General features: G+C 45.8%; 3 protein-coding genes, 3 long non-coding RNA genes, 1 other non-coding gene and 1 pseudogene across 8 annotated transcripts; 6 read left to right on the top strand and 2 right to left on the bottom strand.

Moving 5' to 3' along the window:
* Positions 1-154,137: 154,137 nt before the first annotated feature.
* Positions 154,138-155,742, top strand: LOC119086504. The gene is made up of 4 exons (XR_005089803.1): positions 154,138-154,212; positions 154,415-154,534; positions 155,105-155,214; positions 155,536-155,742. It is a non-coding gene; the product is annotated as an uncharacterized LOC119086504 (long non-coding RNA).
* A 59,967-nt stretch (positions 155,743-215,709) lies between these two features.
* Positions 215,710-396,466, bottom strand: Srbd1 (S1 RNA binding domain 1). The gene is given in 24 exon segments (XM_028893161.2): positions 215,710-216,517; positions 219,470-219,654; positions 235,847-235,998; positions 237,359-237,371; positions 239,273-239,404; positions 239,519-239,695; positions 240,775-240,881; positions 288,150-288,232; positions 292,765-292,856; positions 341,042-341,149; positions 341,745-341,835; positions 346,282-346,439; positions 350,158-350,265; positions 360,106-360,209; positions 363,799-363,934; positions 365,696-365,792; positions 369,898-370,036; positions 371,448-371,565; positions 373,602-373,671; positions 373,674-373,767; positions 381,867-382,241; positions 385,130-385,316; positions 388,809-388,888; positions 396,394-396,466. Coding segments are annotated over 23 exon segments (3,096 nt in total). The 5' UTR covers positions 396,394-396,466; the 3' UTR covers positions 215,710-216,227.
* A 24,691-nt stretch (positions 396,467-421,157) lies between these two features.
* LOC119086431 lies at positions 421,158-425,159 on the bottom strand. Its single transcript, XR_005089721.1, has 2 exons — positions 422,798-425,159; positions 421,158-421,341 (listed from the first exon to the last, which is right to left on the bottom strand). It is a non-coding gene; the product is annotated as an uncharacterized LOC119086431 (long non-coding RNA).
* A 2,147-nt stretch (positions 425,160-427,306) lies between these two features.
* Prkce (protein kinase C epsilon) lies at positions 427,307-927,866 on the top strand. Of its 2 annotated transcripts, XM_028892748.2 has the most exons (16): positions 427,307-427,863; positions 613,042-613,105; positions 734,291-734,450; positions 736,229-736,263; positions 737,487-737,572; positions 742,167-742,296; positions 752,195-752,337; positions 754,790-754,886; positions 757,462-757,661; positions 760,614-760,787; positions 828,743-828,897; positions 887,083-887,221; positions 893,258-893,446; positions 899,582-899,728; positions 904,737-904,766; positions 924,486-924,545. In XM_028892748.2, the coding sequence occupies exons 1-15, from the start codon at positions 427,516-427,518 to the stop codon at positions 904,749-904,751; spliced, it is 2,082 nt and encodes a 693-aa protein (XP_028748581.1). In that variant the 5' UTR covers positions 427,307-427,515; the 3' UTR covers positions 904,752-904,766; positions 924,486-924,545. The 2 variants fall into 2 exon arrangements, with proteins under 2 accessions (XP_028748581.1, XP_028748572.1); XM_028892739.2 differs by lacking the exon at positions 904,737-904,766 and having other exon boundaries at positions 924,486-927,866.
* On the top strand, positions 579,267-579,339 carry Trnan-guu. The gene has a single exon. It is a non-coding gene; the product is annotated as a tRNA-Asn (tRNA).
* On the top strand, positions 804,072-804,560 carry LOC119086430. Its single transcript, XR_005089720.1, has 3 exons — positions 804,072-804,127; positions 804,306-804,421; positions 804,475-804,560. It is a non-coding gene; the product is annotated as an uncharacterized LOC119086430 (long non-coding RNA).
* Positions 927,867-1,024,259: 96,393 nt separating the features above from the next.
* On the top strand, positions 1,024,260-1,109,137 carry Epas1 (endothelial PAS domain protein 1). Its single transcript, XM_028892758.2, has 16 exons — positions 1,024,260-1,024,881; positions 1,069,389-1,069,579; positions 1,078,519-1,078,670; positions 1,079,082-1,079,166; positions 1,083,866-1,083,984; positions 1,084,103-1,084,308; positions 1,093,437-1,093,543; positions 1,099,562-1,099,709; positions 1,100,305-1,100,519; positions 1,101,542-1,101,729; positions 1,102,401-1,102,511; positions 1,103,430-1,103,935; positions 1,104,729-1,104,855; positions 1,105,042-1,105,159; positions 1,105,364-1,105,537; positions 1,106,948-1,109,137. Exons 1-16 carry the CDS (start codon positions 1,024,856-1,024,858, stop codon positions 1,107,097-1,107,099), a joined length of 2,625 nt encoding a protein of 874 aa, XP_028748591.1. The 5' UTR covers positions 1,024,260-1,024,855; the 3' UTR covers positions 1,107,100-1,109,137.
* An 18,803-nt stretch (positions 1,109,138-1,127,940) lies between these two features.
* On the top strand, positions 1,127,941-1,142,917 carry LOC114709359 (annotated as a pseudogene).
* Positions 1,142,918-1,153,433: the final 10,516 nt, after the last annotated feature.

Below are 1,153,433 nucleotides of genomic sequence, written 5' to 3'. Positions count from 1 at the left end.
ATCTATGAGTATAACAGAATGTCAACAGGAGTCATTTTATCATTACATTTTTTTTTTTTTAGATCAGTAGCATTTGGACCCTAGATCCCTGGTCTATCTGTCTGTGGCTCTTGGTCACCCAGGCAGTGTCGGGTATGGGCTCCATCTCGTGGAGTGGACCTTAAGTGATAACAGATACTAGTTGGTGACTCCCACAAACTTGGTACCACCACTACCGCCATTGTCAATCTGAGGGTTTGTGGTTGGGTTGTTTGTGTTTCTCTTTTGAGCGTGTGCGAGGACTTCCTGTACCAAAGACTCTAGAATACAAGGTTGAACCTTCTATGTAGGCACCAGCTCGTCTTCTTCCTGTTCAACGAGTTGTGTAGGTGTTGTCTTCAGCAAGGAGGCCTTGCTGTCAGTTTATGAAGAGCAAACTACTGTCTTGGCAACAGCCTGGGTTGTTTGGGGATTCCATGGGACCCCTTTGGCCAACAACTCAATTAGATGTAACCCAATCCTGCTACTGGAAGTTTCATTCGGTGATAAGAGATGTCCAACTGGGGCTCTGTCTTCCCTAAGGTTGGGCTATTTCAGTTAGATTGCCTTCACACATGTGTACATTTTAGGAGACTTCTGCTGTGTTAGGTTTCCATACTACCCCTCAAATGGCCCTTAATTTTAGCTGTCTCTCCCCATATTCCCTCTCTCATTCCTCTCTCCCATTCCCCTCCTCACCTCATGCTCCCATTCCAGCCCTCCATCCATCCATAAACTACCTATTCGATTTAGCTTTCCTACTGAGATCTATCTGTACCTTCTGGTCCCTAACTGTATACCTACCCTCTGTGGTTCTATAAATTTTAGCTTCATTATCATTGACTTAGCACCTAATATTTACATATAAGTGAATACATACCATATTTGTCTTTCTGGGTTTGGGATAGCTCACTCATGATGATTTTTTTTTTCTGAACTAAAATCCATTTACCTGGAAATTTCATGGCATTTTTTTTTTTAAATGAATGAGTCACATTCCATTGTGTAAATGTACCACATTTTTTCTTTATCCATTCTTCTGTTGAGGGACGTCTAGATTGTTTCCAATTTCTGGCCATTATGAGTAGAGTAGCAGTAAACATGGTTGAGCAAGTGTCTTGGTGGTAAGATGAGTTGTCCTTTGGGTATATGCCCAAGATCCAGTATAGCTGAATTTCTACCTTCCTGAGGAACCACCAAACTGATTTCCATAGTGACTATACAAGTTTTCACTACCACCAGCAATGGATGAGTGTTCCCCTTACTCCACATCCTCACCAGCATGAGATGTCACTTGTTTTGTTGAAATTACCCACTCTGATGGGTGTAAGATGAAATCTCAAAGTAGTTTTGATTTGTATTTCTCAGATGGCTACAGATGTTGAACATTTCTTTAAGTGTTTCTCAGTCATTTGAGTTTCCTCTATTGAGAATTCTGTTTAGATCTGCACCCCATTCTTAAATTGGATTATTTGTTTTCTTGAAATCTAATTTTTGAGTTCTTCATATATTTTGGATATTAGCCCTCCATTGGATGTGTAGTTGGCAAAATCTTTTCCCATTCTGTAGCCTACAGCTTTGTCCTAATGATGGTGTCCTTTGCCTTACAGAAGCTTTTCAGTTTCATGAGGAACCATTTGTTAATTGTGTATCTTAGTGTCTGAGCTACCAATACTCTTTTCAGAAAGTCTTTTCCTGTGCCCAGTAGTTCAATGAGTTCCACACTTTCTCTTCTGTCAGGTTCAGTGTGGTTTTATGTTGAGACCTTAGATTCATATGGACTTGAATTTTTTGCAGGGTGATAAGTATGGATCTATTTGCATTCTTCTGCATGCTGACACCCAGCTTGACCAGCACCCTTTAAGGTGTTTTCTGTTTTCCAGTGTATATTTCTGGCTTCTTTATCAAAAAGTAGGTGTCCATAGGTCTGCGGATTTATATCTGGGTCTTCAATTCAATTCCATTGATTGACGTGTCTGTTTTTGTACCAATACCATGTTATTTTTATTACTATAGCTCTGTAGTACAGCTTGAAATTGGGGATAGTGATGCCTCCTGAATTTCTTTTACTATTCAGTATTGTTTTAGCTATCCTGTTAATTTTTTTAATGTTTCTATATGAAGTTAAAAACTGTCCTTTCAAGATCTATGAAGAATTGTTTTGGAATTTTGGTGGAGATTGCATTGACTCTGTAGATTCCTTTTGGTAGGATGATCATTTTTACTATATTAAGCCCCTGAGCATGGGAGATCTTTCCATCTTCTCATATCTTCTTCAATTTCTTTCTTCAAAGACCTGGAGATTTTATCAGACAAGTCTTTCACTCACTTGGTTAGTGTTAACTCAAGATATTTTATATTATTTGAGGCTATTGTGAAAGTTGCTGTTTCTCTGATTTCTTCCTTAGTCCATTTATCATTTGTTATATACAAATGAGGACTACTAATTTTTGTGAGTTGATTTTGCATCCAACTACTTTGCTCAAAGTGTTTATCAGCTGTAGGAATTTCTTGGAGGAATTTTTAGGGTCCTTTATGTATTCTATCATGTTAGCTGCAAATAAAGATACTTGTAATTTTTCCTTTCCAATTCGTATGCCATTGACCTCCTTTAGTTGTCTTATTGCTCTAGCTAAGACTTCAAGTACTGTATTGAATAGATATGGAGAGAGTGGACAGTCTTGTCCCTGATTCTAGTGGAATTATTGAGTTTTTCTCCATTTAATTTGATGTTGGTTATGCTCTTACTGTAAACTGCCATTATTATGTTGAAGTATGTCTCTTACATACCTGATCTTTCCAGGACTTTTATCATGAAGAGGTGTTGGGTTTTCTCCAAGGCCTTTTCTGCATCTCATGAGATGATCATGTGATTTTTGTCTTTCAGTTGATTTGTATGGTGGATTGATTACATTTATTGGTTTCTGTAGGTTGTACTATCCCTGCATCTCTGGGATGAAGTCTACTTGATCATGTGGATGAACTTTTCTTGATGTGTTTTTGGATTTGACTTATAAGTATTTTATTTAGAATTTTGCATCTATGTTTGTCACAATGTATACAAATATCAAATGTGTGTGTTTGCATGTGTCATTTTTTGCCAATTAGGACATTTTAATTTCATTTAAAATTTATTTTACTTTTTATGTGTATGAGTGTTTTGTCTGTATACATGGTTGTGCACCAGGAGCATGCCTGCTGTCTTAGCAGGTCGGAAGAGGGCATGAGAACCCCTGGAATTGGAGTGACAGACAGTTATGAGCCACGATGTGGATGCTGGAAACTGAACCAGGGTCAGCAACAGGTGCTCTTCCCTGCTGAGCCATCATGCTAGCCCCTAGAACATTTTTAAAGTGAAGAAGGGAGGGAGGGAGGGAGAAAGAAGGAGTTTGCCATGCCACTTGGAAAATCGAGACAAAAGAAATCCACTGCAGGTGATAGCCGAGTTGACCAGGGCCCCCTACCCCAATATCCTGGAAACTATGAAGCCAGTGGGTGTCAGGACGGTGAAAAGTTCTCCTGGGCCCGGGGGCGGGGGGAGAAGACCACCTTCTTATACAGCTGTCCAAAGAAGAATCTTTTGAAGACTCTGGCACAGGTGTATCCTTGAACGACATCTTTGGGGCAGCTGTCCATTTCTCCGTGCAAGTAATGGGTCAGTCCTGCAGGAGCTGACTTGTGAGCCCAGCAAAGGGTGAAGAATCCAGTTCTGGAGGGCAGGATGAAGGTGGTGGAGGACTAGTGGGGGGAGGGGATAACCAAAGTGGAGCCGGTGGGAGTTCAAGGCCCCACTTCAGCTCTTGTCTTCCGAGCCCACTATTTAGCAAGGACTGCCAGCCACACCCCGGTGCTCCCCAGGAAAACTGGTGTCAGGATGGGCCGGGCTCCAGCGAGACTCTTGACAAACAGCACACAGCCGAAAGCAGGGCTGGGGTTCGACATCTTTTCCACAGTCTGTACATCAAAAACCTCTCTCCTTTAAACGTTGGTGGATTTTTTTTTTTCTTGCTCTAGAATTTTCTCAGAAGATGCAAGTAATGCATCGGCTGCCCTACAGTTTCCCAGGCTAGGGGTCAGAGTGTCAGGTTTTCATTACCTCATGGCAGTTCAGTCCTGACACAACATAGGACGGTACAGGATTCTAGCCTTCTTGCAAACAAATGAAAGTTAATTTTAAGAAGATACTCTTGAGCTGGAATTCTATCCCTGTTCTTGCTTCTGTTCCCTTGGCTTTGAGACTTGAGGAGACTGCCTTCCCAAGCTCATGCTCATTGCTATCATCATCCACTGTTGTCAATTAGACAACTCCTGTGAGTAGAACTGTGTTTATTGTAGAAGGGCTGTGCAGGAACTCATAAGCGCTATCAGCAGAAATGGCCCAAGTCTTGACACAAAACCCCAAGACACCATGAATTTATTCAAAGGACATGTACTGAGTCTCCACCAGGTGCCTGTCACCATAGAGCTGTGGAGGACACAACAGAGAACAGAGGCCGTGGCTGCTGCCCCAAAGATGCTTGGAACCTTGTTTTTCTTTTACTTTAACTTTTGATTTATTCTTTGTGGCTTTCACATCATGCATCTCCACCCATTCATCTGCCTGTCCCTTCGTATCTTCCCTCTGCCCTTGTAAGCATTCTTCCTGGCTCATCATCCTTCTGAAGCCCCCAACTACCTCAGGGACACTGTGGTTGAGCTTTGAGGAACAGGGACACACAAAAGGATATCAATTCCCTGTACTGTAAGAGTTTTTGTTTGGTGGGGGGAAATGGACAAGAAGTCTGCAGTCTGCTCTGGCCAGAGAAGCTGCCCATGAGCTAAGAGACCTAGTCACTGGAGGGAGACCTACAGGGGTATTCTTGGTTGTGAGGGTGAAGCGTAAACCTAATTAATCTTATCAATAAAAACCAGGAGTCAGATATAGGGTAAAACCTGAAAGATCAGAGAAGCAAGGGAGCAGCCACAGTCACTTCCTACCTCTTCTGTTGTTCCTCTGACCAAAAAGGCCGAGATCCTGACTCCGCCCCACCTTATCACTTCTTGTTCCTCTCTGTACAGACCTCCAGACCTCTATGGTTAACTAGTGGCTAGCTCTGCCCTCTGACTCCAAGCAAGCTTTGTTTGTCGGAACACAAATAAAATATCACACCACATGAGAGTCTGTGTAGGTCCAGATGGGGCTGAGGATCCCCAAAGCTGACATCAAAGAAAAGGTGGGATTTGGGGTGAGGTGGGAAGTGTGGAATCTGGGTGACTGAAGGTAAGGAGAATTTCTTCACAGGTTATCTCTCACCTTGACCCACAAAGAAAAACAAAGGACAAGAGTTTGACTAATGTCACTCCTAGTGTGTGACAGATAGATGTAGTCACGTTCCTGGCCAGCTTCGGAACATCTTCCTGCATGGGATCTGATCCTTTCTCTTAACAGCCTTGAAAGTAGACAAGGTTAGCCATTTTACAGACACAAAACTGAGGCCTCAGTGGCACAGGTACACAATGTAGTGATACAGTCTGGAAAAGATATGGTCTAGGGGCCTTGACTGGGTTCATGTTCTCTGCCAGGTAAAGAATTAAAAAGCAGGCAAAACAAACAAACAAACAAAAACAAACAAACAAAAAACCCAAAAAAACCTCAAGTACAACATGTTGCAGCAGAGAAATCTCACACACCAAGGTCAGAACTAGCAGTTAAGAAAGGCATTTATTGGGAGTGTGGAAACACACACATGCAGCAGACACACAGAGAAAAAAAAAAGACCCTCTGTGAAAAGGAGGCAGAGCTCGGGAAGCCGAGAATCCAGTCTCTTGTTCTCAAAGCCCATCCATCAGCAGGTCCTGCTGGCCACATTTTGCTGCTTCCTCTGAACACTGGTGTCAGGATGGACAGGCTGGGGGTTGACAGCCCCGAAGAGTCTTCCTTCCATACTTTAGGGTTGGTCGGTTTGAAGACAGAGAAGAGGGTTGATTGGTCATGTCAACATGCCAACTGTTGAGAGTTCAGGCCCTTACCTTGGTGAGCCAGTCCATCAGCAGGGTGCCTGCTGGTGGGAGACAAAAGTTGCCAGGCTTTTGTCCAAGTCAGGAGGTTGAAGAAGCTGGCAATCTTGGGAATTGCCACCTTTATTTCCTAGCCATGGCCCCTCTCCCTATCTGTCCACCAGGGAGGCTGTCTAACTCCTGGTCTCTGGATACTACGTGGCAGAGGGACAATTGAAACCTTGTTCTTCCCACAGGTACAGATTCATATTTGCAAAGCCATGTCACCATCACTGAATCCAGAAGAGAAAGTTCGCGTCAAACATAGTAAGCATTACTGAAGATGCCCTGGGTGTGAGGCTTGTGTTCGAGGCCTGTCCAAGGCACTAAAGAGAAGATGGGGTCAGGGACAGGCTCTGAGCCTTCCTCCATCCCTACATTCATGGCACTGTGTGATTCTCTCCCACAGGCAGAATCAGACAAAGGGTTTCCTGCTTCTCAGACTGCGCCAGTTTTAGGCACCCAGGAAATAACATAGCTACCCATGATATGATTTTCACTGTTGGGGTCAGCGAAAGTGGTTCAGTCAGCAACTGTTTTAGGATTTTGGGCCACATGCAAGTTTCTATGACTACTACTTAACTGTTGTTGAGGCGTGAAAGCAGCCACAGATGTGTGGGAGTGAGTGGGCGTGGCTGGGTGCCAGCACTAAAACGCCTATCTCCATGTTCAGATCGTAGAACGTTCTTCTGTTGATTTTTATCAACCTCTACAAGTGTGAAACCTCATTCTTAGTTTGTGGATCATACAAAACAGGTGTTGGAACCATGAGCAGTGGCTACCTGTCTCCCAGTTGTAGAAGAACAAAGAGATCTCTAAGTCAGTCCCACGCCCCATACTGGGTACCCGGAGTTCCTCTACACATACTTTCCCCCCTCTGTGTTGAACTGTACTTCCTAGTGTTTTCTTTTAAGAAAGAGGCATTCTGGGAAGAGAAGCCTATTAAATTCCAGCACATCCATCTTGACTGTTGGTGAGTTCAAACTTAAATTCCACAGGGCCCACGGCCTTTCATCAGCCCTGCTCACTGTGAAGTTCACTGTTACCAGCCTGGCCAATAAATGAGATTTTAGCAATAGCCTGGAAATACTGATGGTGGATAAGCGACCTTTCATTCTAACTTGAAACTCCGAGGAGACCAGCAGCAGAGGCTGGGACCAGGCCTGATAATGAGACCAGAGCAGCAGCAGAAAGACGCTTGTTGGCCTCTAGACCAGGGTGGTGCTCAAGTCCACTCATGCCTTGTGAAGCTGGTGGGCTTGAAGCAGGAAGAGCCTGGGGCGTGCCAGTGTCCCGTGGAAACTGGAAGAGGCTCAAAGCCATGTACAGCACCTGGAGAAGTAGCATCAAGGCCCAGTGGACTCAGTGATCCATTTCAGCGAAGCTGATCCGTGTAGTTCTTGCCAAGGAAAACATTAGGACTTGACAAGATCTGGCAAGTCCCCGAGACATGAGTTTGTGTGGTGTAAAGTGAGAAGGGCCTTTTGGAAGACGGGGTGAATCTGAACAGACCGTGGAAAAGTGTGCACAGGGTATTAAAAGCTCCTCCTTGTACAGAAGTGCCAAGGAAAGGCTGAAAGAGGGGACTACACAGTCCTCCTACACTGGTCCGGGTTTCCTAATCAGGCACATCATAAAACAGTGTAACACTGGATGATGTGGAATGTATTACTAAAAACAATTCAGGTTTGCCTTTGTAATTACAATGAATATATCAACTAGAATGCTTACTGCATGGACAAGTTCCTGGAGATAAACTAGCCAATCAATGGGGCTCCAGCCTTGCTCTCTGGCTCCGCGTTTTTCTGTACAGAGAAAGATGAACAACTAGCCACTGATTTGGTCCTCATTTCTTGCTTATGGACATTTACATTAGACTCGGTGGATCCCAAAATTGCACATGGAGGTACCAAATCAGTAATTTAATCTCTAGTTAGACACATCAAACTGGGGTTTTGTGAGATCTCCTTAATGATAGTATGGCATGTGGGTCCCCGCCATACTTGCCCCAGGAGCCCTAACATTAGAAGGAAGTCCTGAGACAAACTGAGTTTCCATTCAAGTTGGGGTGCCGTACCCGCAGCAGACGGAGGATCACATCTGGGGCCAATAAGAATCATCTTTAGGAAGGGCTTGAGAAGGATGGAGAAATATACTCTGTCCCTCTCCTGTATGATACGGCATCACAGCAGCCCAGGACTGAATCCCAGACCTTGATCCTAACCCCCTTTCTACGTTCAGAAAGTTATTTTATCACCCATAATACTATTTCACCAGTCATAAATCAGGGAGCCATATGCATTTCATTGATTTGTTGAGGGTTAATTGAAATAAAATGTGTAGTTCAACTATTACATTGTAGTGGTTAGTTGCATTACAGGACACCACACGCCAGTGTTCTACACTGGAAATGAGTAGTAAGTAGTGTTTGCTGTTATTATATTTTAACTACAGCTTCATAAAACTATTTCTATCTGCTATTTATTAGCAAGACTTCTACTTTCCATTTCCAGCTTCCTGTTTCCTGACATCCAATTCATTCACTCCTCAAACTAATATACGAAAGTTCTCAGTGGATGCAAACAGGTATCCAGGTGGGTATGGCCCAGAGTGTCATCAAATTGCTTTGAAGTTTTAGCTTTAACCATTCTTAGCAACTTTGCATTTTATTCCATAAAATGTTTTTGTGAATGAAATCTTAGAAAATTTTTCCCCCACGAATTTCTGAGTAACTTCAAGGCTCTGAGAAGCATTCAGCTCAAACACACATCTCTGCTGGATCCTGAGGGCTTCCATTAAGGAAAGTCAGTGGGTGAGGGGAGGGAGGCTAGGCATTCACCTCTCAGGGAGGGCTTCGGGAAGACAGTGAGGTCCTTGCTGGCCCGGTGGGCCTTGGGCACATGGGGAAAAAAGAAAGAGAAATGTCTTGAGTAGAGGTTGGAGGTGGGATACATAAATGAGGCTCTCGGAGAACCTTGAAGAAACTTGGTTCTAGAAACGATAATCAAGGTTCTTTCTCCCCTGAAAGTCACTGATCTCTGCATCTTATTCCAGTCAAACCCCAATTCCACAGGAGCCAGATTCGCCATCCCAGGGCCATCAGTCACTTTCAGCAGCCCCAAGTCTCTTCTCACCCTCCTCCCTCATTCCCTACACATTTTCCATCTGGACAGGAGCGCCTGTGCGAGCTTGGCTGGCGCCAGGCACTGCTCACATGCCTCCCTCAGGAGTTATGGTCATTAAGAGATTCTCATAACTTGCACATTGGCTCTAAAGCACCCAGCCTTGCCTGCCTGTCTCAGCGGCCAGCCTTCAGCCTCCGCCCTCCCTCATCTCAGGCCAGGCACCTTCCTACTGTGGGAACTGGCCTGGCTTCCTTCCTCCTCTTCTCCCTTCCTCTGTGGGCCTTCCTTTCTGGAAGTCTAACAAGGGCTCCGGGCCAAGGGGAAGATGAATTATAATGCTCAATCAGTTCTGCTACATAAAGTGTGAACTGCCTCAGCGTGCTGACCTAACGTGCTTCTTACCACTAGGCATGTCCGTTTTCCTTTCCTAATTTTTGCTCTCTTCTTTCAGGCTCACACAGTGACATTCAGAGTGGGGGAATTCACTGGGAGGGAGACTCTAACAACACCTCCCCCCCAGCATTGCCCGTTTGCTTACCATCACTGAAGAACCCTAGCTTGGGGCTCAATGGTGTATGACGGTTCTTTAGGAAGGGGCCATGAATTTGCTGGGTACCTAATGGTTCTCATTTGAGGTTTGTTATGCATTTTAAAGGGATAACCAGAGCCTCTGGGGCTGGGTGCTGAGAAGACATGGCCTGTGGATGTCTTACTATGTATCCTAAAGCGGTAGGTGAGGAAGGGTCTCTTCCCATGGTCTCCCTTCAGTGAAAGTCTCAGTGATGCTTGATAAGAATGCTAACAGTTTTCAGCCAGTGTGTTGAGATTTGTCCTCCTCCCCACAGACTGGCATGGCCCATCAGAAGAGGAGCACTACCTCTGCAGTTTGGAGACAAGGTTGCTATAGGGCAGTGCATGGTGGTGTTCAGGTGAGCAGTAGATGAACACAAACAGTCTTAGGCGCCAACCCCATCCAACAAGTACACCCTGAAACAATTTAGCCACAGGTTTAGAGCATCACAGAGTCCTAATAGTTTACCTTTTCCGCTTTTCTATTGACCATCGTGTTCAAATGGTTGAAAGTAAATGCCTCACCTAGAAGCTAAGGAAAGATAGATAGATGTCTCCATTAAGACAGTGGAAAGTCACATTAGGACATACACTGTTCAAAACCACATGGAGAAACCCTGTCTCAAAAAAAAAAATGCTACTTGTTGAGAGTTTCATTCAATATATTTTGATCATATTCATTCCCCTCTCCCAAGACATTTTCATTTCTTAGATGTGATCCCCTCTCCCAAGACATTTTCTTTTCTTAGATGTGGTCCTGATAGAGGATACAAAGAGCACATGGAATATTTGGGTATATCAGGATATCTCATTATCTTGACATACTCATGTAGCTGTTTCCTTGGTTACTTAGTCCATTCTTTGCTTTCTGAGGCTGTGATGGACATCCCTCATGGTTTTCTTCCCAATCCCAAGTGTCTCAGAAGTCAGAGCTTCTAGGACAGGCTGCTGAAACCGTGGAGACCTTTCTTGGGTTTTGGCCTTCTTGTCCCTTCTCTGACAAACTCACACCACAGCATACACTTAATATTAACAGGACATAAAGAATGGCTTCAAAGGTTCCTTAGGGCTTTGGGGAGGGAGATTGAGATATTTGAAGAGGACAAAAACCAAACAGAGCCTATGGAATCCCCACCTCTTGATAGTAAGGTGAATCAGGATGGATGGCTCCTATGCTGTGAGCCTTTTTCTTTCCAAAAACACTAACATGCTGCCCACCCCAAGCAGGGGAAGGCCATTTTACCTGAGGCTAGGATTCTCTATACCTGTGATATATAGTCCAACAGTGTCTACTGTCCAAAACCAAATGACAGCAGTGGTTCTCTTTTAGTTTTAATAAACTTGACTGAACATCAACAACTAATCAAAATACCAACAAGGCAAAATATATAGTTTTGCAGAATCAAACCTATCAGTGAGGTTGTCTTTTATTTTTTAGTTATTATTTTATATTTATTTTTATATTTATGATTAATTATTATTTTTAATTACTTCACGTGGCAGGGGGCATGTTTTGAGACAGGGTTTCACTGTGTAGCCCTGTCTGTTCTGGAACTCACTCTGTAAACCAGGCTAGCCTCAAACTCACAGAGATCCGCCTGCCTCTGCCTGCTGAGTGCTGAGATTAAAGGCCTGGCTTTTAAATTACTTTTATTCACTTATATATGCGTGCAAGTAGAGGTCAGAGGACAACTGTCGGAGCTGGTTTCCTCCTTTTATCATGGGGGTCTCAAGGATCAAATTCACGTCATCAGCCTGGCAGCAGACACCTTAACCTGCTTATAGCTTGTCTTTACTTAAACAGCATGTTTGAGTGTGTAATCACCTTCCACACAGACACCAGCATGGAACAACACAATAGGAACATGGATTCAGTGTAATCTGGAGACCAGCGTTGCTAAAAGGCAGCGTATTATGGTGTTACAGATAGGCAGTAGATGAAGAACGGAGAAGCCTGGGCTGTTCATCAGAATATAGCTCAAGGAAGGCAGAGAGGAGCAGTGATGTGAAAAGTCTGACCTGATGACCCAGATCACACAGGAAACCTAAAAGGGAGAAGAAAAGCACGGGGGGTTCCTTTCCACCTCCTACTTTACAATCCTCTCCGGTGGAGGCATACATCATTATGTAAAAAGATGAAGCTTACACATACTATCAAGGAACCCCCCTGCTGCAAACATCTCCCTAGTTGGCCCTCAAGTTCCTTTGCCTCTGGCTTCCAATGACAGCTATGGTGCTATCGATAGCCAGAGCAACACTGCGGCCATGTCCTGGGCTTCTGTGCCCGCTTTCCCTTTCCTGAGAAAGGCTGGGGCAAGTATCATGACCACGCGGATGGGACTGCCTGCCAGGGTTCCATCTCTGGTGGGGTTCTCGGGCTGCCAGATGCCACTCTTTGTTTCTGTTGGCTACCCCCCTCTCCTACCCACCTCACATCTCTAAGTCACCCTCTCTTCCATCACCTCCATCCCCACCCCTCACCTCCAAGGTGACCTCACTATTCTTTCCTGAGAAGCTGACACTGCTCTTGTCTCCTCCTGCCTTTACCTCTGTGTTTCTCTGGCCAACACCCCATCTTTCCTCTGCATTGGGCACTCTCTCCACCTGTTTTTACATCCCACCCCCCGCCATGATCCTACCACTCAGAGGCCTTTTTTTTTGGTGCCATTTCAATCACTGCTTCTCGGCTGATTCTTCTTTCATTATGATCTGTGAACTGACCCCTGAGAAAGCTTTCCTTGCACATATCACTGTGAAAGTACCCTGAAAGCCTGTACTTCTGGAGGCCAGGAGTACTCACTCCTGAGGCCAGGAGTCACAGGGAAGGTGTAATTTCCAACAACAAACAGTACAACTGATTTTCTTTAGCTTTGATAAGCTCTACTGAAGAAGCCAATAGATTGTTTTTGTTCAGTTGAGTTTTTTTATTTTGCTGTAATAATGAGAAAGCAAGATGTTCAGACTTCTGTGGGACCATACTTCTTCCTCAGGCTTACAGAGGATGCCTCCACTGTTCATGGCCTCTCAGGTTCCCTTTCATTTAGCCAACTCTTCAGGGATAAACACCAGTCTCTCCATTGTTAAACCCAAGGGCTTTACTTTCTTGGGTCTCACTGAAATACAGCAATGTTCTATAACTGGAGGTGGAATCTTTCTGTCCCAATTACTGGGTCCCAAATAAACATACAGAAGCTTATATTAATTATAAATGCTTGGTCAGTAGCTCAGGCTTATTAATAACTAACTCTTACATTTAAATGAACCCATTTCTATTAATCTAGGCATTGCCATGTTACCATGGCTTACCGGTGCTCTGGCATCTTGCTCCTTGGGCATCTGCTGGCATTTACCCTGACTTCTTCTCTCTGTATCTCTGTTTGGCCTTCCCAGCCATATTCTGCTTGGCTATAGGCCAAAACAACTTTATTATTAACCAATGAGAGAAACACATATTCACAGCATACAGGAGTACATCCCACAGTAATGTTCAACCTTTCTCAGACCTCAGCTCCCCCATGTTGGCTCATCTGAGCCTACTGCACCTCCTTGGCTTTTGCTGTGGCTGCTTTTGATGTAGACATTCCTAGGAGTTCCACATTCCATCCATTTTGGTCCATTTCTCTCTCTACTGCCCTGTAGCTGGGGTTATCTCCAGTCCCGCCTGGGCCCACAGCCGCTCAGACCCACATAAACACACAGAGGCTTATATTAATTAAAACTGTATGGCCTAATGGCTCAGGCTTCTTGCTAGCTAGATTTTACATCTTAAATTAACCCATAATTATTATTTATGTTTATCCATGTGGCTTGGTATCTTATCTCAGTTCTGCCTTCACATCTTGCTTCCTCTGTGTCTGGCTGGCGACTCCTGACTCAGCCTTCCTGTTCCCAGAATTCTCCTCTTTCTTTGTCCCACCTATACTTCCTGCCTGACTACTGGCCAATCAGCACTTTATTTATTAGCCAATCAGAGCAACACATTCACAGCATACAGAGCAATATTCACAACACTGCCCCATGATAATTCTTCATGAAATTCATAAATCCAGTTAGAACTGGTGTTTTCTTTTTTCTCTCTCTCCAAATCCACTTTACTTGAGAGTTCCCTGGCCATTGTTGACACAGGATTCTTCTGAGGAGCCCTGAAGAGAAACTGCTGGCTGAAGGCTCTCTTCCTCCCACCATACCAACTGGTTACACTCTGTGTATGCATACTGTCTCCGTCTTGCAGCCCACTTCCTCACTGACCTGAGTTATCAAAGTAGACCTTGGTCTGCTTGTACCCAGTGGCATTTCTTCTCAGCTCACCCTTGTTTATCAAGGTGCTGGGGGATGTCTTTCTGTATGTTGTGAATATATGTTGTTCCCACTGGTTAATAAATAAGCTACTTTGGCCTATGGCAAGGCAGCTTAGAGGCAGGCAGGAGATCCAAAGAGAGAGACAGGAAGAAGAAAGGCAGAGGCAGGAGAAAAGCCAGCCTGCCGCCCAAGAAGCCATATGCCAGCGGACTGGTAGCACCACGGAACACATGGTGAAACATAGTTGAATGGAAATGGGCTAATTTGAGATATAAGAGCTAGCTAGCGAGAGGTCTGCCATAGGCCATACAGCTTGTAAGTAATATCAAACCTTTGAATGATTATTTTATAAGCAGCTGCAGGACCACGGGGTTAAGCAGGACCAGGAAAAACTTCTGGCCACATCAAGGTTTATTAATAAATGCACAAATAGATTTCAACACCACCCCTCAATGATCCACCCCAGTCCTCACAGTTATGGAATCTTTAAATAGTGCCAGTGGTTTATGAAGACCTTTGTAGCCAGCTAAACAAGGGCTCCTATGTACCCCACCTTACCTCCTCAATTCTATTTCACTCCCCCATATCCATCGCAAATACCTTACCTCCATTCATTTAAGACTGCCAATCATTTTCCTTTCTTGAAATTCTATTCGCCTTTCACAGCTCACCACTTCCACGAAACTTTCTCCTGTCTCTCCAAACATAGACCACATAGTATTTCGTTTGTAGCTACATCACAGCACAAACTTCCTCAAGAAGCCAGTACCTTTGGGGAGGCCTATACCCCCCAAGAGCCTAACATGCCTTCATACAGTAAGAAATCATAACAACTCTTATGTCTGGCAGGCTGACTGCAGGTGATCGTGCCCATGTCTTTGTATATTAGTTTCTTAGGATTCTAGCCTAGACTCAGCCAGGCCCACTCAAGTGGCCCTCCAACGTCACTCCTCACTATTTTCCTTCCTGCTGGGTATAGGCCTCTCTGCTTTTTCACAGACGAGGTTAAATCTTTGCTTCTCTCATTAATCTACCAGCTGCTGTTTAATCAAGAAACTTCCTCTCCTCTTTTTCAGATACAAACTAATCCTTACTGTGTCGCCCCCCCCCCAAGGACGGACTTCACCTCGCCTATGACTCGACCTGAGTGGCCATCTCATCCTGTGCCTCCTTCCCCAAGCACTGTCGCATCCAAAGCCACAGAAGGCGATTCTGGAGTTGGGGAAATGGAGAGGACAGTCCCAGGAGCCGAGAACCTCCCTTGTGCCTTTGGAGGCATAATCCCAACCTTCTCTCTTCCAAGGCAGTAAATTCGGGGAGGCGCGAACCACACCACAGCCCTTCCATCAAACCTGGGGCTGGGAGCAGAAACATAAGAAAGGCAGGACACTTGTGTCTTGGCCTGCCCTGATCGAGAGTCAGCTGAGGGGATTAAACTCTCCCACCCTCCGCAACCCAATTCAGGTTCCAGTTCTCTGAGAAGGGCAGAACAGGTGTCTCTCCCAACAAAGGGTCATTTATCCACAGTGCCCTTCCATTCAGGGAGGTGGCCTGAGCCAGCCTCACAATGTTTCAAGGACAAACCCAGCAGCCCCCTCTGAGTCACATCCAAACTTGACCAAACTTGTGCAGACGTGTCCAAAAATGATAAGACTAATCCTCAGCCAATTAAAAGTATACTAATGTAACTGCTGCTTGCTTAACCAATTACGTTTGAGATGACCTAACTGCTCCTGAAATCCCCCTAGCTGCGATTAAAAAGATCCTGCATGCTCCTCTCAGGGTCACCGCCCGTTTCGTACAGGTGAAAGACCCCACATGCATGCTGGAATATTAATAAACACTCTTTGCTCTCGTATACTATTTGAGTCTGGTGTCATCCTTCAGCATTTCCTCGGACCCTACACAGCATCGGAAGAAACTGCTGAGCTGCACACCTTGTGAGCAGCCATGGAAACAGATGATCCCAACTTGCTTCTTCTCCACAGTCCCCAGACGGCTTGTTGGCCTCGAACCTGCACCTAGCTTTTAACGAGGGGCCCATCACAGACCCAAGCACCCAGCAACCACCCACGAACGTTCCTCAAGAGCTCCCAGCAAACAACCTTCCCATAGGAGAGGGCCTCGGGAATCTTGGAGCCTGAGTCTCATACTTCTGCAGCGCACAGAAGTGGAGTTAGCATCACCACCTTCATCCACGCGGGTTTCTGTTCATGAGGTTAGTGGAGGCATGAGCGTGGGGCGCTGCGCGTTCTAGCTGAGGCTTGAAGTGGGTCTGCACAGAGAGAACAGAGTTATGTCATAGCTATTCTCTCTAATCCATATGAGGAGTTTTATTCAAAAATTTAGCTGACAGAGGAAGTAAACAAACAAACAATAACAAACAACAACAACCAAATTTAGGGGCAGCTTTTTTGTTGCCTTCCTGCCAGGGACTGAGGAGTTGAGGCAGCCAGTTCTTTCAGAAGAGCAAGACAGCTGCAACGTTTCAGGTGAAAAGCCAGCTAATTTCCACAGGCCCGGCTGCCAGAGACCACAAAGGGATTCAAACAACAGCTCACTTCATGATCCGTGCGGGTGAGCGTGTGCGCGCATGCGTGCGTGTGCGTGTGCGCGTGCCTGTGCGTGTGCATTCCTCTTAGAAGAAGGTAAAGGCGGGAGGATGGACATAACGGGAGCTGAAAAGTGTCCTCACGCGGCCGGCCGAGCAGGCAGGGGTGTACTTACAGCGCAGATTAATGAAAACGTTTCACGGGCAGGAGGGGTTTGATTGCCCCCGCTGCAAAATTGCTTGCAGATTCGAAAACAGCATGTTTCATTTCAAGCCCGTTCTCTCGCCGTACATTAGCACTTGTCAATGTAACCATTAAGCGCAGGCCGTGCAGAAATTTAATTACAAAACCATTTATTTTATTGAAAGAAAAATAAACCCAAGCTACCTCAAATGCATTAGGTGGGTTCAAAACATGTTCAGCTGATAACACCCAAGGGTAGGGAGGCTGCTGCAGGAATAAATGCGTCTTTCATGTGTGCTGAGGACTCGATATTAGAAACAGCTGCCTATAGGTCGCTCTTTATTTACGTTCAATTATGAATTAAGAAACAGCTGATTTAATGAAGGGACTTTTATATCTGAAGTCACTGGGCTGTGGTATCCATTCTCATTCCATTTTTTTTTGCCTCCCTTTTTAATCACTGGAATTAAAAATGTTAATGAGGCGAACAGAACTTTTTTATTGAATGGGTTTCCCCTCCCTAGCCCACCCTCCACCCCCACCTCAGCTTGTCTTTTGTTCCCTAATGGTGGAAGAATGCAAGGTCTGTGGTATTAAAGGAAGTCACAAAAAATGTGCTAAACACATCAAAAAGTCTCCAATCTGTATCTTATTTATGCCTCCTTCCCCTCGTCCCCATGCACGGCTTCTCCGTAGTGTGAAAGCCTGCAGAGGCTAGCTCTCTGGTGAAATACTAGATTTGGGTCAAGCGGTGGGCTGATGTCACTCTGCAGAGCGCCTCTCCTCAGCGCTAATGGGCTGCCAATAAAGAGTCTGTTATACTCTTCTGCTGGAAGTGGGGGAAAGAGTTATAGGTTCAGTGGTTTGGACTGATTTACCTCCCACCCACCCCCCAACCTCCCACCCCTGTCTGAGATATCTACCCATGATTTTGTAGACATCTCTTCATGCAAATCCACTCAGAGGAGGGATCTGGAAAGAGAAGTTCCTTTTATTTTCATTTCTCTGGTGACAATACAAACTTCTAAGATTTCAAGGAGGCATCATTTGCTCATATGCGGGGGAGGGGGATGGGGGGTCTTCTACTGAACATTTTTAGCTCTTTTAACTAAACCCATGTTCGGCAGCAGAGCTTTGTGACATTGTCCCAGTGATGGTCCAGCATGTGCCCTTACCTCCTAGGAGGGCTTTCTGGCCTGTTTCAGAGAGGGGGCTTGGTCCTCTGGAGCATCCTGGAGAACCACTGCCAGTGTTCAGCGGCACCAACATCATAACATTGCACTAAGATGCCTCCCCATGAGGAACAAAGAGACAGTCATTGTCCAGGTGGCTCAGAGTGATACCAACTCTCACCTGGACAATTGGCTGCCTCTGGCCCAGCTGGCCTGTTCTGTTCTAAGATCCTAGGAATCTGGGCAGGACAAAAGCATTTGGAAATAGAGTAACTCACCACTCCAGATAGACCGCCCTTAACCAACAGATAACCATTTGTTTGGGGGAGGAGTAGGACAGCAAACCAAAGAAGCCCCCAAGTCAAGAGATCTCCATCAAGAAGGCATCACCCTAAAAATAAAGGGGAAAGAACACTGGGGGGAGAGCAGTGGTTAACACACTAATAGATACCCTAAGCATGGTTAATGCACTGCTGTAGACATCCTAAGCATGGTTAATGCACTGCTGTAGACATCCTAAGCATGGTTAATGCACTACTGTAGACATCCTAAGCATGGTTAATGCACTGCTGTAGACATCCTAAGCATGGTTAATGCACTACTATAGACATCCTAAGCATGGTTAATGCACTACTGTAGACATCCTAAGCATGGTTAATGCACTACTGTAGACACCCTAAGCATGGTTAATGCACTACTGTAGACACCCTAAGCATGGTTAATGTACTGCTGTAGACATCCTAAGCATGGTTAATGCACTACTGTAGACATCCTAAGCATGGTTAATGCACTGCTGTAGACATCCTAAGCATGGTTAATGCACTACTGTAGACATCCTAAGCATGGTTAATGCACTGCTGTAGACATCCTAAGCATGGTTAATGCACTACTGTAGACACCCTAAGCATGGTTAATGCACTGCTGTAGACATCCTAAGCATGCATGGTTAATGCACTGCTGTAGACATCCTAAGCATCTATTCCACTCAGCAAAAGTGCACACAAATCCCACATGGTCTTGCTGAAGTCTTTTCCCACTTCAGCTTGAGGTGCTAGAGAAGTGCTTCTGGGCTTACAACTCCTGTCACATGTACATTTTCTATATGTAATGTTTCCAGGCCCGGGTTTCAGGCAGGGACATTAAAAAAATACATCCAAACTTTAGAAATAGCATAGTAATAATTTTTTTTTTTTTTTTTTTTTTTTTTTTTTTCGAGACAGGGTTTCTCTGTGTAGCTTTGCGCCTTTCCTGAACTCACTTGGTAGCAGCTGCTGAATCACAGAGATCCGGCTGGCTCTGCCTTCCGAGTGCTGGGATTAAAGGCGTGCACCACCACCGCCCGGCTTGTAATAAATTTTTTAAATTAAGTAATGCAATGGGTTAATTAAAAATGACTTTGTTGTTGTTTTATTTGTTTGTTTTTTGAGACAGGATTTCTCTTTGTAGCCTTGGCTATTCTGGAACTCACTCTGTAGACCAGGCTGGGACTTGAACTCAGAGATCCACCTGCCTTTGCCTCCCAAGTGCTGGGACTAAAGGCATGCAACACCAACACCCAGCGAAAATGACTCCTTTTTTTATGGTCTTCGTGGGTAAGAAGTCAATTTCTGGGGAACAGAATAGGTTTCTTCTCCTAAGAGTGTTGTGACAAAGTGGAAGAAGCAGGCAAGTTCTTCCAGAACATTTTGTGGCCCACAAGAGGAAGGGAAGATGAGGTGAGCCTCCATGCACAGGGCCTCCTGGGGAGTGTGAGAGGAGAGCATGCCCAGGGGACTTAAAACATCTACCTCACAGTCAAAGACACTCCTTTTCCCTAAGGGGCTTTCAAACCCATAGCCAGGTCATGAGAAGCTCCTCTTTTCAGGAAGGCTAGTGGCAACAGGGCCAGTCCTTCAAATGGAGTGTTCTCTCTCTCTGATCCTCCATCTCCACTCATCTCTCTTCTTCTGGGATCCACAGAACTGAGCTGATAATATAATTTTAACATTTGGTTATAGCCGTTTATTGACATCGGTATCTTGAATATTTTCTACATGCTGGGCACTATGTTTGCATTGAAAGGACAGTCAAGAAGAGGATAGCTTTTTAACTATGTTATATTCAAAATCATGATATTTTTAATATCTATACATCTAATCATTATAGATGTCTGCTACACTTAAAACCCAGGTTGTAGCCTTAAGTTTGGATGGAAAATATAACATAAATACATTCTTCTAATGAACGGCTGAGTGAGTGAACTGGAAGATTAATCAACAGAAATTATCCTGTCCAAAGACAAGAGACAAAAACGATTAGGCAAAGAAAAAGAGCAACCTTCAAGTACATGTGGGACAATGTCCAAAGTATATAGTTAATTACAGTTCCAGATGGAAAGGACAGAAATAATGAGGCAGAAATATATTTGAAAAAATACTGGCTGAAAAGCTTCTATACTGAAAGATGTAAATTACACACCCCAAATCACAATGAACCCCAAACAGGGAAATTATGAATAAAACTTCAACATCATAATTAAACTATTGAATACTAGACACAAAGAGAAATCTTTCAAGGAGCAAAAAATAAATAAAATGACACATACAAGGCAATGATGCTTCATAGGTCTGTGGACTTACAGTGAGTGTGAAGGAGTGACCGATAGACTATACTGTTCCAGGTTTTTACACCACTCTATGTGATGAGATACAGTATTAACTAGTGCACTGGGAAAATCCAAAGATGTTAACTGGAATTACCAGGTCATTTAAAAAGGAATTCAAGATGTTATAGCTAAAAAAAAAATTAGGACATAAGTTAAAACAATATAAAATATGTTGAAGCCATCCAAAAGAAGTAAAAAAGGGCTGTGGATAGAGGAACTAAAAGCAAATGAACTAAAAACTGTGCTGCTAAAATTTAATCATAAAATCATATTAATAATTACATTAAATGCTAGCTTGGTGTTCTTGTGAGACTCCTAACTGTGGGAGCCGATGTATCTCTGACTCTTTTGCCTGCTCTTGAGACTCTTTTCCTTTTATTGGGTTGCCTTGTCTTGTTGTATCTTGTTTTGTCCTGTTTGGCTGTCGACTCTTGGAGACCTGCTCTTTTCTGAAGAGGAAACAGAGGGGAAGTGGGTAGGGGAAAGAGGAACTGGGGGGAGATCCTAGGAGGAGTGGAGGGAGGGGAGACTGCGGTTGAGATGTATTGTATGAGGGAAGACTCTATTTCAATAATAAAAACAAGAACAAAAAAAAAAACCAAAATGTTCAAATAAAAGGACAGATTTGTTTGTTTGGTTATTTATTTATTCTTCTCTCATGCAATACATCCTGACCACAACCTGCCCTTCCTCCACTCCTCCCAGTCAGATTTTGTTTTTAAAGCACAACTCATTAATATACTGACCAAGGGGATTGACTTGAAGAGTCACTTAGCAAGGAAGCATGATCATTCTAAGAGCCCATGTGTCTAAGAGCCTGGTGGTCCGGCCTCACATCTTAGCTACTTGACAAGGCTGAGATGAAAGGACCCCAAGCACAAGGCTAAGCCTGGGTAACTTAGTAAGATCTTGTCTCAAAATGAAAGTTCAAAGATGGTTTGGGATATAGCTCAGTGATAGAGGTCTTGCTAACATATGTGAGGTCCTGGGTTCAATCCCCACTACCAGAGCTGGGGGATAATGAGCCTCAAAATACATAACATAAGCAAAAGTTGACAGAATAAAAAGAGAAGCTGAAAATATTTCAAGTCTAGTAGGGTAAAAATGTTGCAAATGATACAACACAGGATAAAAATCCATTGAAGTCATAGAGGATTTCATCAGCTTCTTCCACACCTTATCCCAACTGGTGTCTAGAGAAAATAACCTAAGAACTGGCTAATATGCATTCTTTCCAATTGCACAAATCCATCAAGAGAGATTCTGGACCAGTAGACTCAAAGGACTGAAATAACAGTATTATGTATCTGTTATCATAATGTGCCTGACAGTTTTCTAGGTGCTGACAACTCAGTGAAAAACAAGAAGACAAGGTCCTCGCTGTTGTGATTTATATCCCCACCAGAGACAGCAGACAAGAATCAGGCACACAAACAAAAGGCCACAGATTGTTAGTGCTTTGCATGGAATAAACTGAATATTGTGATGGGGAGATTCTCGGGTAAGGAGGGTCTGTCAGAATGAAAGAGGGAACAGAAAATATTCCAAATATAGTAAGATATTTGAACACCCCCTTCTCTCTAATAAGCTATCTAAGAAAAAATACACACTTGTAAGCAATGTATATGCAAAAGAAGAAATTAGAAGTTGTAAAGTATTTAAAAGTCAATGGCAGTGAATATATAACAAAAATTGTTAGATGCAACTAGAATTACTTCAAAGGAATTTTACGACTTTGAATTTTTATGTTAAAAAAAGAAAGGTGGGGTTGGGGATTTAGCTCAGTGGTAGAGCGCTTGCCTAGCAAGTGCAAGGCCCTGGGTTTGAGCCTCAGCTCCAAAAAAAAAAAAAAAGAGAGAGAGAAAAAAAAGAAAGGTAAAATTAATGACATTTCACCGGGCGGTGGTGGCGGCGGCGCACGCCTTTAATCCCAGCATTTGGGAGGCAGAGCCAGATCTCTGTGAGTTCGAGGCCAGCCTGGTCTACAGAGTGAGTTCCAGGAAAGGCACAAAGCTACACAGAGAAACCCTGTCTCGAAAAACAAAAAAAAAAAAAAAAAAAAAAAAAAAAAAATTAATGACATTTCACCCCAAACCCGGAGTAAACCCAAGTGGACAAATAAAATAATAAAGGTAAGAACAGTAACAAAATCAATGTAATATGGAACAGACACACAACAGAAAATTAACACAAGCTATTGTTCTTTCCAAAGAACTGTACCCTCTTCCTAAAAAGACACATTTGTAATACTGCTCAAAACCAGAGTACACAAGTTAGTAATACCAGAAACAAAGAGGAGTGCATCATCACTATAGACTTTTACAGATCTTAAAACAATAGAGAACTTAAGAATACCGCAAAGAACTTTATACCAGTAATTTCCACAAAACTTACAAAATGGAGACATTTAAATATATATGTATAATACTAATACTTGTACAAAATGAAACAGAAAACTTGAATTCTGGACTCTAAACTTTATCAACTATTCAAACAAAAAATAATACCAAATGTGTACAAACTCTCTTTTTAAAAAATGGAGCCAAACAGGATATGCTTTGCAATCTAGTGTATGGTACAATCAATATTCTAGTACCTAAATATAACAGAGATGTTATTTTTAAAACAGGGAGATGTCAAGCTAACCCCTGTCATGAACATAAATAGCAAAACATTAACAGTATAAGTAGATTAAATCCAGTAATATATTAAAAATAATAATATATCACAATTCAAGAGGATTTGCCCAATGAATGCAAGGTTGGTTTAATATTCAAAAAGCCAGCCAATGTAATTCACTATAGTAACAGAAGGAGGGAAGACTGCCATGCAATCATTTCAACACGTACAGAAAAGCTGTTTGACGAACATGTATTTAAGATAAAAGCAAAGAACTTTAACCTAATAAAGGTAATCTTAAATGATATAACACTGAACACACTTTTCCTTGCAGGCTTGGAAATAAAGCAAGAGGGGTCCCTCGTCACATCTCTTCCCTCTTGTACTGGCATGCTTAGCCAATGCTCTAAAACAGCAGTTCTCAATCTTCCTAATGCTGCAACCCTTTAATCGTTTCTCATGTTGTGACCCCCAACCATACAACTACTTTCATCTACTTCATAGCTGTAATTTTGCTTTGCTACTGTTATGAATCCTAATGTAAATATCTACTATGTAGTATATCTGATATTCAACCCTGTAGGGGTCATGACCCTTAGGTTGAGAATCATTTAAAGACCAGAAAGTACAGGTGTTTTTATTTGTACATGATATGATTTCTTTTGGAGCAACAGCTTAAAGATTCTATAAAATGACCACAAGACCTAGGAAATGGTTTTATTAGGGTCTTATGTTACAAGATGAATATAAAAATTAACTGTGTATTTTATAGATTAGTCAGTAAACATTTAGAAAGTGAAATGTAAAGACTAGCTTATAAGTGACAAGAATGCTTACAAATTTGACGGAAGGAAGGGAGAGCAAGAGACTCTGCTGTCACTCTCTTTGCCTGGAGCATCGTCAAAATTGAAGATGGAGGATAGATGTAAATATAAATGAAGTGTACAGTATGTAGAAGGAGACATAGGGGAAACCTTTTATGAACTTGGCAAAGATTTTGTTCAACTGTGGCACTAAAAACATAATCCATGAAAGAAAAGATAAACTGGCCTTGACCTAAATGAAGCAGGAAGCTTCGTGACAAGCTGAGCAACATGTCATTAAGAGCTTTAAAATTTATGGCTACACAAGTCGCACAGCCTGGGAGGGGCCGAGTCTAGAAGTGAACTGAGAGAAGTCTGTCTCCAGAATCTACAGTTGCATGCACAGTGCTCTAGAATGAATTATGCTTCAGTTGCAAGCCTCCACGCATGGGGCAGACTTCAGTAACACCGCTGCCTTGGGACTAATCAGTCCAGGACGCCTTCAGCTGTAGCCTCCTCCAGGATCTGGGGCAGCCCGAGTGCGGGAGCTTCAGTGACGCCCAGCTTTCAACAAACCCAGCAATGCTTCATCACCAAAGAAAAATGTTATGACGGAGGTTACGACAGGCTGTCTCCCTCGAAGCGTGCTAGCCTAATCTTGATGACTTGTTTCTGCTGCAAACAAGGGCCGTCCGTGTGACGATCCTCCAGTGAATACAGTTAGGCAAGAGCCTGCCCCCTGGTCAGGGTAGTTCTTGGAGGCACGGATGGGGCTTGGCTTTTGAACTCAGGCAGTGTGGGCCCTGACCAGCTGGATCTGCTCTCCCTCCTTCTTCCCCACTATGTCAAACTCAGGACAAAACTCATAGTAGCTTTCAATTAGACGCCATTCTGAGTATTTTCTATTTGTATTTCTAAACTCCAGACCTCAGATGGCAACAGTATCTTCTGTGTTCTCTAAGGCAGCTCATACAAATCTCCTTAAAATTAAGGCTTTTCCCACTGTCCTCGGTGAGCATCTGTACTCACATATTCATACTTATACAATACACATAATTTAAAAAAGGAAGGATGGAAAGAATGAGAAGAAGGAAAAAGAAGAAGAGGAGAAGGAGAAAGAGGAGAAGAAGACATTTTATTTGGCTCATGGTCCGAAGGTACAATCCACCATGCTGGGGAGAACGCAGTGACGGAGAGCATGAATCAGCTGGTCACATTTCCTCTAGAGCCCAGAATCAGAGATGAATACGGATGCTCAGCTTGCTTTCACCTTATTTTAAATTATCATTCAGTACAGGACACCAGCCCGTGGATCTTCCTCAGTTAAACCTTTCTGGAAATGTGCTCACGAACATACTGAGAGCTGTGTCTCTTAAGTGATTCTAGGATTCTAAATCACATCAAGCTGGTAATTAAGATTAAGCATCATATTGTCTATAATGACTGATCTGTAAGTGGAATCATTATGCCAAAACATCGGTTAAAGATGTGCTTGGAGCTAGCCAGCATACAGGGTTCAGAGAAGCTTTCCTGGAAAAGAGGATGTCTCCACTGGAGGAGTTGGCCAGGCTCAGAGGGAACAGAAGAACTGGACTAAAGCTCTGAATTGGTATGTAGCCAAGGTCGAATTCTCTGCCCTTCCTCGCCAAGATACAATCTTACTATGCAGCCCTTAGCTGGCCTGGAAGTTGTCATGGAGACCAGGCTGGCCTTGTACTCACAGAGATCCTGCCTGCCTCTGCCTCAGGAGTGTTGGAATTAAAGGCGTATGCTATTTATTTATTTATTTAAAAAAATTAAGGCTTTGCCTCAATAGATCTGGGCCTAAGAGCTGTGACTCCAAACTTCGAAGTAATGCCGATGCTGCCCACACATGGACCACACTGTGACTGGCAAGGCCGGAAGATGTAAGTTCCCAGGCATAGTGTCTCTCTTCCTTCTGAGTCAGATGCTCAAGAAGAAGGCGTTTCAATTTTTTCTCTCCTGGGAAGAAAAGCTTGCCTAATTTCTTTCTACTCCTTTGCACATTCATTTGCTTTTGAAAAAGTAAGCAAGAGCATACTGTGTCTGTAGGAATGCCGTCAGGCCAGCTAGAGAACTTGGATGGCCAAGGTCAGGTTCATCACTTACTGCCTGGCATGCTCTGAATAATTGTGCTCCTGATCATATACTGAAATCTCATTTCTTCTCTTCCTTCCACCTCCTCCCTCCTCTCCTCTTCACGGGGGTAGGTGAGACATGAAGGCAAAGCCTTCATTCAAGGGATTAGTGTTTCTCTAGAAAGGGCCTGAGAAAGATCCCTTACCTTTTCTACCATGTGAGGTCACATGGAGAGGCACAGTCTATGAACCAGGTGGACACCAGACACCAGACACCAAACACACCAGTACCTTCATCAGGGACTTTGCAGCCTCCGGGATTATGAGAAATGTTTCTGCTGTTTTTCATCAACCTAGTTTGTGGTATTCTGCTACAATAGCTTGCGCAGACTAAGAAGAGCTCTTGAACAAATTGAGGCTATGGCAACTTTTGCCTGGGGAAGGTGAAAATATAGCCCAGGCTACCTCCTGCTGGTCAAACTTGCAACCCCCTGAAAATATTGAAAGTGTCTGTTGAATGTCCTCCAAGCTCCCACACATGAGATTTGTGGAAGTTGCTGCTGTCCTTCCCAGGCTCTGCAAAGGGCCCAATAAATTCACGGCTTCCATCTTGGTATTTGGCCCTAGAGCACCTGGGAAAGGATTGCCTGTCTACCTATTACCCGGTTATATTTCACTTGCTAACACTCGACTGAACCGTGCACTGGGAAGAGATACATTTTGCTTCTAGCAGACTTGCTACCTGCTCAGAGGCAGAAGGCCTGTATCGAGGCATTGGGGGACTGTGTAGTTAAACCTTGGATTGTGCTTCATACACCACGACCACTGTGTGAGTAGGGTAAGGGCACTGCAGGCTGGAGGAGCTTCCTGGAAGGGGCTGGGCCAGGTTTTATGGACAGGAACATAAGGTGAAACCAGACAGTGGGATCCAAACTCAAGGAAGAATTCACGTGGAAGCCTACGGGTGGTCAGGAGGCAGTTGCCTGGGTTTCAGAGCCTTTCTAGCTGCATGTTTCTCTTACTAGTGCCTGGCCAAAAGTTCCACAAAACTTTTCCATCTTGCTGTCAGTCAGATTGGGGTAGCTCCTCCCACCAAAGGGAGGAGCCAGAGGATTTGACCCCAGTGAATGAGACAGAGATGGAAACAAACAAAACAAAACAAAAAACCAAACTGTGCTTGAAAATTTCCTTCAGAAAAAGAACACAGCCATCAGCAACCCGGAAATTAATAGGACAGCTGCCGGAACTGGACTAGGTGACCTGCGAAGCATTTCCCATCATCGCTGGGAGAAAGAGCTGGGGCACAGCCTTAAGAACTGGGGTCTACGTGCTGTTGCTGATTCTAGGGCAAAGCTCCCGACCTTCTGGCCCGTGAAACCACGGTGACGCTGATTCCTGTGAGTTCCTGCACTCTTCTGCCTCAACAAGCTGTGAAATCATATTTATTAATGTGTTTGTGGAATAAAATGCCTTAACTCTTTGGCAGAAGATGAGGGGAAACACGGAAGCAGAGTGGCTGGAGCCCTCCTACATGATGGGATGCTCTTGACAAGAATAGGGAGGCCGAGCCCCCTTAGGGTCAGCCTCCAACTCGGGGCAGATGCTCAGAATCTCTACCTGGTAGGTAAATTTCCTTAGCATTGCAGCTGAGCCATGCATGACGAGGACCATGGATGCATTTGCAGCAACTGTAGAATCAGAGCCACACTACAGACAAGCTTCCACAAGGGACAGCCCGGAGTTCACTCACTGCTTGGAGCTTCTGCTCAGCATGGCTTTGAGGACCGTTAGCTGGGTGGCATTCAGATTTAGGGAAAGCATTCCAAAGGCGGGAACAGCATTGCAGTCACCTGCCATAGATTCTGAAGGCTCATGGGACATATTACTAACCAATAATGACCAAGAATTTGAGGCCTTTAAAATCTTTCTGCTCACACTAGCTACTCTCTTGCACAACATTCTATAGGTCTCTGCAAGGCCACTGTTACTAGTTTCCCACTGCTAACCATCTGGGCGCCTGTCTTCAGCCCAGCCTGTCTTCAAGACCCATGATGCTTTCCAACTCTACAGGTTCATGATAAACCGGTCTTTCTCCATGGCTAGATTATCCATACTGTGAACCTTGGTAGATTTCATATAAGCAGGGCATGTGTCAGAATACTAAACTAATCAAAATGGGAAAATATGACCTTTCTTGTATTTTTTTTATTTTATTGTTTTTTTTAACTTATAAAAGGGGCTTATTTTTTTCAAGGCTTGAGTCTCCCAGTTCTGAGCCCAGCCTGTCATTCACTGATCATCCGTCCAGCAACACTCTGTCTCATACAAAAGGGTTTCCAATAGTGTCTTAAGTGTGGTTGTGTAACCGTTCCGTTTTGATTCTCAATAGATCAGAGTCTCCTTCAGGGCGATTGTAAGTTTTGTGCATGGCTAAAGGATATGATGCATGGGAAGCCATCAGGATAGAGCCTAGCACGTAGTAAGAGCTCAATACATGTTAGATATTGCTATCATCATCATCATCATCATCATCATCATCATCATCATCCTTTGCATCATGCCAGAGAAGGGATTTTTATTTTCTTCAATTATTGAACACAGGCAATGGATAGGAGCTCCATAAGAACTCGTTAAATTTTATTGCATTAATACAGTGTCAAGCCATTTGAATGGAGGACTGGAAAGAGACATAGCATAAAGGCTAAAGGCAGAGTGTCACTGTGGCCTGGTGGCACAGGCCTGCAATCCCAGCTACACGGAGGCGGAAACAGGAGGATCTCCAATGCAAGGCTGCTTGGGATAACTTAGAGAGACCTTGTGTCAAAACTAAAGAGTTTTCTTTTCTTTCTATTTTGTAGGCTGGGTATACAGTTGAAGTGTTGGAGCACTGGCCTAGCAGGTGTGAGTTCCTCAGTCCTCACGACTGAACACAAGCAAGCGAGCAAACAGATAAAAATCAGGGACGCACAGACACCGTATTTGGGGTCCAAATCCTGGCACCACTGTTTGAACCAGTTGTCCGTCCGTGGGGGAATCCTTGCTGCCTTGACTGCTGTGTCTCACAGGTTTGTGATGAGAATTAAGTGGATGGTTACCTGATGGTGCATCCAGCTGGGCTGCAGCAAGTCTCACAAAGATACCTTAAATGCAAACGCTACTAAGTAGAACTTGGTAGAAATTTACCTTAAGGAAAAATAAATCCCAACAATATCAAGAAGTCTGGTGTTATGTTTTAATAGACTAAGTTGCCCTTTTTTTTTTTTTGTGTGTGTGTGTGTGTGTGTGTGTGTCTTTGCAAACAAGCTTCCTGTGTTAATTTTATAGACTTACAGCTCTTTTTCCAAACAGATGCAGAAAGACTCACCTTAAGACCCAGATGTTTATAGGTATTCAGTCTCTCCTCTCCCTTAGTGTAGGGAGTTTGTGGGGTGCCTCCCTTATCCTTTTCAGACCAGTGTGAGCGCTGTAGAGGTCAGCAGCGCTCATCACAAGTCAGCTGCCAGCTGGACAGCTCTCAGGGACAGCTACATCCAAAGTCAGTGGCTGTCGAGAACAGAAGCCGATGAGCTTACCCCAACTTGGGACAACTCTGCAGATCACTTGGCCCCAGAGTGCCCTATGAGGTCAGCGGAGACCACTGACGGGAGAGCATGCTGACCAGCAGCTCCGTGTGGACCCCTCCCTCCCAGTTGGGACTGTTAGGGATGTTCCCTCATAAATGTCCTGCACACTAGTCTCCACCCCAGGAAACTCAGCATGGGATACCAACTGGGGAAAATTCATTTCCTTCTACTCATTCTGATTTTTATCGCTAGTGTATACTTACCTGGATTCTGTCCATACCTAACTGTAGTCTGGTTTTCCTGGGACAGTCAGTGACTTTAATTACTAAAATATTTCATTGCCTATAAGCAGTGCCTTTTACTTCCAAATCTCCCAAGTTTGAACAATAAATTACACAGGACACCCTCATGTCCCTAGGCGTCATTGACGGTGAGGAGAAATGAGATCATATTGACATAATCTGAATTTCCCGAGTTTGGAACTCTTTAGAAACATAACTTTGAGGCCTCAGCATCCTTGAAGGCTTTATGGGCTGGCCCAATCTGCCTTCCTCCCCAGGATATCTGTATGACCTTAGGGAGCCAACCAACTCACTTGATCAAACTATAGCTCAGCCCTGCTCTTAACCTCCTTTGAGATGTTGCTCATAACCTCATAACCCGGTGTTGATGGCCTCCTCCTCATCCCACACCTCTTTAACTGCACAGTCCTATAGTTCATGGGCATCAGATGACCTCTAAGTACATCACCACTGCCATGGGCCCAGACAGCCAAGGAAGGCAGCCTGGATGCTCAGCCCAGCCTAGGATTTGCCTCTATATTTCGACTCTTTCTTCAGATATTGATAGCTCGTGAAATAAAGAAGGACATTCACCTTGTCCAGTACCTTCCCTAAGCAGAAGAGTAGACCCTGTTTAGGTGTAGTCTGCCTCAGTTTACCTACAAAGCTCATTCTAAGAGCCTCCAATTGTATCAGGAACTCTTATGTCTACCCATCATAATGGCTCATTTTTTTCCCCCAGAAGTTTCCTCATGCACTGAGTTGTCACAGACAGATGTAGGGAAATTGTAATGTAACTCTACCTGGCCAGGTCTGTACACAGGCAGATCTTGCTTGGCACAGAAGTGCAGGGACCATAAAAGTGACTGGGTAATTGAAACCATACAAAGCAACCTTAATAATCGGGAGGGGAAATCACAATTGCCCTGTGACCTTTAAAAGTTTTTGTCAAAACATTAAAAAACCCCTCGCTGTTGGTTATAAATGCAGAGGGAAATGAAAAATTAGTAAAAATAATGATGATTTTATTAGCCTATAACTTAAAACATTAGAAACACTGATAATTAAAGGGTTTTATTTCTGTGTAAAAAGCGTATCAAAGCTAGTTTGAACAGCCCTCGCCTTCTTCCTCACAGTGTATACCACAGTACCGAAAGCAAGCTTCTCTCTGGCCCCACGGAATGGCCATGCTTTGCTGCAAGTCTGGATCAGCCTCTGAATTCTAGTTTTGGCTCTTGGGTGCCATAAATTCCCCCAAAGGAGTCACTGAGCTACAGTCTTCTGCAGGCTTCGCTTTTTGGGGGACCACTTCATTTTTCTGGGATCTGTGGTCGCCTGTACTCAACACCCACCAATCCACCAATTCTGAAACTATGGAACCAGCTTTGTTTAACAAGGTTCTTCCTTCATCTGCTTATCAGCACTGTTTTCTTTCAGGGTAGTCGCTGATTTCACTGGTCAAACTAATTCATGTTTTTAAATACCAGTTGCTGACCCAAAGTAGAAGAAATCACTCCATTTTGACCTCCGATTTCTACTCCCACAGTGATGTAAACTGAGGGATGTTGAAGTAATGGCATCTTGTTTGTTATAGTTATTGGACTCTTCCAATGTGGCTGGGACTACACCTTCACCCACGTCTGTTTCATCTGAATTTTGCTCTGTTATCCCCATTTCCAAGTCTTCTTTTTGTTTGTTTGTTTGTGGTTTTTTTTTTCTTTCTTTTTTTTTAGTTTTTCGAGACAGGGTTTCTCTGTGTAGTTTTGGTGCCTGTCCTGGATCTTGCTCTGTAGATCAGGCTAGCCTCAAACTCATAGAGATCTGCCTGGCTCTGCCTCCAGAGTGCTGGGACTAAAGGCATGCGTCACTGCCGCCCAGCTTCCAAGTCTTCTAATCACATCCAATTTCTTTATCAGCAGGCATCAATTGGTTTCTTTGTTATATACATCATATACATTTTTTTTTTTTTTTTTTTTTTGGTTTTTCAAGACAGGGTTTCTCTGTGTAGCTTTTGCGCCTTTCCTGGAACTCACTTTGTAGACCAGGCTGGCCTCGAACTCACAGAGATCCGCCTGGCTCTGCCTCCCAAGTGCTGGGATTAAAGGTGTGCGCCACCACCGCCCGGCTACATTTTTTAATTTAAAAAACAAACAAACAAACAAAAAAAAAAACCCCTTCATACGGCTTATCACTGGGAGACAAGGTGGTCTAACCAGCCCACATTTTGCTGTCTGTACTAGAACTAACAGATGTGCCACAACCAATGACAGACAGACTCCGAAAGAAGTGATGGAATTGGCCATGCTCTGGTGCGCAGACACCGTTCGCCTCAGGGTCTGCGTGCTGATGGCGAAGCAAACGGTTAACATTTATAACACAGACTTTCTTCGCACGGAGGGATAGGTGTGGGTTTCAGATCAGTGCAGTGTCAGTTTCTGACAACTTGGTTAAACCACAGCAGTGCAGGTACGTCGTGCAATTGCAGTTAATATACTGCAGTGGCTGCAACCTGGGCAGCTTGTTGGGAGTGATAGTAGTTGGCAAAGCTGAAACGCATGTCTGTCAGTGCTGGCGAAGCAAGGCATGCTTTATTAATATTATTTACCAAACATCTGGGAGCGTATTCACAGGGCTGCAGCCTTCTTGTGGCTGGACGGATCAGCCCTGCTGATGGAGTGGTGAGCAGAAGTTACACATAACAGGGGAGACCATCCGAGGAGGACATGTAGTTCTCTGAGCGACTCCGATGAGGAAATCCTCACCAAGTTACCGTACAATAGGTAGCACTAGCCAGGAGCAACCCTTTGCTTCAGGGTGCTAGGGTATTGGGGTTGTTTGTTTCTATAACATGATACCCCATTCACTCAATTGATAGGAAATGCTTAGGAGAGGGTCCGAGGAGAACAGGAGAGAGCCTGGTGGATTTCAGAACCAGACAACCAGAAGTTGTCAGCTGAGAATCCCAAAAGCTCCGAATTAGTGAGAGGAGGCTAGAGAAAAAGAATTGGAGTCGTATTGTTAAAGAAAAAAAACAAACAAACAAACAAACTTTGTATGCTAAATACAAGAAAAGGTCTAATTACAGAAAATAGTTCATAGTGCAATAAATTATAAAAAAGGAAAGTCTTGTAGCTTCCATCCAAATCGAGAAATAAGGCTCAGCCACCCCAGATGCCCCAGGTGTGCCCTGCCCTCCACAGCCCTCTTCTCTGTCCACAAGTCACCCCTTAGTGACAATACTTCCCTTCCTTCCTTTACTATTTATTTACTTTTGGTTTCCAAGACAGGGTTTCTCTGTCTAGCCCTGGCTGTTCTGGAACTTGCTTTGTAGACCAGGCTGGCCTCGAACTCAGAGAAATCCACCCACCTCTTCCTCCCAAGTGCTGGGATTAAAGGAGTGTGCCACCACACTCGTCCCCTCCCTTCCTTTATAGTATTTACTGGTTCCCATGCACAGGCTTTAGTGTTGTGGTTTCGGTTTCCTTTGCAGGGCCTGTGCATCCCAGGCAAGCACCATATCACTGAACTATACCACCAGACTGTCTTACTTAATTATTCTTTCAGGTTTATTTGTTTCATTTTTATGTGTATTTGTGTTTTGTCTGCAAGTATGTATGTGCACCACGTTGTGGAATACTACTTTAACTATATAAAGATGTGTTGCATTTGCTTATGCTGCATTTTTTTAACAATGTAAAGATGCTGAATGGTCAATAGCTAGGCAGAGGAGGGATAGGCAGGGCTGGTCGGTAGAGAGACTAAGTAATAGTAGTAGGAATCTAGACTTGAAAGGAGGGAGAAGAGAATGAGAGAGAAAGAGAAGGAGACACCAGCCAGTCAGACTTGGAAAAAGCAGGAAAAAGTGGGACCCACGGAATGAAGGAAAGGTTAAAAAAAAAAAAACCCTGAGGTAAAACGGAGATGAAGAGAAACAAGTTAAATTACATTCTGAGGGCTAGTGGAATGAACATAAGAAAAGGTCGATCATTCATAATTAATAATAAGCCTCCATATCATGAGTTGGTGGTCTGAGAAAGCCTGCTACAGCATCACCTGTGTTCCTGTCCTTCAGAGGTCAGAGAAGGTGTTGGGTCCCCTGGAACTGAATTTATGGATGGTTGTGAATCACCATGTGGGTAGTAGGAACTGATCTTGGGTTCTCTGTCTCTGTCTCTCTCTGTCTCTCTCTGTCTCTCTGTCTCTGTCTCTGTGTCTGTGTCTCTCTCTCTTCCCCCTCCTCTCGGAGTGTGTGTGCGAGTGTAGATGTGCATATGGAAGCCTGAAGACAGCCTTAGGCATTGGTACTTATATGCCGTCCATCCACTCTCTTGAGGCAGAGTCTCATTGGCTGGCAACTCACCAAGTAGGTCAGGTTGGCTGGTGGTAGAGCCCCAGGGACCCACCCGTCTCCACCTCCCCAGTGCTGGGAATAAAAGTGCAGCCAACACAGCCTGGTTTCTTCTTCCCTCCTGGGGAATTAAACTCACATCCTCATATTTGCAAGGCTACCACTTTACCACTTACACTATCACCCCAGCCCACCAAGGCTTGGCTCTAAAGAAAAGAACAGGACCCCCTGATGGTTTAGCTATCTCCTTCACCCTACTTCTTTCCTTTGCATTTATTTATTTGTGGGTTCATCTGTAAAGATTCCCACCATTGGCCTGGAGAGATGGCTCAGTGGTTAAGAGCACTGGCTGTTCTTCCAGAGGTCCTGAGTTCAATTCCCAGCAACCACATAGTGGCTCACAACCATCCATAATGAGATCTGGTACCCTCTTCTGGCCTGTAAACATGCATGTAGGCAGAACACTGTAGACATAATAAATAAATAAATAAATAAATAAATTTTTTTTTAAAAAAAGATTCTCACTATTAAGACTTTAAAGCTTACATCCCCAGTTTCTATCAGTGTGTTTCCTTTTCTTTCCTATACACGGCTCACTGGATCTATAGGCTAAGTCTACTTTGGATCTGATTCTTTTGGGCAAGATGATCTCATAAATGGTGAGGTACATAATCATCTACAACACACACACACACACACACACACATGTATTATGGCACTCACTAATATTTAATTCTAAGATTCTGCCTAGATCCACTCATTTCTTGGGTTTTCCAGATGGTGAAATTCTGATTCAAAGCACGTTCTGTTCACTGTTACAGTTAATCCAGGAAAACTGAGGTGAATGCTTGATTTTTCTGCCTTGAGCTCCAAGCTCTACCATACTCAGGTAAGTTTCTGAGGCCAGAATTTGGCAAAAATTCTTAATCAAGGCCAAGACATTGTCATTAGCCCAACCTTCTTTCTCTGCATCCTCTTACCCTGTAGAGGTCATGCCAGGCCCTGGGCATCTTCAGGATTTTTTCCCCATCCCAGTCCTTATCAGTGTCTGAATAGTAAGGACCCTTTCTCCTACATTCCCTCACACTATTCTTTCGGGTTGCAAACAAGTCCCCTCAAGCTCAAACCCACCCTGCAGGAATGTCTGGCTTGGACCAACACAGGGTGCTTTTGCTTGCTGCTTTCTTTTGTCTTTAAACTCAACGGGACTGCAGTGAGGTAGGGGCCATATTCTCCAGAGGTAGCTCAGAGTCTCCAGTCTCTCGTGCAGTAGGTCTGCCCTGCCCTGACCTCTCCAGTCAGCCTTGTACACACTGAAGCCCACATTCCCTTTTCTATTATTTTATGAGGACAACTCAAGGAAGCATGATAAAATGAGGCCTAAGATAGTATTTGGTGGGGAGGAGTTTATAATTTTTGATGCTCTGTTTGCATTACAGGTCAGGCAACAAGGTGAAGAAAGACCCCCATGGCAGGCTGGAGAAGCGCAAGGCCAAGGCCAACAGCTGGAACTAGAGGTGGCTTCCTTACACTTCTTTTTAGAAGAGACTTCTTCTTTCTTTTTCCTGAGGCTCTCCAAGAGAAGGAGATACACAGGTGAAGAGATGTGAGGAGAAGGAGGAAGTTGAGCAAGATTAAGTTGGGTGGGATTAGTCCTAGGAGCATGCTCCCCACTCCTGGAATGAAAACTCAGCCAGCCCTGGAGCCGTTGGCCAGTCATCTGCTTCTCCCAATGACTGTGCTAACCATGGGCAAGCAAACCGTAGCCTAAGTGGGAAACCTGAGAGAAAAAACAAATGAGAGCAAGCTTGGGAGACAGTCTCAGAAAGAAGACTAGAGCTTTTATTCTCACACTTGACTTCAAATCATACTTCAAAGCTACAGAGACCCAAACGTTATGGTGGTGTCGCAGGGAGGAACACGTTTAGATCAACGGAACAGAACAGAGAACCCAGGACGGAGTTCACACAGAGACAAATGATCTTCAACGAAGATTCCAAAGGCTACACTATGACAAAAGTGACCGCTTACCAGAGGGTGTAGGAAAGCCTGGATTGTCACACACACACGAAAATTAGTTACAGGACCTTTATGCTGTACTGTACACAAAAGCCAACCTAAATGGTTTAAACCCTTAAACATAGGACCTGAAGCCAAGAATCTGCTGGAAGGAAATATAAGCAAACAAACAAAAATAACTTCACGACGTTGGATAATGAGGCAATCTGGACAACAGCAGAAAATCTTTTCAAACTGTATGTCTAATACAGGGTTAATTAACCCAAAATGTGTAAGGAGGTCCTGCGACTCAACAACATTAATACACTGATTTTGCAAGGAACTTCACTCAATATTTCTCCAAAGAAAACATACAAATAACTACCAGTTATAAGAAAAAAAAAATCCTGTAATCACTAGTCATGGGGAAAATTAGGACCACATGAGCTATCACGTGATATCACCTGCTAAGATAGACATTGTTGCCAGGCGGTGGTGGCTCACGCCTTAATCCAGCATCGGAGCAGAGCCAGTGATCATTGTGAGTCGAGCCAGCCTGGACTACAAGTGATTCAGAAAGCATAAAGCTACACTGAGAAACCCTGTCTCGAAAAAAAAAAAAAAAAAAAAAAAAAAAAAAGATAGACATTGTTTAAAACATACAACCATAGAAATGGAAAATAACAAATGCCAGTGAAAATGTGGAGCAATCAGCACCTGGAGCCCCACGGGTGGGAATGAAAGCGCAGCTGCTCTAACAAGAGGAATGGCAGCTCCTCAGAAAGTTAAATGAAGGACTACCACAGGGTCCAGCTATCCCCTTCTGGGAGGTTATCCAAAAGAAAGCATGACCTCACAGAAACATCTGCACCCCCATGTTCACGATAGAGCTGTTCCCAGAAACGGACGAGAGGTAGAAATGACTCTGGGTCCACAGAGGAACGGACAAAGGAGCTGGTATATATGTGTTCAGAATCTGTTCAGTCTCCAGAAAGAAAGGAGTCATGTCCCATGCTACAGTGTGGATGAAGCTTGAAGACTTGAAGACATTGTGCTAAGTGAAATAAGCCAGGCACAGAGAGGAATCTGAGTTTGACATCCAGAAGCAAAAAGCAATGGCCAGAGACTAGGAGGTGGATGACCCAGGGAGCTACTGTTCAGTGAGAGTACAGTTTCAGTTATGCAAGAAGAGAGTTCTCAATAGCTACTGCACAGCAATGTATATGGAACACTGAATTTGTTCAGAAGTTAGATTTCATGTTACTCATTTTACTGCAATATAAAAATATTAATAGAAAAAGATGGTGCTGAAGAAGGCATACCACCTTGTGTCTCTTGGTGCCATGTTGGGTTCTTAGACAGAGGTACTCGGGCCTATTCTGGATCAGAAATGATCCCAGACTTCTGTAATCACACACAGACCAAAGCGTGGGCCTCCTGTTCCAGCAGCCAACATGCTCTTTCCAGTCTGCCAGTAGAGCTGGTAGGCTGTGGCCAGAAGGTAGATCACAGACACACTGCACGGGGCAAGTGCAGTCTCTAAACTACGTAACCAAACAGTCCTCGTTCTCCAGGGATCAGACACTGGGCCAGAGCACGTCCTCAACGGGTAAATAAAAGAAACCCTAGAAAGAAACCACAGAGGATGTTGTCCATCCTGGGCCCTTCCTGCAGTCACTTTCTGACAGAGCACTCTCACTTCTGGAGGGAACCTGGCCAGGCCCAACTCTCCACTACAGATCCCTGCTGGGCACATGGGCCCATCCAACCCAAGCTGGCTCTGGAAAAAGCCAAAAATGAGCCATGCCTCAAAGGGTCCCCTGGTGGAAAGGGTCCTCAGCCCTCAGCTCAGGGAGGGCACAAGGTCTCCCCAGCTCTCCTCAACCCTCTTTATCAGGTGGACAAGTGTCTAGGAGACAAATCCAGGGCAGGGACAGGGCAGGGACTTGGGACCCAGTCGCCACAGTTCCCTCCCCCTCAGGAAAGTGTCAGTAGACAACATGTCACCCACCACTCCAGCCTCAGCTGCAGTAGGAGCCGGGAGAAGTGTGGGCACGGCTTTATTTTCTTAGAGGAAGGAAACACACACACACACACACACACACACACACACACACACACACACACACACACACACAACACACGAAAAGATTCTGTCAGGAGAATGTGAATCATATTCTTGTCATTTTCTTTTCTAGCTGTGTGGCCCCGGGTAATCTCTCCAGGCCTCGCTGTCCATTCTGATGACTTGCTATCAGTTGCTCTATGGAACCCTTACAAACCCCATCTCCGAGGCTTATGATTCCCTTCGTGGACAACGCAGGCCGAATCTCCACTCTGCCTAGTGCTATGGAGCATAGGAAAGTGGTGTCAGCAGTCAAGGGCACTACCCTGGAGCTAGGAGTCTGTGTTTGCTTTATAGCTCTGCTTCTCTCATGCCTCAGTCTTCCTGTGTGTGAGAGGCACAACATTCCTGTCTTGTCTGGCCGAGCTGTGTGCAGATTTAATGAAATGAGTTAGATGCAGGCTCTCGGAGCAAGGCCTGGCATTTGCTAAGTACAGCCACGGTTGGGTATGTTGATGTTTGGGGTCCCACAGAGCTCTCAAAAGCAATGTCTGAGCTAGCACAAAGCCCAGGCTGCAGATCCCAAGGATGTTACCTTGGGAAAAGATGCATTTCTGGCCAAGCTGGGGCCAGGAAGAGGTGGACTTGGATGTTCTTGCCCTCACCCTGGAAGTTGAGAGCTAGTCCCACCTTGAAGAGTGGACTCTTCGTGTTCCAACTGCAGGGGCTTTGGGAACTGTGTTAGTCCTGAACTGCCACACTCCTCATTTCCCCGGCAGGTCCTGACAGGCCGGATGTGGCCTCATTCTCCAGCGAGCTCATGCCAGGCGCGGCTCGATTACCGTGGGGTCTGTTACAGAGCTTCTCACCCTTATCGGCTTCTCACTTTCAGCTGCCAGATGAAGCAGAAGCCTTCCCTTCCTCCTTCATCCCCCTCAACCTGGTGTTTGCTTTCAGGGCAGCCTGGCCTGTGGAGGTGAGTTCTCCATCCCTGTCCTCAGGAAGGCCCTGTCAGACACACCCAGACATCACCGCTTACCGTCATCCCCAAAGGCGGACGCCCACCTCCTCCTCCAATATCCACAAGAATCCAGTTTAAACAGACACACAGGGAACTGAGGGGGTCTGCCTAGGTCTTAAGTGTCCAGCCCAGGCGACAGCAGTGTAAGTCTCTGAAGGAAGTATCTTTTCCTGACTAGAGCGATGGGAAATATTAAAAAAAAAAAAAAAAAAAAAAAAAAAGAACCAAAGGAAGTAATAGGAATGAAAAGTCAAAAGCAAAGGTTGCCCTCAAGTTAGAGACATTAGCATTACCAAACTGGCCACCTTCCCTTCCGATCCCCTCCACCATGGTGTGGTCCCCCCTTACCTTGCCCTTCACACTCTCCTTAGTGGCTCCCTCCGTGCTCCTCCCCAGATGGGGCAAGGGACCTCAGTTCTTTCCCATCCCTCCAAACTCAGAAAAACTCCCTTCTGCCAGACCAGTGCCCTAGAGTGGACACGGGAGAAACTTCATCTTTGAATAAACAAATCTTTCTTTCACTCACCAAAGAGCTCCAGAGCGAGGCCTTCCAGGGGGAGGTGACCTCTTGGTAGCTGATCCCTCCCTGTCCCCTCGGCTCGCTGTCCTCATGACACCACTCAGCTTTCTCCCTGCCACCAAGTCCCCTTGTCTGCCTTGGTCTCCTGCCCAGGTGTGGGCTGCACCCCTGCTGTCCCCTTTAGTGGAGTCCAGACAGGCTGGAATTCTCCAAAAATAAACTCGGAGAAAAACCAATGAATTGAACAAAGAGAACACAAACAACAGAGCAGCGGAAGGCTTACCCAGCTCAGGTGCCTAATCCAAAGACAACCAGAGTCGCTCCACCAATGGGCTAGTTCCGGGTCCCTTCTGCCCACCCGTTGCCTCTGCAGGAAAAGACTTCTATGCAATAGTTTGTAGAAATGCCCCAATCCTCTAAGCCGTCTTGAGTGGATATAAGCAAGGTAGGTGGTATCCAGAGCACAGGAAAGAGCTGGCATGTATGTGAGGCAAAGTCAAAGGGTAGAGGACACTGCCCTACTTTGCTTTTTATTGCTGGGTCCAAAAGCAGCTTGGAGGACAGAAGGGTTTTATTGTAGCGTACAACTTCCGGGTCCCAGTCCATCGCATAGGAAAGTCACAGCACGAACTCAAGGCCAAAACCGATGCAGAGGCCACAGAGGAGTGCTGCTTACTAGCTATGGCTTGCTTCTCCATGGCTTGCTAAGTTTGCTTTCTTATGTACCCCAGGACCACCTGCCCAGAAGGGGTGCAGCCCACAGGGGGCTGGGCCCTTCAACATCAGAAAATGCCCCACAGACTTGCCTACAGGCCAGTCTTACAGAGGTATTTTCTCAGCTGATATTCCCTATTCCAAGATGAGTCTAGCTTATGTCGAGTTGACACAGACCTAACCAGCACAGGCCCTCAAGCTTCCTGAAGGGAAAAGAAGGCAGTTGAGTGTAGTCTTTGGAGAGGGACCTGGTTAGCGGAGGAAGCCAGGCTAGAAAGCAGTACACACAGGGGGAAGGGAGGACAGGATGGGACCGTTGGTGATTAGTGGGGACACTGGTTCTGTCTGGGATGATGAAAATGTTCTAGAAGTGGATCATGGTGATGGTTACGTGGATTAGACTGAAAGACTCGATGCAATTATTAAGTGCCTAATAAGACCCTATTATACTGAGTGCTTTGTAGGTCGACTTATTTGACCTTTACCACAGTCCCATGGGGCGTCTGCTCTGTCAATGTGCCTACATTTTAGTCAGGGGGACAGAGGCTCAGAAAAGCAAATTTCTCAGGGCTTGCAAACAGTGAGTGGCAGAGCCGATACCTAAGCCCAGGCAACAAGGACAGTGAACCCCCGAGGAGAGGGTGGAGGGAAATCTGAGAAGGCCCATAACAAGCTGAGACAAACCAGGCCAGCGCCCACCTCCACCCAGCCTTCCCTGTGCCTGCCAGGTACCCCGAATTCCACGTTTGCCCCGTCTCACATTTCACCCTGCGTTTACGCCTTCGTTTTACATCTAATCCTAATCAACACCTCCTTGCTCCATTCCTTGTATGAACATCATCACCTCTGCCTTCCATCACCACACCCCATGCCACCCAGCCTCTCAGGGCACTCTGGTGGGAGCCGAAGTTTGGCGGGGGGTTCAGGATCTGTGAAGGCTCGCTAGTGCTGAGGGAGAGAGGCTTGTCGAGACCTGGAACGAGCAGATTCCACCAATGTCCTACCGGGACCTGGCTCATTATTAATAGTTCCCTCCAAAGACCCCATGCTTGGCAAGTGATTCTGTGGGGTACCTTCCAGGCCTCAGTGGGTTCCTAGTCTGTTCCAGTATCAGCTCACCACGCGTGAAAGCTAGTCAAGGCAGCGAGTTTTCTTGGCCTCTTTTAAGAGCCGAGGGGCTTAGTGGTATTTGCTTTGCCCATGACCTTGGGCTATATGGACCAAAGGAGGTGGTGCTTCCTGCCATTGTATGTGACTTCTGATAAGGAGTCGGAGAAGGGGTCACCACATACATGCCTCTGCTCCCTGCTCCTACCTGCCAGGTGGATTAGCTGCCGGTCAGATCAGAGCATGACTTCTGCTGTCTACTCTGTTCTGTAATCGTGAGTGTATTTCCTCAATTTATATCTTAATAGATTCTGTTATTCGCTTAATAGACTCACGTGGATTGATCGTAATAGAGGGGCACTGACTGGCGTTGAGAGAGGACAAGTACATCCATATCTACCCTCAAATAGAGTGAGTGTCTGCACCTGTCCAGGTGCAGTTTCTGAGACTCTGGACTAGAGCTGAAGTCTTTGGAAACTCTGCCTGGAGAACGTCACAGGAGAAATCACAAGATGCCACAGTGCTTTCGACCTGTGCCCAACCCACTTCATGCCCTGGCATTTTGATCCCCAGCACCTGAGCCCAGGTGCTGGCTGTAAGTCCCCAGAAGATGCCCCTGATGAGCAACTCCTCTTGCAAGACCCTGAGCAACTGACGCCAACCCCCCAAATGAAGCCCACGGGGGTTGCAACCACAGGCATAGTGGAGGGGAGAGATTTTTAAGCGAACACCCCTTTAATCATATCCAGGAAACATGATCGCTACCAGATGGTGGATTCAAAGCACAGGCCCCATGCTCCAGGGAGTCACTACTGACTACCAGGGAGGACGCTGGTGTCTGATGCCTGCTACTAGCTGACTGCCAGCTGGGTGATCTTAAGCAATCTGTGGCCGATCTTCCTCATTGAAACTAGAGATGACAAGGATACCCACCTCCGTGTCAACCGAGGCTATATTTTCCTTAGCTTGGCATTTGGTGGCCCTCCTACCTGAAGCTGGGGCCCTGGACTTCTCTGGTTCTGTACCTTATTCATCATGGTGCCAATACATTGGAGATCCAGAACTGACCCCCGAATTTCCCCATGCATGGTTTTAAACAGCTTGACTGGGACATGACTCATGTCCTGCATAATTTACACCCATTAAAATGTATAGTTCAACGACATTCAGTGTATTCAGAATCCATCACCATCATCAGTTTTAGAATAGCATTTTCATAACCCTCCAAATCAAGACACTATTTAGCCTCCTCCTCTTCCATCAGTTTCCCCTGCCCATCACCCCTCTAGGCAACCATGCATCTGTGCCTACATACTTAATTTAAACAGTCATATAATGCATGATCATTTGTAATTGGTTTATTTCACATATAATGTGGGGCATATATTGTTTTCAAGTTTCACCATGCCATACCATGTGCCAGGACATTTATTTTTATTGCTCAACAATTTTCCATAATATAAATATAACACACTATACATATGAGTTCATCAATTGATGGACTTTTGGGTTAGGACAAATAATGTTATCAATTTTGTTTTTGCTTTTGAGACAGAACTCCACCTGGCCTCAGACTTGCTATGTAACGCAGCTTGACCGTAAACTCTCTATCCTCTTTCCACAACCTCCCAAGTGCTGGGATTACGGGTGTTCAGAATCACACCCAACACCATGTGCATTTATATTCTTATTTCTCTTGGGTAGCTACCTACGGATTGCTGTCAAATAGGGTAACTCATGTTTACATCTTTGAGAAATGTCAGAATGACCTCCCAACCAACAGCACTGTTTAAAATACTCCAGCAGCAATGACGGTTTGATTTCTCAACATTTTGCAAATGTCAGTTATTTTCTGTGTTTTTGATTATGCAGGTATGAAATGATACTTCATTGTAGTTTTGACCTGCATTTTCCTGATGGCTAATGACACTGAATCTCTCATCATTGTTTATTGGCCAGTTGTGGGTCCTCTGAGGAAACTATCGATTTGGATCTTTTGCTTAATTTTTTACTGTTTTTATTGAGTTAATAGCATTTTTATACATTCTAGATTCATATATTTAGACTAAATATATGATTTGAAAATTTTTCTCCCTTTCACCTTCCAGTAGCATCTTTAATTTTTAAAAATTATGTGTATGTGTCTTTGTGTATATGTGTATACATGACTATGGGTGCCTGCAAAGGCTGGGGGTCAGGGCGGGCAACAAATCTCCTGGAGTTGGAGTTACGGGCAGTTGTGAGCCACCCCGCTTGGGTGCTGGGAACCTAACTCCAGTCCTCTTCAAGAGCAGAAGTGCTCTTAACCAATGAGCCATCACCCCAGCCTTCAAAATGTTTTAAATTTGATGTCTTTATAAGTAACTATCATATGTTTGTTTGTTTGGGGGGGGGTTGTTGTTGTTGTTTGGTTTTTTGAGACAGGGTTTCTCTGTGCAGCTTTGGAGCCTTTCCTGGAACTCACCCTGTAGCCCAGGCTGGCGCCTCGAACTCACAGAGATCGCCTGCCTCTGCCTCCTGAGTGCTGGGATGAAAGGCGTGTGCCACCACCACCTGGCTTAGTAACTATCATATGTAATAAAGAAGTCAGATACAAGACTATCATAACTTAAAGTAGCATTATTTCATATCTTGAAACCCCAAGAGAACCTGCTAAAAATCTGTTGTAAACAAGAAAATCCAGTAACAAAATTAGCCATAAAATGTAAACAATAGCCTTTCTACACACATACAGTGTTGCAAACAATAGCCTTTATGCACACATACAATGTTATAAACAATAGTTTTTATACACATATACAATGTAGTAAACAGTAACCTTTATGCACATGTACAATGTTGTAAACAACAGCTTTTATACACATATACAATCTTGTAAACAATAACCTTTATGCACACATATAATGTTGTAAACAATAGCCTCTATGCACACATACAATGTTGTAAACAATAGCCTTTATACACATATACAAATAAAAACCAGTTAGAAGGCACAGTAAAGGTCTTAGAATCAATGTTTACTAAAATATAAAATGGCTAGCGATAACCCTGATAATGTGTAAGAAATGTATGAAGAAAACTTCAAAACACTCCCAGGGACAAAGGGAGACTAGAAAAAAGGGAAAAGTATATCATATTTCAGACAGGAAGAGTCTTCATCATGAAAATGTCAATTCAAATCTCTCTGCAGATACCTGTAGGACCCTTTCTGTGGAACTAGAAGAGCTGCTTCTAAAGTTCTATAGAAGCCAGATGTGGTGGTACACAGCTGTGACCCCAGTACTCAGGAGGCAGAGACAGAGGACCACTGCAAGTTCCAGTTAGCTGAGTCTACACAGCGAGTTCCAAGCCAGCCAGAGCTGCATGGTGAGACTCTGTCTCAAATAACCAAAACACGAATTAAATAGTTTAAAGAAAGTTCATTAAGAAAAATGAACAGTGGGGCTGGAGAGTTGTTTAAGTGGCTAAGGGCACTGGTTGTCCTTCCAGAGAGCCACAGAAAAGTGAGGAACCCAGAGCAGAAAGAAGAAAAACAGCAACAGACAGCATAGACTACAGGCATCTTAGCATTCAAGTCCACTCTGAGAGGGCCAACCTCTTTTAGCTTATTTTTTTTTTTTTAAAAGCATACATTTAAGCAAAGAACACAGAGGAAGGTTCAAGACAAGCAACCAGACTGATGCGGAATTAAGCCAACCAGCAGCTTCATCTGTGGAAGAAGAAGAGAATTGGTACCCTGGGGACTGGCTGTGGTTTTTGTCACTTTGATGGGAGCAGGACAATTTGCACAAGAGGAAAGGGAGAGGGTGGAGAGATGGAGGGTGTCAAGAGTGCTTCCTGCTCTTCAGAAGGACCTGAGTTCGGTTCCCAGCACCTCAAGGCAGCTTACAAACAGCTGGAATTCTGGTCCCAGAGGAACAGACACCCTCTTCTGGTTTCTGCAGGCAGAGAGAGAGAGAGAGAGAGAGAGAGAGAGAGAGAGAGAGAGAGAGAGAGAGAGAGAGAGAGAGATTAATTATCAAAATGAAGGAGAGAAAATGGAAAAACATTTCTGCTCTACCCAGCCAGGACTTTTTTGGGAAGACCAGATAAAGGGTCCCTTGAAGGAAGAAAAGGATGCTTGGTAGAAGCTCTTACAATGTTCTGTTCCCCAAACCCGTGGAAGACTTGGGAGAGAGGCAGGAGGAGTAAGAAAGAAATTAGCCTGCATATAAAGACAAGGGACGAGAAATGCTGGCCCAGGATGGACAGGCCCAGCAGAAGGTTCTGCACCTGCCTGGACGACACAGAGTACACTGAACAACTGCTCTCAGAGTGGGTGGATCAGTAGATCTCTAGTACAAGCCCCTGTCTGTGAGTTCGGGAGGTAACATCTGGGGACCCGGGTCATTCCCTATGATAGGATATATTGGGCATCTGGAGGACTCATGGTCTAACCACTTCCCATCAAACTTCACCTAACCTCAGAAATGCAAGTTTGGGCTTGGAAAGAGGGCTCCGTGGTTAAGATTGCAGTCCGTTTTCCCGGAAGACCTGAGTTTGATTCCCAGCATCCACGGCAGGTGGCTTAGAATCCCATGTAACTCAAGTTCCAGTTGATCCAATGCCTCTGACCACCAACGGCACCCGCATGCGAGTGGACAAACCCACACACGTGTACACATAACTTTTAAAAGAGAGAAACATAATTATGGTGTTATGTTGGTAGTGGTCGGGCCAAGGCGTGTGTGCAGGTCAACTGAAGTCATCACTGACTCCTGCTCTGAGTTCAGCCTTGTGCCGGCAGCAAATGGTGAGCAGGAACTTAAGCGTGAGGCTCACCCTTGCTGCTGGGAAGTTTATATCTGCCAAAGAATTCCATATTGAAAGTTGTATGATGAATATAACTCACCCGAGTCTAGAAATAAATATAAACACGTGAGAAAGAGAGAAGGAAGCAGGAGTTTGGAGGGACAAGGGGGCACCACGGGCAATGTGGAGCTTGGCCCCACTATATACTTCTGAGTGAGGGCTCCCTCCCTCCTCCCTGGACCAGGCACGGGAAGGCTAACCCAGAGGCAGGACTGGAAAAAGCAGTTGTCTTCTAGAAGCTCAGAGGCGAGCCTTTCAGTGAAATCTTTCTCCAGTCCCTATCTTTTCCAATGCTGTTTGTTTGAAAAAAGGAACAGATTTTTTTCCCTGTGATAACAGCCAAAAACCAGAAAATAAATAAATAAATAAATAAAAGGAGTGGTAAGGATGGGCCTGGAAATGAAGTTAGAGCAGCTAGGCTGGTTGATAATGGACGGCATAACACCCTGCTCTCCTCCCAGAGGCTCCTCGGTCCGGGAGAGCGGGACAGCAGACGCAGACGCAGACGCAGCAGCAGCCCAAATGGATCTGGGGACAGAGCTTCGCTCTGACACCCCACCCTTCCCTCTTCCCTCTTCCCACTGGTGCTCCAAAAGCCCTTTTGCAGATGGAGCCTTTCAGTTCCCAGAACCAGTCTGGAGCAACGATTAAAAGACCAAAATTCCAAGAACCCCTTCCCTCCTTCTCGGCACTTTGGCAAACACACTAAGACCCAGGGAATCATTTAAGAGCGACCGTCATGATGCCAGAGACGAACTAAGGACTCTGCTGGGAATGGGGCCAGTCCTCAGAAACGCAGTAGTTTGAGGGAGAAAGATAGGGTTCTGGAACATTCTCCTTGGGGACTTTTCATCCCTGTAGGTGCTCAGGCCTCCCTCCTGCCTTACTGTTCTCTCTTTCATTCCCCATTACCTTAGATGAGAACCATTTCCCATTTCCCACATATCATAGAGTTATAATGTCGTATGGAAAAAGAAGTGGAAGCCTTAGAACTTTCTAGAGCCAGATGACCCAATGCGTCTTTCCTACAACACACACAGCCCCACCAACAGGATGCTCTGGATCTTTTGTCATTTCCATCTTTTATGGTTTTTTTTTTTTTAATTTTATGTGTATGTGTGTATGCATGTGTGTGTATGTGTATATATACATGAGCACCACGTGCATGTAAGTGTCCTCAGAGGCCAGAAGTGGTTGTCAGGTCTCCTATAACTCGAGTTACAGGCAGTTGGTAGCTGCCTGAAGTGAATCCTGACAGCCAAACCCAGGTCCTTGGCGAGAGCAGTCAGTGCTCTTAACTGTTGAGCCATCTTTCCAGCCCCTTGTGGTTCTGTTGTCTACTGAAAAGCTCTCTAAGAATGTAGAGGGGAAGAAAAAGATTTTTTTAAATGATTAGAAAGACTATAAGTTCATGGAAGAAAATGAGCCATCACACTTACGAACTGTATGTGATTTGAACAAGAAACTCAAACGTTTAACGAAAGAACTGACTTAAGAGGTGGAGGCTAAGGGCAAACGCTTCTGCATCCCACTGTATTAGTTTCCTAGTGATGCTATAACAAAGACTCACACACAAACAAGGAATGACAGAAATGCGTTCTCTCACAGTTCCAGAGTCTAGAGGAACAAAGTCAACACATCAGCAAGGCTGTTCCCTCCACAAGCTCTGTGGAAGAAGACTTTCTCTTCTGGTAGCCCCAGGCGCTTGATTGGGCCACAGGCGTCAGGATAACCCCACTCTGTCCCCCATCTTCACCTGGCCTTCTCTGTGTATGTCTCTTTTTCTCTCTTCTTTTTCTTTCTGAGGACACTAGTCATTGGGTTTAGAGCTACTGTAAGCAAGGATGGAAGGATGATTTCAATGCAAGATCTTTTAGCTAATTGCAGCTTCTAACAACATACTTCCAAATAAGGTTACATTATGAAGCAGCAAGGGGCCATAGATTTGGAAGGGGCGATATTCAACCTACTAGGGAAATGGAAATGGTTCTTGTCTGTTGTGGAACATTTGTTTAATGATACAAAGATGTGTTTCACTCTTTTATGTTGCATTTGTTTAACTCTGTGAAGCTGTGTTGCTTTGCTTGCCTAAAACACCTGATTGGTCAAATGAAGAGCCAAATGGCCAATTGGCAGGAGAAAGGATAGGCGGGGCTGGCAGGCAGAGAGAATAAATCAAGGAGCAAGAAAAACATAAAAGAATGCAAGCCATCTTTGCATCATTAAACAAATGTGCCACAGCATAAACAAATGCAACACATCTTCAACTAATATTCCACAACACTTGTCCTTGGGAATAAAATGAGAAAAGGAAGAAAGAAAGGGAGGAAGGAATAAAATGTGAGAAGGAGGAAGGAAGGGAGGGAGAGAAGGAGAGTGGAATGAATCAATGAGGTATGAGGGAAGTCTGAGGATAAAGTGTTCCCAAAGAGAGTGTTCCCAGAATCCTACCCTCTCCCCAAACAAGCACTCTTTTGAGGACTGACCCCATGCCTAATGGAATTCTTAGATTTCCAATCATGCTGATCAAATAAGTTAGAGGATCAATAAGTCTAAGTCAACATAACCCAACATTTGCTAGTTTGGCTCCAAACAATCAATAATTGTGCATATTTCCTGAGCTCTGACTTCAACTGGTCAGCAAGAGAAAAAATGCTTTCCCTCGGGGGCTCTAGCCCCACGTCTGACTCAAAACAAATACTTGGCGAGCAGCATCCATCAGACGTGAGATGTGGGAGCCAACACAGTCTTCCTGCAGGTTTGGCCTTCCTGACTATTCGTGTTAAGTCAAGTGGTCCTGAACCAACATAGAATGCATGACCAGATGTGACCCAAGATCTCCCCAAAGCTATATGAGCACAGGTAATTTCTAGGGAATCTAATTCCAGATGTTTTAAAGTCCATAACTTTCTTTTTTTTAAACATCTGCCTACGAGTACTTCTTAGTGAAGGCTCCTGGATTTTCCTTTCCTCTTCCCTTTTACAATCCCACTTTACAGAAGAAAGGGATTCCTCTAATCTCTTCTGAGCCTGAATTACCAAAGTATATCCATTTCAGGAGATTAAATCCTTCAGAGTACACAACACAGGGGCACTTTAAAATGTATTTCATTTAGTATCAACTCTTCTGCCCCCTGACTATCATGGTCTTGGCTATGGAAGGGTCCCTGAAAGCAGGGTAGAGAGAGGACCAGAAGAATGTCTAAAGGTGACGCGTTACATTGCTGTATGTAACAACCCTATGGCAAGCCTTGGTGCCTCATCATCTACCAGGGGTGGGACTCATAAACAAGACTGTCTCAGGGAAGCATGATGGAGTGCATGGAAGGATGATTCGGTGGATGAGAACACATCTGCTTTTGCAGAGGACCTCAATTCAGTTCCCAGAACCTAGTTCAGGCAGCTCATGACTGCCGGCCACTCCAGCTCCAGACACTCTGGCATCCTCTTCTGGCCTCCATGAAAACCCCCACACACTTGGTATACACTCACAGACACATACATGTCAATAAAAATAAAAATTAGAATTTTTTTTTTTTTTTTTTTTACAGCAGAGTCTGATCTTTTCTACCCGAAAGACCCTCTGATTTGGCCATTTATCTTGACAGTGGGTTTTGGATTGTCTGAGTCAGATAACGAGGGTGGCGGGCGTATACTCAGGGATGGGAAATGAATGGGATGGAGATGCATGATGTGAAAGACACAAAGGTTGAATAAAAACAAAGTTTAAAAAAAGGTAAGCAAAATTCCCAAAACAAAGGAGCTTAATTTGTAATTCCAATAATGTATATTTGAGTTCTCTCTCTCTCTCTCTCTCTCTCTCTCTCTCTCTCTCTCTCTCTCACACACACACACACACACACACACACACACACACACACACTTTAGTTAAAAGAACTCTAGAGCCAGTAAAATGACTCATCCGTTAAAGGAGGGGCTTACCACTATGCCTTCTGGTCTGAGCTTGAGCCCCAGGACATATATGAGTGAAAGGAGAGAGAACCAACTCCTGGAAGGTGCCCTGTGGCTCCACATGCATGTCATGGTGCATACAGATACACAAAATAAATAAACAAATGACAAAAATGTAAAAAAAACAACAACAAAAACCACTTTGCATTTGCAAGAAATAGTAACAACATTTTGATTTTTCTAACCTTTTCAGAGCATATTAGGTAAAGTAGGGCACTTCTATACAAGAACAAAATGAGCAGATAGAGCGAAGTTGCAGGCAAATCTTTCCCTTGGGACTTTTGGATCTAAATGGTGCAATGGCTACAAATAACTTCCCAGCCATCCAACCAATTTTGCCTCAACCAGTCTATCTAAATGGATCGGCTATAGGTCATTAAAAATGACATTTGGTGTGATTTTGTTACACACCTGGGGAGGAGTTTAAAGAACTGATCGTCACTACTATAACAAAACTTCTTTTAGGCCCGTCATAGCTCACGAACACAGTTTCTCCGTCTGTACAGTACTTAGGAGGCGCTAGGACCGAGGCACAGCACCGTCTCAGGCTGAACTGTGGTCAGGACAGCAGACTGACAAAAGAAAGCCTTCCTGTGTAAAAAGCAAATAGATTTCGAGTGGCATTCTATTTTTGTTATTTGTTTGACCTCCATTATTTTTATAGTATTTTGATCAAATTACAAAAAATAGTCTTATTTGATATTTGGTTAAAAAAAAAAAAATTAACCCAGAGGTCTATGGAGCACAACATATTTGTCTAGTTAATTTCACTAAATACACATACTTGTGTTACAAAGAGTATAAAAACCATAAACATGTTGCAATGACATTGTATGGGGGAGTAGCTATGCAGATTTAGGAACAAAAGGAGCTACTGTAAGCTGGAAATGAAAGGACTTGTCCCTGTGTTTAAAGAAGTCGTCGTGGGTTAATATTAAATCTCTGTGGTATTCATTGCCCATTCAAACAGAAGCACTACAGTTTTATTTCACAACTGAATTTTCAATAAACCAGAAATTCCACCTCTTGCAATTACTATTTAAGTTTGTGATGAAAAACCAAAACAAAATAAAAACTATGCAGCAGTCAGTCTGTGTCTGCTGCTCTTGGCTTTGGCCATGAGCTTTACCACAACGCTCTTCCTCTCCTGCCGCACAATGAGAGGCCAGGGGCCCAACACTGAGGTGACCTAGTGAGACCAGGACTCATGAGCAACGTCAGAGGATGAGAGCCATGGCACCCCAGCTTTGACAGTACAGCTCACATCCCAGGTCATCAACTACAGCAGGCATCTCAACCCCACTTAGTACAGCTACAAGCAGTGTCCAAACATATGAAAGGTCCCCATGTTTTTCAGGCCCTAGGCCCCTCTGGTGTCCTCTACCTTTGTCAGTGATACTGGGATTTCAAAGAGAAGTAGGCTGAGGGGGTGCTGGGCTGGATATAGACACTACATACCACACCCACCATCTCCCCGCCCACCCATCCGTGTTTCCATCCACTGCCCATCCATCCATTCCCTGCCTGGCTTACCTGGTCCCCCAACAAGCACTGGATATGTATTCTGAAGAGAAAGAGGCAGGACTGAAACTCTCACGTTGCTTGAGGAGACTGTCCCCAAACAGGATCTAGGAGTGGACCCCAGAGACCACTGCCATCCCTGGGTAAAGGGCGGAAGAGCTGACGCTTGGAAGAGCCCAGCTTCCCAGCTATCCCCAATGCTTTGCAGGGCCAGTTACAACAGAAGGAACTACCCATGTGGGTTGCAAGTCTGGGTTAATAAAGCAATAGCATTTTAGAGAAAGGCAACCCTGGAAGGCTGCCTGGAAGAGTGATCTTCAACCTAGTTTTAAAAAGAGATTTGAGTCTCACCAGGCAGTACTCAGTAACATTTCCAACGTTTACCAACTCTGTGTTAAAAGACTTTGAACCTCTAAATGCCAAAGGTCAGCTGGGAGAGAGGCTGAAGTTTGGGGAAAGAAGATGAGAAGAAGGGAACTAGGAAGGGAAGAATACAAGTCCTATCTCAACTCCGCCCCGCCGGCCTGTTACATTTCACTGCTGCAAACAGGTCTAATGAATGACGACACTCTAGGCTGAAAGGCGATCCCCTGGGAACAGCCTATCAGCTGCCTTCATAATTACAGACCTGCTCCCTGCCTGCCTCCAATGCTTGTCTTTGTCGGCTCTGTGACCAGGCAGAACCTTCCACAGAGACCGATGACATCTGGCTGTGAAAGGTGTCAGGCTGCATTTGGGCCTCATTTGGCAGCCCTGGCATGGGACCTCACCAACGACCCACAGTCGCCGGTCCCTCCAGAGCTCAGGGGCAGGAGGGCAGAGGGAGATATTGAGGCCTAAGGCTCACTCTCGCCTCCTTGGGGAGAGAGTCGTTGATGTCCATCCGCTGTCCATCCCATCTCTCCCAGGCACCGTAGGCTGAAGCCTAACTAAGCTGCTCGCTCTAGCTCCCTACCTCCCTGCTCTGTGTCCTGCCTGGGCCACTCCAGAGGGTGGAAAGGGACATCTCTTTAGCAGAGCGCAGGCCAGCAGTGAGTGACCACATGATCCAGCAAATGGCACTCGACACCCAGTCCCCGGACACAGGTTTCCAGGGAAAGGTGAGTAGACTGTATTTTATCTATCCTGAGACCTGGGAGGTCCCCTAGAAGCCAAGATTTCTGCTGGCCCCAGGGGAATTCAGGAAGAACATTCTATTCACAGGCAGCAGGTGGCTCTGAACTTTCTGAGAAGCCAGTGAAACTTCTAGATGCTCTCCCAGGAAGTGCACAAAGAAACATGCAATATGTGGACGCTTTTCGGTTTCGGGAGGCCCTCTGGTCTCAGAAGCCCATCATGGAGCCTGGAGAGCAGCTGTGATCTAAACAAAGGGCCCTTCAGTGAGGCTGCTGGGGAGGAGCAGAGGAAAGAGGCTCAGTGAGTGTGGAGAGATTGAACTACGGCCTTGAGACTAACCAGGCCACGGAGTCTAACCAGGCCATGGTCCGACTGATGCTTGCTAACCACTGTTTCTTCCAGTCTCTGAGATAGTCAGAGGGGGCCAGAGCCCACCCAGTATTCAGGCGGAAGAGGGAGCCCCCTGCACAGTGGCCCCCTTTGGTGGGTGTCACTGTGCCTGAAACTCTACAGCCATCACCACAGTGCTCCCCAGGGGTTCAGGACAAGCGTGGAGGGAAGACAGGAGAGAATGAAGGTACAGAGAACCGCACAGAAGGTACAGAGACCTCCCCACTGGGCCTTGCCTCCCCGGAAGCAATGTTCACACCATGAAGACATGCCATGTCCTCAAGAACTATGTCAAGTCAAGACACTGCCCTGGGATCACAGAGAAAGACAAGAATATTCTGGAAAGTCTTCTGAGACTTAATGAGAACTGGCAAGCACCCTTAGCTCCCGGGAAGTCTCGATTTATCCAAATGGAAAAAGGTTTCTCAAAAGAGGTGCAGAGAGACAAGGAGGGACATTCATTGTGTCCCGTCTACAGGTGGTCCATTCAGAAACCTGGGAAAGAAAGTACCCTTTTCTGTATTAACAAGTGAGGAAACTGAGGCAAATATGTTCAAAGTGACAGTGCTAGCTGGTCACAGGTTCAACTTCAAGATTGTCAGGTGTCGAGGCTGTGAGCCTCCCTGATGCAATGGAGGGCGTTTGTCTCTGCTTTATTCCAGGGTAGGACACAGTGCAGGCCTCTGGTCACTTCTGCTGGGCTCAAACTTTGGAGGATTCCAGATGATGCAGGACAGACACCTGCAGGGAGGCTGTATCTGAGATCCCAAGAAGTCCAACCGCTGAGACTTCCAAGGAGTCCACTATCTATAAACTTTATAGTTGAAAAGTATATATTCTGGATAAGTTTTGTTGCCAGCACGCTCATTATCTCAGTAATTTATTTTCTCCTTAGAAAGTATCTATTTGCTTCTCTGTTTTTTACAAAACAGGGGTACTCCAAAAAATATAACTGTCACTGGAGTTGCTGAGGCTCAGGAATTCCGCAGACTAAAGACCTGTGTCCCACAGTAGACAACTCTTTATGGGCCTGCAAGGCAGCCAGCTCTGAAGCAAAGATCATTGTTTCTTACATAATAAACAATTTTAATGTTTGTTACATTTTATTCTTGGATTTTGCTCAGCCTCTCTCATAAATAAATTTGGGCTTAGCGAGATGTTTTTGAACAAGTTATTCTCCTATTGACCCAATTAGACAAGGAAAGACAAGCCAACCAGGCTATCTACATGCACATAAATATTTTTACACACCAAGATGATGAATTTGAGGTCTACTTGGACAGATTTCCAAGATAAAAGCCATTTGGGTAAACTTGAAAGAAAGAACTCTTTTCTCACTTAACAGAAGGTTTTGCAGAAGACATTTTTGGCACCTCAAGTTGTCCCCTTGCTAATCAGCTATTATTATAGGGGTTTACCCCAGCCCGTGTGCCAGAAGTTCTTTGTCTCAGTTACATAAGCAGATTGGTATTTCAAAACCTCATTTTTAAAAGGCATTAGTCACCGCTGTAACAAAACACATGCTCTGGACCAATAAAATTTAATGTCAAATAAAAAATACTTGTTTACATGCATTTTTATTCGCCTTTATATAAAAGAAACCATGTTCTCCTAAAGATGGTCTCCTTAGATCAGCGGGTGCTCCCTCCCGCTTCTCTGCTGAATGTGAAACCCACCCATTCCCCTTGCCCCTGGAGAGAAGGCTGGCTTCCCAGAGGGCAGGGTAAACTCAGGAGAGGAGAGTTATGACCCGAAGCTTAGCGTTGACGCTCCCTCCCCTCTCTGCTGATGAAGTCAGTGGAAGAAACAGAGTGACTGCTGGGATGAAACTTACATCTCTGCCCAAGTCTCACTCCCCTGTGGGCTCCTTGCAAGAGGGTCCATCCCTCAGTACTAGGAGTGAAATGGTTGCACATAAATGGTTGAGACCCCTACCCTCCATCCACACACTTCACCCATACCCAACCTACATCCACTCTGAGCCCCTCCCCTTCCGGCTAGAATCGAACTCAGGGCCTTGTGTTTGCTGAGTACACATATACTTTACCCCTGGGCTTCACACTTAGACACCATTCCTGTTCGAATGTCCAGTCCAGAAGAACTCTCCGGCAAGACAATTGATGCAACGTCATGCCACTTAAAATGTCCAGCATGGTGTAGGGGAGCGCCTCTGGAGACCCCACCCCTAGGTGGTCTCCAGAGGTTGATTGTTGCTGGCGCAGAAAGGGCCCCTTTACTTTGTGGTGAGGGCAGGGGAGAGATCCCCCCACCCTGTGCCCCTCATGGGTGGGAGAGATGGTCCTGAGGTCAATGAGTAGGAAAGCTGTCCCTGCCCCTCACCAGCTGCAACACTCGGGACAGTGGTCCCTGCACCTCGCCTGGGCAACGCAGTAGAGCTGGCCCTGATGGTCCAGTGTGAGAGACCCTACCCGAGGGTTATGGAAAGCAGGAGAGCTGGCCCCGCCCCTGAACTGGCCCCGCCCCTGAACTGGCCCCGCCCCCGAACTGGCCCCGCCCCTTGCTCATGACTGCAAGGGGTGAACCAGTCAGGGCGATGCTGAAGAGCTCCCCCTGGTGGTGAGGACTGGGGAGAGCTGGTGGGCTGACTAACCCTGCAACTACCGGGCCCAGAACCAGGGTTGTGAGTTGGCCCACCCCAATAGCCACCCCATCTATGATCTGTGGGAGCCCATGAGGGGGCAGGTCCCGCAGACCCAAAGCTGCAGGATCTCCATGACGCAGGGCAACAACAGGCTTTCCAAGAGGAGTCCCAGTGAGGGCCCAACATCGAAGGTGTAGCGGAAACCAGAGACCTCAAACCAGACCAATGACTCTTTGCAATGAATACTTGCAAGTAAAGATACCGACAAAGTGTGTGTGTGTGTGTGTGTGTGTCCCATTTCTTCAGAAGTGTGGTCAAGGGTAGGTCCCTCACGCCCCAGTGGGAGACCCCATGCACATATGGGCAGCACTAATTGTCCTCAGTGGGTTAAATAAATAAATATGAAAGAGGACATGAGTGGGAAAGGCGATGTTGTGTGTGTGTGTGTGTGTGTGTGTGTGTGTGTGTGTGTGTGTGTGTGTGTGTGTGGTGTCCTGGGGGGAGTTGGAGGTGAGGGAGTGAGTGGTGGATATAATCAAGATGTCCTTTTCTGTTGTTTGTTTGTTAGTTGTTGTTGTTTTCTTGTTTTAATTTCCCTGTTTTAGAGAAAGAGAGAGATGGTGTGGAGTTGGGTGGGTGGAAAGGTAGAGAGGATCTGGGAGGGGATGGGAAGGGGAAATTCTGTGATCAGAATATACTGTGAGAATTTTCAATAAAAAGATACATTGTATATATGTATGAAGTTTTCAAAGAATAACTGAAAGTTTAAAAAAGGGAAAGGAAACATTGCACTTTTAACTTTTTACTTCATCCAAAAACTAATGAGACCGTCAGGGTAGAGCACTACTCACATTCAGACGCTTCAGCTCCACCCAGCATCTTCTGGCTTGACTCCCCCTTCCATCTAACTTACACTTCCCGCTGCGAGTCCTGGGCTAGCAGTCTCTGATTCTCACTCGATACTGGGTTTGATGTCTTTCTCACACTCACCCAACGTAACACTGTAAACATAAAATTGGATCACTCATAGACTGATAATGCCTAACAACAGTTTCTTGGGGATACTTTTCTGTTTGTCCTATAAAAAAATAATTAGGAGCTTAACTTTTTATTCAATAATAGTTTAAACAATTCATTAGGCTCATTGAGTAGACACCAAAACCTTTAAAAAAATTAATTAATTAAGCTCCCCAGTAATGGACTGCAGGCAGAGAAACGCACCCTGGAAGGTATTTTCATGTGTGCAAACAAGGGTAGCCGCTACTAATTCTTTTCCTTGACTGGAAGCCGAGCAAATTCTAGACAACCAACTTCTCTGTCAGGGTTCAAAAAGTGAATGAAGAAATAAAACTAAACTGACACCATTTTTTGCCCATGATGTCATTTTCTGTCTCCCAAAGCCCGGGGGACTGATTTTGATGTCAGGGTGCGTAACTCTGCAGTGACGGTCCCTAACGCATTTGAAGAGGAAAATAACCTTCCAGCTCCACGGCGCTCATTTTCCCCCCGTGCAGACAAATATAGCTTGGGCTGAAATCACTTAGTGTCAATCAAGGTAACCAGATCAGCTCAGCGTTAATAATGAATTTGATCACGTGCCCCCGTGGAGCGAAAAGTGTGAGCTAGCTGAGCGCTGCTTCCAAGTGACACCCACCGGCTTCTATGTCAGAGCACGATTCTTCCAGCCCAGCTGGGAAGCAACAGAGTAATTTAATCTGCCACCCACTCTAATTGCTGAACTGAGAGAATTATCAGGGTTGCCAGAAAAGGGCCTTCGGAGCACTGGGTCCAGGCTTGGTAGGTAGCATGCACACTGGGCCATTTTGAGGGGTACACTCAGGGTTTTCAGGGTCTAAAGCTTGTACAAATTGAGATTTCTCTTTCAGGGAGGGAAAAAACCAACCAAACAAACTGCAAAACCATAAACGAGCAGTCAGACTTTAAAGGGGCTTCAGGCAGTGAGAAAGCTGCAAGCTTAAACTCCCTTAGCATCCCTGGGAAGCCACCTCTGGTTGTCGTGGAAACCAGGAGTTATTAGTATCCTGCCTAGATCTTAGATTCTGGATTGCCTGCTTCCATGGAAGTGTAGCCTCTCTGCTCTTGTGGAACCGCTTGTACTTTTCTACATTTTCTCAGGTAAAGATGAATTATACCGTCTTGGATCATAAGTTGAGCTACAGCCTATCCCTCAACATAATGGCCTGCGTTTCTGACAGGCTCCAATCTCCAGTGGGTATGATCCAGTTATCCCTGTGTGACATTGACTTTTAAAGGTTAAGGATGCATTCCAAATACCCTTATATTCTCCTTGTAACCCCCAACATTCTGAAGAGAATGACGGTGGATCCTGTCACCTAAAGCCAAATGACAGAACAGCGGAGTCCCTGGAGGCCAATAAAACACGCAGCTTTCAGGCAAATCAAATACTATCTGTCCAGTTTAGGATTCATAAACAAACTAAAATCACTCTCAACACCAATGAGAAAAATCAAACAGCATGTGTTTCCTAGGATGTCATATTGGGTCAACATTTCAAAACAGCGTTCAGCTAACAAACTAGAAAGAGAAAAATGCATGATCATCTCAACAGAAGCAGAAAAATCATTTCACGAAACGTAACACCCACAACAGAGCAACTCCTACAAGCTGCAAAGACTTTTCTCCCCGAGACAGAATGGCGGCTAGAGACTTGAGCAAATGTCCCACCCAGAGATGAAATACTGTAATTACTGTGTCTGGTGTTCGCAATGAGAAAGAACATCCATTATAGTGAAGTCATACTGACCTGGATGGGGGTCCTGGACAGCTCAAAGATGAGAAAAAGAAGCAAAAGATAAAGATTTGGAACTAAACTGCTACTATGGGCATGCACTAAAATTATATTCCTAGAAAGCTTGGGAGAAGCATCTGGAATGCACTATGGAGGGTAGAGTTTGTTCAGTTAGAAGGTCGAACATGATGTTAACATGTGAAAACTCCAGCTTGCTTCTCCTCTACAAGTGCTACAAAACATTGTGAAAAAGACCCACTCGGGAAAACACTGCCACCGCCAAACACCTCCAAATACTCAAGCTCCAACTGAAGAAGAAAAATGATAAAATTTGATCAAAAGATATACAGGAAAGCCCAAGTAAGTAAAGAAAGTATTTGTGTACCCACTTAAAAAGATGCTCGCTGTCCTCAAGTCACTCTATAAATTCCATGGGCTCAAGATCAGTTCACAGCTGGACTTTCCAAAGGCCCTATAAACACAGTCTAACATTCCTCTAAGAGAGGAAAGGCAGACTACCTAAGGACATTTGGGATGAGCTCTGAAAGAGAACACGCTGTTCCCAGTTTCTGAAGCAGACCTGGAGAAGCTGGCCTGAGGGTGAGTGAGGAGGACACACAGAACACACACTTTATGACCTGAAATGGCACGCGATGGCATTAAGCATGGCAGCATTTTTGGTGTTCCCTAACTATCGTGAGAACTAAGCTTGAGTGCCCGCCATGGTGAACCGCCGCTTCCAGGCCATGGGAAGTCCTCCACAGAGTTTTCTGCAGCATGGAAGTCCCCAGCCACAAAACTGCCAAACTCCAGGATGATTTTACAAGCCACATTATCCAGACCACGATCAAGTTCAATTTCTGCCACATTGCTATCATGCCCCCCTGCTGCACTAAACACAAGCAAATGACAATGAGCAGGCACCACATGCCTGGAGGCACTAAAACCACACAAACAGGCCATCTGGGATGCCTGGCTCTCATCACCATCCCTCCTCATGTCCATCTTTTGCTGGACTACCCGAGAAGAGTAAAAGAGCATGTTCTCTCCTTTTGAGCCCGTATTTTCAAAATGTCAGACACAACCATTCATCCACCAAGAGGAGCTGATGCGGGACAAACCTGGCCGTTGTCTGTCACAATATCAAAACAAAAACACAATACGGAACACAACATTGCTATATTGGTATAAGGAGTTAAAAGCAACTCGATAGAATAGAGAGAAGAACCTAGCAGTAGAGCCGTGAAGATACGGGAATGCATCGTACCACATCTGGAATGTCACATCATTGGGGAAAGGACAGACGGTTGTCCATTTGGAGAGATTAAGCCACATCACTACTTTTAATTATTCAAAAATGTAAGTCCCAAAGGACTGAAGCTAAACACACAATGCAGAGCTACAAAACATCCTGGGAACATAGAGAACGTGACTCAGGGAAAACCTTTGTGAAACCTACAGGAAAAAGTGTTTCAATTTTGCCTTGTCACATTTTAAAATTCTGTCAAACAAAATTGCCATAAAAGTATTTGAAGAAATTGAACTAATTAGGAAAAGATATTTGCACCATTTCAAACAAAGAGTTGGTATTCAGAATAGCTAAGAAACTCCTTGGAGAAAAAGATAAGTGGTCCAATAGAGAAATGGGTGAAAGATATGAATTGGTCATTTGTATAAGAAATCTTATCCAGAAAAGAAAATAAAGCATGCATATAAAATGAAAATATGAGCTGGGATAGGCTAAATATCAAATATAACTGTCGCTAAAACTCTGGGGAGTTGATCTAGTAACTGAGTGAATTCCCAAAGGAGGTGACTGTGAGAGAGACCTCGCAGCAGTCATACCAGAGGGAAGAGGTCACTTCTACCAGGACAAAAATCAGACATGGGAAGAGTAGAGAAAAGGCCAGCAAGGCTTGCGTGAAGGCTGTAAGTTAAGCTGGAGCATACCATAACTCTGGAGCAGGCTGCAAAGTTTCTCACACCCGCTTAAAGAGCTGGGTTTTTTTAAATTCAGGACGCAAAAAGTAATTCCTCAGTGATTTCAAGAGGTGTGGAAATAAAAAGAAGAGCTTCTAACTATTTTAACCCCAGGTCAGACAAGACAGGAGCAAGTGAGAGAGAGCCATGGCTACCAAGGAAGCCACCCTGGCAATCCTCCAGCATGTGTGAGTAGATGGGGCCATGTGCTTGAGCCACAGGGGTCCCTCTGCCAGCCTGAGCCCGTGACTGTGGGGACAAACACTGTGATGTATAAAAGAGTGGAGGAGAAGGAGGAAATCATTTTAAACAATTTCTTTCCCATCTCACCTTAACAGTTGGGAGCCTAAGAAACCAACAGGAAGAGAAGAGAAGGAGATCTTTGGTCAACTCTTCTACTACTCAAATAAGCTTTTTGGGACATCCCTGCTGCGGAGGTTGGAGAGAAACTCCGTTTTCGCAAAGACCAGGGTCCTCCGTGGGTTGTAGCGGTTTCAACCGTAAGGCAATTTTCTTGCTAAAACCTTTTCTTTCCATCTACAAGGTCAAAACCATACCAAAGTTAAATGAGTGAGGTTTTCAACCACAACAACAACAACCAAAAACGTCTTTGAAATCGAGGCAGGTGGGGGAGGTCTGCAAGCGGAGTTATTTCTCCCACTCTGCAGTGCTTTAATTACGGTAACAGTGTGACAATTTCTAACACCTTTCATGTGAGGTGATCAAAAGCCGTTTTATCACACCCGTGCTTTTATTTATATGAAGAAAATCTCTTCAGATTTCAGTGAAGAGGTGAGATTTATTACATATTTGCATCAAAGCTACCAACGGGTGCACCCGACAGCAAGTCATATTTTACCAAAAATGAAGCCTTAAAATTTTAACTGTCATGAGGGTCCCAGTCTTCGGCTGTATTTTAGCATGCCTGCCAAGCTTGCCACGAGGGAACGCGTCTTGAACTTTGCTGACCTGACTGTGTCAAACACATCTTCCATGTGCTCCATACCTTGCCCTGCTTCTTTTTGACAGTCATGTCTGAAGTTTAAGAAATTCTCCACAGGAAAAAAAAAAAAATCCTCCGAATTCGGCACATGCCTTCTCTCACATCTGGATCCAGGCACAGACCTCCCCACCCCGCACCCCCGGCTTGGCTGCCTTTTCCTGAAAGAAATGAGGGAATGTATGCCTCCCGACCAGGGGCTCACCCTCTTTCCTTCCTTCTTACCCTAATTATTATCTGCCCCTTAGAGCTCTCTTCTCCCTTGTGAGGCTCAGAGTCCTTGAATATACTAGAGTTCTCAGATAGACCAAGAACCCCACAAACATTTCATCAATCAAACTAGTTTGCCCAGCAGGGTTCAGGGGGTGGTGACTTCTCTCTTCAGGTCCCTCCTTATGAAGTCAAATGGCACCAAGGAGAAAGAACAGGGCTGTGTTCAATGTTGAGGCCCAGAGGTGAGCGCCATTTTGTAAGCAGCTTAAGTATTTCTGATGTGCAGGTCAGGCTTCCGAATCGCTGATTCCATGGCCTCTGACGTGGTCCATCCGGACAGCCCACGGCTGACTGCTAGTGAGTTACAGGAGTCAACCTCCCTCTCTCCTTTCAGTTGGCTACACGAGGCGTGATGGCTGGTTTTGGAATGGCAAATGTCCAGAGCTCTGGGCAGCTGTCTCTGGGCAGAACGGGAAAGAGCTGTGGTCAACCAGCAATGTCCTCCATGAGCAATGAGGAGAATGAGGACTCCCCTCAGCCCGTGCTGAGGCAAGGAGGAGACCCCACAGGGAGAGACTTGGCATTGATATGGAACAGTCCTGTTGGTCAGCACGGACAGAATTGTTCAAAAGACATCTGTAGATGAATTTCTAAATGGTCATATTAAATAAAAAACATGGAGCCAGATATAGGGGTGAAGGCCTTAGAGAGATCAGGGAAATAGGGAAAGCCACCAGCCAACCTTACCTCACCAACTCTGCAGCTTCCAAATGCTAGTTACTTCCTGTCTACCCACATCTATATGCCTTGCTGTTCTGCCATCTGATTTGCTCTCTCCATCCAGCTACATCACTTCCTCTTTCTGCCTAGCTCTGTCACTTCCTGTCTGTCTGTACAGACCTCCAGACCTCCATGGTAAACTAGTGTTGAAATTAAAGCGTGTGCCACCACACCTGGATCTGTTTCCAGTGTGGCCTTGAACTTACAGAGATCCACACGGATCCCTGCCTGACAAGTGATAGGATTAAAGGCATGTGCTACCATTGTCTGACTTCTGTGTTTACTTATAATGGTTGTTCCTATTCCTCTGATCTCCAGGCAAGCTTTATTTATTAAAGCACAAATAAAATATCACCACAGACAATTACTCTTCTCTTTTCCAAATGGTGTTAAGGTGGGAAGTGTGGCTAGCTCTGGAAGACCCAAGACGGTCTCTCATTGTCATGTCTGGCACACTGGTTGTTGGAGTCCAGAGTTAAGGCCCAAGTGGTAGAAGAGTGGAGCTGGGATTGGTTCTCTGGTTTGTCCCTTCAGCAAGTTAGACTTCATCAGTTGATGGTTGAGGTGCTTAGAACAGAAAAAAATAAGAGCTTCAGACCTTACAAGAGTCTCTTGCAAAAGAATTCTTTAAGGCCATAGCAAATAAAAATGGCAACCAGATTCAATGGGAGAAGTAGGCTTTACTTCCCCCCCCCACCTCCCCGAGACAGGGTTTCTCTGTGTAGCTTTGCACCTTTCCTGGAACTCACTTGGTAGTCCAGGCTGGCCTTGAACTCACAGAGATCCTCCTGCCTCTGCCTCCCAAGTGCTGGGATTATAAGCATGCACCACCACTGCCCAGTCGGCTTTACTTCTTAAAATGTGTGTGTGTGTGTGTGTGTGTGTGTGTGTGTGTGTGTAAGTGTGTGTACATACATGTGTATATGTTTTAATCAATGTATTTATTTTGTGTGTATGTTGTGTGTGAGAGAGCATGCTCACATGCTGTGCCTGAGAGTGTGAACATGAAGATCAGAGGGTAACTTGTGGGAGCTGGCTCTTTCCCATGACTATGGGAGTCCCTGACATTGAACTCAGGATGACAAGCTTTTATGGCAAGCCCCCCTTACCTGCTGAGCCAGCTTGCAGGCCCCAGGCTCTTCTTGATGGAAGGTCCAACCTACACACCGAGGCCCACAAGGAATGGCTGGCCACCATCTTTGCAGAGAATTTGTGCTACTCTTTGTTCAGTCCATCTGACGATCTGTAAAATTGGTCTGAAAACTCCTATTATGAAATAAGTAAAGTGATTGTGTTGATATTCCTGACAATTCATCCCTAACTTAAATTGTTTATATACCAACATAACTGCGTACACATACACTCAGTTGTATTCATAAATACATATTTATATTCCTGCATTAGTTAATATCTAAGTGTTGTTGAATGTGATCATTTGTTAGATTGCTGTCTGTACTTGAGACTATCAGAAAATGACAATGTTAGAGGGATTTTTATTGTTGTTGCCTTTGCGAATGCAACTGGAAATAGATTGGAAATACAATGAAAATGGCAGTTTCTTTCCGCAGCTCTCTCTCCCCTTAAACCAAAGCTGGCAGATAGATGGGCTCCTGGGTCTCATTTTTCATGATGTGGTGCAGAGCAGTGAGGGGCAGAGAGGGAAATTACAGGCCTGGCCCCATGAGGGCCTCCTGGGTGATGCATACCCCAACTCGCCGGCTTCTCTCTCTCTCTCTCTCTCTCTCTCTCTCTCTCTCTCTCTCTCTCTCTCTCTCTCTCTCTCTGTCTCTCTCTTCCTTTCTTTCTTTCTGCCTTCCTTTCTTTTTCTTTCTTTCTTTCTTTCTTTCTTTCTTTCTTTCTTTCTTTCTTCTTTCCTTCTTTCCTTCTTCCTTCTTCCTTCTTCCTTCTTCCTTCCTTCCTTCCTTCCTTCCTTCCTTCCTTCCTTCCTTCCTTTCTTCCTTCCTTTCTTTCTTTCTTTCTTTCTTTCTACTACTTTTCAGACAGAAGCCACCAGCCTGGACTCTGTTCTTGAAACAATATCAACAACCATGTGACAGAGTCCACAGCTCAAATGGAGAGACGGATAACCAGTTGAGTTCACTTGTGGATCTCTGCCATGTCCAAAAGATACTCTTGCTCTGGTCCTCTCTGACCACCGGCTCTTACAGTCTTCCCACCTTCTCTTGCTCTATGGCCCCTGAGCCTGTTGTGTGGGAGACACAGATGTCTCTCCTATGACGGAGCATTCCACTGACACTCTGCACTTTGTTCAGTTATGAGCTCACAGGCTCCAGAAGTAAACCCTTTTTCCTTATTATTATATTATATTATTATTGTTCCTTTAAATGGACATAGTATCAAGCTACCCTCTAAATTCGTGTCTCTATACCCATATGTCAGTTCGGCTCTCAGATCTCATCAGAGAAGTTTCTGTGTACAGTGGAAGGTGGTTAGTGAAAAAAAGCCTCTGTGTTTTTTAAAACCACAAGATAATTCATGTGTTGGTCACCAAGGTACAGTTAGCAGATTGCTTGCCGTGTGACATTTACTGAGGGAAAATGTTGGGGAATATTATTTTAAGCTGTGTTACTGTTGTTTATGTCGCATTTGTTTAACTCTGTGAAGCTGTGTTACTGTGCCTGTCTAAAACACCTGATGGTCTGATAAAGAACTGAACGGCCAATAGTGAGGCAGGAGAAAGGACAGGCAGGGCTGGAGGGCAGAGAGAATATATAGAGGGAGAAATCTGCGAGAAGGAGAAGGAAGAGAGAGAGAGAGACAGACAGACAGACAGACAGACAGACAGACCAGGGGCCAGCCACCCAGCCATGGAGTAAGAACAACATTTACAGAAGTGAGAGAATAGTAAACACCCAGAGGCATAAAGGTACCAAGATAATTCAGGTTAAGAAAAACTGGCAAAAAACAAGCCAAGCTAAGGCTGGGCATTTATAATGAAGAATAAGCCTGTGTGTGATTTATTTGGGAGCTGGGAGATGCACCCCTCAAAAGACTAAAAACAACATGGAAACACCATGAATGAAGTCGCAGACATCACGTCACAGACTTGACTCTGTAGATGATGCCAGTTGTTACTCCAGCGCATGTACCGAGAACGTACTATGTCCCTGACATGGTGCTACGTGCTGGGGAAACAGGGCAGCAGGATACTTCTCCAGCTCTGTAAGTCTAGGCAGGGGAGGAGGATGTACAATCTACTATATTACGCTACGTTCTCCACAGTACGTTCTAACACACAGTAATAAGACATTAGAAATAACAAACAATATTTATGTCACACTTACAAATAAGACAGTGTTCCAAAGCTTCAGCTTGGCCTAACTGCTCAGATTAACTCCAGGACACACATTCCTTTATTATTTCTGCTTTTTCAATGGGGAAACTGAGGCAGAGAGAATCCAGATGGCCCAATGCCTGTAGGCTGGAATTGCCACTTTCATGGCCTGGTTCTAGAGGGTCATCTTAATAAATACAATATGGCAGAGATGGCAACTTACCAGTGTGGGGGAGCTGAGGACAGGCCTCAGGGAGAGTCCTCGATGTTGTCATTGACAAGGATGAGAAGACACGTCGATGAACTTGAGGACAGGGCACTCCTGGGGGCAGTAAGGTCAGCTGGACTGATAGGACTCTAGCGTAGGAGGGTACTGAGATGTGAAAAGCCCGGTGTCTTCTGATGACACCCGTTAGGGACAGTCAGCTTCTGCTATTCAGAGACCTTCCCCCTAATTCAGAATCATGTCCCCAGAGCTGACCCAAATGGACTCTGGAAATGTGAGACTGGAAATCGTGGTCATAAAGTCCCCTTGAGACCGCTTCTATGTTCTGGTTGTCTGAGTCCTCCTGCACCCTCCTACCAACTCCCCCCATGTTTGACAGTTGTGAGGACAGAAGGGTCACTGGGCTGGGGAGATGGCTCAGTCCAAAGAAGAAAAGAATGCTTGCTGACAAAGCAGAAGGACCTGAGTTCAGATCTCCAGCACCCACACAGAAAGAAAGCGAGGTGCTCTGGTAAGGCAGAGACAGAATCTCTCGAGTTTGCTGGGCAGTCCTGATGAATTGATGGGATACAGGTTCAGTGAGAAACCCTGTCTCATAAAATAAAGTGATGTGCAATAGAGGAAGATGGACAACATCAATCTGTAGCCTCCACAGTCCTGGGCACACACATATATAAACGCACTTGTATGCACATTGTGTACTTATAAACATGCACACACACCACAGGGTGGGGAGAGAGGGAAGAAGAGCAGAAGGGAGGCAGGGGGAGAGAGAGATTACCTGGTAAATAAACCTGTGGCCCAGATCCAATGTCTGAAGGAATAACATAGTCTATCCTCATCAGTGAACTCTCAAAGATGTCCCAGTGTCCACCCTGCTAGTCCTGGGTCCACAGTCAGTCAGATTGTCACACAAAAGGACAGTGAAGCACATTTAGAACCCTGGGGACTCCAAAAGAGGCAAACATTCATTTGCCACTCAAATGGCATTGGAGCGAGAGCCACTATACTTGACATTAAATCTCATCATCATCTCAAAGTCATGGGTAGGCATTGGTACCATCACCTACGGAAAAAAAGGAAGAGTTAAGATGAGCTCCAAAGGGCCCTTGCAGCTGGGACCTCCCACTCGCAAGACTGTCTGCACATAGTGGGTGCCTGTTCTGTTCAAAGCAGGGCTGCACCGGCAGGCTGTGCTCTCAGAGCTGGAAGCTGGGCATCCGGTACCCAGCGCAGGCATGCCTGTATTCCCATGGAGCGTCTGGCTTCTGTTTAAGCATTTCCGTGCCTCTCTGTAGGATCTGCTTTGTAGCCTGAAATGAGATACCTGTCTCCCTATTAATATCCTCACACTGTCTGAACGCATTTTCAAAGCTGGCGGAGCTTGGCAACCTGTGGGCCTGGCTTTGTTATTGTTGGTTGGAGTCTTGCATATTGGACTTAAAAATTAGCACCGAATGTGGGCTCATCTGACCAGGAAAGCATGACATAGAAGGAATGGGTCAATTTCCTCTGCAAAACAGACAACCTCGAGTGTGTTTTTCAGGCTGGGGATTTGCATCAACTTGAATGAACAGCAGCGGTGGTTCTCAGCAGGAAAAATGAGTGGTAATGAGGTCGCAGGGAGGGCAACAAAGGAAAGGGGCACGGGGCAGTGGCCACGTCACTTGGGTTCCCTGGTCCCTTCTCATCTCCGCATGGTTCTTCAGTTTTTAGATCCTTATGTCCTATCTCATTCTATCGTCGCAGGGCTGGGTAGATGAATGGAGCATGGACAGTTTGGTGTAAGGACAGGAAGCTGAAGAGTTGGGAGGGCGGAGCTTCACCACCCCCACCACCCCACCCCCACCCCCCCCACCACCACCCAAGTGCCCTCATCTTCCTCCTGCTGAAGCCCCTCCCCCTGCTGAAGCCCCTCCCTCCTGCTGAAGCCCTCCCCCTGCTGAAGCCCCTCCCTCATGATGAAGCCCCTCCCTCATGATGAAGCCCCTCCCCCTGCTAAAGCCCCTCCCCCATGATGAAGCCCCTCCCTCATGATGAAGCCTATGCTGGGATTTAAACCTGAACTTACCAGGGCAGGCTGCTTTGCTCATCCATGTGGCCTTGGGGCTTGGCATGCAAATTCTAAAATATATGTTGAATTTCCTAAACTCTAGCTTGACTAAAACAAGAGACTGGCCTTTGTCAGTTTACTCAAGTAGGGACAGAAAAAAAATGTCAAAGTCGTCCCAGTACCCAAGGGTCCGGTATAGTCTATCTTCTGTTAGGTTACAATTGCTTCCTTCACTCGGGCCACTCTGACCTGCTTCTGTTCCTTAACTATGCCAGACACACTCTTCCTCAGGACCTGGGCACTGATGATTTTCTCTTCCTAAGACACTCTTCCCCCAAGCACTCTGGTCTAACTTTTTCCTTTCCTCAAGTCTTATATGCTTGTCATATTATGAGTATGTCAGGCACCCTCTACTCCAACATTTATAATTTTTGCCATCTCTGTTCTAGGCAGTGACATTTTGGCCTTTTGTACACTGTCATTATATTGTATGGTTATTATTTATCATCTGTCTATACCTACTAAAAGGTAAGAGTTTTTAATCCACTAATATATCTCAAGGACTTATCACCATGCCTGACACTTACCAGACAGTAATAAATGTTACTGAGTGAATGGATGGCAGACAGTAATAAATGTTACTGAGTGAATGGATGAGTTAGTGAATGGATGTTAGTGATTGGATGAATGGATGGATGAGAAGGTTTGCAAAGTCACAGCAAACTCTTATTTCATGGAAACATTTTGTTTTGTTTGTTTGTTCATTTGTTTTCTGGCATATCCAATGTATCCAAAGTAAAGTGAAACCAGATTGCTTATTGCTGCTGGGTCACTGAGATCAGGGACTATGCTGTCTTTGTCCAGGGGAAGAGAAGCTATGGCTTGGGTGAGTGATCCTGCACAGGACCTTTAACTCCAGATGTGGCTCCTAGAAACAGGAATGGAGGGAGGAATGTAAAACAGAAAGGCTTGTTTCTCATGATATTCAGAGGAGCTCCTCCACCCAATCAGTGTGAGGGTGCTACATACAGCAACCCTAGATGTCGAGGAAGAGTTGGGCCGTGTGCCCCCAGAGCTGGTAAAGGACCAGCACAAGAGCTGAGTGGGGGTGCAGGACCAATCTGATGAGCAGGTGTCTTAGTTAGGGTTTTTATTGCTATGAAGAGACACCATGACCACAGCAACTCTTATGAAGAAAACATTTAATTGGGGTGGCTAGCTTACACTTCAGAGGTTCAGTCCAATATTATGATGGGGAACAGGGTAGCATACAGACAGACATGGTGCTGCAGAAGTAGCTCATAGTCCTACATCTTGTAGGCAACAGGAAGTTGACTGAGACACTGGGCAGTATCCTGAGCCTAGGAAACCTCAAAGCCCACCCCTACAGTGACACACTTCCTCCAACAAGGCCATACCCACCCCAACAGAGTTACACCTCCTAATAGTGCCATTCCCTAGGAGATCATGGGGGCCAATCACATTCAAACCACCACAGCAGGTGTGGCATCTTCTGAACCCAAGGAAGCACTGAACAGGGGATGGTGGGTGGGACAGAAGGAGGGATTCCTAGAAGCTGTGGAGTCTCAACCAGGATGCTGAGGCCAAATGCAGGCAAGCTGGGAACATCTGTGTGTAGCAAAGCCTTGGCTGATGGGAGCCAAAGCTCTTAGGTTGGTCAGCTGGCAGCATCCAAGAGAAAAGTAGAGTCAGAGCCCAGAACCAGGTTAGCACATCCCCAGCAACCAGATGACCAGCAGAGGAAGACTCAACTGAATGCCTTCCTTCAACATCTCCTACCTAGGCCTGGACTGGATGGGAACTGAGGAAAAGGAACTGAGGAAGGCAGCCGGGGCAGGCACAGATGTGGAGAGAGGAGGACCACAGGGTAGAGCAACTGGACAGGGCTGACTCAGGTACCCAAACACTTCTTCTTGGAGAAGACAGCCAAGTCCTAGTCTTCTTTATTTGGCAAGGCATTGCAGAGAGCCTGGACGCAGACTCTCTCAGAGCTGCTGATTTAAAGTTGGGTAAGTCATTCCTGCATCAGTTTCCATCTCCTTTCCATCCTGGAGAAACTGAAGGCGAATGCGGGGGTGGGAGCGGGGACAGGAGCGCGCTGAAGCTGATGCATGCCCTGTGGAGACTGCAGCAGACATGCGCACTGCAGCTTCCTCATGCTCCATTCCCCATCACACTGGTTCGCTGGAACTCAACTTCAAAAATAAAAATGCGGCATCCCCTCCCCTCTCCTTCCATTGAGCTGGGGCGGAGGGGGAGAGGCGGCGGCATGTGTCCACCCCGCCAGCTGTGGCAAGAGCACCCTGTGTACAGAGATCCTATCAGCCCCGAAGAAAGCAGAAATATTAGACGCAGCTAAATAAGAAAACACAGATTATTGCTGGAGACCCCTAAGGCCTACTTTGTCTCGGCAATAGTTTGTTTTACTTTTCACAGAATTTATTTTGGCTGCAGCCAGATTGATGGTGATTATATCTGAAATCCCTCCCACATATCTGTCACATAAACACTTGGTTTAATTCAGGTTTGTAAAAATCTACAGGCCAACTGGGAGACGGCTTTTGGATTAATTAGCAGACATTAATACTGGGCATCTTGTCACTGGGGTCCAACCTGGTAACTTTCTCAGGAGTTTGAGCCTGGGAGCTGGATCAGGAAAACCAAGGAGAGAATAGAAAGGGAAAAACAAGCCCCTCTGTGTCTGGCCTGACTAGGGAAACCAAATCCTGCGTTCAGAGTGGACCAAAACCGTCCATCCTGATCTAGCCAGAGGAGGGGTATTCATAGGCGTTTTGAAGTGGATACAAAATAAACCCCTGCTTCCTGGAAGTTTCTCTTGATACCATCGCTAGATCCAACACCTCCTGGGAGGGGGAAGGGCCTTAGGGGCCCCAGGCTGGGAGGGAGGCCCCTGATGGAGCAGTTTGAAGGGAGTGGGGAAACTGGGACCCCTCACAGCAGTGGCTCTGAATACAGCAACCTCCAGACCCTTCTCCCCCGTGGTTACCCTGGACCTGCCAGCTCTGGGCAGGATTTCCTTCTGTCTGAAGAGATCGTGCCCCTCACAGGCTGCACATGCCCAGCAGCTGCTACCTTCCTCCTGCCAGTACACGCCAAGACAAGAAAGGCTTTCTTTCCTACCGGCTTTCTAATCTCCAGGCCCCCTGACTCTGCAGGCCTGCTCTGGGCATGGTTACTTAGGGCCTCTGGGGCCAAATTCCCGCTTGCTTAGAAAGGGCTCCTTTCTTCTCCCCCGGCCATTTGCTTTCTATTTAGGGCAGGGCTCCTCCACCAAGGGTTGTGCTGGAAGCCTGTGGGACATCAGCAGAGCTGAAGTGTGGTTCTCAGGGCTTTATGGACATTCTCTCTGCCGTGAGTGCGTGCGTGCGTGCGTGCGTGCGTGCATACACATCTGCTTGTGTATGGGGGCCAACATCGGGTTTTCCCCCCACTGCCTTCCATCCTAGTTTTCTGAGACAGGTTTTCTCACTGAACCTGGAGCTCACCAATTGGCTAGACTTGCTGGCCAATGAACTCCAGGGATCGGCCTCTCTTGCCTCTTGCCAACGCTGGGGTTACTGCGATGCCTGCTTCTAAGTTGTTTTTTGAGCATCTGAACTCAAGTCCTCATGTATGTGTGTGCATAGGCACTACACCAGCTCCCCAACTCAATTCATTTCTCCAGCTGAGAATAAAAATTATGGAATGCTGAAGCCATCGGGCTATATGTGCATTGTCCCCATTAACCCCAAATCCTAGCTACTGAGAGCTCGATGTGGATCCATTTCACAGAGGAGAACTGTTAATGGTGAGGCTGAGTGATTTGCAGGTCCATCTCAGTCTAGAAGGATCCAAAACAGGAGGTGAGTCCCATCTTTGCTGGGACCAGCTTCATTACCCCACCCTGCCGCTGCCCCTGCTTTCCCAAAACCTGTCACTCACCCTGTGCCAGTAAGACATCAGACCAGAACCAGGTCCCCAGGCCTCTGTTTCCCTCTGTGTAAAGGAGAAGTGTGCAGCACTGCCCTGGGCCCTGGCTCCGAGGGCTGCGTCCCTCTATTCCACCTTCAAACAGCCACAAGCACTAGGCCATCCCCAAGTGCTCAACCTGCAGAGGGACCGGAGGCCAGCAACCCGCTTTCAGCTGTATCCAGTTACTAACCAAACACTTGTCTTTCTCCCCAGCTGAAACTGAACGTGCCTGTCTGTTGCTTGGAGTTCTCCACGAAGAAAGCTAATTTTTAACCCTTTACCAACGCAGTTTTTTTTTTTTTTTCTTTTTTTTCCCCTACAGCATACAAAACACAAGGCACCAATTTGTCTGGCTGACTGTGCACAGACCTCAGCTGGAGCTGCCCCTTGCAAGGAGAGAGGCTTCTGGGAGCCCAAGCAGAACACGCCATTTTTAGCTTAGCCTGCCCTAATTTTTCACTCTGTCCTTCTTCTGTACGGAGTCACTTTGGAAGTGTGATTCTTTCACCTCCTCTTCAAACAACGGGTGCCATTGTTAAGAAGTCGGGCAAGGGGCAGCTAGTTTGGGGGTTAGAGGAGGGCAGGGCAGGGTGCGGAATCAGTGTCAGGGGTCACCTTGGTGCAAGCATGGGTATTCCCCAAGGTGGACACCCAAGTGTGTAGGGTGCTCCCATCTAGATCTCTCACAGGGCTGCGTGACCTTTAACTCCTCGCCCCCAGACTCTCTTCTAGGGAGGAGACTGGCTTAGCATTTTGTGCTTCTGACCCAAGATTTTTAGAAGCTATCCCCACCATCCAAACCAAACCAAATTGGGTGGGGGGGGGAAGCAACCTCGGGGGATAATATTGTGGCAACAGTGAGAACCCCAGTTCTCCCCACCCCAGGGTTGAGGACATACACTAGTGAAAGCGCAATGGTGAGTCAGAGGCCCACTTATCAGACCAGATTGCCAGATGCAAGCGCTCTGCCTTCAGCACAGACTTTTTCTATAACAAACCCCACTTTGGGGTCACCCATCAATACGTAAGGACACACCTGGGAGACGGGGGACAAGTCCCCATTTTTCTGGCTTTGTAAATACGGAACTCGTGTTTCTCCAATTGACGTTTGCAGAGGAATGATCAATCGGAGCACCATCCCTTCCACGGCAGACCCCTGACCCCACGCCCCGCAGAGGAAGTAAGCTTCCCCTGTCCGCGTTGTCTTCCTCTGAATCCTGAGAGGTGCTCCAGCTACAAGCTTTTCACCCAGTGAAGGAAGGGGAGGGGAGGAAAGCATAGACTCTAGTTTATTTACTACTCTGCAAATAGGGGGACCAGCAATCCAAGACACAGCACCAGGGTCTCCCGCGACTATCAGGAAAAAAAAAAAAAAACATGAGTGGGTGAGACCACTGCTGGGAGGCCTCCTCCTGTCCCTAGCAGTGGGGACCACAAGCATCTCTGTGTGCAGAGCAAGGAGAAGACTGTCAACATGAAAAGATTTGAGAAGTCCGCTAGCGCTGTTGCCTGGCCTGGAATACCAGCTGCCCTGTCACGTGTTGACGTCACAGAGACGTGTTCCCTTGGGTCAACGTCTTTTTTTATTATTATTATTATTAATGATTTATTCTTATTTTATGTACATTGGTGTTTTGCCTGCATGTATGTCTGTGTGAGGGTATCCGGTCCCCAGGAGCTGGAGTTATAGACAGTTGTGAGCTGCCATGTGGGTGCTGGGAATTGAACTGGGGTCCTCTGGAAGAGCAGCCAGTGCTCTGTAACCATTGAGCTATCTCTACAGACCTAACTTATTCTTACCAAGGCTGCTCTTTCTGGAACAGATGCCCCAGGTAGGAAAATACTCTTTTGACTGAATAGCCCATCTAACCCTTCCCATATAAGACCAGAAGAGTCTGGCATTGAACTAACATGGCTTTTACTGCATGCCCAGCATGATGCTAGATAAAGTTGTCTAGACTGTGGAGCCAAAGCAGCCATGGCCTTGGTCCATGAGCCTGTAGTCTGTCTGTAGACTACGACTGTGACAGGACAGAGGGCCTCTGAGAACCAGCAGCAAGGTCATGAAGACTGCCCATCCTGCCGTAGGGAGGTGTGCCGGCTGGTTTTATGTCAACTGGACATAAAGCTAGAGCTATCGGGAGAGGAGGGAACCTCATTTTGAGAAATGTCTCAAATTTGAGCCTCAAATTGAGACAATGCCTCCATAAGATCAGGGTGCAGGCAAGCCTAGGCCATTTTCTTAATTAGTGATAGATGGGGAAGGGCCCAGCCCATGATGGGTGGGACCATCCCTGGGCTGGTGGTCCTGGGTTCTATAAGAAAGCAGGCTGAGCAAGCCATGAGGAGCAAGCCAGTAAGCAGCACCCCTCCATGGCCTCTGCATCAGCTCCTGCCTCCAGGTTCCTGCCCTGTTTGAGTTCCTGCCCTCACTGCTTTTGATAATGAAGTAAGTGTTCTATGGAACTGTGAGTGAAATAAACCCTTTCCTCACCAGGTTGCTTTTGGTCACAGTGTCTCGTCACAGCAATAGCAACCCTAACTAAGACAGGAGGGGAGGCTCAAGCTGACTCCGGAAGGATGGGCTGGGGAGGGAGGGCGCTCCCTGGAAGGAAGAGTGTCGTGAGGAAAGGTCATGTGAGGTGAGTCCCCAAAGAGTGTTGAAGGGAACCGGAGTAACTGGAGCAATGTTGACAGAGTGTGATAAATAAGCACCCAAAAGAGGAAAAAAAAATGAGAGCTGCTCTGTCAGCCCCCCCCCCCTCTGGACATACACACCCCTCTGATGGCACAGTCTCCACATCCAAGAGGTAAGGGTGACAGTGACCTGTGGGTAATTCTGCAGAGTAGCTGAAACTACCTGGGTTGGGGACCACCACGTTGAGCTTGGAGCAGGAAGGGGTCCTATGGGACCAGGGTGTCCCATGCTCCCCTGGGGTGGCTCTCTCTTTGCGGCTGCCACCTCTAGCTGCTGAAGTTTCTGGCTAGAAGCCGCTGCTGCCTTTCATTTGTGGCTGACAGAGAAGCACATACCTGGAATAGCTGTGTGACGCCCCCACCCCCCGGCTCCCCCACCCACCACCTCAGGCAGGCAGCCCACTTGCCGTTTGACAGGCTGCAGCAGCCTTCCGCTTAATTATACTGTCACACCGGCTTTCAGAGGCTCCTTGGAGAGAGTTTTCTGAACGAAACTTAATGCTCCTCCCAGACCATTCACTTGCCCTCCCCTTAACACGCACTCTCTAAAAGCTCAGGAGAAAGTTCTTTTGAGTCTGCCTGTTGAAAGAGGGTGACAGGAGGGGGCTCCCCCAGTCACCACCACCCCCTTGTTTTTCAGTCACTCAAGGCTCACGTTTCTATTTTCTGGGGCTGTACAAGAGGACAGAGGCGGGGGAGCCACCATTAGCGAAGCTCTGGAGAGAAGCATTTTGGGGTGGTGGGGTAGGGTTGGAGGCCTGCGGATGCGTGGGTCCCTTCTATCTTCAGGCTTCCACACCCTTACCCATGAATCATCAGGACCCCCAGACCCCTTAATCTATAGGACCCCTGATGTTTTGAGGGTCCCCTCGAATGTGATCTGTTATATGACCTGCTCCAAGTCCACAGACCTCCCCCAGTGCTTCTCTTGATTGACTAGGCAGAGGTTTAGCTCTGTCACCATTTCTTCAACCCAAACTTATTTGGGGGGAGGGGGAGACTCCATTTACACTCATCCCTTCACTCCACACTTGGGTGTGGGACAGCTTTGTGGAAGGTGCCTGCTGCTCCCCAGTTTTAATCCCGGGACACTTCCTGAGTCCTCTGGTCTCGCTGCTTTTGTTCCTGCCCTCTAGCTCACCCTTATCTCCCCCCTGCCCCCCAGCACATCTTCTCACCCTCCCGCTCCACCTCCCCACATCCCACCTCCATCTCCACCACCCCCACCTCCTCCCAGACCTTCCCCAAGTTCACTGCCCACTGCGCTAACCCTCCCTGGACCACTACCCTACAACTGTTCAGGGCTCTGACCTTGACCTAGCCTTCGTTTGTAAAGCATTACTCAGTAGCGCGGTACCCCTGAAATAAATGCCATTACCGCTGACAAAAGACACCAGCTCCACGTGTGTAGAGATAAATAAACATATGTGTGTTCTGGCTCCAAGTCATTGTAAGTAAAAATTACCACAACACAGCTTAGCTATGTGAACTTTTTTTTTTCAATCAATATTGCCTCCAGCTAGCAAATGAGGAAGGAAATCACTGGGAAATGCATTATTCATGAGCTCGCCAGAGCGCTGATGACTGGCAGCGATAAGAGCCCAGCGTGAGCTGAGCGCAGGCTGATAGTTCCCTATCAAGTCAATCTATCCAGCTTGCTTCCTGTTTTCCCGAGCAGGAGATCGGCTCTCATCACTCCTCTCCTCTCCTTCATTTAGGAGAGTGGGCCGTGCACCTGTGGGAACTGAACTTGTCTACTGCCGGGGTCACGACACGAGGTGGGGGAAGGGCGGGGAGCAGGATGGAGCTCGGGAAGGAGCCACTGATTTCCTTCAGGGGACGTGCTGATGAGAGCTAATTAGAGCTCCGCCTTGCAGCTCGTTAACTCAGTCTTTAACACACGCCTTCTCGCTAGCAGGGAAGACTCCCTCTCAGTGTCCGAGAAGTCCCACGAGGAGCTGAACTCTCTGGGTATTCATCAAGACGGAAGGAGCACTTCCCTCCGTGGAAATTTCGGAAAGGGCCCCAGAAGCCTGAATACAGAGCAAAGTTTGGGATGCCTTGTGCACCCGATTCAGCAGCTGCTAGAGGAAAGAGGAAGAAAAGGGGGGAAGAGGGAGAGCTGCAAGGCAAGGATTCTTGGGGTTACCCAAGATTTTCTGCTAGCTAAATTACCTGAGGCGGGGGCGCGGGGGGGGGGGAGGCTACTCCACCTGGGCTCAGAAGTACCCATTTCCCCATTAAGACAGAAAGTGAGGAGGTCACAGGAAAAGAGACCTGTATTATTTCTGAAGCGCTGGATAATGTACAGTGTAAAGCGGGAAACCGAAGAATAAGAGAATTTGTTGAGTTGAAATTGAATTCCAGATCAGTCTCATGCATAATTTATATACACCTGAGAAATATGTTATGTAAATGAGCCCAATGTTCCAAAGTCAGTCAACACAACACCGCGTGCCCAGCGCTTGTGGACCCCAGGACGGAGCATGTAGATCACAGGCAGAGATGCTTGGTAGGGTCTTTCCGACTCTGCTAAAACAAACAAACAAAAACAGCCACGTCCATGTCTGAGGATCTCACTTGCTCCGGAACTTCTAACAAGCTGGGTGGTTTGCACTGAGAAGGCCGAATTCATATCAAAGATCCATAGGTAGAGTCCCAAACCTAGGGGACTAGACAGGACCGCCATCAAAGATCCCACCCTCCATCCTCCTGTGGAATTAGAAGAGAGCCCAAGCGGTCCCCTCACTTTTCAGCCCTGGGGGGGGGGGGGAGAAAGAGTCTCGGGTGTCAGTCAGAGAGCTGCCGAGACAACACTGGGTCAGCAGCAGTGAGCACAACATGAAAAAAGAAAGAACTCAGTCCAGCCAGGACTGGGGAAAGACCAACTTCTCCACTCTGTCTTTTCCATGCCGGTACTAATGTTTTCATACACAGGCAAGGCTTAGGACCAGGACTGAAATGTAGCATGAATCTTAAAAGTTCTTATTAATAAAAATCAAACCCAAGGCCAGTTATTAGGGTCAATGCTGGTAGATCAGAGAGACAGAACAAGCCACAGCTACCTCACCTCATCGGATCCTCAGCTGATCTTGTTTCCTCAGACTGGAGGCCTCTGAGTCCTCATCCAGAATGGGTCTCAGCTGAATTGCTGCTCAAAAGCTAAAAGCTTAACCTGCTAAAAGCTTAACCAGGCCAAATGCTTCTAGCTTCTGGTCCTCACGCCTTATATACCTTTCTGCTTTCTACCACCACTCCCTGGGATTAAAGGCTTGCTTTCTGGGATTAAAGGCGTGATGAGTCACCATGCCTGTCTGTATCCTTGAACACATGGATCTCTGTCTCTGGAATGCTAGGATTAAAGGTGTGTGCTACCACTGCCTATCCTTTATGTTTAATATTGTGGCTGCTCTGTCTCTGACCCCAGATAAGTTTATTAGCATGCACAATATTTGGGGGAATACAATACCACACTGAACAATAGAAATGAGATCCTGCCTACCAAACAGAGGAATGTTTGCATCAAGTCCATGCTCCTCAAGCTGGACAAGGATCCTCTTGTTTGATGAGCTACATATCAGTCTGTCATTAATTCACACCACAGCAGTCACCTGAAGAAAGGTCAGTCTTACAGGAGAGGCAGTCCCAAAGAACCAGGATACCTCCCCGTGGACAGTGACAGCAGTATCTGAAAGACAAGTAACTTCCCGCCAGCCCATGCCCTGTGTTCTTCCAAAGATGCTGTCCTCCAGCCTCTTGCCCAGACTCAGAGCCTGGCGGCATGCCAGACCAAGGCATCTGGGACCCATGACAGTCCACAGCCCAGGAAATCCCTCGAGATGGTTCTGTTGTCTAGTTCCTTTGTGGGTCACAAAGTGGTCTATTTTGTGTTGGAATGAAAAACAAGGCCCAAAGCCTCCCTTTCCCTGAGTAGTCCCAGGATACATGTTCTGCTACAAAATAGCATGGGATAACAGAACTGTTAAAGTTAGCCTAAAATCATCACCACCACCCTAAACTCACATTTTTTTCCCTAAGAACTGTTCATCAGCAGGATGCATTAAAAATAATCTCATTTTCAAATAAGGCTGAGAAATTTGTAATATTCCTCTTATGTATTCAGTGCACACTGAAGTATTGAAAGCACCGAGAAGTACTGTAATAAATGAACCTTAACTTTGCTATATTCAGCATCTAATGTTTACTGAAGGGTGAACATTTTTTCTCCTCGCAAAGCAATATCTGCAGACTGAGATTTTACTTGAACATGTATCAGCCTTCCTCTTACCCACTTGCCCCACTAAACTTCCTTTCCCTCACCTCACCGAGATAAAATTAAGACCCTAAAAATGTTAGTTGAGTGGCCCAGATAAACCCCTCAGAACAACTGTTAGAATTCCTAGCCACTCCCCTAGCTACATGACCACGAGTGTGCTGTCCAGTAGCCAGGCAAGATGCTTAGTCATCCTAGGGCCTTACGTCCGACATAATCCTTGTGCCACATGATCAGGTAATCTGCATGCAGCGTGATCACGTAAACTATGCACATGCGTGGCATAGCTATGTAAGCCCATATGCACATGTGTGTGTGTAGGGGGGGACCTATAAAATTGAGTTCCACCCTCTCTCTCTTCCTGCATGGTTATTCCACAGGCCTATGCACACCCTTTCTATTCCCTTCCCTTAATAAACTCTTACAGTGGGTTTTGTTGTGCCTCATGGCTTCTCTTACATGATGAACAATGCCACTTAGTAAATAACATTGCGCCGCTCAATAAATAACAATACCTGCTTAACTTAAGCAAATTTTAGCTTGTGGATCATAGTCCTAATGGCCTCAGTTTGTCCCTTAGCCATGTACCCTAACCATTCCATCATAACTTCGCAGGTTTTCTTACTTTTGGCTTACAGAGGCCTATCTCTACCCAACTCTACCTCATGTGCCTGGGTATGTCCAGCAGAAATGACAGTGTGCCAGTTCCCAGGCTGAGCTTCAAGGGCTGGGTGACTCCTCTTTCTCTCTTCCTCCTGTGCCGTTGTCCCAAGACCATTCTCGGGCTGGCCCGTTGACAGATGAAGTGATGGGCAGAGCAGAACTGAGTCACACTTGTTAACTGGAATGAGGCCAGCCTGGATCAGCCAGTGACTGTCAGCCCACCACCGGACATATGAATGAGCCTAGGAGAGCGGCTGCTGGCTGACTCTAAGTGAACCCCAAGGGGCGAGCAGTATGCACTGACTGTTGAACGGCCCTTGCCATCACCATGCAGCGTTATGGAGGAGATAGGTAACTGGTATTTCCTAATAGAAACAGCAAGGGCTGGGGAGTGAGCATCAGCTGTGTTTACACCCACCTGCCTCGCCTGTCAACTGCGTGTCCCTGAGCACATCACGCGACTCCCTTTAGCCTCCAAGTTTTTATCTATTGAGTAAGGTGAGCTCTGAGTATGAGCATCAGAACCAACTGAGATAATGCATGAGGGCATCAGAGGAGGGCCTGTCACATAGGAGGTGACTGACTTCCTATTGTCTGGATTGCTGTTTAGCTGAGTACAGAGAGTTTTCAGCTATGGCGGCGTTTATGTTGGATTCTTCATCCGTAGATGTGAAGAACCTGCAGTTGGATGCACAGGCCTTGTTGGCCAGAGTTCCTTGGAGTCCATGTAAAGGTAGAGGGAGAGGACCAGTCCAACAGAGTTGTCCTCTGGCTTCGGCACACACACACACACACACACACTGTGTCAGCACACGTACCCCATCCTACCCCCACATCATATATACAAGTAAATAATTACTATAACTAAAAATAAAAAAGTATAATACACGATTGAGATCAGAGCCCACCCAGATTTCCCATGGGAGGAGGCCATCCTGATGCCCCAGTGTCAATACCAATGGTCTCCTGTGTCCTGTCTAACGGCCACAGGGAGGTACACCAAGTGCGTATCTTTATATCACTTTTCCTTACCCGAAAGAGTAAGTATACATTAAATACTGGGATAGAGAGCATGACAGTATTACCTAACTTTTCTTGTCATTGTAACAAAATATCCAGTGGACAACTTCATAGAGGAAGATTCATCTTGACACACAGTTCGGAGGGACAGAGTCCATCCTGGCGAGGGAAAGTGTGGTGGCTGCGGGTCCATCCATGGCGGCAAAGTTATGAAATGGCTTATCCAGAAGTGGAATGGGCTGAGAATCCCCAGGGCCGCCTCCATATGCCTAGTCCACCGTAACCAACCACAAGAGCCCCACTAGCTGGGGACCAAGAGTTCGAAGCCTGGGGGGACTTTCCACATTTAACTGTAGCAATGATGTCGTTGTGAAATAGCATGTAATGAAGACATGTACAGCCAAGACAGCTTTCAAAACTGACATGCAATACAATAACTCTGCACCATCGATGAATATTTCATTTCCTACGTCTCTGCGGCGACGGTTGAAGAGAAAACAGAAGTAATATCTTTTTAAAAGCTGCAGGTCTCCAATGACTAAGAGAGAAGCTTCGTTGCCTAAAGGAAAAACAAAAACGAAAGCGTGCCAGTTGTCTGAGAAGTGTCATTTCTGAGGGGTGCCAAAGCCAGGGGGATCCACTTTACCTGTAGACTCCAGAGAGTCACCGTGTCTCCTAAGGCTGCAGAAGTCCAGGGTTTCAGACTGGTGACACTGGCCTCCTTGACATCCCCCACTCCAGCCTATTTCTTATTCCTGGTGCTCACAGGGTGTCAAACAGCCAGACCCTGTCTGGCTTGGGAGAAAGACTTCTGCCTTCCCTCCGCGGCACTGGAAGCTTGCAGCCCCTCCACAGGCCACTTCCGGTGCCTGAACCTCTCAGTGAAAACAAAAAGGGAGTCTGAAGCAGCCTCTGCCAACCCGTCCATCCGAAGGCGGCCACACGCCATCAGCAGGGAGCCCTCGCTCATAGAGGAAGTCATAGGGTCCAAGAGCGGAAGTCCATTTCCAGTTATTACCGCTAGACAAATGGATTTTAAATTACACCCTAAAAGGCTAACAGGCCATTTGTCTTTGCAAGTAATGGCACAGAAATACAGTGCCACTGCTTGTCCCCGCCCTGCAAAGGGGAGGGAGGGTGTGGGGTGCCAAACACTCCAGAGACTGTAGTCAAAAGGAACTTGGTTGCTCTTCTGGAGCAAGACTGGGGCGTGAGGTAGGGGCTAAACCTGGAAAAAGAACTAAGGCGCCAAAGCTGTGGAGAACTAGAGCCAAACCCTGGGATGGGGCAGAGAGCTGGGCAAAGGAACACTAGAGTGCATATGGCTTTTTCTGGCCTGCTCTTCAGCACTCTAGTGTTCCTTTGCCCAGCTCTCTGCCCCATCCAGGTTTAGCCCCTACCTCACGCTCCCAAGCAGGTAGGCAACCTGGACTTTAAAAGCCTTAAAGGTTCAACCTTGAGGGCCAAGGACTTCCCGGGTAGCTCCCTGGCCAGCAGAGGGAGCTACCCAGACTCCCAGCTCAGCCTCTCTCCTCATCACACCCAGGAATTCCTACCCTAGCTCCGTGGCTTGTTGTGAACAGAGAAACACTCAAGAGAGAATTCTAGCATTCCTCCTCCAAGCTCTAAAGCCTTTGTTTGCCTTATTAGTTGAGGTCTGTCAGCTCCTCAAGAGCTGAGAGGTCTAGAAGGTGAAGGAAGCCGTCACTGCAGGGTTTCCACGCTGACAGTCTGTCTCGATGCCATTTCAGCACATAGCCAGCAGAGAGGCACCAAGTCACGGCCCATCTTTCAGATTGTGGGCTCCCTGGGGTACAGCAGGTCCGGAGGCCCCAGTCTGCAGCCCAGAGAGTCATACTGAGGGGGTCTCTGAGAACAAAAGCTGCCAGCCAGCTTTCAGGGATGAAGTTATCATTGCCTGTATTGCTGGCTTCACCTACTACCCCCCAGGGGGGTGATGCATAAGTATAATCTTTCCTCTCCTTCTTGCCTCCTTTCCTGGAAGGATCCCACAGGAGCAGTCGACTTCCAGCTGTTCAAGACACTCCATGTGCTAACTTCAAGTCCCTCAAACTGGACTTCCATGGACTCACAGATATGCCCAGTATACAATGGATAACCACTATGTGTGTCAAGAAGAGCTGATGTTAGAGAAGACATAGATACATTAAAAAGGGCGGGGGGTGCAAAGTTTTCATGCATTTGCCAACAGAATGCAAGTCCAAGGTAGCCAAATATTGTGGAAGAAACCAGGTCCCTAGGTTCTTAGGGATCTGGTTCTGCTCTCGGCAGTTAGGGCCACCTCAGTGAAAGCATAAGACACCCTTTACTAACAAGACAAGTGCTAACAGATCTGGGAAGTCTACAGAATAAGTTTTTTCTCAAGTTCTTGATAACGATAAGAAAAATGGCGTTGATGTGTTTGGCTCCATGGCTAAGCCCTTCACTTGGGTTATCCCCTTAAGCACGGCAACTAGCAACTACCCATTGAGCAAAGACTAATACTATAGGCTCTATCAGAGCTGGTGGGACACACCCAAGGTTACACAGCTTCAGAGTGCTGACATCAAGATCCGAAGTCAATAAATATGACATTTGAGCCTGCTTTTTCAGCTGGTCGTCTACACAGACGACCATGGAGGAGCTAGGCGAATTATGTCAGAGGTCTTCGGCTACATGCTCTCAGAGCTAATGCACGAGGCACACAATCAGACAAAGAGAAATTATCTCAAATAAAAGTAAATCCAAGATGATTCACTCATAGATATTCAGATACGGTATTTTTGTTGTTGTTGTTTGTTTGTTTGTTGTTTTCTGAGACAGGGTTTCTCCGTGTAGTTTTGGTGCCTGTCCTGGATCTTGCTCTGTAGACCAGGCTAGCCTCGAACTCACAGAGATCCGCCTGGCTCTGCTTCCCAAGTGCTGGGATCAAAGGCGTGTGCCACCATCGCCCAGATCAAATTTGGTATTTTTATAGGTGGAAATTTTGAGCTGAATTTCCCATTAGAATCAAGTTAGGCACAATGGAATCTGAGGAGTATTCCAGAAGGAAGCCTTGGTATCGGTTCAGAGGGCATGGATCTCAAGGGCTTTGCCATGCTGCCGCAGTGCTGTGGCAGGACCCATGTCTATAAAGGCAAGGGGCTTCTCAGTGGGCAGCCAACGAAGAGATGACCGTCATGTGACAAAGGTGGTTCACAATGAGACACACAACTGAAGAATGGACCCAAGAGAAATCCCGTTTTCCCATCACTCCCAAGGGGCCCTGGACAAAGTGGCTGTAAAAGGCAGGAGTCCACTCTCACTTCCCAAAGCTACTTCCTGGTGCAGTATGCTAGTAAGGCCCTGCCCGCTGAAGCTGTCTCTATATTAAGAAAATAGAGGTTGGTTTGACCCACAGGGTCAAGGGAGAAGGTAACATCCATGCAGGAGGTCTAAGAAAAGAGAAGACAAGAGGAGGATCACAATACAAGGTCGTGCAGCTTTGGTGGGAAAATGTATATATGTGGTGGGGAGAGACCCCATCGTTCCCATGGTCCATGGACCACTGTGGACAACAGGTCAGAAGTCCCTGGTTCGATCCCTGAGAACATGGAGCTTCTTATCAGCATTGACCTGAGCTTTCTTGGCTCACCTGTGGCTGAATGCTCACTGCCTCACCAGTAGTCATGTCTGCCTTCTTCTGCTCAAAACTCCCTTAAATCCACAGCTCAAAACGAGCTCCCCGTAGTCCAGGGTACCACTTAGCCAAAAACAACATGAAGAAAGGAAGACTTTTAAAATACTGTAAGCATTGCAATGACTTGGATGCACCAACCAATCAGAACAGGGCTCCATCACACCCGGTCACTTCTGCCTTTCCATTTCAACCTGAAGTTTGTCCTTCCATGTTGGATCAAGAGCCCCTCTCGAGCATACCTGCTAAGAATTGCCTGCATTGGCAACACCAACCTTTTGGCCCTCAATCCCTCGTCAGACCTCATGTGCTTCTTCCAACTCTTAGGTCCTCCAGCACAGGCCACCAAAGGACATGATCTGGAATCGCTCGTTCTAGTCTCCAAGGTAGACTTGGAGACTTTTTGCTCTTGAATGCATCCCCTCTTCTCTCCTTCACTGGCCTCCGACTCATATGACACTTCTCTCTCTCCGTCAGTGTTCACATCCCTCCCAGGATGTTATGTCACGAGGTTCAGCTCCTGCCTGCACTTAAGTGTGCTTTGGACTACTTCAGCCATTAGCTCTCCTGCCCACGCCTCTGAGGCTGGGTCAGTGTGAAGGGCAAGCTCTTCTTACAGTCCCAACCAGCAGGAAAGGGCTGAGCACTCTGCAGGTGTTCGAACAAATCAACAGGTGTTTGACTATGAGTTGGGTCTAGACACTGGCAGTCTCATCTAAAGATGGGGCCTCGGCTTCCTCATCTATATAAGGAGCAGCTGAAGTCTAGTCATCTGCCCAGCATTCCACTAGACTCACCAGGGAACTTAGTCTCAATGGGGATTCTGGTTGGACGTAACATGGATTTTCATCTATTGTTTTCTGTTTCATTTTCTTATCTTAAGCATTCCAAGTGATTTCAATGTGTAGACAAGGCTTGGAACTGCTGGGTAAAATCATCAAAACAGTCCTGCGGGATTTCATGACTCTGTGGGCAGAAATGATTAGGATGGCCCTCTCCATGAAGTCTTCGAAAGAAAGTCTAGTTCGGAGCCCTGTGACACACGGGCCTGTGAGGGCTCCAGAGGAGGTTGTGTTGAAGCTTGTGTCAACACTCAGTCCTGGCTGTCACCAGTGCTTGTGGCGGGTGCTCCAGGGCTCTGTCCTGAAGTAAGGCTTGTCTCCAAAGGACTCTCAGACCTAAAGGAAAGGGTTAAGGCTTCCCACCCAATCAGTCATTTCTCCACAGCCCACAACACATTACGTGCTCTTTAAAGTGTCAAGGAAAGTTCAGGATGGCTGCTGGCAGGTTGTGCCAAAATTCTTGCCTGAACATATTGGATTATAAAATATGTGGGTATGACAAGCATATCTGACAGATCGGATGCCTAGTACTAAGATGATGTTTAGAAGAAAGACATGTTTTTTCACTGTTGTGGTTTAGGGTTTGGGTTGTTTTGTGTGTTTCCTGAGTGTTTTCATTCTTCGCTCCTTCTTAAAATACTGTCCTGACATTGAGTTGTGACATCAATTAAAACCTAAGCTAATAAAAACCCTAACCCCACGCACAGGAACACATTAAAGGCCACTTAAGAAAGCTGGCTCCGGCTCCTTTTCAAAGGCAGCTCTCAGACACCAGACCACGCCGAGTTACAGACCTGCATTATTCCCGGGTCTAGAGTCTTATTGTAACCCTCACTCATTGTGGGGTTCATAAATGGGGCAAATTCATATTCTCTCTCTCGTTTTTTTTTTGTTTTTTTTTTCTCTCTCCCCTCCTGCCCTCTCCCCAACATGTTGAAGCAAGCACAGTAATTGCATTACCAGATTTTCAGGGTTAGCTTCGGGTGTGAGGGAAAGAGCTAAGTTTGGGCTCAGATCTGTAATTAGCGTAGGAGGGTAATTAGTGGCGCGCGGCAAGCACCGCCTTTCTTTACAAGGGGCCCCCGAAGACAGGTCTATTTGTTCGGGCTCATCAAACAGTTTAATCAAACACTGAGTGATTTGCTCAGAGGCTTCACAAAACAAATATTTGCTGATTGATGGAGTCATCCAACAACTGGTCAATTCAGTTAAACCAGCTCTTGGCTGTCTGGTAAGGCAAGGAAAGAAAAATAATTGACCTAAGTTTTGCTTTTCAGATGGCTGGATGCTATGCTGCCGAGGGGCTCGGGACACACTCGTTGCTCTCCTCTGAACGTTTTTCCAAAGTAAATAGCGTCTGAAAGACAATGCCAATGGAGTTCGAGAGACAGAGCTGCAAGAGATGTGCATCACTCGGCGGCAGGCAGGAAGGCTCACACCCGGAACAGTGTGTTTCCTGGGCGACTCCCTCATGAAAGGTATGAAGACTGTGTACCCCTGCAGCAGAGCAGCCCCAGACCCCAAGGCCTGCTCTCTAGGTGCTAGGCAAAGATGCAGTTGCCTCCCAAGTGCGGACAGGATGCCAACATCTGGGTGCAAAGGGGACAGCAAGACTGTGTGCTGTCTGGCCATCTCCGCTGCCTCTGCCACAGTTAGCAGAGTGCCAGGGCCTGCCTGGCTGGAGGCTCCTCTCTACCCTCGGCGGAAATGCCCAGTGGGGAGCAGAGTGTTTCGACACACTTTATTTTCCATTCCGGAGCCACGGACCAAGAATATTTGTCTCTGTTGGGGCCAGAAGAAAGCAGCTTGCCCCAAAGCAAAGCAGGACTCCAGCTGCATCCAGAACACCTGCCTAGAGGCTCTCTGCCCAGACTGAAGAAAGACAGGGCCACGGCTCTTCATAAAAAGCAACTTAAAGTGGCATGATGTTCAAATCCAGGAGTCCAAAAAAAAAAAAGGGCAAACAACCCATCACCTGTGAGTGATCCCCTGAGCCGGGCACATTTTTGAGAAATCCATTTCACAAATCTCCTAGTGTTTAACTTGAAGACCATTTGTTAATTGGGTAAACACGGACATGATATTGACGATACTTCCTTAATCCAGGCAGGAAGGAAGTATCTTGTGTCAGGCAACTCCAGGTCCCCTCCAAGTCCTCCTCACCTGAGGGCTGGCTGGGGTGCACCTGGGGGTGACTGGGAGAGGAGGTGACGGCTTAGACAGAAGGTAGAAAAGCCTGGGTCTGTCCAGGGGCTGCTGAGCACACCCTCCCCCCAACCCCCACCCCCACCTCCATACCAGCACTCTTGCCTGGGGGTACAAGGACAGCCCACAGAGTCCCTCATATTGGGAGAGAAGCTTGCAGAACCTAGAGAATTTCTCTGATTTCCTGACTAATTAAATCTCCAAGCCTGTCCCCTGGGACCAGCTGCGATGATTAATTTTATATGTCAACTTGGCTGGGTACAGTGCTTAGATATTTGGTCTAACTTTCTGGATGTCAGGTGAGATTAACGTTTACATCAGGAGACTCTGAGTAAGGGAGTATACACTTGAGGACCAGGGCAGCCTTGTCCAATCAGCTGAAGGCCTTATAGGAGCAAAGACTCATCCTCGCCAAGAGCAAGGAACTCAGCAGGCAGACTTCCTTCAGAGCTGCCAGAACTCTCCCTGAGTCTCCCGCCTCCCGGTCTACTCTGCACACGTAGACTGTTGTCTCTATCTTTTTGGAAAACTATGAAAATAGTGGGTGTTTCCAATCTCATTTTACTGATGAGGAAATAGATTCCTGAAATTGGGTGCCAAGACCGGGGCCAATGTGCCACACATTGGTCATTTGGAGACAGCATGATGAAGGCATCCATACCCAAGATGACATCATCGAAAACCAGAAGAGGCCAGAGCTCAGAGGTCAGGCAACTGTCTGGAGGATGACACTCTGTTCTTGGAGGCTATGGGGCCCTTATCTGCTGCCAATCCCTTTCCCTGTGGTGTCTCCCCTGACTGCTGATTGGATTTCTCCTCTCTCCTCCTTTTCCTCAGTGCTACTTCCCATTCAAGGGATTGAAATGTTTGGCTGCGTGGAGGTCAGTCTAGAAAACCACAGCTGCTGAAAAAGCAGAGCTGTGGAGCCCAAGCTCAAATGATACATCTACAACACAAGCCCAGCACCTAAGGCTGGGGGCTCATTGTAGAAGAGGGTGGGGGAAGACTGTGAGAGCCAGATGAACAGGAAGTGTGCTCCGAGATTGTACTTCCTAGAAATTTCAGACGCTATACACATGAACATGGCTCATCAACAGAGCTGCCTAAGCATGATCTGAACAAGAATATCACCAACAGACATGCCAACATGAAACAGGGAAAGCTCATGAGGCTTCAACCCTAGACAAAGAACTATAGGCAACTGAGGGATGCTCAGAGTTGGAGAAATAGTCTTCCCAGTGAAGGACACACCAGTTGATTATCCAATACCAAATGATCCCAGTCCTGAAAACTTCATACAACACAACATTATATATAAATTATATATATATACATATGTATATATATATATATATATAAAACCTGCAGGTTGAATATATATATATATATTGAATATATATTCAACCTGCTTAGTATATATAATACTTAGTATATATAATACCTATATATATATAATACCTATATATATATATACATACATACACACACATACATATTTAGGAATACACACACATATGCACACAGGTGTATAAAAATAAAGAAAAAGAGGGATACATGGGAGGTGTTCAAGGGAAAAAAGGGAAGGGTGGAAATGATGTAATTATATTAAAATTTTAAAAAATAAAAAATTATAAATAAATATACAAAGGTAATAAAAATAAATTACCTAGCCTCCCCCCCCCCACACACACACCAAGAAAAAGGAAAATATCTGTCTGTGAAGCTTCTGGTAGTAGCTTTTTAAATGGCACATGGCACAATGCTCTCAAACAACAAATGAAGAGAATAATAAAGCAATTTTCTCAGTGGCTCCCTCCACATACGACCTGGGATCTGTGAACTCTCAGATGCCCCGGCAACAGCAAAGGGCTGTCAACCTTGTTATTCAGGTTGTGGAGCTGAGTGACACTGAGAGACACAGTGTGACGGGCGTAAGAAGCCGATCCCAGAAGGTCCAAGTCTAAAGCCGAGGGGACTCCAAGCTAACAGTAAGTTTAAATGAGATGATACAAGACTGAAGACCCCAGCATAAGTAAATAAACATCAATCATCGTACCCACTCTCATGCTCCGGATATGAGTGTCCCCAAAGGCTCCCGAACAGAAAGCTTAGTTCCCCGGTGTAGCTAGCAGTGGACCAAACCACTGGTGTTTTCAATGTTTGATGGCATTACTGGAAGGTAGTGGAAACTTCAGGATGTGGGCCTTGTTGGAGGAAGTAAGTCCTTCAGGGGAAACCCTTAAAGCATGCCCTTAAGAGCTGTGTAGTGAGCTGGGGGGGCGGGGAGATGAAGATGGACAGAGTGGTGGGGGTGGGCTGAAGGGTGGTGGGGGTGGCGCATGCCTTTAATTCCAGCACTCGGGAGACAGAGGCAGGCGGATCCCTGTGAGTTCGAGGACAGCCTGGTCTAGAGAGAGAGTTCCAGGGCAGTCAGGGCCACACAGAGAAACCCTGTCTCAGAAAACGGAAAAGGTGGGGGAAGAGCTGTGTATTGTCCCAGCCTCTCTCTTCATGCTTTGTACACTAGGGAGCTGTGCTCCAGACATGCTCTCCACATGCACAGTGACAAGGTCAAACGACCCTACCAAACTTCAGAAACCATGAACCAAAGGAACGCCTCCTCCCTGGGTTGTTGAGGATTTCATGTTGGCTGTGAAACACTTTCTAAACTAAACCCTTGAGTTTTCTGTAAAACATTGTTAATTAAAAAACTTAAATGTATTATTGGGGTGCGTGTGAATGAGTATAGGTGTACACACACACACACACACACACACCACACACCACACCATGGCGCACATGTGGAGGCCACAGGACAGCTTTCAGTCCTCTCTTTCCACTGTGGTTCTTGGGGTGGATTCATGTCGACCTTGTGACACAAGAGCTTTTTACCTGCTGAGCCATCTTGTCGGCCCCAGAATTTTCATAGAAAATAAATGATTTCCTCTTCTCTGTTAAGAAGGACTATTTTGGTTGTGAGAAATGAACTCAAGATAAAAGTCTGTAAGTTCGAGTCTCCCGGAAACTCAAGGTGGGAACAGTTGAACTCATGAGGAGACAAGGAAGTGGAGGCCATGACAAAGGCAAGGAATGGATTTTCTTCCTCTCCAGTGGCTTTATTCATGTCTCTCCACGAACCCAGTGCACACAGTGGACTAAGGTCTCCTCTTTTAGCTTCTCCTTTGTTCAAGAGTCTAGCTGAGAATGAGGTTACTAGGTTCTTATTATAGACTTGAAGGCGAACAGTCCTGAGGGTGGATGTTTAAACCAGATGCCATGATCTTAATCAATCACAGTATGGGGGTGACAGCAGTATTACCAATATGGTAGCAGGCAGAGGCCTACCCTTGTGGCCAACGCCTGGAGGATGGAACAGGAATTTTCAGAAACACGGCTATTTCTCACATGTAGCTCTGCTACGGAAATCACACAGAAGCCCCAGGAAATACATGACTTCCCTCCAAGACCCTAGACCAGGAGGGCCATCTTTCTCTGTTCCCTGGAATGGGCTAAGAAGAAAATTAGACAATCAGTGCACTTCACAATAGCCTCCCCAACCCTGCCATACCCACCCCTCCACTCCATGGTGCTGTGCGGCTGCTGAAAGACACTTGGACATGCAGTGCCCCTTAAAAGATCCATAAGTTGAAAAGTTGGCTCTCAGATAGTGGATCCAGTCATTGGGGGGATCATGAAGGCCTTGATCTACACAATGGATTCCTCCCTTGATGGACTGAAATCTAGTGGCATAATTGGAAGGTGGTGGGAAATAGAAAGGGGATCTTGGAAGATATAGGTCATGGGGGCATGCCTGCGGGGCTGTCTTGTCCTGTGGCTCTCTGTCTTGTTCTCTGCTTTCTGGCTGCTGTGAGGTGAGCAGTCTTGCTCCACTATGCCCTCTCTGTAGTAATGTTCTGCCCACAACAGACCCACAGCCAGGCGAGCAACCAACCACGGACCAAAGACTCTGAAGCTATGAACCAATGTAATGTCTTCTTGTGTTTTTGTAAGGTTTTTTCTTTTGGGGGGAGGTTAGTGGTACTAAGGATTGAACCTAGGCCCTCACACTTGCCAGGTCACTGCTCTTCCACCAAGCTACTTACCCAGCGATTTTCTTTTATTTTGATAGGGTCTTACCAGGTTTCCCAGCTAGCCTTGAACTCATTCTGTAGCTCAGCTAGGTTTGATTTATCTGATGAATCTCTTACCACAGTTTTCCCCTTAGAATGACTAGCCTACATGTACTACGCCCGGCTCCTCCTTTATGAATATCAGATATTTCATCACAGCGTTGAGGTAGCACACTACTGTTAATATCAACAAGCAATGTGAGTAAGAAATGAGGACTGGCCGTCTGATGAGCCTGTACAACCCTTTGCTACATAGCATACACTTTCCCTCTTACATGCTTCCTACTCTCTGGTCGCCATGCTGACCGAATAGCAAGCATCCCCTCATGCCACCCTATACAAGCTGAGGACAATGACATTCAGAGATGCTAAATGGCTTGCTTTGACTTGCTGGACATCACAGTACTTACATGTTTCCTGAGGTCTGAGATGATATACACCTGCTTGTGCTCATCCCAGCACTAAATAAAGGAGCTTGCACAGTGAATATTACACAACCTGATGCTCTCTCGGTTAGACTGGTCCATGGATGTCTGGATTTCCACCAGCCAGCCCTGAGTAACTCACGGGGCCTGAGGGGTCATGGGTGAACTCTATGATATATATAGCCTCTCAGCCTCTGGGGTAGCCAGAGTCCTTGGACCAGTAGCTTCCTCCAAGTCCTTCAGAGAAGAAGTGGTCTTTTTTCCCTAGGATTCTATTGTGGGGGTATCTTTGTGGATTTCTGTGGGCCTCTCTAGCACTTTGTTTCTTCCTTTTCTCATGTGGTCTTCATTTACCATGGTCTCGTATTCCTTGTTCTCCCTCTCTGTTCTTGATCCAGTTGGGATCTCCCGCTCCCCACAGGCTCTCTTTCCCTCGGCCCTCGCCCTTCATTACTCCCACTCATGTCCAGGCTGTTCATGTAGATCTCAGCCATTTCTCCGTCATTGGGCGATCCCCGTGTCTTTCTTGGGGTCCTGTTTTCCAGGTAGCCTCCCTGGTGATGTGAGTAGCAGTCCAGTCATCCAATGGTCGAGAGACAGCCGGAACTGACCTACTCTGGTTATGAGATGGCCAAACACCCTAATAGTCGTGCTAGAAACCCCATCCAATGACTGAGGGATCTGGATACAGAGATCCACGGCTAGGCCCTGGGTGGAGCTCCGGGAGTCTAATTAGTGAGAAAGAGGAGGGTTTGTATGAGGGAGAATTGTTGAAACCAAGGTTGGATAAAGCACAGGGACAAATAGTTAAACGAATGGAAACACATGAACTATGAACCAAAGGCTGAGGGGCCCACAACTGGATCAGGCCCTCTGAATAGGTGAGACAGTTGATTGGCTTGATCTGTTTGGGAGGCATCCAGGCAGTGGGACCGGGTCCTGGGCTCATTGCATGAGCTGACTGTTTGAAACGTGGGGCTTATGCAGGGACGCTTGGCTCAGTCTAGGAGGAGGGGACTGGACCTGCCTGGACTGAGTCTACCAGGTTGATCTCAGTCCTGGGAGGGAGGCTTTGCCCTGGAGGAGGTGGGGATGAGGGGTGGGCTGGGGGGAAGGGGAGGGGGGCAGGAGGGGGGAGAACAAGGAAATCCGTGGCTGATATGTAGAACTGAATTGTATTGTAAAATAAAATAAAAGGATTAAAAAAAAAAGTAAAGATTCCTCCTGCTCATCAAAAACCCAGAAGGTGGGCTGTACCCTGACCTTAAGCCATGTTGTTCCTCCCAACACAATTCTGTGACATTTGTGAAACTGTTCTTCGCCCTCTGTCTCCAGAGCACAGCTACCCAAGAGTCCTCGTGAGAGGTTTCCTATCTTCAGCTAGAGAACCCCAAGGCTTCCTTCCTCCTTGTCCAGATTGCAACTCAGGTTGGAGGATGGGGAGATGGATGTTTCCTCTGCTGCAAAGATGCTAAGTAAGGAGAAGGCCGAGGCCAACAGCATCTGGCATTCCTCACATGAAACCCAGAGGCTCTAAGCCTGATGCCAGGACTCGGCAATGCCTTTCCTGCCAGGGGATTATGTTCATTTGCACAGGATCTGAGACAGAAATTCCAAAGAGATGATACTGGAAACCGAAGGTCTATATCATATTAATAATACAGACAGGAAGGCTCCCTCGGCAGCTGGTAGCAAACGTATATTAAATAAAGAAAGGAACCTGGCTGTAGCCCAAGACCCAGCAATCCAGCCAGGTCATTTTAGATTACAAATAGGAACAATTAAAGCTTATTGGGTTTATTATAGACTTTGTCTCTGGTTAGCTATTAGGTTTCTACACTTACATGCTAATTTTTGAGCCAAGGAATCAGAAATCTCCCCAGATTGGGTATCTACCCACAACTCAGCAGGCTGCGCGAATCAAGGAGTATTTACACTTTCCCGAATGCTCCCTGCCCATGTCGGGTGCAGCCCCAAGCGGAAGCCAGTCAAGTGCGGGCCAGGTTACAAGCACAGAGGAGAAACCTCCATGCGGGAGTCTCGGGGGACTGCAGCTGGGAGACCTGGGAAAGGCAGAACCTGCATTTGGGCCGGTCTTACAGCAGTCTACCTGGCATCTCAGTCCTTGCCTTCCCCAACTCCAGTTCCCACGTTCCTACACTCACCTTTCCTCAAGCAGCAGACAAGCCACGGGCTAATGCATGGACAATCACATGGTGAGGTAATGTGGGCTCTGACGAGGACAAGCAGAACTTAGGATCTTACATCTTTTAGCTAAGATCGGTGATGACCCTGTCTGGGCTCTGGACCCATCTGGGTTCCTCTTCCTGCTGAGGTCATGAGTTGTGTGATTTTTAGTTACTTGGCCTCAGTTGCCTCATCTGTGAAATGGGACTTCCTTCCAGACAGAAGTAACAAGATGGTGTAGCTACCTCTTCTGCACACTGCTCATTCTTGTCTTATGTCCACTTTCATTTGGGGACATTTATTTTCCATTCAGGATCTAGGAAGAGAGTGCCTGTGTCTTACAGAGCAGCAGCACACCATTCTCTACCCTCTCTTCCTGGGTCCTCAGAGTGCTCCTCAAATGGGTCCAGGACAGGCATTTGTAGGCCGTTCACAGAAAGAGAAACTGAGGCTCTGAAGTTGTATGTTTGCCTTAAAAATACTAGACAAACTGGGCATGGTGGCATCCAGCTTCAATCCCAGCCCTAGGGAGGTGGAGGAAGGCAGATCTTTGTGAGTATGAGCCTGGTCTACATAGTGAGTTCTAGGCCAGCCAGGGACACCGAGTGAGACCCTATCCAAAACAACAACATGATTACAACACCAGGCAAATCTGGGCTCCTGATTCCTATCAAAGTTACATACACACACACACACACACACACACACACACACACACACACACACACACACACATACACTACGTACCGAGACCCACCTCATGCCAGGCCTGGCTATGAATCTGTCCTATGCCCCACTTCCCAGGTGTGCTTGGGGTTCCTCGGCCCTTCATTTGCCCAGTGAACCCTGGAATTTCTGGAACCAGAGTCCCAAGCTGAAAGGACCTGGCCTCAGGGGCACATCTTGGGGTTTTAGCAAATGTCTCTATATCATATGTCTAAGAAAACAGAACATTATTCCGTGGGTAACTCAGCCAAACAGCTGGCTATCACAGCTCCCCCGCAGTCTTAGCTTATGGCCCACACAGAATCCCCAGTCCATTTGATCGTGGAAGAGGTTTGTGGGTCTATGAAATACCTTTGGTTTCACTGCCCCGTTTGAAAGCCCTTCTACATTTTAGTTCCTGCTAACTCAGCAAGACAAACAGAGTTCAGGTTAGGGCTGGCCGGGAGGAAGATGCTCATGTCCTTAAGTCCAGTTCACTGGCAGCCTAAGTGAACCCTAGTGGGACCATTCATCTCTATTCTCCCCGTAAGCTCCTTGCTACACACACACACACACACACACACACACACACACACACACACACACACTCACACCCATGTATACAAATGCCTATCCCATTACAGGGACTATTGAGCAATCCTCACAGTTGTGAGGCCACAGAGGTGCAAGACCTAATAAAGGCCAGCAGCCACATGGTGCTCGGCGCTCTGGAACCCTCCATCTCCCTAGCATCCCTGCCCCAGGACCTCCTCCCTTTGCAGAAGCTCTAATCACTGGCTCTGTGGTAACTGAGCTCAGACACCGGATCGGATGTCTGGAGGTCCCCACAGTAAACTGTAGGTCACGTAATTCATCCTGATCCCTCACTCCAGTCTACACTTTATGTGCTTCAGGGGACACATTAGCTGATGGTGAGAGAGATAAGTCCCTGCCAGGGGCCTGGGAGGTGAAGGGTTGCTCTAAAATGGAAAAAGCTACTCGGGTCCAAAGAGGAGCAGCTGGTTCAAGAAGCTGCTCATGGAGGAGAGGGAGCCATTCCAGGGGCCTATACTCTTAAGTCTTCGTTTCTCTCCTCTGAGCCCCAAGAGGAAGATGCACAGGGCCCTTCTCCGTCTGTGTTTCAGTCAAGCTCCTCAGAAACTGTGCCTGGGAGTCTTGACCCTGAGTCCTCATCTGTGACACGAGAAACACTCTCAGCTGAGAAAGAAGACACCATGTCAGTGTGCACCACGTTTCCATGGAAACGATGACCCCTGAAGGAGCGAGAGGGTGTGGTTTATTTGTTTGTTTGTTTGTTTGTTTGTATCCAGAGGACAGTGCACCTACCAAAAAAATGCTTCATTTTATTCCTAGGTGGTGAGATCTACTTGAGAGAGGCAATGGCACAGAAGGATTTTTTTTAAACCAAAGATGTGCGGTAGTTATTTAAGAAGGCAGAGCCCTGCACAAAGCTGTTGAGAGAGGAGCTGAAACCCTAGCCCCTAGTTTGAGTGAGGAGAAGCCATAATACCTCACCTCAAAAATGAGGGGACAAGTCCCTTCCACCCAGATGACTCTCCCTGCTTACAACCTCAGAACTCGGGGCCCAAGCGGGAGGATCCTCTTCCTTGCGGTGTCCTCCAGCCTTAGGGTGATCTGTTCCTGGGGGCACCATTCACAGTCACCACTGGACCCGGGTTCTTCACATGCCCAAACCCTTCCTTGCGCACAGGCGCAGCCAGACAAGGCGATGGTAAGGCCGTTGCACAGCAACATCTAGACACATCACTAAATGTTTCCAGCTGCCCCAAGGACCCTGTACTATATGAGGTGAGACCCTGCAAGGTCTCACTGTGGAGGCGAGGACAGCCAAAGGGCATTCCCTAAGCTTTTTTCTATTGTCCTCCACTTGATGAAAGACTTGTGGTTAAGCCTTTATCTTCCATAAACATTGAAAATGTGGTTACCTTGATTTCCATGTCTCATTTTCATTTTATTAAAAAAATGGCTTCCTCGCAGTAAAACATCCGATACTCTGGATGTTCTGCCGAAAACAGATGTTTCTCCATGTAATAGACGTCGGCGGGCCTCTGTGTGCCCACCCGCCCTCACACTCACACTCAGACACACTTGCACACACGTGTGTCTCATGAAGAGCCAGGGCAGGGCTGGCCCCCAAAGGGCTATAGAATCCGAATCCCCTCAAAGTCACAGGGCTGGGCCGCCTGCAGCCAGGACACCTTTGAGTCAAGAGGCCAGAGGAAACACAAAAGCACTAACTGAAGAGGTCAGGAGGCCCAGAGCAGCCGCCACTGGGGCTCCTGCTCTGAATGTGTCTCCTACAGCTTGGTGCCCTCCTGGGTCTTGTCAGGAGGAGGGAGGCACATCTGAGCACTCCTCTGCTCTTTCTGCTTCCGGGGGAGACAGGGCCGGGTTTAAAACCAGGCAGGCAGAGTAAAATACCATACAAAGCCCACAACTATTTTCCCCAAGGCTTCAAACAGGTCCCTTTGTCCACCTCTCCTCCCTTCTTTCCATGTCTGAATAGAGAGAGGCTCACAGGGGCCCCGGACCTTTAGCAAAGCCTCTCCCCCAACACACACACACATACACACACACACACACACACACACACACGCACGCACGCACGCACACACACACACACACACACACACACACACACACACACACTTCCACCAGCTTCATACTTCCGGCATTTGGATAGCCTTGTCCACTCATTTCCCCCATGAGTTTGGCTCCCCATTCCTTCTGCAGGCTTCCCTAGAACTCGCCAAACCACCCGAAGCCTGTTCGTTTTCTTTAGATAGATGGACTTTGATTGACACTCTGAAAAATGAAGAGTTATCAAGACCCGAAGGTATTGCTCACCAACTGCCTTGAGTGTCGGGAGCGCTGTTTCTGGCAAGAAGGACTCTCCCTGATGGGGGTGGCTCTTCCACCCACACTATGCCCGGTCAGAATGCCTGGTGCCTCCTCAGCCTGCTTCCCTCCATCACTTACCCGCTCTGTCTCTCGGGGCTCACTTAAGCTGCTCATGTGCTCCCTCGGATCGTGAGTGTTTCCTAAAGGCCGACATTCCTTGCAAGGGGTTCCGTGAGACCATTTCCCTGGCATAAGCTTTGTTTATGTTCATATAACCTCATTCTCAATAGGATTTGTGGAAGTTTACAGAAGTCCACGTAAGACGGGCAGGGGGCAGTGGAGGGGGGTGGGGGCTGCTACAGCAAACAAGAGAAAACCAGGCAGAAATATAAGATGAAGCATAAATCCTCACTAAGGAGAACTATAAATTTGACTCTGAGCTTCCAGATGCTCCAGATGGGAAGCAATTCAAGTAGTTACGGGACTCACTGCATTGCTAAGGTAAAATACAAACCACGGCTCATAAGAATCGTGGCTATTCCCTGAAAGTGCGACTGCAAAGCAGTTTCTCGCATGGATTTGCAAAGGGAACCCAAAGGGTTGTGTTAGGCTGGCGGTTTTCATCTTGAAAGACAAAACCCAAAGACTCAACTAGATAAGACTTCAGACTAAGTTCATTTTAGCATGTAAAGAAATGTAACAGACAAGCAAGTTTTCCCGGCTGAAGAGCTCCATTCTGTGCTCAGGATACCAGAGAGTATGTCATCCGTACCCCAAGTCCCTCAAACGGCCCAGGCACCCACTAGGCATTGCCTGGTCACTCTTGTGAAATCTTTCCAGAGGCATGAGTCCCCAGAGGGTTGGTTAAGTCAGAGATCCCACAGCCTGAAGCCAAAAAGGCTCCTGCAGAATCTTCATGACAGAGAGGGAGTCCGGTGTGTGACCCCAGGTGATCTCCTGTCCATGCAAGCTTTGGAAACCAGGCCACACACTAGCACCTCACTCATCTGGCCAGGCTGGGTGGTAAAACTCTGTTCTGGGTATACGGTCTTCATTGAAAGTGGGGCCCCCAGTGAATGGCTCTGACAAGAGGAACAGTTGGGAACAAGAAACTCTCAGCTGTGAGCTACAGGAATTTGGGAGTGGGACAGAGAATGCCCCTGCCTCCTCCCCAGCAACATGTCTTCCACCTCCACACAGGCTACCCTGGCTCATCCTGTCCTCTGACTGCAGGTAAAGCAGCTCTTGCTGTCTTCCCCTCAAAGGAGCCAGGTATCAATGGCAACCCCACCAGGGAGCAGAGGGAAGGGCGAAGCCAATTGGCCAACAAGAGTGCAAGGCTCCTAGTCCAGCCCATGCCACGCTTAAGCCAGCACGGCTCCCACAGACTCTGCTCTAGGCAGATTACCTGCCCTCTGCAAAGAGCTGAGTGACCTGCCGTGCACCAAGCCGTCTGCCAGCTCATCTCCTGGATAAGAGCTAGATCCTGGATTCAGACCCTGCCGCTCCTACTTACAACCTGTGTGTCCTCGGAAAGTTCTCGACTCAAGTCAGCAGCAGTTTTCTTCATTTGTAAAATGACCCGGGCTCCTGTTCAAGGGCTCTGTCAAACAACATACGCTGCATTGTAGTGTAGTAATAAAGAAGCCCACGTGTCCTAAGATTAAAACAAAGGTTTGTTGTTTTCATTCAGGCAAAGCCAGATCCTGATCCAGAGGCCTCCCCAAGGCAAGTGTCCTCCGCACGAAACCTCCACAACGTAAGCTGTTGCAAGCACGTGTCTGTCACCCTGTCAACTGCATGCTTCCTGGAGACCGCTCAATGCGTTAGTCCAGACACATCACTTCCATACATCAGCCATTGGCCAAAACTAACCACAAGGTTCTGCCTGCAACAAGCGTGTATTCAAGGACAGTCATAGAAAAGATTTAGCTATCAGGAGGCATTAAACATGGTGATGTTGAATGAGGTGATGAGAATAAAGAAAAATAATAATAATCCATGGAAAGCCATAGCCTGGCCCTTGCCGGAAGCTGGATGAATGTCCATCTCTTGCCTTTTCTTCTGCCCTGGTTCTGGTTAAGAATCCATCCCACTTCTTAGCCTGTCGCTTCTTCCACTCTCAGGTTTTGCTGTCTGTCATTTCTCATTTCTGTCCTCCTTTCTGTTTTTGGTTTTTTGAGACAGGGTTTCTCTGTGTAGCCCTGGCTGTCCTGGAACTCTCTCTGTAGCCCAGGCTGGCCTCGAACCTGGAGATCCTCCTGCCTCTGCCTCCCGAGTGCTGAGGTTAAAGGTGTGCACCACCACCACCCGGCTATCATTTCTCGTTTCTGAGATGCTTAGATGCTTAGTACTGCACTACGAGACTCACATCAGCCCCTTCTAGAACGCTGGATGCTTCAATGGCAAGAGGCCAAGGAAGAGCCGTCACCCAGCACACCACCACACACAGAACACTTAGGCTTGTCAGAGAGCGTATTCCAGAGGTTGGCCATTAATGCTTTGTCAGCACCACCATCACTGAGGAGGGAGTACTAAACGCAGAGAAAAGAACATTCCACAGAGAATGAAGGGCTGGATCTCGATTCCAAACCCCACTATCTTATACGTGTGAAATGGTGCCAACTCTCCTGCCGGACTCTGGATGGGACCCTGAAGAAGGGCAGAACCCTGGCCCTCTGCACCACGCCATCCTAATACCTATATGGGTTAGGCAGTGTTTTAGGCTTGGGCTAAACGCTGACAGGTGCCAGATCCTTTGGTATGTGTCTCTAGGAAAAACTCAGCAGCAGAGTCCTTTGAAGATCTCAAATGATTCTCTCTGCCCCTCAGGGTTTCTCCCTTCAGAGGTCTCTCTGTCCCCCACCCCCTCATTCTCATTACATGGATAATGGACATACCAGCCGAGTACACAAACCTATATCTTCCTACCTCCAGCTCACTGGAAAGAAGCTCACAGATGCATCTGGGGTCTGCACGGCTTCCCTGGGCTTTCTCACTGAAGCCAGAGCTCTGGAGAACAGCTCCGGCTGCACTAATCATAACGAGACCCCTTCCATCATTAACCCCCTTTAATGCCAGCTTTTATGCAGGCATCTGGGGATGTGTGTGCTTACGAGCAATTTGTAATGAAAAAAAAAAAAAAAAAAAAAGACCAACCTGTAGTGGAGCTGGGAAGAGAGGGACCCAGAACACCAGGAAAGACAGGCCCCTTCACAGAGGCAGCCCCGGGGCTCTGGGGACAGGGCAGCTGCCCTGGGATGTTTAAGATGCCATTTGATCTCTTGTTACGTCCCACATGGCTTCAATTTCCATGTGCTCTGAAAGAGAATGGAATTAAGAGCCAACAGATCCATTGTGTCTTTCATTAAGGATGGGCCCTTAATCTAAAAGGAGAAGGAGAAAGGGGAATTCCACTCATGTAAAACCTACTATGTGCTGGGAACATGCTGAGAGCTTTACCATCTCAAAGAAGCCTCGGGGTAACCCATAGAATGAACTTTATTATCTATTCTATTCTGATAGATTGCAAAAATTAAAATGAAAAACGAAACAGCTGCAGTGTTTTGTATCATGTCCCATTAAAAACTGGAGTCAGTTTCTCCATCCTTTGGATCAGGGTTGACCGTCTTTCTCCGGCCAGTGGGACATTCACCAACACCATGCAAGTGGAGGTTTGAACACTTTGCCACTGTGTAGTAAGCACAGGGTGCCTTCTTACAGAATAAATGGCCAAAGAAAAGACAGTCCAGCAAGCGCAGACGAATTGCTAAATGGTCATATTAATAAAAAACTCGGAGCCAGAAACTGGGGTAAAGCCTGACAGAGATCAGAGGAATAGGAAAAGCCACAGCTAACCTCACCTCACCAACTCCACAGCTTCCAAAAGTGAGCTACTTCCTGTCTACCTACACCTATATGTCTTTCTGTTCTGTTCTCTCATTTGCTCTCTCAGCCCAGCTATGCCACTTCCTCTTCCTGCCCAGCTCTGTCACTTCCTGTTGTCTGTACAGACCTCCAGACCTTTATGGTCAGTGCTGGGATTAAAAGCATGTATCACCATGCTTGGCTTTGTTCCCTGTAGACGAATTTCTAAATGGTCTTAGTAAATAAAAAACAGAGCAAAATAGGGTGAACGCCTAGAGAGATAGGGAAATAGGGAAAGTCACCAGCCAACCTTACCTTACCAACTCTGCAGCTTCCAAATGCAAGTTACTTCCATCTACACACGCCTTTATTGTCTTACTGTTCTGCCATCTGATTTGCTCTCTGTCTAACTATACCACTTCCTCTTCCTGGCCAGCTCTGTCACTTCATGTCTGTACAGGCCTCCAGAACTCTATGGTTGGTACTGAGATTAAAGATGAGTGTCACTATGCTTGACTCTGTTCTCTAGTGTGGCCTTGAACACACAGAGACCCTGCCTGCTAAGTGATAGGATTAAGGGCATGTGCTACCACTGCCCGACTTCTTTGTTTACTTAAAATGGCTTGCTGTTTCCTCTGATCTCCAGGCAAACTTTATTCATTTCAGCACAAATAAAATATCACCACAGTTCCCAGTGTGGCCTTGAACTCACAGAGACCCAGACAGATCTCTGCCTCCCAAGTGATAGGATTAAAGGCGTGTACTACCATTGTATGACTTCTATACAGTGGCTGGTTTTTTCCTCTGATCTCCAGGCAAGTTATGTTGGGAGACACAGTATATTGGGGGACACAATACAACACCACAAGCTAGTCCAACAATCCCAGCTAGGGCCACGGGCATAGGAGTAGGCTAGATTGGACCACCAAGCACCATTGAAGATACCAAGGCATAACACATTGCCTACTCAACCTACAGAATCAAAATACTCCATGCTTATTGTCTTAAGTCTGTGTTGGGGAGTTCATTCTTCATCACAGGCTGCTTGATGCAACCCTTGTGGCTCAACTAGCCTGAGTCACTTCCCCTAGCTCCCTCAATTAGAAAGGCATCAGAATGGGGACTTGAACTTGGATTACACTCCATGCACTGGACTCCATGTTTCAGTCTACAACATGCTGGTGATGGAGGGAATTCCTGGGAGAAAAGTCCCCTGAAAAAAAATGCTAACTCTTCAACAACATGGTTACCATTCCATACTGAAGAACACTGGAACTCTTCAGTCCCCCGAAGCCATTGCTGCTTGGGTGGACTTCGCTTCTTACAAAGGGCACAGCACAGATCTACAACCTTTTCCCCAGGTAGACTTTTCATAAACAGAAATGTCTCCATCATTTCTCTTTTAAGAATTCTCTGTCCTTACCTCGGAATTTTTTTTTTTTTTTTTTTTTTTTTTTTCTCTGGTATTTTTTTTTTTTTTCCAAAGGGCTGTAAGCCTTGTTGGGTCCTCTGGTCCTCAGACTAAGAGACCCACCTCTGGTCAGGTCCCAAGTAGTTCAGTGAACCTTCAAGTGAGTCTGAGACAGTCCTTGCTTAACAGTTAGATTGAGGAGAATCATTCTGAACATCTGCATTTACCTCCTGAGGAAACTCTGTCCTTTTCTGACATCATGCCCTAGGAAGAGCCTGTAGGAGCTTAGGTTTACCAGACTCAAGGACACCTCAGGCAGCCTCAGCACGCTCATATGAGCTCTGGACTTAAGGCAGGCATGGCCTTTATCCTGATGCAAGGGTAATTTTAAGCAGAATCTGGGAGGTAAAAAAAAAAATATGTGCCAGGACTTCTGCTCTCCCTTTCAGGCTCCTGATTTCCCTGCTTTTGAATGGGCACCGGCTCTTCTCCCATATCCCTGGCACCCAAGTGCTTTGTGCTCTGAAATAATTTTTCCTTTGGCATATAGACTCTTCTGTTCTCCCCATTGTCTAAATGGGCAAGACCTCCATGGGGGCTTCCTTCAGCTACCTCCATTTGGGGAGTTGGTGAAACAGGGTCTCAACATAGCCCAGGCTTGTCTGGACTTAGTAGCCCAGGCTGACCCCAAGCTCACAAAGAGAGTGCTGGCTGGGATTACAGGTGTAAGCCAGCACACCTTGCTTTGTTTCATTTTAATTATTTCTCATCCTCCTTTACACTAATCTATACACAATGTAAAATTGGACTCTAATTATGTCTGGAATGTTAGATATAAACTCTCTCATCCACAGTGAGAAGGAAGATTGTGCGCTAGAATATTTCATTACTTAAAAGCTGAGGTCTGAACCTGTTTTAAAATGCATAAGGAGAAAGAAATCTTTTGATATGATTAATGGGATACATATGGAGCCTGGGATTTATGCTTGAAAGCAATTGTGTGCAAAGAAATTAGCAGCTACTAATTGCTTTCGGGAGAAAATTGCATCTTATTACAAACTATTGGATTTTTTAAAATGAGCTTCTCCCCAGCAGTGTGAACATCTGGATTCCCAGGAGCCAGAAGCCCTGCCAGAGCCCTCCTTCCAGTCCAGAGACAGCTTCTGGTTGTCAATAGCTTTGTGTAAGGGGCAGTGCAGACGGAAACATATTCGATTATGTATCACAGAGTGTGAGTCCACAGAGGGCCAGTGGGAGCAAGAAGTCCTTTAAAATCGCTACCACCAGCCTGAACTCAGTGTGGCATTCCAACTCTGTAGAGCCCGGACCTGGCGGCCTCTCTTCTCACCACCTTCTAGTGGACCCCCACCCAGTTCGTGGTGAACTCCTCTACCCTGGAACCTCTCTCTCCCCATTCTTCTCTGATCTAATCCCGCAGCCTTCAGAGCCCACCACGACGCAACTTCTTTCCCACCCGCTCCCTGCAGCTCTCACACAGTAGGGCACCAGGGGGAGGAACTCTGGCTGGATCTGCTTGGGCCTGCCTCCTGCTCACTCTAAGGAAGGAAAAGGTGAGGCTAAAAAAGTCCTCCAGAGTGAAGACAGCTTCACAGGCACCACCACATTTGGGATGGCCAGCAGGCACCCCACGCCTCTGACTGATGCGTCAGGTTGAGGACAGTGGGGTTTCCAGAACCCCTCCTGGACTCTGAAGCACAACAGGAAGCCGCAGGGCAGGAGCCTTGCCTGTCACCTTCGGCAACACTGAATGTGATACCAGTGGTCTCTGAACCAGGCGGAAGGGCCCAGCTAGCTCCACAGCCTTGGGTTTACTGAGAGGAGATTGTGAATTGCAGCCAGGCTGAGCGAGCGGTTCAAGCGGAGAAGAAGCGGCAGCCATGATGGAGGGGTCTTCTGTGCCACAGCACTCCGCCTCTCCTCCAAACACAAAGGGACGGACACCACCAGTGTTCTCGGCCACTCAGGTACCCACCGCTTCTAACTGGGACTCTGCTGACACCCAAGAGGGGACTTGAAGGACTAGTAGGCACCCCCAGTCTCTCTCTTCTGCTCATGGGAAAAGCATGAGTTGTCCACACTGGACCGAAGAGTTCTGCCCCAAAGCATGCAGCACACCAGAAGGGCTGTCTCTTGGGCCTTTCGCAGTCCAATTCAGTGGACAGAGCTTCCAAGTGCCTGTGGTCACATTCCCTCTTCTTCCTGGAAGTTTATGAGGCCCAGACCACACCCTGGAGGCCCAAGCTGCAGGGCCATCCTGGACAATATAACTCTAGGTCAGCTGGGAGCTCCTCCCACCTGCAGAGGAAGACAGGCTGGACCTCCACAGAGACCCCACCTGAGCCCAGCCTGAGGCGCATCTGCTCTCAGACAGTCCATGAGGAAACACAGAGACTGAGGGAAGAGCCCTTTTCCTCCCTGATGAGCTCTGTAGGATAGTGAGTTCCCCTACGGGGTGTGGACAGTGAGCAGTAACTGTAAGGCCTACCCACTATTTTCCACACTATGGTGTACCTTCTGTGCCCAGTGCCCTACCTGTAAGCCTGAACCCCACAGAGAATGGACCCATTTCCCAAGAGCTCAACACACTCAGCCAGAAGCATCTTCTCTACCACGTGCTCCAACACTGGTGCCCCCCTAAATGCTGCTGGTACCCCAGCACCTCAGAGACCTCTGTCGTGGGCTTCATGTTCACATCTTACTCTTGTCAACAAGGCCACACTCCTGACAACATTCCCCACCAATCAATGGTTGTAATTTTAAAAAGCCAATTTCTTAATAGTATCACAAATCAAAAGTTCTGTGCATCACATATATATATGGTAAACATACATATATGTAGGCAAACATTCACAAACAAAATATAAATAAATAAATCTTTAGAAAAGTTCTATATACCAAAGGACAAAAAAAAATGTAGTAACTTCAGAATAGGAGATATACTTGTACATTACAAATTTGCTAAGTGCATCCTATCCAGGATATATAAGTAATCCAACAACAATAAAAAACAATTTAAAAATGGACAAAAGACTTGAAAAGACTTTTCTCCCCAAGGGACCACAAAAATGGTCAACAAGCACATACGAAGATGTCCAATGTCACTTCGAGATGCCACTTCACAACCATTCAGACGGAAGCTACAAAAAATAAGTCAACAAGTCACCAGTGTGGGTGAGGGTGTGGAGAAACTGGACCCTGTCCATTGCCGATGGGGTCACAAAATGATGGAGCTGGGATGGTCCAACACACAACCTGAAAGAGTTCCAAATGACTTGACAGTTGTACTTCTGGGCATACATGCAAAGACCCGAATGTGGGTCTCAATGAGAGATCTCCATGCCCATGATTATTAGGACTGTCATGCACAAAGCTTCAAGGGTGGCAGCAACCAAGTGCCCTCTCCAAATACCAAATGCACTGTCACTCTGAGGGCAGACTCCCCAGACTCTGAAACTTGGAGAGATACATTTTTGTTGTTGTTTATGAATCACCCAGCATATTGCAGTTGGTTACAGTGGCCCAAATGGATTAAGATAGGTCTGCATACACAATGGAATATTATACAGCTTTAAAAAGGAGGGGAATTCTGATATTTGCTACAACCCAGAGGGACATTATGAAAAAAGACAAACATTGTATGATTCCACTTATCTGAGAAAAACTAACAGAAAAAGAGTAGCTGTGCTTTCAGGGAGTGGAGGGTGGAGCTGAGGAGAAAAGGAAATCTGGGATTTCTGTTTAATGATCATGAAATTTCAGTCCTACAAGAATTCCACAGATTGGATGAACAATACTATAAGCATATCTAGCACATCTGAAGTCTATGCTCCAAATGAAGATAAACAATCAATGAGCCAATGAGAACTCTTGAGAGTTGCGTCTCCACACCACTACTTCCTGATGGCCATGCCGACAGCTTGTGTTAAAGCCATCCCCAGACATGCCTCAGGCACCATGGTGTGTTCACAGTACACCCAACTGCTGCCCAGGATACTGTCTACTAAACACCACAGCGGGAGCAAGACCTCAAAATGCTTTCCATCAACTGGGGTAGAGAATGTCTGACCACATCCGGCGTGAGGACGTCGAGCACCTGAGACCCCTCTCCGCTCTACCTTGGAAATGCCCGTTTCATGCATGACTTGACACAGGCTTTTGATTGGCAATGGTTGTTCCACCAAAAGGCCTCCCTTTGGAGGTTTGTTTAACTTCAGATAAAGCACGAGTCATTTTTAGTTTAGTCATGTCCCCAGGATTGCACTGGACAGTATTGCACCCTCGAGACATTCTCATGAACTCGAGGATACCGTAGAATACAGGCTGAGCTCGTTAATGGACAATGTCGGGTTCAGGAGATAGAGCCTTCTAAGATGCCTTCATTTTGAGGAGCCTCTGATTTCTTACCCACAAATGCAGCAACAGAGGGCGCAGAATACAGGTCAGCTGCGGACCCCGAGGCAAAGGGTTCCTACTTCTCTACCTTCAGCTCCTGATTCCTCTCCTACCTGCTAACACTGACCGCCGTGACCCTGACTGTGGTATCATCCACTTCAGCTCAGGAGTCTGAAGTCTTGCTCCCTCCTCAAAACTGCCTCCTAGCCAAGTGTGTCCAAAGTGACCACCAGCTCTGGACACTAGCCTGCCCTCTACATCTCTCTCACCTGCCCTCAAGGGTGGGTCCTCTCCCCTTCCCCTAGCGCCATCCTCTGATGCCTCTGGTAACCACTGTGCATCCAAGGCTCTGCCAGAGCACCAGGCTCCCCCCAGTTCAGACTCACCTTGAGTAGCCTCAGGTCCCCCAAACCAGACTTTCTGTCGGAAAAGTAAAAGAGGGAGCCCTGTAAACAAGCAGCTGGGATCTTCTCACCAAGTCAGGCCCAGCAGACAGACACCTTGTGAGTATCTCCAGCTCTGTGAGATACAGACCAAGGAGGAAAGTCGAGCTGGGCCAGGGACCCACGGAGTCAGGGAATGGTGTGGAAGAAAGAAAATAGAGTCTGAAATGCAGGAATGTGCTCCAGCTCTGGGAGACAGAACTTGCTGAAGGAGGCATGCCAATGATAGAAAGAGAAACACAAGCTCGTCTTACCCTCAAAGCTGAAAACAAAAGAAATAGAAACACATCACACAATCCTCTCTGGTTCTGCTGCTTAAGACAGAGGCGGATAATGTCTCATTAGCACCCAGTACACAGCATCCACTCAGATAATAACATACAAGCTGCATGTAGATGGACGGACATGTCGGAGTGACTGCTTTACTAGAACCCCCTCTTTGCTTGGCGCCAAAACAACAGCTCAAACCTCAGCACTGTTCCTAATCATGCTCTGACCTTGAGCAGGTGTTGACTCTCCCCAAAACCTCAGTCGCTTAAGCTACACAATGGCGTCCGTCCATAACTACCAGCCTCACCAAACAAGAAATGCTGAAAGACAGGACAGAGGAAGGAGTTTGTAAATTAAAGTTGAAGCCTTCCCCCTCAAACAGTTAACCATAGTCCCGTGCTGCCCACTGCGGTAGCCACAGCCGCTATGACTTTTGAATTCCTGAAATATGGCTGATAGAAAATGTCACCTGTGATGAGTATAAAATACACTCTGGGGCGCTGGGAAAATGGCTTAGTCAGTAAGGTTCTTGCTGTGTAATCATGAGAGGCTGAGTTGGGATCCCTAGCACCCAATCTGAAAGGCAGGTGTGGTGGCATACTTCTGTAACCCCGGAGCTGAGGAGGTGGAGACAGTCTGACCACAGGAACTTGCTGGCCAGCAAGTCTAGGCAATGAGCAAACTCCAGGTTCGATGAGAGACTCCATCTCAAAAAATAAGGTGGCTGAGTAGTGGTGGCATATGCCTTTAATCCCAGCACTTGGGAGGCAAAGGCAGGCAGATCTCTGGGTTCAAGGCCAGCCTGGTCAACAGAGTGAGTTCCAGTACAGTCAAGGCTACACAGAGAAACCCTGTTCCAAAAAATCAGAAAGAGAGAGAGAGAGAAGAGAGAGAGAGAGAGAGAGAGAGAGAGAGAGAGAGAGAGAGAGAGAGAGAGATATGAAGAGCCATAGAGGAAGACATCTGACAATGTGGGCCTCTGGACTCCACATGCACAAGCACACACACACACACACACACACACACACACACACACACACACACAGTTATACTGGGAGTGTGTGCATTTTAATATAACCACAAAAAGACATAAAGACATCTTGTTTTAAAAGAGTATATAATATTATACTGAATAAAATATCATTAAAATGTCTCAGGGTGTTTTTCTTTTTCCTCTCTTGGTGTGGCTACTATGACATTTTAAATTGCATATTATGGTATTGTCCCCAGACAGTGTTGGTCTAGATAGACCACAAGACACAGGAAGTCAATAACCAAACAACAACAAAGCGTTACAAAGCACAAAGTCAAGAGCGGGTCGCAGCCCTTCATGACCACTTGCTGGTTGAGATTTGTTGGCACACAAACACTGGCAAGTCTTGAAATGCGAACTCTATGCTCTTGTCTCCCTGAGCCTCTTCTCGTGAGAAGAGCCAGCACACATTTGGAACTCTGAGCAACTCCCAGGAAAACCCAAGCCAATGCTTCATCATTTTTACCCCCAAAAGAAGAATGTAAGGTTCAGAGAGGGTTGAGACTCAGCCAAGATCACACAGCATGAGCATTACCCAATGTTCTCCATTGCACCAGCATAGTTTTTAGAGCTTGTCAAAAAGCCCAAATTAAACTGGGCGGTGGTGGCACACGCCTTTAATCCCAGCACTTGGGAGGAAGAGCCAGGTAGAACTCTGTGAGTTCGAGGCCAGCCTGGGCTACAGAGTGAGATCCAGGACAGGTTCCAAAACTACACAGAGAAACCCTGTCTGAAAAACAAACAAACAAAAAAAGCCCCCAATTAACTTCCATGCTATGTCTGGGAAGTAACCACATCTACATGAGACAGATGAGAAACTAAGGCCCTACATGACAAAAAGACATAATTCGTGTCATCTCTGGGGTAGCCGTAACTCTGACCTTTCACCTCCTGCTCTCCTCCCAGGCTGGGTTTCCTCCTCCAGGTTGGAAGGACTCGCTCGACCCACCCCTGGTATGACCTCCCACCCTTGTTCAGGAAGAACTGCCCATGAGCATTCTTCACCTAATTAAATAATGGAACCACACTGATCCTTTCTTCAAGGTCCAGGGGCACTGTTTCCTCTCTGCCCCAGATTTGCTTGGGAATGTTGATTTTGGAAAATGGAATGAAAAAACACCTCAGCTGCAATTTTCAAAATCAGCTGCAATTTTCAAATCAGAAACAGCCTCCAAATCCTCACTTAGCAGAGAATAAGAGGCCTTGGAAGGATCATAGAGCCTAAGACCATTTCTCCCGAGAGAGAGAGAGAGAGAGAGAGAGAGAGAGAGAGAGAGAGAGAGAGAGAGAGAGAGAGGACATCCACCCACTTAGTCTGCAGATGGGTACCAGCCAGGTGTCCCAGGATGCAGACGACTGAGGTGAAGTGTAACTTCTTGGTCATTCCTCGTCTAACATGGGGAGAAGATGCTGGCCAGGCTGCTACTGCCAGGCCAGAGAGCATGGGTACCACACCAGGAACTCAGGGTAGAAAACAATAATCCAAGCCGGCTTCCTTGAGGAACGGTCTGCCTGGGGGTCTCAGAAAAATGGCAAAAGCATTGTAGTCTGTCTCTGGCAGAAAAGTGAGATCATGCCAACCTCTGAGGATGTGTCACCTGGGCTGGCGGCTCCTTCCCGGGGCTCTCTCAGGCTCTCTGAGCCTCGCTGTTTCAGCAGCCCTGGTCACTCCCTGCCTCTCTTGATTTCTTCTTCAATCCACAGTACAAGCACCCCAGGAGACAGACCAGGCAAACATCACCACATTCATTCTCCAGTTCAGGAAAGCCACCCTTAAGGAAGTTAAGTGTCCGACGGAGGTCATCCGGCAAGAGCAGGGAACAATGTCCCAACCCACCTGCGTTCTGCAGTTCAGCTCTGCTCCGTGCTCACAGCTCAAGAGCCGTGCATGTGAGGCCACGGTTTTCTGTACCCTCCCCTTCAGCTGGTGCTGGGTACCACTCATGGGGCATCCTACATGTATGTCTGTGCCCTGTGTCTCTGACCTCAAGGCCTTTATCTTGTCTCCCTCTCACAATGCCATCCGCAGTGTTGGGCACACAGTAGGTGTTCGGTGACTAACAGGCAGACCAATACAGAGGTTGTGTTACAAAAGAAGGCTGTGTTCGAGAAGGACTTCAAAGACCACCGTCACCATGTCAGCCCGCAGACACCCTCTCTAGAGGTCTTCCACCGGCAGGGCTAGCCCCACACATTGTCCTAGCTTTAGACCCCCACCATCTACACACACCTTCCTACCTGGCTACACGGACTGCCTTAATCCCCAACTTCCCTGCCTCCTAGGATTTGATTCTCAGAGTGGACAGAAGGTATAGGGGTCTGTCTGTCTGTCTGTACATGTAGGGTTGAGGGGGTGTATGTTACTAAGAAGAAAAATGGACTTCTACTGACCACTAAGTTATTCTTTTTTTTTCTTGTTTCGAGACAGGGTTTCTCTGTATAGCCCTGGTTGTTCTGGAACTTGTTCTGTAGACCAGGCTGGCCTCGAACTCGGGCATCCACCTGCCTCTGCCTCCCCAGTGCTGAGATTAAAGGCATGTACCACCATGCCCAGCTTCACTAAGCCGTTCTTAACTGAGATGTGTAAGTCTCACATACACACCAGATTTCAAAGACTTAGTCCAGAACAAAAGAATTCATTAATATTGAATATATGTAGAAATAATAATGTTAGACATATTGGGTTAAATAAGTATTATTACTAAAATTCATTTTGCCTACATTTTACTTTTATTAATAGAGCTATTAGAAATAGTTTGAGGGGCAAGAGTGACATTTCTTTTCTATCATTCTGACCCCTACAGAGGTCTAATCTGGAAGGGAAAGGATGTGAACAGGTACCTGAGTAAGTCCAATGCATGGGGAGCTGGGCATCATCCTAAACTTCTGTCTTGTGTATCTTTGCTTTTTCCCATAGTGTTCACATTTTATCCCTTAGTCTGTCCAACCCAATTATGATGTTTTAAAAATATCTCCTACCTATAATGAATCCAAGCCTAAGATTTTTATAACACAACACAGGAGCAGCCTTTACCCACATCTGCTTGTCCTCAAACATCCTTTAGCAAGATCTACTTAGCTGCCTGCTGCTTATTTTACCCAACTGCTGCCTTACTAGCCCTGGTAGAGCACACTGGTTGTAGGGTGGTCCCCAACAGTGGGAATGCGTGGGTGACTAGCCCTGGTAGAACACGCTGGTTATAGGGTGTCCCCAACAGTGGGAATGCGTGGGTGACTAGCCATGGTAGAGCACGCTGGTTGTACGGTGGTCCCCAACCGTGGGAATGCGTGGGTGACTAGCCCTGGTACAGCACGCCGGTTGTAGGGTGGTCCCCAACCATGGGAATACCTGGTTGACTAGCCATGGTAGAGCACGCCGGTTGTAGGGTGGAACCCTTTAGTCTTGGGCCAGTGTATTAGTTTCTTTCCTGTTGCTATGATAAAACACCATGGACGAGGCAACTTGGGGAAGAGAGAGTGTACTTACTTCGGTTTCTGGTTCCAGAAGGCTAAGAGTCCATGATGGCAGAGCAGAGGTACAGCGGCTGGAGCAAGAAGCTGAGAGCTCGCATCTTCAAACCGCAATCATGAAGCAGAGAGAGCAAGCTGAAGGTAGGAGGTGGATTTTAGCTCTGAAAGCCCAGGCTGAGTGAGGTGCTTCTTTCAGCAAGGATGAATGCACCTTCTAAACCTCCCCAAACAGCATCACCAACTGGAGACCAAGTATTCAAATACAGGAGCCTATGGGGGCATTCTCATTCACCTCTACAGCTGTAGTTTGTACATTGAATGTCCCTGCAAAGGCTGGTGAGTTAGAGGCTTGGTCCTGAGTCTGGTGCTACTGGGAGGTGGTAGAAGTTTTAAGGAAAGTCTGCTGCTGGGGCGGGGCAGGGGTGGGTATCTACAGGTCATTGGGAGCTTGACCTTGAAGTAGGGGGGCGTTGGGACCTTAGCCATTTTCTCTTTTCTCTTTTTTGTTTCTCAACCACGAGGGAAATAGTTTTGTTTCTGTCACATGCTCAGCATGATGGGCTGCCTCACCCCAGGCCTAAAAGCAACCGGGCACACCCACCCTGGATCTGAACCTCCAAAACTGGTCCAAATAGTCCCTAAACACGCTGATGACCTTGGGTGTTGATTATATTTGAGCTTCCAAACCCAGGCAAACGTGGTGCCTACTCCCTCTACCCACATCTCCAATGAGCTCTGAGGCCTGAGACTGTCTTTTAAACTCTAGCAAATTAACTGTCCGAGAAGATAGGTTAATTGGCCATTTAGAGGATGTGGGTCTATGCTTAGACATCTTTAAAAGAGACTTTAGTTTTTCAAGACGGGTTTTCTCTGTGTGGCTTTGGCTGTCCTGGATCTCCCTCTGTAGACCAGGCTGGCCTTGAACTCACAGAGATCCACCTGCCTCTGATTCCCAAGTGTTAGAATTAAAGGTGTACACTACCACCTCCTGGCCTGAGGTGTGTGTGTGTGTGTGTGTGTGTGTGTGTGTGTATGTGTGTGTGTGTGTTGAGATTGGCACTAGGATTTCTAACTCCCTTCTCCACTCCTGGTATTCAACTACATCCATTTAAAATAAAAATCATTCAAGTGAGATAACTTCAAAAAGTGACTGACACACTGGGAATTTCTCCACTGCTGGTCAAGGGATTTCTCCTTGTTATACACTCGGCCTAATTGAATGACTCTTCTCCATGGTAACGAGCACTTTAGCCTGAGACTTCTGCCAGGAACTTCTACAAAAGTAGGTACTGACCGAGGCTTGCTCACACCACATCAACTCCTACACCAATGAACAGGGCTGTGAGAAGACCCAGCCAGGGCCAGGAAGTCACACAGGGCTCTGAAGGCCATTGTGTACAATAGCCGTGATGCTACTGTCATTGCCCACTAGGTCCCCCACTAGAAAGAGCCCACAGAAGACAAAGACTTGGTTCCCCAGGTCCAGCAAGTCAGCTGGCCAGGATATAATAACCTTAGCACTCCATGTTCTGTGCATTCTGGGAGGCTCTGGCTCTACTGGTCACTGGCACTTGTCACGGACTGCCTGAAAGGGAATGAGGAGCTTTACTTTTGCAGTGGGGTTGAGTTTCTCTGCCTCTATTACCACAGGCTGCACCCTTATCCTGACTCTTGGAGTTTCCTTGAAGCTCTATGTACCATTGTCCAGCATGGCAGCCCCAGCCATCAACAGAGTGATTAGTACTTGAAACAGAAAAGACCTAGAGTTAACAGAGTGATTAGTAATTGAAACAGAGACCTAGAGTTGGGTTCACAGGTCCTCCCTGGACCTCAAGGGGTCCATTGAGAGCCACTCAGGAAAGCCAGATGCAGCTCTGAAATCAGGCCTGGGAATCTCGGACTCTCCTAATGGAACTCTAGTCTACCAGTCCAATGTCACAGCTGCTCCAGGCTCCATGGGCCCTAGGGACTGGTTTTTATTCCATATTAGACACCACTTAGCATTCGGACATTTCTCTCTTGGCCTTAATAATCTCTTTCATCGAGAATGCAAATGGCCAGTTTGTCACAGGGCTGAGCCCTCACTACTGTCCCTTAAGATCCCCCTATCTTGAAGCTGCTGAAGGGGTTCTGAGTCTTCATCCTTGAGTCCCTTGAGTTTTATTTAAGGACATCAGCGGAGTCAAGTCCCTGTACCTGGGACAGTCTGCCCAGCAGCTGGCTCACTGCTCATATGCTCTTCACCACACTGTCACTGAATTCTTGAGGTTCCTCCAGAAAGCTCAGAGGCTGGGACCATATAGGTCTGTTGCTGGTCCGTCCTAGGATTGTTCTCCACCATTCCCAGGGTCTCATAAAGCCCAGTGTGAAAGAGGTCATACACTCTAGGGAGAAAGAAAACAGTGAGCTACTGCTTACCCTCTTGGTGGCATCCAGGAGGCAGGGTGCTGTCTCCTCTGCAGATGTCCACCTTGTTTTGTGGGGCCATCCCTGGTTGTGTACAATGTGTAGCCTATTTAAAAAGACTGCCATGTTCCAAGTATACATGTGGACATTCTGGATAGCTTCTGGGCAGCCACAGCTGAGTAATTATTAATACATCCAAGAAACATGAATGATATGGACACTCTGATTTCATTTGAACAACACTTTGCTCAGTGTGCAGGTGGTACATAGTTATGGACTTTTTTGTTTTAAACCTATGATCTCTCTATGTAATCTTGGCTGTCCTAGAACTCATTTTGTAGACTAGGCTGGCTTCAAAGAATTCACAGGGATCTGCTTGCCTCTGCCTCCAAGTGCAGGGATTAAAGGTATGAGCCACCACACCCCATAGCTTTGGAATTTCTCACCAAGGATTCTGTGTTTTAGCCCCTCTTGGGGCTAAACTAAGACGAAAACATTGGGTACCTGGACTTTAGACATCATCTGCAATGTTAAAAGCTGAAAACCATTGAACTTAACTGCATTCAATCTTTTGAGAACAGGAATATGCCTATATATCTTGTATCCACTATCCTTCCCTCGGCCAGGTAACTGTAAAAGTTCACTGAAGACTTGCTGGTTAATAGCACATCAGCTCTTACATGAATTTATTAGTGATTGACTTGCCTGATCTGACAGAGGGGTGCCGACAAATAGACACCTGTTGGCCATGAGATGGGCCACATTTGTGCCCCAGGGGCCCAGAACACAGGTCAAGCCTATAGCAAGGTGGGCAACAACACCTTGTGAGTGGTGCGTGTGTGATGCTTGCGTGCGTGTGTGCGTGCGTGTGTGCATGTGTGTGCATGGGTGTGTGTTGGAGGTACAGAAGGGGGGATGTCAGGGGTCCAAACCCAGATATCCTCCATGGCCTGAAGGCTTCTGATTCTGTACTGGAGAATAGATCCAACCAGCTATGGATCCAGTAACAGAGAGGCCCCTTACCCAAGACAGACCCAGAGATACTACTGTGGCCCCACGAGGGGCCAAGAAGGCTGCTCAGGGCGGGGCTGCAACACCGTGTAAATTGGATCCCTGGCAAGGGGAATGAGCAGACTAAAGCTCATAAAACACAGGAGACAGTCCAGGTCCAAGTCCTGAGCAGAACCACGCCCTCGGTGGCCTGATGCTGTGATTGTCCAGAGCCCTCAGTTGAAGCAGATGAGTCTAAACATCCAGCTGAGACTGAGTTTAAGACTCAGGACCTCCCTCCATCCACAGTGTTAGCAGGGAGGTGATGTGGACATGGAGCCAGTATACCCTTTCCACAACCAAATAGAAGTCACTTGGTTAACAATGCCTGGCCCTGAGACATCGATGTGCCTTCATCCCAAATTCTAAGGATGCCTGGCCCACGCCATCATCCTGCTAATGGGACACATAGACTTTCTACATTCCTGCAGCCTGGTCTCTCTGATGTCCTTGATTTTAGGAAGGTTGGAACCACTTTAGGAGTGTGAGTCTGCTGATGTGTGTGGGCACACACCTATCTGAAGCATCAGAAGGGTGTGCGTGTTTATGTTTTTTTTACTGTCTCATAGGCCTTTCTACTGAAGTTACATTTTCCTAACGTCTTATTGGAAGTAAAAGAAACACATGAATGTGCAGTGTGGAATCACCAGCATGTTCAGAATATATGGGGGACATTAAAGGCTCTGTTAGGATCTGATGACAACCGCCAAGAATCTTTTTAAGAGTCATAAATGAGATAAAGTCATGAAGACACCATAAAAAAATCTGGCACAGAGCAGGGACAGGTGTTTCCCCTGTTGGAGCTAATGACCTGAGGGAGTCTGCTGCTGGAATCATGTAGGCCTGGGGCTCAGGGGCTGGGGGGCCACAGAACGCCTCCCTACTGATGTCCATCCCTACCTATACATAATTTCCCAGGATCGTATCCTGGCCTGGAAAGCCTCCCCTCCCGTATTTCCAGCTGTTAGAATTCCTGCCAATCTTCAGCTAGAGCTGTTTTCATCCCAGAAGACTGCCTTACTTCCCCTCGCCTCCCCCTCCCAATGTGCTCCCGGCTCACCCTGTTTCCTACTCCACGCCTTCTCCCAGTGGGTCCCTGACTGCTTGGCCAGCGGTGGAACATTCCCTGGCTCCACGGCCAGGAACTCTGCTCCTTCGGGGACATGTCAGTTGCACTCTTATAAATGCACACTGGGGCTCAGCACTATGGTTTGAATGTCTCTGCCAAGGCTCAAGTTAAAACTTCATCCCCATTGTGAAGAGCTAGGGGGTAAGATGCGTAAGAGTAGATCAAGTCGTGGGGGCTCCACTCTCCTGAATGGAGTTCTCCATTTATGGGTGCATAGACTGACGGATTGGTTGTCTTGAGACCGCGGAGAACCAAAAGCTAAGTTTGCTTCTGTCGCCCGGGTGTGCCTCAGCTACCACGTGACATCCTGTGCTGTTCTGGGATTCTACAGAATCTTGCTATTCCACCAGCAAGAAGTCCTCGCTGGATGTAACCTCTCAGCACTGGACCTCTTAAGCCCAACCACTGTGAATGGAGTAAGCCTTTATTCTCTCTAAAGTGCCCAGTCTTTGAGGTTTGGGTACAGCAACAGAAAATACACCCAGACTCCTCCTGGACAAACAGGCCAGGTCTTACAGGTACTGCGGCCTCTATCGTTATTTATTTACCAACTACCCTCTCTTCCAAAAGCACTCCATTCTGAAACTTGGAGTCAAATTCTTCTTATTCACCACACATCCAGACTGTTATCTCAACGGAGTCACCCAAGGGAGCTGAATCACAAAGGCTGTGTGGTACATAGAAAATAACTTACCCATCTGTGTCTTCTCTGCCCACTCAACTTATCCCTGCCATGCCTCATGTTATACTACCAGGGAATAGAGGGGGTGAGGGCAGGGTGGGGGAATAGAGGGTGAGGGCGGGGGGGGGAATAGAGGGGGTGAGGGCGGGGTGGGGAAGCAAGGGAGAAGGGTTGTTTAGTGCCTAGCCTGAAGTCAGCTTCCATGGGGCAACACTCGGATGTCCTAGGAAACCACAGGGACATAACTCCTCCTCAGCATCCTCCCCTTGCCCTGGGGGCTGAGATGGGATTGGAAGCCTGTCTACATTCCCTTCTCCTGCACCAAAAGCTGGTGAGACAGAGAGGGAGAGGCTCTGAGGCCTGGCGAGCATAGAGCCCCTGCTGGACGGAGCCAGAAACAGATACAGAGCTAGCCAGTCTGTGGTGAAGACCTCACTATCTAGACGGCTCCTGCTCCCCTGAGAGAATGTTAGCCCCCGGCTCTCAAGAGCATGAAGACCAAGCCAAAAGTGGTTTTGAAGGCCTCTGGAAGAAGCATGGATTCATGAATGGAAATTTACCTCCAAGTTTTCAACCACAGCTGAAGAACCCACAGGTACCAACGTTTGAGAGGAAGACATTCAATGGTGGGAGCTTAAGACACGGACCACTTCTGCACAGAAGGCAGGACAGCTTCCCTCAGCCTTTCTGTCACTAAGGGCACCTGTCTGTGTCCGCCTCGGGGCTGGCCTCTGCCCGATGGTGCCCAGTTCAACTCTTCTCACTGCCTGACAACCCCTGTTCTCCTACTTACACCTCCACCACTTGCTGTGAAGCGCCCCGCAGACCCAAACGCCTCTCCAAGCTTCTCTCCTCCTCACCGAAGTGAGACAGGAATGGCAGGGATGACTTCTCATTGTCCCGAGGATTTAGCTAGCAGAGTGGCTCTTGGGAAATACCCACACACTGACAGCCTTGCAAAAGCTGTGTCCTTACCCTTGAGAGGTCTGGGTTTTCTATCCACAATTCCATTTTAGGTACAATTGAGGGCCGTCAGGGGCCTGGAACCTGTGTGGTAGAAGGGGGGGCGGGGCACAGCCTACCTTGCTGATGCTGGCACCCCAACCCCATCTCCTGGGCACTAAGGACACACTCAGGAGTGGTGTCTGCATGTTAGGCATCTAAGAATGTCCTGAGAGCTGAGCGTGGAACAAAGGCCCGCCCTCAGTCTCGGTGCATATCTGAGCTTCTCTTTGGTACCCAGTACCACGATACTGCTGTCCCAGGACCACACTGCGAACCACTGCTGTAGGACACGGCACACAGGGACTCTTCTGTGCTGTTGCGGCATGTCCCTATCACCCAGCGCGGTGCTTGGATGGCACAAAGGACGTGGTTAAGAACCATTGGCCTGTTTGGGGTGTGCCTTGATGCTTCTGTGACCATCTGGCAGATAGCCTCATAGTTCCCCTGAGTGTGAGAAGCCAGGGGAAACCACTCACCCTTGAAGTCTCTGGCAGACATTGTACAAGCGGAGGATGGCCGCACAGCCTACCATAGTTAAGTCCAGCCATATCGGCATCATGACCTGGCCTGAGATAGGAAGGAGGCAGGCATGAAGGTAGGTGGGGCGGGTGGAGAAGGCAGGGCAGCCTAGTCCGGAGACAGCCACCCCAGCCTTTCCACAGTCCACCAACACTTCCATCATTCTGTTCTTCTCCCCTCCTCCCCATCCTCTCTGATTCCTCATCAGCCATCTTCTTGGGTTTTCCTTCCGGTATCTTCCATTCTGTCTTCATCTTTTAAAATGTCTGAACAACGACAAGGCACCCTCCCAAGATCAGCACTGAGCTGTAATGGCTCCTCTCTTTGAGATCTCTGCAGACCCCTGGAGGGTGACTCCTCCCAACAGGTGCCCTCCATTGCATCTGCCCAGACTGAGACAAAAGTCTTCCAAGTCTGCCTTTCATTTGGCTCCTCGTGCACGGAAAACACTAGACCCCTGCAGATGTCTGTCCCATGCACCCCAGGGCTTGTTTTTAATGGGCATAGAGAATACTCTGTCTCCAGGAGCAACTCCATTATTCTCCCCGCTGAAGCAAGTCCTCGAGAGAAAACGCCTAGAGCAGAATAGAATAATATCAATCTTTTACTTTCTTAGATGAAAAAAGAACATAGGACTAGAAAAGGAAGTCTAGATTTATGCAAACTAATTAGGGAGCCAGAACTGAGAGAATACTACCATATAGTTGGGAAATAATTTTTTCTTACTCAGTTTTATTTTAGAATAATTCTAGATTTGTAGAAGTTGTGAGAATAGTGAAGAGAGTTCCCATCTACCCTTCCCTCAGTTCCCACTGATGTTAATATCTTATGTAAATAGAGTATAAATGTCAGAACTCAGAAATTCACATAGTTATATTTAATTCTAATTAATTAAAAATTTTATTTTATTTGTATTGCACTAATGTTCCCACTGAATTTTCCCCCCTCTTTTCTCTAGGATCCAATTAGCCAAATAAATGGCTTTAGTAATTCAGTCTAAGTTGTATGGAGTACTTTAGATGCTGAAGGCCATCCTTGAAGAACTATGGTATTGAGATGCAATTTTGTTTTGTTTTTGAGACGTGGTTTCTCTGTGCAATAGCTCTGGCTGTCCTAGAACTCACTTTGTAGACCAAGCTGGCCTGGAACTCACAGAGATCCACCTGCGTCTGCCTCGCAAGTGCCAGGACTAAGGGTGTGTGCCACTACCACACATCAAGATGCAGTTTTGCTTTTTTAACCTGAAGAACTTTGTGCCATCACACCTCTGTGGGCGCTTAACCCCAGAGCCTGCTCTCAGACAAGGTGACCACACTGACAGCCATTTACACTTGTCATGCAGAACAAGCACACATGCTTCCAGGGAGGAGGATGGAAGAGCATTCCTTCCAGACTTGTGTTCCTGGGAAAACAGTGTTACTATAGCTAGCTAACTTACCAACCAGACTACTCTACAGCACCATGTCCTTGTTGGGATGATCCACTTCTCCAGACAAAGAACAGGATATGGTTGATACTTAAAGTGTACCCCACAAAAGACTCATGAGCTGAAGTCTTGGTCCCCAGAGGGTGGGGTGATAGAGGATTAAACTGTTAAGCCAATGATTGTTATAAAATAAACTTCTTTATATTTGTGGTGGTTTAAATAATAGCCTCCATAGGCTCCTATGTTTGAAAACTTAGTTCCAAGTTGGTGGAACTGTTTGGGAAGGTTTAGGAGGTGTGGCCTTGTTGGAGGAGGTGTATCTCTGGGGGTGGGCTTTGAGGTTTCAAAAGCCTCATGCAATACCCATTCCCTCTCTCTCTCTCTCTCTCTCTCTCTCTCTCTCTCTCTCTCTCTTTCTCTCTCTCTCTCTGCCTTGTGGTTGTGGATCAAGATGTGAGCTCTCAGCTGTCCATCACTCTACCGTCATAGAATCTAATCCTCTGAATCATATGGCAAATTAAACACTTTCTTTTATAAGTTGCCTTGTGTGTTTTATCGCCGCAATAGAAAAGTGACTAGGACAGCAGCTGCTTAGGTGCAGGCCACACCAGTCAGAACAGGTGAGTGACCTGTCTCCCAGCTGAATAGCTCCACTCCCTGGATTCAGTTCCCAAAGACCCACTCTACCTCCCACCCCTCCCACCTCATCCCCAGCCTTGAGGCCAGGCCCTGCCCCCAACCCTGGGAGACTTCTGCTGCTGAGGTGCAGGCCATGCCAGTCAGAAGAACAGAGACCCTGCTACACAAAAGGCCAACTAACCACCAGAGGACCAGCCACCAACTTGGACAGCGACTCCCTACTAGATCAGAGGTCACGTAGGCCACCAGAAATCCAGGCCATAAAGACTAGAAGACCAAAGAAAAAACAGAAACCATTGAACAAAAGATTCCTCCAACCAAGACAAACTCAGAAATCAGGACCTAGGCCTATAATTATCCCAAACCCAGATGCCTAAAAGCCAGTGTAAGAATACAGTCAGCAACAGCCAGGGCAATATGACAACATCAGAGCCCAACAATCCTACCCCAGCAAGACCAGTGCAGCTGAGGCATAAGAGAACAACCTTAAAGTATTTTATGAAGATGATAGAGGTCCTTAAAGAGGAAACGAAAAAGCTCTTAAAGAAATCGAGGGAAAGACAATAGAAAAAAATTGGAGGAAATGAATAAATCCCTAAAGGAATGCCAAGTAAAAACAAACAAATGGGTGAAGGAAACTATTCCAGACCTGAAAATAGAAATAGAAGCAATAACAACAACAACAACAACACACACTGAGGGAAATCTGGAAATGGAAAATCTGGGTAAGCAAACAGGAACTACGAAAGCAAGCATCACCAGCAGAATACAAGAGATAGAAGAGAGAATCTCAAGCATTGAAGATATGATAGAAGAAACAGATTAATCAGTCAATGAAAATATTAAATCTCAAAAACTCCTAACATAAAACATCCAGGAAATCTGGGACACTGTGAAAAGATCAAACCTAAGAATAATAGGAATAGGAAAAGGAGAAGAATCACAGCTCAAAAGCTCAGAAAATATGTTTAACAAAATCATAGAAGAAAAATTTCCTGACCTAAAGAAGGACATGTCTATAAAGGTACAAGAAGCTTACAGAACACCAAATAGATTGAATCAGAAAAAAAAGTCCCCTAATCACATAATAATTAAAACACTAAACATACAGAACAACAACAACAACAACAAAAAAGGATATTAAAAGCTGCAAGAGAAAAAGGCCAAGTAACATATAACAAGGTGTGTACAAGAAACACACCTCAACATCAAAGACAGATATTACCTCAGAGTAAAGGGTTGGAAAAAGATTTTCCAAACAAATGGACCTAAGAGGCAAGCTGATGTAGCTATTCTAACATCTAACAAAATAGACTACTGGGTCAAGGCAGAAATAAAAAGGAAACTGAAGACTTCCTGGAATTCAATGAAAATGAATGCACAGCATACCCAAACTTATGGGACACAATGAAAGCTGTGCTAAGAAGAAAGTATATAGTACTCAGTGCCTTCATCAAGAAATTGCAGAGATCCCATGCTAGCAGCTTAACAGCACTCCTGAAAGCTCTAGAACAAAAAGAAGTAAGCACACCCAAGAGGGGTAGACAGGGAGGAATAATCAAACTGAGGGATGAAATCAATAAAATAGAAACAAAGAGAACAATACAAAGAATCAATGAAACGAAGAGTTGGTTCTGTGAGAAAATCAACAAGATAGACAAAACCTTATCGAAACTAACTAAAAGACACACAGAGAGAATATCCAAATTAACAAAACCAGAAACCAAAAGGGGGACATAACAACAGACACTGAGGAAATCTAGAGAATCATTAGGTCATACTTCGAAAAACTGTATTCCACAAAATTGGAAAATCTAAAAGAAACAGACAATTTTCTCAATAGATACCATGTACCAAAGTTAAATCAGGATCATACAAACAATTAAAATAGGCCTATAACCCCTAAGGAAATAGAAGCAGTCATTAAAAGTCTCCCAGTCAAAAAAGCCCAGGGCCAGAAGGTTTTAGTGCAGTATTCTACCAGACTTTCAAAGAAGAGCTAATATCAATCCTCAAATGATTCTACAAAATAGAAACAGAAAGAACATTGTCAAATTCACTTTATGAAGCCATAGTCACCCTGATCCCTAAGCCACACAAAGATTCAACAAAGAAAGAGAATTACAGACCAATTTCCCTCATGAACATGGATGCAAAAATACTCAACAAAATATTCTTAGATTCCAAGAACACATCAAAAACATCATCCACCATGATGAAGTAGGCTTCATCCCAGAGATGCAAAGATGGTACAATATACGAAAAACTGTCAATACAGTCGACCATATAAAGAAACTGAAAGGAAAAAAAAAACTCGCCATCATTTCATTATATACTGACAAAGCCTTTGACAAAATCCAACACCACTTTATGATAAAAGTCTTGGAGACAATAGGGAGACAAGGAACATACCTAAACACAATAAAGACAGTTTACAGCAAGCTGACAGCCAACATCAAATTAAATGGAGAGAAACTCAAAGCAATTCCACTAAAATCAGGAACAAGACAAGGCTGTCCACTGTCCCCATACTTATTCACTATAGTACTGAAAGTTCTAGCTAGAACAATAAGACAACAAAAGGAGATCAAGGGGATATAAATTGGAAATGAAAAAGTCAAAGTATTGCTATTTGTAGATAATATGACAGCATGCATAAGCGACTCCAAAAGTTCTAGCAAAGAACTCCTGTATCTGACCCGGACTCAAGGGGTCCCACAGAGGTCAGGGAGCCTGTAGGGGGTCTATGGCAGTTTGAAAGAAAATGGCCCTCAAAGAGAGTGGCACTATTGGGAGGCGTGGCCTTTTGGAGTAGGTGTGCTCTTGTTGGTGGAAGTACATCACTGTGGAGACAGGCTTTGAGATCTCCATTAGCTCAAGTCATGCCCAGTGAGACAAACCACTTCCTTTTGCCTTTGGATCAAGATGTAAGGACTCTCAGCTCCCACACCATGTCTACATGCCTTGGTTCCCACCATGTTGATAAATGGACTAAAGCTCTGAAATGTAAGCTAGCCACTCCAATTAAATGTTTTCCTTTGTAAGAGTTGCCATGGTCATGATGTTCCAGCACAGCAATAGAAACCTTAAGACAGGGTCTGACCACCTAGGTCCTCTGCATATATGTTATGGCGGAGAAGCTTGGTGTTCTTGTAGAACTCCTAACAGCGGGCACAGTGGTGGCGGCTCTCTGATTCTTTGGCCTGCTTATGGGACCTTTTCCTTTCTACCGGGTTGCCTTGTCCAGCCTTGATGTGATTGTTTGTGCTTGGTCTTAGGGTAGCATGCTTGGTTGATGTCCCTTGGAGGCCTGCTCTTTTCTGAGGGAAGATGGAGGGAGAGTAGATCTGGGGGAGAGGGGAGGTGGGGAAAGAAACTGGGGGGAGGGGAGAGAAGGGAAACTGTGGTCAGGATGTAATATATGAGAGAAGAAAAAAAACACAGTAACAAACAAACACACAAACAAAAAAATAAAAGCAACTAAGATAGTGATTTATTATCAGTAACTGATTGATTTGCACACTCATTTTATTTCTTATATACCCAGGGCCTCATTTCTTAAGCAAAAGGGGTCATGAGTAGAGGAAATTCAGGAAGCCCTGCCAAGGGGGCAGGGTGGACAGGAAGAAGCAGAGTGCAGAGGCGCTGAAATCTGCTCTGTGACTGGCATGTCCTGAGGACTCCCCTTCCAGTCCACACGTGCGGGAAACAGCGCTGTGTGGGAAAGAGCAAGGCCAGGGTGAGCTACTCCTTAGTCCAAGGTCCTCTCCACACAATCTGCCTGGTCCAGGGCCCTAGGTCATGCCTGCTAAGTGCCCCATGGTGGAGGGGGAGGTAGGGAGATACCCAGCATGCTCCTCTGTGAAGCCTCTCAGTCCTTCCCAGAGAAGTAACCGCACACCAGATGTGCTGTGATGTGTCAACACCTTCCACCCCCTCAAACCTTCGCGGGACGACAAAACAAAGAGAAGCCCCAGGGCCCGCTGGGTCTGGTCCGCTCCTCACAGGAGGCCTGGTTTGTTTGTTTTGCTGAGCTGGCCAGCTGCAAGCTGTTTGGTTTGGGGCTGGGGGATTAGTATTGTTTTTCTTGCAGCATTAGATGAATTCAGGTGAGAGGAAAGTGTCATCGTGTTCCCGCTTCCCCCTCCCCCTCTCCAGATATACCCCCCCCCACCCACCCGTTGAGGATGCCCAGGACCTAGAGCCTCTTTGGACTCTGCTTAGAATTCCTCTCCTCCAACAAAGATGGAAGATACTATTTTTCAATAGAGGATAATTCTTGGATACAGACAACTAGAAGTTTGGTCTGCTCCACTGGTTAAAAAACCAAACAAACAAACAAACAAACAAACAAACAAAAAATCACCTTAGCCCTGGGGTTCTACCCCCACCCCAAAATACCCCCACCAGGTCTCCCAGTGGGAATCTTTGCCTCACACTGGGGTGGAGTGGGGGAGGTGTGGGGGGGACCAGGTAGAAGAGCAGCTCCTCTCTCTGGCTGCTGGGCCCCCAGGACTTCCAAAGGCAGATTCTCTGCACAGCCAGGACATTCAGTGAGGTCTTCAAAGACGCTTTGCTCTCAAATCCATGAACTACCACTACCCCTATACCAGTGTGACAAGGCCTGCACTTTTAATTCTAACTTAAATGAGCAGCAGTTAAGTTCTGTTTAATGATTCATCTGCGTGGGCTTTTCCTCTTGATTTGATCAAGAGTTCTTTTAGAGTGGAAACATTTTTCCACAACCCAGAGAACTGGTTGAAAAAAATGATCAAAATGTACCTGCTGAACAATGAAGCTAAATGATGGACAGACAGGTGGATAATGGACAGCTGACTGGCACGTATCTTTCACTGAAGGCTCTTCACAGCAGGACTACCTCGTCAGCAAATATGTCTTTACCATGTGCTAGCCATATAGCTTTCGGCCCTGGAATCATTCACGAACCAAACAAAAGTCAAAAGTCATTGCCCTCACGGAACTAATATGCAAGTGTTGGAGGTCCCGCATAATAAACATTTGAAAACAAATAACGACACACACAGGAGGTCAGAGTGGGGTGCATACTGTGGACACAACACAGAGCAAGGTGAATGGCTTGGGTGGGGAGGCAGGTGTAACAAATAGGGGTGGCAGACATGGCATGACATGGCAGACATGCTCATGGCAACAGGGAACAAAGACTTGAGGGAGGGAGGGAGAGAGAGGATCATGGGAGTGTCTGAGGACCATTCAAGGACTGAGGATGATAGTATAACTTGTCAGTTGGAGCATGCCTAGGGTGCTGATGAGTTTCACGGGTGTCTGTGGCTGGGGTGGAGTTGACAGAGGCAGGGTAGGAGATGAGTTTGGAGAGGTAGAGTTGGATGGCCTAGCTAGATGATCCATAAAGCCTCAGGGAAATGGATAGCGACTAGAGGATGTTGAGAAGAATGGCATGATCTGTTTCTATCTCAAAGGACTCCCTCTAGCTGTTTTTTTTTTTTTCTTTTAAATAGACTGCAGAGAGACAAGGGGGGAAGGCTGCTGAGCAATCCAGGTGAGGGTACCATTCCAGCCAGGATGGTAAGCACAGGAGTGATGAGCCTGGGTAACTAGGAGACCGCAACTGTACCAAGTGTGATAGAGATGGCTGTGGATGAAGAATCAACCTTAAAGGATGGAGGGAACGAAGAGGGCCAGCAAAGACAGCCAAGAAACAGCAGCTCCAGAGACTGAGAACAAAGGGACCGTTGTCTTGAGGCCGAGGAAGGAAACGGCAGAGAAGAGAAAATGAAGTGTGTGAGACAGAGCTGAGGGGCTCAGGCACTAGCAGGGGACCCAGCAAGATACACCGTGACCGATGCCTGATGGGAACCGAGACGAAAGCCTGGGAGATTCTGTTTAAGAGAGACTGGGAGGAGACAAGGGGATAGAAGCAAAACACAGAACATTCTAGAGTGGTTTTGTGGCATCGGGAAGCACACAAAAAGTTTTAGGTAAATTGGGCCCCAGAGAAGGGATTTTTTTTAAAAACTAGAAGTCACAATTCCATGTGCGGACACTGTCAGGAAAGAGTAAGGAGGAAGAGAACAGTTGAAGACAGAGGAGATAACGGGGAATATGGCTGGAGTGATGTCCTTGACCAGCGAAGAGGGAAGACAGGAAATACAGGTGGAGAGGTTGGCTTTGCAATAGCACATACCAAGTTCATCCTTGACACAGTCAAGGAAACGGAGGACCCTAGGACAGTGTAGGGGGGAGGGGGAAGGGGGAAGAGGAATGGCAGCTTGACTATGAAGAAGGAAAACGAAGCAAGGTTATCAGCCAGGAATGATGGAGGAAGGCATTAGGGTTCTGAAGAGAGAAATGAAGTTAGAGTTGTTATCTTGGTGAGGGAGAGTGATGCGTTCAGGCCATAAGTGTGTGATAACCTGTGAGCATGAAGCAAAGACGGGAACATTCTGTATCCACACGCCCACCCTCCCACCCCAACAAGCATGGATTAAATGAAACATTGGACTTAACCCATGGAGGTGGTTTTCCAAGGAGATGAGGGGACAGGGGCGCCAAAGGACACAAAAGGGAGCGGTTATAATGACTGACCGCTGAAGGTAAGTTGAGTTCGAGAACGAAGGGTTTCCGTTTCAGTAAGTGGGAACATGTGAGGCCTTTGCTTTGCCAAGAGTGAGCCGTGGATGGAAAAAGTCTGAGCGCCTCCTTGCCCGGAGGCATCATTAACTCAGTGGCTCCCTGATGACTTCATGCGAGTGACCTGCCTCCTGAACCTGCTCCCCTAATCAGCTCGCCAAGAGACGGGATGCAGCACATGGGTTGGCAGAGGAACAGAGCTAAGGGCTGTCATATTTTATTAAACTTGCCATTAGGCCACCTTGGAGCACCCCATTCGAAAAGAAAAAAAAAAAAAAGCTTTGTGCCTCATCAGCCAGTCTGGCCTCACCAGGAGTAACCCCAGCAGCAGCCTGGACGTTGGCCAGGCCTCTCACTCCTCCATTGAGCTGAAGGAGCACCACTGTGAGGTTGTCCATCCTGCCTGCCTGTAATGGTCGACCGCCCACCTGGTCTGTCAACCCTACCTTGAAGTCATGTCCCCTAAGAGATGTCAGAAGCTGACCTCCACTCTTCCTTACCTACCTGGTCCTCATCAGAGATACAGACGGACCTCAGCAGCAAGCCTCATCCTGCCAGGATTTCTTGGCTCAGCCTCATCTACCCACTGGCAGACAAGCTCTAGAATCATGATGATAACAAGAACGGTAAATATCACAGCGAAACTCTGTGAAGGGAAGAACCTGGGATCTTCAGCTACGCTCAGAGCTGTACGCATAGCAGTCAGTCAGCCTTCCTTTTTCTTTCTTTCTCCCCTCTGTATATGTGTGTGTATGGGGGGTATATGCATGTGTAAAATATACATATGTGTATGCCCACATGCATGTGGAGGTCAGAAGGTGATTTCAGGTGTCTTCCCCCATCGCTGCCCACCTTAGATATAGAGGCGACGTCGCTCGCTGAACACAGAGGGCGCTGTTGTGGTTAGACTGGCTGGCCGGGGTGCTCAGGGTATCCTCATCCCCGCCTCTCCCCAACCTCACCCAACCGCACTGTGTGCTGGGATTACAAGTGGGCCTCCACCCCTATGCAGCATTTGTGCTAAGGCTGGAGACCCAAACTCTGGTGCTCACGATTGCACAAGCAAATACTTTACCTGCCGAGAGATTTCCCCAGTCCCTTGGGTGCTCAAATCTTAAGAAGAACGGAAGTCTCTCTTACATAGTTATCTCATTGAATTCTCCCAACAACCCTCAGTAAAAGCTGATGCTGTCCTCACATCACAGACGTGGAAACCAGGATAATAAAGAACCACAAAGCGAACACGTGATCAAAAATAGATGCCAACTCTGTCTGCCTCTGGAACCTGCTACCCCATGAGAGGAGCAAAGCCACTTTGGACCCACTAAAGACAGAACCAGAAGCTACAAATCAAAGCCGCTCACCAGTCAAGCTATGTTTGCGTTTGGTATGACAGATCAGGGAAGCTCTTGGCCACAGGGAATGTCTTTGGATCACCTAGCACTGGAAAGCAGGCCCCGTGGTTGATGGGCCGGACTTCTCAGATAAATTTGTCTAAGGGATGCCAACTGACCAGCTAGAGCTTTGGAGAAGGGTTCAGAAATTCCTTCCAGCAGTGGCCATCCTTGGGTTTCCCTCATGGCACACTCTCTGTGGGTTTAGGTGCTTATTTCCGATACCAAGTAGAGACTCATAAGTTGTCAACCCAAGTGTCTGCAGTGGGTACAGACACCACCGGCTGACACCATGTGTTCAGTCACTTTAGAGGACAGTGACTCTCTGGCTAAGGCTAACGACACCTGAAGCAGCTTTTTCCACATCAACTTCGCTATTGGTGAAGTTGCTTCCCAGAGCACATTTGACAATGTCTACAGACATTCCTCATTGTCACATCTGGAAGATGTGACTCCCGGTATCTGGAAGGTAGATTCCAGAGGGGTGAAGCATACAACACCATACAAAACAGCCTCTTACACAAAGGAGTTACCTGGCATAAAATGTCATCAGTGTTAAAGCCACAAAATTCCGTTCTAGATCATGCCCTCCAAATACCCATTACCTCCTCTGGCCCTTCCTTCTTCTCCTCCATGCTACAAGGTGAGATTCTTAGAGCATTCACCTTAGGTTTATTTATTAACAGAAAGCACAAACCTGAGGCCATGGCTTGGAATACAGAGTCTCTTATGAAAAGGTATGTGTATTGGAAGTCAGTCATAAGCTCATGGATTCAACTTGGAGAACTCTGACGTGACTGGCGGATGAGTCCATGGGTTCCTAATTCAATAGGATTTCTGGGAAGTGGGGGAATCTAGGAGGAAGCAGGTCACTGGGGATCGGCCTCTGTCTGTGGTCCCTTATCTTTCCACTTCCTCACTCTTCTGTCCTATATCCCTGACACTATGCTATTCTTCCGCACCTCAGGCAAAAAGCAACGGAGCCAGCTGGTCTTGGACTAAAATGTCTGAAATTGTGAGCCAAAATAAATCATTCCTCTCTTACTTTATATCATATAATTTATCACAGCAATGGCAGGCTAATTAACACACCCAGGCATGTCAGCGTCACTACGGCAGCCCCCCGGTTGCTTTCCTTGGCAACTGCCACACAAGAGAAATGACCTCTCTCGCCCGAGGCACTGTATGTAGCACTTTTGTTAGAGTCGCTTGGGCTTCTCCACTTTGCCAAGGCCGGTCTGCAATGTCAAGTTCCTAGAACTGCAGCTGCCCCTTTGCTTTTCATTGGCCTGGCCTCACCGAGGCAATGGAATCTAGCAGGGCAGCAATGTGGAAGTCTCCAAATGGCTTCTGGAGTCATCGAGCGGTCCCTGCCCTTTGGCTCACTTTCCCAGAATGTCTGGTAACTGTCTGAGATGGTCTTTCATCCTAGGCACAAAGGATGCCAGATGAGAGTAACTCGGTGGAATTTCTCTTCTCCTAATCTTTTTCTTCCTCTTCCTCTCTGCAACAGCCCATGGCATGCAGAGTCGTGCCCCACCCCCACCCCCACCACCAATATCTACATCCCAGTCTCTAAAACTCAGCAATTCCTAGCCCTGGGAAGCAGGCCCAGTGGTTGACAAGCTGGATTCCTCAGATAGCTCTGACTCAGGGATGCCAACTGACCACGTACAGCTTTGGAGAAGGGTTCAGAAATCCCTGCCGTTGGTGGCCACCCGCAGGCTTCCCTGTGCTCAGGTACATGACTCAGATACTAAGTCGAGACTTCTAGGTTGTCAGTCAAACACCGGCAACAGGAGCAGACACCGCCTAAAACACGTGACTATGTTGTGCTACCCAGGAGAAGTATCCCTAGATTGTCCGGATAAGTCCAACGTCATCGCTGAGGTGCCTGTAAGTGGGAGATGGAAGCAGGAGAAAGGAAGACTTGACGGCCGTGGCTGGTTTTGAAGTTGAAAGGGGCCGCACACTGAGGTTTGCAGAGAGCTTCTAGGAACTGGGAAAGACAGAGGGATTCTTTCCAGAGCTTCTAGAAGGAATCAGTCCCTACTGGCACCTTGACTGTCACGGTGAGACCCACTCACCTCTGACCTCCACAACTGTAAAATAATGTCTGTTGTTAGGCACCCGATGTAACTCGTTACGGCAGCCATGGGAGAGAAGATTTGCCAGATCCCCCATGTACTTTGTTCTATTCCTCTTCCCAATGTAGCTTCTGGGGTTCTGTTTCTCTGTGAAGGTCTGAGTCAGTGTGGAGGAGACACCTGGGCCAAGCTGCCGTATGTCTGCAGCCCCCACAGAAGCCCAACCGGCAGAAAGGAACTAAGTAAGACTAGAGAGAAGAAACTATGCTCCCACTAATCAGAAATAGGAATGGGGTTCGTTGAGTCACAGATCGAGGACCAATTCTCCCTAAGACATGCTTTCCGAAACACATTTCATGGTCCCTGAGGTTCTGTACCGAGCTGGCCAGTTCGATCATGTGGAAGGCTGCTCATCCCAGGGACCATCTACTTCTTCAGGGATGGCCTGCTTCTCAAAGGTGCTCAGTCCAAAGCCGAGGGACCAGTCGGTGTGAGCTAAATGGAGGTGGAATTAGCCAACCCTCTAATTCCAAAGTGTTTAGCTTTGGAGCACAAAAAGTTAAACACCTTCTAGCAACACATTGTAAACATGTCAGTGTGTTTAACATGTTAACCGTGCTCTGTTCTCCTGCCCATGTGTTTAGAAAAGAAACAGGTTATGATGTTTAACTAGTAAATGGATGTATGTGCTCATAGCAGCTAACACTTTTTAAACACTTGTGGATGCTTAAAGTTATGATGTGTTTAAGATTCGAACACGTTTGCTTTTCTACACTCTTAATCCAATGAGTGCAGGTTGCGTCCTCTGCTACTCACAGGACGTGTCCACCTTGCCAGGGCCAGTGTGCAGCAACTTCCTCCAGCTGCCGACCGCCCCCTCTTTTCTTTCTCTCAGCCTTTTCGTCCACACGTGGACCCCTTCTCAGGTGACAACATCGGGGAGGAGAGGGTAAATAGTAGTCATTCTTCAGAGGATGTCTAGAACCCTGTTTAAAAGGGCTTTCCTGGCGCCCTCTGTGGGGCCTTTACCAACTCCATTATATGATTCAGGAAATGAAAACCGAAAAGACTTCAAGTCCTGTGCAGGCCACACAAAGTGTGTGCAGGAGTTGGGGGGGGGTGGGTGGGGGTGAGGCCAGGCCTCCAGATGCTATCCAGGCTCTGTACACTCGTCTCCTTGACCTGGTCCTTCCAAATCAGCATCCAGAAAAGGCCATGACGCTAACCTTTGTTCTTCCTGGTATAAGCTCACACGGCAGTCATGGAAGCAGGCAGGAGGTGATGGGTGCCTATTTCTTCCCTCTGTCCCTCTATCCCTGTACCCCCTTACCTCAGGGCTCGGCCTTCTCCTCTCTGAGGATTCCAGGTATCTCCCCACTTGTCTCCCTTGTCCTGTCTTGTTCATCTCTTCTCCATGCCATGCCCCTGCCTCTAGGCCTGTCATTACATACTGACCCTAGCCACCTTTGTTTCTTGCTAATGTCTCCAGCCACCCTGGCTTCCTGGCCGTCCCTGATATTTCCTGCTCTGCAGCACTTAAATTTTGCTGTTCCCGGGGCCTGAAACCCATTTCTTCATCCTCTCCCACAGGCTGTTTTGAATAGTGGAACCTCGGGAAAGCGTTTGGCCCAGGTCAGATCCCCGCTTTCTGTGGTGTCCTAGCCCAACACTCCCAGAGTCACCCCCTTGTAGCACCTAATTACCATTTATTTAGATTTGTTTTCCACCACCGAGCTCAATTTCCAGGGAGAGCTGGTCTGTGGCTGTCTTGTTCAGCATTGTACCCCAGCACCCAATGCCTGACACATAGTTAGCACCTAATGAACGTGCGTCCAGTGGCCAGTGGGACCTCCAGCTATCCTGCTAGTCTTGGAGGAGTGGAAAGAAAGGGTGCATTATGTGTTGGGGGCTGTGAGCGTAGATTCCCACCTGGAGCAAGCTGTTTAATTTCTCCAACTCTCAGCCTGGCAGAGGGCCAGGTGGGAGCTAGCTCAACTCCGCCAATGTTTATGAAGCTGGCCAAGGGATGGAGGGCTCCGCTGGACACTCTGAGGGGGGGGTGGCCAAGACCGCCCACCAGTCTTGCCCTTCAGGAGCTTGTAGCTTAGTGTGCAAGATAAGGCTCCAGCATGACTAACCTTAGTCCAAGGCAAACCCAGCAATGCTCCCAACTAATTGAAAAGGGTGAAAGACTGTGCAGAAGAAAGAAGCCGCTTCAAAGTCACGGAGGGGAGCTTCACAGAGGAGGGACACCCGGGCAAGGCTCCCAACAGGCGGGACTTCAGCCTGACAAAATGTAGGGACACGAGAGAAGCCTCTCAGTGATGCAGGAGCTAAGGGCAGAGGCAGAGAGGCCAGGAACAGACCTTAGGCACTTGGAGCAGCTTAGAGCCCTCTGGGATAGAAATGGACCATGATACAGAATGCGTGGCCTGGGGCACCATGGGAGATTCATTCCAAACCCAGTGCAGTGGCTGTGAGCTGGGAGGGAATGGGTGAGAGTCACATGTCAGCGTGTATCCATCACTTTCCTCAGCACTGAAAAATCTGTGACCAAAGAAAACTGAGGTGGGATCCAGGCTGTCAGGCAAGGTAGCCTGTTACAGTGTCCACAGTCAAGAAACAGACGAACGCTGATGCTCAGGACCCCAGCCAGATACGTAAATCTAATTAATCTTATCAATAAAAACCAGAAGTCAGACATCAGGCAAAAACCTGAGAGATCAGAGAAGCAGGGGAGCAGCCACCAGTGACTTCCTACCTCTTCTGTTGTTCCTCTGACCCAAAGGGCGGAGATCCTCTCTCAGCCCCGCCTTACCACTTCCTGTCTCCTCTCTCTCTACAGTCCTCCAAACCTCTATGGTTAACGAGTGGCTAGCTCCGCCCTCTGAATCCAAGCAAACTTTATTTGTCAGAACACAAACAAAATATCACACAACACCAGCCTGTTGGCTACTGCTGCCCACATTCAGGGTGGATCTTCCTTACACAGGTAAGCCTATCGGAAAACACCACAGATGCACTTCAAGGTGTGTCTCCTAAGTGATTCCAAATCTAGTCAGGTTGACAATGAAGATCATTGATTCAGTCGGGAGGAGTAATCAGCTAATAAATTACTTGGGTGAGAGGGTAGATGGCAGACAGAAAGGCAAGATGAAAGCTGGACATGGTAGCATATAGGACATCGGGAGAGACAGAAGAATTCTCGTGAGACAGCTATCCTGCGTATGCAGTAAGAAACAAAATGCAAGATGCTCAAGATTGTCCTCCAACCTCACAAGTGCTATGGCATGTCTGCAGCTACACTCACACACAAACACATGGGCACACACACACACACACACACACACACACACACACACACGCACGCACACGCACGCGCACGCGCACACATGCGCACACACAGAAGCATCTAGGAACACATACACAGGCATGCACACAGAGACTTAAAGACAGGAAGGCCAGGAGAGGGGTGGAGGGTGAGATCAGGAACTGGTTGAAGACCTAGCAGCTGATTAGACACAAAGGGAAGCCCGCCCAACAAGAATGCCAAGGCTGCCAGCCTGGACCACTGGGAACACGATGCTATGACACAAAAAGCAAGGACCATCGGGCCAGGTACAGCCCAGACAGGCTCACTGCTGAGCCCTGAGGAACCCATGACAAACACCTTCACAGGCAACAGGAGATGCGGGCCATGAAACTAGAACTCGAGTTGATGCCTCCACACCTAGGACAAACAGAAGGAGCTTACAAAGCCGCAGGCATTCTGGGACAGAGCAGCCACTGGGTGCAGGGAAGGCGTGGCAATTGTGTATGTGTATTACTGTAACAGATTCAAATTTTAATGTCTAAGTTAAAGATGAGGAAAGCGTCTCTAATCGCTTTGTCTCTCTGCCTAGAGATTAGAGTTCCAACATGCAGAGGCAGCCTGCTTTCCTGGGTGTTGAAACCAACCCATGAGCAAGTCCACGGAAGTTCTAGAATAAGAGAGATGGCATTAGGGCCTGGAGGTAGTGACGAAGGAGCTGAATAATCTCATGGACACGGGACAGGGAGACGGGAGGCGTGGCTGCTCTCACCCATCCATCTACTTTCTAGGAACTGATAGAAAAGTTCCCATCTCTGATGATGACCCTTCTATAACACAGGTTCTCACACCTAAGCCAAGTGTGCACACACACACACACACACACACACACACACACACACACACACGCACACTCCCACACTGATGCTATCTGCAGCCTACCTGCAGAGACACAGCCTGGACTTCCGGTCTCACAGCCACCTGTGAGGCTGGCTACAATATACTCACAGCCGGCAAGACTGAGCCCCGGATCCCCTACTAGCAAATCTGCCCAGTGAATTAGTGGACAGAGACCTGGGTCAAAGAGAAGCAACTGGGTTCAGAAAGGGGATATTACAGGGGTAAATGATAGCAGGCTTTCAAAATCAACCTTTAAAAAACTGACACTAAGAAAAATAAAGAAGGCACTTACTTTCCGACAGTAACAGTCAATGTATTTTTATGACTAGTGATTCTTATTAAAACAGAGAGCCTTGGACAGAGTGTGCCACCAACACTTTAGCATATTTGGAAGGGGCTTTCATTTTCCTCATCCCCGGGAAGTATACAACATCTGTCCTTCACACTCACGGACATCTGGACTAACCTTGGTGGACAGCAGCAAAGCCGTACCTTAAATATGATTTAAATGCCATTTTTTTTCTAGCTTTCCATTTCTCTGTCATTCCTTCAGCATCGGGCGGGTGGGAGGCTGGCTCCCCGCAGGTGGCCCCGGAGGCAATTGGCTTTTGAGCGCTCTGTGGATTCTCTGCAGTATTTTGAACCAGGTAACGTCTTGGGAGGTACATTCAAGTGTTTAAACTTTAGATTGAAAATAAATAAATCATTCATTTCCTGAGAACAGCATTACTCCATGTATGGTGTGGGTTCAGATTTCAGCCAATGATGCCCGCCAGCGTGGGGCAACTCTCAGCTGGCGAGTCTCAGGGCTGGTGGGAATGCGTGCAAGGCACACGGGGTAACTTGTGAATATAAGTTACCACAGCACTCACGGGACAGTCAAGGGCAGTGCAGGGGAAACTCCACCACCGCTCTCAAGGGTACCGTGTGTGTGTGAGGACACTGCAGGTGTTTAAAACATGTTTACTGCATTTTAATTTATTTGTGCTGTGGAAGGGGGCACACACACGTCCCAGTGGGCATAGAGGTTAGAGGATAACATGTGGGGTGTGGAACTCAAACTTTTGAAGCTTTTGGAGGCTGCCTGCATTCCTTGCCCTGTGCCCCCTCCCACTTTTCTTCTTCAAAGTCAATAGTTACCATCTTCAAGTATTTTTTTTTCTTCATTTTTGCCTCTGCAGTCACATTGTCCTCTGAAACGCTGACCCTTATGCCTCCCTCTTATGAGGACATTGGTGACTGTACGCGGCTCAGGTGGAGAACCCTGGGTACTTTCCTGGCTCCAAATCCAGAACTAAATCTAGCTCAGATCCTAGGCTTCCCTTTCAGCTGTGTACCTTCCCTGACAGACAAGTCAGGACCTTTGAGGAAGGTAGAGAGGTCTACTGAGCTATCTTGGACAATGGGGCTCGAGCTTCAAGATGGGGTCACTGATAGTTACCCAGAGGCTCCTGTTCAAGTCAGCAAGAGATGATGGAGGCAAAGTCTGCACATGAAAAGGTACCCCATCTTCCAGTGTGGCAAGGGGACAGGTGAGAAACCAAATTCCAAGTAGGAGCCCCCAGCCATGAAGCAGGGCAGCTCCGAGCCCATCCCATTCCTGGGACGAAAATGATTGACAGCTAGTGTGATACACACACAAATGGGCCATTTCGAAGATGGCCAGCAAGTCAGAACCACGTGAACAGCAGGACGAAACCTATCATGGAGACGTCATCCATCTAGCCCAATAGTTCCGCTTGAAGGACTCCATCTTAATATAAGAAGAAGAAGAAAAGTCACAGAGTAAGAAAAGAGCTGTTGGGAGGTCAGGGGTTGGGAGGGGGTGTAGTCAAGGGTGTGGGGAGGTGACCTTGAGGAAAGGACAGAGGAGCACTGTGACTTGAGAGTGGAGTCGGTAGATACTAGGGCTGGAACGGTTTAAACAGGGAATGGGGGGGGGAGGGGCGGTCAACCAAAACTTAGGATATAGGGAAAAGCCAAATAGAAACATACTAAATTATACTGTAGCTATGAGATTTAATTAACTGAAAAAAACCTCTCAACAGAGGTACCCAGAATGAATGGACAGTGCTGCTCTGAGTAGCCGGGTGTCTTAAACTAGAATCCCTGTGCCAAGTGTGGGCTAGCTCCCTTTGAGTGATTAGCCAGAGAGCTCTGCTCAGATGTTTCCAAAACAACGAAGGTTATTGTCCATGCTCCTGCCTGCCCACCAGAACAGGATGGTAAGACCCCGTTGCTGACGACCGGACACCACACACTCAAGGGATGAACGTACAGATGAGTCAAGCCGGAACTAAGAACGGGAACCACCCCGCGGCTGACTGGCACTCATGGTACCGGAAGGTGCTGTGCAGGCTGCAGGGAGGGAAAAGGCCTCGACCATCTCACCCAGCGGTGGGTGGTGGGTACTGAGCTGCCAGGCAAGGTGCAAGCAACCCCTTTCTCACTGGAGTTGAGGCCTTCTCCGCAGGAAGAACCATGCACCTGGTACTGTACACTGAGTACAGATCGACGGCTGAGGATGTTGTAAGACCCAGGACGGAACTACTGATGTAAAGCTGGATAAATACGAGCCCAAGGGCCTTCTAAATATTTATGTCCTTAGACTAGCGCGGCTATCTACTCTGGACAGAGAAGCCTCTTTCTGCAGATGACGGGAGCGAATACGGAGGAGACTCCTAACTGGTCAAAGGGCAGAGAATCAATGGCTGCTGAACTCTCGTTCCTGAATTGGACCCAGGGAACGTCAGAGAAAAGGGGCCAGAAGGGTGGCAAGCGCTGGAGATTTGTGTGTGTGTGTGTGTGTGTGTGTGTGTGTGTGTGTGTGTGTGTCCTCTGAAACATTTTTTGGCTGTGACATGGCTGGATGAACATGAATGACTATGTCTACCCACATAAGACCTTGCACACCCCCAAAAAAGACACGAAAGTAAAAGGGGACAGTTGGGAAGAAGGGAGTCTGTAGGATTGGGAAGTGGATAAGAAAGGGTGACCTGGGTGGATATGCTTATGATACATTATACACACACACATATATGCATATATAATGTATGTGCATATATGAAATTGTCCAAAAAAAACCCCCTGAATTTTACAAAAAGGGAAAAAGCAATAGTCCTAATGTCCAGATTTATGAGCTCCACTGAGTGGAATACCATCCATCCTCTAACACTGTTTTTGAGAAAATGTTTAAGAGAGAATCCTTACACTGTTAGGTTTTAAAAGCAGGATAGAGGAAACAATACACAAAGTTACTCACATAGTATAATCTAAACCCACAGCAAATAAGCAAATGCATAACTAGATGTTCCTAAGGGAAAATATCCTGCTATTATTCTGTTTCCAAAAATCACCCCACAAAGCTGCTTGCGTTGATGGGACCCCACCGTGTATACGGACCTCCTGGTTATGTCTGTGTGGCCAGTGCAGAGTGCGAACAGGTCTGCCTGGCTTTGCAGAGGCCTCATTCCTAGTACATCACCAGGTGCCCGGGCATGAATTTAAGTACTGAACATGATTATTTTCAGGCCAGGCTTATGGTTCATTTGGTTAATTATTTTTAAAAATACATTTGGAATCCTTTACCTTCTGGTCACCCCAACTATAAAACAAAACAAAAAAACTACCACCGAAGTTCATGCAGAGCTGGAAGCGTGGTTCAGTAGAAAAGCACTTGCCCAGCATACACCAGGCCCTGGGTTTGATTGCCAGTTCCACAAGGAAAAGACAGCCACATGGAAAGTTCTCACATATTCGTAATCCTCACACCTGCAGACTGTTCCCGAAGGTGCTGGCTGGCGGCCTCTGCCAATGCCCTCGGCTTAGCAGCAATCACCTTGTGGCTATGTGAAACCAGTCGCAGGTGAGGAGGAAGCCCCCAAAGCCCACCTCCTCTGTGGGTTCGCCACCATTGAGGCAGAACACAGGCCTGAGCCTTCGCTAAGCCAACAGCTGCTTAAACCGCACCCACCCCATGCTTCAGTTTCAGGAACAGAAGTGGTTGGGTTTTTGCGACCCAGCAAGGCTCCAAGTTGACTGAACTTCTACTTCCATTTACCTCAGGCTTTTTGGGGGTGGGGGAGCAATACAAAACCACACACCCATCCCTCTGCCCTCGCAGGCCAGCTAACCGAACGCAAGGCTGCTCACCTCCCTTCACACGATGTAGTGAGTGAAAAAGGAACAACTTCCCACACACTGACCATCTCTCTCCCAGTCACAACCCCAGGCAGCATGTGACCTTTCTTCTCAAATCAGAGTCCCATCGAGTGATTCCCTAGCACATCCGAGAGCAGCAATCGGGGCTTTACTGCCCAGCACACCTGGTTCATTTCGGGACAAGGCAGAACTTCTAGCAAAGCTTGCATGTCCCAGAGAATGCTGACGTCGCATGGTAACTACCTGAAAGGCGACAAGCCTCTCCTGGCCATGTATGTTTTATAAGCTTAATTTTAAAGATGTCTCCCTCACTATCCAGCTAGTTATTCTTACTAATTTACTGCTCCGTGTCCACTGAGAGCCTTTCTCATGTTAATTGTTACTTGGGTCTCTCAGTCAAACCCAGAACTTGGCAATATGGCAGGTTTTGCTGGCCAGCTTGCTCTGGGAGGTCCTTTGTCTCTGCTTTCCAGGGCTGGAATTTTGGGTGAGACACCATGCACTCCTGGTGTTTCAGTGGATTTCTGTCCACTAAACTCCAGTCCTCACACTTACATGGCAAGTGCTTTAACCACTGAGCCACCTCCCCAGGCCCCTTTTATCCCTTTGAGACAAGGTCTTGCTATGTAGCCCAGGCTGCCCCAAACTCTTCTGCCTCTGTCTCCTGAGTAACTGGCGTTACGGGCATGCCTCACCACACACATTTGCCATATGTCAATCCCAGCCATGCCCACTCTGTCCCCTTCCCCTGCCCGCAGCCTGCACTGTGGCTGTGTCCTGCATGTGCCTCTGTCTTGGGTCTAGACCTCCATCGCAAGCTGTTGCTCTCACCCCTCCCTATGGTAACTAATGGACTTTGACTGTAGCCTTGATCGATTGGGTGACAGAGCAGCCAGGGTCGGAGGCACCCTAGTGACTCTTTGCACAAGAAAAAGGAGTCCGGGGCACATTCCAACCCTGTCAGCACTGGCTTGGCCTCTTGTGGTGTAAAATCTCACGCCTGGAGCCCCGGGAGCTCCTGGTACCAGCTGCAATTTTATTGGTGGTCTGTGACTTCAAAGGCCTCTCCTTTTGCATGGCTGGCCCAGGCAGTCTGCCTAGCAGAAGGCCTGTCTGTGCCAGGGCACTGGGGAATCCCCTGGGAGCTGGACCCAGCTTGCCTTACTGCTTTCTTTCATATCCAAAAAAAAAAAAAAAAAAAAATTCTTTCCTGGTTCCCAGTGGCCAGGGCACACAGAAGGCAGTTGCCTGCTTAGGAGACCTTTCATAGACCAGTGTGTCCCAGGTAAGATTCTTCCCATCAGAGATCTGTTCACTGTTCTGACTAGCTAAGACACTTCCCTTTCCACATTAGAGAAAGCCCTTGCAGGGGGGTGGTCTGGGCAGCTCTGGAGTCCCCCTTGCGATCTCGTCCATCCGTCCTCACGACTGTTGAGAAGATAAATATGGGGAGCCAGGCGGCAGAACTCTCCGCAGAAGGCACAGGTCAATCTACATTGTCCTCTCCCTCTCTGGCTGTTCTGAAACTCAACCAAGGACTGTACTCAAGACGCACCCGATGTCTGAATCTCCAATATGACATGCCCGGCCGTGTTCCTTTGGGGGAGTCACCCTAGCCCTCTGTACCTCAGTGTCCTCGTGGGGAATCAGTTAATATTGGGGAAGCCCTTCAGTCACCAGGGGGGTAGCCCAAGTGCCATGCAAGTGTTTGCTGTTATTGTCATGTGTCCACACACACGTCTCCTCTTGCTTATTTATTCCACATGAATATGTATGATCCGCTAACAAATGAGACAGCCATCTTGCAGTGTCTCTTCCTTCTTCCCACTTCTCCACAGTGCAAACAAGCACATACACATGCCAGGTGGGCACAGGCAGTGAGGGCATCCCCGTTCAGTCTTTACTTACTCGTTCAGTGAACTTGAGCAAGTTTAGTAAGGCCCTGCAATCCTGTTTCCTTCCCTGTAAAGGAGCTGAAACAATGGGGATCCTCAAGCCCTGTAAAATTTACATGGGGTTTCAGTAAAGCTACCATGAAATATGAGCTGAACGGAGCACCTGGCTTATAGTGGGCATCCAGTAAGTATTCATTCTCCCCATGGCAAGGAACATGATAGCCCAGTAAACACTTGGGAGGTTGGGGTCCTTTCTGAAGGGTACGTGTTCACCAGGGAAGTGGCATCAGTGACTAGCTCCACTCTCCATCACTGCCACACCTTCCCGAGTGGCCGCACTCAGAATGCGCTCGATAGGTTGATGGCAAGCACTAGATCTCTTCCTTCACACCTGGCAGCATCTGGTACGGCTCCGTGCAACCGCAAGACACAACCCCACAGAAGCAGCCCTTGGCCATCTGAAACCCTGTCCAAGGGAAGAGTGAGAGAAGCCAACGAAGGCAGAGCTACCCTCCACTCTGCCCAGAATCTTGCTGGAGATGGAGACTAAGAGGAATGGAAACAAGACAGAGAGGAAAATCCACAGGATTTTTGAAGTCTGCCCACCTGGGAGTCAAGCCACATTGAAAATCAATAAGGCATTCAAGAATGGAAGCTCAGAGAGCTGATTGGATACCTGTTCGGGCCTCCTTTAAAGTAGGGAAGCCTTTGAAGTTGCAGATGACCAATAAAAATACAGCTGGCATTTACAGCTTCAACCCCTTTCTGCCTTTGCTTTTCCCCACGTTACTAACACTCCTGCACGAAGCCACCCCAGGCAAGAATCTTGGCCTGGGACCACAGGGCCCCTGTACATTCTGGAAGCAAGGGCGGGGCATCTCTTTGGCTCCACTGGCCAAGAATTGATGATAGACTAGGCACCTTCCCAGGGCAAACCTGTCAGGTCTGGGCCATTAGAAGCAAGGTTGAGTGTCCCCAAAGCATTCTGAGTTGTGGCCAAGATGGTCAGGGAGGCAAGCTTTTGTCCTCATGGGAGACTCCAACGTGCCTTCTCACCCACTGTCTCATTCTGCACCTGCTTAGGCATGGAGCTATGGGGACACAACAGGTGGAGAGAGGAGTCAACAAGAGCAGAGAAATGTTACCATGGACGGAGCTAGACCCTGATCCGCAGACGGACCACCAGGGTTAAGGTGCTACTGGAGACTCTCTTCTCTTATTTCCCGACTCCCATTCACAAGACGTTCTGGGAGCTTACTTTTCATTCAGTAAGCACACAACCATCTTTTTTATTTGTGTATAACTTTATTTCAAAGAGACATTTTCACATGAAATTCTAAATGCTATGTAAAATTTTAATTTTTTTAAAAATAAATTCTCTGTGGGTTTCACATCATGCATCCTGATCCCATTCATCTCCCCGTCCCTTATATCCACCCTCTGCCCTTGCCATCCCCCAAAACAAAAGAAAACTCAAAAGGAAACCAAAACCAAAACCAACCAAATGAATACACACATACAAAAATCTCGGCATGGATGTTGTACTGTGATAGAGTGATTCACACCGTATACCCTTGAGTCCTTACATTTTTACTTGTAAGTGTTCGTTGTGATGCATCATTGGTCTGGTTTGAGACCTCTGGTTTCTGCTAGACCCTTGATACTGAGGCTCCTCTTGGATATCCTGTTGTTGCTTGTGTCATGAGATCCTGCAGCTTTGGTTCTGCAGGTCCGACCCCTTCATGTGCCCCAGCAGTTTATAGATGAGGTGGATATTGGGGTGGGCCAACTTATAGCCCTGGTTCTGGGCCTGGGTTGGTCAGCCTGCCAGCTTTCCTTCATCAACACCAATAGGGTGAGCTCTCCAGCATCGCCCTGACTAGCTCACCCACTGCAGCAGGCAGTAAGGAATGGGGTCAGCTCTCCTGTTCTCATGACCTCAGGGACAGCTCACCTGCACCCACACCACCAGGGCCAGCTCTACTGTTTGGTCCCGGCAGGGCGCAGGGTCCACTCTCCTGAGCACATAACAATTTCTTGGAACCAAGAACATGAGACCCAGAGACATAAACCACACGGGTGGATTGTGCAAAAGCAGTCCCAGAATGAATAGATGTTATACTACACAGTATATATAGGCGACGTCAGGGCTAATGACCAAGCTCAGCTAATGTCAACAAACAGAGAACTATTAGGAAGTTCATTTATCAAGGTCTTGTTTATACTCCTATTTGTCAACCAAATTATTTGTTTGACTTGTGGCCTCCTAGGTTTCTTACGGTCACTTCTGTCATCAGCAGGGCGGAGCTGCCGGAGTTCCACGTCGGCTTATGGAGCTGCAGCGGTCAGCACACAGGTTAGCAGAGCTGCGGTGGTCAGCCTTCTCGGAGGTCTGTCTTCAGTTAACAGTCACTCTGTATAATCCGATGACTGGCTGGACCCTAATTGATCTGCTAATCACTGCTTCCTGCTTCCAGAGATGCTGACCTCCAAACACCCTCTTGATCTTGGGGGCTGCTCACCAGAAGCAACTGCAGGCTGAAAATGCAACAGCAGGGTTATGAGGGGACTAGCAACTTTCTCAGAACGCCGGATTGTGATCTCCATAATGTCACCTCTCACTGGGCCTCATGTGCATACATCTGTACCTCGCCTTTCTCTTTGGACTTACCTCCCATCCCCCATGCTGAAGGTCAACCTCCTTCAAAAAGCCAGAGCGCCAGGAAGGGTTTGTCATTCCCCGACCGTCTTGGGTCCTAATGACCATCTTCTCCACCGGCACCTGCTAGCTACGGCTTTGTACACTATTCCAGTCAATGGGACAACAGTGGTTAAGTTCCCAGGGGGCTACCGATCCTCAATGCCTCACGGTTGGTTCTGTGTTCTAATTCTCAGCCCCGTTCATCCACTAATACACATTTATCTGTACGTCCAGGTGTGATGCTGGACCAACAGAGTATGCTACTCAGTGCAAACGTAACTGTCAATAGGAAGTTGGCTCCCAAGGCATCCCTGCCCGGAAAAAAAAAAAAAGTAGGGAATGATAATAGCCTTGGTAATAAGTAGGTCTTTCCCTCTCTTTCATCTCCTCAGCTAAACTAACTTCTGGGGTATCCACCTCTCTGAGCCGGTGCTTCCTGTTCAGGAAATACATGTGAAATGATTTCTCCATTCCAAGTGACAGATCACAGTAGGTTTCTGAGTAGCAGGCAGGGGAGCCCACCTCATAAAAAGTCAACATCCTTTATGACTTTGAAGGGAAAGGGGTGAAGGTCTCACTTGGGGAGTGAGACCAAGGATCTGATTTCTCTAGAATCACTCGCGGTAACATCTATCCTTGGCAGCCACCCTATGGATTCTGACAGATCTCAAAAGAGGAGTCTGGAAAAAGCAAGCGGAATTTCTTACCTTCTGCAAAGGGCTACTGTACAGTCTGTCCCTTTGTAGTTGGGGGCAAAAAAAGAAACCGTCAAGCCATCTTGGAAAAATCAGAAAGCAGATGCGTCCGTAATTGAACTTGGCAAGGGCAATAGAAACCTCGTTATGGGTGTTACAGGCACTCGCACCTCAATTAACCTGGGGGGCCGAGGGGCTGTTGGCCGCCTTGCACAGATGTCTGGGGCAAGAGATGTAGGTGCCAGAGACTCTCCACGATCTAAAGGCCCAGGACCCGTGGCCAGCCTGGGTGCAGAATCCCTTCTCCAGGCTTCAGAGTCTCCAGCCCAGGAGAGTCCCCTCTCCCATGAACCCCCCGACTGCCTGGGCCACGAGGCCCACCCCAGAGCCTCCCAGTGCAGCCCGAGGCTGGCTCTGCTCCCGCAGCCACGACCTGTGCTGAGTTTTACTATCCGTCATTTACCATTCTGACGGGGAAAACAAATTTAAAACACCTGGAAATTTATGTCTCTGATGGGTCGAGTTGCACTATTCCATTATATTAAATAATCCAGGCTGTGCGCTTCAAAGGAGGCCGGCCTCCTGGAGGCTGCAGGGGCGCAGCGCCTTTGTTAGCGGAGGGGGAGCGGGTGGCAGGCCTCACCTGCGCCTGCGCGGGGGGCCCGGAGCAACTGGGTCCAAGTCCCCCCCCCCTACACACACACCCCACCTCCGGCCCCGGGTACCCCCGCCCCTGTCTGCGCCTGGGCCCTGGCTTGGGCCTGAAAGGCCAGGCTGAGGGCCAGGCTGACCCTGGGCCCAGCCACTTTGTACCTTTCATTCTGTCTGCTACCTGGCTGCTCTTTCCTCGCCCCTGAGCACACTGGGGACATGGGCAGGCAAGACCTGCCATTTGCACCGGCCTGAGTTCAAAGACTGAGGCCTCAGTTCTCAGGGAGGCGTTTACTAGGCCTGACTTGGAGAAACGGTTTCCTCTCCTGGGTTAACGGGTCGTCCGTTCAGGGCGGGCAGATGTGTGCATGGCCTGCTCCCTTCCCCAGCCACACACCACGGTCTGCACACCAGCCTTCAGACTCACCTAGGGATCAGAGCTGGAGACTCAAGTGAGCTCCTGTGCAGGGGTGGGGTGGGAGGGAGGGGGATGGGAGGTAGGTAGGGGGGATTCAGGGGGTAAGGGGGTGTTATTTGTTTTTGTTTTGTTTTCTAGACAGGATCTCACTTTGTAGCCCTGGCTGTCCTGGAACTCACTGTGTAGACCAGGCTGGCCTCAGACTCACAGAGATCCACCCGCTGGGATTAAAGGCGTGTGCTGCGACACTCAGCTAACTCCTGTGCGTTTGATTTGCTTTCCCGAGGTGAAAATTCTAAGAACTCAGAAAGCCCTCAAAGTGATTTGTCATTTCAGATAATGGCACTGCGGTTCCGTCACCGTCACCGGCAGGTGTAGACAAGTCACAAGAGGGCCAGTCCTGGCTTGGGTGTTGATTGGGCTCACTCGCCACAGCAATATGCAGATAAACTGTCTTCAAGGGAGACTCTGGAGGAGTCAGCACCTGAAAGCCACCCCACCCCTTTGCTCAGGTCTGCAGATCGAAGGAGCCTTTTGAACTTCATGCTACCCGGGACAGCGGTGTCCCTGACAGGAAGCATCCACCTCTATATTCCTCTCTCCACAGTCTCAAGGAAGCCTTGTTGTTTTGAAGCGGTTTGTTCTGGCCACAGGCATATGAGAAAATATCCCCCAAGTCACTGTATGAACAAAGCAGGAAGGACCATAAGAAGCACCTGGCTGTTCTTCACCAGCAAAGGCGGTGGTTGGAGCCGGAAGAGTTCAGAGAGCTACTGGCCCAAGCCTACTTGCAGGCAGGAAAGGTCTTCAAACCCCAGGAGAGTGCTGAGCATGGGTAGCCCTCAGGTCTGCTCTAATGAATGAAGAGTATCTCTAATTAACCAGACGGTACAGATGTGTGCAGCTGGCAGGCTTAGGACCTTTTCCTATCTTAAGTCATAATGATAATACTTGATTACATGATTGTTTCCAATGACCTCACACGGTATGATTCTGCATCACTTTGTGAAACAGGTGGGCGGACATTTGTCCCACTGTTTTTTAGATCTGGTACCTCGTATACTCTGAATGCCACTGAATCAGTTTTACGTGCCAGGTCTCCATTCTCTTCCACAGTCTTATCCTCGCCCAGGCTGTTGTTAAGCAGTTCTTGCCCTGAGTACAAGCAAACCTTTTTATTGTTTGCTTTGTCAACAACTTTATTTTTATTCAAGGGCAGAGATTGCATTCCCAATTATAAAGATAAAACTCGAGATAGAAGATTATGTTTGAAGTATGATTCCCAACTTTGAAAACATTTAGGTCACACTCACATAGAATAAAATCACCAAAGAAAAACATACCCAAATACTAGACTGCTGTTGCCCCCTAATTATGAGAACGCGGTTGACTTTCACCGTCATCCTTCACCTTTTCGTGTGTTTTAAGACCATGCGTTAATTTGAATTTTAAAATAAGATACAATTTTACAAATTGAGTTTTGGCTCAGCACAGCATGCAGGAGTTAAGATTCAGCCTGGCCGCATCTGCATCATTGTGAGTTTCAAAATGGCACCAATCCAGTTGGGGATGGCAATTACTGAGGGAGAGCTTGTACTTTAGCACCCCAAGGAAAGCCTCAAATTAATGGCTGTTAGCCATCACAATGGCCGATTTCTCAGGGATCACTCCAATTAGGGATCTTCTCCGTGGCTTACAGCACCAGCCCTCTGACTTCAGACAAGGAGCATCTGTGGTACAGCTGGAGCAGCTGGGTTGGAAAGTCAATCACTGCCCAACAACTGTGCAGCTGATGGCCCATCAATCAGAAACATAAGGCGTCCGCTCCGTTTATAAAGCACACACATTCGCTTGCAAATCTGCAAATGTGCTCAGCAGCCCCGGCACCTCCAGCCCTGGAGAAACGGCAGCACCCGTCACTGGCTCCTGCCTGTAAAGAATCAGCCTGGCACCCCTATATGGAATGCTCCCACCTCGAGAGCCTGCCTGGCAAGGCTCCTTGGTCTGTTCACTGCTGGCCCTCAAATCTCTGGCCATCCCCTTAGGCCTCCTGATACACTCAGACCAGCTTTGAGGGTTTTAAAGATCCTGGACACTGCCCTGCTATCATTCTGTGAGAAGCTGTCCACGCATGCAGAATTGAAGGCCTTGTAAAACGGCTCCCCTGCCTGCCTGTTTCCATTGTCTCTTCTTTTCTTCTAAAAATCCCAACTTTAAAGGGACATCACACACCTCTAATCCCAGCACTTGGAAGCCTGAGGCAGGAGGATGATGGTTTTGAGAGTAGCCAGGGCTACTCAGTGAACTGTCAAGGGAGTGAGAGAGACAGAGATGGAGGGGGTCGAATATCTTTTCTCTAGATCATGGTTGAGTGAAGAACAGACTTATCTGTCATAAACACCCATACATGCACCGATTTCTGGGATGTATTTATTTTCTCAGACCCATAGAACATTGCTTCACACATTTTGGAAGTCCCTAGTAGGTAGACTTGAATAAAGGCATGAACGAAAGACCTCACATCCAACTCTGTCCACTTGGAGAAAAATCGCAGCCACCTCTGTTCTCTCTGTTCCCTTACTGGCCTCTGAAGAAGGTGGGCAGGCATTAGGCTCTGGCTCCCCTGGGCTGGAAAGGTAGCCCAGACCATGTCGTATATGTCTCTTAATGATGAGGATGAAAATTTTTGTATACTGTTTTGTGATTTCCAAATGATCTTGTTTGATTCTGAAGAAGCCGTGATTGAAGCATCATCATTCCTGAAAAATAAAATGAAGAAACTGGAGCGTAACTAAAGGAAAAGAATATTAGATAAATGTTGACGGTATATTAGCACTTTTCTAATGTGAAATCATCTGTCTTTGGGGTAGACTTGAAAAAGTGAAGCAAGTGCACACACACACATATGTGCACATGCACATATGCACACAATTAAATCCATTTTACACAAGACAAATTAAGACTCAGAAAGGAAAAAGGATCAGAGAAATTGTAGGCATTGTAAGTTAATGGTATATGGTAGATGAACTGGGATTTAAACATCCTAATAACAAAATCTGAGAACTTTCCAACTGTTGGTTTTGTTTTTAATTGATGCATAAAAACTACAGATATTTATGGGGTCCACATGACATTTCAGCACATGTGCCTGGTGCATACTGATCAAACCAATGCAAATCTGATCACAGCTCTGTGAGTTAAAGAGACCTACAGGAGACCTGGCAAGATGGCCCAGTGGATAAAAGTATTTGCCATGCAATGCTGACTACCCCGGTTCAATCCCTGGAACCCATGGGAGGAAGAGAGCCAACTCCCCAGAGTTGCCTTCTGACCTCCACACAAGCACTGTGGCATGCACGTGCCCCCACTCACAACACACACATACAATGTTTTAGAAGTACATTAGTAGACTAGCTGCTACTGTCGTGGAAGCTTTTCTGCTTGGTTGATGAGCTGGAGCTCAGTATCTTTTAGGTAGCAGAAGACTGGACCAAGAATAGCCCTGTATAACTGAGGCCCAAGTTCAGACTGACTCTTTGGAATGTTTCCCATACACCCAAACTAGTGCACCTCATTCCCAAGGCTCGGTTAGAACCTAAGGATTCAGGAGGTGCCAATCCACACATACCAAATGCAACGCCAGGCCATCTCTCAGTCCTCGCCCACTCAGCCTGGAACTGCAGGCTGGATCTGCTCTAAAGCGGATGCTTCCTGAATCCCCAGTCACACTGGCTTCTGAGAGGAAAGGCTGAGTTGGCTCTGTTCTTGCTCTTAGCAGCTCTCCCCTCGGCCACCGCCGGCGGGCAGAAGTGGGGGCTGCCATGGGTCCCGTTCCCGTTCCGAGAGGCTGCCAGAAAACTCCAGGCAGCAGAAGCAGACAGCCAGATGATAGGACTTCTGGGGAAAAGCATGGGATGAGCTATGCGCAGGGAATTGGGGTGGGTTCATGGTGTTCGGGAATAATTGTGGAGAGCAAGTGTTGAACATTTGCATGTGCCAGGTGGAAGAATGCTTGAGCTTTCCCATATGGCACCCTGAGAGGACCACGGGGAGACAGCCTTCAGGTGGGTAAGGGAAGGAGAGGACTCAGAGACGTAGAAGTCTGCAGGTGGAGGCCCTTCCCCTGGAGAGCCTTTCCAAGTGTGGACAAGCCCTTGTCATGCTGTGAGTAGAATCATGGGACAGGGAGCAAAAGGTAAGATCTGAAGGCTTTTGATGTTCCTTCCAACAATGAAGTTTCCAGAATTCTGCTTCTGTTTCAGCCACGTGCCTTTTCTCCTGTCCTTCAAACCAAGTACTTGCTGACATTTTCCAGCAACCCTGGGCAGTCACCGTGCCTCAGAACTCACTGAAGAGGCGGGGACATGAGAATTCCTTTTCCTGTATCTTTGTGCAAAGATCGGAAGCTGTTCTCCAGAACGTACCACCAATATGCTGCTATTTGATCGTACCTGGAGGCCTCTGTGCTGCAAAAGACAATAACTTTAGCTAAAATATGAGCAAGAACACAAAGACAGAGCCCAATAGCTCAAACCCAGACAAATACCACCAAGAATATGCACTACATAGAACGACATGCTAGCAAACAGACAACAGATTAATTAGCTCCTGCAGGTCAGTAGGCCCAGAATGTGGTCCACAGAGGCAAAAGCTGCATCAAGAACCATGGTTTAGAACATCAGGGGCTGCTTGAGGGCTTCCCTACTCAAGAGGGAGGCAGAAAAAAATCGCACTCAAGAGTATTACTGCAGGTTCTACTTTGCCTGGAGAGGTCGGGGAATAATGTTTCCTGAAGTCAGGACCCAGGCCCAGCTCCCATAGCAATCAGGGTAGGAGACCCAAGCCATAAATACTAGGCTTAAGGAGACACTTAGGACAGGGCACAGGACCCCTGCAAAACCGCTCAGTGGAGATAAATGCAAGGTCGGAGAGGGAGGGAGAGAGGGAGGGAGGAAGGAGGAAGGAGGGAAGGAGGGAGGGAGAGAGACAGAGAGGGAAACAGGGAGGGAGAGAGACAGGGAAGGAGGGAGGGAGGAAGAAGGGAGGGAGGGAGGGAGGGAGGAAGTGGGTGGAGGAGAGAAATCGAATTCAAAATAAGCTTGCCAGCAAAAATTCCAAATCAAGGGGAAAAACTAACCCTCAGAAACTTCCTAAAAAGCCATGAGGAAAGGAATTTACTTCAAATGAAATAAAAAACAATTGAGAATTCAAAGCAATTTGCAATAAATACATTTAGGTCAAGAGGTAAAAGAAAATTAATATTTAAAAATTATGTAACAGGAAGATAAACTAGGATGAGACAAAGAGAAAAAAAAAATGAAGAAAACCCAAAGCCTCTAGCTCACGAAATTGTTAAATTGAATAAAATCAATTCTACATGGGATGGGTAAAGTTAAAGAGAAAAATGGTCAATTACAGCATGGACACAAAACATGTTCTCAAAATTCAGCATGTAACCAGGTATGGTGGCACATGCCTTTAATCCCAGAACTTGGGAGGCAGAGGCAGGCAGAAATCTGTTAGTTTGAGGCCAGCCTGGTCTGTATAGTGAGTCCCAAGCCACCTAGGGCTACATAATGTATGACCCTGTCTTAAATGATAAGTCAGCATGTAAAGAAAAATAAATTATATATGCAGTTTAAGATACCTGGAGAATAGATTGGCTAATGCAAACACATTCAATAGATTCTCCACGTTACTAAGAAGAAAAGAAGAAAGGAAGGAAGGAAGGAAGGAAGGAAGGCAGATTCAGAGGGAGGAGGTACTAGAAATTTTCGAATACTAAGGAGATACATCTCATCATATTGAAAGTAGTCACTGCGTGCTGACAGGATAAGCCTGGACATCCCTGTGGAAATGCAGGCCATTGGGCCAAGAGGATTCTAAAGATGTCTTAGACCTTGCTCTGACAGAACTCAGGAAATGACCATTCAAGGAAGCCTGTGCCTATAGGCAAGAATCTCTGGTTACTTTTCTTTTAAAAAAAGTTTACATTTTGTTTTGTGTGTGTGCATGGGAGGGGGACATATGTGATGCATGCATGTGAGCAGAGGACAGCTTGCAGGAGTCCCCTTCTACCACGTGGGTCCTGGGGATTGAACTCAGGTCGTCAGGCTTGGCAGCAGGTGCATTCACCCACTGCGCCATCTCACAGGCCCTAGAATTTCTTTCATGTCTTCTTAGGGTGAGGGGTATGATTAGACCCAACACCAGGAAGGAATAGGGCCAGCGAGCTGCTGCCACCATGCTGGGGGTCAGGTGGTGGTCCAGGTGCACAGGGAAATACACCATCATGACCTAGGTCACCCATCAGGCCACTAGACCCTACCTGTACACCCAACCCCACAAGATCTTTACAGAAACTCCCAGATGCCTGATAACGCTTATTTCCATTTGCAGTGAACACAGATTCCAGAACTTTCTGTTGTTGAGTAAATCCCGATTCCTAAAGAAACAGGTCTTGTGGAAGGCATCCGATTCCTTTTCTCGCCAGGTGCTGTTTTTCTTAACTTTGTAACTTTTCGTTTTTCCCACAGTTTGTCACTCTGGAAAGAATGTAGAAATAGGGCTTTTACATGTTTGAGAAAGAGAAACAACTCCTGTTGGAAAAAATGAACTCTCCAACCTGGAGCCCCAAGCGTGAGTCAAGCTTTCCATGGTATTGAAACCCCTGCTTGCAACTTGAGAAGCAAAATTAAGTTGTAATATTCCAGAAAATAGCCAGGGCCATTCAGAATTCTACTCCTGGCTTCTTGGCTGGATCGCAAACCAATGTAGAGGCAAAATTTAATTACCTGTCAGGAACTAAATAAAAAGTCTGCTTCATCCAATACTCCCAGTGTGCAGGACGGCTATGAAAACAAGACCAACGCTCAGTCAATTTGCTGTTTACGGAGGCCTAAAGAGGCACCAAGACACGTGAGCGAGATACCTGGAGCTGGAAGTTTTCACTGTTGTTCAAATGCACTTGCCAACTGCTCTGTCTTCCCCAAAGCCACTGCCTACCCACAAAAGAACTTGCATTTATGCCTTTCAAATATCCCATAATCTCCCTTTTCAGAGGTAAACAATGGCCTCTAAGGTGAGGCCCGGGGCACTAGGTTATATATACAAGAGAACACCCACCCCTCCAGACAGAATTCTGCTATGTGAGGTCTGGTGTTCAGCATCACATTCCCTGGGCCACTCTAACCCTCAGCAGTAACAACCACTAGAGGGTCACGGGAGAAAGAATAACTTGGTACCAGTTTGGGAAACAAAGCTAAGTTCACATCCATTGCTTTAGAGTTCCATTTCTGTCTGGAATTCTAACTGCCATGGTTTAGAATTCTAACTGCCACCTGGAAAACCTACCCTGCCCACTCATGGGGCAGTAGTGAGCCTGGGTGTGAATTGATAAATGTAAATATAAAATCTCCCCAATAGGCTCCTGTGTCAAATGCTTGGTCTCCTGCTAGTGGCCCTGTTTTGGGAGGTCATGAAACCTTAGGAAGGAGGAAGGAGGTCCCAGGCAGTGTGTCTTTGAAGGTTGTACCTTGTCTTTTGTCTCAAACTCCTGATCTTGTGAGGTAAAGACTCTAACCATCATGATGTTCTGCCCAAGCACAAGGTTGAGCTAGCGTAACCTGAATGAACACTCTGAAACTGTGAACGAAAGTAAATTCTTCCACCCTTACGCCAATTGTCTTAGGAGTTTGTTCATAACAACTAAATCATCACACAGGTACGAAAGACCTGGGTCATGTAGGGAGGACTTCCTATGCTGATCAGTGTTACTTTCATTGTCTGATGTCGAGGGTCAGAGGTCAGGAAAGCAATTACCGTTTCCGGAAGGTGGCGCCACACTTGAGAGCAGGAACGACCATTTGGGAAGAGCTGCTCCGCACTGGGCAGGAGGCGGCAGCTCCCAGTAAAGCCTGAGCTGTGCACTGCCTCCGAGAGGCCCTGCAGAAAGCAGCATGGCCCAGAGGGAGCTTGACAGGGCCCTCTTCAGCTTCAGGAGAACCCAGAAGAGGTTTCAAAAGCAGCAGTTGGTTGGAAAGAACAGTCCAACTCAAGACCAGGGGAAAGAGAGTTGTTTTTTTTTTTAATTTTTTTTTCCTCAGCCTAAAGTCAGCAGTACTTGTTTTCAGAGCTGAGGGGTGGGGGATGGAGGAGTGGGGGGATTTAGAGGGGCAGGGGGTATTGCTGTCACACCTGGACACACTGCTTGCCTTCTCTGGGCCTGAGTTTACTTATAAAACAGATTCTGAAAACCATCATGAAAATAACTCTTGAATCATCATAATTTCAGCTTCCTACCCAAGAACCGGAAGGACTTCAGACCCTCCTTAGTACTGGCTTCTTGGCTCAAGTGAGGACACCCATCAACTTAAAGACCCTGGGAACTCCGCATGAATGTTGGTAACTCAAAGCCAGTTTTCTCCAGCTTCCCCCAGCCCTGGTGTCCGAGGGCAGTGTCACCATCCAGAGCAGGGCTCTCAGGATCGGAAGACCCTATGTCCCCTATCCACACTTCCTAACAGGCCCTGCAGGGGCACGACACAGCCTAGCTGAAACTAGACCTGTGACTAGGACTGCACGACCTCTACTGTCCACACATCATTGCGGTGATTCTACCTTACATCTCCATGCCCCTGCCTTCACAGACCAGCTTCACGCTTGCTTCTTCTAACCCCAGAAGAAGTACCCTACTCTCTAGTCTTCCTTTCTGCCCACATGCAGAAGACCCCGGTGACCTGAGCATAGCTGGCCCTGAGCTAAGAATGGAATGAGAGACTCTACAGAGCCTTGCCTGCTTGTTCCGAGAGAGAGCGTAGGAAGACGCCTTTCACTCGTCTTTAAGGATCCAATGATCACGATGATACCGAATTTCTAAATTGCTCTCCTTGGTGGTTTTTCCTAAACAGTGCTAATAAAATCTTAAACCCACGTGGCAGTCCCGTTGCTCATCAACCATCCATTGCCCTCAGGGTGCACCAGTCTGTTTATATTATAAATAAAGACTAAAATATGCAGCTCACTCCACACAGGCTCCTTGGGGTCCGCTGGAGGGGAGCCAGCCTAGTCCCTGCTGCCTGCTGCCCCCCAGTTGGGGGAAAGCCATCCCTACAGAGTCCTTGCCTGCAGGCAGCTCCCTTGGACGTTAACAAACCGCTACAAGGACCTGCGATCCATCCCTGGAATCCTGGTTTAATTATTTAGGAGGGAGAGAGCGTTTGCTCCCCCCAAGCTCTGCAGGCCCCCAGAGCCCGTGGAATCATTGTTCAAGGCTTATTACGGCTGCAGGCCCCCCAGGCAAACAGTGTTGCAGAGACCTCATTTCAATATTTACCACTTAGATCACTTAAGGGCTGTCAGCTTTAATAACATTTTATCAATTGGATACTTATATTATTCACGGCTTCATAAAAATAACAAGACCTGCCTTAGCATTTCAATCATACCCCCGCTAATTTCGGTGACTGCTCAGGGATTTCATTTTTATTAACATTTAGATCGGAAGTGGCTGGTTTCCTTCTGAGATGCGGTGTCTGGGGCAGGCAGGCTGTGGGGAGCTACCTCGGAGCTCTTGTGGGGAGCTGGGGTCAACCAGGACTCTGGACTAGTTCTCAGTGCTTCGGATGACTTGGGAGCCGGTGAAAACACCCTCTTCCAGACTTTGGTCCCAGATTCTCTCTTTCCCACTCTCTCTGCAGCACATGTTGCAGGATGCAGTCTTGTTGGCCAGCTTCAACACTATCTGTCTACAGGTGCCCTCTGCATAAGCCCACCCCTGCTCCCTGAGCACCTGAAGGCAGGTAGATGCTCAGTGTGTATCTGTGTAGTAGTGATGAGCCCCTGGCACTCTGCATCACCCCTAGAGCAGATTCCATCGTCCTCATCTTCCTTGGGCAACGGAGCTCTGGCCTCTCCTGAGGCTGACTCGACCTCTCCTGAGGCTGACTCGGAAGCATGGACGTGCACCAGACGTCTGCATTTTGCTTTCCGAGAAAGCTGGCGGCCCAATATTGGATTCAAAGGCAGTTGCTGGTGCTGGTGACTGCAGGACGGTAGCATCACTTTTGAGCCTTGAACAGCTTGGCCACAGCTCCGGCGATGTCATCCCCTCAGAGGACACCCCACTTTGTGCAGTGGCTACTTCACCTCCCTTGTCTCTCGGCCCGCATCACTCATTCCTTTTCTGCTCTCAGACTTAACGCCTCTCTCTTTTCCTCTCCCCCAGTGCTCTCCGGCTCTGCCGAGGCAGCCTCTTCTCCAGGCTTGTGATCCCTTCTGCTCCCTCCACCCCTCAAATCCATTTGCCCCACTGAGTCTACAGTGAGGTTCTACGCCCTGGCTTAAACTGCTGGGTACTTTACTCGCTCTCAGCACCGTTCCGAGTTCTCTATAGAACAAGCCCGTTCCCTGCGATTGGAGTCAGTTCCTCCAAACCGCCCCCAGTGACGGGTTGACACATCCCAACAGCACCCCAACAGCTCACAGCACAGCCAGTGACGGGCAGAGAAGGGACTGACTTTTCCATCTCTCCTCTGGGAAGTGGCTTGTGGCCCTCTCTTACCAGAGTCCCCTGACCCCAGACAGACACTCCATGGCTGCCAGACTCAGTTTACCTCTGTAAGTGGCAATGTCAGCAAATGTGTCTGCTGTTGCTCTGACTTCTGTCCAGTACAGAGAGGTCAGGTGCCTCCCGGTGTGCCTGCAGGGAGGCTGCTCTGGGGTAGATTTATCCCCATACCACCCAGGATGCCTAGTTCTGTCCTCCCAAAGGTTACAAATTGCAGGAGTAGTGGCTGGACAGCCCTTCCCACCCACAGACATGTCTTTTGTTACCAATGAGGAGGTGTCGATCCTTCCCCAGTCAACGGCTTAATTAAGCCCTTGGAGATGAAAGCGTCATTTTGACGTTGGGAGTTGATATTTATAGACGAGCCTCCCTGCTCCCCCATACAGGAGGTGTTAACAACTTGAGGGCTAAATCAAATAAAAATTATAAAACTCATTTCTTCACTCTACAAAAATCACCAGCAAACACAGAACTCTCCGGCCTCTGAGCGGCCTCAGGAAGCAGTTTCACCGAAGGCACAGGTTTAGGCATGCAGGGGCTACTAGGGAAGTATTTGCTGAATTCTAAAAAAGTTAGTACATTTTATTTAATTATATGGGAAAGGGATTGGTTCTCGTCTTCCACCATGTGAGTTCTGGGGATTAAATTCAGGTCCTGAGACTTGGGGACAAGGACCTTTCCCTGCTGAGCCACCTTGCCGGCCCCATGTGCTGAATTTTGCACGGCTTGTTTCTCTGACAGAGGGTCACTATGGCATCGTGCGTAAGAGCCTGGACTGGGACGTGACTCGAAGTCAGTCACTCGCTGTCACACCCTTGGGCGGGCTGTTTGGCGTCTCTAAGCTTCCGCTTCCACAGCTGTCAGATGGGACAGTGGCACTACCCACCCACCCACCCCTCCCCAAGTCTGTAGCACTCACTGTCTTTGGAACACAGAAGCATATTTGGCATTGGTTACTTTGAGCAGAGTGAGGACTAACCAAAAAAACCTCAAGCCTTCTGTTTCTATAGAGGCCTTTGGTCACTTTGAAGATAGTCCCTAAATGGCTTAGTTCTGTTAAGATTAAATGTTAAAAAAAAAAAAAAAAGATTAAATGTTCAAGGCCCTGGGTTTGATCCCCAGAATGTTACATAAAAAGAACACGTTGGGTTTGAATTGTCTGTAGTAGCACACACCTATAATCCTAGCACTCAGGAGGTTGACTGGAGGATCAGGATTATTCAAGGCCAGCCTGGGCTACATGGTGAGAGCTTATTTAAGAACGAAAGGAAGGAAGGGAGGGAGGGAGGAAATATTTGATTACCTCATTTGGGAAATGAAAATCCAAATCAGAATAGGCCAACGATAATAAAGGAAACTGGACAATAACAGTCTTGGCCCAGCCATTGAGACACTGGAAGCCTCAGGCATTGCTGGTGGGTATGCTTGTGGTACAGCTCCTGTGGAAAGGTCTCCCAATTTCCTCACAAAGAAACGTGGAACAGGGCATGGTGCTGCACACCTTGATCCTGCCTCTGCGAGAACAAGGCGGGGGACTGTGAGGTCAAGATCAGCCTGGATGTATAGCAAGTTCCTGTCTCAAAAAGCAAACAGTTAACCCTCACAGCGCTCTACATCCGGAGATTCCTCCGGGTGTGGTTTTAGCCTGTTCTGACTGGCCTAGCAAAAAACGCCGTAGACTGGGAAAACACGTACCATAGTTTGTGGCTCCGTTTATATGAAATGTCTAGCAGAGACAAATCCATAGAGAAGGAAAATGGAGTCATGGTTGCCTTTCCCTACAATTCTGGATCACACCAATGGGTATGAGGTTTCTTTTTGATCTTTCTTCTTCTGAGACAGGGTCTAAGATCAGTCTAGACTATGTAGCTGAGGATGGCCTTGAACTCCAGATCCTCTTCCCTCCATCTCTCATGCTGATATCGCAGGCATGCACTACCATGCCCAGCTTATGTGGTGCTAGGGATTGAACCCAGACTTTGGGCATGCTAAGGAAAACCACTCTATCAGCCAAGCTGCAGGCCTAGCCCCAGACATGGAGTTTCTACTTGGGTTGATGAAACTGTTCTGGAATTAGTGGTGAGTTTGTCCATAGAAGGAATTAGACTCAAAGCTGCTGAAATATAGGCCCTAAAGCAGTGAGTTTTATACTACGTGGAGTGTATCTCAATTTCAAAAAGAATGTGTTGTCCTCCCCGTGACCCACACCCAGCCTTCACCCCTGCTGCAGCCATGTGAGCGTTGACACAAGACCCCCTCACCAGCTTGTTGTCTGAGACCAGAACTAAAAAAAAAAAAACTTTTTAAAGGCAAAGCCTGTGCATTATAAAACTTTCGCTAATACTTTACAATTTGCAAATCACCTTCTCATTGGTCCCTGAGACAGCCATGAAGCCATCCTTTGCTGCCACGAGCCTGCAGATGTGGAAGCAAATTTTGAGACGTGAAAGCCCGCAGCCAGGATCCCTCGGCTAAGAGGACGAGGTTGCACTGATGCTCTGGCCTTCAAACTCTGGTACCTTTTGCTTCCCCTCCAACCAGACACCAGCTGACCAGTGGAGTTTCACATCAGCATAACCAGGAGCCATTTCCAGAGTCCCGAGCCCTTAGCGCCCTCCACATGCACGGCGTTCCTGACTCTGTGGGCCTCCAGAGACGCGTCCCCCAGGCCAGAGACACAGTTTCACACACAGAGATTCTGAGAAATGGGTCTTCCGGTTTTCGCTTCCCCCAGAGTTCACCTGCCGCTGCTGACCTTGACATTAACCACGGCAAACACAGGGGACAGGAAGTCCCTGTTTGTTTATGTCTGTGTCTTCCCTCTGACCTGTACGTCTGCTCTACTTAGACGGCTTCTCCTGAAGGTCTGCACCTTTCACACATAAAGGTGAAGGAATGAGATTCTAGGGGCACCCAACCTGTTGGGTCAAAAAAATTAAATTAAATTAAATTAAAGCCAGATGTAAAGAAGCTGGAAGAGCGACGAGAGTTCTCTGATCTGGGTGTTGGGACGCGGGTGAGAGAAAGGAGGAAGCCAAGGGAGAGCGTGTGTGAAGGAGCCATGAGATCATGGGCTGCCTGGGGTCCCAAGGACGGAGAAGCAGCAGTGGCTGAAGAGTCACCAGGCCACAGGCAGCAGGGGGAGGAGGAAGGGCCATCGTGTGGGCAGTGACAAGTCGCCCAGACTTCCTGAGGAGGAGCGCAAAGGTACAAGGTGTCCACATGAAAAGCTGAAACAAACAAACAAAACACTTGCTCGTGGGCCTGAGACGCAGTGACTGTGAGCAGCCAGGAGGCGTGAGGTCGCTGTGTGAGGAATGGGCCAGTGACATGCATGGAGGAGTTCATACTAAAACTTCTAACTGGGAGGTGATGGAGAAGGATTAAAATCCAGACACCGCCCCCCACCCCATCCCAGCCCCGTTATCTGGATAGAAGGTGATCTCATTTACAGAAATAGTGACTTTGTATTTTTTTGCTTTTTCGGTAGCACCAAATTGTTTCTTGCTAAGGCTGAGAGTGGCCTTAAAGTCACCAATGCTGTCCTGTGCACCCCAGACTCCGAAGTGACATCCTCTGCCTAAACCCCAGAGGGACAATGTTGTCACCACCGGCTGACAAAAGCCTGTCTTTAGAAATCCCTGGCTTTTAGGAACCATATCCTTCGATAAATCAGACCTTCGGCTCACTGGTCTCATTCCACTTGGAGGGCTGTTCAGAAACACTCTTGCTCACTCTCCTTGAGGTGGCTTCTGTTTCGTCTTAACTTGCAACCTCAGCCCCTTCTCAGTGAGTTCTCTTAGTAGTTCTCACGGGATACGGGTCTTGAAGTGCTGAACTGTCCTAGTCATCTGGTATGTGGACTGCGTATGTGCTGTACCCCTAAATGACACCCTCGGCTCCAGCCTAGTCATTTTGTAACTCTTGTAAGGTACTTTAAACATACATGTATCTGTCTGTCTGTCTATCTATCTATCTATCTATCCATCTATCTATCTGTATGTGTGAGAGAGAGAGGGAGGGAGGGAGAAAGAGGGAGGGAGAGAGAGAGAGAGAGCGAGAGAGCATGTGGAGGTCGGAGGACAGCTTGTAGGAGTCTGTTCTCTCCTTCTATCACGTGGATTCCAGGAACTGAACTCACATTGCTTGGCACCAAGTGCCTTCTCCTGCTGAGCCGTATATGTGGCCCTCATGAGGTACTTTCTAGGGGAGAAAAGGTTGCGGTTTCCTCTGAGGAACTTGGTCATGTCCGCTCCTCAGATTAGCACCAACCCAAAGGCATGGCTTCCCGTCCTCCTCACCTTCCAGGTGATCCATCTCTTTGCTTGGTCATGAGGACAGGAGAATAGGGGTAGAGCCCGGAAGTGGGTGCATCAGCCGTGATGCAGAAGCTCCTGGGAGGAAGCCAAATGTAACAGTGGAACGTGGCATCGACACCCAGCAGGTCTGGGAGCTCGCAGTAGTGATCAGGGAAATAGGTCTCCAACGACATTTGCAGGACGGTGTTGTGGTTTGGACTAAACACTCTTAGCCATACAGCCTTGGGCACCAGTGGAGCCATCTTCAGAGGCAGGCTTCTGAGAGGTGACGGGATCATGAAGACTCTCATCTCACGAATGGATTCACCCATTGATCTGGATGGTTTCATGGGCTACGTGGTGGTGGTGGTGGTGGTGGTGGTGGTGGTGGTGGTGGTGGTGGTGGTGATGCATGGTTGGAAAAACTGGGTAATTGAGAGTGTGTTCTTAAAGAGTACAGTTTGTTCCTGGCCTCTTCCCTGTCTCTCTTTTACTGTCGGAGGGAAGCAGCTTACCCTTCCATGCACTTCCAGGCCTAGTGAATCAGGTACTGAAACTTCTAAAACTATTCAGTCACGCTAAACCTCCTCTTAAGCTGATCCCTCTATGACAGCAACAGAGCGCTAACACAGGACTCCAGAGATAGACCAGGCATCTAAATATGACCACCATGAGACCCACAGACAATGGCATCAGGAAAGCTCTGCAGCAAGTGACCAGCAAGCCTCAGGGCCGGGGTCTTTGAGACTGGACCAAAGGCACAGACAGTTGAGCCTAGCATCTGCATTTGGATAAGGGACTTGGTCCTGGCCAGGGTATATGCTACTCTGAGTGTTGGTAGAGAGATCTGGGGCATAAGAGTCTCCTCCCAATATTGCCCTCATAACCCCCTTTGAGTGCTGGTTCCCCATGCAGTCAGGATATTCTTCACTCTATCCTTTCATTCTCTTATTCTTCCCTTCCTCCCACTCTCCATCCCAACATCTGTAATGGAAAGTCCTCTTCACTATCCTCAACATCTTTACATCTCCTCCTTTTCCTTGACCCAGCTGATTGGTGCTCCAGATACTGCAGTCATCTAGACCCGGGGTTCCAAGTTGCTGAGACTGTTTCTAGAAGGAGTTTCATGGTTGATTACCAATGTCACTCCAGGCATGGGAGGGAGGTGTCACAGAATATAAGATGTGTCTCTGCCTAAGGCACCTTCTGATTGGCTTAATAAAAAGCTAAATGGCCAATAGCTAGGCAAGAGAGATAGGCGGGGCTTCTGGGCAGGGAGGGAAACTTGAGGTGAATCTAGGTGCAAGACAGGCACCATTGAGACATGGAAAGCGCTGGACACACAGAATGGGAGAAAGGGAAAAGCCACACGGTAGAATGTAGATGAATAAAAATATGGGTTAATTTAAGTACTAAGAGCTAATAGGACAAGCCTGCATAAGAGTGAAAAAAAAAAAAAAAAGCTGTAAGTCTTCATGTCGTTATTTGTGAACTGGAGGCCCACAAGGCAAGTCTGGCTAGAGGGAGGATTTCTGCCATGAGTGCTCAGTATTTTCAAACCAGTAGCCAGGGCTGGCCTCAGAGGGGGAAGAGAATCCAATGGTACTTGAAGCTGTTCAATTCAAAGTCAGACCAGAGCTGCATCAGGCCCTCCTGCCAAGGCACAGGACGGGGGCGGGCTGCAATATACCGGGGCGGCGCTGCCAAGCTCGAAGGAAAAGCAGAGCTCAGCTCCAATCTCTATGCTAGTGCAAGGCCCTGGCTGTTTCCAGGCTGCACCCGTCCTTGGCTTTCCTCAGTTTAGATGGGAGAGTGACAGATTCTGGAAGGGTTCTGTGGAAGGGACCTTTTTCAGTATCAAAAGGAGGATGCCACCTGTCTTGTGCCCTCCCCCAAACCTAACAAATACAAAAAAGGGGTAGGAAAAGGTGGTACAGGAGTGGATGTAGTTAGTAGAGAGACTGACTTCTATAAGAAGCAACTGGAAAAAAAACTCTGTGAAATTTCACTGTGTATTTAAAGAGCTCCTGTCACAACTTGGACCTGACCCTGCGTAGGAAACCTTGTAATAGAAACTGGCTGGGGCTTGCTATGTGTGTTCTGATTGTAAAAATACCACACCCTTAATGAAGCACTGGAAAGTCCAAGGAGGCCACCCGGATGGACCACGGCCAGGAGGAGGGCAGAGTATCTGGAAAGGATTGGAGCCTATCAAGGCATTTGAGCAGGATTTTATGCAAATATAATCAGCTCCAAAATCAAATCACAATTATTTAACCCATTATCTCTGGCCCTCAGTAATGCCAGCATGTTACCCTCACCAGCCCCTTGCCCTGTCAAGGAGAGGAGAAAACAGGAGTGTTTACTTTTATTATTACACATCCTGTTACAAACCCCACTGTTGCTAAGTAGGTACAGAACCTTTAACTAAAGGAACTAATTGCAAGCCACTTTCAATATCTCGTGTTTTTTAATTTAATGCCCTCGGAGAGACATAATTGGGCTGGAGGGAAGAATTTTCACTGAAGTCATGAATTTGCTATATAAATACAAACAAGAAAGAAAGCTAATACAGTAAGGGAATATGGGATTAATTTTGAAATTGTCTGATTAGTGGATTGCTGCCCATCAATAATTGCCTTAGATTTTCCCAAGGCCCTCTCTTTATTGGAGTTTGGCACCGCATCTGCCCACAGTCTGTCAATCAGCCTGTGCAGCTGGGAGGGTCTGGAGACACCACAATTGGAAGCCTGCTGGGACTCCTTGTTAGACAAAGCAATATATCCCAGACGTGAAAACACTCCATCTCAACTCAGCTGCTAACGTCTTTACGTGCAATCCTCCTAGGCTGGAGTCTGGCCTCCGTGGGACAAGGTCTGACTTTTTTTTTAAAGGAAAGGGAAAAAAATGTCACAGTGGCCCATTTACATGTATTTTATGAGCCTGGGCTCTGGTGGAGTCTGAGGTCAGAGACACCCCCCCACCCACACACACAGCCAGGTTGTTCAACACTGTCATTAAGATGAGCTGGGCAACAGCTGGAATTCCTAAAGTCGCAACAGCTTTGTGGGAGACGGCTAAATGTGCCTCCTGCATTTAAAAATTAAGAAAGATGATCAGAGGGGTGGGGGCAAGTATGCAGACAGCAAATTTCTAAGTTAATTAATGCTGAAAATCTGGAATGTTCTTCCAGCCCCCCTCCCAACCCTTTCCTGACTCTCATCCCTAGGCCTGAAGCTCTAATCTTGAAAGACTGATCAGAGAACGGAGAGATGCATTTGTTGACTGAAGGCACCATAAACATCTCTTCAAACCACACTTGCTCTCTCACACACACATACAGAGCTGCAGCCTGCCTAATGATATGTTTACACCATGTCCATTTCCAGAAATATTTATGTCTCTCTATCTTGCCAGCAATCAGTCAAAATATACAAAATGATTCGCATGCGGGGATGCTTCCTTTGGAAGACAAAACATAAGAATACCAATATGGCTCAGATCATGCTTGTTTCAGTTTTGTTTTCTTGTTATCTACTGTTTGCCTTCCCTGTTTGGTAAACTGAACATTTGTTTTCGGCAGGGAGTTTGTTCTTGCTAAGTAGGAAACACATGATGTGCAGCAGGGTCCCCGTGGCAACAGGATGGGTTGATTAAAGCTACTCAAAGGCATCATCCTCTCAAAGTCTGGGTCCCTGCTTTGTCTGGTGGCCAGGACTAGTTTGGGGTAGCATCCTTCCTTCATCCTGTACTGTGGACACCTGCGGTGGTGGCACCCTACACAGGGTGCCCAGGATCTAGATCTCCTCCAGCCCTGCCCCTGGCTGCTTGCTTTGGATGGACTGAGAGACACCGGGTTAGGCTGTAGGCATGTGGGACTTGTAGAAATCACCTTCCTAGGATTCACAGCTCTGGCACAGCAGAGCAGCTTTCCAACCTCCAATTCATGGTTCCAATCTACTAGGATGCTCCAGGATGCTCCCAGCACTGGACGAGTTTCTATTCCAACTTGAAGGAAGCGTGTTTCTTCTATTTATGGTCTAGGTTCTCCTTGGGAAGCGGAAATGACTGGCTAAGTCCCTCCCTCCAGGTCCTGAGTAGTTTCCAGGACTCTCCAGTGCCTTCTTGCCCACATGTGCTCCCCCTTTCTCTACGCTGTCTCAGCACCCCCAGCACAGCCAAGGTTCCCCCTTTGACCTTGCCCTTCCCCCACCTCCATTGCCTCTTTTCTTTCTTCACCAGTGACTACCTGCCTGTCTGCAAAGCCCAGCTTTGATCTGATGGCTGCCAACTGCATTCCCTCCACGGTTCCCAACATCAGCCCTTGTCATCTCCTCCTCCTCCTCCAGTCCTGTATCACTGGTGGTTGTAGATATCAATGCCCACATGGATCTTTCCTTTCACGTGTATTGAGAATCTTCTAGTGCTGGGTACCATGCTTGCACAGATCCACATGAGAATATACACACTTACGTCATCAGCTCATATGTCCCCAGTGCCTGACTCTGTCTGAGATACTGAAAGAATGCAACACATCTTTGCATCATTAAACAATGTTCTGCCTGGTACCTGAGAGATACTCGAGGAACAGTTCCTTTGGGTTGTTTTGTTTTGAGTCATGGTCTTGCCCTAGAGCCTTGAATGGCCTGAACTCGCTAAGTAGACCAAGCAAGCTGGCCTTGAATTTGTGGTGCTCCTTCTGCCTCTACCTCCCAAATTCTGGGATTATAGGCTTCTGTCACCAGGCCTGGCCAAGGAGCACATGTTAAATGAGTAAATTAGTGGGTGAATAGATAAGTGAATAAGCTCTCAGGAAATGCAACATCGTTCTCACTAGCACATACACAATAATTTTCATGGGTAATTTAAAAAAACTCTGTGTGTGTGTGTGTGTGTGTGTGTGTGTGTGTGTGTGTGTAACAGTGGTTTGCCAAAAGCACAGATTAATATCCTAGATCATAAAAAGAATTCCTACCTCCCATAAATATAGTCTTGTTTTGTTTTGTTTTTTTATTCATTAGGGGCCTGCCACCCAGCTCCCAAATAAATACATGGGGACTTATCTTACTTATGAATCCCCAGCCATATATATATATATATATATAATATATATTATATATATATGATTTCTACAAGTCCCACGTGCCTACAGCCTAACCTGGTGTCTCTCAGTTCATCCAAAGCAAGCAGCCAGGGGCAGGGCTGGAGGAGATCTAGATCCTGGGCACCCTGTGTAGGGTGCCTCCACTGCAGATGTCCACAGTACAGGATGAAGGAAGGATGCTACCCCAAACTAGTCCTGGCCACCAGACAAAGCAGGGACCCAGACTTTGAGAGGATGATGCCTTTGAGTAACTTTAATCAACCCATGCTGTTGCCATGGGGACCCTGCTGCACATCATGTGTTTCCTTAGCTGGGTGGCTGGGTGGCTGGTCCCTGGTATTCTCCTCTCCTTCTCCTTTTCTCACTCTTGCCTCCGTTCCCTAGATTTCTCCTCCTATTTATTCTCTGCCCTCCAGCCCCACCTATTTCTTTCTCCTGCCTAGCTATTGGCCGTTCAGCTCTTTATTAGACCAATAGCTATTTTAGGCAGGCAAAGTGACACAGCTTTAGAGAGTTAAACAAATGCAACATGAAAGAATGCAACACATCTTTGCATCGTTAAACAAATATTCCACATCATAAACAAATGTAACACATCTCAAATGAATATTCCACAGCACGTAACAGAATGAAACTCTGGTCTAGTAGGACTAGAAGAGTGTGCTATAGAGGGAGGGTCATGAACCTGCCTTTCTGATTCTCTTCCTGCAAGTTTGTGATGATTTCAATGAGACTGGCCCCCATGGCTCATATATTTGAATGCTTAGTCACCAGGGAGTGAACTATTTGGGAAAGATTAAGATTAGTAGGTGTCGCCTTCCTGGAGGAGGTGTGTCAGTGGGGTGGGCTTTGAGGTTTCAAAATCCCATGCCAGGCCTAGTCTCTCCCTCTCCCTCGCCCTCTCCCTTTCCCTCTCTCTTCCTCCCTGTCCCTCTCTCCCTCCCTCCCTCTCCCTCTCTCCCTCTCCCTCTACCCTTCCCCTCTCCCTTTCCCTCCCCCTCTCTCTCTCCCTCCTTCTCTCTCCCCCTTCCCCCTTCCCCTCCCCCTCCCCCTCTGACTGCTGCCTGTGGATCAGGTTGTAAAACTCTCAGAACCATGCCTGCTTCCTGTCATGATGATCATGGACTCACCCTCTGAAGCTGTAAGCAAGCCCCCAATTAAATGCTTTCTTTTTTAAGAATTGCCATGGTCATGGTGTCTCTTCACAGCACAGAACAGTGATGAAGACAAGTCCCATCCCTCCTAAAAGCTCTGATCCACCACTGCTTTGGCCTCAGCTCCAATTTCCTACCGCAAGTCTGAGGCAGGCTGAAACATCCAAACGGACTTCATTGACAGTCACAGGACCCTGAAGGAAAGGCTTAGTCTATATGGACTGCAGTCCCAGACATTGTATACAAGACACAAAAAACAAAAAAGAGTTTTGAGTGTGGCCTTTCTTGGAGACCAATCTTGTGTACCTTACAAGACAGGTCACTTTGGGGAAGGTAAGGTTGAGAAAGCGGAAGGAGAATTTTAAAATGGCGTTTGGATGTGCTTGCTCATGTCAGTCTTATTCTTGACTCAGGCTGGACACAAATACCACAAGCAAACATTATGCATGGAGGGAAGAACTGCAATCAGGGCTGCCGGACAGGAAGTCTGAGGGGCCTGGAAATACGGTGCATCTCCGTTCCTACAGATCCCATTGCTCGGAAGTCCTGTTCTCCAGCAGCAGCCAAAAGAAGACGGTGTGAGTCCACTTACTTACATTGCATACACGTGCTGTGGCTTGTCATAAGACAAATGGTATCACCTTCGAGTCCCCCACGATCATCACTCCAAAGTGAGAGTGAGGAGGAAGTTCTGAAGCGAAGCAGCTCGCTAACCATACGGCCCAAACCGTGCATGTGACTGATGGTGGGGAAAGGAGGGTGTGGACCAGAAGAAAGCGAAAGAGCAAGTTCAAGGTCACCAGTTGCATATAAAGAGCCAGGAGCAGACTGCATATTAGAAACAGTTTCCACTTATCCACGTGGAACCGAACAATCTGTGGCATAAAAGCAGAGTAACTTTTGGCAGGCTCACTGCGAGCCGGCGAAGAGGCATGAGAGGAGAGAATTCCTGAAAGAGACCCTAACTTAATCAATCACTCAAAGCAGGAGGCTGAAATAGATCAAAAGGGCTGTATTGGCCCAGGCATGCACACACCGTATCAATCTCTGGCCCAAGCGTGGAGCCTCCAGGCGTTGCCTCACAAGCATGCCCAGAGCAGCCTGATTTTATTTGTAAATGCATGGGGCAAGGCTTGAAACACAATCCCAGGCGAAGCCTATGGGCAGGGGCCATGTGGAGCCGGAGTCAGGCCCAAGTGGAAATTCCCTTGGATTTATCGTCCCACTGATTCCATTCCTGTGGTGCACATACTAAATCCATCCCCAAATGGACAAATTAGTGAGGTTCCATCTAAGAGGTGGAAAAAGGCCCAAGGCAAGAAAGCAAGGCCTGTGCCAGTGACAGACAGTGACAGAGGACTTACCTCATTGGCCTAGATCTGCACCAACTCAACTCTCAGTGACAGAGACCTGTCTGGTCTTCTAGCTCAGCATTTAAGGGCCTGGCCCAACAGCTAGCCTTGGCTTGCCTAGCTCCCTGCACATGTAAGCAATGCCATCCACAGCTTTTTAACCTACATAAAGGGGATTCATTTTCCATCTTGCTTATCTTTTCTCACTTTAGGCTCTGTGCTTTAAAACTTTGGACTCTCCCTTGAAAATACTTTCATATAAACTTTGCATGCTTTGAGGCAACAATCAACTTGAGTTCACTTCTCTCTGCTGCATTCGGAATGATGTAGTAGTCATATCTGGGAAGAACTAAGAACGATTCAAGTCACCCTGACATTGGGGTGAGAATGAACTTGAGAATGTATTCAACATCCTCTAATTCCTAAGTAGATCTTGAATCTGCCTTTTCAGAATATTTTTTTTCTCTCTTCCCTTTGCTGCCTGGAGTAGGGTGGTCTTGACCTCAGGCTTCCGGCTCATGCTGGCAGTGTGATTTCCAGGACTCTGACGTGTGATGTCAGGTATTCAGCAGACCTCGTCCCACCACTCCTCTCCGACTCAGTCTCCTCTGTTGGGTGGCAGAGGGCATTTCTAGAACCTGGCTATAACAAAATGGGGTTGGGAACATGATTACTTAGGGTTTGGTGAGATCATTTGCACGATTCACAGTCTCCTCTATGGAGAACTAGCTGCAGTCCTAAAAGAACAAAAGAAAGCCAAAGCCTTCATTTTATGAAAATAACATCAAACAAACCAAATAGTTCATGGGTCCTGGGAAAAAGCTGGATAATCCTAGGAGACATATAACCAAAGGCAGTCCACCCCGACTGTCTGAGATAATTTCTTTCAATTATTTTGACATCTACTCTAACATTCTCTTGACCTTTATCTTCATGCTTTCAAACAAAATTCTAATGTTTCCTTTTTTTTTAAGTCAGAAAGAAAACCAAACTTGTGGATACATAAGATTCCCCTTACATAAGTAATCTAGTTACAATAAAGGAAAATACCTCAATTTGGTTTTGAATATTATAAAATTTAAAAATTAAGATAAGTTGTCATGTAAATATTTTATTATGTGTTTCTTGAATTGTAACGTTAGATACTATCTACTCGATTTCCAGCCCATTTACTTCTCTTCTGTTTTCTTTTTGTGGCTATGCTGTTTTTGTTTTTATTGTTGCTGTTGTTAATTGATGAGCTTGTATTTTATATGACGGGGTTAATGTTTTTGTAAAGATTAAACTTTAACATTAAACATCTTAACTTTCTCCTGTATAATTATTTCCAACTGGAAAGCTGATATATTTTCACCAAGAAGTGGGTGTAAAAATATTCATAGCAAAGTCACTCATAGCATCCTTTTACTAAAACTCACCTGTGACTGTCAGCATTGGAGTGGGTAAACTGGGATAAACAATTCGGCACTCTGTGTGTATGATAATGCATGAACTATCGTTGCACACAACAACATGAATGGATCTGACAAGCATAATATTTAGCAACAGAGACAAGACACAACATAGCATGTGAATCTTACATAAATATATGAAGATACAGCTACTGTATTTACTTAGAAACTAGTAGAGTGGATTTTAGGAGGGAGGGGCAATTACTATAAAGAAGCCCGAGGAAGGCTTCTGGGTGCTAGAAATATCCTATTTCTGGGTGGGTCCTTTTTATATAAGTATATTCATATGCTTTCCCTGTGAAATTTAACAGGATGGATATGTATAATTTCTGTATTTTCTATGTATATTTTACTTCCATAAAATTTTAAATATAATTATAGAAAGATGTTTACATCTCTGACATTAAATGATATCATTTGACCTCCCAGCATTTAAGCTTTTATTCTATTTAAAACATGTCTTTATACCTTTTCCCAACCTCTGCTATTTCGTTTCATTTTCAAAGTATCTTGGTTTATATTTACGGTCTCTGCTCTAATCATAAACTCAAGTTTGTTTTGATTTATTCCTGCAGTTAAATAGATCATCTTGCTGTGGTAGCTCCCCAGTTTTCTTTAGGTGATGAAAATGCATCTCTTACGCATCAATAAAGTTCAATGGCACAGGCATCCTCAAGTGTGTCCCAGATTGTTCAGAATAGTGTGTTGGTTGGTTTTCACTTTAGGATCATAGTTTGACCTGTAATAGAAGTCTCAGGTCACACTTTCTCAAGAAGGTGCATTCTATCATCTTTTAGTCACTGTGGGGCGTGTTTCATGAGCCCCATAATTTAGCTTCCCATAAGTAACCTATCTTTACTTGCCCACTTCTCCAAAGAATTCTCTGAAGTTCAGGAGTTTTTGAGTTCGTATCTACAAGGGGACTGCTGTGGCTCAGTATTTTTTAGTGCTTTTTTCTCATAAACTTTTAGACTTTTAGGAATTTTTTTTAACTGAATTCAATCTTTGAATATTGGTTCTGTCCATTATTCCTGATGCTTTCTTTGAATAGCCTACTTAGTTCATCTCTTTTGACTGCCATCTCTCCCTCAAAGCTTTGCTACTTGGCAATTTGCTCTCATTTCATTTTTACTCTCACTTTTAGCTCTGTTAGTATCTTAAGCGAGTATGTACAGCCCCGAGCAGAAGCTCCTCTCAGGGATGTGCAAGCATAACTCTTTTTCTTTTTTTTTTTTTTTTTTTTTTTTTTGGTTTTTCGAGACAGGGTTTCTCTGTGTAGCTTTGCGCCTTTCCTGGAACTCACTTGGTAGTCCAGGCTGGACTCGAACACACAGAGATCCGCCTGCCTCTGCCTCCCGAGTGCTGGGATTAAAGGCGTGCGCCACCAACGCCCGGCTATGCATGACTCTTTTTAAGAGCATCGATTTCTAGCCTCTCAATGTTCATACGTGTTCTTTCCAAAACATTGATCTGACAGGAAACACATCTGAAGTATGTGATGCTCTGTGGGTTATTTATCCCATCTCCGCTTTCACAGTCACTCACTGTCACCGGTCTTGGCAAAGCCTCCTCTAACGGAGGACTGACCATAACCCACATCGAGTCGGTCAGATTGCCTTTCTTCACCTGCGGCCACTGTGCGGGCTTCTCCCTAGGAAGCTAAGGCCTCTTCCGGAAGAGGCCCTTACTTCATGCAGTGACCAGCGTGGCACATGGCAGTGCAAACGCTGCCCCTGAGGCCTCGGGCTCTGGGCTCACTGTATCTACCCTGCCCTCACCCTGCACAACTCAGATGAAGATTGAGATCCCCACTGTCCTTGGAGCAGCTGGGATAAGTGGTGAACCTCTCTGGCCCAGCTCATTTCCAAAGGCTCTGGCCCCTCTCAAATTGAGGGCTTTGTCTGCTACACCAGGGCCGGTGGACCTGCTCCAGAAACTGATGCTGTCTGGGCCAGCAGGAAGTCTGCTCTTCAGTCACTACAGCACTGGCTGAGGAGAAAACAAAGGCAAAGAAGGAAGCATCCAAGGACGAGGACCCAGGCTTTGTTTTCCGTTTTGGTTTTGGCTTTGTCTGATGTTGTTCTCTTTTTACCAAACCTCTCTTGTAATATGGTCATGAGAAGGCTGAACTCTGAAAAACAGAAGGAAGATGATTGAAACTTCTACCTGAGTTGGTACATTCTAAATTCACTGGAGAGAGGGGCGGCGGGGAAGACCATGCATTTTGTCTGTGACTCTCTCCTCTTGTAATCCATGCTTGTTGCCAAAGACTACATCACCCCAGGAACAATCTTGTGAAAGCATTCAGGGAATCAATTTATACATGATCCTGCCAGGCCGTGATGGCGCACACTTTTAATCCCAGTACTTGGGAGGCAGAGGCCGGCGGATCTCTGTGAGTCTGAGGCCAGCCTGGGCTACAGGGTGAGTTCCAGGAAAGGCACAAAGCTACACAGAGAAAGCCTGTCTCAAAAACCAAACCAAAACAAAACAAAAAAATCACAACATGATCTATCCTGTCTCCATTAATCCGAGAATTTTGAGCATCAAAGTGATTGTCAGTCTACAAGGTGCCATTTCTGAATCTGAACTTGGAGAAGCTTCCATCTACCCATCCCTTGGTCCTTGAAGGTATGTCTCCCACGGTCTTGAGAAGTGAACAAATCTCACACTAACTTCCCAATGCTTGGGGCAGGTCCTTGTTGCCTCTGGAGATAGTAAATGCATCTAAATTGGCATTTAATGGCTTCTTGAACTTTTATTCAAACTAATAGGGGAGGAGTTGATCTTTTGCCAATAGATTATGGAACACAATAAGCTCACTGTTCTTTGGGCGTATATACAAATATATAAATCACACGCCACTTAATTATTCTTTTCCACTGTGCACTTAGTAGATATGGATGTTAGTAGTCGTGGTATGTTCTAGATTCCACTGTAGATAATGCATAGAGCAACAGTTACTAACTCTTTATAAGTCCTCTGCTTCTTGATGGCCCAGTGCTCTCCACAAAGGAGTTTAAAATGCATTCTAGAAGACAGAACAGCTTCCTCTGTACAGGCCTAGGATAAAATGTTCCCTAAACACACACTAGAACATGATACCCCGAACTTTCTATGGCTGATTTTGCTTAATGAGGGATAACGTCTCCATCTCCATGTTGATACACTTTTCTAATCATGTCAAAATCATAATTATAAACACGTTCCTTTCAAACCATTAAGTGAATTAACAACTGATCTTGTCAAGGTTCAAACTCTCCACTTGTCTTCTTTTTAAGACATTTCAAGCTGTCTCAGGAGGCTGAGATCCAGCCAGATGCTACTTTATTCACAACATTAGGCCATTCTTTCTAGAACTCTGTGAGTGGTATGAGATTCTTTGGAAAATAGCAAGAATAATTCATAGAGATTTGGTAAGTCTTGAAAGGGTTTGGAAGAGGGGCGAAGTAACCAGAAACTGAAACAACTGGTTGGTTCTAAAGCTTGGGAAACACAATATTTCACGAGGTGGGTGGGTTCTAATGCTGGGTTTTTTACAAAATGAAGCTATCAAGTTATCAGTCACAGATACCTAAAGTAATTTGTATTATCACTGTATAATTCTGGAACAGGGATGTTCAAATCTTTGGTGGCATTAAAACATTTATGTCTGCCTACTTACTTAAGTTAAAAAGAAAAAAAAGGCCCCCAGCTCTTATATCTATAAAAACCAAAAGAAAGAATAGAATTGATGCTAAGGCTGCCTCCACGGGGAAATCAGTCATATTTAGCATTGCTATGTGAAGTAATTGGAAAATGCTTCATCCATTATCACTGAGTGATAATTTTCTAGCCGACTTTTACTTTTAAATATAATTATTATTTAGAACATTTACTTGGCTTAATTGTACATTGCCAATAATTTCAAGAATTGGTTTAAAGGAAAAAGAATACTTAGAGGGCTTATAGATAGAAGGAATTATAAACGACTACATTTTAATTTACATGTGGATTTTGTTGCAGAGAAATATGATAGGGTGAGAAACAGTTTCTTTTAAATGTGAAGATGTTGTGCTGGGGTAAAATGTCACAGAAGAAGAAAGGATGGGCTCCAGGGAAACAGAAATGGTGTGAATGAGGAATCTCCTACAAGAAAGAGCTCGTTTGTCTGTTTTGACATATATCAAAGCATTGTGATAGCTAATTTTATTTTTGAGTCAGGCTCTTCCTACATCACCCTGGATAACCTGGAACTCACTCCGTAGACGAGGCTGGCCTGGGACTCACAGAGATCTGTTGTTGTTTTTTGGCTCTTTCCTTGGGGGGCCCATCACCCAGCTCCCAAATAAATCACACATGGAGGCTTATTCCTACTTATGAATGCCTAGCCTTAGCTTGGCTTAGTTTCTAGCCAGCTTTTCTTAACTTTAGATTATCCCATCTACTTTTTGCCTCTGGGCTTTTCCAGTTCTCTTACTTCTGCATCTCACTCTTACTCCATGGCTTGCGGCTGGCCCCTAGAGTCCTCCTCCTTCTCTGGCTGCTAGTTAGATCCTTTTCTCCCAGATTTCTCCTTCTATATATTCTCTCTGCCTGCTGGCCCCACCTGTCCTTTCTCCTGCCTTGCTATTGGCCAATTCTTTATTAGACCATCAGGTGTTTTACACAGGCACAGTAACACAGCTTCACAGCGTTAAACAAATGCAACATAAACAAAAGTAACACACCTTAAAATAATAGCTCTACCTGCCTCCACCTTCAGAGAGTTGAGGTTAAAGGTGCGTGCACCATGCTTGGTGCATTGTGATATTTAGACTTGAACAGAGTCAGAACTTATGCAATTCCAGGTAGCTTTTGGATATACAGGCCAGCCTTGTAGATATGGTCCTGCAAGGAAGCATCGTAGGTATATGCACACGTGGGAAACAGGATGGCTGTGCAAAAGACCGGAGCACCATTTCATGTGAGCTCTTCCCAGACTGGCCTCAGGCCATCTATCTCAGCTCTAACTCCTTGGCAAATAGGAGTGAATAGTGCTTGGACAATGACAACATTGGCCTGAATCTCACAGTATATCTATGGTTTTCATGTACTCGTGTCTAAATCGAGAAGTGACCAGACACACGAAGAAAAAGAACCAAATGACCCAAACGGAGGACTACAGAAAGCTGCAGAGCAGACAGTGGACGACACAGATCTTGGAGTTCTCAGGCATGAATTTAAAATAACAGAGGAAAGAGCATAAGAATTAGCAATGACAAAAGGAATCGGAGGTAAGATCTCAGGCTGAAACACAGCGGCTGACATTACAAATTCACTAGAATTAAAAAGTGAAAGGGCATAGGAGAAACAGGGGTCCACCAACAGGTCTCCAAAGGCATCCAAAGCGAGGCAACTTTGGAAAAAGGATGGAGTCATCAGTGGGTGCATACTACATTGAAGTTATCAAATTGCATTAAAATGACCAAATCACTCATTCTGAAGGTGTTGTTTGTCATATGTTGATAATTGCACAATTGGGGCACATCAGACACAGTGGGACAACAGTCACTCTAGCATTATGTCATGTCCAGGGAATAGTGTTCTACAACATGATAGAGCAACACCTTCAATGTTCTCAGAAACACTTACTGGTTCCTAGGATTCTATGTTCAGTTTAGCAGTAAAGAGAGAGGGTAGACTAGTGATATTTTCAGACATCTAAATCTCAAAGTATGGACAGCCACTGTGTATGGTTCAAGACATCTTTAGGATGTGTTGTGGTTAAGCAACAACAACAAAAAGAAACACAAAAAAAAATTTGCAATGTAAGAAAGAAAACGTCTGTTTCAAGGACCAGTTCCACCTACTGTGAGTCTGACTTTAAAAATGTTCACTGTAGGCGCTGAGAAGAGTCCACTTCAAATGGTCCCCAAACAGTCTGCCTTCCAAAGAAAAGAGTGGATTTTGTCAAGGGTTAGTACGATAAGGGAAAAGATGCTTTAAGAGTATGGTGAATGCTATACACTATAAAGAATGTAAATAATATTAAGAACCAAGAGAAAAAAAGGCAATTAAAACCCTGAAACACAGGATGATGTATAAGAAAGATGGCCAGCTAATACATATTAATTCTCTCGGAGTGTAAGATGGATACAGTGGTGTTTGGAATGTTCTTCTCTTCAACAGTAAGTAACACGGGATTTAGTTTCATCCACCAAGTTTCCAGTGACTGTATATGAAGCCACAGTTCATCATATTCTCACAGGCTTCCATAATTTAACCAAATGCTATTTTTTCAGTTTTTAAAACTGGAGGAAAAAAAAAAAACACAGAAGACATCTCAGCATTGTGGGGATGACAGAAAAATACCAGATGGTGCCGGGCAGAATTAGAACAGGCGGGCAGAAGAACCGTAGGTAGGTTCACTTTCTTATTTTGCTGTGCATAAATGTGTGAGTAATTTGAACTCAAAAGGCCAGAACTAGAGGTTTAAATGAATAGGACGCAAGAAGTAGCCAAGAAGAGAACTAAGTTGTCGGGTCTTCATTCTAAGATGGAGAGCTAAGGATCCCCCTGACCTCTTGTGTCTTCTACAATCCATCCGAAACAAGACAGAGACAAATGCCATCAGAGGGAAGGCATGGACCATCTCTAGTGTTGTGCCACAGTGAAAATTAGACCGGCACTCGTGTCTGTGGATCCCAGACAAACAGCAGCGCCCAATTTTCCAAGTTAGTGACTTAGCCCGAGAAGCAACCGTTCTTTTTCTGAAGAAGGGCTAGGGCTATAATTTCCATTCTGGCTAGAGAATTCTCCCTCCTTTGTAAAAAATCACAAAGATAGAAGGCTCTTGCAAAGAGATAACCTTTAAGCAAGTAGAGAGAGTGAGGTTATTGAGTAGTCCAGAAGACCTACCAATTCTTGTAAGTAAAGTGTTGTAAAGTCTGAATGTGTACTTAAGATACATTCCAGCCAACTTACACACAGGGCTTCCCTGTGAGTTTGAGTTTCCTGTTGGCCCAGAGGGTATTTAGAGTCCGTGACATACTTCCTATCCACAAGAAAAGCCCTTCAAATTTTTTCTTAATACAGACAGACAGAGAGAGAGAGAGAGAGAGAGAGAGAGAGAGAGAGAGAGAGAGAGAGAGAGAGAGAAAGAAATTAGGAATGGTCTTACAGCACTGTGAATATTATTTAAAAATCTCCGATGGTGAGGCTGGGGGATGCCTGAGTTGGTAAAATGCTTGCAACTCAAGCACAAGGACCTAAGTTCCGATCTCCAGCACCCACACAAAAGCCACATGCAGATGCTGGAAGATGTGCCTGCAAACCCAGAAGCAGGGGCAGAGACAAGTGATTCCTAGAGCCCCATAGTCAACCAGGCTCAGTCAGAGTCCCTGCCTCAGAAACTAAGACAGAAAGGGACCGAGAAAGGAACCTGCTGTTAGCCTCTAGATTCACTCGATACACTCACATGTCCATTTAGGCAAATGTGCACACATTAATACATGTGGACTCATACATAATGCACATACATTTTTAAATTGTGTGCTTTAAGTGGGTTGATTATATTGCATGCGAATTGTTTCCATAAAACCTAAAAAAAAAATCAGGAGACAAAATAATTAAAGGGAAAAATGCAGAACAGATAAGAAAACGAATCCAGCAAATGTCAGGGAAAGACACTGGAATAGCAGTTGAAAAGGGTGATCAAACAGCTTTACAGAGATTTGAAGGACACAGAGACGAAGTGGCTTCTGTGGGTCACAAGTACAAAGCACAGATAAAAAGACCAAGGAAAGAAACAAAGAGGCCACGAGAAGACAAAACTGAATTGAGTGAATCCGAGAAGCTATGGAAAAGTTGTGACATCACAAAAACGTACATTATACAAACAACTGTTAGTGTTAAAAGAAGCTAAAGGAACAGAGGGCACCGAGGTAAGTAAAGGAAAAAGGAACGTTTGGAAGAATTCCAGAAAAACATTCATCTGTATGAGAGACTGATACAGAAGAGTCACAGATGAATTACATTTTTTTTTGAAGACAGCAGAAAAAAAATCAAGCACACACAAAATTCAAAGTATAATTCAAGAAAACCTCCTGAAACAAGATACTTGAATCTATAAATTTCAAAAGCTCATCATCTTCCAGGAAGATCTAGCAAAGGTTAATCAGCACTAGAACATTCTCTAATAAAGTTACTGCACTTCAAAGATATGGTCATTCAGACAGAAAATGAAACCGCTTTGGGGAAAGGCCAAGGGATGAGGTTGGCTTTCAGCTTCATTAAAGCAATATTCCGCATTGTAGAAACTCGCTGTCTTCAAAAACCCCAGGAAAACTATGACTAAAGAATATTTATTTCCAGCCAAAGTCTAGTTCAAGCATAAAGACAGCACGTGGGTGGTTTCAAACACACAAATCTTCAAAGAGTAAGTACAGGAATCCTTCCTTTAAAACTTCTTAGAAGGGGCTAGAGAGATGGCTCAGCAGTTAAGAGCACTCGCTGCTCTTGAAGAGGACTTGGTTCAGAACTCAGTACCCACACGGTGGCTCACAACTGTCTGTTAGTCCAGATCCACCCATCTCTGGCCTCAGGTATACACTGGTACACCTATAGGCATGTTGCCAAAATACTCACATACATAAGATAAAAATCAATCTTTAAAAACAAAAGAAAACCAAACAACTGCTTTAGGCTGCTCTATTCATTGAAAGAAGAGTATAGCATGAAATAATTAAGAGTTCAATGAGTTAGAAAAAATTAGTACCCTACCTCACCTTAAGAACAAAGGATGACTTGGGAAGATAAAAATGACAAAAAGTTAGGAAAGAGGGAAGCTGTAGGACACAGGGTGTTCCTAAGAACACTAAAAGGCACACATCTAGCTGAGCTAATCAAATGATAAAAAAAGATATGGCAAAATATTAAATATGAATATGGAGGAAAAAAGCATAACTTTGAGAACATTGAATTGTAAGGTAATGTCTTGCTCAACTTTGTGTTTGTTCCTGTATGTCTGTGAGAGACTTGTTCCAGGACCTCTGGGGAACCAACATGTGTAGGTGTTCAAGTACTTTGTATAAACGGCATAGCATCTGTGTCTCACTTACACACATATCCTTTCTTATATAGGAAAATAGTCTTTGGATGTATCCCACAAAGGCCATGCCAATAACTGTTACACTGTATCCATTGAAGAATAATGACAAGCCGGACTATGGTGGTGCACACCTTTAATCCCAGCACTCGGGAGGCAGAGCCAGGCGGATCTCTGTGAGTTCGAGGCCAGCCTGGGCTACAGAGCGAGATCCAAGGCAGGCACCAAAACTACTCGGAGAAACCCTGTCTAGGAAAAAAAAAAAAAAGAAAAGAAAAAAGAATAATGACAGCAAAAAAGTCTGAACATATTTAACACAGATGAAGTATTTTTAAAACATTTTGAATCTGTGGTTGATTGAATTCATATCTTAGGGAGAGAGGGTTGAGTGTATATGTAATAGATAGATAGATGTGGAAATACAAATGATCAAAACTTACTCCATAAGAAGAACCAAATACAAATAGACTAATTTGTAGAAAAATTTGCAACTGGATCCTATTGAATCTTTTAAAGGAACATATAATATTACTTAAATGGTTCCAGAAAATAGAAAGAAAAGTGCCAAAAATCTTATCAGCTCAACCTCAAGCCCAGTAGAGAAAACATTAGTAGGAGATTCCAGCAGAGCCCTGCTAAAACACATATCCTGATGAAGCAACACTCATACAGAGAACCCAAAGACGACTCAGCATTAAGAAGCCCATCATCACGGTATGACTCGCACATACATATAAGGAGAGCAAGCCCATGGACACTCCTGCAGCTGCTGAAACTGCATCTAATATTACCTAATACACCTTTTCACTTTAAGAAGGTCCGTAAAATACTAATAGATGCATATTTCTTAACATGGAAAAACATACATACTTCATATCAAAATTCATAAAACATACAGTGAAATGCTGAATTCCCACTAAGGTCACAAACCAAACAAGGGTACACATTACCACTATTACTTAATTTTGTGTGGACAGTACAAGTCAAGATCATTAGAGAAGAGAAAAGAAAAATACATAATAGCAGAAAAGAAAAAGATGAATATGGTTAAAGGTGAGATGAAACTGTGCCAGATAGTTTAGTAAGTCAATTAAAAATACCCATTAACAGCCAGGCGGTGGTGGCGCATGACTTTAATCCCAGCACTCGGGAGGCAGAGGCAGGTGGATCTCTGTGAGTTCGAGGCCAGCCTGGGCTACAAAGTGAGTCCCAGGAAAGGCACAAAGCTACACAGAGAAACCCTGTTTTCAAAACAAACAAAAAAAAATACCCATTAAGAAAAGTAAGATAATTTAACAAAATGAGAACAAAACAAAAAAAGTAATAGTAACCTAGAAATATGATAGGAGAAAAATATACAATTTACAGTAACAGGAAACATGATAGAATTCTCAGGGATTAATCTGAAAGGCATGTGTTAGTGCGTTATTAAATAAAGAACTAATGGTAATATGATGGCAACCCTTTCTAAATAAGTCTACAAACTTTTACAATTTGAGACTAGCATTCATGTCATCTAGTATTCATGATACTGGAAGATATGCTGCACACTAGCAGAAAAGTAATCACCAGTATCACACAGCTACAATCCTGTGACCTACAACAGCAGCCTGCCTGTGAGGTGTACTGGTGCAATCGTGGTACAAATGTTATGGGAGTAGCCAACCACTCTTTGATTGGATCTAAGGCCTACTCCATTAGATGGAACCCATACCTGACACTGCTAAAGTGACCAAGGACCTGAGACTAGACAGACAGGTCATGGGCCCTAGGGAAAACATACTCTTATTGTGCTAAAGGAACAAAGAAATAAAATGGTTCCTAAAGTGTGGGTGCCCACAGAGGCTCCCCAGCAGGGCCTTACTCAAAGTCAGAAAGTCTGAACTTGCTTTGCCCAGCAGGGCTGCATAATGGGATGATTTAGCCAAAGGCGTGGGTACCAGGTGTTTTAAAAGGTCTACACTTGTTGGTACTTTATACCTCAACCTTGGAAGCGGGAGGTCTTTTGCCCCACGCCTTGCTGATGTTTAAAAGGCTCATCTTGAATAAAGTCTAAGCAGCTGGGCATTGACTCAGGACTCTCCCGAAGCTATCCTGTGTCTCTGTCTTTCTTGTCTTCTCTGCTTGTATTTCTAATACTTCCTCATTCTTCTCTCCTCCCACCAAGAACCCTTCGACAGGTCAGAACTGGACTCTGACACTAATGCATATTGCTGTAGCCATAGATCAGCGCATCACTCAACCCTTATTAGAGAAGCTTCTTCTTGCAGTCGATGGTAATTAACATAGAGAAATCGAACCAGAACCAACCTGAAAACTTCCTTCCTGCTGGATAGCTGCCATATTGCCAGAAGGTTCTATGCAGGCCACTGCGTAGAAAAGCTACTGATGGTATTACCTAGCAGTGGACATGCCAGTAGTGGACTGCTGCAGTACTGACCTGCTAGGCAAAATGTGCTCACAGGTTCAACAGTGGCACAAATATGAGGGTTACCACTTTGGAGTAGATTAAGACCCACTCCATAGGATGGAATTCATTCCTGGCATGTAAAACTGGCCAACAACCCATGGTTCAGGAGGTCCCAGGCCCTAGGGAGGAGCTTACCACTGTTGTCCTGTTATGTGGACATGCTGTCAAACTGCCTTCTAAATATGTGTGCTTATACATATAGATTAGTGCTGCCTTCAACCGCAGGGAAGCTTCTTCCTGCAGTGGTCAGCAGTTAATGCAAAACTCCTAACTGGTCACAGTGCGGAGAATAAATGACCACTGAATGTTCAGCCCTAAATAGGACATCTGTATCAATCCCCACCACCTCCAAGGCTCAAGGGAACATTGTGAAGAAGGAACAGAAGGAATATAAGAAGAGCTGGAGGATGGGGAGGAGTTCATGAATTCACTGCAGCCATGGTGACCTGCTGCAAGACCAAGTCAACAAGATCAGAGGACATTCTTTTTTTTTTTTTTTTTTGGTTTTTCGAGACAGGGTTTCTCTGTGTAGCTTTCGCTTTCCTGGAGCTCACTGTAGCCAGGCTGCTCGAACTCACAGAGATCCGCCTGGCTCTGCCTCCCGAGTGCTGGGATTAAAGGCGTGTGCCACCAACGCCCGGCAATCAGTGGACATTCTAACTGGAGACAGTAACAGGACTCAGCAGGTGTCAATGGGAAATGAAAGGAGAGGAGGGATCGTGGTGTAAAGAAGGGGACTGCTGGTTGTGCCTGAGAGAAGTGGAATGGAGGAAATGTGGGCGTGGAGCTGATCAAGACACATTGTTTATGTGCGTGAAACTGTCAAAAATAAAAGGTCTTCTATTAAAAATTCTTCATTTTTCTTTCTTTCTTTTGTTTTAGCATATCAAATCATCCGTGTCTAGTAATTCTAGTATGCCCAGGCTTCGTTGTACGGGTCTTATTCCCGCCTTTATTTTTTCTGTTAGATCTTCTTCAGGGTGGCTCTTGGATTGTTTGGGTTTGTTGTTTGTTTTTAAATTCATGACTCTGACGTCATCCCTGGGACTTGGTTGAGTGAATTCTTTCAGATTGTGTTCCTTTCAGCAGGTGTTAAGAGCACAGTTATTTTAAACAATATTCTTGGCTTGAGGATCCTGGGGTCACTCAAGTCATATGAAACCGGCAGCACAAAATGCCATTTTTGATAGGATGCATTTTCCTTCTTATTTTTCTTCTTAAAACTGTATTTTCTAATTTTAACTTTGTTTTTAATTGACAGGATTTAAAATTTTCGATACTACTTGTTGATTTTTGTCATCCTGGATCACCTTTCTGAGCATTCTGCAAGTGAATGTTAACTACCAACCTTTATTCGGTCCTTGGTTCTCTCCGTCTAGACTAACCCCTGCATGCCATCTCTGGCGTCACAGCTGTCACTGTGCTTAGGGGTGAACACTCTTTGTCCTTTGGTTTGTTTTTGTTTTTATTGCACATAGTGGCAGGCCTAATCCAGATCTTACAAAATTACTCCGGAGAAAAAAAAATTCACTGACAAAACCTCCTGGGGAGGACATCAATGATGAATGGACTGACCTGGAACAATAGAGTCTATTGAAGCAAGGCAGTCAAACCTGCTTCCTCTGAGGACAGAGTTGATTTGTTTAATTTCTGAAAGGTCACCTGCCCTGGGAAGAGGAAGGGAACTCTACATTCTCTCCGTCGGTCTGTAACTTCATCCTGGACAGCTGCAGGGACACGTGCACAGGGAGCCCTGCTTCTTTGCTGGTCACACAGAAGCGCTCGGCAATGTGTGCTCTCGTCACCGTGGCCTGGGGTGGATTTTACCTGCGAGGCATCACGCTCTCCACAGAGAAAAGCCGCTTTTGAGCCTCTTAAATCACCAGCCCAGGCACCATTCCCTTCCTGGGTCCAGGATAGAGCTGCAGGCTAGAGCTCTCTCCATCGCAAGTCCTGCTACGTGTAACTAGCCATTCCTGACTCCGAGTCAGTATCTACGCATCCTGATTTTAAAGTTGCCATGGTCTGTTCACCAAAGCAATTGACCTAGGGTATCAGATATATCAAAATGCCTTCTCGTTTCTTTTGTTCCACCAAAAACTTCGGTAGACTGTCTTTCCGAGATAAAAAGGAAGAGAGGCAGAGATGATAGACACGAAAGCTAATAGAACAAATCCTACAGAAAAGTGCTTACATTCCTTTCCTAGTTTCCCTGATGGATATGGAATAATAACTACACCAATGTACGACTGGGTTTGTAACACATATAGTTGTAGCCATCATACGATGTAACGGTACAACACAGTAAGACAAAATTGTACGGAAGAGTAGAGAGGGTAGAGTTGTGTGAGAGTGATAATGCTTCCGCATCTCAATGAGATTAAGTCTGTAATCGGAAGTCAGTTGTGCTAAATTAAGATGGAGATGGCAAGTGTGGAGAGACACCAAGAATATATAAATCCAAACAAAGATATCCCATGTATCCCAAGGAAAACTACAAGTCAACATCTGTTACAAATACAGATGCAAAATCCCCAACAAGCTACTAGCTAGCCAGAAGCAATAATATATAAAAAGGATCATATATCATATAAGTTTCCCAGGATTTCTATAACAACATATCAGAAATGAGTGTTTTAAGGATCAGTTCTGGAAGCTAAATGCCTGCACTGAATAGTTACAGATCTGTTCTAGAACTCTCTCCTACCACGGTTCTGTGGCACATGCCAGCCTAACTTCATTATTCACACAACATTCTCCCTAGGTCTGTCTGTGAAAAATCTTCTCCTTTTAAAACAACTCCAGTGATGGTGGATTAGGAACCAGTATAATCTAATAGGACCTTATTTTAACTAATTACATCTGCACTGATCTTATTTGTAACTAAGGTCATATTCTGAGGCACTGGGGAGCAGGGCTGCAGTATATGAACTTTTAGGGGCACAATTCAAAACCAGTGACATATGCCATGATCAGTAGAATTAGAGTTGAGCTAGCATTTGAAAATTAATGTAACACTCTATATTAGATGCCAAGAGATCAGAACCTGCGTTAATCAATCTCAAGATGCAGGAAAAATGCTGAATTCAACATCCCTTACAAAAAAAAAAAATTAGAAAAAGAAAGACCTTAAACCTCACAAAGGGTGCGCGCGCTGCGCAACAACACACACACACACACACACACACACACACACACACACATATACACACATGTATGTTTACACACATACACTCCCCCCCAAACCTCTACAGCTAAAATTTTACATAATGATGAAAAAAAATACCCTGAACATTTTCTGATGATTATGAACAAGGCAGAAATGACTACTCTTAATTTTTTCTCAACTGCACTAGGCTCTAATGAGATCAACTGGTTCCCCCAAAATAAACTGAAAAGAACGACAATTTCTACTCAATTAAGGTATGATCTTATACATAGAGAAATACCAAGAAATCCACCAAAAATAAATGAGTTTATCAAGATTGTAATATACAAGATCAAGACTATAATAAGTCAATTATATTTCTACATACTTGCAGTGAGTGTACAGAAATAAATATAAGAAATACCCTCATTTATAATTTCATCACAATGAATAAAGTAGGAAAAAAGTAACAACGATGCAAAACTTACCCTCTATAAACAACAAAACCATTTTGAAAGGAATTTAACAATAAGTAAATGGAAAGACATCCCATGTTCATGATTGGAGAGCTTAAAATTGTTAAGAGGACAGTAGTCCCCAGTTGGTCAACACAAACAACAGAATCCCTACCAAATCTTCAGCAGGCATTTCTGCAGAAACTGACAAGTTCATCCTCAAATTTATAAGAAAATGCAAGGATCCTAAAATAGCCAAGATATTCTTGAGAATGAGGAACAAAGAGTACTCATCCTTCCCAATTTTGAAATTGGCTCTAAAATACTACAATACTCAGGGGTATAAGCTACTGAGCATCACTTTTCTTCAGTAGAGTCACTGGGTGCAGCAGCCACACTCCAGCACAGGCCCTATGCCCAAGAACAGTTGGCCAACAGAAAATGGGCTACTGGATGGTATTTTTATGGACGTTTTGTTCCTTTTTGTCTTATTGGTCTTTTTGTTTAGATTTTCATTTCTTTGTGTTTTTGTGGAGTTTTTTTGTTTCTTATTCTTGTTGAGAGAGAGAGAGAGAGAGAGAGAGAGAGAGAGAGAGAGAGAGAGAGAAAGAAGAAAGAACATGAAGTTGGGTGGATAGGGAGGTGGGGAGCATCTGGGGGAGTTGGGGGAGAGAAAAACGTGGTCAGACTATATTGTGTGACAAATTTAATAAAAAAAATGTATCAAACAAAGTAAGAGGGGGTAGTATATGGTACTGACATGGTCTGTGGATTAGAACTGGTCTATAGGATACAGACCTCACACTGCGGTCAACTGATTGTTGACAATGTTGACAAAGAAGACAAACAAGGAAGAAATATTTTTTTCAACAAGTAGTGCAGGGGTGACTGGACAGCTGGATACTGACATCCTAAAGAATCAGTTTAGGCCTCTGTCTTCTTCCATACATAGAGACACTGTGTTTGTGGACTAGAAACCTGAGTGTCTGAGCTAAAATCATGAAAGATTGTTTTTTTGAGACAGGGTTTGACCTGTAGCTTGGCCATGTCTTTAATTTCACAATCCTACTGCCTCAGCCTCCTGAAGATGGGAATAACAGGAATAGACAGCATCGCCACACCTGCCTTCAAATAATTAAAATCCTAAAATAAAAGGAAAACATGGTCATAAGTCTTTGGGATCTTGGACTAGGCAATAGTTCATTAAACACAGCACCAAAAGCTCAAAGTAACCAAAATTTTTAAAAAACGACATAAATATGAAAACTAAAAACACACTTCAGAAAACATCATCAAGAAAGCGAAAGGACAGACAGTTGGTAAAAGCTGTATGTCTGAAGAGAAGCCGTTCTCCAGAATACACGAAGAATGCTTCCAATGTAGAAAGGTAGTAAATTTCCTAATTTAAAAGAGTGGCCAGCATCTAAGCAGACATTTCTTCAAAGCAGATAGACGTCCAGTCAGAAAGCACACCAAAACATGGACAATGACATTGTCTGTGAGACAAATGTAAGTTAAAATCACAATGCCGAAACACGAGTTATCACAAATGTTGATGAGGATATGGGAGATGTAACCTGTATAAACTGCTGGTAAAAATGGAGGGTGTGCTGGGCATGGTGGCATAAACCTTTAATCCCAGCACCTGGGAAGCAGAGGCAGGTAGATCTCTGTGCACCCAGGGTCAACATGTTCTCTATAGAATGAGTTCCAGGCCAGCCAGGACTGCATAGTGAAACCCCGTCTCATAAAATAAAATATAAAATAAAATGTGGCATGTCCAGAATGGCAACGCCACAGAGGCAATAAGTGGATTAGTCATTGCTTGGAGCTGGGACTGATGTTTAGAAGCTGAGCAGCTGTTAATGACAGCAAGACCGTGGAGGTGATGAACGTGCTGGAGAACTACTGTGGTAATAGTTGCAGAACTCGAAGAATACACTAAAGACCACCACTCACGCCTTCTATTATTGTTTTGTTGTGTTGTCTTTTGAAGTAGGTCTTGCTCTATAGTCCAGGCTGGCTTTGAACTCAAGAATCCTCTTGCCTCAGCTTCCCAAGTGATGAGAGTAAAGGCATGTGCCACCATGCCCAACTTCATTGGTAGGTACCTTTTAAGTGGGTGAACAGTATGTTGTGTATATTTGATCTCCAACTGTTAACTGAAAATAAAGGCCCAGGGTCCAGTTTCTGGAGGTGAAGCATGGCTGCAGACTGTTTTCTTTGGTCCTGGCCCTATTTGCTGGGGCCAGCAGACTGCAGTAATGAAGGGTTGGCCAAGGACCAAAGGAACTCTCCTGCTCTGTGCTTTGCTTTGAGCAATTTATTTTGCAATAACCCTTTGTCAAATTAGACATACACGGTCTAGTTTTGCATATCCTCTCCTAGGGGTTTTGATGTTTTTATCTTGGGGATGGAATAGGACATGGAGAGTGTTTTCCTCTTTGAAAGATGTGGGTTAAGGGCCATTTGTCAGCTTTAGTTTTCTTGGCCCTTGACTCACATCCATTTTCAGCTACAACAGCTTCCAGTATCAATCACACAGGAGCCAAACTCTCCCCGAGCCAAAGCCCTCTCCCTACTGCTCTGAGTTCCTCATTTTCCTTCATGGGTGTGCAGCAGCTGCTCAGAGCTCTCAGAGGGCTGGGGGTGGGGTGGGGGTGGGGCAGAAGGATCCAAAGGAACAGTGGCGACGGGCTGGCTCTGTGGGCTGGACTACCTGGGACCAGTAGCATGGGTTGCAGTTGAGGTCCACAAGTACAGAATGGGGACAAGGGATGAAGGAGGGGAGAGGGGGGAACTGGTGTGGTGAGGTACCATAATCTACAAAAGTTAAGTGTGCCGGGGAAGACCAAGTCTAATTAATGTAGCAGAGTTTGTGATGGTTCTGTGTATGGGACTTCCCAATGCATGTGGCCTTCCTTCATCACCTCCAGCCATATCGTGTCAAATGGTTGCTTCATGGGCAGCCTGGATGCTACTGTGGTCACACGGACAGCTGTCTTACCTTAGCAGGGCATGAAGACAGGAAACAAGAACCAGACTCCAGCATGGCCTCCATCACAACCATTGCCAGGAGGATTCTGAGGCTTCCAGTACCCCTCCCCGCTGGTCGAACCCATTTCCTCACTTGCTGTCCACAGAAACCATAAAGTAAAGCCTAGAAATAGATGGGTGACCAGTGTGTGGTCAGGCGAGCACTGACCAATCAGAAAGATAGTGAATAAACACCGTGATTTTTACATTTGCTCCTTCCTTCCTGTTCCGAGTCACTTCCATTTCACATACCTTTTTCCAACCCAATGATTAAGACCCTAAGACAGGTCCTGAGGCAGGTTCTCCTACAAGACTGTGAGCAGTCCTTTGTGTTTGCCTTCTGTTTCCTGGATTCTTCAGTCTTCTCTTCCTTTTCCTGTCCTGGGATGGTAATCCTCAAAAATACCCTGGGTGTGTGAGATTTCTCTGCGCTCTATTTTCTACAGAAAGTAAGTTAAGAGAGAGCCTGAGGTGAACACACTGGGGGGAACCCGTGGAAGACGATGGAGAATGTACAGGTTGGTCAAAGCCAGAGGAGGAATGGATGAGAGGGTCAAGATGTCTGGATTAACATCAATGGTGGTGGACATCCAAGGTCACAACCCCCAAGGAGAATGCAGAGGAAGACATTAACTAATCACTGTTGAGTCACGTAAGTGGCTAGGAAGTGAAGGATGGTTTTGTGGCATAAAGGAGAGCCCCTGATGGTGAGCTTGATTTATGTAGCCTAGGAGGTCAGTAAGACTCTTCTGACAAGATTTCATCTGGGGTGAGATTGTCGTCCCTGGGATCTGATGGAGGAATGGTGATGAACGGGAAGGGAGGCTGTCCCCAGCTAAAGGAGTGACTCCAAGAAGGCACCATAACTGGAAGTGCCATAGTTATCTTCCTTGTCTGCTGGACTGGATTTAGAAATCACCTGGGAGACACACTTCTGCCAGTTTCTGTGAGGGCATTTTCAGAGGGGTACAACTGAGAAGGGAAGGCCCAGCCTGGATGTAGGCAGTCCTGTCTCATGGGTTGAGGTTCCAGAAGCAACAGAAAGGGGCAAAGAAGCAAGTTGAACACCAACAAGTGTTGCTCTCTGACATGTGACTAGCCACCTCACTGTCCAGCCTTTATGCCTTCCCACCCTGAAGGTCTGTGCCCACTTTCAAAGTATGACCCCCCCAAACGAATCCTTCCTCACTTAAGCTTTTTGTTAGGCATTCGGTCTCATAAGAAACATAGACGGTGGTATCATTTTTATTCCTGAAAGATTTCTTTCAGGCTTGACCTCCACTTTTTAAATGTCACAACCCCAAATAAATAACACATCTGTGATGGTTTGAAAATGCCCCCCAAAGGGAGTGGTACTATTAGGAGGTATGGCTTTTTTGGAGAGGGTACGGCCTAATTAGAGGAAGTGTATCACTGTCAGGGCGGGCTTTGAGGTCTCTTTTTTCTCAAGCTTCACTCGGTGTGACAACCAGTCGACTTCCTGTTGCCTCCAATATGTAGCATTCTCAGCTCCCGCACCACACCTGCCTGCACACTACCATGCTCCCCATCATGATGATAATGGCTTGCATCTGTAAGCAAGCCACCCCACTTAAATATTTCGTTTATAGGAGTTGCTATGGTCATGGTGTCTCTTCACAGCAACAACAACCCAAACTAAGAGAGCATCATATTCCACATCTTAACCCTTCATCAGCACACACACTGGGCACACAGAACTGAGACAGACATTTCACAAAACAATAGTTATCCTCAACCCTGGACATCCAAATACTCTTACACTCGGCAGTATCATGCCGTCGAGGACGGTGGACCAGCGTTCCCGGAATTGTTTCCATAGACAATTCTTTTCTCACTGATGTCACAGGGCCTCTCACAGGACAATTAAGGGAGGGGAGGCTTGGGCTTTTTCGGCTCAGCTTTCACATTTCAACCCATTATGGTGAGCACTGCATTATGGCAGGAAGTAGCCAGCACAGGGCCAGAACCAGGGACAAGTGGAACCGTCAAGAGTCCATTTTTGAAGAACCTATTCTGCTACGTAGGCCCCACCTCCTAAAGGCGCTACAGCCTCCTGAAAGGGCGTCACCATCTGGGGAACAAGTACTCAGAGGGACATTTGAGACTCCACCTGGACCCATGATGAGGCAGATATGTGGGTGTTGATATGAAACCATCATCCATTTTAGAGAGAAAAAGCAGAAGAGTGGAAATAACCCCAGTTTAGCAAAACAGCAAAGACACCGGTCTATTACAGGAATACACAAGATCTGGGAAGTCAAAACAGCAAAGACACCAATCTATTACAGGAATACCCAAGATCTGGGAAGCACCTGATCTATAAAAGTTTCCACATTGCAGGTGTTTTAATCTCATTATTTGTACATTTTATACCACAGTGTGTTCCTTTTCTTAATCAGGATAAAAGGTCATAAAATTAAGACAAAATGGCCGTGAAGTCTTCAGGTGTGTCTTAGGGAAAATGACAGCATAACTAAGAATTCAGTCATGTGGGTTATTAAAGGACCAACGCCACAAATGTGACCAAATGAACATGCTGTGTTCTAGCTCCATGAATCTCTTGGCAGTGTGAAGCAAAGAATTTGAGGAAACTTGTTTCTCTAGCGCTACCTTCTTCATTACTGAGGGAACTGACCCTGGGACGCACATGTCAGGTTATTCAAGGGGACAGACACTGGGTCACATCCAAAGGCAGGCTGCCTGGCAGGGGATTCCCCTCCTTGCTATAAGGGGTGGAACGTTTTGTTTGCTGTGACAGTGTTTACTCAGCATCAAGCGCACACACGTTACTTGAATGCTTTGTAAAATACTGTAATAAATCCAGAACTGGACTTTGCCTGATTGCTTGGCTGAAATGGGATTCTCGAATTTTGGTTCTCCAATGACGTAAAGCTACCACATATTCACCCTGCCCCCATCTCTTCCTCACCACTGTCTTTCTAGCTGTAAATTTGCCTGCTATGATCGGGCTGCAGAACATCCTGGGCCTGCTGGATGGCAATTGTGTTACAAAAAGTTCAGTGGCATTTCTCTGTGGCATTTAGATGAATGCTTTCCTTTCTTCAGTATGTGGCTTTTTCTCCTCCAAGATGCTTGAGATGTGGGCATCACAGTTTTTATCCAGAGGCCTACTCCAGGGCAAGGGAGCAGCACATCTTTTCTGGGGGTGATCTTAATGTCTAAAAGGTAATATAATTAGTGCTGTTAGGACCCGAGTCTGCCAACCCTCTCGCCTAAATAAGAAACCCAGCCTGTGTGAGCCATCCTCGCCCTGTAAGATGAGTGAGTGAGAAGAAACCCCAACTTTCTTCCCATGAAACAGACAGCATTGGCAAGGAGCCCAGTCATTCAGGAGTTCTCCATGATCTGTTAATAAAACCCAACTCATAATTATGGCTGGCTTTAGGCAGGAAGCCAAAACGAGGAGACTGAATTTATTTCTGGTTTTTCCATCCTGTCCCTTCTTGCCGTTTCCAATTTGAACGCAAGTGTTAACTCCAAGGTCGGAGTTAGAAATATAGACCTTCCTGCCCCCACCCGAGTACTCCATTAATCCAGAGCTAAGCTTTCTAAAGTCTCCTGGCTTCCAGCACGATGAGAGGACACCAATATCCTACAGGGGCCAGCAGCCTGGCCAACTCCAGAGTGCCCACAATATTGAACTTAGTGAATCTGACTGATGTTTAAATTCCAGGTCCACTAGGCTGCAGACACACTCCAATGATGCTTTCTTCATTCACAGTTCCTAGCACCTGGTACTGGACCCCATCACAACAGCCTAGGAAATGTCCTTCTGAGTATAATTTTTAGGTTCACAGATCCATGCTTTACCACACTTTTTTCTTGTATTTCACATAGCTATTCAAAGGTTTCTCAAAGCTCCCATTTGCTGGTAACCTTCAGAAGAAATTTTATTCATGTATAACCCACCTGGAATGTTTTTATGTGTGATATGACAATATAATTTTGCTTCAATTCAAAATACCACTTGTTTACATATACTGCTTTTATTCATATTGTTTTATTGTGTCCTGTTTGTCCAGCCCCACTGTTCACATGGCAGTAGCCTTAGCATATACTTTAATATTAGACATGTTCCTCAAAACTTCCAGCTGAATTATCCTTTTAAAGTATTGTTTGGCTTTTCACATAATCTTCAAAATACATTTAAACAACTAACTAACACACAGAAAAAAAGCTATTTGGAATTTTGGAAAGGCGTGTCTATATCATCTGCTGTTCACAGGTGCTATTTCCTGAGCACCGGTGTTTTTTAATGTTGAAGAATGATCACTTTGTGTCTGGGTGCTTCGTCTGCAGGTTATGTCTGTATACTGTGTGTGCTCATTACCCAAAGAGGCCAGAAGGGGGCATCACATCCTGGAGCTGGAGGTCCAGAAGGCTGTGTGTCACTACGGGGGTCCAGGGAACAGAACCCGGGTCCTCTAGAAGAGCAGTTGGTATCTTCCCAGCCCAGAACCGGCCTTTGCACCACACAGCACTTACCACTCAGGGACCGGGAAACCTTAAAGTGGCTGCTCTTCGTTTTTATATCCCGTAGTAAAGTTTTATAATTTTTGTCATCTTTTATGTTGTTAAATATTTGACATTTTACAGTGTATTATTATAAACAGGAATCTTTAGGCCACTGCCTAATTAATTTTATGGTCTTATTAGATGTTCACTCATCCATTGACTTATGGTGAGTGCCTATTACATGTGGGGCAGTTTTCTTGGTGGAAGGAATACAGCTGGGAAGAGTGACATGTATTAGGGAATGCACCTAATTCCCAGTCTAAACGAACGAGTTTTGCTTTCTCTCACATGGTGTGCAGTCCAAATGAGGCAGTCTGGGGCTATTTTGGGCTCTCTAAAACACCAGGATGAATTCCACCATCCCGGAGCTCTCACCATTGCCTGGCAGCTAGCACACACAGCACTCCAGGCAGGAGAGAGCTCAGTGGTGGCGCCTGACCTCTTCACCCCTCTACCTTTCCTAGAACCTGCTCAATGGACCGAGTCTGCCTCTACCAACTGGCCAGACCATCTCGATTGGCTACTTCTTTGTTCCCTCCCATCAGCACCCTCCTAGTACAAAAGAAATAAATTCTAGTCTTAGGGGAGATTTGAGAGTTTATGACTGAATGTCATGGATTTCTTGAAGCTCTCTTTTGCTTTATATTCATTCATTTCACTACTGGTCTCATCCAGTCTCATAACATTAAGTAGTTATAGGCTTTCCCAGAGTTCTCCTATGGACTTTAAGACAGTAAAATGTCTGTGATATTAGTTTTAACTGTCCACTTGCGTCATTCTAGAATTACCTGGGAAGAGAGGCTCTGTGAAACTGTCTAGATTAGGCTGGTCTGTAGACTCATCCATGAGGGACTTTCTTAACTATGTTAAGAGATGTGGGGGACTTGCCCACTGTGGGCAGCACCATCCCCTAGGCTCTGGAGTCCTGGACAATATGAATTATGAAGGTGAGTTGAGCTAGCATGTATGCATTTATTAATTTTCTGACTACAGACATAATGTGACCCGTTCTGTCCAGCTTCCACCACTGTGACTTCTCTGCCATGCCATGATGGACTATAACCTGGAATTGTGCGCCAAATAAGCCCTTTCTCCCTAACGTTGCTTTTGTGGAGCATTTTTATCACAACAACAGGCAAAGAAACCAAGACACTACCTAACCTAGCACGTCCACTTGGATATACTCTACTGAGCATCTCAAATTTCATGCCTGCCAAATGAACTCCTTTCTCAAACTGTTCCTCTCACAGATTTCTCCATGTCAGTAGATACCAATTCTACTTATGACAGAAGCCTTGGAACCATCCTTGACTTTTGTTTGTCTCATCAGGAAATCCTATTTGCTTATTGCTACCTTCCCAAAATAGCCAGAATCTTGTGATTTTTGTGCCATTTCTATAATTTTACCCAAGATTTTAAATTTCCATTTAGGTATATCTATATTTGTGTGTGTGTGTGTGTGTGTGTGAATAACCCATGTGTCCACATAGGCCAGAAGAGGGTGTTAGAGCCTTGGTACTGGATTTACAGGGTGTTGGAAACTGAACTTGGGTCCTCTGGAGGATCACTAGGCAACCTCTCTAGCCTCTAACAGTCTAAGTCTCCATATTTTATCCCTGCATTCCTTTGCAGCCACTGAGATCTTTATCCAGATATCCCTTTCTACACACACAGAAAAGAAAGACTTTAACTTTAACATAATAAGACTGTACACAGTAAGAACAATTTTCAAGTAAAGATTACATTCACAATATAATGATTCCAGTTCATTTGTGTTTGGCAACTTAAAAGAAAAAACTCCAGTATCCATCCTATCTCAATGAATCTAAAGTTTTATACCTAATTTACTCTCTATCATAACTAAGGAAACTTACTATAACTATCTAGTCTTCAACTCTATCAAAGATCCCAGAAGGATAATATTATTTGAGTAAACAAGAAAACACATTGCAAACAATTTCCAAAACTCTAGCAATGACAGAGATATCTGACTGCCTGGATACTCACTCAAAGTTCCTTCTGCAACATTGGGGCATCCATCTTCAGCCTACAGGCCCATAGTATCTGACAGACTTCTCAGTGAAGCAGGAAATTTGAAGGACTATCTTGCCTTGTATTGGCAAAGTTCATCAGTTGTATTTCTCTGTGTCCTGCAGAATATCTGACAGACTCTTCTGTAAAGCAGGAATTTTGAAGGAATGTCCTGCCTTATTTTGGCAAAGTTCAATAGTCACTTTCCTCTGTGTCCTGCATGTCCAGTCTGCACAGCACATTGTCAGCAGTCAAAGGCAAGAACAGTTTCTTTACCCAGTGGCTAACCTTGACACAATGAAAGCAAACTCCATAAGGAGTTTCTTCAATGCTCATCATCTTCTCTGAAGTAAATTGGTGCAGATGTGTCTCACTGTCATGAAAAACCCTAAGTTAACAAAACATTTTAAATGCCATATTCTGTTTCTTTGAAGTATTTGCAGACCATCTATCTAAAATATATCTATTTAACCTAGAAAACATACCTAACATATCTGTAAATTTGACTGTTATGAATGACTAACAGTCCTATATAGTTTACAATAATAGCTTTCAAAAACTAGAACTTTACCTTACATTTTTAAATGAACTGCATAGGTACAATACGTTAAACAAGAGTAGAAACACATATACAATATGTAATAGCAAAAACAACCTTAAATTTGCATTGATATATAAAAACTCTTTAGACAAAAGTAGAAACATATACAGTGTAATAAAAATAACTTTAAATTTATATCAACATACAAAAATCCTTTAAATAAAAGTAGAAATATATAGTGTATTGTAACAAATTTTACCTTAAATTTGTATCAATATCCAAAAGTCCTTACAAATACAAAATACTTAAGATCAATAGTTGTCCCTTAGTTTATAGTAGATTCAGCAATTACCCTATTATTTAAAGTAGATTCAACAATCTACCCTTCTATCCTATCATTCCTATATCCTCCCTCTTTTTTTCAAAGAAATGCCTGAATGTAATACCATTTGCATAATTTCCTTCCTTGCCAATACCAGTAACAATAAACAACCCCAATAAATGATGACAAGCATCTATAGCCCACCAAATGACCAAAAAACATACACATCCCCCAACTCTTGGGAATGTGAACATAGTTTTCTCCATACTGCTTCCTGCTGTCTGTGGACAAAGTATCTTTAGGATCTCAGAGATAAAATGTCAGATAATGGCAAGTCCTGGGAATACCAGTAGTAATCTTTGCTGATAGATATCACCTTTCAAGAGTCAGGATGTCTCACCTGATCAAACCTGATCCACAGTAACACTGAAGGAATCTACAGCCTCTCATCAACTGTAGGAACAAAACTCCAAGGCATATTTGATTTCCATTAGACAAATATATTTTTTGACATTTTAAAAGTTAAGGCATTCCTAAAAGATTTATTTCAACAGTGCCTCTTTCAATTCCAGGTCTCTTTGCAGCTGGTTCTTTGCTTTTCAACAATCAAAAAATTCAAAATCAACACAAAAACATACAGGATTCAGACTACCTGTGTATTTCCCATCTTATATGGCTTTTTTTTCTTTTACTTTCTCTTTAAAGACTATGTTATAAACTATTCATGTGTTTTCTATGACTATACTCTTTTTGTTTGTTTCTTAAACCTACACACATTGTTAAACACACGGTAACCTGTTCAGAGGTTTTTCCATCTAAGTCTCTTTTATTGCATATCTTCAGACTTTTTTGACCATATGAGCAAATCTTAGACTGCTAACCTATAGTTGGGTTCTCTGCTCATGGCTCTCAACTGGTTCTGCCTGCTTCTCTGGGTGTGAAAACCAAGCGTGAAGCTTGCGGCCATACTGGAGATTTGTCTGACCAGGAACTGCATTTTTACTTAGGGTTTTTTGTTTTTTTGTTTGTTGTTGTTTTGTTTTGTTTTGGTTTTTTTTTTGTTTGTTTGTTTTTTGTAACTAGCTGTTCAAGGGTGAAACTGTCCAGCTGAAACTCTTAAAGAAGCCATATCTCCACTTTTTTTCCCCTTAGCATTCTTAAGCCCTATGTGGATATACAGCCCATGTTGGAATGCCAAATTGTTGTTGGAGATTAAACTTTTGGGGGGGGCTGCCACTAAGCTCCCAAATTAATCACACACAGAGGCTTATTTTTAATTATGACTGCCTGACCTTAACTTGGGTTAGTTTCTTGCCAGTTTTCCTTAACTTAACCCATCTACCTTTGTCTCTGGGTTTTTCCCATTTCTTACTTCTGTAAATCTTACTCTTATTCCATGGCTTGCTGTGTAGCTGGGTGGCTGGCCCCTAGAGTTCTCCTCCTTTAGCTGCTAGATCTTCTCACCCCTCCATCTCTTTTTTCTCCTCTTCCCAGATTTCTCCCTCTATATATTCTCTCTGCCTGTCAGCCCCACCTATCCTTTCTCCTTCCTTGCTACTGGCCAGTTCTTTATTAGACCATCAGGTGTTTTACACAGGCACAGTAACACAGCTTCATAGAGTTAAACAAACATAATATAAGCAAAAGTAACACACCTTAAAAATAATATTCTACAACAAAGTTCCCTTGCCATATAATAATCAAAACACTAAACATATAGAATAAAGAAAGAATATTAAGAGTTGCAAAGAAAAAAATACCAAGGAACATATAAAGGCAGACCTATCAGAATTATACCCAACTTCTCAATGGAGACTCAAAAAGCCAGGAGGTTCTGGATAGACATTTGCAGAGACTAAGAAACCATGAATGCCAGCCCAGACTACTATATCCAGAAAAACTTTCAATCACTGTAGATGGAGAAAACAGATATTCCATGACAAAAACAGATTTAAACCTATCCTCAAAGCCAGCCCTACAAAAAGTACTTGAACAAAAACTCCAACCCAAAGAAGTTAGCTGCACCCAGGAAAACACAGGAGATAGATAATCTCATACCAGTAAAACCCAAAGAAAAAAAACACTGTCCCAACCACCATCAAAACAAACAAACAAAAATAACAGGAATTAACTATCACTGGTCATTAATATCTTTTAATATCAACTCATCTATAAAAAGACACAGACTAACAGAATGGATATGAAAACAGGATCCATCCTTCTGCTGCATACAAGAAACACACCTCAATTTCAAAGGCAGGCATTACCTCAGAGTAAAGAGTTGGGAAAAGATTTCCCAAGCAAATAGACCTAAGAAGCAAGCTGGTGTAGCTATCCTAATATTTAACAAAATAGACTTCAAACCAAAATTAATCAAAAAGGATGAAGAAAGAAATTTCATATTCATCACAGAAAACATCCATCAAGATGAAGTCTCAATTCTGAACATTTATGCTCCAAATTCAAGGGCACCTACATTTGTAAAAGAAACATTACTAAAGCTTAAATCACACATCAAACCCTACACATTAATAGGGGGAGACTGCAACATCCCACTCTTACCAATGGACAGGTTCTCTAGACAGAAACTTAACAGAGAAATAAGGGAACTAACAGATGTCATGACTCAAATGGACTTAACAGACATCTACAGACATTTCACCCAAACACAAAGGAATATACCTTCTTCTCAGCATCCCATGGAACCTTGTCTAAAACTGACCATATACTTGGTCACAAAGCAAATCTCAACAGATTAAAAAAAAATGGAATAACCCCATGTATCTTATCGGATCATCATGGGATAAAGTTAGAATTCAACAACAACACAAACTACAGAAAGCCTGCAAATTCATGTAAACTGAACAACTTTCAACTGAATTACCACCAGGTCAAGGAAAAATAAAGAAAAAAATTAAAGACTTCCTAGAATTCAATGAAAATGAATCTACTATAAACTCAACCTTATGGGACGCAGTGAAGGCAGTGCTAAGAGGAAAGTTCATAGCACTAAGTGACTATGTAAAGAATTTAGAGAAATCTCACACTTGTGACTTAGCAGCACACCTGAAAGTTCTAGAACAAACAGAAGCAAACTCATCTAGGAGTAGACCGCAGGAAATAGTCAAACTCAGAGCTGAAATCAATAAAATAGAAACAAAGAGAACAATACAAAGAATTAATGAAACAAAGAGAAAATCAACAAGATACACAAACCTTTGTCCAAACTACCCAAAAGGCACAAAGAGAATATACAAATTAACAAAATCAGAAATGAAAAGGGAGACATAACAATAAACACTGAGGAAATCCTGAGAATCATCAGGTCATACTTCAAAAACGTGTACTTCACAAACTTTGGAAAATCTAAAAGAAATGGACAATTTTCTGGATAGGTACCACATACCAAAATTAAGTCAAGACCAGAAAAACAATTTAAATAGACCTATAACCCCTAAGGATATAGAAATAGAAGCAGTCATTAAAAGTCTCCCAACCAAAAAAGCTCAGCACCAAGTGGTTTCAGCACAGAATTCTACCAGAATGTCAAAGAACAGCTAATACCAATACTCCTCAAATTATTCCACACAATAGGAACAGAGAGAACATTGCCAAATTATTTTTATGAGGCTACAGTTACTCTGATACCCAAACTACACAAGGATGCAACAAAAAGAATTACAGACCAATCTCCTTCATGAACACTGATGCAAAAATATATAATAACATAATGGCAAATTTGAATCCAAGAACACATAAAAAATATCATCCACCATGACCAAGTATGCTTCATCCTAGAGATGCAGAGATGGTTCAACATATGAAAATCTGTCAATGTAATCCACCATATAAACAAACTGAAAGAAAAAAAAACCCATATGATCATCTCATTAGATGCTGTAAAAGTCTTTGACAAAATCCAATATCTTTTCATGGTAAAGGCCTTGGAGAAATCAGTGATACAAGGGACATACCTAAACATAATAAAAGCAATATTCAGCAAACCAACAGCCAATATCAAATTAAATGGAAACAAACTCAAAGTGATTCCACTAAAATCAGGAATAAGACAAGGCTGTTCACTTTCTCCATATCTATTAAATATAGTACTCAAAGTTCTAGCTAGAGCAATAAAACAAGAAAAGAAGATCAAGGGGATACAAATTTGAAAGGAAGAAGTCAAACTTACACTATTTACAGATGATATGATAGTCTACATAAGTGACCCCCAAAATTCTATCAGGGAACTCCTACAGCTGATAAACACCTTCAGTAATGTGGCAGGATACAAGGTTAAATAAATTGAAAAAAAATCAGTAGCTCTCTTATATACAAATGATAAATGGGCTGAGAAAGAAATCAGAAAAACTACACCCTTTACAATAGCCACAAATAATATAAAATACCTTAGTGTAACTCTAATCAAACAAGTGAAAGACCTGCATGACAAGAACTTTACGTCTTTAAAGAAATAAATTGAAGAAGATATCAGAAAATGGGAAGATCTCCCATGCTCATGGACCGGCAGGATTAACATAGTAATGTTGTAGAATATTATTTTAAGGTGTGTTACTTTTTTATGTTGTGATTGTTTAACTCTGTGAAGCTGTGTTACTGTGCCTGTGTAAAACACCTGACGGTCTAATAAAGAACTGAATGGTCAATAACAAGGCAGGAGAAAGGATAGGCAGGGCTGGCAGGCAGAGAGGATAGATAAACAGAAGGAGAAATCTGGGAGGAAAAAAGAAGGAGCAAAAGACAGAGGAGGACTCCAGGGGCCATCCAGCTACACAGCAAGTCACAGAGTAATGAAAGGTATACAGAAATAGAGAAAGGTAAAAAGCCCAAAAGCTAGACGGAATAATTTACAGTTAAGTAAAGCTGGCTAGCAACAAGCCAAGCTAAGGCTGGACATTTGTAAGAATAAGCCTCTGTGTGTGGTTTATTTGGGAGGTGGTTGGCACCACCCCCCAAAAGAGAAAAAACAAACAACAGCATCGTAAAAATGGCAATCTTACCAAAAGCAACCTACAGATTCAATGCAGTTCCCATCAACCCAACACAATTCTTCACAGACTTTGAAACAATAATCAACTTCATATGGAAAAAACAAAAAAACTCGGAATAGCTAAAATAATCTTGTAAAATAAAGGAACTTCCAGAGGTATCACCATCCCTGACTTCAAGCTCTACTATAGAGTTATAGTAATAAAAACAGTTTGGTGTTGGCATAAAAACAGATTGGTGGATCAATGGAATTGAATCAAAGACCCTGACATAAATCCACACACCTATGAAAACCTGATTTTTGACAAAGTAGCTAAAATTATACAATGGAAAAAAAGAAAGCATCTTCAACAAATGGTGCTGGCATAACTTTGCATATGGAAGAATGCAAATAGATCCATATTCATCACCCTGCACAAAACTCAAGTCCAAGTGGATCAAAGACCTCAACATAAATCCAATCACACTGAACCTGATAGAAGAGAAAAGTGGGAAGTAGCCTTGAACACATTGGCACAGGAGAATACTTCCTGGACAGACACTGAGATCAACAATTAATAAATGGGACCTCCTGAAACTGAAAAGCTTCTGTAAGGCAAAGGACACCACCAATAAGACAAAACAACAGTCTACAGAATGGGTAAAGATCTTCTCCAACCCCACATCTGACAGAGGGCTGATCTCCAAAATATATAAAGAACTCAAGAAACTAGACATCAAAATACCAAATAATCCAACTGAAAATGGGATACAGATCTAAACAGAGAATTCTCAACAGAAGAATCTCAAATGGCTGAAAGACATTTAAGCAATTGCTCAACAAACATCCTTAGCAAACAGGAAAATGCAAATCAAAAAGACTCTGTGATACCATCTTACACCTGTCAGATTGGCTAAGATCAAAAATATTGATGACAGCTTATGCTGGAGAGAATATGGAGTAAGGGAAACACTCCTCTACTGCTGGTGGGAGTGCAAACTTGTTCAGCCACTTTGGAAGTCAATATGGTAGTTTTTCAGAAAATAGGGGCTCAATTTACATCAAGACCCAGCTATACCAATCTTGGGCATATACCCAAAGGATGCTCAATCATACCACTAGGACACTTGGTCAAGTCTGTTCACAGCAGCATTATTCATAATAGCCAGAAAATGGAAACAACCTAGATGCCCCTCAACTAAAGAATGGATAAGAAAAATGTGGTACATTTACACAATGGCATGTTACTCTGTTGTAAAAAAAAAAAAAAAAAAAAATGACCTCATGAAACTTGCAGGCAAATGGATGGAATGAGAAAAAAAAATCATTCTGAGTGAGGTAACCCAGACCCAGTAAGACAAACATGGTATATATTCACTCATAAGTGAATATAAAGTATAGGATAACCAACCTACAGTCCACAGGCCCCAGAGAGGCTAGATAACAAGGAATGCTCAAAGAGGAAAACATGGATTTCTCTGGGAAGGGGAAATTGAAGAGATCTCCTGGGAAAACTGCGGGTGGGGAGGGGGAGAGGGTTGGGAACTTGAGGGAGTGGGTTGGGTGGGCTGGGTATGGGAGGTGGGTTGGAGGTGGGATGGAGAGGGTGAGTAACTAAAGAGACATGTTGATAAGGGGCCATTTTGAGGTTAGGGAGAAACCTGGTGTCAGGGAAACCTCCAGGAAGCCACAAGGATGACCCCAGCTAAGACTCCTAGCAATAGTGGAAAGGATACCTGAACTGGCCATCTACTGTGATCAGATTGGTGACTACCCTAACTGTCATCAGAGATACTCTATCCAGTAACTGATGGAAGCAGATGCAGAGATCCATAGCCAAGCACTGGGCTGAGCTCTGAAGAATCTTGTTGAAGAAAGGGAGGAAGGATTGTACAAGCTAGGGGTCATGATGGGGGAACCCACAGAGACAGCTGACTTGAGCTCCTGCGAGCTCATAGACTCTGGACCAACAGTTAGGGAGCCTCCCTGGGACCGACTGAGGCCCTCTGCATGTGTGTGATGAGAGGGCCAAGGAAATGCCATGACAGGCTCCTAATAACCCGGTTAAAAACTAGGCCTCAGTTCCAGCTTCCTGAAACTAGACAAGCCATTTCTGAGGAAGCCACGAACAAAGAACAATCAACAACAACGTCCCTGACAACAGGGACAAGGGGGACTGCATGTACTAAGCCTGAGCCATCCCCTGCAGTATCTTAAGACAATGACCAAATAGGACAGATCCTGGGACTTGTCCAAACATGCCCAAAGATGGAAGAGTTGCAGCCCTAGCCAATCAGAGATGAACTAATGTAACCTCTGCTTGCTTAGCCAATCAAAGATAGGATGACCTAACTGCTTCTAGAATTCCTTTTGCTGTGTATTAAAGGAGCCTGTGAGCTTCTCTCAGGATTGCCATTTTTGTCTTTGTGCCGGATGTGTGGCTCTAGCACACTGGAACCTTTACTCTCAAGACAATAAACGCTTTTACTGATTGCATAAAGGGATGGTGGTCTTTGGTGGGACGACTCCAGGACCCTAACATTTGGTGTGTTGACCGGGAACTCCCCCAAAGACTCCCGACACATTGAGCATTTGGAAGCTCCGCCAGCTGGTGAGTGCCCTTTGCCCGTCACTGTTAAGCATTTTGTGTCTCTCTTTCTCTCGGAAGCTCAAGCTCACTGAACCTGGAGGCCCAGGTGTGGCAGGTTGGACGCACTAGTGGCACTCATGCTGTGTGGGTCGAGAGACATCTCTGACCTACCTTGAAGGGCCTCAGTCCCTTTGGAGACTCTAGAAATTGATGTGGGACAAAGCAGGTCACTCCTGCACAGTGGAGTTCGCTTACGGCGAGATAAGCTATCGTCCCGATTCTGTTTCATGTATTGAACCAGTACCTGTTTGTGTTGTTGTTGTTGTCTGTCTCTGTTTACTAACCTCCTTTATTCTACTGAAGGAGATGGGGCAAGCAGCCCTATGCCTACTCCTCTGAGTGTCCTGCTGGACAATCTTAAAGACTCTTGAGCCCAGGCAAATGACTTAGGGCTTGTTGTCTTGAAAAAGAAACTCTCCATTTTTTTTTTTTTTCAGGAATGAATGGCCTATGCTCAATGTGGGATGGCTAGAAGAAGGAATTTTTGGCCTCTCGACCATTTATCCAGTCAAGGACACAGTCTGTGGGTCACCAAGGCACCCTGATCAGGTTCCCTATGTCACCACCTGGCAATTCCTTATAGAGAAGCCCCCTAAATTGTCAAAACCCTTTTTTCCTCCCCCAAAGGCAAATTGGCAGTAGTTGCGGAGAAGGAGGAGCCAAAAAGAGAAGGCAAGCCTTCCATGCCTTTGCATCCACTCCTTCCATCTCCAGGCAACCTGGAAGAGTTCTTCTCTGCCCCACCTCCCTACCCCAGGACAGAACAGGGAGGGAGGGACCAGAGAGGAGGCCAGAAAGGGAGAAGGGGCAGCGGAAGGATTAAGAAGCCCTTCACACACATGCACCCCCTCCTAGAGGGAGGAGCCACCTGCTGAGGTTGATTCCATGGCCCTCCCATTGTGTGCTGTAGGACCACCAGATTCTGAGGGCGGGCCACAGCTGGTCCATTGGCCCTTTGTCACTAGTGACCTTTATCATTGGAAGTTACAAAACCCTAAGTTTTCTGAAAAGCCTACAAGGCTTATTAATCTGTTAGATTATATGATTTTTACTCACTGGCTGACATGGGATGACTGTTACCAGTTACTCCAGGTCCTCTGCACTACTGAGAAGAGGGAATAGATTCTGGTGGAGGCCCAGAAATTGGTTCTGGGCCCAGATGGAAGGCCAATGTAGACCTCATAAATGCTCATTTTCCTCTGATGCAACCCATCTGGGACTTCAATATGGAAAAAGGTAGAGAGAGGCTAAAAGTCTACCACTAGACTCTAATTGGAGGTCTCCCTGTACAAGGCAGCCCACAAGTTTATCTAAAGTACATCAAGTAAGCCAAGGGCCTGAGGAATCTTCCTGGAAAGATTGATAGACACCTACAAGACTTATATACCCTTGGATCTAGAGGCTGCAGAGAACAGATCTGCAGTGAACCTGGCCTTTGTCAACCAGTCAGCACCAGACATCAATTGCAAGTTACAGAGTCTAGAAGGTTTTGAAAGTATGAGGTTGGGTGAACTTATTGCAGTCACAGAAAAAGTGAACAGGGAGACCCCAGAAGAAAGGGAAACTAAGGGGCTAACAACAGCCCTAGGTAAACAGACTCAGGGACTCACCATGATCCATCAGGTGACCCTGAAGCTAAGAGACAGGCAAGGAAATTGACTTTTGGGGATTCAAAACATGAAGGAAAGGGCCTAAAGACAAGACTAGGAAATAAGGCCTACCTTGCAGAAAGACCAATGTGCCTACTGTGAAAAATTGTGTCACTGGAAGAAGGAATGCCCTGAACAGCAGGGCTCAGAATTGAAGGTAATGGAATTGGAAGAAATGAGTAATTGAAGAGGACAGGGCTCGGAGCCCTTCCCTGAGCCTTGGGTAATCCTAAAGGTGGAGGGGAAACCCACAGTTTTCTGGTGGACACAGGAGCACAACACTCCATCCTAAAAGAGCCTGTGGGCTGTATGTCACAGAAGCAATCTTGGGTACAAGGGGCTATTGGAATAAACTGATAATCATGGACTACCCAAAGACTGGCAGACATAGGAAAGGGCTGAGTAACCCATTCTTTCCTGGTCATCCCTGAATACCCATACCCACTGTTAGGAAGAGACTTGCTGACCAAAATGGAGGCCCACATCCAGTTTGATCAAACTGGATCAGTGCTTGATCAAAAGGGGGAAGTACTACACAAACTCACCATGTCACACACGGATGAATATAAGCTGTCCATGAGTCTCCCAAATCAAAAAGACATGCATGGGCAGAAACTTGGGGACCTGGGCTGGCAGCCTCCTATACTAATACAGCTAAAAGCTGATGTAACACCAACAGGGCAGACAATACCCAATGCCCAGGGAGGCCAAACAGGGCATCACACCCCGCATTAGGTGCCTCAGAGACCTGGGCATTCTGATCCCCTACCAGCCAGCCTGGAACATGCCTCTGCTGCCAGTGGAAAAGCCCAATTCTAATGACTATAGATGAGTGCAATACCTCCGAGTGATTAACAAATGGGTTGAAGACATTCATCCGATAGTCCCCAACTCATACACTCTCCTTAGTACCTTACCCCTGGAACGGGTTATCTACACTATGTTGGATCCCAAGGATGCTTTCTTCAGCCTGCCACTGGCTCCAGCCAGTCACCCCTTGCTTGCTTTCAAATGGACGGATCAGAAGATGTATTCAATGGACAGCTGACCTGGACATGACTGCCCCAAGGATTCAAAAACTCTCCCACCATCTTTGACGAGTTACTCCACAAGGACTTGGGTGAGTACCAACAAGCCCACCCTGATGTCAGCTTACTACAATATGTAGATGACCTTCTGATAGTATCTGACACCTCGGAAACCTGCAAAATCATGACGGAGAGGCTGCTCATCACCTTGGGAGAACTGGGGTACTGTGTTTCCACAAAGAAAGTTCAACTCTGCCAGACAGAGGTTACTTACCTGGGATACATACTCAATGGGGGCTATTGAAAGCAAGAAAAGAGACCCTCTTAAGGATTCCCAAACTCAGCAACCACTGAGAGGTGGGAGAACTTCTGGGCTTTGCTGGGTTCTGTAGGCTTTGGGTTCCTGGGTTTGCTGAACTGGCACATCCCCCATATGAAGCCACAAGGAGAGGGAAGGCTCTCATTGACTGGACTCCACAGATGGAAAAAGCATGTGATGAAATCAAGGCAGGTCTACTAAGTGTATCCACTTTGGCACAACCAGATGTCACCAAACCCTTCCATCTATAAGTGGATGAGAAAAAGGGAGTTGACAGAGGGGTGGGGTACTGACACAAACCCTTGGTTCACGGAAAAGGCCAGTAGCTTACTTGTCCAAAAGACTGGACCCAATGGCTACTGGGTGGCTACGTTGCCTCTACATTATTGCAGCAACAGCCTTACTAGTTAGACTCAGACAAACTGACCTTGGGACAAGCCCTTAAAGTGACTGCCCCCTATGCTATTAAAGGAGTTCTTAAACACTCTCCTGATAAATGGCTTGCTAACACTTAGCTGACTCATTATCAGGCTCTGCTCTTAAACCCACCCAGAATCCAGTTCACCAACAATAGTGCCTTGAACCCTGCCACCCTGCTTCTGCCAGACCTGGACCAACCTCTCCATGACTGTGTGGACATTCTGAGCCTGGGATCAGACTGGACCTCAAGGATATCCCTCTGACAAGGGCTGAGGTAACACGGTTACCACTGAAGATGAAGTCATATGGAGAGAGGCCCTACCTCCTGGAACATCAGCTCAGAGTGCTGAGCTAATAGCTCTGACTAAGGCGCTACAGCTGGAAAAGGGTAAGAAACCTAACATCTACATTGATAGCTGATATGTATTCACCACAGTACATGTCCAGGCACCATCACCAGGGAGGGGGGATTGACTGCAGAAGGAAAGACTATTAAAAAACCCCCAAGAGATTCTCAATCTACTATAGGCCATATAGCTACCCCAAGACATAGCTGTCATGTACTTCCCAGGACACCAGAAAGAAGATGACCCCATCTTAAAGGGTAGACATGGCAGCGAAGGAAGCCACTCTTCAGATGGCAACCATCCTGTTAGCATCACCACCAAAAATGGTAGCACCCATGTTGCCAGACTTTCCAGCTTATACCAATCAAGAGCCCTAAAGAATTCACTCCAATTTGCAATAAAGCTTGTTAAGGAAGGGAATGGCTCAGTTGCCTAACATACTGGCTATGGGTGGATTAGGACTTCTGTTGGTCTTTTCTGTGTCGAACACACAGATTGCAAGCCCAGCATCACTTTGAGATCTTTGGCAGCAGTTAATTCTGCAGCTCACACACAATTGAGCCTGTATGATTATGAGTATTCAGAGACAGGTAATGCCTGGGGGGCACTCACCAACCTAAGACAGAGCGCCTGTGTGGCCTGGGCAGGCGTCTCCATGACGGGTAAGGTAACCTGCTGACGTCCCACACAATCTAAATCAGAAGCTCATTTTTTAGTAAAAGGGGGACCTGTAGGTGCCTGGCCCCCATTTTGGGTAACTGTTGCCTTGCTTGCTGACCTTGACCTTGATATCCTCCCTATGCTAATTCCCTGCCAGGTTCCACCCTCCTGAATGCTTAAGGGAAGTTCCTTGTCTGTGTATCCTGCATGATGGGTGTTAACAGCTTAGATGCAAGATTGTAAAACATTGGTAGCAAACTTCTGCCCTCCAGAGTTCTCCCATTGTGCTGTAAACCTGAATTTAAGACCTCCTCCCTCCTTCAATAAATGGCATTTTGCCAAAAAAAAAAAAAAAAAAAAAAAAAAAACTCACTCATGCACCAATGCTTACAAAGAAGGATGGTTTAAGATCCTAGAGGGGTGAGTCATTCTCCCATTTGACTTTGCCACCCAAATAGTCAGGTAAATACATCAGAGTACCCATCTGGGAGAAAGGAAAATACAAGACCTTTTTAGGAGAGCACATTGCAAAGGTCTTTGACCTTCAAGCTAAGATAGCAGAAGCTATAGGCTGATGTCCCACTTGTCACCTCATAAACACAGAGTGGGGTAACAAGAACTGGACATCGAGAGAGGGGACCAACTGGGAAATCGACTTCACAGAGGTAAAACCAGATCTATATGGCTATACATATTCATTAGTCTGCACGGATACCTTTTCAGAATGGACCAAGGCCTTTCCAACTAAACATGACTCCAGAGACCTCCCACATGGTTCCCCCAGGGACCTAGTTCCCTGACCGGTATTTTGACTTGGGGAAACTCAATGACTCCATAATACAGAAACACTTCCCCTACTCCTATGTCTGCCCTGGACATGGTAGAAATAAGGCCCAAGAAGAAACCTGTGGAGGAGCATACTACTAATTTTGTGCTTCCTCGAGTTGTGTCTCTTCAGGCTGTATCTGGTGAAAGGTCCCAAAGAATGGGGACCTTGTCCCAATTAACAGGGCAGAGCAACAGCCAAAATGTGGCTGAGGAATCTATGGGAGGGGGTCATGCAACCCAGCAAAAATCAGATTTACTGATGCTGGCAGGAAGGCCAAAGGCTGGACGGTAGGTAAAACTTAGAGGTTAATAATTTATGAACCTCCCAGAATAAGGGGAGGCTCACATTGCCATTAGTGACAGAAAACAGTCTCTGCTTGGGCCAACCTCCACAAGACTATTCCCACCTCTGCAATCTAACTCACAATCCAATGAAAACTGGCTTTCTTTCTTTCTTTCTTTCTTTCTTTCTTTCTTTCTTTCTTTCTCTCTCTCTCTCTCTCTCTCTCTCTCTCCCTCCTTCCTCTCTCTCTCTTTCTCTCTTTCTTTTCTTTTCTTTTCTTTCTTTCTTTCTTTCTTCTCTCTCTCTCTCTCTCTCTCTCTCTCTCTCTCTCTCTCCCCTCCTCCCTCCTCCCTCCTTTCTCTCTTTCTTTTCTTTCTTTCTTTCTTTCTTTCTTTCTTTCTTTCTTTCTTTCTTTCTTTCTCTTTCTTTCTTTCTTTCTTTCTTTCCTTCCTCTCTTTCTTTTTAAAATAATTCTTTATTGATTCTTTGGGAATTTCACATCATGTACCTCAATCCCACTCACCTCCCAGTCACTTCATATCCACCCCCAATCCCTGCATCAGCTACGCCCCAAAATTAATTCAAAACAAACAACAAAAAACCACCTCACTCCTCTTATCTTTCCAATACCTCTTCATTCATCCTAGTGGCATTGGGAGCTGCAGTGTGTCATGCAATATACCCCTTTGTCCAATTAGCTACACCTGAAAAAATGTCCATTGCAACGAGTCATTGGTCTGGATCAAGGCCTCTGGCACACCATCATCACTGAACCCTCACCAAAACTCCTCTTGGATATCCTGCTATTGGCTCAAGTCATGGAGGTCTTGCAGTTATCGTTACACAGGACCATTTCCTTCACACACTCCAGCAGGTCACGGGTGGGGTTGATGTTAGGGTGGGCCAACACAAGGCCCAGTATGTGGGTCTGGGTGGTAGCTGAGCTGATCAGTCCAAGCCACTGGGATAGTCCCCTTCAGGTAAGGGACAGAGCCAACTCTCCTAGGCCCATGCCACTGGGGCCAGCTCTCCCACTCCCATGGTGAGGGGTGAGGCCATCCATATCTCTCAGGTGGATGGGGGGCATCTGGACAGCCTCCTGAGACCATGTTGGTGTTGGAGGGCCTTGCTTCTGCTGGGGCCATACCAATCTGGAAAGCCTGTGCTGCCATCAGGGCCATGGTGATGCCTGGGCTCAAGCTGCTGCTGAGGGCTTGTCTAAGTCTGTGTTCCTGCTGTAGCTGGGGTCTGTGATGATGTCCACGGCCCATGTTACCACAGGAACCATGCATACTGAAATCTAAGGGCCATGCTGAGCCAGCCCCGTCCCTCATTGGCCCTGCCCCTTGCTAGACACTGCATCGGGAGAACTGGTTTCTTGATTCCACTGACAATACCTGGTGGGCATGTGCCTCTGGTCTGATGCCCTGTGTCAATGCTCAGGTTATTTAAGTCAGACTAAAGATGTCTGCATCCTGGTTCACCTAGTCCCCAGAATAGTCTATTACTCTGATGAAAAGGTCTTCTACCAACTAGAGAGACCACCAAGACAAACAAAACAAGAAGCCAACACAGCCATCTTGGTATCCCCCCTCCTAGGCCTCAGCTTAGCTGGGGCCATAGGTAGCAGAACTTCAGCATTAGTATTACAACATCTAAATTATAGGGCCTTAAGGATGGCAACAGATGCAGATATCGCTACCCTAGAAAGCTCTATCACACATTTAGAGGAATCACTCTCCTCTCTAGCTGAGGTAGACCTCCAAAATAGGAGAGGGCTTGACTATTATTCCTTCAACGGGGGTGGGGTGGGGGTGTCTATATCTATACATGGCCTTAACAATGCTGTTTTTATGCCAACCATTCTGGAGTTATTAGACTGCATGGCCTGGCTCAGAAAAAGATGACAGGACAGACAGTGAGAAAAGGTACAAGATGTGGGATGGTATGAATCCTTATTCAGTTGGTCACTCTGGTTAACCACCCCCTTATCAGCCTTAGCTGGTCCCTTAGTTCTTCTTCTTCTCACCTTAACTTGTAGACCTCATATCATTAATCAGGTTTGTTAAGGAATGGATCTCCATGGTCCAACAGATGGTTTTAAAACAATATGCCTATCATAGGCCATATCATAGGCCTATCAGTCAAGAAGACACACCTCCAAGATTTGAGATGAAGCACGACTCAAGGGGGTAATGAGAGGGTCAAGCAAATACCTTGACAGGCTCCTAATAACCTGGTTAAAAACTAGGCCTCAGTTCCAGCTTCCTGAAACTAGATAAGCCATTTCTGAGGAAGCCACGAACAAAGGACAATCAATCAACAATGCCCCTGACAACAGGGGGGGAGCATGTACTAAGCTGGAGCCAGCCCCCTGCAATATCTTAAGACAATGACCAAATAGGGACAGATCCTGGGACTTGTCCAAACATGCCCAAAGATGGAAGAGTTGCAGCCCTAGCCAATCAGAGATGAACTAATGTAACCTCTGCTTGCTTAGCCAATCAAAGATAGGATGACCTAACTGCTTCTAGAATTCCTTTTGCTGTGTATTAAAGGCGCCTGTAAGCTTCTTTCAGGGTCACCATTTTGCCTTTGTGCTGGATCTGTGGACCCAGCATGCTGGAAGCTTTACACTCAAGATAATAAATGTTCTTGTTGATTGCATATGTGGACGGTGGTCTTTTGTGGGACAACTCCGGGACCCTAACATGTGACAGTTGTGTAGCTTGGTCTCTTTGTAAGGCGCCTAGCAGTGAGATCAGGACCTGTTCCTGCTGCTTAGCTGGCTTTTAGGAACCTGTTCCCCATGCTGAATTACCTAGCCTAGCCTTGATGCAGGGGAGGAGGTTGGTCATGCCTCAACTTGATGTGCCATGCTTTGTTCAAGTCCATGGACGACCTGCCTTTTTTTGAATGGAGACAGAGGAGTAGAAGGGGATGGATGGAAGGATGGACGGGACTGGGAGGAGAGGAGGGAGAGGAAACTGCAGTTAGTATGTAAAATAAATGAAAAAAAATGTTATCAAAATAAAATTAAAAGAAAAATATAAGAAATCTAGAGATCTTCTGTAAACTTCCACATTTACTCCTACCTCTGTGCTCAAATAGCCCATATCCTCTCCTACTAATATGGATGAACTCTGTATGTCTATATTTTTAAAATTTATTTTATTTTTTAATGTTTAAAAGAATTTTAAAATTTAAATATATTTTGACCTTATTCTTCCCTCTTCACTCACCCAACTTTTAAGTTCTTTCTCAGAAAAACAAAACCCAATACTGTGGTGATATTGTATTTCCCAATATATCATGCACCCTAATAAATTTATCTGGGATCAGAGAACAGAACAGCCACTAGACATAGAGGCCAGAAAATGGTGACACTCACACCTTTAATCCTAGCCTCCTGGAGGCAGAGATTTGTCCAGATGTCTGTGAGTTCAAAGCCATGTTGGAAACAGCCAGGCATGGTGACTCACGCCTTTAATCCCAGGAAGTGATGGCAGGAAGCAGAAAGGTATATAAGGCATGGGGACCAGGAAGTAGATCTGGTTAAGCTTTTAGGCTTTTCAGCAGCCATTCAGCTGAGATCTATTTTGATGAGGACTCAGAGGCTTCCAGTCTGAGGAAACAGGATCAGCTGAGGAACTGGCAAGGTGAGGTGGCTGTGGTTTGTTCTGCTTCTCTGATCTTCCAGCATTCACCCCAACGTCTGACATCAGGTTTGATTTTATTAATAAGACTTTCTAACAATTCATGCTACACAATACAACAACAGAACCCCCCAAACCAAGAAAAAAGCACAACCCACATCAAATAAGAAAAACAAGCAAAAAAAAAAAACCTAACAAATTGTAACCAAATAAAAGCAGAACAACAAGAACAAAAAACCCTGTGGAGTCCATTGTCCATTATATGTTGGTCAGCTACTCCTGAACATGAGGCTTGTCCTGGAATGACTGATAGACTGTGCCATTGTATAGGAGAAAACTGATTCTCTCTCCGTTTTTCGAGACAGGGTTTCTCTGTGTAGCTTTGCACCTGTCCTGGATCTCACTCTGTAGACCAGGCTGGCCTCACAGAGATCTGCCTGGCTCTGCCTCCTGAGATCTGTGATTAAAGGCGTGCGCCACCACCGCCTGGCTCTGATTTTCCCTCTTACAGCAGGTGACAGTACAGTTGTTACTGTGTCCTTATCTTAAACCACCCCTGCGAACTGGATTCCATTGGACCCCACTCAGTCAAGGATATCATTCAGTGATTTTTCCCATCTTCTGTATCAAACTCATTTTAATTTTTACAAATTATATCTTTTTTCTAGAAATACACAGAAACTCTCTTGACTCACTTCTTCTAGCCATTAAACCTTTTCTCTCCCTCCTCTATAGCCAAACTCTGCAAAAGTATTGTTTATAATCATCATTTCCAACCTAACTCCAACTCTTAAACCCGTACAATAAGAGTTGCAATGATGAATGAGATATGGACCTTCTCCTAGGATGGGCTTTGTAGAGTTTCCACCACATCTGAGAGAAAAGGGGCAGAGGACATGCTGACTGCAATGTCCTCTAAGATAGTGAGTACTAGTCCCCTTCGTGTTCATGAGGGCTTAGCCATCAAGGGTCCAGAGCTGCCCTGGGTCCTCCATCCAAAGTGCCCAGGAGTGGGAGGCTCCTTCCTGAGAGTATCCTGGGACATGGCTTGGCACTCACCGAACTGTGAACCTTGGGGAGAGTTGAGTAGGAAGGCCGAATGAAAATGATAACATTTGTTGGCAGGTGAAAACCAGGAAGCAGCAGAAAAGCACCAGGAATGAAAGTTAGGCAAACAGGACTTCAAAGACACCCTTCAAAGGTTCACTAGTTAGAATAGAGAGCTACCAGGCAGAACTGTCATGAGATACACTACCTCCTGACTGCTACCACTGGGTGACTGCAGTGCTGTGGGATGTTCTGTATGTCCTGTGGGAGCGCGTTCTTGGGTTCCTCGTGGCTTTACCCAGCAGGTCCGCATAGAGGATGATTAGGACCACAGGCCTGAGTGCAGGTGTCTGAGATGGTCTGCACTTGGCTGTGCTGTGGGATGGTCTGTATGTCAAATTGCTCTGATTGGTCAATAAATAAAACACTGACTGGCCAGTGGCTAGGCAGGAAGTATAGGCAGGACTAACAGAGAGCAAAAAAGAAAGAACAGAAAGGCAGAAGGAGTCACTGCCAGCCGCTGCCAGGAGAAGCAGAATGTGAAGATGCTGGTAAGCCACGAGCCACGTGGCAAGGTATAGATTTATGGAAATGGATTAATTTAAGATATAAGAACAGTTAGCAAGAAGCCTGCCACGGCCATACAGTTTGTAAGCAATATAAGTCTCTGTGTTTACTTGGTTGGGTCTGAGCCGCTGTGGGACTGACGGGTGACAAAGATTTGTCCTGACTGTGGGCAAGGCAGGAAAACTCTAGCTACAACTGTATGATCTCAAATTGGGCACCCCGAGGGCAAAAGGAACCAAAAAGTCTGCAAGGATAATTAATGGGTGCTTGCTCACAGATAAAAGTTTATTTGCCTAAGACAAGTCAATGGGGCTGGCCACACTTTAGCACTCATCCTCCACGCACTAGCCACGAGACGTCAGGTCCTTGTGCACACAGACCATAGCAGCAGTGCTCAGTGAGGGCGCCACTCACCATCGACCCTGAACTGTCACACAACATTTACCTTTTCCACAGAACAAGGACCTGGTCGGGGTCCCCTCCTTCACTGTTCTGGACACTTCTCATCTGATTTGGGCTTAATCTTTTCCAAGGCCATTTTTATCCTGATTTGAAGTTTAATCCTGACAGTTAAGAAAAGAATATATGCTGGGTGGTGGCGCACGCCTTTAATACCAGCACTTGGGAGGCAGAGCCAGGCAGATCTCTGTGAGTTCAAGGCCAGCCTGGTCTACAGAGCAAGATCCAGGGCAGGCACCAAAACTACACAGAGAAACCCTGTCTCAGAAAAAAGAAAAAAGAAAGAAAGAAAAGAATATGCTCTTGTGATATGCTAAGTCAATTAAAGTAATTTTTGAAATTTCTAGAATCTTCCCTCTTCCCCATAAACTACACAGTTTCACAAACTACATATTTAATTCAGTGTGGTTTTTAGCATTCACTCAATGAACACATCAAACCAAAGTCACCAGCCAGTCATTTATTGTAGGGGTCAATACACATGTTCTTCTGAAGAACACACTGAATCATTCATTTGATGGTCATAAACACATGATAATCTCTTTTACTGGTATATTTTTGCTTGGTTTGGTAAAGGAAAATAAAAATTATTATAAAATTATGAATTATGTGCAAAAATCCTAATTTAACAATGAATAAGATGGCAGGATTAAAGACTGCTAGTCCTAATGTGTCAACCAACACCATGCATTTCAAACACGACGACACTCCACCCAGGTCCAAGACAGCAGATGCTAGCAGGGAGAATTGAAGCCACCTGCTACAGAAGGTGCGTCCAGGAAGAATTACAAAAGGTGACAAAACTGCTGCCACACAACGCCACGTGAGGACATCATTAGTTGTTTTCACAGGGGAAGTCAGGACTCCCTCTCATCTGCTGTCAGGCTCCATCAATCAGCTTTGCGTGTCCTTGTCCAGCAGTAGAAACAAGACCACACTGGTGCTTGGCCTTCGGTGGGGAACTCACAACACCCGAAGGAGATCGAGCGAGATCCTAGATCGGGGGATGTCAATGTTGAGGACCTTCACCTCCACTCTCTCTCCAGGGCCCAGGCCCAGGCTCCTTCTCTTCTTTGTTTTCGATAGCTTGGCTTCTGTGATGCTTCGTATAGGAATCAAGCCCGACTTGCCCACCCCTATATCCACAAAAACCCCAAACAGAGTGGCATTCTCCACTTTCCCGGTGAGAACTGTCCCCACCTGCAGATCTTCCAGACACACTATGCTTCTCTTGAAGTCAGGTTTATCGAAATCTGAGGAAAGAGAGCAAACATCAGTGTAACCAAGGCACTGTACTTAGAGCACTGGCGTTCGCTGTGTATTGATTGATACAGATGCCCAGATCAATATTAGTCTTTGAGGGAAGAGACAAAAGGAGCTGAGGACACAGGCCTGTCTTAGAAAAAATACATCCTGGTAGAAACAGTTGACACAGATAATTCAAGAACAATTTCTCAGACATTTTCTTCTCTCTAAAGTCTGTCTCACTAGTGTGAACATGAGCACAGTCTGTAAGGCTTCGGACAGATGATCTCATTTTCTCTCCTGCAAAGGATAATCAGAGTGTACCTTTGCTTGGTGAGCACACCAGACTAACTCACAAATGCTCAGAAAGGGAGCACCCTGGAGACAGGAGAGTCGGAGCTAGCTTTCCGCCCCTGGCTTCTTAAATCGTTTCAAGGTGGTGGAAGCTCCACTAGCTTTGGAGAAATGTGGATGAAGTCAAATGTTCTCTCTTTACTTCTTCCCCCAAGCTGGGAATTCAGGAATCATTTTTTTCTATTTCAACACATTTATTCAATCAGGAAGTACAGGCTCTCGATCACCTATGGCTCAGAAACCCACCCCAGCCAGAGCTAGCCTTCTCTCTCTTCCTCCAGTTCAGCGGATTGAATATTTACTGCCTCCCATCACTACCTCGTGGCCAGATGCTCAGCGTGATGCTAGATACAGAAAGATGAAGACACCTAGGTCCCCATCTCAGTCTTTACAGCCCTTTCCTGGCCCACCCACTATACATAGTTCTGTTCACCAACGCTAGCCTTTAAAAAGTGAGACAAAGCCGTCAGCAGTCACTAGGGCTCCAGATATAATAAAACAACCAAGGCTTTGAGAGGAAGTGAGATGGAGACTTGAAGTGTGGCTTGTGAGTTATCCTGGCCTGCATTCCTCCACAGGCTCAGCCGTCCCTAAGATCACAGTGTTGACTCTGAGAACAAAAAACACATCTGGCTGGGCTCTCCTGCACTGAGCCTCGCTCTCCTGCACTGAGCCTCGCTCTCCCTCACCCCGTCCCTTCCCCTTCCTCCACAGCTGCTGACTTCACCCTCTTTATTTGTTGAGTTATCCTTTACATTTGTATTAACAACTGGTCACCTTTCTTTTCCTCCCTCAGTCCAACCACCTTAAGATCAGGATTTTTTAGAAATAAGCTCCCCAACTCCTACTAAACAAGAGAAAACCCCATAAACCCTAAACCTCACTGTCCTCCTTAAGCACACCCATGTGGGAACTGACTCTGGGATTTCACCTGATCTGAATTTCAAAGCGGGGAAGCGCTGGGCATTCGACCCACACAGGTGAGGTCTCTCAAAGCCAAGTGAAACAAACCCAGGTGCCCAGGCAGGATGGTCCCCAGGCCTAGGAGGTGGGTTTCCATGCTTGGAAACTCTCCCCATTTTCCTGGCAGAAGTCAAGTTGCTGCCAATGCCAAGGTCTCCGATCAGCCGCTCAGTCTAACTTCATGAACACCGGAGTCAAGAACCATTCAACATGTTCCCCAAGACAGCCTGGGCCACGGAGAAACCAAAATCCTCCATTACACACAAATGTTAACAGCTTGAGAGCCAAGGCAGCACATACAGTCAGGTCAATGTTACCAGCTCATTCCTTTTCTGTTTTTTTTTTTCCCCTTCAGAGCTGAGGACCGAACCCAGGGCCTTACGCTTGCTAGGCAAATGCTCTACCACTGAGCTAAATCTCCAACCCCAACCAGCTCGTTCCTAATTAAGGAAACCAACTTGCAAGGAAAACTTCAACAAAAAGGAATTGATTATGCCACTGAAAAAAACTGAAGTCTGATGAGGACAAGGAAAGAATGAGGCCATTAAAACAGGAAATACTTCTGAGAAAAATGGAGAAAAGAAACATAATACAAATACCATAATACGGAAATGCTCTCCACCTCCAAAGTAAGAGTCATCTGCCTTGGGAACATGTTCAGTAGTAAAATGATAGTTCTCAACTATCTTGAAAATTGTGACTTAGCTAGGGCAAAAGCTAGTTGCAAAGTTTGTTTACAGAGACCTGTTTGCAATTGTACTTGCCACACGCTCTGTTCTGCCCAATAAGAGGCTAGCCAGGGAAGGCCCTCTGCTCCGCTGGGTTAACCGAGTGCCTCTCTTGGAGGCCCTAGAGTAACTGAGATAATCAACACCATGAGAGAAAACCAAGATGGACAGGAAAAGCCAGTACAGGCCACCTGTAGCTCAAGTATCTTCGTCAATCATCCAAGCAGTGCATAGACATGTCACCACTCCCACCCTTGTGTGAGAGACACTGATCTTAGGGTTGCTGCAAAAGACAGCCATGGAATGCACACGGAGAGAAGCAGGCCTCTTGGCAGTTTCGTCTATGGGAACAGCCACTTTACATGAAGGACAACTGGAAGGCTGTGACACCACTGGTCTTCTTCGGGGTTTTATTCTCTCCAGCGGCAGTTCTGTCTCAATGGGCCATCGCTCTCAACAGCTCTGGCTATTCTATTTCCTTCACCCTCTGCCTGCACAGACAGCCAAGGGCGCTCTAAATCAGGAAGATGATCAACACAGAGGATCATCCTATTTGTTCACTGTGCTCAGGGACGCGGAATCCAGAAACGTGGAAGGCTGCAATTCCGGAAGAAGATTCACTTTTTGTGTGAATGGGACATGAAGACAGCTTACAGGACACGGGGGAGAGCATGCTCGCAGCAGCACAGCACAGGAGACCATCTAGCCTAGTGCCCTGGCCGATCAACAGCAGGCAAGGAGTCAGAGCCCTGCTTCCATTTGACTCCATGCATCGATTCTAGTGACTGCGCAGGACAAATGCTGACCCTCAGCTCTCTCATGCAGAGGACGACAGACTCTGTTCTCCTTCAGGCATCTGCTGTTGTGAGGATCACACTACACAAAGGCACGGGCTAGCACTCACGTTCAACTTACCTGTTCGGAAGTCAAAGCTTTCGGGCTGGCTCAGACCGTCGATGATGACCTGTAAGGTGTGTGCAGTCGTCTGCAACCTTTCTGCCGTTTTCTCTATACCTTCTTTTCCAAGAGATGAATTGATTTTCTGTTGCATTTCAGGCTTTCCAATCTCATGCAGTGTCCCTCCAATGAATGACAAAAACCTTCAGTGGGAAGAGAAGCCCAACATTTATCAGTAATATTACTTTTGACATTTCCTTGCATAGGTCACATTCAGATTCCCTTACCTCAGGCCACTACACGGATTGGTCTTTGCTAAGTCTATGGTATGTTCTATGCTGTAATAAGTGACTTAGCTGAAGGGCATGTGGGCAGGGGGAGGAGGGTATTTAAGCTCTTGTGCTATTTTCCAAGGGCAGCACCTGCTCAGTGTCGGCCCAGAAAACATTTTACCGTGTGCTGTTCATTACAGTTTAGTGTCACGAGTATTTTCTAGATAAGTCTATCTATATTTCCCTCATGTTTCCTACAATTAGTTAGGAAAACAATTTAATTTGGATTAACAGTCAAATACAATCTATTGATGATACCACAATCCAACACGGCACATGTCAGCACTGCCATCTTTTAACAAACACTCTGCTCATGTTCCATATGTTGCTCTATGTTTTATATCTCTCTGTGTGATGGGAGGGTGACCTGCCAGACTGCAAGTCAATGACACAAATGCCACTGAGCCACACATAAACAAAATTACCTAAAAAGCATGGAGTGTTCAACAGGAAAATAAACACCAGAGGGCAGCTGGGTGTGGGTGCATGCATGGTCAGTAATAGCACGTGTAAGCAGCATCCATAAGAGAACCTGGACACAGCCCACAGCAAAAGGATAAAAGGGGGGGTGTGAAAGAAAAAAATGATTTTTTTCCAAAAGGAGGCCAATAAACCAAACCACCAAAGATACAATGTAAAGCTGACTGTTCTTTACATACTTTATTCTATACCACATAGCTGCCATGTTTGCCATCCCCTTGCCTGCACATATGCTGCCCAGTTACTGAGCTCAGGTAAAGCCATAACACCACAAAACAACAACTGATGGGTAAGATGCAGCTCCCTCCAGTTTCCTGTGAGCTCCGGGCCATGGCTCCCTTTCTTGACATCCCTTGGCTGGGTATGTTTCTCCACCATTAAGGTCCATTTCCTAGGATTAATGGCACTTTACAAATGTCAACGCAGCAATCAGACAGACAGCGACACAAACGCCTCCAATTCTGGCCTCGAAGAATGCCTCTTGACTACAGGAAGGGAAGGAAACTGCTGGCTGTTTGTCTCTGCAGCTAGCCCACAGGGAAGCAACTGTATTGTGCAGAACGGGTCGCCTGCCGTTCCCATACTTTGTGTGCACTGTGCTCAAGCAGTGTCGACCTCTTCAGTGACACTCCAGTGCTGACTATCTCGTATCTGGTGGGGAAGGCCTCTTACCTCACATTTCACTAGGGTGTCTGTTGGGTTCAAATGTGTAACCCTTCTACATTTCTAGAGCCCCCCCCCCCCACTTTTTAAAGATCCTCCAGCATCCAACAAATTCTCTTGAGGATATATTTTGGTTAGCAGTCTAGGAAGACAAGAAGGAGTGATGCTTATACCCTTCTTTGACATGAGCATCATCTGGAGGCCTGGGCTATTTACCTCCTCAGTCTATGTCTACTGCTTCCCCAGCAGGTGGAGAGGCAGCCAGTATGTTGTGTTGACTAATGGACAGCAGCACTATGGGCTGGTGACAGGGCCCAGCTGCTGGAGTTCTGATTGACAAGGCAGATAACACAGGCAGTTTCTGCCCATAGCTAACTCTGGTCTATAACTTTTTCAATAAGCCCTGCTCTTTGAACAGTCCTTTCTGGTACTCACCAATTTGGCTTTACTGGTGTGCATCTGATACTACATAGAACACCTTCCAGCTCCTCAATACTCTGGCTCACACCATTAACCATTTGTTAAGATACCTAAAATTAGTGGGCTTTTGGGATGGATATATATGGCAGAAATCTTCCCCAAACCCCCCCTCAGCAGGCCACTTGGAGTCTTAAGATTGTATTGTGTGTGTGTATGCATATGTGCACACACACACTGGAGAGATAGCAACTGCTACAAAGTCACAACCACTTGACAAAAGCTGCTTATAGCGACTGCAGCCCTAAGAAGAAAATCGGTTTGTTTAACCCGGGAGTATATTTCACATATCATTTTCATCCTCCCAGAAGCCTGAGGGCAGTAGCCGCTGAAATCAATAAGAAAGCATCACGTTTGCTTCCAGCTAATGCTCTGTATCGATCAACCCTATTTTTAAACGACGAAGGAACAAAGTTAAGTAGTTCTTGCATTTTGAAAACTTTCTTAAAGTTGACCAGGCCATGCAGAAAAAGCCAACAGAAGGGAGGGAAACTGGGGAGGACTGGAGCCAGCACTGGGGTGGACCTCACCCTGACTGGGTTTCAGATATGCTTGGCTGCCCAGGGTAGGAGGAGATACTCCATGCTCAGGAAAAGGATTCCACAGATTCCAAATTTCCCTGTGGAACTGAGAACTAAGGCCAACACAAAGCACAAAAGGAAAATGCATACTGTAAGAGGCCTGGAACCCAGAATGAGCCCACAACCACATATCTAGCAAGCACTGCTCACTGCACATTCTCATTGGATCCCAGCAATCTTGAAATGCAGAAAACAGAAAGCCAGGGAGGCTTAAGAGCCTGCCCATGGCCATGCAGCTCCTCCTAGTCACTGGACTCTCATCTCACACACAGGTGTCTGTGCCAGCGCGTGAAAACCACTGTTATATTTGGTAAGATAGAATACAATGTGTTGGGTAATATCACACCGGCACAATTTAATGGCAGATCACTTCTAAACATTAGGCAGTTAACACCGGGTAAATCCCACAAAGAACTTTTTGTACACGAGCTTTTAAACGGACAGTTCTCACAAGTCAATGAGTTATTAAAGCCATAGTCTTGTTTCTCCTCCTGTCTCTGGAAGGCTTTTTCCATTTGCTAAGGACTGCTGTTGGAGCTGCTGTTTTTATTTAATATGTAATTTCATCCATCTTACTTAAAGTAAGAAAGTAGCATAAATGCAACAAATAAGCACATCATGTTCTTTTAGCACACATCTGCACAAAGTTAAAACACAGAGCTCGCAGTGGAGACCATGCTTATCCTTCAAACACAAAGCCACACAAGCTAACGCTGCTGAGATTTTCAACAGAAGCTTGCAACAAAGGCCAGGTCTCTCTCCACAAAGAAAAAGAAAAATCTTTGTAAAACTTTCCCCCCAAGAGTAAGAAATTCTCCAGATTCATAAGACTTTGGAAATGGCCATTCAGATTTACGTAATCATTTCCAGCCCAGGGATTTAGGATTGGAGGGTTTGTTACACAGAGCACACAAGAACCTCAGTGATATCACACCACCACTTTAAAAAGAGAACATATGGTTTACAACCCATTGAGAGAGACAGAGAGAGAGACAGAGAGACAGAAAGAGAGACAGAGACAGAGAGACAGAAAGAGAGACAGAGACAGAGAGACAGAGACAGAGAGGCAGAAACAGAGACAGAGAGAGAGAAACACAGAGAGAGAGACAGAGAAAGTGAGCCAGCCATGCTTCCATAGCAAAGTCCATGGTTTTCAGAGACTTTTAGAGTTGTTCCATTTCATAGGAATTTTGTCAATCAGTAAAAAACTAAGCACAAGAGCAGGAAAGAGAAGGAAACAGAGAGGTGGGTCACAATTGCTGATGTTTGGAGAAATTCCATGTGGGGAGATTTGGCTTCAAGACTGGGGGTGTGTGTTAAATGGTGGGGCACTGACTCAAAGTCCGGCAATGGTTTGCTACTCTGCAGACTCCAGATACTTGGATAGATTCAAATCTATAACTGCAAAGAGGAGAGAAGAAACTTGAACTCAGTGTAGCAAAAGATCAGACCTGCTGGGCCTCTCCCACTGCCTACCCACGCTGGTGGATGCAGGAGCGCTGTGCACAGTGAGTTCAGGCTGGCTTGATGGTGAGGGTGCCAACGTGACCATATCAGACATCTCGTGATCACACCAGCTGACAGCCATGGGGACTGCACTTTCATCACTAAGAAACCTTCAAATTTCTCCTAGGTAAACCAAGACACAGACCTGGGCAGAATCCTTAAAAATCTGTGCTGATACAAACCCCAGAAGCAGGTGAAAATCCAAGTAAAGTGCATTCATGGAAGGCCCCAGAGCTGCCAACTGCTCTACAGAAGCCAGCAGAGTGATCATGGAAACGGCATTTTAGTGGGTTTTCTTAGGATTTAATCAACCACAGAAGGAGTAGAGAGAGATATCCTGAAAAATATAATGGGGCTTGCTGTGAAAACTCTCCCACTCTGCCCTGAGAGTGCAGTTTTAGATGGTATGCACTTCCTGGGCCAGAGTGGGGTCGCTTTGGAGTCTTTTTGTGGCACCATATAGAATGTCTTCAGAATGTCTCCTGCATCACTCAGTAGCAGAAAGTCACTGAGAACCAAGAAGCTGCTGCCCTGGACTGAGGAATGCGGGGGTCTTTGAGCACCTGCTCTCACCTCCTGCAGACCCATAAGCCACTTCCTTCCGTTTAAGGGCTGGTGAGACAATGCTCGAAGCAGAACTCACTGCATGTCGCAGTAGCTGCAGGGAGAACCTGTTCTGATGCAGCTGTCTCGGGAAAACTTTCCGTGCCTCAGCACTTCAGTCTAGGGAAGGAACTTTACTTCAAAAGCAGTTGACACTCTCTGTTTAACCAAAGCATCTAAGACAGGTGAAGCAATAACCAGTGTCATAAACAGCATTGATCACCTATTCTTGAACAACCCAACACCTTGCTGTGAGCCACACACGGTGTAAGTATCACAGTTTGATCTAAAAGCCACACACGTAAATGGCACATGCGCACACATGCACGTGTGTACACACACACACACACACACACACACACACACACAGAGAGAGAGAGAGAGAGAGAGAGAGAGAGAGAGAGAGAGAGAGAGAGAGAGAGAGATTCTCACAATTTTAAAGACACTGGCCCACTTCGCACACACAAGAGAGCCCAGTGGTGGCTTAGGCAGGATGACAGCGTCCAGTTTGACCAGCTCCTTCCCAGTGAGCCCAGGCCCTCTCAAATATACACGCCCTATCTCAAATGATGACAATTTGCTAAAATCAAAGCCTTGTGACAAAGGAATGTAACAAAATGCTGAGGCCAATTAACAATACACTGGAAAAGCAGGCTTAACTTTGTTCAGTAGACACTGATTTCATGCGGAGAGAGAGATACTACATCAAGAGAACAGAGCCTTGGCCTCGACTAAGCCTGCAGAGGAGCCAGGGAAGAAGAGGCCAGGTGGGACAGTTTCCTGTTTGTCTGCCTGTCCTCTCAGGCAGGACTTTATTTTCAGACAGGCGCATACTTTCAAAGTGCTCAATAAAACATGCATTTCACTCTCTGGAAAATCTTATTGCAGATGTAGCTTTGCAGATAAGAGAGTCAAACCCTGAGAGATTAAGTGACTAGTACAAAGTCACACAGCTGAGGCCACAGGGCAGGAGCTAAAGTGAAAGTTGCAGCCCTTCATATCTTCATTAATATTCAACCCCTTGACTTTAGAGGAGCTTCAGTGCAGACACAAGAGTCAGATTGCAGATAAAAGTTGGCACCCAGAACTACTGCCTGGGAGCAATTGATTATTATTTTTTAAACCAAATTTGAAAGAAAGAAACTTTGGCTCTTTTTGAGTTACTGAGTAAGGGTTGAACAAAATTAAGTTAGCGGTTTCAAAGGCTGCAGCCTCTATATAGTTCAAAAACACTGTGTTTAGAATTAATATAATTTAATTTACTGCCTGTAAAGCCATAATGTGGATTAGTGCCTGTGACTATTTGAAAGAGGAGGGCAAATAAAGCACTAGCATTCAGAAGCACACAGGCGGCTGACAGGAGGAAAAGCTGAAGCAAGCCACTCCAGTGTCACTTGGAGCAAGCCCAAGTGACAGAGACTCTCCTAAGAGACAGATTTTCTACCACAGGGCCAACTGTCAATGATTTTCCTTTCTGAAAACTAGCAGAAGCTTCCTAACAACCCCCACTTCAGTAAGTCTCTGGCTGCCCTCTGGATGGCTGGGGACACTGTCGTTGCGGGGAAGGGAGGTTGACACAGTTCATTTATGGACACAGAAGCAGAAGACAGTTGACTGGGAGCAGGAAGGCGGGATAACAGGAGATGGAATCAATACCTTCCTGAGCGTCAGGCTCCAGACCTGAGCGAGAGCAGACAAGGAGAAGGACAGACAAATACTTGTACAGTGGAAGATTCTAAAGCTAGCACAATTCCACAGCTAGCCTGCAGCTCCCTCCCTTCTCCTCTACTGGGAGTAGCAGGCTCTTCTCCACACACAGCAGAGAAACCGGCCTTCTCCTCAGTCCCAGGAGCTGGTATTAATATTAATTAACAATGCTAAATGTGCAAATTACATCCAGATCACAGAGGAGAACAAGACACCGACACCACCAGCACCAGCAGCAGCACCAGCAGCAGCACCAGCACCAGCACCAGCAGCAGCACCAGCACCAGCAGCAGCACCAGCACCAGCAGCAGCACCAGCAGTAGCAGCACCGTGGAAGCTCTTGTGACTTGCCCTGCTTTGTCCTATAGCTTAGCTGACAGCACCTTCTTGATGACAGTAAAAAGGACAGTGATCACTACAGACACTGCTGTGTTCCAGGAGCGAAGTACATGACATGCATTAACTTGCGCAGTCACGTGAGGTCGGCACTACTATTTCACTCATTCAGTAGACGAGAACACTGAGGCTGGGGATCTGAGGTCAACAGCCGGGATTTGAACAGGTAGTCTGGCCTTCACTTCCGGGGCCTTGCACTAGTTTTGTCAGGAGCCTAACAGGCTGTGTGCTGGAATAGTGTGTGTGCTATTTCTGGGAGTGTCATGGTCTGCTCATCCATTTCTTCAGCAGGCAGCTTCTCTGCCATCAGGTCCCCCTTTTGTGATGGCACTTTTGATATAACTTTTGAGTAGGACTTCCTGGGAACACAGTGAGATATTTAGATTAAGTAAACTGTCATCTATTATTGGCTAGTCTTCGAAGCCCACATTCTCTGGGGACGGACCCACTGTTTCCATCTCCCCAAGGATAGAATTACAGGTTGACCACTATGCCCCGTCTGGCAGTTACTCGGTTCTGGATATCTAGACTCTGGTCCTCACACTTGTGTGTCAAGAACTTTACCCTCTGAGTTATCTCCCAGGACTACCTATTTGCTGTTACACACACACACACACACACACACACACACACACACACACACGCACGCACGCACACACGCACACACGCTTCCCTTCAGCTGGGCACAACTCGGTATGAGGTCACAACAGCTCCACAGACCGTAGTTTGGACACACAGGTTCAGGCAGCACAGAGGCCCTCACTGAGGACACTCAGGACTGAGGGGCGCCCTCTGCCTCACTGAAGGCAGGACTTCCAAAGAATGTCCCCAGCTGTCCTGCTGCTGGTCCACTGTGTGCCTCAGATGGAGTCCTTCTACTTTGGGTCTTAAAAACCTATTACAGCTTCTCAAATCAAAAGTCAACATGGCTTAGTTTTTGTACAGAAGTACCTCCCCTTCCTACAGAAGTAGGGTGCCATGCTTCTGTGATTGTTCTTGTCCTAGATGGAATTTTACATTCACAGTTGTTGACGCTCTCAAAATACACTTTGCTGCACTGACTGTAAGAGACAGAAACAGGCAGATCTGTGGCAGTGAGGCAACTTGCACAGCTCCAGGACTTCGGCACTGAGCTGACAGGAAGTGCTCTTTGAAGTCTGCCCACCTGGCACACGACAAAGGCACCACCTACCTTCCCCTGCTACACCGGCTCTTCTGGGAACCAGTCTTCTAAAGCGCTCCCTAATGGCCCAAATGGAATCAGCATCACTATATCAAAATGAGTGCTGAGTGAGTCTTGACATGAAATTTCCTGGCATTTTTCAAGTTAAACTGAGCACAGGAGCGTTGGAGCTTAACTATCGGCAGTGCATCGGATTCTTAACCCAGCAGCCTCTGGGTGAGTGCCAGGTCTTTGTGATGCAGAGGGCTGAGCAGAACCTGTGGCCAGAGCTCCCTTCTCTCCTAGCTCGAGAAGGGAAATCAGATACGTGCCGGGCTCCTAGACCAACCGAAAAGGACAGGACAAAGAGAGGAGGCATGGAGGGGCGGGGACCCTACACATGCTCTTGCTGGGCCTGCTTCTCCTCATAATGCAGCACTGATTTTACTTATGGCTGCAGCATCCAACACAATGAAACTACTCACATGTGGAGGAGTATGTAAGAATTTCTCCACAACAAAAATTGCAGAAAGAAATGGCCCCTGTCTTTCCTCTGCTTGTCCAGTCTGTACACTCCGAGAGGGCACTGGAAGCAGACAGAATGCTCTGTGAAGGGGCATGGGATTCTGTTTGGAGGGCTGAAATCCTTTTGGCACACTGGGATTCTCAAAGAGGTACTTTGTAGGTATGTGGATGAGGCAAGAATGCTAGGGAAGATGACCCAGTGTGTTCTAACAACAGCTGTACTTGCACACTGATCTCAACCGTTTTAGACTACAGAAAAAAAATGCTAGAAGCAAAGCTAAACACTTACTCTTGCTCCGTGAAAGTCCACTGGTGTGGTTTCTTGTCCTCAGTGTTCTACATAGTCCCCTTCATTCTCTAGCCTGTCATTTATTTCTTCAGCTGCTCCATCAGTCTTTGCTGGGTGCCGTGGACACAGTGGGAAGCCAGATTCCGAGTCCCTAGCCAACTGGAGCTTACAGCCTCCCAAAACTAATCTTTAATTTAATTGCCACCAGTCTAACAAATCTGATGCCAACTTTTCAGATGCATTGTTTATGTTATGGGTTCAAGAACAATTGAACTTTAACTATGCTATTACACTGTGGGTTTTTTGTTTGGTTGTTTTTTTGCCATCCAAGTCTATTGTGAATATGTAAGATAAAGTGGAAAAAAATACAGTTAAATCAAAAGAAGGTGTTTAATGACAAAATTTAAATCTAATCATATTTTTCTTGATTTTATGCAAAATGAGTCTTTTTTAAGACTCCTGACCTCTAAGATCAGTTTAATATATTTTTGTTTTTAAAACCTTTTATTTTTACTTGCTTTTTATCTGTGTGTTTTGTGTGTGGTGTGTGTGTGTGTGTGTGTGTGTGTGTGTGTGCGCGCGCACGCACGCGGTGCTCACTGAGGCCAAAAGATCCCCTAGGGCTGGAGTTAGGGGTGGCTGTAGCCACCTGCTGTGGGTGTTGGAAACTGAGAGTTCTCTGGAAGAGTAACAAGTGCTCTTAATCCCTAAGCCATCTCTCCACCTCCTGCTATATTTGTTACTGGTTCCAGTATTTACCATATGAATTTTGTTGGTGATGATTTTATTCATCATTTGAGACATGTAGCACACTGCAATAGGGTGTGTAGAACTAAAACATGAATAGAGTTGACTTATGTTCTCAAGAAGCCTACCAATGCAGGGGGATAAAACACTCAGATACTGGCCTAGAGGGCAATAATTAGTAAGTGGCCATTATAAAGCTCACAAGTATCGCTAACAGTACTAACAGCTGTCTCACAAGATCGATTTCCAGGTTTTTGTACTGAGAAACTGAAAGGATGAACTGACATGATCTGTCCATGAAGAAGGTTGTGATTGAAGCAGGAGTTCAGGAGAGATCCAGCTTTCAACTTTAAACATGTTAGACTCGAGCTGCTGAGGCGGCATCTGGACGCAGTCTGAGCTCTACAAAAGTGGTTTAAAAGAGTAAATTTAGGAGCCATGCACAGTGATGATCTCAAAAGCCTTGGAGTGAAGAGATGATGGGATCACTCTGTAGCTTTTCAGAGTCTCCTTTCTCTTCTAATAGTGAGCTTCACTCCGTCCTCCACAAGTGTCCCTGGTGTTGATATTGTTCTTGTCACCCATAACCTACGGCTCTATTCTCCAAACCCATAGAGAATGTGCACATGGCTCAGTGCTGCTGCTGCTGCCTGGCTCTTAGCACCATCTCTTGCCTTGGACACTGAACTTAGTCTGTCTGATCTCCACGCTCTTCCTCTGCCCTATAGTCTATTCTTAAGACAGCAGACAACGGCAGCCTTTTCATCTTGTCACTCGCCAGCTTTTAACCCAGCTATGATTCTCCCTAAATATTCAGACCCATTCCTTCTGGTAGCCTCAAGCTGATGGCGTCAAATATGGCGGCACGGGTAAGTGGTTTAAGGACGGTTCTGATAAGCAGGTCACTGGCTGAGAAAGCAATTTCACAAGGGGAATAAGGATAGGAAACGGAAAAGGAATCAGAGGAAGAGAAGTAAAAATTAGAAGCAGACAGTTCTAAGGCACTTGGTATGAGAAGCAGGTACAATGGGTAGCAAACATCTCTGTCTCTTCCCGAGAACTTAGAAGATGTTTGCTGCTTTTGGCTCTCAGGAGAGGACACTGGATCATAGCAGTAACAAGTCTGAGCTAAACCAGTAAGCAAGGTGGAGAAGACAATAGACACAGGGCAGTCCTAGAATTTCATAGTGCTAAAATGCATTATTCACCTAGTTGCCTTCCTTCCTTTAGGGGCAGAACAGTCAGGACACAGAGACCACTGCAATAGTGGACTATTAAGAGTTAAGAGTCAGGCCGGGCAGTGGTGGCGCACGCCTTTAATCCCAGCACTCGGGAGGCAGAGCCAGGCGGATCTCTGTGAGTTCGAGGCCAGCTTGGGCTACAGAGCGAGATCCAGGAAAAGCGCAAAGCTATACAGAGAAACCCTGTCTCGAAAACCAAAAAAAAAGAGTTAAGAGTCTTCAACAGTGGCATGGAAGAAGCGAAGTGGAAACAGAATTCCGGAGCATTCTTGCTAGGGGAAGACAGGGCAGAAGGAACAAAGAGAAGGGCACAGCCAGAAGAGGCTGTGGGGTAGTTTGATGCTCTTCAGTGAGGGAGGACGCGAAGTTATCCTGGGAATGGGGAAGACCTGGAAGTAAGTTAAAGGGATACAGAAGACAGGTCCTCAAAGGGCTGGAGGAATGCCAGTTTTCAAGCTCTGGGTTCGTGTCTGTCTTCCAGGGTGTGAGCTCTTCTACCAGGTCTCATTTAAATGCTCTCTGTCCTCACATTTCTGACAAACCCCTTCTGGCTTTAGGTCCCTCTACTCTGGTTCCTCTATCTTCTTCTCTTAACTAAGAAGAAAGCAAATGTGGGCACTATTGATCTGTTTACTTTACTTAATTCTAAAACATAAGGCAAAGGAATTCTTTTTACTGCAACATCCAGGAAACACATCTTCAGCAGAATAGTATAAAACTCTGTCTTCTCTAGAGAACATTCATTTCCTGCAGACACCTCAATAAAAAAAAAAAAAATAGGCAAAGCTTCACTTAGCAGATGGGGAATGTTTTCTTGAGAGGTTGTAGATGTATCTAACCGTCTTATTAAATAAGAAACACAGAAACAATGTAAAAGAGAAAGCCGAGAAGTCAGAGCTCAGAGCTAAAATCTCACCCTTCCGCCTGCGGTGTCCCAGCTTCCCGAAAGAGACCTATTTCCTGTCTGTTCGTCTAGTTATAGTATTTTGTTCTGCCTTCTCATTGGTTGGAAACCCAAAAACATGACTGCCTTGTCACTGTCTGTATGTACAGCCCCCTAGGTCTTAAAGGCATATGTCTCCAATGCTGGCTGTATCCCTGAACACACAGAGATCTATGGGATTAAAGGCGTGTGCCACCACCGCCACACTCTTGCTATGGCTCTAATAGCTCTGACCCCCGGGCAAATTTATTTATTAACATACACTCAAAATCACATTTCAGTACAATTAGATTACCACCACAAGAGGTAGGAAGGATGCTATCAGCCAAGGATGCTAGAGAACATCCAAAGCAGATACTCCCAATACTCGCTCATTTTCCTTATGAGGCACCTCACTTTCTGAACACCAGACAGTGTTATTCAGAAAACAGCACTCTTAAAAGACCATGACCACAGGGACAGCATTCAAATCTGGCTCCAGTCTGAAAAGTATGATCCAGTTAACCGCTCAGGCTCTGAGTGACAGGAGACCTGGCTTATATCTCAGGCAGTTTACCTTCTCCCTGAGACTTGGCTAGCCTGAAACGGGAAGAGCAGCAGCACCAGTTTCCTGGGGTTGCTGTGAGGTGTATACACCACGGTCCATCTAAAATGCCTGGTAATGAGGAGGTAACCGATGAATGTTTGTTCTCACTGGTCTAGCAACAACTCCTTAAACTAGCTGGAACTACACTCTCTGCTCTCCAGCCTGTCCCTCTTTTTGTCCCACTATCTGCATGAACACACGTGACAGCCCTGTCTGGAAATGACACCCCCCCCCCCCACTGCGGCTCCCGAGGTTAAATTCTATCCTGTTTTAGTGTGTTCCTTTAAGGGTACATTACCTCTACTCATCTTTATGTTCTCCAGGCCCTACCGCATTCCAAGTGGTGAAGAAAACCACACCAACAAAACCCCTGAGTAAATATTAGAACCATTAGGAATATCAAAAAATTAAGGAAATACCAGGCTTGCCTGAGATGAGGGTATTAAAAGAAGGGCCATTTTACATAAAAGGAAGAAAAAAAATTCAGTTAGTCAACATGAAACATTCCTATTTCCAAGCCATAGCATTATGAGCAAATACAAAAGGTAAACAATGGAGACTAAGTTTTCAGCTCACACAATGGCAGACTTCAGTACACCAAGAACCTGAAAGACAAACAAGAAAGAAGCACACAAATACATAAGGAGAGTTCAGCTAGGTCTGCATCTGCAGGTGCTGCTGGCCAAGATTCAATCGAGCACGGATAACAAGCATTTGGGAGGCTGAGAGATGGCTCAATGGTTAAGACTCATAGGACTCTACCTGCCAGTAGGAACTGTCTATGTTGAGTGTCGTCTAGATGAAGTGTATGAAAGTCAGATATGACTACTACAGCTCAGGCCTGGAAAACACACCAAGGGTAATTAGGTCATTACCCATTTCATCTCCAAAGTTTTAAGGTCAGAGGGGACTGCATGTAAAAGAAATTTCCTATGAAACAGTCTACAATTGCCTTGCTTCTGAGCAAATAGGTCACCCCCAAAGGAAGCAGAGAGAGAAGTGAAGTCACCAGATGGGCAGTGATAATCCACAGGTGGAAAGTGGTCCCTGTGAAAGCTGGCAGCAATGCCTGCTACCAGGGGAAACGAGGACTGTCCCGGCTTGAATCCTGCTGACAGCATCACACGCTAGTACATCACTTGGCAATGTATGTGAAGAGCCCCATAAGTTCTGAGTCTTTGGCAAAGCAATACTGTTTCTATGGCTTCATCACAAGGAACCACTGCTAAGAACTATTATTACCGATTACAGTTGCTTACCCAAAGAAAAAGATTTAGATTTTAAATGAGAGGGATGCAGGCTTACAATAAAAGCAAACCGGAAAATCTTACAAACCATATCACACATAGATTAAAGAAACACAAAAATGCACATTGAAAAAGACTGGTTTGTACAATATAACATGCTAGTTAGGCTCCCATGAAGATGTCAGAGTTATATGTTAGAAGTATGTGATATGTTTTGTTTGTTTGTTTGTTTGTTTTTATAGGGGATTACAGTAAAGAGATTACATGGATCTTAGAAAAGACTTTGAACTTTGGACTTTTAAACATTGTTGAGACTGCGATAGAATATGGGGACCTTTGAGCATGATAATGTTACAAGCTTATGGGGGCCAGGGAGTGGAATGTGGTAGCCTGAACGTAATCGGCCCCATAATCTCATAGGGAGTGTCACCATTATGAGGTGTGGCACTGATGGAGTAGGTGTGGCCTTGTTGGAGGAAGTGTGTCACTGTGGAGGTGGGCTTTGAGGTCTCCTTTGCTCAAGCTACACTCACTGTGACACTCAGTTTACTTCCTGCTGCCTACGGATCAAGATGTAGAATTCTCAGCTCCTTCTCCAGCACTATGTCTGCCTGCATGCCGCCATGTCCACCATAATGATAATGGACTAATAAACCTCTGAACTGTAAGCCACTCCAGTTAAATGTTCTCCTGTATAAGAGTTGCCGTGGTCATGGTATCTCTTCATAGCAACAGAAACCCTAAGACAGCCTCATGCTACTCTTGTGCACTTTACTAAATGTTTTGGTCACTGAAACAGGCAAGAAAAAGAACTAAAAACATGAAGATTAAAATGTTAGTCTATTTGCTGATCACCCAATTTATGGACTCTAGAAAAACACACCAATACATGGATTACAGGTCTGCAGGGCAGAACACTACACAAAGATCAACTGCAGCTTTACATGGTGAGAAAGAGAAGCAATAAACTATAGCTGCATCTATAATATCATTGAAAACACCACACAGTCGCACATCACAAGTAACAGTGGTACATAGAAAACTAAAAGCTTTGCTTAAAAAAATGAAAGAAGGTCTAAGTAAATAGAAAAACAGAATTAGTTAACTTTTACTTTTTTGTTTGTTGGGACTCACTGAGTACTCCTAGCTGGCCTGGAACTTGATATATAGACCAGGCTGGCCTTGAATTCTTTCTCACAGAGATCCACCTTCCTTTGTCTTCTGAGTGCTGGAATTAAAGGTGTGTGCCTGCCTGACCTGTATTATTTTTTAATGGAAATTAACAAGTTGGTTCTAAAAATTACAGGAAAATACAAATAGTCTGGAACACCTACACAGATTTTGTTTGGACTTGCTAATTTAATAACATGAGTTCAATAGTAATCAAGGTAGTATATCTGCATGGCAGTTTGTCTAGGACACTCGGTGAGCACATCTGTGTGGCAGTGTCCAGGACACTCGGTGAGCACATCTGTGTGGCAGTGTCCAGGACACTCAGTGAGCACATCTGTGTGGCAGTGTCCAGGATACTCGGTGAGCACATCTGTGTGGCAGTGTTTCTAAGGAGTTCTAAGAGCAGTGAGTTAATTTACACCAAACTCCTGGGAGTTTCGTCAGGACTGGCTTCAAGAGGAGGGAATGTTTGGGGATGGAAGCAATAGTTTTCACTGTAGTTGTTTTTTAATTTTGAAAGAGTTTTGGGTTGCATTGATACAGGTATTTTCCAAAAGTCAGTAAATACACACTTAAAATTTAATTTTATGAGAAAAACCTAAGGAATTATTATATTATGCATGAAGAATTTAGTGAAAAGCACACTGCTGTCTCCACTGTTCTTATTTCAGCACTAAATAGGTTTGTGGATAAACAGATGGACAGATATGGACAGATGTATAGAAAGGCAGCTGCAGGGATATGCTAATATCTAGACACAGATGTAGAGGAATTCTCTGCATGCACCAATGATTCTCATAATCAAACACAGGGGTGTACAGACTGCTGTGGTGTTGGTGGACAAGCTTCTCATCTCCTTTTCTGAGTTATTCCTGTACCTTTATAATAGCAGATATTGATGAAGGAAGCAAGCCAATGATATTTACCAATGTGAGCAAATACAAATGACTTCAATGCAATCCATAGATCCCAAACTTAAAACAAACTGGTCCTAAATCTACTACCGAATAATCTAGTCAGAACCATAGGAATTTTTGGTTATGTATCAAGTCACAGGTTTTGAACTAACTGAAAGCTTTAAAGATAATTAAACATACAACTACAAAAGTTGTTTTGGGTCAATAAAATGGGTCAGTGCGTGAGTCTTGCTGCCAAGCCCGATCGATGGCTGTTCTAGTCTCAGGACCCACACGGTAGAGGGGGCAGAGCTGATTCTTCTCGTCAGTTGTTCTCCGACCCCACTCCACACATGTACACACAAACAAATAGAATAAAAAATTTAAAGTCAAAGCTGCCCTTGTACTGGAAATAATCTCAGCACTGTTCTCTGTTAATGTGTCCCCACTAAAAGTACGTTAGACTCTAGTAACCCAACAGAACATAATTTCTTGGGAAAGCTGGCTGTTTATGATTTCAAAAAAGGCTTTGCCTTTCAAAGAGCACAGTTACACCAGGTACTAGTCAAGTGAGTCACACTAATTTCCCAAACACATCGTGAATGCCACGCGATTTCCACTCCACACTTCTCCCCTAGAACCAGGGCTGATTGGCTTGACACAGCTCCAGGAAGAGCAATAAAATGATGTGTGGCCAGCTCAGCAATGAGGAACTTCTGAAAACTGCTCTCATGTTAAGCATGGCCTCGTGTCTCTGCCCCCACTAGGCCCAGCCAAAGTCCATGTGCTGTACAGAACTCACTGTGTACATGCAGAGCTCTGGAGCTGGCCTCTGGCTCACCTGACTGCTAGGTCGTAGGATTCTGGATGGATGCAAGTCTGGTCCAGGGGGTTTGGAGTGAGGGTGGCATCTGCTTTGGTCTTCTTTTTGCCCAGCTTCTCACTGGTGAGTGTGGCAGCTCCCTGGCTCTGGCCTGAAGAGTCAGTGGCTGACTACTGCAGTCGGGAAAAATCAGGATAAAAAGTGAGGAAATGGGGCAGAAAAGCAAAGAAATGTAATTAACCATGCACTTAGTCCTCTGTTATACAAACCACACACACAGCAGCCATTCACTGCACAGAAACTACCACATTTTGCTTAAAATATTATTAATACATTTTCTGTTATGATTCAGTCCACACAACTGGCATTCTAGGGGAAATGAATAAATAAATAAAATCATCACCATCACAGTAAGATGGCAAAGATGGTTTCTCAGAGCTGAGGGAAACCAAGTTCCCAACAGAACCTACTGAATGCAAAATGAGACCACAAAGATAGACTCACATCTGACACAGCAACAGGACACTTCAGAATATCTATCTGAAAAAAGATAATAGCTCTTAAGAGAGTAAAATCAAACACAGTATTTAAAGATAAGGCAAGCCAAATCAGACTGGCATTAGATTTCACACTGCAAACAGGAGATGTCAGGACACAGACAAATAACCTTGAAGGTATAAAGAAAATGCCCTGAATGCAGAGTCAAACCAGTATTCAATAGGAGGACAAACCAAAAACATCTCAACATGTAAAACTTCAGCAAAACCTATACAATAATATGCACCATAGAAAAACTGGGAAGTACAGAATCAAAAGGTAACATTAAACAAATGCTCATCAATGTTATTAGAATGTATATATATGTGTATATATAAAAATCTAAATAATGCTACTGTATGTATGTATGCATGTGTGTGCGTGCACATGTCCGTGCATAATCTCACCATGAAGGACAACAGAGCTAAAGAGAAGCAGGCTGGGAAACTGGGGAGTCCTAAGTTTCTAGCCTTTTTCTGGGGACAGAGCTGCTGATTAAATAGACATGTGACAGGAAAACAAGGAGAGACACGAGGAGAAAGCATGATGGAAAAATACGGAAGACAGAAGATTCAGTGCAATGAGTGAATACAACACACAAATGCATGAGAGTCAGCCTGAGGGAAACCATGAGACCAACTACGTGTTCACAAGAAGCACAGCAACAGTTGAATGCCACAGCAGTACGAAAAGAACACCAAACACACTCTGTAGAGGCAAGCAGAGCAACAATGTGAGCAATCAGAAGACTTCAAGGCAAAGATCACTGAGGTAGCAATGGATATGATATTCTTGTTAAAGGCATGGGTTGTCTAGAAGATACAACAGTCACAAAAATTTCAAGTACTGATACCAGTGAAAAAAATATAAGGCTTTAAAACAACTCAAATGTTTACCAATAAGGCAATGATTACATTTATTTACAGCCCATCTATAATTTAATTAAAATATTATACAGGCCATGTAGAAAATGACAGGAAAAATAATACAAACCTGTATGAAATACCTGGAAAGAGGTATGAATAAAACAAAGTTTCCAACAGTTTCCAACAGAGCCTTCTGCTCGTATTTAGCAGTGAACACCACACACAAATGGTGTGGAATTACATTTACAATGTGGAAATACATACAAGAAACACTAACAAGTGAGAAGGCAAGGCACAGCTCACATCTTCTTTTAAAACACTATTTGAACTTTCTGACCAAGCTTTCAAAACACAAGCTAACAAAAAAAAAGATTATTTTATCCTCAGCACTTTTCATTTTTGGATTCTGGGTCTTGTGTGTGTGTGTGTGTGTGTGTGTGTGTGTGTGTGTGTGTGTGTGTTACACGTGTGTGCATGTAGAGGCTAGGCTGGCTATCGGGTGTCTTTCTCTATTAACCCCCTCACTGTTCCCATACAGGTCTCTCACTGGCCCAGCAGGGCTGTTGGCCTGCAGCAGACACCATGTCCCTGTCCCCTCTCCCCACACCAGCATGGGACTGCAGTGAGCGCAGCCTCCTGGGTGTGGACAGTCTTTTCTTTTGGGGCTGCCAGCTCACAAAAAATGACACGGAGACTTATTATTAAATATGAAAGCTTGGCCTTGGCTTAGGCTCGCTTCTAACTAGCTCTTATAACTTAAATTAACCCATATCTTTTAGTCTGCGTTCTTTTACGTGGCTCAGTTACCTTTACTCTGAACTGCACATCCTGCTTCCTCAATGTCTAGCTCGCAACCCTGCCTTTCTTCTTCTGGGGGTTCTCTCTGCCTGCAAGTCCCACCTACACCTCCTGCCTAGCTGTGGCCATTCAGCTATTTATTACACCAATCCCAGCAGCACATCTTCCTCCAGGGTACAACCGTTCCTTAACACCTGAGGGGCTTTAATGTGGTGCCAGGGCCTGGAACTTAGGTCCTCGTGCTGGTTCCACAGCACTTTACACTTTTCCAACTGAGCTGCCTCCCCGGCCCCAGCTTCTGGGTTCTGCTATGGAAGAAGTCCTACCATCCCGCTGTTCTGCAAGAGCTTGCATGTCTTCTGATATATATTCAGTTTCCCTCTTTTCATATAATGTTATGATCTACTTGGAATTTGCTGAAAATAAGAGCAAGTTAGGATGCCAGCGTCCTCTGCATGTATCAACTTTCTGAGTTACATTTTTCTGTGATTTTATATATCCATCTTCTACCAGTATATGAAATGTCACCTTATCATAAGCTAAATTCCAATTAGGTTACAATGGATTTGAGATTACTCTGTTCCACTCACTAATCAAAACCCAACCGTTTCCTTATTGTGCTCATGACTGAGCCTTGCAAAGCAATCTACCATCATGTGGGGCTGGTATTTGCTTAACCTACCCCAGAATGAAACTCTTTCTGCATGGCCTTTACTATAATTTTGTGGAGAGAAAAACTTATGCATCAGTGAAGCAGGAATTCCCAGAGGATCAGAAGCATAAAGGCTATTCATTCCTTCATGTCCATAAAGGATACCAAGTTTATCCAATTTCTTTGCTTTTGGGCAATTTGGACTAGAAGGGAAGGATTCGATTCAGTCCACACGACTGCTGACTGGTGGCCAGTGAGAAGTCAGCAGTGCGGTGTGGATACATCAAGTCTCTACCTCTCCTTCCCCTGCATGCTGCAGTCACGTGGTTCCTTCTCCCTCCCCTGCATGCTGCAGTCACGTGGTTCCCTCTCCTCCCCCTGCATGCTGCAGTCATGCAATTGAGCCTTGTGTGTGAACACACCACCCCCGCCCTGCCACCAGTCTTCTCACACTGGACACTTGCACTGATCCCTGTGCAGCTGGCCCTTTCACTTTGCTCAGATAATTGTCTAATACATAATGTAACTAAAGCAGCTGCTTGGCCCCCTAGGACAGTGCCAAATCCCTTCATTTTTACAGCACTTAGTTACCATCTGAATCTACTTGTTTGACTAGTTGGTTCATTGTCCTTTCCAAGCATTAAAATATGATGCCCTGAGAAGAGGCGATTTTCTGCCTTGTTGACTGCTGTATTCCCAGCCGAGCACAGAGCATCATCAACCCTGTGGGGTAAGTGAACGGACAATGGGCATCTAGAACTTCGCTGTCAGCAGGCAGGGTAACAATAACAACAGAGCGGCTGGTGACACCAGCAGAGGCGTGAGCTTTACAGTCACCTGCAGAATGTTCGGATGAAGTCCTGGTTGACTCTGATGAAGCCAGCACACTGCTGGAAGGACTTTGGACCCAGGCCCTTTACCTTCTTCAGCTGCTCTCGGTTGATGAAAGGCCCATTCTTCTCTCGCCACTCAATGATGTTTTTGGCTCTGTTGGCATTAAGTCCTGCAATATGCCTAAAAAAAATTAAAAGGTAAAATAAAATAAGAGAAACAAAAGTTAAAAAAGAGAAAGCTCTCACCTAAAAAGATGATGGCCCAAATCCCAGGCCCAGAACATCACCTGCGACGACACCCTGCCAGCCATTAGTCAACAGAAGGACAGGGGAAAAAACACACAGCAGGGACGGACGAGCCCGTCGGTGCTCGTGATGCCGGGAACTGAGGCAGCAGCAGAGCGTCTGCTCCTCTGCACAGCTCACAGCCTTTGTATCTCCTGACCCAGCAAAAGCGTAACAATCTCTGCCCAGCTTAGAGAAGGGCGTCAAGTAGCAGTCCTTTAGAATTTTCTGGTCTGCTGGGTTCATTGATATACAACACTGAACTACAGAAAAGAACTTCTCTGTGAATGGCATGGTTGGCATAAAGGCATGAAAACTGTATCAATAAGGAGTTCGCTTGGTTTCAATTAAAAGCTTATTACTACAGAGAACACTAATTCCACCTTGCAGTTCCAAGCACAGAATTAGGACTTTCACAGCTTTGGCAGGAAAGTGGTATCTTAGAACATGGAAGGCATTTCCCACTCTCACAGTTTTGGTGAGAAGGATCCAGGAACTTCATGGCACACCAGCAGACCTGTACATCCAGAGCAAGAGTGTGAACCAAAATAAGGAAAAGGAGAGAAAGAGGAACTGTTCTCTAACTGCCAGGAAAAGAGCCAGTCAGTATTGACAGGTGACTCGTGACACACCTGACCCTTCAGAAGCCCTCACCTTTTGGTCACCTTCAGCTTTGACAGGTGCATGTAGGAGACTAGGCTAGCGAAGGGCATCTACTCTGCAGACAACGGCACTTTTCCTCGCTAACCCTATTTAAGGTCTATCAGCAGCACTGGTGCAATCAGTGGTTGCCATGAACCATTTCAGCTGTGCACTGCTAAAAATAACAATGTGAACTCTTGCAATTCTTTCCCTAAATGACACCTTCCTCTCTGGTTATTCTACAGGAACATATAAACCTATAGATTTTCTATGCTGGACAACTTTATACACACGCCCCCTTCTCTCAGCTAGCAAGTTAAACGCTTGTCTCACCGTAACAGAACTTCGGAACAGATGTTAATATCCACCCCCACAAAGCTGACACATTCTTCTACAACACTGTCCAGGGTTGCCTTGAGTAAAGTCTGGGATACATCGTGCTGAAAAGACAAAGACAAAGTAGCAAACAAAATGAAGGAAATGCCATTTGTAGACTGTTTTATTTCTGCCCATATTTATTGGTAGTTGACTAACACACACCATGGGAAATCCCTTTATTCCTCTTAAGCACACTGTTAACAGATGTAACCGAGCTGAAATTAAGGAATCTGTTCCACGCAATCTAAACCACGCATACACGTTCATATACAACACACAAAGGGAAACAGGAAAAAAAACCTGATAGACTGAAGGTGTATCTTTGGTAATGATGCTCTTATAGATGCCAGCTTTAAAACTTCACAATTTAAAAACAAACAAAAACACTTTTGAGTATTCCAACCACAAAGACTAAAATAAAACTGGTGGAAAATACCAAATATTGGTAAAGGTGTGGACAAAGTATTATTACCAAAAGTGCATTGTGGATCAAAAACATAAAGTAAGGCAGTTTTTATGGAGAGTTTATTTTATGTGGTTTAAATATAACTTTAAATAAAACTTAATCAGACATTTACACAATGTAAAAAGTGCATTGTTTAGCCAATATAAATTAAACCACAAAGGAGTAAAAAAAAGTTCACAAAATCCCTAGGAACCAACCCAAGAAGAAACAGAACACCTGAGCAGACCTATCAAGGGATTCAAACTCGAATTCCTCCAATAAAAAGACCTTGGGTCCAGGTACTTCATTGGTGAATGTGACTAAACATTTCCAAGAATAATTACTGTCAATACTTCTCAAAATCTCCTAAATTGCAGGAAGGAGAGCTTCTTACCTCATCCTACAAGGCCATTATTAACTTAACCCCAAAGCCAGACAAAGATACCACAGGAAAATGCCATCCCTTATGAAAATAGGTGCACATAATGCTAGCAAACCAAATGAGAAAAGCAACAGCAGCTTAACCAGGAACCCTTCTTGTTCAGGGCAGTGAGAGCCAGTGTGCAAAAGGTGCAGCTATTGGTTAATGCAATGTCGTGTCAATTAGATGTACATGTCTGAGGTCTTTCTCTGTTGTAGCTCTGTTCTTTTCTTTTCAATATACAAGGTATATTGCCCTATAATTGTGGTAGTGACTAGGAATAAAAAAAATAAGGTATTGTTAACTTTTCAAAGAAAAAACCTTACTACATGCATACATATAATGCACTTAATAAGCATGAACTCAAGAACACACATTTTTAGATTGCAAACCATCCATGACATGTCTAAACTTAATTTCAAATTCAGAAAGAAGTATTACTGTGTACTGCTAGCTTCAGAGCAAAATGCGTTACCATCTTAAAGAGGGCACCCGAGGCTGCAGCCACTTCTTGCACTTCCCTCCCAGCTGATGTAGTAATTCTCTGGGCTCCAGGGGTCTTTGGAGGGAATGTGCGAGGTTAGTGGGGTCCCACCCGTGCAGCTCTGAGCAAGCTGTCCCCACACTTAGGGCATCAGGCAAGCTCCTGTAAGTGAGCCTAATTAAATAAACCCACTGTTCACCACATCAGCCTGGGTGGAAGCATTGCTTTGGTTTGTCGTTGGTGCCCTCTCTGGGGTGAATAAACATTTGCCTTTCCAGAAGAGTCCACAGAAGTAAAAAGAGCTTCTTTATAGTCTTCCATCAAATAGACACTCCAGCGTGTTTTCCAAATAGCAAGAACATTGCCACACATATTCACAATACAACTATTAGAAGCAAGAAATTTATTGGCACAACAAAATTATCTAATGCATAGCCTGTATTCAAGTTTTCTGAAGTATCCTAACCATTCTGTAAAGAACTGTCTTACCAATCCAGAACTCAACTTGGGATCATAAACTAAATTTAGCTGACCTATCTTTACACACTTTGCTAGGCAGCTTCCAAGACGGTTTCTAATGATCCCCAAATCCTATTATTCACACATTTCTGTAAGTTTCTATTGAGTACTGGACACATTAATGATGCTTGGGGAGATTAATCACTATTACTACACCAGGAATACTGAGTGTGAACCTAAGAAGTAGATGAACAAAGCTTGAGTGTGTCAATCGGCTGCACAACACTGCCCTCACATATTCAGGTCTGGAAAAAGTTCACCAACAGCCTATCTACATTAAATCTTTTCTAATATTTGTGTGTTTGGTACTAAATATACATTCTAATGCCTCATCTTATAATAATAGTGTGTTACTCACCTTTTTAATACCGTGCTGTTAAATGCTCGACATGAACAGCTTAGAGAAGGATTTGTTTCAGTTCATGGTTCTCAGTGTGGTCGGGAGGACATGAGAGAGCAAAGCAGTTCACATCACAGCAATCAGGAAGCACAGAGAGATGGAGAGAACCCAGAACAAGATACAGCACCCAATGAACCCCGTGTGTTCCCCACTTCCTCTAGCTAGGTTTTAGGTCCTAGTCTTCAGACCTTCCCAGACAGGGGATGAAGCCTTCACTACATGTGCCTTTTGCTGTTTATTTCATATATAAACCACAGCAGGTGATAGAAGTTATTATATTGTTTCAAGACATTAAAAAAATTAGATTTCATTGTATAGAGTGACATATACATATTCTCAAATATATGTGTGATGGGTAACATGACCACAATACAAAATACATTTCCTCTGATGGGTCCAGAGGAATGAAAAGCAATAGTCTAAGCCAGCCATGCTAGTCCTGTTCTATTTATTTAATGATGCTAAATGAAATCTGAGAGTAAATCTGTTAGGGGCTTAGAATTAGAGGCCACTATTCCTCAATACAGACCATTAGGAGCTTTGCACCATGTGATAGGACGGCCTTGAGAGAAGCCAACTCACTGAGGACAGTATACACAGAAAGACAAAAGCTCCAGAATGAACCGGCTCTGGACTCACTCCTCTGGGTTTCTGGCAACACTATTTCCTTACTGCTTAATAAAGAATAATAGATTTCCTTACTGTTCAAGCCACTTTGAGCTGAGGCCACTAACATTTTTCTGACCAAATGCCTTATCTAGGGCTCAAAGTCTAGCAAGAAAGACAGAGGCGATGAAAACAAGGAGCATACTACCAAACACCTTTGAACTTTTACAGTCAGGCATTCCTTAAGGCTTTATAACATCATCTAACTGATTTCTCACAACAATCGACAGAGTTTCTATGACTTCACATATTATCTTCACAGTGAGACTCTATTCAGGGAAACAGCAATACAAATTAAGGGTGAGTGTGTTGTTTGCATGTGCACATGCGTACATGTACACATGTACAATCTAAGAGTCCCTCCACAGGGGCTCAGGAAATACATGATAGAAAATAGAAATACACAGCGACATATTATGAGACTTAAAAAACAAAATCAACCAACCAAATGAAAACCAGAGTAGACTAGCTATTTCACCAAAATACCATCTACAAAAATGTCACGGCAATGCTGGGCTGAAATGTGTCCCTCAGCAGCTCCTTAGGTAAAAATCCGCACAAGCACTGCTATCCCTGCTCATCATGGCTTTGCAGATGATCGCCTCCACATTTCTGCTCAGGAAGGGGTTAACATCCTCCCGTCTGTCTGGGGAGGAGGGCGTACTAAAGGTGCCACACTGTGCCCCTGACACCAGCTGAAGCAGAGGTGTCTGCTGCTACCCTCTCTCTCCCAGGCACGGTGCTCGCAGAACGAGGCGCTGCCTGTGCCGCTAAGTGATGTGCATGCAAAGTCTCTTGGAGCTCTGCTGAGACTTGCTGAAAGCCGAGGTATGACACATGGCGCTACCTGCACTCACTGGTCCAAGACGTGAGGCCCCCAGGACTGACTGCTAATAATCCCCAAGGACCCGTGCCAGGAAAAATGGGCCATTCTATTTTCAGAAAGAAGTTACCCAACTCTGCATTTTTTTTGGCAAGTTATGTGAATTGTATAAACAGACTCCTTCAAATTCAAGGACATACTTTTTGGGCCATTATATTTTTACATAAAATTTATGAGATTTTAAAAGAGGATTATAAATGGTCATTTATGCTAGTCAGCTTTTTTGAGGTCAGAATCCACATTTTTATTATTACTTTACCACAAACTTCTGAAGAATTGTTCATCAAACTGCTTGTTTTATTCTCTTCTGAAGCACCAAAACTATCTCACAATTATTTTTTTAAAAAACCCTTCCAGATGCAACATTGGAGACTCAGCTTCTAAAGCAACAACATTTCACTTTCTAGGTCCCATGCTAAATTTCCATTTCATTCCCGTGTGCTTTTCTGCACAGTATTCTTTTAGTCTTTATTACTATCACTCAGGTCCCTTTCTGGCCCTTGAAGATGACCCAAATAGAAAATACAGCTAGAAGCCAATGTGCAAAACAAAACAATGGAACAACAGCAGCAGCAGCAGCATACGAGGAAAAGCCACCTAATTCGAAGCAGGGCACGTTTTCCCCTTATGTCCTCCTCTTGCATCTACTCCGCTTTGATTGACACATGGCAGTTTGAGAGTCATCCAGGGGAGTGTGTGAGTGACCCATGACCGAAAGAAGAGACAGGAGAATGGGAACCATTTGAGAAAACAGAAGGGAAGACAAAGGGCTTTAGAGGCCCCGTGACAGACAGGACAGAGAGCCTGGAGCCACCGGGTTCTAGCTCTATCCAATCACACAGAACTGGTACATGCAACAAGACAAGTGATTTTGCAGAACAAGGACAAGAGCTCTTCATAAGCACATTCCTTAAAACACAGACACGCGACTGCCCTGAGCAGTCCTGCGCTTTAAATGAGCAAACCGCTTGGTGAACGGCTCACTGTGCTTGTGGGGCCCTGGGATTAAGATGGCAAAGGGCACTAGTCTTTCAGCACCAGAAGGATTTTCAGGATCTGGGAACAGACTGAAATATGGCCGGTGGTCAGGAGAAGAAAAAACACCCCAGAAGGAAGCCTCTGCAAGTCCTCCTGGTGAAGCATATGGAAGGGCTGCTGGCACCACTAACGTGCTTGCTAACGTGGCAGCAAGCATGCAGCATGCATGAGCTTTTACTATTCAGTGGGAGTCAATTATTCAAGCCAATCTGACAGAAAAATCCTTGGGACTACAACTTATTTGTTCTGCACAAGACAAATTGATTCATTTTAAAAGCCTAAGCTTTCAGGGCATCAGATGAGTATCCACAGATGTTCAGGGAGATTCCTTCACTCTGTTTCCAGGACACAATGTACCTTTGGGAATCTCCATTCAGCTCACAAATCTCCAGAAACTTTTCTGTCTGGCGTCATGAAATCCTGTCATATATACACCTACTATGTGACAGCTGATATTAGATAATAAGGCAATGCAGTAGGTATATTATCTGAGTGGAGGGCACTCACCAGGAAAACCTACACCTGACATCATAGTTAATGTTAAGAAACCAGGTTCCTTACTACTGTAAGAACAAATCCAACGCCCCTTCTCAACATTATCCTCTAGGACCCAGCTAACAAGAAAAAAAGAGGGGTATACCAGGAAAGAAAAAATTAAATTGCTCTTGTTGAAATCACAGGAAAGATGCAGGATACAGGTAGTTTTATTAATATAAAGTTCAGTCAGATTTCTATAATCAGTGAATGAATAACACCTGAAATTAAAAAAAACATTACCATTTACTTTAGCAGTCCAGAAATCAGGAATTTAGGTTCAAACCTAGCCAAATACTCCCTGCCCTCGTGTGTGTGTGTGTGTGTGTGTGTGTGTGTGTGTGAGAGAGAGAGAGAGAGAGAGAGAGAGAGAGAGAGAGAGAGAGAGAGAGAGCGCGCTATTCCATGTTCATGGACGGGACAACTCAATATCGTCAAGATGTCAGTTCTTCCAAATTTGATTTATAAAATTCAAAGCAATACTAGTCAAAATTGTAGCACATTCCTTTAGGGATACCAAGTTGGTCCTAAAATTTACACAGACAAGGTAAGACTCAGATTGGCCAATAGAATACTGAAGGCAAAAGTAAGACTAGAGGATTGACAAGACCAAACTTGCTATAAAACTTATAAAGTCATCAAAACCAATGAGGTAGCAGGAAAAACAACAAAAACAAACAAACCAAACAGGCTGGAGGAGCAGAAGGCTCAGAAAGAGTCCCATGTAAGTGCATCAAACTGATCTTTGACAAAGGAACAGAGGCAACACCGAAGCCAAGAGCATCTCTTCAACCAACTGTTGCTATAGCAACTAGAGACAGAAATATTAAAAATGTTCTAGGCTCAAAACGAATTCAGAGTGGATTGTGGACCTACGTGTGAAATCTGGAACTCTTCAACAATTCCAGGGAGAAATCGACGTGACCCGACTTGCAGTGGAAATAAATACAGTGACAAACCGACTTTGTTACCTTAGAATCTGTTCTGAAAAGGACACTACAAAAAAAAAAAAAAAAAAAAAAAAAATAAATAAAAGAGAGGGTAGACAGCAGGCCACACACTGTGTGAAAATATTTGAAGAAGTTATATCTAACAACAAAAAGTATAAGAAACTTTTAAGATTCTATAATAATTATTAAAAATGACAAAAGATACACAGATGCTAAGTAAGCATATGCAAGAAGCTTCACATTGTGTCACTTGGGGAATCCATATCAAAGCATTAATAAGGTCTGAACATTCAAATATTCTATTCTGTGGTCCTTACCCAAATGAACTGAAAACTTACATCATCACAGAAACTTTCAGGTTCATCATAATTTCCAAAGCTTAGAAGCACCAAGATGGTAACATATTAATCAGTAATAAAAAGAAATGAGCTAGCAAATCATGAAAAGACATGAACAAACCCCCAATGTACATTATTTAGTACAAGAAGTGAATCTCAAAAGGTTACCCCACTGTATGACTCCAATTCATGTCTGGGAAAGGCTGCCTTTAGAAACAATGGGAAAAGTGCTTATGGCTGGTTGGAAGTGGAATGAACTGGCATGGCACAGACAGCTTCTCAGGGTGGTAGAACTATTCTGCAAGATTTTAGAATACTAGATACACACCATTGCACCTATGTCCAAATGTACAGATAAATACCTCAACTATGCATTTTGGTGATAATTTAACAATATGATCAAATTATCAGTTTATCAGTTGCAATAAATACACTACTATGTATGATGCAGGATGATAATAGTTTGAGAATCTGTACTTTAGCAGGGCAAAACACATGGGAGCCCTCTGGTTTCTGCTTAGTTTTGTTGTAAACCTAAAACCTCTCAAAATTCCTATCAGATTCAGTCTGATCAGCTGCTAAGTTACTTGATCGACAGAAAACGAAGTTTGCATTGTGTCCACCATATAAAATAAAACAGGTAGGTATATAAAGTGAGCCAATGTGATCTGTAACAGAGATCATTCAACAGACAACAGCCTAGGATGGAGAGCCCAGATGGCAGATAAGGACTCTAAAGAAGCTTTAAGCTACTAAGAGGCCAATATGATTACCAGCAAACAAACCAACAAAAAGCAAACAAACAGATGAAAAATAGAAGAGAAGGGGGGCATAATTACCACAAGATTGCAAAAATGTATCTGAAGTAAAATAAAATAAATAGAAACAAAGTTATTAAGTTTAAAGGTGGATTGGAGGGAAAATGTACTGCTGAATACATAGATAAGTCGATGTTATCCTATCAGAAAAACAGGACTCCAAGGAAGGAATGGGGTGGAGACAGCAGAGCCTCAGTGACCTGCAGGACAGAAATTAAAATGGAGAAGTGTGTGTCATGGAAACATCAGAACAGAGAGTGTACAGAATAGAAATATGAGCAATTGATAGTGAAATTTCCCCAATTCTTCTGAAAAATATTCTAGAGATTCAAGCAGCATGCTGCCCCATGTACGGTAGGACAACCATACCTAGGGAGGGCCGTTGTGGGCGACCTCCTGAAGAACACACACAGGGAGACAGCGAGCGGTGCAGAGAGAAAGGGCCACTGAACATGGAGGGGCGGCGGCGGGGGCAAGGGCCGAACTGTCAGAAACAAGAGGGACAAGACATGGCATCTTCCAAGTGCGGTATAAGGAAGGAAAACACAGGAACCCTGTCAACTTCAAATCTATCTCTCAGACAACGGAAAACCAAGGTGCTTTCACACAAATGAGAACTCGCTGCTAGCAGACCTGCAGGACAAAAATGCTAAAGGGAGCTTTTCTGACTAAAGACAATTGACAACAGATGGGAAATGGGTGGACGCACATAAAATTATGAGTTTGTGTGTATTCTAACTTTACCTGAAAGATAAAGGAGCACTTAAAGCAGAAGCGATAACACGGTATTTGGAGATATACATCACACAGGCGACACACACATACCCATGTCTGTGAAAACAAAGGAGGGGCAGTGGGGTAAGCTGGCCACTGTGGACAGTAAGGGTACATATTACAACCCCACCATAACCACTAAGGAAAAAATGCAAAGAAATGCAGACGAAAATCCAATAGAATTAAAACCAAAAACTCTTTGACTTTTCTGTCCAAAGTAAGTCAGAGAGGAGGAAGAGAGGAGCACTGGGTAGATGAGAAAACAGAAAGAAAACTGTAGACCTTAATTCGCAGTGTGAACACTCATGCTATGGTCTAGTGAAACAAATGCTTGAATAAGTGACAAATTTGAATAAATGACAAATTTCATTTAAAATCTTTGTATTTTTTAATACAGGTTATAATTTTAAAATAATTTAAAATAAACAGTTAGTAACTGTCTGCTATGTAAGCCTGAGGACCCAAATTCAGGTCCCCAGCACCCACAGAAAAAGCCTGGGTGGTGCACTCTCTTGCAAGGCCAGCTAGCCTAGCCAAACTGAGAGAACCAGTCCCAATAAATAAGGTAGAAAGTAATGGAAGGAGACACCTGATGCTGACCTCTGGCCTCCCCTCCTGTGCACTGCACACACACAACTATAAACAAGCACCACTCCAACCTAAGTTTCTAAACTGTGAGCTCAGAGATCTGACTTTCTAAGCTAACAGTTTAGAGGGGAACACTGATACTCAACTCTGTTCTCTTTAGCTCAGCTTTTGAAGCTCTAGTGACTGGGTGTAAAATGGAGAATTCTCTGGGGTTTGTCCCCTGGGCTGACAGTAGATGACCTCCCCAGATACTCCACACCTGTGACTCTGAAGAGGATTTTCATCTATATAAAGTTGTTCTTTTCAGTGCTAGAATCGAGGTTGTCACAGCCTTCCAGACCCGAGAACTCAAAGCAAAGGAGCAGTTAGGTAGCCAAGCTGCCTAGTCTGCTGCGGCTTTGCTCCCATCTCATTGTTTTAAGTCCCCATGGTAACAGACTTAAACAGAACGTATAGCTTCTTTATGAACAGGAAAACAAGAACAGCGTCTTCTCGTGTTATCCTAACTGTTCAGCACTTACATTTTAACAACTCAGGCCTTCACTCTGTCCGGCAGCAGGTGCTCTTATGTCCCCTAGTGGACACAGGATGATATAGGGGAGAAAAGAGGGGCAATACTGGCTCAGGAGAGGCCCATAAATCCTAAATGCCTGCCCAGAGACTTCTCAAACCAACGCTTTGTATGACCTACTTGATCACAACAAGGAAAGCATTAACACATCTGAACTGGACCACACCTACCTGCCCCATGTGTGGCCACCCAGCTAAAACATAATCTTGGCTCATGACATAGGTATGAACAAATGCCCACCAATTAGTGACAGATTTTGACCTGACACAATACAAAGGAGTCGACATTTCCACTGTAAATCTTTATTTTTAGCGATTTATGGCTTAGTCATAAAAGCAAACTTCAGGGGAAAAAAGAGAGTGAAAAGATTTAGCCACAACAGAGACTTTTTCCTCTAATAAACTAAAAATAAAAGCATGTAGAAACTCTGATCTGAGACTAGGGGAGATAGAGGGAACCTCTGAGGGCACAGACACTTTGACAGCCTGGTGTGTAACTGTCTCCCTAAGGCGGCCGTGACTGGAAAGAACCAATGCAAGGTTTTGTTGTTTTTGAATATGGAAATAAGGTTCCCTGACAACATCTCTAAGTTCTAAAGTCACATGTTCTCTCCTCAAATGCATGTCCCATACACACAAGTGGCCACACACATCACTGGCTATCAACTGGCTTCTGCCTATTATTACTAAAGATGGCTTCCTTCCCCAGTGAACCCAAAGGCTGCTGTTGCCGGCACTGGACCCATGCCAGCACATTTCCACAGAGTTGCAGCACAGACAGAGAAGGCAAGGTTCCCTTTGCCTTGTGTATCCCCTTTCTCCAAGCTGACACGGCAGCACGGAGCCCAGGGCCTCATGTGCTCTACAGAAATTCTGCAGCTTGCCCAGCGTTCTGCATTGCTAGGAGTGAACAACGAACGGGCTCCAGCACTCTGCCCTCTGCTCTCCTGGTCTCCTCTGCGGAATGAACACGCCATGCACACACCCATGGGAAGTGTGCACCTGGTACCCACTGAGTGCTGAATCCCGCCGTCTTCATCTGTACTTCACCAAGCACTAGCTGAGCTGAGGAGGGTTTTCTGTGGTCAGGAGCCATGCAGACTACTCCCTGCACCTCCACTCCTGGGCCTGCTGCCTGCTTCCTGGAGAAAGGGGGGCGACTGCGGCAAGTTTCTTGCCTTTCAGCCTTTGGATTCTTCTGGCAGGAGTTGAGAATTAAGTTAAAGAAAAAGAGTTACCTCAAGTAAGAAGAGATACTGGTCCCTAGAACAGCTTGAGGGTATGGCAGTATTACGTCCCAAACGCATATTAGAAAGAACCCCACCCCCACCCCACCCCCGCCTAGATAAGGTTTCTCTGTATAACAGTCCTGGCTGTCCTGGATCTCGCTCTGTAGACCAGGCTGGCCTCAAACTCAGAGATCCACCTGCCTCTGCCTCCCAAGTGCTGGAATTAAAGGTGTGCTATACTACCACCTGGCAAGAAAACTCTTTAGTAGACACAATCAGCAGCAAATTCACAGCAAAGTTTTACAATAAAAGCCAAGATGTTCTAGTATACTATATTAAGACTGAGCACAGGCCTTGCATTCCACGCTCACCAAGTCTTTAGAGGAATGGTTTCGGGGTGAGGCTCTAGATTAAAGAAGAGTTCCTGCTAATTCCCACCCGAGTCAGAACAACATCAGGTACTTTATTGCAAACCCTCTCATCTGTTTCCTGGAAAGTCAAGAAAACTAAACACCGTCTTTAAACTCACGTAGCATTTATCATCTTCAACTTCACTAATTTGACACAAATCAAGAGTCAAAAGAAACTGGGAGATCTGGAGCAAAAATATATAGAGATACTATGAAGTTCTCACCTGACCAGCTCTCAAGTCAGCCTTCAGAACTCATTTACAGACACCCCTTACCATAGCCAGGGACGAAGTAAAACCCACTCAGCACCACTGCTAGACAGGTCAAACAGCTGTGGACCCTGACAGACAGCTGACAGGCGCAGAGACAGTCTGGTTTCTGCCATGGAAGTGATGCATTTATACCCATTCTTCTGCTGGGCATAGTGTGTCTGTTATCTTGGCTCCCAGGAGGCCAGGGCAGGAGAGTCTGCAGTTCATGCCTGCTCTTGACATCGAGCTCCAGCCCATGCTGTCTTTTCCTCTTTTCCTTTCTTTGACAGTTCATGTCTGACAATTAACCCTTTCCCAGAATTATCTCCATGGGTCAGGACATGATCAGGCAAAACCACACCCATTTGTTTGTCCCACAGTTGATGGCTTGTAGGGAAGGGCAGAGGCGCTCCAGAATTCAGAAAAGGAGTAGAGATGTTCCCACCTCCTCGGAAATAAAGACTGAACACTGTCTTCACGGATCAGCCCCGTTAGGCTCAGATACTCATTCACTGCATTCATTCAAACCACCAAGGAGACTATTTTATCAGTGTGAGGCTCATTTTAGAGCAGATTGTTGTAAGTAAGTTTGGTTTTTAAGATGAATTTGCACTTGATTTCCAGTTTCGTTGGAGAGGCTCCCTTGTTTTCCTGACACCGAGAAGAAACAAAAGGGACAGGACCACAGTGGGCACTCTAACCCTGAAGCACTACTGTCTGAGTCACAGAAGCAGAACTGTCAGGAGCATGTGCTGTTCTGAATGGCAGATCAAGAGATGAGCACAGTTCATTCTAAGGGGAAACGGTAGTAGACCTCGCTGTCTAAAAGCCACACGGAGGACTAGGGCTGTCACTTAGAAAGAGAGCATGCCTTGCTTTCACGAGGACCTGAGTTCCATGCCAGCACTGAGAAAGGAAAACAAACCAACAAACCCCACGTAGTCACAGGCCACCACTAAGGAAACTGAAACTCCCAAGGCGACTTTCAGTGACACTCACCACCTGTAACTGAGACTTCTTGATTATGAGAAAGAGCCATGGTCTGCTTCTAAGTAGGATGTGGCTGTCATTCCTAGGATGAGGTGACATTATGGAGTAAAGACAATGATCTAATGTTGATGAAATAAGCAGTCACCCAGGTGGCAAGGAGTTGTGGGTGGCCTCTAGGAAGAGCTGAGGCTGGTCTCAGGTTTTTAATATAGCAAAGTTTTAATGAGGTTTACAGTTTTACTAATTGGGTGGATGTGATCAACTGGGAGGGGGGAGGAGGTTAAGTTCTCTTTTAGGCATAAGTCTGGGATGCCTATTAGATCTCAAATTTACAAGCTATAGGTAGTGGGTATTTAGGTTAGGAGTTCAGAGATATAAAGGATGGACCACCTGTCCTGCAAATGGGAAGAACATATGGAAGTCTTAGAAGGAGGCGCAGTATAGCAGGACAAGGGTCCAGAGCATTGAGGGACCAAAGTGGAAATGTACATTCTGTAAGCAAGAAAGACACCAAAAACCTGAGTACAACTTTTCCTACAGCTGCTATGTGCAAATGATTCTGAAAAATCCATCTGTGAAAGGAAGAAAGAAAGAAAGAGAGAGAGAGAGAGAGAGAGAGAGAGAGAAAGAAAGAAAGAAAGAGAAGAGAGAGAGAGAGAGAGAGAGAGAGAGAGAGAGAGAGAGAGAGAGAGAGAGAAAGGAGGTGGCATTCTACGGTTTTATAAAGCACAGCCTCCAGAGTTGTTTTCCACGTCCAGTGGCAGCCACTGGACCAGGCACCTGATCTGTAACGGCAGGTACTCTCTGTAGGTGACGGTGACAGGGCTGGACTTCCCTACGATCCACCATTCTGCTCAGTTGTTCACATGAGGAGCAGAAGGCAAAGTGCTGCAGGGAACCCACACAAGGCTGCCAAGTTCACCCAAGTCTTCAGAGACGACCCATTTTAAGTAATAATCTAGAACACACTAACACTGGTTACGAGTAGATGTGTACAATCTTAGAACACTGTCTGAACTCATCCCCACAATGCTGCGGTATAGGAGACATTACTTTTCCGTGTTATAGAAGAAGAAACTGAGGCGCAGGAAGGTTAGGTAAACAGTCTATGTTCACACTGGCAATGTAGCCAAAGACAAAGGCTCCCCCTCCGGAGCCCAAGCATTTAAACACGATGTCCCTCTACAGGACTCAGAGACCCCAGCTTTTTTGCTTCAGTTACAAAGAAAACTCAATGACTTTACCTAGCTTATAATTTTTAAGGGCAAGTTTTAAAAATAATCATCAGAATACTTTTTTGTTATAATATTTTCTACTCATAAGACTTGCTATGACTAAAGGTTATGATAGATAAACCTTTAAAATTCTGTATTACAAATCTTACCTAAGTGGTAGCTGTGCACAATTTTAGGAGAAAAAGAAAGAGAAGTGATTTCTAAAGAAACGACATGGCAACTTGCTTTGACAGGGTACTAGTCTGATCTATCATAAAACTATAATTTACTTTCTCCTGTCTCCTTCCCTCTAATTTTTCTATCTTTCATCACTAAGAAGGATCAATTGTACCATTTTCTCTGACACACTGAAAATAATTATGATTAGCCACCTAAGCAACTCAGCTATGAATGACAGATGTATTTCTTCCTCCAAGGAAATGACTACTTTGGGCCTTTTCCATTACTGGTAGGTTCCTTCACAGAGGAACTGTGTATATGGAGGTGAACATGTACGGATGCACACAGCAGAGCCAGGGAGAAAGAGGAAGAAAAGTGTCTCAACAACTGGGGTTTGTTTGTTGATCTTTCTCTTTATGAGTAATTACACGTCTTGATGAGATTTCTAAATTTTATTTTAAACAACTGCCTTTTAAAAAATGAAAAGGGGATGTGGTGCACACCTTTAATCCCAGAACTCAAGGTAGAGACAGGCAGATCTCTGTGAGAGACAAGGCCATCATCGAGTTCCAGGACAGTCAGGGCTACAAAGTGAGACTCTGTCTAAAAAATAAGACAATACATAATCCAAATAAAAATGGAAAAAACAGAAATTTGTAGTGTTCAAGGGTCTTTGTAAGAGCTCAGATTTTTGGGTTAGTCACAAAGAAGAGGAGCTGCACACCGTAATCACAGTGTCTTCATGTGGAAGGAACTGCACGTTCCGTCACAAGAAGAGGAAACACTACACTACTTGGTTTAGTTCAAAAGACAACAGTCTTGTCCTTTATCTAGAAAATAACTGAGGATAAACCAAGGGCAAAGGTGGAAGTCATCAACTGAAACTCAGCATGAAGTAAATGCCAGCTGATGAAAAAGTTGTCAGTGCTCAACAGAAAAACAGAAAAAAGAACAGTGGGACAAGTTTTTCAACAAGATAATTTCCCTGTAAATAACTGTCATTTACTGTGTAATTATGACATCTCTGCTATTTTGATGCAAACACGGCCCTTTTTCTTTAGAAATGCATCAGATCCCCACAGCCCCTCTGCCTCAGTTACGTACTCCTGTGTGACAAACCACCTGAACGAAGCCCGGCCGCTCACAGCAAGCACTTCTTTTCTCAGGACAGGAGGGTCCTGTGAGCGGTCTGTCAAGGTGCAGCAACAGTCAGGCTAAAGGTAACTGTGGGCAAGAAGTTCCCCAGAGGCTGCCGCCGCCACCATCCACCATGTAGGTCACTGCATATCGCTGCACATGACTTGGCAGCCTCCTTCCCAGTGAGGGAGCCATGAGGAAGGGTGAAAGCGGTGTTAGCTGAAGTTGAGATTACCTTGGATAACTGGGTCTCAGAAACACACCACCACCTTCCCTGTGAAGTACTGGGTAGAAAGACTGGTCCAGTCCAGGAAGAGATAAGGTCAGGGTGTGAATACCAGGAGTCGGGGATCTCACAAGTATCCTGGTCACTGGAGGCCACCAAAGACTTTGAGATGTTACCAGTCCATGAAGTAAAACACCTAGAACCTGTTGCTGTGTAGCAGATACAAAGCACAGAAGGTACGAGAACATTAACTAGTGGTGGACAAGTCACTTAATGAGATTTTAACTTCTTTAGATGAAAGGGATGGGCTTACCAGTCCTTAGATGTCTTTCTCGATGCTAACATCTTACAGTCTGTAATGGTCTCTAAGGAGTGGTGCAGTCATCTGAACTCCAGCAGCTGGAAGACAGAGCCATCCCCCACCTTTCCTCTCTTTCCGTTCTGTACAGAGCCTTGCTAAGCTGCCCAGGCTGGCCTCCAGCTTCTGAGCTGCCCGACTTAGCCGCCAGACAGTTCCTGCCCCCTACTATTACATAAATGGAAACGAAGCCTAGTAAGAGAGTAAGTGAAACACTCTTTAACACAGTGTCATCAGCTGTACAACGGGAGAAGAATCATCTCACCCCTCTTAACTACGTCCTAAGACCTAGCTTCCCTTTTTTACCCTTCAGTGTGGTGGCTTTAGTGGCTTCACTGTAGTAGGTTTAAGAAACCTGTCATCTTATCAACTTGCATAACAATGCTTTTTTACGTAATGTGAAGCTTGCCCCATGAAATCACCATGCTATTCCACTATCCAGGCAACCCCTCCTGGAAGCCTTGGAAAGAGATAAGCTTGTTAGCATCTACAGTACGGACAACTGTAAGGCTTGCAATGGCATGAACTTATACTAAGTTTTTAAACCATGTTTTTCTTTGTTCTCTCCTTTCCTTTTCCATCTTCCTAAGAACTTTTAATTTCTTAGAGAAATTTTATGATGGCTTCATTTTTAGTTCTTTTTGTTAGCAGTTTTCAAGAAAAACATCAAAGATTATGCCAATACAAAGACAAAAGTACGGTAATTTTTAGAAGTTCTTATCGTCTTTGTCAAGAATAGCAAAAATAAACATGCTACTTGGCATCATATTCAGGGTGATTTCCTTTATGTTTTTCCAAATTTCCTCTGAATGTACTTCTCAGTCTCCCAAACACACTAACATCTTCTGCCTGAAAGCAGAAGCAATTCTTGGTATCAGTTTAAAAAAAAAGAAAGGTCCTTGCTCTGTGGCTGTTCACTGCACAGGAAACATAAACTTCTGACATAAAAACAAGGCCAGAAATCAATTAGAAAGAATGATGCAAATTTTCTCAAAAATATTGTCAGAGTGGCTGGGAAAATGGCTGTGTCAGAGGTGCAGGCCACAAATCCCCATGACCTGAATTTGATCCCTAGGACCCACACATGGAAAGGGAAAGTGAACTCCTGCAAACTGTGCTCTAACCTCCACATGTGTGTGGATGCAGACACACACACACACACACACACACACACACACACACACACACACACACACAAATATGTGTGTAATAAATTTAAAAAAAATATTGCCAGAGGACAAAGAAAAATAAAAGCAAAAGCGCAGAGCAAATTTGCTCTTTGTTCTAGGAACTCAGAGCAAGAGAAAGGTCACCTTGGGCACAAAAGACAGTGCTTCTGTTGCTTTTACTGATGTCCTAGCAAAACCATCAATGTTTAGGGCTCTAAAGAATGACAATTGTCTTTCAAACAGTTGCAAAAGACTTGACAAACATTTGTTGGAATAAATGGAATGTATCTTGGCTTCTGAGGTCAAAATTTCTGGGACTCAGCTGAACATGATTCTGGCTTAAGACTTCCATGCTTTTCAACACCCCATAAACATGAACATTATTGATGCAGATCTGCCACTTGAAATATTCTACCCATATCCTCTCCGGGAAGGAGTTCTCTTTTTACCCATTAGTCTCTGGTGACATACTTGTGGCACTTACAAATTTAAAAGGCTGTCAGAGTCTAATAATGGAGTCTTGAAGAGAGTCACGTGGGTACAGATCAGAAAGAACTCAAATTAATTTTGGAGAATTTACTGCACAGGTTAGGGGTCACAGGGAGGCAAGTTTCTCTCTACAATGGGAAATTACAGAAGCCATACCTTTTGAGGGTAAAGAGAAACCAGAGGAGGAGTTAGCACTAGTTAAGAACCAAAACCCAAGTTAGAAAGGCATGAAAGAAACCAATGCACGGACATGAAAAAAGCCAGTCATTGTCGGTGACTTGAACCATGCCTGGGCAATACCTGCTTTTAATGATGGCTCTTACCGGGCATCAGACAAAATCCGCAACCACTGAGAAAACTCACCCATAAACCATCTGGGCAAGGACTACATTTCAAGATGGAAGCTCTAGAGCTTTCCTCCAGTGAAGCTGAAGAAAACATGCAGGAGAACAAGGACACAAAGTACCAGGCAGGGTGTGGTGGTATTGTGTTCCCCAGTATATCGTGCACCTCAATAAATTTATCTGGGGTCAGAGGACAGAACAGCCACTAGACAGACATAGAGGCCAGAAAATGGTGGCACTCACATCTTTAATCCTAGCATTCTGGAGGCAGAGATCCTTCTGGATCTCTGTGAGTTCAAAGCCACATTGGAAACAGTCAGGCATGGTGACTCACACCTTTAATCCCAGGAAGTGATGGCAGAAAGCAGAAAGGTATATAAGGTGTGAAAACCAGGAACTAGAAGCTTTTGGCCTGGTTAAGCTTTCAGGCTTTCAAGCAGCAGTTCAGCTGAGATTCATTCTGGATGAGGACACAGAGGCTTCCAGACTGAGGAAACAGGATCAGCTGAGAAAATGGCAAGGTGAGGTGGCTGTGGCCTGTTCTGCTTCTATGATCTTCCAGCGTTCACCCCAATACCTGGCCCCAGGTTTGTTTTTATTAATAAGACCTTTTAAGATTCGTGCTATACCAGGGTTTGTTTTCCTCGCCCAATCCGCTATGGTACACCTGCCACTAGAAAATGTCAACAGCACAGGACAAACGTTTGCTTCAGGTCCTCAGCACTAAGTGCCTTAAGAAGGAAGTTGCAGCTTGCACATTCACAGTGGGAATGGAGTTGAGGAGGAGCTTTCTACGTCAGGTAGATGCTCTCCAGAGCTCTGGCTTGAGATGTTGTCAGAGGTCATACTGGGTAAGACCGGGGAATTTATTCAAAGTCAGGCTATATAATGGTTGCCTTCCAAGGAGGGTAAGAACCAACAGGCCAAAGACTGATTCCTACTGGGCTGGCTTCATACAGGAGTCCAGCCTTTGTGCAGTGTTGGAATAGTAGCCAAAAAACATGATGATCCTCATAGGGACCATTCTAGTCCCTGTCTTCTGTACATGGTATTCTCTGTCCATGTGTCAGGAGGACTTTGTTCTCATAAGGGCATTGGTCATCAGATCAGGGCCCATGCTAATGTATTACGGCCTCATCTAACAAGCTACATACCAAAGAGCCTCTTTCCAACTAAGGCATGAATCTCAGCAGGAGCGCTGCTTAACCATACCATGCACAAGACTTATCCCAAGCAGCATGTGAAATATTTATTCCACCTTCCTCCATCTAAGAGGAATGGGGATGCAAGCGCACACACACACATTTTTTTTCCCACTAAGGAGGACCTATAAAGCCATCAGAAAAAGTCCTCCTTAAGGTGGCAGGTAGACACTTTCCCCCAAAGATCCTGGTAAAGTAGAGCCTGCTAATGAAGTGAGCCCTGCTACATAAATCAGAGCTCCTGTCCACTTTGGATGACTGTTAATTCTTTGGGAATTTCACATAATGTATTTTGATCATATTCATCTCCTCTCCCCCAACTCCTCCTAGATTCATCCTCATCTTTCTACTTTGAGTTTTCATTTTCTTAAAAAAGAAAGAAAGAAAGAAAGAAAGAAAGAAAGAAAGAAAGAAGGAAGGAAGGAAGGAAGGAAGGAAGGAAAGAGAGAAAGAAAGAAAGAAAGAAAGAAAGAAAGAAAGAAAGAAAGAAAGAAAGAAAGAAAGAAAGAAAGAAAGAAAGAAGGAAAAACAAAGACAAACAAACGATCAAGGCTAATTTGTGGTGTCAAACTACTCATGGGAATGGGGCCTGCCCTGCAGTGTGACCTACCAGCTATTACACCTTAAAGAGAACCAATCCCCTGTCTCCCAGCAGCTACCAAATGCCAACAGCTCCCCAGCTAGTGCTGGGCTTTGGTCTGGCCTGAGCTTGCACAGCTCTCATCTGTGCTGTCACAGTTGCTGTGAGGTCATATGTAGAGCCTGCCTGTTGTGCCCAAATGACACTGTTTCCTTGAAGCCATCTACCATATCTGGCTCTCGAAATCTTCCAAGAAGACCCCCGAGCCTCTGTAGGAACGGGGAGTGATACACACACCCTCTTTAGGGTTGAGCCTTTCTCAGAGTTCCTTCTTCTTCATGCTAATTACCATCTACAGTGAGAAGTTTCTCCAAAGAGGGATGAGAGACACTGATCTATGGGTAGAGCAGGAGTCATTTTAGTACTATATCTATTCACCAATGACTGGATTTTTAAATTGGAAGAGAACACCAGACTCCCATAAAAAGCTGAGAAATATCTTCATTCTAAGCAACATCAAGATAACAGGGAGAAGGGAAAATTAAATATAATATTATTTAATATACAATATTAAATATAATATTATAGCTAAAAAATGAGAACATCAAAAAGGGGGAGTAGAACTCAAGAATATATTTTTAAAAATTAGAAATAGCATTACCAAAATAAATCTATTAGATGAAAAGCTGAAGGGCTCCCTAAGAATATCAATACCACTACCACAAACCAAGAGTTAAACATTTATTTGTAAAAAGGAGAGAGACAAAGCACATCCAATATCCAACTTAGTAGAGTTGGACCATATGAAAACAGTGCCCATAACTACAGCAAAAGATAACTTCCCAGAAAGGACACTGTCAGATTCTGAGAGTCCCCGAAGAAGTATGCATCCCATCAAATGGAAAAAGACAAGGTAATGGGAAGGTACAAAGAGCAACAGCAAGGTCTCCTTCATGGTGATATGGCTGTGAAGACACAGCATGACCAAAGCAGCTCATGGAAGAAAGAGTTTATAGTTTCAGAGGGTAAGTCCATCGCCACTGTGGAAGGCAGCATGGCAGCAGGCAGCCATGCTGCTAGAGCAGTAAGTAGCTCAGAGTTCACATCTCAATCCACAAGCAGGAGGTGGACAGAACACTAACTGGGAATGGCATGAGCATTTGAAACCTCAAAGCCCACCTTCCCATGACACACTATCTCCAAGGTCACACCTTCTAATCCTTCCTAAAAAGTTCCACCAACTGGGGATCAAGTATCCAAATACATGAGCCTATTGGAGCCATTCTAACACAAACCATCACACCCTGCTCCCTGCCCCCCATAGGCTTATGGCCACATCATAATGCAAAATGTATTCAGTCCAACTTCAAAGGTCCTCACAGACTTTCAGTCTCAGCCCAGTTTACAAGTCCAAAGTCTCTTCTGAAACTCAAGACTGTAAATCCCTGTAACACCAAAAAGTAGATCACCCATTTCCAACACACGAGAGCACAGAATATACACTCCAATTCTAAAAGGGCACAGTGAGGAACTACTTGACTAAAGCAAGAACAAAACTCAGCAGGGCAATCCCATGTCTCATGCCTCTGCCCTCCAGCTCTGTTGACTCTAACACACTTCCCTCTTGGGCTGGTTGCGTTTCCTATATTTGGGTTTCCTGGGCACTTATCTGACAGGTCTGGCATCCCCAACATCTGGAGCTCTCTAACATGATCAGGCTTCACTTTCACAGCTTCGCACAATGGCCCCTGTGGGTCTCCAAGCAAGATTTCCCTGCCATCTACCTGGTCTCAATGGCTTTCCTTAACTGTGGAGGAAGATTCCACAATCCCTTTCCTCCTGTATCCTACATAACTCCAAAAGCAGAACCACACAGCCTATTCAGCCAAGTTCAGCTGTCTCATTGGAATGAAAATCTGGCCCCTTCCTTGAACTACATTTGCATATAGTTCCCTTTGTTGATGCTCTTTAGGAACAGATAATTCCTTGGCTCTTTTCATATACTGCAGGATTAGCTGGGTGGGGTCTCACTCCAAGATCACCACTCCCTTTTATTGACATTTGACCACCCCTTTTTTTTTGGTCAGCACAAGCCTTGACTCCAACATTAAATTTCCTGACGTTCCTTTCCCCCCTCAAACTGTACATTTTACACTTCTTTTTTCTCCACTTGCTCATTTTCATTGTAAACCTGCATAGGAGTCATCACTAATTACCAAGTGACAGTCAATTTCAGGATATCTTGAAATCTCTGCCAATAAAATTAGTCTAACACTCTTCAACTTAGCCTCAGGTAGATTCTTAGAACAAGCGCAAAAAGCAGCCAAAACATCCAGAGCGGTCTCGACTCGAGTTGCTGACATTGTCCCCTGTTGTTTGTTTCTGCTCTGTTTGGGGGCCCAGCACCCAGCTCCAAAAGAAATCACACATGGAAGCTTATTATTTCGTATGAACGCCTGGCCTTAGCATGGCTTAGTTTCTTGCCAGCTTTTCTTAACTTTAGATTAACCCATCTGTCTTTTGCTTCTGGGCTTTCCTGTTCTCTTACTTCTGTAAATCTTACTCTTACTCTGGAGCTTTCTGTGTAGCTGGCTGGCTGGCCCCTGGAGTCCTCCTCCTTCACTGTCAACTTCCTCTTTTTACTCCATCTCTTTTCTTCTTTCTCCTCTCTATATATTCTCTCTGCCTGCCAGCCCTGCCTATCCTTTCTCCTGCCTTGCTATTGGTTGTTCAGCTATTTATTAGACCATCGGGTATTTCAGACAGGAACAATAACACAGCTTCACAGAGTTCAACAAATTCAACATAAACAGAAGTAATAAACAAAACACCTTAAAATAATATTCTACTACAGTTCCCATCAAAACCTCCTGAGCCAGGCTTCCATAGTCCTTATTGCTCTCAGTGCTATTGTCTTCCAAGTACCCACATACAGCATTCAACTGCTTTCCTAATCCAAAATCCCAAAGTCTTCCACATTAATCAAAAAAAAAATAGCATGGTCAGGGCTGTCACAGCAATCGCCCTTACCCTGGTACCAGCTCTAGTCTAAGTCATTTTTCCACTGTGAAGAGACACCATGACCAACACAACTTACAGAAGAATAAGTTTACTGGACCTGTTTACAGTTTAGGGTGAGTCCATGAGCATTATGGCAGGGAGCATGGCAGCAGGCGTGGAGCAGTAGCTGAGAGCTACATATCTATCCAAAAGCATATGGTGTGTGGGGGGGGGGGGGGGGGGTGGGGAGCATGAGTGAGCTAACTGGGAATGGCATGGGCTTTTGAAACCTCAAAGACCAATCCCCCTTCCCTTGGGACATACCTCCTCCAACAAAGCCATACATCCTAATCATTTCTAAACAGTTCTACCAACTGTGGACCAAGTATTCAAATATTTGAGCTTTGGGGGGAGGGGGGCATTCTCATTCAAACCACCACAAGCAACAACAAATTTCAGAAGTTCCAAGTACAGATTACTCTTCAAGGGAAATGCAAATCAAATCACCATGGATATGACTGATGGTAGATAATAGAATGTGTGCAGGAAAATCTCTAAGGAAAAATGATTTTCAATCCGAATGTCTGTATCTAGTGAAACTATCATTCAAGCATGAAAGCAAAATATTTTCAACATGCCAAACATTTACACACCTCCCATAACTCTCCACCAGGGTAGACAGGTGCCGTTTCCTTCTCTCTAATTTCCCATGTACTGAGTGGAATACACCCTTGTATTAAACTCTTTACACAGTCTACAGCAGAGATCACTTCAGAGGGCACACCTCACCCCACCCCCAATGCCACCTTTCCCCGTGTTTGTAAATAATTACTTTTAAAAGGCTGTGTTACATTTCTGAAATGGGGCTTTGAAAAGAAGTGACTTAGCCTTCATGAGGTTGTTACAAATTTTGGAACATACTTACGTTTTGTTCCACAGAGAAGCCAATTTTCTCCTTTTAACCAGAATCTACAAAACAGCTTCTTTTGCCAAAAGAAAACCCAACGGGAATACTAAGTATGCATTTTTGAGAACAGACATTAGGCACGCAAAGCTTTGGTGGTGGAAGCATATCAGATATCCAGAGAGCTTGCTTGCTGTCCAGGTTATGATTCTCAATATACTGCACCATACAAACTTAAAGCTAACATCACTTTATATATGGAGTAAGCACACCGTTCCTTAGTATAGACATAACATGCATATCAGGTTTTTTGTTGTAAAAAGCTTTGTTTCTTCTCTATATCTCAACACACATTGTACAACAGTCAGTTAAAAATTAAGTAACAGGCTGGGCATTGGTGGCGCAAAGCTACACAGAGAAACCCTGTCTCGAAAAAAAAAACAAAAAAAACAAAAAAAATTAAGTAACAGGATACTGGTTAATGAGAGTATAAAGAACAATACCAGGAACCTTAGGTATTGTTTTGTTTGCAGTATAACAAACAAAAAGAGCAATTGTGTTTTGTTTGCTTGGTTGGTTGGTTTTGTTTTTTCGAGACAGGGTTTCTCTATGTAGCTCCAGCTGTCCTGGATCTCGCTTTGTACACCATGCTGGCTTTGAACTCGCAGAGATCCGCCTGCCTCTGCCTCCCTAGTGCTGGCATTAAAGGTGTGCACCACCACCACCAAGCAAGGAGCAACTATTTTAAGTGATCTGTTCTAGGAGTATTAACACCTACCTCTACATGTGAATTAGTAAGCACACAGATTTGAATCCAAGCAGACTCAGTTTCCAATCCTGGCTCTACTATTCAAGATGCTGAGTCTGCTGGGCTTCAGTTACTTTAGCAGTAACTAGGGGAAAACAGACTACCTACCTGGCTGCAACTAGAAATGTTTAAAGTCCTGGGAGGCACCGAGAGACTGCCATTTCAAAGCAGCCTTACTTTCATTAATAAGGCTTCACCAATGTTCTGAAATCCTTGATATTAACACAACTGGACATGGATAACTTTATTTCAACTACATCAATTGTTGGGGAGCAAACTTGGGTAGCATACTAAAATCCAAGAACATTAAAATCCCCATGTTCAATACAAGGAGTGTAAGTGATCCTTGTCTGCAGTTGTGCCCGCCACAGCTTCGGTTTGGTGGTCAATCTTGCCCAAAATTTAAATAGAAATTTTCAGAAATAAAAGAAAATTCTTCAGTTTCAAATTCTCCTCTATCCTGCCTGTCCCTGGACATGGATGGTTCCTTTGTCCTGGCCATCTGTGCTGTATTTACTGCCCGTTGGTTGGGTCGTTCAGTGGCTATCTTAGGTATCAGATCGCTTGTCCCAGCACCTCTGTGCTTGTGTTCAGGAAACCCATACTCCACTTAGTAACAGCTAATGTATAAGAGAGCTTATGCTAGCAATTTACATACAACAAAGAGAAGATATAAAGTATTTCCTTAGAGTGCAAAAATAAATGTGAAAGAAAGGATTTAAAGAGAAGAGCATAGTCATATATTTTACAGTGTAAAGTTGGTCTGCATAACTATTATTGTTAGTCTCCCACTGTGTTCAATTTAGAATGTGAAATTTTTAACATGGGTGTGGTCAGTATAGAAAAAATAAGGCACACATACACACATATATAGGGTCTGCTACTATATATGATCTAAGAATCATCTAGGGTCTTCCCAACCTATCCCTGTGGATGAAAGTGTTAAGAACTACTGTATTCTCAATGAACTTCAAGGTGAACTTGACAGAAGGAAAAACATTAGCCACTGTATCTTAGACCAACAGACTCACAGGCATGCTGTGTAGCCCTTGCTCATATTCTTACAGGTATGCATGTTTCTTTTCTAAGGGTACAACAGCAGTGTTAAGCACTTACAGTAATACAAATTACTGGAGATTTCTGGAGTCAGCTATTCCAGTGAAATTTCAGGTAAGCAATCTGAATCAAAAATCCAGGCTTCCAAAGGCAATCGGAAGCTGGGCATGGGGGACATGCCTAAAGTCTCAACACCTGGAAGCCCAGACAGGAGGAATATCTCAAGTTTAAGGCCAGCATGGGCAATAATACAAAATATATTCAAACAACTAACTAACTAACTAACTAACTAACTAACTAACTAACTAACAGTATCAGAATTGATAGCGATTATCTTCCCTAGTACTCTTTCTTGACAGAAAACTCAAACTGTCCCATAGAGATATTCCACAGAAGCAGCCCTCATGTAACACAACAACAGCACTTGGGAGGGAAAAAGGTTTGTTTTTTTTAATTTAATTTAATTTTATTTTACAATATAATTTAGTTCTACATATCAGCCACGGATTCCCTTGTTCTCCCCCTTCCCCTTCCCCCCAGCCCATCCCCCATAGGGAAAAAGGTTTTATCTACATTTTCTAAAAGATAGCAGAGGGCCATAGAAAAGTACAACAGACACATTTTCATATTAACCTCATGAGAATGTCACTATATAGAGATCAAATAGAGGACCAGGGAAAAGCCCTTAGCAGCTAACAGCTTCATGGACTGGCAGTTACAGATAATAAGACACTGAATTAAAAGTTCCTTTGAAGCATAGTTCATGTACTTCACTACCCAGTACACCGTCCTTGAAATTGTCTACTGGTTAAATAAGCAGATGAATAATATTGGACTATATTTGCACAGTATCATACACCAGATAGGTTTGTACAACCATGTGTAACACACTTTAAGGAACAAATAGATACCATAGGAGGAGTGTAATTCCAAAAGTTTTAGGTCCTTTATATCAGGAAAAGAAAAACCCTTAAAATATTATATATATATATATATATATGTATATATATATATATATATATATATAATTTTTTTGTGCTCTGTAATGTTAGCTGCAAATTAAGAAGCTCTCCTCAATTAGTATTATATCTAAAAATGCAAACCTGTCCTGGTCCATTAGATGGTCAGGAGGGGGACAAGAAGATGACTATATGTCAACTAAAGCAGCTACGGAACAGAAGGATGCTGGGATGAATATCCATCAAACTCATTTTAGTACACATAAGAAGCATCAGTCTTGGAGGAAAAATAAAAGGCAAAGTGCCCTATCTTGGCCGAGCAGACTATTAAATTCAGATGCAGGGTTCTATTTAGTTTGGACAGGTCCCAGCCACAGAACAAAGTCAGTCTGTCCTAGTGCCATAACTGAATTCTACAAGTTAACAGCTTTTCATGAAAAGCTGCCATTTCAAAATGTCAATCAAATCCCAGCATAAGTGGGAACTCCTGCAGAAATAACCAGCTGCAGGTTTGAAAAACATTTTTCACTGAAAGTGGAAACACAAAAGATGTTTGAATGGGATCTCTTTTCATTCCTGTAACAGTAGACAGCCATTTTCACAACATCAAGGACAGAAAGCAGAGGACAAAATTGCAAATAATGTCTTGAAAGGGTTATTTGCAGGGGTGATGACTGATTCAAGTTACAAATGACAGAATTATTGGCAAATGGGTTCTCATTAATATGAAATTGTTTGTTTCTCATTATGTGATCATAGTCTCAGACTGTGTTTTAAATTACACTTGAATGATTATGCCACATAAAATGGACTGTAGACTTAAGTTTTGACATTTATTCTCTACTTGTTTACAGAAATTGATGATGGTATCCCCTGGCTTTCTGGGTGAATAATCTACTAACTGAGGCTTATGAACATATAAAAAACACATTATTTTATTGCTCAGAATTTCAAAGACAATAAAAACATTACAAATCAATACTAAACCTGTCTTCAAGAAAGATCCTCTTGTAGGCAATTATATAATACAGAAAATCTAAAAGACAAGTTCTAAATGCACAACAGGAAATACAGTTAGGTGGAAGATCTGCCAATCATGTATCTTCAGAGGTATACAATAATAAAAGATCAATCAGAAAATAATGTTTAGAATAGGAAAGGAAGCCTAGTGGTAGTGTCTATGCCTTGTTAGTTCAAGCCCTTGATTTGATCTCCAGGACACGGACACACACACACACACACACACACACGGACACACACACACACGGACACACACACACACGGACACACACACACACGGACACACAGAGAGAGAGAGAGAGAGAGAGAGAGAGAGAGAGAGAGAGAGAGAGAGAGAGAGAGAACAGACAGACAGAAAGACAGAGACAGAGGGATATATATGCACATGCAGCACACATGAAGGGAAGAGAGGGAGAGACAGAAGAAAGGGGAAGGGAGGAAGAAGGATTTTTTTTTTTAAAGAAATTGATAGATTTACAGATCTTCAAACAAAATCTCTTTGTATCACTCGTCAATATTTTCTTTTTTTCCATTTGCTGGCAGCAACTAGGGCAGTCAGTTCATAGAGATGGTGACCCCTCCCAACACCAATTGAATGGTCGGTCTGTGCAGCAGAGCTGGCCTCAATGTTAATTTTCTTTTATAGACACGAAACAAGACTGGTAGTTTAAAAGCACTACCCTACTATACACATCCTATTAGGTCCTATTAGAATTCTGCAAGCCCCTGAGTTAACTGCTTTTATTTATTTCCAAGACTTGAGAACCTCTTTGAGCTGTATTTATATATTTAGTACACCCTATATTGGTGTCACTTAAATACAAACACAAAAAGGAAATTAGATTCTGATCTCCAAATAAATACTACAAACTACTGGAACTAAAAGATGCTTTTGAATGGTATGGCATAATTCAGAGACATTAGAATTTGTCTTTATTTTTTTTTAAGTTCGATTTTCTATTTTTCACAAATGTGAACTTCTACTATACTGTCCACACAAAAAAATGGCTACATTTACCTCAACAGCAGACTTAATTTTAGTAGGCCTAGTCTAATTAACACTCTTATCAACTGGCCAAATAGGGATTCTTGGGATCCACACACTTTAGGTACTTCAGAATTTTTCTCGGGTTTATGGTCAGGGACAACAGAGCCCCTAAAAAAGCACTTAATAATATCTACTGTATTAAATATACAACATTGATAAATCTCACTAATCTCCCTTCTTTCCCAAGAGTCACAATCATAGTCATCATTTTAAAGAAGTCTGAGCAAATGCATTTGTTACCAACAGACATGTTTCTCAACATGCACACTGGCATCTTGACACAATGAGTTTTCTGAGTTACCTGAAAACTTTTCACTTACTACTGTCACGTTCATAGATCTTCCCGTGAGAATATCTAATATTTATTTCTGAGTGCTTTGAATTCCTGTGTGTTCAAACGGCTGTATGAAGTTGTAGATCTTGTTAAAAAATAAAATTTGTCAAGGTGGAGAGCAGGAGCTTGTCACCAGTGTCACCCAAACACAGGCACTGCTGTCGCTGGGATACTACAAATGCAAATGGCTAGCGTGGCACAAACTGTACACTAGGTTTTAGTTAGATGTCTAAAGCTAGCACACTAGGCATCCATCTGCAGTCCCTGTTTATGGGAGTGAAATATGTAGCCATTTGAAGTTCACAATATGTATACTGTGTTTGTAATAACTGCAGATTTTACAAGCACATTATTCTTTCCATTAGGATTAAAACCTCACCGAATAGCAATTTGTGAAAGAATTCTAGCAGGGCCCAGAGCCCAGAACTCTGACCTCTGATGAGATACTTGGCAGCAACAAACTCTAGATCTAGGCAAAACATCTGGTTTGAATTAGACTTCCTGAAAAAATAGCCCCTGTACTGGGGAAACTGGTATTCACTCAGTTTTGTATATATACTTTGACTGACTTCAACATTGTTAAGGGGGGAAAAAGAGGAAGAAAAAGAAAAGACTCCACTAGATGCTTGTCAATCATGACCAAGCTCCTTGGTGGCCCCAGCGGAGTGAAGTCCTCTTCCTACAGAATAATCCACTTCATTCTACATCGCTCCAGTTATTTTCTACATTACAGCATACACAGTCAATAACAACGTTAAAGTCGGTCCAACTTTGCTGCTAACCAACAATACGTTTCTTTAATCAGCACAGGAGAGGAACCGGCGCATAGATTAGCCTCCACTCTGTTTATATGAACAGAGGGAAAACGCAAAACCCCACACTAGAGCACTCTGTAGATTTCACAAGGATTAAGTTAAAAAAAAAAAAAAGGTTCTTAGTGTTCCTTTATCCTAAAATTTACAAACTCAATGTTATTATGATGAAGTTTGGGAAGAAGTTCTACTTTGAAAATCTGGTTTATGAAAAATCACAACTCAAAACTTGTTCTTCTAAAATTATAGTAGAGAAAAAAGTTCTGCATTACTGGAACACATGGCATGATCTAAGGGTCCCAGTTCTCGCCCGTTCTGCTGCTCAGCTTTAGAGGAACAAATGTGGCGATTCCCCCACTGCAATGAACAAATCTCTAGTCTACTCCAGAGTCACCCAGGGGCAGTTTTTAAACTGACCCACCTTTGTACACAAACACAGAGCTTTCTGACAACACGTTTTTATATGTCAGATGGGAGATGCTCCTAAACCACAAATGATGCTGCGGGCCCAAAAGCCTATCTAGGTGAGCTAGCTTCTGCACCATAGGTTGGTGGGAGCCTCAACAGGCAAGTGAGTATTTCAGCACAGTACTGCCTACCTTGTTGGTGATTTGATTTGAGCATCTAGTAAAAAACCCCATTTGTTCCATTGTCACTGTGTAGAATCCAGGTCATATAAGATAGTCATGGGAACATAATTCAGTCTGAAGGACCTGGGAGAGTTTTGTTAATCTTAGGCAGAGGCAAACTGCCATTTTACCTTCCTATGTATCACCTTAATTCAATTATTACTTCTGTGAGTAGAAGTAAAAGCATATTCAAATTTGGTCTTTTGAAAAAACAGTATGGAACAGAAAGCAAATGACTAGTTGTGCAGTTTTCTTTCAGCACAAACTAACTTTTCCACTCAGTGTCATTTGGAAGGGCCCCGCTGAAGAGTTACACGTGATAAAACATCACGATCCTTCTCTGGCAAGCACTAAGGGTCTGCAGACCCCCTTCTACCACACTTAAGGGGGCAGCTTCAGAACAGTTATAATTATTTACACTCTGCTAAAATAAAGCATTCCTGACCAAACTGAAACCGGATTCTGCTAATGATCTTAAGCATTTGCACGATACTCATTTATCTGTCCGCGTGTGACAAACATTACAATTTTGACACATTTATAACTGTTAGTTACCAATTTACAAAATTTGTATCATCTCAATGATATGAAAATTTTAAAAATTTATATTTCTATGACAAAGTCTTGCTTTTTTCTATTCTAACCTAAACTAAGAAAAAACAGAGAATTTCGCTTCTCTGAATTTTGTGTAACTTTTACGTAAACTTTCTATTTGCCAATGTTGGGTAAATAAATATATGTAGCTCCAATTCAGCACCTCTTACTTCCACACTCTGGAGACCTGTTTGTACACATAATCCCTGGATTGCCTTCGTTCACGATAAAATTAATACTTCCCTAAAAATACCCATTTCATTCCAAAAAAGTAAACAAAGGCCAACAAGACAAACTCCTCTCATTTGAATTTAATTTTCTGAGAGTATGCTGTGAAAGCAAAAATGTTTATTAATACTTTCCCACTTCAAAATGAGATAAAGAAAACCTATTTGATTCACTTCAGAATAAGGCCATTGCAGAAACAGCATAAAGAATGCATGCAGTATTACAAAACATGCACACGTAACCACTGTAGGTAGATGGCGGGGAGCGAGAGAGTTTTTGAATAATCATTATCCTTAATGCCCACTTCAGTTATATATGAGAAATCACTTTCTCTCACCAACATGACCATGTAACTGTCTGTACTTGGGTCAGAGCCCAGACATGCCTACGACTTGACATATAGAGTTTTCATCATGTCTGAGGATGATAAAGAAGACAGCCACACTCCTAGTTCTCAAAGAGGAAAATCAATTCCAGGAAAGGGGACTCCTCTGCTGCTTCCCTCTAGTGAGAATAGCAAGCAAACCCTCTCCCTGGACACTGCACAGCGCAAAGAGCTGGACAACACTGAGCAGAAGGAATAAGAAACAGAGCTGATTCTGTATTCTCAGGCTTCCTTTATCCTGGAATTAAACAGCCAATTCTCTTTGCAGAAGGCATAGAGCGCACACCACGGCCAACCTCATGCCTTTTTAACGCTATAGCCACAGAGGCACATTTATGAAATAAGCCCCCACTTGTTAAAACGTAACACTGCCACCATCACTGAAGTTCACCTTAGTGACTTAAATCAACATAAACAGAGTTATAAACACTATATGTTTTATAGAGTTCTATGAACCAGGGGAAAAAAGTCACCTTACTAAATAACCTTCTGGCAAATGCAAAAGGAAGCTAAATTTGGTTTGCTCATATTTTCTGAGTTCCCCAAATATAAGCAGCAGTGTGGGGAACTTAATTCCTTTAGCTGGAAGATGTGTACTCATTTCATTTTCCACACTGGCCTTTCTGGGAAGTGGGAGGGAAGGGTCCTAAGCAGGAAAGATGAAAGAACCAGATGGGCTCAGTAAATAGAGCAACCATTACTTGGTGTTGACGGGCATCTCTCGTGTTCTAAGAAGAGCGTACCAGAGATCTTTCTACCCCGTGAAGCTGGAGGTAGAAAGATCTGGAAAACAAGCTCTGTGCGACGCAGACACGACAGCCAGCTAGGTGGCCAAAGTGCCCAATAAGTAAGTTCCTAGGTCTGCTGTGCTCAGCAAATGACGGTCAAACATTCCCAAACACTGCACTGTCTAATGCTGTCCTGGAAAACGTTTGTTCAGAACAGGCTAGTAACTACCATCATATAAACAGCCTTTCAAAGATAGATTTTTCAGATGTGTTAATATGCTAGTAGAGAATCTGCAAAGTTTGAATATAATTTTCGAGTCATCACCTGGATGACATCAACAACAACACTTATTTTAAATAAACCCAAATTATATTCAGTTGAGTAAATTTTAATTTGTTTTCATTTAAGGTCTTCTAAAGTTGAGGCCAACATGCTGAAGAAAAATATTAAACTACCTAGAACCCTGTGTCAACACATGATGCTACTGGGAATGGTAAGTGAATTAATTTTCCAGGGAAAATTAATTACTTATGACTTACAGTTGTACAAGCAAACAACGTAACTCTGGATTAGGGCACATTCAATTTCTGTTTGTAGTAGCGATTAAATTAATTTCATATAATTCATGGTATGTAATGGAAAGCAGAGCAAAATTGAAATTCTAGACAATGACTGACAGAGAAAAATGTATATATTTATGAATCTGATTCAAAAACAAGGGCCATGGATGTTAATCACCAGATAATAAGTCAGTATTTTTTAATGGCTTGATAATGATGAATTTTTAACACAGTTTTTGAGAAAGTATTACCAAACAGTTAACATCTAATACAGAAGATGAAATAAAAAGGTATAATAATAACCTGTGATATCTCCTAGCACCCTGTCACTCCCCCAAGTAGGCCACTGGAATCAGGATTTGCACATTTTTTATTTATACCAGATTGATGTTTATCCACCTAAACTTGGAGAAGCCGAAATGAAATACAGCATTAAATGATTTGGGGATGAAGTTCTCAAAATTACAACTGGATTTACTTCCCCTGACATCCAAGCAGTAACGCGCCTTTAAATGGATCATCTGTGATTCATTTGCCTGAGCACTACCAAAGCAGCAGGTCCAGGCTGAGGAGCCCAGCGCGGGTACAAAGCAGCAGGTCCAGGCTAAATCCTGATGTTAACTGTAATCAAACAGTTTAAAAGCAGCTAAAAGAAATGTCATTTTCGTGGTGTCATTAAGCTCACAAAATCAGAACGTGTCATATTCTGGTAATGACCTCCAAGTATTAACTGTCACCAGGGACCTGGTGACATCACTTATGGTCTAATTCACATTAACAGCTGCGCTCATTTGGCTAGGCAAGAGAAGAATTTTGACAAATATTTTTAAAGTAAAATGTTTTTATGATTCGCACTTTTAGAAAAGAGTGAACTTGAGATGAAAGATAGAGTATGAGCATAGTGAAAATATATACTATAAAATACGTATTTCACAATTTGACTTTTCACACATTTTAAACTAATGCATTCCTTTTCCTAGTCAGTCTCTCACAAAAAGAATGACTATCCACTGTAGCTTTTAAAATACGTCTTTATACAGAGAATCATTAATTTCCATAATACCTTTCTGACCAGCGGAAGAATACTACTGCAGGTATTTTAAACACCATTGTGATTTCAAATGTATCAAGCCAACTGCAGAGCTACGAGAGACACTCTTGAAGAGTACAAGCGGACCACACTGCAGCTCAAAGGGTATTTTCCAAAGCGCCTCCTCTCCAAGAGCAACATCTTGGAGGTGACTGAAACTGATCAGAAACGTTTAGGTTTTATTCTTCAGGAAAATTAAATGGAGCAGCAGCCACTCACCTCCCTGGCTTCTCTTCCTAGAGCACAGAGCCTCCTCACGTCAGATGGGACTCCCAGCAGTGCAGAGCCAAGAGGCTGTTTATAGAACAGCCTGGAAACGTTGTCGACAGTAAGAGGCACATTCAGGTTCTTTCCAACTGGTAAAGCTACCCCGGGGGCTGAACCATCATTGCAGATACAAAGAACTTTGATTTAACTTCATTCCCGTTCATTCCTGGCTTCACCATCAGAACAGTGTTCTAGGGGAAGATGTCAAAAAGACATCGGGCAAGCAAAGATGGCCTCTGGATCAGAACAAACTTTTCCTACTGTCCGAATGTGTGCAGACTAACGACATTTGTGTAAGCAGAAACCGAATGCCTTTCAGATGGGCGATGGGTCCTCAGGAAGGTAAGCAGTGAGACCCCTACTACCACCACTCTCAGAAAACATGCATTAAAAGCCCCTCTGCATTCCCTTCGGTTCAAATGTATGCCACAAGTTTCTTCAGGCATCTTTCTTTTATTACAACCCACATTCATATTTCAGTAGAATCACTACAGGAGAATCACTAATTTTTTATCTAAACGGTGACGTTTGGCAAACGTTATGTAACCAACTATAAATCTACAACAAGCCTCAAACACCAAAGAGCTAGTAATTACATGATTAGAAACAGCTTGATTATGGGAGCGGCAAGGCAGGCTGTCAACAAACAAACAGCTGCTTTTTATTGCCAAGGCACAAGCGGATCGTGGGTCCCAGCGAACTAGGGAGTTTGTTTCTGTTGTAACGGCTGTGTTTGTTTTCAAGCGTTCTACTCTCTTTCACTCCCACCTCCAGTAGAGTGAGTCAACTTAAACACTGGATTTGAACCACAACAGAAGAATCAAATGTACACGGATAACAAGTAAAGCACTACAGACTTGGATGAAAGTCTCTAGTTAATCACTAACAGAAGTCTCACGGGCATGCTCCAGTTCAGCTCCAAATGCCTATCTCTCCCTGTGCAAGACACTCTGCCATTCCTACTATTGGTGAGAGGCAGCTCAGGCCTCACTTCCTCATTCCTGGATTATGACCATGCAAGGCTGCCACTCTGGTCCTTTGTTCTGGAAGTCTGTCCTACAGCTTCTGAGGTCCTCCCTTTTGGCAGACAGGAATGAACATGTTTACGTGTGCCAGTATGAGCTGAGCGACCTTGACATTAGTGACTTTATGAATACTTGATAAGCTTAGCATATGAATAAATATGTGGAATAAAATGGACTTTCACAACAACAACAACAAAAAAGGCTAAAGAATTGTAAAGTGCATGGAATTTATTTAATGTCTCCTAGGAAACAAAAGCACTTTCATTGCTGAACCTTCAGGCATTTTCAGGTCTACTTTTTCTTTGTCTTTTTAACATTCTTCTAGAAAACATATAGGTATCCTAATTTTCCAACAAAGCATGAAGAAGTGAAATTATTTCCCCAAGCAGACATGGCAAGGTAAAGCCATGATGCCTCCAGGCTGTGTTCTCTCCACTGAACCACACTAAAATGAGGATGGTGCCATGAGAATGTTTACGTGATTTAAGTTTAAGACAGGCTCTGTCTGTGTAAGAATTTTAGCTCTCAGGGAAATTTTGATTAAACACACCCCGAATTGAAGCTATTCAACTGCAAAGATGGGCATAGGTCAATGAACATAGTGCCCCGGATACAATGATTAACCGAGAACTTTAACCTAGAATTCAAATTTCCTTTTACAAACTTAATGACAAATATAACATTCCCACAAAGCTTTTCCGCCTGTCTCACTCTCAAGTATAAGGTGACATTTACTTCAGGCCATGAGCCTAGAGCAGACACAGCTGGATATGGTCTGTATTCCACTGTCAGCTCAGGGCCGGGGCGGTTAACGCTGCTAACTTTTGTTACCACGTCCACCAATCTGGATATTAAAAACCCAAAAAGCTGCCTAAACTTGTTAACACATATCTTTGTAAATTTCAGTAATAAATGATGGTTGGATCACTTCTTTAAAAAGCCTGTCTGTATTTCAAACCATATGGGGTGCTGGAATGAGGGGGCTAAGGGACAAACTATTCAGGAAGCCACTTGTAGCCTATCAGAAAGAACTGCAAAGACTCGCATTAAGCAAGCAGACCCAGCGGGGCAGAGAAGAACTGAGGGTGTGCTAGGAATCAAGTCTTCTCCAGGACCCAGGCTTTAGAAATAGCTGTGATGTTCTGCACTGAGTTGTGGGGATCTAGAGAAGTAAGACTACCAGACTTCAAAAAAAATTCCCAAGAATAACTGTTAAATCTCAATCTTCTAAAATGTAGCAAAAAACATTATGAAGAGAAGTCCACGTTTACTGGGTCACATACAGTCCACAACTGACTTCTCCCAGACTATTTGTCCGAAATGGTTGTCTTCTTCTATCGAGAAGACATGGGAGTTGGAGAGAACCAGTCAGTATGGCTAACAAGTTTGCCTACTATCCAAATTCTTTTAAGATTACATTTCTATCAAGCTGGGCCTGTGTCATTCCTGACAGACATAGCGGTATGTCAGCCTTTGCCTGCCCAGGTCTGGGTGCACGATCACAGGACGGCCTGGCTTGGCTGCGTGAGCAGCTCCTGTCCAGGTGCCCGCAGCCTTCCCGTCCACGCTTACAGACACTGCAGCCTCCACTACCCTCTATGCTCCCCAACTCCACGAATGATGTTTCCTCTGCCAGTGCCAACCCTCCCCAGAAAGTATGGCATGGAGTCATCATTTCTGGAGTAAATTTAGGACTCGGAAGAGAAATGTGGTCTGCTAGCTTCCAAAAACAAGACAAACTAGAAAAGGGATTGTTATTCATACTTCATGGAAACTGGTGATGTCACAGATATTAAATGCCTTCATTTTTCTTGTCTATAATGCCTGACTGATTTTTTTTTTTTTTTTTGTCTATAAATGAGTGCTACTGGGCAAATCTGGAAAATGAAAGAGTCTTTCAAACATTGCCCTGGAAAGATGACCTATTTTCACTCACCTTCTAGGCAGGTTCACATCACCAGATTATGCTGGACATGGCTCAGCTCCAAAGAAAACAACCTTTCTTGGCCATTCAATGGCTGTTTATGAGTACACAACAGGAGCTTTATATGCACTGTGAGCTTGTTAGATGCTCAGGTCCTCTTCCGACCTCACTCAGTAGTACACACACCTCTGTGGTGTAAGGCTCTCAGCTCCTCCCACAAGCACCCTCCAGCCACAAATGCCCACTTGTCAGGGGCTCTGGCAGGAGACTTTCCCACTGCAGTTGTGTGCGGATGCCGAGTAGGAAGGGGAAGACCTCAGATGCCTGACTTTCCCCCAACTCCTGTCTGATTCTACACAGTTATCTTCATTTATTAAAGCCTGGAGGTGTCAATTTATTCCACCAAGGCCTCTTCTGTGGTACACACAGGGGGCTTGGAAACCGTTAAGATATGCTACCCACTTTTTTAATGGCCCCACACATGGATTCTCGGCCCCACCTTCCCCTGAGGTCATTGGCAAGGACTGTTTGGTTTAGATTTAATAAGTGCTCACAATAAAACGAAGGAAAATTTCAAGTTTAAAATTAGACAAAAATATTACAGAAAAAAAGAATTGTTTTGTAGATAAACTTCATGCTCTGGTGTTGAAAGTTAAGGTCCACAAATCAAACAGCAGACATGTCTGCAGAGCTGGGCTTTTCCACTGCACTCTCAGTGAATCATGCTGCGGTTAGTTGAAAGTGCTGTTCACATAATAAATTAACCACCTCATTTCCTTCATCACCAAAATATACATAGCACCCCCATACAGATTTGTTTTAATAAAAGTAATAAAGCAAGCCTGGAGGTTAGGGCTGTTATGACATAATCACACCTCTGAGATTTAAAAACACTCACTTGCACATCATGCCTCAGAAAGTCTATGCCCCTCCAACAAAACCTAACTGTACTCATACCTTCTGGGCCCATTTACTCCAAATAAATAATCTAACAAAAGACTTGGACACATCAGGAGAGACTTCTCTTTCATCAATTACACATTTGAAAGCATGCAGGTTTTAGCATACAATTTTAAAACTGTACAACAAACAACTTGGGTATCTGCTAGTGATTATTACAAAATAAATCTCATCCTAGTTAACAGTGTCCTACATCAAGCAAATAGCACTCTCACCCCCAAGCAAAGGTGTTTCCTAAAGTCAGTTATTTAAAATGTCAGGCAACGGATGCTTTCCTTCCTGTGGACTGAAAAAGAGAATCCTCTACAGTTCCTAGCAAATGAACTGTCTTGCTAGCAAATGTGATTGAAACGAGTTGAGAGGGAAAGAAAACTTTCATAAATTCACAGTCTATTTTTTGGGAATCCTTTGGATTCCTCTCTGACTACCGGAAAGATACTGCAATGCAACTATGCACAAAAGATGGGTTTGGTAGTGTCGCATGCCGCTGGTGAACTCACACTATATAACTCAGCGTGGCCAGCTCTCCTGCACTGTGTCACACTATAATCACTTTGCAGACATAGGGTTCATGGTTCCTCTAACCCCTCTACACCTGGGTCTTTTCTATAGGAGCATGGATTTAATGTGTGCTGTCACTATGTTGATGAGACCTTCCTTTGGATGTAAGACGGAATGGAATCTCAAGTTATTATAATTACTGGTGCTGTCTTTTTAAGGACCATGATTAACAGCCCTCAGCATACAAAGTTATGATTAACATTTCTGAATGTACTAGATGCCATAAATTCAAAATATACAGTTTTATATACCCAGTTCAGAAGTGGCCTTTTTCATATTTACACATCTCTCTCTTCTCAGTCATGAATTAACTAGTATAAATTTATAATCTTATAGTACTTGTGTTTCGACTCTCCCTCTAAGGTGCTGGGAACTGAATCCAGGACATTTCACATGTGAGGCATGTATACCACTATACCAACAGCCTCTCAAGCCCCCACCCCACCCCATGAATATTATTATATTGCAGATAGTTTTTTACCTAAGTTAAAAATTGCATTCAAGATGCTCCATGGTATGCCAGTAACCCAGACATAATTGTATCTCCAAACTCAGCAAAACAGAGTATCTATATAAATACTCAAATTGAGCATTTTTAGAGGAATCTTAAGGCAGTTTAGTGTATATATACTATTTGTCCATATCCAACCAATTCAAAATATTAAACCTTTCTTAGGCTCAGTTAAGAGAGCCAATAAACTTCTCTACTGACAGACAGGTTTGCTTTAACACGGAGGCCCTACTGCAGTGAGCCCGCTGCGATGAAGGCGTTTCTGATAAACACACTGTAGGTAAAGTCCAGAGAAGTACTGACTGGCTGGTCCCTGACACTACAGCGGCACGCCTCCCTTCCATCCCGTTAAGAAGTCCTTCTGTGGAGAGAGATGAGTATTCAGAGGGGAAGAACAAAGAGGTGTGTGTGTGTGTGTGTGTGTGTGTGTGTGTGAGAACCTCACTTCCCTCATCAACAGCAACCCTTCCTTCCCCAGTCATTCTCTAAGACACAGAAAACAGAGGAGCTGGACTGTGCAAACCAGCTCTTCCCTGTCCCAGCAAGATTCTCTCTGGCTAACTAAGAGCAGAGAAAATCACACCTATCTTAACCTCTCTACCCATCCCTTACTCAGCCTCCAGGAACTTGAACTTGGCCTGATTGGAGGCAATGACGGAATGAAGAAAAACAGAGTGACGACAGAAACGCTGGGAAGAGGTGGTCTGGGTTCTCTGATGGCGAAGCCTTGGCATCCCGGAAGCTTAGCGTGTTTATTATATGGAGTTGAACAGAGGCGAGACTACGGCACACAATGCTATAAAACATCTTCAGAAGACATTTTATGACCCCAGGTTACTGGGTCAATGGCAGATTTAGTAAGGAAAGAATTACTTTCTTAAAAGGTTAATTAGTAAGTATTGCCTCCATGTACTGAACATGAAATTCTATTATGACAAAGAGACAAAAAAATGTGGCATTAGTCATTTATGTCACTACCTCAGCTTTAGGACAAATCACATTTAGAGGCATGTAAACAAAGCTTTCGCAAGGCCAGCCACCTACTATGAACTAAATGCAAAGGCTTGAAATCTTCAGTGGGGAAAAACAGCAAAGCTCAAAATCAGTGTAGACTTTATATGAATGAGACAAAACACCTTCAGGTCTTTAAGGTCTTAACAAATAAGGCTCTAGCCGGGCGGTGGTGGCGCACGCCTTTAATCCCAGCACTCGGGAGGCAGAGCCAGGCGGATCTCTGTGAGTTCAAGGCCAGCCTGGGCTACCAAGTGAGTTCCAGGAAAGGCGCAAAGCTACACAGAGAAACCCTGTTTCAAAAAACCAAAAACAAACAAACAAACAACAAAAAAAACAAATAAGGCTCTAAAAAAGGAATATGCCCAGTATAACTTACTAAAATGGGATGTGAGATGAGATGGCTATTTATGAAATATTAAAATAGTGTCTTTAAAGAGTTGGCCATAATTATTCAATGAAATGAGTATCAATACTCAAGAGACGAAGTGCTAAGGTTGAAGCACCTGCATGCATGTACATGCACACTCACACCCACACCCGCCCCCCACACCCCTGTGACAGTCAATGTTCTGATGGGAAATGGTTCAAGCTACAGAAGTAGACCTCTGCAATCAAAGAGATGAACTAACCTGTAAAATGAACATAACGGAATGAAAACTTTTAAGGGTCAAAATGTAAGGCTGAAGGGAAACAAGAGGATACATTTGCCTGAATGGAGTTTGATAAAATGTATCTTGTGTGCACACGTATGCATGAGTGTGCGTGGTGCGTGCGTGCGTGCGTGCATGTGTGTTTGTGTGTGTGTATGTGTGTGTGTGTGTGTGTGTGTACACGGATGCGTGTGTGCGTACAAGTGGCTGTGGATAGTAGAACATTTGCCTGGCATGTGGGAGGCCCTGGGTTCAATCCCTCTCATGAGCCACAACCATGAGCTTCTCAAACTCTTCAAGTCCATTTCCTTGCTCAGGCTATTGGATGTGTCTCCTCACATACTCAGCTTCCTCCCTCCTTAGTCCCCAACTTCTCCCTCCTCCAAGTCACACTTAAAAAATATTCTAGTTCTGACCTTTAAAGATCTGTAAATGAGTCTCTATCATGTACAGTTCTCATTCAGTCCTGAACTAAGTGCTGATTTCTTCCTCTAACACTAGCCAAACTATTCTTGTTATGGTCAGCATTGAATTTTCTTTATATTAATCTTATATTTTGAAAACTTATTGCCAATACATAAAAATGTACATATTAATGAGGTACTAGATGATGTCTGATAAATGTAAATATTGTGCAATGTTGCATCAGGTTAACTCTATCTCTTCAAACATCAGTTCTTTATGGTAAAAGCAGTCGGACCCTTGCTTCTCTCCAAAGTGTGCAGTATACTACTGTTACCTGTGGTTTCCCTCTGTGACCAGAAAGTCCTCCTTAATTTGAACGTAATACTCCTCAATAAAGCCTTCTCATCTCCCCCTCCTTCCATTTCCAACAAGAATCATGAGGTGTATCTTAAGTTAGGACCCCACTTATTTCTCGTGATGCTTCATATAATATCACTGTTTGCTTCCCCCAATGCTTGGCTTGCCTGATGACAATTCCCGATTACCCTGCAACATTACAGACATCATAATGTGTAGTCAGGATACTAGAAGTCTTAGGAAAATCCTGTTCTGACTCGGCAGCACTCGGGTGGGGCCTGGGAGGTTTTGAGGAGGGTGTCTTGTATGATCTGGGTGCTTTTTGGAAACATAGAATCTCATTGACCACCCCAAACCCACTGAACCAGAGTCTGCGTTTGAACAAGCCCTCCACGGGTTACAATCCACCCAAAACAAAAAGCATTAGAGACCGATCAGGGCTCCTAAACCTAAGCCCACAAAGCAAGCTGTAAGGCTCTCCCCCTACATTTCCTATCCTATAGGTCTTGAAAGGACACAAGGATGTGCACTTTAAACCAATTCTATGGCAATCCTGAGCAGCTTCTGGGGGTCCCACAGGGTCTGGATAGCAGAGTCACAAAAAACTGTTGCCATGTGAGGCCCAACCCAGACCAAGCAAAATCCAATCTCTGAGGAGCACGGTCTGAATCGGGTTATTTTTCATTGCTTTTCTTTTTTAATCTTTCCTGCTTAACCCTAACATTTATATTTCAGACCATTTCAGAGTAAGAGAAAGGGGGAGCGCTATAAAGCTCAAGTATAGGGTGAGTAGTCAGATATGACGTTACTCTGAAGAACATCAGTGGCCCAGGAAATGAATGCCAGAATCTTAACCGTCTATCTGGGTGAAATCTCTACAAGTTACCAAGGAAGCAAAAGAAATGATGTTTAATCATAAAATTCACAGAAGATGGTGTTTATGAGTAGAACATTTTCTCAAGACAGTATCAAAGCAAGCACTAAAGACTACTGAATTTTGTACAAGATTAGGTCTCAAAGAGAAACATCTATATTAGCATTATGAAAACAAATACAACCAATGATAGTAATTTTTTTCATTTTTCACTGAAAAATGAAGATCATTTTTCTGATTATATATTTTAAAAATCCTCGCCGGGTAGTGGTGGTGCACGCCTTTAATCCCAGCACTCAAGAGGCAGAGGCAGGTGGATCTCTGTGAGTTCGAGGCCAGCCTGGGCCACAGAGTAAGTTCCAGAACAGGCTCCAAAGCTACAGAGAAACCCTGTCTCGAAAAAAAACAAAACAAAACAAAAAAAACAAACAAATAAACAAACAAAATAAAACTCTTACCTCTCACATGTATGAGAAATTAAAAACTGACTGAAAGTCAAGTTGCTCTAGTCAAGGATGAGACTGCAGGAAATTTACCTATGTGTCTACCTTAGTTAGGTTTCTATTGCTGTGATTGAGACCATGTGATTGACCAAAAGCAGCCTGGGGATAAGAGCATTTATTTGGCTCAGAGGGTACAGTCTATTATTAGGGGAAGCCAAGCCAGGAACCTGGAGGCAGGAACTGAAGCAGAGACCAGGGAAGAGTGCTGCTTACTGGCATGCTCTTCATAGCATACTCAGCCTGCTTTCTTTAGAACCCAGGACCACCTGCCTGCCCAGGGGTGGCCCCGCCTCAGTAAGCTGGGCCCTCCTCTATCAAGTATTAATCAAGAACTCTTGCCTACAGTCTTGTCCAAGTGAGGCATTTTCTCAGCTGAAGAAACTGAGATAACTCTAGATTTGCATCAAGCTGATACAAACCACTCAGCACAGTGGCTAGTGCCTTGGTTTGGGAAGTGCTCTGTTTCTCCTTTGCCTGAGTGTCAGTGCTAATAATGATAACAGTGAAGATCTAAGCAAGTCACCCAGATAACTATGGGTAGACTCAGAAGAGTCTCACTCTACAATGACACATTACTCAGCAGTTCAAATGTGTTTTAAAATAGCTAAGCAAATGACACCAAAAAGAAGAGAAGCCTTACCTCTACAGACCTACACAAAATCACACCTAGCAGCCCTGCAGGTTACCTGGAAGTGCTGGCGTACTTTTTCCATGAAGAGCTGCCTGTTTTGTTTTGATTTATTTGTTTGTTTGTGCCCAGAATTGATCCCACAGAGCGGGAGAGGAGAACATGCAAATTGCTACCTGTGAAGTTTTACCAAAAAGACATGGAGTGCCATGGTCAGGTGACTTTCCTTTTACAGTGACTCTTGGTCATCCTCAGGAGTGAGGACTAAGGATGGTTTGCACAACTATTTCATTCTGGAACATCACGAAATGATCTAACAGAAGGGCAAGAAGAGGAAAGAGGGCTGTTCTGAGTCCTTGTAACTTCACTGTCAGATACTTGACCAAACCAAGTGCTAATGAGTGGGAAAGTGCAAGAACATAGTCCCAAGAAGAAAGAAGAACCAGTAAATGCAACTTATTTAAACTGAAACTCAGGGTATGACAAGGCCAAGTTAAGCCATCATTGCCCACATCCCACAGCGCCCAGCCCAGGAAGCCCTGCGTCATCCTGCTCTCGCCTGGGAGTGTTTTCTTGGGAGCAACACCAAGCCACTTTCCAGCAAAGTCTTTAGGGGTCAATCAAGGATATGTTGTCATTCGACCACACTGGCTGCCTTGCTCTCCAGAAATAATGACAGGCATGTGTTTTTAAAATCAACTCTCCTCGTTTTCTCAGACAAGAATTGGAGCGCTGCCGCAAGGATCTTAGCTGCCATTAAACCAAAAGCATTTCAGTTTCCACTGGAATAACACTGTAGTTTCTGCTAGTTCATCGAACTTCTGTGAACACCTTTCATTTTCTCAGTCAGCAATGTTTATCTGGCTGTTCTTGTGTTTTAAGTCAGGATGAAATTTACATCAAAATCACAAAGTGGACCCAAATGAAAAGAAAGTCAGGCCTACTATAACTGTATTGAAAATACATTGCATGAAGACTTAACATTACGTGGTCCAAAGGCTGGGATACAGAAATGCATATGTATTTTACAGTAAAATACATATTCATTACAGACAATTTGAAAATTTCTCATCATATCCAGCCTACCAGGTATTGTCTTCTTCTTCCACAAAAGTTCACAGCTGCATTTTGAAACTCAGTTTACTGCTGTATCACCAACTCTGTGTAACTTGAAAACATCACATCAAGAGTGAGTCCTCATGTTAATAAATCTTCCTTAAAAACCTGAATTTTGTTGTTGTTGTTGTTGTTATAGTTGAGACAGGGCCTTGCTATGGTACTTAGGGAAGTTCTGAACTCTTATGAATCATTCCAGTACCTGGACTAATAGGCACTTGCAAGTTTATGTGGCTCAAAAGCCTGAACTTTAAATGGTGACATGCCACGGACAGGCTCTTTAGATATTTTGTGTAAATGTTTCAAATAAACCAACATATAAATGTTTACAAATCAGCAAGGAAATAATCCAAACTCTTAAAAAGTAAAATATGTAATTAACATGCAATACATATAAATTTATGGCAAATAATTTCCCTAACACATTATCTGGTTTCAAGCTTTTGTGGTAACAAATGACTTGTATGTGTTCTGGGCTGTAGCTTTACCAGGCTTTTTCTATTATTATTATTATTATTATTATTATTATTATTATTATTATTATTATATAATATACTGTTATTATATTATATTATATTATAATTATACCATTATTCATGCTTAATATCTTTCAGAATTTCCTGAGTTCCACCTACTGATGGGACTCCTTATGTTTGTGGCTACTCACAGCAATGTGCATTTCCCTGGGTACAGCCTCACATGCACATATCTTTCCTGCTACCTCATGGAACGTGGGTGTGGATACACTGGAGTGGTAGTGCAGTTAAAGAACACAGTGGTTCAGTCTAGCACCTCAATCACTTTCGTTATTTGTTAAACTATGTGCACTCTGAATTAGCATGGCTACTTCTCTTAGACAAATAGCCACAACTTGGATATCTCCTAGGCATCTCAAACCAACATGTTCAAGGTGGAACCAATGATCTTTATCCATAAAGTGTCTCTATCAAGGCATAAAACATACAGCAGAACAATTCTTTGAACAATCCTCAGCAATTTCTCTCCCCCTACTTCAAGCAGTCCCTACAAAACTGACTCCTTTCCATGGTAACTGCCATCAGTGCTGTCCAAGCAGCAGCATCTCTCACGTGGGCCAGTTAACAGCTACTTTAATTAGCCTTCCTGCTTTTCCTTGTCTGCTTTCATTCATTCTCACCAGACTCAACAAGTCAATGGTTAAAAATACAAACCATGACATTACCTTGATTAAAACTCTCCTGTGACTTCTCGGTGCTGTAGGAATAAACTCACTAAAGACTATTTCTGAATTCCAACCCTGAGGCTAGTCCTCTACGAATGACTAAAGACAGCTTTAATGTCAAAGACTTGGTAGGCTCCCTGGGTTCCACAAATCTGAAACATTTCTTTTCTATGACCTTCAGATGTTCCAAAATTTCATCTGCATACGTTACAAAACACTGGGTTATACTCTCTAGATACCAAGTATTTCTAGTGCTGCCGTAATGACTATTGTATCCAAATGAACAAGCCCAGTTAAACATCTTTTGTTAGTCAAACTTCTATCACTGTGAAAAATACCTGAACAAAACTATATTTAAGAAAAGAAAGATTTATTTGGCTCAAGGTTTCCGAACTTTCAGTACATCGTGACCAGGAGAGAATGGTGGAGCAATGTGGCCCACTTCATGGTGGCTAGAAAGCAGGGAAAAAGAAGCATGCCTGTGCTGTCTGGCCTCCCCCTCCTTTCTCCGTTCATTGTCTATACTCTAAATCTATTAGGTGGTGTCACCCACCAAAATAACACACCTTTCTCCCTTATTAGTCCTCTCTGGAAATGTATACAGACATAGCCCAGTGTATAAGGAATCTCAAAGACCTCTCTCCACCCAATCAACAGTAAACAGCACAGGAATACAGTCAGTTCTGCCGCCAGCTAGCACAAGACGCTACTACTCTCAGTGGAGTCTCAGTGTATGTGACATGTCAATCCAGACTTTGCCACTGTGTGATTCTGGGGCACAGCATTTTGGTTGTGGCATATTGTTACATAAGAGGGTGGAGCTGGATGACTTCTAGAGTTTCTCCCATTTCTGGTAGTTCATGACATAATAATATAATCCTTCTTTAGAAAAGAAATATAATGTAGCACCACTCAAATCCCATGAAACTTAGAGTGGGAAATTTCAGATTGTATTTCAGATCTAAGAAGTACTTTCTTGCCAGGATTGCGTATATTTCCAGCAATTAAGAAACTGAGGCAGGAGGATTGCCATGACATTGAGACCATCCTGGGCTACATACTGACTTCCAGGCCAACCAAAGCTACAGTAAAACCCTGTATCAAAAACCAAACCAAACAACAAGGACTACTTGGGGGTGCAGAGGGACAAAGTCTTGCACATGGGCTTGAACTTATAAACTCAAGGACTCTTCCTGCCTCAGCCTCCTGAGTAGCTAGGAGTTCAAGTACATATCACATAAACAGTTTAGGAAAGAATTTCAACAAAAAGGAGAATACTTTTGACATGAGTCTCCTGGCCTCCATATACGTAAGCTCTCTATACCATTCTTATGCCACCATGGCTCCAATTGGTCAAGGTTTACAGCTGTCCTCAATCATTCAGTGCATACACGCAACCTCAAGAATTGAAAAATACAGTATCTACAAAAACCACAATGATGACGACATTGGAGCAACAGCTAGAGGCCTTTAGACTGTTCTGGGTCAAACCTGAAAACTACTAATGACTAAACAGAAATGAATGCCGAAAAGGTCACAGTAAATACCAGAGGCTTCTCCCGGGAGGCCAGAAACAAGCAAGAGTTCATTCTGGTTTAAACAAAGAGCCACACAGCCCAATGGCCCACACTCCCTCCATTTTTAGAACAGAGTTGAAAAGACCAGCTCTCCAAATCAAGTATCTAGTTGTAATGTTTTTACACCATCATGCCTGGCCTAATGTTTTCAAAGTCTTTAAATCTGACTACAGCTAATTTTTAAACCTTTAAATTAATTTAAAAATAATTAAGACAAGAAAAATAAGTATTCTCTCTTTTCCTGATAGCTGCAACTTTTAACTACCTTCCTATCAACTGTAAAACTTTTGAAAATGAAAATCTACTTCCAAGTAATGGTTAAATACAATGCCAGGTTTAAGCATGCTCTTTGTATTGATGGATTCCAAAAATTAAATGATCCATATTGCTTTACCTGGTACATTCCAACTCCAATGTGCTTCGGCTCAATTTTCACTAGCTCAGCTAATGGATCTTGAACACGTCTTGCTATGGAAACTGAAAAAACAGAATCAGAAAACAAGTATGACTTAATGTGAAAAGCAGTACTCAGATAATTACTTAGGTTAGTTCCTCATGATACAAACACTTAATCCTATCCCTCTAGTGCCCACTTCCAATTTAATTAAATTTCAAAGTTCTCTCTTTTTTCTACACAAAAAGGAATGAATGTAATATTCAGACCTAATTATATCACCAGGAGCACGAGCACAGGCATTATTTATTATTTTTGAGACAAGGTCTCCTTCTGTGGCCTTGGCTAGCCTGGAACTTACTATGTGGGTATGATAATCCTCCTGCCTCAGCCTCCTAAAAGCTGGGATTATAGACATGAGCTACCACACCTGGCTAAGACTCCCAGGCATTATTAAGACACACATAGAAAGGACTACAGATTCAGAAAAATAACAAAACATTTTGCTCCAATTCTCACACAATTATCTTTTCATTCTTTAAAAAAAAAAAAGCATAGGTAGAGTGCTTCTTGCTTTAAAGAATTTGCTTCAAATAACCTTGCATTGTTATCAATAGACATATCTAATATTCTTAGTAGTAATAAATGGATGTTAGAATGTTATAAAAAGACAGCCATGTTATGCTGGCTAGTAAATACACTTGAGTGATTTAAATATGACTGTAGGGTATACAGAGTCTGCTCTGGAATCCACCTACTGGCTCTAATCCACACCATCACAATTCATGATCAAGAAACCTGGAAGTATGGAAACCTATTGCTGTAGAAGCTTCCTAAAATACTTATATCTAAGAAAGGAATCTAAATGGAGTCACCAAATAATAGAGGAGACAATGTGCCAAGACATCTTTTGTCACCAAGTATAACCTCCAGTGCCAAGAATGGGATTACATCTTGTTGAATCATTGGCCAAAGGGGCCCCATGGACACCTCCAAACATCACAGGCTATTGCCAAAGCTATTGGTTACTCTCCGCAACCTCAGGCCCTACTGCTGAAAACAACATGTTAAATATGCCATCTAACATGGAGAAGTCCCCGAGTACTGGGATTAAAGGCATGCACCACCACCACCACCACCACCACCACCACCACCACCACCACCACCACCACCGCCCGGCTTTCATCACTTTTTGAAACAGACTTTCAACCAACCCTCTTCCTTTAGACACCTCCTTTACCCTCCCCAACATACTTCCAAAGTGCTCCACAGCAGTGTCTGAATCAGTGGTGTGCCCCAATCTTCTGGCTAGCTGGCTGTGGGTCTATTATCTTATCGTAAGACCCAACTTGGTTGGGCTGCCTGGCTCACTGACGCCTCATCGGTGGGGCTTCAGGTCTCAAAACTTGCTGCTGCTCTCTCATCTCACTCTTTTAGCCTTTGTTTTTATTTGTTCATGTTTCTGTCTTTTTTTTTTTTTTTTTTTTTTTTTTTTTAGGATTTCAGAAGTAAGGAAAAAATGAAGGCAATATTCACTCTCCTGTGTTAACTCAGAAATCTACTAGTTCTATCAACTCAATGTTAACACTTCTTATGTGCAATGTATTTACTGAAGGGACACACACATTTAATACAAGGTTATTTCAGATACCTTTTAATGCTTATAAAATGTTACAATTCTGTTATAATCCAACACAGCAAATTTATGGAGGATTTATATCAGTCTGTTTTCAGTTGCTATAACAAAATACCTGACATTAGGTCACTAATTTTAAAACGAGGCTCATTCAAATTCAATTCACAGTTGTAGAGTTGGAAAGCCTAATTGATTTGCCTCATCTATTTGGCTTCTGGTGAGGACTGAATGGATTATGATGTGGAGGAAAGAGAAGAACATCACATGCTGAAGGGACAAAGAACATGGTGTGACACTTATGAACACACTCTTACGAAAATGTACTCACTTAGAGACTAGTGTTTGCCCATTCTGAAGGTGACAGCTTTCTGATTCAACCCAGGACTAGGCCCCAATTCTCTAAGGTTCAATCATCTATCAACATTGCCATGCCAGGGACCAAACTTCAATCACACTCATCTGGGGAGAAATTATATCTAAAGTATAAAAGGGGTTAAAGGTAAAATCCACACCTAGGTGCTGAGATCGGAAATGAAGTAAGAAATCATCCTGGGCACAAATTACCAGGGAAGAGCAAGATGTTGGGTAAAAAAAAAAAAAAAAAAGGCTCAAAAAATAAGTCGGTCCTAGGAACCAAGACTGGAGACTCCAAGCTTCTTTGACTGTTTTCCTCATGGACAAACTTTGAGGACTTGAGCATCCTGAGAATATATTAAATCTCTTCACTTTCTATGTAGATGCAGGCTGAGATAAAAGGAAGGCATACCTGCAGTCTGTTACAACTGAAGACTCAGCTAGGTACGCTTTGACATCAGAGTAATCGGAGTAGGCAGAGCATTGTTAATATGGATATAAGATAAAAGGTCAACTATAGAATCTACTTTTAAAAGAAACTACTTGTTTTAAATAGGATAAGTAATGAAATTTTTTTTGTCTGAATTTGTCAAATGTTAATGGACTGGACATGATTATATATTAATGGAGTTTTTTGTCTGAATCTGTCAAATGTTAATGGACTAGACAGTGTTAATGTAATTCTTGACTTATATATTGTATATATTTATTGGATATAGTTTTTCTTGTATTAGTTATAAGCTTTTTTAATTTCAGACAAAAGGAGAAATGTGGTGATATTGTGTTCCCCAAAATATTGTGCACCCTAATAAACTTATTTGGGGTCAGAGAACAGAACAGCCACAATATTAAACATAGAGGTTAGGCAGTGGTGGCACACACTTTTAATCCTAGCATTCCAGAGGCAGAGATCCACCTGGATCTCTGTGAGTATAAAGCCACACTGGAAACAGCCAGGCATGGCAACGCGAGCCTTTAATCCCAGGAAGTGATGTCAGAAAGCAGAAAGGTATATAAAGCATGGAAACCAGGAACTAGGCTGGTTAAGCTTTTAGGCTTTCGAGCAGCAGTTCAGCTGAGATCCATTTGGATGAGGACTCGGAGGCTTCCAGTCTGAGGAAACAGGATCAGCTGAGGAACTGCCAAAGTGAGGAAGCTGTGGCCTGTTCTGTTTCTCTGATCTTCCAGTGCTGACCCCAGTACCTGGCTTCAGGTTTGATTTTATTAATAAGAACCTTTAAAGATTCATGCTACTCATTGCCTTTTTCTAACCCTCTCTCTGCAGAGGGCATTGTTGGACACCGTAATCTGGCTTTACTATAATTCTAGCACACCTGTGCACCTGCATGGGCCAGTACTTAGGAAGAAACAGCAGTTTCTTTAGCAGTCTGAAGGCCAAAGGGACTATATCCTCCCAGAAATTATGGCAAAAGTATTCTTTCTAACACTCTGTTGGAAGATAAAGCCAACGTGGAGAGATCTTTCACCCTTTTTTTAAAAGTAAATAAAACTATCATTTATTCAGAAATTCTACATATAAATATTATAAGGACACTCACAAAACGTATACCCTCTTTAAGCCTTAATTTCTCCTTTTGCAAAGTGGGAAGAATAATCTTGGTAAAGTACCCAATTTGATGTTTCCTGCACACCGGGTAAGAGAGATGAGGATGAGCAGCTCCCACACTGAAGACTGATATTTGCACTGCTACCGTGGTCATCACTAGCACTGTTCCAAGGCAAGCAGCAAGTGAAGGAGGCTGAGCTACTGTGACAAGGGAGCCATCACAGAAGAAGCACGATTTGAGAAGACAGTTTACCAGGGAACTGTCTCATTTCAACAATTATCTAAAAGAAGCAACAGAGTCTTTCAGATTTAAAAAAAGAAATTTTTTTAAGCTTTGGATCAAAGCAAAAATATTTCCAGGTATAGAGTTAAAAAAAAGCCTAAAGTCAGTGAAAATATTTAAGGACAAAAATTAAAATATTAATTTTTAAGAAAATAGCATAACTATCCCCCATTCCAAAGAAAACCACTCTAAAATTTTATTTATACCAACTAGTTTCTCAGGATGTCTCAAAGTATTTTAATGTTTAATTACAAAATTTTAACTATTCCACGTCCTAGACATCAAAACAATCAAGAACAAATAAAAGAAAGACACGCTTTTTAAGGCAGTGCATTACCATGACAGCCTCAATCAGAGGCCGAGAGAGAATATCCAGTTGCCAAGCCTTTAGCAATAAAACAAAAGTCTATGTACGTTCACACACTGGCAGTGCGTTTTTGTGTTTATGCTACTTACTGCCAAGAAAACGCTATAATGATTATTTTATAAGAATTCTATTTTCCTTATTATTGACTCTGGCATTTAATTTTAATAAGACTTTTGTGTTAAATGTTCGTTAATTCTAGAGTACTGAGAGGTAGTTAAAAACGCAAGAGCACTCTTCCTCGTGTTTTTTCATAATTCCTGGTATTAGTATAATGCATGTGAATGTGCCAAGTCTTATACATGTGGCATATCTTTTACATTTTCATGGTATGTAAGATATTTAGTTGGTCACATATGCAAATCCAGACTATCATAATCCCATGCCTTGTGACGGAGCATGTCTGCTCACCTGCACTTCTAAGGTTGGGGTCCAGCCCAGGCATCTCTTTGTTGGCTTCAGGGCTGACGCTGTAGATGGAGGCGCCTGCTTCACTGACAATACTGAAAAGACAGAAAGTGGGAATACTTTTTTCCAAACGTTCCAACTGGCCCGAGAGAATAAATGAATGGAACTAGGCATTACAAGAAAATACCAAGGCAAGGTGTTCTCTGCAGAGGTCAGCAAAACCCACAGTATCGACTACTCCACCATAAAGAGTAGCAATGAGATATGGTTATCTGCATTTCTGCAGAGCAAGTACACAGGCTTAGGTCTCCTGTGTTTCGGAGGCATTTTTGACTGGCATTTATGAATTCCATCTGCGTCAAGCACCCTAAGCATCTTGGGCAGTATACAGTCGTAGGTGTGGTAGTTATGTGCATGGGAGAACATGCAGTAGAAGCCATTGCCATGACACTGCAGTTGCTATTACCTGGCTCTAGTTAGCAATGTACATGAACAAGGAAGGTCAGTTAGGCTACCACTCCCTTTCAGAAGGGTTCAGAACCATCCCTTCAGGAAACCTGAAGCTTTCCCTTTAGGCAGGAATTCAAGCAGTCAGTTTATCATTTACTTAATCAATGCACCACACAGATCACCCTCTTCCTTTTTCTGTGGCTCCAAGTACTTTATAAACCACAGTGAGAACAATCTCACAGGCACCACTGTTACAGTGGTTGACAGCATATGGTTCATCAAACATTTTAAAATGGAGTGCTTATTTATGACATAAAAGCTAAGAAACACCATCTACTTTTCAGCACCCAAAAGACCTTCAGCTCTGTCACATGACCATCCAGGTAAATCATGAGTCTAATTTTTATTCTTTTAGCAATCTCTCTCATTCTGGGTTCCTCAAACTCCACTTCAGCCATCTGGGACAAACTTTAATAATGTTTAACATATTGCCCTTTGCTAATAATCAAACCCTAAGAAATCAAATGGAAAACGCCTGACTGAAATGTGACAACTGTAAGTCTCTAATACTTGAGATTATTCTAGAGCAGCAGTTCTCAACCTGTGGGTATCAACCCCTTTAGGGTTAAAATATCCTGACAGCCTGCATATCAGACATTTCCATTACGATCCCTAACAGTAGCAAAATGACAGTTATGAAGTAGCAATGAGATCATTGTATGGTTGGGGGTCACGACAATGTAAGGAACTGTGTTAAAGGGTCGCAGCGTTAGAAAGGTTGAGAACTTCTTCTCACTGCTCTAGACTGTCTGAAGACAGGAATCAGGAGCACTGCAGCTGGAAAGCACAGCTGCTCTTCGTTCCTCAGTGACGCCACAATCAGGAGAGCATAAGAGGCAGCAAAGCAAACTTCTGCTGAAGCACAAAACCAAGTCCTCCATGGAAATAAGCTCACTGGCGAGTCAGGTCTATTTATAGTCAGGCAATGTGGTCACGGTTACAGCTGATGAACAACTGGACGGGGTTTGTATCCTAACCGCCTGTCCCCAAGCGTGAGCTCTGGACCATCACAACCGAGGAACTGCTAAGGACTGCACTGCTCTCGTTAACATGAGAGCCCAGTTCTGCCAGCACCTCTCCTAAGATCCACTTTCCTAACAACAGGTCCCTAAGAGCTCATACCCGCCCCCCATCTTCACCTGACCCAAAGAGAGACTGAGTTTGCTTCTTTAGAATCTAAAGTATGTCCAAGATATGAAATTCCTTAATTTGAGACCAAGTTTAAACTAAAAGAAAATTGTGCTTTTCCCTCCAACATAAGATCTAGATTATCCTCATCTTCTACTACATGATGATCAAAGACAAAACGCAGCATTAAATAAATAAAGCGAAGGAAACGCTGGCTGGTGAAATGGGTCGGCAGATAAAAGCATGTCACCAAGCTTGACGACCAACCCGAGTTCAATGAATTCAACGCCAGAACTCCCAGAGAAAGGGAGTAGAAGCAGAGAACTGGCCTCTGAAAATTGTCCTCTGTCCTTCACCAGTGAGCCAAGACACACGTGCCTGCATGTCCTCACAAAGTAATAAATACAATCTAAAAATGAAGAACCTCAGTGTGTGGGGGACTTCAGCTTCAGTGCAGCGCTTCCCTACCTGGCTTCTGAATGGCCAGACAGAGAGGTAGGCTTATTTAAAACTACATGTGAGATGCTTGTGTTTATGCATACTGTGCCCTAGGAACATGGGTTGGAGCTTTCACTGCTTATTTAAGGAAATCCATGGTCTCCAAAAGGGTCATGAAACTACCACTGGAGAACACTATCCAGTAACCAGCTATGAAAAGCACCATTTCAACACAACCAACATTAACCTAATGAAGTCCTTTCTAAAAAAATTATCAATCAACGAAATGCAGCCTGGACCCATTATTGAAAGGAAATAATATTTCCTTTCCACAAATGTACTTTATATTATTTCCAGAAATTTCCAAAGTTATAGCTATTTAAGTGAAGGGAACTTAAATGGTAAATTAAAATTTTAGTTAACTGTGACCTTTAGTAGCTGGGTACCTGAGAATTTGCCAAGTGATTCACTGTCTCTTGGAGGTTATAATTCTCAATAAACTTAGGGGAAACTGTTGCAAAGAAAAACACTCAGATAATAAATATTCCTTTAAATTCCATACTGCCACTTCTTTTAAACAGAGGAATACAAAACAGATGTGACACATTGCACCAAAAGATCTTAGATTAACATTAATATTAAATCAATACAAAATGTAGAAAATTTCATATGCCATACTTACTGAATAGTATGGGCCAATAAATAGTCAAGTACTAATTATGGGTCAGAAAGCTAAATAATCTAGATAAACAGATAAACCTCAACACTGATTACTCTAATATAAAACATACATGGACCTAAGATGTGTATATGTCTAAAATCAAAACAAACCAGACCGGTGACAATTTCACCAAGAGAACTTGCTAAGAACAAAACTATAATGCCCCTCTCCCACTTTTCCATTTTCAAGTTCAAGGGCAGACACTCAGTAGAATGCATGTCAGATTTATCAGGCATTTTCTGTTCAATGGAAGTCTCCCAGTCAACTCCAGGAAATTATTCCAGTGGTCTGTAAAATTCAGAAATATGAAGAAAATAACATTGAACTTTGTAAAAGCATCATGTGTAAGGATGTACTGAGAATTTTATTTAAAAAGTAAATTCCTCTCCAGTATAAACCAGCCTTAATACCATAGCAATCTGATTAGTTTATATAGCTGACCATAAAGCCAACAGGAGTAACCAAAACTCATTATTTGAAGGAATTTTAGGTGAGAAAGTTGCAAATGAGCTAACGCTTTAAGAATCTCACACTATTACGAAGGTCCTTCGAAGTATACAGCTAAGACAAACACATAAATGGAGACATTTGACATCTTGAGCTTGTAATATATAAAGGCATATTTTAGAAGAAGACATGGAGTTCCATTTCCCCCTTTCCGCATGTTAGTATACTGGTTCTCTAAAATTAAATAAGTAATTTTAGAAATATTTTACCTAAACACTATTTTGGGATCTTCTGTGTCTTTTTATGTTTAAAAAAAAAAAAAATCAAGCCACACCTCTGTAACCTAGAAGATCACATACCTACAATATAGAAACAATTACATTCAATTCACTAAAAAATTTCCCCCAAAACTCTCTAAGTAAAAATGCTGTATTTTTAATTCCTCAAGTAAAAGTCTATGATATTAGTTATCTAAAATACACCATAAATCAACAGCTGATTCTTTTCTTAAAGAGATACTTCAATTTCAGAATTGAAAAATCTCTCAGCTCTAACACAACAGACTTTATGTTGAGAAAGTCTTGTGAACACTTGTCGTAGTGACTCAGACTGTAAAGAGAATGTGGTGCCTGTGCTTTCTTCTTTAAAGTGAGATCTGCTTCATAAGAAAAGGTTGGTTTGTTAGTTTTTCCTGAAGTTACTAACAGTTTTCATAGTCATTTGAAAGGCTACACCAAGCTTCAGCATGAATCTCGTCCCCATTTTCCAAATATGAAAATAGCTTTGCTGTTTCCTCTGATTTTCAAATAAATTACTTGCTTCCTTATGTTAGTGGAAGAATTTAATTCAAAAGTAATTTACTTAAATAAAAATGTAGTTACTGAGATTTAAAAAAAAAAAAGTCAGCCAGAGTATGATTCCTCCACTAATACAGACCGTGTCTTTAAGTGTTCCTAAGAATGTGACTCCTTTTTGTCTACCTAAAATATATGTATCACACCTCTGCTCCGCTGAAAAGTTCGCATTTCACTCAAGTCTTCAAAACACTTTTTCTAAATGCAGTTCTTCCAAGACTGGGAACATTCTTAGAGAAACTGAATGAGCCCATGAATCTCACAGTCCTTGGAAGCACTAGGTCTCTGATTCTGTGCCTTCTCTTGGGCTCTTTTCCTGATGTTTGTCTGTCTGGTCCAACTCCACTGTGTTAGTTTTATTTTATATTAATTCTATTCTATTTTATTTATTTTATTACTATCCCTTAAAAAAAAAAAACCACTAACAACATAGTGATTCCTCGCTCTGGCCATGAGGTAGTCTATTATGAAGTAGGAATGGATAGTGGTTTATATTTTAAGGACAGGTAATAAACCCAAAACTCAAGCTCCACAAACAGAAGGGGCTCTAGGATTTAATGCTTAAGACAATCAGCCAAGCTTCTTTACTTAGAGGGGCTTACCGTTTCAGAGAGTTACTTAGCTGGGCATGGTAGTATACACCTGTAACTTCACCACAGGAAAGGCTGAGGCAGGATGATCACAAGTCAGTCTAGGCTGTGTAGGGAGACCCTGTCTCAAAACGCAAACAACAAAAACAGAGGCACTCTGCCCATGATCAGGAAGGTGATGGGGAAAAACTCAAACATGGGTAAGGACATGTTTGGTATAAAGCTTGGTGATAAAATAAAAGGAGCAAAAGTTACAACTATCCCTTCTTCTTGATTTAGCAAATATAATTTTAGAATTCATATGAAATAAATTAAGAAACACAAAAATTTAATAGCACTGTTTACAATCTAAAAGTGACCAAAAAATAAATGAAAATCAAAATATCTATCATTTAAAGGGTTCAATAAATGGAAAATTACGTTGTTAATCAAAATTATTATCTAAAAGATTTTGACTTCAGTAAAATATTCATGATAATTAAATGAAAAGCTGACAATAAAACTATATGGCCATAAAAAGTTGAGCTTTAAAACAGATGTATAAACAAAAAGAAAAAAAAAGTCATGTACTATGTGAGTAGTATCTAAACAAAAATTATTCCTTTTATTTTCTGTAATAGCCAAGTAATATTTATTTGTAATTTTAAAAAAGCTTAAAATTTAAGTATAATTGCTAACTGATAAGGAATGGCTAATATTTTGAAATGTAACCAAATTTTAAAATATTCTATTTCAACTTAAATCTGAATGGACATATTTTGTTGGTAATGACCTCTGAACATCAGTTTTAGATTATCATAAACATAGTATTTTAATGGCTACTTGAAATGAGGGTAACTGAGCCGAAAACTCATGGTGTCAGTTTGACACACAGGCTGGATGAGAAGCAAATGCAGGAAGCAAACTTTTACAGGAAGGACAAGTTCCCATCACAACTTATCCTTTGTCATCCCCAAGGCTCAATCCGCTCTCTGCTTACAATATTAAACATGGACTCCATTCAGAAGCAACCCAGGAAGGACAGTGCATGAAGAAAGCACTAAGGGTAGAACAAGAAAGAACAGACACCTCAGCTCCACATTTCACCAGCACAGCGGCCTTTGTCTTTAGGTGTGTAACACTAGCACCATCTGGTGGTGGGCAAGCCAGGAGCAACTCTTCAAATACCACTGGAGAAAAGTCTTAGCAGTATTTCCCACAATGATCCTTTTCCCGAGAGCAACATTAGCAATGGTCAGTTACCACGCCGGATCCACTGTGAGTCTGGGTGGATTGAGAGTCTCCCACTCCTTAGCCCTCCATGTACTCCCAGGTGGAAATCCTATCAACTGCCTACGGAGCAATTTCAATAGAACCGAGTTCCCCTGACTAATTGTCCTGCAGTGTCTCACAGCACAGGGAATGAGAAGAACACTTTCCAGGCAAAAAGAAGCCTAAGAAGGGCAGCTCAAAATTAACAAGGGCCAAACAGAACTTGAATTTCTAGTTTGAGGTTCCTCATAGCACCAGCAATCAATCTTCTCATGCTATTCACAAACAAAACAGCCCCCAAGTAAATTAAATAAATGAAAAAAGCTGGACACTGTGCTCAAGTCTGTCATCCCAACACTTGAGAGGTGGGTACAAGAGGCACAGGAACTGAAGGTTGGCCTTGTCAGCATGGTGAACTGGAGCCCTGTCTATGCCACATGGGATGTCTCTGCAGGGCTTGGAGACATGGCTCAGCGGGTAGGAACATCACACAGCTCACGATGCTCTCTAACTCTAGCTCCAGGGCATCTGATGTCCTCTTCTGGCTTCACAGCATCTCTGCATGGTATAGACACTACACCAACACACATGATTAAAAATAAAATCTACTCTTTAAAAGAATCAAGCAAACACACAAACCCTGCATTCAAGCAAGGAATCTGACTCTCCTCACGGGTTTCTGTTCACATACTGAACTGCAGCGACGTCTCACAATGCCTTGAACATCACACATCGACTGCTGTTCGTGGGTCGAAGACTGATACCATAAGCGAGAGACGAAGCTTCAAGTGCCATTCTAGAAGAAGCAAACCGCCAAACTGAAAAACTAAGGAGGTGGAGAGCTGGTCCCTACTGCTGAGTTGAGAGCCTCCTCTGAGGTGCCAGCATTGCAGACGGAGAGCAGAAACACCAAGTGCCTCTGTTTCTTCTGCATGGCTTCCACGTAAGTACAACAATTCTTTCTCCCACACCTTCGTCATCTTTCCTTTCGAAAAGTATTTCGCCCCAATCCCACCTATGTGTGAGACCAGTGTAAAATTGTTATAAAAAAGGACACGACACCACTAAGCAAGCCACAGGGCCAGCCACAGGTAAGCACAGGTCCTGCCTGCTGAATGCGGGGCAGGAAAAGCAGCTCAGCTCAGTTATCTGTGGAGGAACTCTAGCAGAACGACACAGCTCCAGGGTCATCACTGACACCATTCAGAGGGCAGGAAGCTCTGAAGGCTTGAGGATGCTCTAACTATCACTCAAATGTTCCTGAGCAATACTTTGTGAGCTGAAAACATGTCATCCTACGTGCAAGTCCTCACCACACTCAAAAGTATGATGACCCTCCTGATTTACAGTTAACTCTAAAAGGGTAAATTCATATGCACTCAACTTACACCTGCTCATACTAAAAGATCAGCTGCATTTTCTTATTCTGATTGAGTTTAATTTAGAGATGAATCTAAATATTCATTGAGAATGGCAATCAAATGTTTAACTAAGGGTAAAGTCTGCTTCATTCATCCTATTTCTTAATCTTAAATGTATGTCTTGGTTATTTTTTGTTGTTGTTGCTGTGATAAAAATACCCTGTCAAAAGCAGCTGAAGAGGGTTTTTTTTTTTTTTGGTTCTCAGTTTGGGGGTACAGCCCCCTCACGAAGGGGTAAGTCGCGGCAGGAGGAAGTGGAAGCCGCTTAAGCCATCTATCTGTTGCATTCTATCAGCAGTCTGGAGGCAGAGAAGGATGAATATACGTGCCCAGCTGGCTTCTATGTAGTCTAGGACCCAAGCCCAGGGAATGGCTACCCATTGTTAAGTGTGGTTTTCCCAACTCAATTAACCCAGTTAAGATAATCCTTCACAGGCAAGCCCAGAGGCTACCCTTGGTAAAATAATCCCTCACAGGCAAGCCCAGAGGCTACCCTTGGCAAAATAATCCCTCACAGGCAAGCCCAGAGGCTACCCTTGGTAAAATAATCCCTCACAGGCATGGCCAGAGGCTACCTTTGATAAAATAATGCCTCACAGGCATGGCCAGAGGCTCCCCTCCTAGGTGACTCTAGATCCTGTCAACCTGATAATCAAAATTTGCACAACATCAATGGGAATATGTCTGCTAATAAGCATGATGAAATCAGATTGCTATAATCATTCTCAACAAAACTTATTCCAAAATGTTCTTTATTGTGTATCCAAATTAAAAAATAGTCAGGATCTTAGACAAACAGAGAATATAATACTTTATCACTCCAATAAGGGCTCAATAACCTAATGCTGAGCAGCTAAAGCTCTGGCTGAAACAGTAAAGCAAACCCTAAGCAAATAATTGGGAGAGACACACAGTCAAGAGAGTGAGGAGACTCACGCCGTCTCAGCACCAGGGAGGCTGGGGTGGGCAATTAAGAGTGAGGGGGAGGCAGCCTGGGCTACGGCTGAGACTATGTCTGAAAAATAAAACACACGAAGTGGAGGGCACTGTAAAAGAGAGATAAAAAGTGAGATAGAGAAAAGGCAGAGCTGGCAGTGATAACCCAGACCTTCCACTTGCAGTTAATCAAGTTTCAGAGGCAACAGAGGTTTGCACCACACTCTAACACTTCCCTAACTGAACTAGTCACAACCACCCACGATTCCACAGACAAAGACCTGAATTTACTATGTCCATGCTCTGGCTCCCACACCTCCTTTGCTCTCCTCTTTTAAAGCTGTTTTATCCCATCCAACACTTCTACTTCCCCACAAAAGGAACCTAAGCCTCCTTTCAGAGAGGTCACATGGCAACTTAACCAATCCCCAAGAAAGCAAGATTCTAAGTACAAATTCAACCTTCCGCCCGCAGCAGTCTCCACCATCAGAATTCCTTCTGGCTAGCCAGCCAATGCTGAAAAGAATCCCCAAAGCACACGCCACACCACATATGAGATCTCCCCTAGCTCAAGCCTCTCTGTAAGTGTGGATTTGGAAACACCGCCTGCAGAGTGGAGGAGGAGGAGAGAACGACAGTTCCGTCCAGCAGCTGCTCCACTCACTCTTTATCAATATCCAGATCTTCACTTTGCCAGGACCACTGCACACTTCTAGCTCTGCTACACTGCACTGTGTAAATATTTAGGAGAAATAATTCCTTTCAAGGATCTAAACTTCCACTGTTGTTATGGCAAATGAACCTGTTTATGCTGTTTGTTAACTCATGCAAGCCTCAAAGAGCACAGGAATTGACTAACATGTGGTACACAAACATTACAACCATAAAGCTTCTTGGGGGAACATATCAAGAACATGAAAGAAGTTTATTTTTACTCACATTGCCCTGTAATTTCCTTTAAGACTACTAGAACAGCCCTTAACTGAAATCTTTTTGTAGTTAGGAACAGGGTAAACTGAATGCACACAAACTAGACAATACCCACATCTCCAGTGAACTTCTGTAGATTCTAGAGCAGAAATTCTCAAACTGCAGCCGGCTTCAGAATCAGCTGGATGGCTTGCTTCAACACAGGTGGCTGGACCCGACCCTCAGAGTTTCTGCTCCACAGAAACTGAGAATTTGCACTGCTACCAAGTTCATTGGCAATGCTGGTGCTACTGGTCCTAGGTACACAGTTTTGGTTTTATTAAGCATACTAGTTTTCTAATGCTGTGATAAAACACCTCAACCAAGGGCTATGGTTTCAAGGTCAGGGCTCATTACGGCCACATGAAGGCTCAGCAGGAGACGCAGGAAGCTGAGGACTCACATCTTAAACCACAAGCAGAGAGCAGAAAGCAGTGTGCATTGGGAATGGGACACGGGCTTTAAACCTCAAAGCCCACTGCTATTGATACACTTCCTTCAGTAAGGCCACGCTCCCTAAGCCCCCCAAAACAGTAGCACCAATTGAGAATCAAGTGTTCAAATGCCAGAGAGTACAGAGGACATTTATTAATTAAGCCATCACATTGAAGCATGATTTCCATTTTCTACCACAGACAGATGCTCTGTAATTATGTGTGGGTTCCCTTCTCATTTGGCAGCCCCAGGTCCCCGTCAATATAACCTCTCTACATGCTTCCTTTTTGCACACTTCATATTGATGGAAGCATACAATGCTTGGTCTTCTGTGTGCAGCTTCTTCAATCTGCATGTTCTAATGCCTTCTCTTATTGCTGAATAATATTTCATTGTTAGAAATACACATTTAGAGTTTCTTCTCAACTTTTTTTTTTTTTTTTTTTTCCGAGACAGGGTTTCTCTGTGTAGCTTTGCGCCTTTCCTGGAGTTCACTTGGTAGCCCAGGCTGGCCTCGAACTCACAGAGATCCGCCTGGCTCTGCCTCCCGAGTGCTGGGATTAAAGGCGTGCGCCACCAACGCCCGGCTCTTCTCAACTTTTTACATTTTTTTAATTGAAAGACTGAAGTCATGGGAGCGTCTTTCCCAAATTACTCTGAGTTAGACTGTGATTAAGTTAGACTTGAGAGTCAAGGTAACGTGACTTAGGAAATAGTTTACTCAGTTGCATATAGCCAGTTATAATTCAGTCCTAAGTTTGCAAGGTAAGAATAAACTATTACTACTACTGATAATGATAATAACAACAACAACAACAATAATAGCAGCAATAGTCCTCTAAACTTCCATGTTTATGCCAGAGTTCAATTCCTTTCTTCAACCAGTAACCCTAAGGAACACATGAAGTTATTACTTTTCCTGTCTTAACTTACAAACTCCTCTGTGGTCCTAAAATGCTGAAGGATGGAAGGAGAACAAGGGGAGAGGACCAGCAAGGACCTGCAGGCGTGAAGGGCACCAGGTACACACGTGATGGTGATCTGACCACAGCGGTAACCGGCTTCCAAAGCTGCAGCTTCCCACTTAGGCTTTTGATAATCACAAGGACCAAGGAAAGGAACTCCTGTCTGAACTCTTACCATTTATCCTAATGAAATCCAGAAATGATTATTAAAGCATTTCCTTGTCCAAACAGCATTTTACTGTCATCCCAGAGGTCTAACAGAGAATAAGAACATAAACACACCGAGATCTTGGACAAATTCTGTGTAAGCTCTCCCAAAGCAAGGGGACTGCACCACTCAGCGATTCATCCACAGACAAATGCCCTCAGCCTCCTTCAGGGAGGGGAGGATGATCATTTCTATCTGTCTTCATCTTATCTGAAAATCCTGACATTTTCCAGCAAGTACAGGTTCCAAATGGCAGGTGTCAGAACGCCTTAGCGTCACATGCGGAGCTGGAAGGCAGGAGAAGCAGCAGCACGTGGTCATGGCAGAGCCACAGAAGCTGGCTAGAAAGCACTTTCTGGAAAGAGCAAAGCTCAGCCACAATTCCATCATCCCAGTGCCAGATGTCACTCTCAGAATAGGCCTGTGCTGCCAAGGCTTAGCTGTCCAGAGAAACATTCAACTCAAGGCTCTTATAAAAAAGGGAAAACCACTGAATGCAAAGGTATATATATGCATGCAGATTCTGTCTGTATAACAATTTGGCCCAACTAGATCCTTCTTAGGCAGAGAGGAAAATGGTTGGAGAACTTTTGTTTAGTCTACAAGTGGGTATTACTTTCTCAAGACCATCTTCTGTTATTCTAAAGTATATAATATAAATCGTTTACATTTACACAATGCAGTTTGTGTCACTGGACAACAGGAACATGTGAGAAGTGTGTCAGTGAGCAACTGTCATTTCCTGAAGATCACAGATCATACCTACACCAACTATAATGGCTTTGGCATCACTGGACAATAGGACTTACCGCACCAAAAGGGCTTCAGTAAGCACACGACTACGGACAGCTTTCTGGGAGTACAAGACCCACTCACTCAAACTAACATACATTCATATCCACGGCCACAGAGCATGTATGCATCATAGACAACCTTATTTTTGAAACAGAACACCAACAAAAAGGAATAAAACCTGTATCATCTGAAACCAAGTGGTAAAACCAAGATTCAGGAAAAAAAAAAAAAAAAAAAAAAACACTCTCTGGATTAGCACTCTTCTACTCAAGTCCACCCTCTCAGTCATCTTTCTCCAGAATCTTCCAAAACAAAATTGGCAAGACCTTGACTGTGCTTCCCCTCTGAGCTGGACCTCGGAAACTGTAACAGTGGTGGAAGGGTAACAAAAGCTTAAGACCCTGGGAACAGATGCATGTTTGCTCAGGGAGCGAATTCACCATCAACACATCAGGTCAAGTCCATCAAAACTGAACACACAAGAATACACTCAGCTCAGCAGTACATGGTTAATGATACAACCCATCCATGGAAAAGTAACTTCAGCATAATTTAGGATTTTGTACCCAACTAGAATCTAAGACCAGTACCCCAAACCCACATGACACACAGCAACGCCTCACATGACAAGGCACAAACAAGAAGTGGGGTCTCCTTGGACTGAGGTCAATGATGTTTTACCATACAGAGGCTCAGTGAAAGGGCATCAATCAGGATTCAGATGCTCTTCTAATGTGCTCACCAACTGCTTCTTTCTTCCCCTCGACACAGCTTTGACCTCCATGACTGCATCACTGACCTTCATGCATTTGCCATACATTTGGACCTATCTTCCCACAGACACACTCAGTACAGCTTCCATTATTTAGTCTTGCTGTCTAAGCAGCTGGCAAACACGGTTCTTCAACAGCGGGCAGTTACACAAGTATGTCTTGTCATCATACTTTCAGATCTTTTTCTGAGGCTAGTTCAAATCAACAGCATGGGAGCTGGAGAGAAAGCTAGGTAGGTAACAGCACTTGCTGTGCAAACACAAAGACTCTAGTTCAACCCCCAGCACCCACGTTAAAATGCCACACATGGCCGCATGCCTGCACCAGCAGCACTGAGCAGGGTAAAGAAGGGAAGATTGTCGGGGAAAGGGGGCTGGGGCTCCAAAGCCAGAGAGACCTTGCCTCAAGGGAATAAGGTAGACAGTGACAAAGGAGAACATTCTGCCTCCTCCTCTGGTTTCCACGCAGGCATGCAAAGGCACACACCCCTGCATACGCATGTACACTACATGCGTACACATACAAGCACAGGCTTATTCACACGCAAATAAAATACATAGCATGAAACAGATAAAAACACCAATTATCATCGAACTGCATTCATATAATGATTAAAGATACTCTCACATATATATAGCTCAAAAATCAATTTGTTAAATAAAATTAAACCTAAATAAACAAAATGAAGATAACTTTTCTGAATTAATTTAATTTCATGTTCACCATGTACTTTGCAGGTTTATATTTCCAAGTCTGCTGTCTTTTTTTCCTATGCCCTTTGCTGACTTAATTGATTCCAGACTTCCCAGAATTGCCTGTTTTTCTGTTTTACACATTAAAATGGAAGGTTCTTCTTTTCTTGCTTTCTCATGAACCTGGATAACAACCAGTTTGTGCTCCTTACTGGAAGATGAATGTGGGTGGAAAGCTAGGGGGATGCTGCTCGCAGGGATGGCCACTCCTCAAGCCATGCAAATGACACACAGGAGGGACACTGTGTCCTAGAGTCAGACTGATGCCCACTCCAATGACACACAGGAGGGACACTGTGTCCTAGAGTCAGACTGATGCCCACTCTAATGAGACAGAGGCAGGACAAAGACAAGCCAGACTCAAACACAAGTCCAGTGCTGAGACACGGTCACAGTAACAGTCATCAGTTCCCCAGTTTACTTAGAAGAGCAGACAAACTAGGGCACTTAAATACTGCGAGGCTAATGGCACTCACAGCCATCTCCTTGATCAAACCAAAGCACAAAATACTGTGTTTATTAAAGTCATGGACATTCCCTGAAACAAAAACACACCCACAGACACTCCATTTTCCTTTCAAGCTACCTGCATTTTCTAATGTCTTTTTAGATTTCCCTGGTAATCTTAAAACTTTATTTTCTTGGACTTAATTTTTGGCAAATAAAATACTATCTCAATAATTCTCAGTGCTAAGATAAAATCATAAAGTGGCAAGAAAAAGATGGGTGAGGGGCTCTGACCAATGAAGAGGTAAATATACATCACTGTGTAAGCTTATGTTTACCTGTCTCTTCTGAGTTTCCTACTCCAAATAGTTAAAGTGTGGCCAATAGATTGTCACAGAACTTTTATTCACACACACACACACACACACACACACACACACACACACACACACATATATATATATATCATTACTAGCAGAGAAAGGTATATATTCTGAAAATTAATAAAAGGTTTTAAAATACTAGAAATTTCAAAAATTAAGGGAGGAAAAGTTACAGCTGCCACTAACATGTACTTAAATACAATGTGTGGCAATCTGCGATATAACCTGACCTCAACAATTTAGACTCAGACTTCCTGAGACCCCAGAGCTGGAGAGCCCGCCAACAGCAACCATGCACAATGGCTGGAAGAACCTGTATTTATTTTTATTTCCCCTAAATCTGATTTAAGTATGAGTCTTCATTCCAAAGTAAATTTTAAACAACTTGATGTTGTCTCAAAAACATTACATTTTATAACTATGGGCTTCCATTAATGTTTTTGTGCTAATTTCAAGTTTTCTAACTCAAACTTTTAGAAATTTAAGTAACATAACCTTTTAAAATAATATTAAAACACTTATAGTCATATTCCAACACAGCTCATTTGCAAATGAAAAACAAACAAGTTAGAATATAAACATCCATGAGACACTATGCTAACTCTGACTTTTTTCCTTATAGAATAGTGGCATTTTTGTGAACAATTTTAATGAATGGAATGCTAAATGTAATTGAAAAGTGACTCTATGTGGTGGTTTGAATAGAAATGGCCCCCGTAGATTCATGTGTGTGAATGCTTGACCCATAGGGAGTAACACTATTAGGAGGCATGGCTTTGTTGGAGTGGGTGTGGCTTTGCTGAGGAAGTATGTCACTGTGGAGGTGGGCTTTGAGGTCTTATGAGCTCGAGTCTGGCCAATATGACACGGTTCCTTTCTGCTAGCTGAGGATTAAGATATAGAACTCTCAGCTCTTCTCCAGAACCATCTACCCTCACGATGCCATGTCCTGCCATGATGAAGATAATGGACTAAACCTGTGAAACTGTAAGCCAGCCCATACTAAATGTTTTCCTTTATAATTGCAGTGGTCATGGTGTTTCTTCAAAGCAATAGAAACCCTAACTAAGACAGTTATAAAAATACAAGTTATTTATACCCTAAATCTTCATGGGAAAAAAAAAGGCAATTAATAGTCGTATGCCTGCCACAATGGTAACCAAAGATGTTAGCCCTTCCTCCATACTTACATAGGTGGAAAAAAAAAAAAAAAAGAGAAAGAGAAGGAAAACAGATAGGAGAAATGGAAGGGAGGGAGAGAATGAGAATCCATCAAAAATTTTTAACCTAGAGTGATGGCTCAGTGGTTAAGAGCACTGGCTGCTCTTCCAGAAGACATGCGTTCAATACCCAGCACCCACATGGCAGCTCACCCCCTGAAACTTCAGTTCCAGGGGCTTGAGACCCTCTGCTGGCCTCTGTGCAGACTGCATGCATGTAGTGCAAAGACAGGCATGCAAGCAAAACCTCCATATACATAAACTAAACATAAATAATCTTTAAAAATTAACCACGATATATTCAAATACCAACTAGCAATGTTTTCTAACAGGAAACAGCGTGGCATAGAATTTCTTTGCTGTAGATACTTGCCTATCCTTCTGGGAAGCTTTCATCATGAAGAATGTAATACACTAGCTGTTCCACGCATAGTCTAATACCAACAGAGACACGTCCAACGATGGAAGAGAAACTGAGGGAGGCACCTACATGAGAGCCTGCCAAGCAGCTGGGACTCGCCTCGGAACTGCTCGCAGGGACTCCCAAAGGCAGTTCCCACACTGAGGCCACAGCCACAGCTGGAGAAGCCTCCATTGCAGGCGCACGTCTAAATGTGTTCCCTGAATTGTTTCTTGTCAAATTAAAATGTCAAAAATTATTCTATCAAATGTTGTCCCTAAGGAACCCAAGCTCAATCCAAAGAGCAGCTACCAATTAGCAAAGATGGGCTTCTGAAGGGAGGGGGGTGTGCATTTCTATTAGTACATGAAATTAGCTGGGTCCAAAAAGGAAAGTTTCATCTCAGCAGTTAGTTTAAGTGCTACTGATAGCTATAATCACATGAGGGCTGCAATTCCGACTGAAAGGCTTTTCAAATGAACAAACACAAAGGAAAAGGAGAAACACAAGGGTTTTCATGATGAATGACTGCCTAGGATTACAGAACTGTAAGAAGCCTGGGCTAGAGATCCAAATACACTGGAGTGTTGGGAACTAACAAACCCGAGTCAAATGAAGCCTCCTCACTCTTCTGACGAGGTCAGTGCACCTGTCCCTTTGCACGGTAACCAACTGAGTTTCAAGTTAGAGAAGGGCTTGGAGAAGATGAAACCCCACAAGTCATTTTATGTTCTCTGCTGCCTTGCATGAACAAGTCAGTCCCTCTACGGACAGCATTTTCTCCTCACCTTGTCTTACAAAAGCTGCACATCGCTCACACTACAGGGTCGAGGTGTCCACTTGCGAGCAGCCTACTATGTGGACTTAAGACACACTCTCTGGCAGTCAGCTTACTCACAGGTCAGGGGGAGGTTTTATAGTACACTTATAATTTATCCACACAAGTACTGGGAAAAATCTACTATTATCCACAATCTTCTCCCAAAAAGTTCTAAAATGTTCTTGAAAAGGCAAGCAAAGGACAAAAAATAAGACTCTCAGAGTAAGACTTTATACAAAGCATTGCCCAAGTGATGTCTAACTTATAGTGTGGCAAAAATCATCTGATGCTATGCCAGATAATCAAAGAGGTCCTCACTGTGGGAAGGGACAAGGGTTAATAGCAAAAACTCAAGAGTATACATTCCATGCATATATCCCTTTCATAAAAAGCCCCTTGACTTGAATTATCACACGTCTCTCTGCTGATGCCTTTTAAGGTCTCTTTCTAGGTAGCAGGGTTCCCAGCTCTGTGGCTCAAGTGATGACAAACAGACTATTTCCTATTCAACTGACTTCCCTCATCAAGACTGCGAGAACCCAGTGATGTAAAGAATTATTTTCAACAGCCACCTTCAATTACTAATGTTTGCCCTGATCACAGACTTCAACGCCAATCTCCTTTCTTGTTTAAATACCCACACAAGGGTTCTTTGAGACACACAGCATGGCCGTTTCCTCTGCTCTACCTTACCCTGCAAAGAGCCTGAGGTATACTGCCATGGCCATCTCTAGCAGGGCAGAATGGAGAACACGGCCGTGACAAAGGGGTACTCATGGTTAGGACATGGCTTTCCTAAGTGAATTTCGAAACCCAAAGGCTATTAAAGAAAAGGAAAGAACGTTTCCATGGCATTTACTCCAGTTCTCCAGGTTCTCCACCTACAGAGCACACTTGTTTGGTTTACCTTCATTTGCATGACCTGTATGCATTCAGAGTCCTCCTGTTGAACCTATCCCAGCTGTGGAAACATTCAGTACAGGGTACGTAAGGAAGAATAGCTACTATTCACTCAGTGACAAGACAATCTGCATCTATACAGGATAACCTCACCAACATGTCAAGTTTTACCTATCTGCTAACAAAAGATACCTTAAAAATACTCAAGAATAACTTGGTTTTGGGATACCAAGTTCACGGATTTTTAAACTGATATGTACTGAGCTCTTTGCTATTTCTGTAGGACAACTGAGCCTTTGGACTCGAATATAAGGCTTCCCTTTTATGTGTGGGGAGGTCTAGGAAAATCTACTCTTCTGAAGAATTTTCATAACCCACATTTCCTTCTCAATGCATTTTATACACAAGCTGGGAGCTCAGCAACTATCTGACTACAAAGTCAAATTTTTACAATGCAAAGGGACATTGGTAAAGCAAATGCTTGCCTCTCTTTTCATGAGCTTTTAACTTCGGCATGTCTACTGAGAATTTATGCAAGTGAACAATACTTTTCCTTATGCCTGTATCATATTTATGCTAATCATGGAAACATGAATCCTTCATGTTCTGTTGGGGGAAAGAGAGCGCTTACACCTTAACCTAAATGAAGCTTCTGTCCAGGAAGTGAGAAGCAGTACAAGCCCCCTGCTGGGAAAGACCAGCCAAGCACATAGCAGGGCTCACAAGCTCCCACTGCAGCACACACCTCTCTCAGGAAACACAGCCGGAAAGTTAGCAGCCAAGCTCCCCTTCCAGATGCCTTCCTTGCAGGTCACGCCACTATTCTGTAATGCTCACCCTCTGTTCCAGCAGAACTGCAGCCACAGGACAACACACCAGATGTGCTGAAGACACTTCACATCTCTTCCCCTTCATTCTGTATTACATGATAGTGAGAGCCCATAGGTAATCTCCAATGACTACTTCCTGACACCGGATAATATCACAGGCTCAAAATTTGTCAGGACAATGACGTGACACACAAACTTATCATACACTAAAGGCTACATTACTCTCTGAAAGATCCACTCACCCAGAATGCACAAAAGACAAACAAAAAACTCAACCAGTTAATGAAATAATTAATTTCAAATAGCACTGAGACAAATTAGGTTTGTGTTGAATTCCAAAGTGCTAAAGATGAAAGTTTCTGAGGAGGTATTACATTCTACAACCTTGATAATTTTTAAACTATTTGAAAGAGTTTCAGGATCTAAACAAAACCAAAGTCCATATGGTCTGATCACCACATCTTGGATCCCTTCTAGAGAAGAAGATGAACTAGATCTGAAGGCATTCTGGCTCCTTTCTCACACTATAATTGAGTTAAGCAAATTTCTTGCTGCCAAGAAACATACATACTCATCTGAGCCTCATTCAGAAGTTTGTTTCTGTGCTCAAAGGAAAAGGCTTACTGACTCTCAAGTCAGGCATTCTGATCCCCACCACCATATCTGAATGGTGAAGGTGAGAAGGCTACAGGGAACAGAGAAACAGCTGGGATGTAGGGCCTGCCCTCCAGTCTCCCTTCCTCTAGTTCTTTAATCCATTGTAGGCTGCAATTCAGTTTCCTAGACACACTCTGGATCGCTGTGAAAATTAAATGAGAAATGGTATACAGGTACTCAGTATGCAGCAGTACACTCATTGGCTATTACAATAAAGTCTGAATTAAAGGATTTACTAAAATCAACCTTGATTCCTCTCTAAGCACATCATGGTATACATGATATATAGATATGGATGGATGGATGGATGGATGGATGGATGGATGGATGGATGGACGGATGGATACACTTGACTTACTACCCAATACAAATGCTCAAGTATGAAGTGCAACATTATCAACTAGGGGCAAGCTTTCTGACTTTTTAAAACCATAACAATAATTCCCAAAGAAACAAACCATCTGAACCTCGTAGTAGTTTTCCAGGCATGGAGCACATGCCTGCAATCTCAGTGCGCAGAAGAATCACCAGTGTGAGGCCAGTATGGGCCATTTGTTAGGCTGTCTCCAATTCCCAGTGTGGGAAGTAAGACCACATTTTTACATGTGGTAAACTAGTGCCAACCCAGAGAGCAAGCGTGAGTCGCTGTGGAAAGCAGAGAACGGCGTAACGAGCAAGGCTAAACAATCCGGACAGAGTCGATACCCCAATTAAAGGGAATGGCTCTCAACGAGAAACCAATGTGTGAAAGAATTCTCTCTTGGTTCATCTATGAGGGGAGGGAAAAGATGACTTCAAATACACTGGTCTCTTCAAGTGAAAAACACAAACAAACACCACTCAGAAACACATGCCAACAGATACTTTAGCTGACTTTCATGGTAAAATGAGGCAGGAAAATAGTTTTCTTTCATGCCTACAATAATCTACGGCTAAGAAGAAAACAAATATGCCACACCTCTAGACTGTCCATGGTGAAAAGAAAATGACTTGGGAAAAGCTGCGATTGCCTCTACCCTGCTGGCTCTATCACTATGGAAACCAGTGAATTGTCCAAGTCTACTCAGACTTTCCAAAGGAAGTATCTGTTTTCATCTCAGTGTCTCTGAAATAAATACTTTCCAAAATGTTCCACATTTTACATCAAGCACTTAAAAACGTTATTAGCAACTTCCTTACACCTTACAAATTTTATAGTACTGGCAATTTCTAAAGTATTTTCAACCCAACACTCCAAGTCTGTCTTAGATGATGAATAGCTAAGACTCCATTCTTCACCACACATCTTTACTCAAACCTCTAGTCTCTTAATTTTCAAGGGAATTATTTTCCTTGTCAGAAAACACACTGCTAAGCATTATGACAGACACCTGGACATTACCGGTAGTTCAAGGAAACCAAATTGGATAGAGTAGGAACAAGCGCAGATGAAGCCATATCCTACTAGACATAAAATGTGGAACCTCGCAGAATTAGACATTTCCTACTTGCTACCAAGCACCAACAGTTTCTAGAGTCTACTACAATTAGACAACTAAATGATGCACTGGCTAGTAAGAATACATGTGTACCAATCTTTAAGACCTCCACAGCAAACCTGTCACTAGCCTCTGTCGTGAGGAATGGAAGCAGTTCAGGTCAGGGAACTGTGAAGGTTACCCCAACAGTTACTGACACAAGTAGGATCTGCAAGTGTCAATCTGACCCAAGAGCCCGGATTCCTGGCCACTACTTGTTCTATTGAAATAGAAGATCTTGTGTGACCCACAGACTCCTGAGAAGCAGGGAATATTACTTCCATTTTACTAACTAGATAACTGAAGTGAGGGGAGATTAAGCTTCTTGTTCAAGGTCAGCCAGCTAACAAGGCACAGAGGAGAGGTCCAAACTCAGGGCTGTACAGTGCAGAGGTCTAAGCTTAGACTGAAGACTATGCCATCTCCAAGGAGGCAGGGGCTCTGCACGACAGCCTCTCACCAATGGAGATGCTTACTTCCTGTCTACACCTCATCACTGACATAACAGGTAAGTGTAGGGGCCAAAACAAATTCTGTGACGGAAGCAATCCAGCAACATCTGAAAGAGCATGGAAATACTGCAGTGTTTCTAACGAATCTCCACAGGAAGGTCACTGCTGACCACTTAAAGAGGACGACTCCTAAAGAGGCAGGCCATAAACCCATCTTCTCAGTCACCAGGCGTGCTGGCTGAAGCCCGGCCAGTCCCAGAGACACACTCCTGCTAAAGGGTATACCTGTGGTCTTCACGAGCCTGGCCCCGTCCTCCAAGTCAGTTATCTTTTCTACCCACTAAAACAACTCCTCCCGAGCCAAGCATGCAGCCTCGACTTTAAACCCAGTGCAAAGATCTCCAATGAGTTCATTTCAAAGTATCGGGAACCTATTATGTTCACTTCAAAAACAGGATTTGAGGATTAACTACTGAATATACAGACTACAAGAAGGATTAAAAGGAGAATCATTCACTCTTTAAAAGGGGGACAAAATGAACATTCTAAATATATAAATAGGAATATAAGACTATTATTATACAACACTATTATTTTTCCAACAAAATGGGAATAATGAGCAGCTGGTTTTATTTTGATTGGTGGCAAAATCATGTGATTAAGCCTCTGTCAAAGAGTCCATATTAAGAATATTAACCATAAAATAAATATAGTAAAATACTGCTCCCAAACCCTGAAAATGTTATGTATTTCACATTAGTGACGGAAAAGATGGATACTGCTAATGTTAAGTACAAACACACTTGCATCCCAGAGGCAAAGCTGAAATCCTGTAATATACATATTATACCAATGTAACAATGGCAATTACTCCTGGATGGTGGAGGACATATTAGATTTCTCTAGTGTTTGTTGGATTATTACCATTCAAACTACCTGCAGGGGCCCATATTTCTTCAAAAGCAACAGTAACATTTGTGTTTTCTTAGTATATAAAGTACACAGGTATACCAAGATATATTCTAATTTCATCAAAACAAGGATTGTTTTTAAAATGCTAAATATATATGTGAATGTGTGTATATATATATACATACATACATATGCATATATATATATATATGCTGAAAGAAATTACAAAGTGATTCTGAAGGAAAAGGCATTTTACAAATATAAACACAAAACAAAATCCCCTAGCACCCACAGCCCTGGTTATGTAGAATATTTAGTTATCAAACAGTCAAGTGGGTTACCACGTGGTAGGCACTGCTCTGTCCTGGGAGACACAGCAGTGAACATGTGGCCACATGCTTATCTGTGGAGCTCTACCTGTTAACGAGGGTTCACTAGTCCTTAAGTTTACACAAGTACAAAAGCTAACAGGTAAAGCTATGTGCAACCTGCTAGTGATATGCACTGTAGCTGCAAAAAACTCAGACTCACAGACAATGAGCTTTCCAGAAAGATGGGTGAATTCAGAAGTAAGTCACAAGTGTGTCCAGCCCACCAACACACTGCGGTAGTGAATATTACTTAAGTGTTTTATTAGATCAGTTCAAACATCATCAGACCATATTTTCCCCATTGCTTTGCCATGGTTATTCCAACTTTTCAATATTAGTTCTGTTTTGACATTTATTTTATTTGTTAACCTGTACTATTTTTTTGTGAGTGCTCATATTGCTTTCTGATATACTTGCTTAATTTCAATTTCTCTAAGATTCAACTTTTTCCCTTAGTGAGAATTTTCATTGTGAACTGCTGTGGTTAGAGGCCAGTTTAAATAACAAGTAGGTTACAGTGGGGTAAGTCAGAGCAGGAAAAGCTGTTCAGTCCCTCAGAGAAGATGAAAGCTACTTCAGAGCCAAGAGGGGCTGCTGCGACAGGCTTTGAGCAAGTCTACAGCTCAGCCTTGCTGCAGTAATTTGTCAGAAATCTCCTGCTGACTCAAAGGCAAACTTCACTCTCAACTGAGTCTTTGAATACATATAGAGTTTCAAAAATAATTTGGTCGATCTTATTTTAACATTTTTATTATAAGAGTAATCTATGATAAAAATGTATGTCTAGACGATTCAAAAAGCTCTTGGTGATGAGAAAGTGCAATGACAATTTAATAGGCAGGGTTTTACAGTTGTATAAATATGGTATGTCTTAAATTCATAGCGTCTCAGATTCACTGAAATGCATTCATAAAGTTAGCCTCCATAATAATCTTATTAGTATTGTTATCACCCCCATTTTTACAAGTCAGAAAACTGAAGGTTAGATCATTTACCCAGGGATACAAAACTAGCAAAATATGGAGCACACAACTCTAACTCTGCTCTATTTTGACTCTGTTAATTAGCTCAGTCGACACTGCCCCTTCAAAGAGTTTCCTAAATATCTAAGCAATTATCACCATTATCACCTCTCAGTTTACTTGAACACCGCTGTTTGAGATGATCTCAAGAAAAATGAATCAAAGAACAGGAAGAAACCACGTGTGGTGGTACATGCCTGTTACATCAACATTGGCTGGGGGAGACCATGGAGGGTCAGGAGTTCAAGCATAGCCTTGGCTACATGGCAAAGACGTCAGGATGAGATCCTACCTCAAAAAAGGAAACAGGCAAAACAGTTTTGTACATTAATCTCAAGCTAGAAAGGCAGCCCCTGCAATCAGTTGCTTTAGGAAGGAGAATGGAGAGGCTGGCAGAGGCTCAAAGCCTCAGGTCATATCTCTCATTTCCTTAATCCACAGCACCTTGCTGGGAAGCAGAGGGAAGGAAAAAGTAGCAACCTTCTGCTTAGATTTCTACGGTGTGCCACGCTGGCGTTCTTCAGAATCCAACAGGGAAACAGCCCGTTTATGTTGTGGACAGACTGTAAAGCGATAGCTTGGAAAGGCACAGACCGTAAAAAATGCCCGGAAAGCCGGGCGGTGGTGGCGCACGCCTTTAATCCCAGCACTTGGAAGGCTGAGGCAGGCAGATCTCTATGGTCTACAGAATGAGTTCTAGGAAATGCTCAAGCTACACAGAGAAACCCTGTCTCAAAAACAACAACAACAACAAAAATGCCCTGAGAGTTTCCTATATAAAGGAGTCGGCCATAGTCAAAGAACTAAGTCTATTTAAGCACAAATGTCTGTGTGACTTATTTGACTTATGTTAATGAATCAACAAGTTACAAACAGTAAAAGTGAGCTTTTAAAATTTTTAGGTAGCATTGTATCTTTTGTCTCAAGAAGAAACAGCGGATTTGGCTTTATCTACCTATGGGTGGAAGAGGAAGAGGAGGTGGCAGCAGACTAGAAAATAGTAAAAAGAGACAAAGAATTTATCTGGGTTGTGATGCTTGCAAGTGGTGGTGTTTTAGGGCTACAAAAGGTATACTTGATTAAGTATGATTTCATGTGTCCCCCACCTCCAAAGATGAAGTCGTTCACACTCTTCTTTCCTTAAGTATGGTGAACATATATACATTACGTTCTTGATCTTATAGCTCCAGTAACAATAGTGTTGGATGGGTCAGAGGAAAATTTGAGGGAGCTGGATAGATGGCTCAGCAATTCACAGCATATACTGCTCTAATAGATGGCTCAGCAATTCACAGCATATACTGCTCTAATAGATGGCTCAGCAATTCACAGCATACACTGCTCTAATAGATGGCTCAGCAATTTACAGCATATACTGCTCTTACAAAGGACCAGAGCTCAGCTCCCAGCACTTGAGCTAACTGCTCACAACCATCTGTAACTCCAGCTCCAGGGGATCCTACTCCTCTGGTCTCCTTGGGGACTGCATTCACATGTATACCCCACCTAGAACACATACACAGAATTTAAAATAGAATCAAATCTCTTTTCAACGAAAAATGTGTTAATTCTATTGATGCAATCACACACATTAACTTGAGTTTAAAAAAATACAGAACTGCTTGTTTTGGCAGGGGATATGGCTGAGCAGGTAAAGTACTTGTCGTGTGAGGGTGAGGAGCTGGCCTAGAACACATGTCACACTGAGTAATCCCTAGACTCCTACAAAAAGATGGGAGAGACAGGGAACTCTCCGGAAGTACATGGGACCCAACCTCAAACAGGTGAAAAATCAAGGTGAAAGGAGAGGCCAACAGGGGAGGTTGTCCTCCAAACTCTGGGTGTGTGTGTGTGTGTGTGTGTGTGTGTGTGTGTGTGTGTGTGTGTGTGAGAGAGAGAGAGAGAGAGAGAGAGAGAGAGAGAGAGAGAGAGAGAGAGAGAGAGAGAACACCTGCTTATTCAACTCTAGATTCAATATTCTTCCTTCACAGAGGATAGAATGTACCCCTGCTGTATCGTGGTAGAATCCTTTCCTAAATATTGCATATATTTACTCCATTTTACATGTGAAGAAAATGAAACCTGTGGGATGAGATGACCAGATCAAAACCAAAAAGATAGTAAGTGCTAGATTAGGACTCAGACTTAGGCAGACTAGGTATAAAAGTTATATCTTTAAATACTTCTTTGTACAAGCTCTTCCTGTCCAAATACAAAGAAAAAGGGCATTTGACAAAAGTCAGAATTTTCTCATGATATATAAATATATTACTTATTCATATATATTCATATGTTATACATATTTTACACACACACACACACACACACACACACACACACACACACACAAACTCAACAAAGTAAAAACGCACACTCTGAAACGACCAGGCATTATAAACTAAGTGACAGCGGATCTAAACAAATAGAGAGATGCACCATACTCATGAGGCCTGCAGTGGAGCACAGCCCTCAGCTCCTGAGTCAGGAGACAGAGGACGGAAGAGCTGCAACCCCACAGTCCCTTCAAGGGCGTGCCTCTAAGAGCTGAGGACTCCCACCAAGTCCCACCTCCTAAAGCTTTCACATTTGCCAAAGTCTCACCCAGGGAACTAGAGCTTTAACTCACCCCAACCTCAGCAGCGGCTGCTTAGAGACAGGAAAAGAGATGGGGATCAGGAGGGGTAATGGCAAGGGATACAAGGACTCTTTTTAGGATGATCAAAATGCCTTCTAAATCAACAGTTGTGACAACTACATTATATGGGAATATATTAAAAATTACTGAATTGTATATCTCAAGTGTAAGTATATTGAATTGCACACTTCAAATGGAAGAACTATAAAGTGTGTGGTTTTTATCTCAATAAACTATTATTTAGAAAATAAATAACTTGGGCCTTCAAAAAACAAAACCAAAAAACATAACTCAAATCTCCATAAAATAGAAATAAATAGAAAAATACATATAGATATGCAGGCAATACCAAAAGTGAAGAAATCACAGACACAGGCATTTCTCAAAACAAATGCAAAATAATCTTCACACAGAAAATGCAAGTCCCAGAATTGTTCTACTTGTAAAAAGACACCATTATGCAAAACAGCAAAGGAACCATGAGCACAGAACTCAAGAGAGGGAGGTCACTGCAGGAGAGATGGGAAATGTGAAGGAAGACAGACAAGGGGCTCTCAATGGGCTGATAGTGTTTTGTCTTAAACCAAGCATTGGGCACCCAGTTCATTAAACACCACTGCTTCCCTTGCTTTGGTGATTTCTTTTAAGACAGGATACTGAGTAGCTCAGGCTGACCTCAGTTGTGTAGCTGAAAATGACTATGAACTTGTGGCCTTCCCGCTTCCATCTCCCCAGTGATGAGCCTCAGGTGTGTGCCCCCACATCCAGTCTATGTGGTATTGGAGAGTCAAACCCAGAACCTTACGCAGGCCAGGCAGGCACTTTACCAACTGAGCTACCGTCCCCAGCCCCTCTATGACATCTTCAGAAACATTTTCAAATATGTAAACAATATGAGGTTTTAACTTAGAAAGCATAGCTCTCTGAGGATGTCTTTACTAAAAAGGGGTGTGTGTGTGTGTGTGTGTGTGTGTGTGTGTGTGTGTGTGTGTGTAAATATACAATATATGCAGGCAAAAGAGGGAGGTAGTTTAAATGAATTCAAATGAAAGACTGCCAAGTTAGGCAAAGCAGTTACTAGTCTGACAGAATGAATCCAAACGACCCACTGGTTATAAATTATCTCTCATGTAACAGTTAGATAACAGGTATAGTATAACGAACCTTAGACATGAAGTGTATCAGCAGAAGTACAGACAAAGTATTGGGGGAGTTTAACTGCAACCTGAAATACCTAAGAGGGTTTCATGGGGGATGGAATGTGTAAGAAGCTCTGAAGACTCTGGACAGGCTGTGATAGGTCGAGGATGAAAAAGGTAACTCCAAGGAGGAAACAGTGGGAACAATAATATACACTATACATTTAATAAAAATAATAGCAACTCATGGTTATTGATTGCACACTATTACCAAGAACAATTCTGAGTATTTTTAGTGCCTTACTCAATTTGATCTTCAAAAACAACAGCAAAGAAAAAAAAAAAACCTACAAAATAGATAATCTTATTATTTCCACTTCATAGATGAAGAGAGTCAGAGGTCGAGTGATAAATGGCAGCAGAGCAAAGATTATGAAACAAAGGAAATCTGCACAGGAGACACTGAGGGAAGTGCTTGACATGTGCTGACTTTAACCATGAGGGAGAGGTGCAAGAGTGCACAGAACACGTTGCTAACACAAGTCACACTGCTCGGAAGGAGGCCAGCTGAGCTGCAGAGCAATGCTGTCTCGGAGGACAGGCACAGGGGCAGGGTACCAGGAAGCTAGACGGGCTAGAGCTGCTGCTGGGCTGAAGTCCCGTGAGCACTCACACAATTTGATCAACCTTCACTTCTACCGAGCCTAGCACACAGACTGAGATCTCAATAAGTATTTGCTTAATTGATGAGCAGATGAATTTTGATAGTCAAAAGAGAAGGCAATTGTCTATTCTAACCAGAAGATTCCTGAATGTACTAACAAAGGTGAAAACAATGGGAACACTACAGTGAGATCTTGAGCACTCGACTGTGGACTAGAATTCAAAGGAAATCACTTCTATAAAATGCCAAAAAGGCAAACTTCCAGCAAGATAGGGAACTCAAGAAGACAAATGCATTTCACATTCCCCACTGAGCACAAACCTGTCAGCTCTCACTAAGGAAAGGTAAACCAAGAGAACACGGGGGAGGCAGGAACATAAAGGAAGATGCGCGGGAGTAAATCAAACCTGAAAGCCCTGCACAGTCCTGAGAGAGCCGCAGGCCAGCTGTCTTTACCTACTCCTGGGGTCTCCCTGCCAAAATTCAGGAATGAGAAAGATGTCAATCCCTGATCTGAAAAGTTGAGTTCGTGTCCCTAAGATAATCTTCATGAGGAAAAAGTAAGTCCCAGAATAGTACATGCAACAGGGTTCTATCTGTAAAAAGGAGCCATCATGCAGAATAGCAAAGGAATAAGAGAGGAGAGAGAGAGAGAGAGAGAGAGAGAGAGAGAGAGAGAGAGAGAGAGAGAGAGAGAGAGAGAGAGAGAGAATATCTGTAGGAAAGATGGGAAAAATGAAGGGTCTTTCTGTTCCTAGCTAAACTCTTTAAAATCAAAACCAGTTTTTGGTTCAAATTTTACTTATTTATTGTGTCTCCCACTGAAGTATAAATCATCTAAAACTGGCATCTCCGAGTAAAAGTAGACAAAAGACGGTCTCAAAAGGCTTGACAGGTACAGAACCCCCAAAAGGAGAAGAGACAAAGACAACAGGTGTCTGACTTTCTCTTGAATAAGCAGTGAATTCCAAATGAAAAGCGCCCAGGAGCCTGAAGAGAAGGAAGTCACTGAATGCTACAATTAGAAGCCATGGTTCAGTTGGGGATGGAGCATTCCCTAAGTATTTCCTGTTACTGAAGACATTGCAAAGGCTTCTCTGCATTTACAGAACACCAAGTTCTGGCAATACCAACATCTGAATTGAAGTCAGAAGCTCCTTAAACACATTACTGAAAATGACTTAAAATACCACATGGAAAAGGCCAATTCCATGAACGTAGCAGAGCCGTTTCAAAATATTGAAATACCTAATCAGATCTGCAATGCATGAGGGAGACCTACCAAACCTCTTGTGGTCCCCTGTAGTCCTTAGATCCATGAAACTCACAAGCCGAAGGGAGAAATCAGAATGCTTTCAAGAACCGCACTAATTTTAGGCAAAGAACACGTAAAGGCGCTGACCCTTTCGGGTGTGCACTTGACTTGTTCTGCAGCACTGTAGGAATTGACAGGGTGCGCCTGTGAGTGTCGGGGAGGGTGTGACCGAGCAGGCCTGGCCCATGGGACTGTGGGCAGCAACGGGAAAGGAATCCACAACTGGACAGCAGGGGCAAGGAAGAAGCCAGAGGAGCATGAGCATTCATCTCTCCCTCCTGACTGTGGAGCCCTCATTACCAGGCACCTTCCATTCCAACCTCCACGCCTTCCAACTGCCACAATGGAGTTGAAATAACCCTTCCTCCTTCAAACGCCTCTGTCAGCCATTTAATAACAGTGTAGAGAAACGCAGCTAAGACATTAAGTGGACACACGAATCAGCCAGAAATAGACTGATAACTGCCAAGCTGATGGCTCACTGGCAAGTTCAAGTCGCTTACTATCAAGTGGCTAACAAATACCACTTCCTGATCCATGGTTATTATAGCCCTGCCAATCTAGAATAATTCTGTAATTAATATGTCTGAATAACAACATACCTAACACTAGGATGACTTTATGTGCTTTAACTATGTTGATCACCAATAAGGTAGAATACACAAAAAAAATCCAAAATCTTACATAAATAAACAGTAACCAAAAGAAAACAAATACTTTCTAGGATCACGGATTCATTGTCTATGACTATAAGTCAAAACAACTTCTCGTGAGGCATGATGGGGCACAACTATAATGCAACACTCTGGAGGCTGAAGCAACACAATCGTGTTTGAGGCCAGCCTACACAGCGAGACCCTGTCTCAAAAAACAAAAGAACAATATCCTATACACAACTATTAGCTAGAGGTACAGGGGTTGAAGGGCAATGGGAACAGATAGAAAAGCTCCATCTCCAGCCTTCATCCTGCTAGCTAACCTTAGCATGCATCTTTTCTACCCCAGACGCCGTTCTTTTCAAGGCAAACGAAGAGCCACATATGGAAGATGGCAATGATGCCAACCAATTCTACACCGCCTTTACTGGCACGTGAGCAGGATGTACCACTCCCACCGGCCTTTCTTCATCAGAGCTTTTGGCGGCAAATAAACTGCACATATTCTTGTTGGACTGGGCTGACCCCTTTCATAAAACCCCAAAAGAGACCTGTGTTCATTTTGTGTTGATCATTACAGATGGTCAAAAATAATCGGCTTTTCTGGAAAAGGTGACCATTAAACTCCTCCATGTCACTCAAGTATGGATGTCTTATATTCTATAAGCCAAAATCTTTGGTCCAATAAACTGCCAAGACTAGGTCTTGATTGAAATTTATTTTCACATCACATATGAAAAAAAATAAGCAGATAAGTGCACATAAAATTACAGAATATAAAAATATGGAAATCTGGGGGTTAGAGAAATGGCCCTGCAGCTAAGAAAGCTTTCAGAGGACTTGAGTTCAGTTCCCAGTGCCGTCAGGCAGCCCACAAGCTCTTATCACCTCACTTCCAGGGGATCTGATCCCTTCTTCCAGCCTTCTCTGGCATCTGCCTGCACATGATATATATAAACTCATATAGGCACATAAAGTAAATACATATTTTAGATGTATATATTATATGTACACATACCAGTTTTGCAGTATTTTACTTACATACAAATACACATTAATACATACTGTTAACAAGAGATCTTATTATAACAGATTGTAAAAGACTTACAAGTCAGCATTATGTTGGTATGTTCAAAATAAAAGTTTGAAGGCAAATAAATTTCACTTTCTAAAACAGGCCATACTGTCTATTTTCTACTCTGGATGAAGAAAGGCAACAGTAAGGATGAGGGATATAAACCCTGGGACACTGGTGAGAGCCTTAGAAGCAAACATCGTTTTCTTAGGCAGGGACAAAAAGCCATCAACAGTTGTAAACTGAAACAAAACAAAAACAAGAGCCAGTTCAAAACGTAGCTACAAGAAGTTCTACCCTCGGACCCTTGACTCCCAAGGGACTCCAGCCTCTAAAAGATGCACCTATGGGAAATATATCTCACAACATACATGCCAGTCTTCTCTGGATCCCACTTCCTCTGTCCTTCAGACTCTGTTTCCCATGAAGCAGTCAAGAATAAATATTCTGTGAAGTTCAACTGTTCAAACAACTCTAGAAAAACACTGACATCACCTTTTATTTATTGTCACATAAGTCTGAGGACTTTCTTTGGCCACCTTTTCAACTTTCTGCTAACCAAGGTAAGGAACATGCTTGCTCCACTGAATCACAGCAATGCTCTGCTGTGAAAACCCTCGAACAGCGGAAAACATAAAATCAGACTGGGCGAAGCACAGCTGGAAGAGCATGCTCTCAGCCTCCCCTTTACTCTCCTGACGACTCAGTACTGTCCCCACCACCGCCACCACTACCACCACCATCCCTACCACCCCACCCCCACCTCATCCCCTGAACACTTGAAACAACTGCTTGAAACGTTCTTTAGTGCAGCAAGCAATAGCTTGTAAAGGGATGCAAACTAGCTGAAACATTTGACAGACAATGTTAAATACAGGGAATTCCTATCAACCATTTTACTTTAAAAGGAGCTTTGATGTTGGCTATCTTTCATGTACCTCTTTCATGGCACATTAATAAAGAAAACGGAGCTGAAGTAAATCAAGACCCAAGGTCACTGCCGTCTAGAATTACAGCACTGTAGGTACCTGATGAAATGCGGATTAACGCTGCATGAGTAGTGAATAAATAAAAGCACCTCAACCCACCAATCAGGCAAGCTTTACAAGCGCTTCTGAACTTTCTTCTGCAACTAGACCTGCGACACCTTTAATCCGGAAACCTCATTATCATAATGTGAACCCAAATGTTAGGGTTCCTTCAATATGCAAGTGCCATGAAGCAGAAAAGTAATGGGAATGAAGTTGGGTGTAACCTTAGAAATGTGCGGATGTGGGGACTTGAAAGTGGTATTCCGCTAAGTTAGGAGTACCTAATACAAAGATTTAGCCACATAAAACATTAGACTCAAAACCTACCATACCACACCAAAAACCACAAATAAGGTGGATTCAAGAGCTCCTGTTTTCAACTCTGAGTTTCTGTTCCCTAAATCTAGAAATCCTATGGTCAAATGAAAAGGATCTTAGCAAACAATACCTGCAATTTTGAATTATTCTAACACGAGCTGCAAACAGAAAGAACCTAGTGACTCAGTGTGACCCAGACAGGAGCACTAAGAAACAGCTTACATGCTTCTGAATGATCAATGGAACACTTCTTTTTCAAAAGTGACAGGAGACTGCAAGGTGTCCAATGTCACAGAAAAGAATACAACATGAATGAGACAGGCTAAGAGCTTATCTCAAAGTAGAAATGGCTGCATTATTTACCACTGACCCTCACACGGGATTCACAGAGGAACTACGAGCAAACAGCTAAAGCTACTTACTGCATCTGCCCCTGCTCTGCATGCTGTGTTTCCTCTGTCACAGAATCCAGCAGAGAATGCACTGGGCTCTACAGAATGGCTGTTAAAGTCCTGAAAGACAGGCTCTCCATCTCCTAGACTATGGTTCCCAGCACTACCAATGGAAAGAGACTGCAGAGAAAACTATAAAGTAATTGTTGAAAATGAGCACTGTTTCTTCTATAACCTAAAGGTTATCAGAAACAAAACTCCAAGTTCATCACTTATTATAGTCATGTTGAACACTTTGCTGTTTAATTGACATCCACATTCTGTTACAGCATGTACACTTGTCTAAATAGAACATCTGTTTTGGTTACACTACCCTGTATCTTTGGCAAGAACTTACAATAAAACTAACAAAAACAATCAAGAATCTATATTGGAACTGGCAACAAAAGCAGATTTGTAACCAGAAACTTTAAGATGCAAAGTGACCATCCCTGGGCTCCAGGCCAGCTCTAATCTAAGTCAATAAACCAAGATCTCCAGGAAGGGATGCAGTCAAGGGTGGGCTGGAGCAACTCCTGCAGATACTTAAACTGGACTTCAAGACACAAGAACACATGGGCTACAAAACTGATAAAACACAGTTTATTTTGATCAAAAACTGTCAAACTGAATTCAAATCTAAACATTATTTTGAAAAAACTCTCCCTTATTATTTATTCCTTATACCGCCTTTCCCACTCTACTTTGCTAAGCAGACTATTTAGCTACGTATGTTTAAAAGCACCCTGGCCCTTCAACAAAAGGAACATAGATTTATTTTTAAATTGACTAAATAGCACAAATATTCCAACAAGAAGCCTTATTAAGAAGAGGCCAGTGTTTATGGCAAGTGTGGGAATGGAGAATGCTGAGATGTCAAAGGAAACAAAACTCTGTAGTGTCTTACATCTTCCCAGGCTATGACTACAGAAAAACGCAGAGTTGAAATACCACATCACCTTAACTTGTCATGACTTATAATGACCATGTTGAGACCCATAAAACAATGGAGGCCATCCCAAGTTCCAAGACTAATTCATGCCAGGCATGGTAGTGTATGCCTGTGGTCTCAGCATTAGGAGGGCTAAGGCAAGAGGATCACAAGTTTGAGCCCAGCCTAAGATACACAGTGATGTCATGGGATGTCCTTCTTAATTACAGAGAAAGCTCCCCATGAAAAGCAGGGAAGGGTAATGAATAATGAGAAAGAAGGAAGGCAACCATGTTTCCTCAGAGAAAACAGCATCATGGGTTTTACACAGCCAAATAAATACACCTCGGTTGTACAGCAAAGTTCAGTAGTTTGGTAGAAAGCAAATTTCTTTCAACTAAAGCAAGAGGAGAAAGTTCAGATGGTTTATGGTGTTTGAAAGAATTGCCCACAATCAGAAATGAAAGAAACCTTAGAAATTATTTCATCAAAATCTGCACAAAATACCCTTTCACACTGCAAAAGTTGTTTATCCGAATGATAGTTCACACAATAAGACTGTATCTAAAATATATGGCCTTTCAAAATTTCAAGTATTAACTCCAGTGGATCTCAGTGTCCACAGATTTGAAAAGCATGCCTCCATATCTGACTGCAATAACTGGGCCCATGGATGTGGCAAGGCACTGCGGCCCTCACACCAGTCCTTAATCAGCATTCCTTGGGAAGCCACATAGCCACACCTCTAGTTTGTCCACAGGGTCTAGAAAGACTGTTAAAGAGTATGGCGAAGAAAGGAAGTATCCGCTAAGTCTGGTGTTCAATTTCTAAAGCACGCTGACTTCAGAGGTTACTGCATTATGTCTGACAAGAGCACACCCAATAGTCATTCTCAGAACAGCAAAGTAACAACTGTTTTCTCCAGTTCCCACAACACCTCAGCAACACACTGTGCTTTCACAGTGTTATTCATAAATCCACCCAGGACATCGGGAACGTTTCATCTGCACAAGACGATGAAATAAGACACGAAAACTTTCTTATCTTAGAGAGGTCGTCCTATTGTAATTACAATCCTGTCTTCTTTTGTGATACTCACTCCTATCTGCAGCCCTAAAGTCATGTAGTTCCCAAATCTGGAGGAGAGATGAGCAATCCTACTTTGTCTTGGCCATCAGTGAGGCTTATAGCAATCAGAATTACCTACATGCAGTGGGATCCGCATATTACTCTCTCTCCCTCCAGATAATCATTAAAGCCTTTTATGTTACACTTAGCACATAGGAGAGCAAACATAAAAGCATCTGGGCCTTAAGCCTTAGTCTCTAAGAACAATTTTTGATATCCCCTCTTACACACATCCTTGGCTACTTATACTTTTTTCAGCTCTGTTTATGTCTTTGTAAAAGTCATGCTTGGCAGGAAGTCTGCAGTCAGTACATGTAAATTGGTTTTCACTTTTAGTTTCTATTTTTTTTTTCTTCCTAGTGGCAAAGCCCTGGAAGCCAATGTAGTCTATTCAGAACATGATGGAATATTTGCATATAAAACAGCATGATTACATACATAAGAGCTAAATCAGATACTAAACGCTAGCAGATGTCAAAAGAAAATGTTTGAATGTAAAAGAAAATGTGTTCCAATCTTAGTTTAAACACAGAAAATTCAAACTCTTTTACAAAAAAAAAAAAATTACAGCATTCTTAATACATTGCTTAAAGCAATTACCTGATACATTTTAACGGACATAAGACTTGTTCCAAGAGCCAATCACCCAAACAGTTTTGGTTTTCTACAATAACGATTTTATATTCTCTTTTGAATAAAATCCTACTCCCAAGAGTTCGTCTCAGTTAGTCTACAAGAAGCCTTTTCTCTTGCAATGAAATTACAATAAACCCTGATGTGTCACTAACCAAAGTGTTTAGGAAGTGTTCTGACATGAGGGATCTTACTGAGACAATTCTATGGCTAATTTAAATTTCCAGGAGCCCTTAGAAGGGGTCATGGTTTGAGCGGCACAGGTGCAGCCTAGCTGCCTTGGTCACATACATTGTGTTTTGTGAACTGCTGACCTGTTTGCTTTCATAGTGAGCATCTTTTGTCATTTTATAAAGCAGCCCAAATTCTCTTTCTAAAAACTTCCCACCTGCTCCTTAAAGAGTGCTGCTGGCCAACTTCCCCTCTTAGCAGCCTTCAAGGTTTACAAGCTTTTAAAGGGTTGCCGGATTCCATATAGCAATGATTCTCAAACTTGTCTCACTGTGCCAGTAAAAATAATGAGCACACTGCATATCACAACCCAGTATCTAACCCATACATGCAAGCTAAGGTGTCATGAGATGATATTTGGCCTATTGCATAAGGTACACATTTTCTGTTCTTTTCAACTAAAATGGTTTCTAGCTATCACCAATGGACTGTAATCTACATTATGAAGAACATGGCTCTAGAGAGCTCATATAATATGGCCAAATAAGAACAGATAAATTCACACACACGCCTTCCCTCAGCTTAGGTGGCTTTCTGAAGACCACGAAGACAGCATCTCCTCTTCCTGAAACCTGTCCTTCTTGCCCCTCTCTATACTCTTCACTTGCTTTTAATTCTCCATGTGGATTGTATGACTAATTCATGCACCGTGTGTGTGTGTGTGTGTGTGTGTGTGTGTGTGTGTATCCATGCATATTTATAGGTACATTTTCCCCTCTAGAATGAAAGCTTCTAGATCAGTGGTTTTCAACCTTCCTAACGCTGTGACCCTTTAATAGAGCTCCTCATGTGTGGTGAGCCCCAACCATAAAATTATTTCATTGCTACTTCATAACCGTAATTTTGCTATTGTTATGAATTGTACTGTAAGTATCTGACGTGCAGAATATCTGATATGTGACTCCCAAAGGGGTCACGATCTACAGGTTGAGAACCACTGTTCTCGATAGAAGGTTCTTGGTGTCGTTTACTGCTCTCATTCATAGAATACAGAACTATGCCTGTTAGTCTGGGTGCTGAGTGACATGTCCTGACCCATCATGAGATGTGTTTGTTAGGATAAAAGCTACAAAGCAATCAGAAACATTTGTCCTAAAACATGGCTGTATCCGGGTGTTAGGGAGAGAAACTGTCTTTAGGACGGAGGATAAAATGCTGCAGCTTTTGTTGCACCAACAGCTCAAGGGGAAGGACATCCCACTCCCCGCACACCATGCCAGAGGGCTTCATGCGGACAGTATCTGAGCGTCATCCATGTTCCCTGGACTATGGAGACCCTCATAAACATGCTTTGGAGAAGCTGACCACGCCTCCAAGGACAAAGGAAGAAAAATATGGCAGAGAGGGCAAGATGAGGAAGAAACAGATTACTACAAGCACAGGTTTATGAGAGAGGGACTCAAAAAATAAACAGCTGTGCTCAGGAGATGTTAGGGGTCCTCCCTCCTTAGAGAGGAGGCAAGCAAGAATGATGGAATAAAATGGGCCTGGATGGAAAAGTATGTATGTTAGGCTTTCAAGAGATTCTGTCTAAGGGTCATGAGACACAAAATGATCCAGTAAAAGCAGTCGGAAGCCTGATCCCTAAATGTGTCACAACTGGCCCAATGGAGAAGACACCAAGATTCCTAGCAGGCGGTATCGAAGCAAACAAGCAAAGAGAAAAATTCTTGAAAATACCTCATGAAAGACCAGTGATTATATCTGATCGACCCAGAAGGCCCAAGCTCCAGATTACAACCACCCCCTCTTCCTAAACGCATTTTTTATTTTCCTATCCCTGTAAATTCTGAGGCCATCGCTTACAGGGATGAAGCTACTGAGACTGGAACAGAAAAGGAACACCAAGAAAAAGAGGTAAGGCCAACCACCAATTCCTACACTAGTGTTTTCTGGAGGAAAGCAGACCTGCCATAGAACTAACTCATCAACCATGGAGCTCTGGTGATCATGGTAAAGAACATTTCAGTTGCTGACATAAGGTGGTTCTATTGACTAAGAAAGACTGAAAATCTCTGCTAGGCACCCATGATTCAGCCAGGGATGACCCTGAATTCGTTCAGACAAGTTAATAATGAGTCTAGCTGATTAAATTTGAACTTGGGTTCAAAAATATTTGTAGCATGAGCAAATATATAAATAAAACAGCTAGAAAAATCTAGTAGAATATGAATGCCAATCTCTGAGTAATAGATTACAAAATAGTTTTGTTTTCCTTTGCATTTTCTGAGTTTAAAAAAAACAACTTTTATTTGAACATAATTATGAAATGAAAAAATTTTAAATTGCCAGAGAACAAAAGCTATGACTTTTCTTTCTGGGCAGTATGAAAGATTACACACCCGTGTTAACCTGCTACTTACAACTAAAAGACATAAACAAAATCTACCATCTAAAAGGCATCTATGAGTCAGCATGAAAGAAAGTCTCACACTGAGGCGATGAAACACATGCAGAAAGGTCTTTCTGAAGCTTGTGGCTGAGAGCAGGTGCTGAACTGAGTGAATTTCATGTTCTAGCTTCAGGGCTTCCCAGAGCTTCACAAACGCCAACAAATAGACAAAATCTGGGGCCCACCAAAGGTGCTAACTAGAGATTTCTCCCCTTAGAAAGCTGGGACCCAAAAGGGTTAAGCCTTTGGAATAATGATAAAATAGAAATTAATTCACTGTATCCTGTATGCGAGACCACAGTGAAAACACTGTCTCAAACCTTGTCCCAGAGCCCTGAGTCAGCTCTCCAGTGTGCAGGCTAAACTCCTGCTACCTGGGTGGTCAGAAAAAACAACAAACAACCTTCAACTGACCCCAACTAGCATTGTCTACAGGAGTCAACAGAAGCAAATGCAAATCTTTGAAAATACGCACAATCAATCCAGGCCTCAGTGAATTTCCACAGAAAAAGCCCCTGGTAACAAGGATTTGCAGTAGAAACTGAACAGCAAAGGAAACAAAGGACCACAAAGAACCAGCAGTTAGGACCTGGTAGAGACTGACTTACCCTCACACAACTAGGAAACACCACATATGCCATGACTAAGGAGACAAAGGCAAGTCTAGGAACATGTTCACAAGGAACTAAAACCTGGAAGCAAGATCAAGCAGGTGTGAGAAAAGTAGAACATTAGAGAGGAAACCCAGAAGTGATATTAAAAATTAAATGTCAATTCTTTAAGCAGTAAGTGACAGATTTAATGACCCTACTAAAACTGTAAATTTCAGCTAGGTGGTGGCGCAGCCAGGCGGTGTTCACCTTTAATCCCAGCACTCAGGAGGCAGAGGCAGGCAGATCTCTGTGAGTTCGAGGCCAGCCTGGTCTCCAAAGCAAGTTCCAGGAAAGGCGCAAAGCTACACAGAGAAACCCTGTCTCGAAAAACCAAAAAAAAAAAAAAAAGAACAAATTCATTTTAAAAATCTGTATTCCATTACTAGAAAGTGTTTCAAAGAAATAAAGGTCTTGGGGAAAGGTTTTTGTTTTTGTCTTTTAGGAGAATGAAGGCTAAGGAATCTGAAGAACACTGGACAAATGAGACAAATGAAAAAGGACAAATCATCTATCCCAGGAAACAGTAAAATGGCCTATTGGTATATCATCTATAAAATTTTATATGTCTTCCTAAATGTTTGTGTCTGATCTTCTCTAAAGAAATTTAACACTTTTGGTCTTCTTGTAGTCCCAGATCAATTAAAATTTAAAGCTGACTTTGGAGTTGGAGAATGGCTCTCTCCTTCTTTAAACTCAAGCATGTTGTTAAAAGGAAAATGCAAACTCCCTGTATCATGCCAGAAGAAAAGAGCCATCTTTTGCTATGGGACAGGAGAAAAACCAAATTAATTAAGGGACTATTCTATTACTAATCTCAACTCTTTGATTCTATTCTGATTCTTTAAACTTTTCTTAAAGTATGAATTATATATCAAAATTTACAAGATTAATATATATATATATACACACACACAGATATATATACATTTTAAACTTTGTTAAGATATGAATGGTCATATAAAGTACTAACTAATTCTAGAAAAAAGGCTTCAATTAGCTGCATATATGTCTTTGTGTTGGAGTCTCTTATCAGTTTTTCCAGGAAATCACGGCCAGGCCTAACATCAATTGAAGTCTCCAGGAAGATGATGGGGCCCCACAACAATGACAATTCCACGTGGACAATAATAATATCACTAAGCTAACAAACATCATCTACAGATCAGCTTTGAACTACAAAGTGCTCAGAGCAATTTTGAGAGGGCTAGCTGAGATGATCCAGTTTCAAAGACTACTTGAATAAGGACTTGAGATAAACCCTGAACTTTGGCATTATACACAGACTGGATAACGAAGGATATAGTTACCTTTCCTAGAATTTGACAATTAACCTAAAATTTTTCTTTTCAGGATAAAGATACTTTCGCCCATACCCAACAGGAAGTAATTTTAAGAATACAACGCCCACATTCCCAAAGAGGTGGTGTGGGGAGGGTGGTTTTTTGGTCTTTTAATGGGTTTGGGGTCTGGGATAATTTTCATTGTTTAGGGGGGTTGGTTACAAGTTGTTGTCAAGGGTTAGGAAAAGGGCTAAGCAAAGGAGATTAGATTTAAGGTTCTTGTTTAAAAAGAAAAAAGAAAAAGACAATTTACTAGTTTTAAATACTTTACATTGGATTGGATTGTTTTATATTATCTACAAATTATATATATTGAAGTTGACAGTTACAAAATGCTATATGTATATTTCTAATTGTACTTATACCATTCATTTAACAATGTAATGCAATTTTCTGATCCTTGAATGTTATTATTTCCAGCTATTAGGATATAAATAAATGAAAGTTAGTAGTTAGACATTATAATAGAACTTGTAGTCATATTAGTATGTTTTCAAGATTGAGCAGATATATTTTAGATAGACAGGTCATCTTCAAACCCTTCAGAGATGTACAGAATATGGCATTTAAAATGTTTTAATAACTTTGAAAATTTTTCTTTGTTATGACTATGAGACATATCGGCTCCTGGCAGTACCAATCTACTTCAGAGAAAATATGGGCATTGAAGAAACTGCATAAGGAGTTAACTTTCATTGTGGCAAAAGTTAGCCACTGGACAACAAAGTATCCTTGAATCAACTGCTGACAAAAGAGACAGACAGAACACAAAACAAATGACTACTGATTCTTGCCAAAAACAAGTGTGGTTATGGCTTTATCAAAAGGCATCTTCTGAAGCCAGGACAATATGGCACCATCCCTGAAGTGGCCTTCGCAACTGAGAAAAGGTACCGTGTCCTTTTCTTCTAAGGCAGCTGAACAGGCAATGGGCCGATGGCTTCTGATGTGCAGTGGAACAGCAGCTGAAACAGTTATTTTTAAAGAGTAACTAAACTCACACCTCTCAATAGTAGACTGGCATTTAATAGAAGGATATGGAGAAGAACGGGATGGTGAAATGAAGCCACACATACACAGAGCCAAGAAGAATGGACAGCTGAATTAAAAATTCAACAATTTCCAGAATTTAAAATCCTGAATCATGACATGACACTAGTGGAATTCGGTTGTTTCTGGTACATGGACTGCTCTCACCCAATGTGAAGTTGACTATTGACCTTGTGTACAGGTCAATAGACAGATGAATTAAATGAATGGACAGCTGAATTAAAAATCAACAATTTCCAAAATTTAAAATCCTGAATCATGACATGACACTAGTGGAATTCAGGTGTTTCTGGTACATGGACTGCTCTCACCCAATGTGAAGTTGAACTATTGACCTTGTGTACATCCTACATCATAAATGAGTCTGTCAGATACGCTAAGCCTATAGGCTGAAGATGATGCCCAACACTGTGGAGAAACCTCAGGTGATTGTCCAGGCAGCTGGCTGTTTCTGTCAACTCATGATTTTTTTGGAAGCTGCTTGCATGCACTTTCTGATTTTATTTTTTATTGGGTAATATTATTTTCCTTCTTGGATCTCTGAGGCATTTGAAGATTAGTTAGTTATAGTTGAAGATTAGTTAGGATAGAAAGTGAATTAGATACATTTTGGACTTACCAAAATAGGATAGATAATGAAATTATTTTCTCTGAATTTGTCAAATACAAATGGGCTAGACATTGTTTAGGTATTCATTACTTGTATATATGGTATATAGTTATTATACTTTTGCATATAGTTTTTCTTATGTTAGTTATAAGCTTTTTTCTTTTTATTAAAATAGAAAAGGGGAAATATGGTGATATTTTAATTGTACTGAAATGTGATTTTATTTGTATGTTAATAAATAAAGTGGCCTGGGCGTCAGAGCTAATAGCAAGCCATAGCAGAAACTGGGCAGTGGTGGTGCACGCCTTTAATCCCAGCTCTTGGGAGGCAGAGCTAGGCAGATCTCTGTGTGTTCAAGGATACAGCCAGCATGGAGACACAAGCCTTTAATCTCAATACCAACCATAGAAGACCTGGAGGTCTGTACAGACGGGCAGTGACAAGGAGGTCATGTGGTTGGGTTTACAACCAATGAGAAGGCAGAACAGAAAAACTATAAAAAGACAGACACACAGGAAGTAGGTCTCTTGCGGAGAGGTAGGACAGCAGCGGCAGTGAAGGGTAAGGTTTTTAATCTCAGCTCTCAGCTACTGCTCTAATCTCTTGGCTTTTAACTCTGTATTTGGCTCTGTGTTTCTTATTTAATAAGACGGTTACATCTACAAAAGGTATGTGCAAAAACCTAAGCGTGAAATACTTGCTTTAGCTTCATTTCAAATGATCATCATTAGAAAAGCTCAGATGTCAGTAAGGAATGACTACAGTTGGCTGTAGTCACACAAAAGTGCATTGGTAGTGACGTGTCAATGTCGTGGGGCGTGGTGACTGGCAAAGAAAGATGACAGCACATGGAGAAGCAGCACAGGGAACATACAGTGGGCACTCCTTTTCATAGAAACCACATACAGATGAGAAACAATCTAAGACATAAGTTACATTTTAGGCAATGGATTTGAGATCCTATCACACAGCCACATTCGCTAGCTGGTCTGTAGTAACATGTATATTTAATTTCTTTTCTTCTTTAATTGACTTTTTCATCTTAAAGTCTTTTATTTATCCCCCAAGTGAGCTAACCTTTTAAGGCCCATCCAATTCCCTATAATTGTTAGAGTTTCTGGAAGAACACCAACTTACCTCAAGCAAAAAAGTGATGATTCCTTAAATTATGTTTTCCTCCTGTAAAAAGTTATTAGCCCACTGAAATGAAAGAAGAGTGTGCTTTGGTGCGTGTTTCCCATGTCTCCTACCAGGGCTTTCCTCCAGTGTGACCTGGCTACTTCTGTCCCTCACTAAGCAGGCCTAGTCTACATCTAACCTCCAAACCACATCCCCAGACCTGGCTGCAGCACTTCTCTGCTCCCTTCCATCACGTACTGTACTTTCTCAATCCATTCCAACTCTGGCTACTAAAAGTGCTCACTGGGAAGCAAGATGAGTTATTTCTTCTTTGTGAGATCTGCCTGCTAGCATCCATGCATACAGTAAAGCTTTTAGGACGGAGACACAAACACCAAGTCAAACAACAGCATGAACTGTTCTGCATTGCTAGACACAGGCTTAGAGTGACTCATGTATCTGTGATCTCCAAAAGATACACAATGCTGCAAATTAGAGCAATCTTCAGCTAAAGCTTGCCAACTGGAGATGAAAATGTAAGACAGCAAACACTAAACTTGCTCCAGTAGTTCACAATTCAATTATATAACTCTACCACACGATTGTTTTATTTCCAAAATCAACATCTATCTTTAAGAAAATATTAAGTCTATAAAACCCTAAATGCTCAAATTATATATATATATATTATTTTTTATTTATTTTTTTTTTCTCAAGACAGGATTTCTCTGTGTAGTTTTGGAGCCTGTCCTGGATCTCACTCTGTAGACCAGGCTGGCCTCGAACTCACAAAGATCTGCCTGCCTCTGCCTCCTGAGTGCTGGGATTAAAGGCATACGCCACCACCACTACCTGGCTAAAAACATAAAATGTTTTGATGCTGACATGACATTTTATGGGACAGGTCCTGCCTGGTCAGAACATAAACACATTATTTTAGGCTTTGTGTATAAGGTATATGTAGAACATAAAAAAGCCTGTGTTTGAGTCCTAATCACAAGACATGTGTGTGTGTGTGTGTGTATGTGTGTGTGTGTGTGTGTGTGTGTGTGTGTGTGTGTGTGTGTGTATATATATAGTGATATATGCCAAATTTTTAAAAACACCCAAAATTTAAACACATCTAGTCCCAAGCATTTTAGAAAAGAGATATTTCAACCTATAAGTCAATAGTCTTGAGATTTAGCTGATCAAAACAGTTTAATGCTTACTATTAGTAAATATGAATAAACACTATACAGTAGGTACCTTGCTGCTCGAGCATGAGGACCTGAGTGCAGATCCCTAGCATTCATGTAAAAGCCCCAGTGCCAGGCCGGATGGAGACAGGGGAATCCCAGGGATTTGCTACCTGGCATATCCATCCCAATGTCCAGCTCCGGTTTAGTGAGCATCAAAGTCTCAAAACATGGAGTGGTTGGATAGATGGTTTGGCTGTTAAGAGTACTTGTTGGTCTTGCAGAGATCAATTCCTAGCACCCACATGGCAGTTCAGAACCATCTGTAACTATCTTATGCTGTGGGATGGTCTGTATGTCAAATTGCTCTGATTGGTCAATAAATAAAACACTGATTGGCCAGTGGCTAGGCAGGAAGTATAGGCGGGACTAACAGAGAGGAGAAAAGAAAGAACAGGAAGGAGGAAGGAGTCACTGCCAGCCTCCGCCATGACAAGCAGCATGTGAAGATGCCAGTAAGCCACAAGCCACGTGGCAAGGTATAGATTTATGGAAATGGATTAATTTAAGCTATAAGAACAGTTAGCAAGAAGCCTACCATGGCCATACAGTTTGTAAGCAATATAAGTCTCTGTGTATACTTGGTTGGGTCTGAGCGGCTGTGGGACTGGTGGGTGACAAAGATTTGTCCTGACTGTGGGCAAGGCAGAAAAACTCTAGCTACAATCTCGGGGGATCCAATGCCCATTTGTGGTCTCTGTGAGCGCTGCAGGCATGGTGGGAGCACACACAAGCAGAACACCACACACAGAGAATTGAATGAAGAGAGAGGGAAGCAGGGAGGGAGGGAAAAAGGTATAGAATAAGGGGAAGACCCCTAACACTGACATCCACATGTGCATGCATGGATATGTAAACATGAAAACAAAAAAAAAAAAAAAACATCCGGCATATTTATAGAACAAGAATGATAAAGGCATTAGAACATGATCCCTTGATTTGAGGACATGTCAGCAAAGTAAACACTTGCAGCATACACATAAACACAATGTCTCCCAAGGGTTGAGCCATTTCTACATTGTACCATTGTTATAAAAAGGGAAATGATATCTCTTGCCAAAAAATATAGCAGTATAACATTAGAAAATAATTATGTGACACTATAACATGAAAGGAAACAGTCAACATTAAAAACAAGTGCCTAGGAGACGTGGTGGTGTGTGCAGCTCTGTTCCGTTTGCTCGTCCTGACTCACCACTGTTCACTCCTGCTGAGCAACAAGTCCATCAGGAAGCTGAGCCACAGCCACGGCTTTTAAAGATACCAGAAAGATGCCCCGGGAACCTGAGGTGGCAATTCACCCTCACCAGCCTCAAGGTGAAGTCCTGGCGAGGCTGTGAGCCAACTTATCAGAGGCACAAAGAAGAAGGTGAAAGTGAAAGAAATGGTGCACATGCCTCCCCAGACACGGAGAAGCACTACAAGAAAACACCTTGTGGGGAAGTGCTGTGGAATGTTCCTTTAGCTAGGAATGTTAAAAAGATGTGTCACATTTGTTTATGCTGTGGAATATTACTTCAACTGCGTAAACATTTCCATTTGTTTATGTTGCATTTATTTAACGATGGACGGATGTGTGTTTAATTATATAAAGATGTGCTACATTTGTTGCATCTTGCCTGCCTAAGGTGCAACAATGGGTCTAATAAAAAGCTGAACAGCCAATAGCTAGGCGAGAGAGGGGTAGGTGGGGCTGGCGGGCAGAGAGACTAAATAGCAGGAGAAATCTAGGCTCCAGAGAAAAGAGAAAGAGAAGGAGAAGGAGGGAGATGCCCGGGGCCAACCAGCCAGGCAGCCACCAAATAGACAGACAGGGAAGCAGCAGGAAAGACAGACAGACAAAAGGAAGGAAAGAAAAGTAACAAGCCCCAAGGCACGAGGTAGATGAAGAGAAACAGGTTAATTTAAAAGAGCTAGCCAGAATCAAGCCTACACTAGGATGAGCATTCATAACTAACAAGGCTCCATGTCATGATCTGGGAGCTGGTTGGTGGCCCAAAAGAAAGCCAGGTACATTGAAGGTTCCAAGACATAGGACCATTTCCAAATGAGAACCCACAAGTGACCACTGACTTACACAGTCCTTCTGAGATTGTTAAACAAATCACTTCCATCAGTACTGAGCCAGGAGTGGAAGTTGAAGTCACTATTGCAGATGCTTAAGTCAACTATTTTAATAAATTGACTTAATCAGTTAAAAAAAAAAAAACAAAGCAAGGGCCTACTATGTGCCATAAAACTGAAAACACATCATTCTATCATAAACTATAAATGAACTCTACATGCCATGAATTTTCAGTGATGTGTCCAACTTTAAATGTAAGTGACCAATTGAATCCCAGTTAAATTCTGCCACTGAGATCCAGTTTAATTTTTCCCCCTTTGGTAGTTACAATTTGAACCCCTGGATGATTTCCCCAGGCACGGAGAAGTACCAGGGTTTACAAAGTATCAAGGGTGGGGACAGAAATACATGAGAGAAGGTGAGTGGTTACATGAGTGTAAAGCAGGATAGAAGTCATGGCACATGCTAACTTGTGGCAGCACATTCAGATAAAAAGCGTTGGAACGGTGGATAAGGATGGACTAGAGGCTTCACTATGATGTTCTGGGAAGATTCAAAGGCAGATGATAAGAATCTGACAAGATTACGGAAATACGTAAGGGAAAGCACAAAACATGACAGAGAGAGCAAGCACGGAGACAAAGGAGAATCACCGGAGGTGAGAGACCGGGTCTCCGCAGACACTTTGAACTGGCAAACGACAACCAACTGAAATCAACGCTGATCCTCCTCCAGCACTCGCTGTAAATTCTGATTAGACATCTGCAGCACTTAAAGATAAAGGGCTGGCAAGCAGATTCCACCAGAACACTAGGGAGTAACAGTCCATGACAAAGAGAGCTGGAATGATAACCAGAAGGATGAGTCATCTACAGACAGACACCACAGTGCCCCATACGAAGATTCAAAACTACCCGGAGTTTCCAGTATTCTGAAGAGGGATGGCAGAAATGAAGAGTGAGCGGCACACTACATACGTGTCAGGGCATAGGCATTCTCATACCGTGTAACAGAAGTGCACATTTCTACAGCGTCTCTGGAATACAGCTTGGTACATGAGCAACACCACAAATCCATGTGCCTTGTACTTCTACTAACTTATACATCTCAACTAGTACATATACAAATGGCTTATCATTAATTATGGCTGTTTAAACATCACTGATTTTTACTCCATCAAGTTTAATGAATCCAGATTTGTGTGGCCTCGTGGTTCATTTTCCCTAATACATACTAAAGTTCAAAGAAGGCATGCTCCATGAGCAAATTCAGTATGTTTTCACTACTTTTCTCTTGGCATTTTAGAGGCAGGGCCTTACAGATACCGTCCTGCATCAGCCTCCCCGTGCTGGGATTGCTGGTCTATACCAATATTCCCAAGATGTATAGATAATCACTACACCTATTTCTGGATATTTACATCAGAATTAGATGAACAGGTAAGAATGAAATGGACTGTAATAAACAGAACCAGCTACATCCAGGGGATTCAGTCAGCTTCTCAAAGTCCTGGTGCCCTTTGCAGTTTTCAGAATAAGGCAGACATGCAGGCTGCCCAAGCCAACTGAACAGTGGCAGAGGGGAAAGACTCAAAGGCACTTTTCAGTCTGCTTCTTTCCTGAACCACATTCCCACGGCATGTTCACTCCCCTGACCTCCTTCCAAGCCTGTTCGTTAGCCTGCGTTTACTTCCTGGCTTATTTTGACTGCACTCTCAACACACAGGTTACTAGCCCCTCCGCTCAGCCCTTCTGAAGTGAACCCTAGAATTCTTCTTGTGGGAGGATTGCTCTCATTTGCTTTGCTGATCCTGTCTGTGCCCTGCTCATCTGTTCTGTTATGGACTTCTCACCAAGCAGAAGCAGATGGCCTTAGAGCATGCCTCCTTCAGTCCTAGCCACTTCTTTCTCCCAGAACTGAACCTTAGGACTCACTCCCCACTGGAAGGGAAGACGTAGCTGTCTGAGGCCCAGAGAGAAAGAAGAAAACACAGAAAAAGGAAAGCAGAACTCTGAAATACAGGGCCAGGCCTAAGCAGCAGAAGACTAATTCATAGCAACTCCCCAGTCAACTCTCCACCTGTATGGAATGGGAACGCTTCAGGAAGAGAGATGAGAATAGAGCATGGAAATGCTTCCATTTGCAACAGTTACCTTGCTCTCTGTTCTAGGGGACAATGGCTTAACGTTCTGGCAGAAGAGTAAGCTACCCACAGTCAGTGGTTGCTAACTTGGTATTCCACCATACTCATTTGTTAACACTTAACTAGAGTCCTCATATCAAGAACAGTCTGGGAGACTCCATGGGAGTAAAGTGAGCTCTGATAGGCTGAGGCTGTGAGAGCTTGCAGGGCCCTGCCCTGTTCTAGTCATCCCTGCAATAGTCCTATTAACAGTAAGGCAGCCCGGGAGGCAACAAGACATAGGAAGGGAAAACGCATGAAAAGAGGAGCCTGAGAAGTGCCCCCACCCTCCAAGAAGGCAAGTCTCCTACTGTCCTCACCAGTAAACGACATCCAATGGTGCAAAGTAGTTCCTCATTATCAGGTCAGCGAAGTACGCTTCAGTTTCCCGGCAGGCAGTTCCATTTCCAATCACCACTGTGCTGCAGCTTCAAGGGAGAAACAGAACGAAACCTGAATGAGTTCAAGGCCACTCTGAAACCAATCTGAGAAAGCACACGGAATGAACAGTGCTCAACGCAACTCTTATCCTGCATCTACCCATGAAACCTCTCCACTGTGCTAGACGAACATATCACCCTGTGTTTGGGAAGGGGGCAGGAGAGGAACGCCTTACTGTCATCTTAACAGCAGACAGGCAGCGGTTTCTTGTCTACAAAAAGCCAAACTAAACAGAAGTAAACTCATGCTCACTCCAAACCATAATCAAGACATACAACTAAATCATACAATGTTAATTTCTGAAGTTCCTAACTAATACAATATCCCTTCTTCAGGGGACAAAGTAAGGGAGGGAGGAGGGTGTGGGGAGGATTTCCCAGGTACCCACATCATCACCTCTACTGGAGAGAGGGCAAAGCACTTCCCTACTGTCTCCATGTAGGAGTTGTCCACCAATTGGCCCAGCATTGTGCACCAGGTTCCTTTCCCCTCCCTAGTCATTTATTTCCCTTAATGGCACACTCCAAATTAGGAAGCTCAAAGGGACCCATGATGGCTGAGGCACTAAAGTAATTTTCTTACTTGAAATCCAGCAAAAGTCTCTTGATCTTCTCTGCCTCTCGGAAGCCTTGTCCACAGTGCAAATAAACCACATCAGTATGAAGAATCTGACCTTAAAAGGAGGGTGGGAGGGTTGTAAAAAGGCATTTGCAAACTATAACTCACTGCTGTTTCTATTAAGCAAGTCGCAACAGAAAATGGAACTGGCTTATCTTTTAAAATAAGGGTCTGTGAAATGTCTCAGAAGGTAAGTATGCTTGCCACCAAGCCTGACACCCTTGGTTGGATCTGGGACCCACACAGTGGAAGAAGAGAAAGGACTGCCTCAAGCTGACCTCTGACTGCCATGAACAAGTGTCAAAGCACACACCCACACAAATTAAAATGTGAAAAAGATCATGACAATGCAGTCTGAATCACTCACATTCACTCGATCAGGCTCTCCTAGGGATTCAGAAAAAGCTGTTACTTCCAAAGTAAAAGAACTGCCCTGTTGCACACAAACCAGTTCTAGTCAGATACTCTGCTACAGCACCTACTGACAGAGAACTGACACTGCACAGCTGCTAGGTAGGCCAGGCTCCGTTAGACTGTTCTTTTTCTGTTCAGTCGCTGATGGATAAACTCGTTTATTCTATTTCTTTGAGCTGTGTATTTAAGAACTTCAGGCTTTTTCTATCTTGCATTATACATAAAGTGTTTTATTTTTAAATAAAAATTTTTAGTTGAAATAAAAAGTTTCAGGGTCATCACTCAATGAACAGAAATAAATGAGCTAACACAATGGGGAGTTAGTAAAAGGGTCATAGGATAGTCACCAAGGAAGTAGAGGGTAAGAAATGAGTAATACGGGCTGGAGAGATGGTTCAGTGGTTAAGAGCACGGACTGCTCTTCCAAAGGTCCTGAGTTCAATTCCCAGCAACCACATGGTGGCTCACAACCATCTGTAATGAGATCTGGTGCCCTCTTCTGGCCTGCAAGGACACATGCAGGCAGAACACTGTGTACATAATAAATAAACCTTAAAAAAGAGAGAGAGAGAAATGAGTAATACAATCCAGCACTAAGAAGGCTGAGCTATGGAGACTGCTTCAAGCTCCAGGCCAGCTACCCTCACCAAAACTAGTTAATGAAAACAGGGGGAAGAAGTAAGTGTAACAAAGGATCAATGAAATTTCAAGTTAAATATATGTAAGAAACAAGGCTTTCAATAGTAGCAATTAAGAAAAGGAAGATACACATACATTACAAATAAAGAAGCTACATGACCAGGCTACAACGTTTAAAAAGAAAGGAGACTCAGAGCAAATGAAACAGAAATTCTGAGCCAAACTTTATCAACACAGACTGAGACAACATTTGTGTTTCACATTCTAGGAACAACTAAGCACAATACTGAAAACTCATCTATTGACATGTCCAGAAGGCAGCATGGCCAAGTTGAAGTTCTCATGAAAACAAGTGTAATCTTACATTCTCAAAACAAAACAAAATACCTAGCTGGGCCAGAATCCCAGGACTCTGAAAGCTAAGGTAGGAAGATCTCATCTGGGGTTACACAGAGAGTTTAAGGCTAGACTGGGCTACACAGTGAAGTCTTGTTTCAAAAATAATAAGGAAAACACCTAAACACTGTAACTTATCACAGTGGCACAGTGAAGGACAACGTCTCAGTGGGTACAGGAAAAACACTGAGATTGTCAATTCTTCCCACATGTGGGGGAATTAATAACAGCAATGACAACTAGAAAAACAAAAGGCAAAACCCCACGGCTGTATTTTTAACAAAGGTAACAACCCCCACAAAAACCACACACTCAGGCAGGTGGGGATGACAGAGCATGGCTAAAAGACCTCCACGAGAGGCATCTGAGGACAGAGCAGAGGAGAGCAACAGAGGATGCGGGGGCCCAAGGGAGGAGCTCCCACACTGGAGAGCCCAAGGGCCAGGCTGACAAGGAGTGGACGCAGGCACAGACCCGGTACAAAGGCTGCCCGGTAACATTCTGAAGACAGAAAACCTCCTCTCCTGGACTCCAGAAGCTAAGAGAAGAGGACGAATCAGAGTGAAAACAAAGAGCTGGAACCCGATCTACACTGGGCAAGTCAAGCTCAGAATGCAAAGGACTCGCACTGAAGACGAGAATGCAGCACAGAAGCCCATTCCAGAATCCATCAGGTCCACTCTCACCCCACCACGGCTGGCTTTTCTAATGACTTGAGCAAACAGAAGAGAAAGCTGTTGTTTTTCCAAGAAAGTTAGTTTTAAACACCAAGAAGCCTGTCCCAACCCAGCTCACCTTCTTGAAACTACCTGAACTGTAACTTTATGTAAAACTGAGTGAAACAAAAGGATGATAGACAGTGTACACACAAAGATTTTTATTTTAAAGCAGAAAATAAAAGTGTAGCATAATATGCCCACAAAACAGAGCAAGATATATGAAAATGAGATTTAAAAAAATAATATTATAGAAACTATGAGTGTAATACATAGCAGAATCATAAAACCACATGAATGAAATAACAAGAATTCATTTCATATGGAAGAAAAAGCAAGTTCTGGACTCAGCAGCACATGTACCAACTCTGAGACAATATGGAGAAGGCCAGCGGAAGAGAAGAAAGCACTCGAGAAACGGAAACCCAGCCTGAGGCCCACAGAACAGATGTCCTTGGAGAAACAAAGGAAAGAGATATCAAAGACAACAAAACTAAAAGTGAAGACGCTTACCAGAGAATTATAACGTATAACTACATATCAAAGAGAAATTCTAAAACTATAAAAAACTAGATAAAGAACTCAAACAAATTGATTTAACAATAAATTAGAGAGGGCTGGAAGATTACTAATCAGTAGAAAAATAAGTAAAACATTAAAAAAAGAAGAAAAAATGAGAGATATAATAATATAATGGCGTCTGAAATGGAATTCATGAAGACTCATATACACTGTTAAACATACCACACAAAAACTTTGAAAATCACAGAGAAATGTTAGCACCAGAAAGAAAAGCACATTACTTTTATTTTATTTATTTTTACTCATTATTTATTTATTTATTTGGTTGGTTTTTTTTTTCTCTGTGTATCCCTGGCTGTCCTAAAACTCGCTCTGTAGACCAGGCTGGCCTCGAACTCAGAGGTCTGCCTGCCTCTGCTGGGCTAGGATATTCCTTTTAACGGGAACACTTACAAGACTCTGGACTCATTACAGAGGGTAAGAAGATATCAGCCAAAAAAAGGGGAAACAATATCTTTAACTCCCAATTAATCAACCTAGCCATAAAAAATCTTAAATGAAAACAAAAGCAACTTTTTCAAACAAAAACTGAGAAAACTTTTCATTAACTAACTCACATCAAAAATGACAACATAGGCCGGGCGGTGGTAGTGCACGCCTTTAATCCCAGCACTTGGGAGGCAGAGGCAGGCGTCGGATCTCTGTGAGTTCGAGGCCAGCCTGGTCTACAGAGTGAGTTCCAAGAAAGGCGCAAAGCTACACAGAGAAACCCTGTCTCGAAAAACCAAAAAAAAAAAAAAAAAAAAAAGACAACATAGTGCTGGAGAGATGGCTCAGCAGTTAAGAGCACTGGCTGTTCCTCCAGAGGTCCTGAGTTCAATTCCCAGCACCCACATGGTGGGTCACAACCATCTATAGTGAGATCTGATGCCCTCTTCTGGTATAAAGTCAACAGAGCACTCATATACATAAAATAAATAAATATTTTTTAAAAAAAGAAGACAACATAGAAGCCAGCATGTGGTGGTGCACACCTTTAATCCCAGCACTCAGGAAGCAGAGGCAGGCAGATCTCTGTGAGTTTGAGGACAGCCAGAGCTACACAGTGAAACCCTGCCTCAAGAAAAGAAAATAAAGAGTAATAACATGGAACTTCTCAGGCAATATGAAGATGTTCTCAAAAGAGAACACAGAAATGCAGAAAGAAAAGTCATAGGAAGGTAACTATATGAGACAGAAAAAAAAGTCTAACTAAATATTCACAGTTGTAAACGTCTGATAATTATGTATATGTATTTACCATGTACACACATGTAATTATCATATAATATACATAGTTAGAATACATGATAAAGTTGGTAAGAGCTAAAAGGTCAAGTTCTATATAGCTCAGGTGGGGGAATGCTGGCCTAGCATGCCCTGGGTCTGAAGCCCAGCACCACATGGGCAAGGTATGACGGCCCGAGCCTACAGCTGCTGAGAGAGTGCAGGACTGGTCTGGGATATACAAAACTGTCAAAAAAAAAAAAAAAAGAAAAGAAAAGAAAAGGAAAGAAAAGGAAAGGAAAAAAGGAGTTCAGGTCTGACCCTAGTTAATGCTCAATATAGTTCTCTCCACTGACACACAGGGAAAATGATGGTCTGTCTGTGAGAGTTCTGATCCAGAAATAAGGGAAACACCCTGATTCCCATTGCCCCATGAGAAAACAATTTCTAAGCCTCAAAAACAAACATTATTCCAAATCTTCATGAAATTTATGAAGTGAAACTTAGGATCAATCCCCACAGTCTCCTATTTCCAGCTGAAGACTTACTGGTGGGAGAGATGATGGCCAGTTTGCATCCGTGTTTGTAGCCAGGATCCACTCCCATCAAGGTGCGCCCTGGAACAGGACTCGTTAAAAGGAGCTGGCGGAGATTCTGTCCAAACGTCAACACCGATTGCTTCTCTGCGTCCGATGACAGTTTGGCTCTTAGAAATGCAGAGGAGGGGGGGATGACACAAAAAATAGTTTTTCATTCATCCAAATTTCCATTCCAGAAAAAGAGCACCGTTTGCTTTGTGTAGAGTCCTCAGGGTAAACATCCATCCCTGAGTTACACTGAGTCTACCTTTACTAACCACGGCAACATGACACCATAAACAATTCTGAAGCCAACTGTCTGAGTCTTCTCTATCTTCTATCTTCTCTAGCTGCCCTGTCATACACAAGTCATGAGTTAAATATGCATGTATATACATGAGAAAGAGCCTGTAAAGATTTGCAAGTCAAATTAAAGCTTATCGATGATTAAAAATATAGACAAAACAAGAAGGACAAGGCCACAGGCAGCCTTTAGTGCACAACATTCTTTAGTGCACTATTTTGACATCAAGTCTCAATGCCACTGTCTATGTTCCTCTCCACATCCACCCGCTTGTCATTCTCGGGCACTCGACAATGCCATAGATCCTAAGAGCTAGTACAGAACCAGGCTCATGGAACAATGCCTCTGTTTTACCCAGAAGCTGCTACAAGTGGACTTTTAAGACATTTGCAGGATGAAAATATAAGCCAATGATGGGCTTAAAGGCAGCTGGAAACCTGAAGCTCTCAATGTATCATCTCTTGAAATTCATAAGAATGATGTTATAGCAAGTACTTCTTCTCTATTCGACCAAATAAACACATGTCATTGGCTATGAGAAAAATGAGTACAATGCAATGTAAAGTGTGTTTGGGGTCTCTGTGGGGAGGGATTAACTCCATATGTGAAGATGTACACTGCCACAGTTTGCTTCTTGGGCTTAATTTTGTTTGTCAAGATTGTTCTCGCTGCCGGTGGTGGTGGTGGTGGTGGTGGTGGTGGTGGTGGTGGTGGTGGTGGTGGTGGTGGTGGTGGTGCAGCACGCCTTTAATCCCAGCACTCGGGAGGCAGAGCCAGGTGGATCTCTGTGAGTTCGAGGCCAGCCTGGGCTACAGAGTGAGTTCTAGGATAGGCGCAAAGCTACACAGAGAAACCCTGTCTCAAAAAACAAAAAAACAAAACAAAACAAAAACAACAACAACAAAAAGATTGTTCTCATCTCTCTAATATTTCACTGTAATTTTCTGACTTCTGCAAAACAAGATAAAAAGTATCATTACAAGTATTTCTAAGTCTTCCTTTTGAGCTTCATTTATTGTGAAATCAACTGGTTGGCAGTCCTTTCAAGGAGCCAGGATTGGTTTAAGAGATACAAAGGTGAAAGGCCACATGGCTGCCCTGAAGACCACTGAATGATGGAAGAAGCAGAACAATAAACGGGAAAGACTGACTAACTGGGTCACTGGGGATGCTAGGCTTCCTAGGGACCTAGCCAGGAGCAGCTCAGGTGAATGAGAACTACACAAATAAAGGCAGCCCAGTAGAGGGATGGCCTGGAGAGGACACCGCACACAACCAAAGTGGCCCAGGAGGTTCCCAGCTCTTTGGAGAAGAAGAAAGTGATTTCACACTCGAAGAGAAACAGAAATGGCAAGGACATAAGAACTGAAGAATGAGGTAAGTCCCCAAGGGCCCAAGTCATCAGGCTCTTCTGAGGAGCATCAAGTTTCCCTTGGGCACACAGACCTACAGCGAGGATCTTCCATAGACGACTGTGAAGTAATGAGATAGGATTTTAGATGGTCATGTGGGGCAGTGAGATGGCTCATTGGGTGAAGTCGCTGCCAAGCAGCCATGAGAGTCTGACTCAGGTCCTCAGCACTCACATAAAAACCCAGGCATGTTGGCTGAAGACATGCACCGTAACCATAGCCCAGAACAGAAATGAAGTATTAAAGTAAACAAAATGAACAAAAACCATAGAAAACATTTTTTCTATCTTTAGGATAAATTTCTTCTGAATTAAAGAAACATACAATTTTTCTTCAAAGTCAACAGTGGAGCCATCTCTGCCTGCCCTCCTCAGCTGCTGTCCAGTGGGTATTTCTAAGGAGACCCAGCTCTGGGCAATGTCTGCAAACTAACTAGGAACTGAAGAATCTATATTGCTCTTAAAAGAGGAACACGTTCTTATTTATCCACAATGCAAATCCAACAAGGACTGTGTCCTACAGAATCCCACATACTGCTTAGTCAAAACAAAATCATTCAAAGCAAAATATCAAAATACCACTGGATGGTGAATGAAACATGAAAAACACCAGGAAAGAAAAAGAAGTATCACACTGAAATTTCACATAAGATTGTTTTCCCCTTAAAAACAGAATGAATGACTTGCTACATACTCATGGCAACTGGAGTTGGGATCCTAGCACCCACATAACAAGCCAAGTGTCTTGAAATGCCTTCACCCCAGCTACACCCAAGCAAGGTGTAGACAAGTGTATCGTTAAAGCCTGCTGGCTTCCAGCCTAGAGCAGACACAAGCCCCAGGTTCAGGGAAAGACCTCCACCTCAATGGAGCATGTGCAAGTCACAAAGCACACTCACCACCTTCTTCCTGCCACTGTACACAAGCACCAGCCCGTGTACCGTGTATATACACTCACACAGAGAGACACACACACACAAATAGATAAAAGGATAAATAAAAAACAGGTCCCTTAAAGTTTATGCCACAGCAGGGAAAGCAAGAGACATTACATCACAGATGATACAGAGTTCCAAACAAAACAGTATCTGTAGGAGCCACCTAGGCTACAAAGGCATGGAGCAACAGAAACTGAACAGTGGAGCTCATTTTTCTCATGTTCATTACCTGCTCTGGACAGTCTGAACTCAAAGACCTAATGTACAAGGGAGGAACAGGAAAACATCAGTTGGCTAGAAAGCCCAGTGAGCTGACCAGACAGCTTCAATACCACCATTCCCAGGGAGCCTGGCTGAAGCTTCAAGAAAAGTGAGGATCTGCAGGCAGTGGTGGTGCACACCTTTAATCTCAGAGGCAGATGGATCTCTGTGAGTTCGAGGCCAGCTTGATCTGTGATTATACAGAGCGAGTCCCAGGACAGGCTCCAAAACTACACAGAGAAACCCTGTCTCAAAAAGAAAAAAGTGATGCTCTACAGTACACATGAAGGACTGCATGAAACAGTGCAGTCTGGAACTTAACTACCAAGACAAGAGCTAGAGAAAATCAAGAGAGAAAGTGAGTGTCTGCCGCCTCGGGCTCTTGCATCTTCTTGGCTATTCACAGAACTCCCATGAGCCCACTGGCACCGCTCCTTCTGTCTCCTCCTCGGTGCCTGTCATTGCTCATCCAGATGATTCCCACTGGAGACGACCAGGCATAATTGCTTTCTCTCCTCAGAACAGTGAGATTGTCTCACTCTTCGCAAGCTCCTTATGCTTTCTTTGGCTCTATTACCTCCAGCAAATGCTTCCAAGTAACCTCTCCATTAACTTCTCAGTTTGTTTTTCCCCAGCCAGATCTCTAATCAATAAAATCAGGTTTGGCTTGGTTGTCAAACTGCAACATCAGCAATGCAGAATTGGAAGGGATGTCAACACTGTGTTCAGGACTAAAAAGTGTATCACAATTAAGAAGAATGCTGTGAGATCTATGCATGAGAATGAATCTACAAATTAAAACCAAGGCTCACACTGAAGACCTGGTCTGACTAAGTTCTTTGGCTTGGTTCACATTAATGAACATTTGCTCCATACTCCATGAAGACCATAACTAATGGTAAACAGTACACAGAATTAAACAGGATACATACCTGAACTCTCTACAGAGGAGAGGAACAATAAGGCGTTTAAAGGCATCATCTAGCGAATTATGTAAGATCTTCATTAACTCTGGCCGCGCGAAGCCACGTGGCCTCCACCTACACAAAGAAAAAGCTCATGATAAAAGTGAATTGCCAATGAGAGACCATGAAAGGGCACCTTGAAGAGGGGAGCTGGGGGACAGGGAGAGCCTGTATCGAAACCATAGAAGGATAATCTGGGAGAGGCTGTCCTGAGGCTGTGGTGTTGAAAGGTATCATCTGACATGTGGAGAAGAACATCTCTTGAGGGGGAGATTGTTGTTTAGTTTGGAAGAGTTTGTTTTGGTTTTTTGAGACAGGATTGCTCTGTGTGTAGCACTAGAGGCCCTAGAATTCACTATACAAACTATACTGCTGTGACTGTCCTCTCCAAATATTACTAGTGAAGGCTAAACTCCTGAGCCATCTGAAAGACACCCAGACATCCTTACAGCACTAGAGACTGAGCTTCACCTGTCCCCAAACCCACGTTTGGAAGCCTAGCCCCTCCTGTGAGGCATCCATGGAGGGGACTACAGAGAGCATCAGCACCAGATAAAGTCATCCAATGGAGCCTGCCCTGTCTCCCTATCCACTCTGTGACAGGAGAAAGCTGCGGAAGACAGCCCCACGAAGGGCCTGAACTGTTAGCTCCTTAATCCCCGTCTCTAGGACTCCGAAAAACGGAACTTTTGCTGCCCAGTCTCTAGTGTTTTCTTGTAGCAGCTTTTCCCATTTCCTCCCCTCTTCTCTGAGAGTGAAGGGAGGCGGTACAGAGAACCTGTATGGATCTTGTTCTAGGCACTCTCTTCTTTTCGGTAGCAAACTTTGACTTAAACCTTACATATCTCAAACTTAACAAAAAGTTAGGTTCTTCCTCTAAAACCCAAGTGTCTATCCTAAGTGGACCCTGATCTCACCCTCTTCTGAGCTCTTAACATCACCTCTTACACAGTCTCCTTTTACATTTATTGTGCAATACACTGGTCAAGATGTTTCTGTCACTTAAAGTAGGGTTTACGTGTTTAATAATTCTCACCCTCTTTCCCACCTCTTACATCCTTAGATGAGGGACAGTGGTGAGTGCTGTCCAAAAGCTTGACACAATTTAAAAATTAGCACATATGATAACAACAACAACAAAAACCAAAACAAACAAACAAACAAACAAAAAACCTGCAGTGAATCCTATTGAAAAACATTTAAAAAATAAATTAAACCTTTGTTATTTTAGCTCAAAACCCATAAAATCAAAGCTATCCAAATTCTACAAAGAAGGAAGAGCATCTCCAAATTTGTGGCACCATTATGGAACCTCATCTGGATACTGTTGACAACCTGACCTCCTGCCCAGGTCACACTGCCTGCCCTGCAGCATGTATGCACACTGACCTCCTGCCCAGGTCACACTGCCTGCCCTGTAGCATGCATGCACACTGACCTCCTGCCCAGGTCACACTGCCTGCCCTGCAGCATGCATGCACACTGACCTCCTGCCCAGGTCACACTGCCTGCCCTGTAGCATGCATGCACACTGACCTCCTGCCCAGGTCACACTGCCTGCCCTGCAGCATGCATGCACACTGACCTCCAGTCCAGGTCACACTGCCTGCCCTGTAGCATGCATGCACACTGACCTCCTGCCCAGGTCACACTGCCTGCCCTGTAGCATGCATGCACACTGACCTCCAGTCCAGGTCACACTGCCTGCCCTGCAGCATGCATGCACACTGACCTCCTGCCCAGGTCACACTGCCTGCCCTGCAGCATGCATGCACACTGACCTCCTGCCCAGGTCACACTGCCTGCCCTGCAGCATGCATGCACACTGACCTCCTGCCCAGGTCACACTGCCTGCCCTGCAGCATGCATGCACACTGACCTCCTGCCCAGGTCACAGTGTCTGCTCTGCAGCATGTATGCACACTGACCTCCAGTCCAGGTCACAGTGTCTGCCCTGCAGCATGTATGCACACTGACCTCCAGTCCAGGTCACAGTGTCTGCCCTGCAGCATGTATGCACACTGACCTCCAGTCCAGGTCACAGTGTCTGCCCTGCAGCATGCATGCACACTGAATAGAACCAATTAGACACCAGGGAAGAACAGAAAGGCAAAGAGAAACTACCAGGACAAATCTAGCCCCACAGGCTCCATGTTTCCACACACAACCAGCATTTCTGCATTTCCCTTCAACGCCCTCTTCCGCAGAAGCCATTAGCAAAGTATGAATAATTTTTTAATAAAGCTAATGTACCTAAGGTAATCTCCACTCCATAATTTAGGTTGGAAATGAAACTTCAGTGAACACACATTAAAGATCACACAATAGCAAATAGCTGAACCCTTACAAAGGATGTTAGGTCAGCAACATATAGTTTTGTTTTCCAATCTAAACAAATGTGCTTTTAGGCCAGACACATCATTCTCTCCATCCAAAATCTCTAATACTCCCCACAGTCCTCCCTACTTGAGAGGTGGGAAGGAAGTGGGTAAGAATCAGACATACAAGTCCCATGTTATTTAAACCTACAATGTTCCCAATAGATTCATGTTTCGAGCACTTTTGCTTCCCAGGTTTGGGCACTACTTCAGGAACCTTCAGGAAGTAGGCCTGGCTGGAGAAAGGAGGTCATCTGGAAGACTTCTGAACATTGCACTTCCCCGTCCTTGCCTACTCTCTGCTCCCTGGTCTGAGGCCCGGACACTAGCTCTTGCTCCCCTGCCATCAAATGCAGTGTCTCTGCCCCGATGGACCGACAGTCCTTGACAACTGACCCCAAAGTAAACCAGTCTTCTCATCAGTTGTTTCTGCCAAGTGTTTTGGTCACAGTGAGACAAAGAGCAGCACACTTCTATCAAGGAGACAAGTGTTATACCCAGGCATTGTGGTATACACTTGCTATTCCAGCACTTGGGGGCAAGAAGACTAGCGGTTCAAGGACAGCCTCAGCTACATAGTGAGCCCACCTGAACTACATGTCTCAAAACAAAATAAATAAACACATATACAATGTATACCATAAAAATGCAAAAGTAGAAATCTAAAAAGATAAACATGTAGAACACCCAAAAGTGTGGATAAGGGCAGTACACTGTACTAGCTAAAAGCAAAATCTGAGTTAAGTGGCCTTAACTACACACAAACAAGTTCATAATGCCAAGGTATTCCAATGATAGAATCAATTTGGGAAATTGAGGCTAAAAATATGGCAGTGGCCAGCTCATGAAAGGTCTCATACATTACATCATGTAATGGCAGTTGGTGAGTCAGGAGAACATGGTTCTGGGTCAAGACACCATGCCAGGAGAACAGTGCTTAGACACTAGAAGACTAACAGAGTGATTTCCTGTTTAATGTAGACATCCATTGTCTAATATCTACGAGGGTGGTTCCCTTTAAGCTCCAAAGTTTTACCACTATTTTCCAAAAAAGTTAGAAATAATTGTTATCTGTCGTCTTAAAGCCACATCCCCTGGGGGAGCATCCAAGCCACAAGATCCTCCCATAGCTTAGATTAGAGTGCTCTGCTCTTCTCCCTATGAATAGGCTGTAGGAATGGTGATATTGTACATGCACTGCACTGCTTACACCCGCTCAGCTCACCTGCAGACCAGTCCTGCAGAGAACAGCTAGCCACATTCCATGCACTGTACAAATTCCTTTCTATTTCTTCCACAATTCTACTCTTTCACTGTCTTCCTGGGATCTAGTTACAGCACTGAGAAAACTACAGTCCTGAAATAGTACGGTGAGCTCACAGCCATATTTCTTACCATAGCCCTAGGTGATAAAATATTAGATTATGGGATGCCATTTCAAAAACTAATGGTTATTTTTATAACTCAACAGATACACACTTCTGAAAAACCTTTGCAAGACTTCACCAACCCCAAATTCCACATTCAATAAAGTCCAGAATGACAAGAGCAATCACAAAACTTCAAAGTCTGCATGGTCCAGAAAGGAAAGATTGGCAATAACTGAAAAGATCCATGCCCTGAACTGTATGTTTTTGACAAGGAAATTCTTTGTTCAGCCATATACAAAGAAATAGCCTCCACTCTGGCAAAGAAGTATGCTTTCCTCACTTTCCTAGGTAAGATAATGGCAGGCTCTCTCCAGCCAGCCTTCCTGGCTCTACATTTACATAACTGGCTACAGGTAGCAGTTTCCCTTAAACCTGTTTCTATAGGAAGAACAGCAGCACAGATCAGACACTAGAAATCTACTCAACAAGTCAGACACACAGCTTTGCAAACTCAGAAAGGAACTGCTGCTACACAATCCAAGTCATGAGCAGGGACCTGCTGAGACCATCCTGCACACATGTTTTTGTTTAAAGAGCAAACAGAAACTTGGATTACTGGACTCTCACATCATCTGACAAGCTCAGAGTTCTCTTCACATTTATCCTCTTACCAGCAGCACATCCAAATGAGGAACTGTTCTGCTGTTGGGCCCAGACCAACATACCATGTTTAGTACTCATTAAATCCTTGTTATTGTAATTAACTTAGTAACAAAATTTTAGTTAACCCACTCTTACCATAATTATGTAGCACTGAACATGCTATCGCATGATGCTAAAGAGTGCCACCATCTAGCTTGTTCAAGTTATAAGAATGCGTCAATTCTGCCCAGCAACTGTAAATTCTGCCTCCTGCAGATTGCTCAAATCCATCTATGGTTTCCCACTGCTAGCACCCAAGTCTAAGCTGCCATCATCTCCTGCCTCTGTTCTTGGTTCTTTGTAAGTAATTCTCTACAGCAGTAAATGTCATCTCCAAAACCGGCCATGTTAATAGGACAAAAACAATTCTCATTATGTATAGGAAAACTGAAATATCACTGTATTCTACCTGCCCACAATCAAATAAAACTACCTATCAACAGCAATAGACACTATAGAAGTACACAAACTCCTGAAGACTAAACAATACACTACTGAATAACTCAACCACTGAAGAAATCAAGAAGGCAATAAAAAAAAAAAAAAAGCAATCCTAGCACTGAATGAAAATGAAAATACAATATATCAAAATCTTCCATGTCTGGATCAAAAGTCTCTGATTAAAGAGATCAATGGGCCCTAGAGAGGAACCCACTGTTAAACGGCCACGATGGCAAACTACCTTCTAACTCTATCTATTTAAACTCATGCGTTGCTCCCAACTTTGGTCCGAGAAGCTTCTTTCTGCAGTGGAGAGTGGTTAACGCAGAGACTCAGGTGGGTCAAAGTGCCAAGCTAATCAACCGTGACTGCTCAGATGCAGGTCAACCAACCTCATTGAGTTCCCACCCCGCCATGCCAGGCTCAGAGACCATCGCAGAAACGTGGGCAGAGAGCTGAGTAAAAGCCAGGAGATGAGGAGAGCTGTGGAATGCTAACTTCTGAACATGCCATGGCTGCTGCCCACATCATCTCCCAGCAGCTGTGGTGACCTGCACAAAATCCAACCAGCCAACATTCTAGCATGAAGTGGGGTGCGGCCCCAACCCTGGAGGAGCTCTCATGGAAGTGGGTGGTGGTAAGGGAGAGGCAGTCACTCCCCTTTGAGGACATCACTGGTAGGTCGTCCATTGGCAATGGATGGTCCTACACTCGTGTTCAGGTGTGAAGCACAAGTGTGGCACAGAGGGTCACTAATAACAACAAAGGAGGCCATGACACTGGGAGGGAGATGGAGGAGGGGCACTAGAGGGAGCTGAAGGAAGACAATGAATGATAGGCGAATGTGATCAAAATGAATTGTATAAATACAGGAAATTGTCAACAAATAAAATACTTTTAAAACATTATAATTACACAAAAAAAATAAGACAGAACATTACAAGTCTCACATAGAGCTAAGGGGTAAACCATTTATTACCTTCTCAGATATTTTCTTCTACACACCTAAGCAGATGACTCATTGCTGCAGGCTGCAGGAATATATCATAAGAACTCAGCTGGTTATGGCAAAGTCACTACCTGGAGGAATCAGGGAATTCCTCCAGAGGAAGCCAAATCCCAAGGAGTTTTTGGTGTTATTTGGCTTGTTACATATCAGCTGTCTTCTGTTATGAAAATCATGTGTGCCTTCATAGTTTTCCCAATTGACTTTCCCCTAAGAAGGGCTAACAGTGTAGACTGATGACTCTCTGGACATACACATTCCAGGTATTTGGAGAACTGCCTCAGGAAAGGCTTTCTCTGGAATCAGATATCTCCCTTGGCCATTTTCAAGGACTAGCAGCAATAACAGTCCACATGCAAGTCTCCTGATTTAAGGTAAATTCCACAAGGAGACACCGCCTAGGTCAGGTGGATGTTCAGTAATATCTTTACACAATTTAGCTCGGATCCTCCTTTCTTACAGCCTTACTAACTTTATAGACCTCTAACTCTTTATCTAACCACTTCTAGGAATATTTAGATAACCTTCTGCACTGACAGCTATGCTCAGCCAGAACCCCAGTTCAAGCCTCCCTGTAATTATCATCATTGGCAGCATCTAGCCAGGTCCATCCCCAGATGGAGGAAAGTACCTTATCAGAGATACCTCTGTATTCTCTAAGAACAGACTTAAACATCCAGGCTCCTGTTTGAGAAGGCCTGGCGGATGTGCCAATTAAGCTTTACTTCCTCCTTTCCCAAACCTTACCTCTAGTTCCAGATCTCCCTTTAACTATCACCAGAGGCATCTAGCTGTACAGGTTGCCTAGCGACCGAGCACACTTTCCCCCACCCTGCAGAAAAACGGCAGATAGCTTGGACAGATATGAGTCACAGGAAAAAAGAAGACAGTTTTATTTTCTCCCATTGACCTAGCAACTTATAGATTCTTAACATTTTCTACTAATCACATTTAAGAGTTTAATAGTTGAGCACATAATATCCCTCTTCTTAGATATTACCCAAATTTAGCCTTTAGTTAATTCATTTCCCCATTGGTCACTTCCCTTTAGGGTTGCAAATGATAATTAATGGTTATTGTCTCTCAATGTGACTCTTATCACCCCTCCATTTGACCCTGAAAGCCTGGCTTTATATACCAGGACTTCCAGGGCACAGAGAGAAGGAGAAGAGAAAAGAGAATGGAAGAACTAGATGGGTAAGAACTTGAGAGGAACAAACTGAGATGGGGAAGAACTAGATTGAAGGGCTACAAGAGAGTACTAGAGGAACGAGATGGAAGATGAGAAAGACCCAGATGGGGAAGAACAAGATGAGGAAGAAAGAGATGAGGAGAGAGAAGGAGATGATATGGGAAGGAACAAGATGGATGAGAACCTAGAAGGGGCAGAACTAGATGAAGGAATTAAGATAGAACCTAGAGGGGCCCGCAGACAAGTGTAGAGAGAAATCAGGCTAGAAATGAGCTAAATATGAGAGCGGAATATAAGCTTGTAACTGACAAAGAATAATAAAGTATATGGACTAAGGAGTTTCGTGTACATAGATTCATTTCTTCTCATCAAAGATTGATTATCAACTGGTTGTAGATTCTTCCCGGACCCTGGGAGGGGACTATCGAGGGGCTGGACCCCCATAGTACCCAATAACTCATTACCAATGAGGTGCTATTATAAATGGTCACTACAAATCACCTTTGGATTGTTTTGAGGTTGGTTTGGGGGTGGTATTTGGTTTGGTTTCGTTTTGCTTTTTTGAGACAAGGTCTCACTATATAGCCCAGGCTGGCCACAAACTCACTATGCTTTGGCCTCATCCTCCTGAGTGCTAACAAACTGTCTTTTTAACCTTCTGTTTCTATCTCAACTTTAGCTCCATCTCAATGTTTTCAAACTAGCTACACAGAATGCTACTGTAAGGGTTCAGCATAACTGCTTATGCAACTTATCTACTAACGCAGACCCCCATTTGAGTGGATGGCTGCCTTCATAGCATTATTTAAAGATTCAGCAAGCTGTTTCTTAGTGGAATTGGTTTTAAGCAAACTGGCTTCCATCGAACTAACATAAGAATGATGTTGAGGAGAGTGCTAATTCCTAAAGAACATCTGATCTAACTTTTTAGTAGATTTCCTGGCAAGCTCCCCTCACCCCCCACCCCCCACCCCTGCCGAAAGCTCTCTCAAGGGGGCTAGTAATCAGCATATACAAAATCCACAACAGCAGCAAGGTGAGTCTCTTTATGTCTTTGCATTGGCTTTCTCAACCAAATGGTAGCTATAAAATCTGCTGTAGCAATCAAATAGGCTCTTGTGAGGCTCCAAGACATAAAGCAAAATTTAAACTAAAAGTCTTTAAAAACCTATATAAACATAGCTGGTATCTTCAAAGCTTCTATTAACAGATGAGAAGTTTAATTTTAAAAATTAACTTTTTTAACACATCTGGTAAGTTTAATCATTATTTCAATAGCCTTACTGTGCAAAGTATTTTAGATAAATATAGATATTTTAGATAAATTTGTTCAATTATACTGTAATATGATATAAATGACATTAGTGTTTTAATCTTTAGGAGATAAAACACATCAGACATGAATGTATAGGTGACATTTTTGTTAATTTGTTTTTTCACAAGGAACAACATGCTCTATGAAATATTCAGATGGCATAACAAGATACTTTATATATCACTTAATAATAAAGACGGGTTCTGAAGAATATATTAAGTGATGCTGTCACTGTGCAAATCTCGCAGAGTGTACCTAAAAGAACCTATATGGATAGGTGATTGCTGGCATACTGTGAATCTGTACAGCTTGTCACTACATTATAAACTGCATCAAGTATAACAAAATGGGATTTATAGCCCTAAACACACTTACACACAGAACAGGCCCAGTAGCAGTATGGTATAGAGCTATACCATACAGTGTGCTTGTGCAAGGCACTCACTCACATGGAGCTGGCAGGTCTCTACACTTCTATGGTGAGTCAGTGAGCACTGAGTGATGGTACAGGTTAAGGACATGACTCAAGACTTTGAATACTGTGCACTTAGGCTACACCAAAGTTACTAAATTTTTTTCTTTCTTCAATAAAAGAGTTTGAAATACATCAAAGCTACAGGAAAATATTCTCTTTATATTCTCACTCTACAAGTTTTTCTACTTCATAGGTTTCATTTTTAGGGTGTGTGTGTGTTTTTGTTGTTGTTAAAAACTCACATATTAGCTCAGGGCTACACTGTGTGAGAACCATCAGTATTGCTGCTTCTGCCTCAGCATCTTGTCAGTGGAGGGTCTTCAGTGGCTATAAGATGTGGGGAGCTGTCATCTGGTGTCTCATGACAACAAGGTCTCCCTAAGTGCCTTCCCAAGAGTCTCCCTGGGGCTCTCTTTAAGGGAGCACTAACGTTGGTGCTGGGATTCACGCTTTCAGGCTTTCTGAGAAGCCCAGTAAGGCCTACCCAAGCCTCTATAGTCATTGTGAATTTTCTTGGACATTCTTTTTCCTTGTCTTGCAGCTACTTTTATTCTTGCTGCTTCTTTAGTTGTGTGTCCAGTAAGCAATAGGGATTTTTCAACTCCATAATAATTATGGAACCAAAATCACATACATGTTGTCAATGACCACTTTATAAAGCACCTGACTATACTGAAGGGAAAGTCCTTTCCTCAGATACAATCATTGTTAATAACCTTATCCCCTTCATGGATTACTTTCTAGTTAGGTATACGTCTCAAATATACTTTTTTTAAACATTAATTTATTAGACACACACAGAGGACAACTTCCGAGAATTTGTAATCTCCCGCTAGGGACCAAACTCACTGCAGCAAGTCTCATTACCCACTGGGCAATTTCTCTGCCCCATACTTACTTTTTTAATGCAAAATGAAAATAATATACATTGTTGTCACTTGTTTTTTTAACATAATATACATCTTTTCATATCAATAGACAGTAATATCAGTATGGTATTTTAGAAAGCAAATCTTATGGATAGACATAAACAGACCTGTTTTGTAAACACCACCTACAGAATTCATTCTTCACTCCATCAGAAATGTTGACCTTGACTGTCAGTATCTTCAAATTCTCTCCACGGTTAATGGCCAGAATCTGACACAAACACATGGCAAAGACAGATAATCAGTGAAACGATGATAAACTTAACCAGTCTACAGTTATGAAACAAATTAAGCACCTACAGCCAAAAACAGTATCATTTTTATTTTTTATTTACAAAGGAACATATGAAAAATAATTTGTACTTTCTTCAAATGGATCAGTTGGAAAAGTGTTTGCCACACAAGCATGAGAACCCAAGTTAAGATCCCTCACACCCACATAAAGGCAGGGCATAGAGGCTTGTGCCGTAATGGCAGCACCAGGGTGGCTCAGCCAGGCAAGATTTGGGAGCTTTTTGCCAGCCAGTCTAGTCAAATTAATGTGCTCCATGTCAGTGAGAGACCTTATCTCGAAAGCTAAGTTGAGAGCGGCAGAGATGGCTCAGTGCCTAAGAGCATCTGCTGCTGTTCTGGAGGACGTGAGTTGGGTACCAATACCCACACCAGGCACTTATAACTGCCTCTAACTCCAGCTCCAAGGGATTCTACTGCCCGCATCAAGCAAGCACACACATGCGGTGCACACACGCACACACGCACACACACACACACAGGCACACTCCCTACAATCAATTGATATACTGAATTATGTCAATTGACTAAAAAGAGCTCATGATCATCTTAATAGATTCAGAAACATCTGCTAAAATCCAGCAGCCCTACCTGATGAAAACACTCCAACTGAGAGTTGACCCTATTTTCTTAAACACAGAAATCAGAGATTGAGGCAGAGACTTAAGCTATAGCTCTGTAGTGGGATCAGGCAGAATTACTACAGAAAATAGCAGTAAGGAAGACAGACTAAAATCAGCAAAGGAAGGTCAACAGTGAGAGAAGCACCAGAAAAGAACATGAAGAAGGAAGGCCTCCTGGAAGAAGAAGGAAGGCCTCCTGGAAAGAAGGAGGAGGAAGAGGAGGAGGAGGGAGGAGGGAGGAGGGAAGGGAGGAGAAGAGGAAGAAGAGGAAGAAGAGGAGGAGGAGGAAGAGGAAGAGGAAGAAGAAGAAGAAGAAGAAGAAGAAGAAGAAGAAGAAGAAGAAGAAGAAGAAGAAGAAGAAGAAGAAAAGAAGAAGAAGAAGAAGAAGAAGAAGAAGAAGAAGAAGAGAGGAGGAGAAGAGGAGGAGAAGAGAGAAGGAAGAAGAAGAAGAAGAAGAAGAAGAAGAAGAAGAAGAAGAAGAAGAAGAAGAAGAAGAAGAAGAAGAAGAAGAAGAAGAAGAAAGGTCTCCTGGAAGAAGAAGGAAGGAAGGGCTCTTGGAAGAAGTCAGGCTGTGGTGTCAGTCCAGGAGCTGAGGACCGACTGACCTAGGGACAGCTGCTCCTTACTGCAGTGCTGCTGGTCCCAGCCTTGTGGCACCTTGCCCATCAGTCTCCAGAGGGGTTAGATGCTGACATATTTACTCGGAAGAGAAAAGGAGGGTTTACTGCCTCAGAGACTAGAAACTATCTGTGACCTGGCAGCACCCTTCAGGCACGCAAGAACCTAAAAGTTCTTCACACAACACAAGAGTGTTTTTCAAACTAGCGTTCTAAAACTACTCTGCTTTCTCAGGCATGAGCACTATCATTGCCAGAAGCCTGTATCAATCATAAATTTAAATTCATCCACTAACTCAGATATGACATGTATGAAACAAAACATTGCTTAAATACACACACACACACACACACACACACACACAGACAAAATATGATACCAAAGTCATTTCTGCAAAATGAATTTTAGTAAATTTATATGATCACTGGTACATTTATATATATGTGTGTGTGTGTGTGTGTGTATAGTGTGTGTGTGTGTATGTGTGTGTGTGTGTGTGTATGTGTGTGTGTGTGTGTGTGTGTGTGTAATAATGACTAAAAGAAGCCAGGGCCTCCCACACTCTAGGCAACCACTTTTTACCAGAACTATGCCCTCAGCCCTCACTATAGGTAGCATGACAAATCACTGTTTTATTATCTGTACTTGTAGTCTATAACTAAGTAAAATAGCTACATTGCACCTAAACATTGTAAAGTATGTGTTTCATCACCTATGACAAATCCAGTGGACAAAAAAGTAAAATAAGGAACCTTAGACAAAAAGGAACAGGGCTGGAGAGATGGCTCAGGGGCTAAAAGCACTTGCAGCTCTTACAGAGGACCCAGGCTTGGTTCCCAACACCCACATGGAGGTTTACAACCATCTGTAAACTCCAGTTCCAGGGAATCCAGTCTCCTCTTCTGGCCTCTGTGGGCAAATAGGCATGTCATATGGTGCACATACATACATGCAGGTAAAACAATTATACACATAAAAATTAAAAAGTATTTAAAAAATAGTGAACTATTTCAAATCTTAAAGGGCAGTGGTCATGTCCTCTCTATACTCCAAAAGCCACCACAACATAAATACTCAAGAAGTATTTGTGGGGTGAATGAGGACTCTTCATGTCATGCTACAATGAAAAAAACGGTGAGTTTCATGTTTACATAACCATATTTTTTGAAAAGCACACTGTGATAATCAAATAATTAATTATCATACAAAAGGTAAAGAATTCTAACACATTTCATTAGCTTCTCTACACAGGCTGCAAAATGTAGATAGGGAAAAAAAATACATTTTAAAATGATTAATGAGAACTTTCGCCTTGGGAGAATACTGGCAGTCTTCTAATTCAAACCATCCCCTTGCCTCTCAAAAGAACCATAAAATCAATAAAAAGAATAAATGAAATAATACAGGATGTCTTTAGCATTCATAGGACACAGAGAATTAGACTGGCATCAGATTTCTCAAATCAAAAACAGCATTCAAATTTGAGGATAGCTGGTTCACAACACTGCGAAATCACTAACTGTCATGTACATGGTGAAGAGTGTACATTCTGTACTGTGGACGTTTTACTACAGTTAATTTTAAAAAGAGAAATGAATTATGACTCCCTAGTCAAATAAAATCTATGGGAGTCTGACTCTATTAGAACTGCTCCCCATGAAATATTAGTGTCATTAAGGCTGAAGTGATGAAACACTAAACTATAGCTCAAAGTCATATAAAGAAATAAAGAACACTGGTTATGGTAACTACTTATGTAAATAGATAAACCAGTGCTATTTTCATTGTAACACCTCTCCTGCCACTGTGCTATTTAAATTACATTCTGCACAGTATACCACCTATGACCACATCTAGTAAAATAAATAGATATGTAGGTAGATAAGCTGAAAAATGAAATTAGAAGGCTGAGAATATGATGACTACGGTTCATAAAACCAAATGAGACCACATACACCGTATTCTAACAATTGGGCTGCAATTGTCTTGGGAATGGCCTGTGCTCACACTTCAGCGCACAGAAAGCAGGGCTAACGGACCTCACCAGACAGGAGCAAGTCACCTGGGTTATCACACTGTCAGCTCTAGTGAAAACTTTCAGTGTCACTAACTTCTCAGGGTCTTCAGTTCTCCATTTGTGAAGTCAGGAAAACATGACAGTGTTTTACAAGTTGTATACAAACTAGTCAATAAAATAGCATAAAACATGTAAATTCTTAATGAAGTAGTATCATTATTACTACTATCAGAGGCAGTGTTCTTACTTACCTGGTGGTGGTGGATGTTTCTTATGTTGCAGGAAAAGTTCTGGTAAAGTTGAAACTTATCAACATCTTTCTCATTTACTTTTTTTGAGGATACTTTTGCAAGAGATGACTGGATAGAAATGTATCTATTTTGGCACCTGATCAGATACACAAATATCAAAAAACAAACAAACACTTATGTATGCTTTACATTTTACACATTTATATGAAATGAAAGAAGAAAAAAGAAACCATTACCAAATGAAATTTAGTGAATGCTGTTCAAATAAGAAACTGGCATTACTACCCCATGAAAAGGACTCGGCCAGCCAGGCACCTTTAATCTCAACACAGGGGAAATTCTATGAGTTTAGAGGTCAGCCTGGTCTACATAGCAAGTTCCAGGGCAGCCAGGGCTACCTAGGGAAATCCTGTCTCCAAACAAATGGACATACTAGCACAGACCCTGAAAATCAATTTATGCAACAACACAAACCATCCAAAATGCTTGAGTTCAGATAGTCTCTATGAGCAGAAAAGACTGAAATTATTGATGAGAATCAGACCAATCATCTAGTCACCCTTCTCTAATCAGTGCAGCTGTCACAGTCAATTTAAAGATAAAAAAGAAGGGGCAAAAGGAGTACCAGGACAATTTATAAAACTGGTATGCTGGGTTAAGCAGTGGTTCTCAACCTGTGGGTCTTAACCCTTTCAGGACTGCATATCAAATATTTACATTATAATTCACAGCAATAGCAAAATTACAGTTATGAAGCAGCAATGAAATAATTTAATGTTTGGGTGTCACCACAACATGAGGAATTGTATTCAAGAATTAGGAAGGTTGAGAACCACTGGGTCAGAGATGGCCCAGTTGTTAAAGGGGAGGCTCACAACCAAAACCACAAATCTGGCACATTGAGGGAGGGAGGGAGGAAAGAGCTTTAAATGAATGTCTGTCTCTGTACCCATGCCCCACCCCTCTTTCTCCATCTCCTTCGTCTGCCTCCCAGAGTTGGGATTAAAGGCTTGTGCCATCATCACACCTGACTTAATGTCTCTTTTACATGAGATAAAAACTGTAATCCCAAGTAGGCTCTGACAAAAGCCTATTCTAACCTCATAAAACTAGACTGTGATGCCACAGCTGTTCTCTCCAAAGCTATGCACTTTGGGTCAGTATTTTCATCCATACCTGGCATCACACATTGCCAAGGCAACCCAACCACAGGCATAGTGAATGGTTTATCAATTTAACTGGATTTAAACACACCCACTAGATTAACGAGGCACACCCAAGACACTGTGAGTGTGCTGCCAAAGAGGAGGGACTGGGGAAGGGCCACAGCACCATCCCACGATGGGGGATGCATTTCACACAGACTGTTGAATAAAAGGGAAAAGGAGAAAGCCAGCCAGCACTGCTGTCCCTTGCCCAGGTTTCTGGGCCGCCATCATGTGAACTGCTGGGCTCCACCACGCCCTCTCTACCATGATGGCCTGAGCCCGCTGAAGCCGTGAGCCAACCGTTAAGTTGGTTACGTCAGATTTCTCACCACAATGACACAGGAGGAACTGAGACGACGGGTGAATCCCGGAAATGAATTGTCAACAGAGCAGACCCAGCAGAAGCAATGCTACCGACTCTGAAGGAACACGCATCCCTCTCAGACACACCATGTCAAGCAATGGCTTTAAACTGTGTTCATCAGAGCCTCCGATAGGCCCCTTCCCATAGTCCAATTAAAACAACTTTAACTATTTTACATACTAGGGCTTTGTCATTTGAACAGAGAATTCTAGCTTTAAAAAAAAGCCTGAAAACCAGTTTCAAAAGAACACTGGGTTAACACTAACCATGGGACCTTGATAGCATGAGTCCCACAAAGCAGAAAGCCACCGAAACAATTACTTACAAGTCCCGAATGAAGTCGAGTGTATCTTTGTCTTTAGCAATCATGTCTGCTAAAATATGCTGTATTCCTGTTTCGATGTCCTTGAGCTCGGAAAGGCCTTTAGGAGGGTAGAGGGAGACCAGAAGCAGGAAGTATAAGATTGGCTGTAAGGTCTATAATTAGACATATTAAACTAAATTCTAGTCAATATAAAAATCTTAAATTAACAAACTTAGGACAGAAAGGCATCACGGGAATGACTCACTTCCATTCCCAAAGAAACACTAGAAGCAACATGCTGCCCTTTCCTAACACACCATGCACTGGAGAGCACACAGCTTCGGACTCAACTGCTTAACTCTTGGCTCTACCACTTAACAAGGCTGGGACCTGGAAGAGGTTATTTGCCTTCTCTGCCTCAGTTTTCCATAAATATGGAGTAATCATTATTTCCCTCATGTAGTTACAAAGATTAAATGCTGTAAGAAACATGTATTCATGAATCATATCCCAAATACGGAACTTTGTGGGTTACAAAAATTTACCCTTTCAAGCAATTTTATTAACATTGCTCTTTTAGCATGAGGCACTTCCAGGTTGTAAGTGACCCATTTGAATGTCTCAGTCTCATAAAGACAACACTAGGGATTCATCTTCACAGTGAACCGTCTACAGGCAGTCTGTGGAATGCATGCAAGCACTTTCCGCTCGCTAATTCAGACAGAGCACGGCCCCTGTGGTGTCAACTCACATGCTGACAAGAGAGCATTTGCATTGTGTGCTCCTTCACTTCTCGTCTTCATTATTTCGTGTGCATTTTGCTTTTGTTGATTTACATCAAGGCTTGAACTACAGAAACCCTGAATGTCATATGTATGTTTTTCTGTGAACATAGTTTTCATGAGTAAAAGGTAGAAAAACCAAAGAGAACAGAACAACAAACTTATTCTGGCATAATTTATAAAGATAAAAATATCTATTTGGTTATGTTATAATAATTTGTGGTAATACTGAAGTAGTACTTACTGTAAAGAAACCTGAATTGAAATTAATAAGAACTCTACTTACATTTTAAGAAAATTTCTATATGAGGAAAATTTCAGTGACAAATTACTTTATAATATGGAAACCTGTATATGCTAAGGATTTAGAATGCTTACAGCACATAGTATGCAGTCATGTGCTACTATTCTCCCTGGATGGAGCTTGAGCTAAGAAAACTATTCACTATGCACTAACACCTGGAGCCCCAAGCCCCTCAGAGCATCATCACACACAAGCCACAAGCCCCCTCAGACCCCCCCCCCCCCCCCCCCCCCCCCCCCCCCCCCTCAGAGCATCATCACACAAGCCCCAAGCACCTCAGAGCATCATCACACAAGGCCCAAGCCCCAAGCACCTCAGAGCATCATCACACAAGCCCCAAGCACCTCAGAGCATCATCACACAAGGCCCAAGCCCCTCAGAGCATCATCACAGAGAAATTGAAGCAGCAGGGAGATAAGTCACTACTAAAAGTGGCCTACACTGAAAACCATTACTGAAAGCAGCGAACAGAAGGAATGGACAAGTTTGCTACAACAAAGGGACTTTGGTAACCCTCCTCACATGGAAGAACACCATTTGAAAGTCTTACACATGCAGTGAATCTTTAACATTAAAATTATGCTAGTCTAAGGACTGACCTTGGGTCAAAATTGCAGATTCTCAGACAATGGGAGCATCAAAGATAATTGTGACAAAAGCTTTGTAAAATCACTGCTAAGGGGAGTCCCTGAGTTACCTCTCTGTAGTAGTGGTTCTCAGGGAGAGGTAGAAATCACCAGCCTTTTGGGCAGCCGTTTCCTACTGCATGCCTGTTTGCTCTAGCCAGAAAGACTGGAAAAGCTCTCTGCATGTTGGAAAAAGCCCCACTCCTGGTTGTTCTACTATAGGCTCCAAGGTGAGCATTTCAGTAAAATCAAGACAAAGAAGGAGCAGTGAACCAGAAAATCAAATAATCAAATCTATACAGTGACAGAATCGGAGACATTTTGGAATAGTAATTGTGACTGTAAAAAGAAACTGAAAAGCCAGCATTTCTTAACACTTCGTCTGTAGTTGGCCTTCTCACAGCATCAGCACCATCAGGCCCATCAACACAGGGATGCTGGGATCCCAGGACAAAGCCTATCTTCGGTTCAGTATAGGTTTTCATTCAGATCAAGTTCTTAGTCTGTAGCAAGTAAGAAATGTCTTCTACTGAGAGTAAAAAAAAAAAAGCAAACCAAAATATATGGTTTCTAAAAGTATTTCTCTGATGAATAATAGGAATTATTAAAATATTTCTTTAGGAAAAAAACAACAACATGGTAATAGAATTGAGAGTGACCATGTATATGTGTCATGCATGAAGAGTAAGGGGAAGTGAGAAGGAAGAAACAGTTCGACAAAATTTAAAAAGCAGCGTGTGTAGCCAGCACTTGGGAGGCAGAGCCAGGCGGATCTCTGTGAGTTCGAGGCCAGACTGGTCTACAGAGCGAGATCCAGGAAAGGCGCAAAGCTACACAGAGAAACCCTGTCTCGAAAATCCAAAAAAAAAAAGCAGCGTGTGGTGGTTTGACAGAGAATGTTCCCCGTGGGCTCAGGCAATTGAACACTTGCTGGAAGAAGTGCTCGCTGGGATAGGCTTTGAGCGTTTACAGCCTCACCCTACACTCAGTTTGCTCTGTGCTTCACACTTGTGTTGAGGATGTGAGCTCTTAGCTTACTGCTCCTGGATCCAGTCCTCAGCACCCAGCCCAGAGAGGAAATGGAATCAGACTTTGTAAGAGTGTAACTGAATAAGGCAAAGCATAGCAAAGGAAAAACTAAAAAACTAAATGTAAATCATTGAAAATATAACTATAAATAAGCATTAAAAATTAAACAAATTTTTAATTTTAATCCACCTCTAACTTTAAATAATCCTTTATATTCCTGTCCTTTCTCAAACATATTAAAATGTATATGCTTCTGTGAACAGATAATTTAAATTTTACAGATACATATACTCAATTTTTAAGATCATAAATTCCCATCCATTGGAATATGGCTGATACACTGTATATCTCTATAATTCTGTACACGATATGGATTTTGTTGTCATAGACTGCCCCCTGTTGACATGTATGTCTCCCAGTTTGAAGAATCAACAGAAAGTCAAAGAGAAACTAGAAATGGGATGGAAAAATACAGGGTAGAGTTGGAGTTAACTTATAGGTGTACGGGCTAAATAAGCCTGGAAATCTAATGCACAAGCGTAAGGATTTCATTCATTATATAGCATACTGGAGTTTGGCGAAGAAAATAAATTTTAGGTGATCTTACCACCAAAAGAAGAAAAAAGTAGCTGTGTGAGACAATATACATATTAATTTGATTTCAGGTCAGTTTTGTTTGACTACAAAAAGAACTTAATTTTGCATATGTATAGAAACACTGTATATCTTAATACATATAATTACTTAAACATAAGAGAATCCATGTTTTTGAGAAATCTGGAATTTCAGTTTGAAGATGAGGCAAGAAAACAGCAAATTCATGTCTAGACTGAAAAGTAAGTCTCCAAAAAACAACAATAATCTTTTAAATCTTCTTCTTGGGCCCCATCTCATTCTCTCTCACATGGAAAGGCCAGAACACATTTGGAAGCAAATTTTACAAAAAGTCCCCTTATTACTTAGAAACAGAAATATAAGAGCAGGCTCCAATTTGTACTCTGTGCATGCCAGAAGTATTAAAATTCTTTTTGAAGAGGATATCTGAGTTACTTGGTTTGAAAAATAAATTAGAAATAAAACAAAGGCTTTGAAAGATAATAGGAGAATAGTATAATCTTGGGATATGGAGTGATTTCAATTAACAGTAAAATGTCAGTTATCTTAAAAGATTAATAAATTAATAATGAAACCAAGGCCTTCTATTGACTAAAGAAAGAGCAAGCAGGAACTGGGGAAACGTGTATGAGAACACACTTGCAAGTGAAGGAAGAAGAGTGCAGAGGCCTGGCAGGCAAAGCCCAGAGTAGAGAGGCTGTCAGAAGCAAGGGGTTGGCCAGGACATGTCTGCTAGAATCGCCTGCTCTTTACCTGCTGTTAACAGGCAGTCATACAGTCATTAGTGAAGACATGTTTGACTTCAGCATTTGCGTTCTAAACGCTGCTACGCAGCAGCAGGGCTGACATCATGTCGGAAGCCAGTACCTTGAACATCAGGCCTGATGTAAGACAGCAGGTTGAGCTGCCCTGGATTTTCCAGAAGTTTCCATGCTGCTCCTTCTAGTCCCAGCTGTTTTGCTCTCTGGGCTTTGGTGCCTTTGCTCCCCGTTTTATATGGAGCAGACTAGGAAAAAAGGCAGAGAACATATCATAGGAGTCTGTTTTCAAAGCCAAAATGAAAACGAGGCTGCAGGGCTAGAGGACATGCTAAGAATGAAACAGACATCCTTCCCTCTGATGCTCTGCCCTCTCCCCTCAGAGATGAACTCATACTAACTATCTAAGATTACGGAGGTGTGTGGTGGGTAGCTAGCTAGTCCAGCTTTGATCTGGAAGTACTACCCCCATTGAGGCTTCGGTAACTGTCACACCTTGTAGGCGGGGCCAAGACAGGAGCCCTTTAGACCTGAGATCCAGATGGGCCAGCACTCTTGGTTCCTGGATCCTGGATGCTGGAGGTAGATTGAGCAGAGTTTTCCAGAGAACACCGCCAGACTGCGCTACACCTTTCCCGGACCCTGTAACCTACCCCCTCACTTGTAAGTTACCCCACAAAATAAACCTCCCTTTTAACTACGTGGAGTTGCCTTAATACTACAACCAATATCAGTGTTATGCATCATATCTTTATCTTTATAATTTTCTATGTAATCTTTGCTTGGATTTACTCATCTTAAAACCTCATCATCTGGATGTTGAGTTTCCCTACTCATCACGTCACTCACAAGCCTTCTTCCTTCTGTTCCACATATCATCATCTCCAGATTCTCTTCAGACTTCTCTGATCATTTTTTCCCACATGTCCTCTAGAGTTGGCCTCCTCACTTGAATTTTAAAAGCTGCTGTTTCCAAGTGGTCAACCCTGACATGCTCATCCACAAACCCTTCCTAAAGTGAATTCTTCCAGGCCCATAGCTTCTAACAACCTTACCACAGAATCCATGAGGGATTGGCCTCTGTGAATACCAAGTCCCTTATAGAAAACGGAGTGGCGCTTCCATACAACCTAGGTACTGCTTCCGGTAAACATAAATCGCCTCTAGATTACCTATAACTAAGACTATGTAAACACTGGTTAGACTACATTATTTAGGGGAGGGTAATTTTTAAAAGTATGTACCTATTTAATACAGACAATATTCTTCAAATATTTTCCACCTGTGGTTAAGCACACAGATGTAAAACCAGCAAGTAACCACATGGCAGCTGTGCCAGCTACAGGCCACAGAATTCACGGCTTGGTCTCCAGCTGCGCCATCCCCTTTGCATTCCACGCTTGTACAATCTACTCTCCTTCCTCACGTGACTAGAAATTCCTTGAGGGTAAGAACTACTTACTACCGTATGTGTAAACCCAAGTTCCTGAGGCATTCAGTAAATATGTACTGACTAAAGATAAAAACCCTGATGAATTAAATCCCAGTGGCCGATGGCTTTAGCTTTTTACAGTGTGCTCTTTCTTAGTGATAAAAAGATCCGAAATCATAAACATTCAGTCATTAAGAGATGTTACATTAAAAGATAAAGTTCCTTACCACGTGCTCTAGCTCTTCAAATGTTTTACAGTTCAGCAAGGCTTTTAGCAAGCACTCAGACATCTTCCCCTCCTTCTTAATTTTCTGGATTGTACTATGAACCTTCTTTGCAACCGCCCTGGAATTAAAAACTTACATAGCATATGCGACCTACATGTCCAATCTTTCTTCCCAAGGCTATCTCACACTGCAGAAAGGGTGCAGGGAAAGTAAACAAATAACACAACACTGCTTTCTCTTTGACGCATTTGACAGTAACTTCACCCCCAAATACTTGAGGCTGCATTTCCAGGAAAGAGTAATGTGTAAATCACAATAAACTCACCAGTGTCGGGCAGTTAACCCTGATCTATCACTATGCTCTCCCTCGCAGACCTGAGGCCTTTTAAGGTTTCAGCAACAGTGCTGGTGAAGGCCTCTGTGGAGTCTCACTAGAGTATAGGTAGCTGTCAGGTGCAGTCTCTGAGTTGAAGCAATGTTCCAGGCTCTCCTGGATTTCAAAATCTCTGACTTTAAAATGCTTCCTACCCATTACTTCAAGTCTGGGCTCCTGGGATGTCACCTTACAGTTAAACTCTGAGGGCTCATGGCAGGAATAGCATACAAGTGACACTGTTCTTTTTACTACATCTCATGGAGAGACAAAAGATTTCCGTGTAGCCTATTACTAACGAAGAAGATGACACTTGTGGTTTCTGATATAAGCATTCTCTTTTTCCCTCTGTAACCAATACGTGTTTTGTGTAGGGATACTCTGAGACCATCTTATTCCTCACTAAACTTCGGATGTGTTCAATGATTTATTCATTTCACTGCAGACTTTTGGTTTCTTTATTTTTTATTTGGTGGTTATAATTCACCATTGTGACATATTTACTGCTCAAATTCCAGCTAACCGCTATATGCTTTTGACTTGCCCCTTTTACTCTCTGGGTACTTCTTTACTCTCTACCCCAAGCTAGCCCCAGCTCATCTTTTTTTTTTTTTCCCTCCTAAGCACTGAAATCCTAAGAATGTCACTTGGACATCTGGCTCTTTTGAACTATTAGGTATGGTCACTGCTACTGGAGCAGTGGTGCTCAGGATGGGCACACTTAACACACAGAACTGACTTCTAAACACTGTTCTCCACTGGCAAAGAACTGGATTCCATGGGGAAGAGCTGATTCTAGGAATCACTACACAGACAAGGCAAGAGGAAGGGCAGGCCAGCAGTTCCTCTAATTTTCACTATTTTTTTTCACTGTGAACGTGCAATCCTGCTGTGTATGTCATACTCCCAATCTTACTTCATTACCTGTTCTGATTTACAAAATCTACCTAGCAGTGGCATTGGTAGCATGAAGGAGCTGAGTATCAACATTCATATATTAACCCAAGGCTCTTGACTTCAAGCTCCCGTCGCCTTGATTTCCCTACAGTGATGGGTTACAGGGATGTAAAACCTGGAACTGAGAACAAAATAAGCCTTTTCTCCCTGAAGTTGCTTTTGTTGGGGTATTTATCATAGCAATAGAAGAAAACTAAGGCAATACCTATTCCTAAAAAATCACTGGCAGTACCGTAGAGTATCATTTTCTTTCATCATCACATGGCTGACTGGGAGCAACGTCGTAAAAGTCACTATAGCATCTTGCCAGGCCAGGATTAAAAAAAAATAAAATTCAAAATATTCAAAGTAGAATTTCTATTGAATGCTTATGGTTTTGATGATCATGAAGTTGCAAAATTAAGTCACTCTATTGTAGGTTAAAGACTAACTATACTGGCAAGAACTCTCCATTCGGGGATTCTGGAGTGGTAAGAGGACAGTGCTATGCAAGCTGTTGAAGACTTAGAATAACATGTTTAGCTTCCTGTTAGCAGTCCTGATTCTGCCATTATAGCCAATCATTTCGATGAAAAAAGATGCCGATAACTCCCATAGATATATACGCCCAAGCTAAGCATGTAGCATAGGGATTCCATGGCCTAAGTAAGAAGACAGACCCGACTTACCTGGCAAAAGAGGACTGCATTTAAATGACAGCAATTAATAAAAACAGAGCACTGGGCCCATCCAAATAGTAACTCACTTCCTCTCGTTTCCCCTCAAGTGCTCAAGTCTCTGTCTCCATGAGATCCACCCATCCCTCCCTCCCTTGGGTTTCTCACCGTAGCTCTTCTAGGGTTTGGCGAACTTCTCTCAAGGAATCGGCATCGAGGTTATTAATGAGCTCTTTCGATAGCGTACAATGAAGGGAATTGTGTTGTCATCATTAAAAAGGCGTATGATGTTGGCACAAACCCAAGGTTCAATATTAGTTCTCTCAGATAAAACCTGCAAAGAAAGATAAACAGTGAGGCCTGTCTCCCAATACTTGGAAGGCTGAGACAGGAGAACTACCAGGAGTTTGAGGCCAGCCTGGGCTATGAAGTGAGACCCTATCCAAAATCATCATCATCATCATCATCATCTGATAAACAAACTCCTGCCAAAATGTATGAGAGAACTATTTTCAAAACAACAGATGGAGTAAATGGCTGAACCTCAGAGACTATGAAGATGTCTCACCTTCTAGACATCTTAAAAACTGATCCTAAGCCTTTAATCCCAGCACTCGGGAGGCAGAGGCAAGTGGATCTCTGTGAGCTCGAGGCCAGCCTGGTCTCCAAAGCGAGTTCCAGAAAAGGCTCAAAGCTACACAGGGAAACCCTGTCTCGAAAAACCAAAAAAAAAAAAAAACAAAAAAAAAAAAACCACAAAAAAAAAAAACAACTGATCCTAAATCTTAGCAGTCATTCTAAGGGATGATATCAAATCTCTGGTGAGGATATCAAATTCATATCTCCAGGCTCAGCTCTTCTCCACATTACCACCAGACCCATAGCCAATTATTTAAGACAGTCTCCCAGAAACCTAATGGGTATGTCAACCCTATATTTGTAAAGTGATCCTCCTCTCTTTCACACCCTGCACTATTCCTCACGTGCTATCTTTTCAAACACTAATTCAAACTAAAAAAGGCATCCACATCCAAACCATAAGTCTGATTCATGTAAGAACCAGTCAACTCCAATTACACAACATTTCTTTATTCTCTTCCCTTTTCCCACCCCACAGCATAGTCTCATTCCAGCCTATGTCACTGAGACAGCCTTTAACCTCTCTCCTGCTGTGGGATGGTCTGTATGTCAAATTGCTCTGATTGGTCAATAAATAAAACACTGATTGGCCAGTGGCCAGGCAGGAAGTATAGGCAGGACTAACAGAGAGGAGAATTAGGGAACAGGAAGGGAAAGGGAGTCACTGCCAGCCGCCGCCATGACAAGAAGCATGTGAAGATGCCAGTAAGCCACAAGCCATGTGGCAAGGTATAGATTTATAGAAATGGATTAATTTAAGCTATAAGAACAGTTAGCAAGAAGCCTGCCACAGCCATACAGTTTGTAAGCAATATAAGTCTCTGTGTTTACTTGGTTGGGTCTGAGCAGCTGTGGGACTGGCAGGTGACAGAAATTTGTCCTTACTGTGGGCAAGGCAGGAAAATTCTAGTTACACTCTCCCTGCAGGCACTCCAGTCTCATCTATTCCTATTTCCACAAGGAGCATGGGGAACATTCCTCTCAAAATGTATACTAGATCATGTCATTTAACTGGTCAAAACCATCACCAATATCCCAAAACATCTGGAATCCACTCTACTGTTAGACAGTTAAACAAGAATTAGTAGCTTTGGAAGCTACTGAGGTCAGACCCTTCCCTCATGGTTGGCTTTGGACCCATCTCCTGTTTACCTGGTAACCACGACTTTCCCTCTTTAGGTGTCCTGGCCAAAAGAATGGAATGCCTCTGGCCCTAGGAGATATGATATTCTGATCTGCTACAGAGATTGTTGCATTCTATTGTTTCTTCCGTGAGAAGTTAATTTCAGGTGGCCCTATCAATCACCTGGCAGGAATCTACCCCCTAAACCCCTGAAAAGCTGATTTACCTGAAAACATGGAAAGAGGTAGAGGGAATAATTAATTATTTCCTTAATAAGATAATATATTTACCCTTCTCAAAAGCCCCTATCCTATCAGGCGCAGTGGCGTGCACCTTTAATCCCAGAACTTGGGAGGCAGAGCCAGGTGGATCTCTGTGAGTTCAAGGCCAGCCTGGTCTACAGAACAAGACCGAGGACAGGCACCAAAACTACACAGAGAAACCCTGTCTCAAAAAAAAAAAAAAAAAAAAAAAAAAAAAAAAAAAAAAAAAAAAAAAAAAACAACAAACAAAAAGCTCCTATCCTGATGTACTAACTTTCAGATTTTCACTGTTTACTATTTTTTTGTAATGTAAAAAGCATTTCTTTCTGTGTCTTTTTCATAAAACCTAAGCCAAAGTATGTTTCCTTGATATGCTGAGCTTTCTCACTCTCTGAGGCTTACCACATCCTTTAGCCATGAGCTGCTTGCCAACCTTCATTGTTGAACATGATGGTTTCCTTAGACTCTAACTCAAAAACATCTTAGGCCATGCTAATCCAGTGATAGTCAAGACATTAAAAAAAAAAAAAATCCCAGGTGTTGCTGGATATTTGTTTACACTGGGCAAAGATGTGTCTAGGTTTTGCCTCACCTGCCTAAGGCACCTGATTGGTTTAACAAAAAGCTGAATGACCAATAGCTAGGCAGGAGAGACGAGGTGGGACTTCCAGGCAGAGAGAGGAACTCAGGGGGTGAATCTAGTCATGAGGATTTTGCCCGTCAGACAGAGGGAGTTGGTCATACAAAATGGAGGAGAGGTAGAGCCACATGGCAAAACATATATTAACAGAGACGAGTTAATTTAAGTTATAAGAGCTAGTTGGGAACAAGCCTGAACTAAGGCCAAGCTTTCATAATTAATAAGAAGTCTCCATGTCATTATTTGGTGGCTGTCAGTCCAAAGAAAGTCTGACAAGAAAGACCTGCTATAGTCAGGACTAAATACAGCTCAGTGGTAAGGTGCCTGCCTAGTATACATAAGGCCCTGGATGTAATTCTCAGCATTGCAAAAAAAAATAAAAATAAAAACCAATCCTCTTTCCAAGAAGCTAACTGGGAAAGAAGTCAGTCAACATCTGATCTCTCATGGCTCCAGGTCAGCTGCTGAGTCAACTTGTACCAGCTACACTTGGAACCCGTGAGCTCTGTGGACTACAGCTGTAGTTCAGTCTGCAGTCCCGAGGGAACAGCACAAGCAGCATCTACAATTGCTGAAATGAACGCTATTGGGTCCCACCTACAATACACTGAGTCAGACACTCTAGGGCAAGCCCTAGAGAAATGAGGCAACCACCAACAGAGAGCAGAGCGCAAGCCTGCAAGGTGTGGAGAGCAGGGCAGGGACTGTGGTCTTCACTTTTAAAGTACTCACATTGATTACGTATTTACTTAGGTCTTCACTTGTTTACGTCCGTAAAGCAGGTATGTGCTTATTAAGGAACAGTGAGAAAGAACTGCAGAGAGGGGGGCCCATGGAGGAATACCCTAACTACTTTAATGTTGACTTTTACTTGTGCTGCTGCTTTATGCTGATACCTGTATAAGGCTTACTATGTTCTAAATGCTTACACACTCAGCATTAACTCACTTAAAGTATATGAGATATAATAATATTATTCTCATTTTATACACACGAAAACTTGAGCCCAAGAAGTAAATTGCCCCAAGTCTCACTAGCCATATTCCTCTTCAAAAATTCAATTTGTATGCAAAGCAAAGGATTTATCAGGCAAAAGTACAAAGGACTTAAACTGTCTCTGCAGCAGGTAAGACAGAATGCCTTTACACTGCCCTCTAGCTGTCAGAAACATCCAGAAAGGTGCCTTTTCCCCAAGTGTCCCAAGAGCACTAAAGGGGAAATGCCCATCTCCTCAGTTAAAAAGAGAACATTTGGGCTTCAGCAAATCCACTACAGCTTTAATCACCCAGCAACATCTGCACTTTAAAAGAGTTAACATCAAATTCAATGGCTCACTAATGAGTAAAAGGGAGAGAATTTTCTATTCAGAATCATTCCCAAGCCAGCAACTTGAACAGCTCCCTTCTGAAAAGCCGCTGATTCCTACTGCTCACCGCCTGACCCAGAGAGTTCATCATGTCGCTATGTCACAAATGCTATGTAAGGACGAGAGTGGGAACATCTAATATACATTGCTAGAAATCAGAAAGAGGTTGGGGGGAGGGGTGCAGGGGTTGAAAAGGCATAGGAAGAGGGATTCTGTTGTTTACAGTCTGGAAGTTGCTTGGTTAGACTTTTGAACATCCTAGACAACCTCATATGTGTATGGAATACATCCAGGTTTGTTCATGTTAAAGCCGAAAACAAATGCCACCAACTAGATTATAATAATAAAAACACCATTTTAACCTCTTCCCGAGCAAATGGGCTCCATCTACCAGCACTACTGCACCTATACAAATGCAGAATGGCAGTGAGGTCGCCAGCTCAGACACTGGTCCCTTTTCACGCCACTTCCTGCCCTACTTTTGTCTTGGTCTACGCGCACTTCATCTCTTATCATCTCTTCAAACAAAGGGAAAGGAGCCACGGAAAGGGTTTGCTTGCTTTCCTCCCTAATTGAGCGAATAGTCACTACGGTCCACAGGGCTGCTGCACCTGCCTAGGCTCGGCCCCGAAACTTGGATATTTATTTTGTGGAAGAAGGTGTGCACATTAAAGACATTTCTTTCAGTCTGATCTCTTTGTAACTATTCCAGGTACCCAACCCCTAATGCACACATAGCTGACTGACTTCGGATAGCTGGCTCTGACTTGTATCACCAACTCGCCTCCCTTCCACCTTCTGCAACACCTGCACTATTCTCAGCCACACTGGGAAGGTGCAACACAGTTTTAAGACAAAGCTATTTCCTGTCTCACCAAGGTTTTTTGCTTGTTTGTTTTTAGTGTGGGGAGCTGAGATTTACAAAGCATAGAAAATGAAGTTCACATAGAAAATAAGAACTGTCTGGAGAGTTAAAGTTAGGGAAGGATTAGGTTAAATTAAGAGAAATAAGCATATAAATTCCCACTTGGTTTCCCAGGGAATTTCTCTACCTGAAATATGACTGACTAACAACACTGCCAACAGGCTGCTCAGCAGAGGTGAGCCAGCTCTCACAGCACCCTCCAAAATCACAGACATGGGGCTGAGATTCCCTGAGGACAGGCCTTCAGCTAGAGTGGACATGGGCTCCACCCCAACCAAGAAGCTATCTGCAACTGATAACAACTAGCAAAGGAAAAAATCGTTTTCTCCAACAGAGTCTCACTTGGTATATTAACTACGTTGCAGGGTAGGCCTCATGCCCAAGAGGAGTAGTTGGCCATCACAAAACTAATTCAATGCTATTTTTGTAGACTTTCTGTCCCATTTTGTTTGGGGCATTTTTTTATTGGTCTCATGCATGTAGATTTTGGTTTCTGTTTTTGTGGTTTTGTGTTGGGGATGTGTTTCTTGTTTGTTTGTTTTTTAAAGAGAGAGAAAGGGTGAGTTGAGAGGATCTGGGAGAAGTTATAGGGAAGAGAAAAGAGAGATCAGAATGTACTATATTTAAAATTTGTTTTCAACTAAAAGTAAAATCATTTCCACTTAACAGGAGGGAAAACTGCTTGGAATGTAAAGGAAAAACTAGTATATCTGTATCCTTCAAGTAGGCCATGGCCATGAAATGATCCTATCGGTCTTAAAACAAGTGACTGAGTTTCCAGCTGATACTGGGATGAACAGTGGATGCTGCTGCTCTGGCTTGTGAGGAAGAGTCCTTCCTGCTGCTTTGCTTCCGTCCCTCACACTGGCAGCCAGGTACCTGCTCCTCATCATGCTTCCCCTCCTCATTCTCAGTAGTTCATCCCACCTTTCTCTCCAGCAGAGAGCGCATACTACAAAATGCCTTGTTTACTGCATTCTCACCAGCATTATAGAACTCATTAGCAAACTCAAGTAACCACTGCTAACAGAAAATATAAAGCTGGTGCTCATGGTGGCTCCCACCTATAATCCCAGCATCAGTAATTTGGGGCCAGGGCTACCTAGTTGAGTTCCAGGCCAGCCTGGGCTAAAGAGTGAAACCCTGCCTCAAAGAAACAAAAACAGATTTAAAATTAAAAGAATTAAAAGTTCACATTAACACATTTCAGAACAAAAATCTCTCAAAATCTGGGATCAACTTTAGTGATACCTGTTAGAAAAAGGATACAACCTATGAACTCCCACACTCCGTTACTGTCAGTAATTTGTAACTTTCAGATGGGTTCTCTTTAGCTTCTACTATACAGACAAGAATTCCTGAATATTCTCTTGACTATAACTGATTTTTTAGATTACCCATTTATTTCTTCTAATGCACTATGATAACAAATATATCCACTAGCATGCATGGTGTGGAGCCTAGCTCATGAAGTCAGTTATAAACAAATGGCAAGCCTTATTACTTATCAGCGAATACAGAGCTGTAAGCAAACACCTGAGATTACAACAGGGTGTGTGTAAATTGTCACAAGAGCCCAGTCATCACCGAAATTCACAGCTTTACATTCTTTATGCCTGTCTCTTGCCATACTATCTTAAAGACTCCTATCTCACCTGAAGGGCATCCTTTTAGGCAGCCTATCACATCATCCTCACAGAACCCACCCAGCCCCCAACACTCTAAATAAATAAATGTAAAATTATAACAGAAAGTAAGTTCCTATGCCTTGTAATCTAGAGAAAACTAGCTAGGATGGGGCTAGATTCATCTCTTTTCCCATGACAAAGCTGGGCGGGAGCAGGACAGGAAGTAAAGTGTCCTACAGAAGGCAGCTCTTTACTTGAATACTTACTGTCAGTCTGAAAGGTCACAGACTTCAAGGACTTTGAAGCCCTCCTTTTTGCCTCCCGTGCACCATCAACGACCAGAGGTGGATGGATCTACCTTGGTAAAAGCCATCAGCGGAGCAGCGTTAACCAAGAGCAAGGCAAGGGAGGTGGGGCGTGTCCACCGGCCCTGCAGCCCTGGACCAAGGAGGGAGTTTAAAGACGTTCAAGTCTTCAGAATGAATTCGGTGCGGTGGCCTAGGACCTGTTCTGTGAAAGCACTGCCTAGGAGATCTGAACGAGTAATGCCAAGGAAGACTTAGAAAGCCGTTTACCCTGCTTCTCAATGACTCTCTGCAAGGTGCAGCTCAGCAAAAAGACAGAGAAATCGGTAAGGCACCTTTCTAGACACCTCAGTGTGCTAATGAGAAGTGACACTCTATAGGTAACAAAAAAAGCAACATGGCCCAAAACATGTCCCTCTAAAGAACAAGGGTACTCCACAGCCCCAGTCTTAGACTACAAAAAGTCCTGGGCTCTACAGCAACTATTTACAGCAAAGAGTCCATTTAGAATGCCCTTGGGACATATAGGGAAGAGATCACCCTCATCTACCCTGATATCCGGAATGTGTTGGAGCAGACAAGGTTAAGGCTCACTGCTCACGAGCCTCCCTTCTAGTCTCCTCTATCATCCCTCAAAGCAGCTAAAAAGGAAAGGGAGGCAGAGAGGAAAGGAAAGGAAACCTGGAGAAATCCTCAAGTTAGAATTCTTTTCTTTTTGGCTTTTCGAGACAGGGTTTCTATGTGTAGCTTTTGGTACCTGTCCTGGATCTTGCTCTATAGACGAGGCTGGCCTCGAACTCACAGAAATCTGCCTGGCTCTGCCTCCCGAGTGCTGGGATTAAAGGCGTGTGCCACTGCCGCCCAGCACTCATGTTAGAATTCTTAAAGAATTTGTCTTTGGGGGCTGGAGAGATGGCTCAGAGGTTAAGAGCACTGCTTGTTCTTCCAAAGGTCCTGAGTTCAATTCCCAGCAACCACGAGTTCAATTCCCAGCAACCACATGGTGGCTCACAACCATCTGTAGTGAGATCTGGTGCCCTCTTCTGGCCTGCAGGGGTGTGTGCAGGCAGAACACTGTATACATAATAAATAAATAAATCTTTAAAAAAAAAATTTAAAAAAAAAGAATTTGTCTTTGAAACATTGCTGGGTCTTGTTCCTAATATACTGGACACATGAACAGCCAATGACCTAATCATACTGCTTCTATGGAGAAATACTATCCAAACTCAAAACAAAAAATGTAGCAATGAGCCTTTAAGGCCTCCATCTGTTGGTGTGAAATACCTACACCATGATGTGCAAGAACGTACCATGGCAACGACCTTTCTTGACTGAAGTCACAGTTCTTAGCAAAAGAGCTGCTGCTGATAAGCCAGATTACAAAACAGCACAGCCAAGAATAGAAATAGTGGCCAAAGCTTGATTCCAGAAATCCATGGCAAACTGAAAAAGCAAATTCCAAACTCCGCACTTCCCTTAGTGAGCAGTCTGTGTGCCAGTCCAGGACCCCCGGCACACAGGTGACGCCAGGCTACACTCACCTGCACTATGTCCCAGTTCATTTCCACCTCCTCTTTAATGCTGTTGGCGCCTTCGGGGAACTTGACAGGCCTCCCCTGAGGACACACTTCAGTCTTCATCCTCTTTCGAGGGGACTGACCAAACGTGAAGTCGTCTTCACTTTCTTCCTTCTTGCACACATCTTCACATGTGGTACTTGTTGATGGTGTCTCCATATTGCTATTTCCACCTTCTAAGGGGCTGGGTTGGCTGGTCTCCTCATCAACTTTCAACTTTTTTTTGGCCCTCGGACCTGAGTTTTTTTGTTTTTTTGCTGCAGTTTTCAGAGTCTTTGTCGTATGCAATTTGTGATTTTTCTCTTCCAAATCGGCACCAACAATAGGTACAGGGCTATTCTGTGAAATCACAAAAAGAAAGCATGAGAATTACAAGATTAGAAACCAACTGCCCTGGAATATTCTCAGAAGGGAAAAGGAACAAATTATCAATACATATAAAAAACAACTATAAGGAATCTCAAGGGAACTGTGTTGAGTTGAGAAAACCCCATCCCAAGGTTACAAACAAATGAGTTCATTTACATAACTTTCCAAAGCAGAGCAGAGCTCCCAGGAGTCAGAGAGGAGCGGGTGGAAGGACAGCAGTGATGGGGACACTAAAGGGCGACATGAAGTCTGGGGGCGGCGGTGGCGCACGCCTTTGATCCCAACACCTGGGAGACAGAGGCAGTGGGATCTCTGCGAGCTCGAGGCCAGCCTGGTCTACAGAGCGAGATCCAGGACAGACAGGGCTACACAGAGAAACCCTGTCTCAGGAAAGAAAAAGAAAAAAAGAAAAGAAAGGGCAACATGAGAGATCTTTTCAATGGTTATACAAACCCACACATGTAATAAAATTGTACAACGCTAAATACAAATACCCACACAGAAATAAACACATAGAAAACCAGAGAATGCTAAATAAACAGAGAATTTTACCAATGTTAATATCCTGGTCATTATACTTTACTATACTAACATAAGACACTAAAATTTTACCATTGGGGAAAACTAGATAAAGGGTATATGGAATCCCTCTCTATTGTTTCTTATAATAGCATGTGGATGACTTACAAATAAAGTTGAATTTCACAAAACAAGTAAATGATAGGTCTACATGTGCCAGAGAAACAAGACTAAGTTATAGCCATGGGCTAGAGATGCAGCTCAGTCCCAAGTGTGAGCATGCCTAGCATGCATGCCCAGTATATGCAAAGCCCTGTTTGAGCTCCAGCGCCTCATAAAAACCAGACATGGCAGCCCATGCTTGTCATCCCAGAGCTTGGGAGGTAGAGGCAAGAGGAATGGAAGCTCACAGTCATCCTCAGTCATAGGGCCAGCCTGGGCTACATGAGACCTGACTTAAAAATAAATAAATAAATTGACTTGTTTAAATAAATCCAGAAACTGATAAATAAACAAACAAATACAATCAAAGTCAACTGTCTAGAGGGAGAATAGCATCCACATGCTTGTGAAATTCAGCAGACTACACCTGCCACCTGCTCAGACAGAAAACGGGGGACCGGAAACAGAGCAGCAGCAGCAGCCAAAGGCAGGAAGTTTTCTTCTCCTTTTGTTTTGTATTGTTTGAGATGGGGTCTCACACGATAGCCCTGGCTGCCTAGAACTCATTATGGAGCCCAGACTAACTTTGAACTCAGAGCAATTCTCTTCCCAAGCGCTAGGATAACAGGTGTACAGCACCATGGCCAGCATCCTTTTTCTTTGAGAGGAGGCTGCCCAGCAGCCTACCCAGATGCCCAGGAAGCAATCTGTGCCACCACTGCTCCCTGCCGATGTGCCACATTACCTGACAGCCACCTCAGCACTGGGGGTGGCGGCAATAATGCCAGGGCTGCCCTCAAGGAGCTTACAGTCCCAGGCTGGCCTGTCCATTATTCCAGCGGCACAGACAACACAAACACAACCCGTAAGAACATTTTACTCGAGATTAAACTTCTGTCAAGGACTTTTCCAGAATGATTGACAGTAAGTCCTGAGAACTACAGTGAGGACACTTCTACCCAAGGCCAACCACCACCTGTGTACTTGAAAACACAGTTTTCTGAGCGCTACACCTGCACTCAAAACATAATGGATCCAAGCAGAGATAAGAAGATAAAATGACTGAGTCTACAAGTCATATGAGTTGGCATAACTAAAGAATGCATCTATCGGGGGCTGGAGAGATGGCTCAGAGGTTAAGAGCACTGACTGCTCCTCCAGAGGTCCTGAGTTCAATTCCCAGCAACCACATGGTGGCTCACAACCATCTGTAATGAGATCTGGTGCCCTCTTCTGGCCTGCAGGCATACATGCTGTATACATAATAAATAAATAAATCTAAAAAAAAAAAAAAGAATGCATCTATCATAAAGGAAGCCATCAAAGAAACAGGAAAAAAAAAACCTACAAAAAACCAAGTATGATCAGCTTTCTTCTATCTATAATAAAGCAAAGCAAAGTCAACAAACAGATCCTGAGTGTTTCAGCCCCACTGATAAGAGAGCCTGCTGTGAGATGGATAGCTGCTTCAGACACCTTAACTCCACACAATTAGGACCCGCAAGAGTGACTGTGAGGACCAGAGCCATGACCACAGAGGCAATCAATAAACTGAAATGGGCGTGTCTAGGCCCTCTTCCCAGTCCATGTTCATCAAGCACGTTTCTAACTATTCAATCCCCTACTTCAGCCTCCAAGAACAAAAGCGCTGCCTGTAAGAGTCTCAAGCACTTTTGATGATTATTCTAGGTAGTAATTATTAAACCAGCACTCCGGGTATATACATCATTCTTGCAAGCATGGCTGATATAAAAGTTCCCCTGAGAGGCATATCAGCTTTTGAGCTGCTGACTTAGAAACCAAGTTGCATCATTCACTAGCTGTATTCTATGAGCAAGTCACTTAACATTTTTTGCCTCAGATTTCTTATCTATAAAATCAGGATAGTTACCACAGCCATTCCCAACGGTTATAAGGATCAAGCAAGATCTTCGGAGTGAAATGCTGAGCATGCTGCCTGGCTCACAATATGCACAGATATTTGCTGACATCACGATTCAAACCAGCACTTCCACACCTAGCCTAGAGTGGAAGTAGCTGAGGAAACAGTTGCTGGAAAGGTATGTATTCCTGAGGCTGTGACAGGGGATACCACTGCCCTGAAGTTTTTGTCATTTACAGTACCTCCCCATCTGGAAAATACAGTAGCCTTCCCCACATCTGGCAACACCACCTACCAACTCCTCCTTAACAGCCACGTCTTTTGATACATCATCCATCTGAGGGGTGTTCTTCTTCACCCGAGGCCTTTGCTTACGGTTGGTTGCTTCCTTGGAAGCAGGCTGCTTACGGTTGTTTCTGGAGACTTTCTTCTGAGGTTCCCAAATACTATCTTCCTTGTCATCTTCTTCAGAGCCAGATGACCTAGAAGTCAATTGACAGGAGAACTTCCAGGAAAAATGGAACCAAATGACAAAGGTCAAAAGAGGCATATGTTTCTTAAATGATAATTAAAAGTGTGTGATAGAAAATGGAGCGATATGGGCACAGGCTGTGCACAATTATTGCTAAGAAGTGAACAGTGATCAGAGCCCTCTCCCTACCACACACTACCACGAGTCTCTCCACTCTCCATCCCGCCCCCTGTAAGCACACACACACCATGATGACACAAAAAAAATCAACCATTACCTCAAGGCACTTACTGGGTCATGTCGCACCATTGTCAATGTGAGCCTTTCAATCTTAACAGTAAAAAGCACTTAGGTTCCCAAATGCCAATCAAATCCATTTAAAATGTACTAAGTTATTCAACCCAATGAAAGGACTGAGAAATAGCTTTTAAAACACCCTAAACTGCATAAAAAGCCACCACTAAGACCTTCAGCTAACTATTTTATTGACCCTTTTTCCTTTCACAGAATAGATTTGTGCCCTGAATAGACTGGGTCAGGGGCAGCCACACTGCTTGTCTAACAGGAATCAAACCCACATCAGGAGCAGAGAAAGCACAGCCCTCCGCCCATCTGGTTCACTCTATTTCTCCCCTAGAGAGGTCAGTATAGGTGGGAAGAATGACCTGAGATTAATCAATGAGACTGTCTGACTTCCTGAACGGTCTCAGTTCTGCCTAGAGGCAAGAACCTCATTGGATGAATTCTCACCTAAATTACATTCCAAGAAAACATAACGATGGCAGGCCAAAGTACTGACATCACCAACGAGTTCTTTTCAGAGGTCGGTAAGCAGCCTGAGACGAAGCAAAACAAAATCAAAATCCCTCCAACGGTAGAGTCAAAGGGAACTGTCATTTGAAAACCTGTGTTCTGCCAGATAGTCCCTGAGTACTTGGGAGTCTGAAGGCAGGAGGATCACGAGTTCTGACCATGTTTACCTATACCCTACACACACACACACACACACAGAGGGGGAAGGGGAAGGAAAGAGAGAAGAAGGGAAAGGAAGGAGGAAGAAAGAGAAAGGGAGAGGAGGGAAAGAAAATAAAGGACGGAGCGAAGGGGAAGGAGGAAAGAAATGGCAAGGAGAAGACAAAGGAACTTAGAGTCCCCTCCTACTGTCAACGAAACAGGACATCTTCTAGCCTCCTGTCTAATCACCTATCACACAGGACCGCGAACTAACCCTATTTCACACGGGTAGGTTGCTAAATGTACAGATTTTTTTCACTATTATAAAGAAAACACAAATGCCCCAAATCACTTGTCACACAGGAAGTAGCTCAAGGCAGCGAGTCAATGCTCATCCCCCGTGCCATGAGAGCTGCCAGGAGTGGCTAGCACTCATAGCAAGCACATCTTTCCCATGCCTCTCCTTAGTCCTCTTGACCTTTTCCTCGCTCCCAACCTCGAAATGTTGAAATCTCCAGTCTTTACTCCTCAGCCCCCCGCTCTCTCTAGTTTGTCTTATCCTAGAGATCATAAAAGGAATCTCAGTTTTATATCTTCAAGTTGACATTTCCCCTTGCACATCCACATTCAATTAGATGTCGAGCAATCACCACCAACTTGCCAAGTGCAAAACAGAACTCTTGGCTCTGACACTCCCCATCCCTCTAGTCTTCTCAGAAAGCCTGTAACCATCACCATGTCCTTTCCACTCCACCTTCAGGAACACACACCACATTAGACCACTTCTCACCATTCCCACTCCTACACCAACCTCCTTGCTTCACCCTAATACCTGCACTCCTGTCCCCCATAGTCAGTTACACCAAGAAACCCTAACGATATTTTACACACAGAAGCCAGATGAAGTCAGATGGCTGCCCACACCCTCCAGTGGCTTCCTAACTTCCTTCAAACACAGTCCTAGCATCTCCTCATAGACTCTCAGATCCCACCAACTCCAGTCTCATTTCCTATCACTCTCTGATATGACGGCTCCCAACTGAGCACACTGCTCTTGCTGGTCTCCAAGCACACCAGCCCATGCCTGTCTTCAAGTCTGTGTTTGCTGCCTTCTCTGTTGTAACACAGTCTAAATCTCTACTCCAGTGTGCGCTCCTGTGCTTGTAAGCTGGGGGTCACCACGCTGACATAACTTAGTAAATTGCTCATTCATCTCTCAGTCTTGGAGCTTTAATTCCAAAATCAGGTGGCCCCACTGCTTGTGCCTCTGCTAACAACAGCAGGTGGCAAACGCAGGAACATGTGCTGAAACACATTCACATTTTGAGGTAAGAACAAAGAGAAGACAGGTCAAGGTGCTACAATTCTCTTGGAGGGCTTGCCTCCAGTGACCTAAGAGCCTCAGGCTAGGCCCCAACTCTTAAAAGTGTCTTCTCTAAATACCCTGGTAGTGACCTTTGTGGAACATTTATCCAAGCCACAGCACCTAGAAAATCTTATATGGATCTCTTGGCATATCCTCCAAATAACACCATATTGCTCTATCCAAAATGCTCTCCTACTACAAACATGCAGCATACTTCCTAAGCCCTGACCACCTTTAATTTTACCTTATAATACTATTATACCTTATAATACTTATATGCTTATAATACTATTATTTTACCTATAATTATTTTACCTATAATAGTACTATAATGCTATAATACTAACAGTAATCACTTATTTCTTTACAAATATCAGAGGCATATGCTATATGGTACTCTACTGCTGTGGAATAATCCTCTTGTACACTGTAAAGATTTGCCACTCAAATTGGTTTAATAAAAGGCTAATTGGCCAGTAGCCGGGAAGGAAGCATAGGCAGGGCAACCAAACTAAGGATGATGGGAAGGAGAATGCCAGCCAGCCAGCCAGTCAGCAAGCAAGCAGGACGTGTAGAAAATGAGGTAACAAGCCATGAGCCACGTGGCAAAGCATAAGTAGAAATATGGGTTAATTTAAATGTAAGAGTTAGCTAGTAACAAGTCTGAGCTATCGGCCAAGGATTTATAATTCATATTCAGCCTCTGAGTCAGTTATGTGAGACTGGGCAGTCAGGACAGGAAATGTCCAACTACACTCTATAGCAAAGATTCTCAACAGAGAATGATTTGGAGACCCTGGGATATTTGGCATTATCTAAAGACATTTTTGGTTATCGCATCTATTTGGTAAGAGGCCACAGATGCCACTAAGCATCCTACAAAGCATCGGTAGCCCCCACAACAAAAGGTGACCCTACACACAGTGGCAATGCTGTAAAAATTATGAGCACTATTCTAAAGCAATGTAAACAACAGCATGCCTTCCTTCAGCCTGGTTCCAGGGTAAATATTATGTAATGTGTTTAGTTAGCTATTTTCTCTCCTGGATCACAGCAGGAGTTCAATAGCTGTTGTATGGATAAATGACAAGGACACACATTTCTTCAACCCACATGACTTAAGTTTCTAAGTGACAGAATAGTCACAATTCCCACGACAACATATTACACTAATATGCTTACAACTCAGAGAAGAAAGAAAATTCATCTTTGGATTCCACATTCTGAGCCTGTTTTTTTGCTCTTCTTGGCAATGAGGACATCTGGAAGAAATAGAACATGAAGTCAGCGTGACATGAATAGTTTTATCACTTCGTTTGGCAACAAAATGATTCTCCATTCAAAACTAACATTCCAAAAGCTTTGCTGTTAGAAATGCCATAGAGGGGAGAAAAACAAAAGGTTTATTCACAAACCCAAACACTGGCTTCCCATAGGATGTAGCCTGCTGGTCAGAAGAGGACCCAGCAGCCTTCCAATGGCCTCAAATACCTTAGGAGATGGGGTCATCTTTTATAAAAAAGACAAGATCCTATGGGGTAATAAGTTTATTTTAGAATTAAATGAGTATTTCACAAGTATCATTTTATGTTGACACTACCAGTCAACAAATTATAAGTCATCTATTAAAGTTTTTGTCAAATATAAGAAATATTTTTTTTTCTCTTCTGTATCTTCTGATGACATTATAACAGAAGTATCTTCACAAAGTTAGGAGTTGAACAAATGATACCAATTAACTGAGTAAACAACAAAGTTATTCCTAAACAAAACAAACATCCTCTTACAATATAAATGATTAACCACTACGCCACCAAAAATATTTACCATATTCAAAGGCTCAGCACAAAAAAAAAAAAAAAAATTAAGACAAATGACAAGAGACATCACAGAATACAATTAGCAAATACACTTACTTAAACTGGTAACATTTATTACCCCCAAAAATGTTTGTCAAGCTATAAAAACTGTATTAGACTGGCATGTTTGGAATCTCTGAGACAAGTCCCTGGACCAGTGGGATACTGTAAGTCTCTGGTTCTAACACCACTCATAAGAGGAAGCAATACCACAGACAAATATTAAACCAGTTGTCACAAAGAGGAACATGATTTCCCAGTTGTCACAAAGAGGAACATGATTTCCCAGCAGCTCCATCCAGTGAGTGCAGAACTCTGAGGCAGACCGTGTTAGGTAAGAAACAGAAGGACGGAGGGAAAACAGTCTCCTAGCTGCAGACAGGACACACTCCCCTCTCGTCCTTTGCTCTCTGTTAGGAATGTCTATGGTTATAGGGTCATCCCACCTCACATAAGTAGTTCTAGCTATTATCACAAGGGAACAGGCAAATAGGATTTCGTATGGACAGTTTACCACAATAAAAATAAAATGTAAAAAGAGAACTTAGCAGGAATGTGGCACACCTTTAATCCTAGCACTAAGGAGGCAGAGACAGGAGGATCTCTAAGAGTTCTAGGCCAGCCTGGTCTACATAGAGAGTTTCAGGCTAGCCAGGGCTACACACTAAGATCCTATCAATGAATAAATAAGAATAAATAAGAGGAAGTTGATGGCTGACAAGAGTGCCAATTCAACCCAGGCCAGGGAAGAACATGCATTCATTCACTCTGTAAATGGGAACAAGACAACGAGCTGCTCCTCTGAAGGAAAGCAAGTATTTAACTTCCACAACCTCCTCAGGAGCAAAGATGTCAAATGATTTAAATCACATGAAACAAAGCTTTAAAAGTTCTACAAAAAAGCAAAGGTAACACTTTAGTATGTTGAATAGGATGAGAAAATGCAGATGGCACAGGCATATCTCAAAACTCAAAGCCAAAAAGATTTCACAAGATAAAAATTAAAATCCCAAGCCAGTAATTGGGGCATTTTAGAACCAAACCAATTTAGCCCTTAGTCTTACTTTTTTTTTTTTTTCTCGAGACAGGGTTTCTCTGTGTAGCTTTGTGCCTTTCCTGGAACTCACTTTCCTCGAACTCACAAGATTTATTTATTTATTTTGTATGCCTACAGGCCAGAAGAGGGCACCAGATCTCGTTACAGATGGTTTTGAGCCACCATGTGGTTGCTAGGAATTGAACTCAGGACCTCTGGAAGAACAGCCAGTGTTCTTAACCTCTGGGCCATCTCTCCAGCCCGTCTCATCTTTAAATAAGATTTTTTTTTAATTATTTTAATTTTTAAGAAAGAGCCAGACGGCAGTGGCACATGCCTTTAATCCCAGCATTTGGGAGGCAGAGCCAGGTGGATCTCTGTAAATTCAAGGCCAGCCTGGTTTACAGAGTGAAATCCAGGACAGGCTCTAAAGCTACACAGAGAAAAACCCTGTCTCGAAAAACCAGAAAAAAAGTTAGGAAGGAAGGAACAAAGGAAGACAGGAAGGACAAACAGACAACAGATATGATTGCTGAAATTGTTAGGACCAAGGGTGAAAAGATCTGGGGCTGGATATCTCTGACAAAAGGATCTTCCTGGGTGCCCTAGCCCACACGTTACTAGGCAACTGACCCACAAAAAAGTCTAGACGTTTACTTTCCAGAACAGAGTCAGTAAACTAGAAAACAATGAATGCAACTATTTACATACAAACCATTCAAACTGAATGCTAACCCCCCCAAGTCACCAGCGAGTGATAGGGATGGGTATAGGTCAGTTGGGAGAGTGCTACCTTGGCATGAAGTCCTGGGTTCAATCCCTAGCACCTTATAAACCAGACATGACAGGGCAGCTCTTGGGAGGTGGAGGCAGAGGGATAGGGAGCTTAAAGCTGTGCTCAGCTACACAGTGTGTTCAAAATGAGCCTGGGATACAAGAGACCCTATCTCAAAAACAAACAAACAAAAAGCCACCAGCTAGATCCTTGTCCTCCATGAAAGACAATGGAAGATGCTTCCCTGGAGAGTCTGATCCCTGCATAAAAATCTAAAGGTGCTGGAAAGAAGAGGCAAGAGAATCAGAGGTCAAGATCGGCTTGTGCTACTTGAGACCCTGCTTCAAAAGAAAGCAATGGTAAGCTGGGCGGTGGTGGCGCACGCCTTTAATCCCAGCACTTGGGAGGCAGAGTCAGGTGGATCTCTGTGAGTTCGAGGCCAGCCTGGCTACAAAGTGAGTCCAGGAAAAGCGCAAAGCTACACAAGAAACCTGTCTCAAAAAAAAAAAAAAAAAAAAAAAAAAAAAAAAAAAAAAAAAAAAAAACAATGGAAAAACAATCTAAACGTGCCAAGCTCCCCATCAAGCATCCCTCCCACACTCCAGTCACCTAACAACTATTCTGATCATCCCAATCTACACCACAGAGTAATATCAGACCACCTCTATAAAAGCTGGCTTTGTACAGTTTTAGTTATCTCAGTCAACTCAAGTCCATAAACATTAAACAGAAAATTCCAAACATAAACAATCAATAGGTTTCAATTGCACTATATTTCTAAAAAGCCCAGGCATCTCTGCAAGTGCTGGGCAGCAGATGGCCTGCTGCTTTAAATCAATCCACGCCTTAATCCAGCACTCGGAGGCAGAGCCAGGCGAATCTCTGTGAGTTCGAGGCCAGCCTGGTCTACAGAGTGAGATCCAGGACAGGCACCAAAACTACACAGAGAAACCCTGTCTCAAAAAAACAAACCAAACAAAACAAAACAAAAACAAACAAACAAACAAACAAACAAAACAAAACTCCATCCTATTCTATCCAGCCAAGAGCATGAATTAGCTAGCCCCTCTGCCCAGCAGTTATTCTGTACACACATGTCAGTCACTTAGAGGTCACCTCAACTGTCACCATATCACAGAGCTTGAGTTCAAGTAATCTGTATACTTAAGTGTGGCCCCAAAACATGAATAGCAATGCTAACATTTTTATTACAATATAGTTAAAACTATTTTATCTTGTTAGTAGTTGTTCATCTCTTAATGTACCTAATGTATAAGTTAAGTTTTACCACAGGTATATATACGTGGGAAGAAACGTGGTATATGTAGGGTTTGGTACTATTAAACATTTCAGACTTCCACTTGGGGGGTCTTGAAAGGGAGAACTATTATATCTTATAAAATCTTAATTCAAAACACATAACTACATGCCAATTCTGTTGCTACACTTCAGCCTTAACAGAAGGTGTTTAAATTAGGAAAGGCAAATCCTTGGTAGGTTAATGTCCTATTTGTCTCTGGCTGTGATAAATACCGTGACCAAAGAAACTTGGTGTCGAAAAAGTTTCCTCTTGCAGGTTATAGTCAGTCCATCAAAAGAAGCCAAGGCAAAAACTCAAGGCAGGAGCTGGAGGCTGAAACCACAGAGGAACACTACCTACTGGCTTGCTCCCAGACTTGCATTCCACTATCTTTCTTATACAAGCCAAGCCATTGCTTGTACAAGGGATACATTGCTTGTACAAGGGATACATTGCTTGTACAAGGGATACATTGCTTGTACAAGGGATACATTGCTTGTACAAGGGATACATTGCTTGTACAGGGATGGCTTTGCCTATAGTGGGGCGGCTCTCTTCCACAGATATGCCTTTGGGCAATTAGATGGAGGCAATTACTCAACTGAGGCTCCTTCTTCCCAGGTCTGTCAAACTGGCAACCAAGATTAACCATCATAGTTAATATTTAGATTAACCATGGGCCTTTAAAGTTTTGCCTAAGCACATAATTTGAACTACCTCTTTAATAAATAGATAATAGAGTTAATGGAACATGGAAAATTGGATAAGACACAAGTACCTATTTACAAACTATATATATATATATATATATACATATATACATATATATATATAGAGAGAGAGAGATGAGAAAGGAAAATATATAAACACAGGCCAATTTCAGGCAGATCTACTCTAGAAAGAGTGTATGCAGAAACTAGAAATTATTATTTGTATACAACTAACTATATCAAGTATCCTCTCAGAAATTTGTATACTCCACTTTAAAGGCCTGTTTCTCCACCTCCCAGGTCTATAAAACGCGTTGGGATAACCAAAATCTCAATGACTGACCTGTCTGAAGCACAGATAACGCGTCACCTAACGGACACATTCTGAGAAACACATAACTGGGCAACTCTGTCACCTGAGCACTACAGTGTACTTAACTAAGACAGCTATATAGATGAGGCAGTCTAGAAAAGCACTTTCTGTAGCTGTGTGTGTTCTGTTGGCATCCATCCAAACATCATTGATCAGTACAAGGCTGTACCTATAGCACCTACTTATTAAAAATCCTAATTCCTCTGTCCTGAGTTTAAGGTTCAGATTTACATGGGGCTGGGGAAGCAGGCAAGAGGACTGATCGCAGGGGCTTGCTGGCCAATCAGTCTAGGCAATCAGTGAGCTCCAACTTCAAAGACAGAACTTGCCTCAAACAGTAAGGTGATTAAATGAAGACATCCTACATTGCCCTCTGGCTGCCTCGAGCACAGGCACCCGCACATGCATGTGCATATGCACAGCACATACACATATAAAATGATTTAGATTTATACCACAGACTGCCTCTGAAACTATTTAGAGGTCTCATAGTTTCCCAAGTTTGACACATCTATAAAGGGAGGGACTCTTGACAATTGTTCCCCTTCTAAAACCTGTTCCTACCCTTCTTTCCAATCTCAGTATCTATCCATTTGTTCAGCTCAAATTCTGGAGACTTTTTTAACAGCTTCCCTGAGGAAGCTAACATAAAATACCCTGCCCATGCTTAAAATGTTCAAATCTGCTAAATTTTGGCATATGTACACACACTTCACAATCAATATGAGTATACCCATCGCTCACCATGGAGAATCATTTTTTTCTCCATCTCCAATATATAGTCTATTAGTAAATAACATGAATTCTTCCTCCAAAATAGATCTTATTTCATCAGCATCTCCAGTGAGCCCCCAAGCTCTGTCTTCCGTTGCCATAGCAGAGGATAAGACTGGGTAGTTAATTAAAACAAGTTTCCTTCTCACAGTCCCAGAGACTGGGGATAGGCCTTCTTTCTGCACTATCCCAAAACAGAAGGCATCACATGGCTAAGCTTTCTCTGCCTCTGCTTTTTATGCTGGTGTCATCATGGGGGCCCCGCCCTTATGACCTCATTTAATCCAAATCACCCTGCAAAGGTTCTACCTCCCAATCTATGAATCTGGAGGTGACACAGGACACAACCCACAGCAGTCTCTGGCTCTTACCTAGACTGCTGCAGTAACCTCTCAGTGGCCCTCAAGCTCTTCCACTCCTGCCCCGACCGCCCAATCTCCCTGAGATCATTCCTAAAATGCTCCGAAAGCACTCAGTGACTTTCCATCTTGTGCTTCCCCAGAATCAAAACTAAGACGTTCTTCGGGGCTGACACATTCCATTCCTAACCGCATCTATTCCTTCGTCTACTTGCTTGCTTCTCATCACCTTCTTTCGGTCCCTGTACAAGCATGAATCTTTACCACATAAGGTCCACTCGACCTGAAGTATTCTAATCCTATGCATACCAAACATCTGGCTACTTCTCACCCTGAATTTCTTCTTTTACCTAAAATGGGTTTTTCTATCCTGTTTTCTCCCTTCTATCCTGCATGCAGTAGTATATAAAACGGGCCAAAAGTACAATATTCTGTTTTCTGTCTGATCCCCTCAATTTAGTAAACTCAGGGGAAAAGGAAACGCTTGCTTTGCTTCAGTACCTGAGGGCCCAGAATTTAATAGCTGATCTGTAAGTTTTTACTGAATAAATATATGTACAAATATGGTCTCTGCAGAGAAAATAAACACATTTTCTATCACTCTTAGGCAGTGCCATGCATAACATTCACCGCTATTTGGAAAAGGTGATGACACATTAAGAAGGCCCCCATTCTTTAGTGATTAAGAATATTCCCTCTTCTGAATTATCTCTGCAGGGATGAGCACATTCTGAGTTAGGGGTTGTTGTGAGGTCACTGAGGAGGAACTATAAACTCTGGAAAGTGAAAATAGTTAGAAAAGACCATACACACACACACACACACACACACACACACACACACACACACACCACTGATATTTAAAAAGGGAAAACAGCATGTAAACTTCTAAGAGAAAAGAGAGAGAACTCAAGAGGCATCTAAATATTTCCCTGAGGGAACTAACAGAAGTGCTTCAGATATTAGCAGAGATCCTCAAGCGATTAAAAGAAAAAAAAAAAAGCCAACAACCAAAAACCTCGCAGGAGAGTTGCAGACGAGAAACCCCTGCTGTCTTCTTTTATGAATGAGAATCTTGAGACCCAAGGGGATGAAATGGTCGTAGAACTCATAGCCACAAGTACCAACACTATCCTCGTTTCTCGTGGCATATTAAAGACAAGCTGCCATGTGAGGCGACAGAGGCAAGCTGCCTAGACGTCTCATTCATCCTCAACTGCTGGAGCGCCTCCGAGGTGCCCAGGGCACTTCTGAAGATGGGATCTGACCGCGCACCGCGACCTGACAGGGCTTCCTCCCTCACCTCCGACTCCATGGGGGAAAGAAAAAAGTTCGCCCTGGCTTTCTCACGCCTGTCATGCTCTAACAGCCTGTGCAATGAAAGGACGCCAGGTGACAGATTTCCCAGGTGTAGATTCTGAGACAGACCGCCGATACTAAAAGGTAGCAAAGCTTCGTTTAAAAAACTGTTCCTTCCCAAACGAGTACTCACAACGTTTAAGTGGCCCCTAAAATACCGGGGCCCGGACACAGATTCGAGAGAGACCGAAGCATTGCCGCCCGGGCAGACACAAAGCTCACCTTCCGGCCTGGCGAGTCAGTAGACTGGAGTTCTGTCGCAGAATCTTCCGGTTCCCGCCGGAAGTTTTTCAAATGCCGGAAGTCCCGCCTTGCTTTCCCAGAGCGGACTACCGGGGCGGGGCGGGGCAGGAGGGATGGGACGGGAGGGGCGGGATGGGGCGGGGCGGGCGGGGCGCAACTTGAGTCTGCAGGGAATTGGGGTACGCCCTTACCCCAGGGAGGGGGTAAAGATTTGGCAATCGCGAGCCCGCTTCTTGGTTTTCCTTTTTCTGGACTCTCTTGGACTGCTTTATGCTCTTTTCACCCATCCTTAACTTTGGCTTTTTGGGTTTTTTTGTTGTTGTGGTATTGAGGCAGAATCTCACTCTTACAGCCCAGTTCTGTCTGGAGCTCTCCCACCACGTTGCCCCTGCTGGTCCTCTTGTCTCAGCTACAAAGCCTGACTCATCTTTAAAAAAAAAAAAAAAAAAAAAAAAAAAAAAAATCAGGAATGGTTCGTTTAATTGCATCATTCGTTTGTAGTGGGAAATGAAAAGGAGTTAGAAGAGAATCTTGGATTTAGGCTCTGTTGTCACTTTAAAACGTTAAGTGACGTCCACAAGGATGTTTATAGCATATTTCATTATTTTCTAAACTGTGAAATAATAGATTTTGCACCACGCTATGAAATGCCTGCATTTTTCTGCCTTTGGTAAGTCCTCATTCACCCCATGGGGAACCTTACTTAATGAGAGACTTTAGCTGGAGAGTCATCTGCATCTTACTCCAGTCTCAGGCAGTTTGGTATACTGCCAAGTACATCCATTTGGAAGCCGAGCCCTCTGAGAAACTTCCTAGAAGATTTGTACAAATTGCACTTTGCCTCTGGACCTGTTTCCCCAGCCCCTATCTATATCCAACCTGTTAAGATAACCCAGCACATGGAAATAATAGTCTCTGGGTTGTTAACTTGAGACCAACACAGATCGTTCTCAGAGAGTGGGAAACTGCCCTATTTCACACTCAGAGTCCCCTGAAAAACGCAGTGACCACAATCCTGATGCACTAGCCTCAGCACGTTTTCCTTTACATTCAATATCCCTGTTTTCCTTGCTCAAAATACAAAAATAGAGCTGGTGATTGAGCTCAGGTGACAGATAAATTTGCTTGCCAAGTAAACCTGATAAGCCAGGATGGATTCCTGGAATCCATGTAAAGAGAGAACCAACAACACAAAGCTGTCCTCTGACACAAGAACAGCTTCTGCCTTTTAATTCAATTAGGTTTAAATAACTTCTTGTCCACAAGGAGGCAGGTTTTTGTTTTGTTGTCTGTTTTAGTCACATCAAGTGCAGAGGCTGTTGCACAGTCCCCAAATGAATAGACTGGCAGAAGCTATACCCTAAACCACAGAAAGTTCCCACGTTGCTCTCTGGGTTAGGAAGGAGACTAATTTTAAACCACCGTGATATCCTAAATCCCACCTTTTTTTTTGTTTGTTTGTTTGTTTGTTTGTTTTGTTTTGTTTTGTTTTGTTTTTTCAAGACAGAGTTTCTCTATGTAGCTTTTTGCCTTTCCTGGAACTCACTTGGTAGCCCAGGCTGGTCTCGAACTCACAGGGATCCGCCTGCCTCTGCCTCCTGAGTGCTGGGATTAAAGGCGTGCGCCACCACCGCCCGGCTTCACCTTTTTTTTTTTAAGTCATTTATAAGAATTTTCCAGCAATTCTTCCTGCCTACCTTGAATACATCTCAAAGTCGGTTCCCAGAGGAAATTAAAAATGACGCATCTTTTTCAGTGCCATCATTTTTACCAGCCCCACTAAACTCTAAACTCACAGAAACATCATAAGAAATCAAGTTCTAAATTAGAGAAATGAGACTGTTGTTAGTCTAGATTAGGATTTCATTCATCAAGCAGAGCGTGGCCTGGAATCCCAGCACTTGAGAGGCAAAGATAGGAGGATCATCCTCAGCTACATAGTTGGAGGCCAGCCTGGGCTACAGAAAATTCTATCTCAAATAATAATTTCATAGATCAAAAAAAAAAAAAAAAACCCATGGGTAGGCTGGGTGGTAGTGGCACAAACCTTTAATCCCAGCACTCGGGAGGCAGAGCCAGACAGATCTCTGTGAGTTCGAGGCTAGCCTGGTCTATAGAGCGAGATCCAGGACAGGCACCAAAACTACACAGAGAAACCCTGTCTTGGGGGAGGTGGGAAATGTGTGGTCTGACAAGACAGCTTAGTGAGTATGGTACTTGCTACTAACCCTAATGACCTCCAGACTCCACACGGTGAGAAGAGAACCAGCCTCATCAAGTTGTCCTCTGACTTCCACGCGTGTACACCCACACAGACACATAAAAATATATAAGTGAGTAAAATATAATTTTAAAAAATTAAGATGGATTTGTTTTAGAAGAGTCTAGAAAATAGCTTTCTTCTACTTATCTCTCATTACCAGGGACTCTGGTGATGAAATGCAAGGTATTGAAATGATCTGGGAGTGGGCCTTGCTGCGGATCCATCCTAAGAGCATATGTTTCGCTAGATAATTTTTGTGATGGGAAGAACAGCAGGGCTCTTTTTAAACTCAGCAAAACAAATTGTGTTAAACCATTGGCCACTAGCGATAAGTTCCTGAGATTTCTTTGAACATTTTTTTCCCTTAACTTCCAGTCTTATATTGCCTGTTGCAATTAGTTCTAGAAGGTCTAAAACTTTCTGCTGAAATCTCAGTTTGCTCCTCAGTTCACAGGCCTGCAAGATTGCCAGAGAACACACTATTATAGGAAGAAAATGTAGGTAATAAAGTCTTAAATGTACTATTTAGTATTCAGTTTCTTTTGGTGTTGCAATGTGCCAGACACATTTAAGGTAGAGAAGATAGTAAAGGCCCAGGTGAATGACTGTTATACAAAGTATGTCTCTTTCTTCTGTTTGCTTGTTTGTTTTTTGATGCAGGATTTCTCTGTATATCCCTGGCTGTCCTGGAACTTACTTTGTAGACCAGGACCAGGCTGGCCTTGAACTCAGAGATCCACCTGCCTCTGCCTCCCAAGTGCTGGAATTAAAGGCATGGCTCTACAAAGTATTTCTACATGATCCATTCCCTGAAGAAATTTGAAAACAATTCTAGAAACTAGATACAACCCAAGCAAGCCAGCTAGATTCATGGCTTGAGGTAAGCAGGGAATAAGAGCCACACTACACAATGAGGAGGAGAGTGGGTGTTAACCAGCACATTGTTGAACCTCGACCAACAACAGGGTTATTTGCCTTCCACATGGGATATAGAAAAACATTACTAAAGTAATAAAACTGGTAAAGTTTTAGACATCAGACATCTGGGAAGAATAAAAGTTGGGGAAGAATCATCTGAAACTAAAATATGTCTGAGGTGGCTTACTCCAAAGGCAAGGAAGACTATCCAAAGGACATTTCCCTTGGAATTCTGCAAGGCAGCCACTCCCACCATAAGCTCTCCAGGGGAATTTGTAATCACTTAAGTACAAACCAGGCCCCACCATTAAAATCTCTTTTCTTGCCCAATCTCTTGTTTACCTTTGGATCTTTAGTACTGAATTCCAAGAAATTCGTTGGTTTAGACTCACAGCCTGGGATACTTTGGACACCCACCTGAGTCTATGCAATAAAGTTCTAAAGTAATTAGAACTTTTGGGGGGATTTATCTGAACGTTACTTATTTTATTATCCCAAAACACACAGCTCACCGTCTCATGGTCCTCGCTGGTTTGTTACCATTTGTGTGTTATTGTCTTGTTAGTCAAATGTTTCTCTGGGTTTGACATCTCTGGGGAGAACATAAAATAATAACAATGTACTATTATTGACTACCCACTTTATGCATAGAACTAACTCTTTTTGCATGTCCCTGTGTATTTAATTCACATAGGAACTAGATGAGATTTTGTAATCCCATTTTTATACAAGAGAAGAAGACAAACTACAGAAGGCAAGATAATTCATCTCAGTTCACATTTTGATACTAAGTTGTAGACCCAGGACTCAAACTCATTCATCTACTTTGCTTCATAAGAAATCCATATGCCACCAGCCTAAAGCAAAGGTCTTTTCTGTCTCCACTCTGGGATCCCCTACAATACTTTGAACCTTTATACAAGTTTCTCCTGGCAAATTTCTCGTTATGGACTATCTCAAAGGTCTAAATTCACTAAATAGTCTGAAAACCAAGTATGGGAACCCAAAAGAACTCGTTCAGATCCTGATGCTGCCCTGGCTGGTTGAGTTGCAGGGAATAGGTGAATGGCAGAATAGTGAATGGGATTTGACTTAAGTTTGATCTAGACTAACCATAAGGGAACATATTTGGGTTTTCTATATATCTGAACTAGATTTTAGATATATCTAGTAGTTGCTCTATAAATATTGAACCACTAAATAGGTCCTATCTATCCATTTGGAATTTAATAAAATTGTGTTCTCTATTGGCTTCATGTGAACACAAATTCTTTTATTTATTTATTTATTTGGTATGTATACAGTGTTCCACATGTATGTATGACTGCATGCCCAAAGAGAGCACCAGACTTCATTAAAGATAGTTGAGAGCCATGTGGTTGCTGGGAATTGAACTCATGATCTCTGAAAGAGCAACCAGTGCTTTTAACCTCTGAGCCATCTCTCCAACCAAACACAAAGTCTCAATTTAAGCACAGCTGGTCCACCAACTGAATTCTAAGATACATGGATCTAAAAACTAGGCCTTGATTTTTTTAACACCTGCCTCATTTCCTACCTGTATGGTAACAAATAATGTTTGATAAATAATTCTCAGTAAAATAGTAGACCAAACCCTAGACCAGAGTAAAGGAAAACTTCCTCCATACTAGAAACATGGTTGAAACTCCTGCTGCACAGAAAGTAGGGTTATCACTTAAAACATACTGTACTTGTGAAAATGCAAACCATTTTGTTCTTAGAATCAATCACTTAGTATGATGACTGATCTTGCATATCCACTTGACTCAATTAACAGACACCCACTAGATGGAAAGGAGTTATTTCTCTGTGTGCCTGTCAGAGTGCTTCCCAAGAAGATCCTCCATATGATGTGGATGAGCACTACCTAATTGTCTGGGGGTCAAAACAAAACAAAAAGGTGAAGGAAAAAGAAATGCTCTGAGCCGGGCAGAAGTGGCACAAGGCTTTAATCCCAGCACTCGGGAGGCAGAGACAGGCGGATCTCTGTGAGTTCAAGGCCAGCCTGGTCTACAGAGCGAGATCCAGGGCAGGCACCAAAACTACACAGAGAAACTCTGTCAAGAAAAAAGAAAGGAAGGAAGGAAGGAAGGAAGGAAGGAAGGAAGGAAGGAAGGAAGGAAGGAAGGAAGGAAGGAAGGAAGGCTCTGCTTCTTGTAGTTGGAACATCCCTTTTATCCTGTCCTAGGATGCTGTACTCCAGAGTCTATGTCCTTGGAATTGTAGGACTTACATCCTTTTGCTCACCAGCTTCTCAGGTTGGATTCTGAGTCCTTTGGATTTAGAGTGAGTCATACTTCCAGCTTCCCTGATTGTCTGGATTGTAGATCAACTATTGCAGGACAGCCTTTATAATTGCATGAACCAATCCCTTTAATAAATCCCGTCTGTCTATCTACCTACCTATTTACATATCTTATCTATATCAATCATTTAGGCTCTGTTTCTCCGGAGAGACCTGGCAACTATAAATTATCATAATGGAAGAATGTTTCAAGTTATACAATGCACAAATTGAAATGGGTCTTATTTCATGAATGTGCATATTAGTTCCCATTTCATCAGAAGCCACTTATGGTTAAGAGTCCCAGACAGTAAAATAAATTGGCCCAGTGAACTTCTTTGAATAATTCAGCCAGTAATTTAGAGATTTATTGAAAAAAAAACTAAGAAATTGGTATACAAAGTGAGACTGTCCTCTGTCTCACAAATGAGAAAGGAGTTCCTTGGTACACCTTTTTTAAGTCTTGTTAAGTAAACTGGACTGATAGATGGAGTTCTCAAACTTGGCCTATGGCCTGTCATGTTACTCTTTCAATCAGACCAGAAGCATCAGTGTAATCCAAAAGTGATAGCCTAGCGTTAAGACCAATTTTTAACCTATGAAAGCTTGTTAGTCTCCCTTATAAAAGAAGAAAGATTCAAGGGATCAAAATCCTGAGCTTTGATTTAAATATTAAACAGATCTGGAGGAGGCATAAATTAAACCTAAGGAAGCTAATTGTACAGCTTTTTCAAGGAACTGGGATCAAAGGGATTACATATGTTTAAATTTCTCACATGAACTGAGTGATGAGACCTACACATTGAATTATATTATAGAATGTAATTTCTATTTTGAGGCAAAAACTTGGAATTTGCAATGTGTTATCCCACTTCATTTTTTTATATACCAAAGTATTTTGTGCTGGATACAATTAGAAACAAATTAACACTTATCGAGGCTGTGGATATAGTTCAGCTCATAGGAGCTTACTTACCTTTCTTCCAGAGGGCCTGGGTTCAGTTCCTAGCATCCACCTGGCAGCTCACAAACCGTCTGTAATTCCTGTTGCAGGAGACCCAGCATCTCTTCTGATCTCCATGGGCTAATGCTCAATAAAAAAACATAAAGATAAATTACTGTACCTACTGTGGGGTCCACTGTTCCACTCACCACTTGTCTGGCAAATTCGCATGGTAGGAGACATTTAGTTGGTTGCAATTAGACATGTTGTACAAGTTCCTCCTGGCAAATTTCTCATTGGGGATCTAATGAGATCTCAAAGGCCTAAATTCTCTAAACAGTCTGAGAACCAAGCATGGGAGCCCAAAGGGGCTCATTCACATCCTAATGCTACCATGGATGGTTGAGTGGCAGAGAATAGGTGAATGGTATAGCATAGTGAATGGGGCTTGCCTTAAGTTAGTTTTGTCTAGACTAACTATAAGGGGACACATCTGGGCTTTCTATATATCTGAACTGGATTTTTAGATATATCTAGTAATTTGGGCCCAAATTCCAGCTTAGTAAACTTAGTAAATCATTCTGAAAAACATTTACTGAAGGAACTAGAGAGATAGTTCAACGGTTAAGAGCCTTGCTATGCTCACCAAGGACCTGATTTTGGTTCCCTGCACCTACTGTTGGGCAGCTCAATGACCCTAACTCCAACTCCAGGGGTGTCTGATGCTCTTTCCTGGTCTCTGTTGGAACCTGCACATGTGTGCATATACACACACACAGGGACACACACAAACAGATACATACGTAAAAATAACAAATCGTATTTAAAAGGTTATTTGAAAAATTGAGGAATTCTTGTACTAAAACTTTTAATACTAAAGTTATTCATATAGTAACTAGAATTTCAATTCAGAAAAACATCGTTTACCAGATAAGTCTATGTCTAAGTAAATGTGCACTTATTAAGCCAAATTCATTAAGTTATAATTTACATAAAGTAAATCTCAACTTCTTCTTAGACACAGAGTCTTTCTCTGTAGCTCAGCCTGGATTTGAACTTGTGATCTCTCTACCTCAGTGTTTTCTAAGTGCTAAACAGAAGTACACTATCATGCCAGGCTAAAATTCAACTTTTTTATTTTAACAAACACATACAGTTGTATAATTATAGTTTTCCTTAGTTATAATAGACAGCAAATTAGATATAAAACTTTAGACTCATCATGATAAGATAGATAATTAAGTATTTTCTCTAATTTTGCCAAATAAAAATGGATTAGATAGTGTTACTGTAATTCTTACTTAATAACTATTTTTGTTGTATATAATCTTACTATGTTAAAGTTAAAACCTTCCTTTTTAATTAGACAAAAAGGGGGGAAATGCTGTGGAATAACCCTCTTGTACACTGTAAAGATTTGTCACTGGAACTGGTTTAATAAAATGCTGATTGGTTAGTAGCCAGGCAGGAAGTATAGGTGGGGCAACCAAACTAAAAATGCTGGGAAGAGGAAGGGCGGAGTCAGGAATTGCCAGCCACCAGAGACTTCTTACCTCTATAAATCTGAGACCGACTAAGGGGGATGCTGTCTCTATGAATCTTCAGACTGAATGGTGGTGATCTTGTCTCTACCTGCCTTATATTCCTGTCTCCACCTCCCTGGTGCTGGGATCAAAGATGTGAGCCTCCACTGCCTGGTTTTGTTTCTCTTTTTGACTGTGTAGCCCAGAGTGGCTTTGAATTCCTGATCTTCCTGCTTCCTCCTCCCATATGCTGGGATTAAAGGTGTGTGCCACTGCTGCCTGGCCTCTATAGTTAGCTAGTGGTTAATTCTGCCCTCTGATCTCCAGACAAGCTTTATTTGTCAGAACACAAATAAAATATCATACAACAGTATAATGAACAGCAGCCTTGGTCAAGTTATGAGACACTACCATCATACCCCCCCCCACACACATGCATACACACATGCATATACACATACAAACACACACACACATACAAACACACACACACACACACACACACACACACACACACACACACACACACACACACACACACACTACTCTTTTGTGATTGGTGCCCTCCAGCCAGTGATCAGTGATCTGCTCTCTATTCTTGATCATTTTGCCTTTTCCAGAGTGCCATAAAATTAGAATCTTCTAGGCTAATCATTTCAGGCTGTTTTCTTTCATTGTATATAATGCCTTTGGGATTAATGCATTTCACTGCATGTATTAGTAGTTCATTTCCTTTGATAATCAGTTGTATCCCACTTCATAGATCACTGTAGTTTATCCATTCATCAGATGGACATTTAAATTGTTTCCACTTCATGACCATTATAAATAATGCTGCTTGAGCATCCATATGCATGTGTCTGTGTGGACATATGTATTCATTTCTCCTGAGTAAATAAATATCTAAAAACAGGATTTCTGAGTATGTGGTATATGTGCTTAATTCTATATGAAACTACTAAGTTGTTTAGCATGGTAACTGCAATGGTTTTCATTCCCACTGGCAGTGCATAAGAATTAAGAATGAGGGTTGGGGATTTAGCTCAGTGGTAGAGCGCTTGCTAGGCAAGCCCTGGGTTCAGTCCTCATCTCTGGAAAAAAAAAAAAAAAGAATTAAGAATGAGAATGAAGCCGGGCGTTGGTGGCGCACACCTTTAATCCTAGCACTCAGGAGGCAGAGCCAGGCAGATCTCTGTGAGTTCGAGGCCAGCCTGGGCTACCAAGTGAGTTCCAGGAAAGGCGCAAAGCTACACAGAGAAATCCTGTCTCGAAGAAAAAAAAAAAAAAAGAATGAGAATGACCCCCATAGACTCATACATTTGAATGATTGGTCCCCAGTTGGTAGAACTGTTTGGGAAGGATTAAGAAGTGTGACCTTGTTGGAGATGGCGAGTCATTAGGGTGGGCTTTGAGGTTTCAAAAGCCCATAACAATCCCAATTCTGTGTGTGTGTGTGTGTGTGTGTGTGTGTGTGTGTGTGTGTATTTCTGTCTCTGTCTCTGTCTCTCTGTCTCTCTCTGTCTCTCTCTCTCTCTCTACCTACCTCTGTATTCCTTCCTCCTTCCTTCTCTCTCTCTCCCTCCATCCATCCTTCCATCTTTCCCTCTTCCCTCATACCATGGATCAGATGTAAGCTCTGAGCTGCTGCTCCAGGACCATGCTTGCCTGCCTACTGTCATACTCATAGACTCTAACTCACCCTCTGTAAACATCAGCCCAAATGAAATGCTTTCCTTTATAAGTTTCCCTGGCCATGGTGTCTCTTCACAGCAATGGAAAAGTAACTAATAGTGTCTTGAATTAAATCCTTGCCAGAATTTGATCTTTTTTTTTTTTTTTTTTTTTTTTTACCATGCCACTAGGTACTTAAAAGTATTGTCTCCTTAGAGTTTTGATTTATATTTGCTGTGAGATAATGCTCTTGTACACTGTGTGGTGATATTTTATTTGTGCTTTAATAAATAAAGCTTGCCTGGAGGAAAAAGTAAGCCATTATAAGTAAACAAAGAAGTTAGGCAACAACAACAACAACAACAACACACACACACACACACACACACACACACACACACACACACACAAAATTCCTCTTTGTTTATAAAGAAAATTTGAACATATCCAAGAGTCCTTCAAGAGAGTCACTGGCAGGTGGACTCAAAACTGCCAACGTTTTTACATCTATGACTTGCCCAACACCAGCACCACTGCAGACTGAAACATTCTTTAGACAACAACAACCCAATTTCATGGTTGATAAAAGGATAAGCTTAAAATGCATTAATTTATCAACATAAAGGAATGATTCAAAACAGTGAAAGCTGACCTTAGGAGGTGTGAATTGTAGTCTAAATCTATAATAATATAGATTACAGCTTATCATCTAAGCTATAAGCCTGGTGGGTATGTTTAGACTAACCCATGATCTGAAAATGAAGAAATTCAGATAGTTCACCAGGAAACTGCTGTTGGATGCTGAAGCTAGACTTTAGAAGAAGGAGGAATTGCATGTGTGAGGGTCATTTATAACTTCCTACTGTGAGATTTGTTCCTGTAACTGTCAGTCTGTTTCCAGAAGTCATAAGCTAATGTTTCTCAACTTTTATGCACAGAACAACTGTCATTGGAGACTCTTTCACATGGTGATTCCCTGCCCTGCCTCCCAGCTCTTCATTTTGAATTCTTGCTGCCTCCCTGACTCTGTCTCCTCCCTCTTTCACTTTTCTGGCCATAGGGAGCTGTTTCATGGCTTATCTCTTCACCAAAGGATGGGCAGAAGAACCGCAAGCTGTAGTTTGGTTCTTAAATTCCCCTCAAAGTCTACATGGTAAAGGTTTGATCCCCACAGTGGCACTACTGGGAGAAGCTGCATCCTTTAGGAGGTGAGGCCTAACCGGAAGTCTTCAGGTCAGCCGCATAGGGCCTTGAAAGGATTGCAGAACCTCTCCGTCTCTCCTTTGCTATTTGGCCATAATGCTGATGGTTTTGTTCCACCACACATCCCCATAGCGATGTGCTATCTTCCCATAGGTCAGCAGGCAATGGGTTCAATGAGCCATGGGTTAGAACTGTTAACTGTGATCAAAATAGACTTTTTCTCTTTATGAGTTGTCCGCAATGTTTGTGATGCTGTAGGCCAGGTGAGAACGTTATGGATCACCATGCACACAAGGCCATGTTAGAGTTCTTTGTTTAAACTGGAGCAGACTAGTGCCTCAGAAAAACTCGGCACAAAGTTCTGGGCTACAGAGTTTTTAAAGCCAAAACGCACAGTGACATTATTGTCAGCTGTAGCTCAGGGGGACCTGGTGACTTTTGTTTGTGCTATACGTAAAGCGGATATTTTGGTCATGCATTTGGACCATGGTCAGGATCATGGAAAGTTCCTAATGTGTTGCCAAGGTGTGACTGTTCAGGGTCAAGGACTAAAAAGCACCCAAGCAGACATAAAGTAAAGCTAGGGTAAGATCAGGACAAGATGGCGTGACTTCAGTCATTTCACTTACACTGACAGAAAGCTGGTTAACCCATGGTAGCTGTTGGATGCTTTGTACAAAAACAGCTGAGGTTTTGTTTGTGTGATTGTGTTTTAAGGACTCAGCAACACTTCCAGCAACAGTGAAGTATAAAAAGAGTCAGCAAACCTCCCTCAAAACCCTGTAGAATGGAAAAAGTCACCAGAAAGGAGCATTCAAAGGCCCTTTAAAATGGATTATGAATCTTTCCCCCAGCTTATCATTTGATTTTTATTTGTTTGTTTTCCTAGCTATTGGCATCAGCAGTGAAATTTTCTTATAATCATTTTTCCATCTGACACAGTTCATGTTTATACTGTTGACCTCTGAGATTCATGTCATTGTTTTAAAGGACTTCTCTTCCAGAGAGAAGGCCCCTTAGTAACTGGCAGACAAATCCATGCTAGCCATTATCTTGCATGAGTTTTCTGAGTTGTAGGTCTGGCTTCCTGATGAGATTTGTTAGCATCCCAGTGGGAAACTGGAATAATGTTCCAGTCCCTTGGTTTGGGGAAAATAAAAAACCTTTAGTTTTATTAGCAGAATATTTAAAATACTGTTCTCTTGTGACAAGTTCCTCTGCTTCATCTGTCCAGATGTAGGCTGCACGGCTTTCCAAGCATACTGACATCTGCTCCACCCCCCACCCACTCACCCCCACACCAACCATCCTGCCTGAATTCCAGATCCTTTCCATAAAGGTACTTGAATCCAGGGCTCAAGGGCTCACATAGGGCAGGCAAGCTTTCTAATGTGGAGCTGTACCCCTGTTACTCAGGGAATATGCCTTTTAATCAGATTCCAATGACTGTGATGTGGCCCATTTACCAGACACTGCGTTTTCAATCCCTGGCTTAGAGATCATCTTTTTTTTTTTTTTTTTTTTTTTTTTTTTTTTTTTTTTCCAATTTGGTCAAATTTCAGCCAGATCTCCTATAGGAGAGTTTATTAGTCAGAGTCTCGACTACCACACCCAACTATATATTGATTTATAAGTAATTTTCTACCAGCTACATTTGACTCTGATTTGACAGGCCAAGTTGAATCTGGAAGATATTGAGTTTGTTAGTGTTGGCGATGATATATTGGCAAAAGTGATGAAATGTGGTTTAGGTTCCATCCATTCCAGATCGGATGACATTCAGGCTCTCATGATGGAGCCAGAGTAAAACCCCCAGCTAAATCATCTCTGGATTCCTGAGTCTGAGAACAATATGATATACGCTTAGGTCATGAGGGTTTAGGGCAATTTATTTCACAGCAACAGGAGACTAACCCAGGAACACTTGAAGGGACCTTGACAACCTCAGTGTGTCCCAAGGACCATCATCAGGTAGACCATGGAATTGGAAGCCCTGTTGTGTGGGTGTGGTGGTTTGAATGAGAACAGTCCCCATAGGCTTTTATAATTAATGCTTTGGTCCCCAGCTGGTGAAACTGTTTGGAAAGGATTAGGAGGTGTAGCCTTGTTGGAGGAAGTATGTCACTGGGGGTGGACTTTGAGGCTTCAAAAGCTCCCACCATTCCCAGTTAGCTTTCTCTGTCTGATACTTGTGGGAAGAGACATAGCTCTTAGCCACGGCTCCAGGGCCATGTCTGCCTGCCTGCTGCCATATTGGTCATGGACTCTAACCCCTTAAATCTGGAAGTCCAGTATAAATTCTCCTCTATGTTGCCTTGGTCACAGCAGTTAGAAAGCTAATTAAGATGGGGGGGGTGCACTCCAGGTGTCTTGTCTGGGATGAGGGAGTCCAACAAGGTCCCCCAGTTTGTGTGCAAGAGACTTGTAGGCTATGAAGGGCAGACCTCCTGTGTGACCTAGCAGGCAAAATGCTAGGTGGAAGCACGTTCAGACTCTCATTTCAGAGTCATTTTCTCACAATCATAACTGACCCACATGAGAAGGGCATCCTTAGGGAGAGCTGACAGATGGGTCCTGAGGAGGGAGGCTCCATGGTGCTCGGCAGTGTTGTTCTAGGAAGTCTGTGTGGAGAAAGAAAAGCCAGCTCCTTCAGGGCATCCGAAGGCATTTTTCCCTGTCTGGGATAGAGTTTTAGGACACACCTACATTTTGGAGTGGATCATAGACGAGCTTTTGCCTGAAATATAAAGAAATGTTCTCTCTACATTAAACTACAAACTACTGACATTTAGGATTTCTGTCCAATATTGAGTTCTGAACAATGAAATGACAGCTGTCACCCTGGAAGAACAATGTTTTTTGTTTTTGTTTTTTTTCACAAAGCTGTTATTTACATCTGCACTGGCCTCTGGAGTTTTCAATGCTTTCATGAGCCTCCTCTGAGCTTCAAGCTTCAGTGTGAGTAGGAAGCAGAGATGACTTGCTTCCTTCATGGATGGAAACACTGGCACTCAGAGACATTAAGGGGTTCGCTCCAGTTCACACAGCTGGTAACTCGTCAGACAGGGACCTGGAAACTTGCATCTTCTCCCTGTTCTAAGAGAAATGTCATAGGGAAATTGAGCTGTAGGTGAGTAGATGGGTGTGGGAGGCGACCAGAGGAGCCTTTGATAGACTTCAAAGCTAATTAGAGCAAACAAACCACTGAAGAGGAAACCAGCCTTAACGTGCATCTCCAGAATCCTCTCCCAAACAGAGCTCTCCACCTGCCTCTTCTCAACCATGCTTATTAACTCAAGGAGCAAGTGTGTGTTTGCTTGATCTGAGAACTGAATAGTTAGACAGTTTCCTTTCTTGGGTAAAGGACAATTATTGTCTAAAGAAGATAGGAGAGTGTTGGAAGGAAGCATAATCTTCCTAAAACTGTGGGATATAAGAGAGAAACAGGTGATAACTAGGAAATTTAGGGATTTAGAAATTGTGTTTCTATGGTAATATTCTGTCTGCTTAACTTTTTCCCTTTAAAGCTTAACTGTTGCTCATTGAAAAAAAAATTTTTTTTGTTCAGAAGGGCTGAGGGAAGGGGGGCTCGGGCTTGTTCCCAGTTAATCTACCCCTGAGACCTCCTGGCCCAGCACAAACACTACAGATGTGCCTTTTCTGGGATATATTCTGTTTTCTGGACCAGAGAGTGTGGGCTGGGGCCTGGGGGATGTAGGCTACAAAGGATCAAAAGCAAGAACCTCTGCAAGGTAACGTTGGTTCACACCTGTGCCAGTCACCAGAGCAGGGCAGCAACAAACCCAGAACAGAGCGACCAGAAATCCCAGAGGGGCTGGAGCGGCTAAAGCTGCCCGTGAGGCTTGTGAAGGCCGGTGTCACTGCGGCTGTCCTCAGTCACCTTTGACCTCATTCTAGAGACTTTTCAGGATTCCAACAGAAGGTAGCAATCCCTAATCTAGAAAACGTGGACTCAGATAGACCACCTTGACTCTGTTTCCCACGCTTCGGAACTGTGCGATTATGTGTGTAATGCCCCCCCTTCCCCGCTCCTGAGCCTCTGTTTCCATGTACACAATTACTACTTATGTTAGGTGGTCTCTAAGGGATTCAAGTGAGATTTTTCTTATTCAATTAACGTGGGGCCCAGTGAATCATGAGATACTTGTACAAAAGGCATCGATTCTCTGTCGCCAGCTTCCTTTCTCACCTCTTCCAGATTTTCCAGCTACCTGGGTCACCCGGACAGGTTCAGTCGATGGGATGAATCTGACAAATGTGCTCTTCTTCCTATGGAAACCCGGAAGCTCGGAGCAGGGGTCCCTGCCTCGTATCCACAACCTCCCTGTGGGTGTGACAAAATACCAGTGATGATGAAAAACTCGTGGGAGTCAGTTCTCTTCTACCATGTGGGTTCCCAGGACAAATTCTGGCCATCAGATCCGGCAGCAAGAACCCTTATCAACTGAGTCATCCTGACAGCTCAATTTACAGTGTTTTCAAGAGCTCTTGAACCATCACTAAAATGAACTATATCCTAGATCATAAAGTTAACCTTAATTTATATTTAAAATAATATATTATATGACCAGGATGTCCATAACAGGAAGATATCTGTGACTCTTTCCCTCCAAATTTGGAGCTCTCTATTGTTTATTAATAATCCATGGACCAGAGAAAAATACGTCAATGGACACTTTAAAATATTATAGAACTAAGCCGGGCGGTGGTGGCGCACGCCTTTAATCCCAGCACTCGGGAGGCAGAGGCAGGCGAATCTCTGTGAGTTCGAGGCCAGCCTGGGCTACCAAGTGAGTTCCAGGAAAGGCGCAAAGCTACACAGAGAAACCCTGTCTCGAAAAACCAAAAAAAAAAAAAATATATAGAACTAAATGAAAATTACATAACTAAAGCAGCCCTCAGAGGGACATTTCAACCACTAAATGCTTACATTTGGAAATAAGAAATGGGGGCGGGAACTAGATCAGTATCATTTAAGAGTATTGATGCAAAAGTCCCCAACAAAATACTGGTAAATTGCTGTGGATGTTTTTCTGTACACTATGATTATGTATTGCTCTGATTAGTTGGTAAACAAAATGCTGATTGGCCAGTAGCCAGGCAGGAAGTATAGGTGGGATAAGCAGACAAGGAGGATTCTGGGAAGAGGAAGGCTGAGTCAGGAGATGCCAGCCCACCATCCAGGGAGCAGCATGTAATGGCACACAGGTAAAGCCATGGAACACCTGACAACTTATAGATTAACAGAAATGGGATGAGTTTAAGTGTAAGAGCTAGTCAGAAGTACACATGAGCTAATGGCTGAGCAGTTTTTATTAATATAAGCCTCTGTGTGTTTACTTGGGGGATGTGAATGGGAAAGATTTGTCTTGATCACAGGCCAGGCAGGACACAGCAAAACTCCAGCTACAGTAAATTGGAAAGAGAAATATATAAAAATCCGGTATCTTATTACCAAGTATACTTTATTCTGGGAAAACAAGGCTTGTCCAAATTTTAAAACCAACTAATGTAATACACTATTATTTATTTATTTAGGTTTTTTGAGACAGGGTTTCTCTGCGTAACTCTGTGCCTTTGCTGGGAGTCACTTGGTATCCCAGGCTGGCCTTGAACTCACAGAGATCCGCCTGGCTCTGCCTCCTGAGTGATGGGATTAAAGGTGTGCACCACCACTGCCCGGCCTATTTTAATGGAAAGTTTCCTCTATTTTATGTGAAAGGGTGTTTTGCCTGCTTGTATGTCTCCTCCTCCTGAGGAGGCCTTTATTCCCAGTACTCAGGAAGAAGAGACAGACAAATCTCAAGTTCCAGGCCAGCTTGGTTTATACAGTGAGTTCCAGGTCAGCTGGGGATACAGAGGAAAGGCCACCTGTGTGTGAGAGGCGGTGTGTTGTTGGAGGGCTTCTCTCCAGGTTCCCCAAGCCCCGCAGTCCCACAATCCACTTATAAAATAATCACTCAGACGCTTATATCACTTATAAACTGTATGGCCGTGGCAGGCTTCTTGCTAACTGTTCTTTTATCTTAAATTAACCCATTTTTATAAATCTATACCTTGCCACGTGGCTGGTCGCTTATCGGTGTCTTTACATGCTGCTTGTCCTGGCGGTGGCTGCAGTGTCTCCCCTCCTTCTTCCTGTTTCCCCAATTCTCCTCTCTCCTTGTCCCACCTATACTTCCTGTCTGGTCACTGGCCATCAGTGTTTTATTTATATAGAATGGTATCCACAGCAGGGGTGGGGGCGGAGCAGGGGACTTGTTGGCTCCAGGGTGGGGCGCAGGAGTATCATTGGTTGCAGGCTGGAGAGATGGCTCAGAGGTTAAGAGCACATACTGCTCTTGCAAAGGACAAGAGTTCAGTTTTCAGCACCTGTGCCTGGTGGCTCACAACCGCTTTGTAGCTCCAACTTCAGCTCCAGAGGGAGTCTGAAGTCTCTGGTCTCCTCAGAGACTTGTGCTCATGTACAGACCCACAATACACACACATGTACATCACCAATCTTAAAACCTCAGCAATTATAGCAATTCATTTTTTAAAGCACAGATTATAAAATGTTAACATGTGATTAAAAAAATTTAGAGAAATTAAGTGATACTATTTCTTTGGTCTGTTTTGATTAGGAGTCTCAGCCAATTGTGGTTTGCTATCACTGCCGTGAAAGAAGAGTAAAACCTGTAATGAAATGATTTTAAAATGCTTGCTTCTCCAACCCCACCCTCCATCTCTGTGCCCTAATGAATTTGCTGGTGATTTTTAAGCTGTGGCCTGTGCAAACACAGAGAAGAGGGAGAGAAGCGTGTATTGCTTTTCTGTTCTTGGAGACAACCCACAGCCACTGGTGTGGCATTGGCTTCTTAAGGCTGCACTGGTTCTGACAGATAGTGAGCATATGCCCAGGGTGGAAGCTTAGGAGCAATATCTGCCGGAGACATAGGCCTAGCTCAGTCAGTAGAGCATGAGACTCTTAATCTCAGGGTCGTGGGTTCGAGCCCCACGTTGGGCGCCAGATACTGGAGAAATTATTTTGGCCACTCCACATAGTTAAAAGGATATTTATTTAATGATGTAACTCACAAATTAAGTGAAAGGTAGGCCCCAGGGTCTGGGGAAGGTGTATCCCAGTCCAGCGGTGTTCTCTGGAGCTCTGCACAGTCCACCTTCACCGTTCAGCTTCCCGGCACAGAGAGCGCACAGAGAGAGCGCTGGCCCATCCAGCTCTAGGGTCTCTAGGCGCCTCCCCTCGCCCCGCCACGTAGGTGTGACAGTTGCCAGAGTCTCAATGGGGGTTGGAACTTCCAGATCCAAGCTGGAATGGCTACCCACTACAGGCTACAGTTCTGGTATTACCACTTGTCAGCTCTGGCACCTGAAGCCCATGACTCAGTACTCTTCTGTTGTGGTCTGTCCTGTGCGAGACAGGTAAATAACCTTGGTAGCCATGCTAGGGACCCTCCTAAGTAGGGGTTTCTGTTAGGTGAGATGATGGGAGAATTTGATCTCGGCTGCATAGGGAAGCTGGCAAGCCATGCTGGTTCTCATGTTTTAATTTTCATTATTACACAGGTTCCTTGAATTTTTCCCCTTGCAGCTTCGTGTCTTATTTTAGGGACGAGCAGAGCAGGGGGTGGGGGCCACTCAGACCTGGGCTTATGGCTGTCCTTAGTAGGATGCTGGGCCCAAGGAAAATCCCTTTGTGTACCATGAGTCACCTTAGGGGAAGAAGTTGCTGGCAGCTGGTGATAAAGGGATTAAGAACAAAATGTTTCCCAGGGAGGGCATTTCCTAAGAGTTACTTGTTCCTATCCCTAATTCCACATGCCGGTCATTCCGTACAGTCTACAGTTGACTGTACTGAGGCCCATGAAGTGATGGGTAGTTTACCCAGGGTCCCAGCACAAAGTCCCTAAGCATCCAACTGGGCTGTGTTGGAGGGACAGGCACTTCAGGCCAGCCATTGGGTTGCCCAGGTGACAGTGCTGAGGACTCGCTGTGAGAGACATTAGCTAAGTGGACACTAAGGACCCTTTCTCTTCATCTTTCATCTATCCAGAGTTTGTTGGGAGCCTTGTGCGTGCTGCAGACACTGGCAATCTGACACACAGTCCCCGATTCAGGGAGCTTGCCGACCATGGTGTAGCGCTTCTGTTTTCCGTTGCTTGTAACGGACCGTCCCAGGCTGGGAAGTGTAGAGCAAAGAGGTCTTATTTGGTCTCAGAGTTCTACTCCAGCATCAGGAGAATGGGCTTCTTGATTGGCTGAATCAAGGCTTGAGGTGACACAGAACTTCACTTGACAAGAGACAGATCAAACCTGTGCGTGCGTGTATGTGAGTGTATGCGTCCTCTTATAAAGACAACAGTACTAAGGTAGCGGCAGTGGGTAAAATGTTTGCTATAGAAGCATGAGGACTTGAACTCAGATCCCTAGCACCCACACAAAGTCTAGTGTGGCAATGGGCTCCAGGTTTAGTGAGAGAAAATACATAAAATAGAGGTTGAGAAAAATATCTGATGTTAACCTCTGGCGTCCTCATGTACACACACACACACACACACACACACACACACACACACACACACACAAGAAAGTAAAAAATTTAAGGCTCCAGTATCCAATTGGGGAATCCACCCTGACGCCTTGTCTAATCCCAACCACCACCCTAAATTTCCATTTCTAAATAGCAGTGCTGAATCAAGTTTCTCTCACCTGGCTAATCCCTCACATTGGGGATTCAACTCTTTACTAGCAATGTTGCTGGGACAAAGCAACTCCAGGAGGGAAGGCCTTATCTAATGATAGGGATACAGTCCGTCACGGCAGCAGGCTCATAAGGCAGCTTCTCACATCATGTCCACATTCAAGAAGCAGAGAGAGGGATTTTGATGCTCGCTCACTTTAGCCTTTTTCTTTAGTCCGAGACTGGCCTCATGGAATGATGTGGCCCACATTCATGGTGGGGCCCTCCTACTTAGTCAAATCCTTTGGGGAAAAATTACTCATACATATAGTTAGAGGTATGTTTCCATGGTGATTCCGAAGTCAGTAAAGTTGACAATCAAGAATAACCATCACAAACTCTGGTATGAGTTTTGGAAGGGACCAACCATATTTAAACAGGAATAAGAGCAAAGGCCATGGTGGACCCAGGTTTCATGGGAGCTAAAGCTTAAACACTTTCAATAGCCCTTTTGTGAAGGTGAATACAAGAGGGGTAAAAATTAGGAATGGAGGCTGAGTCTGTAAGTCAGTGGTAGAGTACATGTTTAGGATGTTCAGAAAGGAAGGGAAGGGAAGGAGGAGGAAGGGGGAGGAAGGGAGAGAGAGGGAAAGGAAAGGAAAAAGCTGTTGACTTGGTGATACATGCTTTTAATTTCATCAATCAGCATTTGGGAGGCTGAGTGAGGCAGGAGGATCTCAAGTGGAAGGCCAGCCTGGGCTACATAGTAAAATCCTGTTGCCAAAGAAAAGAAGGGAAGGAAGGAAGGAGAGAGGAAGCAAAGGACAGAAGGTGTAAACAAAGCAGCAAATTGGAAGCCAGCCCTTGGCAAGAGTACGCTCCTCCGCAAGAGTATGCTTCTCCGCAAGAGTACGCTCGTGAGGGCAGTGAGGCTTCAGCCATGTTAGTGCTGCTAAAATACTGCTCTAGGGCAAAGCAAACTAGTACGCCAGTCATGGCAACCGGTACACCAGCCATGGCAACCGGTACACCAGCCATGGCAACCTGAGGCTCCAGAGCTGCAGCGAGTGGGGATCAATGGAATCTTCTTGAAGAACTTTGTCAATGCTGAGACTCACAGGTAGGACCAGAGAGTCTTGTTAGGGAGAACCCATGTGCTGGACTTGGGTGAGGAAAGGGGACTGCCAGGCGTTCTGGAGAAGGCAAGGACCGCCTCCGTTTCTTTCCCCTCACCAGATCCCCTAGGAACTCATAAGGCAGGGCCCTGAGTTGTCCAGTCCTGCAGGTTACTAGGACCATCCCAGACAGGGCTGCTGGCTTCCCCCTGAGATCTCTGGGAAAATTTTGAGTCTCTCAGAAGAAAGCGCCTGTCCTCTGTTCCCCACCCTCCAAGAACACAGCCTCCATCAGCCTTGCTTTCCTGGTGAGTTTATGTCTGTAAGACTTAGCCCCCTAGAAAAGCTTCTTCCACGGGTTCCAAAAGACAGGAGGGAAGGGAGGAGGGGTGACAGAGGATGGATTCAGAAAAGAAAGTGCCTCTGGGAGGTGAGAATGTGAGAGACACCACCTGAGCCCAGAGGAGGGATAGCGGGACCTCTCAGGAAGACAGCGCCAGCAGAGTGCTCTGATGGTCAGGTTCTGACCACTCTCCCCGAAGGGAGACCCGGTGCCTGGGTGGTGAGGCACGATGGAACTGGCCGCAGTTTAACTCCAGCAGCATCCACAGGCCAGGTTGCAGTGGAAAGTAAAGAGAAGACCCCAGCAAGTGACCCAGCATCAGCTCTCACCCACAGGGCAGTAAGATGTCCCGGGAGCCTCTGGTTGTTGCTTAGATGTAGTAGACAAGCCTGGTCCGAGAGAGAGGCCTCAAGTGTGTGGAGGTCTAGGATCTCATCTGGACATGGGCGATGCCAGCTCTCTGCAAAGACATTAGGTCTTCTTAACTGCTGTGCCATCCTTCTCCTGGTTATCACCCTCAGGGCTACCCTTCCTTGATGGCTCTACCTTGTGTCAAGTTTACAGGGGGAAAAAAAACAAAACAAAACAAACAACAAACAAAACACCCAGCCAGCACATTGGATTAAGCCTTTTTTTTTTTTCTTTTAAATTTTTTAAATTAACTTTTCAGGACCGGCAAGCTGTCCCCAATCCCGATGACAAGAGTTGGAGTGTTGAGACCCATGTGGTCGAAGGAAGGAAGAGGTTAGTGAAAGCTGCCCTCTGACTCCAACATCTATGAAATAAATGCCACAACAATGTTTTAAAAGAAAAAAATCAACTTTTTAGGTTAGAATGCGTACAGTAATGGGTTTATCCTGCCACCTTCATATGCACGTGACACTCGTTGTACCCTCTCTCTTTACATTTGCGCCCCTTCCCTTCTAATTCCCTTCTTTCCTGTGGTCACTTCCTACTTCATGCCACCCACAACCCTATTTCTCACCTCTCTGAAGATCTCTTCCTCCCCTCTTATGAGCCCCCTTGTAGATCTCTCTGTCTCTGTCTCTCTCTCTGTCTCTGTCTCTCTCTCTCTCTCTCTCTCCACACACACACACACACACACCACTGGGTTAACTCTCATCTTTAGTTCTCTGCGCAGTTAGTGGGACGTTTGCCCACCTTCCTGTCCCCAGGCCCGTTTCCCACCTCTCCTCTTCCAGAGGGCCTTTATCTCGGCATTCAGCATCATGCCTGCCGAATGATGATGCACATAAGAGGAAGGGCAAAAGAGAAAACAAAAGAAACTGGAGAGGAGAAGCCAGGAGGTGGGGGAAAAGCGTGGAGAGCTCAGATGTCATGGAAACCAGGGAGGGAGGGGAACCCTACGTCGTCTACTGCAGAGCATAGCTCTGTCAGGTGCAGCCTACAAACCAGGGCTGAGGATAGTGGAAATGGGAGACGGGTCCAGGAAGCACCGTGGGTGGGCTGAGAGGCAGGCGGTGCAGAAATGGAGACAGCGAAAATAAGGAACTTAAGAAATGGGAGGAGGAAGGACTGAGGCTGAGCGGTGGCAGGAGAGAAAGGTGAAGTGAAGTAGGGTTAAAAATACTGTATCCAAGCCTGGCGGTGGTGGCGCATGCCTTTAATCCCAGCACTTGGGAGGCAGAGGCAGGCGGATCTCTGTGAGTTCGAGACAAGCCTGGTCTACAGAGCGAGATCCAGAATAGGCGCAAAACTACACAGAGAAACAGAGAAACCCTGTCTCAAAAAAAAAAAAAAAAAAATTGTATCCAAAGTAGGTGAAAAATAGGCATGGTGGTGCATATCCAATCCGGGCATTTTGGAGGCACAGCAGTAGGAAGATCAGAAGTTCGAGGCCAGGACAACTGAGTCAAGGCAGCCTCTCTAACAGAATAAGACTGCATATCAGAACAGCAGCATATTCTTAAGATGGCGACTAATGAGGAAAAGAGAGGGTAATGGCGTACACGTGACGTGAGAGCAGAATTCTCCTAGGACTACGTGGCGCCCATCGCACCCTCTCCTGGTTTAGGTGCCTCTTCCAAAAGCCCTGGTAGAGATAAAAAGAACTCTTTCCCTTGCCCAACTGCTTTGCAGATGCTCGGCACGAGATGACAGCGCCTCTGGGCCCCTCCTTAGACTCCATTCCCCAATCCGTGTCCATCGCTGGTTTGGACTGTGAACTAGGGTACTCAGCATTTAACAGGGAGAAGCCAGAGCAAACCAGGGCAAAAAGGGAAGGTCCTTTTCCCCAGCTCAACTCACAGCAGCGACTGTGCCAGCGTCCACCAGAGGGCGCCGTGGGCTCGCAGAGCAGGGCATGGCATGCGGGCGGGCGCTGGCCGGAGGTGCTGCCCCGGCCCTCCCTGATCCTACTGATGCCGAACAGGCATTTGGAGGAACAACGGCGAACCTACAAGAAAGCCATTGATAACACCCCTTTTTTCTTTAAATGTTTCTAGATCAAACATTATCGACACAAAAATAACCTTTTGTTTGAAATACAAAAAAGTCCTTTTGTTTGACTCTTGACACCCTAAAGAACCCTATCAGTAGCATTATCACAGAAGAATCATTAGGATACTTGGGAGTTCCAAAAAACGAGTCATGCTTGAGCCTCTGAACTTTTAAACCTTTTGTTTCTTTTCTTTTTTTGGTAAAGTAGCAGATTAAGACAGGCATCAAATAACTCTATCGTGAATAAAGAGGTAAAGGAGAAAGTGTTAGAGAGTTCCAGAAGGGGGCTCCAGCTTCAGCTTGGACAGGGATGCCCGGTCCATGGAGGGCCAGGGCCTTTACCAAGGGAAGGTCTAGCAACAGAGTGAGTAGACTTACTGTGCCTGATTCTCATCAGTGACAGGGCAGCAATATTCCCTGCCCTGGAGCCCTTGTTGATCCCGAAAGGTAGGTGAGAAAGGGGAAGTGGATCGGCTAGACATCCAGAGTGTGCTAGAGACGGGAAGCCAGCGGGAACGTCTGTTGCAGTTGTACAGGCGTCCGAAGCCATACGCCGACACTGATGTGCCTAGACGTGTCAGGAGTCAAGGCGCACAACTGTAACAAGGCTGTGCCGGGCAGGGCGCTGCATGCCTTGGCTCCCAGCGTTAGGAGTCAGGAGCTGGAGGAACTCTGTGAGTTCTGAACCAGCCACAGCACAGTGAGACTCTGTCTTGAACGAGAGAGAGAGAGAGAGAGAGAGAGAGAGAGAGAGAGAGAGAGAGAGAGAGAGAGAGAGAGAGAGAGATTGATTCCCCTCCTCCAGTTTTTCAAGACAAGATGTTTCTCCATGTAGCCCTGGAACTCACTCTGTAGACCAGGCTTGTCTTGAACTCACAGAGATCCGCTTGCCTCTGCTTCCCAAGTGCTGGGATTAAAGGCGTGTGCCACCACTACCTGGCTTGGTTTTAGGCCTTTTAATCACCAAAACAACACAAGCACTCCATTGTCCCTTTGGGCATAAGTATATCGTTATCATAATATATTAAGTACTTTGTTACAAGAATTATACTATACTGGTATAAGGTCAGTTTGATTTAGAATCAATAAATTAAGATAAGCCCAGACCTTGGTTATGCAGAAATATTGCTACTAAGGAATTAAATGTAACTGACATTGTCATCATTAAACGACGCTGTATTGGTTCCAGTATGACAATGTTTGCTTGTTTATTTATTTATTTAGCAGTAAATTTAACTAGGAGGTCTAATACTTGGGTCTAGACCTCTAATGAGTGTTTTTCTTTTGCTGTTGTTGTCTTTTTTTTTTTTTTTTGGCAAGTCTCAGATTCCTCTAGTCCCAGATTCCTAACAATAAAGATAGATAAAGTTCTCTGTCACATCCTGCAGAGAAGCAAACAAGTCCCCTCAGCTCTGTGGCTGTCTCCTTAGTTTGTCTTGGTTCCAGTGTGGCATTCAGGGTCTTTGGGTCCTGTAGAGTGACCTATGAAGGAAAGAAGGGAGCATGGTGGGGGACATTGGTTCCCCATGTCACCCATGTCTTCTCTCTGTGGTGGCTCAGGTCCACTGGGGACCAGACAATCCCAAACCTGCTGTGGTCATGGCTGTGACCAGGCTCCACCCCCTTTATGGCACTTAGCAGCTGAGCTCTTTATCTACCATGGTGGATACAGACTTACTGTACCGATTATTTGAGAGTAATATCGACAGCAGTCTCCAGGGCTACTCACTCAATACTCCAGAGCCTTGCCTGTGCAGATGGCAGAACTGTCCAGCCCCCTTGCAGTCAGGTGAGAGGGGTCACATTATGTTACTGGTTTTAGTTATCAGCTGGTGAGCAGTAGAGACTTAGTTGTTTCCCAGCACTATTTGCCTATGGAAGACCCTCCAGATGGCCCTTGCTCTGTGCCTGTCACCAGCTATGTTCAGTGAGCTTGGACACAGGGACAAGAGTGATGCTAGGTGGGGTAAGCTCCCACCAATGTGCCATGTGTCTTGCCACCTAGGCACTGCTGATCATGTCGTGGCAGCCAACAGCACATCTGAGTTCATCTAAACCAATGACAGCTCCACCCTGACTAGTAAACAATTAAATGCAATGATCTAGTCATCTCCTTGGCTGAGGAGGAATTAGTCAACAACTATGTTCTCCAGAGCACCCATCCTAGAAGAGTGTGGGGGTGGGGTGGGGGGAGTGGGAGGGTGGGTGTGTTCTTGAGGACTGAACCCAGGGCTTCCCAGGTGCAAGACCAGTACTCGACAACTGAGCCACATACCCTGCCCTCTATCCCTGAACCTATTACATAGCAAGCAGTTAGTAAAGACCTGTGGATTCGTGGGTATTTAAAGGTTCTAGACACAGCACAACACAAGAGAAAGGAGCACATGTACAGGATATTACTCCATGTGTGTCCTAGATAGTGGGGTGCCATTCCAGGGAACGATGGAAAGCAGGTATCAGGCTATCACTTCCCTGCATCCATTTTTTTTTAATCTTTATGGGGGTGACCATTAATCTTTATAGAATGACTATCTCCTTGCAGGTTCAAGTGAAAGTTGACCTCTGAGTTACAGCAACGGCGTTCAGAGTAGAGCCAGGGCCAAAATTAGCCATGGTAGGCCAGGTAAAAGTCAGCCCACAGAGAGCCGAGGACAGAGTTGGGAGTGTGCGGGAGCTGGGATGGAGCTGGGTTGGCAAGGCCAGGGAAGGCTTCTGTTATTCTGCTGGTGCGCATGCCATCTCCCCAGGCTCAGGTGGCTGAATTCTTTTCAGTGGAGCCTGCGAGGGATGGACGATAGACCCTGATCATGGTGACCTTTTCGAGGCCCATTAAGTGCCTTTAAATGGCAAGACTTGGCCAGCAGCAGGGACAAAGATATTAACACACGCCTCTAAGGTTCTGGCCCCTGCTGCCTTTAGCAGATCTGAACAACACCACCGAAGGTTTCATCTTGAGCCGAGTGCAAATCATCTTCAGTTGTGAATCTCTGGTACCCTGTTTTGAGGTGAGTCTGCTGGGGCAAAGTTACAGAAGAGAAAAACATCCATTTGCTGTCCTCTCTGCGCCTCCCCACTGGAGTTCTAGGAATGAACCCAGGCCCCCTTGAAACACACTAGAGAAAGGCTCTACCCCTGAGTTATACCCTTAAGTTATATTAAACTGTGTTTTAAAATAATTTATTCTAACAACACTTCCCAACCACTAGAATGTTCAGGGTCTCTCTAGGAAGAAGTTCAAAGCCATCTGCGTGTCCTAGGAACTGTGCCTACCCACCTTGTCTCCTGTTCCTACTTGAACAAGCCATGCTAGACGCTCCTTCTCGCAGGCTTCGTGGTCTGTTCTCCTTGCCTCCCCTGTCTTTCCCTGTCTGCTGCTGACAGAATTCTGGCTCAAAGGGCCTGGTGGTGATGCTTCCCTCAGCTCCCCCAGGCAAGGGATGCTGCTCCTCTTCCTGGAACTGTTGTTGCGACATGGACTGTGCGGCCCTGGGCAGGCTTGCCGCACTGTACTATTAGTCCTTTCTCCATGCCCCCAGCTTGATCGTCTTTGTTACATTCTTACATCACTGTTCTTCCTCTCTTCTGCCCTCTCTCAAAGATTATGAAATAACGAGACTATTGTTACAATCTAAAAGGGCATTTTACTCACTATATATACAGTTGCCTCCCTGTCCTTTACATTTGTATACAGAGCCAAGAGAAGGATGAACCACGCAGTAATTATGATCAGAAGTTTACATTCTAAGCCCTAGCTGGCAAGGGCCCGTTTTCCTTTTCATCTGGAGTCTGAAGTGGGTTATTTTAGATGAATCTCCCCTCCAGGTAAATTTAATAATGCTCCCTTATATTGTAGTGGCGCAAGCACTTAGGAGGCAGAGGCAGGAAGATCTCCGGGAGGTCAGGGCCAGCCAGAGTTCCAGGCCAGCCAGAGCTACGAAGTGAGACCCTGTTTTGAAATCAGGGTCGGGGGAGGGGTGCTTTGACAAGCTGCAGTCACACATATTCATAATGTTCCTGGGGAATCTTCCTGTGGCTAAGCTGGAGAGTGGGAAGTTGGGAGATTTGTTTAAGAATAAGGATGCAATGAGAGCAATTGCTTTTGTGAAGAGTACCAGCATTCTCCCTTTTAATATAAAGCTTCATCCAATATACTACTGGCATTTTTTTTTTTTTTTTTTTTGGCCAAGTGTTTTGTATTCCCCATGCAAAAGACCTGTAATTGAAAGCAGACTAATATTGTTTACCCTCGAGAATGGCAGTCTGATTGTGTACATGGATAGTCTCTTAAGAGACAGGCACTTTTTTTTTCTCCTATAATCTTAACCAGGATGCAGGGTAACAGTATTGGAAGCATGCAGCTTATCTGTTTTAAGATAGTCATAGAGACGGCAAAAGACTCCTATATTTTAAGTCTTTAATATGTTCGCCTGCAGGAAGCAGGGTGTGGGAGGAGAGAGAAGGGGAGGGGGTAAGTTATACCAAAAGTTCAAATTCAGTGTTTCTTTAATTCCAAACTTATTTCTTGTTTAATATGCCCAAAAGAAGGGATTTAGGCCAATTCTATTTGTGTGTCAGATAGGGTCTGATGAATAAAATTAGCAAGACAGTGGGAAACACCAACTAGTTAAATCAGAAACACCAACTAACTAGTTAAGCCAGGATCTCTAAGTTTAAGAAATCCTTGACTTGCTGACTGCCTAGCAGGCCCAGGACTAGGGTAGGAGCAAATGAAACATTCCATTTAGGTAAAAAGCTTAATGAGTGGCAATAAACTAAGTAAAGCAAATTGTACTTTTTGAACTATTTAAAAATGATCTAAAGATGGCATATTCTGTTCATCTTGGAAATTCATATTACCTTTTACTTAAAAAAAATGACTTAAATACTCTTGCTTAATGAGGTTTTTGGTATTCTTTAAGCTTAGAATCGTTTTTTTTTTTTTGGGGTTTTTTTGTTGTTGTTGTTTTGTTTTTTTAGCACGCGGCCTGCTACCTAAACACACATTCTGAAGATACAGCCTCATTTACCATTACTTTTTTTTTATACTGCATGTCCTGAAAGGAAGTTTTTAAATTATTATTATTTTTAAGTGTTAACGATCTTAAGACCATAATCATCCCCAAGGCTGCATTTTAAGCACTTTCTGTACACCAAGTTATCCCATGCAACAGGACCATCTCCAACTAATATCAGTAAATTGGGGGGGGGCGTGACTGCAGGTTTCGACTTTGGGAGGAGATCTGCTGGATGCCAGTGAAACTCCTGAGCTCTTTTTGTGTGTGTGTGTGAGGGGGGTGGGGGGGGGGGGGCGTTGTACTGCACTTGATATGGCCTTCCTGGAGACTGCCTCTTGCCTCGTCTTTAAGCCACAGGGAATGATAACCCTTTTTCACAGAGGAAAAAGTGGACGGGATGCTGTTTGTACATTTTGGTCTACACTTATCAGAGTTGCCAGATAAACACCCAGCTTTTCACGATCCCTACAAACAGCCGGACTTGCCTTGGCACACGAGTGAGGGCGGAGGTTTTCTTTTTCCACTCACACAGCCCGGAGCTGCTGGACCAGCCCCTTCCCGGGCGCAGACTGGAAGTTCCCGCTGTTCGACTCCCGGGGCCTGGTACACTCCGCCCGGCCCTCCTAGGTTCCCAGTCCCCTCGGCTCAGGGCTGTCTCCCGCCCGCCGCCTTCCCCGGTGCCGATCCCAGGCGGAGGAAATTCTTCCCTAGCAGCCTAGGGCTCGCCTCACGTGACCAGCCGCCGCCGCCGCCGCTTCCAGAGAGAGTTTAAAGGTTACGGAGGAAATTAGCATGGATACAGCCACCGGCCCCCAGGAGGGCGCAGCCGGCTTTCCCGCAGCCCGGGCGCCCGCTGTCAGCTCGTGGATCCGAGCCTCGTCCCCTTCAGGGGCACACGCGAGGTCCCTCATGTGTAGGAGGAGTCACTTTGAGAAGTAAACAGACACTCGAACCGAGCCGGGCCGGGGTTCTACCAGGCTTCCACTTGTCAACAAGTTCTCGCAATCGGAGCAAGTCCGGGACAGATCCCCAGAGGGGAGAATCTCCCCAAGGAGAAGGAAGAGGAAAATTAGGTTTCAAAACTCACACCCAGCAAAAGAGCTCAACAGTCCGGGTCCCCCCTCCCCCACCGCGGCACAGTAGAGAATCCCGGGACAGAGTGACAGACAGGCCAGCTCTACCGCGGGCGGCTGGTGACCGCCGCCGTCCAGGCAGAGTGGGGAAAGGTGCTGTGTCTTCTGGGACATTGCGACCCCCTCCATTCCTCCAGCCCCGGCTCTAAAAGATAGTGTTGGCAGCAGAGTGCGCGAGAAATGCGCGGCCTCCCTGCTCTCGGGGTGCAGACCCGGCTCGCCCAGTGAGGACCAGAGGCGCACAGATTCGGCCTGCGACACTCGCCCCCGCATCCCAGCGCCGCCACCTTCCTGGGACCCTCGCCGAGTCCTCCCTCAGCTCCCTCGCGCGTCGCCGCCACCGGACCGGGCTGGCCGGCTCGCTGCTGTTTTCTGCTCAGCTCACTTTTCCCGTATTGCTCCCCCAACCGGCAAAACTTTCTATTTCCCCAAACACTGTCGCGCGCGCGCGCGCGTGCACACACACACACACACACACACACACACACACACACACACACACACACTCACACAGACTGACGTCTTTTGCGCATTTCCTGCATTAGAGGGAGGGAGAATCGCTCGCACGGCGATCGAGGGAAGGAGATCGCGGGCTGAGCGCTCTGGCGGGCGGAGAGCCGGCGGCAGCCGAGAGCGCGGACGCGGGGAGCGCGGCGGGCGGGCGCCGGCGGCCGGGAGGAGGGGCCGCGCCGAGTCGCAGTCCCTGCCCCGCCGCCGCGCTGCGCACCGCCGGGTGCCGGCCTGCGCCCCGAGCCCGAGTGGCGGCCACCTCTACCTCCCGAGCCCGCGCGGATGTGAGATCCCGGGAGCCGGGCGCCTCCCGATCGCCGGCTGAGGTGCTCCACGGCTTGGCCCCGGAGGCGGCGGCCGGGCTGACTGTGAGGCTTGTGGATTTTTTAAAAATTTGGCTCCGGGGAGGACCATTTCCTCTCGACATGCATCCCTCCGGATAGACTGCACATCCTTCAGTCCACCCTCCGCCCCGCGCTGTCCGAGGCAGGCGCTGGGTGGGCGAAGAGGATCCGGGTTGAGATCTGCGCCCCCGGTTCTCGTCCCCGCCCCGTCCCGCCGCCCCCTCCCCCTCCGGGACTCGAAATTGCCGGGGGATTATGTTTCGGAAAGGTAGGTGAGCGCCGGGCGCGGCGCCTGCTTCTCCGCACACGGACCCGGAGAACCAGCGAGGCAGCCCCCGCGGCTTGCAGCGGAGGCGACAGCTCGTCTCCTCCCGTGGAGGTGTCGCCGGTGGGGGGGGGAGAGACTTGCTCCAAAAACGGACGTCTCCAGCTCTCCCCCCTCCTGTTTTCCGTTAGGAATCCGGCGAGGAAATACATGCACTCACTGAGAATCGCCGGCGCCAGGGCGCAGCGCCACAAGGTGTAGCGAGAGAGTGGGGTGGGGCGAGAGGGGACCCACGAGTCCCCCAGGCTCCCAGCGCGCCTGCTGCCTGCTCTTCATTCCTGCCCTCGGGGCGGACAGAGTGACCCCGGCTCCAGTTCCCTGCCCCGACCATGGTAGTGTTCAATGGCCTTCTTAAGATCAAAATCTGCGAGGCCGTGAGCTTGAAGCCCACAGCCTGGTCGCTACGCCATGCAGTGGGACCCCGGCCACAGACTTTCCTTCTGGACCCCTACATTGCTCTCAATGTGGACGACTCGCGCATCGGCCAAACAGCCACCAAGCAGAAGACCAACAGCCCGGCCTGGCATGATGAGTTCGTCACTGATGTGTGCAATGGGCGCAAGATCGAGCTGGCTGTCTTTCACGATGCTCCTATAGGCTACGACGACTTCGTGGCCAACTGCACCATCCAATTCGAGGAGTTGCTGCAGAATGGGAGCCATCACTTCGAGGACTGGGTGAGTCCAGCCCCTCCACGTCCAGGAGCCCGGGGCCCCAGGGAAAGACTTGCTGCTTCAGGATTGTTCATGGGGCTCAAGGGTGTGTGTGTGTGTGTGTGTGTGTGTGTGTGTGTGTGTGTGTGTGTGTGTGTGTGTGTGTGTGAATTACCTTGAAGAGGCACGTTTCATTTCGTAGCTGGAGAGACATACACATTAAGATAAGAAATATGAGATGTGGCAGGTGGGCACTGTCCTTTGGCCCCTATGTGCCCTCCGGAAAATGGGCAGTACAGGGGGCTTGCAAGCTGGGAGAGCCCCAGAATGCAGGTGCATAGCTTGGCGGAGGCACCTGCCACCTTCTGCAAGTGCCTGGTGGGCTGGCTGAGTGATTGTGTGTGGGTGAGTCTCTCCGTCCTTGGAGAGACACGTGGAGCTCAGACTGGAGGTTTCTTGTGCATCCTGGCGTTGTTCTGGGTAGCCCAGGGAATAGCTTTAGAGATCCCTCTGGTGGAAAACCTCCTTGTTCCTAAATCACTGGTTAGTCCATCTGCTGACATACAAGAAGAAGGTGTGAGTCCCAGAGATATCAGGACAGCTTGTTTTGCCCATCTCTTTAGAATGCTGTATTTTTTTTTTTTTTTTTTTAAAAAGGTTCTGTTCATGGTTGTAGGAAGTCAGGACTCTGAATCTTAAGATGACATGCTTCCATGGTTTGATTGCCAAGACACTGTATGATCAAACACTATTTCTGAAATTGAGTTAATTGTTAACTGATTACACTGTCAAGTATTAGGACTTTGAAAAAAAAAAAAAAAGGCCCTGCCAATATACCTTAAACCAAATGCATTCAACCTTGGCACTTGGACAGTTGGAGAAACCAGTCCTCCCCCACCCCCTCTCTTCTTGGAGGAACAGTGTTAAATTAGGAAATGAATAGCTCTGTCTTCAGATTTGTTGCGTGTTTCTATCTGGAGCAAGTGTTGCTATGGGATGAATATATTTTCAAGATTCTTTGGTTTGCACAGAGCTGTCTGTGCTGCCCTCCTGAAGAGCTGCAGAAGAATCGCTTTCTGCTGGAAACACAGATAACTTCGTGAATATCTTAGGGGTCAGAGGGTGCACATGTCCTTGGCATATTCCTTTACAGCATATTTTTAAACATATTTTTCAGGGACAGGGAATTTTAGGGGGAAATAAGGGGAAAACTGTTCTTTTCATGCTCCTGGCTGTGATAGAGCCTTCCGGGAACCATGGTTACTAAAGGGGCTTTTAGGGCAACCCTAGTAAACCACATGAGTTGAGGAGCTCTAAGAGATCGGTGGCTTCCTCTTTAGACAGCAGGCAAACCGTAGGATCCTGAACTCAGCTTTCCTTCCCTTCTGCCCCCTATCATTTTACTGTTATCCATGGTGATGCCCAAAGGGGCATGGAGGGATCACTAACTTCAGAAACAGACTTGAGTGTTAAGCATCTGGGGTTTTGCATAAAAAGGGGAAGAACACTTTGACTCCAGTAGCAGGAAGGTGGGGCGTTTTTTTTTGCAGGAGGTGCTAAGCGGGGATAAACAGTGGGCTGAGAGCAGTGAAGGTGAACAGGAGGTCCGTGTTTTCCACATGCATGTTCCAGTTGGAAGGCTGCTGCAGAGTGTCTCTGGTAACACTGAACTGGGGTCTGCTCCAGACGCAGGGCAGGCAGAGCAGGATGCTACCCTCTCTCCTCAGCTCTTCTAGGGAAGTGTGCAGTCTAGCTCGTGGCTTGATAGCCATTCTCCAAGGTTCTTACATTTATGCTGGATTTGGCTCTAGACCAGATCTTCTAGTGCACAGGCAAAATTTCCAGACAAGGACATTGAGTTCCAGAGAAGCTAAGTGGGTACCCAAGGTCGCATGGCAAGCACAGGTGGGTTGGAGGTTGAGCCCTCACCTCCTCTTGCTCACTGTTTGCCCAGTGGGGAACAGCCTGTCTGGCCTCCCAGGCTATTTATTAGCCCTGCCGATTCATATGCTGTGGCCCTGACATTTTTATTGTGTGCGATAACGTAAAGTGCTTTCAAAATCATTATCTCTTCTGCCTTGTAGCAAGTGTGAATTGGATGTGACAGGCATTGGACAGATTAAAAACAAGACCGAGAGCAGCCCAAAGAATGAATCAAACCGTGGAGCTGGTTCTGACTCAGGGATGCTAGGGCTGCTCTCTGAGATGAATATGGGGACCCCAGCCACATGGTTAACCAACCTGGAAACAGAGACAGGTGCAAAAGGGCCACCTTCCCCATGTCTGTCACCCAAGGACACCCACAGCATCACAGCTGTAGGGAGAATTTCCTGGGCTCAAACCTTTGTTCTCCCCTCCTGGAAGAAATGAAGAGGCATGCCCATTTGTAGGTATGGCTCTGAAACCCGGCCTGAAGTAATTGGATGTGCAGAACATCTGGAGAGCACAAAGCGGCTGCGCCTCTCTTTTCTGTGGAATATCTCAGCTGGCTCTGTACTCACCTGTCCACTGAGTTCCTCTTATGTGATCAAATCCTGCCGGCGACTCTTAAACCATTTTAAGTAACCCAGGGATAAAGAAGAGGCCACAGGTTACACTCAAAGGGCTTGCATTTCTCTAGGGAAAGGACACTAAACCGCAGGCACATAGACACTTAAGTGGTCATTTGGTTCCAAATAAGTGGTACTAAAGTAGGTTGGAAGTTCAAAACCAGGGTGTGCTAGGAGGGTTGGGAGAATCCAGGAAGGCTCCTGGAAGGAGGAAGCATGCACATTGAGTGTAAAAGTGTAGGTCATGTTCAAAGACATACCTGCAGTGCACACAGTGTGCCAAGCTTGGGTACCACTGGCAGAAAGGCATGGAGAGCGCCTGTGTTCAGGGCTGTGGAATGCATAAGTACGGCTGAGCTGAGGACAAGACAGAGCAATGTTTGCCCCGTTCAAGACTTTTCATTTGACTACCACCTGAACTATAATTTAATATTAAAAAAAAAAAAAACAAGCCTCAAACAATAAAAACCCCAAACTGATTCTTTTCCTTGTGCTAATCTTTTCTCAGGCCCCACTTTGCCTTATAGAATCCCAGGTTTGGATTTGATGGTTTCAGTTTGTTTCGTTTTCTTGGTTGACATTCAGATAAATATGGATGTGGAATATAAAGAAAGGAAGCGCATCCCAGTGCCTTTTGACATCATTAGGGATGTGGGGCTGAACACTGAAACTCCAGAGCAGAAGAAGGTTTAGAAGATTGGGATGGATCTTAGAATGTGAAAAGCCCCGGCGCAGGGAACTCTCCTCCAGACATCGCAGAAGACAGACACTCCAGGTTACGGTGACAGAGGGGGCTGCTGTAGACACAGCTCGAGGCAAAGAGAAGGGCAGATCTGAAGTAAGGTTTTGACGAACTGGATGAAATGCTCCTGACCCAGGTGTGCATAGGAGTCACTGGGGAAAGGTACCAGGAAGGTAGATGCTCTGCCCTGCCCCGCTCAGAGCTCCCGATTCCGTGGCTTGAGGGAATTGTGAGGAATCTGCATGTTGAGTGGTCTGTCTTTTGAGTGGCTTGCTTTGAGAAATATAGCTGGAGTAGGAACTGTGAACAGAAGAAGGGCTCCAGAGTCTCTGGTGGCCAGAGGTTGATGTCAGGATGTCGTTCTTTATTGATGTCCACATTTTTTTTTTCCTGTACTTATTTTGATTTACTTAGCGTGCACACTTATGTGCACGCACACACACACACGTGCATGTGTTACGGATGTATGCATGGAGGTCAGAGACAAACTGCAGAAGCTGTTCTCTCCTTCCGCCCTGTAAGTTCCAGGGATCACACTTACAGTCAGGTTCGGCAGCAGGCACCTTTCCCAGCTGAGCCATCTCCCTTGACCCTACTTTATCTTTTGAAAGGAAGTCTCCTCACTAAACTGAAACTTTGTTTCCATTGGTCTGGTTAGCTAGCCGGTCGCTGGGATTCATGTGTTCTGCCTCCTAGTGCTGGGGTTAAAGACCCCTGAGGCAGAACCTGGGTCCTCAGGGTTGCGCAACAAGTCCCGTGCTGGCTAAGTCATCTCCTAGCCCCATATTTCTTAAAACAAGACTTGTAAGGGTAATTGTGTCAACTCTACATATTGGGATGCATGTTTGAGACAGAGGTTGGATGAGGGCTAAATGTGGTGGCTTTGCCTTAGGGAACGCAAGCTAGGGAGAAGGCATTGAGGGCAGCCTGTAAGTGACAGCTGCTGGCCCCTTTACTCTGGGTTTCCTCGCTTATTGCTTCAATCATGTACAAACTGAGCTCGGCTCTCTCTTTGACCGGCTGTGCTATGCTGGCAGACATCTTTGGCTTGTGCCACTTCCTTGATTTATCTTGTCACAAGTGCATTTATTTATTCATTCATTCATTCATTCATTCATTCATTCATTCATTTATTTATTTATTTATTTATTTATTTATGATGTATTTATTGGTTTTTAGAGACAGGGTTTCTCTGTGTAGCCCTGGTTGTCCTGGAACTTGCTCTGTAGACCAGCCTGGCTTCTAACTCAGAGGTCTGCCCACCTCCCGAGTGCTGGGATTAAAGGTGTGCACTGCCACGCCAGGCACAGATGCATTTATAATAGAGCGGCTATGTCTGAACGGCATCATCCTTTGAGAGGGAGACAGTTCTCCGGAGTGCCTGTCCTGGGTTTGCCTTCTGTTGCTGGGATAAGCCACTCTGACCAAAACCAATTTGGAGAGGAAAAGGTTTATTTGTAGTCCATCAGAAGCCAAGGTAGGAGCTCCAGGTGGGAACGAAAGCAGGAACATGGAGGAACACTGGTCACTGGCTGGCTTCCTCCAGCTTGTACCCATCTAACTTTCTCATCTAACTCAGGACCACCTGCCCAGGAGTGGCACCTCTCATAGTGAGCTGGGTCCTCCTGTTCCATTTAGCGATCATGAAGATACACCGCAGACATGCCACAGGCCAATCTGATGGAGAAGAGGTTCCTTCTTCCCGGATATGTCAAAGTGACAGCTGACGCTCACTGTGACAGCTGTGAAGGGTCCATGCTGGGGCTAGACTGCTTGGGTTTTAAGGCCACCTTTCCCCGTGACCTAATTCTTCCATGACCTTTAGCAAGCCATTTAGCCTTTCTGAAATTTGGTTTCTTCCTCTGTTTAAAGAAAAAAAATGGATGATGGTAAAATCATCTGCCTGAAATGGTGGTTGTGGGGGAACTGAGTTTATACACACAGTGTGCTTGGACCATTGCCTGGCCCTTAGTTATCTACTCGAAGAATGTTTAATAATTGCCCTGTTGAATCCCCCAGGACTGGAAAGGGTAGGCTAGTGGACTGGCTCTGCCTTTGGTCAACAAGAATCTCTTTGGGGAGGTTCTTACAGCACCAATGCCAGGGGGCAGCCCCTAGCTGTTCTGATTCTGATAACCTTGTGGATTCTGGGGGCATGGCCCTGTTAAACATCCTCCTGATAGGGTCCTTGTACATTGCACAAGGACATATCTCTATCCTCTTAGGGAATTTCTGACAATTTTCAGTGGAAAGGCTCGATAATGGGGGCATGACTAGGCTGGGAATTGTCCATCCAAGACAATTTGTATATGCCTTCCCTATTCCTGTGATACTTGCCATCCATCTAATTCAGTATTGCTTCCCTTGGCATATAAGGTATTGTATAACTATCTTATCAGTTAGTTCTTGGTCTAGGGCTAGCACATCCAGACTCTTGTTTCATGGCAGTCAAGCATTAGTCCTCTCTCTCTCTCTCATCTTCAACACCCAGCCAATGTAGTGAATAACTGAGACTCTCTTGCTTCCCAGTGGTCACTTGCCACTGAGTCATTGAGTTCTCACTGTATTTCCCAGACACTTCCTTGTTATGACTTTGAACGTGTGACTTAAGCCCTGGACGCCTGTTTCTTGGTTTGTAAAATGGGAAAATGATAATTCTCACCTCTTAAGGTTGTTGTGTGAATGAAGTAAGGAAGTTACATGAAGCTCGCAGTGAAAGATCTGGCCACATTGCACGTCAGCAATTTTGTTAATATCTGAAGAATTATGATCATAGATTTAGATGAACACCTTAAGATGAACATATGGCCCAGTGAAGGATATTTTTCTCTTTGCTCTGTGAATGTGTTTTCATGAAAAGTCTTAGATAGTCTAGAAATGAGTTTAATTTACTTATACTTAACATTTTTTCTTTTATTCTTTGAGAATTATATATCCAATGTATTTTGATTATATTCATCTCCACAACTCCTCCCAGATCCAGCCCCCTTCCTTAGCCATCCAACTTTGTGTCATCATTTTTCAAAACTCATCAACTCCAGTCTGTGCTGCCCACCTACTCTTAAGTGTGTGGGGATCCATTGGAGCGTAGTGGACCAGCCAGTGGCCAGACTCTTAAAAGAAAAAAAAAACCCTGATTCTCCTTCGTTCAGCAGCTATCAATTGCCAATCGCTCCTCAGCTTTTGAAAGCAATTAAATTACTTGTGATCAGATTGATTTGGAAGACCTAGGAAGTATGGCTATTGTGGACAAAGTTTCATTCCTTAAGGAGGATGATTAGTGATCAGATATAGGAGCTTTTACAAACTGGTGTTGGTTTGATTGTACCAGCCTTATTTAGTTTGAGGAGTTAAATACATTTTCAACGCTGTTAACTTTAGATCCTGTCTCTAGATCATACCGGACTTGCAACTCCATAAGTTATATGTAGGCTTTTCTTATCTTCAGTGACATTTGATTGTGCATGGTACATCTAAGAATCAATATGTATGGTATTGTATACCTAATCCACCCCATCCCACCCCCACCCCACCAATCTAAGCTAGTTTTCCTTAGCTTAAGTAACGTCAACTCTACCTTTCTAGACCTAGGCCAGCAACCAGGAGGTGTTGTCTTTGATGCTTCTCATTTTCACCTCCACGGCAGCAGCATCTGCCCTGTCTGCCGCGAGACTAGATCCCAAGTATTACCATTTTCCATGTCTCTCCTGGGCCCGAGTCACTTATGTTGTGTCTGGATTATCTCAACCATGCCCTAATTGGTTCCCCCTTGCCTGAACTTTGTCAAAAAATCCCTAAGGCAGGGAGAAAACCAATTCCTTCCTGTAAGACAACCCAGCCAGGCCTGTTGCCTACTGCTCTTCACCTTGTTTGTGAGTCGCTGTCACAAGGGCCCAGGGTCGCCTTAGTATCATGCTCACCATGACCCCGCCCCGCTCTTCCTTCATCTCTCTCTCGTTTTTCTAGAATTGTTTCTTCTACAGAAAGCCTCCTGGATCAAACATTTATTCAAATGTAACTTTCCCAGTAAAGCCTTTTCTAGAGGCCTTATCCAAATTGTCACTCTCTTTCAGGATTTATGATTTTGTTTTATCATTGGATTATTGTTTTGAGGCTGAGCTTTACTATGTCACAAACCCTCAGTTCTTTGGCTTTAACCTTCCAAGTATGGGGATAACAGTCGCCATGCCTGGCTTTCCCGGACATTTTACTGCTTTAGTTTTAAAGGCTTATTACTCTTTAAGGCAGCACACAAAATAATGGGTTTCATCATGACATACATACACGTGTGTGTATATATATATATGTGTGTGTGTGTGTGTGTGTGTCATTGTACTTTGATTGTATTTCCCCATTTCCATTTTATACACCCCTTTACATGGTTTCTTTTTTTCTTATCTTTGTCTCCTATGCTTCGAATTTTCTTATTTATCTTGTCTAACATTAAGATAGAAGTTCTATTAATACAGAAGTTTTTATTCATTTCTGCCTTTCAGCAACCCAATCAGGGCCTAGTGTATTGGTGAATGCCAATAGAGAAATGCGTTCACCTACCATGTCTGGCTCGGCACAGTGGTAGATAGTGGGGTGCTGGTCAGGTGGAAGGAAGGTGTGTGTGGCACCGTTCCTGCCTCTGGGGAGCCTGAGAGCTTGACAGGTGCTTGAGAAGACCAGAAGGGCAAGCATTTGAGAGGATTTCTTTTTTCATATCCATTTGACTATTAGTAATCATTCCTTCCTCTCTTCCAGAATGGTCCTTGAGCCTTGCAGGGAGAGGGGGTGATGCAGCCGGCCCATTAAGAGCCGAGTTTTCCACAGTCTCACATCATCTGCATGTAGTAGTCCTGGTGTGGATCTCTGTATTGATCTCCATCTACCGCAGAAAGAAGGTTCTCTGGTGAGGGTTGAGAGATGCACTAGCTTCTGGGTTTACACAAACAATCCCTTTGTACAGTTGAAAGAGAGGAGGAAGGATTCTATGGAAGTCTTTGCAGATGTTCTGACAGGAGAATGCGCTATTATTTCCACAGGTCAATTCGCACTATAACAAAGACTTTTCATGAAGTCTGAAGCTTCTAAAAGCGGGAGCTGTGTACCCTCTGGGTACCCAGGGCCTGTATAAGGTGCTGTGGTAAGAGGAAACACAGAAAGCACAGTTGTCCTTATTTGCAGAGTTGAAAATCAACTTTAAATTCTTACCGGGGTGTCATCCACAAAAAACAAAACAAAACAAAAACCCCAAAAATCCTTGCAGTTGGCCATGGCAGACATGAAATTTGAGACACCAGCCCCTGGTCTCAGGGAGCTCACTGAAGCTATGTACCTGCAGCTTCCAGGGGCTTCACACAGGCCCAAAGAACTCCAGAGCAGGCCTGCACTGTTTTACATAAATAAAAGCTTCACTTGGCAAAACACATTTCTCTCCAAGTTCCTCTGGGTATATATGGGCTTGTTAAGTAATTACGATCTATTATAATGTTAATCAGCAGGGCTGCACCTGGTTGAAATTTAGTTTTCTGACAGAAACCATGGGAAATGGCCAAAAGCCTCTGCTGGGCTGAGAGAATCGTGAGGACAGGGACGTACTGTGTCGTTGTAACTCACCCATATCCAAACAAAATAGAAACTCCAGAGGGAACAGGTTTGGACTCTATAATAGCCTGCCCAGAAGAGAAACTCAAGCCTGCCACCAAACCCTGGGTGCCGCAATGACCTCCTGCCTCCCGTCTTCCCATCCTATCTCCCTCTCCCCGGAGGTCACCTTTAAGCCAGGTGTGTCGCTGTGTGCCTGCAACCCCAGCAGCATTTGGGAGGTGGGGGAAGGAGGAGACTCTTTTATTTGGTAGCATAGCAAACATGCACTGAGTTTGCCACCTGGAAAGTATTTAAGGCCAGAAATGTAATCAACTCAAGAAGAGTTTGGAAAGAAAAAAAAAATGGTGGGTGAATCTAGAATTTATTATTGGGGAGGGGGTTGGGGGAGGAAGTACGCTTTGATGTTACCTACATCCACCTTGAGTAGAGCTGTTGGTTTGCTTTTCGGAGCCTAGCATCCCTTAGTGCCAGTCTCCTTTCCCAGGCAGATAGAAGCATCTTGTGAATGGGAAGTGTCCTTTCTCACCCATGGATGGCTCTCCAGAGTGTGAACTGTTCAGGAAGTCTGAGAAACCCACTCACCAGTTAGTCAAATGGACTCTCCGGAGGCTCCCTCTTCCAGGCCTGTCTTGTAGGAGCGCCCATCTGCCCATCCTGTAATCCAGTCGACTCGTGATGCACTCTTAGAAACTCACCAGCTGAGCAGAAAAGGAAGATGGTGGGTGTGGTTATTTGAACGAAAATGGCCCCCAAAGGGAGTGAGCGGCACTGTTAGGAGGTGTGGCCTTGTTGGAGTGGGTGTGGCCTTGTTGGAGGGAGTGTGCCACTGTGGAGACAGGCTTTGAGGTCTCATATATGCTCAAGACACTGTACAGTGTCACAGTTCACTTCCTGTTGCCTGCAAGATGTTAAACTCTCAGCTACGTCTCCAGCACCACGTCTGCCTGCATGCCACCATGTCCCACCATGATGATAATGGATTGAACCTCTGAAACTGTAAACCACCACCTCAGTTAAATGATTTCCTTTATAAGAGTTTCTGTGGTCATGGTGTCTCTCCACAGCAATAGAAACCCTAACTAAGGCAGTGGGCCACACAGAAGATGTTGAGCAATGGCCAGAGTGGAGTAGTCATTTATTATTCTGGCTTTCCTTTCATCCATTGGGCAAATGTTTATTGAATGCCTTCTGTGCTGGGCAGCCCGTCATGTGAGCAGATAGCTGTGTAGGAGACACCTTATTTATCAAGGAGTATCAGAAATACACTGGTGTGTAAACTCACAACAGAGAGGAAGCGCTTAATGCGATCTTTGAGAGTGCGACAACACCTAGACCTACCTCTGCAGGGCTAGGTGGGCTGACATTTTCTTTCTCCCAGGAACTTGTTGACTGAGGAGTCAGATGATGCCTGTCCGTCAGTGGCACTGTGCTTACATTCACACATGTGAAGTCTGGGGCTGGCATGGCCAGATGCTCTCTGGGCCCCTGCTGACAGTGGTCTTGACTGACCTCTTGAACCCTGCATTTTGGGTTTTGACTTTGTCCAGCCTGCCTCTTGATAATATTTGTCTCTTTCATTTCCCCCAAGTTGTCTTGTTTACTCTGGAAAGTGCCCAGTTTTCCTCCCCCTCTATCCTTCTCCATTGTTGTAAGACCACTAAGCTACTTTTCATAGCTTGCTTCTCTACCTAGAGTCCAAGGACCACAAAAAGTCAATGTAAAATGATCTCTCTTTGTGTATTATCAAGCCGTAGAACCATTGGGGATATTCTAAAAGCAAACCAGGAAGCAAGCAGACCTTCTAGAATGTAAGATCTAGGATTCTATGCCATTGCCTTCTGCATTGATGGTTATTTCAACCATTTCAGGTAGCCGAGAGACTCAGCCATCAGCCATTAGAGATGGAACATAGATAGCATCAACCAGTGTTTGTCAGATTGTCTTTTAAGGGGTAGGAGCTTTGTGATGTTTTTAGGTCTCAGTGATCAAAGAGGCTGGGAAACGTTACAGAGTCAGATGCACCTTAATGTGTCAGAGACTTTAGGGCCCCAACAGGGCTGGGGAGGTGATCTGTCTAGGAGGCTGGAGAAGGAAGGCTAGAATCATAGGGCCGTGGTAGGAGGGGGGTAAGAGGGCCGGGGTAGGAGGACTGGAATAAGAAGCCTGGCTCTTCTGTTTTGTGAGATGGAGCAAGTCTTAACTTCTTGAAACTTGCTAATTTATAGGAGGGTTAATAATTGTCTTCTTAGCTGTTGTTGTTGTAATATGAGTTAAATTAGATGATGTTACATGACTGTACTTGGGCATTTAAGAAATATCTCCGCGCCTGTCCTGCTGATGAGTGCCTGAGAACAACCCACCCTTTGCCTCATAAATATTAAGCCAGTGCTCTAGCACCGAGCTGCATCCTCAGCGCCACATCTAGGAGCAGATAAAAACAGCCAGTCTGCGATGGTTAATGTTGTCAACCTGGCCGGGTCTGGAATCACGTGGGACACAGACTTCTGGACATAACTGCGGGGGAGTTTCTACCTTAGCAAAAGAGGTAAAGAGATCCGCCCCTGAATGTCGGCAGCACCGTTCCAGGAGCAGGGGTCCCAGACAGCAGAGAAGGAGAAAGTGAGCACACCAGCCTTACTCCATGCCTCCTCACTATGAATGCCATGAGGCTGGTTGCCTCAGGTCCCAGCTACCATAGCTCCTCTGCCACGATGACGGTTTCCTCCACCTGTGAGCCAAAGCAAACCCTTCCTTCCTTAAGGTGTTTCCTCAGGTATTCTCTGGCAGCCATGAGCTCCTTCCTTTGTCCCCCTGGCTGCCCTGAAATATCCACCTTTTTTTCTTGCAGCCACCCTGAGCCCAGATTCCAGATGAGATACGGGATGCTCTGTTAATATGAGTTTCAGATAAACAGCGAATCATTTTCTTTTTTAAACCAAAGATGTGTCCTAAATATTGCGGGTGGCATACTTATAGTAAAAAAGTATACACGTTCACCTGGAAATAAAATGTAGCTGGGGCCTTCTATTTTTATAGCAGTGTCCTGAGGCTATCTGTTCCCTACAGTCCTGGCAACTACTTAAGCATGGCCATGAGCAGGAATGGATTGTCTTGCTTGGCATCTTGTTCCTCTGAGGACAAAGGAGGGACATTAGCTTTTTTGTTAAAATAATTCTAGCAGTAATCAAAAGAAGAGATGTTTGTGATGGGCAGCTCCCTTCCATAGTCCGTCAAATCACAGTGGTCATCTCTGCCATCAGATGTGTATTGGTTACTTTTCTTGTGGTTATGACAGGAGCAACTGTCTTGGTTTCATTTCCTATTGCTGTGTAAAAAAAAAAAATCCCCGGACAAACACAACTTAAAGGAGAAAGGGTTTATGTGGTTCACAGTTTCAGGTTACAGTCGTCCTCGGAAGGGGTGAGAGGCCGGGGTGTCAAGACTATTGTAATTTGCGGCAGCTAGTTACAATGTATCCACCATCAAGAGCGGAGGGCCTTGCATTAATTCTCTCATGCCTGTGTTCAGCTTTCTTTCTGCTTTTCAAGTCCTGGCCAAGCCTGTGAAATGGTGCAGCCCACATTCAAGGTCTTCCTACCTCCAGGGACATAATTAAGATAATTGCCATAGACGAGCCCACATTAGCACTCTCTTTTCTGGGTGACTCTAGATCCTATCAATTTGATAACAGATACCAACCATCACCAAGGGGGAGCTTCAATTCGTGAATTATCCTGTCATGTGCCATGGGACCCTGCACCTCTCCTCCCACACTGACGGTCAAGGCTTTGCTCCCCAGTGGGTAATGCCTGGTCATGGTGACCCTAATGGCTGTCAGTTTAGAAAGAATACTTTATTGGAGTTCAGGTGACTGAGAACTAAGTCATGGAGAAGCTTTGGAGATCAGTTATTGTGTATTTGTTAGTTTACTTCTAAGGAACCCAGGGGCCTTGTGTGAGATCTGTGTAGGATTGTGGTAGCATGGACCTTTCCATTCAGCGCGAGGGGTTGTGCTCATCACAGCCTGCATCACAGACCCCATTCTCCTTACCTGGCCAGCTCTCCAGGGCCTGTGGGACACACACCATCTTCCTTTCTCTGCTCGGTGGGTGGCCACCCTGACTTCCTGGCAGGAACTTCCCTGCTGAAGCCTGGTCTTTCATGTCCTCCTTTTGCTCTGCTTTCTACACCCCCATTCCTAGAGCACCACCACTCCTCATCTCCCTTTTTCTGGACAGCTCCTGGCTGCAGCTCTTTTGAATCATGGTAGTCTCTATCCACTGTCTGTGCCTCTGTTTGGAAGTCTTCCTGTCTGGCAGTTTACGTACGCTGGGGCGCTTCCTGCCTGCTCTCCAGGAGAGGCAGGGAACATTTCTGACAGGAAGAGTCCTGCTGTCTGGTGCCATCACTTGGTGTACCGCCTTGTGCACAGATGTTGGACTGGTTAGATAAACATCTTGTGCAGCTGCTTAAGTTATATGCTCTTTACTCTTTCGTGCTGAAGTGTTTTTCTTCCTTTCCTATGAAATTAGAATGTGATATTAAAATCACATTTGGATGCTTGTGAGCATACACACACCTTAAAATCTGAAAAGGCAGGGGTGATTTCAATCATTTATTTAGGATCTAGCATCACCCTTAAAGCTGCAACTATAATAATAACATGACTGTCTGCAGTGCTGAGGCTAGAACCCAAGGCCTTGTGGGTGCTAGGCAAGTGCTTGACTACCAGCCCTCATTTTCCTTCTTGAAGCCATATTTGGTTTATTAAAAACTGGAGCGGAGGGCACAGAGTGCCACTGCACTCTGCACACTTTCCTCTACTCTAATTATTAATGTGTATATATTTTTAAACTTAGAACCTGAGAAGGGCTCAGCAGAGTGCTAAATGTTGAAGCAGGTAACTCCATGGTTACCATAGTGCCAGGGTTTGCATTAGCAGGTTGGGAGTTCTAGTCTCTGCCTTCCTCCCTGGCCACTGAACCAGCGACATGACCTATGGACCAATTGCGTAACCTCTTTTATTTCTTCATCTGTAGCACAAAGCCTGTGATATCTAAGTGTGTTGTTTGGAATAAATAGCATAGTGTATACAAAGTACTTAGAAAATGCTTGTCGGATGATAAGCACACAAAAATGTTGGTTATTAGGACTCTATTGTGAAATGTAAATTTTGACTTCTGTGGTTTGAGACTGATTATGTTGTTAAGGAGGCCATCTGACTGAATCTCTGTGCGTCTGACTATCGCGTGAGTTTAGGGGGTGCCTTTCATCTGAGGGCTACTTCTTAGACAGATGGTAGCTCTCGTTATAATGAGTTGCATGGCAAATGGCTGTGGTTTGCCAAGTTTGCCTTCGCTGCCCGCTTTCAAGCATTTATAGGCCAGTATATAGTCACAGAGTGGGGCGTTCACAGCTCGCTTGTTTATTTTCGCCAGCCTGACTCTGCTGCTGATGAGCTCTGTGACCTCCGGGAAGAGATTTAACCTCTCCGAGCATCGAGTTCCTCCGTTGTGAAGTGGGACAGCCACATTGGGTCTACTCACATCCTTGGGTTGTAGAGCCTTAAAAAAAGAAAATGAGTCACGCACATCTAAATTCTAATGAGGGGCACTTTGGGACTTGGAGAGAGAAGTAATATATCTTCATCCAAAGTATGTAAGTGAAGGCATGGAGGCAAGAGACTTCCTAGGTTCATCAGCATTTTGGTTTCCTAGCCTGACTGTCTGCATCATGCATAACATTGCTGGGGGTGAAGATTTAAAATGTACTTCTAGGATACTGGTGTTGTAGAAGGCACCCTCCTCACCCCTGCAGGAGAACATGGTTTCAGCCTTCTTATCCCTACATGGCTCTTTAAGAGTTTCTCTTTATCACTGCTTATCATGACTGTGTGCAGGCGCCCGTACAGCCCGACTATTTCAGGGGAAGAAGGGAGGAAGACAGATAAGATTCCGAAACAAGCAGGGGTGGGAGGTGAGGGTGGAGTCACGTGTCTGTCCCTTTGTGGGGGGATTTGCAGCTGTGGCTTGGGCTGAGGAAGCCTCTGTGCCTAGAGAGCAAGTTAAGCCCCCATGAAGGAAATTTATGGCTCAGATGGGTGCCCTTGAGCCCTGCCTGGTGCTCTGGCCTCATCTCCAGGCTCTACTCTCTTTAGTGCAAGAGGCCTGGGTCCTGCTCTGTTCTGTTACAGGGATGGCACAGAAGGGACCCCCACAAGGGATTGTGGGGTCCACATTTGAAGACATCATTGGTCACAGGGAGAGCAAGATGTGAGTTGAGGTGCTTCTTGGCAAGTAGTAGCTTCAAAACTTAAGATGCTTGTAATAGACACTACCAGTTCCATTTTTAAGTATCAGGGTGCATGTGTACTAGTATGTTTGTGTGTGCGTGCGTGCAAGTCTGTGTGTGTGTATGAGTGCGTGTGCACACTTGCTTGTTTATGTTACACTAATTCTCTGTAAGCTATCCAGATCCCATTTGTCTTTGCTGGCGAGGTCGCCTTCCTCACAGGAAGGTTGACAACGTACATGCCTCTTTAATGGGATCTGGGTTTTAGGAAGCTCAGCATCATTTATTTATTCCTTTCCAAATGTAGTCTTTCTCCTCATTCTCTTGCTGCCACTCTCTCCTGGGGATTGAACCTAGGATCATGTACATGCTAAGTAGGTTCCTCTGTCACTTCCTGACATTCCAGCTCAAATTTAAATAAATCTCAAATGGCAATTTTAAATATGAAAATAGAACGCTATAGTCATTATCATAATGCCTTGTAGGCAAGTAAGTATTGATTTCTAAACCCTGTGGGTTTTTTTTTTTTTGCATGTGTATGTGTGTATGTATTCACATGTGTGGGATGTATGTATATGAGGGGCTGGTGTACGTGTCTGTGCAAATGCGTGTGGAGACCAGAGGTCAATGCCAGACGTCTTCCTTGGTCTTCCCCCACCTCCTATGTTGAAGAAGAGTTCTTCTCTCACTTGGACCTGGAGTTCACCTACTCAGCTAGTCTGGCTAGCCACCTTGCTCTGGAGATCCTTCGTTTCTGCCTCCTAGGTGCTGGGATTACAGGCAGCCACCACACCTGGCTGATGTTCACACGGACTCTGGGGATTTGAAGTCTGGTCCTTACACTTGCACAGGTACATTACCCAGCAAGGCGTCTCCCCAGCTTCTGTTTTCTTATTGTCGGTCCCAATTTAGAAAAAAAAAAAAAAAGACCGTGTCCTGGAAGACTTTCTCACCCAGCCTACTTTAAGGTGAACAAGGTAGAGGTAAGAAAATAAAGAAGAGGGGGTCCCTGCACTCAGCACCTCCATTTTGCAGCTCAGACAGTTGATAAAGGCTGACATGCTAAGATTGTCCAGGGAGAGACAAAGGAAGGCTTCCCAGAGAGGTTGACATTGACCTTGGTCCTAAAGATCAGGTGAGGATGGATCAGATGTGCATGCATGGACCCTTACGCTCCTTTGCCTGCCTGCTCCTCAGGACTGCATCTGTAACAGCTAAGGATGCAGACATGCCCCCAGTGAACCGAAACCTTCTGTTTTCCAAGAGCCCCCATCTCTTGAAGTCCTTGCAAGTGGCATTCAATATCAGATAGTGGTGCCTCCGGGTTCCTAGTGGAGTCATTGGCATCCAGGGTTAGAGAGTTTAGTGTTCATGTCCCGTAGTAGATGGTGGGTTTCCCAGCACTGGCTGCATCCCAGCCAGCCCAGGACAGCTCTGCTTCTTTTGACTATTGTACAGAGACTTCAGAGAATGTAGTGTTTTTGGCCTCATCCATCGTGAGACTACACAATGTTTATGCATTTGTTTAACAATATGCATGTTCTCTTCTTATTTTTTCCCCTTCAAACTAGTGGGGTAGTTGTCTTAGTCATTATTCTGTTGCTGTGAAGAGACACTATGACCCCAGCAACTCTGATAGAGGAAAGCATTTATTGGGCACTGGCTTACAGCTTCAGAGACTTAGTCCATTGTCATCATGGCAGGACGCATGGTAACAAGCAGACATGCACAGTGCTGGAGAAGGAGCTGAGAGCGACACCCTTATTGATAGATAGAAAGAAACACTAGCCTGGGTATGGGCTTACGAAAACCTCCAAGCCCACTCCCAGGGACACATTTCCTACAACAAGGCCACACCTCCTAATCCTTCTAATCCTGTCAAGGAGTTCCAGTCCCTGGTGACTAAGCAGTCAGATATATGGGCCATTCTTATTTGAACCACCACAGTAATAAATCTATATTCCTAGTTTGACATTTGAGGAACAAGACCCAAGGAAGTGATGGGATGACTTGGTGGCTGAGGCAGATGACCAGCACCCAGATCTTTTGGATTTCAGGATAATAATATGTAGTTAATAGGGGCTATTAGCTGCACACGCCTAGGTAGTCAGGACCTGGCTCCAGAGCTACTGATATCAGAGCTGTTGTGCATGGATTATCATTATTCAGTTACACGTGGAAGCTGTATTCAAAAGGCAATCTAGTGGTCACAATGCCTTCTCTTCTTACTTTCTCTTTCCCTTCTTCACTGTCCCTCATATTTCTCTTATGAACAGCCATGTGTGGGAAATTCCCATACATCATTTTCCTTCCAACTGAAAATGAAAAAGAACTCTACTGTCTAATATCAGATATTCATTAACTACTCATTTATAAATGAAACAAATGGCTTGGAAGTTAAGTGGTTTGATCAAAATTTTAAAAAAAAGGATCTAGTAAACGTAGATGTGAAAGAACAGGTTTCCTGATCCCTAGTGGGGTGATGGTCATGTTATAATCCACTGTATCCATCACCCATCCATCCGTATCCATCACCCATCCGTCCGTCCTTATCCATCATTCATCTTTCCATCCACCCAAGTTTATTGGTGGTGCGTTAATGCCACTGACTTTTCCAGAAGGTTTAGTACCCTAGGACTTTCACTTGACCTTTCAATCTGTTGCTCAACCTTGGCTGAGACTGGCCTGAGTGACTACCCTCTGCACTGATCGAACTTGAAACTTGTCTTCTTGGTTGCAGTAATCACTTTGCCTGCCCATGGATGGTTGGTCTCTCTATGTGGGAAGGGTGGTTAAAACTAGCTAGGAGAGGACTTGGGTTTGGTGTTGTTTGACTTTCTTAGGTCAGCTTTTCTTTAGTTGTGTCTCTTTTGTCCTCTGTGAAGTATCAGGTTATGTTCGTTTTTGTGATTCCATCAGCCCATTGGAATGATTTGATTCTTTTTTGTTGTTCCTTTTTTTTCCCCCCCATATAGGGTCCCTGACTGTCCTGGAACTCACTATGTAGATCAGGCTGGCCTTGAACCCAAAGACCTACCCTTACCTCCCAAGTGCTGGGATTAAAGGCATATGCTACCATGCTTGGTCTTGGCTTGATTTCCTTGGTCTGAGTTGTAACAGTTTCCCTGGATCCGGGTCCCCAGATTGTGTCCCACATAGTCAAAGGGGTTGATGCGACAGACACGGTTAGTGCTCAGGGCACACTCCAGTTAGACGGGAAGGTGGTGGGCTGAGCGGCTCTGATTTCTGCTTTCCACAGATGACCGGGATGTGAGCAATGTTTCCAAACTCATTTCATCATGCGGCACTGTTCGGGGGACAGCACTTAGAACTCTAGCTGTCGTCTGGAAACACTTCCTCAGTCTTCCTCCTGTCACTAAACGCAAACAGTCCATGCCCCGGGCTGTGGGAGAGGCCAATGTGCTGAGCAGGAAAGACTCAGTATTCTTTTCTGCTAGGGGTTCCCTCCCCGCCCCTTTTTATCATAAAGGCTAATGCTTGTTCTTTTGTTTGTTTTTGTTTCGTTTTGTTTGTTTTTTCAAGACAGGGTTTTTCTGTGTAGTTCTGGCTATCCTGGAACTCACTCTATAAACCAGGCTGACCTTGAACTCAGAAATCTACCTGCCTTTGCCTCTCTAGTGCTGGGACTAAAGGCTTGTGCCACCACTGCCCATCCTGTTTTGTTTTTTAAAGTAGAGTGTGTGGTGGTGGTTGCCTTTAGTTCCGACGCTCAAGAGGCAGAGGCAGGCAGATCTCTGTGAGTTCAAGGCCATCCTGGTCTACATAATATGACCAGCCAAGAGGAAGAAGAAGAGGAAGAGGAGGAGGAGGAGGAGGAGGAGGAGGAGGAGGAGGAGGAGGAGGAGGAGGAAGAAGAAGAAGAAGAAGAAGAAGAAGAAGAAGAAGAAGAAGAAGAAGAAGAAGAAGAAGAAGAAAGTAGACTCCCATGTCCTGTTGCAGGCACCTGAGCCTGAGGAAAAGAAAGAAGATTAGATTGTATAATTGTTTCCAGCAGGACTTAATGATATTCTAGGAGTTCATTCTTGCTGTGTCTATGGGTAGTGATATTAGAAAGCAAAGCCAGTTCTGCCCTTCTGGAGACTGTATTCATATAGAGTGACATGGGCCAAGCCAGGCATCGTTCAAGCTCTGCTGCGAAGGTGGATCTCAGCATTTGGTTGCAAAGATGGGAACATGGTCCTGGGGGCTGACTTGGAGACTAACTTTAGGTTTTGGTGCTTTGTCATTTCCTAGGGCTCACCTGGGAGTCCCTCCTTCTTTGTGGCTGGGACACGCACTCACAGTGAGGTTCATGGCTCTGTCCCAGGCTGACATTGACATTATGTGTGTATGAACGTTCTGCCCGTGTGGATATCTGTGCATCACATGAATGCCTGGTCCTATGGAGGTGTCACATCCCCTGGAACTGGAGGTACAGATGGTTATGAGCCACTGTGTAGGTGCTGGGAATTGAACATGGATCCTCTGGAAGAGCAGCCAGTGCTCTTAACTGCTGAGCCATCTCTCCAGCCCCCGAGGCTGGTGTTTTAGAAGCGTTTTGCAGAGCGTGTATTCTTTCTCCCAGAGAGTATTGTTGTTACATATCAGTGACAGGTAAAGATTGTTCAGAAGACTCTTGAACCAGGTCCTCACCCATGACAGGGCTCTGTCTGATACCACATTCTATCAAGTGCTGGAGGGTCTTTACATAAACTCTGAGTGCTGGGTCAGGCTCCAGCTAACTGCTTTATGGACACATTTCTTGATTACATCACATTTCAATCTGAGGGATTAGTGCTTTTTCTACTATAAAGGAAAAACAGGCCATAAATGACCGAGGAATTTTATGACTCTGCCCAGAGCTCAGATTGGAAGCCAAGGAAAAAGAAAACTCTAGCTTCCTGATGGAAAATCAAATGGAAAAGAGAAAGCAGCTGTTGAAGCTGGAGGAGGAGAGAGTCCACAGCAGTTGCCGGCTCTGCTGGCCTTGACAATTCAGGGTCCCTCCCCCCTCTGCCCCCCCCATCTCTCCTTTTTTGACCTTTGGCTTTATTTCAAGCCTCATCTTTTCTTTCTTTTGAAAATTTCATACATGAGTACTGTATATCATTTCCACTCCCTTTCCAGCTCCTCCCATGCCCCTCCCCAGTTCATGACCTCTTATTCAATTATTATTACCTATGTGTGTGTATGTATATATATATGTATGTATGTATATATATATATATATATATATATATATATATAATATATATATACACATACACAGCCTGCTGATCTCATCTCATGTTGCTCTTATGTGTTTTTAGGGCTGGTTTCTTAGGATTGGATAATTAATCAGGCAGGAGCTTGTCCTCAGAGAAGACTGATTCTCTGTCAGCAGATATTAGTTGCCTGTGGTTCTTCATCTAAGGATGAGGCCTTGTGAGATTTCCTCCCACGCGTGTTGGCATGTCATCAGATGTTGTCATTGTGCAAGTCACGTTTAGGTGACTGTATTGTTGAGATGTCGTGGGTGCAGCATCGACGTCATATGTGGAAGACACTATCTTACAGCAGATGTCTTGGCCCTCAGCCTCTTAGAGTCTGTGCGTCCCTCGTCCGCAATCTTGCCTGAACAGTAGGTGTAAGGGTTGGGTTGTTGATGGATCAGCTGGACACCTCATGGTTAGTTGTTCTCGCAGTTGACCAGTTGGGGCTTTCTGTAATGGCGTCTGCTGCAAAAATAAGCGCCTCTGGTCAAGGGCAGTGCATAAATCTGTGGTGTCAGGGTAAGTATTCAGAAATTCTATGGCTTTAGAGAAATGGCAGTAGTAGGTGCCCATCGAAGGTCCCTAACTTCAACAGGCACAGGTAGTTGGCCAGGTTTTCCTGATGACCTCGAAGGTCAAAGTAGAGCAGACACTGGACTTCCAGTCTGGGAAATGAATGAGAGAAGCAATTATCTTTGGTAATAAGATTTGTTTTGTATGTGTGTTAGATTATGACTTTTATCAATTCAGTCCCCCACCACCACCACCAGTGCATGTTTGTGTGTACGTGCAGGTGCACACCCCTATGCACACGTGTGGAGGTCAGAGGTCACCTTCAGGCACCTTTATCACTTCCCACCTTATTATCTTAAATGGGGTCTGTCACTGAACCTGGAGCTCCCTTTTCCACCTACACTGTCTGGCTAGTGGATGCCCAGGATGCCCTTGTCTCTGCTCTCTTCAGTGCTGGGGTTACGAGTGTGCACTGCCGTACCTGGCTTTTCTATGTGGGAGAGGAGATCCGAACTCAGGTCCTCATGCTTGCGCAGTGCGTTACCCATCATCCACTTGTCTAGTATTTCGATTGCCACTTGCCTCCGGTCATCTACATACCTGATTTTTAGCCTGGTGCTTTACGTCAGAGAAGGAAAAAGGAAGGAGTTATGATGGGAGTTCCTGAGGTTGGCCAAGCCCAGGGAAGGCAGGCAAATCCTGGGGACTGGACTCCGCCGTCAATTACAAATACACAGTGCAGTCCAAAACATTACAAGTTGCAAAACAAAACAGGGCTGGGATGGGCATACATTAAGCAGTCTCCTTGCTAGCAATGTTTCCTGGGGCCAGGAAACTCCGGGAGCCGCTTGGCATCTCAGCCTGTGCCTCAGCTCTTCTTAGCCCTCTTTTCCTTCCCGTGGATAATATACTAGTTTTAAGTCTTCACTTGCTTTCTTTGTCCCGTCTTTTACTCGAGGGTGGTGAGAGCATTGGTGTCCTCTTTCAGGGAGATAAATACAGTCATTTTCACTGCCGTTTATCATTTCAGAACTGGAGTGGATCTAAATGAATCATCCCAGACGCATTTAATAAATGATTCTCCTGGGCATTAGCTAATTTTAAACCGGTCTGACAAGTTTCAAAGTCCGTTTTGGGGAAAACTCAGTGGTGCATATCCAGGTTGGGTTGCCATTGACGCCATCTCACCTTGCTCCTTCCCAGCTGCCGGTCTGCTGGGCATGGTTATCACTGATCATTGAAGGTGGGGCAGAGGGGAGGATGGGTCCTGGCTGGGCTGAAGGTTATGCGTGCACCAAGAGTTCAGGCCTGTGCTTATCACTTGCCTGCACTAGGAATTTACCTGAGGTGTTTGGAGGGCTAAACCGTAGCTCACAGAAGGGTCGAGAATTGGGTAGGATGCAACCCTCTACCAGGAAGCCTCCAGGCTTGCAGCATGGGTGGGCTGGGGAGGCGCAGGCTCTTGGGATGGAAATGGCTCAACGTTGTACCTCTGCCATCAGTTGCTCCTTCTCCTTCAGGCCGGAGATAGTTCTGTCTCTGGCAGTCGCTTCATGCTGAGCTTCTGCTATGACATCTCTCTGCTTGATGTCAGCATCACGGCGGTGGTGAACGGACATCGGTTGTTTTGTTTTGGAGAAGCTGAGCATCACAGTGGGGGGATCTTCTTAGACCCGAGAAGTTCTGGGAGCCCCAGGATGACTTCAGTCAACCTCCCCAATCACTGTCAGTAGAGATCTTGTCTCCAGGTTCCCCCAGGCTCAGGATGGACCCTTGGTGGGTTCTCTATAGAGAACCCGTGGACCTTTGGTGGGTCACCTCTATTAATCTACAGCAGTCTGTTGCTTACCTACAAAGACATTAAAAAAAAAAAAATCAAGACAAGTACAGCCGAACCACCTGAGATATTTTAATAATATCTTCAAAGCACGTGAGCCTGGTCCACTCTGATCACACGTAGCTCAGAATACATCAGTATGAGGAGGAAAGCTGGACCTAGAGCATAGATAGAGAGTATGGGGTTTCTCCTGTGATGCAAATTCTGATCCACACCCATAGGGAAAGCCAGAAGCGTGCCAGAGATCACCTTGAGGTGCCTTTTGCAATTCTTCTCTACCTTTGAGACAGGTTCTCATTCTGAACCTAGAACATGCAGATTCAGCTAGACTAACTGACTGCAATCCCTAAGGCATCCTCCTGTTTCTTCCTCTTCAAGCCTGGGATGACAGGCAGGCACTACCACTCCTGGCTTTTTAATATTTTTGATATGGGTCCTGGAGAATCGAACTCAGGCCCTCGTTGCTTACACGGCAACACACACTTTCCCCAACAAAGCCGTCTCCCCAGGTCTCTTTTGCAATTTTTATAAACATGTATCGATTACACAAGTCAGTGAGTTCCGTTGTGATACTTTAATACATGTATGTGATGTGCTTGATCCGATTCATTCCCTTTCCCTTTTATTCACTGTTAATGAGACACATTTTTTGCTACATTGTGACGAAAGGTTGTAACAATGCAAAGGGCTGTGGACAGCTGAGTCCAGAGTCCTCACAGGTGACAAATCCGGGCAGCACGTCCTTCTGGGGTCAGTCGCCATTACTGAGGGGAAGAATCGAGCATACTCATTCTCTTCTTTTTGCTTCCTACTTTCTAGATCATTCCTTCATTCAACTTCTCATTCTGGAACACCCGCCATGGGCTATGGTCATGCTAGGCCTTTGGGACAGGCAGGCTAGATATGGACTTTGTGCATTTATGTTTAAATCAGGGAACAGATAAACGAAGGGACATATCATACAGCGTGGAAGGTACCTGTGATAGACGCCATCAGAGCACCCCAAGGGGCCCCAGTCTGGTCTTGTGGGGCCGAGGCGGCTTTTGGAGGAGACAGTTTTAAGCAGAGATCTGATGGGAAGAGAAATGGGACTGCCATGAAGTGGGGTGGGGGCGGGAAGCATGAGGACATGTCAGATTTTGTCACCTAGAATCTGTCCTCCTCCCTTTCCTTTCTGACTTAACCGTGGAATCACAGGGGCCGCTTCAGGTGAACAGCAGTTGGGGAGTGTCGGCTTTATACTGAGAGTAATAATAGAGGAGCCAGGGAAGGATTTTAAAGCCAAGGAACAGCCCGATTAGCTCCAGATTTTATTAATTTCCTTGGAGATTGGACTAGCGATAGAATTTTTTAAAAAAAAATAAGTTGTGACTAGTTAGTTAATTAGTTACTAATACTGTGGCCTAGCTGGAGATGTTGGTACATACCTATAATTTCAGCACTTTGGAAGGAGGAAGCAAAATAATCAAGATTTCAAAGTCATCCTAGGCCATATAGTAGCTTGAGTCCAGCGTGGGCTGCGTTAAACCCTGTCTCCAAACACACGCACACAGTCAGTTTCTCTCACTTCCCCTCCCCCTTCCCCTTGCCTCTGTCTCTCTCTGTCTCTCTACCTCTCTATGCCTGTCTGTCTGTCTCTCTCTCTCACTACTGTAGGCTCAGTCTAATTCTCCTGACTGGGGACCTGGCTTCTGGGAGGGCGCTGGTTTCTCTGGTCGGTGCTTTAGATACGGTTGGGACAGTCTGTCGGAGATATGGCTGGTTAAGAGGCAGCGAAGGAGACAGCTGGACCATGAGAGAAGGGATGGGAGGTGTGAGGAGGTTTGGGACCCGGTAGAAGCCCGTCGGTAGCTGTTCTGTTTCTTCTCTGCTTCTACAAGGTCAGTGTCAACTTTCTGTTGTGAGCAGCCCGGGAGTCTTTAAGAACTCAGCCCAACAAGTTGCTGGTCTGTCTGCTCATCAGGAGGGGAGCTCCATTCTTTTGCCCTATTGCAAGGAATTATACCAGCTTCTCCCCTTTTTACCTATTCTCTTTTGGGGTTTGAGCTCTATGTATGTGTCATGTCAAAACTTAAGGTTTTCTTTTTAAAATCTGCATTGAAGACTAGTAGTGTATCTATGTTCAAATGTATTCAGAACATATGCAATTTGTATGAATTACTACATGACAATTTTTTCTTTTTTCTTTTGCTTTCTTTCTTTCTTTTTTTGAACACACTGCCTAGGTCCTTCCTCAGTCTCAACAGTACTTTATAGCTGAGCTACATCCTCAGTCCCTCGAATATTCTTAAAGGGTCTCTTAAAAAGCGGTAATAATAAAACAACACAAGGTTCAGACGGACCGATTTTGTTTTGGCAGTGGTCCCTGATTGCGATGTAGGGTTTTGCTAACATCACTAGGGGTCAGGTTTAGAAGTTTGCCCAATGTTGTAGTGTTCTGCAGACTGCAGATGTTTTGGAGCTGATACGGCCAAATGAAAGATGCATTTGCTAGCTAAGGTGACCAGAGAGCTCCAAACTTTCGTTCTGTTTTATGGGCATCAGAATATACATGCATGGGCCAGAGTTTTAAAACAAATGTTATGCCTGAACATTGTTTTCTAGATGAGAGCTAAGACGGCCGAAGAGTCCATTGTTGGCAACAGTTGTAGACAATCTTCCTTTGCAAATGGCTGACTGGGAGAGCTGCCGGGAAGTTCCCTGGGTTATCTATACCCTTTACCCCCATCTCCCTGAGATTTAGCTCAGGCCCAGTGAACTCTGAGAGTTTTGCAAGTACAGCACATTTTTATGTTCTAGAAGATAGGGGAAGAGGAACACGACTTTGGGAATGTGTGAAACTTGAAGCCAGTACAATGAAGAAATACACATGCCTCTTGTTTGTGATCTGTCCCCGTCCCGTGATCTCACATTATCAACAAGGCACATCCTTGGTGAGGTCTACACAAATGGAAAGTTCCCGAGTCTTGAAGTTCGTTTCAGAAGAAAGGCTTGCATTGATTTTGAAAGACGAAACCATGTCATTCTGTTTTTGTTTGTTTGTTTTGTTTTTGTTTTACTGATGCCTGACTTCTCCGTGGCTGACTGGCTATTGTTCACATTTTCAGAGAGAGAGAGACAGAGAGACAGAGACGGAGTATGACTTATTTTGGATCTGAAGCAGTTGTGGAAAATTTTATCCCGAAAGGATAATTTTTCACAAATATGCAAGCAGCAGCAAATGGCAACGTGGCAATGATAAAATCTGCCCATGGCCTTCTGTAGCCCATCCTACGCTGCCGAAGCCAAATGACATGCACACCTGTCCTTTCCGAAAGAAAAATAAGGCATTGGAAGCCTTATTTATTTCCACAGGGCTGGAGGTTTGAGATCTAGTATTAATACTTGACCTTTCTTCCACATGCATTCACAAACGTTTATATAGCATGCCTACTCTGAGAAAGGAGGGGTTGCAAGGGAGCACCCTGCATTCGGTTTACAGGCGAGTGGGAGAACGGCACCTGTGTGTGCAAATCTGAGTCTGTTTAAGGGTCAAGTAGATGGTTCAGATAGGCAGCCGTGCAGATCTAAGGAGGTTGAGTTCGTAGGTCTATGGATGTGATGATTTAGGAAGTCTTCTTGCAGAGGTTGAGCTGGAATAATGGAATGGACTGGAATAGTCCAGGGAAGCGGTATCGGTGCATTGCTTACCTGCATAGGGGGTGCTTCTAAGAGTACAGGGCCTTGGATTGCAGATACACGTTAGACCCTTCTGTGGGTTTTTGAATTGACCTCTGTAGGCACTTTGATTTTTCTTTATCTAGTTTCCCTCTGGCTGGGACAGAGAGGGCTGGCTGGCTGGCTCAGCCCTTCCAAGTGTGACCAAAGGACTATGCGGTATGAAGGTGAAGTCCTAGTAGAGCAAAGGACATGAGGAGGTTCTTTTCCAAATCTAGGCTCAGCCTGTTTTGGAACTTTATTTCATGAGGCTTCTCCTGTATAAGGAGAACACTTTGAGAGAGATTAATAACTTTGAGAGAGTGGCGGAAAGAGACACTCAGATAAACAGGGGTGTGCTTGCACAAAAGGTTAGGACATGAGTCTGGGGCTGTCACCCACAGACCAGTACTTATTGCTCTTACAATAATAAAAGTCACCAGGCAAGGCATGGGGATTGCTTTGCTGTTCATAGTATGCGACTTTATGGGGTTTGGATACTTAGATCAGCAGTCATGGGGGGAGCCAGCACCAAGGGCTGTTCCCTCCAGATGAGGAGATCTAGTGTGTCGGAGGTGACAGGATGCTGCTCCATATGTTCCTCTGGCCTCCACTAGGATCTAGGATGGAAAAACAGGGTTACGCTCCTGGTATCTTGCATAGGGGCGAACCTGAGGTGGGATGCTGACTCTTGTCCTTTAGGCTCCAGTCTGTGCCTCTGAGTGATGTTTTTATGGTCCTCAGAGTTAAACATTAAAGTTGGACTGTTTACATGGTCGGAACATGGCAAGCCAAACTGGGAAGGAAAGATCAAGGCAGCCCGAGAGAGCACAGCTGAGCTTGGCCATCGCACGCTTGCAGGCACACGCAGACTTGCAGATTGAAGGCATCTTGCTGGCGAATGCTTTTGAGGAGAGCGGACAACAAATGCGGATAATGTAGTCCCGCCCCAGCACCTTCTTTAGCTCAGCCTGTGGATAGAAGGAAGACATGGTTTGTCCCAAGGTACTTAGGATGAAAAGCAGGCTAGCACATCCAGCCATTAGAGGGGCCATAGATCCTCAAAATTCTTCTGCAGGCAGCGCACGGGCTCTTCCTTCAGCAGACATGTATTGACTGTGTTCTAGGCCCTGCCTTGGCTGTTAAAGCTACGATGACTTCAGTATTGCAGACTCTTAAGTGTCCTTTCCAGACAGGACCTTCTCGTCATGGACTCACTCGAGCTCCTCTCCATTTGCCTGTCACTGGGAAGCAACTGTGACCTTTGTGTCAGGTCAAAGGCCATGGGGCTACCCTGGACTCTCACCAGATGCTTTGGGAATGGCCATTTGGAAAATGGTCTTCCTAGACGTGTCTATAAATAGTTCTGACGTCTCCAGAGCACACAAGCAGGAATTCATGATGTTCATAAACAGAGGTGCATCGTGTCTATTTTGGTTTTAGTGTTTATGCTGGTGAGGAAGGCCCCACCAGATTGCTAGAGCGATCATATCTGGGAGAGTGAGTATTCTGGAGTCCATCTGGCTCTGCTAGTTACCTCTTTAGTCTGAGATGAGGATCAGAACGCAGGTTATTTCTTGGTGTCATACTAGCCAGGGCCACAGGAGGGGACACAAAGGGGTACTGAGAACAGGACACCAAGCTCTAAGACTTGGGAGGTCTGTGCTGTCTGTACCCCAGGATCAGCATGGCTGATGTCCCTGTGTGCATAGTCAGCAGTCCCAACTCTTGAGAGACACAGTGTCTGAGTCATTCATTTCGCCCTGACGGCATCCGGCCTTAGACGATTAGTGCCCTCCGCGTACACTGGCTTAGCAGTGTGGACACAGAGTTATCCCTTCCGGAAATTCTTCACGGGGAGCAAACTTGGGTTTCATTTGTGTTTACAAAATGTGGATGAGGGCCTTATTAAAATATAGGAGTGGGGTTTTTTTTATTTGAAAAATTAATAAATTGATGTGTTGATGAATTTAAAATGGCTCCGTGAAGTCATCACTGGCATACGACAAACCATATGTTTAGTCACAATTTTTAAGTTTGAACTTGATAACTTGACTGAGAAATTCACTCCACCCCACCCCACCACAATAGGTTCAGTGGTCATGTGCATTGCCTGTCTCACAGTTATATAGTTACTTGGGTTAGAAATGGGGCATAGCACGCAATAATAACTGTTCATTGGTAGACACATGTACAAAACCATGAAGTCTTAATGTCTGTCTGTCTGTCTGTCTATCCATCCATCTACCCACCCACCCACCTACCCACCCATCCATCTATACATCTATCTATCCATCCATCCATCCATCCATTCATCCATCCATCCAGTAGTGCTGGGACTTGAACCTTGGACCTCCCTCATGCTGGGCAAGTACTCTACCACTGAGCTGTATTCCCAGCCCTCTTTATTTCTTTGATTTTTTTTTTTAAGTGGGGGAGAGTTCATCATGGTGTCAGCAACTGTAGGCCCTTGATCCTCTTGACAAACACAGCCAAGATTTGACTTCCTAGGGGTGTTGGCTGGCTTGGGGTGGGGTCAAGAGGCTTGTCAGGGTAAGTGAGTTCATACGCCAATTACTGCAGACTCTATCACAGCAGGATCTCTTTCTCTCGGGAGTCCTCTTTGATTTTCACAGGGCTGAGCAAGTCCTACAAGGTAGCCGGAGTGCCAGGGCAGCCCAGCAGAGTTTTAATTGATTCTAATTAGCACCCCTGTGGACTGGAACCAATTTTCCCCAAGCCATCCGCCAAGTGGCTTTAGGAAATGTGCGATGTCTTCCTTTGGACTCACCAAAAGGGTGAAACTGTTCCCAGATTCTCTCTCTGAAGGTCCGGCCTTCCTCCGAAACAGGGAAACAGCGAGATTTAAAAAAAAAAAAAAAAAAAGCAACCTGGGTAGGTGTCAGGCCACCAGTATGCTTGATCCCACTGAGGGCCTAGGAGTGCAGGGAAAGGATGGCATGGTCTTTGCTCTCATAGACTTCAGTCTCTAGTTGGAAATAATGGGATGTGGAATGTAACCAAGCCATTGCATATCTTTTCTTTTCCTCCCTTTTGAGACAGGATTCCATGTATCCAAGACCAGCTGTGAATTTACTGTGTAGCCAAGAATGACCTTGAACTTCTGATCCTCCTCTCTCCACCTCCCAAATGCTGGCATTACTGCCAACCTGGTTGATTCAATGCCAGGGATTGAACCCAAGGGCTTCTTGTATGCTGAGCGAACATTCTACCCACAGAGCTGCACCCCCAGCCCATATTTCTGTTTGATTGAGAATTTTGAGGTAGGGTATTCTGATAGCCCGGAACTCACTAGATTTGATTGCCTTGGAGTTTTCTATCCTTTCACCCAGGCTCTCCAGTGAAGGGACTGTGGGAATATGCTACCATTCCTGGCTAAAGTTTTGTTTCTTGGAAGTAGTATTTATGGCTATCTGAGAAAGCATCCTTTTTACCTTGAATGAGTTATTAGATCTAAGATTGTATCCTGATGCCAAGCAAATGCCGTCTTAAGTGAACGGTCATCCCCTGACAATCTTGGGTGTCCCCTCAGTCATACTCCCAGATCCAGTGTCTGCCTTTAGTGGGATGTTCCTGAGTTTCCATCCCTTGCCTGGACACACATTTTTTCCACGGTAGCTAGTTCTTGGTCATTTGTGATAGGGATTGAAAGAATGCTAAATGCACAATCCACCAGGGCATGATTAGCCTGCAGCCAGAGAGCAGTAGCTCGGGGCATGGGAAGGAAGAGGAGGCTTATTGAGAGTGGGACAGAGGGGGTTGAGAAGGGGTGTCCTCTGCTATCTGTTTAGTGATGGGTGGTCGCTGTCTGCCTGAGGGACGTGCTCTTGGGGACACCCACAGGGGCCACATAGCGTGTGAGCACCAGTCAGTGAGTCCCTTTTCAGAACTTTTGTCTTTTTGATTGTAGTGAATAGGAAGGTTGTGATCCCTGGTGGAAAAAAAGTGAAAGATGGGAGGGGAAAGGCATTGTGAGAGTGGACTGGGGACGCCTGCCTAAGTGCACGCTTACTCCAGCACCTGGGCGCAGGCTGGAGACCGGGCTTTAGGAAGCTGGCCTGGACCCTGGCTACCCTTCTCCATATGAGGCGTCTGATCTGTGTTAATAGCCTATTATTTTACTAAAGGGTTGTTGCTTTGGTCCTACTCAATTATTTTCACCACCCAGTAGTGACAGGTGATGGATGGGCCCCGCCAAGCCGAGGCTTTGGATTTCTCACACCTGAGTGTGTGTGTGTGTGTGGGGGGCTGTTAGGGGGGAGGGGTGTGGGCTTGCACCTTGGCTCTCTTTTCTTTTCCAATTGGACACTCCATTTAGATAGTGCACATGGCAATGCATGCTGGGAGGCCCGTGTGTCGGAGAGGAGGAGGCACAGGACTTGTATGCCCTGCAAGCCCTTCTGTCAGTAGGATACGGTGTGTGGGGCTGGCAGCATGCCTGCGGTACGCCATGCAGAGCGACAGAAGGTGGAGTCACAGGTGAGAGGAGGCCAGGAGGACAGCCGCCTGCCTGGCTCTGGTGCTGCTTCCGGAAGCTAGTCCTGGCTCCCCTTCAGTCCCCCTCCCCACCTCGCTCTTGCAGTGGGAAAGTGGGTCAGCCATGGGGAAGCTGCTGAACTGAGGTGAGAAGCAGAGGTCCAGGTGACCTCAACCCTGCCGGGGACTCATAGGTAACTCACATTTGGCTAAAGGGAAGAGCTGGGCTTCTTTCTGTGTGCAGGATAAAGGGGATCAGTTCTGTGTTGGAAATGGAAATCTCATTGTTACAAAAATGACCAACAGCTAAGCCTGGGACCCAGTCAGATCCTGTGTTGTTTAAGGTGACACATGCTTATCATTCCAGCACTTGGGAAGCTGAGGCAGGAGGGTTACCATGAGTTCCAGTCCCACTTGGGCTACACAACTAGACTGTCTCTCAAAAACAAACAAGCAAGCAAACAGGAAAAATAAAAGGAGTAGGGGTAGAAAATGTGGTCTGGTGGTAGAGTGTTTGCCTAGCATGCTCAAGGCTCTGGTCCCCATTGCTCTAAACCGGCTCTTGTGGATGGGTACTCTCCCTGACCCCCCGGCCCCCGACTTCTCTTCTGGCCCATTCCTCAGCATATAGTTCCTGAAGGCCGAGAGGACAAGACTGCTCTGATTCCAACAATGGCCATTGTGCCAGGAGGGAGTGCCAGGGAGTTAATTAAGGCAAACAGAACATCTGCCAGGTTTCCTAGGGCAAGAAAAATAGTTTTCTTTCCCTCTCACGCGCCTGATAACACCCTGCAAAGCGCAGGCATTTCTTTTGTGTCCCTCCAAGTTTGTCATTAGCAAATATCTGTTGAATTTCCATCGTGACCCAGGGATGGAGTGGGGTGGACAGATCCTCGGGGTGGGGCAGAGCTGAGAAAGGAAAACTAATGCGCACACGTAAGAACCGGTCCCACACCTACCTCTGTGGTGACTGGGTAGGGTGCCGCTTACTACGTACCAGTTAGAGGTTAGGGTGCCCGCCTAAAGCAGAAGATCCAAACAGCAGAAAGTTAACGGTGCTGTGTGCCCACTGTTGGCAAAATTTCAGACCCCAAGCGTGGGGAGAGGGAACTAAGGGGAACGAGGATGAGATGCCGGAAGCGGTGCCTGAGCCATGTGCCCGTGTCCTCCTGGCTGTTGTCACCGGTGACTGCACCTCCCGCCAGCATGCTGCCAGACCCTCACATTTCTCACTGATGGCGAGTAGGTGGGATTTATATGGTGTCCCGTGACCACATTGGGCATTTGGCTCCATGGTTTGTATTCCATCATCTCTGGGGTGTGACCTTCATCCACAGGGTTCAAGAAGGTTGCCAGAAACTCCAGCCATCACATAGTCTTCTTGTAAGAGAGCAGAGAGGAAGGCATTCATGCTTGCTTTTGCTTTTTTTAAAATGTGAGTGGTTGTGGTGGTGGTAGTGGTGTGTGTGTGTGTGTGTGTGTGTGGTGTTTGTGCATGTATGTGTGTGTGGTATATATATGTGTGTATGTGGTGTGTGGTGTATGCATTTGTGTGTGGTGTATGTGTGTGGGGTGTGTGTGTGATGTGTGTATGTGTGTGTGTATGTGGTGTGTGGTGTGTGTGGTGTGTGTGGTATATGTATGTGTGTGGGGTGTATATGTGTGTGTGGGTGCGTATATATATGTGTGTTTATGGTGTGTATGTGGTATGTGTATGTATGTGTATATATGTATGCATGTATGTGTATTCGTGTGTATGTGATGTATGTTTGTGTATGTATGTGGTGTGTGTGTATGTGTATTTGTGTGTGTGTGGTGTATGTATGTGTGTGTGGTATGTATGTATATGTGTATATATGTGTGTGGTGTATGTGTACGTGTGTGTGGTGTATATATATGTGTGTGTGTGGTATGTGTGTATGTGTGTGTGGTGTATGTATATGTGTGTATGTGTGTGTGGTATGTGTGTATGTATGTGTGGTATATGCATATGTGTGTATGTGTGTGTGGTGTATGTATATGTGTGTATGCGTGTGTGGTATGTGTATATGTGTGGTGTATGTATGTGTGTGGTGTATGTATATGTGTGTATGTATGTGTGGTATGTGTGTATGTATGTGTGGTATATGCATATGTGTGTATGTGTGTGTGGTGTATGTATATGTGTGTATGCGTGTGTGGTATGTGTATATGTATGAGTGGTATATGTATATGTGTGTATGTATGTGTTTGTGTATGTGTATATACATGCATACATGCCAATGCCCCCCGGCAGCACTTCTTCCAGCACAGATGTCCATGCATATGGAAGCCAGAGGTTAGTTCAGGTGTCTTCCTCTATTGTACCGTCTTATTTTTCAGGCCTGGGTCTCTTACGGAGCCTGGAACTCACTGATGCTGTGTCCCTCTGGCTAGTGAGACCCAGGAATCCCCGTTTCTGCCTTCCCAGTTCTAGGGATACAGATGCCACCACCCTGCCCAGCTTTTTACAAGGGCGCTAGGGATTTGAACTCAGGACCCCCTGCATGCATAGCAAGTACTTCACTGAGCCATCTTCCTGCCCTTTGGACTTACTTTAATGGAAGGTTTGGAAATATGGTATTTATTCTAGATATTTATGTGCATAGTTAAAAACTGAGAGTTACCAGTCATGATAAGGGTGAGGGGCGATAGAAGCTTTGGTGGATGACTAGTAGTCATTTGCCACAATGTTTGGTCCCCTGCTGTGGGAAGGCTCTGTAGGAATGTGGAACATGGCTTGGGCCTTCCTGGACTGCCTGAAACCCTGTACACTGCAGACAGGACCCCTCTGCTGTGGTGCATATACCTGTAAGAGAGCCTGTTCAGGACAGACCTGGCAGCGTGGTTACCTCCTACCTACAGGAAGAACCCTGACCATCCGGGAGCCCCAAGGGACAAGTTATAGTTCACTAGGTTTTGGCCATTATTATTATATAAAAATTTAAGTACAGGGAATTTGGTAGGAAAAATGGAGAGTCACACAGGAAGTCTTCAGAATGCACTCTTAGCCTTTTTTTAAAAAAAAAAAAAAAATATTTGTTTTGTATTTGACATCCACAAAGCGTATGCCTGTCCGTCTAATGTGTGGTAAGCTTTTTGTTTGCTTGTTTTGGTTTTTTCCAGACAAGGTTTCTCTATATAATTTTGGTGCCTGTCCTGGATCTTGCTCTGTAGACAAGGCTGGCCTCGAACTCACAGAGATCCGCCTGCTTCTGCCTCCTGAGTGCTGGAATTAAAGGCGTGTGCCACCCCACCCCCCCAGGCTGTGGTAAGCTTTGAGAGGAAAAGGAGGCGAGTAGAACCCAGAGAAAACACAGGGGGAGTGCAGAGAGAGGGACCTGTACTGTTTTGTGATTTTCCGGCTTGAGTTTGACTACACCTGGGCTCCAGAGCAGACATCAACACCAGGATGTCCTCCTTTACCTCCTCTCCTCAGGGTCTGTAGAACACAGAGGCAGCAAGATGACGTGAGGCTTAAGGGGTGTGTCGCCACAGATGAGGAGGCATCGATCATTGCTTCCAGCCGCAGTTCTTGGGGCTGGGGATCTAGCTCCATCAGTAGAGGGCTGCTGTAGCGTAATGAATCATAGGCTGTAGGACCCCCTAGTAATTCATAAACTGGGGGTTGGGGTGGGTGGTGCCACGTGTAAGCCCAGCACTTGGAGAGGGGAGGTGGAGCCGGGAAGACTGGGAGTTTTAAGATCAAGACCTTCTGCAGATCTGTAAGGGAGTTTGAGGCCAGCTGGGATCATGTGACTCACTGTGGAAAACAAAACAAAACAAAACAAAACAAAAAAACCCCAGCAGCAACAACAATCAATGAGCGAATGAAAGGGGCTGTGGGATGGCCCAGCATCTGGAAGCCCTTGCTGGGTAAGCCTGATGATGACCTGAGTTTGGAACTCAGTCAAGGCCACTCGAACCACAGGCTCTCCCACCGCGCTGTGTCCCAACAGTGATGGACGCGCAAACACATACGCCGCTTTCTTGCAATCCCACCTCCAAAATGCTCTACAAAAAATACGTGTGAGGCTGTTAGCGGGTGTCTGAATGCACCTTGCTGCTCTGGGTTGTGCTGTTCATTTGGGAGCTGGAAGAAAAGATTCTAGTTTCTAGATACTTGGGCTGCTCAGATGTGAGCCAGACTGCCTGACCCATGAAAGGCACCCTCACTTTAGGACAATGTCCTAGTATTTCAGGAAAGGGAAGAATCCTCAATCCCAGGAAATTACCCTGTGCCTGGAGACATGCTAGGGTGATAAGCCTAGAGTTACACTTCACTGAGAGAGTCTTGGGTTTGATTGCGAGTACTACCAAGAGAGAGAGAGAGAGACAGAGACAGAGAGAGAGAGAGAGAGAGAGAGACAGAGACAGAGAAAGACTAAAAGATGTATCATAATAGGGGCAGTCAGATCATGGTAGTTCTGCATGTACATCTTTGTCCTAGCGTCCAGTGTCCTGCTTGGAAACTGGGTGAAGGGGTTGCTGGCAGCCATTACAGCTCCGCCCCTTGGAGATGGAATGCTAACACCCAGATGATATGTACCTTCTGCCCTCCCCCCACCAATTTGGGGAACTCTAGCTCTCTCCTTATGGGAATACCTTCAGGGAAAACCATCTCTGTCATCTGGGTCCCAGCAGGTGAGAAGCCCTCTGATTGGGCAGCATTACATTCACACCAACCTCAATTTGACTTGATAATAATGCAGCCTGTTACTCAGCCCATCCACATAATTATAGGTGAGGAAATTGCTCAGAGAGGTCCCTGAGCAGTTAGAGGCCAGAAGGAAATATTTTCAATTAATTAATGAGTGGGCAGGTTAAAAAGTTTTAATATACATTAAAATTAAAAAAAAAAAAAATTCTCCAGAGTGAAATGTCAGAGTTGCTTTCTCTCCAGAAGAGAAGAAAGTAAGTTCGATGTTCAAACTTTGGTTTCTAAGAGCTTTCCTCCTTCAAAATATTATTTTAAAGTACGATTAGGTTTACTTCCACCTCCCCACTCAACCCCAGAATCAGGTCAAATAAAATAACTAGTTTATGAACAGTCAAGGATAGAATTTAGCCAAAGGAAGAGAATTTAGCTGGGATAAATATCTTACGCAGAACCAACAGAGCATCGGTCTGGGCTTTGTTGATGGCCAGTGCCTAACCACCAAACGATTGTGTTGATTTTGTGGGTTTCTTGAAAGAGACCAAGTATTTAGATGCTCCCCGGCTTATGTAACAGTGCAGCGATTGCATTGCTAGGAAGTCAGGAAGAGCAGGGAGCGGCGAACAGGCAAAAAAAAGCTTCCAAAGGAGGTGGAGGAGCTCACTTCTTCCTTGTTGTGGTAAGTTTATAACTTTACTCGTGGCCGATGCTCCTTGATCCCCGAGCCAGTGTGTCATAGCTAAAAGGACTGCTGTGTCAGAAGGTGTCTGAATGGCCTGTGCAGGCACGATTCATGAGAGTCACTGCCTTTTGAGAGCTCACATTTCAAAGCAGATGGAATGGTGTGGGCAAAACCTAAGAACCCAAGGAAGAAAGAACATGGCGTCCTTGCAGGGACCAGTGAATGAGCCACGGGTATTCTTTGTCTCAGGGAAACCTCGTAAAGGAAATGGGTTAGAGAAGCCGAGGAAGCTGGAGGCCATTTTCTTGTTTTACAAGAATCAGGTGTTGGAAGCACAGCATGGCCCATTGGGAACAGAGATTAATTCACAAAGAGAGAGATTACCTAGACGTCAAACGAATGCATGCCATGTAAATGAAGCAGAGACCACCAGGCATCCTCATCTAGAGTGTGGGCATGCATATGAGAATGTTGTGGAGGGGGAGAGGAACTGAAGGGAAGGAAGGGCCAGCAGGCCTGCCTTCAGCAACCCTCGGCCACTTGTTCTCTTTGGTGTCCTTATGGTGAAGAGAAGGCATTGGGGCCTGTCTCCTTGTTAACCGTGCTTTGGGAGGTAGTGCTGAACCCGTGCCAAGTGAGCGGCTCTGGTTAAACCCAAGGGTCACAAAGCAATGATAAAAAGACATGAAAGTGGGGTGGGGACGTGGTGGGAGGAAGGGGCATTGGTAAGGGTGGGAGGAGAAGAGAGGGTCCAGGTCTGAGTATGACCAGAATGTATTATATATATGAATGGAATTGTCACAGAGTAAATTAATGCAAAAGTTTGTAATATGATTTTTTGTTTTGTTTTTGTCTTCTGAGACAGGATCATATAATATATACATCATATACATATATACACACACGTATCCCAGACTGACTCACCCTCTGTAGTTGAGTGAGATCTTGAACTTCTTGCCTTCACCTCTCAAATCCTGGGGTTGCAGACATAAATCACCATGTCTGGGTAATGTGATAGATTTTCAGTTAGGATTTATATTGTTGAATGTATCATCAACTTTGCAATTTCTTAATTATATTTCTATTTTTAATATTTAAAAAATTAATAAATGAACACAGTAAAGAATTCAGTCATGAACAGGCAAGTGGTTGGAGGTTAGTCCCCTTATCTCAGACTCTTCTTCTGTCCCAAGAGGCTGGCGCCTTCTATATCTCTCCAGAAATATTCTCAGCAGATTACATGTGCATCTTTGTGTCTTCTGTTATCTGTAGGTTCTACAAATTGCTATTACACTCATCTTGGTTTACTTTCTTCCCTGTGATGATTCTACCCAGGGTATCCATCCATGCTCCAGTAAGCACTTTAACTGGTGTCTTCATGAATATTTTGTTTGTTTGATAGATCTTTCCTTGACTTCCCTACAGCTCTTCATCTCTGTGACTTCCACAGTTAATTTAGAAAGATGCCAGAGATGACTGAGTGAGAAGAGATGGTTGTCAGAAGCCAGATATATAGCTCCTCTGGAGAGACACAAACCAAGATGTTATCAGTTCCTGACCACACTTAGGTGAGGAGCGAGGCAAGGCTGATACAAGCCACCATCTGTCAGCAGAGCAGCCGCTGGAGGACACATCTTCCCTCATGGCGGGGATGTGAGAATGAGTGCTTTTGGTCTGCTGATTTTATGCAGGGGAACCTGTGGTTCCTGAGAATGATAGGTCCCTGCTTAAAGGGCTCTATCAAAATGTAGATGAAAAACTCCATGGTGAAAAGACTTTCCGTTTTTAATGTAGTTTTTAAAAACCCCATGGGTTACAGATGAGCCCTTAAAGAAAGGATTGAGTAAGGAGTTGGAAAGGAGAGAGCAATGGCATTAGGATGGCCGAGGGTGATTGCTCCTCTGAGCTCAAAGGGTTCAAGTAGAGAGACTAGGATACTTGGGAGATGTGAGACGGGACATCGGAAGGCCACCAGAACATCATGCTGTTCCCAGGGTTTGGGACCAGCTTGGCACAGACCACACTGGACTTACCCCAAGGGTACCAGTCAGGACACTTCAAACTTATTTTCGAAAGGGCTTTATGTTTAATAATTACAAACAAACTTCAAGACAGTCATCCCGAGAAAAGCCTGAACTGTGTGGAACTTTCTTCCCTGTGGCCTGGCATTAGTTTTATTTAAAATTACTCTCATGAAGACTATGGTATCAGAGATCATGCCTATACTCCATTAAAATTAACTGCATGGGTAGCATCGTGTTCAGGGCTAGGAGATGAAAGAGGCGTCGGGAGCTTGCAGGGGGCTTTGGGAAATAAGGGACTTTCTCCACTACTGGCCAGGCCTGGTGGCTCTGTGTTTTTACCCTGTGGAGAAGAATGCCCCATTTGCATTTTTTGTAGCAGGGACGGTCTTTTTTGCTGCCCTCCGGCTCTGTTTCCTCACAGGAGCAGGCTTGGTGCACCTGTTGCCGGCTGCCTGTGTCCCCAGAGAGACTGTGGATTTTTGCTGTGACTCAGACGTATTATTTATGGCCACCGCACTGGTGGAGACCAACAGACAGATTGACCCAGGCTTAGAAGTGTTTCCTCTCTGTCCATCAAAGGGTTTTCTGGAATGTTCCCCACAAGCTGGTTTTCAGCATGTGAATGAGAGAAGAATGCATGCTCTTCCCAGCCTCCTCTACAGCTGTCTTTCTCACCCAGGCTTTTGGTTCAAATGTTCTCTTGGTTGACTTGAAACCAGCTCCGTGTCAGCTCTGGCATCTTGGTGTGGCATCTATGCGCCCTTCCTTTGGCATGCAAAGAAAGCCTGCATCAGCTGTCCGTCTTCTTTCCCCTTCCAGGGAATCTACCTTCTGCTGGCTGGTATTTGAAGTCATTAGCTGTGTGAGGCAGTCTTATGCTAATGGGGACAAGGTCACGGTTTTGCAGGCCAGCCACCTGCTATGACACTGTTTCATGAGCTGTTGGGAGGCCAGGTGAGAGAGGTGGGGACAGGTGGGGACAGGTGACTCAAAAGCGGTTCAAGTCCACTTTTCCTGGATGCAAAGACTAGCTCTGAGGTTCTATTAATTTTGTATCAGTAGGCACACCTTTAAAAAGGCGTATTTTAGGGCCAGCAAGAAGCTTCACTGGGTAAGGGTACTTGTTGCCAAGCGGGACAGTCTGAGTTTAATCTCCAGAGCCCATATGGTGGAAAGAGAGAACTGACTTTCAAAACTTCCTTGTCCTAGACCTCCACATGCACACACACACACACACACGCACACACACACACACACACAGGCATGCACGCACGCGCACATGCACTCACATGATGACTATTTTTTTTTTAAAGATGGCTTAGTTGGGTCTCCTTGTATATATTTATAATCAGAGCTCTCTGAGCTCTGGATTGAGTTTAAGGCCAACCTAGAGAGCTGAGACACAAAATAAAAAGGGAAAGGAAGCTAGGCAGTGGCACACGCCTTTAATCCTAGCACTTGGGAGGCAGAGGGAGGTGGATCTCTGTGAGTTCGGGGCCAGCCTGATCCAGAGCAGTTCTTGGACATCGAGAAACAAAAAAAAAACCAACCAACCAACCAAAGTAAGAGGAAGAGTGTTGCCACATCTGTGTGACTGCATGAGGCCCTGGATTCAATCCCCAATATCCACCCTGGGACATACAAAGGATCATTTAAATATGAATGACACTCACGTTGAAGGGATAATTTTTATCAAATCTTCACTCATGACAAAAGTCTCTTGGTGCTCCTGGCTCATTTTGTTTACAAATTCACTAAGAAGTTAATTCACTGAGAGTTTCAAGGACTCTGTGGACACAGAGGGGTCACAAAGCAAATGTGAGCAAATTCCTACCTGCTTCTGTTCCCCAGGGCGGCCATCCAAAGTGTCACAAACTGGGCTGTTCACAGGAACGGAAATGCATTCTGGGAAGCTACAAGTTTGGAGGGAAAGGATGGGGAGCTCTGTGTCCCTCTGAAACCCGGAAGGGAATCCTTCCTTGTTGATGGTCACCCCCCCCCCCACCCGTAGCCCTGGCTTTCCATGACATGTGTTAGCCCACCCCACCTCTGGCTCTGTCTTTGCATGGCCATCTCCGCTCCCTGTGACTGGCTCTTCTTCTAAGGACAGGACAACTAGTCATTGGATCTTGGGCTTACCCCAATGGCTTCATCTTCACTTTTTATATCTGCAAAGGCCTTGTTTCCAAATGGGGTCACAAGCACTGGAAATGAGGGCTTCTGTGAAGCACTTTTGAGGAGGGCGCAATACAAAAATGTATCCCAGAATACTTACTTCCAAGTTAGTAAAGAATTTGATGCAAAAAAAGATGGATTGTTTTTAAAGAAGCCCAGGGGCAAACTCTGTACTGCGGCAGGAGTTCAAGGGAGCATTTCACATACACGTGTGTCAACAGATGATACATCAGCACCAAGCACGCGTCTGTAATGTGCTGCAGAGTGGTTACATTATGGAGTTTCTGCTGAGTTATCCCTGGCTTGTGGCCTTGAAGAATGGGTAGGATTTGGGCTATAGAGAAGAGAGCAATGAAGGCCTTTTAAGTTGGTGATGTGCAAAGTTGCAAAAGCACTATCTATGGCCAGGCCTGGAAATCAAGATGCTTCTAGAAGAAATAGGGTGTGTGTGTGTGTGTGGAGGGGGACTAGAGACTAGTGTAATTCTTCATTAGCCCTGAGTAGCTCTGGACAGCCTGAACTCAAGGATGGTAAGGGGCTGAGAAGTTGGAGCATGGAGAGGTGGGGGGGAGTGTGTGTGTGTGTGTGTGTGTGTGTGTTGCAGGGTGAGGTTGATGTAAGACAGCAGTGTGTCACTAGGTGAGAGCTGGTCAGAGGACAGCTCACCCTTATTTCGCACAGGGCTTCCAGGAAGGATGCTGCGTCCTTCACCTAGGATGAGGAGCTTAGACGGAGGGTGAGTCCAGAAGGGAAGACATTCAGTGTGCTTGCAAGTGCGTTGAGATCATTATAGCCCCAGGTAGAGGTGCCTGGCACCAAGTCAGAAACCTGAGCTTGGCATTCTGGAGGAGAGGCCAAGGCTATTGGAATAGCTGCCGGCGTGACACCTGAGACCTCAGGAGTGGCCGAGGTGATCTAGAGAGCAAGTGGACAGAGGCAGGAGAGAGGGTAGGCAAGGCCTAAGCCTGGGGAAATGGAGCCAGGTGGACAGGCGTAGGAGATAGTGCAAGCTGGACAGACAGGATGGAGGGGAGAGGAACAGGCAGCCTACCTCATTCTGGCTGAGAAGAATGGAAAGTGAGAAGGCCGACAGATCTGTCTGAGAGGCCCACCTTGAGAAAGCTTGTCCAGTGGAAGAGGTTAAGGGGAGGTGGGATGAAGGCAGTCAGTACTGATTTACTCTTGAGAAATATGTCGAGAAGCAAGAAGGAATGGGAATCAGGGAAAAGAGAAGAACTCCGTAAGTCAGATAGACAGAAAAGACGGTAATTAATAGATGAGGTAACTTCTAGAAAAGATGACATGAGGGACTGATAGCAGGGAGAGAATTCAATGGATATTTCCAAGGGAATTATAGGGATACTAGATATGGGTCGTTGAGTGAAAGAAGTCTGAAGAGTGGAGATTTTAATCCAAAGCAGTGTCTTGCCGATAGTTCTCTGCTATTCCAGGAGACCGAGGAATGGACTTGTTTACCCATGGAACAGACATGGGAACTGAGGCTCACTCTCCAGCTCCAGAAGATTTCACAGAAACTTGGGGGTGTCTAGGACTCTGCTTCCTGGGTAGAATTTCTGTAGCCCAAGTACTCGAGTCTCATGGAATGTGTCATCTTGGAGACAGACAACCTGGAGGAAGCTGCCCCTGGAAATAACTGGTTTCCTGTATCACCATTCAGGGCAGCACCATGCTATCCCCTTGCCTCTGCTGCCCTGTGTATAAAGTGTGGGGGCAGGAGCATGAGGGTGAGTTCAGGAGTGTTGGGGTGGACCACCTCAACCTCACTCTGTGCTCTTGGGTCCCAAAGCATAAGGCCAGTCCAGCTCTATTTTGTATCTGGTAGATAAAAAGAGGAGTGGGTTTTCTGCTTCATGGGACGCAGAGCTCGATCTGGCCTAGTAGAGGAGAGGAGAGTTCTCCAAGACACACACACACACACACACACACACACACACACACACACACCAACACCATAACTATATAAATATTTTTATATATTTGTCTATTTCTTAAAAGAAGATTCAAGTCATTTTGGTAACAGTGTTAGAAAAGGTTCATGGATGGTATGGATGGGTTTCAACGAGCTATTAGGACAAGTGATTAAGAAATGGTATCAGGGAACATCTATATTATACCCCCTCCTCTCGAGGCACAGGGATCATTGAAGAAGAGGGAGCAGAAAGATTCTAAGAGCCAAAGATGGTGGATGACTACAACAAACAAACAAACAAAAACAAAAAACAAAGCCCAGTATCTTCCAGACACAGGACAGTAGTTACACAATGGTTGTGACAACATGCATAAAATCCATACAGATTCAGCTCAGACGAAAGCCCAGCATTGAAGGGGAGGTAGGCACAAAGTCCCACCCCAAGATGAAGAGCTCTTGGCAATGAATAACGGCTAGGAAAGGGAGAGTCAGTTGTCTGAAGGATGCAGCCGCTGGTAGATCAACCGTGCTAAGTGGAAGGGCACACATCCAAGAATATATCCGCAACAAGTTGGACTTGATTGGAAGAGAGGGGGATTGGAGGGGGGCACATGAAGTTGGATGAGTAGGGAAAGGGGGGTATGGGTCTGGGAGGAGTGAATTGGGGGAAAGGGTGGATATGATCTAAACACATTGTGTAAAATTCATTAAGACAGATTAAAAATGAGAGAAAAATAAAAGAAATGGTATGGCAGGTAGGTGGAGGACGTGCACACAATGTGCCATGTTCTTGAGACAACCAGACTGGCCAGGTTCAGGGGGGTTATATTTTGGTGGTGGTGGTGGGGGTCTGTGACCAGGTGAGGTTCCTGAATTGTTCAGAGATTTGACCATCAGGCTGGATTGTGAGGATTTTTTTTTTTTTTTTCTTGAAAAGAGCTAGGATCCTAGGTGAAGGTTGTCACTTTGGGAAGAGAATAGCCTTTCTAGGCCTTCAGTGTGCCTGCGAAGTGCTAATAAGCCCTTGTGCAAGATGCTCTGACCACATTCTCTGCCCTGTTGGAACTCACGGAAGAGATAAGGAATTCTTTCTTATAAGAGTTTTGTCCATCTTGAAAAGTCAGGGGACTTCCCCCAAAAGCCAAGATCTATTCTTCGAGCCATGCCAAATTCAGGTTATCACAGAGCCTAAAGATTTCTCAGTCCTCCTCCTTTTTCTCGCTCTGCAACTGTGTTCTCCTGCCGCGAGCCTCTAACGATCTCGGTAATGTTCCCTTTTGCATTTTGCTCTGTTCCCACAATGCCTGTAATGAAGCCCTCGCCACCCCCAGAAAGGACCCAGTCTTGTACTGCAGCGTGAGGGCCGCCTACATCACAGTCCCCCTCCCATCCCTGCAGGGAAACGGTGTCTTGTGTGAAGCAAACACATCACGGTTTCACAGAAGAACTGCCCACCAAGGAGCTCTGTGTAGAAACCCCGAAATAACAAGAATAGAACATGTGCCATGCTTGTGGGATGTAAGGGCTCCCGGGGAAGAGGTGGGGAGCAAAGAAAAGAAACAAATTTTAATGTCAGGCTGACAAGAGTTTATTATACACATCAGCAGTTAAAATAATTACCTTTTAAAAAATGATTTAAAAAAAAAAAGGCTTTCTGGGGCCCTGTTAAATACCAGCCACAGTTCTTTACACTGGATTTGCTGGGGCCCTGACAGAGACACCTTGTTTTTCCAAATCCCCGTGAAGGTTTTGGCAGGAAGCTGTGGAGGTACATGCATTTCTCCTTGCCCTTGTACGGCGTTTCTGTCGAGGCGCAGATTTCTCCATTTCGCATCTTCATTTTGGTATTCTCCTTCCCTCGGGGCTGTGTGGTGGGCGAAGAAACCAGTCGACAGGCATCATCTTTTCATTTGCTTTGAAACATGCAGGCCTTTCTTAATAAGCAGGAGACATGACAGGAGCCTGTGGGGGCGAGTGGGGGCCTGAGAACCCGACTCTCCGTTTTTTTCATCCAGCTGGAAATCTCATGGGAAGCAGAGGAAGTTGCTTCCCGGATTGTTCTGCACAGCGACGTCTGGCCACCATGTGGCTTCTTCCAATATCAGACTATTAGCAGAATATTCAGAATAATTAGAATCATATAATATTCCAGTAGAATCAATGATAACAAGCATATTAGAGTATAACCTTTTAATGTTAGCAGAGAAGTGCTAATGGCCCTAACCTGGCAGTTGAGGACCAAGGAGGTGAGGGCTTAGGATGCTAGAGCTGGTCATGTGATTCCTGGCTCCCACCACAGAACTCTTGCTCTTTTCCTGGGCGAAATCTCTCACCACAGAGCTCTTTTTCTGATCGAGATCTCTCTCTCTCTCTCTCTCTCTCTCTCTCTCTCTCTCTCTCTCTCTCTTTCCCTCCCCCTCCTCCCTCTCCCTCCTCCCTCTCTTTCCTCCCTCCCTCTCTCCCTCCCTCCTCCCTCCCTTCCTCCTCTCTCTTGGACTTACGTCAACCAACTATGGGTGTCACGCCTCAGTCACCATCCATCATTCTTGGTTTTTGAGACAAGGTCTTTCACTGGGACCTGAAAGCTCTAAATTTAAGCTAGAATGACGGGACAGCCAGCCCCAAGGGATTCCCCAGTCTCTGCCTCCCCAGCACTGGGATTATGAGCATGTGCTACCCTACCCACTTTTTTTCAGTGGGTGCTGGGGATTGAAGTCAGGCCCTTATGCTTACATGGCAGACATTGGACCACTAAACTATCTCTCTACCCCTCCCCCATTTCCTTTGTGTTTCTAGCTTCCTTCCCTGCCTTGGATTTATTTTGTACTGGTCGACAAGGCCTATCTTTGGTGCAAAGTGAAAGCCAATTCCTTTATGACCACTCTTCCATGAATGACCGTAGTAATACTGGACGTTATCTATCCCTGAGATTGCATTTATCCCAGTATTACAAGTGGATGTTGCTGAGCAAGAAGCCGCCAATAAAACGGACCACTCCGATATTCCGGCAGTGATTACATTCTGCTTACCAAGAGCTAGTGCCCCACCTGTGTGCACCTGCAGCGGTTAGGAGGAGAGCGCCCCCTGTTGGCCTTACCCTGTCCTCCTGGCCACCCCAGTCTTGTTTGCTCTTCTTCCTGGGGCACTAAAGAGCTCTGGCCCCTCAGACAGCACTGTACTATCCACCTCTTGAAATGGGTTTTTGACTCTGTCTGATTCTTGGCCAAAATGTTGGTGAAAATTATATCTTTCATTTAACCAAAATAAATAAGGACAACACAGATAAAAGCCAGAGTAAAAGATGTTGACCAGAACCTCCCCCTAAGAGGGAAGACATGGAGGGGTGGAGTCCAGCTGGTGCTCTTCACTCACTATGGACCTCAAGGCACCATGGAGGTTTCATATCTGCTTCTTTACCACAGCGGTTCTCAACCCCTCAAAGAGACCATCAGAAAACAGATATTTATATTGTGATTCATAACAGTAGCCATTAGAGTTATGAAGTAGCAATGAAATAATTTTATGGCTGGGTCACCACACCATGAGGAACTGTATTAAAGGGTCGCATGCAGCCTCAGGAAGGTTGAGAACAACTGCTCCAGCATGATGATGACCTCACTCTTTAGGTGGCTTTCCTCATAGGTGCTATGAGGATGTCCTAGGAGTTCGCCTGCTTCCGTTCTCAGGAGCTGACCGGTAGTTGATCCTTGTTTCAAATCGATCCCTTCTCTTGAGCGTCCGATTTCCAGAGTGAATGGTCTACACCAGCTCCATTGACCACCCAGTTCCTAGCAAGCTTTTGTTGCTGAATCAGCACACAGATGTCCCTGCAGGGAGCTGGAATTTGTCCCTCGATCCTTCCGTTGTATACAGGTTGAGTATTTCTCATCCAAAATGTTTGGGACCTGGAAATGTTTCCGATTCTGGAGCTTGTTAGATTGGAATCTTTGTGTGGGCTGTACAAGGTTAAACATCCCTAATTAAAAACCCCAAACCCTGGCCAGGTGGTGGTGGCGCATGCATTTGATTCCAGCACTCAGGAGGCAGAGGCAGGTGGATCTCTGTGAGTCTGAGGCCATCCTGGTCTACAGAGCGAGTTCCAGGACAGCCAGGACTGTTTCACAGAGAAACCCTGTTTCGAAAAACAAAAATGAAACAAAACACCCCAAACCCCAAAATGTTCTGAGTTATGCTGATAGGGAAAGAAAAAGAGATGAATTTCCGAGCTTTTTGGATTTTCAGAGTAGGGATTCTTAACCTGCATGCATTTTTCTTTTACATCTAGAGAAGCTGAGCATATTAAAGCTCATGTGCACATCCATTCCAGGCAGGGCGAGTGGAAAGCAGCCGTTGGACAGGAGAGAAAGGGGACAGAGGGAGAGAGCGCTTCCCCTTGAGTGGCTGAGCTCCGGTCCCCTCCCTGGAGATTTCGTTTCAATTTCCAGGCAGCTCTGCATGGAGCAGACATCATTTGGTGCTGCCTTGCCTTTCCACAAATGCTCCGTCGGGTGCCACGTGCAAACGTCATGCTTGACTGCAGCTTGGGCAACCTATGCTCATTTTGTGGGCAAGCTTCTGGAAAAGCGGCTAAGCCGGGGTTTCATGTGTGACTTACAACTATAGATGTATGCAAAAGCACCCAGATGAGGAGAGGAGTTCATGGAAGGGCTTTGAGGGGGAAAAGAGCAGGGAGAAATGTTGTAATTAAAATACAATCTCACGGGGAGGGCGGCAGGGAGGGGGGGGGAGAGAACACAGTACCTGGATCAGGTGAATTGGTGGGACTGTTCCAGAATCCCATCACATTTAGAGTTTTATTTTGGCAGAATCAACAGCCCGACTTGGTACAAAATATGAATCTCCAGTTGGGGGAGTAAGCAAACAGAAAGGACTTGGTGGGGGGGTGGGGGGTAGCATGCGTGTAGCCAGAGAGGATGCTTCTCCTTGGGGGCGGAGCTGGGGTGACAGGCTTGAGTTTGCCCAACGGCTCCACTAAAGATGTGAATAAACAGCAAGTTAATGGACTTCCCAGATATCTGAAATCCAGCAGCTGCTGCAAACAGCAGTGAGCCCAGGGCGGGGTGGGGCGGGGGTGGGGGGGTGGGAGGAGATAGAGAGAGAAAGGACACATGGGAGGGTGTCAGTTATGTGAGCAAGAAGCCACCGGGGTGAGTTCAGGTTTTGAGCCCAGATTTTCAGATCTGGGTATGGCCACAAATACATTTTAGGAGGAGCCCATCTGGACAAGAAGCCGACCTGAGACAAGCACAGGCGTGGTCCGAGGAGCCTGGCTCTCTTAGGCTGTGGTTGTGTGTATAGGGTTTGGTTGTAGCTCCAGCATGGAGGGTATAGAAGGACTGTGTGGTGGCTGCCCCTTTGCAGGAATCATCACTTGGGATCTTAGAGAGGCAGCTGTAACAGAGGGTTCAATGCACAGAGGGCAGCGAGTCACACCTTGCCAGCTGATGACCTCACTTTTTATAAGCTGGCCTCCATCTAGTCTTATTTGTAATAGACAGCCTACAACTCAAGACAGGTGGCGTGGTTTGCTGTTCCCACAACGGCTCTCCCCTGTCTTTAGAAGCTCTGACTCAAGCCATTCAGCTCCCTCCCTTCGCAGCCTTCCTGGCCCCTCCTCAGGAGGGATACCTCTGGGTGCACAGCAGCCCTTTGCATTTATCTTTCTTGAGAGCCTTGGTTCACGGTCTCATCCTTTAAAAAACTTTTTTGGGACAGGGTCTCACCTATAGCCTAGGCTGACCTGGGATTTTCCAGGTAGCCTAGGTTGGCCTCAGATTCATAACCCTTGGCCTCCCGAGTGCTAGGGTTACAGTGATATGCCACCATGTATTCTATTCGATTGCCTTATTGCCTGTCTCTCTTCAGGTTCGGATGCCAGCAAATTCCTTTGGGCCAAAAGGGGCCTCTTTTTCTTCTGTTCAGTATCCCCATTTGTTGTGGCGACAGTGTCAGAACTCCGGAAACGTTGCCTGACAAGGAGGGTGAAGGAGTCACAGTGAGTTTTTAAGCGAAGGGAGGAGGAATGGCCAGGTGGCCTTTTTCTCTTTGGCTACACTGGGTCCCTTTGTGTGTGCGAGGGACTATCATGAGGGTGACATACTGGTGAGTTTTCCCAACAGGACCTAGCCTGTAGTCATGGCTCGATAGACTATCTTTGTACATGGGCCAAGCCTGTGTTCGCCGTATGTGGAAATTACTTACAGCTGACCCAAGGCATGTGCTTTCTGGTCCTGAAGGATATTTAGCACCACTAGGCACGTGTGAGTGTGTGTATAGTGTGGTGTTGTGTGACAAAACTTTTTCTGGGGAGGCAAAACACACATCTCTACTCACCCCAGAGAGGGAACTGTGACATACTGAAGTATGGATGGCCACCACAGTCCAGTTTGGTGAACCAGTGTGATTGGGGTTGCATAGAGGAGCGTGGATGAGGAACAGAAAGGACTCAAAGACGGCTCCATCACCAAGGCCCACCCCAGCACCGGAGACAGCTCCCAAAGCTGGGAACCTGGAGCACACCACACAGCCTGTGGGCCGTTCCGCAGATGGGCGAGTGTCCCTTGGTCCAAGTCTCTTCCAGGCAGCTCAGCTGGTTTCTGCTTCTTTTAGGTAGCTGCTCTGATTTCAGAGTCACCTTTACAGCTTGGCTTTGCTGCTCAGTGAGGAATTCTCAGCCTCTTTCTTTCTTCTTTCTTTTCTTTTTTCTTTCTTTTCTTTCTTTCTGGCATGGAAGGGCCTAGAGAATCTGGTCAGTTTCAGGAACTTCCTGCCGCTATTTTTAGTTGTTTACCTTCTGGTTTAAGGAGCTTCCTGTAGGAAGGAATGTTTCAGTCTTCAAGGAAACTGTTACACAACGGGGGTGGGGGGTGGGGTGGGGTGTCTGAAGGTGTTATAGGTCTGACCTGGAACCCTCAGGAAGCTTAGGGACGACTGTTGTTACTGTTGGTTGAATGTGGAGGGTGGGAAGGATACCATCTCAGCGGCATGGAAATCCTAGTGTGGCACCTGTCCTTGGATCTGGGCTGGGAGTGGAGATCCCCCTGATGAGGGATGGAGGCAGGAGGTAGCTAGTTCTCTGGCTCTCCTGTGCCTGCCGGGTAGGGAAGGCAGTGGTCAGGTTTAGCCTGTTTTTGAAGTGGTTAGGCACAGGACATAAAGTGGATACCTGTAGCAGTGCTGGAGTCATTGATGGCTCAGCAGTTAATGGAACACTTGTTGCTCTGATAGAAGAACTCGGCTTCAGTTTCCAGCACCCACATGGCAGCTCACAACCACCTGTAACTCCAGCAGTTCTAGGAGATCTGACATTTTCTTCTGGTTCCCTACAGGCTCCAGACAAGCATACAGTATATATACCTACATGCAGGCACTCACACATATGCTTTAAATGAATCTTTTTTAAAAAAAATTAAGTGGATATCTGCAGTTAACCAGCTATATTGAGGTGGGATATGCTATGGAATTTTTTTTTTGAACAGCACACGCTTCTGTGTCCTTCCCAGAGCCAGGATCTAAGGGTCCCTGCAATGTCTATGTCTGATGGTGACGGGACATCGATCCCCAAACAGCAATGTGTGATGACACGCACCTGTAATCCTCACACTTGGAAAGTTGAGGCAGGAGAATCTAACAGTTGAGGGTAGTTTGGGCTACTAGTAAGATCCTGTTGCAACACACCGGCAGCAGCAAAACCAAGACCAACAAAGAAATAACAAACCCAAACCCCAGATCAGCCACACAGAAGAGAATCCCCAGGGAATGGGAAATTGCCATAATAGTGATGGGAGGGTACCGGAGAAGAGAGCCAGTGCGCAGAGATCCTATAGCAGAGCTCTGACCCAGGCTGGGATGTCTAGGAGAGCTTTGTCCAGGATGCTTAAGCTGAGGTATGAGGGAGACAGTGGGGTCAGTTCAGTGAACTGTGAGGTATGAGGAGACAGCAGGAAGAGTGGGACACTAGTCTCCTTTCATGTGACCGGTTTCTTCGGGTCTGAGGATCATGTACAGGACGCTGAAGTTTGCTCTATGATCTTCAATGTCTTTTTTTTTTTTTTTTTAAAGACAGGGTCTCATATATTGCCCAGGCTGACTTCGAACTCATAGGTAGCCCAGGCTGGCTTCAAATTCCAGGTGATCCACCTGCCTTAGTCTTGTTAGTGTTGGGATTCCAGGTTTGAGGCAGCATGTCCTGATCTTCTATGACTTTGAATAAAGATTATTCCATAAATGGATGTTGACTTCTGTCCACCCCCTCAAATGTTACGTTGAAGTCCCAGCCTCCTTGGTTTCTTAATACAGGGACTGTATTTGAAAGTAGGCTCTCCGTGGATAGAGTCAAAAGGAGGTTCTCAGTGTAAGCGTGAATGCAGTACAACATCCTTTTCAGGAAGTGAAAAGTGAAATGTGGGCAGACAGACAGACACAGGGAGAGGATGCTCTGTGGCATGGAGGCGGGACTAGAGTGATGCTGCTGTGAGCTGTCGGACACCTAGGTGTCCCAGCTAGTAAGTAAGTAAGTAAGAAGCTCCTTCAGAGGCTCCTGAGGCAGGGCCCTTGGCTTTGGGCTTCTTGCCTCTGGAACTTTCGGAGGACACATTCCTGTTGTTTTGCGCCACCTGGTCACTGGTTCTTTATGATGGAGAACCTAGGGTACTCAGACACTGCTGAAGGAATAAGCAAATGGTTGGATTGCCGACCAAATGAAGATATTTATACTCAGGACAAGGCCTGGGTCGCAATGGTCACTCTATTAATAGTAACTATTGTCTCATGGGAGGAGAAAACAGGGCAGGTCCTGTTTTTGTGTGGCGTTGGATTTGTTTTTGTGTTTATTTTTGGAAAACCTGGAAATACTCAAAGGTTACATTGGGCACACACTCACACACACACACACACACACACTCCCAATTTTTTTAAAAAAAATGCAGATATGTCATAGAAACCTGAAGATACACTAACTGGTGGGTGACTGATCCCAGATCCCTCTTCAGGGGTAGTTTTGATGTGTTGATGGGCTAGCTGAGACCCTAGCAGGTTAGTGCAGGCCTGAGTACAGAGGGGTCTTTGAGAAGGGGCAACGCAGTGGAGAAAGCAGGTTGGTTCCTTCCTCAGTTTCCTTCGGTATAGATCCAGATGGAAGCAGCTCTTCCATATGGTCTGCTTAAGTGCTAGACTAGCGAGGGCTCACCTTTCACCTGAATACTCAGACATTGGTAAGTCCAGCCCTGTCTCCTTTCTTCTCTCCGTCTATTAAATGTTGGACTCATCATCATCAGGCAAATGTAGAGACAAAGGATACACTTGGAATGGGCATCACCTGCTGAGGATGTGGGGCTGTACCAGCCTGCTGAGGCATGTGGAGATGTGCCAGACACTGAGGGGTGAATGTAGGGTTGTGGAGATTAGCCCGGTCTCAGGAGTAGCCAGGAGGTTTTAGTGCCAGCTAGCCTTGCCTACTATTAGTTCTGGCCCTTGGGTATGGTCACTTGTCTTTCCTCTCGGTGCTGAGTTTTCATCTATAAAATAGGGGTGACAAGAGTCCTTACAGTCATGACTGGACGAGACAGGGTCTGTAACCTGCTCAGGTAGTTCTGTGGTCCATAGTAGGAGCTTTGCCCAGAAGAGCAAAACTCATGGGTGTGTCTGTCCTGAGCCTTCAGGGCTTCACTCTCACCGAAGGCTGGCTTCTGAGGTTAATTAAAGTCTCTGGGTTTGCACCTGCTTCCACACCTGCTTCCATACAGATTTGTTTAATAGCAATTGGACAAGATTTAGCCATGTTGGTATCCAAATTACAATTATTTCTGTTAGTAGACCCCACGCTCTCTCACATAAAACTCCAGAGAGGGGCAGTGTCTTGTAAATCAGAAATGAGCGTCTGTTGTTGATTGTAGTGCGAGGACCACCTGTCTCTGTCCTGCTTCCTTTTCCCTCAGATGATGTCCCAAAAGGAGCCGTTTGAATACCTTGTGTTTGGTGCAGAAAGACCAAACATTGCTGAGAACTGACATTCGAGAGAAGGAGATTGTTCTGCAGGAAGACTTCTGAGCACCAGGGCTCCTCAGATTCACTGTGGGGGGACAGTAAACTAGGTGGACAAGGGCCTCCGCTGTGCCCCAAGTTCTATTTGGAAGCATCAAAGGTGGAATTTCTGGACCTGAATTTCTGTGGTTTTGGCTTGGTTGTTTCTGATAATGGTTATTCTGTCTTATCAATCCGAGTTGGGGCGCGGTGGTTTCTACTGCATTTGAGTCTCTAATGTACAAATGAACAAGAGGCTAAGAAGCTTTCTGAAGGCAGGGGCCCTGTGTGGAACCTCAGAAAAACTCCCTTGGGAAGGACACATGGCTCCTTCTGTCCCTGGGACAGCTTCTTCTTTAGACTTTCTTTTATTGTCCTACATAGAAATCTTCATTTTTTTTTTTTTATGAAAATTCTTTCTTGGAACATTTATTTTGTGTCTTATTTAAAAACAATAATTGGGCTTCTGTTACATTCCTTTGGAAACTATCTGAGCTATGCAGCCTGTTCATTCTCCACCAGCAAAAAGTTTTCATTTTCTTTTTTCCATATGCTCGCAGAAGGTAAAGCCCAAACAATTTGTTGTGTATTGCTGGTATTAAAATGACAAATGTGCTTCAAATATCAAATAGAGAGCAGCACAGATTTAAACTTCACTTGGAGTGGGGGAATTATTTTGGAGAATATTATTATAACAATCATCCATCTATCCATCCATCTATCCATCCATCCATCCATCCATCCATCCATCCATCCATCCACCCACCCATCCACCCATCCATCCATCCATCCATCCATCCATCCACCCACCCATCCACACCATCCCACCCATCCATCCACCCATCCATCCATCCATCATCCATCCATCCAACCACCCATCCATCTATCCATCCACCCACCCACACATCCATCCACCCACCCACCCACCCACCCATCCACCATCCACCCATCCATCCATCCATCCATCCATCCATCCATCCATCCATCCATCCACCCACCTACCCCTCCATCATTTACTTAGTGCAAGGTCTTGAGACATATGGGTAGGATACACCCACACAGATGAAGGTTAGGGAAGTCCTGATAGGGAACCTCAAGTAATATGTGTGATCATTGACATTTTATCTTTATTTCTTCTCTGTCATTTTTTCCTGGTTTTCTCTCACCCCCAGTGTGTGTGTGTGTGTGTGTGTGTGTGTGTGTGTGTGTGTGTGTGTAGCTAGAGATCAGCTTTGTGTGTCATTCTTCAGAAGCCTTCAACCTTGACCCTTGAGGCAGGGTCTCTTACTGTATTGAGTTCACCAAGAAGTCTGTGCTGCCAGTAAGCACCAGAGACCCACTTGTCTGCTTCCTCAGTACTGATGTAAAAAGTATCTGACACTGTGGCCAGGTTTTCTTAATGTGCATTCTGGGGAATTGAACTCAGGTTCGGAGAGTTGTAAGGCAAGCACTTTACTGACAGGTGTGCCCCCACATAATCCTCTTCTCTTTCCTTTTGTTATGGTAGGTCTGAAACTTTTTGTTTTGTTTCATTTTTCTGTGTTTTGTTTTTTGAGACGGGTTTCTCTGTGTAGCCCTGGCTGTCCTGGAACTCACTTTGTAGACCAGGCTGGCCTCGAACTCACAGAGATCCTCCTGCCTGTTTCTCAAATGCTGGGGTTAAAGGTGTGCACCATGACTGCCTTGTCTGGTCTGAAACTTTTTAATTCTCCCGCTTCAGCTTCCCACACAGAGGTGTGCCACCATATCCATCTTTTATTGCTTTGTTTGTTTGTTTGTTTGTTTTTTTCGAGACAGGGTTTCTCATTGTAGCTTTGTGCTTTTCCTGGAACTCACTTTGTAGACCAGGCTGGGCTCGAACTCACAGAGATCTGCCTGCCTCTGCCTCCCGAGTGCTGGGATTAAAGGTGTGCGCCACCAACGCTTGACTCTTTTATTGCTTTTATGACTAAATATGGAAGAAAACATATTCGTACCTCTTAAGTATATTATATCTCAATGGAACTGTCAGCTTAATTTGTAGGATTTGGATTTTTTGGTTTGTAGATTGTCTGGTTTTCATAGTTTCTTTATCTTCTCTTTTCTTTTTCTTCCCTCCCTCCCTCCTTCCCTCCCTCCCTCTTTCCCTCTCTTACTTTCTTCTTGAGTAAGGAGTCATGTGCGACTCAGCCTGGCTTTGAATTTTCTATGTAGTCAAAGGTGACCTTGACCTCCTGATCCTTCTGCCTCCACCTCCCATGGACCGCCACCACTCATAGCTAGTATTCAGCAACTCTGCAACCCCTCCCTCTGCAGTGACTGGGCAGTTGGAGAAGGATGGGCAAGACTGCTGTTGTGTTTTGTCAGCCATTCTGGTTAAAGTGTAGTGCAGAGCTCACATCCTAAAGTGGCATTTCTATATAAAATGCAACATGGCAGTGTGGAGAGCCTACATTACCTAGTATTATCACGGGGTGATGTGGCCTGTAATCAGCAAGTTCACTTGAATCCTAGTGTTCACTCTGCTAGTGACTGCCTGGGTCTCTTATCTCCTATCTGAAAAGTGAATGTGATGGATCAGTCCTGTAGAGTTTTTATAAGGAAGAAATGCTTGGTGTGGCGCCTGATGTGTGGGCGCCCTGTTAATGTCACTTTCTACCTTCCGCGTTTCTTTTTAAAGTAACAGGCAGTAGGCCTCACCTCAGTGTTATGCCTGGGGCAGTTGAGTGCATGCTGTGGATTGGATCTGTGCCCCATGTGTAAGGAGTCCCCAGGATGGCTGAGTGAGAGGCGATAGGGCCTAGAAGAGGGCATCCATGGTGAGAAATGTTTAGGTGATCGGTGTGTTGTCCTTTGAAGGGATTAAGGCTGTGATCTTGGGGCTATTTCTTCAGAGACTGGGTTCTTAGGAAATGTAGTTGTCCCATGAACTTGGCCTCTTTCCCATATGGCTGTTTCCTCCTGCTCTTCTGCCGTGTTCTCATGCCGCCAGCTACTCTCACTAGAGGCTGAAGAAACAAGGCCACCCAGCTAACAAAACCGTGAGCTTTGTAAAACACCCAGCCTCAAGTCTTCTGTTTGCTAACAAATGAGCTGTTGCGATACCCTATCATAAGATTCAGTTTAATTCTTGTGCTTAATTAAAAGGCTATCAGATTTGCCTTAGGACTGCTAAACATCTAAACAGTGGTCTTGACCTTGCCAGTAGGCTTGGAGTGCTACCTTATGTAACTATCATAATTCTCAGCCTGTCTTTTGCTCCTAATTTACCATCTGTCAGACTGAAGCCTGCTTGGTCACTTCTCCCCGCCCCCCTCCCCAGGCAGCTGTTGAAGTACAGATGAGATAAGAGGGATGGAGTATTTTTGCGATGTCTAAATCTTAAAATTGTCAGAGACTTACTATCATCCCCATTTGGAAATGTCAAAAACTAACCCTTCAGTTTCTCCCTCGAGACCATTTTGTAGGTTTGTCTTTAGTACAACATGTTTAATAATTAACATTCTTACTCCTGGATCTGTGGAGCTTAGCTCCAGGTAACACCAGGGGCCTGAGCTATCATTGTACTCTCAGAACATAATTTTATGTCAAGAGAAGCAATAGCCTTTATTTTACCTGCTTAAGACTCTGGTAGCAGAAGAATCTGGCTGAGACTTTCCAAAATAAATTTACCTTTGGGCTGAGTCCAGGAGTGGAAAATTTTAGCCGAAAGTGATACTTTGTCAGAAAAGACAGGAAGGACTGGGTATGGGTTTCGGTGCCCATCAGAGAAGGCTGGAGGCAACCCCACTGGACCACCCGGCCCTTTTTGTTCATAGGCGAAAGCCCAGTAAGTGGGAGGCGTGAAAAATCTTGAGGTTTGGCTGTTTTATTCCCACTGTCAGATAAACCTCAAATCTTTGGCTTCTGGAGTGATGGGTGGGCTTGCTTTAGTGTTGTGGATTGATGGCATTTGGCTATGGAATCATTTCCCTCAGCCAAATATCCCTGAATATCCCGACACCATGCCGGTGTAGGTAGCATTCCCAGGAGTAATTCCTATAATCCACAGAGTGTCAAGAAGGTACTTATTTTCAGATCAAAGCCTCTGACCTGATTAAGCCTCTGTCTTGCTTTGGAGCTCAGGAGAATGAAATTTGTCCAGCTCCGTGGCTGCCAGGACTCGGGGCCTTTTTGAAGATGGTTCTGAGCCTGGGTGCTGAGCTGGCCTTTTATACCAGCTCTCAGATGCTGCAGGTCAGATGTCTGTGCCTGGCTCTCTGTCCCCATTCACTCTGTCCCAGAGGTCATTGTGGCACATGAAAGGATCTTTGGTCTTCCAAGTTGGTCCTTGAACTTGATAGGGTTTGAGGACTATAAAGCGTGTCTTTTAGGATTTCACCTGCAGAAACATGTCGGGGTGAAAGCTAAGGGCTTAGGTGGGATGATGGGAAAGTATGGACGCTGGAGTAGAAAGGCCACAGCCTAGTTGGGAGATCGTGCCTCCCAGCTGCTATTCTAGCCAGCAAGATAAAGTGCTACAGGGGATGGCCTTAGACTCTCCGTGGAGAACCTCCTCCCTTCCAACAGGGGAAGCGAATGCATGTGGATGGTGAGGAGAGGGCCTGCTTCTCTTCAGCCACACAGGAGCCCCTCCCCCACCCGTGTTTCTAGCCTCACTCTGAAGTTCTGCTCATCATCATTCACGTTCAGGGGTCTTCTAGCAGGGTGTGTCAAACAGTCTTGATTGAGAGAGGGCTGGCTATGTGGGCTCTGGCCTTGCCGACACAGACAGGTCCAGAATGGCCGTTAGCTCTCTTGGTTCTGCTTTTCATTAATTCAGAGTGTGCACCTGTCACGACGTCCTCTGTGCCATCCCAGCAGTATCCTTCCCCTTGTTGGTTTTGAAGAGGAAGTTGAGGTTGGCTCCGTGACCAACTGGCCCACAACAAATTAAATCCCAGCAGAAAAAAAAAAAATGGGAAACTGCCTTCTATGTGTAAGGACGTTTGAGACTGCCACAGGGAGTGATCACCAGCAGAAAGGAGCTCCATTGGAACTGTGTCTTTTAGTTAACAATCTGCTTTCTTGTTTCTTATGTGCCTATGAGGAAGAATTTGGGGCAGGGACTGGTTAAGTATTTGGTTCATGACCCTCAACTGAGTAAATGATGATGTGCATTAACCAGACAAACCTTCCCCAGGCCAGTGGGAAATGGAGTCCATTTCCTACTTATACTTGGGAACTAGAACTCTTTTCTAGGGACAGGGGACCCAGACAGCAGAATTCTGTGACTTTGTAATTGTACTACTTGCATTCCATATCCACATCTGTGAGTGTTAGTCTGGCTTGTGATGGCCCTATGGGCCACAGTTTGTTATTTCACAGGCTCATAGTACCTGCCTGGACCATGGGTCCCGGCACTTGCCAGGCCTATGAATAGCACAGGCCTGTGTCCCAGTGCCCACTTGTTAAGTATGGTTGCAAATACCTGCTCATTGCTGTACAAAGAGGAAGGGTCATTCTGTTCACAGTTGTAGAGGCATGAGTCCATGACCAGTTGGCTCTATTGCTCAGAGTTAGGATATCTTTGCCAGAGTACAAGGCAGGAAAATCTGATCACATTATGGTTGGGAAGCAAAAGAAAAAAAGAAGAGGAGACCAGGGTCCCACAGTCCCCATCAAGAGCCTGCCCTCAGTGACCTGCCCACCTCCCACTAGGTCTTCAAGGCCACATGGTTCCCAGTTCCATCTCTTGTGGGCTTTTGGAGGGCAGCTAAGAGCCAGGCTAGAGCACCATCTCTGAAATGTGGAGGGCTGCTGTGTCTTCCTCTTCCTCTCATCAAGACTGAGTCCCAGCCAAGAATGTAATTGTTAGCAAACATCTGAATTCGCTGGAGAGGCAGGAAGGGTGAGTAGATAATGACACCTTATATCCCCATAGAAAGCTTTATGCTTTCCAGAACCATTTAAACATTGATTATCTCATTCTAACTTCAGAACAGCTTTTATTATCTCCATTTGACAGATGTGGAGGGGGGAGGTTGGCAGAGAGAGAACGTGTCACTTACCCAAGGTCACAGAGGAAATCAGTAGCAAGTTCTCGGCTCTTCTTCTTTCCTGACTGCTGGTCTCTTCTTATGGGGGAGGCTATGTCTGTTCAAAGGTGTCCCCCCCAACCCCCTCTTAGCCTCTGCTTTTCAGGAGCTTGGAGGGGGAGGGTGGACATTGCCTCTCTGGCTTCTCCTGCCTGTGGGCCACAGTTCGTGACGACGGTGAAAGAAAATGGAAATAGCCCTTGCTTCCTTCCCACACAGGCGAGCTGAAAGTCTGCCTCTGACGTGAGAGCTAGTGGGGATGGGGGGAGAGTGGCTCCGACTCCCCCCTTTTCCTTGTTTTTTGGCTGCCAAGATGGGGAGCAGACCTAGAACCCCAGGCCTGATGCTCCAGTGAGCCAGGCTCCAGCCAGGATCCTGCAGCAGTGGTCAAGCCTAGTGGCCTGCAGGCTGCCTTTGAGCCTGTTCTCCAATTCAGCAAACACCGTGTGCCTGGTCTGTGGCAAGCAGCGTCTAAGAGTGCCAGCTGTGCGGCAGGGGTCGGGGTCCACCTCACAGTGTGTTTCAAAGAGCATCTCCGCCACCCTCCCCGCAACCCAGATACTGGACGTGACGTGGAGGGCTGTTAGACTCCCTTTGATATTTTCCTGGGTGATGCTGGTTGCTGACTTATGTGGGGGGTGCCAGTCCAGGACCATCAATGGCACAGAGCAAAGTCACTGTCTTTGACAGCAAAGGGAGCATACGTATCTACTGAAACCTATCTACATCTTGAAAAGAGGGTTAGAACATACCATTTTCCCTCCCCTCCCCTCCCCTCCCATTCCCTCTCTCCCCTCCCCTCCCGTCCCCTCCTGTCCCCTTCCCTCTCTTCCCTCCCCTTCCTTCCCTTCCCATCCTTCTTCTTCCTCTCACTCCCATAAGGCCAGGTTGTCTTCAAACTTTCCATCCTCCTGCCCAGATTCTAGTGATGGACTTTTAGGCACGTGACCTGGCTTAGACAATACCTCCCTGGGCTGTATGCCCAATGCATGACCACATGGCTAGTTTCTGACTCGTGGAAAGGGGAGGAAAGGACCCTCCCTCTTAGCCAGTCTACAGAATCTTACTGGGCAAGCATCCTGGGTGCCTTCCCCTTCAGTTGGTTTGAGTCCGCTGTCAGAGTGGTCTTGGACACGGGGTGAAGGTGGCAAAGTCACAGCAGGGGTGAGTCTGGGTCTCCAAGTCTCTGCTCGGATGGAGAGCCTTTCCCACGATGGGAAGAGCCTATGTCTGTTACTCCAACAGTTTCAGGAACAGAGATGCTGACTTGAGCCAGAAACATGCCGTCAGGGTGGGGTTTGGGTACCTTCTTGAGCTGGGTCTTTCAGCTCAGGGCTCTTGCTTGGAGCCCTTCTGGGTGTTAAAAGTATAAGGGATGAGGCAAGGACTCTGGTCCCCCAATTCTGGAAGGAAATCGTGCTGAGTTCTCTAAGGTCTGCCAGGGCTGGGTGGCTATGGACTGGTTGGTACCAGCACACTAGGTTGTCAGGGTGGCAGCTGTGTTTAACCAGGCCGAGTCTCATACACTGGGCTCTTGTTCTTAGTTCTAAAGTTAAAGCCAGGAGGCTGATGTGTTGGACCATGCCCGAGTTCTAGAAGATCTTGGTTCTTGCTGCGTTACTCATATCCACCAGCCGATGATCTTGGACAAGGTCCCTCTCTGGCCCTCAGCATGGTTCCTTTCCTCCCTTGTAGGGTAGGGACTAGGTCACCTTTGATATTTGTGAGCCCGAGTTTTGAAAGCATTAACGCAGACTAGCACACTGTGCCTGACAATTTCTGTAGCTCCTGAGGTACCCCTACTTTACCCCAGATTCCCAGGCTGGGGCTCTGCCTGAGGATGGCCACTGGACCCTGTGGCTGATGAGCATTTCCATGTCCTTCCAAAACTCCAAGTCCATGACTTTCAAGCCTCAACTCTCTCAAAGAAATAGTGTCTTGGAAGTAGAAGGTGCTTCTGTTGGTGAAGTATTTGCCACACAAGCATGGGGACCTGAACTTAATCCCCAACACCCACGTAAAAGCCTGGCATATGCCTGTAATCCCGGCGCTGGAGAGGAGGTGGGAGGGAGATTCCTGAACTTGGCTAAATTGTTGAGCTTCAGGCTTAATGAGAGACCCTGTCTTAAAAAAATAAATTGAGGGCTGGAGAGATGTCTCAGTGGTTTAGAGCACTTTTTGCCCTTGCAGAGGACCTGGGTTCGATTCCCAGCATCCACATGCTGGCTCACAAACACCTGTAACTCCCGTTCCTGGGGATCTGACCCTCTTCTCTGACCTCCATGTTTACTAGGCAGGCATGTGGTGTGTGCACATACATACAGACAAAACATTCATACACATGAAATAAAGTGAATAAGTCCAAAAAGTAAAGTAAGGTGGGGTGGAGAGTGATTGATGAAGTTATCCAACATCAGCCTCTGATGTCCTTATGCAAGTTCATGCCTACCCACATGTGTACACATGAGCACATATATACACATACATGTACATGAATATCTTTACACACCCATGCAAAATTAAAAAAAAAAACATTTCACAAGCAGTTTCTGGCTTTATTAACTGGGATATTTTGACTTCCTCCAGTGGGAAGAGATGGTACATTTGTCCACTGAGCCCATGTATATTATTTAATAAATACATTCAGGGCACCCCTGGGTCCTGGGCCTTCTGTCTGGATATTGACCCATCATTCCCTGTATCAACTTGATGATGTAGCTGCTGTCTGCACCCTCATGTGCCAGGTGAGAAAACAGCCTGAGGGATAGCAGAGGAAGACCTCAGTCTTCCAACCAAGAGGCCAAGCTGGGATTTGACCCCTGAAAGTTCAGCTTCAGAGCCCATGCCTTGAGCCACAGGGATACAGGGCCTGTCCTCTGGGTCCCTTCAAAATCCCCACAGCCTCGTAAACATCTAGCGGATTTTGCTGTGGAATTCTGTTTCTTCAGACTCGCACTCTAGACGGCCTGTGCCAGCTGAGCCCTGGTGATTCTTTTAAAAGCTGTTTCTCATGTTTTCCTCTGTAAGAAGCCTGCCCATAGATTAATGATCCCGCTGCCAGGCTCCATGCCAACACTCCTAGTCCCAAGAAGTGGCAACAGAAGGCTCTGGACAGTGTGGCTCCAGCATGGCCCAGAGTCTGCCCGAGCCCACAGAGCTGCTGTCAAGAGGATTTACAGCAGTGTTAACTGACACCTCCTCTTGCCAGGACCTAAGAGACCAGCAGAGCCTGACTGAGATGGCCCTGCTGCCCAGCTCCTCCCTTCCTGTTTCAAGGCCTGCAGAACCTCACCTGCCAGGGATCAGGGGTTTCAGAGCCTGGGGCTGGCTTGGGAGCATGGTTTTCTTCACTCTGCTTCGCACCAGGTGAGGAAGTCTGGCTGGGAAGCATCCAGTCTGATAGCCCCCTTTCCCAAACATTCTCCTCGCTCCCTAGTCCTCCTCATGAATAAAAAGAGCAGGGAGGGCAGGCAGCAGCAGCACACATTCATTCTGCAGCCACACAGACCAATTAGCCGTTCCCTCACTGTGCAGCTTTGGGCAGGCTACCCGTCCGCTCTGTCTGCTTCTTCGTCTATAAAACACAGATTAAAAAAAAAAAAAAATGAAAAGAGTGTCTGCCTTGAGGAAGTACTGTGAGGACCAAAGTTAGCACAGTGCTGGCATAACACAAACATGGGGTCACGGACTTAGTGTCCCAGAACAGGGATTCAGGCCAGACTTCCTGACCGTACAGCGTAGCTCTCCCGCTTACTCCTGGGGTAAGTTCCTTGACATCTCGTGCCCCCGTCCCCTTCTGTGTCAACTGAATGGACTCCAAGTCCTCGATCATAGGCTCATGTGAGATTTAGATCAGTCAGTATTTGTGAAGGCCTCGGAGCAGTGGTGCCTCAGTCCTTGTTTAAAAAAAAAAATACGTGAGTGATTTAATGCATATTGGCTCTCATTTCAATCATCATTCCGTCATTAATAACTTTATAATAGCCGCAGAACAAACACTGTTGTGTCACTGGGCAGATGGAACGTTAAAGAATGGGAAAACCTCCAGTTTAACTCCCATGCTACATGTCTGGACACTGACATCCTCATACTAGTCTCTGTGCCCTGTAGGGTAGTGCTGTGTGTATATCCCGATGCCTGAATAATATTATGAATTGCTCTGTGTGTGTGTGTGTGTGTGTGTGTGGGCCTGTTTTTATTTTGGTGTGTACCTCTCTCTCTCTCTCTCTCTCTCTCTCTCTCTCTCTCTCTCTCTCTCTCTCGTGTGTGTGTGTGTGTGTGTGTGTGTGTGTGTGTGTGTGTAGGGCAGAGATCAATATGGGTCTCTGCCTCTCTCACTGTCTTAGTTACCTTTCTGCTGCTGTGACAAAACACCATGATTAAGGCCACTAATACAAGAAAGCATTTAATTTGGTTGTTCACATTTCCAGAGGGTTAGAGTTCATGACTATCAAATCGTGGTGGGAAGCATGGAAGAAGCATGGTGGCAGGCAGGCAGGCAGGCAGCAGGCATGGTGCTGGAGCAGTAGCTCAGAGCTTATATTTGATCTATAAGCATGAGGCAGAGGGAGCTAACTGGGAATGGCTGGAGCTTTTGAAACGTCAAAGCCCACCCCTAGTGAAACAAGGCCATACCTCCTAATCTTTCCCAAACAGTCCTACCAAATGGGGATGGAGCTTTCAAGTATATGAGCCTATGGAGGACATTCTCATTCCAACCACCACAGCTCTACCTAGATTTTTGAGTCAGGGTCTCTCACTGAATGTGAAATTCATTTATTAGCTAGACTGGTTGGCAAGCAAGCTCTTAGGGTCTTTCTCTCTCCACCTCCCCAGTGTGAGAATAAGGGAGACGCACCACTGTGCTCGGCTTTCCTGTAGATGCCAAGGATCTGCTTGAGGGTCCTCACACTTACCCAGAAGCACTGTACTAAGCCGTCTCCTCCCAAGACCATTGTTCTGCTATTAAAGACCCTCCCCCGATGGAGGTCTATTGTATGGGTGGCTGTCCTCCTTAGAAGGACCTGTGGAGCCTGTGGCCCAGTGCCCTGGCCATTTCTACCCATTTGCACTCATTCATGACCTGTCACCCCTCCAGAGACACGATGTTCCCACTACTTGGGAATGCGGTTTGCTTCTACTCTGTCTGGAAAGCCAGCTCTGCCCGTACACCCAGCTGTGCTGTCCGCTTTTTACTCATATCTGCTTGGCTCTCTATGTGTGGTAGGGTCCTGGTTTATTGGGAGGTTTTTAACATCTCCAAGGCACTTCTCTTTGCTTGGTGGGCATGGGTACTGCACCATGTACCTTTGTATCACTCTATGCGTCTCCCTCCCTGAGCCTGGAAGCATATTTGTTGTATGACAGATGCATGGATGGAGAGTCATGCTAACGACATCACTCTCACCTTGCCTGTCATTTTCGTCATGATTTCAAAGCCCTCTCACTCTTGATATGCATCCTGGGCCTGGTCTCATAGCTTGCTTGTAGCATTCTCTCTCGTACACAGTCTCATGGCCTCAGATCTCCAATTCCCCATTTGTAGCGATCTAAAGTGACCCTTTCCACTAGTGTCTTGGAAAGTTGACATGAACATTGCTGTAAGAATGAGTTTGGAATGGATCTCTGGACATGCGGTGGGTACCACTGTGTCTGCACATCTTGCCCTTAGATTCATCAGCCCATCACCTTGCCAGGTGGGAATAGCCATAAGAGGAGCAGAAGCCTGAGGGAGGCTAAGAGCATACATTTCCCCCCATGCCTGGCATGGCTTGGCAATGCCTGGTGGTAACGAACAGCCATAAAGACTCCTGTGTCTTGTTAGCTGTGGGGGTTGTGGATTCTCCTCCTGTGTTCCTAATTGGGCTCCGGGCTCACTGAGAGCCAGCCAGTGCGGAACAGGTGATCCTGCTGTAGGAAACTGCAGCCTGAGGACAGACCAGTGCCACAGCGCAGGCTTGGGACTAAACCCCCAACCAGGTCTTCATTCTTTAAACAGGAACTCATGAATATTTATAGATGGAAAGATGAAAACTTCCATAAGCAAAAGCTTGGCAGGCCAGAAAAGGGGAAGGCAGACAAGCCTAAATCCTTGGGACGGAGTCTTCTGACGACAATGAGACATGAAGCTAGAACATTCCTGGAGAAGCCAGATTCTTTGGGACTAGGTGAGGGTCTGCTGACCCCCACTTGCCAGCACCTGTTTCCGGAGCAGATCTGTGGTTTTAACGGAGGAACTCCAGAGGGATCTTCGTTTACACAATAGGACTTTAATTCTCTACAGCATGGGTTGTAAACTTGGATCTCTTGAAGGAGGAAAATGTCTCCTGCTTGCCATCCCTGCACTCCCAGGTTGAGAAAAGAGGGGGGTGGTGGTGGCCTAGAGCTGCATTCTTCTTACGTTGCCAAGGAAGAAGTAGAGAAATAAATTTGCGTCCATTATTATTTCATGAGCAAATGGAACATTTACTTCAAGCATTGAATATTCCTTCGCCGAGAGCCGGTGTGCCCCAGTACTATGCTAAGTGGCCAGTTAATGGCAGGCAAGGCAGGCCTGATCCCTGCACATGTATAAGAGCTCCTAAGGAAAGCAAGGGGCTCAAATCCAAGTGTGAAGAGGAGGCGTGACTCCTAGTGGCTTGGCTGTCCTGGAAAGGCACAGTGAACTGAAGAAGCAGGAGGAGCTGGAGATAGACAGTGTTCAGAAAGATGTGTGTGCAAGGGTCCGGAGGTGGGAAGGAACCTGCACCCTTGGTTTCATGCACACGTAGACTAATGTGTATCTTTTGCCCTCTTTCCTGCCCTCATCTTTCCCGCCTCTATTTTGTTGTGGCTCAGTAATAGGCTCTCTTGGCTCAAGAGGCACTGTCCTGTACATCGGAAGGGCATGATGGCGTGAGAATGCGAGGTTCCAGCTCGCTTTCAATGAATGCCTTCTAGGCTTAGGGACAGTGGGCCATGAGCCTGTCCGGTCCATCTTGGAATCTCTCTGGCATTCTTGGAGTCTAATTTCTGTTTCTCTCAGCACCAAGGTGGACCCGAGCAGTAGCCACTGACCTGAGGGCACCAGTGACTTTCACATGTGAATAAGGCAGAGGAGGCATCGTTGGCCATGTGGGCATTTGGGTCAGCAGATAGCCACTGGCCTCTCGCCTCTCAGTTTCTGGACGCCCAGCACCTCTAGTTCACCTCTCTCTGGCCTTTGCTCTTTTCTCTCAGTGATCGGGAACTTCTTCCTGATACAAACTGAGGCTGGGCCTCACAGAGCTGTGCCAAAAGTGACAACTCAGAGTGCAAGCTGAACAAAGAGCTCACTCACTTAGAAGTATTCGTTACTATTGTTGTTATCATCACCACCACCACCATCATCATCATCACCAGAATAGGGGCTGGAGTCAAGAGCTTCACCGTGTTCTCCAGGCATCCTTCTGTGGACCACCATTACAATCTGGTGTGGACTCGGATGTCATCTGCTCTGGCTTCTCTTCACGTGTTTGGTCTTCTTACTCCTGCTGTGTAGCAGGCGCCAGGCTTAACCTCTTGTTGGGAAGACACTTCTCTTCTCCTTCCCTTCTGATGCCTTGACACCCCTGGCAGGTGCTGATGGACCTGAATCTTGTCACTCGCTGCTGGGTTTGGAGTCTCGGGGGAGCTCAGTCTTTAATGGCATGCTGTTTTCTCTGGTGAATCTTGGCTCTTCCCTGGGGTGGAATCCCTCCAGCCTCCCTTTCATGTATGACTGTTCTTCATTGTCTTCTGAAAGGCTCCTGCTTGCCCCCTCCCCACCCCTCCCCAAAACTTGGCTTCTGTTCTAGGATTTTTCTACAAGTGCAGTTTCCATAGAAACAGTCTAGTGTATTCTCAAGAGTTGAATCTTGTCAGAAATAAAACCTGAGTGGTGAGGAGACGAAGAGGAGGTGAGCTGGGAAAGGGATGCCTGTGGATAGGAGGATGCTGGGAACGTTTGGAGTTCCTTGTGCCACCACCTTAGGCCTCACTATTTTGAGGTAAACATGTCACCATCTTATGGAGTCTTGGGCACCTTACCAGGGTCGCTTGGCTTCTCATTGATAAAGCTCAGGCTTAAGTCTGTGTGTGTGTGTGTGTGTGTGTGTGTGTGTGTGTATGTGTGGTGTGTGTGTGCATACACATGTGTTATACATGTGTGTGATGTGTGTGTGTGCATGTGTGTGGTATGTGTGTGCATGTGTGTGTGAATGTGTGCTTGTATGCCTTTGCATGTGGAAGCAGGAGGACAGCCTTGGGTGTCTTTCCTCAGGAGCTGTCTGTCTTGTTTCCTGAGCTAATGTCTCTCACTGGCACCTGACAGCTCACCTCTTAGGATAGCCTGGCTGACCAGCAAACCTCAGGGATCTTCTTATGCCTGCCTCCCTAGCACTGGCGTTAACAGTGCCCACCACCACACCCGTCTTACTAAAAGTGTGCTGTAAGCACTCTGTGAGCTTACATCCTCCCTCACCCCATTTCGGGGCCTTTTGGACCCCAGAGCTGGAACCAACCCTTCGGCACCATGGTACTTCACTTCCTGTGTTGAGGCAAATGCTTGCCCTGGCTCCTGAGGAATGGCATATTGGAGGGCACCCGCTGTTTGCTTCCCACGGTGACCATGTCGCCTTGCTTCTCCCGCCTTGTCCACCTCCTGACTGCTATTCCAACTGTTCTTGCATCATGCCGTGCTTCATACAACCTTGACTGTCTTCTTGGCCGATTCATTTGTTGTGTCTTCCTTTTCCTGTCTGGGGACAGGATGGGACTCCTACCCTTCGGGACAAGTGGAATAGTATCAGCTAGAGACAACCCTAAGTTTGTAAGGTCCCTCATTACGGAACCCCTCCTCTTCACACTCCCATGGTACCTCTCGCCCCCAAACACTCTGGGCATTCCCTCCCAGCTGGGCACTCAGAGGTCTTTGTTCCCAGTGCTGGGCCAAAGCTCTCAGCTGAGCCTAGGTCTTAAGCCACCGTGCCAGGTTTGAACTTCTGAAGGGACTCTGAACTCCTTCAGTTCTTCCGCAACTTTCTGCACTCGCCTCTCACCTTCCATTGAACCGCAGCCAACAACACTGGGATCCTTGGCAAGGGCTGTCTCTCCCTTTCAAAGGTCAAGGCTGGTGCCATGGGGACGAACCCTGCTGTCCTGAACCTGTTCAGAGCGATTGGGCGAGAAGGACATAAATCCTGCTCTGTTTGTCTTGGGACAGGCTTGCCCGGCCCAGCATCATGTGACTGCTGGGAAGGAGAAGAAGTTGACTACTGTCCCTGTGGACTTCTTTTCACAGTGTCCAGGTCTGTGTGCCATCTCACACCGAGTAGCAGGGAGAGTTGGCCCTGGGAGTGAAGGAGCAAGACATAGACAGCCATGTTTTACCCTCTCCCTCTCAATTACAGATCAGTCTGTGTTTCATCCATCTTTTCTTTCTGCTTGCCTACAAGTGGGCAAATGTAACTGAGCACAGACACGTGTGTTGGAGAGCTTTGTTTGCATTGGGAAAGCTGCCCCTGAGTTCCTCCTAAAACACATTTCCAGACCTAGTGCACATCCGTGGAGCCCGTGGGGCATCCTGTATCCCCTGTGTCGACTTCTTTGACTGTGAAAAGGAAATCCCGGGGTTTGTGTCTTCACTGGGGATAATGACATTGAAGTCATGGAACGGACTGTGTGCGGTGATCACACCTGGCTTCTGCTTCTGTCCTTGGGGATTCCCGGTGTCAAGGAGATAGCTGAGGCTTCCACTTCCCACTGGCCTGGCCACTTCCTCCGGCTCATTATCACTCATTTAAAACCATGAGAGCCAAGCAGCAGGGATGGCATTATGCGGTTGGGAACTGTGGGTAGAGGCTGCACAGAGGATGCCCAGTCCAGAATACGAGGCCTTGGTCATTCTCTGGGGACACATTTATGCCCCAAATCCAGGGGGCATCTCTTGTTTTAAATATATGCACAGATATGGGTGTATACTCCCCCACCACCCCAAGAAACAAATGACTGCTTTCCCAGAATCCCTTTAGGCCTCATTGTCTTTGTCTTCCAGGATCATCAACCTTGCACACCAAGATGATGGGTTTGCCAGGTTTACAGCCTCAGCTGATGTTTGGGCCAGGTAGCGATTGTGGGGCTGCCTGTGCCCTGCAGTGTGTTGAGCAACGTCCTCTACCCATGAGATGCCAGGAGCTCTCCCCTGCCTAGTTATAACCAATAGTATCTCCAGACTTACTGAGTGACTGTAGCCCTGACAAGACTTTTCAGTTTAAGTCCACTTGGTTAGCCTACGAGAGAGGCTCCAGTCTTTTGAGAGTGGGTTGGTAATGGCCACTAAGTGCTTGCCTGTCATTTTATGAAGTCAATATATCAGTTCAAATTAGACCATCTGGATTGTAGAAGCTGTTCACTAATCCACTTTGGAAGCAGGCTGTGCAGAAAGCCTGCCTCTAATGCCAGAATCAGACTTAAGGAGATAAGTTCAGTGATTCCGTAACGTTCTAGGAAATGTAAGTCCCAGGGACTGTTCATGGTTGTTATGTAATGAAAGTTCTGTGCTCCAATGAGTTTACAAACAGTGAGTTTGAAGTCAAACCAACTTCTTTATTTTGAAACTTACCGGGATCTTTAGTATACTAATGTGGCTTACAAGCTTCTATAGAATTGATATTTAGTGTTGGTTACTCTAACTTGTAAGATGTCTCTTGATACCATTTCGCAACAACTGTTTTATTAACAGGCTAAGAAAGCCTGGGGCATCCTCATCCTAGGATACTCTGGCCTGTAGGTAGTGTTTGAACAATGCCACTGGATGCTTGAGAATTTCTTGACTTAGCTAATTGTCTTGTCCCTCCTATTGAACCCTATCCCAGCCTCAAGCTTCACTGTGATTATATATTAAAGTGTTTAATCTGATTGGAATCTAGTGTAAGTGATTGATTTTGCTTATCTGGCCACTAACTCACTATGTTCACTTTACAGTTTGATTCCCAGAGGGCCAACTACAAGTCTGATTTTAAAGTTTAATATAAATAACAGCAGAGAGAGGCCAGAGATACCCTTTCAGCCTATATCCCCAAGGTGTCTCGAGGACCATGGTAAGGACTGTCTCCAGCTCATTCATTTTCATGGGAGGCAGTGATGAGCAATGGGCTCTTGGTGAGCCTGGACCCAGCATGGATGGAGAGGTGATAAGCCACATTTGGAAGATAGCGTTGGGATTCTAAGTAGCATCTCAGAGTAGGAAGGATGTATTCTGAGCCACATGTGTGTGCCACAGACTACAGATGCGCATGATTTGTAAAGTTTTATCTACCCCCTTTTTTGCAAACTAGATTAAATAAAACCATGGTTTCCCTCTACGCCAAGACAATTAAAATGCCCAGATTGCCTATAGGGAACCCATCCATGGCTTGGAGTCCCTTTCCGGGGATCATGGAGTCCACACAGAAAGTGCTTTCTTTGCCCTCTTTCTGCCTTCACCAATGGCTTTAATGGGCTGCTTGCCAGAGAGGCAGACAGGCTGGAGAGGTGTAAAGGATTATATCAAGGTGACCCAGGTAAAGGAATATGGCCTGGAGCCTGGGAGTGGCCGTGTCTGCACCCCTCTGGGAGTTGAGATGGAGAAAGGGAGCTGTGTCAAATGAGGCTCGCCATTATTTTTTCCACCTGTTGACTGGTAAGAGAGCCATGTGGGGGGTTGGAGGAGTTAGCATTGCCCTTGGTAATGGTTTGGGAAGCAGCATTGGAAAACCTCCCCCCCCTTTTCCCCTATGGGTAAGAAAAAGAAGAGGAATTAGGATCCTGAGATCGTAAAGATGATAAAATATCAGAGACAGAAACCTGTGGTATTTGGTCACGTGGTCTCTTAGATGTGTCCCTACACACCGAATCTCAATGATTCTTGTTTGTTTTTTTTCTGTAAGCACCAACCCCTCTCATGGTAGAGCTGGGATTGAATTCAGGTTTTGTGCATGGCAGGCAAATGCCCTAACATTAAGATGCTGCTATAATTTATAAATACTAACAACGGTTGCTGTTCATTCAAAGCCAGTTAGTCAAGATGCTCATGTTTTTTCCAACTGTCCCCATAGGAGAGCACCGTTTCATTTGTTGAAACTTGATTTACTGATCCATGCATCATTCATTCATGCCCTTAATCATTCCTGGCTGTGCCATGGGGAAGAAAATTGGTTATCTTTCTATATGCCATAGCCCCGAATTTACTGTTCAAAACTGTCATCACAGTTCATTCCCAGAAAAATCCTGAGCTGAGTGGTATTGGAAGAACAGGTAATTGCCTGGGTTTCTCAGGAAGTCGGCCTGCCCTGCCTGACCTTTTTGGAAACAAGGAGACCGAGGCTTTATAAGTTGCCAAAGGTCAGTCGTTGTTCAGAGACAGAGGCATTTTTGCAGTCCTGAATTGCCCGGGGAAGCATGGCACACCCTCACGGAGCAGTTAAATAACAGCAGAGGTTATGTAACCCAGGATAATAGTGTGGAGAATGTCACCGACATCGCAGACATTTGTGCAGTGACATGCTAGCTGCCACAGAGAAATAGCTGTCGGGGAGTTCAGAAGGTAAAATGCTGGGCCTTCAAGGAATTGCTGTGGGCCCAGTTGGACCAGACTGTAGATAATGGACACAACACAGTGGGTGGCTCAGATTTAGCTTCTCAAAAAACACAGATGGGATGTGAGAGCATCTTTCATTTTTATGAACTGATGGTTCTCAAAATCTTGGGTCTTATGACCAAAATTTAAATTATTTAAGTGTCAACATTTCAGCATTATCGAAGACACCAGAGTTGACAGCTTCAGAGAGTCTGCTTTTGTGGGTGATGGCTGCCAATATTTACACATAAAATGGAAATAGATACATTTTAAAAATTAATGAAAAATAAGCCCATTGTATGTTAACATAGAGAGTGTATTTTCAAGAAACATAAAATTTTTTTCAAGCAACGTTCATAGAAGCATGGCATTGTTTTTATTTTTGAAAACACCTCTAACATCTGGCTTATTAAGTCAGATGGCTGCATAATATGGCTTGTGCATTTGGACTGTTGTGATCTATCACCATTCTTTTTTTTTTTTTTTGGTTTTTCGAGACAGGTTTCTCTGTGTAGCTTTGCGCCTCTCCTGGAACTCACTTGGTAGCCCAAGCTGGCTTCGAACTCACAGAGATCCGCCTGGCTCTGCCTCCTGAGTGCTGTGATTAAAGGTGTGCGCCACCACCGCCCGGCCCTATCACCATTCTTGTAGCCCATGGTATCCTGACAGTGAAACAGACAGAAAGAAATCTATTGGAACTATTGGGAGGATGATTTTAACCTCACAGATCTTTGAGAAGCTCTCAGTGATTCCCTCCACCCACACAGGGTGCTTAATTTTTAACCAAGGCCCAAGAGGGTGTTGAAGTTGGGTGGGAAGTTGGGTCTTGATGGCTCTCCCTCGGGATAGGGAAGAAGACGGAAAACAGGCCACAATCATTCCTCTTCCTGGCCTTGTCTCTTGGGAGTCTTAGAGTCTGAGCGTACTGACACCCAGTGACAGATGTGGCTACTTCCGGTTAGAGGTCTAATTCTGGCTCGTGTTTGTAACAAAGGCACCTCGGGACTGTCTTCTTCAAGACCCACCATGCATTGCGGCACTAAGTGAAGAGTACTTACTCACTCTCTCTCTCTCTCTCTCTCTCTCTCTCTCCTGATGGTGGGAAACACTTGAGAGGCACTGTCTGCTCTCTTTGAGCCCTCGGTCCACATGGCTTCCATGTGTGGTTTCTCTGACCTGGGGATTCGCAGTAGAAGATGCTGGGAATCCTCCGTTTAAAAAAAAAAAAAAAAAGCAACATTGGAAGTGCGGTCCCTGTGAGAGCCAGAATCCAGTTCTCCTGTGTTGGCAGGACAGTAATTCGAGGGTGCCTGTCTTTTAGGACCTGAAGTTGAAGTGTTAATTTTCATCCCAGATGTGCTTCTGGGCTTCAGGGGACTTGGGCAAGTGAGTCCTGCTTAGGGCTGTTCATGGGGGCGGTATTCTCCATTTCCTAACCAGTTTGCCCTCTTAATGGCCATGACTCAACGCTCGCTACTGCCCGCTGTGGCTTTTCTGCTACACGGGACAGCTCACTGGCTTTGAGTTTAACATTCCAACACATGTACTTTTAATTTTTTTTCATGTTGTGGTGACATGGCCTGTTCCTGGAGGGGCTCCTTCTTATAGTTCTTGTTTTCCAGAAGCTTAAGCATTCTGGAATCTTCTGTTGCCACTGCTGGCTTCTGATGCTGGACAGTGCTGGCACCCTAGCTCTAAGAGTTTTGATTCTTGATACATTTTTTTTTCTAATACAAATATTGCTGCTTTAGAGAGTCAGATACAACCTGGGTGCCTTTGGCCTCTTACATTATTGCCTTATTCGGCTGGATATCAAGAGTGCTCTTGAGGCTGGTTGTGGGAGATACAAAGGGATTAGAATCAATTCTAGATCTGACTTTGCTGCTTGCTAGCTGGGTGACCTTCTGCAAGCCACTTAACCTTTCTTGACCTGACTTTTCTTTGGGGAAATGGGATTAGGAACACAAGTCAAGACTAAGTCAAAGTCTACTTGGTTACAGATTTGGCCTGAGCATTCTTGCTAGTCTGCTAGTCCTTGTGCCATTTGCTGACTAAATTTATGAGTGTTCACATACAGTCCCTCATTTGCCCAAGTGAAAGTTTTTTTTTTTTTTTTTGTTTTTTTTTTTTAAATGGCCAGGCACATATAACTTGATTAGGCAAATGGTGCAGTTGTCTTCTGGGAAGAAAACTGTGAGTACAAGAATGGTTACTTACCCTGTTTAGCTTACAGCTACTTACTCAACATGAACCAAGTCAAGGTGCTTTGAGAGAGGTGGTCAGCCATCTTGGAAGTCTCATGGGAATGAGCTGTGAATTGAGGGTAGGAGACACACCACGGCAGAATACTCTTTTTGTCCAGCCAGAACACATGGCAGGGAGCACCTCACCTCAATCTGAGGCTGATTTATCAGGGTAAGCTGCTGGGAGGATGGGGTTTTGAACTCTGCCTTGAAAGGTCAGAGGATTTGGACCAGAATTCTAGGCAGCTTAGAGGCTTTGACTAAGCTCTGATATAACATCTGTCATTCTACCCAGATGTACTGGCTATCATGAGCCCGGTTGACTCTGATTGCTTGGCTTTGCATTGGTTTCTGCTTCCTGGCTCCACATGTGGGCATGCATTTCCATAGGGTACCGGAAGTCTGGGGAAGTAGGAAGGAAGGAAGCTGCTTGAGGTTTGGCTGGAGAAAGTGGTGTCCTGTCTAAACACCATGCCGTGCTCTCTCTGTTTAGATACATTTGGAGAAAAAGGATTTCATATTGTTCTAGAAAACCCATAAGAAAGCTATTCTATATGGCTTAAAGGTAGTTTTAACTTCAAGAACAGAGGTCAAGGTGAGAGAGGGGAGATGAGCATTCTCTCTCTCTCTCTCTCTTCTCTCTCTCTCTCTCTCTCTTTCTCTCTCTCAATTTTAGGGGACTTTTAAAAATAAGACTTTAATTGTCTACCCCATATCTCGATGGCCAGAAACCTTTCCAGGGGCTGGTGTAGCAAATGTAAGCAGTAACATCTGCGGTTAACCACCCCCTTCCCAGCACTCCCACATCAAAGCCCTCCCACACCCTTCACCTAAGCCCTCCAGCCTGTCGCTTCCTTTCGCAAGGGTGAACGTGCTACAGGACGACATTACGCTTGTGATGGCTGGCCACATCACGTTTGAATCTTGGAATCCCCACTCCCAGCCTTCTAGAATGTTTGAGCTTTGAGGAAATCCTCATTATGAATGTCTCACTTACAAATAGGGAACTGAAAGCGAGGTCGTAAAGTCCAGCTTCCCTTTAGTGGGTCACATAACTTTTCCGAGTCTCAAGTTGGGTTTTCTCAGCTACTCCTTCCTGAGGCTTTGTGCTGGGTGCTTCTCATGCACCGCACTGCTTATTGTTCAGAACAACCGTATGAGAAGACCACCATCACCTCTTCCTTACAGTGGATGAAGTTGAGTAGTGTTTGGATATTAATAGGTAACTGTGTGAAGGTGTGGATTCAGGATGCAGTGGCTCCAGAGCGGGATTCCTAGCCTGCTGTACTATTCCCATCTCCTCTTCAACTTCTGCCCCTATCTCTTTTCTCCGTTCCTCCCAGGGCCCTGACGTTCTCCTTGCAAAGGTAGGATTCTAACGGTGGCTGCCAAGGGGACTCCGGGCTCTGGAGTCCATAGAAAGTGCAGGAAAGACTTGTTCTATGGTTCTCGATCCTTATCTGGGGACCTGCAGAGCTGAGGCCACATCACTCACTCAGAGACGATGACTGGTTAATTCAGACAGTTGGGGCAGGGGGAGGTTCAGTGCAGTCTGTCTTTGAATTGACTTCACTCTAAGCAGTAGAGTGAGCAGAGCATAGATGGAAGGAAAGTTAATGAAACTCACCCCCAACTCAAGCAGAAGCCAGTTACTGAAGAGTGGACGCCCACGAGACAGGACAGCTCCTGCAGACGTGATACCACGCCAAGGGGCTCCGGCCATCTGTTTCTGTCCTGTGCAATGTCTCCGTTTCAGACTGTTTTCATTCTCCCCTCCTTAGAGCAGTGGCTGGGAGAATACTGCTCAGGCCTCAGGATGCTGTGGTCACAGACAGTTTTATATAGTACCTGCCTACTAAGGAATGCATCTGCTTTTGATTAGCGGCTTTGCTGAAGGCTTCACCCTTCATGGGAGCTGAGTTGTCAAGTCTCAGCAGGAAATATTTCAAGGTACCTCAGTCATCTCCTTGACTGGCCTGCGTGCTGACTCCGAACAGGCCAGGGTGGGCCTGGGGAGTTGCTGTTGCTACCCCTCTACAAGAGGAAGTATGTTCTCAGCATCTCACCCCAGGGCTCAGTTTGGCAATGGCTTAAAATCTATGCAGGGTCCCAGTTCTAGACTCATTTGGGGTTTTATGAAAAGCATAGGTCAATATGGAGGAGATCTGGGGGTCACGGGAGAGTTTTTCATGTTAAGTCATACTCTTATTGTTCAGCGTTACTGATGAGAACGGCTGCTGGTGAGTCCATTGGTCAATCCCTAATTAGGACAGAGGAGGACAGAGGGAGGCACACGTGGAAGAACAGTCATGGTGCTGAGGGTGCCAGGCCAGAGGAGCTGCTGGGACTTACGAGCAGCAGGGGCTTGACTGTCAAGGGCTCTGCCACTTGTGTTTCTTGATGTGACATTCCTGCCAAGAATGTTTCCATAGAAACAGAAATAACAATAAAAATATCATGTGTCCGTTCAACAAACGATGGATGAGAGAGAGCTGTTATTTGTAATGTGTGTGCACGCATGTGAGTGATGGTGTATGGTGTGTTGTGTGTGTGTGTGTGTGTGTGTGTGTGTGTGTGTGTGTGTGTATCCCCGTAGACTTATGTGTTTAAGTGGACTAGCCAATTTAGGCATGTGTTGATACCAGGATGTCTTCATTAGTCTCTTCATCTATCTATCTGTCTGTCTGTCTATCTATCCATCCATCCATCCATCACCTATCCATCCATCATCTATCTATCTGTCTGTCTGTCTATCTATCTATCTATCTACCTATCTATCTATCCACCTATTTATCTATCGTCTATCTATCACTTATTTGTGTGAGACAAGATCTTGCTGTTTCAGCTAGACTCCCCAGTGAGTAGGCCCCCAGGATACACCTGCCTCTCCCTTCTCAGTGCTGGAGTTCCAAACACATACTGCCAGGCTGACTTTCACAGGAATGCAGGGGATTTGAACTCAGGCCCTTGCACATTTTACCCGTGAAGCCATCTTCCCAACCCTGTAAACTGGAAATAAATGTTCACATTCACAGAACATAAAGTTTGGAAACCCAATTTCATGGGTATGAAAGATCACATGGTGGTGATCAATGAGAAGTTTTTGAGGTGGAAGAAACAGGGATGTGGAAAGACTAGCGATGTTACCAGTGATCAGAGTCAGGGCCAGGTGTTTCCAGATGTTTGACATCTTATTCAAGCATCAAATGAAAGCCCACACGGATTACAAGGTAGTGAGGAAACTTGATTTCAACCAAAGCAGTAGTAACCAATATAGAAAAGACACTGTCAAGAATAACAGCAGTCCACATGAGGGAACATACTTAAGGGCCCCAGAAAACTACCTGGGGTCTCTCTTTATGTAGTAAAGGGAAGAGAGCGGTCTGGGTGATTCTCTGTTTGAATCAATATAGACATATCAGGTTATAGAATCATTTCTCTACTGTGCATAATGCATCTGATTTTAATCATGTGCATTCCCAATTATGCATAAGTATAAGATGGCAAATGGGGGGAATCTCTCTATTGACTTGAAGACACAGTTTTTCCTTATTGCACATGCGCTCCAAGCCAGCTCAGGCTGGATTGCCCTTTCTGATATTGTACTTGGACATAAGGAGAGTATGACTGAATAGAATTTGCCTGAGATTATTATTGTTAAGGGAAAGAGAAATGTATGCCAGTATTTGGAGTGGAGTGTACAGAGAGCCCAATGCAGTGCAGGTAAGAGCCTATGTTTCCAACAGGTTCCTGGGTACATTGTTGGGAGAGGTTGTGTGCATAGCCCAAGCCAAGTGGAGTCCAAGTTGCTAAATTAATCCCTATGTTTGCCTGCCTCAGAATTTTGGGTGCTTTCTTACCAGGAAGGACACTCAGAAAATCGCTGTGGGTTTTCTGTGTGGAGAATACGGTGGAGACGGGTAAGAAAGAGAGTTCGGCTAGTTGATTTCTGTGAGTAGTTAGTACTTGCCTTTGTGTTTTAGAGAGGAGGATGCTATTTTTGACAGTGTCAAGAGACTGAGGTGTGGCGCCATAACGAAGGATGCAGGACAGATTCACCCGAACGACACATGGTGTTTCCTTATCCTGTTAGGATGGCAACCACGTGTTAAAGGTACTGCCTACCTTTTGAAGTTCACTTCCTGGACCAAGAGAATTCAATTCAAAAGGCCAGTTCCCTGTGGCTTTCCCATCAGTGGTTTAGGACCATCACTTCTGTGATCTTTGCAGGGTTGATGCAGAAATGTGGGGCCTGGAGGAGATGCCCAAAGGCGCGAGAGGGTAGAGTAAAATGAGTTACAAACATCTGTCTGGAAAGATTTTGTTTACTCTAGCTCTTTTGGAAACAGAAAGTTAAGTTTTTTTTTAGTGCTCACACTTGTTTTAAGGATGACAGAAAGATTTAGAGACACTAAGTGTTTTGGTCATGAATATAGCAATACTACACAGGAGGCCTGGGCCTAACAAGTGAGGGTCTTTGAACGCCTTCATTTTTTTTTTTTTTGTTTTTCCGTTTTACTACGGCTGGGGACTGCCGCATGTGATGCAAATGAGGCTTTGGTAATGACCTCCCACTCAACATGGATGCTTTTCCCAGCAGCCTGTCATCACAGTCTTTGAAATTCCACCTGTAAGAAGCCTTTGCCGGAATTCAGATCTTGTTATATGGCGAAGCTTAATGACAGATGTCTCAGAGAAAAGTGACGTGTCTCACCAGTCATTTAAAGAGCAGCGTCCTTGAACCTGATGCTAGCTTTATCCTAGACAGACTATTATTGGCGGGGAGGAGAGAATTTAGGGGTTCCAGTGCACTCCAGTGCAGGCAAAGGCTATCATGTGCAGATGCTGAGGACAGGTGTATCTCACAGACTTGAGTTTCCCATCAGTGGGACCCAAAAGCCCTTGTAAATACATCTGACCAAGCTGATGGGAAGGTATTTGGATGTGTTGAGGTTCTTCATGTGTTGGTAGCAACTTCCAAACCGATTTATGCTTTGGAGTTCCTGTCTCACAAGCAGAGCACTGCAGCATGTCTGAATATAATGCTACTGTCTATTTCACCTGTTACTTAGGCTCTTGGAATTTATTGGTATCTACTTTGAAAAAAGGTTTCAAGTCAGTCAGTCTATATGATGTATATTTGTCCAAGATGGCTTGTTTGGGACAATGGTAGTGCTTATAACGACATTAATATCTTAGATGTCACTTTCTTCTGCTTCTGGAATTCCTGGAGATAGATCTAACAACAAATTTGGTATTTTCCTCTTTATTTGCTTGTTTGTCTCTTTCATTGTTGGTCTCAAATAGGATTCTTTATGGTTGTTGTTCTGGACCACAGAACAATAACAACAACATGCTCAACGTGGAATGTTATATACAGTGTAGGGAAGAGGGCGGGAGCTGATTCATTCTCATCCGTGGACGTCCTGAATCAGGCATGACCACCTTCTTAGAGTCAGAAGGTGATGATTTGAAGGCTCTTCAGTTTTACCACATAGCATGAAGGCTGCCATGGACGGTAAAAACACATGAGTTTATTTTCTGAAACAGGCAGTGACGGGGGGGGGGGGGGGGAGTTGGCTCCAGGGACATTCTCACTGTTCCCTATAGCTTAGCTTTTAGGGAGCCGTCTGCCTCCAGAACCTTTCTGAGGATGTACTGGACTGGCTGGCTAGGAGTTCCATCACGGCAGAAAGTCTGACTTGCTTACCATGGCTTAGTAGGTGCTCAACAAACACTAGCTGTTTGTTTATTCATTCACTACTCAGCAAGTGCTTATTGAGGGCCTGTCTGTTCTGGCAGCCATTCTAGGTACTTGGGGATTCAGAAGAGCAAAAATAGGAAGAACCATTGGAAAACTTACATTTGAGCAAAGGAAGGCAGATGGTAACTACTAAGTCATAATAATTGATAAGATAATAACCGATACAGTTGTATGAGATTCCATGATAAAAGTTATGACAAAGAAAAACTACACAGTGTTGGATTTTATAGATAGAAAGATTTATGAACTGTCAACGATAAAAGAAAGTAAAGAAAAGAAAAAGAAAAAGAAAAAAGAAAAACTACTAAGTGTAATGAAGTATGTTGGCACTCTCTGGGGTGGTATGGGCAGGCACTTTAATCCAGGCTGGTTAGCGTCGACCTCATTGAGAGGGTCAGGTATGAACAAGGAACTGACGGAGGTGATGGGGCCAGCCAAGTAGCTGAACCTGAGAAGTTCTTCAGCTCAGCAGCTACACATCTCAGAGAAGACTTTCTGTCCAGCTACGTAGCTGGGAGGAATTGCTCAGGACTTAGAGAAGCTGGCCTGGAGAGCTTGGCTTTCCTTCGGCTCCGCTGAGTCACAAGGCCACCAGGACCTGCTGACTCTTCCTTTTCAGAACAGTGATTTCCCCGGAGCCCACCACAGGGCGTTTGGGAGGCAGAGGTTTCATGAGGGCGACTTCCCAGAGGGCAGGGACAATCCCATGGTTTCTGTGTACGCTAGTTAGGTGGCACTGTGCGGGACGGATGATTGAAGCTGAGTGACTATGAAGTGGTTAAAAAAAAAATGTATCTTCAGGTTGTTAAGCATTCGGCTCTAGTCCAGGCTCATTGAAGAAGAGTCTAGAAAGGGAGTGTGTTCCTCACGTCAAGTGGTTTGAATGGTGGCAGTCAGCCAGTGACAGAAAAGAAGAGATGACTTTGTGGTGCAGAGTGGCCTTGAGACAAGCCTAAGGGAAGACAGGTACTCAGGGCTCAGTGCCCTGCCTGCCTTTTTGGAATAGCAAAGCCCTTATGCCTGGACTAGCATGTGTCAAGATCACCCTGAAGCCTATGTATTAGATTCTCGGCCTACCTCCCCCTGTAGGCCTGGAGGACTCATACTCCAGTGGCTGGGTACTTATGCTCTACTCAGAGTCGAGCATACTACACTGACCCCTCCTTCCCTGAACTGTTAGACTCAGATGAAAAGAGCCCCAGGCTTTGTCCCATCTGAGAGCAGTCAATGCTGGAAGATGACTTTACCAGGGTCAACTTTTTGACCCCATTCATCTGAGGCAATCCTGCAAGGCCAGCCTTGCCATGGGGCTCCCCCTTGGCTTGGCTGAGACCATCACGATGATCTCGATCTCTCTCTCTCTCTCTCTCTCTCTCTCTCTCTCTCTCTCTCTCTCTCTCTCTCCTGTTCCTGCTTCCATCATCCCTTCCATAGGGGCTGATCCTGGGGCAGTACTCAAGAAACCCTTTGTGCCGATCTCCATCCAAGTCACCATTCCAGGTCAGCATCTGCTGGAAAGTGCCCGTGACATGGACATGTTCGCGGAGCCTGGGCCACGATACAGTTGCAACACCTGTGTGGGTCACCATCTCTGTGGCATGGCTTCCTGTTTCCCTACCTCCCCGCAGCCAGAGCTTTGTATCTTAGAGCTGAACATTCTTCTCCTTCATGTGGACTCACCTTTGGCTCTGTTGAGTCCTCAGGGAGTGTCAATGTCTCATGAACAAGTACCAGGTGTTGTGGTTGCTTCAGGTGGTGGAAGGGGTGCTACGTGGGGGAGGGGAGACCCACCCTTGGGTCTTGGAGAATGGAAGTAGCTGGTGCAGTCAAGGGATGGCGGAGCTCCGAGAAGACACATGGCTTTTCGGAAAGCAAATTGCCACCTTCTAGGGGATGGATGGCGGTCATTCATTTACCGCTTCTGCGTGCCCGTCAGGGGTCTAACCTGGTCATGAGACTCTACCGGTACACTGTGGGGGCCTGGACAGTTCCCCAAGAGCATGGTTCTGCCAGCCCTGCCAACTCAAGACCAAACGTTCCTCCCACACAGCTGTCTTCCACATGAAATCCTGCGGGGGAGGTGGGTGAGCCAGCGAGCGAGCGAGCAAGCGAGCGAGGGAGAATGAATTACGCGTGACCCATGTCTTGGCTGGCGTACAGGCTGCCTGCCTGCTCGAGCTTTGCCTTCATTTCTTGGAGAAATCAGGAACTCGGAACACTCCTCATGGAATCATGCCGCCCTCCCCACCTGGCCCGCGCCTGGCGGAATGAATGCCTGCCAGGCCCAGAATGCTCTGTGCTTCTCATCAGCACTCACACATACATCACCTGTCCAAGTTTCACGTGGGCAGCCTGGGGACACGGGGTGGTAAGCAGTGTCACCATTCACATGACAGGAGACCCAGCCTGGGGGTGGGTTTGCCTCAGGGGCTGGGCTTCTCCGGCTGAGTGCCAGACTCTCAGCTCTTCTGTGTCTTTCCTGGACATCTCTCCCTTTGCTTCCGACGTGGAGATGTCTGTCCCCTGGGATCTGTCACCCCTGGGTCTTCTCCCGCCCTGCAGCTGTCACGTGTATAAATCCAGGACTCAGAATGTGAGGTTCACCCTCATCCCCCCGCCCCCACAGCTCTCCTCCAGCCTGCCCCAGGAGCACTCTACTGGCTTCGTTTCTAACGATCCTTTTGCCTCTCGGATCTGCCTCCCTTCTTTCTGGGCGCCAACAGTCTCGCCATCTGCTAAACCGTGTGTGTGTTTCCAAACGCTTTGTGGACATCATCCCAGCACCCCAAATTCATCAAGTCTGAGAATGAACTGTGTTAGGCCACTGCTGACTCAAACTTGCCCTTCCGTCCCCCGCTGCCCCTCTGTTCATCTAGCCTCTACTGTTTGGTCTCCTGCAACCTTCCCTGGCCCCTGCTCACCGTCCCTTCTTGAAGTTTGTTGTTTCCCAGAAGCCTCAGAGCCTCCTGGTCATAGTCCTCGTGCAGGGTCCTGGAAACTCTTTTTTAGACTTTCAAGAATTTCCTCCTCACTGGCCTCTGACCACCCATCTACCCTGCCTCCAGCTCATTCTATAACTGTTACAAGGTTTACAGTCTAAATTATGTCAGTTAAAACCATTAACTAGTGCAGTTTTAACTGTGATTTCTCTCGCTCAAATCTGCAAGAGTGTCTCTGAAGGAATTTTCTCGGCCATTCTGATTCAATAACCTATAGACAAAATATACCTTGGCCAAAATTGCTTGTTTGCTGTTTCCCGTGTAAGCTTTCTTGGCTTCCCCTAAATGTTCCTTTTCCTCTGAATTCTATGCAGTTCAAGCTTTCCTCAGAGGCATGTCTTCAAGGACCCTTTTTCTTTGTTTTCCATTGCCTTGATGAGGGAGACAATACTTTAACCCCTTTATAACTATAGTTCTGCCTTGGACCTCTTGAAATGATACTGGATCTTGGGAAGTGTTGGGGTGAGGTTTTATGAAAGCCTAAGCTGATACTAATGAATTTGAGATGTCTGGTCATTACATGAGGCCTATGTGTCATGTGTTCTTGCCTTTGACTTAGGAGATACTGTAATAAAGATATGGCACCTTTCACCCTTCCTGGCATATGCAAGGCCCTGGGTATCATGAGAGAAGAATGCAGGCAGGGAGGCTGTGGGTGATGGCGTGTGCCCCTTCCCCAACTGTTTGGGAGGAGGAGGAGGGTGCCCACAAGTTTGAGGCTAGTCTGGACAACAGAGCAAGACCCTGTCTCAACAATAGCAGCAGCAGCAGTAGCAGCAATGCATGGCAGCTCCTAAAGCTTCAGGGCTGGGGACCGTGTTTCTAGAGACTTAAAGAGGTAAACATTTAGTTTCATGCCTGTGCATCACTTATATGGCTTTAATACAACTGTTATTTTATGACCCTTACGGCACTTCTGAGTAATAAATTGCTTATGTATTGTTTTTATGAATCAAATTAAGGGACTTTGTCGGTCATGTAATGGACTGGGGACAGATGGAGGTGGAGTTGGATCAACACATTCATGTGACATCATGTTGCTGTCTTTGCCTAGACTACTGAGTTTTGATTGGTTATATCCTCAAGTGAGACTGACCCAGGTGCAAACAGAAATGACTGTCACAGCTCCCCCTTACACTTAACTATTAATAGCTTAGGAACACAGAATAATAGAGGGGGCTGTCTTTCCTGATAGCCAGCAGAAGTCAATGGAAATAGCCACCTCTTCATTCACTGTGGTACCCAGGATGCCTGGTGCTCTGGAGCTGAGTATGGCCCTCATTTAACAGAGGAGAGGACTATAGACCCAGAAGAGCTGAGTAGATATCCAAGATCTTACAGCAGACCAAAGTCCATGCTGTCTGAATTACTCTACGTTGTTTTGGACAGTTGGTGTCTCTTTGTATCTAAGTTATGGACCTGTTTATAATGTAGTGACAGCTCTTGGTCCCATTGCAAAGGACATTTCTGTGTTCTTAATTTCCTCTCCCTGATCCCGTTTAATGGCCTGAAGACTCAATACCAAGTCCCTTTAAATCCTGTTTCTTTTCATCTTCTTTAAAAACTTGATATGGATCTCAAAAGTACTATGTGAAGTGAAAGAAGCTACCATTAAAGGCTGCAAGCTCTCAGATCCCATGTTTGTGAAAAGACAGAATTCTAGTGTTGAAGACATGAGTGTCTACTGAATGGGTTGGGCCTGAGATCAAAAGAACATGGGGGAATCTTTTGAGATAACCCTTTCTTTTCTATCTTGATTGTGGTAGTCATTATAGACTATTCATATCTATCAAAGTCTTTGGAACTGTACTCTCAAATGGGTCCATTTTATAGCTTGCAATTCATACCCAATGCTAACTACCCGCATGCTTAGCTCCTGCTCAGGCCTGAATGACAGGGAGTTGACAACTTAATGAATACCAAAACTGTGGGCTGTGATGAGCTAGAGCCTGGAGAAGCCACTGTGATCTAACATTAAAAATAAGGAGCCGCGGAGTATTAGAGCCATTCAAGAATAGATTGCCTTTCCCTGGAAAGTGATGAAGTCATCCTGGATATGAATACATCGGCAGCCCTATCACTGCCACCACCGTCCTGCCAGAGCCAGGACACTGTACCACACCCCCTCCCCTTAGGCTGGACTCCCTGGGAAATGTAGCAGCTGGAGTGGACGGAGGCAGAGGGCTTAGGCTCAGAATGAGATGGCGGAGCTCAGAGAAATAAAAGATTCTGGAGGAAACTGTATAGCCTCCACTCCCATAATGCTGTGCAGTCAGCACTTCCCAGCCAGCTGAGGATATGGGAGGAGCCTGGAGAAGTCTGGCATATGTGGAGCACAACATCCCCCTTTGACATTCTGTCCCCTGCTTATTCCTCCACCAGGCCATCTTGTACATATTAGGACAAACTTAGGTGTTCCCTTCCTTCCACCCATTGTCCTCCCCACCCCCTCGAAGTCTCTTTGGGGACTCCTTCCCATCTTTCTCGTGCTGGTCTTTGTATTTCCCATTCTTTCCCCCTCCCAGTCCCTTCCAGCTCATTCCCATCTGGGAATCATGCTTTAGCATGGAGATCCAGTCATTCACTCCCGCACCCCCAAATGCTACAATTTCTTCCTCTCCGACTCTGCTGCTACCTGGCGTCATCTCTGACACAGCTGCTCCACAAGAAAGCAAACCAGCAGCAGAACAAGAAGATGCCATGTAACGCACACATTACATACCAGTTTCTGCAATGCTAGTCTGCTCAATGCCTGTCTTCACCACCACAGAACTAGTGGATGCTTTCAGTTGCGCGCATGGCATTTTCTGATTTAAGACACCTGATTAGAAATATATGAATTGCAAACAGTTTTATTCTTTCTGAAATAGGCTTTAAAAAAAGAGGCATTGTTTACCAATTATTCCAAGGAAACAGGGAAAGTACCGGGCTAGAATTAAGATGCTGGGAAGCCTGTCTCGGGGATACCAGATATGGCTTCTGAGTATGACAGTAGGGAGTCGCTGACAGAGGCCAGCAGGTTCCTGCTGAATTGCAGGTGAAACTCAAGAGACAGGGAAGGCTTTTAGTCATGCAGCAAGACTGGAGGTTTGCTTTGAGCTGGGAACTCAGATGGAGCAGCCTATTCTGGCGGAGGGCCAAGACCCTAGCTACATACGGCTTCTGAGAAACATTTCCGAACTCTTGTTTATAGTTGGCTTCCAGCATACACAGATCCGACACTTCTCGGCTTTAAAGCTGCACACAGCGCCCCATCAGTTGTAGGAAGTGAGACAGGGTCTCAAGCCACCTGAGGACAACTTTCTTCGACTCAGTGCTGAAAGACTGGGGCCTGGCTATGACAGGCAGGCAGAGGAGGAGGCCCTGAGCAAAGCTAGCAAGGACCTGCTTGAGTGCCGTCTGCTTTCCAGCTTTCGCTGGCTCCCCAGCCAGACCCCGCCGATCAGCTGGGAGACCTTGCCAGCACAGCCCAGCAGATGCAGATGGCATGTGCACATTTTGGGTTTGTGCCCAGGCTTGGCCAGTGCTGCCGACAGGCTGTGGGCTGTGGTCTCACAAGGGCAGGTTCAGGAGGTGGCTCCATGCTAATGTAGCATGTGCTGGATTCCTGGGCAGGCAGCCATGACCAAGAAACTGCACAGGGCTTCGCTGCCCCAGCAACCATCCTCCCTCTGGGCCTGCAGAGGGTCTCCTATTTAAAGAGTGTTGAGCTCCAAGCTCCCTGAGAATGCTTGCTGTCTGCTCAAACCACTGCGGATGCTTGAATGTCTTCTTGTGCTCTGAGGGATGCTGGAAAGATGTGCCGTGGTGAGAATGTGCAGGGCTTCCTTCTTTCCTGACTCCAGGTGCCTCCTTCTCAGGGAGTTTCAGTCATGATACCAAAACAAGCTCAAACAAGAAAAACAAGAATGTCCAAACGAGACCACATCAAACCAAAAAGCTTTCGTAGAATACACAATAAGGAACTAATACAAAAAGATTCAAGGAATTTATACAGCCCACTAACAATAAAACAAGCAAACAGACAAAACTCATCCTAAAAGTCAAAAATCCGTGGGCTAGCAAGATGCCTCAGCAGTTAAGAACACTGGCTGCTCTTCCAGAGGACCAAGATTTGATTCCTAGCACCCACATGGCTTGTAATTCCAGTTCTGGGGGAATCTGATGCTCTCTTCTGGCCTTCACAGGCATTGCATGCATGAAATACACATACATTCAGGCAAAACACCCGTGCCCATGAAAATAAATAAATCCTTAAAAAAACAAATAAGAAGGGCAAACCTTAGAGCTACATGACCCCCAACCCCTGACCTTTGACCCCTGAAAGGAGGCTGTGTTCACCAAATCTTTCTAACAGGAGTTCATTGATCATCTTGTGCAACCCCACACCAGAGTTTCCATTCAGAGGATCCATGCTCTAGCTGTGGCTCCCACATAGAGTTTTTTATATCAGAGAATCAAAATGGAGTAAGTCTGTCAAATACATACATACATACATAAAAGGACAAAGGACCTGAAAAGACATTTCTCCAAAGAAGCTAAAGAAAGGGTTAACAGGTATCTGAAGTGAAGATTTTTAGTTTCACTAATCATCAGGAAAATGCAAATTAAAATTATGGTGTGTTATCACATCACACCGGTTGGGATGCTGTTAGCGAAAAGATGACATGTGCTAGTTGAGACGCAGAGAAAAGGAAGCCTTTCAGTAGTGTTGGTGGGAATGTACTTGGCAGAGCCATTCTAATAGAATGAAGTTCCTCCAAAAGTTTAAAATAGACTGTCCATATGATCCAGTAATCTCACTTCTGGGTATGCAGCCACATGAGATGAAAATCACTACTTCCAAGAGGCATCTGCACTATTGTGTGGATACACCCCAAGTGCTGATGGATGAAGAAAATGTGGCACATAGATACCATAGAGTATTATTCAGCTTTAGAAAGGAAATCCTGCCGTTTGTGACAAAGGGGACAGACCTGGAGGTCATTAGGCTAAGTAAAAGAAGCTAATCACTGGCAAATGAATTCTGCATAATCTCTTGTGTGAATAATAGAGAAATAACAAACTTGAAGACACTGAGTAGAATGGTAGTTCTTGGGAGTTGAGAAGAAGAGATGTTCATTGAGAACCTGTGATTATAAAATGAGTGAATTCTGGAGACCTAGTAAACAGCATGGCAGCTATATTCAAAAACAGTGTATATAGCATGTTTGAAACTTGCTGAGAGAACACACTTTAAGAATTCTGACTGCAAGAAGGGAGCAAGGTCCAGCAGTGTTGTTAGCAGCTCATTGGAGGTGCCCATGTCTAAGGTGTTTTGTTTGTTTGTTTGTTTTGTTTTTTCGAGACAGGGTTTCCTTGTGTAACAGCCCTGGCTATCCCGGAACTCACTCTGTAGATCAGGGTGGCCTCAAACTCACAGAGATCTGCCTGCCTCTGCCTCCTCCTGAGGGCTGGGATCAAAGGTGTATACCACCACACCCTGGTAGGTGTGTGTATTTTAAGACATCTTAGTGTATATCCACCCAGAATATATCACGCTGCACCTGTCAGTCATGCGTCAATGAGGCTGAAAGGGACAGCTTGGTGGAAGTCCTTCTCCTTGCTGTCTGCCCATCCTTCACACACACACACACACACACACACACACACACACACACACACACACACACACAGATCTGAGAGCCTTCAAGGTCATGTTGGTGCTTTGCTGTCTTTGAAGTTACTAAGGAGAAGGGAACCAGGAGGAGCCAATGAAGGAAGTTAGCTCATCCCTTCCCACCCAGCCAACTCTGCTTTATCTTTCAGCTCCCGCCCGGCCTGGCCACATCTGTATACATTTATTTATTCCTCACATCCGTGTTGTGGGCGTGGGTACCTCCTCCCTGCTCCAACTGCTTCTTTCAAAACTTTGCCCCCAAGCAGGAGGCTTTTTAGACTGTGTTTAGTCCAAGTAGTTTGAGCCAACACATCCATAGAGCCTGATTCCGGCTCTGGCTGCACAGATGTTTTGTCAGCTTGTGAGCCATAGACGTAGAAAACTGGCTTGGCTAGAATGACCTCATCCCTGGGCCTGGTAAAGGGCGCAGAGACCTGAATGTACAGGAAGAAGCCTGACCCTGGGAGCTGAGTGGATTGTGGATTTGGCTGTTATTGTTTTTAGATAGTGAGTGCAATAAAAATGACATAGGGAGAAGAAGCAGATGGCCCTGGGTTCAAATCCTGAGCCATATGGAAGAGCTCCTCTCCAGGCAACCTTGGGGGACTGCTTGATGTTTCTGAGATGAGATTGTTTGTCTGTGCAAGGGAATAATGATATCACTGTGCGGGTTATGAGAAGGGCCAGACATTATATTCACCGAGTTCAAGCTCAGGACCAGGACCCTAGGTGGCTCTCAGTCAATGGTAGTGATGGTTATTGGGATTCTCTTGTGAACAGTCTGCAAGGATTGTTTTCCAAAAACCTTTCCTAGAGAAGGCAACGTTTTCCTTTCGATTCTGGCCACACATCAGAGTCACGTGAAGGGCTTCAACACCGACTGGCCTGGTTCTTTAATCCTGGCGTTTCTCTTTTTGGGCCACGCTGCAGAATCTGTTTCTCCGAGAGCTCCAGGAGATTGCCCTCTGGTTTAACTCAGAGGAATGAGACGTATTGATCTGAGTTTCAGGCTGCAGTGTGCGGTGCTGTGGAGGGATGAGGGAAGCCAGGCTTGTAGGGCAGGAGGCTCGTTTTTCTGGGAACTTGAGCTCAGTGGTATCTTACGTAGTTCCTGTCACAGTCACCTTAGAAAGCACTGCATCCTGCATGCCCTCCTTCCTGTAGCAGGGCAGGCAGAAGACCCTGGTTAGGAGGCCCACAGGATGGATGGGCTGTCCCTCTGCTCTGACAGTCCTGTGGAGCTCTCTCTCTCCATCTGCTCCATGTTCCTTTCTCTTCTCATTCCAGCTCTAACCGGTCTTTCTTCTCTTGCACCCCGCAGGCATCACTACCAGCCCTGTAGAGATCTGAGCTCTGCACCTGGCTGTGATTTAGGATGCTTTGTTGTTGAGATGGGAAGATGAGAAGGGGCCACTTCTCTGTGCTTGTGATGTGAGAGTACATCTCTGCCCTCAAATGGAGCTGGGCAGGATACTGAAAATGGCCTCGTTTTGCCCATAACGTCACTCTGTTTGGTCTCTGGCAGCTGGTGGGATGCCAAGGAGGCAGAGAGTTGGGCATGACCCACCTTTTGTGTGTGTCTTCATGGACACAGATAACACGTGCAGCCCAGCCTCAAGCTTCCCCAACATCTGAACAGTGGTGAGATGGAGAAACCCGAACCCACTTTTGTGGCTCGTGTCTGAGCATAGTGAATTGAGCTCTATCCACACAAGGCACCACACACCTTCTCCATGGCATTCGGTGACCTCTTTCTTGTAGCATTATAGAGACAGTTCACCCAACTCTCACTAGGATGCATCTTGTCACTCTTTCCTGCCTCCCCCAGCGATTTCTTTTGAAATTAAATTTTTTCATTTTTAGTGTGTGTGTGTGTGTGTGTGTGTGTGTGTGTGTGTGTGTGTGTGTGTGTGTGTTTGGCCTGCCTGTTTGTGCCCAGTGTGTACCTGGTACCTGTTGAGGCCAAAAGAGGGCGCCAGATCCCCTGGGATTGGAGTTACCGATGGTTGTGAGTTGCCATGCGGGTGCTGGGAATAGGACCTGAGTCCTCTGAGAGAGCAGCCAGTGCTTTTAACCACTGGGCCTCTTCTCCAGTCCTTTTCAGTGATTGCTTCACATGCCTCTTCTCCCCGAGGAGAAAGACTTCCTCATTGTCTCAGGAACATGTCATCACATTCCCTTAAGCTTCCTCTCCTGGCCCAAGGCCTGGACTCTCCCCTCTATCCCTGCCCGAGCTCTTCCACACTCTTCTTACCATCCCATGCCTGGATCCTGCTGCCTCCTGAAGTCTCCCGCCTCTCAGCTCACCAACTCCATGCTTCTCTGATTCCTCTAGTGCAGACCCATAGTGGATCTGACCCTGCTTCATTGTGCATGAACTCATCTCATTTCCTCTGAGACTGGCACCTCTGGAGGCCAAGACATTTGTTTCTTATTCTCCTACATCTTCATAGCACAAAGCAGGAAGCAACAGAACAGGGTAATTGTTCTCTCTCTCTCTCTCTCTCTCTCTCTCTCTCATTTTAAGACAATTGTGGTAAGATAGACACAGTCAAAATCTTACCATGGTGATGAGGGAGACAGAGAGAAAGAGGGACAGAGACAGAAAGGAAAGAGAGAGAATACATGTGGGTGTTCTTCACCTCCTTTGAGACAGGCTCTCACTGTATCTGGAACTCACTGATTGAGCTGGCTGGCAAGCAAACCCCATATAGCTGCCGGTCTCTCTTGGCCTCCCTGGCACTGGGATTCCAGGGGTGTGTTGCCGTCCCTGGCTGTTTTATGTGAGTTCTTGGGGTCCTCATGCTTGTGTGGAAGCATTTTACTCATTGATCCCTTTCTCCAACCTCTCTCTCTTTTTTTAAAGAGTAGTTATCATTTGCATCTCGCTAGTGATCAGTGGTGTTGGGCATCCCTTCATGTGCCTACTAGCCATTTGCATTTCTCTGTTGGAGAAATGTCTGTTCAAATCCTTTGTGGTCTGGGAGACGGCTTCAGTGGGGAAAGGTGCTTGCCACCAATCTCCGAGACTTACATAGTGGAGGGAGAGAGCACAAGCTGTCCTCTGATCCCCATGCCTGCTGTGGACAGACAGACAGACAGACAGACAGACACACACACACACACACACACACACACACACACACACATACACCCAAATACTAAAAAATTAAAAATATTCTTTGCTTTCTAAATTAGGCCTTGTTACTTTGGTTACGATGTTGTAGGCACTCTTTATATAGCCTAGATATTAACACTTCGGCAGATAGGTGGTTTGCAACAACTTTGGGTGTGGAATTCATTGCTAACTAGTGACTGAATGTTGCAATGGCAGCTAGTGCTGACGGTGCCCGCTGGCCAGCCATCTGAAAGGGTTGTTTTGTTTTTAAATCTGTAGATAAGTGTCAGGGTATTTCCCATACCCAATATCCTGCAGACTTCACAACAACCCCGTGAGGTGTGTGGAATCGCTTCTGTTTTATGTTTGAGAGACGGGGGCTCAGAGGGAGCAAGTGGTTTACTTGAGGTTCCCGGAACCCTAGCAAGGGGCAGAGCTCAGGTGTGTGAGATGATCCTCGGCCTCTGCATGCAGCCTGCAGGTCTGGCAGGCTGCATGCGAGGGTGCGGAGGACCTTCACACATGTGGTACTCCCTACTCTTGTCTGGATTTCCTTGAAAGAAACGCCTTGGCCTGGTTAACAGCTGTGGCAGCATCCTTGACTACAACATGCCCTTTTCTAAGGGTGGATCTCAGCATGACTAGGGTACCCGAGGGGCTTTGTTCAGCTTCATGGGGAAGGCTGAGGCGCTCGTGTCTTCATTCTCACGCTCTTCGCTCTCCTGCCTCTAGATCAGGCCTTCCCAGAGAAGCACATCCACATTCATCAACTTGATTCCACAGCAGTCGGGGCAGGCCAGCCTTCATGCTGGACAAGAGGAGGGGAGGCAGTCCTCGATGAGCAAAACATCGTTATGAAAGAAATAGGCTGCGAATCTTACAGTGATCTTCGGGCCGTGAGTTGTCCTAGCCCGTGTCTTCATTTACTGGGGAATTGAATGATCATCTGCGGCATGTGGCTTGGCACAGCTTGGATGCCTTCTGATACAAGACATGGCCCGACTACTTGGATGGATGCCTGGCATGAACTAAGGGGCTCTTGTTTGCTTTGAAGAGAGATTCCACTAGGCGTGGACACTCGAACACTGTGAATTGCCTATTTTAAAAGTTGTAGTGCGGATAATGATCACTATATAATGAGTAGCTTTTGAACACTTTCTTACTTTTGTGTGTGTGTGTGTGTGTGTGTGTGTGTGTGTGTGTGTGAATGCCATAAGGTGGGAGGTGTCTTGGGTGGTGAAGCAAAGCAGGTCCCCCCCACCCCGAGTCTCAGACTTAGAGAGTTATGGGGTCCAAGACCACACTACCCCATCCTTTCTCTCCCATGCTGCCCTGGGCCTCCTCTTCATTAGAAAACGGGACACAGGTTCATCAAGGACAACAGAAGAAATGCTTTTACCAGCTTCTCCCAAGCATCCTCCCATAGACATTCACAGAGGTCAAGACTTGTGCAGTAGCCTAAGACCCTTTCAGGGAGCAACGCATCTTCCATATTACAGGAGGTTGTACTTCCATAGCCTGAGTCCTCCTCCTAGCATGGCTGACTTTTCTAGGCTCCAAGAACACATGATGAATAATGTATATTACTCTCAATGACTCCTTCGCCCCTACGCCTAAGGGTTGTCAGAGATACACTAGAGGTATTTTATAAATCTCATTCTTGTCTGGCCCTGGAATATTTTCATCACCCCAAAAGGAAACCCTGCACTTCTTAAGCAGTCACTCCTGTCTGTCCCGTGCCCAGGTTCTGAAAAGTGTAATCTGCTTTCTGTCCCGGTTTCTGTTTATGGGGTCTTAGTTTTCTGGAGATGGATACAATCTATAGCCTCACTTGCCATTCATTTAACTACCCTGATTTCTCTTTCCCAAGTTTCTTGTTGTTGTTTTAAACTGGGATGGTGGCAGTACTATACTCTTGGGAGCTGAGTCCCAAGACGAATCCACCTTTAAGGTCAGAGACAGTGAGCTGGACTATTGATTACCTGGGAAAATTATGTGCCACCATTGAGCTTCTGGGGCTCATAGAGGCCCTTCAGTGGTCTTTCTCCTTCCCATCTCCCATCAGAGTAGGCTTGAATATTGCCACCAGATCCGTGCTGATGAAACCACTCCTTACTTCTAGAAAGATCTGTTGACTCTCCATACCTAGAGTAGAGAGCGCTGACTCCTTAGCTTGACATTGAGGTGTTGTTGTATGCCTCTCTTGCCTTCTGCCTTCCTTTCTGGTTCCTCTTCCATTTCCCATCCTGCTCTGCGTGTGTGAAGTCCCTGTCCTGTTCAGCTCTCCTGCCTTCCTGTCTCCCTGTCTTTGCTCACATGCTGCTCTCTGTTGGGAATGGACTCCCCACTCAGTAGCACCAGGCACAGCTCTGCTCCTTCCCTTCCCCGAGTCTTTCACCTGTCATAACAGTATCAAAATCGTAAGATCTTTCTGAGACTTATAAAATACATGCTGGAGACAATACCTCATCCATAATAATATTAACTGAGCTGATGTATGTGGGTGATGTCTGGTAACTGTTCAGTGTGTTATTGCCCTCATATCATATCAGGACCATTTATACACATCTGCTTTTCTAACTAGACTGCAAATTCCTTGAGGGCATCCCATGCCTTTTTAACCTCTATAGAGTCCCATTTATGTCTAGCTTAACACCCTACCTGGGTAAAGTTTTCCTGTTATTTATGAAATTAAAATAAAATGCTATCCACCATTAACCTAGAGTGCTAAGTATGTGAATATAATATATATATATATATATATATATTATTAGATTCCATTATACTTTTTTATGTCACTTATGTATGTTGATACCATATATAAAACCTTTACTTGCCATCAGGTACTAATTGGGTTTCTAAACAATTGCTGTGTGCAGCACTGGTTCCTTTAATCAAATCAAAGGCGACAGCTCTCTGAAGGAGGCGCTTCCATAGCACTTAACACTAGGTTGGGGAGACAGAATTTGATTAATTCCTCCCTGATGAATGTAATTGACTTGAAAATTTACCAAAACAACGTTTTTGACAATACAAAGGAGTGAAAATCTCTTGTTATTAACCTCCGGAAGTCCTCCTCGCTCTTCCCTCCAGACCATGGCGAGCATTAAAACGCGTTTCTCCTTTGTCAATAATGAGCGTTTATTGAGTGACTGTTGTGTGCTGTTAGCCTGATTTCACTCAGATTCTACTCCATTTCTGTTGTGAGGCCGATGGTATTGTCCCCATGTTATAAAACAGGAAACCGAGGCATGGAGAAGTTAATTCATCTAAAGCCACGAGGCTTGTAATTAGAGCATCTCCCAGCTGAAGGGTCTTAACTCTGTGTTCGGTGGCGTTCTCCTCGTCTTCTTTCCCATGTCCACAGAGACAGCCCACCTCTACCTCCCTCCGTGGTTCATGGCCCACCCACAACATGGGGACCCAGGGAGCTGGGATTTTTTGCACCAGATAATTGTGTGCTGTTAGGATAATCACCTCACCTCTTTGAGGCTATATATTTTTTTTCCATCTGTGAATCTAAGAGTCAGTTTCAGTGATCTCCATTATTCATCCAGTACATTCTGTGATTTTAGGATTTTAACACGAAAGCGAGGGCTGGCTTTTCTGTGGGCCCTTCTCTCTTCCCGCACCTGCAGGCATATTATTTTTCCTAGTGTGCAGGCAAGGCGGTCAAGTCACCCTGACCCAGGAACCTCCCCACCCCCACCTCAGTATGCCTGTGGAAGCTGCCAGCCAGCTGAGGGAGAGTCCGAGTGGGGTGTACTGAGAAGCAAGGACTTAGTGGGTTATGTAAGCCATTTATGATCCCATCGACTTTAATAGTGTTTGTATCCTTTGAACTGCAGGTGGGGGCCCCTCTTGTTTACAGGGCTTCCTCAAGTGTAGGTTTAAGGAGAGGGTCCTGAAGGTTTATGGATGCTCCCAAGAGCATACACATTTAACCAAGGCCATATCTTTCCCCCTTCTTCCTCCCCCAGCTTTTCTGGCTAAGGCAACGAGTGTAGGACTGAGTTAATCTGAGCCCATATGCGACGTGCCATTTGTATGTCAGGCACTGAGTAATGTCTGGGTCACCTGGCACCAGGGGGCTGTGAGCCCCAAATCACAGGAAAGCTAATTAAGACAGACTTCTGGGCTCTACCCACCCCAGAGTTTCTGACTCAGGTTTGGGTCAGAGCTTGATATTTACATATCTAACAAGTTCCCTAGAGATTTGGAAGCACAGGCCTAGGAATGATCACATTTGGACAGCCAGGGTGTTAGAGAAGTTCTACAGAGCTCCATTCATCCCCCTTACATCACTGAACTGAGACTACATGGAAACATTTCTGGCCATGGTTTTAGACGGAATCTATTTACTGGTACCCCAATAAACTGGAGGAATAGTTGTATGTCTTTTCCATATATGGTCATAATCATGGCTGTTGTAATTGTGGCTGGCTATGATTTGGGATGCCCTAAGACCACCTTAAGGTTGAGCCAATCTGATTGATTTGTTGTGCACTTTACATTCATAGGCTTTTCCCTCACAGTCCCTCCCCCCCCCCCCCCCCTCCCTACTTGGTGGCAGCTTGCTAGCACCCTTCCCTGCCTAGAGCTTCCATGACGACCTTTATTTTTATTTATGTGTCTGGCTGTTTGGGCTGTATGTGTATCCATATACCATGTTCGTGCAGTGCTCACAGAGGCTAAAAGAGGACATTGAATCCCTCAGGACTGAGTTACAGCCAGTCCTAGGGTGCTGGGACTTAAACCTGGGTCCTCTTGAAAAACAGCCAGTCCTCTTCACTGCTGATCCACGTTCTTATTAAAATGTGTATGCCTATAAAAATAAGGAGAACAGAGCCATAAACTCAATATTCCCATCAACTGGGTTTTTAACATGGCTGTTTCTGCACAAATGTTCCACAGCCATTACCAGACATCTTGATACTCCCCTCCCAAGTATTTCCCACAACATGGGACACTTCTTTGCATAACCACAAAGCCATGACCACAACTAACAAATCCAACAAGAGTGTCTAAGTGTTATTTGAATACTTACTATTCAATCCATACCCACATTTCCCCAGTTTAAATTGGAAAAAAAAAAAAAAAAGCAATTCCAGTTGAGTTGGGAGCAAGACCTATGTACATGCACATTGCCTAGGTGTTTTTCCTTTGGGAAAACATTGCCTTCGAGGGTAGGAGTGAGGTCTGCAATGTTGGGAATAGACATTGCTAGTTACCCAGAGCCAATGAAATGCCTCTGATCTAGGAACGGCAGCTGTGGGATTGGATAATTCTGGGGCAGGTACTTGAGTGGATTGGAAAGGCAAAGGGGCTGGGCATTATGACTTTTCCATCAAAGAGCAGCTCTCCTATGTAAGTACGGATGTGCTAGAATTTATTTGTAGAGTGGCTGTATTGCCTGGAGGAGGAGAGATCTCAGCCCTTGGTCATAGCTATCAGGGCTTTCTACCCCCCTACCCCCCACCCCCCGTTTCTGTTCTCCTTCCATTAAAAACCCCAGATCTCGATGGAAAGCGCTGTCTTGGGTTTCGGGCTCTGAGAGCACACACTCACCTAGTCCACTTGGGTGGCCTGGTTTTTCTCCAGAAAGGATGACAAATAAGTAGTGATGGCTGTGCCCGCCCCCGGGCCCTGCCCTGCTGCTCATCCTTCACGTAGGTGTTTGGAACATGTTACAGACTCCCTGGTAGCCTCCCACTCCAAATCAAAGGTCTCTTGCTGCCGTCTAAATGCCATGGTGTACCCGTGGCTGGAGCTGACTCGGATTGGCAAGAGAAGCTGTCCTGCGTCACACAGCGTCAGCTGTACCACCATATGGCCTACGACATGGTACTGTGTGGTGCTGCCAAGGGTAAGCTGGGCTGAGGATGAAGGCACAAAGCTGCCAGGACTTTTCTGGACAGGGACCTGGTTGCTAGGGAGGGGTTCAGGGGGCTTTTTTTTTTTTTAAACCACAGGTTCAAAGTGGAGACAGAGGAGGACCCTGGGTGGAGATGCTCTAAGTGGTATGGTGGGGACCTTGGCAGCAAGGTCTGGGGATGGGGGGGGGTTCAGGCACTGTCTTCCACGAACCAAGAGATGGCTGAATAGTGTCCTTGCACTTTCATTTGGGGTCCTCCAACGTCCTGAGAGTGCCAGCTTTCTGTGCCATTTCTCTGTCATTACCTCCTTTGGATTGGAAGATCTTCAGGGATGGTGATGCTGATCATCTTGTAAATCTGGGATACACTGGTTCTCAACACATGCAAATATATTCCTGAAGTTGAGAAGGGTGAGGGCAAGGGAGTGTGTTTTCAGCGCATTAGGTTACACATATAATAAAAGGACAAATCTGAGGCAGTCCCCGAGTGCCGCAGTACATCCGACCTCTTCAAATGGTGCTTCCTGACCACGCCACTGATGGCTGCTGTTCCGCTGAGAGACAACCACTGATCAGTATCATGTTCCTCCTAGTTTCTTGCCCGAATGCCAACTCCTCCGATCATTAGCGTTAGCTCAAATTTCTTATGGTCGTTATTAGGTTACCTCATGATATTTCTATTGTTGTAAACACATCTTAACTGCTGATCGGGACCTTGAGCCATGTAAGTACAGCATTTGCTGATGCTCTCTTCCCATCTTCCCGACACTGGGGTTTATACATTCTAATGGATGCTCAGAACTCGTCATCCTGTGCTTGGTGACACTTTAGAAAAGGCTCAGAATGGTTCTCTTCAGGTTCAGTGGAGGGAGCGCTTTGGTGCTGGATTTTTTGGGACAGTTTTCCTCAAGGTGGTAGGAATGGCTGGTTGACTCTCGGATCATGAGGAAGGGTGGAGGATGGATAGGGAGGGGGCTGGAACGCAGGTTTCATGTAGAGAAGGTCTCGGTGCTGAGAACCAGGAAGCGGCGAGGCTGATCAGTTTGCAACTACTGACTTCTAGTTGCGTACTAGACACAGTTGGAGCGGCCAAGGACTGTGGAAACCGACCGCAGGAGAAGGTGGCAACAGAGTCCTTCAAACTTCATGCTGACTGTGGTCTTGGTGAAAGAAACTGACGGGAGTGAGTCAGACTAAGAAAGACGAACCTTTGCTTATCAAAGAGAGATCCATCTTTCTGTCGAGGCTCTCGGACTTTAGAGGCCCAAGTCTCCAGGCACCAGGTGATCAAGCAGAGAGGCAGGAGAGGTTGAAGTGACCGATGCCTTCAGGCTGTTAGTGGTCTAGTAGAACAGGAAATACTGGGATGGACTCAAAAGGATGGGGAAGTCCAAGGTTTTAGATTTGGACAGTAATGGCCGTACAACCTCTTCAGAAAGTATTTTGATAGCATCCTAAGAAGCTAAACCCATCTGATCCAGTCACTCTGCTTCTAGCTGTTGACTCAAGATAAACCAAAGGTGGGAACAAGCTTTTCTTAAAATCCCATCACGCCAGCCCTATGCTGACTGTAAGGTTCTCAGAGTCCCCCAAACCAGTCTCTAGGTGCACAGTTACTCAGTCTCTAGGGTTGCCCTTCAGCGTCTTGTACAGGACTGTCCATAGCAGCTTTACTTGTAGTGACCCAAACTGGAAACGACCAACACTCATCGGGAGAGAATGGGTGAACAAACTAGTCTGTCCGTACAATGAAAACGGATTAGCCATATAAAGAAAAAAATGAATGCATCAAAATAGGTATGGTAAGTGAAAGAAGCCAGATGCCCCTCCCCCCCAAAACAAGACATACTTTATGATTCCGTTAACAAACTATTCTGGAAAACGCGAACTAATCTGTAGGGACGACGAGTAAAGCAGTGTTTACTGTGAGACGGGGGAGTAGAGGCAGGGGAGAAGTGACCAGGACCCTTGGGGCTGAAAGAGAGTTCGCAGCCTTGAGTATGATGGGCGGTGTGTGTGTGTGTGTGTGTGTGTGTGTGTGTGTGTGTGTGTGTGTGTGTGTGCATGCGCACATATGCTAAAACTTACTGGGGGATTACTATTTAAATGCATCCAGTTCATCCCGTCTCTGGTGCATTTCAAAACTGCCAACAATAAAAGTGGTAGTTAGGAGATTCAATGTAGTTCAATTAAAAACCAAAAACCAAAAACAACAGCCCTTTTCTGTAAGGTCCTTGCAGCTGCCCCTTGATGACCCCAGGGGCTTGGTTCCATGACCCCTGAGGGTACCAGAATCTAAGAATGCACAAGTCTCTTGCATGACGCGGAGCAGTGTTTGCATAAAACAAGTGTTTCTCTTCCCGTCTATTGAAAATCATATCCTTTCTGCCACATACTCTGCCTTGCCTTGCGTCAGGAGCAGTGGAATCAACTGACCGTGGACTGGAACCTTTGAAACCGTGAGCCCGGAGAGATCTTGCCTGCTCTTTGAGATGTTAACGCTAGGTATTTCATCACAGTGATGAAAACCTGGCTGACGTAGTATGGGTGAAAAACATCTGAAAAATAATTTTGAACTGTGGTTGGTTGAATTGGCCAGCGTGGAACCTAACAGGTACACACTGACTCCACATTCCTACCCTGAACTGTAATTCATTTATTTCAGTGGAAATGAGAAGAGAGGGAAAAAAAATTCAAATAACTTCCTGGAACTGAGGAAGGCAGGAAAGGCGGCACTAAATCTCAGCCTGCTGAAGGAAAGAGACTGGATGGAGGAGGCGGAGCTGAAGGAGCTGGAGGAGGTGCCTCCTCGGAGAGACCAGTTGGAGGAGCAGCAAGGGTGAAGGGTGAGGGGTGAGGGGTGAGGGGTGAGGGGTGAGGGCTGGGCTTCACTGAGCAGAGAAGAGGAAGGAAGGGGAAAGACAGACCCACTGAGCCGGGTCAGCAGACAGAGAGGAGGCCGCTGTGGAGAGGGTCATGGGTGCAAATGAACCAGAGCAAAACAAGACCGGAGGCCAGACAGGCTATGGTCAGGAGAACAGGCTGCCCGACTATGTCCCGGCTGTTGCACGTAGGCATTGGGCAGCTTTGGGGTAGAAACCTAATGTTTCTGTGTTTCTCTTTTTTTCCACCTATAAAACAGGAATGATAACTAGGGCATCTTCATAGCCGTACAGTGAGCAAGTTCCTTGCTTGGCCCTACCTCAGGGCCTGTGAATTCGTCACAGCAATCTTTCTTAAGCTGTCCATTGGCTCCTTCCCCTCACACATTTCAGAGCTCTGTTCAAATGATGCCCCATTGTGGAAAGCCTTTGCTGACCACCAAATTGAGAACGGAGGTCCACTCACCTGCTACTACATAGCGACAATGTGCATCCCTTTATTTGTGTGGGGTTCCCCGACTTCTTCCTGCTAGAATGTCATTAGCTTTGGAGACTCCGTGCTGATAGGGGCTTTGTTTAGTCCAGAACACTTTGTGGATTCTCATGGATACTCAGGACATTTTGCCACGCCTATGGTGAGCCATGCGACGTTCTTGGGCCTCAGTTTTTTCCCCTGTATGTCATGGAGTCATGTACCTGAAGGCCCTGAGGCTTTTGTGGGGCGTCAGGGAGTGACATGATGAAACAAGCCAGGGGGGTGGGGTGGGGTGGGGTGGAGCGGGGTGGGGGTTGGTATTAGATCTCACAAGATGGGTGTGTGAGAGAGAGAGAGAGTTTCCAAGGAAAAGAGAGGAGGCAGTGGCTGTGGCTGTGCCTAGTGGAACCTCAGGAGATGTGGTAACAGATGACAGTGGATGAATTCTGTATACAGTCTAGTTCATTTAAGATCTTCTTGTAGTTAGTGTGGAGTATTATGGGATTCTAAGGGAGAGAGAGAGAGGCTAGTTTCACTTTGCATTGCATTTCTGATCGAAGCCAGTGTCTTAGTCCGTTTTCTGTTTTCATAACAGAACACCCGAGGTTAGATGATGTACAAAGGATAGAAGATCATCTGGCTCAGAGTGTGGAGCCTGCAAGTCCGGGAGCATGACCACACGCTCAGCCTGGTGAGGGCCTGCTCGCTGGCTGCCTGTTAAACATGGCAAGTCCGGGAGCATGACCACACGCTCAGCCTGGTGAGGGCCTGCTCCCTGGCTGCCTGTTAAACATGGCAAGTCCAGGAGCATGACCACAGCTCAGCCTGGTGAGGGCCTGCTCGCTGGCTGCCTGTTAAACATGGCAAGTCCGGGAGCATGACCACACGCTCAGCCTGGTGAGGCCTGCTCCCTGGCTGCCTGTTAAACATGGCAAGTCCGGGAGCATGACCACAGCTCAGCCTGGTGAGGGCCTGCTCCCTGGCTGCCTGTTAAACATGGCAAGGACTTGGCGGAGAGAGGCGGCAAGACAGCAAGTGGCCCCTTCCCTCTTCTGTGAAGGCCGTGAACGCCGATATAGGGGTCAGCCCTCATCTGTTCCTAGCTACACCCCAAAGATCCCATGCCCGGAAACCATCAGCACGCTTGGGGATTCCAGTGTTAATACATCGGCGAGGTTACCAACCCAGGCGAGGTTACCAACGCAGCCGCCATTGCTCCACTGGTCACTCCCCGCCCCACCCCCATTTTTTTTTTTTTTTTTTTTTTTTTTTCGAGACAGGGTTTCTCTGTGTAGCTTTGGAGCCTGTCCTGGATCTCACTCTGTAGCCCAGGCTGGCCTCAAACTCACAGAGATCCGCCTGCCTCTGCCTCCTGAGTGCTGGGATTAAAGGCGTGCGCCACCGCCGGTGCCCAGCATCCCCCTCCCCCCATTCTTGTCGATACAGCACACACACAACAGCTTTATTGAGGGACAAGTCACGTAAGGTAGAATTCTCCTGTTTAAAGTGTGCCGTTTGGTGGCTTTAAATGTTGTCACAGTTACGCACCTGTCACTCCCCTGCGTAGGACATGTTTGTCGCTTCAGGGAGGAGCCTACACCCAGTAGCAATCCTTCACTGGCCCACTCTCCCCACCCCTCGCCAACTTCCTACAGAAATGAAATCCTGTCCAGCTTCTTTTGCTTAGTATGTTGTCATAGTATGTTGTCATACTGTGCGTCAGAAGAGCGCAAGTCCTTTTAGTGGTGGTGCCATATCCTGCTGCAGTGAAAACAGTGCGCTCTAGTGATCAGCTTCGTTAGCCTCTGGATAATTATTTTCTCAGGCTGTTTTGGAGAAGTCCACTAGGAATGCCCACATGTGAGTCTTTGTCCCTCAAAGCGCATGCCTTTTGAGAGGTAACACATGCCGGGCCTCCCACACGCTGCCGACACGAGAAAGCAGTGTATTCTTTAGTTGAAGGTATCTCTGAGCAGGACTTTCCAAGATCTCCTCTCCGCCCTGGGGCACTGCACGTTTTCCGTGCCCCTGTCCCACATTTTGAATCCCTGTGCTACATACACGTGGGCAGGAAACGCACCGGGGCAAGACAGTGTTGACCTGTAGCAAATGAGTGGGATGTGGCGTCCATCATTTAATATGTCGAGAGCGGTTCCACGGTGAAGGGCGGCCAGCCCCAGGTTCTGTGCAGAAGGAGCATATTAGGCTGAGGGGCGGGGAGCCCAAGAGAGGAGCTGACACGCGTGTCAGAAAAGGAGCCAGCCACATGGCTCTGATTTAGCCGTGCCAGAGCAGGGCTGGGAAGAACGGGGCGGCTGCTTTGCACCACGAGGCTTCCTGGACTGCCTAGCCCTTGGGGACACTTAATAGCCGCCCCCCCTGCCCCCCGCCTTGAGCTACTGAGGGAACCAAGGCAAGAGGAACTGGGAAGGGTTGGTGGTCCCCCAGTTTCGCCAGCAGTGCCACCTCTGCAGGGCTCTTCCTTTTCGTCTAAAATGAGAGTTCTTCGATTCCAGAACCAAGGCGCCTCCTTTGATTCAAACATAGAGGCGCCTTGGTTATGATCTCGGGAGTAAAGACGGAAATCGCTAGTTGGTCTGGCGAATAATGGTGGGGTGCTTCTGCGAGGAGCTTCCTTGAAAGTCTGAGCCCATGCTCCTGCACCGCTTTGAAGAGGAAGGGAAGGATTTCTTTAGGAAATTCTGGGTTAGGCATCCTCGCAGTTCCTGTCCGAGGCCATCTAGCAAGTAGCTGCTTCTCTTTGAGTCTCTACAGTGGGACTCTTTAGATCTTCTGGAGGTACCGGCGCCCGGAAGCACCCCTGCAGCACCTTAGGAGGAGCAATAGCTGTGCAGAGATGAGCTGCAGTGAAGTGACTGGTGTCCGGGAGGGAGGGGTGGTCCGGGGAGGTTTCTTGGAGGAGGGAGCAGGTGGAAGGTAAATACACGGGAAGTAGAACGTTTCACGTTCATGTGGACCTTGGCTTCTCTTCTGTCTAAGGTTGGGGGCACCTTGCTGTAAGCCACTTTGTACATTAAAGCCAGCATACCTATATTTAAAAAAATGAGCCTATAAAAAAAATGGATGAAAGAAAGAATGAGAAAAAGCAGCTAATCCCACTGGCCTCATTCAACACTGGATTTTGTCTCCGTGTGTTGGCAGCAGGGATGAAATGGATTCCAAGTTCATTTCACAGATCACCTTATAAGGGGAAACTCTACTCCTAAAGAAAGTCAAAATGATTTTTTTTTTCTACCATCATTTTCTTGTGTGCGAAAGGATGTATTGGCCATAAAAGATGCATCAGCAACCAAAGCCTTAGAAGCATAGCGGCTCAGACATGGAGGAGCGATACACGGAAGCTAATTCAGATGGTTGCTCAGCTGGTGAGGTCTGGAACCTGGGGGCTCTGGCTTGATGGAAGAATGAATCAGAAGAATTTTCTAGAAGAGTACACAGGGGACACATTCCTGTCGGGAACAGACCTGTAAGGAGAGGGAACCTCCCTGGATATGTGACCATAGTGACATTATGCCTAGGTAAAGGATGTGGTTCCCTGCTTTGTACTGTGTAATTCCCATGTCTGGATGTTGGGTGCGGGATGCCGAGTGTCTTGATATCCAAAGGCAAAGAAAGAAACACCTATCAGATGCCAGAGTTCAGAGCTGGCCTTGTCTCTATCACTAGTGCTGTGTCGAGTGTGAATCTTTGACCCATGTTAGTTGAGACACTAAAGCATCTGCTCCTGTCCCTCACCACTTCCAAAGCAATTTGAAGTCGAAGCTTGCAAAAAAAGTGATCAAAATACAGAAAGGATTCCGCACCAGCAAGGGGCTTTGCAGCGATTCCTGGTACCGATAGCTGTCAGTCACAGAACTGACAGCATTTACTGGTTCCCAAGCACTGCATCAGTGGGATGGCTGTGTCGTTCGTGACAGCCTCCGGAAGCACGTGCTTGTTCTCTGTATTTCTTCACAGGGATGGGGAGGGGGTGTAGATACACTCTGAAACCCCAGCCCAAGGGAGAATCTAGCAAGGCGCCTCTCCTCTTGGGTCCTGTCCCTCCCTTCTGTTGACTCTCCATGGTGGTTGGGATGAAGGTCCAAACCTCTCTTGGCCTCCAGCGAGCTCCTGGACTCTTATATGAGATAAGGACCTCCCTGTCTGATTTCGAACCTTTCCTGCTGGGCTTCAGGCTGCCATGGTCTGTCCCAGGTCATGGTTTTTGTACCCCTCCTCCTGCAGACAGCTGTCTACAACCCATAAGTCCTTCCTCCTGCAGACAGCTAGTGCTGTCTACAACCCATAAGTCCTTTCCAAGAATCATAAAAGCCGAGTCCAGGTCTCCCTGTTTCTAAAGCCTGTTTTCCCTTCAGGACCACCCAGCAAGTTCCTGTTTCTCATCTGGGAGACCTGCACATCAGGCATCTGGGAGGGTCAAGGTTAGCTGGGCTTCCAGCGTGTTAGCTGACCTCTCACCTGGCTCCGCAGATCAATGTGTGCTCCCCACAGTGACACTCCTGGGGAGTAGCTGCCGGATTCTATTGTGTTTTGCCATATCAAAAATACTATAAAAATATGTTGAGGTTTGAAGTCTCATTAATGGAGGAAAAGAAGAAGAAGAGGAGGAGGAGGAGGAGGAGGATGACTCTGAAAGATATGAGACTCTTGTCACCTTTGGCCACTAGGCTCAGCCTACGTTTATTTCTGTTGGGAGAGATTGTGTAATCTGGGGGTACTGCCAAATTGGTCCCACTGTGTTGGAAAAGCTGGTGACCAGTTGAATGAGGTTCGGATTTACACCCAAAGTCCTGCCTTTTTCCCTAGTCAGTCTAACTCTTTTGCTTCCAGCTGACCCTTGTCACTGGGGAATGGGTGGGGTTGGATGATCTGAGCAGCTTCAAAGCTGCATTCCCATGGGCTTGGAGGGAATTCCCCTCTCATACACCAGGGCTTTCTTTTATCCTCTGTTGCTTTTGAAGGCTCCCACTTGAGTCCTGCCTGTATCTTCGGGCTGACCTGCACAGGGAAGGAAGGGCGGTCTCGGAGATTCAGTGTATGTGGCTGTGCCTTCAGCTAGCACACCTGCATGGTTAGTTTTGTCTCTTCTGTCTACCTGATAGATGTTACCCGTGGAGCCCTCATTTGGTGCCAGGTGCTGTGTTGGGCAATTATTAAGCAGGTTTGTTTATTTAATCTACCCAGCAGCCTACGAGACACCTATCAGTTCAATTTACACAAGAGAAAGTGGCTAGACTATATTGGGGATCCCCTGTACTGTTGGGGGCTCCCAGGCTATAATGCCAGAGTGGTCTTGGTCTCTTTGAATGGACATTTTTTTTTTAAAGCCAGAGTAGATCTTAAACGCTTTGCTTTGGGCCTTTTGGCAGGATCTTTGCAGGGACCTCTTCACTGGATAACTGAGGCCAAGTTTATACTGAAGGGAAAGGGCTGAAATGACTTCATAACATTCCTCATCCACACCAGCCAAACCCAGACCTGTTGCTGTCCAGCAGAGTTCGGGAAATGTATAGGCTTTGTTAGCCCATAACTCTCTCTCCCGAGAACTTTTCTCCAAACAACTTCAGCCCTTGCTGATTTCTCCTCTTAAAAGTTCTCAGCATGGGATGCTGTAATAACTAGCTCGAAGTTGGTTTTCCGGCTGCCCCTGGTAGAATACCTCCCCTGGGCTTCTGGTACCAAGGTCCTCCTTTCTTTCTTTTCCTTTCTGCTCAGACTCAGTGAGTCTTGGAGTCAGGAAGGAAGGGGGGAAAGATGTAGTTTAATTCAGTTGGGGAGTGAAGAGCAGGTCTTGGATCTCATTCATAATTCAGAGAAAACTTTGCATACCCGTTGAAAGACGCTCAAGCTGGGGCTGGGCAGATAGCTTAATAGAGCACTTCCCTTTTAAGTGATGAGGGACCGAGTGTGATACCCAGAACTAAAGTTAAAAAAAAATCCAAATAGGACATGGTGATGCTTGCTTGCAATCCCAGCCTTTGGGAGGTGGAGACAGGAGGATTCCTGGGCTCACTGGCCAGCCAACCTACCCTATGTGTTGAGTTCCAAGCAGTGAGAGACCCTGTCTCAAAAAAAAAAAAAATGGTGCACAGCACTGCAGGAGCAACATGGGAGGTGGTCCTGTGGCGTGCACATTGCATCAGCAAGGAGGGATCTAGGCTGCCACAATCCCATTCAAGGGAACACCCCTCAGTGACCTCCCAGTGTCCCCACACTAAAGCTTTTCCATCCTAGTGGTGGCACACAGAGGACCAAGCCTTTAGCACACAGGCTGTTAGGAGACTTTCAGAATCTGACTGCAACAGTGAAAATATTGGCTCCACTTAAGTTCCATTCATTTGATACAAGATGGGTGAAACCCTAACCTATCTGAAGAAATTCAAACACATGTTTTACTAAAAGCCCCTAAATGAAGGCAGGAGATTTGAGTTCCAAGGAAGACGTGCTTACGGCAGACAATTAAGGCCAAGGTAGGACCTTAATTAAGGATACATTGATTAAGCAATTACCTAATTAATCTTCTAACTGGTTTCTATTGCAACCAGAGTTCAGTCTTTGAGCACGGCCCACGTGTATACAATCGCACGAAAGCTTGTATCTCCATCTCCGATGTACGGAGGAAAGCCGTAGGAGCGGAGGCTAGAAGGAGTGGAGCCAGCCTGAAAATGCCCCTTGTTCTCTTAATGCCAGCGAGAAAGTCCCAGGGTGTGACAGTGAGAAAGTGCCAGGGTGACAGCAGTTCTTAACTCTGTAAGTTTCTCTGACTTTTCCCCCTTCTCATTTACAAAGTTGAGAAAATTTTATTGGTGAGTAAGCAATCCAGAAGTAAGGTTAAATAATTACTTCTATGCCAGAAGCTTAGTGTAAGGGTCAATATTGTCTTAGGAGAGGAAGGTAGTATTCAGTGTGTTGGAATAAATGAGGCTATTTTTTTTTTTTAAATCAATGTCAAGATCAACACTTACATAAACACTCACAGTGTCTCCCTTTAGATTGTTTGTGATTTGCTTACTTCTTGCCTCGTGATCTGTCTTGAATGCCTTGGAGATGAAGGAACCTCTGGCATCTCTCAGATGTCTGTAGCCACAGGAGCAGACGTGATGAGCATCCTGGACCCCATTGGAACCACACCCTTCTTCCCTGTGGCTCTGGCCTTGGGCCATCTCAAGGGCCAGTCCTTGAGACCCATCCCTCATGGTGCTTGTTTTCTTCAAGCCTGGATGGGAGAAATGCCTCACTCTTCATAGATTCTGGAGCAGTGGGAAATGTGACGAGAAATCCACCCACATGTTTCTAATTAAGTTTTTACTTAATTCTTCACTGTTTTGTTTGCTTTCGTTTTTTATTTTTTAAAGAGGGGTGCTGCAGGATGAGTAAGTCTAGAAAGCAGGCTTCCTGAAGAGATTTTCTTGACAACAACAACAAAAAATCGTAATGCCTATTGAAAGGTGCGGCTAGAGAGTATGCATGTTGGGTTATAGACATGAGGTGTGGTGGACCTCAGGGGATGCTTCATTTGGACCTCCTGATGCAGCAGAGCTGAGGGTCACTACCTTTGAACTAGCCTCTTTCTCTAATTCTTTCTTCTCCCCAGAAGGCTGGTATGTGGTGCGGTAACACCTCTCAAGGTCTGCTTCCAAAGGTCTTCCTTCAGTAAACAGAGTTCTCTGCAAGAGACTGCCGTTCTCAATCACTTCTTTCTCTCTCTTCCCTTTCCCTTTTATTTGGGGGCAGGGGAAGGGTTTACAAAAAAGGTCAAGTATCTTGGCTAAAGTTCTGATGATGCTGGAAATACAACTTTGGACCATTGACCCCCACATCCCACTCTCAAAGATGAGGCCACCCAACAGGATCCTGGACTCCCATACAGCTCTTTCCCAGATCCCGGCTCTTGGCGAAGTTTGCCTTTTAAAACATTAATGCACAGAAGGGGATTTTCCCCTCTTCTGGACAACTCCTGTCTTCTTCCAGAAGGCTCTACTCAAGTTTGGGAAATGGAATGACATTGGTTAATTGGAAATTGCTGAAAGAACTAAGAACCTTATTGCAATGAATTTGCAGTTCCAGGGGTTGCTTCCAACCTGAGCGCCCCCCCCCCCTCCAGGGAGCAACTGGGAAAGTTAAGTACAGGAGATTGGGGAGATACTCTGGCAAACACAGCGGTTTCCTTGTGGTGCTGGCTGTGCCCCAACTGAACCCATGTTTATAGGGATTTGAAGCCTTGAGCTGCAACAGATAAACATGAGGTCTGTAGACTGCTGCCAGTTAAGACCCCCCCCCATTGTCCCCCCACTCACAGGCCAGGATAATCAGCCAGAAGAAGGAAAAGGATAGGTTGTTTGATAACTGAAAAACGCATGTTCTGATTCCAGTCTCGTTCTGAGGGCTGGGCAGAACACCATCAATTCTGAATGAAGACTTGAGCAAGGAGTCAACCTGGGACTTTCTCCTTGGAGCTAAGAGATCAAAGGGCATTTTCAAGTTGGTCCCATTCTTCCTTCTGGCCTCCTCTCCTACTGCTTTACTTTGTGTAGGGTCTTGAAACAGTTCTAGAGAGTTAACAGAGACCCAGAGAGAGGCAGAGAGGGACTGTTGCAAATCACAGTGCCGTAAAGAAAGAGCCAGCAGCAACATGGCACAACCTCAATATTAGACTTGGGGATGTAATCGCAGACCCTTGAGTAGCCAAATAGATCAGGGTACTTTTTGGTTGGAGTGAACATCTTGGGCTCTTTGAGTCCCACATTGTAGGTGTCTTTTCCACGGCGACCCAAATCATGACAGAGTCACGGAAGCAGACCTGTGGGAAGTGCACGACCGTGTTTACTTTGGTCTTTGGATTTGCTTCCCATGCACATGTGCTTTTCAACTTAAAGGGAGCTGCATGAATAATTACTGAAATAAGATGGAGATAGGTAACAGTTTTCTCAAGTCATCCTCTCTTTCTGGAAGGAAGGCGATGTGGATAGGCTCAGGTCCCTAACTGGAGGCACCCATGCGCTTTGTAGCTATTTTACAAAAGTGAAAAGTCTACACAGCAATGTCTCCCTTTAGTCAATCCCTTACTGAGCAATTTCCAGCACTTTCAGAATTCAGAAGAGTGTGTATTTTAGCAAAATGCATTGTCTCAGCATCCTTATTTTGCTTATTCAAAACTTTGGCTCTTTCTTTTCATTCATCCTCGGGGTGTTTAATGTAGGACAAGAACATGCAGTCAGCCTGACTCCTGCTGCAGAAAGAACTTAACTGCTGGTGTAGCTCTTGTAATATTGAACTCTATTCCACACAGAATTGATAACCAGAAATGCGCCATAGGGGCACTTTCCCCCCTCTAGTCATTTAATTGAGGGTCAGAGGACTGGCCTTACAAAGCATTTGTCTTCACCCTCATCAGGGTGTCTGCGGCTTTGTTGTTATTGTGGCGTGTGGGTCCAGGTGTAGATTCCTTCGACAGATGGTTTTACTGGCAGAAGATTTAAGGCTTTCTTTTTAGGAGGGATTTTTTTGTTTTGTTTTGTTTTGTTTTTTGAGACAGGGTTTCTCTGTGTAGCTTTGGAGTCTTTCCTGGAACTTACTCTGTAGCCCAGGCTGGCCTCGAACTCACAGAGATCCGCCTGCCTCTGCCTCCCTAGTGCTGGGATTAAAGGCGTGCGCTACCACTGCCGGCTTTAGGAGGGATTTTGATGTGCAATTTTTGATTGGTTGATTGTTTTGCTCTGTAGCCCAGACTAGTCTGGAATTTTCAACAGTCCTCCTGCCTCCCATGCTGGGGTTCCAGGCATGTGCGATCATGCCCAGCGAAAGACCTTTCTCACTCTTCAAACATCATAGTATGAAGTGTCACCAGCTCATGATGAATTAGTGCATTGTGCCATAGGGAACTTCTGTGGCAAGCATAGATCCAAAGAGCCTGATTCCAAGCAGAGAAGTTAACACTGCAAGAGCTGGGTCCCAGGAAGGTTCTGGAGAGGAACTCTTTGTTGGCGGTACTGCCGGTGCCCTGGTAAGCGGCGAAATTGTTGGCCAGGCTTTGTGGACAGTTACCCAAACCCAGATGCCCAAGATCACGGAGAAGGAACTTGGAGGAGGCCCAGCTTTCCACACCTTCCTCAGCCAGATGTTTCCCAGTGGGTGGACGTGACCTCACAGTCACTTTGACAATTCTGGTAGTGGAAGGAAGTGAACACAACAAAAGAGCCTCCTCGGCAAGCTGCTGCATCCCTCACTCTGCACTTCGGGAATGCTTTCTTCCTGTGTCGTCCCAGCCTGGTCTGACTCTAATTCTCTCCGGTGACATCTGACTGACTCCAAATGACACGGTCTCTGTGTGTCCCATGGGGGATGGTTTGGGAAGGGTCAGCGGAGAACCTATCACATTTCATGAGTAGGGCTTTCATGGTACTATCCAAATCAGTTCAGAAATACGAGTCAGTCTCTCTCTCTCTCTCTCTCTCTCTCTCTCTCTCTCTCTCTCTCTCTCTCTCTCTGTCTCTCTCTCTCCTTTCCTCCCTCTCTCTTTTCTTTCACAGAAGCCTAAGTAACTGATAGTTGGCTAGGGGGTAAAGAGGATAAGAAAATTAGCAGGGGGTGTCAGCCTGGGAAGTGACATGAAATAGTTCTTTTTTTTTTTTTTCCTCACCCAGAGCCCCATCTGGATAATGGGCCAAACAGATGGATAAGAGAATAGGCGTTGAGCAATTACGTGATGCTTTTCTTTGTGTTCATCCAAGTCTTGTTTCCTTCGTATGCCAGATGAAGGACATCCTATCTCTACCTCAAGTAATCAATCCCTTTTCTAAATATCTACACCAATCACAGTATTGACCAAGCAGCTTAATATGAACTTCACTCCTGGTTATCCCTTGCTGTTTCACAAACTTGTGTCCAGAATGGACCAGACTTCCTTCTATTTCCATGTCTCCAGGTGGAACTTAGTTCCAGGTATTTATTGATCATCTGATCAGTCTTCCATGGACACATTCCTCTCATCAGAACCTCATTTTAGTGCTTGGGAGATTCTGGGCCACTTTGGCAAGGGAGCTGTGAGGACAAGATTTAAGGTTTTTTTTTTTTTTTTTTTTTTTTTTTTTTTTTTTTTTTTTTTTTTTTTTTTTTTTTTTTTTTGTCCCATGTATTAGTGAACTGGGCAGTGAATCCAAATCTAAAAATCTCTAATCAGATTAGCCCATTTTTACCCAGCTGGAGGCTGGCTGCATTTTGTCTGTATGGGAGCCAGCAGGGCCCAGCCACTGCTTACACTGACTTCCTTCAATCACTGCGGAAGGTCTTTTTATTTTTGCCCATCTCTGCCCTAAGCCCAACTCACCCCAGGGAGTCCCTTCTCCTTCTTCCCCTGGGAACTTTCCTGTCCCTGTTGTGTCTCTCTGCCTTTTCTGTTAGCTGTTAAGGCTTCACAGCCAGACTGTCTCGCCCTGTGGCAGAGTTGGGAGGGGAGTGTGTGTGAGCATGTGTGCCTGTGCTTAGATCTATAATGTGCACACACCCACCCATATGCAGACTCGTGTGTGTGAGTGTGAGTGTGTGTGTGTGTGTGTGTGTGTGTGTGTGTGTGTGTGTGTCTATGCGCATGACTGGTTGTGCATGTCTGTACCCATGAACAGTTGCTGGTGAGTAGTCTGTGAGGGATGACTCCACGTCTGACTGGTGTTCAGCAAAATCTCTTTCAATCCAGCAGTTTACCCCTCACTGACATTATGTTTGTTTGACCCATGATGTGGTTATTTTCTTTTTAAAATGTGTGTTTATCAGCTTGCTGGCACTATAATGAATTGCTCAAGATAATTAACCTCGGAAAGAAAGGTTTGTTTTGGCAGGTGGTTTGGGGGTTCCCGTCGATGATGAGGCCGATCTCCCATTGCCTCTGGGTCTCTGGTGTGTAGGTGCTGGATAGCAAGGGTGAGAGTGTGCAGCAGAGCAAACTGCTTATCTCATGGCCTGGAAGCAAGAGAGGATGAAGAAGGCGCTGGGTCACACAGTCTACTTCAGAGGTACACTTTCAGTGACCAAAATACTTCACACGAGGCTCCCCAGCCCAAAGATTTCACCATCTCCCAATGACCCCATCCCTCTGAGGGCCATTTCCGATTCAGACCCTAGCCATGGGCTTTGCTAGTTTGTCTTCAGCCTGAGATTTGTCTGATGCGCATGTGTAGTTTGCTGGGCTTTGCGTCTTAGGGTTACAGTGCAGGGGCCAGGCCCAGATGCCGATTAACTTGGCCATTTTTAGAACTTGCTAAGTGCACGCTGGTCTCCAGTTCCAGCTCTGTGGTTAAGAGAGCGGTGGTGTTGTGAGGCCCCGGGGTGGGGATGGGGGACTTTCGAGAACAGATCACTCCAACCTGAGACCCTCGACTCGGGTTGTCAATCACTCATGTCTGTTCTCTTGGACGCCCAGGTGACGTGCACGCCATAAGGGCTGAGAAGCTCCTCCTAACACTGTGCGCACAGGTGAAAGCCCTCCTGCCTTGTATATGTCTCTTCGCTTAGGAGTTTCTGGAGGAGTGGGCACCCCAATCAGAGCAGCGTGCACCCCAATCCTCTCTCCAGGACTGCAGCTGAGTCATGTTCTGTTCCCCTCTCCTTCATGGAGTTTCATGGAGGTGCCCCTCTTCCCTGACCTCAGGCGCAGCAGGGAGGGACAGCCGAGAATGACTATCCGGATTCGTGGGGGGGGCAAGTGGGAGCCAGGCTTCCTGTGTCTGAAACGCAGCATTGGATGTGGCTTTTTCTATTTTAGGGGTGTGATGTTGCTATTTTGTTTCAGAAGGACAGATTTTGCCTGCCTTTTCACACTCAAGTAAGATTATAGTGTGGGGCTCGGTTCGGAGAATTCAGATGCCTGCTGTTCCTTTTATTGTGTTGCTGGGGCTTGGGAGAGACCCCTGTTTTCCCAGCTGCATGAAGATCACTGGAGTTTTATACCTTCCAAGGAGGACCAGGCAGGGCACAGGGCGGTGCCAACCCCCAAAACCACACCAACACCCTGTGATTTAGGCAGGCAGCAATTAAGGTTATCTCTCCATCTTAGGTGGATGATGAAATTGAGACAGGGCCACCAGTGCTCTTGACCTGCAAGCCACCAACCCCATCCACAGTGTATTACTTCCTCCTTCCTAAAACTCCAGGCTGCTGCTGCCACTTGGGGACAATGAGGTCCTTAACCAAGGGTGGAAAAGACCAGCTGAATCAAAACAAACCCAGGCTTTCTTTTTACACATTTCTTAGGAAGTCATTAAGGAATCATTGAGCTGATTAATGTGAGTGGAAAATATTTAAGTTTGGCCATTGTTTAAGCTGGCTAGGGTGATCGCATTGGGAACTGGCTTGAAATGTCCCTCCCAAGTGTCCGTTTATCTCTGGGGTGCTCGGATCGGGTGACCTCTAGGTTGAGCAATGATGCCGGGTGTGTGTTTGGGGTATCCCCAGTGAACGGTGAACCTGGGGCGGGGGGCTGATGAGTTCACACTTCCCCTGCCAAGCTGTCTTCCTTTCCTGTGTTGGCTCAGATGGTGATGACAGAGGTGGTTTGGAAACTGCAGGAAAACAAAAGGAAGGACTCCGGAGGAAGGCAGGGCAGCGGGAAGGAGCGGGCAGGATGTGTTTACTTGGGCTGCGAGGGGCCGGCTTTAGGTACATCCTTGTTCTGGCAGAGGCTGCTGGCTGTCTGCTGGGGAAGAGCCTCTCAGACAGCTAATGAGAGGTTCCTCTGACTTGGCACTGCCATTTCCCTCCCCAGTGGGTGGGGACAGGGAACCTGTTGGCCACAGGTTGACCTCTCTCTCTCTCCATGGTCCCATGCACGTGTCTGGGAGACGCTAGCACAACACACAGCACATGCTCCGCTCTGCTGCCCGGAGAGCCGCCTTCTGAGAGCCGTTCATTGTGATGGGGACTGAATCCCGGCCGTCTTGCCCTTCCTTCTCCTGTGTCTTTTCTTAGAACTTTTGTTCCGGTTTCTCACTTGCCTAAGACACAAGGGAGGATGAGTGATGCTATGACATACTCTGTGTGTGTGTGTGTGTGTGTGTGTGTGTGTGTGTGTGTGTGTGTGTGTGTGGTGTGAGGACGGAGTACCTGCCACCACTGGCTGATAGCCTGTGCCTCGCTCGTCCTCTCCAGACTCCCTAGCTGGACAGATTTCCCTAAGGTCCCAAGACCTGCACAGCCTGCTTGGGGCATTGAAGATGGAACTGCCATGTGTGTAGCTGCCCCAGCTTCCTGGGTGACTTGCTTGGTCACTGCCCTGAGGCTCAAACTGTCATCCCCAATTCTGAATGCACACCGTAGGCCAGTGGGGTGGGGTGAAGGAAGGGCAGGCACCCCTCAGGATTTTATTCTCTCAAGAGTTGTTGGGGATATGATTGTCCCCATTCGACGACAGGGCCAACTGAGCACAGGAGAGGCTGCGTGGCTTGTTTAAGCCAGGAGAAGCAGTTACTGGGTGGCAGAATCAGGCTAGCATCCAGAGACCTGGTACCTAATTCAGTGTTTCTTCTCTGCAAAGCCAGAAAACACACTAGAAATACCAAAGGTGGCGGGGGTGGTGGGGGAGGAGGCAGGAAGTATTAGGGAAGAAAGAAAGAAGTAGTGGAACTGGGGTGGAAATTGTAGAGGGATGTCCAAGAGTCACCATGAGCAAGAAAGGCAGGAACGCATTTCCTACCAAATGCAGATTTTATTACTCCATCCTTGCCTTTCTCAAATTGCCTCCTAGTAGGTTGATCTTCTTCTGGGCTTTCTGCTTGATGCAGGCTCTCCCCAGCAAGTCTGCAGCCACCATCTGATGACGGTGCTTGGAACAGTTAAGTGGCAGCAGACAGTTCTCTTATTGGCACATGAGCTGAGCATCTGTCACGTACTCACGTTCCGTAGGACCAATCTGTGGCTTCCCCAGAATGGGCTTTGGGTGGAGAAGGCCGTGGTGGGGCTTTGGGGGGCAGCAGTCTGGAGAAAAAAGATGGAGCTGAAGGAGACCATTGTCTCGACCCCTGACTCGCCGTGTCCCCCCAACTCTCCCCCACCCCACCTTGAAGTGGAGAATTACAGTGAGCGTAGTTGCTCCAAGGCCTGGAATGAGCGCTTCCTTGTTAGGTGTTCCGAGTCCGGCACATCTGCATGGAGTGCTAACAGCTGGCGGCTGTGGCAGTATCCCAGCCGAAAACCGGAAAAGGCTTTCTGGGCTAGGTGCAGTGTTCTTCCCTGGAAGGTCAGAGCTTTGCAGCCTAGCTGTGCTTTAGATCCACGCTCTCCGTGTGCAGGCTTCCTTGTGCAGGCCACAGGAGGCTGCGCAGCCCCAGAAGATCTCTCAAGTAAACTTTTGAAGGCCATGATCCCAAGAAGATCTGCCCTGGCCCCCAGGACCTACCCCCCTCCAACTATGCTCTCTGATAGCTGGGGTCAGCTGGAGTCTGTGTCGCTGCCCCCAGGAGAAGGACTGCCCGGTTGCTAAGGGTGAAGCTTTGTGAGAGTGGGAATTGAGATATCCTCCATGCTTGTTCCTCTCGGGCAGTCATGTGACTTTGGGTGACGATGGAGTCAAGGTAGCAAAGAATCACTGCCCACTAAGCTTGACCTTCTGCTCAGCCTCTCCCAAGCAGGCCTTGATGTCCCTGGTCCTTCCAGGAGCTGAGGAGAAAAAACTGTCTCCCTTTGTAGATGAACATCCGGCACGGGCAGTCATGAAGCGCCAGGAATGGACCACAGCCTGAGCTCCCTCATTGCAAAAGCCTTGTAGCAAATGGAGCATGCTCTGTTGCCCCCCCCCCCCCCCGGAAGCCAGCTGCTCTGTCCTACTTTGCCCCTCTGCTGCGATCAAACACGGAGCAAAAGAAATCTGGGAGAGAAAAAGGTTTATTTGGCTTGTGGCTTCTAGTCCGTCATCAAGGGAAGCCATGACAAGAACTCTGGAGGCAGGGAATGAGGCCGAGTTCGCGGAGGAATGCTGCTTACTGACTGACTTCCTCTGGCTTGCTCAGCTACCTTTCTTAGACAGCTCAGAACTACCTGCCTAGGGATGGCACCGCCTAGGAGGATGGGCCCTCCTGCATTAATTAGCCATCAAGAGGATGTCTCACGGGCATACTCACAGGCCAATCTGACGCGGCAGTTCCTCTATTGAGATTCCCCCCCTTCCCAGGAATGTTGAGGTTTGTGTCACATTGACAAAAACTAGCTGTCACACCCCCATGCCTCTACCCTCTTCTCACCTGGAAGAGCAGGACTTAAATGAATCGACAGCTTGGGTGCTCCTTGATACAGTCCTTGTAGAAAGTCTGGAGAAGGACTAGTCCCAAGTGGGCTTTGGTGCTGGGGATGGCGATGTTTCGGAAATGCTGGGGAGAAGACCTAAGTGATTTCACTCCCGTGTGCCCTACAGCAAGCAGCCTGCCGGCTCTGCTGTTCGGGCACTCTCCTTACATTGTTGATGGTACCCAAGACAACTGGCGGATTGCTGGTGCTGCTCATCCAGGGGACCTGTCTGTACTGCTTTCGAGGATGGAGCCCTCTTAGAAAGACCCAGGGCTAGAAGTAACAGCATTTTGTCTGCCTGGGCAGCCCAGAGGGTAGGGTAGGGTCCTTGCCTGGGATGTATTTCAGTGAGTTCCCTTTCCTTGGTTGGCTCCTGTGCTTCAAAGCCTCATGGATTGGATGAATTGGAGTTGTCCTGGCCATGATGAGGGTGGCATTATCATGGCTACATAGCTTCTAAACTTCCCCTTCGGAGGCGTTTCGTAAATATACGTTAGGTTTTGAACACAAGACAGTGCAGAATCGCATGGGAGAAGCGGGGGAGGGTGAAGGCGAGCTTTGGCATGGCCTCGGTGATTGCGTTCCTAACTTTTCTGTCATCCGCTCTCTTCCCCTCTCTCCTGCGCTTTATCTCTTATGCCAAAGCACCCCTTCTCTCTTCCACTCACGTGGCTCTCTCTGATCCGGGGAAAGCTGAGTGTTAGAAGTCAGGCATGGCCCTCTGGGTGACCTTACAGAGCAGGCGGTATGAGGAATGGCATTTAGCCAAGGTCATGTTTCCAGTCCCAGGCCCAGGGAGACAGTCAGGCCTGGGCTTCTGGAACCATCTGACCTCCAGCTCTGCCTCCCGATCAATGAATCCAGCCAGGATTCCTGGTCACCCTGACTCTGACTCCCTCCCAGAAGGCTTCTCCCAGGTTGCACAGCCCCTGGAGCCAGCACACCCTTTCCCATGGGCCTCTGGGCCCCGGCCCAGCTCCTCCCATTCCTGAAGCTGTCTCCAAGTCCAGGGTATCACGTTGACCAGAGGAAGCACAGTGACATGGTCCCGGCAGGGTGTGGTAAGGGAAGTTGTTTTTCCTAACAGTAAACAGGATAGTAAAAGCAACAATGGGAATGGGGACACTTCACGGTTATCCACAAGTGGATCCCTCTGAAGTCTGCATGGTCTGGTGGCAGCGAGTTCCAGGAGCTCAGCACTGGAGAGCAAATGATGTTTTCAAACTGTCCTATGGGGCAGTCACTTTACCCACTGTTCCTTCATATGGCTGTCCTTTGATTCTCATAATTGGAATTTATAACCCCTATTCATACACGAGGAACAAAGGCTTAAGTCACTCGTGGTTGTGTGGTAAAGAAGTATGCTAATCAGGCTGCTGGGGGTGTGTCTTGCTACAGAGGTGGCTCTGTGGGTGTGTGATGTCTGTCTGTCTCTCTCTCTCTGTCTCTGCCTGTGTGTGTGTGTGTGTGTGTCCCCGCATGGGACAGATGTGTAGACATGGATTCTGTGCAGATGTTCACAGCATTTGAGGCTATTGAAATTCCCTTAAGAGCCAGTTTTTTCATATATCAACCCGAGTGTGTGTGAGTGTTGTGTGTATGTTTCTCTGTTTAGTTTTGTTTTTGAGACAGGGTCTCATGTAGCCTATGCTGACTTTATGAGACTACGGAGCTAAGGCTGGCTGGGAATGCCAGATCTTCCTGCCTCCTCCTCCTCCTCCTTCCTGCTGGAGTTACAGGTGTGTGTTCGTGTCTGTGCTTGGCTTCTGCCTGCATTTGAAACAGAAGTGACTACCCCAGACATCTCTATGTCATTGCTGTTTCCACATCTCCTTGGACGGTGGAAAGGGAATACTGAAATGATTCCCGTTTGGGATGCAGAACATGAAAGGAAGATTTGAATCCAGAGTCTGAACCCTTCTCCCTATTTCCATGACTTTAGCCTAGTTCTGTCACCTTCATGAATAATGCTGTGGCCTCCTAATCGGTCTCTGCTTCTCCCTGTGACCTCTCCCTGTGGCCCCAGCTGCCATGATCTTAGGTTACATTATTTATCAGCTTGGGCTCCTATGGTGTGCCTTCATTGAGAGTAACAAAACAGAACCTTTACAACAGCTTCTAAAGCCGGGCCTAGGGCTGGGAGCTACCATTCCCCAACCCTACAGTTTCATCTTGTAGTTTTGTCTTCCAAAACTGTTCTACTGAATTCTTGTTCTAGGCAGGTTCCTGATTTTACAGTAGCTCCTCCTCTCTCGCAGGGTCCCTCCTAATCTGACTCCTCCCTTCCAGGCTTTGTGCCACTGTCCCCACCGTGAGCCACACCCTGAAAACTCTCCTAAAAACCACAGTGTTCTTCTCCCATCCTGTGCTTATCACAGTCTAAAAACTGCAGTTCTCAACCTGTGGGTCATGACCCCTTTGGCAACCCTCTGTCTTCAAAAACATTTACATTATGATTCATAACAGTATGGAAATTAAAGTTATGAAGTTGCAACAGAAATTATTTTATGGTTAGGGGATCACCACGACATGAGGAACTGTGTTAAATGATTACAGTGTTAGGAACATTGAGGACCTTCTAAGATATCTTGTAATTTGTTTATTTATGGCTGGCATGTAGGCTCTCCAAGGACAGTGACCACTCTCGTCCTTGCCCTCCAGGGTAGCCTATACAGAAAGGATCTGGCACATAGCAGACATTTCAAACATTATCAATAAATGAATGAAATCACCTATGTCCAAGAGGAGGTCAGAACGCAAGCCCCAGGGTTTCAGTCCTATCTTTCAAGTAAAATCAAAGGCTGACATGGATGTGGAGAGCAGGAGGACTGTCATGTATTGGGTATGACACTTAGTCTGTCCCTTCTCCTTCCCTGGAGAAAAGGCAGCCTCGGAGGAGACATAACAATGGCCCCAGCGGAGCCAGTGACGGAGCTGGGTTAATCTCAAATCTGTTCTTAAAGCCAATAATTGTACCTCCCTGGGGATAAAAAGAGCTGCTAATTCAGGTGTTTGTCCCCTGCCACCGCGCCAGCTGTGTGGAATCCAGGTGGTGATGTTCAAGCTCAAGTTTTCAGCCCTGTTCCTCTGCCACAGTACCAGGTGAGCTGTCCCTGGTCTGTTCTTTCTTTCCTGGGAGGTTTGGGTGACCATGACAGCATCTACAGGGTCTTTTCCTTCTTAGTCACATCCCTGTCATTGCCTAAGCTTCAGCTTAAGCAATGGCAGAGTTTAACTAGCCGCTGGGGGTTGGTGGGGGGTGGGGGTAGGGTGGGGTGGGTGGGTATGTGCACTTGCCCGCTACTGAGTTCCAGAGCCTGTTGTAGAATATTATTTTAAGGTGTGTTACTTTTGTTTATGTTGCATTTGTTTAACTCTGTGAAGCTGTGTTACTGTGCCTGTCTAAAACACCTGATGGTCTAATAAAGAACTGGCCAATAGCAAGGCAGGAGAAAGGATAGACGGGGCTGGCAGACAGATGTAGTGGGTAACTGTTCGAACTTTGACCTGGAAGTGCTGCCCCCATTGAGGCTTCTGGTAACTGTCACGCCTACAAGGCGGGCTTGAGACAGGAGCCCTTAAGGCCTGAGATCCGGATGTGCTGCTGTCTTGGTTCCTGGATCCTGGATGCTGGATGTAGACCAAGCAGAGTTCTCCAGAGAACACCGCTGGACTGCACTTCACCTCTCCCGGACCCTGTAACCTATCCCTTTACCTGCAAATTACCCCACAGAATAAACCTCCTGAGTCCATTTTGTGGTACTGCTGGGTAGATGGCTCAGTGCTGACCATCAAGCATGCCCCTTAGAACACTGGGTTCCAAAGACACTCGGGGTCTCTAGATTTCCATAGGGACAAAGTTAGCCCTTCTGCCTCATGTGTCCCTTCAGGAATATGTCCTATCCCTGCCCATCTCAGGTGCTGAGGGACCCAGAGTCTCTTCCCTCCACAACCTTGGGTTTCTCGTGGAAGCCAAGTTGAGTCAGTAGGGAGGAGTTGGTACACATTAAAAAGAAGAGACGCTGAAAACGCTTTCCCCTCCCCAGGGCTGGGATTTTACTAACCAATGGAGTTTTACAGATTTATAATTTAGCCTTCCAGGATTAATTAAACAGTGAATTCCACATATAACAGGGGCCTGAGAGAAGGTCTTGAGACAAGACGATCTGCCGGAACTCTACTTAAATTCTTAATCCCTTTTGAACCATTCCTCTGGCATTCTCCTTGAGGTTAGGGGTGAGGCTTTGTTGAAGCCTTCTATTCTTCAGCGTGTGTACTTCATGAATTCAGCATGCTTGTTGACCTAGGAGGGCTGAAACTGCCATTTCCCACTGGACAGAGTGGGTGACCAGGAACATGCACATTAAGGGGTGAGGAAGATTTCTTTTTATTAAAACATTTAAAGTTTATACACAAATACTATATTTACATCTTTTCTATTCCTTAATCCCCCTCACCCCCAAATTACCTCTCAAATTCGTAATTTATTCGTTAATTATATATGTGTGTGTGTATATATATGCAAACACATTCGAATACATACACATAACCTACTGAGCCCATTTGGTGTTGCTGGTATGTAGATGAGTTTAGAGCTGACCACTTGGGATAGGATGTCTTATCAGGGACAGCCTATGGACATAAGTGATTCTTCCTCTCCTCAGCAGCTATTGCCTGCCTGTTGATCTTCATTTAAGGGCGGAGCCTTGTGAAATTTCCACTTCCACCCTGGCATATCAACTGGTGGTGTCACCATGAAGCTCTTGCTTAGGTAGCCATATTGTTGAGCCTTCATGGGTGCAGCCTACCCATCATGTCTAGAGGATGCTATCTAGCAGGTAAAGGTTCTGGTCCCCTGGCTCTTAAAATCTTTCTGCCTCCTGCATGTCCTCTGAGCCTTAGCTTGTAGGGGTTGCATTGTTAATGTATTATTTGGGGCTAGGCACCCCATAGTTACTTACCCTCTGTATTTGAACCTGTGTCCCTATTGCATAAAGAAGCTCCTTTGATAAGGAATGAGAGCCATACTTATCTGTGGGCATGTGGATAAATATTAAGAAGGAAGTTGGAAATTCTACCGGTTTAGGAAAGTGACCAATAGTAGGTTCTCTTCTAGGCTGTGTGGACTAGCCATGGGTCGTTGGCTGAGTTTGCAGTACCAGTTAAGAATTTCCTCCTATTGAGCATGCCTCTGGTCCCTGGACAGCTGTTGGTTCCCCCCAAGATAAAAATGTCACTGTCACTTTCTTGATGACATCTTACTGCCTAGTCACTGTTGTGGTTTGTAGGCTTCACAGCTGGGGGGGACTGTCCATTGCTTCTCTCCTTGGACAAACTGCACAGTATTTTCCAATCCTATGCGTGTGACTTCCCTAGGGTGACTTCCCAAACAGGTAAACAGACTGCGTAGACTCTCACTCACACCACCAAATAAGCTTCTCCAAAGGCTTCATTCTTGAACTCAAGATTTGCTGTAGGTGGTCTGCTTGCCAACTTTTTGCTGTTAATCAAGACCTGCCTGTGAGAAATATTAACTGAGATGACTTAATCAAAGCCACACACAAGGCTTCAATGATGACATTCAGCCCCCTGATCCTCCTCTCAATTCTTCTCCCATCATATTCTGATTCTATTTAAAGAAGCCCATCTGTGAATTGAGGGCTGGGGAGGAGCTTCCAGAGGAGGCCAACTTCACAGTCTTTTGTTATACATCACTTTTGAACTGGAATTCTCCAAGAAAACTCTTCCCTCTCCATTCTAACTTTCCTTCTGATGTGAATATCCTCTGTATTCATGTGAAAATTTTCCCTGTGTTAGATAGGACCAAAGAGGCCTCAGGACAGTGTGTCTTAGTGGGGAGAATTCAAGGTCTATGGGCTGGATGGGTACTGGGAACTTCTGAAGGATGTGTATTCTGTTTGCTGATCATGGTACTGGCCACACAGGCACCATTTTCTGTGGGCATATTCTACTCTAGTCCAAAGCGAAAAGAGAAAATCCATGAGAGAGTAAGTGCAGATTCAGGGAACTGCTTGCCCGGGGCAGGGCAGACTAAGGACAACACCAGAGAAGCAGGGTGGGTTCTTCAACACTGCCTTCTAGGGTTTTGGTTGGGTGCCCAGCTCCTTGGAATTCTTCCTGTTACGCTTCATAACTCACATATGTTTTACAAATATCCCTTTGTATGCATCAACTGTTTAATATTAAGCTATACGGAGGCATAGATGGAAGTTCCTGAAGGATCTGTGGTCAAAAGAGAACAGGGCTTTGGCTTGCTTTCCTATTTTACTAGAGCCATGGATCCTGAACGAGGAGTCAATGCTCTTGGAACCTTACCCTGCTTATCTGGGAAATGGGATTGCCACACAGAGTTAGTAATTGAGCTGAGATTCGGAGTATGTATTTCAAGGTACATGGTTGTGAGCCCACCAACACAGAGGTCCTCGACTACATTGAAAAATGGAAGAGGCAGGAATGGGAGCGTTAGGACAAAGCTCCATGAGGAGGTCAGATGTCATGGGGGTGTCACCAGCACCTCAATCTCTCTCCTCTTATGACTAAGTAAGCCCTGGAGGAAATGTCTGAAGAATGTTCCAGGGAAGTGTATGATTCCAAAGTCTCAGAGAAACTCTGGATAGCCCCCCTTTGCCCACCTCACTCTTCCTCCATGTTGCCACTAAAACCAGCAAATCCCAAGAGATGACGTGACTTGCACAAGGACCCATCTGACGAGTGGCAGAACTGAGGCCAGAATGCGTGCCCATTGCATGCCCGACACATCCTGGGGCCCTGCATGCGTGATATCTAATCACTAACAACTCCCTGCAGTAAGGACTTTGTTTTTCAAATAGAGAAACTGAGTCCTAGGGATGTCAAGTAACCCCATTAAGCTCATGTAGACTTAGGACTGGCACGCAGGCTCATAGCAGAGCTCTGCGTGCCTCTCACCATGATGGTGCCCTTTGTTCTACAGAAGTTCCGCTGAACATTGCCCTTGCCTCCCAGAGCTGTGGGGAATCTGGGAAGAAAAGATGGTAACAACAACCCAACACAGGTATCGAACTAAAGGTGCTGGACATGGGACAGAGTTCAAGCCCTTGGGCCCTGAGACATGCAGCAGGTGTGTTCATTTACGCTGTATGGATAGGGCAGAGATGTGGAAGGTGGCTTTGGATATAAATGGTCACTCGGGTAGCCTTTACGCTTCATCCTCTTCACTGGCAACACTGGGGGACGACGGGTCAGGACGGGAGAAGGAGGGGTGTGTTTTCTGAGGCCCATGGCAGGTAGGAAGAAATGCAGCTTTGGTCTTGAGGCATTGGGGAGCTGGGAAGAGGCTTTTGAGGGTAGGACATGGAGAAAAAAGTATTGCTTTAGAGAGGTTGAGCCTGACCAAGCTTGTCATGTTTCTTGGGAGAGTGACCTCCCCAGAGGATGTGCCTGGCAGAGAGTAGGTTCCCAGTGTTTAAGAGTCCCTCCCAAGAGCTCCATGTCCAGTGGTTATAAGAAGGTTGCTTTTCAGATGTGGGAAGTTGAGCCATGGTTCAGGCTTCTAGAGAGTTCTCACTTCTGGCTGTTTCTTCTTTGAGTCAGGACCTCCACTTCCATCTGGTGGTCCTTTTCCCCTCCTCCTTTGGTGCTCAGAATCAAACCCCACCCACTTCAGAGAGACCAAAGATCTCCATAGGATTTCATCCTCAGCACTGTGGCTGTCCTGTTGGTACAATGCCCCAGGCTAACCTCCATCCCACTATTATGGGGTGTTAATGTGTCATCTGTTTCAGAGAGATGTTTGTTTGCCCTCTCCCTGGCCTTCCCCTTTATTTGCATAATGGCAAGAAAACAACACTGCCACCTAGTGGGAGTTCAAAATGTGACCTTTGGTGCTCCTCCTTCTGACCTCAGTACATACTTGTCTCAACAAATGGATAGTGCTGAGCACTACCATATGCGTCCTGAGGGGCTATTTCATGTGCGTGTGACTGAATTTTGGAAACAGGTTCAGAGAATCTACTTCCGCTTCCTTGACAATGCCTTACATCAGTCATGTGATGTAGGGACCTGCATCCCTACTTTACCAGTGGGAGAGAGCCAAGGCTCAGGGTTAAGTAACTAGAATGTTAGTTAAGTAACTAACACGTATTCTGCATTCTGGGCCCCCTGAGTGCTATGAGGATTACCCCGATCTGATGACAGAACATCATCAGGTCATGGCCATCTTGCAGTAGAAGGGAGACCCTTGTGCATGGAAGTTGCTGGCAAGACCGCTTGGCTGGGAGGGAGGGACGGGATCTGGGGTGTGGAAAGTTGCATGGGCAGAAATGCTTGGTAGGTGAAGTGGACTTGGAGGAGGCCCTGGTACAGATGTGTCTCTGCAGGAAAAGGCCTGAGCTACAACAGCTGTCATGGGGAAGGACCAGATCAGGAGCTCCTGAAAGCTAGCTGTGGGACTCTAGGGGGTTATTGGGACCGTTCCTGGGATCCATTGCTAGATAGAGGAGGAAGATGTGCTTGAAATTTAGAGGGTGCAGAATTGACGAAAAAGCAAGCCAGCAAGGGATGGAGGAGGGAGGGAGGGAGGAAGGAGAGGAAGGAAGGAAGAAGAAGGAAGGAAGGAAGAGGGAGGGAGGGAGGGAGGGAAGGAGGGAGGGAGGGAGGGAGGGAGGGAGGAAGGAAGGAAGGAAGGAAGGAAGGAAGGAAGGAAGGAAGGAAGGAAGGAAAGAAGGGAAGAAAAATTCCCTCTGGTTCTACCCTTCACCAGAAAACAGGGTGGATGGTTAAAACTTGGGGATATTGATAGCCCCTAACCTCAGATTTTTCAACGTTATGATGATAGGAAAGTGATATACATTTGGTTGAAGACCTAGTTTGAATTTTGAACTTTGATCTTCTCCTGGGCTAGCATTATCTCCGATGATCCTGTCTCACAGGGGTAGTCAGGGGCAGCAGTCAGAGCTCCCGGTCAGCCTCACATTCATGACAAGAAAGAGCCAATATTCAGTATATCGTGTGGCTGTGATGCTGGGAAGCTTAGGGAAAGCAAATATTTTTTCACTTATTTTTCACTTATGGTATTCAACTTGGGGTGGGATATAACTCTATGATAAGTCAGAGAGCATCTGTAAATGCTCCAGAAGTTTCCCTACATTGGTAAAGCTACATAGTTGCATATACCTAGTTGTGTGTGTGTGTGTGTGTGTGTGTGTGTGTGTGTGTTTACATGGTAGGTGCATAATATACATTATGGATTTTGATGTCTTCTTAAAGTCTCTTAAAACTTATGGCTACAAGTCTCTGAGGGGAAATTTCATGTACACTTGACAGAATCTTAGAAACAAGTTCAGAGTCTGCTGACTTTTCCTTAACGATGTCTCACAGCAGTCCAGTGAGGCAGGGACTTAGAATCTAAGTTAGTAATTAATGATATAAGTCAACACATATGTGATTTATTTTGAACAGGATTTTTTTTAACTCTCTTATAATTTGTCATAAAAAGTCAAATCACAGTCCTCTTTTAGCTTAAAAAATACTTTACTATGGACTTCTTCCTCTTCTCCTTCTCCTTCTTCTTGGACTCAAACCCAGGACTGTACACCTGCTAGGCAAAAACTCCACCACTGAGCTACATCCCTAGCCCTCCCCCCCTTTTTTTAAGACAGGTTTTGGCATGCAACCCAAGCTGGCTTCACAGTCAGTTTTCCTGCCACCAACTTCTGAATACTGGAATTACAGGCATGTGTAGCATGAATTATTAGAAAGTCTTATTAACAAAAACAAACCCAGAGCCAGGTATTGGGGTAAATGCTGAAAGATCAGAGACACAGCTAACCTCACCTCGCCAGTTCCTCAGCTGATCTTGTTTCCTCAAACTGGAAGCCTCTGTGTCCTCATCGGAATGGATCTCAGCTGAACTGCTGCTCCAAAGCCTAAAGGTTTAACAGACTCTAGTTCCTGGTTTTCATGCCTTATATACCTTTCTGCTTCCTGCCATCACTTCCTGGGATTAAAGGCGTGTGTCACCATGCCTGGATGTTTCCAGTGTGGCTTTGAACTCGCAGAGATCTGGATGGATTCTGCCTCCAGAAGGCTAGGATTAAAGGTGTGTGTGCTACCATTTTCTGGCCTCTATGTCTGTCTAGTGGCTGTTCTGTTCTCTGACCCCAGATAAGTTTATTAGAGTGCACAATATATTGTGGAACACAATACCACCACAGGCATGCACCACCATGCCTGGCTTACTGTGAAACATTTTGAAAATATACAAACATAAAAGTATAATAAATCCATTTCCTCAAGCTTCAGCACTTTTCAATACGTGCGTGATATTACTTTATGTTTATTTCTTGCCATTGATTCTCCCAAATGGATTATTTTAAGTGAAGTTCTAAGCAGCCCACATTGCTTCTGTAAATATATCTGGATCTACCTCAAAAGATAAGGACATGTCCAAAAAAATTACATAAAGCTGTTATGGCATCATCATACTTTATAAGGCATGATTTCCTTTGTATCTTCAATCTTTAATATGTGTTCAAACTTTCCCAATTGTCTTAATAACTCTCAACATCTAATGTGCTTTAATGATGATTCTTTGTGTTACATTGGATTGTGCTCTCTAAGTCTCATTTTACCCATCCGTTCTACTTCTTCCCATTCCTTCAGTTTCTACTTTCTTTTCCTTCTGTTGAAGAAGCTAGTCACTGGTAAGGATGCCCACATTTTTCATTTTGCTGATTACATCCTCATGGTGTCTCTGAACCTATGTCTCTGTCCCTGTGTGTCTTATACAGCAGTAGTTAGTGTCAGGATTTGTGCCAGTCGGTCTTGAGTCTTAACCGAAAGGCTGGGGCTCCTTGAGTCAGCAGGACAGGGCAGTCAGGAAAGGTATCACCAGGAAGCTGTTCTTCCTACTTCTAAGCCCGTTCAGCTATGGACACTGCTAGGCCCCTGAGGACAACTTAGCTGTCTCAGGTCAGTTTACAGGAATGGCCAGAGCACGCGACAACCTTTCATCCCAGCTCCAGTGGAAGATGACTTAATTTAAAAATCAAATCTCTGACCTGGCATCCAGCATCCCATGGAGATCTGGGAGCCCAGCTCCAGCCATGTTTTCCCTGAGAGATAATACTGAGTTTTTCTGTGTCTTTGATTAGCCTCCTTCCACCTTAAAATGGAAATAATGTGCTTGCTGTTTTCTATTGATCCAACACTCATGCCTAGGGCTGCTCACCACTAGCCCATACATAACTTCAGCACTGACATGATAATAAAACAATTAGGACTGGATCTTCTCCAACATCCCAGCTCAGGTGAACATGTGATTTTCTTTGGACTTTTGGGAATATTAAACATGGTTCTTCCTCATCATTTTCCTGAGCTCATTGGAGGCTGGAATACCACAGGGCCAGGTGTATTTTTTTTAGAATTGTCAATCTCATTGTTGGAAAGGATCACACGTTTTTAACACCCCGTAAAATCCCCCTGCTTAAAGACAATGTTCTAAGACCTAGATGGATGATATCCTTTCTCTGAATCAGCAGTGAATGGAAGTGAGGCTGGACCCCAGTCATTGGTCATATCTGTTCTTACATTTCTATGCAAGGACCCCACAGAGAGAAGGACACAACAGAGTGGGTATCTTCATATAGGCAGCCAGTGAGGTGGCAGGTAACTCGTCCCTTAAATTTGCCTTCTTGTAGTCTTTTGAACTGAGCTGTGGGAGGGATAATGTCTTGACTCAGCTTCACCCGGCCTCCTCTTATCCTCTCAGCTACATCCCCTGACACTAGCCCATCCAGAAGTCACAGGCTTAGCTGGCCACTTCCTGGCAGCAACATTGATCTTGGAGACTGTACTTAAGGCCTTTCTTAGAGGCAGTGAAATATAATGAAACAAATGCTAGACGGACTTGCGTTCAGATCCCAACCTGAGATCACAGTGTGATGCTGGGAACCCTGGGCCTCTGGTTCTTTATCTTGTAGATTGGCTGACAGCCCTACCCAGAACCCGCTTGGTTATTCTCAATGGTGCAGCTCTAGCCTGTGGCATGCATGGCATGTTTAATCAATGGTGGTCATTGTGTTTGTGGGAAGACAGTGTTGAATCTGGTCTCCATGGAAGAGGGGATGAGTGAGATTTAGGATAGAAGGCCAGTGTTTGCAGGATAATGCATGCTTTTGTTTGACCCATAGAGTAGAGAAAGATGGTTGTTTTTCATGAAGTATTGATTTTTCTTTTTCAGAAGCTATAAACGGCTTTGAGATAATCAGCTCTCTGTCGTAGAATCCTTTGAGTGTGTTTTCGGCCCATTATGTTATACATACATGCATATGTACATATGTGTGTATGTGCATGCACACATATACTTGTGCACCTAGCAAAGGGGAAGAAACTCTGCAAACCTCAGCTGGCATTTGATTTCTGGCAAGCCTTCAACCAGCCATAGTTTCCTCCTGTCTGAGTCAAGAAAGCAGAGTGGGTGCCCAACGGTTCATGAGAAACATCCCCTCAGATGACCTGTGCAGGTACTTCCTCTTTATTATGTCATTACTTTTTGTCTTGGCGAATTTCGCTCTTACGGTTTCAAGATAATCAATTTATTCTCATACGCCTTCCCCATCCAAATCGGATTACAAATATAAATAGCCGTGTTGCTGGTCCGTTGGGCAGCATGCTCTCGAAGGCCGGTGCTTGGCGGCCCTGGTTCCCCCACCCACCCACCCCAGTCAGGCTGGGGCTGTTTGTTTGTTTTCAGTGGAAGCTCTGAGTGCTGGAATGACTTCCACCTCCTTTACCCACAGCCATCTCAAAACCCCCTTTGTTCCCTGGTGGCAAAGGACAAATGCTTGAGGTTTTCATTAGCTGTGGTAAGAATGCCAGTTCCCTCGGAGGCATAGTCCGGAGCTGCTACCCCATGGTTAGTCTTTTAATGTAAAATTTCAAGAACAGCCGTGTTCTTGTGACGCTGTGTCCACACACACACACACACATATTCACACCCACACCCACATACACATACTCACACACATAAACACATACATATATATTCACACACACACACACACTCACACACACTCACATACATGTGCATGCATTCACATACACCCTCCCTCCCAAGGCTTCAGCATATTCCTTTACTGCTGATTCTACTTCTAGGAACAGAGAGCACTGCTGGGTAGTACTATTGGGAAAACAGAACCAGGCCTACCTAGGTCAGTAACCGTGGCTTTCTTTGCTCTACCTTGATTACGACCTCACGCAGAATCGGCGTCGCTCTCTACTTTTAAACTACACTGTTCCCCGCTGATTGCAGGGAGGTGGTTTTCTTACTGTTTAACGCTACCTCCGGCGGTGGAAGTGCAATAAACTAGAATGCAATTCAGGCTGCATGCCAGCCAGGGTCATGGTTTTCATCTTAGTCTTTTGGACGTGAATATGCTCAATATCCCACTTTTTAAAAATGTTCTCGTCATGCATTTCCCTTGGTGTGGGCGATGAGCTACAAGCATTAGTGTTTTTCAGGAGTAGGGGATGCACAAGCTTTTGAGTCCTACTCCAGACTCGCCAGGGCTCAATTGCTACCAATGGGCCTAGGAATCTGAGAGCAGAGTTGCAGAAAGAGCATGGTTCTGCAAATGAAATGTCAGCCTGTAGCTGGGCATATTGACTCAGCACTCAGGAGGCAGAGGCAGGAGGATCACTATGATATTGAGACCAGTTTGGGCTAGAAAGTGAGTTTCAGACTAGCTTGGGCCACAGAGTGTAACCTTAAAAAAAAAACAAAAACAAACACAAAACAACAACAACAACAAAAAAAAACCAAAACCAAGCAAAACAATCATGGAAGTTACTGCTGCTACTGTATTCATTTCTATCTTGCTTTTTGGACTTTGAACTGTGTGAGGATCCAATCAGGAAGCAGTTTTCATTTTCAATATCTTGTCCTCCATATCAGGATAATGTTTTGCTTGCCCTCAAGGACCCAAGGCTCTATTTGACAAGGAGATAAGGTGTACTTGTAGTAAAAGAAAGAATGGGCACAAAGCAAGATGTCCATGTGCAAACGTAAAGCAGAAACTTGGTTTGGAGGAGTCGAGGCTTCTGGCATTGGATAGGGTCCAGAATGGGAAAGTGGCGGCCTGGATGTAGACAAGAAAGCAATCTCTGTGGGGAGTCCAGGGCCTGTCGAGGAACGCAGAGACTAACCAAAGAAAAAAGGAAGGATTGGGCTGGTTATGAAGGACTATTACTCCAGATTTCCTTTGGAGGAGATTAAACGATAATCAGATTAATTGGGATTTAGTGAGAAGAAAATCGGTAAATGAGCATCCTGTTGGGATTTTTCCATCCAAACCCAGCTTCCCAATGGGAAAGACAGTGGATTGAATGAGAATGGCCCCCATAGGCTCGTATGTTGGAGTATTCATTCCCCAGTTGGTAGAACTGTGTGGGAAGGATTAAGAGGCATGTCCTTGTTGGAGGAGGTGTGTCGCTAGGGATGGGATTTGTGGTTTCCAAAGAATTTGAGCGTTCCCAGTGTGTCTCTCTCTCTGCCTCCTGCTGATAGATCAAGGAGTGAGCTCCCAGCTTTTCCTGTTCCCTTTGCCCAGCTGCCCTCCTGGACTCCAACCCTCTGACACCAGGAGCCTGGTTAAAGCTTTCTTTTATAAGTTGCCTATGTCATGGTGTTTTATTACAGCCATTGAAAAGTAGAACAGATAGGCTCTCTGTAAGATGTAATCCCTGGGTGGCCTGAAACTTGCTATGTAGACCAGGCTGGCCTCAAACTCACAGAGATCCATGTGCCTTAGCCTCCAGCTGGAATTAAAACTGCGCCACCATGCCTGGCTATTTAGAAATAATACCTTCCCATTATTAAATTTCAAATACCAAAGTGTTACATGACCAGAACTTTGATTTGTCAACGAGGAAACAAAACATTCTGTGAGCCAAACAGGAAGTTCAAGAGCAGATCAAACCTGATTCAAAATGGCGGCTGCTCTTCACTGGGAGAGAGCATGCCTAGACACAGGAAGGGACCCTGGAGAATGTCCTGGGATGATGATATTGCTCCTTGTGTTTACTTTTACTGAGGTTTGGGTTACATAGGTGCATGCATTTGCCACACTCGGAGAACTGTGTTTAGGTTTTGGGTATTGTATTGAGTGTGATTGTGCCTCCAAGATGAAGTTCTCTCTCCCCCTTTTCCTCCCAGTCTTCCGGGTAACATCAGGGAGAAATGCTCAGCTTGGGGCTCAGGTACCATTAACCTCTAAGATTTGCTCATTCCCCCTTTCAACAAAAGCGGGCAGCCTCGGAATAATATTATTTTGTTTTTATTGTATCAAAAATAGTTATGGCTAGTAATACTAGTTTCCCTAAGTAGTAATGCACTTTCTTTCAAATAACACTATCTAGGTACGGTGATGCACACCTTTAATCCCAACACTCCAGAGGCAGGGGCAGGTGGGCCTGTGTGAGCTCAAGGTCAGTCTGGTGTCCATGGTTCTAGGCCAACCAGGATGCCCAGTGAGACCTTATATCAAAACCATAAAACAACAACAAAGTGTACCACTGTTTAAGAAGGAAGAAATGTAAGCCAGGGGCATATACTGGCCAAGGTTTGAAAAAAGCTGGCAGAGTGGAAAATGCTTTAAGGAAGGTCTGTAGAACTCGCAGGTGGCTCACTCAAAGTTGTCTGGACATTAATGTGAAGTTCTTCTTGGTTTCGTTTCCCAAACTCATGAGGACGGATCTCCTCAGAGTCAGTGCATTAAGTGACAGGGTCAGAGGTCGGGGACCTGTGGTGAGATCTGTGGTAGCCTAGAGCTCAATCAGTCCATCCCAGGAAATGGAGCAGATGTATGCTTCCACGAGGAAACCAAGCTCTGACCTCTGCCTTCCGTGTAGCCATGGGCAGCTGGGAGGCAGCCAATGGTGCCTGCTGGAGTGAGGTAGAGACAAAGGATCAGGAGGCAGCCTTGAACCCGGTCCCTTGCTCATTTGTGGTAGTGATCCCAATACCTTCTAGGGAGCTACTGGTGACAGGTAACAGCCAAGCTTGAGGAACATGTGTCTCCCAGCTCTCCTAGTCACTGAGGGATGGCTAGACATCTCCTTGTTCCAGGTATCTGTGCCTTGCCCAGACACACTCTGAGATCTTTGTATGGAGTCGGTAATGTCTCAGGGGCCTTGATTGCAGTGTTCTGATGGTTTTTTTTGTATGTACCATGTTCTTCTTTGCCTTCTGCGCTGTCTAGCATTTCCTGTTATGCCTAGTGAGGTCACCCAGGAGAATGTGCCCCAAGACTCCAGGAGGAGTTACAGTAACGAGACAGTTCAAGTGACGGTTGCTATTTAGCAGCCTCCGCCACCGGGTTCCAAGAAAACTGTGACATCAGTGAAGTTTGTATTCTCTACCCCAACTTCCGTTTCTGGGCCTGCCCACTCCTTTTCTGGTGTCTGCTTTCAGCCATTTTATCTTTAGACTCCATCTGCACGCTGCCTAGCTCACTGCAATCAGACAGGCAGACCTGGGGCGGTCCAGGCTCCATTTCTGAGATGTGGGGACAGGCGACAGCCCCGAGCTTTCAGTTGGGAAAGAGGCTAGCCTGTGTGGGAAGAGGTGGAGTGAGGTGGCGGGTGTCCAAGTGTGTTAGGAAATAGCCTTCCTGGGGGTTCACTGTAGAGTGAGTGGCCCTGCACGCTGTTTGTGTTCTCGAGGTGCTTAGTCCTCCAGATGACCTATAGGGGGAGCCACTATTTTTAATTAATGGTAATTTACCTAGTTAGCTAGCTAGTTAGTACTGAGGATTGAAGCCAGGGCCTTGTGCGTGCTTGGCAAGTACCTAGCCCCTGAACTCCAGCTCCAACTCAAGGCAGCCACCAGCAGTAGGTCCTGTTTTACAGACGGGGAGACTGGTGACAAGCTATCGCTTGTGTAAAATCACACAGAACTAGTACAGTTAGGAGTCGAACCCGGGCCAGCCTGGTTCCGGAGCCTACCGTTTGCCATGAAGCTAGTCTTTCTCAAACTCGCCCAGTGAGTCACACAAGACTTTGGTTAAGGTCCAGGTTTCCAACTGAGTGGAATGGCTCACACTGTAATCCCAGACTCAGGAGACTGAGTTGGGAGGAGCAACAGGAGCTACCCCCCCCAATCCTCCTACCCCCCCCCCCCCCCCCCCCCCGCTGCCGAGTCTAGATTTCACAGGTGTTACCACCTGACCGGAAGAACCTTAGGTTTGGGAACTGCCCATGGAGCAGAGACTCAGGGGGACATTTTCCTGCTGGTGGCTATAGGAACAGCCGCGCTAGGCCATAAAGTGAGGTGCTGTGCCCCAGACTGGGAGAAGCAGGACTTCTATTAAGGTCCTCCTGGGGAGCACTCAGCCTCTGCCATGAGCTCATGAGCCTGGACCACAGCCCGGCTGAAGGGCTTAAGCCAAATGCAGCTCTGGGCACGGCTTGGTGATTGCACCCAGGCTGTTGCTGGAATGGGCTCGGAGAAGAAATAGAGGACCAGGAGAATGAAAACGTCATGAGAGGCAGAGAAGGGAGAGAGCCAAGGCAGAGTGTGTCCGCTGAAGACTCTAGGCCAGGCACAGTGCCGGGCACGGTCGGCCAAATAGTGGGGCCTGAGAGGTCAAGTTCAGCACCAGCTATAGGGTCATGTGGTTTCCTACTCAGGTGTTTCATGGGACTTACAGAAGGACCAGCTAACAAGAGAGCTACATAGGAGAGAGCATTCTTCACTAGGCCGCGGAGTGAGGGATGTGGTAGAAATAAACCAGTATCAGAATTTCTCAGGGTTGCAGTGGTGGGGTGGGGGAGGGGAGGGAGACACATAAGGAAGTCTTCAGGATGTGCAGAACACACACACACACACACACACACACACACACACACACACACACACACACACACGTTCCTGCCTCTGATTTGGAATCTCCAATTTACTACTGGGGCTTGTGGTATTTTTAGCCTTGTTATCAGGGCACAGAGCGGGTTTTTCAAGGGTTGTAGGATGTATCCATTCCAGTGTCCTAGGTGACCCAGTGGCTGCTCACTGTAACATTTTTGTTCCACCAAAATACAATGAGGGGAAGTGGAGCCGCAGGAAATGGCCACTCTATCAGGGCCTCCATCGTGGCCCAGGGCCCTCCAGGATTACCCGGGTCCTGACCATTGTGCTTACAACCTCAAGTAACCCTCTGTGGTGGCTGCTGGCTTTCATCTTGGGTAGACTTGCTGTGGGACTGTTGAGAGACACGTGAGACTCTTGGAAATTGATTTTTTTGAATGTATGTGCTCACTGTGCTCCAGTATCTTCCACGGGTATTTTCAAGGAGGGTGCCTCTCTAGCCAAGCAGCTGGCAGCCTGATTTCATGGTCCTGGTGGTGGTGGTGGTGGTGGTGGTGGTGGAGGAGGAGGAGGAGGAGGAGGAGGAGGAGGAGGAGGAGGAGGAGGAGGAGGAGGAATGGGAGAATGTGGTGGCATAGCTCTGGAGAGATCTGAGGCCATAACTCATGGAAAGGCCTGAGGCCAGTACCTCCTTTGCAAAGGAGCCAAAGCCAGCTCCCGTCAGAGTCTCTCTAACCCCCACACGTGGCCTCTCCTCTCACTTTGGTGATAAAGGGAAGGCCTAGGGTGACAGTTTCTGAAAAGGCTTGTAGCCATACCTCTGATGAGTCATGAGCCCCAAGGAGTAGGGGGAGTCGCTTGCCTTCTGTTTCCTCTGACTTAGCCCCCAGTTCCCGTGTGTCCTTTTAATATCCAAGGTGCTCCAGAACGTGTAATAAAGTCCCTCTGCCCAAGAGTGGAAGCCAATAACAGAACCCCGCCTTCTAGTGGGGGTGCAAGTACCGGCTCCGCTCTAGTGGGGTTACTCCCTTCCAGCTTTAGGCACCCCTCAACCAGTGGGCTCAGCATTTCTCTCTTTTCATACCCTCCCTCCACCTTCTCCTCTTGAGGCATGGGATCATCTGATTGATCCCGAGTTCTGAACTTAATGAGCCTGACTTAATACGTGCTGAATTCGATCGTGGGAGTTTATCTGACCCCAGAATCGTAAAGGGTTACATTTTCCTTCAAAGTGGCCCTTTCCAGATTCTAGCTTAATGCAGTCAGTCTGCCTTGCTCTCCCTGGCAGCTAGCTGTCGCTCTCGGAGCTTGAGACCCCGCACTGGATGAGACCCCAGAAGGATCTCTGTTCTGTCATCACTGAGATCCAAAGCCGAGTCCATGGGGGCTTGGGGGGTTGGGATCTGTAAGTGGCCACATGCACATAGGTGCTTTGCTGAAATAAAGAAAAAGGGTCTACAGTGCCTGAGTGTGGCTTCCAGTACCAAGCTGGAGTTCATGCGCCACTTTGGCCACTTTCCAACTGTGAAACTTGGGGTGATTCACTTTTTAACCGCTCTGTGCTTGGTTTCTTTCTTCGTAAAATGAAGGGTAAGAATAGTTCCTTTATCCGTGTTTGTTTTTAGAATTCAATGAGAGAATGTTTTTTATAAACACACTCATCCTGGCATAGCATTGATTAAAAAGCAGGGGGTATGGTTTCTGATTGCTTAGATATCCCAGAGGGAGGGGAACAGGCTGAGTAAGGAAGAAGAAAAAAGTGCCTAGCATTCTCCCCAACTCTACCCTTGGGAAACCTGAGAGCTGACCTGGGGTCCAAGTGATCACATTTTTTTTTTTTTTTTTTTTTTTGCTGTGAGGATTCCCAAGCAACCTAAGCTTTGGTACATCCTCTAGACTGGTGTCCTAAGACAGCTGTGAGCTCTGGCCTCCACTTCCTCATTCCTCTCCCATGTGTTCACTTTTACCTCTGCACGAGCTGGTGGCAGGCTGTTAGCCAGTTCCTGGTTCCACCACCTCAATCAAAGCCCAGCACTCTGCCCTGATGGATGCGGCTAGCTAGCAGCCATCAACATCATCAATGATTGTTTACATTTCCTCGCTGATGGATTTGGAACCAGGATCTGGGCTCAGCTGGAACCTGTCCATGTTGTCAAGGACAAGGGCAAGGTCTCCTGCTAACTGGTTAGCTGTCTGACTGGAATGCCTGCCGAGCAGGAGGGATTAGAAGTCATGAATGTGCAGATTGGTTTGGGAGCCTGTTTCAGGGACTGGTTCTGGGTTATTTAGACACTGGGAGAAATGAGTGTAGAGCAAATCCACGGCAAACCCATCTCCCCAGGCCAGGATTCTGGTCTTCCTGAGAGCTTGCCTCCCGTGGCTGTGAGTGGCAGCTGAGGGCACTGCTGGAGACGCAGAGAGACACAGATGTTTCAGCTTGCTGCAAATGGAATTGGTGAGCAGTCGATGCAAAGTGCTTCCTCAAGAGTATAGCATCATTGATTTATGAATTATGGCCCTTTTAAACTCTCCGCTTGCTTTCTTAGATATCGACGTTTTAAAAAGTGATTTCTCATGTGGGTCTCTTTCAGAAACCACACACACACACACTCACACCACACACACACACACACACACACACACACACACACACACACGGCACGATATTAACTCTTCTGCCAGAATAAATGGAGTGGAGCACTCTGGGCTGGCATTTCCTTTGAATAATGAATTATGCAGGGAGTGATTTCTGTGTTTGGAAATGGCGAGTGTAGTGCCAGCACCAGCGGAAGGAACTGCATTCTGGGCCGAGTTTCTTCTAGGGAGGATCTCACCAGCTGGGATGGAGCGAGGTGCTTGCTCCTTCCCACTCACACTCTTACTCCAGTGCACCCCTTCTCTGCGGAACCTGGTACCCGGGGAAGAAACTGCATGTCGCTGTCGCTGGAAACCCCGGGAAGAACATGACTCTTGCCTGACAGCCTGGTCCCTAAAGGGAGACTGGGGATGGTCTCTGATCGTTCTCTGTTCTTTTCCTTCTGAAGGTCCAACTTCCTCAGGTCACACTCCCAGTGCCAGTTTCAGACTGTGACAACACTAGCCTCCCCATGTCTAATTATTTGAAATATTATCTATAACTAGAACCACCATTTATTGATCACCTACGGCATACTGTGCACAAAGGGCTATTACTGCCGTCTTCCCCTGCCCCTCCCTCCCTCTCTCTCCCCCTCCCTCCCTCTCTCCCCCCTCCCTCCCTCCCTCCCCCTTTTCCTTCATCCTTCTCCACTATTTTTCCAACAGAGAACCTTGAAGTAGAAAACTCAGAATGGTGGTTGGTTTATGGTTTCTAAGCTCCTGCCTTTAATCTCTGTTCTACCCACCTCTACCTACTTGGCGTTACACTGTCTCGGCTTCTCAGTCAAAGAGCCTGTCTGTATCTTCCTGAGGAGGTGAGGCCGGCACTTTGTCCTGTTTTCAAGATCCTCCACCGGGAATTCCTGAGACCTCAGCTCGTGAGCGGACTGGGTCCTGTCGAGTGGGCTCTGGTCCTCCTTAGCTACGGTGTCCGTTGCCAGGGAGCACATCTTCCCCCTTGGAGTCTCTGCTCTTGCAGCATCTCGGCTCATGCTCCGGTCGACACCACTCTTCCCCTCCACCTTCCTCTCCTCCTCCTCCACATCTGTCCGATGCTCACCCTCAAATCTGAAGCATGTGAACCGTTTGCTCTGCACCCTGCTTGCTGCACGCCCTTCTTGGCGTCTCTCCCTGGCCCAGATGTTACATCGTCAGCTACTTTATAACGCACACCGTGTCTGCCTGGTCCTGTGTCCTTCCTTAGGGGCCTCTGTCCCTGCTCTTCCGACTCTCTGCTGGTTCTTTCCCAGGTGGCTGAGAGCAGAGTGGAGCTAAGCAGTACCAAAAAGGATGCTGAACATCTGTCTGTGCGTTTACAACCCCAAGCATATGGAGCAATTGAAAATAATGGAAAAGCAAACACTGCTCACCCTGACCCGTCTCACTCGAGACCTGCTTACATCTCTCTGACAACAGCCATTAGTCGTCTCTCTTTGCCTGTGCTGTGCCTTCCACGTACAGCGCCCTACCCTGCTCTACTTGCTGGATTCTAGTTATTTCCTTGATGTTTTCTCTGGGTCCCCAGCCAGTGCCAGCTTCTGACTTCTTGTCCTCCTGTAGACGAACAAAATGGCAGGGGTCATTGTTTGGGTGGGAGCTCCACCTCACCCCTGGCACCCTGGCATCCCTATACCCAAAGAGTCTGGAATGTTCTGGTGGAAAATTCACCTCAACTCCCCTCCCTCCCCCATCTGTTTCCCCAAACCCACCTCTTCAAAGCCCGCCAAACACAGCTCCTCCCCCAGAGAGGCTCAAGACCACTCCCACAGGGTATATAAGCAGCATCCCGGAAAACAGACACGTGGTTCTTCCGGCCTCTCATCCCCTTCTTTCTCTGTGGGGCCAGGGAATCACCCAGGAATGCTTTACCCATTAAACTGGACCTTTTCCTGATTTGGTCTGATTTGGATTGCTGCGTTGGCGGAGAGGCCTGTCAGGGTGCAAAAAACTTATCAGTCATCTCTCGAGCGGAGAAATTAGTAGACCACACAGCCTCGATCTCTCTATGCCTCGGTTTCCGGTGGCTAACCAGAGGATAATGGTTGTTTCTACTTTTTTGAGATGTAATGACCACCAAGCATGTTGATGATCTTCGTTATGCCAGTGAACCTTAGTACAGAGCAAGTGGTACATGTGTGACCAGTAGCTACTATCCAGTCTCATCTTATTTTATTACTGTTACCAAACTGAAATGATCATCAAACTTGAAGTTGTTGACAGGGCACTGTCTCCTCTTAACTCAGGCAATGCAGTTCCAGGTAAATTAGCTTAACCTCCTCTGGCCTCAGCTTCACCATCTATAAAATGGGTTAGCGGATAACCCCGCCTCCTCAGGTAGCTGAGAGGATGAAATGAGTGCACACAGGCAAAGTCCTGAGGAAAGTGGTCAGTGGTTCTTTGCAGTCACTAAGGGAGGGGGAGCCATGGCTGTTTATGAACAAGCATTTCCCTCAGGGCCTTGGTCAAGGATGATGGAGCCTGAAGAGGTTTCAGAGGCCATAAGGGTTCTTTAATTCTACAGCTAAAGATGGCAAGAGAGTACTTACTCAGGAGCATCAACCTCAGCTTAAATGAGGTAGCCTTGCCAGGAGGGAGAGAACAGTACTTGCCGGGGGTGTCTAATATCTTTATAGATGGCCAGTGGCCACTTCTGTGAAAGAGGTCGAGCAGGTAGGTGTCATTATCTTCACTGTCCAGGTGAGTAGTGACTGGGGCACTCAGGTCACCTTAGTCCTATTCCACACGCAGCCCAGGGCTTGGGGGAGGCGCCACAAACCTCTAGTGCCTTACTTTGTTCCCCAACTCCGAAGTGGCCACAAATCCTGGCTTGCCTAAGCCGTCCAGAGCACACCAGAAGCCCCAGTATAAAGGTGTGTAGCCTACCCGCTCCCTCTCCTGGCTCAGAAGCCATGTTTTACAGGCCACTGCCGTCTCCTAGGCACCAGGCTAAGGTCATGGTTGCCCTCAGTGTCCACTTTCTGCAAACTTGCAGAGCTCACGGAACCTTTGGAAGGAGACACCAAGCCACTGAGCCTTTAGGCAGGGCTAGAAGGCCTCACCCACTGGAAGGCAGCGGTTTGGAGTGGCCGACTGCGGTGTGCATCCTTTCAGGGATGGGGTGGCACTTCAGAACTCTGGTTTGGCCGAAGCCCCTTTCTTCTCACAAAGGTTCCACGGTGTGTGGGGGGGAACCTCTGGTGCTTTCTGCATCCACGCGCTCTTCTGGGAGCTTTACCAGGTCTGTCACAGTTATGGCATTAGCTGGATGTTCGCTGCAGGGAGAAGGCGAATGGCTAGGGCTGGCCTCACTGAGTCTCTTGGCTTGCAGGGGACAGAGGCTCATTCTGGTCTACATTTTATCCAGCACTCCTGAGAGGACTTTGCAGGATGCATAATGTGATGGATGGGAGAGGAGGTGCTTGGACTCCTCAGTAGGGAGGGCAGACTTACTGAGTGTGCCTTCTCCAGTGCTGATTTCAAAGAGTGAGGTCACCCGTGCCCCTGAAGCACACAGTGGGGTCCAGTGAGGTCAGGCTGGGTGAGGTTACAGAAAGCAGATGGTAACAGTAAAAAGTAACTGTAGAAAATTTTCTTAAAAGGGGAATTTACACGTATAGACCATATAATATGAGCTAGATTTTGCTATGTCCATTTTATAGATGTGACAACTGAGGCTCCCCTAAATTGTCATCTGCTTCATAAGTAGCAGAGCTGTGATTTGAACCGAGAAACTTAGCACTGCCTTCTGCTTCGCCTCCCACCCATGCCCTCTGCACTTGTAGCGTCGTGAAGATCCTTGTACTGTAGGTCCAGATACCGAAAGGTTCTACGTCAAAGAAGCAGGCTGTTCAAACGTGTGTGAGCCTCCTTGCTCGACAGCTCCACCTTTACAAGGATACAATAAAAATGTGTAAAACTGGGGCTTTGGTGGTTGGAAGCTAGCAAAATATTAAATTCTAGTTGCACATTTGATGGGAATAGATTTTTTTTGGCTAGTTTTTATTGTTTTAATCCGTACTTGAGTCTTGAGTTTCTTAAGTCAAGAATTTGTAAGATTGTTTCAAGTTATGTGTAAGTCAAGCTCAGTAGAAGGCTTCCTTCTTTCATGTATGTTTGTGCGTGTGTGTGTGTGGGGGGGGAGGGAGCAAGTGTGAGCTCTGGGGATGGGAACGCAATGCATGGAACACACTGGGTGTTAGGCATGCTCTCTACATCTATATCACACCCCTCATATATTTTTTTTCAGTTCTTTAAAAATGTAAGCATTTTCATTCATTATCGATTTTTCTCTCTCTTAATTTTCAATTCTGGTTTGTTGGTTGGTTTTTGTTTTTGAGACAAGGTCTCACTATATAGCCCAGGGTAGCCTTGAACTCATGACTGTCCTTCTGTACCTCCTAAGTGATGGGAATACAGTAATGTACCACCACACTGTGCCCTACATTTTTTCTTTTCTGGGCTCTGTCATGATTCAACTTACATTCATTTATCAGTAATCTAAAGAATCACCTTATGAAATATAGGTATATTCAAATTATATTAAGTATATTATTAGGACTAGCGGGATGGTTCAGTGGTTAAGAGTTCTTCCGGAGGACCCAAGTGTGCTTCCCAGCACCTGTATTAGGTAGTTCACACTGTGTGTAACCTTAACTCCAGAGGGATCTACCTCCTCTGGTCTCTGCAGGCACCTACACATGAACACATGCATGCACACATATGCGTATACACATGCACACACATATGCACATAAATTAATAAACTGGGTCTGTTACCAGCAGGCTGCAGCCCTGTAAGGCTATTGTAAGTCTTGTGTGTCCATGCTTCTTGGTCACCAGGCAGGGAAACATAAGAAGAGCAGGCTATGTGATAAGGTGATAGCCTTCAAGGTGGCCAAGATGAGTAGTATTTTCCTATAGTCACCCAGGCTGCCCAGCACAGAATAGGTGAAAATGTGGTTGCTGGGGTGGGGTGGGATGAGGCAGGGTGGTTATGGGAGCATCAGGCTGCTTGGAACAGGACAGTGTGATAAAGTAGAGTCAGAGAGGTGCGCTGGGTGTTTCCGAGAGACAAGAAGGAACAGAACAAGAGGGATGTAAACTCTAAGGGTCCAGTAATTGCAGCCCAACTCTTGGTGCCCAGGCAGAGAAAGAAAGCACTTCCTAAAATCCCCAAAGTCAAGGCTCTGACTCCAGAGAGCTCAGGTTACTTTATTATTGATGGTGGTCCCAGGCCAGGCCGGAATGGCTGGAGCTCAGCCAGACCCGTAGCACCTGGCAGGTACTGAGGCAGGTTTTAATAGGCATTGGGTATTGGATGGAGCTCAGGCAGTAAGAGCCACGCCTGGACTGGGGTTCCAGGGCAGTCTTCATTCCTCAGAAGTAAGGACAGAGAGAACAGGAAGGAGTCACACTCTGGCTGGTGGGTAGTAGTCAAGTCCTGATGGAAGCCCTGTGGGGAATTTCATCCTCGGGGCTCAAGTCAGAGGAGCACAAGGAAGCCTTAACATTTAAGCTGTGGGGAGGGACTCACGATTGAACTAGCATTAAAACTGGCTTTTTTCTCCCTTCTGCCAGTCTGCATTGACTGGCTCCCCTGCACCGACACTCTGCCAGGCATTTCCAGGTGGGAATGAGGGACAGCTGCAGCCACCACCCACCCTCAACACACACAGGCAGAATTCACCATGTGCAGAAAGAAGAGATCATTGTGGTATGTTAGCGCTTAAGGCAGTCAAAACTGAGGTGGGGGGGCTGGGGAGGCAAAGCACTTGCTTTGCAAGCACAAGGGCTTCAGTTGGAGCTCCAGCATCCACATGTAAAAAGCTGGGCAGAGTAGCACATGCTTATAACCCCAGAAGCTGGGATCAGGGTGAAGATGGGGGATCCCTGGAGATAGAGGCCAACCAGTCTAGTCCAGTTGGTAACCCCCAGGCTAATAAGAGACCTTGTCTCAGATGAGATAGATGATATTTCTGAGGACGAGACCAGAAATTAACCTGTGGCCCCCACATGCATGCATACCCACACGCATTCACACATGAACATGAGCACACACATACACAATACACGCACAGACAGACATGCACGCACATGTTAAATAACAAAACAAATGTCATGATCTATAGCTCAGAAAAGGTTTTGTAGGGGCTGGAGAGATGGTTCAGTGAGCAAGAGCACTTTTGTTGCTTGCAGAGGACAAGGATTTCGTTCCCATACCCACATGGACCAACCAACAACTACTGAAAACTCCAGTTCCAGGGCATCTGATGCCGTCTTCTAGCTGTCTTGGGCCCAGGCATACAGGTAGCACACATACAGACATGTAAACACTCACAATACACATACAATAAATATAAATAATTTTTTTTAAAGAAAGATATCTAAGCCAGTTTTAGAAGCTGGGTAAACGTTAGCTTTGGAGTGTCATCCCAGGCTGATGGAATGGCATGAGTAAAATCAAACTGAGTGAGTAGCAGCTGAGCCCTGATTCTAACACTGGTGTTTTGGAATTCATGAGCTGCCTACAGTTTTATGGAGAATGGGGTCCTGGCATGCAAGGCTTTAGAAGGCCTAGGCAATGATGGAAAAAGCCTGAAGCCAAAGAGTAGCTAGGACAATTTGGATTATTTTACAATGGCCACTTTCAGTGTTTCATTGGAGATTAGGTGTGAAGATGATCTCAGAGATGGATTTGGGAAAAAAAAAAAAAAAAAAAAAAAAAAAAACTACAGAAAGAGAAACAATTGGATAGCTGCTCCAGAGTCTAGGCAGAAGGGTCTGAACTCTACTCCCCGACACCCCGGCCCCATAGACACTCCATGATGGAGGCGTGCCGGGTCTGTGGGAGTGCAGGGGTAGGGTGGGGCTAGGAGGAGTCGGGTTGGGGTGGATGGAGAATGCTTCCCAGGCTTCCAGCTGGGTGAGTTCCAGATGAGAGCATGGGAGCATGGAGAGAGATGAACCTACCGTTTCAGGGCTGGGCAGAACATGCAGTTTCTGCAGCCTGAGAGGCACGAGACAGGGTGTGAGGTTTCCTGGAAAAGGAAGGAAAGTCTGAGGGAGGACAGCTCTCTGTCCACATGTTTCCTGGCTGGCAGCAATGGGTGGGGTGCTTAGTCTGAGGGAGGCTGTGAAGTCTGAGGGCGACGCCAAGAGCTGCTTCAGAAACCCAAGTCCCAAGTCCAAGCCTGCTGCTTATGTTGTCCCTTGGGTGGGGCCTCTCCTGTACCTCTTCTTCCCCTTCCGGGATGATAGGGTTAATTACATCGCACCCAGGCTGAGAGTAAAAGCGAATATCCTTTCCTTGAACCTAAGCCATGTTTTCACCTCCAGCCTCTAAGAATTCCAGACGCATCTTACAAAGGTAGCCTGGCATACTTAATGGCAGCATTCTTTCTTTCTTTCTTAGTAATACGCGAAGTAGTAGTCCACCTTACAGTGATGGGGTTGGGTGAACCAACTGTAATTAACGTGAGTATGTTTTGCGAGTCTCAACAGAGTGGACCATTACAAGGCCTGTGGCCGCTTGCCTCCCACCGAGGGCGAGGCTTTGTCTTCTGACATAATCCTCACCACAACAAACAAATTAAAATGTATTATGGCACAATTCGAAAAGCAAATGGCCCAAACCCTCCAGGGAATTCAAATTATTTCAGAATGCTCCACTCAACCCCCCCATTCACAGCCAGGGACTTGACAGATCTTTAGAAGCAGAAAGGGTTGATGCACACAGGCCTCCCTTTGTTTCCTCCATGGAATCCAGATATCAATGGACATAGAGCTAGATGCATGTACACCGTAGATACTAGAGCATGCCGTAAGTTTTCTAGGGTTGGGTTGGTCTGGGTTCTGTCCTCTGAACTCTAGCAGATTTTTTTTTCCTAGGATAATCTTGCCTATTACACAACAGTTTTAATCACAGGTTGGAGAGTATATCTCTATTTGGATAGAGGCTGATGCTGTTGTCTCGTCAACTGTTGACTGAGGAAGCCTTGCATGTGACATCATCTGTGAGGAACCTAGATCGGGACCAGATGGACAATGGTTCCAGTGATATTAGAAGTTGTAGCTGTGCACATACATGCTTATTTTGAACATCTAAGTTCAATAAAATATGTCTTGAGAGGTGGTGTTAGAATTCCCAACAGTGTTCCAAGATGATTTCAAAAGAAATTCAAAGTTTAAAATGGTCTAGACAGTGGTGATCTTGGAGGAACCATTTTTGATAAACAGCATGACCCCTCAAGAGATGTGTGAGTGTGTAGACACAAGACAGCAAGATTTGGTCTATACGCCCAGGGTTTGAATTGAATAAGATGCTCTTCTCATTTAACGTTGGCCATATTGCACTGCAAAATCATACATGGAAATTGAGTCCTGGGATACAAATGTTGGATACATGCTTTGGTTTCTGCTTAGCATTACAGGACCTGGCATTGTCCCTAAATACAGCTGAAGCTGAGTTTCCTGTGTCTATTTCCTGCTGGAATTTTGCCATGTGGACAGTGTGAGCTCCCCTTGGGCGTGGGTCCCCATTAGAAGGGAGCCTATGACATGCTTTTCCCGCTGGTATTGTCACAGATGGTGGAGAGGGGCAGCTCGCGTCCCTTTGGTCCTGCTCATCGTGTATGGCTTAAGAGAGCAGCAGTCTTAGCATGCTTTGAACTTTAATCCCTCCCTGGTCCCCAGCTGTAATTGGCTGCTAATATTTATTGATGAGTTGGAAGTGGTCAGCAAGTGTACTTAGGGCCATAAGGAGGGCTGGCTCCCTTGTTGTGGCTTATGGTCTATTTAGGTCAATGAAACAAATGTTTAGTAAATTGTTCCTGAAATGTTTTAATAACAGAGTTTATCCTACCCAAGTATTGTGTACACTGTAAATTTAGTTAATTTTATAAAATATATTTTTAGGTGGAGGGTCCAGTGAAATAGCCTGTCTGAACCGGCCAAGATTCTAGAGACTTGTTTTATGGGCAAAGCCGGGATTTAGACATCCTTGTCTTTGGCCAGCATTGGACCGAGCCTCACGTGTACTTTTTTGTAACACAGGGTTTCTCCCCTTTCTGTATGTGGTGTCTAGCTGCCCAGTCTGCCAGTGGCTGATCCTTCTGTGTCCCCTGTCCTGCAGCACCTCGGTCACTGTCCTGTCTAGTGGCTCCATGCCAGACTCCGGGGAGTGCTCTGTGTAAGTGCAGCCGCTCTTGGAGCAAACAGTTTGATACGCCAGAGCCAAGAGCTAGTGGGGTGTTAGAGGAGCACCCCCACCCTAGCCTGATATCAGCGACTAAACACGGCTGTTGGCTATTCTAAAAGCCTTCTAGGGTGAGAGCCCATAGCATCATGGGACAAGGCAAGCCAGAAAAAGCATGTCCTGTTCAGGACCAGCCCCTCCTACATTATGTTGTTGCCTGGGGGAGGGGGAGTTTAGGAATAGGACTGAGCCCTGGGGAAGCCTCTGCAGGTTGCTCCTAGAAACCCATCAGCTGCTGGATTTTAGAGTAGGTGGGAGGGGAAGGGAACATGGCTGTCCTTGTATCAGGAGAGGGGGTAGGCAGAGAGGCAGAGTGGGGAGGGAGAGGGAGGATAGGGAGAGAGAGAGGTGGAGGAGAGAGAGAGAGAGAGAGAGAGAGAGAGAGAGAGGGAGAGGGAGAGGGAGAGGGAGAGGGAGAGGGAGAGGGAGAGGGAGGGAGAGAGGGAGGGAGGGAGGGAGGGAGGGAGGAAGAGAGATCTCACTTTTAGTCTTCCTAAGTACCAGGAAATATAGAGGCTGAGGGGCTCAACTCTGTGGATTTGGGCTTCACAATATTTGTATGGAAATTGGAGGTAGAGGAAGGCCAACCAAGAACCCAACTGGAATATTTAAAAAGCTTTATCTGTTCATTTCCTTCAGGCAAACAAATTTGAAAGCCTTTTAAAGACCATTCACATACGTTTATCAACTGTTTTTGAGCATCCACTGTGTGTCCTGCCTTACTGAGAAGAGAATTGACAATTCTAGGAACTCTTTCTAGAATGAGGCTGTATGTGTGGAAACAAAGGAAGATACCCACCCACACCCACAACCCCCACACACACAGCGCACCAACCCAAGTCAGAAGCCCAGTACTTGGAATAGCTGAGCCAAAAATATCTTGTTCTTGTTCTTTTTAGATACTGTTCTGAACACTAATTTATCTAATCTTCCCACAACTCTATGCATTAGACATGATTATGATCGTTAATTTTTAGACAGAAGGTAGAGATGTACCAAGGGTAAGTAACTTGCCCAATATCACCCAGCTGGATTCCAAGGCAGGGTAGCATTATGTTTCTGTTCTCTGATGCTATACATGAGACCTGCTATGAAACTTTAAGTCTGGTGAGAGCTAGTTACACAATCAGAGATGCGTCTGCCCTTCTTCATCAAGGTCTGTGTTCCTTCATCCCCACTCACAAAATGTGCAGTGATGTTGTTTACTTGTGCCAACTCTTGACTTTTCTGCTTCCTGGGACCATGACTTCTGGAGAATAAGAGAAAGTCCTGGAACACAGGACCTGTCAATGAAAGATGCTCAAAGAGAGCTGTTGGGAAACAGGTGTGTGTGTGTGTGTGTGTGTGTGTGTGTGTGTGTGTGTGTGTGTGTGTGTGAGAGAGAGAGAGAGAGAGAGAGAGAGAGAGAGAGAGAGAGAGAGAGACCGAGACCTTACTGATCCCTGTCACAACTCTGCTGAAGTACAAAGAAAGAAAGGACCATTGGAGAGCTTGCCTAAGGTTTCACAGCCATCTGGTGGGTCTCTGTCCGTGCACCTGAACTCTGCTCTAATGAGAAGATGCTTATTGACTTGAACTTCAGGGCTAGCTTGAGATGCAAGCATTTTGGGTTCCATGGAGGTGAGACTGGGACACTTATGCCAGCCTGCAAAGCCATATGCACATCCTTGAAAGAGAATCCCTAGGAGAGTTTGGCTCTGTGGCTCCTGCCCCAGCTCAGTGAGATCATGTATTTGAGAGATCTTATGAGCAAGAACCTAAAGAACAGCACTGTTCTCCTCCATTGTCAGCCCAAGCTCACCTTCACTTTCACTTCCTGCTGCAGCTTGGCTGTGGACATGGAAGACATGCTCCCTTGCTCAGGGCAGTTGGCTTGTTCTTAGAAGCCACACATCTTACAAGGCTGATCTCAGGTCTCCTCACTCAGGATGCTCCTAGTCAGGCCAGCCAATCACGCTTGCTCCCTCTCTGATCTTATGATGGACTTCTTACTGCTGCTCAGTGGCCAAGAAACTACCCTGGTACCCCAAGTAAACACGATAGATATCTGGCTAGTAAGGAGTGGGTCTCCAGTTCTTTCTCTGCTATCACATTCATTGTGTCTTTGACCAGTGCCAGGGAAGGGCACATGGCAGGCATAGCTTATGTACCTGGTTTGCTGATATTTGTAAGCTTGGAGGCCAGAGAAACAGAACAGTTACAAATCATTAGGGGGATCCTGTTCCTGTCATCTCTGATGGAACATCACAACCAACACTAACAACCGTAAGGAACTGTTATTCCCTGGGTGTCCGACTTTTCACATCATTAGAGGAAACTCAACAGGTGCTGTCAGAGTGTCAATTTAGCAATTATCACTCCTCCCTGGCTTCCTGTTTGCTTACCGTCTGGAGAAGGTGAAGTCTCCAAATGCAGGCAGCTCTCCCTCCCTCCCTGAGCCAGCTGCCAGGGAGATGCTGGCTGGGAGCTCCCACGGTGTGTGTGTGTGTGTGTGTGTGTGTGTGTGTGTGTGTGTGTGTGTGTGTGTGTGTGTGTGTATCTCTGTGTATCTCTGTGTAGTCTTAGTTGGGAGGAACCCTCACATTGTGTATCTCTGTTGGGGGAGATCTCACAGTGTGTGTGTGTGTGTGTGTGTGTGTGTGTGGTGGGGAGCCGTAAGGACTGTAGATGTACCTAGCCCACCAAGATGAAGAGGTCCTCAGGGCTGCCAAGGTTGCTTTTGTGTTAGATAGAAAAGTGTAATTTTAGGGCTGGGAGCTGTGGAGCTAGCTCATTTCAGGATGAGCGATCTGAGGGGAAGCATCTTTCATCCATCACTAATTACAAGCAAGGCTGGATGAGATCCTGACTCCCTTGTTCTTAGCTTCATGTTTATTCCTACCTAGGCCTGGATGGCATGAGTTGAGTGGTCATTTAGATGCCTCTTTTCATATCCCCCTCCTCATGCCAGACCAGTTCTCCTAAGTGAGTCCTCTATCCGTTTCAGTCTTCCCACAAGCTAGTACTTGGCAGTCCTTAATTGTTCTCTTTGTGATGTGTGTGGGCATGGGACTGATAAGCCAGCCTCTGGAGGGGAAAGGATTTGGGCTAGATCGCATCTAGGACTAACAGGAAGGACAGGGACCTTCGTCCTAACCTGGAAACTCTAGAGGCATTTACCCAGGTCTCCTGGGATCAAGAAGTGTGTGAGTTGAGTGACCTGTCCTGCTTTGTCATCCTGAAGCAGGACTACTGGTAATTAGGTGTCATTCAGAATTGTTTTTGATACGAATGGCCACCTAGAAGGTGACCTTGAGGAGCGTTGTGAGGGAAGGCTGGGTGGGGCGGAAGGCACCGTGACTGAGGGGTGATGTCTTCCAGGAGCACTAGACGTGCAGCCCTGCACAGATGGACTCGCCACGAAGTCTGTTAGCAACAATTCCCTTCTGAAGCCATTCCATTGTTAGGTTTGGGGGAATGGAAAAACCCCAAAGAGCAGCATCTTGAAGAAGATAAAAGTCTGGGTGGGAGCCCAGGGAAGACAAGATGGAGATGGACAGAGATCGTCAGACCAGTGGCGGCCTGAGTCTTTGGTCTGAGTCTCACTGTCCAAGATAGAGGCATCTCTGTGGATGAAAGGATTAGCAAATATGTCTTTCGTTTTATGTGTGTGTATGCCTGAGTGTACATATATGAACAACATGCATGCAAATCATAGAGGTCAGAAGAGGGTGCTGGATCCCCTGGCACTGAAATTATAGGTGTTGTGATCCACCATGTGGAGCCTTGGAACTGAATCCAGGTCCCCTGGAAGAATAGTAAGCATCCTCAACCCCTGAGCGATCTCTCAATCACCTAGAAAAGAATTATTTTATTTATTTATTGTTGTGGGGTGTGCGTGCGTGCGTGCGTGCGTGTGCGCCCATGTAGAGGTCAGAGGACAACTTTTAGGAGTTGATTTTCTCCTTCCACCATAGGTCTCAGGGGTCAAACTCCTGTTACCATGCTCACAAGACAAAGCAAGCACTTTTACCCACTGGGCTATATTGCCAGCCTAAGAAAAGGATTATTTTTAAAAAATATTTTATTAATATTTTAAAATTCATTAATATCAATATGTTTGGTTCAAATCCACCTCCCATTCCATTCCTCCTGGATCCCCCTATTACTTTTCCCTCCCAACTTTTTGTTTTTGTCTTTCTCTATTTAAAAAAAATATATGTATACCCTCTGAGTTTATTTAGTGCTAGCCCTATGTGCACGGATGTGGGGCAGTGTATGAGAACACAGGTAGCCTCTTGAGGCCTGAGTCCCTGAAGAAAACGGACTCCTCTTTTCCAAATTGCCATCAACTCCAATAGTTTCCCAAGTAGGCATGGGATTTCATGAGCCTCTCCCTCTTCCGAGCTGGGATTTTGCCTGGCTTGATCTTGTACAAGTCTTCCTTGTGTAGTCCCAGCCTCTGCGAGTTCATGTGTGCAACTGTGACGTCACATCTGACAAATACTGTTTCACAGTAGACATCTCCTCCCTCTGGGTCTTACAGTATTTCCATCTCCATCTTCCACAATGATCCCTGAGTCTTCGGGTGGGGAGAAGGAGGCAGGGCATATGTGATAGAGATGCCCCCACTTAAAGCTGAGTACTCCACAGATTCTAATTTTCTACAGGTTTACAGGTTATGAGTCTCTGTATCAATTGCCATTTATGGCAAAAAAAAAAAAAAGCTTCTCAGATCAGGGTTGAGAGATGCACTAATCTGTGGGTGTAAATATAAGAAAGGGGGCAGTTTATTACTATGTCCATTTAGCAGAATAATAGTACTAGGTTCTCCTCTAATGCTTGTGACGTAGCCAGCTGGGTTTTTGGCCCCAGACACTGGTTTGTCTTGTGATGCAGGCTTTAAACCTAATCAGAAAGTGGCTACTTCAATAACATTTATGTCACTATTACATCATTGGACATTATCTTGCCAGGGATTATGTTACCGTATGTCACGGAGCTCACAGCTTGGTAAGACTGTTGGTCAATTTTCTCCCCTTGTAGCATGCGAAGAACCTTCCATAACTATTAAAGCTAGCCTGTATGGTCAGTACTAGCTTGATTTCTCTATGTCCTATGATTCAGCTGTGTGGTCCCTTTGTAGAGAGGCTTTTCTGTGTCCCACTCCATCCTGCAACAGGCTTCCAAATAATCACTCAGAGGCTTATATTAATTATAAATGCCTGGATAGCTCAGTCGGTAAAGTATGAGACTGTTATTCTCAGAGTAGTGGGTTCGAGCCCCACTTTGGGCGCCAGCATGAACTCTAATTGTTCTTAATAAAAACCCAGATCCAGATATTAGGGTAAATGCTGAAAGATCAGAGAGACAAAGGAACAAGCCACAGCCACCTCTCACATTACCAACTCCTCAGCTGAAAGGAAGTGAGCTCCTGTCTCGACGAGTCCTCAGACTGAAAGGCTGAATCCTGTCTCCACCCACACTTTATGTTCCTGTCTCTATCTCCCTAGTGCTGGGATTAAAGATGTGAGCAATAGGATCTTACTGCCAAGTTCTGGAGGGTATCCAAGAGCAATGGCAATAGCCCATAATATTTTAGGGGCAGAGTCAATAGGACCCCACTAAAGAACAACTTGCAAAGAAGTAATCCATACCTGGCACTGGGCTTTTTATCTGATAGACTATGGTGTCTTGGGGAGGCATTATCCACCCACATTATAGGGTAACTATTTTAACTCCTTAAATGTATGTATGTATATGTATTTTAGGAAGGTCATATAGTAGTAGGTTTCCATATGTCATGTTCAAAGGTCTTTAGTATTGGTTATCCTGCCCTATACTCTCTTCTCTGTCTTATTCTTCCTATTCCATTTCCCCCTTCATACAACTTGTGTTCTTTCCTCTTTGCTCTGAACCCTGACACCCTTGGTTCCTGCCCTCTGTGGGCACTCCAGTTTGAAAGCACACATTTAAAGCTTCAAAGCTAGGGTTGGGGATTTAGCTCAGTGGTAGAGTGCTTGCATAGCATGCGCAAGGCCCTGGGTTCGGTCCTCAGCTCTGGAAAAAAAAAAAAACTTCAAAGCTAGTGTCCACATATGAGAAAAGACATGCAACATTTGTCTTTCTGGATCTGGGTTACCTCCTTCAGAATGAGTATTCTACTCGATTCATTTACCTGGGAATTTCATGAGTTCATTTTTTTTTTCACAACTGAATAACATTCCATTGTGTATCTGAATCATATTTTCATTATCCATTCTTCAATGGATGGACATCTTGGTTGTTTCCATCCAATGGCTACTGTGAATAGAACAGCAATGAATATGGATGAGCAAGTATCTCAGTAGTAGGATACAGAGTCCTTGGGACTATGCCCAGGAGTGGTATTGCTGGATCATATGGTAAGTCTATTTCTAGCTTCTTGAGGAACCTCCACACTGATTTCCCCAGTGGCTGCACCAGTTGGCACTCCTACCAACAGTGACTTAAGTGGTCCCCTTTCTCCCTGTCCATGCCAGCATTTGCTGTTCTTCGTTTGCCTGACCTTTGCCATTCTGACTGGGGTGAGATGAAATCTCAAAGTAGTTTTAATTTGCATTTCCCTGATGGCTAAAGATGTTGAACATTTGAAAAAAAAACATGCTTGGCCATTTGCAGTTAATCTTGTGAGAACTCTGTTTAGTTTCATGCCCCAGTTTTCGAATTTTTTTTCATGGTGTTGGTTGTTTCAGTTCTTTCCATAGTCTAAACACCAACCCTCTCTCAGATGTGTAGCTGGTAAAGATTTTTTCCATTCTGTAGGACGCCTCTTTACTTGAATGATGGTGTCTTTTGCTGTATGAAAGCTTTTTTTAGTTCAAGAGGTCCCATTTGTCCATTGTTGATCTTAATGCTACAGGGTCCTTTCCAGAAAGTTCTTTCCCATGTTTATAAGTTGAATCATATTCCCTGCTTCATCCTCTAACAGAGTCAGGTTATCGGCCCTTATATTGAGATCCCTGGTCCATTTGGAGTTATGTTCAGGGTGAGGGATAATAATTGAATTTCAATCTTCTGCATGCAACTGCAATTTGACCCGCACCATTTATCGAAGATGCTCTCTGAGAAACGTATTATTAAAGGGCATTTTAAAAGTAGTACAGTGACTGCCAAATATGGAAAATAAATGCATGGTTAAGATTTCATTAGTTTATTTATGAATGGGGGACCTGGCTCTAGGAAGAACTGAATGTACATAGGCAGGCCATCAGGACTGTGGAAGCAAGTCAACAATTAGATGCAGAATTGATCAATATCCATAAGCTTCTCTGTTGGACATAGTTTGTGCTTCTAGTATCTGTACTTGGCCTTGTTTACAGCATTCTTTTCCTCACAGAGCTATAAAATGACCCAAAGAAAGCAAGCATGGGATAACACAGAGATTTGCGCTGGATGGAATGCCGTTAACATTTTTGTCCATTTCCAAGTCTCATAATTTTTTTTGTGTGTGATAAGACGCAGTTGCAGATACATGAAGAGAATACAGCTGCTTGCTCCTAAGGAAAGCCCCTAAAAGTCATCATGGATGCACTTGCTTAGACCCGATGGCCAGAAGTTAGTCACATGGCCATCCTAGGTTGTGAGGGTGGTTAGGAAATGTGGGGTGCATGTGTTCTGTTCTGTAGGGGAGCATTGACATTGAGTGCATCCAGTAGCCTCTGCCTCAGTCTTCTGTGGTTGATGCAGCCGTATTTTTGGGTTAAAGACAATGAGAGATAACTAGAGTATGTCAGGTGACCCGCAGTAGATCTATACAGTGGAATATGGTATAGCCCTTAAAATGAAGCAAGGGTGTATGTACTGACAGAAGGCTGTCCAAGATCAGTGTGCGCCAGAGTTCTCACACACAGCGTGTGTATAGAAAGCTATTTAGGTTTGGGAAAAAAGGTGAATATGCTTATTAATGTGTAGATTGTCACTGAAAAGGGAAAAAAAAAAAAGGAATAGTAGTCTCTGGGTAACTGAGGTCCAGAGAAGGGAGGGAGATTGTCTAACCTTGCAGTAAATTTGTTTTATGTTCTCTTTGAATTGTGATCATGCTCATGTGTTCTCAGTTGTTGATCAAACAAAATAAAATGAAATAAAAGTCACCATCTCTGTGTGACTAAGGAAACTCGGAATTGGCCTGAGTCTGGAGAGGAGGTACAGCTTCTAAATTGTTCAAAACAGATTGCCCAATTGTGGGGGAGAGGAGTGTGGATTCTTACAATAACAACATATGGGAGGGAATTATTTCCCTGAATTCCCTGAACTCTTCTGTGATTTCTGAATTTCAAACCACATATATCGACGTGTTTTAAACACTTAATAATATCATTTTAATTTTATTACTCTGTGTGTGTGTGTGTATAGGCATGTGTGTGTGTGTGTGTGTGTGTAAATGCACACATCAAGGCCAAAGGTTGGTGTTGAGTGTCTTTTTCAAGTGCTTTCCGCTTTTTTTTTGAGACAGGGTCTCTCGGTGAATCCAGCTGATCAAGAAGCCCTAAGCATCCTCCTGGTTCTACCTCTCTCTCTCTCTGTGTTGAGATTGCAGATGTGTGCCATCATACTCAGTTCACTTTCATGTGAACTCATGTCCTCATCCGTGTGCAACAAGCCCTTTACCTACCATACCATTTCTACAAACTCCTTAGTAATATCTTTAAACATTAAATACAAAGTTAATCCTGATGGTGACTATTACAGATAAAATTCACACCTCCACACATGGAGCCTCCTTCTGTTTATTTATTTACCCATTCATTCCTTTGTTCGGCCCTTCATTGGTTCCCATCTGGTGATTCAGCCATAGGGAAAGATCTTAAACCAATTTGTAGTCATTTCATCTTAGAGTGGGAAGAAAAAGGGCCAGCAGACCGACCGGGCTTTGGTCTCGGCCTCCACCCCAAGAAGCAGTGACTGTTACTGTGTCCCAGGCCACTGAGTGAGGAGTCCGCATTTGTAAATGAGGTTAGCAGCACTGTCCTACATGCCCTACAGCAGCATTCTGGGGGGGGTGGGGGGTGGAGAAGTACTGCCAGGGCTTCCGAAAAGATGCAAAGCATCATTCAGTTACAAAGGGTTGTTTCCAGAGAGAAAGGAGGCCCTGGTTTGGGAAACTCTCTTCTGGCCAGCAGAAGGGCAGTTTGAAATGTAAAGAAGAAATTGGAATTGTTGATGTTGACCTGTGAACTGATGAAAACATGATGTAGGGAGCATTGGATATGGTGGGCCGTATAGGAGGCCAAAGTCTGTGATTGCAAAGAGCTAAAGCCTGTGGTTGTGACTGCCCTCTTACCTCCAGGAGGACTTCAGGCATGACGGCACCCCTGTGTGCCTGGAGTCTGCTCCTGGACCACGTGGGCAGTGTTAGTGGTGTTGTGAGGATTCAGTGTGTTAGTGGATGTAAAACATTCACGAGAGCAGTGCCTGGCCTGGAGGCCAGGAAGTTATAGTAACGGTGTCTAATCAGTAGGTTGTGGAAGTTAAAGGTGCCATTGACCTTTAAAGCACCCAGCGTGGGAACAACCACGCAGGTAGGTGGTGTCATGGGAGTCCATGTAGAATTGTTAATGGCATTTTTCTCTGTTCTTGTTTAACCTGCAGTTTAGTGGAGGGGAGAACCCTGGGAAGCCATATGCTCTAGCGAGCCATAGTGTCCTGATCGAATGCTTCAACATCGAGTGTATGTATTAGAGTTAGGGAGCCTTGTTAGTGTGAGAAGTTTTTAAGCTGGATTTTTTTAAAAAATGAAAATACAGAAAAGACAAGACTGGAAGAAAACGGCCACTGAAATTCCATTTCTAGGATTTCCTGGCTCTGCCGACAGCCTAGGAATGAGCCCTGTTTGCGTTGGGGTTAATATGTGTTTATAATTGAGTTCCAGGATTCAGAACTCCAGGGAGTTCTGCATGACCTCACCACTGCATTAATCACCAGCCAGGAAGCCGCACACCTTCCTTCTGCGCTTACCTAACTGGACTCTCCAAGGGCCAGGGATGGGCTCACTGGCTTCTCTTGGCCAAGGCCTTCCTGGCCACGGTTTATAGTTTTGTTTTTGTTTTGTTTTGTTTTTTAGGACCTTAAAGTGACTGGGTGAGTGCATTAGCAGGGAAGGGCAGGCCGGGGTTAATGGCTACGGGCAGATGGCTCTCTATCGAAATTTTCTGGTAAGAAGCAGATGCAGATGCTAATGAAGGGTCATGTCTCTGAGCAGCCGTGACAGAGAGAGATTCTTTCTGCTTTCTCCTTGCTTTCTAGCCTCATGCCCAGCCCCTTTCTAGATACTATGTGGTCCCTGAGAATATACAGCTGGAGGAAACCCAAGGGCCAGCTCTCCTTCACACAAAGAGAAGATAGAGGTCCGCTGAGGGTCAAAGAGGCGACCCTGAGACTCAAGCTCCAATCCTAATTGTCACATATGACAGCTGGGGGAAGAATATAGGCCTAATAGGCACTCCATCATGGCCTATCCCCATTCTCCCCTTCAGAGTAGAAATAACCTACGGGCCATCTATCAGGACCCACTGATAGAACATAAAAGCACCCAACAGCACGGTGTTCTAGAATGCCTGTGTGGGTTGACGGCATCAATACAGACACAGCTCGGATGGGCGGAGTGTTTGTAAAATCGAAACCTCCAAGAACATGGACAGTAAGTTAAAACAAAACAAAACAACAAGGAGAGTCTGTGTGTGTCCAACATGAGTCATAAATAAATTAACTTTTATCAGGCAACAGAGCCTGGGGCAGGGTGATCAGAGACAGCTTGGACTGAGAATGAGTAAGGGAAACGGAGTGGGGGGGGGGGTGGATTTCAAGTTAGAGTGGCCTAGAGGACAACCACGTGCAGGCCTCAGCTGGGACCCTAGAAAGACTGTGGGGCCCAGGGAGGAAGAATCTCCAGACCTCTCACCCCCTGTGCACACTGGTTCTGAGCAAGTCTGAGGATTGTGCCCAGCCTGTCTCCCATGTCTTCACCATGGTAGAATTACCCTCTGGTATGATTTGGTCCCCTATCCAGAAGTTCATTGCCATGTAAGAAGGTACTAATTTTATAAGAGGATTATGTAGGAAATCTGATACCCCCTTTGGTTCCTCCTTGGTGGTTCAGGGTCAATAACATGATTTTTATAGTGTTTACCAACGAACGCATTTGGCAAAATGCTGGTCCTAGAGAGCAGCATGCTCTTTGAGCTATGACCATGGCAGGTTGGCTGCGGTTCGAGGATGTTCTGAATCTTCCATTCTCCTCTGTGGCTCTGGTGTGTCCCGGCCCTGCCATCCTCTTACTTGACTCATCTTCGTAGTACACTATGTGCATGTTTGCATGTCTGTTCATGCATGTGTGCCCTATGTGTGTCTATGTTCCTCTGTGGATGTGAGCATGTGTGCATGTGTGCATGTGTCAGTGGAAGCCAAAGGTTCACATCTCTTCCCATGCTGTCTACCATATTTTGTACAGATAGTCTCTCATTGACCCTCCAGGGAGCTCACTGGTTCCGCTGTCCTGGCTGGCCAGCAAACTCTAAAGAGCTAGTGGTTCCTGCCCCTTGAGTGCTGGGGTTGTGGGTGCGCACGGCCGGTCCTGGCTCTTTATGTGGGGTGGTGGGTATCTGAACTCAGGTCCTGATGCTGCTCTCATGGCAAGTACTGTACCAACTGAGCCATCTCCTCAACCCTGGTAGTCATTGCTGTTCACTTTTCCTCCTCCGTGTGTGTGTGTGTGTGTGTGTGTGTGTGTGTCTGTGTGTGTGTCTGTGTGTGTATATGTGTGTGTGTTTGTGTATGTGTGTGTATTTGTGTGTGTGTGTGTGTCTGTCTGTGTATATGTGTGTGTGTTTGTGTGTATGTGTGTGTGTATGTGTGTGTGTGTTGTGTGTGTGTGTGTGTGTGTGTGTGTGTGTGTGTGTGTGTTTAATCCCCAAATGCTTTGTGCAATCGTGTCTGGTTCTGCTCCTGCCAGTTGATGTGTAGGTGGGCTTTGGTCAACCATCAATCAGGTCTCAGTTTCCAGGGACCACCTTTCTGATACACAGTCCCGCTGGGGTTAGAGCTGCCCATGCCTGAGAACTGAGGCAAAGCTCATCTCAGAGCCTCTCATCTGCCCGTTTGCTCTTCCCTCCTGTTGGTCTTTATTCGTCCGTGTGCTACTGTTACGGTGGGCCGACACTGTATAATGGAGAGGCTCGATTGAGGCCCTTCCTGGTGAGTGCCACTTGAGGAGTCTGCTTTGGGGTGCTGTTTACCTTTGCTCTGAGCCCCAAACCAACTCTGAGTGTGGAAGGATGGTTGCTTCAAATGACCAAGCTGAACTCTATTTCTGCACCATATCCTGGAGGACAGTCAGGTTTAAGGATTTGGAGCTATCCTGATGCTCTGGTCCTTGGGAAGTTGATGGATGCCTCTCTTTGGGGATGAGAGCACATGGCCTTCCTCCGGGTCTCCATGGGGGTCACCTGATGCTCAGAGGCATCCTTGCCTCTCTGTGTCTCATGATGAGATGGCAGCAGTCTTGTTCTGTCTGGACTCCACACTTCTGGTCTTGTTTCAATTATTCTCTCTTTCCCTATCTTTGCATTCCCACCATACTTGGACTCTAATTACTTCCCAGGTGCCAGACCCTTGTCTTTGGACCATTTGGCTTTCTGTGATTCTCCCCAACATCCCCACTCCTTGTCCCCATGGCCACCCGAGCACTCTTCCCTAGCTGGAATGTCAGCCAGATGGTCCCTTCCTGTCTTCTAGTGTCTGTCTTCTCTACAAAATATTTCCATTAAAACCCCGTTTCCTGATCCAGAGAGGCCAAGCCAACCCCAGGCATGAGTGAACTGTGGGTTTAATCCCTTCCAGAGACTCTTTCTAAAAAGATGGTTCTCTATGGAGGAGGAGTGTGAGATTCCACAGGGCAGGGGGGCAGTTCTTGCAATCACCTTTCTGAACTTTTGAGACAGTATTTCTGAAAAGCCATAGAAAGCTGGGGCATTTTTTTTTCCTTGTAAAGAAATGACTCAAGCCTGGATACTTAGGAGGCTAAGTTGAGAGGATTGCTAGGTCAGAGTCTGCCTGATTTACAGAAGGAGTTCAAAGCTACCATGGGTGCAACTTAGTGAGAATCTGTCTTGAAATTTAAAAAAATAAATAAAGATGAAAAGAGTGTTAGGTAGAGTGCTTACATGTCACAAAAATCAAAAACAAAGCAAAACAAACAAACCCAACAGTCTCAAGCGGGAGACGGCTCCTTCGCTAAGTGTTTGGTCTGCAAACCTGAGAACCCCAGTTCCGATCCCCATCACCCCTGTAAAAAGCCAGGCACAGCCACACATCTCAGATGCTGGTGCTGAGGAGGGAGAAACGGGTGGATCTCTGAAGTTCACTGGCCAGCCAGTGGGTGAACTCTGGGTTCAGTGAGAAACTCTGTCTCAAAAAATAAGGTAGAGCTGGCCGGTGGTGGTGCACGCCTTTAATCCCAGTACTCGGGAGGCAGAGCCAGGAGGATCTCTGTGAGTTCGAGGCTAGCCTGGGCTACCAAGTGAGTTCCAGGAAAGGCGCAAAGCTACACAGAGAAACCCTGTCTCAACAAACCAAATAAATAAATAAAATAAAATAAAAAAGAAGAAGATAAAGAAGCATAAAATAACTGGGGGGGGGGCGACGCTTAATAAGCATCGGAGAGAGGAGGCGGATCTCTGTGATTCTCCAAGCGAGTTCAAAATGAAAGTACACAGAGAAACCTTGTCTCGAAAAACCAAAACAAAAAACAACAACAAAAAAAACTTCTGGCCTCCACATGCATGTCATATGTGAGCATATGTGTACATGACACACTCATACACATATACACATATAGCACACATATAAGACTCAAGTGATAGGAAATATGCAGTGTTAATTCAGGGGCAACGGCCCCATAGAGGGAGACTGGCACCCCTCTACACGCCTACTCACAACCCTATAGTCTGTTACAGCAGCAGTAGATAACCCCTCAATGGGCTTTACAGTCTGTGGATGTAATGGAACTTTACAGTATGCTGGCTGCCAAATTTCAAACCCTCCGGTAACTTTCAAGCTCTGCCAACATGGAGGCTCACCCAGTTTTTACGGCCTGTCTGATGTCATTTTGTGAACGCCGGAGAAGCTGGGAATATAACCCTGCCTTTTAAGGCAAGCCTGGTGTTCCCTCTACCTGCCCTCCCTAGCAGAAAACCCAGAAAGATGTCTCTTGCCTGCTCTTTGAGGTCCAGGCACGTTAGAGGCAAGGTGTCTCCATCCATCCTCAGGCTTTCTGGAGTTTCTTTCGAAGCCCTGAAGCTGGGCAGAGTTTACACAGCTTGGTCTTCAGAATGTTACAGGAGAAAAGAGATAGTGTGCTTGGGATTCTGTGGCTCTCTTCCTCCCCTGTAGTAAGAGTTTTAGGATCACTTTGCACAATCACCTGTCCTGTGGGGTAAAATTTGTCTTGTACCACAGAGAAATTTTAATTCAGCTTTTGTTTTTTCTCTTTCTCTTTCTTTCTTTCTTTCTTTCTTTCTTTCTTTCTTTCTTTCTTTCTTTCTTTCTTTCTTTCTTTCTTTCCTTCCTTCCTTCCTTCCTTCCTTCCTTCCTTCCTTCCTTCTTTCCTTCCTTCCTTTCTTTCTTCCTTTCTTTTTTTTAATGGTACATGTTTTGTTATGTCGAAATGTTCCTTCCAAACAGTTGTGATTAAAGCTGTAAATGAAAATCAGTATCTTGCCACTTTGGAGATTTCTTTCATTTTGACTTCAGAGGGTGGATGGAATGTCCACCCCCCACTCCCCCACCCCCACCCTGGATTTGAAAGTTGACTTTCATCTGAGCCATAAGGATAACATGTATGATATTAATACCCTACCGGAAGATTTCGAAAGGAAAGGATAAATGATTTGAGGACTCAGTCGTTCCAGATGTAGCTTAGGAAGGGCCAGGCCTCTGTTGAGCTCATCTCTCCAAAGCTGTCGTTAAATGAGACTATCCAAAAGGTTCATCTAAGGCTTGAGGAGTCAGCCCTCTGTCTTTCATCCTTTCTTCCTCAATTCTTCCCATCTGCCTTATCTGGTTCCCAGGCCAGCATTTGGAGCTGACAGTTTGAATTCAGAACAGTAAAGCCTCCCAATAAAGCTGCTGGCTCCGGTGGAGAATGACCGCTATAATTTTAATACGAGGAGGTGGAGACCTGGTTTTGATCTTTTTAATGCACTGTTTTCTCCTTTGCTTGGGTTCAGCACTTACCACACATGTTTCCAAAACATGTCTAATGATAAAAACCTGTGTCAACATTCTTGCCTTGGCTACCAAGTATATCCAGTAGCTTGGGAGAAGCCAGGCTGACTGCTGAGGAAGAAATCACATCAGGCCAGTTGGTGGCCATGGCTTGATACTGGAACGGGCATTGGAAAGCTGAGATGCTGAAGGCACTGGGTGGGGGTAGGGAGGCTGGGCGATTTCATGGAGGTCTGCATTGAGAGTGAAGCTTCTCCTGTCCAATCAAAGCAAAGGGGGAGGGGCATGTCATAATAACCAGAGTGAGCTGTACTCTAGGATACATAAACCTATGTACTTTATGGAAACCGACTCCTCAGAACCGGGCGACAATGCCTATGAGGTGTGTGTTTACAGATAGGCATGGAAACAATAATGGACTTGTTTAAGGTCACAGCTAAGTGTGGCTTGAGCCTATAGCCCCCCTCTGGCTCCATGTCCATGCTGTAATATTATGGGTATGTCTGTTCTCCTTGCCTCGAGAATTCACCTGGCTCCAAGAACCGCCTCCCCACCCCCATGCCTGGTGGGTTCTGGTGAACACCGCTTTTATGAGTCAAGGTCTGTAGCATGGATCCAAGAGGACACATTGTCCTCAGTGACTTTAAAGCTGAGTGGCCTGTGTGTTCCTTCCTCCAAGCCTGTGGTTTCAGGGATGGCTCTCTTCTTCCGGCTGGCTCACTCTCTCTCTCTCTCTCTCTCTCTCTCTCTCTCTCTCTCTCTGGCTTTTCATGTTTCTGGGCCTGGGACAAGTGTCCAGGTGCCGAGAAGGTAGCCCGCCTGTGGTGCAGACGGGATGTGGGAGGTTAAAGGACCGAGGTGGGATCTGAACGGCACTCACTCCATCGCAAGCCGGGCTGTGAAACCGTTTGACTCAGAGCCTTGAGGGCCGCTGACTAAAGCTTTGAAAGCTGTGGCGATGTGGGCTGGAAGGCGTCTCATAATTCAGTTTCCCTAGGAAGCTCCAGAATAGCTCTCTGGATTAAATAAGGAACAATGGTAAGGCCACGGGCAGACGGGAGCAGGAGGAAGCAGTTGCTCAGGATGGGGATGGGCCGTGTCCTCGTGCAGCCTCCATGTAACTGCGTGGATCTGGACGGTGGGGGGTTTCTGTGCGGAGTTCTAGGGAGAGTCGTGGGGGTTGGAAGGGATGCCTGGTTGAGGGGTGCAGAGGGAAGCTTGGCCGCAGTCCTTTCACGGGCTGAGATGAGCCCGGCAAGGGAAGGGGTGACTCTTTAGTCGTGCCCCGCTGACTGTAATAGAACTTTGGATAGTCTCGCTATTACATTAATTAACAAACGGGCATTCGTTGAGAAACCTTTTAAATAACTAGAAGTGTTCCACATGTGCTTGGTAGGAAATGGAGTATCTCCCGGTCCCAGAAAAAAAAAAAAAAGTGCGTGGGGAGGGGGTGGGCTTTAGCTGAGGCTCTGCCCACGAAGGACCCTAATTCGTAAGGGAAGCGGGTCCCTGAGGGAAGTGGGCCGGAGAGTTTGATGTGGACTTTTTCGAGTGGAGCTCTTGTGAGAAACAAACTGTGTTCAGGAAGGGTGCAGTGACAGAGGCCTGGCCTGGTCTGATGGCGATCTGGCTGGGGCAGAAGGGGATGGGAGAGCTGGAAGTTTCCATGTGGGGCTGCTCTTTGGAAGGACGTTAAATGCCAGTCAGCGATGGAGCTGAGACTTCGATTTTGTTGCCTGAAGTGAGGCCCTAAAGGGGGCATGTCGCCCCTGAACCTATCAGGACCCAAACAGCGCCATGCTTTCTCAAACTGACAGTTGTGTCTGTTCATCTGTCTGAGTTGTTGACTGTCCTGAGCGGTCTGTTTGACACGGAATTGGTGTAGATCTTCTCACTGTCCCTGCAAGAGTTCACATCTGAAGCAACATAAGTGCTTAGGAGATTCCAATGGGTCGCATGGACCTTAGTTGGCTAAAGCAAGACAGAAAACCTGGCCTTCTGGCACTTTCCCTGTGGCAGCAAGCTCAAGTCTTTGTGGGCTCTGTCACCCCTGGAAAGCCTTTTAGGCCTCGTGCCAGACCCTCTTAAGAGGTCACAGAGCCAATGAACTGGGGAGATGGCCTGGTCAGTCCCTGCTGTATTTTCTTCCCAGGGTCCACATGTATGTCTCCAAGCCTAGCAAGGGGAGGATACTGGCAGGTCCCAAAAGCTAGCTGCCACCCAGCCTAGCCAATCAGTGAGCACCAGGTTCAATGAGAGACCCTGTCTCAAAATATAAGATGGAGAGTCAGAGATAAAGACACCCAGTGTCAATCTTTGACCTATGTACATAGGTTCACATGCTCCCACGTGCATACGTGCGCATACAAACAGCACATACACATGCACACATCAAAGCCATTACGGAGCCAGCATATTTAAATGTGAAGAGGTGAATGGATCATGCTTGGGGTGGGGGAAGGGGAAGAGACATCTGAGGAGAGTCTGGATAACTCACCCTGCAGCCCCTCCCCTCCCCTCCCCTCCCCCTGCATCTGTGATAATCTCATAGGGTGCAGGCAAAACATCATTTTGTAGTGTTTAGAAACTGTTGATTGTGGAAAGGAGGTACACCACTTTAAGTGTTAGTTACATCTAATCCAACATTCTGTTCCTTAGCATGGAACGCTTAGAAGTTGCAGTGATGATCCCCCAAGTCCCAGATGCTAAAGGGAGCCCTAAGAGTATGGCATCCTGGTATGGAAGTAAGTGATAAATGTTTACTAAACAGCGCTGGGACTCTTCATCTTTTGTAGGCCTCAGGAACTGTGGAGTGGCTAGGGGAGCAGTAGGGTTGGTTACTCCCCCCACGCACACACACACTCCCCCCACGCACACACACTCCACCCCCACCAAATGCTGTCTATGGAGCCTGCCTTTGCATCGTTGATACGAGTGACCCGAAAGTCCCCGATGTGGTTTAGATGAGAATGATGGAGGAGGCAGGCATTGTCAGGATGGGCCCCAGGAAGGAAGCCACTTGGAACCCGAGGGGAAGACTGAGCTGGACACTGGTGTGAGTGGGTGGGTGAGCTTGATTGAGAACTAGACGTTTGATGAGCACAGGGCGCAAGGCAAAGGAAGTGGGCTACCACATCATGTCAAGGAACTGAATGCCACCTGGGAATGGGGAAGTGGATGGGGCAAGCGGCCTCATGATGGTAGGTATACTGTAGATGGGCGGGGTGTGTTTCTGTACCCTGGGTGGATGTGTATTGAGAGAAGAAGGGTCCAGTCAGGACCTGTGAGACCAAGGCCGTGAAGAATGATGCTGGGGATGCATAGAGTCAAAGCTGGCATGATAGATAGCCTATGAAGAGGGGAGTGAGGGCTTAGTGATTGGGGGGACAGAAGAGGTAGAGTGGGAGAAACCGTAGATGGCTCTAAAGGAAGGATGCGGGAAGATAGGCTATAGAATGCTCTGGCCTTTGTCCGGTGCTCTTCCATATGTATAAGTCTTCAGAATTATATTATCAGTGGTTGTAGAGATCCAATCTGTGTATAAACAAAGACCCATAGATCGGAGGACACTAACTGTGCCTGTCATCTCCAGAGGGGAGAAATAGGATCTCAGAGTTTGGGGAAGGCCATGGCATTTCCAGAGCAGCTGGTTTCCAGAGAGTGAAATGTGACCTGACTTCGGAAGTGCTGTGGGCTTGTGGGAAAATTAGGAAGTCGTCCCGACTGTCTGCCTGCAGAGAGCCGCAGCAGGTAGGGACCGGGGACCTGGAAGCGCCAAGCCCTCTGTAGGGTCAGAGCTGTCCGTGGATGAGCTGGCTGTGGGGTGTGGCGCACAGCTGCCAGGATCTCCAACACAACATGGAGAGAACTTTGTTCTCTTCATCTGGGTTTGCTTGCCCTGGGATGACTCTGGATGGCAGCGAGCTTTGTGCTGTGGGATCTGCAGCCTGGTTAACCGACATGACTTGTCAGTGTGGGTGGTGGTAGAGGTGCATGTGGGGATGCTGTGCAGCAAGAGGTTGAATCTCTGTCGCTCCCTGAGCGTGTTACCTAATCAGGGCTTCATCTTTTTCTGCCTTAGTTAGGAGTGTTTGCCTCTCCATCTTCTCTCATTAAGAGGGTTGTCTCTTAACGCCTTATTTTCGTAATAACTCCCCTATGCAAAATTTAAGCTGACATTAATAATTACCCTTATCTCTCACTAACGGACCTGTGATTGATAGATAACGGCCAAAATAAATCTTAGTCACAGGTAAGTGATTATCTTCTTGGGTTGTGCTACTCAGTTCTCGGTGATTGTCACCCCATCCCTAATTGCAGGCTCTTGAAGCTAGAGATTAAGTGGAATGGGACCCTGTCCCTGAGGAGCCCTGGCTCTTTCTGAACTCTTTCTTTGATGTACAACATTATGTATGCCCCAAGCAACTTGGCAAAGAAGGAAGTGGTCTCAGCTATGGCTCTGAGCATTTGGGGAGATAGACTCTCAGGGCCCTGATTCTCATGGTTTGAGAAGGTCGCCCTTGGCAAACACATCCTTCTCGTGGCCTCAAGCAGCACACCTGGACCCATGGTGTTTGTCATCAGTCACTCCGACCCTCTGCTCTTGCTAAATAAAAGCAAACTGGGATGGGCTGGAAAATATTTCACACCAAATGGCAGAGCCGATGAGTTTACTTTCTCAGGTGAGTCCTTGAGACGGTGGGATGTCTTCGAGCCAGGAAACCCGCCATCCATCGGTCGGCCAGTGAACTAAACGGTCAGAGAGTCAGTGTGAGGAAGACGCCTCCGTTGGTAAACCGCTTGTCATCACTTAAGCATGGGGACCTGAATTTAGGTTTCCAGCACTCATGTAAAAAAAAGCTGAACACAGAGGTGAACATCTGTGATCCTGACACTGCGGTGGAGAGAAGAAGATCTAGTCTAGCTGACCCAAGCTGTGGGTTCAATGAGAGACCCTGTCTCAAAATAAATAAATAAATAGATAGATAGATAGATAGATTGATAGATAGATAGATAGACAGACAAACAAATAAATAAATAAAAGGTGGCAAGTGATAAAGATACCCAGCACCAATCTCTAGCCTTCATACACATATGTATAGACTCACAAGCATGTACACATACATACATGACACATGCATAGGTCACACACACACACACATACACACATTGTCAGAGAATAACTAGATCATCTAGGAAGTAGAGTAGTAGACTTTCTCGTATTTAATCAGTTGAGTACCAGGGTGTATGCTACCCTCTGGAAAAAAAAAATCACCTGATAGTCATAAATCTAGGGCAAGGGGAAGAAAGTGGCAGGCAGCGCTGACCGCTTAAATGACGCCTTCAGTCTTCCTGGGAGAGCAGCTCTCACTTGCCTGGAATGGAGCTCTTCAAATGCAGCATAGCCCTGTCCTTCAGCATTTTGTTATTTCCCAGGTGTCTCCAGGCCTCCTGGTTCCATGTTTGAGGCCGTGCCCACCTCTGCAGCTGGCAGCGGAAGAGGCATGATGCTCTAGAAGTTGCCTCTGTCCCCACCCTGGTAAAGACTGTACTCAGCAAATGCCATGCCCGGGGTCACAGTCCCTGGAGTGAGTGGGGTGAGCTTTGCCCTTGCAGAACACGCTTCTTGTGTCATTGGATTTACCTTGGCACTGTGCCCAGTGGGTGGCTCCCGTGATGCCTTGGAAGCTGCCGAGCCTCTGTCTAGCTTGGTGCTGAGCCAGCATACCTGGCTTTGTCCTGGGCGGAGCCTAGTAGGACACATGGAGACGGTGAGGTGCTCTTGAGGCCATCAGAGGGGTCTGAGATCACTTTCAGCTTCATCAAGACAGTTCTGCTAACAGACTCGGTTCCTTTTACCCTTCCCAACTGTGTGAGGGGAATAGTCTCTGCTGTGGAAAAGCATCTTCCTGAAGGACAGAGGGGTGAAGGACATTTCTTCTCTCCAAAGCTCTTAGCAACCACAAATCCTGAAAGGACATTATGATACTTGTCACCTTCTGCATTGGCCTGAGAGGACCAGAACCAGGCCTTGAGGGCAGAGGGTCACTCATCTCCTCAGAGAGTATGGGGATGCCCAGAATGGGCAGCTATGACTGGGGTTATTCGTTCCTCTGTCTCCATGAGGCAGCATCGTGTTGGATTGTTGGAAAGGACTCTCTCTATTCTTCAATTGAGGCCTTTAGAGAAACCTGGGGCACATCTTTGGAGCACAGACCAGTGGCAGTTATTTAAATAGATGATTTCCTCTCTCCCGAGTACCTTTCCCGCTCTCTCCCCATCTTCCTCTTTATAGTCTATGGAAGATTTCAAGCATACTCAAAGGGCAATCAGAACATAACCAGTGTTTTCTTACAACAGGCCTGGGGTGTGGAGCCCTTGCAGCAGCCCTTCTGGTTCCCTCTCACAGAAGGCTGGGGGTCTGAGTGGAGGGGGACGGGAGGTGCAAATGTGTTAGACAGTCTCTCCTTAGCAGGAAATAGCTGCACGCCAACTTCAAAGCTGAGTTCAGTTTCGGCATTTTTCTTTATCACCACGCAGACTCCACCTTGCACAGAGGGCCCAGAGTGAGTTCAGTGGTGCATGAGGTCAGAGCTAAGACTGACACCTGCAGAGTGTGTGTGTGTGTGTGTGTGTGTGTGTGTGTGTGTGTGTGTGTGTGTGTGTGTTCAGATTCTTTTTTTAACCCATCTCGTTGAAAGGTAGAGTAAGGTAAAAGCAAGAAAGCTTTTAGTGGAATAGATCTGGCTGTGTATGTTTGGCTGTGGTCGCGAGGAGGGAGGAGGTAAGTTAGAGTAGTCTCCACCCACAGCGGCAGAGGTCAGCCCTGCAAATGGAGGGCCGATGTTTGCCTTCCTGAGCTCCGTGTGTCTAAGGTCCCCAGGACCAGTCCCCGTTCTTCTAGCTTCCTGCTTCAAAATTCAGATGCACATACTTCATCCAAAACCTGGAGGGCCCGAGTTGTAAAGAAGCCAGACTCGATTGAATTTTTAGATTAATTTTGTATGTGTTGTATATGTTACTCCCAAACCCCAATAGGTCCTATTCATGATCATGCAAACGAACATTGATTTAATTGCACAAATATGTAACTATTTACATTCAATGGAATAGATGTAGATAAGAAATAGTCTTGTGGGCTGGTGAGAAGACTCAATGGGTAAAGGCATTTGCTGGGCCTGATCCCTTGAGTTCTGTTCCCTCACAATGGAAACAAAGAGCTGGTTCCTGGAAGTTGTTCTATGACCTTTACACATGTACCATGGTATATGGGAACATGTATATTCTCTTTCTCTCTCCGACACGCACTCACACACAGTAAATTAAAAATTAAAAATAAATAACCTTGTGTCAGTTTGGCTCTGGTTTTGTTGCCAAATTATTTTGATTCGAATTAAAAAAAACAAAAAACAACAAAAAAAATCTTGAGGCTTTTTGGCCTTCAGGAAGCATGAGTCTGTAGCTAAGGCTAGCCTTGAACTCCTGATCTTCCTGCCTCCGCCTGCCGGGTGCTAAGGCTCCAGGTGCACACCAGCACACCTGTGTTCCCAACTGAGCTCTTAGGTGTCACCCTTTCAATGACCTCCATACTTGTGTGGTCGGTCAGCTGTCCTCAACACCCTTTCTGCCCTGTCCCCAGGCCTCCGTTCAGGAAAGGGCTCTTGGGTGTCTTGCTCAGGCTGGAAGTCTCACACCACACTAATCCTTCAACACGTAGGCACGCCCTGAGGACTTCCCATCACATCTCTCCCACCCCTGCCTTCCCGACCACCACTTCCTCTTGCTTGGGTTAGTGTAAGGCCTGCCAACATGGCCGCCTTGCTGCCCAAGGCCACCCTCATTCTCACCACACAGCCTGACGACAAGGTATTTTAAAGTGGGGGTCCCAGCGTGCCACCGCTCCACACAGACTCAGCTCTGGCTCCCCAGTGCCCAAGCACCCATGGCGCACACACCGTCTCCCACCTCAGTCCCTGCTGTTCCCCATAGATAAATATCTTCCTGAGGGCAAAGGTCAAGTCTTCGCTCACCTCTGAGCTTTTGTACGGGCTCTTCTCTCTCCCCCGAGATGAGCACAGGCTGATGTTTTCAGTGATTAGGAAGGCTTTTCTCTGAGACCTTGGGTAATTAACTGTCTCTGGACTCAGACTGAACTTGCCTTTTTTGCAAATAAAGTATAACATGCTGGAGGCGAGAGCCACCTAAAGGTTTCAGCGCCTACGATCGGCATTGGCTAGAATGAGATGGACTTCCAGTTTAAAATGGTTATTTTCCTTGACTGTCTTTGAAAGGTTGAGAATCTCCTTTATGCTTGGCAAGCACCGCCCCCCCCCCCCCAGTTGGTAAAATTGGTAATTTTCCGTGTCCTGAAAGCCTGGGTGTGATGTTTTTATAGCTCTGCTCATGTGCTCTTGGGCCCCCGTCTGTGGAATGGCTGTCTTACCTGTGTTGGTCCCGCTGGCCTGTGGAAATCTGACAACCAGCCCAGGGAGATACCCCTGGAGAGGTATCCTGACAAAGAGAGTTTGAACATGCAAATTTCACAACCCGTTTATGCGGTCTGCACTTTGTTTCCCCCTTTAGCTGGCTTGCTGGTGTGAGCTTCAGAGAAGGATGGACGAGTTGCATGTCTAGCTGTGTTCACCCATTCCTCTGAAAAGCCCCCCTCTTTATAACGGTATATCAAACACGACCCAGCTGGATAACTGGAGTTGTTCATTTTCAGAAAACAGATAGTCCCGCTTTCATATACAATTTGTACCTGAAATCATGTGAGTTCCCTTAGTTATAGAGAAAGCCAGCTGAACATCCCAACATGTCATTATGGGTAAAGATAGGTTCTGCCTCAGAAAATGGAAACTGTGCCACGCTTTCTTATTTATATCATCACACAGTTTTCACATAAACGAAAAAGGGTTTTAAAAATTGGCTACTATCATATCACAGAGTCAAGTGATAAATATCTGACTGAGGGTAAAGCACCATTGATTTTGACTTGCCTAATAAATTCCACTTTACCTGATGCAGGTCTGAGACCTGTGCTTGGTTTTCTTAGAGCTTTTTTCCTGTTTTATTGAGCATCCAAGACAGTTAACAGGAAAAAAAAGTATCACAATGTACGGTTGTAGAAATAAAGATGGCGGCCTGGACTGCCTCCTGAGAGGTACAGGATGTGTGTTCATCATCTGACTAGTGAGGTTTACTGGCTATGACAGTTTGTTACATGAAAGGTATAAAATACAGAAACAAGGGGCTGTATTACCCCCACCTCCATGCCCTACCCAGCACACATGCGAACACATGCACACACACACACACACACACACACACACACACACACACACACACACACAAATGGAACAACCTCACCATACAGAGAAGGGCTTGTGATCCAAAAGGATTTTAAGGTTGGCTCACTTCTTAAAGACGTATTTTTATTTATGTATAAGTTTGTGTCGTGTACGTCTGGTACGTCCGGCAGAAGGGGCATTAGCTTCCCTAGAACTGGAGTTACAGGTGGGTGTGAATCATGCAGTGTGGGTTCTGGGAACCAGGTGTGGATCCTCTAGGACAGCCACTGCTCTTTACCACTGAGCCCCATCCCTAGCCCCAACCAGCTTACCTTCCGAGTCTCTTCCTTGGTGTGTTTAGACCATGTCCAGCTGAGGAGCGCGCTGACCTCTCTCCCACTGGTTAAGAGTGAGCAGTGCTGTTACCACTGACCTGAAAATGAAGCTTTTGTGGAGATGTGCCATTTTAAAATCATGCCCCACTTTTAACTTGTATCCCCAAATTAAAGAAATTAAGAATGCTGAGTTTCTGCTTGTTGGCTTTGAGTGGTTTGCTTACAGGCTTAAGCAAATTTTGTAACCTCTTTGTACCTTAGTTTCCTTGTTTGTGAATTTATACTATTCTTATATTTATACTATTCTTAAAAGAATAGTGCATTTATTTTAACCAAGAAGTGTGGTAGAAACTAGGAGAAAGGTAAAAGGTTTACAAACTATTCATGAACACACATACACACACACACACACACACACACACACACACACACACACAATCACATCTTACCCTATTTCTCCATAGATCCTTTTTTAAATTGAGATTAGAAGTACATTCCTCACACACTGGTCTTCACAAGATTGGATCGCAGGACATATATTCCTTTATAAGCTAATTTTAACTTTTAATACCACATTGTGAACAGTTTTCCATGTTATTAAATATAATCTTAAATATTTTTGCATGGTATGTAATGGTTTGAATAGTCTACCATTTATTTAGATAGTTAGCTATTAGCTAAATCATTGCTTTTTAATTTTATGTTCTTAAAAATGCTGTAATGATCATCTTTGTGGTTAAATCTTTTTGCACATGTGTGGTTGGGATAAATTCCAAAAGCAGAATTGCAAGGTCAAGAGCTTTTTGTTTTGTTTTGCTGTTGTTATGTAATGCCAAAATATTCTTTACAAATATTGCAGCAGTTTACACTCCGTGGGCACACTTTTTTACACGAGTGTCTCTTTCTCCTTCATTCTTAGCAGCTCTGCATAACATCATTGCAGGTGACATGTTTTGGAAATTTCCATTCAAGGTTTTCTGGAAGCAAATGTGTTTGTTCTTTTGCCCACTCAAGATTTCATGCACACGATAGAAAAAGAGAAAGAATAGAAGAATCTGTAACAGCCATGTGAGCAGAAAGAACACACCAGCACACTTATCCTAAGTCTCTGGGTGAGGAGACTGCGGGATGCCACCCAGTGGAGCTGACTAGAGGTACTGAGGAGCCTTGGTTCAAAACAGTGTAGATCAGTGTGTCTCAACCGGTGGGTTTCAACCCCCACAGGGGTTGCATCAGATATCCTGCATATCAGATATTTACATTACAATTCGTAATAGTACAAAATTACAGTTATGAAGCAGCAATGAAATGATTTTGTGATGGGCGGGGGTCCCCATGAGGAACTGCATTAAAGGGTCGCAGCATTAGGAAGGTTGAAAACCACTGACTAGAAAAGGTTCTGTAGCCTAGCATGGAGACCGCTCCTCTGTATTGTTCTGAAGGACTCCAGGCTGCAGAATGCTTACCCCAAGGACAGGAGTGAAAACAAGCACGGACTAAAAGACCTAGTCATAGAGATGTGCGCCCTTTGATCTCAATGCAGAAGGAGCTGGAGCCAGGCTCCAGACTCCTGGGGTGAAAAATTGGAAGGCTTTGTGCAAAAGAAATGGTAGAATGTTTGGGGAGGAACTAGAAAAATGGTGTGGATGTTACCTTCTTTCCTGAAGAAACCAGTTCTCTGCTGTTCCATAGACTGTGGCCGAGAGCACAGGAGAGGAGCGGAAAGAGGACCACCAGGGCTTTCTGGACAAGTTAGGGCCGCATGCTATTGCCAGTTAACCAAGGGGGAGATGGGCCACTACCCAAGCATAAAGGAGATTCTTGGGGCTCCTGCTCTAAGGGAGGGCTCCCCTATCTAACCCTAAGGGCAGATGGGAATGGTATTCTTTGAAATGTACTGTATGTATGTACCAGAAGAAGAAAAGAGAGCCACAAGGGACTAGGAAGGCATATGCATAAACTCTTGTGTTATTAGAAATAAGTTCACTTGCCGGGCGGTGGTGGCGCACGCCTTTAATCCCAGCACTCGGGAGGCAGAGCCAGGCAAGTTCCAGACCAGCCTGGTCTCCAGAGTGAGATCCAGGATAGGCACCGAAACTATACAGAGAAACCCTGTCTTGAAAAACAAAACAAAGAAAAGAAAAAAGAGAAAGAGAATGAAAATGAGAAAGAGCCCAGGACAAAGAATTAAATAATAAATGGAAGAGTGACTTCCACAAGTTCAGTTTTGGCACCGTGATCAAAAGATGCCTCCCTGAGACATGTCATTGTGAAATTTAACAACAGTGAGAATGGAAAAGGACTCCAGAGTTCCAGCCTGGAAACCAAACAAGCAAACGGTGCCTTGTGCTGAGCCACGGCAGTCAGGCTGGCATCAGAGTCAATTGGCCGCATTGATGTTAAGAGGAAGTTCTGATAGATCATGGCTGTTTTACACCTAGAATTGTGTATCTAGTCAAACCGTTATTCGCTTGTGGGAGCAGGCATGTCGAGTCTTAGGAACGTGGCTTCATACCCACTGCTAATCAGCACTGCAGTGAGAATACACTTTCCGAGCAAAAACCTAGAACAAGAGAGACTGGACCTTGGCAACAGTGGCTGCCTGAGGGGATATGGGGAGCACCATTGCTGAGCACCAGCCAACAGAGCCAGCCACGCAGCCAGATGAGAGAGGGAAGTCACGCTGGGCAAATCCTAAAGAAAAGGATTCTGGGAAACCTTGGGGATCGTAGAAAAGCAACCAGTGAAATGGAAAATGACGACCCCGTTTGCATTTGATGATGAGTATGTTGTCCGCTGAGTAGCACGGGAGTTGCCATTTTTGTATGTGGATAGTATATGAATATAGATACAAATATGTAAGTCTATAGATGAGCGGTTTGTAAAGCCATCACATGTAAATGATATTAGTTTTCAGATTTTAGAACCACTGTATAACAAAGCATGGAACTTAACTGTGGCTAGAGAACAGAATGTCTGCACCGTCAGCCTTGAGGGTCCAGCTGTGTAGGTATAAATTATAGGTATAATTACCAAGGTGTAGGGACAGGGAGGATGGGGAGGACCAGAAGCACTGATGTTTTCTGGTTACAGTGAGCAGGGTCAAGGGATAGTCTGGGGGGAGCAAGTGAGGGGTGTGTGTGTGTGTGTGTGTGTGTGTGTGTGTGTGTTTTGTTGTTGTTGTTGTTGTGCCTGAGGATCAAATTAAGAACTCCATATATGCAAAGTGAGCTTCTACCATATAACCAAAGTTGAGCTTGATCAACTGCCTAAGAGCTGAGAATTAGGGCATAGAATGTTCTATGGAAAGGGACTGAGGAGGAAGGGATGCTGAACCAAATCCTCATCTGTAACAGGTGCAAGGCAGAGAAAACACCTGGGGTAAGAAACCAGGGAACTGAGGCATGAGTCATTTCGAGGCATGGTAGTGGCCAGGAGAAAAACTTCAGTCGGGATTATTAAAACTCTAACCCTCTTGGGAGTGATGGGGCAGAAAACACGCTTCTCATCTCAAGCAGGCAAGTGAATCTTGATTTCTGAAAAGCAAACACATCATTACAGTCAGTTTGGGTTATATTTTAGTTCTAAATAACCCAGAAATACATAGCTCAGGAGAGAAAAAAATGGCCAATTTGGCAAACAAAAGGAAAAAGACCTTACCCTTGTTTTATGTTACTTTGTGTTTTTGAACCAAGTCATTTCTAAGTATTTCTGACTCTTACATTTCACGCTTCCACGATCTTTACTAAACTGCTCTTTTGCTCAGAGGACTCATAGGTTCCGACTCTATGAGGCAAAGCAGTAACAAACCAGACTTGCCATCCAGAGTATCATCAGACGGGAATGTGCCCAGGGGCACCGGTTGGTTGCGTGCTGGTGTTGTTGGTGGCCTGCATCCTGTTGGCGCTCACTGTCTCAGTGGCCTGGCTGCTTTGCTGTAGTTTCGTGTGCTTTGAACCCAGGTTTTCCAAGAAGACAATTCAGGGCCTTTGCTTTCATTGTGGTATCCAAGAAGTCTCACTGGTTTTTGTTAGCTACGAAGCCTGGGCTCAAGGGATGAAGAGATCAAAGCAAGTGCCACACAGCTTCTAACAGGCAGGGTTAGGATTTGAACCCAGGCAGGCTAGTGTCAGGGTCTGTACACTCCATCACTGAGCCGTACTGCTGTAATGTGAGAAACAGAAAAATAAAGTAAGCATACATCTAGATGTGTAGTCGGACTTTTTAATAGAGATGATTGGCTCCCCAGTAGCAACATGGAGACTTAATGATTATGAAAGCTCAGCCGGTAGCTTAGGCTTGTTTTTTAGCTAGCCCTCATAACTTAAATGAACTGATTTTGGTTCATCTGTGTGCTGCCCAAGGCTCCTTTACCTCATTTGCATACAATCCATCCTGATTTCCTGCTTCCTCCCTGTCTCCTCGAGTTTCTGCCCTTCTTCCTCCCAGCATCCTCCATGCCTGGAAATCCTGCCTAAGCATTGGCCGTTCAGCTTTTTTTTTTTTTTTTTTTGGTTTTTCGAGACAGGGTTTCTCTGTGTAGCTTTGCGCCTTTCCTGGAGCTCACTTGGTAGCCCAGGCTGGCCTCGAACTCACAGAGATCCGCCTGGCTCTGCCTCCCGAGTGCTGGGATTAAAGGCGTGCGCCACCACCACCTGGCTCCGTTCAGCTTTTTAATAAACCAATCAGAGTGGCACTTCCTTGCAGTGTACAAAAGATTATTCTGCAACATAAGTGCACCCAGGGAGGGAGACCATTCCCAAACAAAATGCAGGCTCGTAGCAAGGAGTTTTTCACTTCAGAGTAACCAGGGGCAGGGATGACATTTTCTGCTATTTGTTCTGTTTGTGCTCACCACGATCTGTGAGGGCATGGAGCTGTGTATTGCCACTTTCTTCCGAGATGGAAACACTGTATCATGAGCATGTATGTCATCGCACATGCTCCCTCTTCAGCTTGGCGACTTGTTTTCAGCCACCTCTGTCACCAGAAGAAGCTGCTAGCTTTGGGGGGGGGGGGAGAGAGACCATCTCTAGGCCACTGGAAAGAGGAAGCAGATGTTAACTTGTGTTTACTGCGTGTGTGGCATATCCAGAGCTAAGATGTGTCATGCAGGCTTCTGGTCTAGACAACGTGAGATTCCCAAGGGTGGGCTGCGTTTCAGTTGGTCCCCGCCACCTGGCTGTGGGCAATGGGGAAAGCAGGGTGCCAACCAGATCTGAGGGACACTTATTAAAGTGTGTCTAGTAACAAAAGCCAGCTGCACCCTGAGGATAAAAGGTTAGACCAGCCAATGCAGCTAAAAGGACATTTTATTTTTTAAAAAGGTGCTGAATTAAAACTTTATAACGAATGATCCTGGATAGAATTTTAAAAACGAAAGGGTTAGGAATGGAGAAGACGACCCGATTCTGGTTTCCATATCCCGTGGTGACATCTCATGAGGAGGCTTCAACTTCTCATTGACCCAATGTCCTGCTAGTAGGTGGGAAAGCCCTTCCCTAAGTGTGAGATCCTGAGTTCAGATCCCCAGGATCCACAGCCAGGCAAGAGAGGACGTGCTGTAAGTCCATTGTTCCTACAGTGAGATCAGAGACCGAGACCGGAGAATCTGAGGGAGCTTGGGGGCCATCTAGCCTGTTGTATACAGCTGTAAACACCAAGACATCCTGTCTTGAACAAGGTAGAAGGAGGAGACCAGCCACCACCATATGTATTTTAAATGTGTGTGCCTATACTTACACACTCATAAATATGAAGAGGCTTAAAAATAAATTGAAAAAAAAAAAAAGACTTAAGAAAAACATCGAAAACAAGAGTCCCCCCCAGAAAGGCTCTAAATCTGGAGTGTGTGTGTGTACACCCACACATGAACACCTTTGTTTTGCACGACAACTTAGCACATAAACACATTGCATCTTGTCCCTTCCACTTCTGAATCCTAGATCTCACCCAGCACATTTAGATCTTTTTCTTACTTTTTTTTTTTTTTTAACTTGTAGAGTGATATATCAAATGGTGTTTATCTATTGATTTATTTAGCCTTTTTTTGTGTATATTTAGGTCATTCGGGTAACCAAAAATCGGCCCAGAGCATTTGGGCAAAGTCATCTCATTTTATCTGTGAGGAAATGGATATCCACACACAGAGAAAGAGGTTTAAATAATCCGGTAGACTCTCAAACCTACATGTTGGATGTGTTTTTTTCTTGCTATTATTATATTTTGATCACAGACAGGAGAGGGTGGCTCAGCTGTGTGCCTGTGAATGTGTTCGCAGGCGTGGGTGGTGTGCGAATGTGTGCACCCACGCGGGTAGGTGTACATTATGTTGTGTGACAGATGTGCTCGTGAAAAAACTCTGAATGAGTCTTTTTATTTTTAAAAAATGAAACATGAAATTTTAAACGCTCCGAGGGCGGAAAGATGATTTATTATTTAAAGGAAGCTTGTGGAGGAATCCTTATTCGAAGACTTTTTTTTCCCCTCCTTCTCCTTTATAAAGAACAGCTTCATTGAGAATCGACTCTCCTCCAGCTAAGGGCAGCCATTTTGAGTGCCTAGCTTGACGCATTTCCTCAAATGTATGAACTCACCCCTTCACCACTGCATTTAACATGGAGGAAATTTCCATCTTTCCAAAGGCAGTTATTGGTCGCCTCTACCTCCAGGATGTAGTCACCCTGGTGGGTCTGGTCACTGTAAATTAGCGTTGCTTGTTTCAGGACCTTATATAAACAGAACCATATGATGTTTGGTGTCTTTGGCGTGGCATCCATTGTATGAGTATTGCTAATTTATTAGTTTGTATTGCTAAGCAAACTTCCATGGTGTGGATGTAGCACGGGTTGCTTGTCCTCATACCTGCTGGGGAGCATGGAGTTGCTTCTGGTTTGGAGCTCTTAGGTCGTGGGACTGCTGTGGACATTGGTGTGTGGATTGATGTCTTCAAAAACAAGTCACCTCTATCACCTGTGGAGATCCAGCATGTGTGCATGGTGAAGTAACTTGATAGGACATGCTTTTGTTGAGGCAACATGTGCAAATATCTGTTAGTTCTGGAGCTGTAGTTCAGCTGAAGAGCACTTGCCCAGCATGCCTGAGGCCCTGAGTTCAGTTCCAAGCACCGCATAAACAAATGCTGATTAGAAAGATTCTGCCCAGCAGAGATGTACAGAAAAGCCTATATAATATCTGTGTGTGGGAGCAGGGTAGGGTATGTGCACTCAGGTGCACCCGTGGAAGCCAGAGGAGGATGTCAGGTGTCTCCTCGATCATCCTTCGTTTTAATTTGGAAACAGGGTCTCTCACTGAACCTGAAGCTTATGGTTTGGGTTAGGCTAGCTGGCCAGTGACTCCAGGGATTGGCCCGCCTCTGTCCTCCCATACAAGAGTTATAGGCATGCGTGGTTATGCTCAGTTTTTTTCACACGGGTGCTGGGGATTTGAACCCAGGTTCTCATGCTTTCATGACAAATGCTCTCAACCACTAAGCCATCTCCTGCCCCCTGTACAATATCTTCACACCGCAGCAAGAGTCACTTGAGAAAAAACCAAAAACAACCCCTGCCCATTATTTTATGGAAGCAGTTGCTATGGAAGCCCATTATCAGAGTGGGACCATGAAAACCACTTCATTCCATGTATCCCCCAGCCTGTGACCAGTCAGTGTGTGCTGCCAATAGCATGGGTACCAGATTCCTCCCCAGATGAAGAGCTGCAGAATCAGCTTCTAGACACCACACCGGCACGTTGGAGTGGCTTCCACATTGCTCACTGCAGTGTTTTGGTGACTTTAATTTTTATGTTTGAATTTTTTTTCCATATCATACTATTTGTCCACAATGCACTAGGGTCAGATTCACTCCCACCCTGATTCCCCTTCACTCTCCTGCCACGTCTTGGTGCTTTGTACCTTCTATAAGATGCTGGAGGCCGGAATGACCTTGGTCTGCCTGGTCTCTTCCATGCCAGGAAGCCCTTGGGCTATGATGTACTTAAGTGTGGGAGGGTGGCCCAAAATGAAGGGTACAGACTTCTTCCTTTCATTTTCTCTCTCTTTCTCTGGTATTAGGGATTAAATCTAGGCCCTCATGAATGTTAAGCAAGCATTTTACCCCTGAGTTATATCTTCTTTTTTTACTTTGGTGTGTGTATGTTGTTTTCATGTATGCAAGTGTACACACACACACACACACACACACACACACACACACACACACAGAGGGCAGAGAGGTTGTTGCCATGTGTCTTCCTTCCTCAATCATTTTTCACCTTAATTTTTTGAGGTGGGCCCCTTGCTAAACCTGCAGAGACCCCCCCCCCCATTGGCTGGCCCGTCAATGAGCTCCAGATAGCCCCCGTCTCTGCAGGCCCTAGCACTGGGATTACAATGCACATGGCTCCCACATGCCTCCCACATGCCTCCCACATGCCTCCCACATGCCTCCCACGCAAATGATGGGATCTAAACTCCTGTCCTCACGCTGACATAGCAAGCATGTTAGTGACTGAACCATCTCCCCGTTTTTCCTTTTGATATGGAGTCAGAGTCCTCCTGCAAAGGTGCCAGTGTGTTCCTTCACTCAGTGGTGGCCTAGGCAGGCGTCGGCTTTATGGCCCTTTTGCCTCAGCCGCCTAAGTGCTGAGATTACAGACCATAACCGCTAGGCTCAGCTTCCTTCTCCGGTGGTTCTCCTACCTCCTGCATTATCCCCAACCTTTTCCAAGCAAGGGAGAAAGAGAAATAAACACTGAGTTACGTGAATCCCAGTAGGTGGTGCTTGGCCCCTCAGGGCCTCTCTCCCGGTTCTCTCCTTCCCTCCAAGCTTGGTGCCTGGGGATGGTTAGAAGAGGAAGGGAAACTCAGGTGGCCTGAGCCAGGCAGGGGGAAGTTTATCTAGAGGTCTCAGGTGAAAGTTGGTCTGTGTGTAGGAGGAAGTTTGACTGAATTTCAGGCTGCCTGGCTCTTCAAACCCTTTGGTCTACTAGACATAAGCACAGATACCTGGGTCACTGAAATCCTTGGCCCCCTAGACACAGACACAGACACAGATACCCAGGTCACTGAAGCCCTTGGTCCCCTAGACACAGGCACAGATACCAGGTCTGAAGCCCTTGGTCCCCTAGACACAGGCACAGATAAGCCCAGTCACTGACAGGCACAGATACACCCTAGACACAGGCACAGATAGACCATCCCAGGTCACTGAAGCCTTGGCCCTTAGACTTATACACAAACTTGGTACTTACCCCAGTAGGAAGTTCAAAAGACATAACTGAAGCCGGGTACTAAGGCAGGTGAAGTTTTGGCTACTTACCAGTGGAATTCTGATTCAAAACTAATTGGCCGAGAGTTCCTGATGGGTGGGTGTGGGGTGCTAGAAGGATCCTTGGCCTAGGAGTTAGGAGCTGAGGGAGGCAAGCTCTTTCTTAGTTACCTATAATAGTGATAGGACTGCATTCCCAGAGACAAGGGGTATATGAAGGCCCTGATGTCATGAAGCAGATGGGCCCTCATTGGCATACTGTGGCTACACTGGCTACTCCTCCTCTTTATAACCTCAGCTTTTAAAGTCTTTGTTTATTTGCAGTACAAGAGATTGAACCCAGGCCTTGTGCACCTAAGCAAACACTCTATTGCTGAGCTTTTCTGAGATGGAGTTTTGTTATGTTTCTCAGAGTTGCCTTGAACTCATAACCTTCCTGGCTCTCCTTTGGGAGAATTGAGATTGCAAGTGTGTGCTACCATATGTGGTTCTTATTCATAGACCAACGCAGTACCTGTTAGCGTGCAGGTAAATTATGAGGACTAAATAAAATTGACCCATGAAGGCCATTAGAAATAGGCAGGCACCACCCAGAAGTCCTGCTGCTTCAGGAGTTTCTGGGTGGTTTGTTCTATCTCTGTGGGCATTTTCCTTCTTGAATGAATGGCATCTTCACACAGACCTTCCCCGTGGGCTCAGTACAGAGCTGAGGATGTGTCTTAGGAAGGTTGGGCCTGGGAAGCCAATGGCCACTGAAAAGGATAATGAGGACATTGGGTGGGGCTGGGAGGAGAATACCCTGGACAGGTATCAGAGAAGCTTCTGTGGGCTAGGGGTAGCAGGGCCACAAGTCTGACCTTGGAGTTGAGGCAGAATCAAATCCTTCCATAATTAGGTAGTGTTGAGGGGCACCACTGCAGAAAGCATACTGTACCCCCCTTTCCTATCTGGAACTGAGACTGTCATTGACTTCGCAAGAGCCTCAATAAGCCGAGGCATGTGAAGGCATCTGAAGCAAATTAGATGTTCGGGACTCTTGTGATCATCTGCTCTCCCTATCTCTCATGGTACTATGGACCTTCTGATGTCTAGGGGATGGCCTTGCCTGCCCCTGGATTTCCCCTAGGATGGGAACAAGACTTAGCCTTTTTTGATAGTCACAACACCACTAAAATGTCATCTGATATCCTGTAATCATCTATAGTAATATCGGGAAACACAAAATGTCTTCTATTTATTTGGGGGGGGGGGTTGTTAGAGTAGGAAGAATTTTGAACTAAAAAGGAAAGACTTGAAGATTGTGTGTGTGTGTGTGTGTGTGTGTGTGTGTGTGTGTGTGTGTGTGTCTTATGTATGTGTCTATTGTACTCATGTGTGGCATGACACTAATATAGAGAGAGGTCAGAGGAAAGCTTGTAAGAGTTGGTTCTTTCCTCCCACCCTCTGGGGATGACACTCAGATCATCAGACTTAGCGGCAAGCCCCTCTGCCTGCTGAGCCATCCTGTAGGCCCTGGTTGTTTCGGGCCATCTAGCCACTCAGTTCTCTCTTCTCCACCCACCGAGTGTTTTCTGAGTGCCAAGTGCTTTGCATTTCTGTCTCATGGAATTTCCATGACAACCCATTTCACAGATGAAGCCAGGGCTTACGGAGAGGAAATAATTGTCTGAGGTCACTCAGCGGGTAAGAGACAAAACTGGGATTCGGGCCTGGTATGAAGCCAAGGGCTGTGGTCATCTCCCCCACGGCTTCCTTGGCTTCTGGCCCTGGCTAGAGGGGAAGCTAATGGTGATTTAGCTTGAAGGGAGATCATAGTCCACGAGAAAAGGAAAGTGGCTAGGGGGCCTGTCGGGGAGAGGTAAGACGTCTAAAAAGATTTTATAAATAAGGCTACATCTGGAGCAAGCAGAGTCGTCCCAGCTGCCCGGTACTGGTACTGATGCCCTCTGACAGACTACAAGTTGCACAGGCCTGGGAGCCGACATTGCTTCATTATCTGGGCGGTGTGACCATGGGCAGAATCGTGATGAAATGAATTTGGCCGTGAAGCCAGACCACTCTCTGCCACCCTTTGTACTAGGCCACCCCTCCGGTCACCACCCTGAAGTCCTGCCGCCCTGGATGGAATCTCAAAGCCGCCTCATTTGGCCGACTGGGGCTTGGCCGGAGCTTTGCAGCCATCTGCTCGTTCTGCAGAGCTTTGTTGCTCTTGGCGTGTTTAATGGCTTCATTTCTATTTTTCGGTTGGGAAATGCAGGGCGCTAGCATTGAGGGAGGGAGCAGTGGGTGCCAAAATGGTTTCTGATAGCCATCTTGAATGTTAATATCCTAACACAGTTTACGGTCGATGACCTGTCCTCCCTGCTATGAGTCCTCGCTCCCCTTCTGCAGAGATAGGCTCCGTGCCCGCCTTTGGATAGGCCTCGCTGCCCATCTCATTCCCTCCCTGCCTTTCACAGATAGCATTGTGCCTCACCAATACAGTCAGCAGTCGTGGGAAATCTTTGACTTGGAGGATATGAGAAAGCGTTTCGTTTTGTTTGGGGGCTAGTGGAGATGATCTAATCTCCAAAAGGCAGACATTATTTGAATTCCGTTCTCGAGGGTCAAAAGGGCTCCTGATCATTTTGAACTTTGGCAGGGACAGAATTCTGGTTTAGCGCTGTTCAGCAGGGCCCACGACTGGTTTTTCTGTTTGTAATTCTGTGCCAGGGATGGAGTATGTTTATGATGGGGTCATACGAGTGTTTGAGAGCTCTGGGGAAACTTTGCTTTACGTACACATTTAAGATCATGAACTCTTGAGGTGGAATGATGTGAAAAAAACATCATGTGGGATCCCAGTTGGGGATGTGGCTCTCCTATGGAGCCCAGGCTCAGACAAGTGGATCCTGTGGTGTCCCCGAATGTGGCCCAAATCTGCTCACTGCCCTTCCTCATTCTCTGACCGGAGTGTGTGAACTTCCTCCAGGTACCTCATCTATGGGAGATGGCTTGATGCAAATGCAAATGTGAACCAGGTAGTCAACATTCTCAGCCATGAGGAGCTAAGTCTGGCCGTGCAGCAGGGCTCCCGAGCGGCTTTAGAAACCTTGACTCTGGGAAGGGTATGGGTGACCTGGAGAGAGCATCCATTCAACTTGAGTTTCTTTGCCTCAGGCAGGTGCTCATATCAGATGTTCACTGTGTGGCCACCTCCCCCTTCCTCTTCCAGTCTTGTGCAATCGCTACTTCGGTACAAATCACAAGTCTGTTTTCCTCCTTGGGCATGAAGGCTTGAAGGGGTGAAGGACACAGACCATGCTGTAGAATCTAAAGCCATTCCCCACCTCCACAAACGGGTATTGGGTGTTTTCTGGCCAAGAGAAGTGAGCCGGGGTTGGAAATGTGGCAGGGGAGATAGCTACATGGACACTGTGCGACAGTGTAATAAAAACTGTGATTAGGATGCGTCTGGTGTGCTGTGGGAACCCAGAGGAGGGAGGAATGCAGCCTGATGGGAGTATCTGGAAAAGCTTCAGAGAGGAGGCATTCATTGTCCTTGACCTCGAAGGATCAGAAGACGTCCACCACGCTGCCTCTTCCTAAGAATTACTCGCTAAGCATGCCCTGCTCTTTGCTGGGAACGGTGGAAAAACGACAGGAAGGGATGGTGGTTCCTGTCCTTAGGAAATGCACAGCTTGTTGGGGAGCGAGCCTGGCGCTGCTGAGCCCATTGGAACTCTGTGTATACAGATGGACAGTGGGGGTGGGTGAGCGTCATGGTGTGGACTTGGAGATCCAAGGCTTCCCGAGTTACTACTCTCCCATATGGAAAGCGGCACACTTTCTGCAGGAAGAGTTCCTGCCTTGCAATGTCTTCAGAGGTCCCGTCCGCCGGTTCCCATCCCACTGCCTCGTTGCATCAACCTGGTTCTGTATAGGAGTTAGCTGAGCTCCAGTAGGGGTGGGAGCAAGTTGGGCATGAAAAGAGACACCGTTGGTAAGGGACTTAGAAGTGCTGGCTCTCCTTATAAGCCAGCTGGCGTCTGCGGATCGCAAAACACCCATGTAGCCAACTGATGACCTAAGTCTGAGGGGGTCAGGGTAAAGTAAGGTGCACTTTCTGAGCCTTCGTTTTTGTTGTTTCTTCTCGAACTGCTCTTCTCTATTGCTCTCAGGAGCCTTCGATGTTTGCTCATCGTTTATTTTCTCCCTCTTATTAGCCGGGCTCGTCACTGTTCTGTTTTCTTAACATCACGGTGAGATTTGAATCACTGAGAACGGGAGTGACGTCTAACACAGCTCTTGTTTTCCCAAGAAGCAGTTATATAGAATAAAGGACCCAAGTTCCCGTGGGTGATCTCGGCATCGAATCCCAGCACTGCCACTTAGCTTAGAGCTTGGAGCAGTTTCCTTGTCTGTAGAAGGGGATGACACACAGCCTTCCAGCCTCCATGCAGTTGACCTGGTAGGCTGGGCGATTCTCAGCTGTCGGGACTGTCTTATACCCTGTGGCTTCCCTGGCATCTCCACCCTTCAGATGCTGGTTATGGCTTTCTCTCTGCCAGTCATGTCTAGACAGTCATGCCTCTAGAAAGTCATCAAGCATCCATTGTGAAGCAAGATCCCTCCCCGTTTAAGACCGCTGACGAATGCTCCTTCAGGGTGTGCTTCGAACGGTAGATGTTCAGTCATCATTGGATGCTCTTTCATCCCTAACTCACCTCGCTCTTGGCACACCGTGGGCTGGTGAATGCATGGAGCTGCGACTCCGGATTACAACAGTTCGGGGTGGGAATGTGAACCCCTCATGCTGCCCAGCCATGTACTAATAGATCCACTGTCGTTTTCTTACTTGCAGATTGATCTGGAGCCAGAAGGAAAAGTGTATGTGATCATCGATCTCTCGGGGTCCTCAGGTGAAGGTAGGAGAGCATGACCGCTCACCCTTGTCCTGTTGTGTCAAGCCGTGGTCGTCTGGGTCTCCCCCTTCCCGTTGTGGACAGGACATTAGCACAGTGACATTTAATGAGTTGGCATGCTTCAGCAGGAGAAGGTTATTTTGAAGATGCTGTGCCCGTGTACCAAAAGGAGCCAGCCATCTGTTCCTGGTGGAACAGAAGGAGATTTCAGACTTGCTGCGAGGCCAATAGCACAGGCATTTCCAAACGGTGTATGCAGGCAGGCCAGGTGCCGGTGGAGGGGCAGCCTCTCCCAGGAGGCCTCTGTGGGCTTTGTGTTGTGTATGTTGAGAAGGAAGTAAAACCAGTTGGTCTAACGGCATTCAGAAACTGAAACAAAGAGGGTGGCAGACTTTAGAATCTCATATTTTTGGATCATTTACAGGTTCGTTTCACTAGTTATTTAAAAGGCAAATGAAGCCGATGAGATGAGACAACATAGGTTTTCTCTGATATTTATATTTTTCTTCTTTCTCCCTTTTGCATCCTCTTCTTTTGATCCATCCCCCCCCCACCCCCTTTGCTCACTTTTAAGTGCAGAATTTGAAGTGTGGTAGAGACTGAGCAGCCAGGGTGAAAGAGAAGACAAGGACATGTAGCTTTGTCCAGACAGGTGCAAGGCAGTTATGGCGGACTTACGGCCTAGACAGGGTAGTGAGTAAACAGGACTGAGTGCATTGACTGGCCTTGTCTTTCATCCCCTTCTCCTCTGTCTGTGGGCAGCGAGACAGAGAGTCTGGTGTTAGTGGCCTGACAGAGAGCCTGGGAGCCAGTCACTGCTTCCCCTTAGAGACAAGGGAAAGAAATGGTGTTTGGGGTCTGTCCCCAAGTGAGAGGTGGATGGACATTCCTGTCCTTCAGCTCTCCCACCTGGAAAACTTGGCTATTTCACAGACTCACAATCACACACACATACACACAGTCTCTAGGTAAAGGTTGTGATGGGAGGAAACTTATGTAAGGTCAAAGGCTGCAAGCCAGTGGTCCTTAACCTGTGGGTCACAACTCATTGCGTTCACATATCAGATACCCTGCATAGCCGATATTTACATTATGATTTGTAGCAGCAGCAAAATGACAGTCATGAAGAAGTATAGATGTAATTCTAAGCGGTCTTAATAAATAAGAAACACAGAGCCAAATAAAGAGTTAAAAGCCCAGAGATCAGAGCAGTATCCAAGAGCTAAGACCACTTTCTTACCACTTACTGCCGTCCTTCCCCTGAGAGAGAAACCTTCTTCCCGTGTCCTGTCTTTTTATTGCCTTTCTGTTGTGCCTCCTCATTGGCTGTAAACCCAACCACATGACTTCCTCGTCACTGCCTGTCTATACAGACCTCCAGGTCTCTATGGTTGGTACTGAGATTAAAGGTTCGGGTCACTACTTGGCTGTGTTCTTGAACACACAGAGACTTTGCCTGCCATGTGATCAGATTAAGTGTATGTACTACCACTGCCTAATCTCTATGTTTAATATTGTGGCTGTTCTATTCTCTGACCCCAGATAAGTTTATTAGGGTGCACAATATTTTGGGGAACACAATATCACCACAAAGAAGCAATGAAATAATTTTATGGTTGGGAGGGTCCCCACAACATGAGGAGCTGTATCTGAGGGTCTCAGCATCAGGAAGGTTGAGGACCACTGCTCTAGGTTGACGTGTGATAGTGGCACCTGATAACTTTCATCTGGCTTATTCATTGTCAGTCCCAGCAGGTAGTCAGAATATTTCCATAATCATGTGCATATGGAGACCACGCTAGAGCTGGGTCCGCTTTTAATAGATTTTGATGATTTGGCATAGGTTAAAAGCTTTAAGCATCCTTTCAAAATTGGTTTCTTACATATTCTGCTCTTTATTGCAATTATGTTTGGCATGCCCAACTTCCCTTCTCTGTTGTCAGCCAAGAATAGAACACGCTGTTGAAGAGTTGAGGATTTAACGATGTGTAGTATGAAATAGTTAGGACCTGCAGAAGTCAAGTGAAGTCAACCAGCCAGGTTAAGAAAAGCAACTTATCCCAGCACAGGTGCTAATTACCCGAGGTCTCACCTACTCTGGGGGCTGAGGCAGGAAGACGCCGTGAACCTAAGAGGCCTGCACAGTCAGGACTGCAGTCAGGCCAGCTTGAAAAATCAGAAGAAAAAATAATAAAACAAACAAAAGAGTGAAGGCTTGCAGTTGCCTTAAACATTGTTAGCATAGTATGTGAGTGAGCCCAGCTTATCAGACTTGAGAGTTTACAATAGTGTCCTGATTGTAGATGTTGGAAAAAATGTTTGATAAACAAAAATCAATTCTTTTTTTCCTGTTCTTCCCCTAACCTTAATTAAACATGCATTTCCTGTGCCAAGATGCTGGGTAACCAATGGCAGGCTTGAATTATTTTCTTTCTCCTCAAAAAGATTAACAGCCTGCAAAATTATAAACAACATTTTTTTTTACATTAGAGAGAAAGGAGACGGACAATGAATGAATAAATAAATCAGAAGCAATTGATTTTTTTTTCATTTTGCTTCTACGCTTTATTGCATGCGAATACCCGAAGCAATTTTCATCGGGTTAAATTCTGAGTCCATTTTTTTAAAAAAAAATCTCTTTCATCTAAAGAAAACAGAGTTTACTTTAGAAACGCTGACACATGCCAGGATCTGTAAAGTACTAGCATGTGTTGCTCTAAAGCAAAGCGGACTCTGTTTTCCCTTTGCTGTTCTGGACTTGAGATTCCCTTCTGTGAGAGGTGGGTGGACGCTCCGTAATCTCGCGCTACGCTCCATTTGTACTGTATTCATCTGTTCTCCTAGTCCTGTGCCCTGGGCTGAGAGGGCTCTCGGTCTGGAGGCAGTTTGGGTTGTGAGGGTGAAAGAAAGACTCAGAGGGGACTAAAGCAGAGCTAGTCTGCAAGAGAGAAGTCCCAGGGAATCAATTGCCAAACTACCCCATTGCGCTGCAGACGACGGACGGACTCTACTCACAGATGTTTGTCCAGTCTCTTTCTTGGGTGCAAAGGCCAACTGTGTTCTGTGAACCAGTGAGAGGAGAGTAACCAGGCCTAAGTGGAGGTTCACTGCTCTATTACTCTACCCCCACACCATTTCAGCAACCCTGTCTCCAGGCTCCAGTCCCATCAACGGGAAGAACAAGTCCATAGATGTGGCACACGTCTTACAACACACGCAGATCCCGAAGAGTGTCTAGAAAGGTGTGGGGGTGACAGTATAAATAGACCCCAGTCTTCGAGGGTGTTCCAAAGGTTCTTTTTTCTTGCTAGCATGCTGTTAGGAAGCTTGGGTGTTTACATCCGCTGGAGCAGGATATAATGTGATTTCTAACTGTCTAATAAAATTCCACTACTTGCACATCCTGTGCAGGTCACCATAATGGGATTTGACTAGTGTGTGCTTTGGCTAAACCAGGGAACCTGACCCCAGATGTAAGGGGTCAGGCCAGATGGCCCTGAAGGTCATTTCCGGTCATGTGATGTTATTCTTCAGTGTAATAGACATCCGTCGGAGCTCATGGCCAAGAGTGGGTGATATCGGCAGCTGATAGAAGGAGCTGAAGGAAATGGACCTCTGGGGGCATGTGTTGTCATAGTTATTTCACTGACATCACACCGAATTTTTGTGTGAGCCCCAGCCTGAGGCATCCCTTAGTTTGGCTTTCATCATGAATAGCCACCATTGGGCTCCCTGGTAAGCCTGGCACTATTGGCTCACCTGATAATTAGGTCAAAGTATAATTAGCTCAGGGAACAGACGAATAAACAGCAAGTTAACTCTCAAATGTGTAAACGATTGTCTCTTGTTATGATCATTTCTGCCTTTGCTGTCATCGACGTGTGGTTTCTTATTCGTTATAATAATATGGCGATGCTTCCTTATTCACAGGCCCTCTGCATGGGAGATGGTTAGGGCCTGACCTGTGGGGTCTTCTTCCTCTGCTTTGCATCCAGGGGCAGTGTTCATCTCAGATTGTTCAGAGTCTAAACTGCAACAGAAATTGTAAGGAGTAGGCACCCTTGGATGTTGGGCTTACAAGCCTGTGTCTGCAAAAGTGTACAGAATCTACAATATAAGTTGAGGGACCTTCCCACCCCCCCTACAAACAGCACACACAGTTGAAACTGGTCCTGATGGAATTGTGTGTTGTGGAAGTGGAAGCTGAGAAGTGGACAGGATCAACAATATAAGTTGAGGGCTTACCTACCTCTCCTTTCTGCAGTCACATGATGCTGGAAGTGCCTGGTGTCTTCTGTGGGAAAGCACATGGCCCTAGGAGTCCATCAGAACTAGCTTAGTTTCAGATTCCTTACCCAGAAGGTGGGGGTGGGGGCCATGCACTAGGGTATTGCATTTGGACATAGTTTTGTAGATTCCATTCTTGTCACTCGGTGTAAACCTAATCCAAACTGAAGCAACCTGGGAAAAGTGCTGTGGAAGGATCGCGATCAGAACACAGCCTTGGGACAGCGTTCATGTATACAAAGGCGCTCCGTAAATATTCAGAGCCTGGAGACCCAAGAGCAGGGAGGTGGGTAGAGTTCATCAGAGTCACCTTGAGAGCAGCAGGCAGGCTCTTCAGAGAAACAATGGGAGGGCAGGTTTTGCCAGGGCCAAGAGCAGAGCCAGTGAAGGAGGCGACCAACAGAACATGTGGATGTGTGCCAGGTTACTTCCTGGAAGAGATTACTTCCTGTAGGGTTGAGACCCAGATGTAGTGTACTCCTTCCTCTTCCTTTCTTCCCCTCCCCCAAATGAAGCAGTCCCCAGCCAGACACTCCGGAGCATCCCACAGCCACTGCTTTGTGTCCTGGGTGTGTCAAGGTTAACAACTTCTCTTGTTGGAGCCCGACTCCTCCCATCACCATTGGGCGCAGAGTGAGAACACATGGCCTCCAGGCTCTCGCTGGCCCTGGGTAAAGCCCTTCATCTGTTTGAAGACAGTTAGTAAATCTCTCTTCTTAGGGGCAGAATCCATCAAATCCTTTAGCCTTTCTGCAGGTATGTTTTTGAAATCTTACTGCTCTTTGCAGCTTCCTGCTGGGTTTTCCTCTGGTTGCTCAAGGAGACAGATGTGATGAAGCCAGCTTCACTTGGCTCTGGAAAGACAGCATGTGTGTGGAGATTTTCACTTCACCGAGTGCTTGACGCCTTCACCTTCACAAGGAAGTGGGTGCTGAGAGGGCACGTGATACACTTCAGACCGCACTACAAGCTCCCCTCCAGTCTTCTGCTCTGTTAGAGCCCCGATAGATTTTCAACGTGGAAATGACCTCCTGATGTTATTATTTTTGTTCGTTCATTTCTTCAGAAAGCTTTTAATAGGAACATAAAGCCAGAGTTCCCAGCTTTTAGTCCAAAGGTGACCCCAGAGTCCCTTTCATAAATACACAGATCTATTTTTTTATTCTCTTAGAAAACTGATCCCTGTTTCAGGAATGGCTGGAGCCCTCTTCAGCTGTCTGTAATGTGGACCCGTAAGCAGGTCCCAGTTCGAAACTAGAGCTAACATAAGCCAAGCAGGACAATGATCTTTCCTACTGCCCTGCTCTTTATCTTAGAGACATTGAAGCCTTATGTTAATGGCAGGCATTCAAGCCTGTAGATGGAACTTTGGCTCTGCCAGAGGGTAGCATCTCCAGGATCCATAGTCGTACTGAAGGTTTGGCCTTTTCTAAATTCCATGCTATTTAATCAAGCATGGTGGTCAGAGAGTTACAGGGCGTCTCTTACTCAAGTGAACGACACCCACCTGTACTTCTCAACAAATGTGCCCAGTTTGGCACGTTGCTAGATTAAGAGGCTGGGAAGTCGAAAATGGGAAACTATATTCACAAGCATTGGAACATTGCTTTCCATTAGGAATGCACATCTTGTAGGAAGAAGGCATCAAAGAATGGCACATTCACATTGAGTTCAGAACTGGGTGTGGTCAGGTTGTAAACTGGACCGGGAAGAGCACGCCAAGCTTCCAGGGAACGCCGGGGCTTGTACTGGAAAGGAGGGCTGGACTGCACTTCCGGGAAGGAGGGGAGAGGCTCCTGTGAGCAGAGGGGTATAGTTGGTTGTTTTTCTTACTCTTCTGGGGGCCCACCACCCAGCTCCCAAATAAATCACAGCGAGGCTTAGTCTTACTTACAAATGCCCAGCCTTAGCTTGGCTTGTTTCTAGCCAACTTTTCTTAAATTATCCTGTCTATCTTTTGCCCTTGAGCCTTTATCTTTCTCTATTTCTATATACCCTTCTTTCCTTCTTATTCCATGGCTGGTTGTGTACCTGGGTGGCTGGCCCCTGGAGTCCTCCTCCTCCTGCTTCTCGATCTCTCTCGCTCAGAGTTCTCCTCCTATGTATTCTCTCTTCCTGACAGCCCCACCCATCCTTTCTCCTGTTTAGCTATTGGCCGTTCAGCTCTTTATTAGACCAATCAGGTGTTTTAGGCAGGCAAAGTAACACAGCTTCACAGAGTTAAACAAATATAACATAAAAGAGTGCAACACATCTTTGCATTATTAAACAAATGTTCCACAGCATGACCGAATGTAACACATCTTAAATTAATATTCCACAACAGAGAGGATCCTGTTATCATTATCCAAGACAGCTTAGAGGCGTTGAATATTTAGGAATGGCAGGATAGACAAGATAAATTAAGTAGGAGGGTGTGTACTCTCTGGGAATATCCAAACGAAAAGGTAGTTCTCAGTATTGCAGGCAGAAATTGTCATGCTATGCAAGCAAGAAAAATGGAATGTCATAAATGATTAACCCATATTTGAAAGTTGAAGGTGGTTGTTCTAGGCTTAACTTCATGGTCAAGGCCTCTTTCTCTCTTAGATCCCCAAAGAGGAAAGGAGTGTTCCACGTCAAATTTAATCACATCCAGAACATTGGATTAGGGTCTGTTATAACTACAGCACTGAGGTATTTCAAAGACCAAGTCCCTCTGTGGCCTTTTCAAATTCTCTCTTTCCCCACTTAGCTACCTGTTAAAGTCCTATGCTAATCACTCGAGCATCTTCAGGCTGTCAACCTCCTCCCCTCCCCTTCCTCCTCTTTTTCAGGTCTGGAAAATAAATTCCTGGGTCTCATGCATGCTGGACAAGTGTTCCACCACTGAGCTATGTCTACAGCCTTTCTGAGGTGCCCCAAATTAAGTCTAGATATTCCCATGTTCAGTTTTGAATATGAAACATCACTTAGGATGTTAATGGGAGTTTTCATCCTCCCAAAGCCACACCCAGCTACAAGGTGCTGACCCATCTCTGTGGGATATCCCTTAGGCAATAGGATTCCGGTCATGTTCACCCCGAGTGCTCCCTAGACATCTGTGGATGTTTCAGATTTTCCACAAGTGCATTGAGTCCAGAAAATGAAGAGTAACAGCATTCAGATGTTCAAAAACATTGATCTTAAAATCTGTGCTTTTGACTCCCGACTCTCAACCTGGTATAACTACTTGCAACTTGTGACACCCAGACACACAGATTCTTTGCTGTCCAGATTTGGAGGTTCATCTTTGCCCTAATGGAGTCCATGTTTATTCCTAGAAGTGATAATCTGCATGGGTTGAGGATTCAGTTGGCGAGCAATGAGCCCCGCCCCCATCAAGAAGTTCTCCTATCCCAAGGAACCTTTGCTGAAATGCTCCATGAGAAATACGCCAAGAAACCCCCCATTTCCTTTTAAATGGTCTGTAGGAGCACAGCAGTTCCTCTGAAATGAATCATCCACAGTTAACCGCACCAAATGCCAGCCATGAGCAGACGAAGAACAGGATTGAACCCGGAGAGACTGGGGGGCCACTCACTGAAAGCCTTCTGCCTGCCTGCCATTATGTGGGTGTGGATATGTATTTTCCCTTGACTGTGCGCTTGTTTAATGACTTACTTCATTGCAGAAGGGATAGTCATGTGGAAGAAATACACGTACAGAAACAGTGAGTTTACGATAGGTCCTTAGTGAAGATGTGGGGCCCCTAATTTCTCCCATGTCTTCTCATCCTGTTTTTGTTGATATGTATCATGTCTGCGTCTTATAAAAGAGAGTTTGGGGGAAATCATGTTTGCGGCTCAGATCATATTTGGTTGAAATGGCCTATAATTGAATCATTTACTGTTGTTAATGTCCTCGTGACTTGGCTTAAAAGAAAAGGGTATTTCCATTCATCTAACCTAATTTAGAGAGTTGTCTTTCTGTACCAATTATTCTGTTCTTTTATCTACTTGAAACTGGCCAGTGCTGACAGTTTTATTGATGTTCCTTATTACCTAGCTTTGTTGAAACACTCACATTCTCACAATCAAACACATTTGCCATCATTAATCTAGGTGTAACGCCAAGGCTTTTATCTTTCTCTTTTATTGTTAACCTTTGGTGTGAGCTTGTGTAGACCAAGGAGCCAGGAAAACACACACACACACACACACACACACACACACACACACACACACACACACAATCTCTCTTGAACTCAGTCTTCCTGGTAGTTTCAAAAGAGATCATTTAGTGGAGGCCAAGGCTGTCTGTATCAGAGAAGACATCTTTTGCACTACACATCACCATTATTATCAGCGTCAGGAGCGAGACAGATGGGAAGGCCTGAGGGGTAGGGCCAACCGACCCACTTGCTCTATGTTGATTCCAGCAGAGCAGAGGTTTCTAAAGCTGGTGAAGCCACCAGTCTATGGATATGAAGCTTGAGACCAGAAGTCATGGGCACTAAGTGAACACCAGAAACACCACAGCAGGAATGCCACGAGGAAAAGCCGTGACTCCATGGAATCAAACTGCCGAGGGTGTCTTTCACTGCCTGCTCCATGGGAATGGCCACTGGGCCCTCCTGCCTCTCTGCATGAGGAGTACTGAGTCCCCGCTGAAGGCCCAGTCTAAGGAACCTCTAATTTTAATGTATTCCATTGCCTATTAGAGGGCTCTCTTGAGCAGTAACTATGTAGACAGCATTAATCTGGGGCTCTTTGTGCCTACGTCTGTGATCTGTGTAGATTCAGTGGGCCATCTCTCTCTCTCTCTGACAGAGATTTCTTGAGCCTATTGTAATTCCTAGCCAGAGACAAGTCACTGTCCCTCTGTATAAGGGAGCAGTCACATTTCCACCTAATTCCTTTTTTATTACTTCTAAATAATTTTTAAATAGCTCATGCCATAAATTATAAACGAGAGAAGAAAATTTTCCTTTCTTTCCAGATTTCCTTGTCCCTTCCCCAGAGACGATCCTGTTCCCAGTGTATCATTGCAGAGACATTCTGTATACACACACACACACACACACACACAACACACACACACACACACACACGGGGTGGGAGGACTTGAATGTAATCTTTAAGGGATTTCTGTTTGCCTTGCTCACTCCTGTGCCCCTGGACTGAGTAACTGGTATACAATGCACATCTACACGTCTGTATAAATCAGACATATTCTTGATATTGAAAATTTTGACGAATCAAGCCCTAGCAGATCACCCTTTGGGCAGTAGCTCTGTTCCCCCGATCAAGGAAAGAGAATATCGTAGCCCTTACTGCTTTCACTTTAGGCTAGCCATGTGGATTGAAGGAGATCATCTGAGATCAGCTCTAGCGGCTGCCATTTGTTGACTATCTGCACAAGGGAGAGCCTTCCGTGGAGGGAGAGAGTCTTACAGGTGGCCTCACCGTACTCTTTGCTACCGACAGCTGCGAACTTACAATTGTGCTTCTTGGCCTATCCTTTGCCTCTTTCTATGAGAAGAACGGGAGCTCCTGACGGTAGGGAGATGCTCCTTACCTCCGCATTCCTAGGACATTAGATACCCAAGAGAAGGAAGTCGATGATGCTTTCTTCCAGTGAAGGAAACTGAGGATGAGGGAAATAGAAGAGGGGGGAAGAGATGTTCATTCTCAACTGTGCGTGGGAACTGCACAGAACCAACACAGAGCTTGTGGCTGCCAGTGGGTCAGACCTATGTCCCCAGCCTTCCAGTCTGTCTGCCTCCTGACACTAACAGTAATGGAGATATGTAGCGCAGGGGTTGGGGAGGTGGGGGTGTCTTCCCTGCTACAGAAGCCCATGGTCCCCACTGGTGAATAACTTTGAAACTGTGAGGAAGAGTGAGTTCAAGGGAGATTATCTTCACTCTTAGGGTTTGCACAAAAGTGTGTGTGTGTGTGTGTGTGTGTGTGTGTGTGTGTGTGTGATTGAAATCTTCATTTTAATTCCTGCTTTACAGCGAGCTAATGACATGATTTACCAATACATAAAGCAAAGGTCTATTGAGCTGGGCCTAATGGTTTGTTCCTTTAATCCTAGTGCTGGGGAGGCGGAGGCAGACAGATCATTGTGAGTTCAAGGCCAGCCTAGTCTACAGAGCGAGTTTCAGTCCAGTCATGCCTACATAGTGAAACCTTGTCTCAAACAAAACAAAACAGTTGTATTCTCAGAGTCCATTGTCTGCTAGGTACCAAGGTAAGGGCTACAAGACAATAGAAAGGTAGAGGCCTGGGAATGTCTGACAACAAGCCATGTACCCTTTGTAGGCCAGGTGGTCTCTGTACACAGGGGGAGGATGTGCTGTGCACCTATTTCCTGTATATTTAAGCACACCTTCCTGGAGGAAGGAGGTTAATATGATTCTGGAAGTAAAGGAAACACACAAAATCCAGGAAGTAAACAACACTTAATCAGGCTCAGAGAGCTTTCAAAACATATAAAGGTCACAAGGCTTCTCCCCAGTGTTATGTAAGCAGCAACAATGGCTGGGCAGAGAAGACTCTCCTACTTTAGGAGCAGCCTGTACATCATATGGGAGCTTCGTGGACACAGCTTTTGTTAGCCTTTGCTAAGCAAAGTGGGACTGCAAGAGAAAGAAGATGTTCAAGGCGGAGTGCTATATGGAGATGGATATCCAAATGGATCTGCCATGTGGGTTTTCTCATCCCTGCTTTACATCTAGGAGAAATGAGGCTTATGGGGTTTAAGACTGAATCAGTGAGAGATGCTATGAAAATCAGTGGGCCTGGGATGGGGCTGGGGATTGTGTGCGGTTGACCAGCTCCAGGAGATGCCCATGCTGCTGCAGCCAGACTAAACTTGGACTAGCAAGAGACAGTAGTCCTGGGTTCCCCTCCAAACCATGCTTAGCAGGCAGCCGTTCTTATTGGAAATTTCCCCGTTCCTTTCCACCCAGCTCCCAATAGTTCACCTTGAAGCCAACCTCTGTGCCTCCTTTTCTGGTCTGTTTCTCCTTTCTTCTGGGGAGGGGGCTCAGAAGGTGTTCAGGATCCGCCAGCAGGTCAGGCAGTGCCCTGGCCTTGCTTGTAGCCTGACTTTAGTAGCTTGCGGAAGAGCAGAGTGGGCAGTATCAGTGTTCTGCTGGGCAAGGACAAGCACCGGTTTGTAGCGAGAAAACAAAGCCCCGAGGAGCCTTCTGGAAACCACTTGTTGGGATATTGGATTTTTTTTTGTTTTGTTTTCGTGTTTGTTTTTCTATAATACCCCAAAGTATCGAGTGGTGCTTGAATTTGATCCCACTGTGCTAATTTTCTCCTGGTTCCTGCGGCTTTAATTAAAGAAAGTCACCCAGGGACCTTGCTAGAACTTACCTCTAGGTGACCCTCCTCTGATAGCAGGTTATACTGTTTTTCATGGTAGGAGAGAGTTCTGGATTAAGGGCTGGGTACAGAGTCAGGGCATAATTTTTCCTTGTTCATTAGATAGATGTGTGACTACATGAAAGGAACAGGCCAACATGTTACTTTAGAAAGGGAACTATTGAGATAAATAAGGTGTTTGCCCGAACTGGCTTTTTGGATAATCAGTTGTTTCATATTCCATTGTACAATCGGTTTCATAGGTGGGTGTGGGCCTGAGTGTTTAAGCTTCCTTTCTGTACCACGTACTTATTAGGGGGTTTAGAGGCTACCTCATTGCCTCCTCATACACCAAGTCCCCAATTATGATACCCCGTCCCTCCCTGTCTATTCAGTTACTTCTCTGTTCTTTTAAGCTCCAATGAGATTGAAAGTTTGCCTCCTCCTGGGAGCCTTCCCACACTGGCCCATTCCACGTGTGCCTGCTGGTCTTTAGCTCTGTATTTGTCCCAGGTGTTCTTTACATTGTATATGTATTTTTTTTTAATGTCTTAGAAGGAGAGTTCAGGTGAGGCCCTGCCTGCCCTGTAAGCCACAGCCACACACCTATGCCAGTCTTCTAAAGGTAGAGGAAATGAGTGGGCAAAACTAACAGGAAAGGGGGAACACAGAGTAGTTTCGTCTCCTGATAATGTAAGCAAAAGAGGAAATGTTAAAGCCTTAACCTTGAAGCCAGGTGTGGGTGACATGTACCTATAATCCCAGCTACTGAGGATTGTAAATCCAAGGTGAGTCTGGGCTCTACAGGGAACTGCCACCTCAAAAGCAACAAATAAACAAAGATCTGAATATCAGTCTTAAAGCGCCACGGAAGGTCTTTGAATACCTCTAATTTACGTGAACTCCTCCTAGGAAGATTTCATGAGTGAAATAAAGGTCTTCTGGGGTGTCACTGTTTGCTCCTCGGACTCTGTCACGTGAATATGATATGGAGCTTGCTGAAGAGTGGTCCTGGGTGTGCATGGATGTACAGACCCCTCTGTGTAGCTGGAGTTTTCTTTAGTCCCGCCCAGGCCCACAGCCACTCAGATCCAAATAAACACACAGAGGCTTATATTAATTAAAACCGTATGGCCTAATGGCTCAGGCTTCTTGCTAGCTAGATCTTACATCTTAAACTAATCCATTTCTATAAATCTATATCTTGCCACATGGCTCGTGGCTTACCAGTATCTTTACATCTTGCATCTCAAGGCGGTGTCTGGCGGTGTCTCCTGACTCAGCCTTCCTGTTCCCAGAATTCTCATCTCTGCTTGTCCCACCTATACTTCTTGCCTGGCTACTGGCCAATCAGCATTTTATTTATTAACCAACCGGAGCAACACATTCACAGCATACAGAGTGATATCCACAGCACCTCTGTGAGAAGGGAAATGATGGCCAACGCCCTCTTTCAGGGAACTAGCCTTCTGTCCTACTTATTCATGTGTGCCATGCAGTAAGGAGTTTTCCCCTCAAGCTTAGGAAACTCTTGCTTTGTAAGTAAGAGGAAACCTGGGTTTTCTCAAGAATACATTGACGTTTTTGGGGAGCAAAATTCTCAGTAGGTGGTGATGTATTGCCCCAAATGGACTAAAGACAGGGTGCCTATAGGAGGTGGGATACCCAGCTCTTTGTGCACATGAGAAACCTAAACCCCAAGGAGCAACTACTGGAGGATAGAGCCTTGTCCTTCAAGCAGAACAGCTGTTGTCAACTTCATCAGAAGCAGAGTCTGTTGATACCCCCTCATAGAAGGAGGACTAAGGAAGGGCTATTAGACCCTCACCTGAGGGCTAAGCATGTCCTCCTGCATCCCATCTGTATGTAATTCTGCCCTATATACTGTGTGTGTTGTATATTCTTTATAGAGTATACATCTATATATTTTATATAGAGTACATCTATATGTCCTTAGTCTATATAGAGTATATATATTCTATATAGAGTGTATATACATACATACATACATACATACATACATACATACATATATATATTATATTTCAGAAACTAGAGTATATAGTAGAAGCTTTATTGACAGGGGCCTCCATCTGTGCCTCTATGCTGGGGTGAGACTGTTCAGTGGTGGTTATGATGAGTTGCTTATGCTTCTGTAAGCCACTTCTCACCCATGTTCTCTAGATAAGCCAATCAACTCCTTGATTCACCAGATTGGACGGTAATGGAATCAGGCTGTGATCTGTCATGGATACTCTGACCAGGGTGAGTAGTCAGCTTGTTTGAATCTCCTTAGGAAGTTCATGCAACACCAACCAACAGGCCGAGCCTGGCAGGCAGCTGGACTCCGCCTAGCTGAAAACTCCTTGGGCACGAGGAGCCCACAGCGGCTTTGTAGGAGGCAGCGCTCCAAGTCTGCACATGATGCTTCTAAAAATACATCTGAAAGCCAGAGGAATGGAAGTTGAATAATTGAGTTAAATGCTGTGATGCAGGATTTCATTACCAGAGAGCTAAAACGCATTAAAGTCCTCTCATTATGTCTCATTGTTTGGACACACTCTTTGGTAATATTTCCAACATTTTGTGCTTTTAAAAATCCACATACACACACACACACACACACACACACACACACACACACACACATTATTTACTTAATCATCTTGGGGAGCATGTTAACCTGCTTAGGTACTGGGAGGCTCCAGCTGGGACCACAAGTTGTCTGGTTAGTTCCTACTGGCCTCAATTTTCCAAAATACAATATATCCATCTTTCATTGTGAGAATAACAGTCACTTTTTTCTCACTGTTTTTTATTTTTATGTTTTAGAAAAAAAAAAGGGTAGAAAGCAATGTAGTATTTCAGTAACTGCACAAACATTGTTGGCTAAGCCACACTAAGCCTGGCTGTGTTGACTCTGCCATGCCTGCATGGTCTCAGGCAGTACAGGATCCAGCCATACTTAGGAGACATTTGTTACGTGGATTAAGGGATGGCTGTGGTCCAAGTGAGATGGTAAGGCTGTGGAGGGGTTGCAGATGCTTGGCAGGTAAAAGCCCTTCATGAAGTGTCTCTGCCTGCTGATAGCTGAGTGTACATTTGGCCCGTGTGCTATTTGAAGGCTAAATGGAATGGAGTCAAGAATTGCCTGTAAGCGGTGGGTTTGGGGTCACTGGGGTTGCTGCCACAGCCACCAGGACTTGGAAGACAGACTTCACCTGCTTAATTATAGATGTCCTTCCAGCTTCTTGACCTCTGCCTGCCTGTAATTACAGCTCGCGAAGCCACCCCGCTGGCAGGTTAACCAGAAGTACCTAGGCCTGCCTGCAGAGGAATCTTACCAGGTTTTATTTTTTTTTAATTTTGAATCTTTAGAAATTCAAATCAAACCAGGGCCCTTTAAACCTAACATTCCCTTCCTGTAGCTCACAGGCCTCTTTTCTGTAGAAAACAAAATAAAAAAAAAAAAAAAAAGGATTTTTTCAATTTGACTTAAGGTGAAAAAGAAATCCCTTTACAATTTGTTGCTTTCCTGTCAGTTTGTCCGTAACTGAAGTCAGTCCTGCCCTCCTCTCCTTTGGTATTTTAATTCTAAAATTACATTGTCCCGTGCACTGTGCATGTAGAAGACCGAGTTTAAGGAATATTCCACGGTCCACTGTTTAGTGTCCCTGTGCTGTTCTTGTCTGAACCTTTCGTCCCTGATCATGACCCTGAATTTTGTGTTAATTATTTTCTTGCAGTTATTTATGACTTACCTGCCTAGACACATATGTTCTTAAACAATAAGTTGTTTATTTTGGCCTTTATTTAAATACTTTGTGACTCACTTAATGTGATGCCTTCCTGGATCATCCTCATTGGAGTGTGGGACTATGGTTGATTTATTTTTGTTTCTGCTTATTATCATATGAAATGATTATGTTAAACTCATTCACCCATTCTTCTTTCTGTGGACATCTTAGGTTTGTCCTGTTAAGGACTACACTATATTTGGGTACGCTTGAATCCATCTGTAGTTTCTTTAGGTTATTTGCCAAGGGGCTGAATTGATTGATGGTTCAGTGGATGGCTGTGTGCCATGGTAAATTGTTTTTATACCAATTGACACCACTGACAGATGGATTTACAGTATCTACCTGCCTTATATTTTCTTAATAATTAATTATCTGATTAAAAATACTTATTTCTTTTGTGTGTGTGAGTATTTTGCTTGCATATATGTCTGTGTATCATGTGCACACCTGGTGCCCGTGGAGGCCAGGAGAGGGCATTGGGTCTCCTGGGACTAGAGTTACAGACAGTTGTGTGTTGCACGAATCCTAAATGGTCTTAAAATAAAAACCAGGAGCCAGATATTGGAGTGAATGCTGAAAGATCAGAGGAAACAAGCCATAGCCATTTCTCACCTTGCCAGCTTCACAAATCCTCTGACTGAATGCCCCTGAGTCCTCATCTGAAGGGGCCTTTGAGTTCCTGTCTCCTCACACCTTATATGCCTTTCTCCAACCATATCACTTCCTGTCGCCAGCTTCCTAGTTGCTGGGATTAATGGCGTGTGTGCTTCCCAAATACTGGTAGCAAAGGCATGAGATCTCAAGTGCTGGGATTAAAGTGTGTGCCACCACTGCCTGGCTCTCTTTCTTTTAGACTGGATCAATCTCGAGTAGTCCAGTGTGGCCTTGAACTCACAGAGATCCAGACGGATCTCTGCCTGGATCTCTGTCTCCTGAGTCCTGGGATTAAAGGTGTGTGCCACCACTGCTTGACCTCTATGGTTAACTCTGTGGCTGGCTCTGTCTTCTGATCTTCAGGCAAACTTTCTTTTTTAGATTACAAATATTACCCCAGTTGTGAACCACCATGTGGGTGCTGGGAATCAAACCTGGGTGCCCTGGAAGAACAGCCAATGCTCTTAACCACAGAGTCACCTCTGCAGTCTTGTATTATCAGATTTTTAAACTTCCATTATAGTTATAAAGTTTTATTATTTTTTTATACATGAATGAATTCTGTTTTGATCAAATTCACCCTTCTCTCTTCCCTCCCAACTTTTCCTATGTCCCTCTCACTATCTCTTCGCAACTTCATATCACACACATACACACACACACACACACACACACACACACACACACACACACTCACTCACATTGAGTCTAATGCTGCCTGTATGCATGGCAGTGTAGGGTTTCAGCATGGGGCCCCACCACTAAAGAAAACCAGCTAACTTTCTCTTGCCTGGCAGCTGTCAAGTGCACACAGCTTCTCAGCTCGGGCTGGGGCCTTGTGAGCTCCTCATCACCCATGCTGGACTGTTGGCTAGACTGACCTTGTGCAGGTCACGAGTAGGCACTGCTGCTGCTGAGGGTTCACGAGTGCCTGTCATGTCCAGAAGAGGCTCTTTTATAGCCATTCCCTGGAGCTTCTGCCTCTTCCAAGATTGCTGCCTCCCGTTCTGTGATATTTCTTCAATAAATGGGTGATGGAATGTGATACAGATGACTCTTTGGGAGATGAGCAGTTTACAGTCATTTACTCTCTGTGTTTCTCTGTGTAAATCCCCATCCATCAGCTTCTCCGGTAAAGGGTGAGAGCTGGACTAATCTATGGGTACAAGGCTAAATATTTAGAAGGTAGTTGGATACGATATCAATTTATCAAAATGACGGTAGCGTCTATGGCCTCTCGAGCCACAGATTCTTAGTTTACAGTAGCAGGCATGCGTTTCCTCTTGTTGAGAAGACCTTAAATCTGATCAGATAGCCATTGGATGCCCCCAAGACATCTATGCCACTATTATACCAGCGGGCATAGTTTGCTAGGTTAGTTGTTAATGTAGTTTAAAGGGTTCACAGCTGGGTAAGGCTGCTGGCACCTCTTCTCTCCCAGCAGAGGACTTTGCAGCTCTATGCAAGCTGGCTGTCAGGGAGGAGGCTTCCAGATCATACTGTAACCTTGATGTCCCCAAGTCCTGTGGCCAAAGTGTGAATGTAACATCTTCAGCAATAGGCTCTTACCCTCAGGTTCTGGAGGACAACCAGGTCAGTGGGAACACTCTGCTTTGTTAGGGGGATCTCTTGGACCCCTCCCAGCAACAGCTTGAAGGGAGGTATCCCTAGTCTGGGTCTGAGCTGCTTGCTTGGTAATGGAGCCATATAGCTCTGTGCGGAAGTAATTCTGTTCACCAATGTAGTTTTCATTGGTTATTTCATGATGAATCACACTGAGAACCTTCAAAAGCCTGCAGGTTTTGGACCTTCCCTCAGAAAGGCTGTTCATTCCTTTCACGTGGGTTTATGCCTGTCTCTATCATTTATTACTGTTCCAGAGGCCGTGTGAGTGGCCAAAGTCTTGCCCCAGTTCGTGGCCGATTGTTTGGCTCTCACTGTGGTCATCTGATACACAGACATTCAAAGTATGAGGCTTGGGGGTTCTTACACAAAACATTTCACACGCTTGGGCTCCCATACGTGGTTCTGCCTGGGTAGATGAGTCCGTCGATGTATTACCACTCAGCTGCCCGCGACGCGACGGCACAGTGAACAGATGTGCGAGGCAGCTCGTTTGAAAGTAGAGAGGCACCACACACACACACACACACACACACACACACACACACACACACACACACACACACACACGTGTGTGTGTGTGTGTGTGTGAGGGAGACTAGCCTTCTTCCCACATCGCCACACTGACTCCATTTTTATACCGAACTCCCTCTGGGAATAGTAGTTAGTCATTGGGGCCGTGATTTTATGTTTTACTTAGTGCTTTATGAAATCACTCTCCCCCTAGAATATGAGCTCTCACAGACAAGCATTTTATCTGACTTGTTTATCATAGTTTCCTAGAAACCTGGCACATAGTAGGTACTCAGCCAGTGTTTGTGTGGTGAGTAATGGAATCCGTTGTGTTAGTAGTAGGCGTGTTATTCCTCTGAAATCATGCAAATGCTGCCCCTAACAGTTGCTCTCCTTTCAGCTAACTTGCAGACTTGTACAGTGTGTCAGTCAGTGTGTCTCTGGCCCTTTCTCTTCCAGAGTGGAGGAGAATTGCACCCTTGGGAGCAGAGTGCTCAGTTTTTAGACTTGTAGCTAGGGCCCCCTGATGGGCTGGCACTCCTCTGAGGACAGATTTCCAGGGTGACACCAGCATTTCCCAGGCTATTTTCTTTGCCCTTCTCTATGGTCACTGTCACGATTGCGGCTTTCACAAACCCTGTTGGCTTTTGCTTTGTTGCTATAGGAACTGGAGCTGGTAGTTGGGGGTGGGGGGATGTGTATGGTTGTGAGTCCTGGGGAAAGAGGGTGCTGTGGCGTTGTTGGCCGTGGGTGGGAACAGCTGAAGATGGTCACTCCCCGGAAGTGCTTCTAGAGGCCCTGCCCTCGTGAGGGCTCTCTCTCCAGAGAGCTGTGATTTGGCATGGTGCACACTTGGGGAGAGGGCTCCCTTTTGGAGCTGTGGGGCTCCCTGGTACGCATCCAATCCTTCAGTCGAACATCTGGAAGCTCTGGCCCCTCCCCGTGCCAAAGTCTCTGGGCCCTAGAGACAGGGATCGGTGACCTCTGCTTGGCCGCTCCTTAACCTGTGTCCCAGACAAGTGTTTCTCTGGGAAAGCGGAAGGCTGGTCCTCAGTGCCAAAGCTCAATGTGCTGTTACTGTCACACTTTCACTTCTGATTAAAGGGTGGGGACAGAAGAGGGCTTGGAGAGCAGTGAGAAGTCGGCTTTTCAGGAAACCAGCACTGAAATGGGGAGTCGCACTTCTTCCTCTTCCCTGGGAGGACAAACAGCCGGCTGAGCTGCCAATGCTACTGTGAGCTGAACTTGACATGGGAGGCCTGAGTGCGCTTGAGTCCAAAGACTAATTTGGGCCTAACCTCTGAGAGATTATTCTGAGAAGGTACACGGTGACTATTTTAATGGGCAGGATTTATAGCACCCTGGGTGTGCTGAAGACAGTGAAGAGAGCTGTGCTGTGTCATCGATTTGGGAGCGAATATGCCATGTAATGACCTGTTCTGGAGTTCAGTTTTATAGGATGCACGGTTAGCATTCATCATAACACATGCACGTACATACACACACAACAAAATGGAAAAATACAGTGTAGACATGCCCTCAGCCCACCTCTTAACAATAAATGGCCTCCTTGCACTTGAGCTCAGATCCCTAAGAGCAACTTATTTCCAGTGTCATGAAAATAACCTGTCTTTTAGTTGGCGGACCTCTTCCTTGTACACTGTAGGACATTTGAACTGTTGGCAAGAATTAAATTATAGTTTCTCCCTTTTGTAGACATTCTAGTTTGTGTTTGTCCTGTGGTGAACCTACCCAGGGAGTATGAAGGAAATGGTCAGGTTCAGAACAGCAGGATACTGGAGACAAGCTAAGTGCCTGTAGCGGGGGATATTTCATGCCATTCTATAGCTGAGTGATAGGAGACCACTGTAAAGTTTTAGTATTTGTATATATTAATGAGGGTAGATGTTAAAAATAAATGGCTAAGTAAGGAAAGATATATGACCACTTGCATAAAAAGATAAAAAGAAATGTGTATACATAGACACACATATGTGTATAATATATAATTGTGTGCATAATTTACCTCAGAATAGTGAGAAGGGGACCAGGAACTTTTGCTTTCCCCATATCTTTTTTAGAGTATTTATTTTATTTTTAATTATGTGTATGACTATGTTTCAGTGGGTGGGTATGTGCATATGAGTGCAGGTTCTTGAAGAGTCCAGAAGAGGGCACCAGATCCCTTGGAGCTAGAGTTACAGGTGGTTGTAAGCTTCCTGGTGTGGTCCTAGGAGCTGAGCTTGGGTCCTCTGCAAGAGCAGCCAAGTGCTCTTAACTTCTGAGCCATTGCTCTGGCTCCCTCTTCCTCCTATATCTTTAAAACTCATGAGTATTATCACCTTGGTTCTATGCACAGGTTCTGTGCACAATTTGATACTCTAAATTCTTCATGTTAACCACGATCTAATTCTTTAGTCTACCACGATCATTCCTTCTTCTCCCCACAGTCGCTTTCTGGTCTCTCCAGAGTAGTCTGGCTTCCTCATAGCTCCACATAGAACCTCATAGCTTTCGGTGACACCTTCTGTCATGCAGGAGGCCCATCTGAGGTGGTTCTGTGACGCAGCTCCATTAGCTGTCCTCGCAGATGTCAGGGGTGGTACAGGGTACCAGGATACATCAGACATTTCCCTCCTCTGAGCAGCGTGATGGGCGGAGGTCTTTGGGATTTGGTCTTCTGTCCTCTGGACTTCCCCATACCCAAGCCCCCAGTGATATGAGCCTTGAACAGGTCAGCCTAGAGACATTGAGAACAGGTTACAATGCTCAGGCCTATGGGGACTGTTAGGACCTAGCACAGGCAGCTGTTACCAAAAATTGGCTCCATTCTACTCTAAGGTTGTGTGTGTGTGTGTGTGTGTGTGTGTGTGTGTGTGTGTGTGTGTTATGGTTGTGTATTGTGTGTGCCTCTGTGTGTGTTGGGAGGGGTGGGTTGCATACATACGGCACATACGCCAGTATGTGCAGTATCATGTGTGGGTCCTCAAAGCTTGGCTGAAACAGGCAGCCTTCACAGTGAAAACCCCGAGACCCTCCTGTCTGTTCTGTCTGAGGGTCATTTTGAGAATCAGCCTTACTGGTTCTCTATTCCCCTCTCCGTGTTTGCAGGCACTGGCCCCTCTGTTGGAGCCACACACTTGGAGGAGAGAGCAAGTGGGAGCAGTAGGTGTGATTTAGGGGCGTGAGAGCCTAGGAGAATAGGGAGCTGGCCTCATAATGTCCTGATACTGTGTGTTTGGGACACGTAGATGATGGACATGCAGAAGAAAGGTCCTAACAATCTTATTAGCAGTTAGCCCTGACTCTACTGTCTAGATTCTAAATTACTTTAGCTGGAGGATTATAACTTTTCAGAAAATGGGGTGGTGTCTTGGGGCCACCATTTTGTCTGTAGAATTCGGCCCTTGATGCGCAAAGAGGAAAAAAAAAATCACCAGCAACTTCAAAAGGCTTGGGGGACAGAATGGCCTGAAAACATACTCGCTGGTTAACAAAGGCCCAGTGACTACTCCACTATGAATCAGGACCCCAGAGAGGAGTCTGAAAGCTGGATGGGGCGTGCCCCCCTCCATTCCCTTTATCCTATTTGCTGTGCCCTTCAGGGCTGAGCTAACTCAATAGGGCTGGGCTACTGAGATAAGTCCCAGGGTTCCTGCTCTGTAGGAGCTCACACTTCAATTGTAGCAGGGCATGCAGACAGTAAGTGCAGGAGATGCAGTTAGATGCTCGCCAATCACAATTCCTGCACGCTCAAAGGATGCACTGGCCACTCTAGCTGTGAATCAATAAGGTCTAGAAGAAGGGATTCAGGCTGAAGACCTTTCCCGATGGGGAAGGGTATGCGGTCACGGGCATGACTTTATCTGGATGTGTAGGAGCCAGGCTTTGGGGCCAGCTTAAGTGGCAGAGAGGAGCTGTGTGCCTGGCAGGGCTGAAGGGGCCTCCTGCTGGGCAATGGCTGAACCATTTAACAAAGCTACAGAGGCCTGAAGTTTGACCTTTTCAATGGCCCATTTAGACTGGCCTCTGATTTTTCCAAACACTGTAGAGTCGTGTGGGGGAGAGGAAAACAATTTCTCCCATTATCTGTAGGTTCAATCACTGAGTCTCGAAGTAAGTAGACATCAAGGGGAAACGGTGCACATATTCTTGTGCGCCTGGACATCAGATGAACTTAGGAAACAGTAAAGGATTTGGGGGAGTGACGAATGGGCCCTGACAACGGCAGGTGACAGATTACCTGCTTGCTGGGGCCTGGTATCTTCTGTGTCCTCCCTTAACTCTAGTTTAACCTGCCCTGGTGGGTGAGGCTCCTGAAGACAGAGATGTGGCGGTTGAGTTTCTTCTGGAGGGCCTGCCCTTCACCTGAAATCCACGTTGAACTCTGGGAATCTCCTCCCTGTTCATCTCTTCCTCCAATATCCTGAATCTGAAGTCCAGGGTGGCCTGTTTTGAGGGGGCATTTCCTGTATTCCTTCAGTGGCAGCCATAAAGCAGCCAGTTTTAGGTGGAAGAGAGATCCAAGGCCCTGGTGCAGTTGGCTGAAAGGAGACCTGGTGAGCATAGTTCTCCCTGACCAAGCCCTGGTCTCTTCTCTGTTCTCACTTTCCAAGACCTTAGAAGGGGGGCCCTCCCCTGTCTGACTGGTTGACCTAATGGGCCGAACTCTCTGGCATTGCCCACAAAGGGTTTTGTATATCATGATAACACAACTTAAATGAATAAGTCCATAGTCTTTCTGCAGCCCTCAGAACAAGTCAAGATCCCCACAGCCCAAGAAGAGCTGCCTTGGAGGAGGCTTAGGCGCCACCCAGCCACCCGGGTATAACTTTTCTTCTTGTTCTTTTCTGGTCCCCACAGCTTTCAGAATGAAATACCTGTCACAATAGGCAATTATTTGAAAGAAATGTAAAACATTGCAGGAGAAATATTTCCAAAGTGTAAACTTAGTTGCCTTTTAAAAAGAGGATGTGCTGAACACAACTTAAGCATTGAATATTTTGGTCATTTTTATGGTCATCAGTTACTGTCTTGCATTCTTGTAAAGTGAGGGGTGTGTTGTCCGTCACCGAACCCCAGGACCCCAAGTTGTTTTCTTCTATTCCTCCCCACCGATGGCTCTCTAATTGTGTGACAGCTTGGGGATGCCTGAAGCTTCTCTTTGGAAAGCAAGTGCCTGTCTTTGTAATCACTGCTCGGTGCTCTCACATGCAGAACTGTGTTCTGGGCCCCAGAGCAGTGGGTCTCCAGCTCCAGCAGCCAGCAGGATCACCTGGAAGGTTAGTAAAATGCAGCCTGCTGGGACCCACCTAGAACAGACTTTGTGGTTCTGGGGCCTTGAGAGAAGAGCAGACTTCCCATTCCTCACAAGCTCAGGCAATCTGAGACCCCAGGACAGGGGAAAAAACTTTGAGGAATACTGGTAAACAGGAACATTTCTGAAACTAATGTGCATATGCCTATCAGTCATCTACACACACACACAGCACGCACACACACACACACGCACGCACGCACGCACGCACGCACGCACGCACGCACATGCATACTCACACAGAAACACATTATCAGAGGAAATTTGTAAAGGAGTATGAGTGATGTAGGGTGTCCAGTTTGACATGTATTAACATCATTGAGTACATTTTGCTTACAGTTTCAGAGGGCTTGGTTCATAGCTGCTTAGCCCCATGTGCTTGGGTAAAACATCATGTTGGCAAGAGCATGGTTTGGAATAGTGCTTTTCACTTCATGACCAACCAGGAAGTGGATCCTGGAGCATGTTGTTAAAATGCAGGTCTGGAATCTAAGCCTAGGAGGGGCCCTGAGGTGCTGCCGGTCTAACCAGCTTCCAGGGGATTCTAAGTCCGCTGGGCACTGAAGAGAATGCTTCATGTAGAAAGACTTCAAAGCAGTAGTTCAAATGCTGTCTACATAGCAGATTCAAGATCTTGGTGGAGAAATGAAGAGGAAGAGAAGAATGAGCCTTACCGCCAAATAAACACATGGAACCTCTTAGGGTAGAGCCTGGAAGTAGGCGGAGCTCCGCACAGGCAGTCTGGGTTGAGAATCCTGTTCTCAAAGTTGGGAGTTTGCATATTTGATTGACTAGTGCTGTGGTTGAAATGGCCCTTCCGAAATTCAGCTGCTTCCAACTGATAACCCCAAAGGTGAAGCCTTTAAAAGGCTGTGAGGACTCCTTGCTCATCCACAGCAATTAAGGTCTTTCTAAAAGAGGTGCCAGAGAGTGTTGGGTCGAGTTGCCTCTTCTGGGATGCATCAATCACCACGGTGCCCCCTCTGAAGCAGGAAGCACTACTCTCCCAACCATTGAACCCAGTTGGCCCCTGGTCTTGGACTTCCTAGTTTCTAGAATCTTAAGAAAAGACTTTAAAAAGTCACTAAATCTCGAGTCTCGAGGGTTTTGTTATAACAGCATCAACGGACTAAGACAACTAATCATTGATGTCCAACCATGTTTAAGAGGTAAGAGTGGTGTGTGTGTGTGTGTGTGTGTGTGTATGTATGTATGTATGTGTGTATGTGTGTGTGTAATTCCTGCATAATAATTGGTTATGGGCTGTGGTGTAGCTTACTAGTAGAGCCCTTACCTATCATGCTCAAGGACCTGGGTTCGATCCCTGGCACACCCAAACAAAAAAAATATATATCTCCCCCACAAGTATCTAGATGGGGTAACTGGGAAAGCACTGGTGTTGGGCTGTGCTGTACAAAATCCATGCCACTAGCCACGTGTGGCTATTTAAGTTTGACTATACACGAGTTTAATGGAAAATCAAGTTCCTCCATGGTACTAGCCACATTCCAAGTGCTGTTTGAGTGTGGCTCACAGTGTGGATAGAGCGCATTTCTGACACTTGCTGAAAACCGTTAGACAGCCCTGGAGCCTGAAATGAGACGAGCCATGAGGAGATGGGTCCCCAGTCCTTCCTTATTTCATAGATTATTGTATATTTTTAAAAGTTTCTATCATTAAAAAAAGAAGAAGATACTCAGGACTCCAACTAAAACAGAATCCTTTAGGGTGGGAAGGAGGCCTGGTGTGGTCTGGGCATGCCTCAGGTGTCAAGCATGTGCACACAGGCTTGTGCCTTGCTGTGTGCCCGTCACTCTGTGGCCTGGGCTTGGCTTTCTCTGGCATGGCTGATGAGGGTGAAGGTACCTGCCCTGTTTCTCCCGTGCATCAGAAAAAAACCCAGAGGGAAGACAGTAGATAGAACTCTGAAAAACACCCAGCACGCTACACCCGCAAGGGGTTTGTTACTCTTTCTCTTTCTAAGGTCTGGCTTCCATGAGGGCTTGGAGCCTAGTTGCCAGATACAGCTAATAAAAATCCAGGAGGCCCCATTAAATTGGAATTTTCGGCAGAAGATGAATAATTTTTCATGTAAGTATGTTCTAAGCAATATCTGAGACATACAGTAAAAATTATTTGTATTTTCTCTGGCAACGCTATGGAGTTAGAGTCTTTTCTCTGGGCTTCTTGTTCTTTGCTGTAGGTCTCCAGGGCTGCTGTGTTGGGGTGAGTTTCTCCATTAGCCAGTGCCGTGAAGGATACCAACTCCACAGAGAAGACTGGCATGTGCCTTTAGAACTGCATGGCAGCTCATCTCTTCCATTTGGAGCTGACTACCGTATCTAAGGGCTATAGTTTTCCTTGTATACTTGGTCGGTAGATTTACAGCTGAGGGCTCGGGGGGGGGGGGGGGGGGGGCGCGTGTGCATGTGTGTTGGGTGATACAGTTGTGTACCAGTTCCTTGCTAGTGTTTTGCCTTCTAAGCAAGCAATGGGCTCTTTATTTTACCCTTGACAGGGAAGGAGTATAATAATAAAGGAAGCCCAGTGTTGGAACCTTTTAGTGAGGGGCTTTTACACCTGTGAGCCTTAGAAACCTAACCAAACACCCGCCGTACAAACTTGAAAGGGGAAAATACTGATTTTTGCTCAGTTTCAGGAACTGGACTCTGTCATACCAGAGGAAGGGCATGGCAGAGATGCACACATCATGGTAGGTGAAAACGGAGCAGAACACCATCAGCAACAGGCCAGAGTAAAACACACTAATGCCCCCATCAGGCTCCCCAGACCTTTCTCCAGCCAGCCCCCAATTGGTGGTTCTCCCGCCTCCTGAGTGTCTATGCAGATACTGCCTCCATTGGGGGGTTAAACCACTGACTAGACCAGAGCCCTCAGGATCTAGTCCTCTCTGGAAATGGCCTCACAGACACACCCAGGGTGAACTTTACAGTCGCCTAAGCCTTTCTCCATCTCCTGAAGTTGACCATGGGGACCATCACACTGTCCTGTCTGCCCTCTGTTGAAGGGGTAGACTTTTGGGACCCTCCACAATTTGCTGTTGTTTCTGTGGGCTCTTGATGCCACCCCAGTTAAAGGGGGGGATATATCCTATAGGATGTATCTATCAATATAGTATATCTGCGTATACACTGTGTGCCCTACCTATGTGCACACCATCTTCAGATATCACTTAGAGCAGGCATGCTGTGGACCCACGTGACAGCTTTAACTGCTCTCAAGTTCCCGTGTTCCGCCTGGATAGGTGCTTCTCAGTCCAGGCTTCATGTTGAAACTGTCTGTAGAGCTAAAGGGAAATTGTAAATGTCCATGCCTATTAGGAGCGCTTGTCGGGAGCTCTCATAGTTTTCAAAATTCTCAGCCCAGCTCGGCTGCAGAGTGCCTGTCCTTGGGTCTCAAACACCAGCATTCCCTTTCCTGGGGAGACACAAGGCTTCCTCAATGAGCTAGTTGGTCTTGGGTGCCCCAGTGATCTGACAAAGTGAATGTTACAAGTGGACCCAGTTGCTGATGTAATGTTCTGGCTCTCTATCCCACCCTGGTCCTCCTGAACTTTTGCCTTTTAAATGAATGGTAGAATTTCAAGCTGTGTGGCTTTGTGTCTGTGGTCAAGGGTAGAAGGAAGGTTTTCATGGTAGGTGACCCAAGTTTTACAACCGAGTAAGCTGACAGAACTTTTTGGCCTCCTTTTTCTAGAATATTTGACTAACTACTTCAACTGTAAAAGTCAATCAACAGTAACTCCAGTTCACAAATAGCTTTAGCCCGGTGTGGTGTGGCTGGTACTGAATGTTAAGTACCATTGTTCTTGTCATTGTGATCAAGTTACAGGGAATGCCAACCGTGTCCTCAGGGAGAAGAGGATTAGCTGAGGGAGTCAAACACATGGAGTTCTGTGGTCCATTTTGAGCTTCTGCGTGTAATACTGCTAATTGCTGCTAATAACTATAAAAGCCACACAGTGCCACTAATGATGACTTAACATCCTCCTCCTGATTTACCATGTATTAAACACTTTCTTTGTACCAGACACTGGGCCAGGCCCTTTCTCATAATCACCCCATGTAAGGTAGGGACATTTTACACTTCAGTTGTCCCAAGTGAAGAGAGGTTGAGGCATTCTTTAGGAGCATGCTCAGTAACCTTGCTTTGTTCTGCACGTAGGCAGTCTCTCAGTGATCCATGGTGGTCTTCTCTGGTTGGTGCTGCAGCTTTTAGCATTCTTACCCAGGAGGCCAGGTATTTGGATCTACTGTGTATCTACTTCAGGCCTATGGTACCTGCTTCAGAAGGACTCTCTGCCTACCTAAGATTTTTCTTATCAGAGTATTAGAGGCTTACTCTATTCTACTATACCTGGGAATTAGGCCTTGGAGTTGGATGGGTAGCCAGGCAGGGGTAGATGGGTAGCCAGGGCCTGGATGTTTAGTTAGCCAGGCTGCTAGAAAAGGAACTGGAAAGCACTGGGGCTAAAGTGAGGGAAGTGACCCCCAGGTCAGGGTCTGATCATTGTTTCAAGAAGAAAAGTCATACGGGATCCCAGTCAGCCATGAATGTCACACACTGGTATGTCTGGGCGCCCCTATGATGGCTCTGCCTTAAAAATATAATTGAATAAAACTACTTCCCCTTCTCTTACTGACACATTTCAACATCAACTCTTTGGCTCAGGCATGTAAATTTCTCTTTCATAAGAAAACATTGCACATGCCACCCTGAGGGGTAGGGTGGTATCTTTATTTCTCTACTGGACATGAAGCCCAAGGTTCCTTCCTGCTCTTCTGTTTAGCGTCATGGAAGCCGCTGTGACATAGAGCAGGCACGGATATGCCTGGCGTGTACCTTCTGGACTCGCCCACCCTCTGGCCCTGTCACTTTGGTAGGCTTCTTGAGCTGTTCTAAACTGGTGGTAATGTGCTCCCCTCTCATTGGCTTGTAGCAGTCAGTGAGGGGAGCAGAGTTTGGGGACCTGGTCCTTGGTGTGATGTGGACCCTGGGTTTTTGAAGAAACTAGTACCAGCAACACTTGGAAGCGAGCCTTTGGGCACACAGTAGGGCTGGTACTCAGGGCTGTTTGTAAAAGACACTTCTCAAAGTCAGGCCTGCAAATGATCCCTACCTTCAAGGATCCTCTCATGTCCTGTGGTTTCTTCAGGAAGACTAAAGCGAGTGGCTGAGCTAGCCTGCTGTGGGAGACCTCCTTAGCAGGAAGCCTGGGCCTGGCCTACAGGCTCTGTCCTCTTCCAAGAGCCACTCACTCGCTTTAGGAGCAGTCCCTGCTGGGGACAAATCTAAGGGCAAGCGATCTCTCACATGCGTGTGCAGCTGCTGCCCAGGTTGCTTATCCGAAATAGCGTTTGAATGGATAAAGCCTTTTACCTGTTGGAGATTAAATGCCCTGGGAAGCCTGTGGTTAGATAATCTAGCACCGAGGAAAAACACTATAAATAATTGCTCCGTTGTTCTGTGCGGCTTCTCTTGATGGGAATGAAAGCTTGCTTCTCAGCAGCAAAAGCAATAAAAACATCTTAGAGGAGGAGCCGGGCCTGTGTGCCTCTTCCAGAGGAGATGATTTAGAAGCAGCTCTCTATGGGAGATTAAATAGGATTCAGGTAAACAGCTGAAGGTTTACATGGGATTAAGCTTTAAAAACACCATCCTGGGGAGGGGGGCAATTCTCCTGCACAGAGATGAGGGAGCAGAAGCAGCCTCCCCCTCTCCAAGCCAGGTCAGTGGCAAGGATTTAAGGGATTAGGAGAGGACTCCCCTGGAGCCAGAGCAGGAGCCTGAGCTGGTACTGAGAGGGAGCTCAGAGATAGATCCAGGCCTCCTCCCACCTACTGCATGGCCTCAGGTTGCCTGGAGGGCCGGAGACCACCCAGAGCAAGTGCTCCTCCTCTCTGGCTTATCTCCTTTGTAGACAGCAAGGATATAATGTGAACAACACAGACAAATCTCTACCCCTGAGAAAGACTAAAGACAAATCATACTTGGTTGGGAAAATATAAATTCTAAGGAGGGAAAACGAAGGGGAAAAAAAAGGTGGGGCAGAATATGAGTGAAGTAGGTGGTGGGGGAGGGGCCAGGAGTTAGGAAAACTGGGGTGTGGGAGAGTTATAATCCTACAGGGATGAAAGGCAGCCAGGACAGGGAAGACAGGGGATACAAAGGCCCTGCACGTAAGAAAGCCAGTGTGGGCAGAGAAGAGAGAGATCCTGGAGTCCCAGGGCAGGAAGGACGTCTGGGGAGGGAGCAGAGGGCCAGCTCAGTGGGCCTTGTAGCGTCACACTTAGGAACTGGCCTTGGCTCCCAAGGAAGGTGGGAGCCACTGTTGGGCTCTGGGCAGATCTGAGGTTTGACAAGACCCTTCTGGCTTCTTAAGAGTGGGTAGTAAGAGACAGTGGGGGGAGCAGGGGAGGAGCCAGGAGCCACTGCTCTGATCTAGTCCAGTGACAACAGCAGCGGAATCAGGGTGGGGGAGGAAGTGTATTTTGGACATCTTTCAACCACATACAGTTGGATTGTGTTGACATGCTCGAAGTGGACTGGGAGATTTAGGGAGAAGTGAAGGAGGTCTCCACGGGGTTGCTTCTGAGCACCAGGAAGAATGGAGTTGTGACTGACAGAGGGAAGAAACTTCAAGAGCATGGCATCTAATTTGAGTTCCATTTTGGATGTGTCTGACTTGATGTCTGGGTGCCATCGAGCACGTTCTGGACTTGAGCAGGTGGTCCATGGTGGAACTATTGAGGACTCATAAGCTCACAGGTAGTCTATAGAGCTTCGAATCTGGAGGGGAGAGCATGCTGCTTGGGACCTGGGGGTGTTCTTGGTGACTGCATCCTGCTAGCCTGCCTTCTTCTCAGAGGGAAACTGGAGCATATGAAGTGAGGGCTGGTTTCTTAAGTTAGTTGGATTAGAACCCAGCTCTGCCAGTGCTCACCCAGACACCTGCTTTTTTTTCGTTGTTTCCTAAGACAAGGTCTTTCCTGTAGTCCAGGCTGGCCTTGAAACTGCTACCTTCTGTAGAATGCTAGCATTACAATCATGAGACACCCTTCATTATAGTTTTATAGTAGCTGTGAAATGGGGAGAGTTCTCTGGGACCCACACATACATTCAACTGCCTTAATATACTGTAACCACTACCTAGCTTTCCAACTCCATTCCCAATGCCGTTCAAGAATGGTGTGGTCGTTAGAATGGTGGCCATTTGCCACAGCCACAGTACCCAAGGGCAACAATGGTAGCTTCATGTTGATGAGCAATGTAAGATAAAAAGATGGCGATCTCATAGCTGGCCCATCTATGGTATGAGATTCATGGAAGGTGTAGTAGGTCACAAATGATAAACACAGGTCCTCTACAATAGCTGGCTGGAGAGGCTCTGCCCAGTGAGATGCCTTCTGAGGCTAGCCTTTGGGAAACACTTGTTTCCTCCGGAGGCTGGGGTCTTTCTCTTTGCTAAATGGTATCAGCAATTACTCCCCCTGCCCAAGGGTCAGTCTTCCTTCTTCCTTCCATCAGGAGGCTGGAGCATCCTTCTGCCTCACATGAGACACCCCTCACTTCCTCTCTGAGAGTTATTCTCGCAATCAACTCAGACTATCTTAAAGTATGGTGCCTATGGGGGTGTGGCTCAATGGCAGAGCACTTGACTGGCATGTACAAGGTTCTAGAATCAATTCCTGGTGGTGATCAAAAAATAAAATTTAAGAAAAAAAGTAGAAATAAGGAAAAATGAAGTATGGATTAGACGTGTTTAACAGGTGACTCCTGGAACAGGTGAGTCTCTCATCCTGGCCTTGTGGGCCAGTGAGGAGATAAACGTTTTCTTTCAACTGGACACAGCTGTCCTAGAAGGGAATTCCAGAGGGGTAAAGGTGTTGGACAAACCTTGTCCTCTTCCTCCTTGTCAATCTTGTCTGTGCAATGGGGCCGCAGTTCCAGCTCATGGTATTGTTGGGTGAATGGTGGTGAGTGCCTGGCAGGCGACTGGGTGTGGAAGCCTGCTCAACACAGTTCTGTAAAGTCACACCACGCAGGTGCCTTCCACTTTGGAGTCCAGGCTGGCTCCAATCCTGTAGCTTTCAGCTGCTCGAGAGATTTTGAAGTAGTCTTGGGTCTGCCATCCCTTAGTCAACATGCTGGATCCCAGATTGCTGGAGCCACTGACCGAGTTTCCACTGACCTCTCTGGAAGGCTCCATTCCTGTTGATGGTGAGAAGCAGCAGCCCCAGGGTCCTTTGTTAACTATTTGGTGTGCCCCGAACTTGCCTGTCTCCTCTAGCCTCCCACCCTGCCATCCACAGGGCCAAATGATGGCGACAGCAGAGCTGGAGAGAGCAGCCAGTTCCCAAGAATGTCCTCGTGACATTTGGGCCATGCTTCCTGAGGCTGTTGGCCCGACTTGTCACTTGTATCTTAGTACGTTGCCAGTTGTCACTCTGGCCAGGCTCCCTGCTCCTCTCCCCTCTCCTCTCTCCTCTCTCTCTCTCTCTCTCTCTCTCCTCTCTCTCCCTCTCCCTCTCCCTCTCCCCCCCCCCCCCCCCCCCCCCCCCCCCCCCCCCCCCCCCCCCCCCTCTCCCTCTCCCTCTCCCTCTCCCTCTCCCTCTCCTCTCCCTGTCTCTCTCCCTCTCTCTGTCTCTCTCTCCCCCCCTCTCTCTGTCTCTCCTCTGTCTCTGTCTCTCTCTGGCTTTAGTTTCAGGAAAAATAACATGGCTGGCGGGGAGTGAGGAAGGTGTAGTTATAGGGTGAGTCAAATATTTGACTCAGGTGCAGCACTAGGGTTTTTTTTTTTTGTTTTTTTTTTTTTAATTAAAATGCCATCTTAACCCCACCTTCGGGTTCTAAATTCCTGCTGATTAACTGCAGCTGGTGGCTTGTAGTTCCAGCAAGATGCATACCACTGTTTACAGAGAGGATTCTTGCTCTCTGCCTGCTGCTGGCACAGGGTCCAAATTTCAAAATATGCCACTAAACAGATGGCAGGCAGAGGTACTCGGGGGTGAAGTGCCTCGTTCTGTTTGGTTCTGGCTTATTTTGGTTTGGAGGGTATAGCCGATGTCCATTTAGCCCACGTTGATATCAGGTTAGCATATCCTGTCTTGTTTCAGATGGAAACACTATTTTAACTATGAAGGGAGTATATTTGTCTGTGTATAACTGCCGCATATACTGTATACATGTGCACAGACCTTCAAGTGGGTGCACCTGGTCTCCTTAGGTCCCCTCAACTGCTACAGGAGTGGCAGTGAGGATGAGGTGGGCCCTGGGAACTGGTGGGCATTTTAGGTGGTTCCTCCAGCTGAGCCCGGGACTGGAAATAGTAGGGCAGAGTGTGGAAAGAGAATCAAATACAGACTTCTTTCCCATTCGGAGAGGCAGTTTTCCTGTTGAGTCCAAGATTCAACATCAGCACCATAGAACTCTATCGTGTATCTAATCTGTCTTCAATTTAATGTATCGATTGAATCAAGTTGTTACGACGCAAAGCTGCTGATTCAACATCCACAACCATTCTGAATTCTTCTAGTTGAGGAATTGTTCTGATGCTGCCGACGGAGGATGATGACCTTGAAACCCAGGGACTAGAGGGGTGTGGCCTGGAGCCTCCATTAGAGGAGAGCTCATGGCAGACAACTTGTATCTCAAGCCCTCAGACAGTGATTTGCATTTCTGGGAAGAGGAGTTAGGTAGAAAAACGGTCCAGGGACTGGAGAGACGGCTCAGTGGGAAAGTCCTTGCTGTATCGGAGTAGCAGAGTTTGGATCCACAGCACCTGCATAAATGCAGGCAAGCTGTGGCCTGCCTGTAATCACACCGGGATGCAGAGGCAAGCGATCTCCCAAGCAAGCTGGCTAGCTAGACTAGCCAATCGATGATGAGCTGCAGATTCAAGTGACTATCTCAATATATAAGTAGAAAAATGGAAGAAGGTACTGACATCAATCTCTGGCTTCTACCCATGTGTTCACACATCCCCACTTATACACAAGTGCCTATGCATGCAAACATGCATACAGACATGCATGCACACCACACACACACACACACACACACACACACACACACACACACACACACACAAAGAAGGGTTAATTTTATTCTTCCTCAACCAGAACAGAGTAGTGGGAGAAGATGGAAGCTTAAGTGTCTACAACTGAACTGCTGCCTTACAGGGTCTGAACTCCAAGCCCCGGACATGTTCATGCAGCCAACTTTTGGCCAAAAAGAGGCTGTGCAAGTGTCATGGCGGTTGACAATGAATGGCATATCTTCCTGCAGATAGCTCTGAGTCTTTTGTATTTCCCGTAGTGCTGGGTAGATGTTAGCAAATAAACAGGTGTTTGTTAGTGTAACAGGCAGGTTTTTATAATTCTAAACCAAGTAGCTTCTGGCATCTGGTAACAACCCTAGGAATCAGTTTCTGTAAATGCCAAAACTCCCTGTCTGTTCTCCAGGTCGTAGCTTGCCATGTGGGGACTGAGACTCCTCACTCCTTCCGCCATCTCTGAGTACAGCATGCATAGCATGAAATCAACTGTGGTCTGATAACCCACCCACGCCTCTCGTTTCCTTTTATTTCATTTCCCACCATCTTCCTTGAGTGGCTGGAAGTGCACGGCTCAGCAAATTACTCCCGGGTTTTAAATCATTCAGCATTTCCTCATCCGCAGAAACATCAGTCTAAATGACTTGATCCAAATTCAAGCTGCCGTCGGACCCAGGCAGTGTTTTTCCAGGTCGTCTCTAACTTCTCCTTAACCTCACAGTTGACATTCTAGCCTCGTCACTGCCCGAATGAGTCACGTTGTTCACTGTGTGTGTTTGAAAGGACTGGCCCAAGCCCGCTGCCCTGCACCTTTATGGACACGATGATGTCTTCTTTCTTCTGGAGTGTTTTCGAACCATTGGGGATAGACTATGGATGCCCCTTTGGCCATTTCCTAGATGGGCTGGTCCAGCCTTAATTTAGGCTACAGTTCACTTGACTCTCTCCCTCTCACCACACTGACCAATCACTAGCTTTTCCAGTGTAAGGCCTGGGCAGAAGCTATATATCTGCCTAGGTAGTTACTTTTGCATGAATCAATAGTATCTCATTCTTTATAGTTTACCTTCTCTTGTAAACAGTGTATTATTGGATGCTGGAAAACCAATGCTGACTCTGTGTGTGTGTGTGTGTGTGTGTGTGTGTGTGTGTGTGTGTGTGTGTGTCTGTCTGTCTGTCTCACTCTGTGTGTGTGTCTGTGTCTCTGTTTCTCTCTGTGTGTCACTCTGTCCTCTCAGTCTCTGTGTGTGTCTGTGTCTGTCTCTCTGTCTCTCTCTCTCTCTCTGTGCCTGTCTGTCTCTCTCTCTGTAGGGGGTAGAAGTCAACATCAGGTAGCTTCCTTACTGGAGCAGATACTCACTGACTTGCTGATTGGCTAGACTGGCTGCTAGTCCCTGAACTCTCATGATTTACATGCCCTGCGTCTTCACCCTCTGCTCTAGGGTTACACACACATGTGACAGTGCTCAGTTTTTTAAGTGAGTGTGTGCGACAGGCACTTCAGCAACTGTGCTTTCTCCCCACCTCCAATCTCTGTCGTTTAACTAGACTTTCTAGACTATTTATGTTTAATGTAATCACTAACTACAAATTGGGGTTAAATTTAGCATTCATAGGCCTTGACCTATCTTTAGTTTTTTTTTTTTTTTCCCCCTTAACTTTTGAGCTAAATTAACATGTTTTTCCCCATTTACTGGTTTGGAAAATGGGAATTCTACTTTTCTAGTAAATACCTTGGAAATTTCCACTTAATTATGTCTATTCATATATGCCAAGTTTTTAAGTTAATCAGAATTCTTACCCTCTTTCCTGGATATTACAAAGACCTTCAAATAATTTCCATTTATTTTCACCACGTTCATTCTGTTGATGAAAATTGTAATTGTATTAAGGAAAGACTTACAATTAGCCATGGTATGCAATGATGTTTGTGTGGTTATATGTACATACTTAACACTCCTTTTCTCCTTACACTTCAGACTGTCCACTTGCGGCCATTTCCTTAAAGTCCACCCCTTTGAGATTTCTTACTGAAATGAGCTTATGGAAAAGACTTCACTTACTTGGAAATATTTTTAATCATAGATCTTTTTATCTTTCATTTTTTCTTTTCTTGTTACTGCCCTTTTTTTTTTTTTTTGTAAGCAAATATTGATGTGGAATAACACAGCATCCTTGCCCTGGACCCTACAGTGGCCCAAGGCCCAAGGTCTGCTTCCCTAGAGAGTTGCTCTATGGTGTTGGCTCCTCTTGACAACAGCAGGGTTGAGGAACAAATCGAGAGCGATCACAGAGACTGTTCCAGAGGGAAATAAAGTTGGAAAATTATGAATGCAAAACACTTGGACATTTTTCTTTCCTGAATTCCCTAGCGAGTTGGCTCAATTGGTGAGGACTCCGCCCCCCCAGTTTGCTTTCTGTTCATGTCATAAACACCACAAACAAAAGCAGCATGGGGAGGAAAGGGTCTATTTCAGCCTACGGATGCCAGTCCATCCCTGACTGAAGTCAGATACTTTATCAGGACAGAAATAGTGAGGCAATAGAGGAATGCTGCTTACTGGCTTGGTCCCAAGCTCACCACTTCATAGAGCCTAGACCCACCTACCTAAGGATGGTACCGCCCACAGTGGGCTGGATCCTCCTACATCAATTAGCTGTCAAGAAGATGCCCCGTAGACATGTCCACAGGTCAGTCTGATGGAGGCAGTTCTTCCATTGAGGCTTCCTCTTCCCAGGTGGGTCAAGTTGACAACCAAGCTATCACACCTGGGAAATCTACATACAGGCAGCATTGGGTAAAGAATTAACCCCACCCTACCAGCTGGAATTCATGACTCCACTCACTGCTCTCGGCCAGCACGGAGCTTTTCATTTTAAAAACTCACCGTGGCACAACTCAAGCAGCTGATTCCAGGACAGCTCTGGCCTCTGTCATCACCTTTGGCAGGACAAGCTTCTGCGGGGGCAAGCAAGCTACTCCATTCACAAGGACTGGGCAGTAGTGGAGAAAGCTGGCTCCCATTCAGGAAGTATCAACTTAGACTTAACAAGACTTCACAGCAGTGTATGGTGACGAGCCGTCATGGCTCAAATATGAGGCTCTTTGGGCTTTAGTTGGGGTGAAAAAAAGCGAAAAAAAATTTCTTCATTTAATTCCTATCTGAATGCATTTTGCAAACCGAAAGCCTCCTCCACTCAGCTTCTTGGGTGTACATGTGTGTGTGTTTGCTGCTTTCCAACCCTACCATTTGGGGACTTCCCTAAACAGATTGCCATGAATAGAGCCAAGTATGGATTTGGATTTTTGTTGAGATTAACTGGCCATTGCATTTACATTGATTGAAAGCTGGCATGCTACAAAGCAGTTGGGAGAGGAATCTGAGGCTCCTGGAGGATTCTATAGGGTTGACTCTTGGCTGCCCCTGGGTGTGGATGAGTATCCCACCAAGGCCGTTACAGCCCCCACTGCTGGCTCAGCTATGGGGCCAGTGCTCTTGCAGGAGCCAACCAAGCAGTCTAGAGGACCCCATCCTGCAAGGGCCAGGCCCTCATGATTGACTTCCTCTTCCTCACGTGTTTGTGTGCGGTTTTGTGAGGTGAAGTGAGAAGAGGTAAGTGTAGTATGGTTTTTGACTTTCTAGCCAGTCTCCCTTGTGCCTGAAAGCGTGTGGGGAAGACAGCAAGGCCCCTCCCTCTCTCTGCGTCTTGGAAAATTTCCTTCCATCCCTGTCGTGTCATGCTTGAAGCTGGGTTGGGCTGTCCAGCCTTCGACACGGCCATTGTGAGAACAGGGTATGTGGTCAAGGCCCAGGCGGAGTGCACAGAAGACTCCTAGCTAGCCTCTCCGGCCTGGGTGATGCGCTTGGGGTCTGGGAATCTTTCCCTCTGAGGTTGCTTCCCCCCCCTCTCTCTCTCTCTTCCCAGCTCTGTAGAGAACTGGGGTTGGGGGGGGGATGCACACGCACATGTACTCTGTTTTGAAAATGCAGCTCAGGGTCTGTATAAAGCCGCAGAGGCCCGATGCTGTATTGGCTTCTGCAGCTATGAAGCATCTTTCTTTACAGCCTGTGGGTGACTGGGCAGGCTGGCAGTGCACCTTCAGACCTCTGGGCCTGTGGGCACTTGCAGTGATTAAACAAAACGGTGGCTAGGTTTTCCAGGTTGAATAACACATATGGTAAAAGTTGACAGGGTGGCAGGTGAAGCCCACTGCCCAAAAGTGACTCGTTCACCTCTTGAGACTTTCCAGAAACATCTGTGTGCCTGGGTACATACACATGGCCACACAGAAATCCACACCACTACTTATATAAGCTGCATGTGACCTGTTATATACGGGCTGTACTTTTTCACTAAGAGCCCAGACGGTGACGATCCTATGGTAGCTTGCAGGGTATTGAGCCACACTGAGCAGCCAGATCCTTCCTTTCATCCTCGGTACTCAGGGATGGAAATATGATGTTGAAAGCGGTGCCTACGGGTCCAAAGCTTTCAGGATTATCTCTTGCACTTGGCAGGATGAACCTCTCCTCAGAATTAGGTTGTTAATACTGTGGTTTTCTACGGGTCCGCCCAGTTAAATTTAATCATGCCATGTGACTTCCACATAGAATGATGTGTGTGTGTGTGTGTGTGTGTGTGTGTGTGTGCGTGTGTGTGCGTGCGTGCGTGCACATGTGTGCACTTGCACACACATGTGAATGCACGCATGCATGCACACACAAAAGGGACCTGACAAAGCTCCCCCCTATTTTTTAAATCCTCAAGAATACAGCGATGCTCCTCAGAAGGGCATGCTTTCAGAGCCCCCTGCCTATGACATTTATGTTTACAGCTCCTTCTGCAGTGTCCTTGGGGGAAGCAGCTGCTGTTAATCGGGTTGCGGAGCGTGGCTGGGTAGATTATAGAGCACATCTTCCTATTCACACGTCAAGCTGGGCCGCCTTCATCTTGTAGAGAGTCGGGTCACCTACACGAATCCGTGGGTCTGTTGGATTGCATTTGGTCCAGCTGGCTGCCAAAGCACTGTATTGTCATTTTCTACCCACCTTTCTTTCCCGTCATTGATAACAGATGGGATTTAGTTCTCCAGAGAAAGAAGATGCTTCAAATATCTTGAAATGAATGTTTTTGGGTCAGAACGACTTTTATCATTTTGTGTTACTTATGGTTTATTTTTTTTTTTTAGTTTGTGTGGCTTGGTGTGTGTGTGTGTGTGTGTGTGTGTGTGTGTGTGTGTGTGTGTGTGTGTTTAATGTAGATATTTTACTATAGTGTCATGAATAAGACAATTTTTTAAAAAAGTGTTATTCTATATTTTCTGAGGATCCTATAAAGAAACTCATGGAGTTGTGTGTATGTTGTTGTCACAAAGAGTGTGTGTGTGTGTGTGTGTGTGTGTGTGTGTGTGTGTTAACCTAGCTCTTCTGGCATGTGTAGTCCTGACATGTCCTGGGTGGGCTTTGGGGTACCCCTGGGGCATGGTCCCCCTGATGGACCCTGGGGTGTTCAGTGAGGTGATTCCTCTCCTGAGCCCCCACAACATTTGCTGACGGAGACCCCTTCTCTGCCTTTCCCTATCCAAGTTCCCAGCGTCCCTCTATGCAGTGAGTACCTGAGTACCTCAGGTACTGGAGCCCCGAGTTCTTACCCACCTAGGGCTGGCTCTCTTCCAGCCCCTCCTGAAGACTCATTGCTTCACAGCTGTCTGCTGTCTCAGAGCGCACTGTTAGTGAAAAGCACTCAGGGAAGAGCCGAGTAGGGTGTGAGCTTCTCCTCTCTGCATATCAAACACAGAGAAACAAGCCGGATGCTTCAAAACAAAACCAGCCTCAGAACCCCAATCCTACACAAGCTGGCGTTCAAGGGCCGCGCTCCCGTCTTGAAGAGTGCACACAAAGCTTTGAAAGTGAAGCCAGTCTGGAAATGAGTCTTGACAGCACCAGAGAAGAAAAATGTTTTTCTTCTTAACACCTCTCCCGTGCATGGCTGTTATCTAAAGGAAGCGTTGCACTTTGAGCATCCGGGGTTTTTATGATGCTTATAAAACTTTGTCTCTAAATGCCAATGTGCTGAAGTTATGTGTATTAAAGATTTACCAGGTATCCTTAAGTGGGTAGAAAAGGGATTCTCCCCTCCTTGTGATTCTGGATACCAGTAATAATAATAGTAGTAATAAATGATATCCTTTGCAAAGACCTTCCAGGCCTATTCTTCCCTGTCTTCCTATGAGACAGATAACGTCACTCTCTCCTTAAGGCAGGGGAGGAAGTGGAATGAAGCCCTTTACATGGGTTGGGATTAGAACTCGGGTGTGTTGCTCTTAGCTGTAGCTTTCGATGTCTGGTGCTGATGGGGGTTCACACTGTGGTAGGGCATAAAGTCCTATTCTCTAAGGAGTTCCAAGTTCATTACTGTTCAGGAGGCAGACAGCTGGCTGACCAGACCCAGCATGCATGTACAGTTGTCAGCTTGGCAGGTTGTACGTGAGCATTTTGGCCTCAGCCAGCCGTACAGGTGGCTTCTCATCTGAACGGAACAGAGTGGTAGTCTGCATTTGGAATCCGGAAGCCATAAAGGCAAGTCTGGGAAGTATGATCCTCCTTGCCCTCAGCACAGCTTGGGTTGGGCTGTAGTTCCAGGATCAGTTGTAGGAAAAAGAGCCTATTCTAGAAAGTTTGAGAAGAAAAGAACTTATTGTAAGAGACAGGCTGTCTTGAGAGATGACGAGGTATTCTGAACCTTTCTCTGGGTAGAGATCTCAGGATCAATCATCCTCGAACCATATTAAAGAACTGGACCACAGAGGCATCTGTTTCCGACAGGAAGCCGCTTTCTCTGTAGCTGCTTTTCCAGAACCATTTTGCAAGTACAGTAATTAAGATGGTTAGGTAGCCATGACTGGTCCAGACTGTGCCGTTGCTACCAGGGCCAACCCTGCAAACCAATGTCTCAGTCTGGCCTCCTGGCACCCATGAAAGCTGGTCCCTAAGGCTGGGAACAGTGGCTAAGAAAACCATTAATCAAAAGCCAGGTCCTTTGGGCTTTGCTCCTGGAACAAATAGCAGCTCCTACTGGAGAGTGCTCTCCCTCCTCAGTTTTCTGAATTTTGCAAACACGAGTCTCATCGGCCAGACTGAAATCATTTCTGAGAGTTTGGCAACAAGGGCTCTGAGGGATGGGGTTCTGGCTTTCCATCCCTTTCATGGCTAGTGTGCATCTAAAATGTTGGTAGAGTGTAGGTAAAAGTCAGGGTTATCCCTTGTATTTGTGATCAGAAGAAGTAGACCCTTGTTTCCAGGCTTGGCAGAGGAGGCCAGAATGGAAGTTAGCTGGATTATAAAATAATTGTGCACCTTTTGTGACTTGTGTGGGCAATGCCATCAATGGGTAGCAGAAGGCCATAGGTCTATAACTTGGCTTCCTCTTAGCTGCTCTGCAACTGCTAAACTGGAGTTACCTTATCCTAAGGGAAGTTCTCAAGAACCCTAGTCTCATTGGCTGCTATGAGGGGAAATCATGCATTAAAATGCTCCTATTGTGTAGCATGCCATGTTGTAAACTTCTAGATGGGATACAGCTTTCTACCAAACTTGCTTGACCACAGGAAAGTGCCACTGCCTGAAAAAACGCAGAAGTGGTGTTTCCCAGCAATGGGAAATGCTTCTTTGAAGAACAAGTGGCTGGTACTGCAGGGGAAGAGGTTCCCATTTCTATAGGGAACTGCCCTTTGACACGGCCTCTGTCTGGAGCCTTTGCTAGCACAGCCCTGGGCTTTCCTGAAGTGCGTGTGACATCTTCCTCTCATAGAGAAGCCAAGGCATGGAGCCGCTGAGCTGGCGGACAAGAAGAGTCTCACAGGAATCCAGTCTGGCCCATGAGTCATCGCCAAGGGCTCCCTGGAGGTGCCTGTGATCACTATTGGAAACTGGAGCAATCACAGAGTGTTTATTGTAGATCAGGTCTCGTCTGTATTGATTTCTCGCAGAAGCAGATAATGTTGCTCGTGGAAAAGAAGCGTGGTGGAGTTAGGGAGCTTGTGGTCACTAGTGAGTGTCTTGAAGGAAGGAGCGCTTCAGATGCTGGATGTGGCACCTGCCCGGGAGCAGGGCGTGAAACACAAGGAGGGTAGGAAAGCCTGGCTGCATTTCCGAAGAACATGCAGCTGGGTCAGCAAAGCCCTGTCAGCAGTGAGAGCCAGACCAAGAGTGAAGGTAGGCGGCAGGCAGCCTTTGGAAATCAGACAATGCGGAGGAGAATAAGAGAGGGTACTCTAGTCGGCTCTGTAGCACATCTCCCATGGCTTTGAATTTTCTGCTGTAAATACCTGAGTGTGCGGCGTGTGTGATTCTAAAGTGTTTTGTTGGGTCACAGTGTAAGCATGAGACAGGGCAGCAGCTATGGGAAAGGCTCTGAGCTCTGTGCTCACAGGCTTCCTCCCTTACCCTTGGTTCTCAGAAGTCAGCCATACCATTTGGGGACTTACTTTCTCACTAACAGGCAACTGGGGGTTTCAGAATTGAGCAGACTTTCTGGAAGGTAGACATGGCAGATCCATAGCCTTCAGGATGTTTCTAGCCCTTCCCATGTTTCTATGTTTTGATGGAACTTGAAGTCATGGGATGGATAGTAGCTTCCTGTGTATACCTAGGTCTACTGCTTGGCGTCCTACTTTTCATGAACATCAGATATGCAAAGGGCTGCCTGAGCTGGGCGGTGGATAGTCACTGCCTTTCCCCTGATTTTGTGCTCTCTAGGATCAAATCCTTCAGCACAGATGCCCTTACTAGAGGCCTCTTGTTCTCTGTAAGCACTTTAGTAAGTAGAGGGCTAGCATTACTACTAAATCCCGGCTTTTCCTAATAACATGGAGCCGGGCACTTGCTGATCTGTCCCGGAGTGATTACTTATCACAATCACCCGAAATGTGAATCCACCTCACATGTGCACTAGGGCTCTAAAGGATAATCATTTCATTTTGATAGTGAGGGTTTAATCTCTAAGTTTTTAATAGGGAAGCTCTGTATCAATAGTAGAAAGAATTATGTAATCACATCTGCCCTTGCCTAGATTAAAGAGTTATCTACTATCTTAGTCAGATTTCTGAGACTGGAACAAATACCTGAGCTAACTTAACAAGAGGAAAGGTTAATTTGACTCACAGCTTTGGAGGTTTTGGTCCGTGGTCGGTTGACCACATTGCTTTTGGTCCTGAGATGAGGCAGAGCATTGTGGTTTCGAGGGTATAGCCAAGACAGCTGCTTACCTCATGGTGGCCGAGAGCAAAAAAGAGGAAGAGGGTTGGTCCAGGCCTCAAATCTTCTGCATGGTAATGACTCAGTAACCTAATGTTCTTCTTCTGTTCCCTGCTTCCTGAAGGCTCTGCACCTCACAATGGTGTCATGGGTTAGGGGCTAAGCTTGCAGCACACGGGTCTTTGGGAGACATTTAGGATCCAAACTCTAGTGTCGGCTTTGGGTAAGTTACTACATCTATAGAATTGTTTTAGTTTTCTGTGCAATATTGACTCTCAGCCCCATCTACCAGCATGACACCAAAACCCCGTGACCGTTTCTATTCCGTTTGTAAAATGGGAGGGTGTCCGCATACAGCCCCCACTTCTTCCTGTGTGTTTTAAATCCCTAGATCACTTAAATCCAGTGCAGAATCAATGGCATGTAAATGACAACAGTGTCAAATGGCTGTGTTGTAGATGGTTATATTTACATGGTTATATTACACACGGCTACAACATGTTCATTGGGAAATGGTGACAGAGCCTGTGCATTTTCTGTACAGTATAATTTTTGGAACATTTAAAAAATAGTGTGTGTGTGTGTGTGTGTGTGTGTGTGTGTGTGACATGTGTGAAAGAGTGCAGGTGTGCATATGCTATGGCATGTGTCTGGGTTGGAGGACAATTTGGGGGCTTTGATTCTCTCCTTGCACTGTGGGATCTGGGGACTGAACTCACCAGATTTGTGTACCTAATGCTTTTACCTGCCAAGCCATCTTTGTAGATTCCCCCCACCCCCACCCCACCTCTGAAGTGTTTTTGATTTGCAATAGTTTGAATTTGGGTGTCAGAACCCAAGGACACCAAAGTCCTTGTTATTTTCCTTCCCCGTGGATGACTCTGAGGCAAAAATTATCAAGACATAGTTACATGTGTTATATCCCTCTTTTTCTTTTCTTGTCAGTATTTTTACTAAGTTTCCTAGGCACCAAAGAGATGAGGGCTTTTGAGGGAGGGATTTTAGGGATTTCCACAGATGAAATACATTCAGGTCAGTGTTCAATATGCAGAATACCTCCCCAGCACACTTTACCAGCTCTGTGTTGGGGGCAGGGCGTGGGAAGAGGCAGGGGATAGCAGAAGATTTGGGTGATAGCAGTTCCCATCCTGCAATCCCATACAGATCAATGGATCCTTGGGACTGTTGCCCAACAGGCTGAGTCTAGGGTAGTACTTCATGAGTGTTTGTGTTCATGCAGGCTCCAGTTGCTCAGGAGAGCAAGAGGCCCTGTTGTCTGGGGAGTTGGGGAAGGAGATTGGGAAGAGCATAGGTTGAGTTTGGCATTGGTACCAGTCTGATACCCTCAGGTAATGGAAAGAGATTTGGACTAAAGGAACGTACTGGAAACACATTGCCTAACTAAAGACTTAATCAGTCTGGAGCACTGGCTGGCCTCTGGGGCTATGAGAAGATGAGTCCAAATTACACTCATTCACCATGGGCTGCCTCCTATGGGACTAAATTCTAGAAGCATCCCTCTGGGACCATCTGACTGCAGGATGTCCCACACCTGGGCAAAGACTCCAAGTAGGAGAAGGTGTATTAACTTCTCCAGCTTCTGCAGTAGCCCTGGCTCTCAAGAGCCTTGGAGCAGGGGTTCTGCTGGAGAGAAAGGGGATCTTGACACCAAGCACCTGAAAAAGTGAGTGTCCCCTCTGAAGACCACTGTCACCTTGGGCTGCCTCCTTGGCCATCACAGTCACAGGGCCTCTGCTTTCCATGGCAATGCCATTGGCATATGTTGCTCTGATTTTCTATCACCATGGCAACTGCGGGAGCTCAGGTGTTCTTCACTGTCAGGTGCCCCAGAATGTTATGTACAGGTTTCCTGCTTCTAGTAGTTCGTAATTCCAGTCCTTTCTGTCCAATCATTGCTGCTGCTGCCGCCGCCGCCACTGCCGCCACTGCCTTAACCTGAACCAAAGCATTGTGGTGGCTCACATCTTTGATATTCTCTCAGAGCTTCAAACCTATGCCCTTTCTTGGCCCTGCCCAGCACATTTCCAACCTTACCACTCACTCCCGAAACTCTCTCCCCAGTTACATGGACTCACAAACATACTCTGCACCTCTCCACATGTGTGTCTTTCTCTTTGCTAGTTCTGTTGTCTCCCAGGCCTTCCCCGGGCTCTTGGCCTCATCAAACCTCTGCTCCTCTGAAGTTTGGCTGACCCCTTCAGAAAGAGGGCCACTTCCTGTGAGCTCTGGTGGCACTTGTGTGCATTGATCCCCAGGCCCATTTCTGTCCGATGCCTCTTTGTTTTGCTGGATGGACTCAATGGACAGCATGGTACCATTCTTTGTATTTCTCTTATTCACAACTACAGTACTGGACACATGGGGGCTCGAGAGATAACCTGGTGCTTTCTTTTTCATAAGAGAAAGGAGATGAACAATTAAGAAAAGGGAAATTTTACAGGGCTGTAGTGTCGAATCATCAGTGGAGACCAGGCAAGCTGGAGCAGCTAGGAAGTCAGGAAGGATGGATGTGATGGTTTTTGCTTTTTTTTTTTTTTTTTTTTTTTTTTTTTTTTTTGCTTTTTTAATGATACAAACCAAACGAAGACTTTGGTTGTCTGCTTCCCAGGGGGATTTTGAAAGGCTGGATGGCTTAATGGTCCCCTAGAGTAGCCTGGTACTGAGGATGTTGACTTTCTGAAGACCGACACTCTTGTCTATATAATCAGAGTAGGTACAGCATGAACTTAAGCAACATCAGCTCCTTGATGGGCTATCAGTTTATCAACACTCATGGATTGCAACTGGATCATCCCCATGGCTTGCACCAGGATGGGACATAGATCTGGGTCATTACATTCTTTGCATGAAGAGTGAGGAACCTGTAGCAGTCAGCCATGGGACCCTTGGGATTGATGTTGATAGGTAACTTCTCAAGGTCAGTGGCATAGCCGGTTCACTGGGAAGGTTGGCCTGGGTCTCCTGCCCTGTCTCAGATCTGCTCATGCCGCTCTTTAGAGATGGGTTGAAAGGCTCAAATTGGGTTCTTCATGGTCCTCGTAGAACTGGAAAGACTGTGTCCACAGTAAAGTTCAAGTATGAATAGATGATCAACTCATTAAAAAAAAACAAAAAAAGTAACAGAAAACCGAAGTAGACTAGAGCTAAATTTCACTCTTCGCTGCGTGTCCAGCTTCGAAAGAGTATTTCCTGTCTGTTCGTCTATTTATGTATTTGTTCTGCTTCTCATTGGTTGTACCCACTGACTCCTCGTCACTGTCTGTATGTACAGCCCCTAGGTCTTAAAGTATATGTCTCCAATGCTGGCTGTTCCTGAACACACAGAGATCTATGATTAAAGGCTGTGCACCACCCACACTTGCTATGGTCTAAGCTCTGACCCCGACAATTATTATTAACATACATCAAAATCACATTTCAGTACAATTAGATTGCCACCACAATGGAACAATGAGAAGGGAGGGCTGGAAGGGTCAGATGACCAAGTATTCAGCTGAGCAGTAAACACAAAGAGGTGGCTTGCTCCCTCGGAGTGTCTGGAGACTTGGCTATGAAGATGGCAGCTGTCCAGTGGAGTCAGTGTGATGGGAGCTGACAGGTAGAGGTGGCCTTTCATAATCATCCTCTGTCTTTCTGGTCCCAGCCTGACACATGTCCTTCTACTTCAGACCTTCCCTAGCACCTCCTCTTCTCATCACATGGGCGCCCCTTATTGAGATGCCCATCGATTCCCGTGTCTACTCTTTTGAATTGTAGTTTCTATGTTTAGTGACTAGCCAGGCTTATCACTAGGCTGGGGCCCAGTCTGTTCTTTGTGTGTTCAGAGACTCTTTTACATGATGACAAGCATAAGGTGAGATGCCCTATAAAGAATGGGCGCTGGTCTATCATCCACGCTTCTCTGCTTCCAGCCAAGGGGCTTCTAACCTCTGCAAGTCTCACTTTACTCAATGGGAAAATGGACATAAATGTACTTCAGACCTAGAGCTAATACATGTACATGTGTGTTTCTCTGGACCTAGCATGTGTGCAATAAACACTATCCTTCCAACACTCCTTAGCCCACAGTCATCACCACACAGGATAGATACATAATGCATATTGCAAATGCATGCCTAGTAGTTCATGGAGATGAACTGTGGCATCAGTTTTTGTAGGTCTCATTCAGAGCTCTGATTTTAGCCAACAAGTACTAGGTACCAGGATTGATGAAAGAGCTTAGAATCAGCCTCATCCCTAGTGAATAAAGAGGTTGGATAAACCAAGATTAAGGAAATGGCTTTACTAAGTAGTGAATGCCAAGGAGAAGAAGCTAAAAATCCAATAAAATGAGTGGGATAAATTTGAGATGGAAGAAATAGATTGAAAGCTCTGGGGATTCTTGTTACATCAATAGTGAAGAGTCTACCGTGGAGCAACCTGCATAGCACCAGGTTCAGGCAATGGCTTTTAGTAAGTCCCTCCACTTAGCTTTAAGGTGTTGGTAGTGACGCATTGCATGGTGTCCCTGTGAGAAAGGGGTTCGATGGTGTATATGGAACTCAACTTTGCCCAGCACAAAGTACTTCCTCCGCATATCCCTTGGAAGCAGCAACAAAAATTTACCTTAAAACTGGGCTCATCGGAGGCTGGGGAGGTAGCTTATTTTGCATAGTGCCTGCCCCATGCAAGCGTGGGGACATGAGTTCAGATCCCCAGCATTCACATAGAAAGCTGTATGACGTTGTAATGCACCTATGATCCTAGCGGTGCAGTAGAGAAGAGCAGATCCCTGAAGCTCGCTGGCCAGCCAGTTAGCCAAGTCAGTGAGTTTCAGCTTCAGTGAGACTCCTGGTCTAAAGAAACTAAAGGGGTTGGGGATTTAGCTCAGTGGTAGAGCGCTTGCCTAGCAAGCACAAGGCCCTGGGTTCAGTCCTCAGCTCTGAAGAAAAAAAAAAGAAAGGAAGGAAGGAAGGAAGGAAGGAAGAAAGGAAGGAAGAAAGAAAATAGAGAGTAATTAAGACACCCAGTTATCAACCCTCTGGCCTCCATGTATGAACACATCCACAGGAACAAGTACATGCACCACACACCATGTACAATGAACACACCACATACTTGCAAAAATTTAAAAAAAAAATAGAAATGAGTTCATCTGTGCCATCAAAGCATTAGGCTCTACCTGGTTAATCCTTGGAGTGTCATGTGACAGGTGCTTAGGGAGGGTGTGTGTGTGTGTGTTGCTGAGGGTGTGTGTCAGACTGTACCTTAAGGGAAAGGAAGAGGCATATAGGTGTCCCTTGAGACATAGCATGATGAGAGCATGTGTTTGCGGAGTGGGTTCAGTTTCATTTGTCTCTGGTTCCTGGTACTCATTGCTGTCGCGTTGGGTACAGGAAGCTGTAGCAATGGTGCTTTCCCTTGAGTACTGAGCCAGATGCTAAGAATATTGGCCGGGGTACTTCAGAGATCAAACCGAATGAGACTTTATCTTCCTCAAAGCCGGTGCTGTTGGAAGGCCTGGCTGCCTCTGTGCACCCTGATGTCATCAGGCTCGCCCCAAGATAGTGGGAATAAATGGTATAGTTGACCAAGGCAAGCTAGCCACGTGGTGATTGAAAAGGGAATCGAAGATTACACTCTGAGTTTCAATCCTTTTTCTACTGTAAGACACCAGGAAAAGCCTAGTCAATTCTTGACTACTACAGTTTGGTGGAGGAAAAGAAGTGAGCGCCGAGTTTATGTAAAACAATCATGTTTTATTCATCGTTTGGTAGAAGTCATTCTTATGGCATGTGAGGTGAATGATGTCAGCTTTTCCGTCTCAGCTGGAGCAAATGTTACTGGACTCTTATCCTCTGCTTGGCGCTGGGGAAACCCCGTGGAAGAAGTCCTGGCTTCTCGCCCAGGCACTGGAAATCAAGCATCTTCTTAGACGGCTAAATCCACATGGGTGTAGAACGAATCCTGTGGTCCCCACAGAGGCTGGGGCTGGGATGGTAAAGATAGAGAATATGGACAAAGGACTCAAAGGGGCTGGCATTTGATCTCTAGCTCAAGTTCAGTGTGTGGCTCTGCCTCCATAAGAAAGAGTGCTTCAGTAGGATACCGGCCCTGATGACTGTCGTGACGTGCACAACCTGGGAAAGGCACCCATGAGTGAACTCGTGCTGACCTTGGTGCAGCTCTGTTGCAGTGTGAAGAGACCAAAGTCCCGGTTCCCACATTGAACCTGGCTGTGTGGCCATTTCCAAGTCACTTAGCATTGTTTGAGGTGCGTGTCAGTCATGATTGACTAGTTGTCCTTACTATGTCTAGAAATTGTCTAAGGAAAGACATTTGGAAGTCATGGACCTGAAGTGGCTGTGGTTGGGAAGGCATTCTGGAACATTGTGACTCCACCCTGTCTCCCTGACGGCATTGTCTCTGAGTTCCAAAGAATTGTCCTCAGCATGTGCATACTTTTGTCTCCCGAGTTCTTTCTGGACTCTTCCTTCAGGATTTTTGATAAATTATATTTACATATTAGAATCAAGTAATTGGCTCTTTTCAGACAAGTAGCATAATGTGCATATTTTCCTTGTGAAAATGGGAAATTTTAAGTCATTATACCTACCTCTTAATGAAGAACACAAATGCTTTAATATGAGCAAATTACAGAGTAAAAGTCTGCGGTTGGCCAAGACTCAGGACATTTACAAAATTTGAGTGTTCCTAAGTCATCAGAGAGACTCTACCATGTTTTTGGGTCTGCATGGTCAGCGTTCATAGGAAGAGCATACAGGGCAGACAATCATTAAAAATCATGTCAGGGTTTTATTGCTAAGAGACACCATGACCACGGCAACTCTTACAGTGGACAACATTTTATGGAGGCTTGGCTTGTAGTTCAGAGGTTTGGTCCATTATCATCATGGCAGGAAGCATGATGGCAGACTTGGTGCTGCAAAGGTAGCTGAGAGTTCTACATCTGAACTGGCAGGCAGCAGGAAGAGAATGCCACACTGAGCCTGGCTTGAGCATCTGAGACCTCAAAGCCCACTCCCTAGTGGCACACGTCCTCCAACAAGGCCACACCTCCTAATAGTGCCGCTCCCGATGGGCCTATAGAGGCCATTTTTATTCAAACTGTCAAAGTATCACTAAATGTAATCTTAGAACTGCCTAACATTGAGGCAGGGTGATGGCCCAGTGAGTAAAGGCTGTTGTGCCAGCCTGCCATCCTCAGTTTGGTTCAGTACCATGTATCTAATCCCAGCACTCTTACAGAGAGGTAAAAGGTAGAGACAAGACAATGATCCAGAGGCTCACAGGCCAACTGGCCTGAAGTACACATTACAACAGCAGAATTAACAAAAGTTTGACTAAGTATATTTAGGTACACTTAAACAGTAAAATATTCCACAAGCAAGGCAGACATTGAACTAACTCCAAAAAATTGCCCTCAGACCTTCACTCACACACTGTGGCATTAAGTGGACTTACAGTACCACATGCATACACAAACCCTCACATCACATCATACATATACATACAAGCATCAGTAGAAAAGACATATCTAACACTGTATCAAATATATGCCCCAATCTAGAAATTCTCCCCTAAGGAAGAAGTGTAGAAATTTGCAGCTGTTTTACTGGCTCATTGTCTGTTGATCTGTGTTATCCTGGCCAGCAGTCACCTGTCTGATACTTGTAGCTGGTGATCAATTCTTTCAGATTTCAGAGGAACACAGCTGGTAACTGGTCCCGTCTGATCAGTTTGGCGCTAGGAAGTTGTATATAGGTCAACAAGATGAATGGTAATGATTACAGGACGACACGTAGTGGGGATGTTTATGGGAAGCCAGGCACCATTGCTCAAGATACTTGCTAAATGTCCGGAAGCCTATGAGAGGTTTTGCCACACTTTCCCACAACTACATTCCACTGCAAAGATGGCCTCTGCCTCCAGCCACACAGTCCCCGATGAGCTAAGAGGAGTCAATGTCAGGTCAGGGTGATAGAATTGGAAGGAACAGTGAAAGGAGGTGTATGATTTCAGAGGACTCGTTCCTTAGCCACCAGAATAACTTCACCTTGGTTGGTTTGAAACTCCATCCTGAGAGATTCGGCGCTGTGGCTAAGACTTGGCTTCCGTCAATAATCGCCGCTGGGCAGGGTATAATGAGAGACACACGGAGGTGAACTGTTTCTAGGATGTGCATTGGCCCAATCTCTGTCGTCTTTCAGTGTGTCGACAGTCATTTCATACCTAGCATTTGCCAATCTTATCTGGCATTTACATGCAATTTATGCAAATGCAATTTATGCAAAGGACATAATTAGGCATGTATACAAAAGAAGTGTGGAGTTTTCTACTGTAGCCCAGAAATGAGAAGTGATGGATAACAGCTTAGATCTCTTTTTAATTAAAAAAAAAAAAAAGAGTTTGTCTAAGTATATTTAGATACACTTAAACAGTAAAATATTCCACAGCTATCCTAAACATTGTTGTAGATGTATATTGAGTGATTTGAAGATTTATTTTCTAAGTGTGTATGTATGAGAGAGGAAGTGTGTGTGTGTGTGTGTGTGTGTGTGTGAGAGAGAGAGAGAGAGAGAGAGAGAGAGAGAGAGAGAGAGAGAGAGGGAGAGAGAGAGAGAGACAGACAGGGAGAGGGGAGACTGTGAATTCCAGAACTGGACATCATATCTTCTGGAGTTAGGGTCGCAAGCTGCCTGGCATGGATGCTGAGAGTGAGAACCAAACTTGCATCCTCCACAAGAGAAGTGCCCTGATCTTAATGGATGAGACATCTCTCCAGCCCCTATACCTAGTGATTTGAAATAGCATCCAAAGAAGGCACTCTGAACTCTAAAATGGCATGTAACATCACTAAATGACAAGAAATAGATTCCAAATAGCATGAGCTCATTTCTGTAAAATAAGTACACAAATAGAAAGCAGGAAGTTATGTTCAAATGATTATTTCTGGATGAGAATATGAGTAACTCTTAAGTTTATCTTTTATTCTTATCTATACTTATAATAAAAGAAGCATACATTAATGGTATCTGGATAAATAATAAATTTGCAAAGGTTACCTCTCACTTCCTCCCTCCCCCTCCCTCCTTCCCTCCCTCCTTCACTCCCTCCTTCCTTCCCTTGCTCTTTCAGACAAGCACTTGCTGTGTAGCTTTGGCTGGTCTGGAACTCACTGTGTAGACCAGGCTAGCTTCACACTCACAGAAATCCACCTGCGTCTGCCTCCCAAATGCTGGTAGTAAAGGCGTGTGCAAAGGTCAGCTCTCTTCCACTGTCAATGTTTGCTATTGCTACATGGCAAGTCACCCTCAAACCCCATCATTTTTAACAAAAAACATACTGTTCTCACATGTAGATACTGGCCTCTACAGAGACTGGATGGAGTCATGGGGCTAGCTTCTGAAATCATACACCATCATTCTGCTCATTGTGGGCAAGTTACCAACTTCAGGCTCCACTGAGGAGACAGGTAGACTAGTCTACCGCTAAAAGGAGAGGGACAGGAAAGAATTGCCAGACATACTTTGAAGGACTCATAAACACATGAAATCCATTTTCAGCAGATCTAGCCTCTGGACTCCATCTTTCTTCTCAGCGGTAATTAGGAACAGTCCTTTAGGATAAGAGCGTTGATTGTGACATTAGCATGTGCTTGGCTGATATGGAGGAATGGGAAGCCACCAGTAGAATGAAGACAGATCTTTGGAGCACCGAGGCTTGTTTTTCCTATGTTTTGCTCATCTAGGCCTCATATTTGCTCATATAGATCCGTTTGGTTTGTTTGCCTACCAGGTTATGTGGAGGATCAAATAAATGCATTGGATAATGCAATGTCAACTGCAGAGCCGCAGAGGAAGCTGCTTGTCGCTGTCGTCACCGCTGTCCCTACCCTTGGGAGCACAGTGTAGATGGGGGAGGAGTGGGTCATAGACACAAAGAGGGAGTTGAAGCCTATGATAGGCCAGTTAGTGTTTTCCGAGTCTGATCCTGACACGGGAGTGGAGAATCCAATCTTCACCATAAACTGACCCGGATCCATGACCATACCAGATTTCTGTGCAGAGTCACCATGTGCCCTGCATCTTCGTTACAGTACTAAAACCCAGACAGTAAAACAAGTCGGGCCGACAAGAACCAAGCCGATAATATTGGTTCAGAGGAGAAGTGTCCTCTCCTAGCCCCTCGCAGGCCCCACTCTAGGCCTGGGGAGACCGCTAAGTGGGTTAGACTCCTCCTCCCAAGGAGCCCAGCAGGACAGGCTGACTCGCAAGTATTCTGGTGGCCTCGTTCCTGAGCCTGGGTTTGAGCTTCAGGAAATCGTTTTCTCAGCTGGCCTTCTTCTCTCAGAGGTCACAAAGCTCTGAAAATTTTATGTCTTTGGAAATTAAATCCTTTTCCCTCCACTGATGTTTATAGGCTCTTAGAGTGTTGGGCAAAGATAAAGCCAGGCAATTGCATTCAGATGGCTGTAATTTCCACTCCCCCTTCCTTCCAGCTCTTAATGGCCCATGCCACAGTTTCCATAGACCCTTTCATGCACTTCCAGAAGCAGAAGGGCCTGAAGTTAGGGGTGCACAGAGCAGCCTCTGTTGGGGGGTGCCACTTCCTGGCGACCAGGCCACTTGCAGAAAAGGCTGATGCTGGTATTGTAATGATGCTGCCCGATGGATTTCTTCTTGGCTTCCTTCGCTTATGTTTCCAATGCGAAGCAGCTGGGAATGTTCAGAAACTGTTCTTGTGCCCTTAAGCCAGACTGGGCTGTGAGAGCTAAATTATTTACTTAATGGTGACCTCTCTCTATGCAGTAACCGAATCAGTTCACTTTCTTATCAGATCCACTGACCTAAATAGGAGCTGTGTTCTTCACATAAAACGCTGCACCCCAAACCCAAAACAAAACCCACCAGAAAATAACAAGTTCTTGCAAGGATATAGAGAAGAAAGGAAAAGTAGAACCTTGTGCATGGCTAGCAGGCATCGAAAATGCCGCAGCTGCTGATGTTTTCTTGATATATAATTTTTAAAAAATTAAAATTGGTGTCAGCAAGTCCTCTACTGGGTATGTTCCTCCAAGAACTGAGAGCAGGGATTCAAGGAGATATTTGTACACTGCTCTTGGTGATATTCTCAGTAACCAAAAGGTAAAATAACTCATGTGGCCATTAAGCAGATGAATAGATTGTGTGATATGTATATATGGTGGGAGATCCAGCCTCCAAAGGGAAGGGATGCTGTCACAAGCTTCAACATTGCTGAACCTTGAAGACATGTTGCTAAGGGAAATAAGCCGGTCACAAAATGACCAGTACCAGTCGCAAAACAACTAACCCTGTGTGGATCTACTTATGTAAGGTTCTAGAGAAGTCAGTCATAGAAACAAAAATGGCTGCCAGATGTGGTGCAATGCGGAGAAGGTGGAGGTACCATTTAGCAGGTTTGAGCTTCAGTTTGGAAAGATGGACAGGATGGCCATAGTCTAAAAATGTAGATAGTTCTAAAGGTACTGTACAGTATACCTAAAAATGTGAGTACTGAGCTTTATATGATTTCTATTCTAGCATAATAAAATAATGTATTAATAATGGGGCCGTGGTCTAGCATTGAGATACAGCATTAAACTCAATTGACAGCCTGAATGCAAAGCAATTTCTATTATTTTCTACTAACAATTTATAGAAGAAATAAACATTTAACAAATGACTGAGACAATACAAGGACTGCATAGGGGCTTTGAAAATGATAAAATTGGATAACTACTATTATAGGAGAATCATGGGGTATCTGTGAGAGGCTAGAATCCATGAGCTAGGGTGGCCAGAAAAGGATCTTGACAAACTGAGATCAGGGCTAAGCCCTGAGTGAGTAGGAATTATTTGCATATATTTGAATATCATCGAGATTTATGCACTGCATTAAAATGGCTATAAGACCTAGAACTTAGTATGGATCGTGCTTGCAGAACAGCAGTGACCATCCTGAGTATTCTAAATTGGCAGCTTAGAATTGAGATGAGCACAAGACGTATTGATCTTTTGAATGCTTAATTGTGTTTCACTGGTTACCAAGTGCTGCTTAGGCCTGGCTGTGATTTCACCCACAAAGTATATTAGCCAGTTAATATGTTTCTCATTTAACTTTTTCAGGGACTAAATATGATAACGTTTGCCATAGGCTTTCTTGGAAAGGCTTCTTTATATGCATTTTGGAAAATGACTATAAAAATCAGTTGAGTGAGTGCTGATTTTTTTCATTTATAAGATCAGACTGTTTTTCCTGGGATACTCAGACTATTTAGTCAAAGCTCTCGATATGGAGTCAGAAGTTTCTATTATACCTGACTTGAGACAGAAAAAAATATGCTTTTGTGACAGTGATGTGTGTACAGAGTTGCTTTGTGTTTAGAGGTCACATTGTGTGTTGTAGACAGTCCCTGTTGTTGCTCAGATTTTCCTTTTAAAGCCAATCTTGGAGTGAAAAATGAGAACTCCCTGGAGAATTTGGAAATGCATTTGATTGCTAGAAGTCCATATTACACTGGCCTTGGTTCGCAGTGATGCTCATAGCACTGTCTATAAAAACCCTGAAATCCAGCCAGGCACATCTCAGAAGAATACAGTGACTTCAGAGTTGGAGTGGGTCGTTTCGTAGGGTGATTTATTAGAGTACCTGGCCGTCTTTGCATTACGATACTCAAGTGTTGGCCAAGACAAAAGGAAGCATTTGAGTTTCTTGGTTGTAGATTACATGATGTTTGAGAAGTTTGAATACAAACTAAGAAAACCATTTTACTCTTGTGTAAATCTCTGACTTTCTCAGATCTTTCCCTCTTGAACTGGTTGTAGCACTGTATTGGAATGGAGAATTTCCCCAGTGGTATAATGACCAAGGTAGGCATTGTGGTCCTGGAAGACCACAGGGTTGACCTTTCTTCTTTCCTAGTACACAAGAGACGCCAGCTCATGGGATCTATTAAGAAGTCTATCCGTGGCTCTATACCTATAATGTGTGGTGCGCAGGTACAGGAATTATATTCCATCTGGAAGCACTTACCCAAGTCCTTACTGGATGCTTAGCTCGTCCTGTGCTAATGGGCTGTGGTCTAGCTGGAGAACATTGCCCCAAGTAGCTTCAGTTTTGCACGAGGAGCCAAAATGTGGAGGAATGAAATAATCAGACAAGTGCAAACGAGTCAGATCAGGATATTTGAGTTAATGTCCCGAGGGCATGAGATGTGTGGTTAAATGGAGAAAGTCAGAGAAACTAGGAAGGAAGTGGTCACTGTGGGCTGGAGAGGATCTTGGAGGATGTCATTCTTGGATCTGGTCTTATAGGACTACCCATAACTGAATGAGCCTGTGTCTGGCCTAGGGAACCTCCTGGATACTTCACCCGACTTCAGGTAGATGATAGAAAGAAGTACTAATCCAGGGTCGGCCAAGTGTGAGAGGTCCTCATCCCACTCTCAACGTCCACTGTGTCCTCTGTAGGGCTGATGGGTGTGAGAAGGGGAGAGGCCCGTGGGCTGCATGACAAGCAGGTATGGCTGGTGCTGGGACAAGTAACTCAGAGCTTTCACATCTCCAGACTCCCCAGGCCTTGCATATGGAGTTCACAGTGATTTTTACCAGATGGGCACACACAGCCTGCAGTTTCCTGTATATTCCATCCAATCACCGTGCTGTCTTCCAGAAGGTTCCAGAAGGAATAGAGTTCCAAATAACTGCATAGAAAAAAAAAATGCTAGCCAACATGATTTATTTCAGTATGTGTTTTTGGGGTTTTTTTGTTTTGTTTTTGTTTTTTGTTTTGTGCAAGTTACTGTCGATCGTCATGTTTTCAGTGTCTGAGCCCCCAAAGGAATTGACTGAAAGGACCCAAGAGGAACTTCCTTTGAAGAAACCAGTGAACAAGTTTCCCCTCTGGGGAAACCCAACCTGAAATAAAATCCCCCAGGGCCGCTTGGTTTAGAAATTACTCTTGCTGTATTAATAGACACCAAACCTTGGCTTTAAAAAAGAACAAACTCTTTGTTGACATTCCATATCTTCTCTAGAGATATGACCTTGCCGTCCTACTGGAACAGAGCCCTGGATGGCCACACCTGGGCCTGTGGTGATGGGCAAACTCCAAAAGCCCAGTTGCCGATAAAGAATAGGACGTCCATTAGCTCTGTGTCACAGACCAAGCCCTCATGGTTTGTCAAAGCATAGCAATGCCTCCAATACCACATGGAACCTGTTGACACACAAACATCTAGGCACCATTTTGTTTTGTTTTCTGGTATTGCAATCTAACTGGGCATCTTGTATTTTCCTTTACTCTGTTTGGCAATCTGTTGCAAGTCGTTTAGGGGAGCCTAGACACACAGAAAAGGTAAAATAGCACCGTTGTTCCAAGTCCTGGAGAGTCCAGACCCTCCCCCTTTGAAGGGTGGGTTGAAATATCCTCACCGCCACTCACCTGTGTCCTAACCTACTTGGTAGTCTAGGGGTTTTGGAGGGTGTAGCCTGGCTAATGTTTTGTGTGATTCGCATAAAACAAGGCAAAAAAAAGTAAGAGCCAAAGTTCTACCAAAAAAGCTTTTCATTTTTCTTTTTTAAAGTCTCTTGAAAATGCAAAGTCTGTTTCATGGGAAAAGGCCAGTGGTGGATAAGCCTAGGAGTCTGGCTACCCAAAGATGTCGAGCTCCATGCCTGCGATGACCACCGTGAGGATGTCTATGTGTCCACAGAGGGCAGCTGTCAGTGGGGAAGGAGAGAAGGTGTGGTTTCTTAACTCTTCCTCCTCTGCCCGCTTTGGAGGTTAACTAGGGATCATTTCAAAATAGAGATAATTTCAAAATTCTCTCACAAGTCAAATGGGTTGAAAAGCCCACGTGTCTCCATGCTAACTCTGGAGGAGATAAGCACATTGAAAATGTGATTGGCAGGGGCCATTGGAGGCTCTCTCAGGAAGTGAAATGTCTTAGGGTTTAGTGAGGATTACCCAGTGGCCAGGGCCTTGCTGTAAGTCCTTTTCTCAGAGATCTTACCAGGGTGGAACAGACTCAGTGGGCCTCTTTCTAGGAATGTGGCCTGCTGGATGGCTGCATAGGTGGCCCAAGTCACATCTTTGTCCCACAATTTGTCCCTTCCTTCTGACCAGAAGTCTCTTTCCTTGAAGCTGTGTGCAGGACATGCTCCTGAACAGCAAGGACCTTTGAGGGTGGCACTGGACGATAAGTATGTGTTGGCAAGCTTTTGGGGAGCACTCTTCTGGAGAAATAGGTTTTGGGGGCCTGTATATGAGGCCTGGAGAGTGAGTACAAGGAGACCCTATAGCTTTTTAATTTTTTTAGAACTATTATGCATATACTGGCAGTGGGGGGTGTGTTACTTTGGCAAGCCCGGGAACACCCAGACCCTGCTGGCTGTGGCCAATGTTAATTACACCTTTGGTGCTTACCTACTGTATCCCATGGCAACAACAGATCCTTGTCAATTCAAAGTGATGCTGAGGGTGGGCAGTGCTGCATGCAGCCTGTCTCACACTGACTGGGATAAATCCTGAATTGTGTATGTTCCTGATTTATGCCCAGGCTCCAGGATCCCCTCATTTCTCTCTAACACATAGCGCCTAAACCCAGTCATGGAGTCTGGTACTGAGGGGGTGGGGCTGTGTGCTCATAAATGCTTTTCAAGAGGTCAAGCTGCACCCTGAATGAGGAGTCCATTAGATTCCGCAATCGATATCCCGCTTCTAAACATTATGTATATTGATGAGCTGATTGCTAGGAGACTCGGGCTGAGGGAATTGGAATCGCTTTTTACCAGGCCAAATTGGTTGTTGATGGGGCATAGTGGACTGTGGCTTTAATAATCAGCTGCAAACATCCTGCTGTTTGGTAAAGCACAGTGTAAGCACGGGCAGTCTCGTGTGTTTGCCTGCTTTCCTATAAGCTGAGCAGAGCATGCCACTCACGGGGCCCCACAGTGCTGGGGGAGCCACTGGCCAGGGCCCTGGGGGAAGCCTCTATGGCTGCTAGGATGCACGCAGAGGGAGACACATAGGGAAGGAGACTCTGCAACCTGTCTGAGGACAGGGGGCCTACGGAAAGGCAGGTGGGGAGTGGGTCTTGCCCCTGATCCAGGAGCATACATGTGTACTCGAACCGTTTACCTAGCTCTGTTTTCAGGACTTACACATTGGATATATTGTGGCTTCCAGAGTGGGACATCATTTGAGGGGGATGAACTTTCGTCTAAGAGGCTGGCTGAGGGGAAATGTGTATTCATAATACAGGGAGGTCATGGTATACAGCAGGGCCAGGGGGGAGGGGCAGTGTTTTCAGTGATGATACACTTTGATGACTTATACCTCTGCCACCTGTGTGTCCCAGGTAAGGAGCCTGACCAAGCCTAGTATAATTCTGAATTAGCTAGACCCCTGCTGGCTGCCCTTTGGGCTCCTCCCTGCTGTTCCTCACATGGCTCAAGCCGGGGAGGAATCCTCTAGAATAGTGGTTCTCAACCTGGCTAATGCTGTGATCCTTTAATACAGTTCCTCATGCGACAGTGACCCCCAACCATAAAATTATTTTCTTGCTGCTTCGTAACTAATTTTGCTGCTGTTATGAACCGTAATGTGAATATCTGATATGGGACCTCTCTAAGGGGACAAGACCCACAGGTTGAGAACGACTCTTCTAGACCATAGCTAAGACCATGTAGACGTGTGATGCCCAGCTAGCCGGACTGCTGGGCATCTTATTTGGGTCACTGATAAGCATGGAGATGCTGAGTATGGAAAGCCCCCGTCACAAGGCACAGGCAGCCCTTTGTGGGACAAGACACTACCACATGGGGAGAACAGGTTCCTAAAGACAGGGAGTGAGAGGCAATTGGGCTAATTAAGCAGCTACAGATTTCCGGGTTTATAATTGCTCTAAGAGACTCTGAAGATTTAAAACTGCACATTTACTAAATAAAACCAAGGCTTTCGCAGTTAAAGCAAGGCAAGCCCCATTTCCCCGTGTGGGGCTGTGTTGAGCTCGGTGGAATGTGGGGCAGGTGGATGGTGAGGGCTCCCTGTATTGCTCCTGAAAAATCTGTCCTCTGAACATGCTGCTGAACATGGCTGCTGTGACTCCGTTTTATCTTCTGCGGGGGTTGAGTTGGTGGGGGAGGGGGAGTGTGGAATCTGGAGCAAAGGTCTTGACCTGGAGCTGCCACTCCAGCCTCTGTCCTGTAGCAGGGCTGGGCTTTGGTATTCCGGTAGCTTCTCAGCTATCTGGCTCTGTGTGACAGACAGCCCTCCCTGCAGAGGCCTAGGGCCAGCACTAACTGGAACATCTGCTGTGTTCCCAGAAACTCTCTAGAGACGGGTCACACCCTCCATGCGGCTGGGAGAGTATTTTGCAGGGCCTCGCCCTGCCATCCTTCCCTAGGGAGCGACAATTGAGTTTCCACTTGATAGTGTCGGTCTAGGGAAAGGGGTGCATTACACTGAGTGAGGGGTTAGACAGTGTCTCCCATGGAACCTGCTTGACCCCGAAGGAGGGCAGTGGAGCGGCGCATGCGGTGGAACCTGGGAAGGCGAGGGGAGATGCCCCCGCACTTTGGATTGCCGAGGAGCAGAGCTGATAAGTGGAGGGGAGACCCTGATGGAAAGGGAGACGCGAGCCTCAGATGTCACGGACCATCTGACTGAGAATAAGAGGGTGTCAGTGGACTGGCTGTTGGCAGAGGAGAGACACATCAGCCCCCTATTGAGTGACTCTCTGGGAATTAGAGGCAGGCAAATTGGAGAGTGGAAGAACATTTGAATGGACCCGATGGTGCCTGGAGGCCAAGAGTGTCCCTGAGGCCCTCCCTCCACTATGCTCTCTGAAGAGCTTCTGGTGGTAAGTCTCCCATGGGATTGGGAGAAAATTGGGCTCACTGACTGTGTCTTTGAGAGGGAATAAAATGGATGGAGTCCATTTCTGAGGGCTTCATCTGACACCCCTTTTTCTTTGTGCTAGAGGTGGCCTGGAGGTGTGGCTAATTCCGTCTTCCCCATCAGCTGCCTGGGGTCTCCACAAAGCTCTTGCCCATTGCTCTGTTTAGTCCAGGGGAAAGGAGGACACAGTACTGATGTTCCGTGTGCTCCTTCTAAGGTCCAAGAGGGTTGTTGCCTTCTGAATGAATGGCCTTGAACAAACTCTTCAGTTCTGGTCTTATTTTTCAACAGAAATGCCACCGTGCTTACTGCACAGCCCAGAGCCAGCTTAACATTGTTAATACGAAAAATCTAGATGAAAAATAAAAAAATATGTCTACAGTCATCTGCTGCCTCTTGCCTGATCGATTGAATGCCTGAACAAACCTCTTCAGTCTCTGGGTCTTCATTGTTTCACACAGAAATAACCTGCTTACTGCACAGCCCAGAGCCAGCTTAACATCTGTTAAGTACTGAGAATTATATCTAGCATGCATATTAATAAACAAAATATTTTGTCTACAGTCATCTTTCCTGCCTGCCCATTTTCCTCTTCCTACGATTCTGCCTCAGTTTACCCTTTCTAACTCTGAAGGGGTGAAGATAATCACTCTTATCTGGGGACAGGAAACCTGAGATTTTCCAAGTGCAGAAAGGTCAGAGGGAGAAATCAGGATGTCTGAGCACTCGGCCAAGCCTCGTGCAGAAAGGAAGGAACTTGCTATGTCTCCATTCATGTTCCGGCTCCCTCAGTTTCCTCGTCTCACGCTAACGGGTCTGCTTCCTGGGTCCTGGATGATGGAAGGGAAATAAATGAATAAAGTAATGCCTCAGTGCTGAGAAGAAGTAGGTGCCAAAGAGGCAGCCAGGTCCAGGGCTGTGTGGAGGAAGAGCGTTCTGGGAACCAGGTATTGCATGAAGTGACTAGACCTCCCCCTCCCCTCTCCCTCCCCTCGGTGTACCGGGAATGGCACTTTGTGATATGACCCAGGAGCAGAGTTGTCATGGCTCATCAGAGCCAAGGCAGATGGGAGAGTCACCATGAACTCATCCCCTCTCCCTAGCTCTGGGCTGCCAGAGCATCACTGCTTCTCCAGCAGAGATGTGCATCCATGTGACCTTCGAGGGTGATACGTTCAGATTCTGATTCCGTGTGAGCGCTCAGCCACAGGTTCTGCCGCTGTAACCAGCTTCTGTTGTTGCCGATGCTGCTGTCCGTGAGCCTGGCCCCATTCTCCAAGGCCTAGGGGGACAAATTAGGATGGGCAATCTATCTTTTCCACTAAGGGTGACGACTCTCCTATGGGTTGTCTCTGCTTTCTTTATCAAGCTCCCCGGTCACTCGGCACCAGCCGCGGGGGGGAAAAGGCAGGGTGAAGCTAAGGTCTCACTGGTACAGCACTGATTCGTTTTCTCCGTGTGGGGAGAATTAGCCCCCAGGGTGGGCAGAAACAGAGCAAGAGGAGAGCAGGTGGGCTGTGTGGCAGGATGATTCCCCTCTGCTCGCTCTCATCTGCTCAGGCAGCGTCTGCTTAGGCTGTGATTTCTGTGTCCAATCGATTGGCCACTCTCTGTGCCATGTAAACACGCATGACTGAGCCTTGACCTTGAAGCCAACCAGCCATGGAAACTTCTGTCTCTCACTTGTCTTTTTGAACTCAGAGAAAGAGGTCGGTGGGTGAAAAACTGCTTGGATAATGTTATCGTTAGGAACCTACTTCTTTGTATTAAATCCTGCACTTATTAATAATACAAGAGTGCCCCTCCCATTGTCCATGGATTATCTGATGTTTTACAAAGCACTTCCACAGTCATTATCTTATTCGATCCTCAAAATGCAATTCTTGAGATAAAAGATAATTGTTCCCAGGAAACTGAGGCCGAGATTGGTTTGTGCCATAGCCAGAGAGGACAAGACAGTGGGCAAGAGACCTGGGATGCTTGCTCTGTTTCCTTCCTTCCTTCCTTCCTTCCTTCCTTCCTTCCTTCCTTCCTTCCTTCCTTCCTTCCTTTCTTTCTTTCTTTCTTCTTTCTTTCTCTTTCTTTCTTTTTTGCTCTGTTTTGCTTCCTAGAGTTAATATTGACAGCTCGATGGGCTTGTCCACAATGCAGCAATATTTGCCTGGTTCTAGTCATTATGATTTAATACAAATAAGATTCTTTCGTTGTGGCCAGTCGATAGCTGGGTGTCATGACCAAGATAATTTTGAGGATTGTTCTCTTGCTCCTAAGTGTATGGCTGAGAATGCTTCAAAGTTGCAAATAAGGTTAAAATAGCAAAACTAATGAAAATCAGCAAGAGCAAATCTAGGGAAATGAACTAGAAAATGCTTTATTCTGTCCCCCTCCCCCTCCATCTCCCCCTCCCTCAACGCTCTCGCTCTCACTCTCTCTCTGTCTCTCTGTCTCTCTTACACACACACACACACACACACACACACACACACACACACACACACACACACACACTCATGCCCAGGTTTTCCGGTAAGGTTCACTTTCTGTGCTGAGCTAGGCCATCCAGGGAGGAGTTCCTCGGGCGGTGTTTGTTGGACTTGCTCTGTGAGTGTCATCTCAAGGGCGCTCTACCTGTCTCCTTCTTTTGGACCAGCTTCCCAAGCTGCTACCTGTGACAAGGTAAGACCGACACATAACCAACCACAACTTAATTTCCCCTCAAACCTGATCTAGGCGCTAATTCTACATGCAGCTTGGGGTTGCCATGGAGACAGTCTGCTGCTCTTTCCCTGAAATAGAATCAGAATCACACTTCTGCCTATGTACGAGGTAGGGGTGACAGGCTGGCATTTCTGTAAAAGTCCCTTTCCAGTAAACTTAGCCCCAGCCGAGTGGCCAGGAATGTCTGGAGGAGGGCACCGAAACTTTCACTTTGTGGCTAGAACCGAAGCAAAACAAGAAGTGTGTTTCTTGTCTTAGTGATTCTGGGGATGTCATTGCTAAACTGTTCTTAAGAGATTGTCATGTACAACTGGAAGCTTACCATCAAGTGTCTTTGAGGTCATTGCCCTGGCTTTGTGAAGAATCCCACCCTAGAAGGAATCAGGAAAGGGTGGCATGCAGTGATGGAGCAGCTGGAGTGCCAAGGCAGGGGCCTCCTGCACCCAAAAGATGCTACCCAATGGGGAGACGCATGTGTACAAATACGCCTTCTTTGTCTCTGTGGTGCGCAACCCGCACAGCAGTAAAAAGGGAACAGCTTCCACGGGTAGGCCAGGGTGCAAATCCTGCTTCATCTGGCTGTAAGCTTGGGTTCTGTCAGTAGGCTTTCCAAGATCTCAAAGCCTGGCTGCTCTGCACGGAGTGTGTGGGATGTATCCCCACACTGGTTCTATCATACAACAGACTGCAAGATGAGGGCCCCGGGGGCGGCAGGGGGAGGGGAGTGCTATGGGGTGTCTGTGACATGTGGAAGGGGGTGGGTCAAAAGTAGAATGGTACTGCCATGCTTTTCCAGGGTAGGAGAACTGGGGTGGCCGCAGTGAATGGTTTCTGCATGAAGGCACATGTTCAGCCCTGAGAAAATGGTGAAGGAACATGATTTTACTGGAGAGATTCACTGCCCATCAGCTTTGACAGCCCCAATGGGCTTCCTTTAAAAGGTTCCATAGAACTGGAATTCAGGGAAGGCACTTACCCATCAACATTAGGAAGAGGTAAATAATTTCTCTTTAAAAAATAAAGGAAAAAAAAACACCTCTTTCTCATAAGCACCTTGCCCAGCCTCACCCCTTCATACAGCCTTGGCACCATTCCACTGGGAATAGGGGAATTCATTGAGGACATGAGTCATGAGGCAGAGAGTCCTCCGTAATGCTTCACGAGCATTTGACCTGCTCAGAAGCATGCCTGATGCTTGCAGAACCATGATGGACCTCTTGGGAAAGTGGGTCATCAACTCTCAAGTGGATTGTAGCATTCCCTGGAGGCCATGCCGCTGGACTGCATGTGGTCCCCTCATCCCTCCAAACCCTGGAAGCCACATGAGAAACCATTTGTAACGAGGAGTCTTTGTTAATCCTACCTGCCATGAGTAAATGGCCTACTTTGGCTTCTTCATTCTCTGGGGCCCTATCATCTGCTAGGCTTGTCGGTAACTGGGTTGCTAAAGTTAGTTGGCCTGGAGGAAGGTGGGAGCATCATGATGCAGGCCAAGCAGCTGGTCCTGTGATGCCTCATGACTTTAACGTCTTAACTTCTAATTTCCTCTCTCAAACCCAAGTGGCAATGATATGACCGGGGTATGGCTCTGTGGTCCAGCACTTGACTGGCATGTGTGAATCGTTGGGTTCAATTCCCAGCTCTACATTAAAGACTGCGCAGAACCAATAGTAATTCCTTAGAATTCCCATTCATATTTCTGTGCCTACCCAGTTAGGATGGTGGTGATAAGGCTTCATAGGAAGAGTGTGTGCCCTGCCTGGTGCCTGGTAAGTCTTCAGATAGGAGGTGCTGCCATGGCAGCTGCTGTTACCACCACCACCACCACCACCACCACCACCTGCCCAGGGTGGTGGTTTAACTTTAGAGTGGCCAAGAACCTAGAAGACTGGGATGGGGGGATAGCCCAGTAGCGGGGTGCTTGCCTAGCATGTGTATGAAGCCCTACATTCAATTCCCAGAGTTGCAAAACAAACGAAAATCCCAGAGTCAAGAGACTAGAGGGCTTTCGGTTTGCCTCAGGCCTGGGAGGATGTTTTCCAGCTGTGGTCACTGGGCTTCAGGCAGTGGATGTGTTGTTTGGGGGTGTTCCCTTTCCGTCTCTTCCACTAGTGGGCCACAGTAGTCCCAGCAATCAGAATAATGCCAGTAACAGTGGCGAGCACTTTGACAGTGTTTTCCTAATCTCGCTGGGTCATTCCAGCGCTGGGAAACATAAGCAGAAAGGGTGTCTGCGGGTGTGATAGGTCAGGTTGAGGGTTTGGGTGCTCTGCTTGGGACCATGTGGCTAATAAGTAATAGACTGTGACCATCCTTCTCCAGGAAGTGTCCCCCTGTAGGGACAGGGAATGCACTCCAGGGACAAGCTGGGTAAGAGAGTAAAAAGGAGGTCAAAAAATCACAGGGCCACTCCTTGTAGTTGTGAGCGGAGGAGGGGCGTTTCCTGCCAAGGGATGAGAAGCTGGGGTTCTGCCAGATGCTGAAGGGCCCTGATTGCAGTGGGTTGAGACTCTGGACCCAGCCGTTGTCAGAGAGGCAGGCTTCTGACAGCTCCTGGCAGTAGATAGAGTTCAGGAGACTGTCAGGAGCCTCTCTGGAGACAGTGGGTGACAGACTTTGCGGGTGGCATGCAGTGGCAGGGAGCTGGAAGTGAGCTGCCTCCTTGGAAGTGTCACTGAAATGGAGGGACTTATTCTTGACCTCTGGCTTCAGCTGAGGAGAAGTGGGAAGCTTCTCGAGGTTTCGAAGACCGAGCTTGGAATAAGGAAAGGCCTTGAACTGGGAGTCCTGGACGCGACAAGGGGGAAGTTTCCAGTGTGGCAAAGGGCTCTCTATACACATTTCCCATCTGTTGCCTGCAAGTCTCTTGGACAGTTCACTCTGGCCCATACCAGATCCCAGAAGGAATGGCCAGAAAGAGCTCAAGTCCACATTTTACTGGGGCACTCGGGAGAGTAGAAAAGCATTTGGAACTGGTGCTCAGGGGCCACTTAACTCAGAGAGCTTGACAAGGGCCACCGTCACGTATGCCTCCTCTTCCAGATCTATAGGAAGGGTGCTGTCACCTTGAAGGTTGCGGAGGAGGAGATGCAGGGAGACGGCGAGGCGATGTTTCTAAGAAACTCTTCCTTCTGTGCAACCGAACGGGAATTCTAGTCTCCTACATACTCTTTATCTGGCTATCCCTGCTCAGTGGAACTCTGGGATCCCTTCAGTGGGGTGTCTCTCACTTTGCTGCTTATAGTTTGGCCTGATCTCTCCAGCCCCAATTCTCAGTTCCGACTGGAAGACCTACTTGGGCCTCCGTAGAGCAGTTTTGCCGTCTAGCTGCCCCTGCGTTCATGAACTTGCTTCAACAAGGACTGAACTGAACCCGATCCAGCCTGCTGGGGAGGATATAGCTTGCAGACATTGTCCCTGCCATCCAGGTGTTGATGTGTGCTTGGGGAACGGAGCCAGCTGTGTAAATAGACACAACCCAGTATTAACCTTTCTTCTCTGCAGATCGAGAACATGTGTGACAAAGCCAGCCAAATCATCAATGTCTGTTCCTCTGGTGCTAGAAAGACAAAGCCCCCCACCCTCACTTTTATTTCCCTTCCTTCTTCATGCAGAATATATTGAGATTTAATTTGTGGTCTATTTATCTAATGGAGCCTAATACTTTTTTTCCCTGGGTGGGCACCATTAACAATGCTAAGAGCTGTTAGCGAATACACTTTTCCTTGTTTGTGTAGCTAAGTATAATTCAAATTCAACTCCTTCCTATTTTCTTTTCTTTTTTTTTTTTAAATCCTGGTGTGATTGGATACTTGATGGCCTGGGAATTGAACCCAGGTCCTTTAGAACATCAGTCAGTGTTCTTAACCGCTTCACTAGCTTACAAAGTGATGGAGGTGAATTAACAGGAGGAACGGGAAGGAAAACCTAGAGGTAGGAACTCGCCTTCAGCCCGAAGAGCGTCTTGAGGGTGGAAGAATAACTGAACAGAAAGAGAAGACAAAGTGAGGAGCATGGCTGGGCCCTGTCGGTGCCCTGGGGGCAGTCAGGGGAGATCACGTGACTGCATTGCCTGGAAAGAAGGAATCGTTGAGGGTCGGGAGAAGTGTGGGAGAGGTGTGATGCATACAACGTGAGGAGAGGACCAGAGTTTGGGGGTTCCTTTTGGATTTGCTCTTAGAAACTGAACAGAGAACCTCACGCTTGCCATGTCAACACCCAGCTGTCCGTGGGGTGAGACTCCCTCATGTCTCCAGCTGCCTTCCCAAGCCCACCTTGGCTGGCAGTGACCATCCCTGTGCTCTCCACCCAAGCCTGAGGTACAGGGTCCTCCTGCACCATGGAATGCCAGGGCACGCTCAGCTCCGGGCAAGTTTCACTGCATTTTTAATTAACAGCCATTTTCTTCAAATAATAATGCAGATGCAAAGGAAGAAAACACCCTTTCAATTGCTAGCATAATTAGACTACCGAGATTAGCCTGATCTCGCTGCTTCTCCAGAGCTCTCCAAGGGAAGATAATTCATGTACATGGAGGTTTTTCTCCAATGTTTTGCTTCTGAAGGATTGCCTGGCTGCCTACTCATGTTGGTTTTTAATTATGGCTGCCGGCTCTCGGAATACTTGTTTTCTGGATGAGTCTTCATCATCCCCTTTCAAAGTTCTGGGGAAATGAGGACCACATCTCTGTATCTAAGATGGCCAAGCCCCTCGAACACACCCTGTAGGCACATTCTCTGCCTCTGTTTTCTGTTTGCTGGCTTCTTTGGAGGTGGTGTAGCTCAGTAGTTCCCAAAGTGGCAGTGGGGTGTGAAATGGATTTTGGTGAGTTCAGTCAATTGTTAAAGTGTGAAGAAGAAGAAGAAGAAGAAAGCGAGTCAGGAGCTTGACAAGATGGCTTAGCAAGTCAAGGTGCTTGCACATGCCTGACCCGAGGTCAGTTCCTGGAGCCCATGGTGGAAGGAGAGAGAAGCAATTCCTGAAAATTGTCCTCTGACCTCCACATGTAAGTGGTGCACACACAGACACACTGAAGAGAAATAAATGTCAGTTTAATATAAAATACCAAAATTGTACAAGTGCATCATGTATTGGGAACAGCAATTGCTTGGTGGACCTATGGTTTTTAGATAGAGAAATACATGTGCATCTTGAGTTTTATGCTGTGTTTGATATGCTATGAGTTGGGGTCAAGTACCATGAAAATTAATGTTCATTTTCAGTGCCTCCCTATTTTTCTGATCATTGGAATAATGAAGAGTGCTGCTGCTGCTGCTGCTGCTTTTTCTTCTTCTACTCCTCCTCTTCCTCTTCTTCCTCTCCTCCTCCTTCTCCTCTGCTTTGCCTCCTCCTCCTCTTTGTCTTCCTCCTCCTCTTCTTCCTCTCCTCCTCTTCCTCCTCCTCTTCTTCCTCTCCTCCTCTTCCTCCTTCTCCTCTTCCTCTTCCTCTTCTCCTCCCCCTCCTGCCTGTTTCCAGATGAATTTCTACCCACTGTTATCAATGGTCTGTATTTGAAAACATTTCCAAAGATACCAACCATCAACCACAATTACGATCTACTGGTGTGGTCCGACTCCCACCCCAAAGAGAGAGACTGTTAACTGTTTCTGACAGGTGCTAAACCTTTGGGTGCCAGCACTCTGCCCCTATCCATACCAGAGTGAGTGCCCTATGTCCAAAGAGCTGGCTTGGGATCTCCCATCCTCTCGGGGCCTCCTGTCGCCCATTGCTCATGGCTTGTATCATCTTAGAAATTTCTGCTGACTGCTCCACTCTTGACTGGAGCCCTCACCTTTGCAGGCTCTGCTCTGTCTCCTGGAACTCTGCAAATACATCTATCATGACTTCCACTCTGATAGGAATCAGAGAAGGGGCAGGATGGCTGTTTTCCCTAAAGCTCTTCCCCCCCCCCCATAGCCAGGCTGTCCTGCGTTTTAAACTACCCATGTAGATTATTGTAGTAGGATCCTTCCTTCACATCATTGAGTTGCCCTTTAGTGGAGGAGAGAACCCAGTGTGCCAAGTGCAGGGTGTGTGGCATTATGAACATACTTTAGCTTTGGGCCTTGACTTCCTCAATTGGAACAGTGAGACAGCTTGGTGCAGTGATCCAGGCTGGACTTTTACTACCTGAGATGTGAGTATATGGCTTTCAAGAGCAAATGATACCCCTCATTTTCATGTTCAAAGCCAGTGAACATTATCAGATTAGGCATGTTCAAGAGTCCACAGGCTCTGTCTAAGCTGGTCGATGCATCAAGTGCTGCCTTGCTGACCTGACATACATAGGAAGCAATGAAGAGCATCATGGAGCACTATCTGGGAGCACCCAGCTTTGCAGGGTCATACATGGTTGCCCAATCAGGAACTCTTTGTTGGTCTCCCCTTTCCAAATTTCATGCTTTCTACTCCTCAGCCACTGAAGAAAGTTCTCTTTGGTGGATTTATCATAGTGTGTCTTAGACTGAGGGGATTTCTGTTCTTCTCCCACACCTGAAATTCTGTGCAAAATAATATAAAATAATGGAGGAGGAGGGCACACTGTTCCTTCAGCCCTGGGAGTCTTTATTTATTGTTTTGTGTTTTTTTGTAGGAATAAATAGATTTTTTAAAGTGTTCAGCCTGTACATCCGCAGTTAGCCTCCAAGCACATCTTAAGATCCAGGCATGAATTTGCAAGAAGAAAGGGTTTAAATATTAATAAGATTGAAAATCATCTGTTTGCTATGAGCATTTCAGAATTTCTAACGCTCCAGTGAACCCTAAAGAACTCAGCCCCTCTTCACAGAGTCCTTTGGGTCATCCACAAGCAAACCCTTTCTACCTGAAGAGCCAATACAGGACAAGTGAAAGGCTTGTGTAACTACTGGGGGTACATAGAGGGTTCGAGGTCTCCCTGGGGTTGTAGCCATCACAGGCCTGCCCTCTCCACAATTTCTGGTCAGCCCTATAGAGGGGTGCAGTCGTGCCTTGGTTCTGGGGATGCCTCACTTCCACTTGCCTTCTGTTCCAGAAGACACAGGTAGATTAAAGAAACCAGAGAAAGGCCCTCAGGAGATGACTCAGTCAAGATAGTGCTTGCCACGTAAGCAAGAAGGTCTGGCTTTGGTCCCCAGCACTCACACAGAAGCTAGGTGTGGTAGAACTCATCGATAACCCTACTGCTGGGGAGACAGACAGACAGACAGACAGACAGACGGATCGCCAAGACTTGCATCAAGATGGCCAGGCCAGGATGGAGCTCTTTAGACACAGAAGGCTGATCAGAGTCTGGGATGAGGGGGTTTGTGTTGATTTTCTCCATTGTGACTTGTTTTTCTTTTCAGGTTTATGGTATAGTGTTCTGATTATAACAGGAAGGGGGCTCATTGATAAATTCATGACTGGGCAGTGCATACCGTCAGTGTTTGTCTGGGACATTTCCTACGTACTCTCAACTGAGAATTTCTTCTACCGAATTGAGAACTCTGATCTTTCCAGGCTAAGTTTCTAAAAGACCATGTTGTCTAAGCACAGTAAAGCCCCCAAATGGAGGCGCTCAGTGCGGCAGGTGGAATACTCTGTGACCCTAAAGAAGGGCTAGGGGGCACTCTTCTTCCCCTAACACAAGAAGAGCCTGTACATCTCGGCTTCAGCTTTCTCTTGGAGAGTGTGTAGTGGCTTTACACCCTCTACAGAACTGTATCTCGGTTCCCTTTTGCTAAACTCTGACGAGTGTATGAAACAGTGTTACTATACCAACAGTTTATTTGAGATGTCGCCTGTATGAGTCACCTCACATTTTGCAAGGACCTTAGGGGACAGCAGAAGCAGAATTAAGAAGCACCAGGATGTGTTAAGGAGCCAGAGTGGAGGAAGCTGCGGCCCCAGAGTTCTTGGGCCGACATGTGCAAACCCGCCCGTTCAGCTGACAACCATGACAGATTATGTAGGATTAAGAACCAGAAAATGGTTCAGACAATAAATGAAATTGGAGGAGAGAAATCACCATATAAATCATTTTTAGATTTCTATAGTTACTTTAAAGCCAGATGATTCAAATTCAACCCAAATCCCCAAAGCTTTTATGGTCTGTACATAGTAAAGGAATCTGCCCACCAGCTCAGGACAACAGACACATGGAAGGACTGCAGACCAGAGGTGGTCCAGTGAGGTTGTGGGTCAGGTGTTCAGGAGCCTATGAGGGACTGAGCATGGCGGGGGAGGTAGAGGACAGTGAGAAGAAGTCCTTATTGCCTCTCTGGATGCTCTGTGTCCTGTAGAGGCCCAGGAGAGGGTCTGCAGTTCATGGGAAAGGGGCTGGAGGAATGCACAGGAGTAGCCATGCTCTAACTATGGCAGAAGTTGCAAAGTTTCAGCTGTCTCAGGGAGCTTCCTTTTTTTCAAAAGGAGCAACAGAGCTGAAAAGCTGGCAAGGCAGTGCCTGTGACACACACACACACACACACACACACACACACACACACACACACAACACACATACACCAAACAAACACAAACAACAACAACACACAAAAAACAAAAAAAAAAACAAAAAAAAAAAAAAAAAAACAAAAAAAAAAAAACAAAACACAAACACAACAACACAACACAACAAAAACACAAAAACACAAACAACAAAAAAAAACAACAACACACACATAAAAACACACACACACACACACACACACACACACACACCTGAGAAGAAAGCTTAAAACCCTAACAGTGTTTAGATGGTAGAGTTTTGAATTCTACTTTCTATATTCCTGTTTAACTGGCCAGATTTCTTTAGTGACCTTGTATAGTGCTTCCGATGAAAATGATTTGATATGATATGTAACATCAGGAGACATCACAGGCCCTCAGGCAGATGAAGGTTGAGGAGAGAGAATGGTGTCAGCCGTGAGTGGGATGGGAGCATGGTGAACCCGAGCCTGGGGAAGGCTTCTGCCTGGTGATTCAGACTGGGGTGCAGGAGAGCTGGGACTGGCCAGGGATAGGAGAGGGTGGAATGTATACATCGATTCAGAGGCAGCAGAGTACTCAGCATGGCCGAGATAACAGTGGCCATGGTGGCCCAAACTGGATGGCCACCCTCTCTGAGAAGGTGTCTGGCAGTCAGAGCAGAGGCCTAGGCCATGTGGGCTTGATGAAGTTTATGTCAATCAGGTTGCTGTGTGGAGACAGGGGGATGGTTTCGTCTTAGCTACATTGAAAGGAGATTAGGGTGGAGAGACAAGGTAGAATTGGACAAAGTCAAGAGGGATGACTTGGACTTTGGATGGTGTGGTTCAGCCAGTCTTTGAGGCAGTAGCTGAACTGGGAGCGTCAGCTTCAAACTCAGGGAACACAGGTGGGTAGGCTGGAGGGACCCAGTGACTGGCCAAGCTTCAGAGGTCGCTTCCTTCCCGGAGCTTGTCCTGGCCCAACTGGCAGAGGAGACCCGAGAAAGCCAATGTCGCTAAAGGTGTAAGCCTACACCCTGCAAAGGTGCATTCACAGCCATTCATGTTCATACTTCAGTTTTTCCTGGAGCTTGGAGAGCACTGAACATGTGTCCTAGGGGCCGCCGCCACGAGACAAAGCCCCAAAGAAGCCAAGGGAAGTAGCCCATGAGGTCGCAGCTCATTGTCACATGGTGCCTTTCAAAAGTCCGAGGTTTCTGAGATAGTCAGGTGAAGGCTGAGGGGAAGTAGAGGGACAACCTTGAGACACCTGCCACCTGTAGGAACAGGGTCCCCTTGACCCTTAATGCTGGAGAAGACAATGTGGGGGTCTCTGCAGGGGAAGTGTACACCATCTTTAGCACCAAGGGGGGCACTCTGCCAGCCTTCCTTAGCCATGGGAAGGGTGAGGAGACGCTAGACGCAGAGGAAGTGATGGACTTGGGACCTGTATTAATTACTTTGCTCATTGCTGGCAAAGGGAGGAAGGAGGGACCAGTTCCTCTGGGATCACAGTTGAAGACAAAGTCCGTCATAGGCAGTCGGGGAGCAATAGGAACTAGAGATGCCGGTCACGTTATATCTGTAGGGGTAGGTGGATGCTGATGCCTAGTTCTTTGTCTTTTATTCAGTCCTGGATTCCAGCCCATGGGACAGTGCTACCCACTTGTAGGGGTAGGTCTCCCCTTGAGAACAAGTCTAGAACTCCCTCACAGACATGACCAGAGGGCTGTCTCCTAGGTGTTTCTGGGTCTTGTCAAATTGTCAGGCAGCATTAACCATTCCAAGACCTGGCAGGTGGCTTCTGCCCTCCCATCCCTGCCTGTTTCTGACTCATCTTGCAAAGCTCCTGAGGTCCTATTCTACTGACACACGTGACCCCAGCCTGTTCAGACAGACCCTCTCAGATCTCGGAGCTCCTAGCTTCACCCTCAAGTGTGAATCCAGACTTCACTTGCAGTGTGGAGGTAAGAGCTGAGCCACCTCCCTGGTAAAATACTGCTTAAGAAAAGAGCATCTGTAGGTCTCACAGGGGAAACCGAGGCATCTGCTTGAGGGGAGAAATTGGGAAGATGGATGACGTGCACCCTGGGGCCTCTCGACTTCCTGCTCGATGGTTGTCTGAACGTGGGAATGGAAATGGCCCAGCTGCCTGGGAAACCAGGCTGGTGGTTCCTCAAATGATTAAGCACAGTTACCAGATGACCCAGCAATTCCACGCCCAGGTAGAATCCCAAGGGTAATGAAAATACATGTCCACACAGAAACCGTACGTGAGGGTTCGTGGAAGCCTTATTCATTCTAGCCAAAAGGCAGAGGCAATCAAAATGTCGATCGCCTTTTAAGTGGGTGGATAAAATGTGGACTATTAATACAAGGGATACCGCTGAGTCATAAGGAAGGAGATGCTGACATGGGTGGAAATGTTAAGTAAATGATGTCAGACACGAACCCTGACGTATGTAATTCTTCTCACCCTAGGCAGTCCATAGCCACATCAGGTGCACAGTTCTGGGACACAGGATACTGGGATAATAGGGTAGGGTGTTTTTTTTTTGTTCTTGAGGTAGTAAAGATGTTTCAAACCTGCGTTTGGATTGTCCTCATCTGTGGATATAAAAAATGAACTGTACGTTTATTTTTAGTGGGTGAATTTAAAATATATGATTTATTTTTCAATACTGTTTAAGAAAAAAAAGTCAACCGAGTCATCATCCCTATTCCTCTTCTCCACCACTCCGGCACGCCCATAGCCTTGGCATTGCGAACTGATGGGGCCTTCTGAGTTTTCCCCTCAGTGTGAGAGGATGTGGTGAGACACGTGGGCATGTCACTCGGCAAACTCGGAGGAAGGCTGGAGATTGTCACCTGCGAACTGCTCACAAAAAGCAGAAATAACTGCTCAGGTGGTGGTCTTGTGAACCCAAGGAGATGGATGGATCTGGGCCACACGGAGCTGTGAGGGAGGTTATGTTCTCTAGAGCAAGGCTCTGGTGGAGCTCTTGAGGTGTGTATGAAGGGCGGCCTGGCCCAGGGACTGTGGGACAAGTGAGGGCTGCTGAACTCCTGTGGCGTCTGAGAGAGATGCAATGGGCCAAGGTCCATCCATGGGCTGCGTCTGGTGCGCACCTTTAATCTTAGCACTGGGGAAGTAGAGGCAAGCCGTCTCTTGGGAATTCAAGGCCTGGTCTCCATGGTGAGTTCCAGGCCATCCAGGGAAGTACAGTGAGACTTTATATTTAAAAAACAAAAGTAGTTATGGAGTTGGGGAGACACCTCTGTAGGTAGAACTGCCCTTCCACAGGACTGGGGTTCCATTCCCAGTACCCACACGGCAACTTAACAGTTATCTGTAATGCCAGTCCCAGGAGCTAAAGCACTCTCTTCCTGTCTCCTCAGGTGCCAGGCACACAAGTGGTACACAGACATACATGCAGGCAAAACACCCATACACGATTTTTTAAAGGGATGCTTAATGTGCCAGGCATTCCATATAACATCCTAGAAAATTACTTATTACTGTCACCCCTATATTCTTTTTCTTTGCTTTGCTTTTTATTTTTTATGTGGAGACAGAGTCTCACATAGCTACTTCATCCCAGGTATTGGGTTAACAGGTGTGGACCACCATGCCTGGCACCATCCTGGCTTTCTGGATTAGGAGACATAGTCACGGAGCAGACGTTATTACCTGCCCAAAGCCACAGGGTTGTTAAGTGATGGAGTGTGGTACCCAGAAACCAGAGCCCTAGACTGGTTGACCCTGACACACTAAGATTTTTCTGTATCTATCATTATAGAACACAGGCAGGGAAGACTGGGTTGTCATCCTCCTGGGCAGCTTTGGAAGGAAACATCTTATTGGCTTCGTATTGGCGTTTCTTCCTGGTGTGATGCCTGCTAATTTACAAAATGGGCTATATATATATATATATGTATATATATATATATGTAGCTTTGGGCTGAATTAATTTAAATGTATAATACATAAAGGCAGGTTAAGGAGTTTCTAGATTGCTTTGACAGTTAGTTTACTGGCAGGATTGGATTCTAATCATAAGTAATAAATATCCAGATGCTCCCTTACCTGGAGAAGAAGAACTGAAATCCAAATGATATTACAGATGAGCAGAGATCTTTGATCTCAAGAATAGGCTCTCTCTGCCCAGCAGAGTCCTTCTTCCATAGGACTGTATTTCCTCTAGGGCACCTCATGGTGTGAATATGACTGCTAATGAGCTAAGGTTCCCCTGGGAGGTCAAGTTGGAAGACTAAGGTGGGGAGGCATGAGTGTTGACATCAGTTTGAGGTTGTCTCTGACTCCTGGTTAATTCAGATCTATAGAAGCTGGAACTGGGGAGCTAACTTAGCAGTGAAGAGTATGTATGTATCACTCTTGCAAGGGGACCCGAGTTCAGTCCTAAGCACCAATATTGACTGGCTCACAACCACTTCTAACTCTAGGTCTGGGGGGTGTAGTGCTCTCTTCCAGCCTCCATAGGCACCTGTGCGTGCGCACACGCGCACGCACACACACACACACACACACACAGACACATACACACACACACACTCACAGACACATACTCACACACACTTACACACACACTCACACATAAACACACTCTCACACACTTACATATACACAGACACACACATACACATACACACACATACACACACACACTCACAGACACATACACACACACACACTCACAGACACATACTCACACACACTTACACACACATTCACACACATAAACACACTCTCACACACTTACATATACACAGACACACTCATACACATACACACACATACACACACACACACACACATACACGAGTTTATTAAAAAATAAAGTTAAAATTAAAGATCAATAAAATCGGCTCAAGACAGACAGCCCTTGGGAGCTGCTGTGAGGTGCTGTGCTGTCTCTGGTGGCCCCCTGACTTGCTGAGAACGTTTTTTCCTATCTACCCTTCGCTCTAACCAGCTTTCAGACAAGAGGTCAGTACCTGGCATAAAGAACAGACTAGTTTCTGGATCCAGTTTTATGCAGGCTGGGAAGCCTTTGACCTGCCATTCTTGAGTGCCTCGGGTGATCTCACTTACTGGTACTTCTCTGCTGCCCGACTCCTTCAGGGAGGGACCATCGTTTATCACGGTCAACACCAGCTCCAGAGACAAAACTTGCTCAGACACACATTTCCCCATTTAATGCACACAAGAACCTGGAAGGGACAGGCACCCTGGCCATCCTTTTAGACAAAGTTCTCTTTTTTAGGCGCTGGAACTGGGTAGTGGCCCATTCAAGCAGCCTGCAGCCTACATCATCCTTTTGGAGCTTCTGAGTACCAAAAAAGTCCATTGAATCATGGTTTCAAAATCCCCTGTTAGCGTTCCCATTATCTTGATGCCCACATCTTCAGATACATCAATATGCATGGATAAAATGATGTGACATTTTCACCTAACATATATATATACACCCCCCATGGTTTTCACAGTACTTATAATACCTAACAAATTTAAAAGGCAATATAAACAGTTGCAATGCCATATTGTTTAAGGAATAATGGCAAGAAAAGAAATCTGCATATTGACCACAGATGGAAAATTTAAAGAATATTTTTATTACAGTTGACTCTGTGGATGTGGATGGAAACTCGGGTTGGAGAGCCAACTCTATTGACTGAGACACAGACCTTTTGTTGTCTAAAGCAAAACTCCCTTCTGCCTACGGGGCAAAGCTTCAAAAGTAGCAGGAAGAGGAGTGAGAAGCAAGGCCTCTGAGTCCCCATTTTGAATCCCTGGATAGCCTGCCATCTATCTTCCCACTGGCCCTCATCCTTGAACCCTGCCTCCTGGGTGGCTCTAGGAGGTGGGGGCCTAGTCTCTGCCTGGTTGTAGCTCCCAGGGTGCCTGGCTCGTGGGTTCTCACCAGGAGGCAGGAACAGATCTCTCATAGAGACCTCTGTGCTCATCCTCTGGCTGGTGTTGCTAAGCAGCTGACTCTGTTGCTTGGAGATTATCATGGGGTTGAGACAGCATGCTGGCAAGTGTGTGTGTGTGGATCTCAGCCGTGCCCGGATGTGCTTGAAAGCCTAAGCACCTCCAGACCTTTCTCTGGAGGCCCCAATGTTCTGTTAACCCTTCTAGCTTGAGGGGCTATCCTTTATGTATTATTTATTAGAAATAACAAATGCACAAAGGACCATGTTCCAGTGTCGTCGCCTCCCCCCCCCCGATTATGGGGTGTGCAATTCTTTCTTTGGTGTTTATAAGAGGGGAGAAAATATCACAGCCCTTCAGTAAAAGCCATCTAAAGCAAAGGAACAGAAACAGTCTCGTGCTTGGATGAAGGAGAAAATGTTGGTTTTAAATTCCCTTAGAATGGCTGTTTGTCTTGGAGAAACAGAGGAGTGGGTCTCACTGAGCGAAGAACAGCGTGACATAGAGTTCACGTGGGAGTTCATGTGGCACTGTCCACATTGTAGAAAATGTAAAAGTTAAGAGTCCCTGGTACACTTAGCCCTTCTTGATGTTTGACAACTTTCAGAACTGGACATGGGGGTTCTGGATAAGTTGGAGACTCTAACCGGCTATCCTGCCACAGGTGTGCTTGTGTGCCCCGATGTGTGTGCCCATGGAGAAGACACTAACTAGTCCAGTTCTCTGAAGTTCACGGAGTCAGGCCTGAGGGAGAGATGTGTCTCGTCACAGCAGCTAAGGGAGATGAGATCTGGGACCCGCCTTGCAGGTGTCAAACTCACCCAGTGGTAGAGCAGTAGCCAGGGATACTTCTGTCAATCTAGCATGGACGTTCGTGACCTTGCTGTGTTCTCAGCCCTCTCTGGTGTGGTGGACACAGGAGGATGAGAGGCGTAAATTGTGCTCCAAGAGAAGTTGAGGCCATGCTGATGAAAGCGTGTGTGGGAGTGTATGACTAAATACTGTCTTCCATGACACCAATGTTGTGGGGTGGGGGGTCGGGCAGAGCGGGAAGCTACCCTCACACTTCAAGGGCTGGGAAGCCTCTGTGAGGAGGTAGGACCGACCTTGGCCTTGAAGATGGATAGGTATGAGCTGAGGAGGCAGGGGGAAGTTCTGGCCAGTGAGGGCCTAGAAAGCACAGGTGATGGGGGAGGGGGGACGTGGGTGTATCAGGAATGAGGGGAGCTGAGCTGTGTTGCCCTCGGGTGTATTAGCAGAAGAGGAGAGGTCCTTATTGGAAGTTTGAGAAGATGGGCATAAACCGACGTTTACACTTGACTTTGCTTGGATGCTAGGCTCCTCCGAGATGCTGAGAGAGACAGAGGTGGTGGGTACTCCCTCCCTGGACTCTGCTTCCCAAAACTAATGGGCCCAATGCTCTTAAGCTGCATGCATCCCCTCCACTTTCCTCTCCCCATGACTTAAGTGTGGCCAGAACTTTTACACAGCCGGGTGTCATGGTGCACACTTTTAATCCCTGCACTCCAGAGGCAGAGGCAGGCAGATCTCTGTGAGTTCCAGGCCAGCCTGGTCTACATATCGAGCTCCAGGCTAGCCAGAGCTATACAATAAACAAACACACACACACCTCCTGCCCCACAAAAAAAACCCACCCTAAAACCAAACAACAAGGAAACAACAAAACTACCCTTCGTAGATAGTGAATGGGTCGTGGAATTGGCTGCTCATACCTACCCTGGTCATGTACTTACTAAGTAATTTGTTTCTTGGTCTTTCTTAGAAGAGGGGAGTTTTGTGTTTTGGTTTGGGAAGAGATAAAGCAAATACAGTCATGGCTAGAAAAAAAAAAAAAGACCTCCTTGTACCAAATAAAAAGCCTTACTTACCAGACCAGCTGTTTGGAGTAGGAAGGTAAAGTGTGGAAGACAGAGGAGTTCCTCTGACCCACTGAACCGTCCTGCCTCCAGTGTGGGTGTCCTATGGAAGCAGGATAGCTCAGAGATTAGAAATGTAGACTCCATGACAGACAATCCAGGATCTCCCACTTTCCTACCCTGGGGTCGTAGAGTCGTTATGAACTTACCAAAGAGAATAGTAAGATTCACCTTGCCGCCCCATCGGGTTGCTGTGAAGTGTCACGGGGTGAACACGTATGAAGTGTGTGGAAAGTTATTTAGCACAATGCATGTCCTCAATAAATGCTGGAGCCGCTGCTGTTGCACCCGCCCTCCATGTTACTGAGTACTTTCATGTGCCCTGCTGTTAGCAGAGTTCTACCGGAACGGGTCCATGGGAGACAGGAGACTGCATGCAGAGCTTGGATGAAACCAGATGTGGCAGTGGGTGGGCGTGCCTGAGCTTCCAAAGCCAGGCTGGGCTGTGCGGAAACTGTCAGCTCTCTGGAGGGACTCCAGGCTTATCAACCCACAGGGAAAGGGGTGGCCCTTGAGTATAGAGGATGGGGGAGTCCATCTGAGGTGTGTGGAAGCCTTGGCTGAGTATCCGGGGTGCATAGACGGACTCCAAGGTAAAAACTGAGGATGCTGAAAAGGGTCAGGATTGAAAGTGATTGACAGAGTGGGCTGCAAGTTTAATGGTACCCAGATTGCTTCCAGAGTAAGCTGGCTAAGCCCTTGAAGTAGAAATGGATATCTGGAGCGTGGTTTGGGGCAGCCAGGCAGAAGGCTGCTTTTAAGTTGTCAAGTTTCTTATTTATGAGCTTTAGCCCCTTTCCTTCTACGGGGGCTCTATGAGCAAACAGGTCATCCTGACACTTCACCTGTTCTCTTTAAGCATCTTGCATTTTGATCACAGATTACCAGCAAGTCTTTACTATCTACTGGGAGCCACCCCCTGAGCCCAAGGGACAGTTCGTACAGTTTGAACTCAGGTGGTACATTAGTGACTTTCTGATGATGTGATTAAAAATAATTAATAATAATAACCCTGACAAAAACAACTTAAAGGAGGAAGGGCTAACTCTGGCTCTTCACAGTTCAGGGTAGGGAAGCCTGGTAGCAGGAGCATAAGGCAGCTGGTCACCTTGTGCCCTCAGTCAGGAAGAAGGGAACATGATTGCTGGTGCTCATTTCCTTCTCATGTCGTCCAGGACCCAAACCCAGGAAGTACCACCTCATGCCTGAGGAATGGATCTTCCCTCCTCCATTGATGTAACCAAGATAATCCCTCATAGGCATGCTCGGAGCCTGTCGAGTCGATAACAAATATTAACTATTGCAGGCAGTTACGGGCTGGGCCAGGAAGTTGAACTTCAGAGTTAATCCTGTGGACTTGCTGCTGTCAAGGCCTTCATGAGCTGTCAATCCTGAGCAGGTTCCCAGCAGTGGGTGCCACCTGAACTAGTACTTGAAGGTTTTGCTAGAACAGCTGGAGGCTGAGATAGTCTTTGCTGCCCCAGTTAGGGAGACTGTAAGGATAGGGCTTCAGTCGGGGGAGGGCAGAACAAACTTAGGTGGCTACAATCAGGCTGAGAGAATCCTGTGGCGTAGAATCTTACTGTCATCCACTTTAGGGTGGGAGTTTTCTAAAGGAATATTGTGCCAGTTTCTTCTACATCCAAGGAAACTGGGGACTTTATATCTCACAGGCTTGTGTGGTATAAATAACTCAAAAATTCTGAAAAATGACAAGGTTGGCAGGCATGCATGAGTTTTCTGTCTGCTGCTCAGCAGCTGACTGCTAGGGCTTGCAATGATATGCATGGAAACTTGGCTAGCTAATTTTGAATTTTCCTTCCTCTAGGGCCCAAGCCAGGATGATAGGGTCAGGGAAATGAGAAGGAATCCATAATGTTTCAGGGCTGCTACTATACAGCACCACCCAAGTCAAACAAGGCCTCTGTGAGTTTTAATTACAGAAAGGAAGGAGCTAGAAAAGTTTGAGTTGTGTGCACACTCATCTTTTAAGGGTCCTTTGCTATGACGGTGATGGTGCCATTGCAAGGAACTTGGATGATGGCAGTCTTTGTAATGGTGGTGGAGGAACTTGGATGATGGCAGTCTTTGTAATGGTGGTGGTGGAGGAAGTGATGTAGGTGTGGTGGTAGTGATGGTGGAAATCATTTGCAGTAATATTGACAGTGTCTTTGTGGTGTGTGGTGATGATGGTACTATTTAGTGATGGTCTTTGTGTGATGGTGGTCTTTGTGGTGATGGTGGTCTTTGTGGTGATGGTTGTCTTTGTAGTGATGGTAGTCTTTGTGGTGATGGTGGTCTTTGTGGATGATGATAATCTTTGTAGTAATGGTGGTCTTTGTGGTGATGGTGGTCTTTGTGGTGATGGTGGTCTTTGTGGTGATGGTGTCTTTGTGTGATGGTGTCTTTGTGTATGTGGTTTTGTAGTGATGATAGTCTTTGTAGTGATGGTGGTCTTTGTGGTAATGGTGGTCTTTGTAGTGATGGTGGTCTTTGTAGTGATGGTGGTCTTTGTAGTGATGATAATCTTTGTGTATGGTGGTCTTGTATGTGGTTTTTTGATGTGTCTTTGTGATTGATGATAATCTTTGTAGTGATGGTGGTCTTTGTAGTGATGATGGTCTTTGTGGTGATGTAGTGATGGTAGTCTTTGTAGTGATGATGTTGGTGGTGGTGGTGATAAAGAATAGAAAGAGACCTGTGCTTAAATGCTACCAAAAAATCTAGTAGCGCTCCCATGCAGATAGTCATATTTGATCCTAATTGTCTCCAGTTGAAAGACAGGCTAAGATCTAGAAGTGTTTATGCATCGGTGCCTTTTCTCTCCTTTTTACAACTGTGCTTCTTAAACTGAGTGACATGGGTGGATATGGCTGCAAATGTTCAGAGAAGGGATGAGAAGGGATTCCTTGGACCCAAAAATAATTCTGTAAGGAGAATTTGGGTATGGGCTCTTGGGCTGAAAAGTAGAGCACAGGGCAGAGATGGACGTAGAATGTGTCTGTGCACAGGGCAAGGGTGTGAGACTAAAGGGGGTTAAGAGATCATTTGTGAGTTAATGAGTTTAGATGGGTGTCTCTTGGCATTGGAGGTCAGAAAATGTCAGTTACCCTTCTCATTCCTGTAACAAGACATTGGACAGAAGCAGCCTAAGACTTTGGGTCATCATGGCAGGAAAGGCATGGCCGAGCAGGTACATGGTGACAGAAGCCTGTGGCATGACTTCTCTTGTGGTGACCAAAACAGGAGACAAAGAGTGGGGACCAGAAGCAAAGCCAGGTTGTAACCCTCAAAGGTCTGAGCTCAACAACCCACTTCCACTAAGTAGGTTCAGCCCTACCCAAGGTTCTGCAACCTCCCCAAATAGTCAACAACTGGGAACCAAGTTTTCAAACACACAAGCTTGCAGAAAAACATTTTACATTGAAAGTCATAACAAGGGCTGATACACACACACACACACACACACACACACACACACACACACACACACACACACACACACCCTGCACATCACAGTGTTGGGCCAGACTCTGCTGATCATTTCTGTATGCATCACCTAGTTGGATCCTTCCACCTTCCCTGGGGAACAGGAGTTAGTACCCCTGCTTTATACAGTCAGAAACTATTGCATAAGCAGAACTGTCTCCCTCAAGGTTGCATAGCAGGGAGATGAACGTCCAGGCCTATCTAATCCGAACAGCTGTGACTGTTTCGAACATCCAAAGCAGAAGCTAGCCTTCATGTCCAAAGGTGGCAGCACCCATCTGTAATGTTGCCCAGGGGTATGGCGCCTGTCCGGTCTCTTCAGATGAGGAGAGAGGGTGCTGTCAGCAGGAAGGCAGTGTCTTGGGGAGAGCCAGCCAGTTCTCCTGCCTGTGGTGGACTTGAATATTGGTCATCCCATTAAATAGGGAAGCACATAATTGCTAACTGCTGGTGGATGCCAGGGGAAAGGTACCACTTTGTTTTTCCGTTAGATGTAGAATGACTTCAGATGGTCTTTGAATATCTAGGGCTTTACTCGGGTGCCTGCCTTCTGAGGGAGCTTATTGGAGGATTTATTAAGGCAACTCCACGTAGTTAGAAAGGAGGTTTATTTTGGGGGGTAACTAGTAAAGGGGTAGGTTACAGGATCCGGGAAAGGTGAGGTGCAGTCCAGCTGGGTTCTCTGGAGAACTCCGCTCAGTCTACCATCCAGCATCCAGGATCACCAGCAACCAAGAGAGCTACCACACCTCTATCTCTGGTCTTAAGGGCTCCCGTCTTGGCCCCACCTCAGGGGCCAGGCATAGGTAGGCGTGACAGTTACCGGAAGCCTCACTGGGGGTAGTACTTCCAGGTCAAAGATGAAACAGCTACCCACTACAGGAGCTGGTGTCCATTGTGTCCCCTTCAGGATGGAGGGACAGAGAGGGTGCAGGGCAGCCTGGATGGTGTTAATTGATGGGCTTCAGTGTACTCAGACTGGTGCCTAGAACGTGGGGAAGGCTGTCCACTTCTAAATGTCATTTGAAGGGCTGTATGGCATTACCTCTAGCTATTAATTCCTTGACTTCTAAGGGTCCTTTCTTTCATCCCTAAAAGCCTTTCTGGCTCTGGTTCTGTAACAGGTCCTAGAGTAGTAGTTCTCAGCCTTCCTAATGCTGCGGCCCTTTAATACTGTTCCTCATGTTGTGGTGACCCCCCCAACCATACAATTATCTTTGTTGCTATGTCATAACTTTAATTTTGCTACTGTTATGAATCTTAATGTAAATATTTTTGGAGAGAGAGGCTTGTCGGGCAGGTGAGGGGGGGGTGGGGTGGGGTGGGATGGGTTATGACCCATAGGTTGCAAACCACTGTTCTAGACTTGGTCAAAGTACGATAGCTTAAACAGTGATCTCTACAACGTGAACTTGGGGTATGTGGTCTGGTCACGGGCACAGTGGAGATTCCTAACCTTGGTGATTTAGGCTGAGACAGAATGTTAAGGTTTCCTGGACCCGCCCATGCTCCCTTTTTAGTCCCTGCAGCATGCAATATATGGAAGTAATGACAGACGATTCTAATGCATGGCTGCTGACCCTGAGAAAGGCAAAGCGTTTTCTGTGGAAGAGAAAAGACGTTGTGCTCTACCAGCAACTAAACTCTGCTGCAGCCGACAGGGCCCCTGGCCACCACAGTGGCCGGCCACCTGGGGGCTTCTCCAGCAGCGCCCAGCTGCACCTGTCTCAGTTACGCGTCTGGTCCATGGTCGTCGTCGTTGTCAACGGAGCAGCCTTTTCCTAACACACTACAGTTCGGTTTGGAATTGTGCGTTCTTTGTGCTTTCCCCTTTTAGAACGGATGGATTTAGCCCTGGCACACCAAATACAAGCCTTCCCTTCATCTCCAGGGCTCTTTCTGTCCACCCCTCCTTGGGCAGGCTATTTACAGACTTGTCATGATCTGCTCGTCATCCTACCACGCGGGTCAGTCCACCAGTGAAACGAAAGGGAAGAAAGGCCCCAAGCCAACGAATTTGGGCAGATGAGCCTTATATAACACGTGCTAAAAATATGCAGCTAATTGGACTGGAAAAGCAAAAAAAAAAAAAAAAAATAAGTCTCGCCTTAGTCTGAGACACCAACGAACAGCCGAGGAGCAATTCCTCCCAGTCAAGATGCCCACATATAAATAATTTTACTCTTGTGCATCCTCTCCATTTTGTGGGTTTGTAACCGTGCTCAGTTCCCACTTAGTCCCACACCCCCACCCCAGGGACCAAGTTTGGGCAGCAGGAACCGGGACTAAGAAAAGATGTTGGGAGTGGCGTGTCTAGATGGGTGACTCGGTGGTACACTACTCCTTCCAAAGCCCAGCACTTAGAAAACGCGGCTTCTCAAATGCTTCTTTTGGCTCTGGACATGGGTAACTAACCATTAGCGATTTTTCTGAGAATTTCGTGGAACGCTGTCTTTTAGTTCCATGTCTGCATGCCCCCCACCCCTAGTCTTACTCCACCAAGCATCTCCTCTGCTCCTGTATCTTTCATCTTTTTCTTCCAGTCCCTTCCCTCAGCCTTCCACGTGCTCGGTTCTTCCTGATAGCGTTACATTGTATATTAATTGCATTTAGTTGCTACATCTCCATGGAGCATGCACTCGCTGAAGACGTGGTCTGGCTTTAATGCAATGTGCTCCTGGATGCCCAGCATAGTGTCTAGACTAAGATGGCTCTAAGTACTTTGCTGTTGGATATATGAACCATTCCGGAAATCAATGGACAAACCAAAGGTTGAACACTGTCATTTCTGAAAAAATACAATGTGAAGAAAGTCTATTAGTATCCTTTGGCGGACGGGTGACACTCCCAATTCAGCTCATCAGTCACCTGATGACTGTGCTGGGTGACACCCCACAAGTGGAGGACCCGTGGAGTCTAAAGATAGCAGAACAGGATGCCACAGGGGGCGAGTTTAAATGGGTTGACTTTGGTACTGGCAAAACACACGCGTTAGAGAATCACATGGTGATAATAAGCGTGGAGATGCCCTGCTACTGCCCATCAATTTAAAGATGGAGCAAAAGCTAAGGGTATTTAGAAAATGAGGTGGTTAGTAACAGATCCAGAATAGGGTCTGGTGATTCACTATGGACATGCAATAAATGTCACAATCATAGGGGATGACTCTGGAATCCAGTTGCATGCGTGCAACTACAGCGGCCAGAAGAGGGAGTTGGATTGCCTGGAGTCATAGTAACAGGTGCTTATGAGCCGCCCAGCATAGGTCCTGGGAGCCACACTTGTGTCCTCTGGAAGAGCAGCATGGACCCTTCAGTGCTGACTGATCTCTTCAGCCCTGCTTTGATTGATTGGTCTTTATTTTCTTTAGATAGGCTCCGTATGTCAGGCTGGCCTCAAACTCCTGGGCTCGGGTAGTCCTCTCGTAGGCACTGTACTTGCTGGTTTGGGATTTTCACTGTTTTGTGACTCCCTGAACTCTCATTGTCACGAAACGAGTGGCTTTGCTATTTATGACATGCCTGGCTTTGTCCTGTGATCTGTACTAGAAAAATCACTGCAGAGTATCTGACTTCCGGGGGCTTAGAGGTCAGATGAAGACAGTCAGACACTCAAAATGTGACTAGATGCCAGAATAATGAGATGAAGAAAACGCACTAAGACTCCACGTAAGTAGCATCAGCTCACTGACCTAAATTTGGCCTTAGTAAGTAGCTCCCCATCGGCACCTTCTATTCTCCTGGGAACTTCATTCAGCATTCTGTATCACCGTGTTCCATCGAGGCTAAAGCTCCCCCACACTCTGTGCCCCAAAAGATTCTGCAATGAATACTTACATCATCGTATGCAGGGGACCAACTCTGCTAAGTTTTCATCCAAGTCACCCAGACAGGAAAATGCCCCTAAGTGTGCAATTTGCCACATCCTCATAGAGTGAGGGTGTCACATGCTGAGCCTCCAGATGGAGAAACTGGACAGGACCGGTCCTCGAGATGCTCCCTCCCAGCCCTGCACCCTCCCACCTGCGCCTGCTTGACTTCCAAGTACACGAATGCTTCCGTTTCCTTTCAAACTTGAAACTCGTGGGTCCGTGTGGCACACGGTCTTTCACATCTTTCACTCAACTCGATGCTTCTGGTCTTGGTGTGTGCTGTGTGGCTTGTTCATTTCCACTGTTGAGTAGTCTGGTGTTAGACTGTATCCGTCCGTTCTACTCTGAGTGGGGGTGTCGTGGTGGTTGGTTTAGTGGGCAGTGCCAAATGTAATGCCACGCTGTGACTATTGTAGTGTGTGGTGTCGGTGTGCAAATGTGCACACTGCTGTTGAGTGTGTACCTAGGAACAGGATTGCTGATTTGCAAGGTCAGAGCCTTGGTAAATGCTCTGTTCCAAGTGACTGATGGCTCACACTGCCGCTACCTGGTATCCGAGACCTGCAGCTGCCACACACCCTTGCCAAACTGGTATTGCACATCTCTTTCCCGTTTTTTTAGTTGTTCTGATTAATTTATGTCACATTACTATTATTACTACTACTAATTGTGGTAAAAATAGATACTACATTTACCATTTGAACCATTTAAGTGTAGTGATGTTTAAACATTCCTTTTGGGGAACAGTCATCATTATCATCCATCCCAACTGTCTCTCCAGACAGAAACACCTCGGCTTCACACACTTACACTCTCCCTTTTCCCCATCTCTCCAGCCCCTGGCAGCCATCTTCTGCCTTTGTGGATTGGATCAGACCAGGTAGAGTCATGGTGCTGGTCTCATTGTAATTAGGTTGTTTCACATTGTGTGGTAGCCTTAGGCTTCTTGTGTGTTCTGATGTGTTTCAGCATTTCCTACTTTTTAGGGCTGAATAATATTCCATCATGCACAGACCACTTTTTGTTCATCTACTGATGGACCTTTGGTTGTTTCTTCCTTTAGATTACTGAGGTCAATACTGACTTGAGCATTGTGGTACAGCATCTGAGTTCCTATTTTCAGATCTTTCATTGTGTGTGTGTAGTCTGCTGGGTTTTTTTCTCTATTGTGATTTTTTTTCATTTTTAATAGGTTTTAAATCTTCACTGGCCTTGAGTTCATTATGTAGCCCAGTCTGGCTGGAACTTGTCATCCTCCTGCCTCAGCTTCCTAAGTACTGAGAGTGCAGGTGTGCCACCATCCCTGTGTCTGCATTCTCTTATCTACTCATCCGGAACTTCATCCGGGCCTCAACTCGTGTTCCCCTGACAGCTTTACAGTTCTCCTGTGTGCTTCCTGTCATGTGTTCGTCATCTGGCTGTCCCCTTGGAAGTGTCTGCTCAAGTCGTTTAGCCCTTGTTCTATGGGTCTGTCTGTCTTCTTTCTAGTGATGCACAGGAAGCCTTCATAGAGTCTAGGTATGGGTCTTTGTTGAATGTAGGGATTGGCTTCCCTTTTTACTTCATTAGGATACATTTTTTGATGAGCAAAAGTTTTCAGCTAATGTAGTTGAATTGGTCCTTTTCCTCTGCAGTTTGGACTTTTTAATGTTACAATTAAAATAACATTGCCTGGTGCCTGAAGGCCATAAGGATATTCACCCAGGTTTTCTTTTTTAAAAATGTCTTTCAAGTGATGCTACTGTCCTTCCCCCTTACTTGTCTGTTCAATTGGAAGTAGACTTTTGACCCCCAGGGTAACTGGGCAGTTTATAACATGGGTATAACACTTGGGCCACATTGCACCCTGTTCCCTCTGGGATCCTCAGGGAGCCCTTGCCAGCCCTGGGCTGTAGTGGAGCCGCCTGCACATTCTCCTTCCATCATTCTGGTTGGGTATTTGTCAAACGCCCCTTAGGTTGGTTGCTCTCACTATAATCACATTTTGATTTAACCTTATGTAATAAAATACAAGTGTGAAAAATGTTTCCATGAAAACGAAGTTGAGTCTGAGGGAGAGAGTTAAAAAGCCTCGCCAATAAAACTGTTGAATTCTGAGCGAGAGAACAATGCAGTACTAGAAGCGTTGATGACAATGTGCGAACGAGTCTGAATTCATGTTGCCTTATGAGCGTCACCAAGGTTTCGCTCTGCTGCAGAGATACGAACATTGAAGATCGTAAATAGTCTGTTGTCAACGAGAGACAATGCTGAACTCAAAAAAGAGACCAGGCCTTGAAGACCTTGGCTGTGTGCTCTTACCAAATGAGTGTACACACAGGCTTTTGTTTTCAGATCAATGTTGTGAGTTTGAATGTATGTTGTCAGTAAAATACTTAAAGTGCTTATTTTCCGTGATTCTTTGGATGAATTGGCATTTTATTAACCTAACACTGTTCCACATACTTCACATGAGAGAGGCCGTGGGAAGGGAGCCCCTTTCCCCTGAAGGGGGCCTTGAGATATGAATGTCTTTGAAGTACTGTTTCATCTAAAAGTCAAACAAAACTATTAATACTTCAAAATTCATATACTACTCCAAGTTTATACATAAAATAGTAATCTCCACCGCAAGTCTTTCAATAAAGTCAGGCTGTAACTGAGCTTGAAATAATAGCTCGATTCACCTGCTGGGTCATCGTGCAGTTGGACGCCTCGGGAGACTTAAGATGATCTGACCTTACCTGTGCTTTGGTGCCTGGTCATGCGCAGGATCTGAGTTCTGATATAGTCCCAGGAGGTTCCATATGTGTTGCTGATAAGATTGGTGTGCGATGTAGACGGCTCTCTCTGTTGGTGAGCTGATAACAAGTTTGCCAGCCAGCCTACAGCCCTATATGTGAAGTTTGGTCCTCACTTGAGAAGGAAGACCCTGAGAGCAAGCCATTCATGCCAAGGACACCTTTAGTGACCCACTGAAGAATGGGCACTTGCTCCATACCCACCATTGGCCTCCTTTGCAGTTATTCATTTGCTCTTCTAGTGTCAGCTTTAGATGTTGTTTTATTGACAGTGATGTTTGCTTGTTCTGCTCTTCTCCTCTCCCCCTGTTCAGTCACTGTGCCCCAGGCAGATCGGGCATGTGCTTAGAAAGCGAGGGGAAACCTTTGGGCCGGCTCTCAACCGGTTTTGAAACGCCTGAGGATGAACTGTCTGAGTCACTCACTGCCTTGGAGGCAGTGAGCCAGGCAGGGACTCATCCAGTAGTGCCCCTGCCCTCCTCTCCCTCTCCCTCCAACTTGTTTTCTGTCAGAGAAACCAGAGCGGAAACTCAAAGCCGAGATGTTGGCTCTCATGCCCCCTTGTGGCCAGTCATTTCAGAAATGCAGCCAGGTTTCTAACCTCACCACCACGTGGAGAATACCGCCCAAGGGCCCAGGAACTCACCTCTTTTCCTCTTTTTGCATCATCTTTGGATTTTGCGTCTTCTCCCTTCCTCCCCTCTATCCCTTCCCCGCCCCCGCCCAGCTTTTCTTTCCTTCCTTCTTATGGAAAGTTTTCATTAACTGTATGGCCCAGGTTGACGTCAAGCTAGAGTCTTAGTGTCTCAGCCTCCCAATAGCTGGGATTAGGGGCATGTACCACTTTTGCATGCCTTGTCATGATTTCTTAACAGCTAAACATCCCACAGCCACGTTCAACCTGGTGGGGGAGGAGCTGCAGATGTTTTCCACTGGGATCAGGAATGCCTTCTCCCAGTTCTGATAGACTTCCTCCAAACCACAGCACATTCTTATCCAACAGGGCAGGGACCAACCCCACAAGTTCTGCTGATGTCACACATTCGTGCTGTAACAAGCATCTACCCAACGCCTTCCAAGTTGTAACATGGAATCTCCACACTGAATCCGGAGTCAGAGGCCGACATTTGGAATTCCACAGATACTTGGGCCTTCTTATATGGGAGTCTTTGGCAATGACCATAAAAACAAACTTCACATTAAAAAAAAATAAAAAGCTGTCCACATTGGCTAGGAAGAAAAGATTTCGCTTGTCTGCATACTCCTTTCAAACATTTCACTTTAATTATCTGTTTTATTTTTGTTTTTTTTTGTGTGTGTGTGTGTGAGAGAGAGAGAGAGCTTTTTGTTTGTTTGTTTGAGATAGAATCTCATCCTATAGCCTAGGCTGTCCTGAAACTCACTATGTATGTAACTCAGACTGGTCTTGAACTCAAGGTCATCCTCCTGCCTCAGCCTCCCAAGTACCACTCATCACCCAACCTGACTTTGGATGAAGTTCTATAATTGAACCTAAATAAAAACACACATTCAGGTGTTACAGCAGATCCTGTGGATGTCTCGGCCATAGCAGTGACTGTTGGCTCTCCACAGAAGTCCCTTGCATAGTACACTTACTGCTCCCTGTTTCTTGAAGTTTAAGTCACGCTGCATGTTATGGGTAGGGGCTAAAACCTGATAGGCTCCACGTTTTGGGTGGTTTTGTTTTATTCTTCTGAGGTGCATGTCGCCGAGTTCTCTCTGTGAGCTTCTAAGGAGAGTAGTACCCTGACCCTGGAGGGTAGACGCTGTCTTTTTCTAGACAGCAGAAAGTGAAGTTCAGAAAGCGAATCCGGGAGGAGCACACGGATTCTGTGGGAAGCATCCCTTCTGCCGCAGAGGCATCAACACTTGACTCACCAGGAATGGAACTCAGGGGGCCCCAGCCTCTCTCCACTTCCATCTTCCAGACATCCTAGGAATGAGGCTTGACTGTCGCAGTCTACGCCTAACCTTGGGCTCTGAGGAGGACAGGAGTGTGTACTGCCTAGGACAGAGCGGCTGGGGAAAGACTCAGCCTCTGGTAGAGGTTGTATAGATGGAGGAACACTGGCCAGCCTGGTGGGAGGGTTCCTGTCTCTCAGTTCAGTGGATCTTGTGGGATTTTGAGACCAAGGATGACTGTGTAGTTGGTTCACAGTGAAAGGGGTGTGCCTAAGGACTGAGGAAGCGTGCAGAAGCCAAGTGTGTCAGGTGAATTGGAACCTGTTTTTTATTCGCTCCGTAACTGCCTCTGGGGTTCCTTCCTTGTTTCTGGGACTGACTTTCTGGACATGTCATTTGTTACCCAGCAATCGTAGCAGCAGATGGTGTAAACTTGATCTGACTCTGATTTACATTCCTTCCTAATGTGGGGGTTCCTGAATCTGTCTTCTTCGCCCAGGCTGCCCTTTCCTGGCTGGCTGGAACCACAAAATCACTGCCATGCCTCCCTCGGCAGCTTTCGGGACAAAATGCACAAATATGCAAATGCGCTTACATTGAAGACCCTTGTATTTCCTCAACCAGCTTTCTCTTGCTGGTTTACGAGTGTCCAAAACATTGGCCTGCTCCCTGAAGTTCTAGATTGTGAACCCCTGAGGGCACGAGCCAGGTCTTTTCACTCAGTTGGGTCTGGCAGACCCCTCTTTGGTTACTCACGAGCACTGTGCCCTCGTGGGCTTGTATGGCTGAATCCACCCTCTGGACTCTGGCACCGCAGGCTCCCTGTGTCCCAGCTCTGACCTCATCCAACCCCACTGCCCTGGTGAGATCTCGCCCAGAGCTCACATGGCAGGAGGAGGAACTGCCAGACCGAAGCGCTTCCCTGTGGTTTCTTCTAGAAAGAAATGCAAAAGCAAAAACCCGAAGCTGTGGAATCCAGACCTCAGACGTTAACCCCTCTGAGTCTGCTCATCTGGTCCCTTGGGGCTACCCTCAGGTGATGGGCAGAGTGGGCTTTAGCAGAGACAGTGGACACAAGGGTGAGATGTCATTGGGTGACTCTTTAGTGGTGGCAGACAAGGAGACAGGTGCATCTGTCTTCCTCCGGCTTCATTGCCCTGTAGCTGTACTCATGTGCAGCCGGGGCTGAGCACTGACCTTGGGTCATCTCCTTTGCTTCCATTTATTTCATGCTGTGTTCTGAAAGGGGGTATCCAGGTACCTGCCTTGACCAGCTTTCCAAGACTTTCAGACCCGTTTCCAAGTCCATGTCATGAAGAGAAAAGACAATGAATTTAAACAGTGTTTGGCTTAAGCGAGCGCAGTTAGGGACTGCGTTTTCTAAAGGCAGGTTTGCTATCCATTGCTGTAGGCATCTGCTGCTGCTGTTTCTGAGGTGTGGCTATTGTCCAGCCCCTTACCAAGCTGGCCTGCCAACGGACTGCCTGCAAATACATACAAAACAAAGGCACGTTCTGTTCTGCCCCACATATGACCTCCCAGAGGCGTCTTACTCTGTTGGCCTAATGTTTTAGAGCTCACCTCAGCATCCACTGCCATCATCTTCTCCTCCAGAACTTTCTGGCCCCTAGAAATCGGTGTCACCAACACAAACGAGGGCTTCTCTGCTGTGCAGAAGAAGACAGGCCTTACTTCCAGTTCATTGCCTGGCCTTTGCTTCAAGCAAGCCGACCCTAACCCTCAGGAGTCAGAAGAGAGAGCAGCTCAGGGAAAGTTGGGGCTTAAAGAGAGCAGTCTGCAAAGTAGAGTTTGTGTGCAGCACATGGTAAATAAGTCAGGCTCCCGAGAGTGGAGAAAGAAATGATAGGTCTTCTGCCTGTATTTGTTGTTCTTACCTCAGAAACACGAAGACAAAGCAATGACTCGGTTTTAATATTTAACGTGCAGATTGCTGGGAATGCATGCTTCCAATTTATAAGAAAAATGTTTTGCTGGTATTCAAAATATTTAGAGGTCTCTGTCTTAGTAAGTTTAGGTAGGATGGAAAGGAAGAGAGAGAATAGCCTGACCAGCCAGAGACCAAAGATGGTAGTTTATATCCAGGAGCATGTCTACATATCCGTGCATATAAACCCATGCGCCTACACACATTAGGTACAGCATGTGTTTGCACATTCACAGGTACTCATGAAGACTTAGATGAGTGCAAGAGCCCATACACACATACCATACACACATCACACAAACAAGTATGGACACAGCCCTCATACACACCTCATACTCTGGAGCATCCACACCTTCACTGAATAAACTATGGTGACCGGAAATTTAATAGACACCAATTCCTAACTGAACAAATGACTTACAGATTCACCCAAAGCAGAGACACATGCTCCTGCGAAGGGAAAGAGACATGGTTGCATAGTTAATCCCTCAGCGAAGCCTGGAGTAGCTACTTGGAAGCTGGCTTGTCCAGTCTTCATAGCTGGGGTCAGATGAGCCTTGAGAAGTCAAGAGTGCTGTAACAAGACTTTTTCTATATAGTCACCTATTGGATGGATACCATCAATAGTCTACTCCATGGTACAAGGTGATCCTAGGGCAAATGGCAGGGAAATGACTGGATTGAAAGATGACAAAGTCCCACTTGAAACTTGTACAAAATGCTGGGTAGCTGGGTGGCTGAGAGGGAGGAGAGACATGAATGGCAGGTAGCTGTAGACTTTTGGGGGAGGCACCAGGACTTTGCTGAGCCGTAAGCGATGGACAGCTGAATTAAAGAGAGTGGGAAGGGGCCATTTAGCCAGCAGAGTTCCATCTCTTGAGAGAACGAGGGCTTTTGGAGCTCAAGTCACTCATTCTATGTAAGCCCACAGAGGAGGATCCCACAGAGGGACTCCAGGTGACGGAAGGCTATTGACTAGACAACTTGGAAGGTCCACTTGAGCCCTGGGATTTGAAGCTGGCCTGACAGCCTGCTCTGGCTGGCATTTGCTGGGAGGCAATAAATTAACTGAGTGTGGGCAGCTTGCTTGATGGGCTGAAAGGCTCTTGCCACCAGAGGGGTGTGTGTGTGTGTGTGTGTGTGTGTGTGTGTGTGTGTGTGTGTTATTTGTCGTCTTATTAGCAGGAGAGCCAGGCAAGAGGCTGCTACAGGTAGCTGAAATTTCATCTAAGTTGACCCCATCTTTCCAAAGAGCTGTCAAAGCAAGCTCTTGGAAAACAGATCTAAGTGCACTTAGCATAGTCCAAGAATGTGAACACTCCAGCTTAGAGAAAGATGTATAGGGATCAGGCAATCTTTAATTTTTCCTACTCATCTAAGGCAGTCCCTAAAAGAATTGACTCTCTCTCTCTCTCTCTCTCTCTCTCTCTCTCTCTCTCTCTCTCTCTCTCTCTCTCTCTCTCTAGTTTATAGAAATGAATCATTGTGCTAAGTAAGTTTAAAAAAAAACTGAATAATTATTTTTTTGGCCAAAGACAGTACTTATCTATCTGGGTGTTCCTGTGATGCCTTAGAAAATCATAGGTGGAGTAAAACATTAACATCATACTGTCATTTGGTTTGATTTCTAACTGGGGCAAATGAGGGAAATGTGTTAATTCTAAGAAACCTGTTTCTTCCTAGAATCCATTTAGATGAATTGAAATTAGGAAGCTTCTGATATATTTCATTATTGAGTAGTATTGATGTATTTCATGTGGCATTTCATGTATGAGGGACCCTGCGATGAGCCCTTGTGATGTGAAAAGCCTGGGCTCGTCCAGGATATGCACTTAATAAATTACTGGTAGATTGATGATGGCGAAGGGGAATTAGAGCTTGATTACAAACCCACTCTCTCCCATGCTTTGTTAAATGACATACTCTTTTCTGGTATGGCAATTGCTTCTTGAGAAAGTCACTTAATCTTGAAACTCCTTTTTTTTTTAACAGTGAGATGTGTCATAATGCATTATATCTTATAGCCTACAATTAAATCAGTGAGTATATGTATAAACTGGAAACCCCATATTCTTAAACATTACTTAAATAATAGAAGTCATATATGCTTTGGATAAGACATTTCACAGTAGTTGAGAGTGCTTTAAGATATTAAGTGCAGCCTGGAGCCCCCAACCTCCTACACCCACTCCCCAGAAGTCATCTGTTGCTCATCTTTTATTTTTGTATTTAAAGATACTAAACAAATACATGTGGTTTGGCTCATTCTTTTTTAGCTATTTCAACTTTTCTGGCATGTTCTAAGTTGGTAAATCATCTTAGTCAGAGAGAGCAATTGGATCTTGGACTCTGAAGTGGAGACCTGGCTGGTTTTCAGAAACTGTTATAGGTATCTTACTACTTTTAAATGTTGTAGGAGGGAAATTCCACGACTAAAGGGTACAATTAAATTTACCCTAAACCATACCAGCCTAGCATTCATATGACCTTGGGTTCAGAACCCCCCCTCCCGCCGCCCCGCCCCGCTCTGCCCCAACTGCCCCAGTCAAACACTAAACCAAAGTAACATTTATTCATCTATTCCTCCATTTAAAAATAGTTTGTGTGTCCTGTGTACAGAGACCTCAGTGAGCCAGTGAGAGAGCAAAGGTCCATAGCAAGAGCTGTATGCAGACAAAGCTGTAGGGTACATGTACCAAGAGGACCACAGGCATTCTAGCTGGAGGCTTAGGAAGGGTTCCAAAGGGGGTTGGGGAAGTCTACCACCTCAACTTCAGTCTTGCAGATTAATCAAACTTTGGACACATTGTAAGAAACCCAGTTTTATCCTAAGGCCCAGAATTGTTGACATTACACAGACCAGGATTTCTTCTTCCCAGAAACTTCTTTTCCCCTTTAAATGTTTTTCATCCCACTATCCAAGATGACTCTGAGGAGGACACAGGAACCTAAATTTCTCAGAAGAGACCAGGGATTTATAACCTGTCGCTGCGCTACTTTAGAGTCCTTCCCCTGAGCTCTTGTGTCTCTGCCCTCATCAGCATAGCTCCCGGTTTGCAGAGCCCTTGGGGCAGCCATGGAGAAGCTGTGTGCGGTAAACAGGGGGTGTTCTGGAGCCACCGTGCAGTGATTCTGCCCTGGAGATGGAGGTCAGAGCCAGAGTGCAAACACAGCTCCTTCTGCTCCCACTGTTGATAGGTTTCAGTCACGCAGGTCCCGAACTGTGCCGTGGTTTTATTCAAACACAAAGACCGGGATGTTGGCTGAGCTGGGCATGGAAAGGGTCGAGGCATTCTGAGTCTATATTCTGGTGCTCACTCACCCTGACATCCCCAGAGGCTATCACATGCTTGTGTGTGCCTGGATCCATTAACGGCAAAGCTTTGCAGGGTGAATCATTCAGTGAATGCCTCAGTTCTACCCTTTATTCTGCTTAGGTACTGCAGATCCATTTACTGCATCTGGACTTTCTGAGTATTTGTTTGTTTGAGGGAGAGTCTCATACTTTAGCCCAGGCTGGCCTCAAACTCAAAAACATTCTGCCTCAGCCTCCAGGGTATGTACTACCATACCTGGCTATCATAGTTCTCTAACATTTACTTATTTATTTATTATTTGCTTTCTTATTTATGTATATGTTTGTGTGCCACATGTGTGCAAGTGCCCACAGAGACCAGAAGAGGGTGTTAGATCCCCAGAAACTGGAGTTATAGACGGTAGGGGGGCGGGGTGCTGCACATCGGTGCTGGGAGTTGAACCTGTGTCCTCTGCAAGAGCAGTAAGTGCTCTTAATTATTGGATCATCTTTTCTAGCCTTGGCTATTGCAGTTTTTGGTGCTGCGCATGGTCTTGGGGTGGCAGGACTGTAGAGAGAGGATCTGTCCACTCTCCTCAGCTGGTGTCACTGACGTTTGACCTTTGAGTGAGGACATGAACAGCAGCTCAAGTCAGAGAGGCGGTAGCCCTGCTGTATGCAACTGACAAGAGTCATCTACTCACAAAATGGAGATCTGTGCGGTCTGCCTTATGCAAGTTCATCCTGACGTTAAACAAAAGACTTCATGCAAGTGACCTCACGTATGAATCCTTGGACATTTAGGTGACTTTTCAGTCGGATGGTCACGTGATGGTGACAGAAGTATTCCATAGTGTAGTGGTGACACTTGTTCTCATATCCCCAGGCTGCTTCAGAGCCCCCTTTCTATCTGTGAATGGAAAGAGAACTCCCTGCTCCTCCTCAGATCCTCCCTCTTGCCTGGGACTTTCCTGTGGCTGCAGGACAAAATTAAACTTCCCCGAAGCATGCCTGTCTGGCCTGCACGGGACCCTGGGTTAGATTCCCCAATCAATACAAACAAACCCTAAGCCAAACTGGCATCCATTCATTTATTCCTCCATTAAAAGAAAGATTTTGTGCTTCCTGGGTACAGAGCCGTCCTTGAGCCAGTGAGAGAGCACGGGTCATAACAAGAGCTGCATACAGACGCACCTGTAGCTGCACTGGCCACTGGATCCTTCCTTTAGGCAGGAAAATGCCTGCCACCCCAATGCACTGACTAGGGTGTGTTCTTGGAGGCTTTCAGTCTTCCAGTCGGACCAAAGAGGGGCAGTGATGACACTACACAATAACCCCAGCCACCACTGTCACTTCCTGAGTATCTTCTATGTGCCAGATGCTATGGTAAGTGCTTTCTGTGAGTTATATTCGGGCCTCACGTTTACCTGTGAGAGGGCTCTGTTTTATTGGACTCTATCTCTCTATTGGAAAGCCTTTAATAAGGCCTCTTTTCCTTAATTGGAAAAAAAAAATGGCCTTGAGTGGTGTCCCTGGCTGAGGAAGACAATTTGGTAAAGGACTTCTTCATGACCTAAACTGATACCCAATAAATGACCACTTATAGATGTCCTGTGTGTACAAGTTACTCTGGGTTTATTAGTGACACTAATTTCCCTTGTGCAAGGACAGGGGTGACTCTGAGCCCCACAGAGGCCTCGTGGGGTATAAATAGCTAAAGTAAATCACAGCCAAGGTGACTAGAGTGTAAAACCACTCTAGAGAAAAAGGATCCCTTATACTTACGTGTTTCTGTGTGTAGGACGTGGGTGACTCCCGCACCTCAAAGGTCTCTGCCTGCTACCACAATCTGGTACCACTCACTCCAGGACTGTAGGATCCTTGATAAGACTGTTGTGGCTGTGAGTCACACTCAGCCAGCTATAACTAACCATGCCAAATGGCCTACTTGCTTTCCTGCCTGTTTTCTGGCTCACCTTCTTGAATCTAATAAAGTTGTATGGGAATAATTTGAGTTCCAAGCGACCCAAGTCAGAACATTGGAATGGGCTGGCTCAGCAAGTCCTGGGTTTGGTAGGGAATGCTGGGATAGCTGAAATGTCTACCCATTTGAAGGGAGAGAAAGGGAGGGTTAGGAGACAGAGCCCTCCAACCCCAAGGACATAGGTCCTCCAGCTCTTCAAAGAAGGTCAGAGATAATAAGAGCCGTCACACCAGCCAGCTGCCCCTGGTCTTAGTGAGGGTCATGGTGGAGCCCCGGAAGGAGCTTTTTTTGTTGGACTGTCGTGGAGGAAGAGATGATAAAGGTACCAAGACGATTTGCTGGGCTGATGCTTTCCCTCTGCTTCATGGGGCTTCTGTGCAAAGAATGGGAATAAACATGAGAGTGCTCTTACCCCTGGAACAATTCCTGGTGCTCCATCCCCACATGCCTTAGCTATTGCTGACCCTCAGCGGAGGCTCAACTCCTGTATGCCAGAGATGTGTGGTGTGGTCTTCAGGTGCTTTCAGCAGCCAAAAATAGCAAGAACCTCTGTCTGATATGAATGTCCGGCAACTTCGTGGGCCCCAGGCTTTGAGATGGTTGAGCTCTATAAGGGGCTTCCAACCCCTGAAACCACCCCTGATCATGATCGGGTAGACAGAAAACTCTGAAATACTCTCGGTCACTTAGTATATTTATTTGTACTGTAAAAATGAGAAGTGTGGTCTGAACCTAGAAGGAATGGTATTCAGCAAGGAGAGATGAAGTTGTCTTATGTGCTACCAGTGTGGACAAACTTTGAAGACACTGTGCCAGGCGAAAGAAGCCAGTGCCCAAAGACATTTCCATAGCATTGGCATATCCAAAAAGACAGTCAATGAGAGATTGCTGGGGAAAAGGGCTTGGAGGAAGCACAAGGAGCCAGACAGGGGTTCACTACTACAAAGTGAAAAAAAAAATGTGTGAAATTGTTAGTCAGAGCGGTTGCACAACTCTGTCAATGGCGTACTTCCAATGGTATGACCTATCTACCTACTGAAGACAGACACTTAGAAAGAAATGCTGCCCCTGTCTTGGAGAAAGAAAAGAGAGAGAAAGACAAAGAAAGGAGGAAATGCTGCAAACCCAAAGGTTCAGAATGTTAAAGAGAAAATGGAAGTGTCTGTAACCTCAGGCTAACACAATTGTTGTTGTTTTCATACATCTGATCCTTGCCTGCCTTTTGAGGTCAACGCCATCACTGCATGCTTCTGAAGCTTTTCTTTGTCAGGTCTGTTTGGTCACGTGACCTTTATCATCATCTTTTATACTCTACTAGTTTGCTGCCTGGCCTAATTCCTTTCCAAATGAGGCATTGAAGTTTCCCTGCGTGCCGTGATGGTGTTTCTAGAGAGTGAAAAATCAAGGAAGGTTTCTTGGAAGCCAGACAATCATTTACATTCCTTTGCTAACCTGTTTCTTCTAATAACAGTTTGGAGGTGAAAGGTAAATGGGATGCAGGAGGTGTTATGTGTGTATGTTAACCTATCTTTCTGCAGTCATAAAACTCGCTTCAGTATCCCAGCATGCACACACATGCTCAGGCATTGCTCACATCTGTAGACACCATACATGTAAGTGCCAGGCACTCAAGCTCAAAGCAGCAACGGGTAAGCCTGTAAATCATGCCTGCTTTCAAGGCTGACTATGCAAAGCAATCACGTATTCGTGTGGGTGGCGCATATCCAGCACATGGATGTGGCATGTGGACACTCAGAACTTTTATGCATGTTGGAAATTGTTCAAACACAGGTGAAAAGGCAGGAATGATTTAGCGACAAGCTCACCGCCCCTGACTCAGAGTTGACACATGGGAAGCAGTGTTTGCTTTGGGCCTCTTTCATTTGCTTTGTTGAGATGAAATATTGGACAGAGCTGAACTCTCCCAGTGCCTGTGGAGACGGCTCTGCCTTTCTGCTAATGGTGGCAACGAGGCTGATGTCGGTGGTTTTGGTTTTTGTTGTTGTTGTTTTCTGATTTCACAGCTATGTGGTTTCCAAAATAACCTGCGTAATCTATCTGTAAATGGGTGGGAAAGGTGTACCGTATTATCCTTTGGAAACTTGCTTGTTAAAGGCAACCTTGTGTTTGAAGATTTGTCTGTAGCGCTCTCAAGCTAGTCCATTCATGTGGCTGCTATCCGATATCCCCTCGAGGACACTAGCATGTATTTTTAATCCATTCACTTGTTGATGGACACCTAAGTTGTCCTAAGCTTTTTACTGCTCGGAGTCTAAGTGCACACCATTCCCTGCAGGTGTGTGCTTAGAAACTGTTTATCTGTAGAGAATGAATGTTAGCATAGCCAGTGGTGGTCAGATTGCCCTCGACCAGGGGGTGAGGTCCACAGCCCCACTGGCAGTCTACAAAACGATGCTTATATCCTTTGCAACACTCAGTAAAGACGGGGGGGGGGGGTGGTGTGAAGGGGTGAAGAGGGGTGATTCAGTTTTTGATGCCCCACGAGAAGGCATAACAGGACATCTCATAGTTTGAATTTGTGGTTTTTTGGATTACTAGTAAGATGGAAGTTCATGTTAGGATCACTAATAACTTGATGTTCCCCAAGAAGAAACTGTTTCGTGTCCTCTGTTTATTTTTGTTTTTCTGTCGCCAGCCTTTATTTTACTGAAATGTAAACGTATTTGCTACATGCTTGACTAGAGAGTGTTAGTTCATTTTAAGTAGCATCTTAATTTTGAAAGTCCTTTTTTTAAATGATTTTTTTTCTTTATGTTCATTGGTATTTTGCCTATATGTGTCTGTGGGAGGGTGTCAAATACCTTGGAGCTAGAGTTACAGACAGTTGTGAGTTGCCACGTGGGTGCTGGGAACTGAACCTGGGTCCTCTGGTAGAGTTTGTAGACTGAGCTATCTCTCCAGCCCCAAAATAAAAGTCGTTATGGTTCTCTTCTTACACTTGACTTGAATTTTCCTGTGATGTGACAACCTGTGGACCTGGGCTCCTGTTAGGATCAGTTCAAGTTGTCCCCATGGAGCCTCCTCCTTCTGACCTGTCAATCATTCCTTTTCTCGGTCAAGGTCCGTGAGCCAGTTTACACTGCTGTAATTACATTAGCTATGAAATGAGTGCTCCTGGCAGAGCAAGTTCCCATTATTCCTCTTTGTCAACAGTTTTTGTGGGTTTTTTTGTTTGGTTGGTTTGGGGGTTTTTTTTTTTTTTTTTGGTCATTTATTTCTATGGGTTTTAAAATGAGCTTTTCTAACTCTGCAAGGAATCTATTGAATTTTGGATTGAAAATGCAGTGATTTTATTTTAATGACTTTTAAAAAGTGATTATAGATGTATTCAGGGGTTTTTTGTTGTTGTTGTTGTTTGTTTGTTTGTTTGAAATCTCTTCCAGAGTTTTATGAAATAAAACACTTTAGGTAAGAAATCCTTAGGGAACATGCCTCTGGCGGAAGGCAGGGAATCCTAACCAGGTACTTTTCTATTTATTTTGTGTTTGAGGCTGAGTCTGCCTTTATACCTCGGGATGATGTCAAGTTCTCAACACTGCTGGCCGAGGCCCAACTGCTAGATGACAGGTGTGCGCGCCACCAGGCCTGGTTTATAAGAATGAATTTCACCAGAGACTGCAACGTTTGCAGCTTCATCCCCCGCCCCTCCAGTGGAATTAGTATATTAACCAAAAATTAATGCTTAATTTTAAAATGAGAAGTAAAAAGGGAAGGTCAGTGAGTGACAGACGGGGCATTTATTTATTGTTTCATGGCGGATACCAGCTAACGTCTGGTCTTCGGGCAAGTGCATTTGCTGCGCGTATTTGAGTATGAAGAGCAGATCTCAAAATTGCTGGCAGACTGCTTTGAGTTGCACTTGCTGAGAGCTCATTTATTTTTGCTTCTCACATTCTAATTTTGAGGATTGTTGATAAAGACGTCACATTTGCATGAGGCACTCTGGCTGGCTGAGGAGAGCAGCTGTCAAGGTCATTGCCAGAGTTGATTCTTGACTCTTCTCCAGTTTCCCCAGGAATTACCAGATCCCTTGCTTGATGACGCCCCAGGCCAAGTATTTAACAAGCCAGTTCCAACACGTGGAGCAGAAGGATGGTTGGAGATTGAGGGGGGAGGCGTGTAGGATGCAGATCAGCCTTGGGTCTGTCCAGGATCTTTTGTTCAAGCTTCCCTTGACTTGGGGTAAGATGTGTTTGGAGACTGGGAGCAGTGGCTGGTCGATAAGCCTGAGGATTGGCACCCCTCAAGAACTTCTGAGAACCAGATCTTCTCAGTAAATGTCGGTGGTGTCTGAATTCACAGGCTCGGTCTTCAACCTTTCTTTTTTGGCTAGATAGAGCTGAGGTTTTCCACCTGAGGCCATATTCCCTTGACCACGGCTGTCCTTGGGATGTGACCTATTCTGCATAGGCTCAAGTGTTTAAACACATCATCTCCAGTTGGTGGTGGTATCTGGGGAAGCTAGAGAAACCTTAGGAGGTGGGGGTCTAACTGGAAGACGTGGGTTCCTAACAGGCGAGCATTGAGGGTTATGGCCTGGCTAGATTCTAGCTTTTCTCTTGGCTTTCTGCTGAGGCAGCCACACGTTGCCACACAGTGAGCCTTCTCCACCACGATGGACTATTACCCTCTCAAATTGTGAGCCGAAACCTTCCTCCATAAAGTGCTTCTTATGAGAAGCAGTAACTTGTACAGCTGCCCCGACAGCCTCAAGTGGAACCACTTCAGATCCTGTTGTGTTGTGTATCCCTGGCTTTGTGGCTGTGAATTACACTTCTAACATTTTTAGGGTCTGGACTGTGGCTTTGAACCTGTGTCCTTCAAAAGCAGCCATGTTACCTGCGATAGATTTCCTGGGGAGCTGAATAGATAGCAGAGTAAAGCCGCACCCAGTGGGACTGGGATGTGGCCCTGGCGTCTGGTCACTCCAGCTTCCCAGGGGATTCTGACAAGTGACTGAGACTAGGGACTACTGTAATAGTCAACTTTAACCCAAGGCCCCAGAAGGGACAGGTTACTCTAGGCAGTAGTTCTGAAAATAACATCCCAAAAGTGGTGTTTCCAGATACGGTCCCTGTTCTTGCAAATCTTTGGGCTGATACTGTAGCCTTGATTTCTTCACTGAGACCAAGTGATGTTACAGCCCCATGGTCTTGACACCTGCCGCAAGGCTGTCTGGGCCCTGAGGAAAGCCTTTGGACATGGAGCCGCCTTTAAGTGGCTTCACTAGGGCCAGGCCAGTCCATGCAGAAACTCGGAAAGCTGGGGTCCTAATCTAGACAGTGGAGCTCTGTGCAGGAGGCGAGTGTCACCTTTGTGAGGTACATGACCTATACAGTTGTACATAGCAATTTTAGTTTTCCCGTACCATCTCTGAGTGTGTGCCAAGCTGGACCAACGCACTGATAGACCGATTCCTAGAACTGTAATGTTTGACAACCTCAGATGATCCATACTCTTCAAATAATCCTAAAATGCTAGACAGAGGAGCGGAAAAGAGATTAGAAATTACTTACGCTGGTATTTCTTTGAACCAGATGAGCCACATGAAGTCTAGAGGGAGGAGGGAAGAAATTCAGCCAGGGGAGCAGAGTGAGCGAGCGAGGGGCGTGGGTCCTCAGCTCACAACGTTCCTTTGGTCTCACCCTGCTGACCTTGGCCTTCACCTCTGTGCGCAAGTTACAACACTACTGTGCTGTTCCCACTCTCTCCCCCTTTCTCACTGCCTCCACACAAGACAGCTCCCCAAAGCTGAAACTAACAAATCACCCCCTTCCTTGGCTGAAAACAAGCACTCTGGAGGGGCTTGAACTGCTTGTGAAATGTGTTATGAGAGGGCCCCAGACTCCCTTGGTAAGCGTTCAAAAATTAAAGCAACCTAAAGAACCCCTATTTTACCCTGAAATTGCTATGTTAAAGTTTAGGTTTACTAAATAGTTGAATTAAGATATAATTATTAGCATTACCAGCCTGTTTAGTCATTCTTGGAAAGCACGCGCCACAGGACGCCCTCCTATAGCACTGAATGTACATTTAAAGGAAGGCGTGATAGACGAAAGCCTATCGACACTCGGCTCTCTGGGAAGACAACTTTCGTAGAGAAAGAAACCCAAAAAGTGCTTGGTGTGACTGAGACTGTGCCACAAAACACCAAGATCCTATTAGACAACCATGTTCTATTTGCATGGAGCTCAGAGAACACCTGGGGGGAACCCAGCAAGCCAAAGAAAACTGTAGGTCACAGCAGGAGACGGTCTTGGATGTGGTAGCTAGCTGTCTTTCCCTTGTTTCATGGACAAGAGAGTCGATCCCTTTGCTCTTCTGACTTTCCTAAGCATTGTTTGAGGTGACATCCCCAGACGGGGCTCTGTACTGGCCCTAAACCAGCTGCTCTCAAATGTCAGCATTTGAGTTAGATTAAGAGATTCTCAGCTCTGAAGCCTCTTCCTCACTGTTAGGTATAATAAACCTTATATATAAGGTCTATGCAAATGAGTATCTAACATTCTGGTGGTGGTGGTGGTGGTATGTGTGTGTGTGTATACAGATATGCTTGCCTATGGGTGTGCATGCATGCATGTGAAAGTTGGAGGTTGACTTGGGTGTCTTCTCTATTGCTTTCGTGTTTGAGATTGTCCCTCACCGAACCTACAGGTTGCTATTTTGGCTAGGCTTGCTAGCCAGCAAGCTCCCAGCCACTTGTCTTCCCATCCCCTGGCTCTGGGGTTAGAGGTATACAGCACTATGTCTGGCTTTTAAGAGCTGAACTCAGGTCCTCTAACATGCTGAGCCATCTCTCCAGCCCCATACTGGTGATTTGGACGGGACACAGCAGGCAAATCCCAGAACCATCTGGGACAGCACAGAACCATCCCATAACATTTTATACTGTGGAGGGGGAGGTCAAGGTAAGAGTAATGGCCCACTTAGAACCCACACAGGGATCTGGTCAGTGTCATGGCCAGGTGCAGACACTTCAGTGAATTTGAATGGACCATGCTTGAAACGTTTACCTATATTGTTCTATTATTAATAAAATCTCAGAAGTCAGATATTGGGGTACAAACCTGATAGATTAAGAAAGCAGCAGAGAAACAACTAGAGAACCCTCTCTCTCCACCTTCCCAGATCAAAAAGGCTGGGAATCTCTCCAAGCCCCTCCCTATTTCCTCCTGTGCCTCTCTATCTAGGCCCTCCAAAATCTCTATGACTAATTCCGGTCAGCTAGTCATGGACTCCGCCCCTTGATTCAAGGTTTAACTTTATTAACAGTCTCAGAGTGTCAGTGCAATCAAATGTCCCCCTAATACATGCTCTCTTTCTTCCCTTATTTTCTCCTTCCCTTTTCCCATCCCTCTCCCTCTACCTGAATATCTACCAGATGCGTCTAGCCCATGGCCTGCCAGCCATATGTGCCCCAGAATAGCTACAAATGAGACCAAACACAAAATTGTAGGTTTTCTTAAAAAACATTATGAGATTTTTTTTTTGGCAAATTTTAAAACTATTACTCGATTCTTGAGCGTAAACTTCGTGGATGACAACATCATACCACAATGTCAAAAGGTTGAACATGCTTAACTCCCACACTGTAGATACCACCTAGAATCTCCAACTGAGCCATAACCCTGGAGGTGGAGGAGGAGGAGAGGAAAGAGAGGAAGGAAGGAGAAGAAGGAAGAAGAAAAGGAAGAGAAAGGGAGAGAGAGAGGAATGGAGAGGGAGGTGAAGAGAGAAGGAAGGAAGGAAGGAAGGAAGGAATGAGGAAAAGGAGGAGGAGAAAAACATTAAACCAAAACATTTGCTCTGTGTAATAGGCAGTTGCTAGGCCAGGATGTATTGGCTTGATCAATACCTCTATCCCTAAATATCTCTCCTGATCTCTGCTCACAGGAATGGCCCCTCAACAACGGCTGTACATTAGAGTCCCCTGGAGAGATTTAACCCAATCCCAGGGCCTGTCTCCACCCCAGCAAGCATGACTCAGTTGGCTGGCCAGCCCCAGACACAAGTTTATTCTTCAAGTGGATGGATTGTTGCCAGGGTTGAGAGCCAGGGTCATGGGATATCAGTTCTGGGTATTTGTATGTATCTACTGAACCTCGTTTGGTAGTTGATGTTGGCCAGGCTCAAAGTGGGGTCAAGTATTCTAAGAGGTAAATAAATTTCTGGGCATGGAAGCTGGCCCCCTCCTCTCCTACTCACCTGCTGTTGCTGCCTATTACATTTAAGGAAACATGTCTAAACATCATTTCTATACATCACTTTTGACTCTTGGAATGAAATAAATGTACTTGCCATGAAATACTTTCTTATCCCAGGTGAAGGGCAAGGAATATAAGCAGTGACATCGCAGATTCCCTTGAGCCCAAGAAGCCCAGAAATCCCTCCATGAGTTCCAATTTGGTTCTTGAGTTAAATCCCAGGGGAGGTATCAAGATGCTGTGTGAGGACCAAAGATGTTTCCAGGACCACTGAGATGGAAATCTCTGAAGACAGGCCCAAGGCAGTAATAGAATGTCACTGTTTTTTTTTTGGTGAGAAAGGCTCCCAAGTGTCTCACTACCAAGACCTAGAAAGAACTCCAACAAGGGCTTTGCCTCAGTGTGCCAAGGTTGGAGAGATACAACTTGTTACTGATAAGATGGTGTTGCCAGAGAGTTCTGAGAGGCCCGTTCCAACCATGTGCTCCAAGAAAGAAGCAAGAAAACTAGTGGAAGAAGAAAGGGGATTTTCATGTGGTACAGGCTCACTGGGGAGGTTTGGGGGTACAGCCAAGAGCTTCCTGTTTAAACAATGAAGCAATAAAACGAAGGGCAAGACCTATGCACAATTGGAGTGGAGGAGAAGACTCAGGGGTGTGGTGGACTTCCCATGCAAGTGTGAAGGTCTGAATGTGTGTTCCTGGAGCCCAGTTACAGCTCTATCCAGTGGCGTGTAATCCATAACCCCAGCTGTCCGGCAGCAGGGTGGGTGAAGAGAGTGTAGGAGAATCCTATACAATTACCTTGACAGATAACTGTGGTTATAATCAATAGGCCATCTCAAACAAGGTAGTGGCGAGGACCAATACCCAAGTTTGTCCTCTGACCATCCCCCTCACACCCACAAATGTAAAAGGAAAGGTGCATAGTCAAGTGGTGTTGGTCAAACTGGTCTCTTCCAGGCTTGTCTCGTCTGGTTTTATGAGGCTCTACACGTTCCAGTCATCATCACTAGAGGTGGCCCTTCTGGTTCCCACCACAAGGTGACCGTTCTGGCTCAAAGGGGTTGCTCAGTTACCATCTTGGGGAAATTGGTTTGATTCAGTAGATCTGAGGAGGGTAGTCTCATCGTGAAGTGATAGGGCTACAAGGCTTCCTGTTCTGGAAATCTTAGTTAACTCCTATTTTGATGCCTTCAGTCTTTGAAGAAGAGAAGAGAGGTTAGGTGGATTTAGGGCTAAGCCACCTTGTTTCAGCTGTTTTTAGACAGCCACTCCTTAAGTGATTAACTTGTCTACAAGGAGAGCAGAGCAGGAGTGTTACCCAAAGCTTAAGACAGTAAAGGAGACCAGATACCAGGTGAAAGCGGAGATGGCCAGGCCTCAGCCTACATTTAGTGCTCCTCTGGCCATCTGCAAGCCCAAGCGAGGAGTCAGTGGTTGGCTGCATCCCTGGCACACAGCAGCTGCTCTGGGGGCGGATGTAGAATCGGGGTGTTCTATTCACTGGCACTGTTTTCCCCTTTGTGTGTGTTTTTCAGTCAACCATTTGCGACATTCTGTTTGTCACCTACTCACCCTGGAGCTCAGCTCCTTAGCAGATGCAAGAAGCTGACCTCAGGGATTCCTTGCAACACCTAGAGACATTTTACTTGAAATTCTCAGGAAGCCGTCTCCCTGCAGATGCCCTTAGCTACCTTGACTGTGGGACTCTGAGATGATTTCCCATTTTCTAGCAAGGAAAATTCCAATGATTCCAGTGATCCAGGAGACCATGGACAACCCAAGGCAGAGGCCCCTAAACTCTGCTCAGTTCTGGGCCTGTCCACAGGTCCTAAGAGCTTGTTGGGATTGCAGATTCTCTGACTCTAAACTAGACCTGCTGAACAGAAACCCTGAGGTGGAGCACCCATCTGCTTTGATAGGCCTGCAATACTCAAGTTCCAGAACCAGAGACCTAGTGGGATGTCTGTGGTGTGTGTGTGTGTATGTGTATGTGTGTGTGTGTATGTGTGTGTGTGTGTGTGTGTGTGTGTGTGTGTGTGAGTGAGAGAGAGAGAGAGAGAGAGAGAGAGAGAGAGAGAGAGAGAGAGAGAGAGATCTCCAGTCATATTTGGGTGTCTGTCATATATCCTCTGTCTGTTGAGACACACATTCCATTCTAACTAGAGAGTCTTGAGCGAAAATCCCAATTGAGACAATGGTCTCAACCTCCCACCCCTTGTCAGTGCCCCACTCCCACATGAGAAGAGTTAGGGACCACACAGTGTTTGTGCATCTCCAGTGGTTCTGGGCTGAGAAACAAACAGTTCTCCACCTCATTTCCCGACACACCTCCATGAAGTTACCAAAGCGGGGTGGGGGGATGGGAGGTGGGGGTGAGGGGGTACTGTACATGCAGAGCAGACATAAGCTAATGGTTTCCCTACACTGAAAACTCAATACTGAGGCCAAAGGCCTTTCTGTGCGGTCAGACATTTCTGAAGAAAAAATAATTCCCTTGCAGCCAAGTAATGCTCTGTCAATATTGAATTGTCCGTTTAGTCTTTATTGTGAACATAACCAAAACACATGTAATGAGATGTAGCAGGAGCCTGCACACAGTGATGTTAGCTCAGATGACGTCTCTCGCGCAGCTCTGCTCTGCGGGATTAGACTGGATAGTCTGGCCTTCCTAGTTTAAGCATAAGCATGCACGGAACTAGGAAATACCCATCAAGGGTGAATATTAGCTGGAGACACATGGCCAAGACCTGTAGAAAAGAAAAGAAAAATGCACAAAATTTGAGTAGAATTAAAAAATAACAGGGAGTGGTACCATCTCAATGTGCTGTGACATGAAAGAGCTCTTAAACTTGGGAACAGTCGAATGTCAGGAAGCTTATGCACTTACTGCGCTATTGTGGGTCCTTCGTGGATTATTGCGTTCCTTAGAACCATGGATGGCTTTTATTTTGTGAAAAGCCATTTCAATCACATTGAATGGAAGGCAAAAATTACATAGTAATTTTGTGCTATAAGTAGACAGATTGCAATGTTCTCTTACCTATTGTTGTCAATACTTGGGTGTTTTATTCAATTAATAATGACTAGAACTACTGATATGAATGGGGGCATTTGGGTGAGGCTGGGGGGAAAGCATGCAAAAGAAATCTTAAGAGTTCTTTTCCTGAAGTAACTAGCTGTCTCTCTGAGCAAAGAACAGCAAGCATTTGATGTAGCTCATTAAATGTTTAATGGGTGAGTGTCAAAATGAACAGTAAAGACTCCTGGCACTATGCAAGTACGAAGAAGAGAGGATCCCTGTGGTCCACTCTGATGAGAAAAATTCTCATGCAAGAGAGATCTGTTAAAGGATGGGAACAATTTCAAATGGGGAAGAGAGAGAGAGACCCTGTGCAGAGAGGGAGGAAGCACACTGTGATGAGAGACTAGGAGGGGGCATGGAGTACCAAGGCTTCCAAAGATGGTACTGAGGGAGACATGTGAGTGAGGGATGAGCAGGAACTGGCAGGAGGAAAAGTCAGTTAGGGAGGGAAGTAGACCAGCTCCCGCTGCTCCTGAGGACAGTCTAGTCTGCTGAGCCAAGTCCTCAGCAGCGGTGACAGTCAGTTTCAATGCTTCGGATGTTCCTTTTATATCGTTCCGCAGCAGCTCTTCCCATCAGGAGCAGCTCCCGACACAGACAGGACTGAAAATGGAAGTGGGCCCTCCTTCCTTCCTTGTTTTTTTTTTTTTCCTTCTTTCAAAATGGACTGTTTTATTGGCATACGGTGAAATTCACCCTTTCTGGCAAATGAGTTCTGTGTTTTGACAAACATGTGCAGTCATGCAAGCTGCAGTGAAAACATGGAATACTTTGAGCACCCCTCTCCCCCAAATCATCCTTTTGTCTTTTCTGTTTCATAGTCAGACCCTCTGCCCGCCATCAGCTCCTGGTAGGCTTATCAATGGCCGTAACTTTACTTTCTCCAGACTAGCACTTAAATGGACTCAGAAGTTTGTGTGTACCTTTTGACTCCCCACATTAGCATTTTCGATTCATCCACACTTTCATATCTGCTCCTAATTTGTTCCTTTCTGCTTCTGGGTTGAATTCCAGTGCATGAATGTGCATGAGCCCTTCAGAGAGGGATAGTTGGTCTTTCCTTTCTTGGTGATTGTAGATGGAGCTGCTGAAAACATCTGCCTATAGACTTGGGGGTGAAGGCAACTTTTCGTGTTATTTGAATAAATGTGCAAAAGTAAGATTGTTATTGGATTTTAGGAGATACTTTCCAAAGTGAAAAGAGCCATTTTATATCCAGACCGCCAAGAAGAGGTTGAGAATCATCCCCCTAGAACTTCTGGTCAATGACATGTCAAGTTTCGGTAGCTCTGTGCAGAAATTAACCAGAGTTCTCCTTGGCCACAGATAAGGGAAAAGGATTTTGAGTTTTTAAAGGCACCAAGGTCCTTGGTGCAGGAGGAAGAGGGTCACCCTGCACTTCTGAGCAGGCAGCAAGGAGCTAAAGAAGTTTCTTCGAACATATCCTTGACTGGGCTGCTTGCCAGAGACCACGGCAGCTCCAGCGTGGAGGGTATGGTATGGCATGGCGCCGCCACCTTGTTTTCTCAGGTGATTAGAAAGGACCAAAGGGTGTCGCCCACATGAGCTGCTTTAACCCCTCAGGTCTAATGTTAGTCATAGGATTCGATCTGAGCTTGGCACGTTAGTTGTAGAGGACACTGTGTGTCGTGTGTAACAGAAACAGTAACTTCAGTCCTGGGAGCCTCAGGACTGAGGGCCGGCTGTCCTGGAGAAGGGAACAGACTCTCCTCATGACTCCCCTGTCATCTGCCAGCCTGGCGTGCCACATGGCTGTGTTTGGGTCGTCTTGAGCTGGGTTCACTGTGTGAGGCTCTGCTGGAAGACATGGGCACATTTGCTCAGAGGCATCGCGGGCTCGCTCTGTGACTCAACTTCTCTCTCCTCTTCACTTCTCTTCCTCCAACTCCTTATCTTCCCATTCTTCTATTACCTTTTATTTTCTTCCTTTAATCCTCTGGCTTCTAAGATTGCACTTCCTTCTTAGGTCGGCCAATGAACCCCACCCTGTCTGCTTCCTGGGAACCCTGCCCTGCCTCCACACCAATTTTGAAGAAGCCACGCTTTTCTTTTTTTATTTGGGGTTGGGGTGGGAATGGGATGGGAGTTCAAGGAAGACAACCTCACTGTTTGTCTCAAGCTAGCCTTGAGAGCTCACAGTGATCCCCCTGTCTCAACTCATGTGCCGTTATGCCCAGCTATGTGTTCTTTTTTTTTTTAATTTTAAAATTAGTGAAAGTTCAAAATTGTCTCAGCAAAGAAGTAACTCAAGGAAAACCAAAAAGTTAATTTCTTGTGGTTTGGGGAGTTGGGGCCAGTACTTGATTTTTGAAAAGCTCTGCGGACCCACAGGAGGGCACGGAGGGTCTACCTGGATGTGAGAGGAAGTGAGTTTTTGTTCACTCTGCTTCAGCCTTCCCTGAACTGTGCCTGTTGTGACTGGATCCTTGGAATGGCGGGCATTAACAGCGCTGGGGGGTGGGGGCTTCTCCGTAAGTAACTTGTAGACCTTCTGGGTTGTGGTACCCATGACTCTGAAAGGCTTGGGAGTTGAGGAGGAAGGGGACATCTGAGGAAGTCGTCTCTTCCACAACTGCCAACTTACCCCTGGGGACAAGTAGACAGGCAGCTAAGACTTCCGGCAGCTAAGACTGCGTCCCTCAGGTGGGTTTTGCCACCACATTTTATGAGCGTGAGCAAGAGGCAGGCTCCCACCCTGTGGCATCACCTCCACAGTGCTCAGGTATGCAGCCTTGGATGAGTCTCCCATGACTCACCCTGGACCTCACGGGCACAGCAGGGACGGGGGCCCCTCCCTTGGCAGATGTCCAACTTGGTCAACTTCCCAGGCTGGGAGCCTGGGGATGTTTTGATTCTTTGTGTCCCTCCTGGGGATAATGACTTTTCTTGGATACCAGAAGTTCCACTACGACTCTGGCTCGCAACTGAACAGGTAAAAGAAGGAAATATAGACAGAGGGCAAACCAATGTCCTGCTTAAGTGATCTCTCTCTGTCTCTGTCTCTGTCTCTGTCTCTGTCCCTCCCTTCCTCCTCCCTCCCTCCTTCTCCCTCCTCCTTCTCCCCTCCCTCCCTTCTCCCTACCTCCCTTCTCCCTCCCTCCCTTCTCCCTCCTCCTTCTCCCTCCCTCCCTTCTCCCTCCTCCCTTCTCCCCTCCCTCCTTTCTTCCCTCCTCCCTTCTCCCCTCCCTCTCTCCCTCCCGCTCTCCCACACTTGGCACTGTTCACAGTATACATAGCAACCATAGGACTGTAGGGCTGGGGTGCGTCTGCCTCATTTCCCCACTGTCCAGCAGTTTACACCTGCTGTCCACTCTGCTGCGTCAGCGGCATTCAGTGTCTTCAGGCATTGGGTTTTCCCCCCATGGAGAGCATGCATCAGCTACACCTCTCTTTCCATGGCTGGATGGAATGTAAGCTCTGCTGTGAACATAGCAAAGGCCATTCAGAAAGGAAGAAGACAAGGGTTTGGGTCGAATTCGAGACACCGCCCTTGGAGTGCCACCAGCGCTCGCTGTTCTGATTAGATGACACTCCCAATGAAACAGGCAGACCGTCCCCAGCCATCCCTTGCAGACCTTCCCATGAATGTTGTGACTGGGAGGACACACGGAGCTGTCTCTCCCAAGAAATCAACCACTGCTTCCTCTTTCCTGTTTTGAACATGAAGGCTTTTTTTTTTTAAATGTATTGTGTGAGTACAATATGTAGGGCATAGTCTTTGGCATCACATAAATATTTACTTAATACTTAAAACTCACTGTCATGAAGCATTTGTTCACATGAAAAGAGCATCATCCATTTTCCTCATGGAAAACAGGAGGCACCAATGCTCTCGTGCTTCAGGGCTTCATTTTTGTTCTGTATTTTTTTTTCCATCCGAGTGATGTTGGAGTTTGGTTTTAGCCTAGCAAGTCCATACACCCCAAACCCAGGAACTACCGAAAGACAAACGAATTCCCCTAGAGGTAGAGCTCTGGCATTCCTCAGGTCCCAGCAGGACTTGGTACCCATTCCTTGACATCTGACAAGGACAACTTAGTGACGTTTTGTTTAGCTCAAAGTTTAAAAGAGAACCAGCCATTGTGGTGGGAAGGCATGGCCGTTGGAAACATGAGATGATTACGTCACATCCACACTTAAGAATCAGCTGAACGCCTGCGCTCAGCTCATGTTCTCCTTTTTATTTAATCTCGGACCCCAGCCTATGGGATGGCATCATCTAGATTCAGGGTGGGTCATCCCCCCCTCAGGTAAACCTCACTGGAGATACCCTCACAGATACATCTAGAGATGTGTCTCCCAAGTGACTCCAGATCCAGTGAGGTTGATGAGATGAAGCATCACAACCCTGCTCCTTCCAGGCCAGTGTCTGAGCTGAGGGGGGTGTCTCCCTCTCTTGATAGGTTAAAAAAACAGAAACCCTAAAGAGAGTCATGATTTATATAGAAATTTCAAGTTTGCAACAAAGACACGAATCTAGCCTATTCCCCTGAAATCTACTTTAGTTATACTGCAAAAAGGGAGTCAATGGAGAGAACTCAGGAAGAGACTTGCTTGGAGAATGGCTTCTGTATGCCTCAGGGATAATCCTGTAGTGAGCAATAACAGCAGTACCCTGTGTTGTTGATTAGGGCAAGAGTCAACCCTTGAATTGGGCAATCCCTCCCACACACAGCCTGGAAGCACCCCGGAATCCATAGCCTGACACAGTGAATTTCCTGCTGGGGTTTCATAAAGTGAAAAACATCTCTAGAAGACCAATGTTGAGGATGCCATCACCTGACCTGAGAGGCACTATTCAGTTCTGTCTGCTTCTGTGTGGAAAGAGATGTGGCTGGTCAGTGAGAGGACAATGGAGAAGTGAATCCTTCAATGACCTGCCTGCCACAAAGGACAGTATAGTGTTTGGTGGCATGCCTGCCTCTTTGTGAGTCTCCAAGTATTCTTAAAGCCTTTTCTTGGAGGAAAGATCATCCCTCTCACCAAGGAAAAGAAACCAAGTAAATTTATTTGCACAGAGTAATAGCTGCACAGTGTATAATCCTTTTTAGTTCTTGGTATCACCTGCTTGCAGCCTCTTATAGATGGTTCTCCATGTCGGGGTTACGTATGATTTGCTGGTACAAAAGGTTCCAGGAGTTTGAAGTTTATGAACTAATTGGAGGACATAAAACATAAGCCTGGAATGTACTGAGGTTTGGGGTTCTCACAGATCTCTTCACTGCTCAGCTTGTGCCTTTTGTGGGTTCTTGTTTTATCACACCAGTCTGGTTCTCTACTTCCACAGACAGTTTCACAAAACAGTCTTGTTAAGTGCTAACTTTCCCCTAACTTTTGGGGACCCTTTCTATTGTTTGTGGTTTTTTTTTTGTTTTTGTTTTTGTTTTTTACTCTTATCGGGGCCCAAATAAATCACATACAGAAGTTTATTCTTAATTGTAAATGTCCAGCCTTAGCTTGGCTTGTTTCTTGAAAGCTTTTCTTAGCTTCAAATTATTCCACATGTCTTTGGCCTTGGAGCTTTTATCTTTCTGTATTCCTGTATATATTTTCTTTCCTTCTTACTCTGTATCTGGCTGTGTAGCTGGGGGGCTGGCCCCTGATGTCCTCCTCCTTCTTCTCTGGCTACTTCTCTCCTCCCAGATTTCTCCTTCTATTTATTCTCTCTGCCTGCCATCCTTGCCTATCCTCTCTCCTGCCTTGCTATTGGCTATTCAGTTCTTTATTAGACCATCAGGTGTTTTAGGCAGCACAGTAACACAGCTTCACAGAGTTAAACAAATGCAACATGAACAAAAGTAACACACCTTTAAATACTGTTCTACAACACCTTTCTGCTGTGTGGTATATATAGTCATAAATGAGACATCTGATAACTGCCTGGGTCCTCTAGGGACAGTCACACCAGCACAGTGTATCCAGAGACAACAGTGAACATCGTCCAGAGAGCTAAAGGTGTTAAGGGACACCTTGTGTAACTTGTCAGTTTCCCAGGCTAGAAGCCTGGGGATGTTTTTATTCTGTGTGTCACTCCTGAACATATTGACTTTTCCTGGATGCCAGAAATTCCACTGTGACTCTGGCTGGTAACTGAACAGGTATGGAACTGGGCAGGTAACAGAAGGAAGCCAACTTCCTGTGTGACTTTGCCCTCTTGTGGCCAGGTACAGTAGTGTGCACCTCTGATCAACTCTGGAAGTGAAGGCTGAAGGATTGTGCATTCAAAGCCACCCAGAACTGCCCTGAGCTACATAGCAAGACCCTCCCTATGAGTTAGTGAGTGGATGGAGCAAAGGATGGATAAGTGGATGGATATGAAATTTTTTCTCTTCCCTACTCTCTCTCCAAGGTCCCTTTCTTCTGTTCACATCAGGGAGGCCACCGAGCACTAGGGAACCACTGCATTACTTGGTGATTTAGGCATAGAAAAAAAAAAAAACTTTGAAGGGGTACCAATTTTTTAAAAATATCATCCAGTTTTTTCTCCTTGTTGACCAATGTAGCCATGTGGTGGGGGACATCTGTAGTTCATGATTAGATAGCTTTCGTTAGTATTCAGTCATTTACTTCAGAGCTAATTCCTAAGGAATTGCCAGGTCAAATCTCTTTGTGGATCTGTTTTTGTATATTCTAATATTGCTTTCTGAAAATGTATGTCATCTGCCATTTCCTCTAGCAGTACATGAATAAATCATTTTCCTCCTAGCTTGCCGATAACAAATAATAGCATTTTAAAATAAAGTTGTTTGCTTTATTAGGTGTGAAATGATATATCTATGGTGTAGCAATAACATTCTGTTTTGCATTTTAAAAATTACTATTGAAAGTGTGTGTTTTGTTTCTCCTGCAAATATTTTACAGAATTTTGAGAATTTCACAGGGGAATTCTGTATTGACATCATCTCCAGTCCTCCTCCTTCCCACTCCAATTCCTCTCATGTTCCCTCTCAAGGCTGCAAACTCTTCTTCTTCAATTATTAATACTACACACCAGATGTGTGTGTAGTATTAGAGCCGACCCTGTGGGGTTAGATAACCTATCAGGGAGCTTGTCCCAGGAGCAGACTGATTATCCATCACATAGCAGCCATTATTGCCGGCAGCTCTCCATCTAGGGGTGAGGCCTTGTGAGATTTCCCTCGTCCGTATTAGAACGTCAGCTGGTGGTGTCGTTGTACAGGTCTCGTTTAGATGACTATATTGGCCATCTTGCTATGATTTCATGGGTGCAACTGCCTATAATGTGTTGGAGACACTGTCTCACAGCAGACTCACTGTCTCAAAAAACAAAAATAAAAAAGGGAAAATGTCTTTTCTTTCCCCTTGGGAAATAAAGGCTGATATATTTAGGAATAAAGTGTCACTGTGTTTGCAACTTTTAAATGGTTCAGCAGAGTATATGTGCTGTATATCATAGTACACCACTATGTTAATTATGTACACTGTAAGATGTAATATTAATATAGCATGTACAAGTGCATGTGTATACCTCTCTTATATACTTGACATATATCACACACATACAGACACACATATATAAGATACATCTGTTTTATGAGACTTTTCCTAGAGAGGCATAAACATACATCAATTCACCCCAGATAGAGAACCAATCACAGACCAAAGTAAGGAATGCCTAATGGAGTATGGCGAGGGGCTACTTACAAGAGTAAAAATCACTTAGAAACAGTTACGTCACCAAAGCCCACCACAGCATAGGTCATGGCTCACAAAAGTTGGAACCCTGAAACTCACCTCATAACTTACAGGCAGCCTGAGAAGTTAGAGAGTGCCTTTTGCAGGCAGCTCAGTTGGTCTGAAAATCCTTTCAGGCAGCTGGTCTGATATGAGGACATCTCTCACTTCCATAAGCTTGGGGAAGGACAACCTTAGTGTATTTGCTCAGTTTTAGGAACTTTCTGAAGCTTTTGAATTATTTCCTTAACAAGCTTCCCTGCAGGATGGAATGTTTCACCTCTCCTTAGAAAATCCTGCATGGTGTGTGTGTGTGTGTGTGTGAGAGAGGGGGAGGGGGAAGGGGACGGAGGGAAGGAGGGAGGGAGAGAGAGAGAGAGAGAGAGAGAGAGAGAGAGAGAGAGAGAGAGAGAATATCTCACTATGTAGCCTTGGCTTGTCAGAAGTTCATTGTGTAGCTATATAGACCAGGCTGGCCTTGAACTCATAAAGATCCTCCTGCCACAGCTTCCTAAATGAATGGGCAAACACATGTGGCTAAACAGCCTGTATCTTAATGGGCTTCCCTTCCAGAAGATTTTCTCTCAGAGAAAATTGATACACAATAGCACCACCCCTATCATGGGAGCTACAGTTTATTTTTTATTTATTTTTGTGATAACCCTTAATATAGGATCCACACTCTTGGCAAGTGTCTCAGTATATAATACAAGACCTAACTTGCCTTGAACCTTGGTAGCACTAATACCACCCTGATTCTGCTTCCTCCCAAGCTCTGGAGACCCCCATTTCTGCTCTCTGCCTCTCTAAGTTTGACTACTGATGAGCCCTTGTGTTTGTGGTATCATGGAGTATGTGTTCTGTGATCAGCTTGTTTTGCTTAGCATGGTCTCCTCTGTGCCTTTTGTTTCAAATGGAGTTTCCTTCTCTGTATGATCCTGTAAACCCACCTTTATGGGTTTACCAGATTTCTCCATAGCTGCTCAATCATCAGTGGACATGTAGGTTGTATCTCGTCTTGACCATTGTAGACAATGCTTGCATCAAACCTGGGAGAGCAGACATCGCTTCAAAATCCTGATTTCAGTTTTCTAGGGTGTAGATCCAGAGCTGGGGGTGCTGGGTCATCCCCATATATTGACATAAAACCTAGCTTAAAAGGTAAGGTAGATATGTTCAGGGGCTGAAGTAATAGAAATATTTGAGCAAGTTCCATTCAGACAGACCCCGGTGTTCAGGGGTGACTCTTGGCTGTCATCCTGACCTGCACAGACACCTCCCTTCCACTTAACCTGCATGACTATAACATCCTACCAGCATCCATGACCCCTCCCAGGGGGTATCTGAAAATAAACACAATTGACTTCATTGGTTGCCATATTGCCTTCTCTAAATCAGAGCAAACACAGTTTGGGACATTTGGTTGAACTACCGATCATCTCTGCTGGAAGCTGAGTGGCAAAGCTCGCAGGGATAGTCTGTCACAGTTAGGAGAGTTCCTTTGAGAAAATTAGATTGGAATTCTCACCATTTTAACTGAAAAACAGAGTTCTCCTGGATGCAAACACCTGGCAGACTTGCACATCTGATTGCATCTTAAATGTGTTATGAGCTGATTTACGGCTTTAGTGTGTTCTGCGGTGAGTTTTAGGAAAGTGAAGAATTGTGGTTTTTGCTTGTGTTGTTGTTGTTTGTTTTGTTTTGGCAGAAATAGTCTCCATCCTGTGATGGCAGGATAGGGGTTAGATTGTGTGGATCAGGTCTGTAACAAGAAATTCCTGCCACATAGATTCAATTTTTAGTTATTTACTTTCTTCTTATAAAAAAAAAAAAAACTAAGGGATGCTCAGGGCTAGTGAGATGCCTCCGTAAGTAAAGGAGCCTGATGCCAAGTCTGACAACATGAGTTCTATCCCCGGGCCCCGTGTGGTGGAAGGAGAGAACCAACGCCTGAAAGTTACCCTCTGATCTCCACATGCACACTGTGACTGTGCATGCACATGTGTGTGTACATGCTCATGCATGCACATGTGCACAGAGATCTCTGTGTTAAGTCACGAGGATTGTTGCTGTGAGATCTGGTCAGTGGGCTAATGAACCCTGCATGTGGCAGGGTGGGAAATGGCAGTTTCTCTGTACTCAGGAGGGAGTTGGTGTCATCGGGGACATTTTGAAGCAATAGTCACTAGTTAGCAAGGAATCCCAGGGAAGCTGAAGAGCAGGAGGTAGAAGTATGACAGGCAGGCCTCCATCTTCCTCATCTAGGGATGTGTTAGTTTTGCAGCCTGGGAGTCTTAAAACAGGCTCCCAGTAAGCAGCAGCCAGGGCCACCTGGGGGCTGCAGCTCCCCCAGCACACCTGGGTGTTGGTTCTCCAGGGTGATCATTTCTGTCCTGTGTCTTCAGTGGCCCAACTAGTTGCTCTTCTACTGGTGCTCCTGAGCTTTGGAGAAGCTCTCTGCTTTCACGGTGTTACCCCTCCTTTCGACCTTTGAGAAGGAGCGACTGTTCTCATCTGAGGAGGAGGGAGGAGGAAGAAGTTAGGTTTATTAGACAGCTATTACTCAGAGCCAGGCAGTGACTAGGGCTTCCCAGCACCAGCCTTCCATGTGCTCAGCCGTGTGGCCCCCATTTATTGAAAGAGGTGCCTGCAGAGAACCATGGCAGTAGATCTGACTCTTATCTGTCCAAGTTCACAACCACCTGAAAGTTTGCTAAGATTTGAACGTGAAACACTTTGACCCCCTTGATCCTCAAAACTCGTAGGTTAGGCAAAGAGGGCATCAAGGAATGGGACAGCTGGGAGAAGAGTCTGGATTGGGACGGACTCTGAGGATGCAGGCAGACATGAGAAGATGTACAGATCTGTCCCCACCCCACCCCAGGATGTTCACTTCTTCCAGCCGAGCACTGAAACGCCTCAGAACCCTCAGCCCCTCTGCCTCTCACCCAACTCACCCCTACCCAAAGGTCGGTGTTGAGATGCACTAACCCACATGGTCTCCTTTCTGCTTGTGTCTTTCTGCAGCCCCTAAGGACAATGAAGAACGAGTGTTCAGGGAGCGTATGCGGCCAAGGAAGCGGCAAGGGGCTGTCAGACGCAGGGTCCACCAGGTCAATGGCCACAAGTTCATGGCCACCTACCTTCGGCAGCCCACCTACTGCTCCCACTGCCGAGATTTCATCTGGTAAGTTCCTCGATCCGAAACCCCTGATTATAGCTTCTCTGTGGTGAGAAGGATTAGGCATGGGATGGGAGAAGATAAACCTCAATCAAAAGTGCTGATGTGAATGAAAGAGGTTTTCTGGGCATGGTGGTGCACGGCTTTGATCCCAGCACTCGAGAAGCAGAAACAGGTGGATTTATGAACTCTGGACCAGCCTGGTCTACATTAGCAGTTCCAGGTCATGGAGAGCTACACAGTGTGACCAGAGAAGGGGGAGAAGGGGTAGAGGAGAGAGAGGAAAGAAAGGAGAGAGAAGAGGGAGAGAGGAGAGAGATTTTTCCCATGAAAGCAAATAATGAATGAAGTAATGTTCTTCCAGACAGAAGCATTGTATTTCAATTTGAAACAAAGGAGAAATCCCTCTAATAAAAGTCCAAGTGTACTGTATATTATTAGTCTTAGGGCTCCATCTATAGTAATTTTGCCATCTTTTTTAAGGACTCTGATTTTAAAGTTTAAAAGACAGAGCTCAGCAAGGAAAGAGTATTGATTGCTTTCCTGGAGTCTCATCCCAGTGTGAAGCTGACATCATCAGCCTTGAAGAATTTGACAATAATGGTAACGGTTTCCTTAATAAAGCAGCTGGCATAAGGATATGAGATTTAAGTGTTTCACAGGAGTTAGATTCTGATTTTAAAAAATGAATTTTACTGTGCATCTTAAAGAATAAGAAAAAGCAGACTTTCTGGCATATTCTCTGAGGTCTTTGAAGCTGGAATAGAAATCAGTGCACTTGGATGCAGCGAGGAGAGGCAATGGGGCCAAGTTCCTATATGCACATCTGCATCGGGCTTCGGAGGGACTGTTGGGTTCTAGAAGGCGTTGGGGTTACTCTTCGTCATAAAGCAAGTCACTAAGGTTGGCAGGGCCACTTGCAGTGACGTAGCTTAGACAAACCCACCTGAAGCAGAAGCAGTTGTCCTCCCCAGATGGCCTCTTGCCGTGTCTCAGCTCTGTCGTTCCTGTCTGGGTTGTGAGGTGAGGGGCTGGTCTTACTGGCTGAATCGTCCTCTTGGCCTGTTGGGAACACCCCAAGCTCTATTTCCTGGGAATGGCCCAGATGACTTGTGGCTCCTTCTTCAGGCCTGAGGACTGTAGGACACTCTGTAACATGTCCATATATCCAAGCAGGAGTCTCAGTGTGAACCTAGCCAGCACACCTGTGAGTTCAAGGTACACTGAGGACAGGGACATGGCTGGCTGGGTTTGACTGTTTCCAGGCTAACTAACCTTGCCAGGGGAACCTTGCTGTGGCTGTGGAAGGAACCTCTGACTAATGACTAATTGAACCATTTGGAGTCCTCAGTCCTAACTGTAGACTGCCCATAATTCTTGACAGGCTTTGGGATGCCCAGAGTGTATGCCAGTCAATGGCAGGCCTTATCTACCATCACAGAGCCCTCTCTGGGCATGCCCGCAAGGAGGGAAATGTTGTAATTGACTGGCTTCTATCCAGAGCAAGCAGGCTCATTTGTAGATTTCTAGAACACTGCTACCTCCACTGGTATGAGTGTTTGTACAAGAAACCAAATCCCATTGCAGGCAGGCCTTGTCCCTGCCCCACAAGTGAGGCTGTCCCTGTGGCCTTCTGGAAGGCATTTTTAACCTTCCAAGTGACGTTGAAATCACACTGCTCAACAGACTCCACAGGACTCAGTACCACATGGATAGTACCCAGAATTAGGTGGCTTTATCTGTTTATTCTCTGACCTAGTAAAATTCCATCTTCTTCCTTTCAGGGGTGTCATAGGAAAACAGGGATACCAATGTCAAGGTAAGTGGCATTTGATGAACTTACCTTTGGAACCTGTGGTTAGAGTAAGATTCTAACCCCTTCTGGAAGGTTCCAATTGTTCGCCCTCTCCAACAAGTGTGACCCCTCTACTTTGTCAGTGCCCGGCCATCACTCCTACATACATGTATGATATGTACCACAGAAGCACTGCCCATCTCCTGGCACCCCAGTGAGTACCCGCCCCCCAGCATTTTGGCTGCAGTAGGAGAAGATGATAGTGCTTTGATTTTTTTTTTTTCTAGTAGATGTAACACTTCAATTAGAGGCTCACTAGAGTCTGCTGTCTTGCTTGGGTCTAAGTGTTCTCCCTGTTCCCCCTTCTCAGGCTCTCCAAAGGCACTCTCTGCCTGGCTTGTTACTAGCCCTGTGTGGCTCTTCCTCATTCTCTTTGTGTGATTTCGACTCTGGAGTCATTATTAAACCCTTACAGCTCACTTGAGGTGTTGACAATTGCGTTTCTCTAGTTAATTGGCTACAAACGCAGTGTCAGGTTGTACTGGTAGACGGAGGTGAAACGTGGTCATTTCGAGAGTTCCCTCTAGTAAGAGCTGGGAGGCTATGCTGTCTCCCTTAAGAGGCTAACTTCAAGCAGACCTTGGGGGTGGTTCTGCTAATGGTTGCTATGATTTGGGACAGTATGTGTGCAGACAGTTACCCCCTTAACTACTGATGACCCGTTACCTCCTTAACACCGCCCCATGACCTTGCAGTTAGAACTATGGGCCACGTTTTGTGGACTTACTAAATTAGATGGAAATTTTTAAGTTTGGCACTTGGTGATCATAAAGCAGACATTTTTTAAGCCCAAGAACTCCTGTATGATATGCTCCAGTCCTGACCCCAAATAAATAGTCATTGTGACTTGGTCCTGAGTTGAAAATGGGGGTCAGTACAGAACCTCTAATAGAGAGGGCTCCGTGGAGAGCTGGGCAGAAGGGTGGTCCCTGATCTTGGCGGATGACAGCTGGAAAGCTGAGCAGCCTTCTCTAAGCTCCCAACACCCTTTGAACATTGCTTCCATTCCTTCTTTGGGGCATTGAGGAAGCCCCGTGGTCCTGTTGGGGAGTGTTTTGAAACCCTGTATTATAGGCTTGACGAGAGGGTTAGATTAGATTAGGACATTGTCTCCACCGGGACCTGATTAAATCTCGGGTGCAGTCCTGCTTCCTCACTCAGGCTTCCCCTGTCTTTGTCGTTTGCAGTTTGCACTTGCGTCGTCCACAAGCGATGTCATGAGCTCATTATTACGAAGTGTGCCGGGCTAAAGAAACAGGAAATCCCTGACGAGGTAAATATTTACAACACTGGGATTCTGCACTTTCTTCCTTACCAGCCTCTCCCTTCTCTGCCCTTGATGTGGTCCCAAGGAAACCTTATCACTGTGAGATCCTGCAGTCATCTTCATTGTACTGAGCAAAACTGAAGGGTGGCCACTGCCTGCCGGCTTGAAACATCATCTATTGAATAAACACAACTCTAAGTCAATTTTACCATAGTGAAGTAGGAGCCCAGAGCCTAAGATCATGAGGGAAACGTGGAAATTTACTTATATTTATTCATTATATATTTTCAAGACAGGGTCTTACTATGTAGCTCTGGCTGCCCTGAAGCTCACTATGTAGACTAGGCTGGTCTCGAACTCACAGAAATCTGCCTGCCTCTGCCTCCAGAATGCTGGGGTTAAAGGCATATGCTACTATTCCTGGCTTTGAAATATGGAGTCTTGTTTCATTACGTCATTGGGACACAGAAATGGCACAGTGATGTGTCCATGTGCAGGTAATAAACAAAGAGACACAACACATAGTAGGAGATGTACCTTAAGGAGGTAATCAATCAGAAACAGAGTGGAATGAACAGCCCAAGAAGTACTTAGGAGAGAGATTGGAATAATGCCACTGCGTCCCTACCACGCCCTCACTCAGAAGCACTTTAACATACATTATTTAACCCCATAGCAACTTCAAGGAAGTCTTCATCTTAGTACAGAGAGACTAGCAGCACCAAAGTGGCCATAAAACCTAGCCAAGACACTTAGCCACTATGAGAAAGAGCCGTGTTCTAACCCAGGTGGTCTGTCTTAGAGTTTGAGCCTTGGCTCCCTGTCTCTTAAGCTTAGAAATCAGCGTCAGACTGGCGCTTTCCCTAGTGCTATGGGGATGTGAAATTCCACAAGGGAGCCAGTTTGCCTCTAAGAGCCGGGATAGTGGTACCACTGCTAGGCTCGAAAACCTTTCTGCGGGAGATGGCAGGTGTGGTGGTAAGAACAGAGGTGGTCCGTGTCTGGACAGTGACTTTCAAAGGTATGCTTTCAATTCCAGGTGTAAGAACTACTGCATAACCACGAGTCACTAGAATCAGGCCGGAGGAACCCCAGGAGGCCTGGGTACTTCAGTTTAGAATGAAGTAATCTTATAATCTGAGTTCCCCAAAGTGACTTACAGAGTCCTTCTACCCACTTCCTAAAAATTGTCCACCGAAGGAGGAGTTCCGCATCGGGGACACTTCTCACCTCTGTGTCTGCTCTTGCTTTTGGGCTTGCCTCTGAAAGCATCTCCTGAGGATAAACTGAGACCAATTCCCCCGCAGCTGTTTGAAGGAGGTCTGCTGTCCTAATTGAATATGACAAACCGGGGACCAGGGCCTGGACTATAGCTTAGTTGATGGGGTGTTGATCTAGCATGCAGAAGGCCCCAGGTTCAATCCCGGCATCACATCTACCAAACAATGCTGCGCACCGGTAATCCCAGCACTAGGAAGAGGCAGTCAGGAGGACAGAAGTTCAGGGTCGTTCTTGGCTGCATGGAGAGTTGAAGGCCAGCCTGAGATATGTGAGACCCTGTTCTAAGGAAGGAAAAATAAAGTCCAACCCAGCAGCTGGCTCTCCTGACCCTTGACCTAGGATAATAACCTACAGGACATTGTTACTGCCCTTACTTTCACAAGATAATGGAGAGGGAGATAGTACATTTTCTGCTCGACTTCCTTCCTGAGGACATTCCATTCACTATTTACTGGGCACTTCCTGTGTGGCAGGCATTGTGTCCCATCCAGTGGAAGCAAAGAGCACATAAACCCAGACTTCATGGTTCTCACAGGTCTCATAATCTGGGAACCTCAGGTTTCTGAAGCTTTCCCTCACTTCCTGGAAGGGAATTGTCCCATAAGACTCTGGGCTTTGCAGAGTAGCGAGCTGAAATTGGAAGCACACACTTCCCCTGTAATCTGGGACCTGAAGCTTCCTTCTATCTTTTCTGACAGATTGAGTAGTGATGTCTCCAATGAGGCATGCTCTTAAATGTGGCCTATGTCCTCAGAGACGAATGGCCAGAGTCCCAAGAATGGGGTTTCTTAGTATGGTGGAGTGGATTGCCCATCCTGGTATCCCCATCACTCTCTCGTGCATCTTGAGGCCAACATCCTCTTGGGGTCATTGAGTACCTTTTTGTTGGGTGACTAGACTTTGAGTCCATCCCTCTGAGTCTCTGTCTTTAGTGTAATGAATGTGCATGCACACATCTGCATGCTCACCACACACACTTGCAGCCCCAAACGCTGCAGTTCCAGTGTCCTTGACTAACAAGCGCTCTATGTTAATAGCAAGCTTGAAGCCAGCTTGGGCCACATAGGAAGACTCCATCTCAAACAAGAACAAACGGCTCTGATGATGGGCTTCTTGGACCTTTTCTTTCCCACCACAAGCACCTGCTTGTCTCATGTCTAACAGTCTGCATGTCCCTTGTTGTGGTGAACAAGAATACCCTGTCTTTGTGTTAACCTTCCTTTCATTTCCTTTAAGCTTCCAATTCTCTCTCTGCTCTGTTCCTCCTCTGTTTTCTCTGAGAATCCTGCTCATGTGTACTCCACAGAGGAGTGTGTGTGTGTGTGTGTGTGTGTGTGTGTGTGTGTGTGTCTGTCTGTCTGTCTGTCTGTCTGTCTGTCTCTGTCTCTGTGTGGGTGTGTGTCTGTGTGTGTGGTCTTTGTGTTTTCTCTTCTGGTGTGATCTTGCATGTGTCTCTGATCATCTTCTCACTGTTCTCTGTACCTTGGAGTCTTTGTTAATCCCAACTGAGATTCCTACAGCTGTCTCCAAGCCCATAATGGCCTCCTGATCACCTGGGCCCAGCTTCCCTACCTCTTCGCCTTAGTCTGTCATTCATATCTTTTTTTTTTTTTAAAGATTTATTTATTTAGTATGTATACAGTGTTCTGTCTGCCTGGATGCCAGAAGAGGGCACCAGATGTCATTACAGATGGCTATGAGCTGCCATGTGGTTGCTGGGGCTTGAACTCAGAACCTCTGAAAAAACAGTCAGTGCTCTTAACCTCTGAGCCATCTCTCCAGCCAGTCATTCATATCTTTATTCAGTTATTCCTGATGGGTTGCTTCTCTTCTCATTATGTGTCCACCGTATTTTCAGAACTGTAGGGACAGAGTGGGCACAGTGACCTCATCCATCCTTAGGAGTCAGAAAGGGAAGTATCTGGTTGACACATGACACTCTGATAAATGTAAGGTGAATGGGCACAGTTGTTCTCAATAAACCTAGAGAACTTGTACTCTGACAGGACTAATGGATGGCCCATGTATGAAGGACATATTAGTAGCATTCTGGCTCCGTGGGAGGACTGACCAATTCTGGGAGTTGAGTAACAGTGAACTCCACAGGCATGGCTTGCTATTCACACCCTAATCGGTGTCTGTACCCAGCTGTCATTACTCCTGAGTCCTCCAAGGGGACCTGTCCACTCCACATTCAGCCAATGATCCAAGGTACACTACACACTGTTCCCTCCCTGATTCTTAGAGTCGGAGCAGCACCTTCCTTCTCATGGTTTCCTGCTCTGTCTGGGGAGGGCTAGTTCATGTGGCTGCTTCCCCAGGCAGGCAAGGAGTAGCTCTAGAAGGTTCTGAGAAGACCCAGGAAAGTAGACTATGCCGATGGTGACTCTTGGCTGTGTAGAACCCTTCATGTCCCCATCTCTTCTCCTCCATTATTTCACTGACCCCTCCCTCCTACGACAGGTGGGGCAGAGAGAATGAGGTCCCAGGGAAACCTGAGTGAGGCCTCAGTAGAGGCTTGTTGGTGGAGCTCAACCCACATACCCGACACCTCAGTTTCTGCCCACATTCTCTCTGTCTATCCTGACCTTCCCCTCTCACTAATGGCCAAGTAGCAGCCGGGTAGATTAGAGCCCCGAGCTGTGGGGACAGAAGCCTGTCTTTGCATCTGTTGGACTTCTAGGCATGTTTCTGAATCCCACACTGCTTTCATTTCTTAGTCAGTGAAGCTGAGGAAACATGGCCCACTCCATACAGTGGTGGCAGAGTTGAAAGCAATGGTGCCCACCTGTGGCCACCACTCTATCAGGCATCTACATCTTCCATACAGTGCTGCAGTCATGAGTTACCTAATGGGATGCTCAGCTACTGGAAGCTTCTCTCTCCCCAGCTAGACCTCTGTGCACAAAGCAGTGATGACAGCACACAGTGACATCTTGTGAGTGACTTCATTGTGAGGTGCTCACTGCAAAATGTGTGTTGTAGTTGTGTAGAAGGCGGGCGTCTTGGAGGGGTGTGCATGGGAAGCAGTCTCCTCTCACCTGTGAATTAGGACAACTTTGAAAGTGAAAGCTGGGCTGGAGGAGAGGTTCCCTTCAGGGGCCTGCAATGACATGTGCCTTCAGAGAATGGGATTCTCTAAGAATCCATCTAGGAATCCAGGGAGCAGCAGCGAGCTTCCTTGAGGAGCTGCGTGCTGATGCTGTGTCTTCTTGGTGCTGATGCTGTGTCTTCAAGGATGCTGATGCTGTGTCTTCCTGAGTGCTGATGCTGTCTGTGTCTTCCTGGGTGCTGATGCTGTGTCTTCCTATCCCTGCAGGTGGGCTCTCAGCGGTTCAGTGTCAACATGCCCCACAAGTTCGGGATCCACAACTACAAGGTCCCCACGTTCTGTGACCACTGTGGGTCCCTGCTCTGGGGCCTCTTGCGGCAGGGCCTGCAGTGTAAAGGTGAGTCTCTTCCTGACCCCGCAGCCCAGTACCCATGTGGCCCCTTTACTTTCCTTTTTGTAGAAACATTGTGTCCATATAGCATTACTTTCTAAGGCGGGTTCCAGATTTGGCTGTAGCGTTAACCCTTGATAAACCATTGTCCCCTGGCTGTGTCCACTTTAAGACCTCTCATTGAAGAGAGGGGCCATGAGTGTGGAGGAAACACGACAAGGGAGATGTGGCTGGGCCTCGTGAAGTGGCTAGCAACCTGGGAAAAACAAAATGGAAGATTTAAAGAAAAGAGGCAGTGGACCAGAATGGAGGGCATATTGTTAGAGTTGGATTCTTGAAGGAACCGGTATAAATTGGTTTTCTCTCTCCAGCCTTTGTTCCGAGTTGACTCTTAAGAGAAAATCATGCTAGGTCATTGTCACCTAAGATGACTGACTTAGAGAAAATCATGCTAGGTCATTGTCACCTAAGATGCCTGACTGATCGTCTATGGGTTGTACATAGATGGCCACATCTGCATGGCAGAAACCAAGGCTCAGAAGTGAAGTAACCTGTACACAGCCCACAGCTTATTAACAGCACTGGACCCTTGACCTTTGCATCTCAGATTCCTCTCTCTGTTCCTGCCATGCCAACTGAAAACCCTCTGTTCCATTGAGTGTGCTGGGTGGCCCCAGTGATAACACATGAGTGTGAGAAGTGGGAACATATTCAAAGTCTAGTTTTATATGGTCTGGTGTCCCCACAGTGCTAAGCAACCATGAACAAAGCAAGCCATTTTCATATTTTTAAATTATGTTTTATTTTTGTCTTGATTATATTATTAAATAATAACCATTTTTTTTTAAAAAGAGTATAAAGAAATATAGTATGGACACACTGATCATTGAAGGGATTTCACTGAGACATTATGGACATTGTAAATCATGGTTGCAGTAGAAATAAAGAAGAGAAGAACAAGACATGAAGGACTAATTGGTTGTCTAGCGTGACTAGAACAGCTGGGAGAATAATGGAACAGTCTCTAGAATGGGAGCTATGGGAGAGGGGTCAGGGCTGGGGGCAAAAGGATCAATTTGAGCTGGGCCTGGGTTGTCCTTGAGAAGCAGGGCCCTGGAACGTGGAGCTACCTCATTGCTGGCCATTCTTGTTGAAACCCAGTGAGTGGATGGGGGTTGGCTTAGCATTTCCGGTGATCAGTAGGAGTAGCTATAGAGTTGATGCCATCCTCTGGCTAAGGACCTCAGGTGTGAGGAGAGGAGTCAAGGATGGACCTTTCAGGGCCTGGGGTGGTGGATTCTAGCAGAAGCCTGCAAAGGCAACAGGAAGGAAGGACCGCAGGGATTGGAGGGAAAGTAGCAAAAAATGGAGGGAGACACACATAGCCCCCTGCACTAGGAGAAAGCTGGGAGAATGAAAATGAACGTCCTCAAGATTGTATCTGAGGTCAGACATGAAACATGAGCTCCTAACGAGAAGGCTCTTGCCCACCACAGGAGGGACAGTGGATTGGTACCTCAAGTGCGATGGGCCAAAGGGAGAGCACAGGGCCAGTGTTTTCAGAATGGTTCACACCCACTGAGAGACTGAGGAGACAGAAAAGAGAGCAGACTTTCAGTAAAGCCAGTGACCCATGTGGGCCCCGTGGGGCCTGGTGTAGTTGGAATTTTCTTTGGGTCGCCAACCAGCTCCCAAATAAAGACACAGAGACTTATTATTAGTTATGAAAGCTCAGCCTTTAGCTCTTATCACTCAATTTAACCTGTTTCTCTTCATCTGCATTTTGCCTCGGGCTTTTTACCTTTCTCTCATTCTGTATGTCCTGCTTTCCTATTTCCTCCGTGTCTGTCTGGCTGGCCCTTGGCTCTCCCTCTCTCCCTCTGTCTCCCTCTGCCTCTGTTGAGCTTAGATTCCTCCTCCTACTTCTTTCTGCCCAGAAGCCCCACCTATACTGCCTGCCTAGCTATTGGATGTTTAGCTTTTTATTAGTCCAATCAGATGCCTTAGGCAGGCAAGGTAAACAAATGCAACACATCTTTACATAGTTAAACAAATAGTTCGTAAACAAGTGCAACACATCTTTACATAGTTAAACAAATAGTCCGTAAGCAAATGCAACACATCTTTACATAGTTAAGCAAATAGTCCGTAAACAAATGTAGCACATCTTTACATAGTTAAACAAATAGTCCGTAAGCAAATGCAACACATCTTTACATAGTTAAGCAAATAGTCTGTAAGCAAATGCAACACATCTTTACATAGTTAAGCTAATATTCCACAACAGCCTGGTCCTGCTTCTTGCTCTAGTCATGCCTTTGCCCTGCTCTTCTTCTCAGCAGGCTCTGCCAGGTTTTCACTATTGTAGGCATGCTGGTGGGCTATCCTAGGCTAGAGCTCAGCTCCTCTGCTACATATGGTCCATCTGCAGCTCTGTAGACTCAGCTCTGGTGCCATTCCCATTCTTGGGAACAGGTTCCAGTGTTTTCAGTAAAACAGGGTTGTTAAGAATGTGTCTAGCCGGGCGGTGGTGGCGCACGCCTTTAATCCCAGCACTCCAGAGGCAGAGGCAGGCGGATCTCTGTGAGTTCGAGGCCAGCCTGGGCTACCAAGTGAGTCCCAGGAAAGGCGCAAAGCTACACAGAGAGACTCTGTCTCGAAAAAACAAAAAACAAAACAAAACAAAAAAGAACGTGTCTAAACAGACAGACCCATGCCATTGTCCTGGTCACACTGCGCCTGTAACTTGAGACTGTCTGAGCCACATGAGTGCAAGCATTGTCCATTTGCTCTTTCAGGGACCATCCCTTTGTCCATTTGGGCTGGGAGGAGAGTACAGTTACATCTTGCATCACTTAAGTGGCAGGGATTTGGCTAAGAATGCTATTAAGAGGCCGTATCGCTGCTGTGCGAGCATCCCTGCACATGCTGGCCAACTGAGATGGTTATAATGCACCTAAGTGACGTCGCCTTCCAGGATCACCATTGTCTATGTTGCGTGTGGTCGAACCGTGAAGGGAATGTTATGTCCTATGTAACTGGGCTTCTGTTGAATGACAGAGGAGCGGAGAACTGATTTGGGGGCGTGAACACCAGGGCTTACAGCCAGGAACCTGTCAGGGGTTGGCCTCTGGCCTTTGGACTGTCTTTTCCCTGCCTTTACCACAGAGGGACCAGGCTCACACAACTACTGGGCACTTGAGCCCCTCAAGTGAGGACAGGAAAATGCTGACTCTAAGCAGGCAAATGGAAGGGTTCGTTCCTTTTTTGGCTTACCACTCCAGGCTGAGCACAGTCTGAGGCCCTTGGCTCTCACTCTTGCTCCATAGAGCACAGCAGCCATCAGCAGCAGCCTAGGAATGGGCCACTGAGGTTCAGGTGACTACTTGTGTGTCACCTGATGTGTGCCACTCATCTTTAGGCCACCTAAACCCTTCCATTCCCCAATCCCCTTCTGCCTAAGTATCCCCACTTCAGTACAGCCACCCTGAAGTCAGAAGATGCCAAGAGACGGTTTACTGGGGAAGCCAGATCTCCTTCACAGGTTGCAGTCTGGCCCATAGGGCTCTGCCGAAGCCCTGTGCTTCATCATGCCTTTAAGGGTCCTCTCACTATATCACCGCTGTGCGCCGAGGCAAGAGGAGTGTGTACTTTGGGAAGGCCTGGCTTTGAGATTCTTCCCTGGCCACAGCGTCTCTCTCTGAGATCCATCTTGGTAACTGCTGTGGTCCCAGGCTGTTTGCCTGGATTAAGGCACAGGGCGCCTGCAGAAGGATGATAGAGATTAGCAGAATTTGGGGGAAGCTATGGTTTGTAGAGATTGCAGGCTGTGGTTGGGAGAGGCCCTCATGGTCCTGGTTAGTTGCTGCCTGGTTGGGGGACCACATGCAGGTCACCATCTGTCCTTCTGCCTTTGGAAGGTAATAGAAAGAGTAAATGCAGCCGCATGCCTCAGAGGACGGCAGTGCAGAGCCACACAGATAGACAGATCACGCCTCCTTCCTTCCTTCTCCCTCTGTCCTTCTCCCTTCTCCCCTTCTCTCTCCTCCCCATCCTCCTCCATCTTTTTCTGAGACAAGGTCTCCGTAGTAGCTCAGTCTAGCCTGGAACTTGCAATCCTCCTGCCTCCGCTCCTGAGTGTTGGGATTAGAGGCATGTGCCACTGTGCCTACCTCTGCTTTCCTTTTATATAAAAGCACTTTGGATATTTAAAGCATAAAAGAACTTTCACGCTCCTCAGTTTCAAAATTCAGGCTTTGTTTTTTTTTTAACAATTGGACCCCTTGTCAATAGCCTTTTGTCATTTTTGTTTTTAGAATTAAATGCACACCGGCAATATAAAGATACATCCTCACTGTGAACGATTCACGCAAGACTTAAGAGGAAATGTGTGTAGATAAAATAGTGTGCTCTCTGTTGTCTTTAGACTTCCACCTGAGACTTGACTGCTATTCAAACATTTGCTTTAGGCCTCCCCCAAGCCTTTCTATGTGAATTCGTGCTCACTCGCAAGAGCCAGCTCACCCCAACAGAAAGCGCTTTTGCAGCCCACGAGGGCCCAGTTACCTTTCTCACTGTGGCGCTGACCCCTAGAAGGTCAGCTTGCTCTGAAAGGATGTTAACTGGCCTGTCCCTTCTTAGTGTGAGTCTAGCTTTAATATCAGCCCGGGAAAAGGTGAAAACAGAAAGAAAATGCCTGGCCCCCAATTGCAAAGCATAATACAGAGGGTGCAGCGCCATGTGCCCAAATCCCAGGCTAGCCTAAGATGGCCCTGCTGCTGTGACCCCATCTGCACAGAGTAGGTGCTCAGCTCACCAGGGATGAAAGCTAAGGAACAGAACAAGAGTGTCTCTTTAAAATAAATAAATAAGAGCCCCACCTGGGCAAAGTGACTATTTCTTTTTGGCACATTTTCGTCTCTAAGAAGGCCATACAAATGCATGTAACCAGGCAGTTCAGAGCTACGAGTCGGGAGGAATTTGGGGCTATGGCATTGTCTGGTATTTCCTCATAGTACCCCCCAATGTGTGTGTGTATGTGTGTGTGTGTGTGTGTGTGTGTGTGTGTGTGTGTGTGTGTGATGCACATGGCTCATTAGACCACTTCGTGTGAATGTAGCTCAGGTTTCTTTGTTCCGAGCTGGCACATCCAAGTCACGTTTTGGTCTGCTACCTCCTGGTGTCATCCAAGCCTCCAGGATCCGGTGTTCCCACTGAGGTGGATACCTCCGTCACCCACTGTCCCCGTGCCTAAGCAGCTTTGTTCCAGGCACTGGGCTTTTCAAAGCCTCTTCTCTTCCACTTCCTCAAGTTGTCTGAGTTGACTGACGTGTGATTGGATATTTTGTCAAAAGAAAAGCATAGTCTTCTTTACAGACTCCAGTTCACTAACCTGGCAACCCAAATTCACCCTGGGGAAGGACTGATCTGACATTTCAACACCAGAGGGCGCCAGCGGTTAAACTGTGCTGAACAAGTTCGTTGCTTTTGGTCAAGGGAATGCTGTCTGGTTGCTGGGTAGGGCAGGACAGGTGAATGTTGCTGAGCGGGAGGGGTGGAAAGCCAGGCAGAGCGGTGTTATGGCCCGGACTGTGTGATCCACCTGGGATGCTCAGGCCTTCTTAGTGCTGTCTTGTCCAGACCTACACTCCTCTTCCTCTGCCACCACCTTGCCCCCACATTGCCTTCATCCTGGGACACCCGTTCAGCTGGAGGTTCTGTGCTCTGCCCACTCCAGGCCCACGATCTTGCACTGTTGGGCAAGCAGGAGGCCCAGCCCCACCTGCTCGATTTCATTCTAGAAACAGTTTCTTTATTTTTAATTGCTTCACAGACTTTAGATGTTAGGGAAGTTTGAGTTTCATAGCAAACCTGGGCAGATGTGTAAAGGTTCCTCGTAGAGCCTGTCCCCACACATGCACAACCCGCGGGAGAGTGCTGCACACCAGAATGATCCATCGGTTAAAACTGGGGAGCCTACACCAACATGCCATTGTCATGTAAAGTCCACAGTTTACATCAGGGCTGATGGTGGGCATCAGGAGATCTGTGAGACTGGACAAGCATAAGGGGACATGCGTCCAACATGGTAGCGTAGGAGGCAGGAGAAGGACATCAACGTCCTCTGCGTTCTGCCCAATCCCCCTTCCCCGTTAACCCTTCTGTTGCTGCTGTAGTTTTACCATACGACTGGAGTGGTGCAGTACAGCCTTTGAACTCCACGCTTTCATTTAGTAACGCGTGTTTAATATTCTCCCACGTTGTTCTATGGTTTGAAGTCTTTCTTTTCTTTGGCCAGTCAGTAGTTGAGTGTCTGGATATACCAAAGACTGTTTATCCACCTTTGAAAGCACCTCTCAAAGGTGCTTTCATACATATTTGGAAGATTAGAAGTATATCTGTTAGATGTAATTCATTATTAGATTAATTTTGCTATTGTTTTGTCAAGGGTTATTGTCAGTTATTTATTTGTTTGTTTGGTTGGTTGTATTTGAGAGTGTTTGCATGGAAGATCTTGCTTTGTACTTTTCTTGTTTTGCTATTAGGGTTCCATGATAAGTTAGGAAAGATCTCCTCTGCCTCTTTTTTCTATAAGAGACTTTGGAATCTGGTTTTTCTTCAATGTTTTGTAGCCTTGACCAGTGAGTCCATTTGGGCCGAGTAGTTTCTTTTGAGAAGGTAACTGATTACTGTCTAAACTCTACTAGTGGTGGTGCTATTCCTATTGGCTTGTTCTTCTTGTGTGAGCTTTGGTGGGTCATGTGTTTCAGTCTGATAGTTTTCATTTCAGATGTATTAAGGTTTGTGGGGGCTGGAGGTGTAGCTCAGTGACAGAGCACTTGCCTACAATGCAAAGAGCCCAACAACAACAATTGTGTTTTTCCTTTCTCTCTTTCCTTCTCCCTGGAGAGAGGCTCAAGGATTTTCTACAAGAAACCACTTTTTCTCAGTTGACTTTGCATTTTCAATTCAATTGATTTTCACCTAATTTTTATCTTCTCCTTAGTCTGGATTTTATTTGTATTTTTTTCTAGTTTCTTAAACAAAAGCTTAGATGACTGGTTTTAGGGTATTTTTTCTTTTCTAATATATATATGCAGTTGGTGCTATTAATTTCCCTGTAAGCACTGCTTTGGCTGCATCTCATTCATTTTAATGAGCTGTACTTTCCACTTCAATCAATTCTCTCTTGGGAGTCTTTCTCGTTAGTTGGAAGTGTGTTGCTTGTGATTCTCTAGTTCTCTTTCTGTAACTGACTTCTGGTCCCACTCCACTGTGGTCTAAAATCAGACATTGCATAAATACTATAAAGATTTTTTTTGGAATAAAATTTAAAAGTATACTTTAACCATCCTGCAACGTGAACTCCAATGATTTAGAGCTCATGCTCTGACCAAGATTGTCCCCAGTCCAACCCAGTGTCTGCTTATTAGTGCTGTGTTTTCTTGATTGTTTTAACCCCTTAGAACTTTAGCTTCTGTGTAGACGTCAGGGACCTCTCATTTTTCTCCACAGCAAGGTGGCAGTTTGTGTGTACTGCTCTGATGACACAGTTCCTCTCTTATTGACATTTTAGTTGTGAGCCTAGCCTTTAATGGCTGAACCATCTCTCTGGCCTGCTTTCCCATTCTTAAAGTTGTAGTTGTGATGCTCAACCTTGTCCTGGACCTCATCCATCTGACTATTGTGGATAATTCTTGGTAGAAGCCCTGATTTTTGTAGTACAGCTGTTTCAGGTTCTTGACGTGGTAGTGCAGAGACAGGTGATTTAGCGGGAACAGGGTAGATAGCTGGGCAATGGTCCCAACTTCCATGGCTCCAAGCTCCAGTGGCCTGGAGCTCCAGCCACCACTTCAACTCTAGTTTCAGACTCATTGTAGGCATGGTCAAGCCCTGTCCCTAACGTCTGCTGTCCATCTGGCAGTGCTGGACCATTCCTGACTTCACTGGCTATGCATACAGCATCTTGCTTGCAGCCCCGGAGCTGGAGTATAGTGATGAATGTCTCTGAATCACTGCCTCCCATGCTGGAACTCCTGGACCCAACTGCAACCACATATACCTCATCTGCTGGTCCGTTGCATGCCGGGATGCAGAGTCACATCTTCCAAAACAGTTTGCTTTAAGGCATTTTATGGTCCAGCATTCAGTGTGTAAAGACACACACTGAACACTCATGTGTGCTTGAAGAGTGTGTGTCTTTCTGTTGGGTGAAATAGCCAGGGGAATCGATTATATCCAGGTGATTTGGTGTCTTTGCAGCATTCAGCTGTGTCCTTCATGAGATTCTGTCTTCAAGCCTGCTCCTCTCTGAAAGCAGAGTATTGAAGTCTCCAGACCTAATCAGGAGCATATTTTTCATTTCATTTACTGGCTCTATTTTGCTGTTCTCTTGCTAGGTGCGTACACACTAGGGATTTTTCTATCTACTTGGTGAGCTGACTCATTGAGTCACTGTGCACTGCCTCTGATTCACTACAATGGCATTCCTTGTTCCAAAAAAAAAAAAAAAAAAAAATGTCTGTACCTGAAGTTAATGCACTGTGGTACAGGGAAGTATATTCGCTCCAAATCCCTCCTGGAAATGGCAGGAGATATGACCAAGGGCCCGCGTAGATGCTGGAAACTGCAAATAGTGCTAGGCTCTATATATGCTGTGTTCTTCCTATAGTGACCCTATGACAGAGTTCCATGTATAAATTGGGCACAATAAAGGTTCATAACAGTGACCAGTAGTGGAGCCGAACCCTTGTCACCGTGAGCTGCCAAGTGCCAGCGTCACTTCCTTTGCAGTGTGGGGGCATCGTTGGGTAAAATAAAGCGCTGTCATACTCTGTGTGATAGTTTGGATTTTAAACATCTCCCCAAGGCCCATGTGTCAGTCAGGCTTGGGCCACAGTTTGGTCTGGAAGGTAGAGGAGACCTTTAGGAGTCATGTCTTCTTAAACTGCCCCCCCCAGCTCCCTCCCTCGAAGATGGAACCAGCGCTCTCTATGCATGGGTCAGTAGGTAACCACTCTATCATTGAGCTGTACCCTCAGCTTCTCTTAAAGCTTGTTAGTCGTAGTTGTCTGGTTTGATAATTCTAACATCCTTGCCATGTCAAGAGTCTAGATCTGTTGTTCCATCTCTTCCAACTATTTTGCATGTTTTATTATGTCTTATAATTTTTTCTTGATAACCAGATGTTATATCCTCGGTCTAAGGAGAGGCAGCAAATGCTTCATGATAGAGTGTCTTAGAGACAGCTGGTCCCTGTGGAGTGCAAACCCCACTGCTCCCAGGCTCCTCTGGCCTCAGAGGGATGGCTAGAGTGGTTTGGACTTAATGTTTCCCCAAGGTTAATGAGGATCTGATAAAAATCCAGCAATAAAGCTCAAATAAGATGTTTCTTCTTGAGGCAGGCCTGGCCTGCATCAGGCTTGTTTGTTTGCCTCTGGCCCTGTTGAAAGTTGGCTGAGTGTCTCCTGTCATTACTGGGGAGCTTCCTGTGTTGTGTGACCCATAACAGAGCAGTGCGGAGACCACATATGTGGCATCCATTTGGGCCTAGAATTGAGCTTAGGTCAGTGAAAACAAGTTGGCTCTTACAGAGGCGGTATCCTATTCCCCTGAAGGAAATGTAAATGTGACCTCTGCTTGCTCTTATTTTATGTATGTAGGAAAAACATGGGGCAGGGGATGCAACTAGAAACATCTTCCAGACATTCTCTGCAAGGTGGCTGATGGGTGATTGTAGTTCTCTGTATTGGGATGGGGGATGGTTTTTATTTATCTACTTTTATTTTTCTTCATTTTCCAACCTCTGTCAGATGAACATGCATCACATTTGGTGATGGTCATTGGGTGAGGGTCCCATTTTAGGCGTGAGTATTGGATGTCTGTCCTTCCTCTTCCCTCACAGTCTGCAAAATGAATGTTCACCGTCGATGTGAGACCAACGTGGCTCCCAACTGCGGGGTGGATGCCAGGGGGATTGCCAAAGTGCTGGCTGATCTGGGCGTTACTCCAGACAAAATCACCAACAGCGGCCAGAGGAGGAAAAAGGTAGGAACCACCGTTTCTGGAGCTTTCTCTGGGCCTGCTTCTGAGAGTATTCTAGAAGGAGGGTGAGAGAATCCTAAGTTTAGTCTTCTTACTCAAATAATCATAATAGCATGTGTTTGTGGACAAAAATAAAGAGGCCAGGTAACATGGAAGTCTCATTATGCCTCCCAGTGGGAGGAAGGGGGCGACAGAGCAAGCCTTAAGAGTTAGGTGTGGGTTAGGGGAAGCTTAGTGGTAATTTGGTTTTCTTCATGTCCATGAAACCCTGGGTTCAATTCTCAGTAACACAGCGGAATAAAAAGTTCACCAGAGAAAACAAGCTTTGAGCTGACAACCTTGAAGTCCCTTCTAGAAAAAGCTTGACACTGTAGACTAGCAGTCCTCAACTTTCCTGGTGCTGTGACCCTTTAATACATTCCTCGTGTTATGGTGACCCCCCAACCATAACATTATTTTCGATGCTACTTTATAATTGTAACGTTGCTATTGTTGTGAATCGGAATGTAAGTATCTGTGTTTTCTGATGGTCTAAGGAGACCCCTGTGAAAGGGTTGTTTGACGCCCCGCCCCCCCAAGGCCAGTTCCTTCAGACAGTAAGCCATGGTTCGTGCCAGCTCTTGCACTGAGCTGACTGGGAAATACTTAAGGACACTCGGCCTTTCCTTAGCCACCAAAGCCCCATCTATCCAGATGGCATTCCACATGTCACTTGGAATAGTTGCATGTTCTACTGTGTCGTTTTGGCAAACCAGGGCCTGTGGATGTAAACAGAGCTAAAGGCTTCTCTAGTGGGCTCTGCTTCAGCAATGACGCCTGGTCTAGAAAACCTAAGAGCCTTTGGAAAACTGGTTCTAAGAGAAGCAGAGCCCCGGTATCCAGTCGATGCTGAGGTGGGTGGGTAGGGTGTGGCCCCAGCTGCCCGGTGTTTGAACGTCTCCAAGTCCTTTTCTAGAAGAGCAAGTCTTTCTGCGGGTCCTCACACCCTCCACTCCTGTGTTCTCTCCTCACACGGCCTGAAGGACCTCCCAAGGAGCCTACACCTCTCCCTCTTCTTGTCAAACCTGCCGAGTCTTTCCCTGGTGCCCCCAGAAGAGCCTGTCCCCGCTGATGAGAAGGACCAGACAACTTTCATCTTTTTAACTATCTCTTCTCAACAAACAAAGCTGTTTTGGAAACCCTGCAAACATTATCCTGTCCCTGTTAACCTTGAGGCCTTATATACTGGGTGACTTCTTTAGGTTCTGTGAATTGTGCTGGGAAAAACAAAACAAAACTTTGTTTGGTGCCCCAAGGCACTGGATTTGCAAAGCAAAATAACACTAGCCAACAACACCAGGGCCTCTGAAGAGGTAGGCTGAGCAGGGACTGTGGTGCCAATGTCCCATTGATGAGCATCAGGAGATTGGCTTTCCCTGGCTGGAAGTATGGCTGTCTTACGCTGTCAGGAGAGGTTTAAAGGGAAATGCTAGGCCCTTGTCATTCCTGCATTCACACAGACTGTGGGGGTGACGAGATGCCTTCAACTGACTTGAATTTGCAGACTTGAATTCATGGACTCCTGATGAAAAGGGCCGGCATGGGAAAATGTAGGATCGGGCAGAGAAAAGGCCAGGGACTGTCATCCAGCTATAGTCACTGCGGTGACAGTCCTGATACAAAGCTGGAGGAGCCAACCGGTAATTTAAGATGTATGACGGATAAGGGAGATGTATTCTTGGTCAGGAGCTAAACCGTCTTTGCAAGAATCTCATACCTTTTGCTAAAAATGGTCCTCGGGAAGACCAAGAGAAGAGGGATCAGAGCCTCCCTGTGATCTCCAAGTCCATACTGGCACTTAAGTTGGACATGCCAGCGCTATTCCAGGAAGCAAATGTCACTGGTTACCTTCCACTAAAATGTGGCAACAGGCTTGACTACACTCAAGAGTATTTACAGAGCATCTGTCATATGTGTTACTTCGTGCCGGCCACTAGGGGCAGTGAGAGTACTGGAAAGTCTGTCTGAGTAGAGAACCCTACATACACAGTCTGCACCGCAGATGCTGTTATTGACGTCATGGCGAATAAGATCGTGAATAAACATCAAACAGGTGGTAGAGCCAGTCAGTATCCCACTGCATTGGTGAGATAACTTGAGTTGTAGAGATAGTTGTGAGGGTAGGGATGGGGAGAGGGGTGTGTGTGTGGAGGGGAGTTGTAACTGAAAAAAAAAAAATGGAGCAGGTCTTTGCTTTAAAAGCTCACCTGTCTTTGGAGAGGATAGATATTGAGACAGTAGAAATCTGTGTGTTTTGTTTTCCGTTGAACTGGCCCATGAAACCTTAAGCACCTGCTCTCAGTTTGATGGCTGTTGCTGTGCTCCTCTTGACGGTTCTCTGTATCACTGGTGCCTCCATGCGTTTGACATCACTAGCCTCCTTTCTGATGACTCTCCCGTCTCCTGTCCTTTCTAGCTCGTTGCTGGTGCTGAATCGCCACAGCCGGCTTCAGGAAACTCTCCGTCTGCAGATGATCGATCCAAGTCAGCGCCCACCTCCCCTTGTGACCAGGGTGAGACTCTTAGATTTGCCCTTTACCTCTCATTTCTGTAGCCTGATGATCAACACAGCCAGCCAGCAGCCTTCAAGATCCGTGCACATTGCTTCCATGTTGATATGGTAGTAACTCTTGTATGCTACAGGCTTTCTTGAGGGCACTAGCGGGAAGTGCTGCTCTCCGCTGTTCCCTGCAGCCTAGGATTAGAGGGAGGCATGTGTAATGATACGGTGTGTTACTCCCTCACTTCTCGTCCTGGTTTGAAGTGTAGAGAGGAAGAGAAGTCTCGCTCCTTTGCTCATCACTCTGGCCTTCTCTCTGGACCTAGATGTGTTCCATATACTTGCTTTGCAATCCTTCCCTTAACTCTGCTCATGGTACCCCAAGACTTGAGATCATGCTGAGTTATGGGGGAATGTCTCTTCTCCCAGTCTTTGGATGAACAAATGGGAATGGAAAGATGAAATCTGAGAGGCAGGAAGGAGGGAGCACTAGGCCTGACTTTACTCTGGGTACACACTCCTGATGTCTTTCCTTCTGACTAAATGTGCTTCAGACCGTTAAGTTCTGCGGGCATAATGAGCATAGGAGTAAGTTTACAGGCTCTGAGAGGTGAGAACTAAGCAAGGACTCCCGTCTGACTCCTCCCCTTCTGGTGACAGATGGGTCCCCACACATCCCAGGAAAGAGCTACATGGACCTGCGGAGCAGGAATGAGCTCGCAGCGGGGTGGTCCTCGGTTGTCTCTAACCCTTCTTCTGATCTTGTTTCTACTATTTTACTCACACCGGCTCTGTCCTGATGCTCAGCCCAGGTAGCTGGCTGGGAAGTGGAAAGTCAAGGTTGAAAGTGCTTGTCCTGAGGTCAAGAGCTAAGCTGGCATCCAGGCCAGGCCAGGCCAGTGCCTCTCCTCATGCCATGAAATCCTCACTGGAGGTCATTACGGTGGCAGGAGAGAGCAGAAGAGTTTCATGGCCATTTGCCAGTCTTGAGACTGTAGAATAATCGACCTCAGCTCACCTTCCTGGGCCTTTGACTCACTTTCTGTGTCTTTACTTCATTCCAAAAGAGATTTCACCCATCCCTAAGTAACCAGCTTACAGAGTCTGTCCTGGGCCAGTGAGGCATATGCAGTTTCCCCCTTTTCATATGGAATGTCCTGGAACTTCAAAGATACGGGGTCCTACATTAAAAGAATCCAAGTAGAGTGAACCACCCATGGTCACACTCACCTGTGACTTCCAGACCTGTCTCTTGCCTTCTGCTGTCTTTCTGTACCTCCTGGGGCCTTTATTCAGATAGACGTACCAGGCCAGGCAGGTACCATGTTTCCCAGCCTGATATGAGAACTAATGGATGGGAAACGTTCTTAGTAATATAGCTACCACAAAACGGAGCTGAGTCGGACGCTGTCTCTCCTCCATTGTAAGACATTTTCCTCAAGCTTTGAGGGGCGGGTCTTAGGTCATCTGGGTTCTGCCTTTCAAGATGCTCTTAGCAACTGAGGCCCGATGTGATAAAAAAGTCATACTTTGGAGTAGAGAGGTAGGTAGGCAGGCAGCTGCTGAAGTCTGTCATGATAAGGTTATCTGTAGACTTGGATGGTGTCCTTTCCACCCGTGTGAGTTCACTCCAGATCCCCTGCATGGGCCCTTGTGATGAAAGTCCTTCTGGACAGGAGGCAAAGAGCTTCCTATCCAGAGGTGACCCTCACTCATCTGTCTTCATCCCAAGGGATAAACACTCTGCTCCCGTCTGTAACCCCTGTTACTCATGAGAATCTTTTGCAATAGCGTCATGTCAAGATCCCCGTTCTGCACAGATGAGTGCTCGCTTCGGTGAATGAATGTCTAACTATAATAGGCCTTCTTCAAACAGAAAAGGTCAAAGGGCCTCCCAACACTGTCATCCCCAGGTAATTTAGGCCACATACTCCAGAAGACTGCAAGACCGTCTCATAGTTACGTAAATGGACTGTAGATTCCCTCCCTATCAAAGATAAATTGGTGACATGTCATGGTGGGAAGCTATTCTTTTGTTAATGCTAAGCCTGTGGCTCACTCTACAAGGTAGCTTTGTGTGGGATAAGTACTCAGAGTAAAGCCAGCATCAAGGCCAAATAAAGACCATTAGAAGACAAAGGCTTCCTAGCCCCTCTGAGTGAATGATTCTGTCACCAGTGAGGACTGTGAGTGTGGCTTCTAAGTGTTTGTTCTAATCTTCAAAGGAAACTTGAAGGGAAGCGAGCCTGTCGCCTCAGAATTCCGGGGAAGACAGGAATTCTCACCACACCTCGAATCATGGTCAAGGTTGCTAGGAGGCCTTCAGAGGCCTTTGGTGGCAGTGAACCCTGCCAGTTCAGGAACTATGTCTTCCTCCCTCCTCACTACAGACTGATGTCTTGTTGTACATTAGGCACCAAAGGAAGTGTGTTAGACAGATAAAGCAGTCTACAGAAGGATGTCCCTGGACCTGCCACTATGAACAGCTGAAGGAGGGCTGAGAGCTCATGGATTCTGAATATTGAGTCTTAAGGTAAAGGGCGCATGAGGGGCCTTCTAATCTAGCATCTTTTTCCTCTTGGCCCTAGAACTAAAAGAACTTGAAAACAACATCCGGAAGGCCTTGTCGTTTGACAACCGAGGAGAGGAGCACAGAGCATCATCATCTACCGATGGCCAGCTGGCAAGCTCCGGCGAGAACGGTGAAGTCCGGCAAGGCCAGGCCAAGCGCTTGGGCCTGGATGAGTTCAACTTCATCAAGGTGTTGGGCAAAGGAAGCTTTGGCAAGGTCAGTGGCACACCCGCGTAGTGGTGCTGGTTTCCTTTGGGCAGTCTGGCCTCTTCTGGTCACCTTTCCCTTCCTTATGGGGTGAAAACGGGCTAATGCCTGGCTGATGGGGGTCCCGGTTCTGCCCTCCAGTTGGTTGTGGGAATTCAGTTGTTCTCATTTGTCCAATGGGGAGAGGAGTGGAGCGGGGGAGGGAGGGAGCACACTGTCAATCAATCCCCTCCGCAGGTTTCTTCCTTGTGCAGAGAGCCATCTGAAATTCTGCTCTCCTCAGGAGGAAGTCTGTGAGCATGCGTGAACTCTGAGCCCGTGCCCTCCGTGAACTTCAGGTTCAGAGCAAACCTTACCATGTAGGACTTTGGACGCTGAATGTCCTTTAGCTGATTTTCCTGGTGCTTACTAAACGTCCTGCTCTTCCTCTCTGTGACAGAAGAGCTGGATAATCCTGTAGTGGATCGGGGCCCCTGTCTTGAGGACATTTCCCCCTGCTCTTGACTGCGATAAACACCAGGTGGGGGCTGTGCCCTTCAGTGAGCTCCGCGATGGGTTTGAGGAGATGCAAAGATTTGATTTTAGAGAGACAAAAGACAAAGAGCCCAGGAAACTGGGGGAGCATGTCAGACTTCTGTCGGCCCCTTGTCCTCCTTCTTTAAGCTGTGCCTTGGGGTTCATGGGAATTGCCTTTTGGGGACCTCATGAAACAGAGGCCCTATTTGGGGACCAAGCAGCTCTAGGAGTTATGTGCTCTCATATGTCCTGGGCTCTGGGAAGCTGTGCCCATGAGTCAGTCTGCTGGCTGAGCTGAAGGCCTAGTCCGCCATTCCAGAGCAGGTCTGAGGGAAGGCTCTGTGAAGCCCCCAGGCACAGGGCCTGCTCTGTAGGCCCTCACCTGCCCCTATCTGTCCTGAGATCACCTGGCAGGGAGGTAACCGGAATTGACTCAGAGGGCAACTGCTGAAGCAATTCTTTTAAAAGAGTTAAATAAAAAACAGACCCCAGGCCTCTGGTTTAGGCACGACTCTGGCTTAGGCTGTGAGCAGGGCTGGGTTTGAGTTTGAGCAGGATTCTAGGGTAAGGAGCATGCTCAGAGCTTCCCACTCAGTGACGTAGGTGGAATAGGAGTTCTGAGCACTTAACTAGTAGTTTCTTAGGCAAACTCAGAGCCATTACAGTAAGGTTTGAGTCGGTTTTACAGGATGTATTTTGTGGGTGACAGAATCTTCAACCTCTCCAGTTCCTTGGGCTGTGGTCATTTCCCTTTGACAATACCGGGATAGTACACTTCAGAGTCATCCAAAAGGAGAAAAGACCCATGACTGGGGTAGGTAAATGAAAATACCCACTGATAGGCAAAGGTCAAGAACATAGACCTGACCGTCAGCTGTCAGGGGAAGAAATTGTGTTTTCACTTGCAGAGCTGTGGAAAGACACCATAATGGTAAACACAGGGTGTAGATGTAATTCTAAACAGTCTTATTAAATAAGAAACACAGAGCCAAATAAAGAGTTAAAAGCCCAGAGATCGAGCAGTCGCCAAGAGCTAAGACCCCCTTATCTTACCACTCGATGCTGTCCTTCTCCTGAGAGAGAGACCTTCTTCCTGTGTCCTGTCTTTTTATTGCCTTTCTCTTCTGCCTTCTCATTGGTTCTAAACCCAACCACATGACTTCCTCGTCATTGCCTGTCTATACAGATCTCCAGGTCTCTATGGTTGGTACTTAGATTAAAGGCGTGTGTCACCATGCTGGCTGTGTCCTTGAAAACACAGAGATTGTGCCTGCCATGTGATCGGATTAAGGGTGTGTGCTACCACTGCCAGACTTCTGCTTAATGGCTTGCTCTTAGCTCTGATTAAAATCACATTTCGGCACAAATAAAATATCACCATAACAGGGCAGGTTTAAGTACACAAATGTTCAGGAACAAAAATAACAGACTGCCATGAAGGAGCATGGAGGCCTATGCAGAAAGCTGGAGGTTTGTCTTTATGTATCATATATGTACCGACTTAGGAGAAGTAACACAAGCCAGCAAGTAACTAAGCAGAAGAGAAAAGCAATTCTCTCCCAAAGCAACTCAGTTAGAAAATAAATATTCCAGAAAGTTCAGCTGCAAGTTGAAAACAGAATCAAGATTATATCTCCCACTTGTTAAGTAAGAAAAAGCAAGCAAACAAACAAAATAAAATTGTAAGTGAATGTGGCCTGTGCTCATACTAAATCTGTGCTACATACTAAAATGATATACTGTGTGTATGAACACAGCCCCCTTGAAAGTCAGGTAATGTGTTAAATGTTTAATGAGAATTTCTATTTCAAGGATATAAGGCCAAGGAAAAATTTAAATTGTGTCCAAAAGCACTCAGTGCAACTTATATAGAACTTAATTTGGTATAACTTAAATTTCCAACAGGAGGGAGATATTGGAATAAATTATAGTGTTTTTACTTTATCAGCAATCAGGATAATGATAGTGACCTTATAGGAAAATACATAGAAAATATTGCTTCTTCTGAAAGCCCCGTATTCATTTGTAGCATGGTAGGGTACACCTATAATATCAACACTTGGGAGACTGAAGCAGAAGTGTCATGAGTTCAAGACCAGCCCAGGCTATATAGTGTGGACTGTCAAAAAAGGGAAGAAATTGAAAAAAAAAAAGTGAGAGGAGAGGGATAGAGGGGAGAAAGAGATACATTTGTTCTCTGGTAATTACAGGAGATGAAGATACGAATAATGATGTAACCTGAGCACCATGCCAGAGATTAAAAAGAAGAAAAGAAAAACTTTAGTAGCTAAATTAGGCAGGGTAGATTCCCTAAAAATTTCAAACGTTAATTTCCTAAACATCCTCATTCAAAATGAAAGGAAAAACGCAAGCAGCATGTAGGTATTTGACATTGTTTGAGTCCGTGTGTGCGTAGACTGAGCAGATGGTTAAAACTGATTGCAGGTCATGCTGGCGGAACTCAAGGGCAAAGATGAAGTGTACGCTGTGAAGGTCTTAAAGAAGGACGTCATCCTCCAGGATGACGACGTGGACTGCACGATGACGGAGAAGAGGATTTTGGCTCTGGCTCGCAAACACCCTTACCTAACTCAACTCTATTGCTGCTTCCAGACCAAGGTATGCTTGCAAAGGCGGCTGATCTCGGGTAGTATTGGGGAGCGTAACACATATAACCTTGTCGGATACCGACTTTGGACCATCTACATGCTTCTCTATAAGGCAGAGTAGAGTTTATCTTTGTGGAAATAGGGACACGTTTGGACGTGGTCTTCTTTGAGAGCGCCCTTGTACAGGGATGGGCAGAGCAATGGTGTACTTTGCAAAATGTAGCTACACAAAGCAAAACAGTGGTGTATACTCTGCTGCGACTCCTAACTTTTTATCAACAGTCAAATCACTTCTAGGTTTTTTTCAGCTCAAAAGAAAATGAGCAAAAGCTATCCTAATTCTTCTAACTTGTATGATGTCAGAAGAGATGCAAAATCTAAACATGCTTAGAATTCCACAGTGAAATTCAAGCATTTTGAAATGTACGGCATAGGTGCCTGACCACCAGCAGGTGGCGGTAAAGGGACAAGGATCTGTAAGAGCATCCTTGGAGGGCCCCTCATCTGATGTGGTATTATTCTTAGAGGGGAGGAAAAGCACATTTTCTTCATAAAATTCTTACTTTATTTTTCTTTGGGGGGGGCGTGTGTGGGAGAAAGTCTTCTAGGATGCATTATGAATTTGTAGTGTTTGTCTTAAGAAGACAAAGACAGCTTGAATCTAGACCCCTATCTGTTCCTGCCTGGAGCCTAAATAGTAAACAGTTGCATTCTGGATGAGCACCAGGGGTGCTGGAGCTGTGTGTGCATTTGTACATGCATATGCGTGTGTGTGTGTGTGTGTGTGTGTGTGTGTGTGTGTGTGTGCAAACATGTGCACTTGCACGCATGTGAGATGTCTGGCTCTTGGGCGTCCTCTCCACCATTTTGTGCTCAGTGTCATTCTCCCTGCTTAGAATGAAGTGAATTCCTCATCTTGCCACTCAGAAGCCTTTCATTTCATCTATATTGAGTGTTTCCTATATGCTAGGTCCTGATGAGCCAGACCCCATTTCTCAGAAACCTGGTCTCTTTGGTTCATTCCCCCAAGGCTGGTTCTGAGAGCCCTGCTTATCTGAGGAGCTTTAAGAACGAAGGACTCTGTGGCCCCTGCTTCTGTTCAGCAGTCTTAGTACACGTTTATCAGAGTCCCCGAAGAGTCCTGCAGTGGGAAAAGGCAGACTGCCTCAGTTTCATCTACTATATAGCTCAACTTATTTGGTCCCCACCACCCCGCATGCGACACCTAGTCCAAGTTGAGCAACGCTGATCTAGGGGGAATTTCCCTCTCCACTGATCTCTTCAGAAATGAGAAACACCTGAAAATGCCCAGCCATTCTGTGGCTTCTCCTTCAGGGACACGGGGGTTGTTTTCTCTGTGAAGCTGTCTTCAGAGAGCCCCATTTCGTAAGACTCTGTTCCTTTCCTGAGCAAGCCTAGGAATGGCTGTCAAAGCCTCACTTTTCTCTTAAATGCATATTGTGCAATTCCAAACGGGCTGGTGTGAGTTCGTGTGTGTTTACAAATACAGAGTCCAGTGGGACGTAAGAAGTCCAGAGATGGGGTCACCTTGCTTTTTTTTTTTCCACTAGAACTTAGCTGTTGTTTTTGTTTTTGAGATGGTACCTGAGTTCACACAATCCCCAAAACTTGTGATGGTCCTGTTTCCACCTCTTAAACGGTGGCATTCCAGGCACGAGCCTCCATGTCTGACTCCTTTTAGAACTTAATTCAAGATTCAAGAGAAATGCATCAGGTCCCATATGTCTTTATTGTCCATGGTACTTCTACCGCATGGGCTCCCATCCAATATGTGCCACTGTCACAATCAGATACTTGAAAGATTTTTGAGTTTTGTCTTAAAAACAATAACGACAATAAAACCCACTTAGTCTAGTTTTCTCTTTGTACCACTGAGAAAATTGTTTCAGAGAACAATAGTCTTTTGTTGTTGTTGTTGTTGTTGTTTTTAATGTATTTGGAGGGGGGTAGTAGGAATTGAACTTAAGAGTCTCATGCATGTTAGGCAAGAGCCCTGCCTCTGGGATATGAATAAGAGATTTTGCTCTCCACAGGCAGTACATGTTGGCAGTCAAACCTGGTGCCTCATCTGGCCTCTGGGATTGCTGCTCCAGTGAGGCCTTGATCTGATGTGACTGTCTCTGCCAGCTAAGTGCCCCACCAATCTCTACAGGCTCATGTCTGACTGACGTGGCTGCGTAGGGAGGCAGCCACATTACCTCTTTTTCTGTGAACTCAAAAGGTCCAGGTGCCTAAAAGAGCTGGGTCAAGCCATGAAGACTCGGTGGGGCTCCTGTATATGATGGTTCTGGGAGAACCACAATTGGGGGCCTCTTGATAGGTAAATGAGAAAGGGTGATGACTTCTTCAATGCCACTGTATTCTACAGAAAACTCACACTGAAGAATGCCAAAGCCAAAGTTTCTCTTTGGAATACAAACTGGCATTGAAGAACACCATGACTTTTACTTATGGCAGAAGAAATGAACTAACATGGTTTTGAGGGTCTGGGTGGCAGAGAGAAAAGACTTCCTCTGCATGTCAGAGATACACTAATCCTCAGGCCAGTGTCAGGTAGTCACAGGAATAAGCTGGCACCTCTTTTAAATAGCATGTCTGTATTCTATCTTTCTTAATAAATTATAATTTACTCTTACTACAGGACATTGATTTACTAATAAAAGGAACTTTATGAAGCATCATTTTATGGACCCTGTCTTAGTAGAGTTTTATTACTGTGAAGAAACACCAAGACCATGGCAACTCTTATAAAGGAAAACATGTAATTGGGGCTGGCTTATAATTCAGAGTGTAGTCCATTGTCATCATGATTTTAAAGTATGGCTGTTAGCCCCCTGATTGAAGTAGATGAGAACACAGATTCTCATGAGGAAGGGTGACTAGGTCCAGGAATGAGGACTTATACCAGCTTCTGCAGTAAATTAGCACTAAGTAATCCTGTTCCGCGTGGACACTCAAACCAAGAGGACTCAGCTGCTGTTCTTCAGGGTCTAATGGAGAAAAGGTGCTTTTGAAGAGCGAGACTTGGGCAGGGCAGGGAGCTGAAAGGGCAGCCATGACCCATGGTCCATTTCCAATCTTACTTGCATGTTGTTTTTCCTGAAAAGTCCAGTTCCCTGGCCCCTAGGTGAGCCTCAGTGTGGGGGTCTGAATAAGAACGACCCCTCTAGGCTCAGACATTTGAATGCTTGGTCTCAAGTTGGTGGCACTGTTTGAGAAAGCTTGGGAGGTGTGAGAGGTGTGGCTTTGTTGGGGAGACTATGTCAGTGGGCGCGGGCTTTGGAGTTTAGAAGCTCTTTCCGCTTCTGGCTTGCAGTTCAAGATCTGATCCCTCAGCTTGCTGCCCCTGCCGCCATGTCTTTGCTCAGCCATCATGGAATTTAACCTTCTGGAACCATAGTTCAAATAAACTCTGTTCTCGGGCTGCCTTGGTCATGGTGTTTTATCCTAGCGATAGAAAATTAACTAACAGATTCAGGGTTTAGTATAGAGGAAGACATGGTTCTCCTGGAAACGGCTTTGAGAACTTTCTGCCAGATGATGCACAGCTTTAAGCTGTGTGCTGTGTACAGGGTGGGTGGCTGGCTTGGAAGAGTGTAGAGTAAGGGCCTGTGTCTTATTTGGCAACCGGGGATGATGGCTGTGCAGACCCATTGGCATTAACCGTGATGGTTCAGTCAAGTCGGGCGGCTGCAGCCCACTGAATGACCATGCTGAATTCAAATAGTGACTTGAGATCTTTCTGTACTAAGCCACTCTGTTTTCAGTAAGCGTACTGCAGCTGTCGTCCATAGGCTTTGGAAGATAAGAAGCAAGTGACTCCAGCGTTCCAGGGCTAGTGAGGATGGGCAGATAGGCTAGTCAGTAAGGCCACAAGTTACATTTCCATCAAATTCAGACTTGAGCTTCTGCTAGATTGTGTGCCTTTTGGGTTTCTAGGGAGGCTACAAATCTGAACCTTGAAATAAGGCTAACATGTAGAAGATGATAGGTGCCAAGAGATGGCCTCAAAGTTCTTTCTAGATGTCATCTTGACATTTTCCCCACACTGGACTTCACAGTTCCTGTGTCCTGCTTCTTTATGGAAAGGAGGCCCAGGGAAAGAGGTGAAGTTTGGGACACAGGTGTATACTGAGAAAATAAGGAAAATAAATTCTTACAAAGTCAGAGGCCGAAGGGAAAGAGACAGCGGTGCTGTGAGCCTTCTTTAGGGGCTTGAGGTATCCTCCTAGGCGCTAAAGACATGGCCTGCTCCAGGTTAGAGCTTGGTGGAGAAGCCGCTTTTTCAGAAATTGCCTGTCCCATTGGCTGCTAGGGCTCAGCGAGCCCCTAAGAGAGAGATTTGTTTTGATTTTGTGGTTAACAGAAAATTAAAATTCCCAGGCCCTTTTAGATTCTGTGTGTTTGTGTTGCATGCTCGCCATTGCCAAGCCACCCTTTTCAATTGGCTCCCACAAAACCTGACTGGGACAACTTCACCCATGGTCTTGCCTCTTTAAGGCTTGCAGCTCTGCACACTGTACCCGTCCCCCACCCTCTGGCATTTCCTGCCAGGCCTGGGAAGGCAAATCCTGGAGGACTTTGCCTTGAAGGAAACAGGGCTGAGCTCCTACAGGATCTCTGTTGGCCAGCCTCCCTCCAGCCCTGGGGAATGTGCAGCATGGAAAATCCTTAAAAAGCAACTGCAGATGTTTTTCAAGTGTGATTTAAACATCTCTGTGGGCATGGGGAGAGCTACCCAGAGCAAGCGTTGACAACAGAGGAGAGAATTTGTAGTTTCAAGGAACTCTAATGTTTGCTTTGACTTTTTATAAAATAGCAAAGCCTAAAGGAAAAAAAAAAAGGTGGAAGGCATACGATTGGCAGAGTTTTGAAAAGAGATGGCAAATCTAATAAATAGGCAAACCTAAGAGAGCTGAGAAAGCAAGGTGAAGCGTGGCCCCCGGTCCTGTGAGACCACGTGATGTGGGAGGTGGCAGGGCCTGGGAGGAGCTGGAGGGGTTTGACCCCTTTGGTGGCTGTCTCTGGGGGAAAAAAAAAAAAGGCCGGAGACTGTTCAATACCGTGAGTTGTTTTTGGATTAGCAGCCCTCAGGGAATCAATTGGCTTGCCAGTGGAAGACTCTAGGTCGTGATAAGGTTGGTAATCTTTAACAGGTTTAGGTGAAGTGAGTCTGTGTGGATGCTTCCTTTGGGTTTTGTGTGACACAGTCCGTTCATCCAAGTGATTAAGACTCCAGGAAACACATCTCCCTTGATGGCCCTGGGCAGCCATGCCATTTCTCCTGCTTGGCCAGTTCACACATTCAGGGGGCCTGTGGCCTGTAATGGACTGAGGACTTAAGGGGACTCTCATAGGAGGGTCGGTGTTTAAGGTCATTGAGTGATCATCTCTGCTGCTCTGAGGAGCACTGAGGGATGATGAGTCTGTGGAGGGCTGGAGTGGGACTGCTAAAGCAAGTAGATGGCACAACACAATTCCATACCAAGTAAGCCTGTCTTAGGGTTTCTATTGCTGTGAAGAGACACCATGTTCATGGCAACTCTTATAAAGGAAACACATTTAATTGGGGTGGTTTACATTTTCAAAGGTTTAATCCATAATCATCATGGTGCAACATGGTTGTGTACAGGTAGACATGGTGCTGGTAGTGGACCTAAGAGTCCTACATCTTGACTTGCAGGCAACAGGAAGTGGTTTGTCTCACTGGGTGTGGCTTGAGCATACAAGAGACCTCAAAGCTAGCCTCCACAGTGACACACTTCCTCCAACAAGGCCACATCTCCTAATAGTGCCACTCCCATTGGGGGGCATTTTCTTTCAAGCCACCACAAAGCCTGGTGAAGAAGGCTGTTGCTCAGGTCTTGAAGCAAGGGCTCACTCTGTGATGAAACACAAGGTTATAGAATGCACTTTGCTCCTGTGTCCCCACCCCAGGACAGACATGGTGAAGTTAATCTAGAGGCTGTTATATCAGGTAACTTCTTTGCATGTAAGGAAGTCTTACATCTGAATTGAAGAGTTGCCTTCAAAGGCTTCCAGTTAACTTACCTTGCATCTTCTTCATATGTTATGGTAAAGTAAGTTTAATCATCCTTCTTTTTTATTTCCACATTTTATTGCCATAAAATGAACATAAAATGTATCATCTTTGGCACAGACCTATAAACCTGACACTTAGAGGCTGAGACAAGAGGCTAGAAAGTTTTAGGCCAACCTCTGCTATATAACAAGATTGACTCAAAGAAAGAAAGATTAAACAAACAAACTACCGCCCCCAAACCAACCAACCAACCAACCAACCAACCAAACATCAACAAATAACTTTGAGAAAAGGGTGATATGCACTTTTCTGCACTTGTGTGTGGGAGTCCTCACTTGTGTGTGAACATGTAAAGCCAGAGATAAACTTGAAGTATGTTGCATCATGTTCCATTTTTGGAATAAGGTCTTGGTCACCGAACCTGGAGCATGTTGTTTGGCTAGACTAGCTGGCCAGCAAATCCCTAGGCTTTGCCTGTCTCTGCTTCATCCAGAATTGGCTAGGGTGGGGCTTCACATTCTTCTATTCAGTCATAGTGTACTTAGCACCTACTATGTGCCATGCCGTGAGGCACCATGTTCTCTGTCACGGCATGCAGTGGTGGCCAGGGGAGGTCATGGTCTCACCTCGTGGGAGCATGCTCACTGTGCCACAGTGTGGAAAGTGCTGGCTTCACTCTAGTTCCCAAACACAGGGCTTTGTTTTGGTGTTGGTTTTTGAAATAGGATCTTACCATGTAGCCCTGGCTAGCCCCAAACTCACTACATAGACCAGGTTAGATTCAAAATTATAGAGATCCACTTGTCTCAGCCTCCTGAATGGTGAGGTTGAAGGTATGCCTCGCTCTGCCAAGCTCAAGAATATTTGTTCTTTGTAGAAATTTTGGAAAATTCAAAAAGGGCAAAAAAGAATAGTTCAAATGACTGTTACTAAAATGATTATGTGTGTTTCCTGATTTTTTTAAAAGAAACATATACTGGATACATACATTCCTAAAATTGGCATCAGTCATACAGAATTCCTACTCCCCTTGCTTTCAGTAATCTTCTAGATAATTTCCAGGCTTCTAGACTATGTAAAGACCCCAGGAAAGAAATTTTGCATTGGAGGTTGGCCACAAAGGCTTAGCTTCTGGCAGGGATGATCAGAACCTGGGGGAAGATTCTGACTCTCTCCTGCAGTGAGAGATCCTGCACTGATCATCTTTGCCTGGTGAGGGCTGGCCCAGGCCTCTCAGAAACACAGCCACCTGCTCTGTACTTCTCACATTCTATGATGTAATCTTGATGGCAGCTTATAAATAACCCATGGGTAGTGACATATTGCAGACTAAGAGTTAAATGCCTTTAACATAAATGTGTGCGTGTGTCTTAAGTGGGTGTGTTTGGTGTGTTTTCTGCCACAAGGGGATATATTAACTCATTCTTCTAAGCTATTTGTTTATTCTAATGATAATTTTCAAACTAGGTTTTGTAGAGGGGCCTCAGTTGAGGTTGTGTGTGTGTGTGTGCTCATACAGCCACCATGCATGTTGTGGCAGGGTGGCCTTTATAGTCCACTTTTTCCATAATTCAGAGAAGCCCCACTTTGTTCTGCTCCACACATTAACATTCCAAGCAAGACAGAGCTGGGATTCAGGTCACAGTACCCACTTTGCATAGATGACAGTGCCTCCTGGGGGAGAAGAGGGCCCCTGTGGGGAAGGCTAGGGGAGGAATGGACTCTGCTTGGTGGGGGTGGGGAGAGACAGAGAGTTTTATGGAGCAAGAGATTTTACAGGAATGGACCCTGAATGCCACAGTGTGCAGGAATAGCAGACTGGGAAGTTATGAGAAAGACAACTTCATGGAAGAGATTCTGGCTAAGTGCTACCACTACTAACAATGCCAGGCAAGGGTCCAGACTCACACTGGCAGAGACCTCCTTAAAGATGTTCCAGAGAATGGTGACTTGGAAAGCACATCTCGTGCAACTCTGTGTAGCATGAATTGAAGACAATGAAAGGCAGGGACAACAGAGGAGGCTGTTTGACAACCCAGGAAGCCAGAGGCCATGAGAGGTCTTGAAGGATGAATTGGCTTAGGCTATTCCATTTCCCTCTGTATCTAGAAGGCCAGCCTGCTTGTGAAGGTGTAATATTCTACTGACTAGTCTAGAACTTTTAACCAGGGAGCTCTGAGCTAATGGGAGATGAGAACATAGGCCGCCGCCAGCTGTGGTAGGTGATGGGCACACTTCTAAGAGGTCAGTTGCTCAATTCCTAATCTAAATGAAAAGTTTCATGTAGAAATCTAAAACTAGACTGTAAACAAAGCCAGTTTCCTCATGGTTGACGTCAGCTCTCTCAATCTCTCCCCAACACCCCCATCGATTGGATTTCAGGATTTACCTCTTTTTTTAGAGTGTCTATTTTTAGATTGGTGTTGAATTTTGATAGTGGTGTGATGTTTTCCACAGAGAGAATCACATGGGCCATTCCATGGAGAAGTTTCTGCCTCGTCTATTGAAATTTCTCAGCTGAAGCAATGGCTTTTCCTCATATAACCTGGACTTTTTGTTCCAGTGGGCTCTGATATTTCAGATAACCCCATGGGCCCTTCCTGCTCTAGCTTTGAAGATCTTGCCAGGTGGTAGGTACAGCCCACCAGGCCATTTGAGTTCACAGTGCCCTATTGATTTGTAGGGACTATGGTATATCAGAAAGAGAGCACTGTGTATCAAGAAGGCAGTGGTGGCACATGCCTTTAATCCCAGCCTTTGGTAGGCAGAGTCAGGCAAATCTCTGAGTTCGAGGCCAGCCTTGTCTACAGAGCGAGTTCCAGGACAGCCAAGTCTACACACAGAAACCCTGTCTCAAACAACAACATCAAAAATGAATGCCCATTCTTGGTCTGACTTCTGCCTATGAGGCTTGCCCAGAGACACTTCTGTGGGCACTGATTTCCTCGTTCATAATCACAGATGGCAAAAGACACAAGGGAGCTTGGAATATGTGATTTGTAAGATCCTATCCAAATCTGACATCAAGGGTTTATGAATGTGAAATCACCAGAACCCATAGTAAGTCCAATCTATCTAGTCTTACCGGTTGCTAAGGTATGAATGGGATGAAGACATTCATAAGATCATCAGTGGACAGGGCTTCTGTTTATTGTTTCTTTTTCAAAGCTCAATTCATTCAGTAAAATATCCTACCTTGGAGGCCTGTCTGTCTACAAGACCTTTAAAAAAAAAATCACAGTTCCAACTTAAATATGCTTCAGCAACTAAGAATCCTATGTATGAAGCGCTATGACAGAGAACTAGAGTTGTCTAATTGAAGCATTGCACGGTTTCTGACATGCAGTGGGTGAAAAAAAATCCGCTGGTTTCTGTTGAGAGTCCCAGTGTCCTTGGTGTAGACCGATCCCAAGTGGACTCGGAACTCTGCTGCGTGTTTGACTGCTACACGTCTCCTCGGTGTGCTTGTCTTCATCAGACAAACATTCATGAAGCAGAACTGAGAAGTGACTGTTAGAAGACCTAACCCCTAGGCTTGCTAATTTCCTAAAGAGGGAAGACAGACTCCTTGCTCCCAGCCTGAGCCCACATTGTTGTTGACAATAGCTTTGGCCCAGGCCTTTAGCCTACCTGTCCTGTAACAACACATAATGAGCAGGGCATCAAGCAAGAAATGACGGAGGCGCTTCTTCCCCGAAGCTGATCCAGTTAGAGGACACATCATTTTTGTTTCTTAATCGTAAGCTCCGCTTATAAATTGGGAACTGTGGCCAGTCGGTGTGAAAGTCACATTTTTTGCTTGTATGCTTTTAGGAATTAAGGGGTTTATCCTTGGGATTTTTTCAGCCCGTAGTTTACATTGAACCAAGTCACCCGATCAGGGGCTTCTCGCAGCTCCTTTGAAAGCATTTGCTCTTTTCCCAGATCCCAGGAAATTCTCACTGGAGCCTCTCTGTTTCCTATCTCCAAGGATAGGAAACATTTTGGGACTATCTCACCAATACAGAACTAGTTAATATTATTATTGAGATCTGAAGTATTGTGCCAGAGGCTCCTGTATTGAAGAATCAGTCCTCAGTGCATCAAGTTCAGAGGGGAGGTGGATGGATCCTGAAGGCTCCAGATGCGATTTGATAGGCCGTTGGCATGAGGTAAGCCTCCACTCTGCCACTGGCTCTTACAGGGATGCTGCACACCTCAGGCCCAGAAGCAATAGAGCCAGGTGAGCATGGGCTGAAATCTTTCCTCCTTTGAGTTGATTTTCTTGGGCATTTTGTCATAGATGGTTACTGGTTCTAGTCAAGAATATCATTACAAATTGTTCACTGAAGGCTATTAGCTTAACTGAAAGGAGAGAGAGGGGTCTTCTAGGCGGGCTAGCTTTCCTGTTCCACTGCAGGGCCAGCCTTGGCTCAGTGATGAGAGTATCATCAACAACACAGAGAGTACTCCGAAATGCCAGGGTCAATTTCAAGCAATTTAAATACTACTAGCTTAGTCTGAGCCCCCACCCTGTGAAGTGGGCTTATTATCCTGAGATACCATGCAGCAGAAAGTGGTAGAGCCTGAATTCAAACCCAGTTAGTTGACTTCCAGAAACTTCGTTTTGTCTGACCTGCCAGAAGAGGCTAGAGTCCTGAGGATTAACAGAAACTAGAATCCCAAGAGGCCAATAAGGAACTAAAATGGCAGCTGGTTTATTTATAGGGGGGTGGCCAGACTCCGTATGTCTGTAGCCCGGGGAATTCTGGGATAACTTTTCAGGACTGGTATCTTGGGCAATCAGTGTTGAAGTTGGGAAGCAAGAGCATAAGCAGACTCTGTCTTCCTGGAATGAGGATGTCATTGGCAGAGCCAATAGGAAGTTGCGTTCCCCCTCCTGCCCCCACCCGCACGGGAACATTTTGTTTTCACCATGGTGTTCTAAGGAGAACACGAGGCTGGATCCTAGGGAAAAAGAATTTTCTCCAGTGGCCCTTAGTTTGGATGGATGTAAAAATGAATTCCTTTGCTGGGTCAGTACTATCTGTGTGGGATTCATCAGCAACGTGTAATCCACTTTAGGACATTTGTGTGGGGGTTGCTAGGGAGCTAAGCTCCTTACCTGATAGGCTGTTAGTGCTGGACGGGTTAGCTTGGGCCTGGATTTGAGCCTCCCAAGTTTGCTATTCTCACCTGCCCTTCAAAAGGAGTGTAGAAAACGCAGTGCACTAACAGTGTGAGCATCTTTGTTCTTGGTGATCTGCTACCACTTAAGTAGCCCAGTCTAATTTTGTTTTGTTTGGGGGCAGCAGCTTAAATCCAATTTATTTTTATCATGCTCTAATTTATGCAGATTTTCTAAGCTAACCAGTGTTATCACTAAAAACATACTATCACTATCACCACCAAACGAAATACTGGTATCTTGTTGAAACACTTCTATAGTCATATTTATCCAGTTTTATTCTTTTAAGGAAGTTTATTAGTGATCTCAGAAGCCACATTAATCTGGAAAAAAAAAAGTAGTCCAGTGTCATGGGAACTAGATGAAGCCTATGCTCTGGGCACTGGGTAAATACAGGAAGTTGGTACCTGGTAGATGCAATAGTTAGAAACAATTAGCCTCCCGAACTCTTGGAGGTGTTGGGTAGGTGCTGCTAGTTGGAAAATTGTTTAGGGGTTTTGTTTGTTTGTTTGTTTTAGTTTTTCTGTTGTTTGGAGTATTTCTGTTGTTTCATTTTATTAAAATAGATGCTTGTTATGTAGCCCCGACTAGCCTCAAACTCGCTATGTAGTCCAAAGTGACCTTGAATTCATGATTCTCCTGCTGTAGTTTCCCAAGTTTGGGGATTAAATATCCTACTTGGAAGAAAACTTGAAAATCAAATCTGAACTTGTAAAAAAAAAAAACTAATAAACTTAGGAGTGGATTATTCATTTTTTTTCCAAAGTCAATTCCCATCATAAAAAACTTCACAAGGTATAAAGGTGTTCAATGGACTAACTGAAACCGGATGTGTTAAAAGACGCCAGAGAGGGAGAGTTTTGCTTCAGTATACACCAGCTAATTTTTTTCCCCTAACACCTGCTGAATCTTTGATTCAGTATCAGGATAATCTGGGGATACAAAAAGATGTAATTCTTGTCCAAGGAGTTTCTGGCCTACCTAGGAAGGAAAGATTAATGTGGATGAGCCAGAGAGTGAAAGGGATCCTGGCTGAAAACAAGCCCCACAGAAGTCATCCTAGAAAATCAGAGTAAGAGAGAGGAGCAAGCTGAGGACATAGACGCATTCCTACAAGTCAGAGAAAACTGACCTCTCAGGAACACAGTCCCTTCAGTCTGAGGACTTCGTCTTACCACAGGACTAAGAACCTTGGTGTCCTCCACCCCCCAGCAGCCCTCAAGAGCTCAGCACTGAGAGCCCATTTAATGGAGACAGACTTGGTGTGCTATGTCATTGTATGAAAAGAATAAAACGGGTGAACAGATCTGCCTGTTTACATGTAGGTCAGATCCTACCGTCCACCTGCTTGCCCCAGTGCTCTTTAAAGTACAGCTTGAAAACCACAGAAATCTGAAGGATAAAAATAGCCCAGGGCCGTGGGAACCAGCGAGAGCCTGCACCCCGGGCTTTGCATAAACCCTGAAGTAGGCACTTTGTGGATGTTAGAGATAGAAGCAGAGTTGTCCTTACTCAAGATGACAAGGGGGTGCTGGTATTTTAAAAACTGATGGGTGTGTACCTGTAATCCAGGAACGACGGAGCCTGTTCAGCTCTATGAGAAAGTGATAACCCCAGAACTTCGAGGACACTAAGGTTGGAATGAAAGTCAGATAACCAGTGGGCCAGCATCATGGAGTCAGAAACCCGTTGGATTCTGGCGGTGTTTATGCAGGGAGGGCTTGGGTTGAAAAGCCTTGTTTTAGAGCCAGGAAGATAGAGTCCAACAATGTATTTAGCAGTTTGTATTGTGAACATTATAGGCACCTTTGCGTTTTCATCTGTAAATTATAGCATACATTGTTAAATAGACTTTAAAGCCATAATTGTTGGGTGTCCCTTCCAAATGCTGGCCTGTGTTGTGTGGACATTGCCCCAGGTTGTACCAGTCCATCACCTCCATCCCAGCGGCTGGTTGACAATATTTCCTTCCCCGGTGTCTCCAAAGTAACTAGTATAAATTGTGTGTGTGTATGTGTGTGTGTGTGTGTGTGTGTGTGTGTGTGAGAGAGAGAGAGAGAGAGAGAGAGAGAGAGAGAGAGAGAGAGAGAGAGAGACTTCAAGGAGTTGACATTTTTACAGTACTTACCATGTGTCTGTCATTTTCCAAAGCTCATTCTAGCCATTGGACAAACCCTTTCCAGTGGCTGTAGGAGACAGGTGTCCTAAGACACACCTCCTCAAACACCACACATCTAACCAGGGACAACACTCTGATTCGAGCCGAAGTGGTCTCTGCTCCATTTTCCCAGCTCTTCCCATTCCAGGGCCCTGCCTCAGCTGTAGAGGCATGATCTCATCTCTTCCTCACAGTCAGTCCCATCTCCCCTCCTTTTGTGGATAACTACACTGAGGTAGGAGTGGATATTTCAACATGACTCCATAGCAGAGGGAGCCATAAGAGTGCCTTGGAGACATCCAGTGAAGACCCCGTGTGTTCACTGACCTTGATCCTGCCTCCTCCCACCCGGGCCTCCTTCCTTCCCACCAATGCCAGGATGCCAGGGTAGAGGAGTGGGTCCTGTAACAGGAGGCAGGAGCAGGGCTGAGATTGCCCAGGAGCAAGCCTGCTCATGTATACTCATTGCAAAAAAAACGTCATGGAAAGAGCTGCTTATTCTTTGTGTGTGTGTGGGGGGGGGCACTTTCCTTACAATGCTGGCTGGCTCCTGAGCCTTCAAGGAAACAGCTACATCATCCTGTACAGAGCCAGGAAAAGGAAGCTTCAAAAAAAAATACCGAACTCCTGAAGCATTAAAAAAAAAAAAAAAAAAAAGTAAGTGGAGGAAGTAATGTTTAAGGGGTTTTTCTGGGGTCCCTTTATTAGAAGGCCTTGCAACGAATGACCCCCTTTCCAAGATACATGTCTGAGTAAATATTTCCCATGCTGCACCTTCTCCTACATGTCCTCCCTGTGACATAAAGAGGGAAGTACACTTCCAAAGTAAAACTAGAAGGTCCTGTGACCCTGTTAAGCTGCTTCTACTTAGGGAGTTGTGAAAATGTGTTCATGAAGCCCAGTGGTGACGGCACATGCCTTTAATCCCAGCACTCAGGAGGCAGAGGCAGGCAGATCTCTGAGTTCGAGGTTAGCCTGGTCAACAAAGTGAGTTCAGTACAGCCAGGGCCACACAGAGAAATCATGTTTCAAAATAATAATAATAATAATAATAATAATAATAATAATAATAATAATAATGTTTGCATGTGCAAAACTGTGATGTGGCCTAGCCTACCGCCTCCTAAGAGCCTTACATCCTAGATTGACAGTGGTCTCACTGGTGGCTTCCTCCTCTAAGAAGAGGGACAGAATTCTAGACATCCCTAGCACATGAAGAAGACAGTGCCAGATAAGCTTCAGGATGCCCACACATCCAGGCTTCCAGGGGACCTGCTGAAAATCCAGCTCATTCCCTCAAGGCCGTCAGCTGACCTTGTCTACAGCCTGTGTCCTTTAAGCCCACAGCAGGGGTCTCAAGAGGGTTTTTCTGGCTTGCTAGCTGGGCTTAAGCATTTCCTGTCATCCCAGAATACCTCAGGGCAGTGGCATTTGACAGTGTGTGGGGAGCGGGGGAGGGGAGAAGATACAATTTCCAAAATGAGTTGGATATTCCAACCACCGACCGTGGGAATTCCCCGGGTCTGCCCCTTGTCCCATTGCTGGGATTACCAAAAAGCTCTTGCATCCCTGAGTGTGATGCATTAGATGGGAGCAGCTATACTGTGGGTCTGAAATTAACACCCCCTGGGGTCATCGCCATGGGACTGTCTCAGGGCAAATTATAATTATGCCCAACTAAAAGGAATTCTCTGTCAAAACAACGTGGTTCTTCCTCCTGAGTCCATTGCTTCTTCTTGCCGATCTGATGCAGAATACTTTTCCCCTTGCTATCCTGGTTGGTTTTGTCTTTCACAGAATCGCACAGTTTTCTTTCTGAAAACAGTTTTCAATTTGCATGCCCTCTTCTGATAGGTGCGAACTTGAGGGTTTGCTTTGCACAGTCCAGAATGCACTGAATTACCCAGAGTGCATCCTAAGTTTAAGCACCCACTTAGGTCGCAAGCTCCATGCAAATGGGAATGTGTGTTTAAAAGGGCTTTCCTCAAATCCCATTCTGGGTAGTAACAGAAATAGCAGATTTTAGGTAGCCATTTAGATTTTTACTTGAAATCAGCCATCCATGGAAGAAGTTTTCAAACCTGATCAAAATAGTTTGCCTCCTTTGGCTACCATGTTCTCATAGCCTGTAAAGTAAGGCGCCAGTCTCTCCTGGATCTTAACCTGCTCTCTACAATCGCAGTCTTTGCTTCCTAGAAATTCCAGCCTGTAAGCTCCTGCCCATTCCTGTTAGTGCAAATGGTCCAGCCCTGTCTATGCTGGCGCCCCCGACTCTTCTTCCATCCAGACCCTTCCGGCCATCCCAAACTCTGCTGTTTGTATATCCCTCTTCTCACTAGCACTGAGCATGTGCCACGCACCTGGCTTTTTAGATTTGTGTGCACAAACAGAGCTTGGTAACGCATGCGTGCCTTTAATCCCAACATTCAGGAGACAACGGAAAGCAGATCTCTGTGAGTTCAAAGACTGCCTAGTTTACATAGTGAGTTCCAGGACAGCTATGGCTACATAATAAGGCCCTGTTTAAAAACAACAATAACAAAATAAATAGATTTATGTGTGCAGCTCTCTTTCCCCCAACTCAATTCTAAGCATCCAAAGGCAGATATAATTTTTTAGAAACTCTTCTCCTATATGTACAGGGACCTCACTTACCCATCTCACATTACTCTGTGAGGGTGTACACATCTCACAGCAGTAATGTGAGTGACGGCCGTACCTACTGGAAATCCTTTTTGGAATTAAAATTTCCTGAAGGATGGCTCCCATCTCAGCACATGCTTGTAGAATTCTGACATCATCCCTCCTACTGAATTGGGATGAACATGGAAGACAACCCAAGTGTGTTTAACTTCCAGCGGAGATTCCGAATACTGACAAACCCTGGCTTCCCCCTCTACAGAGCAGAGTTAATAGTAACACTGTCTCCAAGTGATGATGGTAAGAACAACGGTAACACATCATCTTTAACACAGAACTTGGCATGTAGCACCCATGCAGCCTTCAAAGTGTGTTCCCTAGTTCTTTGCATGTTACCATCTCACGTCCTCCCCATAATACCTGTGCAATGAGCAGGATGTGTGTCTCTCCTCTTCCTGAGACTGTTAATTTTGAGAAGAGAGAAAGGGGCGCCCCTGGAATGAGCTCTCCATCTCCCTGCCGCTTCCCGAGAGAGCCAGCATCCCTTTCCTAAAATGGCATGGGTTTGCTGGAGTCCTTATCCACCTCTCCACTCCTGCCTTCCAGAACCTTTCTCCCTGCTTGCCTCCAGTCGTGCATGTTGTCAGAAGACGACCATCTATTTTCTTGCCTCTCAAGTCCCCTCAGAAAGTTGCCAAATGACTTGGGCATTTTTATTGGCTAAGCTAAAAAATACTCAGGCGATGATGATGTGTTGATGGTTGGAGTTATAAGAAAGTCAGATTGGCTGATTTATGAAAGGGCTCGTAACTCTAGAAGGTCCTAATCAGGAAGCTGAGAAAGGAACGAAGCATGTTAATCCTTCCCACAGCCTTGCTCATTAAGAATGACTCTTAATTAGTCATGGATAAAGTTTCTCTTTCAAGGCGTGTGCTTTTGGAGACCATACATTTCACATTTCCCAACTTGGCATCCACATCTGCAGCCCTCCAGTGTTGGGGAGCTTTGAGAAGAGAGATCTTTGCCAAAGAATCCATCCTATGCTGGAGACGGGAGAGGATGGGCAGAAGTAGCTGTCCCTCACTAGTGCTACTTCAAAGGCCAAGGCTTCTTTTGTAGAACTGGAGCCACCTTCTTAGACGGGGCGGAACCATCTCATCCTTGACCATCAAGGAGCCAAGGGGTCAAAGGAGGATTTACAAAGATTGGCCATTTCTGGGAGGGTGGGACCTGAGAAGGGTGAACCAGACATTCTTCTTGGGCTTAGGCTTATCATTTTCATCAACAGTAATGACAACACATCACAGATGGTCCCTTGGAGAGCAAACTTGGGGTCTGTCTCTGTCTTTCTCATGGGTGTGGTGGTGAGAAGATGGCCAAGATGAGGGCGTTCTACCGCAGAGTCTCACACTCTGTCTGACAGCCGTGGAGGGTAGCTTTTGTTATCTATGAAAATCATGCCGCCCCTTAGGGCAGAATTCTCCAAAGGAAGTTGTCCAAGAAGGTGGGTTACACAGCAAAGCAGAAGTTGCACTTAGAGACAATGATGAAATGGGGCTGGAGAACTTTCAGTGTTTAAATGTGAGGGAGGTAGTAGCCATGCCTTGAGAAGTACTGCATGGTAGTTAGTCACCTTCTCATTGGACAGAGGTAGCTCTGCCGGGGGCTGGTGTGTACGTGGAGGACAGAGGTCAACCTCAGGTGTCATTCTTCAGGCGCCATCTACCGTGCTTTCTGAGACAGTCTCTTACTGTGACCCAAGGCTCACTGATGGGCTGACTAGCCATCAATCCCCAGGGACCTGCCTGGCTTTGCTTCCCAGCACTGGGATGGCAAAGGCCATGGCACCTAATTGTTTACACGGGTTGCTGGGCACTGATCTCAGGTCCTAATGCTTCCATGGCAATACTTCATTGACTGAGCCATTTTCTTCACCTCAAGAGAGTGAGCTTTAAGATGAACCAGCAAGTGACTGCCCTGGGTTCTACTTTCGGACTGATAAGACTAGGGAAGTATTCCTCTGATCTGAGATTTAAGCATCAAGGCAGTAGACAGGACAGGATATGACAAGATCTGCTGCTAAGCTATTGGAGTTCTAAGATGTCTGGTGAGTCAGGGCCACCTGGGCATAGGAGGTGGCCCTTCAGCTGAGCTGGATGGAGTCTGAAAAGCCATAGAATTCCTGCCTGTGACTCAGAAGGGAAAGGGAACCCTCCTGAGAGGACATCTGGGGAGTCACCAGTGTGATCACAGCCTTGAGCTTGGGATTTCCTCAGCCTAAAGACTGTTTCAATTTAGAGAGAGCCATAGCCTCAGAGGGTGTTGTCTAGGGCTCCCTAAAATCTCATTAATGTGCCTAGAATGGCCACCAAGTCCCAGCAGATGGTTCAAACCCATCAGCAAATAAGGACTTGGTTCAAATCAACATTTCTACTTTTAGAAATTTCTCTTTGAACAAAAACTTAGTGTCTTGAGCATCCTGAGATTAAAAACTAGTCTATGAGTGTGCAGACTCAGGGTATGCATACTTTAATGCTTCTCTAAGTGCATTGTGGGTTTTTTAAAGCACAATGTAATCCTTAGATGGGAGGTATTGCCTACTCTGTAGGGTTGGAATGAGAATTAGATGAAGTAGCTTGAGTTCAGCACTTCCCCACCAGCATCAAGCCCGTAGTAAACAGCCTGTATGTGATGGCAGTGATGAGGCTTTCGGCGTGCTTTGGGGACTGCATATCATCCCTCGTGCTCTCTCTTAGACTGTCTTCACATTCTGACTCTCAGTTGTGAGATTGTATATAGATTTCTGGTCACCTCTCCACTGAAACACAAGAAATACTGGCATTGCTACTATTTTTTCAGAGCCCACACTAGGGCTTCTCGGGGGAAGCCTAGCACCCTGGACAGAACCCAGATGATGATTCTAGTATAGGAGCTAGACATAACATATGTAAATATATACACAGAGATACGTATGTGAGCATTCATGCTTACACACACACACACACACACACACACACACACACACACACACACACACACACACATGTAGATATGTATTCATCCTAATACTATGTGGTTTGCTACAAAGGAACTATAATAACAAATATTCATTTTTTTTTTTTTTTTTGCTTGTTTTTTTTTCCGAGACAGGGTTTCTCTGTGTAGTTTTGGTGCCTGTCCTGGATGTTACTCTGTAGACCAGGCTGGCCTCAAACTCATAGATATCCGCCTGGCTCTGCCTCCCGAGTGCTGGGATTAAAGGCGCACGCCACCACTGCCCGGCCTAATAGCAGATATTCATTCAGCACACGCTTACCATGTGTCTACTACACGCAAACACCATTCTGTTAGGGATGCAGCAGTGAACAAAAATAACCAGGAAACTGCCCGTTTAGAGCACACATGCAAGCTCGGAAAGACAATGGACGGATTTCAAAAATCCAGAGCATCAAGTATGATAACAAATGAGATTCACAAAGCATGGGAAAGGAGATGTGCTGAGAAAAGTTACGGTGTGTGTGTGTGTGTGTGTGTGTGTGTGTGTCTCCTAAGGAAAGCACAGAAGTCTCATAGCTGACAGTAACATACGAGCAGACCCGTGAGGAAGTGCAAGGACTGACCCATTCAGACGCCTAGAGGGAAGGAGGGTTCTAAGCGTGCACAGCCTGGGCAAAGCAGACACGTTCCTGGCTGTACAGTTCAGTGCGGAGGCCATTGTGGCTGGAAAGGAGAATGAGCTAAGGGAGGGTCACCTCGGCTGGTTATTTTGGAAAATGACACAATTGAATGAAAACTGAGGTGACTGGGAGGGCAGGTAGGCGCCATGTGAAGGCGCCCACGCCGTCGGATTAAGACACGTAATGGATTTCTCTTCAGGCTGGTGTGGTCGTGGAAGGTCTCCTACAAGAAGCCCTGTGGGTGCTTTATGATTTCCCTGACAGGAGAAATGGCCACAAAGCCTGGAGGGGAGTTTGTGCTGTCGCCTAGAAGAAAAGACAGAGGCCAGGGCAAGTGTTTAGACAGTCTCAATGGCAGACAGAGAGAGTTCCGCAAAGTCAAGGGAAGTCGGCTGCCCGCTTCAGTGCTGCCAAGGCCCAGGCCCTGGACTCCATGTTTCCACTTGCTGACTCTCTCATACTCCTTCCCTTGATGAGTGCCACTCTTTCAGGGCCGCAAGCCTGGTTCCCACCAAGACACAGACACACTCCCAGAAAGAAACTGCCTCTGGACTTGGACCCCTCAGCTGGGAGTGGGAAATGGGGAGGTGGGGCGCCTTTTCTACTGGAAAGCACGCCTGGGTTTCTGAGCCAGGAAGGCAGCTAGGGCTTGAAGATAAGGAGCCCAGGCTCCAAGCCAGACCCACGGGCAAGCAACCCTGAGTCTCGCTTTCTCCTTACATCACTCATTAACCTGAGTGTGAGAATGGCAGGGAGGTGTTGTTACCCAATGACAAGGCAGAAAGGGATTATCAGCTAATGTGTTTTGGTTTAGTGATGCATTGTTACATAAAATACTCAGGAAGGGTCGAATATCCCCAGACTAATGCTCCTGTTCCTGGGCTGGTAACAGTATAGCTAGGATTGGTTTACTCAATTGCCGTGGTTTGTTTTTTTTCAAATGAGGTAGAAAAATACTCGAGTCATTATTGAGCCAGCAATCACACTTTAGAAAGAGATGGCTTCTGAGGGCAGGATTTTGTGTGTCTGTTGGTCCTTCCCAGGCCACCGTTTAGCCTACAGAAACTGCTCCAGGTGACGCCTAGATCCCTGGAGCTCTGAGGAGGCCTTTGGGAGTCACAGAAAGGATCATAAAGATTGTGGCCCCTGAACCAAAAAGGGCAAGGGCCACTGGATACAAAGACATATATGTGTACGCCCCACTGCCCGAACATAGGGACCTCTTGAAGGAAGGTCTGGAGAGACAGCTCAGCAGTGAAAAGCACCTGCTGCTCATGCAGAGGACCCAGGTAGAGTTCCTAGTCCTCATAGAGCCACTGAGGACTGGCTGAAACTTCCGTTCAGGGAGATCTGACGCTTCTTCTTACATCTGTGGGGAGTGGACGCACTTGGTGCATAGACATGCATGCTGGCAAAGCACCCATACACATAAAATAAAATTACAGAAATGTAATGAAAAAATCGAAGTGGAGGGAGGGTTGGGTGAACGACCTTTTTAAAGGGCTATTTTAAAGTTGGATGCAGGAGTGTACTGGGGGGGGGCCTGAGTAATGGCTGAACACCAATTCTTGCCTCACCTCAGCCGGGAATGCAGAGCGAGAACAATTGAATATGGCAAAAGCAGCCAGGGCCCCTTCATATTTATCTTCTCTATAAGCCTTTTATGCTGTTGGTATAATCTGAAAGGGAACAAAACCAGATGGTTGCATAGCATTGAAATTTCTAATTCTTAGAGAAAAGTGGAGGCGCATGCCAAATTGTTGACGTTCCCGGACAAGAGAGCCAACGTCGGGTCTTGGCAGAGTAGGTTGGGGAATTTTCTGAGTGTGATATTTGAATAAAGACATCTAAACTAGGGGGAAAATGTTTCTCCAGATCTTATCGTTATACAATGAAGACTTGTATAAAAACTGTTTGTCCCCACCACATGTTTACTTACCAATGGGAAGGATATCTCTCAGGGCCAAAAGTTCAAACTGCTGTGCACTCTCAAGTGGTGTGTGAACTTAAAGTGAACTAGTTTCAAAAGAGGCTCCGAAAACCAAGTGGCAAAAGGTCTTGACTCTGAAATAGTCCCCTGTCCTTGCTAGGGTCCTGTGTTAAAAGATTTGGAATATCTAGAGAGATAAAGTGAATCATAGCGACACCTCCACCAGCTTGCACACACACATGCACACACACAAGTGCACACACGTGCATGCATGTGGTCATGGAAGGTCTCCTACAAGAGGCCGTGTGTGTGTCCAGATATTACTTCCCACACCCTCATTGTGTGCATCAAGCTTCCAGGCTTAATAAGAAGACAGATTTCCCCTACCGGCGTCAAACGGGAATGTCAGAAATCAGTGATTTATTTCATTTTTGTTGTTGTTTGTTTTAGAGATTCAACCCCAGGGAGGGCCTTATGCACACAGGGCACAGACACTACCCTTTGTCATCCACCCATCCTTTTTACCTACTTTGTGTTTTAAGACAGAATCTGAGTTTCCAGGCCAGCCCTGAACTAGTTAAGTAACTCAAGCAAACCTTAAACTTGTGATCCTCCTGCCTCAGCCATCCACATAGCTAGCTGAGAGGACATGCTTGAGCCTCCCTGCCTAGCTCTTGAGATTTTTAGTTGCTGGTTTGCTTTGACCATTACGACCTACTGCCATAACAGAAAGCCGTGGCTTTCTTCAAGTTGGGCGCCAGATCTTGCTGAGCATCATGTAAAGTTCCTACACAGTTTCTGGATTTTAATACTTATCAGGAAATGTTCACTGAGTGCAATATCTAATTTCTCAGGCATCCAAAATCCCACTGAGATGCAGTCTGTTGTAGAGAGAAGAGTGTACCTTCCAATGGTGGTTGTGGTTTTGACCCAGCCCTGATTTAACATCATGTTGGTCAAGCTATTGAAGCGTGCCTGGGTTTCAGCTTCTTTGTCTCCAGAATGAAGACAGTGGTGGCCTCTCGTCATCTAGGGGGATTCAGTAGGTAGCTACCGTGTGAAGCAGCTCTTAGGAGTCCTGACCCTTGTAATTCATCACGCCTTGGATTCCCGTTTGTGTCTGCTTCCTCCTGCTCCTCCTGCTCCCTCCCAGCTTGTCTGCCTCACCCCTTCCTACCGAAGCAGCAGTACCAGGGACTTAGGATCAGGCCACAGGTCTTTTTTCTTTGCATTGTGACACGTGGCTCAGCTGAATTTCAGCTCCCCACACTGGCACTCCAGAACCTTTTGGAAAATATATCTGGGGCTGTGTTGTTTTTTTTTTGTTGTTGTTGTTGTTGCTGTGTTTTTGTTTTGTTTTGTTTTGTTTTGTTTGTTTGTTTTGTTTTTTGTTTGTTTGTTTGTTTTTGCGGCACTCTTGCCCCAAAGGAAAAGTCACAACACATGACAGAATCCACTAACAAGAATTTTATCAAGACAAAGAGAAAAGGATAGATGTGATCAGGCCTGTGGAAAGACATGTGCGAGAAAGAGACTGGGGAACATGGCGCCACCTTATGAAGGCCAGGTCGCACCTGCGCACACAGGCCCATGCGCAGAGATCTCACACGACTCTGTGAGCTCATAACCATGGGGCATGGGTCAATAGGTGGAGTCATCTAAGTGTCCTGCCGGGCATGCGCTATCATGGGACGTGGTTGGAATTCCTATTAGGCTGAACTGAGGGCTGTCCTTGATCGTTTATAGGTCCAAGCCATCAAACAGACAAATAAATGAAAACCCAAACCTATTTCATCGCCAGGGTCTAAGTGAGAGTTGTAGATTGGCTTTGACCTCCTCCTCTGGAGCCTCCTCTGGGGTTGTCCTTTCAAGGGTTTGCCTGTTGTTTCTTTGAGAAATAGAGAAGACAATATGGAGATCTGGTGGCTGTGCCTCTGAGGCCTGATCAGCTGCATGCAGGACTTGGCTTCCAGTTCCCCCCATGGCTGTCTTCTTCAGAGACACACAGGGAATGGCTGGGTTAACACCACCTTCTATCATTGCTGGACTTCTGGTGAATCCCTCAGACTTAGTCCCTACTCAGAGGGGTGTGTTTGTGTTTCCCACCTATGGGCAGATCTTGGAGGGGAAAATGTTGGGGTTGAGCGAAAGTCTTAGAAAATTCTGACGCCTGAGTCTAGTATATAGATCTGTTCTCTGTGACTGGAAGACCCTTGAAGGGTCTTGGCAATCTCCACATTGCCAAGGCTGTACTCTTATCCATCTCACAATAGGTGTCTGGGGAATAATCAGTTCATTGAACTGAACTGGGCCTTGATGGTTAACTACGGCTTTAGCTGATGGAACTGGAGAGCCAGAGGCATTCCTGGGGGGAGGGTGAGCACGAAAGGGGGTGGGAGCAGGAACTGGGAAGGGTAAGTAGCAATCAGGCTGCAGTTTAATGACACACAAGAGTAATTGAAGGACAGACAGATGGCAGACGTCTTGGAATATCTTAGGACAGTGTGGTCTAGTCAGAGCTCCGTTAGACTGCACATGGCTCGTTTGAAGATCTGGTTCCTTCATACTGTATTTAAAGTAATGCAAAGCAGTATCTCTGAGCCTGGGGCTGGAGAATTTGCTTGCACAGGTGTCAGGAGCCCCTGCTCAGGACTTCGGGGGACTTTTAGCAGAGAGCCCCCCCTGAAGCCATCTTTTACTAACGCTCCTAAGGGGATGATGCCCGGGTCTTCAGTTCAGAATTTCAGAATGAATGCAGACGAGTTGGGGAAGAATAATGGAAGGAGATCTGTTTAATGCCAAAGAGGAGTCAAGACTGGGCAGACAGTGTAAAGGAATTGTTCAGACTTGGCTCCTCCCACATTTCCTAACCATATCTTTTGTACTCACAAAGCTGCTCATTTCCCAAAAGCTTGCAAATTGACTAATCTTGATTTCAATTCAGACCCTGCCCCACATCTAGTCACAGCCAAAACCACCATGTATGTGTACCAGGAACTGAGGCATTGGGAGTTACTTGGGGGTGTTTATTTCCAGTAGTCAAAACCAAATCATTCCATTTAGCTGACATATTCTGACTTGGTGAAAATGATTTCTGTCTGCAAACAAACTGTAGGAGATATTCATTTCCTAAGTAGTTTGTGTCCCTTAGGTCATCAGGTTCATAGCAGGTCATCAAGTTCATGTGGCCTCGGCTTTTCTACTGATACCGGTTGTCAGGCCGGAGGACTTAGACAAGCAACAGCAATTAGCCTTGCTCTCAGAGTACTGAGTATATATATGCCTTTACCATTCAGATTGTTAAAGCGACCAGGCTGTGAGGATGCGCACCTTTAATCACAACACTCTGGAGGCAGAAGCAGGCAGATCTCTGAGTTCAAGGCCAGCCTGGTCTACCTAGAAAGTTCCAGGACAGCCAGGACTACACAGAGAAACTCTGTCTCAAAAAACAAAAAATACAAAAAATAAACAAATAAGCAAGAAAGAATGTTAAAGCAGTATTGAAGCAAAATCATTTTCATGTAGAGCTGAGTTCACTGATCTTTCCATCCATGATGCTTTTGCTCTCTTAATTCAGGCATTCAGAACCCCTTGTGCCCCCTTAGAGCCTACCTTGGGATTTAAAGAAAGAAAAACACATGTATGTTTCCTGACCTAACTAACCTTCCATCCATGCTGGCTTCTGGAAGGACGATGGGAAACATTCTAGTGTAGGAAGGGAGTTTTAGTATTTTGCTGGACCCTTGGGAACCTCTGCCCATAGTCCTGGAGAAGCTTCACAGTCATCGGTCCACATTGTCATAGAGGCATTGACGTAGGCTTTGATTCCTAAGACTAATTGCCAAGTCACAAAGAAAAACTATTACAAACCAACAGCACTGAAGGGTTTGCTCCTGGATACTCTTCCATCCGCATCTTGATACAGTGTAGAGTAATAGACTGTGCATTGTTTAAAGGTCAAATTCTGTGACCTGGAAAAATTTGCCCCATGAAACTACACTGTACTACCAATAATTTGATGGGTTTTTTTTTTTGTTTTGTTTTGTTTTTTAAAAAAGAGCCAGCCGGTGTTTTGATGTCTTTGCATGAGTAGTCTGCTTTTTCTGGACATGAGGCATAACGTGAGTGTTTCTTTGCAGTGGTTTCTCTTGTAGTTTTCCAAAAACATGCCCTCTGAATGTCGGGTTCTAATGTCATTGGATGTGGCAGTCTCCTTTGAAGAATCCTCTCTGTATTTTTCTAATCTTAGTGCTGCAGATTAAAACTAGGGCCTTGGGCAGCCTGGGCACCATCACGACTATGTCCGCAGCCCTCTTCACGTTTTAATTTTGAGACAGTGGAAAATGAAGCTGGCCTCGAACTTCGCATCCTCCTCTTCACTTTCCCTGGGGGCTGGAATCCAGGTCTACACCACTAGGCCTGCTTTTTTTTTTTTTTTTTAATTTCGTTAAAAATGCATGATTATATACTGGCCTGGTGGCTCATACCTGTGTTCTCAGCACTTAAGAACCTGAGGCAGAAGGATTACCATGAGTTTAAGTCCAGCCTGAGCTATACAGTGAGTTCTAAGCTAGCCTGAGCTGCAAAGTGAGACCCTGCTTGTGAAAAGTTAAAAAAAAAATTAAAAATATGCTAAGTATATGTCTATGGTTAAACTCTAAAAGTTGACTACAAGGAAAAAACAGTTTGTGTTAATATTGCAGGCAAATAGTAGGTTAATAAAAATAAAAAAATAAAGTAAATTTGTGATTTCATTAAAGACTAAATACTTGTTGGTCTGGCTGTTAGCTTTTGAGAGGATCCTCTAAGTTGCCACATCTGGGCTTGAACTTGTCAACTCAAGAGATCCTCTACCCTCAGCCTCCCACATCCTGGGGCTGATGGGCATGTGCCAGCATGCAAGCTGTTGCTGGTTTTCTGTAGTGCATAGATTTCCCCCTTCTGATGAAGGCAGGAACCTCCATGGCTGACCCGTATTGTCTCTGAGAGGTCTTTCTTCGTGCCTCCTCTCCCCAGTGTCCTCATCCCCAAAGCACTAGGCCCTCACCATTTATTCTTACCGAGCTCTGTTTACTGCATCATCACACAGAGACCTCAGCAGGAAGGGAGGCTGACAAAAACCCACAGCAAGTCAGAGTATGGGATTCTGAAACGGGCCCGGCCCTGGGGGAGACTGACCTGCTGGGCCTGAGCAGTGTGTATGGTCGCCTGTGTCCTGCCCCCTTGTCTCTGGTCGGGGGCCCTGTTTACTTATTGCATCTGCTGGTCTTGGAATCTGTTTCATTTCAGTGGAGGGCATGGGACTGAGCAATATTCTGCTAAGTAGAAAGAGTCGGAGAAGACATCTCACCTGGACCTTCTCCACAGGAGGGTTACACCTAGTATACTAAATGCTACCAGAAATGGTGGAGCCCCGTTTCTGCAAGCCAGCTCCTCTCCTCCTTCAGACCAGCAACGTGCCTCAGCCTGACTGTGAGCTTCCTTGTAGACATCTTGCCCTAGACCCTGGCCTGGTTAGTGCTTGGATTCTCAGGCCTCCCTTCCAGCCCTTCTGTCCTCTGTGTATAATTGTGTGTGTGTGTGTGTGTGTGTGTGTGTGTGTGTGTGTGTGTGTGTGTGTGTGTGTGTGCGCGCGCGTACCTGTGCACATACATGTGTGCATGGGGACACTAGAGGACAACTGTGGATGTCATTCCCCAGGCACCATCACTTTTTAAAAAAAATTGAGACATGTAACTCACCAAGTGGGCTTTGCCGGCTGGCCACTGAGCCCCAGGGATCTACCTGTCTCCACCTCCCCAGTGCTGGGATGACAAGCATGTTACCTTGTCCATCTTTTTTACCTGAGTCCTAGAGGTTGAACTCGGTGCCTGGTGCTCACACAGCACCTTTCTGACCAGGCCATCTCTCCGCTCTCTGCTGTACTTTTAGAAGAACAGCAGAGTTGCAGAGACTGCCTCTTCTCCCCAGTGCATGCCTTAGCAAGCCTCTGTGAATGGTGGCAGGTTCCAGAGAGACACCCCAGCGCCACCACCACGCCTCTGACTTCTGACTTCACTTGAAACTCTCAGTACAGCGGTCACATCTGAATTCAACTCTTGCACAGGGAACACTCTGGGGCCTTGCGTGGAACAGCTCTGCAAAGGTGTTGCGTGAATATAGGATTATTAGTGATGCTTTGCCAAGGTCGTGTTCAGTCAGTGTCGGAGCTGCACTTTTACTGACCCAAAGCTCTCTTTCATCAGAATTATGTCCTTAATCTGTTCTAGGACCATTGCCATAATCTTATCACTCTAATTATAGCCCCTAAAAATGTGAAATGTTGTATAACTCAGAGCTTGTCTGGACTTCTTATAGGCATGCTTATATGGCAAGAAAAACAACTTTCAGGCCAACTGAAGGGGGTAAGAGTCATACATGCAGTAATGATTCCAAGGGTTTGTTTTTTTAATGTTATAAATGCCCTATTGATGTTTTTAAAAATATATTGCATTACAAAAAATCAAAATAAAACAAAACAAAAACCTTAAAGGACAGTTACATAGTGTGCCCTAGAGATAAACTGGCCAAAAGTCAGGTGATGCCTATAAAGTATTATGGGAAATAAACACCCAGCAAGATTTTTCATTGTTGATTAAAAGCAAAGCATGTTGGATTGTGTTTCGAGGTGGCGGGGATGTGGTGGAGTTTGGGGTGACTCGGATGACACATCAGAAGGAGAACAGTGTGGAGGCAGCTGTTGTTTCTCATTGTGCCCCTTCATCTTCACTCTGGAGCTCCCGATGCAGAGACTCAGAAATGAGTTTCCCCATGTCCATAAATCATTATGCCTCAGGGCTGGAGACATGGCTCAGCACTTAAGATGGCATACTGCTTTCGCAGAGGACCCAGGCTGGGTTCCCAGCGCCCTGTACGATGCCTTAAAACCATCTGTAATTCCAGTTCCTGCAGCTCTCATGCCGTGTCTGGCCACCCCAGGCCCCTGCATGCCCCTGGTGTACATACATGCACTCAGGCACGCACATACATAATGCATAACATAACTATCTTTTAAATCTAAAAAGTGCCTTAATGGAAAGACCAAGAATGTAGACGTACCTTGGTTCCAAGTGAGTACACAGTGTTGAATGAATAATTGAGGAAGTCTGGCTTTAACCTTGTCTTCTTATTTAATGGGGAAGAATTAGGTGCGTGAAACGATTAAAGGGTGCTTGAAGTCTCAACTGTGTGATTTATAGTGAAAGTTTCTGTCGTCAGTGTGGAGTGGTCCAGGAGGCCTGGATGAAACCTTGAAGACAGATATAAGCAGGGGTGGGGGGCGGGGATGGGGGTAGGGTAGTGAGGCAGTAGAGGAGTCTCGGGATGAGAGAAGGAAGCGAGGACACACTCCTGACCCCAAGCACTTCCAGAGGCAGCTGGAGACCAGATAATTAGAAGTTCTGGATTCCATTGTGAAACAAGGCCACCTTACCCGTGTACCTGGTTCCTGTGCCTTGTGAGCGAGTCCAAACTGGTCAACGGCACCAGAGTTCCGTGTCTCGGGTCGCTGATGGACCTGCAGCCGGGCACTCTGGACTGTGTGGCAAGAGTGAGTAGGCTCGTCACTCGCTGCAGTTTCAAGGACCTTTCCCTCCGAAGTGCTCAGGCAGAGGCTCCATTGGGTCTTCCAGTCGAACTTCATTATTGAACCTTCTGTGGGGTCTCGGGAAAGATGAGCAGTGGCCTTAAGGGAACTGAACTCGGGCTTTGGGGATTTGGATTTTAAAATGATCGCTTAGTGTTTCTCTTTTCTTTTTCTACTAGAGGCATTCATATAATGAATGTTGTTGTATTTGGTGGTAATACAGTTCCGTGTTTTCATATTCTGGATTTTGAGTGAGCATGTTATCGGTGTTTGTATCATTTAGTGTTCTAAGGGCAAAGTCCAATAGGTTCAAACTCGATGAGCCCAGTGTTTGTATCATTTAGTGTTCTAAGGGCAAAGTCCAATAGGATCAAACTCGATTGAGCCCACAGCTCTTGGTACCGATAGGAATGCTGTGAGGTTACCACGAGCAAAGACAATGCCTTAGAAACAAGCCAGAGGCACCGCAGACGTCCTCAGCTGTCATGGATGATGGCATCTGGGGTTGAAGGAAATCTCCCTTCTGATGGAGAGGCCAGTGTCCTGACCACCTACCGAGCAAGTTGTGTCTGGCATTCATCTTGGTGGGAGTTTCCAGAAGATCAGTCGCCATTCTTTTCCAGCTGCCATTTTGCAGCCATCAAGCATGGGTTCTGGAGTGTCTCTGACCCTCGGATACAAGTCCTTTCCCTCAGCATGGGGCATACATGTCTGGTTCCACGGGACAGCGATTCTCCAGGAATGGCTCTTGGAACCTTTGCCTCTTAGCTGGGTGTGGTGGCATACTTCTGTAGTCCTGGCAGCGGGGAGGGTATGGCAGGATTTATGCTTGAATGCTAGGGTTCAAAGTCAACCTGGGAAAGAGCATGATCCCATTTTGGAAGAAAAAAATTGGTGGAGTAAGAATGAGCATCCACATTTCCATTAAAATTATCCCCTCAAGTAGAACTCTGAGGCCCAGGTGATTTGGAGCATTCTTCTGAATATTCAAGTTGAGACTCTCAACTTCCAGGTTTCTTTAATATAGATATCACCTTTGGAAAGTGGAAAGATATTAAGATTATAGCAGTCTTTTCTTTTGCATTCTTATGTGCTGGAGAGATAGCTCAGTGGTTAAGGAGTATGCTATGCAAGTGTGAGGGCCTTAGCATCCCTCTAGAGCTGCATGTCTATAATCCCACACCCACATGGTGAGGTGGAAGGCAGAAATGGGAACCCTCGAAAGCTCACAGGCGAGCTAGCCTGGCATATGTAGGGTAGTACCACACAACAAAGAAACTACTTCAAACAAGAGAAAATATGAGAAACAACACACACGCATGCATGCACGCATGTACACACACATTTTCACACACTTTAAAAAAAGAAAAAGATGGTTAATTTGGGTTCCTTTGCCTGTTAGGATTGACCCTGCTGCTTTTAGCTTGAAAGAGGGACAGTCAAGCCAATGGCATCAGCGGTACTTGGCACTTCTCTGAGGGGTGACACCATGGACAAGTTCCCTTTAGGAATCTTCTTAAGAACAGCATCTTGGGACACTCTGATAACCACAATTCCTAGGACGGGATTTAATAGCTTGCTCCACCCTCTGTTTCCTGTTACCAGCTTCGTGGGGCTTGATTGGTGCTTTCTCTGAAAACTGACCAGTTCATACAGCTCTTGTGAGCTCACCGCCTCAGCTCAGTGCGAGGAAGGGCTCCGGGCTGCTTTGCCTGCACTTCCCCTGTGGTGAATTCTTTTTTTAGGTCAGGAGAGATGGAGCTGATCCTCAAAAACTGCTGAGGAAGGACCCCTATGACATTTTTCTTTCAGGAGCCATCCTTCCCAACCATCTTTACCCCTAGTCAGAGGAGTTCCAAGGCACAGGGTTGGGAGCAGGCTGGGCCAGGTACAGGGACTGGCGACAGTGTTCAACGGAAGTGGGCCACTTTGTCCTGTAACCTCCTCGCTGAACACTAAGCTGCTTCCAAGTAGCTGTTGGAAAGAGCTTAGACGTCTTAATTCCATTTGGCTAAGGAAACAAATGCTGGGGTACTTGAACCTCTTGTTACGGGCTGATCAGCACAGCTGATAGCTGGCGACGTGGCTGCTTGAGCTGGGAGGGAGGAAAGGGAGATGCTTGCCTCGGAAGACACTATCTGGGAAATCCTCCTCTCTGCCTGCCTGCCAGGCTTGCTGGGCTCATGGCACCGTGTGGTGGACAGGAGGAGCGCATGTCGGCTTGTCCAGTGTGATTTGCCAGAGAGAGATCGGTCGTGCTAAAATTCAGAGTTGTGGGTCACATGCTGAATGTTAAATGTTTGAAAAGCTGTGTATTTCACAACCCTGAATTTGAGCCAGGACAGACTCTGGGAAATGTTGACTGTTCTAATCAAGGTGGCTCCCTATGCCCCTCCCCTTGTGTACTGAGATAACTAATTTATTTTTGAGTGAGAATGCTAAGCAACCATGCGAGGGAGTTTTCTTTCCACTGGAGGGTGTGACTTGGCCTGAAATAAGTTCCATCAAAGTAGCCCCATTAATGGCTAACCATTGATCTACCTACAGGAAGTTTTTTGTCAGGTACCAAGAAGACCCTGGAAAATGGAAGCTGACCTTTCAAATACAATTCTCTCTTGCCTTTATAAGAACCAGCTGGTTGGCCCAGTAAATGAAAGAAGTACTTTGAGAATTAGAAAAGCAACATACATGCAAACTGTCATCAAGAGTCTTAAAGTCCGTATCTCCTTTCTTTTATGTGTATATGATGTACCTGTGCACATGTTTGTGTATGTACATATGTGTAGAGGTCAAAGTTCAACACTGGGTATCTTGCTCCATCTTGTTTTTGTTGTTGTTTGTTTGTTTTAACAGTTCAGTCTCTCACTGAACCTGGGACTCATTGATTCAGGAAGACAGGCTGGCCAGGAAGCTCCTGGGATCCTCTTGTTTCTGTCTCCGCAGCGTGCCACCATGCCTAGCTTCCTCTGTGGGTGCTGGGGGTCGAAATGCATGCACAGCAGCACCTTCCCTACTGAATCGTCTCGCTGGTTCTAAGTCAATGTCTTTAACATGCCTCCTTTTGCTGCCTCTGCTTCTCGGCACAGAAGCAGGTATGCCGTGGTTGAGGTCTTTCCCATTGGCCTCGATGGCTTGTTGCCCTAACACGCGGTCCTTCTCTGAGGGGAGTCGGATGATGGGCAGATCATGGCTAACAGTGATAAGCCCTGTGTGAGGGTTCTGTCAGCTCTCAGTCTGGCCAAGGAAAAGTACCTAGCCAGTGTGTGACATGACCTCTGTCTTTGGGAAGTGTGTTGTGATTTTAACGTAAAAGGCCCTGGGCAGTGTATCAAGAAACTTCTCTACCTGAGGAAGTATGTACAGGACCCATCTCACTCTGTCTCTGTGTCTCCATCTCTGTGTCTCTGACTCTCTCACCTCTCCTCTTCTCTCTTATCCCCATCTTCCTTTCCTTCCCTCCCTTTCTCCTTCTGTCCTTCTCCCCTCCTCCCCAAGTTCTCTCTATGTAGCCCAGGCTAGCCTTCATCATGTGATCTTCCCGCCTCAGCTTTCCTGGTACTAAAATTGAAGATGTGTCCCATGGACCAATAGGATGGAGATGTGTATTACCATGTCTACCACAATGGGCCTGCTCTTTCTTTTTCTCCATTCCAGAGATAATGAACTCTTTACTCTCGAACCTCCCTGTGGCACAAATCCTGGGGTGTAGAATTGGGCCAGACCTTGCTTGCAGTGAGTCTCCTGTGCTGATGTCCAACCCACGTAGGAGATGTTCCATAAAGGGTCAATTGGAGTTTAGTTGTCTCCTCTTGGGAGTAAGAGTTAGAAGGGCAGAGGAAGAAATAAGGCCCCTCTTTTCTCATCTGGACTGTTTGAGGCAAGATTTACCAAACTCACCCTTCCTAGGCTTTCCCATACTTCATCTCCTGCCCTATTTGGTAATCTCAGTGGCTTGGACACGTCTACTGAGACGCCACTAACACTATATACCACAGGTTACAGAGACGGCTTCCACCCCTCTGCCAGGTTCTCTCCAGTCCCATGGTGCACACGGCCCTGTGTCTCTTAGGCCTACAAATCTTTTAAGCCTCTATTCACTTAAGTGGACTGAGTTAGGGCAGCAGGAAATGGGCCAGCACGTGTCAGATTGATGCAACGCCACTTATCTACGTGAGCCTACCCAGCTAGCTGTGAGCCCAGACCAGAGTCCAGCTTTTAGGCAGCCAAATGACTTGTGTCTGAATTGTTCCTGCAAGGTCCTCTGTTCAGGGACTTGTGGTACCTTGTGTGGGACCTTCTGTTGTTGTTATGGCTCTAGGGTGGTGGTCTTCTTACTGGAGTCCATGTTCCAGGGGTACAGAACTTCCCCCTGCTTTCCCATGGTAAAACCATCTGAGTCTACCTGTTGCAGACCTGAGAGTACTCCCAGTCTGATACTTCTTATTAGCCTTCAATGAAATCCGATATTAAGATTTGCAACAGGGATTTGGTTTTTTTTGTTTTGAGAAAGGATTTCTCAGCCCAATCTGGCCTCGAACCTGCGATCTTCCTGTCTCTTCTTCCCATGTTCTGGGATTAGAGAAGGCATGTATCCCCACACGCAGCGAGGTCTACAATAGATTGTATGTGATTACTCTTTCCCCATATAACTATATGACTCTTGGGACAAAGACCAGGGCAGGTCTTTCTGTCTAAGTCACCAGCACAGTGCTGTCTGTAGGTTCCCTGAGAAACGCCCGAAGGCATTATCATGGCCGATGCAGAAGAGTGCAGGAAAAGCCCACTGCCTGTGCCCTGGGGGCATGCCCTCCATTGGCCTCTCACTCCACTCTCATGGCCCTGTCTGTGGTGTGGCTGAGGCCACGCCCCTCCCCAGATCTGTAAAGTCATCTCCTTAAATCGTGTTTGCCTTTCACAAGAAAAGAACCGACGTAAGAAAGCTTGGCAGAGGTGCTACCACCAAGACTCAAGCCCTGGTCATTTCTTCTGGGCCCTTTGTGATGGTAGAGTTTATGAAATTGAAGTAAACACTCTTCTCTAATCCGCAAGCCGTGAGAAGCCGGCCGAGGGTTTATTTGCCGAGCTGCCTCTGCATGCCTGTGCCCTGGCACACCTAGTCGCCGGTGTTCTGCTCGTTAGGAGGTGTCCGATTTCGGCAATCACCTTGGGGTTGAATAAGTTTAAACCTTGTGGGGTGCACTGTAGGGGAAACATTATGTCTAGTGTTCTGGATTCTTTTCCTACCTTCCCTGTGCACGCACTCTCTCTCCTTGCCCCTCCCCTGGGAGCTGGATAGATTATGTAATGTTAGGTGTGACCCCGGGTGGGGGAAGAAAGGGCCTGTTTCCTTCTCATTCCCCACATTGTCCCTTTTAGTTCCAAAGGTGACTACTTGTGGCTGGCTGGCTTTCTTTCTTTCTTTCTTTCTTTCTTTCTTTCTTTCTTTCTTTCTTTCCTTCCTTCCTTCCTTTCTTCCTTCCTTCCTTCTCTCCCTCCCTCCTTCCCTCCCTCCTTCCTTCCTTCCTTCTTCCTTTCTTTCCTTATTCTTTTCTTTCTTCCTTCCTTCCTTCTTTCCTTCCTTCTCTCCCTCCTTCCTTCCCTCCCTCCTTCCTTCCATCCTTCCTTCCTTCCTTCTTTTCTCTGTCATGTCCCTCCTTACAAAGTTAGATACATCTCCAACTCCTTTCTTTGAGTCTAAGCCTTACTCTTTCATAAAAGCAAACACGAACATGATCTTTCTCAAAGCTCACTGAGCAAAAGCATCCTTGCCCTCATCTGAAGAATCTGTGACATCCTGATCCATGGTTTACTTCCTCTCACCTCCACCTCATGCCCAGCAGGATAGGGAAGGGGAACTTTGCAGGGATGATCTATGTATCATTGAAGGGTGGGGAATTTCACTTTCTCCATGGCTACCCAGCTCTGCTAGGCAAGCTCGCTGTTAATACTGATAAGTTTCTAGATTCTTCCATAAGAGCTAAGCTGATAGTAAATATTCCTTCAGCTATGATTGTCCTGCCGCCTGTGACTTGCCTTTCATGCCATTTAATTCTCAAGGTTGACCTTCCCAAGAAGGGCAATGCATGTGGCTTACCGGTAAGTGGAGAACACCCATGGGATAACCTGAGGCAGAGGGATCCTGAGCCCAGGAGTTCTGTGGGTGATGACATGGAGTTCCTAGGTGTGAAGCTGCATCCCACCATGCTGCCTCCAGGTGCTGGTTGACAGGCAGCTCTGGTCTTTGGGGAGGAAACTGGCACATAGCATTTCAATTTCTTAAGAGTTCTGCTGGCTTCCCTGGGGACTCTCTCACTAAACACACATTGTTTCTCCTTCCCCTCTTTGCCTCCACTTTACTGAAGTCAAATGAGAAGCAAAGAGTGGCGTGTTTCAGTGTCGTCCAATGTTGTGTTGTTTTGGATGTAGTCCCCTCTCCTAGTGGTTCAATCTACCTGTTTAAATTATTTTCAAAATGTTAAAGTGGTCAGACTCCATGATCCTATATGCTGAAAATACTCAGGTAATATCAAAATAGGAATCTCCTAGAACTAATAAATGAATAGAGCAAGGCTGCAAGAAACAAGAGAAATATACAAAAATTAATCCCCTTTCAATATACAAGCAATGAGTGATACAGAAAGTCAAATTAAGAAAAAAATTACATTCATAATGACATAAAAAAGATTTAAAACACTTAGAAGTAAATTTACTGAAAGAAATGGAAGACAGGTATGCAAAAAAATGCAAAACATTCCTGAGGGAAACTAAGAAAGTACTAAATAAAGAAATGCTCTACACCTACAGAATTGAAGATTTAGTATTATTAACCTGGCAGTTCTCCCCAAATTGATCTGTACAACACAATCCCCACTGGTAAAAAAAAAATCTCAATGGGTTTTTCTGTAGAAACTGACAGGCAGCTCTTAAAATTCTTATGCAAACAGAAAGGTCTCAGAACAGGCAAAACAATCTGGAAAGAGAACAAAGTAGAACTTATATTTCCTAATTTCAAAATGTACTAAAAAGCCATCGGTAACAAACACAGTGTGGTAGTGGAGTCAGGACTGGTTACATGGAGCAGTGAACAGAGGTGAGCCCTTAGATTGGCTGTCAGTGATTTTCTCCTAGTACCCACATCATCCACAAGCCACGAGACTGTCATGTTTCCATCCCTCTTACACTACAACCCAGAATTAACTCCATGGACGACATGCCTAAGGAAAGAGCCTTACATACGACTTCTCACCTACTTAACGAGGGGGAGAATATTGAAGGCTGCCAGCAATGTACAAAGTGTAAGGTTGTCCTTTTGTCAAGAACCTCAGTGATTGAGAAAAAATGGACATGCAAAGGGTAAAGTATAAATGTGAAAAGTATCCCTCAGAGAGGAGGCTGTTTGGACTGCATCTTAGAGAACAGGGCTAGCGAGACAGCCGGGCTACTACAGCGCTCCCTGATTTCTTAATGTCCCTTCCTCACAGCACTGCTTTCAATGTAGCCCATAGGTTTCGATATGACGTCCTTTCAATTTCATTTGTGCCTGGGATTTGTCTTTATTTCCTTCTTGATTTCCTCAAGGACCCAGTCCTTATTCAGTAGTCTACTGGTCAATCTCCACGAGTTTGTGTATGTTCTAGAATCTCTCCTGCTATTGATCAGTAATCTTACTTCGCCAGGATCAGGTGGGATGCAGCGGATCACTTCATCTTTCCTGTATTTGTTGGGACTTGCTTTGTGTCCTGACATGACAGTCTATTTTGGAGAAAGCTTCATGGGCTGCCAAGGAGAGTGTTCTGCACTCTGAAGCGTTTGGAGGAATATTCTATTAAGTCCATTTGATCCATGATGCCATTCTAATGTTTCTAACTCTTGTGAGATGCTCTGTCAAGGAGTGAGACTGGAGTATTGAAGTCTCCCACTGCTGTTGTGCTGGACTTAATCTGTGGCTTTACATCTAACAGTACTTATTTTTATGAAATTAGTTGCAACTGTGCTGTGGTTGTATATCGTTAGCACTGCAATGGCCTCTTGCTGGATTCTTCCCTAGTCTGTGTCAATTAGCCTTTAGCTCTTTCCTCACGAGTTTTGGGTTGATGACTATTTTGTCAGATAGCAGAGCAGCAAAACCTGCTGATTTCCTAGGTCCATTTGCTTAGAATACCTTCCCCACATCATCATCTGAGGTCGTTAGTGTATGCCTTTTGTGGTTAGGCGAGTTTCTGGGAGGCAACAAATGGATGAGTCCTGCTTTTTTTTTTTTTTTTTTTTTTTAATCCAACCTAGTAGTTTGTGTCTTTTGGTTGGGGGATGAGACCATCAATATTCTGAGCTATTATTGAAGTTGTTTATTGATTCCTGCCATTTTGTTGGCTTTACAGTGTTTGGGTTTTTTTCCCCCCTTCTTCCTCTCTTGCTATTATTCTAGTGTGGTTTATTATTTCCTGTGGCCTCATGGGTGGATTTGTTTTCCTCTTAAGTCTGAAGGATTCCTTCATGTATCTTCTATACAGCTGGCTTAGTCGTCACAAATTCTTTTAAGCCTATTTTTATCATGGAAAGTTTTTATTTTTCCTTCAATTATAATCAAGACCTTTACTGGGTAGAGTAGCCTGGGTTAGCAATTAACTGTATTTCTGACCTGAAATACATTTATCCAGGCTCTCCCGGTTTGTAAAGTTTCAGTTGAATAATCTATTGTTATTCTCATAGCCCTGCTTTTATATATGACTTGGTGTTTCTCTCTTACTGCGTTCAATATACTACCTTCATTCTGTACAGTTAAGTGTTGTCCTTCATTCTGTACGGTTAATGTTGTAATTATAATAATGGGAAGGGGAATTCTCTTCTGCTCTTGTCTGCATGGCATCTCTTTTTCTAACTCTGGGAAATTTTCTGTTATGCTTCTTACAAGAATGTTACCTATGCTTCCATATTCAATTAACTATGTGGCTATATAAGATGCACTCTGTCTATTATTCATAGATTTCATGGTGGTGCATATGTCTCTTTCTCCCACTGCTGTCTTCTCACTACTTCAGCCTTCTCCTTTGGTTGCTCCAGTTCTTCCACCTGGTCTCCAAGCTCAGACACTCCGGCTGCTCCTTGGGACTTCCAGGAGCCTGTGAGTCCTCTCTGGGTGGCCCCCTCAGACCTTGCGCTCCACCTCCCCTCTTCTGGTCCTGCAGATGGCCAGGTGTGTGTGAAGAGCACCACTTCCCTTAGAGTTTCCGCTGTCTCCTGGATAGCTGGTGTTGCTGTTTTGTTGAAGACAGGGTCTTAGCATGTAGCCCTGGCTGGTCTGCCACTCATTATACAGACCAGGCTGGCCTGGAACTCACAGAGATCTGCCTGCCTCTGCCTTCGGATACTGGGATTAAAGGCCTGTGCCACCATTTCAGGCCCTGGGCAGCTTCATTAGGCAGGGAAGCCTGCCTGGCAAGGGCTTCCAGCTGGCCTGTGGTTCTCAGCTTTCTTTCCTGTTTCCATGCAGGGCTCTTCTTCATTGGCTTCCTACATTTGTAATAGTTTTTGTCCCTTGCAGGGTAAGTGCTGGCTGTGTGTAATTATTACTGCTTTCTCTCACCAAGTTGTGAGGCTGCTGGTCGGCCATCTTACCCAGAGGTCTCACGGCATCAATGTCTTATCACTTGTGTTTAACAGTGAGCAAACTGAAGCCCAAAGACATTACCTGTTCATTCAAGGCTGCATAGCAGTTTGCATCTCTTGAGTTTTTTTCTTCCATCATGTACCTGTCTCATCCTTTGCCAGTTGAGAGCGGGTTCCCTTGTGTGAGAAGTGGTAGGTAGAGGACAATTATGGAGAATAAAATAAGTCTTCCATCCTTAGGGAAACCCATCCCCAATTTAAAATTCCTATGATTTTAATGCACAAAGAATCCTGGGTTTGAGTGTGTCTCTTCGAAATCTGCCAGCTTAGTTTCAATCAGAGTTAAAATTCTGGGCTAGGGGTGTATTTAGCCCAGTGGTTATATTAGCATATTCAGCTCACACACTTGCCTTGCATGTGTGAGGTCTACAATCCATCCCTCCCCTGGTCCCAGTCGCTCCCTGGAGCTGTTGCTTCTTTTACACAGCGAAATAGGAAATTCTTTTGGAGCGCCCCTCAGGATTGGCTTTGCTGTGGCTTGCTCTCTTAGGCCTTAGCTTGCTCATCAATAAAATGGAAATAAGCTACTTATAGAAGTGATCCAGGCATGCCGAGTTAGCATGAGGCCCAACCTGCTGCGTGCTAGACCAGTGTTTGGAAGTCATCATTCCACGGGCTGGTGCCCTGGGCCATCCTTGCTATGAATGTTCCTGGGTCCTGGCCTTTCATCTCTGCTATCTTCTCCCCCACTGCATCACTTCCTGTCAGACTTTTATGTGGGAAAGTCTTCCTTATAGAGACTTTCCGTTCGGATCTTGACTTCCTATATGTCATCCACAGCGTTTGTGTGGGCCTTGCCCCAAGGCCCTTTCCTCCTTCCTCTCTCCAAAGGTATTGTGCTAAGACAAAAATTGGCAGCAGTTCCTGAGTTTAAGTGTAGGTGGGTTTTGGGTGTTTTTTTTTTTTTTTCTTTTCTTTTCTTTTTATCACTTCTTGAATCTATTCATTGAGAGCCTTCTTCTAGCCAGGCACGGTACCTCCCAACTATAATCCCAGCACTTGGGAGCCCGAGGCAGGAGGATTGCTATGAGTTCTCCATCATCCTAAACTACAGAGTGAGTCTCTGTCTTAAAGACAGGAAAAGGGTAGTACAGGAGAGTGAGAAGAGTGGGGAGGGAGAAAGGAGGAAGTGGGGAGGGGATCTGGGTGGGAGGATGAGAGAAGTTAGTTCTGAAGAAGGGATGCTCGGGCAGGCGCCGGGTTCAGGGGCTTCAGAGCTGGGACTTTGGAATTACGTCACCCAGTTCAGGGTCTTAGCTGGCCCCACCTCTGAGTCTCAGCATCCCCACCCCTTAAGAAGAGATGTGTATATCATCTCTTTGTTTTTAAGATTTATTGTTTATTTATGTGTGTGTTGGGGGGGTCTGTGTGTTTGTGTTCATGGGTGTTCATGTTCATGTGAGTGCCACAGAAGCCAGAAGAGATCATCAGGAACACCACCACCACTACCACCACCACCACCCACCGCCACCAGCATTACAGGGAGCCAGGAACTGAACTCCTGTCTCCTGACAGAACAAGTATTCTTTAGTTAACTCTCAACTGCTGTGCCATTTCCCTAGCCCTGTACATCATCTCTTTCATGTGTTGCTTATGAGGACCAAGACACAGAAGTCACAGTGACATTATGTCCTCCCCCCCCCACACACACAAATCCACTTCATTTGGGGCCATATGAAATGGAAATTCGTTACAGCTATCTTGGGGACATATGAGCATTCTCCCCACCAAGCTCCCCCGAATTCCAAGCCCCTTGTATTTTAGTTTCAAATTATTGTTGTAGGACACCGCAAACCAGAGCAAACCTTGGAACAAGGAAACAGACTCGCGTTAAAGCCTTTGTTGGCTGCATGACCCTATGACCTGGCATTTTATTCTGCTTGAGTTTATGTTTTGTCCTCAAACTCAAGCTCTCAGAGGTTTCATTTGCTCTGCCACAAAACGAGAACCAGTACATGGTCACCTGTCATTCTTGCTAAGGTTCTGTGGGAATCTGATAGACGGCCACCCGTGGAAAGATCTGAGTGTAAGTGCCACAGTTGGGATTGTCCAGTGGTTCCTTTTGTGCCAACTGAAATACAGACCACGGGAAAAGAGCCCCAGCAGCAGTGGCAGGAAATGCAAAATGTTGACGCTGGCCCAACCCAAGTCAGTTTTCTCAGCTTGTAGCAGAGAAAGAGCAGGTGAATGGCTCTTTGCTTATTGATCTGGAGGGAACCTTAGGGAGGCAGACAAGGCGGGCAGGAGGGCTGGGTGGACTGCCTCTGACCTCTCTCCTGGTAAGTCACAAATGTCCAGGATGTAGTGGCTCATGGCAGATCAGACAAGAGATACTCAGTTGCCCCACCAGCCAACCAGCCAGCCCTTAAACACCTGGGGTCATCCAGGCACTCTCTGGGTAGGAGTGGAAAGGTTCCCAGAAGATCCGAGTCATTGTTTAGGAAGCTAGATATTTGTTTGGTCAAACCAAACTTCAACCAAAAATGCCAGATGGTCCAAATTTTAAATGCCAGAAACTCAACTTGGAGACAAGAGGTAGTAGGGAAGGGGTGGAGAGAATTGCTACAAATGAAAAAAAAAAAAATCAGTAAAGCTGTTCATAAAGACTACTCACCAAGGCAACTGAGTTTGGTTTTCTAGATGTCCCCCCCTAATCCTGAATGACTGTAGCTGAAGTTTTCCTGTGTCCTGGCCAGCCAGCGGTCAGGACACATCTGTCCCACTCTCATCCCCCAAGTAAACACACAGAGGCTTATATTAATTATAACTGCATGGCCATGGCTCAGGATTTTAGCTAGCTAGCTCTATATCTTAAATTAGCCCCTAACTATTAATCTATGTATCGTCACATGTTCTGTGGCTTTACCTGCATCCCATTGCATGTGGCTCACTGTGTCTCTTCCTGCCTTCTTCCTGGCTCTCACTTTGAATTTCCCGCCTACCTCTAAGCTGCCTTGCCATAGGCCAAGTGGCTTTATTTATCAACCAATCAGAGCAACACATATTCACAGCCTACAGAAAGACATTCCCCCATCAAATAAGCTTCAAGCACTTAAAATGATAGGCATAAATAAAGTGTTATTCTCCAAGTGCAGACTCTGTTTTCTTGTGGCCAGCAGAATGCACCTGGCCAGAAGCAGGGGCCTCAGCCTGGGGCACTTACTATCACCCAGGGACGAGCCTTGTCATGCACCTTATTTAAGGAACCAGTGTCAACATGACAAGCCAACACAGCAGAGTGTCCCACAGTCTGGTTGAGAAAATACATCTTTAAGGCCATTTGGGATTCCAGGAGGTCAGGATTCATAGGGCCCTTGAAGAGATAAGCGATTTCATTAAGTTCCCAAGCAAATCTGAGAGGCCGTTCATCCTTGGCCGTGTACCTCCAAGCCTGTCCCTTCGGGCATTCTCAAAGACCTATGTTTGGTCTGGGCTGCCTGCCTGCTGCTTGTGTTTACCACGTTAAGGCAATATCTGAATTATTTTTAAAGTAAAAATGCAAGAGCTGTTGAATATTCAGAGCACAGGCAGGCATGTTTCTGATTGCTCTGTGATTTTCCTTATTGCTTTCTGCTCAGAGCCACAGATTTGCAATATTACCATACAAAGGAGGCAGCCATTCAAAGTGGATCAACTGAGTTTACTTTGTTAATTACTCTGGTTTTGGTTTTTGTTTTGAGAGAGTCTTGCTCTGTAGCCCTGGATGGCTGGAAACTCACGGTGTAGACTAGACTGGTTTTGAACTAATAAGAGATCAACCTGCCTCTGCCTCTGCCTCCTGAGTGCTGGGATTAATGTATTGTGCTATTACTGACCAACCTATTCTGTATTTTATTAAGGAATATGAGAGCATTTCTTTGGCTCTGAATTACTGGAAGTTGAGGGAAGATCCATTTGGTCTAATATATATTTTCTCTGGAGAACATAGTCTTTCATTACAGAAATGCATTTTTAGTCTTCCAGAACTGATGTTAACAAAATAGATGACAGGGGTAGCCAGTTCACCTATGATAGTGACATGTGAAGTCACGCAGGCCGGCCCTTCATGAGCATTGCCTGGATAGCTCAAGAGCCTGATCTAGTGGAACATCATTGCTGCCCAACCTTTGGTGTGGATGAGCTTTGCCGTGGGTCTCAGAGTGGTCATGTCCCAAGTGACCACACACTCACAGACATGTCCCAGGTGACCACACACTCACAACATGTCCCAAGTGACCACACACTCACAAACATGTCCCAGGTGACCACACACTCACTAACATGTCCCAAGTGACCACACACTCACAAACATGTCCCAGGTGACCACACACTCACAACATAACACAAACATGTCCCAGGTGACCACACACTCACAAACATGTCCCAAGTGACCACACACTCACAGACATGCCCCAGGTGACCACACACTCACTGACATGCCCCAGGTCACCACACACTCACAGACATGCCCCAGGTCCACCCACACTCCAGACCACCCCTGCCCCAGGTCACCACACACTCACAGACATGCCCCAGGTCACCACACACTCACAGACATGCCCAGGTGACCACACCCCCCCCCCCCACCCCATGCCCCACCACACACTCACAGACATGCCCCAGGTGACCACACACTCACAGACATGTCCCAGGTGACCACACACTCACTGACATGTCCCAGGTGACCACACACTCACTGACATGCCCCAGGTGACCACACACTCACTGACATGTCCCAGGTGACCACCCCCCCCCCCCCCCCCCCCCCCCCCACCTCACTGACATGCCCCAGGTGACCACACACTCACAGACATGCCCCAGGTGACCACACACTCACTGAAATAGTGACATTTTGAGGGAGATGGGCAAAGCCGGTGAAGGTCAATGATACCCACTTACATTAGGCACACAAAAGAGGCATCGCTGCCCACTGTCCCAGGAGGCCAGTGTGGCGGAAGATTAAGAACTAGATGAACCCCTTGTGCCCATCACACTCCCCTCCACCCTTCTCATTGGTATCTGCATCTGTGTTCATCCCAGGGATCCAAGGAGGTATGGGTAGCCCTGTCAATCTTACAGTCAGACTGAAGGGTTTTTTATGTAATTATTTCCTCTTTATTCTATTTTTTTTAATTTAAAATTTAGGTTGTTTTATTGTCTCTGATTCCATGGAAAACCAGTTCGCCGTGGTCAGTGTTACTGTGGTTAGCCCAGTGTCTTAGGGCCATGTTTTCAGTCAGTTTATGGAAATGGAATCGTTCCTTAAAATGGTCCCTGAAGAAGAGCTGGAGTGGAACTCAGTAGTGGAGCACATGCCTAGTGTGGCAAGGTCCTGGGTTCGATTTCCAGGGGGGTTAATTTTAGGGATGGGGTACATCACTTGCCCAACATGTCTGAGGTTTGATTCTCAGTATGACCTAGATAGATAGATAGATAGATAGATAGATAGATAGATAGATAGATAGATAGATAGATAGATAGATAGATGATAGAGATAGATAGATAGATGGATAGACAGACAGACAGACAGACAGACAGACAGATAGATAGATAGATAGATAGATAGATAAAGAGTGCTGATGAGATTCTCAACATCTGACATTATGAAAAAGGAATGCCTCTGTTTCCAAAGGTAGCTGGGCCTGAGGGTGCCTCCTTGGCATCCGTCAGGATTCATGAAGCAGTGTTTTTAGATCCTTTTGGTTGTTGGGGAAAATGAGAACTGGCCATCAGTTTCCTGGATCTCAGCACAGTACTGGCTTTTCCAAGGTCCTGATCTTGCCTTCATACTTTCATCAGCTGAAGATTCCTTGATGGCCTGCTAAGGAGTAAAATGCTGCTGAGTGCTGGGGATGTGGGATGAGTAAGCTAGACAATGGCTCCTGCTGAGGACAAGATGAAAGGCGGGGTGTAAGAGCCAGGGAGCCTGTTGTGGTCTCCCTGTGGGCATTTCCTGGCACAAAGATGGTCTTGCCTCATCCAGTCAAGCCTCTTCCTGCAAACGACTTCTCTTTGGCAAGCCATGGCAGGCTGTGTATCATGAGTGTCCCACTGGGTTCCTAAAACTGTGCCTGGGAATTAGGAACTGGACACAAACTGAGAACTAAGGGTCAAGTGGGAAATCTGGACAGGGTGATGCCTGGAATTCTCTGAGACATCCATACAGCAATCTGTTTTCCTTAGTGGTAGATTGCTTTCCCCCTCCCATCCCCAACTACTGTTCCTTTCATTTCCTGTATTCTTTTCGCTAAGTTAAAAGAGAAAGGATAAAATGCACATTTTCTGCACTTAAACAAAAACACTGCAGATATTCAAGCAGTTTCTCCATTTTACGAAAGAAAGTCTTAGCGATCACGTTAAGAATGCCCAATGGAGAAAGTGAACATTTCTCTAAGGACATTGCCAAGTATCTTGCAGTTAACCATTTCGGCCACTAGATGGCGACCGTAATTGGAAAGGCAAGCGGTTCCGTGTGACTCCTCCAAGGCCAGGAAGAGGAGCCGGGAGACCTACAATGGTTTGTCTTTGCAAGGTGAGCAAGCCTGTGCTGTTCTAGGAGGAGACTTTGGAGCCTCTGGTTTCCAATATTGGAAAATAATTGTTTTCATGTACAAAACTCTAAAGTTAGACTAGAAAAATAATAGACCAAGTCAGGAGTAGGGCTATCTCTTTTAAAAACTAGACCCATGGAAGGCTGCGTGTGTGTGTTCCTACTTGATATTGTCTGATTTTACATCTAAAATGAAGACAAGTGAGATAATTTCTAAATTGGGTCGGGCTCTGAGGCTGCTGTCTACACCCCGCCTAGTGGAGGAAAGAGCTCATCATTGGAAAGAGCTGTCCGGGGCTCTGTGAGACAGTCCAAGTGTGTTTGTTTTTTTCTGTCCTTTTAAATAGAAGTCAAGCATGCTCGCAGGACAGAGAACTCAGCCACTGTGACCATCTGAGACAAGGGCAGGAAAGGCCTTGTCTGTGAGTGTTTGGTTCCACTCTGTTTCCTTCTTCGGTGGTCCTTGTTCTGTCTACACGGGAGCAGTATTTTCCTGTCAAACCCCTCACCTACGAGGAGGGCGGGGCATTCCTTTTTAATGACTCCACAGAACGCCCCTCCCTCTATGAATAACTGTCCCGAGTGGAGCTTGTGTCCTCAGCTTCTCCACTGGCTAATAGCGTTTTATTGTCCATGAAAAATCTTTAGCTGCCGTTGAAGTACGCAGTCTCATTCCCTCGGCAGCTGAAGCTGCCTGAATCCAGTTATGTGGGCTTCCCTGAGCGGGGCCGTCCTTGCTACTCAGCGGTAGCCACCAATTAATCAGATTTCTTTGTGCTGGTGCTTTCTTTAATTTGTGGTATTTGGTGATTTGGAAGGGCACTCCTAGCAAACAAAGGCTTCAACCTAGCCCAAGGGATTCAGATTAGCATCAGCGTCCACACCTGAAGCTGAATCTGCCTGAATGCTATCTCCTTTTTAGATTAGATAGAAGAATTAGGGAGACATTTTCCTCCCAGTGTTTATGCTCGGTCTTGGTGACAGTTCTAACAGTGGGAACTAGGAAATGCCACACTGTTGGCCTAAAACTGGTAACATAAATTAGTTCAGAAGGCAGAGCTATGTTTATAATTTCCATAGGTTATCTCTTATTTATTGTTTGATAATGTCATACATATAAATAAAATAGCTTAATCATCTCCACCACCAGTGCCTCCCTCCCACTCTCCACAAGCAACCCTTGTAATTCCTCTCCCCCTTTCTAAAGGTTTATTTTGTGTTACATGTATGATTATTTTGCCTGCATCTATGTCTGTGTGCTACATGTATGCCTGGTGCCTGCAGAGGTCAGAGTAGGGTGTGGGATCCCCGGGAATGGAGTTACAGATGATTGTGGAGCACCAAGTGTGTTCTGGGAAATGAACCCAGGTCCTCGGCAAGAGCAACAAGTGTCCTTAACCACTGGGAAATCTCCCCAACCTCTCCTCTCTTTTTGTTACTGTATTCCACTAATTTGGCACTTTCTGTGGGTTCCTCGGTGATACAGTTTTCTACTCTTCCTTAGTTGTGTCTCTGTCGTGGCATGGGTTGTGGACATTGCCATTGCCCATGGGTATGGGGACAAGGGCAGGGGCCGGGGCATTGATGTTGCTCCCGAGACCTTCATCTCTACAGTTCACTTTTGAAACCAGAATATGAAGGGGGAAATGATGGCTACTTTCTAAACTTGCAAGACCATGCTTGAAGTCATGTGACCCTTAGACATTCCTGAGCTTTCCACATTTTCTATCTAAATTCTGCCCCCAACTTCAGAGCTGAGATTAGATGATATATGATAATAATTCTTCAAGCTGTTTTTATTCAAATAGGTTAAAAAATGGAGAAGAGTGTCATGCTGGGACAGGGAGACTTGCCTGGCATAAATAAGTCTGGATTCTACCCATGGTACCATACATTTCCCCACCTAGTTTTTTTTTTTTTTGTTTTTTCGAGACAGGGTTTCTCTGTGTAGCTTTGCGCCTTTTTCCTGGAACTCACTTTGTAGTCCAGGCTGGCCTCGAACTCACAGAGATCCGCCTGCCTCTGCCTCCCGAGTGCTGGGATTAAAGGCGTGCGCCACCACCGCCCGGCTCCCACCTAGTTTTTAAAGGTGTTTTAAGAAAGAAAAATAGGAGGGCTGGTTGTTCGAACCCTGCACCTTGAAAGAATGCTGTCTATGTCTATTTAGTATCTTGGGGTCAGATGGAAGTGGGTAACTATGCAAATCATTCTAGAATCTCAGTCCAAAACAGTAGTTTAGGTCTGTCATAACATTCTTTAACTCCAGGGCTGGGACATGAACACCAGCAGGCTGGGGAAAGCCTTGCCCAATTCTCCTCATCAGAACGGGGAAAGCAATCTGTGTGAACACAGTTCAGGGCACATGTGTTCTGACAATATGTGGAGAAGTCGCTTTTCAGAGGTCAGCAGACTCTCTTTTGTGTTCCTAGTCCAGAGTTAGACACTTGTGTCGTGTCTTTATTTTCAAGGTCAAGATCTTGTTTTGTGGAGTGTTTTTGAGACAAGAATCTTAATATGTAGTCCAGCTGGCCAGGAACTCACAGAGATCTACCTGTGTCTACCTCTTGGGTGCTGAGATTAAAGGTGTGTACTGCCACATCTGCCCTCCCCTTTTTGTTAATGAGCACACAAAGACAAATAAGACAATGCCTCTAGCCTCAAGGAGCTTCTGGTTTCTAAGATTTTTTTTATTATATATGTAGTATATATAACATTTATTATATATAAGTGTGTATGTGTGCGTGTGCATGTGTGTGTGTGCGCGCGTGCGTGTGCGTGTGCGTGTGCGTGTGTGTGTGTGTGTGTGTGTGTGCACGTGTGTGTGTGTGTGGCTTTTGGAGGCCAGAAGAGAGTATCAGATTTCCTGGAGCTGGGGTTACAGGCACAGTGGTTTGCCCCTTGTAGATGTTGGGACCTGAACTTGATTCTCTAAAAGAGCAACGTGTTCTTAACCCCCAACCATCTCTCCAGCCCTTAAGGGATCAGAAACATTTTAGAAATTAGGGAGCAAGGGAGGGAGGGAGGGAAGGAGAGACAGAGAGAGAGACAGACAGACAGACACAGAGAGAGAGAGAGAGAGAGAGAGAGAGAGAGAGAGAGAGAGAGAGAGAGAGAGAGAGAGAGAAGAAACTACTTTCCAGTAAGAAAGTTATCATAAAATAGCTGTATTGTGTTTCCAGTCCATAGGTGATCATAGACATATTGAGTCCTGTTGCTGATTCCAGGAAAACAGTCTCCCAAGTTTAGAAACCAGAACAGACCAATTGATTGATGCTTTGGCCCCGCTGTCTGTCTGTCTGTCTGTCTGTCCTGAGAGCTTACTTGCCCTTGCCTGAGTGTGCCTTTCGAGACTGTTGCCTCCCTCCTTGCCTGCCTGTCTGCAGAGGTCCAGTGTCCCTCCAGAATCTGCTGGTGCACAGAGCTCCAAAGGGCTAGATGATGAAGGCCCAGGGGACCTTGGCCTTTCTCTGAGAGAGAATGGGGTAGCAGGCTGTGACCTAGAGGGGGCGCATCGAAGGGAGGAGAGACTTCAGGGCTATGGAATGATGTGACAGCTCCTTTAGCATCAGGTGAAGGGGGGGGAGGACCTATGGACTTCCTTTCCTTTGTCTTAAGGAATCTCTTTCCCTTTGCTAGCACACCCATGAGAAGGAGCTAGCAGCCATGAGAAGAGCTTAGCCCAGCACACCCATGAGAAGGCAGCTTAGCCAGCACACCCGAGAGCACTAGCCAGCACCCCTGAGACCAGCTTAGCCCACACCCCAAACCGCACCACCCCAAACCACACCACACCCAAAACACACCCACACCCAGAGAAGGCACTAGCCCACACCCATGAGAAGGCCAGCTTAGCCCAGCACACCCATGAGAAGGCCAGCTTAGCTACAGTCACCTCCAACAACGAAGGACTAGGAGCCACCTGTCCCATGCCTTTCTTTCCCTTCTTTTCTTTCTCCTCAACTTATGAATGGGAATAGATGAGGGAGGGCGGGACTGGCTAAGGCACTGCCCTTTGACTATGTAGTTAATAGGGGGAAGAAGCCAAGGAACCGTCGACTTCAGTTAAGAGTGCTAGACGTACCGCGCCATCCAGCAGCCTTATATTACCTGTTACATTTTGTTCAAATGGACTGTGAGAATAAATTATCTCCAGTGCACAGGGCGCAGTTTATGAACTCATCTGTCTGTCCCGCTAATAAATTCCCCATTTGGGTGGCCAGAGCCCAGCAGAAGTTTCTCTCTGTGCTGGTAAAGCTGCGGGCTGCTGTTGTCACTGGCTGACCTTTGGTTATGAGCCCGTGGGAACCATGTCCCAGGCTTCATTGACAGGGTGGAATAGTTAGTTCTGTGGCCAGTTCTGTCTCAGGGTTAGCGGGAAGCGCCTGGTGATTATTGTTTTGGTTGGTGCTTCTATTTTGACCAAATTGGCAAATTTTATCTCATCTAAACAGAGATACATGACAGAAGACAGCTCCTAATGGTCGATTCGAGTTCTGTGAACATTCAGGGAAATGGCATGGCTTCAGAAGTTAGAACGACTATATGTTGCTGCCAGGTAGACAGTCTACATGATAAAAAAGAAGATGACTAATTTTTTTTAATTACCTTGATTGCAAAATAGGTGGGCATTACTGAAGGGCTCAAGAATGTGGGATGTTAAATTATTTAAAAATGTATGCGTTGGAATTGGCTATTAATTGTCCAAGCATATATTTCTTTCAAAAGATAATCTTCCAGTGGGAGGGCGGGCTTAAGCAGTCGATAGAGGAGAGGGGGCGAGTGGGGTGAGTGGGGGGGGGGGGGGGGGGTGGGTCCAGGGCAGAGGTGGGGTGGAAGTAGGCTTCGAGGCTTTTTTTTTTTTTTTTTTTTTTTTTTTTTTTTTGCTGATCATAGTCTGGGTGTGGGGGGGGGTCCTAGTGTTAATGCATGTATAAAGGGGCAGTGGGTAGCACAGAGGCAAGGTGTGTAAGTATCGCGGGTGAAGGCCTAGGTTCAATCGCCATAACACAGGAAAGGATGAGAGGAGCATGCCATCGTATCGTACTTGAATAAGTGCCAACTGACTGGTGTGCACTGTGTCCTGAGTCTCTGTCCACCAGAACCTTCGGTTCCCATGGTTTGATATAGTGGAAAGAGTAGTATTAAAAACCACCAGTTTAAAACTGAGAGAAACAGCCTGAGGTGGCATCAGAGAGTCCTCCCTGCCAGACTGAGGGTAGACCGAGCCCACGGCAGTGAGTTTTGCGTGTTGGCCTGGGCCTTGCTGCCTGGCAATCTTGTTTGTCCATTCTACCTATTCAGCGTATTCAGATTGGGTGCAGCCTACATAGGAGACGTGAAGGGTAGACATGCCTTGATGCTCTGAGAGGAGGAAGGGGAAGAGGCAGGCTGTGCTTGGGAGGCATAATGTCAGCACCTAGCAGATGCTCGCACAGTACCTGCTGACGACTGATTGGTCGTCCCAAGCCTCTGTCAACACTTCCAGTTGGTGTAAAGCGGATCTTGGAGATACAAGGTAAAGGAATTGCTCATCTCTAAGCAACTGGTCAACTTGATAATTACTCAGCCGTCCCCCTGACATGGCCGATCAACAGTGTAACTCCAGGTAAAGGGAACAGTAAAAGTCACACACACCTGGAAATAAGTCAGCTTCTCGTGCGCTTGCTTAGTTTCCTGACATTAAATGCTCCGAGGCCAGGATTGCAAAAGAACACACACTTCTTACGTAATTCTGTACTTAAGGGGAGAGTTTCCATACCAGCTTAACGAACCTGTCCTTAACTGAAGAGAAATTGAAAAGCCTGTCGTGGTTTGCCTCGCCCTTTACACTATTGATGGGTGGGTAGTGTGTTGCTGTGTGTGGCTGGGGTAGAACACTGCGACGAAAAGCAGCTTGGGGAGGAAAGGGTTTATTTCAGCTCATAGGTGACAGCCCTCACTCAGAGAGCCAAGGCGGGAGCTCAAAGCAGGAGGAACATAGAAATAGGAAATGGGACAGAGACCACGGAAGAATGCCACTTACTTGCATGCTTCCTTGCTCTCCTTCCGTGGCCTTTCATGTACAGTCCAAACCTGCCTAGGGATGGTAGCCCTCGCAGTGGGCTGGGCCCTCTTACATCAATTAGCAATCAAGAAAAGGCCCTCCAGATATGCCCACAGGTCAGTCTGATGGGGGCAATCCCTTTTGAGGTTCCCTCTTCCCCCCATCAATTAGCAATCAAGAAAAGGTCGTACAGATATGCCCACAGGTCAGTCTGATGATAGGCTCGGCAATTTGGGATTTTTTTTTTTTTAAAGAAGGGTCATGCAAGGGTATAAAACTTAGTCCAAATCAAGAATGAAGAGAAGTCATTTGTTTGGGTGACCCCCTTGAGGAATGAATCATTTAAACTATAAGCCTGCCCGTTCTGCTAGCAAAGGCTTCAGAAAGTCACATCGGGGGAGATCTTGAAATGATGCTGCACTGGGCATCTTGCAAATGGTTGGTGTTCGCGCACATTGGTAACTCAGTATCAGCTGCGCAGCATAAAGATATGGGAAACACATCCGTTGGTAACTCTGGTGGGCACTTGTTTATAGGTTGATTATTACACGCAAGGACTTAAGAACTGAGAAAACCCATTTGGGAAAGGCAAACTACACAGCACCACGCTGAATAGTCACGCCTGACATCAGACTATAAGGTCTGACATAAGGTTGGCAGGCATAGAGTGGACTCCAGAGTCAGATCGCCAGTGAAGGTATCTCCATTAATTCACAAAAGTGGAAAGTTGTCTCAGGGCTGCCTTCAGCCTGAAACCGACATCACCAAGGAGGAGGATGGAGAGTACCCAGCTTGTGGAAGGAAGGGCTTGGAGCGCTTTCTGGGCGCCATTAGAAGCACCCACAGCAAGCACAGGTTGTGATGTGGGCGGGGTATCAGTTCCCGTCAGGAGTTCTGAGGGATCAGACCGAAAATTTGAAATTGTTTAGGTTAACATACAAAGTAATGAATGACATGATGGCATCTTCATATATTTCTATCATTATACTGTTTTTATTCATTCCCCTCCCCCGCTACCCCACTCCGTGCCTCTTCCTCCAGACTGCAGTTTAGATTACTGTCAGACTTGGGGAGGGCAGGTACTAACCTATGTCATTTAAAGTGGGAGCCCTACTTGAGAACACTGCATTGGCTGGGAGCTGGCTAGAGAGGCAGGATATTAGGGTTCAGTCTAGACACACAGACTGGGGATTTGGTTATAGTTTCCAGGAATCTGGTTCTGGAAAGTTCTCATTTGTGTTTTCTATGTACTAGAGTTTGGAAAGCACCGAGGTTGATAAATTGGACTTTGTTCTCAATGACAATGGAGATGGCGACCTTGCAGGGAAGTCTCCTTGGGAGATTGTCTGTCTGCGTTTCTGTTCATCTGTTCATGCTGCCCATCACCTACTGTGGAAGGAGCCCTTTAACTTTTGACAGAACTAATCTCTAAGCTGAGCAGAGGCCCTGGGTGGATTGGGAAGGGCCACTTCCACAAGGAGGGCTTGGGTTTTTGTTCTTGTTTTGTTTAGTATGTGTTGGGAGAAAAATATTGAAATCAAACAAAAATCGACACCTACAATAATGCTTATAATGCAAACCATAAAACTTATTTGTGTATTTTATGGCCTCTTAAAATCCATTTTTACTGTTTTGGAAGCATTTCACTCCATCTAACATTTGCCATAAGATTTAGACTTTTCTGGACATCCATGATACCTCTATAAAAATAACCTAAGCAGAGTAAAATAGTGTTGAGCCCTAGACACGTACTCTTGACCCTTCAGCCCAGGCATGTTAATTCTGGATATTTAAATAGGACCTTTCTTGACAGTCTTGTTGGATGGCATTGAAGGTGACTCCTAGTGTGAGGGAAAGAGCTATGGCTTTGAAACAGAGAGACCTGCCCTCAGATTCCGGCTGAACAGCTTCCTTAGCTGTGACCCTAGACCTGTCCACTAACTCCTCTGTTTCCTGAGGTAAAATGGTAAAATGTAGATCTTAATGCCTGCTTGCTCCCGCTGACATCTCTGGAAAGGTAGTTCAGGGTTGGCAGATGTTAATCTTTGCTTATTGACCATCTTCTCATTTGCCTTAGGTTAGAATTTCTAAGGTAGAGAAGAAAAAGGGTCTAAGAAGGCTTGGTTCCAAACAAGGAGGTCTTTCCCTTGTTGGCAAGCTGTGTGACATGTAGGAATGTCTGTGTCTTGGTGGTTTGCTGCAAATGGACTTGCTAGACCCTAATCATCTTAACTCCATTGCATTCTTAAGCCCCATCGCCCCTCTGGAGTCTTTCCTAGCAACTAGTAAAGTATCATCTTTAGTGTGGACTCTTACTCTACTGGAGCCTCTCACTCTTCCAAGTAGCCTTGTAAAAGCCCTCCTTAAATCCAAGCTGATTGACTTGAACTTTATCCCTGAGCAACTACAGAATGACAGATTGGCAGTGAGATTTCAGAACTCACGGGCTTTTGTTGTTGTTGTTCTGTTTTTAATGAGCCAGGCACCTCTCATAAAGATAACCTATGTTAATATTCTCGTTCAGTACCTACTGTTGAATCTCTGTTTCACAGGTGGGGAAATCAGTACTGTGGTCTGCCAAGTTCATCATGTAGTCAGGATGTAGCTAAGTATGCCTTGAACCCCAGCAGTCTGTAGCCGGAAGTGGATTGGATCACTGCACCATATAGGTAGAGGTGAGGGTGGGGAAAAGCTGTCAGGGGTTAAAAAAAAAATGGTGGACACTGGTGGAAAAGGCTACCAACAGGTATGGATTATGGTCAGATCCTACGCGGATCAATTTAACTCTCCATTCCCTCCCCCAAACTCATGGTGCTAACAAATAAATCTGCTAGAGAATGGATTTCTACACTGAGAGAGGCCACCGTCCTACCTGAATTGGCAGCCTGGAGTCCACACCAAAGCTTTACCCCCAACCCCATCCTGAAACTCACCTGCTCTATCTATACCACCCCTTTCCAGATAGCTAAGAACAAAAGACCTGTGAACAAATTAAACACAGGCTGTTTTTATTCTGTGCCTGCAAGCACCCATGCCTGCGTAATGCAGACACGTGACTCTAGCCGGAGTCCATTCTCATATATTTCAAATAAACACATGTGGGAACCCAGCACCTCCTTCCACTAGTACAAGAACGGGTCTGCCACTCTTTGCAGAAGTCCTGTGCTATGACACTAAATATTTACAGCTTGGTCTTAACGCGTTGCTCACTGTTCAGAGCAAACCTGAGTGGAAATGAGCAGATCAAAGCCCTTCATCACTGAAAAGCTCCAGTTCACGCTTTGCCAGCCAGCTAATGAAAACATTAGCGAGATGTTATAGAAATGTGCTTCTGCACGCACACAGACACCAGCCGTGCCCCTTGAGTTCTAAAACAATGCCACAGAGTCTTCAGAATCCTCCAGCTTGAGTTCTGTGTGTGTACCTTCATGGGTTAGGTCCAAGCTGCCAGTGCCTCGCATTAGCACATTTTCATTTCGGCTCTATTCAAGCAGACACAGCACGAAGTGGGGACTGAGCGGAGTGGAGATGTCAGGTTCAGTTTCTTGCCTTCGGTGAAGTGGTTTCTTTGGTTTGAGGCAGCCATGCACATGAATCCAGCAATGCTGTCTTGTGGTGCTAAAGGGAGGGTCTGGAGGATGAGAAGAACAGTTAACGTCAAACCACAATTATCGAGCCCTGGGAGGAACCTCGGGCCTTTGGGTTGATTCTTATGACTGTCTAGTTGTATAAACACAATACACAGTGGTATCAGTTACACAGTCAGTGCTTTATTAAGGCTGGAGTGGATTGGGTGAGCCCAGTACACTGCTAAGCACCGTGGGGGATGTTACCGGAGCTCCAGGGTCAAAGCCTGGTCTCTGGCAGTGGTGTTCGGCCACCGGTCCCCAGTACACCTATTAAAGAGACATGTTACAATAAGAAAACAGAATCAGGAGATGTATTCAATATGACTACAGAGGGAAGATGAACAAATAAAGGGTCCACGACCCCAAGGGTGCTGACATGGGATTTAAGTTTAGATAGAGGGCAGCAGGTATGTGTTGGCAGTCCTGGTGGAGGTGCGATCCTGCCTACCATTGCCTTGGCTCTGGTTTGTCTTGTAAGGTGGTCTGATAAGTAGTCAGACTTGTGTGGAATCCCTTTCAGCCTTTCGCCATTTCCCAGCATAGGATTCTTGGGGCAATTTTAATGATTTGGGGTTTACTGTTTCATTGTCTGATGGCATAAGTATCTGGATGGGACATAACCAGATGCAGGCCACAGAGCCCCGGCAATTCTAGGAGACAGCCTTTACCATAGAAACTGTCCCTTTGAGGGTGGTGCCATGTCTGACACTGTGTTGGGTTAGAAGAATACTGCATACCACTGTCCAAGAATTTATCTTCTATTTGAATTCCCTAACATGGGATTATCAGAGGAAACAGAATAAAATGAAGTGGAACCACCAAGTCTTGACGTTAGAAGGTTTCCTGGCACCTGCTTAGTCGACTGATTACCAGCCATTGCTATTCACAAGGAGCTACCTGGGGGCAATGAGCATCAATGCATATTCCAGAGGCCACCACAGAGTCAGGCATTCAGAGAAGTCTGGTCTGGTAACCTGTATACTTGCAAATGCTTCCAAGGCATTCTGACCCTCAGCCAGGTCATCTAGTCCAGCCTCACCATGAACAGCGGGTATCTCTGTGAATAGCCCTGAAGTACGATCAATCCGGCTGAGGCCAGAACCCTTTCTGTTGGAAGGAGCTCGGTGCAGAACAAAGCAGTAGGACTCGGCGTTGACAGAGTGTTGGCACTGTAAGGAGGCTTTGGTCTGCGGTAACAAAAGAGGCTGCTCATTGGTCTCAGCATGGCTCAGTCACAGACAGAAGCCCCTTGCAGCACGAAGTCTTTCCAGTGATTTAAGAGTTCCCCTTCAGTGGCCCTTTTGTCTGACGGTCCGTGTGTTTATTCAGTTCAGACGGTCAACCTCTAAAACAGAGCTCAATGGAGCTTACCCTTACCACATTGCTCCTTGCAAGGCATGACCTCTCCTCAGCCTCCCATTTGCCTTTCCCTGCGTGAACCCAAGTCTGTCAGAGTCAGACATGGTACCCAGAATGGACACCACACTGACCCCTGCTCTGAGCAGCCAAATCCAACAGGGACAGCAGGAAGAGTCTGCCTTCACATCTGTGACCTGCTTCTGTGGAGACTCTTCTGAAAATACTCAAAGGCCAAGCTGCTGATGACAGGATGTACTGTGGCAGATCAGGGATGGAAAGGGTTGGTGTGGTTCGACTGGCCAGATGTGAGCTAGTGCCTGTGCGTGCATACTGTTAGAGGGGAGAGGCATCTGCATCTGCCTTATGGCATTCTAAGTCAAGAAACAACATTTTATAGAATACTCAGATAAGAGCTGTGTGGACCACACTGTGTGTGTGTGTGTGTGTGTGTGTGTGTGTGTGTGTGTGTTGATGTGTGTTGGTGTGTGTGTCAGAGTGTGTGTGTGTTGGTGTATGTGTGTCGTGTGTGTGGGTGTCAGAGTGTGTGTGTGTGTGTGTGTTGGTGTGTGTGTGTGTGTGTGTCCTTTAAGATGAGCAGGTAATTGCTGTGTCATTGTTCTCATAGGTACAATCAACCTGTCACACTGATGACTGGCACACTAAGCCAGGGAAACGTGAGGAGGCTGCTTTTCCTCTCCTCTTCAATACAACTACTACCACCCAAGCAGGCTGTAGTCCCTTCCCACAGCTGAAGGGGAAGATTGATGTGCCTGCCACCTTTATTTGGGGTCGCTTTCCAACCTTGCCTGTCTGTGAAAGCAGCTGCAAGTCACTGAATGCTAAGCTCTAAGCAGGACATCTCCGGCATCCCTTGCAAGACTCCGGGAACATCTCGGAAAGTGGGGTAGAAAAATTTCCTAAGATGGAGAGGAAGGGGGAGCGTTACAAAAGGCAGAAGTTGTCTTCTGGCCATTGTCCTCTTGAACTCTGAGCAGCTCTGCTTAACCCGCACAAGATTGGTCTCATCAACATCCTGTCAAGGAGTGGGGAGTGGCTTGCAATGCCACGCCCCTCCTTAAGGATTTCTAGGCAGTCCATGGTTTGTGAGGAAGACAGACTTTTTTTTTTTTAGTCGTGTACCCATTGGTAAGTTGCCCATATTCCTGTAAGTAACCCGTCACCCAAGTTCTGGTAAATGACCCTAATGGTAGCACAAAAGGGAACTATTTGGGAAGAGGAAAGAGGACCAGTAAGAGTGGGAGGGGGTAGCAGGAAGTGAATATGATTAAAAATACATTATATGCAAGTATGAAAATGTCGTAATCAAATCCATTACATGTAATTAATATATGCTCATTTTAATGGTGCAGACTTTATAGAGGGGGAATGGGCACAAGAACTTCTATATTCTTAGGAAGAAAAGGGAAAGGAAAGAAGTGTTGGGGTGTTGAGGGCTGGTTATGAGGTCAGCTGCCCAGGTGGCTGGCCAGTGCTTCTGTACCAAGAGATAGCAAGTGTTTTTGGTTGGTTGGTTTTTGGTTTTTTGATTGCCTTTCTCTGAGCAGATAGGTGACTTTCACATAGATACAGGGTCTTCTAGACCTCTGGGTTAGCTAGCAGCATTTCATTCTAGATAGCTAAGCCAGCCAGCAGGAGGACAAAGGATTGAGATAGAGAAAGCCGTAACAATAGGCCATAGCAATGGAGTGGGGCAGGACTGATCCAGCCCCAAAGCTGCAGCTGTATTGACGGTGGTATTCAGCTGGTAAGCCTCCTAGGACTCCAGCCCGACTTCTCTGAGAGTTACATCTGCTGTTGACAGAGATAAGACACATCTGAGTTTCTGGGACTATAGTATCAGCCTCCTGACCAGCTCTAATTCCGTGTGGGGAGCATCTCCAGCATCACTGAGCTGGAGGCTGGGGGCACCCATTCGGTTCTGCGGTATTACGGTTCTGCGCTACTCAACCTTGAGGTTCCACAGATACAGATTCATCAGAGGGGTGCTGTGAGTACCAGCTCTGGTCACTTACGTCCTGTTGGAACACAGGAAGGCATAGGTGAACAGATGAGATGGATGTAGGGTTGTTGGAAGATAGCCTGAGCTCATGGGCAGAGTGTTGATAAAGGAGGAGCCTGTTGTTGGAACTTGGCTAGACTGAGGAAATGAAGCTAGAACAACGTTTTTTTGTGCTTATGGTAAGGAAGCCTTCTTAAGAGCATCCCATAATTGCTTCACTTTGACTTCAAACAGTTGATGACTGGCTTCAATGGGCTCCAGTACAGCAACTCCCTTTTTCTCTTTTTCTGCTTAAATGATTCCTTGGTGACATCAAAGAAATAGTTGATCTGTGTCACCATCTTGTGCAGCATGTACAGACCAGATTCCAGGGCTCCAGTCTTACTGCAAAGCATGAAACTTCTGCAAGATGACCAGGTCTCCTCATTGGGGACGTGACTGGAGGAGCGTGTGGTAGACTCGCTGCTTTCCTGGAGTCCGAGTGAGTAGCTGGAGACAGAGGATGTCGGCCTGATGCCATGCCTCACAAGTGCCAATTACTGGAGAAGGCCTCCAGTGGGGTGGAACCAGGAGGAAGCCAGGATGCTGGGAGGAGGCAGTTCAGCTGGGGCATGATGCTCACCGAACAATGGAGGAAAAGAAAGCGCTTCCGTGCATCAGCACCACAGTGTCCTTCATGGATGGAAGGGTTTCTGTCTAACCTCTATCTGTCGTCCAAAGAGGAAGCTGGGGACGAGGACACTCCCTTCCTGCCTGACCATGGCAGCAGCCTCGCTTCTGGAAGGGATCCCTCTGGTGCCCCACACTGCTGAGGTGTTTGTAGTTGGGCCCGGTTCATGAGTACCGTCATAGCCTTGGGGAAGAGCTGTTTCTCTGGGTGCTGATGGTCCCTGTGAAGGAAAGAGTCCCCTGCTGAGGGGCCCTGCAACACACTCCTCTCCCCACCTCTACACCCAGATAGAAGCATGGGAGGGTAGAGGACAGTGGTTTGAGGTTGGTCTTGGCACTAAATATGGTGCCATCCGAAGGAGGACATGCTTGCTTGAGTTTTATTAGGTGAATCCATTTGACCCAACTCTAGGTCCCTTTGAACGTGACCTTGAGCCACCCTGTTTAGGTTAAATAATTAGAGCTTCAAACAATTGGAAACAAACATCTTATTATATCTATCATGTTTGAACCTTCTCAACTGGTAGACTATAATGTGAGTTTTTGCCATTTAACCAACTCTAATTGAGTGAAAGTTAATAATAATAATTGTAAAATGATCTCCTCTTTACTGGAAGAAGGGTTGGTTCCTCTCTCTTTGATACAGATGGTTGTGATGAGAAGGAGTCTTCTTGTCTGTGTCCAGGGAAATACTATTTGCCCTTAAAAAAGAAGTCTTTCCATTTACAAAAACATGGGTGAAATTGGGAGAAGTTATGATAAGTCTAATAAGGTAAGTATTAGAAGAAAAACACTAAATGATACCATTTAGGTGATAAATTTAAACTATTCAGGATGATAAAAGTGGAGAAAATGATGGTGGATGCCAGAGACCAGAAGAGACAGAATTGGGAGTTAGTTTCAGCAATGTAAGATGATTACATCCCAGAGTTTTTCTGTATAGCTTATTCCCTACGAATACTATATTAGACAAGACTTAAGATTTTCTGGCAAGAGTGGTTCCTGTGCTACACACACACACACACACACACACACACACACACACACACACACACACACTAAAGTTAATATGACATTTAAGATAGTGGAGGTCGGAAAAAGATGGAGTAATTCTCTTTTGTACAGACGGGATCTCACATGGCTCGGACTTGCTTAAACTCCCAGTGTGGCCAAGGCTGATTTGAACCCTGATCCCCCTGCCTCCACCTCACAGATGTGTATCACCAAACTTGCCCAAAGGTGGAATAACTCTAAGCTTCTAGTGCACGGCTTCCAAGATGACCTTCCTTAAAAATCAGCTGTAATTATGTAACTTTACAACTTAAAAGCTTTTTAGAATTCCCATTTTCCCACTCGTGTTTCAGAACCCTCCCCCTGTCCCACCAGCAGTCCGTCTCTACCTCGGTGTCCTAGATTTCCGCATGGTTTCCCTAGGAGGCAGGCTTCTTGGGTGTTTAGGGGTGGTTTGGTTTTTATTGTTCAGCGGGTTTGTCCTACCCTCTTGTTCCCACATGTTTCTACTCACCTCCATCCTCAGGGCTGCCCTCTCACCTCCAGGCTTTCTCATCTCCTGCCTCACATTGTTCAAGATAGGACTGGTCGGTCTTTCCTCCAGGTCAGGTGACTCTGAACCAGATCCCATAGCAATGGCCAGTTCCATCAGTACACTTGTGTTTTGGAGAATAGGTAGACCAACTTGTCACGTGACTGTTTCCCACAGTGACCTATACATGGTAAGGCTTGAGTGACAAGTATCTGAAGATTCAGGCCAGATCCCCAGTTTTCCCAGCCTGCTCAGATCCTGGAGAATTCAGTAAAGAGTCATCCAGTGTCTGGGACTGCCCTCTGTGGTTTCTTGTATTGCATTCCTAGCTCCAAGATACCAAAATCATAACTTATGTAACGTCCTGGTTCCTCCAGACACCCAACTTCAGGCTGAGTACTCAAGAAAGACCTTCCAAGTTGATGCCTTAGGTCAGTGGTTCTCAACCTTCCTAATGCTGTGACCCTTTAACATGGTTCCTCATGTTGTGGTGACCCCAACTATAAAGTTATTTTCAGGTGCTTTATAACTGTAATTCTGCTACTGTTATGAATCTTAATGTAAACATCTGTGTTTTCTGATGGTTTTAGGTGACCCCTGTGAAAGAATTGGTTGACCCCCAAGGGGTCATGATCCACAGTTAGAGAACTACTGTCTTAGATGATGTGGACTTGAAGGAGGGTAGGGAGGGTTGTTTGGAAAGATGGAATGAAGGGCTGGGGTGTCACTCAATAGTAGAACACTTGCTCAGCATGTATAAACCCATGGTTTGTATCCCCAGCACTGGGTGGGGATGCTTATAAGATGAGGACCTGTGACTCCCTTGGATACACTGGAGAAACCATTTCATATCATCACAGGTCCATCAAAAACAGACTGTTCCAAGTCTGGTCTCCTGTTGTGCCTTCGTGTGCAATCAAAACGAGATAGAATCTTTGTCCTTATAAACATCTAACAAATGGTGGAGAATGTATGTCCAAACAAACCCACTTGGCAGGACACGGGGTGCTGTCGAGGGGAAGCCTCTGTCTTATCTATCATACCTTGAAGGGTACACAGGCCTTGAGGCTGGGGTTACCTTCGAAGGCAAGAAGGTGGACGAATTGGAAAAAAGAAGCCAGTGGGAATTTCAAAGCCATGATGTAGTCCTTCCAACTGGTTGGTCATTCTTCCCCTGTTCTTACCCTAAATGGCCATGACACATAATCTCTTTACAGTTTTTATTATTTTACTTGCTATCACAAGACCGTAACATTTTAGAGAGTCGAGGGAGATTAAGGGAGGTGGTGTAGAATAGGCTTTTCAAACCTTTGATTACCTCAGAAAACATATTTGCTTACTTTACCAGGAAGTTGGTTTTTGGTTTTGTTTTCCATGGGTGCCAAGAGGGGATTAATGAGTAGCCGCTGGCTTTGCCAGCTTTCTTTTGATTTCAGTTTATATAATTAAGTAGTTCCCAGAATGACTTGAGGTTCTCCATCTGCATCAAAACACTTTTCTCCAATGTGTCAGAGGTCAGCAGCGATCCAGGCTGAATAGAGGGCGGGGAAGGAAAAAGCTTACCTGGCTTTGAAGCATCCTTAATGTGTAAAAAGGTCAGTGGTTATACTTTGGGGAAGTGCATAGCGGCTGTGTGAGGAAGAAAGCCGATCCAAAGGAAGGTGTATTCTGAGCCATTCTGATCAGAAATAACACAGGAACACCCGGTTCCTTTGGAATTTCTAACCGTGGGGGCATATGGTGGGCACTCAAGGATGGGTGGTGGTGGTGGCCCACACCTTTCATCCCAGCACTCAGGAGGCAGACGCAGGTGGATCTCTGTGAGTTTTGGGCTGTCTACAGAGTGAGTTGCAGGACAGGCAGGAACTCATACACAGAGGGACCCTATCTTGAAAAACCAAAAAAAACAAAAAACAAAAACTGCAAGCACTCAGCATAGATGCTCTAGGAACTGCTATGTTTGAGACTTAGTCCCAGTTGATGGAGAGAATAGGAAACAAAACTCAGGGTTAGGCGAGGGTGGCATTGAACTTCTGATCTTCCTGCCTGCACTTCCGAATGCTGCTTGTGCAGTACTGGGTCTAGAACCCGGGGTGTCCTGCATGCTAAGCAAGCACCTCACCAGCTAAGCCACACCCCTAGATCAATAGCACTTACTGTTTTCTTTTTAAGAGAATTACAAAAATTTCTCTTTGGGGCCTCTCTTTCCCTTAAAAAGAAAAAAAAAATTCATAAGAACCAGTTCATAAAATCCAGAACTACCCACGGCCCCTGCCTTCCTGGAGCATAGAGACTGCCTTAGTTAGGGTTTCTATCGCTTGTGATAAAACATGACCAAAAGCAACTTGGGAGGGAAAAGCGTTGTTTTTACCTTCAGCTGATAAGTCCATCACTGAGGGATGCTAAGGCAGGAACTCGAGGCAGGAACTAAAGCAGACACCATGGAGGAGTGCTGCTTCCTGCTTGCTCCTTGTGGATTTCCTGGTCTGCTTCTTACAGCACCCAGGACTGCCAGCCTAGGGTTAGTACACTGCCCGAAGTGAGCTGGAGTAGCCCAACCACGCTGCCCCAACTATCATCAGTGAAGAACATGCACCAGAGACTGGCCTGCAGGCCGATCTGGTAAGGGCATTTTCTCAACTGAGGTTCCCTCTTCTAAAATGCAATCGCTCGTGTCAAGTTGATATAAATCCAGGCAGTACATAGACACCGGGGAAATGATAGTCACACAAATGCAGTGTCCCCTGAGCTGAATGCTATGACATGATACACGACAGAGGGCTTAGGTATTGTCAGGGACGTCAGGGACAGCTTCCTCCAAGAGAAGATGGCTGCACTGAAATCTTTGTAATAAGGAGATAGAGGAACGTGTTGTGGGAGAGAGAGGAAAAGAGGAGGCAGTCCAAACAGCAAGAACAGGAATCGAGGTTCTAGGGCAGAAGGAATAAGGGACAGCCGGAAGGCGTGTGACTCAGAAGATCATGAGTACTACAGTGTGGTAAGGTGTGTTTACCTGTCCTAAGAGGAACACAAGCCTTTAAAAGCATTAAGGATGGCTTGGCGGGTTACACCGTGGGTAAAAGCACTCGGCCGTGCAAGCGTAAGGGCCCAAGTTTGAATCCCCAACACCCATGTAAAATTCTGGGCATGTCTGCACATTCCTGTAACTCTAGTATTGGTGGGCAGAGAGGGGCAGCTCCTGAGATCGCTTGCCTCTTGAACCAGGACAAGCTGACTTCCCGTTCAGTGAGAGACAGTCTCTAGGCAAGAAGAGAAGAGTGATACAAGAGGATGCTTGATATCCTGCACTGGCCTCTACTCATGTGTACATGGTTCCACATACCCACACACTCATGTGCATGTACTGTATACTATACAACACAACACACACACACATGTATTAACAACAAACAGTAGGGTGAGAGGAGGAATGTGGAAGACCGTCATCAGCTTTCCAGCTCAGCAGAGCCCCTCTCCCTACAGAATGACCAGCTTCAGGACGGCAAACTGAAATACATGTAGAAACATTCCTAACAAAGCAGAACTCTAGACAAGAGATAAAAGCTGCTTGAGTCAGAGAGGTGGGCGTGGCAATGGTGAGGACCAAGAGAAGTGAGCAGGTGGGAGAAATGTAAAGGTACAGTAGGAAGAGCAACAGGGCTGGGGTGGGGGTGGGGTGACAGGGAGGTGGGACGGGGAGGATTAAAGGTGACTGCTGTGGTTCTAACTTGAGAAACTGGCTGAAGGTGAAGACTGGACCTCAGACAGGAAGCTCCGTGTGAGGACCAGCTTGCTGAGGAAGACGATGGGGTCCGTTTTGACATGTTGTCTTTGAGTGCCTGGAAGGCATCTGGAGGGGGATCAGAAGCAGATAGGTGGGTCTGGAGCTTACAGAAGACGTCCGGGCAGGAGGGGTGAGCATATAACTCATCAGAGAGCCATGGAAGCTGTGGGTGTGCATAGATCAGCTCACACCACCAGGAGGCCCCGCGTCCAGCCTGGTGAGCTCAGCACTTCATGGTTGTCAGAAGGCGTCTACGAAGAGGCCGAGACGCGGAACAGAGAGAACAGAGGAAAGGAAGTAGACTCCACAGGAGGAGGCCAGCCTGAGGACCCAGGGAAGAAATATATGTTGGGAGAGAAGGTGATCGGGGAAGATGATGGAAAAGAGAGATGCAGCAGTAACAGCGATTAGTACTGCCAGTAACAATAGGCCTGGCTAATCCTCATGGATCACCAACTAGGAGCGGGGCATTTTACCATGGAATCGAGGGGTAGAGGTGTAGCTAGCCTAGCGTGCTCAAGACTCTGGAGTTTGAACTCCAGGTACTGCAGAACAAAATATAAAGCATAATTCTCTAAGGTAGACCCTGTATCCTCATTTTTGCAGGTCAGAAAGTTGAACACAGAGAGATAGCATTCTTTGGCTGAGGTCAGGCGGCCAGTGAGGGATGCAGTTGTGGTGGGCACTCCCCTTTGTCACGTGACAGCCTCTATCCTGAGGACTGCATGGCTAATGTTAGGAAAGACTGCAAGAGGAGTGGGCGAGTTTTCCCTTTAGAGATTTAGGTTTTTCAAATCCTCCACTGTGACCACAGTCCAAGCTCAGGGTTGGTGACTGTGGACTGGACATTGTGGTCATTGCTCCTGATGGAATCGTTCAGCTCGTGGGACAGTATGAACAAGCAGTGTGTCTGTGCTTGCTGGTCCCGTGGTCTCTAGGGTGGAGGTTCTCCAAGTGTGGTCCCTGGACCAGCATCATCTCCCGAGAACTTGTTAGAGATGTCGATGTCCAGGCTCCAAATCGGAAACAGTGTGGGCTGCAAGGATCCCTGCTCTCATGAGCCTCTGCGTGATCCTGATGCTAAGGATGTTTGTTCTTGGAGGGTGTCTTAGTTAGGGTTTCTGTTGCTGTGAAGAGACACTATGACCATGGCAACTCTTATAAAGGAAAATGTTTCATTGAGGTGGCAGCTTACAGTTCAGAGGTTTAGTCCATTATCATCATGTCAGGGAGCATCGTGGTATGCAGGCAGACATGGTGCTGGCCACATCTTGATCAGAAGGCAACAGGAAGTGGACTGTCTGTCATACCCAGTGAAGCTTGAGCAAAAGAGACCTCAACACCCACCCCCACCCTCACAGTGTGACACCACCTCCAACAAGGCCATACCTCCTAAGAGTGCCACTCCCTTTGGGGGCCATTTGCTTTCAAACCACCATAGAGAGGAACTATGAGACAAATGGAAGAGAAATTCTACCTTGGGTCCTCTTTGAATACCAGTAAAGCAGCAGCCCATGGAAGAGATTAGTGTACACTTTCTACCAAAGAAATGGTAAGAGTGAAGTAGCTGTGCTTCATGAATGAAGAGCTATTTGTGGTTGGTTTTACTCAGTCTTGGGGGAAAATGATATTCTCTAGGGAGCTTCTTTTAGAATACATTTCTATGCTAAGAATGTATCCGGGGGCTGAAGAGTTAGTTTAGCTGGTAGACTGATCCCAAGCACAACATAAAAGAAGCATGGCAACACACACCTCTAATCTCAGCATCAGGAGGTATAGGCAGGAGGATCTAAGTTCAAGATCATTCTTGGCTACATAGTAAATTCTGGTCCAGCCTGGGCTACATGAAACATGAGACTGAGAAAAGAGAAAGATGGAGGGTTATTGTGGAGAACAAGATGCCTTGTGTCTCTTTGGCCTCTCAGCCCTCCGTTGGCTTTGCTCTCCCTCTGGTCTGGTCACCTGGCTGTCCCTAAGCGTGTTCACTCTGTTCCCGAGGTGAGGTATCTGTCCCTGACTCGGTCTAGGAAGGTCTATCTCCTAGACTCCTCCCTGGCTTCCTGGTCCGGATAGCAGCCTCTATCGTCACCTTGCTCAATCCCTTTGCTTTTTTTTTTTTTTATCCCCACTGTATCCATGTCCATCTCTACCCTTGACTGTAGGCCACTAGACCACCACAGCTTATGCCTGCTTCCCTGATGCCCTGAACAACATCCCCATGCTAGCTGCTTAGGACATGGGGAACTGTGTCAATGGACTCAGGCTTCTTTCTCCTCAAGTTATCATAGATACAGAGAAGGAGGGGCTACCCTGAGTGGTAGGTAACTGTGGCTTGGCTCTCGGGGGGCTGCGTTTGAGGGAAGGAAGCCTAGAGCAATGGTTTTCAACCTGTGGGTAGCGACCCCTTCACGGGGGTCACCTAAGACTATTGGAAAACACAGATTTTTACACTATGATTCATAACAAAAGCAAAGTTACAGTTATGAAGTCGCAACAAAATTGTTTTATGGTTGGGGGTCCCCACAACATGAGGACCTGTGTTAAAGGGTCTCAGCATGAGGAAGGTTGAGAACCCCTGATGTAGGGGCTTTCTGCAGCCTTTGTTTTGTGGCTCTATCCCTCTAATCTGTGTCTCTGATTGCTACCTCCTCCTCCCCCTTTTCAGATTTCTCCCTGCTTCCCTCTTGTAGAGATACCCATTTGCCATGAAGGCCGCCACACTGCTGATCCGGCACAGCCATGCCTGGCTTAGTCCACCTGCAAAATCCTTCTGTATCTAGAAAACACCATTCCCACATTTCCTGTATAGGACCAGGATTTCTTTGAGAGAATTGTTATTTTCTATACACCCCGATACCTTGTATTTCCAAAGAGGGGAGACTTGTCCAGGGCCACACCTCATGGCATGGTCGAAATCAAAATTCAGTTCTCTCCTTTTTTTTTTAAATCAAGCTCAGGCTGATATCACAAAAGAAAGATAGAAGTGGTGTGTGTGTGTGTGTGTGTGTGTGTGTGTGAGAGAGAGAGAGAGAGAGAGAGAGAGAGAGAGAGAGAGAGAGAGAGAGAGAGAGAAGAGAGGAGAGGAGAATTGGATGGACTTGAACTTCGGATCCTACTGCCTCTCTGCAGCCCTGAAAGTCGAGGCTGCAGCCTTGCACCATACATGCAGTTTATGTGCTGCTGGGCATGTGACCCAGGGCTTCTCGGACGCGAGGCAAGCCCTGTACCAACTGAGCCATGTCCCCGTCCCCAAAGACAGAATTTTACATGGCACTTGGCACCCTGCCTCAAGCGCTTCCTCCCTTGGTCTGCCTCTGGAAGACTCCATCAGCCTTCACCTGCCTCAAGGCCTCGTGTGTCCCCTTGAGTCCTGGTGACCGACCCGTCGGGATCACCAGAGGATAGCTAGTCCCAACAAGGTGCTGCACTGATTTGGCTTAAGTGGCATTTTCTTGTCTTCTAGGACCGCCTCTTCTTCGTCATGGAGTATGTCAACGGTGGAGACCTCATGTTCCAGATTCAGCGGTCCCGAAAATTCGACGAGCCCCGTTCCCGGTTCTATGCTGCAGAGGTCACGTCAGCTCTCATGTTCCTTCACCAGCACGGCGTGATCTATAGGTAGCCTCTTCTCTCTTGCCTCTTCTAAGAACAGAAGCAAAGACTCTCTAGACACTTGCGCTCCCTCTGGTCCTTGCCCAGCTGGTCTCCCAGCAGCTGGCTTTAGCTTAGCTGTTTGTTCCAGTTTGCATGCAGAGGACTGGGGTGGAGGGTGGGGTGGGGATGGGGTGCTGCTTATCACTATGAGTGTTAATATTTGAAAGGCCCCAGGAGATCTGACCAACTGTTTGTGCCCGTTTTGATTTAACGCTCAAGCGTGACATTTCAAGTCTTGACGCTGTGATCTTGAGGCAAACTTCACCCCTCGGGTCTCCTCCACCCTCTTCCTCGGACATCAGGGCATTCTCTTCTTGTCTTCCTCCTGTGCCACGAACTTCCCCCACTTCCTGATCTCTCGGCCTTTCCTGAGTTTGTTTGGCTTAGCTGTCTCCAGTCCATAGACTCTGGGAAGGAGGAGTCCTGTGGAGGGCGGGAGGTTTATGCTCGGGGTGGGGGTGGGGAATGGGAACTAGACATTATCCAACAGGAAGTGACTTTTTTTCCAGATTGTCCAGTCCTTTATTTATTGTTGGTAGCCCAGTCCCCTTCCAGCATCACACACCACACACACACACACACACACACACACACACACACACACACACACAGTTTTCCAGTAAAAAAGCAAAACTTTTTTTCTGTGAGGTCAGGAATTTTGGTGGGGGAGGAGTAAATATTTAAAATTAGGAACAAGGATACTAAAGTTTTGAAGGTTTTTTTTTTCAGTAACTGTCCATGTCTTTCCTCGGTCTTTGCTTCCTCCCTTGCTAAATCTTGGGTGGTAGAGGAGCTGCTTTGGCTGAGGCCAGAGTTAGGCTCTCCCCTCGGCATGGCTGACCCGTTCTGGGAGCAGCGACTGGAGTCTCTATTCTCTGAAAGGTTCAGGTCAATCTCACCCCAGGCTTCCCTTCCGTCTGCCATTCTCCAGCTTCATAAAGCCAGGGGTAGGGGTGGGGGCGGGGTGGGAGTATTCAATGCTTCCCTGCAGACCGTGCTCTAGACCAGCGGTTTTCAACCTTCCGAATGCTGCGACCCTTTAATACAGTTCCTCGTGTTGTGGTGACCGCCCCCAACCATACAATTATTTTCATTGTTTTTTTCATAACTGTAATTTTTCTACTCTTACGAATCATATTGTAAATATCTGACATTCAGGATATCTGATATGTGACCCCTGTGAAAGGGTCATCCAAACCCCACCCCACCCTCCAAGGAGTCACAACCCACAGGTTGAGAACCACTGAACAGCCTGTCCTTTGGGGATCCATGTCTGTGTTTTGTGTTGCTGTCTGGCCCATACCCCACAGCCTTGGGGTCTAGGAACATCCCCTACTTATTATTCTCAACTATGTCTACTGCTCAGCGTCTCGCCGCCATGCTGTGGTGGAGGTGACAGACAAGTCAACTTCCCATCTGAAGTCCGGGTCCTTCTAAGGTCATGTGTGCTGATTGACAGAATTTCATTCTCAAAACTTGAGCATTGATGAAGCTTGCTTGAGGCCAGCTGGAGAGAAGGTTTACCTTCTCAGACCCTCCAACCTCAGAGAAGGACTAGAGCCGCTTCTCAAGGGCTCGTGGGCCACCTAAGGTGACAAGCCCTTTGATAAACCAGAGGCAAGTTTGAGTATAAGATCTTTATGTCTACCCTGGGCATCGGTGGACATGAGCCCGAGATTTCAGGGACAGCTTGGACAGGACAGCCTCTTAAAAACAATGCCATGCCTCTGCCACACAGTGTGTTATCACCTCACTAGTGACATCAGATTGTCTTTGTTGTGCTATGTTGTTGTTTAGAAGTAACTCACAAGTTTACCTCCTTGGGGGGGGGAGGGAAGGGAACATACAGAATGTGGTTCCCTGGGGGTCTTCAGTTCTGTTGGTTGCACCTACCACCGGTCACGTGTACAAGGTTTAGACCAGTAGTTCTCAACGTGTGGGTCACAGGGGTCACATATCAGATATCCTGTATATCATATATTATTACAGTTCATGACAGTAGCAAGATTACAGTTATGAAGTAGCAACAAAATGTTTTCTGGTTGGGGGTCACCGCAACATGAGGAACTCTACTAAAGGGTTGAAGCATTAGGAAGGCTGAGAACCACTGGCTTAGACCATTGTGTGGACACTTCACTAAAATGCAAGTGCTCCTAAGGGCCATTTTTTTTTTTGTCTTAAACCCTGTAGTGCTTTTTAAATTCTTACACTATATGTTCTTGTACACAGTTCATACTCACGTTGATATTTATAATGTGTTCCTCCGGTAACTGACTATCTTCTTCACTGTTCTGTTGCTGTGAAGAGGCACCGTGACCATGGCAACTCTTACAAAGAAAAGGATGTGACCGGGGCTTGCTTACAGTTTCAGAGACTTAGTCCGTTATCATCATGGGGGAGCATGGTGGCACACATGGCGTGGGAGCTGTAGCTGAGAGCTTTACATCCCCATCTGCAGGAAGGCAGAGAGAGAGAGACAGACAGACAGACAGACAAGGTGGGGTGGGGTGGGGTGGGTTTGACACCTCACCAGCAACACTTCCTCCAACAAAGGCACACCTACTCCAACAAGGCCACACCTCCTAATCCTTCCCAAGGCTTAACCAACTGGGGACTGAGCTTGCAAATTTATGAGCCTGTGGGGGCTGTTATCATCCAAACCACTGTAGTTGGGGACTACAACTCCAGAGAAATTCCCTTCTGCCTTCAGGATAATGATCCCAGCTTCACACAGCTGTCCCTCCCTTCCAGCCTGCTGTGGTTTTATGCTTCTCCTAAACAAGATAGTATCTCTCCAAGTGATGTGTTTGGCAGATCCCTCTGCCACTGACCTTGTCCCTGTCTCTCGGAGGTGCGCGTGAGAGAGTGTTTACGTGGGGTGGCACAGGACAGCACTCTCCTCATCGATGGTATCCAATGCATGCTTTCTGTTCCAGCATGTTCTGTTCTAGAACTGTCCAGTCTGGGACTTGCTGCTTCCATAAGGCTGTAGTTCCCGAAAGTCTCTGTTTGAAGCATTCCTGACATACACGTGTTTTGTTTTGTTTTTTTTACTCTGAAGGCCACCTCATTCCTTTCTCTGTCTTATAGCACAGATTCAGGAGGACCAGGGGATCGGTATGTCCCATGTTGCCTTCCTCCCTAGCTGCCAGCAGAACGGCTGTCAAGGGTTTGAGTCTGAGGTTGACACAGAGAGGCTGTGAGTGTGTGTCCTTGCTCCTGCCTGTTCTGATGCTGAACAGCTGTTGTCCTGTGGGTGATATCATGGTGGTGGGAAACAGGGGCTCTATGGCAGATAGGCAAGGCCAGGCTGCCTGGATTTCACTGTTAGAGTTAAGATGGTTTCCCATCTTTCCCACTGGAATTTTTATGTACACTAATTAGTAGCGAATCGGCTAGGATTCCATAAGTAAGGGAAGGGGTCACTTCTCTAGCCAGTGGCTCATCCTTAAAGCCCAAGTTGATAGGCACAGCTATCAACTAGGTCCTAGTTTCCTCTAGTCCCTCTTAGACACAGGCTCTCTACCCCAGGGGACACAGGGCACTCCCCAGGTTTAAACAGTGAGATAGTGTAAAACTTAAATGTTTTTTAAATCAGATATGAATACAGATAAAGCAGCAGACAGCTTGGGAAGGTGTTTAGACAAGTAAGTTTCTTTCTGCTCTCCTTCCAAAAACTCTTCTGCTGTCAGCTTCCTTAGCTTTTACCGCACCCCTCTGTACTTCTGGATGGGATTATTGTATTGTCCCTTGGCTGTATTTTAGGTGTTATCGATTGACTTGCCACTATGTAAGAAGACTTCAGTCCTCCTTGTTGACCACCATCTGACCCCACCACCCTGTCGCATACCCCTTCCCCAACCCTGCCTCCTCCCACCATAGTTTACCGTATCTTGATTAAGTGACTCTACATTACACACTTCGCTAGGACTGTTGAAATGCCTTTGGGGACTGAGTCATGTGGTCTACTAGAATTACTTTTCCTCTGCTGCATGTAATTTGGGTTTGCTTTTCCTGGAGTTAATAATTATGCCTTTGTGTTTTATGCACACTTGTTGGCTCAACCACAAACTCTCCACAAATGCCCACATCATCCCGTAAGACATCCATTTGCAGTTGGTGTTCTACCTATTTCATGTTCTTGGGTGACTTTCTCTCCTTGCCTTCTAAACTATGCCAGCTTGAAGAGCTGCCACTGTACCACACTGCCAGCCCTGTTCTCTGTTATCTGATTCATCTTTTTTCTGACTTCTCTTTCCATATCCCATATCCTTTTCTCTCTTTTTAAAACTATTTTGTTTATTCTTTGAAAACATCATACATGTGTATAATATTAGATTCCCGCCATTTATTGAAGCACCAAACTGAGTAGTTTTCTAGACCTATATTGTTTTAGTTTCCTTTCTGCTTCTGTGAAAAATAGCTCGGGGAGGGAAGAGTTTATTTTGCTTTATATTCCCAGCTTATAGTCCATCATTAAGAAAAGTCAGGACAGCAACTGAAGTCAGGACCCGTGGAAAAATACCACTTCCTGGCTCCCTCTCTGGCTTTCTCACAGACTCATGCTTAGCTGGCTTTCTCCTATAGGCTAAGACCATCTGCCTAGGGACAGTGCTGCCCACAGTGGGATGAGCCCACCCACATCAATTAGTTATCAAGATAAGTCCCCACAGATGTGTCCAGAGGTCAATCTGATTGATGCAATCCCTGGAGGTGTCGCCTCTCAGATGACTATACAATTTGTCAGACTGCCAATCAAGGCTAATCATAGGGGAAGTGAAGCATTGAGACCCCCCCCCCTTATGCCTGAAACCATCCTGTCTTTACCTTCAACTGATGAAGGCTGAAAGCGGTTTTCACTCAACATTGAAGAGACTGTTCTGGAATTGACTAATTCAGGGCGGCTGTGGTGTCATCTTGACTCTCGATCCTCACTTGAACCTATTTTTTTTTTTTTTTCAGAGATGTGCTAAAGTCTTTCTGCCTCCATTATTTCAGAATTACCTGGTGATAGGGTATAGGTCTGTTTTGATCCTGTTGTGCAAGGCACTGATAGATCTTTTCCGTTTGGAAAATCAAACCCTTCGGGTCTGGAAGCTTCAGTGTTGCTTCTGAGGACTTCCTTCCGTTCTGCTATCTTTCTCTAAAATTACCTTTTGGTGTTATGAGACTAGTCAAGTTGGGTTCACTATAGACTAACCTGGATGACTGCTTAGTCAGGAAAATCCTATAGATATTTTTAGCCCCTCCCCCTGTGGTTATATTGTCTTGAGAAGACTCTTGTCCCTATAGGGAAGTGTGAATATACAATATACAATGTATATCCCACTATGGCTGCTTGCCTAGCCTTTGGAACTGAATGATGCAGCTTGCTCGGTCAGAGCCAATTGACGGGACAGGGCTGGAAGACCAGCCTCAGGTCTCTGTCTAGTTCCCTCATCGTCGCTGTCTTGGTACCCACCCTCCGAGTCTGGCAACACTCTGGTTCCCTTCTCCAGAAAGTAAGTCACTGGGTGCAGGTAAAGGGGTCGTGCCAGGCATGCCTGGCCAACTGCGTTTATAACTACACCTCAACTAACTCTCATCTCTCCATCTCCCTGGAAACAAGTTACTGTTTATTCCTGAGCTCTGGAGGAGGGTTGAAATTTTGCAGGGTAAATTTAATTTTTCTTGATTTTTCCCTCATTGCTGACTCAGGACTCAGCGTTTTTTTTTTTTTTTTTTTTTTTTTTTGTTTTTTTTTTGGCCAGGTAAATCAATTCCCATACTCCCATGTGCTTTGCACTTCCAATAGTGTATGGTTATTGCTTTTTCTGTTATTTTCCCCATCTGTGTGAACAGTTTGGGGAAAGACAGAAAAATAGTAATAGGTACCCTCTCTACCGTCTTTATCCAGAGGTCAGTAGCTATGACAACAATAATAACCACAGCACCACCATGGATGCCCTAAGGTTGCTATGGTTACTCTCCACAACATTTGTGATGTTTCCTAAGAAAGCTCTCTTACCAGATCCCACCACCTTCTCCGCCACTGTCAGGTCACCCTGTCCCCGCTACAGCCCGTCTCGGTTTCACATGGGAAGCAGAGTTCTATTTTAGAGACGACACTGAGTTTGGGGTCAGAGAACTGGAGCTGAAGGCCGGGTCAGCCTCATCTTTGTTGTGACTTCCTAGCCAGAATAATCAGACTGGGTTTTTTTTGTTTTGTTTTGTTTTTTCCACCATGCCATGGGAATTATAGCAGAAACCAATTTGGGCTGTTTTAAAAATGACACGAGAAAACATCTGCAGAAGGGCTGTGTGCAGTCCCGGGCACCTGAAAGGTTCTGTAAATATTGGTTGGATAGATGGGGGAATATTGGGTTTTGGAGTCAGAGAGTGTCTGGGACAACCCCCTCCAAATTCATATATTGAAGTTTTAATCCCCAATGCATCAGAATATGGCTCTATTTGAAAATAGAGTCTTAAAAAAGAGTAATTACAGTTAAGTCAGGATGGATTCCAATGCAAGACAACTGTGACCTATAGAAGAAATGGAAATTAAGACCTAGAAAAGTCCAGAGAAAGGACCATGAGAAGACATTTGGAGAAGATGGCCATCTTCAAGCCAAGGAGAACATCCTCAGAAAAAACCAACCTGCCAGCATCTTCACCTTGGATGTCTAATTGTCACAGCTGAGAGAAGTCAATTCCTGCTGCTTACGTTGTCCAGTTTGTGGCAACTCTCACAAATACAGAGGAGCTGGGGTCGAGAACCTAGATCACCACTCACGTACAGCCTCGTCTAACTGAGCCACAGCCTCATAGGTCAAATGTGCTAATAGTGAAATCAGAAGAGCAAGATGGCAAGACCTGTGGGATCGGCATGGGTTGTTTAATAAGCTTGTGGACAGAAATGTGCCTGTGGAGGTGGTTTGGGGGATCGGCCAATGAGCCGTCTGTGATGAAGGCAATATTATTACAAGCCCCTGTTGGGTGAATGGGCTGGTAGGCATGTGAGTTTTTTTTTGTGTGTGTGTAAGTTAAAGGCCCATCTGAGCAAAGTCTCAGATTCAGTACCAGGGGGTATTTCAGAGACAGGAGCCTTTATTTGATTCTAATCCATTCCGGTTAGAGCAGTGGTTCTCAATCTTCCTAATGCCAGGACCCTTTGAAATACATTTCTTCACATTGTGCTGACCCCCAACCATATAGTTAGTTTCACTGCTACTTCATAACTTTTGTCATTCTGCTACTGTCGTGAAGTCATAACATAAATATCTGGTATGCAGGATATCTGATATGTGACCCCTGTGAAAAGGTTTAACCCCCCTAAAGGGGTTTTGACCCACAGTTTAGAACCCCACTGTATTGGAGCCCACAAGACAGAAAAGTACGGTCAATACTTAGTATGTACTGTGATATACTTCTGGGATCACCGCAGATACTAAAATCCAGAGCAACTCAAGCATGGCATGCAAAATGCAGTATATTAGCAAATAACTTGCATGCTTGCTCTGTAAACCCTGCCATTCCTTACTGCCTAAACCACTGCCGGGGCTGTGTGAATGGCTTTTATGGTACACTGTTTAGGGAACAGCAAGAGTAAAAGCGTGTGTTTGGAGCAGATGCAGTTTTTAAAACCTGTTTTGCCTGTGAGGTCGGGCATTTCCACAGATGTAGGAGTTGGGGCTATGTTTGAAAGCTGACCGTGCTGATCTCTGCCCTGACCTACAGGCAGAGAGAGGGAATAGCCAAAAATGCCTGCTAATGGGGAAACCTCGGAGTCTGCCATTGGCATCTCAGTTTTCTCTTGGGCTCTCTTTGCCACATCCATGAGCCACAACTAGCACACCCATCCCTGAGACCCTCAGCAATGTGCACTTTAGTCTCGAGACTCTGCAATTCCCGCCCCCTGCCCCTGCCGCCGCTGCCGCCACCGCCATGGTGACTACTGAAAATGCATCCCCTAATAAAGGCATGCTAAATATTCTCCCATAATCTTGAGAGAGAGACAGCTATGCTTTTATGGGTCCAGATTTATTTCAGGGAGAGGCCGTCTTTTGCCCTAAACTGATTTCTCATCAGTGTTTCCTACTGGCAATAGCATGTGGCGAAGTCACTGTGACATGAGGGGGCAGGGGGACACGATGGGAGCAGACAGTTGGTTGGAACCAAAGCCATATTTACATTCCTCTGAGGAAGCCAGGATGCTGCTAACCAGATCAGAAGTGGGATTCTGAATTTCGTTGACATCGGAGATTCAGAACAAACAGGAAGTGCAGAACCAGAGGGCATTTCCTCATCAGTGGTCTTGTCAGTGTTTGAGCTAGGACTGTATGTTCAGAGACAAAATGGTCAGGGATTCCTACGTGTTCATGTGACCCGGTACCTAGCAGAATGGAGAGCCCAGTGTCAGGGTTAGGAACACAACTCACACTACACACTCTGCATCTTTAACCTTCAGTTTCTCCATCTGTGAAATCAAGGTGTTAACTCTCCCCCACAGAGAGACCATGAGGATCACATGAGTTAATGCATGTGAAACATTATCATCCTGTCTGGCACACATCACACACTCGCTAAGTTGGTGGCTGAATATACAGCTGGTAAAATTCACATTGTTCCCAAAAGTTTCACCGTTGATATGGCCTGCCAGTTGGCAGACTGACGGAAACATTTCATCTGGTTAAGTCTTCCAAACAAAGACGTCTTTGAGACACTGAGGTGCTGGACCTGTCCTGCGAAGGGGAATTGGATAGCTGCATGTTTCGTTATGAGCACGCAAGGCTCCGTAGAAGCCGAAATCTTGGAATGGAGTGTCACCGCCATGGATTCAAGCGGAGGCGAGATTCTCCAAGCTTGAGTCATACGATTGTGGTTCTTTAAGGCCCTTGGCTAATGATTGAGCTACTAAACATGGGAATTGTCTTAGCAAACAATTGGCAGCTTTGCCCTGGTAGACAACGTCTTGTGTAAAAGTCAGAGGTGGTTCGGGGGCCCTCCCCATTGGCTGTGTTTGTTTTGAGGTGACTTGGGTCACAGGAGGGGTGGAGAAGGGAACAGAAATGGCACCCCCATGAGCAGAGACCATAGGGGCCACACTAGGTGGCTTGGCCTCTCTCTATGGTCATGGGCTGTCACTTGTGTACCCTGTGACCTTTGCCTCCGAGTCTCCTCTATTGCCCCCACCCCCCCCGCCCAGTTGCTCTTTATAAGGCAAGAAACTGGGGCACTTGGTCACTGAGAAGCATAGAAGGACTGTGTTGTCTCAAGATAACGTCTGGAGGTTCTGGGGCCTCTCACACAGTAGCGGCCACAACCCTGGGCTCCTGCTGGCTTCGTCACTGAGACTCTTGGCCGCTGGGACTTGCACACGAGTCTCTTTCTGTCACAAGATGATCCCTATCTGTCTTCCTAGCTGCGTCTCCCAATGACCTGCTCTCTGAGTCACCTCTTCAGCCTAGCAAGTATGTTTTTGACTGGCCTGTGACACCGCCAGCCATGCCACGCACTCACTCCTTCCCGAACAGTAACCGTCCCCGCACAGACGGTTTCCTCTGAGCTTTGGTTTAAGAACATCAGAACTTTTCCTAGACTGTAGTGGTTTTGTTCACTTAGCTGGTTCCTTCTCATCCTCTAAATGGCAGCACATTTCCCCTGGCCTTTTCCAGCTCACTTGGTTGCTTCTTCTTCTCTTTACCTTGCCTCTGCTACAGTGTATTAAAGCAGGGCTCCCACTGAATTGTCTATTTCTTGGTTGAATGAACCTATAAGTATCCCGTGGATTATAATAGATTGATGGTTTCCCGCAACGAACCACAATCTCTTAATGCATATATTTAATTTACAAAAAGAAAACAAAGCAAAGACATCTACCCTCAAGGAGGATGGAGATGGGGTAAGGGGACCTCACTGAACATATTGGCTATAGGATAAAATTTTCCATGGCTTCTTGCTGGACTAACCTTTCCCTGGACTCTTTCAGAGTGCACAGCCCTGCGCCACATGTCCCTCACTGTGTCTAATTGAGGCACTGCTACTGGGCAAAGAACACCGGGGTAGAACCCAGACCGGAAACTAGTAAAGCTCCCTCTCAGCTGGATGGCCTTGAACAAATGACTTTCCTTCGAAGGGCCTCAGTTTCCCTACGCATACAATGATGGCCAGACAGGATGAGCTAGCTTTGTGATCCAAAGACAGTGCCTTGACCATAACCCAAAGGCAGATTACAAAGTTGTCTTCATTATCTCTGTGAGGTCCTGGAAAGTATTGGTATCGAAGGTAACTCTTGGGAGAGTTTAAAGACCATAGCCATGATTCCTATAGTTCCTTAGAACATGTCACTTCATTGAAGGTAATACCAGTGATGGGTTTACACACACACACACACACACACACACACACACACACACACATCCAATTTGTCCACAGTGCTCTCTTATTAACAAAAGGAATAGTTTTCAAGGCTCCGATATAACCATTTATATATTTACTTCTGTGGTGAGCACAGTACCTTGAGGAACTGACGTGTGTAAGGACATCTTGCCAAGGGCAGAGATGCATGCTAGTGAAGTCTTGGTCCTATTAGGACTGAGCCCCTCACAGACACCTGCGTGTCGGAAGCAGGGATGCCATTTGCCCCTTTGCTGGGAATCTGCTCATCTGCGGTCTCTTGAAGGAGAAGGTTGTTGAGAAGCCACCACGAAAATGCCTGTGTTGTCCTGACATCAGGTTAACGATGGTTGTTAAGGCACTCTGGTGTGCTAGGTGTGCTCCAGGATGCTCTGCTCAGGACAGGAGACATCCAGTCTCTGCCCTCTTGGCCCATGGGTGGGAACAGCAGACAATGAAACAAGCCATAACAATAAAAACTGATAAGAGTTATGAGAGGGAAAATACATGGGACTGCCCGAGAAACACAGTGAGGTCCCTGGGCTAGCCGAGAGATAGTCAGCGAAGGCTTTGGGGAAGAAGCAGCATCTCCCAGAGAGGCCTGAAGGGGGTAGGCAGGAGGTGGCCAGAGGAAAAGGATGTGGAGGGTGTGGAAGGGTAGAGGGCAGGGTGCACAAAGGGTTCATACGGGGGGATGGGAGGACCCCCAAACAGACCCGTGGGCCTAAAAAACTAGTACATACTGGAACTCAAAGCCCAAAAGGCAGCTTGGTGAAGAGTGATGGAGAGCCTTTGGGATGAAGGTAACAGCATGATCTTGGGGTGTGTTGTATGTGGTAACTGAATGATAGGCATGCTATTTCCTAGAATTTTAGAGATGGAAGAAAAATTGAGAGGCAGCTGCTCCCTTTCATTTTTTTTTTTTTAAATAGATGAACAAATTGAAACTCAGATTTGTCCAAGGCCACTGTCTCTTAGTGACAAAGTCAGAACTTTGCATCAGGACTCCAGGGTTCTGATGTGTGCTGATAAACTAGCTCCCAGCAAAACAAAACAAACCAGATTTGCCGCATTTTCCTATTTCTGTGGAATAAATGTTCTCCCCGGGGCCAGTTTCCAACTATAAGTATTTTAACAACCAGCTCACCAAATTCCTGAAAAAATGTTGTAATATGCTCCAGTGAACTGATACATGCCACCACAGGACCCGGGGAGGAAGCAATCCTGTGACCTCTCTCTCCCCGGCTCAGAGTCAGCCATTACAGAGTAATTGTATCCTAACAGTCAGTCAAGCATTGTATGAAGTTCCCCGACCTACCAGAGAGCCATCCTTAGTCATTTACTAGAATGCTACATGAGTACATTTTCTACTGGCCAATAGGAAGAAATTTCCCCAGAAAACAGACAGTGCTGTCCTAATTTGTCACCTCATAGCTCTGGACTTCATCTTCAAGACCGTGAGTATTCAGTACATTTAGAACAGCATTCACTTTAAGAACAACTGGTGTTTTATTATTTATTACTATTTTTAACTTTTACATTTTGCCGAGAGAGATGGTTCCATCAGTAGTGTGACTTCTTTGCAAGCACAAGGACCTGGGCTTGGTCCCTAGAACCTGCATAAAAAAAGAAAGCTGCTGGGCATGGTAGCATGTACTTGTAATCCCGGCGCTGAAGAGGCCGAGACAAGCAGATCCCCAGGTGCGTAGCCAGCTGGTCTAGCCTCACGTTGAGTTTCAGGTCAGTGAGAAATCTCATCTCAAAAACGGGCAATGGGGAGGAGGGAAAAGCAGCACCTGAGAAATATGGACGGGGCTTGTGGCCACGACATGTCTCATGCTCTAAACTCATGCACACGTCCATGTCAGTTTGATCGGATTGAGAGAACCCTCAGAGATGGATGCAGCAGACCCCTGGCTTGTCCGTGAGGGCATTTCCAGAGGTGATTAGACCATGAGGGCTGTGAGCTAATCAGAAGTTTAACCCCTTGGCGGATTGAAAACTTGAATAGCCATTTGAAAGGTGAGGCAGCTGTGGGAAGTGAGGCCTGGTTGGAAAAGCAAAGTCATTGGGGGCATTTCTTTGAAGGATGCCAAGAGGCCCAGACCCTTTCCGTATCTCTCTTTCTCTACTTCCTGGCCACCAGGAACTGAGCAGTCTCGGCCACGTGATGTTCTATCCCACCTGAGGTCCAAAGCAGCAGGAAGTTCCTGAAATCATCCCTCCTCTGAAACTGCTTTTTCACGGGTGTTTGTCAAGGCAACAAAAAAGACTTAAGACAACATCTAAAGTAGTGTGGCATTTTGTCATAACTAACAGGCCAATATTGATACTTGATTCAAATCCCCCACATTTACCTAAAATGCTTTTCTGTTTGCTCACCCCCAGGATCCCATCCAGAATAGCACATCACAGGACCTTCATCAGGCGCTGTGTTCTTTGGCCCCTTGACTATGACAGCTTTCAGACTTCCTTTCTTGTGACCATCTTGACAATATGAGGGATGCTGGTCAGCATTCTGCTCACTGGCTCTCCGCTGGAAGTTGTCTGGTGGTTTTCTTACAGGTAGACTGTGACTATAGCTTTTGGAGAGCAATTACCCAGAGGAAAGAGTGTCTTCATCGCATCCTAGTAAAGGAAGCTGCTGTCTCTGAGTTACTGTTGACTGTGACGACCAGCGAGGGGGTGTCTGCCTGGTTACTCCCTTGTGTGACTGCTGTTTTCCTGCTGTTACTCTGTGTTTTTGGAAGGAGGGTGGCCTGCAAAGTTCAGACTTAAAGAGTAGGGGCTTGTATTGTTACAGAGAGTAGTTACCTACATTACTTAAAAATCTCTTACATGAAGATACAGTATTTTGCTCACTAATTTGTATCTGTATGGATCCACATATAGTATTGGCCTATAATCCAATACTACGTTATTTTTCAGCTTTTCACGATTTCATTTGGAACTGTTCATAAACTCCTATGTTGTGTGTGTGTGTGTGTGTGTGTGTGTGTGATTGTGGGTGGTGTGTTTATTTCAAGCACTTCCATATCTCCTCATACTATAATATGCTTCAGGTTCCTCGTCCATATTTTGTGCACCAATGTCAGAATCAGCCATTTTCCCAAGGATCCCTGGGTTATTAGATGCTTGTATGCTTTTAGCCATTAGGGTTTCTTGTTTCAGGTCCCCTCAGATGACAGAGCAGGGGATTACATGGGTACTGACATGCAGACATAAACGCATCTGCATTTCTACGTACAAAATGTCTGTCTGCATTAAGCTAAATATAAGTTTATACAAATGTCTCCAGTTCTAATCTACTACCCCTGGGTCATTCTATCTAGCTCCCTTATCTGGAAGCTCCCACTCTGACAGTTAAATAATAAAACCTGAAAAGATTACAGAATGCCCAGGTCTAAGTGGCCCATACATACTGCATTCTCTCCACCAAAGGCTGGGAGATCATTGCAGACGGTGAGGTGGGGTGGGGGTGGAGTCAGAAGCAGTGGTTGATTACAATTAAACCATTTCTCCTGGACACAGCGAGGAAGCCGCACATGTACCTCACAGTGGTTCTAGCAGCCCAAGCCAACCAAATCCCAATGTGAAGAGGGAGGCCGGGCACATACGACTACCACTAGCCAAGGAGTTAGTGGCAATTTGTAGCTTCTAGGAAAGGAAGGGTCAGTTTCCTCTAGAAGTACAGACACTGGCTATAAGTAAGAGGACCGTGTTCCAGTGGAAGGCTACACATCCAAGAATATCTGGGCAACACAAATTGACATTGAGGGGACAAATGGGGGGGCCACACAGTGTTAGATGGGGAGGGAAGAGAGGGAAATCTGGAAAGAGTTGGAGAAGGGAAGGTGACTGTAATTAAAAAACACAAAAATTCTCAAAGGGGAAAAACTGTTTAAAGCTAAGAAAAGAGTAAAACTGGCCCCTGCCGTCTGCTATCCATTCACTTGTTCATTCCCAGTATTTGTCTGAATGTGTTAGCTACTCTGAGCACCGTAACCGAGTGCCTGGCAGAGACAACTTCAGGGAGAGAAGCTGTATTTTTGCTCACAGTTTCTAAAGGATTTCAACCCACCATGGCAGAGAAGGACGGCGGCAGGAGTTTGTACTGGTGGCCGTTCACGTGGAGGCGGACAGGAAATGGAGCCTGGAGCTAGAGCCAGGACCAGAATAACCTTCTGAAGCCCACTTCTAATGACCTACTTCAGCCAACTGGTCCCCATCTCCTGAAGACTCCATAACCCTCATAATGGCACCATAGACTGAAGACCAAGGTCTCCAAACATGAGCCTATCAGCGCCGTTCCAGATTCAAACCATGACATGTATAGTGATAGCAGAACTGATAACCCAAATGGATGTGGGAAACAGCTTTTTCTCCTTGCATACTAAATTGGTGCTACTAGATCAGAATATCGAAGACCAGATGACTTAAACCACAGGAATTAATATTTTCTGAGATCAAGAGACTGACAAGGTTGGTTTTCTATGAGGGCCAAAAGGACAAGATAACCAACCCCTGCCCATCCCACCCTCACCCCCATGCTTAGTCCTGTGGTTGTCTTTCCATGTACACAAATATTTAGTATCTTGGTCCACATGTCCTGTTTTTAGAAGGAAAACAATCAGATTAAAGTCCACGTGGATGGCTGTGTTTTAATTAAATGATTTCTTTAAAGGCTTTGTCTTCCAATTCAGTCATAGTCTGATACACTAAGGGTTAGGGCTTTCATGAATGAATTTTAGGGACATGATTCAGCTGACACCAAGTGCGGAGCTTGTGTATACTTCATTTTTATATTGTTTTACAGATTCTATTAATTTCCTGTACTTAGCTAATGTCTTACCTCCCTCATGCCCTTTGATGAATTTGCTGTGTGCATTTACAATACAATATTTTGTCACACTTTGCATTCCAGCCTGGGATTCCCCAGCTTCCTCAATGAATTTAAATTTGTGTGTATTGAGGTATCAGTGTGGGTACTGTAAAATTCGGTGTCTTTTGCCTTTGAATATACACTTCAGGAAAATTCCTAGGTATCAGAATGTATCTGCTGATATATCTTAATTAGATTTATGATATTTATGTTCAAATTGTATTGAGTCTATAGACTGAATTAGAGAGAATTGACCTCATAATATGGTGCCTTGCAAACATGACTTTGGAATACCTGTCCACATAGATAGCCCTTGATTTCTTTCATCAGAGGTCTGTAGTTTTTTGTACAGAAGCTATTCATAGATTTTGATAGGTTGGCAGTCAATATTTAATCCATATGTGCTAGTAAAATGGTATTTCTTATATGAAAGTATACAAGAAATTAGTTGACTTTTATATGTTAACCTTCTACTGGTTTATCAATTCCAGGAAGTTTTGATCAATTATTTCAAATTTTCCATATAGATAACTCTAAACTCTATAATCTGCAAGTTCTTTGATTCCTTCCCACTCAATATACTTTTTTTTCTCTTTCTCTCTCACTCTTTTTTTTTTTTTTTTTTTTTTTTTTTTGGTTTTTTGAGACAGGATTTCTCTGTGTAGTTTTGGTGCCTGTCCTGGAACTCACTCTGTAGCCCAGGCTGGCCTTGAACTCAGAGATCCGCCTGCCTCTGCCTCCCGAGTGCTGGGATTAAAAGCGTGTGCTACCGCTGCCAGGCTGCACTCAGTATACTTTTAATTTCATTTCTAATTTTATCACAATGACAAGGGTTTTCAGTACAATAATGGGAAAGAAAATTCTCATGATTTTAGTGGAAAAGCAGCCTAGTTTTTTATTGTTGTTGTTATTTTTACCATTAAGCAGATATACGGGGAGTTTTTTTGAAGTTGTTCTCTGTCAAGTTCAGGACATTCTTTTCCAGTTCTAGTTTGCTGAGGGTTGGATGCTTTTACTTTATCAATTGATATAGTGATTTCTGGAGGTTGAACCAGCCTTGCATACTTAAACTAAGTCTTTCTTGGTTGTGGTATTAGCTCTCTCTTGTGCAATGCTGTGTTTGCTAACCGTCATTTTACTTTGGGCAATGTCTTTGTCTGGTTCTAAAGTAGGGTCACATTGGCATCCTAGATGAGTTAGGAGAGTTATAAATGACTGATTCAGCTGAGTACGGTAGCATAGGCCTCAAAGGGCTGAGGAAGGAGACTTCCTATGAGTTCAAGACAAGCCTGAGCTGCAGAGTGAGTATCAGGCCGGCCAGCAGCACTACACTGACTACATTGCAAGACTTTGTCTCAAAAAACACAAAACAAAAACAAATAAATAAAAATGCAAATTTTAACAGAGACCCAATCACATTATGTCTTTCCCTACATAAGACATAGCACTTTGTTTCTTTCAAGAAATTAGTCCATTTCATTAATTATCAAACAAACAAAAGGTGAACATAGAATTATTCCTAGTGTTCCTTTGAGTGTTCACATGTTCAATGGTAGTGCCATCTTTGAATTTCTCTTTTTCCCTAAAAATCAAGTGTACTTTATGTTTGAAGAAGAAATTAAGTGTAATCAAGCACAAAAAAATCACCCAAGAAAATAAGCTCAATCAATCGAAGCAAATGTCGATATCTGTTATTTACACCTAGACACCTGCTCACTCTGCTGTGAGACTGGTAGGCTGGTTGTTCTCACAAGGCTACAACCCCTTCATTACCCCGCCTCCACTAGAATGGACAGTTTTCCAGAAGTCTCCTGAGGTGGTGCAGTAAGGGCAGGTGTGTGGGGCCAGCTGCACAGGGCCTTCACCTGAGGCCCGGGAGTCAGCTGTCCCCTTCCCAGCCTGTCCACTGGGCAGTTCCTTCACCGCTTGTCCGTCAACAGCCCCTCTCAAATTCGTCTCCTATGACTTTGGCTCTCTTGAGCCCTTTAAGAGCCTATGTCATTAAAAAGTTCCTCTGTGTCCTCGTCATTGACAGCAGGGCAAAATGCCAGCAAGCCCAGCAAAGTCAGGCTCCCTCGGCCTGAAGATGAGTCTGCACCCGTGCCTTATGTAAGCCTAGAAGGCTTTCATGCCCTCTCAGATTCTGTCCTGTCAGCCACGGCCATAGCCAGGAATTCCCGCAGAAGTCTACTGTATTTCTTGGGAGGCTCATCTCCTGTAGAGGGTGTTTCTGGCTGATGGCCAGGGAGCTGATGCAGGCCTCCTCCAAAGGGCAGCAGGAACACCAGAGCTCTGCCTCAGTGGCCAATGTGTGCAGCTTCGGTCATGCGCAGATATGCTAGGGAGAGAGGGTGGGGCAGTGTCCCTGGAGCAATAGATAAACAGAGTCAGGTCCCACAGCTCAGGGATCACTGGGCCACCAGTCAGTGAGCTTAGGAGAACTGCAATAAAACAGACCCTGCAGATAGGACAGTGAGGGGTGGCCTGTGTGTGGACTCTAACACCTGACCAAAGTTAGGCTTCCTCAGGCCATGCAGCAGTGTCACAGAAGAATCAATGAAAAGCAGAAAGAAGAAAAAGTACCCTGGGATGACAGGTGTCACTGAGAGCATCCCTTGGGGTTTGAATTCAGACTTTGACATTTAAAAGCATGTGAGAAGTGTAGTACAGTTTTCTTAGAGTGGTTTTTCTCTTTTCCATTCTAACATTCTGTAGTCTGTACTTCTTCGAGAACTTTCATTAGTGGGAATTTTCTTGTCCTTATTTATTTATTCCTCCATTGCCCCTTTGCCCACCCCTTTTGCGGACAGTGTCTCAACAACTCAGGCTAACAAACTCATGATGACCCTCCTCAGCCCAGCCTCCCGAATATTGGGATTACAGGTCTGAGCCACCTCTTCCAACTGTCTGGAAGTGACTACCAGAAAACACACCATTATGAACACATCAAAAGCGACTGGGCCGTTTGCCTACTTCTACAATTTAATGCTTTAGGGGCTGGAGAGGTAATTCGGTTGGTAGAGTGCTTGCTTAGCATGCGTGGAGCCCCAAGTTCAGTTCCCAGAAACACTTGAACCAAGTGGGGTGGTACATGCCTGTCACCTCAGCACACAAGATCAGAAGTTCAAGATCACCTTTGGCTACATGGGACTCTTGTCTCAAAATTTTTTAACTACATTCAAATGATGTTCGGAATTTCACTGTGCATGTTCATCTCTCTCCAGATTCCTATCTTGCTCAGCTCAATCCATAAACAGAGAAAAAAAATTACCTTGCATGCCTGGCATTGCTTGGAGGGTCACCCAGCAAAACTCAGCTTACTTCGGGAATATCAATTCCCTAGACCATCACGTCAGTGCATACCAAGATCCTGGTCTGCAGCTTGTGGAACTCCATGAATATTTTACTGGGCTTCATCTTACCCTGAGTGCACAGGATCCTCACACTCTTCACTAGAGCCTCTTTCGGTGGTGTGCCCTGAGTACGCTGCTGCTAGAAGGTCACGTGTTTCTCCTGCCTCCGATTCCAAAGGAAATGGAGCAGCTGCTGGGGTTCCTGGTCTGCCTTTCACACCTCCACACTCAAATCTGGGGCCAGTGCAGAAGCTCCGCTCTAAGGCAAGCTCAGCTCCCCAGGAACGAGTATTCCTGATGTCCCATGGTGGCCCTTCAAGTCAACCAGTCAAGTGCTCGATCCAGACCCAAAGGGGATACATCCAGCCCCCATGAATGCATTTCCCTAGTTTTTAGAAAAACGTAAACACTGCAGTTTAGGAGTTTGTCTCAAGCAGTGTGGCGGGTCATGTCTGTAATCCTTTGGCTGGGAAGGGGTTGTTAGACCTAGGAGGAACCACCTTTCTATTTCTAATACTAATAATTTATGCCTTTTCTCTCTTTTCTTTTTCTTTCTTGGTTAGCCAACTAGAGGTATATTAAAATAAAATGGACATTTTAATTAGTTCTTTGAGAGTTTCATACAGCATATTTTGATCACATTCACCCATACACAACTCTTCTCAGATCTACTCCTTCCCACCAAACTTTGCATTTTTGTTTTGTTTTGTTTTGTTTGTTTTTATCATCATTCAAGACCCATTTGTACTGTCCCAATGGGGTCTTCCGCTGAAAAGTGGTCAACTGACCAGGAACTACACTCAGAACACAGTCTCGCTCTTTCCCAGCAGTTAAACGTTGTCTATAGCTCCACAGCTAGGGTTGTGCGCCCAACTGCATTATCCGTGGCCTGGGTTAGGTTTATGCAGGTCTCATGCTGGGTTAGGCTTGTGCAGGCCTCATGCTGGGTTAGGCTTGTGTGGGTCTCAGGCTGGGTTAGGCTTGTGCAGGCCTCATGCTGGGTTAGGCTTGTGCAGGTCTCAGGCTGGGTTAGGCTTGTGCAGGTCTCAGGCTGGGTTAGGCTTGTGCAGGTTCAGGCTGGGTAGGCTTGTGCAGGCCTCATGCTGGGTTAGGCTTGTGCAGGTCTCAGGCTGGGTTAGGCTTGTGCAGGTCTCATGCTTGCTGTCACAGCTTGTGAGTTGATCCGTGCCTCTGCCCTGCTGCATCCAGAAGATACTCCTCCCCTCGTAGTAGTCCGCTGCCTCCGCTAGCTCTTTCCGGCCCCTCTTCCGCAATGATCCCGGAACCTGGGCCAGGGGAGGTGGAGTCTGTGTTCCCTTTAGGACTGACTGAGCACCCTGTAGTCTCTCAGTCTCTGAGAAGCAGGTTCTGATCTTACTGGTATCTCTGTTTTTTTCCTGTTCATAATTTCAATGATTGATGCCCTAATTTTTGTTGGTCTGTTTCTGTTGGCTTTAACTTTAAAAATGTTATTCTTTCTCTAGTTTCTGAAGACCTAGCTTATACATTTTAGGTCTTATTTTATAATATATCCAGTTATATAACATATAAATTTCTCTTTAAACAGACAATTTTGGTTAGCTAAATTTTCACTTTTATTAAAATTAAAAAAAAAAATTCTTGAGATTTTGACTCATGTATACTTTATAAGTAAGTATATTGCTTAGAATTTTTTCATCTATTTATGTTACTAATATTTAATTGTATTCCAGGATGATTTTATTCTTCATTAATTTTATTGCTTTTAAATAAAATATAGGCTTCTGTGACCTAGAAAATGATATAGCATGATGAATGTCCCATGCACACTTAAGGATTTATAGTCTATTGTTGTTAGAATAACTCATCAATATCAATTCGTCAAGTAAATTTATATAGCTATCCTAGCCAGCTCTAACTGTATTGGTTTTCTGTGGATATGAATTGTCACTACAGGAGGGGATTTATTTTTTCACTTTTTCAGTTCAGTCAGCTTTTCTTAGCAGTTCATGGGGATGGCCATTCACAAACTTTATGATCGACCCATTAACACAGTGGTTTCTGGTATATTCAGAAAGCTGTGTAATTATCACTATAATTACCTTAGAGCATTCTTATTATAGCTACGAAGGAAATTCCATTCCTTTAAGTCACCATTCTCCATGCTTTCCATGACCTTGGAAGCTACTTCTCTACTTTCTTTATAAATGTTCATATTCTGAACATCTCATATACATGGGATCATATAATCTGCAATCTTTAGTGACTGTTAATTAACCTGGTGCTTCAAAATCCATCTTGTAGCATGTATCAGTAATTCATCCCATATTGTGGCTATCCTTTCACTGTGTGGCTATGCTATACTTTTTTATTTATTAATTATTTAATGATCACTTGAATCACTTCTACCGCTAGTATAAATATTAATGTACAATTTTTGAGTAAACATGCATCTTTCTTTCTCTTGGATGTGTACCTATGAGTGACTTGGTAAGTCAAATGTTTATTTGTTTGAGAAATTGACTATTTTCCTGAGAAGCTGAACCATGTTAGATGTCTACGAACAATACATGAGGGATCTAGTTCTGCAGATTAGCACCCACACTTGGCATCATCCATCCTGCTTACTAAGTGGACACTGTATATGTCCCACTGTGGTTTCCAGTTCTACTAGTGTTGGCCTTTATCTGTTTCAACTCTCTGTTGTTGGATACATAGCTGCTTAGCATGTTTGAAAGAACTGACCACTGTACTAGTCAAGGTTCTCTAGAGAAACAGAACTAATGGAAAGAATCTATGTACATGTAAGTGAGATTTACTAGAGTGGGTTACAGGCTGTGGTCTGACTATTCCAAAAATGGCTATCTCCTTAGGAAAAGACCAATAATCCAATAGTTGTTCAGTCCATGGGGCTTCAGTATATACCAGAATCCCAAAGAAGTAGGCTCTAATGCCAGTAGAGGAATGGACTTGCCAGCGAGAACAAGAACAAGCAAGCCAAGAGCAAAAGCTTCCTTCCTTCTTCCTGTCCTTTATGTAGGCTGCCACCAGAAGGTGTGGCCCAGATTTAAGGGTGGGTCTTCCCACGTCAAATGATTCAACCAAGAAAAATCCCTCACAGATATACCTAGCCACTTGGACTTTAGTTAATTCCAGATGTTGTCAAGTTGACAACCAAGAAAAGCCATCACAACCTAATGTGATTAAATTCATTACTCACAATGATGTTCTTCCTGACCCCTTGTTTTTCTATTAACATGTACTAATGTATACATTAATGGGATTCAATGTGGTACTTTAATATATGTATATAGAATGTACTGCTCAAATCCAGCCTTCTCTTATCTTCTTTCCTCAGCTTACCAGTACCACTATTCTACATTCAACTTCCTTGTAAAAATAAATAAATAAATAAAAAGGAAAGAAAGAAAATAAACCCAGAGATTGGCTAACCCTTTTATATCTGGCTTACTTCCTTGACATAGTGTCCTCTGGTTATATCTTAAGTCTGCTTAAGATCAGTATCCCTGTCTTCTTTCAGGGGAAAAAAAATGCAGTTTCCAGTTTCCACAGATTATATGGCTTTCTTTTTATTAGTTTGCTTTTCTCTTTCCTTTTATATGAACCTTCATGTTAAAATTGGTTTCTTGTAGACTACACACACACACACACACACACACACAGAGAGAGAGAGAGAGAGAGAGAGAGAGAGAGAGAGAGAGAGAGACTGAGACTGCCATTTGTAATTGTAAAATGCTTGTGATTTCAAATCTGTTAAAATGTGAAAACAACTTGTGTCCTAGAATCTGTGACATGATCAGCGCTCTGCCCCTCCCTGGCCCCAGGAGGCTCTGAGGATTAAGGAAGACAACACATTTAAATGCTTAGTACATTATTTGGGTTGGTAGTAAGCACCAGCAATTAGCCACGACGAAGATTACTATCTTCACGGAGCTCATAACTGACTTACACATTCCATCCCATCTCTGCATAAAGGTTGTGAGTAATTACCCTAAATGCATAGCAGTAAAGTTGTAAACTGACTTTTTGCAGTCACTGTGAACATTCTCAGTTTGTGTTTGTTCTATAGTCTGTCATTAAATACAAAACTTGACTCTGGAGTCAGGTAGCCTTTGAGTTTAAATAGCAGGATCTCACTCACTGACCTTGCGAAGGCCTCTTTGTCTCTCTAAGTTGGAGGTCCTCACCTGTAAGATGTTTATACCGGCACTTTTCTCATAGAATGTGGTCAGGATCCAGTAGGTGCTCGAGGCATGGATATTATTGCTACCACTGGTCATCCAATGTCCCCCTCCAGGCAGAATGCTTGCTGTACTCAGTTCTCCTTCCTAGGTTTCTTATAGGAACCCTTTGGGCTTTATGAAGAGGCTGCATATAATGTCTTAAACATGAGCAGAGAAAATGCCCTGAACCACACCAGCAGATTTCTACAGTTAAGTTTCCCAGCCACAAACTTGGGCATGGGAAAGGATGGCATTGTATTCCGATATGTGTCATGTACGAGGCTCCCTCTCAGCATGGGTGGGGGGCAGTAATTCCCCTGAGTGACAATGGTAATGGGGGGGGGGGAATGGCAGTAAGTGTCCTTTCTTAGCCGCTATAAACCAGTGGATCCAGAACACTCTCCACACCTTGTGCATCTCAGCCTTGGCTGTTAGGGATGCCTGAGCTGGATGACCATGTTTTTTGTCTTTCTCACCTCAGAAATATTCTAGAGATGCTCCTTTTCATTTACTTGTTTATTTTCCTCTTAGATCCATTTTCTGGATCTATAGCTTTGGCTTAATGGGAGGAAAGCGTTGTCTTCCTTCTGCAGACATTTTTTAATGTCAAAACAACTGCCAGTCTGAGCCTTTGGACCCAGACAAGCAGGGAAAAGGCACTGACAGAAAAATCCGGAACTATTTGGCTCCAGTTCACAGGAACAGTGGGTACCCTGTGAGGAAGCGTCCGAGTTTCCTGTGGTCAGGGGGCTTTGTTGTAAATTCTCTGAGTCAAGGCTGTGATTTTCCCAGCGACTGGACATTGTTCAGCCAACATGTTAGAAACATGGCCCTCCTGGAAGCCAAGGCTTCTGGGAGAATCAAAATGTTCTCTTCTTTCCAGGAGTCCCATGGTCATGCCTTATGAGTCACTGAGAATTCTAGTATACTTTTATCAGCTCAGAATATGCATGTGTGCATGTGGATATGGATTATATGGGCTATATGTCTTTATATACATACATATATATACATATATATGGAGAAAGAATGATGGCAATGTGCATTTTACATATTTCATACATACGTATTTATATATATATATAGAGAATTATAATAATTTGCTAGATTACTAAAGCCTAGAAGGCAGACTTTGGAGAAAAATACTTGAATATATATATATGTATATATATATATATATATATATATTTTTGTTTATTTATATGTATTTCAATATATATAGGAATATAAATATATATATATTAGAATACACATACACACATATATATATGTATGTAATTTCAAGATCCCATTTCCTAAGATCACGTGTCACGGGATCCCCAGGACCCCTGGCCTGACTAGACTGCAAACCCCTCAAATCCCTCTGGCCGGCTCTTGGTGGTCCTCCTCGGGGGTCGTGCTGCTGGGTCTTTGCTCCACCTGATGTGCCTCCCCGGAGAAGGCCGATTCAGCTTCAGTCCCAGGCGCTGGCAGCTTCTCCATGGAAAAAGTAGAAGAGAGATGAGCTATCCCTGGCGCTGAGCTACTAAAGCCCAACAAAGTTGTCTGAGCTCCACTGTCCGCTGAGCCTCCCCATCGGCTAGCCTCTGCTTCCACTCCTGCCGAGAAGTAGTCACCATGGCTAAGAGTCCGAAAAGCCAACTCTCACACAAAGAAATGTTTATCCCTTAAAGCCCAGTGGAAAATTTCTACCCAGCCATTATTGCCCTGAGATTTATACACCCCACCAATCAGACGGCGGGGCGGCGGGAAGAACTGACTGAGGAATGCAAAGCACCCAGAAGCCCATTTTCCTGCAGGTTACCCAGGATTCTCTAGCCTGGGAGGGAGCCCGTTTATCGGCTAAGTGACACTTACGTGCAAGGCAGTGGATTGTGGAAATATCTCAGTGCATCGCTGCTCACTCCAAAGCTGGCGTGTTCTCTGTGCCCGGCTGAAGAATAAAACAGATTGGAGCCGGAGTCAGCTCTAATTAGAACCTCTTTGGAACCGGACCCAGGCTGCTCGCCTCCCTGTAGCCAGCGCCCATCCTGAAGGATGCTCTGCGGAACTCGGCTCAGAGGATGTTGCCACACCTTGCCTTCTTCTCTTTTATCCCTTACTTCGTCATCTTTGTTTTCTTTTCCATAAAGAACAAACGAAATTCCTCAACATTCGGGACTTGTGGCTCCGAGTCAACCCAAGGCCAAAAGCTTTAGAGGGACAGGGACTTGCTTTGTAATTTCACAAGAGTAGGGGGATCGGATGCAATTTCCTCCAAATATCGGTGAACCCATGCCTAGTAGCTTTGGGGATTTCCCAATGTGGCTAGGGATCCAGTGCTTGCTCGGTCTCAAAATATTTCATCTCATGTGTTGAGTTTCCAGCTAAATTGTCCATTCTTGGATATCAAGGACCATGAATTCTTCTCTCAGGTGCACTGATGTGCCTGGCTTATGGCTGTGCAGAGTAACTTGGAAAATTGATGCGTTAATTACCAACCTGACAATCCTAGATGCTTTGAGGTACTTCTCTGTGAGTAGTGCACACGGGTAGGCAAAAACTGTAGCAACTCTAATCCACAGGATTATTATCTACGGCATCACTATGACCAATGAGCTGTTGGATAACCATGACCTGATTGTTTTCATTCTAATTTCAAATAAAATTGGAGGATTGAGAAAGATGAAAAAGACCTCGGTGAAACACTGAGGTAGCCTGGTCCTGCTGGCACCGTGGAACATTTCTGAAATGAGAAAGTGGAGTACTGCTTGCTGGCTGGCTTCCCATGGCTTGCTCAGCCTGCTTTCTTATAGAACCCAGGACCACCAGCCCAGGGATGGCGCCACCACCATGGGCTGGGACCTCCCGCATTGATCACTGATTGAGAAAATGCCTTAGAGCTGGATCTCATGGATGCATTTCCTCAACCTCGGCTCCTTCCTCTCTGATGACTCTAGTGTGTGTCAGGTTGACACACAAACCCAGTATACATACCCTGTGTCCACACACAGTTGCATGCTCTTTCTCCTTCCTGACCTTCCATTTTCCCACTTAAAAACTGGGGTAAGGGGGTGGCAAGATGGTTCATCGATTAAGAGCGCTTGGTGCTCTTTGAGGACCCAGTATCAGTTTCCAGCACTCACATGACAGATCAGTTCCGGGGGATCTGATACCCTCTTCCGCCCTCCTCTAACACCAAGCACACATGTGGCACATAGACATGCATGTAGGCAAAATGCTCATACAGATAACAGATCACTCAAAGTTCAAATACAATTTAAGAACTCAGATAGCAGCAATACCTTGGTGCTTTGTGGTCACGGTGACCGTTGACAGAAGAATGCTTGGGAAAAACACATAGAGGTCGGTGATTATTATCCCTTTAAACACCTTGAATGGCGTCAGGTTACAGGTAGGCACTTGAGGGTTGTGAGGGTGATGGTAAGGGTGCCAGGTTTGAGCTCAATGTCCATTCACCTGTGTTTGAAGAGTAGCGTCACCTGAAGTAACTGCAGAAGGGCTAAAAAAAAAAAAAAAAAAAAAAAAAAAAAATTCTAATTCTTGATCCTGTAAAGCGATGCCAGGCTGGCTGGCGTCCACTCTCCTCTAAGGTCAGTGCCAACTCTAATGGTCTGTGAAACTGTGATGCTGAATTACACAGAACAAGGGGATTAATGTGAACACCCAGAAAGAAAATGTTAGTAAGTAGCATGGAGAATTGAAGAATAAATTATGGGAGCCGGGAAGTCTCAGAGGATCAGCTGAGGGGACAGTTCTGTGTCGTCAGCACCGGTGAAGGCTCCTCTGTGGTTCTGTCATTTAAGAAGACAAAGAAACAGTTCCTGTGTAGCAGGCAAGCGTGGCTCAGAGGAGTTCACCTAGGAGAATGCGTATATGGGTGGTTGTGGGTCAGGGTGGAGAAAGAAACTTCCCAAAGTGGCCAGAGATCTGCTCCCCCTTATGTAATGCCCTCAGATTAGTAAAGACTAAGGTTTTCATAGCTTCTCAGAAAAGCCCAGAGCGATGGGACCACAGCTTCGGCTACAAACACGTGGCGTGATCTGGGACTGTAAGCAAAGAGTTGAACGTTCCTGTAAAAATGCAGAGACGGAGCCTGTCCGATACTTGGCAGGTAGAGATGTCTTCTTCCAACCCTGACAAAGTAAGCTTGATCCCCAGGAAGCATGGGGGGAGGAGAAGACTGGCTCCTGGAAGTAGTCCTCTGACTGTCATATGCATCCTGTGGTACAGCCATATGCATGCCTGAAAACACACACACACACACACACACACACACACACACACACACACACACACACATAAATGTAAATAAGTAATTAAAAAAGATTTATCTTGAATTATGTGTGGGGGAGGTATATGCATGTGAATGTAGGAGTCTATAAAGACTGGATCCCCTAGAGTTAGAGTTATAGGTAGTTGTAAGTCATCTGATGTGTGTGAAAGAGAAGTACACACTCTTAGCTCTGGAACGCTCCCCTCGTGTGTGTGTGTGTGTGTGTGTGTGTGTGTGTGTGTGTGTGTGTGTGTGTGTGTACACATAGGTGCCCAAAGAGGTCAGAAGAAGGCATCAGATCCCCGAGATCTGGAGTTCCCTTTCTCTATGAAATACCCCATGCTGGTGCTGGGATCCAAACTCTGGTCCTCTAGTAGAGCAGTGCATGCTCGTAACCACGGAGCCATCTCTCCAGCCCCCTAGTAAATACATCTTTTTAAAGAAAAGAGTATATAACAAGACTTAGAGAGAGAGGGGGGAGAGGGGAGAGGGGAGAGGGGAGGGGAGAGAGAGAGAGAGAGGAGAGAGACTAATTTGCGGAAAGCTTTAAAGTAACAAAAGGCAAGGTCAGTGAGTTAGTGTTTGGTGCTTCCTGCACAGTAGCTGGCTTCAGCAAAGAGACTCCTAATAGGAGGCTCTGGAGAAAGAACAAGAGAAGTCACATTAGCTAAACACAGAAGGGACGGCATAGGGGAGAACACCTTGCCCTTCTTGGGAGACCGATAGCTAGGTATGAAAACTCTGGTATCTGAGGCTTAGGAATCAGCCCGGGCACCCACCCAGGAGCCTGGGAACTCTCCTACAGTGGAACTTGATCCAAGATCCTCTCCTTCGGGCAACCTGCAGCAGATGGAGCAAATGCTCCTTCTTGGGATGCTGGCAATGAGATGGGCTAGGAGTCGAGGAGGAAGTACCGGATCCGCTCTCCCAGGAGAGCAAGCAGCCCTCCAAGGTTTTCCTGTCTCTGGCTAGAAACCCTGCAGTCGACACGATAAAATTAGCAGAGCTAAGTAGGCAGATTTGTGGGTTTAGAGGCATAATTGGTCCTGTTTTTCTCCAGGCTTGACCTAACTGGAGTTCACTGGGTATGTAATGGAAAAAAAACAACCAGCTTGATATAAAAATGCAGGAAATGCCTTCAATCGTGGTTGATTACAGCAGCAGCTTTCCTTCTGTTATTTTTGTAGAGGAAAAAAAAAAAAAAGAAAGAAAAACAAGGCTCACCCCCCCACCCCGCCCCTCCCTAAGCTGTAGAAACAAGTTGGACTGTTAGTTCTTTTTAGGGCATTCTTTATTCTGGCTATAAGTTGTCACTTAATCTCTACAAATGAGAAAGGGAAGGAAGGCATTACATTTTTCATCAGTAAAATTTCTGTGAGTGTAACACCCAGCCACTGGTTCAAAGTTTGGTTGCTCGGCCCTGGGGGTTGATGAAATCCAAATTCTGTCAGTCTCTGATCTGTCGGAGACAGGTTCTGGGTTTTTCGCATGGTGCCTCCTTATGCCATCATGCTGGAAAGAGAAGAATGCTGCCCACGATTGCTTAGCAAACGAAGCCACACCCGCGAAGAGGCCCTTTCAAGCCTGACTGAAAAACACGTTGACTGTTCCCACAGGAGAAAATGGTTGATTCAGGCTGGGGGTGTAGCTCAGGCGCTTGTCTAGCACAAAGCTATTTGGTCCCCAGCACTGTTTTTTATGATCTTGTAATCCCAGCACTTGAGAGGTGGAGGCAGGAAAATCACAAGTTCTAGGTCATCCTTGGATACATAAGAAGTCCAAGGACAGCCTGGGCTTCATGACACCCTGTTTAAGAGTCAAGGGGTGGGGGAGAAAGAAAGAGAAAGAAGAAAAGAAAAGAGAAGAGCTAGATTCCCCGCCAAAGGGGAAGCAGCAGCGATTGATGAGAACACATCGGCCGGTCTGTGGTAACACTTATTTAGCACATCCTAATGTTGGCTTCGGGACTGTTTCTGTTGCTGTAATGTAGACAGAGTTGTCAGTGTTTATAATGATGTATCTTTTAGAATGTCTTATTTGGACATACTGGATTCGCCAGGTTTCCACTTGGTGTGGGTACCCTGGGAATTTGCAAGTCAGGGGCACCCCATAGGAGATGCCATGGTCCACCTCTGAGGCCCTGAGTCTCCTTTGTTCATAAAATTTCAAGAGATGCTGGAAGGACAGCAAAAGACTTCGGAAACTCAATTCCCCAGCTTAGGTAGAGAGCAGAATTTACTGACGTACCTGCCCTGTTTTGGAGAAAATACGCAACACTCACTATAGACACTCACTGGCTACTTTTCTTCACCTCTTGGTGAGAACAGGTCATCCCTGCAGGTCCCCTAGCACAGAGGTGCTCAAACACTCTGGATGACAGTTGGCAATGTCTGGAGACACTTGGGTCATTGGAACCTGGCAGAGATGGGAGGAGGGGGGATGCACACTCAAGAGCATGGAGGCCAGGCCAACGATGCTTCTGCCATGCACAGGATGGCCACTACAACAGAGGGCTCTCAACACAAGCTATCAGAAAGTAGTACCAAGGCAGAAAACTCCTGCTCCAGCTCCCAACTCCTAGGACCATGTGAGGCTCCAGGCTCTGGGAGCTAGTGTGTTGAAAGGCCTCTTATTTGTTGCCGTGGACCTTGGGTGGAACACAGCCAGATATGCCAGTTGGCACATACTTCGGGGTCTAGTCAAGCGGGTGAAGGCTTTCTGAACCTTTAAGGTCAGAGAAGGCAGAAACGTCCACCTGTCATTTCCTCTCCTTTCTCCAGGTGACAAGTTCTTAGAATTTAGTTTCTCAGAGTGTATTGAACTTGCTTTCAAAGGATACCACCATCTTTGAAAAATCATTAGACTATAAAAACTGGAATAGCTGATCTTCTTGATTAGCATATTAATATTAGCATATCAGCAGCAGTTTCCCACCACTTGGGGTCTCTGACTATGTCATGCTTCTCCTATGTCCAGAAGACAGCTAAACCCCCAACTTAGCCAGAGATGAAAGGCTACCATCTAAGTCAGCCCAGTGTTACCGGGAGCCACTGGGATCCATTGCCACAAAGGAAAACCATCTCACCACATAAAGTTTGCTACAAACAAACGTATTTTAAAGTCATTTTATCTCCAGAACTTGATTTAACCAGGGTATCTTCCCCACCCTTTCAGCATCTTTTATGAGGCATTTAGACCAGTCAGTGGTTCCGTGTTCTTGGGTTTAAAGGATTAAGAACACACAGGTAGACAGCTTTCATTTTCACCTTGGCGTGTTCACTGTAGACATCGCGTTGTTTATGGCCTGCTGGAGCCAGACTGCCTTGAACGATTTATGGCATAAGATCAGTCTGAAGAAGACTGTCCCCACGCTCTGAAACAGGCTCCACCCTGCTGACAGGGGTCTTTCATTCGGTCCCCTCTGACAGCAGGCCGCCCAGAACAATCCCTCCCAATCTTTGATACCCACCAGCAGATTCTTGCCAACTCCTGCCTGGTATGCACAGCCCCACACAGGAGGCCTGAAATGTTACAGGTTCCCACAGGGAATTTATAAGACCTCATATAGTCTTGATTGACAAGGGAATGCCTAAGAACACATTAGCCAATTGATTGATAGAAAATCCTGGATTGATGCTCATTCTTACTATTTCTCATTCATTTATATATTTTTATGTATGGAGACAAGTCTTGCTACGTAATTCTGACTGGCCTGTAACTCAGAGAGACCCGCCCACCTCTGCCACCCAGTGTTGTTATGATAGTCATGTGCCACCATGCCTGGCACTCATGTATTCACCATTTGTTTTTAATTTAAATGAATTGAGATTTATTTATTTTTATTTTATATATATAGGTGTATATGGCATATATTTCTGTGTACCACATGCATGCAGCACTTGAGGTGGCCATAAAAGGGTGCTAGAGCCCCTGGAACTGGAGTTCCAGACAGTTGCCACAGTGTACTGGATATTGAACATGGGTCCTCTGGATGAGCAGGCAGTCTTTCTGAGCCACTAAGCCAACTCTCTAGCCCACCATTTGTAATAAAATAAAATCATTTAGCACCAGACATTCAGAGCATGTCAGTACACACATATGATATGAAAGTAGATAAGCATGCATAGCTTCAGGGGCTCCTACACCTAAATATATCTCCAGATGATGCATCAGAGCTTGATTCTGAGATTTTTTTCCAAGTATATAATTTTTTTTACTTTATATTTATTGGTGTTTTGCCTGCATGTATGTCTGTGTGAGGATGTCAGAAGTCCTAGAACTGGAGTTACAGACAGCTGTGAGCTGCCATGTGGGTGCTGGGAATTGAACCTGGGTCCTCTGGAAGAGCAGCCAGTGCTCTAAACTGCTGAGCTATCTTTCCAGCATCTGATTGTGTTTTCTTTAGACCTGCACCAACAAGAACTTACCTCCATTGCTAACTAGAAGCATCCTTGCCAAACCAATTATTCTCCATGGAAAAGTGGGTTCTATCTTCCCTAGTAAAATCTGAGGAAGGGATCTAGAACTTCCCCAGACTACCTCGCCATTGGTCATTCTAACAGTCCTGCTGCCCAGTGGTTGTGGTTCCTAAACCATTCTCTGGCATGTACACTTAATGTTTAAAAAAGCAAGTTGACTCAAGTTCACAGGCAAAAAAAAAAAAAAAAAGAGTACAAGGAAAGGAAAGGCCTTCCAAAGGAAAACACTTGAGGCTCTCTGTTTTCTTTTTTCTGTCTGTACACGACTTAAAGGAAACACAGCGAGAAAAGATAAGCAGCTTGCACTCTTTCATGTCTGAAGCTGTTGCCTCCAACTGAGGAACAGTAACTAGCATTGCTGAGGCCAAGATGAGGATCCAGGAAAAGATGAGGATGGAACAGTAGAGGAAGGGTGTCCCGAGCAGTTCCCCAAATCGAGGAATGCCTGAGCTGAGCAGATAGATGCTTTTATCTGTTTACAGCCGCCGGACCCCGTAGGTCAACAGCAAACAGATGGTTTATAGGTTCTAATTTATCTTAGTCACTCTTCAAGATGCTTAGGTATTTAGTGGAGAGGATTGTGCCCTTCCAAACCCTGAGTTGCAGATAGTTAATGAAAAAAACAGCTCTTTAGAATATACATTGCTAATGAAAGGGAAACACACCCAAAGCGGGACTAGAGAACTCCACCCAACTGTGTTTCACTTGTTTATTTTGGTCCTGTGTTGTTTGTGTGATGTCAGGGTTTGAGTCCGGAGTCTTGCACATCCTAGGCTCAAGTGCTCTACACTGAGCCACACCCCAGCCCTTAGCAGTGACATTAAACTGTTGGTCTGTTAATAAAGAGACACTGTTGTCGAATGGATAGCACTATTGTTATTTTCATTTAAGTGTCATGTCTTGAGACATACTGACTGCCATCAGAAAATTATCTGTAAGCATTTCCTTTTCAGAAAGCATTCTTTTTCTCCCATGTGTATGGGTGTTTTGCCTACATGCATGCATGTGCACCATACGTGCTCAGTATCTGTGGAGGCCAAAAGATGGCGTTGGATCCTCTGGAAATGGACAGACGAGTGTTTAAGTCACTGTGTGGGTGCTGGGAACCAAGAACAACATGTGTTCTTAACCACTGAGTCACTTCTCCAGACCCTGGAGATCTCCTGTTAAAGAATAGTCAATGATATTTATATAAACACTGAGACTCTCTTTCCCCCATGAAATCTCCCTTGCTGAGTTTGCTGGGCTCCACCCTATAACGTTATGCTTATTCTCTGGAATTAGAGACCTGTATCTATGTTGAAAAAAGATCTCATACATCCATGGCCTTTTGAGTTGGGGCTCCCTTGTTCCCAACCCATCATCCATGGAACTCCATTGACAGACTCTCCAGGTTTTCAACCTTCCTAACGCTTAATGCAGTTCCTCATGTGGTGGTGATGCCCCCAACCCTAAAATTATTTCATTGTTACTTCATAGCTGTAATTTTGCCACTGTTAGGAATCGTAACGTAACTATCTGATATTTGACCTGCCATGGGGTCAAGACCCACAGGTTGAGAACTGCTGCTTTAGACGCTGGGGATGTCTTTCAGAACTTTAGGAGGTTCCACTCGGAGAATCCCAAGCAGAGTCAGCACAGGGTGTGGTGTAGACGATGATGGACGGTGGTTACAGGTTACCGGCTGACCCTACACAATTGAAATGTTTCCTCCGTGGAGGGCAGAGGTTCGTGAGGCCCCATGCCTCCCTGAGGAACTGCGGGCAATCAGCAGTTGCTGAGGAAAGGATGGACATTTTCCTCAGTGATGTAGCTACTGGAAGGTGTCCATGCGCCTGTGAATAGTTCTTCATCTATGCTCCTATAAACACCCCCAGATATACTCATTCTTCACACACACACACACACACACACACACACACACACACAAAAGACGTGAAAGCAGTGGAGAAGAGAAAAAAGGTCCGGTGGGAATGGCAGGAGACGGTGATGGAGGAGAAATGTGATCAAAATACATTATTTACATGTATGAAAATGCCATAATAATTATCGTGGATAATTGATATATGCAAATGAAAACACTGGTGGTCCTGGAACTTGCTCTGTAGACCACGCTGGCCACAAACTCACAGAGATCCACCTGCCTCTGCCTCCCGAGTGCTGGGATTAAAGGCAGGCACCACCCTGGCCCAGCTGCAAACGAAATTTTTAAAAAAGAAAATGTTTTCCATTAGTAACTTCCACTTGATTGATGAATGTGGTGCATTTTATAAGGAAATTGTTATGGGATCAGCAAGAGGGCTCAGCAGACAGAGACACTCGCTGCCAAGCCCAAAGACCTGAGTTCAAATCCCTAAAAATCCACACAATGGAAGGAAAGAACCAACTCGTGAAAGTTGTTCTCTGACCTACACACACACACACACACACACACACACACACACACACACTACACAAATAATAAGTAGGAAATGTAAACTAGCCATATATATATATATATGTATATATATATGTATATATATATATATATATATGGATACTTCAGTAGCTACATCACTGAGAAAATGTCACTACTCCAGCAGTTTCAAATATATATATATATATATATATATATATATATATATATATATATATTTGCGCTTATCTGCAGAAAGGAATGCGTCATTGGCTATGGTGAATAAAGACCCCTTGGTAACTGTCCGTGTGCATGTCTTGTCTACTTCAGTCTCTAACGGCCTTAGTTAGGGGTTTTAGTGCTGCGAAAACACCAGGACCGAGTTGGGAAGGAAAGGGTTTATTCGGCTTACACTTCCACATTGCTGTTCATCACTGAAGGAAGTCAGGACAGGAACTCAAACAGGGCAGGAACCTGGAGGCAGGAGCTGATGCAGAGTCCATAGAGACATACTGCTTACTGGCTTGCTTCCCCTGGCTTGCTCAACTTGCTTTCTTATAGAACCTAGCACCAATAGTCTAGGGATGGCACCACCCACCATGGGCTGGGCCCTCCCCCATTGATCACTGATTGAGAAAATGCCTCTGGATCTGGATTTCATGAAGGCATTTCCTCAGCTGGGGCTCCTTCCTCTCTGATGACTCCAGCTTGTGTCAATTGACCTGCTCCCTGTAGCAGTTTCTCGGGTTTGTCTTCACTGCCTTGCTTAGTTTTATGTCAGTATCTAGACTTTAAAATAATAGGAATTTGAGTAATAGAGAGATGACTTAACGGTTAAGAGCCCTGAATGTTCTTCCAGAGGATACAAGTTTGATTCCCAGCACCCAAATAGTGGCTCACAACCCACTGTAGTGCCAGTCTGAGGAGATCCGATGCCCTCTTCTGGCCTCCATGGGTACCAGACATACAAGTGGTGGATAGACATACAGGCAAAACACCGAGATGTACATAATAGAATACTTTTTTAATTACAAAAATATGAATTTCACTGATTGCAATTGCATCTATCTAAATATTCATAGAAATCTCTTTGGGAAGGGTATTTGGGACCCCTGTGACAGTACATCCGTTATGTAGAACTCAGCAATCCAAAACCAGCTAGAAAAAAAGGCATGGCCTCCATTATGTGATTGGCAAAGGGGATTAAGTTTGGTGTCTAATATACTTTTCTCTAGAAAGTTCTTTCAAACAAGCTGATATTAGTGACTATGGACATTCTAGATGAGAGATCTGGATATGAAACCAGAGTTTGGCTGTGGCATGCCAACCATGAGAAGGAGGTGAGCAGGAGGCTCGCCCTGGAAGATCCAAGATTATCTCTATGTCGTGAAGAGGAAAACAAATTAGTTACTTCATTAAGATGAATGCTACTGATCTGAGGACTATTTTCAGTGTCATGGGTAATTTCTTTCCCCCAAAACCATTACTGCCAACAAACAAACCTTTAAGAGTAGAGAGATGATTATGTGAGTAATGACCCCCCCCCACTCCAGGAAAGCAACTGTGAAGCCTATGGCATGAGTCACTCATAACTCACTTTAGGATCAAACAAGCATGAAAGTCAGAGTCCATTCTACACCACGTGATGGCTGCCACCATGAAATGGAGTGGATTGAAATCCAGTTGTGTTTACTGTGTGTGTAAGTGGAGAGCTTGTTCTAAATGATTAGAAATTACTCAAGACAGTTCATCTGGACAGATTTAGGCAGCAGACCTGGCACTGCCAAGCTAAATACTATTAGCCCAGCAGGTTGGTGCTTGTCGTGTGTGTTCAGGCGGTATTGCTTTGTAAGCTTGGCATAGAAGTTGGAGCACAGGCAACATTAAGTTTCCAGAAGAGAAATTGTGCAATGGATCTGTCTTTAGTAAATACTTCCCAGTGCCTGCTGTCTTGGAAATGGACCCTGTTCTGCCCAGAAGAACTCTCTGGGTCTCTTCTTGGTTCTTGTTCATTCTTAGAGACTAAATATTTACTAAGCGCTTACTGTGCTGTGGAAGGGTGCTCTCGGGACAGAATGGTAGGCTTGTGCTCCCTTATCCCTTCTTTGAGGGTCACAGTGCCCAGTAAGGACCTTCCCATTTCCCTGTGATGAGTTCTAGGGCAGGGCAGGTAACTTGGACCCATTGGACCAGAGAGGCATTGGACCTCACTGGGGGAAGTCCACTTCCTGCAGGGAGTGATGAACACCTACATTTGCATCTTTTGACACTTATTCAAGTCCATATGTCTCACTTAATACAGCACTTCTCCTGGAAATGCTTCTTTCTTTATTTTTCTTGTGTTCTGCTTCCAAAGGTATAGTGCGGATGTGGGCAATGAAAGTATTTGACAAAATGGAGTGACTGCCTCTCTTCCCATGAGCATTCATAAGGGAGGGTAGAGACGCCTGGGAGTGAGTGTTGGGAGACCAGAGGCATGGAGACAGGGAAGGGGCACCACAGAGCATATGCCGGGGTACCCAAAGAAGGGCTACACCAATAAGGAAGCACGGAAGTGATTTGGTTTTTGACACACTTGTTCCCGGGTGTTGCTGAGCTCAAAATTTAGAGTCAGAGTCAGAGCTATTTTAAGTTCCCAGACCTTTAGCCTCAGAGTGGAGGAGCAAATAGAAAAAGAAAATCTCAAGGGTCAGAAAGCCTGCAGACCTGGACCTTTGTGGATCTTCTGCTATTTCAATTTCGATTCTTTATTTAGCTTTCAGGTTTATGCATCTCGGCGTCATTGATCTTTGCCCTTGAGCAATTCATCTTTGATGTTTTGTCCACAGATGGCTGGAATCCGGGATTCTCAGAATCTTTTTTAAGACAGACTGTTTCGTGACAACTTCTCTGCATCGTAATAATAAACTCAGTATTTTCTTTTCTTTTTGAAGTTGGAGTAGAAACAACTGTGTAGATCCTAATTTTTAAATAAATAGAGGTGAGCGTCATTGTGCCCTCTTTCTAAGCTTGATTCCTATCAGTTTCTAGAGCAGTGGCTCTCAACCTTCTGAACGCTGTGACCCTGTAATACAGTTCCTCATGTTGTGGTGACCTCCAACCGTAAAATTATTTTTGTTGCTACTTCATGACTGTAAATTTGCTACTGCTATGAATCGTAATGTAAATATCTGTGTTTTCTAGTGATCTTGGGCAACCCCTGTAAAAGGGGTATTCGACCCCCCCTTCCCTTCCCCACCCATACACACACACACACACACACACACACACACACACACACACACACACGCACGCACGCACAAGGGGTCATGTTGAAAACACTCTTCTGGGTGTTTATTATAAGTTGAATGACTTATCCCTCCCTCCCTCTCAGTAAAGAAGTCATATGCTTTGGCAGTGTTGATCATATTGGCCATTGACTGCTTATATTAGGCTCTGCCCTTACATAGAGCCATGCACACACAGGGGACTAACAGTTATCTGTGCTGTGGAAATGATGGCCAGCGGGTCCTCTCCAATCTCAAATCCATGATTCTGGGTCCTTAGATGGTTCCCATTTTATAGCCATCATGGACAGCACACCAGCATAAAAATCAAGGAGATTTCAGATCGGCCTGAGTCAAGGGATTTGAACAGGTTCCTCATAGTAAGCATAATTACAACTCACTTGCGTAGTAAAGTAGTTTTCTGGAGCTTTTCCATGAGGCAGCTTCAAGATACATCAGGAAAGCTGGAAAATCAGTGGGAAATGAGTCAGAGCAAGGAGATTAAGCACAGCCATATGTCTTAGACATGGACTTGGGAATCATGGTCTGGGCAGCCCCTGCCTCTGTACCTTCCTTCACACCATGGCTTCAGAAACTGTAAAGTATGAAAGTGATCCAGCCTTAACATGCCCTTTGCTTCCATGGCTCTCCCATAGAGGTGAACCCCAGCCTAAGATAAAGTCGGCTAATGTAGCAAATGAAGGCAAAACCATGTTGGTAGGCACAGCCACCATCCTACAGTTTCCAGGCTACTCCGCTGATGCCTCCTTTCCATTCTTTCGGGTTTTGGCTTTTGGTTTTGTGGTTGTTGCTTGACTTGTAATGTAGTTAGTCTACAAAATGGGTAGACATTCAAGTAACACACAATCAGTATTTTCACGTGTTAGAGAAGAGCAAGAAAGCAGACTTCATGAATGTTATTTGGAAACTGCTTATGAAAAAGAACTGAACTCCATATTTGCCAAGCACCACTCTGCGCCAGGAATGGTTCCAAACCTTCCCATCTTATCTCATTTGGGCATCACAGGAAGCTTTTGAAGTGAATATTGTTATCCGCATTTCATAGATCAGGAACCCGAGGCTCTGTGAGATTAAATAACTGTTGCCGTATGTCATTAATGGCAGAATCTGAGCGATCTTCAAACTCAGCTCTGTGAGGTGTAACGTTCTCCTGCTTAGTCTTGGTCAGCATTGTCTTTGTAACCCCTCAGTGGCACCTGGGGCACCCCCATCCCGGTTCTTTGTGGCAGTTTTCTAGTCACCCCCCTCTCCTGATTGAGCACTAGGAAGACAATCAAACGCCACCAAGATGACCTGAGTCCGATACCTGAGCTCTATATGGCAGAAGGAGAAAACCAACTCTTGAAGTTGACTTCTGGCCTCCTATGCATGCTGGGGGACATGTGCTCACTGCGCACACAAACAATAAGAAAATGAGTAAAAGTAACAAATTCAGGACTGGAGAAGTGCACACTTCTGAGCTAAAAGCTTCAGAGACGACTCGGAGAGCAACTGAGCAATCAGTACCTCGGGAGCTGCTCCTGGAACCCGGCATCGTGGACCAGGGGAACGGACAGGGACTGTAGCAAAAGCAGTCACAGCTCTCTGATCTCTTCCACCCCTGAGCCCAGGCCCACATGAAGGATGGGCTCTACCCTTTATTTTGTGGGGGTCCCTGCCCCTATGTTAGCTTTGGGGCCTTTGGGGGATGATGTCCACCTTCGTAAAACCTGGTTAGTTACCTCTAAAATGCGAGTGATGATAGGACCCATGTCAGTTAAATGAGCTCACTAGTAAATGCTCAGCAAATGCCACCAATGAGCATCATGTCCTGTGGCTTTCTCCTCCTTTTGACATTACATTATGTGTTGTAGCAACTATCTTTTCCTTCCTAACATGTACATGCCATGAGGACAGAGACCTTTTCTCCATAGGGCCCAGAGCAAGTCTGTGTCACATGGTGGCTGCCCTGCAAATTCTTGACTGTTTGAGAGGAAGCAGGCAAACCTGTCACTCAGGAACAGCCTCTATCCTAAACCTCCTGAGTCCTACCGGTTCTGTCCAAAGTGGGATTGCAGCCAGCCCCCGCTTCTTCTTGGAGACCGCCCGGGGTCCCTGCCTGCCCCTGCCCCTCACCCCGGCCTCTCCAGAGCCCGGGGCAGACTCCACAGGTTGGCAGCTGTGGAGCTCGATGTTGTAAGACTCACCTGGAGTTGCTGCCTTTTGGATTTATTATTTTAATTGTTTTACAGTTCATACTTGCGCCTGCAGTGATTTTCCATTATATCAGAACATTTGTGTTTCTAAAAGGAGCGGGTATGGTTGTGGGTGTTTATCTTAATAGCTAATCTCTGGCAATACACCTTCGATGCCAGTCATCACAGATTAGAAAATTAATGTCTACCTGTGTAAGCTTCGTTATGGACTGTTAATGCGTGAAAACGGTGAATTTGTTTTGGCCTGATGAGAAGACAAACTTTGGTATGTCTACTTTTGAATTTTCAGGAGTAGTTGCTTTTGCTGTTGTTCCCATAAACCACCGGGTTGGCTAAAAAAATGCAAAATTGGGAATGGTCCAACAACAAGGAGTATAATAAGTCACTGATAAAGACTCGTTGATTTTTAAATAATGTGTACACTGTATATACATGTATTACATAGAATACATATGAGAACATATAAATTTAAATAATTGTTACATATTAATTGTACTCTACATTACACATATAATTTATTGTATAAATATATATACACACACATGAGAACTTATAGCTCCTAATCTATTGCACATATATATGCTATACAAAATTGCAGTATATCTTATTGAAAATATACTTTATTTTATGTATGCCTTATTATACAAAGAATAAAGTAAAGCTATATCCTATACAACTAAGTTTCAGTTTCAAACTGTATGTACAATGGTAAACCCACTGGAGTGTGTCATCTTCTAATGTGGTAGCCACCTTAGTTTGTATTAAGTACAATCAATGATGTTTACACAAAAATGAAATTGCCTAATGGCACATTTCTCCAAACATGTTCCATCATTGAGCAACACATAACTGTACATATGACTAATAAATGAGACAGAGAGATTGAGAGTTGCATGTTGTCCAGGCTTATTCTCATACCACATAAATACCTACTTTATTGCACAATGATATAAATTATTGTGTATAAAAGTAACATGTAACTCTCACTCTCTCAGATCTGTACCTCAACATTTATTAATTATACTATACATAAATATCTCATATTTATATATGTATAACATGCTATATAAATAATTACTATTATATATGTATATGGCAAGAGGCTACATTATAACATATTCAGTTAAAGATCTAGCTTGCTGTTACTTAAGATTCATGAATAGGAGCTGCCTTTACTCGTTTAAACCGAAAGAGTTCCCACTGAGCAATGGCAAACTGTGTTAGGAAACAGGATGGTGTGGGGAAATGGTTAGCATCAGGCCACTATTTTGTAAGGGTTAAATCAGAGGGGACTTCCTTAGTAGCTAAGACTGGCTTATTTGAGGATGTGGCTACAGTGAATCTCCCTTCCCTCACCGACCCCACTCCCTCGACCTCCTCCACCCCACCCACAGATCACAATTTGGTGATGTGGACCTTTTTGATTTGGTCTGTTAATTTGGGAGATAGTCTGGGCTGTCCAGTCTGCAGCTCACGGGCCAAACACAGTCTAATCTAAAACCTAACACAAAATCACAAACTTAAAACACTGAGACTTTTATTGCATATTTTTTGTTGTTGTTGATTTGATTGTGCAGTTCTTGAATGTAAACTTTGTAGATGACAATGTGACCAGAGAAGCCAAAAGCTGGTCGCCCTTGTAAGAGACTCCTGTGAACCTTACTTTACGAGCACACGCGCTAATGGTTAATGTGCTGTAAAGGTAGTTACCGAGAGGGGGCTGGGAGAGCTACCTGTGACCTGGCACATCCTTAGCACATTCACTCCTCCTTAGTCTCCAGTGAAGTGTCCCTTTGGGCCATAACATTTCACAGGACGTTTTTATTTTAGGATAGAATGTTAAAGGACTTCTTGTCAAAGCTCTGAGCCACCAACAGTCACGTAAGTCACTTGGTTTTCTTGCTGAGAAATATCCTTTTCACAAATCCTGCCACTTTTCTCTATTTGGTTTGACTTATCCCCTACACACTAGCTTCATTTTTAAAAAAATTAAGGGCTAGAAAGATGGTTCCATATGTAAGCACACTTACTGCTCTTCCAGAGAATCTGGGTTCGGTTTCCAGAACCCATGTGGCAGCTCATAACCCTCTGTGACTCTAGTTCCAGGGGATCTAACACCCTCATCTTGCCTCTGTAGGCACCAGGCACACATATGATACCCAGACATACATGCAAGCAAAGCACTCAGACACAGAAAATAAAATAAACCCTTTCAAAAAAATCAGAATCATGTTCTCCATGCAGGCAGGATTCGTTCTCAACCCTCAAAGTTGCCTGAGAATGGCAAAACCATACTTTATAAATATTGAGTCTTGTAGTCTCTGAGTACACCACACCCTCATCACACTTCTAGGACCTAAAGGATGCTTGTTTAAAAACCTGAGGTCAGTTTTTCCCAAAGTAGAGAAATCCCTTTCTCCATGGAACACAACGCACTAATATCTCACACATACCTGTCCTAGTAGTGTGAGTGAGGATCATTCAGCTGTCACTGCTCACAGCTTTTTTCCCCCGTATCTGCTGAATGGTACTGAGAAAATCCAAACACTGCTCTGAGAAGGCTGTAGAGTTTTTTTTTTAAAAGGGGATGGGTGGGCATAAGTAGTAGCCTATAAGATGCGGGTACCTCAGTGGCCACCAGGCCTGCCCTGAGGAAAGAAGGCTCCGTGATTCCTTCCAGCTCCACAAGGCACCTGGGGAAGTCACATTTGAAGTCCTGTGTGTCCGCTTGAGTCCAGTTCTGCAGAACTGACACGAGCCATCCAGAAGGTCCCACAGTTTGGAGAGGGATGGATTTTAATGAGAAGACAGTAAAAAGCAAAGGCCCAGTGTTCAGATGCCCCCTGGGAGCAGTCAGCCAGATGGAAGTCTGAGTCTTGGTTAGGTAAAGGAGACCCAGAGCACAGCTTCTCGGGGCCATCCTGGAGTAGATAGCGGTGAAGAAAAGCCAGCAGGGTGTGGAGAGCACAGAGTCAGAGGGGAGTCTCTGGATGAGGAGTCATCCCTCAGGGTGCTGCTGCCACTGCCTGGCATGCAAGCGTCACTTGGGGCCACCTGCAGTCACTGCTTTCTTTTCTTATTTTCCCCGGGGGATTCTAGAAATCCCACCCCCATTTTCACGTTCTGAGGTCCACGACTCCCTTCGTTCCTAAGGCCGTGCCCTGCACCATTCTTGGCATATAAAACCTCTATGGGTCTGGAAGGACATTCCTGAAATGTATGACTCTTCTACCACCATGAAGTAGGTTGCAGGATTTTGCCTTGTATCTGAAGGGCTGTGGATCGAACTTGGAGCCTCAGGCATGCAGTCAAGTATTCTGCTACTGAGGTTTACCCCTAGTTTATTTATTATTTCTAATTTGAACTCTCAAGGCTTGGAACGAGAAAAAAAAATTAAATCACTATAAGGCAGTGGTTCTCAGCGTGTAGGTCACGGCCCTTTTGGCAAAGCTCTGCCTCCAAAAATGTTTACATTATGATTCATAACAGTAGCAAAATCACAGCCATGAAGTAGCATGGAAAATAATCGTATGGTTGGGGGTCAGCACACGATGAGGAACTGTATTAAAGGGTTGCAGCTTTAGGAAGGCTGAGAACCACTGGGTTAAGCTTGAGAAACGCTGTCACTGACCATGTCTCTTGGTTACCCTTCTGCCTCAGGACATCCCTGGTGACATGGTCTCCTTCCCTGCTGCTCTGTCACGGACACCAGTGGCTCAGAACTGTGTGTGCCTCCCACATCTGCTCCAGCTCTCTTCTCAAACTGCTCACCTTCCTCCTAAATCTCCCACAAGTCCGCTTTCCCTACACACCTTCCCCTGTGGCCAGTGAATCCTACACCCTGTAAGAAGTGTCTGAGGTGCCTTGAGACTTGGGGATACAGGTAGAACTGTTGGTCTGCCCTTGACCTCGCTGCCAAGCTGTAGCTCTCTGGCACACAGTGAGCACCAAGTCAAGTCGTCAAATGTAACAGCTGCAAGTTTTATTAACTCCCTCAGATTGCATCCTTGATGAAGATGAGAACTCTTAGCCTGCCTCATCCTCTCAAGATGTATCCTCCTCCCTTAGCCCACGTGTAGGTATGATAGTAGCACTGTGCCCCTCCTTGTTGGCACCACACACACACACAAACACACACACACACACACACACACACACACACACACACACACACACTTCTAATCAGCTGAAACACAATGCACAGTCCAAAGGCAAATACCTCCCAAAGCCAAATTAAACAAATACAAATGCGAGCCTTCTTTCCTTAAAAATAATAAAATCTGTTTTCTGTCCCTTCAGAGGTCAGTCCATTTTCAGCTCTCTGGCCTTTCAGGAGACATCTGATATCCTCCAAGTAGCTTGGGTGACCTCCTGCTTGCAAGAGGACGTGCCTTCCCAACACCCACCCCCAACTTGTGCAGACTTACATTTGTGTTTCCTCAGCTCTTTATGGAGGTCGGGTGACCTGCAAGTGCTGACCATCCTCCCAGCACGTGGGTCTTTATGTGGCAGGACATGGAAGATGGACACTAGGACCTTGAAGGGTCATTTCTGGCTCTCCTGTCTGGGAATGCTGGCCCTGCACTGGGTCCTGCAGACCACTTCCCCCAGAATCCAGGCATGGCCCTGGAGAGGTTACTCTCGGTCCTTCTGCTGGCATGGGTCTTTCTGTGATGACAGAGTGTTGGCTGGACCAAGAACTCTGGGACCTAAAAAAGGCAAAATTATAAGCTGCTTCCTTCTAAGGGCAGTAGGCTCTCCCGCTTGTCCTCTGCTGTGGGACTCGTCACCCTCAGTGCTCTGCCTTGGTTCCAGGTCTCTCTGCATCCCAGGATCCACCCTCAGGGCAAGACTATGTCTTCTCCCTTGGTAATGTCCAATGTCCAGCATAAGACAGACTCTAGTGAAACTTAGCAAACGTTATGGAACTCTTACCGGGCCTGGTGAGTGATATTCGCCATAGTCATACCATTAACTGGCTAGCTACTGAAGAGGACTTCATTTCATTCCAATATTTAATGAACATTAGGCACCAGACACTTTGCAAGGCTTTGGGGACTGAGCTGTGACCACAAAGACAAGGCCCTCATTCTCACAGAGTTCATGGGAGGGAAACCAGTATATAAGCAAGCCAGAGAATGAGAGACTGTGACCATTTCTGTGAAGGAAGTGACCAAGGTGCTGTGGCTCTAACTATAGTGAGCCCTGGGGAGGGAGTGACAGCTGAGGGGGAAGACAATAGGCAACAGCATCTACACAAAGAAGAGCCCAGATGGAGCCTCCTCTCTGGGGAGAGGGAATGCTGATGTGACAGAGGTCTCCAAGGCAGGGAAGAGCAGCTGAGAATGAGGAGCTGTCTCAAGACCCACGTGGTTAGGCAGAGGAGGAAAATGGCACCAAGTAATGGGGAGAAAGAGTGCCGGAGTAAAGAGCTTGAATTCCATAGTGCTTGGAGGCTGCTGGACATTTCCAGAGGAGCCCTGGCTGCGTAGAGCTCTTCCTGAGCATCCGAGGAGAATAGGGTAGAGGGTACAGGAGAACATCAGATGGCCTGCCTCCTGTGCTCTGGGCCTTACGTCAATAGTTCCCGATGATAATGTGTTTAAGAAGTTATGTGAGTTGTTTAGAAACATGGCTGCCATGGATGTGATCTGAGAAATCTCCTCTCTACTCATCTCTTCCTGTATCCATTTGACCTACCTCTGTGGAGACAGATGCTAGGAAGCACCAGGCACTGTGGCCGCTCGGAGGCTCCTTCCCCGTGGAGTGGTTCATTATGCATGAAAGACACAAAGTAAGACCAGTGCTAGGATATCAGGGATATTTCCGGTTTGGATCTCGAGGGGACATGGTAGAGTGTGAGGCCAGGGGACCAGATTGATGAAGGTGACAGAGGGTCCCTTACAGCACCCAGTGCCCTGGGTTCTTGGGACACTACTGGAGAATACAAGCAGGACACAGCTTCATCTGATTTACATTTTGTATAAAAAAAAAAATGTGTGCTGGCAAAGGTTTGCTCCCAAGTGGAGATTCCAGCATTTGGTAGGCAACAATCAGATTTGAAAGTTCAAGCCTCACGGGCTCCAGCTTCCGGCACATCCTAGCATTATAGACTGGAGGAGTCTTCAGGATGTAGCTCATCTGGCTATCTCATCTCATCTCATCTCATATTTGATAACAGTAACACAGGGAAGCAACTTGTTTGCAGTCACTTGCGTCCTTGGATATAGTCTATACATTGAACCCCAAGTAGTTATTTTGAGGAGTGTGGTAGTTTGAATGGAATTGGCCCTCATAAGCTTACAGGGAGTGGCACTATTGGGCGGTGTGGCCTTGTGGAAGGAAGTGTGTCATGGTGGGGGCAGGCTTTGAGGTCTCCTATGCTCAAGATACCTCCCAGTGTCTCGGTTCACTTCCTCGGTTCATTGCCTGCACAAGATGTAGAACTCTCAGCTGCCTCTCCAGCACCATGTCTGCGTGCACGCCTCCACATCCCACCATGATGATAATGGACTGACCTTTGAGCTATAAGCCACCCAATTAAATGTTCTCCTTTATAAGAGTTGCCATAGTCATGGTGTCTCTTCACAGCAATAGAAACCCTAACTAAGATAATGAGTGATGTGATTAATGATGAGATATGTGTTTATGATGGGCCTTGGAGCCTATCCCAATGCCAGGGGACACAAATCAATACACGTTTACCATCAGCAAGGGTCAGTACAGTATCCAACAAGATGAAAGCAAAGCTCGTGCTTTTCTTGCTATAAACTTTTTTAAAAGATGCATTTTTGCTTACGTGCATATATGTGTATTTGTAGTAGTCGCACATGAGTGCAGGTGTCCAAGGAGGTTAGAAGATGGGGTCAGATCCTCTGGAACTGAAGCTATGGGCAGTTGGGAGCCACCTGCTGTGAATACTGAGACCCCAGTTTGGGTCTTCTACAAGAGAAGTATGGGCTCTTACCCACTGAGCCATCTATCTGGCTCTTTGCTATCAATATAAGAAGCCGTTGGCTAACCACACGATCAGATAAGTTACCCTACAGTGGTTCCAGGGCTTCATTCCCAGGTGCATCCCTAAGTTACTGGTCTTGGCTGTAAACCAGCACGCTGTTTGACACCTTAGTTAGGATTTCAGCTGTCAGTATGGTAGCTGAAGGTCTGCTGGCTCCAGATAAGCCTCTGCAGTGAAAATGCCCTTGTCTGGCCTATCAGTTACATCCTATGAATGTGTTTTCCATGAGTCAGAAGCAGACACCCAGGGGTAGTGGTGGTGCTCTCTGTCCCACAAAAGGGCAAAGCGTGGACACACTGTCTTCTCCTCAGGCAACATAGCTAAGTGGTTAAGCACATGGTAGTGATTTCCTGCCACCTGTGCATTAGGGATCAGTTCAAAAAATCTCTTTAGACCCTTTTTCCCCCTCATCTACTAAAATGCCGAAAATAGTCCTTCCTGGAGGGTATGGTAGTGCACACATCTAGTCCCAGCCGCTGGGAAGGGTGAGGTAGGAAGAACTCAGGAGTCTGAGATGAGCCTGGGCAGTACATCAAAATAATAATAATAATAATAATAACAACAACAACAACAACAACAAAAGCAATAATCCTTCAGGTTCACAAGGTGGGAATAAATGAAATAATAGATGTTAAAGACTTAACATTGAGCATGAGATAAAAAGCATTTGGAGAAAAATCTCTTGAAAAGGCCATTCTCAGGGCCCGGAAATAGCTCAGTGGTTAAGAGCATTGGCTGCTCTTGCAGAAGACTGGGATTTGATTCCCAGCCGCTGCAAAGTAGCTCATGGCCATCTGTAACTCCAGTTCCATAGGACCCAGTGCACACTTCTGGCCTCTGTAGGCACCAGGCACGCATGTGGTCTATATACATCCATGTAGGCAAAACACTCAAGCATAGAAAATGTGAATCTTATTTTAAAAGACAGTGGGGGCTGGAGAGATGGCTCAGTTGGTAAAATGAGTTTGGTACTCCCATAATTCATGTAAAACAGTGGGTGTGTGGTGCCACATACATACAAACCTGTCACTGCTGGGACCACAGGATCCCTGTGGCTTGCTTGATGCTAAATACAGTGAGAGATCTTGTCTCAAAATTATTAGGTGAAAAGTGATTGAAGAAGCAACCCAATGTTGACCTCTAACCTTTACACTCATAAGCACCCCTATACACATGCGCGCGTGCGCGCGCACGCGCGCGCGCGCGCACACACACACACACACACAAAGCAATTATTTGGACTCTAAGTGATTGAAGCTTCCTATGAAAAGGTATAAACATAAATAAAAAGTATCTATTTTTATTTTATGTGCATAAGTGTTTTGCCTGCATGTGTGTCTGTGCAAAGGTGTCGGAACTCCTGGAGCTGGTGTTACAGACAGTGACGAGCTGCCATGTGGGTGCTGGGGATGGAATACTAAATCATTTCTCTCAGGCTTCATACTGAAATATGCCTTTATTTATGGTGATAGATAGACCTCACTTGCCTCCCTGCTTGGCCTCATGTGGCCTTTGAGAGATTGAGCGTTCTTGAAAGAGAGGGTGCCTCAGAGGATGCTGGGCAGAGGATGCCAGCCAGCCAGCAGTGTTTGCTACAGTAGCCAAGGGGCATTTAACTTGAGGGCCGTTTGACAGTACCGGAGAAGATTGCCTTTCTCTTGAGCATATTGCAAAATATGAAGGTGTTGGTTAACTTGTGCCAGAAGCATTTCCATTCCCATCTGATTAACCACAGTCAGCCCAAAATAAGAACCTTCTTCACCAGCCCCCTCAAGGGTCTGCTCTCTGATGATCCAGATTCTTGGCATCCCTGAAGTCATTTTTTTCTGGTCTCTTATCTCAAGTAATTGCAAGAATTCCCTGTCATCTGTGTGGCATTGGGGCCCGAGAGCTGTGGAATGAACACTCTAGGGGACTGGAGCATTCAAACGCCTCCAGCTCTCCGCTTTCAGGATTTCAAGTCAAGCAAAAAGATTTTCCCCCTTTTTTCTCCTGCCCTGTTGAGTCTCATGTGCCCTGTGATTTATGTAAGGAATATGGCCTAGCTTTTGTGTTTGGGGAAGTTACCGTCAGATTAGAAGAACAGTGTCCCAAATGGGAAATGTGACAACCTAGGGGTGTTGTGAAGAGAAACCCGGGGTTCCACTGACTCTCTGCACTTCTGGACTTAACTCACTTCTCAGCTTTGACTTACATCCACCCCTCACCATGACCTAGAGATTCCTAGGTGACACCATGTGGTAGACATTCCCAAAAATAAACAATCCTGGGCTGAGAAGTCCTGGTTATTAACATCCAGGCAGCTCCACCCCCAGGTCTACCCCACCACACGTTTACTCTCTTTCCAACAGACACACAGAGAGAGGGCGGCCCTAAGGCATGCTGGGATTGTTCTCACAGAGTTAGGTGGGAAAATCCCCCCTCACCTTGGTGACTTATGCAAAATAGGATGTAATCAATACTTTCTGTCAAAAATAAAAGTCGCTGTGAATCCGTCTTAGCTAGTTAAGAAGCAGCAGCGTTAGGAATCACTTCCAGAACTGTCTCCCTTCATACTTCATCATCAGAAACAGAGAGGTCAGGGCCACTCAGCATCTCACCTAACTGCATGGAGGACGAAGACCTTCTATTCATAAACTATCACACAGGTATTGGGTTCTCGTCTAGTCACACCCTGGGGGAGGTAAGTCACACGTCTTCCTTAAATCATCCTAGGCATTACTCTTTGCAGCTGGTTCTTGTCATGTGAAAAGCATTCACTTGCAGCTGTAACTCACAGGTGGAGAGTACTTAGCCCTGCAAAAGGTCCTAGGTTCTGCTCCTCACATCGCAGAGGAGAAGAATCAAAACAAAACACAACACTAACATGTGGGGCTATCAGATGGCCCAGTGAGGAAGAGCACACATATCTCTTCCAGAGGACCCGACTTCAGTTCCTGGTACTCACATCAGGTGGCTCACAGCCAACCGTATCTCCAACTCTAATGGATCCAAATACCTCTTTCTGGCTCTACAGGCATACACTCACATGTAGAAAACCCGACAGAGATATACACATATATACAGAATCAAAAACCTTTAAAAACATTTCTAAGGCATACTATTTTTTTTTTTTTTAGACAGTCTCATTATGAAGTCCTGGCTGGCATGGAATTCACTAATGTAGACCAGGCTAGACACAAACTCACAGAGATCTGCCTGCCTCTGCCTCCCAAGTGTTGGGATTAAAGGCATGGGCCACCACCATGCACCTGGCTAAAGCATATTTTTGTTAAAGGTACAGTTTGACCTTGCTTGTCTCATCACCAAGACAGATGCTTCTCTTTGATTGTGTATTTTTATTTTATGTGCATAGGTGTTTTGCCTGTGTATGTGGAGGTGTCAGAACCCCTGGAGCTGGAGTTACAGACAGGTGTGATCTGCCATGTGGGTGCTGGGAATTGAACCTGGGTCCTCTGGAAGAGCAGCCAGTGCTCTTAACCACTGAGCCATCTTTCCAGCCCTCAGGACAGATTCCTGATGCTAAGAGATTCATATACTGACTTTCGGCATACCAGCCTTTATCTACCTCACAGCAAGCTTGTTTAAGGGGCCCTCCCCCTTTCTCCCACCTTACTAAAGTAACAAGCATAGTTTTAGAAGTCAAGCTCCTCCCCCTCCCCACACACACCCCAAAACTAACTGCTAGACTTTGTTTTGTTTTTCTCATCAGATGGGCTTTATAGGGGTTTTCAGTACATGGTTTGGGAATTGCCTTTCTCGACATCCTTTGGTTTTCTGGAAGAGGTCTGTGCTCCTGCCCCAGGGGAGCCTTGGTTCTGCCAGCCTGCCTCTAACTCAGTCTGTCCCTAACAGCGGCTGTGACCTCTCAGGCCCTGGGCTTCCCTTTTCCCCACAGTCTTCCTTTCCCAGACCAAAGGAATTTGGCTCTTAGTATCATACAGAAAACCTAACTGGTCTTACACTCCCTGCAAAGGTGATCACAGACAAGTTACCCCTTTCTGAGCCTCAGTTTCCCCCATCCGTTTTTCAAAGGTAGGTTGATGATGCCAACTATTACTAGGCATTATTATTTCAGCTAGGATTCCTGTGTTCCAGTAATAAAACAGATACTCCCAGCCAATCCACCTCATCCCTTTCCCTTTGGATTAATGAGCTGAGCCCAGTCATCTCAAACCCATGGCTTGATCATAATCACCATGACTCCCATTAGATGATGGTTGTCAGTGAGAGGCCCTACCCAGGACATCTGGCATGTCTGGAGACATATTTGGCTATGCTAGGTAGAGAAAATTACTAATAACATCTAACACCAGGACCAGAGATGGTGCTAAACATCCTGCAACTCCCAGGATAGCCAGCACAATGGAGAAGTTCCTCCCCGACGTGGGCCAAGGCTGAGAAATCCTGGACCGGATTGGGACCAAGGTCCCACTCTTACTTTTTTTTTTTTTTTTTTTTTTTTTTTTTTTTTTTTTTTTTTTTTTTGTCCACAGCCAATATCCTTATGGCTCTCTGACAAGCTAGGGAAAGGAGTGTGGTTCCTGGGAAGTTCTCATAGGTCTTCTAGAGAAAAGTAAAGCCGCATGGAGGGCCAAAGGCTATGTTCAGGGAGTCTGCCTGAGGGACACTTCTGAGAGTGACTTTCCTAAAATCAGAGATGCTGAAGGTGCTCAGGACCAACAGTATTTGTTTTCACTTTGAATATGTGTGTGTTATGTGTGTCCAGATGCCCAAGAAAGCCAGAAGTGGAAGTCAGGTTTCCTGGAGCTAGATAAGATTTACGGGCAGTTGGGGACTGCCTGATGTGGGATCTGAACTTGAGTCCTCCAAAGGAACAAGTACTCTTAACTGCTGAGTCATCTTTCCAGCCCTAGGATCACCCAGATTATTTAGTGTTTTTCCTGGGATTCTAGTCAATATAGAGTCAGACAAGAGATATGAACCAAAAACCTAAATACTGAGAAGGAAGAGATGACCTGGTCCTTAATGGTAAACTATTTGAAAAGTCCAGAAGAATGGGCTGGAAGACCTCTTAACAAAAACTAAGAGAACTCAGTATAATGGCAGATGAGACAGAGAGATGCAGGGGACAGAGGTGCCTCTCTGTGGAAAGACAGAGTATGAAACAATAGTGTGTACTCTTTAGAAGTAAGTTTGCATAGCAACACCACACAGTAGTGCTTTCCATCAGACCCAGGGTTCCGTCTTTGTCGTCGGTGAGTCACCGACCCTTCCTAAGGCTTGATCCTTGTCTTTCTGGTTAAAAGTGGCTGCTAGCCTCCTGCAGGACCAGAGAGAGGAAGGGTAGAGAAATGTTCTGCGCATGTGATTGGCTAGAACTTAGTCATCTATCCACGCCCAGCTCCAAGGGAGGCTTTGAATTCTAGTTTATAATTATATAGCTTTTTAAAAAGATCACCATTCTCTTACTAAGGTATGTTGGGATAATTAGCAACCTGCCATAAAAATGTAGCAAGAAATGCCCAAGATCTATATGAGAGAATCACTAAAATCCTCCTAAAGGGCACAAATAAGGCTTGAACAAATGGAAAGACAAACAGAGGTATTGGCCAGGAAGATCCAACATCATAAAGTATCAGTTCTCCCCAAGTTAATTTATAACTTTGAACATGTTCCCAATAAAAACAGAACCAGGATTTAAAAAAAAAAAAAACTAAACTGAACAGACAATTCTAAAGTTCATATGGAAAAACAAACAAGAGTCTGAGAGCTAAGAAACTCTGAAAGTGGAGACCAGCCACACGAGTATTAAATAAGTAATAAATCTAGAGTAATTACAAGTGTGCTATGGAAAAAAGTTACTGGGCAAAGGGTGAGGCAAAAACTCCATTTGCATATGGTAATTTGCCATGAGGCTCTGTGAAGAGTGGTATTCCATTCAATGAGGGAAAGAGGACTCTTAAACATTGGGATTGCATCCAGATTCCTATAAACAAGGAGAATTGGAGATGTATCTCAAACTTTTGTCAGAATAAATAAGTGCACCAAAGATTGATGTTTATAAAAGAAAATTGAAATAAATGGAAACGTTGGCAGAATACAGATATTACTTTAACAGGGAAGAAAAAACATTTAAATTAAGACACATAATTCAAAACCCATAAAACTAAATGTCCACTCAGTTGTGTAAAAAATAAATATTAGTAGAAACTCCATGAGCCACATCCAAAGTCAAGTAATAATCTGAGGAAAGGTGTTTGCAGATTGTAGTCTACACCACGTCTGTGTCCTAATGGGAAATGGCTCCTGAGAATCAGCAAAAAAAAAAAAAAAAAAGGCCACAGTGAAAAAAAAGTATGTGCCTGTGAGTGTACACACACACACACACACACACACACACACACACACACACACACACACACACACTTACAGTTCCCTCTTAAACATATGAAAGCAAATGCTCAAACTTCTACCGAAATGTAAGATACTATTTAAATGTAGTAAGATACGATTTAAACCTAGCATACAACTGCATCTGGTAGCAAAGCAGGGTTGGTAAGAATGTCGAGAGGTAAGCACCGTCGTCTATGCCAATGGGAGGTTAGATGTTTTAGCCTCTAATGGGGCAGCTTGGTGATTTCAGCCCAAACCCACATTCTTGCTTCAAATTCAGAAACATCTAGGAAGTGCATACAGTTCCTTGACATAGATGTAAAATGTCACATGCATGAGACTGTTCCCAGCAACACTGTGGGCAATTGCATAGTGTTAGGGGCGTCTTAAATGTCCCTCGATAAAAAACGATAGAGCACTAGACTGCCATAAACAAAGAACAAAGAAGCTTTCTCATGAGTCCAATGGAAAGATCTCTAATACATGCCAAGTTAAAAAAGATATTCTTTGGGAAAGTGCCCCTTTTGTTCAAAGTGGGCAAAATGAACGTGTATTCACACTTTCTTATTTATGTATAAAGCATGACCAACAGGGTATGCAAGAAATGAACACAAACTAATTACCTGTCAGAAAGGAAAGGGTGACTGGGGAATCTGTGCCCAAAGAGGGGCTATTTCTGTCTGCCCTAGCACATTTCAGGTTTCTGTTTTTTGGAATACATGGCATATGATCTACTGAAAAAGCAAACATGAAATGAATTAGATTAGCAATAAATTGAGTAAGTAAAGATTATCATATTGGTTCATCTTTAGGGAAAGGGGTGGTACTAGATGTTTTATTCTAAAATAATGACCTTAATCCTTTAAAAATAAAAAAAGACCAATTAAAAGTCCCAGATTAGCTGGGCAGTGGTGGTGCATGCCTTTAATCCCAGCACTCGGGGAAGAGGCAGGAGGATCTCTGTGAGTTTGAAGCCAGCCTGATCTACAGAGCGAGATCCAGGAAAGGCACAAAGCTACACAGAGAAATCCTGTCTCGAAAAACCAAAAAAAAAAAAAAAAAAAGTCCCAGACTGTGGGTGTGCCCTTGTGTTTGGAGGCTAAGAAGATGGGCTTGGTACCTGGGCAATTGTCTTTCTGCAAAGCTATCAGTCATGCTTGCTAAACACTTGCTCCACGTTAGGCTAGGTACTGAGTGCCTGGGAGTTCTCCAAGAGGAAAGACTCCCCCTTGCCTCCCCAGCCCCTCCCCTGCCCTGTAGCTGGACCTCTGAGAAGGCAGAGCTAGGAACCACTCCTCCCAATCCTTCCTCTTAGAGAGGCCTCCGACTCCTGTTGGGTCAGCGGCACTAAAAACTGCAGGTGAGAGGCTCCTGGGCAGGATTGGGAAGTGGAAAGCAGTCACTGGGGTGGCCATGGCTGGAGAGGAGAAGGGAGGAAACAGAGATCATGTTGTCCTCCACTGCTCTCTTCCAGCATTCATCTCCCCTCCTCCTCATGGGGAAGGACATCCTCTCTCTTCCCTTAGCTGGCATGGCCTGGCTTCCCTGGGGATCCCATCTGCTAAAGCCCCACCCCCAACACACACACACACACACACACACACACACACACACACACACACACACACACACACACTGCTTCCCCTCACAACCCCGCACCAGACAAGCTTTCCCCAGAGGGATGAACACTTTGTGATGAGACGGAAGACCTCCAGAGGAATGGTGTTCTACTAGCAGTCAGCCTGGTTCCCCGGGGGTCTTCTAAACCTTCTGTCCCAAGAGAAAGACTAGAAGTCACTCGCTTTTTCTGTGTTTGGTTTTGTGTGCAAAGTTAAGAGTCTTCAAAAACTCAAATGTCTGAACAGGAGCAGGAGGAAGTGGCCAGAGGTAGGATGCATACATCAGTGGCTACCGGGTGGGAGGGTTTTGGCTGGGGCCAATTCAGGTCATAGCCAAGGGCGCCCGTAGGACTTGCTCATATCCGACAACAGCTGGGTCAACCTCTTCCCCAAGGAGAAGAGAGGGCAGGAAGCAGAGGCCAGGGAGGAGTGGACTAGAGAAAGAAAAGCAGGCTTCGGGGAAGAAATGGGGGGCTGTCCCTAACTAGCCGGAAACCTGTGAGAGGAGGGTGCGGCCTGGTGGGTACCTAAATTGTTCCACATGGCAACCTGAGGCACGTCGGAGCCAGACTCGGACTGGCTTGGAACCTTTAGACTCTCCTCCACATGACGCACTGCTATGCCTGTAGATCAGCGCCTCCCTCAACCCACATCCGAGAAGCTGCTTCCTGCAGATAAGAATGAATGCAGAGGCCAGGCAGTGATGGTGCACGCCTTCAATCCCAGCACGCAAGAGGCAGAGGCAGGAGGATCTCGGAGTTCCAGGACAGCCAGGCCTACAAGAATTAACACAGAGGTCCACTGCTGGACAATATTCAGAGAGTGGGAGATGGTGGAGCCCTCAGTCCTAAGTGAGATGTCATCATCGGCTCCCCCCATGCCCCCAGGGCTCGGGGATCCATGTGGAAAAGGTGGAAAGATTGTAAGAGCCAGAGGTGACGGGTTATTTCAAGATAACTGTGTCTTCTGGACACATCAGGACTGGTGCACAGATGAATTCAGAGACTGGCAGCCCACACAGGTCCCAGCACAGAGAGGAGGAAGTGGACTCAAGGTCCCACCCCTAACCAAGAAGCTATCTGAAATGGGTGCCCCCTGGCAGAGGGAAAGTCAGTTTTCTCTCCCGAGGTCGCTGGGAGTATCAACCATTCTCCAGGGCAGGCCCCATGCCCGGAAGTAGTTGGCCAACATGAAAGGAATTCAATGCTATTTCTGTTTTGTTTTATTTGGGCGTTGTTGTTTTTCGTTTTAGTTTTTTGTTTTTGTTTTGTTTTGGTTTGTTTTTGTCTCACTGTAGTTTTGCTTGGTGGTTTTGATTTTCATGGTTTTGTTTTTAAGTGAGAGATGGTACAGTTGGGTGGGTAAGGAGGTGGAAGTGGTCGAGGGAGGGAAAAAAAAAACATGATCAAAATATATTGTATGAAAAAAGTGTAGTTAAAAGAATTATAAGTCCCTTCTATGGCTCAACAAAGGCTTCAACTGGGACTTTGAGAGCAGGCATGGGGTGGGGGGGGGGCGCGACACGAGGGTGTGTGTGTTTTATCTAGTTAAGGTGGTGGCTGGCCCTGAAAGGGCCAGAAGGGCAGAGGAGAGTCGCACAGAGCCAAGGGAGCAGCTTTTGGAGCAGGAGACCCTGGTCACCTAAAAGCCATCACTTACCTTCCCCCTCCCCCCACCCCCCTACCTCCGCTTTGGTTTTGTACTTCTACAAGGGTGGAAAATGCTTAGCCGTAGAGCATGCTCTTCAGAACTCGCGTTCCAAGCAAGAATGCTGGACTTGGAAACCCAGAGGTGGGCAGGTAAACAGAAGCATTATTTTTACTGGTTTTACAGTCCTTGCTGTCGTGACCTTTGTGGCAGCCAGGTAGACCTTGTAGAGGCAGCTCTGGGTACCACAGCATGGAGGAATATTTGCCTCCGCCGGGGGCCCCACATTCCATGTAATGAAACTTCTGGAAGACCTTCCAGGTCCCTCCAACTCGAATGTTCCAGGAAGGAAGTTCGTCCAATAAAGACTTTTCACTGTCACATACTTCATCCATTAGTCCTTCAAACAAGCATACAAACAGTGTGTGATCCCAACGTGACAGAGAGGGGACCAGTCCAGCAAGGTGACTATAACAGGGCTATGCCACAGCCAGTGATGAAACCCTGGCTGCTTGGATCCCAGCCCGACATTCAATCCTGCCTTCCCAGCCCAGCCAGAGCTGAGCCCTGCCCTCACTCAGTGCCAGGGTCGGGGTCAGGACCCAGCCCCAGTGGCCCAGCTGGTTGGGCTCACTCTTCTGTAATTGGGGAGCTTTCGCTTAGAGAAGCACTTTCTATGTGCTTTCTACTTTCTCAAGGAATCCCAGCTGTAAGCAGAATCGGGGTCACAGAAACAACACAGGCAGGACCAGAAGCACTTCCTGCCCCACCCCCACTCCAGTCTGGGTCCCATGGGATGGCTGGAGCTCAAGTTCAGATGCCAGCAGGCACATGAGCATGAACCTTCCTGACCTCTGCTTGTAGGGGAAGAGGCCTTCTTTTCATGGCCCACCTCATCAGCCCAAAGTAGCTGCTGAGAGAGGCACAGAGTGGGAACCTCCAACCACATATTTAGATTCTTCTGAGGCCCGACACCAGGGGTGGTGGGAAAATTCTTATCTAGGACTCGAGGTTTTAGATAAGAAATCTCAGAATCCTGGAGTGTTACAAAGGGCCACAAGGAGCCATCGTGATTGAGGACAGCCTGCTCCTATGACTCTTACCTCTCCTATACAGAAACATCTGGATCTAGGTTATTTCACTCGCCTGCTACCCACAGAGGCACCATGCTCCTGCTCAATCCCCCTCAGCATGGATTTCAAATCCTTCTTCCTGACACCCCAGGCTCTCTGAAGTTGGCTCTAACACACCTGTCTTCTCAGGAACCCTGCTCTCTGGTCTCCCCACCTTTACCTCTACCTCCCTTGGTTTCTGTCTTTGTGATCTGTCCAAATGCTAGCTTCCATCCTCCCTTGAGGACCACTGTTCCTTGGTTCTTTTCCTTCCTTCCTTCCTTCCTTCCTTCCTTCCTTCCTTCCTTCCTTCCTTCCTTCCTTCTTTCTTTCTTTCTTTCTTTCTTTTTTCCCTTTGGCTTTTTTTAAGACAGGGTTTCTCTGTAGTCCTGGTGCCTGTCTCGCTCTGTAAACCAGGCTGGCCTCGAACTCACAGAGATCGGCCTGGCTCTGCCTCCCAAGTGCTGGGATTAAAGGCATGCGCCACTGCTGCGACCTGGTTCTTTTCATTGCCTATGCCAGGCTCCCATCATTGCCCCCTCTGAAATCCAGCAGCTCAGACTCTTGTGGTTTTCTCTGATTCAATGATATTGTATATGTCACCCTGTGTCCCCCAAGCTAGTTCATTTGTGAAGGATTTGGGGAGGGGACCTACTCCTTTCTCACAGCAGGGTCTAAATGACAGGAGTCTTAACCTTAATGCAACCAGGAGGCTGTAGAGGATCTATCTTTTGTGGAGGAATTGTAAGTACTGTTGAAGGTTGACTAACTGGGAGATGCCTCTAGACTAAGGCATCTAAGACTGAGGCAGGTCAGAACCTCCCCTAAGACTCCCTTGAATGGCGATTTCCCTAGGGTGTGTGCATCTCTCCAACTCAAGAAGACTCCGTTGTGTGTGTGAGGCTAACCATGTGGCCTTGACCTGTCTTACAGGGATTTGAAACTGGACAACATCCTTCTAGATGCGGAAGGTCACTGCAAGCTGGCCGATTTTGGGATGTGTAAGGAAGGGATTCTGAACGGCGTGACGACTACCACCTTCTGTGGGACTCCTGACTATATAGCCCCCGAGGTAAGCCTCGTGTGTGTGGAGTTAGCTTCTCTCTCTCAGTGTCAGGGCTGAAGCAACAATCCAATGCCATGCATCCGGGAGTCACCCAAGGATTCTAAGAGAAGACTCCAAAAAAGTCTAGAAGTAAGAAACAGGAAGGGAAATGGTTTAGTGATTTTTCTGGAAGGATGAGGTGGTAGGTAGTGAGGACGAGATAGGTGAATTGAGAATGAGAAGCTAGTCCCCATGCTTGGGTGAGTCCTTACTAAGTGTCATGTATCCATCCTAGTCCATCACTGCCACTAGAGGGAAAACTAAGAGGAACCGGTTGACTTACAAGAGAGTTTTTACTTCTTCCTAATCAGAACAGTGAAATTCACTGAAAGGGCGGCAAGTGGCTTCACTGGGTGTAGTATTCGTAGCAAAACCAGAATGCTTTGTCGTTTGTACTGAGGTAGCGAGTCTACCAAGTAGGTACGTGTATGGAGCAAGAGGGCAGTGTGAGCAAAGGTCAGAGATGTCCACTGGGAGCCTCACTGGGGGTTGCCTTGTGTGCACCTTGTGTGAAAGTTGAGGGAAGAGTGTGCTCACCATGAGGTGTCTCTTTGGCTTGTGTCCTTCTAGAGCAGTCTGACCCAAACCGAGAGGTACTTAGCAGAGGTGATTCATACTTAGCCATATAGCCCCATAGACAATTAAATCTATTTGATGGTTTTGAGACACATAAGATGGGAGAGAGGTACCAATCTCGTTAAGCATTGTCTATGGGGGGGAAGCTTCCTTCCACTGGGCATTATTTGAGCATCTGCCAGACAAAGCTACGTGAGGATGGAGAGTTGACTGAGACTCTGATTGCTCTTCTAAAGGAGAGTCTAGACAGTGACTGACGCATGTGTAATCAACACATGTGTAATCAGAACAAAGGTACCTAAAACAGGAGAACACCTCGAGGATACGAGAAGGCTTCATGGAGCATCTGAAATTGAGAAATTGACTTGCAGAGAATACATTTTAGGTTTCCTTTAACCATGAGGATGAGGAGAGCATTGTTGGAAACAGCAGGAAGGGTCAGAGTGGGAACCATGGGGAGAAGGGTGGGCCACATCTCCAGGCTGTGAATTCTCTCAAGGCAGGGCCTATGTTTTCACTTCAGGTCCGGGCACTCTTGGGGTCCAGCACACAAGTTTTAAACGATAGTCTTTTGAATGCATGCATGCATGAATGAATGAATGAATGTGACATTCAGCCTGAGCAAAAGCCAAGGGATGACAACATCTTGACCATTTTCAGGAGATTTAAGTAGCATAACTGGAGAGCCGGTGAGGTGACTCAGCAAGAAAAATCACTTGTAGCCCAAGTTCAATCCCTAGAACACACTGGAGGGTAGAATGGGAGAAGGAACCACTGTAAGTTATCCTCTGACCTCCACCATGACGTGTGACCTCTACACACACACACACACACACACACACACACAGAAGAGAGAGAGAGAGAGAGAGAGAGAGAGAGAGAGCTCTAATCAGTATAACAAAATTTAAAATAGTATAGATAGAGCAAATGGCTTATTAGAGCTTGTAATGATGAATAAAATTGGATAAAAGGAGCCAGGATATGACCTCAATCCCACAGGATCTATGAACCTCCTAACTAAGGGTGTCCTTCCTTGGAGGAGAGACTTCCTCACATCCATCTCAGGAAGAAGGCGGGCCACCAAGGCACACACCAACAGGCTGAGCCTAGCCTTCACAGTGCACACCTACGACCACATAAATCAATCCTGACTCTGCGACACTGCTGTCCCTGCGCGCAGGGGGTGGAAGCATGAGACTCGGAGGTTCAAGGTCATCCTCGGCTGCATGGGAAGCCTGAGGCTACCCTGAGCTTCCTGAGACACTGTGTCACAAGATATTTAAAAGATTCCATCTCAGTGAACTTGAACCAGACAGCTGGAGAATGTAACTGTTTTCATGGCATATTTCTCTCTGGGTCCTGAGAGTGATACTGTTAGATATTGTTTCCCTGTCCGTGTCTCCTGGAGTTAGCGCTGCCTTTCCAGAACACTTCATGGTCTCCCAATCGCTAATTGTGGACATAGAACACCTGTAGGGTTCACGCATCCACATGGGTTGTGGGAGCCACTTTAATGCCTTTTACTTGGAATTTGAGCCCATATGTCTTTGATCTGAAATTCTTATACTTCCTCTTTCAATTACAAATTAAATGTCTGGTGAGGTTTTTCTTTAAGAAAAATGTCCATTGCCTTTGATTCCTTGTGCTGGTGTTAGAATTTATTCTCAATGCCGTATGAATTGATAGAGTTTCTGCAAAAAAACAAACAACATAAACAGGTAGGGTGAAGGACAGACTGTCAACAATGTGTCCACAGATCAGACATCACAAGTGAGGCCAGGGAGAGCTCCAGAGTGAGGCTTGTGGGTTCGGCACCTCAGTGCTCCTAGGAGATTTGATCTTCTAAAAGCAGAGATTTCAGCCTCTCTGTTAATGTGTTCCCTGAGCAAGAATAGCGGCAAGACCGCTGCAAGGAGAAATAAAGGCGAGGAAGGAGTCTGGGACGTCCTTACTCATCTTCTACATTCATTCTTTACCACGAGAAGCTTCCATTCCTGTTCCTCTGTGAGCCAATGCCACAAGGGTGAAAGAGTTGACAATAATTAAGGATCTGCCCAGGAAAAAGATACACTTCACAGTGAAGGAGAAGCCTGGTCAACCTCCATGTAAAGCCGTGCAGGAGCAGGACTCTTGGGTGTGCTTAGCACAAGGCTCCACAGCTCTTCCTGCCCACTCTGTCCTTGCGCCCATTGTACAGAATTGTTAGTGCATTGGAAATAGCACATAAATGTTGGTCTTCCAGTGGGCAAATGACAGTTGATAAAGGAAGGTATGACCGCCTTGACAAGGGCTTGTGGGAGGATGGAATGAAGTTATGCTCCCTGGCCAGAGGTAGCGCCCTTCCTTGGTCTCTTCACCATTGGGTTATATCATGGGGTATGAGAAACAGTCCAGAGAGTTGAGTCCAAACCTGCCCAGGATGTCCCCATGTACCCTTGAGAAGTCTTTTGAAACCTTGGGTTCCTGTCTTTCCCATGGGAATCCTAATGCCTGCCCTGCCCATCTCACCAGGCTGCTTTAAGACTCTAATGGGATTAAAGGTGGGAGTGCTTCAGAAGGCATACACCTTTATTCAAGTAGGCGAGGCTAGCTCTGAAACCAGAGCTACCTTCTAAGGGATCAGCTCTGCCAAACCCTGTCTCCCCACCCCCACCACACACCCCTCTGGCACCTTTCAAACCCTCACCATTATCCACACCTGGCCCCTGCTCCTCAGGAAATGGCTGTCAGCTCTGGGTCACATCTGGTTCCATCAGGCCTTATTCTCTCTCGCCTTAACCTTTGACCCTCTGCAGGGGCTGGCTTCCTTACCAGGTACCCCCCCCCCGTGGGTGTGCAAAGCTCTAGCCTCCTTCCCAGCTCTGTTGCTGGCAAGATGATCAAGCCAAGGATAACTGGGGCTGAGCCCAAGAGGAGTTTTACAAAAGATTTTACTAAAAACAAGGCTCCAAGGGAACCTGGGAAGGCTGAATAAGGCCACCCTGCCATTTCCACAGCATCGCCCAGTCTGAGCATAGCCAAGCCACCAAACCACAGAGGTGCAGAAGCCAGCCAGCCACCCCAAAATGGTTGAAGTGGTCACTTTATCAGTTGAGCCCCTGAGCTTCAGAGTTAACAGGGTGCACTGGGTAAGATGCACACAGTGTACGGTGGTAGGTGTGAAGTGGTAGCTGTGTCTTGAGTGTAGGTGTGAAGTGGTAGCTGTGTCTTGAGTGTAGGTGTGAAGGGGTGGCTGTGTCTTGTGAGTGTGAAGGTGTGTTTGAAGTGGTGGTAGCTGTGTCTTGAGTGTATGAATGGGCTGGCCACAGGAGCAGGCTCAGTGGTATGTGTGAAGTGGTAGCTGTGTCTTGAGTGTAGGTGTGAAGTGGTAGCTGTGTCTTGAGTGTAGGTGTGAAGTGGTAGCTGTGTCTTGAGTGTAGGTGTGAAGGGGTAGCTGTGTCTTGAGTGTAGGTGTGAAGGGGTAGCTGTGTCTTGAGTGTAGGTGTGAAGGGGTAGCTGTGTCTTGAGTGTAGGTGTGAAGTGGTAGCTGTGTCTTGAGTGTATGAATGGGCTGGCCACAGGAGCAGGCTCAGTGGTATGTGTGAAGTGGTAGCTGTGTCTTGAGTGTAAGTGTAAAGGGGTAGCTGTGTCTTGAGTGTAGGTGTGAAGTGGTAGCTGTGTCTTGAGTGTAGGTGTGAAGGGGTAGCTGTGTCTTGAGTGTAGGTGTGAAGTGGTAGCTGTGTCTTGAGTGTAGGTGTGAAGGGGGGGTAGCTTTGTCTTGAGTGTATGAATGGGCTGGCCACAAGAGCAGACTCTGGAAAATGGTGGGGAATAACTTTCTGGTACTTTCCAGATGTTCCAGGGAGAAAGCTGGCTGTGGAAAAAAAAAATGACTAAAACTGAAATACTATAAGGGACGTGCCCACAAACCTTAGGAACAGGCAAGGCCTTAGGATATGGGAGGACAGGCACATGCTAGGGACATCTGAAAAGGCATTCTGGAGGAGACATGGCACAGGTGTGACCTTGAAGGACAAGAAACCAGTGGTACCACTGAGACTTGGTAAGCCAGGCTGACCACTAGATCTTAGGAGGGTGAGGGAAGACCCCGCTTTGGCTGGGGCCCTGGTCCAGTGCAGCCTATTGTTCTGAGTTTACAGATAGCCTGCACTGTCCACTGGATCAAGAGACTCTACGTGCCGAGGAAACAGATAAAATACTGTTGAGGTAGCTATAGCTTCTCACAGTCACCTTCATCCCAAAGACTTCATCCCTAGACTATGTGTGGACTCAGGGTCCTTCGATGTGTCTACTGAATGCTTTCTGTTTAATTTGGGACTGCTCCAGAAAGCTGGTTAGCATGTCCTTCATGGGTTCATCCTAAGTGACTTCTCTGACTCTACCTATTTGGCCAGATAAGCAGTGGCTGGGAAGAGGGGGTGTTGCTAAGGCTGGGTGGCCATTGTCAAAGTTAAAATTCAAAGACAGTCATAGAACTTAAATTGAACTTGGACTTTGCCCATGGGAATAACATTCATTCATGAGGTTGGCTCAAGGACAGGCCCTGGGATCTATAGGGTCCTCTAAATGAGAAGTTCATTGGTGAGACTCGGAGAACCAGGAGGAATGATGGAAATGGGTCTTTACAGTCTTAGACAAGAGCTTAGTGGCCCTTTCTGGGTAGAACAGGTGGGCTGCAGGAGATGTCTTTTTTGTTATTTCCTTCTCTGGAATACACGGCTTGGGTAAGCTTAGTGTTGTCACTACTTAAGGAATAGCAGCTTTCTGGTTCAAGCCAAGCATGGTAGTGCCTGCCTTTAATCCCAGCACTCAAGAGGCAGAGGCAGGCGGATCTCTGTGAGTTCAAGGCCAGCCTGGGCTACAGAGTGAGTTCCAGGCTAGCCAGTGCTACAAAGTAAGACTCTAGCTCAAGGGGGAACAAAGAAAAAGAAAAAAGATTCTGGTCTCCTTCCCATTTGGGCCGTCAGCATCTACCCGCCCCTGCCCTCCCCTCCAGCTGTGTGTGACAACGGGACCTGAGCTTGCTGAACGTCCCTCTCAACATTGCCTTTTGAAGTTCACATCCTGCTCCCTACCCGGAGTTCAATGTCAAACTGTGCTCTGTCCTTTTGAAAGTGGCCCTAAATGCAGCTCGGGAGCTTTAGCTGGCACTCAGACAAAGGAATTGACTCTTGTTTCCACCAGAGGTTAGATGGTAGATGCTGACTGTGGAGAGGAATTGTTGGCTTCCCACATTCAGTCCTCCCTGGAGATGCTGAGGTAGGCCCCACCTCGGAAAGCCCAGCTCTGCTCTGTGGTGGTGGAACAAGTCGGAAGGAAGGTGTGGATGCGAAGGAGCAGACCTTCCCGTCAAAGTTGGTGGCAGGGCTGTTGCTTGGGGTAAGGCTCTTAAATGACCTTGACTGACACTACCTGTTTCCTGAACAGATCCTGCAGGAGTTGGAGTACGGTCCCTCAGTGGACTGGTGGGCCCTGGGGGTGCTGATGTATGAGATGATGGCTGGGCAGCCCCCCTTTGAAGCTGACAATGAGGACGACTTGTTTGAATCCATCCTTCACGACGATGTGCTCTACCCTGTCTGGCTCAGCAAGGAGGCCGTCAGCATTCTGAAAGCTGTGAGTCACTCACTCTTCCTCACCTGGGGCTCTGCTCCCTATGGGTGTTCTCCCCACCTCTTCCTCTCCACCTCCTCTGGGGTGTCTGTCTGTCTCTCTGTCTGTCTGTCTCTTTCTCTGTGTGTGTGTCTGTGTGTTTGTCTGTCTCTCTGTCTGTCTGTGTGTGTCTGTATCTCTGTCTGTCTGTGTGTGTCTGTCTGTCTGTCTGTATCTCTGTCTGTCTGTCTGTCTCTGTGTGTGTGTGTGTCTGTCTCTCTGTATGTCTGTGTGTGTGTCTGTCTGTCTGTCTGTATCTCTGTCTGTCTGTCTGTCTGTCTCTGTGTGTGTGTGTGTCTGTCTCTCTGTATGTCTGTGTGTGTGTCTGTCTGTATCTCTGTCTGTCTGTCTCTATGTGTGTGTCTGTCTGTCTGTTTGTCTGTCTCTGTGTGTGCTCACCAGTCAGCTTGCCCAGGATCACAGTGCCGGGCCAAGGCAGAGCCATGTGACAGCCCAGGAGCCTTGGCTTCCTGTCCTGCCTTCTGTTCCCCTTCAGAACACCCCAGAGTTCAGAGTTTAGAAGTTGATCAGCCACGTTCACAAAACCAGCCATGTTCAAGGGCCCTGGACTCAGTCTTCACTTTATTCTCTAGATTTGATGAAGAAGGTTGGCTGTCTCTCGGACAGACAGGGAACTCACAGCACTTGCCGTAACTAATAGAAGTCATGACATGTCTAGACTTCCAAGCATTTCACAGGAGTCTGGAGTCACACACCTCCTGCCCTATTCCTCTCTGTTCCTCTGCCTTCCGTGGCTCCCATGTTTGAAGACTGGCTGCTTAGCTGAGCCCCTTCCTTAAAGCCCCTTTGTGGTTCCTCGGTGGCATTTACCCTGGGCAGCCTCTCTTCTCTGTCTCCTTTGCGGCCTCTTCTGCCTCTCACTGGACGAGGGCCCTGCTGTGTGGGAGGTTTGCTCTACCCTCACATCTTTAAAAAATGGAAACTTCCTGAAAAACTCCTTCATTCATCCTCATAGCGTTTTTTGTGCCTCCCAATAAACTGTGGAGGACTGGAGAGTGCTCAGCTGTAGAGTGCTCGCCTCACATGCATGAAGCCCTGGGTTCAATCCCCCAGCAGTGCATAATTTAGTCAGAGTAGCACATGCTTGTCATACCTGCCCTGGGGAAGTTGAGGGAGGAGAACAAAAGAATTCAAGGCCGTTCTTCAGCTACATAGTGAGGTGGAGGCCAGCCTGGACTACAGGAGGCCTTGTCTCAAAAAACGATGCACAGCATCAGTGAGAGCGTTTAGCAGGTAAAAGCACTTGGGGTCCAAGGATGATGATGTGAGTTCAGTCCTCAGAAGCCATGTAAAAAAGCCCCATGCAGTGATGCAAATCCACGGTCCTCACATTGCCACAGTGAGCTGAAAGCTGCAAACAGCCAGGAGCTCACAGGCCAGCCAGCCTGGAGCACACAGCATGTCACAAACAAGAGATCCTGCTTCATCCCAGTGGTAAGGAAGAACTAACTTGTAGCAGGAATCTTAACAGTTCTTATTAATAAAATCAAACCTGAGGCCAGTTATTGGGGTGAACACTGGAAGATCAGAGAGACAGAACAAGCCACAGCCACCTCACCTCACCAGTTCCTCATCTGGTCCTGTTTCCTCAGACTGGAAGCTTCTGTGTCCTCATCTCAATGGCTCTCAGCTGAGCTGCTGCTCAAAAGCCTGAAGCTTAACTAGCTAAAAGCTTCTAGTTTCTGGTCCTCACGCCTTATATACTTTCTGCTTTCTACCATCACTCCCTAGGATTAAAGGCATGAGTCACCATGCCTGGCTGTATCCTTGAACACATGGATCTCTGCCTCTGGAATGCTGGGATTGAAGGCATGTACTACCACTGCCTATCGTTTATGTTTAATATTGTGGCTGTTCTGTCTCTGACCCCAGATAAGTTTATTAGCATGCACAATATTCTGAGGAACACAATACCACCACCACACTAACTCCTTCCTGAAAGTTGTTCTCTGACCTCCACATGCGCACCATAGTATTCATGGGCCACACTCACTGCTCCCCACCCCATGAGTAAATTAATTAATTAAAAAAATTATATATCTGTAGTCTGTTTCCTCCCACAAGAATGGAAACCCTCCAGCAGGGCAGGGCTATTGTCAGTTTCTCTCGCAGACACCCCTGGGAGCTGCAAGCCACTCCTGGGGCATCCTAGGTGCTGCCTACAGTGTCTATTGCCACCTGGAAGGTGGCTGCTCTTAGAACTCCGAGTTGTTCTCTTTGCCCCAGTTTACAAGATGAAGTGCCTTTGGTATACAAGAAGGTGATGTGGCAGGTGACTTGGAGTTTGCTTGAGAGCCACACCTGTCTGGGGAGTGTCCACTCGCTGCCTCCAGCCGAGCACAGGCCTGTAGCAGTGAGGACTTCCTTTACCAGACCTGCCTTTCCAAGAGGAAGCTAGAAACAAGCTTTTAAGCACCCCTCTCCATGTGAACTGATCTGGACCCCTTCCCTTAAGAAGAATGTGCAGCCGGGCGGTGGTGGCACACGCCTTTAATCCCAGCACTCGGGAGGTGGGGACAGGCGGATCTCTGTGAGTTTCAAGGTCAGCCCGGTCTACAGAGTGAGTTCCAGGACAGTCAGGACTGTTATATAGAGAAACCTTGTCTCAGAAAGGAGGAGGAGGAGGAGGAAGAAGAGGGTGGTGTAGGCCAAAGCAAAGCCTGTAAGGGTCCCCCCTGGGTACCACACTTTGATCTATCCCCTTGATGTTTCCTTGCTGGGGTTCCCACTGGCCCCTGTTCGGTTATTTTATGAGTAGACTAAAGCCACTACCCAGTCCTGGGCTCTGTCTCCGCTCTGTCCCTCCCCAGCCCTGTGCTCTCAATTGTTTGAATAACTGAAACATACAAGCCGGGCGTTGGTGGCGCACGCCTTTAATCCCAGCACTCGGGAGGCAGAGGCAGGCGGATCTCTGTGAGTTCGAGGCCAGCCTGGGCTACCAAGTGAGCTCCAGGAAAGGCGCAAAGCTACACAGAGAAACCCTGTCTCGAAAAACCAAAAAAAAAAAAAAAAAAAAAAGAAACATACATCGAGTCCTTTAAAATGCCAAAAGTGCAGCGCAGGATGCTGTCAGTGGTCCTTATTCTGTCCCATTTCCATTCGCCTGTTCCCTACTCTCTATACCTTGTAGGTGACTCGGGTACGGAGTTTTATACAACCTTCCAGAATTTCCCTATGTGTAAGCCAAGAAGATATAGACACAGATTCTCACTGCTTTACCTTTCATTGTCGGAACAGAACTTAGAAGGCCCCTGCTTATATCACCCTATTCTCGAAGAAGGGGCTATGGCTTCTTCCATGGAATGCTAGGTCTTCCTGTCTCTGCACTTAGAAGAGCCCTCGGGGCAGCTGTCGGGTGGGGTCCCCCACCAAGGGCCATCCTGGAGTGATTAGCTAGGGTAGAGATGGGAGTCTTCTGCTCTAATTCTTAGATCCCCACCTGGCCCCAGGCAGCTGATCTCCAGCCCTGGAGAGAGCAGGACTGTGCCTGGCAGACACCAGCTCAGTCCCCTTCTGAGAGTCCTCTGCCGACATAGCAGCCAAGTGTATGGTCTCTCTCTCTCCCTCCCCCCCTCCCCCTCCCCCTCCCCCTCCTCCCTCCCTCTCTCTATGGCCCAAACTGCACTGCGGTTTTGACACCCTCCCTCTAGACACACACCCAGCAATGTCTGGAGATACTGGAGTTGACACACTCGGGGAAGCATGGTGGGTGCTAATATGTAAAGACAGACTGAGATGTATCCGAGATGCTGCGGAACCACCTACAGTTCACGGCAAAGCCCCACAGCAAAGAATGTCGGTAGCACTGAGTAGGAAAACTGTTGACACTTGGGGCTGGAGAGGTGGCTCAGTGGTTAAGAGCACCTACTGCTGTTACAGAGGACCCGGCACCCACGTTGCGCAGTTGAGGTCCACCAGTAATTCTAGCCCCAGGAAACAGATGCTTGCTTCTGAACTTCCTACGCTGCATTCACACTTGCACATCCCCACACATATATACCTACATGTAATTTATATACCTACACACAATTTAAAAGTTAAAAAATAAATTTTGAAAAAAAAAAAGAAAACCCTTGACCTATAGAGACTCAGGGGTTAGAGGTCATGAGGTGTTAACTGCTTAATAATGTCTGACAGGAGAGCCCTGGCCCAAGGAGTTACCCCAGGGCCTCATCCTGAGGCGTATCTTTCCTCTGCCAGAAGAGGGAGGTGGAGCAGCCTATGAGAGAAAGGAGTTCTCTCCTTTTCGTTGGGAACCTCCATCCCCTTAGGTTGTCACTCAATGTTTCTAGCCCACATTTTCTAAGACTCTGTCCTTCGAGCTATGTCTTTGAAGGAGGTTACCCATGTGGAGGTGGTTCAGGATCTAGAGAAGGCCATTTGTATCACAAAGCGGAGAACAAGGCATTCAACAGTAAGCAGCCATCGTAAGGCGGCCGGTACCCGTGCCATCCCCTAAGACTCAGCCGTCAGCCTCCTACCCACTCAAAGTTGACTGAGCTCCCTGTAGGAGGAGGGAACGGAGTCTGCACTAGGTGAAAGTGTCACAGAGCTCATTAAGGGAAAGTGACCTTTAGGCAGCTTATAATTTAGATCGACGACAAGAAACGTGGTGCTCCAGCTGGCTGCGGAGGGATGGGCATCTTGGTAGCATCTTAAGAGAATGCTAAGGCACTGCAGGGGGACCCTGGAGAGTAGGCAGGACTCAACTGGGATGTCACAGTGTGCCAAACAAAAGTATAGGCCAGTGTGGGACAGCGGAGGTCATCCAGCAGGAGTGACTCTCTGGGCACGTAGGTGAAGGAGAGGAAGTCCGTGAGTCCTCCACAGATTCGAGGCCTCTCAGCACTTCTCTCCATCTTCTCTGTGGCTTCCCGTCTGAGAGAGTTCAGTTTGTGCCCATGTGGTTTGGATTCGAGGACACCAGAGGGACATGGTAGGACCCTAGCCTCTAACCCTAGGCCTTTCCCGTTTAAGAAGCTCTCACTTGCTGGTGAGCCTTGCAATTCCACCATAATCTGTCATCTCGGGTTCCTCTGTCACTGACCTTTGCCCTATAAAACATTGTTCTTGATCTCTAGCACAAGAATCATACACACACAGCGACCTTTATTTTTGGTGCCTGTCAACAAAAAAAAAAATTTTATACTGGTTTTCAGTATAAAATTGGCTGAAGTTCTGTTTATTCCCAGGATGGACTAGTTTGGGAGCAATGAGCTCATCATGCAGAATATGGAAGCCTGTCACTGTGCGCTTACTTATGAACACTGAAAAGTGGTGATTTTTATCTTTAACTTACATGGGCATTTTTAAAAAGTGTGTGTGGAGTGTGTGTGTGTGCACGTGCACATGTGTGTATGTGTGTGAGCATGTGTGTGTGTGTATGTACATGCACATGTGCACCATGCTGTATATGTAGAGGTCAGAGAACCATTTTCGGGCTTTGCTTCTCTCTACACCACGTGGGTCCCAGTGATCCAACTCAGATTGTCTGGTTTGGTAAAAGCAAGCGCCTTTATTCACTGGCCCTCTTGCTGGCCCCTACGTGGGCATTTTTGTGTGGCGACTGCAAATTCAAACTAAAACACGTGAGGAGGGTTGGGAAAGGAAAGAGATGGGAGGTACTCTTGATCATTTGCCTGTATTTGCATATGTTTGCATATATTTGCATACCCAATCATCTTTCCTTACCTCTTTGCTGTGACTTACCAGATCTCAGTCTCTGCTGAAAAGACTTGAGCATCTGATGCAATCCAAGAATAGGAGTTAGGTCCTGATCTCAACTTGGTACCTTGCTAGCTGTGCATCATTAGCCAAGTTTACTAACCTCTCTGTGCCTGAAGTTCCACCCTTATAAAGTTGAAATAGCCAGAGTACCTCATGAGGAGATGAAACCATATCGGTCCTATGTTCAGAATGCTGTCTGGCACGTGCTCCATCATGTTCAAGAGTAGACCACACTGAGAGTGAGGCTCCTGGTGTGCAAATCCAGATGTGGGGAGTGATGCGGAAGATACTCCCTCATGACCCGGGCCCGGGAAGCTCCATCAGTCATTCTCTCGTGCCTTCCTCCCACAGTTCATGACCAAGAACCCTCACAAGCGCCTGGGCTGTGTGGCCGCCCAGAACGGGGAAGACGCCATCAAGCAACACCCATTCTTCAAGGAGATTGACTGGGTCCTGCTGGAGCAGAAGAAAGTCAAGCCCCCCTTCAAGCCAAGAATTGTAAGTGGGGCTCCCAACCCTTCCCCTCCGTGATCGGCTGGCACTGGTGTACCAGTCCCTGGGGCCAAGAGCAGCGCGGGGTATGGCTGACAGCTTGGGGAGGGGTCTCCCCAAAGAGAGCCCTGGACATTGACTGTCAAAACTAGGGCACCTGCAGCACCCTCTTCTTGTTGCCCCAAGCTTCGTTTGTTTATTTTGATCCGTTATAATGATGCTAGTCTTCCACATGACATAGAGATGATGGGGTGTTTGGGGAGAGAAATGGGGTTGTGCTCTGAAAGCATCCGTGTAAAGGAAAATATTAGCTCAAATGCTTGTTATGGTCTTTCGATGGCAGAGCGTGAAGTGAGATTCAGTGACTGTTGCAAGAAAGGCTGACCCCAAGTCCCGCAGGGAGGGTAGCCTACGTCCTGGGTCCATCGAAGTCCTAGCTCTCATATGTCCCTGCCCTCCACCTGCTCCAAGGCACAGCGTGTGCTGCCCTCCGTGTGCAGGGCCAAGCAGAGGGGAGGGGTGGAGAGTGAAGGGGGGTGACACTCAGAAGATGGACAGAGGACTACAGCAAAGGCTTGGCTGGGAACCACAGGCCATGTCCTGCAGGCTGACCTACTACGGAAGTGTTCAAAGAGCAGGCAATGTAATCCCGAGGGAGAGGTATCTTGGTTCCAGTATGTCCCGAGGTAGTGAGTCCTTCCGACTGAGAATCTGGGCAGCCGGCTTCAAGCACCTGGCAGCTGAACAGGAGGCTTTCTTAGGCAAGATCCTAGTCCTAGAGACTGGAAGAAGACCTGAGATCATCAACCAGCCATGGGTCACCATGTTCTGTCAGAGGAGACCGTCTTCCCCAGCTACAAGGACAGAAAAGACCCTCAAGTGTTCCGCAGGTCCCCAGAGAGGAATTAATCTTAGAATATTCTGGAAGGTGGTTGCCAGGTGATGCATATGCTCCAGACCATAGACAGGGTCAGAAGTGACAGGCTGATATGACGTAGTGCTAAGGCTTGCTACCATTCCTACTTCGCTTTCTGCCTTGGTCTGTGTGATTCTTGAGAGACACACAGCTTGGGACAGGCCAGGTTTGGGGTCGACTTCTCGCTGTGAACCTCTCTTCCACTTTATCCCATCTCATCACAGCTCACCCTCCAACCCCAGCCTACCCCATGTCAAGCCCACGCTGTGGGTCTCGTACATAGTGAAGGTTGGAGGTTCTGGCTGTTAGGGCTGCAGAGCTCACTGCATGTGCCAGCCTGCCTGATGGCTCGGCCTGGGACTGCTAGAAGTAGTCCCAAAGGACAAGAGTAACTGGATACCTGAGAGAATGCGTGGAGCGTGGGTCACCAGAGGCTGAGAAGAAACAGAAGACTCAAGCCTGAGGGGTCAATAATTTCCATGTAATCTAATGTAATCCTTAGAGAAATGAGGAGCAGAACTATACCTGTTCAGGCCCAGCAAACAAGAACCCAGAGAAGACCAGGGGCCAGTCAGACTATTGCCATCCATAAAATGGCTTGAACTTAGGTTGAGACACTAAGTCTCAGTGAAGTCACTTTCAGCCAGACCCAGGGAGGATCACCAGACCCTGAAAGGCAGGATGAGGAACAGGCACAGCCTCTCAAGAGAGTACATGGTGAAGAGGCCCCCAAGGAGTCCATCGTCCCCTGGGCCTGTGAAGGGGAGCAAGGGCTGGTGTTGTAGAGAAACTCCTAGAAGGAAGGAAAAGAGGGAGAACTCGAGCCGCAGTTCACAAAGGGTGTTTTCATGAACGGAGTCACTGAGACTAGGCTCTCCCTGGGGTCTAGTAGATGATGGGGTGAAAAGAAGTCACCACAGACCTTTCCTAGGATTTTTACTCATATCCAAGGGAGGCTCTGGGCCTTAAGCAGTGGTGAGGAATTCAAGTTCCTAAAGCAGCTCTTCAAGCCCCATCAGTCCAGGATGTCCCTGCTGGGTTTCCAGTCTTAGACTGGGATGCAGTCTCAGTATGCTTGTCCTTGCGTGGCTTCCATGGGTCCTATCACAAGACGTTCCGAGAGGAACCACGCCTTGATCAGTGGCTGCCCCACCCCCAGGGCAAGAGCAGAATGACAGGTGGCCATGAAGAGCAGTGTGAGGTGACTGTGGGCCGGGGATCCGGGACAGAACCCAGATACTAAGGAAAGGGGGAAAGAGTGGGGGACAAGTAGGGGTAGGCTACCATGTGTCCCGCTCCACAAACGAGCAGGTCTCCCCTGGGCTCAGGCAGGTGGAGAGCCCCTCCAGGTTGTCCCTACGCAGGTGTGAAGCTGTCCCCACAGGTAAGGAGTCCCCAGGAACCAGAAAGAGGAAGTGCTCCCCTGGGTCTGGGATCAGATGGGATTCCACATTCCCCTGAACCCCAGTGCACAGGAGACGAGGACTCCCCTTACTTCAGCCTCTGGGAAACCTCCCCCTGGGACTAGAAATGGGGCCCTGCTTGATTCCTGTGCTGGGGAACTCACATGGGCTCCTGGTGGCCTTCTTTCCCTGTGAGAGTATGTCCAAAAGAAAGGGCTGGACCGTGTGGGACTCCAACATCCATCTTACTTTCCTAAAGCTGGTCTCACCATTTCCATGGAAACTGTCTGTGTATGGGTTCCCACTGTGACCCAGACTACCATGCCAGAGAGCCAAGGAAGAAGGGTCATTAGGCTGGTTTGTTTTACCTGAGATGAGAAAATCTGGACATCAGGGATGAGGAAGATGCGGAGGAAATAAGATTGTGCAAGAAGTGTTTCTAGTTATACTTTGGCAGAATCCTGCGGATCGTTCAGAGTTACCAGTCCCAGGCATTCGGGAACTTGATCAAGATGTTTAAATATCTGATCAAGTGTCTCTCCTTGAGATCTGAGGTATCTCTCCTAAACATCAAATTTATGAGTGAAAAGAAAGGAGAGGGAGGAAGAGAGATGCTAAAGCTCGTTCCTGCGACATGGAAAATGCCGTTAGTCTGTGCAGCCTGTGGGCACCAGTCTAGCAGAAGAAGATGCTGAATGAAATTAAAACCATTGCATGTATCAGCTGGGAAAACCTCGCAGGCCCAGAGTGGGAACCCAAACGGGTTTTCCTGAGCCCCCATCCTGGTGTAGCCGACGAGCATAGGGATGGGTGTCTGCCTAGGCCAGGCGGTAGCAGGGAGCAGGCCAGCTGTGAGTGCAGCTCTGTGCGAGTGCAGCCCTAGGCAAATGCAGTCACCTGTAAGTCACTGGGAAGAGAGATACTGCGGCCCATTGCCACAGAGTCCTCCTCTGCTCGTGGGTCAGAGGTTCCATCACAAAGACGGGCTTTCTTTGGCTTGGGTGTGTCTTAGAAGTTGAGGACATGTCATTTGAGAGCTCAGGCAGGCAAGGTTTTGACAGCTGAAGGAAAGCCAGTTCCATACTGAGAAGAAGCGAGGAATACAAGGGACTGTCCACCAGGACGCTGGGAAGTTCTTACAGACAGATGTCACATGAAAGGATAGGTACTGCGTGAAGGAAAAGATAAAATCTACGGGCAGACAGCACCAGCCTTGTGGGTGTCACGAGCACGAAGAGACACTGGGCACAGGCTTAAACAGGCAAACGAGGCAGGTTCAGAGAAGCTCCCCCGCCCCCCGATACTAGACACCTTAAGAGAAGTGTGGTCAAGTGCTGGGGTGCACGAAAGAGCCTGGATTTCTTCTCTTTGGAGCTAACGTCACTCACCCTCCAGCCGTGCCCTGTTGGCCTCATACCAGAATGCCACCATTCCCTAGACACCTTCTCAGGAGCCATTACCTCAGTTCCCTTACTGGCCACCAGAGCTGAGTTACCTGGCAGGTGACCTGCCTGGTGGGTTTCAGGGACGAATCCGTTTTGTTGGGCTCAAGAGTGGCCATAGCATCCAGTCTAGTGTTTGAGAAGAGCCACAGTGTCGTCTTTTGTGTTCCCAGAACTCTTAAGTCTCCTCAAACCCAGCATACCAGGCAAACCCACCTCTGCCGTGGTTGACTCACCTGGAGACTGGGGCCTGCTCACACCCACAGGGGCCTGCTCACACCCACAGGGGCCTGCTCACACCCACAGGGGCTGAGGATACATCAGAACTGCTTCCGACCTCACTCCCCTCCCACCCCCTCCACAGGAAGCCTCCTGCCTCAGAAGATAGCACCAAAGAGATCATTGAGATTGGAGGCTGGAATTTGGCCTCTGGTCAGTTTCCATCACATCCCTCCGCTGGCTGCTGACCCCGCGGGCTCTGCCTTCCTGATATGTTTGCTAAGCTGAGATTCCTGTGCCCCTGGCGCCTACGCCCCCCTGTGTCACCCTTGCTCTGATTCCCCAGAGGTTAGGAGAGCCACCAGGCTTCCAGAGGGTGTCACCCCTTTGTGTCAGCCCCATTCAGCGGCCTCTGCTTCCGCATGGAAAGTTTCTCCTTGTGTGCCTTCTCAACTTCTCTATATCCCCCTCCCCCCCGACGGTGTCCCCTGTGTGTTCCTCCTGTTCCAGCTCTATGCACCCGTACACCGAATTGATTTTATACAAACGATACGCCATCAACACAAAACCGAAAAAAAAGCTCTATGGACATGTACTCTAACCAACAAAAGCCAGCAAAGCTTCTCACACTAGAGATAATAGCCAAGCGTGAACGCTCTGTCTCTTTGGAGGCTTCCTTCCAAGATGGTGGCCCTGTCTAAGCACTAATAAGTCTCTCTCACTTAGCTTGTGTGCTCCTGGTAGGCTTATCTTTTGGGGGGACTGGACGGGGGAAGAGATGTACTTGGTATGGCTGACACTGCCGATCGTGGGGCTAGTCGGCTCACTTCGGGTCCCCATTTGGCGCACCCCAAAGCGTTAGACTCTGAGAGCAGAGGCTCCCCGGGGCTTCGGCACTGGACTGGGAGCAAGCCAGTTAAGAGGGAGGGAGCTGCCTCCCGAGAGTCCTAGCTGTCCTCCGTGAATGCCGAAGGCAATGAGAGGAATGCCGGCCGAGTAAACTTCTCTTTGTGTACGTGTTCTCTCTTTTCAAGTTTGCTTCAGTGTGAATGTCCCTCTGTAAGGTAAGGCTTCCAGAGTGGGGAGTCTCTCCAGGTAGGTGAGCCCACAGGCCCGATGACATAGAGGTCCCTTTCAACCTCATGATCCGTCTCCATTCAGCCATCCATGCTGCATGGCAGGCCCCCGATGGAAGCCCCCCCTGCATGCCCCTGCATGACTGGGCTGTGCTGAGAGAAAACCTGGGAAGTGGGCCCGAGAACTCACACCCTCACTTACTTAGCAGCCCCAGGAGGAACCCTGCTGGGCAGGCATCCCCTCACCCTAATGCTAGTCCACCTGCCCAGGGACCCCAATAGCATGGGCGATAATGCAGAGGCCAATGAGACACCATCCTCCTCCTCCATCCTGGTGGATCAGGACCAGAGCTTTGCATGGTCCTTCACTGAAGACACCTCCAAGACAACGTCCATATCAGAGTGAGATTCCTTGGCCCCTAAGAGGCTATTGACTCTTGCCCAGGTCTAGAGGCCATGGGAAAAGTCCACATCCCTGTTTTGGGTAGCTTGCTTAAGTGATGGCATGATACGGTGAACAAGGGACTGGCTTTGATCACAGAAAGACTGGGGTTGACTATGATTGCTGTCACAGGATAGCCTTGGGATCATGAGAAGTCATTTCACCCTGACCCTCAGACCTTCTTGTTTGTAAAACGGAGACCAGTTCTCTCACAGAATTGAAAACAGAACCAGTAGCAAGCCTAAAATGCTTTGTGTGCTCCTAGCTTCTTGGGAAGTTTAGTTCCTCTCTCTCCATTCATGGCTCCTTCCCATAGTCTGAAGGCCTTCCTCTCTCACCAAGGCTCCAGGATCCAAGATCAAGTGTTATAAGAAGTCACATGATGTTTGGGCTTGGAAATCAGACACAACCATGGCCTTCCACTTTGGCCTATGGGATCTTAGAATGCTGAGCACTGTCTGCTGCCCAGCAAACAGGATAGTGAGAGAGACCAGGAACCTAAGGGTGGGGAAGCTGGATAACACTCCTGCCACACAGAGGTCAAGAGAGGTCAGATTATGGGACGGCATCACCACTCAGGGCAGCAGCTATTTGAAGGCAAGATGATATCTGAGGACTGGGAAGAAACGCCACTCAGGAGTCTATGCAGATCCTGCTGGGCTTCATTCTGGTGCAGTCATTGATGCTACAAGAGGGTGACCCACCAGATGGGGGATTCTCAAGTTTTTAACCCCTTGCGATAGTACCAAAGGTTCCTGCATGTACAGTCACTTTGTTTTTAGAATAAAGAGCGATGTGGCCCAGGCTGGGCTGGAAGTAGCTCTGTAACCTAGGCTGTCTTCAAACTCCTAATCCCACTCCCTCAACCTCCCAAGTACTAGGGTTAGAGGCATGTACCACCACATCTGGCCCATGTCACCTCTCTTTGCTCTGTGAACTGCTCACCACTTGGATTCGCTTTGCCTTCATTCTCAGTAGTGTTTTTTCTGAATGCAACTGTATGACTTCCAGTGTCCTAGCTTTGGCACGGTCGCTGTCATCAATGGGCACCATTCCAGGGCACCATCCAGATGTCCCTGAGCCCAACAGTTAGAGAGGTGAAACCCAGACTAGCCATTTTTGCCATCTGAGAATTCTGATTACAGCAGTATTCCTGTGGATTGTGGTGGAAGACTAGGCAGTACTTCACGTTAGTCCTCATAAGCATCCCACGAAAGGGTCAGGGTCTGTCTAGTTAGTTCTGGACTCGACTGGGCATTTCTCTAGGCTCATGAGTTTTCCTTTATGACTTGATGACAGTGGGGTGGGGTTGTACCTTCGTGAGTTCATCAACATAGTCTTTATTGAATTGAATGTCCTCCTTACCCCATCAACACTTGAACATACACATACACCCCACACCTACCTGTTGGGAGCATGGGGGCTCTGTGAGGCTAAATGTGATGGAAGGGGAGAGAGGAGGGAGAAATGGGGGTCAGCTGGCTGGTGAAGCCAGGTCTGGGCAGAGAAGGATAAAGATGGTGAAGGAGAGAGAAGCATCTGTGAAAAGATTCTTCTGACCAACAGGATGAATGGAGCCTGTACTTGGCTCTTTCTCTCTAGTCCTGGAGGAGGACATTGACAACAGCAAGGCAAAAATCTTTCTACCAATACTCTATGAGCAGTACCTAGACAAAGATGGAGTACAGGAAGAAACTGATTGGAATACGTACAAGATAATAGTGATTAAAAGATCCAGGACTTCACTGACCCAGCTGAGGAGAGGAGCTGTACGTTTTACCGTTCACAGTTACAGGATGGAGAGAAAGATGGGATGAAGGAGAGGCACCCCAGCACACAGGCTGGGATCCAGGTCTTTCATGATCCCAAGAGTCTTGTCAGGCCATGGCCCCCCTCTGTCTTCCAGACAGGGACACCTTGCTGAAGGAGCAGCGTCCTTCTGCCTTTGTCTTTCAGAGAGCTCTGAAGGGTTGTCCCGTCACCAGGATTCAGAGACATGCTTAGAGGCTGGCTCAGGCGTAACAAAGGAAAATAAGAAACAGCCGCGGTTCTTCCCAAGGAGGGGCTCAGTCCTGCAGCCTTTAAGGCTGCCAGCCCGCCTTCGCTCTCTGCAGGGTACAGGTGTATCGGCAAACTGTGCATGCTCATGGGGTCCCCTGCCTGTACCAACCTCAAAGTTCAGGCCTTGAATCTCCAGAGAATTGTCAGTCATGACAGAAAGAAGCCCCCCAAACCTACTGTTGTTTATGGGGTATGGATGCCCTGTTTCCTCCTATTGTTTGTGCTGAGAATGTAGAAGGAGCAAGTGGCGGGCTTGGATGGAACCTAAAGGTAATATTTAGCTGGGTGTGGTGGCATACACCCTTGATCCAGCACTCAGGGAGGCAGAGGCAGGCATATCTCTGTGAGTTCATGGCCACCTGGTCTGTGAAGTGAGTTCCAGAAGAGCCAGGGCTGTTACACAGAGAAACAATGTCCCCGGGGGCGGAGGAGGGGAGTAATATTCAAGTATGACTGTAGAATTCTGGGATTTGACCAATGTACCTCAGGTTTGTCATCTGTGATGACTTCACATCAACCTTTATCTCTTCAAAGGGAAGGGGCTTGACCACAGGCACGCTAGCCATCTTCTAGCCTTGTTTTTCTGGATTCTTATTTCGGAGACATACTCCACCTTGGAAGGGTTTCCATGGAGCACAGAGTGTCTTTTAGGCATGTGAGTCCAGATGAGTCGGGATTGCTAATGGCTGGGCCAGTGAAGCATGAAACCTTCTGCCTTGCATAGAGACAAGCCCTACAGAGCACGCTTGTCGACTGAGACAACCCACAGAGTGAGGTACATCTTTCCTGGAGACTGTAGCCAGCTCACTCCTCATCCCACGGCAGTCATCTCCCCCAGCATTTGGCAGCAACAGAGCTTGAAGTCTCCCCAGAGAAGCATGAGCGACTTGGGTCCAAGGTACTGAGCTGGACCCAAATATCCAGAATAGAGTCACCTCCAAATATGGGACTCCAGAATTACACACTCATTCTATATCATAGGCAGCGGGCTAAGGAGAAGACACTAGACCCCTGGGTGCCGGCCCTTGCTGTCTGCGCCACCCTGAACGAGTAACTAGGGTTCTCTACTCACTTCGGGTGAAATCAGGAGTTTGAGTATCCCCAAGGTTCCTTGCAGACCTCCATGTCAGCATGCTTCATGAGGGAAGGGATCTGTGAGGTCCTAAAATTTCTCACAATAACATGTCCATGGACTATACCATTTTGATGAATTCTAAAAATACCTGTACCTGTATGTATCTGCCTATACTGTGAGTACAAGGAATACCTCCATCCTCTCCAGAAGTACCTGGTTCCCTTAGCTCCAAAAAAAAATCTTGATTTACTTTCTCTAAAAGAGAGATTCTATCCTTTTCGATTTGAGCATGTATTTATGTGCAGTGGTGGCTGGTGTGTGTGTGTGTGTGTGTGTGTGTGTGTGTGTGTGTGTGTGTGTGTGTTCACACGCACGTATGCGCGCACAGCCAGAAATGACATCCAGTGTTATTCCTCAGGCCTTGTCCACCTTGTTTTTTGATACAAGGATGCTTCATTGACCTGGAGCTCCCAGATTAAGCTGGGCCAGTTGGCCAATGAGGCGGTGCCATCTACCTGCCTCTGCCTTCTTGGTGCTTGGATTACAAGGGTGCCCATACCCAGCTTTTTTTCTGGTGCCAGTTCCAGGGATCAAATTCGGGTCCCCATCTCCTCGGCACTTGATCTCCCTCTTGTAACTGCTGTTTCAACTTGTTTTTTCAGGCTCTACACAAATGCCACCACACAGTGTGTGTATATTTCTTCTTTGTGTTGCATCTTTCATTCGACATCATGCCTTTAAGGGTGTAGGGCTCGTACTTTTAAGTTTTGATTATGGAAAATTCCAATCGTGTGCTAATGTAGAGACAAGGGTCCAGTGCATCGCCTTAGACCTGTGAGCCAAGGTCAACAATTATGAGGGGGTTTTACTGCTTTGTTCAAGGGTACAACCCCCCCCCCATACTTATATTCAGGCATTCCTGAATATAGCCAGCATTTGGTCTGGTCGTCCGGTATTTGGTATTTGGTCCTTCTGATGTATAGCAGGTATTGATCAGTTTGGGGATGAGCAAATGCACTCTGTACATCCTAGAGATGTCTGCAGTACTTGTCCAGATAGTATTTCTCTCCCAGATTCATCTCTCAATTCTCTCCTCACCTTTTATGGCCAAGACCCATGCCAGTCTATGCCTGGAAGTATAAAGTAATTAGAACCTATATTAGGAAACCTAAAATTGCTGTTGAATCAGGAGAGAAAGTGGGTGATCTCACCTTGACGTATTCGAATGTTTACAGTTCCTGTTTCAAAGCCAGCAGGCAGTACAATAGTAAATCCGAGGCCAAGAGAACTGATCTCCATCCAGCACATTTTCATAAATAAGGGGGAGGGGGAGGCTGGTGAGTAGAGAACCTCAGACTTATCCAGGACCAGACTGCAAAGTTTCCTTCTTAAAGACTTCAGCTCTTAGCAGCGACATTCTATTGAAACATCCGTAGTAAGTAGCAAAGGTCGCCACAGTTAGCTCAGGTTTGCCACGTTTTGCTGCCTGCTTCCAGCTTCTGATGCATCACCTCAGATGATGTTGCTGCGTGCCCAGCCATGTGCAGCCTACACACTGCAGAGCCCTGCTCAGTGGCCTTGTGCCCAAGAAGCAGCAGCAGACAGGGTGGTAACCCCTCCTACAGCTTTTCATCCATGTTTTCCATACCATGCTCAGTCTCTTGGCTGCCCTGGACCTTCCTGCCAAACTTCAAGATCCACCCAGTAGTACACTGTCAAATCAGTTCTGTGGGGGAAAAAATCTGAAAAGGCATAGGTTAGAATGAGGTAGAAAAGAATAAAATAGACTGAACATTGGAATAGAATACAGAACACATCACTGATAGTATAAGTAAACTATGGTTTGCTGAATCTTGGAGTGATAGCATGAAGTGATATGTACTGGAATATATATATATAAAAGCCCCAAATTTCTAAGGGCTATAAATTAGGTGCACACTGCCCCCATAAAGTGTAAGAAATGACCCCAAAATCGTTTTTAAATGTTTGTTTTATTGTGTGTGGGTGTGTATGTGTCTGTATGCCTAACTCTATGTATGTACACCACATGCGTGCAAAAGCTCACAGAGGTCAGACCTCATGGAACTGGAGTTCCAGAGGGTTGTGAGTTGCCATGTGGGTGCTGGGAACCAAACCCAGATCCTCTGCAAAGAGCATTAAGTTCTCTTAATCACTGAGCTTTCTCTCCAACCCCAAGATTCAAATCTTAAAAGTTATAGGGGCTGAACGAACTGAACTATGTGAGGTGAATGCATTTTTTTTTTAATGCAACCACACACAACAGGCAGAAATCATGGGACTGGTAGGTTCGGCTAGGCAAAGCTCTTCTAGCCAGTCCATAGATCACCACATCTATGCCTCCTGGCAGGTCTTACTAGGAGGCAGGATAGCTTATGCCAGGGAACCCAGCCCCAAGCAGAACAAGCTAAACACAAGTCCTGACTCACTGCTTGCTGAGGTCACCATGAGCAAGTCACTTAATGCCTACAAGCCTGGCTCCCATCTTCATAGTAGGACATGGCAGCGTTCACCTCCCCTTAGAGTGGGTACAGGCGTCCTGTGTCAGGCACTAAGGCCCCATGCAGGGGTCACATCTAGCCAGCTCTGTAGCTCTGAGCTTTGTTCTTTTTTCCCACATGAAGAAACCGAGGCTGTCCCGGGCACCACGGTAGAGAGAAACACTAGGCAGATACCCAACCCACACGGAGCTCTAGGCTATGGAAGACAGCCACTGGCTGAGCCATCAGCTAGCCCCAAGTGCCAAGAAGGAGGAGTTCCAGGCAGGGAGGGAGGCAGGGGCGGGTGTGGGCAGGAGCAGTGGCTGTTGGGATGCTTCCCCAAGAAAGGGCATTCCTTTCCCACAGGGCACCAAAAGACCCCTGCACTTTGGACTGGTACACAGCACTGTGAAAGGGATTAACCCTCTCTGTCCTCAGTTCTGCCCTTGAGGGTGGATCAGCCTCCCAACCAGGAAAAAAAAGGGGGGAGGCCTGGTTCTCTCTGCTGGGCTCTGTAGAGTCCATTCAAAGGGGAGTTTGTACAACTGTGGGTGCTGTTAGCTTTCCTGGGGCACCATGGCTCACAGGCCAGATGTGAATTCTAAACCTGGCTGTGTCCGTGTGCACTCTAGTAGGGCAGTGTGGGACTCAGGTGGCACCGCATGACTCTTAGCTGGAATGTAGGCTTTATACTTCTGTTGCCAGGTTCTGGAGCCAAACGGCCCAAGCCAAAGTGTTCTCGGGGATGCCGAGCAGGCCTAGGTTGTGGGCACTGCCCACAAAGCCCCTTTTCCACGAATAGGCAAAAAGTGTGCCTGGAGCTAATGGTCTCAGTTGGCTTCACATGGTCTTTTTTCCAGGAGGAGGCCCTGTAGCATGAATCTTAAAAGTTCTTATTAATAAAATCAAACCCGAGCCCAGTTATTGGGGTGAACACTGGAAAATCAGAGAGCCAGAACAAGCCACAGCTACCTCACCTCGCCGGATCCTCAGCTGGTCTTGTTTCCTCAGACTGGAGGCCTCTGAGTCCTCATCCAGAATGGGTCTCAGCTGAATTGCTGCTCAAACTGAATGCTTAACCAGGCCAAATGCTTAACCAGCCAAATGCTTCTAGCTTCTGGTCCTCACGCCTTATATACCTTTCTGCTTTCTACCACCACTCCCTGGGATTAAAGGCATGATGAGTCACCATGCCTGTCTGTAACCTTGAACACATGGATTTCTGCCTCTGGAATGCTAGGATTAAAGTGTGCTACCACTGCCTATCCTTTATGTTTAATATTATGGTTGCTCTGTCTCTGTCCCCAGATAAGTTTATTAGCATGCACAATATTTGGGGGAATACAATACCACATTTCCTCTCTTTTTGTCTAAAATTTAAAAAAGCTTATAACTAATACAAGAAAAATTATATCCAGTAAGTATATACAATATACACAGTCAAGATTACATTAATGATGTCTAGTCCATTAACATTTGACAGATTCAGATAAAAACTCCATTTTATATATATATATATTATATATATATATATATAGTCCAGTCCAATAACATCTGATAAACTCAGATCAAAAAATTTTCATTACTTATCTTATTTAAAACAAGTAGTTCCTTTTTAAAAGTAGATTCCATAATCTTCCTTTTTATCTTATCATATCCATATTCTCTCGTTTTTCTTTTCATAATACATTCAGTAGTCTACCTTTTGTCATTTTTATGTCTTTCCCTTTTTCTTCAGTGTAGATTCAGTGATCTACCTATTTATCCTATTATTTCTTTATCTTTTTTCTCAGAGTAGATTCAATGATCTGTCTCAAGGCCCCCTTGTTATTTACAGCCTCCCTATGGGGCATAATATAGTCATTGAAGCCTGAGGGGTTCCTTGTGTCCTGGGAACCTTCTCAGGGCTTTTCCCTGTGTGTGTTATTCAGAGAGAGCTGTGGTACCACAGAAAGTCAGCTCTTATAAGGGCATGCTTCAATCAGTGATGCTCATGGCAGTACTGAGGATGAACCCAGAATCTTGCATGTAAGACAAGTATTCTACCCCTGAACGGTACCTCAACTCTAAACCAGCATACCACCCCGTCAAAACCCTAACACAGCACATTCTCACCAGGAAAACCTAAATTTGCCACTACATGGGACACAGCTGTATCATGTTATATGTTCCTGAGACCCTGAATTCCTACCTCAAATTAACCACCTCTCCAGGTGTGAGAGTCTGACGTCGGAATCCGAATAAAGTTTTATTGGCATGCTCCCCAGGGTCATTCAGTTGCATCATGTCCATAATGCCTTTGTGCTACAGGAGTGGAATCATGGTATGGTTGCAACAGAGACCACGTGGCTCACAGAGCCTAACATGTTATTTAGCTGGCTGGCCTTTTAGAAAACTTGTCAATGTATTGTTGTGACAAAACACCTGACCTAAGAGCTTAAGAAAGACAAGGTTTCCTGGGCTCACCATTAGAGAGGACACAGACCACCATGGCTGGGAAGGCACAGTGACGGGAACAGATGAAGGACATGCTTACCTGGCTCCCTCCCTTTCCCCATTTTATTCAGACCAGGGCCACCAGCACAAGAGATGGTGCCACCCACATTCAGAGTGGGTCTTGCCATCCTCAGTTAACATTCTCTGGGCAAACATCCTTTGTAGATATGCTCAGAGGCCTCCAAGTGTCTACTGACGTGCACAGAGAGGACTGTCCCAGTCTGGACCCCAGATTCAGAAGCCCCCCCCCCTTTACACTCTACATTCGCTTAGAACGATCAAGCCGTAGAATGTGGACGACGGCGAAAGTACTTAGAAAATGGCCTTCAGCCTCCTCATCTAACCGGGAGCAGATGACAAGGAACACGATTCCTGCTTCTGTGGGAGCAGAAGCCACCGGGGAGTTGTGCCTTGGGTCCCGCCCCCTTCCTCCTGGAAGCTTCCAAACCAGCACTATAGTTTTGTTTTGTCTTTTGTCTTTTTTTTTTTTTTTCAAAGAGCATGCCAACAAGCGTTTGAGGTTTTGTGACCACCTACCTGCCCTCCCTGGGACGGCAGCCGATGGTTGGCTACGAGGCCCAGCTAATGCAGAAATAGTAACCGGCTGAGCCCTCTTGCTTTTGGAAACAGTTGTTAGGTGTGAGTGGGTCATGCTGGGATTCTAGAGCTGCTTTGCTCCTCCTTTTTCTAAAGGACCCCTGAAAATGGGATTTCTTTATTTAAATAAATGAACAGTTTAGCAAGCAATAGCTAGGGGGCGGGGAGGAGGAGAAGTGAATTCCATCCAACAGCTGACCTGACAGAACTCAGCTGTGGCCAGTTGTTCAGAATGGCCGGCGGGGCTGAGGCCATTTGGTTCATTTTCAAACGACATCGGTAGCCAGGTGTAGTGACTTCCACCTGTAATCCCAACACTTGGGAGGTGGAGGTAGGGAGGCTCGGAAGTCCAAGGTCAGCCTCGGCTACCAAAGACCCTGTCTGCAAAAATAAAGAAGTAAAAATTAATTAATTAGTTGATTGATTACAATGGGCCGGGAGATCTGAAAGTGTGGAGTTTGTGAAGCCAGCATGATGAGCCCGTGTGAAAAGCTGAATGCAGTAGCACGCCCCTATAATCCCAGCACCCCTAAAGTGAGATGAGAGGTGGAGGCAGGAGGCTCAGCCGGAAGCTCAGGGGACAACAGCCTGGAGTGCAGAGCACAGAGGCAGAAACAAGAGACTCTGCCTCACCAGGGAGAAGACCAGGACCTACACCAGGAAGCTGTCCTCAGACCTCCACCTATGTGCACACACATGTGCGAGAACACACAGATACCAGCTTAAAAAGAAAACCGTAATGCTCCTGTGTTATATATAAATGCATATATCTACATGTGTATCTATTATATACTTGCATATGTATATGAATATCCCTGGGCATGATGGGATATTCATGGGGAATGCCTGTAATCCTAATGCTAAAGAGTCGGAGGATGACTGAGTTCTAGGCCAGTCAGGCTATAGAGTAAGACCCTGTCTCAAAAAGGAAGTGTGTGTGTGTGTGTGTGTGTGTGTTCTTCATAGAAAGCAGCAACTATGGTGTCACGGGAAGCAGTGCTCAAAGCAAAATCTGGCTTCTGCCGTTTGCTTTTTTCCATGGTGCCTTGTTTCAGAAAGTGTCAAGATGGCCCACCAGCATGTACAGTGGACATACCACTACCGTGGATTTTATATCAGGAAACGTGGCGGGGAGGGCACGGGGGCGGGAGTGAAGCACAAGAGGAAGGTCCTGTCTTCGTTTTCTCCTTTCTCCTTTCGGTTTGCTTATTTTTGAGGTTGTAACTTTACATTTCTCCCTCCAAACTCTCCCATATACCTTTCCCCACTCTCCTTCAAATTTGGTCACCAATTGCTATTGCATGCACATATGCATTTGTGTATACATATATATTCCTAGATAGAGCTGGTTAAAGGTTCTCTTGAGGGGGCACACATTTGGCTCGTTGCTGTAAGTGAAGGCGGGTCACTTCTAGATTTAGGCGGCATGGGAGATGAAAGGACAGTGCTGCTGAGAAGTGACAGAAGCCTCTCCCCGGGGAACCAGATGGATAATGCCGTTTGTTCCATCCCGATGGCGCTGACCTGTGTTTGAGAAGGACCGTGCTAATAATTTACTTTGTTCCACGGCATTGAGTGTTCCCACTTGAGTGTGTGTATTCAGTCTCTTGATCCTTATAGCAAACGCGTGGGGAGCGGTACTGATGTCCCTGTTTTGTGAGCAAATGAGGACACAGAGATGACATAATTTGCCCAAGCCTACACGTGTTGGTAATTGGAGGATCCAGAATAAAATCTAGGGGGCTAGGTGGCTCAGCAGTTAAGAGCACTGGCTGCTTTTCCAGAGGTTCGAGTCCCAGCACCCACATGGCAACTCACAACCATACAAATAGAATCTGGATTAGGGGTTCTCAACCTTTGTCCCTTTAATGCAGTTCCTCATGTGGTGGGGACCCCCAACCATAAATTTATCTCGTTGCCACTTCATAGCTGTAATTTTGCTACTGTTAGGAATCATAACGTATAGATCTGATATGCAACCCTGTGGGGGCCGCGCCCCACAGGTTGAGACCACTGGTGTAGGTGGCTGGGCAGCGGGCGTGAAGGCTAGCCACTGAGGATCCTGCCTCTCAAAAGTGACTTAGAAAGAAGCCAATGGGATTCACTGGTAAGCTTTCAGGTGTCTCCATTGTATTTTATTTTATTTTAAAGGAGTATCAAGTATGAATGGAAGGGAGGAAACTGAAAAGAATGCCCACAGTTAGCATGAACTTCAAGGAGCTAAATCCAGAACTGTAGACTCCCGAACAAGCTTTGCGATATCAAAAAGTCTGTTTTGAAACTGCTAAGAAAAAGAAACTGGCCTACCTCTCCATACGTAGCCTCAACCAACCAGGCTGTGCATGTGAATTACTCAGAGCTTTCAAAGCGCAGAGGCCGATCTCCATGCTGCAGAGCCGAGTTCCTGAGGTCTGGGGCAAGGCCTAGGTTTCTGTACAGCTGTGTTTGCTTTTGATAGACCAAGAGCCTCTGTAAACAGTGACCAGGCTGCGCGGGAGCTGGGTGGCAGAACACTTGCTGAACATGCGTTAAGTGAAGGGTTCTATCCCCAGCACCCTCCTATACACACACACCACACATGTAAACCACACACACACACACACACACACTCATCACACACACACACCACACATACCACACACACACATACTCATCACACATACACACTCACCACACACACACAACACACATTCAGCACACACACATACTCACCACACCTACATTACATACACACACCACATACACATCACACACACATACACACACTCAGCACACACACACCCAACACACACACACTTAGCACACACACATATACTCACTACACCTACACACGTACACTACACACACACCACACACAAAACACATACAAATACAACACACACAACACATAGACCACACACACACTCAGTACACACACACCACACCTACACATATACATCATACAACACAGACACACATGCACATACACACCCCACACACACCCCACATACAACACATAAAATACACTTGCACACACCATATACATACACCACACACAACATACACACCCAGCACACAACACATGCACACCACATGCACACATAGACACATCACACACTACACATACACACACCACATACATACCATACACACACAACACACACACTCAGTGCACACACACATACTCGCACACCTACACACATATACCACACACACACACACACACACACACACACGACACACAAACCACAAACACACACTTACACATAACACACATATGTGCACCACAGATGCAAATTCAGCACACACACTCAGCATGCACACACTTATACACACACACACACACACACACACACACACACACACACACACAAAGGACAAAGCTAAATGAAGCAAGGCCATGATTATGCGTGCAATGAATTTTCCCCCAAAGAGAAACATATTCAAAACACAGAGATTAGGGCAAGAACCGCTTAGAGGGAACCGAAGCCAAGAGAACGGAATCAGTTAGTTTTCATGAAGCTATTAGTCATCCCAGTAGCTCATGTGCAGGCCGGACCTCAGACCAGTTAAGCAGACTCTGGATGTAAGCACCAACTGTATCGGGTAAGGCCCTCCCCGGTGATAACTGTGTGGATCTGGAATTCAACCCCTGCTCTAGGCCCTGTTGCTGAAGGTTCTACTGTGTCTGCTCTGTGACACAAACATGAAAAAACAGACCAGCAAAGCCGAACAGTCGGAGACAGGCACAGGGTCCCCTACATTCCGGAATAGTATTTAGGAAAATATGGAGTTATTTCTAGATGGATGTGATTTTTCCTATTTTACATGTATTGCTTATGTGTATGGGGCATGCACTTGGAGGCCAGAGGACAATTTCAGAAGCTGGTCCTCTCTTCCCACCATGTGGGTCCTGGGGATCCCACTCAGGTCTTCAGGTTTGGCAGCAGGTGTCTACCCACTGATCCTCCTTAGCAGCCCTGAGCTGGGTATTCTTAAAGCAGGGGTCTACATGTTTTCATGAGAATTCATTTGTGGATATTTGGAGAGAGAATGGTAAGTCACATGGAGCCAGCTCACGTCATGCATGTGGAGAAGTGCTCTGAGTGTGTGTTTTCCTCCACTGAACGAGGTCCCAATATCACCCTCGAAGACAGGATTTTTAGAAATGAATGCTGAGCTGGAGGTGGTGATGCACGCGACTTTAGTCGTAGCACTCAGGAGGCAGAGGCATGCAGGTCTCTGAGTTGAAGGCTTAGCCTGGTCTACAAATCGAGTTCCAGGACAGCCAGGGCTACGTAGAGAAACCCTGCCTCAAAAACAAACAAATAAACAAATAAATAAAGGAGACGCCGTAAAGGATTGTTTAGAGAAATGTAGAGCTGACTTTGAAATTCTGTTCCAACCGTCATTTCAGCTACTCATAGGTCTGGAATCAAACCACTTAATTTCACATACCAGCGTGTTTACAGATGCCCTATTGGTGAGCATGTGTTTATAATGAGCGTGCGTGTCAAAAGAGCCAGTTAACAGATGTTGAGAAAGCACTTCCCTGATTGAAATTCCTGGTTTTTGTTTGTTTGTTTGTTTGTTTGTTTGTTTTACTTTGGACCATTCTATGAAAGGGAAAACAGAGTGAAACTTAAGAATACTGACATTTTTAAAGCAGAGGGATTGGACAGATGAAATAAAAATTATTTCAAGCTCATAAACATGAAGTCTCCCCTGTCACCCACTTTTCAGTGGGTACTTCAAGGACTATCCAGGAAGGATGTGACCCATCAAATGCCACCTGCAAAAGGCAGCCCCGTGGGGACTTGGGAAGAGAGGGAGGTGAGAAATGCTGGTGTTGAGGGAGACTTGAGGAACCTCACCCAACCATTACAGGCATCGTGTACCCCTGTTTGTAGTCACAGCCGTGAGACGCAGTTTCCTGGCTCTTCCACTGCCCTATGTTGTCGCTGTCGCTCACACCAAGCAGAGGAAGAGCATGAGAGGGACCGGCAGGACAGACACTTGAGGGCCAGCCCCATGACACAGTCAGTAAGAGCACAGTCATCAGCTAATCTGGACATCAGAGCAGGACAGAGGCAGATGTCACCGAGACGGACGGCACAGCTCCTCCAAGAGCTGGCGTCATGAGCTCAGCGTGAGAGAGCTCTGAGAGAATCGTCCTTGCCAGACAAAATGTAGCCGGAGCCCATCTTGGTGCTGGCTGGGGTCTACCATGCTACCCAGGGGGGCCTCCTGGCCTGAAGGATACGTCGGGTTCCTGGGGCTTTGTTTCTTGGGTGGAGTCTCTCAGATGTGGGGCGCTATGAAACTGCTCCCCCCAGATTCTTCCTCCATCCCCCATGGAGATGCCAGAAGCATGCCTCTTCCTTGGAGTCAGGTTTGGCTCTCCTGAGCCTCAGCTTCCATTACTGAAGAAACGCCAGAGGAAGTGGGAATTGCTTTTCCTAGCGTTGACCTCTAACATCCATTCCCATCAAGGCCCCAAACACATTTGCCTTGATGGAATGTCCCCAACCCCCAGCTGGTTACTGTCCCTATCTCATAGTAGCAATTAGAGAGCTAACTCTGTGCCTGGGGCACTAGGACTCTGAGAACCCATCAGTTAGGCCTAGCTGCCACTCATGGGCCCCTGGGGCTCGGTCCTTGTCTGGGCTATCCAACTGCACACTCCTCATGAGTCAGACATTAGCTTCCACCCCACTTCTGCCTCCACTTCCCCAGTGGACAAACCCCTCTGGCAGAGTGGCAGCCGTTGGCCCTAAATCCAGGTTGCTTTGCTGGTTTCGATACAGTAGCAGCAGGAGAGGCTCATTTGTCTCTTCCAGCAGATGCCCGTGGATGTCCATCAATGACAGGCATAGGGCTGAGGATGGACTGATGAGTTCAAGCCCATCCCTGCTTGTAATAGGGTTCGTAGGGAGGCCCACGGTGTGTAAAAATGCAGAAGTGGTAGGGCGTTCACCAAAGGCTCCTCTCAGGCCACTCGCGGGGGACAAGCAAGGCTTCCTAAAGGAAGGACATGCACACTGAGATGGGAGAGAGAAAGAGAAGATGACCTACAGGCAAGGAAGAGAGGTGTACACCAGGCAGAAGGCAAGATGTGCAAAGGACAGAGGCATGAAGAAGCCCTGTGAGCGTGGAGCATCTGATGAGTCAGCAGTGACCAGAGGTGATAGCAGGGTGCACAGGGACAGGATCCTAAAGACCTTAGAAGTGAGCAAGCAGAGGAACTTGGGATTTGGTTCTCAGAGTCGTGAGGCACCATGGAAGAATCTAGATCAGTATAGAAAGTGCTGGAAGGCCCCAAGGTAGCACTGGCTTCCAAGACGCTCATCGGTGACATACTGCGTGGACACACCTGAGAGGTGTATGATATGGGCCATGGGTCACAGTGCCCACAGCTACCAGATGCCCACCCAATACACCTGGAAGCCTATAGGGCATTGTCACCACCACAATTTCACAGACAGACACTACCCACGGAGCTTGACATCAATGCCCTGTAAGCAGGGAAGGACAGTATCAGGGACAGTGGCCTTTGTTTTTCTCCATGCTTCTTTGCCTGAGTGTTACACAGAGGTCGTAGGAAAGGCTGTATAGAAGAGGAAGGTCTGTGGAGTCCGAATGATGTTCTGTGTGTCCAGCATCACTTCTGGGGCTGCCCAGTATGAGCACTGGGAAGGCATATGGACAGACCAAGGACAGAGTAGGCAATATCTCTGAAAGTCTGGGTTTGAACTGGAGTTCAGTCTTGAGTATACTGGGAAGCAAGCAGAAGTATTGGAAAGAATAGAATTAGTGAGTGGAGGAGACAGGGTCAGCCCTTTCTGATTCGGTGGATGCTGTGCTACCTGTATGCCAGTGACAGATAGTAAGAGCGGGTGCTTTGAAAAACATCCCAAGCCTCCCATCTCCAACAGTCAGGAACTGCATCCCATTGGGGCTATTTAAATTGGAAATGGGTAACTAACATGCACCTGAAATGTCTCCAAGGGAAATAGGACCAGGAGCCAAGTTGTACAAGGATGCTGTGACCAGTCTGTAGAGGTCAGCAAGAACAGCATCCTCTGGCACGGAGCTGTGACTCGGTAGCAGAATGCCTGCCTGTCCTGTGCAAGACATGGGTTACCCCGCAGTGTTCCTAGATGACTTGTAGGAGGGGAAATGGCGTGCTCTCTGGAATGCACTCGTGTGATTCTGGAATTCCCCTGAGAAACCCAGAACTGAGCTAAATTACTCTCCAAGCTAGCTCGTGACTCAATCATCTCTAGATATAGCCCCAGAGCCCGGTTCTCCAAGCACAGAACCAGTGAGTTGTGAAGCTTGGACACATCATAGGCTGTAGCTCCATTGCTGTGCCCAGCTGACCTCAAGAAAGCAAACCAGTTTCCATGACTAAGAAGCGCTAATCTGTCACTAATGACTGACTGACAAAATATGAGCAATTAAGTCAACAAGAACAACCAATGCCGAAGAGTGTAGGGTTTTCTGAGGTTCTTTATGTGCACCCTGCCCTCCTTGGTGGCTAGTTGAAAGGGTGGACCAGGAAGGAGGTGTCCTCGCCCTGAATCCTAGTTTATCCTTAACTGTGTTCCAAATGGATCTTTCCTCCTGTTCTATTCTGTGGATCCTTCACCCTCCCTGGAACCTTTCACTCCAGCCCCCGGAGTATGTGCCGCTTGGTTGTCCTTCGGTTAGTGCCTGGTGCTTTACAAGTTGTTCCTATGACCATCTCTCCACCTCTAACTCCCTCTGGCCAGCCTTCACCCAGCACAGCCCTCCCATCCTTTAGCTCTACAACCCCTCCCTCCTTCCACAGAGGGTCCCCAAAGAGCGGCTGCCACACTCTTTCCGCAGCCACCACCGCCACCCCACGGCCGGTTTGCATCACCCCAGGGTCCACCCTTGTCCCTCTCTGAAGCAGTTCTTTGCTCAGGACCTCCCTTCCCTCTGGCTCTGCTACCCCACCAGAAGACCAGCCAGTCCTGCCCCGGCCAGCCTTCCTGTCGGAGAAGACCACACTGTGTGTCTGAGTTCTCCTGCTGAAGGGACCACAGACATCCGCAGTGACAGACGCTGTTTCTGGACAGTTCTTGCACCGTCTTTGTCTTCTCTCTCCTCCTTCACAGTCCCTGAGGCCTGAACGCTGCAGCTCAAGGCCAAAGAGACAGCGTCAGTCAGGACTCCTTGTACTAAGGGACAGAGAAGAGTAGCTCATCCCTGCTCCTTCCTGCCCATCCTTCTGTTTAATCTTAGTCACTGGGATGGCTCCCCCGCCAGCCTCCCCATGCTCTATACCCTCTCACTATGATTTCCAACTATCTCCCTATTTGCCTGTGCCAGGCCCCTCCCACTTTTTTTTTTTTTCAAAAGCCTATTGAATTCTTCTAAAAACTGTCTCCTGGTTGGATTTGACCCTTGTCATGTACGCCATCACATTTCTACAGGGTTCACATCTCCGTCAGTTCTACTTGGGGAGGAGGCATCATGCTGAGACCTGGATATGGATCTGGCTCTCTCCCAATTGGGGAACCCCAGCCAAGCCACCAAACCTCTCTGAGTCACAGTTTCCTCTGCTGTAAAACTGGAATCAAAATACTCGCCTAGTCCAAGGATCAAATGAGTGAATGAATGTGAAGATGTGTTGAGAAGCTCTGGAATAGTTTCTCCCAATTTCCCTGTAGAATTTTCCTCTGTGGAAAGGTTTGAATATGTTATTCAGGAGCTCGGGATGGAAAGTTTCATGTCAAGTTTGAGGAAGTCAAGCCTAAGCAACATGGACCAGGTTTCTTTCTTTCTAGAATTTCTCAGAGATTTGAATTTGTTCACATGCATGTCAACTGTCCAAAACCAAACACAACATATAGCTTTGCCTCAAAGGTACTTTTTTTTCACAGACTACTTACTAGTACCTTTCAGGTTACAAGTTTCCATTGAGAATAGCATATTTCATTATTATTCTTCCTTTAAATAATGACTCTAACCTTTCTATAAAGTGTATCCCATCATCTAGGTCACTAACCAGTTGACCAGTGTACCAATTGACCAGTGTACCAGTTAACCAGTGTCCAAAAAGGCACTGTTAGTGGGCCTCCACTGTATCCCATACTGTGCTCAGTACTGTGGGATTGGCATTGAAGACCTCTGTAGTCAGACTCCAGCCTTACCTCCAGACCACCCCTCACCAGGCTCTGGCCCAGGCAGCTTGGCAGACCCGCGCTGTTCTATGCATACATGTTGTATGTTCTTGATCCCTGCTTTATCCCACCTTCTCCTCACATCTATACCACCACATGCTAAACCATTCTTCAGGCCTTAGCCAAACCCCGACTTCTCTGTGGAAGTTCTTTCCAGCTAAAACTGCACATCCCAGATAGGCACACTGGCCCTCTTACTCATCTGTAAGCCCTTTAAGGTAGGGTATAGTTGACACTTCCTGATCCTCTCCCCCAACCAGAATATGTGGGTTCATTGATTGCTGCCCAGGAACACACAGATTTCCTCTGGGAACTTGAACAACTAGCTGGCTTGTCCTTGTGGGCTGGGGAATGTCATCGGAGGTTTTCTGACTTAATTCTGTAGATGCGTATTTACTGTGGCAGAACTGCCACCAACCTAAAGTTGACCAAGAGAAGGACCTTCTAGTCTAGAGCAGTGGTTCTCAACTTTCCTGAGCTGTGACCCCTTTAATACAGTTCCTCATGTGGTGGTGTCCCCCACCCATAAAATTATTTTTGTTGCTACTTCATCACAGTAAATTTTGATGCTACTGTTATGAATCCTCATGTAAATGTCTGTGTTTCCCGATGGTCTTAGGTGACCCCTGTGAGTGGGTTGTGCCACCTCCCTCTAGAGGTCGCGACCCACAGGTTAAGGACCACTGGCCTAGACAAAAGTGTGAAAGAAAACACAGCAAGCCTGTGTTGAGTCAACATTGTAGTAACGGCCAAGCCAGGGGACCATAAAGTGAGGCAATAATGAGAGCGTTCCTATGTCCTGCTGGCGGCCCATCCTTCTACTCAGGCCATCTGACGCAGAGATGGCAGGACTGTCCAGTCCGTCCCTGGGGGAAGAAGAAGCACTGGAGTCTTTGGGCACATGGATTTAAGTTTGTCCCCTGGGTACAACAAGACTGTCTTCATGGAGACTGACAGTTACAGCAGATGCCTCCAGGGGTATGAGATGGAAGCTGTGCATCCCACCACACACACACACACACACACACACACACACACACACACACACACACTCAGCCTGTGGGAATCCCACTTCCCTGCTTTTCCATCATACTCACGCACCCTCTTCCTTCTCACCTGAACTCATTCTTGCTCTCCTCCTCCTCCTCCTCTTCACCTCTGGGTCCTGGGGCCATCCATCGGTACCTCATTGGAACCGCCCTGTATCTGCTCCCAGTAGTTAGAGGCTCGCCTTGGCGAAAGGCTGGTCACCTTGATGCCCAGTCTCCAGGTGGGAGGGACTGGGGAGGGGGCCCCTCAAGAGGGAAGTCAAGCCTCAACTCAGCACCTTCTCTTTTCTCTCCACAGAAAACCAAAAGAGATGTCAATAATTTCGACCAAGACTTTACCCGGGAAGAGCCGGTACTTACACTTGTGGATGACGCAATAGTGAAGCAGATTAACCAAGAGGAATTCAAAGGCTTCTCCTACTTTGGTGAAGACCTCATGATGCCCTGAGAATGCTGCTTCCGGTGGAGTTAGCTGACGCTGCAGGAGGGTGCTGAGAAAATCCCGTGTTGCAGAGGCTCAGAAGGTCTCGAACTCTTCCTCCTTCCCAGAGCCCCAGTCCCGTGTCCACTCTATTTATTGCAATCCCCTCCTCCCAGGCCATGTCCTTCCCCACCCTCCCAGTGACCAGAAGGCACTCTTGGGTCTAGACTCAACCAGGAACACAGATGATTTGAATGGTGTCTGCTCTGTGGGTCGCTGTGCGCAGTGCTGGATTTGGATGGTCCGTCCATCGGCAACGCTGAAGCAACTTCAGTTCTTTTATCACAAAGGAATCAAACAAACCCAACACGAAGACTCCAGCTCTGCCACTGGTGATGGAACCCAGACTCCGCTCTTTTCTCATTCCTCCTGTTCCCCGGCCTGCCATCCCTGCCCTTCTACCTAGGACAAGAGACTGGTGCTTCTTCCTGTGAGGGCAGGTGCCCCAAGGCATGCCCTTGATGAGAGGAGCCTGGGGATGCTCAGACTGGCCGACAGCGTGTGTCAGTTTGCTCTGGAATTGCACATTCCTGCTTGCTTTGGTTTTAGCTTTTTTTGAGCATGCCAAAGTTGTGTACGTTTGTATCTCATGGAAGAAATCATTTTGATTTTGAACGCTTAACATTTAAAAAAAAACAAAAACAAAGAAACTGTTACCAGGTTCACTTTCTAATTGGCCAAAAGATAGACATCCCAGTGTGAATGCAGGTAGATATTAAAGGGCTAATACACAGTGAGAATCCAGTCGTCCAAAGTTTGATGCTTTAGTGACACATGAGGGCTACTGCAAAGAGAGCAAAGGAAACTCTGGCTTCTCATCACGACCATCCTCCCTGAGCACAAAGGCCACCAGAGCAACAGCCAAGACCCTGGGGTTCCAAAAAACTCAACTCCCAAGTTCTCTCTCCAAGTTTTTTCCCCCCAAGTTCCCAGCGTAAACTCTATTTTCTGTGCACTTCTACAAAATGGTAGTACCACTGTGTTGTGGTTTGAGACATTCAGTATCTGCTTGGGAATGCAAGGAAGGAAACTCAGCCTGGGTCAGGCAGAAGGTGTCAGGAGACTGATGAGCGGATGATCTGAAGACTGACGAGGTAGTGGGATGTGGCCAGAGTTTTGGTGACATGCGATGGCAACTCACGTGGACTCTATGTAACGGACTGGTGTTACCTCCTGTAGATACGCTGACAGTGTTAGTCTTTGACTCCCAAGGGTTCTCTGTGACTTTGTGTATATGTTCCCTGAAGGTCATTTGATTACCTATTTTATTGAACTGATTTAGCAGGGAATGGAATCCATTCCAGCTGTTGCACGTGGATTTCCCAACTGCCCCTAATTATATATACTTGTGAGTGGCTAAGTGGTACCAATGAAGCTTTTGGCCTTTTGTACATTTGAAGTTTGTTTGGTTTTTTTTTTTTTTTTTTTTTGGTTTTTTTTTCTTTTTTTTCTTTTTTTTCTTTTTTTGTATATAGTGTTTGCTGCAAGGCCTGTGGAATTAATTCATTGAATATAGAGGTATCAACTGCTGCATGTTCAGGCATATTATAAAAACTTTAGTCGATGAAAGAATAACTATAATAATGTCCAGGTGCAATCCTCTTATCAGCTATTGGTTCAAGTTACTGAGAGAGAGGTATGTTTCTTTCTAGGGAGGGCCGGGGTCCTTTATATTGTTTATTTCCTTTGGGGTTGAAGATGTAACCATATGATGAGCTATATGAAATTCACAGCAGGTTCTCCTGTGCTCCTTCACGTCCTGAAAGAGATGGCCGGCGGAGAGGAATGTTCTCCATAGTGGTTGCCAAGCTTGGACAGTGACTATTTTGAGCCCATACTAAGTGTGTCCCTATTTGCATCTGGCTGGCCACAGCCTTTGTTACTGATGATGACCTTCAGTTCTCTTTTGCTTTTTTTTTTTTTTAAATGAAAAACTCAGGTGTAACTGTGATCTGTTCTTATGATGATTGCAAATATTAAATACTATGCTGTATCAATCTGTATGTTTGGCATACCAGGGAAGTGATGAAGAACATTAGGTTAATTTAATTTATCTTCAGTGACTTGACATGCTGGGGGAAGACTATCTTTTGGAGTGGCTAACAAGCACAGAAACATCTTCATGGTGGTATCATCTCATTGCTTAGAAAAACATGATAATACGCCCATCATACTCAGATATAATCTCTCTCTCTCTCTCTCTCTCTCTCTCTCTCTCTCTCTCTCTCTCTCTCTCTCTCTCCTCTCCCTCTCCCTCTCCCTCTCCCTCTCCCTCTCCCTCCCTCCCTCCCCTCTCTCTCCTCAGCTTCCTTTATTGTTGTGAATGTTGGACAGCCAGTATCAAGTGGCTGTTTTCCAGGGCTTGGTGGTATTCACATGACAGTCGGGGCTAGGCCCTTCTTCCCAGCCAGCTGGCGCTGTGGCTGGGAAATCCAACCATACACTCCACCAGCAAGCAGTAGGCAGTCAGCCCCCTGGCTCCCTTTTGGTGCCCATAGCCGGCTGTCTAGGATGCCTCTGGCCAATGCTGTTTTCACACTGGCAGATTTGGATCCAATGGAGACCTTACACCTGTGTGTGTTGCTTGGGTGTATACTGAGTCCTTTCAGCAAGAACTTAGCAGAGGGAATGTGGCTCGGTGGTAGAACTCTTGCCTGGTTGGTGTAGAGCCCTGTGCTCAGGCTCCAGTATCTCACACACAGAGCAAGGTTGAGGATGGCCACACCGATACATTTCTGCCAGTTCCTTATCTTTTCAACTCTCACTCTCTTTCTTTTAGAGAAAAAAAAAAGAGTGCAAAAAAATGCCAAAAGCCTACATGAAGGATAGTATTTCCTCCATTCCTCTCCTTTATGGACTTTGTGAAGTAGAAACATATTTTTTTTCCTCCAAAGGTGAAAACACAATTCATTCTTGCTTTAAAAAAATAAAAGAAGGCTAAAAAAATTACCTCTTTTTAAATTATGTGCAAAATAATTCTGGCTAAATAGAAAACGTATTCAATTTTAGGGATTTTATTTTGTATTGTGAGGCTTTCTTTGTACACTTTTTTTTTTCCTTTCTGGATGTGATTTTAATCTCTTGCCATCCATTAGTGTAATTTCATTGTAAACATTATTGTGCCAAATGTACTGTATTCAAAAGGATGTGAATGTGTGTTGTTCCAGAACGTAATAAATATGATGACGTTAAATCTTACTTCTCCATCCCAACAAGATGTCTCTCTCCTTGTACATTAGAGACTGAGACTTCTGGGATTAGCTGTTCCTCAGCTGTTAGAGAGCATGCCTGTCATGAACAATGTCCAACATTCAATCCCAGCACCCACAAAACTCAGTGCAGAGACACACACCTGTAACCTCGGTACTTGTGTGGCAGAGGCAGTGTGACCAGAAGTCCAAGGTCGTCCTCGGCTACATAATGGAGTCAGGGCCAGGCTAGGTAGGCTACAAGAGACCTTGGCTCAAAATAAAAATTCTAGAATCTAAGCAACCCCAGTATTGTGGGGCACACTTATAATCCAGCACTAAGAGGGCAGAGGCAGGGGGAGGTAATGAGTTCAAGGTCAGCCTGGACTACATAACAAACTTTCAAAAGTAGAAGAACCGCACAGGTAAGAGAAATACCTCAGTGCGTGACGACAGAACCCTGATGACCTGAGTTCAGTCTCTGGAACCCGTGTTAGCATGGAGAGAAATGACTCCACAGGTTACCTTCTGACCTCCACGTGTGCCTTGGCATACATGCCCGCCACACATACACATCACATACAATCATTATTTTATTATTGGGGTGGAAGCGGGGGACAGACAGAGGCCATGTGTGTGGAGGTTAGAGGCCGACTTTGTGGAGTGAATTCTCTGCTACCTTTATGTAGGTTTTGGACTTGAGCTCAACTCTTCGGGCTTACCTGGCAGGTGATTTACCATTTGAGCTATCTCACCTTCCCTAAAAGCCTTTTAAGTTTAAAACAAAACCCCTCAGTCTAAACCCCATATGGTTTTCAGCTTTCGATTTTTTCCTTGGCAGGCACATAAAGGCTGCAAATGATTATTTGCTCACTCTCCTGGTACCCCCTGCTTCTAACCAAAAAGATAAAGAAGGCCTGAGCTGATCAGATGTGTCCCTGGTACCTGGGCTTGGGGGTGGGCATCTTTCCCATACTCAAGATCTGGGAGGCTGGCAGTAAAGCCATGGGCACCAGGATTGAGTTCCTGGGCCTAAGGATATACCTCAGTTGGTGACATGCTCACCCAGCTTCCATGAAGCCTTGGGTTCAGTCAGTAGGAGCCCATGAACTGGGTGTGGTGACATATACCTAAAATCTCAGAACTTTGGAGGTGGAGACAGAAGACCAGAAGTTCAAGGTCATCCTTGGCTATATAGCAAGTCTGAGGCCAGCTTGGACTACATGAGTGTTTGTTTCAAAAAAAAAAAAAAAAAAAAGCAAAGCAAAACAATAAACAGACAAACAGAACATCGACTGACAGAGACTTACAACCAAAGATCATGCAGACCTCCTCAGAACTCTGCCTCTGGCCGCTGCTCCCAATCCTGAGGGCTAGGACATTACTTATAAGCTAGGAATCAGGCTCACCTACCAAAAGACTGGTTGGGGGGGGGTCTCTGCTTCCGTCTGCCTCCCAGCCAACATGTGTCTGTGGCCGTGCTAGTGACTCAAGGGGTTTCCGCTTCTCTGTTTAGACCTTTTTCTACCCTTTCATGCCTGTAGGTCTGCCTCTACAAAGTGGGGCTTGGGGTGATGGAGGTAGTTGTTAGCTTTGTTTGGGAGTGCTAGGGATCGAATCTAGACCCTCACACATGCTCGGCAAATATTCTACCTTGACCTACATCCCAGCCCTGAAGAACATTTGTTGCCAATCTGCCCCCCTTTCAGGCCACAAAACACTTTGTTTTTCAAGATGGGGTTTCTCTGTGTAACAGCCTTGGCTGGCCTTGAACTCACAGAGATCTACCTGCCTCTGCCTCTGGAGTGCTGGGATTAAAAAAGGCGTGTGCCACCACCACCCGGCCACAAAATACTTTGATTTGTTTTATCTTGCAGTGTTGGAGAAAGGGCTCAGGGACCTTAATAATGCTCTACCATGAACCCCAGATCACCTTTCCGAAAAGCTCCAGGGACTTCGGTGTGTGATCCTAAAAGGCCTTCCCTCTGTTTATTCCTCTCAAAAACATGGTTTGCTTATCTAAAGGTATGAGCATGGTCTTCAGACCCACTCCAGGAGAAGGGATTGCTTATCACCTCATTTTCCTCTCTGACTCAGTCAAATGTTTCCATGGAAGAGACCACCCAAGGGGAAGCAAGCTTGCAATCAACATATCTATCTTATCATGAGTTTAAACAAACAAACACAATAGGAGAAATAGTCAACTCTTACACCAGACGTGGTCTCCAGCTTGGGAGGTGGAGGAAAGACAACCAGGAGATGTGAGTTAAGGCTTCAGTTCAATCAAATGTGGTGGCCTAGGTCTATAATTCCAGCAATAGGGATGCTGAAGCAGGAGCATCACAGTGAATTTGAGGCCAACCTGGCATGCAGATTAAGACTCTGTCTCAACAAACAGATGATAACATATACCTATGGTAGAGATGGGAAGGTTGGGGGCTCCAGGTCATTCTCAGCTACTTAGCAAGTTCAAGACCAGCCAGGACTAAAACAAGACTCTGTCTCAAAACAGATTAAGGTCTAGAGACTTGCTCTAGGGCATGGGATTTGGTGGATACGTATTAGAAAACTGCTCATGTTGGTTGGTAGAGACCATCTCCTGTCCCCAAGTAGGTTCTTGTTCTACCCTTGGAGGACCAGGGATGGAGTGGGCAGAGCAGCATGGGGCATAAAATGATGTAATTTATGAGTAACAGGATACAACCACTTTAAAGAGATCAGCACACCAATTTAAACGAGGCAGGCTTGAAGTCTTGGTGGCAGCTAGATACTCAAGCCAACAGGGTTGAGAAGCGAGAACAGTCCCTTGCAGAGGGAGCCCACGGGTCAGACAAGTGTGCAGCAGGTGTCTGGAGGCAGTGGGTGTCCAGATCTGTCTGGAGGCTGGAAACTACTTCAGGAATCAATTCCCATTTGCAGCCCAAGCATGGAGACTCGGAGGACGAGATGGGTAGGAGTCTCCTCTGCCTCCAGTCTGGGTGGAGTCCTGGTGACCAGCTTGAGGGAAGCCCAGCTCTGGGCAAAGGCCTCAGACATGGGAGAGGTTGGTCTCCAGTGGAGGTGTCCATCGTGCCTGAGTCCTGAGTGTGGTCGTGTCTTTATCGTCCTTTGAGTTCTCCAGTCTATTGAGTTCTCCAGTGTCCTGTGAGCTAAACGTAGCTTCAGATATGCTGTTCACATAGCCCAGGCTCAGCCAGAAGCACGAGTCAGGGCTAGAGACAACTTCCTCCGGGGAAATGTTGGCTCATGAGTTAGCATAAAGGACATTAGAAGGACGACATGGATGGTACTGGAAGTAAGTAGATTGGCAAAGATACTTAAAACAAGTCTCCCCATTAAAAACAAAAGAGAGTTCCAGGACAGCCAAGGCTACTGAATGAAAAAAATAAAAAGGAAAGGAAAGGCCATGACTGCCCCTAGGTATGGTGAAGGAGGAAGTTTATTACGGATATGGGGGAGAGCATAGTCAGAGGCAGGGACATCTGGGAGAGTCCAGGGACAGACTGAGCTGGGCCATGTGAGGGGGGAGGGGAAGGGAGAAGGGATAGAGGGGACCAGGTGCAGCAGCCAGGAGGCCAAAGGTCCAAAACAGGGGGAGTTCTCCAAAATGTCTGGATTATATAGGGAAGAGCCTCTGGGGGCAGAACAGCCCAGCCCCTGGGCTGGAGAGTTCAGGGTAGGGGGCCGGGTATGGCAGCCATACTGGGTAACAGGTAGGGACTGAAGGGTGCTGGGAGAACCTGGTGGCCAGGTCCGATTTGATATGTTAAATAGGCACCGTAGCCATTTTCCCCCAGTTTGAGACTTAAAACTACATAGTGAAACCCTGTGTGGGGTTTGGGGTGGGGGGAGGGAGGTGCTTAATTATTTTGTGGAGGGGAGAATATGTTAGGTATGCCGGTGGCCCACACATGGAGGTTAGAGGTCAGAAGTCGAGCATTTCCTTCTGCCATGTGGATCCCAGAGACTGAACTTAGGTTTTCTGGCTTGGCGACAAGTACCTTTGCCCACTGAGTCTTCTCTCTGGCCCTTCATGCTGTCTTGACAGGAAATTCCAAGGTAAGCTCACAAGATGGATTTAGGGATCTGGACTCAGGTGACAGGAGCCTCTTTCTGACATCCTACCTCAAGATGAGCGGCTGGAAAGGACGGACCACCATCCCACAGGCGCTCTGCAGTGCAGAACCCGAGTGATGCCGCCTCCTTTGTTACTTCCTCCTCTTACTTCCTGGGCTGCTGGAGTCCTCTTCAGAGCGTCTCGGCTTTTGCCTTCATCTTCAAGTGTTTGCCTAGAGCGCTTTCAGAGTTGATGGTCTCACGGAAAGGCTTTGTGATCCACTTTGAATTGATTTCTTCCACAGAGTGAGAGGCGGGGACCTGATTCGGGTTTCCCTTCGCATCTTCTGTAAGATGTCAGTGAGCGAAAGGGCTAGCAGGCACAATGGTTAGCGCCTTGGTTAAGATTTCTCCTTGATAAGCATCCCCGACCCTTGATCAGCATTCGCTAAGCAAGGGGTCAGATGGGTTAGTGTAACTAGGGCAGTTTATCTTCACTTTCTAATTGGCTTTTCGGATCTCTACCCATCCACCCGTTTGGCACTACCAGAGACGTTCCCAACCCTCCACCCATCCCAAGGCCCCTCTCTAATGCAGGAAGGGAGCACAATCTCAGAGACAGGGATTTGGGTCTTGCAAACTGACTAGTCCAGGAGAGAAGATGGGCCTGATGCTTAAGGCCTGAGGCAGACAAGCAAAACAAAGAAATTCCTGCAGGTGTTAACCCAGGGGAAGAGCAGAGACAGGGCTAGACTGACCTATCAAGGTGGGCTTTCTGGAGGAGGCAGAGGAGGAAAATCATAGTTAGGCGCCAGGCAGAGAAGGGCCTCATAGGGAGTTGTTTTAGTATTACATAGCCCAGGAGAGTTAGGAGTTTGTGGGAACTGAGTTCCAGAAGGTTCTCCTCGGCTTCCTTCTTCAGCCCTAGGATTATCTGCAGTGAGTGGGACAATCTCTGAGTGTGCCCCACCCACCTCCTCGATGAAGTCTGTGTATCTGGAGAGTTCAGTCCAGTCTCTGCTCTCCTTAAGTGGAGAGATGGAAAGTCCCTGAGGGTTGAGACATGCCCAGCCTCAGTTCAAGGACCAGGAGGGGAGTGGATCTACACAGGCCTGTTCTCAGGCCCTCTGCACACTGGAACAGGCTGCTTTGAAGGGCTCTGCACAATCCTCATTGATACCTCTTCTCAAGATTATTAATAACTTTAATTAACACTTATTTATTGCCACATACTATACATGCCATAAAGTAACCCTTTCAAACATCATGAAAATCTGGGCATGGTGTTGTACATTTATAATCCCGGGACTAGGGAAACAGAGGCAGGGGGTTCAGGAGTTCCAGGTCAGGCTCAGATACATACAAAGTTTGAAGCCAGCTTGAGCTACACGAATCCTGTTCCAAAAAAAGGAAGGAAGAGAGGGAGGGAGGGAGGGAGGGAGGGAGGGAGGGAGGGAGGGAGGGAGGGAGGGAGGGAGGGAGAAAGGAAGAAATAAGTCAGGCAGTGGTGGCACATGCCTTTGATTCCAGCACTCAGGAGGCAGAGGCTGGTGGATCTCCGAGTTCAAGGCCAACCTTGTCTACAAAGCGAGTTCCTGGACATCCAGGGCTACACAGAGAAACCTTGACTTGAAACAATGCCCTGCAAAAAAAGAAAGAAAGAAATCATGTAAGGCGGGAAATGGGGGTTCATAGGTTACATAATTTGCTTAGTCCTTACAACTCTATTCACCAAGCCGTTGTATTCTACAGGTCGGAAACTTCCCAATTCTTAGATTTAATGATGTTTTAAATAATTTAAGACTCCAGAGTCGTTGGTGAGATGTGCCGAAGTGGATTGTGGGTGATAGGGTCGTTTAATAACGGGGAAGGTTGGGACCGGAGGACAAAGGAAATTCTCACGATCACAGACTTTAGAGGGGAGGGGCCCCTGAACTCAGCAGCTTGGGCAGGGATAAGATGTAAGGTGGGGGTGATCTCTCTACTGGGGCAGCCTCTGTGTCTAACAAACGATAGGCCACGTCAAGTTCACTTCAAAAACCACACCAAGGCAGATAGGGGTAGATCTGGGAAGTGATGGGGGAAGAATGAGAGGTAAATGTGATCCAAATACACTGCATGTGTGTATAAAATCTTCAAAGAATTAATGAAAATATTATATATTTTAAAATGTATAGAATGGATTCTGGCCAGGGAAGCGGGTAGGCTAACTGCAGATCTTCACTTCTCCTTCAACAACCCCCCCAAACAATCCCCCAGTCTTATCCCCAGCTCTGTAGCAGACCACCTCCTGCAGCCCCCTGCCCCCCATCTCCAGTGGAACACAGTGATCTGTCCTTCCTAACCTCCCTCCACCCAACTCAATGCTTTTTCCTAGCCCCCAACTGCTGTGGAACAACCCTTTTCTACGCTATGAATGTGTATTACTCTCGTTGGTTAATCAAGAGCTGACAGGCCCGTAGTTGGGCAGGAAGTTAAGTGGGAAAGCCAAACTGAGAATGATGGGAAGAAGGAGGACAGAACTGAGCAGACGCCAGCCACCTGCCACCGGGCAAGCAGGACATGTAGAAAATGAGGTAACAAGCCATGAGCCGTATGGCAAAGTATAAATAGAAATATGGGTTAATCTAAGTGTAAGGGTTAGCTAGTAACATGCCCGAGCATGTATAAGTAATACTCAGCCTCTGAGTAGGTTATTTGGGACCCGAGTGGTCAGGAAACCTCTGCTTACACCCAACTCCAGAAGGCATTCCCTGGGAACCTGCAAGCCACTTTGACCAGGAAAACGTGTAGACTAACCGTAGATCTTTACCTCTTCCCCTGCCCCTCCAAATCAAACCCCCCAATCGCATCTCCGTCTTTGTAGCAGACCTTCTGCTATGACCTCTTTACACTGTCTGCCCCATTCCCGGGGGACTAAGCAGATCCTGGTGGAGCATCCTGCTTGCCTCCCTCCTCTGCCCACCCCCACTCCCTCTCCTAACCCAACCCCATTTCTAATGGTCAGCTCCCAATACCTAGAAACACATTCTACCTGGAACCCCCAGTGGCCACAGCTATCAGGATCCCAGAAGAATGTCCTGCCAGGCAACACACAGCTATCACACACTCCTAGGAACCAGAGAGGAAAACAGAAACCCAGGAACGAAACATCTGCCCAATAAAGACAAGACCCGACATCAGCACCTAGAATCACAACCTTTCCAAACCCAGATCCCTGGACACCAGAGTAAAATCACAATCAATAACAGACAGAGCAATGCGTCCCCACTAGAGTGGCTCCCCACAGCAGGCCCTGAGGATCGCAACATAGCTGAAGACAAAGACCTTAAAATAGCTTTCATGAATAGGATGGAGGTCCTTAAAGAGGAAATGAATGAATCTCTTAGATAAATCTATGAAAACACAAGCAAACAGTAGAAGAAAATGAAAAAAGAAAAAAGAAAGAAAAGAAAATGTCCAAGACCTGAAAGTGGAAATAGAATCAGTAAAGAAAACCAAACTAAGAGAAATCTAAAAGTATTTAGGAACTCAGATAGGAGCCTCAAAGGTAAGCCTCGCCAAGAGAATGCAAGAGAAGGAAGAGAGAATCTCAGGCGCTGAAGACACCATAGAAGAAATGGATACCTTGGTCAAAGAACATCTTAAAACTAAAAAAAATCTGGCACAAAAATTCCAGGAAATCTGAGACACTATGAAAAGACCAAATCTAAGAAATAATAGGAATACAGGAAGGAGAAGAAACCCAGGTCAAAGGCCCAGAAAATATTTCAACAAAATCCTGGAAGAAAACGTTTCCTCATCTCCAGAAGGGGAGATGCCTACCAAGGTACAAGAAGCTTACAAAACACCAAACACACTGGTCCAGAAAAGAAACCCCCCCTCAGTACATAATAATCAAAATACTAAACATACAGAACCAAGAAAGAATATTAAAAAGCTTCCAGGGGAAAAGAACAAGTAACATATAAAGGCAGGTCTATTAGAATTACAGCTGACTTCTCAACAAAGACTCTGAAAGTCGAAGGGCCTGGACAGATGTGCTACAGACTCTAAGAGACCACAGATGCCAGCCTAAACTACTGTACCCAATAAAACTGTCAATCATAATAGATGGAGAAAACCAAATTTAAGCAGTATCTGTTTACAAATCCATCACTACAGCCCTACAGAAGGTGCTACAAGGAAAATTCAACCCTAAAGAAGTTAACCACACCCAGGAAAACATGGGAAATAAATAATCCCAAAGCAGCAAATCAAAAGAGGGAAAATGTGTGAGCATGCACACTACAACAAAATAATAAGTATCAATGGACACTACTCATTGATATCTCTCAGTAACATTGGTCTCAATTCCCCCAATAAAAAGACACAGACTTACAGAATAGATGTGAAAACTGGATCCATCCTTCTGCTTCATCCAAGAAATACAACATTAAGGATAGACATCATCATCTCAGGGTAGAAGAATGGAAAAAGATATTCCTAGCAAATGGATCTAAGACTCAAGCTGAGGTAGCCATTTTAATATCTGACAAAATAGACTCCAAACCAAAATTCATCAGAAGAGATAGGGAAGGACACTACATACTCATCAAAGGAAAAATCCACCAAGAGGACATTGCAATTCTTAACATCTATCCAATACCCGACTCCAGACTGGATAGTTAGACAAAAATTAAATAGAGAAATGCTAGAGCTAATTGAGGTTATAAATCAATAGACCGAAGAGATATTTATAGAACATTTCACCCAAACACAAAAGAACATACCTTCTTCTCAGACCTCATGGGAGATTCTCCAAAGTTGACCACATACTCAGACATACAGCGAGTGTAAGCATACACAAGAAAACTGAAGTGACCCCCTGCATCCTATTGGGCCACCATAGATAAAGCTGGACATCAGCAACAGAAACAGCGGGATGCTGCCAGAATGATGGGAACTGAACAGCTCTCCACTGAATGGAAAAATGGGTGGAGAAAGAAATTCAAGACTTTTTAGAATTGAATGAAAATGACTACACAACCTCCCCAAACTTACAGGACACAAGGCAGTTCCAAGAGGCAAGTTCACAGCACTAAGTGCCTGCATTTAAAAAAAAAGATAAGCTGTCATACTAGTAACTAAACAACACTTGTGAAAGCTCCAGCACAAAAAGCAGAAATCACATTGAAAAAGAGTGCATGTCAGGAAGTAATCAAACTGAGTGCCGACATCAATAAAGCAGAAAAAAACCAAAAAATAAGACAAAGAAGAGTTGGTTCTTTGAGAAAATCAGTCACAGTGATTGACAAACCCTTATGGGAATTAACTAATTATTTTCTTGTATCTGTTGAGATTTTCTTGGTATCTGTGGTCAATTTTAGAGAAAGTCCCACGAGGTCCTGAGAACAAGATATATGCTTTTGTGTTTAGGTGAGATGTTCTATCTGTTGGAACCACTCGTTTATAACGTCAGTTAGCTCCAGAATTCCTGTTTAGTTTTTGTTCATATCACCTGTCTGGAGTAGGGTACTGAAGTCTCTCACTGTCCGCTTATGAGGTCACTATGTGATTAAAGGCAGTTAATTTGAATAAGGCAGAGAGAGAATATTCAAATTAACAAAATTAGAAATAAAAAGGGGAACATGACAACAGACACTGAGGAAATCCAGAGAATCATAGGGATATACTTAAAAAACCCATACCTCAACAAATTGGAAAATCTAAAGGAAATGGATAATTTTCTTGATACATACAACTTACTAAAGTTAAATAAAGATCAGATAAGCGGGCTGGAGAGATGGCTCAGAGGATAAGAGCACCAACTGCTCTTCCAGTGCTCTTCCAGAGGTCCTGAGTTCAATTCCCAGCAACCACATGGTGGCTCACAACCATCTGTAATGAGATCTGGTGCCCTCTTCTGGCCTGCAGTCATACATGCATACATAATAAATAAATAAATCTTTACAAAAAAAAAAATATCAGAAAAGCAATTTAAACAGACCTATAACCCCTTGTGAAGTAGAAGCAGCCATTAGAGGTCTCCAAACCAAAAAAAAAAGCCCAGGGTCAGATGGTTTTAGTATAGATCTCTATCAGATTTCCAATGCCAATAATCCTCAGATTATTTCACAAAATAGAAACATAGTGAACATTACCCAATTTATTTTACAAGGCCACTGTAGATGTAACCAACCGTCTTATTAAAATAAGAAACACAGAACCAATGTAAAAGAGAAAGCTGAGAGGTCAGAGCTCAGAGCTAAAATCTTACCTCCTGCAGTGCTCCTAGCTTCCCCGAAAGAGAGCTACTTCCTGTGTGTATGTCTTTAAATAGTCTTTCTGTTCTGCCTTCTCATTGGTTGTAAACCTAAACACATGACTGCCTCGTCACTGCCTGTAAGTACAGCCCTCCAGGTCTTAAAGTCGTATGTCTCCAATGCTGGCTGTATCCCTGAACACACAGAGATCTATGGGATTAAAGGCATGTGCCACCATTTCTATGGCTCTAATAGCTCTGACCCCTGGGCAACTTTATTTATTAACATACAATTAAAATCACATTTCAGTACAAATAGAATACCACCATAGGCCACAGTTACCCTAATACTCAAAACCACATAGAGATCCAATTAAGAAAGAGAATTACAGACCAATTTCCATTTTAAACACTGATGTAAAAAAAAAAATCTCAATGAAATACTTGCAAACTGAATCCAAGAACACATCAGAAAGATTAACCACCACAATCAAGTAGGCTTCATCCCAGAGATGCAGGGATGGTTCAACATACAAAAATCAATAAATGTAATTTACCATATAAACTAAAAGACAGAAACCACATGGTCATCTTATTAGATGCAGAAAAGTGCAGAAAAGGCCTTTGAAGAAAATCCAACACCCCTCATGATAAAAGTTCTGGAGAGATTAGGGATACAAGAGCCACATCTCAACATACTAAAGGCAGTTTGTAAGTCCATAGCCAACATCAACGTAAATGGAGCAATTCCACTAAAATCAGGAACAAAACAAGGTTGTCCACTCTCTCCATACTTACTGAATATTACTACTTAAAGTCTCAACTAGAGCAATATTTATATTATTTATTATGTTTATTATATTATATTTTTACCCCTTAGAATCCTGTTTGTTTTCTAAAGAGAGACAGAAGGGAGTGGATCCAGACAGAAGGGGAGTGGGGAGGAACTGGGAGGAATAGAGGGAGGGGAAACCATAATCAGGATATGTTATGTGAGAAAATAATCTATTTTCAGTGAAGGAGAATATTTACAGAATACATTTACACACAAAGCTATCCATCTCCTTACTGTCTTTGGCCAGTTTGAGTCAGACATTGCTCCACACTGTCACATGCTGGAGCCTGAGCTGTTACAGAGACTCATTTCTATTTGTATGAGGCTGAGATCTGTGACTTTGCCACAGAAAAGAAGCTGGGGATAAGTCCGTACGAAGCAGAGTTGAGATTCATTAAGAAGAGGTTTCAACATTAATAGAGAGGTACGTACAAGTGTGGGTACGGGGTTTCTCATGAGAACCATGGTAAAATGGTTCCACTGGAGCCATAGATAGGGTTTCTCTAGTGTTGTTCATTACCACAATCTTGAGCCAAATTTGAAGCAAGCTGTAATTAATACTGGCCAGGATGATGGACTCTGGCCAGGTCCATTCCGGGGTTCCCAGAAAATGGCAATGGGAGTTACATTTTGCCAAGGCATATGAAGGCAAGTCTACCCATAAGTCTATGTATTTCCCACCAGGTCCAATCAGGGACAAGCATACATCCCAATTTATTTCCTGCCTAAAGACCTCTGCCTACATGTGATCAAGCACATCCGGTGTAGTTGGGTCACACAAACTTGTTCAGGGGAGCGAAAACATGTGGCTTTACATAAATAACAGCCTCCAACATCGCCGAGAAAGCGTCTGTCCTTGGGCAGGCTAGAGGCATTTTTTGCTTTATGGTTCTCTTAGGCACAGTAATTAAAACTTAAAACATAACTTTGGCTCTCACAGTATCTGAAGTTAAATCGAAAAGGCTACTAAAGGACTTTTTTCCTCTTTTTTTGCTAAGTGAGGTCGTTCCTGAGGCCCCACAAGATGGGATTACAGCTGATAATGTAAAAAGCCCTAAATCACAAAGATTGCACCAGAAGACTAAGACATTTTTGCTATGAATGAAGTTTTATTTTGTTTATGAAAGTCCCAGGAAATGGAAGGTTAGTGTCTGAGACTGGAGTAAGGCCATCTTAAGCAGAATTTATTTGAAATATCTCTCCATAAAGGGAATATTATCTCTATATAAGCAACCTTTACAGAAAACATTGGTAATTGTGCTGGAATTTTTAACTCTCTGTTGGCAAGATATTTAACCAGACTCCAGGGTGGCGCTCTTCCTCCTTCCATGTTCTTTCATTTTCTCTGTCTTTCTTTGAATTCATTACTTCAATTCATTCATTTACATGTTCACTCTCTTCCAAACTTGCATGGACTTCTAGCTACTTTGTGTTAGCTAGTAATCTAGGTCAATGGTTCTCAACCTGTGGTTCACGACCCCTTTGGAGGTCAAATGCCCTGTTGCTCAAATTCTAAAAGGTCTTACTAATAAAAAATAAAATGTTGAAAGATCAGAGAGACAAAGGAACAAGCCACTGGCCTCTAGCCCAAAGGGCTTCCTCAGCCCAAAAGCCTCTAGTTCCTGTCTCCTCACATCTTATATACCTTTCTCCGCCCGACCATCGCTTCCTGGGATTAATGGTGTGTGTGTACGCTTCCCAAACAAATGCATGAGATCTCAAGTGCTGGGATTAAAGGCATGTGCCACCACTGCCTGACTCTGTTTCTCTCCTAGACTGAGTCAATCTCATGTAGTCCAGGGTGACTTTGAACTCACAGAGATCCAGACAGATCTCTGCCTCCCAAGTGCTAGGATTAAAGGTGTGTGCCACCACTACTTGGCTTCTATGTTTAATCTAGTGGCTTGTTCTGTTCTCTGATCTTCAGATAAATTTTATTAGGGTACACAATATATCACCACATGGCCCTTTCACACAGGTTTGCCAGAGACCATCAGAAAACACAGATATTTACATTACAATCCATAACAGTAGTAAAGTTGCAGTTAAGAAGAACCAATGAAAATAATTTTATGATTGGGGGTCACCACAACATGAGGAACTGTATTAAAGGGTCACAGCATCAGGAAGGTCTGGGTATTAGTGACAGTCTTTGCCCTTACAGGCTTACGTGGGGGTGGTGTGACAACAGACTAAATCAAGTGACAAACATGATCATTAAGTAAATTATGTAAATAAAAAATAATAAATGATGTAATGTTAGAAAATCCAAACTGTCCTGAATGTTTAAGCAATAGTATAAATAGCCTGCTTAAATACTTTTAGACTATAAATCAAACTATTTATTAAACAAAATGTGTCTTAGCTTTGTCTCCTGAATAATACTCATTCGTAACAACTTAGATAACCAGGCTCGAAGTTAGAATACATACCGAGATGCCTGTAAGTACCAGTTCCAGGGATGCAGCTGACCTTGGCGAGAGGTCCCTCCTTCCTCAGCTATGACTCACACACTGGGATACCGCAGTCACCACATCCAGTGTCCATTTAAACCCTCAGTCAGAGGTGTGAGGCTGGGGGCTGGATTACCCCGAGAAAGGCAAAATCTGTGGAGGCAAATACAGCAGCCTCAGGGGCCTGAAAACATGGACCCTCATGTCCTGGTCCAAGCTCCTCCTCCACTATCTAGGACTATACGAAGAAAGCAGACTGCTTGGAGAGAGGAAAGTCAAGCCTGAAGGATCCTGGGTGTGGGATGAAGTGGAGGCCATGTGCCTAAGGCTATATGAGATTACATCTGTAATTAAGAGAATGAGTGAATGAAGGGACCAAAAGGCTTTCTCCAGCCATCGGGAGTGACTGAGGTGTAGAACTAGGGACTGCTGGTATTTCCTCAGCCTTTGCTATTCATGAATGTCTAGACTGACCCCACAAATAACTTGGCTGTTAGAAATATGTCGCAATAAGCATGCGTCCTTAGCTACCTCTGTTGTATGCTTAGAACCTTCAGGTAAATAATGCGGGAGTTTTACAATGTAATGTAAAAAATTAGTTACAATGAGGTACGGCCTCTCTCCTTTTCTCCTGGGTGCTGCTGGTTATATATCAACCTGACACAAACTGGAGACATTGGAGAAGAGGGAACCTCAACTGAGAAAATGCTTTCATAACATCAGGCTGTAGGCAAGCCTGTAGGGCATTCCCTTAACTAGTGATTAATGGAGGAGGAGGGCCCAGTCCATGGTGGGTGCTGGGGGATGTCTTTCTATATGCTGTGAATGTGTTGTTCCCATTGGTTAATAAATAAGCTGCTTTGGCCTATGGCAAGGCAGCTTAGAGGCAGGTAGGAAATTCAAGGAGAGAGACAGGAAAAAGAAAGACTGAGTCTAGAGAGATGCCAGACTGCCACCCAAGGAGCAACATGCCAGCAGATCGGTAAGGCCACAGAACATGTGGCAAAACATAGATTAATAGAAATGGGTTAATTTAAAATATAAGAGCTAGCTAGCAAGAGGCCTGCCATAGACCATACAGTTTGTAAATAATATTAAGCCTCTGGGTGATTATTTTATAAGCAGCTGCAGGACCTCAGGTAGAGATGGGACCAGAGAAAACTTTCGACTACAGGTGGGTAGTGTCATCCCTGGGCTGGCGGTCCTGGGTTCCATAAGGAAGCAGGTTGAGCAAGCCATGGGCACAAGCCAATAAGCAGCACCCCTCCATGGCCTCTGCATCAGCTCCCGCCTCCAGGTTCCTGCCCTGACTTCCTTCAATGATGGACACGATGTGGAAGTGTAAGCCAGGTAAACGCTTCCCTCCCCATGCTGCTTTTAGTCATGGGGTCTCATCACAGCATAGTAACCCTGACAAAGGCACACACACCCCTTTTCTCTTTTGAGACAGCATCTCTCTAGAGACCTCCTGGAACTCTCTGCATAGACCAGGCTGCCTTTTCTTTTAGGAACCTCCATGCTAATGTCCTGTAAGAACTGACTGACACGCTCACCCACAGTAGATAAGTTTCCTTCTCCTTCATCACGCCAGCATTTGGTATTTGCTTCCTGTGGTTGGATTTTTTTTCTTGGGGGCAGGCAGGGACGGGGTGTGGGAGGCACTGGATTTGCTATGTAGCCTCCTGCCTCAGCCTCCTGAGGACTGCCTGCTGCTGCCTCCTTGTTCGTTTTTCACTGACCGTCAATCCTTATTAGGACGAGCTGGTGACTCAGTGGAGTTTTACTTTGCATTTCCTTCACAATTAAGGGGGATGTACTTTTTCCCCTATTTATTGAGCATTTATATTTTTTCCCATTTATTTATTTGTGTGTGTGTGTGTCTGTCTGTCTGTGTCCGTCCACAGTATGTGTATGGAAGGCAGTGAACAACTTTCAGAAACTGGTTCTCTTTCTACCATGTGGGGCCTGTGTAAGGATTTGGTCCTTATTACATCATCAGCCTTCGCCAGCTTCCCAGCCTAAAAAGTGGTTAGGCCCTCTGTGGGTCCTCTGTCCCCTCTCCTCTCCGCTCCTTCCTCCCATCGGCTCCCCTCTCTCCCTCCCCCCCTTTTGTCTCCCCCCCCCCAATAAAGCTCTAAAAAGGTAACCATGGCTATGATTCTTTTAATCAGCACGCTCCTCCGCCGGCATGGCCGCGTGGGCAGCGACCAGCCATGAGGGGCAGCACCTTGGCATAACCAACAGCCTGGGTATTGAACTGAGATTCATCGGTCTTGACAGCAAGCTCCTTTACCTACCAGTCCCATTTGTACTTCTTCTGAGAAATGTCCATTCAGTTCATTTATCCATCTATTCATTAGTTTGTTTGGTGTTTAAGTTTTTAAGGTCTTCATAAATGATACATACTTGTCCTTTGTCAAATATACGGTTGGCAGAGATTTTTCTCCCCTTCCATAGACTGTCTCCTCGCTCCAGAGACTGCTTCCTTTGCTGCGTTAGAGTCTTGGTATCTCATGCAATCTCACTTTTCAGTTCTTGCCATTGTTTCCTGAGTTATTTCAGTTCTGTGCAGACAGTCTGTAGCTAGAGTTTTTCTGGTCCTGCCCGGCCCACAGTCAGGACAAATCTCTCTCACCCGCCAGTCCCACAGCTGCTCAGACCCAACCAAGTAAACACACAGATGCTTATATTACTTATAAACTGTATGGCTGTGGCAGGCTTCCAGCTAGCTGTTCTTATATCTTAAATTAACCCATTTCTATTCATCTATAAGTTGCCACATGGCTCGTGGCTTACCAGTATCGTAACATCTTCTCATGGTGGTGGCTGGCAGCATCTCTCTGCCTCAACCTTCTACTTCCCAGAATTCTCTTCTCTGCTTGTCCCGCCTATACTTCTTGCCTGGCTACTGGCCAATCAGCATTTTATTTATACAGAGTGATATCCACAGCAGCAGTCCTCGCATGTGCCTAGACCTTAAAGTGCTTTTCCCCCTGCAGTTTCAGTATGTCAGGCTTTGGAGTAAGGTCTTTCATTCATTTTGAGTGGGTTTTCGTCTGGAGTGGGTGTCTGGGTCTGCTCTTCTATGCGGCTAGTGGGTATTTCCAGGACCATCTGTTGAAGCGGCTGTCATTCTCCAGCACGTGCGTTTTGATAACCTTTGCCAGCAATCAGGTGGCTGCCGCCGTGTGGGTTCGTTTCTGGGTCTTTCTATGCCATTGTTCCACATTGTTCTATGCCTGTGTGCCATGCAGGTTTATGACAGTGATTTTGTAGCATAATTTGAAATTAATGATTATAATACCTTCTAGCATTCCTCTTTTATGCTTCCATATGAATTTTAGAATTGATTTCCTTGTTGTTTCTTTCTTTCTTTTTCCCCCTTTCTACTTTCCTGAGCTACCTTGTTTTTCTTTAGATTTTTTTTAATTTAATTTTATGCTATGAATGCCTGACTGTATGTCTGTGTACCACATGCTGTCGGTACCTGTGGAAGCCAGAAAGGAGCGCTGAATTCCCCGGAACTGGCATCACAGTTGTGAGCCAATGGTGTGGATGCTAGGCATTGAACCTGGGTCCTCTGGAAAAGCAGTCAGTACTCTCACCCACTGAGTCAACTTTTCCAGCCTGTAGCCTGTTTTTCTGAAGGAGCTTCCTTACAACCATATGTTAATCCAGGGCCACGGGTCGGGCTGTGTCGCTGCCCGTGTCTGCATAGGCACTAGCAAAGGTTGACATTGTTTCCAGATTGAAAAAAAAAAAAAGAGGGAGCTGGAGAGAAGGAAGGACTCGCAAAGGAGGTGAAAGATAGGACAGCAGAGCCCGTGGCCAGAGGCAGGCTGTTGACTGCTCGGATGAGCCGAGGACCTCAGCAAAGTCACTGACCCAGTCTCTGCAGCCGCTAGGTAGCTCTGAGGAGGTTCCTCTTCAAAGGAAGGATAAGAAGCCAAGCAGAGCGTTGTCACTGAGAGGCAAGGTCAGTGATACAAAAGACACTGAGCGCAGGGGGAGTTTCAGCAGAGGCTCAACCTGGTGCTTCCTCCTCCGCCTCCTTCATGACCTTCCCTCTTGGCCAAGGCTGGTCCCTCTCAACTCAGGGCTATGCCACGAGGATTAGGAGTAGTCCTCGTCTGACCAGCCAACACCCCCTTCAAATCCCTGAGCCTTGCTTCCACTCCCTCATTCCCTGAGTGTTTTAACTGCGTTCTCAGCGGGAACTTGGGGCAAGGAATTGCCCGGGGAGGACAAAGGTGGCTGAAGGCAGGTGGGTGGGGCCAGCAGGAGGCTCCACCCTCTGACTCCGCTCTCTGCTGCCGACTACCCCAGGAGGCAAGAGCTGAGCTGGTACTGAGTGGAGGGCAGAGCTGGAGGTCTCAGTGAGGCTGCAGGGGTGGGAAAGTAGGCAGGAGGACCCAGTGAGGGATCAATCGCCCCGGCTAGGAGTGATGATTTGGGCAGCTGGGGATCCCACTGGGAGTTGAAAACACATCCTTCCACATCCCTCCTGTGGTGCTGGCTCCTGTTTCATCTGGGAAGAGACAGAGACCCTCTTCTGACGCCGGCCCGTGTGGGCTCTGAGAGGGCAGGAACTATCCAAGCAACACAACCAGTGTGGTGGAAATGGGGCACAGATCTGTGTACTTAATCACTTGAATCTGGGGCTGGCTGGGGATGAAGATGCAGCCTCTTCCCTGTGTTCCTGGTTCGAATCTCAATGCAAGCCTACGGATGCTTTGCTTCATCTCTGCAGAGGAACGCAGTGAATTATACGAAGTTGAGCCTTAGACTTGCGCTGTCTCTCACACAGAAGCGGAGCCAGGAAACAAGGCAAAGACATCCAGCGTTCTTCTCTCTCCTTTCCCAACCTTCTTCCCATGCCACCGTGGAGGAGGGTCCTGGGAGCTGGTCCTCAAGTCCCACAAAGCCTGCATCCTCTGCCCAGACACCACGCCCACCACTAAAAAAGAAAAAAAGAAAGAAAGAAACCATCCCCATGGACTATTCCAAGCAGGAAGCCCTTTCCAGTTCACTGGAAAACAGGAAATGCCTCCAAAGGTCTGAAGCCTTTTTAGTGGCTGCGCCCTTCATGCAGGGTCTGTGTCCCCAGCCAGCTGCTGCAGACAATCTGGAAGCAGAGCCACCCCAACCCCCAGCCCTGAGAGTATGGGATCCTTGGTGTCACTCTTGAGTTCCCTGTCCTTCCGGAGTCTGATCATCACCCCGCTCAGCATGCTGGATAGTCTAGAGAGGGCGAGGTTGCTCTAGGTTCCAGAAATGCTACACAAAGCACCAGATAAGCCAGTCCGCTTTGCAAGAATCCAAACACTGGTGTGAATGAGAACTTCACGGGGTCAGACTGAGCTCTGTACGGGACCCAAGATGGGCTGACCCCCAGCAGAGGCTGACCCCAGCACTTTCAGTGGTTGGCTTCTCCTCTCTGCAGACTGACCCTCTCTTTTTGACCTCATAGAAAACTAGCCTTTTCTAGCAGCCCTAACACTGGCCAGAGGCCAAAGCTCAGAGGCTTGATGGCCTCTTCAGCTGTTCTCTGTCCTTCTACGGAGCACCAAGGGGTGTGAGCCCAGTGCAGTCCTCACAGGCCCCACAGCCCAGGGGAGTTGGTTAGCAGGCAGGGGAGGTCTGAGGCCCTGCACAGTGTCAGTTCTGCTGACTGACCATGGACCAGGCACCACAGCCGGTCATTGTCCTTAGTGGACACGCCAGGAGTGGAGAAGCAGAGGTAGCAGTGTTAGTTCGGTGCTGGAGCTGGGAGGACTTAGGACAAGGGACACCCAATCTTCTGCGCGGCAGATGGGGCTAAAGGAATCCCTCGTATTTGAAAGTCATTTCCCTGGTTCTGCCACGTACTGTGGGACCGTGGGTGGTACTACTACCGATCCTTCATCCTGCCTCAGGAAAAAAAGAGCAGGCACCAGCAATTCAGGGTCCTTGGAGGGCAGACATACCATGAACATACATGCAGGCTGAAAAACAAAGTCAGACTCTGGCTGTGTGGGCACCGCAAAGTTAGCAGGAGTGAGATTCACAATTAAGGTCAGCCGAGGCCAAGCAGAGGAGCTGCAGGTTTACAGCTTAGTTCCCTGACTGACACCAGGGATGGGGGAGGATCAGCTGAGGGAAGAGGCCATCATCCAGGCATGCATCCCCCTGGACACTGCTTACTGGCTTATTAACTGCACAAGACATGCAAGCCCTGCCGAGAGGGAGCAGAAGGCGTTGTCCTGCCCAGATGTTGGCTGTGCATCTTTACTTGCCCAGGTCACCTTCCTTTTTTTGTAACTGCTGACAGGAGGACCAGAAGGAGGCAGATGCCTATTGGATAAAACCTACTCGGGAAGGTAAAGTTAGAACCAGAGGAACAACCCTCCAAGTGGGATCGGAGGACTCCCAGCATCCTTCAGATGCCTTCTAGAGTACGGTGAAATCACCCCCAAATGTACCATCTTCAAACAAGAATTATGGGTCCCACAATATCCCAGTAACTCAGGCTTTGCAGAGGCCACAAGTCTCTCATGGGCTCTGATCAAGGTGTCGTCTGGGCTTTGGGATCATTAGAAAGCTCAGCCAGGGAAAGATCTGGAAAGATGACACGTGGTCCCCAAGTCACTGTCCTCTGTGGAACGCGCCAAGAGGGAAAAGCCAGGACTGCTGCTGTGAGTGCTGGGGGTTCAAATTCCCAGTTCTCCTGTTGCTGGAGTCAGCTGACCAGAGAGGCCTCAGTTCATGCCAGGGGCATCTTTGGATCCTTCTCAGCGGGGCTTCTCTACAGTGCAGATTAGAACAGGCTAGCCCAGTCTGAGCTAAAGGGCAGAAAAGGCACACTGAGAGTGACTTAATCCTCAACCTGACATCCCATCAAGTAAGCCACTCCACCTTTGGGGAGGGAATTTCTGGGAGATAATTTGGAGGAATCCAAGAGGGCCTCTCTTTCTCAACTTTGTCTCAAATCTCTATGACACTGGATTTTTTTAAAAAAATATATCAACCAAAGTACATCATTGAAACTTCAGGGGAGAAGCAGATATGTGAATCTAGCTGTCTTCCTTAAACTGCTCTCTAAAGAGATTTATAGAAATGTACAAGGGGCTGCTGGAGAGATGGTTCAGTGGTTAAGAGCACTAACTGCTCTTCCAAAAGACCCGGGTTCAATTCCCAGGACCCATGTGATGGCTAACAACAGTCCATCACTACGTTCCAGGGGATCTGACACCCTATTCTGGCTTCCACAGGCACCAAGCATGTATGTAGTATGGTGATATTTTATTTGTATTAAAATGTTATTTGTATGTTAATAAATAAAGTTGCCCGGGGATCAGAGCTATTAGCAAGCCATAGGAAAGCAGGGCAGTGGTGGCGTACGCTTGTAATCCCAGCACTTGGTAGGCAGAGCTAGGTAAGTCTCTGTGTGTTCAGGGATACAGCCAGTATTGGATACACATGCCTTTAATCTCAATACCAACCATAGAAAACCTGGAGGTCTATACAGACAGGCCGTGACGAGGTGGTCATGTGGTTGAGTTTACAACCAATGAGAAGGCAGAACAGAAACTCTATATAAAGACTTTAACACGGGAAGTAGCTCTGGTTCGGAGAGGTAGGACTACCGCAGGAGGAAGGGTAAGGTTTTAGCTCTTAGCTCTTTGCTCTGACTTCTTGGCTTTCTTCTTTGCATTGGTTCTGCATTTCTTATTTAATAAGATGGTTGGTTACATCTACAATGTGGTATACAGACAATACATGAAGGCAAAATACTCAGATACATTTAAATGTCCAAGAATACCCCTCTGGTGATGATAGAACTCCAGAAACAAAAGCTTCTTGATACATAATTTTTAGGAATATGGAAGGGTTCTGAGCTCAAAAGCTGGACACAGCAGGTCCAGAAAGATGGAGCTTAGTGAGGGGTGACTTGGATGGTCACAGGAGATCCATCTGTGATGCCTCATAGCAGGCAGGCCTGATCAAAAGTCTAGTCTCTAGCTAAGACATGGTCAATTCTGCAAGTGAGGGGAGGTTCCAGACTCCAGCTTTTGCTGTCTTGACTCCCTCCCATACACACACACACACACACACACACACACACACACACACACACACACAGCGTCTCTTAGCAGTTTTACATTGTCTGTATTCGTGTGCTCATCCTCATGCACATCTGTTGGTACATTCAGGAGTGCGCATGTACATTCATGGATGTGTTGTACATATGCATGTGTGTGCTTCTTTAGGCACATGTACGTCTGGAATCCCTGGGAGTGGGCCGGGATGATTGGCAGGTCTAGGGGTGTTCTGGGAAAGCAAAGCATTGGTGCAGACCACAAACACCTCTGTGACTGTGTATCCTTAAGATCCCCTCAGCCGGTTGCTCTCAGCACAAATATCAGATATTTTCATCTTCTATGGGAACTTCCTGTTCGGCTTCCTGTTGATCTTGGATTTTTTTTTTTTTTTTTTTTTTTAAGGATGTAATTCTTTATTTTGCTTTTTTGTTTGCCCAGTGAGGCGCTGCCATTCCTAATTACCTCTGAGAAAAGGAGAAAGAAGAAAACATGGGATCAACTTGCTGGCTGGAACCAAGGGCAATATAGGCCTTGTCGTGAACACCTTCAAGCGCCCCTGCCTGCTGTGTGCTGGTGGGAGGTGTGGGGAAAGAGGACACCTCGGGACAGGGCAGATTTCTCCAGGGATCATGGAGGGCCTCTGCCCAGGAGAGAGCGGCCTCAGCCCAGCCCTAGGCATTCTCAGCATGGCATCCCTCAAGGCATCCCTCAAGGCAGACCCCTTCCTCTAAATAGAAGTTCATCTGGGACCTGCTCCCTGCTGACCTCCTGCTGGTCTCCTCTTTTCCATCCATCCTCTATGTATCCGTTACTGTTCTTTCAAGTCACTAAAGATCTGTAGAGGCTTTCTTGTTACCCATGATGCCCTTCAGTTCCTCATGGGCTCTTTCTCTGGACTGTCTGTGTCCTTCTCAGATCCTGGGACTGTGGTAAAGCCTTCTTCTTCTTCTTCTTCTTCTTCTTCTTCTTCTTCTTCTTCTTCTTCTTCTTCTTCTTCTTCTTCTTCTTCTTCTTTTTCTTCTTCTTCTTCTCCTCCTCCTCCTCCTCCTACTCCTTCTTTTATTTCCTTCATGCTCCAGGCTCCCTCCTGCTGAGCCATGAATATACATGAATATACCCCCTTCTTCTCCCCAACATCTTTAGATGCTCCAAGAAGACAGATCCTGTTCCTTCTCCCCTTGGTCTCACCTGTAGGACTAGGATCAAGAACAGTGCGACCCGGATACCTCATTCTTAGCAGTTTCAGCTCCAGCTGTCAGGAGCTGACCACCCTTTTCCTACATCCTTCCTAGCCCAGCAGGGAGACCTTTGCACTATAATGAAGCACAAACTTTCACCCACCGGATCCTGGAATGTGGGGTTTGAGGTAGCCTGGGGGAGAGCGAGTCCAGGGAACTTCACTCCAGTCTTGCTTAAGGCTGAAACTCTACCATACTTTGAAAGAGGAGAGCCCAGCAGAAAAGGAAAGCAGGTTCCTTCCTCCAACTGCTAGTGGCCCAAGAGGGACCTTACCTTCCCCTCCCCAACCTTGTACAAATGTAAGGTAGCATTATGATTTCCAAATAAGGCTAAGTGTAAAAGAACTCTGGCTCCACCCCTTGCCCGATGAGGTCAGACTCAGGACCAAGGCTTAAAGGTGAAGTCTGGACGGAGAAATATGACTGTGTCTTCCTACGGGCAGGATGTTCCCCAGGTTTTAGCTGAGTTACTGACATGGTGGGTGTCCAATAAATATTTGAAGGACTAAATGAGACATAGGGACACTCAGTGTGAGAGCACAGGACTGAGAATCATCGCAGGACAGGAGTCAGTAACCACTAGACCATTTACAGGAATGAGGAGATGTAGTCCGAGGCAGCCATTTCCCTAAACTCCCCTTTCTCAGCCCAAGCCCTAGGGGCTCCTTGAAATTAATGTTTGTGTGATTGGGATTGCTTCTCTGGGCCCATCCCAAACAAGCAGCATTCTTGGAATCTGTGTTCAGGCAGTGGCAGGTTCAAGAGTTCAGGCCACCACTCCGGGGTTGAAGAAGACCATGTCTTCAACCTTATCTCCACCTAACACCTTTACACCCAGCCTGTGCACACACCTTTGCTCCCAGGCTGACGTCCTCTGACCCTCTGCAACCTTGAAGAGATTTTGGACTGTAAGCTTATTGATTCACATACCCCTTCAGGGTCTTTTCCTTCCTCCCCTACTGGCCTTTGTCTGGAAACATCCCTACCTGGAAACTTCTCTCCAGAATGAAGGCAGGAACCCTCCTGACCAAGCCATCATCAGCCATTTCATTCTCATTGATAAAAGTTTTCTTGTCCTATCACGGAAGCACCAAGAAAAGTATTTAAGATGGTTATTTGAAACATTTTCTCCGAGCTCCTCCCAAGAAACTCCACTTCCTTCACCGTAAACTTTTGTCTCCCTGGGTCTTACTACTGTGATTTTCGTTAGGGTGAGTACTGAGTCCCATTTGGGCATCTGGGACCCTCAACCCACTATCAGCAAGCTCCCCGGCAACTTCCACCCTTCCGTGACAGGCAGGTTTGCCCTGGGTCTCAGTCTGTTCTCCTCACCTTCCAGGACCCTCCCTTCCCTGTTCACCCAGCTCCTGTGACTCTCGACCCACTTTGCTGTATGGTTCGAACTTTCTAAGCCTCTTTTCCTCTCAGCACTTCCCTGTCTAGTCCTGAGCTTATTGCTTCTCTCCCCTGAGACTCTACCACCCACATGGCCACCCCACCTAACTGGTCTTCCAGGTCCCTGCCCACCATGCCTCTGACTTTTCTTCTACCTCCAGGGTTCTCACACCCCATTCCTATTTAATCTTGGAGTCTTTCAGCATGTGACTTTTGTATACCCCAGTTCTCAGCTTCCACTGTATGGGCCCCCATCATTTTTCGGTGCGCCATCTCCCTCTTAAGCCAGCTTAGAATCCGCCATCATCATAAAATTCTCTTCCAAGCATGCTCAGCTCTCTTGCGACTCGGGGCTACTCATCTAGCAAAATCCTAAACAAGATTTAAGAACAGTTTGATAGTGCTTGTCAGATTCCGGGTCACAGGGTTCTCCTTTATATTCATGACTACCAAACACAGTAGAACTTCACTTTTCCTGGTAGTCATAGGATGGTCCTCAGCTTCCTGTCTTCCTCCAGAGCAGGATTAGTCAGTCCCTGACCCTCTGGCCAAAAGTCTGACAGCTTCTCACCCAGATCCCACCCACTTTTAACTCATGACCCTGTCTCATGCTTCTTGAGAAAAATGAAGACTGAATTTCTCATTTCGCACATCTCCAAAGCTTATTTCATAAGGGTAGCTCGGGCAATACATTAAACATACACACAATGACAGTGCATAAATTAAAAAATGTTAAACAAAAAAGCTTGCCACAAAGGAAACCCTGGCCTGTGATTGGCAGTAAGTTCTGTCTTCCATCCAATGAATAAATTGTCAGAATTTTTTTTTTTTTTTTGAGATGGTGGCCTCAGATTGTTGCCTAAATTGGTCTTTAAATTGGGAAATCTTCCTGACTCAGCCTCCCTGGCAGCTTGGACTCTAGTTGTTTACCACAGAGCCCAGCTTAAATGGATGTAATCTGTTTTGTTTTGTTTTGAAGATAGGGTTTCTCTGTGTAGTCCTGGCTGTCCTGGAACTCACTCGGTAGACCAGGCTGGCCTTGAACTCATAGAGATCAGGCAGCCTCTGCCTCCCAACTGCTGGGGTTAAAGGTATGTACCACCACCACCCAGCTCAAATTGATGTAATCTTATTACATAAACTTTCACAGAAAACGAAAAGAACATATAATGATCTCATTTATGAAACTAACAAAAATCTCAGTGAATGGAAAAAGAAAATTATAGGTTCATTTCATTCAAGAAATATAAATGCAAAACTCCTAAATAAACTTTAAAAAATTGAATTTAGGTATATATGCATACATAAATGGATATACATATGTACAGAGACCTGATTGTATTATTGTATGGGTGGATAGATAGATGATTTATCTTGTTTGGTTTTTGAAACAGGATCTGTTATGGAGCATAAGCTTGTAGCATGAATCTTAACATTTCTTATTAATAAAATCAAATCCGGGGCCAGTTATTGGGGTGAAATGCTGGAAGGTCAGAGAGACAGAACAAGCCACAGCTAACCTAACCTGGCCAACTTCTCAGCTGCTCTTGTTTCCTCAGACAGGAAGCTTCTGTGTCCTCATCCCAATGGCTCTGGGTATTGTGTTCCCCAAAATATTGTGTACCTTAATAAACTTATCTGGGGTCAGAGAACAGAAAAGCCACTAGTTAGGCAGTGATAGCACACACCTTTAATCCTAGCATTTCAGAGGCAGAAATCTCTCTGGATCTCTGTGAGTTCAAGGCCACATTGGAAACAGCCAAGCATGGTGACTCACACCTTTAATCCCAGAAATCCAGCCTTTAATCCCAGAGAGTGGTGGTAGAAAGCAGAAAGATATATAAGGCGTGAGGACCAGAAACTAGCAGCATTTGGCTGGTTAAGCATTTGGCTGGTTAAGCTTCAGGCTTTCGAGCAGCAGTTCAGCTGAGAGCCATTGGGATGAGGACACAGAGGCTTCCAGTCTGAGGAGACAAGACCAGCTGAGGATCCGGCGAGGTGAGATAGCTTTGGCTTGTTCTGTCTCTCTGATCTACCAGCATTGACCCCAATAACTGGCCTCAGGTTTGACTTTATTAATAAGAACTTTTAAGATTCGTGCTACACAAGCTGGTCTAATGATCCTTCTGCTTCTGCCTTTTGAGTGCTGGAATTAAAGGCGTGGGCCACCACACCTGAAGTCTGCAGGCTTGTGTTTAAGTTTTCTTTTGCTTCTATATGACAGGATCTCGAGTAGCCCAGGATGGCCCTGAAGTAGCTTTACGGTTTAGGATTATAAGTGTGCATCACCATGCCTGCTTAAAAAGGGTTAGCAGTTTAGGATTCTGTCAGTCAGAAGAGGTCGGATTAGTATAAGGTTTCTCAACCAGCATACATTTACACGTGGGGCTGAATGAGTCTGACTGTGGGGGCTGCTTTGTTTGTCATAGACTGCTTAGTGACATTACTAGCCCGCGTGCACACTGGCTATCTGTGACACCTGACATTGTCCGCAGACATTGCCAAGTGATTCTTTGGTCAAGACCCACTAATCAACATTCTACAGTCAGTCAATATAACTCCCCATATTAATAGTGGCACAAGACCCACTAATCAACATTCTACAGTCAGTCAATATAACTCCCCATGTTAATAGTGGCACAATAAGACCCAGGCAATGGTTTCTGAAGACACGAAAGAATGTTAATAACAGACAACCCGTTGGTGAAAACAACCCCAAGTGAGTCAGACAGAGGCCAGCCTGGGCAACGTGAGGCGCTGTTAGAAAAAGTTAAAAAAGAATGAAAAAGTTACTACCAACAATAATATTTTTTTTTACAGAAAACAGGAATAAATGAATACAATACCAAGAAAACTATAAAACATTAAAAGACACTAAAGAATATTCAAAAGTGAAAACATTTAGCAAGATCATAGATCAAAGTAGTTAACTCATCCAAAGATGTAACAAAATCTGAGCCAATCTGATTTCTTTCCCCCTTTAAGAAACAGCTTAATCTGTTTGTGTGGCTGACCACAACGATGGTGTCTCTCTTTGTCCCAGTGTTGACTTGATGTTTAGGTCTCCATGTTGACCATTCTGGGTTAATTAGTTTGCTCTGGTGTGCAGAGCACTTCTGGACGTCATCCTTAGCTGCCTTTCATGTCAGGGGAATCCTGTGCTCTCTCTCTCACCAGGGCATTCAAATATCTGTTCCATTTCCTTTTTCCTTTCAATCACAGGTAATTCAATAGTGTACATATAGTAACCTGCTTTGCCTTTCGAAGGTCTCCCCAATTCTCTGAACAACTTCTGCCTTACTTCATTCATTCGTCCACCCATCCATTCATTCATTTATTTGTGTGTATCTGTGGAGTGGGGTGGGTGAGATCAGCTTCCAGGAGTCAGTTCTCTCCTTCCATCGTGTGGGTCCTAGGGATTGAACTTAGATCATCATCAGGCTTGGGGGCAAGTGCCTATTCCCACGGAGCCGTCTTGCCAGCTCTTTGGTTCACTTTGAGGCACGTTTTTAAAATTCCTTAGAAGCCCGTGGATTATTTCCCGGCGTAGCTGTTTCGCCTTACTCCACTCCCTCTGTGTTTTCCTGTGCCCTCTTCTCTCTCCCGAATGGTGTCAGTTCAAGTTCACTGTCTGTATGACCTCACCATCAGCTTTTGATGGCTTATCATTTCATCCCTGCATGCTGCTGCAGTCTTTTGTCAAAGAAACGATTGCCTTGCTGGGTATTAATTTTTAAGAAGCAGAGATATGCTTTCCTTGACTCTGTATCTTTTCCTGGGCCTTATGTCCCGAGCGAGTGCTCTGGAATGCTGTCCTCCCCTGACCAGTACATTCCTGGACCAGCTCTTTACCAAGCTGTTTCACGGAGTTACTTTGACTAATATTTTCTGCATTCTGCTACCCGGAGGCTCTTTCGTGGTTCTCTGCTTGCTTTTTTGCTTTGTTTTGCTTTGTTTTTCTTCCTCCATACCTTATACTCCCCACCCAGTGCCTCCTTTCCCAGGACTTCTGTCTTATTTCTCCCCTGTGTTTTTCAGAGCCTGGATGTGTGCTCAGTGGGACTGAGTGTGTGACCAGGCAGAATTCTGTGAGCGCTGCTGCCCCCAAACTGCAGACATTATTGCCTAATGCTCTATTATGCTTTTCTGTCATGAGCTCCCTGCTCACAGCCTCTGCTTTCTTCAAATTCCATAGTTCTTTCTCTATGCAAAGAATGGGATTTTTTTTTAAAGGTTGCTTTTGTTTTGTTTTGGTTTTTACGTGTAGTTTGCCTGCATGTGTATGTGTGTACCACGTATGCCTCGTGCATGTGGCAATCAGAAGACATTCCAGCAGTGACTCTCAACCTCTGGGTTGCAAGCCCTCTGTGTGTGTGAGGCGGGGCGGGGAGGGTGTTTGTCAAATGACCCTTTCATAGGGGTCACCTAAGATAATCAGAAAACAGATATTTAGATTATGGTTCAGAACAGTAGCAAAATTACAGTTACGAAGTAGCAATGAAAATAATTGTATGGTTGGGGGTCACCACAGCTTTGGGGAACTGTGTTAAAGGGTCACAGCACTAGGAAGGTTGGGAACCACTGCTCTAGAGTCCTGGGGCTAGAGAACCCAGTGTGGCCTGGAGCAGAATGCACTAAGTAGCCCAGGTAGGTCTTGAACTGCCAGCAATCTTCCAGCCTCAGCCTCCATTTGGAGTGCTTGGATTACAGGCATGTGCCACTACCCCAACTTCCTCTTCACTTATGACAGCCCATAATTTTAGTATGTCTTCTCAGAAACATTTTATTTTATCTAGCTTATACTTAGAATGTATTTCTGCTTAATATTTCGATCACCATTTAATTGTTCAAAACCTTTCAACTATTATCTCTCAAATACCATTTCTCCATTATCCCTCCTTTCTACCTTACCTAAATGCCTTTAGGACTGTTCAGGTGAATCTCAATTTATACTACATCTTTTTTTTGTTTTGTTTTATTTTTCGAGACAAGGTTTCTCCTTATAGCCCTGGCCGACCTGGAACTCTTTCTGTAGACCAGGCTGGCCTTGAATGCAGAGATCTGCCTGCCTCTGCCTCCCATGTGCTGGGATTAGAGGTGAGCTGCTCAGCTGTACTGCATGTAGTTATTGCTTTTTAATTTTTTTTTTTTAACTCTTTGCTTTTTTTGTGTCACAAAGTGAATTTTCACAATACTTTCCAATAGTCCACTAATTGTCTCTTTATCTGTCTCTGAAATGGGCCTTCTGTGTTTTTAATTTGATTGTTATACATTTTTAATAATTTCTAATGTTTCTAATATTGACAAGTGCTTATCTGAATTTTTGGAGTTAGGTTACTATATTTCAGAGCCTTTTTCCTGTTTGGAAAATAACAGTGCATATTATATAACACATATTAAATAAAACAGTGAGTTCTGGAGTGGTACATCTTGATTATATGGACTGAGATTACAGTGAAAATATAAAATTTAAAACTAGGATATATAGTTTCATATTAGTTCAAGTTTTTCACCTCCCACCACCAAATAAATTCAATTTAAATCATATTTCACCAACAAATGAATTATAAAGAAAATTTTAGTATTTGGAAGTTTAGAGTTTCAGAGTTTGGAGTGGAGCTATAAATACTTACTATGTCTTTCCTTTTTTGGGACAGGGTCTCACTATGTAGCCTTGGCTATCATAGAACTCACTATGTAGACCAGGCTGGCCTCAGACTCATAGAAATAAACTGGACTCTGTCTCCTGAGTGCTGGGATTAAAGGCACGTACCACCATGCCTAGCTTATTTTATTTTTTAATAAGTACCCACAACTGGCTTATATTTGTCTATATTTTTTGTCATTAATGAAAGCCTTGTCTCATTTAGTTGATTGAACATCCTGAAGTTCTTATTCCAAAGCATTTATCAGATCATCTTAGAAAACAAACAGAAACAAACAAAACGTATTTCGGAAAAAAATACAAGGAGACTATGAAAAGAAAACATGAGAAAGTCAAAAAACAGAAAGTACGATATTCTCAGATAAGAGAGTTTGCAATCTTAACAAAACAAAGCTAGTAGTACCCATCCTGCTTATGCCTGTCCTCCCAGCTCTCTGGGATGGGGGAGAGGAAGGGAGGGGGAGGGGGAGGCAAGAGGAGCATGATTCAGAAGCACAAGCAGGGGTCTAGGAACTTGTGTTTTGTTTTACAGAGGAGAGGAATATTTAAAGTCTATGTAGTATTTTGTTCTCTCTCTCTCTCTCTCTCTCTCTCTCTCTCTCTCTCTCTCTCTCTCTCTCTCTCTCTCTCTCTCTCTGGTTTAATACTTGGTTTATATTTTTTCTGCGACAGTATTTCACTATGTAGCCCTGCCTGGTCTGGTATTCACTATGTAGACTAGGGTGGCTTCAAACTCTTAAGCAATTCTCCTGTTTTACTGTCCCAAGTCCTGGAGTCTCTGACATGTACCACCGTGCCTAGCTTGTGAGGGGGCTCACTCATAGGGGCAGTAAATAAAGAACCAAAGCCAGTCTTTAATCCCAGCACTCCGGAGGAAGAGGCAGCAGGCAGATCTCTGAGTTCAAGGCCAGTCTGGTCTGCAGAGTGAGTTCCAGGACAGCCAGGACTATACAGAGAAACCTTGTCTCAGAAAACCAAAATAAACAAAGAAATAAATAAATGGATAAATAAATAAATACCCAGTAGCATAGGAGTGCAAAAGAATGTCTTTAAAAGCCTCTATTTCTTCAGATCCTGCTCTTCGTCTATTCCACATCCTTTCTTCTCATAGCCTGATTGTGGGTATGGTGGACATTTGTCAATGTGTCTTAGTGTTTTACACTTGTTTCTGTTTTCCCCCATTCATCTCTTGCTTTCTGGACTTCAGGTTAGGTTTAAAAAAACAAAAAATCATTGGGTTTCCTGAATTCGTCTTGTCTGTGTCTACTGTTGCTTAACCTCACAATGAACAGACTGATATTTTTCTCATGAGGAACTGATCTCTTCCTCAACAGGCTGTCACCAACGCTGGTATTTGTCCTCATTGATTACTACTTCGTTTAGTAACCATACCTCTGAATGGCCACCAATCAGACTCACTTAAGAATCCATGATTCAGTGCTGAAGGGCAATCATTTTCTAAACACTTCTGCCTCTAAAGATAAACATCTGCTCTCTTACATCTTTCCCTCCCATTCTCAGATCTTGCATCCTCCAAGAGCAGCACACATTCACCTCTTTGCAGTTGCCTAAGCATCAGCTTCTTCCTGTTTTCATTTCAGGCAGTTATTAATTTCAGATACGCATTAAGTAGTTTTTAGAACACTGGTTGTTTTTTTCTAGCTGTCCTAACTCTGTTGAAGTTTATCATCATTTACCATCTAGCTACTGTCCCTCTGTATTGATATTGTATGAATCATACTTATTTAAGAATTCTTGTTTGCTAACACCATTGATTACATCTTCCCTAGGTCTACTTACTGCCTTTTTCAAAACTCCTGATCAGTGTCGTCTTTTCCTCATTTTCTTGAATGGTTACTAACACTTCACTGAAGGCTGGAATTTATGGCAAACATAGTTTAGAGTCTGTCACACCCCGCCCCCCTTTTTGGTTTTTCAAGATAGAGTTTCTCTGTCAAGCAGTCCTGGCTGTCCTGGAAATCACTCTGTAGACAAGGTTGGCCTTGAACTCACAGAGATCCACCTGCCTCTGCCTCCAAAGCACTGGGATTAAAGGTGTTCACCACCACCACCCTGGCTTGCTGTCTGCCTTTAAGACAAAGCTATATTGGAACACAGCCATGGTGTTCATTTCCATATGCCTATGGCTTACCTGTCTTATTGGCGGAGTTTAATCATTTTCATAGAACCATACAAAACTCCAAATATGTACTGTCTTAGTTAGGGTTCTATTGCTGTGAAGAGACACCATGACTACAGCAACTCTTATAAAGAAAAGCATTTAATTGGGGCTGGCTTACAGTTTCAGAGATTTAGTCCATTATCATCATGGCTGGAAGCATGGTGGTGTGCAGGCAGACATGGTGCAGGAGAAGGAGCTGAGAGTTTTGCATCTGGATCAGTTAGGCAGCATGAAGTAAACAAAGCCTCCAACAAAGCCACACCTACTCTAACAAGGCCACACCTACTCCAACAAGGCCACACCTCCTAATAGTGCCACTCCCTATGGGCCTGTGGGAGCCATTTTTATTCAAACCACCACCTGTACTTCTTGATTCTTTACAGAAATATTTATCAACCTCTGGGACAACTCTGAGTCTTAATTATTTTCTCTTTTTTTTTTCTGTCTTCTTCATTTTTCATCATTACTATCTTTAATTCTTTTTACCTCTATATCTTCAGTGCTACCTGATTTCCCTGTGTTCAACAAGCATTTTGTTAGATCAAATAAATAATAGAAATTATCATCTGTACATCTGGATTATCCTTCTATGTGATAATCTGTTCCTGATTAAACACATGGAATTAAATGTGGGATTATTTTGCATTAAAGATTCTGGCCCTACAACAAGGTAGACACAGTGTGATGTCAGATAAGCTTGACTAAAACAGGTCACAGGGGAGCGAGCTCCATGCCAGCAAAAAGAGGGACCCCATCAGGTAAGCCCATTGGACAATTCCAGCTTCATTGTCTACAGGGAAGGGATGATCCTCCAAATTTACAGTGTCAGCCATGACACAGGCCCCCCAGCCTCTGTTAAAGCTGTTTCAAACTGGCTCCTCATCGCTCAGTTTGAAATCAAGACCCGGGGGTTTCAATTATGTGTGTGCGGTTGTCACAGCTTTAGAAATCTCTGGGAATTCCTCTGGATACGGAACTGTATCAGAGCCTCCTCTTTGCAACAACCTTTCCCATCTTGGCGTCTCCAGTACTGAAAGGTCCTCTGGGTTGGTGGGATGTCTACCTAGAGAGTTCCAGAGTCTAGAGACGGTGACATTGACATCGTTAGCACAGCAGTACTAGATTCTTTTGTCCTGGGGCGAGAGATGGGTGACACTCAACCTGATTAGTCACTGGTTGTATTTTAGTCCAGGCTTGCTCATGAGCCTTTCAATCTGATGTTGGAGACACAGTGCTTCCCCAGCTCCTCATCCACCATCTCTCCTGCATGGCCTTCCCAGCATCTGTAAGTATTAAATCTACCAGTGAGGACCCGGTCTTTATCATCTTTGGGGAGTAAGCCTTCCTTAGGCTAAGATCTTTGTGTTTCAGATCCTTGGGGGTCTTAAGATGGACATCCTTCAGCAGTTTTCTCTCAAAGAAGGTGTAGCACAACTTGATGACAGTGAAGAGGTTCTTCCTCTTTGTGTCCCTCCCCTGGACCTTCTCAAGGCAGGCTTCTCGAACTTCATTCTCCTTCCAAAAGGTGTATGCACAGTCAATGTGGTGATGGCCTGTATCAGTGGCCACTCGAGCAGCCTCTTAGACTTTTCTGGTGTGAGATTTCCAGGTGCCCAGGCCTACAACAAGTATCTTGGCTCCATGGAAGCATCCATGGTTGTTATAAGAACAATGCTGGATGAGCAGATAAACATCCATCTGCTTCCTTTCCTTAAGATTTACATCCTTGCATGATATAGTATCCAAACTAAAAAAAAGAAAAAAGTCTCTTTGTTTTCTCCCAAAATTGTACATGCCCTGTCTGATACTGCTTCATAATGTTTTTTACTTTTATTTTTTGTCTGTGTACTACATGTGTGCATTGCCTGAAGAGTCCAGAAGAGTTTGTTGGATCTCCTGGAACTGGAGTTGAAAGCATTTGTGAGCCACCATGCTGGTGCTGAGAATCGAACCCTGGTCCTCTAGAAGAGCATCCAGTGCTTTTAACTGCTGAGCCCTCTCTCCACTCCCCTACTTTATAATCTAAAAGGGGACAATTAAAGAAAAGGATGAGGAAACTTTCAGGACAGCAGAATGAAGAGATGCTGAGATGATGAATAGAAACACAAAGATTATAAAATTAAAGAACCAGGGCCAGATGATCTAAGATCCAGTATTTGGAGGCTACAGAAAGAATATACATTATTTAACAAATTACCATGAAACAAATTATGCCCAGATTCAGAAGCTTAAAACACTAGTAAACATTCACATCACTCTCTCTGTGGCTGTGAGTTCGGAATGACTTAGCTGAGTAGTTCTAATTCAAGATGCTTCATGAGGGTCAACTAGGTATGGGACAGGGATACAGTTTGTCTTTTTAAGACTTGATTATAATTAGAGAATTCATTTCCAGTAGCTCCCAGGACTAGCCAGATTGTTGATAGTAGAAGGCCTCCATTCCTTACCATGTAGGCTATGAAGTGGCTTGAGTATCTTCATGACACAGGGGGCTCGTTCCCCAAAGCAAGTGATCAAGAGAACAGCAACAAAAGCCTAAAATACCCTTGATGACGTCATCCACCGTCACTTCCACAATATCCTATTGGTTGGTCACACTGTCCATCCTTACCAGTGTTGGAGACTCCAAGAGCCCGTGTTACTGTAAGAGGTAAAAAAAATAATAGAAGAAAATTTCCTAGATGACAAGTTATTAGATTCCAGATTAAAGGGTTCTTCAAGTTTCAATCACAGTGGATAAAATAGACCCTCATCCAGTGTAAAATTTCAGAACATTTCAAACCAAGAAGGAAATTTTATAAGATTCTAAGAAGCAACATAAAAGATGTCACATGAAAACATGTAGAATGACTGTGGCATTATGTCTCTTAATGGCAAGATTATACGACATATAATGTCATGTATAACGGATGAGGACATAATATAATATAACAAAGTAAAACGTCTAAAGAAAGAAATTATTTAAGCCTATAATTTTATCCCCAAGAAGAATCATTTATTAAATGTTAGTTAAAAAAAAATAAAAAACAAAGTTTAAAAAATTCCTTTCTCAGAAATCCTGGGGAAACGGGGTCCAGGAAATAAGGATTTCAATACAAGGAAGAGAAAAAGGTCACCAGAACGATGGAGACAGGGTTGCCCAAGACAACAGCAATGTGCCAAGTGTAGAGGTCAAACAGAACGGACTGGACAAGGTCGGGATACTCAGGAGGCTGCTCCACGCAGAGCTTCTGTGGAGAGAACATCTGATGGACCTGAACACATCCACAAGAGTTTTACACAACCCACGCTGGAATTTGAACAAATCAGTGACGAATTCTCCTGTAAGTGTGAGGGGAGATTCCCTCTCTGCTCTCTGAAGTTTATTCCCTGGAGCGAAGAGACAAAGATTAACTAGAGAGAATGACATATAAATTTAGATGATGCAAAAAGAGTGCATCAATACACTTAGCAGAGCATGATCTCTTGAGTTCGAGGCACTACAAAATTAGAAAAAATAAAGAAAATGAAAAAAAAAAAAAAAAAAAAAAAAAAAAAAAGAGTGCATCACACTCCTGTGATGAGCTGATGCTCTCTAATGTTATCCAGACCAGTTTTATTCTTCCGTGAATGAGTGAAAGAATGAGGACAGTTTGCAGAGCTTGGGAACGATTGCTAGAGGAGTGAACCCCTCTGCCATTTCCTTGGGATTTGATTGGGCTCGAGGGGAGAAATTATTTGCAGTTCCACCAGGTGTGGTTAGGTTCCTCATTTGGTTGTTTTCTCTGAGACAGAGGACAGGCTTCTGGTGAAGGACAGTTGGTTCCCATGTGCAGCCTGGTCTTCATGAGGATGAGGGAATGAGGAAGAAAACTTTCACGTTTACATCGTTACTCAGCATGCTCTGCCCCAGCAAAGAAACAAAACAAAACCCCTCATACATTGTCAATATCATTCCAAGAAATAAGACAATGGAAAAAATAAACTGAGCACCACTTCCAGCAGGAAAACAAGACACTGGAGGAATTACAAAACAATCAAAGCTTGCTACACACCTCCACGGGGACCAGTGTTTACAAAGTCACACACACAAAATCCCAGACTACATTATGGGAAGACTGGAAGACTGGGGAATGAAAAGTGTATGCCTGTGTGATGAGGCCAGCGATGAAAAGACAGCTATAATCTACACTTTCCACAGTGGGAAGTCAATGGATATTATCTACAACAGGAAAGCCCATGAGCAGAAACATCATATCATGTTGAGATGTGAAGGAAAAAGCATTGTGAGCAACTTGAAGTCTGCGTCTGGTTGCCTTTACCAAGCAGTAATCAGAGGAGGGCACAAAAGAAGTGTCACTCTTGTTTGTAGTAACACTTCTGAAACTTCGCTGTTCCACCTTAGAGTCATATACATTTCCATGCAAATAAAGCTAAAACCTAGTAAACCTGAGAAAAAGGAGAGAGTAGGGGGTGGCCAATTGTGTTGGACATTGAGAAACAGTTCAGAAAGATAAGAACAGAGCAGGAGATATCACACAGTGGTAGAGCCTGTGGTGAGTATGTGTGAGACTCTGGGTTCTATCCAGGGTCTCTCTCTCTCCCTCTCTCTCCTCCCACACCTGTCTATCTCTCTGTGTGTCTCTGTGTCTCTCTCTCTCTCTCTCTCTCTCTCTCTCTCTCTCTCTCTCTCACACACACACACACACACACACACACACACACACGAGAGAGAGAGAGAGAGAGAGAGAGAGAGAGAGAGAGAGAGAGAGAAACCAGCATATAGCTCATTAAACTTGACAACCCATAATAGACACCATAGGGAAGGAATATAGTCAATATAGTTGTCAATAGACACGGAAAGATGATCTACTTAGTTAATAACTAAAGACATTCAAATTAAAGAAATGTCCCAAGGCTATATATTGGCAACTGAAAAAAATACACAACGTTGGAGGATATTGGCAAGCTCAGACTTGGCAGTGACCAGGTGGATTAGGCAAACACTGAAGGCTAGCTTGGACTGCCTATGAAGGCACAGCGAGTGCCTGCCTTCTGTGTAAGTCACTCCTTCTTCATTCTAACAGTATACTCATGAAAGTGTCTGTCCATGTCGAGGGCACTCCCTGGAAATAACAATGTGTCTCAGTACCAAACTACTAACGATATTGCCTTCTAATGGAATTCCATATGCTGCCAAGATCTGAGTGCTCAGCTGGGGGAGAGGACAAGATATCTGAAATTACCTTTTAAAAAGGTTTTTGAGGTGTGTGTGTGTGTGTGTGTGTGTGTGTGTGTGTGTGTGTGTGTGCTGGGAGGGGTGAGCATGAGGAAGCCAGAGGTCAACATCAAATATCTTTTTCAGTTACTCTTCTTTGGGTGAGGGGGGTCAGGGATGAGAACTCTCCCTGAGCCTGGAGTTTGCTGAGTAGGCTAAACTGGCTGGCTAACAAGTCTCTAGGTCCTCCTATGCCCCCCACTCCAGCACTAGGGGTATGGAGGTGTACCACCCAGCTGGTTTTGTTTCCTTTTTGCTTTCTGGGATCAAACTCCTGTCCTCATGCTTGAGTGGGAAGCATTTTGCTCATACTGACAGTATTTATAACATGACACTGTCTGTGCAGCCAATGGAGACGTGACATCCGTAACTATGGCGATATTTTATTAGCTAGATAGTTACAATTTTCCTTAGTTATGATAAAAGACAAGTTAGATATGAAACCTTAGACTTACAAATATAGGATAAATAGGATATCTTCTTTAATTTTGCCAAATACAAATAGACTAGACAGTGTAACTGTAGTTTTTGCTTGATAATTGTTTTGTTATCTGTAATTTTACTATGTGAAAGTTAAAAACCTTCCTTTTTGAAAAAAAGAAAAGGGGAAGTGCTGTGGGATGTTCTGTATGTTAAATGTGTTGCTCTGGTTGATTAATAAATAAAACACTGATTGGCCAGTAGCCAGGCAGGAAGTATAGGCAGGACAAGCAGAGAAGAGAATTCTGGGAACAGGAAGGCTGAGTCAGAGAGACCTGCCAGCTGCTGCCATGACAAGCGAGATGTAAGGTACCGGTAAGCCACAAGCTACGTGGCAACTTATAAATTAATAGAAATGGGTTAATTTAAGATATAAGAACAGTTAGCAAGAAGCCTGCCACGGCCATACAGTTTGTAAGCAATATAAGTCTCTGTGTTTACTTGGTTGGGTCTGAGCGGCTGCAGGACTGGCGGGTGAGAGAGATTTGTCCTGGCCGTGGGCCAGGCAGGACTGGAGAAAACTCTAGATACACATAACAATCGGGCACCTACTTGGTGACCAATAGAAAGTCTTAGCTAACTTCCCTATGGAGCTGTAAGGCCAAGTGGTGACGTTTCAAAGCAAAATACAAACTACTAGAATGCACTGGGCAGGGGAAGCTCGTTTCAGTGGTTTAGAATCTGGACTTCATATTGCTTTGTTATTTCTATTGATCAACTTAGTCATGATTACATGTGATCAACTTTGAGTTAGAAAAGCTATTAATACAAGAGCTTACTTTATGTGTTTTGTAGATTTTACATACTGCATAATTTTAAATAAGCTTTCTTTAAAAGTTATATAATTCATTGGCTTAAAAAAATAATCTAGAACATAATATCCTCCATTTCCTTCCCCAGCTGTCCTGTGCTTTCCTGACCCAAGAAGGCATCAGCTGACCTTTAAGAAGTCAGTGTACTCGGGTGCCAGCCCTGGCTCTGCTCCTCACTGACGGGTGACCTTGAACACAGCCCTCGGACTCTCGGACACTGTCTCCTAGTCATCCCACTGGGGCACAGACCTCTGCTGCATATCCCACAGGGACCACAAGGACAAATGAGGTAACAGTGGTAGAAAGCCTCAGCCAATCAAAGGCCTTTTATTTTGCAAAGGAAGATCCTTCCCGAAGTTGAAGCCTTCGGTCCTCTGGTCTCCATGGCTACATTTCCCCCAGTAAACCTCCAGTGCCTTTTTAGACAAGGCATCGTACCAGGGGCTCCTGGCCCACACTGACTCAGTGTGCTGGCTGGTCAATTTGACACAAGCTAGAGTCATCTGAAAGGAGGGAATCTCAATTGAGAAAATGTCTCCATAATACCCAGCTATAAGTCATTTTCTTAATTAGTGATCAATGGGGGAGGGCCCAGCCCATGTGCCATCCCTGGGCTGGTGGTCCTGGGTTCTATAAGAAAGCAGGTTGAGCAAGCCATGACGAGCAAGCCAGAAAGTAGCATTCCTCTACGACTTCTGCATCAGCTCCTGCCTCCAGGCTCCTGCCCTGTTTGAGTTCCTGTCCTGACTTTCTTCAATAAAGAATGGTGATACAGAAGTATAAGCCAAATAAAGCCTTTCCTTCTCAATTTGTCTTTTGGTCAAGGTGTTTTGTCACAGCAATACAAACCCTGACTAAGACACTCAGTCTCTCCTTCCAGGAACTCAAGAGAGGTACAGTCAAACATGAGAGATATGACAGAATTGCTATAGACAAATAGTGCTGAGACTCAGAGGAATCATAAAAAAGGTGATGTCTTAGTCAGTGTTCTATTGCTGTGAAGAGACACCATGAAAACCACAGCAACTCTTATAAAGGAAAGCATTTAATTGGGACTGGCTTACAGCTTCAGAGGTTGAGTCCATTATCCCCATGTTAGAAAGCATGGCAGCATGTAGGCAGACATGATGCTGGAGAAGGAGCTGAGAGTTCTACATCCAGATCCATAGGCAGCAGGAAGAGAGTGAGCTCACTGAGTCTGGCTTGGTCCTTAAAGCCTCAAAGCCCATCCCCAGTGCCACACTTCGTCCAACAAGGTCACGCCTCCTAATTCTTCCCAAGTAGTGCCACTCCCTGATAACTATGAGCCTGGGGGGGGGGTGTTCTTATTTAAACCACCACAGGTGGCATTTGTGTTGCCTCACGGAACTTATCAGAATTTTTCCATGTAGAGTACTAAGAGATTTCTTGGTTGAGTTTAAATTGCCATCAGTTCTTCATCTGAATTCCTTTGTCAAACCTTACCTGAGCCACATGGGAATGCATCAGAAACTTCCTCTCAGCTGCTTGTCCTACCAGAAGGCATTAGTGGAAAGTTATTAACTCCAGATTCCCATGTTGTCCTCCCAGCAATATGTACAAGATGCAAGGGATGACATGAGACCTGGTATATACAGGACTAAGTAAGTTTTTAGATTTATTCAGAAATTACATTAGGGGAAGTTCCTGGGTGTTTTATATGACTGCCAGCCAGTACCAAGCCACTTCAAGCATTTTCTTTCTTGGTTTGAAAATATTTTTTCCCCTTATATTGTGGCTAAGAAAACCATCTCCAGCCAATCAGTGGCAGAGCCAGGAATGTACCCTGGGTGGTGTGCTTGCATGTCCATTCAAATTGGCTTTCACCAAAACCCTGAAGAACGGATGGGAGTGAACTCATCTGAATATAAGAGGGTGGGTTTGGAGCTTGGAAGGCTTTGGGGGGCACCACCACTTACTTATTTTGACATTGTGGAAGAGGTCGGGGTCCTGACAGGCAGTGGAACAGACATTTTGAGGTAGGGCAGCTGCTTCCCTGAACTGGGGTTTCAGATCTGCCCTTCTGGGCTTAGGGTTAGAATGTTCTAGAGCTAACCGGAATGAGATCCCTTTCCTTCTGTGGCTGTCCTCACCAGGTGACCAGGTACATTTGGTCTATATGGGCCACCATTTGTCTTCTTATTCCAGTTCTCTATCTAGCCAATCCATCTGGTGTTCCTGCATCGTCATCTTGTGTGTGTGTGTGTGTGTGTGTGTGTGTGTGTGTGTGTGTGTGTCCACTCTCCTTACTTCTCTCTCACTTATCCAGCCTCACCACAAACACACATTCACTTAGGGAGTCACTGCTCTTGCTGTGAGGTTATTTAATTCGTTCTGTGAAAAAAGTGAGTTGCATTCATGCCAACATGTAATACCACCTGTCTCTTTCATGATAGACACGGGTATGCACAGTACCTCGTGTTTTCTTTTCCTTTCTCTGGTGGGAGATGATATAAGCATCTTTTCTTGGGTTTTTGTTTTCTTTTCTGGGTATCTCATTTGGAGAAGCAGCTCCTTAAATACCGTGCCCATTTTTATTGGATTATTTTATCACTGAGTTGTAATAACTCTTTCTATATTCTGGATAAAAGTCCTTTGCCAGAGCTATTGGGGGGAGAACGTAGTGGGGTTCTATGACCTGAGATCGAATCATGGGACCCACATAGTAGGCAGAGAGAACCAACTCCCAGATGTCCTCTGACCTCTGCAAATCGGGGCATGTGTGCGCCAGGGCCAAATACAAATAAATCCAATTGTGTCTTTGTTTTTTTTTTTTTTTAAAGTAGGTAATTTGAATTGTGCATGCCAAGAAGAAGCAAAGTCATCTTAGTTGGATTGTTTGGTTAAACAATTGTTAATTGTTTAATAATTGGAAACTTTTTATTTTCTGGCCATAGGTTGGAGCAAAGATCTGTCTTCAGACTTTAGGTGCACATACCACTTACACACATGCTTCAAACCAGCCCTTTGTGTCCGGATTGAGCTCTTCCCTGGTGAGTCTGCCATTTTTCTACATCTTGGATTAAATTGAGGGACGACCCCATTGGTATCCAGAGGCCTGGGAAAAGGGCTGGAGGGATGAGAGGACCCCATGACATGATGGGTCTGTGGGATGATCCTAGGCATGAGCTGGGAATTATGACATTGTTTCCTGCTCTCAAGCCTTTTTGTTCAGAACAGGCTCTTTAGCCTGTTACAGTTTAATGTATAATGTCCCTAAAAACCTCTGTGTGGAAGGAAGGCTTGATCCTGCAGCAATGTTCAACATGGTGCAAATTCATCAAACAATGATCATGGGCTGAAAGAAATCTTTCTTCTTTTAAGTTGTCCACCCCTCAGGTGTTTTGTTACAGAAATGTAAAACAGATACTCTTATATAGTCTCCATCCACACTGCCTCCCTAGCTGCCTTAGAATGTCCTGTATTTGGATTGAATTGTGTTCCAGGATGGATACCTAACCCCTGGACCTGTGAAGGTAACTTTATCTGAAAATTACCACAGTCAGATGAGGTCACTAGCGTTGCCTCTCAATCTTAAAGATGGGAGAAACTGGAGTTGGGACTGAAGCTCAGGGGTAGAGTGCTACATGTATGCACTCAGTTTCCAGTGCTGAGAAAAGGAAGGGGGTGCAGGAGAAAGAAGGAATGCAGGGGAGAGGGGAAGAGAGGGAGAGAGAAGAGTGGTAGGACCCAGATGCAGACATCGGAACATGCGCGGTGAGTTTGAGGTCAACCTAGGCTGTGTGAGAACCTGCCTCAAAACAAAGCACAGTGGTTGGTTTTGAGAGCCAAAGAAAATTTGGATAACATTTACAGCCCTCCTCCTGAGCCAGTATGGCCTAATATATTTCAGAACAATGGTTGCCTTTCCTTGGACTCAAGATTATTGCCTTGCAATTTCAGAGAGAGAAAATCTTGATGTCTGAGGTCAGTACCACCTGGCTTACCACCAGCCTTATATCAACAATGATCTATAATCTGCCTGGTGCTCACCAGCATCCTGCTTTAAGAGGCCCTTTTTTAAGGTCTTAAGGCCTAGGGGGGCTGTCTCTACAGTACCTAGCTCTAGCTTGTAAGTTTTATGCATGCTCTGGAGGTGGGTATATAGAAAGGAGCAACAAGAGGTGTAAGAAGACATCTGATAGGGCTGGAGAGATGGCTCAGTGGTTAAGAGCACTGGCTGCTATTCCAGAGGTCCTGAGTTTAATTCCCAGCAACTACATGGTGGCTCACAACCATCTGTGATCTGACATGCAGGCAGAACACTGTATACATAGTAAATAAAAAAATCTTAAAAAAAAAAAAAAAAGAAGAAGACATCTGATGAGTTTTGTCTTTCCCTCTCAGCTTCAGCATGGGCCCCGTATCCAGCTTCTTCCTCCTCTGCCCATCATGGACTTGCCTATGTCCTTTTGCGGCATCTCTGCAGGCCTCAGGAAGGACAGTACACGGAGACAGAGGAGAGCAGAGTCCTGCACAGTTAGCTGGAGAAAGGCCTGGCCTTCAGGACACAAGGTCTGCTGCTCAGGGCTGCTGGACCTTGGTGAGGCCAGGGCTTCCCCTCCCCCACCCGCCCCATCCTGCCAACTGAGAGAGATAATGGCACCTGCCACCCAGGGTGAGCTCCTCCGAGCTCACAGCTCAGCTGCTCCCATAGTGCCAAGAGGGGGAAAGGTCTTGGCAAGATGGAAGCTGCAAACACAGCCAGGAGAGCGCTGGAGGGACACATGGTAGGGTGAAGGACAGTGGCGCTCACCAAGTGAACTCACTGAGCGCTCAAGCCCTGGCTTGCTGACTCCTGTTGTGGGCGTCTCATGGACAGCTGCCGTGGCAGAGCGAGGGGCAGACTGACAGACAGACAACCAGTCCTCAGCTCCAAGCCAGAGGGCCTGTGGGTAGCCTGGGAGGGCCTCTGCACCTGCATGCACACTGTTGCCTTAGGGTTTCTGTTGCCATGTAGAAGCCATGACCCAAAGAAGCTGGAGAAGCAAAGGCCTTTTTTTTTTTCCCCTTATACTTTCATATCACAGTCCACCACTGAAGGAAGTCAAGGCAGGAGCTGAAGCAGAAACCATGGAGGAGCGTTGCTTACTGGCTTGCTCTCTATGGCTTGCTCGCTCTGCTTTCTTATAGCACCTAGGACCACCAGCCCAGGGGTGGCCCCACCCACTCCCCCATCAATCATCTGTCAGGAAGCTGACCTACAAACTTGCCTACTCACCAGTCTTATAGAAGTATTTCCAAGTGAGCTTTCTCTTCCCAAATGACTCTAGCTTGGGTTGAGTTGACATCAAACTAGCCAGCACACACGTGTGTGAGGTAGGATGCAGGTGAGGGAGGCGCCCTGTGGATGGCAGGGGAAGCTCACTTCAATACTACGGCTCTGTACATAGTTGAGTATCTGCATGTCCCAATGTATGGGCGTACGTGCAGTTGGGTGTCTGTGTCCAGCCATGAGCACCTGTGCAGGACTGAATATCTATTAAGGCACTGGTTCTCAATCTCTGGGTTTCGACCCCTTTGGGGTTCGAAGGACCCTTTCATAGGGGTCGCCTAAGACTATCAGAAAACACAGAGACTTACATTATGATTCATAACAGTAGCAAAATTACAGCTACGAAGTAGCAAAGAAAATAATTTTATGGTGGGGGTCACCACAACATGAGGAACTGTATTAGAGGGATGTAGATTTGGAAGGTTCAGGACCACTGTGTTAAGTGGAAAATAGGGTGCTCTACCTTCCTTCGGGCTGGAGGCACAGTGATTATGCTGTGGAGTGTGGATAGGGTGCCAAACGGGCACAAAAGCAATTCTCAGTATAAACAGACCAGCATCTTAGCCTGGCACTCAGTTCATCCACAGCTTGCAGTATGGAATCTCCAAGTGCTTTCTCTACTCTTGCTGGGCTCATCTATGTGCCATGTTTTTTTTTTTTTTTTCTTTTTTTTTTTTTTGTATTTTTTTACTTTTTCTTGTCTTATTCTATCAAATATCCAATGATGGCTCTCTATGTGCTTGATTTGCTGTTCTTTTTCTGTCTTATTCTATCAAATATCCAATGAGCAGGGCACATCTATGTGGCCATGTGACTTTGGCTGTTACTTCTTTTTGTCTTTTCTATCAATATTGGCTATCTATTTTTGCTTTTTTTTTTTTTTTTTTTTTTTTTTTTTTTTTTTTTTTTTTTTTTTTTTTTTTTTTTTTTTTTTTTTTTCTTGTCTTATTCTATCAAATATCCAATGAGCTCTCATGGCAGTTTGTAGACAGTAGAGTACATATCTAGGGTTCACTTTGTGCTGTGTCTCTCTGACTTTGGGCCTTCTGGGCCTTTCTTCTTGCTGTCCTTGGTAGGAAAGTGGCCTGCTGCAGTAGATCTGGGCAGCCATTGCCTAGATGTACCAAGGGGCCTCGCTGGGCTGAGGACATCCCCTGGGTGAAGGCAATAAATAGTGACTCATCCCTCTCCTGCAGCTGCATTCTAGCCAGCCCTAGTCCTCTGCCTCCAGAGCCCTGGGCCTAGCTAGCCAGGGCAGAGAGGAAGTGGGAGGGAGGCGAGAGGGCCTCATCCACTCATCCTCTTTCTGGGGCTATCCACAGAACTATGTGGTCCTTCCAGTAGAGCCAGAAATCCCATTCACACAGAGGCCTGGAGTAGGTGGAGCCAACCCCATAGGGCAGCCAGGGCCCCAGGTGTATGACCATAGCCTAGAGTCTGACCTGTAATGTGTCAGCCCACCTAACAATATTTGCCCCGAGGCCTGGCTTCTGAGAAGCCTAGCATTTGAGAGACCTAGAGTTAGCTGCCGGGGAGCCTTATTTTCTCCAGTTCAGCACATAGCCAAAGACATGGCAAACAACAGGCGCCAAGGAGGAGATCAATCGTGACCCTTCATCATTCTCTGCCCACTGCCACAGGGGCAGTGCTGGGGTTAGCCAGGACAGAGAGCAGGATGTGAAGACAGGACAGAGCAGACACCAAGAAAAGCTGGAGGACCTAGACGGTGGTCCTCAAAGAGTCACGGGTGCTCAAGGTGATGGTGCTTTGGACACTATGCCATGCCTAGGCTGTGAGGGGGAGGGGAGGGCTACAAAGCGTCAGTCATGGGTGCAGAGTCTCCATTTTTACAAGAGGTGGCTACTGAGAATGGCTGACAAAATGTGAATACTGTCTACCGAGCTGTACACACGAGATGGTTACAATGGCCAACTTTATGTTTTGTGGGTTTGAAGTGAGTATAACCTCATGGTCTTCTTGTCTTCATCACCAAATCAACTCAGAACTGGCTCCCTGGCCCTTTCTCTTTTTGTGTTCTTCTCCAGTTCAAAAGCGCCCACATCTCTGAATAGCCACACTGTCTTTGATCTGCAGGTGGGCTCCACACACTCGGGTCTCAGCACAGTCTTCATTGTTCAAACCCAGAATGCTTCTTCACACAGTCACATGTCCTGCTCGCACGGTCTCATCTTTTCTGTCTCCTTCTGATTTTCGCGCATTCCCTGCTGACAGGGGCAGCGCTGAGTGTATTCCCACATTGTGTTAGTCAGCCTTCTTTGGCTATGACCAAGTGATACTGCACCATGGCAGGGAGTGTGTGGTGTGTGGTCAGACAAAGTGTGTCCTCCTAGGGATTGAACTCAAATCTCGGCCTAACCCAATGAGCCATCTTCTGTCCTAATATGAACTCTTTCTTTTTTTTTTTTTTTTTTTTTTTTTTTTTTTTTTTTTTTTTTTTTTTTTTTTTTTTTTTTTTTTTTTTTTTTTGTGTTTGTCAGAAAGTGTGTCCTCCTAGGGATTGAACTCAAATCCTCGGCCTAACCCATGAGCCATCTTCTGTCCTAATATGAACTCTTTCTTCCTTTCTCTCTTTCTTTCTTCCTTTCTCTCTTTCTTTCTTTCTTTCTTCTTTCTTTCTTTCTTCCTTCCTTCCTTCCTTCCTTCCTTCCTTCCTTTCTTTCCTGAATTCTTTTACTTTGCTTCATTATTTTGAGGTTCACCAGTGTCGTGTTTACGTCTCATGACTGGGTGGTATTCCATTGTAGATGTGTGTGATTATTTGATTATCTATTCTCTTGATAGACCGTGTATTGATGGCAGTTGGGGCTCTTACAAATGTAGCCACTGTGAGCATCTTTGTGTACACACGATTTCATTCCTCTGTGGTGAAGAGGTTAGCAGTGGAGGGGATGATTTATATGGTAAGGTAGGTTTAGCCTTCTGGGACACTGCCAAACTCTCTGGCAAAGTAAGTGTTCTAGTTTACAGTTCTTCCAGGAGCCAAGACAATCTGCTTGTCTCACCTCCCCACCAACACTTGCCACAATCAGTTTTTAATTTTAGACACACTAAAATTAAAACCCACACTATGGATTTTTAGTGTGGCTTTAATTTGCTTTTCACTAATGAATAATGGCTTTAATTTCTTTTCATGTGCTTATGGGGCACCCATATAATTGTCTTTAGTGGTATCTGTTGACATTTTTTTTCTCTTTTTGCCCATTTTCAATTAGACTGTGCATTTACTACTTATAGGGTTTTTTAATTATTGTATTTATTTGTTCTCTCTCTCTCTCTCTCTCTCTCTCTCTCTCTCTCTCTCTCTGTGTGTGTGTGTGTGTGTGTGTGTGTGTGTGTGTGTGTGTGTGTGTGCATTTAGAGAGAGAGTATAGAAGTCAGAGGACAATTTTGACGCTTTTGAGAATCGGTTCTCTCCTTCTATGACCTGGGCCTGAATCAGGTCGAAGGGCTTGGTGGTAGGCACCCTTACCTGCAGAGCCATCTTGCCAACCTCATATTGCTTTAATTTGTAGGTCAGACTGGAAAGACTTGATATCTCTAGGACAATCAGTTTCTCTGATTCTATTTATGATTTCAAAATATTGATTAGTAACATTCTCATTCTTTAGTGTCTTTTGTTGGATTTATTCTTACAGATGCATACTCATTAATGATATGTAAATGATATCTCTTCAATTGCATTTTCCAGTTATTTGCTGCTGGTATAAGAAGCATCACTTGGGCTGGGTGTGGTGTTGCACATCCTTCAATCCCATGGATGCAGGGAGATCTCTGTGAGTTTGAGACCAATCTAGTCTATATAATGAGTTCCAGGACAGCCAGAGTTGCAGAGAAAGACTTTGTCTCAAAAAACAAACAGAAAAAAATCACTGATTTTCACTTACTAATTCTGTAACCAGGCACCTTAATGAAATTTCTAGGCTTTTAGAATATTTGATACTTTAAAATTTCACTCCATTGTAGATAAATTTGGTTTTCGCTAATCTCTGTCTCTGCCTGAGTTTTTTCTATCTGAGATTGATCCTTCAATTTTTTCAGAAAACTTATCTGTATTATTTTATAAGTTTTCTTTCTTTTTTTTCCAGTTTGATTTCTCTTCTGATAACTGCAGGTATCCAGATATTTAGCACTTCTAATATAAAACCTTATCTCCTATTTTTCATTCCTTTTTCTGTTTGAGTGTTTCTCAATTTCATCTTCTGGTTTATCATTTCTTGGTATGACCATTCTATTACTTATCCAACTCCTGCAGAAGTAATAGAAACAATACAAGCATATAACTCTACTTTCTTTCTTGGTTCTTCCTCTCTAAGGTTTTCCAGTGGCTTCCCATTTGAGCTAGGGCTTATATATTTGGTGGCGGTGGTGGTAGGGTGTTGGCTGCTGTGTTGAGAAGTAAAAATGGAGTGAGGAAGCCAGACCATAGACCTTGCAGGTTCCAAAAGACTCAAGCAATGTGAATGAATAAACCTTAAGTGGAGCAGGCCCCAGGTACCTGAAAACCACAATACCCACCCAAGAACAATTTAGTTTTTAGTCATAGCACAAGCAATGCCTAGAACCCTCACTATTTATTTGTTTATCATTTATTTATTTTGTGCTTAGGATAAAACTTAGAGCCTTGGGCGTGGTAGACAAGTGCTCTACCACTGAGCTACATCCCCAGCCTTCTTCATTTTTTTATTTTTAGATAGGATCTTACTGAATTGAACTCACCTTGGTATGCAGCATGGACAGGTTTTGAATTTACTATCCTCTAGGATTACAGGACTGCCACCAGGCTAAGCTCATCATGCTATTCTTAAGTTCTCATAAAGATGTTTCATTTCTAATTGCTATCAGAAGGAAGAAATTAACATAATAGCAGTAGATATGTAATATCAAATCCAATCTAGATGATGGTCATCTTCATATCAACACAGCCATAAAATAGTTTGTGCACAAGACCAGGAAAGTACTAACTACGCTATCCATAAGATGCAGTCAGTCACTGCTTACTCCACGGCATCACCTTGGGTCTGGTCTTCATTTCCTTGATGCCCCAGAGAGAGAAACTCTATTTGGACACTCACCTAAGAAGGGAATGCCTCAGCCTTCAAAGCCAGAAGGAAATAGGTAGGAAAGAAAGGTAGGTAGTTAATCCCCATCCATTTTGCCTACACTGGCTTAGCCATACCTCTGATGCACCATAAATATGAGGCCAGGTCCTCTCTGATGCAAGAAAATGGTCATGGAAAGCAAGAGCAGAATGCTTGGGGGCTGGAAGTTGGAGTGACTTTAGTTCCAGATCATGGTCCCACTTCCCACACGAGCAAAAGTCACACCTATCAGTTTGGGACGTCCTCACATTTGTTCTCCTCATGGTTCCCCCTGGGTCAGTCTTGGGAGAAAAAGGCTAGAAAGATACAAATCGTGATTCCTTGTGATCCCTGTCTCAACAGCCTTTGGACCTGCCCCTTAGGCGTCCAGATCCTTCACTTGGCTCGTTTAGGAGAAAGGACCGTGTATTTATCTCTGCTCGTTATTAATTTCATCCCTGCACTCCTCCTGGCTCTCCCCTAAGGAGAAGTGGCAGCCTAAATGTTGGATAATGACAATCACTGATTTGGTCTCGGGAATGTCAGCAGGAGTGTTGTGCTGTGTCTTTCTATGACTAGCTCCTTGGGCAAGGGTTACCAATCTTACTCTACAGACCTCTTTATATGGCTCTTTTCTGCCCTTGGTTTCTTTCCAGCGGAAGCTGATGTGCTCATCAGCCTCGGATTAGACACAGGGACAGGTAGGTAGCCTCGTTGTGCATGGAGTCTACGTCATACCTTTGCCCACCTTTGTCCAAGACCTGCACTTGTCGGTGCAATTTTGATTCCTGTTGGACTCCTGTTCTATGAGGCTGAAAGACAGACAGAAATTGTTGGCAGGACAGGAATACATCCTTCCAGGATTCTGAGCCACACCACCTATTGCTAATGGCACTCCTTAACCTTTGACAATAAAGATTTATCAGCCCCCTTGTCAACTGGCTCCCATCCTGCCATTCCATCTTCTTGCTCTGCCCCTGCAGCCTGTAGAGTTCCTAAATAATGCTCAGCCTTGTCTACCACATTTAGCATAATGCTTGGCACTTGGCACATACAAACATGCACACATGTGTATACACTCACACACACATGCACGCACACCCACGCATGCACACACACAGACACACAGCCACGCATGCACACATGGTGCAAAAAAGTTAAATGTGTATCGTCACCCCCTTTCTCTGCATGGAACACTGAGGCATGGAGTCATTTACCCAAAGCCACATAGCTCATGTTAGTGCCATGATTGCCATCAGGCTGGCCTGAGTCCCAGGCCCTGCTTCACCGTACAGAGCAAGGCAGAGTGACTTTCCTTGGCACGGCTCCACTCACATACAGAAAGGGAAGCTTCACTTTACAAGAAAGCTCTGCTGGCAGCCTGTCCATCTCCCCTACTTATCTGCTGTCTATCTTGCTTACCAATGGCAAGACTGTGAGCATAGTTCTTACTAAATGAAGCATGAGATGAAATCATTTCTCTAAAGCCTGTTACCTGTCCATTTCCTCAGGGCAGTTCTTTATTAAGTAATTTCTCACATTTTCCGAGTGAGTCAGTCAGGGTGATGGGTGATGAGCCAGGGAAGAGAGAGAGAGAAGGAGATGGAGAAGGCCAAGAAAGGCTGACTTCATCACTGGGAAGAAAAGCTCAGTATCCAGGGCAGGGACTTCAGAGTCCATGGAGCTGAGTGTGAAGGCCCTCTTCTCCAGAGCGCTCTGGGAGCCCCACCAATGCTAGATGTATGCCTTTCTGGACTATTCCCTCAGCAGTGTGACTACTCTCTGTTGGGATGGGATCCTCAGCGGTCTGGGTAGGAAGGTGGAAGGTTTAGAAAAGAGGGTAAGTGCAGGTAATACTAGAGGCTGTGCCGCATCTAGGGTAGAGTAATAAGGGATTGGGCCCCTGAGAAAGAGAAAAGTTCCCCAAGGAGACAAGTCTGAAAGAGCAGCAAGGCCTACAGAGCTGAAAATAGCCAGGGTCCCATCACCATTGCTGCCAAGAAACAAGCAGTGAGAAACCCAGAGTAGGCCATTGAGGAAAATCTGTGAAGAAACAGAAACAGCAAGTCCATCCCAAGATGCTAGGCTGAGTGTCACCCAGCCCTCGGCTCTCTCAGCTCCTTGAAAACCAAGTAGATCTGAGTTTCCTGATGATGCTCTCTAGACAGACCTCTGAGGAGATCTGTCTTGCTTCCATGTGGAAAGCACATGTAGGGCTCTTAGGGATGACTTCATCCTGAACTCAGTGTAGATGAAACATCTTCTGCTAATAAATAACTCAGAGTTCAGAGCCTGCTGGCCACCCAGGTAGCCTGCTGCGATTGTGATTATGGATCTTGCATCTGGATACCTGTGCCCTAATCCCAGCTTCCTGCCTGTCTTTGGTCAGGTCTCCAACATCGAAGCCTCAACTTTAAAATGAGGAACACTGTGGAAATCACACTCAGCTCCTGGACACCCCAGAGTAGGGCTGGGAAGAGCATGAAGTCTCCCTGCAGAACAGGCATTGGGAGCCGTGTGGATGCTGCTCTGCCACTGTGAAGACAAGGCTCTGAGACTCCGGAGCATGCACATGTTTTATGGTGAAGAGGTATGTTTCTTAGATTTGGCTTACAACATGTCATTTGGGAGGGTGATGCAGGTGGATCACAATTTCAAGATTAGGCTGAGCACAATGAGTGAGATCCTGACTTGAAAAGAGAAATATCGTTCACTTAATGGAAAAGATCATCCTAGATTAGCCATACAGCTTGTGTGTAGCCTGTGCTCACACCCTGGGAAGTTCCTTAGGGCATCCAATTAGGGCTGTAGAATAATTAATGTAGCCACAGACAAAAGGACAAGAGACATACAAGGGTAACTCCAGGCTAGCAAGGGAGCAGGTGTGAGATCTCTGGCCCCAGGATGCTAACTGTGTAATGTGTAGGGTTTCTCACCAGGTCTCCTACCCTTTCCCACCACCCTGTGCAGCAGTGGCCTCATTCTCCTGCTTTATTTCAAATCTCTTGAAGTCATTGTCTCCACTCTGGCTCCTGCATGGAGGGGTTCCTCTCTTTGTTTCTTAAACCTGCCCTAGTTGGTCCTCTGGCCCAGCTTTTCCTCTTGCCAGAGTCACCAATGGTGCGTGTGGTCAATTCTAGACCCACTCTACTTTCTCAAAACACAGGGCCCAGTCGATCTCCCAAGAGAGTTCCTCCGAGTTCCTGGCCTCACTCCTGGTTTCTCCTACAGCTCCACTGGCTACTCTCTCAAGCCTCCTTTGTAGCTTCTACTTCATATTCTCGGTCCTTGAATATTAGAGGATGCCAGGGTTCGGCTTTAGATCTTTCTCTTCTTCATCCACACTCACTCTCTGATAGACCTTATCCAGTCCCAGCTTTTGCTACATAGAGGATGATGATCCCAAATGTATGTGTAAGTCCAGGCCTTTCTCCTGAATGCCACTCATAATTCAACTCTTGCTTGAAATGTCCCTTTGGATGGCATTTCCAACTAAATTTATCCAAAAAGGGAAAAAAAAATCTCTATTTCCTGCTTCTTCCTCTCCTGTAGTTCCCCATTTTAGCAACCTTTCCAATTACTCAAGAAAAGCCTGTTGTCATTCTTAATTTCTCTTGTAGTCATCCTTAATGCCCTTAATTCATCCCCCCCTGCCCTGGTAATCATCAGCAACTCTTGTCAACTCACGCAGCCCACTCCCAAATCACCTGGATTATACTCAGAGGCCATCAGCAGCCTCTCCATGCACTGTTCCATCCAGATCCTGTCCCCCATCACACCAGCATCCTGGGTCTTCTTGAAACAAAAGTAGATTGTGCTGCCCATTGGTCAAAGCCTGCAGAATACTCAGCTCAAAGTGAAAACCCTAATATGAACTATAGACCTCAACTGACTTCACGGTTTGAATGAGCAGTGTCTCCCACAGGCTCCTGTACTTGAACACTTAGTCCCAGTGGATGGCACTGTTTGAGGGGGTCATTGGACTTTCAGGGTGTGGCAATTCACTGGAGGAAGTCCGTCACTGGGGGTGGGCCTGGAGAGTTTGTAGCCTGGCCCCTCCAGTGCTTTCACTGTTTCCTTTGTGCTACTGAAATGTCATCTACAAAAGTTGTGTGAGTGAATAGGGTCAAGGTACAGGACATGCTTGAAAGAAGCTGTCTTTATCAATCCCATCACTGTGCACAATCTTATACCAGTAAAAGTCATCTGTTAAACAATAACAACGAAGGTATTCCTATCACTCCTCTGTTCTCAACTCAGGTGACACCAGTCTCACCTGGGACCTCATCTCCCAGTCTCTCCCTGCCCTGTGTGCACCAGCTACATGTCTTTGCTCTGCCTCGACACAAGCACATTCCCAGCTTTCCCCTCCCAGAACTTTGTGTTTCCTCTTCCTGTGGTTTGGAAAGCTCCTCCTTGGTGTTTCCTTGGTTTGCTTCCTGCTGCCCCAGCTCTCACCTGAAGTCCAGTTTGTCCATTGCGCATGATGAAACATGGTGCCACCTGTTACGATCTGTCTTAGTTAGGGTTTTTACTGATGTGAAGAAACCCCATGACCACGGCAACTCTTATAAAGGAAAACATTTAGTTGGGGCTTCCTTACAGTTTCAGAGGTTCAGTCCATTTTAGCATCATGGCGGGGAGCGGGGTGGCATGCAGGCAGACAAGGTGCTGGAGAAGTAGCTGAGAGTCCTACATCTTGCAGGTAACAGGAAGTTGACTCAGTGTCACACTGAGGGAAGCTTGAGCAAAAGAGAAACTTCAAAGCCGGCCCCCACAGTGACACACTTCCTCCAACAAGGCCATACCTACTCCAACAAAGCCACACCTCCTCATAGTGCTCCCTTTGGGGACCATTTTCTTTCAAACTACCACACCATCTCTCCTTTTCTGGCGCTATGCTCTTCTCTCTGGGAAGTCTGAATACCGGAGTGTTTCTTTTCCTACGGGTCATTTTTTTTCCTATAACTGTATTTCCCCTCAAATTTAAAAACAAAACAAAATAACAACAACAACAACAAAAACACAACTGAAGCTCAGAACTGGACCACCTAGTCTCTGTCTTCCTGTCCCCTCTGGTCCAGAGTGCTTCCATCTTTTCATGGCAGCCTCCTTTCACATCAACTGGTAGACTCAATAAACGTACAACTCAGCATAGCCTTGGCCATTTGGGCATCTTCTAGAGAACCAGCTTTGCCTGCCCACCATAGCTACACTGGCCACTCTATCTCTTTCCCCAGACATATACAGAGTCCCTGTCTTTCTTATACAGGGTCACCTGCTCTCCTGACTCCCTACAGGAAGCTCCAGTTTCAGGCACATTGGCTGCCTTTGCAGTGTGGGTGTCTACACAGTAAACGTGGGAGACTTGAATCTGTCTCCTTGCCTCCCTCTGTTTACGCCTCCCCTCTCACCTACATGAGGCGTTTTTTGTTGATTGTGATGTCTTCCTCTGGTAGAGTAGGAACACCCTAATTGCCTAATGCCATGGTTCTCAACTTTCCTACTGTTGGGAATGACTTTATTGCTACTTTATAACTGTAATTTTGCTACTGCTATGAATCATAATGTAAATATCTGATATGCATTGATCTGATGTCTGATAAGTGACCCCTGTGAAAGGATCATTTGACCCCAAAGGGATCATGATCCACAGGTTGAGAACCGCTGGCCTAATACATTGTCTTTGGTGCCTAAACAGTACCTGGTTAATATTTGTTAACTTAATGAATTTTAAAAAATGACCAAAGGTTCAACACAGTGGAAGGAGGGTGGCCCAGGCACCCTAACAGCTGGCTGTGACAGGAGAACCGCTGTCTGTTGCTAAGGGGATGCATAAATGCCGTGTCATGACAGCTGTGTTGTCCTAAACAAAGCATTTTCTGCTGGTGGCTTAGCCTCCCTGAGATGCGCACTTCAGTGCATCTGAGGTTGTTTCCTGTTCTTCCTGTCTCTGTGTCCTTCCCCAGAAAACTCATTCTGGAGTTAACCCAAAGAACTCTTCCGAGGTTTGCAAAGAGAAGGCACCAAACACACAGAGACATCCATCCTCGGGCCCCAAACTGAAATTGGAGCATGTTGCTCATAATTTTTTGCCTACTTGTTTTCCTGACCAATCTCAACTTGTCCCAGGTTTCAGAAGACTCAAAACCAACACATGATAATGTTGTCTCCAAATCTTTGCTGTTATAAATAATATCTCTGCTAACTTTGTCCGTCCTGTTCCTGGCTGTGGCCCCTGCTCATGCACAAGTGGAAAGCTTATCTTTGAGTACTAAATTAGTCCTCGGAACAAAAAGGATTGCCTACTGCTAATTGCGTCTGAATGTTTTTATTAGTAGCACTCTTTAAATTACACTTAACAAGGCCGAGTAAAGATGGCTCTGGATAAAAGGCACCTGTTGCCAAGCCTAAGGCCTTGAGTTCAATCCCCAGGACTCAGAGAACTGACTCCTGCAAGTTGTCTTCTGATTTGTACACACAACACGGTACAAATACTAACCCCCATACACACACACACACACACACACACACACACACACACTAGTTAGTTGGGTTTTTGTTTGTTTGTTTTTCCAGACAGGGTCTTACTGTGTAGCCCCTGGATGTCCTTGAACTTGCTCTGTTTACCAGGCTGGCATGGAACTCACAGAGATCTGCCTGCCTCTGTCTCTGTGCTGGGGTTAAAGGTGTGTGCCACCACGCCTGGCTTAATTTATCAGTTTAATTACTCTTAACAGCAGAGAGTTTCTCTCAGTCCTGGCTGGAATCTTGGGAGTGACAAGTTAAGAAAGTACGGCTGAGGGTCAAGCATGTAGCTAATGTGGTAGAGTTCTTCTTGCCCAGTGTGTGGAAAGCCCTGGGTTCAATCTTAGCATAGAATAAAATGGCTATGATGGTGCACCTCTGTGAGCTCAGCACTTGGGAGGTAGAGGCAGGAGGCTCAGATGTTTAAAATCCTCTGTTACATATCAAGTTTGGGGCCAGCCTGGGCTACATGAGATACTGTCTCAAAAATATTTTATCTGGCTCAACTTGAGGCCAATGATATCCAACTCTCTATGGGTGCTGCTGGACTTCAGTCAATTCTGTTGACAAGTTTCCTGGCTGTTTCCAGCGTTCAGGTAGTATGGAGAGAGAACTTGTCCCACAAAAGCCCTGAAATGATCTTTGCTAACTGTGTATACTATTAAAAGTCATTTCCCTATGAGTCAGCATCCAAGAATCTAAAGGAAAGATTTTTGTCATTCTTGGGAATGTGATGGCCTCTGTTCTAATCAATGCATTGTCTGCAAAGGGATGAACTAAGCCACACTGAAGTGTAAAGGACAGATAAGCCTTCCAATGAGACACTCTAGTCCTGAGCAGGAGGGGCCGAGGGGCCTTCTGTATCCATGCCCCACATCCCAAGGTCTGACCAATTCCTAAAAGGCACTCTCAGACTTCCAGTGGGAAAGACAGGGAGATCCAGGGCCACAACGAGATCTGGCTTCTGAGCAAGGCAATGTCCCTTTAATTGGCTGATGGGGTTGGGCAGCATCTGAGAGCAGGACCTTTGAAATATTTATCTGCTTGTTATTTACCAGGGCAGGGTGGGGAGGAGGAGGAGGGAGAAGAGGTCCTGGGAACTATGCCCAGAGCCAGAGAAAGCACAGGGAAAACTAGGCTGAATTTGTTTGAATAACTTTTACTGTACTCTTTTTTTTCTTATGATAAAAGAGACAAATGTTTGTTAGAGAAAACTCGAACTACACAAAAAGTGTAAAGAAGAAAATTAATTGTCTGTGTTTCCACCACCTAGTGTTAACAGGCTGCCATGATTTCGTGTCCATCTCTTAATCACGTACACATGCACCTGTATGGGCGTTCTCTGCCTTTTCCGTGAATGGTCTATTATAAGCACATCCCCATGTCACTCAAAGTCAGTTATTTTGTGTGTTTGTTTTTATTTTGAGAGACAGACTCTCACTATGGAAGCCCTGGATGACTTGGAGCTCACTACGTACATCAGGCTGGCCTTGAACTCACAAAGATTTGGTTATATCTGCTTCCTGGGTGCTAGGATTATTCACATTTACTATTTTTAAAAATAATTTTTTTATTTTTATTTCATGGGCATTCATGTTTTGCCTGCATGTCTATCTGTGTGAAGGTGTTGGATCCCCTAAAACTGGAATAACAGGCTGCCGTGTGGGTGCTGGGAATTGAACCCTGGTTCTCTGGAAGAGCAGCAAGTGCTCTTAACTACTGAGCCATCTCTCTATCCTATATTTATTATTTTTAAATGTGCATGTGCGTGTGCGCGCGTGCATGTGCGTGTGTGTGCGCGTGCATGGAGTGCACAGGAGTGGTGATATGCCCACAGAGCCTAGCAGAGGGTGTTAGATCCCCTGGAGTTGGAGTTACAGTTGGCAGTGAGACCCATGACATGATGCCGGAACAGAACTCAGTTCCTCTGCAGGAGCAATACATGTTCTTAATCACTGATCCGTCTTTCCAGCCCCATCAAAGTTCTTTTAAAACATGATTTGGAATGGTTCCATGATAGTTTCTTATTTTTTTAATCTCATAATTTAGGTAATTCATTTTCTATTATTGGATATTTAGGTTATTTCCAAACTGCCATTTTGAGAATGGGGCTAGAATTTGTCCACAAAAGAATACTGGGGCTAGAATTTGTCCACAAATCTTCTCATATTTGTAATTAAAATTTAGTTTATCCATGAAGTTGACATAGCACAAAGAAAGGTGGACTTGGCTTTGTTTACCTCCTTGCTTGCTTGCTTTGGTGGCTTTTAAAAGTTAAGGTAAAGTTCATTTAATGTAAAATTCATCATTTAAAAAAATTTTTTTAATTTAGTTTTTTGTTTGTTTTTCTTTTTTTCATTTTTTTTTTGTTTGTTTTTTTTGAGACAGGGTTTCTCTGTGTAGTTTTGGAGCCTGTCTGGACCTCTGTAGACAAGGCTGGCCTCAAACTCAAAGAGATCCGCCTGCCTCTGGCTCCCAAGCCTTGGGATAAAAGGTGTACGCCACCACCACCACCCGACTTGTGTGTTCTCAAAACACATGCAGATGTGCCAGACATGTTAGATGTGACCATATCAAAACTAACCACTACCTGCTCTCTCCCTCTGGGCTTGGTGTGTACCATTCTTGTGCTAAGACATAGCAAGATGGACATCCTGCTTCATCTGCACTCTAGGTGTGTGACTATAGGAAGTTTCGTAAGACTTCAACGTAAGATTACTCCTGTGCAAAACCTGAGCTTTTGGCGGTTTAAATGACTACAGTATGGGACATGTACAGCAAACAGAAGGTGTTCAGTAGTTCAGCATGGTACAGCTGAAATAGACACTACAGAATAACCTGGATGAGTCCACTGTACAGAAGAGAAAACTGAAGTCCAGGATGAGAAGTGGGGTCCTGCCTTGTAGCTACATTTGAGCTCCTGTTTTTGCATGCATGTTGGAAGTATGCTGCTGTTATCTGAGATATCCAACTTATACAGCTGCAATCCACCATACTTGGGTATATGGCTAATTAGTGTGCCTACATGCTTTGGATTGGCAATCCTCTGATTTCTGGGACAAATATGGTCCTCACTTCCAATGGTCACAGATGATTCAGAGGCCAGCAGCAGGTATAGGCACCCAAGTTCCAGTGTATCTGGCCTTAGGAACCTAGATAACTACTTATTCTGATATCACTGTCACTTTTGTATTCTCAAAACACCTGCAAAGATGCCAAATAAACCAGAGGTGACAATCTCAAAACATCGCTCCAAGGACTACTTCTTGGTCACAAAGGGAAACGGAGTCACTTGACAACGGAGATTGCCAGTGGAAACCACCATGATTTGGCCTCATCCATCACTGAATAAACTGATCACGTTTGTCTCCCACAGTACTTCACTGAAGGGTACCATATCACCTCTCCAGTGTTTGTGCAAAAAACATCCTCAGAAAAATCCAGACTCCATCTTCAGTCCAGATTCTTCTAAACTGTGGACGTTGTGAAAGATAAAGAAGGTAGGTGACCGCCAGCTCTGAAGGATGCTAGAGAGCTTGACAGCTAATTATAATACATGATTATAGATTAATTTGTGGATTAAAGAAAGAAAATGTACGGACATGGAGAGGTGGCTCTTTGGTTAACAGCACCTACTACTGTGGCCGAAGACCAAGGTGGTTCCCAGCACCCACACAGCTGTTCACAACCCACTGTGACTCCAGGTCTAGGGAATCCAACGTCCTCTTCTGGCCTCCATGGCCCCCTCATACACTTGAGCCTGGGTACACATGCAGGCTCACACACATACATGTAATTAAACAATAAAAAGACTTTTAAGAAAGTTTCAGAGAAAAGGTATAACTGAGGAAGTGTGAGTATTGCCTGTATATTAAATACCATTCTGTCGTGTTTAGTTTTTCAAACAAGATTTCTGTGGTCTTGTGAAAGTGTATCCCTGTTCCGAGATGACAAGCTGCAGTACTTGCAGTACTGAGGGATGGAAGATCATGGTGTTGATATTTTCAATCCGTTTAACCAAAAAAAAAAGTATACGTGTGTGTCTGTCTGTCTGTCTGTCTGTCCGTCTCTCTCGGGGGCAGGGGCAGGGGGGGGGCGGCATGTAATATGTAAAACACCAGCCAAAGGTGGGGTTGGTAAAGGTTGTGGGGATAGTCACCCTAGTTTTTCAACTTTCCAAGGTCTGAAAATTTTGAATGTAGTAAAGTTGTGAAAAATAAAAGTAAGGTGCATGTATGCTGTAGAAATGTAGCACTTAAGTTTTATAGTGTTTAAATTTTTTGAATCAGTATTGAAATGTTGGAAAATTTTTGCTTAGAAATGTAATTCTCAACTTTTTGAAGAAAACTACCAGACCGGGCCACACAACACCCACGATTTTGGGCACCGTGGCATTTGGTATGCTGTGTGGATTCTGCCTAGGAGAGGATCCCCATGCTTCCCCCAGGATGACTGCCTAGGTCCTCCCACTCATGGATGTGGGAGCAACTAACCAGGAAAGCCTTGATGCAGGAGGACTTTCTTTTACTTCAGACTCTATATGGGGAATAGAAGGTTCTGGATGAAAATTCCTCAGAAACTTACAGAGTAGGCTGGGTTATCTGCACAGCCAGCTAGCCAGCATGTCCAAATAATTGGAGTACATTACTCCTTCACACAGGTAAGTCAGAAGAGTTGGGCTCTGCTGGGCGGTGGTGGCACATGCCTTTAATCCCAGCACTCAGGAGGCAGAGGAAGGCAGATCTTTGTGAGTTCGAGGCTAGCCTGGTCTACAGACCAAGTTCCAAGACAGCCAGGGCTCCACAGAGAAACCCTGGGAAAACAAAACAAAACAAACAAACAAAAAGGAATCAGGCTGCACCTCATCTTAGTCCTGCCTTTACCAGATGCGGGGCTTCTGGAGATCACAGACTGCACATAAGCCTTATGCTCTTTGCAGAGAAAGGTGTTTGCCAGAACACATCATTGACAATAGGCATCCAAATAACGTTCTAGTAATCTTCACCACATCGATGTATGACCACCCATAATAACTATGCCTAAAAAAAACAAATTTGCCTCAGAAGTCTGTGAGATACTTGTGGCCAATCCATGGTATTCATCATCTTGGCCAACCAATTATGCATATCTCTCCAGACTAGGGCAAGGGAAACACTTCACACTTACTTGACCCAAATGAGTCTAACTAGGAGACACAGACACACCTCACATGACATCACTGTAAATAGGATAATGTCTTTGTCATTGGTGTAGAAACAAAACCTCAATTCTAGTCTTGGCTTTAGCTGTGACTCAGTCTCCAAGGCTGGATGAGGCCGGTATTCCATCTGAACCTCATTGATCAATTGAGGATAATTGTCTGTAGCCATGCCTACTTCATAAGGATGTTGTTGATATATGTGGGGAGGCTGAGAAAACATGAAGTACTGAAAGACTACTGTCATCTAGTCGATTATTGCTATTTATCACAGTCACCTTGCCTTCCTTCAGACTTCTCCTTGCCCCTCATTCAGTTTTTAGAGCTCTCAGAACGGCTTACCTAAGAGACTTTTGCCCTACCGCAAGTGCCCAGGCTGAGACCTGACACTTGAGCTGTAGACTTTCACTGGACCAAGGATGTGTGCCTTAGCTTAGGAATGGGTTTATTTCAGCTGATACTTTATAGTCCATCGTGTAGGGAACTCGAGGCAGGAACCTAGAGGCAGGAACTGAAGCACGGACCTCTGGGAAATGCTGTTTACTTGCTTGCTCCCCATGACTTGCTCAGTCTGCAGTCTTATACCACCCCGAATCACCTGCCCAAGGGTGGCACTACCCCGATCGAGATGGACCCTACCACACCAATTCTCAATCAGGAAAATGCCTTACAGACTTGTGTAAGAATTGTCCATTGGAATTCCTCTTCCCAGATAACTCCAGCTTTGGTTACGTTGACAAGCAGCTAAGAGGACAAGGGGCATTCCCTCGATGGCCCTGGAAAGACACTAGGAGGCTCTTCCCTGGCTCTGGTGGTGGTGGAGTAGATGGTGAGTGCCTGTGGATGGATCCCTGCTGAGGAGGCCTAGTGGGTGGGAAGATGGCCGGACCTATATGGGCCGTGTTGTTCTGTGGAGAAAGATGGTCCCGGGAGTGAGCAGGAAGGGCCTGGGTCAGGGACTGACGGGGAGGAGCCCCGGCTTGTGCTGGTTTCCCCTCTCCCACCACCAGAGATCTAAGAGCCACTGAGGCATGTACCCCACACTTGACTTGCCGTCTGATGAGAGGGGCCTCCACAACCGCTGCTCCTGGCTTCACCAGGTGACATGAGAAAAGGACACCTCAACACTTCCTGCTGTCCCTTCGGGGGCCTCTTTTATGTTTCTTTGGTGTGGGGACGATGTGGCCAGGCGGGGCCCAGTGCTCCGCTTTGGCACAGAGTATCAGCTAACTAGATTCAGCTTGAGGAGCATAGATGGACGACAAGAAAGTGGCCCACCTCCCTGAATGCAGCAGTCTCCATCCTAGACCGCCAAGTGAATGTTCTAGACACTGAGGAAAGGCCAGGCCCGGCACTAGGCGATTGAAGTAGAAATTAAAACAAGACAAAAAGTTACAAGCAAAGTGGCAAGAAAATGGCCAGGTAACTGGGAAGTAGCATGGGGCAGAGGCAGCCCTGGGCGTGGAGGAAGTTGGAAAGGGGACACCCCTGACTGGAAGGACACTCACAGGAGAGGGAAGGGCACCTGAAAACCAGCCACTTTGTTAAAAACAATTTTCACGTGAGTGTGTGTGTGTGCTAAGAACGGTGAGCATTTCAGAGATTCCCACTGTGATCCCGATCTGAACGCTAAACAAGAAAGAGATACAGTGGAAAACAATACCAGGTGTAGACGTAAACACCCAGGATGACGAAAGGCGTCTTTCTCACATTGTTACAGCCCCTCCCTCGTGGAGACCCGGGAGGTTCCCTTGGATTCAACCCTGTCCCTTAGCAGTTCCCAAGCATCTGTTTTGACCTCCAACTTGTGTGGTGGATCATGTTCATCTTCTTTTAGCCGTTTTCCTTCTCCCAAGAATGACTTGTTCGGTGTATGTAATGAGTGCTCTGGGTTCTGTTCTAGGGGTTATGGACGGATAGAGAGCAAAGCAGATTAAACAATGCCCTAGAGGGCTTTTAGCACATAAAGAAATAAAACTTGTTGTATCTCGAATAAATATCAGATACTGCAATACACTAACCACAGAGATAACAACCTAGAAGAGATCGGGCAACATGAGGTGAGAAGTGATTGCCTGAGAAGACTGAGCAGGCCAGGCACGTGAAGTTCTGGACGAGTAGAGCAGACAATAGAGACTGAATGCAGAGCCCTACAGTAAGAGGTCCCAGTTAGAGCTGAGGGGCCATGTGGCCGAGTAGAAGGAGGGGAGATCAGAATGACATGCTTCAGGATTTCAGGGGCCATTGAAAGTCCACTGGCTTCTGTTTTCAATGAGATAGACACAGTTTTCAATAGGGAGAATGGCACGGTCTGAGCTCACTTTCATCAGATTGTGTATGTTGAGGAGACACTGTATGGGGCAGAGGGAGAAATGGCAGCAGGTGGGCCAGAGTGGCCGGGGTGTACATAGGTGTGACACAAGGGTGGCTTCTGCTGTGTCCCAACTCAGAGCCCACGGGTCATGCTAACGAGTGGAATGTGGATATGAAAGAAAGAGACCCAGAATGACCCCCAGGCTTCGGGACAGGTCATCACTGCCGGAGGGGAAGCTGAGAAGTGCCAATGGTATTTGGGAAAGAGCAGAAAACTGGCTTGAGGGGTTTTGAATTTAGAAATCTCTTAGTCATAGCCATGTAGAGGTGCTGGGTGGGCAGCTGTGTCTGAGCAAGGCATTTGGGGAAGAAGTCCACGCCATCAACTGGAGTATAAATCATCACAGTCATCATATAAAATCATCAATTTTATACTAGTTGCATATAAGTCTGTCTAGGTCAGCGTAGTGTCTTATTCGTCTTTGAAGTCCCACACAGCTCAGGAGGGGCTTGCTTACACTGATGGAGACTCATTAACCTTTATAGCGCATGTAGAGATAGCTATAAAAATAAATTCAGGATTTATTTTGTTGTGATGACAATAGTGTGCCTTCCCCTCCCCCCAGCCCACACTCTCATGCAAAGGATAATGGAGAAAACAAAAAAAAAAAAAAAACAAAAAAAAAAAAAAAAAAAAAAAAAAAAAAAAAAAAACACAGATCCAGAAGTGGCCTGGATCACAGCTCTCACTCTGCTGCCTATAGTAGCTGGCTTCTCCTGGGTCATCTTGAGTAGGTTACTTAACCTCTCCCAGCTGCTTCCCCTATCTGTAAAATGGGAGTGAGCTTAACAACCAGTTCAAAGTGCCTTTTTGAAGCAGAATGGTGGTTGTGCGTGCAAAATGTACAAAACCCCTTATAAACGTAATGTTATCAGGTTGGGAATCATCAGAGATAGGAATGATGAGCATCCACCCCTGAGCTTATCTCTGGATCCATCGGAAGGACTTCCAGTCCACCATGTATGCCAGCAACTGGGATTCTGTATGCGCCAATTGGGCTAGCCTCTGCCTGCCTGGGTCCTCCCCATTGTTAAACAGCTCAGGTCACCACAGCATCCTATGCACATTGCCCAGGCACTCTGCTCAACCTCTTCAGCCCTACCCAAGTTCCTCCCTAGTCACCCCTACAGCAATGGCCTCCAAAGCATCAGGAGTTGTATGGCAATGCAATAAAACTAGAAACGCTTAAAGATTTGCCCATGTTTATTATTAATGTGAAATATAGAGACAAGATTTTGACATCATCAGTCACTGGTAACATGTTAGAACCACAATGAGACACCACCGTATACTCGTTAGAATAGCTTAAAGCGGCAGAAGCTGGGAGCGGCAAATAGCCCTGTAACAGTATTATCAGTGAGCCCGCATGCATGCAAATGGCGGCCCAGCTTTTGCGGTCCCGTTTTGAAGTCTCATGCAAACATGCACTCATCATAGGATGTGGTGATCTTATTCGAGGGTATGTTCCTAGAGAGATGAAAACTCATCTTCACATTAAAACCTGTGTCCGAGGCTGGGGAGATGACGGCTCAGCAGTGAAGAGTGTGTTTGCTCTGCCAGGGTCCTGAGTTTGGTTCCCAGCACAGGCTTGGTGGTTCACAACCATCTGTAGTTCCAGCCCCAGGGGATTCAGTTCCCTTCTTGGGACTCTGAAGGCACCAGCACTCATGTGCACATACCCATGCTACATGGACACACAGAGAAACATATAATTAAAAAATAAAGTAAATCTTTAAAAAAGAAAAGGAAGGAAGGAAGGAAGAAAGAGAAAGAAAGAAAGAAAGAAAGAAAGAAAGAAAGAAAGAAAGAAAGAAAGAAAGAAAGAAAGAAAGAAAGAAAGAAAGAAAGGAAGGAAGGAAGGAAGGAAGGAAGGAAGGGAGAAAGGAAGGAAGAAACTATGTCTGGATGCTTCTGGTAGCTTTACTTATAATTGCCCAAACTAGAAGAAATGCGTGTCTACTCATATCCATTGAGTAGACAAAGGTCCTAAACTGTATGACCGATGGAATATTACCCAGCCGTAAAAGGGACAAAGTATGGTAACAAAAATAACAGCCACGGTGAATCCTAAGTGTATTTTTTAAGTGAGGTCATCTGAAGCCAAGAGACTCGTATTGCATGGGTCCATTTATTTGCCGTTCTGGAAGAGGAACATCCAGAGGAGCAGGGAAGAGAGCAGTGGGTGCCAGGTATTGGGAGGAGTCGAGCAAAAGGCAGCGAGTGTAAGGGTGAGCAGACAGCTCTGTCCTATGTCTGGTGGCTGATAGAAGCTCCACGTGTTGGTTAAAACCCAAAGAATAAACGTGAAAGGATGTCAGTTTAAAAAGAAAATTAGAATGTGGGCTGAAACTCAGAACAGGACAGAAACTATCACAAACGAACCCAACTATATCATAAATAAGCAATGTCACCACCGCACGGAAGGGCGTGGTGGAGAAAGAGCCCCAGCAGACAAGACATCCTTACCCTCTGGTGGTAAGCCGGGGAAGGGAACTGGAGTTAGGCTGTGAACAAACAGTGTCGTTAATACATTTGTGTCTCACAGATACAAGTGTTGGCAGTTCTGAAAACGAATACCCTGATTGAACAGTTAGTTAATGCAGACGAGGAGAACCAGTCTCTCGCTCTCCGAGGAAGAAGTAACAGGCGAGGAGAGGGGCGGCCAGAACAGGCTCTATTGTGTGGGATCCGGAGGTATCAGCATGAAGTCATGTTTGTTTGTGGTAAAATGCACAGTGTCAGGCTGATCATTTTAATCTTTTTAATTGTACAATTCAGTAACATTCAGCCTATTCAGCAATTCACGATGTTATGCAACCATTTCTAGAATTTTTCATCATCCCCAATGCACTCTGTAACAAAGGAACAGTAACTCCCTATTCCTTGACCCTCACTCACCACTATTCTACTTTCTGTCTCTCTGAAAGTGTCTTTTTGTCATTTTTTAAAAAATATTTTTGAAATTACAATATGGTTACATTCTCTCCCTACTTCTTTTTCCTCCCTCCAACCCCTTATTCTCTTAAATTCATGTCCTCTCTTTCTTCAGTTGTGGGTACAAGTGTGTGTGTGTGTGTGTGTGTGTGTGTGTGTGTGTGTTCCTAAATACATAAATACACCTGGGGTTGGCTGTATAATGTTATTTGGGTATCTGTATTATAATCTCAGTGCTGGCTACTTGGTATTGGATCACTGGTCGGAGGGAGGACCTTTTCTGGGAAGATCACTTTTCCCTCGCTCAGCATTCCCCGACGGCCTGTAGTTCTCCGTCTAGGGTTGAGGCCCGTGAGCCCCCGACTCCTCTGTCAGCATGTCTGTTGGTTCCTTCCTTGTTCAGGTCTCGTGCAGGCAGCCATGTGGATGAGACTTCTGTAGCTTCTCTGACATTTTTGGACACACAATCACATAGCAAACTCCCCAGGATCGTCCCTCTCCCTCTTCTGAAATGATCCCTGAGCCTTGGGTGTAGGAAATGTGTTGTAGATGTACCAGTTGGGACTGGGCACCACAAGATCTCCTGTTCTCTGCATTTGGATCCCTTGGGGTTTCCGGTAACAGTCTCCACCTGGCTAGATCCCGGCAATGGGTGTGTACGATCTGGCTGGGCAGAAGGGTTGGATCTGGCATAGTGACTGTGTCTTTTCGTGTAAATGGAGTTGCAGGATTGTTTTTCTTCTGTGCCCGGCTTGCGTACGTCACTCTTTGGGTTTATCCATATCATCACATGATCAGAATTTGCTCGTTTTTGAGACTGACACTGAGCTGTGTGACTGTATCCGTGTGTTTATCTTTTTGCCTATGGTGGACACATACAGACAAATCATTGAACAAATAAATGAGGGAGAGTTGGTTCAGTGGGTAAGAGCGCTTACTGCATAAGCCTGAGGATTCAAGTTCAAACTCCCAGAACCCACATAAAAAGTCAGGAGTGATCCCAAGCACTCGTAATGTCGATGCTGTGGGGGATACAGGAGGACTCCCCGCTGCTGTGAATAGATGACGGGAGGGCTGCCGAGCAGTGCAGATGCTGTTGATAGCACTGAACTGTACCCCCAAACTGTGTGATTAAGACAGTGTATTTCATGTTATGAGTATCTCACACACACACCCCTTTTTTTAAGGGCTGCAGAATTTGACATGTGAGCCTGTTCTCTCCTCCTTGGGCAAGTCTCTTGCAGATGAAACTTTTTCCAAGCAAGTGGTCAGGCCTGGGTCATACCTCACTTTTTCAGGCAGCCGCAGGCTGGGTGGGTATCGGGTCAAACACAATTCACAGATAGAGATCAGTTCACAATGAGAAAGGTCAGGGTGCGGATCAGGAAAACATGCATTTGTTCATTGAGAGAAGCTAGTAGCCAGGTTTCATTGAAGATTATCTTAATCTCTGAGAGACCAGACAAGACTTCCTTCAGATCTTTGAGGCTTGGTGACTCAGGATGGGAAGTAACCAGGGAGATGCATGATCCCTCTCCCTTGGCCATTCCTGCCTTCCTAGGGAACCAGCCTGAAAATGTGTGTCCCTTGTCTCTGTGAGCTCTTCCTGTAGGGTTTAAGCTTAACCTGTCTGCATACACAGGATTATGTGTGGCAGTCTACAGGCCCACATTTCAAAAGCTTAAAACCTCAGAGGCTGAGCCAAGTCACATGTCCGGGCATAACTTAAAACATGGGAGGAATTACATTGGCCCTTTACATTCCTGGGTCCATTTCCAGGATTTCAACCAAATGTGGAATGGGAGTAGTGGGTGGGGAGGTAGGCCGGGCTACATCTACTCTAAGCTTATGCGGACTTCTTGTCATATGATAAAACAGTACAGAATAGCAACTACTGGCGTAGTATTACATTTTAAGAAATATAGAGATAAGTTCAAGTAAAGGGAAAGAAAGGTGAATATAGATTATATGTAAAAACTGGGACATTCTGTATAAGGGACTGATTATTCTTAGATTTTTGTATCCAAGGGGATTCTGTGGCCAATCCTCCTTGAATAGTAAGAGATGATTGTAGGATCTTCCTGCAGGGTGAGTGCTGTCGGTTACTGGTGATCAGTGAACGCTGGTAGTCTACTTCCTTGTCTCTCCCAGCCTTCATGGACACCCCCCCCCACACATACACACCCAGCTCCCCCCACCCCACCCCTGCACACACACACATGCATTCAGTCCCCAGAAGTCAGGTAAAACTGGAGGCTGGATAAGCTAGTCCCAGACAATTCTCTGTGTGTGTGTGTGTGTGTGTGTGTGTGTGTGTGTGTGTGCGCGTGTGCGTGCGCGCGCGCGCGCGCACACACACATGAACACTTTCCCACTGGGAGAACCTCTGCTGCCTGGAGGTAAGGACTCAAAACCAGGGAGCAGTTTGCCTGGGTGTAGAAGTCTCCCTGCAACCTTGGAGTCTGTTTGTCTCCCTGTTGCTCTGTGCATTTCGGGCTGCATTTTCTCACTTAACATCCATCCTTCTTCTCCAAGTGAGGACCGCATCCAAGCTGCCTGCGGGGCGCCTGTGACTCACTGGCTTCCCAGCAGCTAATCAACAGCTGGTGGTGAATGATCCCTGGACCGTTTCCCCTCTACCACTACTCGGAATCAGCAGCAGCAATCCCGGAAGATGAGGAAAACATTATCAATAACAGGCATTTTTAAAACAGGCATTTTGCTGTTTCGCTTGTGGTTGATTGGCTGTTTAGTTTTATTTGTTTGTTTGAGACAGGAGCTTACGAAGTCCAGGCTGGCCTTAGTATCTAACTGTGACTGGCCTTGAACCCCTGATCTTTCCACCACCTCCAAAGTGCTGGGTTATAGTTCTATGCTCCTCCCCCTGCTTCGTTTGATTGTGTTGTGTTGTGTTGTTTTGGTTTGGTTTTGTGAGACAGGGTCCCACTTTGTAGCCCAGTGATGTGGAAAGTCAGTGGATAACAGAGGCTGGCCTCAACTGGTGGCAGTCTTCCTGCCTTGGCCCCAGAGTGTTGAGATTGGGAGCCGAGAACCACAATGCCTGAATGGTTTACACATTAAAAAAAAAAAAAAGCACCAGAGGCTGGGGAGACAGCTCAGCTGATAAGGATGAACAACTATGAGGACCTGAGTTCGGATCCCCAGCACCCATGTCAAAAAGCGAGACACAGTGGTGCATGACTACAATCCCAGGGCTAGGGAGTCAAAGACAGGAGGAGTGTCTTGTGTTTGCCAGGCTAGCCAAACTGATGAGCTCCAGGTTCAGTGAGAGGGATGATAGAGGAAGACACCCAGCATCAACCTTGGCCTTTGATGTGTGCACTTACATGCACAGACCAAACAGGTGCACACCCAACACACACAATTGTTTGTTTTTTAACACCAGCTGGAGCTGGCGAAGCAGGCCTGTAATCCCAGCCAATCAAGGAGTGGAGGCAGAAGGATTGAAAGTTCAAGGTCTGCCCGGGTAAGTTAGGGAGATCTTGTCTCCAAAAGTAAAGTAAAATGGAGGTAGGGGATATGTGCATCCGTGAAGCCCTGGGTTCAATCCCCATGCTGGGGAGAAGGGGAGTAACAGCAGGAGTAAGATCTACTTTTTGAATAATGTAGTGAAATCTTTATTTAAAATCGGTGTCTTAGCAACAGTTAAAGAATGGTGTAGGAGAGGGCAGTGAGCCGGGGTCCACAGGTGTGCACGACTCCCGAGATTTGACTGCATTGGGCCTTTTACTAGTTTACCAAATTGTTCTCTTTCTACACAGATTCACAGCATTCTTAAAATAGTCCATTCTCATTGTGTGTTTACAAGGCTAAATTGTTTGTATAAAAGTCTGACTTACACCCAACTTCTCAGAAGCATTGTTCCCGCAGAAAGCAAAGTCTTGCTGTGGGAAGGTTTCTCAGCAAACTCCTAGAACTGTAGACAATATGGAAATGGAGGGTCTTGGATATAACAATTGGACTACTTGTGACTCACCCAAGACTTGCTTCCCTTTGGGGTTAGGGAGTTTCTGGCTAGGAGGAAATAGATGAATTCATACATTTGTTCAACAAATATTTATTTGGCTGAGTAGCTTTGTAAGCCCTGAGCACCCTTCTACATACTGTAGAAGACGAAAGGGAAGTGAAATACTCATTACACCCTGCCCAAAGCATCCTCCCTGGAGAGATGTCTTCCTGCCCCTAGACCTGGTGAGGAACCAGACCCAGAGAAGGGAGCTCTCAGGCCCCAGCTTTCACTTTCTCAGGTCCTCTCTAGATTTGCTCTACCGGACAAATTCCTGGGCAATGAAAGCTGCCCAGGTCGTCCTTGCCTTGTGAACAACTGCCCCCTTGATGTCACCCTCCACGAACAAGAGTGACTTCCAACCATGACTTCCCGAGACCCAGCCTTGCCAAAGAACAGGTTGTGGCCCCAAATGAGACAAGTCAGTTCAGCGCACAGAGCGTCCCAGATCAGATTTCTCTGTTTGCAGAAGTTAATCCTTTGTTATTGTTCAACATTACCATATTATTAAATCGGGGCGGACCCTAACTGGCATGTGAGTGCTGGTGGAGATGATGGATTTCCAGGGTTGGCCATAATTGTGTTCTGGGGACAGAAGCCAACACCTTGGTTTGCCTGGGTGTGGTGGTAGCAGCAGTTAGCTTGGGGCCATTGTCAGGACCTGGGAGGTCTGGTCAGCCCCATAGTCAGGCAAATAAGTGGGAGTGTGATGGTGAAGGACACCTGCTGGGAAAAATTGGCACCTTCTCTAGAGTCCAAAGACATGTTGGTCCTGAAGAGAAAATAGATTCTAACAGGAATGGGAGAATAGCAATGAAAATACTTCTCTAGACCTGACGTGTTTGGTTTCTAGGCCTTTTCGGAAGAGCAGTATCACAAACGTGTGGTGAAGACCCTTGTTAGCTGATCTGAGGCCTCCCACAGCCTCAGCAAGAAAACCTGTGCTGTACCCACCTGGGGCCCCAGTGAGAAAGCACACACAGGTAGGGTACCAGCATCCTCCAAATCCTTCAGAGTCCCTGGGCACAGCAGAGCAGCCGACTGAGGGACCTGTGTTGAACTATTGTTTTCTGGGGCATGCGTGGTGGTGGTGGTGGTGGTGGTGGTGATTACTACCATAAGTACAAACTCATTTACAGGATAGGGTTTGAAAATGTGATTTACCGAACACAGTACCCCGTGGCTGCCGGACAGGGTGACATTAAGGTAGATGGTGGCTTTAATTTTGTTTTCCTGCACGCAGTGTCTCTTGTTGCGGCCATTATTATAACACGCTCTCTTCAGCTGTCTCCCTGTAGAAATATTGCTTCCTCCCTCCGTATGCACGTTATTCGTTTCTCAGTTCTAGGCAGCACAGTATGAGTTTCTGCAGTTGAGAAGGTCAAAGGCAGGGATCTTGCAGTTCTTGTCTTTCCCAGACTATCTTGGCACGGGTACCAAACAGATCCTGAAAACGCGTTGTGGAATTGAATTGAAAACTTCCTCCCCGCCTGCCGGAGACCCTTGACAGCTGCTCGAATCACCGCTTCCAGCTCCCTTCAGCCGATGCCTCACCCAAATTCTCTACCCCGCATTTCAACCAATGCCATTTGCTAAATAAACTATATAGAGAGAGGTGGTCTCTTCCCACCCTTTGTCTTTTCATGAAGAGGCAATCTTCTGTGTCCGCCTGGCTGGCCACCTAGTGCCCATCACTCCTCTCTCACCCCGGTGAACTGTGGGGATGGCTAACCCAACAGTTCGGGGTGCAGTATAGGGCCGAGTGGATTTGTCAGGCAGCTTGCACCCCTGCAGCTCGGCCAGGCTCACTAGAGGACCTACCCCAGCAGAGGGGCCTATGACTGGCTGTTTGGTGAGGTTGCTCCCCTAGAGAAGGACCTCAGCAGAAGGCCTTTGTTTACAGGGGCTCTGTCCCACAGGAGAGCTGATTTTTCACTCCATTTGTTGATTCTGTATTTCAAGACTCAGGTGGAGAAAACAGGAAGTATATATTGATTCAATTCCTGATAGACATTCGGAAAAACTAGGAAACAAAACAATTGTATGAACTATCTTATGGCCAAAGGCACATGGTAGCTTGTTTTCCCAGGACCCAGAGCCATGTTTTACATTGCAGCCATAGTAGGTTGGTTCCCAGGACCCAGAACTATGTTTTAGAGAGCAGCCATGGTAGGCTGAGTTCCCAGGACCCAGAACTATGTTTTCGAGAGCAGCCATGGCAGGCTGGGTTCCCAGGACCCAGAGCTATGTTTTAGAGAGCAGCCATCCAGGTCTCTAAATGTCCTGGCTCCTACTCTCCCTCCCAAGGCCTCTTGACCTGTAAGGATCTGGAGCTGGGCCCTGGGAGTTTTGCGGTATGGAATTGCCACTGTGAAAGACCCAGTGTGATTGCTCAGGGCCAAAATGAGTCAGCAAGCAATGCAGAGTGGAATCTGTTAGTGGCAAGGCTACACTTCCTGTGCCCACAACCTCTGAAGGAAGATTCTGGCTGAGTGAGAAGTGTGCAGGAACCCCCAGGACCTGGGTTAGCTCTGGGTGAGCTCATTCTTCTCCTGTGATTAAATAACCCCAGCGTCTCCACAGACAGATGCTGTCCGAGGCTACCCCCTAAAGTGCTGCACAGCAGAGGGACAACTGAATGTGAAGAAGATGTATGTGAAGGGTTTGGCTCAAACCGAACGTTTAATGTATGTAGTTCCTGTTTTGTTTCAAGACAGGCTCTCATTTTGTAGCCCAGGATGGCCTGGAACTAATTCTGTAACACAAGCTTGGCTCAAATTCACAGCAATCCTCCTGCTTCAGCTTCCTGAGGGCTGGGATTATAAACTTGCACCACCATGCCTGGCCTTTGAGCCAATTGTAAAGGATTTTTTAGCATATATCAATCTCTCCCTTTTGGTGATGGAAATATAAGACTCAAACTCGGGGTCTTGCACATGGTGGAAAAACTAGGAAAGTATTCTACCACTTAACCATACCCAAGCTCTTAGCTTTCTAATGCCCTGAGGCGACAACCAGGGACAGTTTTCATGGAGAGCTATTCCTGTAAAAAAAAAATCCTAGGATTTTTGATCCCAAGGTGAGCCTACAACTAAATCGTTCTGGAAGGCCACTCTATCTTCAACAAACTCTATGGCCCCAGTTGACCAGGAAGTACCTAGTTCAGGTGATTTTTATGGCTTAGCTGGCCATAAGCTGTCACTGCCCTAGACAGGAGTTTGATCATTTACCAATCTTTATAGGATAGTCCTTTAACCAAAACAATCCCAACCAATTCTCAGTTCTCTGAGGTAGCACAAGGATTGAGTTTAGGCTCGCTCTCTCTCTCTCTCTCTCTCTCTCTCTCTCTCTCTCCCCCCCTTCTCTCTCCTCTATATAAGGGTTTTCTATATCCAAAGTAACCTCAAACTCACTATGTAGTTAAAGCTTGAACTCTGTTCTTCCCTGGCTAAGAGAAACGCTAGAAAAAAGAAATGAACAAAGGGAGGCATGGGGGGTATGGGGAGAGAGGGAGAGAAAGAGAAGAAGGAGAGAGAGGAAACAGACAGGAAGGAGAAAAGGGGGAAGTGAGGGGAGGGGAGAGGAAAGTAGAAAGGAGAGGGGGATGGAGGAGAGAGAGGGGAGGGAGGAGGATGAGAGGAGGGAGAAAGGGGGGAGAGAAAGCTGCTCTCCTAACTTCTTGAAAGCAGGAAAAAAATATGTATAGCTTTTATTGGCTATAGGAAAAGGGGAATCTGGCAAATTTGTGGTTCCCTGAGACCCGGGAGGAACCAGACAAGCAAGATGGAGGGGATCATGAGTTCATGAGAATGTTCTTGAGGCCCCCCAGCCCCGCTAACTGGAGATTGCCCAGGACAGACCTAAGAAACCCTGAAAGGACCTTGGCTGGGTCCCTATGGTGAGACAGTGCCTCGGGCTTGTTCTTTACCGCCTCCTTCATGAGCCAACATCAGAGGTCCAGATCGGAGCTATAAAACAAACTCCGCAGGAAGCCAAGTAGCCAAGGCTGACCCTTTGCATGGAAAAGCATGCAGTACATCTGTTGGTGAGTCTCCGGAGACATGAGAAAACTCCTTCTCGAGCTGGTGAGATGCCTCAGGGGCTTGTTGGTAAACAGCATAGACTATTGTAGAAGAGTCAGATTCAGTTCCCAGAACCCGGGTCTGTAACGCTATGTCCAGGGGAGCAAATGCCTCTGGCCTCTGTGGGTGCCTGCACTTACGTGTGTGCACATACCTCCACACAGACACGCTCACATCTACACAGTTTAAAATAACACAAATGACTCTTGCTGGCCGCCATAGTGAATGCCTTTAATCCCAGGTTAAAATAAAAGGTTGGGGGGGGGAGGAAGAAAATTCTATTGCTCCCCCGCTCCCCCAGCAGATACCATGGCACCTTGCTCTCCCAGATGGTTAAGGAACGCTGCCAAAAGCTCAAATCCAGGACGTTAGGTCAGCAAACCTCCAAGTCGTCGTCATGGAAAAGAAAATTTGAATCTGGCTACTCTCCATTTCACTTTTTTTTTTAAAAGATTGATTCTTTTCAATTATGAGAATGTTCCTGTGGGTCTCGGGTGTGAGAACTGCTATCAGCAGAGGCCAGACACATCTGATCCTGGGAGTTGGGGCGGCTAACCGGAGGCTGGGAGCGGCCCAGGGCATGCTGGGAACTGGACTCGGTTCCTTCTACCAGAGCAATATATGTTCTTAACAGCGGAGCCGTTTCTCCAGCCTTTAATTTCACTTTTAATCTTCAAGTACTTTTAAAGTTACAGGAAAGTGGAAAAAATAATTTAAAGACCATCCTTACTTTTACCACCTAAAGTTTCAGCCAAGATTTCACTTTGTCTCCTATCATTTTATTGCACACAAAATCTGGTGGATCGGTGCCTTTGTTATTGTGCCCGTGTAACTATCCCAACAGGCTGGTGTGGCTTTTTTTTTTTTTTCTTCATCTAAGTATAAATTAAACCTAAAACTATGAATCAATGCAGGAACACCGGGATATCTCCAGTGTCCAGGGCCCTGCTCCGAAGATCTCCGGTGTCTGGGCAGACGGTTTGGCAGGGAGAATTGCAGCTGGCACAAAGCAGCCGAGGTGACCCCATCTGGGTCTCCTCGGGTGGGACAAGAGGAGGCCCGCAAAGGCCGCTTCCTAGAAAGCCCCGCCCAGGCTTCCTCCTCAGCTTGGCCCTTCCTGCAAGCCATTGTCGCATGGGGAGGACCAAGCCAGTCGGCCTTGCAGGGAGGCATTTCCGGGAGGCACTGAGCAGGCAGCCTGGCAGGGCGGGGCCCACTGAGGGAGGAAGTGCTTGCCGAGGAGTGGCACGTCGCCCCGGGCTATGCCAAGTGCCCCGCTGGGCATGGGGAGGGGACTGTGCCACCACTGGGACCCAAAACAGACGCTGAAGGCTTAGAGAGAGCTGGGGCTTTTTTTTTTTTTTAATGCCTTGATTCCCACAAGTGAGGACAGTATTTCCTACCTCTTATGCATCTTCTTAGGGCTCTGTGTGGAGAAAAAAAAAATCACTGCATTCATTCATTCATTCATTCATTCATTCAATCATCCACAAACAGTTGCTGAGCTTCATCTGCCTGTTGGGGACAGAACAAGGATCCGGGAGTAGGGAATGAGGAACACACATACATACATCCATGCTCTGCTGAGGCTGCCATTGTAGCAGACAGACTGACTAAGACTAGCGACAATGTTGTGTGATACTTTGTTTGTGTTCAGACAAATAAAGCTTTCTTGGAGTCAGAGGACGGGCTAGCCACTAGTTAACCCTAGAGGTCATGCACAGGGTAGGTGATGAGCGGTGCCTGGGGATGGGTAAGCGGGGAGAAGACAGCTCCCTAGGAGAAGCATTCCAGGTGGAGAAAGGAGGAGGGACATCGCCCAGCTTGGGGAGCCTGCCTGGGAGAATGTGAGTGTACAGTTGTGCAACCCCCCCCACCCCCCACCCCCACCCCTGCCCTCCCAATCATGGGAATAGCCATATGTGTGTTCCAGTGGCTCATGATTGCCAGGATAAATTGTATCCACTTTGTAATGCCTGCTGACATCCACATCACTTGGGCCCAATTGACCTCTCCAGTTGTGTTCCCCTGTAGGGTCTGCAGCTCAGCGGGGGGTGGGGGTGGGGATGGGCTCAGGGCTCAGTAGATATGCAGGGCTTCAGACCCAGGTCATCTCCCGGAGTGCAAAACCTCTTCGTCCCACATGTGTTCCCCCCCCCCGCAAGCTCGCTCTTCCTCCGATATTCTGTACCACATCACCTTCCCTTTAGCCACACACCCCCCACCCCACCCCTGGACCACTCTAGCTCTGTCTTCTGCTTATATGACATTTGGTGCAGAAATCCACTGGTGTCTGGCCATACTAGAGGATGCATTGGCAGCCCCCATTGGCTCTGACTGGCTATGCTCCGCCCGCCCCCCTCACCCCAAAGAGTTCTCAGTAGCCAGTACCTGCCTGGTACAGAGTAGATCTCAATAATGGAATGCAGAATGATGGGACGAGCGGTGCTTGACTTCCCTGGTCCCCAGAGAGGGCTTTGGACACCTTCAATGGGCAGCTATTTAACAAACTCTATTCACAGCTGTGGACTCCTAGGATACAGACTTCCTGTGACCAAGGGTCTGGTGTTGGGGAAAAGAGTCATTTTCATTAGAGAAAAATGGCTGGCTCAAGAGGCATTGTGTCCAAGAGAATAGGAACAGCCGCCCCTCTCCCTGACTCCACCCCTGCCCTGGGTGCCAGTCTGGGCTGGCTACACAACTCCTGGAAACCCTGGTCATCAATGTGCTTCCTTTCTGTCCCCTAGGGACCCGAGCACTCCTGGGGCCGTGGCGCCTGTAAAACAGAGGCCAAATTCTTATAAACATGCGCTGGGCCGGCTGGTTGGCTACCATTTGCTGCCCTGGCCCCCTTCCCCGCCCAACATCACCTGGCCTTCCCTTGAAAGGTCCTCGCCACTGTCCTTGTCTTCTGTTTCCTGTCCGAGCAGTCCTCATCCATGTCACCTGGATGGAATGGAATGTCTCTGACTCACGGCTTAGAGTGACTTTCTGAAGCTCCCATTTCAGGTCACCTCTTGACTCAGAAACCTGTAAGGGCTTGCCCAAAGGACGAGGTCCAGACACTCAAGACTGGAATTCCAGGTTCTCTGCAAACTGACCCTAATGTAGGTGTCTCCTGTCCCCCTGCTCCCCCGTTGCCGATCTCTTCCTAGCAATGGGTCAGTTCTGAGCCTTACCTATCCCGAGTTAGTTTACTAGTGGAAAGAGTCCGGATCCTCACCACTGGGCTCCATTTCTTCTCACTTGTTTCATATTTGGCCCCCATATCCTGGTGTTCCAAAACCTGCCTTTTGAAGGGGAGATAGCCAATAAGTGCCAATCGAGAGCTCAGAGCCTTGAATTGTTTGTTCTCCAGAGAAAGAACATTGTAAAAGTGTCCAGAGGGAAGATCATTCACCACCATTAAGCCCTGACAGTAGGGTGTCAGTTATCAGTGGAGAAAGAATGGCTGGTATAGGAACCATCTCCTTGCCTTCCTCTGGGTATATTCTTGTCAGTTCTAGACTAGGGACAGCCAGAAGAGAAAGAAACCATTCACAAAAATAAAAACAACTTACTGCTCACTCTTCCAAGGCCGTGCAAACCTCACGTCCTTGACTGTTGCTCTGAGAAGAAAACCTGTATATGAGTTATCCAGTGGAGGGAAGCAGCTGTCGCTCTCGTTAGCAAGGCTACCCAGGGCTTCTGCTGCTACCTTACTCTGATGGAAGTCGCTCATCAGTCTCTCGGGGCAAGATGCCTGCTGCGAGGTCAATGTTACTCGAAGGAGACTGAGGTCGAGATAAACTGCCAAGGGGATGTGAGTTTTGAGTAAAGAAAGTAGGTGTGGGGGCAGATGGAAAAGGCAGATGGGATAAAACTGCATTTCTTGAGCAACTGTTATGTGCCAGGCACCAGGCTGGGCACATCTACATCTATTACATCATCTGATTGTCCCAGCAATCCTGGGGGGTCAGTTTTACTGACTGGCAACATTCCCAAACACGGAAGTTTACCTCACTTCCTCTTTTTTTTTTTTCTTTTGCAGTTCTGGTCATAAAGTTATCAGTGGTCATTACAGGCATGGTCTATGAAAATCACAAAAAGTCTGTGTAAGGAAATAAAGAGCATATATGGACCCCACGGTCATGGCACAACACTGTAGCCCTCAAGTGTGCTATAAATTCCAAGTGTTGATATTCACTTTAAACACGTGTAATATCGCATGGTGTGCAGAATGTTGTACTTGCTCGGTGGCCTTTACAACAAAAATATTTTCATGCCATTAAAAATTCTACAAAAATCATCTTTTGTGCCTTCCCAGTATCCCATGTAAATACAACTAGTTTCCACATCATTCCCCAGCATCTGGACATCTGTTTTTCTTTCTCTCCAAATGATGAATAATAGTTCAGTAGCATCATTGCACCAACATCTTTTGCGGAATTTCTTTCCTTTTTTTCTTTCTTTCTTTTTTTTTGAAAAGTTATTTTTATGTAACTTTAAAACAAAAAGATTTGAAGAAGGAGAGATTATTTGAAAATGTTCTGTTTCAAGGCTTCCCAGATCAAATAATTCTGGTTCTCAGAGGCAAGGGAAGATCTAGGGTCAGAAGGTCAGGGCAGAGGTTCAATCCTTCCCAAGGCATGGGCCATCACAGCTCCCATGCGCTCACCTGCCAGGTGGGGACAGAGATGATATTTCATCTTACTGATTCAGATTAAATGGAAAAATCTAGAAGAAATGGTTCTGGATGATCTCACGCAAAAGAAGCAACAATTGTTTGTGGGGACATGCTTCCCCTGATTTGAGCATTACACAACCTTTAAGCATTACATATGCTTAAAGCACACAGGGACATCCACCAATATGGACATTTGTGCTGAGTTTCTGATTACGGGGTCAATTGGGGGTCTAATTCTGATTTTAAATAGTTTGTTTCTAATTTTAAAAGTAATGCTTACTTATTGTGGAAAACTTTAGAAAATATGAATAAGGAGAAAACCATATCCTTTCTCAAATTATATTATTAATGTTTAGGATTGGAGTATTTTTCAGTTCTCTCTCTCTCTCTGTCTCTTTCTCTCTCTCTCTCTCACACACACACACACACACACTGTGTGTGTGTGTGTATGCGTGTGTATGTGTGTATGTGCGTATCTGTGTGAGTATGGTATATGTGCATTTGTATGTACCCATCCTTGCATGAGCAGAAGCCAGAAAAGGGTGTTGGATGTCTTGCTTTATCCTTTCCACATTATTCCCTTGAGCAAGGTCTCTCACGGAACCCACATGGAGCTAGGCTGGCCCTAGAGATACTCCTGTCTCCACCCCCCACAGCCCAGTTCTGGATGTGAGTGCTGGCATTCACACTGGGGTCTTTGTGCACAGAAAACAGTCTACCTCACTGAACTACATCTCCAGTCCCTTCACTTCCTTCTCTAAGGCATCTGGATGCCAGTATAAAAAATATAGGGCTGGGCGGTGGTGGCGCACGCCTTTAATCCCAGCACTCGGAGCAGAGGCAGGCGATCTCTGTGAGTTCAAGCAGCTGGCTACAAGTGAGCTCAGAAAGGTGCAAAGCTACACAGAGAAACCCTGTCTCGAAAAACCAAAAAAAAAAAAAAATTAAAAAAAAATATAGCTGTGCAAAATTGAAACTTGTGTTATTTATAATGTAACATCTCATTTTTCTGCAAGCATTGTATTATTACCATTATATTCTTAATTTTCTTTGAAAATATCTTAATAGCTATGGGATTTCAAGTCAAGCATTATTAACAAGCTAAGCATTCTTTTACTCATGACCAATTAGATTTTCATTTCTAAACATTTCCTATTAATAACTCCATGATGAACATCTGAACATCTGTGAATATTAATCTTTGACCTCATCTCCGATTACATCCTTCAAACAGATCCTTAAAAGTGAAATTACTAGGTCAAAGTGTATGTGCATTGTTAAAGCTCTTGGTACATATTGCCAAACTTTGTTCTCAAAAACATTCCTAGGACAGAGGAAGATGGAACCAGACCCTGTCTGATCCTGATTATTAAAGACTGAAAACTATTCTAGCAGCTGGGCAGTGGTGGCACATGCCTTTAATCCCTTTAATCACTGCATAGTGAATTCCAGGACAGCCAAAACTACACAGAGAAACCCTGTCTTGAAAAACCAAAAATCAAAACAAAACGGAAAACAAAAAAATCTGCTCTAGCGTTGCATAGGCAAAGTGTGCTTATTTTCTTTTTGTCCTGATGCCACCAATTGAACCCAGGGCCTCATTTATGCCAAGGACACATTCTATCACTAAGCTACATCCCCGGCCTCTGAGTTATACTTCTAGCCATTTTATGTATATACCTACCTACTGTTATTGTCATTAAGCATATTTGAAATGTGGTTGCTTGTTCCTTTTTAAATATACCTCTGTATTTATTTATGTGTATGGATGTTTGTGTGTATGGATGTCTGTGCACCATGTACATGCCTGGTACCCATGCAGGCAAGAAGAGGGCACTGGATCCCCTGGGACTGGAGCTACATGTAGTCATGATTCACTATGTGGGTGTTGGGAATTGAACCTGGGTCCTCTGGAAGAGCATCCAGTGTTCTTAACTGCTGAGCCATCTCTCCAGCCCCCTAATTACTTGTTTTATTATCTTTGGGAATTCTCTGTTATAGACTCCTAACTACTTGGTTTTGTCTTAGAATATTCTCATTCTTTTAGATGATCTCTTAAATATATTTTAAGTGTTTAAGTCCTATCCCAATTATATTTATTCTTGAGCATTTTCCCGAATGAAGATGATCTCTCAAAAGAGGAGGAAGAAGGAGAAATCTTCATTTTTATAAGCAAAGAAGCCCCAACTTAATGCAGGACATGGATTATTTAAAGTCAGTTAACTGGCAAATGTCTAGCTGGGATTTGAACTTCAGTATGACTTGTTCCAGAGCTCTTAATTAGAAAAAGAAGATAGGGAGGGAGAGGTAAGTAATAGTAGCTGTGGAAGTCTTCCTGGTGGAAGCTGAGTATGTTTGGTAGGACCACTAAAGGTCAACTGTCGGAGGGATTGACACTTATGGAGGAGAAGTTACAGAGGAGCCAGGAAGGAGTCTGGTCTTTGCCAGCTGTGTATCTTTCTCATCGTTGCCTCTGGGCTCAGGCATGGTTTCCTTGCACCCTCTCCCTTCAGCGACCCTTCAGAGAATGACCTCCAGCCATGTGCTGGAAAGCTCTTCAAATCTGTGGTGCACACAGCCGGGCAAGCATTGATTTGCCCTCTGTTGTGTATTTCCAAATCTCTGAGTGGCTCCTTCTTAGCTCTTGTGTCCTCTTTAGAAATGGCAGGGCTTCAGAGGCAGCAGCATCACCCAAATGCAAACTCTACAGATTTCTCTTTTTGTTTGTTTGTTTGTTTTTTTGACAGGGTTTCTCTGTGTAGCCTTGGCTGTCCTGGAACTCATTCTGTAGACCAGGCTGGCCTCGAACTCAGAGATCCGCCTGCCTCTGCCTTCTGAGCGCTGGGATTAAATGTGTGTGCCACTGCTGCCCTGCAGATTTCTTTGATCATCTTGTCTTACCCAATCACATTTATTCCTCCCTGAAGTTCTACTGATTTTTGTTGACTGTCAGGAAAGTAAGAAAGAGAGGGAAGGAAAGAGAGACAGGGTTGCGGACGTTAGGATGGGTGCACGGGACTTCCTGATGAGTCCACAAGCTCCTTGACCTCTCTGAAGTCCCTCACCCCCCACTTTCTAGAGTCCGAGAGGCTGGGAGAGCCAGGATCAGAAGGAGGAAGAAGAGGGGCCACTTGTCCTCTGCTCTCTCCTTTCTCTCTCCTAGCTCTACCTGGATCTAGCTGTAGGGAGTTTAAAACCGGGTGAAGGTACAGATCTGCGGACGCCAGGCTGACAGCCTCAGGAGGCGGCAGAGGTCACAGGGACGAAGAGAACAGTGAGGTTCTGCAGCACAGAGGGGAACTTGACCAAAGATCAAATGGAAACGACTCAGGGAGAAGAAGGAAGGGGCTAGCTGATGGCTTGGCGCGCATAAAACGCTTGCCGCCCAAGCCTAATAATCCGAGTTCGAGTCCCAGGGCCCATGCTGGAAGGAAAAAAATGACTCCTGAAAGTTGTCCTCTGACCTCTACATGTGTGCTGTGGTGTACACGCCCCTGCACACATTACACATCACACACAGCCACAGTATTAAAAAATAAAAATTAAAAATTTAAAGACAGAAAAGAGGAAGACGCAACAGAAACTTTAAATATGTAGGATAATTTTAATGTGTTATATTTTTTTGTTGTTTGTTTGGGGGTTTTGTTCTTTTTTTTTTTTTTTTGTTTGTTTTGTTTTTTTTTTTGAGACAGGGTTTCTCTGGGTAGTCCTGGAGCCTGTCTTGGATCTCGCTCTGTAGACCAGGCTGGCCTTGAACTCACAGAGTTCCACCTGCCTCTGCCTCCCAAGTGCTGGCATTAAAGGTGTGCACCACCACCGCCCTGCTCAAAGTGTTATATTTTTAAGGCTTAATAACTTGAAAAGACAATTTTCTAAGCAATAACAAAAACAATGGCGGGGTTCACACTCCTCTAAGGCATATTTGGCAACAGTAGAGTAAAGGGGGACTGAGTTACTTAGGTTCTTGTGGATGTGTGGTGTTTGCTGATTGCACATGTGTGCACATGTACCCTTCCTGTGTGGACATGGAAGCCAGCGGAGGACATTGTGTGTCCTCTTCTACCATGAGACAGGGTCTCCCAGTGTACATGGAGCTAGTCTGATGGCCAGCCAGTCCCAGCCAGTCTCCTGTCTCCACCACTGACAGCCCCGGGGTTGTAGACATGTACATGACTTGCCCACCTTTTTACATGGGTAATGGGATCTGAACTCAGATCTTCAAACTTGTGTAACAACCACTCCTATCCATTGACCCATTTCTCTACCCTGGTTTAGAATCTTATATGTAAATTCAAGATAAATAATAAATTAAAGCTATATATTGTGATCCAAGAACAAACACTTAAAAAAATAGAGATTTAGATAGAAGGTGAATATAGAAAGTATTAACTAATACTTGATTGATCCAAGAGAAGGCAAGACAAGGGGTCAGAGACCCAGTGCGATAAATAGAAAATAAATTATCCCATTTATTAATTATAACATTATACCAAGAGGAAAGAAATAAAGTCTGGGTCTGTGATTGGCCCTCCGAGAAAAGGAGACTGTAGTTAGGAGTTCTGCTTGGCCATTCAGATTAGAGTATCAAGTTAAGGGCATGGTTAGACACAGGGTTCAAGTCAAAAGAGATGTTGGTTCTGGCAGCCAACCTATGGTGATGTGAGTTGGAGACAGAATCAGCTTCAGGAGAGATGGCAAGGTTTGGCTTGTCAGTCCGTCTCCAGGGAGGGAGGAGAGCAGGTTCGGGAGCCTTCGACTGGACAGGGACGGGCTGACCTGGTAACACCATACAGTCTTCCATAGAGCCCACTCAGCTCCTAAGTTAGGGACTGTGCTTCCCACTGCTAAGCAGCCTCTTTGTCCTGGATCGCCGGCCAAGGTCAGGCTACTTCCAGGCCTTCGTCTCTCTTACTCTGAAGAATGCCATGTAACATCCATTTCTTCAAAAAGCCCTCCCTGCTTACCCCGTCTCTGCAGTTCCTATTCTAGATCCTGGGGATTGAGCAGAACAAAACCATCTCCATGACCACGAGGAGCTGATGATCTGCTGGTTAAAGACAGGCGCTCGTGTTCAGCCAGTAAGTGGTCTCAGACAGCAAAAGCTGGGCAGTGAGAAAGACTGACCTGGAAGTCTGGGGTTTGAGGAGCAGGAAGGGGTCTGAAGAGCAAGCAGTGGGAAGGAGAGCCTAGGTGATGCAGGCCTGAGAAAGGGCATGGTGTGGGAGGGCATAGGACAGGAGCCAGGTGGCTGAGCCAGGTAAGCCCTCTGGATTGGATGTGTCTCGGGTGGGAAGCCATTGGAGGCCGTACACACGCCGGGAAGTGATGTACACTCACGAGAGGCTCGCACTGTGGAGAATAGCCTGTAGCACTGACAAGAGAGAAGCAAATAGAAGAAAACAATGGTCTGAGAGATAAGAGCCCTGGATTCCTCAATACGCTTTGTGAACTGAGATGTTCAGATGCGTCAGTCACTTAGTCTAATCTATCTGTGTGGTTATCTGGTTGCAAAGGGCCATTGGAAATATCTATACTATTTATGACATCGAGGCTCGGTGGGAATCGGTGATAGGATGTTTAAAGAGTTACTTGTGCAGAACAAAGGGCCATACAAGAGCAACGGGCTGTGCTTATCTGTCCTCCGCCACACGCTGGACACTTGCTAATCCAATTGGCTAACCAGGATCTGTAAGATAAAGTGAGTGAATTCCCACTGTGAACGCTGTGGCTTCTCAGACATCGCTCACACTGTGGTTAGTTAACTGATTTGGTTAATGAGGCCAAACTCAACGATGGGACCCCAGCACCTGCCAGATTCCTCCCCTCCGTTTCCAAACCAGCCATGGCTTTGAATGGGGTGTTGTTGCTCATCAGTGACCTCCCTGAAAGAATGGAGATAATCCCGCCCCGTCCCTCACCGTGGAGGCCACCACCCCTAGGTCAAGAAACAAGGGCTGTATCCGGCACCGGAGATTTGCTTCAAGCTACTCCACTGTCTCTCTTCTCGGAAGCAATTAGTGGGAGCCAGGAGTGGGTACGGGGTCATCAGAAACCCCTCAGGAGTGTTACCTGTGCTATTGTTTTTGCCGAAGGCCAACTGGTCCTGCTGTCAGAGGATTGAGAAATAAAGCCTGGAGCGTGTCAGGAAAGGCCGCAGTAATTAGTGGTGACCCTCCAGCAATATCACCTATGCCCAACCTCAGCCCTGCAGGCCAGATCTCAGTAAAGAGATTTTTTGTTTAAACACTTAAACCTATATCTACACATATGAAATAATCAGACATTAAAAAAAAATAAGAAAACAGACATTGGCATGAGGACATGGGACCATGGTAGAAGACTCGCCTTGTGTGCCACAAAGGAAAATTTAAAAAGCGAGAAGTATTCTATAAGGATGCTTCAGGTAGGGGTGTAGTTTATTTTGGACAAATCACTGCGGACTCTCACAGCATCCTCAGTTGTATCTCCAGTTGACGGACAAGGAAATTGCTATTAAGAGAAGTTGGCCACGTCAGCCCAAGTCAGTGTAATTCTGAGATGGCTCTCCAGTCTTCAGATTCCGGTTCTAAAGTATCTGCTACACCTCTCTAGCTCTCTTTTTTTTTATGAAGGCCAGTGCCCCCACATCCTAGGAACCTCTCAGGCCAGGCATAATTGAGGACAAACTGAGCTCTTGGGACTGATGGGCCACTCTATCCTTCAGAAGACAAAGGAGCAATCAGCCCAAGATGCACTGAAGGCCTGTGTGAGAGAGATCTGGCGGAGCAAGGGGGGCATGCATCTATAAGAGGGTGGGGATGGTCACAGAGGAAGAAGACCTGGCTGAGAGAGGCAGAGCCAAGGGCAGTAGGGTGCAGTGGGAAGATGGATGGTACCACTGATTCAGTCGCCATCTCCTGGAAGCTGGCTCTTAATCCATCTGGAGCATGGTAGAAGTGGAGGCCGGGGCCACCGGACATACCCAACACAAGCCCCCTAGAGGTCAGATCTGTTCAGGCAGTTGAGGCACAAGCCACCCCCCACCCCCCCACCCCCATGTCCATTTCTTCTCCAGAGCTGAAGCTTGGAAAGTGACTGAGGTTGGTGGCTCGGCCAGACTAGGGCCTGGGTGGAAACAGCGGAGTCTGCAGAAGAGGTTTCTTTGCAGGTGAGAAGAGGTTCCTGCAGCCAAGAGAAAACCATAGGAGTGTCAATAGTGGAAATATTGCACAGCTCTCTACGCTAATGGTGGGCTGGGCCAACAGTTCCACTGGGGTGATAGAGTGCCTGGGTGTGGGGCAAGCAGGGAAGGCGAGAGGGCAGAAAAACCCGCTGTTCCTGTCAGGTTAGCCATCTGCCCGCATCTCCGTCAAATCTACTTCAAAAACATAACCAGAGGCTTACCATGAAAGAGCCAGGAAGAGAGGCCCTTCCCAGTACTTAGAAAATCCTTTTAAGTTTTAATAAAAAACTGATTTTAAATTATCTTAAAAAGAAGAAAACTAAGTTTGGGCTTTTGTTTGTTTGTTTTTCGTTTTTGTTTTTCTGAGACATGGTTTCTCGTATCCCAGGTTGGCCTTGAACTTGCTAAATAGTTGATGACTTTGTCCTTCTGATCCCACAGCCTTCACCTCCCTAGTGCTGAGGTTACAGGTGTGCACCACCACACCTGATCTTATGCTGGGGATCCACTGAAGGCCTTGCACATTGTAGGTCAGTACTCTACCTCCCAAGCTACATGCTCAGCCCCCAAAATTAAGATTTTATTTTTATTTATGTACTTACCTTGGGTATGTTTGTTTGTTTGTTTGTTTGTTTGTTTGTTTGTTTGTTTTCAGATAGGGTCTCATTATGTAGCCTTTGCTGGCCAGGAAATCATTATGTAAACCAGGGTGGCCTAGAACTCGAAGACATCTGTCTGCCTTAGCCTCCCAAGTGCTGGGATTAAAGGCCAGCACAACCAAGCCTGGCCTGCAAACTAAGTCTTTAAATGTATTGAACTTGTGTTACTTTGGTATATAAGACTGGCTTTTGGCCGGGTGGTGGTGGTGGTGGTGGTGGTGGTGGTGGTGGTGGTGGTGGTAGCACATGCCTTTAATCCCAGAATTCGGGAAGCAGAGGCAGGCGGATCTCTGTGAGTTTGAGGCCAGCCTGGTCTACAGAGTAAGTTCCAGGACAGCCAGGGCTACACAGAGAAACCCTGTCTTGAAGAGGAAAAAAAAAAAAGAGAAAGAGAGAGAGAGAGAAACAAACAAACCAAAACAGACTGGCTTTTTTTCAGTTCCTTCCCTTTACCTTCTTCATACTCTGCGTTTGAAACCTCATTATGGGAGCTGAAGAATGCAATCCCCGCCTGGAGAAGAGAGGGAGAGTTGAACCAGGAGGATCACCATGAGATGAGCCTACACTACAGGACTCTGTCTCGAAAAAGAAAAAGAAAATTATGGTGTAAGAACTGCTAGGACGTAGGATCATCATAACCATATTTGAGTTATATTTTAAAGTACCTTTGGGCTATGACACTTGACCATGTCTCTAAGTCCACGAGGAAGAATCTTCTCTTTCAGACGAGGAAGCTGGGGCTTGGATGTGTTTGTGGCAACTTAAACCTGAGCTACTCTAAAAAGTGGAGCCCAGAACTTGGGCTGCAGGTTTCCAGCGGCAAGCCCCCTGAACTTCTAGGCCAAAGCAGGACGATGGATGTGGAAACTGCCTTTAGCTGCGTGGCCAGCCCAGCAGCACACGGCGCCTTGACCTTCGCAGACTTGAATCCTTCCCGTCTGAGCTCTCAAATTTGTGCTCTCCGCTTTTTCCAGCCTGTCATTTCCTCCTCCACCGCGCAAGGAAGAGGGACTTCCTTCGCTGTAGCAGAAAAACTGATTTAGGAACAATAGAGGAAGGGGGTTCTCTCTTCTGGCTCCTTCTCTGCCGCATTTCTCCAGCAGTCCCTGACCCCACGCCCACCCGAGAGCCACCCTGAGGGCCAACCTAGAGCCAAGGTATCGGTGCTAGCCCAAGTGACTTAAGACCACAAAGGCTGGCTCAGAACATGGCACCTAGCTGTCTTCCCCCCTCCCCCCTTCCCCGTTCTTCATACACAGGAGCCTCATGGACCCTACTGTTCCCACACTGGACAATGCCTCCTTATCTAAGTGATCAGCAGGGTTATAACCAGTGTGCTCACTGACACCTCTAACCTCCGCAGAAGCTTCTGGAGATAAAAAGATATCCACTAGGAAGGAGGAACAGGGCAAGAGAATTAAAAGGGGAGAGGAGAGGAGAGTGGGGGGGGCACACAGAGAGCACAGGTCAGGGGGGGTGTATTCCAGGTAGGATGTTTAATTAAAACTTATAAGGTTCCAGGATTCCCCTGGTACCTCCTCTCCAAGGCCCTGAGCTTCCCTCCGTCATACGTACCTACAAACAATCTCTTGGAGACACTTTGATTTGCCTTTGTAACATCCCTAAGCTGGTAGAGCCAAGTACCTAGACCTCAGCACCACATGTACCCTGGGCGGCAAGAAGGGGTGCTTTGCTCAGAGTACTTGGCTCTCAGAGGGTCTAGAGCTCATGGAAACTTCCCTCTGGTGTGAATGCCTATTGTGCAAAATGCCAGTGGAAAAAGAATAGAATGGGGTTTGTAAAAATTATGCTGAACAACAACAACAAAAAATAATGTAAACTTTTCTCTTGAAGGACTTGAAGTAGGTTCCTGGTTAACTGAGCAAGGAGCTGCATGGGCCAAGGTCGCCTGCAGACTAGCTGCTGCTTGCCGAAAGAATGCTCACTGCTACACTTAGCTGACATTCCTGCCTCAGTGGTCACTAAATTACCAGGAACAAAATCCAAGATGGGAAAGCTGGAATGCCAGGTCGGAAAGGTGAGGGTCCTGGCCAGCTCACATGGAGCAGAAGAGCAGCCACAGCCCACTCCACACATCTGGCAGCCACTGGCCTAAATGTCCCCCCGCACTGTAGAAACTAGCAAAAGCTGGAAATCCAAGATGGACGGTGACTAGCACTCGGCCAAAGGTTTGATGGCCTCTGTAGGGCTGGTCCTTGGCTTTGGGTCTGGAAGAAAAGACCCAGTTGCTCTCTGCTACCCAGAAATGCTCTGCTTCAGCTTCTCTTATTAGGAAACTCCTGGTCACCCTTCAAGATCCAGTCAGAATGTTACCTTTTCTAAAGACTTTCCCCAGTTTCTCCCTCTTCTGTTTCGTTTCCCACCCTGACCTCTTAGAACAGCAGACTTTTTAACTCTGAGGTGTGGTATTTAACCTGTCTGGACATCCCTGTCCAATAGCAAACTGTGAGGCTTAGTAGGTAGGACCACATGTTGTTCATCTCTTGGAGGTGAATATCAGCCATGTGATTGAACATGGCCTAAACGCTCAGGTGCTGACACAGAATGAGTGGATGAGATAAATTACTTAAGCCAAGTCACAACAAATGCAGTCAAATGGGATATTGCCTCAACAGAATTTGAAGGGGGAAGCTTGGAATACTGTGTTATTTCAACACTATCATTTTATTAATTTTTAAATGAAGTGTGTATTCTGAATAGGTATAATTAGCTTGAATCACCTATGGTTTCTTTTTTCCAATACTTTTGTAATTATGGCTCTAGTTATTCTTTAAAACCTTGCCATACAAGTTTCACTCTGTAAGCTATAGATGGACCATGAACTCTGGACTGTCTATCCTGGAGTCATCTGCTTTGAGTGTTATCTCTAACATGTTTTTAGGCCAGAAAGCATCTTGCCTCCATAAATGACTATCTAAGCAGGACCCACATGAGTCTGGCAAAAATAGAAATAATTAGAAGAACTAACCTAGAATGATGTAAAATCAGCAATTAACGCAGAGCATGCCCTATTATCTAAAGGTTTCGAAACATCCACGTCTCTCGGTTCTCCCATTCAGATAGGATCCTTAGCGCGCGCGTGTGTGCGCACACACACACACACACACACACACACACACACACACACACCCTGGTTCATGTACTAGAACCTTCAGCCCTCTGAGGAGACAAAGAGAAAATTCTCAGGGTTGAAAATCTTAAGTATTTACAGACACATTCTCCACATTGTGTTCCTGGTTTTCTTCAAAGGGCAAAGACAGAGGTATGCACTCTGTTTGTGTGGGAGCTTATTTTTTTGGTGTGGCACCTGCAGAGGTTCATGAGCATGGGTGAGCATGTGTATACAAGTGATTTTAGGAGCATTCTGTGTGTGCTTCAGGAATTGCCCTTTTTCTTTTTCCTTGGACAGGACACCTACACCTCACCAAGGCCCGGTTTCTGCACCCATTGTGATGTCGATACCGGGACTCTTATGCAAGCCACTGGAGACCGTGAAGGGGCAAACGTTTTTCACTCTGCATGTCATTTGTCATGTGCTCATTTCGTGCCAGGTACCCTGATGGCCATTGAGGATGCCAATATACATTGCCACCTAGTGTCTCTATCCCTGTTTCAGCCTGCCCTAGCCCTGCGGTGAAATGGGGGCAAGAAGGAAAGATCTCCCTTCCTCCCTCCCTCCTCCTTTCCTTTCTACCCCACCCCCTTCTTTTCAAGCACAGATACAATCTCTCTCTCTCTCTCTGGTTTCCTCTGGCCACAGCAGGTGCGTCTCTCTTTGGTACCCTTATGTTATCCTTGCAATCACCGGACTTGTCCCTTCCTGCTGAAATTCTTGTGGTTCCAGAAGGGATTTCTCCCTCCGCTGCCCCTGGTGATCTTCCCTCAGCTTCTGTCTCCAGGGACATAGTCAGCCTTTTCTTCTGAGAACTTCTCAAGGACATTCATGCAGACAGCCTCTCATTATATATTCCAGGTGAAATTCATCTTGTGAATTCCATATCTGGCCCTGAATATCATGCTTCATACGAGACCTTTCCATCGCTACTCTGACTTCTCCTCCAGAATAAAAGATAGACTTACGCACCCATCCACTTACCCAGATGTTATCTCCAAAGATCATACACTTCAAATCCATCACTAACAACTGCTCAATGCAGGGGTCACAAGACCTATTCACATTGCCATGGACTACTCAGTTGGACCAATCCGGCTTCAGATCTTTCTAGAAAGTTGAATGAGGCTTTTATTGAAGCTGCCGAGAAACTCCACTTCTCCCTCTGTCTAGTCTTATTCCTCTGTTATCTCACTAAAGTGTCACGCAAGAGCATGTCCTAAATAGACTTCCCATGGACTCTCATCTTGCCCCTTAGACAGAGTCCAGGGAATCCAACCTGTTCCGTTGCTGTGACACAAGCAACTGGAAATCACTTCTATATGTGAATATAGCCAGCTTTTCTGCACTCCCTGCATCCCCCAAGCTCCAGAAATTTCCATGAGCTCCCTACGTGGTCTCCATGTTCTCCCTTGGGTGGACCATGATACTCACAACTGCACCTGGAAATCTAGTTGTGAGTCTTCCTTATGGGGAAATCAGGAACTCCCTTGAGGTGAGCAGTGGCTAGGAAAAACACTCAAAACCATTCTCCAAAGCTTTCTTGTGTTCTGCATTTTGGAAATGGAGGCAGTGGGCAGCCAGTGTTTGGGACCTTGGTTTCAACAGAAATCAAAGAGGCTCGATTTAACGTCCTGTTCTTGGTCAAGGCTACTCTAAGTAACTGAGGGGTCATTCTAACCCCTAATCTGTGCCGTTGGGGGTCATCCAGGCTCCAGGGCAGGGATGGTTGGGCCCAGCAGCATCATTTTTAGTGACAAGAGAAGTTTCATTTATGTTCATGCTTTTTCCAAGGTGGGGCTAGCATTTTTTTCCTACTGGCCATTCTTCTCACATGAGCGTTACTTTATCACCTCAGATGGCACACCCACCAGCCTGCTGCCTGGCCAGTCCAGGCTAAGCTTCTCTGGGTCCTAGGAGTGGACACAGCTTGGATTCTAGATTTTTCTGCCTTTCATTCTCATTCACTCGACCCCTACCTGCCCACCCCACCCCCAGACAACCCAATTCTTACATACCTATTGTTCTGAGAGTTAGAGTGTGGTTTTGTGTTCAATTTTCATATTTAAGAGACTCTCGAGAGTATAGTCATTATTGATCTAGTCTGCCTTCTTTTGCCATGATAAACACCATGACCAAAAGCAACTTTGGAGGACAGGGTTTATTTGGATTTTGCATAAACCAGATTACCGCCCATCACGGAGGGATGCCAAGGCAAGAATTCAATCAGGGCAGGAACCTGGAGCAGGAAATGAAGCAGAGACCATGGAGGAATGCTGATTACTGACTTGCTCTCCAGGGATTGCTTATCTCACTTTTTTATATAGCCCAGGACCACCTGCTCAGGGATGGTACCACCCATAGTGGGCTAGGCTATCTCATCATCATTAATTAAGAAAATCCCTGCTACAGACCTGCCTAAAGAGCACTCTGATGGAAGCATTTTCTCAGCAGAGCTTTCCTCTTCCCAAATGACTCTAGCTTGTCAAGTTGACAAATAATAATAATAATAATAATAATAATAATAATAATAATAACTAACCAGTACAATTATATTCATTCACCAATTTAAAAACTATTTGGAGGAAGCAAAAAGTATTATTATCACTTAAAAGTTGTCTGTTGGTTTCAAAAGTCTTAAAAGGTGAGCCAGTGTACATTCATAATCTGAGACAGGCAGTGTTGAACAAATGGGCTGGGTCCACCGGAGGGAGGGACCGAGGCTGACAAATTATGTTTTCCGTGGAGTAGCACGGCCGTGTAGCTGTGGATCAATGATTCCTTCGTTGGCTAAATGAGGCAGGGAGAAACACATACAACCTCTTACTGCTACAACCTTATTCCTAGACCCGGCAGCAGAAGCCACTGACCTCTAAGTCACCGGCAATCCAGGTCTGAAGGAGCCTCAGTGGGATGGGTTGTAACCAGATAGCTCTGTCAGGAGTCACTTAGACAGTCGAGTTGAAAAAAACTGTTTGACCCCCCTTCCTCAAAATAAAATCACAGAGCCTCTTTAGAAAGACAACAAATCCTGAGTATCTGGGCCAAAAGTCAGAATGTTTAATAGCATGTGTAGTAGCATGTGTCTATGAAACCATCTCAGGATGTTGGCCAGGAACCATGCACCGGAGGATGATTTTCTGGTACTAGAGTTCAGGGGTTAGAGCGTGAATATAGAAAATAGTTTCTGTGAAGTCACAGAATGGGTTGGCTTTGTTTGGAATGGAGCAGCTGCGTGTGTGTGTGTGTGTGTGTGTGTGTGCGCGCGCGCGCGCGCGCACACGCTCACGCTCACGCATGCGTGTCCAGGCACGCACGGGGTGATGCCTACATGAGTGAACGTAAAAAACTTTTCTTGTTATTGTGACATGATAACTGACCAGTGCGATTTAAGAGAGGTTGGGTGTCCTCTGACTCACAGCTGGAGGGGACCAGCCATCATGTTGGGGACAGTGTGACAGTGTAGGGATGAGAATGGCTGTAGGTGTGACTTCATGAGGCGGCTTGTCACATTGTGTCCATCTTCATCGAGGAAGCAGAGAGAGATGAATGCTGGCGTTCAGATCACTTCCTCTTTTTTACTTCATCTTGGATCCCAGTTCGTAGCGTCTGGAAACACCCTCATAGACAAGCCCAGAGTTGTGTTGGCAAAGAAATTCTAAATCCAATCAAGTTGACAACGCAGATTAACTCTTGGGGGTGAGTCAGAAAGGTTTTTCGAGGAGGAGGATAGCCTCCCCCCTTTCGTCTCTGCTACCTCCCATGTTCTTGACCATTCCAAGCCAACGAAATGGTCAGCCTGAGATCAGAGGGCTGTCACATGAGACGGTATACACACAGGACAGTGGTAAGGGCCGGGTTTTGTGACTTTGAGTGTCTCCTTCAATGTCTGAGTCCCAGGGGCCAGTGTCGTCTCTTCTTGATCCCATTGTGACAAGGAGCTGAAAGTTTGTCAAACACTCAAGCCATAGCCCAGCCTTCCACGGTCGCTTCTGCTAAGTCCTACCCACTCCAACCTGATTGCAAACCGTACCCTGGGTGGAGTCTGTCACTCTGACATGGTGACCGAGGCATCCGCGCACCTTCCTGCTACCTCCCAAATACCTGCTTTCTAGGTTAGCCCTTATCAACAGCTCATCCTTCTGATGGGATGCTCTAAAAGAAGGAAGGGACCAAAGGCCCAGTATCATCCCTCATTAAGACAAGCAGGCAGTCCTTTGATGCTGTAGCTGTTGGCTCCAAGCCATGCAGCAGGGAGCCAAGAGACAGGTGGGGAGACTTCCTAAGAGACAGGCCATTTGTGTCCCTTTTAAAGTTTGGGAGCTTTACCTCGGGATGTCTTCTGCTCCGTGGCCTACCATCAACGCCTCTAGAGACATTTCTCCAAAGCCAGGGGCCCCACCTACCATCCTACACCTACCATCTATTTTCAGAGCTTGTCCCCTTTAGTTTCCCACGGACACTAAAACTGCAAAGAATGCCGTGTCCAGCTTACACCCTCAGCTCCTTACAGAGGTTGTTGACTGAATTCTGGAAGACATCTTAAGAGGTTTTAGGTTGGCCAGATGGGCTCTGCTCTAAGCAAGTCTGGGTCCTTCTACGAATCACACAGGTACATTTCATTTATAGGTTACAACCCCAGTTAGAAAGAGGGGATGCTAGTGTAGGGAAGGAGCTATACTGATGTGCTTGCTGTGTTCTTGAGTGACCCCTTACTTTTGGAGTGTCCGTGTCCTAGGAATTGAACCCAGGGCCCGACACATGCTTGTTCCTCTGGGCCCTACCTTTCCTCTTACAAACAAAAATCTCCCCAACAAATTTTATAACCTCAGCCCTGCCGAAATGTTCCCTGCGGGCGAGCGGTATTGCTCAGTCACCTGTCACGCACAGCTCAGGATTTGGGAGCTCTGGTGGAAAACAATGTCAGGGGCCCCGATGCTGCCAAAGTGCTAGAGTTTTGTTTTTAATTGATTTGTTTTTTTTTCACCCTCCCTCCATTCCAGTCTCAAGTGAAGTAAATATGCTTATAGTTTATTATGACCATGTCTATCAATTTGAATTTCTCATTAAGACAAATAAATGTGTCCACTAGAGTTGTCTGGATGCCGTAGGAAATCACCCACCAGCTTCATAGAGTGAAACAGATGGCCTTTGAAATCACAGTCAGGTATCATTGATTTCCAAGTTCTCAAGGAAAGTGTCTCTCATTTCTGATTTTTCCACCCTCCCCATTCTTTGCGACACCTTCCCAAGACTCCTGAAAAGTGCCCATCTTCCTGTGTACCTACGCCCATAAGATCTGCCCTCGCCCCAACACATACACCCCGTTGTTTCTGCTTATCATTTTACTAGAAAATGATGGTGAGAGACCAGTGCAGGTTTTGGGTCCCAGGGCGGCTCAATTTGCAGGTGCTTGCTTTCTCGGGAATTCACACATGTGAAGCCCATGGACCTTTCCCCAAGTCTTCAAAAATCTTCCCTTGTTCCCTGCTGGATCACCTAAGTAGGAAGTGGGACCCTGTCAGGGCAGGGGTATCTCACAGGTGGAAAAGGCCAAAGAGCTCTTTCCCTGAGGATGAACCACCACTTCCCGCAGTTTCCATAACCCTGGAGCCTTAGAAGGCGGGCCGATCCAGTGACTTGGGGATGTGCTATCAACTCTCACCCCCCAAGATCACACTAGGGAACCCCACGGTGACGCTGGGGTATTTATTGAGAGCTGGCAGCGGCAGGCAGGAGGGCTCCAAGACCCTCTTCTCTGGCCTGCATAGTAACCTAACAGCCTACCGCGAGCACCTTAAACAACCCATAAACCAGTTGAGGAAAAGACACCGGCAGGAGCAACCCTAGATCATTTTTGTCACATTTTTCTCCCACGCTTTTTCCCCCGCCGCCTCTCTGGATTCAGAAGTCAAGGTCAGCTGCGCTTCGCCAAAAAAAAAAAAAAAAAAAAAAAAAGCGCACGGGCAAGGCAGGCAAGCAGCACTACGGGTCGGAGTCCTGGGAATTATTCCCACCGGCCGGAGGGAGCCACGCAGCTGGGCCGGGGACGCGTTGCAGCACCCGGGAGTGGCGCTGCACGCCCCAGTCGCGCGTGGGACCCCTGACCCCGCCGTCCTGCCCTGGTTCTCAGGAAAATGCGCAGCTGAGAGGACGCTGGAGCGAAAGCACACTCCGGCTCGGGGAGCAGACCCCCGTCACTACTCAGCCGGGCGCTAACTGAGCCTCCGCACCCCAAGTCCCACTTAGCTCCCCGCCACCCAGCAGACCATAAAAACAAGTCGCTGATCTGCGGAAGGAGAAGGCAGGGCTGGGCGAGCGCCGGAGGAGCGCAGCCCGGGAGAAAGGGGCGGGCCGGGGTCAAGGCAGAGCCTGTGGCTGCGCCTCCCCATTGGCCCGGACGCGGTGGGAAGCCCAGACAGGCAGCTAGCGGGCGGGGGCGGGGCTTGTCTGGAGCCCCGCCCAGGCCCCGCCCCCGGCCGCCCCCGGGCCGCTGTGGGACTCCCGCGCCCCTCGCGCCCTCCCGCGGGCGGGCCGTCCGAGTTTTTAAAGTGGGCTGGCAGCTGAGGGAGCCGGACATTCGAGAGCGGCCGGTGCACAGCTTCGGAGTCCCCAGCGTCCCGCTCCAGCTCTCCTGAGGCGGCCGTACAATCCTCGGCAGTGTCCTGAGACTGTATGGTCATCTCAGCGGCCGCGCTCGCCTGGCCCCGGATTCCTTCCCACTCGCGCTCGTCGAATAACTATTTCTGTTGTTTGTTTGTTTTTTGGTTGGTTTTGTTTCGTGAAATCCCAGAAAACTGACTCTACTTCGGGGATAAACGGAACTTCTGGTCCCTTGTCGCTGCTCTCTCCTTTTGGCGTCTTCCCACCTCCTCCCATTCCTTTTCCCCGGCCCCGCCCCCTCCTGCAGGTTCCTCCCCGTCACCCCTCTCCTCCCTCCTCCTCCTCCTCCGCACCTAGCCAGCCGTCCGCAAACTTCCACCTGATTGTGCGGGGACACTCGGACCTGCGAGCACTAAAGACCTTTCACACCTGCCGGGGCGACAGAGAGCCGCCGAGGGCCACCGCAGAAGGCAGCGGCTGCAGCCCCTACCGCCGCCGCCCTAAAGAACCCAGGCGCTCCGGGTCTCGGAGGGACGCGGCGACAATGACAGCTGACAAGGAGAAGAAAAGGTAAGCGGGCGGGCGTCGGAGCCGGCGACCAACTCGGTCCCGGGCAGTGGCGGAGCTGCGCGAGGCGGGCGCGACCCCGGGCAGTTGCTGGCGGGGGTGCGAGAGGTCTCGGAGGCCGGAGGACCGCTCTTGGGGAGGAGTAGAGGGTTGAGTGAGCGAGCAGGTGCGGGCTTTGGGGACGCGGAGCTGCTGCGGCTTCGCAATCGAGTCGCGAACCCCATAGTTCGGAGACCTTGAGACCCAGAGAGATGGCCCTGGAGGTCAGGGGTGCTTCCATGGCGCCTTCCAAAGCCTGTCGTCCCCAGAGCACCAAGCTTCCCCAGCCAGAGGTTTGCAATGTTTCTTGGGCTGATGCCCTCGACTTTCTCAGGCTTTACCTGCTGGGCCAGCAGACACGCCTTTCTTTTCCTACGCCCCTCCAAGGGCTTTCCGAGAGCGCTCCCGGGCGAGCTCTGCGCCCCAAACTAGCATGGGACAGGGGGCAAAAACGCAACTCGGGGGCGCTTCCTGGCCCGAGGAGCCGGAACATGGCCAAGTGTCCTGCTCCGGACCGCACTCGAGTTTGTAGACACCCCCCACCCCCCTTCCCTCGCCCTGCACCGCGACTCCGCCAGCGAGTGGGTAGTGACCTGGATTGCCCTGCGGGGGCAGGTGTCGTAGTGTGCAGGGAGAGGACGGCGACACCGGGCCTTTCCGAGTGTCTGACTCTTAAGAAGACAGAGAAGGGCAGCCACGGAGGCCTGCCCTCGCGAACCTGTGGGCACTGGGTGAGAGGCAACTCCGGCCAGCTCGCGCTGCCCTAGAGCCTCCTTCAATCGGCGCCGCCGGATCTGGCGGCACTGGGCTCTCTCGGAGCCTGGGTGGGAGCGCACCAAACAGCCTCGCAGACCTGGGTACACCCTCGCCTCCTGCAAAAGTTTGTGGCTGGTCGCCTGGCCCTCTGCGGTGCCAGCCTTGGGTTAGAGCGTCCAGCACTGCGCTCCGCGACGACTTAGCTAGGGAGGCCGGATCGAACGCGGGACGGCAGAGTGGTGCGAGCCGCGGGAGATGCACAGTCAAGCTGGAAAGGACTGCGTTGAGGACTCAGCCCCAGAGCAGATTGGCTTTTGTTTGGACTTCCACTTAGGGACCCGAGCCAAGAACAGTGTATCCTCTGGTCGAAAGCGACGGCTCCCACCTCAGGGCACCGATAAGGATTTGATAAACACGAGCGAATCGCACCCGTCCTGGCCCGGCGCCCGCGCCCTGCGCTGGAGGACCTCTAGGGTTGGGAAGGCATTGAGTCCGGTTCTAGATTCCCTATTGTCACCCACCAAGCAGCTCTGGGGTGCTGTGTCCTTTGAGGGTAGAGAAGCAAGGGTAAAGACTTAAAGCCAATCAGAATGCAATCATAAACAATCAAAACCGCGAAGTTTGACAGCCCAGAGCCACCAGGGGAACGTACAACGTTTTATTACTGCGCTGCCTATGGGTGACTGTCGCATTTACAGAGATGAGGCCTGATGATAATCAGTGTGAAGTGTCATCTTGCTCTTAGGTCTACCAGTCGTTGGGAGAAACAGGGAAGAGCAGGGAAAGTGATTCCATAGCCGTTTACAGAGCCTCCTTAACAGAGGGCCGTCAGAGGATGGGAGCCGCAGTAGGAGCGGGAAGAAGTTGTGTAATGATACCACAAACTATCCATGACAGCGGCCACTTTAAGAACCAGTGAAACACCGCCTGGCCTGCGAACCTCCTGAGGAGGCTGCTGTGGGTGGTGCATCGCCCTAGTGGTAGCCCAGCAGGGATTTTGTGTGTGTGTTAAGGAAAGGCAGGACCAGCCTTGTGGAATTCCCTCACCGCCCAATGTCTGTTAGGCTAATAGAGACTTGGGTTGTGTTAGCTGGTTTCTTGGAGCACTGAGATGTAGTTAAAAATTGTGAAGCGGGGCATTGAAGGCTGGTATCTCTTAAGTGGCTGCCCCAAGCTTCCCAGAACGCCTCACGAAATTGATGTGAGCTGCAGGGCTTCTGGACTGGTGATTCCATCCACTAGTGGTTCTGAAAAATTTTGTATTTTTATTGGTTTAAGAGCTGTTTCTTCTCCAGAACATAATTGAACATTTGTATTTTTTCTTCTAGAAACAGCCCCTCAAGAAGCCAGAAGGACTGTTTTATTCCCAAACATCCCTGAGTGGGTGGATATATTAATCCATAATAATTAAGAGCCGGCCTTTTAATTGTTGGTTGGCTAACAGGCTTTAGGGGGAACCATGCTCAACAATCTTGAGTTTAGAAGAAGCAGAGGTCTCATCCATCTGCCAAGGTTCCTGACGCTAGGAAGGGCCAAGTGTGGATGGTCTCAAGTGGAAATTTGCAGAGCAGAGAAATTAAGATAAACGCAAGTGAGGTCTTTGGATGGTCAGGAATCGGAGTCCAGGCCCTAAGCCAGACTCTGGTCCAAGTACCTTTCAGGCGTGCTCTTCTGGTGCTTGATGCCAGGGCAAGGGTGCACAAGGACTTGCAGACAGTTCCAAACTGCGACCTGCTTCTCATGCTGGTGGGAAAATGAAACCAAAGTCTCTCAGTTTTCCAAGTCAAGGCAACAGTGCTGGATGGCTTCCTCAAGTGGAAGCGTATTTTCTAATCAGAGTTCCGTCAACACTTGGCAGCAATTTACATTGAATTACCAGACCTATAGACTGCTAGAGACTTGTGTGGAACACTATCCATCTGGACACTTAAACTGTACCTCATACAGCTTTCACGGAGTTTTCAGGTGTCATGACTTCGGGTTTGTTTTTGTTGTTTTTTGTTTTATTGTGGGGCTTTAAGATTATTTTATAAACATGCATGGAAACCATAAAAATATTTTCTCTTTCTGGATAAGTCCCGGGGAAGGGAAAATGGCTCCTGTCCTCACAAGGAAAATTAGTGCTGATAAGAAAGAAGCAGAATGTTAGTTCCTTACAGCCAGCCAGTATGTGGCCAGCAGAGCCCCCAGCCCTGACATGCCACTGGGGGTTTCCAGAGACTTAGTGCAGGTCACCACCACTACCACCAGACCCCTGAACCTTCAAAACGGGAGATTTACTTCCCTAGATAATCGCAAGAGCCTTCCAGCCATGGCAGAAATGATGCCAACCGGTCAGGTGGCACTGCCCTCTGTGTCTCCAAACTCAGGGAAATGTAAATCCACTGCTGAGTAGCTTTCCTTTGTTTCAGGTAGAAAGGACAGCAAAAACAAAAACAAAACAAAACAAAAACAAAAACAAAAACTACTGCTCTGGTAGACCGCATTGAGCAAAACAATGCAAGGACCCTCCTCAGTTCCTGGATGTTGCTAGTTATTTTGTGGAGTGGAGAACATTCCAGAGCTACCAGATTGTTGTATGGCGAGATTAGGCGTTTTCACAGGATGAAAGTCAGGAGATGAAAACAGTCTACTTTATTTACATTGTAAATCAGTTTCTCTGTCCCTGCCTCTCTGCCTGCCTGCCTGCCTGTGTGTGTGCATGGTGATTCCCAGTACTCTAGGAATCTATGGTATAAAGTGTTTAGAAATAGAAGGAACCAAGTAGGTAATTCCTAATGCTCCTGGACTTCAGACTAATGCATTTGAAAGTCCTTGTTGTGATTAATTCTTTCAACATTTAGGCTTGGAAATCTTTTCTATTCAGCATTTATTTGCTTTTTTTTTTTTTTTAATCTCCCCCAGTTCTGCCCTATATCAATATAATTGTTTCCCTTTTCATTTTACCCGGAGGGAGCTTTCCTTAGTTTTGAGTCCTGACCAAGCTAAGGAAAGTTGTGTAGTATATACCTACTGAACTTTTACCCTGATGCTGAGTCAGTAGCATTCTCTCCCAGGACCTAACTATCCTTTACCTGTATGTCCCACTCCAGCCTCATGGTGTCGAGTCTCACGATGATTCATACATGATATTAACTAGTAAGGTAACAACGGGCACAGAGCAAACACTCCTAGTCTGAAAGACAAAAAAAGGCTGAAAACTAAGAAATGGGAAATATGTTCCATACTTTCAATTGCTTGGTCTGTACTGGGGTGTTCTGTGTGTGAGAGAGAACCACCCACGAAATCTTAGGTGTCAGCACCCATATTATTTTTCTTTTGTAGGGTTCAAATGTTTGAAACTAAAGAAGAGAGACTCTTGAGTGGCGTTTCACTCGGTAACCACACACACTGGTATCTAGATGCATTGCTGTAAGGGGGGAAGCTGCCTCCCAGTGTTCCTGGAATAATAGAGGATGGATGCTGGACACCAGTGTACACTGGATCCCAGAGATAGTCCAGTGGGGTAATAGAAGTAAAATATGGAGGCTCAAGGGAGTCCTCCATCATGAATTTTGGTACCATAGACAAAATGGCTACTGAATTTAACTCAGGGGCACACTTGTTTTGGGTGAAGGATATGTAGGGGGAACTCTTGTAGGCCTCCACAGTGACAACTAGGGGTTTCTGCTTCCATTGAGGACAGCAGTGGAGTTGACTGTGAGTTCATGAAGGCTGAAAAGGGAGTGGGCTCTTTTCCCTACACTTTGTAAATTGGCCTCCAGTGTAGTAGTCAATCTCTAAAATTCTATTAAGTGCATGTTTTTCAAAAACAAAACAAAACAAAACAAAAAAACAAAACTCCATCTGCCCTCCCTGTGAGGATTGAATCCAGAACTTTGTACGTGCTGGGCAAGCATTCTCTACCACTGAGCTATACTGCTATCCCTTGCTCCGCTCCTAGCAGCCTTCCAAAGGTGCTGTGACCAGGAGGCAAGGCCTTCTTCCTGGCTGTCTTGTTTAGCAGCCTAGAGCTGCCCTGAGTTTTAGGATCTTTTGGTGGAGGCTGCAGACTGCCTGGGTACATTTCCATGCCACTGTCTTTCCTTATCCCGGGGAGGACCTATGGAAAGAAACTGACATTCACATTTTCTCTTACTCCCGCTCTTTGGAGATTCTTTCATACTCTAGAAATGGATGTGTTCTTAGGAGAAATGAACCCATATATGCGGGAAGGCCAGACAAAAAGCTGAGCTCTGAGCCTCCCTGTGCCAGTGCTGGCCTCAGAACTTGATGTGGATTAGCTTTCTTCATCCTGGTAACAACCCTATGAGATAAGCCCTGTCATTATCCCCACCTCACCGATGGGAACGCGAGCACAGCAAGGCTGCTTGCTGCCCAGCGTCCCAGGCAGTATAGTAGAACTGAGACTCTGCTTGGCAAACTGTCTCCAGAGTCCACAGTTTTAGCAATTGTTCCATGCCTCCTGGCCTTGCCTAAGAGGCCTATAAAGCACTTAATACCATGTCTGAATGTGGTAAGCACTCTATAAATGATAACTTCTGTTGTTGTGTTTATAATTATTATAATGACTTTCTCTCTTGTGACTCATCCTATGTATCAAACCTCACACACAGGCAGGAACTGAAGATCCAAAGGGTATTCCTGGAACTCCTGGAATTTTTTATTTTTTTTTATAGATATTTTTCCCCCTTCAGCTTGAACAGGAGACAGTTCTCCACTGCCCCTAGAAGTTCAAAGCTTTCCACCCACCCTTTGCTGGTGGCAAGACTTCAATAACTCCTCAGTCTTCGGACTCCATTGTGCAGGGGACCTGTTAGGCCCTCTTCCTCTGTGGCTTCTGAAGAACCATCTACAAATCAAGATGAACAGGACTTCCTCTGACTCTTTGATCTTTTGAAATTGCAAGCACAGGAAGGAAAGAATGGATGGGGGGATAAAGAATGGTTATGATTGTTGTGATCATATTTTGTATTTTTATAGAGCCCTATCTCTGGTAAGCACCACCAGCCCCTGTAACTAAGAACCTTGAGGTCTTTTGGAGTTTCCTCGCCACAAACTATGATTACATCAGAACATATCACGACAGAAAGAGAAGCTACTGCCGTATTAGCAGTTGTGGGTCAGGGTGTGTGTGTGTGGGGAGGTTGGGGGGGCATCTGTGGATATATGCAGTTAGCAAGACTTGCAGTTTTTAAGCAGAGTTAGTGTGCAATTTGATGTCATTGGTCTTGTTAGTTGAGAGACACAGAACCGATCTGAAAGCATGCAATTGAGAAAAATGTTGAGGTCCTTTGAGATCCCCCAAACCAAAGAGATAAGTGTGACAGTGACCAGAATGTTATTATGAGCGTCTGAGTGGCGTTTCTTTTCCTAATCACTCAAGAAATACTGCTTTGCTTATGGCCTCAGGCTGTTTCCAGGGGTCACCATTACATCCTTAAGGCTCCTGTAATACAGTGTCACCTACCACTGAGCACAAAATTCTTTAAGGCTATAAGTAATATGTACGCCAGATCCTAGGAAGCAGACACTTTCTCATGCAGAATGAGGTTTCAGAAAGAATAGCTTGCTGGTAAGTAAAACAACCACATTAAAGTGTGTGTGTGTGTGTGTGTGTGTGTGTGTGTGTGTGTGCGCGCGTGCGTGTGTGTGCATGCACACGCGTGCACCTGTGCACACACATGCATGCATGTTAGAGAGCTGGCTCAACACTTGAGAGCACTTACTGATCTTTCAGAAGACCTGGTTTTGGCTCCCAGCACCTATGTGCTCATAACTGCCTCTTAAGTCCAGCTCCTGGGGGATCTAGCATGCAGATGCCATCACTTCTGCCACCTGCACACGCTCCCCCCATAATTAAAACAATATATATACATACATACATATATATATATATGCACATATATATTCATGTATCCATCTCTCATTTTCTTAATTCTACAACTTCATAGAAATGACCCGTTAGAAGTTTCCTCTGTTCCCTCAGTGACTCACTGCACTCTTCACTCACTGTCACTCTTCCAGTGACAACTTTCAATTGGAAAAAAAAATTAAATGTCATAGGTAAGTGCGAAGGATCAGAAGACTCGTGGTTCCCACCTGGGTAGACTGTGTAACTAACCCATGTAGATACAAACAGGCCTCTGCCATGCTGCCCTGTTGACCACGAGGTTCATGAGCAGGGGTTCTCAACCTGTGGGTCTCGACCCCCTCTGGGGGGGTGTCAAATGACCTTTTCACAGGGGTCGCCTAAGACCATCAGAAGACATAGATATTTACATTGCAATTCATAACAGTAGCAAAATTACAGTTATGAAGTAACAAAAAATAATTTTATGGTTGGGGGTCACCACAACCTACGGAACTGTATGAAAGGGGCACAGCATTAGGAAGGCTGAGAACCACTGTTTTAGAGATGGAGCCTTACTGCCCTGTTGGCTACCCCCAAATTCCCCGGGTACAGCCACTGTCACTCTCCTATGTAAATAAGTAATTTCAGTGGCCTCTTTTGGTCTCCTGTTGGTTTGAAGTGCATAGTTAGTTGGCCTCTAACTGTGGGAAGTCAGTAGTTTGCTAAGAATAAGAGGAGGAAAGACAGAGTCCATCTGAGAAAGTTCAGAATGTTTTATAAGTCCTTTAAAATACGTCAACTACAGCATATGATTTGGGACTGGTAATAACTTAAACCACTATGCTGTAGCGTTCTGTCTTTTGATGGCCCATTACTCTTAACAAATATACATACTTTACTCCCAGACTGTCATCACTGTGTGAGATTTGTCCTGACTGCCTCCTGTAGGGGATGGGGAAGCAGCGAGAACAGCACATTATTGTCGTTTTGCATTTGGGAAATAGAGCTGTGGAAAGAACTAAGCCACGCCATCTGAAGCCAAACCTAGCCGTGGATCTAGGTGTGGCAAGGCTGGCCCCCAGGATACCACCTCGGGCTCCTGGTTTGGTTTTGTTTCATTGTGTGTATGTGTGTGTGGGGGGGGGGGGGAGTCAGGAACTCAAAGGAGCAAATCAAACTGCTGCACTAACCCCTCTCATTACTAATGAGTAATTACAGCAAATATTTACAGGCCTCCTTCCTGCCTTTACGACTTCCTGTTGCTGAAGCACTTTGGAGTGTTGGGAAAGATTGTTCTGGAAAATACGTCATACATGGCTGCAGGAAAAGAGTGCCTTTAAGCATACACACACACACACACACACACACACACACACACACACACACACACACAGAGTCACTTAGCTTTGTTTATGAATTCTATGTGGGAATAACAGCATTATACCTCTTGGAGCTGAGAAGCTTACATTTTTCAAAACAAAGTTTTAAAAATCAATTCTCAACTCCTAGGCGAATGAGAAAAGCAGACATGATGTTTGTAAGAGCAACCTAGAAATAAGACTATGCATGTTTATAAAGTGAAACTTTGGGTTGAAGCATAGCCATTACATAAATACTTTTATAACCATGCAACCTCTACAATTTTTTTTTTTAATGAAACTATGGCCCCACAGTGCTTTCTGAAGGAAGGTAGTAGGGCTTGATAGAGTAAATCAAGATATATAAAATATGCCACACGGGCAGTTCCCTAAGTTCCAGAAGTTCTCATAATGCTCATTTCCTATATATTTAGTTTTTAAACAATCGGTCCAGTGAAACAGCTTTCTGAGCAAGTTTCTGCGAGCCACTGCCCCTGTGTTTCTCTCGGGTGTGCCCAAGAGTTCTCAGATGCTATTTTAGAATGGCAGCCTTCACTCCAGCCCTGGCTAAGGTCGATGGAGCTAATTTTGGTGTCTAGGGTAAAGGGAGAGAGAAATCATGTGCAGAGCCGAAAGGCTTTCTTGTCCTGGGCTCAGAGCAGTGTGGTGTTACCAGACACACCACATTTTCACCTTTAGAACCTTTATTTGTGTACTTGCCCAACAAATGTTTGCCTAGATATTAAGATAAGGAAAATATTAAGGTCACATTTCACTGGTGACAAGGGAGCGTCTATAATTGTAACCGTATCACCGTGTAGCAGGAGTCTCTTTTCTATACCCAGGACTTAAGGGAATTAATGGTGGGTGGGGCGTAGAAGCCAAGGCCCTTCTCAGCTTCTCTATCTGGCACTATTGCTGGCACTGTGCTTTTCTGGCTCAGTCCATGTGCCCCACCCATTTGGTGAAGTCTTCTGTGGTGGTCAAGGAGCCAGAGGGAATCCTGGTGCACTCTGTGGCCCCACTCTGGAGTCTTCTGGCATTCTATGGAAATTGGTTACCCATGCATTTACTTAGGAAAGGCCCTGGCACTTGCATGGTTTTCCTAGGCTCTCAAGACGAGTTTACATGGTGCCAGTACTGCCCTGTTTCAGGCCTTCTCTGTTGTCCTGGGAACACGGCGAGGGAGTTCTAGGCAGACTTGGGTGTTCTCCAAGGATTCGCTAGATACCCAGAGCCTAAATGAAGAGGTTGGAACTTGACCCCAAGTCTTTTCCAAGGGGAACCTATGTGACAGTTGACTTTGCTGACAATGAGGGACCCGCCCCAGGTCTTCCGCTTGCTCCACTCACTATTGCCCATGATGCCTCCTGAGTTCCAGTCGTAAGCCTCTTTCCTCTGCCATGAAGGCACTGTGGTCGTACTCATCCCTGCCTGATTCTTTACATTGGTCCACTCCTGGTTGGCTTTCCTCTCTTTCTGCCCAGATGGCTCACACTTTTCCTACCATGAACCCAAGCTCTCTTTCTTTCATAGAATGCCATAGTCATTTCCTCTCTGCCACTTCCCCCTCCATTTGTGCTTATGTTTGCCAAAGAGACGATTATATTTCCTTGTTATCTAATGACATTTCATTTGTTCTTGCCTTTCCAAGAAAATGACCCATTGTGGCCTATAAAACCTCGGTCCTTTTCCTTTCTCTCTAAAATCGTGTTCCATTTTTTTTAAAAATTACAGAATTGATTTGTTGTGGACTCTTGGGTTACTTACAAAGTCCATTTCTTGGGCTCAGCTGTCTCCATCCACACAACTTTCCTTCACCTGTTTTTGCTTAGAAAGAACAGAAAAGAAAATAATGGGGGGTGGGCATGGACCAGATGAACATCATTAGCTATCAAATTCGAGAGTCAGACATGAAGTATGTCAATAGCTCGCATCAAGGATGTACAATATTCTAAGGCATATACCAGCTAAGCAGCAGAATTCCCCAGCCTAACTCAGAACTTAACCAGTTGCCTGGTGGGAAAGTTGTGCAGATAGATACCAGCTCTCAGAGAGATTCTTCCCTGGAAAGCCTTCTCTGGTCAGCAGCACACTGTAGCCCTGTATCGATTTGGTCTTCAGTCTGATTTTTTTTAAATTTGCATAATGATTTTAAAGCTTGCTTTCTTATCTCCATTTTAGGTGCTCTGTAGTTGTTTGTAGAGGGAATTCAGGAATATGGGGACCTTTGTGGAGAGAGATGGAAAACACAGGCTCAGATCAGCTTAACCCATCTTTATTTGATAATCATCATGCAAGTGATGAGGTTTGTGGTAACGGTGGCCTTGTGCTGAGCCAATGTGTTTACAGGTTATCTACTAATCTGGGGACTGTGCTGCACAGAAAGATCACAATGAGGTATTTGACCAGCTCTGGCCTCTTCAAATGACTTGTGTGGCGGTTGACATGGATGAGTCTCCTAGCTGCGTCTTTAGGATGCTGCCATCTAGTTATGGGGTAAAAAGCTAGTCCAGACAAAGCATTGAGCCAGAAGCAAAAAACGGATAGGAACTGAGAGAGCTCTGTGTCATGCGAAGTTAAAAAGGACACATCAGTCTGAGAGAAGAGCATTAATTAAGACCTCAGTCTTGAAGATTAGGATTCAGGTTTGCACAGGCAGTGACCATAGGCTGCTTCGCTGGAGATGGACTTGGAAGGAGCCGATGGCAAGGTAGAAGTACACAGGCCAGGGCTGGCGAGTGCCCCTTCCAGCGCTGAATGGTAGCTCTCATGATAGAAGAGATGGGATCTGGGCAATTTGGGGACAGGCCTTCTCAAGTCAGTGGATGGAATCCTTGCCCTTCCTCTCTGGAGACAGCAGCTGTTCAGAGCACTGTCCTCCTTCTCCCAGGAGCTTAGCTAGAGTGTGAGCACCTAGGAGTGACCGAAGGCAGCCTTGGTGGTCCTCCACAACAGTGACCTGAAGCACAGCACCCACAGGTCTTACGAAATTGGCTGTCATTTAGGTACATGGTCCTTTTTTGCTTGCACAACTACTTGGGAGTAATAGGTGCTAGAGTTCAGAATGGGAACCAGAAGGGGGATGGATTGCTGTGACCCTAAAAGGGCAGTGCCCTGCACCCTCATATTCTCGCTCTGATGGCACAGCCTTTGCCCCCTTGGGGGATTTGGTGAGGTCATTCATCCCATCCCTTCTTGCCACGTCTCATTAAAGAAAGATAAGACATCCCCTCCAGAACCTACCGCATTATGGAGTTCCACAGCCAGGGCCAAGTCAGTCTCTACTAGTAGCTCTTCATCACACATCCTGCCCCGAGTGCTCTGGCCAAGTGGCTCTGTGACCTTCTCCTTTTCTGTTACATAGCCACACCACTCCCTAAATCCAGCTCTGATGTTCTGGGTCGGCTGGTGCCAGAAGAGTCGGGGGGAAAATAGCATCGTCTTTCGGAGTCACCTGGGTAGGACAGTCGGAGCCCTTTTCTCTCTGTAAGCAGGTGTAACCTTTTCCCTGGAGGAATCGAGAAGCACTTAAGGTCACAGCTGAACATTTGTGGGCCAGGAGTCAGTCAAAGATCCCAAATCCCTGGATGAGGTCCCACTCCCGGGACAGCAGAGGCCAGCGGCTCTGATTCTAGTTACATTAGCTTACCCTGCTTCAAGGGAAGCTATAGCTCCAGAATGCATTGAGCCTAAAATGTAACCTCACAATGACAACTGCACGTCTCAACTCAGTTCTTTTCTGTCCCCTGTGGTTGGTAATTGGTTGCAGAGTGGAGAAGCCGCTGCTCAGTCCTGGCAGGTTGGTTAGGCCGGCGGTTTGCTTTACTGTGCCTGCTGTATGAGCATCAGCATAGCCCAGAGAAGGGTCTTCTGGAGCCAGGGAGCCTGAGTCACCTTGCCAGAACCAGAAAGAGACAGGAGGCAGTGGAGCTTTGCAGCCCAGCACAGATTGGTCCTTATCCAGAGGCTAACCGAGACCTTGGGCTTTCCTCTGGAAGCCTCTGGGAAGCTCTAAGAAACCCCAAGACCATAGAGAGGCATGTGCTCAGATCTTGCCACACTATGTGAATCTAGCAACTACGTTCCCATCTCTCCTTCCAGGCAGCAGGAAGGAAAAAGGAGGCCACCTTAGCCAGGTTCACCTGTGACTAGACATCTGCCAACCTGTGAATGCCTCCATGTCTACTCATCTGTGTTTATTTTCTAAATGTGTTTTTTTTTTTCATGTTTAAAAAAATGTATGTGCATGCACAAGTGTTTGTATGCATGCAGGTACCTGCAAAGACCAGAAGAGGGCATTGGATTCCCTGGAGCTGGAATTACAAGTGGTTGCAAGCCGCCAACCAGGCATGGGTGCTTGGAACTGGGCCTCTGCAAGAGTAGCATGTGTTCTTAACTACCAAGCCATCTCATTAGTCTCCATGTTCATTTTCTTTTCCAAAGTAAAAGGTCCTTAAAAAAAATCCATCTTTGTTTCTCTGGAACTTAAAGCAGGTTCTGTCTGGTCTTGGTCAGTGAAATGCTGGGGTCTAGGTATATCTCAAGCTAGTGTCGTCCCATGTTCTCTAGCTAGCTCGAGGCTGTGGGGAGAGCCAGAGGACTAGAGGAGCCAGGCAGCTGTCTGGGTGACTGAGCATGGATCTTTCAACCCTCAGCCATCACTTAAGCACATTAGAAACTGTATTCTTTCGAGCTCAACAGGTGCCTCGGGGCTCTAGCCACCTGTAGTTCCTTGTATGGGTACAAATATCACAACAGGGGTGGTGACTTCACCTTAACTCTCCTTGGGTTAGGTCTCTAGGGCCCTTGTTTATTTTGGGGAGTGACAAGCTTCACCCACTTGAATTCCTTGGCCTCCAAATAGCGTCAGAATGACCACAAGCATTCTGTGTTCCTTCGTTTTTGTTTTGCCAAACAGATTCTAAATGCTCTTGGGGCCACCTTCTCTGGTTTTGTGTCCCTGGCAAAGCCTGCCTCCCCAAGAAGTTCAAAGACACTTTCAGGAGTCTTTAGGAGTCTGAAAGACTGCTCTGTATTGCTTTCTGGTTTGTGTGACCTAGGATGGAGATTTCACCCCTCTGGGTGTTTCCCATGAGTAGTAGATGTATGTGAAGGTTTCTCTGAGTACCATTAAGGGATTAAAACCAGTTAATGTTTTAATAAGACCACACATTTTAAAAGTATACTTAAAAGCTCATTTTGTAAGCATTATCTCAATGGAAAGAACTTTGAAAAGTATAAAGTACAAACCTTCAAGGCATTGTAATTAAAAAGCACTGCAATATAATCATTAGGCATATTATTACCTCTTAAAGTGAACAGAGCGGAGTTGGAAGGGAGCCTCGGGAGAGTCTAAAATAGAGACTCTGGTCTCCGGGCCCCTGAGTGTCCCTCTGCCTGGACTTTTGGGGCCTGTGGGCTGTTGCCAATCATGACATTGAGTTCAGTGATATTTTTGTCCATACCCTGAGAGTGAGGAAACCAGATTAATACCAAGGGACTGCAGAAAGCCTGAGTTGCTAGAAGTGAGCAGGAGGGTTTGGATGCAGAGGCCTGGCTGTGCCACACACCGACCATGAGACTTGGCAGGTCACTCAGCTCTGGCCTCAGACCCATCATCATCCGTAGCATGTCTGAACCACATACCTCTGCGCTTGCTCTTCCTTCAGCCACACCCGGGAGACTGGCCAGCGGACTTCAAGCCTTAGGTCTCAGCTTAAATATCGCCTCCTCAGGGAAGCCTTTCTTGACCTCCTTCACTTGACCTCTAGCCCTGTCCTATTTCTTTTTTGAACACTTCCCACATGGTGTAACTTACGTATTTGCTTCTATCTGTCATGGCCCTCCCCTGCCGGGGTTAAATCGTGAAGGTGCAGGCTCCACACGTACCTCGCTTACCATCCGGTCCTCAGTGTTTAAGGACAGAGCCTGCGGATACCCGTGTTCCTTAAATAGTCATTCCGTGAAATCACTGCTCTGATATTGCTGGAGCGTTGCAGTTGTTTAGTGTTTAATGTTTTCCTAAAGTTGATTTGGTTTTGTTTTCTGAGGTAGGGTCTTGCTGCGTAGCCCATGCTGGCTTCCCATGGGCTGGGATTACACGGATGCTACCACACCTGGCCCTTTCCAAAGTTCTCGGTGGGAACTTAAAGAACTGTCATTTTTAGCGTATAGACGAGGTCACTGAGACCCAAGAGTATAATGGCCATGGCAGGAGCTGGCAGCGCCTGTGTGAACAGATTCCTAGCCTCAGACTATTTGCAGAGACCCAATGCTACCTCTCTTGGCACCTTAGTTTTCTGTTGTGGCGATGTTATTGTTTGTCATATTTGGCAATGTTTACACCGGACAAAGTAGGGGCCATTGTGTGCTGGTAGCGTCTGGGAATGCACAGCAGAGTCCCAGGGGAATGGCCACTGCCGTTCTTACCACAATTAGAAATTGTCAGGCCAGGAGCGGCAGTGGGGTGTGTACTGCCCCTACGCAGCAGCAGGTTCTACGTCTCTACAGGGTGGGGGTGGGGGGTCCTAGCACCACAGCCCCATGCATGCCCACCGTGGCCCTCCCACTCACACTGAAGTATGGACTTTCTGCAGGAAGGAGATGTGCTATGTTTAGTGAGTTTTCTGAGAAGAGATGGGTACTCGGCAGCTAGCTGCCCATCTCTGGCCTCAGTTTCTCCATCTTCAAAATGAACCAGTAGGTGGGAACCAGAGCAGATAACCTCATCGTTCTCTAGGGTTCTATTTCCTTTCTGAAGGGGATTTCTAGCGGTCTGGCCTCCTGTCTCCAGGGAAGTTGAGGGTTATGGGCAGGGGCTGAAGACGTCTTCCCATCTCTTGTAACTCTTTCTCTCCAAAAAATATTCCCTTTGATCAAGAGTTGCTGTTGGGCCTGGCTCAGCCCGTCTCCGTGAGTGCAGCAGGACTAACACCCTACCAAACAAGCTGACTGTGATATGATAGAGGGTCCTCAAAAGGAGACAGCTGGGTGACCAGGAGGGGCCATGTCTCCATCTCCGATGATCCAGGCTTCTGGGGTGAGAGAGAGCACTTAGATTGGAAAATGGGTGCTCGGACACCATCACTCTCCAGTGGTGGGTCGCTGCCCCTGTGCCTCAGTTTACACATCTGTAGGTGAATGTCCTATTCCCAACCGTTTGGATCAGAGCTTCAAAACTATAAACTGCTGCCAAGGAAGGGGTCATCGCTACTCTGATTCCTATACGTGAGTATATATGGCATGCTCAGGCCTGCTGACAACATGAACTGATTGACACCAGCAGCCTGAAAATACGGTGTCCATCAGCCTGCAGCATCGAAGGGGAAGTGAGCTAGAAAGCCAGGGAGGCCTTGAGAGAAAGAGGCTTAAATTATTGAATGAAGTCATGCTGCTCTGGGGGAGGGGGTAATCACGCTCTAGGACAGAGGTGAGTCACAGTGCAGGAGTGTTGGGGAGTCACCTTGAACTTGGGCCAAAAAAGTGGAAATACTGAGACTTGAGTTTATCTGCCTTCTATCAGGTACATCAAGTTCTGGATGGCCACCCACTGGCCAGAGACATGATGTGGACAGCTCTGCTCTGCTGCCCTGGGAAGGCTTTCTGCTGGCTTCAGCCCTGCTGAGCAAAGTCCGCTTGCTCGCTGGAGTTCACACAGACTCCTTGCCAGGCCTGCCCAGAATCCTGTCTCCTCTGACTTCCTGTGTTCTTGCATAATATTTCCTTGCCTCTTGAATGGCTGGCCCCAGCGCGGGGGCAGCTCGCTGGCCCTGCTGGATGGAGAATAGATGTGGAGGGCGGATGGGTGGTATCTGAATCTAACCTATGGGTGCTCTGGGTCCTGTTAGTGGAGGGCCACGGAGACAGAGCCCCTCAAGCTGTTTGATGGAAGATTTTAGCAGGAAGGGAGTCAGGGGAACACTGCAGACATATACACACACTCACTCGCACATGCACATGCCCCCATCTTATATTCATGAATCATCTTGCCTGTGATAAGTTGTTAAAGTAGCTAAATTGTTTTCTTCTGATCATAAAAAAATATGGATTATTCCCATACAAGCCATACAAGAAGCCTTAAGGTGAAAATCACCAAAGTTCGACCACCCCACTATAACAAGCTCTGTTAACGGAGAGAACATAGCTTCTCCTATGTCAGGAACACTGACTGGTACACGGGCTATGGGACATGGGTATTATTAGCTGTATTAAGTTCTGCTCAGAGGTGCATCTTCATGAGACTCCTGTTTGGTGCGTTTCCAGGCTCAAAAAGCAAGTGGTAACCAGCCCAACAATTATTCTCAAACCTGAAAAGCAACGTCCCTCCTGAAGTTCTGACCACTATGCTGCTGTCTCAGAAGTAACTGCAAAATAAAAGGGTACGAGCCTGCGTAGGCCTTTCTGTAGGCTTAGAATAACTCACATGGTCACACGGGAGGAGGCTGTGCCGATGACAGATCAAGGGCTGGGCCAGGTCTCACTTTGGGGAAAACGATCTTTCACGAGGACCGCGTGTGCACGTTAAGCAAGGAGCCCACTAGCTGGAAGAACAAGTTTTGCTTCGGTGGCTTCCCTGTGCCCAAGATTTTAAAGAAGCTCCCTGTAAATTTTCCTTGGCGATCACCCTCCTGAAAATTTGTAACACAATCCATGTCTTTAAAGAAGTGACCTTTCCTTGTCCAGTATTGTTATGATGATATGAGAACATGGAAGCACTTGATTATTAAAAACAAAAACAAGCTGTAGATACAGGGTTTCTACCTTGCCTCTGAAAACTATACTTTCTTAAGGGTGGTGATGAGCATTTGTACTCCACATGCTGAAAGGGTAGCCGATCCACGGTAAGCATCAGCGCAGTGAACGCTCCGGTACTGGATTTGGGTGTCTACGGCATTTGCCTGTTTGGATTGTCCTTTAAACTGGATTAATATCTCCCAAATTGGTACTGGAGATTGCACCCAGGGCCTCTCGAATTGTTGCTAGGAAAGTGCTCTACCACTGAGCCACATCCTCTGCATGTGTGTATATATATGTATATGTATATGTATATGTATATATTTGTATATGTATATATGCTAAAAGTTCCAGTTTGAGACTGGGCTTAATTACTTACCATTGGGAATTGCTTGTAAGGTTTGCTTTTGAGGCAAGACAAGTCGTTTCCTAAACTTGCTGGCTTAAACTTTTTACCTAAATCAAAAAGCCGGAGAATGTCTCTCAGCTTAAACACATTTACTTTAAACCTCTCAGGCAGCTTTTTAAACAAAAACTTGCTACAAACCTTGGCAGCAGTAGACTGCAAGGATTTACCTCATTTTGTTGATAGTCGCCGGCAAATGATCTATTGTAACAATTTGCATAATTACAGTCTCTCCTTCAACTTATTCACCCTGCACTCCCTATTCTAGATTTACTGGCCAGACTGTTATTACATCAAATTCCTTGATGCTGTATTCCTGAGGAATGATGGGACTAAGAGTTAAAGAGAGGAATTAATGATCTTTGTCTGCTTTTCAAAATCTTTGGTATGGACTAATTTAGCGAGTGAATTTTGAGACTGCTCTCTTTACTTGGTCAGCACCTGATTTTGTTGGATTCCGGGTCGCGCCTGCGCATTCGGGAAGCAGGGAGGGACAGGACGCCTGAACCGGCAGTCAGAATTATGAAACAGGACTTTGTTAAAATTGATAGGTCTGTACAATGAACGTGCGGCAGCTGTTGGCATGGCAACTCCTACGTGGCAAAGTGCACGGAGCTCGCAGATGACTTTAGCAGTCCTCCGTGTTAATTTGATAAATGGCTTTTTTAATAGTAGTTTGTGGGCTAATGGAAAGGTTGAAGCAAAGCCTCATTAATGGGAGGGAGGATGGGGCGTTTGAAGCCACTGGGTGAAGCTGGAACTCCACAGCCAAGTCTCCATTTTCAGCTAAGTGTCTCTTTTCACGGGAGATGAGCTTCAAGTGTGGCAAACCCAAGTCCAGTAGGAAGCTAGCTGCCTTGAAAGTAGGCATCCGCCCTAGTTGTCAGCTTTAGGCATGGAGAGGTTTCAGGGTCCGTCTTGTTCAGCACGTTTACTTTGGGTGGAAGTTTATCTTAAGGAACCTGTAAGATCTTTGCATTGTGTTTTCATTTGCCTTAGTGGTGATGGGGCAGGCGGCATTATAGTGGCTGCATGGCTGGCTATTTTAGTCATGTTTGGTTGGTTAGTTTTTGGTTGTTTGTTTGGATTCTGAGAGGGGTTGTTGGTTTGTTTTTGTTTCTGGTTTGTTTGTTGACACAGGGTCTCCAGCATCCCAGGCTGGCCTCAAGTGCCCTATGCAGCTGAGGATGACCTTGAACTTCTGATCCTTCTGCCTCCACCTCCAGAGTGCTGGGATAATAGTCATGAGCCGCCGTACCTAGGTTGTGTGGTACAGGGCACTGAATCCAGAGCTTCCTGCATACCAGGCAGCAGGCACTCTGTCAGTTAGCTTTGTCCCTTCCTGGTTTCAGCCATTTTCAATTGTACAATTCAATGGTATTAACCACACACACTTTGCCATGTTGCCATCACCGCTGTCCATCTCAAGGACCCTTTCCTCATCCCATGTTGAAACTCTGCATTCATTGAACAGTAGTTCTCTACTCCTGCTCAAACCTGCGCCTGGTAACTACCATGCTACATTCTCTGTGACTATGACAGTTCAAAGGCACCTCACATAAATGAAAATATAAAGTATCCTTTTGTGTCTTGATTTTTTTCACAACTTTAGCAACTTTTCGTTTTGTCCATGTTAGAGCAATGATCAAAACTTCATTTCCTTTTAAAACTGGATAATACATTATATGTATGTGTGTACCGCATGGTATTTATCTACTGATCATCAACAGGACATTTTGGTTGTCTCCCTCTTAGGCAGTTGTGAGCAGTGTTCTGTGGGTGTGGGTTTACCAACCTCTGCTTGAGTCCCTGTTTGTAGTGTTTTAGGGCATATTAACTTAGACATGAGACTGCCAGGTCATACAGCAACTTCATATTTAGTCTTCGAGGCACTGCCATACTCTCTTCTGTAGTAACTGTGCTTTGCATTCCGAGCAGTGCTCGAGGGTTCTGGCTTCTTCATAGCCTTGCCACCCATTAAATTCTGGTGTTTAGTCGGTGAAAAGTGGTTTCTCATTTTTCCTAATGATTGCCAATGGATTTGTCATTATAGACATGTGGCTTGGGTGGGACTGGACACCACTGACCCATTGTTTATGCCTATGAGGCAAATGAGGCTTTTCAAGGTAATGTTGGGGGGGCTGAGTGTAAGGAGGGAAGGAGAGCCCATGTGATCTCCATCTCTGGTTTAGGCACCTCTGGGGACCTACTGTGAAACAGATGAAACGGTTTGAAATAGAGGCCTTTGAGACTTACATGGCAGTCACTCTCTGAATAAGTTTTAACCCAAGCAAGCATGCGGTAGGCTGGCTTTACCCTGGTAATCCCTCCTTGTTTAGCATTTCAGGTAGGGGTGAGTATTCCTCTTCCCAGGGAACAAGCGTTGTTATCATCAATGTTATAGGAGCCTGGACCCATTTTCTTTCCTCTTCTTGGGGAAAAAATAAAAATCACCCAGACATCTTGCCAAGCCCTTGCTTAGGACTTTGAACCATTATGCTATCAAGTTTTTCTACTTAAAGCAATATATAAGTCTCTCCTCTTCCCCACTCCTGGGATGTTAAATTGGCAGCCTAGATTTAGAACTTGTGGGATACCTTCTGTGAACCTGAAAGAATGTCTAGCCATTTGTAATGGATGGAAACCTAGCCTCTGTCCTCAGAGGAAGTACTACAGGACTTCTAACTAAAGAACTCTTCCTTAAAACAGACGTCAGCACAGACGCACACATGCAAGCCATACAGGGGTCATCTAAACTCAGAGTGCAGCCTGGGGAGATGGCTTAGTGGTGAAGAGCACCCGTTAAAGCAAGAGGATCTGAGTTTGAATCACCAGCATCCATGTAAAAGCTTGGCCCTGCATGTCTATGACCCCTAGGCATGGGAAGGCAGAGACTGGCAGATTCTGGGAGTTCATTGGCCAGTTGGCCTAGCCAAAAAGGCTAGCTTCATTGAGAGATGCTGTCTCAAAACATAAAGTGAAGAGTGATAGAGAAAGATCAGAGCCCATGTGCATTCACATGCATGCGCACATTTGCACACCCCCCCCCCACACACACACACTCCAAAACACCTCTGCGTGCTGGATGTCCTCAAAGTTTCTTATTGAAGAAGTCTGAGGTTTTTGCCTTTCTGTCAAATTCCGGGAGACACTGACATTGCTAGTACTCAGTCCAGACTTGGAGAACTGATGCTTTACATTGACACTGAGAAATGAGGAACAAGACAGAGAGAGGCCAGATGACTGGCATCTTCAACACTATAGGGAACAGAGCTTGAACTTGATATGGGTAGGACTCTGAAGCACCTGCTGGAGCATCCCTCTGCCACCATTCCAAGGATACACAGCATTAACCTATCATAGCAAAAGGCACCTCGGAGGCCTGCTGCTCACAGCCATACCCACTTGGAGCTGCCCTTTGCTACAACAGCCAATGATGGCTGAACAGAAGACTTCATCTAGGCTCTAATCAGAGCTGCGTAGGAGGCAAGTGTTTGGTAGCTTGGAAATGTGAGGGACGTGGCATCCTCAGATTGGGCTAGGCCTGAGCAGACCACAGCAAGAGTCTGGGACTCAGTCAACACAGGGCGCTTACAAGGTTGAAGATGTAGATGAAGTTACTGAAGATGGTTTTGTTGTGGTGGTTTGTTTTGCTTTGTTCTTTACGTTTTCATTTTTTTTTCTTAACTCACGTCTCCTATGTTCCAAACATTCCATTATTTGGCACTCAATATAGTGACAGATATTAAAACCGTGCTCAATAAACACTTGCTAAGAAAGGTAAACATAGTAGGTGCCAGAGGCAGCTATGTGTAAATATGATGAAATCTTCAACCAAAGAGCAGAAGGGATAAACAAGATCAAACAAGAGGATAGCACCTTGAATTTATGAGACACATTTGGCCCTGAAGTCATCCTCGGGTTTGTGTCTTTTCTGTGTTCCTAAAACATGAAATGAATGTACACGCACATACGCGCCATGCATATGCACAGACACAATAAAAATCTTAGAAGACATTTTAAAAAACTCATGAATTGTAGCGACTGTTGCCACTGTTCTGTCCCTGGCATGCTCACTACATGTTTTCCACAAGGAGAGGATGAAGCCAAAGTGGGGGTGTTGTGTCTCTCAGGAGTCTCCTAAGCAATAGCTGTGATTCTTCTGGCTCCGGAAATAACCCAACGCCACCTTTCAGACATTTGTGCCAACCCACACGATGCCTGTTCCTCCTTACCACCAATAACAAATATTTAGTCTGTGACCATTGTGTATACGGGGTGATCTCTTGTCTCAGGAACTGTTTATAAGCAGCTTAGACACAAGGGGAGGGCTAGGGTATATAGCTCGGTGAGAGTGTTTGCTCGGCAGGCACAGGGCCCTGAGTTTGATCTTTAGCATGGGGTCAGGGTGAAAGGAGCCAGGCAGGGCAAGATAAACTATGCTTTTGATGATGACGGTTGTGTGTGTGTGTGTGTGTGTGTGTGTGTGTGTGTGTGTGTGTGTGTTTCTCTCCCTGCATCACTTACTTAGTAAGGCATAAGTATAGTAAATATTATATGTCAATATTCACTATATGAAACATTATCTCTAAGTGCAAATTTAATTTATGAAAAGATAAAACATCCATGTCTACTGGGGAGGAGAGGTGTCTGCAAATAGACTGTTGCAGGTGAACCAGAATGCTTTCAGGAGCACAGATGCCCTACTTTGGCTATATGTCCAGTGGTGGAGAAGAATGAGAAAAAGATTAGAATGAAAAATGGACATCCTTGGGCAACACCCAGATGCCATGGGGTTTCCACATCAAATTGTATTTCATATTTAAAAATTGTTTTGTATGCTGGGAATCCAATGTAGGGCTTCACATATACTAAGCAAGTCTTTTTCCACTGACATCTGCCTGTCATGATATGTTTTTAAAGTCACACACTAAAACCACTTACATGAGTGGGTATCTGGCTGCAGCTTATAAAAGACTTCACAAGAGTGGTACAGTCCATAATTCAGAGCCGTTTTGTTAAATGTCAAGACTACAGAAACCTAAAGCCGATTAATATTTCTGCTTTATGCTGCAAATGGGTTGGGCTAAAGCCAGGCTCACAACCTTCCCTGGTCTTACTTTGCCTCCTGTAGGGTGCCTTCGGGTACAGGCTGTTGCTACAGTGTTAGATTAAGCAGAGAGGGTCCTTAGTAGGGAGGCATGTTCAGGGGCTCATTGAAAGAGGAGGAACAGGGTATAATTTGGGGTGGGCTAAACTTTCCCAATTGAGCGGGGAGATTTCCAAAGGTCAGGTCTTTGTCAGAGCCCCCTCCTACTTAAAAGCCCATCTAAGTCTCCTAAGACCCACTGGATCCAGTGCTCTCTGCTGGGCAATGGTTCTGTATGCTTAGTTCAGACACTTAGAGATAGGGGCTGTGGAAACTATTACTGAGTTACATCAGAATGTTAATGTCCTGTGGAGGTTTTTAGGTCATTACCTTTGGAGGGAAAGCTATTTTGTTGTCCACTGGAGATGGGAGGAGAGCATAAAGCAAATTCTGCTGATGTGGGTGTTCACTTGGGGCCAAGGGACAGGGAGAGGCACCAAGGGTGTGCTTCCTTTATGGCAAAAGCCTACTGGCCTCTGTTTAAGAATATCCTGTAGGCAGGTGAAGGGTGCCATGACTCATTTTGTGCTGACTTCCTCTTGGTTCAGCTGAGCATAGCAAGTCAGGTCAGAAGAGGTAGGATATCTGGGACTGGTCAGCCTTTCTAGTGGTCATCAGCAAGACTCTGGCCTGGGTGCTGGTGGCACCAGACAGAGGATGAGTTCCATAAGCCATTTTCTCTATACTTTCCAAGTTATATAAAACTCCATTGTATTGGCTAATATTAATGTACACTGTAAATATGTGTCTCGGCCTAAGAGGCCTTCTGATTGGTTTAATAAAGAGCTGACTATCCAATAGCTAGGCAGGAGAGGATAGGCAAGATTTCCTGGGAAAGAGAGGAAGAGGAGGAGGAAGTGTGTGAATTTAGCCAACCAACTTGGAGCAAGTCAGATGTGCCATACTAAGAAGAAGTAACCGAGCCACATGACAAAACATAGATTAAAAAAAATATGAGTTAATTATGTTATAAGAGCTACTTGGGAAAAAGCCTAAGCTAAAGCCAAGCTTTCATAATTAATAAGTCTCTGGCTCATCATTTGCAGGCTGGCGGTCCAAAGATAGCCCAACAAGAAAGCTTGCTGTGCCAGTGGGCTATGCTCTTTCAGTTCAAGTGTGCCTTATGTCCACCCATGTCTGGTGTGTGCAAGTGAAAAAAAAATTGAAATTCTCCTGCCGTGATTTTTTTTCAGAATTCACACTAGATCTTTTTGTTTTCAAAACAGAGATCAAAGAGATAGAAGCAGAAACCCAAGATGTTTAAGGTTAGCGAAAGCCAGCTCCTGCTCATCATTTAAATCCTAAAGAGATAATCTCCCAGGCTACTGTGATTAGTCCCTACCGAGAAAACTGGCTATTCTTCCCTAGGGAGAGTCTGGCTTAACGTAGGTGCTGTTTGGGCTGTCTGACAACAGGGGGATGATCAAGATGAAAAGGAAATGATCCTGTGCAGGGCTAGTTCCTCCAGGCACCCCTTACCCTCCACCCCCACCCCCTTGAGAGCAGTCTCCTCTCCTTGGTGGATTTCAGAACCACTGGAATCTTGTCCTGTTGTCCACCAGCAAGGAATCAACTTTTACTCTGGAGGAGGAGCTGGGGAAGTAAGAATGATGCTTTTCCTTGTCGGCTTCCAGGCCCAGGTGTGTATGATCAAGAGTGACTGCTTCCGGGAGCAGCTCCGCTTGAGTATGAGGGCTGAGATGAGTCCACAGAACGACAGCCCGTGAATGGGTGTAGAAAGGAGTGGCTGCGTCACCTGCCTGGGGGATGAGCCACCCATGTGACTTCAGGGTTGTGCAAGACTTGGGCAACATTTGGCCAGGGTGGAGAGGTCTAGGCAAAGGCGTTTTCACTCCTAATAGATTCCTATCTCCTCCATGGGGGATAAACAAGTATTAGGAGATCTGTACAACATCTTAGACGACATGGATTGCCTTCTCAAAAACCAGTGGAGTTTTATTTACTAAGCACCCATGATAGGGGGAGCATTGGGCTGAAGACCTGGGAAGGTTAAAGATGGCCTCCCCTGTCCTTCCTGGGGCAGTTATAGGGAAGTGGAGGGTAGGTAGAATGAGACAAGGTAGGAGACAGTCAATGCCAACGTATGAATATGGGACAGATGGCTTTAGAACTTTGGGAGAGGAGTCATAGGGCAGAATGGTGTTAGGCTTGCATGTTTTAGGGATGGAGTACCTGAGCTCAAGTCTTGGGTCTGCCTCTTAGCTGAGGTGTCTTGGGAAAGTAGTGTTTAAACTACAACCTGGAGGCCATTGTTGTACTTGAATCAGAGGGTAGTGGCTTAGTCATCATAAAGGTTGGTCCTAGCTCCAAGACACCAGAGGAAGAGCTGTATTAACCTTGAGTTTTTGGCTTAACCAGTCTTCAGGCCTGTTTCCTCATCTATACAGTAAAGGGGTAAGATCAGATAAATGGTAACATTTTGTTTACTCTAAAATGAGATGATTCTATGGTTGAATAAATATTAAGTATCTGTTGTATGTTCCAGTACTGAACTGGGCATGCTTGAATAGTAAAAGTAGACAATAGGGGTCCCTGTCCTTAAGATCTTGTCTACATGAGGAAAGGGCACTAATACCCAGAACATTTGAGAACATTAATGATTAAAAGCTTGGAAACACAGCTGAATAAACAATTCAACTGTCAAGAGCACTGGCTGTTCTTTGAGAGGACTAGAGTTCGATTCCCAGCACCCACATGCTAAGTCACAGCTGTCTTTAAGTCCAATTTTGAGGGATCTGATGCTGACCTCTATAGCATGAGATGTGCTTATGGCACATATACATATAGGCAGGCAAAACATCAATACACATAAAACAAAAGTAAATAAAATACCCAAATACTTGAGGCATGAATCTGAAGACTATTGCAATAAGAAAGTTCGGAGTGAACCAGAGTGAGGAGACTCTACAGCAACTATCCAACTTGTGAGTCACAGCCCAGAATTCTGACACTCGAAACATTGGCATTAATATCGAAACTGTAGAAAAACAGCCAACTATTTGGAGCCTTAGAAAGACCCAATTTTGTAATAGCAGTATAGACTGAAAGTATGAAGTGGTCCAAACTGGTTCCTTATATGTTCTTGGATGTTCATTCTATCGGAACAGTGTATCTGGCCCAAGAAGAATTCACTTTCCAATGACTGGGAAAATCCAGGGCTCTACATTTTTCAGATTCAACAATAGGTAGTGTTCTCAGCCCCGCCTCTAGAGGGCAGTGCACAGACAATACCCGTCTCACCATAGTTTGGAGAAGCGCTTCCTATGGCCCTAACCTTCTGGGGCCAGATTTTTCTAAGATGAATTCTCCCAGTGCCTAAGCTTTTCCTGTCTTGGAGGAAGGGGAGTATAGACATTCCCTCCCCTGCAGTATCTACGTCTACGGTTTGAGGAAACCCACTGGAGTTGGTTTCATAACAAACCAAACCATAGTTCCTCAGAGTTCATATGCAAATTGGTGGACCTGGGCAACATGGGAATGAATAGTTTGCAGACTCCTAGTGGCTAGAATAGTGGAATAAAAGATAGTTCAGGTCATCTTGGTTAGAGAATTGGGACACACACACACACACACACACACACACACACACCTTTCCACTAGCCAAGCATAGCAAGTAGTCGATGCATTTGGATCTGGGGTTTTATTCTCAGGGGGAAATGAGATGGAAATAGCGGATGAGGTGGGTGAACTCCCTGGTCTTGCCCTCTCACTGGTAATTCCCGCCGAGAAGTCCGAGATGACCTTGCTCCACGCTTCAGTTCAGCAGACCACAGCTTTCTACTGAGTCTCTTTCCTGGTGGAGACCCCAGAAATCCTGGTGCGATGTGGCACAAGGACATGCCACCCTTGCCATGAGAATACCCCTTCACGCAGGCGCCCAAAGCAGTAGGCAGGGTGGAGGGAGTCTTGGGGTTCAGAGAGGGACAGTGATTTTCGGCTGAAGCCCTCTGTTCTGGACAGAAACCCGCCTTCCAGGAGGCCTCCTTAAGAACTGCTCTCCCAAATGTCAGCCTTGTCTTGTTCCCGTCCCCTCCCCTTTTTGTTCATAAAAAAAAGCCATTTTCTTCCAAATAAGCAACCTCCAAATATATGAAATAAACATTATTTCTAATGAGCCTCTGGGAAAGTGCTCACCTTTGAACTCAGCTGAGGATTATGGGGGAAAGAAAAAGTCGGAGGAACTTGATAGAGTATTAGAACTTCCTGGGTTTTTAAGCTGGGTTATGTATTACATTTCTTTTCCTTAATAAGGACGGGTCCAGAATTCTGTCCAGGATAATTAGGCCATGTCTGAAAGTAGAGACCTAGGATTGGTTACTGACCCTAGTTTAGGGATTATTATCTGGGTGCTAGGCAACAATAGGGTAGGAGGCCCTGTTTCTAGAATGTTCTTTCTTTCCAAGGACTCAGAATCTTTTCTTATGGTCCCTGTGGGGAGTCTGAGACGGGGAGACCTAGGAAGGAACAGGATGATGTTTATGGGATTCACACAGCTAAAGGGGAGTAACTGAGGGATTGTCCTACCAAGACAAGCTCATTTGCCCAGAGACCTCGCCTCTTCGAATAACAGAAATCATCTTCTGAAAGACACACTCTCAGCCTGGGTTGCCTCTGCCTGCTTGTCTGGAGTACTACATGTCTGAGTCTTCCCCAGCTTCCTCCTCAGAGACAAGAAGTTCACTTCCAGCCACTGGCATAAATCATTCCCAGAATGACTTGAATCTGACTAAGGATGTATCACTATAACTCCAGCAAATCCCGATTAAGGTCTCCAAACATTCATGCCCTGTAGCAGGAATTGTTCTTTCCTGTTCTTAGCATCTTCCTTCATGCTTTCATTTGAATGCTTTTTTTACTCACTCCTAAGTTGAATAAACTGCGTCACATCCTACTGTCCTCTAGGACCTGAGCATGACTGGAGTTCCCATTCCCCTAGAGAGCGGAGATCAAAGGCTTTCCAAAAGCTAGGAACATGATGGCCTTTGCTGAGCTGCACTTAACCACTTCATGGCATGAGCTGTCTTTTTGTTTGTAATTTTTCCTTCCTTCAATGCTTGCACACAAAGTAAGGCCTGCATAGATTGCTTCTCTGGATGGAAACGATCCCATGTGTACCTAGTCTTCCTCCTGCCAAGCACCTGTTCAGCGGAGCCCAGCCTTCACAGCGAGGCATCCCGCCGCGAGCAGTTTCTCTGATGGATCTGAGGTTTGCCGGGGCTTCTCTAGAATTGGCAACTTAGCTGTGAGCTCAGAAATCTTGGCTCTGGCAAGGCTGGGTCTTTGCAGTAAAATGGGCGCAGTGCCCATGGAGATAATCTCCTCTTGTAATATCCACACAATCATCTCATTGTCGAAGCGCAAGGAATGCAGCAACAGAAGATGTGCCTGCCACAATGGGGCTGCCCGTGGCTCAGTGAGCCACTCTGCTCCCAGCTGAGGGCACCTTGGGACACCTCAGAGCTTCAGTCCCATCACCCTGAACATCGTCTGACTCATCATAAGGTGTGGGCTCCTATGTAAGCCCACACCTACCACCTGAGCCTCCCCAGGCCTGACAGTGCCCTGTATTCCGGCTTACTCCTGTTTGTTGTTGGAAATTCAAAAGAGAAAATCCCCTCTAGCAACTTCCTCTTCTGGTTATGTGCCCCCTTCTTGTCCCCAGAATGCTTGCTGCTGACTTTTGCGCTGGCCGCAGGAGCTCCAACACTTTGGAGTGCTCCGCAGGCGTCAGACACTGTTCTGAGAATGTTACAAGTCCGGTGTCGTTTCTTCCTCTGCAGCGCTCAGTGGAGCAGAGGCCTGTCAGGAAAGCTAAAGTAACTTGCCCTAGTTCAGAGCAAGCACCCCGGCCCTCAGGCCCAGGCTGCCCCGCTGTCCGCTTGTCTGGCTCCCGCACTAGCCTTTGTCCTCTTAAAGGCAGAGGCCCACGTTACCACCTAGTAGTTAGGCACTTGTGGATGATGTTCAGTAAGCCAAAGCTCACCACTCACCAACACCTGGTGGGATTTAAATTCCAAAGAGCCATGTGGTTTACAAAGCCCCAGAAATGCAAAGGAGCCCTTAGCTTTTCATGGTAGCAAAGTTGGGGTGTTGTTTATCTGTTGTTGTTATTTATTTTTTTTATTACATGGGGGGGGGAGGAGAGAGAGAGAGAGAGAGAGAGAGAGAGAGAGAGAGAGAGAGAGAGAGAGAACATCACTGCACATCCATGGAAGTCAGAGGACAAACCTATGAGAGTCATTTATCTCTTCTATCCTGTGGGTCCCAGGGATCAAACTCCTCCAGTCTTCAGATTGGTAGCTAGTGCCTTTGCCTGCTAAGCTGTCTTCGCTGGTCCAGGGATGGTGTTTTCAGGCTCTGGTTGCTTCAAAACTCTTTTTCTGGGCAGTGTAGACAGAGCTGTGGGGTTGGGCAGACTGCCGTGGTGGAAAGGACAATGTTTTTGTCAGAACATTGGGGGCCATTAGAAGTTATTTCAACGAAGTCAAAGCTTCATCTGACATCTTAAAAATAATTAAGGGAAGCAGTGAGCAGGAGACCAGGAAAGAGGATTTCATCCAGTGGTGCCGGACGGGCGAGCCTTCTACCCATTAACAGGTCTTGGAGTGTCTTAGACATACCTAACGGACAACTCAGGCGAGCCTCCAGGTCACACAGTCCCCCTTCAGGGTCACACAGCTCCCCCCTCCACTCAGGTCTCCCCACGCTCAGGGTCATTTGCCAGATGGTTCGGTGGGACACAGCGCTGCCTCTGAGGCTGCAGGTTCTCCTCGGGTTTTACAGCCTCTCTCTGCCATTTCTCACACAGTAGAATCGTGCAAGTGGCCGGTCACTGTGTCGTTACTGTCTCTTCCTGAGGCCTAGAAATCTGCCCCTGCTTTGGTAGCTCTGCAAAGAGGTTCAGGTCCCCCCAACTGCTTGGCCTGGGGACAAGATCTCCTGGGAAGCCCGTTCCCCGTCACCTGTCAGCATTAATAGTCGCAAACAGTGTTGCATAGAGAAAAAAAAAAAATACCAACTTGTTTTCTTTTTGACTGCTGGGCTAGATAATGATGTCAAAATGAGATTATCCCTAATAACCGTGATTTGCAGAGGTTGTTGACCACCCCAGTCGCAGAGACTTGCATTAGCAGGTAGACAGATAAGGGAAGCAGCTGGCTGCACCACCTCCTCCCGGGGGCACGTGTGTCTAGGTCTGGTATGAACTGACGGCTGGCCATGGAGTGTAGGTTTTTTTTTTAAAGGAGACTCATGCTAATGGAGAGAATTTGTTTTAAGTGTTGCCTATTCCTTAAAACTACTTAATGATTTTGAGGTTGTCACTGAGGGTTTTTTTTTTTTTTTTTTTTTGTTTTGTTTTTTGTTCTTTTTTGTGTTTTGTTTTTTATGTTTTTTCTAGACAGGGTTTCTCTGTGTAGCTTTGCGCCTTTCCTGGATCTCGCTTTGTAGACCAGGCTGGCCTCGAACTCACAGAGATCCGCCTCTCTCTGCCTCCCAAGTGCTGGGATTAAAGGCGTGCGCCACCACCGCCCGGATGTCACTGAGTTTTATATCTGCTGTTTTGGTGGTGTTTCTTAGAGTCGGGGGTTGTGTTCAGTCGCTTGTGGGATGTTGACTTGTCCTATTTTCTCACCTCCATGTTACATCACTAAAAGAAGGTGGGAACTCTGGCCAAGCTCCAGCATCCTCCCTGCCAGAAATGACTCTGAGGAGGGAGGGCACCCACACATGTGATATAAAGGCTCTGGACAACGGACGATGCTGAGTGGTAGATTGTTCTGTTATATCAAGGAACTGGGTTCTTAGGAAAGGGCTGGGGAGAGGGCAGCCCCTGTCTGGGCTTGTTGCCCTGCACCAGTGGGTGATGATTGGCAGTTGGCTCACTGAAACACCCAGATGTAGGTAGCAGGCACAGGCAACCACCTCTATGTGAAGATATCCCCAGGATATGGGGATCAGTTAGTTCCCTGGGGACAGTGAGCCCTTGGGTGTTAAATAACCTGGCCATGAATATAGCCACCATTATTTCCCTTTACCCATACATTTGGGGGGTGGGGTGGGCAGGAAGTACCAAAGCGCTAGAACTCTGCCTTACTGTTCCCATGACTGGAGGAGTGTGGCTTGTCTACAACCTCATACCAGCTGACCTTACCATATCCGAAAGAGCTACCTGATGCTAATTGTTATCAGGGGGAGGTATATGATTCATAAGCTTGCTATTTTGCCTGTCACTGGGGGGGGGGCCCGAGATAAGGAATAACAAAGGGGCCAGTACCTCACAGTTAAGTGACACCATCCAACTTCAGTGCTCAGGCCAGGGCTAGGGAGGAAGCATCCATGTGGACAGGGTGGAGGGCCAAGAGAGCCTCTGCAGGGCAGCAGGCTTGGCTGGACCTTAAAGCAGAGGGCTTGGAAGGTCAGATGGAAGGAGACCCTCTCAACTGAAGCCGAAGAGCCGGGAACCTGGCTTGATGGCGGAAGGGGGTGGCACTTGGGGATTCACTGAAGTCTGGCCAGAACAGGCACTGGGGCTCAGATGAGGGGACCTGAGTCTAGAGAATGAGGCTGGGGCTAGGAGGCCTCAAAGGGCATGCTGAGTGTGTTCCCCATGAGGGTAGTTGTGACCCTCTTCCTGTCCCAGTGAAGGACACAGCATTTGGGTAGTGGCTTGGGAGGAAAGGTGCCAGGCTCCTGAGCTGGGCTCTCTGAGGTCTGATGGCAGTTACGTTCTTCTTGATCCATAATAAACAGGTGAGGGGCGAAGAGACCCGGCAGGAAGGCAGGGGTAGATGTCTGTGGAAATCACACCCACGCAGCCTGAGAAGGGGTATAGCCTGGGTAAGATAGTGTGTTCCATCCCATGGGTAACAGACACGGCGTCCTCTTTAATTCAGCAAGAATGCCTTGCCACGGTCTCTGTGGACCCAGCCAGATTCCAGCCCATGGCAGCCCAGCCGTGACTGCTTCTAAAAAAGATTGTAAAAATCTTCTAACAAAGATTCATTTCTCCTGGCTTTGGTGTCAAGAGAGAGTCTCGTATGTACTGTCCCGTGTGACCAAAGCATGACCAACAAAATGAACAGGATCGAGGCGGGCTGCCGCCGCCTCTTATGGCAGCCTCTGATTGCTTGCTTGGCAATGTCGGTACATGTCAGTGTGCTGTGCACACTCTGACTGGCACCTTACCCCTGCCAGTTTGCTGTCCCCTGGCCACTACTCTTTCCTTAGCAGCATCTGTATCCTTTTTTTCTGTCTTCCTTCCCTCCTCAGCTCTACCTTCCAATTCTGTCTCCAGCCTTTGAAACTTTCTCCCTCACACTCCCCTGGGGCTGACTGAAGAGTAAGCCAGCCCTCCAGAGTCTAACCCCTCACTTCCCTGCAGGCTCCCCAATGTCAGAGGAGACATCTCCACATGTCACTTGATTGCTCTGAGACCCAGCCTGTGAGGAGGGAGTCTTGTCTGTGGGAAGAGTGGCAGGATAAACCCCTCCCGGGGAAGACAGCCTGCTTTCCCAGGTTGCTCAGGGTTACCACTTGAGGGGAAGCCTTTTGGCATTTCCCCGTGGCTTTGGATGACTTCTTTGCAAAGGAATGGAGCAAGGCTTCCTAAATATGCACAGATAGTCAATTCTCATAGGAACGAGAAGGGACAAATTTGGGAGAAAACAAGTGTCTGCAGTGTGGCCATGAATCAAACCCAGAATGCCAGGCATGTGACCATGGAAATAGGTCACAAACCAAAGCTCTTTACAAGAGGACCAGATTCTCCATCAGCTCATTCTCTTTCCTTTCTTTTTTTAAAAATAGGCTCTTATGTAGCCCAGGTTAGCCTTGAATTTGGTATATCATTGAGGATGGCCTCGAACTCCTGATCCTCCTGTCTCCACCTGCTGAGTGCTGGGATTACAGACATGCATTACCATGCCTCGTTTCCATGGTGCTGGGGAATCTGACTCAGGACTCCTTGTCCATTAGACAAGCGCACTACCAACCGAGCTACAGCCTCAGCCCTCTGGACATTTTTAATAGTGTGTGGAGAAGCGGAGACGCAGACTGGAGAGTGGACGTCCTGCAGGGTCTGTCTCCATGTCTTCACTTGTTTCCAAACACCTCAGGTGCCACAGCTCCGAGGATTGTGCTGGATGAGCACGCAGCCAAGCGTCAGTCCTGAGGAAGAGGCCAAACACTCTGGTGTTTTTTCTTTTTAAAATTCAAGTGTCTGAGGTAAAGAGAGGATTGACTGACCCCTGCAATTATAATCTGTATTTGAGAAGAGCTGCCACCAGCAGCCATCTATTCCACTGAGGACTCCTCCCCCTTCCACGCCCCGCCCCTTCTTCTTCATTTAGAACATTCAAATGTCTAGCACTTGTAGGGGGATTTCTGCCCCCTCCTTCCTGCATATGCCCACTGCGTGCCCCAGAGGCAACACAGCTCTGTTTTCTCATGACACAGTGGTTATTTTTGGCATTGCACATATTTCCTCTAATGTTATTATTACCTCCTCCACCCTTCTGGTTGCCTTTTGAGGAGCACTCAGTTTTTTGGCAATTCCATGTAAAATCAGAGAGTTAATTTTAGTTCAGTGGTGGGGAGAGAGGGGGATGTCTTCTCCTTTTGTACCATTGCAGCACCCTACCCCCACCCTAGAAAGAGCTGAGGTTCTCCATGCCTGCTCATGAAAGAACTTGCTTGCTTTCTCTGGCTCTGTGCTAGCCATTCATCCACTGCTGGGCCTGGCCTTGAGGATACCGCTCTCCAGAGGTGACGCTGGGGCTGCTCCTCGGGGCTGGCATCTTAATGACTTGACTTGGCGGCCTGAGAACAGCCTCATTCAGAGGGAGTTCACTCCCTGTGCAGTTGGCCTGCTCAGCCTCTGCCCATAGAGTTCTCTTGTTCAAGCTACAGGAGGAAATGGAGATTTCCAAGTGGGAAGCAGCCTTCCCAGGGCTTTAACTCTTCCCTGCAGGGAAGGGGAGCTGCAGAGAGCAAAAGAAAGCCCGAGCTGGCCCAGCTGCAGTTCCCCGGGAGAGAGGAGAGAGTGTGGCTGGGGGCTAAGGCTGGAGGCCAACACAGCTGAGATCGCTGTCCCTTTCCTCCGGGAGGCGGAAAGGAAGAGAGTGAAGGGCACATCTGAACCGCCCTTACATCACTTAGCAGATATTTACCCAGTTTTCCCAGAGCTAAGGTCCTACGGAGACCGTTCAGAAGTAGAAGGTGGTATGTCTCTGCCTCCGCAGTCCTTAGTGGCAGGGCCTTTGCACAGAAAAGCCAGCAGGACAGGGCATCTGCTAATGGGGGCAAGAAGTACCCGAGGGAGCTGGGACCCAGGATGCCGCTGGGGGAGACAGGGCGTGGAATTTTAGGAAAGCGGAGATGAAATGGTAGTCAGAGGAGATTGACACCACACCAGCTTAGGGGCGTTTCATAAAGAAATGTGCAAAGTGAATGGGGTTCTCTCTGACAGCGAAGGTCCAATCCATTAGATACTAAGCACCCTTGGCCAAGGATGGCATCCAGGTAGTGGACACACTCCATTGTATCTTTGGCCTCAAGATGGTAAGGGTCCTGGGATTCTTTCTATGGAGGTGTGTGAGATTGAGCAACATCTGCATCCACCAGGATGGTGCTAGAAATGTAGCCCCTCCTGCCCTGGCCCAGACCACCTGACCTGAGCAGTGGGCTGGATCCAGGTCCCCAGTGTTCTGTGTGTGCAGTGCAGGTGACATCATGGGCCCATGTCAGCATCTCTAGTTCACACCCCAATATTTCTTCAGAGAGAATAGATCACATGCACGTGCGCGCGCGCGTGCGCGCGCGCACATACACACACACACACTCACTTTTACCTTTGACATCTCCGCACTAATAACTGTTGCCGGGTGGAAACTTCTTGCTCTCATCACGTACTGGATTAGGATTCTTAGGAAGGATTTAGAACAGTGAGCAACTTTGAGGAATTTACACAGCAGGAATCACTGAGGTGGATTTTATGTCTTCAGTTAGTACTGCTTGTGCTTGAGAGGACTCTGAGAGAACCAAGGGTGGGGGCCCTTCCCAGAAGAACGTGTCTACATGAGCTGAAATAAAAGGAAGAACAGAACAGGGCTGACTGTGCGGTGTGGAATCTCTGGAGCAGGATGATGTAGAGAGGTCAGGGTAGGCGGAACCTTCTTGGGGGGAAAAAAATGGACTCCTTGTGGAGGTGAACCGAGGAGCAGCTCAACATAGATAGGCTAAGGCGGGGAAGAGGAAACATTCCGGAAGGCTGTGGGAGTGTCAGTGGCTACAGCTAAATCTTAGGGCTCATAGGGAGCTGGTCAGCTGTTCCCCACGCCACAGAGCCTTGCTTCATGGTAGGGAGTCCATTTTACACACGGATCATCCTTCCCTTACCTCTTCTGCTGTTCAATGGTTGTCAGCTCTCCTGGCTGAAAGCAGAGCTGTAGGAACAGGCTGCCCATGTGCTGTGGTTTGAGCCAAACCACAAATTGTACTGTTGGGTGCTTGTGGGATCCAAAAGAAGAAGGCTGTGAGGACACAGAAGCCCCAAGGAAAAGTCCTGGAACCCATCTGGCAACAGCTTAGGGCGTGGGGCTTATGCCCAGACCTAGGGAAGGGGCCCGAAACAAACAGTCCAGGGAGAAAGAAATGCTCACCAGTGACATCCCGTGCACCTGCCAAACACAGTAAGCACCTTCCCGCATCGCTCACTCTGTCTCTACTCATCCCCTTTCCTCCTTTCCTTCCTTCCTCTTTCCATTTTTCCCTTTATCTTTTTGTCTTTAGACAGAGCTCTCCAAACAAATGTAAACTTTCCCTCCAGGGCATGTTTGCCCCTTGAAGTGATGGCCTAGAGCAGGAGGTGACCCTGTTGTCCCCTTTTGCTGCTTCCTAAACTAGAGGGTATGTTTTCAATGGCTCGTCAAATTCAGTATCCTTAGAGGGCTGTACCCTCCACGTACCCAGCTCAGTAAAGCCTTCTGAGCTACAAGAGGGGCCTGCTGACTGGCATTTGGGGAGGATGGCCCAATTACCAACCAGTGTGGTAAGTGGGGTCCATTGACGCAGGGTGAGTGCTAGCTCCATCGCTGGGGGAGTGCTGAGCATGCTGGCCTCCATCTCTGGGGGCTGCTTCTTCATGTCATGTCACCCAAGGCCATCCTCACCTCGTGAGACTTGAGGATGACATCAGAGGCAGCAGGATGAGCGATGGTTATTAAGTGGGAAATATGGCCTGCGGTTACTTGCTAGCTGCAGCTACAGCAGCGTATCAGTCTGCAGATACTGATTAATCCCGTAGCTAGAGCCTGCACCGTGGGGGGGGGGGGGTCAGGCAGTACTGGGCATCGGGGGCCAACCAAGAGCAATGCCTGGACAGAGAAATGCCCCGCTGCTGCTCGCTCTCCCTTCTCTCAGGGGTGAACTTCTAAAAGTCCTCTCCAGACCTCACCGTGTGGGAAGTGGGAAGAGGAGTTGCTGCCCGGCAAGATGGCCATCGTCTCAGGACTGGACTTAAGGCAGCCTCCCCTTTCTGTGCCGTTGGTCGTATCTCTTCAGCCTTTTTCAACCTAGGTCTAAGGAAAGGAGGGGGCCTAAGAGAATGGGGGGCCTTGGGGGGGATGCAAGCACAGTTGTTGTTTCTGTTGCTGTCTTCCTCTGCAACCACTCAGGAATGAAGGCTATAGTCCCGAGGCGGCTGATGTGACCACATCTGTCTACTCAGCTGTGAGTGGCTTATGGACATAGAGTTGTCAGGGGAGTTGGATACCTGTCATTTTTATTATGAAAAAATAAATTACAAAGCTATACTTGGTGCATAGGCACACGTCATAGTGTTATTTATAATACCTAAGTGTTGGAACCCCTACCTAAGCGACAGGAAGAGAAGTCATGCAAAGTCCTGGGCTCTCTGCTCACATAGTATGCTGGTGCTGGCTTTTAGGAATGTTTTGAAAGAATTCTGAGCATTATACAGAATGTTAAGTAAAAAGGTCGGGGGTGGGGGGGGAATCCATACATCCAATGAGAGCCCTTCCTGTAGATATTTGTGTGTTTTCCAAGTTACCTGTACCAAGTATGCACTGGCCTTACCTCCAGGTTACAGGAGACACGTGATAAAGTTCTCCTTCCACGTGGGGTGCATGCCTAGAGCTGGTTGGCGACAGACTCTTCCAGAGTCCATGAAAATATATCTGAGGCAGTTCATCCACTCCCGCCTATTTCCATCTTCTAAGCCTCAGTTTCCCTCCTTTCTAAAATGGAAGTCCTGAGAGCAGTGGCTTCTTGCCTACATACAATGTAAGATTTACCTCCTTGTAGATTCAACATAAAGTGCCGTAGAAGCTGTCACGTGTGATCCAAATGTAAAGCGATATTATTCACTGATATGTAGTGGTTACCCAGTGTCATAGCTATTCAGACTGCGGAAACGAAGACCATAGACTGGGAACTTCCAAACAGCAGAGACTGATTGCTCCTTGGGAGTGGGCAGCCAAGATCAAGGTGTGAGCAGACCGTGTGTTAGCCAAGGACCCACTTTCTGCTTCACACAGTGGCACCTTCTTTGTGGCTACATAATGGAAGGTTCCAGGGAGCCATTTTGACCTGTTTTATAAGGGTATTAATCTCATCCTCAGGGCTCCACCCTCAAACTGGAGGCAAGGATTTCAACATGAACTTTGGAGACATAAAATTCAGATCAGGGCACTTGGGAGAGTGAGGCTAGCCCAACAGCCGTTTGTCACAGGACTCCTGTCCATGTCCAGCTTTCCCAGCAGGGCTGAGGACTCCACATGTCCTAAGGTGATGGAAGGAGCTGGGTGTCTGGGTCCCCAGATGGGCTGCGCAGTAATTGAATCTGCTACTGTCTTCTGCAAGGCTGCCTGGGGCAGAGGAGACCCTGTGATAAGCATCTCCAGTCTCCCCGTGTGGAATTGACCATTAGAGGGCCAAGTGGCGTGAGCTCCAGACATTACTGTCAGCTCTGAATGCAGTCCAGGCCTGCTCCAGGGACGCTGACCCTCACAGAGGGTCAGGCAGCTGGGAGCTAAACTCCCCACGAGAGAGGAGGTTGGGCTGAAAGACAATTATCTAGACTTTTCCTTCAGAAAAAGACGGGGCCGTGAAAGCTTTGCCCTCACTTCAGCCACCCCAGCAATCACTCTGTGTTGTTAGTCTTGTCTTCCAGAACGGAGACCATCCTCTTCATAGAAGGTCTGTTTGTCTGAGTGCACTGATATTTCTTCCTCTTGTTCAGGTCTCAGTTCTTCCTGAGTTCGTAACTCGGTATTTTCCATTTCGAACTTTTTCTTCTCTTTGTATTAGATGCCAAATCACTATTGCCTTTGTTTGGGCAAATATCAGAATGCTCCCAGAAAGTTAACCATCAGAACATTGTCCCCATAGAACACATTCTTGCTAGTCTTTAGAATTACCCTCCGAGAAATTTTTGTGAGTCGCTTGTTCTTTTGAGTACCTCCAGCTGGGCAAAACCTTATCAGCTGAGAGCACATTTTATTCTTTCCAAGAACGATGAGCTGGCCACAGCCTGGCCTGGTGACTAAAAGGGTGGATAAGTTGGGGAAGATAGTCAGGGGTTTAGAATGACATCAACACTATTAAATGTTGTAACTGATATTCTTGTGTGGCTCCAACATTAATTCCAAAATGACCTTCTAAAATACTTAAAGCAGTGGCCACCTCACCAGAATAAGCCGGAGCCTTCTCCTGAAGTGACTCTTGTAATGGTCACCACCTTTTTGTATGGCAGTGCAAATCTCTATATCATTATTTTGATCTCTTCTGATAGCTATAGCATCTAGTAGATTGATGGCCCCATCAGCTCCCGGATATTATCTGTTTAGCTTATGATAGTGACTTCAAATTTGCTAGATGTGATGATTATGAACACCATGCAAGGTAGAGGAGAAGGGTGTGGCTAGGACTCAGATGTAGCCCTGGGCTTCAAGACCCCTGTGATGAATGCTAATGGGCCCAGATATCTGTATCGATAAGAACTCCAGGTGATTCTGATACAAGCTAACATTGAAAATGACTGTTTTGCAAACTGACATCAATCACAGCAATCCAATGTAAATGTGATCAAATGAAATCATTTAGAAAAAGCACTGTACTCCAGAGCTCCATAAACACCGTTGTCTTTTCCCCCTTAATGTTTGAGGAAAAAAGGGTAAATTGTTTGCATTTTCAAGACATCCATGACTCCAGAACAACATATGTAATACACACAAAAATCAACATAAGGGACCTTTAAACACTGCTTTGTAACGGTGGTTCTTGGCTCTGCTACATGAGAGCAGAAAGGAGCTGGGGTCACGATGCTCCGATTGTACCTCACATACATCAAATCCGAGTCTCTGGAGCCAGGACCCCAGGATTCATTTTTAAGGCTCTTCCAGTGAACAGCCAGATAAAGAACCCCAGAGGCTTTGTTTCTGCCCTGATTTCATCTGCTAAGCTCAAGGCCCAAGTGGTTCTCGATCCCCCCTGGGACCTGAACTTGGTATTTTCTTTTTTTAAAAAAAAATTTATTTATTTTTATGTGTATGAACGTTTCACCTGCCTGTGTGACTGTGCACAATGTAGGAAGGTGTCGGATCCTCTATGACTGGAGTTATAGATGGTTGTGAACCACCATGTGGGTGCTGGGAATTGAACCCGGGCCCTTTAGAAGGGCAGTCAGTGCTCTTAACCTCTGAGCCATCTCTCTAGCCCGAACCTGGTGTTTCTCCCACCAGGCAGTTCTTGTACAACAGCTTCACAAACTCATTGAAGAGTCCACCTCCTTCCCAGTTTCATTTGACCCCTTTTTCCTGCATTGACATCCCACTGTGATTTAGCATCAGTTTAGAACTTTCAGTCAAAGCAACACTTTGACCCAGGCTGGTTTAATGAGCCTCGTCCATCTCCCTGACCTACTGAAATTCACTTGACTTCTCAGCTACCTGACCTTATAGGGTAATGGACATATGGCTTAGATACCTGATGACTCCAGTCCCAGTAAAAGTTAGGAGTCTAAAGCTAACTGAGCAACCAACTTCCTGGTGGTGTGGGAGACAGCTAGGCTCCCCTTCAGGCTCTGGTCACTTGGAGGTCAGGAACAAGGTTCATCTGGGCCAAGAGTAGGTCACTGTGGCTGAATGCATCAGGCAGGCATCCCCTGCCATACTTACAGCATCATGTGTTCTGACTAAAGGTTCTTTTGCCTGATTGAGTGGTAGTGTCTACATTTATCACTTGGTATTCCAAGGTTCCATATCCTGCTGATTCAACTAACCAGATCTAGAATATTTGGAAAGAAATCATGTATGTGCTGAATATGTACAGTCTTTTTGTTTTCTTATTATCATTCCCTAAATAATACAGTATAATAACTACTTAACATAATGTTCAAGTCTGAGGACTTTGATGTCTGTGAGGGGTCCCAAAGCCAGTCATCCACTAGCAAAGGGACAGTTACACCTATCCCTATCTATTGACCAATCAATGCTTCTGGACAGTCCATTTGGTTTTACTTCTTGCCTGCTGCTTAGTCCCGAAGTGCTTACTTCATTTACTTGGGATTAAATCTTTCAGAATCATGTGTGCTCCCCACCCCAGGGAGAGCAGCTGACTATAAATGAATGTGGGAGGGGCAGAGGAGCTCCTGCAAGTCAGAAGCGGCTCCCACTCCTGGCTGCGGTGTGACAGGGAGTGTACCGACTGCTTGCTGCAGCCCTGGACTCCCTTCAGACAGCACCTCACTGTGAGCCAGCTCTCCAGCAATGGGGACTCCTTGTGTTCCGCCTTCCTACTCCCCCCAGTTTCAACTGCAATACTGGTTCTCCTCCGACGATTCCGTGATTTCCCTAAGGTTCTTGGGTGCTGATTCAAAGACAGAGCTACCCGAGCTCCACGGAGTCTTTGCCACTGGGTCTTTTATAAGTCTCCATCCTCTTCTTCCCATAGTGTGGATGAGGATCTGCTTTGTAGGAAAGTCTGGAATAACACTGGGCATGTCAGAATGGTTCAATAGTTCCCTTGTTGCCAGGGGAAAACATTGGGGGCGGGTGTTGGCTAGGATGGAGACAAATGATTTAGTCTCTCTAGCTCCTGTCTTTAAGGGTTATTGTGAAACTCAAAGGAGATTACATGTGTTTCTTTTAGAAAATAGTTTCCAAACTCCTAAGTTGTTATAAGGGTGTAGTCATTATCTTTCCAGATTAGCTGGAATCCTGCCTCTCTGAGTCCCTGTCCTTGCTGTTACCATGTTTGTACCTATTTATTATTCTAGTTAATGATGACAAGTGTAGCTGTTGCCCCCTAACTAGACTGCTTACTCCTGGAGAGGGAGGCTTGTGGGCTCCTTCACTCTCTAGTGACCACAGGAGCCAGCCTGGGGCCCAGCAGGCACATCTCGGTGTGTGTGAGGACGGGAGGCAGAGGGGCATTTAGGTAGTGTGTTTCATACACCACATGCTATACAGGGCCTCCTTATCAGAACAGGAGAGTCCCCAAGGATGGGAGGAGAAACTTCGAAGGAAAAAAAAAAAGGAGTGTGGTATAAGAAACTCTTAAGTCATTTCTAATTATCTAAATATTCAGGGTATGATAACTTTTTCAGAGAAGACAGTGGATTCTAACATGTAAATTTAGGATTGTCGCTCTATAAAGAAAAACAAACTATGATTGATCATTGTTGGGCCCATCTTGGGCCCAACTTTGTCAGCCTAGGAAGATGCCCAAATGTGACATGCAGGACGGGCCGGGATCAGCACCCCCCAGACAGCCTGCTAGGTGAGAAAGGACAGGTGTTATGGCAGAGTCCAAATGTAACCAATGCTCATGGTAGTCAGATGAATCTTCAATCTGCCATGATAGTTTTCACTGCCAGAGAACCTTCTAGAGCATCCACACTGACCTCATTTTATCCTGACAAGACATGGAGTCTTCTTCCTGTTTTACAAGTGAGGGGAGCAGAGCCCAGAGAATGTATTTTCTTCTCCAAAGTTAGATGGGTGTACTGTGGCCAATGGACAAACTTGGGCTTCTGGTGCCTGTACCTTCATGTTAATTATTTGAGTTCTTCAGGGTTGTTAATTAGATGATTTCAGTGTTACAGATTTTTGTCTATTTTTCTAAGAGTCAACATTCGACATCTCTGGACTATGTCAAGGTCAACTAGGGGATCTAATTAAAATCAAGCTAGTTCTAGAGTGAAACTCTAAAAATAAGGTAGCTAAAATGGAGCGCACAACTTTTAAACCAAGGGCCTGCCACAGTTCTCAGCCTTTCTTCTTCTAAACGGTTAAGATGTGGAAGTTTCCTCTTTCTTGCTAAGGAGGGGTACTGTTCTCCTACAGATGAACACTGAGTACTAGGGGTGGGGTGGGGGTAAGATTTTTAACCCTGGCTCTGCCACTAAATTAGATAATTGTTCTAGGCAAGCAACTTAACCCAGTTGGGTCTCAGTTTCCAGGTCTCTGAAATGGGGACATGGGTTCCACCTGCCTGCTCTCCTCACATGGTGGTTGCAATGATAAAATTAGGCAGCCTGCCTGCTCCCTAATTGGACCCTCCAAGGGCTTATGTAGGTTCTGGCTTTAAGACCTTGAGAAAATGATGCAGCCTGTTCTTAGCCTCAGTTTCCCTGTCTGTAAATTGTGTAGTGTCTACTGAGCTGTCATGAAGAAGACTATGATGAGGTGGTGTGTATAGTCCTTGGTGCAGTGGCTGAACACTTGCTGTAGTAGTGTGTGTGTGCTTGAAGGAATGTGGTACAGCTCAAATCCCTAATGCCAAGCAGAGCCCTGCCTCTAGGTAACCTCTCCCCCACAGCTCTTCCTCAGCCCTGGAGCTCTTCTTCTCTAAGGCAGGAGCCTCGACAAGGTGAGGGGCTTTGCCCATGAAGGTGTTGCTGCTAATCCATAGCCTGTGATGATTGCTCCACCCCAGCATGGCTGCTTTAGATGTTTCTAATGACTAGGTCATGTGTTGACCCGGCTGTTGTCAGGAAGTGTGAGGGGTGGTGCTGAAGAGTGAAATTCAGCGTCTCCTGTCTGGATCTCATGACCCAGAGCTGTAGTGTTCCAATGTAGGTACCCATCCTGCCTGCCTTTCCTACACCAAAAAGTCTGTGAGCCCTCAACACACCCCACCCCGGTGAACTCAGGATGAAGATGCAAACTCTGGGGACCAGTCAAGTCTGGTAGAAGATGCAAAATCTCCCAAAGGGCAGGTTCCTAGTTGGTGAGATGGATGGGGATACAGAGGTGTGGGATTCCTGAGAGCTGAAAGTCAGGAAGAGTGGAGGGAGAGAGGAATAGATGAGGGAACAGACAGGGGAGAGAGGACAAGAAAACCCAAGTCCCTCATTTCACAGTTTCTCACAAGGTTGACCATCAGAGTGCTGTGTGGTTCTTCCTGTAGTCTGGTATCCAGTGGGTAATCCATCCATCCAGGGAGCTGTGTCTGCCAATGAAGTATGCTGTAAAGTCAAAACAGGGCTTCTGCCTCAAATCTGCAAGGGGGTAAGAGGCATGCCAGCATTCCAGGCATCCCCAAATAGTGATTTTCTGTTCAGATAACAAGAGGCACAAAGCCTAACAAAAGGAAAGCAGCCCCTGGGTTGGCAATGTTAGAAGGCAAGGTAGAATGAGCCAGGCTGGAGCTGATTAGATCAAGCCTTGAAAGCCACAAAACACATTGAACATCTTCTACAGAAACAAAAAACAAACCAATTTCTTTATTATACAATACCTGTTATTTATAGAAACACAAGAAAACATAGATAATCACTCAGTAGGCCAGGGACGGGGTGGGGGGGTCCCCGCTCCCTAACTCCATTACTCTGCAGTTCTTAACAGTCACTAATGACTAAGTGCCTGGATTCTGGGATTGCCCTGCCCAGGGCAGAGTTCAATTCTCCACTTATCAACTGGCAGCCACAGGTGAATTATTTAGCCTCTGCGGGCCTGTTTTCTCATCTGGAGATCAGGGATGCTAATAATTTCTACTCTCGCAGCAAGCTGTGAAATTTAAAGAGGCTAACACCGTACTGTCTAAAATTGTAGCTGAACTATATCAAACGGTGTAATTGTGAGACCGTGACCGTTGTAAGAATGTTTATCATTTACTGTATTTCTCGCTGTATGACATAACAGAAAAATGTTACATGTAATGTGTGCATTTTTCTGAGGACATGCCCTATGCTGTTGATAGGATAGGTCGTCTTTTCATGGACAGATTGTCTTTTTTTTTTAATACTATTAAGCTAATGCTGATTGCTTATAGTGGGATGTGCCTGGAGCTAAGGTTTCACATAAGTGATCATATTAAGTCCTCACAGTAACAGTCAAGTGGGTACCACTGAGGGGATGCTAAGTGCCTTGAAGCTTTCAGAGTCAGCAAGACAAGTTAAGACTTCTGGCCCATGGGTTCTGATTCGCCCATGTTAGTGCTTGATGTGAGTTTCGTAAGACAATCCCGGCATCTTTAGACCTCCTGAGAGAGGTGGGTTTGAGTGTGGGTGTGGGTCTTCCTTCTTCTGTCCTGCAACAAAGAGGAAAATGCGCACAAGTCGGTCTGGTGGCCCAGGCCAGCGAGGTTTGTACGCGCTGCCATTTTTCACCCCTTGTAGGCACACACGTTGGAGTCAAACTGAGGCGTGTCTGCCTCGTGCTCTCCTTGGGTCTTGCTGGCGTTTTCAGTCTCTGCTCTGGCGTCTCTCTCACATCTGAATCAGGATCAGGGTCCAGCACTGGGCTTCGTTTTTACCGAGTGCATCTTACCTAGAAAAAAGAGAGCCTTGTTCTCCAGGGCTGTGCACAACGCCATGTGTGCACTGACCATAGTTTCTGCATCCTTCCCTTTCCATCACTGGAATTTTGACCCCTGTGCCCAAGGTCTGTTAATGAATTTAATCATCAAGTCTTTGTTGAAACTCTACCCGAATGAAGCCCAGTTCTGGCCCCCACAGGGATGTAGGGGAAGGAAGCCATTTGAGGAGACACCAACACACGCAAAAGCGGAGCGAGCCAGTAGCAAAAAGCAGCTTGCTCGTGGTTCCTCTGGGCTGGGCCCCGGTTGGCTCAGCGGGAGAACTGGATAGGGGCGTGAGCGTGACTCTACCAGCAGTGAGGGAGGATGACAGGGATGTTCTGGGCACTGAACCCTTGCTTCTTCATTTAGGAGCAGCTCGGAGCTGAGGAAGGAGAAATCCCGAGATGCCGCAAGGTGCCGGCGCAGCAAGGAGACGGAGGTCTTCTATGAACTGGCTCACGAGCTACCGCTGCCTCACAGTGTGAGCTCCCACCTGGATAAAGCCTCCATCATGCGACTAGCTATCAGCTTCCTGCGAACACACAAGCTCCTGTCCTCAGGTAAGACTGGCCGGTCCTGTCTGAGGCCGGCCTGTCCCTAGGCCTCGCTCCCAGACCTATTGCTCTACAAACATCCACCCACAAAAAGGCCGACAATGGGCCTGTAGTTTTACATGTATTTGTGTGTGAGCATATGTATGTGGGTGCATATGGAGGTCAGAGGACACCTTTGGAGAATCTGCTCCGTTCTCTTCTCCCATCATCTGGGTCTGGGGCTTGAACTCAGGACGTCGGGCTTGGCAGCAAGCACCTCTGCCCAGTGAGCCCTCTCACTGGCCCTGTTCCTTCATTTTAGTCATCTCCTGTCTGTCAATGGTCTCATCATGAGTACACCCAGGGGAAGAGGTCAAGGGCAGGACCGAGGGAAGAGTATGAGCACCCAAAGCAAGAGAGGAAAGGGGCTGGGAGGGTAGGCCACAGCTGCTAGAAACCCAGCCCTGCTACATCTGGCGGTGGGCCCTGTTCCGCATGTGATTCTGCAGGAAGCCTGTCACCCTCATCGTCCTGACACATCTCTAGGACATCGGTGGCAGGGGTGGGCCTCATCCATCTATCCCCTCCTACTAAGCAGTTAGGCAGAGCATTTGGTTTCTTGGAAGGAACTTTGGTTTCCTTGCCTATACACTGGAATTGTCCATGCTTACTGCCCAGGGAGGGCTGTAGGGATGAATGGAGACAGTGGCTTAGCTGTGCCCGTTCCTGCTGAGATAGCCCCTTGGTGGATGACAGCCTCAGGCATCACCTGCCCCCAGCCAGCCCGTGTAGTCTCCTTTCCCTAGAATCCCTGCAACAGCAGTCCATTAAAAAAAAAAAATTCATTTTCCTTTCTCAGAGTGACATTCTTCAAAACCTACTTCCTGTTAAGCCCCCACCAGGAAGAGGCAGCCTGGGATTTCCACTTTCAGATCCTCTGTGCACTCTCGTTGAGTTTATTCTTTCTATAAGGAGACTGGGCAGTGTGTAACAGCCAGATTGGCACTATGGTTGGGCAGCGTCTCAGGGCACGAGCGGGTGAGGCCGTCAAGGAGGCAAAGAGATCCTGCGGTTCCTTTTCTGTTTTCCCAAAGTGAGTGTGGTGCTCTGGACACGGGCTCCTTCTGCCATCCTGTAAGGACAGAACTATTTTAGGAAAGAGCCCCCCTCACAGAGGGAATCCAGAGCGAGGCAGGGAAGCCAGACTGGCCGGTGCTATTCTGGGCCCTGTGCACAGGAAGGATACACGGGAAAGACCTTTGGAGGAGAGGCTGACTGCCCGGGGCCCAGAGGGTGGAGGCTAAATCTGTGCCTCGAGGTCGGGCGACCGCATTGTCGCATTGTCGCAGAGACAGCAGATCCTGGGGGAAAGCGAGGGCAGGGATGCCGCCCGGGCCGTGAGACAGGAGCAAGCACTCAGTTGCCAGTGCACATGGCAGAGAGAAGCACGGGTTAAGGCCCCATAAAGCTTGGATTGCCAAATAAAAGGCAGACTGCTGGAGACTCCATCCTAGGTCATGTGCATGCCTTTCTTCTTACACCGAGGTTTGTCCCATTGGAGCAGTGAGAAAGACAGATGTAGGTGATTTGTAGGATTCTGCGAAGCCGCCCAGGCGAAGATGTTGAGAAGAGCCAGTGAGCCAATGTCCAAGGGAAGCAGCTTGGAGACCGACCAGGACTAGTCACAAGCAATGGGGTGGACAGGAGGTTCTCAGAGCCGGGGCTGTGTCTTGCTCTTGGAGCAGGAACACGTTGTCTGCGAACGCCCACACAGACACTATGTGTCTTCCTCGGTGGTTGCGAGGTTGACCCGCTGAGGTCTCGGGTAGGGTTGGATCTTCTGAGCATATCTGTCTTCACGTATCTTGTACAACCCCTCCCACACTCTGCATGCTGCATGAAGTCATAGATCCAGGACCAGACATCACACCTCCCAGGAACTCTGAGCGTTGACCACAAGGACTGCCTACCTCCTAGACAGCCCAAGCACGAACAGGCCAGAGCCCTTGGCACATCAGCTCTAGGGCTGTCTGTCCCAAAGAAAGAAGTCAGAAAATGATAATTTAAAAAAAAGTTTCTACTTCTGGTCATCTGGTCCTGGTGTCCTTAAAGGAGAAGGTCTCATAAAATACACCCAGGAAAGGAAGTGACAGCTTGGCTCTCCCTTTTCTCTCTATCGTTTCTCAGAGGCTCCTACCAGGCATTCTCTGGACCAGCTGTAGAAATTTTCAGAACCAACCTTTCTCCTCCCGCCCTCCCTTTGGTTGTAGAGTGTGCACGCACACTCTTGCAGTAGACAGAGGAGGATGTTGGGGCCTTGCTCGGCTGCTTCTGCCTCATTTCTTCGAGACAGGGTCTCTCATTCAACCCAAAGCTCGCTCTTTTGGCTAGGCCGGTGGGCCAGCAAACTCCCAGGATCTACCCATCTCTGCCCCCCAATTCTGGGGTCCTGGGCATACACAGCCAAGCTCAGCCTCTACAGGAACATTGGGGATTCAAACTCAGCCCTTCATGCTTGTACGGCTAGTGTTTTTATGCACTTAACTGCTTCCCCGGGGTCCTCCTTTTCTTTTCTTCTAATTCATTGCTTTGTTTTTGTTTTTTTATTATTTAAGACAGGGTTCCTTAGTGTAGTTCTAGCTGTTCTGGAACTCGCTTTGTGAACCAGGCTGGCCTTGAACTGTCTCTGCCTCCCGGGTGCTGGAATCAGTTATATGCTGCCCATGCCCAGCTAAATAATTGTTTTAAAATTTTGTGTGTGTGTGTGTGTGTGTGTGTGTGTGTGTGTGTGTGTGTGTGTAGGCCAGAGGACAGCTTTTGGGAGTTGGTTCTCTCTCTCCACCATGGACTCTAGAGATCCAACTCATACTGCAGAGCCATCTTGTCAACCCTGAATCCTAAGTTTTTATGTTTTATTCTATTTTGGTTTTTGTACATGACTAAAAGATGACAGAATCTTTGAGCCGATATCCTCCCGAATTTGGAGTATTAGTGTGGCTGCCATCTCTCCCTGCAACTTTGTACACATCTTTCTCTCCCTCGGCCTTGGTTTCTTTATAGCACAGAGGGAATGATGATATTCACCCGCAACAGTGTTGGATGATATGAAAGACCTTAGTCACTAGCCCGCTGTGCAAGTTATAGTTTAGAAATAATTTCAATAAATTGAAGAAATGTAAAAGAAAAACCAGGGGAAAACTAATGTCCTTGGACCCACCCTTCAGCAGTCCCAGTGTTAGGGCACACACTTTCCCAAGTCAAAACAAACTGCAAACTCCTTCTCTGTGTAAGTTGAGGTTGTATGCCTCAGAGTTCAAATGGCTGTAACATACCAGGCTTGGCTTTAGGATTTCTTCTTTACTTAGTACCACACTTCCCTTTGATTCTCACAGTAGGCTGTTGTGTGTGGGAATGTTGGAGAGGAAGCCTCAACACTGAGAAATCCAGGCTGTGAGTCGGGGCCGCAGTTGAGATTCGTATCACAGGAAGCCGACTGGAACAATGGCTTTATGGTACTCTCTTCCACACTGGGCTGGGGACAGAACACATTCTGGCGGGAACATGAGTGCAAATATCACTTGATTGTCTTAAATTCTCTTCCAAGAAGAGCCCAGCACTCTGGGACTGGAGGAGAGTCACTTCTGCGTCCCAGGAATTTTAGGCCAACAGTAATCTACAAAAATGGGCTTTTCACCCTAAAACTGATCTGAGGCCTCCCCAGATTCATACCTGGCAAAATTCAAATTCTCTCTACTGTAGCATTGGCCATCAACACAAAGCCAGGTTTCTAGAGCTTAATGTCAGGTTCATTTTTGATTCCTGGCATTTGCATAGTGAAGGCACAGGAGATGATGGTATCCCCCCAGACTGCTCAGGGAAAGATGGTAATGCTATTTTAAAGAAGTTTCCACCATGACCTTTCCACCAGGAAAAGTGGGACAAAGGGCACACAATGATGGCAGCTGATGAGGTTTCTGTACCCGCTTATGCCTCCTGGTCAGACCTCTTTTCCCTGGTTCCCATCCCACTTGTTGTGCTGACGCACCCCTCGCCCCACCTATAGTCCAAATCAGGGCCTTTTTCTGTCCTGTTTGGAAGCAAGCCAGTAAGATGATTCATGCCAGGATGTTAATGGTCGAGAGAGCCAGCAGCCCTTTCAAGAAATACTACCCTAGTTCACAACATTCTCTTAAAGCGAACGGTCTGGTCAGTCAATGGGTATCAACTGAACGTAGCCCCACATAGCGTTTTATGGAGGCTAGCACGGAGAAGGGAGATGGGATGAGCAGATATGGAAAGCACAACATCAACAACAACAAAAGAGAATAAAGAAAAAGAAAAGGAAAAAATAAATTAAAAGAAAAAATAAAGAAATCAGGTGAAATCTATTCCCAGCTCCAAGTGTGAGATGGCCCAGCCTGCCCACAGTGGGGTATCAGGTGCATACAGTAAGTGGCTCACACTCAGGTCCTTGTGGCTTGTGTGGAACTCGGTCTGCCGTCAGTGTCCCTGGAGGGCATGAGGTCTGTGTCGGTGCTGGGATCGGAGCAACTGCTTAGGCCAAGCTCTTAAAAGGAAAGACCCTGCAGAGATAACCAAGCGCCAAGCACCCCTGGAGCAGGAAGCCTGTATCTGACCCTGTTAGGACCGCTCAAGCAGTCCCGGAATTTCTTGAAGAAGGAAATGCTGAGACGGATAACGCTGGTAGAGTAAGACTGTAGCCAGCATCCTGGCCAGCCTCACTGCTGGCACAGCTGGACCTCAGAGACCCAGTCAGAAGCTGCCTGCCCTGCCACCTGCCAGTTTACCGAAAACAGCCACCTCCTACCATCCTGATGTGCCACCCCACATGGGTGGTGCTGCCTTGAAGGATGTGAGCGTTGCTCCGGAAAAGGTGCTCCCAAACCTCCTCAGCTGCACATATCCTGGCTGTGGGGAGTCATCAAAGCCTGTTTACTGGCACTATTTTTAGCATTAAAGAAACTTGTTGTGCCCCTAGCTGACCGTGCCCCTTCTCAGCGGAGGCCGCTGGTCTATATACCACAGTCCTTCTTGGAGATTTGAACCCTGACAGGTCTTGGGAAGCAAGGGACCAGGATGTCGAACCCAAGGTATGAAAAGATCCAGCCAGTACCTTAGTGAGCACCTGCTTCATTCTCCTCAAGCAGAGTTTAGACTCCTCTCAGCAGATGACTTCCCTGGAAGTCTTGATTCCCTGAAGGAGTAGGGTTGCTTTCATTCTTCAGTATCCCCAGTTCTCCGCAGGACAGGACTGAGTGTGTCATGGGGTGGCATTGGTGAACCGATTACTTTTCTCCAGCCCAGGACAGACAGAGAGTAAGTAAACTCTTAGTGACTGTAATGGTCCCCTCTTTTCCCACGCCCAGTGCAGGGTCAGATATTGATATCTACGGGGAGGCCTGATGTACACAGCGGAAAGACACGGCAGTGTTCAGCAGAGATGTGACGTGAGGTTCAGGGCTCTGGGTGCCGGAGCCGGGACATCTGCCTCCCTCGTCCAGGCTGGGAGTGACTTGGTTAAGTTCCTTCAGAAACTCTCAGGGGGATAAGCAGGTGCTGTAAAGAGCAAACAGTTCCATTGAAGGAAGAGGCCACGCCTGAGCCTGGCTGCTCCAGGGTCCCAGGGAAAGAGGCGGGAGGGCTGCTGGTGTCCTTGACCCTGTAGCCATTGTGACTTCAGTCTCAAGATGTTCTGTTTCTCGTCGTGGCCCCAGAGCACCCTTCTCCCCTGCCCCGCCCCCCCTTGCCTCCAAAGGCTGGTCAACCCACCACTGCAGCCAATTTCGCCACCTCCTGGAAGGAAGCAGGCTGGACACTGTGGAAAGCCGCTTGGCTGTGCTGGGCCTGTTAAAAACAGGCAACTTCCAGCAGAACTATTTTCCCTGGGCCTAGTTAACCCAAACAGGCTGTCTTGGGATTACTCCAGATTTTGAAGTCAGTGTTACCACTGAGATCAAAGAAGCTGAGGAGAAAATAACTTCTCAGTAGGCTTCAGGGCTGGTCTCTGCTTGTCTGGAGAAAGTGGCCATCTAGTTAGTGGAACCCAAATGCAGCTGAAACCCTCTCCCTGCCCATTTCCTAGATCAGGCACCCCTGCCCAGACTGGCTGGTTCTCTACACAGGGGCTAGAAATATAACCTGGAGTTGAGATAGTCTGCAGCATGTGGTTCCCGAAGCAACAGCTTTGACACCCTTTGAACATGGTGAAAGGAGAAGGAGGAGGAGGAGGGGGAGGGAAAGAAGAGGGAAGAAAAGGAGGAGGGGGAAGAGGGGGAAAAGGGGAAGGAGGAGAAGAAAAGGAAGGAGGAGGAAGAAGAGAAAGAGGAGGAGGAGGAGGAGGAGGAAGAAGAGGAGGAGGAGGAAGAGAAGGAGGAAGAGGAAGAGGAGGAGGAGGAGGAGGAGGAGGAGGAAGAGGAGGAGGAGGAGAAGAGCCCACTCCTAGCTCCTCTGAACTATGAAGGAAGCCCGGAAGTACACCCCTCCAGCGCCATCCTGAATGGGGTGTAGTCTTCTTCTCCTACTGGCAAGGGTCTTGGGCTTGGCTTAATTTTTCAACAAGAGTTTCCACATTTTTTTTCTTTGCACAAAACGCCATAAATTGCATAGCAGTCCTGGGCCCAGAAGTTCTTTCTTAACCTCCGCGGGGTCCTGACGTACCCACCGAGTTTGCCTCCCTCCCACCATGGATTTAAGCATGGATGCTCCCCGGGAGTGCTAACATCGGCAGCCGCTTCGCTTCCTCCCCCATAATGAGCTCATCCTCATTAGTCCAGAAAACTGGTTAGCTGCCAGAGCATCGGACTGAGCTCCTAGGAGGGCATCCAGTGTGGCATAGGTAGGTGGTAGTAAGCTCTAGCCGCTTGGACTTGGTTTGAAGAGAAGGCATTGCCTTCCATGTGCCTCATCCTGTTGGTAAACTAAAGGAAGGTTACCAGGAGACTAGTCCCATTCTATTTCTTTGCGGAAATGGCAGGGTCCTGGACTCTCGGCACGGTCTCTGATTCTGGGCCCTGCAAAGTAGCTGGTCCCCAGCAGTCCCACTAAAGACCCTTCATGGGAGCGTCTGCACGTCTGGGGCTGTTCTGCTGATGCTCACATTTGAGGGTTCACAGAAAGGAAGAAAGGAGAACTGAACACGCTCAGTGTCCTTGCTTCTGCAAGGGTCTTTGATCTTGACTGCACAGCATAAGTGATGTCACTTGCCAAGTGGCCAGTCTATCTAATGGCACTTTATGCTCCCCTGAGGAGTCTCCATTTGAAAGGTTCCTTTTACATCAATGTATCCTACCCCCGAAACCTCTCGTTCTGTAAGTCAGGCCAGGCTCTCTTGAACTGATGGGTGTGTTAGATGAATACATATTTTGTTGTTGTTGTTTCTGTTTTTTGAGACAAGGTCATATTACGTAGCTCCGGCTAGCCTTGAACTCACCATGTAGACCAGACTGGCCTCAGATTCAGAGATCCACCTGCTTCTGCCTCCTGAGAGCTCGGATTCAAGGCCTGCACTACCACAACCTGGTCGAATGCAGATTTTCAAAGCACACATACATTTGGCATTAACTAATGAACTAGAAGAAGGAACAGTCTGTATTCTGAGGATAACGGCGAAGGGCCGGGGCCTGAGAGTTCTTTTTGTCTGGACAAGAGCAGAGCCTATATTTTGCAGCTAGCAAAGGTGTACTTGGCAGTCCAGGGTATACCGAGTGCATGGTTCAGGGTAGATCTATCCCCACGTTACCCCCAGCATCTGCCTCTTTAATCCGTCACTTGCCTTCTCACTGTTTTGTGCCTCTAAGTTTCATTTTCTTTAAACGACTCTGTATGCTATTCCCAGACTAATGCCCCCAATGGTGCTTTAACATGCCACCTCTGCTCCTCGGGCTGGAAGAGGAGGTCCTTCAGAACACTGGGCTTTCTTTACTTGTCGAGTCTCTGATACTGGGAGATGGATCATCTACATCCAGGTGGGCTCTTCTCAGTCCTGGGAGGAAGCCTGCCCCATGCATTTTGGAATGGCAGCCCAATCCTGTCCCGACTGACAAGCCTCTCTTTGTATCTTACAGTGAACTCTGTTTCAGGAGTCTTCTCAATCCTGCTTCTTTGGAAAGAATCATCTCTCATCACTGCAAACTAACTCTCCTCCTCTGACTCCTGGAGTACTTGCTCTCTGCACCCCCATTTGGGTGCCCCACTGTAGTATGTGTGAGTGTTTATTTAGATTTGTGAGGTGTGCATAGCATAGCAGAATTCTCTATCTGGGCTCTGAACAATTTGAGGACAGTGGTGATGTCTTAGAGGGAGCAAATGGGGGAAAGAGGCTTACAATTGTTGAAACCAGGGAGATGGAAATCACTCTTCTGGCTTTGCTGACGAGGAAGGTGATGTTCAAACAGTTGTTACTCAAAGTCATAGCCCAGTGGGAGACAGAGCTAGGAATAGATATGCTATTTGACTCCAAAGCCTGCAAGATGGTTGAATGTGGCCACTGCATCCAGCCCCCGGGGCTTGCTAACTTTCTAGACTTCACAGTCTTTGGCAAATGGCTTAACTCTTGTAAATCTAGCTCTGGAAAATGAGACTAAGGAATGGTCCCTACTTCGTGAGTCATTGTAACATCTATGTTTAGTACTATGTCTGCTTGTGGTTGTTGCTCCACATATATTAGCAACTAAAATACCTCTAGTTTCTCCCACCACCATTACTACTGATATTGCAAGTACTGTTACCATGACAACCATGCTATTCCCCAAATCATCATCAGTGTGTTCTGGGTGTTTCATCTAGTGTCCACTCATCAGGCATGTGGCAGACACTAAGTTGGCAGTATGCATTTCCCAAGAAGTCCACCTTATACCCTAAAACCATGCCTGGCAGTCCTCTGTCCCTTCGGTGGTATCTGTTTTAAGACCACACTCATGAAACGTTGTCTGTCCCTCTCTTTCCAGTATGCTCTGAGAATGAATCTGAAGCTGAGGCTGACCAGCAGATGGATAACTTGTACCTGAAAGCCTTGGAGGGTTTCATTGCCGTGGTGACCCAAGATGGTGATATGATCTTTCTGTCGGAAAACATCAGCAAGTTCATGGGACTGACCCAGGTGACACGCTTCAAAAGGGACAAATGTCTTCACTTGGGGGATAGAAACTAACGGGCGGGTCCTGGCCACCATCTCTCTAGACGGCTCCTTACACGTGCCCATCCTGATGATTACAATCCTTGGGCCACAGGCCGTAGGAACACGCTCCCGTTGGCATGGGGCTTGACATTGTTGGTGGCCATCCTAGCAGATCCTATAGCTAGATTAACATGGCAGCCCTTGGGAACCAAGACCCTGTCCATATCAATAGCACTCCGCTGCATCTGTAAGCCCATGGACCTGGTATTGGCCAGAGACTGTCAGTGACCACTCTATTCAGTCTCCTCCCTGTCTCCAAATCTGGAAGTCCTCCCGGCTCCCTCTTAGAGTCATTGTTAGGAGTGACGAAGTCCGACCTTGCTTCTAAAACAGGTGGAGCTAACAGGGCACAGCATCTTTGACTTCACGCACCCTTGTGACCATGAGGAGATCCGCGAGAACCTGACTCTCAAAAATGGTAACGTGTTCTTCTGTGTTTCCATTCTCCTTGTGATCACCTCCCCCAAGCTGACTCATATAGGCCAGATGGATTATGGTATGGTGATGGGAAAACTGACCTCTGTAAGCTCCAGTTAGACTAGCTCTTGGGTGGATATGCAGCCTTGGAGTTGAGATTATATGACCCAGGACTCAGAAAAGCTCCTGGGGGCCATACATGACACCTGATGTCATACTACCAGGGTACTCCTTCAAGTCAGGGTGCCATCGCTAGGAGGTTTCATCACCTGAGATCAATTATCTCTGCCAAGTGACGCCACCCAAACCAATAACTTCATCTACGCCAGATTATTTATGGGAAATGCTACTGATGTCTTTTGTTGTGTATCAAACCAACCAAAACACAGGCTTAAGCAATCTTCCAAGTTCCTGTGGGTTCTGTGGGCAGGTCTCTTGCTTTATATGACATCAGCTGGATTGCAGTCACCAGAGGCTGGACTAGGCTGATGTGATCAACATGGCTCACCTGTGGCTTGTAGCTGGGACACAGGTGACCACAGCTCACACTATAGAGCTTTATAGTAGCCATCTTCAGAAGGGGACTCCAGAACAGTCATCTTATATGGCAGCTCAGGACCATGTAGATCTTTTCTCTCTGCAAACTGCAGCAGTAGAAGCGGACAGACCTTCCCAGACCTGAGTCCTGAAACTGGGACATCATCACTTCTATTCCTATTTTGCTGGTTGATGCAAGGTTCAAGCCTACCCTGGCTGGGTGTGTCTCAGGAGGCACGGCCCTTAGGATCACCACTGAAGACTAGTTCTTACAGGAGCCATGTAGTGAATGGAGCCTGTGGTGATGAGACATGGGGCAGAGAGGTTTGATGGAGAAGGTTTTAAACCCTCTCTTATACTGAACTCTATGGGTATGTAGCCGGTGAGTGCCAGCGGGTCTGAGAGTACACATGCAGAAGGCGCTTGGCTTCATCTCTAAGAACATTCAACAAAAAGGCACGAATGAGGATCTTCAGAAGCACTAAAACTTTGGGGCTGGAGAGATGGCTCAGTGGTTAAGAGCACAGACTGCCCTTCCAGAGGACCTGAGCATGCCTCCCAGCTCCCACAACCCATGGCTCACAACCACCTGGAACTCCAGCTCCAGGAGGTCAAGTGCCCTCTTCTGGCCTCTGTGGGCACTCACACAAATGTGCACACAAACACATGGATAAAAATACAGTAAAATCTTTCAAAACTAAACAAAATGAGCCATAGCTGTAGGCAGCAGTAGCGCCCAATGACTGCCCAAGATCCTCTCTGAACCTGAGCACCTATCACTGGGCTGGACAGACTGCCCATCAAGATATCACCCTTCTCATCTCTCACCTGTCACTACCATGGGGCGTGTGCTCATCCAACCTGAATGACAAAAGCAGGTACCACACCTGCAAGGTTTTCTCATCACATGCATGCTGCAAAAGCTGACATTTCATGGGCTCACCTCCGCTCTTGGTACAGAGTACTGCAATCCTCACTTGGGCTTACAAAGCTTTGTAAAATTATAACCACCTCCCTTTCCAGTGCTGCCCCGACCTTTTACCTGGATCATTGCTTTCTGTCTGAAGGCCTTCCCCTACTGGATCCCAGAGGACACAGGCTGGGGACCACCATGAGTTTATTTAATGTCTTGTCTATGCTGCTGAGAAATTCTAGACTATATAGAATGATTGGTTCTCTATGGTGAAGGTGCTACCATACTGGCATTTTCTTCCTCCCCTCCCTCCTTCCTTCTCTTTCTCTTCTGAGATGGGATCTTGCAGAGTAGCCCAGGCTGGCCTGAAACTTGTAATCCTCCCTCCCAAATCCTGGGATTACAGACATACACCAACACACGTGGATTCCAGAAGCACTTTTTTAAAAAAAAAAAAAACAAAACAAAAACTTTTATTGATTCTTTGTGCATTTCACATCATGCATTCTGGTATCTCCCCATCACTGCCCCCTTCCACCCCAAATCAAAACCAAATTTAAAGAAAATCCAAAACCCAAACCAAACCAAACAAAAACAAAAAGAAGAAGAATCTTGTCCTGGAAGCTGTAGTGTGGCCCATTGAGACACATAGTTTACCCTTTAGTCCACTCATTTTCACCTGCAAGCGTTCAGAAGCACTGTCTAAAGAGGTGTCTCTATGGTGATATATTGTGTACCCTAATAAAATTTGCCTGAAGATCAGAGGACAGAACAAGCCACTAGATTAAACATAGATGCCAGGCAGTAGTGGCACACACGTTTAATCCTAGAACTCGGGAGGCAGAGATCCATCTGGATTTCTGTGAGTTCAGAGTCACCTTGGACTACATGAGATTAATTCAGTCTAGAAGAGAAACAGAGCCAGGCAGTGGTGGCACATATCTTTAATGCCAATACTTGGGAGTCACACACCTTTAATCCCAGCCCTTGTGATCTCATACCTTTAATCCCAGTATTTGGGAAGCACACACACACCATTAATCCCAGCACTAGAAAGGAAGTGAGGGCTGGGTGAAGAGAGGTATATAAGGGTGAGGAGACAGGAACTGAAGCCTTTTCAGGCTGAGGGATCCTAGAGGTAAGAAGTGGCAGTGACTTGTTCCTTTGTCTCTGATCTATCAGCATTTACCCCAATATCAGACTCCATTTTGTTTTGTTTTGTTTTGTTTTGTTTTATTAAAGACCATTTAGCAATTCATGTTACATGTCTCTCACTGTTTCTTCACTTAAGAATGAACTCACTGGCCCCTGGGCTCTTGGCCTCAGTCCAATACTGACTGAAATCTGTTTGATTCTGTGAGCTGAACGAAGTATCTCACTCCCGCGCTGCTCATGACCTTTTCAAATCCGTGGCAAAAGGATGAGGCCAAGTCCAGCATTTTCTAGCTTCCAGATGTGCTGGCTCACAGCTAAGTGCCCTCTGCTCAGCTGAGTAGAATTTTACATCTTTTGATTCATGAATGGGAGTTGGGATCAATCAAACCCAGTGAATCAACAAATCCTCACAGAAGGTTTCAGTCTGCATAGACTCAACACATGGTCTAAAAACAAAGGGTCAGGGTGGATTCCTGGAGGAGGAAAGATTGGAGACAGGCTGTGGAATGCTTTGCTGTTGAGGTCGAAGGCCTCAAATGTTTGTCCTGCAGACAGTTGGGAGCTACTGAAAATGTTTAAGCTGAAGTGGTACTATCAAACCAGAATGGGGAGACGCTGAAGGTTAGAGAATTAGGAGCCCACAATAGCAATCCAGACAAATAGCCACAAATGAATCTCTGGTCCCTTCATCCCTAACTCCTGGGGCTCCCCCAGTACAGTTACAATTCATCATATACAAACCCCACTTAAAAACTAAAATTATAAGAAGCATAATTATGGGAGAAACAGTTTATCAGGACAACAGTGCAGTCTAACACTTAGTAGGTTCCCCCCAAAATATTTAAATTCAGTTCAAGGATCCTGATTCTTTGGTTACACAGTTCTTCTAGACTGTGTCAGTCAAAGAAATCAAGGTTCCTCAGAGGTGTGTGTAGAGATGTTGGCAGCTTCTCTTAGAAAGAGCAGTGTGGCTATCTGAAGGAAGTCTCTAGATTGCTCTGTAATGCTGGGCCTGTGAAGGCCCAGAATGGAGCTGGCGGTAAAGACACAATTTAGACACACCTGGCCTTGTATGTACCACTCTGCAGAACAAGAAGCAGAAAAACTGGGTAGGCATTGGAGACTTTTATGCTGTATGTTCTTTGTCTCAATGATTTATTTAATCCTGGATGAAAGGTGATCTAATTGATCTGTGTCAAGAACATCTTTAAGATAGACTTGTCTACCCAGTTCCATATAAAAGAAGGTGTGTGTGTGTGTGTGTGTGTGTGTGTGTGTGTGTGTGTTTTCTCGCTTCCCTCCCCTCCCCTCCCCTCCTTGACACATGATGCCTTAAGGAGAAAACTGATGGTACATTATCCAGAACACAGTGGTTCCGGGATGCAGATAGGATATATTGTCCACGTTCCTGGGAGATGGGTTAGAAAGAGCACACAGGAGTGTCCAAGGATAAGTCTAACTGGAAGGAATATTCTAACTGGACAGATTCATGTCCTTAGAGTAACCATGGTCTCCCTCAAACTTCCCACTGGAGGACCTGGCCTGCCCCATGAGAGGCCGCTGAGAACTGTGGCCGGAGCCTGATGCTCTCAACTGACAACCCTGAGGGCCTGCCTGCTAAGTGCAGTGGGTACCAGATGATGGTACAGCCCCTGTCTTCGGACCTTGGTGCTCCTGGGGATTCAGTAACACGGGAGCTTCTACTCAGCCGTCCTCAAGCCCGGCACCTCTCCAAGATGGGCATCAAGGGCATCTGGTTTCTTCAGGAGAGCAGCTCTGCCTTCCAGTAGCCCTCTCTACCCACTCTGAGTCTCCACAGACCTGATGCTAGCCCATGGCCCCTGAGTGGAAGTGGCCGTCACTGGAAGTTTTGTATAAAGCTTCCTTTCCATCCTCTCGTTCTGGCCATAAGCGAGGCAGGGCTTAAGGTGCATGTGTCAGCTGAGGTACCATTCCTCCTTAGGCTGAAGGACTCCGTGCCCATGGCAGACTGCAAGCACTAGACGGCAAACCGCTAGGAAACACAGACACAAGTTGCCTAGGAACGTTGTGGTTTGGACTCATTCAACTGATTCCCACACCCTTGCCCACTCAGGCTCTGGTTTTGGGAAGAAAAGCAAAGATATGTCTACCGAGCGCGACTTCTTCATGAGGATGAAGTGCACAGTCACCAACAGAGGGCGGACTGTCAACCTCAAGTCAGCCACCTGGAAGGTAGGCTGTTAGCTATGGGTTCAAGTCTCACGGGTAAGGTGGGAGCAGGGGGTACCTAAAGCCCTGGCCCTGTTTTCGGCACTCTAGGACTTTCCTGACTGTTGTCACTTGTCCCCAGGTCTTGCACTGCACTGGTCAAGTGAGGGTCTACAGCAACTGCCCCCCTCACAGCAGCCTCTGTGGCTACAAGGAGCCGTTGCTGTCCTGCCTCATCATCATGTGTGAGCCAATCCAGCACCCATCCCACATGGACATCCCCTTGGACAGCAAGACTTTCCTGAGCCGCCACAGCATGGACATGAAGTTCACCTACTGTGATGACAGGTGAAGTGTTGACCATATGTGGCGTGAACAAGGACCAGGGTGGGTCTTAACCTGAGCGTGTCTGTGTATGAGAGTGTACCTACAGGACAGGGATGGGACTGGGTCCTAAGTGTCGGATTGCTGGTTGCAAGTTTCTAGGCTTACATCATTTTACCAGTCCTACTCAGAGGTCCCAAGCATCAAAGTTTGAAGCCTCCCATTGGCACAGCCTCTGGGTCTGTCTGCAGAGCTGTTCTGGGGTGATTATTGTCATTATTATGGCATGTGCAATTTGTTCACTTATGTATCTAGGGTCTGAAGATATTTTCAAGGGCTCTTTCCTGCCCCACATGACAAGAGTCTGGAAGAAATTTTATAAGTATTCTGATTCAAAGACTAGCCAGAAGAGTAGGGTTCTGGCCTGGATACTGACCTACACTAGTTGGCTTTCTCCAGTTCTTTTCCATGACTGACAGGTTTCACTCAGCCTTTGCCCCTGCTATGTATAGACTCATTTTTATCAGCTAGCCTCCTTGTGAAGACTTTGAAGTGAGCTACACTGGACTGTGATCCCTAAGTTCAAGGCAATTGGACATTCTCTTGGGGGACCCAGAAGTGAGAGTGTAGACTTGGACAAGACAGCCTAGGCTCTGTTGTCTTCATACATGGTCAGTGTGAGCTCTTGTTCCTACCTTTATGGAAGTTGGGAGCACACAGAAGACTACACAAGGAAGGCATGCTATCTTTATCATTGGGGTTGTCATTAGGTACAAGACTACACCACAGTTCCTAACCCCCTCCTGTCCTGCTGCTGCGATCTGGAGAACAAATTGTGATGAGCAGTGGCTTGCACCAGGGGAAGGAAAGCCCGTGAGGGACTGGGCTGGGTTATGCCTAGCCTGAGTAGATGGCACCACCATGCCTGACTGCCTTACCCAGCATGACCTCAACTCTACAGTGTCCCAAGTCAACTCCATACCACCTGAAACTCTGGGCTACTCCTTCTGACGGGAATGATTTGTCCTTGATGTACTTCTTAGGGTCATTGGGAGAAGAGGTCACAGCTGGGAATGCGTTTGGAAAAGCACAATGCCATTCCGTAGACTGAGGAGGCTTTGTGTTTCAGCTCATATCCATCCCTGGCCTCCCCAAAGCAAAGATCTTCCTCCTGAACTCAAGGAAATGAATTTGCTTCTGAAAGCCTGTGGCCCACATGAGCAAGTAACTGCCTGGTGTTCCCCAAAAGCAGAAGGCCTCCAAGGCTCAAGACAGAAGCTCCCGCCAACCTCAGGCCAGCTCCTCTTTCCCTTCTAGACATCTAGCGGCACCTGTTTCTTACAGGGGAGCAGTTCGGCTTTCCAGATTAGCTTAGGTTCTTCACTGAGTCTAGATGGACCTGGTGTGAGTTAGTGTCCTCGTCTTGGATTGGCCATCACTTATGGCTCCATTTAGGAACTTATGTAGAAGAATCCTTGACATATTCCTGTCTCCTAGTTCTTTTTTTTTTTTTTTTTTTTTTTTTTTTCAACATTTCTTTGTATTTGCTTTCTATACTTGTAACTGCTCAATCAGAATCCTGCTCTGTATCTGGATTAACTGCCACCACCGCCGCCCTGTCTCCTAGTTCTAACCACATCAGAGTTAGGACTCAAGGCGGTGGGAGGTAGTGTTTATTAAGTAAGTTTATTATTAAGTAATTAGGAAAAGCACTACAACCTTGTGGGGAGAGAAACCTGAGCTTCAATAGTCAGCTCTGATAGTCATTTTAGTCTTGCCACTGCTGTTATGGTGGTGGTCCCTGGATCCCCGTTCAGCAGAAGGTTGTTCATCACATAGGATCCTTGTGTCCACACGAACACTCTAGGCAGAAGACAGCTAGCTCTATGGTGTTTGCTCTCAGCAGTCTTCTGAGATACCCTTGGAAGTTCCAATGTCTGGTCCATGTCACCAGCTTTGAGGTGAAATGGTCCTTGGGACCCTTATCCAGTCGCCAGGAAGTGGCCGGGGGCTGTGGGTGATGGAAGTCGGGGGCGCCTCTGAGTAGATCTCAGCCATCCCCAGGCTTCATAAGCAGGGAATCCCTCGATGTCCTCAAACCCCTTGCCATCTGTAGATAACAGAAAGGAAAGGTTTTAAAAAGGAACCCTCAGACTTTGATTAGTTTTAAGGTGAGGGATCTATCCCTTGGAAAGTTAGTTCAGTGTTAATCTCTTCATTCATTGTTGTGGTTTGAATGGGTTTAGGTAAAAGCGCTAGCCTTAGGTTAAAGGGGGAAGTACAAGAAACGGGTCCCCAAAGGGACTGAAGACACCGTGTACACAGAGAGAGGGAGGGGCACCGTGGCGACTTCTTCAGCTTGGCTGGGGACTGACGGGCAGAGTAGATCCTCCCTTGAAGGATCCTGTGACTTGGGCTTTGTGACTCATCGTGTAGAGAGAGATGCTGCTTGTGACGTCTAGGGACACACTGTATCTTCAGCATAACCTTGCCTTTCAAGGAAGCCGGTGGCGTGGGGGAGAGACGATTGCAGAGGGATGCACACATACACAGTGTGCAGTGCCACACGGAGTGTTGAACCGATTAGCGGATTAGGTCACCAGCGGCCAGGCATGCCCGCTGACGAAGGGACTATTTTAAGTGTTTAATCCCTCAGTGTTATTTCTCGATTGCTTTGGGCTGGGGGGGGGGGGGCTAGTTCTGTTTTCAGTGTGTAGGGATGGGGAGCAGTGTGTGGGTGTGCGTACACACACTAACATACCCTTCTGAGAGATTCGCTGCAAACCCAGCACCTACGTGTGATGGTAAGGGCAGGGCAGAGCTCTGCCATCTCACCCAGCGAGTGCTCCTGGGTTAGTGACATCTGGCACCAAGGAGGTGGCTTTCCCTAGGGGAAGCTAGAAAGAATCCAGAGAAAGGCAGGCAGTTTGAATCCACAGTCACAGTGGGGGCCGCTGGCTATTTCCCTTTGATTGTTTGTGTTTACAGACTTAATACATCCAATAAAAGAAAAAGGGGTGTCATAGGAAGAGCAGAGAGGACGGAGAAAGGCAGCCTGGAGGTTGCTGTTCACTGTGAGCTCCCAGGTTTCCACAGTCCATCCATTTCAAACAGCTGCTTCTGATGCACCTGTGGTTCAAAACCAGCTACGGTCCCTTAGTGGGGAGAGAGGGTGCCTGAAGTTCTTTAAAAATTATTTCAGACAGTAAATTCTTCAAAAACCCTCCGATAACTTCTGCCATTCCCAGTTATGTATGGGCACAGTCATGACTCAGACACTATTGCTCATCTGAAAAGCTTGGAACTAAACATGTTTCAGATTTGAGAATTTGGGAGAAATGTTGTGTATAGACTTTCTGCAGTCAACCTGGAATTCAGAGTCCAAGATGCTCTAGAACCCGGAACTTTTCAGATGCCGTGTCAGCGCCTTTGAGCATGCCCTTTTCAGATGAAGGGTGCTCAGCCTGTTTACCACCGACGGCTGTCGCCCAGACAATGGGATGTAAAGTTGCTTAGCCAGGTTGAGGAAAAACGTCTTTCCCTCCAGCACCCACCCTCCCAAGGATGGCCGGCGATTTGCAAGTCTTTCTGCCCCAGCATCCTGAGTGCTAAGGATGCTCTTCTCTCCTGAGCTCCCAAACATAGGAGTTATTCGTCTGTTTCTTAAGATACCATGTATGGAAACTATTATATCAGGAAGAAAGGGTGGCTAAGAGTTCTGAGCTTGAGATACAAGCAGCTTAACGAAACCACAGTGAGTTTGTAGTACAAAACAGAACATGCCATCCATCCAAGGAAGACCCAAGTCATTCGCAAATCCGTTAAAGGGGCTGGGATTTTAAATTCATGTGGAGATGCCATCTAGTGGCCAAGTAGAAGAACAGCGAAGAAAGGCAACTCAAGAAGCAATGGGCTCAGCAGTTAGGAGCGTGTACTGCTCTTGCAGAGAAAGTGAACATTGGGTCTGTCTGTCGCCCCACCCGCACCCCGACATACATATAAGTACAACTACTTGTAACTCTACTTACAGGGGAATCCAACCTCTGGCATGTGTACGCGCGCGCGCGCGCGCGCACACACACACACACACACACACACACACACACTGGAAAAAAGATTTATGGTGAATTCGTTTTAGTCAAAGAGCCTAGGGACAATAAGATGATAAAGTGAGAGGGGAGTTGAGGCTCGTGAAAAGAATACCCCATAAAGTAACTGGTGAGATGGCTCAGCAGAGAGGCGCCTGCTGCCCAGCCAGAGAGCCCGAGTTCGACCCCCAGAATAACCCACATGGTGGAAGGACAGATCCGACGTTCACAAGTGCTCTTCTGGCCTCCACACACACACATGCCATGGCGTGCACACCCATATATGTACACACATACACACAAATAAATGCAGTTTTAAGGAGGAAATGATAAAGCATCAAAAGGTGTGAGACACACATGTGTGAAGACAGCCCCAAGGTGTTTTAAGTTCAAGAATGAAACAGACTGGCTTCAAGCAAATTAATTGCAAGATATTATGTTCTTTATTGCACATTGGTGATGTTTGATAAACTTGTTGCTGCTTTTTCTATAGGACAGTATGGTCTTAAGTTCAGGGTTATCTTTTGCAAGGACCGTGCACGGATTCTGGTGTATACATAATAGATTCTAAGTACTTTTGCAGGCCCGTCCCTCTCAGGGGTTATCATGTGCTTCTTTAGATCTAAAGTTAGGCTCTAATGTGCTCTGTGTCCTTGTATCTGCTCAGCTGACATGTTCTGGAATTAGCCCTAACTGTGTTTGAATGTGTAAAAATATTCATGTGTTATCCTGCCTCATCTAGACTGCTGGAAATGGTCTACAAACTCTCTCTGGAGTTTATCTCAGAGTTTCCTAGATCTCACACCTTGAACCATTCCATAATCTACTTCTCATATTTCTCTCATACTATTTGTAGGGTTTTGTCCACTAAAAGATGGCTGGTGGCATGCAGGGCAGGACTGGTCTAGAAGAGAGAGCAGGCTACCTCCCGCTATATAACTTCACCCTACAAACAGACAACACATCTCACACAGAGAAGAGAAATAGATTTTTCCATTAACCACAGAGCTCGTTGGATAGACTTCATATAACTGGGCAGTATTTTAAGTGATGTGCAAGGTTTAAGGGCTGTTACTTAAAGCAAATACAATACAATATGCAAGTACAATCTATATAAAAATGTATTGGAATGAATAGGTCTTGAAGTCTAAGTAGTGAGTAATCTAGATATCATTAAAGAAATGCATCGCCAACGCTTATAAACATACAGAAACTAAAATGAGTGTCTCCAGAGTCGTGAAAGCGTAGAAGGAAAATGCAGACTTGAGTGGAAGCATTTATTAGTGGAAGCATTCTTGGGAAAACAAGTAGGTGGAACAAAGGCGCTCAGAAATTTCATAAAGAGTTCCAATACTCCATATACATCTCGTTTACATGATTAATTTGCTTAGCAAACCCTTTCCCTCTGTGGGGAACAGGGGTAAATAGCACCCAGGCCTTCCTGGTCTCCAGGCAGTGGCATCTGGAACCAGCGAGCTCTGTCCTGCTCATGAACAACCTATGGCTGTTAACAGCCAGGATGAATAAAGGGAGCCCCGTGAGGCCTGTGGTTGGTTTCTCCTGCCTCTTGAGAGGATGACACTCGGAAAGTAATTTTCTTCCTAGTTTTGTTCTGGTAGGCCATTCTATACAGCACTTCTAGACATGTATTTTTTTTTAACACATCACGCCTTATTTTGTGTGCATCTGTGTGTACATGTATGTATGGGTTCACTTGCCTGCAGTCATGCTTCTAAGGTCAGAGGTCAACATTGGCCTCTCTCTCTCTCTCTCTCTCTCTCTCTCTCTCTCTCTCTCTCTCTCTCTCTCTCTCTGTCATTCTCCACCTTGAGTTTTGAAATGCTCTCGAAGTGAGCTGGGACTTACGGTTTTGGCTAGACTGGCTGACGGGTAAGCTGCCAGGATCTGTCTATTCTACCACCACACTACCTTCTACGCCCCAGCACCAGGGTTACAGACATGTTCTGCCTTGTAACAGCTTTTTACACTGGGGCTGGGGACCTGAATAAGACACATCACACTTTACAGGCACATCTCACTCCCAAGGTTGAAGCCCTCGTCTGGTCCTCATACTTTCTCGGTGTAACACTGACTTCAGAACCAAGTAACCTTCTCACTATGCATTGTCTATTTCCTCTTTTTCTTCCTCTCCGGCCTCCTTGTAGCTGCCTGGCCTTGTCTCTGTTCCCTTCATCTTTGGTCATCTTCTTCTGCTCATCATTAAAGAATACACTCTGTCCTCAGCTTCGAGATCTGATGAATTCAATCTTTACCCATTTCCCTCTCCTCTCAGATCAGCCCTGAGTTGACTCTCAAGTTCATGGGTGACCCTGACTGATTCTTCTCCCAGTGAGTCAAGTCTCTCTAATTAGGAAGAAAGACATGGTTCCTCCGCCCTGATGGGGAGAGCAGATGCCACTGTTATCTATCGAGTCTGCTCTTGTGCAGCCAGGGAAATGAGCTGGGAAGGTCCCCGGGGCCGTCCCAGAGACCCTATAAACAAGTTCAGTTCCTTAACCTCTCTGTGGCGTCGCTGTGCCTGTGGTTGGGGGCAAATGGCCATTAGCTCCAAGTTAGGGCTTCCTGGCTTTGTGAAGTCTTGACGACCCAAATGTTCTGCGATTGTGTTTGGGCTGTGTGTATTTCCAAGTTTTTACAGTAGTCTGTTTAAAGGAACGAAGAGGGATATTAAATATTTATTTTGGCTGACAAGATAAATGAAAGCTGCTAGTGGGAAGATAACTGGCAAGTCTGAAATCAGGTTTGTTTGTCTTCCAGGGCTTTCCCATTGTGTGCCTTTGAATGGATGATACAGTAATTAGATAAAAGCGTCTTATTATGAGGCTAATTATAATATTTACTTGGAGCATTTTGATGGAAAGATCCTAATCATGAAAGGAAATGGGATTCCTTCAGGAAAGAGGATTATCTCTTTCTTAGAAGGCCAGTGGATTCAGTGTTAAGGGTTTCTAGAAAATTCTCCATCTGCGCAGTCGGACTGGCCAATCAGTGACCCTATAAGTGGTCACCCTGTTGTCACTACAGTTCTGGTTCCCAGGCGAAGTTTGAAATGTGTTTGACTTACCAAGGATGCCATATGGTGGAGTTCACAGACAACACTCTTCTCTCCGCATCCTCCCCCAACTGCATCTGGGCTTAAGTGCCTTTGGGTGCCCACTCCAGGGTCCATGGTCAGTGAGCCCGGAGACCAGGGGATGAGTCATCCTGCAGTGAAGATGGCAGCTGGCACACGTATTCGGCCAGCCTCTCGTAGGGAAACCACAGGGCTGAGTGAGCTGCACTTGAGCCTTTTGCTCGGTGGAGCTAACCTTTGGTTTGACCCAACTTGGACCTCCAGCATTGTATCTAGTCAGAAAACTTACCTCTTCTCTGCTCACATAATAGCAGGCACCATGCAGAATGGAAGGATAGGCTGCAGATTATGGCGAGCTGCTAGAGGTACTTGTGTGTGTTCATGCATGTGCACAAACATAAACATGTGTGCAATGAGGTGGCCAGTCATGCTTAAGGAAGGAAAGGAGGTAGCAGTGATCAGGTTCCTTAATGGTGTTGGATTGGCAGGCCTCAGTTGTATCTTAGCTACAAAGAGGCCATCAGTTCAGTGCTTACTTAGCACTCCTGTGGTCAGGGCAAGAGGAGAAAGCACAGGCTGTAAGAGACACATGCATCCTCCCTAGGGCCACTGCACATGGTCTTTGGGACTGTGCAGGGCCTGAAGGAATTGGAGGAGGCTCTGTGGAGAAAGAGAGGCCTCAGGCAGACCCTGCAAGAGTTAAGGCTTTCAGACAGTTGGAGGAGAGGAGGCCAGGACAGAGGGTACACGGCACACGGCAAGTGAGCTGAAAAGTTGCTTGGAAACCAAGACTGGACTCTGGAGAGACCCAGAACCCGGCCAGTTTTCCCTAGCGCAGAGAGTAGGAGGCCTAAAATGACCCCTCAGAAGGATGGAGTGTGAGAACCACATGCATGTTACCCGTGTGGATGGAAAGAATGCGGAACTGCAAAGTGAGCACACGCGACTTTTGTTTTCCTCTCCTTGTCCTTAGCCTCTGCCCAGGGGACACAGGACACAAGTGTGTCCTAAGGAATGTGATTCCAAGTAGGACTATCTTAATGAGACCCTATCATCAGCTCTGACTTGTGATATGCTGGGTAAACGGGACAATGCACTCATGAGGGAAAACATATAGTGTCAGAGATGGAGAACTAGGACACAGGCATGACCTGTGACAGAGACGGTTGCCAGTACAGTGGTTCTAGGGCAGGCTTTTGCTCATTCAGCTGCCTCCACACAGAAGGCTTCAATGCTTCTCCATGGCTCTCCATATTTGCCAGTTCCCACCAAAACCAGACACCATGCAGAATGAACACATCCCCGCTCAGTGCAGCCCAGCCCTGTTCACCTGCGAGGACTGGATTTCTGTTTCTTCCCCTTAGCAACCTCTGTCCTCTCCTCTCCTCGAGATGAGGAGAGATGAGCAGAGCAGCCACTGGAGACATACCTAGGGTCCCAGATGGCACCTGAGAAGCATCAGGGAGTGACACTACCACACAGATACTCCCCCTGCCTGACTTCTCTTGCCAAGCTGTCTGCCCACCTGGACCACAGGATTCCCGTTTAAGTGCTCCCCAACCTCTGCTAGAATGAGCTTGAGCTGGGAGTCAGGAGGCCTCAGCTCTTGTTCCTGTTCTGACCTAGGAACCTGCACAGAGATCAAGCCAACTCTCTGCCCTCCTGGATCTCCACGCATTCATCTGCATGAACCCAGAGGAGGAGCTGTGTGACCCCTTCCTAACCCCAGGACTTCTTAGATAGTGGGTTGTGTGTGCAGTGGAGTCCACTGAGCTGGAACTTCAGGAAGGGCAGGAGGTGTGGAGGCGGGGAGATGACCCCCAGTTGCAGGCCCAGTGTGATGGGGTTTTGCTCGAATAAATAAATGGTGTGAACAGGACTTTCTCAGTTTAGCGTCTGGAGCCCCTGATTGCATGCTTGTCCAAGTTCATCTGGTCTTTCCTCCTCACCTTGGTTTCTTTTTAATTCAGAATCATGGAACTGATCGGTTACCACCCTGAGGAGCTACTTGGCCGCTCTGCCTACGAGTTCTACCATGCCCTGGACTCAGAGAACATGACCAAAAGTCACCAGAACTGTGAGTTCCTAGAGTACCCTGTGTCCTTGTCATCTGCCCTTGAGGAGTGTGATTAGCAAGGCATAGCCTTGATTACCTCCTTCCCAGAGTCGCCATCTTGGGTGGCAGAAAAGGTAGATACCTTCAAGATGGTCAGAGAACCCCAGCCGCACCAGGCTGTCAATGCTTTTATGCAAATTAAGGAAAGACTCCGGGCTCCTCTCAGGCAGTCCACATTCTGTACGACCCTGAGGGGCAGCTGTAGCTAGAGTTTTCCTGCCTTGCCCACAGTCAGGACAAATCTGTCACCCGCCAGTCCCACAGCCGCTCAGACCCAACCAAGTAAACACAGAGACTTATATTGCTTACAGACTGTATGGCCGTGGCAGGCTTCTTGCTAACTGTTCTTATAGCTTAAATTAATCCATTTCCATAAATCTATACCTTGCCACATGGCTCGATGGCTTACTGACATCTTCACATGCTGCTTGTCATGGTGGTGGCTGGCAGTGACTCCTTCTGCCTTCCTGTTATTTCTTTTCTCCTCTCTGTTAGTCCTGCCTATACTTCCTGCCTAGCTACTGGCCAATCAGTGTTTTATTTATTGACCAGTCAGAGCAATTTGACATACAGACCATCCCACAGCAGGCAGCCCTGAAGAACATCTATCTACAAGTCAATGTATAACCAGCTTGGACCCGGGCTAGAGCAGCAAGTACCTCAGCAGAGAAGAGGGGTCTGGGAGAGTTCAGAAGAAAGTGGGCTTGCACTGGATCCGTTGTAAGGGCAGAGGAGGAGAGGACTAAACAGAGAAGGTATTAAGGGAGAGGACTGTCCAGCCAGCAGAGTGTAAGCATGCAGGGAAAGCCTGCATGGTGAAGGGACTCTGGAATGGAGGCATTCAGTAGACCCTCTGTCATGGAAACATTCTGTGTCTTCATAGGCCACACATGACCTAGGTGGTACTTGAAATGTAGCTGATGCAAGGAGATGTTTTTTCTAAGTTTGATTTTTCAAGAATTTAAGTAGCTTTACTTGGCATGTGACCACCTTTACTTGGACAGGATGGTTCTGTAGTGGTCCCTCGGCCAGCTTCCCGATGTTGTCTTCTCATTTCTAGATGCTCCAGGGTAGTTTCTCTGAATCCATAAATCTCATCACCATGTAAGAACCTGTACTTGGCCCTCTGAGGACTAGGGATTGGTAGACTTGGTCTCTTCCCTAAGGGGTCTTGTGTGGAGGAAAAAGGAGACTGAGCTCCCCGAAGCTGAGTGACTTTTAACCTTAGCATCTCTCATAGTGTCGGGGGGCATTACAAGCACCAAGTGAACGATAATCTCATAGATCTTTGGGAGAGAGAGCATCCAGCATTGACACTGGTCCTGACAGGGTTGATAAGAGGGCGGGATAGGAGGAGTCAAATGGGTAAAACCCAAGACGCGTCCTGGCAGCCATACTGACAACACAGGAAACGGAAGTGTGGCTTTCGGTTCCTAGTCCCGAATCTGTCTCCCATTCCTCTGTCTCACTGTCAGGATAGCTAGAGCTCAGATCCACTAACTGAGCAGCACTCCACAAGCTGGGCACAGCATGCTTTGAGGGGGTCGGGGGAGAGGGAGAGAACATGTGCTTCTCTTTTAGATTCACACTGCTGTTTTCTCCCTGTGGCCTTTGAGTTTCATCTGATCTAATAATACAGCAGGGACCATTATGGTACCACAGACAAGTCTCCCACTGTGATCTCTGGCAAAAACAACCAAAAATACCTAAAGACAACAGCCTCGATCCAGCCCCACTCAGGGACCCAGGGATGGCAGAGAAAGACCAGGTTACTCCTGTATGCCATCACTGTGGCCCAGCTAGAGATTGCAGCCTTCTCTTAGAGGGCCCCATGCTTTTGTGTTTTCCAGGGGTTCCCCATTCCCATGGCAGGTTGGTAGAAACACACAGCTGTACTGCCCAGCAGTTAGTGCCTCGGGGCCTGGCTTCCTTCCTTTCTCGGCCTTCTAAGCCAAGGGGTCCACCAACACAGGAAGGCAAGGGCTTTTTTTTTTAAGTATCTGGGAATTCTGGGATTGGACAGTACCACACTTTGTCTTCTGGGGAGGGTGAACATAAGAAGCACAGTCAGTGGGATCGGTCATATGGAAATGCTCCTCCCCCTTTAGAACTCCCTGATCTATAAAAAGAGCTAGCAACAAAAAAGTTGGCCCTATCAGTTTTGAGGCTGACTCCTGGGGGAAATATGTTGGGAAAACATATTTTTTGGTTGGATGTTGTTTTTACTGACTCCATATATTTAATCCCCCAGCACACTTAAAGATAACTCACAGTTCAAATATAAAGTACAGACTCTGGGTTTGTGGTTGGTTGGTTGGTTGGTTGGTTGGTTGGTTGGTTGGTTGGTTGGTTGACTGGCTGACTGGCTGGCTGGCTAGCTGGTGTTGGTTGGTTGGTTGGTTGGTTTTATTGTTGTTGTTTCCTGGTGGCGTTAAGTAAAGCTGCCCTGAGCACAGAGGCCTCTGCTTAGCCAATGGTTGTGCATCAAGCCAAGGTTACCTGGGCTAGAAACAGGGTCAGTGTCAGTTGTGAGAGGGGTCTCCACCCCACCTCCCCCTGCAAATACAGTTGGACTATAGATCGGCACTCATCCCCCGGCCAAGGTGGAGGCTTCGGTTAGAAGCGCATCGAAGTTACATGTCTCCAATTCACCCCCGTGTGTCTCAGCCTGTACGTGTTTCCCATCAAAATGCCTGGAGAAGCTCAGTCCTCAACCAGGTTTAGATAATTGAAAGTTATCATTTCCAAATGGATTATTAATTTATAAGCTGTTACTCTCAAAGGAGGGGCAGGCGTGGATTCTCTTTGTTGTGCTCTTAGGGAAACAAGATTAAAGGCCATAAAAAGCCTATCTCCTCCCAAGTAGCAGGCCCCTCACCAAGGCTGGCATTAATGAGATGATTAGAATGCTGGTGTGAATTAGATTCTACTCATAGAGCAGGCCCTGCCTGCAATTACCAGGAGTGCAGTCACAACCTCTGCTTGGTGAACTGTTTCATCAAAAAGACTAAGAGCCTTGAATGTGGTTTGCATTAAGAACTGTCTAAATGAGTTAACTCCAGATTTGAAATCGTGCAAGAATCGTGTCCCCGCAGCTAGGTGGTCTCCAGAGAAAGGGGCAGCAGAGAAGAGCAAAGTTCCTTCTTGGCCCAAGGAGCCCATGATGGTTTAACAAAGTGGCCATAGCAGACTTTGCCTTCTCATTTGTTTTGGGGCTCGACATATGGAGTCAGGGAGGGTTGATTGTCCCGGGAATCAAAAGAGCAACTATCTAAACGCTGTTACTATTGTCCCGTGCAGTGTGAAGTGAGTCACAGCCTTCCTAGCCTGAGTCTCCTCATGTTAAAGGGTGGTATCACTCCTCCCTATGGTACAATATTCCATTGAAAAGATTAGATTAGGATGACACAGCCTTTACTTGGAAAAAATAATTTGGCTGCTTCTGATAATAAAAATCTGGTCTTAGCATTTCCTCTAAAAGTTTCACTTCTAGCTACAGGCCTGTGAGAAATGAAACTGAGTTCAAACAAAGATCCGGACACAGAGGTCTATTGCTGTTTTATTCACAACAACTAAAAACTCAAACATCCAGACGAAGGGATAAACTAGTTGTGGTATGCCCATACAGTGAGATACTACTCCCCCATGAAAAGGGGAGGAGACACAAGAAACACCGGCAGCAATGGGTACCTCAAGAACCCACTGATCAAGTGTAATGAAGTCAGGCACGTGAAATAAACTTGAACGACCCTATAGAAAGTCTGCAGTGGTTGTCTGGACTCTGAGGTTGGAACTAGGATTAGTTAGGCATCTGGGCCTTGGCGCTGAGGGAGATGAAGTGCTTTGTGCTTTTGCTGAGGTGATAGCTACACTGTGATGGTATTTACATTGCACTATATGCTTAACATGGGTATGTGTCCATGGAAGGTAAATGAAAATCCAGTAAAGCTTGTTAGGGAGAGGCAAATAAAGTTGACAATGAGACTCTAATTTAGACTCTTGAGTCTGAGACTTTTGTGCAAGTCAGCAATAATGTTTAGTGAAAGGAAATCTGTGAGGGCTTCAGTCACTGCAGATGTGAAATGGGTGTTTTACCCATTAATAAATAACCCATGCTGTCGCTTGTCAAAGGAGGCGACCATGACACTGATCTCCACAGGTGCCCTATGTACCGGGCCCTGAGCTCATCGTCACAAGGACTTGAACTCATCTCACGAGGCAGCTATGGGCTCTGTGGAGCAATGCATACATGTAACTCTCAGCCATTCCTGCCCCTCGCTGGTGCTGGCTAAGATTTTCAAGAGGGTGAGAAGGGCCGAGACGCAGATTATGACCAGCATGAGTATGCACGAGGCTGTGTCCCTCTACCATGCAGGACTGGTGAATAGGAAGATGGCCCAGGAGCTGACTAGGAAACCCGGGGAAACTGTCTAAGGGAGCCTGGCTGTTTTCTCATAGAGCCCCCAAAGACATTGCCTGTAAACAGTTCTGTGTAATATAACCGGACAGTACCTACACACTGGACATTAATAGCGTGGGGACGAGGAGACTTCTAAACATCTGTGTAGCTGACGAGGCGGGCAAGTCCATTTGATCCTCAGCACAAGCAGCAGTAGCATCCTGGACGGTTAATAATGACAATGATGGACATGACTAGTCTTAATACCACAGTTTGCAGAGGAGGAAACCACACCAGGATTGTTCCTTCCCCAAACTCCTCATGCCAGCAAGACTTCCTGATCCTCCTACCATACCTCTCCCCAGTTCTCTGTGACCTGTGCGCTCCTGGGCTTGAGCTCCCAACAATGAACTTCCAAAAGATGGGAGTAGATAGTTTAAAAAGCTAACAGACATTTCTGAAGTCAGCAGGGGACTTCACTAGGGGACAGGAGCTTTTAATCTCTCTCTCTCTCTCTCTCTCTCTAAGAAAAATGGAAAATGCATTTGGAAATGGGGAAGAGGACAGTCTGGGGTCTGGGGTGTTTTTAGACAGTGATAACACATGTAAAAATGAACTCTTAGAATAATCTAGAAGAGGAAAGAACTCCAAGCCAGCAGTCTCAGTGGGTAGTTGGGAGGCAAGTTTAAAGAACTTCCCGTGGTTGAGGAGGCTGTGAGGAGGCTACTGGTCCTGGGTTACAGGCCTTTCTTGACCCCAGCTGACACTATCTCTGCTCCCTAAGTGACAGACCTAACAGATGACCTTGAAAGTTCAAAGATCACACTTTAAAAAAAAAAAAAAAAAAAAAAAAAAAAAACAGACCTCAGCTGGGTCTCATGGCACAACCCTGAGTCCCAGTTATTCTGGAGGTTAAGGCAAAAGAATTGCTAAGTTTAAGGCCTGCCTGGGCTACAGAGTGAGTTGGAGGCCAGCCTGACCAATTATGGAGACCTTGCGTCAAAATAAAAACAGACAGCTGGGATGTAACTCCATGGTAGAGCACTTGCCTAGTGTGTGTGTGTGTGTGTGTGGTGTGTGTGTGTGTGTGTGTGTGTGTGTTGTGTGTGTGTGTGTGTGTGTCCCTCTGTCCGAACTTCACAGTCGGGGAATGGCGACGGGTCTGCATCCCTGCAGCGGACCTTTCTCCAAGATGCATTCTAGCGCTGCAGAGGGTGATCGAAGCCTGTGAAGAAGCAGGGTTCTGCTCTTGGTTATGTTTCCCCTGAGCTGCCTGGGACTCCGATAACGAGGGTTTTGAGGGGGCCTGGCAGAGCTGTAGAGTAGGTCACTCCCGCACTGGGCAGGCAATGGTCTGCTTTCCTTCAGACCGCCTATTCCCCTTTCTAAAATGAAGAGTCGGCTGAAATGCCCTCCGGCCTTCCTCCTAGGGTACTCTTTCCAGTGCCCGGTGTCTATCTGGCAGCTCTGTCCATCCCGCACTCCCCCCACCCCCCGGCAGGTGATACCTCCGGTGGGGTCTGAACGTGTGCCGCACATGCTCCTCCACCTCTCTCATCTCGGCCCCCTTTCTTCCCTAGTGTGCACCAAGGGGCAGGTGGTGTCTGGCCAGTACCGGATGCTAGCCAAGCATGGAGGATACGTGTGGCTGGAGACCCAGGGGACAGTCATCTACAACCCCCGCAACCTGCAGCCCCAGTGTATCATGTGTGTCAACTACGTCCTGAGGTGAGGAGGGGAGGGGGCGGGGCACCCAGCCTCTCCGTGCCCTGGGAACTACCTCCAAAAGCTCTTGCCGTGGGTGGGAATCCTTCTGAAGAGGGGTTTTCATTGAGATCTGAGGAGCAGAGTTCTGGAGGTTTCTCATCTCCCTTGCGCCTCGTCGGTTATGGTGACATGCCTCTGACTTGTGTTAAGGGGAGGAGATTGTGTACAGTAGTTGCTTAGTATCGTGTGAATGGGAAACCAGAGCTGCTCGGAGGCCATGTCCCACCCCCCCCACCCCTCCCCCACCCCCAGAAGAACAGGACAGGCAGCCACAGCTATTACGAAGGAAATTGACATAGCATCCCGGCCTCTTGTACACCAGCAGCTCAACACACAGTGTAGCCATCTGAAACAGCCGGTAGGTAGAGGTTCTTCTCGTGGTCTCTGCTTCCATGGCTCACAGACTTCGATCCTTTCCAAAATGTCAGCAGTATCCCTGCCCATCTCTTTTGTCTGAGAGGTGGAGCTATCAGACTTTCTGTGTCTGGGGGAGCCAAAGGCTTTGACTTAAAAAAAAAAAATGCAGAAACTCTGAACAGCTCTCTCATGCCATTAGTGAGATTGAGAAGAACGATGTGGTGTTCTCCATGGACCAGACCGAATCCCTGTTCAAGCCCCACCTGATGGCCATGAACAGCATCTTCGACAGCAGTGATGACGTAACCGTATCTGAGAAGAGTAACTACCTGTTCACCAAGCTGAAGGAGGAGCCCGAGGAGCTTGCCCAGCTGGCCCCCACAGCAGGAGATGCCATTATTTCTCTGGATTTTGGTACGCACTTCCTAGCCCCAGCTGAACCCTGGCCCCTCTGAGACTGGGAATAGTTCTTAGGACAAGCCTCCGCAGACACACCTTCTCTAAACCAGAGCTACACTTGACCTTGCCCATGTGCCAACCACGTGTTCACGGTCAGGCTCTGCCAGGCACAAAAGGACCCCAAACTCCCTGGCCACTGAGTTATATGCCCTCATGAAGGGGCAAAAGGAGGTGGGCTATGAGATGGGTCCGTTCTCCACCTGGCTGTGGGGGTCTGAGTTGAGGGAGAGAGGCTTTTCTGGGCCTGTCTAGAGAGATGGTAGATCCCCTCACATATCTCAAAGTGCACGCCCTTATTTAAGTGGAAGGCTAAGGAATAAAGCCAAAAACACCAGTGAGGACATCCAGGCCAGGATGAAGCCCTCAAGGCTGTCTGGTTAGAATGTTCTCCTGTCTCACTGGAAGAGAAGTCACTGTGGTCCAGGCAGAGTCCTCAGCTATTCTGACTTCTTGAGGTGTACATGTAAAGGCCTCTTCCAGGTCACACCATACCCCACCCCGCCCTAGCCCAACCGTGACTGCTGGTCTCTGCAGTTACTGTCTCCTGTGATATGTGTGATTCAGAGGCCACAGGAAAACTGATGTCTCAGAGAATGATAAAGGGCAATGAGCCCTTGCATGAGATATCTTGCAGCCCCTAGCTTCATGATGGTACTAAGACAAATGGCCCGTCAATCTCTGGTAACTTCATCTACATTCTGGAGTGTTCTGAGGGATCAGCTGCTTCTAGTAAGTGCAGTCATCTCTGAAAGGCAAACGCTGTTGGGAACTGTTCTCATTATAAGGAGTCCCCATATTGAATCACAGCTCTGGTCAAAGGCTCCTCGGTCTTAGCTAGGCTCCCGGGTACTGAGGGTGTCCATCCCAGGCCCACTGTCAGGACCCTTTTAGGACCTTTGGGAAACTTCTGGGCTTCTTCCTCCCTGGGAAGAGCCTAGACCTCATGACTCTTCACCAAGCATGTCTTGTCTTTACAGGAAACCAGAGCTTTGATGAGCCATCAGCCTACAGCAAGGCCATCGTGCCCCCAGGCCAGCCTTGGGCTGCAGAGCTGAGCCACAGTGGCCAGAGTGAGTCCGGGAGCCTGCCGGCCTTCACTGTGCCCCAGGCGGGCACCCCAGGGAACACCACGCCCAGTGCCACAAGCAGCAGTAGCTGTTCCACGGTGAGCCCCACCCTCCGGGGGGAGCACACAGAGCGGGCGGGCCCCATGCTCTGCTGCCAAGGCCTGAAAAGACATTCCGAGACGTACTGTCCCCGTCAAGTTATTGCAGTGCCCCCCCCCCAGAATGCGGGGATGCTTATCTTCCAGGGACCATAGAGCTGACAGCTGGCTCTTAGTCCTTGTCCCCCAGCCCTGAAATCGCAGTGAGAACCGAGTTTGGTCTCTGTGCAAACGAGAAGGCTTCAGTCACAGAGCTCTGTTGGCCTCTATCCAATGTGCACGGCAAGACGCCCTAGGACTGTGGTTCATGACCCCTGGGGTTGAGTGACCCTTTCACAGGGGTCACCTCAGACCACCAGAAAACAAATACGTGACAATTCAGAACAGTAGCAAAATTACAGTAGCCACGCAAATAATTTTATTATTTATCTGTTAGGAAGGTTCGAGAACCCCTGATCTAGGAAGTGAGGCAAACGTCTCCTTACGGGGAGACCAAGGTTCAGAGAGGTTGACGAACGGATCTGCTTCACACAGCTTGTAGATAGTAGCCCCCTTCATTCCTTGTGGAATGCAGCCGAATGAGTCGGGAAACACGCTTGTTCGTTTACATCGGGCTTCTGGGGAGACAAGCACCATGTTCTTGACTCGGTCCTCTCCTTCTCCGTCTCCAGCCCAGCAGCCCTGAAGACTATTACTCATCTCTGGAGGATCACTTGAAGATGGAAGTGATCGAGAAACTCTTTGCCATGGACACGGAGGCGAAGGACCAGTGCAGCACCCAGGTAGGGAGGCCCCGTGTGGATGATGAAGGCTCCTGTGTCCCTGTGCAGAGATCCCTGGGGGGCTGAGCAAAGGACAGGGGGACAGGGAGCTTGCAACCAGCCCTCCTCCCGCTTTTTCATTGTTTAGTCCTGCACTTCCGCTTTTAATTCTCAACCTCCTCTCCCCCCCCCCAAATCCACACCACCAAACCTCTAAGGAGGCACGTCCAAATTCTTCAATCGACGCAGTTTAAAAAGTCATTTCACTTTAAATGATTGACAGAAATGCTCCTGAGTTGTATATTCAATGACAATTTATTGCACAAGGCCACACATTGTAAGTGGATGTGGTGACGGCCAGTGCTCCAGGGGCAATCCTCATACCCCAGACTGTCTCAGACCGAGTTCTCCATTTAGGCCTCTACCTGGCTCCTCATGTGTGCCGTCGCCCTGGCCTGCAAATTTTTTTCATCGTCTCTGGGTGCTAGTTAGAGAGGCCTGTCTGCAGTGAGGGGTCCGTCACTAACTGTGGCCACAGCTTGTCTCTGTTTATGAGTGTTCCAGTGGGACAATGGGAACCCGATGCAGGTCTCTGAGAACGGCGCTCCCTCCACAGGGCCTGGGAGGGAGGGGAAGAGAAGCTGCCCTTCATCTCGGGAGCTTGAGTGTAGCAAGACTAGGATGGAGGGGCAGCCTACGCCATGGAGGCAGGGAGCTTGCCTGACTGGAAGAGAATGGAGCAAGAAGGCATTGCAGGTCAGGGGTGGAAGCTTAGAGCATGGAATGAAGTGCATGGCCAGAAAGTCTTGTGCCCCAATGTCACATCTGAGAGTTTCCAATACAAGTGTTTGCATGGAGGAGTGAGCCTTTGAAAAGGCCCCGGGAAAGGCATGGGCCGGGCCAGCCACGGCAATGCAGCTTTGCTCTCTGTCTCCTCAGACGGATTTCAATGAGCTGGACTTGGAGACTCTAGCACCCTACATCCCGATGGATGGGGAGGACTTCCAGCTGAGCCCCATCTGCCCAGAGGAGCCCCACGTGCCAGAGAGCCCCCAGACCAACGCCCAGCACTGCTTCAGTACCATGACCAGCATCTTCCAGCCGCTAGCCCTGGGGGCCACCCATAGCCCCCTCTTCCTGGGCAAGTACCCCCAGCAGGTGGAAAGCAGGAAGCCGGAGCCGGAGCACTGGCCCATGTCCTCCATCTTCTTCGACGCTGGGAACAAAGGGTCCCTGCCTCCATGCTGTGGCCAGGCCAGCACTCCTCTCTCTTCGATGGGAGGCAGATCCAACACTCAGTGGCCTCCAGACCCACCATTACATTTCGGGCCTACCAAGTGGCCTGCTGGCGATCAGAACAGTGAACCCTTGGGGGCTCTGCCACTGGGGCCATCACCGGTGGAGCCGCCCAACACCTCACCTCATGTCTCCATGTTCAAGATGAGGTCAGTGACAGATGCCAGGCTGGAGGAGTCTTCAGTACACACCCACCAGTGGGTGCTCTGGGGCCCCACCTCGGCTTCCCGCCCCACCATAGCCCCTCACTCTGCAGGCAGCTGGCACTCGACCTACCTAGTTAGAGAACTGATATTTGAAGGCCAAACCCCCAGAACATAGGAGTAAAGGACTCACTGAGTACCTCAAACCTGGTGTCTACCTTTTGATCACCCCAAGGGTACTTCACTCACCTTAGGGTTCATCTTTGGGCACAGATAGGTATTTGAGTGACAGTTTCTCCATTCTCTCCATAATCCCGTGCTTTCCACCGGCCCAGGCTTCTACCCGAGAGCCTCTGCGGGATACACGCAGACGCCAACATGCCCTATCTCACCCGCCACACCAGGTGCTCACTGGTCTAAGTCCCAGAAGCTGGGATGTGTGGTCTATAGTGTGTGCCCTTTGTAAAGCACCCTAGATGGTCCTCTGGGTGGGAGGCACTGAGCAGAAATCCTTGTAGAGACTGATGTCATCTAGCGGGACAGTCACCTATGAGGGCAGGACTGCCCGAGAATAGCTGAGGTAATAGACAGGTGTGTGAAGGGAGGTACAGGTGCCTGGATGCTTTGGCATCTCACCAGGTGGAGGAACAGAAGGCAGAGCCACAGCTGTTCAGGCCCTTTGGCACTCCACATTTCTGGGTCCATAAATCGCCTCCGTCATAAATATTGGTCCTGTGAAGACACCAGGTGGGAGGCCATAGACGCCCTTACACTCTGCTCTCTCTTCTTGGCTTGGCAGGTCTGCCAAGGACTTCGGGGCTCGCGGCCCATACATGATGAGCCCCGCCATGATAGCCCTCTCCAACAAGCTCAAGCTGAAGCGCCAGCTGGAACACGAGGAGCATGCCTTCCAAGACACGAGCGGGGTAAGCCGCCTCCTCACCGGGGACTGCCATGGGCATCTCTGCCTTCTGGGCGGGAAGCGAGGCTAGGGCAGAGATGTAAACAGCTCAGGCCGGGGGTGAGCACCTCCCTGTGTCGTCTGCTGGGTCTGTGTGGTGCCCCCACGCCACCCCTTGCCCTCTGCCTCCAACCACACCTCACATCTGCAGGGGGACCCTCCGGGCACCAGCAGCAGTTCACATTTGATGTGGAAACGTATGAAGAGCCTCATGGGTGGGCCCTGTCCTTTGACGCCCAACAAGACCATCAGTGCAAGCATGGCCCCTGGTAAGCAGGCCTAACCAGGGGTCCAGAGGGTTGGAGGGTCAGGGCCCATTCCCTGAGCCTTGTTAGAATGGGCTATGTCCATGCCACGAGGGGGCTCCGGGTTCTGCGGCCTCTGCACGGCCTCTGAAAAGACAAGGCAGGCTGAGAGCTACCATCGGTCCTATCAGACGGCACCACATTCACCCTCCGGCTTGGATCTTCCAGATGAATTCACCCAAAACTCCATGAGAGGCCTGGGCCAGCCACTGAGACACCTGCCACCCCCGCAGCCACCATCTGCTGTGAGCCCAGGGGAGAATGCCAAGAGTGGGTTCCCGCCACAGGGCTATGCCTCCCAGTTCCAGGACTACAGTCCTCCAGGAGTCCAGAAGGTGTCAGGTGAGTGAGTGGAGCGTGTACCATACCCAGGGTCTGATGCACCACGGTGGGCCTGACCGGACAGGAAGCTGGGAAGCAGCCACTCACGGCAGCTCTGCATTTGGATGACGGGCTGCCTTTGGAGCCTCTGCTCAGGCCTCAGGAACTAGTTACAGTGCATCCAGCCAGGCTGCATGAGGATGGATTGACTAGCCAGGACCTGCGTGGTGCCAGGCCCAGGAAGTGGGTGACAGTGACTTGTTCAGAGAATCTCTTGAAGGCCCCCCTCAGTGAGAATCTGAACTGAGAGAGAGAGGGGGGGAGGAGAAATCGCTCTCTCCATATGCATGGCCCCGGAGAGAGGGCAGAGCTACAGTTACTTCTGACCAACTCGGGCTAGGAAAGCTTTGGGAGAAGGAAGCGAGCGGCTGGGATGGTGAGGAGCCCAGGGTGTGATGGAGTTCTGAGGAAGACAGGTGCTCTGGAGTGGGGTCTGCAAAGACAAGCTGGCTGCTCTGGAAAGGCAGGCTGGAAGGCTTTAGAAGGAACCCTCCAACAAGCAGGTCACTTGCAGGCTCTTGGCGGACGTCTGTCTTTTCCTTAGCTCCTCGTTGCCTCAAGTGCACACACAACATCTCTCTGAAAGCATGCACGGGGGACTCACTGACAGCAGGGTAGCTTGGTGATCCGGAAAGTTCAGCTATTGCCACTGAAGCCCAGATGTGTTCCTGCAGAGGCCCCTGCTTGGCACATACAATTTGTGGCTTTGGGGCCGGGGGTGGGGGGGATGCCAGAACCTTGTCTACAGTCTTATAGTTGGGTTCTAAGTCTGTGGAACCCCAGAAGCCCTGGGCTTGATATCCCAGTCCCGCTGTTTATCAGCAGGTGGGCGGGCAAGCCCGAAGGAGAGACCCATGCGTCACTCAGCCCCTGGTACACATCTGGTCAGCAGTAGTCAGCATATGACAGGTTCCCCTGGCGGTTGAAACCAAAGCAAAAATAATTTCAACTTAGATCACTTTCTGACCATGACTGAAAGAGGAGGTGAAATTAACAGGGGGTGAGGTGAGGCATCTGTTTATAGGAATGCAGGCAAGAAGGGGAAGCAGGTGGACCCCAGGAGGGAGAGGCCACCAGGATATTGCCCTGTGCCAAAGCTACGGGACCCCTGTTGCTGCTAGCACCTACTTTGGATCTCAGCACCACTGAGACATGTTCTCTTCTGGCTCCATCCTCTGGAATGGGGAGTGGAGCCCAGGGCAAGATGGCCTTGGTACCTGACGTTCCCGGCCTGCCATGGAGACGTTGTTCTTGCCATGGGGGCCCTTCTCCCTGATTGTCTTCAGTGGGGGAGGTACTGTGCCAGCACTTGGGTCAGGCTTTTAAAGTTCCCTCCCCTCCACCACCCCCCCGCCCCGCCCCTTCTTGCAGGCATGGCGAGTCGACTGCTGGGGCCATCGTTCGAGCCTTACCTGTTGCCGGAACTGACCCGATATGACTGTGAGGTGAATGTCCCTGTGCCGGGAAGTTCCACACTCCTGCAAGGGAGAGACCTTCTCAGAGCTCTGGACCAGGCCACCTGAGCCAGGGCCTGTGGCCGGGCACGCTCTTGCCCTGCCATCTTGTCTGCCAGTTCTCCACCTTCTGTCTGTGTTGCAATTAGGTATCTCTAACACCAGCACACTTCTTAAGAGATGTACTGACCTGGCCGATCTGCCCAGGTCACCAAGCAGTGGCCTTTACCTGACATGCTCACTTTATTATCCGTGTTTTCAAAATATGTAGTCGTTTTTTCCGCTGATGAAAACGTTCTGAAATTTTGTAAGATTTTCCCCTCCCTTCCTTGAATGATTTCTAATTTATATTCCCCAAAGGTTTCTCTCTCACATTCAGTATCCCACTAACAAGCATGGTGGACCTTGGCTCTCCTTAGAGGAAGCCTGGGCTTCGTTCAGCTGAAGTGGTTTGGTGGTTGTTATTGCCAAAGAGAAAAGGATTTTGCTTTCCAAGCTCCACTGTGGATTCTCTGTTTCTCTATCTCTGTGTCTCTCTCTCTCTCTCTCTCTCTCACACACACCCTAATCACCATATTGTAAGATTTAGTGTGCTTTTTAAAAAGCCAACTCTTTGCTCTGATTTTGATATGACTTATGGGGTAAAAAAGAAGCAATGTGAAAGGTAAACTCCAGGGTTACCTGTGAAGCCACGCAGTGGCTTTCCTGAACCGTTTGGTGGCGTCCCCCATCACACCCCAGGTTCAGGGGATTTTTTTATTATTATTACTCAAAAGTAAAACTGAAGGGTTTTTTTAAAGGAAAATTTATATCTGGGTTTAGTGTTTATCATATATATGGGGTACTTTATAATATCTAAAAACTTAGAAATGGAATCCTGCTCACAAAATCACTTTTAAGATCTTTTTAGGGCTGTTGATTTTATTTTTCTCAGTGTTCTGGACACTGTAGAACTGTATAGTACTCCCACAGGCCTGTACTAACACCGCTACAGATCTTTTTTCCTCTCTCTCTTTCTCTCTCTGGTGACTTTTTGCTTTTGTGACATGCCACGGGTGTGGCAAACAATCCCGGGAGTGGAGCCATTAAGGCAGAGCATGGCACGCTGTCTTCTCTCCTCATGTTCTCGTTCTGTGTATTCTGTACGTATGCATTGTGACTGCCGCCACGAGGGCTCGGGGACGTGTCGGGGATGGGAAGGAGGCGCTTTTCCCTATTTTCTGGTCGTGTTCTTCGCCCTTCAAGCACACTGAGCTATGTGACTCTACCTGTCTCCCTCATGCGGCACATTTGGGTATTTCCACAGCCACCATGAATGGTCTGAATGGGGATTCACAAAGCAAGTGGGGATCCACGAATAATACAGTGACCGGGTCCTTGGAGCTAAACTCGGAGCCGGTGCCAGGTCTGACCAGCCCTGCACCCCGCCACACCCGCAGCTTGCAGGGCAGATGGTCCTGCCAAGCCTAGGTGTAGCGCCCCCCTGCGGGCGAGCAGCAGGCAGACCTCTGGGGACAGCCTCTAGCAGAGGTCTCCGTCTCCATGAATAGGTAGGAAGCACTGAAAATAGTATTCCCAGAGCACTTTGTAACTCACTGGGGAAGAGGGAGGCCACCTTTGGGGTGTGTGATACCAATCAACATAAGATGTTGCTCACTTGGGTACAATAAAACTTTAAAGACACACAAAGCCCATCAGGCCAGAACGCAGTAAGCCTAAAGAGACTTACTGCCCGAACCAAAAATTAACTGTCAAAGTCAATCTACCTAAAATGACCTAGGCACGGTGTTGTCCAAGTCGCACGTTGGTGCGCGGTGTGGCCTGACGCACGGTGACGGAACTTGAAGGGTTATTGACATGTGACTGCTGGTATTTGATTTCTTGTGTTGTCGCCTCAGCATTACGGGCATTTTCCCTTTGCAGTTTAACTGAAAACACTCTGAGAAATACTCCGAGCTTCATATTAACCTTTCCTGTCCATGTAACAACTTCATGAACATTATTGCGTTGTCAAATTCCTACTGATGACATTATAACTGTGCGGGAGCTTAACTTTATAAGGAAATGTATTTTGACACTGATATCTTATTAAAGTATTCTGATCCAATTCCTGCTGGTGCCTCTCATTTCCTGTGCATTTATCGTGGGCTGTGCCAATGGAAAACGATGCTCTTACTCACTGCCACACAGAAAATGAACATTGGAACCCAACTGGACCAGATGATTGACGGCAGCCAATGGGAAGTCTGATAACCGAAGGGAAACATTTGCACCTGGCTAGTGCCTAAGTCCAGAAGTCATACGCTGTCTTCTGTGTGTCTCTGCAGAGACCTACGGGCCCTTTTCTCTGTAGGCTAGAAAAGAAGGGAAGAAGCCGTGGTCTCTACCTTCAGAGATCCACAGGAGGCACTGAGGAGCGTGCTGGTCCTTGTGTCTTCACACTGGGCATCCAGCAGAGGTTCCGAGAAGGGCATCTTGGGCCAAGGTCAGAGAGGACTCTACTTCAGTGTGAGGTCAAGGTCTTCCTAGGTAGATTGTAGGATAAAAGAGAAAAAGGCGACTTCAGCCAGAGACAGAACACAGCAGAAGGCCAGCACTAGGCATGGACCTGATGGGTTCCCTATTCCAAATGTGACTTCTGTCAAAGTCGCTCTTCTGGTGATCCAACAGGCATTTTTCTGGAGTGATGGGGGAGGGGCGGGAGAAGGCCAGCAGCATCCCGATTTTTATAGACAGCCCTATGACCAGCCGCCCCAGCATCCCCTTGTACATCTAATGTTTTGGGTTCGTTATCACCTCGGTAGCTTCCAAAAGCCTAAGGGATGCTGCACATATGCATCTTGCAGATGAGACCAGGACTCAGTGACTATCACATATCCCAGCCCATTTCTAGGAGACATACAGCTCAAGTCTAGGGCTGCTCTCCCCTCGTGCCCCAAAGCTGGCTAGGAGATATTAATCTTATGCTAGAGCCCATTTATGTTTTCAAATAGAAAAGTCCTGTCTGAGCTGGAGAGCTGGCTCAGTGATTAGGACACTTGCTCTTGCAGGAAGTCCTAGGTTGGATTCCCAGCATCCACATGGTGGCTCACAACTATCTGTAATTCCAGTCCCAGGGGACCTGATGCCCACTTCCAACCTCCACAGGCACCAGACATGCACATGGTACACATAAGTACATGCACACAAAACACACATACCACATTAAATAATAAATAAATCTAAAAAGAAATTTTAAAAAATAAATGATACCCCAGTCGGTCTTAGTTTCACTCTCGAACTTTTGGTTTTTGTTTTTGTTTTTGTTTTTTCTGCTTCTGGTCCCCTTTTCATCCTGACTTTGTTTCTGGACCTTGAATTGGATTATCTGGACCCTGCCAGGCTCTTCCTCCTCTTCATCCACTGTCTCAGGCTTCCTGCAAACATCACTTGTTCTTTTCCTAAGCGCTTCTGAGAATGACACACTTCACCTTGAGGACCAGATCAACACAGAGCATGAGCAAATTCAGGACTCAAGCCTGGAGGAGCACTCTCCTGGTCCCCAGTGACTTCAGGGAGCCTGAGGGGCCTATAATGCTGTTCAGGGGCAAAGTATTTGGCCTCAACCATACACCCAAAGCTGTGGTTGACACTCCAGGCCCTGGTGGGGTCGGGGCAGTGTCCAACACCTCTGACTTCCAACTCCAGCAAGCAAGCAAAGGATGTCATTGTTTCTGGTGGGTCAGTAGAAATTTAGGTGGTGGCACACGCCTTTAATCCCAGCACTCGGGAGGCAGAGCCAGGTGGATCTCTGTGAGTTCGAGGCCAGCCTGGTCTACAAAGCGAGTTCCAGGAAAGGCTCAAAGCTACACAGAGAAACCCTGTCTCAAGAAAACCAAAAAAAAAAAAAAAAAAAAAAGACTAGCTTGGCTTGACTCTTCCTGGTTTCATATTGTGGGTTAGGAGCAGGTGTATGCCTGCATGTGATGCGCACAGCCCCAGGACCAGGCCCCTACACAGAAGTGACAGCCATTGAGCTCCTTGAGTACCTCCTGCATGTAGATACGTTCTTTCTCAGTGGTTCATGCTATCTCGGCATTGCTCTAGCTGGTAGCCTCCAGATTAGAACTCTCCCTGGGAGGGAAAGTCAGACCCGAGGTTGGAGCACCAAGAGATTCTACTTGCCCTGTAGAGTTTGGCCAGCCCTACCCCCTTCAATGCAGGACAGATTGGTCAAATGCTGACCTGTGGTTTGGCTAAAGATGTGATGTAGACTCATTTCCTTTATGGTGTTTAAGTTTCAACCATCTCCTGCCTTTTCCTCGTTGCCTGCCCAGCCTGTGCTTTTGTGAAAAAGAGTGTATACTCTGTAGAAGAGTGGTCAGCTTAGCCTGTTCTTTCTTCCCTGAGGCCGGGGTAGTGCAGGGTCATGAGATGGGCCTGTGTTAAACCAGATTGGCTTAAACCAAAGAGGCTTGAACCCAACCTCATTCTCTAAGTTATCAACTTCTATATTTTATAGCTAAGTAGACTGGATCCCAGAGAAGCAAAGCCTGTAAGTGACTTGCTTACAGGCATACAGAGATTGAGAGGCAGAGCTGAGCCCAGACTAGCATCATAGGGGCAGGGACCAATTTCTCAGCCTGTAGACAGGACCTCCCACACATTACCTGTTCCCCAGTACGGTCTCCTCAGTCTCCAGCCTCTTCCTGTTCCTCTACAAAGGGTACTTTCCAGTTCTACAATGATCAAAATGTCAACTCTGCTTCTTCAAAACGCTCCTTCAAACCCAGTGACTCGCAAGGAAACTGCTTGGCCTCTCTGTAACCCCAGTGAAGTCTCAATTCCTTCTCCTACAGATGGAACCCCCTTTGGCATCACAGGCCAGGGCTGGTGATATAATAAGTAGTTGGTGCTTTAGTCCATGAGATGGGATGAACAGTGGTTATGAGAGTAGACAAGGAATGTAGAGGTCTTCTGGACAGGGCCCAGGGCACTGAAATGAGTGGGACTAAGAAGGAATAGTGAGCGACAAGACTCCCCAGGAGCCACCAGGGAACAGGAAACAGCCCATGAGTACACTAAAAGCCAAGACAATGGCGCTTCACCAGAGGGGAACAGAACTGGGTGGGCCTCACACCAGGATAAGGGGGTAAGATACGGAGAACAAATGGCCTCTAGAACTTGCTAGCATGTAGGACATTGTTGGCTTTCATGGGAACATTCTGGGTGGGGGGCTGAGGACAGAGCAGCTGAGTGAGCAAGCTGGAGTGGGGATGCAAGGTTGGCAGTACTATACAACTCTCCCAAGGAGTTCCCTGGGAGACTTCTTGGGAAGGGACGCAGGGGAAAGGGTGGGGCTGGAAGGAGAGGTACTTCACAGGAATGAGCGGGCTTTCATTTTTAAAATTAAATAAACATAGTTTTACCATTATAGAGAAGTCCTAGGAGTGTTATATTTTCTTGCCCTCTGCTCCCCATTTGTTAACATTACTATGATATATATCATATATAATATATATATATATAATATATATTGTATATTATGTATGTCACAATTGATGAGCCAATGTCAGTACATTATTTAAAGTTTGAACGTTATGGACACGAGAGATGACTAAGAAGAGCACTGGCTGCTCTCCCACAGGACCTAGGTTCAATTCCCAGCACCTACATGGTGGCTTATAACTCTAACTCCTATCCCATATGATCCGACACCCTCTCTGGCTTCCACGGAGACTAGGCATGCATGTGGTGCACATGCATTCATGCAGGAAAAACACCCATACCCATAAAATAAGCAAATAAAATTTTAAAATATTGACAGTAAAGTTTATACTTTTATTTCTTTAGTTTTAAATCTAACTTCTTCTTGCCCTTCCCTCTTTTTGTTTTCTGTTTTAGTATTCCATCCAAGGCACATTCCATTGAGCAAGCTTGTGTCCTATACCTTCTCAAACTTTGCTGTGTTTTTGGTGACCCTAGCATTTTTGGGGCACATGCTTTGCAGAACATCCTTTAATTCAGATCTCTCTCTTGTTCTTCTGGTGGTGGGCATCGGGAAGGGGACCTCAGAGGCTAAATGCCATTCTTATCAGCTTGTACCAAGGGTCCATGTCATCATCATGACTTATCATAGCTGATGTGAACCTCGACCCCTCAACTGAGGTCATGTTCATTAGCTCTCCCAACAGTAAACTCATTGGTTTTTCTGGGGGGTTGTGTTTGCTGATGATCTATATTAGGATGGAGGGAACACTTGATAAAGGCAGAAAAGAGAAGAAATATTTGCAAGAGCCAAGATGGAGGAAAGATGGGGTGGGTGCTGAGAGAAGCCGGTGTACCATGGAATGTCGGGGGATGGCTCTGGATAGAGGCCAGGGCAGCGCCTCACTCTGAGAGAGGGACAGCAGAGAATGCAAAGGAGACACAATCAGGCGGAATTAGTGATGTGAAGAGGATGAGCTAGCTCCGGTCTGGCTGTTTCTACCTCCAGGGAGCAAACCTGGATCTGAGAGAGAGTGGGGCTGTCTCAAGTTTGAAGAGATACAAGTGTGAAATAGTATTAGAAGCTTGGGTTGATGGCCAACATCTGGAGTACAATGCAGTGGCCAACATCTGGAGTAGAATGCAGTGGCCAACATCTGGAGTAGAATGCAGTGGCCAATATCTGGAGCATAATGCAGGTCACATGTGGACCTATTGTCACTGTTAATATGTCTTCCTCCAGTTACACCTTCCTGTCTACTGAGAACAGAACGGACAAGGACTCGAGTCTGCCAGGGTGAGGGCTCAGCTGGGGTGGGGTGGGGGTGCAGGAGAGGGACTTCATGTTGCAGAGAGGGCCCGTGAGATGGCTCGGTGGGAAAAGGCACTTTGTGGCCGAGCCTGGCAGCCCAAGTGAGTTCTGTCTTGGGGATCCAGTTCGATCCTCAGGCCCCACGTGGTGGGAGGAGAGAAGTGAGTTCTGTAGTTGCCCTCCGACCCCCACAGGTGCACCACAGAACAGTAACCCCTGCCTTCCCATCACACACACAATAAACCATTTTTTTCAAGTGAATGTTCCAATAAGAATGTATTCCAACGGACTCTGAAATCCAAGTTGTGTGGTGGACAAAGAAAAACAATTCAGAGGTGATGGCCAGTGAAAACCAGTGGTGGATTAGTAAATTGTAGAATTCTTGGGTCAGTTCACAGTCAGAGAGAGGGACCAAGCAGAGGAAAGACGATTTCACACATATTAACCACAGGATACTTATTCTAAAGAAGCGGAAATGCCAAGTTCATACAAATTCTGCACACGGATGTCCAAGCGGCATTTTTCACAATCCCCAAGAAGTGAAACAGGCCAGCACTTTAACAGGAGTACACGCAGATCACAGCAGCTGGGGCGCAGCCGTACAGTGGAATGGATGCTCCGAGCGCTAAGGGGGAGCGTGCTGGACTCCAGCAACAGCATGGGGATACCAAAGGGGTTAGGCCCAGGGAAAGAAGATGGCCGGAACAGTGCATTCGCCCACATTCCATGTCAGCCACACTCTGAATGGCTAAATAAAGAAATAAAACTAAAATTGAAATGGAAACCAGGTCTTTGTCAGAGCTCAGGGGTAGGAACAGTTTGAACTTAAAGGGGCACTATGAGAGAGTTCTTTGATACGTTGGAATTATTCCATGTGCTATCTGTGATGATTGTGAGGATTTATGTACACACACACACACACACACACACACACACACGCACGCACGCGCGCACACACACACACACATACACACACACACACACACAAAGGGATTTTATAATGTGCGAACTTAAAAAACCAAGATCGAGATTTGAAGTTTCAGAAGTGGCTGACATAAATGGAGGCGATCTGAGGGAGGCTTGCCCAGGGGCAGGGGACAGTAGAGGTCAGAGCCAGGGAGGGTGGAGGCCAGGCCTAGCTGCTCTGAGGAGAAACCACTAGTGAGGAGCTCCGGAGACTGCAGAGTGAGGACCTGGAGAGTGGAGGGTAGGGGGAGCAGGAGGGTAGCAATCGTATAGAACCATGGGGACATGGACCAAGTGGTGGCCGGTGGCCTGCAAGGCTTGGTCTGTACTGACTTCTGAGATAAAGATCCTTGAGGAGCATTGTGAATCATTGCGGTGGTCTCTCAGAGGCTCAAGTCAGGGACAGACCTCTCCTGAAGCCTGAAAGGTCAACCTTCAGATCCTGGGTATCTGTGGAAATTTCCATGCCTCCTTCATGTCCTATCGCATGTAGGAGCCATCATACACGTGCACTCTGCACACGTGGGTTTGTGTTTACCTTGTTTTCTAGAAGCAAGTATAAAAGTTGCCAAGGTAGCTCACCCCCTCTCTGTCTGATCTGGGCTTAACCCCTAGGAGGGGGCCCCATACGTGGACACAGAGAAAAAGGACACCCTTGCAGCTGGGAGACCCATTTGGCTCCAGACAAAGGACACTTCCCCAACCTCATTAGCCTGGGCGAGGCGAGGGTAGCTGAGCATGAACATTGACAATGGTTCAGGAGCCTTATGAAGGGCCGAGGCAGGCCTCCAACATCCAACGCTGGAGGGTGAGGATGACTCAGATTGGGCTGGGTTGGCAGGAGCAGGTTTGGGAATGCCAGAATCTGTGTGTTCCTTCCTGCCGCTCGAATCCCAGAGCATTGGCTGCACAGGCCAGGGTGGCTTCCAGCTGAGGGGGACTCTGATGGAACACTCAGAGCCACTCTGGGATGAGCCCAGGTGGTGGGGCTAGTGATGGGCACTTTCTAGCTAAGTGTGGGGGTGGGGTGGGGGTTACGAAAGCTGGCAGGAGAGCAGGACTCATTTATTTAATAAGACAACAATAACGTGACCCTGCTCGCCATTAATGAAAACTCAGGACTGAGCCAAAAGGAACTGGCATTCCTACAGCATTATGGGCAGCTAGGTAGCCACCCCTACATATCATTTCCCTCTCTGGGCACCATACTTTAACAGAGCTATAGAAAAACAAGATTGGTTCAAAGGAAGATGACCCAAATGGCATCAACGATGTCACCAAAATTAATTAAAATAGATGAGGAAGTTTTTCGAGAGAAATTAAGAGGAAAGCCACCCGGAGAGACTCAGGAAATGGGGTCCTTCCGGGTACTCTACAGGATGGACACAGGCCTCCAGATGAGGGGCAGGGTGCACGAGCGTCCAGAACCTCGTTTGCGTCTTCTCAGTATGACAGAGAAGGCACAGCAGAGACAGGAAGAACGTGATGCCCTACAGAGATGTAAGATGCGGAAGGTTAAGACCTGTCCTCTCAACCCCTCCTAGGGACTTTGTGCAGGCTGTGCTGGCCATCAGAGATGGCCGGCTCTGGAGATCCAGAAGGAAGAGTGGAATGAATGGTCCTGCACCGGAAGTAGAAGCAGGAAAAACTCTGAAAATGATGTTCACTAGAGATTTTTTTTTTCTCTCCTTTTAGATTTTTTTTTTTTTTTTTTTTTTTTTTTTTTTTTTTTTTTTTGGTTTTTTGAGACAGGGTTTCTCTGTGTAGTTTTGGTGACTGTCCTGGAACTCACTCTCTAGACCAGTCTGGCCTCGAACTCACAGAGATCTGCCTGCCTCTGCCTCCTGAGTGCTGGGATCAAAGGTGTGCCTCACCACCTCCCAGCTCATGAGAGATTTTTGAAGTGTTTTTCTTCGTTACTATGGATTTGGACTGTGTGCTCTCTAAGAAGTGCGTTTTCAAAACAAATCCATGGAGACACAATGGAATTACACTTCAATTCAGTGACTAAAACAACAAGTCATACTAAGTCAGAATGACCCTGAGAGCCCTGAGGTGTGCCGCCTCACACCTGGTGGGTCCCTCCTCTGAGGTCAGCAGACTAGTTCCCTAGGACAAGCATGTGATGCAATATTTAACTTACATCAAGAGAGAACACGTAAAGAAAGCGCACCGTTGGCCGACGTCCAGTTGACACAGCAGCAGATGCCTCCTGAAGACGGGCAGGTGACAGAGTCCATGAGAGAAGTCTGATTAGTCACATCACCCCCTTCTTGTCATCCTCAGGGTACGTGTCCTTTTACATTCAGGGGCAGGTCTGGATCTTGAGGAGCCAGTTAATAGCATGACAGAAATGACAAAAAAATGACAAAATGCCTCAATGGGTTCTCCATCCAAAGTTCTCTAACTGGATCGAACTATGGGAGAAGCTTCGAAAAACAAGAAAAAAAAAAAAAAGAGGGAAATTCTTCAGACTAACCTCGCCACTGTTTCTCAAAGTGCCGGTCTCTCCCAAAACAAATATGTGAAAATGGTCTCTGTCAAGGACAGCCAGAGGACCACAAAGTACAATGTTGCTTCTCAGGATGCAACACCAGAAACAAAGATATTTGGAGAAACCGAGGAAACCCGAATGATGTAAGGGCTTTTGTTCCAAATAACGTGTCATTTCATTCCAAATAATTGGTTCATTTTTTTTTTTTTAATGTATCCTAGTAATGGAAAGTGTTGAGGGGAAGAGCTGGCGGGGCGGGTGAGTCTAATCATTCATCATTATCTTTGCAAAGAACTCGTCCAAAAGTAAAATTTATTTTTAAAATGATCCCTGGTAAATATATATCAAAAATATTCACAAAAGTATAAGAAGGAATTCAAAGCATAAGTATGCAAATGAGCATATCCAAGAGCAAATCCAAGTGAATATTAACTGTTAACAATATTAATTCAAAAATAATTACATCAAAGAGGGGGTATAAGTGAGCACGTCTAAGTGGAAGTAAACTGTGGGGAAAGATAGTTCAGCAGTTAAGAGTACTGGATGTTCAGGCAGAGGACCAGGGTTCGAGTCCCAGCATCCACTTGGTGGCTGATAACCATATGTAATTCTTGGTCCTGGGAATCTGGTGACTTCTTTTGATTTCTGTAGGCACCAGGCACACAGTGGTGCATATACATACATGTGGGCATAGTATACACATAAACATTAAATAAAGAAATCCAAAAAAGCAGTAACCCTGTAGTTTAAAGTAAATGTAAGGCTGATATGTTGTAAATAATAGCACAAAGGTGGAAAGAAGTGGAATTAAGAGGGGTACAGCCTTTGAATGATCTAGAAAGTAGTAAGTATACCCATGTGTCAGGCCTTCAAAGGTGATGGGTGTAGATTGCAATCACGTTGGTTGCAATCACAGGAGGATTCTAAAGTAATATATGACAAGATATAGGGACATTTAAATTATATATTTAAAAGCATATGATTTTTTTTCAGAAGAATAGGAAGAGAAAAACTACCTGAGATAATGGGATAAATAGAAGCTAACTGATAAGATGATAGATTCAATTTAATGCATTAGTAGTTACATAAAACATAAGCAAGCCAACTATCACCATCAAGTGGCACACATCACGCCAAATTAAGAAAAAATAAGAAAAGTTTACACCAGGGGCACGCTAGTGCCTGGGACCCACACGCCAGTGCCCGGGACCCACACACCAGTGCCGAAGACCCACACCAGTACCTATCAGGTAGACAGTAAAGTAGAAACACCAAAAGCTATGTACATGAGTCAATGGTTCACAGCAGTGAAAGGATCCACACAACAGTAAGGTGCAATCATGCTCTATCGGCCTATTGATTTCCCTTATTAGTAAGGTGCAATCATGCTACACCGGCCTGTTGATTTTTCTTCTATTTGCAGTGATGTGGGTTCAAACTCAAGGCCTTGCACATACTACACATGCTTTCTCTTAATAAAACTATATATATACCTGATAAACTACTAAGAAAAATGGAAAACCTACGATCCCAATAGATTATATATCACATGTCTGTCCATGACTGGTTGAGAAAGCAGGAAAGAAATGAGGGTCAAGAAAGTGTCTCATCCATACAAACGAGGGTGCTGTTCTCAAAACCAGTATCTCGTGAGACACTTCTCCAGAATATATAAAGGATACTTACACACCATCAACTAGAAAGAAAATAGCCCAGTTGAAAAAAAACGGTCAAGAGACTTGAATAGACATTTTCTGAAGAGAATAGACACAGAATCAATCAACTTAGTCACTAGTCACTGTCATTGTCAGGAAACACACATTAAAACCACGATGGGGTACCAGCCACATACCACTAAGACAAGTTGATAACGCTGTGGGTGGGCTATGAAATGGTACCGGCCGCTGGAAACCTCTAGAAACTCTTCTAACCAGAGCCACCATCCAATCCTACAGCTCTGCTTCAAGGCACAAATCCAAGAGAATTAAAACACATTTTCACACAGAAATGTTGAACTCAAATGTGTGCAGCTGCATTATCCATAAGTGTCCAAAGTCGAAATGGTCGAAATAGCCACCAGCTGATGAATAAACAAGATGCATGGGGTATATATATCCATACGAGGGAATATTATCAACTACAGAAAAGCAATAAGGTGCTGAAGTTTGGTGGAACCCAGAAGAACTCCAAAATATGCTGAGTGGGAGATACTGAGCAGAGGGCCATGTACCACATGACTGCACTCAGATGAAATGTTCAGAAGAAGTAACTATGGAGACAAAAAGTAAATCCGTGGCCCCCAAGGGCTAAAGGAAGGGGACATGGTGATGGTTTCCCCTTGGAATTTTGGAAATGTTGTGGAATTAGGCATGGTTTCACAGTTATGTTAATACACTAAAAACCACTGAACGGTACATTTTAAAGGATAACTATTGTGGCATGTGGATTTTTATCCCTATGAAAGTCAAATAATATAACAAGTTAAAGTACAAGAAACAAGAGCTACTTGAAATATCCTTTGCCCAGCAACTACAAAATAGGCATTTTGAGGGGTACATGGTAATTTCCTATGGCCACAATATGAGCACTAAGAAAGCTGTAACGCATTTCAAAAGTCTAAAATTACTCAGAAGCTATTTCCTGACCACAGTGAAATCATGATACAAATCAATAACCACATGTAACTTTAAGAATCACTAAGTATTGAAGTAACCTATGGATCATAAGAAAGAAGAGAAGCAGAGAGAGAGAGAGAAGAGGGAGATCGGGGAGCCACTGGGAGCTGGAGCTGAATGGTGGGGTACTTGTCCACTATGCTCAGGTGCCTAGAGTTTCAGTCCTCAGCACCACCAGAAAATAAGAACAGGTAAGCGAGTAAACAGAGCTCATACCTGCCATCTCAGGCCTCTATAGAGGCTGAGACAGGAAGAGTGTGCCCTGAGGACCAGGCCAACCCAGCCTGTGGAGTAAGGCTATCTCAAGAAAAGCAAAAGAAAACTGGAATATATCTTAAGAATTACTGGAAAACAATGGATTGAAGCTTCTGGGACCCTGGGACAGCTGCCCTTAAAGAGAAACATATAGAGCCAACGCCTTCAGTGTGACTAGTAGAATTAAGGGCCGCCTGAAAACCAATCACATGCATATTGATAACGAGAAGTTGCAAAGTTGAGCCTGGCATTGTAATCTCAGCACTCGGGAGGCTAAGGCAGGTGGTGGTTCACTGTGAATTGCCAGGCCAGCCAGGGCTACTCAGCAGCGCCCTGCCTCAAAATAAAAACAAAAAGTTAACAAGCAAACAGTACTTAAACATAGCAAAAAGAAAAGAGAAATAAGAGAATCAGCAAAGTCAGAGTTAGTTCTTTGAAGATAGTAAGCAGCTAGCAGGATTGATCCGGAAGAGTCAGCACAAATTAGTAACAGAAATTAAAATGTAAAGTTAATATAATCAACGTTGGGTCACTACACTATGTAAAATATACTCTTTGAAAAATCAAATTAACCAAGAGTAAAAAGAATGGACATGAATTCTCCTCTGTTTATTTGTTTGTTTGTTTGTTTATTCACTTATTTGTGTGTTTGTGTGTGTGTATAAGTTTATATGCACCCCATGTTAGCAGGTGCCCCCTGAGGCCACAGAGAGCGTCAGATCCCTGGAACTAGAATTATCGGGTGGTCCTAAGTTCCGTGGTGTGGGTGCTGGGAACCGAGTCTGGCCCTCTGCAGGAGCACTACAGCCTCTTAGCCACTGAGCCGTCCCTCCAGTCCCAGCCAATTTAATTGAAATAAAAGTTTCCCGTCAGGAAAACTTCAGTTCCAAATGTCTTCAGCATTGAGTTCTCCCAGCTACTTGGGGGGCCACCACTCTATCTCAAGTACACTTAGAGAATAAAAAGGGAGAAATGCTCTAGAGACATTGAAGAGTGGAGCTCATCAAGCACGAACAGGAGAGATACCTTACAGACGCCACTATCACGTCCACATCAGTTCAACTATCTTCGATAAAATGGCGACGGTGCATTGTGAACAAGCTGAAGTTATCACAGCAATGCTAAGTTATTTACCACAGAACCATGGGTCGATGTATTTACTGTATTAAGAGAACAGAGGAAAAAATTTTGACAACAGGCACGGGGAAAATGTTTAGCAAACTTAGAATGCATTATTTTTAATTAGAGGCTCACTTCTCCAATCTGATTAAAATTTGCTCCAAAGCTCACATTTAACTGTGAAAAATAAATCAACAAAATGGAAAGCTTTCCCAGAGAAACAAGACACAGACACTAACCCATATCGCTTCAGCTTTAAGTGAGGCAGGAACAGTCAAGGTCATTTTCTCCTGCCCTGCTTTCACACTTCTGACACACTCCGGGAAGGGTTTTCCCCACACACCAACCAAACAATTCCCCAGAAGATACCACTCAATTCATTTCTGACACTCTGGGCTGGAGATAGCATCGGATCCCACCTATCGGTCCCACAAGAAATGCCTCCGCTTCCGATGCCAGCAGCAAGTCACAGACACCACTTCTAATTGGCTAGCACAGTCCACAGAAGTCAGAGAAGCTATGGGTGAGCAGCCAGATGCCCAGCGAGGCAGGGGGTAGAGCTTCCCCACCCCTTTAGGAACTCCGATGTTCCTGGAACATGTTCATCTGTCTGAAAACTCCCTGAAACCTATCCTTTTGGAGTTTCATGGAAGCTTCATTACTCTGTCATTATTAAGTTATTAACCGTAACATCAACCTTCTGTACTTCTCCCTTCATGAGAGTTGAGGAGCTGAATGTCCTTACTAACTAATCCTGCCTTAGTCTTTCTGGGGATCAATCCCAATCCTCAAATTATCTAGGGTCCTCCAGGTAACCAATCATCTTAGCACACAATAGCTTCTCATCATTCTGAAAATTCCAAGGGTTTTAGAAGTTGTTAGAAAAGAATATTGTAAGGCCGGGTAGTGGTGGTGCACGCCTTTAATCCCAGCACTCAGGAGGCAGAGGCAGGTGGATCTTTGTGAGTTCAAGGCCAGCTCTGGTCTACAGAGCGAGATCCAGGACAGGCACCAAAACTACACAGAGAAACCCTGTCTCAAAAAAAAAAAAAGCCGGGCAGAGGTGACACTTTAATCCAGACTCGGAGCAGAGCAGGAGATCTGTGAGTTCGAGCAAGCCTGGCTACCAAGTGAGTCAGGAAAGGCGCAAAGCTACACAGAGAAACCCTGTCTCGAAAAAAAAAAGAAAAAAAACAGAAAAGAGGATAAGGATTCAATATATGTTTGATAATATTATAGACATATATTAAAGGATCTAAACAATGCTATAGTAAAAGAAAAATGCATGAGATTATAAATGGAAAAATATCATTATTTACAACTTATATGATTGTGTACATACAAAATACAAAAGGACCTACTGTTCAATCACTGTGATTAATTAGTGAATTTAGATTCACTACGACACACAAAATTAATTGCATTTTATATACAGCAACTAGTAATTGAAAAGTTCCATTTTAAATGCGTTATAATACACTAATCAATGAAAAGCAAGAAAACAGTGAAAGGCTCTACAAGAAAGCTAAATAAAGAGCTTTAAAAATACTAAGAAAAACAAAATACCAAAATAAAGAGCTCTCCCATGTTCATAGACTAACATATTTTGAGATGTCAGTTATCTCAAATTCAGGCATTAAGTACAGCTTCACTCAAACTCTAGTTTAGTCGTGTGTGTGTGTGTGTGTGTGTGTGTGTGTGTGTGTGTGCGTGTGTATGCACACGTGTTAGTAATCTGAAAAAACTTCATCTAAGAATTTTGTGGAAATACAGCAGAGAGCATCAGAAAGGACACTGAGGAAGAACAAAGCTGTTGAATTTATACTACCGTGTGTTAAGCTTCCTTTCAGGCTAAGGAGATCGTTCAGTGGGTAAACTGCTTGATGTGAAAGCTCAGGACCTGAGTTTGAATCCCCAGAAGCCATATAAACCCAGACACAGCAGCACGTATCGGCAATCCCCATGCTTGTACTGAGAAACGGAAGACATGGGAGAATCCCCAGCAGCTGTGAGCCTGGCGAACGCAGCGGTGAACAACAAAGACATTCCGCCTCAAATAAGGTGGAAGGTAAGAACCGACACCCAAGGTTATCCTCTGAGCTCTCACACATGCCAAACTCAGATATATGCACACACTGTATAACACAACACACACACACACACACACACACACACACACACCTACTTAAAATCACGGTAATTCTGACAGTATGGCATTGTGTAAGGAAAAAAGTGAGCCAATAGAATGGAACAAAACAGTCCGAAAATGACCTACTCCTATCCAGACATTCTCTACGACAAGGCTGATGCCATAGAGTGATGTGGGAAGGGTTACCATACAGAAAACCAGCCTTAGCTCTTTACTCTACAAATGAAACATTCATATTCACAGAGGGGAAAATGTAAAAAGATACTGCTTCCAACAGATGAGCATGACATGTTCAGGACCAGCAAGCAGATGAGGCTCCTCGGGCATGAAAAGACCATCCCCAGGATGAGTCATGACATATGACAAAGGCTTCAATATGCCTCCTATCAGCCACAAAAAAAAAAAAAAAAAAAAAAAAAAGGCCCAACAGGAAAATAGGCACAAGACTTAAATATGTCACAACAATTTTTATAGCTGCCAGGAGTAATAGCACACGCCTTTAATCCCAGCACTTGGGAAGCAGAGGCAGGCAGATCTCTGTGAGTTCAAAGCCTGGTCTACAGAGTTCCAGGACAGTCAGAACTACATAGCTAGACCCTGACTTGAAAAAACAATAACAACAAAAACATTTTTATGGACAATTGGAGCAGAGAGTAATGCTTAAGTTCAGTGTATGACTCAGTAGTGCTAATGGAATGAGAAACCACTTTCCAGGATGGCTAAAGCTGGAAACGGCCACCAGCACCAAATCCTACAGAAGATGTAGTGGAGTTCCCCTTCATCACCAGTAAAGGGATCAATTGGTGGGACCAGTTAAGCAGTTAATTTAGTCCCCGCCCCCTCTGTCTCTCTCTGTCTCTCTCTGTCTCTGTCTCTGTCTCTCTCTCTTCTCTCTCGTGTGTGTGTGTGTGTGTGTGTGTGTGTGTGCGTGCGTGCGCGGCGCGCGCGCGCGCGCGCGCGCGCATGCATGCATGCATACATGCATGCACCTCTGGATATCAGAGCTCATATCAGGTGTTTTCTTTAGCACCTTGTTTATTTTGGGGCAAGGTCTCTCACTGACCCTGGAGCTCACTGATTAGGAGAGGCTGGCTGGCCAGTGAGCCCCTGGGGCCCTCCCCCGTCTCTTTCTCTTAGCACTGGGATTCCAGACACGTGCCACCATGGCCAGTCTTCTGCATGGATGCTTGGGATCTGAACCCAGTTCTCTGTGTGTGGGCAGCAAGTATTTTACCCACAGAGTCATCTTAACAGTCCCTAAGCATGGTCTCTCCCATGCAAGTACTAACCAGGCCCAGCCATGACTCCTGAGATCAGACAAGATCAGGCATGATCTGGGTGCTATGGCTGTAGACTCAAGCAGGTCTTCTTACCTGGTTCTTGTACTTCTAGATATGTGCATGAGAAATGGATACATTGTTCATGTAAAAAAAAAAAAGGCTTGGGGGGTGGGGGATAAGGGGTGAGGGGTGCTGATGAGTTTAGGCTCACATCAAGATACTGGAGATTTCCTGAATAGGACTCCAATAGCTCAGGAAATTAGTGAAAGAACTGACAAATATTCAGGAGACAAAGGCAGGTGGCTCCATGAGTTCAAGGCCAGGCTGGACTACAGAGTGAGTTCCAGGACAGCCAGGTCTACATAGTAAGACTCTGTCTCAAATAGATAGATAGATAGATAGATAGATAGATAGATAGATAGATAGATAGATAGATAGATACAGACAGACAGACAGACAGACAGACAGACAGGACTGCATAAAATTTAAAATTTTCTGCGCATCAAAGAAAATTATCAACACAATAAAGACAGCCCACAGAATGGGAAAAAATCTTTGACAACTGAGACCCGAGGGAGATTAATACCTAGAATCTATAAAGAACTCAAAAACTTAAACACCAAAGGAACTCATCCAGTCAATATATGGGCAAATGAATAGCACAGACCATTCTTAAAAGAAGAAATATAAATAACCAATAAATATATGAAAAGGGTTCAACTTCCTTAGCTATCAGAAAAAAAATGCAAATTAAACTGCATTGAGATTCTACTTGAGTCAATGTCTTAGGGTGACTATGCTGTGAGGAAACACCATGACCAAAGAAACTTGGGGAGGAAAGGGTTTGTTTGGCTTACACTTCCACATCACTGTTGTCATCGAAGGAAGTCAGGACAGGAACTCAAGCAGGGCAGGAACCTGGAGACAGGAGCTGATGCAGAGGCCATGGAGGGGAACTGCTTACTGGCTTGCTCATCATGGCTTGCTCAGCCTGCTTTCTTAGAGAACCCAGGGCCACCAGCCTGGGATGGCCCCACCCACAATGAGCTGGGCCCCCCATTGATCACTAATTGAGAAAATTCCCTTCAACTGGATCTTATGGAAGCATTCTCTCAGTTGAGGTTCCCTCCTTTCAGATAACTCTAGCTTGGGTCAAACTGACATAAAACTAGCCAGCACAACTGACCCTTGTCAACTTGACACACAAACACATCACTGTTAAGCCACAACACTTCCTTTCTTATCTGTCCCCAAGATCTCCCATTAAAATCATTAAATAACTTTAAAAGTCCCACAGTCCTTACCAATTCAAAGACATTAAAAGCTGAGACTCTTTAAAATAGCCAATCTCTTTTAAAAATCCAAAGTCTCTTTTAAAAACCAAAATCTCTTTTAAAATTCAGTCCCTTATCTGTGGACTCCTATAAAGTAAAAAATAAGATAAATACTTCCTTACATCAATAGGGAAATACCAGGACACAGTCACAATCAGATCAAAGCAATGTCCAATGTCTGGGATTCACTCACCATCTTCTGGGCTCTTCCAAAGGACTTAGGTCACTTCTCCGGTCAGCCCTCTGCAGCACACACAGCTTGTCTTCTAGGCTCTGGCTGGCCCCTCTCCACCACTGCAGCTGTTCTTGGTGGCCATCCCATGGTACTGGCATCTCCAAAATGCTAGGTCTCTGCTGCAGCTGGGCTGCGCTTTCACCAATAGCTTCTCATAGACTCTCCTCATGGTGTCAAGGCTCAACGTCCCTGCATGGCCCTTCAGTCCTGGGTCTTCAACTGCCACTGAGGCTGCACCTGCACCAATGGCCTCTCCTGGCCTCTCACAGTGCCAAGCCTCAGCTGCTCTCCATGACTCTTTCAAGCCCTCAGAACCAGTACCACCTGGGCTACTTGCCAAGTTTTGCTACCTACATGAGGTACAGCCTTGGCTGCCCTTGGAACACAGCTTCTATGTGCTGACTCTCAGGAAACACTTCCCAGAAGACTTCACCTCAGTGGTGCTGGTCCTTTCTTAATCACTGCTAATTTCTTAGCTCCAGTCGACCAGCATCAATTATCCCAGTAATATAAAAGTTTTACCTTAGTGGTTCTGGCCTCTTGTTAATCACTGCTGATTCTTCAGCCCCAGCTGACCAGAACCACCGATTCTCCACACACATGGCCTGGAAGAGTCTTTGCTTCCCTCTGAAACTTCACAAGACAGGCCTCCATCATCCACACTGCTATCAACATTTTTATCTTCAAAGCTGCAACAAAACATCCCACTGAGCTCTCAATACTCAGTGGCTCTTCTAGCCCAAAGTTCCAAAGACCTTTCACAGTCCTCCTTAAAATATGGTCAGGTCTGTCACAGTAATACCCCACCATGCTGGTACCGACTTGTCTTAGTGAAGGTTACTATTGCTGTGATGAAACATCGTGACCAAAGAAACTCAGGGAGAGAAAGGTTTACTTGGCTTCTACTTCCACATCACTGTCCATCACTGAAGGAAGTCAGGACAGGAACTCAAACAGGGCAGGAACCTGGAGACAGGAGCTGATGCAGAGGCCATGGAGGGGTGCTGCTTACTGGCTTGCTCCTCATGGCTTGCTCAGCCTGCTTTCTTAGAGAACCCAGGACCACACAATGGGCTGGGCCCTCCCCCATCAACCACTAAAATTAAGAAAATGCCTTGTATCAGACACAGTCAGGATGGTTGTCAAGAGAAAAGTAACACTAAGTGATGGGAATCACTGCTGGTGGGAGTGTGCATTAACTATGCTATAGAAACCAGTATGGAGTATATATGCTATTTACACCCATATATATCAACATACTGCAGAGATACATGCATATTCACACGTACTACACACAAGATAGATAACTTTCAACAGAGGAATGAATAAAATGTCACACCACACACACACACACACACACACACACACACACACCACAAACATACACACACCACACAAACATACACACACACACTGGGGTATTATTCAACCTTAAAGAAGAATACAATTATATCATGTGCAGGGAACTGGATGAAAGGAGATCATCATCTTGTCAAGCGAAAGCAACCAGACTCAAGACAGTAAATCCTACATTTTCTCTCATGTTATACAATAGGAACTATTCTACGTGTGTACATGAGCACACATGTGTGACATGAAATTAGGGCACTTGGGACAAACGGGCTATGAACAGGAAGGGGAAAGAGCAAGGGCGGGCAGAGGGCGAGCAGAAAGACAAGGACTGCGTCTTTCTCTCGTGTGCGGCATCTAGGTGCGTATCTGGGTGACATGAGAGCAGAAGGGGACCGACGTCAGGGGCTGTCAGGGGGAAGGACAGAGAGGACGAGAGAGGACAGCAGAGTGGCGAACACAGGAACGTCCAACAACGCACCCGGGCGAAAACATCACAATGAAACCCAGTGCTTCAGATCCTAACTTAAATTGGTTAATAAAAAATGGCATTCCTGGCAGCATTATTTCCAGTGACTCTGAGCTGAAAGCAACCTGCAAGGTTATCACTAGAGCAAGAAGATGAGCTGTCCTGTCTGCGCCTAGCAGTGCGAAGGAACGGCAGGCCAGCAGCAAGAACACCAATGATTTCCAAACCGCTCAGCGCTACGGGTCTTATGAATGAACCCTAAAAGTTTAGCGCAGCTGAAACTAGCCAGCGGTGTTAAGTCAGTGATCGTCACCTTTGAGCAGGAGGGTGATGGTGACAAAGAGGGACAGGAAGGAGCTCCTGAGACTCCATTCATGCTCAGTAACTTGAACTAGTGGCTTTGTGTTGCACGTTGGGAAAATTCACCTACCCCAAAACTTCTGATTTGGGTGCTTCTGTGCAAGGATTTTATACCTCAATAAAATTTCATCAGCTGGGAATCGGATACACAGGCAGACAGGCACTCTATGTTGTTGGTGGAAGTGTACATTGTGAATACTTCCAGAAGACAATTTGGTCACATCTGTACTAACGAAATGAGACATAAACAGAAAAAAAGCACTAGATCTGTAAAAAAAATAAAAAAAAAAAAGAAAGAAAGAAAAAAAAAGTAATGAAAAAAAAAATGATAGTGTTCGCACACAGACAGATAGGTGTCCAGAGAATATCAGAGTTTCTGAGCTTCAGCTCCACACTAAGCACAGACAAAAGACTGTGTGGGGGGGGGCTCTGAGAATAAGACACGTCACAGGTCTTGTTGCTGGGCCCAGGTCTCTGCTTCCCTGCTCCCCGCTCTGTATCTCTCAAAAGGTTTAAGATGAGAGGCGCCAAGTGTGGTGTAGAAGATGGAGAGAATCGTTGCGGAGGAGTGAAGGCGTTCTCACACGGGCAAAGGGACCGCTGCAGAGAAAACCACTCTCGTGGAGCCATAAAAGATAGTAGAGACCATTGTGCAGTACACACCCAAGGAGTGAGAGGGAACGATGCCCAAGGAGACCCTGGCACTAACTGGCATTCTTAGACAAGCTTTACACTATTTCTTAAAGTCCCTAGAAGAGTTTTCCTAAGGCATTTCCTGTCCAGGTTACTAACTGGCCCATTGGGATTAACTCTTTTTTTTTAATGATTTATTTTTATTTCATGTTCATTGGTTTGCCTGTATGAGGGTATTGGATCCCTTGGAGTTGGAGTTACAGACAGTTGTGAACTGCCATGTGGGAGCTGGGAATTGAACCCAGGTCCTCTGGAAGAGCAGCCAGTGCTCTTAACTACTGAGCCATATCTCCAGCCCTGGGATTAACTCTTAAGGGACACTGGTATGTCTTTCTTCTTACCAGAAAGCCACTTGCTAAATAGCAACCTTACAGTTTCCCTGGCCACTCAGAAAACCATGTCTCCACCCAGGACCAGGGATCCAGATCTCATTCCTTTGACCAAATATCATGCAGTGAAGCAGATTTTAAAGAGAGAAAGAGAAACTAAAAGATGAGTTTGTGAATAGTCATGCTTCACCAGGGGCAAAGAGCCTTCCCTGGCAGGCCTCAACAAAGCCTTCCGCCTTTTGTCTAAGTGGTAACTGTCCTTTAATATGGTACCTTCACATTTTAAATGAGGACAAATGTCATGCTTTCTTCCTTCTTCACATGGCGTCTCAAATTCTGAGCAGGAGCAATTAGGACATTGCCCTCTACCACACTATTTGGCACTCACAGAATCACTGTGTTACAAGGAACGCAGAGGGTGGGGCTTGAATCTAATGGGGGGAGGCGGTCCATCCTCGGTGATCTTCATGTCTGCTGACTTCCAACTAACTGCCTCCAGGGAGCTGGGAGGCAGGTGCTGGGGGCCACCGTGGGACAGAAAACTGAAATGAAGAGTTGAGCCCCAACCTTGTTGTTAGAATCCCTGAGTCTGGAGGACAAAGTAGTTCCTGGCTTACTTTCCTCCTCTGCATCACAGACATGGCAACCCAACTCCCAGAGTTTGGGCACTGCTGGGAGCCTGAACCCATGCCTGACACAAAGAAGGGACTCCGTAGATGAATTGCTACATGGTCTTATTAATAAATAATAATAATAATAAAAAACAGAGTCAGAGGAATAGGACAAGCCACAAGCCAACCTCACCTCACCGACACCTCGCTACCAAAGAGAGCTACTTCCTGTATACCCATGCCTATATTCCTTTCTGTTCTGCTAACTCATTTCCTCTCTCTCTCCCCAGCCACATCACTTCCTCTTCCTGCCCAGCTCTGTCACTTCCTGGCTGTCTGTACAGACCTCTAGAACTTTATGGTTAACTAGTGTTGGAATTTAAGGCGTGTGCCACCATGCCTGGCTCTGTTCCCATTGTGGCCTTGAACTCACAGAGATCCAGACAGATCCCTGCCTCCCGAGTGATAGGATTAAAGGCATGTGCTACTGTTGCCTGGCTTCTATGTTTAATATAGTGGCTGGCTTTTTCCTCCAATCCTCAGATAAGCTTTATTGGGGGACTTGGATAAAATATCACCACAGGTGGTCCACTGTCGTTTCTACCGACACCCCAAAGCCAGCCTGCCAGACCAACAGGTGTCTGTTCTGCATACTTTGGGAACGTTGTAGCATCTTCAAAATGTCTTGCCTGGGTGTGCTTCCTATATTGTATATATAGGTTCCTGTCTACTCCTGGTGGACAGGACAGCCATCAGATGCTTTGGGTTCGGACTCTTCATTATTTTTTATATAGTTTGATAACCATGATCCTTTGCTGAAGTTTTAGAGGGAGAAGACATGCTCTAAAGAGAGGCTTGTGTCCCTTTGGTTGTTTAACTATCATTTATTTTTCACTCACAAAATCTGTGTGTTTAATTGAAATCCAGGGTTCAGAACTGAAGCTGACCTCCGATGACATGGATAGGAGGCTTCCTCTCTAAGCCTGCCAAAGGGATGGAGTTGCAAAGAATATTGCCAAAGCCAGAATGTTTGTTTCAGAATATTACATTCATGACTGATTTATCTTACTTCCAGGTGAGATGCTGAACAGGAGCTGTGTCTGCATGGCCCAGTGAAGGAGAAGAGTCAGTATGAGAACAGACAGAATATTCCAAGAACAGAGAGAGGAAGAACTTTGGAAATCCACAAAAGTGCTAGTAGAACAATGGAAAGATGCTAAATGTGGGCAGCAGACAAGTCACACAGCTCCCAGTGGTGGGAGGGGAAGCAGAAGCCTCATCTGTAAACGGGGGTTTTCCATCCTGACAGCCCAGTCCCAAATAACCACACAGGGACTTCTTACTAATTATAAATACTCAGCCGATAGCTTAGGGTTGTTACTAACTAGATCTTACATCATAAATTAACCCATATTTCTTATCTACACTCTACCAGGTAGCGGTACCTTTTTTCAATATGGTGTGTTCATCTTCTGCTTCCTCTGCATCTCCCTGGTGACTCCGCCTTTCTTCTTCCCAGCATTCATTCAATCTGGCTCTCCTACCTAACCTCTTCCTGTCTAGCTATTGGCCAGTTGGCTCTTTATTACACCAATGAGAGTCACACATCTTCAGAGTGTACAAAAGGATTGCTCCACAGCACACATCTGTTAGAGGTAAGAGGTAGGTAGACCCTTAGAATAAGACAAGTAAGGACCAGGGTGATGGCTACCATGGAAATGTGTCCTTCTATTACATGAACCAAGGACCAGGAACATTCTACAGTCAGGAACCAAACACAGAGACTCTGATCCTGACAAAAACCCATGGTTGTAAGTAGTTCATTTCCCCCTGCTTCCCAGGCCTTGAGACAATGAAAGGCCCATTTTCTCAGTTCCCTTCCCCCACACCCGCTGTAACATCAGGGGACGAAAGGAGAAGGAAGAGCCCGGGACCTAATTGAGAATTCTATTCTGTTTGGCAAACCTGTTCCTCATTGGTACTTACCTTCTCACCTAATTTGCATATAAACAAACCAATGAGACCCATTTCCTTAAGCCCTAAAAACTCCAAGACGCAGTTTCTTCATTGACAATCTATCTTCAGATCCCTCTAGGGCGCCAAGAGCTTGGTTTTGCTGTATGAAATCTCTGCTTTCCTCACTCTTTGTTGTCTATGGATTTCATAACAACATAAGAATCCGGCAGAGAAAGAAAATCTGTAGCATGTCCAAGGGAATAGGGATGTAGTTCAGTTGGTTGGGTGTTTGCCTAGCATTCATGAAGCCCTGGGTCCAATTCCTACTACGCCAAAAGCCAGGCACAGTGGTGCATCCCTGTAGTCTCCACGCTTGAAAGGTAGAGGCAGGAGGATCAGAATCCCAATGTCATCCTCAGCTACACTGCAAGTCTGAAGCCAACTTAGAATGCACGAGGCTCTGAAAAAAAAAACAAAAAACAGACACGCAAAGGAAAGCCAGGAGACTCCGACAGAGAGACTCAGATTCATGTTCATCTCCTCCGTCCAAGCACACAACCCCGAGCCTCAGATTCAGTGTTTTGATCCCTCTGACAAGTGCTGACTCACCTGAAGGGCTGGTCAGCAGTGTAGAAAGAAGCCCTGTTTTGTCTCTCCGCATGACGTGGAGGGCAGTGGCGGGGTGCTATCTTGACAGTGAATTTGTTAATTAAAACTGAGCAATCCTGGGGACCGAAGAACAGGGGGCAATCACCAGTTAGGAGACTGGATTTAATGTGCCACAGCCTCAAGGTGAGGCACAGCCTGAGAGGTGGTTGTAGGGAGTGGGAAAGAAGTGTGGGGGGGGTAGCACACCAAAACATGCAGGTGATAGAGGCACAAAACAGCAGTGATAGAGCCTGACCAAAACATGCAGGTGACAGAGGCCCTGCACCAAAACATGCAGGTGACAGAGGCCCTGCACCAAAACATGCAGGTGACAGAGGCCCTGCACCAAAACATGCAGGTGACAGAGGCTCACAAAACATGCAGGTGACAGAGGCCCCGCTCAGACAGTAAAGTATTTGGGGAAGGTGACTGCCTTCCGTGGCTGGGAGCTGACATCATCAGATAAGATAAATTGCAGTTTGATAACCCTGAATCTGAAGCCAGCAAGTAGATCGAACTATGGAGCCATGTATCTGCCATTCATTGCTGGAGAGTCCAAGGATTCTGAAGCTCCTGCAGACTACTTGACATCCACAGCTGCATTCCTCTAGCAAGACGATCAACACTTTAGACCAGTGGTTCTCAAACCATGGGTTGAGACTCCTTTGGGGGTCGAATATCAGATACCCTGCATATCAGATATTTACATTACAATTCATAACAGCAGCAAAATCACAGTTATGAAGTAGTAGTGAAATAATTTTGTGGGGAGGGGAGTCCCCACAACATGAGGGACTGAATTAAAGGGTCATAGAATTAGGAAGTTTGAGAACCACTGTGCTAGAGGAATTGGAAAGGGTGAAGGCAGGTCCTTCACCTACACAGATCAAAGTTCTGTGGTTGCTTCTCACACTCCCAACACATTTGGGAGGCACCCCCAGCTAAAACATTAGCTACCAAAGGAAGTATAATCTTGAGAGTCTTGAAAGGCGAGAGAAGCTGCCCATCCTCCAGGATGCAAAGCTGGACCTGGTAAAGAGACCACTTCTGGTATGCAAAGCAGGGAGTCAGGTAGAGGCCCATAGCCTGCTCTCCAGAGCCTGGGCTCTTGCTTCCTAATCTCCAGCTGTTGGTCCTTCATATTGCCAAGTGTCAGCATCTGTCCCAGAGGGCTGAAAAGACCTAGGTAACACACAGGTTTGGTGCTGGTAGACCCTGGGAAATGAGGCATTTTCTTGCCTCCTTATAAACGTACCCTGGAAAATCCACAAATATCCCAAGAGCACCTGCTTTGTGCCTAACCCCAGAAGGCTAAGAAATTTGGGCAGTGAATTTCTCCAAACTCATTTCTCTGCCAAGCACCAGGATGAATAGCCCTATGATGCCAGGGAAAACAAAGCCAGGAGTTCTCAGATTCCTGATTTAAAACATATGAGCAAGAGAAACAAACTCGTGGTATAAATAACAAATAGACCAGCCCTTACTCTCTAGCCAAATATTGTCTGTTCCTTTTAAACTTGAGCTAAAATACTTACTCTTGGGTGGAAAAGACTTGTGGAGGTTGTCCAAAAGCTGTTCTAGGTCATATACTGCCACTAAAATTGTGAGTTTTCAAACAAAAGCTACAAATTTGGAATGGCTTTCTGAGCCCAAAAGTTATTTTGACATTCCATTAAATGAATTAATTAGATCAGCACCTCAATTCATTGTGGTGGAGAGTTTTGTTGGTATTTTTTATAGACTTGTATCTATGTAATTATAATTAACAGAAGTTATTTATGCTTAGGTCCTATAAATAGCTGGCATAAATAGACAAGGCTATGATAGAGTCAAATAAATACAGATAATATGGCTGATATGTTTTCCTGGCATTCTATAAAACATTGACTGGATTCACCTCCTAGGAAGTTGTCTATATTTAGGCATAGTTTTAAAGTTGTCAGCTAAATAATTTGGGTTCTGTCTTTGTTTTTTTAAAATAGGGTCTTACTGCATGGCACTGGCTGTTCTAGAACTCAATTTGTAGACCAGGCTGGCCTTGAACTCAGAGAGATTCATCTGCCTGTGCTTCCCAGTGCTGGGATTAAAGATGTGTGCCACCATGCCTGGCCCTCAACTAAATAATTTAAATAGCCTTATTCTTTGGTTGTGGCCATTGTTGTTTAGTCTTTCCGGTTCATAGCTGATTCCTGCTCAGAACCCAATGTTGAGAACTTTGTTAGCAATAGTTCTTCTTGGTTTCTCCTTGGAAGTGGCTGTGGTCTGGGATGGAAAAGGCTCAGTCTTGAGCCTACCTGAGCCTCCTACAAAACATTAGACCAGGAAGGGCTGCCTGTAGGTGGAAGTTTCTGTCCCACCAGCAGCTTCCAAATAAACATACACAGGCTTAAATTGATTTCAAATAATGGGCCAATAGCTCAGGCTTGTTACTAGCTAATCTTACATTTTCAATTAACCCATATTTTTATTTATGCTTTGCCATGTGGCTTGGTACTTTTTCTCAGTATGGCATGTCCATCTTGTTTCTCTCTGCATCTCTGGCAACTCTGGAGACTCTGCCCTTCTTCTTCCCATCACTCTCAGTTTGGCTCTCCCACCTAACTTTATCCTGTTCAGCTATTGGCCAGTCAGTTTCCTTATTAACCAATGAGAGTAATATATATTCACAGTGTACAGAAGGATTGTTCCACAGCAACTGCCTTGCCTAAAAACCGACTTCTATTTTAGAAGCAATACTCAAAGGGTCAAACTTGTTGATGACCCAAGAAAGTTTCAAAAGGGCACAAGGCAGTGAGGTTGGACCTGCCTGTAAAGAGGATAAAGGTAAGACGAGATTAGATTCTGAGCATTGCTGTGGCTGTTGACCTCCATCTGGAAAACCGCAGATTAATGAGGACCAGAGCTTGCAGAAGCTTGTTCACAAAAAGACATACTTACCATATTCCATCTGAGTTACCTACCCCAAAGTGGTTAACTCAGACTCTGGGACAGTCAGGATTTACATCCCAGCTCTGTCATCTACTAACTGTGCTGCCCTGGGCAGTTTTCCAGATGGAGGTCAACTGCTGAAAATTATGCAGAACTCAGCCCATTCTCTAATTGCTCCCTAGTTTTTTGTTAGTATAGAGGGTTTCACCTTGGGAAGATGTTTTGCCTGTGACAGTCCTCAAAAGGCCCCATGCTCCCTCCTAACTAAAGGAAACCTTGATACTATCAGACTACTTTAAAGTCATGTAATTACAGCCTAGGCTAAAATTCCAGAACATTTGTAGAATCCAAAAGTAGCTGGGTGGTTGTACCAGGCTTTTTCTTCTTTTGGTGGTGGGGGACCACCAACCAGCCCCCAAATCATGATGCAGACTTCTTATTAGTTATGAATGCTCAGCCTAGCTTATTCTCATTTCTGGCTAGCTCTTAAATTAACCTGTTTCTCTTTATCTACCTTTTGCCTCAGGGCTTTTTACTTTTCTTTCCTTCCATATATCTTACGTCCAGTGCTTCTCATGTCTGACTGCCTGGCTTCTTGCCCTGGCTGTGTCCCTCTCCTTCTCCTTCTCTTCTCTCTCTCTTTTCTCCTCTTTCTCCTATTTATTCCCTCTGACTGCCAGCTCTGCCTATCCTTTCTCTGCCTAGCCATTGGCCATTAAGCTCTTTCTTAGACCAATCAGGTGCCTTAGGCAGGCAAGGTGAAATAAATGCAACACATCTTTACATAATTAAACACACATCCTTACATTGTTAAACAAATGCAGCATAACCAAATGTAACACACCTTTACACAGTTAAAGTAATATTCCACAGCATAAACAAATATAACACATCTTTACATAGTTAAAATAATATTCAACAACAGGCAGTGGTGGCACATTCCATTAATCCCAGCTCGGGAGGCAGAGGCAGGCGAATCTCTGAGTTCAGAGGCCATCCTGATCTACAGAGCGAGTTCCAGGACAGCCAGGGAAACCCTGTCCTGAAAAACCAAAAGTATACAGCACCTAAAAAAGATAAAACTCATAATGTCTGGAGTTTGAAGTGTTTAAAGATTACATGCAAAAAAAAAAAGAGGAAAATACAAAACGAGGAATAAACTGAATAGAAACATACATAAAATGCAAGCAAAACTCTTAAAATAATGAACAGAACCATATACACCCAAGAAGCCAAAAGGAAGGGCCAAATATACTAAGCAGAGATAGCAAAGTGCGGAAAAGACTCAAGTCAAACTCTAAACATAAAAACCTCAGTGTCCAAAAATAAACACTAGACAGGGTAAACAGGTGCGGTGCGACTTCTCCTGGGGAGACTAATTCCATTTATCCCAGAGAGTATACTGACAGACTACACAAACAATTCCATCCACATCCAGCTTGGTGAATAGCCTGAGAGGGCTTACTTGCAGGAGAATGGGTGGTGGAGGGTGGGGGGATACTAAAATGAGGGATGATGACTCATGAAGCCTGTATCCCTGGAGATGATGCGGCAACTTGCGGGCAGTTGTACCACTCAAGAGTCTCCTGGAGGAAAGGCCTTGTGAGTCTCTTGTGAGTTTTGTGATCTGATGGCTCTCCCTCATCCCTCCAAGAGGAAGAGTTTCAATCCAAAGGAAAACAGTTTCACAAACGGAAATGATGGCATACCACAGAAATGTCTGAAATGAGATGGAAAAGATGGGAGACATGGATTAAGGGACACAAAGCAGTTAAGACTGAAGCATCAAATTTAGTAGGGTATTTATTACACAACCTGGTGACTGCATATTAATCAAGTATTTCAGCACCGTTAAAACTGATTTCTAATAATCTCACCACACATCTGAAAGACAAACTGTGTAGGTAATAGACATACTAACTAGCATGACTAATTTTTCTATAATGGATACATATATTAGATCAAAACATCACACTGCAAATACACATATACAAAACAATTACCTGTTTTAGGCTGTCTTGTTAGGTTTTATATTATTGTGATAAAACACCATGAACAAAAGCAATTTGGGAAGAAAAGGGTATATTTAATCTTATAGCTTATAGTCCATCAGGAAGAGAAGTTAGAGCAGGAACTCAAGGCAGGACCTAAAGCAGAGGCCCTGGAGGAGTGCTGCTTACTGGATTACTCTTATGGCTTGTTCAGCCTGCTTTCTTATAGAACCTAGGACCACCAGCTCACAGGTAGCTCCACCCATAATGGGCTGGGCCCTCCTTTCCTTCCACATCAATAATAAATCAAGAAAATGCTCTGGAACAGCAGTTGTCAACCTGTGGGTCACAACCTCTTTGGGGTTGAATGACCCTTTCACAGGGGTCGCCTAAGATCATCAGAAAATACATATATTTACATTACAATTCATAACAGTAGCAAAATCACAGTTATGAAGTAGCAAGGAAATAATTTCATGGTTGAGGGTCACCACAATATAAGAACTGTATTAAAGGGTCATAGCATTAGAAAGGTTGAGAACCACTGCTCTAAGGGACTTGCCTACAGTCAATGTGATAGAGATAATTTCTCAGTTCAAGTTCTTCCCAGATGACTACAGCTTGTGTTAAGTAGCCCAAACAAACAAACAAACAAAAATAGACATAAGCTTAAAAAAAAAAACTTTCAAGGCCATGGGAGAAAAAAAAATGTCAGCAAAGTAAGTAAACAAAGCAAATTTATTTGGAGGAAAGAGAGAACAAAAATACTATTGAGAAGGTAGTAGCCAAAACATTCCCAAAATGATACAAACTATAAGTCTACAGACACCAAAGTTTCAACAAAGTCCAAGCAAAATAAACCTTGTGAGTAGGGAAAAGGGAGAAGACTCAGCAGGAGAAGCACTAGCCAAGCCCAAGTATGAGGACCAGAGTTCAGATCCCCAAACCACAAAGGAAAGCCTGGTGGGTGTGGCCATTTGCCTGTAATCCAAGGGAGAGGCAGAATCCTGGGGCAAGTGGGCTAGCTAAATGGGCCAATTCTGTGAGCTCTGGGTTCAAGCAAAAAGGCCTTGCCTCAGCATGCTAAATGGAAAGTAACACCTGACATCAACCTCTGACCTACACACACACACACACACACACACACACACACACACACACACACACCCATGCCCATACATACATGCATACCCTACACACATATATAGGCCCAAACGAATGGCACCAAAAACCAGATAGTGACTAATTTACATAGAACCAGAAACAAAGATAAAATCTTAAAATAAGACAGAGAAAATATACACTACAGGGAGGGATTTTGCACAGTAATTTTCACTGATAGAGTGTCACCTTAGAATTAAAATGTTTTCTGTATGACAAGAACTTCAAGTCTTTGAAGAAGTAAATTGAAGAAGATATAAGAAAATGGAAAGATCCTCTGTGCTCATGGATCAGTAGGATTAACATAATAAAAATGGCCATCTTACCAAAAGCAATCTACAGATTTAACACAATCCCCATTAAAATCCCAACAAAATTCTTTACAGACCTAGAAAGAACAATACTCAACTTCATATGGAAAAACAAAACACTCAGGATAGCTAAAAAAAAATCCTGTACAATAAAAGAACTTCCAGAAGTATAGCCATCCTGATTTCAAGCTCTACTACAGAGCTATAGTAATAAAATCCACATGGTATTGGCATAAAAACAGATGGGTGGATCAATAGAATTGAATTGAAGACCCCAATGTAAATCCACATACTTACGGACATCTGATTTTTGATTAAAAAAAAAAGTCAGAATTATACAACAGAAGATAGAAAACATCTTCAACAAATGGTGCTGCTGTCATAACTGGATGTCAGTATGTAGAAAATACAAATAGATCCATGTCTATTACTATTGGTGAAATTATTAAGGCCACTCCACGTAGTTAAAAGGAAGATTTATTTAGTGGGTAACTTACAAATGAAGGGATAGGTAGGTCGCGGGGTCTGGGGAAGGTGTATCACAGTCCAGCGGTGTTCTCTGGAACTTTGCTTGGTCAACCTCCACCTTCCAGGGTCCAGAAACAGAGAGAGCGCTGACCCATCCCGATCTCGGGTCTCCAGGGTCCTCCCTTGGCCCTGCCTTGTAGGCGTGACAGTTGCCAAAACCTCAATGGGGGTTGGAACTTCCAGATTAAAGCTGGAATGGCTACCCACTACATCTCCCCCTTTTTGTCTAAATAAGAAGGTTCTAACCTAATACAAGATTATATACAAAAGAATGGTTATCAAATATTGTCCAGGAATAATGAGGGATAATGACCTAGATAAGATGGAACTACAATCCATTCGAACAATATCAAGCAAGAAACACATACTAAAATCCAGAGAAGAATAGAGCATAGGTAAATGGCATGTTACAGCTATAGAGATGACAAGCATAGGTGACTATAAATCTATAAGTCTTATCTACCGAAATAACCTAAGGACTAAGGCTTCATGTAAACAAGGTAAACAGTCTATAAGCAAATGTATGGTAAAGAATGATGACTTTAAAATTGTGACAATACACAAGATATTTATAACAGAGATAGGAATATATAGTATAATATGCAATATGACAATAATCTTAAATATATATCAATATATCGAATATCCTAAACAGAAGTAGAACATAAAGTATGACATATAAATTTACATTTGCATCAATATACAAATATTTTAAATAAGATTAGAAATATATGTACATTATAACAAATATAGTTCTGTATTTGTATCAATATACAAATTATCTTAAACAGGAATATAAAAATAGTTTACATTTGTATCAACATATAAGAATCCATAACAGTGTAAATTACAGTGCAAATTATCTAAGGCTGCTATTTTACTAAATTTGTTTACAAGTATATACAATAATCCTCCCTTAACCCGGCCTTGTAGGTGTGACAGTTGTCGAAGCCTCAATGGGGGTTGGAACTTCCAGATTAAAACTGGAATGGCAACCCACTACATATCACCTTGATCCAAGTGGATCAAAAACCTCAACTTAAATCCAGATACACTGAACCTGATAGAAGAAAAAGTATGAAATGGCCTTAATGCATTGGCACAGGAGACAACTTCCTGAACAGAATACCACTGAGTAGCACAGACACTAAAATAGCCAATTAATAAATGGGACCTCATGAAACTGAAAAGCTTCTATAAGGCAAAGGACATTGTCAATAAGACAAAATGGCAGCCTACAGAATGGGAAAAGAAATTCACCAACCTTACATCTGACAAAGGGCTAATTTCCAAAATATATATTGAACTCAAGAAACTAGGCATCAAAAAACCAAATAATCCAATTAAAAAATGGGGTTCAGATCTAAATAGAGAATTCTCAACAGAAGAATCTCGAATGACCAAGAAACATTTAAAGAAATGTTCATCATTCTTGGCCATCAGGGAAATGACTCTGAGTTTCCATCATACACCTGTCAGAATGACTAAGATCAATATCACAAGTGACAGCTCATGCTGGAGAGGATGTGGAGCAAGGGGACACTCCTCCACTGCTGGTGGCAGTTGCAAACTTGTACAGCTACATTAGAAATCAATATAGTGGTTTCTCAAAAAAATAGGAATCAATCTATCACAAGACCCAGCTATACTACTATTGGGCATATACCCAAAGGATGCTCAATCATACCACAAGGACACTTGCTCATAGTGGCATGTTCATAGTGGCTTTATTTGTAATAGCCAGAGCCTGGAAACAGCCTAGATGTTCCTCAACTGGAGAATGGATAAAGAAAATGTGGTACCCTTACACAATGGAGTATTACTCAGCTATTAAAAACAATGACATCATGAAATTTGCAGGCAAATAGATGGAACTAGGAAAAAATCATCCCCACATTAGGCAGAGCTCAGAGAATCCTGCTGAGAGGTGGGAGAAATTGAACAAGCCAGAAAGGTCAAGGACATCACAAGAAAACCCACAAAATCAACTAACCTGGGACTATAGAACCTCACAGAGACTGAACTGACAACCAGGGAGCCTTCATGGGAGTTCCTAGGCCTTCCACATATATAGGACAGTTGTGTAGTTTGGTCCACTTGTGGGACTCCTAACAGTTGGAGCAGGGCCGTCACTAATGTTTTGGGAAGAAAGACTAAGAGGCTCTCCATTATTTGATTAGAGCTGAGGTGACAGAATTGGAAGACATTAAATCAGGTCACAGAATAGATTTTTATTTTGATGAAAATCCTTACTTTGAAAATAAAGTTCCCTCCAAAGAATTCATCTTAGTGAAGCTGGTGACCCATCTTCAAATCCACTGAAATCAAATGGAAATCTGGAAAGAATTTGATGAAACACTCAAATCAAACGCAGATTAAGGCCCAGGAAGAAGCAGCAAGAAGAGCCAGAGAGCTTCTTTACCAGTTTATTGACCATTCAGATGCAGGTGCAGATGAGTTAGGAGAGGTCATCAAAGATGGTATTTGGCCAAATCTCTTACTATTGGTTCCTGATATGGATGATGAAGAAGGAGAGATAGAAGAAGAAGATGGTGGTGGTGGTGGTGGTGGTGGTGGTGGTGGTGGAGGAGGAGGAGGAGGAGGAGGAGGAGGAGGTGGTAGTGGTGGTGGTGAAAAAGAAGAAGAGGAATGGTTGAAAGATATTGATGAAGAAGGGGATGAGGATGAAGGTGAAGAAGATGCAGATGATGATGAAGATTAGGGTGACTAGCACAGAAGACTGATGGATTCCAGCCTTCTTTTTTATTTTCTCTTTTTTAATTTTCTCCAGTCCCTGGGAGTAAATTGTAGTCACCCTTCCCAATCTCTCTTGTGCTCAGTTGCCCTGTTTTTGAGGTCTCTCTCTTCTCAGCACCGTGGTTCTCAACTTATTTTGGAGGAAATGCCTTGAGCAAGATACAAGGGGAAAAGAATCTCCACTTTTCTGTTCTAAATTCATTTTTATCCTTTTCTTGTATCAAACTGTGGAGTCAAGACCATCACCATGTTCTGTTGGAAAGAAGAAAAGCTCTCTGGCTCCCTTGGCTCTGCTGGAGTGTGAGGGTGGAGGGTGCTAGGCCCCTGCGGTAGTGCATGGAATTCTAGCTTTTTCCTTTCTCTGTATAATGGGCTCAGAGATTGCACCGTGTCTCTATGTGAATATAGTTAGCATTTACCAACACGTGTCTGTCTACTTTCTCTCATTTAATAAAAAGGGTAAGGAAGAGGTATAGAAGGCCATCAAAGGGTTAGTGTGAGGTGTCTGGGGGGTGTTAAGTGGACATTTTTGACAACATGGCTTCTCCTTTGGCATGTTTAATTGTGATGTTTAATGGACATCCTTGCAGGTTAAATTGACACTTTTAAAATAAACTTCTCTCCTAATGATGACCTGAGCCCTGCCACTTAATGGGAGAATTAGCAGCTCCTCTAGTGTTTTATTTGGAGTTGACATTCTTTCTATGTTGTAGCTTTATTTTTATTTTTATTTTGTTTTATTTTTCACTGGAAGGAAAAAGCTGCTCATTTTAAATGTTGAAGTGTACAAGTTGCTTTGTTACAATAAAGCAGTGTGTACACAAATGACTGGATGCTTCTCTGTCAGAGCAGATGCTCAACATGACCTTCTACATTTGACCTGCATAATGACATCATATCAAACTTCATCTCCCTAACTTCATATGTTTTTGATAGGCACTTTGCAGGATGACCTCAGGGCTATGCAGATGGAGTTAAAGGGATTTTAATCGTGTCTTAATGTCTCCATAACTGAGAGATATGGGTACAGTTTGCTGCCATGGACTTTTACCCTTGATTTTTATCTCAATTAGGCATTTTTTTAAATGGGCCCTTAGTTACCAGGATATCACAACAGCACCTGCTCCCACCCTGTCACAGACCTGTTACTCTAGTGCCATCCATTCAAAAGACAGCTGCTGTCATGTCTTCACTGGCAGTATGAACTGGCCAAGAAAGTGGGCTGTCCGAGTCAGCAGTCCATGGGGTGGTCAGGAGTGCTATGTCCCAGGTCTGTAGCAGAAGCTCTCAGATGTGACTCTGTGAATCTGAGTGAGTGAAGAGTTTTGTCTGCTCAATGCCATTGTGCAAAGAATAATGTTGGGGACATTACCTGATCCATAAGCTTTCTAATGCTGCAAAATAGAGCTAAAATTAAATGTCACTTTTTCAGAGATGATTAATGGACAGCCTGGTCAAAATTCAAAGCTTTTTGATATATGAAACTTTATAAATGGAGCTACTCCATCAAAGGACAACATATAACCAAAATCTGTGTAGATGGATAGTGTGTGATTTCTGCACAGAACTCTGTTTAATAAATAAATACATGACTGTATCATCAGGAATCTTGCTCCAATAAAGAAACATAAAGATTAAAAAAAGAAAGAAAGAAAAATTAGAAAAAGAACATGATGGACATACATGCAAAAATCCTCCAGAAAATATTAGCTAGCCAAATTTAACTGAACGTGTAAAATATTATTCATCAGAATCATGTATAATTAACCCCTCAATGTGATGTAAAGATGGGACATGTATATAAATCAACAAATGTGATATGTTATATCAACAAAATGAAAGCTAAAAGTGAATGATGATCTCAACGGTGTAGAAGAAGAATTTGACAATATTCATAACCTGTTCATGACAAAAAGGTCTCAACAAACTAGGTACAGAAGGGATGTTGCTCAACATAGTGCAACCCTCCAGCTCACATCAAACTCACGGGTGAAAGTTTAAAAAAAGAAATGAAAGAAGAGAGATGCAAAGGATGCCATTGCAATACACCACAGCATGCTTGAAACAAGGACCAAAAAACTATGTGCATGCTTCTGAAGGAGGATTCAAGAGCAAAGAGGCCAGAAAATAATGTTTACAGTCTGTTCTCTGACAGCTCCAGATCACAGCACCGTCTTTATCATAGTACCTAGGCATTGTAAAGTGTGAAAACAGTAGACCTTAACAACTGCCATAGGGATCTGGATGCTGCTTTACAGTGATAAGGATTTTTTTTTAATGAAATTCTGTGGTGCATTTCTTTAGAAACAGTTTGCATTATGCAACTCTATGCTGTGTGTCATGTATGTAAAGTTTGCAACCAGGTCAAAGCAACACCCTGACAATTCAACTGCAATGACCTCAGCAGCTGGTGTTTCCAACAGCATTGAGAACTACCTAGACTCTGGAGGGGACATCTAATCTGACTTTACTGTCAATCAAATACAAACCCTCTGCAAATCTTGATTTTTAAAAACATATTAACTTTATTTAAAAGACAAAAATGCAAGTTTTCATTATTAAGACATTACATTGGTTGCTTTCAGCAACCTGCTCCCCGTCAGTAGATTATTGATCCATATGTAGGATACTCAGAAGTGCCTAATATAAACAATCCATGATGTTTTAATGTTAGCCATATAAAAATCACAGTTTTACATATTATCTTTTTGTTATATATATTTTACTTGTGAGATAAAATAGACCACATTATTTAACAGTTTCTTAATTTGACTTATGACTATTTATATACAAATGCAATCAGTTCATGTTTTTGGCATACAACCTGGGGATAGGCCTCTACATATAGGGAAAATAAATATAACCAAATAATATTGTTTTTAAATACAAATGAAATTAATAAATCATGATTGGATTGTTCAAGTAAGTGAGAAAGGTCAACCACTTAATTTTAAGAATGAAAACAAGAACATCACTACAGATCCTACAGACTATGCTCTCAGTCATATCTCAAAAGAAATATTTTAATTAGAAAAAATAATAATCTTGAAATTATAAAAGAAATGGACAAATTGCGAGGAAAAAATGTGCTAGAGTGATGGCTCCACAGTTAAAAGCACTTGCTGTTCTTACAGAGCACCATAGCTCAATTCTCAATACCTATAACAGAATGCTCACAGCTGCCTGTAACTACAGCTCTAGGGATCCAACACTTTCTGATCCCCATGGGCACCTACACATAGGCACATACACACATAAGATGCATCACAAATAAAATAAATATGTAAAAGTGTAAAATATGTTAAAATTGATAGAAGAGAGATCAAAAGTTAAATGCTCTTAAAGAAACTTTATAAATCTAATAAAAATTCTAGGTTCAAATGCTTACAAGTGAATCATACTCCATATTTAATTAAAATAATTTAGGAACCTCACACAAATTTTCCATAGTACTGAAAGAGAAACAATCTTTGAAAGAGTTTCTAAGAACAATGTGAACTTAATATCAAATTTTAACTTTAGAATATTTTAAGTAAGGAAATATACAAGCCTGTGTTACTCACAGATGTAGATGAAAATACCTATACAAGTGAATGAATTTATTCATGCACCTTGAGGTCCACTGACTTACACAAGAATGTTTTTCAGTGTTGGGACTGTACTCACGTATGCTAGACCAGAGCTCCACAACTGAGCCATGTCTCCTGCCTCAAAATAAGGATTTTAATACCATGTGTCTCATATCCTCAGGAATCTCTTGGCTACTAAAATAATTCCTTCTAAAGACTAAGTCTGGAAAAACCAATATGCCTGTGGTCCCAGGTCACCACAGGGCTTAAGAAAGTCCTGAAGAAGTTACTATCCCTGGAAGGCTCCCATCTCTTAAACCCAAGCCTCCTTCTTATTGTAGGTGCACTTTCAACACCACTGTCAGCCTCCAGGGTCCTCCCCTCATATCCCCGACCATATGTGTTGTTTGTCATGTTCTGCTGATGCTTTGCTACCTACCATGTCATAGGCTACTTGAGTGACTTATATGTCACATCTCACATACCCAATTAATGTCTGCATTTGAGTTTGGTCTCAGAACTCTCATAATTCCAGCTCTCATAACTCTGATTTTTCTTTAATAATCTTTAATGATTTTTTCTTTAATAATTTTTCTTTTTGTATCTCTTAGGAAAGATACAATCAAAAATGAAAAAGCAAGACCTCCAAACAGCATATATTGGTTTTCCCATAATCTGTAGAGGGATATGTTCCAAGAGTCACAGTGGACACCTGACCCCAGAGAGTACCAAACACTACATATTCACTGAGATATTTCATCTTTCAAGAGAAGTGTTTATTATGGCATCTCTTGGGCATATCCAAGCAGCCAGCATCATTTATTACTCACGCCTTGGGGCCACCGCTAAATAAAAGAAGGATTCAATACAAGCACTGTGGCATAGTAACAATTGAGCTGATAACTGACAGGTATCAAGGGACTTTAGGGCAGGTGGCCTGCACAGTGTGGATAGTCTGGTACACAAATAACCAGTGTTCTAAGAAGGAGAAAGCAAGACAAGTGGTTTCACCATGCCACCTGAAATAGCATTCAACTTGAGGCTGATGAATTGTTTATTCCTGGAATTTTCCACTTAATATTTTCAGGCCATGGTTACTGTGAATAACTGGAACCTAAGAAAGCAAGACCTCGGATGAGGACTGCTGCCCTGTTAGCTAGGGTTGACGGAAAGGGTTAGTTACTAATCGGTCTAGAACAGATACTCAAGAAGAGAACGAGGACACAATGGAGAAGAAGGGAGCAAAGACAGAAGTGGGAGAGGCCTCACGCCAAGCTAATGAAGGCCCCTAGGCAGGCAACTCTGCACTCAGTTGTCTGTAGAAATAGGACGTCTACAGTCACCAGTTTTCCTGGAGTGACGCTCCCTCTGCAGGCACTGTGCAGTTGTAGGGGGTGGTGGGGAGCCCCCCCTCAACAGAGCACTGCCAACAGGAGCTGAATGGCAGCCATGTGTATGATTCCCAATTCTGTAATATCCACATAGCGAGATGGGGGAAATGAAACAAAGGCTAATTTTAATAACACGCTTTGGCTAACCCAATACATAAAAGGATTATCATTTCAACACACAACTTGAGATCTAAACTATTCCTAACAAGTGCAGTGGTTAATTTTGATGGGCAGCTTGATTGGCTTTCTTAAGAAACAGCTCTGGGGGTCTGCGGAGGCATCTCTTTTAGTCAGGTGACTAAATCACAGGGCCTTTGGCATGACCAGTAGATGAATTCACTAATGGATTCATAATATGGCAGCATTATTGGGAGATGATGGGGACCGGAGGTGTGGCCTACTTGGAGGAAGTAAGTGATGAAGGACATGTCCCTGGAGATTATGTCTTACCTTGGCCGCTTCCTGTGTAGCCTTTTCCCTCTACATTCTGGCCCACTGTGACATCGAATGTCTTCTCCACCATGTCCTTCCTGCCATGATGGACATCCCCTTCCTGAATTGTTTTTGTTGAGGTTCTTCATCACATCACAATAGCAAGAAAAATATATCTTAATGTCCAGTTGGGGAAGGAACCGTGGAAGCCACTGTAGACCAAATGGTCAGAATCAGAGGGTGCAATTTAAGCACCATCAGAAAGTGTTATGGACAGGTCCACAGAAGACTTCAGTTCAAGGCCCAGGGGAAGGACAGGGCAAAAGCTATGGGTCTGGATGAGTGGTTTGGGCTTGGACATTAAAGCAGGCATGTGAGCAAAGGCAGGAACAGTGCTAAAGGAGCCATGAGAAAGGCAGGTAGCCACCAGGCCACTGGGACAGCGGCTCTCAATGCTGATGGCATCTCAGAGGTACCTACACAGAACACCAGCCACCCTAGACTCTGGTTTAGTGTCTGTGAGAAGGTAGGGCATCGGAGTTTCTAGAAAGCATGTTAGGTGGTTTTAAGACTGAGGCAGTGGCAATTGACCCAAGGTCCCTGCACCTCTGAGTGACTGAAAGACTCTAATAATTTATTTATTATTCTAATTACAATGGGAAGGCGCTGAGGGGTTCAGGGGAGTTGAGAGCAGGTCCAGTTTACCTCTCGGTCTGAGGCTTTGTAAAGAAGGGCCTATTGATCCAGGGCCTCTTGGAGAGTTAGGGGGAATTGGGATCTGGGCTGAGCAGAGGGCTGACAAGACTGACTGATGGAGGAGGTACGGGGAATGGAGAACAAGGTAACTCCAGGAGTCCTGGCATCTCCAGCAGTCCCAGGCCTGTTCTAGTAAGGGATCTACCGTGCGCAAGGCTGGTCTCGCGGGAGGGGGAGACACAGGAGGTAGATGCTCCCCAAAGAGGTGGATTTTACTTTGTGTGTTTTATACAGTTTGCCCAGGAGACTTACTGTGCAGAGGCCTCTTTATCCTCTTCTGGAAATCTAATCCATAGATGATGGAAGAGTGGGACAATACAGACGCCCTTTAGCAGGGACTGAGGCAGCCATTGCTGCACACCCAGAAGCTCTCAGCTGCCCCAGACTCTGTGAAGAGTCATGCATGGAGCATGATATAACACGAGGAAGGCAGAGGAATCAGCTTGTCTCCAAGAGACCTTCAAATCCCTGCTTCCAGCTATTTCTCAGAAGCAGCAATATGCCTATCTCTTTTGAGGTTGCCTGACTATCCCTGGATGAGGTAAAATGCACACAACATAAAAATCCACCATGTGATCCTGGCCCACACCTCTGGCAGAAGCCTCCTACCAGATCAGCGCCCTGGCCGGCATCCCGGCCAGCATCCCAAGTAAGACCGCCCCGCCACCCCACCCATGCCTGCCCAGCATAATCCCAGCCCCTCTCCTTGTCACCCTATCCCAGCCCACACCTCTGGTGGAAGTCTCCTATCCACCAGAGGCCAGACCAGCATCCTGAACTCCAGAAGGCCCCCAGCCAGATCAGAGGCCATGCACATTGTCAGAACTCCAACTCCCAACTTGGGCAGCAACTCCCTGCTGGACTACAGGTCGTCTAGGATGTCAGAAGTCCAGCCTCCAATTCAAGTGGAGATCCTCTACTTAACACAGGCCACTCCAGCCAGAAGAGCAGAGAGGAAACAGAAACCGAGGAACAAAACACCCATCCAACAAAGACAAACCCAGAAATCAGCACCTAGATCTATAATCACTCTAAATCCAGATGCCTAAATATCAGTGTAAGAACATAATCAACAACAATCAGGGCACTATGTCACCACCAGAGCCCAGCCATCAGCTACAGCAAGAATATTCCAACACAGCTGAAGCATATGAATACCAGCTTTATGAAGATGATAGAGGTCCTTAAAGAGGAAATGAATAAATCCCTTAGAGAAATCGAGAAAAAACGATAAAAAGATTGGAGGAAATCAATAAATCCCTTAAAGAATGTCAAGAAAGCCCAGAAAAAAAACAAACAGTTGAAGGAAGCAAATAAAACTGTTAAAGACCTGAAATAGAAACAATAAAGGAAATACAAACTGAGGAAATTCTGGAAATGGAAAATCTCTGTAAGTAAACAGGAACTACAGCTGCAGGCATCACCAATAGAATACAAAAGATGGAAGAGAGAATCTTGGGTGTTAAAGACATGATAGAATAAATGCATATCAGTCAGAGAAAATGTTAAATCAAAAAATTCCTGACACAAAACATCCAGGAAACCTGGGACAATATGAAAAGACCAAACCTAAGAATAATAGGAATAAAAGAAGGAAAAGAATCCCGGCTCAAAGCCCAGACAATAAGAAAGTTTTCTTAACCTAAAGAAGAATATGCCTTTCAAGATATAAGAAGCTTATAGAATGTCAAATAGATTGGACCAGAAAAGAAAGTCCCCTCACCACATAATAATCAAAGCACTATCAGAACAAAGAAAAAATATTAAAATCCACAAGAGAGAAAGGCCAAGAAATATATAAAAGCAGACCTGTTAGAATGATTTCTCAACAGGCAGTGGTGGCCCCCGCCTTTAATGCCAGCACTCGGGAGGCAGAAGCAGGCAGATCTCTGTGAGCTCAAGGCCAGCCTGGTCTACAGAGTGAGTTGTAGGATAGCCAGGTCTATAAAGAGAAACACTGTCAATAATAATAATAAATAATAACAACAACAACAACAACCTGACTTTTCCATGGAGACTCTAAAAACCAGAAGGGCTTGGACAGATGTTCTGCAGACTCTAAGAGACTACAGATGCTAGACCAGACAACTATACCCAGCAAAATTTTCAATCACCATAGATGGAGAAAAGATATTTCATGATAAGGTCAAATTTAAACAACATCTGTCCACAAATCCAGCCCAAAAGAAGATACTAGAAGGAAAACTCGAACCCAAAGAGGCGAACTACACCCATAAAAACACAGGCAATAAATAATCTCACATCAGCATAACCCAAAGAAGGAAAACACAAAAAAAAACCCAACAACTACAACAAAATAACAGGAATTAACAATTACTGATCACTGATATCTCTCAATACCAATGGACTCAATTCCCCAATCAAGAGACATAGACTAATAGAATGGATGTGAAAACAGGATCCATCCCTCTGTTGCATACAAGAAACATACCTCATCAACATCAAAGATAGACATTACCTCAGAATAAAAGGTTAGAAAAAAGGTTTTTCAAGCAAATGGCTCCAAAAAGCTATTCTAATAGCTAACAAATAGACTTCAGACAAAAAATAATCAAAACAGATGGGAAAGGACACTTCATACTCATCAAGGAAAAATTCATCAAGATGGCATTTCAATTCTCAACATCTATGTCCCAAATGCAAGGGCACCCACATTTGTAAAAGAAACATCACCAAAGCTTAAATCACATATTGACTCTCACACATTGATAGTGGAAGACTTCAATACCCTACTCTTACCAATGGACAGGTCAACCAGACATAAACTAAACAGACATTATGAACCAAATGGACCTAACCGATAACTACAGAACATTTCACCCAAACACAAAAGAATATACCTTTTCTCAGCACTCACGAAACCTTCTCCAAAATTGGCCTCATACTCAGTCACAAAACAGGTCCCAACAGATTCCAGAAAATTGAAATAACCTCCTGCATCCTATCAGACCACCAAAGATTAAAGCTGGACATCACAATGACAGAAACAACAGAGAGCATACAAACTCTTGGAAAGTGAGAAACTATTCTGAATGATGACTGGGTCAAGGCAGAAATAAAGACGGAAATGAAAGACTTCCTAGAATTCAATGAAAAAGAACGCACAACACACCCAAACTTATGGGATACAATGAAAGCAATGATGAGGAAAGTTCATAGCAATAAGTGCCTCCATAAAGAAATTGGAGAGATCTCATCCTAAAACCTTATCAGCACACCTGAAAGCTCTAGAACAAAAAGAATCAAACACACTCAAGAAGAAGAGGTAGATGGCAAGAAATAATCAAACTGAGGGTTGAAATCAATAAAATAGAAGCAAAAAGAACAATACAAAGAATCAATGAAACAAAGGTTTGATTCTTTGAGAAAATCAGTAAGTTGGACAAACCCTTATCCAAACTAACTAAAAGGCAGAGAGAAAATTTCCAAATTAACAAAACCAGAAACAAAAGGGGGACATAACAACAGACTCTGAAGAAATCCAAAGAATCATTAGGTCATACTTCAAAAATCTGTACTCCACAAAATTGGAAAATCTAAAAGAAATGGACAAAGTTCTTGATAGATACCACTTACCAAAGTTAAATCAAGATCCGATAAACAATTTAAATAGACCTATAGCCCTTAAGGAAATAAAAGCAGTCGTTAAAAGTCTCCCAACCCCCCCCCTCCAAAAAAAATCCCAGGGCCAGGCAGTTTTAGCTCAGAATTCTACCAAACTTTCAAAGAGGAACTAATATCAACTCTCTTCAAGTTATTCCACAAAATAGAAACAGAATGAACAATGCCAAATTCATTTTAAGAGGCCATAAAGACTCAGGAAGGAAAGAGAATTAGAGATCAATTTCCTTCATGAACAATGATGCAAAAATACTCGATAAAATACTCACAAACTGCATCCAAGATCACATCAAAAAGATCATCCACCGTGACCAAGTAGGCTTCATTCCAGAGAAGAAGGGATAGTTCAACATATGAAAATATGTCAATGTAATCCACCATATAAGCAAACTTTAAAAAATCCACATGATCATCTCATTAGATGCTGAAAAAGCCTTTGAAAAATCCAACACCTATTCATGATAAAAAGTCTTGGAGAGATCAGGGATACAAGGAACATACCTAAACATAATAAAAGCAATATAAAGCAAGCCAATAGCCAACATCAAGTTAAATGGACAGAAACTCAAAGCAATTCCACTAAAATCAGAAACAAGACAAGGTGTCCACTCTCTCCATATCTATTCAATATAGTACTTGAACTATGTAGATCAATAAGACAACTAAAGGAGATCAGGGGGATACAAATTGGAAAGGAAGAAGTCAAAGTATTGCTATTTGCAAATGATATGATAATATACATAAGTGACCCCAAAATTCTACCTTGGAACTCCTACAGATGATAAACACTTTCATCGAAGTGTCTGGATACAAGGTTAACTAAAAAAAAAAAAAAATCAGCAGCCCTCCTATACTCAAATGATAGATGGGCTGAGAATGAAATCAAGGAAATAACACCCTTCACAATAGCCACAAATACCATAAAATATCTTGGGGTAATTCTAACCAAGCAAGTGAAATGATTAAAAACTTCAAGTCTCTAAAGAAAGACATCGAAGAAGCTATCAGAAAATGGAAAGATCTCCTATGCTCATGGATTGGTAGTATTAGCATAGTAAAAATGGCCACTTACTAAAAGCTATCTATAGATTTAACACAATCCCCCTTAAAATCCCAACACACTTCTTTACAGACCTTGAAAGGACACTTAGCTTCGCATGAAAAACCAAAAAACAAAACAAAACAAAAACAAAAACAAAAACAAAAAACAGGATAACTAAAACAATCCTGTACAAT

Source organism: Peromyscus leucopus, chromosome 22, assembly GCF_004664715.2.
Source record: "Peromyscus leucopus breed LL Stock chromosome 22, UCI_PerLeu_2.1, whole genome shotgun sequence".
Classification (NCBI taxonomy): domain Eukaryota; kingdom Metazoa; phylum Chordata; class Mammalia; order Rodentia; family Cricetidae; genus Peromyscus; species Peromyscus leucopus.
This window is presented reverse-complemented; position numbering and strand designations above follow the sequence as displayed.

Bases quoted from the DNA above. Each gene is read 5' to 3' on its own strand.
- Prkce (XM_028892739.2), top strand. From the start codon at position 427,516: ATGGTAGTGTTCAATGGCCTTCTTAAGATCAAAATCTGCGAGGCCGTG. The intron at 427,864-613,041 runs GTGAGTCCAGCC...TCTTACTTGCAG, and splicing joins GCCATCACTTCGAGGACTGG to ATTGATCTGGAGCCAGAAGG. The intron at 828,898-887,082 runs GTAGCCTCTTCT...CCTGTCTTACAG, and splicing joins CAGCACGGCGTGATCTATAG to GGATTTGAAACTGGACAACA.
- Epas1 (XM_028892758.2), top strand. From the start codon at position 1,024,856: ATGACAGCTGACAAGGAGAAGAAAAG. The intron at 1,024,882-1,069,388 runs GTAAGCGGGCGG...TTCTTCATTTAG, and splicing joins GCTGACAAGGAGAAGAAAAG to GAGCAGCTCGGAGCTGAGGA. The intron at 1,102,512-1,103,429 runs GTAGGGAGGCCC...CTGTCTCCTCAG, and splicing joins AGGACCAGTGCAGCACCCAG to ACGGATTTCAATGAGCTGGA.